Source organism: Falco rusticolus, chromosome 15 (genome assembly GCF_015220075.1).
Source record: "Falco rusticolus isolate bFalRus1 chromosome 15, bFalRus1.pri, whole genome shotgun sequence".
Classification (NCBI taxonomy): Eukaryota; Metazoa; Chordata; class Aves; order Falconiformes; family Falconidae; genus Falco; species Falco rusticolus.
Genome location: NC_051201.1, coordinates 18,706,931 through 19,854,188, shown reverse-complemented (window position 1 = coordinate 19,854,188; position 1,147,258 = coordinate 18,706,931). Strand labels below are relative to the sequence as shown.

The 1,147,258-nt window shown below is 40.9% G+C and overlaps 12 protein-coding genes and 2 long non-coding RNA genes across 55 annotated transcripts; 4 read left to right on the top strand and 10 right to left on the bottom strand.

The window, feature by feature from the left end:
- Positions 1-15,981: 15,981 nt before the first annotated feature.
- Positions 15,982-122,438, bottom strand: NFATC3 (nuclear factor of activated T cells 3). Of its 3 annotated transcripts, XM_037409047.1 has the most exons (12): positions 122,366-122,438; positions 120,248-120,317; positions 73,385-74,516; positions 61,977-62,139; positions 45,954-46,153; positions 44,607-44,779; positions 43,635-43,775; positions 41,667-41,722; positions 40,899-41,025; positions 37,980-39,032; positions 29,054-29,155; positions 15,982-19,448 (listed from the first exon to the last, which is right to left on the bottom strand). In XM_037409047.1, the coding sequence occupies exons 2-12, from the start codon at positions 120,264-120,266 to the stop codon at positions 19,324-19,326; spliced, it is 3,291 nt and encodes a 1,096-aa protein (XP_037264944.1). In that variant the 5' UTR covers positions 120,267-120,317; positions 122,366-122,438; the 3' UTR covers positions 15,982-19,323. The 3 variants fall into 3 exon arrangements, with proteins under 3 accessions (XP_037264944.1, XP_037264943.1, XP_037264945.1); XM_037409046.1 differs by lacking the exons at positions 120,248-120,317; positions 122,366-122,438 and adding an exon at positions 90,366-90,656; XM_037409048.1 differs by lacking the exons at positions 29,054-29,155; positions 120,248-120,317; positions 122,366-122,438 and adding an exon at positions 90,366-90,657.
- On the bottom strand, positions 120,670-147,169 carry DUS2 (dihydrouridine synthase 2). Of its 3 annotated transcripts, none has more exons than XM_037409053.1 (16): positions 147,062-147,169; positions 146,532-146,671; positions 143,186-143,231; positions 141,584-141,675; positions 140,580-140,623; positions 139,717-139,777; positions 136,300-136,347; positions 132,956-133,021; positions 130,244-130,314; positions 129,677-129,763; positions 128,199-128,367; positions 127,131-127,252; positions 124,279-124,422; positions 123,064-123,151; positions 122,366-122,439; positions 120,670-121,167 (listed from the first exon to the last, which is right to left on the bottom strand). In XM_037409053.1, the coding sequence occupies exons 2-16, from the start codon at positions 146,652-146,654 to the stop codon at positions 120,930-120,932; spliced, it is 1,473 nt and encodes a 490-aa protein (XP_037264950.1). In that variant the 5' UTR covers positions 146,655-146,671; positions 147,062-147,169; the 3' UTR covers positions 120,670-120,929. The 3 variants fall into 3 exon arrangements, with proteins under 3 accessions (XP_037264950.1, XP_037264951.1, XP_037264952.1); XM_037409054.1 differs by lacking the exon at positions 147,062-147,169 and adding an exon at positions 146,785-147,049; XM_037409055.1 differs by lacking the exon at positions 147,062-147,169 and adding an exon at positions 146,829-147,049.
- DDX28 (DEAD-box helicase 28) lies at positions 147,122-149,507 on the top strand. The gene has a single exon (XM_037409052.1). The coding sequence runs from the start codon at positions 147,170-147,172 to the stop codon at positions 148,787-148,789; it is 1,620 nt and encodes a 539-aa protein (XP_037264949.1). The 5' UTR covers positions 147,122-147,169; the 3' UTR covers positions 148,790-149,507.
- A 1,499-nt stretch (positions 149,508-151,006) lies between these two features.
- Positions 151,007-182,027, bottom strand: LOC119157790 (galanin receptor type 1-like). 4 transcript variants are annotated; one of them, XR_005107667.1, is made up of 4 exons: positions 181,964-182,027; positions 180,836-180,977; positions 167,039-167,104; positions 163,396-163,407 (listed from the first exon to the last, which is right to left on the bottom strand). XR_005107667.1 is itself a non-coding variant. In XM_037409081.1 (3 exons), the coding sequence occupies exons 1-3, from the start codon at positions 169,463-169,465 to the stop codon at positions 152,012-152,014; spliced, it is 1,089 nt and encodes a 362-aa protein (XP_037264978.1). In that variant the 5' UTR covers positions 169,466-170,429; the 3' UTR covers positions 151,007-152,011. The 4 variants fall into 4 exon arrangements, 2 of the variants coding, with proteins under 2 accessions (XP_037264978.1, XP_037264977.1); XM_037409081.1 differs by lacking the exons at positions 163,396-163,407; positions 180,836-180,977; positions 181,964-182,027 and adding exons at positions 151,007-152,329; positions 168,761-170,429; XM_037409080.1 differs by lacking the exons at positions 163,396-163,407; positions 180,836-180,977; positions 181,964-182,027 and adding exons at positions 164,616-164,909; positions 168,761-170,429.
- A 161-nt stretch (positions 182,028-182,188) lies between these two features.
- Positions 182,189-206,641, top strand: LOC119157787 (dipeptidase 2-like). 19 transcript variants are annotated; one of them, XM_037409067.1, is made up of 12 exons: positions 182,202-182,249; positions 186,747-186,923; positions 191,431-191,720; positions 193,023-193,149; positions 193,586-193,715; positions 194,034-194,175; positions 195,025-195,094; positions 195,591-195,767; positions 196,307-196,394; positions 197,033-197,108; positions 204,110-204,245; positions 205,838-206,641. In XM_037409067.1, exons 3-12 carry the CDS (start codon positions 191,575-191,577, stop codon positions 206,030-206,032), a joined length of 1,287 nt encoding a protein of 428 aa, XP_037264964.1. In that variant the 5' UTR covers positions 182,202-182,249; positions 186,747-186,923; positions 191,431-191,574; the 3' UTR covers positions 206,033-206,641. The 19 variants fall into 19 exon arrangements, with proteins under 19 accessions (XP_037264970.1, XP_037264964.1, XP_037264972.1 ...); XM_037409065.1 differs by having other exon boundaries at positions 182,204-182,456; XM_037409064.1 differs by lacking the exon at positions 186,747-186,923 and adding an exon at positions 184,005-184,123 and having other exon boundaries at positions 182,204-182,456.
- Positions 206,642-206,746: 105 nt separating this feature from the next.
- On the top strand, positions 206,747-268,139 carry SLC12A4 (solute carrier family 12 member 4). Of its 10 annotated transcripts, XM_037409043.1 has the most exons (28): positions 206,747-207,114; positions 208,314-209,949; positions 213,944-214,017; positions 215,461-215,552; positions 234,799-235,076; positions 238,614-238,708; positions 240,957-241,088; positions 247,573-247,719; positions 248,314-248,368; positions 248,695-248,825; positions 249,159-249,400; positions 251,296-251,510; positions 252,494-252,658; positions 252,740-252,838; positions 254,938-254,995; positions 255,520-255,694; positions 256,095-256,213; positions 256,697-256,795; positions 257,154-257,273; positions 258,017-258,121; positions 259,149-259,317; positions 260,398-260,593; positions 261,303-261,472; positions 261,647-261,778; positions 261,877-261,984; positions 262,791-262,975; positions 265,721-265,854; positions 266,976-268,139. In XM_037409043.1, exons 5-28 carry the CDS (start codon positions 234,905-234,907, stop codon positions 267,065-267,067), a joined length of 3,315 nt encoding a protein of 1,104 aa, XP_037264940.1. In that variant the 5' UTR covers positions 206,747-207,114; positions 208,314-209,949; positions 213,944-214,017; positions 215,461-215,552; positions 234,799-234,904; the 3' UTR covers positions 267,068-268,139. The 10 variants fall into 10 exon arrangements, 9 of the variants coding, with proteins under 9 accessions (XP_037264940.1, XP_037264933.1, XP_037264935.1 ...); XR_005107665.1 differs by lacking the exons at positions 206,747-207,114; positions 208,314-209,949; positions 213,944-214,017; positions 215,461-215,552; positions 234,799-235,076 and adding exons at positions 217,968-218,225; positions 263,740-263,754 and having other exon boundaries at positions 266,976-267,151; positions 267,876-268,139; XM_037409040.1 differs by lacking the exons at positions 206,747-207,114; positions 208,314-209,949; positions 213,944-214,017; positions 215,461-215,552 and adding exons at positions 218,657-218,758; positions 263,740-263,754.
- Positions 268,140-271,681: 3,542 nt separating this feature from the next.
- Positions 271,682-292,124, bottom strand: LOC119157795. The gene is made up of 2 exons (XR_005107675.1): positions 292,034-292,124; positions 271,682-281,976 (listed from the first exon to the last, which is right to left on the bottom strand). It is a non-coding gene; the product is annotated as an uncharacterized LOC119157795 (long non-coding RNA).
- Positions 292,045-1,078,987, top strand: LOC119157794. 7 transcript variants are annotated; one of them, XR_005107674.1, is made up of 16 exons: positions 292,045-292,703; positions 293,877-293,988; positions 469,054-469,244; positions 498,095-498,246; positions 639,913-640,001; positions 809,075-809,141; positions 842,322-842,362; positions 949,109-949,200; positions 951,417-951,503; positions 969,085-969,176; positions 1,042,020-1,042,201; positions 1,045,120-1,045,205; positions 1,062,564-1,062,623; positions 1,067,757-1,067,923; positions 1,068,140-1,075,301; positions 1,075,686-1,078,987. It is a non-coding gene; the product is annotated as an uncharacterized LOC119157794 (long non-coding RNA). The 7 variants fall into 7 exon arrangements; XR_005107672.1 differs by adding an exon at positions 1,065,889-1,065,960 and having other exon boundaries at positions 292,047-292,703; positions 1,068,140-1,078,987; XR_005107673.1 differs by having other exon boundaries at positions 292,054-292,703; positions 1,068,140-1,068,272; positions 1,075,249-1,078,987.
- SLC6A2 (solute carrier family 6 member 2) lies at positions 330,068-408,667 on the bottom strand. The gene is made up of 14 exons (XM_037409083.1): positions 408,325-408,667; positions 386,205-386,336; positions 382,181-382,418; positions 368,521-368,659; positions 367,567-367,701; positions 362,999-363,102; positions 360,315-360,439; positions 359,442-359,554; positions 356,166-356,294; positions 353,414-353,513; positions 344,543-344,643; positions 341,599-341,766; positions 338,976-339,047; positions 330,068-337,383 (listed from the first exon to the last, which is right to left on the bottom strand). Exons 1-14 carry the CDS (start codon positions 408,629-408,631, stop codon positions 337,360-337,362), a joined length of 1,887 nt encoding a protein of 628 aa, XP_037264980.1. The 5' UTR covers positions 408,632-408,667; the 3' UTR covers positions 330,068-337,359.
- LPCAT2 (lysophosphatidylcholine acyltransferase 2) lies at positions 432,828-465,598 on the bottom strand. 2 transcript variants are annotated; one of them, XM_037409050.1, is made up of 15 exons: positions 465,415-465,598; positions 463,817-463,837; positions 459,231-459,370; positions 457,977-458,194; positions 456,593-456,705; positions 453,606-453,666; positions 452,547-452,605; positions 451,228-451,262; positions 448,900-448,954; positions 445,547-445,629; positions 444,868-444,993; positions 443,612-443,765; positions 436,609-436,707; positions 434,702-434,843; positions 432,828-434,441 (listed from the first exon to the last, which is right to left on the bottom strand). In XM_037409050.1, exons 1-15 carry the CDS (start codon positions 465,520-465,522, stop codon positions 434,194-434,196), a joined length of 1,662 nt encoding a protein of 553 aa, XP_037264947.1. In that variant the 5' UTR covers positions 465,523-465,598; the 3' UTR covers positions 432,828-434,193. The 2 variants fall into 2 exon arrangements, with proteins under 2 accessions (XP_037264947.1, XP_037264948.1); XM_037409051.1 differs by lacking the exon at positions 463,817-463,837.
- CAPNS2 (calpain small subunit 2) lies at positions 436,723-442,269 on the bottom strand. Its single transcript, XM_037409082.1, has one exon. It carries the CDS (start codon positions 442,062-442,064, stop codon positions 441,309-441,311), a length of 756 nt encoding a protein of 251 aa, XP_037264979.1. The 5' UTR covers positions 442,065-442,269; the 3' UTR covers positions 436,723-441,308.
- MMP2 (matrix metallopeptidase 2) lies at positions 495,098-530,740 on the bottom strand. The gene is made up of 13 exons (XM_037409049.1): positions 530,410-530,740; positions 525,900-526,126; positions 524,352-524,500; positions 522,084-522,212; positions 520,287-520,460; positions 514,327-514,500; positions 512,163-512,336; positions 510,903-511,058; positions 508,990-509,131; positions 503,062-503,198; positions 501,022-501,181; positions 497,443-497,552; positions 495,098-496,120 (listed from the first exon to the last, which is right to left on the bottom strand). The coding sequence occupies exons 1-13, from the start codon at positions 530,551-530,553 to the stop codon at positions 496,017-496,019; spliced, it is 1,980 nt and encodes a 659-aa protein (XP_037264946.1). The 5' UTR covers positions 530,554-530,740; the 3' UTR covers positions 495,098-496,016.
- On the bottom strand, positions 701,652-706,138 carry IRX6 (iroquois homeobox 6). Its single transcript, XM_037409057.1, has 7 exons — positions 705,980-706,138; positions 704,594-704,839; positions 704,247-704,356; positions 703,667-703,971; positions 703,040-703,528; positions 702,699-702,800; positions 701,652-702,482 (listed from the first exon to the last, which is right to left on the bottom strand). Exons 1-6 carry the CDS (start codon positions 706,022-706,024, stop codon positions 702,700-702,702), a joined length of 1,296 nt encoding a protein of 431 aa, XP_037264954.1. The 5' UTR covers positions 706,025-706,138; the 3' UTR covers positions 701,652-702,482; position 702,699.
- IRX5 (iroquois homeobox 5) lies at positions 1,056,120-1,059,926 on the bottom strand. The gene is made up of 3 exons (XM_037409079.1): positions 1,059,460-1,059,926; positions 1,057,796-1,058,197; positions 1,056,120-1,057,542 (listed from the first exon to the last, which is right to left on the bottom strand). Exons 1-3 carry the CDS (start codon positions 1,059,706-1,059,708, stop codon positions 1,056,697-1,056,699), a joined length of 1,497 nt encoding a protein of 498 aa, XP_037264976.1. The 5' UTR covers positions 1,059,709-1,059,926; the 3' UTR covers positions 1,056,120-1,056,696.
- Positions 1,078,988-1,147,258: the final 68,271 nt, after the last annotated feature.

The window sequence follows — 1,147,258 nt, the reverse complement described above, 5'->3', positions numbered from 1 at the left end:
GGCTCTCTGCTCCCAACTCTTAGATCTGAGTGTGGTGTTCGTGCTTTGCTGATTGATTTACTTGCTCTTGGCCTTGCGGTTGCTTCTTGATTTCCTTGTGCGGTATAATGGCCTCAGTATTGGCAGGGTTTCTCTCAAAGAGGTGGTGACTTTCTCAAGCTGCTTGTTCAGCTTCTCGTTGCTGGGGGTTGTAAACTACTGTTAGCAGAGAGCAAATTTGCTGTTCTTGTTGTTTTGAATCCTGTTTCCAGCCTACTCCAGATCCACAGCTGCAGGATATTCCTGGCATGGTGGCCAGATATACAGGGGTGCTGGTACTTGTCCTCCTCCTGATGCTGCCTTTTCAGAGCAGGCTGTGCATATGGCTCAGAGCGCCAGCTAAGAATGAGAAGAACCAGGCTTGACATTTACTTTGTGCTTCTGTCTAAGGCCCATGTCTGATGTTCTGAATCACCCTGTATGTGTTAATTTCCCCTTGTAAAGAAAAAGCCAATTTGTTGGTGTAGGCTTGTTCTCATTTTCAGCCTTTGCCCCATTTCTTGGGTCATTTCCTTTAGTCGTGTTGAGCACTGTCAACTGGCAATCTTCAGAAATTCTCCTTGTAGAGGATCTCGTGCAAGTTAGTCACACAGACTGTAGTGAGCATATAGTATAAAATATCATAAAAAAAAGGGAGGGGTTCTTAGTGTTCAGTATTAGATCTTCTTGTGTTGCTTTGCCCGTTGCCACACTTTGGGACTGCCTCATTTGTTCAAGGGAGAATCCTGTGCAATTAGGAATGACTGGGGGGCCCAGGGAGTTGTATATCAATAGTTCTGCTATGTAAAAAAAATCAAAACCACACTCTCACACAACCCTTAACCTTCAAACACATGAGTTGTCTTTGTAGATTTTTGTTGCTTTGAAGCGTTCCCTGTATGGAGTGTCATCATGTTTCCCATACAGTTCAAGAATAAGTAGAGTACCTTTAACTCCTTTAAAATGTGAACGTAGCAATAATAACTATAAGGAAAAATCATTAGCTCCTGAAGTGAAGAGTTTATAAAAGAAACTTGTGTTTCAGGTTTTTTTTTTTAAAAAAAAGCTCATTTGCAAGGTATATTTTTAAGTGAAAGTGTATGAAACAGTAATTTTTTACTTTGGAAGTTCTAGTTTTAAAATGCAGAGGTTTTTCTCTTTCTTTTTTTTTCCTCCTCCTCCTTCCTGTAAGTGTTAAGAGTGTCCATTTTACTCAGGCTTCTGACCCTGGACTAAGAACGTTGAGGTAGCAGAAAATACAAAGGGATGGTTAGAAACAAGTGAGGCTGAGCCAATACCAATACAATAAAAATCCAGACTTATAAGAATGCAACCCACCTTGTGTCAAAAGTCTGGGAACATTCAACAGGGCCTTCTACTGCTTGTAGACCTTCAAGGACATTCTTCCCTTGTTGAGCAATGAGTAAAAATGTGAACAACATGTTGTGTTGCTTTTATTTTGGGAGAGCAGCTTTTACAATAGACCAGATGAATATGCAGTTGTTCAGGTTTATATCAGTTTCTTGCACTGGTCCCTACCTTTTGGCTTGACTCTTACAACATTGTAACTTCTGAAAAATTTTTTGTTGTTGCTGTTTGTTTGTTTTTAATAATCACTTGTTATAAACATTGAATTTTCTCTTTGCTGGGGGTGGGGGAAATGCTAATGTGCTATTGTCATGGGTCACTTGTGTGTGTATATTCCCTTTTAAAATAACTTAGGCTGCTTGAAATTCATGCAAATGTGGCTTTAAAAATATATATTTATGTGCAAAAAGCTTCAAAATCTTTGGCTGCTTTTAAAAGAATATTTTAAAGCATGCAAGAACAAAATGAAGGAAACATTGTTATCTTTCTTATTACCACCATCCACAAGAACACCACTAGAGGTGGAAGGAAACAAGACTGGAATAATTGAGGGGAGGAAGAGTGAAGTGTACAATGGTATTTCGGGGAAGGGGAAACTTACAGGCATTTTCTTCCAGAAGGTCTGAAAATCTGTAGCTTGGTTTGTCGGAAAAGTCCCTCTGATGTGTGCAATGGAGTAGCAGTAAAATTTTGCTTTCTTTGCTACTTGAAGGCTAGCCCTTGTGGGCTTGTCAGGAAGAGCGAGATTTCTTCCTGATGTTTTCTGTGCTGATTCACTGTTGGGGATCTGCCTTCCTAGGTGCCGGTGTGGGCTGCCTTCGTTATGGATGGCAGATACCCAAAGACCTGCTGTGGGAGAAGAGTAAAGGTGTGGTGTAACTGAGTAGCAGAAAGGTAAGCAAGGGGTAGGTGCTTCCTCATCTCTAGTCAGGGCATGAGGGGTTAAGTGAGGAAAGGACAGTTTGAGTCTCATCTTGAATGTAACATCTGTTGCTACAACTTAATCCACTGAATTCTTATTTAAACATGCTCTGAAAATGTGGGTCTCGTTCCCATTGGATTAGGTGTGTCTTTCTTTTGTTTGATGCAATGCAGTCCTTGTGCAATCGTGAATTTTACTGTGAAAATCCACACAAACTACATTGAATATTAATTGTAGTAACAGCATTCATTTAAAATGGCCTTGAAAAGGTCAGGGCTACCTTTTTTGAAAAGTAATGCAGAAACTTAAAAATACAATCACTTTTGCCTAATTTTTACTGATACTGAAGTAATCTGTGCCTGGTGATTAGAAGCTGTAAGATTACTTACAGTGCTGTTTGTTTTGAGTGTGGTATTTACCTCTTAGGTCCTTCTCAAATGACTTACCAGAAGTTAAGTACGTTGTATTCCTGGTGGGATCTGGAGTGCAGGTTAGATGATGATCTGCAGGCTGTAAGTAGATAGATCCTAAACAAGTAGTAAAAAGTTGGTATTGTATCTGGTAGCACTCATGTGAATAACAGACCATTTGTCTTGCTTGTGAGGAGGAAAGGGCTTATAAGGGTGGCGGCGTCCATGTTTTCAGTGAAAAATGATTTCTGCTTGTCTCTAAATTGTAGCTGAGTGAAAAGATTAAAGATATTGTTGACTGAGAGATGTCATGTTGACTGAGCATGTCAGTGGTTTTATTAGAGTAACCTGATCTTGCTTTGTAAGAAGTAAACCCCCAGAAAATAAAGGATTCTGAATTGTGAGGTTGTGGGGATAGTTTTGGAGCTGGTTTGGAAAAGAAAGTAAATTATAATGCCATGGGCCTAGACGCTCCTGACAGCACCACAGAGTCAGTGTGTTAAGAACAGGGGACCTTGTGAATGCAGTGAAGGCAGTGCTGAGTTGGGTTTTGTGGTGGTGGTGGGTTTGGTTTGTTTCCCACCTTGTTCTGTTCACTGGTGCCAGGAGATCATCCAGTTGTCCTTTTATAAAAAGCCACTCTGAGGGACTAGCACAGTGGTATTGTAGTGTAGTAACTCACAACACAACTGAAGGGGGCCTGAAGACCTTCCAACTACAGGGCAAGTTCTGTTTTCATATTGTGGCTTTCAGGCCGTTTGTAATGACTCTGCTATTTTGGGCAGTGGCACAGAGATTAACATCAGTCTCCTAAGGATTTGGAAGGTGGTATGATTTTCTGACCTGTTTTGAACAGGAAAAGCAGGTTGGAAATACGCTGGGGAGGCAATATTAGAGATATTAGCCAATACTGTGGGTAGGATGGGATGAGCTGGAGGCAGAGGACGTTACCACTGGCAGACTGTTCTTGGAGTAATTCTGGATAAGCCAGAAATGGGGCAGTGAAAGTGAGGAGAAACATCAGTCGAAGCACTTTGTAGATTTAACTAAACCAACTTGGAGCTGAGTAGCTCTGCAACTGCCAGCAACAACAGCCTCAGCAGCACTGAGTGTAGTTATATCAAAAAGCCGGACAAGTAGGGGTGCAGTTAACAGCACAGAGGTCATTCTGCTCCTGTTGCTGGTCTCATGAGCTGCAGTCACAACTGATCATAAAATTATGGTCTGTAGATTTTTGGAGACGACTAAGATAAACCAAAGTGGGGAAAAGGTTGATGGGTGCAACTGCAGTTTGTTCTTTGGACATCTGTCATTGAGCATAAATGAAGATTTGGCCTCCAGATAACAGAAAAGGAAATTGGATTTGAAATCAGAAGGAAGAGCCAAGGAACAGCTTTTCTTATGCCAGCACCTCAGTTTTCATCCCTGTAAAACAAGGCTTATTTAGCAAGAGGGGATGTGTAATATTTGTATTGATGTCAATGTAAAAAGTGCATAACTTTGAGGTATAATTACGGAGCTGGTAATGCAGCAGATGCCCTTGGATCTTAGAACCCTTGAATTGGTGACTCTGGCAATTGAGTCAGAAATTATTCAGGAAAGCTGTTACTGAATCAGAAGAACTTTTGAACTTAATTGTATTTAGCAAGCACAGCATGTCTCTTCAGAAATTCTTCTCATTCCTGTGTATTGTTACCAATTTCAGAAATAGTCAGTTTTGTATTAGCTATAGATACAAAAATTGTGAAGTATACAGGAAAAATATGGTTGCTTGCTGTTTAACAGACTATGCCACTGAAAATTGAAGACTACAAACTCTTTGTGTAATAGGACTTGCATTTTTTCTCAATGCGCAAAACCACTGCCCTCCCTGCCCCCACTTGAATGTTTTTCTCTATTGTTCAGCGTACCCAGGAAAAATAAGATTCTGTGGTTTATAATTAATTTTTATTTTTTACCCACATAAACCATAGGGTGTTTTTGAATTTTCTTATTAAAAACACTCCATCCTTGGTCCCCCCAAATCAACAGCGGAACACTGATACCCAAGAGATTAGTTTTTGAGTACAGTTGTTGATGTAAGTAACGCAGGGTGCTTCGCAGATCCCTGTTGTTCAGATAGCATTGTGACCGAGTAGCTGTGCTGTGCAGAATGGTGAGTAGTATGACAATCTGCTTCACTGGAAGATAAGAATGTTGGAGAAAATACCAGTTATCCTCTCTTCTCTCTTAAATGGGTTCTGCTGATGTGCTTTAGGAGTTACACAATAAAGTTGCATGCTTGCTACCCTTCAGTCACTTCAGATTTCATAGGTTAACCACAAGGTGTTTTTCTTGAATGACAAATCTGAGATCTGAAGCTCAACCTTGCTGCTTCTTCTCTGATGGCAAGGTTTGAAAATAGATAACCATGAATAATATGGAAAATAATCCAAACTTCTCCCTGTCACTGTGGTGGCTTTGCAGTGCTAAAAGGTGTAAAGCACGGTAGGGTGGTTGGTTTGTTTTGAATATGAAAATGGAAGTGGCAACTTATACCAAGGGCGATATAATAAAATCAGTGCAAAAGGAAAGCTTTTGTCCTACTCCTGTATGGTGGACACTTCATAACCTCTGCATAGCAAGCCTTTTAGATCAAGTTATCTGGTGTGTGATTTTCTTGAATCTTTCTCTGAATGGATTTCACAAGTAGTCTAGGCCAGCAATCTGCCCAAAGTAACAGTCATCTCTGCCCAGGTTTCCTCCGACATTCCCTAAATCTAGACTTGGTTTGTGAAAGGAGTTCATCTGGTTTTGGCTACATTTGAGTACATTTGAAGCATGATGTTGACATTTAGTTTAAAATTATCTTTTGTTTTCCACATAGTATCTCAACAGTGAGTAAGATGTGTAACTCATGACTATTTTTTTTAGATCACTCCCCCCAGATAACTTGTTCAGACCTTCATCTAGGAGCATGAAGAAAGAACTTTTTTAAAAAATGTTATTTTCTAGATGAATACAGTAAATGCAGTCCATTTTGGAGCAATAGTCAAACCGCACATATAGCCTTTTGATTCAAACATATTAAAGTATTGAAGATAATGTTCTCTTGATAATGCTTCATGATGGGAAAACATTCCTCCCTTGCAAAAAGTGCCTTTGCATTTATCTCACCGCAGCGTTTCCTAAAAGATTGCTAATGTGGAGCTTTATAAATAATCCTTTCTGCACTGCTGTAAGAGTAATTTAATGGACGTTTCTGGGAGGACATGCTGATGGGAAGATATTTATAGGAAGTATCAAGGGGTGCCTGACAAAATGAGGTGCAGGGTTTGGTTTTCAGTCAGAGCTCAGAGCCGAGGGGAGGGTGTTAGTGAGTAGACAGTTCGCTGCTGTGCAGTGTGAGCACACTCTGTGCCTACTGTTCCCAGCCCACCCACCATGTTCTGAGAAGAGCTCAGCTCTTCCACTGCTGTAAACATCGCTGCAGCTGCGTAAAGCCAGTGGAGTGGCTATGCTAGTTGCTGGAAGGCCAACTAAGGCCAGCCTTAATTATGCAGACTTTTAAGAGAAAATAATTTAGATGTTCCCAACATTGAGCAAACAAAGATTTCCTCTTAACCCTACTATAGCAGGAAGCCCTTTTCATAAAGGACAAGTTTTTTCCTTTTGGAATGGCTTCTCTTCCTGAAAGCCCTCACTGAATCACCAGTCCTACCTGGCCATGCCTCTGAATCCAGCCCCTCTTGCCAGGTATCTTCTTTCTTACAAAGGGAGATTTCTCCATGCGACATTCTGTACTAATTTTTAGACAAATAAGACTGTAGAGGGTTGGTTTGTTTGTTTTCCTCAATTTTTTGAGACATGCACTGTGGTAAATTTTGGGATACATGAATCTGTTCTGTAAGATGTAATGCTGCCTTTCATAAACAGACCTTCATGCATCCTTCTCTTTAGTTGCACGTTTGTTCTGTGGAAGCCGCCAGTTGTGTAGCGCTGTCGGTCAGGCAGCAGCCTGTGTGCCGGGGGGGGTGAAGGCTTCCTGAGCAATTGTTTAGCATGCCTGGTGTTGGAGGCAATCGTTCCATGTGGTTTGGATGGTTCTGTACTGTTGCAGGAACAAGAAAGGGACATTGCATTAATTGTTTCTATATAAATTATTGATTGCTTTTAAATTAATGAAACTGAGAGAAGCGCGTGTTAAAAATTTCTGGGGTTCGTCAACCACCATCTGTTACTTAAGTGAATGTTATGTTGGGGCATAAATAAGGCATTAGGTGAACCTGAGTATCTTTCAGTAACAGCAGAATTTTGGAGCTGAAAAGGGGGACTGTATATACAAAATAATAGCAACAGAACGGAGTGAGATAATGTTCTCTAACCAAAGAGCTGACAGGAGGCATTGCTGCCATTGTAGATGCGTGTCACAGAGAGTACAAGCCCTTGAATAGCACTATCCTGTCCCCTTACCCACACATCTGCTGCTTAGCAGGTTGCTTCCTCTGTGAGCACAGTGAGAGCTGGGGACCTGGGGAGAGTGCTTTGTCTGAACCTATCTAGTCCTGGGTTTTGAACTGGGGTTCCTAACTGGGAGGTTCTGTATCACTGGTCCTTCTCCTCCCAAGTGGAGTCTGACAGGATTCACTAAGTGGCATGGAGGGGGAAAGAAGGAATTATCCTTCCATTAGTACCTTAATTTTTCTCTGCTTTGGGACTGACTTTAAATGGTGAATCTATCTAGGGGGAGGGAGGGAAATCATTGGTGAAGCTGTGGATGGTTGGAAGTCTGCATTACGGGAAAGACTGGTGATGGAACAATTCATGATCAATATGTGGTGTGTTGACAAATACTGAGACTAAAAGGTGCGCGTCATAACCGGTAAGACTCTAAAATGCTTTATATATGTGACCTGAAATATCAGTGAAGACACATACTGAGTTCTGGGGATCACAGTATTTACCAGATATTTTATGTTATCTCTGTGGGACGTAGTTGGAAATAACTTGATGGAATTCAGAAAACGTTCCACGTGAGTGGCCTACACAAACTCAGATAATTATGTAATACCTACTTGAAACACATCTGTATTTCAGCTAGCTGCGGTATTTCTTCATTTCTGGACTTCCTATGATGTCTGTGAGGGATAGTTGTCTCTTTGGTGACTAACATGAATTTTTTCATTTGAAATATCTCATAATGGAAACTGGGTTAAAACCAAATTATAGCACAAATCATCTATGGTACAGTAATACTAGGAATTTAGTAGATCCTACAAAGCTTATTAAATGCTGTGACGTTCTGCCCCCTGTGAGCCTTGGGGTTCAAGTATGTGCCCAATAACTGATTGCCCAGCAGGGAGCCTCCAGTATGGCCAGCAGTTTCTAGGAGTTATTTTTGCCTCTTTGGCACGTGTGCTGACAGCTTTCCCCTGAGCTGTGCCTTTTGAATTGGGATCCCGCTGTGTCACTATTTCAATGGAGTGGAAGGAGCCCTGGGAAGCTGGGTCACTTGCTGAAGCGCCCTGAAGTCTCAGTTTATAGATTCACCCCCTGTCAGGGGAAGGAATGCCTTGCTGTGACCCAGGTTACCTTAACCAGCGTGATTTAGATTGTGAATACTGTGTTTTACCATAATGCTCAGAGCACCCAAGTCTGTCATTGTCTGGCTTTGGTTTTTTGTTTTTAGTAAAAGATATAGGAGTAGAAATGAACGAACAACCCCATGTTTAGCCTAGTTGCATTTATGCTATGTGAGAAAACTCTCTTTTTGTGCGGTAAATGGCTTTGCTCTTTCCCCTTTGGATAAGAGCTACTTAAGGGTTTGGCCTTTGTGTCTTTGCTATTTTGGTGGGGCATCCTTAGCTTTTACAGCCATTATTCTCTTTCAAGTCTTCTAGAGGATTTATACCAGTTTAATCACTCCTGCTACCTCTTTTTTTCCAGAGCCTATTATTTTCTGGACTAGGGAACAGTCGGATTACCCTCTGAGAATAAAGGCTGTTTCCCTTCGGTATGTTTGTAAATGTTTCCACCTATTAAGCATCAGTTCTTTTACTAAACTGCTTAGTTTTTGCCTCGATGAGGTGTTAAACGCTCCTCTTTCCCCTTGATGGATACTGCCCTGCATTCTGTATCAGCCTGTGCTGAAGGCATCCTGCTGCAGTCATACACAGCTTGTTATGGGCTCTTGGTAGAGCCCAGGTGTTCCCACCACTCAGGGTAGCAGCTTGTCAACCTTTTCCTCTTTGTAGGCTTCCTAGTGTTTTCTTATCCTAAAAGCAAGTCTCCAGTGAACTCTTCTGCTTTGCTCTCCTCAGCCTTGTGATTAAGTGTATGTGGCTGCCATGTTAGCAGTGGTACCAGAAATTTGGGCTTTGCTTTCAGCTGGAGACGTCGTAGCTCAGTTAGCTGTCATTCTGTTAGCGTCCTACAATTAGCTGTCATTCCGTTAGTGTCCTCTGGGAAAGGCCATTTGCCATCACTGTTTATGGTCTGAAAAAGGGGTAAAATAGTCCAGTCCTTAGTGAATTAGGAGTAGGAGCAGCAGTGGCTTTGCTGGAGCTTGGTGCAGAGGGACATTGTAGAAGCTGTGAACCTCCTGATAAGCTCTGTTGGGTTCAGTACAAGCGAGCCAAAGCTGTTTTCCTCAGTGACCTTTCTGCACGTGAGATTTCATCTCCTATTCCTGCTTGCTTATGTTTATTTTGTGGGAGTCATACTGAGAATAAAATGACAAAATACACAAATGGGGGAGAAATAATTCAAACTGCATGCCATCCTAAACCTCCTTCTCAGTTGCAAATAGAGAGCCAAAGCTGGTGTGCCATTAGCTTCTCCCTCTGTGCCGGATGCCTGTGCCTTTGAGAGGCTCACAAAGTATAAGCTGGATTCGGGCATGTGTTTTGTGAGCACTTGCACCTCATTTGCTAGACAAAAGAGACTCCAGAGAAGTGTCCTGAAAACTTGGTGAAAAAATGAGTTGTATCTAATTGTTTGTGAACTTTCTTTTTACCCCTGACTTTTCTTGGGGGGAATTGGAACAGCAGGCATAAAGATGGGATCTCTGTGTTGATTAAATGTTGTAGCAGCCACACGCCCACCCCCCAAGCTGCAGTTTGCCTTCTTTAAAAAAAAAAAAAAAAAAAAAGTAGTAATCCTAAAACAATCAGTATGCTGTTGAGAGTAGAAAACTCGATTGTATATGCCTTACTCAGTAGAGTGCCAGCAATACCAAATGAAGATTTGAAGGTGCTTGCTTGTTTTAAACAACTTTACAAGCTTGAGGACCACTTCCAGAACGGTGCACCAAGTGAGCTCCACATATCTCAATAATGTGATTTCTTTTTTTTTTTTTTTTTTTTTTAACATCACCACTGAGTATTTTTTGTGTTGCATGATATCCAGTTCTGGTTGTGCCTGCTTGGGCCCATCCACAGCAGATCTCCACTGTCTGCAAAGTGGCCTTGGGTGATGCACAAGCTACCCTAGTGTTGTATTTCTGATGAAAGAAACACAATGTAGCTTCAAATCTACCCTACCAGCTGAATGGAAAGAGAGAATTTAATTGCCTTTTTTCATTTTTGCTACTTTGTTTATGAAAGATTTAGTCACTGTTTAAATATTTAGTATCACTTAGTATTGTACTGCATTTAGGCTGTGTCCTCCCAACCCAATGGGATTTTTTTTTTGTTACAACTGATACAATTCCATGTTACTCCACTACTCCAAATATTGTTTGAACTGCTAAGAGTTTATGTACTTGGGAAAAATCTTGGGCTTAGTGTAATCTATGTGCAAGTGATACAAAGCAATGAGGGCACAGTCTCTGTAGAGAGAATCCACAAGGGAGGGCAAAAATGGCACAGAAAAATTGAACAATAAACACTGGAACCTGCCCTGCTTAGCCAGTGATCTGTTTAACTGTTGCTTATCTAAAGGGTATTTTATACAGTTTATCTAAAGGGTATTTTATACAGCTTAACTGTTATCTAAAAACTATTGCTAAAAATTCTGTGAGAGATTTTTTTTTCTGCATTCTGCTATGAAGTAGGGGTTGAGGTTAACCTTTTGTAGTGATGGAAGCCTGCAATTTGAGGAAGCCTTGCGCAGTAACCAAAAAGTTGGGTTGTGAGGTGTTGTCCCCTTGGCATGTTCTGTATCCTTTCTGGCTAAGGAAACCATATTGGTCTCCAGTGTCATTTTAGCAGCTGGATTAGTTCCAGAGGGTTTAGGTTCAGACAATCAGTATTTTAGACTCTCAGTGAAACTCTGCTGACAGCCACAAAATATATGCCTGTCTCTGCCACTCCAAACCACGATGTCATTCAGCCCAGTATTTGGCCAGTGTTGGATTGCTTGTTTCCTTCATTGTCTGTGCAACTTTTCCATTATAACTTTTGTCAGTGGTGAGGTCAGATGGCAATGATGACGTGCTTGGCATAGCTTCTTTTTTTCATATCCTTAGAAAAAATAATCCCATAGTAGCACTTAATTCAGTTTCAGTATTGCCTTATTTGTCCTATTGGCGTGATGACTTGTGCTCCTCATCCAGCTACTGTGACTACAGCCAGGCAAATGTCACAGGGGCGGTATTTGCTGTTGCTTGAATAAAGTTGTCCTTGACCTCTCATATTTGCTTTCTGTTGAAGATTTTATAAGCAAATTTTTATTCCTGGTAAGGGAAGAAGTGGTGGGAACATGGAACTGCACAAATGCGTGGATCAGCCAAACAGTAAGCGTGCCAATTAGTGCAGCTAGAGACAGAAACAGTTACAGTTACTATGAGAACTTTAGGCTATCACACAGTACAGACCTGAACACAAACTGTTGTAAGTAACAGGCAGTTGTAAGGGTTAATGTCTTGTGAGCAACCAGTACACACAGAGACACAGCATAAAAAGCACACAGTGAACATGTTGAATTAATGGCAGTTAAAATGGAAATGCACATCTCTTGTGAACTGAAACTGTTTCTGATTTCTAAATGGTTGCACCTTTATTATGATGCATTTCTTACAATGCTGGACCTTAAAACTAAAACATAATTTGTTAAATCGTAGAAAACCAGTGCTTTGGAGCAGGCTGTGCAGCAGCTTTGAAGGCACTAGTTCAAATGATGGAAGACTGGAAAAATCTGTTCTTACATCATACTCACAAATTTCCTACTTAAAAGCAATGGCATACTGACTTCTAAAAGTTTGCGTTGTCCTTTTCCAGCACATTGTAAGAAAGACTTGGCTGGTGGATACACCAGGGAGTTCATGGAATATTTACAAACAGATCCTTTTATTGCAATAAGGAAAAATCTATGATGCATGTAAGAGAACTGGGAGGACACTCAGCTACTCTGTGCTGTTGTGTTTCTTCCAGTGTTGTTGCCACCTTGGCAGAGAGAATCCCTCATGCCTTTTGTAGCAAGCTACGTTAAGTTTAGGAAGGCAACCCTGACTTTTCATGCCTTTTCCTAAATAATGCTCGATGACACATTAAATCCTGAAAGCTGATGTTAGTGTTAGAGCCAGTGCTCTGCTAGCTCTACTCTTGCTGCTTGCAGAAGACCTAGTACATTAAGTTTGGCTTAGGAACTTGTGTGTTTGGTACCAGATGCTACAGTTGTTAAGGTGTGGAGGTGCTTATTGTTTTTTTTTAAAGTACCTGTTTTCTAGAAACATTTGCTTTCCTGACTGTCAGGATCTTCAGTAGTCTGCTTCCTTGTCTTCTCTGCTTTTAATTAAAAGAAGGACTTTTTCAAGTCATTAGATATTTCTCATTCCAGTGACACAAGAACTTCTGAAAGTAGTTTCTCCTTTTTTAGCTTTTCTCCCTTTTCTCCCTCCATCTTACTTCATGTGATACAACTGATTATCCAGCACCACATTCCCGAGCAATATTTTCATGAATGTCGGAGCTTACTTTAGGTACATCACATTTCTTTGAAAATTATGACACAATCAAGAATTACAGAAAAGAAGGCTGACTCACAGTAGCTTTTCTCATGTACTAGAGCTCAGGTGGATAGGAAAGAGCATGAGTGCACCGAATGATGAAACCACACTGACACTAGAGACAGAAATGGAGACCGATTACTAAGACTGGTGGAAAAACAACCCCCAAAAGCAAACAACCAGCAAACAGCACCTGGGGTTCAAATACTCGCTGTCAATTATTTGCAGTATGACCTATCAGAGAGTTACCTGTTGGCACTGAACTTCTTGATGCAAGGGGCAGGACCTCTCTGATCAGAACTGCTCTTTATTAGTCTTGCCTGTATCATTTTCAGGCCCTTTAGCCCATGCTCCTCACTCTCTTCCCTAGAAAATCAGTCTGTCCAACCTGCAGGAATTTTCCATGCTGTACATCTTTTTGATTTCTTCCAGACCCAACTTTTTATACTTTCATTGGTTCCCTTTTATCTTTATGGATAATGCAGCTCCTGCATGCAGAAGTCTTTATTGTCAATATTTTTGGTGTTTTTTTTTAATTATTTGCTTTGTCACAGTGAATCTTTCTGTAAGAAAAGGTGAATGGCAACAAAAGCTGAATGGCTGAAAAAAACAAACCATGACTCTCAAGATATTTTTTTTTGTTCTTTGCCTGTTTGCTTACCCAGTTTTATTATTCTCCTTTTAAATGCCTGTGTTTCATTATCACCATGTATATGTGATTCTGTGAGCTGTTCCAACTTGTTTCTTTATGGAAGGTGTAACAGTGTTAAACCTTCTTTATGGAAGGTTTCTGCAGTGTATTAAGAGGCCAGGACTAAGTTACTGGATGTGCACAGCAGGTAATGCAGCTTGCTAACAGGCTAAGCTGTGCACGGGCAGCTTGACGTGCCTTCTGTCTGGCTTAGCCTTCTTCAGCTAAGAACTACCAAAGTTTTCTTGTACCCACAAATATATGCATTTCTCTGTGGTACACATCAGTTGCACCAACGCTTAACTAGGTAATTTTATTCATAAAGTTGTCAAATGAGAAATGTCATAAGTTACTTTTTCTGGAGGGAGAGCCCTTGTAATGGGAGCAAGCGGAGCCTACACACACTCTACCAGCTCTTACCAGCAGATGTCACAGCAGTGACAGTAAGGAAAAGGTGGGGTTTGGTTTGTGGTTTTTTTTTTTCTTTTCAGTGTCCAGACAATATTTAACGATAATAAATTTAAATAATAATTAATAATAAACCAACAAAAACTTGACACTAATTTTTCAGAAACTTGTATAGCTGACTTCTCTAGCAGATCAGCCTTTTCTAAAACAAAACAAGCCTTTGCAAAGCAAGTGTCTTATTTTTATCGCTTCTTAAAGTCTGGTTAGTTTTTTGGTTTTTGGGGGGTTTTTTCTGTTCTTTTACATGTAGCAGATATTACCGGTAACAGAGGTAACAGTAGGTTGTTGTAAAATAATTTGTTTCTTAGAGAATCTTGGCAAATGGCAATGCTTTTTGTGTGTTAAGAGTAGCTGATGAACGTTATCCTTTTTAGTAGGCACAATAAAGTTCAGTGTTAACTTCCATTACCAGAGAAGCCTGTATGCAAAACTATGCATGAATTTAAATATATTAGAAATTCTTTTCCATGTTGGACTGAGTACGCTTTTAACAGCCTTTCACATACCTTAATACTTCAATCACTACAGCAGTGGCTAGTTCCTGAATGATATTCTTCTAAATTAATTAAAGCCAAGGCGGCGGGGCGAGGGGGAAGGTGGGGGACCACTCGGGAAAGATCTCAGTTCTCACCTAATTTGCTACAGAGGAGCAAGTGCTGGATTCAAAGCACACGCTGGTATTTTGAGTTAGGCTGGGTGAGATGGCAGGAAGGATAGGAGCCTGGAAACAGGGAAGCAGACAGCACAAGCAGTGCTGGGGAATACTGTAAGGCAATACCAGCTACAGTAAGAGAATTAAAAGGCCATGATTTCTGCCAGCACCTCCTCTGCATTGGGGTCCTAAATGAGCAGAAACTTCTAATACTCTTGTAAAGAAACTGACATTCCTTCTCTCTGAAATGACAGAACAGTCTTTCTCGAAGTAGAATTGAAGTTTTCATAATGCCTGGAATAAAGTCCCCTCTCTGCAGTGCAGCAGCCAGGGGTGTCAGGGTGAGTGCCCAGGGCTAGTCATGCTCAGCTTTAAAAGCCCTGGCGTGACTGCACATCCTATCATCAATCCTGTCTTATCATCAATCCTGTCCTATCAATCTCAGTGAATCAGCCTTCAGCCTGTTTGCACCTAAAAGACGACTTGAATTGACAGCAAAGTATACGCAGTCAATCCATGGATTATTACTAGTGTTGGCATATGCTAATTATATACTGGGTAATCATACTAGAAAACATGTGGAAGAGCTTTTAGACAGCTTGTGCTATTTTTAGTAAAACTCAGATATAATTACTTTGCATTCAGTTACTGGCACTGTAGCTACCTCTTTCTGCTATATTTATAGATAAAAAACATTGGCGAAGGTAATCAGTCAGGACGTGCGCTCTAAATAAGAACCTAATCCTGAAGTGGCCTGTGTTCTCCCTGCACAAGGTGAGCACATCCCGGTGGGATGGTGGCTCTCTGCTCTCTCATCAGGTGTGCATTGCTAACCAAAGGCCAGAACTGCTTCAGTGTGCAGTTTGGAACAGGCGTGTACCTTAATATGCCTGGGGATCCCACAGACAAGTAAAAAACCCTGTAACAAAGCTGCGAGGGAGATAAAAATAATATCTTTTCAGTAACACTAATATCACTGAGACTAGAGAGAGATTTTTAAGACCTCAATCTACTATACCATCAGCCAAGATTTGGCAAACAATTTAGACTTTGTAGGAATTTTACATCTATTTTTGAAACAGTTTAACTGCACTTGCCTATGATAATATCCTTTCAGGAGTGGAAATTACCCTTTATGATGTGCTCCCTGAATAGTCATTTCTGGTATATTAATTTCTCTAAATAATCTTGTGATCGTCTAATTGAAACAATGATACCTGCAAATAGGAAATCACTGTTGTGCAGACCGATGCTGTGTCAGCCCTGCTGATCGTTCCTTGCGCAGGTACAGGCTTGCTGTTGCTGGCTTTGAGTCCCAAACTGAAATTGCTTCAGAATTGCTGCCCTTCAAGGGGCCATGGTAAATGTCCCTCATTTGGTATGTCACACCTGAGCATAGCTGTTCACCACTGCATCACAGATAGGGAGTTTCTTCCCACTCTGCATTCGGGTCTGCATTTTAAATAAATGACAATACATTTGCATTATTTTTTTTTTTATTTGAACACTATGATTTAAGAGCCTAAATGCAAGTTTTTCCCTTTATTTCTGCAAGTAGCACTGCAATCATAACTTACAAAAATGTTTAAAATACAAAATGTACATGAAATTACAATACAAGGCTCTGTAAACATCTAGAACTTAATCTTTATTGTCCCACATTTTTAAATATAAAATTTCAATTTGAATGATTTCTGAACCTCAAGGAATGACATCCATTATGAGTATCAAAAATAGAGTTTCAAAGCTTTGTTTGTATCAGAACAAAACTGTCATGTTATTTTCATTCTTTGGTTTAAAAAGGATGGCAGTTCCCCTGATAACATGAAAATTTTACTACAGAAATTCAGATTGCTAGTTTATGGTAATTTCATGAAATCACACCGCACCCTCCCACCCTCCCCACCCCCCCCCGGATTAATATACTACCCTTTATTTGTTTTTAACATTGATCTTTGACCCTCCTTATAGAAAAGCTACCTCATCATTAAGGCTTTCCTTCAGGATAATCTAAATTATTACAAAGTTTTGGAAAAGTACTCGGGGAGAAGAAAGGACTTAAGGGCAAGGGAGTGGATGCCAACAAAGTATCAACAGTTGCCGGGTTCTGTTGTTTAATTAAATTTGCATAGTCCAATAGAGATTGTGTGCTTTTTATATCACTAAAATTATACAAGAGTAACAGTCTTTACCTACGTTATCACACAAGCTAAAATAAGACCCTTGTACTGAAGCTTTTACAAGGCAAATACAAAACTGCTTTAGTATCCAAAGCTATATATTTTTTTTTATTTAATTTTTAAATAGGAAAGCATCTCTATGTCTACAGGCATCAAGGTATTTAAAGGCATCAGAAAATTTAGTGCATAGCAACTCCGGATTGTTTGGGCTCCTATAATTTAGGTACAGTGAATTCCAGCTACTTGGAGAACTTGCAAGGAGAGTCTGTACCAGTAGGATAAAGGAGCATAAATCCCATACAGTATGAAAAGCTGTTCAGTTAGAATTCTCCTACAAACAACGGTTAATGCAAAAGACCCAATACATGAATGAAAACTGGAACATGCCTTGCCACCAGCACGTAGCCAGAAGACAATTACGTAGCTTACAGTGTTGTGTGGTGGTTTTTGTACTTTTTTTATTTCTAAGGTGTCAAAACCATAAGTAGATGTATTTCTGTGTGAATCCTTTTCTAGGATCTTTAGTAGAGGACAGAGGAAAGCACCATTGCTGGGGGACAATTACAATATCACGCTTTTCAGATTACAGCCCTGCCAACTTTTTCCTGCAAATTTTAAATTTGCATTATTGGACAATACATTCACAAAAAGGATGCTTAAGATTCCCAACACACACATAGTGGCCTTGCATTAAGTTGTTTGAAATAACTATGAAATGTCAAGATAGTAGCCTTAGGCTGCACTCTTAAGTGGAAGTACATGATAAAAGTTGTAATTTCACCTGTTTAATGTGTGGTCTTTTTAAAAGTTCATGATTCGGTTATTACAAAGAGGCAATTATAGCTACTTTCATGGTATTGCTTGGGTGTGACTTAAATTTAGGTGTAAAATTTTGCCTGCAAAAGGCTCAACGGATAGTCTTCCCCATGACTGTCTGCCAAAATGAAACATTGGTGGAATTTGTTTGCTCTTACAGGTATTACAATTCAGTAACAGTATCTGCTTTAAGACCATTTTGCTGTAATTTTAAGTTTACAGTAATTTTCTACAGAAAGAGGCGTGTACTCCATGTATGTTAAACCACTGAAATGTCCACAATTGTCTGAACTAGTTTCAATGCAAACACACTGTCTACATTCCAAAATTTTGGAGTGCATTCACTTTTAATTTTCGTTAGAGCATCATGGCTCACCCAAATGAGGAACTACAACTAACATCTTAAATGCTTTGAGGTTCCATGTATTTCTGGTCTTATTTTGCCATTATTGTTGTACCCTGTATGTTCCGTATCAGAAAGCTTTGTAAACGACAGCGTCTTCTGGGGGAGGGAAATATTTGTGGCCTAAGCAGGCAGTTTCAGATCCTCTCCTAGGTTTCTAATCATAGAGGCCTGAGATTTTTACTAACTATGTAAACAGATAGTCTCAAATGTCTGGGATGATGTGGGCAAGGGAAACGCATCCTTTGAACTGCTATGGATCTTGTCTATTTCTTTGGTAGCTTCTGCTTCACACGTTTACAATGAAACATGAGCAAACCATACTACCTAATCACAAATTGACAGCAAATTACTTGTTAGCAAACTGATGTTTATAAACAGCTTAAATTTAAGGAACGGTAATTTTCATCTCCATAGGACTTCTGAGTGGCATGGTCATCAGGCATACAGCGTGTAAAAGAAACAGATGTGATCAAGTGATTTATTGCATGGAAAACTCAAATGCCACTGAATTGGTGATTTCAAAACCATATTCTGCAGGGAAAGCAGGAACACTTAGATCCTCAGCAAATATTAAAATTTCTCCTGTATCTAACATGGCTTTGATGTTGCTGTTCTTTAATCTAAAATCCTACTGCTCAAATTTGATTACAAATGTAACTTTCTAAGAAAAAGCTATTTCAAGAAGGAGCCTGTGCTAATAAAGAACAGGAAGATTATCCACAAAGTTATAAAAGTTATATTTTGGAATGTCATTTCTATCCCAACACTTTCATGATGGAATGGTCTTTTTGCAGCCTATCAAGTAACATTTTCAGTTTATAAACAAGTGCAGATCTACATTTGGCTTTGCTTCCTATGAATCTAAGAAAGAAAACGCTACAGTATTTGTATACACAATGGCTTCCGTGGCATTGGCTTCAGATGACAGGTATGACTGATTTGCCATTGGAAGATCATATTAAAAAAAAATTAAACAATAGAAGCTTTAAAGGTTTTCCAAAATGACCAAAAGGTGTTACAAATCATCAGTTACAAACTACACTATCTCTAAGGGAAAGCAGCACACTGAAGATGTGTATTAAATCTTTTTCCACATTCAGTACTGTGAATATTATATGAGCAAACTAACATCTCCCCACATCTGAAGCACTTACAATATAAAAGTATTCTATTTAAATGCAAAAAGCAAAGCTTGTTTGTAACTTTAAAACAGTTAAAATATCTGGTGTAGATTCTGTGTGTCCATTTTAAGAAGTCTCTTTACAGCATCTCAGGAACTATAATTAAAATGCTCTGTCTCTACATCAAAAATGTAACCCACTAAAAGGGCTTTGCAAGGATCCACTGTTCCAGTTCATAAAGGCCACAGAGTTGGAAGCACAGTAAGTCTAAAGAGGAGGAAGAGGATGAAGAAATATTCAGAGAAACTGTTAAGTTTTCATGGATGTTCCGTTGTAAGCTTATCCGTTACTGGATTCCATCAGATATTCTTGTCTCCAGAGATCCAGGACATGCACGTGCAGACTGGCCAGCCATTGTTGTTCCATGTGACACTGAGATCTGTGACATATCTCTTCCTATAATCTCATTCACTAAAAAAAAAGCAAAAAAAAAAAAAAAAGCAAAAAATTGACTTTTTATGCTTTTGAAAAGGCAGGACTCATCAGTGTATCACTTCTAAAAAGAAATATTTCAGTGCTAAGCCTTGATGCAGTTAAGAAACAGAGGATGAATGAGGAACCTAACCTCAGTAATAGTTGAGCAAGGGGGAAACCCCCCCCCAGTCCTATTTTCTCCTAGTTTTGCACTTTGTACTTACCAAATCCATGTCGATGGATCCCTAAAACACTTGAAGAAAATAAGCACATGCATATGCGTGACAACCAGGTAATCCAAAGGCACAGCACAGGTCGGTTCAGTACAATTTCCCCACAGAATTCCTTCTGTTCAAGAGTGTTACAGGCACAAGTAACTAACTCTTGGCTCTTTCAAGCTACTTACAGAACTTCCTCAGAACTTGGATTTGGGTTAACAGAATATTCTTTTTAATACTATATACCTATTTAATTGGCCAGTTTTCTTAATAATTGCATTTCTGAAACTGCAGTAATAAACTTTTTTAGTTATCAGTCAACTTTTCTATAGTGAAATGATTGACTAATGATTGACTAATGCAGGTCGCATCAGTTTGTGTGTGTGTGAAATTCACAAAGATTAGCAAACTATTACTATTTACAAGTGAGGGACACCACTGTGAATATGATGAAGTAGCACTTAAGTTATCAGCAAACAACGATTTTGGAATGTTACCCTAAAGCTTAGATAATTGATTGCAGTATAATTGAGTCTGGAAGATGACAAACCCAATTATTCTAATGGATAAGTGTAAATGGAGTGATATGAATATCTGTTTTAGAAAGTTGGCAATGGTAAGTTTAAGAAACAGTAGTATTCTAAGTGGAGATGAAAAATACCACGTTAATGACAAAGTTTAGATAACTATTGGATTATAAGAAAAATAGGGTTATTATTTAATAGTTAGAAGAGGCATGTTGTTTTCCATGATTGAGTCGCAGTAGGTAAACAGCATCTCTTATTCAGCAAGATTTTGAATGTGCTGGATTATAGCAATAAAAGAAAAGCCTCTGCCATGAGTCTGTCTGGATCCCTTTCATGGGATCCTTTTGTTGAGTAAGGACCATTCCCAGTAGAAACAAAATAAATTTTGCTTTGCTAGTAATCTGCTCCTACTGGAAATCTTAAGACGTGTGGAACCTAGGCTTTTTGCTCTTTTGTTCTCTATTTACAGAACAATATTGATATACTTCACCACCTTTCTTAATGCTTCCTTAATTTTCCATAGCAGGATTTAGCTTCCTACTAACCATTCCTCTCTGGCAGAAGCATAACAAAATTAATCTACTGGTAGTGTAAATTGCTCTTTATGTTTATAGTGTTCAACAGTCTGAGCGTTGTCTTTTGCTGCAGCGGTAGCATAAGTGGGTCTGAAAGAAAATGCAGTAGTATTGCGAATGCTCTGAAATACTTGTGAGATATACAAAATCTAACTCTGAAAACAAGTTTGGTTTATATTTTTTTAGTTTACTTAGAAAAGCTTTAAAATCACCTTAGGTCATATACCCGTATGTAACCACAGAGCAGGTATTTGTTATCTAAAAGTGAATCGGTGGCAGTGGTATTCCCTTGCATGAATGCAAGGACAGCTTGTTAAAAATACACATTATTGCAGGCCAAAGGTGAAAATAGTTCAGACCAGCTATGTAATAACAGAGTCCCTCGAGCATTGCAAGGCTTGCAATTTATTGGCCTTCAAAAAAATCTTTCCGTCAGTGAACTTAACCGCATGAGCGCAGGTAGGGTACTTTTTCCAACTATTTTTATTACGTCAACACAATGCATAAGTGAGCAGCCATTAAAAAACAAGACTTTTTTTTTGTTTTTTAAACAAAATTTAGTTGTTCACTTATAAGAAGGATGCTCCACCAGCTTCTGTCAGGGCGCTCGTTAAGTTGCTCTGACTACAGGACCTCTAACAGCTATTACCAGCTGTACGCTGCTGAATAGTCGCTTTGTGCAAATCAGATACTGCAGCTGTTCAGCACTACTAAAACTTTCATGAGCCATACAATAAAAAGCAATATAGCTAAATGTCTTTTATATTTTGAAATTATGAAGATGGTTACTTCCTTTAAGTTTTGATAGGTGATACGTGTCTGTACTGATGACACTAGAGCACGCTGGTCTATACTGTTGCAACGGTTTGTAGGTCCCACAGGCAAAGGTGTTTCACTGAACAGCACGTAGCCACGTGGCATTAAGTTTTCCTCAAATCACATTACACTGTGAATACAATAGCTGGGTCATATGGTGCTTTATTTGCCAAAGTTCTGCATAATTCATTATGTGGAGTACTAAATTCAAGTTATAGGTTAATTTGGCTTTTTTGTTTGTTTGGTTTTGAGATTATTTTTTTTTAATAACCATGGATTTGTTTACAATAAGCTGTTATATAGCGGAGTTCAATAGCTCTGTCATGCCTTTCATTTTGCTGTTGGAGAACTATTTTTAGCAACGTTTCTAGCATGTAGCCAATATAGGTTTATCTGATTATATGAATTTCCATTCGAAACATGTACCGTCTCTAAGGGAAATGCTGTACCTTCTCTTCTTCTCAACAGAAAATTCTGGTGGAGTAGTTTTACTTGCCATAGTAATTTTGTTAGGATTGCTGATTTTTAAACCCAACCAGTATTCAAGTGTGCTTTTTTTTTTAAAAAAGAAGAATCTTAATCAGTGTTTTGTCAGAGTGCCGTGCAGGCCTAAGTAAAAGGCCAGAATAACTTTTCTGCTGTGCCTGGCAAAGGTGTTTTTTCACTTTTTCACAGACCGTAGCCTCCTGACTAACACATCTTCCAATTTTATACTTTCCAAGAGTGCCCTGTCTGGAAATCTGTAAGCAACAAAGGGATGGGGGAAGCTTGCAGACTCTGGAGGACTGCGTGTCGATTTAGATTATGTACAGATGATGGTACAAACGCTTTGAAGGAAGCACAGCCTGCAGAACCCAGCGGCTGAGATCCAAGTGCTCTGACCTTGTGCGGTGCAGCAGCCTGGCTGCCGGCCGTCAGAGCCCTGGGCAGGGGGTGCGGGCAGTGATGCCCTAACAGGCACAGGGTGGCCGAGCCAGCTGCCTGGCTGGCAGTGCCCAACACTCTTGGGAGCGCTGGGAGGGATCAACAGGGACAGTGCGGGGCAATGAACCAGCATGTGGGCTAGCAGGTGCCGGAATGGGCATTTAAACCAAAGCTGGTCTTTTAAAGACTGAAAAAACCCAAAGAAGCCATATTGAGTATTTACCAAAATTAGGCAGCCTGGAAGTCCTTTGGAACAGCTCACTGAAGAGATGTACAACTCTGCTTTATGGCAGCAGATAATGAGATGCCTGCATGTATCTAAGCTGGGAAGCATTTGGCTTTATATGACGGACATTCTGTGTCTACCAGCATTACTGTTGTTAACTTGTCTGACTTAAAGAAGTTTAAAATATAAATCAAGTAGTCGGTAGGAAGAGTTAAAATTCTGCATAGAAATGTACATGACTGAAGGTAAAGTCATAAGGTGTTTTACTTTTTGTATTAATTTGTGATGGAGAAAATCATATTACATTATTTTTAAAGACTAAAACAGAAACGCAAAGGTTAGTATCTGAATGCATGACATATTACCCTCTTCCACACAGGGTCAGTCTCGGAACATTTAGTAGTCTGCGTTTGAAACTGAAAACTTAATTCATGAACATAAACACAGGTCTTCTATAATGTTGTCTAGCAAAATCCAAGTTCTTAGGTGATGAATTGGGAGAGGAAGTCAGTATCTACAGTCCTGAGACAGGACAGAGCTCAGGCTATGCTAAGGATGCCTTACAAACAAAAGATGACTTCTTTTCTACACTTCCCAGAATACTTTATCCCACCTTTCTGATTTTCAACTATGGGTTGCGTGGGCTATGTTGTCCTAGAAGTGTAATTAGAAAGATTTCATATACCTTTTGCTTAACCTTAAAAGCCATCCAGTTAGCAATTACATACTGGGAAACCAAGTTGCGTGGCTTTTTTAATACATGCAATTATTTTTTTTTATAAAATTTCCTTCCTTTCTTCAGCACAAGTTTCAAGGGGAAGGCTGCAGAGCTTGTTTGGGATTCAGTAATACAGAGCTCAGTTATGCTGTTAAGGTTCTCTGTGGTCTGTCTGCCAGGTTCATTTGTGGCATTTATACTTCTGTTGGCTCTCTGAAGAGAGCCAGGCTCATGAGACTTAAGATGCAGGTGAACTGTCCTGTGAGTAGACCCTGACTCTTTCAGTCTACCTTCTTCCCTGCTTTTCCCCCAGTTCAGTCACTGCCTGGTTGGTGCCAGGTGTTCTGACTGTTAATCCCATACCCTGAACTTCATATTTTGCATACTAATTATAGAGGCCTAACTACTATTTAGTACTCATTTACTATATACTGATCACCTAAAACTGTTTTGGATGATCAGTGTCAACTGAGTGGACAGCATCAAAAGCGTCATCAAATGTTTTAGGCGGCAACCTTTAATAATAACTGGATCAGATCAAAAGGGAGAGGGGGTGGCACACACTGCACTGTATAGAAATGTGGCAGATTCCTCCACTGCTGTGATAAATGCATTTTGAAAACTTATACAGGTTTTTTTTTGTTTGGTATTTTTGTTTTGTTTTGTTTTCAAATTGGGCTGTGAAATGGAAATGATTTTTAACAACTTTCCTAAGTCTATTTAATTGACCTCTTTGGTAGTTATCCCACATTTGAGAATTTCAGCTGTTACTTTATTTGCTATAGTTTCACCTTTTTCTTATGCAGAGTGTAAGCTGGCTGGTAAATTTATACTAATAGTTAAATTCTTAAATTTTGTTCTGCACAATCTATTTTTAACATGGTGGGGGAAAACCTTCTGCTACAAAGATTAGATTGGACTCGTCAACGCTAGTGATACTGTAGTATTGTGTTGCAAAGGTTTTTGTGGGTTTTTTTGGTTTTGTTCTTTCCCCTTTGTGTTGCATCAAAAAAGCCTGAACATGCTGCATTGAAAAAGGCACTGAAAGTCATCTGGAGGCTCAAACCCCTATAATCTTGCAAAAAAATTAAGCCGCATACTAACATCAATACCAGTGGACCAGAGTAGAGGAGAACTAGCTCTGACTTTTGGATCTGCTGTCAAGCTTGTAAAATGAAAGCAACCACGTATTCTTACTGCATTGTTCCCATTGTTTTGATTTCACATAGTGTTCTGTTTGCTTTTTTAAGTCCCTGCTAAGTGCACACGTGAAAGCCAAGCCACTGAGACTCACAGAAAACTGGGCCACAGCTCCTGGGAGGCCTCGTGCCCCCTGCTCCTGCCTGTACCTTCTGGGCAGAGGGCTTTGCCTCTTGGTCACTGAAGCCTTGCACCAGGGCAGCTGATAGTTACTGCTCCAGCTGTTTGCTGCATGAACTGCCAGACTGTTCATGAAGTTCTCTTAAAACTGTCGCAATTTGCAGTCCAAAGTTTTAAGATAACTAAAATTAGGTTGAACAGCCCAGCCTTTTGTGCTGTCAGTGACACATATAGCTAGGGGCAGTAATCTTATCAGCTGTTTCAAGAGATGCCTCCTGTGAGCAGTAGTGACCAACCTCTCCGGAGAAATTCTCACCTACAAAAAGTTACTCACATCAGCCGATTTGAACAGAACAAAGCTCTTGCATTAAGAAGCATGACAACATCATGAAAGCTGGTGCTTTTAATAATAAGTTGCTGAGTATTTTGGATAAATTAAAAAAAAAAATTACAAATTTAGACAAACAAGTTCCTCTTTTAAGAACTGGAGCTTTGAAATGTTTGTAGTATCTATGCCTTTTTTCCCCACTGTCAATCAGTTCTACAAATGTCACCTTAATTTATTCTCTCAGTCTGAGACCAACCCATAATTTATCAAGTCAACATATACCTGTGCCACCCTACTGAATATTTTATATTAGAATAAAAAGATATTTAGACATAGCATGATCTCCAGCATGGGTGTTTGAAGTTCTAACATCAGAAGTAAAGGCATTATCTTTTTAAATCAAATGCCAACCAAATATGAGCATGCTTCTAGATTGCTCTACTTAATTCCCCCCCTAGAGCTGTGAATGCTAAGGGAACAAATACTTTGTATTGGAGCACAAAGGAAAAGATGAGCAATTCCTGAAGCTAAAGGCCTTTCTGGGAATAGCGCAAGTGACCTCTCATTCCCTTGCAGGAAGCCAGTAATCTATAATCAGCATCTATACTTTCTACAAGACAACAGAATCTCTCTAATAGGCAGTTACCAAGCATTTTAGGGTTTTGTTAGGTCAAAAATACTGCCTGAAAACCTCTGTGGAGAACTATAAGCCAGCCAGTTCAACAACTAATGGGTTGTAATGGGTAATAGTAGAGACCTGAGGAAAACACATCATGATGCCTCTGCAGGATGTTCCACCAGCCTCCAACATGTGTTTGTCCTAGGGAATTCCCAGGCCAGAGACATCTTCTGTGCCGAGTGGTCCTGTTTGGATTTTTCTCCCCAGGGTCTTCAAGGTCTGTGCAAAATTCTGTCATCCACTCTACTCTGAGACAGTGAGTTCCAAAGTTTAACTATGTAGAGCTGTAGTAATGCTGTGTATATGCATTGAACTTGCCGCAGGATTGCTTGGTGGACACTTTTATTATTTTGTCTCCCAAGAAGTATTTTGCATCACCTTTCCTGTGCCACCCATTCATTTTATTATACTTAGCGTGTTCTCCTCGTTCATTTTTCTGGCTGGAGCGTCCTAGCTGATTCAATGTAACTTCTGTTCTAAATCTTTGGTCGTGCTAATTGTCCTTGACCAAAACACCACGTATGCATCCAATTCTTTTGTGACGTCAGGGCATGATGCGGGCACATCACAGATCTGTATTAGCAGTATTTTTAGCTGTTTGTTCTTGGCTGGTTCCCTAAGCATTCCCAGCATTTATTCACCTTTTTAAGACTACTTTTAACACTCCTGAGCAAGTTTTCATAGACTTGTCCATTTAAATTCAAGATGGCTTTAAATAAGAATAGTTCAGAGAGCTTGTCGTGGTATGTATGGAATTAGGGCAGGTTGGTCTTTTTGCCTTCCCTTACCCTAATTTCCACTCCTTTAACTGATTTTCTTTAATCACAAGGCCTTCCTGGAGAGGTTTCTAGACACTTTTTGGTTTTCACTAGTCTGAATAGCTAAGCAGCAGTGTCATCACACTGACCAACTTCCAGTCCCCTGGCTTTAAACCAGATTTAAGCAAGAGGCTATACATTACAGTTAATAGTTCAACGGTTGCTTACTCTTTCAGAGTTGTTGTCTGGCATATCATCTAGCTGAGGTGAACTGTGTCACTGCCTGTTTATCTGTCTGTTCTGAAACCTTTTGACTGATACTTCAACTTGAGACAGGTCCTGCAACATGTCCCTTTGCCAAAGGACTTTGGCATGAGAATCTCTAGTTCCTCAACTGCAAACATCAATACAAAAGTTTTCTAAATTATTGAATTTTAACTTAATTCCTGAATTGTCTTCTATCTGCTGGCCAGGTTTCACATTTAACCTAATAATTTTCATGTTCTTTTCTGAATTTGAAAGCAGCTTGCAGTCTCACTGCAGAATAGTTGTACGCTTAATCTGAACCTTCATAAACAGTTTGCAGACTGTTTGCAACTATTTTTCTTAACTTTGTTTTCCTGTAACTCCCCTTTTTTTAGTTTGTCAGAGCCTGTAATGCTGAAACTGCTACAAAACAAAGAAAAAAAATTAAAAAATCTTTTAAGCAGTTACTGCATGCTTCTGTGGACCAAATAAAGAGATGTTTCCCCTTGTGGGTTCCTCTCATGACTTAGTGCTCCATGAAGCAGTCACACTTAGCCATTCTATAAAGGATGACTCAAGTATTCCATTAGCGTATTTCCTGCCGTTGCAGATTGTCTGATCTCCTGCAGCACGCACGCTATGGTTATGGTTCCTCTCCTGTTCAGCAGTATAATTTAGAAGCGATACTCTTCCTAGTTTAAGCTGAACATTAAATCTGTAAGCATTCTCTACCACTAGTTGATACAGTTGGCTTGTCTGATGTGACACTAAGGTTTACACAGGAAAGGTAGTAGAATGGTTCTGTACCCTGAAGAATGCTATCTCTTGCAGTAGCACCACACTGACTATCTTTCTTACACCAAATACCTAAAATACCTGTTATTTAATTTTTTTAAAATGCCAGTCTCTCCATTGTATTTTTCAGATGCTAGCATTTGTGTGTGTGCATATTCTCCTACGGGGCTGGTTTTCGCTTTGTGCGCCCTTTTTAAAAGGGACCTGTCGGTGTATATTTCCTAATTCTAAGTTTGGGGGTTGCCAACCTGTGTGTTACTCTTTAGTTGATGATACTGGTATTTGGGGGTTATTTTATTATTGAATTGAGTTTAAATTTTTCAAGAACTCCTGTTCTTCAACAATTATTCTGTACCTACCAGAGAGGTTCTGAGCACATGTTCTTCCACAGGATATAGGCTAGAACACAGAAATAATCTAAGCCATAACTGGTATTTTACTAATTGATCTGCTGTTTCTAGATACAGAAATGTCGACTTAGTGTACAGAGTCCTTTCCCTAGTTTTGCCATTCTGAACAGCAGCTACTTACCTTACTAATAACATTTTGATGTGTAAGGAAAGAGAACTAAGTCAGTTTTTTTGAAAGACCAACATCGCAATTTACTTCAGTTTCATGGGCAAACTTAAGATCACTCTACACACTAATTGTGTGAGAGTTTTATTAAGGCTATACACAAAGCTTGGTTACTTTACTGTTAACAATCCCAGATCTACTGTACACTTACAAATATCCCCTTTAAAAACCTATGGGGAAAGTAAAGTGAAATGTGTTATATGTGTTTATATATATATATGTGTGTATATTTATATTGGAAAAAAAGAAAGAACAGTATAGTTCTTTGGCATTTTAGGCATGTTTGTAATAAAGTGAAAAACACTTAAGAGGAATGAGTATAAACACAAACACGACCAATATACTGTGTGCCAATTTTTAATATTATTACCATTTAAGAGAGTCATAGTGCGTAATCTTGTTTATATGTGAAATAAAGAAGTTGAAAGCATCTTAAAATAAATCCAGGTGATCTTTCACAATTGTAGTGCACATTCAACTAGAAATCTACTTATACTTAGGTATTCCGTTTGTTTAAATTGACATGGCTTCATCCTTTTAAAAAAGGATAACCATTCTAAATTTCTCATGGTTAACTGATCTGGCCACTCTATGCCCTTGCCCATATTTGGCTTAAGATTTTCATATCCTCTTCTGTTTTACTAGATCATACATCACTCAGGAAGTTCTGTGGCAGCTACACATACTGTAAGTGGAGGTTTTTACTGCGTGAGTGTACACCTGGTTCACAACTCCTGAATTTTCAACTATTTCAGAATACACAGGTGTCCAATTATAGCAATACTTAAGTATTACATAGCGCTTTTCACTTGTAGATGTTAAGACTGTTACAACACTTTCCCCTTTCCTTCGTGCTCCAATTTCAAACATTGAAGCGTTTCAGTAAGCAGACTCACCCTCTAGATTTTCCACATAGGAGTTGGACATGAGTGCTGAATGTTGAGTCCATTTCTCTGTTGAACCTGATGGCTGGTATTCCAGGTCAGAGATAAAACTGTCTGTGTCAGAGAAGAAGACAGACATAACTACTGACTGGACTAAATCAAGAAGTTACAGTTCACTCAACCAGGAAGTGACTTTCAGTTTTCTTTTAATAGCACTAACTTTAAATACTCAGTTTCATTCACAACTACTACATATGTTGACATAAGTAACTATTTATAAATTATCAGAGTGCCTATTAAAAACGGTATCACTTATCTTGTATATTTAGTTAGTTTTCAGTTAGCAGCCAGAGCCATAAAGGTAACTGTTAATATTTTTGGATGTCTTCCTAGTTGTATCATCATGGATTTTGTACTAGATAAAGTTCATTTTACCATTTGTGTTAGTTTAGAACCTTCTTTCTGCAATTTTCTCAATCTGCTTTACTTACTGTGGTCAAATTAAAAGTGCTTATGCCCCTTGACAGCACCTCTACTGAACCAGGTAGGTGAAAGAGTACTAGTAAATAAAACCTTTATTTTTCCTACAATTTAAACACAGGAAACTGTTGCTGTAAACAGCCGTTAGTTTCCCCTTTCCCTGTCAGACTGTCTGTACCATTTGCCCAAGGTACTGATCCGCAGTCAGGCCACACACAGGTTGAGGTGTTGGAAAACTGAGTATTATCTTGGTATAGGTGGCTCTATCAGACCAAGGCAATGTGAGAAGCCAAGTAGGAAGCAGAGAACTGCATTCCACTGAGTTGTTTCTCTTGGGAGGAAAAATGTACAGTATATTTATTACTTTAGCCAACAAGTGCATGTTTATTCGGTTACAATTAGCGATTATGCAGAGGTTACTATAGTATGCTGGGTTGGGTTTGGGGTTTTTTTCCTGCCCAAGACAGAGCTGCATGTTTAGTAAACTAGGATTTAATACAATTAACAAAATTGCTCTAGAAACTGGCTAATTTGTGCCTTCTGGATAGAGCCACACGATTGCTTTGCCAGCATGGTTTCTAAGCCCTGCTTAGGGATGACTCCTGGGAAAACGAGAGTCTATTTTTACTTCCTCCTGAAACTCAAGCGGTACCAATTACCCCTTTGGATGACTCCTCATGCTTAACTGTTTAAAGCATAAAGTTATGTGTATTGAAACAGGAAGTGGAAAGCACCATCTGGGTTTCAATGGAAACGTCCACTGCCAGCTTGAAGGAAAGGAGTAGACGGAAGACAAAAGCTCGTCAAATAATAGGACGTTAAGAACATTTTCCCCCACCAACTGTAGTAGAACTGCAAGACAGTGACATTTAAATAAAGATTTAATGAATCCAGGGAGATCTGCAGAAAAATACCTTGGGATGAAACAAATTAACTTTTACCAGCAATCCTCTTTAAAGCTCAGGCTTTCAAAGGAGCAGACAACAAACATGCTGACAAAAAGCCTCCAGAGAGAACAGTGAAGTTAATTAGCTCTTTTAGGCAACAGTCTCTGTACCGTAAGTCTGCATTGCTTATATAGCAAGGATTACCTGTCACTTTAGCAAAGAAATATGATTCTGAGCATTTTTTTCTAATTAATTTCATAGAGGGATTCTGAGGTTCTTGCATGTCTTAACAAAGCTGCTGACAGCAGTCAGTTTTTGCTTTTCTAAATCCCTGACAAAGTCACGTGTAACACATGTAACCTGTCTCCAGCCAGCACCTTCTGGAATGGAGCATGCGCTTGCCTTGGGCACGCAGTATTTGTTGTTCGTGAAACGTGGTAAATAAAGCAACAGCCTTTTAAAGTGTGTAATATAGCATAAAGATTTTGTTCAATGCATGCTAAAGTTAGATAGAACTTGAGGTACCAGATAAATACACATTAAAAAGACCTTTCTACCTCGTAATTTTATGAACATTTGGGAAAGGTTTATACTTCCTTAAGCAATATTAAATGTGTATTGTACTGAAAGAATATAACATTAAAATTAAAGCTATTAAACTGAAATAGAACTCAAGAAAAATGACATCCTGTACATATATCTATTTAACCAACCAAAATGTCATACTTTTATGAACCACGTCTTTGTCTTGGCTCTTCCCTTAAGTACAGAAAGGTTAGGGAAAATGTAAACCCTCTATTACCTGCACCAGATTTGGGTCAAAGCAGTAAGTCAACTTAAAATGACGGTTCTATTACAGATACAGACCAAAAAGCTACTGGAGTTACACCATTTGGTTTTCAGGATCTCTTCCTACAAGAGTCAAACAACTTCATTTTTTGTATCACGTGATTAAAAGTTTAGCCTGCGCATCCTTTACTACTACTGCTGCAGTATGATGCGTGGGAAATGGGACTTAATGTAGAAGATGTCACTGGTTTTAGAAAAGTAGATCCCCAAATATATTCTAGAAGGCGTGATGGATTTGCAGTGTTGCTCAAGTAAGTACTTGGTATCCTTTGCAAAAAGAAGTTTGATATAATGGTTTGGCAGATCATATCAACTGTCTAGGTTTGGTAGTATTGCTGCATCCACCAAGGAATTCATACATTTTAGGGGACAGATGAGTCAACTGCTGTATTTACAGAGGCAGTGAGGATCAGTAAACCTCAAAGAACATTATGGATAGACTGCAGCGCATGCTTCTGTGAACATAGGCCTTCTTTGTCAGCTCCAGATAAAACTCTATCAGCTGCATCTCTGTGACGATCCCTGCAGCTAGATCCCATTTGTTAGGGCAGTATATTTAGCCTGGCTTTGACTCCGCATGACCAGCAAGTAGTACAGGGTCAACTTTCCCTTTAAAAAAAAAAAAAAAAATAAAAGCTGCCAGGCTATAATTAATGCTCAGTCTTCTCTGCTGTGGAGCAGGCAGCTGATTCTGTTGGTTTGTGATCAAAACCAGTCACATGGCAGGCCATGGCTGCAATGGCAAACGTTCAGGACATGGTAGGTTGCCTTGCAAGTCACCATGCCACACCAGGCTTACTTTTAGTAATTTCAAGTTCAATGCCAACTTTGCTAAGTCCTATTTTTTTTTTTTAATTGATAAAATGAGGCTGTACGAAATGTTAGGAGGAGTATGGACTTCCTGTGCACATTACAATTATAGCTATAGAGAGAGGCTGAATGTGCCTGTGGAGCACAAATATATATAGGATATATAACAAATATCCTTGTTCACATTATGATTATGACTCTGTATTTACGTACCATAGTGAAACCAACTCATTTAAGTCATATGTTTATCCCTTTCTCTCACGCAAGAAGATAGACGAGTCTAACATGGTAAGTATTAAGTGTGTGCCATGGAGCTAGAGCATACGTGCTGCGCAGCGGAAAGCAGTGCGGAGGTGTCCAAGCGTACTTTTCCCAGCGTCACAAGGGCATGCCTAACTCCTTCCAGTTCTGCTACTATTGCAAGTGCCTGCACCATGATGTAGTCACGTCACTTGCATTCACAGAGTAAGTTTCTAACCTCTTCTAGTTCTTAAATAGGAATCTTTTTGCGGTGGTGCAACTATTTGAGCTTACTTTGAATTATTTGAGGTGTTCTGTGGCTCGCGGAGGGCAATAGGAAGTTTGATACGTTTGCTGGTCATGGGTACTTGAGGACTGAAGAGACTTGTCTGAAGTTCTTTACACATCAGCAGTCTGCAACCTGTCTTCTCAATAGATGCCTTGCTGGCACAGATTTTATGAACACAGTGAATTAATCCACTGGAAGACACGGTTACAGCATTCTTTAACTGCTGAGAACCCCAGACAGTAACATTCTTTTCATTCACCCTTCCTCACTGTTCCAACCTTTTCCTTTTAATCTACTGCTTAGTCTGGAGATGTTTAATTCCTAGCACCTATTTACTAAAAGCAGATTCCCAATTCTCTTCCAATACATTTCAGGTTCTGCCTCATCACCTTACTCAAATTCAACATCTCACTGCAGAAGCCCATAAGCTTACGAGAAGAATTAGCAGTAAAAAGCAGTTTACAATTCTATCTCCATACTGCTTGATAATATATATATAATATACAGATTACTAAGAAAGGAGGAGTTTGGACAAAACCTTACTAAACAATTTATACTAGTATAATTTTTGGAATGCCTTTTATCAACAGGAATAATCCAGGAGTTCCATGTACAATGTAGGCTCAAGTTCTTGTCACACAAATGCATGTCGGGCATGCTGCAAGATGCAACGTTTTGTTCCATACTTAGGAGAGTAAAAAAAACGCCTTGAGTTTGAGATGTACATCTTAAGAACATCTCAAATTTGAGTTACACTCAAACAAGACATTTTTGAGCCACTCTCCTCCATCCTAAACTAGACTCCAGCATTCGGTATTTTTTGTTTCTGTAGGCCTTCAATGCTGTTTGGCAGGACGCTGCCTTAATTAAGAATGACCTGTTAATGCACAATTTTTAAATACTTAGATAAATACAAAGTACAATCATTCTCCAGTACTTTCCTATTAGTTTCTACTGGGATTGTCCAGAAGTTAAGCTGAAGCTACAGTAAAAAGCTACCTGTAAAGATGTACATATTTTCTAGCAAAAAATCAGAATAATCCCTGAGCTTCCCAGCAAGAGAATTTATCAACTAGAGAATTATCACAGAACTATTAAAATGAATGAATGCAAATGGCTTAGAATTCTACATGGAATGTGTCTGACAAAACAACTTACTGCTTTATGTACACAAAACTGTTAGAGGATTTCTAGTTATGATTTATATCAAGTCCACATACTCTATTTTCTAATCTCCAGCTTTATGTAATGGAGATGCAATGAGTAACAAAATGTAAGAGGATTAGTAGAAGGTCATCCTGATTTGCTGAATACAGCCTAACATAATACCTTAAAAACAGTTACATGCAGTTGTACACGTTAGAAATCTCATCGCTGTAGAAAGCTATAAAATCCAAGGTAAACTCACTCCTAAACTGCAAGCCACAAGAGATTAAATTTTAGATCAACAGTATTCGATAGATTTAAATCTAAAACTTGACAGTGGGATGGGTAGGTAAACCACCACACTAGAAGCACTGTTTAAAAACAGTGGGGAAAAAAAAATTAACAAGGCCTCACCATAGAACTAGACTGATTCTAACCGACTAGCTTGCTTTTTTTTTTTCCTCCAAGTGGGAAGAAATGGGACCTTTATTAGATAAGCATACAACAGAGCACCGTATGGATGATGGATATGGGAAAGGACAGAAATGACCAGCTGCCTGCTTCTTGTCACTTAAGCTGCCTTGTTTACACCTATTTGCAGCCCTAAATATTCCACTGTCCACACAGGGAAACATTAGCCTGGGGAGCGGGGCAGAGGGCAGGCTCGCTGAAAGATGTTAAAAAAAAAAAAAAAAGGCAGCCAAACAGCCCAGGGGCAGGGGAGGGAAAGCAGAGGGGACAACTAAAGAGCAAGAAGCTGCTTTTATGTAGTTCCCGTCCAAACATCCACCAGCTTGTACAGATTGACTATTGCAAAGATCTAAGCGGAAAAAAGTACTGGTTTTCAGAACACCTTTTAAGTAGCAGCATACAGCGTAAGTTACTTTGAAATTGTTATTGGTAATGTCATCTGAATTTCCTATCCAGGTGCCCTCATGCATTCTGATCCCTTGTTTCTTCAAGTGAATTAGCGTTTCCTGTAGGAATGAAGGATGGGAAGAGGGGAAGCCAAACAAAAGAGCACGTTCAAAGGTGGAGATTAGAAAAGCCTAAAGACATTAACCAGATCCTGTTGAAAAACAAGAGAACAAAGACAGGCACAAACTTCAGCAGTAAGAAAAAAAGGGGGTGTGTGGAGGGATGGGTGGGTTTGGGGGGGGTGGGGGGTGGGCAAGTAGTATACTTTATGTAGACGCCCAGGTAGAGGATCTGCCTCATTCTTTTCCGCTCATATCCCAAACAGAGCCCAGCTTGCTCTAACTGGTAAAGGGCAAAGGAAGGCAACAAAGTTTGAAAAGAGACTCCATTCCGGCCATCAGCAAGTGTATTTGTCTTGGCAGAGAAGTTATAAAGGATCCAGGAGACGCTGGATCAAAACTAATGCAGATGCTCTTGGCTTGGACACCTATGGATTAAGCAGTTTGTAGTTCTGTAGTAAATAGTAGTGGTTTTTTGGTGTGTTCTGAAGAAAAAGCCTTAATGTTGGCTGAAGAGGCACTAAGATTCAGTTTTAGGAGTCTTGCTTACAGGAATTTATGCAACTACTATCCGGACTGCCACTTCTGTAGGTGGGATTGTTTGGGGTTTGTTTTTTGTTTGTTTGGTTTGGGTTTTTTTGCTTATTTGTTATTTTAAAACAATTTTAAACTACACTCTGTCAAGCTAAACAGCTTAGTAATTCTGGGACTAATTTTGTCATGAGGTAGCACTTCTATACTATGCTCAAATTTTGTTCAACGTTTTCTTAAAATATTTTCTTTGCCAAGAAAATATCTACTATGCTAATTTTTCAAAAGCGCACATTAACTAAAAGAAAGAAGATTATTTATGCTGTCAATGTTTTTTTTGAGTTTGTTTACTTTTTTTTCCAGACTGCTGCCTGAAGTATTTAAGGTCAGTAATCCAGACATGATTTATACTATATTCAATTGGCTTTGCCTTACTGTTTTGAGAGGTTTATTCACCTTAACTGGTAACCCTTAAAAACCTATTTTCCAACTAAATATAGCTTTGAGATATTAGCTGGGAGAACATACTGTATCAACATTCATTTATGTATGCAATTATGTTTGGATTTTTTTCCTTTGTTGTTGTAACATTAATGTAGAATAACTGATTTCGCTATTTGTGTCTAGCTCTATTTGTACAGAAACTAAAATTTGATTATGCACAAAAGAAAAATACTGAAATTATTTTTAAAACCGCAGTAACATGTTAGATAAGTTATAAAAAAAGCATTCTTGTCTAAACATGTTTTCTTTATTTAAAGCTGATTAAGCAGAGGAAACATTTACTCAAGTTTGAGAGAATTGAGCAGCTTGTGTCCTGTCACTGTGCCCTTCAAGATTTTTGGACGAGCAGGTTTAAGGCGAGACATCTGATTTGTATTTGCAGATTGGAAATGAAGAAGAAAACCCAACAAACCACCCCCCAAACGCAGCCCCCCAAGCACTCATCGAATGGCCGTAATATGAAACTGAAATGAAGGTAATCTCTGTGCTTGCAAATGTACTGTTGCTGCCAAGTGCTAGTTCAGCATTTAAAATCATGTTCAATTTTCCCTATAGGAAGTGTACAGTTTAATCATCAGTTACCAGATCTTCTTTAAACTTCTATAGCAAGCATTATTTTTTAAAAAATAAATTAATAAAGCTATGGCCATTTGACTCATATGTATATTGATTATACTTCTCTAAAATCAACTGATATCTTTGATGCAGGGGGAAAAAATTGGTTTTCTTTTCTGGTTTTTTCTGTGCATTAATTTCTGAACAAGTATAAACAAACTGCCAAGATGCTCATAAATGCTGAACGCTTCTGCTTCTATTGTGAAAAGTTTAACTACAGTATTTAGTTCTGTTTTATTTCTACATCTTTTTTGCGGGTGTGGAGGGTAGGAGGATGAGAAAAAGGTAGGTCCTAATGTGACACTTAGGGAAAAATTAATCTCTTTCTCACTCCTCTAGTACGGAAGCAGAAAATGCTATTTTTCTGTTGCATTCTGTTTCATAGAGCCTTGTTCTTCTCCCCTCAGGAAGTCCTTGACAGAATCAGTCCCTTCCTTTCTAAATAAAGTTACGTTGATTGATAAACAGTGTTTCTAAAAAGAAAGCTTTGTTTAATTAGGGTGGCCATTTAATTGAAAGCCCAACTGTATTACCAGTTTCTCTCATTTTCTTCCCAGTACGCTGTGTCTGTTTTCTTACTAAGTTTTCTCATTACTGACTGAAGGTAGCAACAGCAAATTTCCATTTATGAAGGAACTGGGACCGATAAGGATATTTAACAGGTTACCCACACTGAATTCTTTACACTACTGCTGATGCAATTAAGTAATTACTAGGGATGATTAAAAAAACCCAAACCCCACAACATTTAATGCTATTGTAGAAAAGAGATATTAATAAGTTTCCCACCATCAACACTGAACACCTTTAACACACACCTTTTAAGGCCAGGCCTTCTGTTCTTCCAGCCTTATTAACATGACGTGTTCTTTAATAGCCTTGTATCTATGCCTCAAATACGCTGATGTTTAGGACCTGACATAATTCATTTTTTTTCCCACTTGGTTGGACAAGTTCTGTAAATTAACACTGTCCAAGTGTTTAGAGAACTTTATTGCCTGGACTTTAGCACTAGAATATCCTTGTTCTGTTTATGTTAAACAAGTGAATTTCTCAAAAAGGCAGCTAGAGTGGTATGGAGAAAGCAAGCAGCTACTGTGAGCAGAGGTGCTGAATGCTGACAGCGTATCTACGGTACATCTGTGAAGAGACTATGACAGTGCCAAAATGCATGTGATGTATTTTCAGAAAATGAGCCTGCCCTTCAAAACTGGGACAACTCCAAGAAACAAGACTCCAAACTACATCTGTGCAACTTAGATATATTACTGTGACTTTCACTGAAACGTACCAACAAGACCGTCAGGAAAGGCTTCAAATTAATTCCTTATCTTTAAGGTATCAATGCGTAGGAGTTAATCCTCAAGCCCTGTTTTAAGTCTATGGGCAAATTAGACTAAAGTATTTGAACTGTGTAACTATGGATTGCAGCTGGTATCGTTAGGTTTAAATAAGTTGTTGCTTTCACAAATGTATGACTCCATTTTGATGATACAAATTTACTTCTGTGAAGAGGAGTGTTTTCTAAACAAAACAGAGCAACCCTCCCACACCCACTTTGTAGCTTAAGGTAGATTATATCCCAGTATTACAACATTATATCCACTTACCATCATCTAGTGTGATGTCTTGTAGTCCTATTGTTTGAAAATTCAATTCTCGATCTTCAGGTTCTGGTTTAATGTTAATAGCTGCCCCGTCTGGTGAAAATGGAGATGAATCGCATACGGTATGGTGTATTAGGGATGATGCTGTGTTAAGACCTCCCAGCGCTGGACTATGTGCTTGAGGGGAGTGCTGTCCCGAGTGACTCACAGCGGTTGGCGGGGGAGATGAGGCAGGTCCTGAGCTAGGAGACTGGTAAGGCATAGGCTGTAGCTGGGGCGAAGAAGGTCCAGACAGCGGCGAATGGACCAAAGGGTGGGAAGCTGTGGGGGATGGGGATGAAGCGGATGCTGGATTTGTCGAATGGTACGGGACTTGCTGCAGCTGGGGAGAAGACTGCCCAAGGGACCGGCTCATTGCAGAAGGGATGGAGCCCTGCCCCGCGCTTGGGCAGTGGTATCCCATCGACGGTAGGTGAGAAGATGACTGTCCCGAATGAGCTGGGTGTGCTAGCGGATGCCCTGCTGTACTTGGTGTCGCCACAGAACCTGGATTTGAAGAATGAAACTGCATTGGTGGTAGAGCTTGGCAGCTAAGATTTATCAAATGAGGTACAGCTGTGTCTTGCTGAAATGAAATAGCATCGAATCCTTGGCTGGAGGCAGAGTTCATAGGAAGACCAGACTGTCCGTTGTATACATCGTTAGACTGCATAGGCTGGTAAGAAGGCCTCACAGGAGGTGCTGATGTTACCTGAAAAGACTGAACCACAGCAGGAGGCAAAACATGACACTCTTCACTTGGACTAAGGTTTCTACCTTGCATATGTGGCAGGTGGGATACTGCGGAGGTCACCATTGCTGTGTATGGAGGTTGGACCGGACACACAAGGCTCCTGGGTGACGTGGACAGTAAGTTGTCATGTGGATGCCCTTGCTCTGGTGAGGGCAATTGAGTTCGGATAGAATGCAGGCCCTGGACGTTGCTCGCGTGAGGCAGGGCCAAAGATGGAACAGCAGACAAATCCACATCATCTCTGTGCTCTTGTTTCATTATAACTAGAAAAAGTAAAACAATTGTTACAATTCCAACCCATTGGTATCCTGTGATAAACGCACACTAATTGCTGCTTTACAGCCGCAAACAGTACTGCTCACGTCCTTGCTCCAGTTTCCCTTCTTTTGCTCTGCTTTCATTTTCTTTGACTTTACGCCGGCTCTATCAACCCTTAAAAGTCAGGAACTCTCCTAGCACTTACTCAAAGGCAGTTATCTTCCTTTCTAAAATATCCTCCCATGCAATTCATGTTTTCACGGACACGTGCAACCCAGCCACAGAAAGTCCAGTACGTCAAAAGGACACACACATGGAGGGTGGCTGCTGCTGCGGGGCTCCAGCAACACCAGGCAGGCACGAGCTCGGTCTCAGGCGCTAGGAAACGGTGAATGACATTTCTTAGCAGGCTTCAAACTTTGCTCAGCCTCTGATGAAAATGACAGATGAACTTTGGCAACACACTTAAACTAGTCTGGGTAGTGCGTGTTGTTTTAATTACAGCAGCCCTTTCAGCATATCCTCCAATTTCAATGATGGCAACAACTGTTCTTATAACACAGACAAATTGACACACTTTCAGTTACAGGATTATTATTATTTTTTCAAGCTACCGGCACGCTCTTGAAAAAGACACTGATTTTTAAGTACAAACAGTGGAAAAATGTTAACACAACTGCCTAATTACTGCTTTATAAAATACAGTTACTTAATCTGCTATATATATTTATAGAAAAAATGTATTTTAAAATGTTTGTGCAATAACAGCTGCAGTTATAATTAAAACTTACTTCTTACTTAAGCAGTGTCATTACTTCATTCCACCATTTAAGTATGGAGTTCTCGAACAAAAATATAGTTTAAATGTGTTTAATAACTACCTTGGAAGCTGACATTCTTAAGAATGGTTGAAAAATACCACAAATCTGACACCACAATTATATAAAAGTATACTTGGTGTACCAGAAACCTAGGTAGCATTGCGTAAATTACACGTGAAGGTACGAAGTAGGTAATTTTAGAGCACAACAAGTGAGCAAAACTTAGCTGACATGATTCAAAAAAAACCACGTCAGGTAATGGAAGTTGGCTTTGTCAGCATACCTATTAGCTTTAAGAAGAATACATAAATATCCATATCTGACTTTTAAGACTCATCTACCTATCTGACTTAAAGTCTTCCAAACCGTACTAAAGGGTCCAGCACCATCACTTGCACCTTGTGGATTCTGACTACTCTAAACGGGTAAAAATTTCTTAAAAGAAAAGACAGTAAGTGGCAGGCAAAGGAGCCGGCGTTGCGTATCTAGTAGTAACCACTTCCTCATACCAAACAAAAGGGATTAAGATGTTTTAACTACACGTACAGTTAACAGAGCTAGAAGCAAAAACTGTACAAGTTAAACTATTTTCTCTCAAAATGCTGCAGTGTGTCCAGAAGCAGGGAAAATATTTTTATCGTCTTCCTTGTATTTAAACCTCCTCACGGTTTTTTGATATTTGAGGTGGGGGGAAAAAAAATAAATGTGTAAAACCTGTTCTTCTATGATCTCACTATTCTCCACATCATCACTAGGGTTATTTACAGAGCAGCTTCTGAGATTCATCATCACTCTCAAAAAAAAAAAAAAAAAGTAAGATGCAAATTATTCTGTAAAAAGTGCAACAAAGAGATACGTGGCTGTAATCATAGTATTGCAGCTTATTACTCTAGATATCAGCTTTTTAATTAGACAAACTGAAGTTGTTTTACAAAAAATTCAAGGCTGGTCTTCTCTACTTGTCAAAGGTACAAGGACTGTCTGAATTACTTCCAAATATCTCCTTTAAAAGCCAAAGTAAAACTCAACCTTTTATTTTTTATTTAATACCTGGTGTATAAGTAAAACGTTGAGACTGGCTTTTTTTCCTCTTGCCGTTGCAGAGATAAAACTGCACCTGAACTGCAGCCGTAATGGTTTTGTTATGGTATGGAGGAACTTCAAGTATGATGTTTGCCTATATGAAAGTTGAAACGAAAAAGTTTTACATATAGAATATAAGTGAAACAGCTATTAATTACAGAAAACACTAAAACACTTATTGCAAAAAACTAAAGCACACTGATATTTTGAAATGGGTAAACTTCAAGTTTATGCATATTATATAGTAAAACAGTACTATAAGCAAACTTCTATTTGGAGACTTTTTGCTTCTTTTAGACACAAGTGTTCTGAAAGTAATGCTTTTAATTAGACACATCATCTAAAGGATGCTTTGCTCGTCTGCCACAGCCTAAAAAAAACTCCAGCAGTCAACGAATTGCTTTTTCAATCACTAAGCTTTTAAGAAAAAATTTAATGCACTGGAAATTATTTGTCATCTTGGCAAAATTATCTTCAGTTTTCTTTTTCCAATTTTCAATTTCTTTTTTTATTGCTTTCACAACAAACATACTGCTTCCAGTTCCTTCAAAGCATCATCTTAATGGCTATTTTATAGTATTAAGCCAATTTAGAAGTCTCCAACTGTCTGTCTGAATCAGCCAATGACCTACTTACTTTACTAAATTAATTCTAAATTTCAGAACAACAGTGAAGATGTTTGGTTTCTCATTTTAAAACAGAAAGCTTTCTAAAGTAAGAAAAATTGTTTCTCACCCCTTGACACTTTTCCCTAATTATTTTCCCTTCTACCTCCCACTGAGGTCGTCCATCTGTTGAGAGAAATTTGCAAATAATTCAAGCAAAAAGCATTCTCTGAAACACTTAAATACTTTATCTTAAAAAAACTTAAATACTTAATATAAAACTGCATTTATTTTCAGTCATAGAGGCCATTCAACTGACAGAGCTGTATCGTAACCGAAGCATGAAGTATAGAGATGCTTTAGGAGTTTCAACACTACAGCTGTTGTCCATATAAGGTGACAGTTGTGCAGGATTCTGCATTTTCACAGAACCTGCTGATGACATAGAATTAGATTTAATTCCAAAGGAGGCAATGTGTACTACAAGCGTACAGAGGGAGTTTCCCCCCTCCCCCCATTTTTCTAAAAACATTTTTGAAAGGTAGTTAAAGTACTACTAACACTTGTGATTAGTCAAACAAATGTGCTGATGACTTACAGTTTAAGTCACCATGCGAGAGAGAGAGAACGCATGCCATGCTTTCGTGCGCATACCCACAGGTTATACGCTTAAAACTAACACCCTCCACTGAGCTGAAAGACCCCGCAGTAGCTCAAACACCAGGGACGTCGTCTGTGTTGCGAGGGAAGTAGGTGGCCTTGGTGAACCTCTCTGCCCAGCTCTAGCGTAACCCGTTACCGTTAGTCTAACACTGGTCTCTGCTACTGGGTTTTGTACAGGTTTTCAGGGGACCTACTGTCAAGCAGCAGTACTTCTTAAAAAGGCATTCAAGTCGGCGTCAAAATACATTATTACATTAAACCCCCACTTCTGTGGGATTTGCTAATAAAAAAATCCACCCCAAGTCTTTTACTTAAATATTTAAGGAAATAAGAAGACGTAGAAGAATTGGACTTGGCTGCAAGCTTTTATTTTTAAGGATTTACTTTGCACTGTTTTCCCTGAAGTTCAAGTCAGGTATTCAAGCCAGATCAATGATAATTAAGTTAATCAAACGTTACGCTCTCTGTATTAAAGGGACAATCAGGGAAGAAAAGGAACTCTCATGTATTACATAAAGCTAGTCCTAAATTTTCAACTGTTTTTCATGCAGTTAAATTCTTCTACAGGTTTCGCTGCACGAAGAAAACGCTGTCTTTAGCATACCCTAACTGAAACGCATGCCTGCAATATAATTTTTAATTCTGCTAATATACAAGGGTGAGGTGCTGCAGTTCCCTCCCATGGCTAAGTGTGGAAGATTGAACCTGGGTCCTAGCGAACTGGCTATAATATCGCTGATTTCCTGGCAATTAAATACGTGACCAGCTTGTCAAGTACATACATGTTTAATAGGCGTTCAAGAGGTCGCTGTTGTTCGTACCACTGCTTTTCCACAGGATTTGAAGGAGATGCACACTTGCCTGCTTGCAGATGCAGATGAGGCAGAGACACGGCTGAAGCAGATGCTTCACGCCAGATCTGAGCCAGATCTTGAGACTTTTAGTAAAAAATGCATCCCTTAAGAGTAACTTCTATAGAAAATCTTACGCAAACGTAGGGGAAAAAAAAATCTGTAGTGTTTTCTAACTAATATTTATTTCATTAGCTCCGGAGTAAGTCAGTTCCTACACAATGATTAAATCAGATGTAACACGACATCAATATCAAACAGCGTATTTCCATTATTTCCCTTTTTCATTTTTTTAATAAGGACAAAATACATGCTATCATCTTTCAAATGACAGATGTTCAGATGAACAGCGTCTTTCAAATACACACAATTCCAAGTCAGATAGCCTCTCACTGCCTTCCTGAATCAGAAGTACTACTCCATTAACAACTGTCACCCAGCTTATAGACCAGTGCCCAAACTGGTTTCAGATTACTACTGGTGACTTAACTTTACTTCCTTTTTTAAACCTCCTTACTTCCTAAAATCAAGCTCAGGTAGTGGTTTTGGGTTTGTTTTCAAGAAAAATGTGAGACAGTACTTACCTTGTCCTTTTTCAAAAAATATAATTTTGGATTCTGGAAGAAAATTGGATCCTGTCACCACCATTTCATGGCCTCCATTTACTGAGCAGCTATTGATGCTGTACTTCTCGATCTGAGGAAGTTCTTGAGCAGATCGCTGAGCTTTAAAAAAGAAAACCAAGGGAAAATTATTATTTGTGATTTCAATCATAGTGACAGTTCTTTGATAATCCTAACTTGAAGAATCAGGAGTGAAACTAAACCAAACATTTATTTACATACATAAATCATATTTGTGTATGGTTTATTTTTTTAAATTTTTTTTTAATTACACTGATACTAGATACACTGATACATAGAAAAGAAACACCAAGAAGCCATGAATTCCAACAGTCTCTACTGTTGAAGGAAATGAAATTTTTAGTTTAGGAATATTGTTGTGGGTTTTTTGGGTTTTTTTTTGGGGGGGGGTTGTTGGTTTTTTTTGTTTTATAAAATTTAAAGTTACTTCAGTAATTTATAGACAAAATTCAAATTGTTTAAGGTCATGTTTTGATTCTTTAGGGCCAGCATTTAACAAATAAGCTCTCTAGAAGTTCAGCTGTTTGTTAGATAATATTACATAAAGACAAGTAATGGTATAGGCTCTTGGAAATGAAATGGTATTAGTTCTTCCTGAAATGAATATTTATTGTCACTGACATCTATCAGCTGCCTCTGCTCACATACAGGAACTTCTGAAGCTGCTAGCTGTGACTGCAGTATCGGGTTTAAAGCTGAAAACACTGCTTTTGTCTCCAAACCCTGAGGCTGCCACTTGACAAGTACCATCTTTAAATAAAGATATATTATTTTTCGGCAATTTAGCTCTTTACACACAATGCTTTTTACATACATGTTATATATAATTCTGACAATAAATACTGTCAGAATGACAATACTACTGATACATGCACAAAACATGAGTATAAATTATATTTAAAGCAATCTTACAGCATTCAACAGGTATGGAAGCAGTCTGCAGAGATAAGACTTTTCCACTAGGCTGTGGGATGTGAACACGAAACACAAGTCGCACTCTGGTATTCTTTCTTCCAATATCTGTCTCTCCTTTACGGAGCTCTATATCTGAATTGCGAAGTTTCAAAATACCAGCACAATCGATACTGGAGATAGGTGAGGACGGATGGATCAGAAGAGAAATGGAAGAAAATGAATCAAACTATTGCCAAAGTATACTCTGAAGCCTTTCTTTTGTTAAAGAATGAAGAGCATTCTACTTTTTCCCATGTTATGCTATTTTAAATGTCTGAGATTAAAAGATCTGTTAGTGTCAAAAACGGCAGCAAGTACTCTGGTGAAACATTTAGTCTTGTAAATATCTAGCTGCTGCTTTTTTGAGCCTTTAAAAGATCATGTGTTACTGCACATTGTTTAGCCTTCGAAGTAAGTTACTTAAAACATCATTTACAAGGAGCAACAGACTTAAGATTTAGTTCTGCCTTAGGAAGGGCTAGAGAATGACAAGAGCGTAGCCATCAGATCCCAGCTACCACTCCACGTAGTTACTCACGACACACATACTTCAATCAAGTAACACATATACATAAACATGCGAGGAGTGTTATCTTGCGCATCATCGTGGGTTCACAGCACTCAATGGAACTAGCATGAAGTCTGCAACTAGGAAAATTTAAGCTGACTTCAGAAGTCACAGCAGAAATAAATGCGCTACATAAATAATTGTGCTTTAGCCTGCTCCCTGAGCCTCCAGCTAGAGCAGGGCACTTACATTGTTGCTGTAACAAACCACTGAACTATTATTTAGCACATTCTATCTGGCAAGACCTGAAAAGTCAGAATAATGGAACTGCTAAAAATAAAAAAAATAACCAAAACAAGGAAAAGGCCTACCAAGATACCAGAAGTTAAATGACCACATTCAATCAAGAAAAAAACCAGCTAAACTCTATGACTGTGTTTTCATAGGAAGAGGTCTTACATATTCATAAAAACCCAAAACAAAACTCTGCTGGCCAGTAACCCACATGCAGTTCTACATATGTAGAGTCCTATATACGTATGGATTGAACGGGGAAGTACAATCCCAGAAGCACTCATCTATCCCCCATCAATCTTACGAGCTTCCCTGGCTCTCTACTTCTTTCCTTCTGACTGCCTAAACATTAGGCACATCTCTTTGAACATGCCATCTTCATAATGAGCCATATTTGTGGAAAATATGCTATTTCGCAAGATTTTTCTTTCACCTTTGCACAAATGAAAAAACAACCAACCAACCACATAGCAATTAACCAGCTAATTTATGCTGTGATGTACCTGGCTGACATATTGTTTTCAGGAAGAAGCGGTATTTCCAGAACTTTTGTGCTGGCAATTATTATCTCTTGACTAGCTGTTGCAACTGTTTTTCCAGTGATTCGGTGCACCTGGTAGAACGCATGAGGTCTTAAGTAGCGATCATCTGCTGTTCCGATGAACATTTGTAGGTTTACTGGCTTTTCGCTGTAGCCCAGGAGCTGATGAAAAAGCAGATGCAGTATTAAAATATTAGTTGACTTTTTCTGCATTTATGTGTGCATAATATAAATACAGAACTAGTACAAAGACTTAAGAGTCAAAGAGTAGTATTTAATTACAAACTCCAACCTCTTCAGATATCAGAAAACTGAGTACACGTCAGTTCCCCAACACCAGTATCAGCAACAACACTTACCAGAACAAATGTATCAAAATATCTTTATTACTTTTGAATCTTTCAAAGAGAAAAGAATTGTTTTATCTACAGAATTTCTACATCAAAGCTATGCTATGTTATAGGTGCATTTCTGATATTGTTTGTAATCAAAGCCAAATTATCAGTTCTACTAAGATATACCTAGTATGTTCTAGTATTTCTAGTAATACTAAAAGTATTTTCAAGTTTAGTTTTTCCACTATGGAATGCGATAGTGAGTTTTATTAAATTTAAGAAGTTTTGTGAATGCAAAAGTATTAGGGTAAGACAAAGAAAACCTAATTTAAAGTCTAATTCTAAATCAGGAAGCTGAGTATTGTTTATTTTTGCTAAAGAAAATGTTTTAAAAACCAGAATTTGATAAATATCAAGTTAATCCACGCATCTTTCCTTTTCTTACCTAAAAAACCTAACCACCCACGCACCTGACTGTCACAAAACCACCTGCTGCTTGTGCTAACAGTAGTAAGTCTAGGCACAAAACACATTGAAACAGAAAACACAGAAAAAGAAAAATCCCAAACTCTAAAAGAAAAGGTTAGTTTTATGATAGCTCATTGGTAACGTATTGTCCAGAAGAAAACAAATTTAACCAACAGCAACACGCAAGTTTCCTTTAGCCACCGCATTTTTAAATCTGAAGCCTATAAAATAGGTCTTATAAATCCATGAAGTTTACTTCACCTTCCTGCAACTGGCAGATTAATGCACACTGCAAGTTACATAATTTCTAAAAAAGCAATGCAGCAGATTTACATTTCATTGACTTTGACATCAACTTTATGATCAAACTGGAGGGAGGGCCAGGCAGTCATTCTTTAAATGTGTTTTTGTCATGTCAATATTTTTGTCTCTAGGGAGAGTTATTTGGTCACACAACAATATTATCCAAGCTCTTTACAGAACTAACACTTAAAAAACAAACAAAACCATGTCAATTTAACCTACTTAGAAGAGTCATTTAGTGCCAGTAGAGTCAGCAGCACAAAACCCAACGCACATCCACACCCAGAAAGCAGAAGCACCAGCGTAGGGTCCTTTATCTTGATGCACTACTATTGGCAGTAAGTTTTACGTAGACCATACGAATGCCTGTATCCTATATTCAAGTTACAGCTACGACAGCACCTACCAGTCTTATCCCTTTTATTAGAGCTTTGTCAATCAAGAACAGAAATTTGGTTTCTGCCAGAAGTCTGGAACTTTAAAGAGTCATTCTCAAAGCTTTCCAAGTGACATGAATGCTTTTGTCCAAGATACAATACTTGCTCGTTAATTAACCCATCTAGACACAACAGCATGCTCGTACTTCCTCTCTATTAATTTTAGGTTTTGTTCTTTCCATTTACCCAATGGAGTTAAATGTGATTGAGAAGCAGAAGAGCTAAATCTAGACCACCTAAGGCAAATAAATTTGAGTTTGCTCAAATAAACCCAAAACACCACGTGAGGCTTGTTCTTTACCTCTTCATATTCAGCACACACACACACAATCTAAAATAATTCCTAAGACTGATTCCCGCGACTGCAGGAATGCTACTACAGATAAAAATCTACAGCCAAGCTGCAGCATGGAACTGTTGGTGAGCAACAACCTACATATCTTGAGCGGCTGACACAAAAGCTCAATAGATCAAATACATGATTTGCTATAGTCACAGCATTATGAGATTGCTCTAAAAAAAAAAACCACCAACCTAGAACGGGCATTTTCTCTAAGTGAGTAGAGAGGAAAGAACAGACACAGTTCAGGATTACTGCTTCTGTTGCTTTTCTGGGCTGGGAGATCTCTAGATGATTACTGTGGTAAGGAGACTGTGCTGCTTTTCATGGTTGTAGACAAAGAATTCTCAATTCTGTTGTCCTCAAATCTCCCCATACCTTTCTTGGGAGGCGTACAACATCTCCCAGCTGCCGTGCCTTTAAGAGTCCAGTCCCGGTCAACGCTTACCGTAAAGCGTAGCCTACATTTGTACTGCATCGTAGGTAGACTATAGAGGAGGTTGTGCTAAAGCAGACTGGTTCCTGCCCTTAAACTCAATGAATTCTCATCTGTCTCCCCAGCTGATTTCAGCTACCAGCAAGAATTCATGCATCCCCAGGCAAGCAGAGCAAACTTTTTTTGGTTATAAATTTGTATAAACCAAAGTTTAATAACATTATCTGCCACAAACAGCCAAGCAATCTGTAAAAGTCACAGCAGCTTTTATCAAATACAATGTCCTGTCCTGTAATTGGCCTATTTCCAACCAAGTTCTTAAATGATCTCATTTATTTGCATTTATATATGTATGTCTATCATTTGCAGGCTTTTATTCTGTCAAATATGTAAAATCTTTTTGTTCTCCCTAAAGTTCTCAGTACAAAGAGAGCTTAATCCAGAAAAAAAAAACCCCAAAACCAACAAACAAAAAAACCCCCTCAGCCACTGAGTGGTGACAGTCTAGATTATCAGTTGCCTCCCATGTAAATAAATGGGATATTCCAGCATTTCCAGATGTTACAGTGGAGACACGGGAGGTTTCCTGTGACCATCAGCGTACAGGCAGGTTTCTATTCTTCATCTGTCAGATGTCACCTGTGATCTATGGAACCACAATGGACTTCACTCTTAGCTCTCGTCATGTTGATAGCGAAGCATAGAGACTCTTGTATCAAATACATAAACACCTAAGTTCCTTCCTGTACTTGATGCACGTCTCCAAAATCTTTCAAAAAGATTTAAAAAAACCCCAACAAGTAAGTATTTTCATGTTTTCCATGAGTCTTAATTATTATGGAAGTTTAAAGAAAATTTAAGGACACGTGTTAGTTCAGCATTTACAGCAGCCATCTTGTCGCCAGTTCTTAACACTGACTCCACCATCCATTTTCCTCAGAGTTAAAATTAAATCTTAACACAATGGAACACAGCCTAAATGTGACGCTTGTTAAGTATGTTCACTCTAATACTGGAAATTATATAATTTACAAGCCAGACCTATTCAAAAATTTGAACAGCTTCCAAATGGGGTCACTGTGACAAAACTAATTTCCAGTTAAAGCTATCTTCCCCTTCCTTAACAATGGACATATCCACAATGTTCTAGAGATACTAGTGATAGGAGAGAGAGAGAAAGAGGGAGGTGGGGGGCAGGGATACTCATAAAACTAAGCTGGTCCATCTACAGTCAGCAGAGAAGCTGTCCTCTACAGAAGCCTACGCAGAGCAGGAACCTGGATTCAGTGAAGTAAAATATACGCCACGCCAGCAGCCGCAGTAGTACTGGAATCGCTCGAAGCCAAAGCCATGTCTAACGCTAGTTTTGCTTTTATTGTTCTTGAGCAAATTTCACCCTCTCTGACGCTATTATGGACAACATACAGGGCCTGGCTTATGCAAAGCATGTTACGGCAGGGGAAAGTGGCAGGAAAGTCTGACAAAAATGCCCACCCCACCAGCAGGTTAGGTACGTATCAATAGGTTATCAACTGCATTTTCTGTACCATGCTCTTGTGATGCAAGCTTGTGCATTAGAAATTTGAAACTATGTTACTACAGCTTCAGAAGAAATAATAAACTCCCCACAACAAGACCCCCCACAGTAGTACCACCTTCAGTCACTTTCCTTCTGGTTTATATATTAAATCGAATGAAAACAAGAAACCTAACGTCCCACGCAAACTACAAGGAAGAATATTATAATGTAACAGAAAACACTTGTATAGTAATTTAGAAGAACCCTATGCATGTTATAATGCAAACCCACATAAATAAGGCATCTCATAATCACAAATGATCTGTAATAACATCAGGACAACCCCCTGAAAATTTCACACATCCTTAAAAGCCATGTTAGTGTAAACCAGTCTCAAAACAAGCCAACGAGCTCCCCCCCCCCTGCCCCCTATGTCAATCAGATGCTCACACAACAGCTTTGTCTCAAATGAATTGCTGTAATGGATCTGCAAATAAGTCCTGTTAAAGGTAGCAGAATATATATATACATAAATAAATAAATAAATAAATAAGGCAGAGTAGTAACATATTGGCAAGGTAGCAGAGATTTCATAAATTTATACTTTGCATTACAGATGATTTATCACATTTATTTAAGGTTTAAAATAAAAAGCAAGCATTAAATGTATGCTCGTACAACGTAAAGCTATAAACAGAACCAATATGTGCAAGCAGATGTGGCAAATTAAACTGGGGGGTGGGGAAGGGAAGAAGAACCCCATCTCCCACATTATACGGTGTAATTCAGGGCCTGATCACAGTACCTGATGACAGTAGTGGGGGCCACATAAGAAGGAGACATACCACAGTCTGAGACAAGCAATGAGCAGGTTGCACAGTTTCCTTGTGATTCCAACAGCTGTACTGACAGTAAAAAAGACAGTAAGTTTAATAGGCTATGGATGCTAATGAGACAGCCGGATGTGCTAGCAAGAAGTTTGAGGCAGCTGGAGAGACTGAAAAAAAAAATGTAAAAAAAATCCCAAATCTAAACTTTAGTATACCAATCTGTGCTTTAGAATTAACATTTCCCACTTAAATCTTGTCTAAGAAGTGAGCTGACAACTCTAGGCATGACATGGATTCTGCAAGGGTCAGATCAAAAATTTACGGCGTCTGTCATCAAAGACGTGTGTGCGGGGGCCAGTGAGCAGGTAGAAAATGATCCAATAGCTTGTGGAGAGGACGCCTGCACATCCCATGTCATTTCTATCACGCCATCATTCAAAGCCTTCAGCGCTCATTCCTAGCACCACAAATTAAAGGCAGCCCTTGTCATACCATTCCTGAGAACAAAGGACAGGGCTGGATTACGTGGTTAATTGTCTGGAAGTACCCCGACTATTTAACTGCAGGTACGTCCAGTAGTTTGCCAAAGAGCTGAAAATATTCTGAAGTCCCTTACATGAATAATCCTGGGGAGAGTAAGCCTCGGGTGTCTGTCCCTACACAACCTGCACACAGTAAGCAGAGCAGAACTGTCTGCCCACCACACTTGGTCCCCACTGGGGACTGAATTATCACAGAATCTGAGCTACCTTCCACGTCCAGGATGGTGTCATCTCTCCCCTGAAAGAAAAATGGTATTTGGAGCCTGAATTGCCATTTTTGATGCCATACCTCTCTTGTGAATAATGGAGACTTACTAGCCCAAATCAACTTCAAATCAGGAAAAATTACGTATTTTGGGATTTAAAATTCATTCCTTTTAAATACAGTTCTGTTTTCATAGAGAAAGAGTTGATTGTTCTTTGTTTCATTGACAGTGGGGTGACACCTTCTTATTATCTCATTTGCTTTATGCACAATTCTGCACGTTGAATAGCCCAAACATTTTAGTCAGTTTAAAAAAAAAAAAAAAAAAAAAGTCGTTCTTCAGTGAAAATACCTACATAATTAACTTGAAAACAGATGCTACATTTTGTTCAAACACCTAATGAAGCCATGGTAATCTGTACCTTTAGTTCACCTTTGTAAAGAATACATACTATATACAAGTAAGAACAGATTGTCTCTACACGCACCACAGGTATTTAAACTAACAGCACTTTACAATCTACTGGTAAGTGCTGCAGAATCACCGCGATGAAGATGCATCACAATTACCTGCTGCAATATCAGCCTGCCCGAGATTCAGTCATCGGTCGCTTACAGAAAGACAGTACCTTAAAGCTACTGGTGAACACTCGGTGTATTTTCATGTATACCTTCCAGCACTTACTCTAAACACGCAATCCTAGAGCTGCATACTACAAAAAAAGTTAATTTAAATTGTACTTTAAAAAACCCCCATATACCACTCTCCCAGGAGCAGCAAACAGTGTGCTGTAGACGAGTAGTAAGTTACTGCACGCTGTCACTACTGACCTCTAGAAACCCTCCTCTGTAATAGAACACTGATCCACCACCCACTGCTTTGCGGAGGAAACGCGGCCAAGTTGTTTTTGTGTTTCTATATCGTTTCCATAGCAAAGGTCAGTGCATGCGTAAGTTAAACTAAAGCTGGAAGGCTAAAGACTGAAGGTCACTACAGGATAAGCCAGAAGGGCTCCACGCCAAAGCAGTTCCAGGCATATTACTATACTGCATACAGTAAACGCATGCATGCATGTAAAAAAACCCCAACCTTTATCACAAACTCGTGCATTAGAATTAACATTTTCCCCTTCAGTCTTGTCTAATAAGTGAGCTGACAACTCTAGGCATGACATGGATTCTGCAAGAGTAAAAATCAAAAATTTATAGTGTCTAATCAAAGAGAAGAATCTCTGGGGGCCAGTAAGCCAAGGGGTACAAACTGCAAAGTTAATAAGAGAATTTTTTGATCATCAAGTTGTATTTTGTGTTACAAAAACTTTCATATGTTCTTAATGCACATATGGAAAAATCCCTTAAAAAAAAAAAAAAAAAGTACAACACTAGAGAATATAGATTAATTCAACCACTGAAGACTGTGGTCTTCACAGTCTTTAATTAATTAAATTAATTAATTAAAAGTAATTAATTCAACACTGAAGCATTTAAACTTGGAATTTTGTGGCAGTGGTGAGAACCTTTTCCTTGCTGAGGAAAGCAAACAGGTCACATTAAAAAGAGGCATCAATCCAGAGCAAAGAAGTTAGCATTTTTCCAGATTACAGGCAGATTACATTAGGGCCATATCTGGCTCACGTGTCATCAATTCCATGCTCTGATCTACAGCAACCCTTGCAACACTTGACAAGCTTCTGAGAAGACTTTTTTTTAGTCTCCAGTATTTGAAAGTTCTACCTCTGCTCCCCACCTTTTTTTAAATAAAGCAGGTTCTATGTTTTCCATTTATTGTTGCAGGCCAAGTATTACCAATCTCTGTGCAAATGTGTTACCTATCCACAAGATTTCTTAAGACCTATAACAAGACTTGAGAAAAATACCCAACAGAAAATACACACTTCACAGTAAACAGGGGCTCATCACACACTGCTACTGTATGTTGAAATAGTCTGTTTTTCTGAACCAACCCCCCCTTTGTTTATTTTTAAAAAAAAACTCAATACCTAATAGTGTCACTGAATCCTTTCACATGCCTACTCTTTCAGACTAAGAACTAAAGAGAAAAAAAAAAAGGAACTAAAACTTAGGGGGGAGGTTAGAAAAATCATGTCATTAGCCAAGTTTCATGCTCAGCAATCAAGCAATACTACGATACTAATGACATTCAGATGGTGCCAAAACCTATTTGATCGTATTTTTAAAGTAATTTTCAGGCAAAACTTTCCAGCATTTATTAGGAAATGGCCATGTTTAACCAAACTTTGTCTGGGGTTTAATACTCATGTTTTATCTTTCATGTGCCTTTTCTTTGCTTGCTAATGGAAGAAGAAGATTCTATCAACACTTCAGTGCTCCTTCACCTCTGCACAATTAATGCACTGCTTACGGCATTACTGGATTGGTAAAGTAGGCTGATTAGAAAGAAAGCTTTTACACACAAATAGGCCTCCCTAAAAATAGGGCATAGTCTTGAAATAAAAGACATGTCACTTTGGGATAACAGTCTTTGTTCACTCAAGTTCACAACTCTATCTTCCCCAAATGCACCAGTATCCATATAAAAACCTCCATGAAGAACGGGGAAGGAAAGACGGCTATATAAAGAACTATCAGCACTTACTGAGCATTTACTTCAGATGGAGACTTCCTAGGCTTTTCAACACCTTGACATGAAAAGCATGTTGTAACTCGTTATTTCCTCCTTGACAGTCTCATGGCAGCTGGATGCATTTCAGTGACTTTTGTATTCCTTAGAACAGCACCCAAAGTGGTGTAAATGAGGGAAGGAGGCTAACGAGGAGAACGGAGGCGAAAGGAAAGATAAAGCTGGTCTCTTAAACTAGGTATTTTTACTATTACTTTAGACGACTGTATGAGTAAAGATATGGTATAATTCACCATGAAACCTAAACAATCCTGAAGGAAAACAACTTTTACTGCTTAGATTTTAGTCCACTTCTAGGTTTTTGTTTGTTGTTTTTTTGGGGTTTTTTTAGATTTCTTTTAAATAAAATGGCACACCAGGCCTTTGAAGTGTTTTGCCCTCTGAGACAACAGAGATGTGACCCACAAGCTGGAATCTTGCTGACAGCAATACCAAAGAGGCACTGGTGCACAGCTTTGAAGAACCAAACTTTTTTTCTGACTTTTCTCCACAAGAATTTCACATTTGAGTGGTGTGCAGTGACTTTCTTAAAGAACTGTGAAGACTGCTGGTTTAAAAGCTGAAGGGTTACTCTGCCAAGCTTAACAGCCACCTATTAACAATAACTTGGGAATAAAAGCAAGGGATGACAAAGATCCAAAGGCATGAAGATCAACATAATTTGAAACAAAAGACACACAATGACTAACACCAGTGGTACAATTTATCATGGATTTATCAACAGTTGCAGTTTGAAAAGCTTGAAACAAATCATACATATAAAACCAAGAAATGAAGAGTTCAGTGAAGTTATTGAAAGTCAGACTGACCACAGAGATCAGTGAGTGCTGACCTATAATCTTCAGTGGACTGTTTAAGAGAAACTAGAGAAATTTGTGGAAGAAAACTTCATTCAGACCTATTAGGCAATACTCCAGCCACTGGCTCAGAAAGTCTTAACAGCACGTGGGAATTTTTTTATTATTTCATTCTGACTCTGAAAAGGTTAGTGTTACAAAAAGTTAAATCTCTGATTTAAAATTACATATGTTAAACCAAAATATTTTCTTTCCCTTCCTGACGTGCAGTACTATTTTCTATCACTTATTTCACGTACCTTTCCACCAACTGAGAAGGAAAAGCATGCCCATGAAAAAAGCACCCTCCTTCCCCTTTTGCTAAATAAACTTATCAAGTAGACTGACTTAAAGACTTTAAAATAGTACAGACTTTTGGAATTCTGAAAAAAATAGCAAGACAGAAAAAGAACAAACTTTAATAAACTATTAGGTAGTGGCACAGGTCCAACTTTAGAAACATTTTAAAGGTCAGCACAAAGACAATCGGGTCCTGCAAAGGACTAAAGCAAACAAGTCATTGCAAATATCAGTGCATTACTGGTCATGATACCGTATGTTTACACAACGTACTGAACATCCTTCAGGGTTTAAAAACTTGGAATTCTATTTCTGAAGTCTCACACCTTTGCGCACTCACTCACTGCTTGCAGCCAGGACTGAAAGTTTTAAATACTGTATTTTGAAGTGTTTTAGCTCAGAGTTCTGTCCCATTCTACATTACCCAAAAAAGGAGATCAATTCGTAGCTGAAATAGTGTAAGACTAATACTACAATTCCTGCAGTGCAGCATTGCCAGTCAAATCTAACTAGGCATCACAATGCACTTTCCATCTGCAGTTTGCTCGACACTCTTGATAAAAAACCCGTGCTATTCCTGAAACACCAACTCCCAAAGCTAAATCATGCTATGGAAAGTTTTTGGACAAGCACTTCCAGGATAGAAACAGGTTATTCCCATATAACCTATAGATAACCCCCCCCCCCCCCCCCAAATTGTTTTTACTTTGGGAAAAGATTACTGCTTTTCCACATTTTTGTAAACATATGATACAAAAAGCAGACGACTGTGTTGTCCAGTGTGCCACTCAATGTTTTTCATATTAATTAATGCATTTTCTCAACTGAGTATTCAAACATATAGCAGATGCATCAATATGTCTTTTACTATCTATTTTGGGGATTCTGGAGCAGAAGATGCCTAAAGAGTCATCAAACTGTTCTTGAAAGATACGTGTTTTTAGAATCTCATCCAAAGGTCAGTGTTTTTCCCAACACTGACCACTACATGGTTCACACAGGCTGAGACTTACCTTCTGCCTTCTGGACTTATTTGCAGGTTGTTGTCACCAAACAGTAGGTAATTAGAGCTGGAATATAGCCTGCCTTCTGGTGATGTACAAAATAGGGAAGAATTCAAAACAAAAATACAAACAGAAAAGTGAAGAGCAGGAAGAATGGGAAGGGCCACGAAGCACAGAAGCAGCGCACTGTGTATCTGGCTTAGAGAACAGGGAGAACTCCGATATAGCTGTTAGTGAAGTAGTTACGTGAATTGGCCACACAGAACACCTGAGAAAAGATGACAGCCACAGAATTACAGGCCAGGAAACAGACACTCATTTAGACAATCCTTCGTCAATTTATTTGTGTCGGATCATCTCTGACATTACTCAATTAGATCCTCTCTTGTAGGTTAGAGTTTCTTTCACCAGAGCTCAGGCAGACTTTGACAGGCTTATTGAGAATGCATTCCTGTTTCAGAATTTTCATAGTAGGTCAAAATTAGTTTCCTTTAGCTCAGTTAGTTTACTTTTTCTTCCACAGCAGCTTTTCAGTCATGACTTCAAGCTCTGCGATCACTTTAAACAGCGCTGACATTCACTCCCTCTTTCACAGGTCTCCATTAAACCTCACACAGAAGGTTACTGTTCGCTTGTCAGGGAGTAGAAGCATATAACCACTTAAATAAACTAGGTTTTATTTATCACTTCTTTAATTTTTGATCTTACAGCTTTCTTCAGCTGTAATACTGTGAGTTGTCCATATTACATGATGCTTCCCCTCCTCTGTTACTGAGAATCAACTACAGTAAGAATTTTCCTTATGGCAGAGGAATTGATGGACGATTCTATCCTTAAACCCTTCGCAACGTGGCAAAAAGACACTTACAGTACAGGCAAATTCTTAATAGCTATCACTGCCCCAAAGTTGTCATGCATGCACAGGGCACCAGTGGATTCTGTACAGCACCTGTTGCAGACACATCATCAATTTTAAAATAAATTACCCTTATCATGGGTTCACATCTAGAACAGGTTCCCACTGTGGTACACGGCATGGCCACAGGACCGATATTCCTTCTTGCATACGGAATGGTGCTAACAAGTCAGCGGTTACCCCAGCAGTCCCTCGGTATATCACATTGTACAGTTACCAGGAAGAGTATCACGTAGATCACCACCTCACTAGTAGCAGGACAAAAGATAAAAAGGAAATACTTCTTGCTCTGCACAACACAGTTTATGGAATTTACTATCAAAAGATATCATTAAATTTAAAATACTTAAGAAAACTCAGAAAATTGCAGAAGTTGATATAAGTACCAGGAACAGGAGTATACAAAACAAGTTTGTTCATTTTAAAAAAGTCACAAACCCAAAATACACAAGTAAAAAAAAAAAAACAAACAACACCCAAAACCCAACTATCCCTGAGAGACCCTTATTGTGTGCCCACCTTCTCTACAATTCTCCTGTGGTTTTGATCATAAGCATTATCCAAGTGAAGTCTCATGAAGAACCCTAACCAATTTAGCCAACAGTAAAAACTCATTCTAGCAAGTGGTAAGTTTTTATGTACGATTTGACCAATGGGAAGGGTGGGAATTTCAAGCAATGATGATCTTTCCTTTAAAGTCATATGAAAAGTCGCAGCTATTTGCTTTGTAGATGGGTAAAGTACTCTAACCTACTCAATTACGACGGAAAAGGCAGACAGTGCTCAGAGCCTTTCTGTGTCTCCTGACAATGCAATACAAAATTTCCACATAATCTGGATGACAAACTTTCAGCATGCCACCCTTCTCCTTGCTAACTATTCTGCCAAGTTTTTTATTCCTTCCCTGTGAAAACTGCCAGCACTATCTTGCAGATTCTCTACCAAGGTAAAAGAAATTGTTCCAGATGACATGGATTAGCTGGAACATACTCCCAAGAAAGCAGAGATTAAAGTGACAGGAATCTGCTATTTAGAACATTTTGCATTAAAAAAGCTGAAAACAAGAGCATTACAGAATTTGCTTCCTTAAAGTCAATGGACTTACAAAACAAAGCACGATACTCCACTCATTTCTCCTCACATTTGGAAATAAGCTGATTAAACATCCTCACAACAGATGATGCCAAATTTATCAGAAGCTTAGTCTCCTAGCAACAGGTATGGTACAGTATTAGTAATAGATTAATGACATGCACTAATAGATTAATGGCTTGAAGCTATGCACTGTCTTAAAATCTTTAGTTTAAATAATACATCAACTGCACATGCAGAACTACAGAGGTTTCACAATTCAGAAATTAAATACGCTAGCTTTCTATAAAGTAACGTACAAGAGTAAAAGAAATTGTGTAGGAAGAAAAAGTACACAGGCCTTCAGACAGCCAAAGATGCAGCAGTTAGACTTGATGATCATTATAGGTCCCTTCCAACTGAAATATTCTATTCTATTTTATTCGCCCACATGCTTTCTTGTCTCTGACACTAGTTAACATACAGTTATTTCACACAAGAAAATTGTGCGTACTCTGTTGCAACGCTCACACACATGGCAGTGACTGGTATAAACCAAAGAGCAGCAAAAAGAAAAGGCAGGAACAAATAGTAATGAATATCTTGAATTGGATTTGCATAATAAGCTTCCAGAAGTGCTGGAAAAGAATTTCACTTTTGTATTTAAATAAAGTAATTTTCATCTGGTCGCAGCTATTTAGTATTTACCTTTCACACCAAACTTGGCCCTTAGCATATTGTTTTTCCCAGCAGTGAGTAAAAAGTTAATACAAATCGATGTTTTGTTTCGTAACAACTTCCTCTCTCCCATCAAGCATTAATTTCTAAACCAGCTGGAAGAGACCAAATTGCAAAATAGAGTATTGATTTGTATTTGCATTCATTTTAATTTAGAGAGGCATAGTACAATCCATGTGTTTAAAGCATGAGACTGTCAGACACATAAACACTACCCCCATTTTTAAAACCAGTCTTATTATAGCAAGGTATTTCACAATGGTAATGCAAATAAATAGCTTTTAAATCGTTGGTGTAATTCACATAGATCACAGATCTGTTTTTTCTAACTTGAATCTGGTACTGCAGCTTAGAAGCATGTAGTTCTGCAAGCAAAAGAAAGCTTACATACATTTGTCAAATCTTATAAACATCAGGAAAACAATTTCCCTTAATACAAACATTAGTGCAAGATATAAGCACTCGGGGTGGGGGCGTGGGGGGGAAGTAAAAAATTAGAGTGCAGTTCACAAAAGCTCAGCAGAGACTTGTATATCCGCTAAAATCTCTCAAGTTTCTGTCCTCATTATGTGTTAAACTTCAGTGCCAGCACCTTGGCTTGTGAAAGTTCTGTCTACTTGTTCTCCACAGACTAAAGCAACACAGGAAGAAATGTGTCCGGCCGACCTTCAGATTCCAGCCCAGTCCTGGCAGCCTCAATTTTCTCTAGTTTGCAGCACAGACTTTCCTCATAAGCACCTGACCCTTGCCTCTGCTGTGCTGAGAAATCTAGTAGGTCTGACAATAGGAGAAAGTTGGAGCTGGTTAGACCATGCTATTGTAATGAGAAGGAAAACATTGAGCAGCTTTGTAGACAACATGAAATTTGGGTGAACAGCTCAGATTAAGAATGGAAATGGAAGGACAAGTAAAGACATTCAAAAAAGAAGACGGAAAGCAGATAATCAGCCCTTTTTTTGAGGGAGAGAAAGGAAATATACAAGGTCTTAAGAGAAAAAAAAGGAAGAATGAAAAGAGTTCAAGGTAGATTATCAGAGAACAAACAGTTTGATAAATAGCCCACAGAATATGATTAGGAGTCAGACTGAGAGAAGAAATTCATCAGATGAAGAGCTTGGAGGGAGGAGATTGCTTAGGCAAGGAAAAAGTAGGTAGTCCAAGACATTTAAACTCTGCCTGTACATCTTTATTTATATAGGTATAACATTCGAGCTGTTCCAAAACTGATGTAATTACAAAGCACGACAGAATTCACTGGCCAGAGAGAAGGCATAAACTATAAGGAGAAAAAGCAATAACATATTTGTACTACAGTATGAGTAGGAGAAAGAGAATGGGGACTGATTATGTCAATCCTATTAGCACTTTGCATCTGGTCTCAAATAGTAATGAGTTACTTCCAACTACTGGAATAGGATAAACACATCAAATACATTTTAATGTATAGACTGCTATAGTTAAAGATTAAGCACTGAAACCCTGACTGCCATTTTTTGAAAAGAACAGGAAATACCCTGAATTTGGGGAAAAAGACAAACCCTGCTGTAACCTTAATGTAATCAGACTAGTATTTTTTTCTACTACTTGTCTTATAAAGATCTTATAACTCTTGTCTGATTTGACTTACAAATGAAGCATTAAATTTTATCTTAACCTGGTTTAGGATGAAGACAAAGACCATTAAGCAAGATTAAAGTGACAATTCAAAAAAGAGACATTGCTTTCACCCAAGTGCGGCAAACTGATAAATCAAGGCACCTTAAGAAGCCCCACAGCCCCTCAGCACAACCTTCCCCATGCCCAGTGGATGAGGGTGGGTTCCCTTCCAAGCTGCACGAGCCAGTTGGCACTGTAGATATGAAAGGAGACAGCAGTGACTACCCCTAACTAATCCAGAGCCCTTCCCAGCACACAGCAAGATATTTCTGCACAGACCTGAACTCTGAAAGTCAGCAAGGAGCACAGCACAGCTTGCACACACAGTTACACCTACAATGCCAAACCCACGCATCTTTCCCTCCAAAGAGTATGATGGCAAAGCTAAAGCTTTCTTATGAAAGCCAAGCCTAATTTACGACCTTATATTTAATCCTGAACTCAACAATAATTGGATGGTGTTTGCAAAGTATTTAAATAACACAATTTAGATGCCATTAGCATTTGGAACATTTGGCAATAAAGAACCCAGCCACAGCAACAGTTAATGGCAGGTACCAGTTACCAAGAGTCAGACCCCCACCCTCTGGTCAGCCGGATGAGGACCGCTGCCTGCCCTACTGCATTTTCTTGAAACTGACTGAAACTGTTCTAAGAGACAACAGAACTTGCATGATTCTGTTAAGACAATGGAAATCATGTCCAAAAAAAAAAAAAAAAAGAAAGAAAGAAGTAAGTCTTACTTGCTGTTACAGATAACCAATCAAAATCTAATGAAGCTAGGTGACGCCTTACTTTCTAAGGAGGTAGATACCATTAAACAGCGAGTAATAACCTTTGGTTCATGCTAAAGGAAGAGAACAGTTCAGTTTAATTGACTCCAAACATTTAAGTGAAATGTTAACAGAATTTATGGGTTTCCATTTCACAGAAATAACCTAACGAAAAAAACAAACAAGAGGCATTTATAGTATTCAGAAGCCGTCTCAACACCAAAAGATGATCTCTGATTCAAATGAAGCTATATTGTATTTCAGTATAGCTCAAACTAATCTGTTATGACCTTTCTTACCTGCCCCCATGCACACTCCTTCCTCAAAGTTCATGTTGAATATGTTTGAGTAATGCACTATTGCGCTGTGAATCCATTCACAAACATAGAACTGCACAGAGCATAAAATTGTGATATGCACTGTAACTGTAGTAAGCTGTAAATCTTTAAACATCTAAACCCAACTTTTGTATTGAACAATTTACATTTAAAGGAGAAAAATCTTACCCAGGGAGGACTGTAAGCTTCACACAAGGCAACAATTCACAGCATTGTAAACAGCACCAATTGTGGTTAAAAAATTACCTTCCATTCAAAAAAAGGGAGACTTCCTACCTTCACGACAGGGTGTCCTCCAGTAGATGCTTTTACTGCTCCTCTGCTTCCTTCTGTTTCATAGTGAGCTCTGTGATGAGTTTTAGGCTGGACTTCTATTTTCAGTTCACACTGCCCATAATGACTTGGTAAAGGCCAGTCAAGGGGTGGCAATGAAGATGTGCTGCAATCAAGACAAGCGCGCTATGGTTAATGAACTATGCCACATGGCCACAGCACAAGCAAAGTAACTTCACTGTAAGACACAGACAACGATGTCACTTTCCTAACAAATGATAACCAAATAAGAACAGCTAGTAGCCTAAAATTGTTACTTGACAGTTCCAAATTTTTGCTGGTTCATTAAAATCTTCCATTAAGTATTTCTTTTGGGGTTGTTTGAGTGGGATTTCAAAAGAAAGGTCACCAGTGCTATTCTATAATGCCTTTATATGACTTTTTTATCCTCAAGTATATCAGCAAGCAAATGTTGTTTAGATGGAACAGTGTAAATTCAATCTGCAAGTCATTAAGTTTTAACTCTCTGCATTATTATCTTCCAGCCTGTTGTTTTTGTTTTTCAAAGATAGTTAACGAAGCGCAGTGCTTACCAATCGTTCAATGAACACTATATGATGATCCAAATTTTTAAAGCTAGCGGCCCTATCTGGGTGTAAGGACTTACTGCAACAGACACCAAAGACACCTAAAGTACATGCTTAGCTTATCCATAGATTATATTCACCCTTACACACAGCAGCAAAGTCACTTCAGGGAAGAAGGACAAAACACAGTTAATAGAAGTAATATGGAAGAACCTCAAAGGAAAATAAATCACATTACGTCACCAATGTTTTCATACCTACCCTTTTACCTGCACAGATTTATAGACTTATGATTCCAGTAAGGTGAACAAGTCACATTCAAGTCAGTCATTACATGGCAGAACAAATTAATTTATGAACATTTAAAAGTGAACATTCATAGCATCACATATCAAACAAGGATATTTACAATAAAAATAAGCTTTTAGTAAAATAGTTTTGTACTACCTTACTCTGACCAACAGGGAAAGCAAATTATGTTTTAAAGAGATGGACAAATACTGGTTTGTGTTGTCATCTGAGAAAGCTCAATTCCATTTCACAGGAAGTCAGGAAAAACCCACCACCAATCCATGCAACTTTCCACAAATACAAATAGCCACAGGTCCAAGATAAACTATATCTTCTGGAGAATTTAGCTAAGACCTATAAAAGACATCCACAATTGAGAAAGAAGATAATGTTTGGACAGAACAAAAAAAGAAAAGAAATCTCTGTCTTTAGCAAGTATCTGGATGGACTTGGGCTCAGCCTGCAGCACCATGTATCTACCTTTTACTATAAAAATCCATGTCACTAAGCATGGAAAAGAGGAAGAAGAAACAGCACCACTTGCTGGCCTCCTCCTACAGAACAACCTACAAGCCTGTTGACCTGCTGCTTCATGGAGCACCTCTACTGTGCGGTTCAGGAGAGAGCAAACATGACAATATAAGCCTTATCTCCTGAAGCACCCTTCTGAGAGCAATGGGAGGAGTAAGTATTTCCCTTTCTTCTTCCCGAAAGGAAGGAATGTAAGCAATAAATCATCCCACAAGCATTCAGCGTACAGCAAAGACTCTTCTTCCCCCAGTAAGGAGGTCTGATGTCTGGTCCTTCCACAGCAGTAGTATTTACTGGGTAGGAGAGGACTGCTGATGTCAGCAATAGAAGAGGAAACTGACAGGAATGCAGTATAAGCCCAATCCTTCCAGATACTTACCACAGGCCAAGACGCACTGCCTAAATGCTACTACTGGCTATCAACTAGACTTTGCCATTCACTTTTATAGCTACTGAAGGAGGACTCAAGTCTTCAGTCTGAAAAAGGAAAGAAAATGTCAGGATTAGAAGATACTAAAAGGAGTTTAAAAAGAAATGTAGCATGCAAGAAAATTTTCTTTAGTATTTCTGGAAACCTGTCTCCCCCCCCCCCGCCATATAACCAAATATTCTGTCAAAACAGTTACGTCAACACACTGAACAGATACGATCCCCTAAGAGAACTTGGTATAACGCACACACCACAGACTGTATACCAATTATTGGGAGGCGTTACTGAAAACTTAATAGTAAACTCAGTTAAGAAAAAAGTATTTGTTGCTTTTGATCACTCTCCATACAGCTTCTCAGAGAGGTTTAGTCCTTCTGCAATTAACTAATAGAAATGTGGCACAAGCTGTATCAGACTCCTATTATCTCCTGAAAAAATATTTGGAATACTAGAACAAACACAGAGACAGGAAAATAACCAAGTCTCAAGATTTTGTCATTCTTTGAAAACAAATACAAAATATCAGCATGAGAGAGCAAGCAAGCACACAACATATGTGCAGATGCCTAAGACATCAAAAAATTGGAAAGCTTTCAAAACACAGTTCTCCAAATAAATTACATAGCCTTTGAGGCTGTGCTGCATCAAACTAATGTCTCCTAGATGCAGCAGGCTAGAGTTACAGCTGCTTCCCTTTGGAGTTTGATGTTGGATACCCAAACTGTTATTTCTTTCTTAATGTTTTTCTTGCTGTTTCCATCACCCTCAACTTCTCAGCAGCAGTGGAATCTTAGAAAGTTTTAGGGTACATGGTCATGCACTTCTCTGCCCTGTGAGGCTATCAGTTTAATGTATTTCTGCTTCCACATCTCCCTTTCACTTTTTTTTTTTTTTTTTTTTTTTTAGATAAATGCTGATGAACTAGATCAGTGATCTAACATTATTTCATTTGGAAAGGTGAATTTTTTAATCCTATTAATTTACCAGGGCCCCAGTTGTCTATACAGCTTCTTCAAATAGAACTAGTGGGAGGGAGGCAGTGGGAACTTCCTAGCCAGCACTGTCACCTTCTGCAGGTCACATGCATCCACAAGCTTGGACACTAAATAGATTTAAAAAATATTAGAATACAAACTCTCAAGTTTTTTTTTTTTTAATACTGTGTAGAAAAGGCTATCATGTCAGTATTTGGGGGGCAAAGATGTAACAAGTTTGCATATATTTTGAACACTTTTCAATATGAAGTAACACTATTTCGGTACCAGATGCTGAATATGGGAAAGTAAGTCTGATGCCGCTAGCTGTACTGCATTTAAGGATCTGTTCTCAAGAAAATACTGTTCAGTCTCCACTGCTAGGTGAGGATCAGCAGAAAAACTGCTAGACCTTTAACTCACCGCAGTTTTTTTTATCAGTGCTGAACTGTGCATTGAACTCCAGTGATCTCTGATAGTTTGGAACTTGGCTAAGTTCAAGATTTAGTGCTGCATTACTTTTAAAATACCTGGAACGTGTTTAAGAATAAGCTCAGCTGCTTCAGAAATGAGCAAAAATTTGGTGTTACAAAAGGATTTCTGTCTCCCCCAGCTTACACACAGCACAATGGCATTTGCATTATCGATAAAGCCATCTAAGTTCGCATTCAGAACCCAGATTAACTGCTGAATGTTGGGTTCCTTGATGTCATTTTAAATCAGAAGACTGAAAGAAATAACAATTTTTGTTATTTAAATCTCCTCACTTTTCAGCCTTGATGGGGAGGAACACATTTGTAGACACTTCCACATGTTTCATTACAAAATTTTACCAGGTTCATTGCCAAATTACCATTACAATAGCTTGTGACTTAGTCTTCTACATAAGTTTCTCTACTTTTTTGTTTTCTTTAAATGAGTAAAAACCTTATAAACGTTGCAGTGAACTACTAGTAAAGCACCAAATTACGTGTCAGGAAACAGAAATAATGAGTGACAGTCATTCTAGAACTTTCATTAAATCAGATCTTAACACGCTGTTGAAACAGCACCAATCTGTAAACCTACAAACGTCAGGGTTGGACTAGATGATCTTTAAAGGTCCCTTCCAACCCAAACCATTCTGTGATTCTTCCAGTAACACCAAGGGAGTTGTATAGTTTGATTAATGCAAGCCTCCAAAAGCTCATACTCCTATCACATCAAGAATAAAGGCTTCAGGGAACAGCAGCTATTAAAAGAAACTCAGAAGGAGGGTAGTACCCTCAGCAGAAGCCACTGCATTTAAAATCATCACTTCAGTGATAATTTAACCAATATTAATTGAACAGATCCCTTCTGACTCTGCCTCTCTCACAGGAAGCGACAAACCCCAGAAATAAGGCTGCTGGTTTGCATTTGGCTGTGTCCCCACAGCAGTACACGTGGGACAGAAGGAAGAACAAAGCCTATGAGAACCATTACAAGTAATCCAGTTAAAAACTTAAAACAGTTACTTTCCATTCGTAGCGCTCATCCTGGGTAATTCATGGGATAAGTAGCTGGGGCTCTGTGCAGACAAACTGCTAAGCGCTGGTACCTCAGCTGAAGCACGTGTGCCATGAGCTCCGTTTTAGTCTAATGCTCTCCTGGACTCCTTGCTTAGAAAGTTTTTGAACACAGGTGGAACTGATAGAAGAACCCATTTTAGCCACTCTGTATGAACATGTTCCTGCCCCTTTGTAGTCACTAATTCTAGTAATAACCTTTCATATATACCCACTAGGATCTCAAGATGCTTCTGAAAGTTATTTCCCTTAGCTGGTTGAGATTCACAGATCTCCTAGAGTGATTCTTTTATTATTTCTTAGTTGCAGCAAAAATAACATTTTCCACTTGCAGCTCCTCCCAACACATCAAAAGGAAAAAGCTCACTGACCATACAATGGATATTCCACATCTTTTCCTCATCCCAAATTCTTGCAGAGATTAACCAACAGCATATCCTGTGACAAGTCAGTGTTGCAATGCAGCAAACCCCTGAGAATCTCAAATAGTAACTATGATTCAATACCGTGGTCCTTTTCAAGAGTGCTTGCAGAGCCAAAATACTGCTGCAGTTGCTCTTCACTACCCAGAACAAAACAACATTTTCCCAGTAATTCTGGAGTTAAGAATTCTGAGGCCATTCCAGTTGCCACAGTGGCTTATCAATAGACTTTTTAAATACTGTTGACACCAAAAATATCACTGTTCTACTACTAGCAGACCCACAGTTAACTAGGCTTTCAGAGTACTGATTCAGTGTACTGCCAAGTAAAATCCATATTCTATCACTGCAGAACAAAGTCGAGAGCTGGATCACATGTACAGCACAAAGGTCCCATAATAAACACTACCTGAATTTCTCCGAATTCATTGATGGTGTGTAAATAACAGCCTAGCGTATTAAAAATATAAGAGGTTCAAAGTTCTTTTGCTTGTCTCACTTAAGTGGGTCCTTATCTTCAAAGTCAGCAATTTGCAAACATTTTCACTTTCCAGCTTTGCTAATGTAGCATAGCTGGTGTTATTTCTATTTATCAAAATAAAATGGTAAGTACTTAGCAGACTAAGTCTGCCTATAGTCCACTCACATTGAAAAAAAATATTATTTTTAAAGTTAAAACCAAAGTTCTAATATTTATGTTAAAAATAGAATCTAATTCTATTCCTCTCTACTTCCCAGACTTCTGAGAGAAGAATCCAGACAAGTGAAGAAACGTTTCCAAGTATTCAGCAATCTACCACTATATGTAAACGATTTTTTTTTTCCTCCTGACAGAGTAAGCAACATTGTCAGCAATCCTAGATTCCAGCAGTAACTGCCAGGTAAAATAGTTTCAAGTTGCCATTAAGTATCCATCATTTAGGAGATTCCTGAGCTGTAAATACATCTATCAAAGCACGTTTGTTCATCACCACTGGAACAAAGAAACTACCTGATATCACGCACTTCTCAGTGCTCTAGATTAGATTTGTGACACAGCAGTCTGAAGACAAACATCAGTTTATATAGCAGTTTTTAAATCAATGTATAATTCTCTAAGAATTTCATGAGGGAAGACACAGTAGAAGAAACTAGATTTCTGACCATTAATGAATATTGCCTGGTTATCTACCAGACAGAAAATCACCATTTGTTCCCATAAAATGTTTCAGGGGTTAAAGAAAGAAAGAAAAAAAAGAATCAATGACCCATTAATTTTACTATTCTGCAAAGTGCCTGTTAGCTTAAGACAGATTAGATTCTCCAGATCTGCTTTAGAAAACCTAAAACTTAAGTGTTCCACCAACCATTCATGTTAAAAGCCATAAGCTTAAAGCAAAAGAAAACAAAACAACAAACCTAAAAGCAGAAGTTGCATCATCATTGACCATTCTAACTAAATGCCCCATGTTACCTACATCAGTGCTGGCCATGTCTGTGATGGTTGTTAACTCTGGAACACTGTAACCACGGTTGTTAACACCATAAATGTTGCTGTTCTGTTATGAGTTGTACTTTTAGTGACAAGTCCTCCCAAAGTTATGGTACGGTACCGGATTAATTGCTCAGTACCGGTTTCTGAGTCATCCCTATACTCTTTTTATTCCCCTTGATGAAGTTTAAAGAAAGTATTGTAAAACAGACTTTCTATTTATTTATTTATTTTTTTTTTTTACTTTCTGGAAATCTTATGACTGTGAACTTGTTTCAGAAAGATGGATCACACAGAAAATCTATATACATTGTAACTGAGAACATTAACATCTGTAAAACAAGCACATGTATCACTTCAAAATACTATTTTGCTACTGATCTTCCTCATACAGCAGCCTTCTACTTGAGGAGGCTGACTGGAATCTAACAAGAAAATTTTAATAAAAGGGATCAGTCTTAAAGAGCTTCCCAATATTACATGGTTTCATAAATATTTACTAAATATTGAATAGAAATTTCACAAAGTTTCAAAGACTTAAGAATACACTTAAGATAATTCACATGCACATACAGATCCTTTTCTGATGGTGCCAGATAGTATGAGCAAGCAGATCAAATTTAGATATTTGAATATGAATAGACTTTATGAAGAAACACTTTCTCTGGTATTCTTCTAGACTATTTATAACCTATACCGACACAGGCTATCTAAGAAAATGAACTTGAAGCATCTATGTTTGCCTTCCAACAGCCAATACAGAATTTGGGAAAGGAGTGAAAGAAAGAGAATCCAATAAATAAAAGAATCTGAAAGAACTTTAAAAGACCTATTTCTAGGCTTTTACATAAGGAGATTTAGTGGGAAAAAACCCACCAGCTTAGAACTCAAGCTCTAACAGTAGATGTGCAAGAAATAGTCATAAAATCAGCACCTTCATGAAATGCTGGGGTACAAGCACATGAGGAGGTCAGATCTACTATCACTACATTAAGATCCCCAAAAGAAAGGGATTTTCCAAGTGGAGGGTGGAGGGGAGGGAAACATGAGACACACAGATAAGGTCAATTCTTATCCCTTATCCTGGGAGAAGGAAGAAAGTGGTAACTGAAATAACAGTCATAAGAATAACAATGTAATTAATCAAATTATCAAATAACTTCATTGCTGAATATTCTGTAAGATGACCAATTTATTCTGCCATTGAAAGAGTGCTCATCTGCCCAGGTACTTGGTTAATGACATCACCAACAGATACCTTCACCATTCCCAGGTACAGAAGACACTACCCAGTTCCTTTCTACCTAACTGAAAGGAGTCGTTGCACTGGTTCTGCCCGTTGCCACTTGCCTAGACTTACCTTTGGCAAGGAAACAGAAACGTGACTCAGGGCACAGAATACACACACATATTTTACATGCTGGCAGATTATGAGTTTCTGTGACCAAATAACAAGCTGTCATGTAACAAGATTGTTTGGCTGGCATCTGAAATATGACTAAAATGCTCAAAAAGCATGGTACACATTTTAAATTTTTTTAAAGTATTGCACACTTACTGAACATCAAAGAAAGAAGGCAAACATGGTCAGGACTTCACAGATAAACTAAATTACAGATGTACAAAACTTTAGATGGCATTCAGAGAAGAGTGTGAGGCAAGTTATCCCCACTTCTACCAGGGGTCGGTTTATTGCAGCTGGGTGTGCACACTGGTCACAGTCACTTCATATGCATGGAATCAATACTCCGGTTTACTACATGCACTACTTCGTACTTGACAATACAATCAAGACATTTTAAAAAGCACATAAATTGTTATATATATTGTAATATTATTACAACTAACATATTACTATATAGAATATGTAATAAAGATATAAATTGCAAATAATATCTAACTCCCTATGACAACTGTGGTGATCACTTTTGGTCACTGTCAAACTACTTAAACAGTGGATCTTCTTACATTTCAATTTTATTTGTAAGAGTCAACTTAGCTCCCCTACTTTATAAGCATCAAAATCATAAAATATTATATGACAGAATTAAATGTTTTAACATACTGAAGATGCTTACTCTCATAGCACCCGTGGAACAGGCTACAACTGCTAAGTAATTCAACATTTCACTGAGGATACAGCTGCCATTGCAGCCACTTCCACTAATTCAACAGCCAGACTACGCTTTTGGCAGCAAATGTATACAGCGTAATAGTTTTATTTATTTTACTTGTGAATAAGTGTAGTCTTTATTGTCTTCTGCCCGTTTGCCTATTTTGTATTTAGACAAGTTCTTCAGTGCCAGCTTCTAAATGAATTGACATTTGTAAAAAATTTTTTACTTCTTAATGAAAACGGTAAAATTGATTTTTACTTGCTTCTGCTCAGTTCTCCCCACTACAACAGGAAACCAGTTTAACTGAATATCCATTTTTGTAACTATTTTGGTCATCCCACAAAAGAACCATAGATCCACACCCCATCTTGCCACATGCCTATACAGTTACGTGCTTTTTACCCTTCAGCAGTGCTCACTTTTTATGAACTATTTTATTTAGCCTGTGAGCTAACAAAAATGCCATGTTAGGACTCCTGAGTACCCTACATAAATACTATACAATTCCAAAATATACAATTAAGGAAAAGTACTTATTATTTTAGTTAGAATAAAAGGATTCTAGTAACAGTCTGAACACCTTTTATTAACAGGTGAGCAGACTCCAACAGAATTTAAAAAAACCAACAAACCACTTCAAGACAGTTAACGTATCTGTCAACACAGTAGTTTCAGATCTGGTAAAACAGAATTTTCCAGCTAGCAGCTTTGCATCTTTACTGCTCAACTTCACATTCATAAACAGTTATGCAGAAGAACGTTAGAGGGGGAATAAAATAATAATACTCCCACTCACTAAAATCAATACATTTCTGATGAGAGGAGAAATTAGTATCTGTGGTATGCAATTATGCAAAAATGACAACATGGCTGAATAAGCATTGTTTAAATATATTTAGATATTAACAATCTAAACTGGTTGAACTAAAGGATTTATATAAAACAAGTTTTAAAATTAACAGAAGTCTAGTATTAATAAAAATGAGCCTTGTATGTGACACTGATGTATGAACACACAGGAATACGTTCAGCAGTAAAACTGCAAAGGTCATTGTTAGAACTCAGATGAACACTGGAGTCTATTTAATAGTACCCATTAAAAGTTACCCTTCTACTATCAAGCTCTTAAAGCTATGATTCATTTATCTTCCATTTGTTTCAAGGATGTTTCGCTGTACCCTGAAAGTATGGGTTTGTATTTCACCCTTGTGTGTTTGTAACTTCCTTCATCAGTACTTAATAGCAAAAGTTACAGCTGAATTTTCTCCATTAGTTCTCTGCCTGTAACACGTGGGAAGGGTCAGCTGTAGCAATCTTTAAGAGATGACTAAGTGCTTCTGTATTTCACAAGATGTACACCCCAAAAATATTCACGTACCCAACAGAGAACGAGAACAAGTATTCTAAAACATTTTTTTCCAACAGGCTTGTTCATCTGACAAGTCATCAGGAAATAATACATCAAGACATTAAAATGATGCACGAATGATATCTGAATTTGGAACAAGGCACTAGGAAAGGGGAAATACACACAAACTAGCATGTCGCCGTGAAAGCTAGCATTGACTTTTTATCAAGTTGTGCTTTTGAGGGAAGTCCCCAAAAAAGAATACCTCTTCAGTAAGCTCATCTTACTGGACAACAGTTAATTCTAGTTTTCTGCTAAGAATTTAAAACTGAGTGGCAGGAAAAGCGCCTCCTATAGAGCATCTCTGAAACTTGGTCATAAACATTTCTTCACTTTGCGGGAGGAAAATGCTAAAACCATGAATAATTTCTAAGCCATTCTTTCTAAAATTAGAAATACAGATTGTGAAAACAAATGCTTTGCAACGATGATTTTGCAATAGAAGAACACTACTTTGTCATCAACTTTTAGGACTTAAACTTTGCGTTTTTCAAAATAAAGCATATACGTGGAGAATCCTACCCTATATTCCCCACACACACACTCCAAGCAAGAGTAATCTCTTCATCCACTACATCCTTGAAGAGCAAATCTTAAGCAGTGCCTGTGGACAGAATGATACTATTTTAATCAAAGTTATTTTAAAATCAATATAGACTAGCATGGAAGCACTGACATTTAAACCTATAATATGTTTTTTATACGGATAATTGTGCTTTACAGATATTAGTCTAATGTACCTTTCTTGCAAAGTGTCCACACAAAAAACATCTGCAGCTTCTTCTTCCCAGTACCTCCCTACCCCTTATTTTTAAAAGCTAGCAGAGCAAGAAAAAAGAGTTCAGCAATCAAATGAATAACTTGAGCTGAGTAATCACAGCATCTGTCCATCCAGCAGCAACGTTGCTTAAGGAGTTTACATTTCTACTCCACCCACTGCATTGTACTGGCAAAGTGATTCCAGAAGCTATATGGTTGGAATATAGCAAGTTTTTCCCCCGATGAACTAATTCCCTTTTCTGAGCCTCCACAACTCATTCTGCTAGCACATGACAGGACTACAAAAGGAAAAGAGCTAGTTAACTCAGCACCACAGTGGTGGCGATACTCTTGGAACTGCAGCCTAGAAGTTAATTCTTTCTGGACCATTTTCAGTATGGCATGCAAATATTTTTTGCTATTCTAATTCTAGAATTCTACCAGCCCAAAGCAGCAAGTAAAAACAAAAGCAAATAAACTCCCCATCTCTTCTGTCTCACAGTTTTATAAAATCACGTAAGTCAGGTTTCCCTAGCTATACTAAAATGTTAACTGCTCAGATTAGATGGAAGTGCAAAGCATGCACAAAATCTGCAGGCTTTCGATTCAGCTGGGCTTTGTGCATGTGCGCAAACAAACTTTATTTAAATAAAACTAATCCTATATTAAAATACATCTACTGTATTTTTAAAAGAAGAAAAAGATGGATATTTGGTCTCTCAAGTTATTTTTTCCCAATTATATCATCTACCTGCCTACAAGAAGTTTTCTTAAGGAAGTCTTAATGCACCGCTGAAATATAAACGCATTCATATGCCTATTTAAAATGCATTGGAGAAGAAAAATGGGAGGGGAGGACCTTCTAATCACTTACCGAAATATAGGTGTGTGACCAGGCTTTGGTTTGTTCCAAGTAAAGTGCGAAGGAACAGAAAGAAATTGGTCTCCGGGCAAATCTTTTTTCAAGGCGTGCTGAGTACCAGAGCAATCATCTACTGCAGTTTCAAGGGATGATGATAAGTTACCCTGTTCTTCAGGACAGATATCTATTTTTCCCGATAAAGTGGCAGTCTGATCCTCTGAGGTCTTTCTTGTTTTTAGAGGAATATCAGTCTCTGTACAACACTGAAATGGTGAAAGGCCAGAATTAAGGCCTTGTACGTTATGGATGGAAGTGTTTAGCCACGTGTCTTCAGTTATGCTTCCTCTGGGAGAATGGCCAGGTGATGGAGTTGGAGAGTGGTGAGGAGAGAGAGAACCAGCATAGCAAATCTCAGCACTGGAGTGTCGTCGTTTCCCACAGGGAGATGTAGGTCTTGATGAGGGCCTTGATGTTGGTCTAGGGCTTAGCCAATTTTCATCTGTAATGCTAGTTCTAGGCGAATGACAGGGTGACTGTCTAGGTGACAAGGCATGCCCAAATCCATAAGGCTGCTGCCAAGATTCATCATTGGGACCTCGTGGAGAACCACCGGGAGATGCCAAAGGAGAGCCAAGGGTAAATCGAGCAGCTGCTTCATTTAGCTCTGAGTCTACATCATCATAAACGTGGGAAATGGATTCGCAAGAGGAAGCATCTGAAAACCAACTTCTGGACGAAATGCTGCTGGCGGGGCTTGGACTGAGGGATGATTCCCTATATGATGGCTCAAGAGGAAGATAGAGATGGTCCCGTGAAGGCCTTTCCATATACTCATTTTCAGTGCCATTTGTGTGCAATTCATCTTCATTGGCTTCAATCCCCTGATGACAGTTAGGTGAAATAGATGTAATTTGAATACTAGGGCACTCAAAGGGCTTGGGTCCACCTAGTGGGCTGTACTTGGATTCTGGTACCTCACAAGTTCCTTCATAGTTCTTATGACTCTGAAGTCTTGTAGGTGGTGACAGAGGAGAGGAGTGAGACTGCAACCCATGGCGAGGAATACAAATTGGCTGATTTACAGAGGATGATGGTTGGTCTACATTAAAGATGTATATGGACGCACAGTCATCTGACTCAAGATCTGAAAACAAAAGGGGGGGGGGGGGGAGGGAAGAAAAAAACAAAGAGGAACAGAGTCAGAATGTAATACTTGGGGAAAAAATGCCATAAACAAAAACCTTTGTTTCCCAGGTATAGCCTGTTTTCAACATCTTGGACATTTCCCATTACAGTAGCCACACAAAAGAAAACCAATTCTTAATTTAAGATTTTCCCCAGCCATATTTACAGCTAAATAGGGCTACAGTATAGTATTCTGTCAGAAATCTTGTTTTCAACCAGATTCCACGTTTTATACACATCTTCAGTGGTTGAAAACATAATACACACAGCAAATGGGTTTATAAATCTTGAAAGGATCTAAGCTGGAATACTCAATTCAAACTTTAATTTTCATAACTACACTCCATTCATAATTGAGCATTTTTGATCATAATCCATTAACAATTAATTTGTGACATGAATAGGAAGGACTATGATACTTTCTGCAAGCCCCCTACTCAATACTTACAAGCACTGAAATATCACATACATAATATTTATCTCCTTTAACACTAGAAAGCATCTTACAGTGACTCAGATTTCAATGAAGATTATAAAGAACTAAAAACATTCAATCAAAAGAGGCCTAGGAAAGATTATTATTAAAGATACGAAGAACCTTATTCCAAAGATATTTTTTTGGTTGCTTAGAAAACTCTAAAGTGCTCACCCCATAGAACAGCATTTCTCAAGTGCAATCTCGCAAAGTTTGAGCACAAGTTGTTCAGCAAAAAACGCAAAACAAAATATTCTCAGATCTCACTAACTTATCCAAAACACAGGAAATATTCCAAAGAAAAACAAGCAATTGAGAGGGAGTGCAAGCCCTGTTAACAAAATCAGCAGCTTTGTCTCACAGAACCGAAGCAGATTTTCTTGCCCCACTTCTTAATACTGAATTAACTGCCACTATGAGACATTTGTCCAAAAGGAGAGTAGAAAACACAGGTTTCTTTCTTACTTTGTAACCACTATGCTTTCACTCTTGTTTTCTCTCTCCTTGTAAAGTAGACCCTTCTCAATATTTAAGTATAGAAAGTAAGTATGCAAGAGACCTCAGGTACTTCACTAGTCTATCATCTAGCAGATGAAATTAAATGTACTCAGACCACTCCCATTAGACACTGAAACTACTCTCAACACCTGTTAACAATATTGTCTCTGCAACCCAAGTAATTTGTTTTAATGCTGAATCACTGAGAGCTTTTGACCCATCACTAACATTTAACATAATCCTTAAAATTATACAGTTTCTAGTGCTTTGTATATGGGGTTTTATTTTTTTAAAGTATTTTTTTTCAGTAGTAAGGGAATATTACACAGACACATAAACATTTCTGCAAACTAAAATGCTCCTATGTCAAATGTGACAGTGAGGCATCAAGTTCATACTATCATTTTCCATAAATCCAGACTGCATGACATTAATCACTATCAAAACTGCATTTTCCTATCCTTTCACTAGGATAGCAAACATTTTAAAAACACTTTTATTGAGGGTCTTCCTTTTTGCCATTTCCCATAACAAAACATGAAATGCTGACAGTAGTGAGCTACAGGTTTTCCCCATCTATTGGTACATTCATGTGCAAGATCAAATGCTCTTGCTTCTTAAATCATTAGTATTAGAAGCATAGGTCAACAGAAGAAAAATGCAATCCTAATAAAAGCAATTATCCAGCTTCTCAAAATTTAGAAATAAAACAGTTACAGGTACAGAAATTTTGAAATAATAACGTTGTAGGAAAAGAACACTTGGAATACTTCAAGTCCTGTGTGTAACCATTTACTGTCATTAACGGCCTTAGGAACAGTAGCAGCACATTGTGCTAGAACTCTCACCGCTGCAAAGAGTCTTATTTCTCTTGCAGCAATAATCATGAAATCTTAAAATATTTAAGACAATTTGTCCACTTTTGATGTCACTGGGATTTACAAAAAGCAGATGTACATTCAAAATTTAAGTTTCAAGAAGCTGAGATGGAGAGATCAGCCTAGCACAGATTTATCAACACCAGCTAGGAAGAACTTGGGGGAAGAGATGCAGAAGGCAGGAGAGCACTCTTCTGACTCGGGCTTCTTTGGTCCCTCTCCACGAAAAACAACTTCTAATGAGTTTGGCACCGTGCTCTGCCATTACCCCTCCTCAGCAGCATACACACACACACTCAAAAAAACAGGAAGCTAGAAACCTAGAGTAAGAATTATGCATCTAATGAACACCAAATCCCAAAAGACTGTGGAAACAATATATTTTGAAGTCCAAATCATGCAAACCATTTTCAGATACAACCAATAAACAAGTAGATATATTTTAGTTTTCACACACAAACCCTCCCCGTTACAGTCATGTATTAAAATAACCTGTTAGTTGCTCATACAAAGGACAACACTAAGCTTTAAAAATTCTGTCGTTAATTCTACTAGGCTATTTACCAATAACTATTTTTGTACTATTAAAGACTGTAGAGAGAATTCAGTCTGGAAGAGCCCTCTAACCTTGAAGGAACTAGCAAACATACAAAGATGAATGGAACTTGGATGAAAGAAATGGGGGGGAGCAGGACAACATGACAGGACTCGCACAAAAAAACCCACCACCAAACCCAAACAGCTCACAACCCTTAAGATGGAAAGGAGAACAGCTCAATAAAAAAGTAACGCAGGGCTTCCAGAAAGCAGCAGGTAAACAAATTCAGGGGAGTCTCACAACAGGCAAGTGCAAAGCAAAAAAAAAAGCTATGGAGAAGCCCAAGGGAAAAAAATGGAGTTATGGAAATCTGGTTACTTAATAGGAGAGCTATTACATCCAAACAATCCTACTGGGGGAGGAAAGACCGTAAAGCAGCGAAGCTGGCCAAGTCATGAGGCCTTCACTGACCGTAAAATATAAGAAAGAAGCATTCAAGAAACAGAAACTAGGTCAGATTACTAAGGTAGACCATAAAAACTACCACAAGAGCATGGGGGTAAGATGCTACGATAGGACAGACAGCAAAACACAAAGCCCAAGAGAAGCAGTGCCATTCACATCAAAAGCCTACCATGACCCTGAAAAGGCAGGTGTGTTAAATGCTTTTTCTCTACTTAAGTCAACCAAGTAAATTGATAAGAAAGTTAACAGCAATGCAGAGTAAAGAAAACTGGACTAAATAAAAGGTTAAAAAGTACCAAAGAAGTACGGGCCAATAAGTTTAGATTCAGTTTTAGAAGTGGTATTAATAGCTTATTTGTTCCAGTAAGCATTTAAAAGGAGACAGGGAAACAAAACAAGAAGTCGATGTTTGCAAAGAACAAAATCGCGTCAAACAAATTTTGTTTTACGATCAAAGGAGGTCTTCTGGATAGCTAGCACAGAAAGTAACTCAGCTTTGTTTTAACTTAAGATTTTTAACACTGCCATGCATGGAAAAGCCACTCTGTCTTCAGAAATTTAGCAAAGCTGCCTTCTCCACCTGCTGAGATCAGGTTTACTACCGAGTGATCACAAAAGTTAGCAGATGTTCTGTGTTCACATAGTGCATATAAGCTATATAAAGCTGCAGACTTGCAATGCAATCTTACATCAGGCATCTGTGTCATCCTTTATCAATGAGAACCAGAAGGTCTGTCACTTTGACTGTACATTTGCTACTGTCTGGAAACAGACCAGTCTGCAGAAGCTCCTGTTCAGTATTAAAACAACACTGGCTCATCCCTTACTAAGCTGCTAACTACACTTCAACGTAAGCGGTCTAACTGGAGAATATAATTAAATAATATCCAGAACAACTGCTCCTAAAGTACATTTTGCTCACTATTTGCCATATCAGACTGCATATTCAGGACTAGTAATGCTTGCCCACCAGTTGTTCGCTCCTCAGCGATGTGCTGGCACATGCGTATGTGCAGCTGTGCAGCGAGCCGGATTTCTCCACAGAAGGAAGGTCAATTACTATCAAATGTCTGAACACAGGCCCAGGGTTTGTAAGCGCATAAACAAACAGGTTCAGACAATAGGAGTCGGTATATAGTACTAAGAAAGCGCAACACAGCCTAGGTCTTATAAAAATGCTACTGTGAAAAAAGCATCAGTAATCCAAGGCCTTTAAATAGCATGAGGAAAGACTTGAGCATTGCCACAGACATCATGTGTGTTCTCAGGCAAGTCACATAATCTGTCTCCACTCCCAAACCCTAAAAAGAACAACCACCTCTTCTTTCTCAGTTCTGTCACGACCGTTACCACTATCTCTTTCTGAACGTGATGGTATTAAAGAATGCCACAGAAATATCTGCCAATAAGAACAAAAAGCATAGGCAGCTCCATTTTTTAATTTCATTATCCTACTGATTTGCAGCAGTTAATGTATTTTTGGGGATGAAAGGCTAGTCTTAATCTTCACAAAGAACACAAAACACCCAATAGTCAGTTTTACTTTTGTGCATTTAAAAAGAAAAATCAGAGTGTATACCATGCTAAAGCTCTATAATTGGATATTTAACTCCAGTTCTCTGCTGCAAGCTGTAAATTCTCCAGATATGCCTCCTACAAATTTAAACATAAACTTAAAAAACACAACCAAGAAAAAAAACCCCTGAAAGATACAGCAATGCATTAGTTTATAAGCAGTACAACTGACTAGTAAGTCACCAAATATGGGACTAGTAAGGTATAAATTGTGAAAACAATTCAAGTAGCATGGTAGAGCAGGGGAAGGCACATCCTTATAGACCAAGTTCAGCAACACACAAAACAGTGTGAAAGTTTAAGCTTTCAGAAAAGGATGATTTACAACAACTGTCACTTTATGAAGCAGTTCTCCCTCTTCAATGATTTTGTGTTCTGTTTTATGGCCATATCAGATTACGCAAAAAGGATAAAAATAAATTTTACTTCTGTCAATCATGTACACTAGAGGCAGCTCTGTCATGTCCATCAGAAGTTCATTTGTTTACTTGTGTTAAGAACACTGGAAAGGTACAAGAAAAACAATGTTCTCAATAGCGGGAGCTCATCAATGCAGAATAATAATGAAGCTGCACTAGTTTAAGCAATTTAAACAACAAAATAATACAGCATATCAGATGTTTACAACTGACACTGAATAAAACAGGAACATGCTGGGTCTCAGGGTGTAACTACATGTTGTGTTTTTTTCAGCAGCAACTACCCTCCCACACAGGCTCACACACAAAGCAGGAGGGGAAACGAGAAGAGTGGTATTTTTAACCCAGATGATTTTGGCAATCAGATTTGCAGTGCACCGACATAAACACCTGTATATACACAACTGACAGGATGGCAAGCTTTAGGACATGGGGAGAAGTGAGCAACCAGGACAGGAACTGCAGGTGTTTTCACCATAAAATAAAAATGTAACATGCAACTAAATCCTCAGGCCATAGCCTGGTATGCATTTAAACTAGAATGGCTGTCCTAGTGTACATCCAGCTTCAGCCTGAAGCAACAGAATTAAGCTCTGAATAGGGAAATAACAGTAATGAAATTTTATTTGGCTTGTAAGAACAAACTAAATAAACATGAAAATCAAATGGATCTGCTCAAGTCATAAGCACGTTTCAGAAAATTAGGTACTTCTGTCACAGCAAATGGAGCTAATCTCATTTGAGGTTTTTTCCTTTTCTTACAACACCTACGTTCTCATAATCTTTCATAGCAGAGTGCTTTGAGATACATCGGTAAAAAGTGACGTACAAAGCAGGTAAAGAATCCAGCTTGTAACCATAAGATTCAACAAGAATTAGTCATTTAAAGTTCAGTTACAAGAACAGAAAATAGCAACAGAAGTGCTAGGCAGTGTTTACACCCGTGCCTTCTCCCGCTCTCCTGGTATTTCTGGTTGATTATGAAGCATGTATTTATATGAACATTTATAGAGCTTGTCATTCAGTATTTAAGAACTATTCCTTAATACTCATAACAGGTTAAAAAATATTTACTTTTTGCTTTAAAAATCTGTAATTCTCCAGGGTCTTCTTTGCTTCCATTTTTCTCTGTGGGTGTGTCAGTGAACAGGGCACAGTATTTTACTGCATAACACATAAAACAGGAGCTGTTGCCCTCCAGTTTGATGAAGCCTCATTTGTCATTCAGTGTTAGATAGAAAGTCAGCCTAACATGACCCAGGAGTTCAAAGATATTAAGAAATACACTACAGCCTTTTGGAAGATTCTTAAAATGACACAATACATCTGTGCAGTAGTTACTAACACATAGTATTAACATCCTATTTGCCACTGCTATTCTGAAGATGAACTACATTATTCTATACAACCAGTTGTTAGACTTTGTGAAAGGACTGCAGCCCTGCAATCCCAGAGCATCTGGCATGTGTAGACATGGGAACTGGGAAAAGACTGAGCACTCCAAAACTGGTGTGTTGTGCCTGACCCACAGGAAGAAGACTCATCGTAAAGATAAGCGAGAACATCAGGCAAATACTGACTGAAGAGAACAAGGGAATTATGTGCTGTAGTTGCCAGCCAAAGGTTTGTCTAGACTCTTGATATTGCAGGCCAATTTATCACCCACAGCCTAACTCTTCCTTTGTGGGGGCAAAATGAGCAGATTCCATAAAAGGCTCTCCAGTTATTCCAAGTTCTGGTTTATATTGCACCTATAAACTGAAATTCTCACCTAACTACTGAAATGGATGTGTTCACCGCTGATCAGCTTCTGACAGCAACGAGCTTGCTGACAGCAACCTGCTGCCCTGCACAGAGACAACTCCAGGTTTGCAGTCTGCTCCAGTCCTGAACCAAGCACTGAGCAGAATCCGAGTTTCCAAGATCAGAATGTGTAAGTAGGGCCATAGCAAGCAAAACAAGACAGGAATGTACAAGAAAATGGATATTTCAGTTTATAGGAGAGTATGGTGACATAGGCTAGGGTCTGTGTGAAAGGCAGTAGAAAAGGAATGCAATAAGCCAAGGCAAGAAGTTTGAGTGGAGAGGGTTACACAGTAAAGGGAGGGGAGACTGAAACAGGCGCATGCCTCTTTCTGTTTATCATACAGAGCATGGCACAGAGGCTGAGAACCAGTATGGACAGTATTCGAACAAACTAGTTTGGGAACTCTTCACACCTCAGCAAAATTACACTGTACTTCTGCAGCTGTCCTACAACATGACAGAGGGCAAACTATTCCACAGCAGGCAATCCTACCGTATAGTTAGCTCAGGATTTCAAATCATTAATATTACAGCTTTTCACCAGTATAGTTTATAATACAGCTTTAATGTCGGCTTCAGGTGCACAAAACTGAAAGGCTCCATACATCAAAGGACTGAAAGAAGCCAGAAACTTATCTGAAACTTTCCTGTTTTCCCAGCTGCTCACATGAATGTAGAATCAGAAACACCTTGAATTCACTTTGCTAGAACTGACACAGGCAGAAACAGGAACCAAACGAGAAAAGGGGAGGCTGAAGCTGAGCACGAACACTATTTTTCCAGCAACTTTCAGAAAGTTTCCCCCAAAATACAAGGGAGACCATATTAGTGTGCCTCACAACAATGCAAGCCCTGAAACTGCATCTCTTCACAGAGTCCTAAATAGCTTGTGTTTATTCCAGCAGGACTGGAGGTTTCACTTCATACCGTACCTAATCAGCCTCACCTCCTGCCCCCAACCAAAAAAGCTAGGCAACCTGGAAGACAGTAGCATTTGCTCTCAGAAGTCTAAATTTGACAAATTGCACTGATGAAATACAAAGACTCTGACCTAATTTAAAGAAGCTATGCAAAATACAAAATGGTGACAAGATTTGCTTAGTGGTTCTTTGGATTAAGCCACACATTCTCTTGTGGCCTTGTCACTCGAGTACAGTTATCCCAAATGACACCGTTACAAGCCTTTTGCAATCATACACAGTTACTCCATCTCCTCATCTCTTCTGAGTTTCTGATTTAGGGAACAACTCCTAGAAAGCATCTAAGATACACATGAGTAGCTATAAATCACTGTAGAGATTGTTACATCCCATTATGCAGCCATCAAAAGCAGTGAAACACTGTTGCTAATGGTCAATAAGTGCACCCTGACTGCCTTATCAGCTCATCATTCTGTTCTTAGATTATGCTTTCATTTTGGGTAGATACAAAGGGTTACTCTGTAAAACAACTTCAGTTAGCAAGTAAAAGTTTGTTCTCTGTCCCAGCTACAAAGAGTCACAATTCTGTTCCCTCTCCAGTATAGTACAAATGTTGCCTGTCACTGAACTTATGTTTTAGTGGTCTTCCCATTTTCTTCTATTTACCAAAACCATTACAAAAAATAAAATCTAGGATTAAAAAACACTTATCCCAGCATTTGTTCCTAAAAAGGAAAGTTAGCAGCCACTAAAACATGAAGAATCATTAAGCCGGGAACTTAAAATTATTTGCTTCCTGCAATCTCGAATAACCTCATACATATGAAAAACGGAAAGAACTCTGTTTGAAAGGACCTAAGAGTAAGTCTAAAGAGGAATATTTACAAGATTTTGGAAATAACCCTCTCCACCAATCTATTAAAAAACAAACAGAAAAATCCAATTCCATCCAGCAATTTTGCTACATTAAAAGTATTTCTCATTTTTAGAAGTGATGACTATCACACAAAATGCAGTCTGAGAGGCTATTTTTTTAAACAAAAGTAATTGCTATTAATCTAAATATTAATATGAATAACATGTTTCTACATTTCTGGGACTAATAAATTAGCTGTAAGTATCTGCATATGTTTCTACCTACGAATGTATTTTATGAAGTTCATGTGAAGTTTTTGTTTCTGCTTCCAACAACCAAAACCAAAACCCCAACACCACCCAAACCAAATCCAGAGTTCTATTTTCACAAATTTGTTGCTGAAAGATCATGGGTTTATATAAAGTCAGATCTCCAGGAAGTTGATTCTTCTCTCCTTCCCCCCCCACACATAAAAATGAGGACTGGGCCTCCCAAACTAAACTGACAAAAGTATCTTCTCTTCTACCACACCTATCGTCCTTTGTCTGGAAAGTAACCATAAGCATTCAGTGCCACCAAGACATTTAATCAGAAGAGCCACGTAAATGATTAAGTTCAGCTGTTCAGTTAACTCGCGAGATGTGCGAGACACAACACAGCCCAAAGCCCTGCGTATCGACCAGTCCTACACTTCAGATTTAAACTGATCTTCCCTGAATGACTTTGAACAATTCCACAATTTTTTTTTTAATGTTCTCTTTTGCCAGAATTTCACAATACTCACAGATCTGTGTACTAAAGGTAGAAAAGAACACTGGCTTGTTAATAAGCTTGCTCCTGCCGTGCAGTTTTACTTAGCCTTACTGATCATTTCACTCATCTTAAATTCCACTGTCATCCGAACCCCACATGGCATGCCTGGACAAATGCAAGGACTTGGATGTTGTTTTACAGGCTGGGCTCACTGCCAGGTCTGCTCCACGCACTTCCCTGGCCCACTAGGGCAGCTTTAGGCAATGACTCCCGTATTTATGTTGTTCCTGTGAAGGGCTAAACTGCTGCTTACTATCGAACCAGGCCCCATCTACCCTCATTTCTCACTCGTTCACAGCAACATTACTTATTTGGCTGCTCTCCGAATGGGATATGACAAACTGCTTGCAGTTGTACAACACAAACAAAAGGAAAAGATGACCATCATGTTTTAAGCAGAGGGCTACTTATTACTTTGAAGAAAGAAAGGGCTTATTTCTAATTTTCAGAAATCATGCAAGATAAAACCAGCAGCACAAATGCTTTTGTACCCTGCCCATCTCCCACATCCCAACAGTCAGGATTTGTTTCCATTTGCACTGTGCCCACAACTCAGATGGGAGGGAAGGGGACAGAGGGTGAGGTGCAATTATGATTTCACACACAAAATAAGCAAATTTGTCAAACCAGGGATCTTTTTCAAATCCCCGCACTATGCAGTGACTCACTACATAGTGCTCTCAATGCACTGTGTAGTGGTTCAAGAACCATATGCCAAACCATAAAAGTTATGAAATCAGATCAGGTGCAACTACAACTGCTTTGCAACAGCACACAAGAGAGTTTGGTATTTTCCCAAGTGGTCTTATCCTGGTCAAGCTTTATCCAAATAGGCAAGATGTGATTTAGCCAGCATGCCATGAAAAAACACAATGTATTCAAACACATCAGCTTCCCAGGATTACCATTTTAATGTTACTCTTTGTGGTGAGGCAACTGACTCCATTGACACCAGATTTGACTTTAATACACTTTTTCCTCTGGTTCTTCGTCAGTGAAATCTTTTCTTAAGTTATCTTGAAGTCACAAGGTTCTTGACACAGACCCTCTATTTTTGGCGAGATGCAGCTGTTTGGTTTACCCTCCTCCCCTCCATCAGCAGATTATATAACCGCAGCCTAAGACTGGATTTGCTTTATGTCCCTGCGCGTCAATCTTTTACGTGCACAGATACCAGCATCCGCTAGCTTGTACAATAAAATCGTAATAACTAAATTACCCTCAAGTGGTGGTTTCCATTACAATACATTTAATGCTCAACATCTAATAAATAAACAAACATTTATGTTAAAAAGTATGGTTTATGTCTAAGGGAGGAAAAAAAAGAAACTGACTCAAGCGACTTGTCCATTCATTCCTTTCTTAAAGTTGCACCAGTTGATCCCATCTTAATCCACATGAGCACTCTTTTGTAAAGCAAATGTTTAAAGACCAGCACACACAGCTCTATTTATATGTGTGGCTCAAATTATACATATTAACCACCGAGTTACTATCTTGTGCAAAGGCTTTCTCTCCTACCCATTTATATATAGGCAACCAAATCTAAACAGAATAAAAAGACTTTAAAAAGGAATAAAACTTCAGGTGAACCACACAGGTGTGCAAGATCGTCTGTTAAAAAAGTACTTCAGAAGATCATGTCTCACAAGTTTCTCTCAGCTAAGGAAAGCAAACTTTTTAGCAGTTCTGGATCAGAAATATTTGATCACAAAAATGAATTTCACCAAGAGCAACCCTCAGTCAGCTCACACCTCAGGTTCACAATTACTGCCAGCATTGAGCCTTTAATTATCCACTCAGTCTAACTGTGAGACTGCTCTCTTTCCCACCACAACTTGCTTAGTATCGCTTACCTTAATCACCATCTCAGGGAAAAGAACAAAAAGTTCAAGCACACTGCAAACTTCTGGAAACAGCTTAGGCTGTTTTCTACTGTCTACCAACAAACCCTGACAGCAATACCTGTCATGAATACACATTTAAGAAGTGAAGAATATTTTACATATTAATGATCAAGGCAAAGGTATAAAGACTAGTATTGTGGTGGTGTTTCAGTACAAGGCATTGGTTTTAAGACTTCTACTATGTATCTAAATTAAACGACACTTATATTGTGCCAGTTTTTGCCACAGAGCTTGCTTCAGAGCACTCAACACCATGGGAGGGAGGTAACTGCCGAGCAGCCCAAGCAGCCTGCACACGCTCATAGAGAAAGAAGGTCAGACACAGAAACCTTCAAAAGAAAAGATCAGGTATTACTTTGACAGTCACAATAGCAACATGTGTATTTCCATTTTGATCCTTAGTAACAGCCTCAGGCCAACTAATAGGTCTAAGCTAAAAGACAAAAAAAAAAAAAACTCAAAGGAGAGCAACAGTATAGAAGTTTTCAAACAAACTAAAGATCCAAATCCAGATACACTGTCCATATCCAGAGCGAGGCTCCAGCTTGCAAAGATGTTTTGAATTGTCACTAAATTCATCACAGAACTGGGATATTTTTCATACTTCTCATACCATGCTTTTCAGGAGAAAAGTAAGAGATTGTGAGATTTCATCTGTAACAAGATTACCAAATAGTATTACTCAACCAAATATTAAGTCACAGGAAACAAGGAGAACCTCTTTTCAGCTTGTTTCATGGTTTCCAAGAAAATAAAACAGATATTATGAATCAGAAGTCCAAGGAGGGTATTTTTATCAGCCCTCATATTTTGAGAAAACAAATATACAGAATCAACGAAGGATGACTATTTAAATTGAAAGACAATAAGAACTTCTCCTCCTCTGCTTCACAACCCAAGAACAAAAGGTGGGTGTTAGGGTGAAATTCCACATATTGCTCTATTTTACTGGGTAGCAAAACCTTAGCCTGTCTTTCACTCTTAGAGGACCTCATCACAAGTAAGAGGAATGTTTTAGATAGGATTCTAAACAGCAATACCAATACCCCCTCTGTCAGAATTTCCTGCGTAATGAAATAATTCATTTTCTGGATATGGAACAGTTTGCAGCCTCTAATTTTAAGTCAGTCCCCACTTCACATACCAAGAAGAAACAATTTTGGATGTTACAGAACCGTACAAGATCCTGAATTCCCAGCTTAGTACTACATACCCCAAGTTCTTTGAAGACCCTTACTTTGTAAAAACTCATTATTTAAAACGGGAGCTGAACCCTTAAAATAAAAATTCGGCTAAAGAAACAATCATAGCAACTTGCATTTGCTCCCCTTTTGCACAGTTTGGCATTTAAACAGTATGCCGCACCCTCAGCGGAGTTTTTAGCAGTAGTGTGAAGACCTTAATGCAGTTTATTTGTTTAATGTTTAATAAATTCTAGGCAAACTTCCAAAAATTAGATTGAATAGTAATGCAAAACTGGGGGGGTGAAAGGGATGGAGACATCATTAGAAAAGCATTCCAAATTAAATTTGATTATTCAAGTGTCACACATGACATCTTAAAAAAATCTCTTCATTAAAGAGACCAAACATGGTGGCTTCTCAAATACATTAATTGAAAAAGTTAGTTACATGACCATCTACTTTAGTAGAGGGTACAGACCTGAATGATACTGTCATTCAAATACTTACTCAGGCATTACAAATGCAACTGATACAAGGTGGCAAGATGCAATCAGATGCGACTGCAACTAACCCAAAGGGTTTGGAAGAAAAGAGTATACCAAAGAGATTTGGTTCGCTTCAGAGTGAGTGCTCTATAGCATTACCCTTGCACACTGGAGGCCCGAGTTATTTTGTCAGGAAAAGATGAAGCTTTTTAGTACCTAGAACTGTACCACCTGTTTTGAGTGCTGAACACTACCAAAAAAAAAAAAAATAAAAAAAAAAGTGCCAATTTCTTTCCTCTTTGAGACAAGGGCACTAAACTGTCTAAGAAGAAGAGTGCAAGATTTTGCGGAAGGTGCTTAGTACCTAACTTCTACTTAAAAGCAGCTGAAGAGCTTTTGACAATCTCTAATTTGGCAACCATTTGAGCAAATTTGCACTTCAGCTTACAAGCTATATGGAATGGGTTATGCCTTAGATTTCAGGCAAAGTATGCTACAAAGACTGCAGTATTTGACTACAGACTGCCAAGCATATTTAAACCATCTTTCGTGCATTCCCCTCTGCAGCAGGAACTACAACTTTCAGATCAAACACACAAGCACTACTGCAGAACATTAGTCTCAATTCCTGCCAGTTCGCACAAAACTAAACAGAATAGCTCACTTTTTCTTGCTTTTGGTTAAAAATACAGTTAAAGATAAAATCTACATATATATACATGCTTATGTACATACATACATAACAGAATAAAATCCTCAAAACACGACAGAAGTCTCAACATAAAAGAAAGCATTAACATAGATTTCCATGTTATTTACACAAGAACTTAGTACTAGACGCTTCTTTCACAAGGGTGCCAATCCCAGACACTTCTTCAGATACAGCACAAAGCATGAGAACATGTTTTCAAGTATTCGCCGCGATCATGGATGACTTGGTATTTTTAACATTATTTATTTCAGATTAAGCAATGTTCCCTGTGACCTACATGTTTTTTTATTCTCATACATTAGAAAAAAAAAAATCCTCACTTTGCTGCACAACGGACAACATCATTGAAGTGAGTGATACGGGCTTATGAGACCCAAGAACTTTAGTTTATCTAGCTAATATACTCGGAAGAGGAATAAGGGGGAAATGTAAGACTTCCAATATAAGTCCTCTCTTATGTGAAATCTATTTCTTCAGATGTAAAATTAACGGACAGAATTAACAGCTAAACTCTGGCAATCCTTTTAATAAAATACTTGAAGCCAGAGCCCTATTCTAACCCTTTCCCCTGAAGGCCACATCTGTGCACAGCAGGCGAGATCATCGCCAGTATTCCACAAAACAGTGAAATTACTGAGTTACAGATGCAGGATTTCTTACTGAAAGATCAGTTTATGGTCTGAGTATCACATTTTCAAAATCTGCCTTAGAAATAGTTTTAACTTATCAAGCACATAAAAATTCACCATATTCGGAGTAATAGCTGAACTGCTTCTTAAGGAATGCTACCAAAATACAAATATTATAAAAGGGAATTGAGTACCACTAGTATTTCCAGTTTTCTGAGCAACTTGTTTTCACATTCTCATCTATCATCAACTGAGGAACATAGCTAAGACCACTAGCTTTGTGTAGAAAAAAAAAACCACAACAGGAATAGGGGGGTGTCAAGTATTGTACTCTATTAACAGTCCCCATTGTTTCGTATGGCACTGTAATACTTTTATTTGGCTAGCAGATCTCAGGCCCCCTTCCCAGAAGCACCATCTGCTACTCCTGCCTATTCTAGGCAAAGAAAAATCTCCCTGTATCTGAAAGAATCTGTAAACTAAGTCTTAGCACCAAGAAAGTTAGAGATTTTGCAACAAATTAATTCTGAGTGTTCGCACTGGATTATATATGGACCGTATCGAACAATTTGTTTTCTAATCAACTTATGCAGGCAACCGAGTCAGAGAACAAAACAACATGGCTGCATCATTTAGCCTGGATCCAGCCGTGTTTCAGAGCTATCTTATCATCTAACTAGTTAGACTTAGTGCACTACCAATTAATACTTATTTCAAGTAGGTCAGAAAAAAAAAAGCACGCAGCCGTCGACCCGTGGTCCAGCCGCACACCGCACAGCTGGCTCTTCTGGATTCCCCGCAACATAGTTTGCAGGGAATACTTTATTTTCTGCAGTTTAAAGAAACATGAGGCTTTTTAAACGGGGTTTTCAGGCTCCGATACTACCAAACAGAATAAAATGGAAGGGCTCCGAGACGTGTGTATCGGCACACACGGACCCAGCAGCCCCCCCACCTCATCGCGCAGCGTTTGGCCCATCCACACGCACGTACACAAAGTTTGTAAGAACACACTGGAGTAACGACGATGCGTTATACACGGGGAAGGGTTCGGTTGAAACTTTTAACCGCCAGAGCGCCAGACCAGCCCGCAGCCCGGCCCCACCGCTGCCCTCCCGGTGCCAAGTGTAACGGCACGCTGTGCTCACCGGGACCCCCCCGGCCGCCCCCCCGGGCGCTGCAACGCCGCCCCAGCCGGGCGCCGGCAGCACGGTGGCTCGCAGGCGGGTCCCTCCTCAGCCCCCGGCCCGGGATGGGGGAGCAGGCCCGCCAGACCCAACCGGCCTCTGCCCCCACGACTGCAGGGGGGGTCCCCCCCCACGCCCGCCCCGAGGGGTGCTCCTCCCGCACGGCGGAGTCCTCGGGTTTCTTTACTCGAGGAAAGTTGTAAGGGCGGCCCGGGGAGCCCCGATGGCGGATCGCCCCCCTCAGCCCCCCAGGTCCCGTGAGGCGGCCGCAGCCTGAGGGAGCAGGGAGGAGGGAGAGGAGGGCCGGCGCCGCTTCCCCGCCCCGCCACCCCCCGCCCCGCTCTCCCGCGGCGGGGCAGGCGGCAGCCCCCCCTCCCCGCCCTCGCCTCGCTCGGAGGACCACAGGAAGCCGACCCCGACGGCCGGGGCGGCGGGAGCGGAGCGGCCGCGGCGGAGCGCACCTGCAGGCCCCAGCGGCGGCCCGGGGCCGGGCTGCCCGTCCTCCCCGAAGATCAGCCTGAAATCGAACTCGTCGGTGGCGCCGCAGTTTGCCGTAGTCATGGGTTTGGCCGGCGAAGCGAAACGAGACCCCCTCGCCCTGCCGGGCCGCGCCGGACTCCTGCCGGGCTGCGCTCCCCGCCGCTGCCCCTCAGGGCCGCCTCATAACACCGGATGGCGCCGCGGTCGGGAGGGGAGGGGGTGGGCGGGGGAGGGGAGGGCGCGGGGAGGCGGCAGCGCGAGCGGCGGCTCGGGCCCCAGCGCGAGCTCCCGTGCCTGGGCGCCTTCTGTCACTCAGCGGGGGTGGGAGGGCGCCTACTACGGGCCGCGGCTGGCCCCGCCCCGCCCGGCCCCGCCCCGCGCCGTGCCCCCGGGCAGCCCCCCGCCCCTCGGCGGCGGTTCCCACAGTTGGGCGCTCTCACGCGGTGACGTCGGCGGCCCCGGTGCGGCGGAGGGAGGGAGGGAGGGAGGGAGGGAGGGAGGGGTGGGGGGCACCCAGCGCACATGGCGCCCAGCGCTCGCCCCGCCCCGCGCCGCGCGGGCTGCCGGGGCTTGTAGTTGGTTGGTTGGCCCGCAGCGGGCGCCCAATCCGGTGGAGCCAGCTGAGCACAAAGGGGCGGGGCAGCGCCGCGGGGCGCGGGTGCCACGTGTCGCCCCGCCGGGGCCGGGAGCGCCAGTCCGGGACGCGGCAGCTCCGGGGGCCCGGCCGTCAGCCCCCTGCAAGGCGCACGCAGCCCCCGGGCAGAGCGAAGGGGTCTCGGGCTGCGCGCTGCTTTTCTAAAAAAAAAATAATAAAATAAATAAAAAAAAAATCGTATGTAAATAGGTGGTATTCTAGGCACCAATTCACGGCTTGGGTAATTAGATTAAGTTGGCGCAAGCTGAGGAATGTGGCTTGGGTAACACATGCCGTGAAGGGCGCTAAGCTGTCCACCACCTTCCAGGCTGCTGGGAAACAGTGGCGGTGCGGCAACTGTAAGGAGACTAATCGCAATACTTCTAGCAGCGTGTGCCATCAATGAAGGCAGCCCAGCAGCCGTTGGGAAGAGCACAGAAGTTCCAGAACGTTCTGCCTGCACAGTAACATACCATCATCTATTTTGCCTCACATTAAGCTTAAAAGACAAATACAAGAATGAAAGAAAACGTAGTTTAAGTTGTTCATATAGCAGAAGCATCATTGCCAGCAGTGGATGGCAGGGTAGAAACTGTAATTGGCCCAATCTGCCTGGAATTTGCAGTCTAAGAAATCCTAAAGCAAGTTAACGAAACTGGGTGCTGTGGCATTAATAAAAGATTAACTCTCAACACATGTGACCTAGGAGGATTTTAGGTTTGTGCAAAAACTTGGGCATTGATGGGAATTAAACTGCTACTCACAGCCCGTCACGTTTGCTTATAGATAGTGATGTGATAGTACAGTTTTATTTACATTATGGACTGAAACTTGCATTAAACAGAAATACCATTGCAATGTCCTTTAAACATTAAAGGACCGGTTTTTGTTACTTAGTTGAAAAATTAACTGAATGAAAGTTACTGTGTCATGACTTTATGGCCATGCGGAAATTATAGCTTTATCTGTTAAAACTGGGTGACCCATAAATAACTAATTGGAATTGTTTCTATGCACAGGGTCTTTTTGTGTTTGCTGCTGTTCAGGTGGATCCAAGCAGGTGTATTGTAAAACCCCTCCCGGGACAGGAGGGGTTTGCCCAAGTGAAAACGGGAGCTGCTTTTATTGCCCAGAATACAAAACAGCCATATGTTTATCTTTTTCTTAACCTACTAATGTACCATCCTTTCTATTGTCACTTCCCAGCACCGCTAGCTATTTCTTTACCTAAAATACATGAGCAGCTACAGCTACTGTTTCTACAATACTTAAACTGAAGGCTGATGCTCTTGTTAGGGCAGCCAACTGCCTCTCCTGAAGGAAGCCCAAACCTTTATAAGATGCTCGCACCCAGTTAGCCTGTAGCCTCTTTTTACCTCTAAATCCAAGGTCATGTAGCAAGACAAGCTGGTAAAGAATGTGTAATTGGATTAACCGTGGTTAAGAAAAACCCTTGTGCATTCCTGAATGAAAACAGGTCTACAATGAACAATTCAGTAAAACATCATACATATAAAATGGTTCTTAGCAGCTAGCTTCTGTCTAAAAACTTTTGGGTAATCTTTCACATTTTCAAAGCAGCTATGTTAGAATTTGTCTTATTGTTAAATAATTGTTGTGTCAGATTACAGCACATGGAGTAACCATAGTAGTTCCCTGTTCTGCTATACCAGTAGGTTATTCATTATGCATGTCCCTGGAGAAAAATACAACCAAACTTGTTCTCTCCACAGGGGGAAATGTGAACACAAGCAAGTATTTAATCTATGTTCTTTGATAAGATGCTCAGTGTGTATTTCTAAAGAGTATGTTAAATTAAAAATATGGGTATTATTGTCTTGTTCCTTTGCCTTAACTGTAAAACAAATCTTTTCTCCCCTGTTTGAGACATTATTCATTCTGAAAACTAAGACACATGCAGGTCATCAGGCAGTGCTTTTAGTCCTACCTACAGATGTCAATTAAAAAGAAAAAGGACCATACATCCTAAAATAAAAGAGTTACTGGTTATGTCATGACCACCTAGCTAACAAGGTAAGAATTTACAGAATATGTAGAAGGAAAGGTGGCATTGTAAGCAATTAATAGTTACTTACAGTAATCTTTATAAAGCTTTTTACATCAAAATAAGATACATCTGTCCGAGTTCAGAACTTCCATTTCTTGCCAGCAACATCCTTTATTTTTGTCTTCACCATATTTTTCATTTTGCTGTCCCTTTCCTACTGCACCAAAATGCGCATCCTTCCTGCATTTGAATTTTTAGAAGAAAAACACCTTCAGACCCTTTCTATACAGCTGAAGAGTAATTGGGGCATGACTGAGAGTGAGTTGGCAGAATCCCTAGAACAACTGACGTGAGCTTACATCAATTTCCAGGGACTTATGTCAACCTCGAGGTCCACAGCATGGATGCTGATTCGTGCTATCGAGAAGAAACAGTGGCAGTAACAAGGGAAACTTTATTTTTTTGTGGTTTTGCGAGGAGGGGTGCTTTTATGTATTTATTTAGTATGCATAGGTGGTTTCTGTCCTTGTTGCTTTTAGGCTATGTTATTGCATCCAGATGGGGATACACCTTGATCTGGTCAGAAGCTGGAGTTATTGCATGTGCTTTGAGAAGGAAGGAACATGCTTCCTGTGGTATTTGAATCTTTTCCAAACTGGGGCTATTTTCTAGGCGTGTTGTGACTTTCAGCTCCAAAAACCTGAGGGCTACATTGTGCTGTGTTTTATTTTCCACACATCATCCTATGCTGGATAGCTAGGAATTCTGGATCTGCAGCCACATCCCAGATCTGTATTTGTCTTGGAGTAATAGGGATTCCTCCCCCCTTCCTACGGGCAGCAAATCAAACCCAGCTGTGCAATTGTAGCCAGAATAGGCTTTGGAAGAAGCATGGTCAGGCATTCGTTCTGCATGATTCAATAAACCAAACAGCCTCAAATTAAGAATATAACGCATAAGGTTGTATTTCATGTGCTTGATATCGTTCCCGTTTGTGGTTGAATCTGGACCCGTTTAGAAGCCACACACACCAGCGTGGCATAGAAAGGGCAGATGAGAAAGCACAAAGAAAGACTCCTGGAATCAGCAGATAGTGTTCCTTGGCTGCATCTATGGCTCTGCCTTTTACAGCTGCTATTGAAAAAAGCACCAGTGCAACAAGGGAAATTTTTTGACTGGTGTGAATGTATACTTAAACATTTAAACTCATTTGCAAATGGCATACAAACAAAATAATCACAGCCTTTATGTCGTACAGTTAACGAGACACATCCATTGTTTAAGCATGCAGAATGGTGTTTGTGGGAGAAAGATACTATTTCACCACGGATGCTATGTTCAGGAAAGTGAAATCCAGCAGTCATATAGGAAAGAGGCTTCCATTCTGCACACAAGGTCATAGGGCATTTATATTTAATATGTGACATCTGGCATTTTAAATAATTTCCTTGGCTAATTACCAGTGCCTGCGTGAAATATGAATCTTCTGCCATTGGGGAATTAAAAGGAAAACAAAAACAAAACTAGATTGCATAGCATTGGAAAGTTTTGTAGGAAAATTAGAAGTTGTCCTAATTCAGGCATTAGAATACACGGTAACAGTAGATAGAGTAAAAGGGAGTAATTTGACTGAACTTGGATAAATTTTAAGTTTTTCATGAAAATCTAGTCATCCTTTTAAGACTCCCTATGCCATGGCTACTAATTACAACACTCCTATCTAGATCTTGTGCTCAGCATTTGATCAATGGGGCATTTGTAATAGCAAGATTACAAAGTTGGGTGTTTGGTTTTTTTAAATGCCTACAAGGTGTGTGTTGACAAAAACATAACTACATAAAAACTTAATGAGGTCACAGTCTCATTTAACCATTTTATAGTTTTCCCCAAGAAGTTTCATCACTCTCCTAAACTTACTGCAGTCATATAAGTACACTTTAATATATTTTTCTTCAATATATTTTTACATTAAACAATCATTGCTTTGCTTTATTGTTTGTTTAACATTGTGCCATGTAAAGCAGACATTACTTCATAAAGTTTGCTGCTGCTTTATATTTCTATCGGTTTACAGAGCAGGTTGGAATCCTCCCATCTGGAGGTTACCATTGCACATGTAAAAAAAGATCACAGGGTCTAGAAATCTGGCACTTAACTGCATGGCTCTCTTCACAGGCTTTATATTCATAGCACTGTGTTCTCGGATCATCAAGTGAAAGCAAAGTAAAATTATCAGCTGCATTATTACTGATATCCATATACAAGGACACTCCAGGCACGAGTATTTACTTCTGAAATGATTGCTTTTACAGATACCTTAGAGTCTTATCACAAAGCCTAAAGTGGTTTGTGAGTGAAATCAGATGACAACTGAGATTGCTACCAGAACAAGAACAAACTCCTCTAAAGCACAGTGATATTTGCATAATATAAATATTTGCAGAAACTCAAACGGGGTTTCATATAAGTTCTTAGGCTTGATACAAAGACCAAGGTGGCGTTTTACTTACTTTCCCATATTTTAACTTTCATTTTTAACTATTCATTAGCCAGCAGACAGTCCTCTCGTACAGCAGTGGGACACAGAAAATACAGGTTCCATTCCAAGCTTCCAATTCTCTGTAGTCCAATTTTTAGACTTTCTTAAAGCAGCACAAGTAACTTGCTATTTATGTAGACACTTAAAACACTGCCTTAGCTGCCTTTCTAAGGTGAGGGTAATACAACTTCTATTGTTCCTCTTTCTACTTAGATTGTAAATGCCTCAGAGTAAGGCCTCTCAGGTCTGGAATACTTCTTATGCACTGTTTGAACAGCCAAGCAGCCTGGCTAGATGATTTGAGGTTATTGGAAAAAGAAAAGCATCACACAACTGTTACAGCAAAATGGAACCCCAGTCTCCGAGCCTTTAGCTGTTCTGTTCCAGGATCTATATCTATTATGATACTCCTATGATACGGTTCTGCTTTGTCAGAGTGTAGTGCACGTACAGTTTAAGGTGCACCGTTTTTTCTGCATTCCATACATACATTTGATGTCCTTTGATTAGCTCAGACACAACCACAATCTCACGTGCTTACATCTTTCCTCCTTGTATAGTGTAATTTAATAAATTATATATCACCTTTGCTTATCAGTAAATTAAAGTTGCTGTATTGCTATGTTAATTGTCTTCAGGGGTAGCAAAAGAGTATTTCCCCTCATTGCAGCTTTTCACCGTAATTCAGAATAAGCAACCAGAAGAAATGCATTACTAATCTTTTCCTGACATGCCTGTTGCCAGGTTTGTGCGTGAAGCCTCATGGGCTCGCTTTCCAGTGGGGACTGTCGGCCTTGTGCAAATCACTCTTTTGTCCTTGACTAGGATCAGACTGAGCCAACATAAAACAATAGGTTCTAATACTGCCGAAAACTTCAAAGGCTCCCCGGTAGTTCGGATCTTGGACTTCTACCTTTTCTCTGTGAAACTGGATCCATTTTACAGCCGTTAGATCACATATGCTCACACCACTTGCTTAGTCTGTGCCTAATGAGCCTTCTGACCCAACATCTTAATTTGGATACAACAGGTTTTAGCTGAGAGGCGACAGGTGTTGAACACGACTGCAATATCCCAGCTGTGGCAGGTGCTTGTGTGTCTTTTTTGCTGTGATCCATTCCACAATGAAGTCAAACCGGCCAGCCAGGTGCTCTACATTTATTTTTTCCTTTGCATTGGAATAGAGGCAATAGTTTTCATTAGCAGCTATTACCTCTCAGGTTTTTAGTTGATTTGAGTTTCTGCCTGGCTTGCTGTCCAGACTGTATGTAAAAGGGTTGATTCTTTGACAGAACGAGGGCTGGGAGGTTTAACTATTCAATTTGGTCACAAAATCAATCCTCACTACAAGCATCATCTGATACTATACTGCTGGTCCCGGTCCTTATCTTACAACCCTATCCCCTTCCCAGGAATAGGCTTAGCTGCATCATCTGGCTCCTTATGTGTCAGACTGGATTGGGATAAACACACTGCTGTATATTTAAAATTTATGGAAAGCAGAAAAGACAAAGCGCAGAAATGAATAACTGATTAAATACTATCTCGGTATTCTTCCACAGAAATGAATAACTGACTAAATAGTATCTCAGTATTCTTCCAAGCTGGAACATGAGCTATTCAATTAATGAAATGATCCCAGTCAGCTTTGGAAGAATATGAATCAGTAAAGGGTCACCCAGTTTAAAATGTATTTATTTTTGCTGTGTTTGTAGATCCTATATATTTATTCATCAACTAAGTATAAAGAATCATCTAGCTGTTAATTTACATTGAACAAAACAACAGAGTTTCGATGAATGCTCACATAAAATGGATTTTTCACATGTATTCAAGCTAGAAATCTTATCCCAAGGATCTATGTCATCTAGTTGGCAAGCAGAAACAGATCATATTATCAGTCTTTTTGCTTTTATTATCAAAAAGGCCACAGATGTCTGAACATGCACAAATCATCTGTCTACAAATGCAAAATAAAATGTTTGACCTGCTGCTTACTCCTTTGGGGACAAGGGCCTTGTGCTCCCATATGCTAAGAAGCAGTAGTAATACCAATAAGCCACAAGGAGGTAACTAATGGTAAGCTGCAGAACAAATATTTTTAGATTAAGAAATCTGGTAAGAGAAAAAGCTAAACTTGTTAAATTCTACATTATGACATTATCTGATCAGTAAATAGTTTTGTGAGGTCCTTACCAAATTTAAATAGATTATCTTCTCACGAAAAAATGAAAACTGCCTGAAATAATTGTATAAACCATGACATTAACAGTGATTCATGTTAAAATAAAGATACATCCATTCTAAAGCATGATATGGACTTCAAAGCAGTCAAAAATCTTTTTTCCAATGTACTTCATTGCATAATGTCCTTTTGAGGCATTAAAATTGCTTGGGTTTGACAGATTGAAGATATGAATATGTATACAATATGTTATGTGCCTTTACCACATAAAATGTTATCTAGTTTACATTTGAAGTGTTCAAGACTGCACTGGTTTACTGGTAAAAAATCTTAACTATTCATTTTTTCTCAGTTTGATTTTTTGAGAAAGCATTCGCTGGTGCTAAGGTTCACAATCTGTCAATCGATTATAGAAAGCAGCCAACAATTGCAAAATGCATCATTAGAAAACTGCTCAGCATGCAGTCAACTCTCTAATCTTGTTAACTACATTTAGTTTCCATCATTGTTAGGCAAAAATGTCATAGTGGTTATATCCAGAATAGCAGTAACAATTGGGAGGCAAGCATATAAGGAATGGAAACTGGTCACCTCCATGATAAAGGTAGGTGATTGGTAACAAGTAGCTTAATATCCCTAAATGAAAGGCACTATATCAAACTTAAAAGCTATTTAGGGAGAAAGTAGAATGGAAGACAAAAATCTCTATATATTATATACGTAACATCCAAAAGGTAGCAGAAACGCAGCAAAATGATGTTTTGTCCTTGAAAAACTAAGTTCCTTACACAAAAGCAAGAGAGAGACGAGGTTTGTAAAAGATGCTGGGTTGACAATGCCAAAGAAAAGTAATTAGCACAAAACCCAGTTTAGGCTGCAAATTATCAACAAACCAGTGCCCTACGCTGTGAAGTCCAGCGAATACACTTCAGTGATCTTCAGTCCATAGTAGGAAGACTGACATTTTCAATAATGATACCAGAGATGGAGGTGTCTTTGATGTATTGACACCTGCAGACTAACACTGCGAAACTATTGGCTGGAAAGAGATTCTGGGGGCAGAACTGACGTGGTATGGCTTCAACCAATATCATGAATATTAAAAGATGCCGTACACTTCTGCAAACCATCTTCAAGCACTTTTCCACAGACGGAAGACTAAAACAAACCAGAGCTTTAGCAGCAATTGCTATGAAACAAATATCTGGATGAAAAAGAATGCAAAACCCCTGAAGATCTAAAGAAAATCAGAACTAATGCATGGCACGGAGTAAAGTGTTCTTTCATAGGGACATAATGAGATTTTAAAGATATGTTTTTAATAATAAAGATAATAAAATGGGGGGTAAATCACAGAAAGACAGTGTTTTATGACCATTTGTGGAAGAAAAAAAAAATATCAAGAAAACAGCAATAAAATTATTCAGACTGGGAATTTATCTAATTACAAGGAAAAAAATATTGAAGACTATTGTTTTGTCCTATTCTGTCTCCCTTTACTATTTCTATTTTTATAGACTAAAAGCCAAGCAAAACATTATCAAAAAGATGAATGTTTTTTCCAAGTAAAATATCTACTGCTGATATGGCATGTAACTTTTATACTATTATAAACAAAGAAAATAGGCAGACTGTAGGTACATCTGACAGTGCCCTCCACAGAAGCACATCAAATAAACTAATGGAAAGAGGTGCCACATATACAGACTCTTACCTGGTCAGCCACTGAGCCAGCAGGAATAGAGGGTACTGGACAGAAATCCAAGGTAGGACAACAAAGGACACATTTTCAAAAAACTACAGTAGTATGACTAAAACACTGTCACTGTAAATAGATGTTCATGGCACACTAGCTGGTGATAATACCTATCAGGATGATAACAGCTTATTTCCTATTTAAATAAAACCAAACATGCCTCTTTTCCAAGTTTTGTTCAGTCTGCAACTGAACAGTCCAGAATATTTTCTGAAATGGGTAAAGAAAAAGATTTTAATAAGGGGAGGATCCTGAGGAATAATGTGTGTTTTAGCAACAGTGTGCACAGTAGTAATACACATTTGGTTAAGTTGCTTTTAGAGTAGGAAGTTATGGGTTGAAGCAGTTAAAGTGAAAATACCTCATAGATACTGTTGAAAAAAAGGAATTAATTAACCCATAAAACCACCAAAATGACAGGTTTCTAAACAGAAGGATGGAAGCTACATTTTCTGAAAAAATATTTTAATATTTATAACGTAACACAAAATAATAAATTCCATGGAGGTGCTCATACTTTCACGAAAATGCCTTCATTAACTTAATAAGCCTTTTTTCTGAACTAAATATACTCACAGACAAGAAAAGGCGAGGTCTCTGGAATCTGCTACTTTGTTTTCCATTTGAATTAAAACATATACATCTTTTCCAGTTTTGCTCAATTAAAACAGAAGAAACAATCCATCAGCCATGAAGTGGTTTCTGCTGGGCAGGGATTCAGCAGGAAGTAGTCAGCAGGACTGTGTATACCCACGACCACTGCAACGCATGACTTTTTTAGCATGTAGTAGCATTAAGCTGCCCTGATGGCTTGACATGCTTTTGCTCAGCAAAAAAATGCTGAAGAGAACAGCTGCCCTTCTTGGTGCTCTCCTGCAGGCAGACTCTAATCCTCTGGGTTTATACAGTTGTTCAAGAAATATTAAAAGGAAAAGCCTTCTAAAGCACCAGAGGCACCAAACGGGAAACTGCTTGCTCAGAGTTTTATCTATATCAAGAAAAAGTGTATGTGATGCTTTTAAAATTTTTACAGTAGCATCTTCCAAAACCAGTCAATATATTAAAGATCCGTATCACAGAATACTGTTTCATGTTTATTATCACAAAGGGAGGGGTGCGTCTGCTACAGTATGACCATACACTGGAAATTAATCTTTTCCAGTCAAGACAGTACATGAAAGTTATTTGTCTAGCAGCTTCCAAAGTTGTAAACCCAGTTCAACTGGCTACCAGGCTCTGACTGTGCTTGGTACAAAACTATTGGTATGCACCAGTGAATCAGACAAAAGATCAAACTAAAAATAGTTTCAACATCAGTATTTATATACCTTCAGAGTATTAAAAACAGTCTTACTGTTCCTGATTTCTTGAACTTTTTTCTCATTGGGAATGCTCTTAACAAATTATACCGAGGCTGTTATAAAATTGATTGTAAAAGTTTAAAATTAAGCTTTTAGATTAGAGTAGAAAATAATTGGAAGCCACAAAATGTTAGAGTAAAGCTTGAAAGAAATCCAAACTTCTTAAGGCACACAATTTCATGTACTATATCCAAGCAATGTTAACTCTTTCCTATGGCAGTCCTTTAAGTTGGAAAATAAATTTGATCCATCTTTGAAACATGATTTTAATCTGGGATTACAATCCCTTATTACAGAAAATTATGTCAAACATTTAGTATTAATTTCAGTGTTTCTGGTGTTAACAACTTTGTGAAATATTTAAAACTCTTCTGTTAATCAAATGTAACATCCGTTCACTGCGTGAGGCTTCATGTTAGGAAATAGTAGCTATATGTGGTTTATATTGCTAGAGAAAATCACAAATAAGAAGGATCCTAAAAGGAAAAGAATTGTTGCCAGTAAACTGTACAAGACCAAAGGTTAAGTAACTCTCAGAACACAAGGTTACGGGTCAAAGTAGTTAAAGGGAAAATATCCCAGAAATACATTTCAGAAAATGAACTAATTAATCCATAAAAACACTAGAATGACAGGTATTTAAAGAAAAGGGTGGGAATAATTCCTTTTTGGGAAATGTACTTCAGTATTTGTAACACAACTGGCCCAAATACGACTCAAAATTAAAAATGAAATTCAAATTGTGTAGGATTTAAATTCCTTTGTACTTAATATATCCGCATATCTCAGTAGTGGCTCGATCACTCAAGAAAACCAGTATTCTTAAAGGGAAGGTTTTGCATTTTTTCTGCTTCAGTTTAGGGTGTATTTCTGTAACACCTTAAGCCAACCTCATTTATAGTTGCCGTAGCCTGGCCCTCCACCCTACCCTGAGCTGCTTGGTGCTTTGTGCTGATGTGAGCACTGTGCAGTCAGTCAGCTCAGGGATTTGAGCCAGTTAAAAAACAGCTCTCCAAAGAAAGCAACTTTTTGTCTCAGTTCCCTGAACTGGCTCATTATATGGTAGCATGAGTGGCACAAGGGAGGGACCTCAGCTAACTCCGTTCCACACATGTTTGATATAAGGTCCTAAAGAGCCCCTGGGCCCATCGGCTGTCCAACAGTCAGTGGCTAACCATCTTTATACGAGCCCCATAGTTCACAGTCTAAATAGTGACTTAAACTATAATTAGCTTTAGGTTCCTCTAATAGGGCAGCTAGTAAATTGAACAGATGAAACCTCACGAAATCTTAACACTTCTGACAAGGGAACTGTACCATCTTTCAGCAGCAACTCAAAAATCACCCACCGTGACTTGTTACTAATTGTTGGCTGGAACCAACAGAGTGAAGGTACACGAGACAGCTGCCTGACAGAGACGCCAGCCTCACGCTTGCTGTCTCTCCTATGACCCTCAGAGAACCGACTTAACTCACTAAACCAGACGGAAGTGCCTCGCTCACCTTTGCCAGGTTAATTTTTCGCCTGGGGCAGTGTAAGGTGGGAAGGGAAGCACTTTTGGGAGCAGCAGTTTTTTTCAGCTCAGCTCAGCCTGTCGCCTTTGCCTCTGAGGCTACGGATGCTTGCGCCGGTCTGATCACTGCTGTGTTTGGTGAAAAGGTTACCTCTCCCAGCCACCTACACAGCCAAGCGGGGAACACTCCCTTTTCAGCTAGTTAAAATAAGCCTTGTTAGCCCACACAGCTTAAACAGCAGATCTTTCTTAACTCCCTTTGAAAATCAGGATGGAACCTGTATCATAATCATTACTTTATCACCTTAGTTTTCTTCACCAGCAACCCACCTGCCTATGCCCCAGAGCCAGTTCTCTGAGCTATCTTAGGGGCGTGTACCAGAGCTCTCTCATTATGCACCTATTTTGCAATGAGGCCACAACAGTCGCGTGAAAGACACGGCTTTGCATAGAGCCCTTTCCTGTTCCTCTGTTGTTGTGCCTTCTACACACCACCTCCACTCAAAAAAGAAGAAGATAAAAAAAAAAAAAAAGTAATTTGTACCAACTGAACATACCCAGGTTTAAAAAAATAAGGTACTGATAAGGATGAACCTGCTGCTTCAACATAAATTGTTGATTGCTTGCCTTGTGCTAAAGTGCGTGTGTACATGGAAGCTTTTAAAACATTGGGTATCTGCAAGCTGGATCAAAGAACAACCTACAGAGAAGAAACACAGGGCAGCAAATGCACAATCACAGATTTTGTGACCTACAAGACTTGCAGGAAAAGCCAGTCCAAGTCAGGTACAGCACAAAAATCACGGGAATTGGTTCCATTTGACTGAATGCCAGAGCACACTCTAATCTAGGGAACAAAGCCAGACCTGACCCCATTTGCAGGACCTCTGTTGCTGTTTTAAACATGTATCTTTGCTGTGCCCGATAACAAACCAATGACGACAATAACTTAGCAATTAAAGAATAATTAGCAAAAGAAGCAATGCTTTGATCTGCACCAGTTAGTCTGCCATTAATGCCAGCCGGGTATATTAAGTATAGGTCTTTCTCTAACAGCATTTTAATCAATTTGAATAAACAAACTAATTTACACTACATGATAAATTGTAACAGCTAAGTCTCAAAGCCCCCTCCCTTATTCATTTATACTTAAAATCAGCAACTTAGCCACTACGGTAAATTGCAGTTATAACAACAGGTAGTAGGAAATTAATATTTACATCTGTTTGTACTTGGAGACTAATAAGACTATGGTGCTAGGCAATACCAGCTTAATGGTTTCTCCCTTCCCTCTGCACCATAGAAGCATGCCATCTGGTTAGTTCTTTTGGCACAATCATTTGTGAGACCACCCTGTGAGCCAGACCAAGCGAAGTGACCCAGCTTCATTCTTTATTTGGGGGGAGCGGCGGAGGATTGCTCAGGTCAGGGAAGTTCCCTGATCTGATCCACAGTGTGGCCCCACAAAAAGCTGTGTCAGCACAACTGTTCAGGGATGGTGCAGTGGCTGCAGTAAGCAACGCAGACCAAGGATATCTGAAGTTAGCACTGCTGCCAAATGCTTTGTGTCACAAGACAAATGTACAAGAGCAGTACCAGTCACTGTGCATGCCCAGAATGGGCAAGAGCTAGAGAAAAACACTCCAATACACTGCTGTTGTGTCCATGTTCTTTACAAACGCCGGTAAAAAAGTACTGTGAACAAGTATGTAAGTGAACAGGTGGTATGCCAAGGATAAACCCAGTGACTATGATGCTGTAGAGTGACTTCAGAAGAAAACCTGTGATAAGGCTGATCAATAGTGAACTTAGAGAAAGTAAGTCCGAAAAGTAAGTAACGAGGTTTTCTGCAAATGATAAAAATAGAATTATTTGCTATAGGATTTTCTCGTGTTAATATAAGTTTTAGAGATACAGTTTGCATTCAGTAAAAAGGATAATCACTTCAAAGGATCATTGTCAGAAAGAAGTATTATGCAATAGCAAATCATGAGGAAACACAGACTGAAACTTAGTTCATAAGACAGAATCTTTAAAGCACTCAGACAACAGTTCATTAATTTATCCCCCTTCCCACAATTCATACCAGTAATTCTGAAAACAATCTACTCGCTAGGGATGATTGTTGTTCTAAGCCATGGCCCTGATGAACATATTTTTTAGTCTCAGATATAAGTAAGAGCTACAAAAGGTTAAAAAAATGTGGGTATAGTTCAGATAAACATCTAAGAATTTGGAATTTCATCTGAATGCTTTCTGTCAGAAAAAAATGTGCTGTAAGTCTCATGAGAAAAAGTCTTATTTGTGATGTCGCTTGCACTTTTGTTTCTGTTCTCAGCTGGAATAGGATAAGAGTAGTCAACTCACACGGTGTTTTGTCTTCAAGCGTTGTGGGGAAAATTCAGTTCTAAGAATAGGATATTATGGTAAGATATCCCACATAAACTGACTTTGCCTCTTGTTACTAAAGGAAACAACAGAACGGTACAGTAAAATTTTGGTGAAAACTGAAAAGTTGCATGCAGTTCAAAAAGAAATCATTGCATTCATTTTACAAGTTAAAAAAGTCCCCACGTATTCCACTTGAAAGACAACTTCTGATTTTTGGTTACATAGCACTAAATAAAAAATGCCTCTCAACTAACTTGAATAATAATTCTGACAACCACCAGGTTCTTATGGCAGTGCCTTGAAATGAAGGTTGACTATACACAGCAGTAGGACGAGCGTCTTAGCTATGGATGGAGTACACTGTCTACAGTAGGTAAGTTACCTCTCCAAAAGCTAAATTTAATTTCCTAAATGCCTTAGAAATTTGTCAGTCTTTCATTATAAGTCAGTGGCATGTAGTCTCCAATATTAGTCCTGAAAATGGAACTTGAACTTTTAAATTACCTAAGTAATACAAGAAAGAAATTTTTTCACCAGCAGCTTTATGTGACTAATACACGTATTTGCAGGGACAGACTATGGTGCACATGTGCACATACATTTTCATGCTGTGGCTCCAGCAGACTGCTTTACCTTACCAAGCGCAGCTAGAGAAACAGCACATCACTTCCATAGCAGCAATTCTCCCTTTTGACAGATCAGGTATATTTTTTGCTGAAACTGATGGGTATGGTCTATACTTCTTCAGACTAGCTCTACTGGCAAATCTTTAACAGATCTCTAATGTCACAGACATCCACATCAACCAGGTAATCAATATCTATGGGACATCATCTGGTAAATACTGCTTTTGTCAGCAGTGCTGACTTAAACCACCCTTGCCTCCAGGTTCCTTGTTCCCTTCTTTTTCTTTGTTCCTCGTTGGAACAAAGAAGGGTTGCTGGAGAGGGTGTGGAGAAGAGGTTGTTTTTAACCTCTATCAATTCCCTTGTCTGTTTTACCACAATATCCCATGAACAATTGTACTGCCACAACTGAGAAAGAAGAAAAGATTTTCATCAAACTACAGCAGCCATCCTGTCTGAGCGTAAGATGTTTCTGCTACTTATATAGGCAGCCAGTTAAAGGATAATTCTTGGAAAGCAAAAAAGTGTCAGTAAAAGATGGCAACAAAAGGTGCCCTTTAAGTAATAAAACTCTTCTAAGCTGAAACCTTAGGGGTGCCATTTAAATTGTCTGAGTGGAATTCAGGGAATTCCTTGCAAATACACTCCTTTGGCTGCTGCTTTGCAAATCCATATTATAGCACATTTGTGCATGTGTGCAAAACTGGGCTTGTTTACCCAGGGCTTGTGTGGTAGAGACAGTCCTTATTAACATTTAAAAAATTGTAAAAGGTCATATCTCTCAATGCTATGTATTCAGAACTCATAGTTCAGCTGGCATTTTGTCTGTGCCCAAAATACAGGATGTTGCCCTTTGTTCCAAAAAAGAATATCCATCTATAATTCAGACTTGTGTTAGGAGGACCAAGGAGATGCCCACTTAAAAAGGGTCACACAGAGTTAAGATCACATTATAATAAACTCACTCTGCTTAGTCTTCAAGGGGGTCTCTCCTTCTCTCTCCCACCCTAAACGCTATTGCAGTTGCATGCTGCTTTTGTATGAACAAGTTTGTTGTTACTGACTCTTGCAGTTTATTGGAAAATTAAAAATTAAAATATGCAGACTATTTTATAACCACACATAAATTTACAGACTTCCAAGATCCAGTATGTTTGCCTATCCCCAAACCAGATTACACAATACAGGCATTTGTAGGGAAAAATTCATAGACAGATTTTTAAAGGCTCTATAACACTCAGAAAAGGACTGTTTAGCAGCTGCTCATTCCCCACATTTATGAATACAGGGCTGAGTTATTACTCCATATAATACAGTACTTGTTTTGGCATAAGGTAGGAGGTAATCCCTAATGCTTAGTCTGTTTACAGGTCATATCTGCCTCCTCAGCGATACTGCCAGAGGCTGGTAAATTTTCTGAAGGGCAGTGGGACTAGACTTAAGTATCTTTCACATACTGATCAGCATATATGCTCCCTATATAGAATCTCTATAAAGAGATTGCAAAGAATATGCTTTTGTTTTAGGGAACAGAGGGATATTTTTGTTTTGCTCCTCCTCTCCCAAATCTTTCCCTTCAGCAAAGACTCTTGCTAATCCTGCATGTTTGGGGTTTTTTAATCTACAAACAAAAATATGGAGCCAGGAGTCAGATGAACACTAAAATGCATACATCCTTTCAAAAGAACTTCTATCTTATCTTCGGCTTATATAGATGTGGTAGGAACACGGAGACTGGAGCCAATTGTATTATTTTTGCCAATCTGCCTTAAGTTTAAGAGTGAATAATGTCAAGAAGTTTAGATACTTTCCCAGATACATGTTATATTGTTCACAGATAATGTCTAGTTTGTCTGTCACCTATCTCAGCAGCTCTAAGTACCACCTGGATTCATCAGGAAGACATACTGTAGAAGATATCAACACCTCATTAGTTTAAAAAATAAGAGATTCTCAAAAGCAGCATTAAAGAGTATTTAAAAAACGTTAGTGTGGGTCCTGGAACAAGTTTTCTTTCAAATCTTTTCCCTGAACCTTTGCCTTCTTATATTTTTCCATCCCTAATGCTCTTTGGGACCAGTCCAATATGGAGGATCTCTCTGCAAACCTTGGCTTCACTCATAGCCAAGTAAAGCAAAGGATCAAGCTCATTTGCCTGTCAAGAGCAACCAGAACTTCAAGTTTATCATTCAGAAATCATATGGACCATAAACTGAGAGTTTCTTTGGCTTTTTTTTTTTTTTTTTTTTAAGAAGAACTGGTATCACAAGGAACCTTGAGAATGGACTTTCTATCTTCCCTACCTTGATCTGAAAAGGAGCATTACCCATCTTGAGGACAAGATCAGACTTACGCAGCTGATCTGTACTAAGTAGTGACCTCCTCCACACCGCCTGTAGTTGCTCTCAGACCTGCCAGTCTGACTGCACATGGCGCCACTCCCTAACCTGGTTCTGTCAAAATAATCTGTTTTTTGTGGCAAACGATCAGAGAACCATAGGAAAGGAATGAAAGAAAAAAGTTCCTTTCTGTTGGATCCTGTACTCTAGGGACTGGACAGGGTTCTCCCTGACAGTTGGTTACCATGGCTATTAATACCCTGACACAAAGTGAATGAATACCATGATTTAGAAGAAACAAGTAAAGCCTCACTAGGAAACCTTAGGAATATCATTGGAGTAGGCAACTGTATAGCAGTTTCTTAAAAGAGAGAAACTGATGATCATTTGGAAAAAAGTCTTTAGATTTTAATGATCTGTAAAGTTTAGCCTCTGGCAGTTCCGTTTTAAAAATAATCTTTTTCAATTAAAACCAGTTAACTCAGAAATTGCTGCAAGATGAAATATATTTGATCTCTCGTCCACATTTTGAACTGCCACAACTTTTGTTTGCTGCAGACTAACCCCCCCCTCCAAATATTAAATGCTGATGACTTACGTGCATACAGAAGACCCACAGCATCTGTTATACAGTCAAGAAACAACTCTGACCGCCTTACTGCCAGGAAAGACAACTCACTTTGTACAAGAATGCTATTTGTCTGTTAGCCATGCAAGAATCCACTTAGCTTCCATTTCAGCTCATTTGTAGTTGCCAATATCTACCCTTTAAATACTTACAGCTGCCACTTCTGTGTTGAAAAAGTATCTATTTTCATATTTCATTTAGGAGTGAGGCACTGTCCAAAGCATCTGGTAATGTGAACTGTGGGGCCCTGGATAGCCCAGGAACTATATCGTCTGGTTCAGAGTCATCCTAGATGAGAATAAAAGTGTTTCCTAAGTGGTTCTTCTGGCAGCAGGGGCCCCTGGTTATCAAAAAATTCCACCCAACAAACCCACTATTTTGCTGGCTTGTTTTTACCCTGCATCAGGTCCCCAGTCTAGTTAGCCCAATAACTGTACGCATAGTTACACTTGCGGAACTGAGATGGCGATGCCAGGGCAGGAAAAGATGTCCAGGGTTACCTCTCTAGAATTGACTTCCCAAGACACGCTTGTAAAACTGACTTGACCCCACTGTATCTGAATCACAGGCAAAGGACTTCAGCCTAAACAGACACTAATGCAAACCTTTTCCAAAGCATTAATTCTCTGAACAAACATTCAGAAGTGTGCTGTGAATTCAATAATTATTTCAAAATATTCTTGGTTTTCAGGAAACAACAGTGAGAGCAAAAGAGGTAAAACAAGGCATTTAATTTTAGATTCTACACTTGAATTCTTTATCAGCTGCCATGATCCATACTGTAGATTGGAAGAGGCAATAAACTATCTATGGTTTAAAAGATAGTCTGCCCTAAAATCAGTCTATGCTCAGAAATGGAGATTTCCACCACAAACTCGATGGGTAGTCCATCAGAATTACAATTATTTTACCATAAAATAATGCACATAGTGGCCCACGAACTTCTGCTGCTGTGACTGGAAGCGTATGTACGCTACACATTTTTAGATCCACAGCTCATGCAGGCACAGCCAGCCTGGCTGTAAAGCTGCTGTGTTAGCTGTTGCTAACAGAACCCCTGCAGCACAGATTTCATTGCAGGGGTGCATGACGTTCTACAAAACTGAATAAAATACTTGAGAAGTTTAGCCAGCTCTGAGATCCATTTCAGTCTGGCTGTTCTGCCAGTAGCCAGTCATTTTAACTGGTATTTTAACAATACAACTTCAGTTACACGGAGATAACATTTGGCTTAGTTTGCTTAGCAAGTTCTGTTATTTCTGGGAGCAGCTGTTTTCCAATGTACAGTGTTCTTATTCAGCAGGGCTCTATTGCCATGATTCTCACCATTTGCAGGGATGATGTGATGCAGAAAAATTACCGATTTGACTAATACAAACATTGCCTGTAAAAAAGATCTACAAATGCAAAGGTTAGGCTGCCAGGAGGTACTTCTCTGGGCCTGAAGCTAATGAGGCTGTGGCTGTACCAGCCTTTCCTAGGTGATGAATATTGACTTCAGTGGTCCCTATATCCCCCTCCTTCGGCACTCTCCATTCCCAGGTACCCTTTCTTGCCTAGGTGCCATCCTTGCTGTTGTGCCACCACTAATACTTATGTGGTCTCAGAGTGAATCAGAACAGGGAACTGATTCACCAGAAAAATAAAAGCAACCATAAGCAAGTATCTGTGCTGGTACAGTGGAGGAGGTAATAGGTGATGGAGGCTGCAACAAGAAGCAGGAGGGAAGGACTTGATAACTTGGTTTGCACCACAGCCTATTATGTGAGCCTTGAAAACATACGATGTCTCTATGCTGCAACTGGAACTGTAGAGGGATGAAATTACTGGTGTGTCTGAATAGCTCAATGAAAGAGCTCAGCATAGATGTCATCAGCGTGCATAGTCCCTTGCCTTAGTTATATCTCCATACTTCTCAAGAAAGAAAATGTTGAATGTGTTTGAATTGAATGCTATGGTAGTTTATTTAGCAGCTTTAAGTGCCTCTGAAAATTGTGTGTTATTTGTTTTAGGAATAATTAGTCCCAAGAATATACTGGCAACATAGTTCAAATGCAGTGCTATTCTAACACACCTATGAGACTCAAGGACAGGTAGCAACTTCCTTAACCGATGGTCATTCAATATCCCTTTTTGGCATTCTTCAGTTCACCTCCCATCTCAGTAAAATACAATACATTTCAAGAAAAATCTCGCGCAGTTCTCATGAAGTATTGGATACCAGTTCCTTCTTTTTAAGCACACAGTTTAAAATTTTCAAATAGGAAAGGGCTTAAGGCAAAAAATCCTTGCCTAAATAGCTTTTAAGCTTGTGAGAACTTAGATCCAAAATACATTACTTTAATCCATCTAACTTATGCAGCATTTTATCCTTTATAAGTAATTTGGTCTAAAGCTTTATAGTCAACTAACGAAAACTTGTAACAATACTGATCTCCATTTTAAACCATTCCCTGTCAAGAATCACGTAAGAAAGTATGTTGCTATTTCCCATATTTGTAGTGGGTAGTTCTGAATTCAGGACATTACCCCGCATCTTAGGACCATATCTAAATCACCAATAAAAGCCTTCAGGGAGATGGTAAATCATTTTACTCTAACACTGATATGGCTTCATGTAACCCCAGTTCCAGATCCCTGACCATTTCAACTTTCTTCTCTCTGGTTCATCCAACATCATGTTGTTTAAACTGCTTTACATGAAGTTTTTCTTTCTCCCATGACTTGATTATGATGAGTCCACTCCAAGTCCCTCATCTTTTTCCTCCTTTACACCACATCCACCTTTGCCTGTCATACAGAGCACAAAAAGATGTACTCCAGCTTCTCCTCTGTGAAAAACGGGTCAGTCAGCTTTGTGCTCCTCCCTGCCTTCTACCCTCTCTCTACAGTTATATCCTGTCTGCCCTACCCTTCATGTTTCTTCTCTTAGACGGTAAATTCTTCATAGCAGATGCTCCATATACTCTTAACACCTGGCCTATTTTGGATGTTGCTATAATATAGATAATAAAACTATATTCCACACGGACCTGAATTTGATCTCACAGTAACAACAACCCCCCCACCCCACCCCCAAAACCCCAAAAGCAACCCCAAACCCTGTGCATAATTGCTGAAGTTTTTTAAGTCATAAAATGCTGGAGTCTATTTTTAGACATTATCAAAAGTGAGTGAAACTGAACACAATCTGCATTTTCCTTTTATGGAGTCATGTTTTGTTTATAGTTTAGAAATTGTGTGTTAGATCTCACATGATGACCTTTAAAATAAACTGAGCTTAACATCTTGATATCCACAATGGTGTGGGAGTCTAGAGATGTGGTTGAAGATACTTGTTTCTCGTTAGGAGGAAACTAATGACAGATCATGCCACTTCCTCGCTTATCAAGGAAGATCCTCTTGGTGCTAGTTTTATGTTAAAACTACAGCAGTTCATGATGCACTGTAAGTGTATTTATAATATATACACACAGGTTGTTGACAGAGCTCAATACTGTATGTTGTTTGTTAATTGACTAATCTATATGAATCAGTAGAATAAAGTTGATAGATTTAATCTACTATGCAAAGGTTATGAACTTGTCCACAAAATACTGAATAGTCAATAAATGGGAAGTATACTGGGCAGAAATATGCCAGACATTCCCCAGTTCCATATCTTGAATCAATAGGAAGCACATCAGACAGCTGCACTTCCACTCACTTGGTCTGTGTCTTCTCACCGTGCTAATTTGCACAGAAGTATCAAAGAATGAATTACTATTACTACATTCTTTGAGGAGACCAGCTACATCATAGACTGCAACAGTCCAAACTCCACAGAAGCCCGTATCAGTGACCCTAAGTCTTGACCTGAAGATGATGTACTTGAAAGGACTAACAAAAATTTTACTGATTTTAATTGCCCTTTTCTTTTTCTGCCACTGATGTTTGTGCTGCGGTTGTCAACAGGATGTTTCATGCTAAGAACTGGGCTGCAACCAGCAGCTCATTCCAGTTGAGTTAAATACCTGCATAGGTACTATTGTGAGTGCAGGTGCTAGAGCAAAAGGTTCCCAATCCAGTTGTGGTTTTCACCTTCGTAAGCCATCTGAGGTATTCCTGCTATATTGCTGTTCTAGCCAGTCTTTACAGGTCAAGCAAGGTGTTTAAGGTGGTGACTAACATTTGGTGGCAGATTTTGTTGGGGCCAGCCAAGGTGGTGGCCACTTTCAGCTGTCTGCTCTGCCCCTATGCTAGATGCCCCTGCTGAAGGGACAGATGCATGCTTTTGAGGACCCCAGTTACAGCATAAGGAAGTAACATAACAAAACCCAACACAGACACCAGCTGAATGCTACCAGCTGTGCACTATAGAAGTCAACAAAGAAATATTTATGCTGTTTAATGATCTCTGCCTACAGAGGCAATCATTGCCAGGCAAAAATTGGAAGACAACAGATACACCTTTTTTGTCATTCCAGCTAAATGCCCTCTTGAATGGAAGTCAACACCTGCACAATACCGTTGTAGTAACTCAGGTGTAACAGCCGAATCCCAAATTCATTTTAGTTCTCCCAGGGATGCAAGAAAAGCTTGCAGTGGAAATTCAGGGATTAACAAGGTGGCTATTTATGTTCGGATAAAAAGATCAGTCAGCTCGACATGCCTACTCTAAATATTGAGGTGGAAGAAAAGAATGGTATTTACAAAAGCTAACTTTAGCATAGTGAGGCTAAGAAAACAACTGAGCAGAAACTATTCTGAATTACTATTTGAAAACCCTCTCTTCCCCACCCACACTGACCTGCATGAAAAGCAGCCTCAATAAGCTAAGATTAGCTTTTGTCAGTATCCCAAAATCTATTAAAAGTTAAGGAAAACTCTGAAGGCTGAGCTGTATTTAGTGAAAATCAGTTCGAGTCAGTTATAGAAAAGCTAACCATACTTACTAAAGCAAGAAGAGTTAGCTGCTTTCCATGAGCCTAGGATCCTAGAACTGTAAAAAAATCCAAACAAAAACCAAAACAAACCAAAAAAGCCCTGGTATCACTCCATACTAAACTGAGAAACAGAGGAATAGCCCTCCTATTTGCTGATAGACACTCTTATCTCTGCAACCAGCAGGAATAAACTACAGAATTAGGTGAGAATTCTGGCCTTCCAACATAAACATTTTGCATTGGCCCCAGGTACCCAGTTTGAAAGAATGTAATTAGAGGATTAGAATGTCCTAAAACCAGATTGCTATGTTACCTCTCTTATTTTCCCAGAGGGGAGGTTTTCACGGCTCGAGGATCAGGTTTGGCTCCCATAAACCCTGTAAAATTTGTAAAGGAGAGTGTTCGCTTTTCATACACACATTCACACAGAAACATCATTATTGTCTGGTTTTGTCAGGCCGTATAAGACGTCAGTACAATGACAACATGCACGTGGGGTTCTAAAGCACAGGGGAAGTGAAAAGAGTGAACTGTGTGGGCGACATGTTCTCTCCGACCAGGCGATCTGCTGAACTCACAGGCTGGGCTGAGGGGGAAATAGTACGCATAATGGCAGGCTAGCAGCGATAGGTGAAGATACGAGATGTTTTTAACAGGATGAGGTTAGCTCTTCCTTTCATGGAAATACATCAACCCTTTCTGGAAAATCTCCTTTTCATCTAAATTACTTTTTTTTTAAAAAAAAAAAATTAAGATGTATGAAAAAATAACAAAGTGGGGGTGGAACAAATCTGTTTGTCTTCAGTGTGTTTCTCTGCAAGAAGAAATGAAATGGAAACTCAGTCTTCCATCGTACTTTGAGCTCCGTTTCTGTCTGTAACGGAGTGGCATAGGGCATCATTTTAAATAAATTTTGTGTTAGATATTTGTCTCTAACAGAATGGAGATTCCTTCTATTGTGGACTCACAGTTTAAATACTGAATAGCAACATGAGGAAAGTGGCTAAGTGCTGAATCTATGGGTAAATGCTGAACCAGTACTATTGCACAGAAAGATGTCACTGACTAGTTTTCCTTTTTTTTTTGTCCCCTTTATCCCTTCACCCCAGCATGACTGCCATTACAGGATATGCACACATCTCGGGTCACACTGCATAGTCTGGCACCTATAGCAGTGAGCAAACTGCCACAGATTTTACAGTCTGCTCTGCAACATTTGGCATGCTGATAAAAGTTAATGGGAGAGAAGATAATTTATTAAGTCTCTATTAATTCTGCGTTCATAACACAGTATTTATATGGCCTACGGGCTATAAACATTGCAAGCACTACAACTGTTTTCCATGCTTAGGCAGAGAAAAATATGAAAGTGGGCATCAACTGTAATAAGAGAATGTCACAGGACAACAAGACAGTAAACTACAATTACAGTGTCACTGGTATGACAGGTAGGCATCACGGTCTAACTATACAGTGATTTAGTGGCTTAACCCTGCAGTCTCAATATTCCAACTTTCTGAAATAGTGTGATTCTGATGTCCCTGCAGACACCCCATCTGCCATTCCCTCTCACCTAAGGATCTCAACACTAAATTGAGAATTAACTCAATGTTCAATTAACTTCTGGAAAAAAATTACAAAAACCCCAGCATTATATGCCATACAGGGGAAATAAATGCACGCTTCTGCTGAAGTGAAACAGTCCCATATTGTTTTTAACACTCTTAAGATCTCATGGGTTTTGTGGTTCATATAGGTACCTCTACCCAGACATGTTTACTTGTGTTCTGTCTGGTGTCCATGATTTGGCTCTACTTCAGCACAGTGAGAAGAAAACGATGACAATGGTTTCAGCTTTTAAATTGTTTGCTGCCTGGGACTTAAATGAGCATGTAACTAGAGCAGATACACAGATGGCCAGGAAATTTGCTGTAAATTTTATAATGATTCAGACAGCTAGTGAAACAGTAAAGTACTAAATGGCATTCATGTCTTTGCTGCCTGAGAAACTTAAGAAATTAACTACTACAGTTTTCTCTAAGTAAATAAGTATGCGCTGAATCAAATCACATAAGTCACTGAGAAGCTTCCCAAAGAAGTTTGATTACAGCCTAATTTCTTTTTTTTCTATTTTTCTCAAAATTTTTCAAAAGAACATTTTCTAACACTTGACATTTAAAAAGGTTAAAAAGTACTAGCTTTTAGTTTACTATCTTTGTAACTCTCGCTTTTCTCAGACCACAATTAGGGAAACCATTTTATCAGTTTCTGTTTAACATAAAGACCTATGACCAAATACTAACAATCCTTGCTAACATCTGTAGAGCATAGAATGCTGTGGTAAGTATACAGGCATGCATGGCACATACAGCATCTTAACACTGCACAGATAATCTTACAAATCAACAAAAAAACTTAAATAGGAACAGTAAAATGTTTGTACAGTTTTAAAACTGGTAAGAAGTACAGATTGAAGACCTATATCAAATGTAGTTCTGTCAGCTCTGCATAATAGAATACTAATCAAAACCCCATGTTCACAACTATAGATAGATTATAACCACTTCAGTTACAATCACCAAGTAATAATTTTTAAAGGTAGTTAAACAGGAAGCTCATTTTTCATAGCAAACAATGACACGCTGAAGCATTTAAAAATTTATGGAGACTATCAAGGAAAAATAAGTTAAAAGCAGTAAAGTGAAAGATTTGTACTACCGTGCTTTGTAAACTCACACAAGAGGCTATGTCTCAGACAATAACTTTCTAAAAATGGAAAACAGAGACTCTCCCACCATGCCAGGGCAAGGGAGAAGTATTTATTTAACTAATAGATATTTAACAGGCAGATTCACATTAACTCCTGCAACACAGTTTCATTTGGGAGCTAAGTGAACACCATAAACGTATACTTTTTAAGCCTCTTCTCATAAAAACACTGAGATTAATGCTCCTTTGAGTAAGGATGACTGGACTAGACTCCCTCTGGAGCTCATCAGTTCTTTTCCTTAACTGACCTAGGCAACTGCTGTTTAACAATACATGAGGCACTCCCTCCTCACCGAAGGCTTTGGGTCTTACTTTTAGTGTTTTTCATCAGCTTTGTCATCAGAAACTCTGAATAAAAGCCTCAAACATTGGCTTCCTGCGCCATGGTACAGATGGAAACTTAAGCCTTACAGGCCACCTCATTGACATAGCTTCTTGACTCGGAGTCCAAATATAAGCAGACTCCTGTTTAGAGAATCAACAGTTCTCAAGTATGTTGAGCTTGTAGATTTGATTAAAGAAGTAGTGAAAAAATGCTTTTGTGAACGAAGACTTCTTTCTAGTTAACACCTGTTTGGGGCCTCTTGCAATCTTGCTAGTTAAGGTCTTTGAAAAGCATGCCCTTCTGCAGGTCATAAAGAGTAAGTAAAACCAAAACAAAACAAAAAACATCCTTACCTCTCCCTCCTCCCCCAGCAACCCAAGGCATGCTCACACTTTGAATCAGAGAGCAGCTGAGCTGACATGTGGCTCACTTGCCAGCTTTCTGAAATTGCAGTACTGGGGAACTCTAGGATTTTGATATTCAAACTCTGTATTGGTACCGCCAACATTTAACCTCACATTCCAGGGCGGGGTTGGGCTCAGAGCCCGGGACATTCCAAAAAGCATTCCAACCAGCAAGGCCCTGGAGGTAGCCCCACAGTGAGCACATCCATGCTAAAAGGCTAGTAAAAATGTCTTTGCATTCCCATTCACATGCATACATGTACGCTACAGGGAGGACAAGTTACAGTTCTCCCCATACCCACGGATCACGCTTTGCAAGGTATGGTTACAAATAGTTTCTGCAGCATCAGTATAAAGAAACAAAAACACAACTGTTTTGTTGCTTGCTTGCTATAGCCCTGTGACAGAAAAAAACCAGTTGCTTCACTGAGTTCCATAGGATTAATAGTGAAACATTTTCACTAAGCAAATACTTAAAATAGAGCATAGCTTTCATTAGTATTGATCAAGTATCACATTCACACCACAATAAAAAAAAAAAAAAAAAAAAAGTTCTCTGAAGTGTGAGGCTAAACATCCTCCAACCCAACTGTGGTCTCAATTGCCACCCTATGCAAGAATGCAGAAGTGCAACGGCTGGATCGTTAAATACTGTACAAGTCAGCGTATTTTTCTGGGAAAAAAAAAAATCTGCCACCTTCTGTTTATGAAAGGTACAGCAGAAAAGAGAACCACAGGAGAAACTCGTACAGATGAGTCACATCTGTAGTTTGCTGGTTTAAAACATTAGTTTAAAACTAATATGAATAGAACAATTTCTAGAAAGAAAGTACCAGTCACTAAAGCAATTACTTTAAAACCAGTGCTGAGAAGGGAACGTACGTGGCAAATACAATTATCCTATCTATAGAACTGGTTAGGATGAATTGAATGATCAAAGTACGACAGTAAGTCACACGTGAGTTGTAACAGAGTTGAGAGGAATGAAAGTATGTAGCAAAGTCATTAATTCAAAACATTCTGACATGCGCACGCACATATATTACAATTGCAACTCTTCTTTAGTTCTTTTTGAAACTCATCAAGGGTGCCAAACACGTTGTGCTTTCTAGCCATTTGCCAGAATTTACAGCCCTTCTATATTTAGCATTGAATGCTCATTCCAACAGAGTGACTCCTCACTCTCATCGCCACATGCTCTGTTTGGCCTAGCTATGGCCATCCATAATTACAGCACAGACAGCCTCATTAATGTATACAACTATTACAACGAACTAGAAGGAGTAATTGCAAGCATGAGTACCACATAAGAATTTAAGTAAGGATTTAAAAACATTTAAAAACATTTGAAAACTTATCAGAAAACAGAAACACCCCTCCCCAAAATTTTAGCACCCATTTGATTTAATATAAATACAATACATATACTTTGCAGACTAGTGTTAATATAGTACTTGTTTCAGCTCACAGAGGACTATATATCCAGTATTCTCCAGTTCTCTCCATCAACACAACCAAGGCACACATTCTGTAACATCAGATGACAAGTAAAGCATCTACATGCTAGGGTATTCACACAACCTCAGATTTTTAGGTAACTATGTTCAGCTACAGCTCCATGTGAATTTCTGACAGCACACTGCTGAAATCTGTTCAGATGTTCATCATAAAACTGAATTTTACACATTCCCAAGTGCCCCTGGAGTCACCTATCTCTCACAATAAACATGTGCTCTGAATTGCATTTTAAGTCAATTGCTGGAAAGAAACAATGTGAAAAGTCTACATAGGCTACACCCTGCTAAGGAGACAGGAAAGATGCACGTTCACATCACATGACAAAACACCAGGAGTAAAAAAGAAAAGGTACAAATACTGTCATGAAGGCCTTGGCTCCTATACTGAATGATTCTATCTCTTTTCTGAAAGAGGTCCATATCAGCAGTAGCAGAATTCCTCCTTATTGCTTAATTTTTTTATTTTTTTTTTTTTTGGGGGGGGGGCTTTTTTATAAGCCAAAACAGAAACTACACACTTCCTATGGTTGGCTTCTCTACAAATCCGTCCCAATCCACTGTAATTTCTAGCAACCCATAGTAATTGCTGTCATACAAGTCCACACAAGCACCACCACCTATAATAATTGGGCTTTATCCAAAGATTAAATTTTAATTTTAGACAAACAATGATGACAAGAGACGAAGCCAGATTCTTCTAAGCGGCAGGACAAGAGACAATGAGCACAAACCGAAATAGAGAACAGTCCATGTAGACACAAGAAGAAAAAAAATGACTTTTTTTTACCGCAAGTGCGATCAAACACTGGAACAGGCTGCCAAGAAAGGTTGTCAACAGAGCCTCAGTCCTTGGAGAGATGTGAAACGCAGCTAGACACAGTTCCTGGGAAACTTGCTCTAGTTGACCTTGCTTTGAGCACAGGGGTTGGACCAGATGCTCCCATCTCCAGTGGTCCCTTCCAAGCTCAAATATTTTATGATATTAGACCTTGTAAGCCATACTTCTAGCAGGATCTAAGAATCACTTTTTTTTTCCCTATTACTATATGATGGCTCCAAAGAGTCCTGACAAAACCAAGAGAGCACTCACAACAGCAAAATGGCTGCTTCCAAACTTTCTGATTAATACTGCTAATTCTTTTGCTCCTTCAGAGTAAAATTCTAGTGCTCAAATTATAGCAAATATAAGTATATTTAACTGCATTTACTGCAGTGTACAAAATGAAAAAACTTTCTTCTTAGACCACACAGATTTACTATAAATTACTCTGATCTAAACAGCAGACATATTAAATATGAAGACACATCTATTTAATTTCACAATCCTGAACACTATTTGGTGAGATATTGTTCTTCTATTGTAAAAGAATGGTTTAGCACTATCACTTGAGGAAGAAGATTCAGATTTTTAAATAGGAAGACTATTTATGAACTACATCCAAATGAATTATATTTTGTATGTTCTTAACACAAAATACTTTATAGAGATCATGGCATGATATCTCTGCCATTTTGTTTTCAGACCAGAACCGATAATCTGAAGATCTCTCACCCTGTTGAGGGATACTAAACCACCACTTCAATACCCCATTAATAACCGGAATCCCTAAATTCTCCTAATTCATTAGAACATTCTTTTGGAGATTCAAAACTTTAATTTAAATCGGACAAGCTCAGCTGGATTGCCATGAAATCAGACTGGATCTGCATCCTCTCTTGGCATATAGCACGTACTTACGGTTTACCTTAATAGTAAGTTATGATGATGGCAAATTTAAGAAGAGAACATGTGCTTTTGATTAAGACCACCAGTATCACCAGCTAAATACTGAGGCAAACTAGGTCACATTTCAAGAACAAACACATAAGGCTGTATTTGGATGCCTGCTTTTGCAATTAATACACATGTAGACATATACTAGAACTTCCAAGTTCCAAATACCTTCACTCAACAAAAACATGGCTACCAGGCTCAGCTCCAATTCCTTACTGGAAAGGCACAACTGTAATACCTAAGACCCAAAAAGGATGGTTAATTCTATCGTCATATTTCTGGAGGGTAAACTGTAAAAGAAATTATGAAAGAAGAATGTTATTTTCATGCTTATTGTTATAATTTCTAAGTCCTCCTCCCTGCAAAAACCTTTTTCTTGATGTCAATAAAGCTTGCAAGACATGCATAAAACTCATTTGACAAAATCATGTCTACTTGGCTACTAATATTTTCCTACATTAATTTTTCTGATTAACTACATAGTTCCATAATAAACCCATTTGCTTGTGGACGATGTATTCATGCATCTCATACCAGCACACTGCAGACTTCTTAAAAATAAAAAATAGGTAATAAAACCAACAACAAAATTGCTTTTAAAATATTTGATATTTTTTAAAAATTTATTATTTGGGATACTCTTAATGTTCTTTAAAATCAAGTTGCTAATTTATCCTGTCTGAAAGGCACCATAGGGACCGTGAGTGGTGAACAGTAAACATCTCATTGGCACTTTTACAGCTGGGGAATTTACCAGTCTCTGAGATAATCCAAATGAAATGTGAACAGCAAGATATATAAACAGGAGCTAATCTGTAGCGGCACAGGTGTGAAACCTCTAATTTCCATGCTATCGTGGCACCTTAGGCACATTCATGTCAGAAGTTTCTTCAATAAAGTTAGCTTTTTTATGGGAAGGCTCAGCAAGGTCTTCTCCATGGTCTCTGTTATTCAAGCTCTCCTGATCTTCCCTCTTGCGTTTGTTAATCAGGTGATTTTCACCCTCACACAGCTTTCCCTCTGGGACACCCAATGTTCTCAGGCAGACAATAGCTGCAGCCTGTTCTGCTAGTTTCTTTGACTTGTTCCTGAAGAGCAAGCAGATAGAGCACAGGTAAAAGTAGAAACAAGTCTCTACACTGCCAAGAGACAATCAATTTCCTGTCTCTGATGCAACATCATGAAATAAAAGGCATTTGTAGTCATCTCACAGCAGAACAAAAAAATAGGTCAGTTAATCACATGAATCTTGCTAGACATCAGTGTTGGTGCATCACTCCTGATGTAATATTCCTAGAAAATCTGCTTCTGTCATGTCTTGTGTCTCAAACACTCTTCATTTCAAAGTTATAAAGTCAAGGTGTGTTTGGCCCAAGTGACTGCAATCCTCAGAAAGTTAACTTTTACAAATACAATTACTAAACAAAACTGAGTTTTGAAGGCTCGTTTTTCTTGAAAGATAGCCTGGCTCAAGCAGCAACTGTTCCATAATAATAAAAGTTCTGTCATTTCCAACAGGGACTGCAGATTATACATTTGTGAAATTCAGCATTTGAAAACCATTTTCTTTGCAAAGTTTCATATCAGCATTTGAAAACCATTTTCTTTGCGAAGTTTCATATCAGCTGAGCTTAACTTCCTAAAGTCTCTGAACAGGATGTACAAACACCAGTAACTGTTGCGTGCATTTGTCCTCTTTAAAATGTTCAATGCTGAGCTCTAGCTTTGCAGTTAAATCAAGATCAACTTAGGTGTAAATGCCTGAAGTCAACTCCAGTATTACTACATGATTGTATGAAATGCTGTCATGAAATTTTAGAGCAGCCCTGGATGAGACTGTTGATTAACTGTGATCTCTGAGAAGCCACTAAACTGTCCTCTGCCTCACTGTACATAAGACACTTTATTGTGACTTGTTATTGAGAATGGATCTGCTGTAGTGGCTGAAGACATTTTCCCCTCCACCTCCCTTGGTTAGTTTCTGAGCAGTTCACAGACACAGCTGGATCAGGTCTCCTATTTGCTCCCCTTTGTGGGCCAATATACTATGTGAATTAAAATCTGTAACTGTTTACTTGATTATGCCAAATCTTACTTCTTCTCACAATAATTTCTCAGAAATTTTTAATCCTTTCTCCCTCCCAGAGGTAGCTTTAGAAGGTAGCTTTTAGCTGACTTTGATAAAAGTCAATTGGAATAAACTGGAGTACCCTTTCACTGCAAGTTTTAAGCAACATTTCAGAAACAATTACAATACAGCTGCTAAAACCATTAAAGATAGCTTACCACAGAGTTGATCGGTATTTTTGCTTAGCTACTGTCACTACTGAACAAAATAATTTATCCAGTGGTCTTTGAACCTGGAGAAAAAAAGAATTAAAAGGAAGGGGAATGTCAAAAAACAATCATGTCATTTACAGAACAAACAACATTGCCAAGGTTCCTTGTTTTTCTTGTCTTTATACCACAGTCAAGTAACACCTTCAAAATTACTGTAATTCATACCAGAAATTTAACCTTGTGTATTTAAGATTAAAAAATAAGAAGCTGTCCAAGCTGCAAATCTTTTTGCTTAGAAAAACCCAAACAACAAATAACGTCCCCATCTAACAAAGCAATTGCTCCTGTCCAGTATAGTTTCTACTTATAACAGTGTGCAACAACAGAGAAAACATTCTGAATCCAAATTCTTTAAATCACAGAAGTACTAAAAGAAAGTCTGTCGTGGACGCCTATGTAATCACTTGCAGTTGCAGCAACTTCTTTCATACATGAATAAAAGCGACACTGACTTTTAAATTTTTACTTTCTAATAAAATAAGGTGCTATTTCCGTATATATGTGTATCACTATTTCTGAAGCTGCCTATTCAAAAACTATGCCAGACTGGTAAGCAGAATTTTTCACTACCTTGAGTCCTAAATTAGACAATTTCGTAAACAATGCAGAGGAAGAGGTTTGAAAGGGTTTCTTCATTGACTCACAGTTTCATAAACAGGCTGAGGATGCTTTTCTTTCCTACACCATTCCAGAAGATACATTTTTGGAGTAATCTGTGGTGGATATTCTCGCCTAGACAGAAAAATTTGTGGTCAACCACTGTGCATAGCGTTCTATTTTAAAACAAATTGTGCTGCTTGTTATACTACTTCTACCAGTTATACTTTGTGGTTTAATTTTACAGCTCAAATTATGAGAAAAACGCTGCTTCCTTATTAGATAATTCAAGTAATATGTCTGACATAACATCTAAAATAAAATGTAAACTTGTCTATTAATTCTTTCCAAACATTCACATTCTGTAGTATTACAACAAAAGATACTTACCAGAAAGGAGATGCTAACTAAATATATGACACAGAAGAGAGATACAGCTTGACACTGCTTATTATAAGCAATAACATAAGATTAAACACTAGAAGAAAGAAAAGAAGCTGCTTCTGTTATGAAAGAGTTATCAAATAAAAAGGAGCAGTTGTCATTGATTCAGTTACTGACATGGAACTACAGCCCCTTGTATTTAGCAGAAAACAGAAATACTATTATGACTGGATTTGAGGAGCATTTTATATCACACCTCTTCTTGAGCTGTTTGAAAGACTTAATAGCAAAAATAGCAAGAATAACAAACATGGGTATAATATGGAAAGTAAGAGCAATTCTATAGGCTTCACAGATTATTATCAAAGGTTACTTAAAAGAATATTGTACATAACTCCATGAACTACTTTGTCAAGGAATACCTTATTAGTGGAACACGTTTAGAAGACTGCAGATGAGCACATATTTTTATCTGCTTAGAAAAGAGTATTATGAAGTTTGTGCAGGTCATAAAAAGTATTTATTTAAATCTCACTACAAATAACTGAAGTCTTTATCTTTGTATATACTCACATTCTTCTACATACAGATGTTTGAATTTTTTTTTAAATCGCTCAGCACTTTTAATATGTTAACTGAGAGAATTCAGCAGTCTCAGGAAGCCCAGAACTGAAGAACATCTTACAACATCCAAACAGCACAGGAAAAGTGGTGATGCTAGGGATTATGTCATGATGTACATAAATTCCTTCATAAAAATCCACTCAGTAAGAGCTGATACGTAAACTGTTATATTCAAAAAAACTTTAAGGCTTTGTCACATTCACAGGTTTTATTTACAGATGCAAGATAGTGAAAAACTTAATTTGCGTGCTTACTTGTCAAATCTAACAGCCATTTTTATTACATCTGGATCTTCCATTTGGTCATCTTCATCTTGTGTCTCAGTTTCTAATGATGCTTTCTTTGCTTCAAAAACAGCTGTTGTTTCTTCATAGAAGTCAGCCATTTCAAAGACTTCACTATTCAAACAGAATTCCTTTGTATTAGAGATCAGATTATAATTTTTTGTATCATATTATGATAAAAGTATAGAAATCAGTTGCATTTAAATAGAGTGTATGTGTACACGGAATTACATGAATGTATGGCAATATTCTGCACAGTGAGATTATATTGTTTCTCCTCCAATTCTTATCAGACACTGTTGAGCTACAAGTAGAAAAAGAATGTTCTCATTTCCAGCACTATATATTCAACTTATAGCCTGAAAGCCCAGCAGAATCAATCAGAAATACAGGTCCTGCAATATTCAAGTTATTAGCTCAATTACTGACTTGCAGGTGAACGAATTGGCAAAGAGCATCTCCAAGTGACTCCGGGTGCATCTGCTCCACAAGGGCAACACAAATGCAAAGTAGAAAAGAGATTCTTCTCCTAATTTTAGTATTTAAAAATACTATAAGCAATAAACCCCATAACATCAAAATACCTTAAAATCTCAGATTTTCTGACTTCAGAGTATTATTCACAAGCCCCAATACAAAGCAGGAAGCAACTAGTATTTGTGTCAAATGAAAAAGCCTCAAATCCTTTTAAATTTCAGATCCATGGCAGGCTGCATGTAGTTTGAAAAACGGAGAGCATTCTTTTTCTACAAATAACAACAAAACCTGCAGCAAAAGAAAACTTTTAATTTCTGACTGCTACGAGAACCCTCATAGCAGTTCATAGTAGGAGAGCGTAGTAGCAGAGCATAGTTCATAGTAGGAGGCTGTTCAACAGCAAAATAATTCTGGCCACAAAGCCATCTCCAATGCTCTAAGTGGAAAAGCAATGAAGCTGAATAATGCTAACTGATGCCTCTAGAAGATAACTTATTTTGTACTCTTACGTACATTTTTTTTGCCTGAAATGCAGCAGGCTGTTCTCTTGCATTGAGTACTGAGGTTAAAACCCCTAATGGCTGTAACATCCCATCACCACCAGGAGACAGCAGTACTAACATTTTTTGTCTGAAGATGTGTATGTAACTACATATTAGATAACTGAACGTTCTTCAGTTAGCTGGACATTAAACAGGCTGTTTAGAACATTGGTTAAAAAACTGAGTCTGCTGAGAGAAAGCAGTTTTAAAAACTTTCAAGTGGCTCTGTCCTGCTCTCATGCACACACGCTGCTCAAGCTGATTTTGAAATTGGTATTGCATCACATGTACAAAAGCCGATTATGTTCAATTTTGGAAGCCCCTAAAGAATTGTTACACATAGCACATAAACCCAGAAGTTTTACACTACACCTCTATCCAGTGTTTATGTGTATAAACTGTTACTCTTCTAATTACCTATTTAAAGGCTTGCCTCTTACTTCACAATTTATTTTCTTTACATACTACGCATTACTGTTCATTCATTAGAGAACATCACCACCTTTTTGGCTAAGATTTATTTGAAGTTGTAAAAGATTGTTTCAGTTTCAATCTAGACTATATCTCTTCTAATCAAATTGATAAATTATAAGCAAAATAGATGAACGATTTTTAGTACCGTAACTTACTATTAACTTCTGCAATGTAAAAAGTAACTTGCAAAGTTTAAATGTTGTTCATGGATTACAGTGCTCCTATAATTATGAATAATGAAGACTAGCTCCTTTTGCATATAAAATGCAAATTCCTTTCATTGTATTGTAATGAAACAATCATGGATGACAGTGTTTATAGAGAGCCAAAACTGATAAATCACAACAAAATGGCAAAAGGATTGCAGGCATTTCCATTCATTTTGAACATGAACAGAATGCTGATTAGGGTTTGCTGGAAAACAATAACTCCATTTGCAAAATATTTCAAGCTTTCAACATTTCTATCCATTTTCATACACATAACAGTTTCAGACTGTTTATTTTATAAAAACAAAGAGACTCTCTTGCCTTCCATTCCATCAGAAGGATAATTACAGCACACAACATGGATATGACACACGCAAGCTCAGACCTCTATTTTGTTCAGTTTGGGATGGGTCCAAACTGGATTCCCCTCCATCCTGCGTGACTTCTTTAATCACATGTCTATTTTATGATTTCTCTCAAACTTTCCTTCTTCCTTTTCTGTCTTTGCCTTTGAGAAATTTCATCCAGACTGTTTCAGGTGTCCAGGATGAAAAGACTCATTAAAGCTACTGTATTTCCTCAAAACGGTTGTCAGCATCCATTAGGGTATTGCAGGTATGAAAAGCAGCACGAAAGAAATATATTTAAGTATCATATGGGTGACCTTCATAAATTATTCTGAGTTTATCTCCAAGTGTTCATTCAAAACAAATATCTTGTCATAAATAAAACCCCACATGAAAAAGGGAAAATTAAAACAGGTAAGTATCTCTGGAAGATGACAAGCTCCTACACACTATTAGCCTCCAGTCTAACACTAGAGAATGCTGAAACTTTTCTTAATCAGTTAATGCAAATATTGGATAAATGCCTGTCACTCCGTGAAGTTTTATGAAATCAGTATGTTGAATACATAGACAGTTTTAGGGTTAAAGCTTTAACATCTGAGCATGATAGAAACACAAAAAGGTTAATTGTATTATTCCACGTCACTAACTGGATTTGGTTTTGTTGTTTGGTTTATTTTCGAGTTTTATGAAATGCCATACAGTGCTACAGACAAAGAACTGGTTTGCAAGTTTGGCAGAGTGCAATTCCTATTTCTGAAGTACACGCTTACCAGATCTCCTGTGTGGACTGCGCAGCATGGAGCTTCTTACCCTGAGTAGTTTCCAGCTGTTCCCTCAACATCTGACACAAACAATATTTTGTGTTGGTATAGTGATTATCGTATCTCACTGCCTGAAGGAGAGAGACAAAGTATATAAACCCATGCCAAATGTATCTTATATAATGCTCATGTCTCTCAATGAATTACAGAATTACTTTTGAAAGGTAAACCAGAATGCACAGTTTCCTCAATAACATATTCAAACCTACTTATGAATGTGAGTATTAATCTGTTTTGGCATGCTTTCATGAACAGAAGTTCAACTTATTCATATACTTATGAAGAAAGGGTTGACCAGTTGACCGTAACTGACTAGCAATGCAGTGATATTTCAAAACCAAAAAAAATTTAACTTGATGACAGATCAAAGCCAGATTTCTGATTAATTTCCTATTATGTTATTAAAATTGTATATTTTGAAGAGTAGATAAAACTTTACATATGGAGCTACTACAATACAGCATCACTCTGTTGGCAAATCATTTGCTTTGCTCCCCTGCTGTTAAAAATTCTTGACAGTATTTGTAAAAAGCAATTAATTTCTAAAAATGAATTAAGCAACAACTGAGTATTTAATATTCCTTCACTTTTCTGTTCAGTATTATTTGCACAACTGTAACATTAACAGAGTTGGCCTACATCTCATTATCTTTTCAAATTCCTAGACATTTTTAGATAGCCTTGTAAGCCTCATAAATGTTCCCAAGAAACTAGGGCTAAAAAGCATGGTACAAAAGATACCATGGTACATAATGTACATGGTACATAATGTACAAGGTACATAATGATCAGGAAAAACTGTTTTCTGAACACAGACTTCTGAACATTTTTTTTTCTGAAGAAAATAAAACAGAGGAAGCAGTGGTTGATTTGTTAGACTCGTGTCACACGCAATATGTTAAAATACCCCCAGAGCCCAAGTCTTCAAAATGAAGAGGAGTTAAGATACTGTAGTAAGATTTGGATTAGCAGTCCTAAACAATGTTAACTACAAGTAAGATCTTCCAAAAAACATACGTATTTGATGTAATCTTGCATGACTTCCTTCAAGGGGAAAAGACCTTCTTTTCTGAAGATAGATGGGTTCCACATGGCAGCACGAGCTATCATTACTGATGAGGCAGCTGTTGCTTTCTGAAAGGTCTCAATGTCTGTATATTCTTTGATGAAGTCATGAGATCCTCCACTAAAAATTAACATCATTTTTATAATCACGAAAGTATTATTTGCTATTGCTTGTGCTTTACACAGCCTTGTATTTTCAGTGTGATATTACACTAACAGTGGCAGAGTCTATTTAGGACATGATGTCAAACCTGCGGGGTCTGAGAGTTTTACTAGAACTTATTGAAACAAAACCAAAAAAATATATAATATTTGTCATTATCTGCATACTTCCCTTAAAAACAGAAGACTTTTCATGAAGAAAGAATATAGTTTGTGTTCTATGCAAACTGTGTGCTTTCACAGAGTTCTTAATAGATAAGGCTCACAGAGAATCACTTCTATGTTATTTCAAAAATGGTACCTTGTCATTGCCAGTTCTGTAACCTTCAACTGCATGCTTATTCTGTTGGCATAAGTGATACTGAAAACAAGTTAAGTATGGACAGCATCCCTTTCACTCTGGCACCAATATACGGCCAGTAACTACAAGTAATACTTCTCGATCAGTCACAGAACACTTTGAACTTAAAAGAAGGTTGCACTGCTTCTGTTGTACTGCCTCTGCTTTCAAGTCAGCAAGCCAGATGTGTTAGCAAGCAAAACGGACACTCAAACCACTTTTCCTTTCTCTTAAAAATTCTCTTCTCCACATCTCTTCAATGTAAAATAAAAGTTGGACTTTTGAACTAAAAACAGTAGGATCTTTATCCCTTCAAAAGTAGAAACACTGTCAAATTCAAAATAAAAACTAGAGAATCATAAATTACTTTAAAACCAGACATTTATATTGTGAAGACAGAACAAGCAAGCTTCCTGCACTAACAAAAGATTATTCCATAAACACAGCACCATTCTAGAAATCAGAGTATCAATTCAAATTTTCTTGCCCTCTTTTAGCACCATTCTACTTCCTTTTATTCACTCCTGTATATTTCCTGACTAAGCTTGAGGTACAAGTAGTTAAAATTCTCAAATAAGTTACGGCAGGGATCAAATATATTTAATCAGCAGGATTCCAAGTTGCACATTTATATTTCTTTAGAAAGGGAAAATTTCACTAAGTGGATTTAAAACAAAGACCATATCCTTTCCAGAGAACCATAAAAAACCCAGGACTGCTAAGGATTAATTAGAAGCAATTTATCAACAATAAACCTCTGATTTTTTATATCTTAATTGCACTTTGCATCATAAGAAGTACTCATACAGAGCTGACTCTTGTGACATGCATAAAATCTAAGAAAAATTGATAACCTCATCTTTTACCTAGGCAAACAAAGGATTCCTGGCAACGCACAATGTGAGTTTTGCTTTTAAGTCCAACTTACTTTGCTATTACTGGAATGGAGACTGCTTCAGATATGGCTTTGATCACATCACAGTGGACAGGGTGCTGAGGCCTCTCCTCCTTCTTCCTTTCCAACAAACAAAAAAAAGCAAGACCCAAGATTTCCTATGGAACTTGCAGATATCCAAATCACAGCAGACATGACTCAAGGATAATTGGTACATACTTATTTCCACTTATTTACTTTATATATTTGAAGTAATTTTCCCTTTTTTTATTTAAGCACAAGATAACTTTTTCATATCAAATAAATTTTAAAACATTGTTACTGTAACTCTATATCCAGATAAGCAGCATTTTTAGATACAGAGTATGCAAGATAATTCTAGTTTTATTCGGTCTTGCAGACAAAAATTTTAGAGAAATAGCAGCAAGTGGTTCAGTTCTTTAATTATTGGCCTGATTTTCTACACTGATTTAGTTAAAAGTTGAAATTAGAACCGCGTATTACATGTAGAGTACACTCCAGTCATATCTTAACTGTACCACGTTTGTCAGCAAACTAAAAAAAAAAAATCTAAGTTTCTCTTGCCTAAAATTGATTTACCTTCCATGGACCGCAATGGCAGCAATACCAGTTTTTTCTATTCTTTTTACCAGGTTCACAGTATCCTCAACCTGAGCGATAAGAGAGAACAATGTGATTTTAGTTCAAAGAAAAAGGAGTAACTATTATGCGATCACTGTACAAACAAATGTTGGAAGCCTTTCATTTTATCAAGAGGGATACGATTCCTGTTTCAACAGTAATGCACAACATGCACAACTGTTTAATATATACTTCAATTACAGAACTACATATTATACAAAAATAAGAATCTATTTTCAATACTTCCTTGAAGGTATACATAGCAAACTTTCCCTAACCAGGTAACACAACGTTCTGTAGCAGGGAGAGTATTTTCCAACAAGTCTTTAGACTGTCGTTTGAAAATGATACAAAACACTTTATTAGCAAGTCCTCTCTAATGACTACTCTGTAAACTGTAATTGAAACGCATCTTAGTAAGAGGATGCATTCTGAAATCAGTGTGACATGCAATCACACGTCTATAAATATTCTTCTCAGATGTGTCTTAAAGAAGTTAACTAGTATCTAGAAAATTCTAAAGACATTCATACATGACCTGAGCAGGGAAAAGGGGAAGCTCCCAGTACATCTTCAAAGAGGAAAGATGCTCTTAAATGGCAGAAAGAAATATCACACTGCTAGATTGGCCTCTCTTACGCAGCTTTGCAGAAAAAGAGAATGAAAAGCAAATTTTCTCTTCAGAAGCTGGAGAATGATCTGTGGCTCATCAGAAAAATAGCACATTCAGTCCTTGAAAAAATGTAACATCTACCAGGTGGCATGGACACAGAGGCAGAAGCTCACCTGCTGTTCTGATAGATGTCGTTATGCAAAAGCAGCTTGAAACAAAAAGGAAGAGGCTCTTGCATAGTTGTATAAAATAAAAAGGTGAGGTGCCAGTTCTCTGATTCATACTTCAGTACCAAAATGATCTTAGAGTTACTGATTCTTTTCACACAGGCTTCATTTAAACATTTCAAGTGCATGTGTAAATAACTTTTCAACAATAGCTAGCTCAGTCACAGTTCATCCATCTACAGTAATATCTATTCAGGTCATATGCAATCACAGCATCTAGGCAGGCAATTAAATACACAATTGCAAAATAATCAGTCATTAAAAGAGAAGGCACGTCACCTTCTGGAGGCTTAAAATTATGTAGGGAATTCAACTGGAAAAAAAAAATCCAGTAAGAAAGCTGTATCAGCTGTAAAAAAAGAAAAGAACCTATGTATTTTCACTACATTCTTAGCAGTTAAATTCTAGAAAAATACTGACAAAACAAAATGTTACAGCTTTAGCAATACCATATTCTTACCATAATTTCTTCAAAATGAATTATCATACCCAGGAATCTATCCAGAAAAAAAGTAATTCTAATTGCAAGGAAGGTGTTGCAAGGAAGATTACAAACCTCTTTGTATAAGCTAGCAATTTCAGTGCTTCAATCTGTCAGAGTTTCTACAAAGGCTACAGAAGTTGTTTTTAACTTGCGTAACATTTGTAGTATTTATTGCTGTCATTGCACATACAGTAAATCAGGAGTCAATGCAAAATTTCCTTGCATTGTAGAGTATGAATAGTTTATAGAGCATATGGAGTTTCTTTCATAAACACAATTTCACTATTGAAAACTTCATCATTAACATGAGTGTTGGAAGTTGGAGAAGTAACATTAGGGTTTGGTCTTCCCCTATTGAAGTTTAAACTTCAAGCAGACTGTCAAGAAATTCCAAGTTCATCACACTGTGTTTATGTACATGTACTCAGTCAATTCCACATTTGGCAGTTGTTTTCAAAAATAGGAATGCACTTTTCCTTTTTATTTTCATTTAGTATTATCCACCAGCAAAAGCTTTGGGATTAACTCCATGGATTACAATAAACAGGAATAAAATATTTTTAATAGAAATATCTCCATTTGGAGTTCAACAGAATAAAGCCAAGTGCAGATATCTAATGTTTAGTATTTTCTTGACATTTTAAATTAGAGAGGAGAAATGAAATTTGGCATCTGATGTGAGCAGCCAGAAAAGCAACCTGGTTGGAAGGGTAAAATTGCTTAACAGAAGAAAATATCTTCTGAAAAATACTGAGAGAGAAAATGCCTGCCAGCCTGAAAACCACTAGCCTGGGAACTAGAATCAGAATCAGAAGCATCCCCGGTAAGTGCAACTGGGTACCTAGAAACCAGAGACATCCTGACATACCATTGGGAAGTGCAAAAATCAAGGAACTGTAACAGCAACTTATCAACTGAAAAGGTAAGAAATAGTCTGGAAAAAGGGGAAAACATCCTGAGAAAGAAATAATCTGTAACTGGCTATTCTGACTGCAGGTACAGGAAAACTGTCTGGAAAAAAAAAAAAAAAATTGATCTGAATTAGAGAAAACAATCATCTGTTGGCTGCCCCAGGTGAGAAATAGGAATTAACAACACCTCCTGGCTGCTCAAGGGGTGGCATCCTACACCCTCTTGTGTCTCTATGACATAAAAATCACGAACTTTATACACCCACTAACCGTTTAGGTCATGACAGCACCCCAAACAAATTATAATTCCAAGTGCTATTTCACAAAAACAGATCTAAAAGGCCAATAGATTAGAATGTCATATTTCTAACTTATCTTAAGATCACAGAAATGAACAACAACTAAACAGTTTAACATTATGATTTATGTTCTTACTGAGGGCAAAATGCGGATTTTGCAGGTTACTGGTTTACAAATTCCTTTAACAAGGGTAGTCAGTATCTGGAAAAAGAAAAAAAGACAAAACCATGATCATAGCAGTAACATTAATAAAGCCCTCCTTCCCCTCTTGAAGACACAAAGAAATTAGAACAATGTAACACCAGTTACTCTCCCTATAAACTTACCTACTAGATGGACGCATGCAGTCTGTATCGAGTGTATCACTTTATCCGATAGATATACAAACCTATTTCTAGTCAAAGCCATTTTTATTTGACTTTTTGATTTTAACTGGATTTTTACAGAGCAGTTAACTGCTGCTAGAGTTTTAACACTGCTTTTAATGCGGTGACCAGTAAACTCTGATATTATTAAAACAAAATGCAGAAGCTTTACATCTTCATGAAACTGTTTTCAATCTTATATTAGAGTTGTGACTTTCTTATGAAAACATAATGTAAGTATTCCCTAAAAAGAAATTTTATTTTAAGAAAAAGGCCAAAATGGAAAAAAAAAGGGATATACCAAGCAACATTACTGAATCTTCTAAAAGAAAACAAAAATTGTAAACTGAATTCCGTGCTTGACACAAAGCACATTTTATTCATTAAAAACAAACTCAGAATAAGCAGACAAATGAGCAGTTGTTAGTTTAACCATTTAAGAACCAAGCTATGGAAAGAATCTCCTTTTCACAGGCTGAATTTGAGTCCAACAGACCACACTTAAAAGGGCCATGTAATGGCCTATACATGTTTAAATCACTTATGAGTACACAATATGTGGTACCAGAAATCTATACAAATATCTACATAAATCGCACTCTAAAATATGAGTGGAAACCAGCTGATCCTGACTGTTATTAGAAAAAATTGTGGTTTTCAACTGGTTTTTGATATATTATCATGCATGTTATTCTGAATACACTTCCCTTGTATAAAATGGATGGAACTGCAGGTAAATTATTTCTTTCAGAACTGCATATACTATGAAACTTGAATTTTGGTTAATGTTACTGCACTTACTAGGTTCCCAATACAGAAATGAGCTGTTATAGCTAGCATTCACAAGTTCTTATACTCAGAACAACTACCAAGTAATTCACATCACCTTGCACTGTCTACTTAAATCTTTTCTCAGTGGTATTCACTCAAATGAAACAGTAAGATCCAAGACAATGATCTAAAACCCCTCTCTCTACTATTTTTAATTTCTATTACTTTTTGCATATAAATCAAAGTAAAATGACATCATTTTCCAAACATCATCACTATATTTTTCTTACAACAGCATCATCAGCAAATCTTCTAAGTCTTCAGTGTCAGCCTCATTAAGGATTCCAATGCGAGAACCAAACCCTACACCTTTTAATTGTATGGAAAGCTTGATTTGGAGCTGCAATTTGACGTCTTTTGCAGGCTATGAGTTTAGTTATCCCTTCACAGTTGGCTAAGAGTAATTTTCATGCTTAAGATTTTGCTGCCTATTAACACCTTACATTGAAAAGGGCAATTCCAAATTTTTGAATATCAGGTTTCTTGCTCTTCTGAAGATCAAAACAAAATGTAACGGCTGTAGAGGGGAAAAGAAACTGTAAGCAGTCATATTTAAAACTGGGTCTCATTCCTATGAGAAATACTTTTGCCAGATTTACTTCTAGCCTGCTAAATATTTTCCTCTCAATTCCCACTCCTGATTTTTTTTTCTTTCAGCCTTCATCACCTCATGCTTCATAAATTACAATTTAATTCTGCATGCTATTACCCCCCTTACTTAATTCATGGAACATCATACAGGCCTCAAAAAATTGGGTTCTGGTTCCAGTTCTGTTGCCTGTATTATTAGCTGACTTTCTGCAGGATAGTAACATTTATTTGATTCTGTTTCTCTTTCAAAAAATTGAGACTGATACCAAACTTCTACAAAAATGTTTTGTGATCAAGACTGGATCACTTGTACTTTTGCTTTTCCCGTCACCTAACGAAAGAGAGAGTAATAGGTCCAGTCTATTTCATTTAAACTCTTGCTTTGACACACTTAATAATGTTTCCAGTTCCTGAATGGTCAGTTTATACATCTCAGCTACCAACGTGGCTCTTGACAGCAAAAGATTCTTACATTTAGCAAAAGACTAACACTCCATCATGGTTATAACTTTGATGACATGCTCTTCTAATGGCGTGTCCTCGGAGAATGAAATAAATGACAAAGAACAACCTGTTTTCATGTCTGAGCTTACAAAGAATAGTTACTAAGCAACAGAACAGCTTGTTGAAACTGTCTAAGTCCTAATAGCCTACAAAGCTGAATGGTGTTATTACAATAAGAGGAAGGACTTACAGAAGAAAAATTGACTCAACACCCACTTTAGACAGAAGAAAAAGGCATGAGCTGCAGGGATCAGAAAAAGACTATCATTCAGAAAATGTCATGCAGATGAGTGAAAAGAGTCTGGTGTCTTCAAAGGACTGACCTACATCAAACAACCCTTAAAACAAAACACACCAAAAAGCCACATGGAAAAAGACAAAGCAATGCTTTTGGTATTCTTGTTTTGTCCAGGTCTGCATATTTTTGACAGTACAAGAAATAAAGAATAACTACCTTGAAACATTTGCCACTGTGTACCGTGACTCAGTTATTACTGAGGTCAACTGTAACTAGAACTGCCCTCAAAAATGCTGAAGGAGGATACAGTGAGGAACTAGAAGCTAAGGGAAAATAAGACAAATTTCACAGTCAACTCATGTGAGCTATGAAGAATCAGGTCTTTAAACAGAAAGAAAATAAAAGAACTATATGCTAACAATGCTCCTGGAAAGCCAGAGCAACGTCTGGACTCCATTTAATCTCAGGAAGCTGAGAAGTCCTTAGGACAAAACCAACCAAACAAAACGTATTATCTATCTATATTATGTAGAGATAGATGTATACGTATCTTTTTTATATAGGCTCATACAGGGTTTTAAGGATATATATTAAAGAATACATAAGGACATAGATATATACATACATATAAATCTTTTTCATACTGGATCACATAGGGTTTTATACAGATTTACATACATATGTGCATAAAACTCCTCCCACTGGAAATACAGCACCACGCTGTGAAAGTTTTTAAACTGAAAAGGAAGAAGGCGACAATTTTATAGCCCAGACAATGACAAGGAGAACTAATCAGGATTATTTATCCATAACCTTAATGTCAGTATTCAGAAGTGGTTATTCCACTCTAGCTTTTCCAAATTTGTCTTCTATGCATTCATTCCTGCTTCCAGTAGAGCACAGTACATGTATTTCCCAAGGCAGTTCAAAACACACAAGGTGATACTTACAGACTCTATTTTGTCAGGATCAGATAGCAGTGCTGCTCCCATACCTCCCTGGGAAAATACACAGAAACATTACACACTAGGCAAGCACATTTTTCAACTCCATTATTTTGTCTAGGTCATGGTTTAACCTGGCAGGCAGTTAAAACACCACACAGCCCTCGATCAGTCCTGGCCCCCCCGCAGTGATATGGGGGAGGGGGAAGTAAAATACATGGGTTGAGATAAAGACAGTTTAATAGGACAGAAAAAGAAGGGAAAATAAAATAATAACAGAATTAGAATACACAAAACAAGTGATGCTTGGTCACCACCTGCCGAATGATGCCCAGCCAGTTTCCAAACAGCAGCCCCTGACCAGCTTTCCCCCCAGCTTTACATACTGAGCATGATATCCTATGGTATGGAATATCCCTTGGGTCAGCTGGGCTCAGCTGACCCAGCTGTGTCCCCTCCCAACTTCTTGTGCCCCCCAGCCTACTCACTAAGGGGGTGAGTCAGAAAAGGCCTTGACTCAGTGTAAGCACTGCTCAGTGATAACAAAAACATCTCTGAATTATGAACACTGTTTTCCACACAAATTCAAAACACAGCCCCATACTCGCTGCTATCCAGAAAATTAACTCTATCCTAGCCAAAACCAGCAGAGCCTAATAGCAGACCACAGCAAAAGGACGATGTTATGTTAATGAAAAAAGAGAAAACAGCAATATCTAAAAGCAGGAGCACTACTGAACACTTTGGTGAAACATTTCCTAGAACCATATCAGAATAATTAAGCAGTAATTCAAGGCACCAACTTGCTCCCATCACTTTATGGAGCAGACAGGATTTCAAAAAGCCATTTTTAGCAATTGTAATTATCTGGTTTCTATTCATTAAGTGATAGCTGAACAGGTTCATTGTTTTAACATTACACACCCCATTTGAGAGGTCTTGATGTCAGTAGTTTCCGTCTACACAGTATATTTAGAAAAACAGGCCAAGACAAATTAAATGGCTGTATTGAACACAAATTACAAAAAACAAAAAAAAATTGTTAATTTAGCATTTCAGCTGTTCTTTCTGCCCTATTTCATCTGCATACATAGATCTAGAGGCCAACAGGCAGACACAAGAAATAAGTTCAAAATTCTATGAACTTTTTTGATCCAAAACTACTGCTGCAGAATAACCATTCGCCAGCACTGAAATTTTTGATCTTTCATCCTTATACAGGGTGGATTTTTTGGTGTTTTGTTCTTAATTATTATTCTGTGAAAAGATAGAATAGTCTTCCATGTAATTAGTTATAATACAGAAGAAAGTAATTAAGGCTAAAGAAAACACTACTGGAAATATCACCAGACCATTATGAATTTAATGACATGTACTCAGCATTACTACAGTTCCTTGGTAATACCACTTTATCTCAAGCCACCTGGCAGAAAAACAGAGGAAGTTCAGAAACAACAGAATCTAAGTACATAAATAAAAAGACTCCGGAACAGGGGAAATTAAAATTTGAGTTTAAAAGAATGTGAAATATTATTTGCACCATACCTCACTTACCTTGTCATTTTCATAACTTATCATTGAAACAAAAAAGTTAATGGGATTAAAACAGAAAAGACCTTAGAAATGTATGTGAGTAAAATTAATGACAAGTTAGATGGGTTTTGGTCATGTAATTAAACATACCATATGTTTAGTATTAGAAGAATTTAAGCAATTATTCTTCAGAGTGCAAGCCAACCTACAAGACTAAGAAGTAGTGAAACAGAAAATCCCCCTACAAATTGATCCATCCTATGCCTTTCTTGCACCATCACCTGGTACTTTCAACAATGACCATTGTCAGATCCAGGCTGAAAAACTATGAACCGCTACAGTGAAGATACTAGATACCTGAAAGGTATCCAACGTTCTTACACACCTCACATGCTCCAAGGGAAAACCAATCTTTGTGATGGGAAAACATCAGCCTCTCTTGATATACACTATGTACAATCACTAGGACCCTTTGGTTCTTCTGTTCCAAAACTCCATGACATTATTTGTCCTTGTATTTCTTTAAGGCAACGTGATCTGAAACAAACCCTTTTCAAGTAGTTTTAACAAAAGATATGTCATTAATGGAAAATACATCCATTTAGACAGAGCATCCTTTTCTCTTGGCTGAAAAACTGCGAAAGGAGGATGATATACTTATGTGGAGTAAAGTCTGTACAGCATCACCGCACCATGCAAGGTAGAGGCATATTTGGCAGTGTCAGCTTTGGCCTTTACTATTCCATTTTAACAATATCACTTTAATGCGTTTCTATCAGCCATGTTTTTATGCTCCAGGTACAATAAACTACCACAGAATTCTATTTTTTTCTACTGTGAAAGGGGACAGGGGGGGAAAAAGTAGCTTTACTTGGTCCACAGGCAACTTGGTTTCACGAAAGAAAATACGTAAGCTCTATAAAATCTTAGGCTGACAATAGGAATTAGGGCAGATTTCCAGTTACCATTTACATTCATGCTCTTGCTTCAGTAAAAGTTCAGTAAAGAGCTTCCAGATGTAAAGATAGGTAACACAGAATTAGAAAGTAAAAGTACTGCCTATGTGGATATATTGCTTTTTTTCCAACTGAAGAATGAAGCATTACAGCTTCACATGACAGAGAACTTACTCCAAATGCTAAAAATGCCAATACTACAAAGATCAGAGGATAGAAAGTTTAAATGCAACAGCCAGACGACTTCTCCGGAATGAATTTTAAAGTCTTCTAAGTTAAAGTTCTTTTTCTTTGACAGTAAGTGCTAAATTTGTCTTTTCTATTCTGCATGAACATGACATCAAAATGGAGCTCCATGGCCTAATTCATTGATCTTTTGTCTGTACACCAACTGGCTTAACAGTGCTAACAACCAGTTTGACTACTTTGTTTTAGCCACAAATGACAGAGGACTAGTTTAGAATTGCATGTGCTTAACTACAATATCACCAAGTTTTAACTGATCCAAATAAAACTGACCAATAATTGAACTCAGCATTGCTAAGTTGCGAATGTTTACTTGCTTGGATGACAAACTGTGAGTCTTGTTTTTCTTAAGGCCAAGAAGAACATATTTCATTCATCCAACAAATTAATGAACTCAGGAAAACACTAAAAAAAACAACCCAACCACAAACAAACCATTTTATTTTATCCTGCCTTACAGGATTTACTTTTAAATGTAACATACAACACAGATTTCTAATAGACCATGTTATTTTACTGTATTAGGGCCATGACACCTTCAAGACTCTTTTGTTTATTGCAAGAAAATAAACTCACGTTTATCTGCATGAAAATTTTACTGCTTTTGTTCAACCCAGAAAACAAGAACATGCATTCCACACCTCTAAGAAACAAAAATCTTAAATAGGAGTAATCAAAATCCACTTGCCTTAGTAGAATATTCTTTTGGGCATCCCATGTTGATATCAATACCAGCTACATCGGTCTCTCTAAAAGACAATAAACAATTAAAATATTTCTCAGCATATTAGAACAAGAATCAGGAAATGGACATCTTTCCAGGGAACTTGTTTCATCATCATTAAGGCTTAAATGAGAATTTAAGATGAAGTTTTTATTGGAACTTCTGAATTTCTAACTTCTTTCTTACATAATTTACATATTTATTTTAATAGCAGACTGAAGATGAGTCTGTCCACAGGCTTCAATGACCAGTGTCTTGCAGAAGCTGCAAATACTCATCTTAAATACGTTTATATAGGATTTAGTATACATAAATATATCAATCACTAAATTCACCGTCACTAAAGAAGTTTCAATAGGACTTGCTATCTACTTAAAATGGAGGCTTAAAAACGCCTTTTAATAAGGTTTGAGAGAGACTTTCCTGGTTTGCACACTTTACTGGGGGCTTCAAACCACAAACAGTAGGAGACATTTTCAGACATACTGGTCTTACTTGCAGCTGTGCAATACCCAGGGAAATTTCATATTGGAGAGATGCAGGACACAATTACTGCACTAGCAAAAAGCTATCAATCCCAGTATAGAACTTATGTAGCTGCTGCTTCAAACAAGAATTATTTTAAATAGAAATTGCAGTTAAACCATTATACCACTGGTCTTTTGATATGCTACTTTACTGTGCAGCTCCTACAGAACTTTTCTTAGTCCTATCAAGACCTACCTTGATCCTCTCAATCATAAGAAAATGTCTTCTACAATAATTCCTCTGTATAAAAAAACCTCTAAACAAACCCATGGTGGGAAGAGGGTGAGACGAGAACTTACACAAGCTTAGCTACAGCCAGTGCTCTTTCAGCATCTGCTGAACCCTGTTGGTAAAACAAGAGGATTTATAATTATAAAATATAACCAAATTAATTAAAAAATGTGCTTATTTGCACATGTGTATAACTACATTTGCTCTAAGCATTTAGTGTAAAGTGACAGAGACCCATTCACAGCACAACAGACAGCTAAAACATTTATCCAAAGCATGTACTAAAGCCAGCCACTGAATGACAGAAGGTGATGCAAAAAGGGATCCAGAGAAGTCTGTCCACCCTCTTAACCTACAGCAGTATCCAATGTTCTTAGCCCATCACTATTAGATATTAATTTATTATGGTCTTAAGAAGCTCCACTAATAACAATTCTACAGCCTCTACAAGCGACCTATTCCGGACGATCATTACCTTTGAAAAAGGTCTTTTTCAATATCTAACACAGTCCACACTTCTCCCTCCCTCCCTCCAGCCCCCATCATCTCTTGTCCTACACAGTGGTCTTGAAGAGCAAATTGCTGTCTTTTTATCTCCAGCAGCCTTTAACCCATTTGTGCAATGTTAATGCACACATTAATCCTCTCTTATCTACACTAAACAATGCTATTTATTTCAGTCTTTCCAGTGAGACTGTTTACTGGACAATGCAAGACTTAAGCATGTGATCAAATAACAGCATAATTTATTTTTGGTACCTATATGTTCAGAAATATATCAAAGACAACTATTACAGAAACAAGCTACTGTTAGAGAGCAAGGAATTCATCTTAATTACCTCTTCTGAAAAGAGCTGTACAGAGAGCTTATAATGTATCATATCTTGACCACATGTGTACCAACAGCTTATGAATTCTGCAACATATTTGGCATGAAACTTTACCTCCACCTGAAGCATCAAGAAATTGATAGTCTGCAATGGAGAGTGGCTTCAGACTTAGATTAATGTTACTAGCGCTACCTTGTGTAACTATGTTGCTATTAGAAGAGTAGCTGAGGTGGGTTTCTTACCATTTGAAAGACAACATGGTGCCTCTCCCTTTCACAAGTTCTGAAAACAACTCTTTCATTAGGTGCGACGAAGTCTACCGTTTCAAGTACTTCTACATGAAACGAGAAACAGATAAAACAGAAAAAATTATATACAAATGTAATCACAAAGTAATATGACTATGTAACTTGTATCCAAATGAAATGCTATCACAGAAGTCTTCTGTGAACAGCAGAACTAATGGCACCCTACCTCCTACATGTCCTTGAAGTACGTTTCTTGGTGTTGCTCTTTCCCTCCCATAGTACTCCCTAACATCCCCCCAGCCTGTCTCTTGGACAAGCATCAGCACCAGAACAAGTCTAATGATGAATCAGGCAGAATGAACATAATGGTGCTATTCTGGGGAAGGGGTAGGAGGGGAAAGCAGATTTATAGTGGACTTCTGTTTCCCAACAGAAACACTATGAACAACTGCTTCTCATGCCACTCAGCTGGTGAGGTCTCAAAGACATCTTTTTAAGAACTTGTCTGTGAAAATCACATTAGGCCAAATCCAGGCCATGCATGTCAAGTTAATAAAAGAACAATAAACAGCAAGATCTTGTACGTCTTGCTTCTTTACTGCAGTAGACTAAAAGGCACGTAAGTTACAATGTTACAGACAGCTAACACCTACAAAGACTCATGATTGAAAACTCTCTACTGCAGTTCAAATTAATTTGGTTCCTGGACACTATCAAACTTTTCTTGAAAAATTAAAATGCTTTGTGACCAATATTAGTAGCTTTTCTCAGAAAATTGTGTTTTCCATTAGCACATACACGTGAAAAATCTCTGAAAAAAAACCTCAAACAACAAAAACCCCAAACCAAGTTTTCTGTTTATTTTGTAGTATACTAGCATACCAAGGCAGTAGAGAGGCTGAAGTCAGTACGTAGATACAGAATTGAGGGTTACCTCTTAACAAAATTTTATTATTTGTCTTGTTAACCCACATTAAACTGTTTCAGATTTTAAACAATGCACTGGAACTTTAATGTCCTGTTTATTCTAACTACTAGTTTCTTTCACCTGCTACCAGGAAGCACCATGTGAAACATGAGTAATGGCTTTCCACACTGATCCCATTTTTCTTCCTAAAAAGAGGAAGACATCATTCCAGGAGCTAAAATTATGCAGTCTTTCACTTTAGAGGGCCTGCACACCCAGTGACCTGATTGCTGTCAGAGTTTACCAAAAACCTCATTGAATCCTTGTAATAAATTAAGTCAATGGTGGAGAAAAACCTTATTATAGGGCCCTAAAAAGAATAGCAAACTGTCAATTACTATTAAATTAGCCCTATCCTCCAAAAACATTTATAGTTTTCCCAAGGGATATTAACTGGACTATTGAAATTCCTTTAAAAGGGAAACTGAAAGTTTGAAACTGTATAGCGGCAGACAGGTGTAAGGTAGTGGTTCAAAAGCTTATTTTAAGTCCCTAGACACAATTTAGAGAGATGAGATGTACTGATACCTCATTGTAATCACTATAAAATTACTTCAGAAAAATAATTACTTTTTCTCTTAACTAGAAAGAATGTTTACAGATATTAACAAAAGAAATGCCATACTTGCCATTTATAACCCTCTTACACTGCAGCATCTTTATGTCAATCAGCTCCTGAGAAGAAAGAATAAAATATCTCAGTGAGTTGAAGTGTTTAAACCACCCAGCTCTAAACAGTTGCCCATTTTATTAAATAACTCTCACAGGACACCAAATACAGAAAAAAAAACCCGCAAACAAAACCAAGAAAACTATGTAACACACTCAACTGAAGTTTCAAAATATGGATAGTACACATGAACATGACATGTTTGCATGGTTCTAGAAGAACCATTTTGTTCAAATACCTATCTAGCAAGCTAGAAACAAACCACTTGGAGTGGAAGGGGACGATAACAACACTATAACCACAGAATCAATGTACATCTATACTGGCTAAGCACATAGGTGAACAGAACAGCAGTATTATGCTTTAAATTTTTTTAACCTTACTCTTGAGTTTCAACAGTTCTCCACATTTGTTAAAAAACAAAATAAAGCTTTGCGTTAACCTTTACTGGAGAACCTACCATTCAGTCACCATTTGCTCTAGAACTAGTGACTTTTCTTTAGAAGGAACCAGGACTTCTACCTACATATACAAGCTTAACTACAGATGTATGCATTCACTTTATTAAGGAATTTGAGTCCTTTTTTCATATGTATCTCATCAACTTGATTATAGGTGAGCTTTAAGACAAACTGACTGCCTTTAATTAATAACTTATATGCTGAAATATGCAGCTGCTAATCCAACTGTTACATAAACCGGGAAAAAAGCCCACTACACTGTAGTGTTGTACTAGGTTTTTGTGGCAAGGTAGTAGTAGCAAGGGGGCTAAGGGGTGGCTTCTGTGAGAAGCTGCTAGAAGCTTCCCCTATGTCCAACAGAGCCAATGCTTGCTGGCTCCAAGACAGACCCGCTGCTGGCCAAGGCAGCCCATCAGCGACAGCGGTAGTGCCTCTGGGATAACGTATTTAAGGGGGAAAAGTTACTGCGCAACAGCAATTGCAGCTGGAGAGAGAATATGTGAAACAACTCTGCAGACACCAAGGTCAGTGCCAACGGGCACCTGGTGTCCAGCCAGGGTCAGCCCACCACAAATGTTAGGTACTTGAAGTTGTTTAGTCTACTAGAGAATCTTTCTTTTAGCAAATAAGACAAGGTTTAAGACCTGCTGATGTACACGTACGGGCTAAATGAGCAATAAATTAGACTAATTGCAATTTGTTTGCATTATACCATAGGTCTTAAGAGCAGTGCTTTTAATTTAAGCTTTTAACTAATGCTTCTCATCAGGTAACGTTCACTTTAAGTTCTGAAACACCTCTGAGTTCCAAAATTGAGGGGGTTGGGGGGAAAGGATTAGAAAACAAAAGGATAAATTGGAAAAACAAGTTTTAATGTACAGAAATAAAATTACAAAATGCAGTTATCCATGCTGTTCTGTTGCCAAACAACTGCAGTGTAATTGCCTAAAAGTATTTTATACTGTCTTGTCAGTTCTTAAGAAAACACACAAAGCATAGTTTTTCTGACAAAATTTATTAAGACAGATAACTAACTGCAAACACTACCCCATGTCAATGGCATCTTAACTCTCCTGTGTCTCAACAGCAATATGGAAAAAAGAAGAGACAATTTTTTTTTTTTTTTTTTGAGCTGACATTAGGAAAACTACAACAGGGTTTTGGCTACAGGAATAACTTACATCCTACAAGTTTTGTTACATACTGCAACTTGTTAAGGAAGTTTGAGGGTCTCCTCTTTTGAGGCATTGTTCTCTGGAATTGTGGCAAAAAGCATGTGAAGGAGAAACTGCTTTAGCTATACAGTTTACAGCACTGGATTAAATAGCTTCTTATACTCTATGACTTCACCAGTAAGCAAAGCAATACTTTTATGTTTGTGTCCTGTTGTGGTTTGGGTTGTTTTTTCTAAAAAAGGACAACACAACAATTTCTACATTACTATCTTCTGCTCACTTCCTATACAATGGCCCTGTCAAATCTGATTAGTGAAATCCAGTAGCTGCTCAGTAACAAGGTTTTTTGTTGCTACTAAGAAGTGTAAGACACTGGAAAAGTACAAATGGTGTCTGAAGCCTGACTCACTTTTAGTGTTTAAGATGTCTAGATTCTGAAACTATGCTTTTGGTTTCTCTATACATGATCTACAGTTAGCCTCCCAGAGAATGAAAAAATGTATAGTCTCACTTAATCCCATGTACAGCAGTGAGGTCATAATTCATCAACTGGGAAACTGTTAATTATTATTTCTCAAAGAAGAAAAACACCTTATTACTCCCAATTTTATGACATCCAGCAGTAACTATTCTACTGAATTTTGAGATTTCTTCTGAATCACCCAGCAATAACTATTTTTCACATGGAGCTGATCCAACTAATTAAGTATCATTTGTAATTCTAGAAACTAGAGACAAGTGGTAAGACAAACAGCATATTATCTGTCTGAGAACAAATCTTTCCTTCCCCTCCAAAAAGGGCAATGAATTAACTACAAGAGAGCTGCTGTGAATTCCTGGAGAACATCATGAACAACAGATTCTGACAGTTTGTTTCAGTCTGTTCTACTGGCACAGATCAAACACTTTGCCAGGAAAGCCAGTATTTAAGCCACGTTTATGTTATGTTTAACTCTACTGTTGCGGGTTTTGTTTGGTGGTTTGTGCTTTTTTTTTTTTTTTTTTAAAATCTCAGCTGAGTCATTTAACTTGTACCCATGCCTACATTTGAGAAGAGCTAATAATAGCACTGAAGGGGAAAATGGGAATACTGATGCACTGCAACAATGACAGTGAAGACAAAGTACCTAGTCCTACCAATAATATCTGTGGCAAATGTCTCAGCTTCACCCAGCTTTACAAAAAGTTGTTAAGCAAGGACAGCAGCGCTGTGAGGGGTACATATGGATGCTCTGGCTTAGCACAGCAGAACTAACCAGGCGAGACGGCTGGTCAGTCTAAGACTTCCCTCAAAATTGTGAGACTACTCAAAAACAGAAAAAAACCCAAACCACAATCACCCATCCCCCCCCAGAAAAAACACAGTAGAATGTGAGGAAATCATTATGGTGAATGGAAATCATTGAACAGTCTTAAAATGAGTTTGCCATAACTTTTTGTTGTTTTGTCCAAATTAATTGAAATTATTGAAAAGTCTTCAAATAAGGGTTTGTCATAACTCGAAGACTGCTCAAAGGGAAATGCCTTAAGCCACGGCGATTCTTCTTTCCCCATTTTTCTGATGAAAACTATGTGTAAGAAGAAAAAATCCTACAATAAACAAAGCCTATTTGTACTTTTCTTAACAATGTTATCAGGTAAGACTGCCTCATCTGCTCATCCTTCGTACCTCACAGTACACGATATCGGCACCGTAGTCCAGAGCAAGAAGACGCATGGGTAACGTTCCCACCCGCACCATTGGAGCCAGGATCTTCTTTCCCATAAAGCACAGAGGTGCGTTCACCGTCATTCCCGTCGCGGTACTACCTGAAAGAGAGAAATCAGGGGGAACAGCCACGGAATAGAACTTCCCGCCGCCGAACGCCCCGGGCTTCCCTTTGGCGGGAAGCGGGCAGGGGCAGCGCGCGGTCCTGTCCCACCTGACAGGCTCCCCGAGCGGCCCGGCGGCCCCGCGGCTGCTAACCCGGCCCCTGCGGGAGCCCGGCGGCGCTCTGAGGCGCCGGGGCGGCCCGTAGGGGAGCTCCCGCCGCCCCGGCTCCTGCCCGCGAGCGAGGGGCGCCGGGGCCGCCTCCGCCAGAGCCCCTCAGGGCCACGGCGGCTCCCGCGGGGCTCAGCCCCCAGCCGGCAGCTGAAAAGGCGAAGGGCGCGTCGCTCCCTGAGGTACCAGCCGAGCGCCCCCCCGCCCGCGGCACTCACCCTCCCAGCGTGGCGCAGCCGCGGCTCCGGGGGGCGGGGGAAACCGGAGGGAAGCGTCTCCTCACGGCGTCATCGGGCAGCGCCGCCGCCACCACGTGAGGGGCCGCCATGGCGCTGAGCCGCGGCGGGGCGGCGGTCGCGCTGCCGCGACGAGCGGCGGCTACCCGGGCGGCAGCGGCGGGCGGGCAGCCCCCCGGCAGCGTGGTGCGCGTCCCCTGGGCCCTGCGGCTGCGCCTGCAGCGGGGCGAGCGGCGGCGGCGGCGCGGGAAGGGGGAGGCGGTGCCGGCGCGGCCCGGGAAGCTGCTGCTGCGGAGCCGGCGGCCGGAGCTGAGCCAGCCCCGCTGGCAGACGGTGGGGCGCTGGGAGCGGCCGCCGCTCGTGTCGGCGGGCTGGAAGCACAGGAAGGCTTATGGGGACTACTTCCAGCTGGAGCCCTCGCAGGAGGCGGCTCCCGCCCTGCAGGCGCCGCCGGCTGACGCGGAGCGGGAGGGCCCGTCCTTCGCCGAGATGGGGCTGGTGCCGGCGCTGCTGGCCGGCCTGGAGGGCCTCTCCGTGTGCCGCCCCACGGCCGTGCAGCGCCTCGCCATCCCCGCGCTGCGCCGCGGCCGCAGCGCCCTCTGCGCCGCCGAGACCGGCAGCGGCAAGACGCTGGCCTACCTGCTGCCCCTGCTGAACAGGCTGCTCTGCCACCCCGAGGGGCCGACGGAGGCGCCGGCGGAGGGGCTGGCGTCGCCCCGCGGGCTGGTGGTGCTGCCGTCGCGGGAGCTGGCGGCGCAGGTGGGCGCGGTGACGGCGGCGCTGTGCCGGCCGGCGGGGCTGCAGGTGCGCGGGCTGACGGGCGGCGGCGCGGCGGGCGGGCTGCGGAGGCAGCTGCGGGCGCCGCCGCCGGGGGTAGCCGTGCTGCTGGGCACCCCCGGGGCGCTGTGGCGGGCGCTGCGGATGCGCTTCCTGGCCCTGGGGCGGCTGCGCTGGATGGTGCTGGATGAGGTGGACGCCCTGATGATGGACGACACCTTCGTGGAGCCGCTGGAGGAGATCCTGGCACACGCGCCTCTGGCTGCCGGCGCTCCTGGGCTGGCCGGCCCCGGGGAGGTGAGGACACAGGTGGTGGTGGTTGGAGCCACCTTCCCCACGGGGCTGAGCCAGACTCTGGGGAAGTACACCGATGTGGGCCAGTTTGTCACCCTCGCCACCCAGAGCCTGCACCGCCTGCCATCCCACGTCCTGCAGAAGTTTGTCCGCCTCAAAGGCCAGGACAAGTTGCCTGAACTGCTGCAGCTACTCAAAGACCACCCAGCATCTGGTGGGGCTATTCTTATCTTCTGCAACAGTGCCAGCACCGTCAACTGGCTGGGCTATGTCCTGGATGACCACAAAATCAAGCACCTGAGGTTGCAGGGACAGATGTTAGCAGCTGCTAGAGCTGGCATTTTCACCTCCTTCCAGAAGGGCGATGTGTCTGTCCTTGTATGCACTGACCTTGCCTCACGGGGGCTGGACACCAGCAGTGTGCAGCTAGTGGTCAACTATGACTTCCCAAACACCCTGCAGGATTACTTGCATCGCGTGGGACGAGTTGGACGGGTGGGAAGCAAGGCTCCGGGAACCGTGGTTAGTTTTGTCACCCATCGGTGGGATGTGGACCTGGTGCGGAAAATAGAGACTGCAGCCCGGAAAAGGAGAGGTCTCCCAGGCATGGACTCCTCTGTTAATAAGCCTCCAGGTTAAAGGAGCTTGATGCAGTTTCCCAAGTGGTGATATAATAGTCAAAGGGACTTCGGTCTAATGGCCTTGTGGGCCAAGCTTGAAGTCACTTAAGGCAGAGCAGAGGAGAGCTTCTCTGTGTAAGCTAGACTGGAAGAATAAAGAGTTGAGTTTCAGAACCACTTGATCAGAACAGTGCACAAAGTTAACCTGGAAGCTGCAGTTGTCATTTCCATAGGCATCACAACTCATGGCTTTCCAAAAGGAAGCTAGTAATTAACAAAATGCCTTTGGAGAAGACTGAAGAGTGATCTCATCAGTTGATTTTGTTTAATTTTGTTGAGGCTTTTAAATTCAAAGCAGAATGAAAGTGTGCCTGTGTGATGGGCAGCTCTGTTGTATTTCATTGCTTCCCACCACCAGCAGCTAAAAATTCATTATTAAAACTTAAAAATCACTGCTGTTGGCAGGGGAAAAATAAAAGAAAACATTTTTCCTAATTTTGCTATACCGTTGGCCAATTAAAGACTGAAAGACAAATTATATTTGATTTTCTTGTAATGTAGCAGTTCATTCAGAGAATTCTACACCAGTTATCGCTAAGGTTTGGGGGAACAAGAAGGCACAATAAGGCCTTAAAAAACCTTCAAGCTTTAATTTATAATTTTATGTTTACCTTTCACTGAGAAAGGGTATCTTGCTGCTTCATGTTCTATTAAATAAAAAAAAAAGGAAGCCTTAAGTGTATGCTCATTTTTTCTGCTTGCTGTAGTGACATGTCCAGTCTCTGAACTGATTGTAAAAACGAAAAACCCCAACACACAAAAAAAGTCTCCTGTTAAAGGAAAGAAGCATGTTGACTCTGGATGCTGATGACTCACTGGTAACAGTGAGTACAAGATTTCTTTTGAATATAGTGCTATTGTTCTTTTTCTCCTTTTAACTCAAAGGACTAGAGTGAGGCTGAGGTTATTTCCTACCTAGCTGCTAGTTTGTATCCATGGTAAATAATCACACAAAAATAGCGCTTTAGCTCTGATTTCTGTTGCAGTGATTTATCACAGCCTTTTCTTTTAGTGGTTGTTTTTCCCATGCTATCTGCTTTAGCCTGTGCTAAAACTGGGTCTGTAGAAAGAGTAAGCTGTTAAATGAAAAGATCACAGCATAGTATCTAAATCATTGGTTTCAGAGGAAATAAGGTACTGGAGATAATCTTATTCTTGGTATACTGTGAGTAAAAACTAAACAAACAGAAAACTTGCCCAGGTAATCACTTAAGTCTAAGGCTGTATAACCTTATCCTAGATATTGTACACATGTGGTCAGTTCATACTGCAGTTAAGGGGCTCCTAGGGGAAGTTACAAGCTGCAGTAAAATCATGTCATACAACAGAAAGCTTTCAAATTTTAAAAATACAGTGGAAAAGTGATCCGCTCAGAGGCTGAAAGCCTTTGTATTTTCCACCCATTCATTGCATGGACTATTTGATTCTCATCTGTGGTTCATTTCACTGCAAATCAGGCAGTTTATACAGGTCGGCTTCTGTTGTGGACACATAAGAATAGGGTAAATCCTTAAACAGAAACCTGGGGACAGTCTAGTAGGCTAATTTACAGGAGATCCTGTTTCCATTTCTTAATATGTATCTTGCATTATACCAGGTAGTCTGAACTGCTGAGAAATAGCTTCACTTAACTGTAGACACACACATTAATTTAAATGAGGTAAATTGTATTCCAAACATTCCAGATAAGAAATTCTAATATTAGCTTGCCTGCTTTTGCCTAAGCAATTTCAGGCTGACTCCATCTCAAGTGTCACATAATTTGAATCTGAATTTTTTCAAAGCTGTAGTGCTTCACTTGCGTTAGCATAAATACCCAGTTAATACATGCTTCAGAGTGTCTTTCTTCTCTGAGGCAGCTGGTGATGGTGACTGTGCTTCCCAGTTCAATATACAGAGTTGCCTTTTCAAGTTTCTGAGGGATTTAAGGTGCTGCTTGGGATCTCACATGTCCAGCTTCAAGTATTTGTCTTCTCATTGAATACAACGTTTTACTTGGATATTTTTGTTGTGGTTTTTAGATGTATAATTTGTGGTTTAACTTCTGTAACTCACTTTTAAAAAAACAGTAACGTAGTCTATGAATCTGGAATTGTTACAGTGAATCCTATGACAGGTTAATCTGGATTGCAGGACACTGCTATCAAATTAGACAACAGAGTGAAACAATGAAGTCCTTTCAGCCATATGCTTCTTAATTTTGAAGTAATATGCACTTTATATATTTACAAACAATAACCTTGAACTAAGTACAAATGCTCTAAACTGATTGTTGCTTGGATGCTGTTGATCAAACCAGTTTATCCCCAAAAAAACTCCACCAAAAACCACCCAGAAAAATTTTAGCATTTATATACTAAAGTGACCAATAAAAAGCTTTGGATAAATATACTCAGAGAACACCATATTTACCAATAAAGCCTTTTGTAAATATTACTTTCCAACAAAACCACAGTTCTTTTGAGCGTATATTGAGAAATACCACTTTCCTACTGTTGCTCACAGACAGTTACTGGAGGCAGTGATTAACAGCAGTAATTATGTTGAGCACACAGGCGTTCAAACTGATACAAAGCCACCAAATGCAGACATCCACATGACACGTCTCACATGAAAGGTTTTACTACCCAATACATAAATACTATAGCAAAGCCTTCAAGGAGATTTAGAGACCCTATTGCAGCTAATGAGCTAAAAATGTATGTAGCTTGCATATGGTCCAACTTGTTTAAGAAACAAAGACATATTCAAAGACTTTTTAGTTTGACTTCTCCCAAACTGCTTTTCAGTGCTCTCTAAATGTCATATCGCTCATCGTTCACATTCCTAATGACTCTCTACAGACATAATTAACTGTTCTTGTCTGTCCATATGCTACCTTCTGTGTAACTTATTTTAGACTTTATGGGCATAACTGCAACTGGATACGAGTTCTATCTTATGGGCACCACAAGGACATTCAGATATTTCTGTTGCACAGAGCCCAGTGCCTTGCAATGTACCCTAGGAGAAGCTATGTCAAGTGTCCTAACAGCCAGGTGGAAGAATGCCTCCTACCACCTTAGTAATCTGACAAAGTCCACATTGCTGCAGGCTGCAACTCCCTAAAATGGACTTGTATACCTGTTCTCCCCAGACAGCACCCTTTCCCCTTCTCTAGAAAGGCATTTGTGAGTCCAATTTACATTTTAGTGGTTGAGTGCGTGGTAGAGAAGTTCTCCATGCGTATCCTGACCAGTTTCTCGGTGGTATCCGGCCACAGGAAGAACCTGCAGGTGAAGACTTGCCGGCAGGCCTTGCGGAAGTTTTCTGAGAGGAAAGCGTAAATGATGGGGTTGATGCAAGAGTTCCCGTAGGCCAAGCAGTGAGAGATGATGCGGAAGGTGAAGGAGATGTTGTTCAGGGGAAACTGCCCGAACTCTGCCCACATCGTGATGATGTGGTGTGGCAGCCAGGAGAGCAGGAACACAGCCACCACGAGAAGCACCGTCTGCACCGTCTGAAAAAGGCAAGATGACACATCAAATGGTCGCAGCGATCGAGCAAGTCTGTGATACGAGTTTGCCTCCCCTCTTGTCAGTAGTGAAGGCAACATCACACAGGCACCGCTGACCACTGCCAGGTGGGCAAATTATGACAATATGAAAAAGGATGCCAAAAAACAACCCTCCTGCCTGGAAAACAAGGGTTGCCTGGTTTTGGCTCAAGCAAATAACACTATAGGCAATGGAGACAGCGCCTGTAAAAATCTCAAACAATACAGAGGCTGCAATAGTAATGCTAATTATGTTACATGGAAGGCTGGAAGTAATATTTCCTAGCATTTGGAGGGTGAGGAACATTAAAGCTATCGAAAATAACTGCAGGCGAAAAACTGGCTGCAAGGAAACATGCCACTGAGAGGAGTAACAAAGGCTGACCTGAGGAGAAAGATTTTTCTAGTAGCTTCCCTTTTACAGGAAAACCCAAGAAAAACAATGCATAGAGGATTTTTTTTTTTTAATATGCAGATGCTCTTTGGTTAGAAATATTCCTAGCCCGATGATTACCTGAGGGAGGCTCACTGTGTGTGCCGGCTGGGTTAGAGGTGCGCCCCTCAGTGCTTGCTCTCCAGTTAGGCTGGGTAAGCCCCACAGTTTGACCTGAGGTAAAATTTTCCTGAAAACAGTGGTTTTTGAGGTCACCATCCAAAGTGAGGGTTAACATGAGGTGAGCTGTTGACTGCAGCTGTGGTAGCCCCACAGCTGCAGCCGGGAAAGAGGAATGAGGGCTGAGGTGGGGCCTTGTCAGGGCTGAGGAACACGGCAGAGTAGTGTGTAGGGGGTGGCTGGGTGGGAAGGGTGCAGGGAGAGGCTGGTCCTTGACCAAAGGTAAGTGGTAGGAGCTGCTTGAGTTGTTTTGGTGTGAATTTTAGCAGACTGTTTCTTTGGGCTTTGTTCCTTTTGTTGAGGGGAAATGGTAGATTGGGGAGAGGGGCTGAAGGCAAAGACTGGGGCACCTGTACTTTGGAGGTGCGAGTCCAAGCTGTCCCTAAGTGGAGATCCTGGCTGAGGTAGGCCAAGTTCCTTGCCATGTAAATATTGCTGTGCAGCTAATGTTTAGGGGATCTGCAGGATGCATACCAAGGAATAACTTCATTGAACAAGTCTTTCTCCTCTTGAACAAAAACTCCTCAGCCTGGCATAGTTAAGGGTATGTGTTACAACTAAAGCACTCTTGGTTAAATTTTTTGGATTTTTAAAAGATTATTATTATTTTCCTGGAAGCCTTTGAAGAGAATGAAGAATTACTTTTATTTTCTGTAAGCTACAGTAAATATCCTTTTATTCTATTAAAGTGAAGTATTTATTTCAGCTTCCTTTCTGTAAGACACTAAGGCCTATAGGAGCAGGACCTTGCTTTTCAAGCTCAAGAAGGCTGAGGGTGTTGCTTTTATCTCGCTTTCTACTTCTAGCACACTCCTAGCAAGCCTCAGTGGTTACGACCTGGGGACCCTGAGCGCCTTTCCTAATGTTTTTATAAGGCTTGTTCCACTTGACTTCGGGCATTTTCAAGAATACTAGTGGTAATGGAAGGTGAACATTTCTTTACGTATTTAAGCCCTCCATTTTGGGGTACTGTAGCAGATGCAGAGCAGGTGACTTCCCTCTGCTCCCTTCACCTTATTCTCAGCAAAATGTATGCTTTTCAACTTCAGTATTTAGTGTTTCTCATTTGTATTTCGTCATTTTAATAAATACAAAAATTTGCAAATATGCAGGTGATATCCTTCCCCTAAGGAGAATTGTTGTATAAGTAGCAGAAAAGCAATGGAGGAAAATTGAAGCTTGGAATTCATTTCATCTTAAGGTTTACAGCCTTACTAGTCTAAGTCAACACTTTTGTCAATAATTCCCTGCATGATTTCAAATGAATAGTGTGTAATTACCTTCCTAGAAAAGGGATAATTTTCCAGTGAACGAAACCTCATTTAATCAGTGGTTATAATTACTATATCTGGTTTATCTAGTTGTTTTGTCTGCTGGAGAAGACCTGCAGGATTTCATACCTTGTTTTAAAGCACTCTATCACTATACCTGTTATGCTAAAATGTATAAATAGAAGTTATAAAGACTTAAGCTTACATATATTTCACACCTTAACTGGAATGATCTTTTAGAAGGGAAATGTTTTTCTCAGTCCCCCCAAAAAACAACAAACACAACAGCTGCTGCAAAACTTCTGTGTGTTCACTGACCTTTCTGCAGCACTGGGCAGTTGGTGTGACTTACCAAATTAAGCATGTCTCCCAGGCAGTATGTCAGTGGTGACACAGGTGGCTGAGTAGAGCTGGACTCAGGAAGGAGATTTTCTTGTATTCCCCATGAAACTAGGAGGGCCTTTCATGGGTTGTTTGGTCCTGTCTTGGTACTCTCTGTGGCTGTGTGCTTTGGGTGAGATGGAAATTGCAGCATGTTTTGCTAAGTCTGCCCCTCTATGGCATATGTTTGGCCTTGTTGGAAATGTAATATGAGGAGAATAAGGGAGTAATGAGTACCAGAACTAATGAAGCAAGGTTTCCTAAGGAATTAAGTCTTAGATGGATCCTCTGATGCCCTGAAACACAGTAGTGACATGACAGAAGTACTTCACAGCAGAGTATCTGCAGTCTTTCCCTTTGTCAGTGGATCTCCAAATACTTAATAAAGTTTCTTTCTTCTAGAGCCTACTTTATCAATGGCTTTTGTTGTCTTCCTGTACCAATGAGCTACTGTGTTCATGAATATTTACTGGCTAACAGAAGGCTTCTGTATTGCAGGCTAAATACCAGGGTCATGTTCTGCAGATGATGACAGCATGGAGAAATGACAGCATGCTCCAGGGAAGAGCGGAGTGACATTACTTCATAGCAGAAAGAACACAAGGTGATTAGATCTTGGTGCATAACATCTGGGATTGTTAACAACTGATTGCAGTCCCATACACCAAAACAGTGGGAGACACTGCTAAAATACTTATGAAGTCTTATGTTTATAACCTGGCTTATCCAGAGGGGTTGGAGATATGGGGTGAAACCGCAGGAAATATATTTGTCTTCCAGATTCTTCTGTTTCACTTTAGTAACTGTCCAATAATGCTCTTGAAGTTTCTTAAGATTATTTAGAACTTTTAAAACCTTTTTTCTTTTTTTAATGGTAAATTTTATGGTTGTTTTTTTAATTAAAATTTTAATGTTAAAATACTTCAAAAGCTGCTTGAAGCTCTAGGAAGCTGCTATACTTCCGTGTTCAGATATAGTTCTTTATTAAGTATCTGGCTAGTGCTTACTTTATCTAGACAATTGGAGCTGGATCAAGACCTTCATATTATGCTGACCTTCCTAAGTAACAGTATTAAAACCTGCAGAACATGATAGCACACTAGAATTCTAATTATTGTTTGTAGCATATATTTAATCTGAACCTATATCTGAGTGAATCACACTGAAATGTTTACAGTATATTCTGCTTGTTAGGACAGTAGTAATATGGGGGAAGGATAAAATGTGCTTTACACATCAACTGCTTTTTCTTCCACTTGTTTAACACTGCAGAAGAATCAGTGGCATGATAAAGGGAAGTTTTCTCTGTGTTGGACAGGGACCCTTTTTGCTGTGTTTACATACGGTCTGCAGCAATGATCTCCTGCAATAAAACCAGATGATTATTGAAGTGAAAAATGTGTTTGGATGTGAGCCAAAAGTAGCACCCTCATTTCTCTTAGCTACATTAACAAGCCAGTTAAATCTGTTAACCTCTTTAGGAAGATGTTATTGCATTGGATCAAGACTTCTGTGCAGATAAGAGAAAATGGTTACCTACAATACAAGTTAAAAAAAGAAGGGATTTTTGTCAAACAGGTTTCTCAAGTAAGTCTGTATTAATTTTGAAAGGCAATAACCTGTAGGTTCATCCTGTACCTGGCATACTTCAGGTGCTTCCTTGTTTTGCCTGCTAGAATTCTGTCTGACATATGAGGTGACAAAGCATGTTTCCACGTGAGTGAACAACCTCAGCTCTCAAACATCCTCAAACTGGCCACACTGGGATCCTTAAAATGCCCTTAAAAATATACTGGTATGATTAGAAGTTGGTGGAACTGAAAGACATAGATGTAGTCTTGTGGTGTCTAGCTCATCTACTGTGGTATGATGGGTACTAAAGAAATTATTAATAGGTCTCATCCTTAGCTTTCACCAGTAATAATGGTGCTGCTTTTTGACCCTCTGGCAATATTATGTAGCTTAGGCTTGTTACCAGAGCAACCTTTCACAGCATCCTTCTGCTTAAATTAGGGGGCACTATGCTGAAATACTCTTTCGAATAAAGGATATATACCTAGATTCTTTTTTCCTTTTATTATGAAACAACAAGCTGTGCATTTAACAAGGGCTGAGTACTAAAAAAATGAATTTGCAGTTGCTAGGTATTAGCACAAAGCTGTTTCTGAGGCTATTTGGGATTTTACAGGTGAAAAGAGACAATACTTGAGCAATAATACATAATTCATGACTCAAGAAACACATTTTGGAAACTGAACTTGTGTCTTTTTTCAGGTTAGGGAATGTCTAGTTAAGGTAGAGGTTAACTGAAACAAAACATTATGTTTGGCTTTTCATGTGGCAACTATGTAGCTAAAACTAATGTTAATAGAGACTGTGACCAGCTGCAGAGGACTGAACCAAATAGCTTGTGTACTGTTCGTTCAGTGGGCTGTGATAATTTGCACAGTTAATGGGTTACTGTTGGTCTAGCTGTGCCTGCTTAATGGTAGCTAGCCTTCTGGTTCTTCTCTGAGGGTTCAGTGGATCCGTAATAGACATGTACAATGGTCACTACTGGATTATCTAACTCTTTTTAAATACTCCTAGAAGTCTTTCAAGCAGCTTCACAAAATCACAGTGCATTATTTGTTGTGCAAAGTGTGCTTAAGCTATACAGTGAATGAACAGCATGGGTTCTGACTAAAAGAGTAATAAATTATTTTTTTGCATCAAATGAATGGATAAACTTCTCTCTTATTCAAGCCCTTGTTTCTGCCATGCAGATTGTCTAAAATATAAAAATCACAAAACAACAAGCAAGTATAGGTAATCTGACTCTCATCTATGCTTTCCTGCTTTTCTTTGTCTATTTTCCCTTTGATTAATTTTTTCAGCCCTGGGGAAGCTATTTCTTGCTTTTAGCCTTCCCCTGTCCTTCAAAAAGCAATGGGAAGTGTGTTTAAAAATGCTTTTTAGGAGAGATGCCTCATTCTGGAGGAAGATGAAGTCTTTAGCATTTAACTGTGTTTTGAGCTTTTGTCCTTGATAAGCTTCTAATGAAGCTGCTTCAACTTGTCAGGCAACTTGTCAAGGGCAAAATTAAGATTCCCCAGTAATGAGTCAAATGCTTCAAGTATTCCATGGGCTTGCCTATCTTTGGCAGAACTACCTGATGTGTTTGATTAATAAACGTAAACATTCCTAGAATTAGACTGCTTTGTCCGCTCTGTGTTTCAATGGTAGAGAGATTGTCACTTTCCTGATCTAGTCATAGTTTGATGCAGCTAGCTGCACATCTTTTTTCAGAGCTGATCAGACTATCCATTTGTACTGTGCACCTGAGTCACGCAGAAATGGGAAAGGACATTCAAGGAGGTTTTCATTAAACAGTACATTCTCACTACCTTGCAGAAAAACTGGACTTCATTAGTGAGGCAACTTCTGTTTTCTGAATATGGTGGAAGGCTTTTTTTCTCTTTTTTTTTTTCTTTTTTTTTTCCTTCCATGATTCTGATGGAAGAAGCATGAAGAAGCCTATGCCTGTTCTTCCACGTTGTCTCATCAGCAAATAATAACTGACCCTTCCTTTATTACTGCTCTGTGGGAGGTTGGGGGGTATAATGAACTTGTTTTGGACTTTCGATCATCCTTACCTTTATTCCCCAAATGTAGTTTCAAGCAATAATGTTCTGCTGTGACTCCAAAGGCAGACTTATTCTAGCTGATGCTGCTTCCTCACACTATACCAGACTTCCTCAGCCTTTGTGTGTGGGCCAGGAATTTTCTCTTGGCTTCTAATACAAAGCCTGTCTAATGATGTCTTTTTTGATAAGTTATTTTTTCCTGTTAGGCTCATCTCTAACTTGCATCTGCCCTTCCCTAAAGTTTGAGAGACAATCAGTGCACATTTTGATTGCCCCATACTTGATTTGGGTAAGCTACAGAGTTTCAGACTTGGCTATATATGTCATACTTTTACTGTAGTGAAGGCTTGGCAAAAATATAGTGACCCATAGTACCCCAGGCTTTTGCTTTTCGATACTGCAGGTATACTCTGTCAGTGCCCAGGAAGGATGTGTGACTTAGCGCAATCTACTAGTGTACTGATGGAAGTGCTTGCCAGCTTCTGAGGAAAACAATTTTTGTGGCGTTAGAATCTGGGATTCTCTGTTTTCTGGAGACAGAAATCAATCAAGAGCATCCCTTTGCTTAAAGTCCCTCTTTAAGCCAGTGTGCAAAGTGAGAACTGACAGTTTCTTCTCTCCTGATGCCAGGTTCTTCTCTCCTTTGATCACAAATCTGACTGCCCCAATGCACTTGCAAACATCCTTTTCCTTTCTACCCCTGAAGTTCTAACAGAAAGGCCCCAAAGCACAATTTCATCTTTAGAAATGTCCTTATACCTCAGCAATAAATGCACCACGTTTCAAACAGCTGATTCAAAACCCACCATACCTATCCTTAACTAACTTAAATGTTGGATAGCAGCTTCCTCTGCTTCAGAACAAGCACGTCTGTTAATTACTTCTGAAGCACTTCTGAGTGCCCATTGGTTTCTTTTTATACCTGAGTGTGATAGTACTTTTCAGTGGTCTGAAAATGTTCTTTTTCTATTATTCTGTATTTTCCTTCTTGCAATCAGAGATGGCAGCTGGCTGTCATGAAGAAGCAGGTTTTCAGTTATCAGTTCATTTTGGCAACTTGCACTGTGCGCTGAGAGGTGGACTCTTCATTTACCAGCAGCTTGCTTGCACTGTTTTAACTGCTCATCTGCACATCTCTCATTCTGTGATTGTCACTAAGCTCCTTTGCTGATGCCCTTAATACTTACTTTGTATTCATAAATGCCTCTGAGCATTACGATATTCTTATTATCTGCTAATTGGTAATGATGCTCTCAATTCCTGCTACCCTAGGCTTTTGTTAGCAAAACAACTTGCAGTGTTTCCCTTCAGATTAATATTCTGTTGCTGGATGGATCCCAGGATCACATGTGCTCCTTTGTTCTACTTACAGCTGTTCAAGTGCCAAGGCCTTGGACATCACATGTATTAAGCCTATATGAAAACCTTCCATTTGTGTGAACAGAAGCCAAAGAAACAGTTCAGCATCTAGGAAAGCAGTTACCGTGCAACATTTGTCTGCCTCTCTTGGCCAAGATATTCAGGAATACCATCTGTCTTGAAGGAGTTCTGTATGTTTTACCTCAAGCTGTTGTATGACCTTCAAAATGCAGTGCTCCAGGGCGGGTCCCAAATCAACTCTGTATGTATTTGTGTTTACTTAGCTCTGGGAGCGATGAACAGCTAATTTGCATATAAGTAAATGTAAGGTGGTGAATATATGAGCCGAGGAAAAGTCAGCTTCATAGAGAGAGTTGTGCTTTGAGCTGACCATTACCATTTAGGAGCAAGATCCTGGGCCTATGATAGTTTTTTGAACAGCTTTGTTCTCAAGTAGTGGCTATAAGAGGGGAAATTTAAAATAAGTAATAAAATAAGGCAAATACAGTTTTAGGAGTTATTAGGAAAGGAATAGAGAACAAGAGACACTTCTCTCCACCAGGTAAGCATGCTTCACCTTTCTATTGTAGTTAAACAATAGAAAAGCATGGTACTAATTTGTTAGCTTTAAATGGCTCAATTGCTCTGTTAATTGAACTAGATTCCAGAACTACTGTCCTTTTAAAGGGTCTTGCAAAATAGCTGTGAAATGCTCATCCCCACAAACATTCTTAAACTTGAAAAAGCATTTCAGATTGTTCAGCTTGCAAGTCTTGTTACTTGTTCTTTAAAGATGTGCAGAACAGAACTGAGTAAGCGTTCAGGAACCCTGGTGTGCTCCAGAGACCAGTAAACACCACAGGGCCATTTCATGATCAGAGTAGACCTTGGGTTGCATTAATTTCCATTGTTAAATCATCTTATTTACTGCAAATGTACGTTCAGAGTTCCTAGGGCTGGGCTGTTATGAAACACTTTTCAGCGCTGTCAGACAGGGAATTGTTAACTTTCCTTTGAGCCAAATTATAGACTCCCTGTACTCTGCATAATGTGGAAAGAAAGTAACAGAACTGAAACATTTATTTATGATAGAGGGGTGCATAGGATTTCTCAGCATGTAATCTTGCTGGCTGGCCTCAAGAAACGTTTATCCAAAACAAAACGATTATCCAAAACTGCAAAGGGGAATCCTGCAGCATCACACCATCTCAATTGTAAGGATGGCAACTTGTGCAGCTAGTATGGCATTAAATGGGGAAACAGGCAGCCATATCTCTTCTGTAAGCATATTCATAGATCATCATGCAGAATTTCAGCCTAAGCTTGCAAAAAATCCTAAACTTCTTCCTTGATCTAATACACAAGCATTACATATAAATGGAAAAAGTGTATTAAATTGAGCATTTCCAACATGGACATGTAGATGTCAAGCATATATAAAAAATAACAAAGTGGGGATCTGAATTAAAGGCCAAACTCTTTTGATAGTGGAACATGAAGTCAGGATGCAAAAGAAACTTTGTGCAAGGGAAATTTTTGCGAAATCTCACGTGTGTGTAAACTGAAAAAGCTGCTGTAGTTTGTACATAATCATACTGTAGATTACAAATTGCAACCTTTTTTTGTGTCATATATGTGCCTGGAAGATTGTATGTCATCTGTAGGATTCTGTTAAATACAAACTTGTTCTTTTCAGTGAGTGCTTGAGCACTGACTTCGAGGGAGTGGCTGTCAGAGCTTTCCAAGCTGCTTATATACTGGGCCCACTCAAACAAAATGTGTTTGTAATTAACTTTACAATCATGTATCTAAACATTGCCTACAGTAGGTTGGCCTTAGAAAACAGGGCCCTCCTAGCTGTCCTAGTCCCTACATGTCTTCAAATACCACAAACTTTCAGTACAATATTTTGTCAAATGGGACAATGATAGCATAAAGATCACAAATAACGGAAGAGAAGGGAAAGGTGACTTTGCAAACGTCATGCACAGAATGAAATCCACGCTGGGACCCCAGGTATATCTGTGGCAATGTTGTCTGGGAGACAACAGCAGGGTCTTCAAATCCTGCTGAAGTGAAACCTATCATTTAAGACTTATTTAGAGATATATACTTCATATACCATGATGCTTGACAAGGGCCCCTTGAGGGGAAACTGAGTGGCAGTGCCGCTCTTTTTTTAGGTGTATGTGTCAGAGCTCCTCTTAATTGTGCAGATAGCTAAAAAACTTAAGATTGTTTTAACTGGGTTTTGTTTCATACTCGGATAACAGACCGTAGGCACTCTTGTCTGCGTGTGCAGCTCTGCTTGGTCCCTGGGTAGATGGTGCTCCTGGGCTGGGTGCAGACAGTGCATACCAGGTAAGCCTGTGTGGAAGGCTGAGCACAGCACTGTGAGGACAGTCACAGGAAAACCATGCTGCGCCAGAAAAAGGCAGAAAGAAGTGGTAAAGAACAAGAGCATTCTTAGAATAACAGATTTCTAGTACTGTAGATAATTAATCTTTTTTTTCTGCAGGTTTGATTTATTAAAAAAAAGAAACTTTTTTTTTTAATAATAAAAAAATGTTGATACAGATTACTATTACAATATGATCTTCAAAGGGAGAGGCTGAGCTACAGTACCAAGTGTCTGGTATCTGGTCTTCAGTAATACACTTCACATGCTCAGAGTCACTTAAATCCAGTGTTATTTTGCTTTTCTTACTACAGCAATGCAACTAGGAAAGTCAGGCATATACTTACGCAACACAGACTGTTCATTTGGCCATGCTATCATCATCTCTTCAGAAATCACCCTCGGTCTGCATCTAGCAGTTTCTTTCACTTGTTCTGTAAATGTTTGCCTTCTGGAGATTAACGTGTTGTTTCCAGATTCACAGAATGTACTAATAGCAGCTGCAATACTGGCTCCTCTATGACCTTTTGGGTGGCTTGAATTTGGATTTGTCCCTGTAATCCTTATTGCACGTGTTTCTGTGTTCCGTGACTCGAGCTGTGTATTAGGGTGATGTTTCTTCTGCCTGTTATATCAGTGTTTACAGGATTTGGGGGTGGAGGGAATGATATTATACTAAGACTCCAACAAGATCAATGAAAGCTATAGGTTCAGAAACGAGTCATGACACTTTAAAAAATCTTACCCAATATTACTGGGCTTTTTTAGAAGCAGCCTATAATGGAGAATAATAGCAACATGTTTTTAGCCAGCATGTGGAATGCTGCTCAATGAGAAGTCCCTTCCCTAAGCTCTATGACACTTTGTTTTTTGTTTGCTTTGTTTCTTAACTATGTTTTGTCTTGAAGTGTTCTATCCCAGGGAGGGCATTTAGCACAAAGCAGAAGAGATTTTAGTTTTTCAAATTCTGAATGATAAAACAAACTGTTTGCAGTGGTAATGCAGGCAGCCATTCACTGGAAAATCTTGCTCAACAAGGACTCTGAATCTGCAATTTGATTTTTTTGAGACCTGTACTCATGTATGTAGCCCAGGTGAATGTTCAGTGAGATCTGAACAAATAGCTGTTTGCAAAATTTACTACTTATTCTGTAAAAAAAAAAACAACCACCAAAACGGACAAAACAAACAGAAAAAACAAACAGGAAAAAAATGAAATTGACCAGACCCAAATCCCTTTCCTGTAGGGGTGGACAGAGGAAAATTAGCTCAAGTGTCCTGCTTTCTTGAAATCACAGGCGTGAAGTAGAAACTGAGTGGTCACAGTTCCAGACTGTACTCTTCTGTACCAGTATGACACTTTGTTTTCCATATCAGTGTGGTCAAGATACACGCTGTGAATTAATAGATGTGAATTAGGTAATTTTATCACCTCATATTGGACGACTTTGCTGTTGTGTTACAATTTCTTTTGATAGATCAAGGCAATTAGGGTTTGGCCACTGAAGTCACACACATATTTTAGAACAAGCTAGACATTCTGTACATGCTATATTAACCTTTCAAAGGTAGAGCAAGATTCACTTGTCATACATCTTTGAGCAAAATAAGCAAAAGCTGTTCACTTAATCTCTGATGAAGTTTATGAATTACAACCAAACAAAACTACTTGTCACTCATAGACCAATTAACTACATATGAAGGAAGCTAATTTAACAGAACTGACACACATACAAATTTCTTGTTAGGCTTTAATGTGAAGTGTTCTTAAGGTGATCTGCTTTAAATGATTGACACTCGATGTGTTTCAAGTATACTTTGAAAGCATATACAGGAATTGAGTGAGTCTGCAACCTACCCAAGAAAGACTTCTTATGAAGTGGTAAGAGAAGTGGTTGAAATAAAAAATACTTGAAATAGGTATGCTAAAGATGCTGTTTGACCTGCAGAAAGGCTAGATGAGCAGTTTCTACACAGGAAGTGTTGGAAGGACACAAACTGTGAAAGAATGTTTGTGTATAGAGGAATGTATTTGATTTTTCTTTCATCTGAAAGGATCACCTATTTAATTGGGCCTAACTGTGCCAAATGGAACAAGAATTACTACTGGGCATTCCAGAATTATGGACAGCAAAATACTTAAGGTGAGGGAGGAAAAAGTGCTGTACCATTAACTTGTCTGAACAGGTCAAGTGAAAGTATTTTTTTTAAGATTGGTTGTCTCAGTCTTATCTAATCAGGAAACCCAAAGCTGAAGAAACTGTAGAGCGTTTTTTTCATCTAACTCTACAGGTCAAATCTGAAAATAATGCAGATTCATTCATGACATTCATTTTTTAAATGTTATTTTGTAACTTCCTGCTTTATGGGAAAATGACAGTAGTAATTTTCAACTGTTGGTAGCGTTCTCTTCAAATATAACAAAGAAATGGGTAGTGGGCCATTCATATATAGGTAAGGAAAGACAGAAGGGGAATTTAAACCAACCAGACTGTTGAGGGATTTATTTGTGATCTTGAGACCTAAAGCAACTTTTCAAAATAATGAAGTCATGAAATTATTCTGAAAAATGACAGCGCTTCTTAGCACTTTATTTGCTGTATTTTACGTGAACAGAATTGTCAACATATCTTGGTTGCCTTTTCTCATGGTAGCTGTTAAACACACAGAACTCTGCCTGAGCTTTCTGCTTGTAGTCTGCACTGTCTGCCCAGAAATTATACTCTTGGTTCTCAAATTTTAATTCATACTATATGTGTGGCAGCATCACTGTTCATCAGAAAGTCAGTAGGCAAAATAAGGTGTGGTATTCTTCAGCGCAGTCTGTTCCATGTAGGTCTAGTGGTGGTCCAGCAGCAGGCAATACATAGCAGCTAATTCTTGTATAATTTATTGCCTTAGAAAAGGTGATTAAAAGAATGTTTATCAGAATCCACTCAAAATCAGATGAGCTGGACTAATAACATTAATCTCAACAAGATTCAGGAACAAGCAGAATAACAAAGTGGGTATTTGTGAGGCTTTACGCTTATTTTGTGAACTTAGCAACTGTGAAGAAAACTTGATCAAAAAACACTTCTAAGGGGAGAGGGAAAGTAACTTACATCAAGGAAATATTGTGTGTGGTGTATTATAACTTTTATGTTCATCTTGTATTGTGAGATAATATTGCAAATATCAGTTGACTTCTATCCTTACAGGCAGTGTAAGTACAAGACCAATTGTGGATCGATAGTCCAAAGTGTACTACCAATAAAACTGAGCATATGTTAGTAAATGTAACGAACCAGTAGAAACTAAATATAATCTATAGTTAAATCTGGTTAGGATTTATAGGCATAAAGGACTCGGTAACAGATCTAAATCAACTAGAAGCAGCACAGGCCAGACCATTAAAACTCTAGCAAAATATTGTAGAGGATGTACCTGAAAGATATTATTTTTGTATTAAAACCCCTGGAGTTTTGTTTGAGGTGCTACCATAGCTGCTAAAAAGCACAGTTAACCTCCTAAAGTACCTCTGTTCTTTCCTGAATAGGTTGATCATGAAGACATGTATGTTGATGGGAACTGTGTGTTTTTCTGTGATACCTTAGCTGCATACCTAACATTAACCTACTAAGACTGGTTTCTTTCTGAGATAAGGAACATATGGCTATGTTATGTTTAGGGATATAACAGTAATTTTTTTTTTTCTCCATTATAGTGAGTCTCTGGTGAAAGAGAAATCAACAGAGGTGCCACTTCAGGTTATTATGAGGTATAGCTGCAGCATGCTGAAAATCTAGTATCTTGAATTCCTCGTCTTGTGAATGGTCTAGGTTTAGAGAGGCGTCCTGTAATGCTAGAGAATAAATCATTGGACGCAACTTGTCATGCTCAGAAGTGGTTCTGTGTTTCAAAACATCTGTAGCTTGTTGCAGCTGTGGTACCACTGTCTGTCTTTTTTTGCTGGAGTCACATCAAAGCTTTAATTTCAGTGTCTTGTACCCTTTTCAATCAAATGGCCATGTTTGCTGTAATGACCCTCATTTTTGTCACAGAATTATGATGACATCTTGTAAGGCTGCTGTAATATTGCAGGCAGCCACTGAAACCAGCCAATGCATTGGTCTGAGAGCAAGTCAAAGCATTCCCTCATCATCTCCACTGATGTCACATCTGCTTGGGGGACACATGTGCTGCTCCTTTGGGTTGTACTGTTGCTGTGCCACTGGCACAGAGTGTGACCTGACAGCAGCTAATGATAGTACTCCATTACTTGCTGTCTTTGAGTAGCCAGAAAGCCTATGGTTTCACTTATCAATGCATTCTCAGCAAGTGTAACATTTCTGACTGAAGCAGCATTTTCCCCTTTCACATCAGGTAAATCTGGTGTTACATCACTGAAATCAGTGAGTTCTGCTACCTGAAAACTTCTATGAATTACAGCTTATTCACTCTAAGAATCTTAGAAAAGATTCTATCCTTAACATTTTCCCCATTAAATACTTGCAATTTGGCTTCTTTCATGCAGCTTGAGCCAGGAATAACCCTGTTCTTTGGCTTGCAAAGGGATCAAACCAGGATCTGAATTTACCACTTAGATGCAAACATTTAGAAAGATCTTAAATGCAAACTGCAGCAAAACTGAAGTACTTCAGTTTCAGTTCTTCAGGTATTTTTGTTTCAGCTTGCTGAGGTGTACTCAAAACACCTGGATATTTTTATAGTTGGAGTATCTTACTGGCTGCCAATGTAAAAAGATGGTATTTGTGAGGTTCTATTATAGCACAATAAATCAAAAGGCAGTCCAGCAGGCATGTATATAGAGATCAGTATAGCATTTCAATAATGGCATCATTATGTACTGTGTTTATAAAGATATAACAAGCTGTCAACATGAATTCTGAACCTGAACTGAAAGACTGGTACATGAACAGCACTTCAGTACATGGGTGGAGCTTGAAAAGGCTGTTAGTTATTTTGGAAACCTGACACATCTATTATTATAGTCAGTGTACAGATTAAACCAAAGTTATTTACCTTCCTTTTTGATCTCTCTGACTTCTTGGAAACGTTCTTTACTTTCGTATGGAGATGATATAAAACCTTTGGGGGGAGAAAGGAGCAATATATTGAATGGGAAATTGATATGTGTATATTAGCATTTGAACTTTTCATACAAGCACCAAAAATTAAAATAATTGTTTTAGCATGACTTCAACCAAAGTTGAATTTGATGCTTTGAGACTTCTAATTCTAAGCCCTCCACAGTTCTTTATCTTTCAAGAAACATTGTTTGGAAAAAGCATTAAAACAGCTGTATTTACAGAAGATGTAGTTCAGCATGTTATTAAGAGCTTGGCTGGCACAGCGCTGAAATCCACAGCAGCCTTGGAGTCATGGAGGAGTCAAAATCTTCCATGGATTTTGATTTTTAGATTGTGCTTCAGATTATCTATATTTATCCTCTAGGCTGGTTCTATACACAGGCAGAGAGCAGGCTGCCAGTACTGTACCCTGGTGTGACTGTCCTGCCGCTCCTGAATGCAGCACTAACAAATGGGGCAGGCAGAGTGGCTTCTCCTTTCAGAGGGAGAGTCATAAGAAATGTTAGAGCACTGTAGGGAAATTCTCAATTAACAACTTCTAGATTGAGCTTTTGAAATCTGATTACGGCATGGCAGTAATGTGGTAATATTTCTACTTCAGCCTTTGGAGCTAACAGACTAAATTTTCTGAATCAATTATGAACAAAAGTATGCCTCTTAAATGCAGCTTATATTCCAGTTGCTGCTTACCTAGGGCAGCAAGGGAACAAACTACTGGAGCTACAGTGTCAGGAGATAAGAATTCTAGTGGCTTTTCCTTCATGACAAGCAAAGCCTGAAGTTTAGAGATTTTTTTAGCTTAAATCTAAGTGCCTTGTCCTGTCTTTAGCATTGATTATAGCAGAATAGATGAGAATTGAAAGTAATGTATTTTTTGATTAAACAGACATGAACTTAAATTCCAGGAAAACTGTTTTTTTTCCAGGAGGGTAGACCTGCAACTGACTAGTGACAAGGAAGTCCAGTCCCTAGCAGTCCCATGGCACACCACAACAGGGTATTAACTAAAAATTCACAGAAAACTTATTCTGCATGCTAGCCCAACTCATCGACTTACTATCAGTCTTAAACTTGCTAAAGATTAGTAGGGGGAAACCAAAAATTCGACTGATAGCAATCCACAAGAAGAAATGAAGAGGTTTATTGCTGACTAAAACTGATTCTAACATGTCTTTTTGCAAATCTTCACAACACACAGTGTCTGAGTTTTGTGTCCAAAGGAGGAAAAAAAAAAAAAGAGAGAGAGAAAGAAAAGAAAGAAATTGGGGAGATGTCTTTATCTAATACTGTTCCTGTACACTCTCTGCATAGTTTCTCCCTCCATGGGTTTATCCTCTTACCAGGAACAAATATTTGTTATCAAAAAAGAACAAACTGAAACATAGGAAAACCAGCAAGAATCTTTAGGAGTTTTACTTGTCAGGCTGGGTGTCAACTTAACTGTTATAATCCTTTCTGTGAGCTGATGTAATTTCATTCTGTTTTCCTTCCCTCCCCCTGCCTCAGAGAAGTATTCTATACCAGGAGAGAATATGGAAAGGACTGAATTTATTATTTGTTGGCTGGGTAGCTTGAGTGTACACATCCAAGCCACCAAGAGTCTGGGAGTGATCTTTCCCTCCGTTTAAAAATTACTCACATCCCTTTCACCCACCTTGGCATAGCAGCAGGTGATGAGCACCAGGGGCAGGAGGTATCCCACCAGCAGGATGGTAATCTTGTATATCTGCTTGGCTGTTGAACCGTTTGCCCAGTACTCCCAGCAGAAGGAGCTGTTGGGTGCTTGATGATGTCCACTCATGAGGGCCTGGTGCTGGGCCACAGGGATGGCAATGAGTAGAGACAGCAGCCAAATGACACCCACACCAAGGGCAGCATTACGCTTGCTGCGGATGCAGAGTGAACGCTTGGCGTGGACCACAGCAATGTATCTGTCCACAGACATAGCCACCAGAGTAAAGATGCTGACCAGCATTGTTGCCATAGCCAAGTAATGAACCCACTTGCAAAAGAAGGCGCCAAAGATCCATTCTGGCAGGGAGTAGATGGTGGCCTGGAAGGGGACACAGAAAAGCAGAAAGGAGAAGTCTGCAATGCTCAAGTTCAGGATGAAGATGTTGGTAGTGCTGCGTGATGGGCGTCCCCCAGATCGGAGACGCCCCAAAACAACCAACACCAATGTGTTTCCCACCATTCCCAGGAAGAAAATCAACCCAAAAAGCACCGGTACAATCACCACCTCTGGGCCACCCCTGGTTGCTCCTGACCAGCATGTTGGGGCTGTTTGGTTAGTCTCAAGGCTGCACTTGCTGGTGTTGGCTCCAAAGGAAAACACAAAGTTGTCTTCCTGCTCCTCCATGGAGACAGGCTGCTTGGAAGGCAGGGAGCAGTCGCTGTAGCCCTGACTGCTATCGGGCAGGTCTACGTTTGTTAGTGGTGGCCAGTCTGAATGCTTGGGGTTTCCAGTGCTTTGTCTTTTGTGAGCAATTTTCTCCAGATGATTCTTCCAAGCTCTGTCTGATCCTGGTGCAGATTATTCCAGGAACTGGCAAAAAAGGCAGCTGAGGAATTGCAGCTACAGGTTTGGCAGTTGGTGCTGGAGAAGCTTAATGTGGCAGAGAAAAAGTCTGTGCCAGAAGGGCTGAGGATGAGGCTGCTCTGGAAGCTTGGAGCAGAGGCAGAGCCACTGCAGCTCAGCTTCTTCATGCCCCTCCTCTTCTGCTTCCCTCCCACACCAGTCCCTGGATCTGCAGCTGTCGTACCTGCTTTCCCAGCTCTGATCGGTGCTTTGGCATAAAACCCAAATGCTGTCTGTGACCTGATCCTTTCAGAAAATAACTCCTGATCAGCTCTGTCCCCATAGGTTATTACTCACCGGGAGGGGAAGAGCAGAGCAAAAACAAGTTCTCACCCAAAGGGATAGGTCAAGCAGCAGCTGCTGAGCAATACCGTGTGCAGTTCTGTGAGGAGCAGCATTGGAACTGGCTGCGTGAGGAGGAAAAACACTAAAATAACGGTTTTTATCAATGAGCAGGATTTTTGGGTTTTTTTTGTTCCATAGTCTTTAATGTGCTCACATTAGAGCACAAAGCAATCTGAATAGTTGGGTTTTCAGCACAAAAAGCTGGGAAAGACTTAGATTCTGCAGCTGGGTGGTCCTGTCACTTCTTGGACATCTGCCCAAATTCCTTACCGCCTGAATATTCATGGATCTTGTTGATCCAGCTGTAAAGAAGTTCTTCATTCAGCCCAGTAATGCCAAGAGCATCTGCACTGGAAAAGGAAATGTTCAGTCTTTCTAGCTGTGAGGAGCTCTAATATTCCCTGCCAGGGAACAGAGATAGGGATTTTTTATATATATATATATTATTTTTTTTTTAGAAAAGTGTTATTAAGGATTAATGGCTAGTTATTGTGGGGGTTATGTTTACTTATAGAAACAGTATGTATGTTTTAGAAGGCACTGAGTAACTTGGTTTTGACAGTCTGTTTCCTTATATTTCCTGACCGATTTTGTGAACTCTACAGGCAGTAAGGAGGGAACAAAGTTTAGGCAAATACTAACAGTACCGGCACAGAGTGATTTATGCATACAGGGTAGCTTCTTGCTCAGAAGGGTACACATCTCTCTCAGTGGTTACAGGTCTTTGTCACGGTGGGCCACCACTGGCTTCTGTGGATGCGAGGTTTAGACTGGAGGGAGCCCTTTAATTTTTGAAACAAAGTTTGGTATTGCTCTGCCTTGTGACTTCTTTCCAAGCTGCTGTTGAGAGGTAATTGGGCTGCCTTCTTTAGCCTGCTCTGATACACTCTTGTTTAAAATCTGTTATGAAGCTAGACTCCTGATTTTCCCCCATGGTTTTGAGGCAGGTTATGGGGTGACGTGGGAAGTGGCCAGGGAGTGAGAGATACCTAAGTTGCAATGGAAAAATGTATCTACCCTTGTTGTGTGCCAGCGAGCAGATCACTGTAGCTGGACCATCTGTCTAGATGACACCTGCATTTCTCTTGGTCTTCTGCGGCCCGGCTGCCTTGTAAGCTGTGGCACAGCACCTCAGACACCATGAAGTCTTCCAGTCCCCCAAATCTGTCTGTTTGCTGGGTTCTCTGCCCTCCGCTGACAGCTGCTTGCAACGCTCCGCATTTCAGGGACCCTGCAAGCTCTGGGGCCGTGATGCAGATCCGAGTGCCATCTGCTGGCGTTTCCCCTTCACTGCTTTCAGGCGGCTCCCGTGGTGGCCCTTGGCCTTCCTTCCCCTCAAACGTCCAGTCAGTCCCGCTGTTCAGTAATGAACTCTGTCTGCTGCTGTTTTCCTCTCGTCCTCGTGCACGTACACACCCTTAAATCATGAAACTTAAATATACTTGCTTTTCCTTTTGTGGTAATATGTGAGCACTGTACGGTTATTTCTTATAATACTATTTATATGACTTCCTGTAACATTTTAGAGAAGGGTATTGACAGTGATTTCAATTGATGTTTCTGTATTTTAGACCTGTTTGGGTTTTTTTCACCCCTTTTCTTTATTGGGCAGCCATATCAGAATATATTATTTAAGAAGAACCTGTAGCAATCCCAGCAAATGGGAGCGTGAGTGTGAACAAAATAATAAAAACTGCATCACGAGTGGTTTCTACTGCAGGGGATCTGAGACTATGCATGCAGGCATTTGAGAATTGCATGCATGTGCCATCTGCAGAACAAACACAGCGTTGCAGATCTGAAAAGATTGCATGGCGCGCTAAGCGGAAACTGGGAAGAGAACAGCACTGTTCTGTCAGTGAGGAGGAACAGATCATAGGAATGTTTAGATTTCTAAAACATTTTTTAAAAAATCTCCTAAATTCTTACAGAAGCACATTACCAGCTTGCTTCTCCATCTTCAGAATTTTACTCATTTTTTTTTAATGGATTGCTCCAGGGTTGTTTTTTTTTCAGATTTCAGTGAGAGTGTTATAACTGGTGGAGTGGAAGGAAAGGTGAATATTCTGGATGGAAGGTGGCAGTGACCTGCTGAATTAGACAGCCACTAAACTAAGTGCAAAAAGCTTGCTTTCACTAGGGAACTGAGATGCTCCAAATGTGACTTCAAATGGAGGTTGGCTGGTGTGGGAGTATTCCTGGCTGATCTTACTTGAGAGGAAAAAATTTCCAGCAGTAATTTACATGCTTTGCTGAAAACTTATCCTGAAATTGTGCTTACTGTGGCATTCAAAAGTTCCGAAAAAGGTCAAGATTCCTTATTCTGTTTGTCTCTTTCTGCCACTTCTCAACTGCTTTAAATGGTGTGTTTTTGACAGAGAGAAATCCCCTGTCCTCAAGAATTCACAGCCCAAATGCAGTTGGAAGGGAACTGTCCATGCTTAGACAAAGTACTTGCCATAAGACATATTTATTAGTCCAACTAGGCAAAGAAGATCAGGTCACTTCACTGAGTGCAGGAGCACAAACAGCAAGTGAACCTGTAATGTCTGATTTGTTGGGGACATTCACATTATGTGGTACTTGAAAATTTGTGGTGTTTCACCTGAAAACTATGAAAAATTAATGCACTGTGGACTGGGGTCCATGAAATATCTCAGCCCTACAAATTCTGCTGTTCTTTAGAAACTCCGTTGCTTCCTGGATGAAGACAACAAACATTTAAAAATGAGTAAGATGCTGGAAGAAAAGGAAACTGAATATTCTTTGTGGGAGGAAAAATAAGGTAGAAGTTTGAGAGTCGTCATCTAGGTTGAGACTGAACTGGAAGCCAGATGCTGTTGCCTTTGTCTGAGCTGGTGTTGGGCCAAATGAAAACATTGGGCTCACATGCTGAGTCCCTGACTAAACAGGCATTGGAGGTGTCTTGTTGAGAGAGGACAGCACTGGACCTCTATGGATAAATTGACAATCCCACAGTAAGGAGAAGAGGGGGTGAATGTCAGCCCTAGGAACAAGAATGGTGGGAAAAAATCCAAAACATTAGATGGTAGTATTTAAATGGTAACATTTTTAGCCTATGTAGGTACAAACTAATTTGTCCATTTTCTGATTGCTAATGGGTGCTTCAGCTCCTGAGTATGCTGAATATCAGCGTAAATCACTCTTACTCTTTTGATAGTGATGGTTCAGCTTTTTGATAACTGTGCATTAGCTCTCTAAGCCTCTTTTGAGTGGAAGGAGGTCACTCAAGCATAACAGTGGGCAAGAACCCTACTGTCACACTTCCTTCTTTCTCTCCCTGGAGAATGTGGGTTGCATCTCAGATCCAGATCCATTTAAGGAAAACAAACAGACATCCAGCCCCAAAAGTCCAATTCGTGGCTTTGAGTTCAGCAGCTGCTTTTCTATACTCTGCTTTTCAGAAAGCTAACTTGGGCTGAAAAGCCCTTTAGGCTGAGTAATGAGCTACTTAGATGCACCCACTAGGAAACAAGCAATGGTAGGTCTGAAATCTCTGCACCTGGATTGTAGCAACCCTCTCCAATTGTGATCTCAAGCTTGATTGTGCATGGGGAGAGAAGGTGAAGTGTCCATTCCCCTTGAAGTATGACCCCAAGAGGGGCACAAGGTCCTGCTCCCTGCTCTGCATATATTGGCCCAAAAAATGAGAGCCCAGATTAAATCCCTTTCTCACCCTACATAATCCCTTTCCTAAAGAAACTAAAACCTTCATCCTCTAGACACTAAGTTACTTGTCCACCAGGCCATAAATCAAGGTGTTTGCGGTACTCTTGCCCATGTGCGAGCTGTGATGAAGTGCTGCAGCAAGTACAAATGTCACAGGGCCAGAGAAAAAAATAGACTCTTAAAGCTAGGCGCTTGGTGGAGGAAAGAGTGAGTTCTGAAATATGACTTCTCTGCTTGGTGAGTTTTAGAGTTAAAAGGTCAATATAATGATAAGTAAATCCTCTCAAATTTTGTGAGTTATGAAGTTTGAGTCTCTTGTGTGGAGGATTGGAGCTGAACCCGTGTATTTCTCTCTGACCGTGGAAATGTCAAACGTTGTGTGTCATGAAAAGATAGAAACATCTTTTATGGGAAGTCTGAAATTGTTAATGTGCTATGTCAGTGTGTGAACTAAACTGGAACCTTAGGGGTCATAAATAGCCATTCCCTCTCGCTTGTGGATCTCAGAGGGCTGGACATCAGTTTGGTAAGTAGATATCAATTTGGCACAAGCCTGTGCGTGTGTGCACAAGGGAGAGACTTCAAAACACGGAACAGGCTGGTTTCATCAAACAGCTGTCTGAGAGGGTACTCTCCTGCATATGGGTACCTAAAGTCACAAGTACCAAAGATCAATCACTTGGTATCTTTTGAAGTGTTTCAACTTGATCTGAACAATTTATTAGGCTGTAAAACTCTTTCCTGATGAAAGAGGTTTAGACTGTACATAACTGAGAAGAGAGTCCTTTCATTTTAATTGCTGACAGCTTCTAACACAGCTGCTCTGAGTCCTGTGATGTTGCCATTGAGATGGTACAGTAAGGATTTAAAGCAGATGGAGGTTTACTAATTAATTCTTAACCTATTAGATCAGTTCATACTATTTTTAAAAAAACTTAATCATGGAACTGTTTGAGTGGGCTGTTGGCTGGCTCTGTGGATGTGCGTGTTTGTATTGCTTAAGTGTTAGTTGAGGTGAAAGCTCATGGCATGTACAGCCATGTAACAACAGAAAAACAAAGCAAGTTCTTAAATGTAAATATAGGCTAAATACTGAAATTGTGACAAACCAAGCAATAGCATTCTGTGCTTTCCATCCCCAGCAAGGACAGGAAGATCACAAGGGTGTACCTACACAAATTTGCATCACACTTCTGGATTGAGACTGCTAATTGTTCCTGCTTTTTGTGGCTTGTACCATAATCACTCTCCAAATCAGCTTCTAATGGCCTGTACTACTTCCTAGCAAACACATAACCTAAAATATGATAAACTGAACTTGGGAAATATACTGATCTGGCAGAACTTCATGTTTATGTCACTCTAAAATTTGCATGGAGCTCATCTGAAGTTAGTATTTTTTCCCTCAAATCGTTAAACCATTAATCTGTTTCCACAGGTTAAATAATTTTAGATAAAATTCTAACTGATTTTTGACTGTTATTCAAAGAAAGGTCTTATTTAGTAGAAGGTACTTTGAACTAAGAAAAGTCCTTTTGGTTCCAAGTCCTTCGGTACTATATCTGCACTGCTCTCAGGAGTACGCTCCTTTCCAGGAGTTTGAGAGTGTGAGCTCTTGTGAATTCTGGCTTTCACCCATTTTAATAGGTAGGGAGGGGGAGCTGAAGTGTACCATCAGTTCAGCTTCACGTAGATTTATAGAACAGTCTTGGTTTTTCAGACAAACTATTTTGTTTTGCTCAGTATCTCAGTGAAGGTATTGCTGAATTGTTTTCTATATGTTGTACATCTTCAGATTATTCACTAGAAACGACCTGTGGGTAGTTTATCTATTTTTCAGGTGTCTTAGCACATAAATTATGGTAAGGACTCAGTCTTCATTCCCTGAGGGAATTCCATTAAAACAGGGAGTATTTCTAAAAATCTCTTAGGAGGCCTTATAGATGATTCAGGCCACAGGACTGAATATGTCATCTGCATGTTGTCTGCCTGACCTGCTTATATGTAATCACTGAGTGCAGGCAGTGTATTTCAGAAGAAAAAACAACTGTCCTGAATAATGTAGGCTGAGTGAAAATTGTTACCTGTAGCAGTGGGGAGACAAATCCAACTTTACAGAACATTCTTTGATGTATGAGAAAAAACGAAGGTAGTTATTCAGAAGCTTATGGGACAGATAGAATTTTAAAAAGCAAACCAACAACCAGACAACTTCTAAAGATTACTACTTCATTGTGCACATAATTTGGCATCAACTAAAGCACAGACATATGCTGCTCGTGTTCAAACAGTTGTCTTTAAAAGTGTGTCTGTAGAAAGCTTCAAAACAACTCAGAGATTTGCCTTTTTCATCCTTAAAGAGCTGTTTTATGGTGACTTGTAAAGTCAGTCTCCAAGGTAGAAAATTATGTTGGTAATAAACAGATCACATTCAACCTGATGCAGATCAAGGGAGCAGAAACATTTTGTTCAATCATCCTCTGAGCAGTTTACCATATTGTTACTAAAACAACTGATAATAATCTCTTTGCCAAGCTCTTTTATCTCTTGAGGTAGTGTTTCATATCGTATGCTAAGATAAAGACTTTCTTTCTCTGCCAGAACCTCCTGTCTCCTGATGAAGGAAACTTAAATATATATTCTGGTAAAAGGCTTGAGGCTCTCAGTAACTCTTACACACTTCATATGCCCTGCTAAAATAGCTTATCTGCTATTTTTTTAAAAAAATATCTTTATTTTCTGTAGAATGGGCTGGGACTATTTTTTTGAAAAACAAAACCAAACCAAAACCAGAATATCTTTTGTTCCTTGTTTTATGTGACTTGAATGATCGAAGTTCTGAATGCTTTTTTACAGTTTAACTTCATGCTGTGTTCAGCTTATTCTAATTTAACTTCTTCGCTAGAAATAGAAAGTAAGTCACATGAGACTTACACTGATTTATAGTATAGGTTTTAGAGTCAGTATGCAGCCTATGCTTAGGCCAGTGAAGGCTGTAATATGCCTAAGCTGCTTCAGTCTTCTATGATTAGATACTCTGTAAAGTCACATGGGAGAGTGTTTTTAGTTATCTCCAGTTGTTTTATACAAACAATCATGTAATTCAAAACTAATGGTGAATAACATAAATAACCTGCATCCTTCTCTCTACATTGCAGGAGCTCTAGGTAATATAAAGGGTAATTTTTCAAAATCCATTTTAACTTAACCTGTGTTTGAAATCTTCCAACTCCCACAGTGTATGACCCAGTAACACAAGATCTGATTCTTTTGTTTAACTTCCTTAGTAATTATCTAGGTTAACTATATGTACATGAGAACTCTGGAGTACGTTTTCCTGTGAACTCCAGTGCAAGTCTCTTAAAAGTGAGGCACAACTCAGCCTTACTGGCAGAAATAGATCCAAGCTGAATCACTGACTAGGAAGACTGAACTGTTGAACTATTCAGCTATTTTTGATTTGTTAGTCATATATACCTTCTAGTGAAACATTTTCCTTTTGGTAAAAATCAGTAACAATACTTTCCAATTACTTGAGAATGTGCTCAAAATACCCACAGAGATCTTTTGCCACATTGATGAATTATCAGACTGCTAAGAAATGAAATTAGTACTTCAGTGAAAGTTTTTCAGTTTTAGCTAGATACTCAGTCAACAGTCTAAGTCCCATCAGCTCCACTCTTGAAGCAAGAAGCAATAGCAGCTTGAAAACTGTAAGAACTCAAAATTCAGACAGTGACTTTTCTTTGATTAATAGGTATCATGGTTGCATACATGAATAAAAGCAGCAGTGCAGAAATACTGGGTTCTCTTTATGCAAACTGAAGTGTGTGATGCCATTGACTTTGTTTTAGGCCCTTTGGCAACTTCTTTTGAGGCAGTTAAGTGAATTAAGAACTGGTGAGTTCCCTGTCTCTCCCAAACTGGCTCTATCAGAGGCATGATGAGGCAAGTCTGGTTAAACACAGAGGAGTTTAAATGCTCCTTAGTGTGGGGATTAATCCTTCATATGACACTTTCATGTCTTCCTTACTGGACAGGTAGATGCATGGCAGATATTGCTGATTATAAATACCCTACAAAGTACTTTTCCCTTACCTAGACTTTAAAAGAAAAATAAAACAACTCCATTTGAACAGCCACAAGCATTGTATCTATGCTTTGTTTGCAGACTTTCTTCTGCAGTTTAATTTTTGATAAGGCAGGTAGAGTTGTTTAATAAAGCTTGTTATTCATTTACAACCAACCAAGTAACAAATTATGATTTTGGTTGCAATGGAAATCATATTGGAATAAAGCTACAGAAGGTGAAGATTGTTGGGTATACAGTGTTGGCAGGTATATATAACAAACTAGGACAAGAAAATGCCAAAACCATAATAAACCTCAAAACAGGATGCTTGTTGATACTTGTTGCTTATTCTGTAGAGAATAAGGGAAGTGTTCTGGCTTGTGTCATGAGATTCAAGACAACATATCTTTCCTGTGTGTTTTTGTGGTTTTGTGTCCAGCTCTTTTGTGAACTGACTGTGGTCAGAGTGATGAGAGTGATATCTCACATTTTGGCCTTATACAGAAGAATGTCTTGATTTGGGTCCTCATATGTGATACATTTGTAAACATATATGACTATGCAAAGGGCAATCGAATCCCAATGCAGAGTCTGAGGAGACATACTTGTGTTGTGAAAGCTGGCAGCAGAATGTCATTCTGGAGAGGCACTGCTCCGCTTGTTAAATACCAGACTTGCTGGTGTTTAGAGGAAAAAAGCTGAGAAGGTATTGCAGCTTCACTAGAGTTATCGGCTTGGTCCATCCTCATTTGAAAAATAGATCACTCTATGACAGCATGAAAACACTTAGCTTCTCATGGTGATAACCTAGTTTAGGGCTGGTTAACAAACCTGTTTTCCCTGCATGTGTATCAGTTTTGGTTTACCTAGCTGGTTGGGTAAGATCACTTGTCTTGTTCATCTCCTAATACTCCTCTTTCTATAACAAGATACACTGTCAACTGGCTGGTTCTGGAGAATAACAAAATTCTGCAGTAGTTCTCCTGAGTAAGTCTTGGTCTTTTGCTGTGCAAATACCCCTTTTACTCAGGCTATTATCACAAAATGCTGCTTGTTGAGAAAGAAGAGATGTAAGTGTACATGCTGCTCTTTAATAGGAAAAAGTTTCCATGGTGATTTTCTCTCATAGCTGCAAGGGAGCTCTCTTTCCAATAGAACCACATCAATTCTCTGTCTACTGCCTTATTCAGATTACTGCCAAATTCCTCAGTTAAAAAAGCCCTGTCCTTAAGCATCACAGTATGTTGTGTAGATGATAATCAGAAACAATGGATCCTAAGTTGGTAAATTTTCTGGTCTAACAAAGACATCCTAAGACAAAGGTACTTTGAAGTCTCTCAACAAGACTTCTGTAAAAAAAAAAAAAAAAAAAATTGCCCCCAGCTCAGGATGTTTAAGAGCACATGCAAAATATCCAGAAGATACCATCCTCTCTGCCACCATAATCTGTCTGTTATGTGACAGTAGATTTGAAGCATTTTGTGGAGACAGTCTTAAGCACCGGTGAACGCAGTAGCCTAAAGGTCACACCTAGTAACTTGCTTGCTGCTGACACCATAGTGTGAGTGACTTCAGTGGATGAAGCACTCCTGTCTTTCCTGAGCTGTATGATCTTCCATTTTCCCAGAATAACCTGGGAGTAAACACAAGTTAAAAAAAACCCCAAACCTAACAACAACAAACCCTCAAAAAAGCTCAGTACAAATGCCAGTATTACACAGGCCAAAGTACAGAAATGTAATTTGCAATGCTGTGTTCATGAACACTGGTCAGTTCATATCACTGAAAGATTTAGGCTAGGTCTATGCTTAAATTTACACTTCCAGAGCTGCCAGCTGTGAGTGCAGGGGTAAAACATCTCCAAACCCAGTGTAGCTGCTGTATTTCACAGTAAGGGAGGGAATAAAGAGGGCTCAGGTCTGGGTCAAGTATCACCTGGACATATCTACAGATCTGAGATAATGATCATGATTTAGGCCTCCCACTAAAAATCAAAGCAAAGTCTTTGAAACTCAAATTAAAAACCCGACCTGTTACTAAGTGGCAGAAATTAAGCTGATGAAGCAGACTTGCTCTAAACTGGGTTTTCTCATTGATACCAAAAGGATTTGCTCTTCTTGGAAACCTGTGCTGAGCAGGACACGTGGCATTCAGTGGAGCTTGCTGCCCTGCATGGCTGTAGGTGCCTAATGTTGCAAGGGCAGCTGCTACTTTAATAGAAATGGCTTTGCTGTTGCTGAAAATTGGTGTGGCAAGTCGCAGAACTAGAGTTTTGAGAATTCTGCTTTTAAACAGGAAAGAGTGCCTATATACGAAGCAATCCAGAATGGGAAAGCAATGTTTCTAAGTTTTGGGTTTTGTTTGGTTTCTTTTTTTTTTTTTTTTAACTGTTTCTGGAAACCTTTTTAGTTATAATTCCTGACCTGTGCAGGCAACAATTCCTGCTGTCTGCAAGGCTTTTGTGATCTCTTCTATTGCTATTTTAAGAGATCTTTCTTTTTATTTTCTTGTTATGGGGAAAAAAACCCAACAAAAAACCTAAACAAACCCTCCCACCTATCTGAAGCAAGTTAGCTTGCATCTTGGTTCACAGAAATGGTCTATAGTCCTGATAATTAGCAATCTGTAATCAGATCACGGATTGGGTGTGACTTTATTTGGGAAGCTCCTGCCACCTTGTGGCAAAAACTTGCATCTTTCTTGAGTCAAAATAATTCATTTGGATGCCTAATAACTTTGTAGAAAAAAATGTATAGCCAAACAAAAAGGAAGCAAGGAGACAGGATGATTTGCTTGGTTTGCTTCTCTATTTGGGCATCATCACTTGTAAATATTACACGTATTTTAAAATTAGCATGATTTACATGGATAGATAAGCTTATTGCAACTTTTTTTCCTGTAGCTGCTTTGCCCATCTTTCTTTCCAACACACTACAGAAATTAATTCTGTGAAAGTATTGAGCCAGGAGAACCCACAACAACTTCGGTGTTTGTATAAGAAGTTGTTGACAAGAGTCATTGATGAATGTCGCAGTAGTACTTACATGTGTCATCCTGCAAGGTATCTGCTTTCATTATGGCACTCTTCGCTTTCAACTGTAGAAAACGTTCAGCTAGCGATTACAAAGCTTCTTAGTGACTGCAAAGCTTTTGTGACATCTTGATATGCTCCATGAAGCCTTTTCTCTGTTCAGAAGACAGGAAAATAAAATTCGCATCTGTGAAGGGAAACGTTCATGTTTGTACTCCTTCATGTTTCTTTTGCATTTGGTAATTGGTGTCAGCTGATGTGGTTCTGTACATGCATATGCTGAGAGTGTACGGCATCATCTGAACTGTTTTCACAGATGCTGCTCAAACTAGGGTTGTGAAACTGTGGCAGCTTCAGCCACCCACAAGTGAGAGTAACGTGGGGAAAAGTAGGTTCTTGCTGACTTGGTTTGTAACCTCTTTGATTTCCCAAGCTTAGCTTAATATTTCTTGCAAGGTCTTACCTGAGAAATATGTTGCAGCTATGCTGATTTAAATAATTACAACAACCAATGAACCTCCCATCACCAACCCCTCCAAGTGTGAGCACACTCCATTTCAAGACCTGAAACTAATACTGAGATCATTAGAAGAAACAGATGGAATTTAATTTGCAATAGTTAAGGCTCCTGTATTGCTATTTTTGTGCAAATGGAAATTTTGTTACATGAGATTTCCTCTAACATGTTGTAGCAGTTTCTAGTTAAAACACTGATAGCTATGCTCGAGAAATGCCAAACTGACAGCCTGGGACATTGCCATCTTTACATGGAAGTCAGATACCAAGTTTGGATACTTGATAAACAGCATTTATAATACTATGTTTAAGTGGCTTGTTCCCAAGCCATTTCAACCACTGTATGTGGTTTTAAAGCTGATTCCCACAAAAAACTATATCCATGTCAAATGCTGGAGTGCTCTTATGCAGGATAGGTGATGTCATGAGCTGGTAGAGTATAAGGATTTATGGAGAAACCAAATTGCAGTTAAAAATGGCTGCCCAAGTAAGCATCTGCATTTGCAAAGCCCTACTTTCCCAGCTGTAGTAATCTACAATTTAATCTGTGCTGGCAGTAAAAACACTAGTGCTTTGGACATGTAAGCATTGAGATTAGCGGAGCTAGTCTGTGGCTGGAACAAACCTTCCTAGTGTGAAAAATAGTTCCAACACATTAAGTTATCCCTCTGTGTCCTGACAGCAGCTGGTATGAGTTTAAGTGCTGCAGTTATTTTATAGCTTCTTAGGGTGCTCCAAAATATGTCTGAGGTGAATATAACATGAGATAAACATAGGGATAGCTATTATCAGGGAGAGACAGCTGTGTAACAACATTCTGGGCAGTAAAGATAGCTCTCAGGATATTTATTAAGAGAACAGTCCTGCCAGATGGACTCTGCAGGAAGGATGTAAATTACGAGTGCCACATGGTAAGAATTACACACAAACAGCTGCTAAGATTCATCCAAGGCTATTGGAATAAAAAGACAGAAGAAACATGACTGTAAGACAAAGGAAGAATTTTTTTTAGCATCTTTAAAAACCAGTTACATTCTGAATCTGCAAAGAGGTGAACTGTTAGAAGACCAAGCAGGAGCTTAGTGACTCAGCAAAGGCTGTTCTTGAACGAGGAGTCAGTGAGTTTAGTTTTGCTGGAGGCATGTGGAAAACACAGAGTTTTAGGCAGAAATCACATCAGAGACTGAACTTGATTTTGTAAGGAGAGAAAATTGACAAAATAGGAAAAATAAATTGCAAGCAATGATGATTATATGACATTTACTTGCTTTGGAAGAAGGGGATGAGAATTTGAAAAGTTGAACATTAAGAAGGAAAAATGAGCTAGAACTAGACCACAGGTGGGAAAATTAATCTGAGCCTGTTTATTTGCTGCTTTAAATTAAGTTTGGGAGATAGTTTCCCATCATAGGCATAAAAATGGACTTGGCCTGGATCAAGATTCAGATTAGGTAGAGGTTTTTTCTTGAATAAAATCTTTGTTTTTTCTCTTGGTACTAAATTTGTGTTGTTTAGGGTTGTATTGATGGGAAATGTTTATAAGCCAAGTTCACCAAATTAGCAATGTGAACCAGAATTCCAGCTGATGTTTCTGTTTAAGTTTTCCAATTACTGGGAACTAGAGGACTGATGACAAACGTATGTTCTAGTTAAGACATGACTTGCGCAATGGCTCAGTGGGAGTTTTGATAGTGAGATGTGATTATTTCTCTGCAGTGGAATCATAAACAAAAACATGATGCCTGTTTAGTTTTCTGTACAAAGTATGAAATAAAAAATTATGGTAAGCAAACCTTATGTCTTATGAAATGACAGGATCATGTTTTTGCATGTATTTCTTTGTTTCCAAACTGTCAGCTCCCACAAAGATGATGAAAAGTCCCAGTAGGTTCGGAGCCATAGGTATCTTTGAAAAGGTAACCTGTACTTTGTGAGCATTTTGACCTTTACAAATATACAATGGCACAGTAAGTCCTGTTTAAAATCCAGCAGGTATAGTAACAAGGGGTAGATATTTATTGGCTTAGGTATAGTCAATGTGGCAATATCAGGTCAGCAGTAAGGTGCATACCTATACCTCTGTTTATTGTAAGTTCAAATCTAAGATACTCATCTCAGAGCAGGTCAGCAAGAGTATGAGAGGCAACCGCCACAGATTGCAGCAAGGGAGATTCCAGTTGAATATAAGGGGGTGTGGGGGGAATAAATCACAATGTGAACAAGCAAGCATCAGAACAGGCACATGGACAGGTTGTATATGTAATCTTTTTCCTCAAAGACATCGAAACTTCCACTGGATAAGGGCCTGAGCAACCTGACCTAACTTTGAAATTACCTTAGGTGGGATCGGGTGGCTGGCCCAGATGACATTCCACCAGAAATCCCTTCCAACCTAAATTATTCTGTGATGAGGGGCACCTGTTTCTAAACCATATGAACAAAGCAGTGTTCAACACATGTTAGTGAGCAGATGCACGATGGACAGCACAGACAGACTGCCACAAGAGGGAGGAAATAACTGGTTTTGAGAACTGCACAACACAAGGCTTGTGGTTTCCTGGGTGGGTGGCAGCTGAGCTGAAAGCTCTCTGGCAGACCTTGTGTCTTTGAAAGGGGAAATCTCCAACTGTTTGTTAACTGTGAAGTCTGTGATATGTGAGTTAAAGAAACAGAGGACGTTTCTTGGTTGCTGCCCTGACGCCAGGAGGATCTGGTGCCAAGCTTTAGTGGTTGCATCCAACACAGTGATATGTGGATTTCGACTTCACTGCATTTTCCTAAGAAGGTAACCTGCTCCAAGGAGCCTTTAGATAAAAAAGAGAAAGCTATAAATCTCATGTCAGCTTCCACTTTTCAACTCTGCTCAGTCAGCACGGAAAAAAGCTGTGTGGGTTTTGTATTTCGAATGTTGTTTAAACAGGGGTGCCTAAAATACCATATTCTTAATTTTGTGTAGTGCTTGCAATACTCCTTCAATTTGCAAGGATTGATTTCTGAATGATGTTATACTTATTTGCCTTTGAAACTGTTCAGGCAAAAAAAGCACAAGTCTTACTGTCAAAGCATAAAGAATATTTTGCATGAAACATAGAAGGTACTTCTGTGTAGCAAATCTGTAGGAAATTGTTTCAGCTACCAAGAACAGCAGTTTTGTACAAATACACTGAATGTAGAATTGGTAATATATAGGTAAGTATAATTTCTGTTAGCAGTCAGACTGCTTAAAGAACATGTATTGTACTTCCTGCCTAAAAATCTTCCTGAAAATAGCTATGGACTTCTTATTGATGGAGAAATAGTAAATATTTGGACCAAAATTTACAACGTGTAATGGTTTTTACATCAGAACAGTGTTATTGTGTGAACAAGGCTTGCTGCTTTTTCCTTAAGCATTTTGAACTGACAAATCATGTGGATTTCTGGAATAGCAGTTAAATGGTACTATGCCACAGAGTATACAATAAACTATAAAATCTTAGTGTTCCCTTTAGAATCCTTTTGTCACGTTTTGGCAGAGTCTTAGAGATACAGGTTGTACATCTGATCTGTATTTTGGGTTGATGACTTTGAAAACAAAAAAAACCTGTAGAAACTTATTTGCCTTTGTGATGCCAGCTTGTGAGAATTCTGATGCTTGGGTAATTTTTTGAGCTTTCCTTTTTAACATTTTGCATGCTGATCTGCCTCAAACAAATTTAACATTTTTCTAGACTAGAGATACAAGGATTTTTTTTCACTGTGATAACAAAGTCTGCATTTGTGGTCAAAAGGTAAGTTGTATTTGTTCCTTGACATTTGAGGGAAATCTCTACAGTTGACACAAGGCAGAAAAGGAACAACTTCTGACTGCTCTCTATCCTTCACAGTTCTGTAGAAGTGCTGTTTCACTAAAGTTTTTGGACCTCACAATGCATGTGTATTTCTGACACATGTTTATGGAAAAAAACTTCTCTAAGACTGCACTTCCATCTGAAGTTTGTTACCTCCTGTGAAAGCAATAGTTCCACTGGCTGCATCCATTATGGCAAAACTTCATTGTTAATGCTCAGTAATGCTCATCCTTGTGGCTTTTGTAGCATTGTTTTTTTAAAGATTTATCCAGAATATTAGAAATACTTCGGAACTGTGCAAAATGAATGAGTGTGTCAGGAGTTCTTCCACTCTTTTTGGAGAGGGTCCAGCTATGAATATGATGAGGGAAGTGGAGCATCTCCCTTATGAGGAAAGGCCGAGAAAGCTGGGCCTGTTTAGCCTAGAGAAGACTGAGAGGGGATCTTAGCAATGCACACCAATGCCTTAAGGGTGTGTCAAGAGGATGGGGGCAGGCTCTTTTCTGTAATGTTCAGTGACAGGACAAGGGGCAATGGGCACAAACTACAACACAAAAAGTTCCATCTGAATATGAGGAAAAATAACTTTATTGTGAGGGTGACGGAGCACTGGAACAAGCTGCCCACAGAGGTGGTGGAGTCTTCTTTCCATATAAATATGGACATATAAAACCCACCTGGACACAACTCTGTGCCTGATTTAGGTGAACCTAATTAGCAGGGGATTGGACTAGACCTCCAGAGGCCCCTTCCAACCCTGACCATTCTGTGAGCAGGGGCTGGAGAAAACATGGTTTGCACTGACCCTGGCATGGAGAAAAGCCTGTGTTAAAACAAGGGACAGAAGCATGGGACAGGCAGCCTAAATGGAGTGGCTGGGAGGAACAGCATTCCTTTCGTTTAATCTGTCTGTAGCTTTGAAGTCTGCGGTGGACCATACACTAGGGAGCACAGTCACAGAGGGGAACCCTGGCACAGTTGGTGGCTCAAGTCTGTACATTCTGTTCTACGAGTTCTGGTTTGCGTTCCAGGAAATCAGTATCACCAGATCTGAGAAAGAGGACATTGCGTATTAACAAAGGAGCCAGCTGGCTCCCTGCATCCGGCCACTATATTGGCCAGCCCTTCCACTGAGGTCAGCACTCAAGCTCAGTTTCACCTCATGACATGTGGTCCACTACAGTGCTATAGAAGTAGTTGTTAAGACTCTTCTCCTTTATTCTGCCTTTAGGCAATTATGTCATAAAGCATATCTGTATTGAAGTTAAAAGAATTTCAGTAACTTTGGATTTCTGAGAAAATAGTCATCATTATTAGCAATGAGATAAAAAAATGCATAGCATTAGCAGAGCTCCTATTTACTTTAAAATTACTGGATTGGGCAATTTGATTTGTGAGGAAGTCTTAAATTAAGACTGTGGACAGGAAAAAACCACAGTGAAGTAAAAGATGAGAACCTAATAGGAAAGAAATTCAGTAGCTGTCCTTTTCTTAAGGGAAGTTATGAAAAAATCTTTCTAGAGTTAAAATGTAATTATTATTTGTAATAATAAAATTTCTTATGGAATTGTTTTACAGCAATGAATCTCCTATACTTCAGTTGCAAAGAAGTTTTGCCAACTGAGGTTATATTGCATCTGAAAAACTTGCAGTCTACATGCATGGTGGATAGCATGTGAAATACCTAAGGTGCACTTTTGGATTCAAGGCTGAAAGCTAAGATCACCTCATATTTAAGTGCTGTACTTGCCCCCAGTAAGTCTGGGACATGACATCCTGCTAGTTCCTTTCTTTATCCAAGAGATCCTGAAATGCCTTCCACCCACTCCTGTATCTATTCCCTTTTATCCCTGCTTTAAGCAATAAATTATTGTTTAATTTTTTTCTCATTGCTTGGTGGCACTTCATTGCACCTTTGCATAGGCAGGGAAGGAATAGCAGGTTGGAAATTATTAATTATAATACAGCACTAAAGGTTTCTAAGCAGGGGAACAGATAAACCTGACATGACTCAGGGTTGGTGATGGTGAAAGGAATTTCAAGCAAAAATTGAGAGAGATCATGAAAGACTATCTTGATGACAAGGTGAATTTCAAAGGGATCAGTATCTTTTCTTAAAAAAGTATTTCATAGCATGATGCATGTGTTCTGCTCCTAAAAGTATGTTTAATATTTATGTATTACTAATTATGTTTAATTATTATTTAAGGAATAGGGAGAATCCGTATTTCTGCGAGCAGTCAGCAGGAAGGTTTTCACCTAGGGTCCTGCTGGTGTAACTAAGCTGCTGCCATGATCTGACGTAGTCAATTCAGACCTACACTGGGATTATCTATGTGAGATCTCAGCGTAAGTGGACTGGGGGCAGGAGGATGAACCTTCTTCATTTTTCAGGATATATTACTATCTTGAGCTGTGAGCTCTATTTTATTGCAGTTTATATATCTGATTTGGCACAATAATTCAACACATTTTCATATTAATGTAATGGCTGTCATGAAGCATTTTAATAAATAACAAAATGGAAAATAAGGACTTCAAATGGATGAAAAGAATGTGATTCCTAACTGAGATTTGCTGCACTTAAACAGCAGCTGTTTACTGACCCTTCTGCACTGAGGTCTGGCCTGCCTGCTGGAAAGGAGAAAAGGGGGCAGGCACACTTGCCCAAACTTCCGAAGATGGTAAATGACAGAAGCATGCAAGAAAACTTTCCCTTTTTACTGTGAAAGTTTCAGTTAAAATGTATCTATTTTAAAAGCGCAAACCCCCTTGCTGCATCCTTATATGGCCGATACGGCCATCCTGCTGCATTATAGCTCTGTCGTCCCTGATGTGGGAATGCTCAGTTTAAGGTACGCTTTCTCAGTATTCATATTTTTAATGATAGTAACTTCCTAGCTGTTCATGAAGAGCTTGAGGAATGTAAGCCAATGGAGAAACTAACTAGTGTGAAGTAGCAAAATGTTATTTCTGTAGTGTGAGTCTGCAAAGACTCACTCTGCCTATCGTGGCTCTCCAAGGACTGTCTTTGTTTATTTTGGGCTGTGGGCTGACACCCCAAAATTGCTGAGGCTATCCTGTGGGCAGAGGTATGGCGGGGATGAAAAGCAGTTACGCTCTGAATGAGAGATGCAAATGTAGATACAGGAAGAGACAGAAGTTTTTGCTCTGAAGTGTAATGCAAAGAAGAGATAAAATCGCATTTTGCACCCTCAATCCTTATCTCTTCCACACTGTGTGCATCTGTATGTTGCATGTCTGTGAGGTTTTGCATAGCTGGAGTGGAGCTGAAAGTAAGAGGAAAGTTTTGTGTTTGTGCTCGTTGCCCTTTGCAGTGGACGACTTTGGGACAGACTTTTGTTCTGTGGGAGACTCAGCTGCGGTGCTTAACTCAGAACTGAAGAGAAGTACTTCAGTTGCTGGAGCAGCACCATGAGGCCGCCTCTGGGTTTGTCCCATGGGGACTAGTGGTGCACTTTGCTTTACAACCCCAGGTCTGGGAGAGAGGAGCTTGACCAGGGAAGTAGGAGGGGCCTTGCTGGGCCTGCTTTACTTTATATCCCCACTGCCTAGTACCTTATGCAGAAAGCAGGAGGTTAATTGAAATAAATCAATTGTAAACAAACTGCTGCAGTTTTAAATGCATATAAGATTCTGGTAGGATTCTGTTTATCCTTTTTTCCATTGTGCCCTCTTGTTTAATCAATTTTATTGCAAGCAAGTAAGAGAAGGAAATCAAACACCATGTCATACAAGCACAACAGGGCTCATATTTTGAACATGGATGTCACTGTACCTAGATATAATGTGTAAGCCCACATACTGGCGACATGCCTCATTTTTTCCCAAATACATAATCTATAAATATTCATTTTATTTGAGTACAAGTAATAACAGAGGTCAGCTTGCTCAGCATTGATGCATCACAATCAATAATCAATGAGAAAAACCCCGATACATAGACTTCTGATGTAAACTGATTCCCATACTGTCTCAAGGGCCTAGCCAAAAACTCTTAAGTTTTGGACAAATGAGAAGAAACTTGGAGTCAATCACTTCTGTTATGTTTCTTAATGAATGAGAACATAGACTGTTAAGCATCCTTGAAGGATTAATCTGTTTCTGGAGTGCTTTCCTCTATGTAGCATTAGACCCCTGTACTTCATAGATACTCTCTGTGCCATTTCTTACATTATGTTTTGCTTGTAGGAAACACTAAGGCATGAGGGTTATTAATTTGCTTTAGTTAGTGCCACAGCTCCCCTGGTATCATATCTATATTGGGTCTCCATTTGTCTGTGCACGCTACTGTGTTTATTCAGCTGTCCTAGAGCTGCTTCCTGAGACCACTTCAGGGCTGATTTTAAACCTGCTTCTCCATCTGTGCTCCTTTTTGTAGAAGGTTGTATGTTCCCACTGTTCAAAAGTACTTCCTGCCAGATGATCCCACAATTTCATGCATTCCCAAATCCTGTGAAACAGAAAAGGCCTGAGCCAGTTTCTCAAAAGAGGAACCTTAGGAAGTTTTGTCAAAGTTAAAGGATTTTTTTAGAATAGCAGTTTGCATCTTTCTAAACACATTGTGACATATCTTAATTTTTTTTAACTTTTGCATTACTTTGATGTAGAGATAAAATACATGCAAAATGGATTAATTTTTATTTTAAAACATTCTAATTGCACAGCTTGATTAAACTTATTCTGGCTTATTAAATGTAAGCCCTTTACAAATTTATTTACATTTTACCAAGCATAGGAAGGGCAAATAAGCCAGTTAACTTTTCCTTTGATTTATACTCTGCACATTGCAGGTGACAGGAAAATGGAATAATACATAGGCTGGAAATGTAAGAATCTTAATAATATGACTTTCACTGTGCTGCTTTTCAATATCCTGGTTGCAGGCTTACTCTTATTTTGGCTTTGATTTTTATAATCAAAATGTTCTGGTAAGGGCAAGAAAGAAATGTGTGTAGAACAGGATGCCATCAATAGGTCATCTGCTTAGCATGACTTGAATTTGCTTCTAATCCACCAACACCTATGATTCTCTCTTGAGATACCTGTGACTTTATTGATAAACATGTGGCTTCATATTGGGAAACCACTTCCTGGGTTTATGTCCACCTCCTGTTGCTTTAGAAAATTTGCTGAAAGAAGAGAAGCAAAGCATGCAGGCAAGGTGAATTGCCTTGTAATGTTATCATGTCTTGGATATTTGCTATTTGTTTTTACCTCTGCAGACAAGGAATACGTAAAACCAACTTCCTTTATTAACAAACACAAACTTTTGTGATGCTAGAAGAAAGTTGATTAATATAAACTTTACTGACTTATCGTGGAAAACAAATGAAGAGTCAACTTTTTTTTTTTTCCTTTTTTTTTTTCCCCCTTGTCTTTTGGAAAAAATTTGAGCATTGACTCACTATACTAGAATTCTAGCCAAACTTTTTTGTTTTGAAAGAATTCACATGGCACATGCGTCTAGTTAGGATGTCACTCCAATGAATTAAGGGGGTGACTGCTCCTCAGCTTTATAGGTAATGCTGCCAGTAACTCTGAATGTGGCAGGGGGAAAACACCCAACCTTTTGCCTGAAAAGGCATTTTCACCTCCTAGCTTTACATAGAAAAGGAGGCATTTCTAATCTGTGAAAAAGGTTTTTGACTGACACTTGAAAGGCTGTTAATCCAAGTGTTTGAGTACTGTATTTTGAAAAAGTGCGGGGGGGGGGGGGGGCTTGAATTACTCTTGAAGTTGCTACCATACCCATTTCCTCATGGAAATAAAGTGATCCTTTCAAATTTGGCACGTATTGTCCTTCCTAAGGTATGGAAAAGTGTTGGATTTCAACAGCTTTCCTCTTAAATACTCTGACATGACATGTGTTTCAACAATACAATTCAGTCAGAAGAAGCTGATTTTTGGAATTTCTCAAAAACAGTTTCAGTGTTCATTTCAGTGTGAGGTTTCCTAAACAATGAAAACAAACTAGTTAATGTAATGCAAAATCTATGTTATTGTGCTATTTTGGGAGGTGTGAGTCCAGGGTCCGTCAGGCTCACCCTGCCAGCTCTGAGTGATGGGTTGGTTCCCTTCAGCAGTCAGCTGGTGGCAGCAGCAGAGTTTAAGGAGTGGTTATATGTGCAAAATACAATAGCCAGAGACCTTAAAATCTTTGGGAGAAGGTAGCTGGTTTACAGTTTCCACCACTACCTTCCCTTCTGTTTAACTATTTCTTTCTTTTTTCCTCCTGCAGAATTCACCCCAGCTGTATCAGAAGGAGAGGCACTTCAGCTCTGGCTATACTATTAAGCCTGCAGCTTCCACAGACAGGAAATTTTGCTGTTTCATTGTCATCAGCAAGTAATTGTGGTACCTCTTTGCTTTAGCAAACTGGAAAATGGAAATGAAGAGAAATACAACAAAGTTGCTGTGGCTGTTGACGTTCTTCTCTGATATTGTGCCATTCAGCTATGAAAGCCATTCAGCCTTCTCGATGAGAGAGCAAGCTATTGAGCTAATGCAAGAAGCTCGTTTAATTGATGGGTATATAAAATATGTTCAACTAAACCCTCTTTGTGAATCTTGACAAGTGAGGAGGAAATGCTAAATTGTGTTTGGATCAGTAGAGACATAAGCTGTTACTAGCACATAGCAGTTAGCTACTGTTGCAGCGATTTATTCAAAAGGAATTTTGATTCAGAGGGTACTTACTATGGGATCAGGTTATTCTAAATGGATTTGTGATTTTCTGGTCAGGTGTCATGGTTTAACCCCAGCCACTAAGCCCCACACAGCTGCTTGCTCGCTCCTCCCTACCCCACTGGGGCAAGGGAGAGAACTGGAAGAGTAAAAGTGAGAAAACGCATGGGTTGAGATAAAGACAGTTTAATAGATCAAGCAAAAGCTGTGGGCTCAAGCAAAGCAAAAAAAGGAATTCATTCACCACTTCCCATCGGCAGGCAGGTGTTCAGCTGCCTCTGGAAAGCAGGGCTTCATCACACATGATGGTTACCTGGGAAGACAAACACCATCACTCCAAAAATCCACCCCCTTCCTTCACCCGGCTTTGTATACTGAGCATGACGTCATACGGTATGGAATATTCCCTTGGTCAGTTGTTGTCAGCTGTCCCAGCTGTGTCCCCTCCCAGTTTCTCATGGCCCCCAGCCTGTTCGCTCGTAGGGTGGGGTGAGGGGCAGGAAAGGCCCTGACTCTGTGTAAGCACTGCTCAGCAGTAACGAAAACATCTCTGCATTATCAACACTGCTTTCAGCACAAATCCAAAACAGCCCCATGCTAGCTACTGTCAAGAAAATTAACTCTATTCCAGCCAAAACCAGCACATCACGTCTTACCACTTAATTATTGTTTCCTTTTACATACTGTTCTTGTCTCCTTCCCAGAAATTAATGGCATCTTTCACTAGCGATGACTTCTGTGCAGAGCTAGAAAGCAGGCATCATACCTTGAAAGGATACCCTTGAAACGTGAAGGAGCGGTGTCTGCGGTGTGTGTATTTTGACCTGGGAACACAGACACTGATTATTCTAGCACACGCAGCACTGATTATTCTACCACAAGTATTTGTTTCTGAAGAGCATAGTAATGACGATAGGGAGAAAAATAAATACAGAAGCACAACAGGTACGGGAGAAGCAAAAGAAAGTGTCTTGCTGTCCTAACAAAAGCTTGTTTGCAAAAGAAGGGAGATTTTCAAGCATATGTGACTGCAGGACTATTGGCAATTAATGGTCTAAGGGACTGCGAAGAGTGGAAAAAATTATGCCTGGGTTGGAAGGGGAACAACTTATTTCTATCACAAATCCTATTTGTTTTCAATTCTAGCCACAATGACTTTGTACTGCGGCTGAGAATACTTTACCAAAATAAGCTCAGTAGAGTCAACTTAAGAGAACTCAACAAGACCCACACAAACCTTGTGAAACTTCAGGCTGGTTATGTGGGAGCTCAGGTACGTACTGCTATGGTTCTGGGTCTGAGAATATATTCTTACGTTTGCCTCCTTCCCAGTCACAGAAGTACTCCTGGCTGTGGTTTCAGCTCTTTCTGTTGAAAAAGAAAAAACAATGAAATTGAACAGCCACAAACATTCTTCCATCACTTGGGTTTCAAAATTTGTGTTTTATAAGCCAGGTACCCTTAACCAAAACAGTGGCATTTGTTTTGTGGTAAATAAAATTACATCTGCTTTCCTGTGTGTTAGGAGGCTTTAGTCATGTCTGGAGTGGATGCTCTTGCCTTGCATCCTAACTCTTTCTTTGGGGGAAAAAATTATAGTGTCAAATCCCTTGTAAACTGTAGGAAAATATTTTGGTCTGTGCTCGTGAAATGAAGATTTCCAAGTTGAAACACAAGTTATCTAGTTTACTTGTCAATGTCTCTTTCAGTTTTGGTCAGTGTATGTTCTTTGCAGCGCTCAGAACAAGGATGCTGTGCGTCTGACCTTAGAGCAAATTGATGTTGTCAAGAGGATGTGTAACAACTACGAAGAGCTGGAGCTTGTGACAACTTCCCAAGGTGATGTGTTTTCCTGCAACAGAAATGTTTTAGATGGGGTTGCAGGAGGTATGTGCAAAAGACAGATTGCTGAAAGCAGGCATGTTATCCTGCTTTAAAGAGTAACTTTAACTTCAGTTTTTATGTACCTATGCAGAGTCCTGGACCACTGCAGTCATAAGAAAATTTGCCATATAAACATGCACTAGTATAAGCTCCTGTTTTATGAAAATGTCAATATTATTGCTTGCAATTTACAATATCAATTGTTGCGTAGTAGTGCCGGCTTCTTATCTGTTATGAAATTACTTTGGAATTATCTTGCTTTGGTGTTTCCAGGAATCTCTGACAGTAGAAGGATTGCGTGTCTGATTGGAATAGAAGGTGGTCACTCCATTGACAGCAGTTTGGCAACACTGAGGATGTATTATGACCTGGGTGTTCGTTACATGACTTTAACACATACCTGCAATACACCTTGGTAACTAATGTGCATGTTTTTGTGTGACCATCCAAATTATGGATTCAGACAGAATTCACCTGTGAAAGACAGAACTAAGTCAACGATGATATGTTTTTAGGGTAAATCACTTGCCATGTGTCAGGTGGGAGACTGAGGATCTGTTATGTACTGCTTGCTATGCTGGCAATTTGGGAACTTTTAAACCTTGTTAACAAAACAAAGATGGCAAAATTGCTATCCCCTTTGCTTTATTAGGAAAGTTATATTGGGCAAAACAAGCCTAAACCCCCCCCCAAAACCAATTAGAAATGCATACAATGTAAATAAAAGAAGGTAAATGCTATGTAAAAACTCAGCAGTCAGCAGCCTTCAACACTGTCCACTCTGGCCAGCTCAAAAGTACAGGTGTCCATATATGCAACTACAGAGATGCATATTTAGTCCCTGTATTAGAATATTAGCACCAACTCTTTGCTGGATTGACAAAATTCCTTCTTCTACTGACTCAGGGAAAAGGGAATTATGTGCACAGAAGGCTGAAAAGTAGGCTTTCTGGCTGACAGGTAACTGACTTTTCAGTGTATCTTTGTTCTCTGGTGAAGGTTTGTGTGATCAGAAGATTTCTTGTCTTGCATTGCTTCACAAATGTACAACAGTCCTGAACCTGAAGGCATAACATCCAGAAAACAGTTACGAACATGAAAAACGTTGTGTGTAAACAAGATACGTATTAGGTAGCTCGTTATCCCTACATTTGGCTGTGTGACATGGTAATGATTTTTATTGTGTGTAGCATAAGAAGTTTCAGTTGCTGTTACTATGGTCTCCAGAATAAAATGATTCACCTTCCTCACTCCCCTTTTTAAGGTCTGAATCGTCATCCAAAGGAATACACAACTTTTATCCTAGTGTTACTGGTCTGACTGCATTTGGCCAAGTAAGGATCTCTTTTGAATGCTAATCTAAGCAATCTTTCACGCAACTAACAACTTAGGCCTTATCTTTTCAAAAGCAACTTGTAATTAAAAATTAATTACTGGAAGTTCTTGATAGTTAGGAGGTGATCAGGGTTCAGTCAAACCAAATTCTCTGTGATGTTCCTTAGGGTAAAAGAAGCACTAGATGTAATTATAACTATTGTTTTAATACAGATCAAATGTATTAATTAATATGCTGAAGTAGTGTGATGTGGTTCAAATGATTGATTTTAGATGACTAAGTTTTTTAAGTTTTGAGCATGTGGTGGTGTGCTAGTTAACTGTGAGTGAATAAATTACTGTTAGGTTAACAGATGAATAGAAACCCATAGAGGCACTGCATGGTTATGACTAGCTGACAGCTGCAGATTTTTTTTATCTGTTTACATATATCAGCTAAATGGTTTCCTTTAAATAAACTTAATACTGACACTGTTGTCTGTAAATCTGTTTTAGGAAGTGGTAAAGGAGATGAATCGCCTGGGCATGCTGATAGATTTATCTCATACTTCATATTCCACAGCAAAAGCTGCACTGAGTATCTCAAAAGCACCAGTAATTTTCAGCCATGCTTCAGCATTTTCTGTTTGTAATCACTCAAGAAATGTTCCAGATGATATCCTCCAGCAACTGGTGAGTTCTATGGGTTTGGGTTGTTGGTTGGGGTTTTTTTTGGAGGGGTGGTGGGTGGTGGTATTTGTTTAGTTTTGTGGGTTCAGGATGGTTTTTTTTTAGTTTTAATGGGAACATTTGGCTAGTCGTAGGCAAACTTGTGCGTACAAGTCATCGTATTTAGCTTTTCACTTCCCATCTCTGCATTGGATTTATAAGCAGATCCCTGGGCAGCAAGTTACACGTTTGCTTCTGAGACATTTTCTTTGGGTTGTGCTTTATTTTTGGATACAAGAATAAAGTATTTGAAAATACTTTGTAATTCTGGTTGAGCTTCTTTGATGTAGTCACTAGATTTCTGCTTATTCAGGCTACGTGAGGATATAACGAATCCAGGGTCAAGGACAGAAAGGCAACGCCTTGTGTTGCAATCTGAGCTTTGACTTAAAGTGTTGTTATGCCCACTGATGGACGGACGTAGAAAGATCTATATGACATGTCTGTGAGGTCTGCAGGACACATGAGCGTCCACTCATCACCTGTCTCTTCATATCTTTCAGAAAAAGAACAAGGGAATTATCATGGTGACTTTCAATGCAGATATACTGGCCTGTGGCAGAAAAGTTGTTAATGTTTCTACCGTTGCAGGTTTGAAGTTAATATACTGTAGTTTCTGTGGGTAGCTTCTACAAATTTCCTGGTGTCTGTGTCATTTTTAAGACTGCATAAATTATACTGCTTGTTTATTCCTTTCTAGCTCTAGGCATTTTTGGAGCTAATATTCCTTAAACAATAACAAGAGGTACAAGGTGTGTAGCTGGAGGACATGATGTTCCCAAATGGAGCCAAGAGCCATTAACCCCAAAGTAGTTATTACTTTCTGGAAAAAACCTTAAACCTTTGTAATTTAAAGTGGAAAACATAGGTATAGGTCATGAAAAGTTTATTGTTATATGTAGGCTACTTGTTGGGAATTAATGTGCTGTGATGATCATGTCTTTTTCCTCATTTGCATCTCATCAGTGTAGCTGTTATTTTGAAGACTGCTGCCTGATATGCTTAATAACAGATAATATCTAGTTAAGCAGCAGTAACTATCCAGAATATGTCAATTACATTATTAAATTTTAACCTGTATTATCAGGATGTCTTTTGACTTTTCTATAAAGGATTTTATTAAGAATCCATGGTTAAGGAGAAGAGTTGCCTAGTGCTAATATGTCTGAACTGTATGATTTCTTCTTGCTGGGTGCTTAGATATTGTTTTCTTTGATATTATCTTTCAGATCATTTTGACCACATAAAGAAAATTGCAGGTTCAGAATCGATAGGAATTGGTGGTGACTATGATGGAGTGGAACGGTTAGTAGAATTGTACATATGCTGGCATCTGCTCCTTAAATTATGAAAGCTTGATTCTGTTTGGGGAAAAAAAGAAAGCAGACCAAAAATTGTAGGAAGTTGTCTTGTGATGAGTATTAAAACAAGTTCTGTGAAAGAGGGGTACAATGATTCATTTCTGGAACTGTGTGAAGCAGTGCTACAAATGTAGAAACAGATCCTAATGCCTCTGCAGTTGTGTGTCTAGGCAGTGTTTTGCACATAGAAAAACAGTGATAGAGGTGCTTTCCTCCAGAAGCCAAAGCTGAATGACAAAAAAGCTGCCTCAGACTTTAGGTGGTAAACAGGTTAGGCCAGGGAGATGCTGCAAAATTCTTTTTATCTTTCTGTTGAATCTTCATCTCCTTTTGGCACATCAGCTTTTCAGTCAAATATTTATAGAGAGGTTCTACACCCCAGTGGGTTACTTCATTCTCTTTCTGAATAATTAACCAAGCTGACAACTCAGGGATTATGATCTTCCTGTCAGGAGTGTAGAATCACCCCTCTTTCCTACTCCCGTCTAAGTCTTGTATCATTTTGTGATCTTCCTTAGAGTATTCTGGTGTTATTTCATGCACAGGTTTTTCTGTCTTACCTTCAGGGATCAATGGTGTTTTTGTTACCATCTGTTCTGCTGTCCGTTTTGCCATTTGGTCCACAAAGTTATTTCCCATTTCCTGAAGAGTGTTAACTTTTTGATGGCTCCTACAGTGGATGACAGCCACCTCCTCTGGTTCATTCACCACTTCGAATAACTTCAGAATTTCAGTAGCATATTTTATTCCTTTCCCTTGGGCCAATAAGAGCCCTTGATCCTTCCAGATAGCTCCATGAGCACATACCACTCCAAAGGTGTACTTCAAGTCTGTCCATATGTTAATTCTTTTGCCCTTGGCCAATGTTAAGGCCCTTGTTAATGTTAGCAGTTCTGCCTTCTGGGCCGATGTTCTGGCAGGTTTTGATTACTTTCTGGTAGGTAGTTACCACATATCTAGCTTTTCGTTGTCCCTGCTGCATGTAACTGCTTCCATCAACATACCAGTCCTCAGCATCCTTGATAGGTTGGATCTTTTAGATCCAGACGACTGGAATATACCTCCTCTATTGTTTATAGACAGTCATGCTCTATGGGTCCAGCCTCATTGTCACTAAGGAAAGAAGCTGAATTGACAAGGTTAGTAGTTGTGATGGTGACATCAGGTTTTACCTGAATGGCTTGGTATTTCAAAAAATGAGAGTGGGATAACCAATGGTTACCCTTTTGTTCTAAAACAGCAGTTACCACATGGGACACTAAGACAGTCATTCCTTGCCCCAGTGTAAACTTTTGTGTTTCCTGTACATTCAGGATTACTGCTGCTACTGCCTTCAGGCAGCCTGGCCATCCTTTAGCTACTTCATCCAACTGTTTGGAGAAGTATGCAACATTAATATGGCCCCATCTCTTGGGACAGAACTCCCAGAGCTACTCCTTGTTTTTCATAGGAGAACAAAAGAAACAACTTGGTTACATCTGGGAGACCCAAAGTGGGGGGTCTTCATTAACTCCTGCTTCAATTGCTGAAAAGCTTTTCTGGATTCTTTAGTCCATTCTAACCAAGTTGGGTTTCCTTTTAATATCTGGTATAATGACTTAATCAATAGTCCATAATTATATATCCCAAAAGAGCACCACCCAGTCATACCCAAAAAGGTTCGTAGCTCCTTTACTGTGGTGAGCTCAGACGTTTGACAAATAACTTCTTTCTGTTCTGTCCCCAGTTCTTGTCCTCCAGATACCTCATATCCCAGAAAAGTTACACAAGTTTGCATTATTTGAACCTTTTGCTGGGATAGTTGGTATCCACTTAATCCCAGGAAATTAAGTAGGTTACCGTCCATCAGCAACAATTTTCTTTAATAGGGGTAGCAATTAAGAGATCATCCACATATTTTAATGAAGTCCCATTTTCAGAGGGAGGACTTCAGTCTTCTAATTCTTTGGCTAATTGATTTCCAAAAATAGTTGGGCTGTTTTTAAAACCTTGGGGTAACAATGTCCAGGTTAACTTGGTCTTTTTCCCCAAATCTGGGTTTTCCCATTCAAAAGCAAATAGCTTTTGAGTGCTCTCGGCCAACGGGAGACAGAAGAAGGCATCTTTGAGATCCAACACCGAAAACCATTTCCACCCAGGTTTTAATTTTGTTAATACGGATTGGCCAGCACTGGGTGTAAATCTTCCATAATTTGATTTATTGTTCTCAAATCCTGCACCAGTCTATACCCTTTCCCATCGGGTTTCTTGATGGGCAGGACTGGTGTATTATATTCTGATTCACATTCTTTTAATAACCCATTCAGTATAAAATTATCAATTATTTATCTTACTCCTCATCTGTCTTCCAATTTCAAGGGATATTGTTTTACTCTTGCTGGAGTTGCACCAGGTTTGAGTCTCACCTCAATGGGTTTTGCTCATTTGGACCTTCCTGGTACCTTAGAGGCCCAGACCTCTGGAAATACCTGATCCATCACTTGAGTGGTGATTTCTATTTGTTTTACATCAGTTATTAAGGCTAAACTCATTATTTTGGCAAATCTTTTTTCTTTTACTTTAGATTTCATTTGTTCATTATAAAACTTTATTTCAACATCTAATTGCCCCAACAAATCTCAGCCCAATAGTGATTTTGGGGAGTTAGACAAACAAAAATTAATGTACTCCCACTTGCAACCATTACATATATTGTAATGGTTTTGGAAAATGAGCCTTTTTGACCTAACCAGTTGCTCCCACAATATTGGCAGCGTTATTTCCCTCAGGTTCCAACCCTTGATTCAACACAGAATATGAAGCACTGGTATTAACTAAAAATTCCGCTTCCTTATTCTGTGCCCCTAGCTTTATTTTAACCAGTGGATCTGCTAGGGTAGATTCCCCAGGTTCCCATCATTCAGTATCAGCTTTGGCTATGAGCCTTAATTTTCCTGGTTTACCCAATTTTGGACAGTCTCTTTTCCAATGGACCAGTTCCTTACAGTAGGCACATTGTCCAGAGGCCCACTTGGGAAGGACCAAATTTTACTGATTGTTTCTTTTCACAGGTGGGTCATTCCCTTGCTGCATTACTGCAGCTATTGTATGCCCCATCTTTTTACGTTCTATCTCATCCTGGTTCCAAAATACCCTCCAGGCCTCCTCAAGCAGCCTTTCTCAATTCCTGACATCCAGTTATTTTGTTTACTGAAGTTTCTTTCGGATATCAGGGGTAGACTGCCTCAAAAATAGTGATATTAATTGCTGTTTCCCCCCATCAGATGAGGGAACCATAGTGGTGTATTTTCTCATTGATGTCCTAAGTCACGCTGAAAACTCAGCGGGTGTTTCCTCCGGCTTTTGTTTTACCTCATATAGGGTTGCATAATTTACTGATTTAGGAACTGTATTAGCCAATCTAGATTGTTCCCATTCTTGGTATTTCTTTAGAAGTTTATACACTGTGCTAAGTTTGAGTCCCAGTTTGGATTGACTAAGGGCAAATGCACATCCACCCTGCCTTTTAGGGTGTCAGCATCTGAGTCATCCCGGTATCCTTTTACTGCCTCTTTCCATGAATCTAACTTGGACATAGTAAATGGGACTTGGATTGCGACAGTTCCCATGGGACCCATAGCCTCATGAAGAGGAGTTTGAAGAGCAGGTCTTGTTTTATTACGGATATGGCTTGTGATTGGGGAATAATCACCCCCTCTTCCTTGGGTATCCCTAGATCCCCCATCACTCTCCTAATCTGAACCTTCATTCTTCTCTTCTGAAAAGGGGAATACAAGATTCTCTAGCATCCCTTCATCCTCCTCTCTCTTCCTTTCTACATTCCTAATACACCTTTGTCCAATGCTGCAAGTTGAGCAACATCTCTTGAGTCATTTCATTTCCTTAATTTCTTTTGCCTTCTGTTTTTCCAAAGCTAAAACCAGGGAAGCCTGCAGGGCTAGATTAAATCTGCGATTTCTCTGCCATTCTGGTTTCATAAGGTAAAGAACATATCAGCATACATTATTTCATACCATTTGCGTTCTCTTCTTAAAAACAACATTAGTTGTAACAAAGTATTATATTCTATAGTTCCATTAAGTGGCCACTTCTCTCTGTCATCTAGTTTATACAGTGGCCAACATTAGTTACAGTACTTAGGAAGATCTGCTTTTCTTTCAGTGCCCCCTGGGGACCCCCCTATTTCCTTCCAGTGCCTCAAGATACACCCAAGGGGGCTTTTCTTAAGGATGCTGCCACTCAGTTGATTCCCCATTGTTCAAATAGGTCCCATACAGATGACCACGGTGATTTCCAGTTCCCATCTACTAGTTGTCCCTCTGCCTATCCAGTTGTCCGATAGTCCCCTTAGTTCCCCCAACTTAGACTGATGAGTTCTTTTCCACTGTCTATCCCAATGGCAGGTATGACAACACTCACACTGCCACACACCCCAGTCTTGCGAGTCATGAAAAATTATTCCTATCCCATCCCGGTCCCCTGGCCACCTTCTGCGAATCCCCTCCTTCCTAACTCAGAACACCGAGGACATGCTGCTTACAGTGACCACAGTCTTGACAAAGAGAGACCCCTGCTGTTCCTTCCAATAAGTGCACTCAACCGTTGGCCTAAACAAGACATTCACCTATTATTCACAATTTTCTCGAATTATGCCATTTGTCTCCATCGTGATGGGCAACAGCAGGACAACGGAACCATGGATCAGAACTCTGCAGTCGCTTCGCAGTTTCACCGCATCTCAGTCCTTACACTCCAGAGCTAGCTCAGCCATGCACTACATTCAAATACAATACATAAACCCCTTATTTAAACAAACCAGCATCAAAAGGGTGATTATTCTGCAAGCTATCACCACGTATGCTTCTATTTCCATTTTTTCCCAGGGCAGTTTCTCCTGTAGTAAAGACAGACGAACCCCACTGTTAATAAAAACAGACATGCAATCAGGGCTAGTACTCATGCAAAGTCATAAACACAGGTAGAATGATTACACTGGTACAACAATAGTTTTAAATTTGCCTTAAGGGGGCTTACCATGCTCCAAATATTCCCTAGAACCAATTATTAAACAGTCTGGGCATCCCCAACACTTTAGAACCAAATTGGGAGTCTCATAAAATACACAAATTCCTAATACCAGAACAAAGAATACCTTCTGCTGAATGGTCTGTCATCCACTCCTGCAGTGATCCAGTTGAAGTGGGGGGTCCCTCCGGGAAATCCTGGGGGTACCACAGCCAAGCAGAGACGGTCCCACCTGGGTTGCCAAATTGATACCAGAGATCAGAGTTTTGAGACCCCTTGCTTTCTAGCACTCCTTGTTGAGGTGGGAGGTTAGGTGTGGCTGGGCCAGGATTCCAAGATAAAACTCAGTAACAAGAGTCATTATTGAGCAGGTATTCTTTATTTGTGGCACCGGGTGCGTAGGGGGCTGCTGCTTCTAGTGTGTACTCCCCAGCTCTGGTTCTCACTATTTTTATGCTACAATCTAATACACATGCATAACATTCCCTGGAAAAGGAATACATATTCAAACTATTTCCTCAAAATGTTTTACATATTTTTCCATCTCCTCGCACATGTGTGCTGCCACCTTGAGGGTCTTCTTGGAGGGTCTTCTTATGAAGGCTCAAAGTCTTTGTCAACATAAACTTTCAGCTTGGGGTCTCTTGCACATGCGCAGTTCATTTCTACTGACTTAAAAACTTCTTATCCTATTGTTCTGAAAAAACCATCCTGTTTGCTAGTTAAAGAAAAACTGTATTTTCCTTTGCAGTGCTTGTTTACTGTTGTCAGAGGTTATTTATGACATCCCCTTATCTAAACTCCCAGACCACAAGTATGTAGCAACTAAGTATTTCCCTACATTCTACATACATAAGCACATTGTACAAAGGTTAGTGAACCTCTGCCCACTCACCAAAGTTGGCCAATTTCTTATTCTTTTAACCTTACATATTAATCAGAGTTAGTTAATCATAGCTCTGAAACTATAATCTCTGAAATAAATACAGAGTTTGCAACAAAAGGACACATTTTACTGTATGCATTTTGAAAAAGACCATAATTTGCATTGGTGGTGGGGTTGCTAAGTTCCCAAGTCCTGGAAGAAAGTAATGGCATACATTCCCTGAGATACACATATCACCACACCTCCACAGAAAAGAAAATTAACAGAAAATATTAGTTATCTCAAAACAAAGTCAGAGCCTCATGGAAATACAATTTAAAGCAGCTGTTTAATGCAGGTTTTGCAGCTTCTTCTAATTCCTTTTTATTCTGGTAAGAATTAGCACAAGACATAGGTCAGTTTTGCTTATTGTGATTTCTTCAGCAAAGAGTTCTGAATAGCTTTCTTTTCACTGCCTAAACTGCTGAATTCAAAACAGTATTAATATTCTAATTGTATTTTCTTTGGAAAAATGACTTTGTAAATGACAGCACACAAAATTGCTTGCAACTCCTTAGCGCATCCTGTGTTTGCAGGTTCCCTTTTGTTCTGTTACACAAGTGGATTGCACCAACTCCATCTGTCATGCAGCTGTTTCCTCTTACTCTAAAGGCCAGATATAAAAAGCAGATTAATGCATACATGAGTTTGTTGGTGGGGTTTTCTTTCCTTTCCTCTCCCCTCTCCCCTCTCCCCTTCTTTTCTTCCTACATGATGTTGTTCTGCCTATACATAAGTACACCTTCATTCCAGAATACACAGTTGTGTTCTGCTTATGGGATCCTCTGTACAGAAGAAGCCTTTCACTGTATCCCAGTTCTGCTTGTTTATGTCAGTTGAATTCTTAATTATTTTTTTTAAATTCTCAGAGGAAGAATTGGGTCCAAAGTGAGCTCACTCCAAAACTGAATATGTGCAAAATACTAATTAAAAATCTTTTTCTACATTTTTCCAGTGATGTGTGTTTAATATTCTTGTCTGACTCCTGTCAACAGTTTCCCTGAGGGTTTGGAAGATGTTTCTAAATACCCTTCTTTGATTGAGGAACTTCTTAGAAGAGGATGGAGTGAAACTGAACTGAAAGGGGTCTTAAGGGAGAACTTTCTCCGTGTCTTCAGGGAAGTGGAAAATGTAAGACTAAAAACCAAACTGAAATCTTGACTCTTACTAAGAGGGAGAGAGGATTTGTTGGTGGGGTTTTTTTCCCTGTTTCGTTTTTTGTTTTGGGTTTTTTTTGGTTTTTTTTTTTCTCTCAATGAGAGAGCTATGAGGGAATGTAAGCACTTAATGCAATAATTCCAAATGCTGGGAAAGAAACCAAGATGGCAAGAGAGAGTTAGCAGGATAAAGGAAAGTGAGAGAGAGCAGACAAAGCTCTTTGGAACTTTTTCTCTGTGGTAATCTGATAAGTACACATCACTGACTTCTAAATAGAATCACTTCATGGTTTGGAGAAACTGTGAACGTACCAGTGACACAGTCTGGCTGTGTTCGCCGGTGCAGTAAGGAATGCTGACTCCTGCAAATCAATTTAATTCTTGTCATGGGATTGGGCTACTGTCCAAAAGGCTCCTGTCATGCCCAGATCACTAACAAGCCATAAACGTAACTACTAGATCATAAGGAGCTTTAAGTGTTACTGGTAGAAGCTAATCCAGAAGGATGAGAGAGGAGAGGAAGGAAAGAGACTGTATGAGAGTAAAGACCACCTAAACAGTAACTTTTTCAAAGCCTCTGTTGAAACTTGGAAACTGCTTGCCGCCTCCTGTTTTTATTTACAGGAATAATTAAGTAGATATTATACACAAAGCCTTATAGACAACATAGAATTAACAGATTTTTTTTCCATTTGCCTTTTTCGGGTATGTTAGAATGAACAGAAATCTGGGAATTTTGTACGGTTCCACTTAATCTGCCAAAATATCTAGCTAATGCTGAGTTGCACGTGGCAGGCTGACATTATCATTGAATCATAGGATGGTTTGGGTTGGAAGGGACCTCAGAGATCATCTAGTTCCAACCCCCTGCCACTAGACCAGGTTGCTCCAAGACCTGTCCAGCCTGGCCTTGAACATTTCCAGGGATGGGGCATCCACAGCTGCTCTGGCAACCCGTGCCTGTATCTCATCACCCTCACAGTAAAGAATTTCTTCCTGATATCTAATCTAGATCTACCCTTTTTTGGTTTATAACCATTACCCCTTGTCCTGTCACTACAGGCCCTACTAAAATGTCTGTCCCCATCTTTCTTATAAGCCCCCTTTAAGAACTGAAAGGCCACAATAAGGTTTCCCTGGAGCCTTATGAAGAGGTTGAAATTCATCACACGTAACTGATCCGTGAGATTTAGTCATTTTTTTCCTTCTAAATTAGAGACATTTGAAGGTCTGTCTTGAGGCTGTGAGTTGACTTTGGGGTACAAAGCTCATGAGTTGGTCTGCTTAAGGTTTTCCAGCTAACGCATCCATATGTGGAGGAAGCCAAGATAAAGAACAGCCAGACCTGTGACTCTTGCTTGTAATGTATCTGCAGTGAATTCTGGGAAGTGTTTAATAGGAATGCAAACATCGGGATAGTGTTGTTCATTTCCTCAAATTCAGATGTGGTTTTGCAATACAGTTTGAGTTGGTTCACTTGAAATAGCATTGAATTTGCTAGCTGCATAAAGTTTTGTGCTGTTGTGCCAGTCTGGCTTTCAGGGGCAACCTTTTGAATTTTTCTAGGTGCGGAACCTTAGTAAACTAATGGATGTAGGTGAAAGTGAAATCCTGCAAGAAGAAGTACAAAATTCCTGTCGCCTAGATCTACATAATTATCGGTTTCAGACAGCTAAGTCTTTTGGATTGCCTTCTGTGGCACAACCTTTTAGTCTGACACTTGTAATTGTATCATATTTAATACTGAATTATGAATCATAAGATCTATGGTGTCTAGAGAGAGCTATATAGAGCAATCTGCAATGCAACTGGTTACCTTTTTTGGGTTTTGTTAATGTAAAGCTATGCTGACTTTTTTGTGTATTTCTATAAATTCACCTGCATACTTGAAAGTTAATGTAGATTTTAAATGTTGTAGCAAAAACATTTGGAATTTGAAGTGATAAATTCTGTGTCATCTTGGCTAAACCAGGACCAATATTGTTAATGGAAAGTAATCACATCTAATGAATAAATTCTGTAATGCGTGACACATGGTTTTGGTACCCATACTGTGGCACTTGATATAAATACTGAATCCAGAATCAGCAGTTCCACACAAGAACTAGAGAATATGATTAAGACATGTGTGCTAAGATGTTTTCAGATATTACTTCTTGTAAAATCATACAGCTTTCATCATCAGTCAATGGCTTAATCAGACAAGACCACCCCCCTGGTACATGTAGAAGAGTGGTTTTTTGGTTTCGTTTTGGTTTTTTTTTTTTTTCTTTTTTAAGATGACAAGATGGATGACACTGCTACTTCTATTTGGATTTCATCCCTACCACTAGCTTTAGGGATCCATCCTGCAGCACTAAACTCTTATTTTTGAACCCTGACCAGGACAGTGGGCAACTGGAGAGTTATTGAAGGGTGGAGGTAGGTGTTTTGCATTCAGGTACAGGTGAGCAGGCAATGTTGTAGATACTTTTCTGTAATTTGGGAACTTCTATTTGCTGCATGTTCATGAAGCTAGGAGCAAGAATAAGGTAGGACCAAGCAGGAATTCTGGCTAGTCAGAGTGTGAAATCTTGTTCTGATATTTTTATTGCAGTCTGAAGAGTATAAAATCAGTATTTTAAGAAAATTTTTGTTAGAATGTTCCACAGCTTTGTGGAAATATTTCCATATTTTTTAAAAAATATCCTTGTCAATATGAGGTTTTATTATTTTATTTTTGTTCTAGCTGGCTAATATCAGACCATTGCCAAAGGATTCATAGACATGAGATTAAAAAGAAATCTTTTTATAATAAATCTTCTGCTGTTTCAGCCTTCAGAACACATTATCAAATACACAAGGTATGTGAGGTTAGAAGCTACTGTTATACAGAAAAGCATATATTGTGATAGGCCCATTCTTGGTAGGCTAATATGGCTTAAATCTTAATTTTTAGTCAAATATCGTGAGACTCCTGATGAAATTGTAAGACAGCAGCACTGTATCTTCTGGGGTCATTTCCCAGTTCTTGCTGGTAAATGCCTTCTCATGATACTTGCCGTTAATTGTGATTTTTATCCCATGATATGTGCCTTTATTTACTGATATGACATCTACAGAATTTAGCCTTAGTATAAAATAAAAGTTCTGTAATTGTTTTAAGGACAGCATTTGTAAATGCAAAGTATTTAACAACTGAAAGACAAGACTAAGCATGAACAGAATGGAAACAGCAAGTCAGTTATTTTCTAGAGTCACCTGAGACTGTTCCTGGCTGTATTCCACGTATAAGTAGGGTTTCTGGAAGAAGACATGTTCTTTTATTGCTTCAAAATGAAGCTTCATTAATTCTTCTGATAAGGTGGTCTCCTTGATAAGTATATTCTGAATATACTACTGCCACTTACAGAATTCTTTACAAACCATGCCGAATAATCCAGTTGCATGCAAGCCAAGTTTTAAAGAACATTTTCTCAATAAATCCTGGTTATGCATCTACAGTGGGGAATTACTGCACTGACTCGGAAGTCTTGCCTTCCCAAAAATGCTTGACTGCATCAGAACTTGTTTTACTGGTAAAATGATTTCAATAGGGCAAACACTTATTTCCCATCAGTACTTCTGCTAATAGCTTCACAAAGCATTGGAAAGCTGCCATCCATGGTCTCTTTCCACAGAATTAGTACTGTGATAGTAACTTCATTATATATTTGAGACATGCTTTGTTATTCCTTCCAGCCTTTTTCTTTCTACCGTGTCATCAAATTCCTCCCTGCTAACTTCTAATTTTTTCCCCATACTAAAGCATGGATTAAAAATGTATTCCTTTTCTTAAAGATATGAATAATACTTTTATATGACTGATTCCACCATACTATAGATATTTGTAGTTTATTTCATTGTTTTATCTACAGTGTATTGCACTTATTTGTTTGACTGCTTTGTGCATTTAATAATTTGTAGCCTTGTGGCAAAAAATATAAATGAAATTTAAATAAAATACTGTTTAAAATTGTGTATAGATGCTGGTGTAATCTCACAAAACAATGTGAATGTTTAGAACTCCAGGAAACGCTGAAACAACCGTGCAACTCTGCTGCAGAAGGAAAGCCAGGGTAACATGAGGGCTCTGAGTCTGTTCTTCACGGTGAAGGTAGCCTACCCCATGGCAGGCAGGAGAAAGTCAGGTATGTTTAACCCTAGAGCATCCTGGCTGTAGGCAGTCAGCCTCATCTTCTCTCAGATACCACCTAACCTGTAGAGAATTCCAAGCAAGTGCCTATGGAAAGAGAACGTGGATGACTCGGTCATTGCAGTGAGTCCATGATGACAGTGGTGACTGCAGCAAATCACTTGGTCAAGCTACTCAAGCCACAGTGGACAAGGCTTATGGGGAAGCAGACAGGTTGCCTGCACCAAGGTTGGGATAACCTCTACTTCACGGCATTGCTCACAGATGTGTGAAGATCTGGAAGTCCCTTTTTACATTGCTAGTTACAATGTAAATTCAGAATGCTTCAAATAAGCTGCTTGTGGGAAACTGACACCCGAGCACAAAATCGTCAAACAAGAAATGGTAACTTGTGCGTCGTGCAATGATTATGCATGTGGTTTCTAGCTTATCTAATAGATGCGGTTAGTTATTTTTCTTAAACAATCAAAATCACACCACCTGAAACATGGTAGAAAGGCATCTCTTTAGAGTTCCATTTCAAAAATACAATTGTGTAAGATACAGCTACCACTGCTGCCAGAAAAACTATAGTGTCCCTTCAGTCTGAGTGCTAGTGTCTCAGTCCTACTGACAGCAGCTTGCAGTAGTCGTCACGACACTGCATTTCTAACAGCTCAGGCATAAAATGATTGCACTCTGATTTCTGCCTCCCAATGGAGAGGATGATTCATCCTGAAATTGAATGCTTTTGCACTGCACCAATTAATAAAAGCAATTTGCATTGGTAATTTTGAAACACATGCTAGCTCAACTGACAGATTCGATTATGGCTAGTGGTATCCATGAAGTATCAGATATAACTGAGATATCAACTTTGTAATAAGCTTTGCTGGCTGCCAAAAGGAAGAATGCAAGTCATTATTTACCTCTTCTAAATAATGAGATGTGCTAACGTGAATTCTGAAAATAGTTATTACTATTTCTGTAAATCTCAAAATCGATGTACTATCAAGTACTTCAGGCTGATTTTCTAAATAAGACCCAAACTTCAAGGCATCTGTAACAATCCAAGGCCCATGCTTTCACATGTGTGATATGAACAGCCAAAAACTACAGATGGAATATTGATGCAGACTATTGATCTGATTCTAAAAGGCTGACGCCAGCACCATTCCCCCAGTACTGTCCTTTTCCAGACTAATGGGCTATAGCAGCCACAGAAAAAAACAACTTCAATTCTCAGTTGTCTCATCTGGGTAAGTGGGTGATGCTAGAAACTAAGCCTAACAAGTCTGTTGCCAGTTTAACATATACAGCTGATCTGTTCTGCAAAATCCGAGTAGTTCGGTTCACGTATCTTAACTTCTGATCAGTAGGTGACTTGTTTGGGCCATGGAAGGACTTTTGCATGTTTTACATTGGATACGGACTACTGAACTGTGCTGGTGCTTAACATCTGCACTCCTTCTTGCATATTATTGAGCTGCCTAAGCAACATGCCAGCATATTTCTATGTTTCAAGGTCAGTAAACATCACACGTTAAGTCTAATGACTCATATAAAAATTTATTAACTTCTGTCTGATCTTAAACATAAGGTTCAGTGGCCATCTACAGCACGGAACCAACTTGGAAAAGCTGGGTATTATTGCAGCTCCATCACTTTCTGGAGCAGGGTGCAGTGACGTAGCAGTTTAAGCCAGTGTCAACTTTGGCTGGTGCATTCCTGCCCTGTTTCTTTGCTGCATGTTGTCTCCCCTGTCCCTTGTGACAACACTCGTGTTTGTGTAACTATATGGTAAGCTGGTCCAAGGAGCTGATCTAGCTGAAAACTAGTTGGTTTCCTCCCTCAAGTGATGGGTTTCCTGCGGATCATGTCAGTGATTGGGTTAACCACGTTCAGCGTTAGTGGAGGGGAGGAGCGGCAGAGCAGAGCAGACTGCAGCAACTTGGATTTCTTCCATTTGCTATTGAAAGCAGCAGCTCCTCTGTTTACTCTTCTTGGATTTATACATATGGAAATGATCAAATTGCTTCAAAATTTGAAAATGTAACATGTCTAAACTACAAAAAATATTAAATGATCAGAAGATTCTTGCCACTAACAGTGAATTTCATTTGCTATTAAAATTTGTTGGATTTAATTTGAAGACCCAGAGCAGTATGTCAGTGGATCTGCTGAACTGTTTTCAGGACAGACTGTGACGCTGAATAACCCCTTCTTGGATTCAGTGTTTCAAGAACATTTTTTTTCCTAATGTGGTCTTGATTTTTGTCTTGTTATTTTACCTACAAACCTTACATCTACATAAAACAACTTGAGATGGTGTGGTAGGTGTCTGGTGCTCCTATAATTTTCTTTTTTTATATCTTTTGGAAACCAGATAAATGGAAAAGCTTCTACTAACTTTCATATTTATTTATAAAGTTCATTATGTAATTTATGTCAGAGGAAAAACAACTGGTGGCAATGGGAAACATTTTTGGCCCATTTCTGTATTTCACAGATGTTCAGGATCTTTGGTGATTGATCTAGAACCTCTCAGTCATTTGGTCCGGTATTACCAGATGAGCCTGTTTTGAGCCTGTTTCACTTCCTGGCACTCAAACTGCAAATGTTGCAATTCTTTCCCCAATGTCTGTACTGTTTGAGAAATTATTACAACCTGTTAAGTCTTTTTTTGTTGTTGTTGTTGCAAAGCAAAAGCAACAAACAACCCCTCTTCCTAAAGCTGTGACCTCAGAGAGATACTAGACCTGGTTCAGCTGCTTCTGTCATGAGTCAACAAATAGTGGGGAAAAAACCCGCCTAAGTAAACAAAAGTTCAGCATTTAGCTAACATCGCAGAAATGTTTCTGCCTTCTTCTAGTCAAGGCTCTTAGCCCTAGTGATCAAAACTCAAATGAGAAGTCACTTAAATTTGCTCTGTTTCTGTTGCTTCTCCCCAAATTGTTTTGTCAACTTCACTAGGATGACTCTTTCCCACATATAATGGGTAAGTATTTTTCCCTGAAGCCCTTTCTCAGCACCTGGTCTCGCTGTTTTCACAAAGCATTTCTTTTGCCGGTTCTGCAATGAAAGAAAAGCACAGGAAACAAGAATTCAAGTTCCCCTGTGGGTTGTTGCTGAGAAACAAAGACTAAAATAGCTAAGATTAAAACTGAAGCTGATACAGGTTTTGTCAGACAAATCAAAACAAAGTCCCTTTAGACAGCAATACAAACATTCAAAAGAAAAACTTTAATACAGCTTTGAAGATTTCATTTGAATTAACTTTCCTGAGTGTCCTCCTGTAGCTAAACTCAACATCTAAAGAATCTTGTCTAGGCCCGTGCTCAGTTTCTTCTCTGAGCTCTTTATTAAAAATTAAACAGATGATGACAAATCTGTCCGTACTAAAAATGTAACTGCACTGAAAATTGATCCCCGGACAAAAGAAAAATACACAGCAAACCACTGAGTAGTGTTTTTCCAGCATCTTAATCCTACCCTGAAAAGTACTGCCATGTTTAACAAGTTTAGTGGAGAAAACCTGACTGAGTGGGGGAAAAAAATAATCTCAAAGATTTAATAACTTTTCAGTCTCTAAAGATGAGATTAAGGTATCGTGGCAGAAATGGCTATGCCACATATCAAATACAGTTATGAGTATAAATGGGGCAGAAGTTCCTTGAAGTGACTAAATTTTGAAGTGGCACCATAGTGTCCTCTTGTGGTCTTTTAATGTCTAAGCTGTGATGTGTTTTCTGTGAGAACAGCAGCAAAATTTTCAGCTGCAGTTAGTGTAGGAGCTCCTGTATACAGGTGTAATGTGACCTTCCCTTGCCTTATTTTTCTCCTGGAAATGGTGTGTGGAGGATTGCACATTGCATCTCCCATAAGCTCTTACTGCTCTGTCCCCAGTTCTTTACATGTGGGTATACACGTTGTGGTCCTCTCCAAAGGACCTCTTTCAGTAGCTGCTTAGCTTTGCCACGAATGAAATAGATCCTGATCTTTGTTAGTGAGAAACCTTTGCTGCAAGGTTGCTGGTTTCTGGCCTGCTTTGTCCACACAGCTGGTGTGATCCTTGGATGAGGAGCAGCAGGAATGTGCTGAAAACGGAAGTTCGCTATGGTGAAATGCTGGTCATGAACTTGCAAAATTTCTGCCAAGCCTCGTGTTGAGGGAGGCTGTACCTTGGCAGTGGCAATTTTTGTTTTGTTATTTTTTCTGATGGTCAGCACTGGGGTGTTTGTCACCCAGGTTCTACTCTGGCAGAAAAAGTCTTTCAAAACAATAGTTATGGATCTACTGCAGTGCATATCCCAGCCTTCCTCTTTACACAGTTTTAAATATCTGTATTTACATTTTGATATTGGTTCAAAACTTGCAAGTATGTAATTCTTTCAGGTGTCAGGGCTTTGTGCCTAAATGTGTGGGAGATAACTGAGCAGGGCTTCAGTTTCCCAGAGAATTTTTTACTATGTTAGATCGATGCTATAGAATCTGCAAGTCTATAAATCTGCAAACCTTTCCACTAACCAACAATCCTGTTTCTGTTCTACCTGGATTATTTTTTTTTTCTGGGCCACTACCCTGCTACTAAGTTGATAATCCAGGATATCTCAGAAATACTTTTCATATCATATGGTTTAGAAATTTCCCATGGTTTCCACGCATAATCCATAGATTCATAGATTCACAATTCATAGATTGTCCCATTGACAAAGAAGAGAGAAGCATTATACTGGCCTGTATTGAGAGAGATGCAATTTGGTTATTATCTAAAAGATCAGAATGCAGGTATTCCACTCAAGAAGTTTTACATATTTTGGATAAACACAATTATGGATATTAAGTCTCAGGCTTCTCTAGGGCACTGTACATATACCTCTAGGCAAGCCACATATTCTGCCTGGGGACATAAACATTACAGTCAGCAATGACACAGTAATTGGGCAGGTTACTCCACCAATGAGGCATTTCAAAGCTTCATGCACAGAATTAGTTTTTTTTGTAATGTAATTAAAAGCACTCCAAACAATGTTAGGGGCAAAACAAATTTACAGATGAAGGCAAAAAAAAAACAAACAAAAACCCCCCAAAATAATCTGAATTGTAATTTTATGACATACTTATTTCTAAGGATGACACTTCTTGCTTGGCCTTGATTTTCCTAGTTAGAAAAAATAAATTATTTTCTTTAAAATTAGGCATCTCCCCACAAAGAAGGGAAGATAAGAAAAGCTGTCCTCAAACACAGTTTCAGATGCTGGCTCCTTCTATCCTTAAGCAAATGACAAAGCACTTTCATTGAGAAGGAGTTGAAATAATGTTACTTTTTGTTGTTTGATTGAAGTTAACGTTATATATTGCGAGTCCATAGGCTAACAATAATCCACAGCTCATTTGCAGGGGCCTCCCAATGCGTGTACCACCTCCCTTTGCGAAGGCTGCGGCAGGCTGTTCCCTCCACTATATCTTTAAAAGCACTCCATGATACTAATATTAATTCTATGTTTACTTTCTCCTAGGATGACTGTATGCACACCACACGAGAACCTGTGAATTGCTGTCTGTCAGGGAAAGCCTGAAACACCTTGCACAAGTAAGTCAAATCTGTTTCTGTAACAGCCAATGCAGCGTGCAGTCAGGCTGTAAAAGCCAAGCTGCTTTTTTTTTAATATTTGAGTGGTGTCACCTGTAAAAAGAAGTGTTCAAGGCAAACTTGACCTTGCTTGCCTGCCCTGCAGATTTAAGTTAATTTAAACTCTTCAGCAGTTTACCAAATTACCCTTCTAGAAGACTCAGAGTTTCTCATAGAACCTTTTCCTTCTGGCATAGTTGTTTACTCTGGAAGCGTACTGACCCTTCAGCTGGAAGCTTATACCTACTTAAGGCAGTTCACAAATACACAGTGGCTTACTAGTTAAGAACTGAACTGGGTCTTTGCTTATATGATTTCTAGGTAATAAACGATTTAGAAAGCAGTTCCTGATCGTGTATCAGAGGGGAGACCATGGATTTGCTGATTGTTAGGTTGCTGATTTCACTGATGCTCTTAACATATATTAGAGTACCAAGAATTTAGGCCTTTTCTTATCTAATAAGCCTTGATTTTCTAAGCTGGTCTCAGTGTTTTTCGCAGTGAAACCACAAGACTTTCTTAGCAGTTCAGTTTTTCTCTGTTGGGGGTGGGCTGTCTGGTGTATAGACAGGAGGGGGAAAAAAAAGCAATTAGTATTATTTTCTCTGCTCTTTCACTGACCAGTCTGTACCCTAATGAAACCATAATCCTGAATTCCATTTAGATCTGTAGAAAACAGGTATTTTTTGTATAAATTTGTAGAAAAAGGTAATTTTTGTAGAAATTTGTAGAAAAAGGACATCCCCATTACTTAATGAGAGGTAGTGGTGTTGTCTCAGGTAAATGCTGTAGTATTATAGATCATCTGGTTTCGTTGCAGCCTCGTATTCGTATCAGACAGCTTTTAAACTTACCATGGCCACTCATACCTTCAGATGTAACAAATCAGTATTCGTACTCAGGGGTAAAACAAACAAACAAAAAAGTCAGTCACCCAGGCTGAAATTTCAGTTCTCTTACAAACCAGATGCTAAACAACAAAGTTCATATGGGTAGATAACGTCTTATCTGTAAATATGGGTTTTCTCCAAGTCTGTAAAGAACCAGTCTTCAGACAAAAGAAATATTTTTGCTTCAATAAACCTGAATTGTTTCCTAGGGCTAAATTCTCTCCTAAGACACTTGGATATAGTTTCCATTCCAGAGAGAGGAGTTGCTGGTATACATGCATGAGCTTGATTTTTTTTTTCCCCTCATGCCATACAATTTCAGTGCCATTGTTTTGTGGTGGCATAGATGCATTTTTTGGTGCCTAAAGACAGCTCCTTGCTTTTGAAAGCTGGTCTGGCAAGATGAGAAGGAAGTACCCGGTTTAATTCTTCATCCTGAATAAGCATGACTCCAAAAACATTAACTCTTGAGACTTATTTCAATTCCTTTTTCAATCTCCTTTTTCTTGGACAGGTTACTTAGACCAGAGTTTCACTCAAAAGCTTTATAAAGTGGAAAGCAGGAAAAGAAGACAGAAGACTAAGCACGAACTAACTTGCTCAGTGGTGAGTTATCACCTTGCCCTTTTTCTATGTAAAATTCTTTGCCACCTGTTATTCAATCTTCCTGTTTTCCTGGTAGACTCTAGCTTATTAGGTCATACTTACTGTGAACACTAATGAAACATAACTCAGCAAAAGAGGGTTAAACAGAAAATGCTACTTTTTGGCCAACTGTTCCACTTTCCTCTGGGGAAAAAAATATTGAAGATATTAGACAGTGGACTAAGCGGTGCACTGGGATGTTTCCAGCCTGTCAGAACTCATGTCAGAACATTAACAGAAATGCTTTCTAGATTATCAAAATTGGCCTAATTTGCCCACAGAAATTGCTGGTAAAACTTTACAGACCTCATTGAGATTGTATTTCCAAATATGCTCATTTTAGGGTTACTGTGGGGAAAAAAAATAATCTCACCCTAGGTCTTCAAGATACCATGAGTTCTGAATGGAGGAAAACCTGGGGTTTTTTTATCTCCTCCAAAACTGATGCAGCTGTTACTGAAATGCACGTGGCCACATGAAGATTATTGTTGTTTTCCTTAACAGAGCAAAGATATAAAGTAAAATGTAGGTATATGAAAGCACAGGAGTCTTAGAAGCCTTTCCACCTGTCTGATCAATACTAACAGGTGTCATTGCTCTGGCTTTCCCCAGGGGTGGTCTACTAGCAAGTTTGTGTTAAGTGAACTGAGAGACCCATACACCCTTATCAGCAGTCACACCACAGCATGGATCTTTCTTGTTTATTTCAAACCCCAGCTATTTAAAAGCAGACTTACTACTCAGTTCTTGTGAACGAACCATTCTCCCTCATTTGTCTCTCTTCTGCTCCTTACACAATTTCTTTCTTTCAGCGGCCTGGGGATTGCTTTGTCAAAAAGGTAGGCCAGATTGAGAAAGCTAGGGATAAGGTTCTTCTGAGCGTGGGAAATGTCTAGTCTTACCCTCCTCCTCTGCTCTAAGCCTCCCGCCGACCCCTGTGCAATCTGAAGGCAAAACTTACATCAGTGCCGGACTGACCTGTCAACGTACACTGATTTCTTGATTAAGGGGTATTGCAGTCACTAATCTGCAAAACTAGTTTGAGCTGATAATTCCATAGTAAAACGCACACACCGCTCCCTAGAGCTTTTTTCAGACAGCTGCAGAACGCGTTAAAAGGGATCCTTTATTTTCAAGGCTAGCTTTCAAACAACACAGGCTATCAATTGCGTTATCAGCTATTAATTCATAATTAAACTCCCTGTGAAGGCTGCTGTGGACGAAACGCAGCCAAGATACCCACCGCTGGCGCCAGCTTTTTGAAACGCGAAGGCGAAATTGCATTTCGCTCCCCCCGGGCCAAGAGATGAAGCGGCTGGGCTGGTGGCCCCCGCCGCCACTCAGGCGCCCACCCCGCTGCAGGGAGGGGGGGGCGCCCCCCGCTGCCCCCGTTATGAAGGGGGGGGAGCACAACGGTGCGCGCCCGGCTGCCAGCCCGCTGGCGGAGCATCAGGGCCAGCGCGCCCGGCCCTGCCAGCCCGCTGCCTTAGCAACTGGCTGCTTTGCGTGTGGCTGGAGAGGAGATCCCCCCGGCTCCAGCCGGCGCTCCAGTTTCCCCGGTGCAGCGTTTTACCCCACGCTCCCCCTTTCCCTGGGGCTCGCCCCCTCGCCAGGGGAGCCCCCCGCTGCCGCTACCCGGGCGGGGAGCGGGGACCGCTGCGCGCCGGGACCGAGCGTGCAGCGCAGCACAGCGGCTGGCGGGGGGCGGCGCTGCCCTGCCGAGCGCCGCCCTTCCACGGTCCGAGGGGAGCCCCAAGATTTATTGTTGTTTTTTAATGGTGTCTCTGCTCCCTCAAAGCGCCGCAGGGCTCCCGGTTCCTCCGCCCGCGCCGCCCGGCCCCCGCCAGCGGAGCCACCGCCCCGCCCGGCCCCGGCGCCGTGGTCGTCCGCAGGCGCCCCCCCGGGCTGGGCGCGGCACCGCCCTCCCCGCGCCGCTGCTGCCCAGCAAATGGCGGCGGGGGCGTGTGTGGTGCGTGCTGGAGGCAGCCCAGGGCACGGCGGAGCGAAATTTCCGCCCCGAGGCGGCCCGGCAGCGCCGGCAAGGGAGGGCCGCGGGCGGAGGGCGCCGAGGGGGCCCGCCCCTCCCCGCCCCGCTCCCGGCGCGCCGCGGCTCCCGCCGCCCCCAGGCCCGGCGCCCGTCACGATGACTGCGGGAGGAAGGCTCCCCCTTCCCCGCGCCGCCTCGCCGCCTCCGGCCCCTCCTCCGCGCCCCCGCTGCTGAGCGCGGCCGCCCGGCGGAGCGACCCCCTCCCCCGCGCCCGGTCCTCGCTGCGGGGCCGCCCCGGCCTTGCCCGTCCGCCCGGCGGCTCGGGGGCGGCGGCCGCCGCTCCGCCTCGCCGCCCCGGCGGCTCGGAGGGGGAATGGGTGGAGTTGAGGAGCGCGGTTTCCTGAGAGGAAGTGACCGCACGGGGCAGGAATGCGCCGCCGGCTCCGCGCCGCGTCCCGCCTGCCTCGCTGCGGTGCCGCGGGGAGCCCTCGCCGCCCCGCCAGCCATGCCGCACTTCACCGTGGTACCGGTGGAGGACAAGCACCGCGCCGAGTACGACAGCGTAGAAGGGCTCAGCTGGGTGGACTACCGGGAGCCGGCTGCGGCGCCCGCCACCGGCGACTCCTACGACACCGTCAGCTCCGACGGTGAGCGGGGCATGGCCGGGGCGGGGGGGCGGCGGTGCCGGCCGCTCCCGGGGCGGGGGGCCGGGGGCGAGCCTGCCTTCCTCCGCTCCGCATCGCTACCGCACACAAAGGCGAGGGGCGGCGAGGGGCGCCGCGCCCGGAGGAGCAGCCCTCCCCCCCGCACCCTCCGCGGGCTCCTCCGGGGCGGGCGGCGGCCCCGCTCGTTGCCAGGGCCGGGACGCCGCCGTGGCGCGGCCCGCGGGGGAGCTCGGCCCGGCGGAGCAGCGTCGCCGCCGGCCGTCAGCCAGCCCGGGCCGGGCGGCGGGTGGGCTCGGGGTGCGGTGGCTGGGGTGGCCCCGCCGGGCCGGGACCCGCCCCGGGGATGCCCCTCCACTTGTTGGTAGCCGTAGCCCGGGGCCGGCTGTTATCGCGGCTCCCGCAGGCTGCAGTCATCAGAGGCGATAAGAGCCCGCGGAGATACGCTCAAACGTCTCCAGCGCTCCTCAGCCCGCACGGACGGGTGACAGAATTCGGTTGAATGAGCCGAATCCCAGGTGACTGCTTTTCTTGCTTATGTCATTCCCAACGCGCCTGCCCAGCCGGGGCTCGCTGCCTCTCGCCGGCCCCGGCGCACCGCAGCGTGCTGGGCTGGCTGTGGCTCGCACAGCTGCCCCGGCTCGGCGGAGCTGCTTTGTGTGCGCCGCTAATACATTCCGCTTACAGAAGAGGAGCACGTAAGTAGGAGGGGATTTTGGGTGGTGAGAAGTACGTCCTTTCATTAGGCAGCTCGTATGGTGCTCAGCCTGTCTTGGTGTGCGGCTGTGACTTTTAGGTATAAATCAGTTTAAATACGGCAAGTCTTTTTACGGTAAAACTGAAGGCTGCTTACATCTGGAGAGTAGAGCAGTTCTGGTAAAAAGGCTGGTTTAGCTCTTTGTGGGATCTGTTTCTTTTTTCTGCCTTGGTTATTACGTTTAGCCCTGTAACCTCTTCAGGAAGATCTTCCCACGGGCTCAGCTGGTGGATTTGACTTACCCTCTGTGAATCATGTGTGACTTTAGGCAACAAAAGAAAAATCAGTAAACACCTGACCTGTTCTTCCTTGCCTGTGCAGTCAAACTTTTCAAGAGTGTGAATGTTATTCAGCACACAGTAATCCCTGAAGGGAGCCTGCGCTGCTCAGGCCTGTGCTTAAGGAAGCGAGCAGGCTTATTTTGCTGAGTGATGTTCGACTGTCATGAGATCAAGGTCCAATTCCTGCCTTGTCACCTTGTTCAGTTCTCTGCGAATCTGCGCCTCTGTCTCCAATATGCGCCATTCTTTTTCTTTCTCTTTTTTTCCCTTTCTTTCTTTGCATCGTTTTCAAACAAATTTTAAATTTCATACACCAAGTAGCTTACGTAGGCCTAATGTCCATTGTGTCGGTTCTTTTCTAGCGTGGGCATTTTGGAATGAGGAAAGGTGGGTGCTTTTCCCATCTTGTGTGTTGTCACAGACAAGGTGAGCTCTAGCCCTAAAGGCTGTGCAGGACTTTGACTTCATTTTGTCAAAAAAGGTCTGTTTTATTCTTGGGTTACTGAACATGCAGTTCCTGCATATGAAAGTAACAGGTGTTTTTCACCCATCTCAGCAGGTTGAGGCGGAGACCTGGTGGAGTACTTTCTCCACTAGCTAGCCTTGGCCATGGCTTGGTAAGTGTGACTTTGTGGAAGCCACTGCTGTGGCGGATAAGGGAAGGTCAGTTCAAACCGCCTGTCATTTGGATATCAGACTGTCTGTAGGATGTTTGCAAACAACACGCTGCAAGATACTTGGCTCCCTGTCTCACAGTCTTATCAGCAGCCAGCAAGCCGTGATCTCTTAAGTGCTGCTATTCCGACTGCAGCATGGAACCACGCTGCTGGAAGTTAGCTGAGTCTCTTTATTTTAAACAAACTGATAAATATCTAGTAACATCTCTATTAATATATGGTAGTTAGTTCTGTTTCAGTTTGAACTGTAGCTGCCTTCTATTTTTTAATTTACTTTCACAGTAATTAAGCGTTGTTTCATATCCTCAGGGTGTATGTATAAAGATATGTTGTCTTGCCTACTTGTACTGACAAGCATGTTCTTCTTCCCTGCAGCCTTTTCTGTCTTCCTAGGTTTCTTGGGTTCGTGGCTCTGTAGAGGGGAATCTGAACTCCCTTGTGTTATTCCTTTGGGTTTCGGTGCTTCGTTCTACATCCTGTGCAGAGTACCGCAGCCTCTTGTACTGGGGGAGCATTGATAACGTGACATGGTGGGGGGGTCGAAGCTCCTGTTGACCACAGAAGTATCTCACAGCTGTTTAGCACTGGCTGGAGCAGCGCTGTGGACCAGAGGGAGGAGAGTGACCCTCCAGAGCCTTCTGGAGCCGCTGGTTGTGGGGTTCGTGGAGGGATTTGTTGGTGTTGGTGATGCCCCTGGTTCCAGCCAAGGTAAACTGTGACTTGAGTATGCAATTCCAGAGTTTTAGGTTGTGGCCCTAGCACAGGGCATGTGGTTTGTATGGCAGTGCGTGAATGCACACAGAGCTGCCTGAGCAATGCCAATTGTCCAGTCTTTCTGTGCGATCAAGTAGCGCCACTGCAGTCGGGACGAGTTGTTAGTTGTGATTGTTCTGATGAATCTTCTCCACGCAAGGTTTTGTTTTATCAGCTTGCTATTCAGAACCTTATTTAAAGACTTCTTTGGATTGATCAGAGATGGGTTAGTCATATGGCCCTTCGTGACGGTCTGTCATGGTAATGTAACTGTTCATAGCGGGTGTGTAACAGCGTGTGAAGCAGTTACTTTATTGTTCAGTACTCCTTGCGCAATCTCTTAGGCTGTTGCTTATGATTCTGACCGATCCTGGTTTCACTCTGCCCTTTTTGCTCCAACCTTTATTTGTCATAGCCTTGGTTTTGAATGTTGTTTTTTTTTTCTGAATTTTGCTTTCTTTAGGACATCAAGTGATACGGTGTTACCTAAACGCTACAGACGTGGAGCCATTCTGCAATAGAATTTCTTGTCAACCATTTCCATAAGAAGACATTAGTCAGTGTGCAATAATTTAGCCTTCCCAGACAGCTCCAGTGCTTACTTGTGAATAAAATCAGCCTTTTTTTTCTTTTTCTAAGCATGTTCCACCAACTACCACTGCTTGTAATAGATTTTGACATCTTCCATTTAGCAAAAGGAGTACAAAGAATTATTCTGTGATCCTATGATAAACATGTGAGCCCTGCTTTATGGATCGGCAGGGATGAGAAATGTGAGTTTGGCATCCCTTCAGTCTTTGAAATAATGCCAGCACATTAAGTTGGGTACAGAGGGTAGGAAGAGGGACAGTGGGGCCTGAATAGTGTTTAAAAAAACCAAATAAGCTTTGCTTTAATAGGAATCTCAGCTCCACAGTGATTGTGCACCCTGTTAACCCAAGCGCAGCCATGTCATGTGTCCTGTGGGAAGTTATTTATTTTCCCGTGACTTTTGTTTGTGGAAATGAGACACTAATCAGCTTGGTGTCACTAACCAGCTTTGGTCAGCTGCCACCCTTGGGTTTTGCCAATGAATTGCTCTGCTTATGTTCCAGTTATACATGGCTTCCTTTCAGCCCAGAGTTTTCTAAGTAAACTTGAGACCTTTTCCTCACGCTTACAGTCTACATCAGTATGTACAGTGCCCTTGTGCAGCAACAGGTTGTGCTGGTCATTTGCAGTAAGCTGTTTTCGAGAAGATGGGTGAAGAAAGTTCTGGTGTGATAGCAGTGTGCTTATACCTTAGGTTTCTTCCCATTTCACTGCTTTTTAATATGTGGCAACTTACTAGTAAAGGTTTTAAGCCTTTTGCAAGACTTGAAATAAAGCTCACATAAAATATGTCTGAAGATACTTTCAGTGGGGATGCACAAACCATTCAAAAATTCCTTTTCAAAGGGCTTAATTTGTATATGTAGGTGTTTTGGCAAAGTCCAGAGATAGATAAAATTAGTGATGTGATGAATCAGGTACTACATCTAAATAGTAGTGACAGAAAAATATGTGCAAACACATTTTAGGTTATCTTAAATTCAAGAACTTCTGCTAGCAGCCATGTGGGTAAATGGCAGTTACAGTGGTCATAGGAGGATATTTTTGCGGAACCTCTGTAGCACGTGCATCTTCAGCAGCTTTAATACTGCCTTAAGATTGCAGAAAGAAGTCACGGAGGAGGGAGCCTGGGGAGAAGTTGAAACAGCAGCTCTGATTTGTTTGGGAGGAAAGAAGGTAACCCGAGAATAGAAATGTGCAGATGTCAGTGAACTGGCTTTTCGTTGATTTGTTTACTATTGTCTTGCTGAAAATGGTTTGGAGACTGTACCTTCTTCAGTTTGGTTGCATTTTGATGAGGAAGGAGGGAGTTTTGTGTTCTGCTAAGCTTGGCATCTGTTTTCCCTCTCTGTTAAGTTTAATGGGTGAATTTGAGATATTAAAGGTGTCCTGTCAGTGCTAAATATGTCAATATTCATCCCAGTCCTATAAGGGATACTTGTAGGATACACAGCAATTTTTTTATCATTTCAGATGCAGATCCTGAAAGGGGTCTTAGCAGTAGCATCATCAGTGTGAAGTCCTGTATCGTTTTTTCTTTTTTTTGTTAGTGCAGTCAGCAGCTAGCACAGCACTGAGAGCGGTGCTGAACTCTGCACTACTTTTCTCAGCAATACAGGTGCATAGATAAGTGGGCTCTTGCTTTCAGATAAGGAAAGATAAGAGTGGGGTATGTGAAAAATGAGAGTGGAGAAGTGTTCTGTGAGACAGTTGGCTGTTTATAACACTTGCGTGGGTGAAGCAGGTGGTATATACTTTCTTTATAGCTTGTAAGCAAAGGAATTTCTCAGAGAAGCTCATTTTAAGTGCAGCCCATGGTGAATACCTCAAATTTCTTATAGCAGCATGAGTGTCATAAGGTTTAATTCATCTATTAAAATGCTTGCCTAGGAAAAGAAAAAAGTTCATGTTACTGCATAAACTGTGACTTTTGCTAAGCATGTCTCTCACACCTCTTCTGATTTGTGTGGTGATACAGGCAGAGCTGGAGAGGCTGCAGCTGTCCAGTACCAAGGGGATCTGGGTGCCAACTGCTGGCGGCCAGGAGACTTGGCTAAATATAGAAAAACATGGGCCTTTTTGTGGGTTCTCTGGCATTTCAGTCATTTGGGAAAGCTCTGGGAAGGATCTTTGTGATAGGTCTAAGTGATCTGAAAGCAGCTTCTGTAACTGTACGTGTGTGTGTATGTTGCAAAAAAAAAAAATAAATCTGAGAGAAGATAAGAAAAAAATTTCCAAACAACCCTTTGTTGGTCTTTGGTAGCTGCTGAGGTTTTGTGCTTCTGAGAACACCTGCATATAGAAGACTAAGCAAATGCACATGAAAAGACATGGATTTTCCATCTAACTCTACCTGCAAATGCTCTCGTTTTGGTTTGCTAAGCGCCCATTTCAAACCTGATTTGAGACTAAATTTGGGGTTTTTTTTATATGCCGAAGCTATACCTTTTATTCAATCTCTGCACTTTTCTAAAGAAATTCAAATAAATTTTGGGATTTCTTACCGTGTTTGTAGTACATATCTCTCTCATGTATAAAATTGGTCTCGGTGTGTGTTATTCAATTTCCCTTACAAATTTTTTCAGTGTTTCACTTCCTTAAAGAAAACGGTGACATTTCCATTCTATTCCCCACTGCAACAAAATTAAAGAATATATTTTTGCATGCTCTTAAATGTGAAGTTTAAATCTGCCTTTTGCTCTAAAGTTCTATGTAGAGTCGAGATTAAGGTCCTTTGCAGCCTCATTGACCAGGAAATGTAGCCAACTAGTAAATGCCACTAGCTGAAGTTAAAGAACCACCACCACTGAGGAAGTTAACACTTAGTGATCACTGCTTTAAGTGTGTAACAGAATGGGTGACACCCAGTGCCACAGGGAGGGAAAAGCTGCATTTGGTGAGCTTCCCCTTCCAAGACCAAGTTAAAGGTTTACACCTCTTCTTGACTGTGTTGTAACAAATAATTTAATGTACAGGCTGATCTATATTACAGAGAAATTGCTGTTATCACCAGTATGTGGGAACAAGATTTATTTGACCCAAGGGTTCGTGTCTTCAACCTGATGGTTCAAGATTTTGCTTTAAATACTTTGATTTGTGACCTGAGCTACAGAGGAAAAAAAAATATGTACCACTTTAAGACATGGTCTAAAGCCTATTGGAATTACGTTTTAGGGATGTTTCCATTCAGTAACCTTTGAATTGCACGTTTTGAATCTCTTAATTGTACTAAGCTGAGTTTTATTTTCACAAATAAGAAAGTTTCAGGGTTTTTTTGTTTGTTTGATTGATTTAGTAATAAACCCTCTTAATTATTATTTTTCAATAGGCATCTGTTTAAATGATGCCAAGTGATCCCTTAGCAATGAGTAGTTCTGTTCTTGTTCTTTCAGTTGAGCTGCTTTGGATGATTTCTTTCAGTATACTTGGATTTTGTCATGCATGGAGAACTGTGCATCTTTCACAGTGGCTGCTGTACTGGCTGCTAAGCAAACAATATCTTCTTTTTAAGCAAGCAAAATAACGAAATACCATACACACAAAAATATTAGTCTTTTAATGAAAGCAAATAATTGACATACATTTAATGTGTTCTGTCTTTAATTATGAAAAGTCTACGTGACCAGGAAAAATACAGCTTTTAGAATGCATGTGGAGTAAACTTCTCCAGGTTTTGGATATGATAGCATTTTGTATACTGTTGTGTAGCACAGGTCCCCTTTCTTCGGCCATTCTCCGCACCCTTATCCGCAGGTTATTTTGTAGGCTGTCTACTGCCTGTTTGTCCTCAGCGACTCTTAGTTTACACGCTGTTTCACAAGTCTCATGCTGTCACTTCTGAACCATAAAAAGAAGTTAAAGGAGTAGCAATTTTTCCTGATAGGTCACGTAATAGGGCTTTAGATTTTGTGGTAGGTATTGGGTTTGGCCTGGAGAAGAAGACTGTTTGCTTTCCAGCAGTCTTAATTCATGTCTGAGCAACAGAGGTATAGGTTAGAACAGTTCTGGGTATAATTTTGTTCACAGTTGTTGGTACCGTTAAAGGTGCTTGGTGGATTTTTTTTCTTAATCATCTTTTGATCTTCCTTCTGCTCCGTAGGACAGAGAAGTGAAGTTCAATCTGCAGAAGAGAGTGCTTATTGCCCAAAAGGAGCTTTAGCTTATGGATGAATGGGGGAGGTTCAGAAGTCGGCAGTTTTGCCAAGTTAGTTATGCTTTGCTGACTGGAAGCAGCCTAAGACTTGTCCAAAATGTAAATGAAATGGCATTTTGCTGAGCAGAAGATGAGAGGCTGGTGCCAGCTTGGGCTGGGCAGCTGGGGCAGGGGGTGAGGGAGGAGACTGCTGGTACTGTTGAGGGGACAGTCATCATCCCACCCTCATATTGGTGGTCACAGTGATGTGATAGGAAACTGGGAAGCTCATATGCTTAGGGCATGGCTTAGCAGCATTTCCAAAGGTATTCAGATTCTGGGTTTGCCTAACGTCCCCTGGAAGGCTGTCTCACAGGTCCGTCCCCTTCACTCCAGAATGCTTAGTTGACCCCCTTCTCCCCGCTCACCCGAGTGACCTAGAAGCTCAACTTTTTCATTGATTGACATATGGTCTCTAATATAATTAGAATGCAATCCATTGATTACTTTGGAAATTAGAATCAAAGCTATAAGCTGATGTTGGAAGCTGGCTTGCAGGGAACCATTGCAGAGGTTGTATAACAAGATCCTGGGACAGGAGAGGTGGCACACATCTCTGTGTTCAGGGCAGAGGGATGCTTTGCTATGTATAGATTCAAGCTAATTATGCCTGAACAAACCTGTATGTATTGGGTTTTTTTTCCTGCAGTCTAATTGCCAACCTTCATTTTCATCTCCTACCAGTAGCCAGCGATTTCTTATCTGAGGGGTTTGGAACATATGCCTCTTTATTGTGAAGCAAGTTAGACCATCCAAACTTTTGTCTTTCGCTTCCACATCGAAGGGAAAAAGGGATTTTTATGGTGTGCCATTAGAAGCTGCCCTTTTGCTCAGAGTAACTCCTAAGGAGGGCAAACTTGTTGAGACTTGCTCTTGCACGCTTTAAATTGCTGATTGCTGCAGTATAACTTTTTTTTTTTTTAATGCCCTGGAGTATAATTGTTTTTCATAAAATTATCTATAGCAGTGCTACTCTCTGTTATGACACTGTCTCTGCTTGCAAGCTGAGCAGCCCCGAGCTTAGCTCCTGTGTGCAAAGTCCACTTTTGGATTTCCCATGTAGGAGGTCAGATCCGAGTCAGGACTCAGAGTAATTCAAGAAGATGGTGTAGCTGCTGCTGTCTCTGATGGAGGACAGCACATCAGTGTTTCTCCTCCGCCTTCTACCTTTGCATTCAGGAGCTTTGCCTTCTTGATACACTTCTAAATGATAGAATGCACATCCCTTTTACTACTCCTTACTATAGTATATATTTGTATCCAGAGCTGATGCAGAGGGCAAAGGTAGAAGTTCTTTAATAGTCTTGCAGGTCTGATTTAAGAACCTACTGCTCCCAAACGTTTTCTGCTTTCTTCTGCTAAAGTTTTCACTGTCCAGTCTGTGATTTCACAATACAAAGTGTTCAGCAGCAGTACCACTTGTCTGTCTCCTCCTGGCACGTCCCCTTCTTTTCCCTTGATTTGCATTTGTGTTCTGCACCCTGTACTGGGGCATGATCCCCAGGGCACAGCTGTTTTTAGAGCATCACAAGCCAACCTTTGCCAGGCTTATCCCAATTCAGTTCCCACATGGATCTAGCTTATATCTTGGCTACTTTGCCTAGGCGGACACAAACCATTCACTTTTGATGTGGCGGTATGTTCCAGAGAGTGTGGTGGTAATGGCAGGGATTAATTTCAGGGACATTGCAGCCAAACATGAAGGGAGGTATAGCTGAGCTATGTTTGGGAAGTCCCGTTACTCTATGACCAGACAGTGGGATGATTATCTGCTATGTGTTAAGATGTCTTTTAGCATACATGCAGGGAGCTTTGAAGCTGTAACTCAAGGCAACACGTGGAGAGTAGTTGCGGTATTTTGCCTCTGCCCTTTTAAGACACTGTATTCTGTACTTGGTGGTAGGAGCATATGTTTAGCAGGAGCAAATTGACTGTTATGTGTCCCTGAGGTTCTTCTGACTTTGGTTCTGTTGCATTGCTTGATGTAATTCCTCGCTGTTGGAGCAGAAGGCAGGTGGTCTCATGTTGCCTATTGCTCCTTGAAGAGTTTCTATAATCTAGCGTGCTGTACTCGTTTTGCTTTGATCCTCTTGCAAACCGATGAACTTCTTGTAAAATGATGATAAAAGCCCTTGTGGCTTCTCCATGTATCTGACTTTGTCTTGATCTGTGCTGTGTGTTGCACACTGAAATATTTTCTGCTATTTTGGAAGACCTGTGAGCTCTTCATAAACACGGCTTTGAATATATGTATTTTACAAATGCTGTGGTTTGTTGCTTATTGTGTGCAATATCAGAGCGCTCTCTGCCCTCTAAAATGCTTGGTGGGATGGAGTGACTTCCTTTGCCTGGGGAAGTCTCATGCTGACTTGTACTTTCTTTAAGTATTATGACAAGAGTTACAGTGAGTTTTGGCTGGTTTTAGTACTTCATGCTGAAAGGTCAGCTCTTCATCCTTGGAGCAGATACAACTTAGTTCTGTTTTGTCTTTCTCTCTCTTTTTTTTTTTTTTCCTTCCCCCCCCCCCCCCCTTAGCTTAAAAAAAAATCTCTCACACACTTTGTTTTCACATGCAAGAGTACTTCTCAAATGTAAGAAAAATCTGATGTTCAGCACTTTCTGTGTGAGATAACTGAATACAGTTAAAATATTCAGGGCTTCACAATAAGCTGTAAGTGATTACAGATGTCTTTTTACTGTTTTCTAGGAATGGATAGTAGATGTCTGTTAATATACTTTGTGTAGTATGTAACACATAGAATGTACATGCACTGAAATTTCCAAAGTGATTAAACCTCCTTTTTCTGTTATTTTCTGTACGTCTGGAGATATTTAGTTAGCAGTCTGGCTCATATCTCCTCTATTTCTGCTTGTTCCCTGTAGGAAATTTTTTGAGCTGGCGGCAATACTGAATTAATGGTTGCTGTTCCCATCTCCTTGTCACTCACACAATTGTGCCTGTACAATTGTTTCTTTGGCACATGTTGATCTGGAGAAGGGAGTAGTTCTGTCTGAAATTGTGGTGTGTGCTGTGGGTTGGTTGTTTTGGTGTGGTTTTTTGTTTTGTTTTTTTGTTTTTTTTTTTTTTTTTAGTTTGGATTTTGTTGTTCTCTCGCCCGTCTTACTGTGCAGCCATGGTCAGCTGAGCAGGTATAGGGCTGAAAAAGATTTCTGTGCTTGGTATGGGAGAGGTGAATTGAGTATCGCATGGAATCTGCATGCTGGTCTCATAGAGATGTATGTTGCTATCTCTCAGAGAAAATGAGAACATTCTACAGCAAGGTCAGAGGCTTTTCCTGAGGCAGGGAAAATGCTGGAATGCTTCTCCCTATACAGCACACCCCGTCTCAGAGTATCTGAGGTGCCTTCATGCATGTGAAGGGATGGAGTTTCAGGGAGGATAGTCGTGAGAAATGATTTGGAGTCGTTCCACATGAAAGAACCTCTGAAGTGGATTACAGTGAAGTACAAAGGTTGTTTTTATAGTGTTTTTTTCAGCTGGCAATGACAAGTTACATTATGAAAGCTCCTAAGTGATGTGAGTTCCTAAATCCAATTTTTCAGAAGTGACTTGGCATCTAATTTATATAGGCATTCACCTACTGGATAGGTCTCAGTGTGGTGTGTGCCATCCAGAGGACCTCACTACGAATGAGCAGAATGGGAGGGGGTTCTAGTAATTAGGAACTGCTTAGAATCATTACGTTAGTATTTACTTATGTATCTTATATAAACCTCCATTTCATCGTGCTGATGCATTTTTTTTTTTTTCCTTTGTGGTCTTGCATACAATTCATCCATTAATTGGTAATCATAGTAAAAAGTATTGAAGATGGAAAGAAATACATCACTGGTTTCACTTGAAAGCCGAAATGCCTGAAGGGCTAACGTCACAGAGCTATACTTTTCCTGGCATTAACAGGTTTTAAACGCTGTCTTATTTCACACTGGGCAAGCAGCACATTTGTGGCATTTGCTTTCCTGAATAAGTGTGCAAACAGCTGGCAATGTGCCTCTTAAATGTGGCTGGTTCGGGATTTCACAAATAGCGTTTTCAGTAAGATCCTGACATTTGTGTATTTTTCTCAAGTGTTGAAGAGATTAGAATGGCAGGATTATATCTGTGTCAGTTTAGCTTTCTGTGAGAAACCCTTTTGCTTCCTGAAAGAGATCAGTCCCATTCAACATTGCAGCCAGCAGCCAGTTTGTCAGAGGAGGTAGAAAAAAGTTATGTTGGGAATATGATGCTATGAAATTTGTCCGATCCTCAGGACTTCACAGAGGCGGCATTTACTAAAGCATGTACTAAGAGCAGAAGGAAGAATAATGGTAAACCAAATTACTGAAAATGGCAAAGAGCTATTGCTAAAGGGTAAGTACTTCATGTTGATATTAGTAACGACAAAGGATTATAGTGTTCAGAAACTATCGGTGTATCTTAACTGAAGAATAAAATCATTGTGCTTTCTGAAACACAGGATTAAATCCTTTGAGTTGTGCAGTGTTGGTCAACTTGATTGGTAAAGCTGTTCTCTAATCTAGTTTTGCAAAGTACAGTAGAAGTCTGATATAACTTCACGCGTGTTTATCTAGGGATAAATCAAAGATCTGTGCTTAATTGTACACTTAATTCTGTGCTCTGGTGCAGCCTAACTGTTGCATAGGGTGTTCTGTGGGAAGGCTTTGGCTGTTGCTTTTATGTAGAACACAAACAAGCGCAGCCTTTAAAACTCTGAACTGTTTCGGGGGAACTAATATATTATCAACAATAGACCTTTTTAATTTGCTTTTTGGCAAACCTGTGCTTTGTGTCAATTTTGTAGATGCCAAAGCTGTCGCTGATTATAAATATATACGTGATGCCTGTGGTGTAGTGTGTAATGAATTTTAAGTAGTACACCTTTCCTAGTCAGGTTAAGTTCAGTAAAACTCAAAACTTTAATGACAGTGTCAGTCTAGCAGTGAAGTACATAATGTTACGTGTTAGTCTGAAATGATGAATGAACACACTATGATCTTAAAATACTCATGAATGCCGGTAGTTTGGCCTTTAAGCTGCAGTTTCTGGTGGAAGCGTGTGTCTGGATGCGGCATGGGGGAGTTCAGTGTCAGTGGGGCTGATAGTTTGAGCCAGTTTCAAACGTAGAGGATCTCTTTGCTGTCTAAAAGCTATCCAGGTGTCTCTCCTCTCACATAGCCTTATTGTTGCGTGGGCTGTTATCTAGTGCAACTTCAGCCTTTATTTCCATAAAATACTGGGTCAGCCTGGAATTTGCAGCTCATGCGTCCTGCCACCCTCAGTGAAAAAGACCTGGTAGCCCAAGGTCTTCAAAGTGAACTAGCATTAACAAAATTTAGTTATTTCATTACCAACACCTAGTGTGCAAGTGTGGATGAGTTGTATCAGATGCAATGCTGTATTTCCTGTTTTTCCTAATTCTGATGTAAATATAATACTACTAATTAAAAAAAACAAAACCACCCTCCAACACCCCCCCCAAAAAAAACCCAAAACCAACCCAACAACCCAACCCACCACAAACAAACCACCAAACCCCACAAACAACTGAACACCTAAACCACCCCAAGCCTAAGATCTTAGTATTTGGAAATATTTTGAGAACTGTTTTTTCTCAGCTTGGAATGTCACTATCAATCTTCTGCTACTGCAAAATAGCGCAGTTCACATTTTCAGTTTTGAAAAAACTGAAGATTAAATCCAAAATCATGACTTTGTTTTTGCATGAAAAAAGTGCTTTGGAAAATAAGGACTGCTTTGTAGCTGAAGTGAAAATAAGTGTTTGTCATTGCCAGATTTGTGATGTCAGGTGCCTGTTCTGCTGCCATCAATGAGTTGGTAATCAGAATTTTCATTTCAGAAATGCTTCCTGTTTCTGGCTACCTGTGTGTTGTCCATGGAGAAACAAACATTTCTAATAGGCTGTCTTTTTTATTATTTTTAAATAAGTTCTCTACTTTGGCCTAAGGATTTTTACTAAGCAATTGAAAGTGTAATTTAAGAAAAGAATCAATATCTGATTTCTGTTTATGAAATTTATGGATAATGATATCTGCAAAAATACATTTGTAATCAAATCAGTTGTTGTAGTCTCCTGAATGAACCAAGGAAGAGGTTTCATAACAGTTCTGAGGGTGAGTAAGGGTTTTGTTTAGCCCAGCCACATGTGAAGAACCACATAAATAAAGTATGTAAGCCAATTTAGAATGTATTTGAAATCAAATTGTCATCTACATGTTTCTCAAGTTATCTTAACCTGAGAGTCTGCTGATACCCTTCAACAATACTCTTGAATGCTTTGCTGCATTGAAGTGTGGAGATACCAGCGTTCTTGGAACTACTAGCAAAAGGCCAAGGAACTTGTTAGGGTTTTCTGTTCTTCAGCAGTGCTCAGTTCTGCAAAACTTTACTGCTGGTGGCAATGAGAAAGCATGCTATCTGAACATAGCACGGCCTTTTTGGAGTTTTATCTCACAATACAAGTGCTCGGGAAAGCAGTATCGTTGTTAACATCTGGAAAGTGCTTTCTCAAGAACTGTGTTAGAACAGTTTCTTTTGTAGAAGCAAACAAACCAAAACCCCAAAGTGTAGTTAAAATGGACATGGACAGCTTTTTCTATTAAAACTTTACCCTTAAGGCTGTGAACAAGTGTCCTCAAAGATAATGTTGTGACTAATAAAGTTACCCGATTATGCAAGGAAGAAATATTCTGCCTGAAAAGAATTTCTGTTTGCAGCAATCCTGTTGTTCCTCTGACTTTTTTTTTCCTCCCTATAGAATACCTATCTTGGGTGTAGTCATTTGCTTCTCGTCTTGTGAGAACAGGAAATGTAGCAAACCTATTTTGGTTTTTTGTGGTCAAAAAAATCAAACTGAATTCTGCCCTAATTACCAGTTGCGTAGAAAGTTGCAGAAGACCTTGACACATGAAAATCTGGAAAAGCATAAATAAATTGGAACGGAACTGGCTAGCTTTCAAAGTAGGATAAATTTTGCATACCTTAAACCATCCATAAATCAGGTTTTTGTTGAAGTTAGAGTCTCTTTAGAGGTAAGTTGCAGCAGGCCGAGATGTGTGTGAAGGAGAGGCACCGCAGGGATCAGCGAACTGAGCCATCCCTTAGTAAAAGGTGCGCCTACACGGTTAGTTGAATATAGCTGCCTCCGTTTAGATTGCTGAAATTAGCTTAAAGGAAGCCCGTGCCAACTGCTTGGGTATCACCTCTTAATTTCTAATCTTAGATTCCAGTGTTATTGGTAGATGAAATATTACAAGTACAATTTTTATTTTTTTTAATAGTAAAAAAGTAAGAGTAAATAATGTTCTCTGTGCATGAAAATAGCTCAGTGTGTGTCCCTAGCTATCACAGGCTTCGTGGCCAGTGATGCTTGTAAAATAGTGTGTGAATAACAGAAAAAAGTGGTGTTAGCTCCTACACAGTCAATTTCATTACAGTTGTGTTGTTTTTTTTTTTTTTTTTTTTTTTACTGTGGTGTACACAGAGGAGTCTGTACGTGCATGGTACAATTACAAGTGAGGTAGTAACCCGTATGCTGCTCCAGAAATTCAATTACATTGAGGGGAGGAGTGTTGGGCTGTCCTTTGAGTTGGTTTTCTAGTAAATATCTGCTGTTTGTTAGTTACAGAGAGGTAAATAAACCAATGCATTTCTTTGTCAAGCCTAGCATTTCACTTCTAATTCTGATTTGTGCTCTGGTTCACCCTAAAGTTCTTTAAAGATATTTAGGCCCTCAGTTAAGATTTAGCTCTTGATATTTCAGGCAGGGAGAACGATGGCAACTCTACATGCCATGGCCACAGGCTGTAGCCATATCTGGAGCTTTGTCCAGCATACTTGCCTAGCCAAGCATGTCTGAGGGTCTCTGCGTTCCTCTTGAGAGGCTTAGCATGGAGTAGGTACCGCACCAACTTGGTGTAATTATCTCAGGCATATATGCTTGTGAAAGCCAAGCAGCGTAAGTTTGTTATCAAAGTTCAGTCCTCCTGGGAATCTTTATTTATTTTTTTTGAATATGTTTTAAGCCTTACCACAGCTCAGTTAGCATTACTCTGTTTTTCACTTGTTATCTGTGCTGTGTCCGTCTGGGCTTTCGGCATGCCCTAACTTGTCAGCTAGGTAGAGCCTCCCTAACAACTAGGTGGGCGTCTCTCTGAGTTAATCGTGTCCAAATGGAAAGATCTAAAGTTGTTGTAAGATGCGCTTATTTCCACTTACTGAACTGAACATGATGAAGTAGGGGAGTGGTGGTTTTCTTTAAAGGAATTCAAAAACTGACAATAAAGGAGAATAAAACCTGGACAGGCTGAGTCATGCAGCCATTCCTGCCACCTTCTCACAGGGATGAGTATTCTCTTAGTAGTCTGGCTGAGCAGAGTTTATCACTGTGAAGCTTCCTGGTCTTTCTTTCCAGTAGTCTCGCTGTGCCTCATTGTTCAGCTTTTATTTATCCTCACTAATCTCTGTTTCTTATAGTTACTTTCATATACATGTTTTGTTTGTAATTCTCTCTAAATTCCGGTTTTCATCCCTCAAGTTACTGAAGAAAACACAATGGCTTGCACAAAGACCTGCACTTGGCATGCTGAAGCAGCAGAACTGTGTCTCTCTGGCCTAATATTCTTCCAGAAGGAAAGCAGTGACATGAACACTGTCCTCTGTGTTACTAATCTTTTTTTCTTTTCTTTTTTTCTTGTAAAGTAAAGACAACATAAACTTTTTGGAGAACAACAAAAAACCAGTCAGTAGAATATCTGCTACAGTTTTGCCTCAGTCTTTTTTCTTGGCAATGAGATGAAAGTTAGGCAAAAGTTTGGACATCCATTTATTGCTTTTATTCTGTCTCCTGGGCTTGTGTGTTTGCGTGTGTGGGAGTATGCATGCTTAAGAGTTTTAGGTTTTGTACCGTGGACCATCTTTGATATTTTATGGAACTCAGGTGATCCACACGACGATGAACTTCGTTCTACAGACCTGTGTCCATACCTGAGTAGGGGAGCTCTAAAATGTTCAGGGAGCTGTGGTGGAGATGTTTAGATCAACTGTATAATTGTAGTGGTGGCCGCAAATAGAATTCTTTGGTTTGGAAGAGAACTGGTAGCACTCAGAAATAAAATGCCTTAATTATTGAAAGATAACAAAGAATGAAAGAATGAGAAGAATGAAACAAGTGGAAAGGAAACATTAACCTACTTGGAATATAGCTTGCCTGTCTCAAAAATTGGGATTAATTAGGGACTAAGGCAAATAAACTATTCTCTGTTGCAGAGTGTATAGCTCGCTCTTTAAGAAATGTTCCTTCCAAAACAATCTTGCATGAGGAAAACTAACACCACATAGCTACTGTCCAAGACCAAAGACTTGATAACTAAAAATGTGGAAAACTGTACGCATGTCACAAGATGGTGCTTGCCCAGGAGACTTCATGCTTCAGAATGTAAACTGTCCTCGTGTGAAGCTGGGGCAAGAATTCCCCGGAGTAGCTTTCCGAGGCCACCTCCGCTCTCTTCCAAAACTGATGGAGAAAACAAGCTCTTCCCATGCAAGTAAGTCTCTTTGAAGCTGCTGGTATTGCTCATTGGCAGATGGAATATACTAGACAAATCCTTTATTGCAGTATGTATTATATACTATGCTTTTTATTCTGTTTTATCAAAGTACATTTGTGGAGGAAATGGTCATCTGCCATAGTTTTTACTCATGAAATTGCAAACAGAATATGGAAAGAGGGAAAATGAGACGAACACTTTGACGATGTGATTTAGGATGTGTCTGAAAAGGAGATTGCACCGAATGTGCAGCTGTGATGAAGGTGGTTTTGGCTATCATTTAATTAGCGGTATATAACTTAGCAGTGTAGTACTCCTCTTGAATCAGCACACATCTCTGCAGCACTCAGTTCTACGTGTTGGTGAAGTTAAAATAGGGTATCACTGTAAAGAACTTGAATATGAACTTATGCTCCTTTGCTTCCTGTTGAAAGTGTTCAGTGCTTGAGGGGGATTTAATGCAGCGCTTCATTGGATCGGTAGAATCATACAGTTTGAAAATTCACTTTTTATTTTTGCATTGTCCGCAGTAATTAACAATCTGTACAGACTTTCAGGATAATGGAGCTAGTGCCGTGAATGTGGTAAAAAGCCAGCTCTATTTCTCTGTTACCTGAACTTCCTTTCCATCGAGAAGAAAACGTGCCCTAGCAATTGCAAAAACAATATTCTCTTTCCAATGACTAGTTGTACTGATTTTTCTATTGCAGTTTGCTTTGTGTGGGCTTCCTGTGTGCAGGAAGATGTATAGAGCAAGCTCACCAAGGAAAAGTCTTAATGGGAAGGAACTGGGTGATGCTTGAGGAAGCAAATGGAGAATGGAGAGGAGTTGGAAGTTGGAGGGGGGAGGGGAGGCGAGGGGAAGAGAGAGAGCATGCTTCTGAAGAGACCAATTGCGAAAAATTTAATGCAGTTAAAATGAAGATGCATATGAAAAATAATGCCAATTAACATGAAGATTCATCTTAAGTCACTGGTCTTTGTCAGGCTCAGAGGTGGTACAAAGTAATCTTTCTGAACTCTAAGGGTAGGTTATACCAATGCCGGTAATGAGAGGCTTTGCATTTTGAAGGAGCAGAACAATTTTCATCTTACATAAAAATCTGAGATTGAACGTATGAGTTATCTTGACAACAGTGTGATTTTATACATAAAAAGCATGAGAGTTTCTGTAAGCATTACAAGTAAAGGAATGCCCATTATACTTTTTTGAGGTAGTGGTAAGCTGCTTCTGTAAGGTAAAGTTGCTGACGGAAGAGCAAGGAAAGCTAAGACAGCAAAGAACTGATTTCAAGATCACTCAGTGATTTAAACAACAACAAAGAAAATACTTTGATTTTTTTTTTTCCCCCAAACGTTCAGTTACCAGAGCTAGTATATAGGAAATGAGAAAACAAAACAAAATTACTCATGAACTTGGCGGTGTTTGGTAAGTGCAATGATGAGAAGATAAGGTATAGACCAGAGTCTTGAAGAATCCAGTAGGCACTATTTCTGTTGATGTTGTCGTTATCATTTGCAGCTGTGCCCAATTCAATGAGTAACACCTGGATGGCCAATAATTCCATTTCCTCAGCAAAAATCACAAATTTACTTCAACCACAGAAGGACAGAATGGACTGTGGCATGGCTTATAATACATACTGCAATAAAATCGCTCCTGTCTGCGTCTCCCGCCAATGTAGACCCAACAAATACAGCAAGCAAGTAGTTTTTGCGGCTTTTTTAGTAAATATTTACCTTTGCTGAAGTTGATAACTATTTTGATGCTGTGTTGCTAAGCTTGCTGATGTTTTTCTAGTTGTGCACAAAATTCTACACCGTGCAGCGATGTGAACATCTCTTGCACGTTGGTGGGGTCAGCAGATCAGCCGAGCCCACTTGTGCAAGGCAGCTGCTCAGTAACGTGTTGGTGTTGCCAGAGCTGTGAGAAAAGCGACAGGCACGCAAGCACAGTAGACCGCTATCTGCAAATATTTTTGGTCAGCTAAGTGTTTACTTCCAGAAGCTTAAAAAGACCTCTGTTGCTTGTGAAGAATGTTTTTCCAACAGTTGTGTTCAAAACACTTGTCAGCAATTCCCAGCAAGTTGTGTTCCTTCCCCTGTGTTCCCTTCCTGTCAGTAAGAGTAGTACTGAACTTTCTCATCATTTTTTTGCTTGTAGCAGTTACTTTTGTAACAGTGTGGCATATGCTGACCACTGGGTGTGGGGAGGAGTCTTCTCTTTGCCCGTTAGGTTCATTTTGGAAGTTGATTCAGATTGCAAAATGGAGAGGTACTTTCACTTCAGTTACATTAATTTAGTGCAGCCTTGTTGTTTACCTTAGTCACTGAAAATATACACCAAAAAATTCAGCTGTTCAATATCTTGCTTTTTATGTATTCAGTGTACAATACTACTTTTAACTTCCAGTATTTTCATTTGAGATAATAATCTTTTTTTTAATTTTCAATTTCTTTAGTGCTTACTTTTTTTTGTAAATGGAAAAAAAAGTATTCCTTGGATTAATCATTTTTTAAGGAGATACTCTTGGAGATCTCTTTAGTTTGTATTGGCTGAAAGAGCAGGGAGTGAAGAGTTACAGGCGAAAGAAAGGAATTTTTGTTTTTCAAGCAGAGTGTAATGGGAGTCATAGGTCTGAGAACTTCTGAATACTGGAATCAACTTCTTGCTTTTTTTTTTTTTCCTCCTCCAGAGCTTATTTTACACTATAGTGCCCTTATGTGTTTTTGGTTTTGTGAGTTGTTTTTTTTGTTTGTTTGGTTTTTTTGTAAGCTACTACTTGTTACAAACAGCTCCACTGATCTTGGATGTAATTTTTTTTTTTAACATTGTTAATTGCATATGTGAATGCTTTGCTTTTGCTATACCTGATGTTAGGTTTTAACTTAAAAGCATAAAAGGAGTCTGAAGAATGCAGTCTAAATGTTCAAACTACAATAAAGGGTAAAAGCATCTTGAAGTGAGCACGTTTGATGTTTAGGGTTAGTGGGCATGGTAAAAACCCAAACAACAGCAAAACACCAACAGCAAAAAAAAGAAGGGGGAGAGGGAAGGGCTTTGGTCAATTTTTACCTGTATTGTAATAACAGAATCTAGTCTTTGAATGCTCAGGGTTACTAAATCTACTTAATCTGTTTGAACATGCTGCTCTAAATTTGCGCTTAGTGTTAGTAGTGATTTGTAAGTGCATGAGAATTGACCTGTTGCTTGTCACTGTTCTATGTAAGAGATGGTTTTAAAAGGGAATGTTAGAGAATAATGGTACAGATAGTGTTATAGCTGTGAGAGTACCTGTAAATTTTTCTTTGAGGTGACTTTTTTTTTTCCTATGAAAATGGAGGATTAGAAATAACTCTATTTCTGTTTCTAATACCAGAGTAACACCTCCAATATTGAGAATGTTGCATAACTTCAGACACTGAAAAGAAACAGATTCAGTTGTCCAAACAAATTTATTCCCTATGGTTTTTGTCAAGGTTACAACGTCTGTCTTTCTGCACTTACCAAAACCTGCTTTTTTTTCTTTGTAGGTCATGGCAACCATAAGGAGAACAGTCCTTTTCTGAACAGTTCAGAAGCTGGCAAGGGAGGTGATTACTATGACAGAAATCTGGCCTTGTTTGAGGTAATTTCCGTTTTTTTTTACTTCTAATGTGATTTGTGATCTTCCCAGATGGGAGGATTGAGCACATGGTATGAAGTGGAAGAGAGCATTGCAATGCTCCAGGCGGTGGGTCAGTACCTGAGGTGCCTGGTTCTCACTGCGGGACAGATCTAAAAGCCATTGGTATGGTCAAGGGTGTGTCTACAAAGTAAAAAAAAAAAAAATAAAATAATGGCAACACAGGTGATCTGAAAATTTAAACAGTGAAGCTGTGGCACTGTGGGCTAATTGGTATGGAAAACAAGCATGGGCTTGTTCCCTGTGTTGAGAAGGGCTGTGTTATTCTGTAGGAAAGTGCCTAAATTCAGGTGCCCAGGCTAGCCTGGGTATCCTGCGTTACAGCTGCAGCATGTAGGTGAGCCTGGGTATCCTGCATTACAGCTACAGTGTATCAGTAACACCTGTTTCTCTCCCATGTGCTTTTTTGTGGGTTTCTATCTGTTGTCTGAGAGACCAGTAGGCAGAGATACCCCGTGTGGTAGAAGAGCTCAGGTATTGTGCCCACTTGGACTGTGAGGCAGAGGTATGACTGTTTGCACGTGGAAGCAGAGAGGACCAGGCTGCCATGTGGGAAGCCAGCTGGAGCCACGCCAAGTCCAGCAGAATCCTCCTCCCCACCCTCCCCTCACTGGCACTGCATTAAGTGCCAATATATTGTGGTGCATTAAGACCAATTATTAATTCTAAAATATTTAATTCCAAAAAAATGTTTTCAGAAACTCAGGTGCTGCGGAGTGGTACAGAGTGTCACAGTGTGTGGCTCTGCAGCTGCTTTCCAGCTGGGCTGCCTCTGAGTTACAGCTGCACAGCAATGCTGGCAACAGGCACCCCGTGTTTCCCATTCTGGGAACTCGGCATGGGGCAGCCTGAGCTGGCTGTACACCCTGCCAGGCTGGCGCCTGCAGAGTTCAGCTGTGTGGCGTAGAGCCTGGACAAGTACAACTGACCTGCTGCTAAACGGGAACTTACTGTGGAAATGCTGCAACCATGTTTGCAGGCGGTGTGGTAGAGCTAAAAGACTTGGAAGCATGGTGCCAGCTGGGCTGTCTCCTCCCTCCGAGGCACGGTAAATCTGTGGTCAGGTTAAACTCTCTTGTAGGTCATGGATTGCTGGTCATTTGTGGCTGCTGCTAGTCACACACCTGTCTCTTTCATGAGCAGTAACACAGCACCACAGCAGTTCTGCAGGCTCTTTCTGTGGTACTAAGGAGAGGGAGGAGTGTGCTGAAGGCCATGCTGCTCAACTGAACGGGAGGCGTATGTTGCCTCGACCTCTGCCTGGCAGGAGCTGTAATTAGGTTTTCAAAGATGTGAACTGCAGATCAGATCAGAGGACACAGTAAGAAAAGGGGTGCTTGGCTCATGGCATCTGTTTAGCCATTTGGGGTCAGTTTCTGCATAGGTACAAAGTACATAACGCTACTGATACTACCAGTAACTGTAACAAAAGGTAGGATAAAACTCCAGATAGTGAAGTCTTTCTTAATTGGTTTGTATTTCCTGTGTAGAACATTGTTTCTGATTACCATGCACTACCTACTGTGCAATTAGATGTGTAACAAATTTTAACTCCAGAGAGAAAGGAGAAAGAAATTTTTTCGTTCTTTTTTTTTTTTTTTTTTTTTCTTTTTTTCTCCTTGAACTTACTTTCAGCAAGAGAGGTTGACTGGAATGAATGTAAAGGTGTGAGGCCTCTGTAGTTGTGGCTTTTGGGATTTCAATCTAGAGCCACATGAATTAGATGACATAGTTTAAAAAATGTAATAAAATTATCAGAGTGCATGCATGCCTACAGTGACCGCAGTTTAATCACTAAATCTCTGATTTGTTTGGCAACCCGACCTTTTTAAAAGTGTATCTGTTGATGTAAGCTGGCATTAGAGACACATGCAAGGTACACATTCATTTTCTTAGAGTCCCAAGGCTCAAACTTCTGGATTGTTCTAACTCATGCCTTTCAGTGCCTAAAGAGAAGGATGTACATGGTGCAGAGCTGTTGGTGTAACCTTTTCCTGTCAGGGTTGCCCTCCTCTCAGAAGATTACATCCTCTCATCAGTGGTTCAGACACAGTGAAATATTCTGTCATTCCCTGGATGATTCTTCTGTGTACTGCCCGGCAGCCTCGGGCATACCAAGGCAGACGTGACCCCGGCCACTCTTCATAAATGCTGTGAATTGCAGAAGCTGACTTGTTGTCTTCTTCCACAGGAAGAACTTGATATACGACCAAAAGTGTCATCTCTGCTTGGCAAGTTGGTCAACTACACAAATCTTACCCAAGGTGTTAAGGAACATGAAGAAGCTGAAAGTACTGATGGCTCGAAGAAGAAAGTATCAAAAGTAAGTAAAGATTCTCTCCGTGCCAGCTGTTGGGCGGGATGATCGCCGCTGTGATGGTTGGGGAGCTCGACTCCTTTCTGGTTTACCGTAACCTCTGTCAGGAGCCACACAGTGTGAAGAGGTAGCACAGAACTCTGTAGGTAACCAGATGTTGCCAAAGAATTGGGCAGATATAGTGGTTAAGCGGTACAGTGCAGTTACGTACACTTGGTATGCATTCAGATAAGGAGGACAGGCTTTTAGTGGTGCATTGAATAAACAACAGAACACCCCCACCACCCCCCACCCCACCCCCCCAGTTTTTTCTTGGTGCTGTTTTAGTTGCCCAGCAGTATCTGACACATCTCTACAAGCCTGGTAGGTATGACAGGACTTACAGGTGACAACACCCTTCTGGAGTGGTGGGTGGAGGTCAGATTGGACACCCTGGGGCAGCCGGAGTCATTCTGGTGTTAGGCACTTCAGCAACTGCCTTCTGCCCCAAAGGATCAGCATTCAGATGGGTAGCCCATTTGGGCTGGCCTTGTAATAACTAGGGAGAAGGTGGGGTTTGATTGTTGGTAGTTAGATTTCTATCAGGAGAGTTATGTTCTAACTGCTCTCCTTACTGCTCTTGGCGGTCTGGCAAGTGTTTCACTTAACAATAAACACTCAAGTGATATGGTTGCATTTTATGGCACCTGCATACCTGTCAGTTTGCTTGGAAGTTCTGTCAAAACAAACTTTTCCAAAAAGCTAAGATAGCACTTGAATTCTGCAGATTTTATAGTATTTCCCTGTCAAAGTTTGAGCCGTTTCAGAAAGAGATGGCAGTGATAATGTTGAAAAACAGCACATTGTTCTCAAGGAGAATGGCTGTTACCCCATGCTGAATGCTGGATTCCAGCTCCCTTACGCTCCAGTTCCTTACTCCGCATGGTTTTACACGGGGGGTTAACAAAGTCGTTCAGTCAACACAGAGCTTGACATTCGGTTTTATCTGAGACCACGTGCACTGAAGTGCTGTAACATTGTGGTTAATATGACATCATTACAAGAAGGAGTAAAGGTCATCTGGGTGCAGTAACTGCGTTCTGGTACTCTAAGCTTACATTAAAAAAGTGAAACTTTTTAATTGTGAGTTTCTTTTGTGTGGTCCTTGGTATTACACTAATCACTGAGTCCATCCAAAGTTTTTGCCTTTGCATTACTAATATGAAATGTCAGCTGCAGCTCTGTTTTGGCATGCTTTTGGTGGGAATAATGTCAAGCATCAGCTGTTAATACGGTGTTATTGCATATTCTAAAACAATTTTCAGCCTCTTAATATCAAAAGCAGATTGATTATTACCCTAACAAAGATAGAATGAAGGGGGATAGATACGATAGGTACAGTCCTTACTATTTTGAGAAAGCTCTGATCACTTCTGCTGTTTATTTCCTTCGTAATTGCCTGACCAGAATACCTGGGTAAGATGCAGTCTAATCAGAAAGCTAGTCACTTACTTCCCTGTTGAAGAATTGGGAGAATTTGGTGATGGTCTGTAGTGTAAAATTTTTTAAAGTAAAGGTGATAGAGCTTTGTAGGGTGAAAATGGGGCAAACGACAGGAAACAAGACATTTTAAAGCCCTGGTAGCGTAATATGTAAGGTATGGGTTTAATATTTCTACATCTTGGTATGATTTCTTCAAACACTTGCATATTTTCCAACTGTTCAGCACCATAAAAAAGGGCTGTTGTCCTTGTTAAAGCTATGCTTCTGTGGCAGAGTAGACTTCGGGCTTAATACGTGGGTAGTCCTGAATTACGCTTTCCCGTGTCCCAGAAATGTGTGTTTGCAGACTTCTCAGATGTTTTTTGTAGACTGGGCTGGGTAACCACTCCAAAAGTGACAATATCAATCTGTGTTAATATCTCTATATTTTCTGTGTAAACACTGCAGTTTCCTTAAGTGAATCTTGGCCGAGCATGTCTGTCACTGAGATAAATTACCTCAGCTGCAAAATCGTAACTGTAGTTTGCAGTATTTCTCCCTCTCTTGCCATAAGCAATATGTAATTTTAAGTATCTTTTAGAATATAAGAAGGTTGAATATGACCTTGGTCAATAATTATGAACATTAAAACCAGGAAATTCAAAAGCAGTAACTGCACAACGCTATGGATTGAAGGTATCCGGACACCATGCAAATGGGATTCTTCTACACATTTGCTTTTGATCGTCTTTGAAGCATAAATCAATGCGCTGCTGTTACTTTACCCTTCCCGTTTGACCATTAGCACGGAAGCATGAATATCCACCCCAGCACGACAGCAGGTTCTGTTTTTAAGTGCCGGCATTGTTAACTGACTCACTGCTGAGTGCGGTACTGGGTGCGCTCAGCAAATAGGTACCCAGCCAGCGTGACAGCAGGTGAGCTGCTCGTCCTGATGTGTCACCGACTGGAACTGGCATCTCATAGACAAGAACTGGAGCAAGGAGGGTGAGCAGACTCTAGACCTGGTATTCAAAAATGGAATGAAGAAAGCAGCTCTTTCAGTAAATGACTAATAAAATGCTCCATCCGAACAGGTAGGGCAGGTCTCTCAGTGAATACCTTTTCATGACCTAGCGCACCCTCGCCCACCAAATCATGTCCCTTCAAGTGACAGAAATCCCCACCCAAAACCAAACCAACAAAAAACCCAAACCAACCAAAAAACACACACAGACAAAAAAAGAGATGAGGCAGTTGTGTGTACATGAAGTGATCAAATCTCTGAGGGGCAGGTATCGAAAAAATGAGATCTTTATTTGGAAGTTTAAGCTCAAAGGCCTAGGGAATGATGTGCTTCAGCTTGTGGGGATCGTTGTTGTCAGCACCTGCTCTCTACAGTGACAAGACCAAAAGAGACCTGAACATTTCCACAAGTCTGGAAAATGCATTACGTGGCTATCCCCCTTCTAATCTCTTGGAGCAATTGTTGCAGAGTTTGTGGCAGATGCAAATGAAGATAAGGACAGTTTCAGTGCAAAACAGCTTAGTATAAATATACTTCCCTGTTTCAGCATTCCCATTAAAGATTTTTGATAGTGGCATTCTGTATTAGGTACACATCAGACAAAATTGATGCTACTCCATGTAATAGGGTAGAAACTGGGTTGCTTTTTATCTTTTCTATATACAGTTTTGTATTAAAGCACTTAATGGTTATGGTGCTGTAAAAATATCCCCTTCTCATGATGGAAAAAATTAGATTAACTATTTTAGTTTGTGTATCTTCAATAAGGCAGTTCATTTCTGTGCTGCTTTCTGTCCTCATGCTACAGAGCAACCGTAAGAGCTGTCATTACTGATCAATGTCCCTGAGCCCTGCAGCCAAGTGCTTTGATAACCTATCACGCTGGCACAATGGAAACGGTGTCCTTCAGACTCAGATCAATATTTGTATCAATTATGTGTCTGCAGCTGATTAAAGTGAATCTGCATCACTGACGTTTAGGCTGGTTTCGAGATTTTTCAGTCCCTTCTGTCTAAACCAGCATTCTTCATAATGTCTTTGTGTTTTATTTCCTTTGTGCAGCACGGGGTGTTACCTTTTTTTCATTTGGTACTGTTGAGACTGAACAGAACATCCTTATTTCAGATTGCGTTCCCTTGAGACTTCAGCGCTGGTTTAGTGTCACTTACCGTAAGATGCTATAAAAAAGGGTCGAGTCGCTGCAGCTTACTGGTGTTAAATATCTCTGTGAACAAGCCTGGTTCAAGTAGTGTTTGTGGATCATTCTTTCATACCCGTATTTTTATTTCTGCAGGGTAGGAAAATCCAGAGTAAATGCTTATGCCCGAGGTACACTTAGTAACGCTGTGGCATGGGTTTTGTCTGCGGGCAGGCGCTTACGCATTGCCAAGGCTGCGCTGCTCTGCAGTAGTCTCAGCTGTCCAGCTCATGCACAATTTCTCTTCCCCTGTGGCTGGAGTTAGCGCGTAACTGGATCTGCACGAGAGGCCACTGCAGAGGGAAGGGGAGGATATGATGAACACGGGAGCAAAGCTGCAGGGACCACACAGGGCAGAAGATAGGGAAGAGCTGAGCTCAGGTGAATTCTTGTGCGAAGGAGGCAGGTGTTGGGAGGTGAGGTTTCAGCCTGCCCTTTACACACCCGCTTTGATAGCGTTTGGAAGACTGTTGTATCAAATACATGACTGTGCTCCACTTGCTTCCACTTGCTTCTCCTGTGTAGGAGCAGTAGGTTGGGCTTTTTTCCTTTCCCAGATGCCAGTTGTGACAAACTCTTAGAAACACCCTTACCTCTGAGGCACCCACACATCTGATAAATTCACTTGATGCTGGCTGCTGGGTTCAGAGGTGTTGAGAGGGAGTGGCTGACAGGTGAGTGGTCAGATAGATGCTAAAATTATGTGGAATGTCTCTTTAAGAAGGGCAAAGAGTACATCAGTGTGACGGTGGGAAGCCTTTAGGCAGGGCAAAATCTGCCCAGTGCCAGACTACACCATTTAGTCCTTTCTCAGTGTTTATGCAGTTGGGGACACGAGGTGAATCAGATGAGGGTGTTAGCATCAAAAGTATCTGAACCTTCCCTTCTCCAGGAAGCAGGTACACTAGAAATACTACTCTGAGAAGGTCCTCCTTTGCTGTAGCACTGGAGCAACTAATTTACAAATCCTTACCTTACCCTGATCAGGATACTTATGTCCAGGTGTCATTTCTGGATCAGAAGGCGACAGTTCCTTTGGTCCTTAGGCGTAACCTCGGCAAAGCCGATCAGGTTTGCTCTGCGGGTTGGTAATTTCTGTACCACTGGCTGGTGATGTTTCAGGGATATTTGTGCTGTGGCAGTGGGACAGCCGAGTAACAGCTCTCTGGCCCCGTGCTGGTGGGTCTTGCAGGGTGAGGTTGCTGCAGACTGTCACCCCCCGGTTCTGTTGTCCAGGTCACTTCAGGCGGTTCACCCGAGTTGGAGGGTGGACGGGAAGGTCTGGGTGACCCGAGCTAGCTTGAGTCACACAAGGAATTCAGAGCTGACTTCCTGGCATTCCTAACAAAGAACTGTTCAGCTCATGTTCTCTTAGGCACAGTTTTCTTTCATCTCCGGCAGGGCAGATTCCTAATGCAGGTGGGGACGTTTTGAACTCTTAACATGTAGTTGCAAGTTGAAGCACTTAAATTCCTAGGTTGCTTATTTTGACCTGGTGATCTTATGACCATTTCATTCTTCCAGGATTTTGCTTTGTGTAATAAAATATACTCTTGATTTAATCTTAGGTAACTAAATTCTTCCATAGTGAAGAGAGGGTGAGAATAAAGTTTTTGACAGCTGTTTTACTGCTTACAGAGTAATATGCTTGTCTTAAGTACTTTTGCTTTTGTTTCATGAATAATTTATCTATAAGGGTGCATGTAATCTGTTTGTTTTTGCATTTAGTTAATGCCCTGTGGAAGCAAGTATGAGCAAGTGTGGTCACCTCCCTATAATATCCTTCTCATTTAGATGGTTGTTCATGGGTTTCTTTAAATGCTGTCTATCTGTAATATGTTTTGGAATTTTTATTTATAGGAGGTTTATATAGAGTAATTATAGAAAGGTTTATTTATAGGAAGAGGTATGAAAAGAGACGAGCCTTTGAGAAGTTACACTCTCTATTCCCACTATGTTTCAGCCCTTTGGATAATTTGAAATGCAAAAGAAAACCTCAGAAATTAAAAGCAATGAAATGCCTTGGCAGGAAACCGCAGAGATTTGGGACTGCTGATGCCAGGTGTGCCAGCGCAGGGAACGCTTCTGTATTCCCTGAACTAACCCCCTACCAGTGGCGTTCTGATAGCAGTGTTTTGGGTCTGACTGTCCTCTGACCATCACTGTTAGGGCAAAGGAGAATCCTACAGGATACTACGTTGAATGCCAGTCTTGTGCAGTTCCTGTGAAGTCACGTAATTAAGTTGTATTTTCTTGGTCACTGTCAAAAGTAATTCAGAGTCTGATGTGAACATTAAACATCAGAAAAGTTAGAATAATGTGTTTTAGGTGGTATATATAATGTGGAAGAAAATACATGATCTATGTCTCCAGATTGCTTCCAAATGTGTATTACAACCATAAAAGTAAGTTTTCCATGAAACTAATCTGTAAACTCTGGGGAATAGGGTGGCATCTACCTTACTTGCGGTCTGCAGCACTCTGCAGGCTGCATACTAGAAATTCTGTGGTTCTACAATAAAACAAATACATATATGTTCTGTTGTTACTAATTGGTGTTAAATGCTGAGTATAATTACTTCAAATGTGAAGAGGTGATAGGGTCAGCATTTTGTTCAGAAATTCGTGGGTTTGGAGCTTGCTTCATGTTTTGTGGAAGTCCAGCACAATAGTATTGTTGCGTGCCTACCTAATGTTTCCCAGTTTTCTACCATTTGAAAAATGGAGGTTGTAGGTGTTTTTTAGCTGTGCTTTGAATCATTCTAGTTAATGAATGTCCATGATTTTATTTTTTTTTTTTTCAGTCACCCAGCATGGGCACCCTGATGGGGGTGTATTTACCATGCATGCAGAATATCTTCGGGGTTATTCTCTTCCTTCGGCTGACTTGGATGGTAGGAATGGCTGGAGTTCTTCAGTCGTTCCTGATTGTATTACTTTGCTGCTGTTGTGTAAGTATATAGGTAAAATAATAACGTGATGTAACCTCTGTGAAACAGTTGAGAAACTTGGAGAGGCTGCATTGTAGATGCATGTGTAAAGAAAAGCCAGCTTTATGCTAGACGCTTCTATGTTTGCAGCCATGTGATTTTGGGTTTTTCTTCTTTTTTTTTTTTTTTCTTTGCTAGTATTTCTAAACTGCCAAACTGTATCTAGTGTAGATATAGTCTTAAAAATAGTGTTTGTTTAGCAAACAGCTGTTTTCTGTGCCTATGCCAGCGCATGGCTGCCTCTTTTGCTGGACTAGCCAGTGGTGGAATTTCAGCTCTGCAGATGGAGGGCCACCTGCCGCCTTTTATCTTGCTTTGTCTGCGGACATCCATTACTTGACCTGATAAAGCGGCGGTCATTTCAAGCAGAATTCTCAACAGCTTGATGATGAAACTCCTGCTACCCTTGTTTTCTTTTAGATAATGACTTGTCAAGGTGGAATAAATAGAAACATTGTATCCTATAGGCAGCGGCAGCTTTACTTTATCAAGAAATAAGTTACTTTTTAAAAAATGATGTTGACACAATTGTTTTCTTTTCCTTGTTTTCCCCAGACTATGCTTACAACCATATCAATGAGTGCTATTGCCACCAATGGTGTTGTTCCAGGTAAGTGTAATTAGCAAACTTCTCATTTGTGTTTAAGAAGAAAAAAAAAAAAAATGTTATAAGCTGTTAATGTGGTTTTATTCCAGATAAATTTTTTAAGCCAAGATACAAAGCCTGAACTCACATTAGTGTTTCTTCTTTGTGTCAACTAGTCTAAATATTAATTTATTTGGTTTTTAGTTCCCCCTTTGCTAACAAAAAGATACTTCAATTGAACCCCTAAAAAGCAGATATACAGTGTATAATTTTGTTGTATTCTTGTTGTGAAATTTTGCAATTTATAATAAATAAATGATAATTTTACTCTCATTTTTCTTGTTTCGTAGCTGGTGGCTCCTATTTCATGATATCCAGGTCGTTGGGCCCAGAGTTTGGTGGAGCTGTAGGGCTGTGCTTTTATTTGGGAACAACATTTGCAGGAGCAATGTATATCCTTGGTGCCATTGAGATTTTATTGGTGAGTAGTGCCAGAGTAGTCCTGCTTTTAAGGCAAATAGCATATAGAAAATACCCCACCTATATATAACAAAATAAAAAATAAATAAGGAAGTAGTATTCAGTCAAAGACACAAGCTCATCATTGCTAAACATGGCTCAGTTGCACTAGTGAAACAGAATGGGCTGTTACGTTATCCCTTGACTTTTCCTCTAAACTGAAGGTTCCTGGTGAAAAGCATGTTGCAAATTGGAAAGCAGTTTACATTTCTAGTATAGGTACAATATCGCTGCAGTAATATAGACAGAGTCCTGTTCCTGTGTCCCTTCAGCTTGCTTTTTCTTCTTCTTTCAGACATACATTGTGCCACAAGCAGCAATCTTTCATCCATCCGGGGCACATGATGCATCCAGTGCTATGCTGAACAACATGAGGGTGTATGGCACTGTGTTCCTCATCCTGATGGCAGTGGTGGTCTTTGTAGGCGTGAAATACGTTAACAAATTTGCCTCCCTCTTCTTGGCCTGCGTAGTAATATCCATCCTGTCCATTTATGCTGGAGCTATCAAGTCCATCTTTGATCCACCTGCATTTCCGTGAGTAATGTTTCTGGATGGGGACATAGCTTTGCCTACGTGTCTGGAACGTGGGGTTCAATGGAAGTTACTCAAATCTTGTGCCTAATATGTTGTCAAGCTACCTTTTTTGTGAATTACTTCAGATTTTTTTAAGCTGTTTGTAGTGACAGCGGTAGTATTCCACATAAGCTCTTGGAATAGCAGTTTCTTAGGGTAAAATGAATGTATTATTACATTGTTTAACTGTTTGGGTAAAATGAAGTCTCGTGGTGAGTATACAGATTGATGGAGGCTGATGTTTCTCTGCTTCCTGCAAAGACAATCCAGTATCTTAGCCCAAGGCTGTTGAATTAAGCCAGCAAAAGTCTTGCTAAAATTTGTTTAAGGCAGTTAGTAGGAAGCAGTTTGGCAGGTCCATTTTCCCCGGGCCAGTCAGACATGATGTGCTGCTTTTGCGGTTGGAAAGTGGTGGTGTGATGCAGCTGCTTGCTGAGAAATAGGGCATCTCTTGGGAATGTGGGAGGCGAGGGGGGGGGCGTGCTGAGGCTCCAGCAAAGCCTCCCCTTGGTCTGAGAGCAGGTTAGCCTGCCGTATGGGTAGCGGTGCTCTGAACACGACATGTGCTTCTTGGCATGTTGGCGGTTCAACATGTAATATGGTTGCTTAAATTCAGAGCTGGAGCAGCAATAACACAAATACATGCGTTTTACCAGAAATGCAAACAGTAGTTCCTGATACTGCTGACAAGAGATGAATGGAATGGAAATAGAGGAGTTGAGTCTGCATAATTGTTCACAACTTAAAATACTGTGACCATAACTAAGTATTTGCAACCCTCAAGTGCTCCCTTTAGATGTTTATTATAATGTTTTACAACAGTGGCAGGTTTACAGCAGTAAAAATAAAACGGTGCCTCTACCTCCCCCTCATTATCTCTTGGGCTGTTCTTTAAATGTGCTCCCCGTCTTTCTTAGCTGAGCTGTACTCCTTTTTCTTCTCCTGAAATAACTAGATGCTATATTTATTCTTATATTTTCTTATTCTTATTCTGGAGGGGAAGGCTTCTCTGAAGTTACAGTTCACAGGCCTGCAAACCCTACAAAAATGCCCCAGTCTCTTCCATTTCCACGACTTTAGTGATTGAGAACACCTGTGGAAAAATTACACTTACTAAAATGGAGGATTTTTTTTTTTCCTGTGAGTGTTTTCGGGCCCTGGGAAGAGAAGCTGAATGAACTGTTAGTGGCAGCAAGCTGTTAGGCTATACCACCATGTCTGGTGGAACCGTCCTTGGAGAAGTGGATTAAAATTTTCAGTGCCGCAATAAACTGTTTGTGGTTAGGTGAAACACAACAGGCACTGGAGGATTTTAGCAACTATGTATAGTTATCTTCAGTTTATCAAAGTTTATTGAAGAAGCAGCTTTGCTTGTTGTGATTGAAATGTATATTCCTAATTCTGAAGCTAAAATGTCAGGTTATTTGAATACTACTGTACAGAAACTGGGATAATGCAATTCCAAATATCTTTAGATATTCTAAATATCCAGTAATTTGAATGCTGGTATTCTTCAGATCTCTTCCAGTCCAGTAGTTCTGTTAAACTGGGGGGAGAGTGGCCTAATCTTTATTTTTCATTGTTCAAGGTAAATGTACCAAATTCAATAAATAACACTGATACAGCTTTTTATACCTCTCCTAAAATTGTTGGAAAAGTAGCTTTATACTTCGGACCCTTAAAAGAAACATACACAGTCTTTGTCCTGCTGCCACCACCTTTTCGAAGCTGAGGAATGATGTAGCAGACTAGAGGCACTTGAAGTTTCCATGTTAAGAAAGAGGAATTATGGAGAAGGGGGAATTTCAGTTTCTCGGTACCATATAATAGCGCTGGTTTTCGTGTTTCCCTTCCAGGATTTGCATGTTGGGCAACAGGACTTTGTCAAGAGATCAGTTTGATGTTTGTGCCAAAACCATAGTGAAGGATAACATTACTGTGGCCTCTAAGCTTTGGGAGCTCTTCTGCCACAGTACGAACTTAACCACTGAGCACTGTGATGAATATTTCCTAATGAACAATGTCTCCGAGATAGCAGGAATTCCAGGAGCTGCTAGTGGCATTTTAAAAGGTATGATAGATTTTTTTTGTTTTTCCCTTAAAGAGGAGGCATGCTGAGCAGTTGAAATAAGTTGAACTGTTCCCTGCTGGTTAAGAAAGAGGGACTGAAGAAATGTAATTACAGTGAAGAAAATTATCTTCAACAGCGAAAACCAAGTGTTAGGATTTTTAAAAAGAGGAGATGGCACTTCTGTCCTGATACAGTGCTTGTCTGCTGTAGAATTGATTAAATTTGCCGCGTACATCTCATAATTTCAGCAGAAAATCAGCTATAATTATGATCTATACCAATATGAGTAAGTTGTTAATATCTTTCAAAACTCTGTGTATCTGTGACTCACTGTTTTGGACAGGTTAAGATACATCCTGAAAGATAAGAGCACTTGTATAAAAATAGTGTGCCTCTTTCTTTGCCCACTCTTGAATATAATATCATTGAAAAATGTTCACAATTGAAATGAACTCCAGAGAACAGTTGCTTTGTGCCAGTGCCGAGTGCCCAAGGTTCTCATTTTCACAGAAACCACGTTTCTAAAATGGATTCAGCATTTATTAGTGAAATTTCAAATGCCAACCACATAATTCTGTAGTTCTTCCACTGTCTAAAGGACAAATCTGTTTACATCTAGAAAGCTCATCAGTATTGCTGCTTTGGGCTCTCTGAGCTACTGTGTGTGGGTGTGGTGGTTCGTTAAAAATATGTAGTGTATTTCTTGGGGTTAAAACAGGTATGAAGTTAAAGTTACATTTAGTAATATTAAAGGGTAAGAAATGCTAGGACTTTGTAGGCTGTTAATATGTATTTGTTGTTTTTGTTATGGATTCCCTTGAAAGCATGCAATGTAATTTTTCTTTCATGTAACTTGTATATGTCTTTATTTGTGTTGATCGTTGAATTGCATTTGTAATCTTCAGTTGTAGACTCGTTATAATGAGAACAGGTTTGAACTGAAACATGCCTTTCTTTTCTGTGGTGTAATAATAACATTGAAGACAACTTATGGAGCAATTATTTGGAGAAAGGAGAGATACTGGAGAAAGCACATCACCCATCTGTTGATGTAGCAGGCCAGAAGAACAACCTCCATCTATATGTGCTTTCAGATATAGCTACTTCATTCATGGTGCTGGTTGGCATCTTCTTCCCTTCGGTGACCGGTGAGAATACTGGGACAGAAGGGCATCTCGGGTCTCTGAACTTTCTTCTCCCATGATCTTATGTTCAAAATGTATTTTCAGGTATCATGGCTGGTTCAAACAGATCAGGGGACCTCAAAGATGCACAGAAATCCATTCCTGTTGGAACAATTCTTGCTATTGTCACCACATCGCTAGTCTGTATCCTTTTAAAATTAGTAGAGTCCTGACATGTTGTAAGCGGCTTGGATGAATGGCTGTGTATCTGATTGTGGAACTGCTTTCAGGTGACTGAATTATCGGTGTGAGTGTGATTGGTCAATGGAAGAAAAACAGTCCTTGAGCTGAAAGTATTGGAATTATTATCTTGTTGTTTTCCATCCCATTTTTTGTTTTGTTCTTTTGCATTGCTGTTGCTTTTCTTTGCTATGCAGCGGTCTATAGCTTTTCAGGCTGGTGGAATATAGGTACATGTTTTTTAGGATGCAGCGAGTCGACCGTGAAGATGAGGGAAGGCTTTAAAGGGGAGAGATGATAAATCTCAGTTCCTTGGAGCAAAAAAAAGTGCCTTTTAACTTGGGTGAGATGAAGGAGTATAGACGTTCTTGAACATTTTAGGGCAAGATAAACTGAATTTAGAAATGAGACTAGATGTTCCCCAAGTGGGTTTTTTTTGGAAGTGGGGGAAGGTTCATGTGTAGAGGTAGCTGCTCACCAATGAATTTGTGTATTTATTTTTTTTTTTAAGTCAGTGAAATAAGATCATTTAACCTCAGCTTACAGGACTGTATTTTTTTTCCCCTTGGTTTTTAATACATGCATCTGATTTAATGCGATTTAATGATTCTTAGACACATCCCCAGCTGGCACGCCTGGAAGTGTTACACGCACTGTGCTCAGTAGTGAGCTCCGTGTAGCTGTCAGTGACTCATGGTTTCCTGCCTGTTTCCACTGAGTCTGGAGCATTTAATGTGCAGAGTATGACCGTGTTCCTCATACCAGATTTCTGGGTGCTGAGTGTGCGCTCAGAGAAACAGTCTTGATCCCAGTTGAAGTTGCTGGGTTTTGTATGTAGTTCAGGGCTTAGGACCACAGGAGCTTTGCTCAGGAAAGACTCTTCATCTCTTCTCTGCTGCTAGAGAAGAGATGAGGCCAAGGTCTTTCAGCTACATCTCGCTGTTGGGGTCCTAACTACAATTTCTCAACCTAGGAGATTGAACGCCTTTTGCCTTTTCTTTTTTTTTCTTTCCTTTTAATATGAGCAAGGACTTCAAGACTTCTTTGTAAGAGCTTTCTGAATAAATCCCACCCAAAAAGGGCAGCTGGCCGAGATGGTGACTGTCCAGGCAATTCTGCTGTTTCAAAGCTGTTTTTTGCCAAAACTTGTTAAGCTGTAAATCGGGATCCTAGCTCTCTTGTCCCAGCTTCTTAGCACAGCCTTTTCCAGATGTGGCTTTGGGAACTGACCCTGTACCAAGAAGTCTTCATTTTCTATGAATGTAATAAATCTATATTGAAACAGGCCACAGACGTAACCCCCAGTTCTGGTGTTGAAATATTTACAGTTCAGAGCTTGTTTGGTGGTGGGTGACTTTCTGTGTAGGTATTTGTATGCCACCCAGTGGAAGGCTTACACCGTAATGTCTAGGAGTGGTCCATGTTTCTCTCTCTTCGTATTTTACAATTGCACTTCAGGGGTGGAGTTCAGGATTTAACCATTCATGGAAACTTAAATCACAAGATCAAAAAATTTACTTGAATTCCAGATCCCAAAAACCTGGAGTATTTTGTGCTCCCCAATGCAGAAGTAGTACAGTAGAATAACAAACCCCATATTCAAGGACTCGCTGGTGATGTGAATGCCATCGGAGACCACAAAACGAGATGGTGCGGTGTAATGGTTTGCTGTTTGTCCAAAAGATTTTCAGACGCAGGAGAAGGAGAGAGAAAAGGATGGTATTTAAATATCGGTTTCTGTTTTATACTAGCAGATTAAATGGATGTTTACGTAGGAAAATATTTCTGTGAAGTGACCTCCTTTATCATAAAGTTTAAACCTGTGTTTTTTCAAAAATTGAAACTTAGAATTATTATACTTATTATAATAACTTTGTCACTTTAATGTTAGAAGGTATACATGTTTATTTACTCACCAGCTTTACCAGGTACTTAGGGAGGTGCTGCAGTGTAAATACTGTAGGACAGAGGCACATCCTGAACTTCCCACAACACTTTCTATGGTTGTCTTCATCTGCCGTGTCTAAAGAAATCCAGCTTCCTTAGCACAGCCTGCACTCCAGACTTCAGCTGTGTGTTATTATTTGGAGCCTGCATAGAAGGCGTAGTCCTGAGAGATAAGTAAGTTTTACTGCTTTGATACTCTCCTTTCTTTTTCTTTTTTGCAGGGAAGGTGTGCTCTTTCCCATCTCACCCCTCCTCACTCTGTTTTTCTTTTTTCTTTTTTTCTTTTCCCTGTAACTTTTACTTCTGGGTGCCTTTTAAATCATGTTTGTATGTAAATTATAAACAATGTTTTGGGTACCTTCTTGTATTTGATTTGATAATTTCTGGCATGGCTCCCTCAGATCTTCCATCCTATATCTTAGTTCCTGCATCTTTCTAGGTGAAAGTGGAAAACGATGTTGTGATAATAAGAATTTTATGATATATAATAAAAAAAAAGTTGTTGAATTGTTGAAATCAGGCTGCAGACACTTCCTATCTGTGTATCAAAAGGAACTCTGATTGTTCACAACTTTCTGTATTTCCTAATCAAGAAAATACATAATATTTAAATGGTATCTTAAACCTGACCTAAACCCCCAAACTTTACTGTCAAAATACTCCTCCGACTAGGAATGTCTCACTGTTCCTCTCCGCAGGTACGGCGACGCAGTGAACAAGAACTTGGTGGTGGGCACCCTTTCGTGGCCCTCGCCATGGGTCATTGTCATAGGCTCCTTCTTCTCCACCTGCGGAGCAGGTCTGCAGAGCCTTACGGGAGCCCCTCGGCTGCTGCAGGCCATAGCAAAGGACAACATCATTCCTTTCCTCTGGGTTCGTACATCTTCAAAATAATACTTCTTTTTTTAAAAAAAAGATTCTGTGTATAGTAACTAGCTGTTTGACTTCATGCCCTTGCAAATCAGATTTATTTTCTCTAGTTTGCCCAGCATTGAAGTGAAGGTCAGTATTTTTTATTTTAATGCTTTGTTTTCTTTTCTTAAAAACTAGGACTATTTTTAAAGGAGTTTGAATAGACACATATGGTCATTTTATGAAGAAGTCTAACATCTAATTCTGTGAAGCATAGAAAACCATTAGAATAATTTTCCTTGCTCTAGAGAAGGAAGTATGTAGGAAAATTACTACTGTATTTTGAAATTTAATTTTTTTTTTTTTAATTATAGCCTTGTGAAATACTTGGAAGATAGGCATAATGTTTCTGTTTCTTTAGATTTTTGGTCATGGAAAAGCAAATGGTGAACCGACATGGGCTCTTCTGCTCACGGCATTAATCGCTGAGCTGGGGATCCTTATTGCTTCACTTGACATGGTGGCTCCGATTCTCTCAATGTAAGAAACAGGCTGGTTGCTGTTTAAGGGGTGAGGGGAAAGAACGATGTTCTTGAGTTCTGCTAATTTGATTGTCTTTCAGAACTGTATCTTCAACCAGTAAAGCAAGTTACTGGAGCCTGAGTTCACATCTATTATTTCTATGAATTCTCTGACTTCAGGCTCTACGTATTAATCTGTTTCTGCTCTGGAATATTCTGTGAATAAACATGTCTTTAGTATATTGTCATTTTGTTTGGGAAAATGTTATTTTTATCACAGACCAAAGATCGTGTTGATGTTGTAGCTAATCTAACTTGATCCAATCAAAAAACTCTTCTGACTGCTTTATACTGATGATTCAGGCTAATAAAAATCATAGGGATAGGCACACATGACAGGCAGATGTATTTTCACTGTAAGTCATTCATGTGATTCAAGTATGTGCCAGAATCTATAAATATGTGTGCTAAAAAGTTTTGTGCCTTTTTTTTGCTTTTGCAGGTTTTTCTTGATGTGTTACCTCTTTGTTAATCTCGCATGTGCAGTGCAAACGCTTCTTAGAACTCCAAACTGGCGGCCGCGATTTAAATACTATCACTGGTAAGCAAAAGGCCAGCATGCTCAACGCCTGGGCTGTTGCCTGTGGGTTTTAGAAGAGCAAGAGCAGCCCTCCCTGTGAGGGCTGTGGGCATCTTTTATTTCTCTGGGTATCTGTTCTAGACAAGAGTACGTTGATGTAATAGTCATAGTGGACCAGACTCAGGTATTTAATGGCTTGAGAGTTTCGTTGCAGCAACAGGGTGCTAAAACTCTTAAGGACTGGTGGGATTCATTGGAAGCTTTACTTTCACTGCCAGTGCAGAATAGACAATATATAGAAAAAAGAGCAAGAGAGTAATTGACTTATTTTTAAGTTTTTTACCCCGCTACTTACTAATATCTGTGTTTTTCTTTGTAGGGCTCTCTCATTTTTAGGCATGAGTATTTGCCTGGCACTGATGTTTATTTCATCTTGGTATTATGCTTTGGTAGCTATGCTTATTGCAGGCATGATTTACAAGTACATTGAATACCAAGGGTAAGTGTTAACTGGATAGAAAAGGGTAGGAAAAGGGTCCTTTTTTTTTTTTTAGCAATTATCTCTAGCCCTTCACATTTGGAGAAGGAACTGTCCAGAGATATTACTTAGAAGGCTTTCCTTTTTAGTTATTTTTTTTCATTGTTTTGCTGTGTCAGTGCTAAACAGCAGCCCCTGAAGTGCTTTGTTGTTAAGCCTCTAAAGGTGTCCGGTGAAATTTGAGTCACTGGAAGCAGAAACCTGGTTAGGAGCTATCCTGCTGTCTTACCACACGCAGTTATTTCGGGCCCAGAACAGCTGAAGGCAGCATTCCAGTGTATCTGGTGCAAAGGTCTGTTCTAGAACAGTCCTTGAGAAGCTGAATCTGCAGGTGAGGTTGCCCAGGGTTGTTAATATCCGACGGAGTCAGGCTGCAGCATGGCTGTATAACTTAATTTTAACAAGTTGGGTATTGAAATACCTGATGTTTGTTTATGCTGGGGAAGCCTTCTCTGTAGTGGAGTGTTGATTACAAATTAAGCACAGAATGGTGGTGGTGGGATATACGTTGGACTGAAACATTTGCATTTTTCTCATGTGATACATGGCAGGTATCACAGACACACATGCACAAATGATAAATACACATGCCATGCGTGCTGTGTATCACATTCTTAAACTTTCTGTATAGCGTGACTGTAAATGTGCAATTAAACACTCATGAAACCACAGTCACAGCTGGCTAAACTGTGTGTCCTTCACAGTGCGGAGAAGGAATGGGGTGATGGCATCCGCGGGCTTTCGCTCAGCGCAGCACGATACGCCTTGCTCAGGCTGGAGGAGGGCCCGCCGCACACAAAGAACTGGAGGTACTGCTTTGGGACTAATAAAATGCACTGTCATGGTTATCTGCTTACGCTGAAGGAGTGAAACTGGACTCCAAACAAGACGCTGTTGGTCTGTGTGAATGAATTTAAATGCCCAGAATATTAAGAAAAACCCAAACAAACAAGTGTTGAGCCTGCGGGAAGCTGCCATGTCACTGCCCCAGCCCTGCTGTGCAGAGCCTGTGTGGCCACACCTGGTGTGTCCTTTGGATCTCTAATCTGACTCTGAACTTGCAAATTCAGAAGTGGAACTTGGGGAAACTGGAGATCTCCAAATCCAGAGGTCCAGAGGCCGTGGTAATTTGCACTGGGGGCCCAAAGAAGTCACTGCTGTCATTCTACAGTTAAAAACAGGAACAGTGGCCAAAATTTTTCCCCTCTGGCTTTGTCTGTTGAGGACAGACCAAGTGGGCAAGAACTCTCCTCTCACTCCCACATCGCACAACTCGTAGGCTCTGAGCAAGAGGACTATGAATCTACCAAAGAAGAGAGTTTTATAAATCCTTTTGCACTGGCTCAACCATAGCTTAAGACAGAAAATAACTTAGTTGATGTGTAGCAATGCCTTAAGGGCATAAGGCAGGTGGGATTTGTGTTTAGATGAGAATGTTTGTGTTCCCCAGTTGTTTGGCCCCGGTATCCAGCTAGATCTGGAAGGACAGCCTTATGGCGTGAACACAGTGTGTGCTCTAATAGTACTTGAGCGAGCCTTGAAAATCAGTCACGGAAATAAAACACTAACGCGAGCCTTTTAAGCTAAGTAAGTACATGAAAGGGTATTATTACTGTCAAAACAATGCAGCAGAATTTCCTCAATGCTTCAAACCTGGTTTGAATCAAGAGAAATAAAATATTAATTAAAACCCCTCTAATTTGTGAGATACAGAAAGAATGTACTGTTTCAGAGTTAATATTCAAGCACAATTAAAGTGATGAGAGATGCTTTTTTCTAGAAGTGTTTTTGTTAAAGCCTTAGTAAAAAATACATTCCCTTTATTATTTCCTCCAGACCTCAGTTGCTGGTGCTTCTGAAACTTGACGAAGATTTGCACGTAAAATACCCTAGACTGTTAACCTTTGCGTCCCAGCTGAAAGCTGGTAAAGGTTTGACTATCATAGGATCAGTGATCCAGGGGAATTTCTTGGAAACTTATGGAGAAGCCCAGGCTGCTGAACAGGTCAGTGTCTTAAACAATTTCCTAAAGTAAAAAGGGGTGAGCGGGCAGATAAGTTTCATAATCAAACGTGGAAAAAAGCCTATCAGAGGCACCTGCGACGTGCAGGACTGATTGAGGAGTACTGCAGCTGTGCAGAAAGGGGCTTGCAAACAAGTTGCAGCTGCCAGTTGCAGCTTTGGGAATACAGTAAGATCAATGCTTGCAACTTGTGTAAACAGCTTTACTGCATAAAACTCTTCATTTATAAGAAATAATTACTACGGAAGTATATATATGCTGATTAACAGACGAAAGAGGACTGTTTAGCTTCCTGAAATACCAAGAAACATTTCAATAACTGTCAGTTATTGCGAACTTAGCAAATGTGCTGTGTCTCTTGCAGTGTGGTGATAAATGTATTACAAAAAGCACTGAAGGACGGTCCTGAAAATTTCTTAGGAAACCATTTCATGTTTCGCACTGTTGAACCATGACATTGTGGCCCTGCTTGCATCTGTACGGTATCAGTGCATGACTGTTACCTTCCCCGGAGGCTTTCTGTACAGGAAAACTGTTATAAAGGGAAAAGTAATTCATGTGTTGACCAAGTTGGTTTAGTTTTTAAACAAATAAAGGTGTTCTTGATAGGTGTGGGAGGTTTGGTGCTTATATTTGTAAGTTGAATATAATAACACAGCATATTACATAGAAATCTGAAACTGAAAATCTGAAGGAAGTTAATGAATCTTGGGTTTAAAAAGGTGAGTGTTTTAGGATTAGAAAACGGAAAGTGAGATAGTAACGCAGATATCACTACTACTATGAGTAAGAGATTATAGCACAAGCCAAGAAACCCTTATCTTAATGTCTTAGAAATAATTGTCTTTTGAAGGGAACTCTGTGTGTTCTAAACAAGTATTGTACGCAATTAGTGGGCATTTTCTCTTCTGTTTTATTAAGGAAGGTAGATGAGCAGAACTTCACTTTGAAATGTGTTTTACCTGTGGACGTGTGAACCAGAAATTTACACTGTAACCACATGGTAGAGGAAAACTAAAGAGTTCCATTTGGTTGTAAGGTTTTTCCTTGCCTGTCTTGCAGACTATTAAGAATATGATGGACATTGAGAAGGTGAAAGGATTTTGTCAAGTAGTTGTAGCCAATAAAGTTCGAGAAGGAATTGCCCACTTGATCCAGTCCTGTGGACTGGGTGGCATGAAACATAATACTGTGGTTTTGGGATGGCCGTATGGCTGGAGGCAAAGCGAAGATCCAAGGTCATGGAAGACGTTTATAGGTGAGCTTTAAAGGTTCTGTGCAATCAAACATTGTGAACTGCGACGTTTATTACACGCATGGTACACACAGGGGATTTTAACAGAATCCTTGTGAAACTGCTTTTGGTTTTTAGTCTGTTTTTACCAGTATTGATTGTGAAGTAGATGATTTCTTGCAAAACTGCTCTGTGTTTGGAATACCACTTCTTGTAGGTAAAAGACCTACGAAAGATCTTCAAAGATTAATCTAGCAGCCAGAGTTCATCTCTGTAATGAATGGTTTACAAATTACAGACTTGAGAGGCGCTGTTTTAATGGCAAACTATAATTTGTTTCCTAAACAGTCTTTCTTTTCACTGGTCCTACCCTATCCGTCTCTCTTCACTACTGGAGCTAACACGCTCCTTGCCTGTATCCCTTTCCTTCCTCTGTGGTGCACTGATTTAACACAGATTAGAGCAGAGCAGGTGCTTTCTCCTCACGCTTAGCTTTGAAGATTGCTGCTTTTATTTCAGGCACAAAATAGGGCTTGTGTAAGTCTGCTTTATCCTGGCTCTGTCATTTGGTCTGATCTGTCTATGCAAGCCTTGCTGTACATGCTTTATGTAAGCAATGACTTTTATGGTTTGCTGGCACTTACTCAGTGAGTAGCTTTTTTCTTCTTTTTTTAAACCGTAGATCACTCTTGCAGAATTGGAAGTAACTGTTTGTTCTCCCCTTTTTGGGTAGGTACCGTTCGGTGCACAACTGCAGCCCATCTGGCTCTGCTGGTTCCCAAAAATGTGTCTTTCTACCCCAGCAACCATGAGCGTTACAATGAAGGCAACATTGATGTGTGGTGGATTGTACATGATGGAGGCATGTTGATGTTGCTTCCTTTTCTTCTCAAACAGCACAAAGTAAGGAGCTAGCCAAAGAATCTCACCCAGCTACTGCTGTGTGCAGTAGTTTAAAGAAACAAGGTCCAGTAATAGAGCCTGTATCGATAAACGAGAGTGGATATATTGATAAGTTTGTTTCATAGAGCAAAATATTACTGGTTCAGATACTGAGAGTTTGCATTCCCTCACCAGGTTTGGAGAAAATGCAAAATGAGAATTTTTACTGTAGCTCAGATGGATGATAACAGCATCCAGATGAAGAAAGACTTGGCTACTTTCCTCTATCAACTCCGAATAGAGGCAGAGGTAGAAGTGGTAGAAATGGTAAGGGATATGAGCCTGTTTTTCACTTTATGATGCAAATGGTGGTATTTGGTTATGACTTGATTGCAAGCACAATGATTTTTTTCTTATTTCTGCAGCACAATAGTGATATCTCAGCATATACTTATGAGAGAACTCTTATGATGGAGCAGAGATCTCAGATGCTGAGGCAAATGAGGCTGACAAAAACAGAGAGGGAAAGGGAGGTATGTCATTTGTGGTTGATTGCTATGGGCTGCTGAGGTGGATGACACAAAGTGCCTTCCTAGTAGCGTTTTATATAGCTGCTGCTTAAATTTAACTCCTGTGTTCTGAAGATGTAAGGAAATACTTTGTGTAGCGTTTTTGTTTCCCAAAATTGCGTGTAGCCATTGAATAGCCTGACTGTACCTGTAAAACCATGCTAGAGATCATTTGTTTTGGGGGAAGACGATGGCGGTATAGGCATTGTGGAAACAATTTGTGTGTTCCCCTTGGTGACGTAAATGATACTCGATAACTTGAGGATGTGAGTCTCAACCCTTTCTTGACCTTTTGCTTTATATGGAATGTCCGGAGTTTGCCTCAATTTATAGTATATCCTGTTTTCTTGCTGAAGATTTCATTCCAGTGTGGATGGTTAGGACACGTAGCTATGAAAGGTGCAGGTGATCTAATTTTTCTGCATGCGTTCGTCCAGCTTGCTTTTGTTGTCAGTTTTGAGTCAGACTCGTCCATTGTTGCAGACCATGTCATGATGTGAGTTAGACTGTCTTTTCTTCCTGTGTAGATACAGGCTTCTGTCAGTCCAAATTCTGCATGGCTTGCACCCATCAAAACTGTTGAGTCCGTTTGGTGTGTAAGATTATCGGCCAGGGCAGATGCCTGGTATCCTGGTGTCAGAGGTGTTCTAAAGGCTATATTAACCATAAAAAATAAAGGGTGCAATGGCACAAAAAGTCTTTCGTTGCTTAAACAGAACCAGAGAACATAAAGTCTTGAGACTTCACCTTGTCATTCATGTGCCCTCTAGGCTCAGCTGGTAAAGGACAGACATTCAATAGCACGTCTGGAGAGCCTCTACTCAGATGAAGAAGATGAGGGGGACTCAGTTCCTGAGAACATCCAGATGACCTGGACAAAAGAGAAATGTGACGCTGAGAAGCGGAACCGAGGCAGTGCTGTGGGAAGCTTTAGAGATCTCATCAGCATTAAGCCGTGAGTCTTGCCTAAATCAACAGCTCGCACCTCCTGGCTCTCTAGATGCGCTGTGCTTTTGTTACCCTTTGTCTCCTGATCATTGGTTTAAACTTGCACCGTAAACATTGAGACCCAACTACTGAAAAGACAGCAGTTAGCCTCCTGAGAAATCTCTGACCAATTAAATGTGGCACACGTCCCTTGATATTTTACTTGGTATAGTCCAATTCTAAATTGGAGCTGTTAAATCCTGTTACAACTTTCCTCCTGTCTCCCAAATACCTCAACAAAACACACAATTAAAAACCAGTCTGATAACTTCACTGATCTAATCAGAACTTTAAAGAAGACCAGTAATTTCACTATCTAATGTGCAGTGTGGATGTTTAACACAGCAAGGAAGAAGCGGTGGAGATAGTGAAGAATGGTTGTGAGTAGAATATGTGTGTGGTAAAACCCTCGAAGATGGGCTTGTTGTTGAAGGAGCGCTGACATGTAACAATAGTCTTAGTATTACCACGTGTGTGCCCCTCGAATAGCTAGAAGTAAAGGTCCGTTTTAGCTTTGTATAAAAATGTGTGACTCTCCTGTGACCTACTGTAATCTACTACGTCTTACACGAAGAATTCACTCAGTTGGTTTTGCATACTTGGCAAAGTTCCGGATTTTTCTTCCTAATAAAACAGTGAGAATTCAAATCTGTTTTAGGCTGAATCATACTGTAGAAATTCTGATGAATTTGGTGTTAACTACCTCTACTTTTTCCTCTTCCATGCTTTCAGAGAGTGGGAAAACTTGTAAGTTTGTTATTTAACTTAGAAGTACATTAAGATGGTTGAGAGGGAAGACTTCATTTTCTCAACTAAAAGCAGGAAAATTATACGTAATTATGGAAGAAAAAGAGTCAAGAGTTGAGCAGTCTTAGTAATGTTTTTAAAAGCAGCAGGATTTGCCACTTAAGCTTGAAGTGTCATTATAAATAGCAAGTAACAAAATACGAGAGTTGTCCTGACAAGAACTAAGTCAGGATAGAGGCGGTTGCAGGTCTGAACCTATTTTCTTGAGCAGAGCGTGACGCAGGAAGCGGGATACATCACCCGTTTAGAGGAGCTCTCGTTCCACAACACTGCTGTGATGTTTTTTCTGGCAGTTTCTGAACACTAACCAAACCCTTTCCTTATAGCCTACACCTTCAAGTTGCTGGGGAGATGCCAATTTTAAATGTCACTTTAGAGAATACCAAACCTTCAGTTTTTCAATTCTTTTTCCAAAACTCTACGTAGATAATAACAGTATATTGTTTCTGGGGCTGGTGTCTTCCTTACTTCCTGTAAACATAATCTGGCCTCTGTGTTGTCCCTGGCTTGCTGAAGCTGACGTAGTGAAGACAGAGGGTGTTCTGGCTCTGAATTAAATAAGAACGTGAAATAACAGAGAGGCAATTCCCAGTGAGTAAATTGCGCTGTTAGTATAATAAACATTATTCTTACTGTTGCATCTTCTATTTTCTGTCTATATAAAAGACTTCTTTGCAAACCTAAATGTTTGGAAGACCAGTGAGGGTTACTAAAGACTTTCACTCAAAACATGTAAAGCTGAATTAACAAATCTATAAGTTCATATTAGATTTGTTTCCACTAATATTTGTTTTTTAATATATTAATACAAAGGAACCAAAACCCCTGTAAGTTGAAGAAGATCCTCAAAGCTGCAAATATAATCTCCCTTTGATTAGGTCTATTTCTGTGTTGGTTTTCCTTTTTATGTTACCAAAATAATGGTTGATTTCCTGTAGGAAGGAAACATTCCCTGGCTCATAATCCCCAAAGGAAACTTTCCAGTTCTGTTCCTGCATGAATTGATGTTACTTTGTGATAAGAGATTCTGAATAATTAGTCCTGTTACCTCTCTCAGCCTGGATTCTTAAGGAGTGGAAGCTTACAGGATCATACTGCATCTATTCCTTCTCTCCCATAACTTTTGAACCAAGTGGCTACTCAAATTTGAAAGCATGATTGAGATTTTAAAGATATTTGGGTTATAAGTGTTTCCTGTAATAGCCTGGCAGAGTGGTTGATTAGTGTCCAACTGAAGGAAAGATTAAAATCCTTGTTATAGACCAGAAAGGCCCCAGAAGCAGGGATACATCCAGGCGTTTGTAGGCTGCGTTCCAGCCCACAAACGTGTAGGCAACCAGGCTTTCTCTGGAGATGTCAGCTGCTGTTCAACACAAAAAGACAAGCGCACCCGTGGGAGGCGTGGACTGAGCGCAGCGGTGCCGCTGCCCCGCTTGGTTCCGATGGGTCTCGGGCAGTTCTTCGGTGCTGAGTCCGGAGCAGTGCGTGGTCTGTGCAGCCGTAGGGGTGAGGGGATCTGGAGAGGGCTGCCCAAAGGCAAGGCTCTGCAGCCACGGGTGTCCGCAGTCAAAGAGCATGTCCCCTTGTGCAGATGTGGTTTAACCTCTTATGCAAGACTTTTATAAAATGCGCTTCTTGAAGAGCAATGTAACTTGGGAAACTGGAGACTTGGCTCCAGGGATTTTAAACCGATGGACTTAGCCGTACCTGAAGAATGCTGTGAAATCTCTTCTGTATCTTCATTGTTAAGTTTGAAAAAAATTACTGCGTGCTGAGCTGACATTTAACAGGGTATTTAGGAGATGTAAGGTATGCTTTTAAGGGCATTTTTATTAAGGGCCTATTTAATAATGCAGTTTTCAGAGGCGTGTTTCTAACAGTAAGTCTGAATGTGCTTCTTCTGCAGGAACCAGTCTAATGTCCGAAGGATGCACACAGCAGTGAAGCTAAATGAAGTTATTGTAAATAGATCCCATGATGCCAGACTTGTTCTCCTCAACATGCCTGGTCCTCCAAAGAATACTGATGGAGATGAAAACTGTATCCTTTCAGGCAAGGCCTGGTCCACCTGGCAGAGCATGTTTAATCTGTGCTTTTGACTTCATTTTGCCGCAAATGCTGTGACGCAGCGTCCGCTGAGCGGAGGGTACTGTCTTGTGCCTGTTATGTAGTAATTGCTGAAAGAGAAAGTTGCCGCTGGTTGCTCTGGAAGCCTTGGAGGTTTGAATTGAGTCGTGTCTAAATCCTTACTTCTTTTATTTATTTATTAAATTAAATTTATTGCTTTAATTCTCGATAGCGGATGTAGCAGATGTTTAAGAAGGCGTTGGCAGCAGCCAGCGCTCCGGGCAGAGCAGTGTCTGAACTCAAGCGAGGAGGAAGGTCCTGAAGGAGAGGGCTTATCTCGGGTGTAGCTCACACGGCAGAATTTGGGAGCTTAGCTCCAAGTGCAGTGCTCTGGTAAGATAAAAATTCAAACCCGCGGTATTTGGGCACCGCGGAGGGGTACTTGCACTGTGCCCCTAAGCAAGCAGAGCTGTGATCTGGTGAGCCGGCTGGCGCTGCGGTTCTCTGTCACAGCCACCCTTCAGCCTTGGTTTGTACCGTTAAGTTAGCAAGCCTTTCACTGCCCTGTGCCAAAGAAAATGTATGTCACAGGTCACAAATCACAGACTAAATGATGGGTTTCTCCTAAATCTGTGTAGTAGTAGTAGTAGTAGTAGTAACAGCTGTTTCACAGTGGTGTGCTGGCCAAAGGATAAAATCGTTCCTCTTGGCGTAAGGGGGCTTCAACCACAGCTACTACAGCTCAGGAGAGTTGAGGTTGTGGATGGGGGTGCTTATTCCTCCACCCTTCCCTGCAGAGGCTGAGCCGCTGTGCCTGAAAGCTGCTCGGTATCCGTGGAGCGTAGCAGGGAGGGAGTGTGACTGTGTAACTGGTGCCACCAGCACCACTAACGGGCTCAGCTTTGGGCAGGTTCGTTTTGGAGCCAGCTGAGGCAGGCTTTGGCTGACACAGGGGCAGCCCCGGCCTCATCTCACAGAGGATGCCTCTGCAGCCTCCCCACTACCAAAACCTTGCCGCGTGAAGCCAGTACGGAAGCTAATGGCTGTGTATTTTGGGTTGCCTATTTCTTTTGTCCTTGACTTTACTGAAACAGACATGGAGTTTCTTGAAGTCTTGACTGAGGGTCTGGAGAGAGTATTACTTGTTAGAGGAGGCGGCAGAGAAGTCATCACCATTTACTCCTGATTTAGTACAAGCTTCTAGCACTGGTCTACATTTACCTTCTTGGCGATAACGGACATTCCAGTTTTAAATGGAGAAGAAAAAAAGGTTTTTTTGCCTAACTTTCTCCTCATCCAGTCCTATTCATAGTCTTTCCATTTGCAACATACATATCTTTTGGGATTGCAGTATTGTTACACCATCCAATTAGCAACATAAGTTAATTGTGAAGCTGCCACATTATTTTCTGCTTTGGTACTCCAGCATTTGTGCATGTAGTTTAAACACTAAACCTATTTTTAGTCAGCACTGCTATGTGCAGTATTTTTAGTAACTGTATGTAAAGTTAGGACATGAAAGCCAGTTACTGTAAAAAGATTTTAAAAGCTTTTTATATTAGGTTTGGGGGATAGAATTACATTATATAGCAGCTAGTTTCTGCTAAAGTTCAGCTATAAAGCATTTTCTAAGAGCACACTAAAACGTAAGAGAGGACTGAAAAAACTTTGTTTTTCTGGGTTTATTTCCAGAACTAAACTCTCAGTATTGGATAAGAATTTATACTTTTAATACATTTATTGATAGAGATTTAAATAAATTATGTTGATATAGTTGAAATTATGTATGTAGCTTGCTACAAATTGTGTTGCTTCTGAGACTTGAGGTTCTGTGAGGCCAGATCCCTATTTATTTTTGTATTTATTTGTCAGAAATATTGGATATGCAGATGCAGACTGTTTAGGATAACAGAGATCTCACAATAAATTTTGAGTTATCAGTGGATTGAAGGACCAGTCCTGTGCAGTTCTTCCATGCTTTAAATTTCTTGCAGACCATCCATCAAAGTACATTGAGCATGCTGGAGTCCCGTGTGTAGAGCCAGGTGCTATGCTGCACGCACAGCGATGGGATTGCACTTGCACAAGTACAGGGGACCTGCTGCTTCATTGTATGCTTTATGCCCTTAGAGGAAAAAGAAGAAAAGAAGACCCATATTAACCAATAAGTCTCTGGAGATTTTTTTCAAGCCCATTAAGTTGTACTTTATGTACAGAACATTCGTATTTTTTCAATAAAATGTTGCATACACTTTGAACCTATTTTCTGTTCTGTGTGCTGTGGTGAAGTAGCTAGGAAACCCCATCTGTCCTTCCCTGCACAGCACTGCTGTGGTCAGAGTTCAGCATGACCAGTAGATCCACCTCAGCATCAGCATCACCGGTAGATCCACTGCATGAGGGGAAGGTGGTGGGGACCTGTCGGTGCAAGTACCGCATGGTGGAGGTGCCAGCTTGGCCTTAAAGCGGCCTGGGGGCGTGCATGAGTGAGGCAAGGCTGCTGGCTCTGGAGTTACTACGGTGTGTAATAGCCAGGTAGAGCTCTGCACCTCTAGGCTATGAAACACACACACAAGCTGGTGCCCCCTCGAGATCTCCGGCTGTCGGGGAAAGCAGTGATCCCATGCGAGGGGCAGGTGTGAGCTGCCCTCCGTGGGATGCAATAGTATGGCAAGAAAGGTGGGGACAGGCAGACATCTGCCCCGAGTGCTCTTGCCAGCTGCTGTACTGGTTCTCTCAACCCCATTGTGACAGTGCTCCGGATTCTTTCACCGGTAACAGCGTGACCAATTCGTCCGTGAGACAGAAATCTGAGGCATATATCTTGAAGAATAATGTAATAATAAAAAAAGCTTTTAATAAGAGTTTTATACTTAAAAGCCTAAGTTTGTTCTCTCTGCAAAACAGAACATACCTGATGGGAGCAGGATGGTATTGGTGCATGTGCGTTCCTGGCCAAGTTCCCTGCAAGACAACAGCCAGGAAACAACTCTAGGGTGTGCTCTCTACTGGGTATTTTTTATTTTCATTTCTTAACAACAGTCTTTGCTTTTTTGGTTTTGAAAACCAAAATTCATTTCACTTACATTTTAAAACCAATGGAGAGAATAAAGTTTGATTATTTGTAAACAGAGTACTATTTGTAGAGAGATCATCATGTCTTCAGAGGACGGAGTAGTAGTATGCAAGTGTAAGCAATCATGATAGTTAACACCAGTCTGCAAGCGTTATTTTATAGGAGTAATTAAAGTTTATGAAAACATCTTTATTCCTCTGTCTTTTGTAGCTCTCAGCATGATATATTAACTTTCTTTTACCAAATGTAAACTTCTAATATAAACACGCTGAGAAACAGTAAGTTCCATAAGGAATATGTCTGTTTGGATGATGTAACCCTACCTCACAGAAGGATTTCCGTGCCTGACCCAGGTAACCTGGTTGTGGCTCTATTCTTTTGAGTATCAAACCAACCAAATTACTATCCTTACAGATACATGACATTAGGTTTTCAGAGGTGATTCTATGCAATGTGGATTAAAAAAAAAATTGCCTTAATTCAGAACTTTATTAAAACTAAGGTTTTAATAGGCTCCAGTTGCTTAAGACGTCTCTGTAGATAGAAGGTTCAAAACAAGTCCCTCTGACGCTTGACTCCACCTTTGGTGTAAGCTTAGGGGTGCACCTCGGTGAAAACTGGCAGTAGCGTGTAAAAAGTCATGTAAGAAAAACATCGGTGATAAAGATAATATCTAGTTGAGTCAGCTTCTGTGAGGGTAACTGAATGGTCATCTTCCATTCCTGTTCCTATGCTAACGCCTTTTTTTGCTAAGGCGATGAGAACACTGCAATTAAAAAACATGACCGTGTTGATTTAAACTCTGCATATGTGTATAGGGAATCACACTTAAACCCGCTGTGGTACAGTTCTAATAATCAGGGAGTCATAAAAAAACGCACCCTACGGTAGCACGGAGATGTCCCTTTGCTTTATCTTCCATCTCCAGGACCCCCACCATCAATAAAACCTGCGATCAAAACGCTGTTTCCCTTCCTGTAGGGAGCAGGGTGCTGCTCCCCCCCGCAGCGGCGCGGTGTGCAGAGCGCTGTGCCGCCGGGCTCCACCAGGGGGCGCCCGGCCGCCGCCCGGGGCCCTTCCCGGCGCGGAGCAAGCGGGGACCCAGGGCACGCAGGGCACCCAGGGCACGCAGGGCACCGAGGGCACCCAGGGCACCCAGGGCACGCAGGGCACCGAGGGCACCCAGGGCACCCAGGGCACCCAGGGCACTCAGGGCACGCAGGGCACCGAGGGCACCCAGGGCACCCAGGGCACGCAGGGCACGCAGGGCACCCAGGGCACCCAGGGCACCCAGGGCACGCAGGGCACCCAGGGCACCCAGGGCACCCAGGGCACGCAGGGCACCCAGGGCACGCAGGGCACCCAGGGCACCCAGGGCACGCAGGGCACCGAGGGCACCCAGGGCACCCAGGGCACCCAGGGCACTCAGGGCACGCAGGGCACCCAGGGCACCCAGGGCACCCAGGGCACGCAGGGCACCCAGGGTACGCAAGGTGCTGGTGAATTCCTCTGGACTGGTAATTTTATTTTTCATACTGCCCATCTTAACAGTGCTACTTTGAGTTCTAAATGCGCTGATAGGAAATGAAACGTGATAAATTAAAAAAATAAAAATCCATTTAAACAATACATCCTCCCCCCCGTCCCCATTTCTCATTTTCTCATCTGCGTCATCCATAACAATGTTTGCTTCTTCAGCAGTTCCCTCGGGAAGGGACAAACTGCCTCGTGCTCTGCTCTGGAGGTCAAAAGCTCTCGTTCTGTTCTGGAGTAATAATCCCCTTGTACAGTCACTGGTCCAGGACTGTGGGCGGATGCTGCCAGCACAAAGTGCCGCTTTCCCCAGGGAAGAGGTACCCCACTGCTCAGGATTCGCCACATCAGATCACAGCCGCCAGAACCGCGCTGCAGCCCCACAGGTGACGGGTTTCCAACAGAAATTTCCCACTGCAGCCGCACTCTGTACCCAGGCTCAGGCAGCTCTCTGAACTATGTGCCCTAAGTGGACGATCAACTAAACCAGTGTCTATGGTTGGCAACGTCTGTCCAAAATTATCTTTCCCCTCTTGCTGTTGGGAGAAGTGTCCTAAGGGCACATCTCTTCCTCCAGCCAGGCAGACACTGCCTGCTCCTGGCCGGCTGATGTTCACTTCTCCTGCCAGCTCCTGAAGCAAGCCTGTCCCAGTGCTTCAAGAAGTGCCAACCGGCCAGTGCACTTACTGCGCGTGGTGGGCTAAGGCTGACCTGAGAAATGGGTGAAAGGCTGAGCAAACAGGACAATTCCAAAGGTGAAGGGGTACCTGGCTAGTGCTGAGTGGCAATGGGAGGTGTCCCTAATTTATCTCCCCATGGGCTTTTGTCTGAGCTTCTCTGTCACTTCTCTGCATCATCTGGTGGGACTCCCAAGACAGCTGTCAGTGTTTGACTCCATGAGGTCTGAGCCTCTCCAGCCTGCAGTGGTTTCTGGTATTCCCTGGCAATGTCAGTAATATAATGTCACTAGTGAAACAGATGTGGCAAGATGTGTCCATGGCCCACAGAGATGGCATCGCTAACAGGTTATTAAGAAAGTTGGAGACCTCAGGTGGAGGTCTCAACCTTTTAGAGGTCTGTGTTGTGCAAATGGGCCAGTGATTCCATGATGATAAAAGAAACGTAAGAGGGAGATGGGACCACCTGCTGCATAAACCTTATCTGTTTTTAAATAAGTAAAACAAAAATTGATTCATCTCACCAAAGGAAGTGTTTTTACAGAATTGCTAGAAGAGGAAAATACCAGCTGGGCCACTAATCTTCTAGGTGAAGGCAGTCAAGATCTATGACAGGATATTCTGGGTTAGCTTCAACAGGGAGATGAAAGCAGCTACCACTTCGATGCACAAATGTCCAGTGCTTGGAGCCGATTCATGTTTCCCTTCACCCAACCCAGGAGCTGCCTGTGTTTCTGCTGTCAGATACACACACAACCATTTAATTCTAGCTCAACAGTCCTCTCAGCTCAAATCTAGGGACTTTCATGAAAGGTTTTGAATTACGATAGCTTGCTGCTGCTTCTGGAGGCAGTCCTGCCTGCCCTTTCCTGCTTCTTCTTGTGTCTTCTACCCTTGCCCATTTTGTACTGGCACAAGCAGTCAAACAACCATGTCATAATGGGATGGGATCATGCCTTTTGGCAGCGGCAGCAAGTGATGCCTGTTTCAGCTGTGGCATTGGATATGAGACCAAAGTTAAATGTCTGGCAAAGTCAGGCATAAAATGATGCTTTTTAAGAAGAACCAAAGCAGACAATTCACCACATATTTTGCCTGCCAGCTCCAAGCTAGCAGATGTCCTCTTGATGTAGCTTTTTCTCTTGCCAATAAAGTACCACTGCCAGGAGGACACAACACTGTCTGTTTGTCTGTACACTCCAGGCATAAGGCAATCTCCACGGTTCGCACACGGTAAAGTTCTGGAGGGATTTGAGCCCTAGCTGTCACAGTGTAGGGAATGTGCCGTACACCCTCTTAGTGGGAGGGTTCAAGAGAAACACCAGCTTCATATTTTTGTAGGATGGGGTTGGCCTGCTCTTGACACTTCTGCAGGAGGTCAGGGCAGTGAATCTGAGTGAAGGTCCAGCCTGACCCAGACACTGAAGTTTCAAAAAGCAACACCTTTGAAAAGCTTTTGTCTTTAGCAAACTGAAACGTAAGAGCTGAGGTGAGCCTCTCTCAAGAAATGCTGTTTTCCACGTGACCTAATACAAGAGTGTCTGCATCTGTCATACAGACTGTGACTTACATTGAGCATTTGTGTATGATGTTGCGTATGGTGGTGTCAATGCTAGAGATGTGTGGTCCCTCTCTGACAACTTCACCCTTTGCATTGTGCAATAACAAGAGGTAAACCCAGCAGCCAGCAGAGCACGTGAATGAAAAAACAGTTTGTAAAAACAGAAAAAGAAATAAAGAACCCAAAATTAAGAAGCTTATGAAACATGAATGTAGTACTTTGCCATGCTTGCCTGCTTTAGATAGCCAAATACACAGGATTTTCTTGTCATACATCTGAAACAATTTCCTAAGTGTAACAATTAATTTCATTCTGCTTTGAAATTTACAGTATAATTAAATACTTTGATTTGCTTTCTATTGGATTAAAAAAAACCCAAACAGTTAATACGGAATCAGTTGCTGAGGCTTTAAAAGAAAGAAATTCACCACAGTAACATTAAAGATCTAAATGGAATATGTAAATAGTCCCCATCAAAATAAGCTGGCTACAATCAGGACTGAATATATTTTTAGTTGGCTCCTTTCATGTCCTTCACCAGAGTCCACAGAAGCTGTTCCCACAATATAACTCTTTGTGGCTTATCTGCTCTTTTCTCTTTCAAGGACAAGTACAATTAGCTTCCTCAGAGGCCAGCTGTGCGAGGGGTGAAGCGTGGTCCTGTTTATCGTTTGTGGACTTTAAACCAGCACAACTCTTGCCTTGTCAGAGTGGCTTCAGCTCTGTTTTTCATAAAAGTGTGTTTGGGGGGGCTCCATTCATTACCATTTTCCACAAGTTGCTTGCGTTTATGGTGATATTTCTCACCTCAAACTGCTTACTGAAGTGGTCAGCCGGGCCAGCCAACTAAAATGAACATACTGAAAATAAAAAGCAGATGAGCTTTACTCCAGCCTCTCTTAGGTGGATTCAGTTTAACTCCCATGTCCTGTTTTTCACACACTAAAGCTAAAACTGTCTTAAGATTCTGCCGTGAGGAAAGCTTAGCAGTTATATTGTTCCCAGAGTTGTGCATCGTTTCTACAATGTGGTGTTTTTTACCTCAGACTTTAAAAACAACTCCTTTAAACAGGCATGATTTACTCCTTGTGTCTGGGGACAGAATGCTCCCTTCACCTACTTTTTTCTGTCAGCTGTTGTGTCAGTAATCAATGGAAACCGACATAAAATTCACATCATTACCTCAGCATATATACCATCAGGCCATACATCTTAAAAATGCAGACCGAGAGTACATAACATTGTCTTGCAAGTCAGTATGGTCACATCCTTAGTAGCTAAATCAGATTCTGATGCTTGCATCTCGTGACAGAATTCCTTCTGATTTTCTGTAGAGACTGTGTTTTGGGTGCCATGGGAGCCCAGAACGGTGGCTTCAGAGAAAGTAGATTACTCTTTTTGTAACAGTTAGAGACCTTCCACTTTGAAGGCTCCTTGATCCCGATCCCCATGGATGTAAACTTCTAGGCAAAGTCAGGGAGATTAATTCAAAGTTCAGTCTCTGATCTAAAGCCCGTGCCGTTTTTTAATGTACATAAGTAAATGCTGTTGCTGTTGAAAAGTGCGTAAGACAGACCTTGTTACTTGAAATGGGTCTCAGGGCTGTAAAGACTACTACTTGGTGGAGAGGAGGTGGAAGAAGGATAGGTATGTGAGATGAAAATGCCAAGTTGTAAGTTTTAGATCACATACCCTCTAAGGCATTTATATCCTCTTTATATATTTCTGGATTTATATCCCTGCACTTTCCCCTCCCCTTGAGCTTGTCTCTAACACCAGAGTGGTGTTCATTTTCCTGAAACCCTCATTTTGCATGAAGTTTGAACAAAAATGAGAGTAGAAGTGACAGAGATGTTCTTTACTGTTACTTCTGTCCTGTGCAGAAGTAGGAAGTCAGAGAAAACTTTCTGGGAGACTGAAGTTAGAGGTAGTCTTATTTCTGTTTTAATTCACCTCTGTCACTGAAGTCTGCAGAGAGAACAAATCCTGTTAGAATGCACAATGCTTGTTTAATTGGACATTTGTGGTTACACCCAGAGTTAATTCTAGTAGGAGTATGTGTGAGGTGGCCTTTTTCATATTGCAATTCTGTGCTGTGGGGCTACAAAATGAAGAATTTGTGTGTGTGATTTTATAGCTTAATGAGCAATGTACCTGCATTTATCAAGTTACATTTAGTGTCGCAATCCAGTTAAAGAGAGGCAGCTCTTAGTGCAGTCTGTAAAGAGGAAAAAGTCACTCCTGTAATCTCCTCAAAGTCTAACATGATTAAGAGACTGACCCTTCTCACACCAGGCTTAAGCATCAAAATCTAATTAGAATCTCATTACTAACCATATGTCCACAATCAAATCCTGGGTACTACAACTTGCCTGTCAGTATTTTTAGGGAAACTCAATAATGTCTTTAAATTGGGCACACAGAGGCAAATTATTTTCAAGAAGCAGAGAAGCAAACTTAGAAAAAAATTAGAAGTCAATAGTCCTACAGATAAAAGGTTTAGAGGAAAAAGTCTACACATTATAGCAAAGTTGACCTTTTCTTGATGCTGACATTTCTTTAACTTTAAGGTGTATCTTTACAGATACCAAAATTGGTCAAGAAATTGATCTCACCTTTGTAAATAAAGAATTAGACATACTTCAATCCCTGATGTCCAGGTCATTTTGTACACTGGCATCATCAAAGAAACCCATGTCAAATACTCATAAAGAGACTCCAAACCTGCTGCGTTAGGGCAGGTAGCCTGTAACATCTATATAGTTCTCGGAGATAGTAGAGCTCAAAGATGTTGTTCAGCTCCTCAGGAAACATGACTCAGACGTCATCAAGCTAGTATGGGTCAATTTTTTGGTTAAATTTTGATGTTTAAAATGAACATTTGATGTTCAGTTTGAAATCAGAAATTATTCCAAGTGCAATACTGTGAGTCTGAGTTACAGGTTGAAATGGAATGTGGATGAAAATTCTGCAGGCTGAGGGCATCTCCACAGGCTATTCGTACCACAAATAAAACAGAAAAGAAACCTTAAGAGGTTCAGGTACCTCTGCTAAGCCAAAGGAAGGGGCTAGAATTTTTCTTGCGTTAAACTCATCAGAATATTTGGAAACCTTATTTACTAGCACAGATACACGGTCCTTCATACTGCTTGCTTTAGCACTGAAAACCAAACCGACAGCAGCAACATAAAAATCCAGCTTCTGTTTCCGCCAGCAGGTCCCATAGTCGCGTGTTCAAATAACCGTTAGTTTCAAAAGGGCAGTTCAAATATGCTAGGTTTGCCTTTGTTGCCATACTAGGGATGTGAAATAAACCTCATCTCCATCATTGCCTGATGGATTGCGCACACCCTGAGGGAGAAGCTGAGGTTTCCCATCTCTGCTCTCAGCAAAACAAAAGTCTCTGACTCCAGCCCAGACGGTGCAGTGGCCACTCCCGGTACGTCAAATGAATGAAGTAACAAACCCTTTCTGCAGCCAGGCTCAAAAGCAAGGAGAACCCCCATGCTTTTTATTTGTTGCTTTTTTTGGTAACGAATGTTAAACATATTATGAATGGCCACAACTTCCACGAACGTAACTGGGAAAGTGACAATACCTATGTCATATCTCCAGCAGTCTCCTTAGCAACTTCCAAAAGCATTCTGAAGAAAACAAGGATGTGCTCAGTACTCCGATGTCGTATTTCTTGTGACATGCCATAGGAATGGAAGCCTTGGGAATTTATGTAATTTCTTGTTCACAAACAGAATTGTGCAATTAAATGTTGCTTATTCTTTCACATTTCAAAATGTGCTGTTCATGTGTTCACTGGTAACTTCATGAAGTTTTGTATTTGAACACCTGCTTTCAGGAAGAAGTTTGTTTTTCCCTGAACTGAAACATTTTAACAAGGGGTCTCCTAAACAGAATTTGCCAGATGCTCATCACCACATTCACTATGATGAAATGTGAATATGGGCAGTCAGTAGTGCTGCTCCATAGCTGCCTGTTTGCTTGGACGACACTGTTAGACCCATCACATCATTGAGTTCATCTCTGTTCCAACATCTGCTCTTGATAATGTTAATAGAAGGTCTCTCTTTCCTCAGTAAAAGGCTGATCCTCCTCTGCTCCAGCATTTTCTCTCCAGTACCTTGTCCATACTGTACGTTTGCACTCTTTCTGAGTGCAAGGCTTACAGTCTGGCCTCCAGGTTACCTTCTGCATGCTGCTTGGCAGTAGCCTTAGCTACTTTGGATGTTCTGGACCATGAGAGCAAAGAAACCCAACTGGTTACTACTGGTATGGGGAAGAGTCCCGAGTACCCAGAGAGGGCATCTGGAGGTACCACAGGTGACCAGAGGACAGCAATGATAATTAGCTGCTTGAGGTTTCTATAGGCCAGCAGTGACTGCCACTCAGGTCTGCAGCTGTGTTGATGAGTATTAATACCACCTGTGGTAGAAACAGTTCTGTTTTCTCAAGGCTGTGGCTGTGTTTTTGGAGCTTGTGGCTAGTGCAGCTTTTGGCTTGGTTAAAATGGAGTCTCACCTACACCAGTGTGTCCTTCCTGATGGCAAAGTCCTTGGGAACAGCATGGCGCTGTGCTCCAGCGGTGTCTCTCTGTGGTTAGTTGTTTATCTTCCTCTTCTCTTTGGAAGTACTGGTTGTCTTCTGAGGCTTGTAAAGAGCTATTTGCCTTACTGTTCCTTATGAAAGCAAGTGTTAACTTCTCTGGTGTTTAGAGAGCTTATGATTTGGGAACTTGATTATTTTTTGATACCTCTTTTTCTATGGTTAGTCTTGATGATCTTAAAGGTCTTTTCTAACCTAAATGATTCTATGATTCTACCTAGAAGCCCTAGTGCTCTGCTGCAGGTATCTGCTGTTAAAGGATTTTAAGCTTTTTATGGTGCAGTGCTACACATGCTTATAAGAATTCTGCAAGACTACAGCTCTTGCTCAAAAACTTTGTGAGAGGCATTATTTGTGATACGTGTGATGACCACGGCTAAAGCTCCTCCTTATTCCTAGCTTATGTGGAGCTACGGAGTGTTTTGGCCTTTTGGAGGACTGAATAGCAAGCTGTTGTCAAAGGTGCAGCTGGATGTTTGGAGTAGCTATACTGTTCCTATGCATGTCTGTTATTCTGCCTTTTTAGAATGAACGTTTAAAGAACTGCTTGTGCCACTTCACATGCAGAAACGGGTTTGACCTTAGGGACTCTGTTTGGAGTAAGTTAACAAGCATGTGCATTTGAAGCATGGACTAGTAACTGGGGAGGAGGCAAGTCCATTAAATACCTAAAACTCAGATGGAAAAAGTCAGCTGTTCTACTGACTAGTTTATTAGCAGCAAATATGGAAATGGGCTTCCTGGTGTCCTTTCTCTTTAGTCAAATCACTTTATACATGATTATATGGTCCTGAAAGAGCAGACCTACAAGGAGGGGTTATGTGTGGAGAAGCTTCTCAGGTATCAGAAAGGATAAGAGCAAGATACATACCAGGTATCTTGTAGGATGGTGGAGTAAGCCACTGCTTTTAAAACCTAAGATCAACGTGGCAGTTTCATAGGAGAACTAACTGGGAAAGGTATAGAGACTAAAAGCTCAAAACCTCTGAAGTAATCAATCAAAAACTCTTCCTATATATAGAGAGATATGTGAGAAGCAGTTTGGCTACTTAATCCCATAGTTTTGGCTGCATTGGCCTAGAGATTTTTGTGGTGAAAAGCTTAGACTTAGCTTTCACGCAAAGGCTAAACTGGCTACAGCGTAAGCAAGCTGCCTTGCTTTTCTTCCCTGCCCCGTTTACGTGCATACCTGTATTACTGACTGTCGATAGCTCCCGCGGAGCTAACCAAACAGCAGAACTTTTCTTTCAGTGAGAGGATAGGTGTAGCTTTTCAAAACACTGTGCCTTGGGGAAAGGTGCCTAAATGAGAAATAGAAATGCTGCTGGTGCCACTTTTTTGTTTTCCCGTTTATCAGAGGCCAGAACAGGATTATCGAGGGAACAGCACAGAGGCTTCACAAGATGCCCTGCAGCTAAAGGAAACCAACCAGGCCCTGCTAGACAGGTCAGCTAGTGACAGAATGTGACTCTGGTGTGAGGGCTCACAGCTACGGGAGAAATGAGGCACTAGAATGCCATGCCTTTGCCTTTTTACTGTCATCTAAGCAAGGTGTGAAGAGCTCTTCAAGAAAAAGCTGACTGCAGCTCAAGCAAAAGGATTCCACAGCTTGTCTTTCAAGTTTTGAGGTAATCCCAAAGAGGTTTTTTTTTTTTCCTCTGCATCTTCAAGAATTTCTGGTGCCTCAGTATCAGCACCGAGCAAAGCTGCCATTTTTTTGTATAAGTTGTGGCACAAGCATAAGATTTTTGCTTGGTTAAACTTGTGCTCCCACAGTCACTGCAGAGCTTCCTTTGAGAAGCAGGCATATGAAACTGCGAGGAGGCCAAAGTAGCACAGAACCCAATTAAGAAAATCAAAGACACACGACCTTGTAAGCAATCAGAATAAAAGGCAACCTGTTGCTACTTTGTGCTGTTTGGTGATACTGGAAATACTGACACTAAATCTTGTTTTGTGTGCAGAACTCAGATGTTCTATGGGAAAACTTCTGTGATTTATCTTAGGAAATGATCAGAAGGGTGTGGTGAAAATGTATTACTTTGCCTAAGTTGTGGGATGCAAAAGAAGAAAATGTGTTACCTTGCAGTGAGCGGTTGATTTGGCTTTTCAGTTATGAAATTCATTCTGCAATCATCACTACTGAGTATTGACTCATGCTGGGATGGTGAGGGGGAGAGAAGAAGAATTGTAGTAAGAGCTTGTTTGTAGCACTGCACTCTTATGTGGGTTGTAAACAGTGTGCTGTGTTCACAAAGCATGTGTCACAGAACAGGTGAAACTGCCAGTTCAGAAAGGTCTTGTGTGGTTCTCAATTCTGTGTACGCTGCTGTACAGTAAGCCCTTATTTTTGAGCCTTTTAACATGTAAAATTGCACTGGTCGCTTTATCTCAGTCTCAATAGCCTGTATATAGCCTATTGCAAGAGCTGTAAAGTCTTAAGAGCTCCAAAATAGGTATTAAGACTCAAAAGCTCCAGTGAGATTTGCTGGTTATTGTAAACAAAAACCTGTCCTGTTTACCTTTTTCTAGCTTAATATTTGCAAACTCCTATTACGATTGCTTTCAAGCAAGTGGAGAGTACACTGCTGACTTGCCCTCTTCAGCATCATCTCCCTAGAAGCTCCACTGACTGCTAAGTTATGAGCCTTTCAGGATAAGTGAGATTTGTATCAATATGTTTGAGAGAGCTGATTAAATGTCAGAAGGACTTCTCTGATATGGGGACATTACCTCAAATAGCCTACTTCCAACATCTTCTGTGGTTATGAGAGCAGAAGTCTGCAACAACAGTTAATAAGAAGAGTCTATGAATAGGAATAACCTCGACTGTGGACATCATCTTTCTGGAGTTCACACTGGAGACCATTGACTCTGAATAGTTAAGAGCCCACATACTACAACAGAAATAAGGAGTAGTTATTTAGCAGAAACTGTAGTCTGCAGTAGTGTTCTTGAAATGGTGCTAAAGATACCCTGTATGAACTCTAAGGTTTGTCTGCACTGTTGCAAAAAGTCCAGAAGTGTGAAGAAAGGAACTAATGTCTTCCCTGTCACTGAAAGATATTACACATGGACTTGTTTACAGCTGCTGTAAAATGTTCTGTTTCCAGAATGGTACCCCATTCAATAACTTCCAGGTTGTCACCTCCTCATGACTGCAAATCCATCCAGAGCCTGCCTGGCGTTCTACTTTTTTCTAAACTGATGCTAGTACTACTTGGGGGGGGGGAGGAGGAGTAGTATGATTTCTTTGCTGTCACCTGCTCTTCTAATGCTGCTAGAGCTTGTCTTTTTGTTTCTTTGAGAGAAGTCAGCAAGGCATGAACAGTAATTGCTGCTCTGGAAAAAGCAGTTCGGCTAGAACGGCTTCTTCTTTTAGTCTCCTGCTTTTCTGTGCCCTCCAGGTATGAACTGTTGCAGTAGTTCTTTATGTGGCTAGTATTAAACAGCAAAGGTTGCAAATGCACTGGGAAAGGCTCCTACCCAGCTCCTTTTCTGTGACGGAGTATGGAAAATCCCCTTTTTTTCCTCAGCACGCTATGATGATCTGAGGGCTGTAATCCTATCCTACAGCGCAGGAAAGGATATGTAGAGGTAAATGGCTTATATGTAGAGCTTATAGTGTTTTTGGCTGGCCTGCATAAAAGATGTGGCAATCAAATAGCTAGCTGGTTGTTATGGCTTAGAGAAGCAGTTCATCTGTTGGGAATACATATTAGTGGTAAACAAGCTAGGTCAGAATGGTATGAAGGTTGTCACCAAGCTGTGAGCTATCAGCAGTTGTGCCCCCTGCTGTCACTGCTTCTGCTCAGGGCTGTAAAAAAAAAAATTTTTAAAAAATATCTGGGGTATCCTTAGCATAGACTTCTGTTTGAAGTATTTAATTTTTCAGGATACTTTAAGTATATATTATTTTCGAGATGGACAGCTGCAGGGAAGTGGTACTTATGATTCAAGTATACCTAGATTTTTTTTTTTCCTGCAATTGAAGCAATAGAAAAAAAATATCTTGGAGCTGAACAGTAAGGACAAGGAAGGTGGAGCTGGGACAGCTCAAACCAGCAGGATTCTGGTTTCTTTATACTTGGAAGACAGTAATTTTACCCCTGCCAAAATACATGTTTATGATATATTTAGTGTGAGAACCATAATCAGAGCTGGATGAGAGACAAAATTTCTACATTATGCAAAAAAACCTTTAGTTTACAAAAACATATCCCAAATGGAGCCAAAGCAGAAAATAAGACCATTTGTACGATGAAACTTGCTGATTAACAGCCTGCAATAAAGTAAACTCGACAGCATCCTTGTCGATCTGATTTGTATTGCCCTGTTCCAGATGTGTACATGGTATACACTTGAGCTGTCAGAGCAAAGCAGATCTTTGCCAAAATTTTTTATGAGTTTTTCCTCCACAGAATCATCACTTTGACAGCCATTGTATCAGAATAAATGATTCCATCGACATCCTTTCTTCAAGAAAGATGTCAAAGCTGGAGCTGTATGGAAGAAGTGTAGCAATGTTTCTGGAATGCTGGTACCCATAAGACTGATGGCACCGATCTCTACTCCTGTTGCACTGAAACTTTGTTATAAAACTGGGACCACTTGTATTTCTTCTGTGAAAGCTGCAAAGCAAATACATAGATGTGAAGTAACCAAAGTTAAAAGGTGTCCTGTGAGCTGGTAGTGAAGTTTGATTTGGGAAGAATGTACTGATGTCAAGCTGCATGGCTGAAAAAGGTTAAGTGGGGAGACAAGCATTAATTTGACTGAAATTAAAGGTATTAAATCTAAGGGAAAAAAGAAAAAGGAATGAAGCAAACTCTGCCTTCCCCTCTACCCAAACAGCCTTAATTCTCAGTCCAACTCCTGAGACACAGAGCCTGTCATCAGTGAGCTGCAGTCACAACGCAGCTGGTAGGGGCTGTGCTGCTTCTGGGTGGGAACAACTGTCAGTTATGGCGGATGCTTTTACTGGCCAGAATTAAAGGCTATGTAAGGCAGGGAAGGGAAAGGAAGGCTGCTTTTCTAAATGTTCTAAAATTAACTATGTTTTTGGTAGAGCAGGAGGCAGCACTAAGCAAACTCAAGTTTTGCTTGAGTGCTAAGTTGCCTCCAGGAAGCCTGTGGGTTTTTGAGTGGCCATATTACAGTTCCCAGTTCTTCCTGAAGGCCCATTTTGGATAGGAACGTGGAGTTTTCAGACTCAAGAAGGGAGAGGGCCTGCTCGAGGCTTTTGTCAGCAATAGAAGCAAGGTAAACCCTGCAGCAGTGTGACTTCCTAAACAATACAGAACTCAACAGACCTGTGAGTTGATATGCCCCAGAGATCTCATCCTGGAAACGTAGCACAGCAGGTGATGATACCTCTTTGATGATGTTCACAGGGAGAACAATTAAATTGAATTCTGTTTTTTTGCAGGAGTCCAGCCTCTGCTGGTTCACTTGTAGCAAAGACTGGGTTTTGCAGTACATTATAAACTATTATACATCATTTGACAGCCTCATTATTGTGGTATTGTGGGATTTCTTCCAGCTGTAGGAGGGAAGAATGTGTGGAGAAGTTGTGAAAAGTCAAGTAACCTTTATAAGGCCAGTAGGGGTTCTGCATTAATGCTTTGTGGTGGGTGATGAAAGGAGGTAAGTGTGAGGCACAGGAGGAGGATGTTATGAGAGACAAGAGGGTGAAATCTCTCATGCAGTAAAAACCTATTCCCAAACTATGCTTGCTCTACCCTCTTCCCTAAATATCAAAATATTCCCAGGGCACTTTGTGTCAATTGTTGTGACTTTTGTTCAGGCTTAGCCCATCTGTGATGTTATACAGTACTATTCCTATCCAAGATAACATTGTTACATTAATTTTAGTGATAGGTTTACTGATGAAATAGGTAAGATAAAGTGATGCCCTTGTTCCTTGCCATTAGGAACTTTCTACCACAAATAATGGTGGAGAATTCCAGGAGAAATGCTGTCAGGGCAAAATCCAGAGCAGTTGCAGAAGCCTAATGAACCTCATGGAATAAGGCTTTATATTAAGCACATATGTATGATTGCACTGATGACTTGTTTTGTTCTATAATTTTTATTACTAGCAAAATATCCTATTTCTTCTCCTCATAGGATTCTTTAATTCCATCTGGAAGATCTCTCAGCTCATGCACTGAAATGGCTAGAGATAGTTTCTGATATTTTAGACTTGTGGTGACTGATTTTCTTTAGCCAGGGAATGTACTGTGGCTATCCTCAGTTCTCAGAACAGCAGAAATAAAATAACTGGCTCATACATTGAGTTTGGGGCAGCATATTGGCTTGCCCAAAAGTTAGTGAGTTGTAAATGATGACCAGACTGAACTAAATCTAATTATTCTGTGGACGTGAGAAAACAGGATGCATTCTTTTCCAGCCTGAGTTCTACATTTCATATATATGGGGTTTTTGGTCTAGCTACTAAGATATGAGGTCTAGTTCAAGAACTCTTCTCAAGCCTTCTAATTTCTAACCTAGATTTATTCCTAGTTGATGGCCACTTGCTCTCATAACAAATCTGCCCTTTAGCTTAAATAACTCTTCACCCTCAATAGGGTTTTTTCCGGGTAATATTTATAGATGACAACAGAGTCCTATTGTTTAGCTTTAATTCAGCTGTTTTTCCTAGACTGGCAAAGTCTATAGAAGAGAGTTTATGATCTGTATCAGCTTAAGAAGAAGAAAAGGATAACAATAAAAACAGGAATACTGCCTTTACTGAGATCCTAACAACTCCTGGATTCACCTAGTATTTAGTAATACTATCTGACGTAACACTGCAGTATGGGAAAGCAGAAAGGAATATTCATCTGATCATGTTGCTTGTGAGCCTTCTCAGCATCGTGCATTCTCATTTTTTCCTGTGATTCTGTCTTGGACTTAGTTCTTATTGCTACTGTTCTGCTGGAACTCATGAAAAGAGTCTGATGATCCATGAGGGGATTACAAAGAATTTTAAGACAAGGCTTTTGGAATTCCATGTTCCTACTACTACTCATTGTTTATAGGAACAACAAAGGTGTGTACTGCTAAGAATGATCCACATGCAGAGTACCAGAGCTGGGCGAGTGAAGACAGCAACCCCTTACCTCCTCCTGGAATAAGAGATTTCAGTCTTAGCTTTGAGCCACCAGGCTGTTCTGCTGAGCAGACAGGGGAAAAAACATTTCCTCATTATAATGAGTCAAATTATAATGAGTATCTATTCTCAGAATAGATACTGTAGTATGAATGGGAATAGAGAAACAACTACGTACAGATCAGAGGCCATGACTCAAGTCCGGTTTTCTGTGAATGCAAGCTAACAATGGAGGAAAACTATACCTATCCTGACTGGAACTGTACTCCAGTATTTGATTGCTCTTTGGAGGATAAATCAATACAAGTTATGAGACAGGGAAGTTTTTCACATCCTTCCTGGGCTCTTGCTATTAGTGTGTATTTCTTCCCTGCTGTTCTCTGTTACACTGCTCTATCTTGTTTGGGGCCCAATAGCTTTGTCTCACTATTTTTGTTTGATTATATCGCATCTGTAAGATTCCTTTGGTCTGTAGCATAAATTTAAGTTTGATTCAAGTTTATTGTTAATAACCCCAATCTGAGAAGATCTTCAGTCAATTTAGGTAATGGCATACAGGCTGTAATGCTACTGGAGTTGTGGATTCTTTGGGATGATTGGATTAATTTCAAAACAAGGTTGGTGTCATGAGACACTACTTGAATTACAAGACAAAAGAGGAGTATCAATCCTTTCAGACCCTTCATTTCTTGAAATAATCAATGTATTTACACAGCTATCCCAATAAAGGCACATCAACAATTACTGTTATTTCAAACAGTATTGTTAATTTCTGAGCACACTCTATTCCTATGCAAAATTTCTCCAAAATCTAAGTGCAGTTACTTTAAAGTTTTCTAGTCAAAAGAACTTTAAGGTGACCAGGCTGTTTGGAAGTCCACCTCCTGATCTGAAGTGGGTGCCCTTTTAACCCTTGTGTGATGAATCAAAGAGTTTATTCCCTCTGCCTTTACTGCAGTGTAAATTCTTAACAGTACTGTGTAAGGTCTTTTCTACTTCTTCATAGGTTCATTGTTCCAAGTTTGAATATACAGAATGTCCCCTGGCTGAACCGGTGTGTCCAACAGGAGGGAGGCCTTTTGATTCAGATACCTGCGTAGCGAAGACCAAGTCTGTGAAAGAGATATCAAATACTCTTTAATATCTGTCTGTCCTTTTGCATGCGTTTGGTCTCCTCTAGTAACCAAAAGGTTTGCGGGGTGTTGTAGGCTTTTCTATACATACTAGCCTTCTAATTTTCACCTTAGTAATGTTAAATTTTTAGAACTTTCTTAGGAATTCTATTATTGGATTTTGAGAACAATAATCTACTTTTATAAATGAACAGAAATATAATTTGCAGTAAAATTAATAGTCTTAACAAGATAAACATTCCTTGAGGATAGTTTGATTCTCCATGGGCATATTACGAGTCTCAGGTACAGTTTATGGACTAAATTCACAGGAGACTCAAGATTTACTCAGTTTTGAAAATTTCCATTTCAAATCCACTGCAGGCCTAACAGTCCACTGTTTTTCTGGAGGAGCTTTCTTTACTCCTGTGTAATGTATCCAAGAGTTAATTCTGTCGATCTTTATTTCTGTATAGGTAGTCAAAAGTACAAGATATGGTCCCTTCCAAGTTTCTTTTAATGGTTTATCTCTCCAAGTTCAAACGTGGATGGAATCTCCAGGTTGGAATTAATGTATGGCAGTATTTAGAGGTAATGGTGCTGCTGTACTTAGATACTGGTGCAGGCTTGACAGTACCTTAGAAAGATATATGATATAAGTTTGCTTAACTCTATTTCCCATTACATGCATCTGGTTACCTTTCCCCCAAACAGAATTAACTGGGTATGGCTTCCTGTAAAGGATCTCAAAAGGGCTTTTTCTTTACTTCTAGGAGTGGTTTGGATTCTCATTAATGCTGTTGGTGATACCTCTATCCACTCCAAATGGGTCTCTTGGCACAACTTAGCAATTTATCATTTGAGAGTTTGTTTCATTCTTTCTACTTTCCCATTTGACTAAGGTCTCCAGGGTGTATGCAGTTCCCATTTAATTTGAACGAACTTGGATATTTCTTGCACCATGTCAGCAATAAAATGGGGGTCTGTTATCTGATGATAGTACTTCTGGTATTCCAAATTGGGGAATTGTTTAAAAAATACCTTAACTACCTCCCTTGCCTGATTGGTGCAACATGAGAAAGCTTCTGGCCAGCCTGAAAAGGTATCAACCAGAACAAGAAGGTATTTATACCTATTACAATTAGGCAATTCAGAAAAGTTTATTTGCTAATGTTCTCCAGGAGTGACTACCCTTTTTGGGTTGCCAGGTGGTGGCCTTTGCTGAATTTTTGGATTAGTTTTACGAGAAACAAGACATTTTCTAGTAATGATGTCTGCCAGTGTCTGTGGTTTTGGTTCTATAGCATACCATCTAATGCTATTGTCCATTGGCTCTGCTCCTATACAAGTTTCTTTTTGCAAATCAGTGAGAATAGAATTAATTGGGGAGTGACTAGGACCTGGTGGGTGGGTGTCACCCTCCATCCTTTATTTTTACTACAATGTAATATTTCAATCAGTTTACTGTCTTTTTCTGAATACCGTGGCGGTTCTATCTCCAATTTCCTTGTAATGCTCCTTGGATCCCTTCCCATAAGGCTGCTGGTTTTGCTGCTGAATCTGCCTAGTGGTTGCCTTGAATTACATTCCCTTGACCCTTCTGGTGGGCTGTACTATGGATTATAGCCACTTCTTTTGGTTCCAATACTGCTTGCAAGAGATCTGAAGTCTCACATTCATATTCATGGGTGTTCCTTGGGAGTTCAGTTATCTCTCCTTCCAGATGGCTCCGTAAGTGTGTACAACTGAAGGTGTATTTGGAGTCTGTATATTTATTGGTTATTTGATTGTGTCCAATTCTTAGAGCTGATAGCTCTCACCTGAGCACTGCCTTTTGGGCTGAAGTATTTCAATGTATTACAGCATACCTAACCTTTCTCACTCCTCCATGCTCAAAACTGCTGCTGCCATCAGTGTGTAATTCCAGTTCTGCGTTGGGTTCTCCAAGGGTTGATCCTTCAGGATCATTCAGTCGTAGCCATGCAGTCATGATGTAAAGTTTCTTCTTCAGCTATTGGTAATAAAGTAGCAGGATTGAAACCTGGTGTTGTGTTCAGAATTGAGTCATTCTGCCCTAACACTAAGGCTTGGATTTAGCTAGCTGGTTGGGAGAAATCAATCGATATCCCTTATGTTCCAATATTGCTATCACTGTATGTGGGACCAATGCTGTGATGGGCTGACTCAAAGTGAGTCTGTGAGCTTCTTTAACTAGCATAGCTGTAGCTACTACTGCTTGCGAACATGCTGGCCAGCCTTTGTTTACCTCATCCAACTGTTCTGAAAAATAGGCCACTGACCTTTTTCTGTCCCCAGGGGACTGTACAAGCACTCCCAAGGCCACACGTTGCCACTCGTGTACATAAAAGTTAGAAAGATTTAGTTGGATCTAGTAAGCCTAGGGCTGGGGCCTGCATTAATTCTTTCTTGATCTCATCAGAACTTTTTTGGGATTTAGGTGTCCATTCAAGGAGATCACCTGGGTCCTTAATAGCAGCATTTAAGGGTTCAGCTATCAGTCCACAATCAGGAATCTACGTTTCACACCAGCTAGCCATTCCAAGAAATCCTTTCAATTCCTGTTTTGATCTTGAAAGCGCACTTCTACAGATTGCTTCTTTTTGTTCCATCCCAAATTCTCGCTAGCTTTTAGAAATTTCATCTCAAATACTGGATTCATTCTTGTGCCATCTGTGCCTTTTTCTTGGACACGCAATATCCAGCTAGATCCAAAATGTTCAGTAAATCAATAGTGGCTTTCAGACAATCATCTTTCTGGTCCACCCCAATTCAGATACCATCTACATATATAACAATATAATGTTCTGTTGGTTACCTTGCCATTGTTGCAGTTCTTTTGATAGTACATTACCAAATAGTGTAGACCTGTTCTTGAATCCTTGTGGTAGCATGGTCCAGCATAACTGATTTTCTCCATGTCATTGGGGTCTCCCATTCGAAGACAAACAGCATCTGACTCTGTTTGCTTATTGGAATGCAAAATGTGGCATCTTTTAAATCTAATACAATAAAATATACAGTAGTCTCTGGAATCATAGTCAATGAGGTATAAAGGTTAGGTACCACTGGATGAAGATCAGCTGTGATCTGATCAACTGCCTGCAGATCTTGCACTAATCAGTATTCTTGGGATTTAGGCTTTCTTACTGACAAAATCAGGGTATTCTTATTGACATTCCTGCAAAAGTCCGAGTTCTAGGAAGGTGGAAATTAAGGGTTCTAACCCCTCCCTAGACTCCCACTGTACTGGATATTACCTCTTTCTTTCCCACCAGGGTCTGGGCTTCAATCCTATATTTATGGGATTCATGTTTTTCATTCTTCATCATTTCTTTGTAACCCAAACCAATGGGATTACTGCACACATAACCGACCTCTACTGGAAAGAAGATAACCATTTCATGTTGACAACAATGAGATAACAGGGATTGAATGCATAGCTAGACATCAGTAGTAGGTCTTCCCCAAAGAACAGCAAGAGTCCCTGTGATGACAAGACTTCTTGGGCTCTTCAGAAGTCAGGGCTTGTATACAATCTTAGCATATCCTCCCCCTTCTAAAGATGCATGTTTTTTCCTGCTCCTCTTAAGTAGTATGAAAGTCTTGGCACTAGATAGGCCTTCTAAAAATACAGAGCCTGCTGGTTACCTTTCTGCCTAAGTGATGGAATTGGAGAGCAGTCTGCCCTACCTGCTTAAAAGTGTCTTTTTCAGCTGATGGCTGTTGCTCAGAGATGTGCGCTCTCATTTATCCAGCTGACTTTTTCATGACTTCTTTTGTAGCCAGGATCACAAGAAATAGCTGCTGAGTTAAAGATTTACTTCATGTAGCAACTTTGGACTGAAAAAAATGTAGGACAGGAAATTGTTCCTTTTGTTTCATACAACAACCCTATTATTTGATAATGTAGCAACCAGCAGTCCTTTGCCTGACTAATTTCCAAACATTTATTTCATAATCTATTCCCATGTTAGACCATGTGCAACACTAAGGAAGTAAAGGGTGGCAACTTCTGGCTAAATATTCTGGCTAAATAGTAGCTTGCCTTTAACACTGCAACAACAAACAAGCCTCGATTGCTTTTCCAACAGTGAGCACACTGTATAAAAGTCTTGTTTGTTCCTTGTGCATGTGATTTAAAAGAAAATGTTAACTGCTGTGACTTAATTCCTTCGGCTGAATCAGACCAGAAGAACAGCCCAGGGAGGCATCTACCTCAGAAGTAGACACTCAAGCTTTTCAAGCTGCACAGCCTGTAAGAAAAGGAGAAACTGCAGAATACATCTGCTGTGTCTTGGAATTGCTTTCCCTTACAACATCTTATTCTCTATTCATGCTGCAGTGAGCCAATAGGACTTGAATTTTTATTCTAAACACTGGTATGCAGTAAATCTCATGAACTAAATATAAATTCTAACGACTCCAGCATAACAAATACATTTACTGTACAAAGCTTTCCAGCAATCAGAAAACTTGACAATATCAAGATTAATAAAACTAGTAAGCCATGCACTCTTGAAAGGGGGTGCATGGCTACAGTCCACTCCCTGGGTACTCACCTTGTTTTTTTTCTTCTGACTGTATAGGCAAAGCATTTCTTACTGTGATAGGTGAAAGCAAAACTGTTTCATAGTTTTGAGAACAGAGCAACAAGTTGTCAGAAAGTAAGCTCAGCAAACAAGGTTTTATTCTGTCTGAGTTTGGGCATCACTTGCTTGAGCTAGTGGTACTTCAGTATATGTACCCTTACAATGCTGTAAAAAGGATTACCCATATGTAGATGTTAAATGGTGGCCTCACAACACTGAACTAGGGCTGTGTTCTTTGATCTAATAGTTTCTATGTAGCTACAGCTCTGGTGGCTGCAGACTTTCTCAAAAAGCTTGTCTAAAGAATAACCATACTAGAAAGTACCTGTGTGTAGGAATAATTTTAGTTTCTCCTGCAGTGTTCATACTTTGAGAAGGTTTGTGATATTTTAGCACAAAATATATTTTGAGAACTAGACACAAAGCAAACAAAGTGCTAAAAAGGTCACCTTAGTTCTAATTGTTAACATAAAACATAAGTAAATTTCCAACTTGCTGCCTTTACTAACTACTTATATTTAGTAAAAATGTTGGTCTGAAAAATGGTATTGATAAGTGTTTGTTTTCCACCATAAAATTAGTCCAGAAATCTGATTAGTATGGGGGAAACAGTAATTTTAGTGTTGCTGATATCTGGGGAGAAGGAGCTCACCAAGTTAGACAATTGTGCTAATGTTACTGATGAATTTGCAATCATAAGTGGCTAATTTGCGAGAGTGGTGAGACACTGGCACAGGCTGCCCAGAGCAGTAGTGGCTGCCCCATCCCTGGAAGAGTTCAAGGCCAGGCTGGACGGGGCTTTGAGCGACCTGGTCTAGGGGAAGGTGTCCCTGCCCAAGGCAGGAGGGCTGGAACTAGGTGATCTTTGAGGTCCCTTCCAACCAACCCATTCTATGATTCTATTTCTTCCCTCCACCCTAAATGCTACAGCTGATAACCAGGCAAGCCTGCAGAGATTCAAAAAGAAGGTGGAGGGGACCTCTCCTGCCCTTCAGTTTTCTTTTGCACTGATAAATGGCATTTATTATAGGCATGTTACCTGTGAATCTAATTCCAGATCTTTAAGTAGATTGTAGACATTGATCTCTAGTTACGTACAGCATATGGTTAGACAGGAACATTTAGGAAAACAATACTGACTGCTTGGACTCAGATCTCTCGCTTCTCTTGCCCTCTTTTTCTCCTTTATTCACTACCTCTTGCTTTTTGCAGTTGGTGGGAAGGGAAGACCCAGATGCTGTCTATATAAAGATCCATAAGGATACTTGGAATTCAAGAACTTCAGTTTTAGTAGGGACACATTTGGTCCCTATTAATCCTCCAAGGATTCTTCTATGGCAGTAATAGAGGACGGGGGGGTGGGGGGGTGGAAGGAATGGCAAGTTGACATGATTTGAAATATAACTAATGATAGCTGTTACTGAACTGGCAAAAAGTGTATATAAGTTGTTTTTCCTCTATAAATGAGGTGCAAAGATGTAGTCTTGAGCACTCCAGCTTTTAAGGCTGAGGCAGCTCTGTCTGCCAGGTGATACTTGTGTATCAACTCTGAGATTTCTATCAGCATTTCACTCCCTCCTGTCAGCTTCTGCAAGGTTAGATTAATTGCTCAGGCTGTTATCCCAGCAGACAATTAATTCTCCAGTGAACAAGTGCTTTGGTGTCTCAGGCTGCTGTTGGAGCTACCCAGGAGCAGGCCGCGCTGCTGGGATGCGCTGCTAGGGATAGGCCAGCGTGGTGAGAGGGAAGTTCTATGGCTGAGGTAGCACCAGCTGCTGGGATGCGCTTTCATTTCCGAATAACTCCGGTGGCACCTCATTCAGCCCCCACCCCGTAACCACCTCTGACTTACAGTTCACCGCATCTGTCGCGGCTGCAGAGTAGCCCCGGGGGCGGCGGGGCGGCGGGTGGGCAAGGCGGGCTGAGTGGAGGCGCCGCCGGGGGGCGCTGGGGAGGAGGGCGGAGGCCGTCGGGGGGGCGAGGCGGGCGCGTGGCGCCTCGCGCTTCCCGCCCGGCGCCCTGGCTGGCCCCGGGGCAGGGAGGCAGCTGAGGCGGCGGGCGGGGGTCGCCGCGGCTCCCGCGGCCGGGCGGCTTGGAGAGGCGTGAGGGGGCTTGGAGCCGGCGGAGGCGCGAAGGCGACGCTCCCCTCAGGAGGAGGCGCGAAGCGGCCGCTCCGAGCCCGGCGGTGCCGCCGGGAAACTGAGCGCTCAGCGGCTCCGTGTGACACTGGCGGTGGCTTCTGTGGGTTTATGCAGGCAGACCCTGAAACTTCCATTCCAGGCGGTGCTTGTCCCCTGTTGACCAAAAGCACTCGGTCGGCTCCGTGGCTGCCGGCGGGCTCGATAAGCGAGGGCTGTTACCTCAGTACCTCACGCAGCGCCGCTGGCTGGAAGCGCCCCAAGATGGCACGGGAGGGAACCTGCTTCACTGGTACACTGGGGAGCAGAAACCACACCGTGTGCTTCGTACAGAAGAGCTTGCTCGGAGAGAAACTGAAAAATAGACTTTGAACTTCGAGTATGGTAAATAAATTGCAGCTTCAGGTTACAGCACGTAACTAGAAGCGAAATGCTATGCTGCTAGAGAAAATACAATCAATACGTGACTGGTGAATCGTGGAGTTCCCACAGTTTCCCTCATTTAATGAGTATAACTTTAGCTGCATCATATACAGGTTTTAATTTTAAATTGGTAGTTGTCTTGCAAGAGGCAGTTAAGTTGCTGAATCTTGTCTGTGGTGGTACTGCTTGTCTACTTTGTTGAAAGTGTTTTCTTTAAAACACTGGGCAGGAACTGCCAGGTGTACTCCTGTAGTAGAAAAGCTTTGGGAATGCTTTGAGATGATATTTGGCTTTGCCTTCATTTTCACATCTACTCTGGAGCAGGCACTGTGAGAGGTTAGTGTCAAATGATGGCAAACACAAAGACTGGGTGCCATCATAGAACATTTTTAAAATTCTCTTTTTAAGCAAGAGCCGACTTGTGCATGCGGTGGTACTTTTGATAGCTGGAGCTCTGTAGAAAAACAAAAGAAGCAAATAATATATCCAGATCTAGGGCCCAAGTTATTTTGGGCTGTGTGAGAGTTGGCTTATGACTGAAAGGTAGAATCTAAAAGTTAAGCTCTAGGCAAGGATCTACTAATACACTTGGTGATAAACTAGCCCTGACTCAATCACTCATAAACTTCAGCTGGAAAATTCTGTGACTGTATAAAAAATTATTTGTATTTTTATAAGTACTTCAATTATTTTATGATGTAATGAAACATGAGCCTTTTATTTTTGAGAGAAACTGAACATATTTTGGTTCTTTTTTCTTACCCCACTCTACCCATAGAAAAAGCCCCTTATTTTTTTCTGGATAGCAAATAATATGTCGATTAGGTTACCGTTAATAGATCAAAAATTGGGATTAGGACCTGGGCAAGCAAATTCTGAAAACTTTGACTGGTAGGATATTGGTTGTGGGTTGTTATAGATTTCCCCCATGGATTTGAAATTATGTTGTGAGAACATGAATTAGCCTTCCACATAATTATGGTCAAAACTTATGATTGCAAGGTTATATGTATTATTTTTTTTATAATTCTTCTGGTTCCATAGGAGATGTTGTATTTGGAACTGTTGCCTTCTTATGTAGGCTGTTGTCCCTTAAAAATGAGATTTTAAAACTGCTTTTTGTATTTCTTTTAGTCTTACTGGTGAGACCTTGGTGAAATTACCCTGGGATAAATTTTTAGGCTCTTCAAGGAGTAGCCTGTGACCTGACAGAACTGGAACTTATTACAATGAGCATGTAATCAAGGTAAGCCTAAAACATAACTTGAATAAAACACCTACAGCCGATATTGCAGAAACAAAGTTTTAAAGGTGGCATGGATTGAATGTCTTTTTTATTTAAATGCTTTCTGTTCGCAATTATGAGCCCTGCTGGGATAATCTGGCTTGTTTTGCTAGTATAATAACACTAAGTTATCAGGTATGTTACTTTTTACAGTCTGGTGGCTTTTCTGAAACGATTCTCTCTGAGCTCTTCTGGCATATAAGCAGTTTTGCTGAAATTATAGCTGGTTGTCTACGAAGTTGCTGGCTAATAAGTCTTTTTGACTTTGTTTTGAAGCACTTGATTTATTGCCCTAAGAAAATTATATAGGGAGTTGGTTATTTTCTTGACTCTTTCAATTGCTTTTAAATCTGGATCTAAAGGCTTTTAAGTATGACATGGATATTCTGCCAATATTATGGTTTATACAAAAAACCCTTGTCATGGCTTTGCCTAACTACAAAATCTTCTAACCTTAAAAGTATAAGATGGAGCAAAGCAACATAATGTTTGTCTTGCTTTTAGTAGATGTAAATATCATCAAGAAAAGAGAATGTGTGCCACAAACAACACATAATTGTTTTCTGTCCCAGTGTAAGCATCTGTCCTTAAATAATAGTAGCAATTGTAGAAACTTTCTGATTGTGGACAGTTACACAGCTTGTTCAGAGAGTATCAACAGACCACTGCTTCCTGTTATTTCGTACAAGTACTTTTGGTTATGTGAGGTTGTGTTACGTGCTTGTAAAGTAAGAGAGTGCTGTTTTTACTGCCTTGAGAATTGGTCTCATGCTTAGTAACTGTTTGGCTGTCTGGAATCTTTTCTGGGTTGCTAATTTGGTAATTGGCTTGAAACTGACCTACTGCATTTACCTCTGTAGGCAGAAGGTACTCTCTCCTTGATCTTCTTTTCAAGAATGGCAATGGCAGTGTGTTGGCCCAGAATAGTATTTATTCCCCCTTCTGCTCACATGGGGATTAATTTTTTAAGAAGTACTGGATGTTAATAGGACTTTAGCTTCCTAACTTTGGCATTTCATTATGTCTTCTGGTTATTCCTACAAAACTAGTTTGTCTTCCACTAACAGTATTTACTTGGCTCCTGGTATTTCCTAACTGAAAATGTACTCTGAGGCTTTCATTAATGCTTGTTTGGTGTTATGTTTTGAAAGTGACATGACCTAGAAATATATTATCAGCCAGGTACTTCAACTGCCACACTATCTCAGAGAAATTATGAAGAGTAGGTGTGGGTGGAATGCACCATAGCTAGACACTGAAAGGGAGAATGCCATATCCTATTTGAACTCAAGGACAAACTCTAGCAAGGCAAGCAGCAGCTGTTCAAGCCAAATTAAAATTGGGAAAAACAGCAGCAGAAAACTGACTAATTAAAAAAATGAAAACACTTCTGATGCACTGAAAATGCTTAAGGAAGAACTTTACCCCAAATTACCCAAAACATAATTGAAAATGCATTTCTCTACCAAAAGTTTTTTCAGGGAATTATTTATGATCCCTCAAAGACACATATATAGTACATGCCAAGTAAGTAAATGGTTAAGTAAAAGTAGACTAAAAAACGATAATGCTGTTGTAGATGGGGAGTGTTTGGAATCCCTGTAAGAGCTTGTATTCATTAATTATATAGTTAGGCAGAAGTAAAATAGAAATGAATTGTGGTTCCTCTTCCAAAGAACATAAAGGGAGACAAAGGTTTTAAATTATTCCAGAACATCAGAATTAAAATTTTTACTGTGGATATGGATTCAAATTTCTGCTGCTCTAGATCTGGAGCACAGAGGGGCAAATGTAAAATGACTGCTCAACTGCTGGCTGCAATTGCTGAGTTAGTTTTGCGTCCTTTGATTCTGCTGTCTTTTAATTTTTTTTTAAGTTTTAAATTTTTGTTTGGATGCAGAACAAAACCGTAGAAACTGCATTTTCTTATTTTCTGGCCAGGACTCATTTAACAAAACTTGTTTTAAAATGGTCTTTTTCCTTTTTTACTATATAACATTTTAGTGTTCTTTTCTAGACTTCATTCACGCTTGGAAATCTGTAGCTATGAAATACTGTAACAGGAGTTGCTTTTCTTCTTTTCCTGCTTTTCTTTCACGACTCCAGCCCTGCCTTGTGTGATAGTAGAAAGCTCATCAATATGCCTGCTCTCCTGAGATTTCTAGTTGCAGCAAAAAGTTGAAGCTTATGTGTTAAGTCAGATCCAGCTGTTTTGAAGTTCACCTTTGGAAATTGAAAACTCCATCTGGCTGAGGTCCATAGCTGAAAATACTTCATGCTGGTTTATGAGCGAGTTGGCTAATATTCAGTAAAGGAAATATTAAACAACAAAAAAGTGAAAGCATTAAAGCTATGATACCAGCTATGATCATTCATGGATAAATGCTTTCAGCTTGCACATGACAGGTGCTGTGTCAAGCTGTGATCTGTTCCTTCATTTGGTGGTTTGGTGGTCATTCTACCTGTTGCTTTTTAGCTGGGAAGAGTGGGGTAAGCTGTATCCCCCTCTGCAGCTGTTCTTGTGGTGTAATTGGACTGAAGACTAAGTGAAGAGTTAAGATGGAAAGGGCAGTTAGAAGAAAGTGTAGAGGAAAGTCAGCTGTGTGGGGGACAGTAGGACTTCCTGTGGTAATTTTTTTGCTTACTTAGCAGGGGTGATGGTGAGGCTCAAGACCTCCTACTGAAAGAACCTCTTTTGAGGAAAGCACTTTCTCCAAGTGTCAGATGGAACACTTGGTTCATTTGGTGCCTCCATCTGTTCTGTTTTGACAATTTGCAGGCTTGTGGCTTGTGTGAGTAAGCCTTTCTATTTAGATATAACATTAGTGTTCATAACTTCCACCGTACTTGAATAGTTGAGCTCAGAGTCAATCTTCATGTGTTATTTGTTACGGCACAACAATTCCTGATAACCTCATTTCAAGTATTAAGTTATGTGGCTTCAAAAACAAGCTGTGTGCCATGAAAAGTTTATATAAAGTAGGTAGTTTGTATTATGCTGTGCTATCCTTGTTGCTTTAAAGTAATTCCCAGAGTGACCAGATTAATCAGAAGCATCACTGAAGCATTTTAGTGACTTGGATTAATTTTTCATGAATTCCTGTTGTGTTGATGTGGTAACTTCAATAGTTTAGAAAGCTAGCTTGTGAAATGCTGCCACAGCCCCACTCCCCCCTAGGCTGCGAGTTCCCACCACTGCTGTAGTTTTCCATTGAGGCTATTTTTCTGGAAACACCCCTGAAGCCAGATCACTAAAGTCAGCAGAGTTAAACAAAAATTAAATTTTTGGAGGGCTGCAATCTGTGGAGGATGTGTGAGACAATGACCTGCAAGCCTGCTTTGCAGAAATAACAAATCCTGGAGTGTGGCCTGGATTCCCCACTGTGTACTGACGGAGATGCTTACAGTGTAGTTTTTTTATTTGTTCTAAGGCACTGAATAAAATTATCCTTATTACGACTGCAACTATAGCAAGAAGGCATAGCTACAGGCCTCAAAAGGGTGTAACCTGTGTCCTCTATCCAAGCAAACAAATATTTTAAGTCCCAATCTGTGGAACTCAATGCAATCAGGTGTAGAAGTTTGGTTTAGAAATGTTTCTTTGAATTGCAGTATGCTCAGGGACATGTAAATTAGACAGATATAAGAAAATACAAATCGTCTTACAGCAAAGAGAAACTAGTAGATGATAGAGGATAGTGGGAGGAAACAAATCCCATAACTGCCTATGTGATGTCTCCTGTGATTCTTGCCACTGATCAGACTGCTGAGGTATCTTGAATTAGAAGTGTTGGTATGTTCTGCCACAGTGAGGTTATTCAAATAGTACTAGTGTACTAGCTTTCTTTCTGTGTATTACTATTCCAGGCTACTATGCATTGGTCTATTATATGGCTTGCTTTTTCAGCCACTCTTGCCAACATTTCAGTTGAAAGACAGTTTGTTTTCCATAGGAATGGATGCACCTCTCACTTGCCCTGCTCTCTGTCCTTAAGTGGTATCAATAGCTTTTGTTGGCAGTAATAGATTATCTAATACTGATTATGATCCAGCTAAGGAGAGGTGATGGCTCTTAAACATCTTGCACACTTCAAATTATTTTCTAAGGTTTTGTTTTAAATCTTTGTTTCAAGTTGGTAATCAGACATGTAGAAATGACAGTTACTCAGAAATGACATTACTAAAAACAATAAATTAGGCAATTATTTACTCTCAACAGGAGTATATTTTACTGCTTAAAAAAATCAAATGTTTTTTTCAAATTGCTGGTGGATTTGGCTGCAGACTGAAGAGTAGGTGCTATGGAAAATTCCAGGAAAAGGTGTAAAATGATGAGTGAAAAATGTCAAGGGTAATATTTGTTTAATGTGATTTCATTCATACGTTTATATCCAAAAATGTCTCTTTAGACCGTCTGGGAGTTGTACTGTTGAGTCATGTTAGCCCTTTCCTTTTTTCACATTTACTCCATTTTGTTTGTACTTCCCAAATCTATTTTATTTTTCTCATTTTCTTTTACCCTGCTGGTTTGTTCTTTCTTGGCTTTATTTTTAATTAGTTAAACAGAAGTGGCCTTTGACATAGCAAAGATTATGAAAACAGTGGGACATTGGTTACTGCTTTGAAAGAATAAAGCAAATATTTTTGTGTGCGTGTTCTCCTTTGTCTGTTACCTCTCTCCTGGGGTTGTATTGTCAGTGAGTGAAGTAAAGGAGCCTCTTGGAGGGAGCAAAGGGAGTTTATTCAGAATCTTACTTAGTTTTCTGTGTATTATGGCTAGAGGCCCTAATAAATTTTAGTTCCACTGTGCTGAGCAAAGCTACAAATGCATAATGATAGCCTCTGAAGCTTACAGCATGAAGTATTATGATAGACCAGACCTGGCAAGGAGAAGAATTTTTTAATTTTATGCATGCAGATCAACAACCAAGGATTTGGAGCCAGCATCTAATCGTGTTTAAGATCTCTTGAAAATCTGCCCTGCTACGATGGAAGCTTCTGTATGAAAGCTAGCCTCCTGGAAATCTTGCCTTTTATAGTCATTTCAGGGTCACAGGGGGAGACAGTGACATGAGGTCTGACAATGTTTCCCAGCTCTGGTGCCAGTCCAGCATTGTAAGCTTGAGAATATACCCTTTCACTCACTCCAAACCTCGTCATATCCAGGACCAAATGTGGTGAGCCAGTGCATGTTTGGTCTTAATTTGAGATTTGTGTTGCATTTCATTTGAAACTGCAGCATTTCATCATGACCAAAGGTGGTGGGAATTGAGATGTCTGATTTTGTTGCAAATGACCAGTAGAGCTCCCTGAATAATAAAGGCATGCATACTGTTCCCTTGCTTGACTTAAAAGTTGATACTGAGATTCTGCTTGTTAAGTAAAACTTAAATTTTGGCAAAATGAACATGCAAAATAGTCGCAGAATCCTGCATCTGTCTGTATGTTTCTCTGCAAGGGAACCAGTTAGCCTCAAAGAGGTTCAAGAGTGTTTCCTCAGGGATTTACCAAAAGAGGGAAGACCTATACTTTTGTTGCCTTCCTAGAGAAAGCTTTTGGGAATTAACCATTGCTGCTTGTCACAGGGGAGAAGTATTAAGTGCCTTGTGATTTGCATAGAGGGATCTTCACAGGTTGCCCAGAGAGGCTGTAGCTAGAAAAACATTCAAGGTCAGGTTGGATGGGGCTCTGAGTAACCTGATCTCACTGCAGGGGAGTTGGACTAGATGACTGTTAAAGGTCCCTTCCAACCCAAACCATTCTATGAGTCGATGTTCTTTTGAATTTTGTCTGCTGAAACTGAACAGGCCCGTTGCAGGTGACCGAAAAGACTAATTTTCCTTATCCTGGCTGTACAACCCTCAGCTCTGAGAGGTATTACATTTTAAGCATAACTCATGGCCTTCCACAGTTTGAATACAATGCAGCATGACTAACGAAAGACTGGAAATGAGCATGTGCCACATAAAATAACAGGATTCATATATTGTATATGTGAAAGTGTACATGAAATGTCCAGTGGATTGCTAAACTCTGAGGTTTTAAATCATGATCATTAATAAATACTAATCTGTTTTGTACTCAGTCACAGTAGTCATACATGTTAATGTGGTCTCTGCTTTCTGGGCCTCAAAAATCAAGGATGGAATTGGAGTTCTACTTTGCAGAAGGCCTTGAAGCGTCAATGAACCTCTAAGGACTCAGTTTCCTGCAGCTAGTCAGCAGCTTGAATTTGAAAAACAGCAAACAGTCTGTTACCCTGCTGCTGTAGGTAGAAGCTAGGTGGTGGTATACAGAAGTGGAACACTCCATGCTCCATGGAAATAATGTATGTTCTTATGAAGATGCACTATGAAAGAAGGCTAATAACAGAAGCACTGATTCAGCTGTAACAATGCCACTCCAAAGTGCCCCCTGCTGCCTGATTAGAGTTCTTAAGAAATGCAAACTTTGAAGCTGTATAAAGAATTTTAGAATATAAAGCTCCACACTTTGAAGATTGCACAGACGGGAGCTAAAACCAAAGGAAATACACTCAGTAGGAAATTGTATTATCTGGGTTTTTTTAGCAGTGACCAACTACAATCACTGACACACTTTCTAATGTATTCTAAGGTGTTTGCCAATGTAGGCTGTGAAGACTGTAAAGAAGGGTTCAGAGATAACGACCTTCTTATCAGCCCTGTTCATTCCAGAGCCTTTATCCAATTCACATACCTGGATTTCAGTATTTCTGCAGAATGAGTTTTTTGCTTCTGCTTTACAACTAGTGGCAGGAGTAAAGTGCCAGTTTATTTTACTGAACTGGCAGAGGAGGGCCCCATTTAGTCTCAGTTCTTGCCCTAAACCTTTGTCAGTCGTGAGAGAAAAGGTGGGTGAAGCTCAGGAGAAGAAAGGCCATACAGACTGTTCCTGAGAACATAGTCTTATCATCCAGCTCTGAATGTACTCGACAAACAGAAAGGACACAGAAAAAAGAGCTGGAGTACAGAAAGGAAGGTTGTATGCCATGTGTAACTGATCCAAGCTTCAAAATCCAGCATTCCTGCTCAATACTTCATTAGCTGCTTGAGTTAACTCTGAGAAGATTTGGGACATGATTAATTTTTAGTCTAAACATGGGCCTGGAAGCATGGGGTTTAAGCAGTGGAAAAGCATCATTTAAAGTAGTATAGTAAAACTACTGTGACTTGGTAGCTGTACTTTCTTTGCATGATAGCTGACATAGGTGGATATTGGGAATTAAGTTGGAATTATTTTTGAATAACTCAATGACATTCAGAAACTATCATATTTCTACTGTTCTGAGGGAAGTAAGTTTGTATGTTTATCTAGTTTATGATGGCCAAATATGTAGTTTCTTGGAATTAAAGCGAGCAAATGTACCCTGTGCAATTCTAACCATCCCCTCTAATGTTTTTGTCCGTTGTTATCGGGAAATCCTTCTACATTTGCATCTAAAACATTATCTGGCCCTTGTTTGTTTTGAACAGTATTATTTTCTCTGTTAATCTCCAGATTAGTTCTGTTGTAAATTGAGTTTAAAGGTGATTGAAATGTCAGCTTTGTAGGCAGAAGCAAATACTAATTACTGTCTAGAGATTTGATTCAAGCGTTATAGAAATGAGCGTAAAGATTGAGGCAGTGAAGTTGCCAGAACAATGAAAGCAAATGCAGTCTATAGCATTTACGTATTAACCTCATATGGAGGGACTGTGTCTGAGGATGATCTTAAAGCTGCTGATCTAATGATGTTAGTCACTCCTGGAAATAAAATTTATGGCTTCATTTGTTACAGTGCAGAAATGGTGGTGGGGGGGGACGACTAAGAAATGAACCTGATGCTGAGGATTAATGCAAAACAGGAAGAATATTCCAGTGCATCTGTTTAGCAGAGTTTACTCAGTGCTGGGCTTCTGTTCTCACTCCTGCAAGATTTATTTTCTTTTGTGTAGGAAGCACATCTTTCAGGGAGTGCTTGTAAGCTTATAGCTCTAATGTTTCTGTCCAAGACATGCCTTGTTCTATTTTGTAAGCAGGAATTGAGCAAGGGCTGTTTGCTAGAAGCAGAGTGGGGAGAGAGGAAGAGCCTTAATGCAGTCAGCTGTCACTGAGTTTTGTGAGACTGCAGATCTGTGGTAAAGGCATTTCTGAACTCTTAGAAAACTACGTTACTTTCACATATGAAGTGGTTTTGATACTATTTGTTATTGTTTTTAAGATAGCCCAAAGTAGTGATTTTTGCTTAATGTTATGGTAGTTTGAGCTTATGGTTCTCTATGGTTAGTAGTTAGTTCTCAGCACTCGAGGCTGTATGACCATAAGAATTAATTTGTGTAGTATTTCCAAGAGCTGCATGTTGGTATTTCCCTAATCACCTAGTTCAGAGTGGTGCACTTTTCAGCATGGTCAGTATCATCCTGTTTCTCCCATTGAACTGAAGGAAAACAGAGACAGAGTTTGGAATTAATCCTTTCATAAATACCATTGTACCATGGAGTTGATGGTGATGAGACTACTACCAGCTTGGCATTAGTCATGCGCAATTGTAATTCTACACTGTAGAAATTATGTGCTCTAGACAGAAGGGAGAAGAGTGATGACGCTGGAAGAGAAGGTACAAGAAGGGCTTTGCCTTTATTTATTCTGGCTACCATAAAAGGTGAAATGAAATAATCTTTGTTTGGGACATACATACTTGAATTAAATTGTACATAACATTGTCTTGAAGGAACTGGTGAAAATTAAAAAGAAATTCCACAATATGAACTTTTAACAAAATGGACAGTGTGTCTTAAATGATAAAGGGCTCCTGCTAAAGTGTTAGAAATATAAAATAGTTGACATTTAAAATGTCAATAGTTTCAGCATTTACCATAGAGTTCTGACATTTTGAGTGACCATTGGAGCTTTTATTTGTTTTAAATGCTTCACTTAAATTCTTTTAGCAAATTATTGGTAATCTGGTCATCTTTGAAAAGTGGCATCTTCTTTTGGGACTACAGTTTATTGGGGAAACAGAGCTCTTAATTTTGATGGTTACAGTCAGTGAAATAAAGTCAGCCATGTAAAGATGGGCACTTGTTTCCTACTGCTTGCATTTACATTTTGCTCTGGGCAGGAAGAAAAACTCAGCAGGAGGTAATTTTTTCTTAACCCCCCCCCCCCCCCCTTCTTTTCTTTTTTTCCTTTTTCTTTTTTTTTCTCCCTCACCCCCCAAAAAAAAAAAAAATTGTGATGTGTATTAAAACCTTTTCTTAATGGTCAACAATAGTAGACTGAATCTTGGAAGACCTCCTTCCTCCCTGAATTTGACTGGCTGGCTTTTGCAAATACCTTTACTCTATGTCTTAGTTTTCAAGGTTTAAGAAGGTTTAGGAAGTTTAAGTGATGATGGTATTCTTTAAAAAAGCATATTGAAGTTAGTGTTAGGAAGAAATTAAGTTTTACAACATTATTGTAGAGACTATATAGAGGCTTCTTACACTATTTTAGAAGATGACAGCTGTGTTTTCCCTATTGAGAACTTAACCTATACTCGGTTACTCAGTGTTTTATGACCACTAATCAAGGGTTTATACTGAAAGTTTTTGTTATTGTAATATTGAATGCAAATGACACTGAACTAACACTTCTATCAGGAAGATGCTGGGAAAACCAATATAGCTAAACAAATAATTCAGTGCCATTCTCACTTCCAGTGCATATACTTGTTTCACATATACTCCTAATACAGTTGCTGCAATATCTTTGTATCTTAAGGGCTCCTGAATGCTCATTTAGCCCAACAAAGTAAAATGTCTGGTGTGAGGATCCATTCCACAAAGTTTCATGTCTACATCATGTGCACAGTAAAAGGAATCCCCATCCCCAGTTCCACATGGGGAAGTGAAGCAAAGTTCAAGTAAGTGCCTTTTGGCTGAAGCAAACTGCACATCATGGCTTGTCAAAGTATACTTATTCTACATGAAACTTTGTGGGATTGCAGCTTTTCTGCAGACTGAATTCTTGTGAATGCATAGTATATTTTGGTTGTTCCTATTTTTGGCTTTCTTCATGAAAGAAACAGCATATAAGCTATTACTGCTATTTATGAAAGCACTTTGTGACCCTATACCATAGCACTGAACTGTAAACAGACTGCCTGCCAGTTTTTGAATCAAAAAATTTAACATTGCAGCTGAACAAAAGCTGATAATGGCAACTCTGACTCTTTTTAAAAAAAATCCTATTTGGTTAAAATTCATCAATGTAGAAATAGTTTTAAAAAAATTAAATTCCTGTTATAACTCATAAAATGCTGTGTTTAAGAGTTTGGGGGGTTTTTCATAAATGTGATTTTTAATGTGTCCTGGAGATTTTATCTATTTAATTATAATTTAGAGTGTTTTCGGTGCCTGTTAAGGCTTTGGGAGTCCTGACTGTGGCAATGTGGCAAATGAATTGCTTCACTTAAGTAGAAAGTGTGGTGGGAATCTTCTGGCTTCTGTACCTGAAGAGGTGAATCTAAGATTCTTTAACTGTGCTCAGCTGATGGGTTTATATTGGATCTTGAAATATTTCAATCTTCAGAAGGAAATCCCCCATTAAATTTGAGATCCTTTTCCCTTTGAGGTGAACACTGTTTAATAAAGGGCGTGTATAAGCCATCTCTAATTCCATGAACAGAAAGACTTATAATAATTCCTATTCTCTGGCATATCAGTTCATTGCAGATCTTAAATATTGCACGAGCAACTTGAATTAAAAGGTGTGTGAATGATGGAAATGAACATGATGTTTCAATATTACCACTTTAATTTGTGTTAGCAAACGGAAGGAAACAATGAAGGGGGCAGTAGCTGTCTGTGTGTTTTCCTGCTCAGACTCAACGGAAGCACTTGCAACCCAAAATGTCTGGCCAGTCCCTTGATTCAAAGAAATTTATTTAGCACAATGGCAGACTCATTCAGTCTCCTCTTCTGTGGCTCCCACATAGAGGAGCTGCTAAGGAAAATGAAGGAAACATACTTCTGTAGACTGGGATAGTCTGGGCGACACCACCCATTTGTTTTGACATCTCTGTTTCATTACTTTTCCATCATCAGGACCAAACACTCTACTGAACTCAAATGCATAGTCTATGGCAGCATGTTTGACAAAATCAATAATTTCTGAGGAGTTTGCCCCTGTAAATTGTAACTGCATTTTTGTGTGTGAGGACTGTTATGTGAGCAGGGCAAGAAAGAGTTCGGCTTGCTTTACTTAGGCCTTATCCTGACATAGAAAGCCTATTACCTACAACAGGAGACCTTACCACAGCCCAGTTTTTTTGTGATTTTTTTTTTAATTTTATTTCCATCTTTCCTGTTCTGCTAAAGTACGTGCATTAAGATATTTTTAAATGAGTTTATTAAATATGATTTGTAATTTAGATTCAAGGTGAAAGATTCAAATATCTGTTCTGTACTCTGTGCCCAAGTTTAATTCAGTTGGCATTAATAAGATATATATGTGCACATTTGTGGACATAGTGCTTCAGATAAACTTTTATGGGTTGAGAGATACCACATGAAAGGCTATTATCTCTGACTCAGCTGTGATGATATTTTTAAAGGAGCATTTACCAGACTTCGATCCATAGACCGATTGCCATATATTGATAACTTCTTGGTTTTGTCTGCTAAGTTACAAGATAAGAGTTTAAAATCCTTTGACTTGGCATAGTTTCTTTGCTGTTGTTGGGACAGGAAGCTGTGCTATTACAAATGGGCATGTAGCTGGTTCCCATTTCTAACTATGTAAAAGATTTGAGACTCCCTGCTATATAAAGTTCAGTATGAAATGTCTTCCTTTGGTGACCAAAATCCTGTGTTTGATGACACAAAGCTTGCCATCGATGTAAGTGGGATCAAAACTAGGCATGTCCTATAGGTCCTAATAAATGGTCTAACTGGGAAAGTACTGGCTTGCTAGAATTGTTGTCTAGAGACAGAGGGGGTGCATGAAAGACGGATCTGTGGAAGTTGTGTTACAAAGTCCTGAAATATTCAAGTGTGCTAGAAGTGACTGGCAAAACAGAAAGGTCTATGTGTGGTAGAATATGGTAGATGAGAAGAAAGATATAGTGGAGAGATCTGAATGGAAACCCAAAATCAGTATAGTAGTAGGCAAATAGTTGGTATTAATGCACAAATCTTGAATGGGCTGAGGAAAGTGAGATGAGAACTGAAGTGAGACAACAGCGTCCTGGCTTCTTCAGAAGAGGCTATTAGGGGTTCTATGTGAGTGATAGATGAGAATGGCAGATGACTCTGATTTGGCCATCTGGATGTGCAGGGTAAAAAACACACTGAAGGTGAGCCACCTCTCTCTGAGTGGAATTGGTGGAAGATTAGAACCAAATCTTGACATTGATCTAATTCCTTTGGAAGAGAAGAGAATTTGCATTTGTACCTTCCCTCCCCTTCTACAGCAATAAGCGCTATGGTCTCTGCCTCTGAAATCATCTTAAAAGTCTGTAGAGACACCAACATCCTGGTGCCCTGTCATAGTTATACTACTGTTTGAAATTGTACATAACTGGCCATAGGACCCCTGAAGTGAAAGCTGTGTAACTTTTTTGTGTATCTTTTCTGGCAAAGACAATTAGTTTGTCTCTTTCTTAAAGAAAACAAACAAACAAACAACAAACAAAACCAACCAACAAACAAAAACAACAAAAGCTTGCAGCATGCCTTCTGCATGGACTGCAGGGAGAAGAGGAGCTGGCAGAGACACTCATGCGTGAATGAGGGAGAGTCTGTTTGTGTGGAATGTCATGAGAGGAAGGTCATTCAGGCCCATTTCTCAAGGAAATAGATGTAACTGAATCTGCTTTACACTGTTTCTCTCTTGGTACTACTGTCGCTCACCTTTCCAAATTGTTTGGAAGCCAATGCAGCTGTGTTGCATTGTAGATGTGACTGCCCTAAGGTTATAAGGGGAACAGATACAGATGGCGTTGAATAACCTTTTTTGAACACACTTTTGCACACTCTGATTAATTCTGCTGTGTCAGTGGCCTTGAAATGCTGCTGGAGACGCTGTGGTGCCTGCAGGTTTTCCCAGCAGCTTTAGTCTCTGTGTCATGGAAAGATTAATGCTGTGAGACACATGGCATAAGGGTATAAACTGACCTCATATGACCCATGATGACTTCTGGAATTGGTAGATAAGATTGTTTTCCAGCTTACTTGTTTTTAAGGGGCTATTCTCTTCCTGCAGAATCTTGCAAATAGTGCAGTGACTTCTCAGTAATACATAAGGGCTAAAAAGATGTCCTTTTATAGTACTCTCTCAGATATCATTCAGTCTTCAGTAAGAAGTTAATGTTGGAAGATTGTTACTGCTACAGTGGATCACACAGGCAAGTTTCCCTTTTTGTCTTTGGTTGTAAAGTCTAGAAGGAGAGCAAAAAACCTTGAGGTAAAGTTCCTGATGACTTTAACACCTACACAACCTATGAATGACAGGGAAAAGGGATTGTCAGCCTATTCCTCCAGCCAGAAAGAAGCGAATACAGCAGCTGTAATGGATTCTTATTACTCGTATTTTCAGAAGCCTTGATCCAGACCAAACCCTCCAGAGCCAAAGCTCTGTAGCTTTGGATGATCACCCTTGAGCAGAAGACAAGGAAGCAGCAGCTTTTACTTTAGAAGGCCCTTTTGGTATGCTAATGAAATCCTGCAGGTGACATGATTAATAGTTTTCTCTGCTTCCTCCTGAGGGGGAATTTTTAGAGATGCTTAAGTGTTTTTTTTTTTTAAGAATAAGGACTCTGAAAATTAAGGGTCTATTTTCTGGGAGCCTTTTCTATTGAACTTCAATACAAATCCATAGCTTCCCTTTTGTTTTATAGAAAATGAGTGGGAAGGAAAGAGTTTGGATAACTAGTCAAAAATCTTACCATGTTTTAAACTGTCCTAGAATGGCTTTCACCAGCAGAACTATTTACTGTCTATGGTTTAACAGATGACAGTATAATTTTTTTGTTCTCTCAGAAGGTGAAACTGCCAGTTACAGCTCTAGTTGCTATATAGTATGCAGCAGGTTCTGCTTATAAAGACTCATAAAACTGTGGAAAGTTTCCATGTGAGGGGACTGAATGTTGAAAAATAGTTCTCGTTTCAGAGCACACTTCTGTCTTGTTTAAACGCATATCTTTTTGCATTATTCATTCTTTTGACTTCAGTTTGAACAAAACTAGCCTGAAGTAGCAAGGTTTTTGCTTAGATTTATGTGCATTTTTATAGCCATCAGATTCTTTTGTTGCAAAAGTGCTTCTTACCATATTAAAAATCAGGATAAAAACAAATAAGGTTTTCTTTATTCAGAAATATTACACAAGATTTGAAGGATATGGATTGTTGTCCATTTTTAAATGTCATGTGTCTTTGCAAATCTTATGACATCACTTGATTAGATTTTGTCTGTCTTTTATAGATAGTTTTAAAAGTTCGTTTCAGAACTAAATCATATATTGGCATGACTGGCACTCTGGCTGCTTTTCCTGATAGCAGCGTTTCAGAAATTGATATATAAAATGCATATTTAGCTGTGAAGACTTAAAAATGGGGGGGTGGGGGCGGGCATGCACGGAATACCTGTAGCAGTGTCTCTAAAATCTGAAAAGCTTTCCTTGCTTGCTGACGTCCTGTCAGAGCTAGCTTCTGCAAAGTATGTTGATAGTTGTCTGGTGTCTGTCTTAACACTATATGCCCTGGTAGTGAATAGATGTACAGAAAAGGGAGTAAATGATGACTTGGCAATCCAGCCTTTGCTTCTCCCTTGCTTTCCAGACTCAGCTGTTGTGGGTCTTTCTAACACTGGAGGGGGAAAAAAAGTTAGATGAGGTGGGTCATAGCTCTTCCATTTTATCTATTGTGTCTATTGTTTCCTCACCTGTGTGAAAGACCAGTGCCCTAACCATCATGATGTAAGTGGGTCTTGTAAGTTGACCAAGTAAGCGGCAGAATTGTGACCTGCCTGGTAGTAAATGCAACTTTGTCACATATTCTTTCTGTAATCATTTTATCTAGACCCTTAGAGGAATCTCAACGTTTTTTGCCTTGGCTGAAATGTACTTGTTTGTCTAATAATTGTAAGGTAGACTGAATTGGGAGCTTTCCTACTTGACTGAGCTCTTGCCTTGGATGTCAGTGCTTGCCTTACTGAAATAAGAGGATGTTAACTGGTCTGAGTCAACCCAAATTAAACTTTTAGGTGATAGTAAAATGGGTTCCTGGTGCTTACGGCTTTTGCTTCTCACTTGCATTATTAGATGGGTTGGGTTTTCTGTTGAAAAGAATGATCTTGGTCTAGTCTTACTTTCCTGAAGATGCCATGTTTCCAGCCTAGTAAGGATGTCAGAAATTCTGGGCAGAGGGAGGTTTCTGAATAATCCAGCAGGAGAATGGCACTGATAAGATAGGAGCATGATCTTATGTGTAATCAACAGGGTTGGCAAGGAGAAGGCATAGCGAAGAACTGTGAGTCAGGAGTTAAAGCTTGTAGCAGATTGTGTGCATAAAATTATCTGCTGAATTGCAAGGGGCACTTAAAATCAGTTTAGTATAAAATTCATTTGAGTTCGGACCATAATTTTTTTTTTCAGCAGTTCTGACAATGAAGCTTGTGAGGACATATTCTGAGGCTTCTCATTTGGGCCAGAATTGTTACTACAATTTAAGTTAGGAGATAACTTGTTATTGACCCAGTCCTCCTGTTCAGCTCAACACTGGCAGATAAGCTTTATCAGGAACTGAGAGCCTCAGTGTAACTGAGAGGCAAATTCATCCCGGAGGTAACTCCATTGAAGTTGGCGGGTTATAACAGCCCACAGGAATATTCAGCACCCAATTAATTTCTATGTAACTAAGAAATGTTATTAAAGAGGTAGATGAATGGGAATTAGTTTTTAAATCTGTGGTCTATTATGTTTTTGTCTTCTCAGCCCTGTTCACTTCAGCAGGAGCTGCCATTCCAGTCAATAGTAAGTAGTGTGTCTCTATGGCAACTTTCAATAAAAGAATGATTTATTTGTACACACACATTTTGTACCTCATTTTTAACTTGGGGGATATGTCTGAATCCCTGCAAACATAAAGATTTATAGTTAGAACTTTTAAATAAATCAAACTCTACCCTGTGCCAGGGACACCAAGGGAGAATACTAAGCGATTGAGACTTGTGCAGAGAAGAGGAAACTGATGTGCTGTAGGAATGTTAGATCTGGATGAGGGGGCATATACACTGGCGCTTTACTGAACACTTACATGTTCAGAGACTTCAAGCTGTGTAAATTGTGTTCCTCTAATCTTTGGAATTTGAGGAGCGATTCTCAAGCTGAACGAATCAAAGATGGGATTTGTAAAGATCAGCTCCACTCGCTTCCTAAAGATATTAGTTATTAGTCACAATTTGTATTTCTCACTGCTGTTTTAGTGTGTACAGTTATAAGCTTGTTCCATGTGAAGATACATGGTATAAAAGCTGAATTACTTGTAAGTTTTTCCCGGAGTGCAAAATGCATATTTCATTTTTATATATATAATCTGCCTTTTATTTAATTGTAGTTATGTAAAACCTACTTTTTAATGTATTCCATTGCTTCTGAGTGATTCTAATCTTTGTATAGGTTCATTAGGCCAAAACTGCTTTTGTTTTTACTTGTGTAATTGAGCTAGCTGCTGTTTCCTGAGGTTGAGCTGAAGGTAGAAGTAGGCTCCATAAGTTGAGTAGGCCTGCATTGCAGAAAAAATTAGGTTAACAAACTTATTGTAAGTTAATATATTTGCAAGTGTATGGTTGATTGTATGGGAGAGAAAAGCAGTATTACCCAAGTAAAAGGCTGCAACCAAAATGAATCAAGAATAACAGCTGTGTATAGAGTGTATTAACCAGAAAAGCTGTGAAATTGTGTTAAATTTACTGATTTTACTTTGGAGGGTTCATAGAACTTCAATGAATAATCAAATTTTTGTGAAGCAATCAAATACCACAGTATTTGCTTTATAGGGGAAGAATAAGGCACGACAGGGTTACCTAAACATATGCCATGAGTCTAAATGTACCTTCAGGTAACATTATGGAGCTTGATGTGCATTTAAAATTGCATAAGGCTTAGTCCACATTAAAAAAAAAAAAAAATAAAATCTTTGTACTGTTATGTATTTCAGACTCTTATCTAACACCAAATTTTGCTATAGGTGGGATATGCTAGAAAGAAGTGCTTCCTGAAGCCAGAAGTACTTGTTAGTGCTCAAGAGCTATTCTCTGCCTGTAGATACTGTTGTCTAAATAGTTTTTGTAATAAAAAGCCCCAGTAGGTCATGTCAGGCTTGTTTAGTATCATTACTCCTAAAATTTCTTTGGTGTTATTTTCATGAAAGCCAAACAGTGTCACAAAAAAGCTGTGGAGCCCTATGGCACTAAGAAACCCTGAAAATGAGTCAGCCTTAAATAATTTGTGGCAGACAACAATTGCTCTGTCTTCCAAATATGTGAAAACTATTAGCGGTTACTACGCAAGTTTAATTTGACATATAATTACATGGTATTTGTCTGTGAGCCAGCAAATATATAGAGCGAGCTTTGCTTGTTGTCTTGTTATGCACCAAAAACATGTGCTTGTCAGCTTACCCTTAGGATAAATACCAGCTTCAGCAAGGGTTTTTCCATTGGGAGCCCTACTCTGTAGTGGAACTGCAACTTTTTAAGAAGTTTGCTGCATGAAGTGATCTGTAACCTGGCTTACTTTATAGTTGGCAAGACATGAGGAGAAGGATGTATGAGTTGAAGTAAAATTGTGTATCGTGTTTTTTGCCATGTGGATCTGTTTCTTAGGCATCTGTGGCGCTGTGTCTTAGGAGGCAGAATTCACCATGTTTGTGTATCTTGCACATCAACATAAAGTAATATATATGTGTTGTGAGACTGGTTTTAACAGCAGTCCTGAAGTTACTGCTTTTCCTCCTGGTCATGTCAGTTATATCCAGTAAGAGCCTGTGATGGTGACTAATTTCAAAGACGGGATGACAGAGCTCCTTTTTGGGCCAGTAAAACCCTTCTGCAACTCGACACAGCCCTTGCTAGTTCAGTTGTCTTCATGTCTCCATATAAGTTTTATTTACTCGGAAGGCAGTGGTCATTTTGTTTTACAGGTTATAGCTTTTCTAGCGCTTCAGGTTTGCTTGCTAGGTCAGAGGCTTGAAATTGTTTGCCCATGTATAGCAGGAGTACAGTTTCTGTGTTTCTAAACCCTTTAAACATTATAATCTGGTGACTTCAGAACAATTAATAGTTTTGGTAATGAACTTTGATAGATAGTTGACAAGAAAAGTGCTGTTTGTATTGCATAGCTCATAGTAAGCCTTGTTTATAAATGGCTGAGGCTTTTTTTCTTCGAGAATGCAGTTGAATATTACTGAGATGGGGAAAGGAAAGGTTCTTTCTAGAATTCTAATAATGCTGTTCTAGATTAAAAATAAATAAATAAATAATTCCAGCAACAACTACTGAAAAACTTTCATTTGTTTGTTATATGTACCACATACAACACAATTGTATGTACATAACCTGATGCTTTTGTAATCCTGGAGATGTTTTTCTGGGATACGTGCTTTTTCTTTGGGTTGGGTGAGATTGTAAGAGGAGTCCATTTGTTTTCTTGGAGAAAAAGGTGGTCTCATATTGCTTTCAGAAAAAGTAAGATAGGGTACACGATTCCTTAAAAATGTTCAGAAAATATTTTCACGTACTCTTCTACCAAGGCCCAGGAAGCATGGAATGAACTACAGATATTGTTTACTACCTCAACTGATAAGCTAATAGTGTAAGGTTTTTTTTACTATTTTAAAATAGTACAGAATGCAAAATATAGCCATATTTAGTGTGAAATTATAGGAATAACTATGGTTTCAGATTAAATGTTCAGAGATAAATTTACTCTGTTCTTGAATTGGTGCCTTTTCCATGTATTTGTGTAAAATGTACATTTTATAACCAATAAGATTTAAACAACTAATTAAACAGAACAAAGTCTGAAGTTCTTCAGGTAATAGGAAATCATACATTGTGAACTGTTGGAAGATTTGCTCATCTGCTTTGTATATTAGGCTGCAAAACACAGCTATCAGGCTGTTAGTGGCTCACAATTGAACCCCTCCGCCCCTCCTTTTATTGGTATGAAACTTCTGTTAAATAAAATCCTTGAATGCATTTATTGTTCAAAGTTCTTATTATGTTTTTCTGCGATTAAATTTTTTTATTATTCTTTGAAATGGTTAATTCAAATGTACGCTTATTTATCTGGACCACTCAGGAGTACTTGTGTTCTCAGACTGTCCATATCAGAAAACATGTCTGCAAACAGTGCTTGTTGGCATATCCAGCTTTTTCAAAAGTGTTGATGCTGGGGAGGGTTAAAATTTGGTGGGTCAGTTACGTTGTTATTTCATACACAATGTGAACCTATCATATTATAACTGGGACTTATTAGGCTCTAGTTGATGAAGAGCAAATACAAAGAATCCAGGAAGCAATTCAGCCTATTAAAGATCTGAATCTTTGATGTTGTCTAGTGGTGCCTTTTTCTACTGACTGTAGAGGAAGTCTAAATGTGTATACATTAGTATTTACATTCAGATCAGGACTGTGCTTTTAACACACATTTCCTGTTTGTGTCTCCTCGTATGTTTTGGCTTGCATTGCGCAATATCAGAGCTGTCTTCAGTGCACCTTACCTTCTGTGGTGCTGTCCATGGAAGGTCATGATCACACTGTTTTCAGTAATATATTAGGTATTTGCCTTTGCCTATGACTTTATAAAGTCATATGATCAGGAAAAAAAAAGGAACATAGTCATCTAAGCTTGTAACTGCACTTTCTCCAAGGTGCGTGATTGCACAGGTTCGTGGTCCTAAATTATTCTGTAGGAGTTTAACATGTGCTATTGGTAGAATGGAAGTTAACCTCTCAGGAGCTTCTTTCAAGTCCTTGCGCGAAAAATCTTTCATGTTTGCAGAAACTTCTCAGTTCCAAATTTCATGTTCAATTGCAGTGTATATTTGTGCATGATGTTCCCCTTTATTTCCTCTGCCCCACATTTTATCTGTCTTTGTGAACATTCCAGAGCAGTTTGTTTGGTCAATGACCATATCTGCAAAGTTTCTGCAGATCTTCTAAATGGCTTTTGCTAGGAAGATACAGGTATGCTCACACAATTAGATGTGTGTATATTTCTGGGTTGTTATTTTATGAGAGTATTGATGCTGTGGAAATTCTTGAAAATAATGAAAGCCCCCTCTCTAGGGATTATGCTAACTGTGATCAGTGGATTTGATTTTATAGTTTATTATAGCCAGGTCTAATATTAGAATTTTATCTTGAAGCAAATAGGCATTGATCTAGTTGCCACCGGTTGGACACACAAAATAAACAAGAAATAAGGAGGAACCTCTAACTCTGCATACTTGATTTGTAATAGGGACAGAGTTGGAATGAAATGTTTTCTGAGATTTAAAGAAACTTGCAACAACAGCTGAGTTTTTTTTTATAAAGTTCTTTTTTTGTGGAAGTCCTCTTGTAAAGAAGCTTTCTATGAATTGCCACATTGCATTGCTTGATATCAGGCTATTCTGTTGTATTTTGTATGTTGTATGAATATATACAAATTATATTAATGGTAATCATATATAGAAAAAACACTCTTCAGGAACTTTAGCTTCAGGACTTACTTTGCTTTCTTAGATATTTCTTCACTACCTTAAATTTGGGGTGGTGTTTAATGTTCAGTATTTATAGATGATGGAAAGAGCTTTTCTGGAGGCTTGTACAAGAATCAAAATAATGTGCTTGCACATAATTTTTCCTGCTGGAAGATGTTTGACATATTTTTGTACAGCTTGAAAACATTCAAATAAGATCAGTTGCAAGTTTTTGAGAATGGTAGCTTTTAGATCAGGAACCAGACAGATTGATGTTTTGTGAATTGGATTAGAGTTGAAAATGTCTGAATGAGTTTGATACCAGACAGCTAACCAAAATTTTTTTCTTCTTGAATTGGATTAAACTGTTGTAGTCACAGCAATTATGCTGTGGTTTGTGGGCAGTTTACTGACTTCTATTATTTAAATAAATTTTAAGGAATTTTGTAAGTTTGACCTTTTGTAACATCAGATAGCAGCAGGAGATTGGAAGGAAACCAACTGGCTAAAGAACTGTTGAAAAGCCAGATTTTTTTTCAAGCATATAATTGTTAATGAAGATGGATTATATTAAAATTGCAGAAGATCTTTGAAAGCTCTCAAATAGTTCTAAGGGACATCTACCTAATTTTTAGTGTTTAGTTCATGTAAGTTCTTATTTATTGCTATGTTGGAAATGAAGCCTTGGAAATCAAGAAATACTAGGTGGTAATTGCTATTCCAAATACTTTACCTTTCTGATGCATTTGTTCTAGCTAGGTAGTAACTACTTATTCTGCTTGCATACAAAAATTGTTAAGATCCTCCACAAATGAAGGAAGAAAATCCCTGGGAAGGTCTGACAGTCTCTGTGAAATTCTTACTTATTTCACTCCAAACGGAAATATGGCAGGAAGAGACTTAAAGAAGGATCATGAAAACTTGAATTGTGAGTACAGAGTTGTTTCAAACCCAACACAAGCAGTAGAAAAAATCAGTGAAGTTAATAGCAATTGATTTCTACTGATTTTGTGTGTACAGGATCAAAATCTGTATGGAACAATGTTTTTGTGTGTGGAGTCTAATAAACATCCTTTTAGGTGGTCATTTCATATTTGGCCCAGAAATGGGAATGTAGCATGAGTTAAAGGAACTCAGGATCCAATCAAAGTCATTTCACTTTCTCTGTCATCTATACTGATTCTGTAGAACATATTCTGGTCTTGCTAAATACGTAAGTAAAGTTAGCTATTCAGTATACATAAAAGGACTATTTTTTAAAAATTGTAGCAAAATGTTATGTAGAAAAAAGCAGGAAATAATCTCTCCCCTGCTTTATAAAGAAAAAATTTCTGAAACAAAATTTTGGGAGGTCTAGCTTGGTTTTCGTGACAGAAGCTTTAACTTGCCTAAAAATACAGTCTTGTATTTTACAAAATATTTAGTTCATAATCAATTTTTGTTAGACTGAAGCTTTATTTTGGTCAATTCTAACTTTAATCCCATGAAGACTGAGGATGCTAACAAAATAAAAGGTCTATTCTGGTGTGCTATAGGATGTGTGAGCTGGGTTCACGTTATTCCTGAATATCGAACTGGTATTGCTGATAGATAAGTACTAATGAGATCTAATAAAAAATAATGGTGATAACTCATTTGTCATGGACTAGAACTCAAACCCCAGAGAAAATGGAAATATGCCTCTTTAAAATATGAAACTGAAGTCTTTCAGAAGTCTTTTGGACAGGCCTTATATAATGCCTGAGTAGACTTTTCAAAGGCTATTACTTAAAGCAAAATATTTAGAAGAGGTGGTAAGGTGTCTCTGAAGCTTTGTCGTACATGGGACTCCTATGTCTGGGGAAAAATACCCCAAAAGCCAACCCACAGAACCGAGCCTGAACTGAACTTTTTCTGACCTGAACTTGCCTGCTATCCTCATTTGTATTGTGAGGAATGTCAGAGCTGATATATCTCCAACAGGACTCTGCACGGAAGGGGTGAATGGGAGCAGAAATGGTTGATCATTATTCTTTTTTCTTTTTCCTTTCAGTTGCTTAATTGTATCTTGGCTTTGTGTACAGTGACTTTTCTGTGCTACCTTTTTCTTGATGACAGCGTTGTGTACTTAAAGGGTAATGTCATTTGGGCTTCAGAAAGCATTGAAAAGTCAGTGGACGACATGAACTACTGAACTGGCATATTGCAAGGACAAAAACATCGGATCAGATGAGCAGGAAACGGCTTATTCTGTTCTTGGATAATGAAAAATAACCTACAAGCCTGAAAGGGACATTAATATTTCAGGTTTAATTTTTAAATAGATTTTAAAACAAAGAACAAAATAGTTCAAGGGATTCAGGATCATTTCAGTAGGTGCATTCAATTATTTGCTCTGTAACATTTAACAAAAAGCAAAAGAGCAAAATAGCAATTTAAAGATAGTTTGAAATTCCTAGGCTCTTAAGTGTTTCAGACTAGAGCAGGGCTGATGTGGACTTCTGGCCTTTCTATGTAGATACATTGGCATTCGGTCAGCACCCAAACTTTTCTTGCCATTCTTTTGGATGAGACAACTAGAAACTGAAAAAAGTTTGTCCTTTTCCAAAAATAGGAAATCAGAGTTTTCATACAGTCAATTATCCGCCTTATTTACTATCCCAACAGGAATGGGGCCATTGAAGCCCACTGGAACAGGAAGCCAAATGGTAGTATTTACATAATAAATCAAATCAGCTCTCTATAAAATTCAAACTTCATAATTTTAAAATGTAGACCCTTATCTATGTTTTCTTAGATTGTTTTACAGAAAACATAATCCTTCATTCTGTTTCAAAGGGATGGCAGGTTACCTTTCTATCATACTCTATTATTTGCCCTAGACCAAATGAGCTACCAATGGTTTAAATAGCTTAGCTGACTTGAATCCTTTTGAGTAAAGAGGATTAGGAAACCCATACACAGGCTGCATAGCTGGCAAACCTGGGCTGACAAAAGCAGTAAGGCATCCTGTAGCACAGAGCAGCGTAGTTAGGGGACGGTATTAGTGTCAGCTAGCAGAGCTGATGCCAGTCAGTGTGTGCCGTGGCCTTACTCCATTAATACTGTATGTTTATTTAGAGGGCTCCCCTTTCACTGTGTGAAACTCTTGGTGATCTGTTTTTCACCACACAGCCCTACAATGCCTTTGTCACCTTCAGAATTTTCATTGCTGATGATGAAAGCTTAGTGACAGCAGAATTAAAAATTGTCTGTAAAGTTAAATCAATATACTCTTTACAGTCAGGTTTAATTAACTTCACGGTTTGAAAGCAGAAGCTTAAGGGAAGCTGTCAGTGACCTCTTAGCAGAACATGGAAGACTGAATGCTGTTCAGCTCTCGGGACCAAAGTTCTAATGAGGACAGTAGGTGGCAGAAAAATCAATCAGTTCTAGGAACTGAAACCAGGACAAGATCTGTTATCTTGCAGTCAGTGCCTGCTGCACCTCGGGCTCAAAAATTCTGGTCTGTGGTTCTTTTAATGTGTGTTCTGGAAAGAAGTCAGGAAATCGTTTAGATACGCATGTATTTGGTTGCAATCAGATCACTCATATTTACTTTAAGCTTTGAGGTAAGATAAGCTTCCCTTCTCAAGGAGGGAGGAATTGGTATTACATGTATATTGAACAGATTTCACTTTTTCGTCCCTTTATACATACCCCTTTTATATATGACGTGGAGAAAGAATAGAAGCTTTCTGTATAACTGGGCCACCTGCACTCAGAATATCCTCTGAGTCAGGAGTTCCTAGAGAGCCGCTTTAACTCTCTGTTTTGGTGACTCTTGCCCCATAAACAGAGTAGGTTCACTGTAGGGAATTTTTCAGTCTCCCACAATTGACTCATGCACAATGGCTAATAGTCATAATGAAATCTTTGATCTTTTCTTTTAGATTTTCTGTTTTTCCCCATATAAATAGAAGAATGAAGTACCACTCATTTGTAGTATGACTTTGAATTTTTTTAAAGTGATTTTTTGCTTGCCTTTGTCACTTGACAGAACACTGGGTACTGTGGCAGGTTTATGTTGGTCACTGTCTGCATATGCGATCGCAGTAACAGTGGTAAGGCTTGCTCTGTTATGGGCTGGATTTGTCACACACTTTCTTCAGGAAGAGGCTAATACTCTTGTCAGGCCACTGCTGTATTCCAGTTCACCGGCTCTCGTGCTTATCAACCTGTAGCAGCTTTGCCAAAACTAGTTTTATTTCCGTGTCTTTTGTCTGCTTTGGGGGTGAAATGCCAGTGTAAGTTTGTTGGTTTTTTTTTTTTGAGTTCATTAGTTAATGATTGACTTGGAAGTGATTAATGGTCATAATGACATCCCTGGACCTTTTGATCTTGCAGAGACTGTTTTGCCTTTCTGTTCTTTCTGTATATACATGTGTATGTGTAGATAGGCACTGGGCAATGCACGCAATTGTCTTGGAAGACTTTGTCAGCAGCTTCCATTTTATCTTACTGACCTGAATCGTCTTTTAAAAAAAACCAGTGTTTTGTTGTCAATTCTTTTATCTATCAAAGCAGAAAATCGTTTGTAGGAAAAACCACTGATATTTCAGAAAGAAGAAATTATCCTTAAACTCTACTACATTTATACCCAGACACTTCCTATTAGAACTTTTGTGTAAAGTAAAATACCCAGAGTTGTTATAGTCAGACTTAAAAGGATGTGTAGGATAGCTTTCTTAGTTGTAAAAGATAATGTGTTCATATTTTTAAGGTGGCCTGTTGATAATAAGCAACAGTTGCTCAGGTGCAAGCATTAATGACAAAAGATAGATAACTGGGAATGAAAAAGAATGCTGCTGGCACATACATCAATCTGCAGATTAGGTACTTCAGCTGCTGTAGCAGAGGTTTTACATGCAGATAAACTGTGACTAATAGATAGTTTATATTAAGTATGGTCAGTAGTAGTCAGCTTTGCCCGTGGAGGTAAGCTGTTTCAGGTCTTTTAAAAGGCTGTGCTACCACGTGTGGGGTTTTGTTCTTTTTGTTATTAAATTTGCTTGACATTCCCATTTTTTGAATAGGCTTACTATGTGTAATAATAATATGTGGGTTACTGCTGATTAAGGCTCTATTAATGACAAGACCACATGGCTTGTGATACTTCACAAAATTGTCTCTTCTGGCTACAATGTTGGTAGTTTAGTGGAGCATCCATATGCTTCTGTCAGAAGGGAAGGGAGAATTTTGACAGTATTAGCACAGGAGTGTGTGGCTCCTCCTCTTCTAATATGCTCACTAATACTGTAAAGCGTAATAGTACATAACTTTCTTAGCTGTAAAGTTCTTACTGTATGAAGTATTACATTGTGATAAAGTGATGTCTTCCTGTAATTTTTAAGGGTTCTTTGGACCATAAGATGCCAAAGTAAAGTTTGGCTACACATGAAACTTTTACTAAAGGCTGCGTGAGAGAAGAGAGGGAACTATGGAGACAGGGTTAAATTTAGTCCCACATTTTATATCATACATTTTTTTGGATCCTTGCAAAATTTCCTTCATGTTGAATAATGGTAATTCAGCCTCTCTGCAGAGGTTTTGAGGTGGGCAGCTCTCTCACTAAGGGATTCAGTATTATCAGAGACTCCTACTATTGCAGGAATAGAGATTATAATAGAAACACCTTTTTTGGTTTGTAAACCTTTTCCTGTCTATGATTTTTTTTTCATTTTTCCAAATTAAAAAAATAACTGAAAACATGCAATGTCAATTCTGAAGCTTTCAATTTTGCAATTAAATAGCTGTAACTGTGATTGTTTCCAGTTACGTTCCGTGTCAAATCACACAAATTTCTCAAAAGATCTGCTTTCATGTGCACCACAGAATGAAGTGTCAAGCATCTTCCAATACTCAAAAAGTGGGCCTACAAGAAAGCTGGAGAGGGAGTTTTTAGTAGGACATATAGTAACAGGACAACAGGTAATGGTCCTAAGCTGAAAGAGGATAGATTTAGATTAGATATTGGGAAGAAATTCTTTACTGTGAGGGTGATGAGGCACTGGAACAGGTTGCCCAGAGAAGCTGTGGATGCCCCATCCCTGGGGGGATGAACAGGTTCAAGGCCAGGCTGGATGGGGCTTTGAGCAACCTGGTCTAGTGGGAGGTGTCCCTGCCCATGGCAGGAGGGTTGGAACTAGATGATCTTTGAGGTCCCTTCCAATGCAAACCATCCTATGATTCTATGATCTCTTCTTTGAAAAGTAGTAGTATAATTTCTTTGCCAGAAATTGTAGCTTTTTGTGACTTTTGCTATCTAATGTGCTTTAATTCTGCTGTACTGTCTGGGAAGGTTTAGGTAGAAGGCCATGAAAAGCAAGATTTAATGGGAATATATTGATGTAGGTGAAACTTTCAAAGGGAATTGAATTTCCATTTGATGTTAGACAGGTGACAGTAACAGGAAAACTTAAACTGCACAGTCACTACCAAATTCAGAACAGGATCAGGAACAGCTCATTGTAATATTTGGGCTGAAAGCCAACCTGTGGCACTAAATCACAATGCATAATGTTCTGTAGATAGACAAACACTTAAGAGTGGGATTAAAACCAGGTCTGCTTGGGTTAGAATAGGATTTGGACCTGGACCTGGTGTATTCTGTACAAGTACCTATTTATCAATTGGATACAGGGAGTAAGAAATACAGCAATCTCTTTGTGTGTTGAGAGTATGCACATAGATGAAAAATCGAAAGCAAGACATTTTAAAAAACCCAAACAACCAAACCAGCGTTCTTTATTTTCATTGAGTCCTACTCTGTAATGTACAAAAAAATGTTGAATATGCAGGTAATGACTCACACCAATTTCACGGTTGTCTCAGTGTTCTCTTAAGTATATGTTAATTTCACGTCCCCTGATCTAAGCTTTGATTTTGAAAAGTCATTGGGAAGCACCTTAGTAACTTTGTGTAGGTGACAATTCTGTTCTTGAAATTAAACTGTCAGTCCAAAGCTTAATTGATCATTTGGCAAATAGGATTGTTACTTTTTAGATTTTGATGTTTTTTCATAAAACATCTGCTGCAGCATAATACAACTATTACCTTTAGAAGCAATCTGTTGCAGTCAGATTACAGTGTGTGGTTTATATCTAATGGGATCTGAAAATTGGTTATTACATCTTCAGAGAACAAGCTTGATTCAAAGTTACTCATTGCATCTATATGATGAACTATCATGCATGGCTGAGAAAAATGTGTGAATATCTTATTTCTTTAACAATGATATAGTTTGTCATTGTAGTGAATATGTAGATGTCACATGCATCTTTTAATAAGGGAATGATTTGTCTAGATCATGAATGTCTGAATAATCATCCTTTGGAAGTAACACAGAACAAGCTGTTATGATCCCTTCTTTAGACATGCTCTTTTTCTTTGTCAAGTTTATACAATAAACAAAGCAGTGACACAAATTGGATTTTTTCCTTAAAAGCCAAGCCAGGTTTTTTTGCAAGCTTACTTCTGTATGAAATTCAGTCTTTTTAAAGTACAAATATTACAAGAACAAATACTTGCATGAAATGGGTTGGAATTACTGAGTTGAAGCATTCAGGTTGGAAATATTTCTTCCTTCTGACTTTAAAGCTCAGCTGTTAAATCTTTTTCTCTGTACGGAAATAATTATGCTGAACTAAAAAGGCAACCTCTTTAAACATGTTATTCACTGCTCTTAATCTTTCAAGTGGAAGAATTGGCAGTTAATCGGTCAAATGGGGCCTTAATTCCATCTGCCTTATGCTTACTGAGGCTGACCAATGTAGAGAAAAGGGTGTAATCAGTCTCCAAGGGCTCTAATGAATCCTCATATGAATTAGGCTAGTGTAGCTGATCTTTCACCATCTGCAGCATAGCAGACCTGGAAAATGACTGGTCACATGTCAGTACTACTGTTCACCAGAAAAATCCTAGTCCTTGTTTGAGTTCACATAGTTAAGACTCAATTTAAAGATACTCTGACTCTTCCATGATCCTGGTGTGTTTCTCAACTGCCCAGAATCAGTGAATTGCAAAAATGGCTTCACTGCGGGAATGGTCGAGTTCTGCATATTCAGTTCGACAGGAAAAGTCCACAAAGTCATTTAATAATAAAAAGTATTTTCTGTGTTAGAATAAAGGACCATGTAATGAAACTTGATTTCAGGAGTGGTTTTTAAGTGCAGATGTGTACAACACAGAAATTCCCGAGGGACTAGAACACTCCTCTGCTGCACTGGAAAAGCAACGTCAGCCACGCAAATAGTCACGAGGACCAAAAACTAACCTGTAGTGTTGTACTCCAAGCTATTTGACTTGCAAAAGCCCAGCTGAACAAGTATTTCCCAACACTGTTAGTGAATAACCACTTTGACCAAAACGTCAGTTTTGTTCTCTGTTTATAAAAACTGTTGTGTTCACATTTGTTAATGTTGTTGCAGATAGTTTCTTGCAGAAATATCTGTAGAAGCAGTAATTTTCATGTAACTTTCATTGTGGAAAGCAAGCACTTATTTGGATAAAACTGAAAACCTAATTCTGAGCATTAATCACATGCATTTACCAGAAATAATATTGTGTGTCAATTAGTTAAGACAACTTGAATTATTGTTTTACAAACTGGTCTACAGAAAACGTGATCATGAGTTTAGATGAATGGTGTTGACCAACAATATTCCCTGCTTGTTTTTTTCTGGCTCTTGCGGAAGGAAAGGAAATTGTAAAAAAGGATTTTCATCTTAAATGTTTCAGTGTTATGTAAGGATCTTAAATTATGTTTTGTTTTCTTCTGAGTCTCAGTGACTACAAGTAATAAAACCCCAACACTGATGCTTTCTGAAAATATATGCAGTGTCATGTATTTTGTTTAAAGTTTATTTCTGTCAGTGTTGGTTTGAGAACTAGATCATTACTAAAGTGGAAATCGATGGCTTGACCATACATTTTTGCCTGAAATGACAGCAACCTTTACAATTTGATTTTAACAAGATACTGAAGAGAGATGAATTCATAGGTGGCTGAACTTTTAGTTTGCTTATGAGTATAAGGAGAAATTAAGACCAGCAGATACTGGTGTTTAGCTTTCCAGTTTGGTTCGGTGATGGTGATTTGTGTAATGTGGAGCAACTGTTCTTTAAAATGTGTAAATGTTTCCACCAACACTGTGTACATTTAAGAAGAAAATTACTGCCTTTTCATTCTTTATTGCAAACCATGAGAAGGGGAGAATTAAAGTTATGTCTCCAAAGTTATTTGAAGTGCTGCTTACTCCAAAGTGATTTATGGAGCAGGGACTCCTTTTCTTCTAGTTTTCTGTGTCTACATTTAATCAACCCCCCCAACACCTATATCTTTCCAGTGACCTAAGCTGTATTCTTAAATGTAGTTTTGAGGAAATACTTGCTTATTTAAACATTTCATGCTTTTCTGGGGAGTAGATACAGATTTGATTTTGGAGGAAGTTGCTCTAATTGTCCTTTGGAAGTGATGTTACTGTGAAAGCTTGAAGGAAAATATGACAAGTGGTATGTGGGAGTTAGAGGAGTAAACTATTCAGCAAACATTTTTCAGAGAATTTCCTTTCATGTTTTATAGTGGAGACAGCAGAAGTGTAATGAGCATCAAACTGCAGTGCTTGCGTGTGTGATAAGCAGGGTCATCACAAGAAGTCACAAAGTTCATCTGACTGTGATCTGAGCATCAGAGGAACAGGTTACTTTTCTTTAGGGTAGTTTGGTTTTACAATTATTGTATCAGAACAGGAAATGGGCTCGGGAGACAGAAAAACATTTTAGAATGAAGCAGGCAAACACTTGGAGCTGACAACATCAACAGATATAAACACAATAGCCCATGTTTCTGCAGCATGGTATGCTCGTTTGGTGCCCTGGGGTTTTGTTTTTCTAGAATGGACTCAAAGCAAGGTAGTGATGCATATGTCAATTAAAATTCTACTGTGCTGTAGTTGGAACAGGTAGGAAATTAAGTTCATACAGAAGTCAGTTTATATAAAAAGTTTATTAGCTGTTTTAGTATGTGTGGTTAGAATTTAACTATATTTTTGTACTAGGAAAAAAGTCACGAACAATAGATTCCACTTGTTCCTCTAGAAAATCTGGCAGTTAGATGATTGAAATTTGAAGCACCGAGCTTTTCTGTACTCTTATGGGAAGTGCACTTGTGTATCTGTAAAGATCATCTAACTTCAATACATTGAAAAAATTGCTTTCTTATTGCATGTTCCAACTATAACTATTTGAATATTTTTCTTCCGTAACAATAAAAACCTCAAATAAAAAGAACAGTTTGTTTGCAAAGAATTTCAAACATATTTATTATATTTTTTTTAAATTAAGAAAAAAAATGCAGGAATTCTTGAAGACTAAAGGTTTATATAATTTACTTGTCTTCTTCTGGCCAAAAATTGTTTCCTGTTACTAGCTTGCTGAGTTTTGAATGTCAAGTAGGCTTTGGATCTATTTGGCTGAATTTCTGCCCAAGCCAATGTGAATCGGCATTGTGTAAGATGTAATGATCTGAAAAAGATCAGCCAGTATTATGAAAATCTAAACACATACAGTAAGGATAATGCTTAGCTTTACAGAGCACTTTTCATCCACTGATTTTAAAGTACTTCAGAAAAGATCATCTCCCTTACCCTGATGAGCCATTCTGTTGAAACATTGATTGGTAGAGTGTATGCCTGTAAAGAATTATTTTGTTACTTATGAATCCTTGTGTTATTCTGGCGTCTTACAGACACCATATAGAATAATAAATAAAAAAAATATAATTATTTTGATGTTTGAAAACACACTTGCTATTCATGTTTGTTTAATTTGCAAGATGTATCAAGCTTCTGAATTTCTGAAATATTTGATGAGCCATCCTAGCTTAACCATTCATGTTTTCACTTTCACAAATTCTTCAGAATTTCAGGATAGATTAGGAGCTGTTAGCTGAAGAATCACTCCTGGTGTTTGAAAATTGAAGCTATTTGTAGTTATTTCAGTTCTGCAAGAACTTCTCTAGAATGTTCTCTATATTTTCTAGAATATCTCAGTTTTTACCTGTTGTTGATTTTGTACGAAGCTGTACTTCTCACGTATTTCACTTCCATAAATGAGAAGACAGAGCAGCATATGTCTTCAACTTTGTAAAAGCTGGAACAGTGGTTTTCAAAGTGGCTAGTACCCACAGACTGATCTAAATTTGTTTGATGGGTAGATTTCAAACCTGGTTTAATTTTGGTTTTCATCTATTTTGAATCTGACTAAATAAAAAGAAAAGCCTTTTAGTTGTAAATGCTGAATATTTTCATTCTTTTCTGTCTTGCTGAATATTTTCATTCTTTTCTGTCTTGTTCTTTCACCCCTCCTTGGGATATAAGGCAATCAAGCTGGAAATTCTGTTTATTTTAATGTGTATTTATTTCTTGGGTTTGAAAAATATTCTCCTATAGAAATGTTTGGGTTTAACTTTCATTTTGTATATTTTCTGCCTTGTCTTAGGTGGTATGAATACACAATTCTGTTCCACCAGGATGGAACATTTCTGTATTTTTAACCCTCAGCTTTTCTTTTCTTATGTACTTCAAGACTTTAGAATGGTAATGTCTGGATATGAGACTTTCTGTGAATTTTTAAGACATTTAAAACTTAGTGTTTAAGTCAGAAGAAAATGAATTGTCTAACAAAATTATCCTGCAAAAGTAATTCTGAAAATAATCTAGCATAATAATTTATTCAGTCATGGCATGAGCTGTGTATATTTCTGTCACATCTCATCACATTCTGTTTGTACATCTGCCCACAACTGATGTTTTCCAGTCTGTAGTAAAAGCAGCCATGCAGATTATGGTTGCATTTGGCATAACATTTTTTTGGGGTGGATATAAACTTATGCGGCCCTAGAATGTGTCAGTTTATTTTGAATGTGCAAGTGGAAGATATGATGGCTGTTCCCTTCAGAGGCTTATTTGTGTATGCTTATGTAAATGATATTGCTCCTTTAATTGGGTCCATGCTAGTTTCAGATTTCCATTGTTGGCTGAAGTGGATAGCTAAATTTAATGAGCTTCTTATAAGACCAGAAGATTGGTTCCTTGTCCTGTTACTATGAAATCTGAGAGAACTGTGCTTCAGAATGCTAATGTTAAACATAATCTGATATCCAGAATAATTCGGTGGAAAATACTAACTATTTGGATGTACCTGCTGCCTGGGCCTATAAACTTATGGTGTGCTGTTATTCCTGTATTCTGAAGGAACACAGTGGACACTGACCTATTCTGACCTATTAATAAAAGAATTATTAACCTGTTAGCAAGAGTATAAAGATGATTTTCTGGGAAATGGTTCGATGATAAATTGTGATCACATAGGGAAAGATTATATTGATGTAAGAAGAAAACTGTAGTAGTCACTCTGTATGTGACTCCTTCTCTAAGTTCAGTTTAATCTTTTATATTCACAGCACTTTAAATACATAGGTGGATACCTGATCCAATCTTGCATGTTTCTTAACTTTCATCTAGAAGCATGATAGATAGATATGTTGCATGATAGAGCAACAGCGGCATATAACTTGATAGCTGCAGTGGTTGATAGATCAGCTGAAGGGTTGTGGCTGGCCATTCTTTTTCTAGTCTGTATTACACAGTGATTTTGCAAGTGTGTCACTGGCCTTGTGAGAGGTTATCTGTTTTGCAACTTTGGCCAAGTTTGAGGGCAGGACCCATGAAGGGGCTTAGCATCCCCAAGGCATAGTTCTTCAGTTCTTGACTCTTAGACTGGAATCTGCAGTACGGAGTTAAGCAGTAAGCTTCCTGTATATGTGGGTGGGGAGAACATTCTTGGAGAGGAAGGTCTCTGAGAAGAGGTGATGGACTTCTGAGATTGTGAGCCAAGGCATCTCCAAGGTGTATCTTGTGGATCTGGACCTTTTTCTGCCTTGGGCTTCTGTAAGTGGTGCTAATAACATGCTCTTATGAGGGTGTTAGGAAGATAAAGGCATGAAGAGGCTACTTGGTTGCTTTCAGGAGGGTACTAAAATCCCCACAAAATTCATAGGTGACGCTGAAAATAGTGCTGAAGAAACTAGGAGGAAGAGGAGCAGGTGTAGGACTGGATTGGGAGAATCGGAAGCAGGCAGCAGCAGATAGTTTTGTCAGAAAAGATTGTTGAGGTAACTTTCAGAACCATGTAAAATGCAGACACTTACAAAAGCAAAGTGCTTTTGCACTTGAATGATATAAAGTCGTGAGTTTAAAAGAATACTCTTCAATACAGAAGTGAATGAAAGCTAAGACAAATTTATTTTCAAAATGTAGGAGAGTTTATAGGAGGGTAAAAAATTCTGGGGTTTATTTGTGCTTTAGTAACTTCTTAGTATCTGTAAGAGTGAAGAGTAAATATTTGGCTTGTGTATACCATTGCTCAGGTCTGTCCAAGACCTTGCAAAATTTATGGAGAGATGCAGTATTATTGCTGTTTTTACAGTTGAGGAAGCAGAGTGCCTTTCTGTTTTCTACTGTTCCTGAATTACTTTTGATTTATTACTGGAATTCCACATTGATGGATTATGCAAGTGAACATTTCTGGCTGTGTCTCAATTATAGCATTATATTTTTAGTTTAAAAAAAAAGGCTAAACTGGTTGTCTTTGAACTTTTTTTAAAAAAGTTACTTGTATTTACACATCACATCATTTTTTCTCTCTTCATTATTTCTGCATTTATGAGTGTAGTATTTTAACTTTTTGGCAGCATTGTTGATTTGTGTCACAATAAAAAAAAATCAGATGTATTCTGACTTCCCCAACCTTCAATTTTCCTTTAAAAGATAAATTTTTTGTTGTGCTTCTGCATTTTAAATTAATGTAAGTTATAAATATTAGCTTAGGTAAGAGGGGAAATTGGAATTTCATGTGTACTTGTATGAATCTGAAATGCTGAAGAATCAGAGATGCTGAAGCAACTGTTTTTACTACTAGCAGCACTGGTACCTGATTTGCCTCTTCTGTTTTGGTTGTTGACAAAGGATGTAACTGAAGTTCCTGCTTTTCCAGTAAATCAGGGGAATATCAGAAGAGATGATATAGTTATTCAAAAGCAAATAGGAAACTTGGCTTGAGGACAAAATTGCTTTATTATTTTAAGTAAGTCCTGCGTTGTTTTACTTTCATAATAGCATGCTAATGCTGAGTCTAAAAGACTTACCAATTAGCTGAAGCTTGGTGAAAATAGTAAATAGGAGATTGAAGAGTAGTGAAAAATGAAAATTTTGTGAACAGGCTTGGGGTGAACAGCAAAACAGTATAAAGAAACATCTGTGAAACACTTGAAACTTTTTGAAATTAATTACCTTTGGATTATTTTAATACTAATTCGTGGTTTAAAGTGTTTTACATTATTAAGAACTGACATACAGAAATTCATTATTCAGTTTTTCAGATGTTTTAAAAAATAATTTAAACCATATTTTTCTTACTTGCTTGAAGGTAGTAGAGGTATATAAAAAATTGAAGGATGTACCTTAATAATACTGAGATCTGTTTAAAAAAAAAAAAGTGCTGAGGGAAGTAGATTATTCTCGGTATGTGCCAAGTATGAAATTTGTATGTAGATAATTGAGATTGCCTAACAAAATATACCTTTGGAAATAGTGCCTCTCATCATTTTCTTATGTCCCATGTGGAAATATAAGAAAATGGTTTGTCATTGTTATCTAGTCTTCTTTCATGTCAGATAAGAGTAGCCTTTTCCTGGCTGACCCATAAATTAAGAATAATCTATTATAGCTGTTACTACATATGGCAAAGTTAATGAGGCAAAGGGAATTGCTTGTAAAAAGGAAAACAATGTAGCCTTGGGGAATTACAACTTTTGTACTATGCATTTTGGTTCATGTTCCTGAAAGGTCTTGATAATTTCCTTTCAATGTGTGGTTGTGAAAGCTTCATTGCATCACTGTAATTGCATTCCTGAAAGGAGTTCAAATGTAGGAATTAATCCACTGGACAGTGAAAGGATGTGAACTGTTTTGTGAAGGTTGAGAGCTATATAGGGGTACTGCTTTTGGGCTTTTGGTTTTAGTTGTCTGCTAGTCTTTTAGAGTCAGTTCAAGACTGGTTTCTAGAGGCCCTTTCCACACTGCTGTCAAGCACTCCTGCTCCAGAAATGCCTGTCCCTGGGGGGCAAGTATGCCACTGCTGGGGACATCGCTGCAGAACCAAGGACCAGCTGTCACCATGAAGTTTTAGCTGAGAATAGTATGGACGAGAGGCAAAACTTTCATTTCAGCTTTTAATTCACTGTCATAAGTAAATTCTTGGTACATAAGATCTTTCTTTATACTCTTTTTATGTGCATATTTGTCAGATTTTATTTAAATAATTTTATACACAATATTGGAATAATCTGTTACATTAATGCACAGCTTAAAACAGTTCTTATTTACACTGAGCACAGAAAGACAGAGGAATGAGGACAAATACTTTACATTCACCACCTTTATCAGCATTTTAAGTATAGTTAACCAGCACACATCACACACATCCATATTTATAAGAAATGTAGTTTCTAATTACACACATGGGCATGTAGGTGTCTCCCTTTCAAAAAAAAAAAAAACAAACCAAAACCAAAAAACAACCAACCTTTTAAAAAAAAAATGAAATGCCATTTCCCCCAGATAACCAAAGACTTAACAAAAAAAAAAAAAAAAAAGGCAAATGGACCTGCAGGTTGCACAATTAATGAAATCGGGCATGGAAGTGTGGTGGCTGTGTTTGGACACTTTTGGTCACTGGGGCACTTTGGAGAGTATTTTTACTAGTGGCAAGTTTTTAACTCCATGAAAACTTTTTCCTGAAAACTGCAATATGATCTCTTGCTTTGGAAGTAGACCTACTGGACACTAACACATTTGGTTTCATGTGAAGTTGTCTAACACAAAATTGCAGCCAAAAGATGCTTTGGATTTTTTTGCTTTTTTTTTAAGAATATAAATTAAAAACGCATGACTTCCTTTTATGAGATTAAGGCAGCAATGGAGAATATTGTGCTACAATGTGCATTAGCTGTAGATAATGTTCTATTCTCCTTTATCACATTTTTACATTTATAATCAAAGGCCAACAAATTATTGAACTAGACTGGCTGACTACAAAATCTTATAATGGAGAAATAGGTCTTGTGATAACCTTGTTACATCAAAGTTGAATTTCTCGCCTTACAATATACACTTATATTCTATGAAAATTAAAAAAACTGGTAAAAATATTAAAATATTTCCTATACAGAGGTACCCTTATGTAAGGTAAGGTCTAGTCACTGCTATAAAAAGGCATTAAAAATTAAGTAAAACACTGGTGTAAACCAAGTAAATGCTCGCTATAAAGTTTTTAGTTGTAAGGCAATTCTTCATCAGACCTATTAGAAGTTATTTTCAAAATGTACTACTTGGAGGTTCTCCCTTTGTAACTGATACTACCCACAGCAAACAAAAGCTGAGTCTTGCAGACAGGTTCACGGAGAGAGTGCAACATAAATTACAAATGCAGGTCACCTGCAAGTTTGAGGCCTCTTGGCAGTGACCAAGAAACAACATGACACCTTCAAAAGAGAGCCAGCTTAAGGCTTAGTAATTTTCTTAATTCACTGAATTTATTCTGTTCCCTTATTAAAGAAATTAAGCAAGATTAGTTTAGTATGGCAGCTAAAGAAACACCTTTAGAAAGGAGGAAAGCAAAGCACACAGGTGGCCCAGTCTTGCTGTCAGTGCTTAGGCAAAAAAGGCGCAAGCAACGTTCTCAACATGAAAACTAAAGGCAGTAATGGTTAAGTTACACATTGCACTGTGGGACTGAGACTTAAGCCTGTCAGCTTTCTCCCCTCCTCGATCCTGCCCCCTCAGCCACTTGCATTGACACCTACATGATGTTCTAGGTAGGACAGTTTCACTGAATACAGTCATGATATCTGTGTTGCTTAGTGTTCTGGCTGTCTTGTGTTTGCATGCTTTTGCTTGGTCAGTCATACAGTGATTGCAGTTTGTCTAACCATACTCTGTTTTTAAATGGTGAAGAAAAATGGATTAAATTCAGTACTTAAACCAGCTATATTACACTGTTACGTTTTTCTCCTGGTTGAAATGTCTTTATCGGCCATCCAGTTCTCTGTAGCAATCTCTGATGCACGTAGATGCATCTATAATTCAGTCTCAGGCAGTGAACAGTACCACTGTACAAATTAATCACCAGCTGAGGATCTTGGTCCTATGTTGATTTAATTTTTATTTGGAACAATCTGAAATTTTTTGGCCTAGGAAAAGTTTCCCTGTGCATGGCATGGCTTACAAGTCTTGCTAAGCCAGCTAAGCTTAAGCAGGCAAAACTGTGTAATTTTCCATCTAGTCACAGCTAAGGAACACATGCATGTCTGCTTGGTCAGTCTGAGTGGTCTTGGCTGTCTGTCAGCAAAAACTGCCCTTTGAGAATATGGATAAGAGGGGGGGGCGAGTGCTTGGTGAAATGTTCCCATTAAAGTCTGAGTTACAACAGACTGAAATGGTAGAACAAAAACCTGCTTTCCACAGCGCAGAAACACTCAAACATGGATGTCTGAGATACAGCTATTCCCTGTATATGATCCTCTCTGAAACTCAGTGATGCAAGGTCACAGATGTAACAGGGTTAACTGAAGGCTTCTGTAAATTATGTTCTGAAAACTTTTTCAGATTGTTTTGCAGTATCCTGTACTAGTGTACCTTTTTCCTAAAGAAAGCCAGAATGTGGCTGGCTTTCTCATGTACCAGCTAATATTAGTTTAGTAAATGAAGATCTGTAAAAATTCAAATGTCCAAGCAGCTCACAGATTCAGTCCTGTACGGTGATTTCTGGCCTGCTTTGCTTAAAATAGTCCATATGCTATTTTCAGCTTGTATGTAGATACGAATCTAGTAAGGGCTCTTCAAGGTCTTGTTTTTGACTTCTGTGATGTATTATAAACCATTTAGCTTCACATTCTAACAGCTTAACTTTCCACTAGCTGAAAGTCACTAACAGGAATGTGGGTGTGAGTCAGAGGAAGCAGACTGAAAAAGTGTTTTCCTTCGGAGGAGCCTTTCTGGAGGTGCTTCCAGAAGATCTGTCTCCCTGTGCTATAGCCAAAAGACTCCGATTTGTTCAAGGGTCTAATTTGAAACATACTGGCCTTTAACTTAAGGAGATTGTGTTCTTGCATGTGTGCTGATCTGTGGACCATAAATATTCTGAGCCCTGAGAAAATAAAGTGTATTAGAACAAACATACCCTATTTTACTGTTCTGAGAGGCTCAGAGTACACATATCGTTTCTGCAGGTAGATCATATACTGTTGTTTGTTTGATCTGTGATAATTGTCCTAGGTCCAAGTCCTTCAGGCCCATTTTAAAATTTTTTAACAGGGCACTGAAAATACGGTATTTGTAAGCCTCATCTGTTTTGAAATTGCTCATCTATAGTTTAAATATAGTTAAATATGGTTCTTAGGAAAGAAATTCTTAAATGTTTGCCAATGTCTTGTGAAGCTTAATGAATCAGTCCAGGATATGAATGAAAATTATCTACTCCCGTAAAAGCAAGTATCTGCTAATTAATGCTGTATGAATCGGAAGAACTGCAAAAGAGACAATAAAAGCAAAAGAATTCTTTGTGGCCTCCTACAACCTAACAGTACAAAATAAACTTAATTCATGTCAAAACAATAGCATAAGAAGTGGATGTATATACAAAATGTTTGGTCTTGACCTTTTTAAATAATAACATTTAAATGGTATTTTGCTGAGAAGAAATGACCAATTATAGGAAATTTCCTCTGGGAAAATTACATACAACATACATTGCACGTGCAGTTAGGGAATGTACAATACTAACAGCCAAGTATTTCTCCTACATTCTATATTTAAAATAATCGTGTTTGATCCTGGATTTCCTGCAAAATCCCTCACTATGGTAAGATGTCTTTCAAGTGTTGCCAGGGTGTATGCCTCGGAACATGACAGAACACAAGAAGGACTGGCAGAAAAGATATGGTTCAAACGGGCGCTGAACACTAAAGCACTAGTCCTTTTTGGACGGTTGCCCATGAAAGACCTACTGTTTCTAACACAAATCTAAATCTTTGGATTTTTAGTAATGTAGCTTTAGAGCAGTACCAAGTATATGAAGAATCATCCTGCTGAGTGACAGCAGGAGGGGTGCGAAGAAAACGATTGATCTCTTTCCTTGGTGCTAACTAACTTTCTGTGGCTTCAGGAGACGATATGGATCACAGGCAGGTCTTTTTCGCTGGCAGAAAGGAAGGTCAGAAGAGAGATGCTAACGTATGACAGCTGCTTCCTTTATCAGATTAAAAAAAGGCTTTCAAGAAAGTATTTTCTAGAATTGTCAGATGAGCTACTTAATTGATTCACTAAATTCTTCCTACCAAAGCAGCCAACATAATTAGTAAGCAGATGATACTGTATCTTGAATAAGTTTGTATAAAAAAATTTTTTTCTTCTTTTGGAAGTGGGATGCCTACTCCGTTGGCATATCCTTGCCATGCTATGGGGATAGCTGGGAGAGCACCATTTGCTGTAGTGGGTCTGTTCCCACAGTAGGTAAAGCTGAGGGAAAGTGTGAGCTGTCTGGCTGAAAATTCAAGACTGAGTGAGGGAAGACTTGCAGTTGAACTACATGGGTGACAAGGACCTGACTGTGTGAACATTTTTTTTAAAACAAGTGGTTGGACTGAAAGGAGATGAGTATCTTAGTGGCGTTTGACATTTTCCATACTGAAAATGTATTCAGGAGCTCAAAGTAGGTGCCTAAGAGGAGCTTGGTGCCAGAGCTGTGGCTTCTTATTGGACTGTCTGTACCATAACATTGAGTGGAGGAAAAGGATATAATAACCTGGTCTTCACAAAGATATTTGTCATTTGAATGGATGTCAAATGGCATTGTTTATTGTCCAAGAGGCATGAGGTAGTTGAGCATCTTATTCTGTGGAGAATTGAAGACATTGTTCTTCATCTCTGGGACAAGTATTATTTTTGGGGAGACTTCCTTTGGGTAACATCTTGAACTTAAAGCCTGGATGTGTGGTCATGCAATGTGTATTATCTTTCTTTTTCTTCAGGCTATTTCTGGTAATAAGATTCCTGCTTTCTCTGATTTGCCTGTTGTCTCCTCTATAGATTGCAAGTTCTTTGTCTATAAAATCTCAGAACAAGATGGCAATAGTGCAGTGGTGTCCTGAGCTATAAATACTACACTAAACCTAGGAAGTTATACGGTAATAGAAATAAAAACAATGTAGTAGGTAATTGCCTTGGGAGTTGGTATTAAAAATACAATCAAACCCTAATATGCTAGGTAAAGTTGATTTCACTCCCCTGTTAAGATAGCATTGCTCCTATTTCAGAGTGGTGATGAAACGTAACTTTTCCTGCATGGGTTATGCTATACGGATAGTAGCGATGGGGTGCGTCACCAGTGAACATTGATGCAGGTTGTTAGCATTTCCAATCATAAGCAAATCAAACAGTGTATAATGTGACAAGCTATTAAAGCTCCACGTTGAAGAGCCCCCAAGAGTTTCAAAACTTGGTGCGTATCTATGCTAAGAAGCTTTTTAGCCATGTTAAGCCAGTTACTGAAACAGCTGTATTATTGAAAAATAAGCTTTATAAGAACAAAAAGATTCTCATGTAGTTTAGCAAACAATAAAAACGGGATTAGATATGAAGTTGGTGGGATGGCTTTTTTGAAGCCCTCAACATATTTTCACTGTTTGGCCTCCTGTGTAATTACAGAACTAGAACTGCAACATTTGAAATTCCTTTATTATCAAAATATATTTAATAATATGGTTTAAACAGCTACCGGCCATCAGCTGGGCCAGAAAATATGACTTCCTTTAAAATTAGAAGAAAGTATCCTTTGGGTTTTAAAACCTGTTTAAATAAAACTACTGTTTATTACAGGAACTCTTTAAGAAAAGGACAATATTTGGTAAAATTCTGAAGTATTGATTATGTTGGAGGAAAAGGATGAATAAGGAGAGAAACTTCCCTTCCATTATTCTGAACAAAAATTAGTGTTAAAATGGGAAAGGCCAAAGTCACTTGGGACTTTTAAACTGGTCTATTTTAAGAAAGGAAAAAAAACTCCACAGAAATTGTTTTATAAATAAAAAGTCCCATCCTTTTAAATGGTGTTTTTAAAAAGAGGAAGAACTACATAAATTTCAAAGACAAGCTGAATTGAATGTATAAGAGGCAAAAAAATTCAGAGGTAAGGTCCAGAGGTAAACTCTAGACTGGGTTCAGCTGAGTAGCTACTGCCACTGAAAATTACTGTAGATCTAGTGATAAGTAAGTACAAGAAATAACTTAAAGCTACTGAATCTGGTGATCACTGGGAAGATACTACACAGCGGTAAGTGACCACAGGATAAGAACAGCACCCAAATGCAGAGTTTGTTCTGTATCTTCTACCTTGCATAATACTACCAGAGAGAAGAGCTGGAATAGAGCTGAGTATGCCTAAAATATCCTTCTAAATTACTCAACACAATCTTAATATATTTTGGTAGATGAATCCAGGTTAAATTATAATAATAGCATGTTCACAGCTGGAGAATAAAGCCAAAGTTTGGTATTTTGTGCCTCTGGGTAGATTATTTAATTCTAAAAATTATTGTCTCTCCTTATGTATTTTAAATTCTTTATCTGGAACAAAATATAACAAAAAAAGCTTAAAATCTTTCTATTTGCATGTCACTTTCACACTTGGCTGAAAAAGTCTGTGCAGTGTGGATCATATGATAAAGCCATTTCAATTGTTAGTATAAGGGAATATATTTTTCATTAAGTACAGTGTGGTAGCTGTAACAGGAATTCTGTTCTTGCTGCTCTTCAGCTTGTATAATTAAACTGGACAAAAAATGGCATGGACATATACAGGAAAGACAACCTTCTTCACCAAGAGAAGAAACTAATAACAAGCCACTGAAAATGAAGCAGAGTCTTCACTTCAGAAGGATGCAAACTCATATCCCAAAGGATAGTATGGCAAGAAAGCTAATGACTTTAGCACATAGTTAAAATTGCTCTTTCCTCATAATTGAGATGTATTCTTTCCTTAGATCTAAGAACGTTCAGGTGTTGTTGGTTTAAAATAGGTCGTGACATGATTATCTGAAGTAATTATTACTGTCAGAGAAGTTTAATTCACTTCTTCACAATAAAAGAGCATTTAACTTACGTTAATTGCTTTTTTGTCTGCTCCCCCCTCCTCCACTTCTGCCAATAGCAAAACTCACAAGTTTTGGTCATGTAGGGATCTCATGGCACCAAAGGATGTAAGAAAAATTAAACTGAGTCTTTAAAGATCATTTGAAGCCAAGTAATAGAAGGGAGGCATTGAGAACAGAGAACAGATGTCTTCCCTCAAAGAGTCAGTAGATAAGCTCTGAGCCAGCCTGGTCCAAGCATAATCGAGGGAGCTTTGAACTTGACTTTTCTGTATTCTCAGTTTAGCTTAACATATTGGCTTTTTCCTCAATCTGTTGGTTGTCATATTGTTAGCCAGTGTTGAAGCTGTAAGGGAACAGAAGTAGTTGTTTTTATTGATTCGCATGGTAATAGTGAGAGATGTTTTCAATACATTGACAAACCTAGAGTTACAAAGAGGTTTCAAACTAACAGACAAATTGTAACTAAATTTCTGAGGACTCCCGTCTGCGGTGAGAAATGTGCTGAATATAAAAGCTATTCAGTCAGTTCTCAGTTCAGTTTTAAAACTCAAAGTTGCTGAACATGTATGAGAAAAGTTTCTAACTTGTTTGGTTACAGTGGTGAGTTTTGTTTACAAACTCAAACATCCTGAACAAAGCACTAACTATGCTTTAGCGATAACAAAAGCTATTCCTAGCTGTTATTGAAGGCAGCAACAAATTAGTATGCCCTGGTGTCTGGCATGGTTTGATGTATCATTAGGAATTTACTTCTCAGTACAATCTCTTCTAATTTACATGAAAATAGTTTGCTTCCTTTTTGCCATTATAAATTTGGGTTCAGAAGACTAGAACTGTGTAGGAATGGCTGTTTATAGCCCATTTGCACAGGAACATCTGCCTCTTGAAAAATCGACTTATTACTTACAGTTGGAACATAAAATCCTCAGACAACTGAGGGCAGGAATGGGGGAAAGAGAAGGCAGGAAGGGGTGCTGTATTACTACTTATTCTTGGCCACATCAAATAAATTATGGTCATGAAACAGGAAGCCTTTTCTTCCTGCTTCCATTCTGCATCCCATAAATCTACACTTGGATTATTTCCTTTAAAATTCAAGATTATGCTTCAAACAGTATTTTTCAGAGCAAGCAAAAGGCAAATTTCTTATTTTCAATACCAACATACAAACCACCACTATAAAATCTGGGTCATGTTTTGAGGTGGTGTGCATAATTCTAGTTGCTTTCAACTTTGAAGACAGAAAGTGGTCCAGCATGAATGCTGATAAGGGTAACAAGCTTCACATTTGCATCCTTTTTATCTTCTACAAAAAGGACTTTATTTCAATAAGCTTATTTTATTTGCTAAAAGGAAGGCAGTATTTGGAAACCTATACCCTGTTTTTCATGGCTGCTTAAGAAGTCTCCAGCAGTGTTTTCAATCAACTGCAGGCCTATGGGGAAAGCCTATTCCACGTAACCAGCACATTATTTCATCACGGCCATTATGTCTAGGCTCTGACAGTGGATATTTGTTTTGCTGTTTACCATGTGTTGTGGTACGTAATTGGCGTTTAGAAAACATGACTTCAGATTGCTGCGTAATAATCAAGGGAGAGGCTATGACCTGTTCAAATATGTGTGATAGTTTGGAAATACCTTTGTGTCTTGGTGAGACATCTCACTGTATTTGGATACAACCTAAAATACAGGATTCAGGTAATCTGAAAATTGTGGGTTCTGCTTAGTCAAAGGAGGAGGAAGGTGCCAGAAGCTTTCCAACAGAGTTGATGTGTATGGTACTAAGCCTCCTGCATCTTGTCATGCTGGCAGAAATAAAGAACCACAGACCTGCAAAGGTATCCACTATGAGGAGATTGGTGCAAACCTGTGGTTGTTAAAGACAGGGAAAGGCTGGTACCACAATAGGAAGCATGGTGAAAGGAGTACAAACCTTAAACTGCCTGACATTTCCTTGGGCCACGAGTTGGTGCTCATTTTCAGGTGTGATGCAGTAAGCTAGTCTCTAAACCAGATAGGAAGAAGAGGAAAAAGTCAGCCATATGAAGTGGGATTATGTCTGTAATCCCCAATCTATAATGCGGAAGTAGCATGAACTTTATTTAAAATGGTAACTTAAATCTTTAATATCACTGCATCATGTGCCTTTAACTTAGCCACTGAGAGAATGAGCTTATTATAAGCCCCTTGGTGTTAGCCTTTAATATAAGAAGCAACAGTAGAAAGTTTATGCAAATACTAAGTCCAAATATTTAGCAAGTGCATATGGAAAAGAACATTAGGAACAAGTTGGTATCACAGGCCCTACATCCCCTAAATTCACACTTTTCTGTTACTGCTGTAATGGGATTGACCAGTCCCAGTGAGAGAGGAGGGAGGTACTGACTATTTCCCAGTTCATCTCCATTCTCTACCCTTGTGTTTGCCATTTGGGATCATATGTATATTTTGGTTTATCGTGAACTTTCAACCAGCTTCAGGAGTTCCCATTAGACTAAGAGCACACCTTTCTCAACACTTTTAACAGCCACAATTTAGGCCATCCTACTTATGATAATTATTTGGATGTAATATACTAGCCTTTTGCTATATTTCTCATGGGGAAACTGGTGAGTTGCTGTCTACAGGAGCTGTAAAAGATAAACCGGAACTTGCTAACACTACAAAATGAATGAGAAAATGTGTTTTGGCCAAAGGCTTCTGCATCCCAGTATATCAGTAAACTTGTGCAAGCTGGCAAAAGCCTGTTGGGCCAGTACGAATTATTCTTGCCACTCAGATGTTACTAGAAAATGGGTTTGTAAACATCCAAGAATGGAACAAAACAAAGGGTTTATAGAATTGCTGGAAATGAGAACTAGAAATCATGCACAATGTTGAGATGTTGTAGCTGATGAAAACGGGGCGGATGGATAGGAGTTCCCACTTTGGGGTGCCTTTCTGAGATGACTGTAATGTTTCAGAAACAAGGCATTTATCCCTTTGGGTCTGCCAGGCCTATAGGAGGGGGGTGTGCCCTATCTGGGTGAAGGATGAGATCCTATTTTCTGCTTAATTCCTTTATGTGGTGGTAGTTCAGTGATTTGCCTAAGAGCGTCAGTATCTTGCTACACCATTGTGTAACTCCAGCTGTAGGAAGGGAGAGCAGCAGAACTAGGTAAAGTCAGTAAAGATAGGTTATAAAACTATGGCATATGATGGGACAAAATTCAATACTGTATAATAGTGAGAGGTCTTACTTCTGAGCACCGTTAGATGTGTTTAAGACTGTAGATAACTTATTGTGATAGTGATGGTAAAATTTTACAATGGTAAAATTAATATGATCAGTGAACCTTAATCCTGTGCCATTTTGAACTGATCAATAAACAAAAGTACAGGGGGTGAAATGTATGGAAATATGGATGTGTTTTTTCCCAAAGAAACAGGTTCTTTTAAATAGAATAAATACGTTAATATGACACATAAACATATAAATGAAGTTAAAAGAACACTATTAAGGTTGCAACGTTAAACTTCTTGCTGTTAGGCAAATCATTAGAATAAGATGGCTCAAATTGTTTCTCCCTCAGTTTCTGCTTTATTCAGTGCACAGACCAGGCATATTATGCATGGAGTGAGTTTATGTTATGCAGGATGCTGCTGTCTGGTACCCTGGTTCTTTTACTGACGTTGTTAAAAAGCAACAGGCTAGATGAGACCATCAGGGATACCTGTATCAGATTTTTTTTTGATTTCTAGATCTATTTCAGTACCTTGGTCTATCTTGAATATTAATTTTCTTCAAGCATTCAGATATTAATGATGAACACAACAGAAAGATCTGCATTAATTCTAGCTTTGCAGAATGTTGAAATAATTCTGGTAAATATAATACGTACATAAAAAAATAAAGAATACACATTTGACAGAGAAAATCAAAGTGGTTGCTGTTAAAGACAGAGTACTGGGCTAAATGGATCTATTGCTGTGACCCAGTAAGGCATTTGTTCTGTCCTTGACGGATGTTTGTTAAATGAACAAATGTCATCCTCCACACAGGGCCACTTTGGTGGCACATCCCAATCTTTCAGCATATGGATATATATATATGTTTAGACTCTTCTAACGCTAAGACAAGAGAGATCTGAATTAATGTTGTGCATACAACAGTTTACAACGCTTCAGCCTGGAGTGATAAAGCATGCCTTGTACTGAACTCTGATTAGGTGGAACTGTGTGAAGACCATTACCATGCCTCAGAACTGAATATGAAGATACCATAACCTGTATATTTTTTGGTTAATGAGGAAAAAATATTTCATCAATCAGATTAGTTGCATACATTAAAAATACTTTTTCAGAATTATTATGGTGTTGTCTGAAAAACTAATTTCTACCTAGAAACTCAAGCAGCATGCAATAATCCTACCTCAAAACTCCATTGCCTCTGACAGTTGGATCCAAAAAGTAACTCATAAGTAATAGGTTTTGTAAGAGAAACAAACTGCCAACTTAGATCTAGCCATTTCATTTCATAGCAACGTTTCATGACATTTTATTAGCGTTCTACTTACTTCTTTAAAGGTCCCACGCACATTCATGAATTTATAGATAATATAGGCAGGCACAAGTATCATTGAAGATAATGCTATTCCCCAGCCAATGCGATTTGCCCAGAGAGGGAAGGTGTAGTCATCATAGGTCAGAGGTTTGAAATTTATTATGCTGACTATCACAACAAACTAGGGAAAAAAGAATAAAACAAACCACAGTTTTGAGATAAAGTAACTTCGTGGAAAACCGTTTCATATTTTTTATTAAGCAGTACCCTAAGGTATATTTCAAACCAATTTTACCATTTACCTACATCCTATTTACTTTGTGCCTCTTACTGCTTAAACTGTTCAAGTTCTTGATGCATTTGCTAGTGTTAAGAGTTCATTTTAGCTACTCTGGACACAGATTATTTGAAATTTTGTTGGGGAGATCAGGTGGTTGTCTGTTACTGCCTCATTTAAACTAGCGTTACAGGTACAAAAAAGGGATTCTGTAGTTAAGGAAAACCTCTGCAGATCTGTTGTTTTCCCCTTCTTTGTTTTCCAGAGGCATTAGGCTTCCTTTAGAAGTTTTGTACCCATTTTTTAACAAGAGGCATAATAAAAACTCCAGCATGATACATTTACTGAGGAAAGGATAAGCAACTTTATGGCCTGGAAAAGAAAGTTACATTATTTTTTTTTTTTTTTTCTGCTGGTGTTATGTTGTCCAGTACTAGATGTAAGAAGGACGGGGTGGGGTACCACCCTATTTCCCTCCTTTTATATCCATATGGGTTGTGTAATATGCAGAGTTCCTCAATTTGTTTGTCTGGGCCTTTACATTCTGCTCGATATTGCAATTTGAAATGAGAGTATTTTGAGCCTAGGGTTTCAAAGGCTACACAGGGAGAGTGAGTAATGGTGTGGGGTAAAGGAAGCTGATAGTGTGAAATCTGGTTAGAGAAATACTGATTCCATGTTGAGATTTTTCTTGGGATGATGTACATAGCTGGAGACAATATGGAGAAAAAGCTTCAAGTAGCTATTTCCTAATATCAGATACCTGAACAACTCCAACTAACCTTTTTCTTGCAGAGAATTTTATTTATTGTTTGGAACATCTATAATACAGTACCAGTTCCAAACAGGGACCACCTTGCACTAAGCACACATGGGATTGTTAAGGCAAGAATTACACTGAAGTCTGGCAATTTTATAGCCTTTCCCTAATTATCCTAAACTATATATATATATATATGAAAGAATTGATATCTGATTTTTTTCATTTTTATTTACTATGCTTATGGTCTTAGTCTCTTCTGGTGAAGCAGTTCGTAAGTGGTGGTAAAAATGCTGTTTCTTAGATCAAGGGACCAAATTTCTAGAATTTGTAGTTTTTAGTTATGTAGGCTAATGGTAAACTACTTTTTTCATGCTAGTGGCCATCTTTATAGTTTTCACTTATAAATTAGTAAGTTAAACCATTTTTGTCAATTTAAGGTAACTTGCTTTATTTTCTTAGTGATCAAATAATGAACCTAAAAGGCTGTGAGAAGGTAAATGATATTAAATTTTCCCATATAAATCAAACTTGTAATGTCCATGTTGCCTTTTAGAAAAATTGAGAAAATACACAGCTAGAACAAAACTGTCCAATGTCCCCTACCCAGTATATCATTCCCATGGGTTTTAAAATATCTTCGTACTGAGCAGTTAAGTTGATATGTTCCAAGTTTAGTACTTCCAGCTGGAAAAAAATATTTTGCATTGTGGTGGCTGAAAGATGCGTTACCCACAGATTCATTCTGACCCTTTTGTTTGTTTGTAGGCTTTGGTAGGAAGGTAGTGGGGCTGTTTCACCAAGGAATGTTAAGCCACCTGAAGGTTAGACTGACAGTCCCTTCAGTCCCTTTCTCTAGCTAGCTTGCTAGATCTCTTTCTTTCTAAAACTTAATTTTTCAACAGTCTCCTAGTGTACAGAACCTAAGAATGCTTGGTGCAGCATTATTCTGTTCAACTTGAGTCAGCCTGTTTGAAGTGCTGCAGGATATAGTTCCATTCAAGCATCTTCATAGAACAGTGTTTAAAAGCATAATTAATATGTGCTTGGTAGGTGCTTACTGCTGAATTGGGGCCAGGAGCTCTTGTATTAAAAAAAAAAAAAAAGAAAAAAAAGTGGTCCTGAAGGCTGTTATAAAAGCCCACCCAATGTATCTTTGGAATACCAATACTGTTTTAAGAATGTGCAACTTCAACACAATTAATAGTCTCCTAAAATCATAGTGAGGTCAAATTTCCATATTGTTCATCCTGACCTTTTGATTTACAAATATGCATAGGAAAAGATCCCAGTAGAAAACTGTAGTTTAGTTCTGAATCTAACCTTTACACAGAGCAACCAAATTCACGCTTCGGGATTTTTTTTCCCCCAGATGTAATGAAGCAGTTGTTTTTCACATCAGGCAGCTTAAAAGCTGTATTTAATACATCTCTCCAGTGTTTCACATAGCTAATTAGTGGGTGCAGTTGCATGTTAGTTTTTCTAAGGTGTCATTCCACAATTTGGGGATCTTTGTATCCTCCAATGAAAAGTAAATTCTTGCTAACACAATCTCTTATCCCTGGCTAGTTTATTTTCCCAACAGAATGATTTACGTTTTATATGCAGAGATGCTGGGGGACAGGGAGAACACTGTCAAAGTGTTCAGTGTTCCCTAAGAAAAACTATTTTCTTTAAATCCTGCTCAACTGAAGGAACAGAAGATGATCACAGCCATAATTAGCTTCTCTTTCACTTCTGAAATGTATTATACAAAATATAACCAATGCCATTGAGGAGAAAAAAAGAATTAACTTAGTGTCTCCTATTCATCCTGACAACATCCTGCATAACAATGCATATCTTGCTTTTGGTACTTGTATATTCAAGGAAGTGATATACTACCATTCTTTCCATGATGAAATAATTATTGACACTTACCAATAAAAAAGCAGGGCTAACAAATTTCCAGCACAGTCTCCAGTAGAGGCCTGGCTTGAAGCCCATCATTTGTTGGATATCTTCACTGAATCTATCCACACCTAGAAAGGATGTGAACATCAGACTGGTGTAAATCAATACTGATGAGATGCTGGCATACCCAAACCCGTCTGCTTTTTCAGAAAGCAGACATGAATGACTGCCAAATCAGAAGGCACATAAGAGATGATAGTACTGATCTTTCAGTGACTAGATGTGTCTTTGACATCACTGTATCCAAGACTTAAATGCTTGTGAGCACTTAAGACCTGTCAGAAATAGCATTACCTTTGAAAACTGGCATTTCACAAATACCTAGAATTGAAGTTGTGAATGGGACATGCTTCTTTTTTAATAGTTGTGGACTATTGTAACATAATTTGCTGAACCACCACCCCCCCCAAACCCTTATTCACACAAACCTGATAATGAGGTAGAATCATATGATTCTCAGTTTATCAAAGGACGCTTATTTGTTCCACTTCATGGCATACTTTATTTCTTTCAATGTTTCACTGAATACCACAGAATGTTCATTGTATCTATGACAAACGTAATTTCATCTTTCATCACCTTTCCAAGGAACTAGGGCAATGATGCTTCTGTTCAGTGTAAATATGTAAAAAACTGTATCAGCCAGAAACAGGTGGTCTTTTTTAGAGTATCCTGTGTTTTTAACGATTATAATACAACTAGGATATTCTAAAATTGTTATCTCTGTACTCATCTAAGTATCTAGTCATGTAGTTGTAGGCTCCTTAGAAGACACATGATCTGTTCATGTGAGTAAGAACCAAGAGTAGTTAGAAATTTTACCTGCTGCAGTAATTAAGACAGCAGAGGATAACATGAAAATCATTACATTAAGGCATAGATCAGAGATAAGTCCTGCTCATTGTACCAGGAATATAGAATATGGGTTTAGAAACATGAATGGTTTGATTGCTTGATTATTATCAAAACCTTGGTAGTAACATCCTCTATTTCAGTATCAGACTTTGTATTATCATGCAAGAATTAACATACAAGATTTCTATTGTCAGGAAAACTATTTAACAATGTTCTGTTCAAAGTCACTCAAATGTTAGCTACCTGCAGTAGGATTCACTGCACTGCAGAACAGACAAATGGAGGCACCAAAGCGTTTAGCAAGTGACATAATGGCCAGAGGGGAGAAGAGCTGCAAACACCTAGTTCTTAGTCTTTACTATCCCTTGAATCCATCTAGTCTGAGATTTTGTGTGTGTGTTGATACTTGCGTGTATTTAGTACTTAATCAATTGAAGTATTAATAGCTATAAAACCAGTGTAAATGGTTGCAGTAGAATTTTCTTCCCACAGCCAACGCAGAAAGGAAGATCCTCTGACTTTGTTGACTCCCCTTCAGAAACACTACCTAGACTATGACTTCCCAATCAGAATAGGTCATGCTGCACAGGCCAAGGTGAAAACAAAAAAAATTTGCTGTCCTTGGTTCCTCAGGACATACCAAATTCTTTAGCAGTAAATAAGGAAGAAATGGCATTTCAGTCAGTGCCTTTTAATTCCTTATGGGTTTTACACATTTGAGTAAGTGCTATGAATTCTGTGTCTGAATACCTTAGAAAGCACTGCACGAGTATAATGTGCTTTCTGTGAGTGGCACTAGCCTGATAGAGCTAAACATTTTAAATAGTCTACTAGGGTGTCAAGCTGTCTGTATGCGAGAAATGTGATGTGGTTTTTTTTACTCTAGTAATATTAATTCATGTCAACTCATATGCTTTGGACTTTCTGGAAATAGTCTAGGCTTCAGTGTGATGTTTTCCATCTTCATTTATTGGAACACTTTTTTTACATTAAATAGTTCACTATAATTTACTATGCAAAGCAAACATGCATTTTGTAGTGACTGTAAAATATCCATTTGAATGGTACCTTCTTCCCTTTTTTTAAAAAAATTATTATATTCTGGTTGGACTTACCAGTATGAGGTATCTTGCAAAAGTTTAATCTAAGCCCATGCTATTTTCCATAATGTATTTTAGAATGGAATGATTATTGCTGATATAAAAATTGGGGTGGGGGGTGGGGAATGGCCTTCTCAGTTTCTTTGAAAACAAAGCAATCTCTGACTTTACACCTTAGAGGCATTGGCTCCCAGAGAAGTAGTTCTCTCCAGTGCAATCTGTCATGTCAGACTACTAGTTTGTAATTTATTATACGTGATGTATTCAGAAGGTTTACTTTTAATTCTGAACCCCATTAGGTAAACAGCAGAAATGCAGCTTTTTGCCATGAATATTTGTTAGAGAGGATGGATAGTTTAATGTAATAACTGTTTCTCTTCATGTGAATCAGTTCAGTAGGATTTTTTAATGCAGTTAACGTAAATTAATTACTCCTTTACACGCAGCAAGGATGTAACATATTGACAAGGTCTGGACATTTGAGTATAAACTCTTTGATTTACACACACACAGAGCACTTCCCGCCTCCCCCCCCCCCCCCCGTTATGTACAGGTGAAGAAAAGTAGCCGAAAAGATGTGTAAATATTCTTTAAATTTAATCTAATTCTATTTGCAGTGCCTTCTGTGAACTTTAAAGTGACTGAATTTCGACTCTTATGAATACTGAGTGAAATTCATCATTGTGCAGAAGGTCAAAGACAAGGACTAGATATCTCCAAAAATTTTATTCATAGGTTTCCAGACAGACGTACTCAGAGCTCAGACAGTGCTTGGTGTTCAATTTCTGCTGAAATTAGAGGATAAGTAGGCCATGCTCTCAGGCTGCTTTTGCAACAGCATGCTTTTTCAATAATGTATATGTCTTCAAATAACCATTCTAAGAATCAACTTGTAAAGTGGAACATAACTATATCTACAGACAATGGCACCTGTAGGGCCTGGTTTTTTCCACTTCTTGAAAGCATTTACCCAGTTTTTTTGTGATTCTGTAGGATAAGCTGAAACTGTGGGTGACTTGTTACAGGAAGAAAGGGGTGTACTATAAAGAAAACTAGAATATTTGCTGGAGACTTGGTATTGAATATGGACGTAATAGCCTTGCTTTTCCAGTGAAAAACAAGAGATACTTACAATTTATGATCAGGTCTTGGTTAAACACACTGAACCCAAAGAGAATTTCAGTGTAATTTCTGAACTAACAGGCACTATAGCTGCCTGAGAAAATATCACTGCTGTAAGGGTCTATTAAATGGCACAGAAAACTTGGGACCTTTCTTTATGTACATAATATCGTGTTGTCAAAGGAATTAAATCAATATCCCAAAAAGAACAGATTAGGAAGAAAGTGAAAAGTAGGTTGGCTATAAATGCAAGTCACCCTCCTCACATTGGGCCAACCTTCTTTCACCTCAGTGATGCAGAGATCAGAGTTCAGATAGAACAAAAATGTAGCCAGTAACTCCTGCACCTACTGCCCGCTATAATTTTGTAAGTCATTTTACTGTATAGGCTCAACCAATGGCTTCAGAACCACTCACTGGCACAGAAGCCTTTGAGCAGGTCCTGGCCCTGAGGTGTAACCGCTAAAAGTGAAATAATTTGTGGTCATGTTTCCAAAAAGTAGTCTCATAACTGGAACAGTCAGTTGGATTCCTACAGGCAATCTTTGTACATGTTGTTTTCCTCTCCTATCTCGTTTAACTGTGTGATGTATAGTATTCTTTTATATGCCTGGATTTATTTTTTTTTTAATTAGGAAAGTGAAAATTAGTAATAATGCCTTTAATGCCAATACATATCATTTAAATGAATCCAAGAGATCAAATTACTACACTGAAATAACAGTAGTAAGAAGAAAGTTATACTGAACCAATCCTGAAGTTATTTTGCACTTAATTCCCTTTCCCTGTAAATGTTACTTCACTGTTTTTGCTCCCATACTGAGTTTTACTTGTATGGACATGTGTAGCAGTATATGAGCTCACACAGTTTGTATGCAGATTAAGAGTTATAGTGAAACTGCTTCATTGATCTGTCCTATATTTTGGCCCTTGGGAATTACAGTAAATCAGAGAATGATCAGAATATTCCTGTTGGAGGAGTTCTTGGGAGATCTCTAGTTCAGCCTCTCGCTTGAATCAAGGTCAGCACAATTCAGAACAGCTTCCTCATGTCTTTGTCCAGCTGGGTCTTGAAACCCGTCCCTGCCAACAGCGTCAGCAAGTGCTCTTTGGGCAAACTGTTCCAATGTGTAGCTGTCCTTAAACACAAGAATTTTTTTCCTCCTTTCAATTTGATCATGGTCTTCTGTCCTCCCATTGTGCACCTCAGTGAAAAGTCTGACTCTTGATAACTTCCTTGTAGGTATTAGAAGGCCGCTATCAGGTCCTCCCTAAGCTGCCTCCAGGCTAAATAAGCTCAGTTCTCTCAGACTTTCTTCACAGGGCATGTGCTTCAGCTCCTGAACATCTTGGTGGCCCAACACTGGACTCTGACCAGTTTAACATTACCTTCATTTACTGAGGGTCAAAACCAGGACACATTATTTCAGGTGCAGTCTAACAAGTGCCAAATAAAAGACAGTAATCGTTTCCTGTAATCTCCTCGTTATGCTTCTGTTACAGCTCAGTATGCTGTTGGCCTTCATATGCTGGCAGGTCGTTCTTCTGACTCATTTACCCTGCTGCCCATAACCCTGAGCAGCTCATCTTTGAGTGCAAGTAGCCGATCCAGAAGGGTGTCACTTCTGGTTTGCCTGCCTAGTATCTATGCTAAGAAGTTGCTCCAGATATCTTCATCTGTAAGACCCAGGTTCTGATCTGGACGCTTCTTTAAGTTGCCTAAAGAAGGCTTCTTCCACTTCCTGACCCTGATCGGGTGCTCTGTAAGATTGTCCACAATGTCACCCTTGCTGGCCTCTGCCCTGACCCGCAAGCACTCAGCCATCCTGTCATCTGTTTACTACATTTCAATTGCTCTTCTGCACATAAAGATGACACCTACCCCCTGCTTCTGTCCTAGCAAGCATGTATCTGTCAAACGCAGAACCTAATCATACAAATCCTCGTCTAGGAGAAGATGAGAAAGACATTGTTTTTTCACACACTTCAGTGATCACTGGTGTTGGGAACATGAGAAAGAAGGGATAAAAAGAATATAAAAGCCATTGTGTGGTATTAATTCATAAATCCTATAGAGCACAGAACAAGGTATTGGCATATTTTGCTTAACCATGTAGTGAAGTAACAACAGCTGTCCACCATCCCTTTTTGTTCCCGAGCCTCCTTTTTAACTCAGGCAATACTGATACTCGGTGGGGACCCTTACGTGGTGGCAGCAAGAGAGTAAGCCATACCAGTACCATTGCCAAAGAAGGGCAGCTGTGCTAGTGTAAAAGCAAGCAGAACAGTAGGAAACATTTCCCCCCCATGGCAGTGCAGTAAGCCCTCCAAGCTGGTTTGCCCCATTTGTATTTCTGTTCTGTGGGTTTGTCTCTCATGCCAGGCACACATCCATACAAAAGCATCTGTGAGCGAAGATGAGTACCAGAAGTCAGTACTTGGTTAATTTCTTTCCCTTTTGCAAAATCAGTTGACCTTAGAGTTTTTTCAAATAAATAAAATTTCAGACTAAAGGTTCTTTTTTGGAAATTATTTAAGTAAATGAAAGCAATGAGATGACAGGTGAAAATTAAGATCATTGCTAGCTTATGCTGAGCTTAGTGTGGTCAGTCAGGGAGATGTTCACAGTAAAATCTGACTTGAGTAGAGAAACTGAAGAGCAGTTTTGTGTCAGTGGGAGAGATGTCTGGCTCTTCTTAGAATATTCATCAGATGGGTATCTGGGCTGCACAAGAGGGAAAATGGTCACAAGCTAGCAGTCATAACTAAAATACATCTGTATAGTAAACCAAACTAGCTTTCCCTCCTCTTACACATACAGATGGCCTTTGCAACAAGCAACTTCACAGTAAGTGGTCATAGGTATAATTTGAGCTAAATTTCCATGGGTTTGGTCTGTGCCAAAATGTCAATGCTCGCCTTTAGGCTGGCATAATATTTGGCTGGGTCATTAAGGCAACTGGGGTCGATCAGAAAAAAAGAGGTAGACAAGACCATGCCAGATTTAATCAGTTTAAATATCACCCGGGGCTGTAATAAATTCTTTATAAAGTAACAGGTCATGCTATGTCAGTAAAAACATCTATCAGCTGCCTAAGACAAATGAATAGATATTTTCCCGATTGTGAGGAGGCAGGAGGGAGAAAGGAAAGGCTAATGAAGGACAAGGTGCAATAAATAAACAAAATTTGACTAACCATGACTCAAGTCTGTGAACCACATGCAAGGCCTAGCTATTGTAAAGGGCAGTAAATCCTATTTTAATAGAAGAAGAGAATTACTTGCGCTTACTAAGTGAAGAACAGTTTTATGCATCTGCTTCCAAGCTAAGCTATGATCACTCTTCTGCATTCAGCTCTTTTACAGGGATTAAAGACAGTTGTCCGTGAAAAGTAGCACATCCGCTGTTCTGAGAAAGGACTGCATATGAGCTGCTAGCTCTGTGCTGATGTTGGGTGACAGTACATTAAAACTAAAAAGTATTTCTTTAGTAGATTGAACAGATTTATGCATGTATACCATTCTTTCACCTCATTCACTCATTGACAAGTTTTTAACTGCAAGAGAGAGTTTGTCTAGAAGAATATGGTGGCACAGAATGGATGAATAAGTGACTGAAGGAGGTAAATGGTAGTAAGAATGATAATGTCTAAGAACCTTCTGAATCATACATTAACTATAAATGCTATTTCTGAATAGAAATTAAGATGACTTTCAGGGGAAGAACAATCATATTGGAAATCAGGGTCGCTAGTTCAATACAGACTTCCATGGGAAGAGGATTTGCAGGCTGCTATGACATTGAAACCTGGTAATAGTGAAAGGAGTTGTGACCAACCAGAAAGCGTGACAATGGAATTAAGAGGAGATCGGGAAGAAAAACAAAAGCTCAAGAAACCTGATTAATCTAGCAGCAAACAATTTCATATATGACTGATAGTTCGGACTGTTGCAGTGAGATGACTTGTATAAGACCTAAAATGCAGAATCCCATTGCTTTATTTGGAGAAAATGAGATACTCTTTTTGGGGTCCTCTATAATTTTACTAACCCTGTCTATGACAAGAGAAAGGACTGATAGCGTTCTCCCTGTAAGAAAGGAAAGATCACTTTCACTGTTTCTTTACCAAGGTATGCCTAATTCAGATTAAATTATGACTTGGGTTTTTCTGCTTGATTTAGTGACTGAACAGCACTTTGTACTTTCTGCTCTTTCAGAGGTGGTATCTTTTCCCGGGAATAAGCTTGAGGCTATGAATTACCCCGCCTGCTGTATGATAGGGGAAATTTTGAACTCTGGGTCAGTGCTAGAACATTAAAAGAACTCCTCTAGGTTGGGGGCATAGCAGGAAAAGAGAACGTTTGAAACACTAACTTCAGATATTTAAAAACACCTCATACTAAATGCTGAATTAGGGGTGGGGAGAGCACCCACAGGCCAGATACTCTCTCATAATGTTATAACCAGAGTTTCTAGCAGGCTATATATATAATCAATTATTCAAATATTTCTACTATAAGCAATATTCTGTTTAACCTTTCTGTTTCACTTGAAGACAGTAGTAGTCAACTTTGTCACTTATAGCAGAAGATTTTTTTTTTTTCCTTGGTGAAATTAGGCAGCACAGGACACTTCACAAGACTGTGAAGTTCCTGTAGGCTACGGGCTGAGCTCAGGCAGACTCAGCGTCCTGCCTGCCATGTTGCCAAAGTCTGTGTTGTGGCTGAAAGCACAACCCATTTGTTGAGTTTTCCCAGTTATCCATGTGCATTCATATGGGTTTAGAGCAGTGAATGTGGCTGTTTGCCGTCATTGTGGTTATTTATAGAAGGAGAAAGAAAAAGAATGTTTTTCTTCTTTCTCATGAAGCTTGTGTATCAAGTGTCTTGCTTTTTATTTATGTTACTTTAGGGAGGAGAAAAATATTAAAGACTAAATAAGGCCAGGGAAGCTATTTAATAATCTGGGCACATCATCTGAGACCTGACTGAGATTGTGCTCCAGATTTTTTTTTTAGGGTGCTGTAGCACATCACTGCGCTCTGGTTGGCATATAGTGATTCCAGCCTAGTGCCAGAGATCAACTGAATATTCCTAAAGACTGCCATAGTGGGGATAAAGCCAACTACTGCACCCTTCTTGTGGCATAAATTAGTATGAAATACTAGAAATAGTATTCTTTTTGGTATTTAGGATGTTAGGTATTTCATACCATGCTATGAAATAAGATCAATTTTAAACCGCTAGGTTTTTATAATTAAGTAGAATAATTAGTCTCAAACAAAAGAGACTAATGTGGAAATTCTTATAACTCTCTAAAGACAAACTACTTTATTTGTATTGCATGGACAGAGCTTGAGGTTGGCTCTGGGGGGAAGTTATGGAAAGGAGGAACAGGTGAGCTGCATTTAGGCTAATTTACTTGCTTTGCAAGTACTAGGTACAAACTTGTTACTGCAACTCATCAGCTGTGTTAAGAGCTGCAAAATACTGGCAAAAGTAGTAACATTTCCATCCCATTGCGGTCTCCTTCGCAAGGCAGTTTTCTTTGGCTTTGTGCAGGGTTTCAAAGCTTGGCCCACTGAATGTCTGCATTCCTGTCACTATTCATAAATCAGATTAAAATCACTATATGAAACCTGGCTTGTCGTGGTTTCATGTATGCAAGGATTTGCTGTTTTCCCTTAAAACAATGTGTAAGCATGTCATGAACACTTGGAATTTTAGAAAAGGTTTTGCAGGTGCAAAATTAAGTGCTTACCATAAAACCAGGAAACTCCAATTGCCTCCATTAGAACAGCAAACAATATCGAAGTCCCAGCTGCAAATGTGTCCAGTAGTGTGAGCACATAAATTCCACCCTAGTATTGGGGAGTTAAAAGATGCAATACAGTGAAGTTACTAATAGAATCATTTCAATGCAGTTGCCAAAAATCTGCTTTACTTAAAACATTATCTTAACCTAAGTATTTTAATACGGAACTGATGCTGCAGCTGAAATATGAAATTCATATTTGCATATAAAATAGTGGAATCAGACTTGCAACTCTTCCAAAGAGGCTTCCTTTCAACTCTGCCCTCACTTAACTGGGAAACAGAAGCCTCAACTCGGCGTGATTAATGTGTGCTCTTGGCACTCAGTGTTCAGTGGAAGTTGAAGGCTCTGGCTGTTTGGGGAAATGCTCAGCAGCTCGTAGGACAGGGCCCGTCTACAGCAGTTAATGAAGATCTTCCTAAATTATTGGCAGGAATGGAGCACTACAAGAGTTTCCACAAGCCATTATGACTCAGTTTGTTCCTAAGGCCAGTTATTCTGTAGTCCAGTAGATCTGCAGTCTTAGATCGATGTCTCCTTTTTCCCAAACTGCCTGCATCTCTTTCCCAATGTTCCTGCGCAGGGAATAGTGGCATGTTAAGTCTCTGTTACCAGCAGCTTTGCCCTCTTTAGTTTCTTAGCTGTGGTATTAGCAAACCTTTGCAAACCAATGATCTTCCTTCATGACAGCACATTTCTGTTCTTCAGTGGTTCGTGACTGAGAACTGTAAATGCATTTACTAAAGTCTTGTTTCACTGATATTTTTTTAGCTGCCATTTGACTATGTTTTGCCTCATTTTACAACGTGGTATGAATTTGCTTAAATTACTGCTCATTTTATTTAGTTTAGGCTAACGGGGAAAGAAAGACTGTGGTAAGTTTACTTGTTTCAAAATGAACCTGAATAAAGCATTTTGGGACAGTCTTTGCCACGTGTAAACAACTGAAATGTTTGCAGTTGCAGTAGATTTTTTGTTAAAATCTTTTTTTTACAGCCACACTTAATCTGACTATACCTGTTCAGAAAGGGAGGAACAAAGGAATTATTTTTCATGGTTTTACCAGTCGTATAAATAGCACTTGTACTATCTAGGTCTAGCTGATTTTAATCTCTGCAGTCAGTGTTCTTTTTTCTTAAAAATATGGTTTTCTGAAACAGCTGTGCATATTTACAAAAATAGAGAGACAGTATTTAGGCCTTGTCTAGGTTTTTAATTCTTTGGGGACTTGTCCGGAAACTGAATGAACTTTGGTTGTTGTGTTAGAAAGAAAATGTTGCTTATTGAATGACATTTGAGCCTGACCTCTTGTTTTTGCTCTACACCTGCTCTAAACGAATGCCTTTGCTATCAGACTTAGTAAAGTGAATGACAAATACGGTTTTGTAAGAAACATGTTTTGAAAATACAGCCCTAAAATTTCAGAGGACAAAATCAAACTAATTTAATGTGATGGTATCATAAGGGTTTTTCTTTGTATTCTGTAAGAAATGTTCTTCTTCAGTTATGTGAACCAATACATTTGGACAAATCTGGGCAGTTTTGTGCATTCCAGCTGGTGGGGTGAACTTAAGTCTGAACAGGTGCCGTTGTTTAAAAGGTAGAGCTAGGCTGTTATCTTGAACTGCTTTAACTCACTTGAAGGCAGGGAATTGTACCCAATAGCACCTGTTCCTGTTCTTAACCACTGAGTTTCTTCTCATCTTCTACTTCAGGAATTTTTTTTCCAGTTGAAACTTTGAATAAGGAATAATCATGTTCAATTCTTTAGGTAACACTAGAGATAGTATGGTATTAAAAGGATGGGTATTTTAAATTATATATCTAGTTTTCGTGTCTTAAATGTTTTCCAGTTTGAGGAAACCACAATAAAAATATTGGGGTATTCTTGCAGTGTAAAAAGAACTTTGTTATTTATAAACTTATGCTATTTCAGTAATCTTAATACAACTGGAAACCACTTCTAGGGAAGGAGAGAAGTACTTTCATGGTGGCTACCTCAAGTTTCAGTTGTTTTCTGACACTTTTGGTATCTCTCCTTACAGGGCCTTTTGCTTTTTCCTAGAACACTGCGGTTCTCACCGCTTAATTAGTTGTCAAAAACCAGGTGAGGCAAATCATTCAGGATGATGGTAGTGATAAATACAGGTTACTAGACATTCAGGATAAGTGCTTTTTATGGTGTTAAGAGTAAGAGATAAGATGTAGGTATGTGAAGGAACATTAAGAAACATGTGGGGGAAGGGAGGGTCATTATTCTAAACTCCTTTCACTAGAAGTGGATGCTTCTTAATTGCTTCAAGAAGAGAATAGCCAGATGACTAAGGGTCTGGTCATTTGAGATTCTTACTTCCTCAGACAGGAATAAGCACTCAACATAGTTACATTTAATGTGATTTAAAAAAAAACAAACAACAAAACAAAAAACACCAAAACATAGAAAACCAAACAAAAGCAATAGTTGCATAGATAGTTATTTGGAACAAAGACTTGTAGGTTCAGTTGATAGCTAATAATCTTGTGCAATAAGCAGAGAAGCTTCGTGTAGATAAGCATAAAAGTAGTGTTCTGACCATAAAGTTGTTTAAGAATTAAAATTTGTGACAAAAATAGTCACCTGAGGCAATTCATATTTCTATCTGATGAGGTTAACTGCACTTTTAAGGTAGCTTGTTGATGGAAATTCTGTTGTACTTACATTAGTGATGCAAAAAAGGGCAAGTAGAAAAGTTCCAAAAGAAACACCAAAGGTGAATAGCTTTCTGTGCTGCTTCAGAATTTGGAAATCATCTGCCAAGCCAGTGATGACAGCCTCCATTCCGCCCATCTGAGAAAGGGAAGGCAAGAGCTCTGGTTAAACGCTACCAACTGTTGGGTAAAGACAGATTGAAGAATGTAAAGCAGCTTGTATAATTAATTCCCAACCACTGTATGATTTCTGATATTTCAGCTGTAAATCACTGGTGTTCTGAAGTATAATTTAATTTCTTATGGTAGAGAATTGAGTCAGGGAACTGGACAACAAGTGCCATAGTTGGTGCGATAGCTATAACCTTTGCTGACCCTTTGCTGACTCACCAGGATAGTAAGCAGACATTACTTTGGGAAAAATAGTATACATTTTAATCTACTTTTGGGGAAAAGCTGGCAGCTTAAGTAACCAAACTCCTTTAAGAGATTTCTAATGTAAAGACAGACACAAAAAGCACCTAGGAGAAATGTGCTAAACAAAGATTCAGTTTAGCCATTGATTAACCAAATCCAGTTTGACAAAAATCTTTACAAACCTGGAAGAATCACTACATAGGAAGCTTGATGTAATTTCAGTTGACAACCTGAAAGAATCTTTCTAGAAGTTAATGCTGAACAATAGCCATTGTTTTGCAAGATAGGAAAGGTACTTTCCAAGTTTTCACTGAAATTGCTAGATTATGTAGGTGGTGATAGATTATAATTTCTTTCCACCAATGAAAGCATTCTGCTGCTGCTCCACCAAGAAGTTGTGAAAATGAATTCCGGTATCCCGTCATAATAAATAAACTTATTTAATATTTTGAGGAGGCTGGATTCCCTTCTTTTTCTGATGCTGAAAGATCATGACAAGACCCAGAGTGCTTGGTGCAGTACAGTCGTTGGTTAGCAAGTGCTGACATAGCCTGTCCCTTTCCTATAAGAATTTGATGAAACCAAAGTCTCTGGTTGAAATCAGTTACAGAGAATTATCTCACTAGAATTTGAACGATTCCTGTCTAGAGCCAAATTGCTGGGGGCAATGAACCTATTTATTTTTAAAGGTAACTAATGTTCACAAGTAAAATGTCTCAAAAGTTAGTGTAGCCTTGTGTTTCCTAATGTCTAGGACGGCATCCGTGAGTTAAGATGGGTTAATATTTGATTTTCTCAGAAACTGTTACCACGTTGGCAGTTAAATGGTCTTGGAGAAGTTGCAAATGGAAAGAGGCAACTTGGATTATTTTGGCGAAGGACCACTTCTTAATGTATCATAATTTATTCCCCTTGTTAATTCCCTATGCCAAGCTAGATATGTACTCCAAAAAATGTTTGCAAACATTACTTCCATTTTCTGTCCTTTTCATTGTTGTTTGCTTAAACTTGCATGATCAGATTTTTTTTGCTTAAACATTTTGACAGTTCTGCTTTTGTACAGATGTCTGTATTTCTGTGCCAGTGCCAGCTTATATGCATGGATAAAAGTAGCCATTATTCCTCTTTAGCTTTGAGGTTATTTGTTTTTCAGCTTTAAAAATTCTCATTTTCTCTTCAGGACTTCATCAGTCAAATATGGGGGAGAGTTAAGAAGACCACCATCAAAAATACTGAGTTGTCTTAGGGTAAATGATGAAGGATCCTGAACAAAACATGAACAAGCAAATCCCTCCCCTTTTAGAAAGAGCAAGTTATACTTGGCCACAGTTTATCAGTTTTTACTATTTTAATTAGCTCCACAAGCAAGAGTTTTCTCCATTTGCAGGAAAAGTGTGCTGTGCACTCTAAAGCCCTGTGTCTTTGTCATTCAGATGTTTCTTTGCATTGCCTTACATTTACTGCTATTGCAAAGTTAACTGTTTTGGATCTAAACACTTCTGAGCATTATTTTCTTCTTCTTAATTCTACCCTGTTCCTGCTGGTCATTCATGCCCTTCCACTGTGCTAAATCCTTCCTTTCCGTCGTTCATGTTTCTTACAGTTGAAAAATGGCCAAGCTACAAGCCCAGATATAATCTTGCTTCAAACTTGTGAATAAAGGTCCGTATCTTAGTGTATAAAGACAAACTTCATTGAACGTGAGCTGGAATCCAAAAATCCAAACATTTTGGAAACATTTAGGCCTGAATCTGACCTTTACAGCTCAGACCTCGCTCCACAAGATCTCATTCAGCTATTTGCCAATGGTTCTCAAAGCTTCCTGTTGCAACCTTATTTTTCTTAGTTTTGCTTTCTTTCATGTCAATTCATTCTTTCCCTTTCCCTTGAAAATGAATAAACTTTTCTGAAGTTGTAAGCAATGAAAACACTTTTTTATCATTTCCAGCAAGACATTCCTCGATGGGCTCTGTGCATTCAGAACCACCAAAGAGACTTCTATGCTTTAGAATAGTAAGAAGCCCCTACCCTACTAAAAATGATTAATGTTTGTTAATGGTTCACTATTCCATAAAGACACCGTTTGTTTTTCCCAGAAATTAATCAACCTGTAAGCTAGATATAACACGATGTCTTGATGCCTCTTTGGCAAGAACAAAGCAGTACAGAAGTTGTTTGTTAGGGGACTTGGGATATTTTCTGGGCTGAAGTTTCTGTGATCCTGAATATCATGGTACAGTAAAAGTCATCACATTATGGAAAGAAAAAATGCACTAGTTAGCCATTTTTCAGTAAGATCATAGTAAAATGAAACCACTATGGAACTATTCAGGTGTGATTTTAAAATTGTGACTAAATTTACAGGAAATTCTGTATCATTGCTTGTACAAAAAAATCAGAATACCTTCAGACATTGCCTGTCTTGAGCAGATTAATAAATTTCAGCACATGTAAAAATCTCTGGTAGAAACTGTTCTACTCAGTGTCTTACTGTGGCTTGTGTTTTGCAAGTAAAGTTCCAAAACCTTGTTGCAGGTTTGTAGCAGTAACAGTTCCTAGCAGTGATGTTGGGTCATACCTTTAAATAGTAGTAATTGCTGATGAACAGACCCTCTGTAAGGTTATAAAAAAGAAGCAGTGATTATTCATTTGGTGGCTTGTAAAAGATTTGATCTTTTCCCAAAACCTTAAATACTGTGTCTTTAAATATACTGCCAGGAGTAATGTTGCTATGTTGGCTGTAACTGTGAGAACAGCTTCAAGTAATGTATAGAATGTTTATTTGAAACGTAATAAGCCCCCTGTTTAAGGTTGGTACCCCTCCAGTTATAGAATATAACAGTAAAGGCTAGACGGGAAAAATACTCACAGAACTGTCAATGCCAAGAGTAAGGAGCATGATGAAGAATACCACAGCCCAAAATGTTGATCCTGAAAGAGTTGAAATTGCCTCTGGATACAGGATGAAAACTAAACCAGCTCCTGAAATAGGAAAAAAAAAAAGTAAAACAAAAAAAAGTATTGCTAAATGATGTTTCTTAGCTTCAGAAAGTGTTCATTTTAGTAAGATAAATTATGACTAAGCTGACTTTTACATCAGTCCACATCACACTGAGTAGCTGTTATAACAAAAATATATCCAAAATACTTCAATAATGTACTCATGACAGTTTTGTATTAAAAAATGTAAGTTATCTCATTCTTTTCAACTTCTAATAATCTTCTATGGCATTCACAACCTTACTAGTTATTTTTCAGCGATGTAGTAGAGAAGGAACTGTCTATATGTCTGCTCTTTGGCAGAAAAACTCTCTGATGTGAAGAGACCATAATCTTAAAGGTCTCTTCTAACCTAAATGGTTCTATGATTCTATACAGGAACTGAAATCATGGGTGGCCTGTTACCAGTGAAAGGACTCTACAGCTAAGCTTACCAGAATCATCAAACCAGTGACCTATGGCACTGAACAGAAATACTTTTGCAAGATACTGTGCAGTGATAAACACTTGTTTGGTGCATAGCCCAAACTTTTGAGCGGCAGGATGTTGGGGAACCTCAATTCAGTAGGGGTGAGATGAATCAATACAGTTTAGAGTTCACATTTCAGCAAGGCATTTATACACAGAGTAAGTTAATTCAGATCACTTCCATGAGATTTTCATGCACTTGTCTGAAACAAATATAAATGCATTTTCAAAGAAATGGTGAACAAAAAGGGGTAGTATAAAATTAACTTCCTACCTTCAGTGGCTACATCCTCAATGTTAACTTTGTGCTCGTGAGCCATGTAGCCCAATATGGAGAAAATTGCGAATCCTGAGATGAAGCTTGTGACACAGTTAATGGTACTAGTCAGCAAAGCATCCCTAATGATGGAGAGAACAACCCAGTGAAAAAAAAAAACACTTTAATAATAGGCGGGGATTGTCTTATAGTGGTAGGAAGATTATTGTGGAAATATTAATTGTGCAATTATGCTGATGGTCAAAAGATCATATCAGCATACTATGCTAGTAAATTACTTCTGTTTACAATTTTGATTTAAAAACTGAATTCTGTTCAGAAAAATCAACAAAGCTATATTAAATATTAATGTATTAAAGAGTAATGTCATCATGCTAAATGCTAGCTAGAACCTGTAACATAGCAAGAGAGTGGCCTGAAGTGAAAGAGCCTTACTGTTCGTCAGTTGGTGTGAGCAGATATTCAGGAGTACTTTCAGACAACTCCAGGAGTGCATTTTTAGCAAACTGTGCTGCCATGGCACTGGATAATCATCTTTAATCTGTAATGAGGTTCCTTCAACTACAAAGTCAACTAGGCTCTTCTGAAAAAAATACAACTCTTGTTTATCAGTTGTTACACTGTTGAATTTAGTTTAAAGGTTAAATATTATCCAGTGTACATCGTATAGTAATGATTGTACAAAGTTCTGGCTTTAATCAATCTGCCATGATGTTATGACAAATGTATGGGTTTTCCTGGGTATTAATAATCCTTAATACCAATCCTAGGTTGAAGATAAGTAGACCATATATCTTTAGATGTCTACCTAACCTGCATACAAGAGCATGTAATCTGTTGCATGTGACATTTAGAGCAGAGGACATGGCTCTATGAACATCAGTAAAGCCAAACAGTGCTTTAATAAGCAGAAAGTAAATATTATTTCCTTTCATCAGTTATGCTACCCAAAAACATAGGTGCACACACCATGCTTCATCCTCTTCCTTGTATTACTTTAATAATGTTGAAGAATTTATGTCCTGCAGTTTTTAAACTGTTTTGCTGGGGGAAGACTGCAGGATCAAGAGAGACCAGATTGGACCCATAAACCCAAAGTCTTTTCTGTTATTAAAGAGGAATATTCCTAGGTATTTGTCACTGATAAGATGCAACAGTATTTCTTGTATCTGACAATTCAAAATCATTCTTATGCAAGTGACTAATGCTTCATTTTGCTTAGTCAATAACTGGATTATGTGATGCTTATCTCATTATAAACTGAGCTGAAATAGCTCTCATTATTTTGCATCTAAAACTAGATCACAATTCAAGTACAGATTTTAATATTTTCTGGTCTTGATTTTCAGTATTATTACCCTACCTTACATCACTGACACTTCCTCTCAAGGAAGGTGTGTTGAAGGATAGGTGAGACAGTATGGTGCTGCATCCTGTCCTTCATTTGGAAACAGTAATATTTTCAGTTTCTTCTGTTTTAAAAAAGCCTTTTGAACAAAATATGTCAGGACATTATGGAGTTACTTGACTAACAGAAGGATATTTGTAAGTATTGTAAATGCTACTGAATTGAAGCTTGCTTTTATGGTTAGAACGAAGTATTTAGTTCTAAAGCACAGCATTTAATGAAAGCACAGATTACTCTTACAGGGAAGGAAAGGTTTATGAAGCAAGACTGAACAAATACATTAAGCTAAGAACTAAATAATATGATTTCACATATAGTCTGTGGTGTTTTCTTAGTTTCAAGAGGATTTTTTCCATTTCAGACCAAAATTAGAATACAGAATAAAGCCAATTATATAGGGAGCTGCTATGAGAAATTATTTGCAGAAGATGAGAAACATTATTTTGGAAAACTGCTGTGGCTAGCATTTTAACTGAAGGGTTCTCAAACCTGGTGATATTACCTACTGCAAATAATCAGCTGGTAACCTAAAGCTCTCAGAAGTCAGTGGAAGTATTCCATGATTTTGACTTTCATTCTGTTCAAGGTAGTTCAAATCTATATATTTTCTTGTACCTTTTCACTTTAACATCTTTTTTTGCCATCCTCCAGTTTACAATGTATTTCTAATACATGTACTTTCTGAATTTATATTTCATGGGAAAATTTAAAGTGATGCTTGTTTTCATTCCAAATGGAATGTCAACAAGACCTTTAAATGTTGGAAGTTCTCCGAAGGTGCAGAGCAGTTGTGGTTGAATTTCCATGGTGGTGGTTCAGCAAAACACAAACTGACTTGATTTAAAGTGCGTTCCTAAAGTGGAGCTCAAGATAAAATATCAGAAATACAATCCCAAAGCACAGAAACACTTCTGGAAACTAGAATCCTTCTGCTTTTAGTTCCTGGAGCAGTAAGATTTCATCCTATGTTCACTGTTGCACTTAATGGTACTTTTGAAAGGCAAATACAAGCACAGTTTACACAGCTGCCTAAAGTCAAACCTAATCCCATTCTGTTTTGCTGTACAGCAGATATCTTGGCAGGTTCCTGTTACTAAAATTTTAGTAAGGAAGACAGTGTTTCAAGATTTGGGTTGGTTGCTATGTCTACATGAGACTGACCATCATTAAAAAATAACTGAAGATAAAAAGAAAGCTTAGTACTTATGCCAGCTGCAGTTACAAGTAAAATAGTATCATTCAGAAATAATAATGAAAGAATAGGCAGTCTTACCTGTAACAGTTGTTGTCAAACTTATTGTAACTGGCAAATGCAATTAAAACGCCAAACCCGGCTCCTAAGGAGTAAAATATCTGAGTAGCTGCATCAATCCATACCTGCATAATGACACCAACATTGTCAGTGTCAGTTTGAACCAAAAGATACATCAGGGAAATGCAAGAAGTGTACAAGACAGCTGGTTTTGGAAAAATGATCAGCATTCAAGCTTATGGGAGTGCTGCTTAGCGCCCATGAGATGTGCTCCATGTGACGTCATGGTCTGGAATGGCTTAACGTGAAATGGTAAGGGCCAAAGCAGTGGGGCAGGTTCTCAGTGCCTGCACACTGCTACTACGGTGGGGTGTACCAGTTGGATCTGTACTTCTGAGCTTTTACTGAGTACTGAAATGATTACATTATTTTTCTTCTGGGTGACAGAAATACACTTCCAACAGTTTTTGTTCCAAGTTAGTCTGGAATGTACAACAAGAAAACTAAAAATAGTTAATGGGTCAAGAGTTACAGGACATTTTCTTTCCCACAAGAGAGCTTTCTTCATGGGACCATTAGTACACTTTATATGATGCTTTCTTGTTTCAGAAGCTGAAGCCTGACATGCTGTGAGCAGAACCATGCAGGTTATCTATCACCTTTCCCACTTAGTTGACGATGGAGTTACTCCTGTGATAGTAATCAAATTTCAGTTTAGATGCAGCTAGGTACTTTTAAGAATTGTCCACTAAAGAAAACATGTTTTTAATGCTATAACATTTTCTAAAGTGACCCTCCAGTCCAACATCCACTCAAGATGTGCAGACAGAGTTGGGAACAATGCCACAGTGCTGGTCTCCTGAATCAGAAGCTTAAAAATAGCCTACCCTGGTTAATGAGGGTTTCACTTAGTTGTTACGCAGAGATATTTAAACAAGCATCTTCAACAAGGATAGGGAAGTCAATGGAGTGAATTATACTCAACATTTCTCAAAATGAGATCTTCAATGTTTGACTAAATCTGCCAAGTGCACAAGACTACAAAAAGCTCTGAATTTCATCTCCCTCCATCTCTACAAAATCAGATCCAATGTATTCAGCAGTGGCTTTTTAACAGATCTAAGCAACTTAGCAGTTCCATCTGCATTGGGATTCTAATGCTAAGCTTTCACATTTGGCCCAGTGGAAAGAAAGAGATTGCCTTATCCCATCCTAACATGATATATGAAAGGACTTATGCTAGTGATCTATGTTTTTCTCCAACATAAATGATAGATGCTTTCAGCTACTGCCTGCTGAAGCCTGTGAGCCATTTATTGAACTCTTGATTTGTAGGGAAAATTTTATGAACTGTCGAGAGTTAATTACTGGAAGGATAATATGAAGAACAATCTATGATGTGTTTACTGCAAACTAGTGTTTAGGTAGATATGACTTTTCTCAATATGCAGTTAATACAAGGTTTTTATTTATCATGAATTTCTTTTACTAACTAGCAAAACAATTCTGTAAAATTAATTCCTTGCTCATTCCTTTTATATACCCAGTTAGATCTTAATGTTCTATCTCCACACAAACTTTGAGCTCAAACCAGGGTTGTACTCTCTGAAAAGTGTTTATGTGGATAAGAATGTAGGAGAAGGGATGCAAAGCCTTCTATAATTTTTCTTGTTTTTTAAAACTTCCCATAACTTGTGGTGTTAACAAAGTTCCTGAGATTTTTCAAAATAATTTTTACTTAAACTATAACTAGATCTGAATGCTGCCACCATAAGGCACTTGGTTTTAGTGGTTCCCTAGCTCTTTTGTGTCTTGCCAGTGGAGTTGTACTCGTTATACTTCCCCTTTCTTACTATTCAAGCACGGTTAAGCATGTGCTTAAGTGCTATTGATTCAAGTAAGAGGTTAGCACCTGCTGCCTACCAAAGGAGTTACGCATATGTTTAAGGATCTGCTGAGTAAGAGTCTTGGCTCATAGTAGCTGATCAGGAGAGAAATTGAGAAGATCAAGGTGAAGGGAAAAAAGAGCAGAAACCAGAAATTCCTTTAGAACTACGATAAATGCAAAACAGTTTCTTTGTTATAACAAAGGAGGATGTGAAACAGATAGTAGGGCTGGTTCTTCTGCAGTTCACGCTCATGTTCTCTGTTCACTTCAGCTGAATGGCTTCTGATTGATGCATAGTCTAATATATTTTATGGTAGGATGTTTTTATGTGCATTAAAAATGAAAAAAAATAGAAACATTTTACAGGAGGCAGTCATCAATCTTTTCATCTTTCTTCATAGTTGTTTATGCCATTATAACTTCTCTGCATATTCTGTCTTGTGTATGTGGATTTAAAGAATTACTCTGCTGTATGGAGAGGAAACATTGTGTGCACACCCAGATGTTGTATAATCTTCAGGAAATGTGTTAAGGTGTATGAAAAGGCAAGTGTCTTCCTCATGTCTTACTTAACTCTGTATTTAACATTGATTCCTTTAGCAGAACAGAAAGGTAGCTGCTGTTTCACACAGATGTTTAGTGTATTCATTTGTGCAGTGGAGGAGAGTATTGTGGGTTTGTAGCTGCTGGACTTTCAGCAAGGAACATAGCTAGCATTGGTCTAGTTAAGAGGTCCTCAGGTAAATATCTTTCTCCTCTTTTTGTAGAGGCAGCCTTTGTGGATTCAATGTCCCTAAAAACTGAGGTGTCTCAGGGCTTGCTGTGCAGTATGTGGCCCTATAAAATGAGGTAGACCTTGGCACTGATCAGGACGCTCTAAGGTCTTTTAGAAGAGCATTGGCAGAGCCCTCTGTAGGTCATTACTGCTGGCAACTTATGATGTTTCTTTGTTAGATACTTTGGGAGGAAAAAAATAATCATATATCAGAAAGATTCAGGGGTACATTGACAGAGAACTGCAGCAGGAGTCTATTCTTTGGAGCCTGAGGACAAAGATTAAACACACAAGCCTATAGCAGCAGCAGGTATCCCAGTCTCTGAGCAGCAGAAAGACTGGTGTGGCAAAGCAGTTTGTGAAAATTCTCCTTATAACTGATCTTTGGTCTTTTATTATTCTAGATCAACTCTTTCCTGTGGTCTGAAAAATTTAGTCTTAGAAAAAAATACCTTTAGGGTGATCATAGCAGCTGCAGCAGTATTAAGCCAAGAAAGAGCAGCACACAGAATATCTTTCCAAAAGCAGAAGGCAGCTATGATTATGGAGGCCTAGATTCTGAGCTGATGCAAGCTGGCACAGCTCCAGAGGCATCTAGTTGAACTTGTGATGTTTTTTCCCAAACAGCATTTAAAATATGTAAGAAAAATTTAAGCACCTCCTTTGTTCATCCTTCTATCTTTGTACTTATGTGCATGCATAAATGTGAGCTACTGAGGTGGCTACTGCCTTGGTGACAAAGGTGAATAAAAGTCCCATATCTGAAGGTCAGTTTGACTGTTGCAAAATAGAGTGAGATGGGGTCCGGGTTCTGGTGATAACTTCTGTTGTTGAAGAAATGCCAGTTCCCAAATTTAGTATTACAAAAGCAAGGAAGGATTGTTTTGCTAAAAGTGTGTCAAATAGGTCTGTATTCTAACACTCACTTTTAACACACAACTTTAATTATTCAGGAAAAATCAAGATAGGTTGCACAGAGAATATACAGTGCAAGTATGTACAAACTACAGACATTTCTGAAAGCAGCAAGTTTTCAGTACAGTTCATTTCCCTCTGGTAGAACTATGTGCTCACTTTTTCATTTTGTAAACATCTGGATGGCCTCTTGACACATCCACAGAGTTACCACTGCCTTATAAATGATTTACGATATTTTTAGAATAGCACAGCAGTAAGGTCTCTGTGGTCACCAGATCGTTGTTCTTTGTAGGTCTGAAATGCTGGTAATTTCATGAGTTAGTAACTGTACTCGTAGATCTTGCTTTACCAAGGATGAACTGTTTCTTGGTTCCAGGGTACTCAACAAATTGACTGGTTAGGCAATATTTAATGAGGATGCCTTGCAATGTTGTTAAATGATACAGTGAAATGGGCGTTACTTTGAATAGTAAGATAAGAATTTGCTTATTTGCAATACAGTACTATTGAAAATCTCTTTTGTATGAAGGAGCATGATTTGATTAGGTGAGTTTGTCCTGACTTAGGATGTTTAGCAAGGTTTACATAGGCCAGGATTTTTGTTTACTAGGTTAACATTTAACCTAGTGATTCAAAAAGCAGGATTTTCTTCTTGAGGAAATTCTTAGCTTCTTGAGAACTAATTTTTTTCCATGACTCAGTTTTCATGTATAAGGGATAGTGCAATTTATAGCATGTACAGTCAAAGCGTGGACTTAAGGGACTGCCACACCTGAAACTGCCCTCATACAGGTGTTTTGTGATCAGAAGAGTTTGGGTTGAGGCTGAGATAGTCCCGTTATGGAGAGTGTTGGAAAGGTAGACTATCAGGGACAGTGGACTAGTGCTTATGCAAAAGCAGAAGTGTGGCTATAAATTTCAGAAATTAGCTCTAATATTTTCAGTTTTAATAGCAGGGGCAACAGGTTTAATAATAACAAGGGAATAAGAGCAGAAGAATACACTTACTGTGGCTTCTTTTAATCTTCTGAAATCTATGTGCAGGTATGCATTTATTCCATTGTATGCACCAGGCAAGGTTATTCCATGTATTAGCAAGACAAATAATACAACATAAGGCAATGTGGCTGTTATCCAAACAACCTGCAGACAACAGAGATCCCAAAGATTAATCAACTGTTAACAGGCGATTTAAGAAAAACACAGCTACAGCTGGCGCTTTCTTAGGTTTGTCTGTTCATTCCAGTGAAGAAGCTCTTTATAGGATGTCTTGGGGGAAAATGCTGTTATGTATCATGAGTATGTATGTATGTATGTTTACAGATGCCAGTAGGAGACAGTTTGGACAAACAGAAGACTCAGAGTGCTTATACATTACCAGTGTGTGTTAGACTGCTGATTAGCTGTTCAGCTATATATTAATTTGTTAAACAAGTGCACTTAGTGCCTGATGTTAAGTGATACTTTCATGAAAATGTACAAAAAGCTCTCTGGTGTATCCAACCTTAGAATTTCTTTTGAGGTGTTTTCTGAGGGATGTCAAAGAGTAATTTCAAATTACTTTCATCAGGTATTTCTCTTGTGGCATTTTATATAATAAAAACAAAGCATCTTAAACCATTGAAACATTAGTACATTTGGCTAAGAATAGGAGGCACGTTTAAGATAACTTGAAGTCTTTCAAAATACTTTCTGGATGAGACCACTGACGTTGAATTGAAAAGAATATGCTAATAAAACTTCCAGTGGGAATATTACACAAGCAAAACTTGTAAATAAAATAAAATAAAGACTGAGTCAGGATTGTGTATCTCCACCCTACATATATGAAGGCCTCTCACATGGTTTGCTCCCTGAGGATCCTTCAGAAGCAGTGATTTAGCCTCTTGCTTTCTAAAATTAGGAGAATTCTTAAAGGAGACAAAGAATGTAGTTGAGATAGAAGGACAATATTAGCTCTACCTTTCCTGAAGTCTTCACGCCTTTCCACAGACTAAAGAAAAGAATGATTACCACCACCAAGAGGCAGAGGGAAAGTTGCCAGCGAGGCAAGCCAAGGTCATGGATTCCACGGCTTTCGTGCAGGTGCAGAACTCCTCGCCTACATACCAGATACACAGAAACAAAGCGAAGTCACTGGGGGGAAAAGGCTTTTACATATCTCATCCTGTGGACAGCAGAAATGGATACTGCACTGCAGTAGTAGTTGCCCTACTGGTATCGCTAGTAGTTAGTGAAAACTGTTCTGTGAAGCCGTGTACTGCACTTCTTCCCACAATGACTTTATCGTCTCGCGGGCCCATCAGCATCTGTGTAGCACCATAGTGCCATAATGATAGCACTCCCTCCTTCACAGGCAGTATTTGGGGATTTTGGAAGTTTCATTCACTGATTCTTGTTTCAATGCTGAATAGATGCCCAGAGAGGCAGCATAATCTCCATCCTTGCACATCTTAAAACTTGGCCAGTAAAGGCCTTGAGCAGACTGATTTACTTTTGCAGTTAGCCTTGCTTTTGGGTAAAGAGTTGTATGAGATGACCTTCAGAGACCTCTTTCAATCTGAATTATTTTGTGCTTCTAGATAAGCAAACAATTGGCTTCTTGCAACTTGAGCACTTCCAAAGTTACTTTCAATTTCTTTTTCAACGGGCTATTGTGAGGCTACAAAGAAGTGGTTGGATAGGAAAAGTAGCAGTTGGTAAATTTAAATTAGATATAGTGCTCTGTGTTGTTTACAGAGACAGTGGAGTGATAGCAGAAGAAATTCTGTTGCTTACCAGGGAAGGCTAATTCTTTTAGAGATCTATACAGTGAAATGAACTGGAAGTGTAGAAAAGAGTGTTTTTCCTCATGACTGGTAATATTTACAATTAGAGTTGTCAGAACACATTGTGTGCAACAGGCATAGGGATATGGGAGAGATGTTATAGTGGATCTCCCATCCTTTAACTCAGTTCTATGCTGTTCAAGTGTCTCTTGCTCCTTTTACAAATCTAAAAAATGCAGAAATATTTTGCTTTACTGAAAGCTGTATTTGCAAAGAGGAATGGCATTGTGGCTAGAGCCCTGCACTAGAGCTAAATTGCTGATAACTCCTGGTTCTGATATGGATCTACAGGATGCTGGCTCAGGGATTCAGTTTCTTAGTGTTTCAGTGCCCATCCAGATAAAATGGTCACGACCTTCCTTGCCTCCTCCCCTTTCTCTGTCAACTTTTATTTACTATGCACTGCTTGGGTAAAACAGAAAGTTGATCTCTGTTGGTTTCTCTTAGCACCATGATAGTACAAACAAATCCAATCAAAGAAGCTGTTTTCAGTGGAGGACCTTGACATGCTTTGTGAAGATAACTACATTTTCGAGAAACTGAAATACTGAGTGTTCTGCTCTGCATGGCTGCAGACACGTAGAGACTGAAGCCTGAGGTGTCTTAATTCCAGCTCCATTGGCTGTCCCTGTACAATCTCTTAGCAGATAGATGGTGCTTCAGAATTAACTTAAGCACTTGTCTTATCAAGTCAGAGATAAGTGAGATAGTTGAATAGGTTCCCAGATCAGGCAAACCTGTGTCAACTTAAATGGGGAAAACCGAAACAAATCTCTGCACTACTTAATTTTCCCAGCATGTTTCTACAGTTTAAGGCTCGTTAGAATGATCCTTCTATTGATAGGAGAGTTGCATACAATTTTGTTTTGGTCCCTAAAACATCAAGGTATGATCAGCTAAGAACTATAATAGTTTTGCTTCTGTAGTTTCTCATGTTTAATAAGAAATGCTGTATTTTTGAACTGTTTCTATGATTGATCCCAGGTTGGATAAAAGATACTTGTAGAAAGCATCCTCCTAAATTAAGCAACTGATTTGCTTCTGTTGCAGTAAGGCTAATAACAAGTGAGGCATTAAAAAGGTAGTGACCGTGTGTTTGTGGCATATAGTCAAGAATGTTCCTATTTAGAAAGTATAAGGTAAGTTTAACAGGTATTATACAACAATATAGCTCTATAACAATATAGCTGTTACCTGTGGAAACAGTGAAACATAGAGGCAGATTTCTTGATATCTCATGTAAAAACATGTTATCTTTAACTAAATGTAAATAAATAGATAGGTTTCATTCTACCTTTGCTTAGAGTGTGAATGAAAGCTATTTGTATTTCTGCTAATGAAGTATAATTTCCCAGAGGATCCACAACTGAAGTGGCTCCTGGGCAGGGATGCCTGATTCCATTCTAAACTTATCAGCTTGGGCAGTGATAAGTATAGCCAGGAAAAGCTTCACAGGTTTCTCATCAGAACATTTGTCCAGGACCCTGGGGGGGGGGGGGGGGGGTTGGCAGTCTGTGCTATCACAGTTACACTGCTATCGCTGTCAGAGCTGGATGTTGTAAAGCAAGTCCCTTGGATTATGATATGTAGATGTCTGCTCCGAAAAACTGGATCTGAACTTGCCGCCTTTGTGCTCATTTAACTTTTTGCTATTCTTGCCCAAATATTTTTCCGGATTTGTAAAGAAGCCGGCTTCCTTGTGTGTTTGCTTTCCAAGAAGCAGCTAGCAATGTGTCTTACTGTTCGGAACACTTGCCAGAACTGCCATTTGAAATGTGGGATTCCTAGGATTTTCAGGAGAACCTCCAGTCCAAGAGTTCTGTTCCCTTAATCAAGGTAAGGATCATAAAATAGGAAGAGAAACATACTTTTGTAACCAGTCAAAACAGCTGTGTAACTGGGCAGCTAGGCAAGGAAATCTTCATAGACAGCTGCTGTTTCTGAGCTGTAATTCTGGCAGGTTTTTCTTTCTTTTCCTTTTTTCTTTTTTGTTTTTCTTTGTGGCCTCTGAAGATAAGTCATAGAAGCTTTCTGAAAGATGCCCTTTTTGAGGGTTTCTGGGAAGTAGTTCATGAATGTATACCTAGTAGAAGCTACATTTCTGTTCCAGTGGCACCATAAAGTATGAAAGATCTAGTGCTAGACTGCAATTTAGGTTAAGATGTGTTGATGTCTGAAGAGATGAAGGAGAGAAGCAGCAGCCAAAGGATTAGATAGACTAAACCTTCTTGGTTTGAAGGATATAGCTCCATAATGTCCTTTTGTCCTTCGAAAAACAGGCGTTTTTTGGAGAAGGGCAAATTTGAAAATAAGTTTGCATTTATCATCATCATCCAAGTTGGCATACATCAGTGATGCTATAGAAAATCCACTTAGCTCAATTATACCACGATTATTCTTACTTCACACCAAGGAGTAGTTATTTCAGGAGCAGCTGAGGCTGCTTTTAGGCTGTCTGTGTTAAGGCAGTTTGAGTTCTTAAATCCCTGACTGGCTCCTTTAGATTATACTCGGTCACTTCCCTTATACTGGCCACAAAGAGATCCTGCAAGATTCCCTGTTCAGGAAGCTCTGAGGTCAAAACACCTGAATTTTCAGCCTTTTGATATTACATCAGAATAATGCAATGTGGCCAGCATCCATTCCTGAACTGAGATTGCCTTCACTAGCTGCTGGATTGTCCCATTTCCCAATGTACCAGAGACATGTACCAGTCACAGAGAAAATGGCACAAATCCCTAAGCCAAGGAACCAGAGGAGATAGAGCACCAAGTAATATCAGCCTCTGTTGTCTGTCAACTTATTTAAATTATGTCCAAAGCTACTGAGAACATCTTCGGTAAAAGCTTCTGTCCAGTTCTGCTAACAAAGTCATAAATCAGCACTCTGAGTCAAAGTGAAAGGAAAAATCAGAGGCAGTAAGACAACTAGAATTAGTATTTTGCCTGCAGATTGTTGTTATTGAGAAAAGAATGAAAGTAGATGAGAAATAACTGCAAAAAGGAGACAAAAATATTATGGAGGAAAGACTGAGAATAAACATTAACAGATGGAGCTGACAGAAGGTAGAACAAGGACCTATTATGTTATGCTGAGTCAAATACAAGAGGAGGTAACAAATTATTTAAACTCTCTGATACCCTAGTCAGTGTTCTAACAACATTTAGTTAGTACAGCACCAAGAATCAAAGAACATATACTACAGATAAGAAATTCACTTTTTTTAATCAGGGATTTGTGCAAAGGAGCCTGATTTATGCTAAGACTTCTTTCCACTTAAGGGAGCGTAAATTACATTTGCAACGACTTTGAGACTGTACATCACTGTTAATATGAGTCCCAGGAGTCTTTCTGCCTATCTGCAAGAGGAGCAGGAATGTGAAGGGATTTCAGATTGAAGCTGCATTCAGAGATTCCAGTTTCTTTCTTTGGGAGATTTCTTCTTATTCTCTCCTTCCCTGTGCTCTCTGCTGGGAAGATTCCCCTAGTCACCAGGTAACTCTGGCACCAATTCTTGCCTTACTTCCACACTGCATTCAGCTAAAGGAAATGAGTTCACCTCTGCTTAAATCAGTGAACAGTGGTTTGTTTGCTGGTACCACTGTCTTCTGTTTTGTCTTCGTGCAGCACTTTGGTCCTCTTTAATTTGGTGTCAGATCTCGAAGAGCCAACAGGAAGCCCAGCTGTTTGGTATTGACACAGAAACCCTACTAAAAGCAAATTATTGAGAAGGCAGGGGGCAGCTGCCCAGTGGGACTCAGTAAATGAAGGATCCAGTCATAGTCCTAATAATAGGTAATGTTGGAACCATAAATTCATCTCTGTTTTAGTGTTCCCATCTGTATAAAATAAGGATTATTATAAACCTTTGCTTTGTCTCTGCTTTGAGCAATGTAGAACATACTCTTTATGGAAGCAGTAATATAAACAGGGAACCAACCTACAGGAAAAAGAAACACCAAGGGTCGTGATCTGAAAATTACTTTGTATCTTGTTCACTCCAAAACATTTAATCCATATCCAGGAAACAGGAGGCAAGAATTCTTGTAGTTCTGTGTAGAATTCTCCTAGACTTTTTTTGTCAGACTGGTTCTTTCTAAGGACTTCCTAAGAAGTCTTTTGTATTATTCATCCCTAGGTGGATTTACATTATTGTATTTTAGAAGGTTTTGTACAGACAAGTCAAGTTAAAGGTGGTGGAGTAGGCCTCTTTTTTTGAATCCCAAATCAATTATAATTTTAGGTTTCAATCCAAACATGATTACACAACTCTATAGGCTCGTTCTTTCTCTTTTTATTAAAGGCAAAAGTTATTTGCCTAAATTTTGGGATCAATAGAAAGGTGTCATTCATCTAAACAATTTTTAGATGTGTTATCAGATTTGTTCAGATCCCAAAAATGTCATCACCTTGTCAGCATATTAGTATGTTAACTAACAAATGTATTTGTTAACATAGTAAGTACTTCTAAAAACTGAAGTACTTCTAAGAACTTCCAGGTACTTCTAGAAGTTAGTTACTTTCATGGGATCAAACCCAAATGGCTTGCATAAAGTAAGTATGAGTAAATTAGCTAATATACAAATAGATATAGTCCTACTCTCCTGGGCTCTGTTCCCTATTCTGGTAGTTAGACTAGGTTTTTTACGATTTAAAACTTAATGCAAATTAGATTGAAGATGCTGAAAGGACTGTCAGCATATACAGTGTGCAGTCTATAGAAACTAATTTACGTACTCAGTTTAGAAAGCAATTAGAAGCATTATAATTGTGCTCAGTTAGAAGGCTGTCCTACGTGCATCTCCTGTGTTATGTATTTGGGCAACCATAGTTCGGTTTTCGTTGCTGACAGTTTCCTTCAGAGTTTAAGATGGTTGGTTCTTTGATCTGTGGAAGGTTAGGCTATCTATATTAAGCAGGTGTGGATGGAGTTGTTTTTGCACAGTTTGCCAGGCTCCAGGTATTCTTACTTCAGGTACAGCACTGCTTAAATTCAGCTGTACTGTTTTCACGTGCCCACAAGGTCTACATCCAGCTTGTGGTACAACCCCTGCAGACAAGCTGGCTCCACGCAGATGGAACACCAATGTCTCCTCACTGTAATTCTGGGGCTAGGGGTGTGGTGTGGAGACAGCAGAGTGGCTCCACATGAAGTCAGCAACTGCAACAGGCTTAGCCTGGCTCAGACCCAGCTCTGCCATACATACAGCTGCTGCCTGAGCCGCTTGGGTGCCTCTAGGTGCTTTGTAAAGAGCTCGGAGTATGGCATCGCTGCAGTGCAGAAGGACAGCCTGGCTACAGGAGAGTGCTCTCCTACAGCCAAGAACATAGAAGAGAGGTGCTGAGCCACCTGACGCGCAGTACTACGTGTGCACTACAGAACTCTCCCCCACCCTGGAGTGCTGGGCATGCTTCAGAGACATGCCAGGGGCTCTGCAGCAGCCAGCTTGGGTTCAGCTGGAAGTGCTCACTCCAATCTGTTGGATGCTGCATTGTCTTTTGCCAACCCCTTTGTCTGGGTTTTTCTGTTACTCAAGATATTTCAGCTCCCTCTTGTGTTGGAGAATTGAGCTGTGTAATAGACTTAAAGGTAGGTTTTTTGGAATCACTTCCAGAAAGATAATTTACCAGTGACACCCTGGGTGGCATATAATTATTATTTGTACTGAATGAGATGGTGCACAATTTGAATCATGAGAATCCTGAAATTATATGTGGCCACTAGGACTAAATTCTTCATTCACTGAGAATGTTTATCTGAACTTACCGAGTTCTTTACTCAGTTTAATTCTCCTATTAACTTAATATTTCTGACCTCCCCTGCTATTTGTGCCACATCAGCACATTCAAGTCTGCACAGTGCTCTGAAAATAAGAGTATTTCAAAATCTGCTTCTAAACCCATTATATTGAGATTTGCGGGTAGAATGGAAATGCTTGAATTTCACCCCTTCGTAGATCTAATGAATACTGAACTCCTGGGAAAAGTTTATTGTTTGAGGATACCTGGCAAAGCAGGTAGAGCACAAGTGCTCCCAACTGCCCTAGCCCTGGGTCAGCAAGTTGAATGGCTCTTCAGTCAGCATTTTCAGTGGGCTGTGCATTGCCCTAGATGGGAGGATCATGAAAGAAAAGTCCCAGCCCCTCCAAAGAAGCTGTTGAGCTTTCATGAGGCTTTACTGATTTCAGGAGAGCTGCATGGAGAGACACAAGTTGCCAGAAGAAAGTCAACTCCAGGAATGCCCATGCATCAAAAACTGAGGACCGCTGGCACATTTAAACAAATGAATGCTCACTTTAGGTTTGACATTTGTTGTAATGCTGAGTCCTTTACGCAATGAGGTTAGGTTTGTAACCTTTTCATGGATTAATGCTCAGATGTGATAGCTTTGGATGAGCAAACATTTCCCCTATAAGAAGCAGCATGTAAACACTACTGGTGATACAATGTCAGTACTATGTTGTAGAGATCATTTGATGAGGAACAGGTGAATATAAATGGGTGTTTAGTTATGTGACACCTTTATTGGTTTTGCCTTGAGCAGTATGTGCAGGTGGAGATGCTCCACAGGGAAGGGCTCTGCTTCTTCTTGCCAGTATTTCACATACAAGGTAATATAGGGGAGGTGCTGCAGCACTGACCTCAGGTACTATAATTATTGCTCAGAGCCTGGTACCACTACCAAAATACATAGGAATCTGTATGTAAAGATAAGCAGTTAGAATTTCTCCTACAAGTTAGCACAAAAGAAGCCAATTACATGCATCATGATGTGCAACTCCTGACATTTACAATGTTTCATAACACCCCCCCTGCAACCTTAAGTTGGCAAAGTGGTCATTCTTCCAGTCTTCTGGACTTGCTACATAAGGGCGTGTTGTGGTTTAGGAATTGTTTCCATAAAGCTGTCCAAGCCTAAGAGCATGTGTACACACTGATATGTATTGTCTTCCACTGTACTCACATTTAATCTCTTTTCTCTTTGTGTAAGTAAATGGTCAACAAATGTGAAGACGTGAACATATGTGAAAAGTAAATTTCAAAGCTGCACATGTAAATATTTGGGGAAAAGCTGTTTTTATTTTATGCACATAAAGACTTGTAGCAGAAATTTCTGTGCACTGAGTCAAAAAGAGAAAGATTGAGTTACTTAGTTGAGTCCAAAAAAGTGAAAACAGTCAAAAAGTAAATATACAGTGTGTAGAGATGCATATAAATGTTAGTCTCAGACTATGGATGTATAAGCAATGCACCCAAACACTTCCAAATATGCCTGTGCAGTTCATATAGAACTGATATCTAAAGCAGCTTGTTTACTGCTGCTTCAGCCACGTGGCCATGAAATTTCCCACATGAAGTATTTAATAATGTACCTGATTCTAAGCCCTCTGAAATCAGAGGAGGAGTTCTGTTACATTCAGGGGATTTTCTAGGGGTGAAGGTACGGAACCTGTCTAGAATTATTGTTAGTCTGTGCTTGAGTGATATCTATGAAGGTAAACAGATGACTATTACCCAACTTCAAATCTCTCAGAGACATCTGATAACTTTTCTTTCAATTCAGGTGCAAAAGATGAATAAGTCTAGATGTCTAGAGAGATTCTTAATTTCTCATTGCTTACAAACTCTCCAATTGGTTTATAGGTTATGAATGTTACATGAAGAAACCTCTTAAAGAATCTTCAGATGTTTTCAGTGGAGGTTTTTTGTCCAGAAAAGAAGTATATTATTGAGAAATGCTGATATTGTTTAGCATGTGCTTAGAATCTTTTCTTACCAATTGTGATTAGCAGAATATAGGGCTATCCACTCTAATTAGTTCTTCTTCTCTAATTCAGTTTTTATAAACATTTATAGGCAGAATTGCTTATGCTTACTTTCGAAGTCATGTTTTCTCTCTTTTGGGAGAGGTTGCTTCGCAGTTGTTTTACAGGGATAGGTTTGTGCCTCCTCCTTTAGAGCACATAGCATTGATCACTCCGTTTGATGTGACGCTGGACTATGTGGACCCTTTGGTCTGTGCTGGTATTTCTGTGAAGATTTGTACCCCAAAGCACAAACCTATGGGTCTATAAAAGTGACCTTTGCTGTACAGGTGAGAGTTTTTCAGGATATTGTTGGTTCACAGGCTCCTCATAAATTTATGTTTGTAAATATGATAGACATAGACTGCTGTGACTGAACACTGTCTCTATTCCTTGTTCTTAGGTAGCTTTTGGCAATTGCTCACAGCTGAGCAGACTTGTGAATTCTGTGAATTTCCTTTACTGAATCTGGCACAAAAAATTCCCTGTAAAAATGTGTTTTATTTCTTATGCAGAAAGAATGGATTACAGCCCTGAGAAAAAGTACTATCAGAGGAAAATAGCCGTAGCTTGATACATTTGTTGACAATTTCATTGTTTTGTTTAAAAAATTGCCAGGACTTGTTCCTACAACAGATCATGATTTTTTACAGGCACAGTACCTCGTGAGAATAGTGCTTTTGTTCCTCCAAACTGGTATTTTTTAATTGTCAGTGTAAATGAAAGCAAGATGGTAACAAACTTTTCCCAGACATGAGAACAGAGAGAAGAAATATAAAGTATGCCTGTATTCAGATAGAATATTTAAATAAGAGTGATATGGAGTATTTAGGGGAGCTTTTTTACAGTGGTGCACTTCCATTCTTCCCAAAAAAATGTTTATAATGAATTATTTTAACATATGTTGAAAGGATAGAAGGTCCTTTGCATTTTGTATGTTTAATTCCAAACCACTGAAGAGGAAAGTAATTAATGTGTTCCTCCAAAGAAATGTGGAATTCATGTTTTATTCCTAACTGGATTTCTCTTATGACTATTACTAGCAGAAGGGCACCAGTTGCTATCAGAATTTGGAGTGCTCGCTTTGCTAAGTTTGCAGTGTACAGATACTTTATAATTGATTTTAACCACCTGTAATGAAGTATTGTAGAGGTCCTGTTCCTTGCTGTTTGTAACCAACTGCCCCATTGATGTCAGTGGCACCTTGGCCTGAATTAAGCCTGAGCAACTGAAACTAGGCTCAATAAAACAAAACACTCTAGAAAGCCTAAGTGTAGAGCCACTTCTAGCTGAATTACTGCCTAACTCTTCAGGCTTGAAAACAAAAGCCAAATATGTTTGTCAAAGTCCTTCTTTCACTGCCTTGGCACGGAAATTGCAATTTGAAGTGATTTCTTCCAAGTCTGAGGCTTAGAGGTTTGTCCCTGCTTTCGCTCCCTGCCAAATACTGGATAGCTGAAAGATTTGGCCTCAATTCTTAGTAAGTTTTCCCTTCTTTCACTCAGTGTAAGTGATGAGAATCAGCATATTTCTGTTGAACTTAGAGGTGCCTTTCTTGAAGTATTAGATGAACTATCCCAGCACAGTACTTCCACCTCTTCCTACAGTTTATTCCTGTACTGGTGGAGATAGTCAGCTCTGGCAGCTGCATGGTTTTAGGAAATAATCTACTCTAAACTCATGCTCAGGCCAGCTTTGTGTGGAGGAGCCATGTCCCAAAGAGAAGTGTCTGTTTCTCTTAAGGGTAAACACACCATCTTTCTGCTTGTGGCCTGTTTTGGAAGTACCTTTCTGTCATTCTCCAACAGCAAAATAGATGCTTGGTGTTTCTGGTCTCCTTGCTTCCAGTTCAGCCTGCCCACCAGAAGGCAAAAGTTTGTATATGTTCTTGATGTAAATATACAACCTAGAGAACCAAGTTCAGGCTTTACCACTTCCCATGTAGCCTTGGGGCTGAAGACTTCAGTGCTTGGGCACATTTAGCATCCTTACTAAGTTTTCCATAACCTGAAGTACATCCCAGTAACACAGAGCAGCAAGTTCTTGTTATGTTAGTTACTGTGGTTAAAAACATGGCCTCAAATACTCCAAACTGGATGGTGTCCTGTATGCCTTGGTAGTACCAAGTAGAATAATGGAACCTATTTTCACCTCCACTAATAAAATCACCCCCTTTCTATGCTACTTTTACAGCGGGCATCAATCCTTGTTTTAATGCTAATTATCACACCTTGTTGGGTTAGTGCTGGGTTTCCATAGGTATCCCTCTGAAGTCTGAGTGGTATAATTTGATTTCCATATAGTATAAAACTAGCTGCTCTATTTCCTTGTTTCTCTATATAACTGATAAAAACTCAAAATCTGAAATCTGCCGTATTAAACCTACTGCCCAAAAAATAATTGCTTCTGTTATTGCTAATGTCTTGCACAGCTGGATAGCAGTACAAACCTTAAGAAAGTAAGCATAATCTTAGAATTTGGAAACCAGTGTCTTCATGGTGCTGTTACTTAAAAACTCTTACTCATCCACAGCATTACTGAGGAAGGATCAATTAGCTACCTGGTTAATAATTTAGGATTTCTAGCTGTAAGGAATAGACTGACCTGACACAAACTTAATCCATCAGGAACTGTAGTCTCCTTTAGCAAAGATTTGTTGATTAAGAAGTGACTACTGGCCAACTACCAAGAAGAATCAGGTGTGATTCCTACACAAACACTGGGGTCAAGTTGAGCGGTTGTTCAAGCAGTCGTGCAATATGCTATAAGAACACGCAATATTCTTAAAGGAGAGTTCAGCTTTTACTTGAAGGGGTTTTCAGAGGGAATGTAGCCAGTCAAGACCTTTACTTGAACTATTACTTAATATACTGCATCCAAAAATGGTGCATCATTTTGTAAACCCTCTATACTGATGCAAATTTAAAATTACAACATCGCTTCTATTTCCTGACCCTGTTCCACATAATACGTATCTTTATAATCAGAAGATTCAGGTCTCCATGTTGTAAAAAAGCCATGGGAATGAGTTATTTGATGTAATAAAAGAAGAAATACCGTTTTCTGAATTGGGCTGTCTTTATTAGGTTGGATCTGAATACACTAAAACTTTGCATGAGTTTGGGTCCACACCTGAGCTGTACAGCTGGACTTGATGAGCTAATCCAAATATTGGATAAGTGAACATAATGCCCCTTGTGATTCCCTGTTTTTACAGCTGGGGAAGCAGATGTTACAGATTGTGTTACATGAGTGGCTATTCTCATTTTTGCAATATAAACTAGCTGCTAATAAGTACAGGGCCTAGGGTCTTAATGACAGCCCCAAAATTCAGGGTTCAAAGCATAATGCAATGTCAAATTCCCTATTTCTTCTTACCTTCTGAAAACTGAACTTTGAATCTATTTCACGGTGAGGAAAGAACCCTAATATTTGAAGTTTCAGTTTACAGACAAAATCACAAAGTGAGCTGTTCCCCAGATCAGTGGAACTAAATCGAAACATTGTGAATAGGTTCTACCACAGCCTCACCCACTACAGTCAAAATCATACCCCAAGCATGATGTGACAACAGAAGATGCATAGAACCATTTTAAATCATAAAGGAGCAAAGCAAGAATATAGGGATTGCATTTTGCTTTACAAAGGCTTAAACACAAGACAATTATAAAGAAAACCTTTTTTTAAATGCTGTTCAAACATGTTCCGTAACAGTGAAGTTCTTTGTTTGAAGATGCTGAATGTATAATTTCTTATAGTTCACTTCAAAGTCAGGTTCTTTAACAGACTGCATGTGTATATAGCCTTTTGCTATAAATGATCTGTCTTTACATTTGAGTTATGAACACATCATATGTTGTCTTTGTAAGGGCAGTAGATTTCCTAGGTGTCATTATTTGCCATCATAGTGAGTTCCTTTGAACTGACCCCCCCTTACTGTTTTCAGAGCACTGAGATTAGTTTACCCAAACCCCTGCCGACAGTCTGTGTATCACTACTGATCCTTCACTGGGCTGTCTTCAGAGGAGAAATAGCAGCCATAAATGTTTCAGAGCTATAAACACAGATCTGAAGACCCCTACTGTAGCAAGGCATGGTTTAACACACATTAGGTTATTTCTGGGAACAGTAGTGTCTCTTTGTTTCTACAGGGTTGGACTCACTGCTCAGCAGGTGTGTGCTCTGATATCCTTCTGTTCACAGCACAGATATATTAATTGATTATTCAGATTAATTAAACAGCTGATTCCATTAGCCTGATGCCCATCCTCCTTTCTTTATCCTAACCAAATCCCATTTTCCCCTGGAGGTCCTTAATGAAATTATTTATAGACAGATTGATATCTTTGTGTTATAGATCAGTTGTTAATTTATATAGCTTTTTGGTTTTGGTTCCAAGTGTTTAATTTGAGTGTGCCTTTGCCTGTCTTGGCCTATATTGCAGAATGTTCTTTTGGTTAGGAGTTGGAAAAAGCCCAACTCTGGGCTCTCACTGCATCTGTGGTGCTCTGCTCCTGCTCTGTGCTTCATCTCGCCTCATTGAACTATTGAGGCAGCTGAGCAAACAGAGGTCTGCTTTGAGATATTTTGCAAGTAGAGAAATAGGCCAAGCCTGTTGCACAAATTATTATTTTAAAGCCTTAAAGTCAGCTCAGGTTGGCATGCAGTTGTCCTTGTTGGAATATTGCTGTGTTTCCTTGCCCTGAAAAAGTTGGTAGGAGCAGAAGTGGTACACTGGGGAGGGTCTGCATCTTTTGTCCAATTCCGTTTTGTTCAGTGGTGAGTATGGCATTTGTACAGGAGAAACCAAAGTTCACAGAGGCAAGAGTCTTAATCACACAGGAATACAGATCAACATTACAACTGCATTTTAACCTTAGTCTTCTGATGCCTATGCTGAAGGCTGCATGCTAAGTTATTTTGCCTTCCAGAGGAAACATTCTTAGACATGGAATTTTGAATAAATAGAAGAGGCAATTCAATACTTACTCATAAAATTCAGCTGCAGGAGTGAGCTTGTACTTTGAGTATTTGGTACCATTGCCAAGCACTGATGCGTTGAAGAGTTTGGGATCTGTACAGTTTGGACTGTTCCAACTGTTGTCGCAGTTTGTCCAGGGGAGCTCAAATGTGAATGATGAAAATAGATAATACAGAGACCAAGCTATGATAACGTTGTAGTAGAAACCCACGTAAAGAGCTATGAGTATCACTGCATAGCCTACACCTAAGGACAAAGGAAAACTAGATTACACATTGAGTTTTACATGTAACAGCATATGCAAACATCATAGTTAAAGTAGTTAAACTCAGCCATACATGGTTGAAAATCATTTTAGATCTTCACACCAATAAAAGGAATTTTTCACATTACATACACACATGTAAACACCGTATCACTGACCTTAAAACAAAAAGTTACATTAATGGTTTTGGAAAATAACTGGCTTTTAGCCAACCCATTTGTTTGCCAGAAAAATAAAGTAAGCAGTGCAGTGTCAGAATTTTCTCTTGTACAACTCCGTTGCTGATTTGCTTCCAATGCAGAAGATTGCAAGCCCATGTTAGGAGTGAAACTCACTTCATCTTCATAATGTCAGAGTCCTTGGCAACTTTTCTTGGAAAAGTAAAGCTTGAGACTTAAGTGAAGTTTCCCTGTGCCTCACATTCCCACCCTGAGCTAGTTTGGAACAGATGCTGATCCCTCTCCTGTTTCTTTCTCATTGTTACTCTCCAGATTGGCTTCCGTCAGTGTGTAAGTAGGTCCAAAACATGCATGAAACAGTCTGTGCTGTTCCACTGAGGGGCTCCCAGTGGTTCTTGGGCATGCCAGTAAATCTTGGTGAATATCAAGCTTGGGGCTAAGCCATGTGTGGACATTCAAACCATTTTGTTATCTCCTCAGGATTACAGAATTCCCACTCTAAACATTTTCTTTTGACTTTCAACATTTGACTTTTGTATTTTTCTGTACTGTGAAGTGTGCCTGGAGGGTCCCTTTCATGAGAGAGCCCCAGAGAGTGCATGTCCTCCTCATGAAAACAGACATTTTCCAATGGTTTCGGGGGGAAGCTTTGGTACTAATGTCAGAGCAGAATGAAAACTTGTTGCCAGAATTTTTCAGGAAGCTAGCTTTACCTTGGTTCATATCTTTCTTCCTTTACTATGTGCACAGCATTGCTCTCTGAATCCTACCCCAATGTTGTATGTGTTACATACAACATGTAGGGACTACAGCTGATTTATGACTATCATTGCTGTACTGTCACAGCACCTGTTTTTTGAACACACTGCACTGGAAGCCTAGAAGTTGGGGATTATTAGGCTTTCATATTTCTTGGTAAAGCAAAGAAGCAGCACACACTTTGAGTATTAATCCTTGCTTTAAAATTTGCATAAGGAGCAGATGCTGACTGGGAAGGAGTTGGCAGTTCAAAGACTGTTGAATATACCAAAGTTACTCTTTGCTCTTCAGGAGGCTTTTAATACATTGACCAGTTTTCCATCCCTAACATCAGAGAAAAGATTGTGAAAGTAAAGTTGAAACTGGATCTTGAAATTCCTTGATGCTTAGGTGAATCCAGTACATTAACACTCAATCTCTAGCAATACGTTATGATCCATAGAATGGAGCAAAGGGTTAAATCACCCAAGGGAGTAGTTCTTAAATGTTAATGTGAATGTTGAAATACTAACTATGAATAATAGAAGTTGCACTGAAATTGGATGACTTCTGTTTAAAAAAAGTTCGTGAAATTCTTCCAATTCAGGAGGACAATGATAGAACTTTAATATCAAGATTAAAAAATACTGGATCAAATGTATCTTAATTGTCACTTCTGAAATCATAATAATGTTCAGGAATGAATTTGCTCTCCTGTTTTTAGGTCTAGCTTTTCTTGAAAGTAATGCTGCACTACACATTATGCACTCTTAAAACAGACCGTGGAAAATGCAGAGATGAAAACAGACTGTGTTGCAAAGGTTACAGGGTATATTTTTAATTGCATGCATTATGAGAGCATCTCATTAGGAGCGGTGTCCTTAGAGTTCATAGCAATAATATAGCTAAAAATAGTACTATAGTGCTGTTCATTTAGAGAAACTGTTATAAATGTGTAGACTGTATACTTTCCACTTGAGTGAGAGATTTGAGTTATTCCAGAAACAACTCAAAAGCATTAGCAGTAAAATGTGTTTGTATGTTACTAGAACATTTGGTCAAAGCTTTAAAAGTACTCAGTTTATACTAGTGCTGAGGTGCAAATATAACTCAATGCTTATTACTTTTTGAGAATCAAATAACTTATGCTATTCTATATCCTAGCAATAAGAACACTTAAAAATCAACAGTAATGTATGTTTAGTCCACCTTGAAAATGTCAGCTTAAAAACACAGCTGGAATGTCAACAAGACTATACATGAAATAAGTTCTATTTTCCTTTCTCATCATCTTTTCAATCCTGAAGTCAACAGATAGAGTACCTCTGAGCACAGTGGTATTTAGCTTAAACACTTTGAGATCCTTAAGGTCTAATTTTTGCAGTTAGCTTTTCAAAATCCTTGTTGTCATCCAAAGGTATTAACTGATACTGGGAGGAATTTTGATTGAGCAAGGGTCTCCAGGTTCCCTGGTGCTGGCATGAATTTTGTCTCCTGTGAAGGGTTTATAGAAGGGCTAGGTAGATCTATATGAATTAATCTTAAAATTTTGGGGCACATATTTTATTAGCTCAATTATTTATTTTTTTATTAGATCTCTAATTTTGCTGTGAGTTTTGCGTTTGATAAGAAAAAACTCTGCAGTTTTCCTATTCTGCAGCACTAGACTCCTTGAAGAGGAAAGCTTTATTTTGAGAAAGAAGACTAACATTTACTCAGCATAACCTATATCCAAGCACCGGATTTGCCAAGTTTGGATTGCTATTGTTAAGCTCCTCAGCTTTTATCAGTCACAGGATGAACATGATCTGAATTTTAAGGTTCTAAGATCAGCTGAGCTTCACTGTTTCATTTTGGATAGCTCCATGTGTGAAAGGCTTTTACATAAGATGCTAGATACAGTCTGGTATAGATGCAAGGGAACATAGAACTTTTTCTGGTAAGCAATGCTTAAGAAAATTCATGAGACTCCTTAACAAATACTTGTTTCATGTACAGAAAGCATATGGCTTCTTTCACCCATGGAGGTCCCTTTATCTCCACGCCAAACACCCTGATCAGTATCCAGACACCTAACCGTGGCTATTTCTTCCTTGCAGAATGATTGCAACTCACTGCACGAGTCAACACTCCCCAGTCTTTTATTCAGTGATGCTGGATAGTTAACCCTAGTAGAAAACACTTAATAATAGTAATAGTGGTAATAATAATAGTGATGATGATGATCAGGTTTTAGTATGTATTTTTCATTGCTAGATTTGAAAAGCACTTTACAAAGTCTATCAGAATCATTGGTCCCATTTCATAGGCAGGAAAACTGAGGTACAGTCACAGATAACTCGTGATATTACAATTTGCGTGGCTGAACTACAGTCCTCACAACTCCATTTTAGTCTTCTATCCACCGTGGTATGCTGACTTCTGCAGAGAAAGAGCCACACAATGGACTGAACGGAGTCAGCGGTTATCTTAGTCACTGGGGCGGCTGGGGCTGAATTGACCTGGATGGGTTTTGGTTATTTCCAAGTGTTTGCATTGCCAACCCCACCCTCCACCTAGACATACCCAGTTCCTCCCACTCCCCAATATTCAGGGGAAAGGGATGACACAGCTGACTGCTACTGCTCATTGCTTTCTGCTGCACTCTTCAGCAATCACCCTGAAGATGATTTCTGGGGCTTTTCCCATTTTGTGCTCCACCTGTGGTAACAAAAAGACTTCTGACTTCAAGGGCTGGGGAAAGGTCAGCAAATACCATGCTGGCAGTGGAAAGACCAGAGACCTTTACTTTGTGATCACAAGTGTGTGGCACCCTGACAGTGCTATTCAAGTGAGCAGAGGGACACTTACCTTTGAAAACTGGACAGATTTTCCACACAGTGGCAGCCCCTTCTCGGTTATACTGTCCCAGTGCTAATTCCATATAGAACAGGGGCATTCCAGCAATGATTAAGAAGAGGATATATGGAATAAGAAAAGCACCTAGAAAGAGAATAATTAGACATCATAGTTTGTGTTATGGTTACATTTTGCTTTCTCTATTGCTTACTTTTACTGGCTAAAGACAAAGTCACTGCCTTGGGAAGCAGTAAGAAAATATCAGGAAAGAAGAACCCACATTCTCTTGTCCCTTTCCTGTATTTTTTAAGGTCTCAGAGACAGAACCCCTGAAAAAAGCTGTAGACCATGCTTCCTATTTCCTTGTTTCCCTTGCGCTTCTTGCCTTCAAGTTTAAGGAAATGTGTCCGTGAAAATTAATCCCTAACTGAAGAAGAAATGATGCCAAGCACACTTGCAGACCTAAAAGGGATTATGAAAAGTTTTGTTAAATTTTTTTAGTGTAGTACATTCAAAAGGGACCATGGAGGCCAGCAGCAGAGGGAAAATAATGTCGTAAGAGTTCCTGTAAATACAGTTTAAATCATACTGTATAAGGTGTCTGCAGGAACCTCTGGCTTGAAAATTAATCACTACTGGTCAGTCATATGGAATTTAGGCTTCCATAGCATATTTTGGTTTTTACTATAATAAATTCCCTTATTTTTATGAAATGTGTTAGACAACACACCCCTTTCCAGCTTAGTGATTTGCCATTCCTGTGGAGCAGGTGCTGGGTTTTACTGCTGGGCCCAAGCACAGCATCTCTACATCGCAGCAGGACAGTGCCAGGGCTGCTGGCACCTTCCTGCAATTTGTAACATAACTTAGTTGAGGATTCACTAGGGTGTTCATACCACAGAAACTGTCACCTGTGGAAAAATCCTGATGTGTCAGTGCTACTATGATAAAAAGTATTACCAAGTCAAACACAAAAGGATCTTCTAATGTAGAAACTATCTGAAAATTTCTTAGTTATTTTATATGATCCAGGTCACAGAAAGAAGACTCCCCCAGCACATGGCTACATATACTATAAAAAATTAGACTTGATGCCATGTTTAATAATTGGGTAACCTGTCAGTCCTCTGCTTTGCGGTACCTGTAAAGTGTAGCTTTTATTTTATTGTATAGCTTGCTTGGTCCAGAACAGTTCAATTAATGCAAAATTTGTATAAAAAGAATTATTAGATTGTTTTGATAAATAAGGAGCTGGCAGAGTAACTATATATCCTGAATTACTAACTGCTGTCTTTAGGAGTTAATATGAAAAAGAAACTACATTGTAAAAAACATAGGTAAATTGTTCAGCAAAAAACCAAAGCAAAACAACAGAAGCCCAACAGCAGCAGCTATTTCTCCCGATAGCAAGTAGGAACTTTTGCAAACCATTAAAAACTTGCATTGCTTCTAAATATATAAACTTACAGAAGGTATGTGTAGTCTGTAAAAGTACTAAAGCATGACACTATCTAAAACATGTCAGTAAGCAGCATGAATTGCGTATTTTAAAAGTACTTCTGAAACTACTGTCACACCTTTAAAAGTGAATAGTTGTTGCTCCTTTACCTTTCATGTTTGCTTTTCACAGGTATTACTAGTGTAAGCTGCCTAGCATGATGGTTCAGAGAGGGAGTTTTGAGAATAAGAATGGAAAACCAAACTCTGTTCTTTTAGTTATACCACAAATCTACTTCAAAAAGTAACATACTGTTACATAATAAGGGCATTTGAAAGTTTTAACTCTTGCGATGAAACAGAGACAAGGTATATAACAGAAAGAATAGCTTAAAGCTTTGAGAATGTATCCTAAAAGCTGAAATATATTGGTTGTATCACTTTGGGGGCAAGTGTCATCTTATTCATGATGTTTATATGCAACCTCTGAATGCAACTACAGTGCCAGTGATACGTGTTTTAATAATATTTCAGTGGTGTTCATGAGCTGCTTTCTGCGATTGTCATGTTGAGCTGTCATATGTTTGAGTATTGTAGAGAAAAAAATACTTGTACTCAACAAATCCTTGATACACTGAAGTTTGGAGCTCTGTTAAATGTTGAAACATACTCAGCTAAGTCAGTCTAGGATACTACATATTGCTTTCACTATATCTAGTATCTAGAAAAATTATTTTAGGTGCTTTTACTGTCAGGGTTCTTGTAAGTGACAGCCTTTGAAGTGCCATCCTTGCCTTGCTTCGATAGTATTACAGTGTGTGGAGCTGACTCACAAACCAAGCTTATATTTGGGATGTATGGCGTCTGCACAGAGTACTGTTCGAATAAATTTAATTTCAAGAGACTGGGGAAAAAATGATGCCACAAACTGAATAGGGAAATCTGTGTTTGCGAAAGTTATCCTGGAGATGTGTAGTGGACATACATATTAAATGCTAGTTTAAAATACGTGGTTTTAAAGTATGACTAATACAATGACGAACTGTGAAGTGTACTGTACTTAGGCATACTTGCTTAAGCATCATCTACTTGGCGGCGAGTCATTTAAAGGAGGTTTCTTTCTTTTTTTTCTTCCCCCGCCCTGCCCCCGCAAGGGATTAATAAAGTGTGGTGTAATTTTCAACAAAGAGCAGTTACACAGTATGGCAGGGTTCCATAGCTGGGTTACTTTTCAGGTAACTAAATGATTGAAGTATTTTGAAATTGAGATAAATATCAAAGTAAGGCTGCTTAGTCACATTAAGTTGACTTAATGTTTTGGAGACTTCTGGAAACTTTTTGTTTAACAGCTTCTGATTTAAGTAAAAAATACCAGGAAGTCAGGTATTTTGTAAATGTCTTGATATTTACTCTTCTCTTCCTAGCTATATCCAGAATCAAACTTCATGGTGTTCACTGAACCCTTTCTAAGATCATGGGCCCTTCAAAGGAAAATAATGATGGTCAAAGTATCATTCAAATTGCTGCAGACTAGAATGGTACACAATTTGTAGACAGCATATGTGACCAGTTTCACTCTGTGATTGTACACTGGCTCCATCATAGGACTGGTTTGTGTGCAGTATCTTACGAACAAGAGGTATTGTTTGGAAGGAGACTTCATACTGTCCTGCAAGTGTGAGCTGCCTGTGGGCCAGGGAGGAGGCAAACCGGCATCCTGGTGGGCCTCGTGCTTTAGGTCCACTGGTACGAATGCAAGCATCCTGCCAGACTTCTCTGAAGGAGCAGCCTCGCTCTTAATGCCTGCCTGGTCTATGAAGTCAAAACGTTAGGAAGAGTGACACAGTGCCAGCTGTGTCACTCCAGCCTGTGCCACCGGCCACAGAAAGTGCTGTGCTTTAATTGCACAAATACAAGAGGCCAGTCAGATCTGTACAGCCCAGACAGCTGAGCATTTCGGGAGCACGCACTTTGGCTAATGCTTCAGCCAGACTTGCCAAGGTCTACCTACCTCAGAGAGCTGAGGGAATGCAGTCTGTGGGATTGCTGCATTGGCAGTAACATACTGATAGCACTCGAGAGGATTCCACTCCCCCACTGTGTGATGGGATGGGGTTGAGCACACAGCTGCATCCCATAAGGCAATCCTGGTTTCAGCAATCCCTAATGGCTCCTAATTTCCCTTTAGAGCTAAAAATCTGAAGTAATTAACATCTGTAGTACAGCCCTGGCATAAGAGCCGTACTTGACTTGCTACTGAGTCATGTGCAGCTCAAAAGCCACGGGTTGGCCTTGGACTATTGTGAATTGCTGCATCTCTCTGTTGGCAGATTTCATGACATCTATATACATTACTTAAGGTACCAGTGTATACATGGAGTTAAGACAGCTTTGTGTCTTTTGCAAAACTAGATTAGGTCAAGCCCTCAGCATCTACAAGAACCATCTGTGTGAAACTACAGTGGAAACTTACTTTAGAAAAATGAAACACTATTACATTTAATTAATGAAGAACAAAATGCAAGCGAGTATTTGCATTCCCGTGTTCAGTGCCAAAACAACTTCTTAATTTTCGTGTAACAGAATCCATGCAAAGAGTGTCTCCTCCCTGTGTTCTTCAGCATCCACAGCATCCTGGGGGGCGGGAAGCAAAGAGAGATACAGCTCTAAATACTCCTCTCAATCCTATTAGGTCGTCTCATCTTGCTTTTAAATACCAGAAAGAAAGAAGCATTAATTTACTAATGACTGAAAAAAGATCATTTAAACAGCTGCTGTTATCCTGAAAGGATTTGTTGACGCATACACAAGAAGCAGGCCAGGACAGGGGGTAACTGAAACAACTTTGAACTATTTGTGCTCGTTAGCCTTCTGCATTTGTTACCATGGTTATTCTAGTCAAAATGTTAACTGGCAGGGATGTCTGCTAAAACAAGAATCTTTGAGCAAGTATTGCAGTATATTTTCAGGTAGGACTGTTTCCAGTATTTGTGCAGGAAAAGAGTCTAAAAGCAAAGATCTCCCAATTGGTGAATTGAATTAAAGCTAATCTCTCTATCTGATAACAACACTGCTTTTTTTTTTTTTTTCATCCTGAATAAACAGTACCTCAAACTATATCAGCAAACAGTTGATAGAATGCAGTAAGTTCGTTCAGACAATGAGGAAAATGGGTGGAAACTAATCTGTGCAGAGTTTTGTGAATGAAAAAGGAAGTCCCCAATGCAGAGACCATGAAATCTAGATTGTACAGGATCACCACAGGTAGAAAAACTAGGTAACGGGCAAGGCAAGCATTTCTTAGTACGTGAATGCTAGTTCTGGCTCTTCAGCCTACTAGCCACCAGCTGGCTTGCACAGCCACTGAGGGCACCTCTGAAGGAGGTGAGTTTAGGCCTACTGCTGACCCCTGCGAAGAAGGGATGGAAGGGTCAACCTTTACTGACCTGAGGTTAAAAGCAATAAGGGTTTGCATGGTACAGCAAAGAGAAGTCTGAGATAGAAAGGAGCATGATATAACTTCAGTGTCAAAGCCAAGATGATGATTTTAACAGCAGCTGTATGATGATGTTGAGCCCAGCCAGCGATAGATTATAGTGGTCAAAAATAACATTTTTCTGCAAAACAGATTGCATGACATACTATAAAAACTTCAGCAGCACTTTGTGCATATAAAATCCTCCAAGTATGCAATAAAATCTTCTAAGTATGCAACCTTTTTCATGGAAAGTATTTTTGAATCATAAACCAAATGGAGCTATACCATGGTTTCTTTTGAAGCCCTTTTATTTAGCGATTCCCTCTGACAAACTGTTGCTAGATTTGAACCTATTTATATTTCTAATCTCAATTTGGGCTCAGAGCTTTCAGTTTTTCCAGAATTCCAATTTTAATAGTGTTCCTTTCACTCAAAAGGAAGTGAAAACAAATAGTTTCCAGAAATGGTTCAATGCTGTTCATGGGCTGATGCCAGCTGAAGCTTGCATTTTTTGTTTTGAGCTGTTAACCTGCTAGCGCCTTGAAATCACTTAAGTGCAGTGAATTTATAAACTGGTCACTGGGTTGTAACAGAAAAGGTTACTCAAGCCCTTCTGTGCAAACCCAGTCATCTCTTTGGCTTTTTGTTACAAGAGTAATGAGCTAAAGAAACCCATTAGTAGCTATTTTGAACAGATTAATGAGAGTTAAATGTACCCAGCCACTCAGAGCAGCATGATTCATTCATAAATAACACCCAAGTCATTGGCTAAGGTCCTATTTACATAAATTAATGAAATGATCACATTTACAACAGTGTGTAGTTTAAAGATAATCAGAGGAACATACAAGAACAGAATCCTGGCCTGTGTTGCCTGATAGGAAATTAAGCAGTAAAGAAAGAGACATGGTGGGTTTGAGAGATCAAATCAGGTTGGTCCAAGGTGTGGCAGTGGGAGCTCTGGAGCCTTGTGGCAGGTGCCTGCTGCTGACCTTTGCTGCAGACCTTCACAACACTCATTGCTGCCAGCTTAGGAAATGAAGCCATTACAATCTTCTGCCAGGAGTGTGACCATAGAAAGTCAAAAAATCTGCTTTACAAGGTTGCAGTGATAGCTTTTGGTTTTACATTGTGCCTCCTTATAGCAGAGGTACTATTGGAGCTGGCCCTTTTGTTTCTAAATAAATGAACTGGCATCAAGGTGAGTTTTGAGAATAGTTTGGTAGAGTAAATAACCTGGAGTTTGTAACGATGTGAAAGTCTAGCTACTAACCTTCCTGCCCAAATCCATCTTGTTGATTTTATGCCTTTTTCCAACTACCTGGCTGGTTTAAACAAGGAATGAGAGAGGAAGTTAGCTGGAATGTGGAGCCAGCTTGTAGACTGTTCTGCTATGTGGTTTATGAAATCCCTATTACTACTGTTCAATAAGACAGGGGTTTTTGAGTGGTAGTATCCTTTCCTGGAACAGCTAACACTGTTGGGGACAAAACAGAAAACTTTCTAATTCATAAGCTGCTCAGAAGGTGCTGGTCAGGGGAAGTGGGTAGTACTTGACTGCTGGGTCAGCGTGCATATGCCTAGCTGGAGAACACTGCTGCTTCACAACAGACACGACTGGAAGCTTAGAGATGATAAATTAAGAGGAAAAAATATTATCCTATCATTTTATTAATAGGAGTGTTCTATTCATGTTTTTTCCCCAACCTTGCAATTATTAGGGGTGACACAGGGATATATTCACCTGCAATTGCATATAAACAAAACCACCCATGGAAGGTGTAGGCTGTACTTGAGATGTGCAAAATGAAGTGTCTGTCAAAATGTACCCTGATTTATTGGTGGGAGAACATCTATGGCTAAAAATATTTTTGAATGAAGACATCAGAAACTATTTGCTGTGAGCTTGTGGATCAAGATAAGCAGGTTTTGCTGGAATCCAGCACTGGAAAATCCATAATAAGCTAACCTCATGTGATAAGTTTTCCTTGAAATGTGTGTACTGAAAACCTGTTTTTCTGTGAGGTGCAGAATATAGTCATGAATATGAAAGGAAATACTACTTCATCACCTTTAGCTGTCTCTTAAATGTAGGGAACTCCTTGGTTGGTGCCAGGGAGATTCGGGGAACTACAGTTTTACTTCAGTTCAGGTACAGACTGTTAGTCATAGTTTTCTCTCCCTTCTTAGAAAACTTTTGTGTTCATATGTGTTTGTTTTGTCTTAGTTGTAAAGTAAAATTAATGTTTTCCAAATTCATGGATCCATCTGATTTTGATGCCAGAATGGTTTGTTAGATACTTTGATCTAACTTCCTAACATAAACCAGTTTCAGACAGAAGAACATACAATCCTGACTTGAAGATATCAGGCAGATGCATTGCTTCTTTTTTTTGTGTGGCTTGTTTCATAGTTTAATAACTTTGGTGTTAAAAAAAAAAATTAAAAAAGTCATTATTTCTGATTTTAATATATCTGACTTTTGATTGTGGCAGTGCTTTCCCTGATAAATTAAAATGCCCTGCAATACTTTCTGTTCTCCTCCTGTGAAGATGCTTAAGTGCTGCAATCAAGTGTTGCAGCCTTCTTTTTATAATCTGAAGAGACTGAGTGAACTAAAATGATGAATTACAGTGTAATAATGATTCCTGCTTTTCTGTCTAAAATTCCCACCTTACAGGTGTTTCTTGGTGTAGCAGGTTTGTGTACTGGCAGGTTGAAGAGTTATATGAAACATTTTTTGTACCCACATGAAGTTATGGTACCTACTTTGTGAGCTGTGTGTTTGATGCTTCAGGAATGCCAAGTTTATATCCCTGAGATGTTCCTCCACCTTGCTAGAAAACAGGCTGGAATGAATCCTCTGGATTTCAGCCCCTTGCTTACGCAGTTTTTGTCCTTGCTTTGGTCTTTCTACTCTTTCTAACACTCTCAGGATTGCCCTTGTGGGAGCTGCTCACTGTCCTGTGCACGCTGTACAGGGTGTAAACATGGGGAGACTCACCTCCTAGTTGTGCCGCCTGCATTGTGTGCCTAATACGAGGTAGTAAGCCTGCCCTGGCAGAGCAAATTAGAGCCGCAGTAGTAGCTAAAGTACACAGTGAGACAAGGCACATTAAGTGTGCTTCGTTTTGTACGTGTAACAGTGCAACCTCTGGTTCACAACACAGCCTCGGGTGGAGGGCGTTTCTCATAAAAACTGCTTTTCTTTTGCAGGTTGTCAAAATAAAAAATGGCCCCAAAGTTAAGCACCCTCTGGAGAGGACACAGTACCCATTTTAGGCAGCATGAGATTCATAACTGTGCCAGGGTAAAAAAAAAAAGTGCTTAAGACATCTTAAATCAGCTCTAGACAAGTGCCAGGCAGCTTTCAAGAGGATTAATGTACAAACCAATAGGAGGTAAATGCCTTGAAATTCTGCTAGAGAAGAATCAAGTATAAACACTTTGAGGGACACTTCAAGCTTGCCTTACCATTTAGTGATTAATCCAATTTTAAGCTGTAACTCCAATTTTTGCACTCAATGACCAAAGCAAAACATTCCTTTTTCTTCATGGCTTTATTAGAGATTTATTTATAATAGTGCAATACTTTCTGTACTATCTTAGTCTTTACAAACTCTTGCACAACAGAATCCTCTAAATTCTTCCTATCAATAAAAGGTTATGTTCTATCCCAGAAGCCTGAGACAGTTACACGTTTCTGTCTGTAAGAATTCTAGTAAATCTAAGATTTTGTCTCAGTCATTATAAATGAAGCCTTGAGGATGAATGCTCTTTGGATGCCACTGAAGGAAGAAGAATAACTATCCTGTAAACTACATATAATGCATGTTTATATGAGGCTTTTGAGTAGAAGGCAAACAGTTACATATACTATAAAGCCATTCTCCATGTTTTATTAAAACCCACCTGTGTTTTCTGTCAACACTACTGGGAAGTATTCTTAATGTACAGTTTTCTGGTACATCTATATCTCTTAGACATGCTATATAAACTACAAAGTAGTGATTTCACACATATTTTAAAATGCATAGTATGCTATCTAGCCATAAAAAATATTTTCTTTTATAAGACAAATGTTGCATCATTTTAATTTATTTGTAAACGTTAATTGCTGTGTGTGATGCTGATAGCAAAAATTTTGGCAAATTTACTGTTACAGTGATGGCTACTACTGCATAATTGCCTAGAACAATGCAAAACACTGTATTCTTATCAGAGATTATAGTTGCTATTGGAATGTGCTACAGTTTTGGAGGGTCTGGGTAAGGGTAGCTTCCAAATAGCTGTGGCTTCTTTAGTTTGTATTTTTCTACTAACACTGAACACAAGAATATCACAAAAAATGTCACAGCATTCTTCACAGAAAACCTTTCCATTTGGAAAAAAAATGTGTATTTGGCCTTGGGTAGTGCTGGTAATATTCTGTATACAATGCAGAGCCATCGGGTGGGGTCTCTGAGAATTCGGGCATTGTGGGCAAGAAGCAAAACTTTTCAGTAGCGTCCCTGCAACAGGAGGGCTGTAAGAACTACTTCTCTTGATGTTTTCTTGCTCCAAAGGGTAAACTGAGTCTCACCTAGACCAGTATGAAACCACAACAGTGCTGCATCAGTCTAGCTGTACAGGCCAGCAACACCCTTCCTTCATTTTGTGTCTAGCTCCTCTCCCTCTTCTGTGGGAATTAATCACACAAAAGTTTTTATTTGAGTTTGAAACCTGAGCTTTATGTTTGTTCTCATTTAGTGGATTATTTTCTTAATAGGCTTCAAGCAATGAAGTAAATTTTCCCCTCAGTCCAAGCTGTCCAGTACATACTTCATCACTGCCATTCTGCACAGGGCCTCCTAGCTTGAAATGCCATAGAAGAATGTGAAAATGACCTCAGGGCTCATCATAGCTCACTGCCAAGATGAGGCAGAGGCCTATTAACAGTTTGACGCAAAATCCTTCTTGTTTCAGCACGGTGCAAACTTTTGCTAGCAGATTGCAGGGCAATTTTGTTCACTGATTACTCAGACCTTATGATATCTGTGTGACTGAGCTTGGTCTTTTCAACTTATTACAGAGCATTCCCCCCCCCTCCCCCATTTTTAAACAGCTTTTAAACACATAATACCTTGTGACTGTAAAGCAGTATTTAGAAGGGAAAATGTAGGTGATCTTGAAGATTTTAAAATCTCTTAATTTGGGATTAGAGACAGTGGTTTTGTCATCAGCCTCTGTGTGCATCAGTGAAGGATTAACCTGCAATTTAGGAATAGCCTGGTAACTGTTCTCTGTCACTTTCTTTTAGGGAAGAGTCAAGGGAGAGAAAGTAACTGATGCCAGCTATATTCCTACAACTACTAATTTCAAAAGTTAAAAAAATATGGGTTAGGCCCGAGAATAATTTTAAATGTCTTAAAAAGTAAGATCTTCTAGTCTAATCCTCTTTTCTGTCTGCTGCCTTTTAGTCTTGTACTTGCTTTGGATTTTCCCAGCTTTTCTCTTTAGCCTGGAGGGCTAGAAAGGGATTCTTGCCTAATCATTTGTCTCTGAAACAGAGAGTAAAATGCACTTCTTAAAATAGTACTTTTTTTTTTTAATTTATTGCTTGAGCCCTACATAGGAGAATGCCGAGGTCATAGTCTAACTCTCACAGAGTAAATTCATTTTGTGTAATAATGGCCATCATCTATGTAAGTCCTGACATTTTGCTTATTAAGAAAAGTACTGAGCAATTGCGCTGATATTAGTCAGTGGAAGTCTTCTATATCAGTTTAGTCTGAACAGTTTTTTTATTACTTTACTCTGTTTTTCTTCTCACATAATTCTTAGTCTGGAAATTCTGTCTACTTAGGAGTCTTTAAGAGAGAGGCGTCTGTTATTTGGGTTGAAATCCTGGCTCTGGTGACGTCAATGGAAAAAAACCACCCATTGACTTCAGCTGGGTCAGGATTTCTCCCTTGTGGTTTATGAATCTATTGATTTTAACTAAGGCAGTAGAGCTATACATAAATGAGAAACAAACTGCAGAAAAAGAGCAGATGATCAAACTCATCCCCAAAACAAAATCCCGGAGTGTCTCCGGTCTCTCCAACATCTGCCTTATGATCTCATTGACACATCTGCATTTCTCTTTAGAGAGGAGACAAAAGCACTGCACGGCACAACTATTCCATAGTTTTGTGATAAATTTTATAAGATGCCTATGGACAGCTATAATCACCCATCAGTTGGGGGCATGAGCTTTTGAGCTTGCTTCCAGCATCAGTCTTGTTGGACATCAGATAGTCCTGCAGGCTGATGAAGAGTCATTTAGCAAAGATACTTTTGAGTAGCTTCTAAGTTGTGAACTTGATGTTTTGATAACACTTGGCTTTGATAACACTTTCAAGTATCATAGTAAGTCACATATACTTAATTGTTCTTGCTCACTGAAACCCTTTGCTTTCTGTTACTGGTGTTGTGAAATAATGATGCTTCTGCCAAAAAGGCAAGGTGCTGAGACCTGCTGGAAGGCAGGTTACTTTAACATTGAAGAAGAAAAAAACGAAACCACATGGCTGTCTTGTAGAATGGTAGTGAAAGTTTGTGTGGTGCTTGTTTGTTTTCCAAAGGTAAATCTTTTGGAGGGACTGCAGAGAACAACATCTCAGACTTAGTATGTGAGAAATTATTTTCTCCTGTATCATTCCTTGGGGGGAAGGAACTGTGTCTCCATTTTAATGTTGCACTCATTTTAAAAATGGTATGTTCAGGGGGTAACATCTTGTTATCAGTGGACTATCTCCTTGCTGTCATTGTGGCCATGCTGACAAGTGAGCTCCTTGATGTGAATTAGGCATAACTAAAAGCTGCCACTCCTGTAATGTCCTAATAAATTAAATTAATTAGGGAATCCAATAAGGGTTTGCTTGGGAGCAATCCTTGCTTTTACTGGGTAACTCTATATTTGAAAGTCATGAGCCACCCTGTGAGGTCCTCCTGTAATTCTTTTTTTCTATAAATGCAGTAGGTTGCCGTTACATTAATTATCAGGTTAGGATTTACTAAGCTCTATAAGGTTCTATTGCTCCACCTTGTGGTCTGAAAAAAGTTTTCTGTTACTCTGAGTGGTGTGTCCAGCCTCTCCCCCTTTTTTTTATTTAAGCTGGACTTTGGCTGGAATCAGTATCATACTTTTCCTCGAGATACGGATCTTAAGGGCAAGTAATGTGTTGTCACCTTTGGCATGCTTCAGGGTAGACATTGCAAGTTGTGCGATTACAGAAGAGAAAAAGGACGAAAAATAAAAAATCAGTGAAGAGTGCTGTTCAGTACACCTAGTTCAGAAGCTGCTGAATAAATTATAAATAGCTAGCAAAAAATAAGATACACAATACTCAGCTGCTTTTTTCAGTACATACACTAGGCCCATGGTAACAGCTTGTTTGCATGATCAGGGAGGCAGTCACATAGGGTGCATTCTTCCATGCTGCTGATGGGCCAGAAAATCAGTGGCTTCCTCCAGTTCTGCAGTCTTCAGTACAGCTGAATGCTATGCAATTACCAGGCCACAATCCTTCCTGTACATCAATGCCACAAAAGCTGTTTCTCAAACTAACAAGTGCTGTAGCGAGACATGGCTTTTTACTCACTCTGTCACTAACTGTGCTGCTTGGAAATCATCCAATATTTTTCTCCAGCCCTGAAATAAAGACTGTAAAAGAGTAATATTCTTCTGCTGTTGAAATCACAGCTCTTGTGTATTTCAGTGGGGTGGGATCAAACAGGTACTGCTCTTCTGATACTGGGTTTGTTCTAAGGAAGCAGTTTTTAACAAAGCAGTCCAAGAAAGGCTTTTTGTAGTCTTAACACCACTGGTCTGGGAGTGTTGGATCCTATTTTGGACATTTACATTAGTGTATATTCTTAAACAATAGTAATAGCCAAACAATAGCAACCAGTTAATACCTATATTAAGAGCAATCACTTGTGCTTTTGGAAGTGAGTGGTTGTGTTCATAAAGCCTTAAAGAGTAGGAGCACTGGAAAAATTACCATCTTCTATAAAAAGGCTTATTGTATAATAAGGGCAGCTTGTCTTACTGCATACCAGCAATCAAAACGCTAGTCATAAAAAACGTTTATGGACTGGCAAAGGCAACTGCCTGCCCAATCCTGTCCAAGTTTTGTTTAGTAATACATTACCATAGATTTCTGTGCACTGGAAAGTTGGTAGTGTGCTTTGGATGAATATGAGTGTAAAGAAACATGTGGCTTATGTACCCAGACCTCCCTGCTGACAGTTTCTGTTTCTGAATGATAGACCCTAGTTCTCAGAGTGGCGTACTGTGCTGTCACCTTTGTCATGCTTCAGGAGAGAGATTGCAAAACTTGTATAAATAGAGAATAGGGGAAAGGAGAAGGAAGAGTGAAATAAAACAAAGGATAGCTTTGATAAGTAGTTTAGATGTTCTTTCCTATGCTCTTCATGAAGAATAATATGTCAGAAAGCAAGGAACTTAACTGTTTCCCTTCCATTCCTTCCACCTCCTTCACCCTTCTTTATGGATTAGTTTGAAAATCTGTATGGCTAAAATTAAGTATATGGAATCTACACAGAAGTTAAGATGGTGAACCATACTACAGTTAACTTTCCAGAATTTCCATGAGAACAGGGATTATTCAGCATTACTGGGGGTCTAGGCACTTTTAGTGCTGATTTCCTGAAGGATTCAGACATCCATCTTTAGGAAGTCAAGCTGTGAGTGTCAGTAAAGCCTTCCATTTGAAACTATTCTGACATGGCACCGGTGCGTGAGACCTACACAATCAGGATGAAATCTTGCCATGAAAGGCTGGAAACTTGGAGGCAGGGAGAAGGAAAGGGGAAAATTAAGGAGTTATAGTTGGAGGAAGGAATTGTATGTTGTCAAGACATGGGTAATAGGCTACCAACATGAATCCTTTGTCTCCAAATGCCCTGAGGAAGTGAAATTGAAGATTTATAATCAGTGTGATATTCCTGGAATCTTTAAATACTCTTCATTGAAACTGGATTGGGGCAGTGGAATTGTCCTGAATACAGTTTATTTCAACCTTACTAATAACGATGATGATGATAATAATTTCTCGTTGTCATGTTTCAAGTCAAGAAGAGTCAGTTGCAAGATTCCCCGAAATCCCTTATCATGATTTTGTATATTCTATATGAAGGATTCATACAGAGAGAATGGAAAGTACTAACATCAAGGTAGTACTGAAAGATCTAGAACTGTATTACAAAGACACTCCATTTAAATTAGTCTCCTGCCACCTGAATTACAATATTCTGATATATCTCAAACTATGGAATTTATTTGGTTATGTTTTATTATTTTGTAACAGTGTTGAGAGCAGTTAGGTACCACAATCTAATAATTACAAAGTATGTAAATCCTATGGAGTTTGCAGTGCAAACTGGTGTTAGAGAGCCGTATTACAGTTCTTAGCTATTTAATCAATTGGTTAACCTGGGACAAAGGCTTTAGAACTGAGAGTAGCTGATGTGCCTACCATTAGACATAGCAAAAATTAAGGCATAAGCTATTGGATGTTGCTTCTCAGAACTGCTCGAAATTCTTTAAACGATTTGTTTCCATTTCAATTCACAGCAAGAGGCTCAGTAATTTGTGAACTGATTTTAATCATCAGTTCCCTCACAGCATATCTAAACACTCACTAGAGCTGTATGTTCCCTCTGATCTTATGTGTAAGTAGTTGTATTAGCATTCTGTTTCATATCAGTGTGTGTGGAGGAAAGTACCTGTCTCAAAATAACATCTTTAGACTGCTGGAGCTCTATTCACATATTCACTGAACTAACAGACAGGGTTTTTTTTATATTTTGCCAAAACATGAAAGGGATATTGTGCCCCCAAACCGTGCAGACCATGTCTCAGTCTCCTTAGAGGTATTTTGGGTTCTTCAGTGAAGAAGGGCTGTTGGCTGCTACGCTAATATGGCCTTTCTATTTTCTATTGCTCCCAATGATTTGAATAAAGAGGTTAAAAAGTGTTAGTGAGAAAACACACTAGAAACAGATGAAGCTTAAGTGCCTGCTATTTCAGCTTGAATGAGTATCCAAAACCTGAGATCTGTAGGCAAACTGTAAGAAACTCCTGTATCTGTTTTAGTAGGTGTTAATAAGAATGTAGAGGGCTTCCTAATGCAACTTTCAGAATTTACGTGCTCAGGAGTGATATCTTTCCTATTGCAGTGGGTTTCTAGGGATATTTCAGTACTTCAGTTTCCTGACAGAATTGTGAAAGGCATGCAGGAATGAAGGGGTGGGGGTGAAGACCCTAAGCAGAGATTTTAAATTTCCAAACAACTGAACAAAGTTTACTACTTGATGTCTTTTCTGCCTCTTACTTTAGAATCACGTGCTTCTGAGTGGTAATCAAAGTGTATTCATTCAGTGTGCTTAGAAGAGCATATCTTTGCTTTTGTCAGAACAGCTCATTTGGTCCACACCAGCTTTTTTATTGTGTTGATAATGTGGAAAAGCAAAGGTGGAAAACCAGTTTTGGTGACTGACTGGAGCACCCCTTACATCAGTTCTTGATGCTTGCCCTGCCTAAATCACAGGATGGTCCTTTTTAAGTGTAACATCAAGCTAAGTACTATAAAACTTATCTGGAGCCTTTCTATGCTTGCATACCTCTAGAACCTTTGTAAAAATGTCAATCTAAGCATTGCTAGAATTGTTCGGGGACAAAAAACTTCTCCATTCAGCCAGGTATTTAGTACCACTTATGCAGTATTTCATGATCTCTTACCCCAGAGTTAGAAACTAGAATTTTAGAATTGATGAAAGATTTGGGTGAGAAAGGTTCAGTTATTCCTTATCAACTATTTGTAATACTTCATATGTAATACATATATGACATAGTGGCTTCTAACCCTGCAGACATTGCAGTTCTGAAGATTTATTTTGCAGAGCCAACAAGACATGTAGAGGAGAACAGGGAATTTCAGAGAAGTGACTGGCAACTGGCATGTGAGCTACGGTGCTGGTAAGCCTAGGTGAATCAATGCTCTATATGCACCAGGTGATTAGTGGCTGATCAAGGAAGGGAAAGAGAAGTGATGAAGAAAGTCACATAGGAAAGGGAAGACAGCACCTGTTGCTGGCCACTGAATCCAGCTCTGGGGAAGGAGGTATTGTCACACTGAACATTGTCCCCAATGCCACATGATACCCAGGAGTGCAAAGATCTTGGCCACAGTGTGGAGGTCAGCATAACAGTTTAATGTATCTGAGGTCACTGGTTTAATGTGCTAACGGGAATTGAAACCCCTTTATTAGGAAACCAAAATCACTAGATTTGCATCTAAGCTTTGATTGATTGATGAGTCAAACTCTTGGCGTAGGCTTTGCAGTTAGATTACTTCAAAGTTGATTTATTACTATCATCATCAACGCTATTTTGGAATGTAAACCATGATATTACAAGGTAAAGGTCATCCTCCTTTGAAGTGTAAAGTGCCAGATTATATTCTTTCTCAAAATAGTGATTAAATTTGGTGGCAGACACTTGGCAAAACTCAGGGGGCAGGCAAGGTGCTGCTGGTCAGCATCACAGCTTGCTTTTGGTGAAGCAGTGCACTAGCCAGGCTCACAGCTCTGTGGGAGGCGATACTCTCAAAGGTGTCGTTCTCAATGTGTGATAGCTCTTGGCTCCTGGCTTTGTGCGAGCCTTGTCTGCAGGTATTTGGTATTATTTGTGTGCTGTCTTTGGTACCTGTGCTGCAGATTGCTCAGACCTGCATTACAGCTTATGGAAGTATGAATAGGAAAGGGAGCCCTGGGATAAACTGTAAGATATTTCTGTTCTAAAGCAAACTGACTGTTGGTGAACTGTTCTTTGAAGCACACAATTTCTTCTAGAAATACTGTGGTCTAAAAGCACTTAAAGAAAATAATGCTTCAGAGGAGATTAAAAGTGTATATTCTGATAGCTAGAGAACTGTTAACATATTTATCTGCAGCTATTCGTAAATTCATGAAAAGCTTAATCTGATTCTTATGATACAGTAAGTCTCCAGCGACTAATCCAACAATTACACGCTTCCTAATGAGTAGTCTGTACATGACTGACCTTGCAAATACTTTGGCTCACAAAAAAAGTACGTTATGTTGGTAAATTCTTTCTCAAAAAATTTCAATGGGAAATATTAATTTTGCCTGTGACTATGCAGGAAACCCCCCCCCCCCCAAATTAACATTAAATGAACTATAAAACTAACCTAACTAAAAGTACCTTGTACATGAACTGCAATACCTTTGTCAACTAAGCATCATCCTCCCCCACTGTGAGCACATCAGTTAATCATACTAGGCATTACTCAACTTCATTTGGTATCAGTACAATCTTAGATGTAATCCAAATATCAGGGTAAATCTTTCCCTAAGTTGATGAGAGTCTGATTTTAATATTCTTCTTATTCTTTAATTCAGCATAGCTTCTTACAGAACTGGGGAGCACTTAAAAGGTTGGATGTGTTATAAAGACTCGTTTTGAGTACATTGATGTTGACCACTTAGAGTGAGTCATACAGCTAGGGAGTTTCTTTTTAAAAAAAGAAAAATGGGCTCTTGCCAGAAATGAGTTATAATGAGAATATAGCACTTGTGAGAACAGCCAGTAGAAATGACTGTAGCTGATGATTTCTCCAGTGACATACCCTGCTCCTTGAAACTCTCACAAATGGACTGCACAAAAATTTTTTTTGTTTGATTTGCTGTGAACAGTGCTTATCCATTGTGCTGTGAGCAGCAGTCAAACACATGTAAGTTGTGGTGTTTATTGATCAGCCAGACTAACAAGGTAATGTTGGAGAATTCCACCTTCTGGAGTGTTGCTTTATCAGCTTAACGAGAGCTTGCAGAATTTTATCATTTGTACAGAGCCTCCCTGTCATCTTACAAAGTAGTTTAGAGCAAGGAGTGGGCATATCCTGCTTCCAAGAAGTCAGTGAGGGCAAGATATCATCCACTCTGTTCATACTAAACTGTTCTGAAAGTTTTCTGTGGCCTGTTTCATACTGTAATACAACCAGTGAATCTGTCTCTGCCCTTGTAAGGCAGGCAAGTCCTATGGAAGTAGGTAACTGATACAAAAAAATAAACACACTAGCTTTTTAGATCTTATTAAAGATTGGGGATTATTTTTTTTTATAGCAAAAGAATGTTTCCAAAAGTCACAGTTGTTCAAAGAAGGGTTACATTCTGCCATCTATCTTTGTGCAGAAGTCCCATTGGGGTCTCTCAGCGGGCTACTCCCAAAACACAGATGTTTCTGGCTATTCATTCAGCATTTTAGTGCTGCTGGATGCTTCTTACCCTAGCTGTTTGTTACTGGGAGCTTGTTAAAATACAAATGGGTTTTCTTGTTAACACCACCAGTGTTGTCTCGTTACCTAACGTAAAGAAGTCTATATAACTACCACTGGGTGGTGTATGCCTCATGTAAGTAAAACTTAAGTAAACTGATTATCAGAGTTTTGTATGTGTGGAACTTCAGGATCTAACCCAAAAGCCCATGTCTTTTTTTTTTTTTTTTTTTTTTTTTTTTTTTTTTTTAATCAGGAGATTTCCCTGGAGTTTATCAAAGAAGCTCAAGGATTTGGCTAGTAAGAAACTAGGGGTGTATGTGCATCCATTTCCTTGTAAAATTCAACTTTGAATGAGGGAATACAGTGTGTATTTATACTTTCCTTCTGAGTTCCTGTAAGTTCTCACGCTTTATTGAGAGCCACCTATTTTTACAAGCATGGAGAGGCCCTTAGCGTGTCTGCTGGCATTTTAAATTAATCATAGCCAGTCTTAGGGACGTAACAGTCCACACGTCACCCCACATCACTTTTTTCAGATGTAGAGGGGAATGCCATTTTCTATGACTTCCATGTCCTTGATGCTGTTGTTCAACAGCTAAGAACATTAGTAGAACCTTTATGGGTGCAGATTTTGGAAGCATAACAGAATTTCTTTTTGTCAGATAGCATGAACTATACTGAAAACAAGTGTTAAAATACTTTAGTGACTTAGGGCTTCTGGAATTGCAATGTGTTTCGTTTTCACTGCCTATTTTCTATCAATCTGTTGAAGTTCTGATACAAGTTCATAACCCACGTTTGATTATCTTTAAAGTCAGCTTTAGCTGAATGGCTGAGGCTGAGTAATTGCTGAGGCTTTCAGAATAAAGAGAAACTGAGGGAGAAAAAGGAAACCTTTTTCCTTCCACTGATTTACTTAATACATGCCATTCCATTCAACTTTAATCTGTTTTGGTTTTTTTTTTTCCTTTATCTAGTAGCTCCTTATAAATATAAAAAGTCAAACTGGAATCCTATTATGAGCATCCTGTAAAACTTCTTTTAATGAGCAAGTCTGAACGTGCTATATACAAGCATAGAAACGCCAACTGATTTTGTCTCTTTAGCTTGCTTGGTAGTCCAGCTAAACTACTAGGATAATGAAATCAAATTTTCTCCATGTCTGTTAGTACCTTGATTTTTATTACATTTTCTTTATGGAGATACATAGGCCAGCAGTTATATGAAACCCTTTGGATTATTTTTTTGAGGCAGTAAAACTTGTGCTAGTGCTAGAAACGTTCTCTCCTGCAGTAGGAGTGTGCTGGGGGGGGGGGGGGGGGGGGGGAAGTTTCTGAATATCTTTGATTCAGGACTGGAAAGATATCAACAAAATCTAACAATATCCCATTGCTCATGTTCTTTGGTCTTGTATGAAAATTTACCCATGAAGCAAACAAGCTTCCCAAACCAGTTTGATAAAAAGAAGGGACTGAGATGGCTTGAAACTCAGTAAACTACTTTTAGAGCCTGAATCTCTTACAGGAGTTTCTGTTAAATGAAATTGATACACTTGTCCAACATGGGAAGCAATGGATAGAAAATTTTTAAGATACCATAGAGACAATTGTTGTAAAGAGAAGGAATAGACCTGTTAACCAGTCCCTGGCTATATTTCCATTCCTTGCTTCTCAGTGCAGGGTCTGTCTTGGATATTCTGTTGTGACTGAATACTGTTAGCTGATATGCTGATGGGCATACTCCATCAAACCACACAGAAAAGGAAAAACAATCTCAGTGTCTAGATATGATTAAACTTAATTAAGCCAACCACAATCAAACTCTTCATCCAGCTTATCTAGCTGATGTCCTCTGTGACAAGAGCTCCTTAGGAAAAGCCCATTATTTATGGTTTTTGACCTTCAGGATTATTCCACCTTTCATTATATGGTAAAATAAGTCTTAAGTGCCAGTACAGGATGTTGTGGTATTATGTATGTGTTCAAGACTGACATCCTAGGGGTTGACTGATGCTTAATACTGCGGTTTGCTCTCTATTGAAGAGCAGAGTAAAGAAGTGCTTAATATCAGTAAGCAGTTCTCAGTCATCCTGTAGACTTTGGTAACATAGGGCCTCTCTACCTTTGCTTGTAAAGGTCTGATTTTACTTTGATGGTATGGAAGAATTGGTGCAAACTTTTCACTGAAAGGTGCCTCTTGCAGCTGTGAAGTAGTTTACTTGCTCTCCACTGCAATTTGAAAGTATTTGAATTAAAAGATGCTAATGAAGACCCAGGTTTCTCTAGCTTAACTGACATAAGATAACACATGGAGACTAAACAACATGCAGGAGGGTTGCAGACTGTTTGTTATCTCCCGTGCTTAAGCTAGCAGCAAATTATAAAGGAAGCAGGTTAAGAAATTGACCCAAAATACGATGGAAAAGAGTTCAAGCACTTGGGTGTCACTTTGTGCAATGTGAGACAGGGGGATATATCTCTTTTTCTAAAAACTGCCCAATGACATAGAAACTACCAGTGGTGCATATGCACTGAGTGGTATGAATGCTGCCGCTGCTACACCTGCACCTGCCACTGTGGAAGCCTGCTGTGCCTATAACGCATTGTGTTGTTGTAGTGTGAATTGCTAGAATTACTTTTGGACATAGTGAAATAAGGATGGAGATTAATTTTTAGTACTAACTACTTTCTTCAGCCTGTTTGGGTGGTGGGCAAACAGATTTTCTGACTCCCGAAGTTGTGGAGGTACCAAACTAGACCAAATGTTTCAGTAGCAGCCCTTTCTAGTATCCTATCAAGTTCCAATTGGCTGTAATTCCATGTTAATGGCTAGGGATTTTCCCACCCTGCAATTCCTGTTTTCACAGGAAGCAAGTTATTTCATACTACAAGTGTGAACCACTAGCCTTTATCACCAGGCAACCACACTATCGAGACATACATAACTATCTTACAGAACATGCTTGCCTATCTAGTTGCTCTATCCGTGCCGTTCGCCACTCACTCAGCAGCTCTCCATCTGCTTGGCAGGCTCTGCGCCTCCTCTGTGTGATGTGAAAGCACCCCAGGCACCTGCCCGGCTTGCAGATGGTGTTACTCCATCACAGCGTGGAGTCATCACTGACAACACAGCGTATTTCAGGGAGATGAAAGGAGATGATGGAGTTAAGGTCTACTGAAGACGTGCCAGACAATCTGAGCTAACTGTAGTTATTGTGTGTAATTTTTGTTGTTGTTGCTGTCATTGCCAAACTGTGCGGGAGGTGAGGTTTTGTTTGTAACGAGTCTCCTGCCTACTTCGGAGGAGGGGAGAACGCCCAGACTGCAGAACGGAGGGCACAAATCCTGATCTCACGTTAAAACTGCCCCAAGACACCTTCCAGCGGTCCGCCGCTAACTTTTCTAGGTGCCGTTTTTCTGCTCAAGTGTTTTTTGCTCGGGTTGTTTGTTGGGGTTTTCCGCTCTCGATGCTATTTTTCGCGAACGAAAAAAGCGCTAAGCAGGCTGAAGAGGCAGCAGAAAGCAAACACGCCTGTGCTCAAAACTAAGTTGAACTCCGCGGGCTGTGCGGGCGGTGCTTCCCGTGCGGGACCGGGGCGGCGCGGCGGGGAGCGGCGGCCGTGCGCCCCCGGGGCCCGCAGCCGCGCCGGTGCCCCGCGGCCGGGACGCGCGGTGCCGGCGGGCGCCGCGGGGCAGCGCTGGGGCAGGGCGGCGGGGCCGCCGCTCCGCTCGCCATCCGGCACCGCTCCCGGGCACGGCGCGGCCGACCTCCCTCTTGGCTTTCCCCCGAAACTCCGGGGGGAAGGGGATGCCGCCCTTGCGGCGCGGCGCGGGTCTGGGGAAAAGGACCTCGCAAGCGGTGCTCTTACCCCCTCCATTTTTGTAGCAGAGGTATGGAAATCGCCAGACGTTGGCCAGGTCCACGGCGAAGCCGATGACGGAGAGGAGGAAGTCGATCTTCTTGCCCCAGGTCTCCCTGTCCTGGGCGCCGTAGCGCGGCGCGGGGGCGGCGGGCAGGAGGCTGCTGCTGGTGTACTGCACCCCGTTGTGCTCCTTCACCAGGATCAGCTCCACGTCCTTCCTCGGGGGAGGCGGCCCGGCGCGGTCCGGCAAGGGGGCCACCACCGACACTTTGCGGTCGGGCTGGATCTGTTTGTTCATCCTTGCCTTAAACATCCAGAGAGAGCGAGCTGAGGAGGGGGAGCGGGCGAGGCGGGGTGTGGGAGCGCAGATAACGGAAGTGCACTTCCCGCTGGAGGCGACTCCGCGCTCCAGCCCGCCGGTGTCAGCGCGGCAGGAGCGAGGCACGGCCGTAATAAGAGCCATGCAAATGAGGCGGGAGAGGGGGGACCGCGGCGGGGGTGCCCCCGGGGAGCCAGGCTTCCTCCGCGGGGGAGCGGCCGGCAGCCGGGCTCGGAGCCTCCCGCAGCACCTGGGGCTGGCACACCGCCCCGGCCCCGGCCCGCAGCACCGGGGCTGGCACACCGCCCCGGCCCGCAGCACCGGGCCACACCGCCCCGGCCCGCAGCACCTGGGGCTGGCACACCGCCCCTGCCCGGTCCCGCAGCACCGGGGCACGCCACCCCTGCCCCGGACACCGCCCCGCAGCCTCCCGCCCCGCAGCCGGCCGGGCCAGCGGTCGCGGAGCCGGCCGGAGCCCCGCGCTGCACCTCGGCGGCCGGCGGCGTCACCTTAGAGTCGGTGACTTAGGGCTCGTCCTGCCGCAGGCTGCGGGGCGCCCGGCGCTGCTCCTTCCCGCATAGCCGGGCGGCGAGCTGAAAGCACCGTTAGCAGGCAACAGGTAGAGCCGATCGGGATTGCCCCCTTCCTTCCCGGCTGAGCTGCAGCACGGAGGCGGCTTTCCCCTCTTTGCTAGCGTGGCTTTAGTTGAACAGTAGAATTTGGCTTTTGACATCAGAACCTGGTGGGGTGCAGGTTGAATGGCAGAACTGGACACTGCTAATACTCCTACGCCAGGGTTAGTGGATGCCTGGTTTTTTCTTTCCAGGCAAGCGTGGGGCTGGTAGGATTCGGTTGTCAGGTTGAGGTATTTGCAGGACATTAACTGTTTGCTGCTATTCCAAATGGGACCTGAGTCTTTTACGTGTAAAACGAGCAACGGGACCTGAGTCTTTTACGTGTAAAACGAGCAAAGAATTTAGCTGGCAGAACAACAGTGATTGGTGCCAAAAGTTGGCTAAATACAGCAGCAGAAAGGGATTTTCAGGGTCTCTTCCTGTTACAGCTGTGAGCTCTACATTCAGTGTCTGTTAAGGGAATAAAATTTGAGCACAAAAGGCAGAAACTGGCTCCCCTTTCCCGATGTTAAATAGTTTCCCTTCTGCCTGGCATCAATGAGAATAGGTCAGATCGCAGAGGATTCTCAGTAGTGTTACAGCCTACGGTTCTTCCTCTCTGCTAGGACTTACAGTATTATAATTGGTAATACACAAAGAGGTGCTAGTCGGAGTTCGCAAGGAATGCCAGGTTCCTCTGCAAACTTGGAATGGGAAAAAGAATCCCAACTCGAAGTTAAGGCTCGCACATTGGCATCTTCCCCTCCTCTCTCTAGGCCACAGACTACAAAGATGCTACTAAGACAGCTATTGACAATTTGCAGATTTTCTGCCTTCACAAAAAGCTCTTGGTTCAAGCTCCAAGATCCAAGCTGTGACTTGGATCCTAAAGGCCTCATCTGGGTGAAGTATTTGAGCAGTGGCTGTACGGTTTCAGAGCAACTATATGCTTAGAACAAGCAGCTTATATGTTCTCTTCTGCTTACTCTGTGATTTCGTGCCCCCATCTTCTCCAAATACATCGTATAAGACTATTTTCTCTATTCTTTTTGACACTTTGTGCCATATGTGCTGCAAGTACTTCCCCTGTGCTGTCATCACATAGTACCCTGTAAACGCTTACTGTTTGCCCATGCAGTACAACCCACATTTTTACGCTCGTGCGCAGCTACACTGCTGCCTACTCCTCAAACCATCCATCAGTCACTGCCACCACATGCATCAAATACATACCCATGTTATATGCAGTGCCCCCAGATATGCCCCCACTCCGCTGCATTTCAGTGAGCCTGTATACCCGTTTCCCACAGCAGATAAAGGACAAGCTCTGTTCTGGGCGTAAGGAGAGCCTCTGTCCCCGGCTGCAGAGCCCTGAAGCCATTTTGCCGACAGACTCACCAGGTAGCACTGGGGATGTTTCTGTCCCATTCCCTGGTACCTATGGGGAGGGGGAAGATGACTGAAGGGGGATTCCTCCTCCTTGGTTCCACCACTCTGGGGCTGCAGTCTCTCTGGGAGCTTAAGCTGTAGCCTAGCCAGTAAGGAGCTTTTAAAACCTGGTTCCCCTCTCTCCACGTGACTATTGCTGCCTTAATAATCTGCACAGACTTCCTACGCTAGACAGCAGCACTCCCATATTGCTTCTGGAAAAATAAGGCCTTGCTAAGGAACACCCTTTTCCCCACAAGGTCTCAATTAGCTGAGCTTGATCATGATGTCTATGGTGGGAGGAATCTAGAAAGCCCCCGCTTAATTTCCTGAGAGAATTAAGTCACTGTGCATATATATATGCCTTTAGTTCTTGCATGGAAAGTGTGCACAATCTGGTTAATGTAATATCTGCTGCACCCTCAAGGTAAGAAAGTCCTCAATTGGATTTTATAAAAAAGTTGCTTAATCTTGAATCTGTCTGGGTCTTGTTATGCCTAATGGAGCCTGACAGCGGGTAGGGTTGAAGTCAGAGAAGGGAATATTGTATTTAGAAACCTCAATGGAGCCAGGCAAAATGGCAGGGTGTTAGTGATATTCCACGGTTGACCGGGAAATAGGCTATAGTTTACTTCGGAAAATAGTCAGGTGTTGCCTGGTTAGTCATCCATTATTCAGATTCTTATCATTCTCTTTGGGACATATAGGAGAATATACTGTATGCTATAACAGTAAGCTGGGATTGTCACTCTCATGCATTAGTGTCTATGAAGAAAAAAACCCAAACAATGAACAACAGTATAGAGTGTACTTCCAGATTGCCATTTGCTGCTGGTGTGAAGGCTCACGGTGCGCGTTGGCAGCAGGGTTTGAATTCTCTGCCTTTGGCAGCACAGTCTTCTGCCACTGATACTACAGAACTACAGGAGCTGGCTGCTGTCTTTCCTGTGAACCAGCTTTTGAGAAAGGCTGTATCAAACAGTGTTCAAATATGTTGGAACTCACACTTTACAGCTGGTGCTTCTGAAAGAGTCTTGCTTCATGTTCTATCTGATACACTTGATGAAAGAGCTTGGCAGTTGAGCCAAACAAAACAGTGATTGAGAGGGGATATAATTGCTTTATACACAAATTGAGGTAAATGTCACTGAGAAAAAAACCCACCACCACTGCCATTTAAACCAAAGGACGAAAGAATCATGATAAATTTAGTTGGAAAATGAGAAGAAGAGTTCTAACGATCAAAGCAGTGAATACAGTGGGAACTAAAGACCTGGGTTTAGGGTACTGTTTTATGAGCAGGGTTGTATGGTGAAGTTGCTTCTGAGAGCTGGGATTTGGACTTGAAGACCCAGGACATCACTTGTTTATGATAAACTGAGATGAAATGAAAAGACTAGAAAGGGGCAAGGGGTATGTACACCAGCTCTATAATTTCATGGCCTGATACATCCACAGAAACTTTGAGCTCGTTCTGGCCTTGAGGCTCACTGGCACTGAAAGACTCAACATTTTTCAAATGAAGTGCATAAACTGAATAAAGTTAGGATTGGTTATTGTGTGATAGAAGAAACTCGGGGAATAGCCAGTTGCTGCAGGAACAGGGAACAAAGTAGACAACAGCCTTCTGACTGAATCAATGTTAAAACAATTTCACAGGGATAGGAACATGACAGTGGTAGGGATGCACATCTTTCTAGGTTAGCAGTCAAAGGTTACCATGCTGTAGACTTTATATGACACCTTTTGATGACAGTAAATATATCGGCTCCAACTTCTTGGACTGTTAGGAGTGGGTCTGGCAGGTTTGCTTCATAGTATCCCTAAAATAATTTTGCCATTCTAAATGTAGCACTCAGTATTTAAAAGCTTTGTGCTGTATTATTAGTAGGCTGTTGTCGTAGTATCTCTTCCCCAGAGCCAAAGAAACGCATCTCTTTCACTGAGAGGGCCCACTTGGGTTGGTCCAACACTGCATTTTGACAGTCAGTGTCTATCATGCTATAAACTGTCTTCAAACTGAAAATAAATATTACAAAAGCACTCCACAATGTTTTGGTATTCCATTTATGTAAGAATGCCAAGTTCTAGGGGAAAACAAGGTATCTGCCCGTGTCTTACAACACTAACATTTGTATCTTCCTTATCAAGCTTCTTGAGGTTCTCGCAAATATACGCCTTCCAAGCTGATTTTACTTGGGATCTGCTACCCTTGGCATCAGCTGACCTTCTTCAAGGGAGCCATCCATGTCACTCAAGCAAGCTATCCCGTGGCATCTTTATCATTTTATCACATATAGAATATGTGTTTGCGGAGACGATGGCGTTGAAGTCTAGGAGGTTTATTCCTCACAGTTTCACCACTGCCCCCTCTTGATAGGCACACCCTCTTCACCTCACTTTGGCCTCTTTCCCATTTACTAGCACTTACTATTCTTTAAAGATTTTAAGTCTACTTTGGAACATTTCACACCAGAAGTACTTAAGTTCCAGCTTTAGCAATACTCTTTCTCTCTTTTGCGATGATTTTAAATTGCTAGCTCTTGCTGCTGCTTTAGCATCATTTATTCTATTTCAGATGTAGTTGCATGAGAGAAATTTGCGAAGCTGCGTATAAGTGGGGTGAAACTGGGAGCCCTCCCAATTTCAGCCTGACTCTGCATGAAGTGCACTCCCTCCTCCTCCCTGCATCTTGGCCAGTGTAGGAGAGAATCCAGGTGCAGGGTCCAGAAGGGAGCAAGTGCCCGCAATGACTTAGTCTCTTCTTTGGATAGTAAGAGAATCGGAACACTTGGATCCACTTTAGTCCATCTTCTGAGTTCACCATGTCATATGTCCATGTAGTCTTTTGCCTTTCTAATTGTAATAAACCTTTCCTAAGTAAAAATGGCCTAGACTTCAGATGAAGTCTTACCAACATTTAGTGAAACAGTAATCATTCCCAGGATGATTAGCCAAGACTTTAATGAGAAGGGGATCTCACTTGCCTTTGTTTCACACATGTATTAAGTGTTTGTCCACAGACAGGTTCTGAACACTCAAGTCATTCTGCTCTATGATTCCTGTCATTCTTAAAGGCCAGGTTTGACATTTTATTCTGTTCACTTCCATCCCATTTCTGTTACTCTATGATTCCGTTTTTTTCCTGTGTGAGTCCCATTCTTCATTGATTTAATACTGCCTGCCAACTTCATCATCTCCAGATTTCATTAGCAAACACAAACTTGGGTGTGTGTTATTAATGCAAATATTTAATAAGCTCATTCCCAGTAACAGATCTTTCAGGATGGGTGATCTCTCTCCAAGCCTGTAATTATCCTTATAGCACAACATAGTATTATATTGTCTTTAGTCAGTTCTTCTCCTGTCTTAACAATTCTGTTTAACTCCATCTCTTCTGCTCAGACTAACAATTACAAGTGTCATTGTAGCAGCTGCTTTTGTGAAATCATGATAGATTAATATCTACCACATTTTCCTTGCTTTTATAAAAGGCAGTTATCAGAATAAGGTACCAGATTCATCTGGTTTCCTTTGGGAAGCTCCTTTTGCATGTAGTAGTCTTCTGTGCTTATATGCCTATGGGTAGAATTAGTAAAAAGTGTTTTAACTTGGGAACTCCATGTGGCCGTAGGATTATATGCATCTCCCTAAATCAAGGCTTTTGTAAGATACTTCATAAATTCTGTCATCTGCAGACCCTGAACAAGGCACCTCACTCAATGTCAAAGGCTAGACTGAGAGATGACCTAAAATATATCATGATATGAAAACTCTTTTAATTTCAGATGATCCTAAGAGTAGATTTTTTTACTGCACTGCTGATGGCATGCTGCTGGATAGTATTTTCCTCCTGTTGAAAAGGCTAAACAAAAAACCAGAAGCGATCTATCCTTGCTCGCTGTAAGGACCTACCCATCCTTTCTCTTAGTACCAGTCTCTTGCTGATACCTCTGCCTGTACAGCAAGTAAAGCACACCCAATTGTGCAGGCTGCAGAAAAAAATGAGAATGAGCACTGGTATCTTGCTTGATTAAAAAGAGGCACCTTAACATGGGCTTCTGGCTTTAAGTTTGTTGTGTACTACACTGATTATTGTGTAGCCTAATTCATTTTAAGAGGCATCATGCAATTGTATCTGAAGACACAACAGGACTGATTCTTTTTCCAAACACAAATGGCTGATTTCACTGATTACACTAATGCCCAAACAAATGGTGAGAATATTTAAATTATTCACTGTTGGTGCTTTCTACGAGGCCTAATATTAACATTTGGGACCAGATTCTTTCCTTTGGTATTGCAACTCCCTTTGTGGCCAGTGAGAATGGTATGCACAAATCTGGAGAGGAGATGTGGAAATGAAAGCTTCACTTATCTAAATTCTGTTTGTCATTTTTGTCTTTTCTAAGAGTCCTCAAACAAGTGAATTGTGCTCATTAAAGTTGCCTTTTCAATAAAAGAAGGCGTTCAAGCAGCAGCTCACACTACTGTTGCCAAAGGCTTACACTGCAGTTATACACTGCAGTTATATCCAAATCAGAGTTCTGCTGTGCTAGACGCTGAACATGCACAAGCACATAAAAAAGTCAGATTCACCTTATCTACCTAGCAGCAATTAGCTTTCCGTTGCTGGTAGCTGGAGAGAAAGGACCATTGTGTCTGTCAGTGGTCCCGAGGCAAACAATTTCCTTAAGCTTTGATACTGTGGTTCCATCTCTTTGAGATAGGAGGAGGGAGCATGCCCCCCCTCCCCCCGCCAACCGAAAACAGTAGCTAATTGAAAATAGTCTCCTCCAAAACGCTGAACAAGACCAGTTCTTTATTTCTTTTAAAAACAAAGTGAATCTGTAAAAATACAAACATTCAAAAGGATCCAAGTCTCATCAGGGGTATTAGTTGAACAGCCAAAAATAATTTCTTCTCAAAGTTTAAGAACTTTTGTGGATGTTTTGCCTTATGTAAGTTTACACGTTCCTCTTACGGGTGTTTTGACGTGGTCACCTCATGTATAGGTTTTTGTTGGGAGAGGGGTCCGCCAGAGTCAAGAAATGACTCAATATGAGTTATGCATCTTGCTCCTCTTTATTGGCTTCTAACACTTCTTATATAGCCTCAATACACAAGCATGCTCCCAAAGCAAACATATAATTGGTTATTAGCCCCTAAGCGCGCGCTGCTCTCACACCACTAATTGTCATGATTAGAACAAGCATTCTATCCATGCAGCTATTTGCGTTAGCTATGTTTTAGCCTTGCGGTTTGCTACTCCCTTTATTCCCATTCCGCTCCCTATCTCCCTTGGCCTTGCACCTGTCTTCCCTAACAGCTGCAGCTTGTTACAGCCACGGCCTGGTAGTACAACAAAGTTACTTGGTCTCAGGATTCAAGAATAGATCAAGGCCACTTTCTTGTTAACTTCAGCACAACAACTTCAGCACTATTCTAATTCCATGCCTATTCTAATTCCAGGCCTGGATTGTGCAGATCTTTAGGGATTCTATGGCCATGCTTCGGCAGCCATTCTTCTACAGGTTTGAATGGGTTTTACTTATTTTTACTGTCCAACACCTTTGCAGTTCTATAGCAACAGGTCTATCAAGTTGTGAATTGATTTAGTGCTTGGAAACCTCCAGTTGCCCTCAGTTGTAGCATTTATCCGAGTGCAGCACCAAGTAGCAAATTAGCTTCCCAGCTAACATTGACTAGTTTGGACAGTTATAAGTAAATTGTTTTTGTTGAGCTGATTGCTTTAAAATTAAGCCTCCGAGCACTGAAAGAATCAGTAATGCCAAAGGAGACTCAGAGCCTGTCTTCAAAGTTATGACAAGTCAGGCACTTGGCAGTTTTCACAGTGACCTATATTTTAATATGGGCTATTGGATTATTTCTAAAGAGGCTTCTTAGCCATAAAAGAATTATGCTCATTGGCTGGGCTGTGGCAAAAATACAATTGAATTAAGGATTGAAATAATTTAGGATCCAGCTGGACAAGTTGTCCCTGCGGCTGAGCAGTAACAGATGTATTAAGCATTGGAAATTGCACAGAAAAAAAGGTATAATTGATCTAAGGTAACCTCACTACTTTATATCAAATAAATCAATGCTGATAAGCTGAAAGGTTAGAAGCAAGAAGCTGAATTGAAGGAAGGTGGACCTGGGAAAAAGCAAGTCCAGGTAAAACATGTTAACTTTTAGATCCTAAAAGTGGTAGGGACTGTGTACACTTGAGCTTTGTAAGTACAGTGGCTACGAGTTTCCAACTCAGCAGGAACGCGGGGGAGTGTTGGGGGAGAGCAGAGGAGGGGATATCAAACTGCATTCCCTGCAGAAGGGGCACATTTCCTAAGTGAGAAAAAAAATATATATAACTAGCCATCTCCATGTTAATTTGTGCCTCTAAATCATTTGTCACTGAAAACCATAGGTGACCCACAGTCCCTGCTCACACACGCACGTACCTGTATGTGTCACTGCATTTCAGCTCCAGGGTTGGAGGGAAGGCTGCACTCTGGCAGCCACGTTACACAGGGCAGGTGTTCTAGAAGTGCAGCGTTGAGTGTGTTAAAAGAAGCAGGTAAACCCAAACTGTTGGCCAGTAGTGCAAGATGCGGTAAATTCCTTCTGGAGACACCCAGAGCCTGAACACTAGCGAATGAAGTGGAACTGGAGCGGGAGGCTATAGAATGAAGAAACAAAATTTCTTTTTCTAGCTATATCTGTTCTTTGAAAAGGCAGAGACACACTTTACACAGTTTGAGAGCAACTTCAAAGAAACTTGTGTATTTATTGAACGTAGATGGAAATACTGGAGTGTCGTAGAATACTAAAGACAGGATTTCCCTGTTGTTACTCACTCAACTTCTAATTCCTTTTTCTGCATTTCCAGACTAAGCACAAACGCTTTCATAGGCATGCAGCTCCTTTAGCCATGCATGAAAAGGTACCGAAAAGGATTCTTGTGGAATTGCTTTGAGTGTACCCGTATGGAAGTGAACCTCACTTGCCCGACTGACGGCTTTGGGCGCACACGTGCTACGGGCAACATGTGCTGGGGCTGGTGAAACCGGGGTGGGGGGGTGTTTGCGCAGGGGCAGTGCCGCCTCCATGCCCTGCTGCTTGTCCCGCCAAGCGGGTAACGCAGGTGCCAGGCTGGGGGTGCGTGTGTCCCGATGGGGGTCACTGAGTGTCTGGAGAGAGAATCGCGACGGTGCTTCGGCTCCCGAGCGGCTCTGCCTGCGCCCCTGGCAGGGAGCCTTGCGCGGCGGGCGGGGCCGGGCGGGGCCGGGCCGGGCCGGGCCGGGCGGGGCGGGCGGCCGTGCTGCCTCAGGGCGCCGCCTGCTGGTGGCGCTGCGCAGCGGCACGTCCCCGCGCTGCCGCCGGACACGGCCCGTCGGAAACGTTTAAAGGGAGCTGGGCCTTGGCTGACGGGCCTGTGCGCTCAGTCCTGTCGAATACTGCAGACCCTGCAGGGCCTAGAGCTCGGTTGTTTGCTAAGAAATGAAAGACGCCTACTTTGAAAATAAGGGAGGCACAAACTTCCTCAATGGTGCAGCAAATAGGCTGTTTTAAATGGTATATTTGAAAGCCATGAATAGCGATGTTTATTAAAGGCCAGTCCCGGCTACAAGTCAAGCAATCAAAGTTTAGGAAACATCAAGATAATATTTTCGTTAACATTTTGCAGTGGCACAAGTGAATGGAAGAGCTGCTGTTAGAACTCAGACCGTGGCTGTGCCCTGATATTGCTGTGACAGCCAGCCCTCTCGCACACCGTGTCTCCTCTCTCTGCCACTTCCAGGCATTGAAACTTTTGTGACCTAATTCCATGTAGGTTTCCTAAAGCTAATACCAAATTTTGCCTGATCAATCCTTGTCCTGGTCAGGCAAGAATCTTTGATGTAAAAGGAAGGGGAATGAAAATGCTGATTTTGAAGTTAGAGGTAGATTTGAAGAATCGGTTGTTTCTTTGTTCAATTCAAATAAAGAAGCTGAGATGTAACCAGCAGGTAATCATGCGGTCATCCCTCCTGGCTGTGAACATTTAGTTTTCAGACTGTTCTTAATCAAAGCACATTGCTTGCATCTCAGTAAAACATAAGCATAGAAATGGCTAAACATAAACTTATGTAATTAAAAAATATGATGATATTTTGCCCAGTCAGAGCTTCAGTTTTTTGTTTACATACTGAAAGAGTCCTGATACAAGAGGATTAATTGTCATGAGAGAATCTTTGTGGGACAGTATACTCTGAAGGAAAGATGGGGTGTTGCGGTGTATCCTCAACATGAAAAAAAAAATCTCTTTTGTTTTCTGAAGATTTACAGCTTGCGTTTTCTTGGTGTCCAAGTTACAATGAGAGAGTGAATAATTCCTCATGGTCAAGATCAAAACCTATCATTCACTGAGGGAGCTGAATATACTCAGCTCTATACTGTCATCTGCAATTCCTGTGCTGTTTCTGAGAGAATATCATGGCTTGTTTGATAGCAGAGTCTAGAACCCTGTTGTAATAGCAAGTCCACATACAGTGCACTTCATCCTGTGATTGTGTACAGTTAGAGACGGGGACAGAAGGTTAAGGTGGCAACAGGTTAGAGGGAAACAAGAGATACGCAAACAGTGCCTCAGATTATGCTGTAGAAGGGGTCATCTGCTAGTCTACGGACAGAATCCAGATCCTCTGTTAATTCTTACCCTTTATATAGACTGAGGATACATGCGGACTATACAGTCTCTGTTCTACCTGAAATCCGTCTTCCAGGTAACTGCTATATAATATCAGGATAATTGCTCTTCTGATACACATCAGAGTACAAGCTTTTTAACATTCCCAGGAGGGATCGTGGTGGCAAGTATGACAGCACTGGGATTCCACATTGGTGACTGGAGTCTCATTGCACTTCATTCACATATAAGGACAACTTACCCTGCTAAGAAGAGCTGACAGGTATGCTCCTTTGCTTTCTTAGTAAACACCTGCATTTACAGTCTCCCCATTCTCTATCCCACTGGTGGCCTCTTACATGCCTTCACAGATCATCGTTGTTAACTGATTAGTCCATGTAATCTCAGCAGAAGAGTATTCTCCCCACTTTCACTGTCTGCAATTTGGATTTTTCAAATTGAGGCATAGAGAGTATGTCTGTGCACTGGAAAGGCGAAGTAAGTTGTTACACAGCTTATCTCCAAGCACGGCAGAACATTGTGCTCTGTGCCCGCCTACCTTTCATCTGTGCTTTTGCCTCTGGTGGACTGTGGCCACTGTTATTTTAGGATCTGGGTACAGAGTAGGAACCCAAATTACACCTATCACTCCTGTTTTAAGTGACACCATTTGGCCAGTGCAGTGGGAATGGGATGGGACCTGAGCCCGCCTTCGCTCTGTAAGCAGAGGAACTGGGATGACACAAATATAGTTGCTCACCTGGCCATAGAGAAGAACCCAGAAAAAATGAATACAGGATGGAACAGCAGGGTGTGCTCTGAAAGGATCTCCTGCAGAAGGCAGTCTCTCTTAAAAGAGAATCTGAGCGAGTGCCAGCCCCAGGGAGTGCCTGGCAGCCAGACTGAGCTGGAACAGACCTGGGGAGGGCTGGTGGGCGGTGTGGCCTGGTGCAGATGGGCTGCTATACTGCAGCATCCCAGGGATCCTCCGTCTTTGTGGGTGGGCCAGGGCTGCCAGCTTGCCCAAACTTCACAATATTTAGGATGTTTTCATAAAGTCCCACCTTCTGAATTCATGTGTTTCTCTTAAAAACTTAGCTTCCTTTCAAGAATAAAAAGTTACATTTCTAGCTCATAAGCCTGAAAACGTAAACTATAAGGGCTCATAAATGAAGGATAATAAAAATAAATGCCTTACTATTTTTTTGGAAGAAAAGCAAAGATGAATTTAAGAGGCTTTTTCAGTGTGGTTTTGAATGTCTTCAGGAGAGGGAAACCACTTAAGCCTCTTTCTGTGCATTCGGGAAGACATTGCAGAACTTTTCCAAGATACTTCACATTCTGCAGGTTTGTGATGGCAGGGAGGTAGAGATGGGAAAGCAGATGGGATCAGGCCCGAGTTCCATAATGTTCCACTCAGTTGTGCTGTCCTGCAGCTGAACAGTGCAGGAATTTCCTGCACAAAGGAGCACACAGAAATTTTTTAAATTAAAAAAAAAAAGGAGGGGGGAGGGGGGAAGAGTGAGTTGAATTCATGTGAAAGGATGTCAAACCAAAAGCAAACCACATCACTGCAGAATATCAAGATATACTAGCATACGTGGTATGACCTTCAGAGGAGCATAGAACAATGAGGAGTTGTACATGCTCACTCCTAATTCCTCAAAGAAGTTTTTGCTGTTAGTGACAGGCCATTAATTATTAGTCTGCATATTAGTAATGTAATCAGTGCTATTTCTTAATACATTCTTGTGATCCTAGTGTTTTCTATTGTTTTGTTCGTCTGTTATTTTTGTGTGGGGTTTTTTTCTTTAATTTCCAGAGTTTAGACAAGGATCTGCCTGAGCTTCCACACATACTGCAGAAGGAAATCAAGGGGCACCTGTCTCAGCCTCGGCTTCTGCATCTCATTAGCAGTTTGCAGATTTTCTGGGGGAGTGCTGAATACCTATCCTGTACCTCTTCATGAGGGGCTCAGGCTGCTGCTGGCCTGCACAGCAGTGTCGTTTGCCTTGAGTTCAACTCCAGCCAGGAGTTCTGAGCCAGGGTAGTGTCTGATGCAGATGAGTTGAGTTAGACTCAAAACTTTCAGAGGAAGTTGGGAAATGTGGTTTCTCCTTCCTTTTATTTTTTTTTTTTTTTTCTTTATGAGAGAGAATAATGAAGTTTGAAAAAAATGATAGGTATAGGTACTGCTTGGTTGGGACTTGGATGTGCTAGCAGCTAAGAACTTGTTTGTTTAGATTGCAAGAAGGGGTAGGCTAGCATATTTGCTGGACTCTGATCTCTGGGTAGCACAGGAACCCTTTCAATAAAATAAGTATGGGGGAAGTTTCAGGGGAGTTTGAGGATGGGAGGACAAGTTGTTTGAGTGTGGGACTTCTCTGAAGCTTTCTGCCTCTATTTTTCATCAGGGTTGTGCTCTAGGAGACCCTAGGTCAAATTTGGAAGGCAAACTCAACTTTGAAGGAGTATTGTATATTTAGTTATGTCAGTATATGCTGACTGGACAAGACAGAAAATAAGAAGATAGAACCAAATTAAGTTGGTATGGTTAGTAACTTCACCAGGGAGAGGGCCACTGGAGGCAAAACTTGCCTATGTGTTACTACACCTAGGTCAGTTACTAGTTCGTCTTCTTCTTTTGGTTCTAGAATTGCTGCAGTTGACTTCAACATCTCCCTTTCCTATGGGCTTGAGCCCCCCCAACCCTTGACTCGCGTGTTCGTAAGGAGGCATAAGCAGGGTTTAATGCAGCACCAGCACTTCAGTATTCTCTTTCTCAATAAATTAATCATTAATGTTGACCACTGACTCCCATGTTATTTATCTTATGCTTTTCCCTATTTTCTCTTACCCTTATTCTCCCTTCTGAGTTTATTTCAGCAAAACTTTGTTCTAGTCTCTGCTGTTGGGTAAGTCTCTGCAGCCCCTATGGGGAGAAAGAGAAAATGGGTCAGAGCTACAGAGGTAGCAGCAGCACACGGTCTGCTTACTGGAACAAGTACGAGGCCAGGAACAGAGAAGTGCTGGAAGCTTCTTGCTGTGTTTCTGTGGTATAATAACACAGCTTTGATGGCACACTAATTCAGTTTTTTTACTTTTAGGAACCACTAAGGCAGTATTGATGCTTCCTTAACTGTGCTAGTTCATTATCATACAATGTAATTATCTGATTCTGGTATACAGTTTGTAGGACCTATTTTCTGGGGCCTGTTTCTTGGCAGATCTACCTGATAATGCAGCTTCCAAAAATGTACATTAAAGGGTGAGATTGCTGTGCTGAATAAATTATTATTTGTATTTTGGTGGGGTTTGGGGCCCTGTTGTGATAGGCTCTGTAAAATGTCTGACATAAGGCCAGTCCAAGCCCTAAAGAATCCAAGTTTAAAAATAAAAACCACAAACAGATAATAGGCTGAAGTCAAAATCCCAGTCCTTTGGAAGGAATTTGGCTGTAAATTGGAACTTGGCAGCTCTGGAGGGTTTATAATTAAAAATGCCAAATAAAACTCTGGTAAGGAGCCTTACCATGTCATTGCTGACATTAACATTAGGCTGCCTTACTGGGATTGATAGAGGCTTTCTTCCTTCTTGTTTAATAATGTATTTCCTCTTGGAGGAAAACGTGGTGGTAAAACTCAGCAAAGCCAACAATGTGTCTCATAAACAAATCCATTTCCTTCTTCAAACATTGTTTCATTCAAGTGCAATATATTCAAAATTCCTTTTACCACTGGATCTTTAATTGGTTCCCTTTGCAGGAGTGAAGCAGCCATTCTTTGAATCTCCCTTGAAGTTTGGCTGAATTTTAAAAAATCTGCTATGGTATCTCCTGTTGGGAATGCATCTTTTACTGAATTGCAGCAAGGAAGTGACCTTGGTAACATTCTTGATGTATGGCTTTATTTGGAGTTTCTCAGGAAAAATCCACACATTTGTTTTTAATGGTGGGCATTTGCCTGTAATATGTAAAGAAAAGAACCCCTTAACATTTCTTCAGAGGGATGCAATTGAATTTCAGGGTTGTTTAATGATTTTTAAAACAAACAAATGAAGGACACCTGTTTCTGGAGTGAGGAGATCTCGTTTTGTCTGTCTCTGAGAAAGCCTCAGCTGCTCTGTTTCTTCCAGAAATTTGTTTAGTAAGGCCCCAGGAAGGGGTAATAGGGCACTTTCATTTGTTTAACATTAGGCATAGCTTTTGCTGCATTTCTGGATTCATTGCTTTTTTTTGTTTTCCACACATTGCTGTGATGTACAGATGTGATTTGAATACAGGGCTTTTTATTGAGGCTACACAGCCTTTTTGCCTCCAGTTAGTAAGTGTAGTTATTTGAAATGCAAATGTATCTGTGTTACTTCCAGTCTTTAATGTTCTGTACAAAGAAGAGACAGAAATGGGGAGAGCAAAGGTAAAGGAGAAGCAATACTATCTAAATGGTTTTGTGGCTTAAGACTGAGTGCTGACTAAATACGGGAAGAATAAGCACCCATTTGGAAAGTGTTTCAGCAACTAAAAGAACCAAATTCAGTTTATTATATTCTGTAGGAACAAGTGAAATTCCGATTGCTAGTCACCAGACATTCATTGAAACAGGCTACTCAAGTTACCTTGATTTTAGCATTAATATTGCCTGGAAGAGCACTGACATTGCCTGGAAGGCTGTGGTTTAGGTTAGTGGTTTGTATGCCCTCCTTGTTTGGGATGGTTTGGAATTGTAAAAATTATTTTCACCCAGTCAAGGAGTAAGGGATACACCATGTGATTGCAACCATATAGCAGGGCTGGTAAATACCGCTAAAGCTGTGGAAGATGGTCTGCAGTGTAACCCAGGGCTGAATGTGTTCAATTAAAACTATTCATTAAATGTTTTTTCATGATGAATGGATTCAGAGAAAATCAGCTCTGGCTTTTGGACTATTTATCAATTAATGAGAAAACAAAGTTGTAATGAGTACGGTGATGAGCACTGACTAGATATAGTAGAAGCTCATAAGAGGACAGAGCAAAATATGGTACTGTATAGCAATGTTCCCTCACCCAGCCTTGAATAATGAAAGAATTGAATAGAATTTGCCATTGTTGGAAAAAAGCTTACACACACAGACCTGCCTGGTGAGCTGGCACCGACTTTCAGTAGCAATAACTCAGTGTGCTACTGTGACATAGAAATGAAATGAGCTTCCTTGTGCATAAATGAGGCTTTCGGCAGAGAAAGTACATGGGGGTTGCTATGCTGGGTGGCAAACACCTTCCATTATCCCATAGAAATGCCGACTGGAAATTTCTTGGTTTACTACTGTAAGCAAAAAGGCTGTATCATGCTGCTGCCGTGCCTCTAGTTGCAGTTGCCTAATTACCAGGGCAAGAGTTGCTCTTCTACTAGTCCTCTGAATGCTGCCTGGCTTCTCTTCCGTCTTTGCTCTAAGCAAGCAGTGGGGGAAGAGTGGCTCGTGCTTTTTTTACCAGTCCTGTGCATAGGTCCTTCAGAGAGCTTATTTTCACGATTAAAATGGAGTTAGTGGGGATTTTCTTCTCTTCCATCACACTCTTTTTGTGCCCTGTGCTTGGTTGGGCTATGTTTTCTGAAGAAACAGACTGAAAATGTATTTTAACAGTACTTGGTCCTCTAAGTTGTAGGCGGCTTTTGGAAAATGATACTTTAGGCACAGAGGCAGCTCTCTGGGTGCTTCCACACAGCGTTTATCTAGACATCAAGGTAAATTTTTACTTATCTGAGACGCTTCCTCTGAAGTAACTGCTTCTGAAGAAGTAGAAAATAACTCTTGATTTTTTTTTTTTTTAATGATTCCCTGCTGTCTGAGAGTGGATGCCACCAGTGGGTCACAGATATCTGTCTAGTGGCAGACTTCTAACTCAAAATTAATATTCTTGTTTGATGGTTTGTTTCACCACTAAAGACATGAGCTATAGAGTTCTAGTAACTGAAGACTCCTCATGGATAAGTATTTTATTCCTTAGAGTTTGGGTGACCTGATTGCAATAGCACTGTTTTTAGGAAGAGAAGATGCTAACCTTATCATCCTGGTTTTATTATACTTAAGGTTGCATCTGAAACTTTTGCTGACGTGGTTTCTTTACTAATGTGTTGCCAAAGTAAATTTGGTTCAGTTTTGCTGTATCAGTATCATCTATTATGGAGAGCATCATGGGCTGAAAAACTTAATGTCATTAAGTTATTATGTATTTTCTCAGTTAGAAGACGGTGGGCTACCCTGATGGGTAGGTCTGATGCAGGAGCAGGATAAGATTAGAATATATTTTTCATCTAAGAATAGCGTGGAAGTTTCAGTATTTTAAAGAAAGGGATGAAATACTTAATATTTATTGCACTTACAGCACAAATTGTTTGCAGAGAAACATCCAGTCATTAAGAATGATTCAGTCTTGATGAATTACCCTGCCTTACACAGTGGTATAGCTAAAGGACACTTCTAGCTGGCTTTGTTTTTTATGACCGGGGTGATATATTCCCAAAAGACTGAAGCACTTTCTAAGGAGGGAAAACATTGTCCTCGTCGCATCAACAGTCCTTTCTTGGGTACATTGTGACATCCTTTTTGTGGGATGTGTTTGTCACTGTGCTGGATGGGAGATGTGTGCGTAATGAATCCAGTGGAAATAAACAGTGTCTTCCCCCTTATGAATATTTGATCTATGATTTATTTATCCACCCAGACTTGGACTAATAGCATGTCAAATGCTGCCTGTTTGTTTTCCTGTTGACATATTTCTATCAGCAGTGTCTTCTGTATTATGGACAGGAAAAATATTAGCAGACTTATAAAACAATGGCTTAATGAGACCAGTTCTTTGATGTAAGCTAGATGGACTCCACTTGGGAAAATAATAAGAGATTAGGTGGAGGGGAAGGGTTTTCTGTCTACTGTGAAATGGTTCACATCAGGCTGGAAGAAGAGTAAATTGAGACTGAATGACTCCACCACAAGGTCAGACACTGACCGGTGCTGACGGGCCAGTGTCTGCTAGGGCAGGACTTGCCTACGTACCCCTGTGTAACTGTATGGACACCTGAGATCTTTTTATTTTGCGCCTTAGCATGCACCAAGTCATGGTGGAAAGAATCAGGCTTGATATCACTGAAAATGCCTAGTCAAAGCAAGCAAGTCAGAGATAGCTGCAGGTGAGAAGTACAAGTATTTTGGTAGGGAAAAAGATGCTAAAAGAGTCTAAATGCACCATCTTGCCATCAAAGATCAACTCTGTTTAATCTGTGCTTTTTGTGATCTGATGCGGTTTGCCTTCTTGCATCTGAAAAAAAAAATTAAAAAAATCAGTGGGAGTGTTAAAGCAAAGAATGTCATATTTGATTACAGGGTTTGGGACACCACGAGCACCCATGGGTAATTCACTTATTCCGCAGTCAGAACACTTGTTATTTCTATCTTTGCTGTGCTGGTACCCTCCTGTGTAACTCTTGGCAAGGTAGTCGCTTTCCTTTTGCCTTGTCTATTTATAAACTGTTAAATGTCCAGGGAAGATAGAACCCCTTATTATGTGCCTTATACAATACTTAGTTCAATGGCTGTTTCTTCTGCTAGAGCAGTGAACTTATTGTAATAAAATTAATAACAATGGAGAGTTTTGTCAAAGGTGTCTCCTCTTCCTTGTCATTGTCTGAAGGGCTGGTTCTCTTTGGTCCACGAAGTATCTTTTCTACTCAAAGAGAAGTTTCCACTCTATAAAGCATAAACTTTTTCCTTTAAAAATGGCAATAGCCAAGGTAGAAAGAATGGCTCCTGCTTGTATTTATTTCAAAGGCTGTTTTAGGTTTAGTGTGGCTTTGAGTTAATAATAGTTCAAACCTGCATTCAAACTGTATAGGTGAAAATGCCTCTGTTCCTCTCTCCCCAGTGTATATTGACAATATACTGTTCTGCTTACAAGAGACATGCTGTCAAAGACATGTAATTAAATAACATTATGGACGTTGGCATGCTTTCATTCAAAAGAACAGCATACAAAATGTAAACATTTTAAATTATTTCTGCTTTGAACGGCTGCTGTAGTTCATGGCTGGTTATCTCCCGTTTCAAAGACTTCCGGCATTGAGGAAAACAGCTTTCCTAAAAGCTGCTGGCAGTTCTGGTATGACTCCTTCTAGTCTCCTACACTTTTTCCTGTTCATTTCTTTTTTACGTTTTAAAAAAACATTTTGAATTTTCCTGCAATCTTTGATATCAGGAGATATGAGCAGAAACACAGACTCGCGTATCTAATTGTGCACTCGGCCTTATCTTTGTCTGCAAGGCTGATGTTTACCTTTGAAAAGGAAATTATTATTCTTTTTGAACAATTATAGCCTCTAAGCTTTCATCATGTCTCTCTAGTTGGTAGTGCTTTGCTCCTAGTGCACTGTCAGATGCTTAGTGAAGTTTTAGGAAGATAATGTCCTTAACAAAAGGGAAGGGTTTTTTTTGTTGTTTTTTTTTTTTTAAGAAGAAAGCTCTTTTTAATAATAATCTGAACTGATCAAAATGTTCTTGATAAACTTGTCTTTTAACTTCTGTAAGGATAAGGCTAAGATACTGCAGTAGGCAGGAATGAGCAGTTGTAGGAAGAGAGCAAGGGCGAGGCTGGTTAAGGAGCAGCTCTTTGGAAGAGGGTCTAGGGCTTACAGATTGGCGATAGCTGTGTATGAGTAGGCAAGGCTGTGGGTTTTTAGAAAAGCCAAGCTTTATGCTGTGTATGAGCAGGAATATCAACTGCAAACTATGGAAAGAAAGCCTTCTAGTGTACTGAGGAATGGTAGGGCTGTCCCTGGTGAACCTAAATGAAAATAATCAGTAGTCTAAAAAGTGCAGCCTGTGAGGAAAAAAAAAAAGAGGTTTTGCTTTTTGGCTTAAGAAAGGCAGGCTGGGAGATGCAAGAGTGAAACAGGCGTGATGATAAGCTCTGGATATAGGTATGTACAGATATAAATAGTTACCCCGCAGAGCAATAGAAATTGAAATCAATCAATTCTCCTTAAGCAAGGTGAACAGAAGACCTAATGTCTTCAGCTGCAGAAGTATTCAGGTTAGACCATGAGAAAAACTTTTCCAATAGAAATTGTTAAGGAATGGAATTGTTAAGGAATGGACTAGATTGTCCGGCAAGGCTGTGTAGTCTTCCTCTGCAGAGGCCTTTAACGATGTTTAGTTTAATGAATTCTCACTTTGCAAACAAATTCTGTTTTCTGGGTTTATGGGAAGGGAAGGATTTTTAGTGTGTTTATCGGGTATTTTTGCTAACACCAAGTTCACAATTAAAAGTTAACTAAGTAACATTCTTAAAATGTCTTGATTTTGCTCACAATTCCTAGAAAATACAAATTCCCCAATCTCCTTTGTAAAACCTATGACTTGTTTCAATGGTTCCTATTGTAGTACTGTTACACCACTAAATCAAGTCTCATGCAGCCATTGCATAGCATCAAGAGATTACACACTCAAGGAGACTTCTAGAAACTAGGGAGACATACTTTTACCTGTGCCCCGTTTAGAGAAAAGCAATGCACCTGCAGGTGTAGTTTTAAAAGATAAGCCTCACTTAAACCTCATTTTAACATGCAAAAGAAGAGTTTCAATAGAATGTTTTCTAGATAGTCTAATAAAAATGAACTGATGAAATAATTAATATCATTGATTTACTTTCAGCACATTAAAGCATGTAATATCATGAAAAAGTACAACTTTGATGTGAGGATAGAGGAGGGGCATATATTCACTTTCAACCTGTTGCAGCATGGGGGACTTACCAGTAGGTAGTGCCTGGCTGAGGTAATGAAGTATTTCCCATGATAACAGTGTCATGTGGCTTTGAAGTCTCACCATTCTGTGGTTGTTACAGAATATCTTAAGCTAAGAAGATGGCACAATAATTGAAAACTTTCATAAAATTTAATCAGTTGTGATTTTCCTTGGTGAGGGCTGTGTGATTCTTACCACCACTGACAATAACTAGCCATGGAAATTTTTCCTGTCTTCTAATTATTAGTATTATTATGTGCTTTTAGTAAGTACAAAGTATCTGGTTGATGCCCACAGGATTAAGCATACACCTGAGTGCTTAGCAGAAGTTGGGTCCTTAAATGACCCTTCTGTATTTCCTTTGTCACGGCACTAAACCTACTGCGCTTCTTGAACTTTATCTGTGTAAGTGCTGCATACTGTATTTATATCAGACACATTTTTTTGTTTGCATTTTGGCTTTATGAAATGTCAGAATCAATCTTAGACTAATGAAATGTCCAAATTTCATCTCAGCTATGAACATAGCTGCTAATCCTATAAGATGTTTACTTTCTGCCTCTCTGGCTATGTATAGTAACAGAGAGTCTGCCAACTTAAGCACTGCTGACAGACGTCTCCCTACTGCTAGTCAGTCTAATAAATGTTATTTCATTGAGTAAAGATTTAAAATTAATTAATTAAATGTCATTAAAATCCCTTGCAACCTTTGACAAGTTTGCTGTTACTGCAGACCAGTAGAAGTAGTTACCTGAATACTGCATATGCCCCCTGAATCCCTCCCAATTCAGTAACTTTTATGTTTTAATCTTACAACTTCTTAACTCTTGTCATTGTGGAATACATCTTTTAATGGTAGTAGCTACATTTTAGGTGGAAACATGGAGGGAGAAAGTAGAGGGAAAGGTAGACTGTTCCAAGGGATGTGAAACCAACAGGAAAAAGGTAAGTCGAAGGCCACTGATCAGAGTCCAACCTTCCTAGCAAATCAAAGAGAGTGTAACTACAAACCTTCCAAGCCTTTCTTTGAAACAGATTTGAATTTTTTTTTTTCCTGTGGCATTCTCAAAGTGAGAACTATGTAATTCTCAGCATGAAATCTCAGGCTGCTTTCCTTGTTGAAGGCTGTGTCAAACAGTTCACAGGCAGACTGTCCACAGAGGAGTTGTGGGTGTGTTTGTGCATGCGGTGACATTTTTTACATTTAGTTTCTAAGCTTCAGACCCTGATTTTCCACATCCATGCATTCTGAGTAGCCCTTGGCACCAATGCAAACACTACCAGAAACCTGCTGAGGCAGAATGGCATATTTATTTGCACTGGCATAGTGCCTGAGGAATTACCCAGGAATAGGGCCCTGGCATGCTGACCACCATAGAAAAAAAGATCTCAACAAATGTTTCTCAGACTTCTGATACCCGGGGAACACTTTGTTTTAGATGGGAATTGCTAGGTAGGTGACAGATATGACCAAGCAGCCCTTACCCTGTGCAGCAGTCCTATGAATGATCATTAGACTTGTCACACAACGTGACCATTCTTTGAACTTCCAGGGCTCTTCATCCTGCCAGGCTCTTGAGAGGGGTTGAACAGCATACAGCTGTCTTGCAAAATTTCCTTTGCAAACCATTTGGGAATTACAGAAATTTTTTCCCTGCACAATATGGAGTGAGCTGATGAGGAAGAGGAGGCAACACCCACAGGAACACGGTGGGAATATGTGTTGGCACCTAACTTGTTCTGATGTAGATGAATACAAAAGCTCTGAAGCAGCAGCCACTGCCTGGCTTGGTACCTCTGGCTGATGCTGCACAGCTACTGACTGTGAAAATAGGAGATCCATTTGCAGATGCTTCCCATCGAAGTGTTACTGCTCTTCTACTGATGGGCATGTGATTTTGGTAGTTTCGGACCAGACCTTATAGTAGTATGATCTGACATGAAACCTGGATGTGTTATCTCTATTTCTACTTTTATTTAGGCAGTGGCACTGAAAGAGCAAAGGAAGTACAAATACAGTTTTAATTTTCTTGGATCAGAAGATCTTTCCCTCAGCAATCAAACCCCGGTGTGGCCAGTGGAGACCCTGTTGATTCATCTTCCTTACACAAATTGATCGGGATCTGTAGTATTAATATCTTCCTGGTTCCAGGGTGAACAAAGAAGGTCCACTTTTCTAGGTGACCCACCATCACCTTCCATGTGTTTAGAAACAGGAGCCTAGCTTTTAAAAAATGTAAATGAGATTTATTAATAGTGTATATACATAGCTATCAGCAAACATAAGAAACAGCACCCCATGGGCCTCTGTTCTTGAGAATTAGCGTGTTTTCTTCTTGTCCGTGTCTGATTCTCACCCTTGTTTGGTTTCTTGCTTGCTCGAGTTTCTAAATACGTCACAGTGTCTTATTTTGGTATCTGTGAAGAATTTATCAAATCCATGTTACAGCATGACAGAGAAATAATGATTAAATAAATGATGTTTTCTACAGTGACATGGGACTAAATATAACTTTCCATAAGCTCTACTGTGCAGGACTCAAAATGATCCTTAAGCAGTCTGCAGACTTAAGAACTTGCACCTCAGGAAGCCTCAGGCAGAAAGGTGTCATCCCTCAATGCCTGATTGAGAACCATTTTCTCTTTAGTGTTTTTAACCTTCTCCTCCTGTTTAGTTCCTGCTCTGCCACTTAATGTAATGCCCGTTTATTGCAGACTGCTTCTAGTTTGGTCCTTTTAAAAGCTCCCTGAGGCACAATGATGCCTAGAAATTAATGTATTCCCTTCCCGCACATCAAGCAGATGTGTGCATATTGAGTTAGTGTCTCTAGCGTTTAGCTGATTTCTTTTCAGAGCACAGTTGAATCACTGCTACATACCAAACCCATTTATGGCGTTTCCTCCTTAAACCATTGGGATATGTAGATTTATATACACAGTATTTTTAGCTTTAATTGCAAAGCACTTGTATGACTTGCAGGTTTCAATAAAATCACTGATCCTAAATATGTTACACTATTGGGCAGCCCAGTCCTTCAGTTGCTGAATGCGGCTGGATTCAACAGCAGCGTGCGTAAGGCACCCTTGGCATTCCAAGACCTCGACATGGTTGTCTTTGTCATCTTTGCTCACCCCTTTCTCTTACTGTTTGGAATACAAGTTGTCTTCTTTGAAAAGATTACTGCTGGTTGAAAAGCTAAGGACTTCGGTTAACATGCTAGGTAAAAGCGTCCTTGCCAAAGAATTAACATTTATTCCAGCTAACTGGACAGCCAGGTTAGGGTAACTCCTGATTCTTCTTTAAAGTGAAAGAAAATCCTCTCCTAATCTATTACACAAAGCCATGATTACTTCTCAACTGTGGTTAAGGTCACTCGTTTTACGTGTAAATGGTGATGCCTTATTTTCCATCACAAAACAGAGGTATCTTTCCACATATATGCGAATCTTCTATCGTATCTTGTCTTGCTGAGGCAGTCAACAGAAGTAAGTCTTCGGAAGAGCATGAGTCCTGTCCTACTTTTCTAGCCTTACCATAAAGAAAAGTGCTATCACACTCAGAACTAAAAGTGACAACTTCAGGTTTCACCATGTTTATCAAGGTAAGACATCATAAGGATGATTTCCTGGAAATCCCCCCCCCAGCCCCTTAAGGTAGCCAGAGTACCCTTCCCACTGTACTGAAAAGACTTAGCTGTTCAAGTAAAGTCTTTTAAAAATATAGATTTATTTTAAGCACGTGAAACATCAGGATAGGCACAATTATAAACACAGATTAAACATGGCTATGAGCTTGCAGCCAGACAATGCAAGCAATAACTTATGAGGCAGAGGTTACCATTTCACATAGGAAAACCTTCTGAAAATTGGTTATTTTTGGTACTAGACATTCTAGGCTTTGCTCAACTCAGCTTTAATTTGAAAGTATCCTGTCACCCCACCCCTTCCAAGTTTTTATGTAGAAATATTTGCATAAATACCTATATGTTTTAAATGCTGCATAAAGTGCATTAAGATGAAGGATAGAAAAAGGTGCTGGCCCAATTTTCAGTGCACTAGAGGGGACTGAGGCAAAACATACTCAATCATTGACTAGAAGGAGCTTGGTTTTGAATCAGACCCTAAGAACACATTGAGTAATGGCACAGTAATGCAAACATGGTTTCTAGGAGACAACTTCAGAGTAGATACCAACTACTAGAACTATGGCTTGACAGCATATTTGCCTTGTTAAGTTTTGCACTGCAAGATCACATTCCTTTGTTGACAATTATTAGAATAAAAATATGCTGAAGCCTGAAATGTTCCTCCTAATGTGATGCTGAACAGTTGTTACTGTAAACAATATTCTATTTATTTTGAAATAGTCCATTAATTCTTGGGTCTTATTGTCTGCATTTTCCTGTGGACTGTGAGCTGCTATCCTGGAATTCCAATCAGTTTTTTGTTGTTAGAAGTGCAGCCATTTCCATCTTTAACTAGCCTTTAAGCCTAAAGCTGTTTCTGTTAACATCAGTGAATCAGCATGTCTTGTTCAGAAGCTTAGGCTTTATAGTTGACAAGTAGTTAAGGGAAATCTAAGGACAGCTAAAAGAAACCACCAGCTTCAACTCTCAGCTTCTTGTAACTTATTTGTGTCTCTCAGAAACTCGGCAAAGGCTAAGGGATATTGCAAATTAAACCACTATGGCATCATTTTTTTCCCCTTAAGATATGTTGGGGATGTAGAGGAATACAGCAGCACCAAAAATTCCACTTTTTTTTACACAAGTGGAGAGGTCACAGCAGTGCTGAAGCCTCTTACCCCTCTTAGCACATCTGTTACTCTTGTGGAAGCATGGACTTGGAAGACAGTGAACAACATTCCCAGTACTGTGACATCAACGGTAGAATAGTTACAGTGGTTTTTCCCTTTCATTCAAAGAGGAATAACTCCTCCTGATATCAAAGTAAAAAAAAAGAAACATTTTTTTAAATTGTAACTTCCATCTCTTTTGTATCAGTTGTGCTTATGAACAGCTGGAGAAAAAAATTCTGTAGAATTCAAGAGCTGAATTCTTTAACTCTTCTCAGTCATCCTTTTTGTCAGAGGTACTTGAGTTATCCTCTTCATTGCCTTCAGGACAGACTTTATTTCTTGCAGTTGGTGTTGTTTCTGAGACTGGGATTGCACTTTTTCTAACTGGACTGTGTTTGACTTCAGGTGACTCAATGTCATCTTCCTCCAACATATCTAACTGGTATCTCTGTAGGTCTAGGTATGTAGTAAACAACTTGGCATATTCTGGATGCTTGAGTGCAAAGTTCTTGAACTCATCTGAAAAATACAAAAAACACAGATAATGTAGTGCAGCAACAGAATCAAAGAAAGTTTCAGTGCCTGCTTTTTGTACTGAAGGTGATCTCCAGTGACTTTCCTCCGAAGCATCTCAGGCGTGTCACACAAAGTATCCAGGTCTGTGCTTCAACAGTTTTCCAAAGAAACACGGTATGAGAACCATCGGATAACTTCAGGGACAAAAAAGGTAGAAAACTCAACTGTCAGAGTGCTCTTTGTTACAAAAGGACGTAACTTACCATAGGACAGCTTCCCAGTATCATCTGCATCTATTTCTTTAAAGAGCATAGAAACATCAAGCTCAGGCACCCCCAGAGCTGACTGAATGATGGAAGCGAACTCATCTTCTGTTATCGTGCCATCCTCATCCATGTCAAAGAGCTGGAAAAGACATATCGTGTAGAAATATTTCAGCGTCAGTTTGCCTATGAGCCTTCTGTACACATTAGCTACCCATATGAGGTTTCTAGTATTCAAGACACAATCTGCCAGCAGTGCCTGGGATTTGAAGAGACTGGTTGCACCTCAGCTACTTTCTCCTGCAAAAGTTTTTATGTATTTTCTCTGGAGTAAGACTAAGCAGACACTTAGCAGAGCAATGTCCATGTTATAGTTGGGATTAGAACATTCTGCCACAACAAAGAAAACTCACAGCATTAGTTCAGTAATAAAACTCATATTAAACTGAAAAAAACAAAACTTAAACAAAAGTTTATGGGTTTTGTCACCATAAGCTATGCTAAGGGTTTACTGGATTCAACCACTCTACACTGGAACATCTCAGGTTTTAGTCTTCACTGTCATTAAGTTATGGCACATCTGCCATCATATTACACTTGCCACAGTTTATGCTCTGGCATAAAATACCTATTTTAGTACATGTGATCAATTGGCCACTAAGGAATTATTGTAATTAACAAGTAATTTTGCTGACTGGAATGCAGGCAGTAGATGTGCACTGATCATCCCATCCTTCCCAACGCAGTGACAGTAAGCATCAGCTCTGAATCAACCCCTTGAGAAATACAAGGGATAGATGGCTGTAATTCTTAAGTACTTGCTACAGGCAAACGTTCCCATTGTGAAGGGAAGTACATGTAGTGGTAAAGAAAACAAGTTGCAAAAGGAAACGCATAGTTCCATTTCAGACTGAAACAGGCTTTCACCAGCTGAACCAGTAACTTCCTGCTGAAATCAGGAATTAAAACAAATTATTGATTTTATCAGCACAACTGTTAAGATACTGAAAAGTATAGTCTAGAAAACAAAACAGTGAAACAGCAAAAATAGCTCCTAGGCTTGCTTCTTCATAGGAATCTGTAGTTATTTCATCCCTGAAAATGCACAAATCACTTTGAACAGCTGTAGTGCTTATCTGTAAAGAAGCCAGTAGATATAAGGGATCGTCATAAGAATTCTGGTACTTCAGAGTACCCATCAGTACAAAAAAGTACCCAGTTTAAGGTGAACAGGATCCATATCTCAATACATTGTTCAATATGTTTCATAAGAACAGATTAGTGGGTAAAATACTGCATCTGTGTCAAAGATCTACTGGAAAAAAAGAAGTCACTCAAGCATTTTCCCATTCAGGGACTGACAACCTGGGCATCCCTGGTCACACATTACCTGCCTGTACCTGGGATCTGAAAGGAGCTACTGCTCCTTGACTGTCTGTACTACCAAGACGCCACAATACAAACCAATACATCTTAGATGCAGCCCGAGTTCGGATGTACCAGTCCTGAGCAGCCCTTCTCAATCCCTCCACTCTGTTAACAACTGTGACTCTACTGAGTGCTTGACCCACAAAAGGATATTGCTCCATCTATTGTCTACTTGTGACATTGAAGAATCACAGCAGAAAAAACCTCAGGCGAAAAAACTGCAAGTGCTGCTGAATCATTTTTGGAGTTAGCCTGCCAAGTTACATATTCATTAGTGCCTTTACATGGCTTTTGAAACCCTCTTCTATGATGCCTGCAATCCTCCCCTTCCCCTTCACACTCCAAATGTCAATTGGTTTAAGAGTATTACTCACATTTGCATAACAGATTGAAGCTATAAACTTATGACTTGAAAGCTAACATATTTACAGTCAGTCTTGATTTGTCAGGTTTGCAGATTTACACCAAATTGAACTTACCTTAAATGCCATCCGAATAGTCTCTTCTGTGTTGGCTGGGTTACAAAGAATAGACAAACCAATTACATATTCTCTGAAGTCGATGGTGCCATCTCCATTCTGTAACCAAAATACACATGGCAGTAGTTATAGCTGATATTGCAAATCACTTTAAAAGCTGTTGTACAAATCAACTATACAACATGCATTAAGACAGTTTACAACACTAGAGCTATTTATTCTTCCTGGAAAAAATACTAACAGCTTGCTAAATATATATAATACAAGGGCTGACATAGCAATGTACGTATCTTCAACAGATAAAAACTGGGTATCAATTTCTGTCTTATAAACAGCTAAACAAAACAGAAGACTTAAAACAACCCACAAGTTTTGCTTAGGTATATGGAACTCCCAGAAGTCTCAAACAAGAACTGAGGTGTTTAAGGTAACTGTAACAGTTCATGTAGCACCGGCACTTGCTTGAAGTTCAGAGACCCATGCAACATCCTAGAATAAACAGGCCAACAGTGAAGCTGTTGCCTTGAGTTAATTCTTCCTAAGAACCTTCAGCAATAAAATATATGCCAGCAAAAGGACAGCCTGATGCAGTAAATCTACATGGTCTATCTTAAGCCTTTCTTTGAAGCAAATGCATTGCCCTACATACTATTTTGAAGCCAATACACCGTCCTACCTTTTAAGCCAGAAATGCAATGAATTCATTGTAACAGCCTCTCTGATAATTCCAGTTTTGATCTGAAGGAACATTTCCATGCGTTAACTACAAAGCTGCATCAACAAAACATTTGAAGCTTGCTTTGATGGGATTTGTGATTAATTCTACATAAGCTGCATTATATTTGCAGATAGGGAAAACGGGAGATGCCTGTTGAAATACATGCTTAAGTCAATAGTGTTTCTGTGACGACACTGAAAATTTCTTGGGGTTTTGGGGAAACATTCTGTCTGGAGAAAAGCCGTATATGAGAGTTAGGCAACGGACACAGGGTAGTTAATGAAAGCATCGTGGAGATGGCTACTAGCTCACAGTTTGGAACATCGACAATAAGGGCAGTCATCAAAAACATATTAAAAGCAAGCAAAAGTGTAAAGCAGAGTTCCCTTTGTGGTTAATGTGTTGTACATTCCAAGAAGAAAAAAAAATTAAAAAGTTGACTCCCCAAGTCTGAGAATAGCACAAAACTTTTTCAGACAAGCAAGAGAGGGGTGGTCTCCTGGGTAAATCTGTGGTGAACAGCCAGATCTAGATTCTATTTCTGTCTCTTCTACCAAACTCCAATGCCCACTTGAGCATACCAACCTTAACCTTTCTGTTTGTGGCTTTCTGGTCCTGAATAGTAGAATGTGGAGCTTGCCAGTGGAGAAACGCTAAGGCTGCTCTGTAGAGTGCTTTGAAAATCTTGGGTTCTATGAAGTAGGTATTTCTGTTGTTGAATGTAGGGTTTAAGATAGTTCTTGATTAACACAGTATGTGTAATAATGTGTTCAGTACTAATTTTTCTTTATCAAGCTATGTATTTGACAGGATAAAAAACTGCTAAGATACAACTTTATTTAGCCTTCAAAACCACTTCAGGACTGTTTTGCACATACAATTGTTATTTCTTTATATTGATGGTCTAACCGGTCTTTTTTGAAGACATGCAAACTTTGAAGATCTTGTGCTTTAAAATCCTGTGAATTTTAGGGAAACTTTTTAGGAAAGATATGAATAATCTTTAAGTTACTTTCGTGTGTGTCTAAGGGATATAATTTTTTACAGCTTTTAATCATCAGAAAAGGACAATGGTCTCTCATAAATGCTGTTTTATTTACAAATCTGTGCTCTCACCATACTGCACAGTTTGACTTTAAATGTTTTGGCCACGTCATAGTTCTCATAACAGAGATAACAGATTGAACTTTAAAATATATCATTATAAACTTAAAACAACTGAAGCAAGAGTGTAGATAATAATTGTTCAAAGTTCCATGGAATATTATTTTTGGACAGTTTTGTAGGCTGTATTCTTAGCAAAGAATTGTGTGATGCGATCAGAATATTTTTTTTAATTTATTTTTAAAGTTAAGAATATGTATCACAAGAAAAGAATTGGAAAGTAAACTTTAACTAAAATAGTCTCATTAAACAAATTCTGCAACAAGTTAACACAGCTGTGTCTGCACGTGGAAAAATGACAAAAGCTAATAAGGGTCACATTACTTTCATTTAAGTGCTAAAACCCAGTAATCAAAACTGAGTGCAACCTGACAGACAGAACTCCAGCCACTTGAGTAGGATATAAAGTTACTGTACTTGCAAGATCATGTTGTGACTAGCTCTACTAAACCCTAGGACGCTGGCTAACTTCCAAATGCTCTGGCATTTTTGGTTGAGGAAAAATGATAGGGTTGTTGCCTGGAAAAAAAGAGATGGGAGTTAAGCTGAAAATGCAGGAGAACCTTCAGTGCTCGTGTAGCACCACTGCAAACAAGCCCTGGCAGTAGTTTTTCTACACATATCTACCTGTGTTTGCAGCCTACGCACTTCAGAATATTTTAAAGAAGCAACATGTGAGCTGAGCTCCAATTCTCTAAACAGCAAAGTAAAACATCAATATTTAGATGTTTGTATTTGTGTTATAGAAAATAATCAAAACATAGTGTAAGCTCAACAGCCCTTGTTTTCTTTAAGGAAACCAGTTTTCTGCTACTGTTTTCACTATAGCAGGCTACGGCAACTAAGGTTTTGTTGTTGGGTTTTTTTTAATATAATGCAGTAAATCTTACGCTTTTGGAAACAAGAAAATTTGCATTGTCAGAAGCAGTCTCCATTTAGAGCTGCACAAGGACCACAAGACAGGTGCAGTCAATAAAGTTTAAAGTACTACTGCCTCAACTTTTTTCTCACTGTGTCAGGCAACGGGAAAAATCAACTGCGTATGTGTGCGTGTGCTAGTCACTCATGTTGAGCTAAGTAAAGCCTGAGTCGCTTACAGGGCTACCACAGAGAAGCTACAAGTGGACCATTTTGGGGAGGAACTGCAGATGCCCCACTTGTGCTCATGTCCAGGCTCATCATGTAGGAGGCTATTCCTGTAGCTCTGTAATTTCCACTGTCTGTAGCTATGTGCAGGTTCTAACTAGTCAGAAAGGGGAATTACCTGGTAGGATGGTGCTCACCTGGAGGTATCACACATTCCCCTGTGCTCGCTCTTCCATCACTCAGAGCCCAAATGCCACTGCAGATAACTGTGTCCTTTTCCACTGACTAACTGGGAGGGTGGTGAATGCCATTAGGAAGGAACTGAGCTCTTTCATCACAATTTGCACATTATGAATATTTTTACTGTTTCTGTCACCCAGCTTGGTATTAAACAAAGTGCAGGAGAAAAGAGAAAGAAAGTTGGGGCAAAAGTTGTAAGTTACTTTTTCCTAAGCTGCAAGTAAAACGCTTCTGCAAGTACACCAGGGAGGAGATTTCATCGGTTTGGAAAATACTGTTTGCCAATTGTAACTGCAAGATTTAGAAATCAAAGCTATGGAAATTTAGAAACCAAACCAAACCACAGTACCGCATTAGCATTCAGATGCCCTGCAGATATTGTGTGGTATTTCTCAATTATTCACTGATGTCTCCCTGGGGAGGGGCAGGGGCATGTGGACTCTTACATCTGCGCACTAACTACTCAACTCATCCTTTCACATTCCAGTCAGCTAGCACACACCCTAGACAATTTTCTTTTAAAGCAGCAGAGCCATGTTACATTACAGTGCAAGAGCTGTTTTCGTCAACTATGTGATCCTTAATTCCAAGAAATGTACCTTTTACAGTTCATGTTATTCCTTTTTCTTTTACTCAAAAGCTGACATCTTAGACAGAACTGCGTGGCTAGCTTGAGTGGGACGCTGCACCCTGATAACATTTAACTCAGATAGTCAGAGGTTGATTTTGGCTGGCTGGCTGCTATGTGACTGCGTTATTACAGCAACCTTCCCTAAATATACATGTAGTATTTTAAGCTGTTTTCATTATAACTATAATAAGGCTTGAAGGAAAGAGAGAAAAGACTAGTTCATAGAACTGTAGGAAGGAGAAGAGGTTGTAAAAGTAGCCTTATATAACTCTTCAATTTTGTCCTGGCCAGCAGGTACAACTGACAATAATACGCAGGTTTTGCTTCAGCAGACAAGCATGAAACAACAGAATTAGGAAGGAAATTAAATATGATTATGTAAATTCATTGATCACCATAGTTATTGCAACTTTCATGTTCTCCCCCTTGTTAGAAATAACTGCACAATTCTCTTCACTAGCAATTGCCTTCAGGCAAACAGAGCTTTATTGCAGCTTAGCAAATGCTGACAAATCAGAACAGTAACAACAATGCCAAATTTATGAGCTTTTTATATAATAGTTCTACTCATATGCATACCACTCTATGTGAGGAAATGACTAAGCTTTGATCCTCCAATGTATTCCCTCTCTTCAGAGTCTAGAGACAGACTTACGCAGCTGTCCAACTGACAACTTACACAAGCCCTTCAGAAAAGCAGCCTAATGCATGCACAGAAGGAATCACAACACTTTTAAGCTGGGCTATCTACCGCTAGCTATATCTGCCTTAGACCAAGGAAAAGACTATAGTTCTATTGTACAGGATTGTAGTCTTCCATGTGTATCTTCCAGACAAAGCTTATTCTTCTTTGCTGTGCCTTCACGAATACATGGTCAGCTGCAGCCAGTCTTCAATGGTCACTTTGATATGCCCATCTCCATTTCGGTCCAGGGACTTGAAGGCCCGGAACATGCTGTCCAGTCGTACCAAGCAGCTAATGAAGTTGTTGAAATCCATGCTGCCGTCCTCGTCGGCATACCTGCGCACGATTACCTGGCAGAACTGTTCGTTCAGGTGGAACCCTGCAGCCTTCAAGGCGCCTGGCAGCTGAGGTCTCCCAACAGTGCCTGACTGATCAGTATCATACTGCTTGTACACACACTGCCATTTCTTGATGTTGTTCCACAGATACTTAAACTCTTCAAAGCCCAGTTTGCCATTTGTATCATTATCCATGACTGCTACCATGCTACGGCATGTGTCTAAGCTAAAGCCATCTGTCTTCAAGTCTTGATGTCTGGAGACGACTTTGTTTAGGATGTCCCTTAGCTCTGTGGCACACACTTCCATATCATCTCCAGCCAGCTGGACAAAAAGGCGACGAAACTGTCTGATCTCCTCACTTTCATAAGCCTCCACATTTGTAAAATGATTGCGAGGAGGTGGAGGTGGCTCTGGATTATACTGAGCCGCTGCTTCACTTATAAGATTGACAAGACCTCCAACGAGTCCTCCAATATTGGCTCCACGTCCGCCTCCTGTTAGGAGATCTCCAAGGCCACGTGCAAGGCTCCCTCCACGACCGCTACCACTACCGCTTCCTCCACTCAGCAAAGCTTTAGCAAGGAACATCATGAATATTTTTTGAAGGGAGTTACTCAGAGATCCAGTGCTTCTGTAACTCTCGGAAGCTGCGCTGCGTCTGAGCTGGGCGTAGGCAAAACACAGCTTATCTGCGTGCTTAGACTTCCCCGTGTCTGTGCATGTCTCCAGCTGTCAGAGTCATCTCGGTAGTTTCTGTCAATTGTTGATACGCCTCTATTTCTTTTCTTCTTCTCTGCATAGTTAGCTTTGTGTGATTTGAAGAATCTTTTTAGAAAAATAAAACAAATGATGAGGCTGAAAGCCACAGAGCAAAAGTCTCAAAATACCTGTGTTCATCACTGAAGCAATCTGAAAAGAGCCCTGCCACATTACTGTACCTGTTCCTCAGTGAAGCTGATCTCCTTTAAGATGAATGTAGCAGAAGCTTACTAGAGTCTTGTCTGTTCTTGCAGTCTTTTATGCCTTCAACTTTTTAGTGAATTAAGCATTATATTGTTAATTCTAGTCACTGCTGCTGCTGCTGCGCCAGATAGGGAAGTGAAAGGAGTCTTGATTGCTCTTAATTATTGTGGTGGCCACACCGTATTTCTATTGCATGTACTGTGCTTCAGGACTCGGACTACATGTTTGTAGGAGCCAATGGTTCAAGATGGGGAGGCAACAACGAAGAAAGGACGAGTCCCTAGAGCCCTGCTAGAGCTTCAATGCATTCAGCAACTAAGGAAATATATTTGACTCTCATCTATTTTAGAGCTTGTAAAACCTTTTTATCTGGAAAAATCTTGAAACAGTTTTAATTGGCATATACGGCACAATGATCTCCCAAGGACCAGTGAGGGCACTGCTAAAGCTAACTTGATCAGGAAGAGTGATGCTGAGTTGGGAGAGCTCCTACAATGAGAAACAAACTCCAATTTGTAAGCGGTTGCAGGACAACATGCTGCTTGCACTGTAGCACATGCTGGATGCCTAGACGTAAGACGAATTCTGTGCTATGCTCTAGTCACTGCTGCTTCTGTTACAGTCAGAGGGGCACATCCAGAGCAATTTAATCTTCAGAGAGAAGTAGAAAATGGGAGAGATCACCACTGACTATGGGGGAAAGCCTAAATGATCAGATTAACACATAGCCTCCTTTATGGCTGGAGATAGGCAAGAGGAGTCCTTATAATGTCTAATAGCACCCTTTACAAACACAGCAGGAACATACACTCTAGTCAGCTTCAATCTGCCTTAAATTATCTATTTGCAACAGTTATTTAAGCTGTCGGAGTGTACATAAGCTCAAAATCTGGGTAGGCAAAAGGAAATATTCAGCCCTTACCAGCATGAAGATTATCATCTGATGGTGGTACAGAAACCTGATCTGATGGATGGCTGTTGTCTCACAAGCTACAAACTGACCAACCTTTTCCCATTGAAACATAAGGAGGAAACTGTTAAAGAGTCGCCTGTCTAGCCTACAGGAATTACTAATCAAGAAGCTTTTACTAAGCTGGACATAATGAATTAAATATCCTTTTGGGATGTGATTTTTAACACAACATTGTCAACAAGTCGGTTAACCAACTACTCACCCTGTCAAAGAGTAGAAACAGCTCTCTGAGGACATCTGAAATAGGCAGCTTCAAGTACTCTGCGAACTCCTCAATCCCAATTCGTCCCCCTTTGGAAGCACTCGCAATAGCAGCAAAGGTATCCAGCTGCTCTCTGACATGACTCCATTTTAGGCTATGCAAACACGAGGGAGAGAAGAGATTTCTACACAGCAGATCTTGGACAGATGGAATTTCAGTAAGAGTTACTACAGTGTTCAACGTGAAAAACAGCCAAAGAGAGTATGTGTGTACAGCATTAGAAATGCTGTACTTCCAACCTGATATTTTATATGAAATCAGCAATGAAAGACTGTTCTCCCTGGTTATTAATATTAAAAGCAGGCAGTTCTATGCTTGGGTATGTCAGACTTCCTTAGAGTAACTTCCCAACCCTAGAATCATCTGTCCAATTACTAGGCTAGTTTAGCAGAGAGCTTTTCATTACCAGAAACTCAGGGGCAGTGTTATTTTGCTGCATCATGCTCTAGGGTGAGTATTTCCTTAATAGAAGGGAACAGATCTCAGCTCTATTAGCTAACTCTCTGCTGAAACGCTAGCGTTACCGCAGCCTGAGAAGTATCTGATCTCTCTGCAGAAATACACCATGCACCTCAGTAAAAATAATTAGGATTGCCATGTATCTATTGAAGATCGTTCCAGACAAAGTTCTATAAATGGATATATAGCACATAACTTCAGATTTGACCACAGCCATGCCAGGTTATTTGATGGAATTGCATTACAATTAAGTGTTTCAGTACTCAAATTCTACTGTATGCAGACAGACTAAGTCGACACCGCTAGTGAAACATGGCTGGACAGTACAGCTGCAAACAGTAACTCACTGGCTGGAGTCTCAGACTGGAAAAAAGACTCTTCCTACCACATGCTGCCTGTGCATCTCCACAAAAGTAATTTAAATTGGGTACCAAGATTACCATCAAGTGCCTAAAATAGGTACCGCTCTACCTTCCTCACCTTTTGGTGAGATTGATTCCATAAAAAGTTAGAAAAATACATTTTTCCCCTTGTAACACTACCCACAAAAATTACTTGGGATAGCTGTTACTGGGGTTTTCCTCATCTCTGATTTCCATATAGTTTATGTATGTCAGTTGTACGCATAAATACACTATATTACACATGGCCAAGTCAGTTGTCAGGTGATTTATCCTTCTGTAGATGGCCGTCAAGTGCTGCAGTACTTATGCCACCAGCAGCTAAACTTCCCTTACTTGAGTTTCTTGCTAATTTTGGTGAACTCCACCAGCCCAGCTTCCATGGGTAAAGTCAGCTGTCCTGCTGAAATCATCAGTCTGCAGTCTTCAAAAGTGTGATCAGTGACTGGCACATTCAAGGCACTGAAACAAAATCAAAGAAAAATAAAAATAAATTCCTTACATTAAAATTACTTTCAGTTGACTGTTTCCCTCCTCTGTCTTAGTTTGGCTTTAATGCTAACATACAAACCAAATGAGAGTTCATCTTGAATGGCTGCAAATAGGATAAAGCACTACATATTATTCTGTGGAACTCTGAGACCATACTGTGAAACTACATTATGGCAGTGTCATGATATTCTAAGATTTACAGTCTTATAAATGCAGCCCAGTAACCCTGGAGAACAAACCACCCACTTATTCTTGCCAAGCAAATAAGGAAGCAATTTATTCCAGCTTTCCATGAACTGAACATACTATGCTCCAAGGTAAGACAACCTTCTTTAAGTTTCATGTGAGAACAATCAGGGTGGTTTAGCATAGGAATTTGACACCTCTTAGTGAAAATTTAGAGCAATTCCTATATATAGTACCTGGGACTTGCCTAAATTGAACTTTACGGCTAGGATATGTATGGAATTGCTGAATATAAAAGAAGAGTTCTCAAAGATTTTATTAATGACTGATGACATACGTTGCCATGGTTTGTCGGACTCTGTTGGCAAAAAGAATGGGATCGTTCTTTTCTTCGTCGGTAGGAACATGAACAGGCAGAAACTGAAAGGGAGGAGTTATCCGATCAATTCAACAGCCACCACTTTATTAGCAACATGAACAGCTTCTTGCCATTGTTTGGAATGGGGGAAGAGCAGAAAACCAGAGCCGTGCAGTGAAGTGACGGAGCTGGACACTAGAGGTCTCAGCCGCCTTAGAAACCCCTCTGGCTCCTCCACCCCAGCCACACCACCGAGACTCGGTCCAGAACCACCTCTTAGGCTGGCAGAAGCTGCTTTAATATGAAAAATCAACCCCCCAAAGAAGTACGGTATACTAAATGTATATTTAATTAGAAAATTAAATGCTACATTGGTAAGAATGTGAGTCTGAAATACTGTACGCACCTTTTCAAAGATCACTTTATAAGTGATGTTACATACTGGGATAGTTGATGTAAGATTTTTAATGTTTTTAAGTACACACTATAGTCCCACCTCGTACCTGGTGATTGTATCTGTCAGCATGTGACTGTTAAGTTTCCTGTAAGTTTTTGCTCCACTATGAAAATGTTAAGGAATCTTAGTTCTGAATTGTAAGTAGAACACTAACTGGACACTATACTTTGATTTTGGAGCTCCAAGCAGAGAGTAAAAAGCCCCAGCAAAATATCCTCCTCCTTCCAAACCCAGAAAACACCCCAGATGGCAACGTATTTACTGCTGAGGATTTATTCAATGTTTGTATGTAAGAACTTGAAGTAACATTACACTAAAAATGTACTATAGATTAACTATTATCTAACACAGTGTGAATTAGCATCTCTTTGTTTGCAAAGCAGTGCGTATGTGGGAGTATTTTGTTCTTCCTACTTCAGTCTACAGCGTTCGCTTGCAGCTCTGTTTACCATGCCTTTTCTCAGTTACGGTTATCATTTATCTGAGTTTGCTACTTCCCGCCCTGAAACCTTGCCCTTAAATCTTAGAATACAGCAATTCTAGAATAAGTATAAGGTCTTGGTCATGGTTCATTGGAAGATACAATTGCTGATTATGTGTCAATGTGTCTTCAGTTATATTGCAGCTGCTGGTCATGCACTGATACAGTAGTAAATGTCCCATATAAATGCAGTCCTCCTGAACAGCCTTTTAGTATTTGTTTTTAAGGAATGCTGCCTCTTTATAATCAGAAACTGTAAGTTTATGGAAATGGTTATCTGTCAAATAGCCATAACAATTTTCTGTTTATAGTTAGAAGTTTTCTCCCCTTTAAGGACAGCAGGGGTCCAGCTGTTCACATTAAGGTTTGAGTTTTCATTCCTTCTGGAAGCAGCTGCCAGCTCTGTTCAAGGTCTGACATATGTCCCTGCTTATTACAACTCCCCTTCAGAAGTCACATATCTTTTAAATTAAGGAAGCACAGGTACACTGTACAGATACAGAAAACTGTGTCATCACTGGGTGAGATGAAGTCGTAAATCTGAGAAGTTTATCTATGCAAACATAGGTCATGGTCTTGAAAGTGGTCATTACATCATTTGAGGCTGAGGTCTTGCTCAGAGAGCAACCTAAATTTCTGGTAGGTTAAACACCACCTCTGTCGCCTTCAAAAAACCCACCTACAATTATTCATAAAACCAGTTTGCCAGAAACCACAGCTGGGGGATAAAGAATTTGATTTCTTGGCCTCCTGAGGTGGCATGCGTGATCTCACACACCCCCAGCTGCTTATCTGGTATAGACTAGTAAGTATACCTTCCCTGTCAAATTGCAGTCATGTAAGAAAAATTCTTCACTGCTCTTTCAGTAGCAAAAATACCTGTCTGATCTGCTTTTGACCCAGTCTCTCTTCTTACAGAATTTGCCAAATGCTGTATCTTTTGCAGCTGTAAAACTCAGTGCCAGGTTCACTGTTTAATCTCCAGTATCTAGTTCGTTAGAACGTGACTAGACAGGCGCACATGCTCCCTTGGACTACAGGAGTACATCACTGTTCCTGCACAGTAGGTAGAGGCAGCACAAGAGGGAGTGGAGAGGCTACTTGCTCACAGCATGGGACATCAATAGAAATGTCCACTCCTAAATGGAGCAGTTGGATTCTCTCATTCCTCAGGCAAATCTGCCCCTTCTCTTGTTAGAATGGGAAGGATTTTGAAATGGGAGGAGTTTTGCATTGATGCTAAGAAATAGTTCCAGTTTGGGGACACATACTGCTGTGAAAGCTGCATTATTTTTTCATGTTTCAGTTTCATCTTTTGGAACATTAAAGTTATTTCCCCTAACTGGCAAGTTTGAGTTCTGTTCTGAAGTTGAGGAAAATAAACCTTCTAGTGGAAGGGCTACATTAACTTTTCCTTGCTCCCACATATATAATTTACATAGGTATATCCTTCTGTACAAAAATAATTAGGAGAATTAGCTCTTTAGTATACCTTCTATAAGTACACATCTACTGCATGTACTATACAATAACAAGGTGCTCCCTTAAAGTGAATTTCATTATTTCACAAAGACTATATTGCTAATTGTTAGTAGTAGCAACACTGCTTGTATTCACAGAGCTTTGCACAACTTTGCCAAGTTCTGTGTTTTGCAAATAAACAGCAAAACCTGTCTGAATCTCTCCTGTTCCTTTGGTCCCTAAACCAACTTAGTCCACCCTGACAATCCTTTGTGGTCTGGTAAGGAATGTGAAGTACAACACTTAAACTGATCACACCTCAGTTATCTGGCTCCTAACTACTGTGTTTTGAATGTTGACTCTTTGATAGGGAGCACTTAAAGAGTATATGTTCTGATACTAAGAAGCGTGTATGTTGTTTCCATTGTCATTGGTCTGTCTTTCTGCTGTGCAGCCAATTTTAATGATCAAGGGAACCTGTTTGTTATACAAGGCTCAGTACAAGTCCCAGCCTTCAGTAAGCTCTTAGTTGCAGAAACCTTTTAGAGTTCAGTCTGGGAAGATGGTGAGGAAGACAAGGATACTTTGAAGGGAGCAGGAAAATGAGAAGGTGGGAAAAAGAAGTTGTTACCTTTAACAGAACATATTCTTAGTTTTAACATGTAAAATGTATGTTGCGATAACTAAAAATTATTTTACAACGCTTTAAAAATAAAGGCATTTCTGACAGCTTCCTTTTGGGAACTCAGATTAAGTGATACCCCGATACGGACAACAAATCTCTAGCTATTACTCACTGTGATTCTCTTGTTGTTTCTGAGACATTTGTTTATTATTCATTAACAGTGACTAACAACGTGAATAATGCATTTATATTAAGGTATCAATTCCCTGGTTGCTGAACGTTAGTACAAAAATATTTCGGATTCTTACCTCAACTTCTACTCTTGTGAAGAGCTGACACAACGTCATTGCGCACAGCTCTTTTCTGCAGGCAAAAAGGAAGAAAAATACGTTTTACTTATTTAAAAACAAAGTATTTGCATGTCTGTAGGTGAAACATTTTAAAGCATAGACAAAACCACAACCAATATTGGGCAAGGTTTTGAAGTACTTTGCAGTGAAGTTCCCTGAAATGCTGCTTTCGACATTTCTGCAGGGCTTCTGAGGTACCTGCTGCTTGCTCGCTGGGCAGGCAACTTGTCTGTTGTCATGTGTATTAACAATACTACACAGTTCTTTGGCCAGCAAAGTTGGCCAAACTTTATCTTTAAAGAGGTGAATACATATTGGATTTTAAAGCCTTAAGAGCTTTGATGCTGAGAAGTAGCTTTACTTTATCTTTTATTCTCTCATCTGCAAAATGGGACTAGTAACTTCCTTCTGCAGAACTGAAGCAAGGTTTTTTATTATTTGCTAGCCATTTTGCAAATTATAGTAGTGTTTACACAAATGTGTTAATGAATTGCCACTATGTTCTGGACCTTCAGTGCTTTTAGAAAAAAGTCACGTATTTTAGTGATGGTGGGGGAGGAAGAAACTGAGAGAGGATAAGCGTAATCACTTCCACTTCTGGCCTGTTATTTTCACTTTGACTGTTAAGCAGAAATGCATTATTTTCTCTTTAAATCAGGGAAACTACAATAGAGAATCCTCAAGCCGCCTTTGTTCTGTTCTTGTTTTGGACAAAATAAAAAGGAGAAAGGGAAAAGGCAGGAGAACAACTATGGGATCCTTCCCACTTCCTGCAGGAATCCACTCTTAATGCTTGATTTTCTAACACATAACATTAGGTCTTCCTCCCAGTAAGGCACAAAAGTAAGAAAGAAACAGTAAGTGAAAGCAGAAACTGGGTCAGGAGGTTTCTGAGGGAGGTTGGTACTGTCCCATCCTGGCCACAATATCCAGGAAGTTTTACAGACAGTGTGACAGTGATCTGGTGGGGGACCATCCTTTCCTGGCTCCAGTTATTTTTGTTAAGAATCTCTAGATTCTACCTCATCCATCCTTTCTCTTCCCATGATTTTCCTAAGCTGTTCCTTTCATCTTCTCACAGATTCTGATTTGAGCCTTTATCATCCAGCCACCAAGCTTAGAGCATTTCTCAATTTTTAGTGAATGGGCAGCCTCCTCCTTTCCAAGGAATACCTCTAATTTAATTTTTCTTCACCTATTCCTACACCATCTCTCATAACTGAAGACATAGCTCCTTTTCAATCTTCTGGAATAAATCCTCCATAGGGGAAAACTGTAGCATGCTACTGAATTTGCAACATTCACTACTCTCAGTATGCTGATAACTGTAACAGCAGTAATAACAGCAAGAAATTCTTGGGAAGCTGAGATGGACATTTTCATCTAGGTCATCAATTCTACCTGTGCAGATGCTAGGATTAATTAATGATACCTTAAAAGGTGCTTATGATCTGCTCCATTAGTTCAGATGTGTTTCAAAATCAGGGGCCTTAAAAATCTTAGTCACTTAGTGAATCAGTACTACCGTACTTAGATACACTACATACTCCAGATGAAAATGCGGTATATGCATTCTGCAAATCCACATTTTAACGAATGGTTATAAGGTGAAAAGTATTTTCCAGACATATTTTCAGTGCAGCCATAGATGTTTTTTAATCCTTTAATAAAATATTTTAGCCTATCAGAAGGCCACCTGTGTTGAGTAAACACAGATCCATGGCCTAACTGGTTTATTGAAACCTTTTTCATTATTCCAATGTCAGATACCATAGCCTCTTCACTGGGATCTCAAACAGTTGCTTTTGTTGAGTCAAGCAAAAATAATCTGAAGAACCCTAGATGTCTGAACAGGGAAAGATGAGGAAAATTAATACTTTTTTGGCCCATCTTCTTCATTTACTCTCATATGACTTAAAATGAGATGGAGGAATGAATAAACAGAGGGGATAAAATAACATTTATTTATTCTTATTTGTATACCATGTAGGAAACTGTAAACATGTATGGATTTTGATGACTATGATTGTTTCCCAAAGACAAAGAATTTCACATCTTACTTTTTCTGTAATGTGCAACAAAATGCTTCCCCACTTGCAAACCCTTTCTCTAGCCATTCAGATATGAAATCCACTGCATGACAGCATTATCCCCAAGTATTTCCCCCTCATAAAAACAGATTGAGAAGAACATGTGTCTTGGCTTAGCTGAATCTGTCTGGCAGACTGTTTAGCAATGGGGGAAAAGAATTCTGTATGTAATTTTCGGTAGGATGAAGAAACTTACAATGAATAGCCCTGCCATGTCCAGGTCACAGTATCCTAAGGGAAAAAATAAAGCACAGAAATGTATGACAAAACCAGATTAAAGTTAGAGAGCAGGTAAGTTACAATATAAAACAGGCACAAGTTTAGTCAAAGCAGGTGATTGATGATTTTATAGTCCTGTAGTGAAAATAAAGGTGTCAAGGTGACTAGTATTCCTTGCCTTAGAAATCTGGAAATAAGCATGGCAGACTTCTGATAATATCAATTAGGAATAAAATTTATAGTTACTTAAGTATTTTAAATCATTCATTCTGATTCAAACAACCAAAGTAGGAAAAAAATAATCTAGTAAGACTTTTTCAGAGGACTTCACCAGTCCCTTTAGAAAGGCACCCTCATAAATATATTAGATTATTTTTTTAAGGACATTTCTGCATAGGTAATCTATCATGCTTTTTTTGCGTTGCTTTTTTTCCCTTATTCTATGTTTATTACTTCTTATAAGTAATTTTTTACAATGTATACTGCAGATCCTGAAATCCTATCAGTGAAATGAGATACCAGTCCCCTTTAGTGGTTCACTTCAGTTTTGAAATTGACCTGTAAAAGAATTTCACCAAGGAATCTTTGTAAATAACAACAATGATAACAATCACTTGTTTTTCATCTTAAAAGCCATAAGGGATAAAAGTTTTTATCTTTTCTGGACTTGTTGGATGACCAGATAATCAAATAAAAAGTTAACAAGTTGCTAGACCCATGTCCCAGCCTTACACTTGCCAGTGAAGCAGACCAATAGGGCTGTACCCCTACACCTGGCAGAAAATGTAAACATTTACTTGGCAAAACAAGGGAAAGTTGCATGAAAAAAAACCACCTGCAAAGCTGCCCTCCTGAGGTGCCTGAAGGAGCGGGTGCTGGAGGTACTGTGTGACTCAGCTTTGCTTTTGCTCAGAAACTTTGCAAAACCCTTTGCAGTAAGAGCATTTTGAGCTTAAACAAAAAATTATAACTAGTAGGGAAGTTGCGTGCATTTTAGACTTCAAAGTACAGGCTCTGCGGCTTTGCAGGAAGTTTCTAACTTCCGCTGCAATACTTTCCCATGCTCCCTCTTACTTGAACTATAGCTAAGAAGTCCAGCAGTAAGTTTTTCACAATCAGAATAGCAACTACACCATAATGACACTTGGGAAGCCTTGCTGCTTCCAGGAGCTTTCCAATGCTAAAGCCCAGGACAATAGATTCTCCAGTGACAATGCAAAATATTTACTGTAGGTAGCGTTTAAGTCAGGATTTTGACTTCCATACTACTAGTTAGTGATAGAAGAAAGTTCTCACCAGCTTGTTGGGGTATCGGAGCAACACAGGTTGTACAGGGACTTGTGGAACAAAGGCACCTGCAACCCGAAATTAGAATTGATTGTTAAGACCAAGCTTAATACAGCAGTTGGGAGTTTTAAGTGATTCAAGACATTGTATCTGGAAGAAGAAATTTTTAAAAAGGCAAGAAGAATGCAAAGTGTTCTTGTTTTGTTTGCATAGCTCTTTTTTTTTCTTTTCCTTTTTAGTTTCTTTTGTTTTTGTACATCAGCAGAACAACTAGCAAGTTATCAGAACAGAAAAGGGTTAGTCTCCACTTCAAGGAGAAAGCTGTCTGAGATCTGAGATTCCTGCACTGTCAAACTCGTTTTCTGTGTATTATCTCCCCATTGACTGGCATTCATTTCAAAGGATTAGATGCTCACGAGGCTGTTGAGCATTTCCTGAACCCTTCTCTGTTCTGATTATCTTCCTAAGTGATATAGATCTGAGCATGTCGTAATGGTTTTGTAACTTCGCTACCCGAGACACTGTTCAGCAGTAAGAAAGGAGAACACCATGGCTTTAACTGAAGCGCAGCACAACAATCTAATGATCAGTGATGCTATCAAGTATCTGTGTTAAAAATAATCTATGGGCCTGCCTTGCTAAGCACTATGCAAAGAGATTTCATAACTTGGTTGCCAAGTCCTGCATGGGAAAATGCACAGGAAGGGCATGACTGTAAGTTCATCTAAAAGAACATCTTAAGTAGTATATATTTTGGTAGTTCATCTCATAATAATCACAGTCAAGTTTCTGGGTAAATAAATTCCATGAAAACTGTACCCAGATAAAACCCAAACAACTAACTGTATACATCACGGGTATTTTGCATCCTACAAAATAGCAAAAATCAGAAAAGTAAACTGCCTAGTATAAAATAGTGGCCTTAGTGCCACTGAAACTTCAGTAATGTAGGACATAACTAAAGTGCTGTTGCGGAGGATGTACCTGCAGAAGTACAGGCCTTACTAGAACTACCAAATTAATACTCCATGCATTATTTTCCAACAACCATGCAAGAAAATCTCTCACCTTGTTTAAATGTGATCAGGCAAGATCGGTTTGTGCAGGTGCCTTCTGGGAAAATCAGTATCTTGGGATTTAAAGAGAGAGAAATACATATACACACACATTTCATAAAAAGATTATACTTCAGCATCAGTTACATACGGGCTGACTTTTTATGCAGGCCCTGTGACATGTTACACTGCATCACAAGAATATCATCACTGTTTCAAAAGGAAATGAACAAATAAGTAAAGGATGCTTACAGTAATATTAATCTGATCCATCCTGATTTGGAAACAGATGCTTTGCAAGAGAGGAGTTCTGGGGAAAGGCCTTTGTCAGTTCAGAAATATGGTACAAAACACTTCAAGTGTTTCACTTGGAATGTTTAGTGTTGGTAATGATATGAGAATTGTTCCTCTGCCGGCAGCTCCTTATTGAACTGCTGGGTGTATAAACATCAAGAGTCTGGGCTGACATGAAGTCCATAAGGTACTTGAGCGTTTACAGGCACAGATGCCATCAACATGAGTGAGCTCCCAGCTGTGATGAGAAGATCACAGCTTGAGGGGTAGCAGCAAAAGGCAGAGAGAGCATGTGCATGTGATGCAGAGCTCTGAAGGCATTACGCACCACGGCGTAGCCTCGGAACCTGAATGACTCAGAACCACCAAATACCCAGAAGGTTTCTAAATTAGTGTCTGAAAGATACTAGATTAGATGCACAGTGAGCTGCAATGTGACACACTGAATCCAGCCCCCTAAGGAATATACAAGGAAGCTTTGTGTTTCTCAGATCACTACAGGATCATAAGCAGCATTCCAAAACCTCAGCACAAGAACTGGTCTGGAGCAAAAGAGTGCTCAAGGAGTGCTCTCACTTCACTCCAAACAAACAGGTCAAGACTAGATGAAAGATGGCATCATTAGTCACACCCAAGACACACAGGCTGTTCTAAGGTATGACAGCTGCACATACCTATCTACAGTTAGTCCTCAACTATGCATTCTGTCATCAGGAATTGTTTGCTGGTGCTATGGACACAAAAATGGGTATGTTTCTGCTTAGCCTATGTCATAAGCCCCAGAAAACCTATTAGTAACTGACCAAAGAGTAAGTAAACATTCCCTCCTTCCCCTTTGTTTTGGTACAAGGTTGGGAGAAGCACTAATCAGAACCTCACGCTATTAATAAGCACAAGTGCTGCCCAGCCTGTTGTGTTTTGGTTTTAGGAGGAGGAAACAGGGAATCCAGCTACTCCTCCTTTTCTATTGTGCTAAGAGAATGCAGCCCAGGCACTCTGAAGAGGATATGACAGACATCACTTTGTGGTCAGGTTTCACAAAAAAGAAAGAAAGAAAGAAAGAAAGAAAGAAAAAAAAACAGTAGGAGGAAGGTGTGGTCCGGGTAGAGGGCTTGGAATTACCTAGTGACACCCCCAGTTGTACTGCTGACTAAGTCTTGGAGATTCCCAGATTACTTGACTCTTAATAGACTATTTATGCCATAATACATACCTAGTTGTTATCCCAAGTGCAGTATTGGTGTAGAGCCAATTCCCCTTTCCTCCCCATGCTGATTTCAGCAGAGATTAGGTCTACCAGGGCTTTGCTGGTATCACTTAATCCAGAACAGTTTAACAAATCATAAGCATCAGTGTAGTTTGTAAGCACAGTATTACAAAAAAAAAGGCCTTCCTGGCTTTGACATGTGCACATTTTAAATCCTCCATGTAACTGTCAAATTGAAAAAATAACGAAGGCTCTAAAAATATTTATGGCAGTTTAGAAAAATGCATTTGTGATTCAAATTAAGGTAGTCTAAACACTAACTAAAAAGCTTTATGTAAGGTACTTGCTAACTAAAAATGATGCATGAAATGTCTAAATAATGCCATTTCAAAAAAAGAGGCAAGTATAAGTCTTCCCTACTTGAATGTTCTCTGTTTCTAGAGACTATTCAGAATGTAGAGCAGTGCATTCAGTCTAGCAGTCATAGTGATACCTGCTACTGAAGTCTGTATTTTCACTTGCCTCTTTAATTTTCCTCAAGAGCCATTCACTGGAACAAAAGTGAAGGCAAAGTTAACTGTTCTCAGCCATTTAGGAGGTATGACTAAAGAGATCTGGTGACTTTAGCTACTGAACCAGTCGCTTCTTTAAGTAAATTAACCCCTAAGAAAACAAGTCAAGAACTAATTCAAAACACAAAGCATGAGTTTATACAGAAATCTGCACAGGGTATCTTTGGAGAAAGGTCTTGTATTGCCGCCTGTATTTGTCCAGCAGCATGGCAATGACACTGTATTCATAGTATCTGAAGGCAATGTGAGACCAGAGTCAATGCAACAGAAGAAAGCACAGACACACTGCCAAATGAGGTGTCAGTAGGTTCACAGCTGCTCCAGGTCTTTCTTCTTGCAAAGGATGCAGATTTCCATTCCAGCTGTCGTAAAAGCAGCAGAGTTGCTGCCTCAATGCTCTTGTCCATCCTAAGCAAGCCCCGCCCCATTAGCTTGTCAGGATGGAAAGCCAGCCAAGGCCTAGAAATGCAGCAGCAGCTTCTTGCTGAGGTATGCCCATGGAAAACACTGTGCAGAACCAATAACTATTTCTTCCACATTAAAATCTTTCCACTAGGCAGACCGATCTAAATGTGCAACATGGCTTCTCACACATAAGAATACTGACTCACGTAATACCAATGCAAGTCATCTACTACACTGAAAACACCGTGCTAAGACTGAATAGGGAAATAAGAAAGTCAAGAGCATCTGCATTTGGAACAGCAGTTTGTACTGGCTGGATTTTAACTGACACATTTGTCACGACAAAACTCTTTCTGGGCACCAGCCTCTTGTCTTCCTTTCCTAACCCTGTCATATACCTGAGAGCTAACTTCTTCTCCGTACATCAACAGAACCCTGTTCAGCTGGGCACTCGTGGCATTGTGATGCACAGTGAATATGGGATATGAATACGTGACAGAAGAGTAGTAATGTATTTATTACCTGTGGCCACTGGCCTCTTGATAATGCCCGCTTAGTTATCTCAGTGACTGTATTCTTCCGTGAATCAGGGTCTTGACGAGAAACTGCTACAGGCTGAAGGGAACTTAAAATTGCTGTGGAAGAGATAAAAATTTTTATTTGTCTTATACTAGTGCTTAGAAAACACAAGGGTTCAAGGCTCTCTTGTAGCAAAACCTTGTTATTACACTAGGAGACAGACTGCACAGCTTTTAGACTACATAGATAACAGTAGTGTTGTTACTGTTCTCACTTTGCAAAATGGGAAGTAAGACACAGAAGATGTACATACACTGGCAGCTGAGGAGCTTTACAGTAGATATAAACATGCCAAATTCACCCAAACACATTCTACTAATATTGCTGTTGCTTTTCACGGAGCATTTGCACATAATTCTAAGGAAAAGACCTGACTGGGACTCTGCTCATGGGTCACGCTCTGACCTAACTCAAGCAGACTGCAACCAACAAGTAGTCTGAGCCTAGGCTAAGAATTAAAATGTCCCTTTCCAGTTACAAAGCATGCACAGCTTCTGTGGAAATTACAGAAACCTCCCCACCTCATTTAATCAGAAGTCTACATCGGAATGTGTGGACCTATTAAGATGTAATGAGAAACCTGTGGAAGAATTATTTTTGGTGCTTTTAAGAGAAGATCAATATATTATCAGTTTATTTCCTACAAAGACATTTTTCTATGTTGCCTACTGAGTTTAGTTTGGGGTTATTGTACAGCCAGCAGAAAGCCTACAGCTGATTCTAGCAATAATGCAAATGGAGATTCTTTTTGTGCCAAAAGGAGAAGAAAATAAATGCATGAGTCATCTGATCTTTTCCATTTTCTGCATTTCCTTTTTGAGTAACTTCTCTTTCATTCTTTCCTGGTTTGACTCCCATTAAAAAAAAATAATCCGTAAGAGTGCCTGCAAGTTTAAGCTTATAAATATGTTTTTTTCCAGACTACTGTAGTTTGGGTATGTTCTGAAATAACCTTCACTAACCTGTGTTCTACATTTGTGGTCCACACTGCTGGAAGACAGCAGTTGAACAGATTTATCAAGCTACCTACTGGGAGAATTTTACAAGAAAGCTTCTAGCCTGAGCAGTTACAAAACATGCTTTCAGTATAAAGTAAATTTAAAGTGATATTATATTTCATATCTGAAAAGAAATAGCATACTTTTAGACATTTTGACCAGTTCAGAAAGATAACTTGTTACAGGGATTTCACTGGAAACGATCTGTCAATATCTTTGGAACCTAAGGATTTAAAAAAGTCTGCCCCCACATCACTTTCAGAGATAAGGTTTTTGTTCTCATGTCAAATTGCTGGCTTCTAATATTTTATTTTTTCATAAATACTTACTGCCAAATACTGGAGTTGACAGGTTCTCTGCTCTAGACACTACCGATGGCATTCCAGTTAGCGCAGTAATAATGGCATCAAAAAAGCTTGAATGAGGAGCTGCAACAAAGATTGGGGCTTCCAGCAGATTTGCTACTTTCCCTTTTACTTTAACTTGGAAACCCATTACGAAGAACAAGGTACGAGTCAGGCATGAGAGAGCTGTCTGGATCATCCCCCTTGTAAACAGAAACACAAAAGTATCACCCATTTTACAGTTAGTATTTCTTTTGTACTTGAGAAGAAAAGCCCATAAAATATTTCCCAGATCTCACCAGCGCTGGGGCCAGGCACAGGGTAGCAATACTACTCACTAAAGGGGAAGAAGCAGAAGTAGGGAAGGGGGGGTACACCACCTTTTCATGTTGAAACCAGATTATAATTTTAGCGATAAGGCAAAGTACAGCGCCTCGCTAAACTCTCCTCCCAGGTATGCCATTTCTCCTGCCGTATTTTATAGCATTGCAGCATAACACTATTGCAAGGGGAGGGCAAGTAATTAGCAGATTCGGTGTCCTTTTTGTAAGAACTTCCGTAACTGATATTGTTCTTTTACTATCAGTTTTAAACAAGATTAAATGACAGTGTTCCCTTACTGGAACATGTGCCCTTCATGGGACTCTCCGTAATCTCTCAGCCTCGTTAGAACTCACTTCCCGCGTCTCCTCCTCCCACATGCAGCTGCAGTGCATCGCAGCTAGAAGGGAACTTCATTACTCTGAGGTCAGAAGCTGAGCAACTGAAACCCAGAACCCACAGAGGCAGCTGTAAAGTACTCCTTCAAGGGCAACATAGCTAAAAGAGGAGCTGTCAAAGCTAATTTTGTTATGAATTACAGCATACCAGGAATGACAGGCTACACAGAAACTCAGCCTATATAACATTACCAAATACTTTTCTCAATTAGTTTCTTTTCTCAAATATCGCTATCAGTGTTATTACTGAAGTAATTCCTGACTTACAAATAGTCTGTAAAGATTTTAATACAGATTTGTTTTAGCCTCAACACAATTGAAAACATACTTACTTGAAAAGCTCCACTACTGTTGTAAAATACACTCATCAAAAAGTTGCTTCACCTAAATGGGTAAAACTAAGATTTGACTGAGGATTCCTTGTTAATCAAAAGAAGGAAAGGGAAGGGGCAGGGGCAGCTTTAGACCCTTGCTTTGTGTTATTAAAAAAAAATATCCACAAGCATTGGTCACTTTTTACCTTCTCCATCCTTTTAGCGGCACAGATCCTTTTCCAGGGTGACGGAAAGTTGCAATTGATGCAAACAACCATGCTAGCAGTACAAGAAATGCAATGCATATGGCACGGAGGGGTAGCAAAATAATCCCCTGAAGAACAATCTGGAAACACAGAGAGGGAAAATCTTAAGAAATGGTATTGGCAGGAATGACACTGATATCCATGTAGTTCCATTATATGGACTTTCAAATACTAACATTACTGCTATGTGATTTAGCAAGAAAAGCATTAATGATTCCAGTGTTCGCATGGGAAGTCAGTCATTCACAGCATTTTGTTTTCACTTTTGGGTTCCCATTTCAAGTAGAACTGGCACATCTGAGTATTGGAGTTTGTGGCTTCGATGTTGTTAGACAGAGGTGTTAAACGGAGTAGCTGCCTTTAATTTATACTTACTTGCAGCACACAGCCAGCTCAGATGAGTCTGCCCAGCTGATACCCGTCTCCACTACGGAGCCTTCTGTCACTAGCTGTCTGTCTAGAAGCCAAGTGGAATTGTTAAGATGACTAAAATACACTCTTGCCCTTTCACAATGACAAATCTTGTGTTGAGTCACACTATTGCCGCAAGTGATCCTCACTACTACTGCTTGGAGTAGTGCACTGGCAACACAACTTCCTTTCCCCTTGCTGGGACTTAAGCAAAATGGACCTGTGCTTTAAAGCAAAGGTTCAGACCTTACAGTGCTGTTGAAGCTGCTTGGCTCATTGCCTTTGGAAGTGGTTTGCTCACCGCCCGCTGTAAACGTACAGCAGAACCCTTATGATTATGGAGATTAACTTGTTGCCTCCTGTTTGAAGCATCTTGGATATTAAGCTCTGTGTGCTAGGACCTCCTTGAATTTTTCAGAATAAACTGAGAAAGCTTAGTTCCCTTTCCTTCCCGCAATCAGAAAATTGTTAGTAACTTGCTTTAACTAGTAAACAAAATAAGCTATTGAGAGAGTTCTGCTATGGTCATAGACGACCAGGCTAGATAACAAAACCAGCATAAAACAGATCCAAGCCCATTCACCACTTCTTCAGTTAGTTATTCATGTGTGTTTGTAAGGGGAGAGGAGGGAAGGAGAAACACGTAACGCACCCTGGTTGTAAATAATCCTCAAAAATCATCCCCAGCCACGCCTAAGCAATTTTCAGTTTGCATTTTTTTGGTGCACGGCTCCAGCGAAGAGGTGTACCCGCACCAGATTGTTAACAGGCAGCTGTGGGGCAGGGCAGGGAAGGAAGAAACCACCCTAGTAAATTAGGTTAGAAACTGTATCCTGAAGGGTGGCCTTTGTGGTGCAATACAGCGCTGCGCAGACTGAGCAAGCACGGGTTATGGGAGGAAGGTGAGCTGTGTCAGAATGCGGAAGTCAGAGCACAGCATTCCTGGTAAACTAGTAAACGGTTCAGTTCCTTTTGGCACCTAATCCAGCTCAGCTACCACTCACTGATGAGGATCAGCTCTGTGCACACAGAACTATATACACCCAAGCAGAATTATGAGAAGTTATTTTCTTTTAATTTTACTTGGGCTATGTTTCTAAAAATCCGTCAAAACCTACAGAAGAGTGCATCGCTGGCCACACGACTGACAGCTCCACCGGTTCAGAAGGATGGTAGAAGTTACTGAAATAGAGTTATGCTAGTTTAACTTATGCTTGTGAGCGTATGTTTCTTATGCTTTACTATCTTTTAAGAAAATCTACAACAACAGTGTTCCTCTCTCAAAATTAGCCTTTTTATTCAGCAAGGCTTTTAATAAATAATTTTTTAAAATATTTTTTTATTAAATAAAAAAATTTAAAAAATTTAAAAAATTAAAAAATAAATTAAAAATAATAAATAAATAAATAAATACTTTAAAAAATAATTTTACAGAATAGGCTGCAACTTGCATACTTGAATTATGATTATTAAACACCACAGTGGATTTTAATTTACCTCTTTCCTTTAAGAAGGAACAGGTATGTGTAGTACATTTGGAATATAAGCATCTTTGAGTATCATTTATTCAATTCTTCAATATAGTAAGTTGGTTATAATTTTCCTTTCATCAACACAATCTTTTCTCATGCCACCAAATTCCTTCCATCTTCACATAACGTCCTTTTACTGTTCTCTTGTCAATAGCGAGGAGAGGCTCTGGCCTCTGGCTCTAAACCCTGTGATACTGACAAGGATTAACAGGAATTGCGAGCCTTCAGGACTCTGTTCTGTGTTACAAAAGGCACAGTGACAACAGACCAAACATGACAGTGAACACACGGTGTAAATTAGTATAAGCACGAGGCGCAGTCGCATGGTGTTGACGCTTATGTTCTGTAAGCGCTGCCGTATGTTTCCAGGAGAGAGCTGAACATTCAGGTATGATTATTTCCTTCTTTTATATAAAATTTGTATGTAACTAGCTATGGAATTTTAACCTTAACTTCATGGACAGCAGGAAAAGCACTGCTCTGGATCACAGAAAAGCATTTAGTAGCTGGGTATGAGAGATTTGGACTTGGAGATCTATCGCTGCCACTTTCTTTGGTGCCAGTCATGGCAAAAGTTAAACCAAAGATGCCTCCTTGGTTGTCTCCCAAAATCATCTGTCTCTCTTTTTTCTCCATATGCATCCTCTTGTGCTATGATCTATAGTCCCAGTTCAACATTTCAGCTGCATTCAGTTATCCAGAATGGGCAACATAAGCATAAATCTGTGTTTTGACTTAAAATAACTTTTCTTTATGAAAAAACCTCTATATATGCACTGACCTACAATGGAAAATAAAGGATGCAATAGTAAAAGGAAAACAATCTCTTCCTCAAAACTTTAATAAATTCATTAATCTATTTTAGGCAGATGCGCAGGTGGTACTGATTTGCTGATGCAAGCTGTTGGCTTTCTAGGTCATTGTGTAATGAGGCAGAGTTGATTTCTGCTCCATCAGCTGCAGAGTAGGGTAAGAAAAGGACACTAAAGAGAAAGGTCAAGGCATGCCAGAAAAGTATAGGAGAAAAACATACAGAAGAAAATACAGGTTTAAAGTTTAGTAACTGCTAAGTAGGATCAGAGCCGCTCTAGCTTCTGTATACAGTAATCCTGAAGATAGAATTATTCTGAGTCATCCAAAGAACCTTTTCCCGTATTTGGAACCCCCTGCATACTTTCTACTTCACGTATCTGCAACAACTGCATAGCAGGTCACTGCAGAGTTGCAGACACCTGCAGTAGTCCTTGCAGTCCAGGTCACACTCCCACAGCTGACTGACGCGTCAGAAACCGGGGATGGGGAAAAGCAGGTCTACCAGAAAGCCACATAATTCAGTTTGAAATTTTGTTCAACTTCGGCTACTGACGAGTTACCTAGGAAGCAGCAGAAGAGCAGGCTGGGAATCAGGATGAAGCCCAACTCCTACTGAACTCCTCTGACATCCGAAAACGCAATCATGCCTAGCAAGGCAGGGTCTTCCGTGAGCACCCAGAGTACATCACACCTCTGCCAGGCAGTCTAGCTACTTGCTTCCAAGTACAAGGTTTAAAATTACTCTTTTAGAGTGCTGGTTGTGCTATTACGTAGTTCACCATTACATAAATCCACTGAGCATCTCTTCTGAATTAAGTGCAATCTAGCAATGACTTAACTAGTATTTGTGCTTTACAGTTGCAGGTCAGAAGTTAGGAGTGCATCTGAGCCATCAGGATGAACAGAATTAAAATTAAAAAAACTCCCAACAATGAATTTCAGCCAGCTTCAGTCAGAGGATGGAAACCAGAAGTATTTGAACAACTGTTTTAAAATCTTGTTTGGCACATGCAGATGGTTAGCACAGAACAACTGATCCTTGTTTTGCACATTCTAAAGAAGGACAAAAATCTCCTTGGCTGGTAAACTGTTAGCAATACAAGGACTGGTAAAAAACTGTAGAATCTTCTCACTCCACTGTTCATTCTGGCTACGCTCTGTTTTTGTATCTGAAGCTGAACGGAAATGCAAACAGATAGCCTGTCTCACTTTCAAGCCCCATTCATCAAGGGACAGCAACCTTTACATTCAAGGAGCTCACCACCATAGGAAAACCCAGCTTTCCCAAGCTTCTCCAAGAGCTTTGGGCTCTTAGAGAGAGTTTTGAAATTTTGTGTTTTAATTAGAGTATGTTAAAGGAATAGTATAGAATAGGGGGAATATAACAAAACGATCCCTTAACGTGCAGGAATAGAGATACACTACGCTTGATTTAAATGGAAAGGAAAGGGACACTTCTCTTTTTTGAGGTTCATAGTAACACTCTCTGGTAAGGCTTTTATTCCCAGCTGGTCCGATACGCAGTGCTGGGCAAGAGAGGAGCAGACATTTACAAGACAAAGCAGACAGTAGGAAGTATCCTAGTCTCTATGACATACAGACATAAAAAGAACAGAAAGGACCAACAAGCAATACAAAAAGGTTGTGTCTTTCTGCTTCAGAATTGTGTGACTACTGCAGTTTTGCTTCATAGCTCACTAGGATCGGGCCCTGAGCCAGCCGGGTGCATTGTGGAGTTACGTGTGGAGTGTATCTTGCTTTAAGACACACCATGTTTTTCATCCCTTCCTCCTGAAGGAAAAAAAAAAAGTAGGATATATTTATTATAGCTACAATAGTAACTGTAGCTTAAAACTGCAAGCTTTTGAAAATTGTCTGTACATCCTCTAGAAAGAACAGCCAGTACAGAAAGCTGTCCATTTCTGGAACTTCATTAAGAAACTGGTTTCTTTACCTGGGGGGTTCATGCCTACAGCTACTGATTCAGATGTATTTGAAATGCGTTTCAGGCTGCTAGTAAAACACAGGGGATAAAAGGATTTGAAATTGTTTTCCAGGTTTCTCACATTTCCTCCACCCAGCGACCTTCAGGGCAAACACTGTTTATAACTTGAGGAAGGGCTATATGAAACATAAAATATTTAGTTGCACATCAGCCTCAGATATTTTTAACAATCGGCAGAAAATGCTGCAGGTTCACCTACACACTGACATCCTCACTGTCCTTACTGAGATGTCACTTCATATTTGGTTCATCAGCTCAATTTTTAAAGAGAATGGTTTTAAAACTTAAGAGACCAGAAATACTGTTTGCTCTCTTAAAAGTACCCTGTAAGTCCTGTATGTGCTTGTACAGCTGTACTGGAGCAGCATTCAGCTCAGAAGCCTAATTCAGTTCAACCCAGTGGCACCAGTCCATAACCTGGTGAAACTGGGGATACCTTTTCTGTTGTCCACACTGAACAGGGAACCAAGAGATTAACCCCCCATGCCCACCCCAGGCTTAAAATCAGCCTAAAGTGAGTTAAGCATCTGAAACAGGACTACTGTAAAGTTTTTTTCTTTTTTAGCTTAGCATATCAGAGAGAAGTTATCGTCATTTTCACTCTAGAGCCGAGGCATCTGACATGATGGATACACGGACTTGATTCAAGCAGGATGCAAAGTGGAGTGGAACAGGACTCCTGTTCCTTTTATCGTGCAAACCTTTTCAAAAGCTTGCTGCAAATCTTGCATTAGAAGTTTAAGTTTGAAGTCAGTAAGAAGCCTAGCAAGCATGCGGTTTGTGCACTCTGAGGAGCGATGGGTTGAAGAACTTAATTTCAAAAACTGACTTTTTCACGCTGAACACCACCTGCACCTTTGCGTTCACTGTTTACATAACCTATTAATTTTCCTCTCTCTTATCTCTAGACTAGATCAGGAAGCGGGCTACGCGCACTCGGGGAGGAAGGATTCTTCCTAGGTGCCTTTTCCCTGGAAAAGCCAGGCGCTGCACACGTTTGACTGGGGTCTGCGTTGCCGCTGCCCCTGCGCGCCGGCTGTAAGCGCGGTGCTGCGGCGGGGCCGGCCTGGCAGCCCGCGGCGGGCGGCAATTTCGAACGGCGTTTGGTCACACGGCCGCCGTCTCCCACGGGAAGAGGGCCCCCGCTGACACCCCCGCCCCCCGCAGCGGTGCCAGACCCCTGGTTCGGAGCGGCGCAAGCGACGCCGGTCAGACCAGCGGGAAGCAGGCGGCTCCCGGCGCAGCAGCGCTGAGGGTGCCCCCCCGCGCCGCCTCGGCCCCGCCGCACCGCTGCGCATCGCAGCACCGGGCAGCCCCGCTGGGCCGGCCCCGGGCCCTCGCACGGCCGCGCCGCCAGCCTTACCCGCAGCTTGTCCCCGGCGCTCAGGCGCCCCGGGTGGACGAAGGGGTTGCGGACGGTGGGCGGGCAGAAGGAGTGCTGCCTGGGCAGCGGCAGCACCCGCGGCGCCATGCTCCGCTGCGCGCCGCCGCCCCGGGCGATTGCGCATGAGCTGCCGGCGGAGCCCGCGGCACCTCGGCCCGGCCCGGCGCGGCCCGGCCGGCCCTGCCCACCGCGGGGAGCCCCGCCTCGGGGCAGGCCCCTGGGGGCTGCGGGCCCGCCGGCCCGGCCCCGCCGCCGCGGGTCGCCCGGGGAGACGGCGCTGGGGCGGGCGCAGCCCGGGGGAGTGCCGCGGTCGGCCCGCTGCCGTGTCAGGCAGCCCCGGGGCCCCGGCCGCCCGCTCTGCCCCCGCGGCTGCTGCGCTGACCGCAGCCGCGTACGGCTCCCACGGGCACCGCAGCGCCGGCCGCCGGGGGGGTGCTGGGCTACCGGGGGGGTGCTGGGCTACCGGGGGGTGCTGGGCTACCGGGGGGTGCTGGCCCTGGGCTACTGGGGTGGTGCTGGGGTCCCGGGGTGGTGCTGGGCCTGGGGTACCGGGGTGGTGCTGGGGTCCCGGGGTGGTGCTGGCCGTGGGCTACCGGGATGGTGCTGGGGTGCTGAGGTGGTGCTGACCATGGGGTACCGCAGCCGCCTTGTTGGCAGGCACCGAGTTCTTAGGACCAACGTGGTCTGTTACCTGAGAGAGAAAAGCGGCAAACACCACAGCTGAAGTCGATTTTAGGAGAAGGATGTGTTTCCACCCCTGCAGAAGGCTGATACGGAGATACCGGTCTTGAGTTGGTGAGGTGTAGAGATCCACTGCAGCGTTCTGTACGCGGGGCTGGCGTGGGATCTCTTCCCACAGGATGCGGCAGGAGGTGCCCCGCAGGGCCAGCCGCAGCTCGGGCAGGTAGCCCACGGGCCGCTCGGGCCGCTCAGGCTGAGGTGTGCTGTAAAGCACCCCGTGCTCCTGTGCCTCCGCCAGGCAGGTGCCTTCTGACACAAATGCCGCCACTGCTGCAAGGTTTCTGCCTGACCATGTGTAGGAAACGTGCTTGTCGGTTCTCGTGGCAATCTGCTACAGCAGTAGGGGTGAGCCAGGGTCTGCACAGAGAGCACTTGCTGGCTGGTAGCCTCTTACATGCCATTAGTACAGACACTTTGTTTTGTTTTGGTGCTTTTCCCTTTCTGCTAGCTTTCCTTCACACACAAATACTGGTACTTCTTAACATCAATCTCTATGTTGCTGGCCTGTTCGTGTTGCTCTGACAAAAATAATTATGAATGTCTCATAGTTCAGTCCCCAGTTTGACGTGACTGCTGCCACAAAGATATCATTAGCATTAATAAAATTTAATTATTCTCAAATTATTATTTGTGTTTTGTAACTGCAGGTGCTTAAGTAGTAATCATAATGTTATATTAGGGCTAACTGAAGCCCGTCTATAATGGAAGCTTGATGAGTGTAGGATTTCCCTTGGCTGGTTTCCAGGGTCTCCCTGTGGTTGCCAGTCCTTGCAACCAGCACTGGGCTCTGAAAAACCCGAGAGCTGCGTACAAACCAGCTCAGCGCAACTGTCAAAGTAAGGCTGGGGGGAACTCCAGAGGAGAGGGACCAGTTCTACCTCTATCATTCTCGACAGATAATTGTACAAGCTCTTCTTAAAACCCCATGACTTCCCTGGCTGATCCGTTCCACCACTTCTCTGATAATATCTTGAAATTATTTTTTTTTTAATCTGAGCATAGTCTTTGTCATTGCAACTTCTATCCATTCTCTGTGGATGCAAGAACTGTTCACTTTCCTCTTCGCAGCTACTTTTTGCACACCTGTGTAGTGCTATAGTTTTCACAAGCTTTCAGTAGACTAAGCAATGTAGTATTTTTTTGTAGTAGGTTTTCTTTCCCAGGTCATCAGTTTCTAGGTATCTGAGCATTCTTAATGCCTTCCTCTGGTCTTTCTCCTGTAAGTTCACACCTTTTTGGAAAGTACCCAGACTGGAAATACTACTCCCTAGGAGGGCTGACCAGTGCTACCGAGTGGGTGGGAAGGATTAGTTGGTGTCTAACATGTAATACTTGTATATCCCTATAGAGTGTCTAGCTTTATGTCATTAGCCTGACCCCATGACTCACACTGTGATACACACTACAGAGTTCTAAGAAACACTGCATTTGTCCTTATAGTGATAGTGATCTTACCTCTAGAACTGGGAAATACTAAAACATCTGGCTTTGTAGATGTGGTTTTTTGTTATGTAGAAGAATGTTTCTGGTGACTTGTATATTTGTTAAAAACAATTATATTGATTAAAAATATTTTACTTTTCTAAGGCTGATTAGCTGTAGCAACATCAAAAAGGCTTAACATCACAGACACCAAAATACAAACACAGTGTGAAAAAAAATTGTAAACACATGAGAAGGTGCAATCATATGTAATTCTTTGGCTAAATTGGTGTCAGCGTCTCTTTTGAATAACAATGCCTTTTTAGTTTGTGAATCTATGGTAAAATGAATCTTTATCAATGGTCCACTAACATAAAACACCGTGAAGCTTTTGTGAAACTGATACTTGGAATCACCTCGATATCTTTTCTTTCACCAGAAGGTGCATATGGTGCTAGAGTTGGGCATTGAGGGAACAGTACCATTAGCTTGCTACTGATTATTTTGCTAGGTTGAAGCTACAGCTTCAGTTCTGTAGATCACTAGGAGGATGTATGCTTTCCCTGAAGAGCTTTACCCTACATTGTCTTGATTCTGCCTAGAAACTGTGAGAAAAGTGGCTCTGGAGCAGGTGTAGCTTCCGTATACCATCCAAGTGAATCATATTAGTGCTACATGAAACCCAGTAAGCATTTCCATGGTGTAAAACAGGGATTCTTCTCTCATATAAACAAAGCTTTTTAAAAGTCTTTGGAGCTTTACAGTTTTTAATATAAATTGTGTGTACAGTTTAAATTGGACTAAGATCTTCACCTCATCATAGCTGTCTTTGGGACAGTTTAGTTTCTCTTCCTGGCATTTGTAAAAATATATTCCAACAGATCTTCTTATCATAAAGATTTTAATAAAGCTATAGTGATTTCAAAGTAATTCAAGTATATATTAATTCTATAAAATGTAGTGTAGACAAAATCATATACTGCAGAATATTAAATCCTTGCAAACATTTTTTAAAAAAATCTTCTGTCAGTAATTCCTGATCTGAATCAGAAGCTACAAGAAGTTGCCCTTTTTTAGTATTTCCCTATTTAATTACTCCAATTAAGACTGTTGTCTTACCTTTATAAAACATGCTCACAAAGGCATTTTTTAATACAGAAATTGAAAACCTGCTTTGTGTTTGAATTGCTCCCCGCTTGCATGTGACAAGAAGCCGCCATCTCCTGGCCACAGTCGCGTACCACTGCTGCTCGGAAAGGGCAGCATCTAACTGTTCGTAAGAGAAACAGCCACCTTTCCTCAAGGACTACCAACAAAACTTCATGCGAAGTACCATTCTGATTTTCCTGTTTCTTTCTGCGATATTAAATGTGAACTACTTGGGCAAACCGGGTATGAGAACAGAAGTAGATTGCCAATGTGTTTCCATTGTCAATTTGACTTCTTTCTTCCCAGACCATGGTCCCCCAACGCCAGTTCAGCCTCTGCTTGCCCCCTGGCCCAATGCTGACTAATGCCTTGCAAGAGGCCATCTGGATGCAGCTGCCAGCATGCTCTCTCCAGGGACCAGTGCAGCTGAAAAATGTAAAGGGAGTCACATCAAGTTTGTCTTTCTCCACCTGGGACAGTCTGACAGCATTATCCCGGTAAGCCATATATCCTCAAAGGTTTTTGTGCTTTGGCTGTCCAACATACAGTCTCCGTGTCACGCTACGTAAATGGTACCGTGGCAGGCTGCCACAGGTATTTTGAACTAAAAAATCAGAAATATTTTCAATATTTGTATTTCAGAATCAGAAAGGCATTGTGTGAGGCTTCGAGGTGATACAGGCTTAGCACTAAGCAGTGTGAACATACTTGTCTCCTTGATGAATTCTACAGGGATAAGCGTGGCCTGTTGTGCAGGTGGTATCAGCTGCAGTAGTAGACAAAATACTTTCTGTACTGAAGAGGGATTAGAATCACCCTGTACTGTTTCAAGATTTGTGCTGATAAAGGACAAATTAAATGGCAGACCTCAGGGGAAAAAAAAAAAGATCTGATTATAGATGGTAACAGAAACAAGCATTACTTAACAGTCTTTAGAATATCTTTTCAGCTTTAAGTAAAAAATGCCATCCATGGGAATGTTCAACGGGCTGGATAACACATGGAGTAATTCATTAGGGATACATCAATCAATTTCAGTCTCCTGGGAATCTAGCTCTACGTATCCCTCAGTAGAATTTATTGTTCTAGTGTGATTTCAAGTAAGAAAAGCAGTTCTGAGCTGTTCATTTCCCAGTGCTCAGGTACTTGTGGACTGGAGGATGCGCTGACTGGCATACGTGTATCCATCCAAGCAGGCACACATGCACGCACGCATGTATACACAAACCCAGACAGGTGCACAGATACATGTATCTTGGAGTTTTTATTTAACGTTAATTAGAACTGAGACACCCCTAAAGCTAAGCTTTCTCCTGAGTATTCCTAGATGTTTCCGCTTACAGAAATTCCTTTCTCTGCCTTTCCCTTCTTCCCTAAATGCTAGACTTTCTGTGCTACTGTTATAACCTTTTTATTGGTGCGCATAGGGCTCACCCAGTGTTTGCTTGCTAAGTTTCCATTGGAGAGTTGCTTCTAGCTGTTTTCATCCCAGGGAAGCTGGTGTCCCCAGTCTGTTAAGTGTGAGAATCCAGCCCATAGGTACAGGTAAAATAGTCTCAGAATATGTCCTAGGATGCTGCACCAAAGAGAGGAACCTCATGCTAAGAGCTCCCTGAAGCTTATTCTGCTGAATTCCTTGCTCTTTGTGCTGCTTGATGGACAGAAGGTAAGTAAAATCAGAGGCAAGAACCTAGTCACTTCAGTTGGCAAGTCATACCTGGTAGTGACTCCGCAAAGGGAGGCACTTAAGTAAACGCTTAGCTTGCATGTTGTTGGTCCCAGTGGGGTACGTAGGACTTGTGTTAGATTTTTGGTCCTAGACAGGCAGATAGATTGCTGAGCTAGCTCTGTTACCAAATTAGGGGAAAGCAACATTGGGTCTTGCTGATGCTGAGTGAAAATAAAGGTAGTATTATCTCAGGGAATCCATTGGGTATGTCCCCTTGGAGAATCCTCCTTCCTCACCTGAGCTGGCTGTAGAACTGGACAACTTGACAAAAATTTTTCTTCTGTTTCTCTGGGTAAGGAAAGCTCTAGACTGATGATGGGGGATCTCCAACTCCCAGTGCTCCCAAACTGGCACCTTCCCTGATTATTGAATTCACTTGAAAACAAAAGAAAAAAGTAGATTTACAAGAAGAAGAGAGACTCCAGTGATTTGTGTGAGAACAAGATATAAAATTAACTGGTTTTTTTTCCCTTTGAACTGAACCCAGGAGCCTCAGTAAAGTTTACCCTATTTAAAGCATTAATTAGGGAGCTGACTATACATAAAGATAAAACAGAACTCTTAAAGAAGTCTCCAGGGACTCCAAAAAACCCAGTTTTGTCTACATGAGGCAAAAGAATTTTAATTAGAAGCAACTGAAGTGAACTGATATGAGCAACAAAAAGAGAATTTATCCCACAATGTATTCAGGGAACATAATTGAATGTTCATTAGCTAAGAGTTATATACTGACTGTTAATGAGCAGAAATGAATATGTATTATTTCTTATTAAGCTGGAAATGTATGGAACTAATTGCATTTAAATATAGTAGCTATAAAGCTGTGTTTATTAAGAGTCACTACTAAGAACAGGAAAGACATAGGTGAATTTGTATTCTTTACTGCAGTATCATTTTAAATATTTATTATGCTAAGTGGTATTAATACATAGCTTTTCTTGGAAATGGTTGTTACGTTGTGCTAGTAGGACTGGGTGATGCCTTCATTTGGATAGGATTTATGCTTTGTTTATTATAAATTAGAGAAAGCAGCATAACCAAGACAGAAGCTGTTGGATTACTGTTGGTACTTCTTGCTTCTCATAATGAGGGTCCTCTGGCATTCATGATCCAATGGCACTTGGCTTCTTGGTACTATGGCTTGATAATAATTATCTCAGGAGAGAGTTTTGGCAAGATTTCTTTGTTGGAGAGGTACAGGAGAAAGCCATCTTGTTACTACATGTGGCAACAGAAGAACAGAATTCGTTTGTATTACGCGGTGGGTGTGCTGCGTGTGCACCCAGGAAGGGTCCGTGCCTGCCGGGGAAAGCCTACCATTATGGGATAGACTGAGCCTGAGAGGAAGCTGGTAGGGGCAGTGGCCACTGTGTCTTATGAGGGGACACTGAGAAGCGTGTGGCAGTAAGCAATCACGGGTTTGTTTAGGTTGGAAGGGTTCTCTTAAGAACATTTAGTCCAGCCCCCCCAGATGTAGCCAAAGGTGCGTGAAGGGGGGCAAAGCAGAGGGAAGGGATGACATCGCTGCCAGCAAGGCGTGGAATGGAGACGCTGGTGCCCAGCAGCTGGGGCTGGCCCTTGCTCCCTCTCATCGTCGGAGTTTTGCGCGATGAGGGGTGGTGGCTTTGCCTGAATGTTTTAATGCATTTACTATGATTTCAGTGGTCTCTTGCGAAAAGAGAGGGACAGTAGAAGGAGAGTTAGAAGGAAAGGAGCAGCAATACCCTGAGCGGGTGCAGAGCAGCAGAGGAGAAAGAAATGCCACGAAGAGGCGTTTCTAGTTCCACTGATGGCTTCTCAGCGTTGAGTTAGCCTGGAGCGGCTGTGGAGTGCTGGACCAAGACACACCTAGTCTTGACTCTGGGAGCTGCATGAGGGCCTGCAAACAAAATTGGACTTAGACCCATGATTATTCATTGCAGCTGAAAGGCCACCTCTTCTCCTGCATGGCAAAAATAGCTGTTTTCATCCTCCTGCTCTCTTTGAAATTAGAGGATATTTTGGGACTGCAATCAGGGAGGGTTTGCACACCTTTGAGCTAGTCTCTGACATTTGACATCAGTGCTCTAGGCAGTGATTTTGTGAAATTTAAATTGCTGTCTTCCTGCTTAAATGGAAAAAACCCCCTTGTTTGCTCTGATTTGAATTTGAATTATTTTTAATTTTGCCGTTTATCCTTTTCTGACAAAATTCTCACAGATTATTACAGTAACCATCGGTTCTTCCTTTAGTAATCCAAATGTATGTTTATTAATTGTGCAGATAGATATATTTTTACTACAGGATTCTTCAGTAGCAGTAACAGCTGTGTGTTCATTTTTGGAAACAGTGCAACTTTTTTTCCTGTTCACAAGAGGGCGATAAATCCCCAGTCATCTTTATGCAGCCTCTATACTAAGTGATCAGTGCATTACTGCAAAATGTCAGAAAAAGCAGCTTGCTGTCAGATAACTATATATATATATATATACACACACACACTGATCTGTGTAAAATATTGTGACTCCTTTTGTTTTATGGGAAGTTTAGGCTAGGCTCTGTTCATTTCGTGCCGCTGTAGATCCTATTGTCAATAGAAACTAGATGTGGAAAAGTTATTTATAATATTCCCTCCCACTACAAGTGCAAGTGTTTTCTTCATGGTACACTTATAAGTATTAAATTCAGATGAATGTCAAATGCCTCAAATAATGCAATTTTCAGCATAGTCTTCGGGAGAATTTCCCATAGCCTAAAGGTTGTTTTGTATGCTTATTTCTTCCTCATAGTGAAACTGTTTCTTTGGTAATCAGAATTTTCCATTTCTTAAATTGAATCCTTTGCTTCAATTTAAGTATCTCTTCTCTTGAACCTCCTCTTTAAATGCAATGTTTTTTCATCTAAATACTAAGACTACAACTTTAAGCATTTTTGTGGTGATAATATCAGTATGGGAAGCTGCCATTACCACTGCGATTTCTCTATTTGTGTAGACAATTTTATAATTCATTAGTACAGCATTGTATTTTTAAATATTTAGATTTATTCACTTTCACTTGCATTGTCTCTCTTAAATAGTTTCTGTTTTACATTGAACAGTAAGAATAATTTCAGGACTTTTACATGGAATAAGGGAAAGAAAAAAGAATGACTGGTTCAGTATACTAAATTATTTTATGTCTCTGTTGATGTTACCTGAGCTCATTCCAGCTCCTGTGTTTAAAGGAGCTGGATTCCTTCCAGCTCAAAAGTTCCATGACCCAGCCCATGCAATTTTTAAGCTGTCAGAACAAATTCTTAACAATTTACACTATAGCATGGCCTCTGAAGAATGTTTTCACTCTGTGTCTTAATATGCAAAATAAATAAATGCCCAAAGTCTCTTGCAATGCGCTGAGGCAGTTGCTCAAGGTGTTAGTGCAGCGCCCAGCTGAGTTTAAGAGCCTCAAATGATGTGACTTCCAATATATCCCTTAAATAGTAAGACAAGGCCATAACTCTTGAGGCTCTTTCTACAATCGGAATGGAGTTCTGCAGCTGGCTCAGATAGCTGAGACAAAAACACCTTTATATTGTCTTTCAACAACCTCAGAGGTCTTTGGCGCAGAGATTCAGTCTTGCCTGGCCCCTTGCCCAGTCTCTGATTGCCTCAGGCCCGTGGTGGGAGGGAGCTGTTAGAAAGCAGAGATACCCTTAGCTTATTTGTTTTGATATTATCTTGCCTGTAACAACCTTCACAATTCACCTCCACCCCCTCCTCACCACTGATGTCTGCAGGGGCTGCACCAGCGCAAGGGCAGGGTTGTTGTGGGCATAGCACCACTTCTGCGCTACTGGGATGCAAACAGGAGCGTGACTGGGCAGCAAGCGGAGTGTGGAAGAGATGCAGTTTGGAGTTTTGGGGTGAAAAGCTTTATCTTGCTTACTCTGTTTAAGTGTAATTAGAGTCCACCCCATTCCTGCCCTCATCCCCAGGCAAGGTCGCTGGCCTCTTCACTGGGTTTTCTGAACTCCAAAGGCTTTAATGGGTTACTTGCCCCAGTCAGTGGTTCTGAGGTTGGGAGCTCCACTTTAAATAAAAACTCCTTCACAGAGATTCTCTCGGTACAGTCAGGCATTTTGGCTATTTTAGTTAAGACCAAAATTATATAACAAACCCATATGACTCTGCCTGCTGGTTTACCATCAGCTTTCCTCCGGACAGCGGCAGAGATCTGTGTGCTTTATTAATGTCTCCACACGGATTTGGGAGATGCAGCCCCAGTTCTGCTGTGCATCTGAGGGTATGAAAGTCTTAATAGGGAAAATTTGGTTGCAAATATGATACGCCTCACAGTAATGCATAACTCATGTGTTTCCAGCTAAGGAAAAGAAACCCTTCTTACCACAACTATGCACCTCCAGAACTCCATCCATATGTCAGAAAGATACTAGAGTTATATTTTTGTCATATTATTTAATGCTTTAAGTACACCACAATAGTAGGAGAGCAAGTATGCAGACAGGCCAACTCTTTGTGTATATTTGTAAGAAATAAAGCCAAATTGAGAGCAAAAAAGCAAGAACTAGCAAAGCATTTCCAACCAACTCATTAACTGTGACTCAGCTTAGGTATCTGAGGAAATTAAGACATCGGTAACTATAATGAAGGGGGGAAAAGACGGCACACAATAAACCTTTTTTATCTAGCAACTGTAGAAAGACGTCTTCCCACTTTAGATGTGTTTGTTGAAGTCTGTAGTCTTCTTACAGTGGGTAGGATGAGAAAATCATCGAGAACATGCTTTAGTAACAGAAAGCTGAAGATCCGGCGGTATCACTGACTGAACAAAAACAGCAGGAGGCCCAGGCTGCAGCATGGGTTGTGTCAAACCATGATGTTCATTCTGCCTTGTGTGTTGATGTACATCTGGACATGACCAGAGATTGTCCGTTCTGTAGCATTCACAGAAAGCTGCTTTGCACAAACAAGTTTCTGGATGCCTGCTGAAGTCCTGACACTGAAACCATCCTAATGCCGTTAATAAGAGAGGTATGACTGCAAGATTGTAAGGAAAGCAGCAAAATACAGGTGTGTGAGCTCAGTTAACACTCATGTCACCTGCCCTGAACCACACTGTCTTTTTAAATGCTGCAGGTGTGTTTCTGATGGTGAGGAAGCTAGGTAATTTAAGGCAAGACCAGGAACTTATGCTGTTTGGCAGTCAGGAGCCATGAAGATCTTAGCAGTGTCCCTTCTACGCAGGTACTAACAAATAAGGTTGGTATGACATAGGTACCAGCCTAGAATTTTGCTATGAAGCATATAGCTGAGATATATTGTGAGCGTTGGAGTGCATCTTAAAAGAAATATTTTTTTAGAGGAAAAGGGCAAGAAGAGTGGAAGTGACAACAGCCTTGCAAAAAAGGAGTGAATGCTAGGGAAAAGGTTTAATATAACTTGGTAGTTTTCAGGGACCTGCTGCCAGTTGTGCATTAATAATAAAGATTTTGCTTCTTCAGCTGGCTGTAGCCGAAGTTAGTGAGAAGCCAAAAGGCAGGGGTTGCTCTGAGGAGGAGCATGCAAGTAACCGGGAAGTTTCAGATGCCGATTACAGGTGCTTTGCCCAAGCGTTGGAACTCCTTATTTCAAAGAAGGTTTGAGTCTGGAAATGAGCTTTAGGGTTAGAAACACTGCCTAAGCTCTACCCAGCTGGCTTGGAGAAGCTTTTGGACACTGATATGTGAGGCAAGTTCAACAAACTGGGATTGGGCCTTGAACAGTAAAACAATATCCTCTTTTTCTTCTGTGGAATTAGATCACAGATGCGGATGTTAACAAAGGATTATGGAGCTGTAGCTCGATTCTCATAAAGAGAAATGGTGATTAGTTACAGAGACTTGTGAGCTTACTGCTTCCCAGCAGCAGAGGGGCAGGGACCCGCAGGGGCCCGGGTGCTGGAATATCACTCATGCTTCACTGGACAAATAACAGCAACTCTGTGCTGGTTTTCCAGTCTGTAGTATGATGCAGTTATCTTACTGAGGGATTGAAAGGCATAATCAATTGTAAAATGCATTGAAACAGAAAGTGCTATCTCAGTGCAAAGTGGTTTTATCTACTGCTGCACACCCAAAGGATTTAATTTTGAGGTGGAGACACATTTCTTAAAGCCTGTCATTTGTACTGAAACAATTGGAAATAATGAAGCCTTGGGTTAGTGTTGTTGGAACCTTGTTCCTGTTGAGGTTGGTGGCAATTCCGTCGCTGATTTCAGCAGGAAGAGGATCAGGCTGCTTTATCAGGAAGCATTAGGGAAATACAAGAGATTCTAAAGCTAAGGATCTGGGATTTTTGAAAAGCTAAATTATGTCGTGCCAGTCCTCACCCTGGTAGTCCAATGGTTTAATATAGACCTTTTGTGTCAACTAATTACTCAGGGATGTGTTAACTTGAAATATTAAGGAAACTGCTAGCTTTGTTGCTGTCTACAAAAAAACCCCACAAACATGCAGAATAAAGAACATCTGAATAGCCTAGGCAGAAAGCGAACGTAAGATAACATGTGTTCATTGAACAAAAGAAGGTAATTTGAAAGGATATGTGCCATTAAAATGGGTCATATGATCCGTGATAGAAGTTACAAATAAATGCAGTGCACCACTGTTGTGGAAATTGAAAAGTAACAGTCGATGGGGAGAAACCAGTAGAAAGAAAGATAGACAGAAAAAAAAACCTCCACAAAAACAAACCAAAGAAGGCCTTGTGGAGATTTACCCCAACTTAAATCAAGTTTAGAATGTATTGATATTTGGGAGATGTCTCTGACAGTTATGAAGTCAAAGAAGAAGTATGGCTTTTGCTCTGAAGAATTTCAGAGTGTATAGATCTGCTAACAATTTATATATCAAAGCAGTCACCAAATGGGCTGGAGAGGCAGAGCAACAAATCATTTCCAGAAGTTGCCATTATCAGGATTTAAAAGTAATGTTAATCTCAGTGTTGCTACAAAAATGAATATCAATGTCAGTATTTTAAATAAAATCTGATTTTGATTTTGGTATGGGGGCTTAGAACTCCCTGGAATTGGTCTTGGTAAACTGTTCTATAACCACATCAGCTGGAGTCTTTCGACATATAAATTACAGAAATCTGGAAAGTTTTCTAAACTATATGTATGGTCTTGTTAAATCACAGTGCAGTGTTTCATCTGACCATTGAAGACCCGTGTAGTAAGTAGAGCTAACAGAGAGGTGCACAGGTGACTTTCTTATTAAAAATCAGACTATCCCTCATTTATTTTGGATGTTTTTCTAAAGGATTGATGCTTCCAGATGATTTTATGCCTTTGCATTCATTTCTTATTTTGGAAAGGAAGATCTTTTAATAATGTTTAGCATCAACCTCTCCCACCCCTTCAATTTGCTGCTCTGGTAAAAGTGCTGCTCCTCTGCAAAAGCTCATAATGTGCTATATGAAATGTCAAGAATGATAAAGCAAAACAAAGAACCTCGAAAGGGAAATGTGCTGCCATGAATATCTGAAATGTACTGAACCACTGCTTTATTATACTTAAATTTCAATAAACACTTCTCTTAAGAGCTTGTGTTTCTGTAGGCAGGGAGATGGTTCTCTATGTAAATAACACTGTTTACCTTTTCTTTAAAAACTGTATTCTCACCACAGTGGTAAATCCTACAAGAAAGCTAAAACACAGTTAGGCTGTGAGATATGGAACAAAATCTCGGAAACCTCGCTCTGTGCTTGCTGGATTGCTATGTGTGGCCATAAAGCAAGAATGCCTTAGAGAACTGATTTTCACAATGTTTTTGCGTCCGTTCTGGTTTTGAAAATAAGAAAGGAGGGAGCCAAAACCCTCAAAAGAGTGCTAATAAGCTCATTTTGCGTCTTCCTTGTTTTATGTCTTGCTCCAGTTTTTATAGTTTCACTCTTAGCAGATATGGTATAGCACAAGATTTATTTCTAAGTGCTTATCGCTCCTTAGTAGAAAGCATTTATGTTTTTCCATAAGAACTCTTTCTAGTCACCTCTTCCTTGATAGCGTTTTTATCCACTTACTTTACCCTGAAGTGTCACTTAGAACACTTCTCAGAGGTTGGCAAAGGTTAGTGTAACCATTAATGCATTAAAGTTGGATGCTGGAGGTGTTAATGCTTTGCTGCCAGTCTTGTTTTAGTGCTAGCTGTCTCTGGTGTCAAAGAACTTCATTTCCTAAATGCCAGGCCAGCGTTGCCCTTGTCTGAAGGCTTCCTCAGTAACTCTACTAACTTTCCCAGTCACTACTTTCAGTTTCCCAAGAAATCAGGCTTAGAGCCTTGAAAGTCTGAAAATGTTTCTGTAATTGATTTTACAATTTGCAAATATAACTGGTTTTTTTCTTGGTGGTCATTTCAAGACGTGTCATTTGCATCTTTTGAGGGCCAATTTAGCAGCAAGCGGGAAGACAAATACTTGAATAATATTTTCAGAATGAAAGGCAAGGCCCCCACTGCAGTTTTATAGTCTGCTTCATAGCATCAGAGAGCTTTTGTGTAATTCCTCAGGTGAGACAACTGTTACCTGTCATGCAGAGCTTGCTTTTTCTCCTCCTTTGTTCCAAAGAGGAACATTGTAAGGGAGTAGTAGCTCCTGTAATAATATTGCTGCCTGTGTTACATTAAGTGCTGTGGCGATGGCTTAGTTTTGCATGGACTAGAAAAAGGCTAGAGCTGCAAGGTTCTTAAGTCTGCTGGTGGTTTATTTGGTGCGTTTGGATCGGTTCTCACGCTGGTTTAGATGTGGCTAAAACTGGCAATCACAATGTTTGTCCACGAAGGCAAAGTTACTTGCTTTTGCACAGGCGGACACATCTCCCTTGGAGACGATGTCATAGAAGAAAGTAGTTTAATGAAGGAAGAATGGAAACACTGGAGAATACTCCAGGATTGTGTTTTTTTTCAGATTTCATCTTCCTATTCTCTGTCTCAAAGTAAACATTCCGTCTTTGCATGAATAAGTTGAATTGTGTGTTGAGGCCTCTGAATATGCTTGAATAGCTTAAAATGAAGAGGCTACGTCATAGCATGGTTGAGCACAAAGTTGTGGCTGAGTTGACGTGCTTCTGAGGGGAGAATACACATGTTTAAGGAACTTCAAGATGAAAGGCCAGGGATTTTAGCATGCAGAGTTGTGCAACAGCAGTCCAGCTGGGACTTCATTAAAGAGAAGGAACAATGTAAAGCATTACTGTGTCCTGTGGCAATGGTCTAATCAAATGTCACTGAGCAGCTCCTTGGTACAGCATGGGTTGAAGTCTTACTGAAATAAAGAAAAAGCTAATTGCTATTTTTGGCTGCACTGTTGCGTGCTGGGTTGATTGCCTTGTCCATTTGGGAATGTCTTATGTAGTAAGCTAGAACACAGTGCTGCAGGTGCAGAAGTTCTTACCATGTTTTCTCAAGAGAAGTCCAATAAATCATTGTGCCATTTCTATCAATAACTCGAAATGCTGAGTGCTCTGGCCTTGTCTTTCTGAAAGGGAGGCTATATTCTGTTGTTCCTATGCATTTTGTAAAGGCAGTCAGGACACCTGCTAGATTTCTCAGTGCTGTTGGATTGAAAAGCTCCTGGCTTTTGGGCTAGCACTAGCAGTCTGCCACTAGCTGCCCATGATTCCACCAAAATTAAGAAGCTCCGTAATTATGAGGAGTGTAGTCATGCTTCCTTCTGCCCTGCCCTGCCTGTTGCTCGCCATGCAAGTCTTTGAGGCGGAGGGATTAGCAGATGCCTGTGGTTGCTCCGCCGTTCGTCAGAGAAGGTGCTGGTCTGGATCTGGTGCCTCTTCCTGTAGCAGCTCAGACTGCCCAGCTCCACAGCAAACTCCCCAGTTCCCAGAACTGCCCCAGGGATTAATTAGTTCATGTTTATAATGTGCTTTGATGTAGAAAGTGTTGTTATTATTACTTAAAACTCTTGAACTGCTCCTTGGTATAGAGATGCGAGGCTAATAGGTTTTAATTACAAAAAATACGTATGCTGAGAAACACAATCCCGTTGTCTGAATTCCAGTGAGTTTTTCTGTGTGGTTTCCTCTTGCCATCCAGTTGACTTTTAAGAACATGTGATTTAAATTTTTTTTTTATTATTGTTTAAAATGGGGGTTGCCTGATGTTAAAATATTTAGATTTATTCTGATTTTATTTTTAATAGCATACAGAGCTGCTTTGATTGAAAATATTTATACTGATGAAACACATGCCAGTAGGCTCTATTTGTATTGGTGCTCAGCTCTTCAGGAAACTGTTTGTCTGTCTATGTCGCTTGGCTATAATGCACTTAATGAAAACAGTGTTTTGTTGTTTTTTAGAGTAAATCTGGAGTAGAGAATTTGGAAAGAAAATGCTGCTGACTTCCCAAATAATTATAAGAAAAAGAAGTGTAAATCAATTTGTGTAACTGTATTATTTCTCATTCATTGTATTGCTTTGCGTCAGAAGCCTTGGAGAGGTTAGAAGTAGGTTTTGCTGTGGCCAATTGGTGTGACTGATAAAATGAACATGGATTCATATGGAGTAATTGACAGTCCATCTGTATTAAAGTTATTTATTCCACTACCTGTTGATCACATGCAATACTGCAAGTTGATGAAAGCAAGAGCTTCTTTTTACTTCTTCATCTAATGAGGAATTGTTTCCTTTATTCTGAGTCTCACTGGAGGCTGACAAGTCCAGACTTCATAAGCGTCTTTGATGAACACAGTAATATGGTGGAAACACTTTTTTCTAAAAATATTTAAATATTAATAGTTATATTATTTAATTTATTCTAATTTAACTACTGAAAATATGGAGCTAACCTTATCAAATGCTTTGGCTTTTGAAAGGCAAAGTAGTTCTAGTTTCTGTTTAGGGCACCAGGCTTAGCCTGAGTTAGCGATATTATAAAACAAAGGTGCCATCAATGAACTAACATGAAGCACATTTGAAAAAACACATCTGCAGTCAATAATCATGAAGAGTAAAGAGCATTATGGACAAATTCATTGAAAAAATATTCTATATTGGGTATGAAATTCTTGTGCACGTGTATAAACAGCATAATTGTTGGGCTTTGGGGGTCTGATACAGGGCTCCGGGTAGACACTCAGCTACCAGGGTTTGTACGTTTGCACATAGTTCGTAAACAGCATGATTTGGAGCCCAGTCATGTCCTGTGGTTTCCTCATAACCTTCATGTTGGATGAAAAATAAGCTGTCGCTCATGGCATTGTGGAAACAGAACTACTTAAAAAGACAGTCATTGGACATGCTAAATTTTCTGTTGTTTATAGCTTTTAAATCAAGGGTTGTTGCCTATCTAAAAGTGACTGTGATAGGCGTAGTAATCAGTGGCTGAAATCTGAGGGGACATTTAAGGAGGTCAGGCTAAATTATCATAGTGTTGCTTCAAGAGTGAAAGCTACAAAAGCAATACTGAGCATATGCTTAATCAGAATTTTATGTACCACATTTATGAAATGGGTATCTACTGTTCTAAAGCACTTTGTGGGGGGAGCCGGGAGCCTTTACTTTAACCCTTCCTTCCCCAAAGTCAGCCTGAAGACTGAGTTATTTTAGAGTGCCACAAAAACAGGACGGAGGAAAAGAACATCCCTCCTTTATCCATAATGCAGTGCTGTTGTGTTTAATTCTAGGTCAGTGTTCTCTTCCCCTAATAAATAAGAGAATCTTGCATTTTGGTGAACTCAAAGTGTGTTTGTGAATAGCCACTGGTACTGTGCTACAGATAAAACCTGTTCATGTCAATAGTATGCACCCATCCCATCAGGGAAATGGAGAGGTCTTGCCTATATGGATTAGATTGTGATGGATATTAGTTAGTAAGGGAGAATAGATTAATCTATATAAATGTGAAGTATTTAGTGGTATTCTTCAGCTCCAGATAATGAAATGCCATCGAGGCACAGTTAAATTTCTGTTTATTGACAAACATCTGCTGCAGTAAAGAGCCTGCCAGGAGCATGGTCTATGTTTAGAATTGATTTTATATCCTGATAACTCTCCGTAGTTGTGTGAAACATGCCCAAGTGCTGGAATGGAACTCAGTAGTTCTGTCTATAGTAATAATTTACCTGTTACCTTGTCTATGATTATTCCTCTTCTGGTGATTTCCCCCCACTCCTCCCCCTTGCAAATAATAGCAGAAGGAAGACCTCTGCTTTGCCTCTCTAATGGTAAGGTAGCTCATCTCAGAGTTTTGAGCTGCTTAAATGTTTATTTTATACTGTCAATACTTTGTTAATATTTCTGTGATGCCTGAAGCATTGGTCTAAGTGCCTATCTGCCTAAGCAGCTGTGAAAGCTGTTTGGTCAAGAATAATTTTTGGATTCAAAGTGTAGCTTTATGTTTCTGCCCCTCAGGATCTGACAGTGAGTGCTCAGTGATGTACACTGGAAATCCTTGAAAAGTTCTGCTCCATAAATTCTATCTGTGCAAGGGTGGGATGGCATGGGGGAGACAAGACCAGTGCTGGCTTCCTGAGGGTGAAACAGCCATAGCCTCTGTGGAGGTGAGCCATGTGGCTACTTAGCTATCCATTTACTCTGCCGCTTCCCTTGCTCTTTTTCTGTGGTCATTCTCATGGCCTTTATATATTTTGGTTAATTCTGTGAAGTTACTGGCTGGTAGCTCTGTGGTTTCACTGTTAATCCAAGACTGGATTGCATTGCCCTTCCTCCTCTGTCATTCTCCAAAGATGTGTGTTAAGGGTGTGAGCGTGCAGCAGTCATCGCTCCTAATCAGCAGGTTTTCTCACTGCATCTACTCTATTCTCAAGCACACAAAGATATTTCAGACTATATTTTTACCGTGATGCCATAGTTGTGCCATAGCTTTTATTCATAGAGGCAAGGCCTGCCCAATTGCCCATTCTCTAGGCTGAGAAGTTGTATTTTTTTTTAAATGTAATTTATTTTTATAATTTACAAATTTAAATTATGTAACATGTTAGCCACATGCCAAAATCCTTTAAAAAAATAACTTTGCAAAGGGAATTCTAGAGTTGAATAAACAGTTTCATGTGTTGAATTATACTAGAGAATTGCAGGGAAGGTGATCTGTTAAAATTACACTCAGGTGGTATCAGTTTAAAGAACAAAGAATTGAACAATGTGCGTGTTGGGGGAAAAAAATACAGATAATGGGTTGGAATATACACAGTGCATGGCTGAGATTCTGCAGAGGCGTGGGCCAGAGCAGTGCTTTACTGGCAGCACACTGTGCTGCTATAAAGACGATCTTTGCTCTTCAGACTGGCAGGAATTGCTGTGGGGGACTTACCTCCTACAACGAGGAAATGCCATCAGCCGTCTCCATCGCTCCCCACCCGCTCCTGGCTGAAGGCTGTGCGGCTTTGGATGGCTTTCCTCCTTTGGCTGGAAGGGATGGTCACTAAAATGCAGAGCCTGAGGGACGTGGGTAGGAGGGGGAGACAGACAAACTCAAGGAAAAAGCTTCCCCTAAATGAGTATAGTGTATATGTAGCGGAGTGTATATATATATAGCAGAGCATATGTGAGAGTGGAAGATAGTACAGCAGTTCTCCCTCTTTTTAAAGAAACGCCTTTGTAAATGCATTTTCACACTTAGTCCCAACAAAACATGCTTTCCTTTTGATGTTTAAATACCCTTTATCTTTTTGAATAGCTTGGTATTACCCCAAAATAACTGACACAAAAAGAGCAAAATCCTGCAAGCCTCCTGCTTGGCAGTCTCTTGCTCTGCATCGAGGACGCATAACTATATTTTCTGTGCTGCTTTTGGTACACAGGCTTGTTCTGGGGCCATGGTTGTGCTGTGGGGGAGGAGTGGGTTTGGGCTTGATGAAGGCGCTTTTCATTAGTTCTCACTGAACCAGCTCGAAGGGTGCCTGGTGCAGTGATTCCTTTTAGCCTGCAAGTGGCATTCTTTGTCCAGTTACTGGGCTCGACAGCCTAGTTTATCAAAAATCCTTACCTCAAGTGATTTCAGAATAACACTTTCTTTTCAAATGTTTGTCGATGGCAGCCTGTTTGCTGACTATGAAAATAAAATCAAACTAGAAGCAAGGCTTTGTCCACTGCAGTCACTTTCCCTCGGTTTGCTCTAAACCTGTCAGTTGAAAGCCACTTCTTGGCACTGCAGAGGCTTTTCTCTCCTTGAACTTCAGGAACACTTCTAGTTTACATCCACATTTCATAAATGTCCTTCTGGGATAAGCTGCCTGCCTTGGGGTTGTATGTAGGGGTCTAGTGAGGATGCAGCCTATTTCTAAACCTAGGAGAAAGTAGGACTGTGTAAGTCTCACGAACTTCGGTTATATTATTTCCACTGTAATTTCTGCAGAGGCTCCTTTGGCATTTTCACAGTATGCCGTGTAGCGTCTGCAGCAGCTCAGCTCTTGCCGTGGTTATTCAGGTCATACTTCGGTATTTGAATGTAATTCTTCAGAATGTTGGTATTGGCAAGCAAGGGAGCTACATCTCCTATGAAGATACAGGTATTAAAGCAGCATCTTTGTTTCTAGGAGCTACTTCTTTACCTGCTGCAGTTAATTTTACTCATGTATCTCTGCAATGAGAAAATGGCATAGAAACCCTGAATAGTTAGCTAATCATGGCATTCCAGATGTACCTGAAAACAACAGTGCACTTCCCATTGGTCCATTTTGGGTGATTTTTCACTTTTGAAAAACTAGAATGTATTCCCACAAAGAGTGTGAAACCCAAGAGGGCCTCTTTTCTCATAAAATTTTTGTTAGGGAATGTGGGAAGGTGGTTCTCCTTTGGGGCTGTGTTGTGCTCAGGAAGGAATATGGAGCTGGGAGTCTGGATTCTTTTACGGCTTTGAGAGATCTTTGCACTTATGTAGCAAAGTATTTAGTTAGGATTCATGGTACGCTTACAGACAAAATGTGAATAATTATCTTTTAATTTTTTTTTAAGTAGAGAAACTAGAGCCAGTTCAACACATGAAAAAAAGCTGAAGTTAATTTAAAAAATGAGCACCTAAACTGATGTTGTAACATGTGTGTTCTTAAGCCCTTCGGGTTCCATAGAGCATAGCCTTTGCCAGCAGTGATTAAAATACTAATGAGAAGGAATGAAATATTCCAAAGAGAGATGAGGAAGGTGAATTAGGCTTGCTGTTTACCTGTAAAGTTTAAAAAGGTGAGAAAGAATGTGTTCCCTTGAATCTAGACCGCTTCAACTTCATAAAGAAAAATTCCCCATGCATTCAGGACTTCACCGCCTGTGTGTAACAACCTTTGTATAGACACAGTTTTCTTAGAAACACTAAAAACTGCCAGTGTGCCCTAGAAACATCATATATTTTAGCAATATTTATTATGATGTTGGTTTTAATATTCAGAGACCACATCCAGTTTTGCATGGCTAGAATTTATGGAGCAGAACTTTTCAAGGACTACAATTATTTAAATAGAAATATTTTCATTTTTCATGCACAGACACCCTGTGAGGTTTCAGAATCCACACAGCTTTCAATTTTAGGAGTATTCTTCCCTGTGTTTTCAGGAACTTTTTGCATTCCTGAATCTAGTTGTGGGATTTTCCCCCTAATGGGATCCAGGCTTAAATGCTGGAGTCACACATTCTGTCAATTAGTGCAAATAAGTTCTTCGAACTCATTTAATGGGTGCAGATAGATTTATTAATTATTATTATTATTATTATTATTATTATTTTGCTCTGTAGCACTGTGCCTCCAGTGTATTTTGTCACACTTGTGTGAAGGATACTGGGATGTTCAGTTTTTAAGCTTTCCAAGAGGGTCACAGGAGAAAAGCTATCCATTGGGAAAGTTAATTGCATAGTACCAGTCAGTGGTCATGCTCAGCTGGTGTTCAAGGTGCTTTTCTGGTGGTGGTCAAACAGCAGAATTAGTTGCATCGCTTTTCTTTCTTGGGGTTGCCCGTTGTTGGCTCCCTTTAGTTGCTGTGGCACTGGTGGAAGCTGTGGCTGGACCAAGGCGGGTACTAGGTGTACCGTAACTCTGAGCCTGCTTGCAGGCATCTGTGTGGCTTGGAAGGATGGTGGCACAGAGCCACCGCTCTCTTAGGGAGGGTTGGGAGCTAGTGTATGGAATCTTTTTGTCAGAAACAATGGGTTTCCTTCTTCTCTATGAAAGCAGCAGAGGTACCAAGACAGGGTCCTTAACCACGTGCTGCCTGGGGAACCCACAGTGCTTGGGCTGTTGGCATCATCAGCTTATGGAGGCTTTGGCCAGTTATCCAGGCCACCTTTGCAGCCAATGTCCTTTCCCCCACCCCCCCCACCCCACCCTTTTTTTTATTCTGGGTTTGTTGGGTTGGTTGTTTGGGTCTTTGTGTTTGTGGTGGTGGTGGTGTTATTGTTTTGGGGTTTCTTTTGTCCAGAAAACTGAACTTATGACTTGCAGTCCCAAATGTGGGGGCCTGTCTTGGTGGAAAACTTGGTCTCAGTGAGGGGGAAAAAAAAATGTTTCTTTTACGCTATGAGAGGTTTGTACTGCACAACTGAAAAAAGGTGCCCAGAACTACTCTTACTGCTGCCTTTACTAAAGGGTGTCAGGTAAGAAGCTAGCAGTTGGAAAAATAAGAGTATAGACAAGACCGCAAAGGATCTCAGACTGGCCAGGCAAGCTTCCCACTTTGTCTGTGCAGTTTTACCTTGCCTGTCTAGTTGTGTTTCCTATCATAACGTCTTATGAAAACTGATGGAGTGCTTTTGCATGGTTTGATTATTAGCTCTAGCATGATGAAAATCTTCAACAGGTTAAAATCCACTGGAGTGTCTGTTTCATGGGAGACTAAAGATCTCATAACATTATAAGCAATCCGTATTTAATAGCTTTCTGGATGTATTGGTGAGTGTGGCTTTTGATAATTTAATGTTAAGAATTGCTATCACAGTGGAAAAATCATTTGTATTTATTGTACTAAAGGTAACCTGCTAAGAATGCCATCTGCAAGCGTCTTTCAAACTGGGTTGGTGTTATAAGTGCACAGTTATGTCTGTGATTGGAGAGATACCAAGTAAGGGGCCCATGATGAAATTTTAATATCGCTTTAATTTTGAGATTTTATTCTTAATTTCCCTGCTAAAATCTGCTTGTGCCCAGTGTTGTCATCTTTCTTTGGAAGTGTGCACACCTCGATCTACAATATCGAGAATGGTGAACCAGCGTTTTACTACATTCTTCCCATAAAGGTCAGTGGGGATTCCTGTGTGGAGAAGGAATACAGATTCAGATCCTGAGTAGGAAATGTGAAGCTCTGGATTTGTCACTTCTTTAACAAATTTTTTTTTTGCAGTTTTCATATGACTACTTTGTAACAATTTTTTTTTTTTAAATTAAATGCTTGGTTATCTTTCAGAAAAGCATGTTTGCCACAAGGCAAGATGGCCTGTGTTTATAGTAGACAAAGTGAAGAGTATTTGCTGAGAGCATAACCCTATTATGACAAGCATCAGTTTACCTTGAAAGTAAATAGTTTCTAAAAGGATGTAAAGTAACCATGTTTTGAAGTCTTCAGATTAATGCAGCCTCCATGTGTATGATTATGTATAAAACTTGCCAACAACAACATGGCCAAATGATGTGGATGGACACCTGCTGGGCCTTCTTAAAAGTGCTTAATGGGGCTAAGCAGGAGGTCATTACCTCAGTCTAGTTTAGGCACATGTGCAGTTTTTTGGCTCCTAAATATTTTAGAAAGTATGACCTAAATCCTGATGTCCTATTGATTTCCTATGCCTGTAATAGATTTTCTGTGAGATCGAGATAGAGTAAATATCTCAGCCTATTCTACCTCATTTCTCCTGTTTCTGCCACACATTTTTGTCTTGTTTGTTTTAGACATTAGGACCTTTGACATCAGGACATGTCTTGCTGTCAGTGTGCCACGAACTGTATACCAAATGTCCACTCTCAACTGTGAACTTCTGCTTGGTGCAGGTGTACAGTATTTTATGCAAATGTACATAAATATCTACACATATTTATTAGGATTAATACATAATGAAATAATTGGAGTTGAAATTCTTATATGGCCTCTCTGGCTTGAATACATATAGATGAAACTCACTTATTCTGAACTTGAAATCAAAAGGAGACATGAAGAGTCTGTGTTGCAGGTGCATTAACAGCCAAGGGGATGCTGAGATTTAAATGGAAAAGCTCTATTTTAGATCATGGTTCCACTAAAAAAATACAGTAAATCAAATACAGAATCTGCTTACAACTGCTGTCTGATATTTCCCAATTTTTCTGCCCATAGTACAGAATTTGCATGCAGAAATAAAGAGTGTATGCAGACAAAAGTATTTTTAAGGTTGTTTCCTAGAGTAGGTTTGAGCTGATGATTTACAGGTAATGGCCAACTCCTCCCTGCCAGTTTCTTTTTTTGTCCCAGTGTCTAGTTGTTTATATAAGAAACAAAGCTGGAAGAACAAAAGAGTAAAGAGGTGATAAAAGCAGAGTGAAACCAAAACAAAATCTGTAAAGGGCCTGAGTGCTTTGATATATTTTGCATTTCCTCAAAGGACTTGCTTGAAACAAAAGCCAAAACAAAACCTGAAAGCTGAAGATCCCTTAGGCAGGTGCCCTACCTTTTGGGTTGGAAACTTACTGCCTTTTAGCTTCCTGATGTTCCCAGGTTCCAAAGCACTGCATAAAAGTGAGAGGAACTGGAATTTACCTATTTGAGCATAGAATCAAGCCATAGTTGTACGCACGTAATCAGTGATGTGAGACAAGAGACTGAGGACCGAGACAGTTCCATGCAGTATGCAGTGCTGCAGAGGAAGGCGTCTAATGTAAGAATGGATGAAAGGCATTACTCAAGGAGAAGGCTCCTAGAAAGCCCTACAAATGAGGATTTTAATAGGACGTAAATAGAAGCCTCTTTGACCACATGGGAAAAAACAGAAGACTTTTCAGGGTAGGCTCTCCTACTTCCTACTTTTGAGCTGTTGAAGAAGAGAATTGTCAGTGGCCTTGAAAAGTACATGTTTCTTAATGGAAAAGGAAAGCATGAAAATACAGGAGTTAAATGAGCCTTGGCAAGTCATCAAATAGTGAGAAATCACTCTCTCTCTTTAGAGGACTATGTTCAACAGTTAGTGCGTTGACCACAGAGGGAAAGTGTTGCCTCTTGGCAGATTGCTTCACCTTGGTTTGCCTAACGCAATGGTCAGCTGCCATCCTGTAGCAGTGAGCTCTGCTGCGGTGGGGTTTTGCGTAAGTCAAATGAAGGGGCTGGAAAAGGAGAGCACTGGAGAGGGGCAGTGGCCAGAATTGTCTATTGTGAAGTGCAACCACAGAAGAAATAAAGTCTCCACGGCTTAACTATCTGTATCATGTGAGGCTGGGTGGGAGACCTGTGGCCGAGTTTCCTAATTTCTTGGCTAGCGGGGATTAGAAACTTTGTGTGCTGGAGGTGCTGGGTCTGCATCAGTGCCTGGCACCCAGCTGCAGAATGCAAAGCTGCTTTCTAGCTTCAGCCCTCCTGGCAGCAGTAGGAGGGCTGCTGTAATAGTCCTAGGGAAGACAGAATAAAGCTATGTAGCAGTCCAAGGTTAAAGCAGTGGTTAGAGACACAAAAAACAAGCCCACTTGGATAGCTTAATATTGTGAATTCCTGTCTTTTTGGAAGGGGAGGCCACCTCCAAATAACTCCAGGGACACACTGCCAAGCTCCAGGCTAATCTAAATTGAAAAAAATTATCCTCTTAGAATTTCAGTTTATTTTGGCAATGCTAGCAAATTCTTAACAGCGAAGCGAGTTAGTCACTCTGGAGTAGTTCTGAGAAGTCCCAGAGGACAGCACTGAGCAGTAACAGACAGCTGAAAGCTCAACAGTTTTCTGTTTTGTCACCCTGTAGTCTGCAGCAGAGTTAGCCAGGGAAATGCAGACCTGTAGTGACGTGAGGCCTTTTATTTTTATCTCCCTTTTTCAGAGTGCTTGTTGGTTGTCTGGTAGAGTCTGAGCATGTGCATGGTGAAGCTAGCTGAAGCGGAAATGTAGAAGTATATGAGGAGCCTGGAGATTTACAAGAAGAGGTGGAAGAATGACACAGAGGTTATATTGGCAGGCAGTGTGTTTGCAGCCCTCCGAGCGCTGGTTAGGCTGAGCAACGTGGCAGTGTTGGTGGAACCTGCTATGACCTGGTCACTCATTCAGCTATTGCAGCTATGAAGAAATTACCTATTGTTTGAGCAATAAAACCAATAAACTGATTATTTTGAAATACCTGACTTATCTCCACTAGTGCTACCAAGGAAGAACATCTGTGCAAACTGAATAATTGTACTTTTATCTCACCATATTCTCCTTTGCTCAGAATATGGTGTATTTTATGGAGAAGGGAAAAAACTGGTGCAACATGCTAAGCAGGTTAAGGTCAATTAGCATTCAGCCAATTGGACTGAATGATCGTTGCAGGTCCCTTCAAACTGAAACTTTCTATTCTAACATTCATATTAAATCCTTACTGTTAAATAAGATACTGTAATATAACCATGAGCTATTTCTTTGTGTGTGTGTATGTGTGTATACATGCAGGCATGTATTTAATACACCATTTTAAAAAGCTATTGTATGTACTTATTGAAATTATATAACTTAATTTCAAAGCCTAAGGTAGTTCAAGGCTGGAAGAGGCCATTGGTTCACTTAATCCAATCCCCACTTGGTCCAGGCCAGGATGTTTTTTCCCAATTATGCTGTATTAACACCAGATAAAATATGTTTAGAGTGAAGGATATTCTCCAGAATGGCAGGGAGTCTTGATTGGAAGACATTAAGAAAGAACAAAAAAGACTGCCTCTCACTTTTTTTTGGTAGTCTGGCACACAGGTCTGTTGTTTTTACCACTGATAAAGTGTGCATTTTTGCAGATTCCGTTGGTTTGTAGGCAATGGTTCATGCTGTATCTTTTTATTCATTAGATTAAAGAGTTCTGAGATAGAAACAGGCTTTTTTACTATTTGTCTCAATTAAGAAAAGATTAATTGGAGATCTTATTAAAAAAATTTAATGCAATGATGAGAATGAATGAATGTTGTTGAATTGTCTTGTTTATATTGAATATCATACACCTGAAAAATTTGTGCCCATTTATTTCTGCAGGTAAAGACTTGCTGTTGCAGTTGGGGTGGGGGGAAGCCCCATACCCACCTTCCTGGCTAGTTGTGAATGAAATCGTGGCTGTTTGTGTGCAAGTGCAAATCTCAGAACCAAACAATTTACCCTCAGATGCCATTTTCCTCTCACTTCTGTTTTAAAAGGCAGTGCCAGAAGGAGACGTGTTTCAAGTAATAGCATGTGATTCTGACTCTGCTTGGTATGCAGAAACCTTGCTGGCAGCTTCTGAGACTGCTCCAGTTCTGCCTGACTGTGCTGTTTCTCTGACAGAGTCTCTGAGTTGTTGGTTGTAGTGTTGTTTCAGAGTGTTCCAGTTTTATGTTTTTCTCTTTACTGCAGTTCCCTACGTTGAAATACCTTAATACTTACAAGCTTTACATAATAAACCTTACAAGCATTTTACATAACCGGTCTGAAACAAGCCTGTTTGCCCTTGCAGGTATAAATCTCCACATTTGCAGTGATCCCACAGAGCCCAATGTCTGCTCGTTTGTTGGCTTCCTCTCCTCCAAAAGCAGAAGAACGTTCATTCACCTAATCTTTGCTGCTAAAACCATGCATGTCTGTGTTTGTAAATAGACATAATTTGTCCAAAATGGGCCCCAAAGACCTACTTTCTCCTGATTTAAGGAACAGCACAGTTACAGTCAATTGCTTAAATTTATGGCTAACTGCTGCTTTATAAAATCATGCCAGAATAGCAGGAAGAAAATGTATTTTTAACAGATACAGAGTGTTAGTGAGACACAAAGTGTTAAGCATGATTCACAGCTCAGGCTGCTGTATCTATTAAGTGTTTAAACTATGGCATTTCATTATAGCCTTGGCTGCCTCCTATGTATTGTGACAGAGCGGTTGCTAAACCACTGCCCTTTACTCTATTGAGTTGGAACTGTCCCCCTGAGTGCCTACAGCCCGTCCTGCTCACAACTGACAGAAAATTTCCTCCAGCTCAAGGAGCGAGAGTGTCTGAGCTGTATCCATGTTGCAACAAGCCCCTGTGCAGCATGTGTGCGGCTCGACCCGCACACCAAAAAGTTCTCAGTGAACCTGGCTTCAGTTTAATAGAACTGTAGAAACAGAACAAGTTAGGTACAAGTTTGATAGAGTTTTGTGCTGGGGTTTGTGTGGCTTTGAGAGAAACACACTTTTGGCCTCTTTCTCCCTCTGTAAAGAAGGTAGTAAAAATCTTGATTCAGTTCTGAAAATGTCTTAGGAGAAAGATGCTGAGGGCAGGAAAGGCAAGGGCAGTGGCCTCGCTGACAAGGGCACAGTCTCGCAGTGCCCACAAGGCATGAAAAGAGTAGACCTGGGAGGATAATCCTATTTAGCCAAGAGACCAGAGATCACCAGAAGAGTCCATAGTGTTGGGGCAGGTCCAAAGCCAAACAGAGAAACGTCAGTGGGCTTGATCAGCATGGGACATGGCCAGGTACAGGCAGAGCTGCAGTGCTGCTCAGGCAAGGACGTTCCAATTCATGGTTAAGTCATTACAAACAGGAAGGAAGAGGTACAAAATCGTGGAGGAAATGTACGATTTCTTGAGTTTTGGCCATGGAAAAAAGAAAAGCGTCCCTAACTTCAGAAAATGCATTAAAGTAGTTTTAAAATTTCTTCTCAATTATCATGACTAGATGAAATCCTGGAGGTGGACCAGTTTGTTTCTGGGTTCCAACAGTGAGGTTTTAAAAGTGGTTACCAGCAAGTAGAAATAGATCCAATTTAGTCCTTTTCAGGATACATTTTGTGACTGTGGTATTTCACAGGTCAAATGTGAAAGGTTAACGAGAAGGGTCAGTATACTCCCCCAGCTAGTCTGATATATGTAGGTGATAATGTGGTCAATGTTACAGTCCATGAGCAGAAACAGATGTGTTTACAAATGACCTGAGATAAGCTTAAGGTTGCCAGTCTGAAACTGTACCCAAAGAAGTATGAGTTGGTTTAAGGATAGAAAATGTATTTCTGGGTTTCTGCCAGTGATGTAGTCATTGGAGAATGGATTCATGCAGGCAAGAACAAAACAAGAAGCTGAGCAGAACTCCTTAAACCCACCAGATGTGCAGAGTTTTGTAGGATTATGGTCTTTTATTATTACAAAAGTTAAGCTGGTAGATTTGCCAGTGTTGCAAAATATATACGTAAGTTGTAGATTAAAAGGAAACTATTTTAGTCATCAATAGAAATGTGATTTAGCAAGTTCAGAGCTGAAAGGGCCTATTGCAAAGGTTCCTCTAGTATATCTATGTGTCAGAATGCTTCCATATTAAATACAGATGCTAGAGCATGCAGTTCGGGGCAGTTTTGACACAAGAACATAAAAATCTTGAGGGGATGGTTATTGAGGATGCTTGAAACGGAGCTTAAATTCCCTAGGTAGAAACTATTGGAACACTCAAAAGGAACTCCTGGCAGTGATTAAAGCTGTTGGAGTAGTTCCAGCACTACTATAGGGAGATATTTATGGTCAGGACAAATCATACATCCCTGCAATGGCTCAATAGATCCTGCAATCCTGAAAAAGTTGCCAGGTGTCTGTAAAAACTGCCACACTAACATTTTGCAATTACAACTACTTTGTTTTGTGCCTTACTTTGTTGACTCTGGCGCAGGACTAATTGGGAAGGAAATTAATGATTTCTGAAGAGAATGAGGATGAAGAGAAGGTTGGCATAGGTGAAAATAGTACTGGTTCATTCAGGTGAGAATTGTCTGTACTAATCAACAGCTTCCCAAAGTGGGAGTTATATCTGGATAGTGTGCAATGGAAAGATGGTACGGCAAATGCAGCCACTTCAGAAGCAGTATCTTTTCAGAACACGATATAAAAAACTCTGCTTAGAACAGGAAAGCACTGGCTGTAAACATGAAATTGTAGAGGACAGGAGAAGAAACCAGTTGATCACTGGCTCAGGTATTGGTTGGTTACTAGCCAGTTCTATGAATCATGGACTCAATGTGAGAGATGTGTTGGGAAAGATCTGGGTTGACCATTCGCATCAGTCTCACACAGAGAGCGGTCCATAGAGTCTCACAAAGCAGTTCATGTGCATGGAGCTGGGTAAGATCCTTGACCAAATGGTGTCTGAGCTCATGGGCAGGAGTAAGGTTTTTACATCTCTCTTTCTCAAGCTTACATTCCCCATAGGATGTGTTTAGTGCTGTGTCTATGCTGACTCTTCCTGTCTGGGTTGTGATGAGGTGGCTTGCTGATAAGCAGAAAGAGCATGGATAATAGACAGACATGTAAACTGTTCTGAGAAGGCAGCAGGCTTCATGGAAGTGTGGGACCATATAATCTCTTTAATGTAAATTGCTGCAGTTACATCTTAGAACGGAGAAAATAACCTAGGTTTCTAAATAAGTCCTGTACGCAGTTATATACTGGGGTAATGTTGACTTTCCTTTGACAGGTATTTCACTGTAACATGCTACTGAATTTCTAATTTCAAATAATGCAAGGAAGCCTGGCCATGAGACGTGTTGACAGTGTAATTTAATTTTATTTGTGTCGTTGGCACTTCATGTGTGGGACATCCTTTCCTGTTTTATTTTTTTAATGAGAAACATTCCATCAGATTGTGAAAAGAACATTTTCTGTTGCCCAATGCATAAGCAAAAAACCTAACCGAACAAGACTCCAATATTATGAAGAACAGGAAAATAAACCAAGTTAAACAATAATACTTGACTTTTATGTATAACGCATTGACTTCAAAAATCGGAGTCATTCCGTCCATATAAACAAGTTATATAGTAGTAACAAAGTGCATGAAGCAAATTGCTAAATTTAACTAAGGTATTAAAATAAAAAGTACTTTAAAACAATACTTTAACAGTTTCTTGCCATGATTCCATCATGCATCAACACAAATCAAATCCTGAGGCAACCTGTGCCTTTGACAGTCTTTCTGTATTATTCTGTAAATAAATGGAAGTAATGATCAAACTCGCAAGAGGGTGAAAAACATCAAGGCAAACCATCTATTTATAACAGAGTTGTATTTAAAAAAAAAAAATAAAATTCAAAGTGCACTGCTGGTACATCTCATTTGAGCCTTTTTGGGATGTGTATAACACAGGGGCACGATCCAGTCTCCAATGGTTTCAATGCTTTGTTTAAGCACCGAGGGAATAAAGAATGATGGATGCTCTGTTACTAGCACTACTATGACTAGCATGAAAACAGAAAAATTGTACCAGAATATATACGTAAACATCTTTTGTATACTGAGGAGGCAAACACTCTTAAATTATCTGATGTGTACAGTACTGGTACTTAAGGTTTCGGTGCCAGTACCAGACTGGTCCAGTAATTAGCATTCGGATCTATTTCTAATTACAGATAAGGCATATAACAAAAAAGTAAATATTTGGTTATTAATATCTTATACAGTTCAGCAACCCAACCAGTCAGAATTTATCTTGCCAATTTTAACAATCTTCAAACTCTTGTCTTCCAGTTGTAGATAGTACTGATCTTTGAAAAAGTAGGTGTATCCTGTGAAGGTAAATAAAAAAGGCACACTTAGCTTATGGAGCACGTAATTCTTGATCAAAGCTTTTTTGTCTGATTTTAGAAAGCTTAATGAACTGGAAGAATTATTTCTCCAAGTATTTACACACAATAAAAAAAGATTTATTTTAAAAATACATAAAAATTCCACCCTGGACAAGAGAGGTCTTGTTAAGTGGAGCCTGAAGTCAGGTTACCATGTTGTGAGCCAGAATTTTCTGGGAAGAGATGTTTGCTGGCAAAATAGATGTTGAAAATGTAACAGAGTCGAGACTCATGTGATATCGGCAGTGCTTCCAGACATTTTGCATATCTGTGTGAAATATGAGGCCACTTCAAACCACGGGCCAGGATCTCAGCTGCAGTTGGTAGGAGATTACTGTGACCTAGGAGATTATCATACCCAAGTTCTGGCTGTGCTAGAGCAGGATGATGCTGAAATGGTGCTGTGACTGCATGCTGGTACCTGTGGAGCAGTCAAGAAGTTGGGAAATTTCCAAGCCATAGGGACTGGCCTGGTCAAGCCTCCTGGTGTTAACATTTACTGTGCATCAGGCATTGGGTGGCAGGAGTCATTTAGTCTCTGTCTCAAACTAAACTAGAAAGAGAATTCTCCAAAGAGCTATTTTCCCCCATGCCCAGGTTTTTCCATGTTGGAAAACCAACATGAACTCAGATGTGAGCCTCAGGGACATCTTGACATAAAAGTGACTGCATCATAGATTACTTTCCTCCATGTCTCATCTGACACTTGTATAGCAGGTTTCTAGATCTGTACAACATAGCAAGGGGAAGCAATAAGATGCTTTAAGGCACTTAAGACAGTATATAGCTCTTTTTTAAAAAAAAGAAAAAGAAAAAATGCAGGGAAGAAAAGGGGGAAGATGCTAATAAAAGCTGTTTCTTGCCTTGTTAAGTTTTGCAAAGTGTTCAACATCAAGGAAGTAAATGATGAAGACTAGTAGCGGATTGAAATTAAATGACCTTCATGGTAAAGGTAAATTAGCATAACTACTACTATTATTATTATTTGCTTGGACAAAAATATTCAGGAGAGGTCATATTCCATAAACGCTTCATTTTAAAAAGTTTAGACTGTGAATTAGTAGGTTATTTATCAACTGCTGCTTAATGGGAAAATAGTGACAAAGAAAGTTTATTTGAACCAGTAGTTTGCAAAGCTGAATGGGAATTTGGCTCAATTTGGCTCCTACTCATGGACCACAAGAAATTAAAGTCTCCAATTAAGATTCACAGCAGACAAATAAGATTGCTCGTGAGTGACTTAAATCAGAATTACAACTTACCACTGTCACCAAGACCCAGGACAGCATCAAGGTTATCAGGAACGCCGTTCCAAGAGTCAGCAATGAATTTAGGGGATGCAAGCTCCATTTTCTTCTTCTCTTCATTGTACCTGAAGAAAATTATATCCCTGTTTTACAAATCTGTATTTAATGTTAAAATTGAACATTATTTTTCAGGGAGTCCTCAGCAAATGTGACTGTCTAGAACAGTCAAACAAATATAATAACAGAGGTTGTAAGTGTGTCTATTTCATTATACTTATTCCCAGCTCTTTAAAACCCTATGAAATTTTACATCTTTCCTTTTGGAAATGCAGTTCTTGCTGAATTGAAAATACAATTTCTAAGCAAAACCCTTTTCAGAAACGTAGCTTTAAAATTCCACACATAATTCAAGGAAAGGTAACTTTTTTCAGGCAGCAGCCAACATCTGAAGATAGCAGATTTTAATGTGAAATGGCTATCTTTTTTACATGTTATTTGAAATATGCTTGTAGTATAATAATATCTGTGTAACTGATGGATTGCTATTAAATTACTAATTACTTTCCCTAACATTTCATTAAAATCCCCTATTATTTTCACACAGTCTCTCTCTCAGCGATGATCAACAGAAAAATACCGAGTTAAAAATATATGCTTTTCCTTGCAGGGGAAGGGAGCCCAAAACCACAATGGCTTTTAGAGTCCATGCTTTAAAGAGGCAAAATGCAGCTGATGTAAATCCGCCTGACTCCGTAGAAGCTGGATCTAGTTTGCAGTGTCCTTCAGAAGCAAGTGGATCGGCCTGTGTCACATCGGCAGGTGATCAGTTGTTTCATTTACTGTGTGCTTTCCACTGTAGAATGCAAAGATAGATTTGTGCAAAGCCAGTTTTACACTCCCACAAACAAATAATTCAGGATCTCCCTTTCCGTATATAGGGAATAAATGTCCCAGGGGTGTAAGGTCCTTGAAAGTGAAGGTGGAAGGAGCCAGACTGTGCCTGGTTTCCTCATTTTTCTGATTCATAGGTGGGAGTCGGTGCTGAGCAGGAAGAGTAGAGATGTACTGAGGAGCAGTTACATGGGATATAGTTTGAACCAGGGTTCCAATGCGTGTGAGGCCTCAGTCGCCCTCAGCACCTCTTCAGGAGCAGGAGACTTCAGAGGGGTTGCCTTTGAGTAGTATTGGAGGGAGGGATGCATTTATGCTCTCGATTTCTATTTATCTGTATCTGTATGTATCTCATGTTACCTTTCCTTTTTTGCTGTATGGAACTGCTTGGATTATATCCAAAGTTACACCAGCAGAAATGAGCAGTAGGGTGGTCAAAATCAATTTAAGTGATTAATTTGAATGAATTACTATTTTTTTTCCTTGGATATTTAAAGAAAATCTAGTACCTTGCTGGGTAGCTTTAAAACGTTAACTGTGGAATCTGAGCCAGCTTGTCTTCTCCCTCACGAAACTTCACTTTGCTTAACAATCTTGTTATAATAACGCTAAAATAGCTTGGGGCTGGAAGGAGGGAGAGGAGAAGACTTAAAAAAAATCCATTTAAAGTAAGTGTGATAATGGCAGAGGAAAAACTATGGTATGTAACTATTTTGATTCCGTGGGGCAGAGTCCTTATATAAAATAAAACAGCCACATACTTAAGGCTTATAATGTCTGTGTTAAACAGAGATGCATTTTTTTCTGAAATATTTGTCAACTGCTTGCTTTCTACTTTACACAGATAGAAATCATTTGAGCTTATTTTGGTTTCTAAACAGTAAATTATGTATTCTGCAGTGACTGCTATTGATAAGGTACTTTGGTAGAAGTACTGTCTGTGACTAGAGTGCTGGGTTACTTGGAGTGCCTGGAGTACAGTTAATCAGAGGAGACTGGCAGCTTTGCTAACTCATAGTCTGTAGGTTTTGGTAGGAATCCAAAGTATTGCAAATGGCTGTGTCAGAACCACTTGCAAATGTTTAAGATGGTCTCTACAATATGACATTAAAAACGAATAACATTCTTTAGCTTTTAAGTTGTTTTGGTTTTTTTTCCTTTAGATAATGGGGAAGAGTACTGTCCTCAAAATAATTGAAAGTTATGATCAAGTGGCAATTGCGAAAGGGTATTTTATTTACTTACAGGAATCCACAGCCATTAGGATATAATAAAGACACTCATCCAGTTTGATCATAACATGAAATTAATGTTCACATAAAATGGACTCAATTATACTGAGACCTCCTTTGATATTTTATATAGAGCATCTCTCAGAAGGAATTCTTAAAGCTTGGAGAATCTTTTAGATTTCTGGTGGGTGTTTGTGATGTTTAATGTTCCTCTAAATTGTCAGTTCCACTTTCAGCCTGTTGTGTAATATCTGCATTCCTGAAATAAAGTTCTGGTCCTGGAAGAGACCTCTGACAGTGAAAGCAGACGTTAGTGTCTCTTTTGTTGTCATGCCATTCTGATAGGCAGCACAGAGGTAAATCACAAAGTTCCTCAAAGCACTGAAGTGCCGCTGCTTTTTAAGATGATCTTTTGTGCCAGATCTTCCGGCCAGATATGACAATGAAATTCTATTAAGTACAATTAGTAGACTCTTCATCAAATGTAATGTAGGATATTTATTTCCACCACAGTAATGACCTTGAGATATTTTAAGGACATTCTTTCCTAATCTATGAGTCCAATAGCTTTCTTGGATAGAGCGTAGTAGCAGGACTCCTGAGTTTGGTTGCTTACTTTGCATCATGTTTTGCTTCTTATGTAGTCTTTTGAACAGGAACCTTAGTGCAAATAGAGTTACGTGCATTTGTGGAATACCACATTTGTGATGCTCTTTGCAACAAAAACTTCTCTGAGCATGTACTGGAAACATGAAAAGGATTGTAGAGACTGTCAAAATGAATTGAAGCTAAGATTTTTCCCAAAGTACTATACAGATACACTTCTTGTGGTTTGTTCAGTTCTCCTCAGTGCCAACTTTATTAGCAGAGCAAATGTGTTAGTGACTGGTACATCGGCTGCTGAAAGGATTTACAGTCATCCCCAGCTTGCTTTGCTAGTCACACTGCTGTTTCTTTTACATCCAGCGCCTCCAAACCTGATGGCTTAGTGAAAGAATTTCAAAAGGCAATCTGATCAGCCTTTGGCTTCAAGCGATTGGAGATCAGCCCGTTCTTAAGGAATTACTTTCAGAGTTTTCTGCCAGCAGTTGTGAGCTGACAGTAGAGACAGCATGCCCCTCTTAGGAGCCTGAGACTGACGTGGGGCAGTTGCTGGTACATAGCGGCTGAGGGATGGGTTGATAGCGGTGAGCAGCCTGACAGGGACTCCCCGATATCCTCTCCCATTGCAAGCCGTTTTCTCAAACACGTGTTAGTTTCCTGCTGCTCTACTGAAGCGCTTTCCTAGCCATACTCCCTGGTTCAGCATCCTCACTCACCACGGCTGTCAGCGCTGTCCTGGCAGCCCTCAATTTGAATTCTAACAGGATGAACCTGTGTTTGGTTCCTACCTCCTGAACCTCAGCGTGCCTTCAGCCCTAGACACACAGCTTGGCTAACAGCGTACCACCAGCACTTCAATTAATCTTACTTCCAGTATCTGTCTCCAGCAAAAATGTAGGTCCTCTTGTTTCTGCCCCAGTTGAAAGCTGCATCAACACGTTGCACATCAGGGGGTAGTCCCAGATTGGTGAGTTTCTTTGGATAGCCCCTATCCAAGTTACTGGCTGAATAAACCCAGTACTCGTTTCCTAAGTAGGGGAGAAAACAAAGCAAACAAACACTGTTTATTAATTAGATACAGAGGAATATTTATTCTTTTATACTTTGTTATGTGACATTTTATTGCACTAACTGTACCACTGGTCTTTCTAATATTTTATCATCTGTGACGCACTAGATTAGAGTGCAGGTGTGCCGTGATTACAGTTTCTGCTTTTGCCTCTTAAGTGGTGTTTGCCTCTCAGCAAAAGACTTCACCTCAGTGTGTTCTCGCTTCCTCCCTTCTTAGCTGCCTTGTCTTTGAGGCAGACACTGTCTTAGTACAGTTGGGGTTATATTAAAACCTGTAGTTAATACTGGTAATTTTTTTATGATGACGGTGGTCTGAAACCAGGCATGCGCCCCTGAAGGTCAAATTCAGAAGCTCATGTTCACGCTCCATTTGTTTTGTTGAGTGATTTTATTGAGTGATTAACAGGAATTTTTTGCCCAAAATTCCTGTTTCTGTTGTCTTTTGTCATATGACATTTTCTAATGACTCTCCACTCTGCACTAGTGGAAGATGTACTAGTATTCTGTGTTATTTATATGGAATTATAATTTACTTGGGAAATACACTCACTGGATTCACTGAAAGCCGTGGAAGGAGTCATTCATGAAAGGAGGTTTCTTTGAATCTCTGCTAGTGGGAAAGGAAGTAAATAAAGTATTAATATGGGAAAAGTGTAAAGTGTAGCATCTGAGGTCCTGAGAAGTTACTGTGTCCTGGTTCAGGAACAAAGGGTGGGTCTCAGTAAGTGTTTTAAGATAGTCGGGTTACATGTAACTTCCAAATCGATCTGTGTTTAAGTTCTTTTTGGTTTTGTGGTTTTGTGTTTTGTTTGTTTGTTTGTTTGTTTTAAAGCAGGTTAGTTACATTTTCCTGAAATTATAAAGAGAGGGAGAGAAGTTGAGATGTAATGGGATTATGTAGAGGCTTAGATGTAATAGGATTGTATATAGTATATGCAGTATTTAAAGTGTTTTAGCTCTCCTGAAATAAAACTTTTTTAAGCTCCCCACCCCCCATGTAAACTAAAGCAAATGGCCTTTGAGACATATGGAATAGATTATCATTACTTTTTTCTCTCCTGTACAGAAAATGTACAGCAGCATTGGCCATATGGTTTTTACATGATTGGAGATGTTTAGTCATGTTTTTAGCAGATACTGGAGCCCAGTTTTTGCTGGCTCAGTTTTACATGTTGAAAACAGCCTCGCAGCTCCGCTAATTTGGCTAGTACAGCCGAACCATGTGTGCGACTTATGACAGGCAGAGTAACGCATCCCGTTACCCGCCTCTCCCATGGAGGCAGCTAGCACGGCTGCCTCTGTCCTCTGCCTGATGAGCCACCAAGGAAGATGCTTGGAAGCCAGAGTGGAAGTCAGTCTTTGGCAAAAAAGGAGGAGACAGGGAAGGGCTTGAGGGTGGGGGGGAGGATCTAATTTTCTCAAGCAACATGTACAGAGACAAGAGCTTAAAATGAGAGGAAACAGAAGGAAAACAGAGCATTGACTGATGAAACAGAGCTCCCACAATTGTTGTTTGGTGGGGTGTTTTGGTTTTGGTTGTTTCTTTTTAATAATAATAACTCTTGATTAGTCCTGCTTATTGTTGAGTGCATCTTTCTAGGTGCTTACAGCTCCCCTTTGCTGTAATGGAGGCTGAATGCTGTTCGGAGTCTTTCAGATTCAGCCTTTGCCCTAAAATCCTCAGTGTGGGATGTTTGAGATCTGTCACCCATACCTGCTGGCTGTACTGGCTCTTAGGCAGGCCATTCCCTGGCCCAGTTACAACTCAGAGGAAACTGAGCTCAAATGCAGCATTTATGCAAACGGCTAATTACAATTTAAAACTTAAAACCAATACCTGAAAAAAATACAGCCTTCTCATCCTGAGGGGCCTCATAGACAGCATCAATTTTCTCTGGCAGATCAGGCCAGAATGTGGCAACAAGAAGAGGACCTGTGGGTTTTCCTCGGGGGTTTACAGTCCTCCACATGAATCTGAGCAGAACAGAAAATTGTATGAGATTTACAATGAACTAATTCACCAGCACATCTGTTTCTCATCACTTCTGGCAAAGGCCACATAAGCGTGCATGTGCACACATGCGCACACACACACACACATTAGCTGCAACACACACATTTAACTGGTTTCCTACAGTGACTGAAAAGCCAAAACTTTCATTTAGTAGCATTTGCTCACACAGTTGCACAATAAGCTGCAAGCTGGACTGCAGGTGAAATTACTTGCACTGATTGCTGGGGATTTCCTGTTGCTTTTTGCGTCAGCACAAAATTTATTCTGTGCTTTGAGTATACAAATAGACTCACTTACAAGGCATTTAAACTATTAGAACTCTCCTGCTGTTGTGTATGGAGCAGACGGATGAATGTTAGAAAAAAGCAGAGATCTGTATTCCATGAATTGCTCTTGCAATTACTATTGTAGTGACTAAAAGTTCAAATTTAATAACAGTATAGCAAACCACTTGGAAGTGAGCTTGGCTGTAAAAGAAACTGCTAGCACTAAAAATGTTCATTAGAGAAATGCAAAGGGTAATTTATTAGCTATTTTATGTATCAGCAGGATCATCATTTGATTTAAGCTTTAAAAAGCTGTAATTATATTTAAACGGCACAGCTTTGTGCTGAGGGCTTTTAGTATTAAAAACAGCACTGCTATTTCCTCCTCCATAGAATGAACAACTTTTTTTGCCAGCAGAACAAAAGTTTTGCCATGGTCATAAAATGAAAAATCAACAGCCTGGTGGAATTGCTATTGCACCAAGCTATAGCTATTAAATACTCAGGCCAGACAGCTTTTACCATTGTTATGCATCTGAAGCTCAAGATGCTACTGGCATCTTATTTTTTGCAGAGTATAAATATTCACTACCCATTCCTATCTAGAATAATTATACCTTTGAGAAACCCAGGATCTGAAACTGAGTTCTGCTTTTGCCTAAAATTTGGATGAGCAGTCCTAAAAGAATTTAATAAATTGCTGTATTTTTCTCAACAGAAGTTTGACTGTGAACAGAGCTAGCTAGGACAAATAAAAATTTTTGAAATGCATTTGCAAGTATGATTAGTTGCTACATGCTGATTTATGGTAATGTATAGTGTTCATGAGGAAGAGTGTAACTGGCGAGTGCATTTTTTTGGGTCTCAATTAAAAATATGCATGAATTTAACCTGACATGGTACTAATAATTAAGATAGTAATATTTTAACTTACTCTCATTTTGAATATGTGTCTACTTTTAACATGTACAAAAATACCTCTGAGTGTAACTCATAATTTTCATTTAAAAAAAGAGGCACAGAATAAGGATTTAGCTAACTACTCTTGCTTTTGACAGTGTTTAAACACATACGAAATGCTGTAAAAGGTAATACCATTTGTTTCATTCTCTTTTTAGACAGAAAAGCAGGATCCAATATGATACGAAACGGAAATCCATCTAACAAATCCTTCTAACGCTGCATTCATAAAAGTATCTCCTTTAAAAATCCAAGTTACAGAACTGTCAGTCAAATTAGGACCTGATTTATGGCTGAGTCAGCACTAATAATTACTATCTGTACAAATTCCAAACTTCTCAGAGCCAATGGAGACCTGAACACTAGGTTTTCATTAAAGCACATGTTTCAAGGGACTTGTTAAAATAGTGAGGTTTTTTCATGGCAAGTGAAACTTTGTCAAAGCTGAATTTCTTTTGGTTTTGAATCGGGTAGGAGGTATTTTTATTTCTACTCATTTTATTGAGGAAATGGTGAAATTAATTCTTTGGCCTTCTCATTTCACTTTGAACATGTTAAAATGTTTTAACTCATTCAGGTTGAATGTTAATATTATGTTTATAGGCAGATTTAATAATTTGTTACAGTCAGTATTTTACATTATATTTTAACATAATCAAGATTCCCATTATTATTATTATCATTATCATCATTATCATAATTATTACTATCATTATTACATGCAGTTATCTAAAGGGACCAAACCAGTGGGTGCTTCGTAATACCTGGTAAACTTCAGAAGTTTGAATTTTTGTTCATTTTCAGAACAAAAACATCTGTGTAAATGCTGTGCTCAGGCACTCTCGTTGCTTGGAGGATTCTGTGCCCAGTGGAAAAGCTCAACTGTTCTCTGGCCAACAGCACCTCCAGTAATTCCCTTTTATTTCCTTGGTTTGAGCAGGGAGAGAAAAATACTTTTTTGAAAGAATTGGTCTGATCTGACCTCCTTTTTGCTATTTACCCCTTTTGCCTCTGTAATATGACAGTTGGATGCTATGGTCATTTTCATGAATCATAGAAGTCACACGACACATTATAGACATTTGTTTTTTTGAATTCCAAAAGTGATTCATAATGCTGCTTGCCTGAGATTTGGAAAGCTGCAAGACTGGCCGACAAAGCCATTCCAGAGCAAAACAATTCAACAATTGTCTGCTTTTGCTGCATGTTAGATAAAGCATGAGTCAGTTTTAACAGATTGTTTTGGTATTTGCATAGCTCTTTGACCAACTGTATCTGAATGCAAAATACTTCTATTTTGTTGGGATTATCTAGAATACTGAATTGCTTTGACGCTTTAGGAATGGATTTAAAATTGTTCCTTGTTGGATCAAGCTTTGCGTGATTACCAGTTTACAAAAGGAGAAGCAAGCAGGAGGTCTGGCTGACAACCAAGGCCCACAAGTGAGCAAAAGAGGATCTGTATACTGTGGGTAGTGTGGAACTTGAAAGGTTTTTTACAGCGGTGAAGTATGTTTTTCCTTTTGAAGGCACTGAGTTGAGATGAATACTTTAGCTCTCTGATGACTATGCTAGCAAGACTGGGCACCCCTTTTGGCAAACTTGCTAGGGCAGGGTGGTGGGGCCAGCTGTGCTGGTGGAAGGGTCCAGTGCTGGCTTTCTGTGAGGCTGCTCTGTTGGTACATTGGGGCCATTCTGTGGCTGTTTCTTGCCATTAGGGATTGCTGGATTGTACGGAAATCTTAGCCTGCTGCTGATGGGGCCAAGAGGAATAGTACAAAACGTATCACAGGTGTCCCCACAGACAGATTGAATGAACCCTTTTTGCCCCTATCAGCCGTAACAGAAATGGGGAACATTATGTTCTTACAACCAGAAGTTTGAAATTCCATTTCTGCATTGCTAAAACACAAAGCCTGTGATAAAGATTAATTCAAACTTCAAACCCAAAGCGCTATTATTCTGGTTATCACATTGATGGGAACTAGAAAGAAATGCACTGAAGGAAATTATTGTATACCACAGCCTGTAAAGTTACCCAATTGTCTGTTGGGTTTTGTTATAAAAAGCTGTTGAGTAGAGTCAAACTTTCCAGCATAGTAATAAATCCTTCATGTCTTCTAGCTGAAAATTTAAATCTGGAGGAGATGGCTTAACTTTGCACCACCAGAAATGCAAATAACTACTAAATTGCTGTTTTGCGTGGGGGGTCTTATTTATTGATTGATGCTTCCTTTTAAATTTCAGCTGACACTGGCAAGGAGCAGTGAACAGGTGAGTTGTAATACTTCCATCAGCTTCAGGTGCTCGTATATGTTTCTGTATGATAGGAGGGAGTTTTTTGTTCAGGCACACGCAGTGAATGTGCGTGGGCCCAGATCTTCAGTGGCTTTGGGAGAATGTTCAGGGTAACTGAGGATAAATGATTTAAAACTGGGCATTGATTTATGGCAGGGAAAAAGGAGCTTTAGTGTCTCGCACCATGGTGCTGCCAAGTCCTGTACTCCTTAGGAGATGCTCTTCATTGCTGAGCAGCTGGGTAATACAGGCCCTGGCAAAAGGCAGTGGGAGCTGCAGCTGTGCAGCCACCTCATTTTATCAGGAATGTCTCTGCTCTTGCATCAAAAATCTCTTTTGTGTCTTCTGCCTTGGAGGCCTTGACCACATGGAGCCTATCCCAATCACCAGTGTCCTTGATGTGTTATTACAGCAGCCATGAGTCACATAATGCTGTTGTTTAATGATTTTGGATGATTAAACCTCTCAGAGACAAGACTTAGCTCATGGATTTCCATGATTGTGTCTTTATTCAAAGTTCCTCTTTGGACTGGTCTATCATAATGGAAGTTATGCTAAAACTGAAGATTTGCTAAAACAGTGTCTCCATGGCAGAAGAGGCATTTGAGATTATTGCCTTTTATTTATTTATTTATTCTAGTTTTGTATAAACTACTTTTTTGGAGGAGTTGAGGTTTTAGAAGTTGAGGTCAGATTTTTTCCTGCAATTGGATTTGAAGCTTTCCTCCAGAATGCAGACCATATGAAATGCAATCAGGAAGGGCAGTGCCTCCAGAGCTCTACTCCACTGAAAGTGATGGGATTTCCATTTCTGAATTACAATCCTTGTAGATTTTGCTACAAAAGGCATCCGGAAATATTTTATAGGGAATGAATCCTTCTTTGGCAAGCAACACACTGACTAATGCATCTCTTCCATTGCTAATTTTGTGATTAACATTACAGATGGGTAAATCTCTACAGGTTTTGGGGGTCATATCTGGTTTGCATATGCATTTAGAAGTTTGGATGTCTCCCAGCTACTTTCCCCTTTTAAGCAACCCTCACGTAACTGCAAAGAAGGCAGCAGGGCTCACACCAGGGTGAATTTTTGGTCTCCAATCTGTAAAATTGGGTGGAAAATATAATGAGAACAGTTGCGAGGTTTGTGGCATTTCCTTGTCCTGATTTTTAGCTAGAACTACCACCAGCTCAGTCATCGTCATAGCATCTTGGCATGTGCAATCACAGTGTGGGGCAGAAACCATAAATTCAAAACTGCCACAAAACTGCCTAAAATAACAACTGAAGTTGAAAATCCAGACTGTCAGAGAAGTTTGAGAATAGCTCTAGGAAAAGGTGAATTTATGGCATAATCATCTCACCTGTCTTTAATTACAGGCAATCTTTTGGACATGAAGGTTGTTGGGAGTAGTCAGCATGGATTCCCGAATGGGAAGTTGTGCTCAACCAACCTGGTAACCTTGTATGATGAAATTACTTGTTTGGTAGATGAGGGCAGAGCAGGTCAGAAAGCTTTTTGACTGCAATAGATTCTCGTAGAGACAGAGTTGAAGTATGGCTGAGGTCAGCAGATGGTTAGGTGGACTGAAAACAGGCTGACTGGCGGAGCCTAGGCAGTGTGGTCAGTGGTATGAATTCTAGCCGGAGGCCAGTAACTTGCAGTGTGCCCCAGGCATCAATACTGGGTAGAAGACTGTTTAACATCTTCAGTAATGATCTGGATGATGGGGCAGAGTGCACCCTCAGCAAGTTTGCTGATAACCCAGAACTGGGAGGAGTGGTTGATACACCATAGGGTTTCCCTGCCATCCAGAGGGACCTTGGCCCCTGGAGAAACGGGATGACAGGAACCTCACACAGTTCAGCAAGGACCAGTTGAAGGTCATGCACCTGGGAAGAAACAACCCCAAACATCAGGGCATACTGGGGGCCAACAGGCTGGGAAGCAGCTTTGTGAAAAAGGACCTAGGGGGTCCTGGTGGAAACCGAGTTGACCACAAGCCAGCAGTGTACCCTTGTGGCAAAGAAAGCCATATTATTTAACCATAAAACCAGAATTTGCCATCTCTTTCCCTTAGGATTTCATTAAGAAACTTTGCTGTCTCTGAACACACAAAAGAAAGGGCAGAGATTGTGCCAGATAATAAATATCTAGATTTTGATGAACAGGTCTGACAGATTCCTCCACTTGAGGCCCCATTGGTAAGCAATTTATCTCACTTACCTATCTTTGAAGAAAAACGTTTCTCCTCTAATTTGTGCGACTCCATCAAACACAATGTCATGCTTGCAGAGCTCTGGAGTGACCGGTCCAAGGGTTGGACGTGGGCCTGGCCCTGGTCCAGGTTCGACGTCAGTCGATGCTTCTGTAATGGTGGACAGAGATATTCTGTTAACTCTGAAATACAGTGCTGCACAGGTTACATGGAGAACATCAACTACCATAATTTCTAGAAGGGGAATAATTTGAGGCAGTGCTTGAAGGACAAAAAACCTGTAATAAAATCTTTTCAGAAGGGTGGTTGAGTACAGCTGAGAAGGCCTCAGGTTCCGTCCTGCCTTAATCTGCTGTGTGGCCTCCTTCAGGGCACTGAGCCTGTGTGATTGTCTATCCATGTTGAGCTGCATAATTAATTTGAAAGGTATTCAGAAGTGACTATACTGGGTTCAAATAGTAACATCACAGTTTTTATTTTACTGGCTTCTAAAGAAAAGAAACACCTTTCAAAGTCCTTCTATTCAAAATTATCTGCAACTCTGCTGAGAGAGACGTCAAAGTGGGTTTCTCTTCTTTCTAGGAGTGCCAACGTTTTGCAAGTAACAAAGATGCATTTTGAGCCATTTGTATGTCTTTCTGCCCCAATCAATAATCAAAATGTGCTCTTCATAACATGCCCTTTGCCATCTGGCTTATTTTATTTTGGTTTATTATTTGGTTGCTGCTGTGTTGCCTTATGAGACATTGACATCAGGTTGATCTACTGTATGAAACGAAGTGGAGTGTGGCTGATTTGAGATAATAATAATGGAAGAAAACAAAGTTTTTTAAAAATACGTTATATAGAAAGCAGTTTGTAAAGGATTATATCAGTCATAAAGAGGCAAGAAAGATAGTTTCAGGTTTTGAAGTGTGCCTTGAGACAACTGGGTTATACTCTGAACTCTAACAAAGATACTTTCTTTGTGTGAGCTTAGAAAACTCACTTAACCTTGCCCATGTCTCAATTCCCAGTCTTAATTAAAGCTGCTAAGAACAAGGAAAAAATGGAGATTCAAATCAGTTTTTTGATAAAAAGGTGTCTCGTGTGGTGTAATCATTTTGGTATATACTTATTATCATTTCTATAGGTGTTGAATACTGTAGAATAATAGTCACAATTAGGAAGATTAAGAAGTGAAAAGCACAGAAAGAGACGGTATAGATTTTCTTTGACTGCTTAACTGACTGTGGTATACTTGTGCCTCTAGAAGGTAGAAAATACATACATGGGAGGAACTTCAGCCACAATAATACTTATGCATTTTACTAAGAGTATCTGTGGAGAAAATAATAAATTTTAAAGATGTAGCAACATAAAAATACTTCAATCCACTTTTTCCTCCAGGAGCTTTCCAAATATGTTTATGTCAAAGTATCAGCTCTCACACTCTCTGCAAATGTTATTGTGACTGTATGGCTTGAATTGTTGTGGGAAGGCAACATGAACTCTTTCCGAGCTGGGACAGAAAACAACATCCTTCGCCTCTTACAGGGAGTTGCGATCTGGAAAGCTCAGAGTGTTGTAGACAATGACACCCAAACCCACCCGCATCAGGTATTTCAAGCTAGAGAAAAGCACGGCATTTCATTGTCCCAGTAAAGGTGTTAGAAATTTTCATCTAAAGATTTGGTTATGCAGAGTTCTGGAGCTCCTGTTAGTTCAATAAATTTAGTGATCCTTCATCGTTAAATTGTGATACGTAATTGAAGTAGGAGCCCTAGTAATAACAAGAACAAAGCACGGAGGAAGGAATAGAGCATGTTTCTGGCACTGGTGATATTGTGCAGGCTGTAATTTACTGCAAGTTCTGAGTCCCAAACCTCAATCTGTGCTGCATGCTTTTCTGATGAGTTCTGTTGGTGAGGGAGGACTTTACCGTATAGCTCCTGGATCCCTTTAATGTCATCCTGGGAAAGTCGAAAGTTCTTGGTGTAGGTGTAGATAGGGGCCATAAGAGCTCCTGGATCCTCAGAGTGCTCTAATCCCATGGCATGGCCAAATTCATGAGCAGCAACCAAGAAGAGACTGTACCCTAGATAACATAGCAGGATAGTATTAGCTGCTTGCATCTAAACAGAAGTGTATCGTGCAGGTTATTCATAGTCTTATAATTTTATTTTCCTTGCTACTCATAAAAAATCTCCCAATAATGAATATCATAATTAGTATTTACAGCCTCCAATGCTGAATGTTGTACATGTTGCCAGAAATGGTATTTCATTAGAGAGATTCTAAAACCTCTCCTGTAGTTGATATTTGCTGCTGTCTCACATGCAAGTGACTTTGACCACAGTCTTAATACTTCTGTGAAAAAAGATAAGCGTAGGAAGTAAAATCAAACTACTTTTTTTTTAAGCACAGAATTAAATTTGCAATCTAGACCTCAAATTTTACTTTTCATCATGAAATGGCATGCAAGTGGTAAGCAGGTCTCTGTATCTGTAGTGTTGTACCAAATATTGTTAGGTTAAAAAGCTTTTATCATAGGATGACATTTTATCAATTATGCCCAAACAGTGTCTGAAATTTGATGGTTACTTTCCTCCTAAAAGAAAAATCTGAATCTACCATTTGTTTGTAAATGTGTAAAAAGTCTTTTGCTATATTTAATTTTACCCATGTTACGAATAAAGACAAAGATTAACAAAACTAATTAACCATACAAACTTTATCTTGTCTCTTATTTTTTTAAATATAGATTTTTATCTTTAGCAATATCAGTCACAAATTTACTAATTTTTTTTACATTTAGCATTTGTTCCTAATTTGGCCAATATCAGAATGTAGTTATTACATACAAGTGAAATACTATAGTGCTTGTGGCTTTTAGCCTTGGAAGGAAAAACTTGTGCTGAGAAAAACACTTACTTATTTATTGAATGTTTTTGGGGTCTATGTTTTGGAAGTATACTTCATCCATATAATTTTAGAAAATCTGCATGAGGCTGATGAGCTCTGAGACTTGACACTTTAACAGTAGTCTCACATTTAAATGTAGAGGTTTTGCTCAGATTTCGGGGTGGAGAGAAGTAGTGTACCCTGACAGTAGTGATGAGAATGACGTCATCGTAGGTGTGATGTCATTGGTGGGGTCCATATGCTGTTACCATTTTATTGCTCTGACAAACTGCGTTACCTTGATCTGGACAAAAGCCCCACTTGCGGTCGTCATCATAGCTACTGGTAGAAGCACACCACAGCTTGCCGTCGTTGCGACCCGCACTCGTACAGGACTCATATTTATTCCCAAGGAAGATGAAGGGGAATACACAAGGGGCTCCCTCTGAATTTCCACCAACTGTTGACATGGCTATGGAAAATGCCAGAAAAATACAGTGACAGTGAGGAGGGAATCCCTTTTGTGAGATTAAGCTGATGCATCTTCTGCTAAACTACACTGTAAAAGAAAGTGGAAAATCTGTGGTCCTGTTAAGAACATATGGACTGACATTAAAAGTAATATCTGAAAAGAAAGTTGTCTGACACAGAAAATGAAAAAAAATAGGCATTGCCATTGCAATGAACTCGCCAATAGTTTTGGTCGGAATAAGAATGAGCCCTGGACTGGTGATTGCAGCTCTGAGGAAGCAGCAGTTACAGTTTTGCGGAAGGTGCTCGCATAGCAAGTATCTTTTGGTGGTCTTTCCTGGTGATGTTTTAAAGAGTGTCTCAAATAGGTTGAAGGTAGGTTTAGTGTTCAGAAAGGTTTAAGGGCTATTGAATATCCACCTGGTCAGTAGGTGTCCCACCGACACATAAGCTTTGAAGTAAAAAAACCCAAAAGGTCCAGAAGAGGAGTCATATCAAGGAGGACTTGTTTTGTACTGAGAGCAGGGTACAGTTTAAAAGCATTTAGTTGTAGATATTTCCAAAGAAAAGGATATCAAATGTGGAGGATTTTTTTTACCCTTTTTTTGTTTTTTTTACCAATACTTTTGCAAAAACTTGTACGTTTTTCTGCTAAGTGTGTTCTCATCTGTGTAGTACATGGCAGTAATAGATAAGAAATAACATTTGTATATACATGTACAAGTATTTTCGGGGGGAAGATGCTTTAGCTAAATTTAAAATTACAGTTTACAATGGGTATCATAAACAGAATAGGAAAAGAATATAAAACTCATTTAAATTAATTTACACTGCTACCTAGCAATTACAGTTCTTTTCAAATTACGGTCTGTCTTCTGGGAAGGTACAAGTGAGCAACACAGAGGCAAAGCTGGTTGTGTCCCTAATTATTTATTATTTTTTTTCTCATTCATTATTATTAGTTAATAAGCGAGAAATTAATTAAAAAAACCCCAAACCCATAGCTGTGTCAAGTAAAAAACTTTTAACCTGGAAAAAAACTTAAATAGGCGTATTTCTTGGTTCCAGTGATAGAGACTGTGGAAATATTGATTCTAGATATATTGGTTCTTTTGTTGAACTGTTCTTTAGATTTTTCTTTTCCTAACTGTGTAGCAAGTTAAAACGAATCTGATCCTTTCTTTTATTTTTTTTTAAAAAGTTCTGTAAGGTAAAGTTGAAGGGTTACGCCTGGTTATCAAAAGAAACAGGAAGCCAAATACCAATACATTAACTGGTGAGGCCACTTTCAAAAGACTCAAAATCCAGGATGGATGTACGTTCGAATGTAGCTTCAGGTGCTACAGGTGGAGTGTCGCTTCCCCTTGGCTCTGTTAAAAGCCTGAGATTTTAGAACTGCCATAGCTCTACTTACACAATCTAAGTACTTATGGGACTCTGGTCTCTATCCTAAAATTCTACACCTGCCAAGCTATACAAGGCTATAAATTAATCTTTGTTCCTCTATGTAATAAAACTTGTTAAAAAGTATAAAAAATTGGGAAGAAAGAAGAAATCTATTTTCCTGGCGAAACCATATCACTTCTTTTGAATTGCTGAAAAGATCTATTAGCTCAAGCTTAACATACTAACAGGATTTTGTTTTCCAAGTGTAAATGGTAAGTATTAAGCTAAAATATTATGCATGGTTTCTTCTGCCACATGAGACTTCTCTTCCAAGGCCATTAACAAATGGTAATCTACTCATAAATATCCTGCAGTGGTAGGCGTTTAGTGCTATGGTTCAATGACATTTGTGTATCCCTCATAAACTTTGTGTGCTATGGCATACCGTATCATTTACAAAGGTTGCTCCTGTCCTAGTTACTTCCTTGGGCACCTATGCTGAAATTGTGCCTAACGCATCAACTTTTGTGTGCTCTGGTGAAGGTGTAAAAAAAAAAAACCCAATGACAAATTAGACTGTGTTATGCAAGCAACATTCCTCATACCAGTCTCCGGACAGAATCCATATTTCTTATCTCGATCATAGTCTTCAGTGGTTCCACACCATCGGTATCCATCTGTCCTGCCTTCTGTTGTGCACTGGTCGTAGGACTGGCCTTGAAATTTAAAGGGAAATTTGCATGGCTGCCCGTCACCATTGCCGCCCATTGTAAAAAGTGCTGTAGGGAGAACGAAAGAGAAAAATGTCAGTATGTGACATTCAATATCAACAAGGAATCACAATGTGCCAACAGCAATGTGTGAAGGTCCTGACAGAGATCAGACAGCCATCGCGCATGGTTCAGTTCACGCTTAGAACCTCTATTTTACACCAAGAATGAAGTGCCTTGGCAAGATAGAAAAGGGAAGTTACATTCTCACGAGTGAATAGAAAAGAATGAGTGATTGATCTTTAGAAATGAACTGCGAGTGAAGAAAATTCTACCAAGCTGTTTGAATGTGGTTTGCATTGTGTGTATCCTTTATGGCCCGTCTCATCACATGGAATTAACATCCCTTCTGGACAACACCACTTAGAAAAAGGATTCTGAGAAAGTCACTCATGTTCCTTAGTGCTCTGCTGATTCATTTACCTTGGATCAAAAGTGTCAGCTAGAATGGCAAGCTTCGTACAGAGCCACAGACAAATCAGATCAGTTTTTCCTGATGGCCACCTGTGTACATTTTCAGGTTCTTTAAGGGGATGACATACACTAGCGTTCAAGTCAGATAATAACCTGTAGACTTTTCCTCTAGGCTTTGCTTCTCATTTCGAAGAATCCCCACAGCTGGGCTCAGGCACGCAATAGATAAGCAAGAGGGGACAAATATGACTCCTCCGACAAAGCTGAACACCGGAGGCTTTGTTAATGTTCCTGAAGGTAGTGTATTGGTCTTCTAGGGGGTATTTATTGGCCATCTACATACGCAAACAAGGCCTCAGAGCTCAACCCTGAGAACCAGAAATCTCCCTCATGGATGGAGTACAGATTTAACTGAGTCAAGAGTTCTGGGACGTGGTTTAAGATTTCAGTAAACCTTCTGGAATGTCTAGAGGAAGACAGATAAAATCTCTCATGCTGATATTAAAAAAACGTATGTCCAAATTTACATGAAAATGCAGGGACTTGGAGCATCTAACGTCTTGTGAATCTGCTCTGTCTTATCTTGGCTGCTCTGTATCCCTGGGAATCCTTAATGGTAGGAGAGTGTCTGAGTGCCATGTGCTAGTGAGAGGAAACCATGAGGGCAACAAACTGGGCCGGGCCTTGCACTGAACAGACAAAAATCCTTCATGCAGCCATGCACTAATTCCCCTTGAGATTTAAGAACAGCACCTCAGAATGAAACACATCTGTTTGAATTCCCCATGTCAAGTGTGCATGATGTGGCATTTTGTAAGGCAAGGGGACACCTTTCTGCCTCTCCTACCCCCAGTTTAAAGCTACAGCTAAAACCCCAGCGTGTATGTGGGAAGGTGGCAGGTTATTACTGACTTTGCTGTTGTCATTTTTGATGACCAAAAAGCCATAATAATGTCTTTGTGTAGGGTTTGAGGGGCTTTGCTTTTGCTTAATCTGATACATTGATGGAAAGAGACATATGAGTGTGCTTCACCTTTAAGAATAGTAATGAATAAAAATGCTAGACCTTTTCTGGCCGAAGAGAGACAGGGAAGGACTCTAATGATGGGATATTGTGACACAGATGATTCATTTTGCCTTTTCCACTTAAATCTGTAATTGGCCACAGTATCAGGGGCAGGAACCAGTAAGTTACTGAAATAGATTCCAGTCTCACTAAGGAGAGGACTGCTCTGCAAAGCTTTGCAGTCCGGGCTCACATGGACCAGTTTGCTGAACTTCTGTTCTGGCCAAGCTCTCATCTGTATCCTTCTGCATCACAGGCATGGAAGCAGCCACGCAGAGGTCCTGTCTCCAGGCAAAAGATAACATACGCTGCCTCCCTAAGAGAGCAAGCTGCAAATGTTTGCATTTTGTCTTGCCTACTGAAGTGTTAGGAATCGTGCATTAACTAGGACTGTGACTATCGTGATTGTAGAAAGACTTTTTAACAAAGAAATGATAGGATTGGAAGGCAAAATTAAACCGAATTGTTTAGATGACTCATTTACCACATGAGCTGCTTCCAGCTTTAGATCTGGCAAACTCTGTATTTTAATAGCCATTTTTTATTGGTTTAAATGTAGTTAAGTTGCAAAAACCTTGTGGAAAGTCAGTCTCTTACTGCTTTGTGTGGAGTCTTTCTGAGTCACAGTCAAAATGCAGTTTCTCATCATGTGATGGTAACAATGGTTTTAAGTTTTCAAATCCTGCCCCCTGCCTTAACTAGAAAATTATTTGCTTTAGTGTAAATGAAAGCTAAAGACAGAGACCAGGTCAGTATTCCCCAAAACAAAACAAAAGCTTTATTTACTTGTCAGGGGACCTTAAAGGGCCTGACTCTTTTTCTGCATCACGCTAAGCTCAGCAATTTAAAAATCGGTGAAGATATGCTGATGTGAGAGCAGATTCAGGCTGGACATTACTAATCTGTGAGTTGCACTGCACTGCACCGTTAGCTTTTCCCAGAAAAATCAGCCAGTTGTGATGTACAGAAACCTCAGGCTGGAAAACTGCTAAACACCCTGTGGCACAGCTCCAAGGTGGAAGTAGCTGCAGCTTGCTGAAGGTTCTCCCTGGGAGAGCAGTCAAGCAGCAGCCTACAAGAACTGTGACCACTGAGGGGGAGATACAGGCAGAGTACAGGTCTCAGTAACATTAGATACTGGAGGACCAAAGTTAGGAGCTTAAACTCCTTGTAGTATCCGTGGGGTTGGGTAAAGAGAGAGATTCAAGATCCCTTGATCCCATATGGCAAAGGAGAGGTTCAGCACACCTGTGTAAGATTTAAGTAATAGGCAGATAACTTTCTGCTTTCCCTTCTTCTGCTTTGACAAGTGATAGTTGAATCTACAAAATTAAGATCTGGGATGAACTTTAGAAGAGTCTGATGCAACAGCATAGCTTTAAAAATGTTTCCAAATATGCAGGGTGGCTCTATAACAAGAAGAATTGAAACTAGCTTCAGTGAATTAAATAGGAGAGAAACAAACACTGGCAACTAGGAAGGTTGCCCCCCAACACAGAGTCTATGATGTAAATCCTTGCCTATCTGAATTTATTAGCTGGGGTTTAGCATATGGGGTCTTGGAATAATAAGTGAACAATGCCACTCTGAATTTAATAAGAAACATCTGTGTATAACTGTTCGAGGATCTTGCGAAACAAATACATCAGAAACAAAAGGCTGAAACCCTTCCCTTCTGTTTCAGAACCTTGACACGAGCATTTCCAGGAGCATCAACTTCCAGAACAAACTCTCCCGGAGAGAGCTTCACTGCTTAAGTTTTCAGTCTTGTATGAATTTCAGTTTTATAAAGGTATTAGTCAGGGTATGTGAATCTTGGTTTGTTCTATAATTTGGGCTTCATTCTGACTATATCTGAGCATTTAAAGTATTTCAAAGAAATAAGCCCAATTTTGCTCTTTTTTGGCCAGAAGAATTAACCTGAGGGAGAGGAGATTTGGGGAAAGGTGGGGGATGAAAGAGATGGCAAAGTTTTAGGAAATAATAATCGGGGGTGGGGGTGTATGTGCATGTACATGCTTATAATCTACTGAAGTAAATGTTAGGCTAAAGAAGCTAGTTCTGAAAGTCATGTAACTATTGATAATTTATTTAATTTATTTTTTTTTATGAACTGAAGTGTGTTAAAAGTTCACAGTCCTGTGTGTTCATCCCCTACAGTTGTATAAATAGCTGTCATCATGGTAGATGCCAGCTCTGGATGTGATCTATCACAGGCAAATAGGGTTCTGGAAGTTAAAGAATACTTTTTTACCACATTAGGTCTAGAAGACTGGTATGTTCTAAAACAGGTTATCTTTGTAAACCACTAGCATCCTGATGCAGAAAATGTGTAACCTTATATTGGAAAATGTATGGTCTTGCAAATGAACTTGAGAAATCCCCAAAATTTATCAAGCAGGAATCCATTTAGTGTTTGGCTACAAGAGGATACCAGAGAAGTTTTGAAGACAAGGTATCTGAACTTTTTCTACATGCACATATCTATGATCTTTCAAAAAATTACATGTATTAAACTGACACATACATATTAATACATATACTGGCTTTTTTACAGTACTTGTAGAGGCTTGCCTGGGACATACCGGGCTGTTCTTGTGCATTCCTGGCCTGGCAAAACCCTGGCCATGTCTTGTTTTGTTAGCTTTGCATCTTAAGCATCACTAATTTTCTTTCAGCATTCTGCATTCTATTCTCTTGTACTGACTGCGTGCGGCCATAATATTATAAATAAATTTAGTACTGTTCCAAGCAGGATTAGCATGAGTTGACAAAAGCTCCATTGTTTTATTTCATTTTCTTTCATAACTCTCTTATTATTTGTTACGACACAGCAGTAGCAGGCAGGAGTTTTAGTGATCCCATGGATCCATTGCTCAGGATGTAAGGTAGCAAGAGTGATGAAACACTCCCTGCTGCCAAAAGCTCATAGCAGCTGGTTATCTGCAAAGGGGAAAAAAGTGAATGTGGGGAGCTGCAGTACTGGGAATACCTGTGAATATAGGTGCCAGCACTGGAGCTGGCAAACAGGAGATGGAACAAGTGGCTAAAAGCCCTTACCTTCTCTACTCTTCTCACTGCTGATAAATTAGCATAGTAGGCTACAGCCAATTATACTCAATTTCTTCTCTAAAAGTTTCCTGCTGTGTGATACACAGGACAACAAATTAACACTCATACAATAATATATTGTCTGAGATCTTATATCCAATGGACTCACCAAGATTTGCAAGCCTATAAACACATGTTCCTGATGCCTAACAGCAAACGTATTGTCATAATTCCATTTGAAAGATAATAATCATATGGTGTATATTTCTTTAAAGTTATGGCTATATTAAAGTATTATACACATTGTCTAATCTGTAAATAAGTGTTGCCAAATATATAAATTGCTTGTGAAACAGAGGATTCTGTTCATATTCCAAAAAGTTAGAAATTAAGCATGATCTTAGCTTTCCTAGACCCTCTAGCAGTTTTATACAGATACTGAGTTACGATTTCTGACATACAGTCTCATTCCTGTATCTAAAGTGAGCTGTTGGCACTGCTTTGTAAGTAAGAGCCCTAAGACCTTCATTAAAAATAAAAAACTATATTCTAAAAATGCAAGTGCTCTCCTGGCTAGCAATTTGCAATGTATCAACATACAAATAACTTTGTACCAGCTTAGATACTCACTTGCAACTCAATCGTTTTTCTTTTGAAAAATGGTGTGAGGTCATTTAAAGGGTGATTTTTGACAATAAGTGTCCTGTTGCACTAAAAGGGCTCCTAGAGTCAGAGGATCTGGGCCACCAGTTGGTGAAGTTGGTATGCAGAGTTATAGACGTTTGGCTTAATGGGTTTCATCCTTAACTGCTAGTTTTTGTCAGTTACTGCTCTGGAAGGAGGTGCAATCTCAATTGTTTGTGGAATGGCCTGCAATTTAGGGAGATATTGCTGTCATTTTGTGTGCTCCATCTCCAAATTTGTCCCTATCTGTACTCTAAAAGGAGGTTGTCTTTCCTGGCTTATGAAACTCAATTTGTAGTTCATTGATGTATATATGGGGCTGACATTGCTTTGGGCATATCTTCAGTATGTCCTCGTTTTTAGAGAAAGGCCTTGCCTGGGTTATCATCAGCGACAGACTCCTACACCAAGGGAACCTTTAGGGAGTTTTGTCTGCTTAGATACCGAGGAGATACTCGAGAGCAGTAAATCTAAATCTGCCAGAAAGGAAGTGGAAAAAGTACTAGAAATAGTGGATGAGCAAATAAGTAGGGAACAGCCTACCAGGAAAAAAAACCAGTAGAAACAATGATCTACTTACACTCATGGGGACAAAATCCATATTTGCCATCTGCATCAAAGTCTTTGGTTGTGGAACACCAGAGGAATCCATCGCTGCGTCCAGCATCTGTGCAACTGGTGTATTCCTTGCCATTGAACCAGAAGGGAAATTTGCAGTATTCACCATCTGCGTTTCCGTACTTCACTCTAACCACTGTAAAGAGAACAAATGCAGTGGTGAAATTAGTCACCAACTGATATAAAAAAAAATACAGTTTCTGGACATCTTTTCTTGAGGGATACTGGTATAGAAATGCAGGCTGAATTTCCACTTTGAAATTCAATATGCTGCTGGTCTCTCCATTGGCAAGATGTTCATAGCTGAAATAATAACTGGTAATTTTGAAAGAATTACATGGATATTACTCATGGCAAAGTGTTAGAATGAACAGTCTTAAAATCCGCCCAGAAAAATATATATGTTGTTGTTACTATGGCAAGGCAAACTTATAAACATGCTGTTAATACATTTAGTAATTTAATTTCTTTGGTAATATGGTCTAAAATGTTCAGTATAGTTTGAAAGGTTCCAGGCAGCAGCTGAGCTTGAGCTGAACATGCCTTGTGCCTCATAAACCACTTTGGCATTTCCAATGTGACTTGAATGAGATCTGCTGCAGCACTGGGGGACAGGGTGGTAACACAGGCACACCCAGGTCCTGGGCTTTATTTCAGTTTGTCACGTGTAGCCTTATGACTGCAGAAGTGGTGCTGTAATACACGTTAATGTATAGGTAATTCACTTATCCATAGCATTTCTTTTAATGGCAATAACTAACTGGATGCTTGTGCAGTATTTCCACTAACAGGGAAAACAGGTTCCTCTGGTTTGTTGTTAGTCTGAGGCAGGGCCCTAGCCCAGCTAGCACAGCTACCAGTCAGTGCTTCTGCTAAAGTTAAAAGAAAGCCAAACAGAAGGCAGTTGACCATTCTGGTATTGAAGTTTAATTATTTTTTTCAGTGGGAGGACAGCTGAGAAAAGTAGAATTTGAAATGAAAGGCAAACATGAGTTTGCATTCTTGTTCCAAGTTTTTTGAATTATTTTACAATAGAAGAATTGCAATTAGTACTATATGATTATGGCAATGATCAAGCCAAAAAAAGAGGTTCCAAACTACTTGGTCTTGTTTGTCTAGTGCATGTGATGTATCTGGACTTCAGTTGTTTTTTTTCTGAAGGGCATGGCAGCTTGCCTGTTAAAGATTCTTGGAGGTGTTCTTAATCCAGTGTTTGATGTCAATTTTGTTTCAGTCAACAGCATGAGGGATTTATATTCCATTTGTTTTTGACAGATACCACAAGTATATAAAAACTTAATCAGGTGGGTGGTTCAATTTTTAACAACTGGAGCCACAGCTTAAGGAATCTTAAAAAGGGTATGTCAGCAGAAAAACAACGATCAGTCTGCCTCTTACAAATGGACTTGAAGATGTTTTAGTTTGAGCCTGAGTCCCTGAAAACTGAAACATTCAAAATTGTAGTTGTGGCTTTTTACTTTTCCCACAATTCATGAAGGTGTGCAGCATCAGGCCTGTTACTAATTCAGTTTTTCAAGGGGCAACAGTACAGGAAGAGAAAGGGAAATCCTAGATAACATTTTTTTAGGAATCATATAAACAGGTCGTAGATACCAATTTAAATTGTGTTAATTAATTTTCATCCCCTAACATTTCTTGACATGTCAATGAAGACATTCAGTGCAGTGCCTGAAACAGCATAAAAAAACCCATAGCAGCCAGCAGGCCATATGTTCTAAACCATTAAAAAGTCTGGTACCTTGCCCTTCTCCAAGAGTCCACAGTTCATCATCATCAAAGTGGGAGTCTCCTCCAATTCCTGGCCCCGGTGCAAAGGCATGAGCCAGGAGACCGTCTTTGCCGTCAAATGGATAGCCATCACCATGTTCTGCAGGCAGCAGAAAAAAAAAGAGCAGTTTCGAATGACCTCAGCTCTGTCAGAGTCTGTACATGGATTATGATTATCATGTGTACTTTCCCACCCAAGACAGCAGCAGAATACTTGAGTGACTTTATTGGTATGGGTTTTTCTGGCAAGACTGAACCAGAAGAGAAGCAGCCAGTTCTTACAAAGAATATGAAGTGTCAGTACTGCAGTTGTCACAGCATGTTAATTTATATCTCGTAAGTATTGTGGACAGAAATCAAAGATAGTGAAGAACAGTGAAATATTGTACATTGAATGTATGACTGCATACACATTGCTGTTTCTCAATGGAGACTGGGAGGGAGCTGTAAAATGGACATTGCAGATGAGGGGTATTTTCAGATAATTCCTATCAGTCTCCAGCACAGAGATTGGAAAGTAAAGGCAGATTTCTTTTTGCAGGCTACTCTTTTTCTGCAGCACCTCAGACTACTGTGCTCTTTCCTTTGTGCAGGATGCTAACTACTTCAAGCAGGAAAGCTGAGTGTCCCAGCAGTGGGCCTCCAGAAAGCCAGCTCTTACTCAGTGCTCTTGATTCCTGTGAATGAGCCTATTCCTCCTCCACATCAACTATTCTGAGACTCGGGCAGCTCACAGGGCAGCAGCAGGTTAAGTAGCTCTCCTGTTATTACACTGTAGGCTTTTCTTGGAAGTACACCACGTGTGGGCAAGGCAGGCTGGCAAGGGCATAACCCTGGTATTCATAGCTTTCCCACCACACTGACCTGTGCATCAAAGCTGGCTGCCAGCATCTCCAGTTGCATCATTTCAGGCCTTTCGGTCTGATGTCTTGCCATTTAACAGAAGCCCTAAATACACAGGCCTGATTCTCTACTCTGTTACACTGATTCCGTGCCGGTGTCACTCTCTTAATGCTAGTTCAGTTCACTCATTTCAGTAGACTAGTGTGTCAGTTCTCAAGGAGAAGGTTTTGACATGTATTAGGTGCTTTACCCCCATTTATTTCAAAGCACATCCTTTGCTTAAGAGAAAGCTTAAAAACTAAAAAAAAATCGTGCATGTCCCAGCTCCTGTGAATGTGACATGAAGTGATAAGCATGAATGAATGTGGAAGAAGATCTCGTCCCACTGTTTCTGAGCTGACTATAACCAGCAAGGACTAAAACCAGCAGAAACACTTCTGCTTTTGTAAGACTTCTTTTTTGCAAACCAAGCCAGCCTGGATGAGGATCTGGAGTTTTGAGTTCTGTACAGAATCTCTCAAGCTTTTGAGGTCAACTCATCAGTAGCTAAAGCAAAGAAAACCAGCTTGAAATGGAGGCTTTTACAAAGAGCTCAGTTATTCTTTGAACTGCTCACTTGATTTCCAAAGTCTACCTCCCAAGTGATTGGCTGCACAGTATCTTCATTAGTATTAAAAATTCTGTGACTGTCTGTAAGAAGTTAAAATGCCCCAGGTTTACACTGAAAAGCTATAAACGTTCTTTCAGGGGAAGCCAAAATTAATTGAAAAGGCATGTACAACAAAAATTAATCAGGACACCCATCATCAGCTGGACTCAAACCAGAACTCGGCTTAACATCCGTATTTTTAAATTCCTCAAGACACCGAAGAATGCATTGGAAGCCTGCATTCTGCTATGCAAAAGAACTGAGACCAGCTATAGAGTGAAAATTGAAAGCCATAGGTCCATTTTTAAGCTCCAAGATGTTAGGACCTCCACCACTGTCACTGGAAAACTGATTACAGAGCTATAAATAAACAGTGCAATGACATTCCATTCTCTTCTGTGGCAGGAAGCCAGCTCACATCATCTAAAGGTCTATACCAATATTTCCCAGTTCTATTTCTGATTTGTAAACCTAAATATAATATGTTGCCTCTAGCAATTGTCTTTTGAGAAGATAAATATGGTATAAGAATATTTTATAAATACTTCTCTCTCTCTCTCTCGTATAAGAAAGAAAAAAAAACATCTTAGTGAAATTAGATCTTAGCCTGTATAAGCCAAGTGCAAACTAGGACAAGGTTTGCCAGAAAGGCTCACGTGTACTATTTATTGAGGGAAGATCATTCCAATACTAAGGATTAATGAAAGGAACTAAACCAAAAACATATGTAAAAATAGAAAGATATACCCCATCGGCCAAAATTAATCATAATGTCTGCTTCTCCATCGTTTATTCGGTTAAATCTCAGTGGCGTGACATCACTCCAGACTTGAAAGGCTCGAGCAAAGGCATCATCTACCGTCTCAGGATCCAAATCCGGGGTATAGCCTATAATCCTTGGAGGTAAAAGCAAGAGTTAAATAACACATAACCCCCCTCCCAGTTTTTGTTGTTACTGATCAAAACACTGAGTAGACTCAGTAGTGAAACCAGTTAAGAGGTAACATGGCTGCACATGAGGTCTAAACACTTTTCTTCCATTCAGAGATGTGTTTAGATGCGGTACTTACTATTTATTTTCCTTTGGAATTGACACAGCAGTATGAAAAAAAACTATATAGCCAGAGGCTGTAAGGCCTGCGTGGCAGTGGGCCTCGCACAAAACTGAGGTGCTAGCAAGTCATACTGACATTTAAAACGTGAACACACGAGCACATCTTGATACATAAAAATTATTTGCCAGAAAAAGAGCCCAGTATTGTTGCAGTATTGAAGGAATGTTAGTCCTTCGCCAGTGTACCGGTTACATTGGCGATAGGATATGTGGGGAAATAGGAGGTAAAAGCATGTGGGATGGAGCCATAGGCCTGGCATGGGAAAGGCACAAACTCTTTAGTGCATTGCTTTTTTCATAGATTTTAATTGGACTTCTTAGTGCCATACATTATAGCCAGACAACCTCCACATGAAGATGGGTTTCCAATTCTTTGCTGCTGGGGCTGTGCCTAGTGAGGGAAACCACTTTGTGCCTGAGGAGAATGAGGACAAATCAGAGAAAGCACATCAGCAAATGGGGGCTACGAGAGCTGCTATGGGTTTTTTCAGTGTTTATTAGGCTAGTTGCAGCATGAGGGATGCTTTGAGTCATAACTTGCGAGGAAACAGCAGACCAAGTCAAGCAGCTAAGATAAATCTGTTTGTTCTCATTGATACTAGTTTGTTCCTGGACCACCTAAGGTAATCGGATTTTTTTTATTATTGACTTCAATGAGAGCCATGTTAGTCCCTAACTCTTCAGAGTAAGAGTAAGAACTTAAAACACGCCAAACCTATTGCAATAGGCTTGCTTTAAATCATGTCTGTATATAACTGAAATGCGATTGTTTTGTTTTAAAATTTATTTGATGAACTCCATTTTTATGGCTGCTGAATGCAGAGGAGTTTGTCCTCCTACATGGCCTCTGCAGTCAGTAAGTACTGGTGGTCCTCGCTGAGCAGATGGGCAGGTGAGATACCCCTGCTCCAGTTCCCTTAGGATGCTTGCAGCAAAGCAAAAAAAAAAAGCCAAAACCTCTTTAGTCTCAATCAGAACCATAAAGTTGATCTTTAGATGATTATTTCTGAAATTCTACAATGCTAAAGCATGCGGTAGTTATCCAAATACAAGGAGATTCTAATTCAAGAAATCCCATCCAGCCCTCTGAGCAGCTACTCCGCTTCTAAGTGTCTTGTTTGATTCGTTCTTAAAAGCACTATGTTTGTACGTGAGCAAAACCCAACATCACCAGTCAGTACCTGTATGTTATATGATTCTTTTCCCATTTTGGCTTCCTTGGAAAGAAGTTGTAATTAGCTACATCTGGGTTACCACAGCGGGGTTTCTTCATTGTCTCAATAGTATTTTGATCCAAATCTCCTGTTTCAGGCAGCCCAAAAAATTTCTGCATTTTCTTCAGAGTGTCTTTCAGGACAAATAAATTGCAGTTGTCTTTTGGGCACCCATAGTATTTATTCAGGTATTGCTTGGAAAAAAAGCACAGAACAAAGACTTAAAATTCATAAAAGAACTAGTTAATCATTACAAATAAATACTGTAATACCATGATATCTTTCCATCCATAATTTGCAAGTTTTCTTTTCAGAATTACTATTATTAGTAACTGAGAGACCAGCAGAATCTCCTTAATTGACACAAACCATCCTTGATCACACAACATGGCTAATTAAGCAATCATCTCCACTATTAGCTATCACCTTTACTTAATGAATTGCTTTCTTAGTAAGTAGAGCATAGAGCTTTAATGTAGAACTACAAAGTAAAAATAGGTTTATCTTTTTAGGTTTATTTATGATGTATAAATCTGCTTACAGTTTTAGATTTTGTGTATTTTTTTTCTTGGAAGACTCTGGATTATTGAGAAACTTGTCAAGGTATCAAAGCAGCCACACAAATGAGACCACGTTAATTGAAAAGAAAAAAAGCATTGTTTATTCAAACTGCATAGAGCTATTTGAATGTGGCGTGTGATTGCTTTTGAGTCAAACATTGCAAAGACCTGAGGATGGTGGTCCTCAGTAACATCTCCGTTGCCTGGACACTGCAGCCAAACAATATCTGCATATTTAAATCTCCACTGAATGCTCCAGCAGATTATGGCCAGACTGATCTCTCTGATACAACCATGGTGGCAGATTACAAAATTCTCTCTCCTTAGAAAACACTGGTCATAAAGGATCAAAAAGGCAGTGCAGATCCCATTATTTTAATCTCTTACCTAAATTAATACCCACCCAACACTCCTCCACTTTCCATTTTAATCAGCATGACCTAATTAGCAGGTGTAGTGCAATTAAACAAACAAAGTCTGTTGTTTGCTGCTGCCTCTAATCCTGGCAGAGCAATGAGTTGGTGTGCTCCCTGCCAGCTGGTCTGGGTAAGCAGCCGTGACTTTCAGATGTGTGTTGGTAAGTTGTATATTTATGTTAAACTAAATTGTAGATAAACAGCTGTGGTCCTGATTACCCATACATGGTCCCCACCTTCTGTGCCATAAACAAGTGGGATCACACAGGCAAGTTAGTATTTTTTCCCCGTAAGTTCAGTGTCGGCTGGCAGAATAACTGTGAGCTTCTTGGGGTGGGGAGCAGCCCTGAGAGAATGCCTGGCAGTCCCTAGCAGGAGGTGAAACCTGCCAGGAAAACGTAGTCATTCAGATGAAAATGAGTGACAAGAAGTTACATCTTCAGCAACTGTCTAAAATCCTATATCAACTCTGTTCCTAACTGGAGGCTAACAAACATGGCCAGCTGCTGGCTGCCTAGAGGGGTTGCATTCAGTGTTGGATCCAGACTGAATTGGAGAAAACCTGTAGCTCAAGCTGCTGCCTTAGCTTTGACTGTCGCACAGGTAGACTTAGTCACGCTGTTCAGATGATATACAGCTTCACATTGTTGAATTTATATCCTCACTGAGGAGTAGATAAATGGATTATGAGAATATTAGTTTGGGTACTTCTGTAACAGTAATAACCTATCATTATCTAATTATTTTCATTCACAGGTTCTAAACAGCTTGACTAAACTATCTGGAGTTGTAGGCTTTACCCAGTAAAATGAATCTTACAGTTCTCTTGCATGGAGATTTCAGGAAATAAGTGCTCTTCTCTGGGTTTGCCGTATTTATGCCTGGCTCTAAAAGCTACAGCTATGTCGAACAGCAGGTGTTCCCAAACTGGCGCTTAGCATGGCACGGAGCTGAGAGGTGCCCTTGCCAGTGATGCTGTCAGACAGGAAGGTTGCAAGTTACTGATCTTTCCAGTAAAAATGTCTGTAGCAGAGGAAGAAGCATCCTTCAGGTATTGTATCCAAAATATTAACTACCAATCTAAGACAGGAAAACACCCTGCATAAGGTAAAGGTGTATTTGCCAAAAAATATGTCATAAATATCAGGGAAAATTATTTCTAACTGAGGATTACAAGAAGCCTGACAAAATTGACTGCACATTTAAGTTCTTGTGCCAGAAAGTATTCCTGAGGGAAACCTTACTTTTTATGTATCTGATTAATTGACTGAAGTTCACCCAGGAGACTGGAATAAGACCACTACATCAGCAAAATGTAGCAAAGGATATTTGATGACTGCAGTTGGTAAAGCCTGGATTTCACCACCACCCTCATTAAGTCCAGGCGTACCTCATCTAGCCTGGAAATGGTTCAGAGCTTACTCAGAGAAAGGATTTAATCAAGATGTTACACCATTTCCTTCAGAAGGTCCTCCATCCACCTACTGACTAAGCACAGAGGATGCCGAGTTTCTGTAATTTTTATGGCTTCTGATGTGGTATTTCTCCAGTGGAGACTGTGGCGCTGACAACAGACACAGAATGGGTTCACATTCACTACCACTAAGTTCTTTCTTCAGATAGTTAATGGGGCTTGCTGGAAATTATGTGAAATATATTAAGAACATAATCAAAGAAGCCAGGTTAGAGGATCTGTTCTTATCCTGATTTTCATTTTAATGTAGTTGGATAGGTTTCCTTGTCCTTCTGTTTGCATCTCCCAAGGAGGTACCATGATACAGACTGTACCTTCAGAACTGAAGGGTACTGAAGAAGCAGGATGCTGCTCTTGCCATTTTAGGTTTGGGAGTAAGAAAGACACTCAAAAATATAAAATGAGGCATGGTAAATAATTTTACTTCTAGGATTGTAAATAAAAAGCTAATCCCTCTCAGTTTTTCCTAAAATGGAGATTTTACTCAAGATGAGAAATGAACATAACCAGCTGTTCTATGAGAAGAGAATCTTGAAGAAAATGTAGTGTCTATGTAAACCACATCTTGGCCTAGGCTGTGAAATTCAGTTTCCCCAGAGTCAGCAGGGAGCTATGGTGATCTGGAATTTTGATCCAGCCCATTAATGAAACAGGGTCCAGCTGCAACATAGCAATTTGTGTTCTGATGCTGAGTGTTGGGGCTGCTGCGATGGAGGGTGTGAGGGAAAGGCAGCCAGTTAGCATTACCCAAGAATACTACGAGGAAGACAAAGGACAACTGCAGTGTTAAACCAGCTTGTAATTTTCCCCTGAATACACATAATAAATAGGTTGTTCAAAAGAAACAGAGATGAGGGGAGATGTGGATTGCTGTAATTGAATAAAAGCCTGACTGTGTCTGAGAAAACAGATTATTTAAGAGTGGTTAAATGACTATTAGACATGTGGGACCCCACACTCCTCTACCACATGCACTGCCCCCCCATCCCCTGGCTGCTGTGCTGCTAAGGCAAAACCTTGGGTGAATTTGTCTTGTTAAAGGCTGAGGAGTGCCCTTTTTGGGTCAGTTTGTCTGTTTTTCCTAAACTTTCCGCTACAGCTCCCATCTGGAAATTCTCTCTCTACCCTCCCCCAGACCTTCTGTAACCTGGCAAGCTTTCCCAAGATGCACACCAACTCCTAAAGAAAAGTGACCAACTTTCAGACCTCTGTGTCCTAAAATAAGAATAATTTATCTCAATCTTCCTTAAAATGGACTTACTGCTGAAGAAGAGAAATGTCTATAATTTACATGCTAAAATAAGGATAATCCATCTCAATCTCCCCTTAAATGGACTTCCCCATAATGTCATTTTTATGAAGGTCCACAGTGCTAAAATAAGGTTAGATTGCTGTAGAGTTATAGCTATAATTTGCTAATGTCACAGAAATCCAAACTCCTTTTTTTTTTTTTTTTTGTTCCAGATTGAATTTGGAAAAAAAATATTTCTTTAAACCTCTGAGGAGATTTTTTTTTTCTGAAGTCAAAACTAGTCACAATGGCTTCAGAAACTTGAGCCAGCTTTCAATTGTAATTGTCCCTTAAAGCTGTGTTTATGCAATGCACGGCAATCTGGAAAACAAACTTCTGAAAGCTGCAATACATGCATTGAGTGTCTCGACAGCCCCTCACTTCTACTTCATTTAAGTAAAAAAATTAGATGTCGCTTATTTACCCTTCTCCCCACTTACCATTGCAATCTTTTGATTACAGTCACGATGATTTAATGAAATTATTTTGTATGTTCAAACTTAAGAAAAAAAAAAAATACTTTCTTTGCCAGCTTTAAAAATTTTAAGAGAGGAAACATTACTTGGCTGTAGTTTTAACTTTTGAAAGCTGATACCTTTGCTAGCTAGCTAGCACTTCCAGAGATTCCAGGGAGAGAATGCTACAGTCATTCCTTACCCTCAGCTGAAACAAGAAAGAAACATCTGCTTATGAAACAACAATATAAATCTGAAGCAAAGATGAAACCAACACTTACCACTGCTAGTTCTTTGTCTGTTTTGGGAGTGCTGTCTCCGGGAAACTTAATGATTGGTGATGGTGCAGCTAAAGTTTTGCTCAAAAGATATACTTGGATTAATAGAACTTTAAAAGTGAAGCCACAGACAACGTGAGTCTTCATTCTGCCTAAACTTGTGCTCTCCTCTTTGCAAAAAGCTTTTCCCCAACTGCCTGGCCGTTACTTTAGCTGCACAATGTACCAGTTGCTTATCTGAACATCTTAACTCTCTGCACCGTTTTCTCTTTTGCTTGCTCTAGCAATTCCTTTGTATGTTTAAAACATCCAGATGCGCAGTCTCAAGCTACCACAAGAGGAAGTCTGAAAACTAGTGGAAACATGAGAAAAGGGCAGTTACCAGATGTGATTGCTGTGATTTTAAGGTAGCAACAGGAGATACTTATTACTGCTGAAAGAGGCCACATTTTCTCCTCATTTGCATATATGAAAGCATTTAGTTATGCCAGAGAGCAGAAAAAAAAAAGCAAAATCTGACTTAATCTGGAAGATTTAGTGTCCCACATATTTTACATAAAAAAATAAATACATTCCTAAACATTATTTTCCTGGCTAAGTATTTTTATTATTTTTTAGCCCATTTTTTTGCCACAGACATAATAATCTGCTTTAATCATATGTGGTTACACTCCTACGCAGTGCCTTACAGTAAACATTTTGATTATGGATTTTGAGGCAGACCCTGCACAGGCCAGCGCAGCCGAGTGAGGCTTCTTGTCCTGCTCGGGCTCCACAGACCGTAGGTTTGTGTCCATAGGGCTCACCCGCACTTTGTGTGGGCGCTGCTCCCCCCCCGGCCTGTGCAGAACGTGCAGAGCTCTGATTAACATTCTTGTGGCTTGTTTGGGTTCAGAACCAGCTGGAGTCTTTGCCACCAGCAGGCATGGCGTATGACCTTAATCTGCAAGGTGAGAGAGAATTAGGCAGATTCAGCAATAGAAATTATTACCAATAATTAACGTTGAGGGAGTTGTACAAAATTCAGGGTTTGCTTATGATGGGGATTTGGTCCCCTGGTGCAGCTGCCTTAGTCTGAAATTTTGGTGTAAATATGGCCATTGTCGTGGACACTCTTTTTATTGTGCCATTCATAATATTGCCTGCTTTGAGATGTTATTACAAGAGGAACATTTTTGTAGCTGAATATCCCTAATCTAGGGGCTTGGCTCATGACTTTTTAAGATGGGAGGCTGGCAATCCTGCATGAATGCAAACTGTGTTCTGGCCAGCCAAGTGTCTACAGTTTCTATTAAGCGTGAGTCCAGCCATCACGGTCAGCATAAAGGTTGTCACAGATTTCCACTGAATGTTAAATGAAAGTTTCCAGATACGACTCTCGCTTCCAAACAGGGCTGTTAATGAAAGGGAAATGCTTTGCTGGTGTTTGGTGTTTACTCATAATATTTTGATATTCGATTGTAAATAGTTAATATGAACAATTCTTTGATTGATGCTAATATCAAGCTATTTTGCTAACTGCGTCCCCATCATCCATGAACTGAATAGTCTTATGTGAAGGCAAGGATTTCAAAGGGTGAGCTGAGGGATTCAGAGAGAAAGCGTTAGCAGGAGCTTTTTGCTGTCCATATAGTTTCATTGACAACCCAACACAGCAGCTGTATGCACAGCCGTTGGGAGAATCAACCATGGGAAGCAGCACTTAATGCTCGAGAGGGAAAGAGGAGTTACAGGAGCTTTGTACACGAATGCAGCTTTTTTTGTAAGCAAGTAGCTTTTTTTTATGCCCTCTCATTCTCTCATCTATGATTCCAACTTGAGTTACAGTGGACAACTTTCCCCTAACAGTTCAGCTTTGAAATTATATCTTCTTTTCTTTTTTAGCTTTTCCCCATCAGCAAAAAACCACAATCATTTCTGAGAGTTGCCTTAATAAGCGGCAGTTCTGAACATATGATCCAGTTTTTCCACAGCCCTGCACATGGTTGTGGGGAATGACTCTCCTGCTTTGTTTGTGATGACAGCTCATATTTGTGTTTGGCCACGTGAAACTGTGAGAGAACAAAAGCTAAGAAAGCCTTCACTAGACGTACCAAGTTACTCTTAGTGTCTCCTTATTTAAGCAAGTAAAAATATTATGTGCTTTTTCACAAGATTTTGCAGTTATTTCTGTGCTCTGCATTAGGTCAAGGGCTGATGTAAATCTTAAAGCATAGGAACCACATCATTTTTTAAAGAATTTTAATGTAAGTTATTATGGGTTCGTAGCTTTCATTTAGAAGGGTAGTGCAGTGAAGCCACTTAAAGCCACGTGTGTCTTGGCACATTCCTGTTGCACTCAGAAGCCTCACTGACACTTCATGAATGCTCAGTTCTCAGTGTGTCCTACTGAACGTCAAGTCAGAAATGGATGAGGGAGCTTTTGAATGGACTGTGAGGTCCGTGCAGTTTGAAAATCTCACTGTATTTTGTTGCTTGCCTTTGCTGGCAGTGAGGCTAGGTTGAAGTCACCTTCTACATACGTTTCCTCAAAAACATTGGCAAAGCAACAGAAACCATACAGACCTGCAGTGAAGCGCTGATTCTCACCTTGGATTGCAGTTTTGCTGGTAAACTGCTTTCCTGGTATTCCTTCAGCGAGTGAGCAGTTCAGCAAGTTGTGTTCAATTAGGAAATGTAATACATAATGGAATATTGGATTTATGGGTGTGGGGTGAATGGGTAAGGGGCGAACCAATATACTGAGTGTCTGACCGTTCAGTTACAGGGATTCTCTTCCATGAGATCCACGTGATCAGTACCGGCTCACAAGATCCTAGCTAAAGTGCCCACTGTCAGATAAGCAAAGCAAAATACACGCTCGTGGCACTTTGTGAGAGCGGAGTTCTGTTGTATTACGAATAAATTTGGGGTAAAATGTTACTCATCTCCTTATACTTAAAGCTCTGTGGGATCATCCTGTTCTCGATCTGCCACAGAGGTGCTGCTTTCACAGACGAGGAAGGCGGTGGTGCTAAATCCTGAAAGGAGGGAAATTCTGCTGCTGGCAGGCCTCTGCTTTAGCCAGAGGTTGGGCTAGATGGCTTCCTGAGGTCTGTTGCAGCCTGAAATACTCTTGCTGAATTTGAAAAGACATGGTATGATGTGGTTTCTGTTCTCAAACTAGATAAGCTTAAAATCAGGGGGACAGACTGAACCATTTGAACTGATGTGTTTTGACACTGACAGGTTAATGGTTTAACCACTGTTAATGTTTAGTGCATAAACATTCCTCGACACTTTATGCTCTGAAGACATTACCTCTAACATTAATTAGTGACTTCTGAATAGATTCCTGGAAGTTAAAAATTAAGGGAAGAAGCAATACAAAACAAAGAGGAAAAAGTCCCCTGGGGAAGAGAACACAAGGCCATCTGCCAACTTTATGGGAGAGCTGAAACAGTAACCTGGAGCTCCTTTCTCTTACCTTAACACTCACTCCGTAACATATTCTGTCTATGTAGATAGATACTACCTCTGGATCAGCTACAGGAAATGGCCACTTATAACTACAACTACAGCCTTTACTGCCCTTTCACATATTATTTTTTTTTTCGGTGGAAAAAAATCATTTCACTGTTGCGTATAACTTCTACTTGAAATAAAATATTTATTTGATTTATATATTAATCTATCTTTCCTGAGTCAAAAAAGCTCCTCTCTAGTTCGTGTGTTTGTTTCAGGTTAGAACCACTCCATATTGAAAATTTTAAGCCATCTACTTCATGAGCAAGATGCCAGATTTGCTTTTTAAATGCCTACTTTCATGCATTAATAGGAACTGTATGGCAGAAACCACACAGTCTGAGATGGCAAATGCCTCTTTTGAGGACATACTTCAGTAATAACATTAAAAAGGGAATCATGATGTCTTTTGAGCCATAAGCTACATATCTCAGTAGATCTGACTGTGATAAGAGACAGATGCGCGTGTATTAACATGCTGCTTTTATCAAAGGATTTTTCTGTTTCAGAAAATGATTTTTGAACATATTCAGGAGCACTCGGCAGTTTCAGGATTAGACTTCAGATGGTGTCCTGGGTAATTTGCTGACAGAGTAGTCATCCCTCCAGAAATTCACTGTAGCAATTCCTACTGCCACTAATTCCAAAATTTTGTCAAAAGCTGATGATTTCCTGGTGGTTCCAGAGGAATACTTAGGCAGAGTGTCAGTGCGCACAGGCCATGGAAGAATGATGGATTTATTCTTAGTGGAGTTTCATGTTTTAAATTGAAACCTGTTGCTAGGCTGAAGAAATAAATAATCATCAAGACAATTAAGATCTCAAGAAAGCAGCTGATCATCTGATTACAGAGTCAGCTGGCTGTAACTGGGAGCAGTGGGATGTGTGTCTCCAATTAAACTATTGCGGTATGTGTTTATAACCTCTTCTATTTGTTACTTCTAGATTCTGTGCTGTCAATTTAGAGCTTCTAGTTTAGGAAGCAAAACAGAAGTTTGATTAGTGTAAACGGACTTGAATTCATTTTAGCAGGATTCGTGAAAAAAAACCACAGCTACGATGAAAGTTGTCAAAGCTAACGTGGTGTTCTCAGCGTGTTTCCTCTGGAACTACTAAAGGACTGGAAAACCTGAAGCTCAGGGGACTGAAAAGTTTGCCTGGGCTTTGGGAAAGCTGCCCAAGTGACTATCCCAGGTGCGGTTTAGCCAGGCCTTTTGGCTCCTTCTCAGTTTGCCAGGGTTGCCTTGTGACTCATTCTCCTCTGCACAAATCCTGTCCTGTAATCACCCCTGCATCATCGTTCCGGTGCCTTCTTTCTTTCTGTCTGAGGAAGAGAAGTTTGTAAGTAGCAGGAAACCAAAGAGCTTGTGGAAGAAAGCATGGGACTGGACTAAGCGGAGGGATTCTGATGGCTTTTGCCACATGTCTGACTTCAGGGCACTGCAATAGAAAGTGGCAAGGCTACCAGCACGGTGCCAGACTGAAGCCCCACTGAACCTGAGGTGTATATGAATCATTTATCTACTCACAGCTTGCTCTTGGTGGTACCTCTGCTGAAGATGGACCATTTCTACAATAGTATTAATGTACTAAGGGACTACATTCTTTTTGGTGTTTAGTACTGGCAAGACACCAAGCTCCAAGTACCTGCCATTCGGTGTCTGGAACAGAAGTAGTGGGTGTCTGCTGATGGAGACACATGCACCTGTAGGAACAGAGAAAAGCATAATATTAGCAGTTTATCTGTTTTAGTAAAGTTGTCTCCAGGAAGTAATGATTAGTCACAGCAGTCCCTATTTGAGTTTAAAAGGATTAATAACTTCAGTGAGCACTCATTTATATTGCGGGCAAGCGAGCTCATCAAAGACGTTGAAGGGTTGATCCTAAAAGAACATAAGCTTTAAACATCCACATCATTTATTATCTGGATATGCTCTCTGCTTGCTCAGCGACCTAATTCACCATATCTGACCACCACATGAGGGAGTCTCTAAACTGTTTGAAATCAGTGTGTGTGTGTGCGTGCACAGAAGAGTGAGAGTGGGACATTGTACAAAGGGTCAACAGTTGGTACCAGATGTGATTTTTAGCATTTAAGGTAGCGATTATATTTCTGCTTCTGTTTCTCTCTCTTCCCTTCTGTTTTGGGAAGTTAGGTCCTAAGGATGTGAAGTTCTGTTGACACATGGATTTCATTTGTTAGCTTGCTGCTAAATTAGAAATGAATTTTAAGTAAATCTGTTACTCTCAACAAAGCATTTTCCATTGCATTTGTTCATTATGCTTTTGCCTGAACCAAAAATTCCTGCTTGTGTCTTCAGCTGGTACTCATTGGCATTGTAAAGCTTCTGTTGGTGAATTAGTTCAGTAGAAATACACTGAACCGCTTTGGGCAAAACCCCAGGGCAAGTATACATGTGTCACCAGGAGAAACTTTGTGCCTTCTTAACACTGCCAGATAGTGTAAAGAAGGTTAAAACGCAGACTCCTGTGACAAATTTATCTCTTGCCCCTACACATTTTCCTAATGTAATTCTTACCTGTTTTAACTATTTTGATTTCAAGTATCTGGTAGGATAAAGTGGCAGCTGGTGAGTTCTTGTAACTTGAATTTGGTGCATTCTGATTACTCATTGCTGTTGAGCATTCTGCTAGCTAGTTAGTTCAGAAATCATAAAGCCATTGTGAATCTGGTTAGAAACTAATTTCAAACACTTCTGTTTAAAGTTGGTCATTGCCTGCCTGTCACCCCTGAGCTTCAGGCAGAGAGTAGATATAATAAAGAAATACGTGTTTTAGGCATGTGCATTTAGAGACTGATTATAGTAAGTAGCATATACCTGACCTATTAACTGTTAAGGTCACTAATTGAAATGTGTCTTCAGCGAAAATTATGCCAGTAAAATGGAAAGTATAGTGCTTTCACTAAAAATTATGTAGTTTAATAATACGATGGGTGTGAATGGGGAAATATTACTAAATCACCATAAATGGAGCACAATGTAAGGCAATTTCTTATGGTGAAACTGTGAAAATACTTAAAGAAAGAGTTTCTGTACAAGAACAATTAATAACAGAGATCACAAATTGGATAACTAATCTGGAATATTGTGAAAGTGTGTGTTGATAATGTTTTTCCGAATAAGGCTGAAGAACTCCCTTCTAGCTTATAGGGCTGTTGAATTTAAAGGGAATCGGGCTGACCTGTTGGTCAGGATAAGCTGCTCGGGGGAGGAAGAGCTGGAGCAAGGCCGTGGCGATGGCTTCCTCCAGGGCCTTCTTGCTTGTTGGCTGCAGCAGGGCTGGCTGCCCACACCTCCGGGTGGTTCGTGGGGGGAAAACAAGGTTCAAACTGCTCCTCATCAGTGAGGTAGGAAAGTGTCAAGCTTTCACTGTGGAGTAGTAAGAGGAAACCTTTCTTTTGGAAAACGAGTCAAGCTGATGTGGAGTAAGGGTTTGTTAGTTTGGGGTTCTCAGCCCTCTCCGAGGACAGCGCACCTGTAAAGGGCACAGAAGACCTGACATTGTTCCCATGTACACCCAAGCACCCTGCTTAAAACATAAAGAAGTGTCTCAGTTTGTATTATTTCAAAGGAAAACATGACTTCTACTATCTTAGACTTCTCCTTTTTCCTGCCTTTTCACATATTGGCTCTTCCCCTTATTGTCAAACATTCAGTTCCACAGTGATTTGCCCAGCTGGTTGCAACACGTGAAAAACACCTAGCTCTTTGGTGTTCATTTGTATTTCACTTTGTGAAGTGTCTAAAAAAATACATGGGTCTACCTGGAGGGAAAAGGAGGAACATCTGGCCAGTGACTTCTCTGAAAATGAACTGGAACTTGCAGATAAAATGTGCAGAATTTGCCTTTTAAAGAAACCCCACATCACTGATGGCTCAGCAGAAGAATGAAGTCTTGATGCTGCTGTATTTGCTTAAGCTTGGTAAACTCCACGTGATCATTAGTAGCACTGGGGACAGATCCTGCCATCCGTGTTGGTGTTGGCTTGCACTGTATTTTGTCAGTGAGCCTGCTGATCTTTATCAAGGAGCCTTGCACTGGAAGATGTAACGATGATGGGATCTAGCCTTTAGCTTGTAAGGAAGGTAGCCACTACTACACACCTAGTAAAAGCAAGAGCTAAATTGATGTGATTGTGTAATCAGCTCGAAGCCCCACAATACAGAGCTACGGAATTTCTGCTTTTCAAATTTCAGAGACAGACCATAAGGAGGACCTCGCTGAGTGACCCATTTCTCAAATTCTGGGAAGAGGCACATTCCTTACAAGCAGTGCCACACCAAAGCCTGGCTATCCCCCACTGCCGGTCTGTTTGTATTCATGCGAGATCTCTTTGCTGGAGTGATCGGCAAGTGCAATCCTGAACACGTCAGAATAATAGTTCTGCTTGCTTTGCTGCTGCTGCCTTGCAGCTGCTTGTTGATAGGCACTGTACATCTCACTTGCCATTATAGTGTTAGTATTCAGACACTGAGGGGCCTTAATTAATGACTTTGAAGATCTGGTCTTTTATAATTCATGACAGAACTTTAATTAAAATCAAATGTATAGCCACTGAACTAGCAAAGGATTTAAAGTGCGCAGTGTTTGATGGAGACAGTGATTCCCTCTGACCACTGGTGCTCTATGCTGAATGCAAATTCCATTTCATCCCAGCAGTTTCAGAGAACAGAATGGGCTTTTTTTGAAACAGAGAGGTCCCTGTTGTTATAGACTCTGGAAAAATGGTAAGGCCAAGGGACCTAAAGTCATCTGATTCCCCCTCCCACCCCCCTTTTCTCCTTCTAAAATCCTTATGTGTTTTAATGTCTGTATTGGTAGGAAGAAAAAAAAAAGACACACATTTGTATGATGTTAATATACTCATTTATTGTTTGTAGAGATGGTGTGTTAAAATGCTGTGTATCGATCAGGTACTCACTCCAGGACTCTTGTCGAGGTAGTAGGAGACTTCTTATTTCACAGAAAGGGAAACTGAGACAGTTTTCACTCTGACAACATAGGGGAAATTCAGGTATTTTTGAAGAGTTCAGCCTAGTGCAATGATCAATTACATCTTTTTCTGGCCCATGTTATGATAACTGGACTTAAGCAAATATGTAGCAGAATACATTACTATTGATTAAATCTGTTGTGCCAGGGAACAAGGTTTTCTTATGACAGTTGAATTTGTTTCAGTTTATTTGGTCTTACTGTATACCTTGATTCCCCTGAATTTCTTATCAAATATGTTTTTTTATCTAGTGGACTTATACTGCTATCCTGTCACTGCAGTGACTTCCATGAAGTTCTTTGAATGAACATGAAGTCTTGCTGGTTACCCTGCCTTCTCAGGGCAAAGATTCAGAGGACATTCATGGGTTTGATTTTACAGTTGTGGGTTGTATTTTAAGGTTTATCACCTCTTTTCATCTGCTAAGGGATAGGTCTTTCTTTCTGTGGGATAAGTTGATTGTTTGGGATTGCTACAGTTCCCTGTCCTGTGTATGGAGGCCATTCTATGATCATACCATCGGAAAAAACCCAACAAGAATAACTACCTGCTACATATACAAAAGCTAATAAATTAAACAAAATTTACAATTTAATAGAGCTAAGGGAAATTGGTCAATAAGTCACATCAAGATCTTTCAAAAAAATCGCCTTGAGAGGGAGATGAATAATGGAAAAAATTGCATTTGAATAAATTAGTTACTGCAAGCTGGCAAAATTTCAAAAATGTCTTATTTAGTAGCTATAGAAATGGTTTAATAGTAGGAAAATATGATTCACATTTTTTTCAGCAGTTGCTGAAAAATATGCTTGATAAATCTTGACTATCATTCATCCATCTGTAGTTGCCATCTTTACTTTTACAGTGGCAACAATTTCTTAGTTATAAACATAAAAATGTAAATATATCATATAAATGTAAAAGAACTTCCTTGGAAAGGAGACATTACTTGATTTCTTCAGTGGTTGCTTTTGCTAATGTTGCAAAAAGTTTGTTGGTTTTATATTACTAAATTTTCACGTAGTACTTCAACCAGCTGCTAAAACTACAATTTGTAAACTGTTAAAATTGAATTCCTGGGCATAGAATTCCTGGGCATAGTCACGGAGGACTTTTATCTGGAGGTTTTTATTTTGTTTTTATCATCGATTTGCTACAGCAAACTGTTACTCGTATTTGATTATTTAAGGCCGTTCAGCTGGCAGATGTATTTGTGTATGTGCCTTAATAGCACTGGGCTGTTACCGTACATCCAGCCATCATTAGGGCAGCTGGGGCTGGGCTTGGGTCATTTGCAGAATGTGAAACCAAAGTAAATGTCACCTAATTGCAGACTTTCCTCTGGCTGAGCCTTATGTTGTGGCATCATCCTAGAAAAGCTTTGGCTATTTTTCAAGCTCCAGTATGCAGAAGTATGTTCAGTGTCTACACCAAGATTGCTCAGACCGTTACAGGCCCTGCACACGTAGGCCGGAGCTGTTGGAGCAGGCTGCAAAGTAAATCAGACTCACAGCTTTTATTTAGTGGCTTCCTTTGTCTGTAATTAAGTATCAAGGTCAGCGTCTTGGTCCATCAGGAAGATCTCAGGAACAGAATCACACCCTAAGATGCCAAAGAGGAGCAATATCTAAGAGCACCGCGCGAATCCCAAAGGGAAGAAGTGAGGGAAGCCCCCCAGCCCTCGGTGGTTAGGTGGGAGGTATTGAGTTCAAAGGGAAAAGTGAGTTTTCAGAGTGAAAACCTGAACCAGCGGCACCAGCTGCCTGTCCTTTAGCGGTCTGTATTAGTTGTTCATGGGAATGACTGAAGAAAGGCAGCGTTTTAATGGTCAGTGAGAACGTTTCTATAAAGGGATTCAATTCCAACTTTTTGTCTTTCAACGTTTTTATTGCTCTTCCCATGCTTTTTATGAGCCGTTAATTTCTTTCATACTTGACCATTATTAATACAGGGCAAATAAATGGCTAAACTACTTCCAGAGGCAACTTGATGGGCCATACTGCACGTCTACATTTTCCTGTCAGGAAGACTGATTCTAGGGCCATCTGCACAAGTTTTATACTGGTTTTTGTGCCTGATTTTAGGATGATATTAAATAATATTACTGCTGCTGCACACAAAATCCAGATCACGTAGTTCTGTTTCAAGGAATAAAGTGCTTAAGGTTTTCCTCTCAAATCTAAATGGATATTTACTTTGATTTTATTTCTGGATTTCCTCTCCCCTCCCCCTTGCTGTCATGTAATAGGAAAGATCTGAATCAGGAACTGTGATCATAAGCAAATCAATACGTGTTTTCTGATGATAGTAAAATAGAGTGAGAACTTTTGTGTACAGTGATGGATCAGAAGGCATTACTGAAAACATGCCATCTTCTATGGTGCAGCAATGCCTGTGCAGTATTACTACATTTCCCTTATTTTATTTTTTTTTAGCATTACCATCTGTGATGGAGCCATCTGCCTATTTCAGGAAGGGATATACTTTGAAATGCAGCAAGTCCTCTTGCTTTCAGCTCTTCACTTTGAGTGTCTTTGCAGTCTCAACAGTCATAGTTAATTATCTTTTTCTGCTTGATCTCCTGGGTAGCTTTGGGAATGGCAGTCCACGTGTCACCTGAGATGAGACATGGTGTTTTGCCCAGAACAATAGTTTCATTTTGGACACTGCTTTACTGAGTTTTTGTCCACTCTTCTGATGCTTGTACCTGCAGGCTACAAACCTCTCTCAGGTAATTTGCAGATCAGGAATCAGTAACTTTAAAAACCCCCACCTTTCTGTGTTCCCAAGGGGGAGGTAGGACATTTAGACAGAAAAGCCCCAGATTCCCCTCCCAGAATTCACTATTTCAAGAAATATTTGCACGTATGTTGCTCATTAATTCAATCTTACTATGACTTACTTGTAGATTGCTCTGTGCTAAGCTGTTTCCTGGGTACATTAGCTTGTATGCACAGAAACTTAATTTTCATTTGTTTCACTTAAGTTCATCAGGTCTGTCTTTTCAATAAAGCTTTTTAGGGTTCCCCAATGCCATGTGCAGAGCTGGGGCTATGATTGCTTGAGATTTCAAAGTTTTGATGGCGGGGATGGTGGGGGAAGATCATCCTCTGCCTTCTGGATTTCATTCCAGTCAAGGAAACCTGTTGATACTGAAGTCAGACGAGATCCTAATAATCTGTAATGTTGCAGATTATTAACTGCAGCCCTTGTCGCAATGAGTCTATGGCCTAATACAACATCTCAGGAAAACCAGTTGAACTGAGCACTGCTTTTTATATTACTTTCTGGTTTATTGCAGATAGCATGAGAACTGATTCACAGCAGTCGTTTGTTATTGATGTGACTCTACAGATCTGAATCAATGAAATATGCATGGATATAGCTCATTTCACTGCACGCACTCTAGAGGAATTCATGAGTTTATACCTCATAGGTTGCACAAACCTTCTCATACCCTGGATCGATTTTGTGATTGTGTTAAGAAATATAACTACCACTGAGGTGTGAAACAGGAAGACAGCAGAAACCATCAGAGATATTGTTGGCGTATTAGATTCGCATAGTTTTAGGAAATGCACCACACCTGCTAAACCTGTGAAAGAAAACCCAGTCCCTGTAAGGATGGTGAAGGGAAGAATCTGTCTCTTTCCCTCAAACTTCTTAGAGTTGCAATTAGTGCTGCTTTCCCCTCCAAAGCTGGAGCAAGATGTAACAGGGGATATTGCAGTTCTGGATGAAGAGTCAACACTATGATGGGATAGGAAGTTCAGTGGGGTTTTTTTGTTATTTTTGTTTTTTAAACCTGTGTGTACAGATACTACACCATGTCCATTTGGGTGGGATGGCAACCAAATTATTAATATTTTCTTCAAGATTTGGAAGAGAACTTTTTTCAAACCACAGGGTTCAGCTGCCAATTGCTGATTATTCTTGAAAAAACCCTTACAGCCTCAATTTGACAACACACCTGAGCACTTGTTTTTACTCAATAGTCATGTGAAACAAAAGAGATTAGTTTTATGCTTAAATGCCGGATTGGAATGTATTTACTTGAAGAAAATTAAATGCATTTATCATTGCAAAGAATGTAAATTCTATACTGTCAAGTTCTAATAGGCTGAAGTTCAGTCACAAGAATAGCACTACTCATAAACAGTATGAAGAGGAAAGCGGGCATAATAGCAAGAAGAATATTTAATATTTCCGAAGCACCTTTTACCCGATGAGTTTACACAGCTGTGTGCATAAAAATGATCAACGTTTCAACACCTCTGTGAACTAAGCTGAATATCTGCTTTCTCAGATGGGAAAGTCAAAGCACAAAGACTTTGAGTGATTTATCTGCATGAATTGGTAGCAAAGCTAAGAATCAAATTTTGGCTTGACTCAGTCTGCCATGGTATTATTGCTTATCCCAACTATTTCAGTCATTTATACTACACAGAAGTGACAGGCTCTGTCATTCAGCTGGATAAAAATAATTTTAAAATATGATTTCAGCACAGCTCTTACTCAACATTCTCCAAGTTCCTTTTATAAGAAGTTTGCCTTTTTCTGTGCCATGACACCGAGCCTTGGATTTACATTTTACTGCGTTCCTTCTGCTTTCCACTTCCACCAAACAGTAAGTTTGGGCTGGCCTATTGAACTTGTCCAGTGTTAGTATGCTACTATAATAAACGTGTGAGTAGGCAAGGCTATGTGGAAAAATGCTTCCCCTCTTGCTGGCATATAACCCTAGTTGTGAAGTCTGTTACTTGTTTCTCATTCTGAGAGCTATGCAGCAACATATATTTAGAAGAGGTGCAACACGCTACCCTGAAGCATGGGCAGAACCTTTGATCGTGCAACCCAGCCATACTTCTCTCTCTGCCAGCCCCTGCGGGCTAAAGGTGCTGCCCCTCCTCTCTCCCCGTTGTGAGTCGTGAGAATGGGGTTTTTCACACTCCTTTTTGGTGTAGGATCTGCTGCTAAAAAGAATTCTGTTCTCATTAAAAGAATTCTGTTCTCATTATGTAAAGTGGAATTTCTAGATACTAAGGAACATCGCATAACTAAGAACCTTAATATTATGAGTTCTTTACAGCAAAAACACTTGTGTTTTGACCAGGAACTTTTCAGGTGTAATAAAACAAATAGCTGGTGTTTTACTCCTGAAAGTTTTGGTGGTGGACTCTTCTTCTTGTAGACCGTGGAAAGCTGGCCATTCACTTCACTGGGGAACAGGGCAGGGTCCCTTACTTTAAAGGCCTTTAATTGCTTTAAGGTTTAAGTTTTCTGTTGTATAAAAGCCAGATGCTTTTCTTTGTCCAGCTGTCTCTCATACAATGCCCACATGCATATCCTACTTCTAGTTTACATGCTGTAAGTAACTACTTCTTAAATGCCATTACAGTGAGGGAAATGACTATAAAGCAATGGCACTCGCCCCCTAGACCTGTTCACCATATGTCTGACATATCTGCTTACTTAACGGAAACAAGCTTTTATTATTGCTAATAATTAAGAGACAATATAGTTGTGGGAAAGTGAGCTGGTTTTCTGCTCTGTCTGGCACATTAACAGCATCACTCTCGGGTAAATTTCAGTTACCAGATTTTTATTACTGGTGATGATACTTGAGCCCTTAGGATCAGACTTCTGATTCCAGGTTGCATTTGCAGAGCTGGAAGTGCAGGGGGAGAAAAAGTAGAAAAGAAAATCACTCGCTTTGTAAATTGAGTGGAGTTAGCCTGGAAGACATTGAGAGATACTAATGGTTCATTAAAGTGGATTTTCTTCATTTTTAAGTTCAAACAAAGTTGTGGGGGGCAGGAGGGGGGAGAGTTGTTAATGGTGTTTGTGGAAAAAATATGTCAAGGTATGAGAGATACTATGATGGATTGTGGGTCTTTCTTTTTAAAAGCTGTGACATGCTCTTACTCCATTAGCTGTTTTATGATATGCTTCTCCTCCAGGATTTCAGCCTCACCCCATCATCTGGTTGCACGTACCCACTTTTTTTCTGCCCCTCCAGCACACTCTCTAGGGGCACAGCTTGCACTTGGCATTCAGTATAAAACACTGCAACAGCATTTCTGAGTCCCACCATGGTCATGCTGTTTCTTCTTCTGGTCACTTTTCTGGTTACTTTACCAAAAGACTTCTCTATGACTAGCACTTTTTTTTTTTTTTTTTTTTTCAGTTTTTTATTGTTGTTGAAGTCCTAGTACATAATAATTAAGAGATTAATTAGTTCCTGCATGATAAGTTGTTTCTGCAAATGTGGTCAGAACGTGTAGTACCAGCTGTAATGATGAAATCCAAGCTGTGGTGGTTTAACCACTGGCATGTTGGTGATTTAAGTAAAAGACACTTGCTAAGTGGTTGTTTAGGTGAGTCAGGGGCCTCCCATCCCGTGACTTAGCCACATCCCAGACTTCTAAGCAATGTGCACCCACTGTTTCACTCCGATGTGACATTTCCAAAATTACTGCTCCTCTTCCTCAAATGCATGTGTTCCTTGGAGGCTCCAGCCTGTGGGAAGCAGACAGTGTTGCCTGCTTTGCAAAATGCCTGTCCTAGGTCTGAAAACATGGAATCAAATGAACTCGGAGGGGATCTGAGTCATTCCCAGATTCTGGGCTTGCCAGGAAATATCTGCTGTGCCATTGCTGCAGTACGACTTTAATGTACAGAGCTGGATTTGGAAGGCTTGGATTTTGTGGGTGTTTTTTTTTTTTTTTTCTGTCTGGTAATGCAAAACAATTGTCAGTGCCATTTAGCCAGTAAGTTCTGCTGAGATGATGGTGGAAGAGAAGCCAAGCTTGGTGAAGTCTGTCCCAGAGTGTAATACTGGCACCCTAATCTGTGCCTATAATCTGGAGTACAGGAAAGGTTCCATGTTTTACTGGAGATTGCTGCCTGTTCTTCCCTGCACTTTTAGTAGTTAAGTGACCGAGACACAGGGACGACAGTAAGGTGGCAGGCAACAAAGGTGCATTGGGAAATGCCCCCAGCTAGGTATGTGTAGATACCAACAAGAGAGTAGAATGTGAAAACTCACATTTTTTTAAACTGCTCGTAACAATAACAAAGGAAAACCCCACAATGGTGCTGGATGTTTCAAAAACAACCCAGCACAGTTGAGATGTGGTTAGGATAACACCAGGTGCCTTTTGGTTTGGTCTTACTGGCAATATTTGGGAAAGAACTACATGCTTAGTCAACAGGATGATAAAATATCCGTACTCACATGGCTTGTTTGACTTGTAAGAAGCAATTTCTCTCTGGGTGAACTGGAGAGCTACCAGCCCCAGCGTTGCTTTGTGGAGTGGTGAATGTTGGTAATCTCTCAGGAGGTTGGTAATCCTTCCCAAACCGAACATTACAGTGGTGCAGTTGTCCACCTAAGATCCATGTTGTTGTATCCTCACTGTGGTAGGCAAAAAGCAGGGAAACAGCCAGCTTTTTATCCCTTTTATGAAGCTGTGACTTGCAATCTCAGACCAATCTGCCTGTCTTCTGGGTCACTCACGATCAATAGCACAAAGCTGCACGTTCTTCTGACTCTTACCAGGAGCCCCAGCACATCTCCCATGGCTGATGTCTCCTTGCCTTTTGAGACCACTGCCGAGGGGTCCCACTGCCACCCCTCCAGTTCTTTGACATCGTCCTTCTAAGGCTTGCTTCTCAGAAGCACCCAAAATATTTGTAACTAAAAATCTGTTTTGTCTATGTTTGTCTGAAGATACCTGTGGGAACATAGCAGAGCATAGGATTATCTAATCGTTTAGGTTGGAAAAGACCTTTAAGATTATCAAGTCCAACTGTTATTAATCCCGTTATGTCATTAATCCTGATGAAATACAGCTTTGACTACCAATAAAGACATATTGGATTGGGTTGCATTAGGTTGTATTTCAGTGGAATAGAGAGCACAGCATAAACCCACTTCCTAAAGATGTGCAAAAGGAAAGTTGTCGCTCTTGGTACTTTCGTTTTTTCACAAGGAGGTACCTATGACACTGAAAGGGCTGTCCCAGGTAGGTTTGCTCATTAAATAGTGCATTAGTTCCCTTGCAATCGACAGTGTTACAAGCAAAACATCCACTTTTAGTGTCTTCACTCTAATGCGTGATAGACAGGAAAAAATACAGTACCCTACTAGTTAGCCTGGTGTCTGTAGCAGCTTCAGGTATAAAATGGCTCACAAAATGTCAGTTGATACAATAACAGATAGTTTCCCGTGGCCTACCACCTATTTGTTAAGTATCAAAATTCTTACTTGAATGACATATGAGATTACTGACTGTAGGACTTGGGTTTTTATCAGTATTAGAATACTTCCATGCTTCATTTATGAGTATTTGCATAAATAAACATATCTTATTCTTTAATAGGGTGTACAATGATGAGATCTTAACTTAGGCTAGAGTTGCTTCTTTCCTCATATTTTATGGAGCACATGGACTTGATTTTTAAATTTTTAATTCTAACACATCTTATTAAACGTGTAGGCATAGAGAAGCACCACTAGTCAGAGACGACATTATTATATGCATGGAGGGTTATCTTTTGCCTTTCTACCCTCATCATTCATTAATGATGCACAGAGGCTTGTCATTTGTCTTTTCAATTCTTTGACTTTATTTTATTGCTCATACTTTATGACACAAGGAGAGCTCTGTGGCAAGCATTTATCATCAGCCTTACATATCTATGGAAATATCATCTCTGTTGGGCCAGAAAAAGTACCTTTTGTTCTCTTTGTATGCTTATGAACTTAGTCTAACATCACTTTCTTATTGATGCTGTTTCTTTCAGTCTTTAATTTTCTGAGAAAACTACTAACACAGCTCTTCTGCATGCTGCAAAAGAAGCGAACCCATACAGTCTCACCTTTATCTCGCTTCATAGCTGCTTATATACCCCACTCCACACCAGGCGTGTTCATTTGAACCTCAGCAATAGCTCCAGTTTGCCATTCATACAGTGACCTTAGGTGTGATTAAGATGCTGCTTAGCCTTTGTAAAACTGCCAGATAGAAATCTCTTCTGCCAGCTGTGTTGGGTGTGTGTCTTTGCAAGGCAAGCTGTGGTCCGCCGGGAACAGTGAGGAGACTATTAAAGCAGTTCTGACTTCTACATGTCACTTTGGCAAGCCCCCCAAGATACTCTGATCATAGAGTGTTTGGAGCGATTTAAGTTTTTCAAGTTCAGTTTAAAGAGCTTAATCAAACTTTCTGACACAACTGGCACACATTAACATTTTTCAGCTGTAAACACACAAACCCAGGAATTTCTAATTGCTAGTAATTAAAGCGTGGGGTTGGGTTTGAAATGCTTTCCTATTTTGAAGAAGTCTGAAGTGGTACAGCTCCCCAGTGACGTTATCAAGGAGACAGGGGGCTGCCTGAGGCTGCCTTGCTGCCTCTCCAAAGGTAATAGGGAAAAAAAAAAACTGGGCTGTGTACTCATCTTGCATAAACATTTGAACTGGGGCTACTGTTGTGTGCGTTCACAGCACAAATTTAGTTGGCTGACTTCCTTTTATTAAAAAATTAATTAGTTCGCCATGCAAAATATCACTTACTGCCTGGTATGACATTTAAAAGGGTCCTGGTGTGCATCAGTTTTATGCTGAAATGGTTCAAGAGCTCAGACACACAAACCTGGACTGTCCCAGCAGAATGTGGGTGGCTTCCATTGCTTTATTAAAAACATTTACGAATGAAATGTTCTTTGGACTGCAGCTAACCCTGAATTACTCTGAAAGGACCCAGAGACCTACCAGTTAGGGGCCAAGTGATATGCATTTCCTCTGAGCTTTTTGGAGCAGGGAGGGAGGTGGTCCTGTGATGCTTCAGTGCTTTATCCAAATGCTGACTATGGGAAAGAGTGGGGGAAGGGCTCCTGGGGAATATGATACACTAGAACTGTCTCGGCTTCCTCTGGAGCATCTGGGGCTAATGACTGTTAAGAGGAACTTGATAGGGGACATAGTCTAATTTAATATGGTAATTCCTAGATTTTCATGATAGCTTGATGCTTGACAAAAGCCACTGCTGTTTTTCTCCTTCCATGCGCTCACAGAAGATTCTTGCATAATCTAGCTCAAAAAAAGAGCAGAGCTGCTAAACCAGGGTTTGGCAGTCCATTCTCTAGGGATGCACTTGCAAGTATTTTTGCTTCTGAGACTGGTATTTCTGGTGGCCACATCACAATTCAGTTTTCAAGCGCTTGTCTTTTATTATCTCTCACAGGGTTTCTTGATCTTCCCGTCTCTTGTAGTCTGTTCAAAACTACAGTAAGAGCAGCCTTTATTGTGGTATTCTGGCACTTCTGTTTTCAGTTTCAGCTATAGCGAGGAAGCCCAGAAGGGAAAATGCCTCCACCACCACCCCACACCCCCCACACCCCTCTTTTTTTTTTAAACCAGTTAACCATTTGAAGCCTGATTTGGTTCAGCAAACGTAGAATGGGGTGGTGTTACTTACTCTGGAGGTTAAAATTGAAAAAAATTAGACGTAATCTAAAGTTTCTGCACTTACACCAACATGAAATGAATTTAAAGGAGTTAATATTTACGTCACTAAAATGTGTTCCATTGCAGTGCTAGCAATCCAGTAACACAAACGGGACCTTCTGTTGCAGGTTGACCAGTCGGTAAGGGCACACTGCTCTGGATTGCTGTCATACATGGGCAGGGAGTGGGGGAGACCATGAGAAAATGCTAATCAAGGGGCGTTATGGAAACATCTGAGTCTGATTCCTTATCTGCCATCTTTTATCTCAGCTTCTGCTCCAGGCCAAAGGATTATACTTATAACACAGCAGAAGCTCCATAGTTAACACATGTATTAGGACTATGATGGCCTCCACTGTAAATGTCATGTTTCCTCTGGATATGTATCTGTGCCAATGAAATGAGTAAATATATTAAAAAGGTATCTGACATCCTGAAAAATGGACGAAAGAGTAGTTTACCAAGAGATTAGGTTTATAACTAAGTACTTAGAGGGAAAGTGTGTGGGAGGATTAAAACTGTTACGTTCCAGTCACTTCATTATTGTAGGACGTTCAGTCAGTATGTGTTCTCCAGACCGTCCGTTTCCTGCTAGCTATGCACAGAGTCACCTACCACAAGGAACGACAAACCGAGTGCATTTCCACGCAACACAGATTGGGAGAGAGCAAGAAACAGAAGCTTAACAAAGCATTTATTGCCTAGTAAGAAGAATCGATGCACAACTTGATTGATTTGTATTTTATTGTATATTCTTCAAACGAAGGAGCGTGGGGTGAGAGGGTTTTGACAAGACAGGATCAGCTCTGCTAGTGGAGGGGACACATTCTGCAGTACTTTGGGTCACTGTGATAAAATGACTCAGGTGTTAGCAATTCTGCTATTTCCTTTGAAGACTTTCACAGCTGAATAAACATTACTACAGGAGTTCTGCCTGCTGTGCTTTCATTCAGAGGAGAAATGAAAAGGAGCGTGGTCCCCTTCATTCTGTAGGATAGAATCATGCTGGGATCTTTGGGAAACCACGTGAAGGTGTTTGGAGGTGAAAGGAGAAAGTCTAAATGTGTGGGAGAGAAAACGCGTACTGAGGATTTATGCTTTTTAAACTAAATTAGACAGTAGTAGAATGAAAGTAAAATGACCGTTCTAATGAAGGCAGCTGCAGAATTTCAGACAGACGGCAATTATGGGATGGTAATGTTTTCAGTTATACTTCTGCTCCCAGAAGGTCCCACTTGTAGGCAGAATCCATTGAGTGGCAACACTAAATACTCAGATTGCAGTCAAGCAAATTGCTTTTTAAACAATAAAATCTTGGAAGACCAGGTGTCTAAACGTTCTGCTTAGAGCTTTTCCATGGCATTTTTCGTGTTCTAACTCTGACACTTGGAAGTGCAGACCAGAGTTTCCCCATTAGCCTTCCAGAAACCCACGGAGTAATTTTACAGGGATTAACTCAGGAGGTGGCCGTGCACTTGCCCCAGCTCTGCACAGACAGGTTCTAGCTTCAGGGCCAGAAGCAAGTCCTTGAGAGCCTGAGCAAATTGCTGGAAGTACGGGATTTACATGGTCTTGGTAGAAGCTGCTTGCAACCAGGATCCAGGGGGTGTCCGCCCTGCTTCTCTCGTATCCCAGGGTAATGAAAGTTTTTCCACTTAAGAGTATTTTAATAAGCATAATTACACACACTCGCTGTATGTAGTTTGCAGTGATCTGACTTCTCATCTCGTGTTTGCAAAGCCACAAATCAGAATGCTATTTTTAGTTGGAGACTGCCTTGGATTCATACTGAGTATAAATATTTATGAGAATATTGAGCTCAAATAATTCAAGAATGTTAAATTCATCTAAATGCTTCCAACACACGGGTGAAGTTTGTTGGCAAGTAAAAAAGGTGAAAGTTAATTTCTCCATTCTCTTACAACAGAATTTGCTGAAGTTACAGTTCATATATATTTTCCAGACTTGTATTTACTCAAAGATCATCTATATTAATGGCAGAAAAAGAGATGTTCTAAAGGTTTGGCATTATAATCTATTTTGTGTCCTCTGTGTCAAACAATGCAAGATGGTTTTCTCTCTGCGGGCAGCAAGTACTAATAAAGGCATCACAAATGTCTGAGGTGATACTAAGATCTTTCAAAGTTTGTTACAGCCAGCTGTGACTTTGAGACACTTGTGCAGTACACATCACCTGGAACCGCGTGTAACTGAAAAGTTTTAAATGCTTCCACTCTGCAGGTATCTGAGTCAGGTTTTCTTCTGCAAAGGTTGCTTGCTGAAGTGCCAGGGGAAAGGAACCATGCCAAGTGTTATCAGACTTGGTAAGCGTGCATGGGATTGTGACACGATGAAATAGGGTGAAAGAAGGAAATGGCAATTTATTCTCCTTGTTCCAAACTTAAAATTAATCCAAGACAAACAAGACCTTTACTCCACTTACACTGACAGCAGAAGTACTTCTGGGAGTCCCGTACATGTGCTGTACACAGACAGAGGAACACATTTGGAGGGCAGCTAGCGCTACCCCTCAGTTTTGCAAGCTCTCTCGAGACCCGTGTGCTACACTGGTATCCCTGAGCTTCCTTTGGCTGCATACAGTGAGTGTGCCAAATACTGCATCGCTGAACCAGAAGAAGATCCAAGAGTGATGGCTGTTTATGACTGCCAAGTAGGCTGTGTTTTCTCAGGTGCTCGAGCTGCTCATTAAGAGAACATGCGGTGATGAAAACTCTTATGCTACAGGTCTGTGAGCTCTTATGAGCAAGAAAGATTATGAATTACCTCAAAATAAGGGTGTCAAGGTGAGCTGGCTAACTATATATCATTCACTTGCATTAAGCCGTGCAATACAGCCTCTGCAGTTGGTGTTCACAGCCCAGGTAGGGGCACAGACGAGGCAGGAAAACTTAATGTCATTAAATGTACATACAGTCATGGTAAATAATCCCAGATCCAATACTAACTCTAGTACTAAACTTACCAATTTCATACTAAGCTTACGAAGTTCACAGATCGATCAGTTGCTGTCAAAGTGGTCTAAAGGCATCCTCCAGCTCTGGCAGCCCCCGAACCACTGACTCTTAGAAGCTTGTAAAGTTTGTAGAAGGGGAAGTCATGCTATGTGCTTATTGTCTCTTATGTTCTTCTCTAGACATGTACCATCAGGGACAGCCACCACAGAGCTTGATGGGACTTTTTCTTTGAACTATCATGACCTTTCTTATGTTCTTAATCTGAAGACACTCACTAAACTTAACTTTCGGTCCAAGAAGGGATGTGAGTACAAGGGTTGAGAAACAGGAAATGCTTCTTGGCATGAATTTGGGAATGTTTTTGTGTGTGTCCCAGAGAATTTCATTGGGAGTGACACCACTTTGGAGAGTTTCAGTTTCTCAGACTTAGCAGAAACCCTCCACGCTAATCTTTCTAGATCAAGATCATTTTCTGTTGTACCAATCAGTAAATTGGAAGCAGACTTGAAAGGATAAGTATTTTATACTACATTGGTTTGAGAGAAGCATTCTGCACTAACTGGGCCCCTTCAGGCTCTCTCGTAGGGTCAGCCTCACGGAGGGCACTCTGAGATTTCCAGTCTGTACAGCTTCCTCAGCCACGCTGTGTAGGGTGTTGTTTCACAACATCTATGTCCAGTGCTCCTGTGTTCACTAGCACAAGTCAGAGGGGCAATGGAAGGGGCCAGCTCTTAGTTTTTGGAGATGCCAACAGTTGTGAAGAAGGACCTTTTTGTTCCTAAGGAAACCTGAAGGACAGTTGAACAGTTGGCCAAAATATAATGTTTGGATTTTGAACTCCTCAAAGCATGACCTTTATGTCTGCGTTTATCTGCAAAATGCCTTGCAGGAGTCTAGTAAAAAATGCAAATATTTATATCCTCTAGCCATTCCATTTGTGCTTGTCTAACCATGAAGAAAACATTCCTTTCTCATTTCTCATTCTCATCCTTATCCTCTCTCAACTTCTTATTCAGACATGGAGGAGCAATGGTCTTTTCAGGTTTTCTGTGGTAAAAGAATATTCTTTCTGACTCTTGTATTCTGCTATATAAGCTCAGTGAAATTAATGGACAGGGCCATGTAGCATGGGCAAGAAGTGCATGAAACAAAGGCCTGGCTTACTGCCAGCGGGGGAAAAGCAAGCAGATGAGCTCTAGGTGTGCGGCAGAATGACTATCCCACTAGGTGACCTGCTGCTGGGTACTATCTGGGATGCAACATCAAAGAGGAAAGGGAGCAGACACCACAAACAGATGATTATGAAGTTGTTCTGTAACTGCCTAGCATGGCTTTTAGTAAATTAGTGAGAGATCCTTTTCTTTAATATTTGGTGACACATGCACAAAACCCCCAGCACATCTGATTTCTAAGGCATGATGGCATGTATTTCTCTGCCATCCAGAACATAAATAAATGTGAAAATGCCTCTTTATCTAATACTGATTATGATATCAGTTCTGAGCAATATGAACGAGATTAAAGCCTGATGCTTTTGTGTACAGCCTAAGGCACTCTCACAGTGGGAGGATGGTGGTCCCCTTGTTCCATGTACTGTTCCAAATTCCATAAACGTCTCAGTCGCTGCTGTCACCTGCTACCATGTAAAGATCAGTCTAGTTCCCTGCATCAACTTTGCTAAGTGCTTGTTCTTATTAGCCTGAACAGTGACAATTTGTTATTGCAGGCTGCTCTGGGACATTTCCCTCTCCAGTAGTACATTGTCTGCCAAATCTACATGTTATTGCATTTGTCTGTGCAGTGCAGGCTGCTTGTTGAGGATAAAACTAGATTTTTAAACTTGAACACCTTGCAGCTGTAGGCCAAATTCTGTTCTCTGATCAGATCAAGGCTAGCTTTTACTCATGTCATACCAACACCCCCCCTCCTTCATTTACATCAGGATAATTATAGGCAGAACTGATCACTCAGCTTCCATGTCTTTTGTTTATTGAAATGTAACAAAAGAGCTTTTATGTTAGTTTCATTTGTAGAGTTTCATATAAACAATAAAAACGACTAGGTGTTTTAAGCATCATTAAAGTCACTTAAGAAAACAATCAAGTTATTTTCTGGGTAGAGGGTGTCAGGGCCAGTTGATGGAGTGAACTAAACCCCTTTTGGAGTCACTTTTATCATAGGAAGCCTAGGCCAGCTGCATTCCTAGCAGTGGGGTTGGGCTAGATGCTGAAACTGGACCAGCAAACCTCACAGAGGCATATGGAGGCTTTCCATCTCTGAGAGCACTCTGTTGTGGGGCCTGCTGTGCGTCCTTAGCAATCTGTGGGAGGGGGATGCACTTAAAATTTCTGCACCTTCTTATACTACCTAGTTCTCTGGAGAAATAGAATACTTCTCTGACAAGGCAACAAAACATTGATTTTTAAGTAAGCAAGACATTTGTAAACCAAACGTGAGCCAGAACCGAACTGCACAAACAACTCCAGTTCCTGGCCATCCCTATGGTCATTGATGGGCTTCTGACCTACAGCTATGGGGTCCTCAGGCAGGACCGTTGTTCCCTAAATGATCTGCTGCATTAGGTCTCCCTAAGTAAATACTTCAGGGATGTCCTTAGCTGGTGTAACTCCAACTGAGCTCCGTTAAAGTCAAAGGGAATTGAAATCACTTGAGCTACCTAGATTTGCAGCAGCTGAAATTTGTATTTCAGGTGGAGCTAAGGTTTCTTTTCCCTCACACCTGAAAGGTTGATTTCGCTTAGGAGTTAGTCTTTGTGAATGCTGAAGTGCATCTGAGGCTTTGTTGAAGGCATCATCTGCTACAAAGTAAGTTTTACTCAGTAATGGATGATTATTTTTTTTTAATAATGGTTTTCCTGTGTGTGTCAAAGGCATCATGAGTAATGTAGAATTTTTCGGAGTAGTTTTACTCTACTTATTCTTTATTCCCGTTAGAGAACAGGAGACTTTGACAAATCACTCTTATAAAATTTAATTTCAAACAGAAACATTCTCCGTTTTCTACTTCAAATAACTAGTTCTGTTCAGTTGCTAATTGAAAAAACGCTTGTTTATATTTGGGAATAATTCTCATCAATGTTGGGTAGTGGAAAATGTGATGAAAATGAAGCTGCCTAACATACCTTCACTGCAGTCAGTAGCCCTGTACTAGTTTATGCTAGTTCAAATTTCAAATGTGTCTAGCAAGCACAGAAATGAAGTAACTAGGCGTCTTTCTTTAAATGGGGTGTAATAAGCTGTATGGAATGACATTATAATACTAGTGAACAGTTAATTACTAGTTGCAGGCTACTGAATAATAAACCACGTTTGGGACTCAAAGGAACTTGGGAGCAATTTTCTCTCTCAAAAAGAAGTGGATTTTTGGTGGGTCAGGTTTGTAGGTATCTTGTACCTTTCTCTTGTATTTCAGCTTTGCCTACAGCCTGCCAGGCAAGAGAAGAGGCGAGTGGCTGCGCGTTTCTAGGTGTTTGTGCTTTTGGGATGTCTAGGTGATAAACTGATCTGACCATTTGGCAACCTTAAACAAGCCTCGGAAAGTAAACCCAAACTTCTGATGTGGCAACTTGAAAATGTGCAGGGTTTTTTCATTACGTTAAGTGAATCTTTTGAGGTGTGCAAGTCTGGTTAAGGATAAATCATGATAATGCACTTAAGATTGAGTCTAGGCTGATTATTATATTTATTATTATATATTGTAGTTCTGCCAGGAGACCCTGGAGGTACTGCAGACACTATATCTGGACTTCTCAACATTTGAGAAGAAAACAAATGTGTGGGGTGGAATGTTTCCTAATGAAAGATAATGTCTCGAGTATATTGTTCCTCCTTAAATATTGTATCTTGTAGTGGGGATGGATGTCATCTCAATGAAGAAGTTCAGACTTTAGTCAAAGCAGCTGATTCTGAACCTGTGTGTTTTGTATAGCTATTGCTCGTTTCTTCTAAGTGGTTTATTTGGGTTACTTCTAATTATGAAGCCTGTCAGCACTAGGCTGCTTATGTGGGCAGCATAAAAGATACTATTACGAAGGATTTTTTTGAATTTGTGGGTTTTTTCACTGCTTCAAGCCTTAATGTAGACTCTTCTGCCTTCAGCCTGTTGGGCCTTTAGGAGTCAATTTGACTTTCCAGACTTAGGTTTTTGTTGAGAGAACGTTGTAATAAATTACTTTAGGATTTTGGAAAGCATAAATTTAATGTGTATTAGTAATTGTAAAGAATTAGCTTCTCAAAACGAAATGGGCACCACTAAGTTAGCAAAACAGAGAATTCCTGACTGTATTTTCAGCTTTGTTGTATACATGTAAGGGAAGATGTGCTTATTTGTGAAGCCAACTTTACCCAAACCACTGTCAGTAAGTGTATATCTACAGCTGTGGATCTGAAATCAGTATTTTGTGTCAGCTCAGTTTGAAAACCAGAAAGTCTTGAGAGTACTTCTGGTATTGTGTTGAAAGTAGTCTTGAAAATTATTGTGTTATTATTACATTTCCAATTAACAGTGTATAAGTATTAATCTCTGCTAAACCTGGGGCGTAGATTTCTATGCAGGTGTAAAACATTGCTGAGCTGTGAATGAAATCAGGAATATTTTCTGTGAGGTTTGATAGTGGATGCAATGTGCATTAAGAGGACTACAATGTGGTGCACTGCTCGGTCATTTACACTGCCGTTTAGAATGGTTTCACCTGAATCCAGAAGTTATGAAACTTGGTTGATGGAGAGGGAGAGAATTCGACAATTGGAGTTCTCCAATTTCTGAAAGTTGATAGTTGCAAATGGTTTTCTGAGCCTGACAAAATTGTTTCGTTTTGGTCTTTTGAGGCAATCAAAGATCCAGTCTTGTAGCTGTAGAGTCAATCAGTAGATTTTGGTTTGGTTTGGTTTTTTTGGTGTGGTTTTTTTTTGTTGTTTTGGTTTGTTCTCCCCCCCCCCACCCCTGCTACAAGACCATTCAGGGCTGAGGTGTACCTGGAACTCTACAGAGCATATGTAGGTCACCTGTATCTTATACCTGAACAAATCTGGTACACCCCATTACAGATATCTTAATCTGGAACCCAGTAACTGCTGGGGATTCTTTTCTGGCTGTGTTTAATAGACAACTTAATTGTGTGGACATTTGATTTCAGTTATCAAATAATACAGGTTCCCTAGCATATATTGGTCCTTTTGCCTGCCAAAAATAGGTTACAGTGCAATTCCTCAAACACAGTGGTCGAGCTCAGAAACATAGATCTACTGCAACCCTACATTATATTTCTGAAAGTATGAATCAAAAGTGCACTGAAATCACATGAGAAATAATGCTGCAGATCATTCTTCAGACGAAAAGCAAGAAAAGAAATCCCAACTCTTCTAGAATACTTTTCTATATTTAGATTATTTTTTTAAAACTTATTTTAGAAAGTTAATTGTGGCCTTTGGGGGATATAGATGAATGCCAGCACAGTTTGGGAAAGTTACCCCACTCAGTCCATCAAAGCACTTGATGTGACCTTTGTGATTTTTTTACATCTTCTTTTATTGCTGTTGCTGGGCCAGTAACAGATTGTTTTTCAAATTTTACGTACTAGTCTGTGCAATATCTATTGTCTGTATTGTACCTTACCTTTTTTTGCTCTTTCCATGAGAATCCATTTAGATTTGCACATAAATTGCTGTTGTGCATTATAAGTGCAGTTTTATTACTGATCTACATGTTAGAGGAATTCAAATGGACATGACAAGCCTTGTAGATTTTTTTTTTTAAGGAAGATTGTATACTCCAAAAGGAAAAAAAGGAGAGGAGGAAAAAAAGGTAAATTTGTTCAAATGGCCTTATCCATTAAGAAACTCTGGGTATTTTTTGTAAGTGAAACTAAGCTCTAGGTTATAGCTGCGTACATACATAATCAGAGGAAGGGAAGCCAGTAAATTAATTTAACCCTAATAGTTCAACAGAAATTTAAACCCTACTGAGTTCATAACATGAAGATGTCCTCCAGGCTCTGGTTAATGCAGGTGATCGCTGTGCCGCAGCCTGCAAAGAGGTTTCTGGCCTTATACCAGCTGCAGTTATGAAGTGGCAGCGTTTCTCCCCTGCAGTTGTGCTTCGCTTTTTGGGGTGGGAGGTATAAGACGGTATTTCATTTGGAAGGAATGTCCTGGTGGGAAGCAGCGTTCAGGCAATGTGCGACGACCGTCTAGCTGAATAAATTGCTGTATGCTTGCCAAAATCACAATGCGATTTAACATACCTCTGCAGGGCTGGGCAAGTGTTAAAAGTTTGTATTATCAACAGCAACAAAAAAAAGTGTGAAGGAAATTAAATGGCACTTTTCCATGGCTGCTCAGACATGAGGGGGATAGAAGAATTGAGTTGTCTTATTATACCTGTGTATTTTCAGTAACTGGCCAGTACAACTACAGCGCTCTCTTCTCTCAGATGCAGGTCTGTGGCCTGACAGTGCAGGGTCCTGTAATTGACACCCTAAATAAACCCTGACTCTGTTTAACATCAAATCTAAACTCAGTCAAACAGTCAAATCCAACCTGTGATTTCGGCCTGTCCTTGGGCTTCTGGAGTTTGTTATTTCGGCCCACCAGACAAGCCAAGTCAGATGGGACTTTTTCCTGGTGTAAAACTAGGATGGAATAGAAGGATTTAGTTTATCTGCAGGATTATTTCATATGTATCTTTGACTTTAAAGACAGGTCATCTTTAAATATCTAACTACAACACAGAGGGAAATATTTGGCATAGTGATTGTGACAGGAGTCAAAACTTAGAGGGCTCTGTACCGGGTGTCGTCTTGTTACTTACAGCAATTGATGCAACTTCTGTGCCTCTGGTTCAAAAAACTATTAAAGCAGATATGAGGGCAATTTAAACTTAATGTACTTTATATTATGAACTGGGCAGCTCAAAAAGAGATGGTGTTGAGCATGAAGAAATGCTGCAGAGTACAGCACTCAGCACAGGAGCCAGTACTTTGAAATCCCAGGCTGAAAGACTTTATATAGCCACAGAGTTGTTTTAGTAAATATTTATGATCCAAAGTTGTTTTTCTGTTTGGGTATTTTCCTGAGACCTTCAAAGAGCCTTTGTGTGTATTTATTTCCTCTTTAAAAGCAAAAAGCCTTTGTGGGTATTTGGTTTTTGTTTAAAAGGAAAAAATAAAAGCCAAGTAAACCGTGTTTGAAATGCTATAATGCAGCAGTTTCTACTTTGCTCGTGTTGTGGTGGTTGATTTCTGTTCCACCAGCCTCTCTATACCAAATGCAGGCAGGCGGGTAAGTGCTGATTGAGAGGAAGAGTTAGTGCTAGGGCTTTGCCATTTGACTTGCAGTTCCCTACTAGCGTGGCACAGAAAATCTACAGCTTGGCAGGTCTGTACAGTGTTATTTAACACATCGTAAATGCTCTAAAGTACCCTTCCTAAGGTCAGATATCTGCAGTGAACTCCAGGGTGATATTTCACAAATATTCTGAAAGAATGAGCGTGAAAAACAAAGGCTGGTTTTGAAAGTGCTTTAGTAGCTCCAGTTAGCTGTAACTCCCAATGACTGTGATGCAGAATTGCTTTGGGGGCTGGATTAACTCTGGGTAAGAGCAGCTCTCCTAGTTTTCAGACTGCCAGCTGGCTACAGCCAGCAGAAGTGTTCATGGATCTTGGACGAAGTCCTGGCTTGGATGTTGCATTTTAAGCGGTGTTTGATCATTTCTGCGCTTAGCATGTGGCCATAAGATTTGGACTTGCTGAGACAGAGGTACTGCTTTGTGTAGGGCCGGCAGGATGGAGCGGTCCCTGCCGTATGGGCACAGTCCCAGCCCCAAACGTGACAGGGGAACCCTGCTTTGAGTAGCCTGCTCTTGCGGTCCCACTCTTATTGTCAGGCTTCACCAGTAACTATAAACTCTGACGAGAAAACCAGCAGAGTTTCAGGAAGACTTTTGATCTCCCATATGAAGGCAGTTGAGCGTTGTGGTGTGGTGTAAAAGAGTACCTAAACTTTTTCTTGTCCCAAAGATGTTAGTGAGATAAAATTTCTTGCCTGAATCAGGATTTGTAGTGTGAATGTCTCATTCTGCAGATTGTCTCCACGTGAGATACCTGACCATCCAGAAAAAAAAAAACAAACCCAAAAAAACCCACCTGTCAATGGCACTGTGAACTTGCCGTAAAGGTGTACACTGACACATGGCTCTGGAATCCCTGTCTGCAAGCAGGGGGCGGAGAGGGAGTGACACTTAAAGCTCAGTGACACACAGTCAAGGAGCATTGCAGTGCTCGTGCATTTGGGCAAAAGTGTCTTGAGAGATGCTCCTTTCTGCTGAACTGGCTCCGTGTGGCTGGCACTCGTAACCTCGAACAGGTCCAGTGGAGCGCTCGCCTTTCCTCTTGCTGTGGCAAACATCTCTGCTAGCTGCTCCCACGCATACGGAGAATGTCAACATTGAGCTTCCCTTCCTCTTTATCAGGGTCATGCTTTATCCTTAATTACATCAACTATGCTGAAGGCTTCATTACAGTTTGACAAGTCTGCTTTATCCTGAATGGCAATAAAGGAGGTGGCTTCTCACCATTTCTCCAAATGTGTGTGTCCACACAGGAAAGACAGTGGGGGGGGAAAAAAGGGAGAAAACTCTGCTTTAAAATATTTCCCAATTTGGTCTTCCTGTGGAATATTGCCTAATTGAATCCTATCGTAAAGAAGTGGTTGGTCAGGGAATTCTTGGATTCATAAATGAGATTGATTTATTTATTTTTTTTTTTTTGTATTCTGAGGATTCTCAACTGATATAACATGTGTAAACCTGTGATTTCCCAGGGCTAAAAGGCAAGGGTGGGGTGGAACTTTGCCCTTTTCTTAGATTAAAGAAATCAAGGTCATCTAAATGAATTCACGGAATTTATTATAACAAAGAGAGACATCAAAGCGTGGCATAACTTTGCCTTCACAACATTTGTAAAATTCTAATACTGAAGTCATTCAACTTGGGGAATAAAATCTGATGTGTGCACGTCAAGTGCTGTAATTCCTCAATCAACATCATGAAACCACATTTGATCAAAGGTTAACTGCACAGGTTTCACTTTTTTCTATATTAACACATTTTCTTCTTAGTATGTCCTCTAGGGCTTTCACTAACGTGTGTCAAAGTATTTAATGAGCCCTCAAATAAATAAATATTTTCAAACTGACAGATGTGGTCACCCTCTAGAGAGAAATTTTAAGAGGTCAAAGACCCTACTGCCCATAGTTTTATTTTATGACCTTCAGATATTTTTAGGATTGTTTCTGCTGCTTCTATTGGGGATACGTTGCATTTTCTGTTGAGAGTCCCTGTTGAAATCCACTAGAGCCATAGGATCCATGTGCTGAAATAGAATTGGAAAGAATCTGGAAACAAGGAGGGAGTTTGGCCTCAGTGCTGCTTGTGCTGGCTTCTGGGAGGTTTTCTGGTCAGCAATTCATCGGGACTGGAGGTTGCCATACGTACGTGTATAGCAGTTGTGTTCCACAGCAGGGTTACGGAAAGGATTGGTAGGCATGGCAGAGCTAGTTTGGAGCCCAGCTTGTTTAAGAGTTCACAGGTGGTGCTCCACTGAATTATAGGACTGAAGTTTGTTCCTGAACTATTGTCTCTTGGAAGTGCTATTTTTACACTTGAAAGAAGTAGTTCAGGACTCCTGGGGAATACAAACTACTGATCCCATAAATCTGAAGGAGAAAAGTAACCCTAAAGTAGTGGTCCTATGCCCTATTTCTTCTGGCCATGTACTATTGAATTCCCAAATTCTCCTGTCCTGTTGCTTCCTGACTTGCACATGATAGTGCTTTTTTTATTTCTTTTTTTTTTTTTTTACTATTTTGAGTCCTCCTTCCCCTCACCCTGTTGTCAAGAAAATTCTATTTTCTTTCTGATGTGGTCAAGAAGCATGGTACAGAGCCTGTAGTAGACAGAGGATGAAACCGATCTTGCAAGACTGTAAAGCATCTTTCTTATTCCACTGCTATGTATGAGATAGGAGTGCTGTAAAAAAGCCAGTAATTGTAGGGATTTTATGAAGTTACACTTCCAAGGAGTAAAATCAACCGGATTTATCAGTTTGCATAGCTGGATCACATTGGAGGAATCACTACATCCTTTGGAGGGATGTAGACTCAGAAAAACATGTATGGGACTGATCCCTTTCGGTCTACTAACTCCTCTCCCCAAAATCTGACTTTAGCTTACAGTGAATAAAATATTTTGCACACGGGTACGTTATAGAAGCAATCTTTTACCTTACCAAACCATGTTATCGCTGCTCTGAAACTAGGAGTCATTTAGCAGCACAGTTTATCAGGAGGTCAAACATCACATGAAGCCTTTATTACTTCCAGTATTTATATCACTAAATCGATTTTTATTCTTCATTTCCTTCCGAAAGTTAAAGACTTGGTAATTTACATGTTCAGCTTAAATAACCATGATGAGATCATAAATGTATCTGCAAAGCCAGTCGTGGCATGACGTAGATTTTTTTTGTTTGTCTGTTTTGCTTGAAGGATTAGTCTTTTGTAAATTGTTCATTTATGGGGATATTTTGTTTTCTCTAATGACAGGTGAATATCAGATTTAGAGGTGTGGTAACAAGCATCTGGGATTCTTCTTTGAAATGCACCGATATTTTTGATCTTCCAGAGTAATCTGATACTTTTCTGAAGACAGTCCTGATAGTCTGTTTCTAGAGTTTAGCCACAACCAGGAACAGAAATGGAAGACAGTAGTTGGTCAGACAATTTTGCACTGCAAATGGGGTCTGGTTCAAATTTGAATTAAAATTTTAGACTTTTTATCTCTGTTTTCTTTTTGTTGAGATTATAAGAAATGGTTAGCTTCAAATAACCGCTTCCTTTGAATTTAACTGAATAGATTAGGATGTGATCTAAAGCTTTTACAGGAAGATCATGGCCACTGGTGTGTATGATAGAAACATGGCAAGAGTTCCTCAAGTAGCTGCCCTATTTATTTATTTAAAATACTAACATAAATGCAAAAATTGAGAGTTGAATGTATTATACTGTCCAGACAAAGCTGCGGTGAGTCTCCTGCTGTGGGTGAGGCAGGAAAATTACCCATTTGGATAACCAGAAGAACTGAAATATTAGAAATGGGTAAGATTTAACAGTAGAAAGTGCAAGGTGTTATACTTCCGGAGGAATTGCAGGAATGCTTGTTACACACTTAGGTAGCTCGGTGACCAGCAGGTTAGTCACATCTGGACATCTTTGATGTACATCTAGCAATGTCTGCCTGATTGTTTATATGGCATCTGATGCAATATTCTCCTGAATTTAGAAAAAACAGGGAGAAATGGATTGGGTACAACCAATTCTTGGCAGGAAGAGAATATGTGTGAGATGGAAATAATCTTAGAAATTTATTCAGGTTGATTTTGGAATTTCTTTATAAGGTTTCACCAAAATTAACTGCTGTTCTATGGAAACATAAATCCAGTGCTGCAGACCTCCTGGGAATGAGGCTTACCTGAGCGTTTATTTAGACAACCCTGTGCCTTTAGGTACAGCCCAAAGCAAAAAGCAGTTAAGTGAGCTGCATCAGACTGTCTAAATGTATTGCTTTCTTCTCGCTCTCAGGAGCAAAGTTGCAGCTCAGAGGGTGGCTAATACATATTTTAAATAAGTGTCTAGATACAATTTACTGCCTCTTCAGAAGCACAAATTTTCTTCTGTATTGTAGAAAAACAAATTTATATCATTTTGCAATCACCCTACCTAGGGTTTGAAAATATGCACTGGTTAACTATCATTGCACTGTTTTGCGTCATAGGATAGAACTGGGGATACCATGGGTAAATAAAATAAATAAAAATGATAAAGGGGGGAACTGGCAATCCCCAGAAACATAGAAGCCTTCATTAAATGTTGTATTCATGAAGACAAGAGAAGTGTTTAGGCCCAAGTCTTGTTATTTGCTATGTTGCTTTCAGAGCTGGACAGACCTGAGCACGACTTGGCTCAGGTCTCTTCTTAAACTACAGTTTCCCCTGTGCTTAACAATCGGCTCGTGGCCTTTGGCCAAGAAACCAATGTGTTCTGAAGTTTTAAATGTGTGCAACGATGTTTTTGTTGGCCCTAAGCATCTTTTACTGTTGTAAAGATTTCTTCAAGGGTAGCCCAATCTCTGAAGGCCTGCGCAGTGCTGCTGTTTTAGTATCTTCCGTAAAAGTTGCATGTGATGAAGCTGAAGCAACACCCTTTGCGTACGTATTAGTACTGGCAGGCAGCCACTCCGGCCGCTCTTAGTTCACTTCCAGTCCTGAAGCTCATCACTGATGCGAGAGCACTTGCCTCCACTCACAACCCCAGCACCTATAAGTGGGAATATAAAACCTGGGTTATGTTATGATGACCTTTCTAATGAACAACACTCAAATCTCAGAATCCCATCTGCATGGAAAAGAAATGTGAATGCCCTGGCTGTCTCTGTGAGACACCTTTTTAAACAGCAATGGTGGACTAGGCTGCCATCAAACGTCACAGGATCTCAGTCTTGGGAGATGGGACACACAAAAATGCAAGGAAACAACAATTTATGGATGATTCTATCTTGCAGGCTTATTGAGATATTTTTTCCAAAATTACTCTGGGGAAAAAATAAATATGAAACTTTATTTCTTGATGTTTTCTCAGTTGAAGGGAGCTTCACTGCTCTGTACACGCAACCCCACGTCCTGTGCTTCAGGGCTGGTGACTCAGCTGGAGCTGCCTCTGCTCTTTGACTTCTGAAAAACCTTCCAATATACCCTTGGGGTTATGGCCTCACAGATTTTTCTTCCGGAGATGCTTTCGCAGGATCTTCACGTGCTCTTTCCTGAAGAGCTGCTTCCTTCCAGCCTTCCCCGTCTGCTCCCTCCAGGGGAAGAGGTGGCCATGCCGCTTTCCCCAGGGAGGCCTGGGGTGGTGGGACCGGGCTGACAAGTCCCCAGATCCCTGGCGCCTTTCTTGGCTCTCTGCTCTGGATAAGAGGGAAACAAAAAGAGAAGTTGGTAGAAAGTTTATATAGATCCTGAAGCCAAGTTGCGGTTGTATTTTAGGGAAGATGATTAATATTTTTTCCATGAGGACCTTTTAAAAAAAGTTGAAATTTAAACTGGGTAGATTATTTTTTGTTGTCGCTTTTCAACAGCTTTCAATTTGCAACCTGGCAAACTTTCGCACAAAATTAATTTTTACTTCTTTATTATAATGGAAATATTTCACATCTTCCCCTGAGCCCTATGTTTTGAGTTTTTGCTTTTGGTTCAAATGACTTCATTTGGAACTGGAATTAGATTTTCTGCTGCAAAATGCAGCTACCTATTCTAATGAAGCCTTATCAGATAAGCAGACTGCTGTCTCCATGCCTGGGATTGCTCAGTGTTTCCTACTTGTGATCAGTCAGTGCTTAAAAGGGCTCTGTCAGAAAGCGTAGAATCAAACTATTTTTGAGATTGATGGAAGATATGTAGGTGGCTGCAGGGTTGGTAGAAGCTAATCTGAATATGAATCTACTCCTGAATGTAACCAGGTGGTATTAGGAAGGATAGATCCTGTAAATTTGATACTGAACAGTCACTCTGTTGCAAAGTGTGAGCATAACCCACATATCCACAGCGGGTGGATCTGGAACTAATTGCCGAGAACGCTGTGGTGGAGTCTATATTGCCAGCCTAGGGCATTCTTAAATTGAGACCCAGCCCTCAAAAAATCATGGGATTTTGAAAGCAGTAGGGGTTCATATCTTGTAACTTGTGAATGATTAAAACGTGGAAACAACGCGTGTTTTCAAGTTTTCATGAATACTGACATTTTTAATTGCCTCGAAAACACCAACTACTAAACCAGAGCCTCATGTAGTCACATAGCTGCATGAGCTAGGTCTTCTTAGAAAACAAATATTGCCATAGTGACAATCAAATTACATGTTGGCAACTGAATGAGCAGGTTTCCTTCAAATGACAAGCCAGATAAACTTAGCCATGAAAAGTTTGAATTGATTTTCATTTTCCATTAACCAGTCTTCTGCAGGGTTGATTATTCAGGTGTTCGGTCCAGTTTTGCTGGTGTTGGAAGCCAATGAGTAAAAATTACGATCTGATTTTGGAATTTGGTGGGGCTGAACAGTGTCTACAAAGCATATGGCCAAACACAAATTGTATTTTAAGGAGCTATTTATGTTTTTAAAATCTGGAATGATAGGGATTTTAAGTGTTTTATGTTGATTGAGCCTTCAAAATGAAATGGACTTGATTTGGTAAACATTAACACCTATTTAAAGCAGATTTACAGAATGTATAAAATATTTCTATAGATAAAACTACCGTAAGTGTTTTGCATATTATAAAAATCTAACAGCTTGGGTTTTTCCCTTCTAGGGGACAGAACTCTCTGGATTAAGCATGGAAACACAGAACATATACTCAAGTCTTGTATGAGTTTTTCATATACTGACATTTCGATCAGCACTGGCACTTCAGTGATACCCTGTTGAGAAACAAGTAAGGTACCTCATTCTGAAAAAAACCCAACACTTTAGATGGGTCCAAGGGCTTCGTAATTCATTTTAGAAACATTGTGACTGCAGTTTCAGTGGGTGCCTTTTCTGCCCCCCTTTTGTTATAAAAGGGTCATGTTAAAATTTGCAATACTGAAAAGCAGCAATGTCCTGAACGTTTCCCAGTTCTATGTATAGACATTAGTTAATGTGGTGGGTCCCGTAAAAAATAAAGAGATGAGGCCAGCCAGGTGACAGTGACACTGTCAGCTTTACAGCTGTGTTCAGGCTAGCATTTCACTTCAGTGTATTTAACAGTTCTTTCTACAAAAGTGTGTGCTTGAGCTTCTGAAGGTGCTTTCTGCTTCTTGGAAAAACAGTTTCAGCAGAAAAACAGGTTTTTGGTTGGGGGTTTTTTTTTCCTTTTTCTCCTACCCCTCAAGAAGTAGGAGCCAGCCTACTCAACTTTCAGCCTACTGGGTAACTGCAGTTCATGTTGCTAAATCACGGGGAGCTGGTCACTCCTGTTAGCAGGTTACCTGCCAGCCCTGCTGTCTTACTAATGGACTGCTCATCTGCGTAGTGACAGGAAACCAAATGTCATCCAGACTTTGAAAATAATCTTTGCTTTCCTCAAGTCTTGGCATTTGATTGTGACACGCCTTGGGCAGGACTTTTATGCACTTGTACTCCAAACTTTTAAAGAATTTGGCAAATTAGACAGCAAATACATGGGACAAAACTGGTTCACCTGTAGTTGTTAAGGAAGGCAGCTCTCGGTGAGTAGCTTGTGGCTAATTAGGGCATCAGTTATCTAAATGTGAACAGATTAGTCTTGCTCCATATAGTATTTGGCTGGTTCTAGGCTTTCCTTTTGGTAAGACTGATTTCCAAGATGTTTTCAGTCCTGGTTCATGCTTTTTAATCCCTCTGACTCGGAAGCTGAAGCAAACAGACGAAGCACTACTTCTGGTAGTAAGACTGAATCTGTTAAGCAACAGTGAGTAAAAAGTTTTGGTTCTTTGCTTTGTGCAAATTATGTTGTATAATAAAACAAGCTGGTTTATATTACCTACAGCCTTGGTTTAGACTTGTAAGACATGGTCTGGACCCAGCTTGGCTCTCCAAATGTAGGAAACTTTTCTTTAAAACTCGTGTGTAACATTAGAAGAGCTATATTAGATATGCTGTGCACATTTGCTAGGAGCCAGAGGAACTTTTTCTAGGCCGTTTATAACCCTCCACGTTTATAAATAGTGCTAATATGAAATGACAGCTTGGTGTGAAGTGCCCTCTGGTGGAAAATGGGGCTTTGGATGAAATATCTGAAATAAAACCAGCCAGAAGGAAAGCAAGCTTCCAAGCTAGGCCACCTTTTGAGAATGGCTAAGAGCATTATTGGCCTGGTATATTAATTACTGCTCTGGCAGCACAGAGAGGGGGAGTAAGGTTGGTATGTCAGGATGGGCTAACATCCCATATAATAATAATAACAAGGTATTCTTGTGAAGTTTGCGAATATAAGGAAATAACCTGAAAAGAAGCGCATAAAGAAGTTTGTGCAACTAGATGCAATCAGAAGGGAAACCATGCAGCTGGCAGTGCAAATGTTTCCCGTGGCCGTGCCCTGACTGTTTTGGGGGAAGGTGTTTGCAAGTGAAAGCTATGGCTTTCAACATCCTCAGCTACTACAGTTCAGAAAGTTACTGCTTTGGTTTGCAGGCGACATTTGCCCTCAGAGTGGGGAAGGCGAAGTGGTGTGGCACTACGCTGTGCATGGAGCGGCTCCCAAGTTCCTGCATGGTGCCGCCGGGCATGGCGCTGCTGGTAAGCCTAAAGCCAGGGCACCTTCTGCCCTGGTGGCACTGCTGGAAAGCCAGCAGCGAGGTGTCACAGGGCAGGCTTCGTTACCTGTGTAGCTTTAAGAGAAGTATGGTTTCGGAACTGTTTAATGAGTGTGCTTTGCCTGAGAAATGACAGCGGTGAATTGAATAGACAGGGGAGGAGAGACATGTTCTTCGCTGTGGACCATGGTGCCAGAACTGAGTGCCAGGTTTTCCCCTTCTGACTCCTGCTGCCTTTCAAGTAACTTGTTCTCAGGGGTGCAGCTTTAAGTTGGTTACTCATGTGAGTCCTGTGCTTCCAGCTGATGCACACATACATAGGGAAAGCATATTTAGCAGCATCAGAGAGCAGTAAAATTAAATGCATTCTCACTTCATTAAAGGGATGCCAAAGGGCCCATTTTCCTCTTGTAAAGCATTTTGTTGTACTGACAGCTACTACATTTTATTTATTACAATGGGGAGCTTTACAAAGCAAATACACCTCCACGTATATTATTGTGAATGATGGACGCTTTCCAGTGTGCTTGTGCCAACGGAGGCAGATGCAGCAGCTCTGGCTGACCCGTGTGAATGATGTGCCGTTAACGGTGACGGAGATGTCTTACACCTGAGTTACACCTGAACCCTGTCACGCGTAACAGGCAGTATACCTGCCAGGCTCCGGCTCGGGAAGCCCTTCCTAGATGTGCTGCTCATCATGGCAATGCAGTGCTTACTTTAAGAACTACTTGTATGTTTTGTTTAGAGATTTGCCTTTCGATACTGAAAGCTTAGGCCTGAAGTATTTACTACATGAGGTCCTTGAAACAAGCAAAGGCCTTCATAATGCTCGTATTGAAGGAATGTTAGAATTTAATTTATTTGAATGATGGAATGTTTAAAATAACTCAGTATTAAAAGTATGGAAATGCACGATTATACAATATTTATGATGTTTATCAGCTAAAATGAGAACTAAGAATACTTGGAACAGATTTTTCCAGGATACCAAACACCAAGCAGTGGCGTTTCAAGGCTTTATTTTTATTTCATTGCACCATCTAGTGGGCAAGGACATCCGAATCCTCGGCAAGGGTAGCAGCAGCGCAGGCACACGCAGCCACGCTGCTTACCCCAGGGCATCCATCCAGCTCGCCTCCTCTCTGCCAAGTGCCTGGAAAAGGCGGATAGACAAGTAGACATTCAAATGTTGTGTTTTCCACAAAATATCGCGTGTGGGAGGGCTGCGTTCTGAGGCACCAAGCGGCACCGTTCTGCACTGTGCTCAAGAGTCTCTCTTTGAACGGGATTCTGCGTGAGATAGAACAGTAAAAAACCCCGTTTTAATTGCATCTGCCTATCTATGATGATAACGGGCTTCCTGGTGCAACAGGATAAATCACAGACATCTATGGGTAGAACTATTGTTGAAGTATAAACAGATAAGGATGAAGTTCATGTAATCACCTATGGGTTTTGGAAGAAAAAGATGTTACTTGTGTTGGCTCACCTGCCAAAACATACACAGTAAAATCCTAATGAAAATAGGGCAGTTAATAACCTTCACCTAAGTTAGCTGTGCGAATAGGGGTTATGGGGGAACAACAGGCTAGGAAAACGTTCTTTGTTTTTACAAAAGTCAGGCTTCATGAACATTTCGTGAGGGTCTGTAACCATTGCTTCTTGCATCAAGTAAGTGCTTTTCATTTAGGGATCTTCAAATGCTTTACAAACGAAGCAGTTACTATACTTTTTGTAATTCTGTTGCATTCTCTTATCTGTAATGTCTATATCTCTTCTTTTTCAAAAAATTTAGCATTGCAAATTCAGTTTACCTTTTAATTTAAAAATAAACAACAGAAGTCAATGGTTTAGGATTGTCTGAGTAAGTTACTGCCTTGAACTCAGTTTGTAAGAAGCCTGAGCACTCTGCATGTTGCTAGGATAGCAAGTAATGCAAGGTAGTTTTATTACCACAATGTAGAATGTCTCAGGGCCAGTCTGGGTAACAATTCTATGGCTATGGTGGAAACTGGATCATATAAAGGGATTTATTCCTCTTTGAAAAAAACAGAGGCCACATTTAAGTCGGTGTGCTATTTCTTCTGTCCTTCTTTCACACACACTGCACTATTCTTTTCAGCACTTTCCTTTGAAGGATGATTTTTAAGGAAATGTGTATATTTCAAAGGTTTCTTCAGATAAAATGAACCATTTCCTCAAATTAACATTAATTTTATCTTTGTCAAGTACAGTCACAAACCAGTGGTGTAACGCCTAGGGAATCGGTCAGGATCGTTTAATGTTCTTACCTCAGCTAAAAAGCTCTTTTAATCAGAAATAGGTACATCTAGCATACCTGGCCTCTTGCAGAAAGAGAAAAAAGTAGATTCTAAGAAAATGATCTCTATTTTGAGAAGGCGTATCAGTCATGGTACAGAGAAGTCTGGCTTAGCAAGCTTTGTTCTGTTTTAGGAAAGCATCCTGGGAATGGGAGGAGTCTTGGAGACCTTAAGCCAGTGTTCTTTCCCCTGTTAGCTTCTTGTGGGGGTGAGGGAGAAGAAAAATTATTCATGGCTTAGAAGTTGCCTTTGTTGCATTTGCAAAGCACACTAAGAGATGTATGTTGAAGCATTAATACAGGTAGGAGTATTTTTTTCTTTTAAATTGCTGATCCATCTAATTTGCTGGTCAGCTACGTGTGGGGGATACTTTCCAGTACAAGAGATGAAAATTCTCTTTATCATCTGTTCTTTCCCACATAACAGCAGGTTTCTAGGGTTGATAAGGGAGCAGTTGTGCTGTGGTGGAGAAAAATATAAATTAGCATTGTTTGGAAATAATTTAATGGAATATTTTCCCCAAAACGATAACGTGACCCAAACCAAAATTCTTTAGGGCATTTTTTAATGAAATTCCTCTCTTTAAAGGAGATAGAATAAAGTTTTGTATGAGTTTAACTTTTCTGACATCAGCTGTTTTGAAGCAAACTCTTCTCTGGGTTTGCAATAACTTTTGGGTCAGGAATTCCAATTAATAATGAAGCACTGAAATGAAACATTTCAAGAAATAATGTTCAGTTCATCTAACCTATATTTTGTTTTGTTTTGTTGTTAACTCTCATTTTATGAAGACCTTCACGTCTTTACTTTTATATCACCAGTAAGGATGTGGAAGGATATCGGTCTTGTTGTTGCTTTACTTTTATATGGGCCTGTGGGAAAGAGAGGAGGAGTGAGGTGGATGTGGCCAAGCTTCAGAACCTATTGCTGGTGCTGCTGCCCAAGGAGCAGGGTCACCAGGCCGTGGAGGTACTGTAAGGCACTGAAGGTGCCCAGGCGCAGCTGCAAGAGGTGGCAGGTAGAAAATGCCCCTGGGTTGGCCTGGCTGTGTTCTGTTGAGGAAAGTTGACTGCTTTTCTTTTGTTTCAAATTTATAAAGGGTAGGCAACCATTTGTAATGCTGTAATGTTCCTGAAGGGCCACGTCGTCTTTTTACCTTCATTAGCAGTTCAGTGGTAGCATCGGTGCGGGTGTTTGGTCAAAAAGGTGTGTTTGGCTCTTCGTTTTTCCTCTGGTTCCAAGTCTTCTGAGGTTGGCCACGTGGTTTTCTAAGTTGTCTGAGCACCATGTACAGAGTGCTGTCTGGTGAGCGATAAAGTAATAGTACCTGATCTGTATACTTTGCTGAATAAAAGAAAACATAGCGTTTCACATCTGCTAGTTACGTGACTGTCCCAGCTTTGCATGACTGGGCTGAGCCCTTCTGTCGAAGGCTCCGTTCTGGATGTCTAGATTCATTTCAGCATGAAATGTCAAGATGTCAAGCCCACATTGAATGCATTGGAACCAAAGAAAAACATTTCTGCAAACCTCTGTGATGCACAAGCAGTTTCACACACGGTTCTACTCCAGAGTTTAACAACTTCACATGTGGTGCCCCACAAGCAGATCCTGGTGTGTGGGTGGATGCGGCTGGGATGGGGATGGGAGCCACAGAGCTCATAGCTCTGCACCCTGAGATGAGGAGCTCCTTGTGCTCTACCAGGTAGTGCTGGTGGGAGACAATATTACTTTTGTCTTCTGCCTTGTGAAAACCATGTCTCTGAACAAAATGCTCTCCTCACTGTTACGTCGTGTCTGAAATCAGTTGAAACAAGCTATTGACTTACCCATACTGGAGAGCAGACTATAAGGATTTCTGAGCAGGTTATGTACTTTTTTCAGTCTGCTGCCTGAACCGTGGTGCTGGAGAAGCAATCACAGTAGCTTGTAACTGCCCTGTCTCTGCTGAGTAACCTCTTGTGTGGGAGCTCTTTGATCCCAGTCAGACACTGGTGCTGTGCTCTGACTTGTGCTAGAAGGGCTGTTCGCCACTGGGTTTCCATGTGGGCTACTGGTACGAATGTCCTGTTGTGCTTAGGACTTTCATAATGTGTTTAAAGCCTCTCTTGTTCAGAAGATATTCATAGGCACAAAAGCCGCAAGTGCACAGCTGAAATTAGAGTGATACTAAAATACAACAGGAGTAAGATTTGCCAGAGCCGCTTGATACCGCTTTGGTCAAGTCAAGCTTTAAAATATTTTGAATCTCCTCTACTATTTTGAATTATATCAGTGTTTTAGCAGCGACTCCCAGTTTTGTGCTCAATTTGCCCCATCCTTTTCTAAATTACACTTTTTCCTTGTCTTATTTTTGGGTGAATTTCACCACAGATCCTCCCCAGAGCTTTCTTTTCTTGGCATCGCTGCATTAATCATGCTTCTGCCTAATACTGCCCTGTGGGGCTCTGGCTTAGGTTTTGCCTACACCCTTGTGAGCCACAAGGAGCCTTAAGTTTTGCCTTTGCCCAGGCACATGCATGGCAAGCAGCCTATCTGGAAGACGTGAAATGGGATTAGTTCAAGCAAGTGGGTCTTGCTTGGAAGAAAGCACTGCAAGTTAGGCTGCAGATGGGGAACTGGATGTATGTGTACCACCTTGAGAAGGTATCAGCTGCTGTTTTAGCTTTAGTCCATAGATACATAGGCAGAGAGAGAGATTAAAAAAAAAAAAAAATCAGGCATTTTGGCATTGTAGAAGCCATGACAGTCAGTCCGCTGAAAGTAAATATACAAGAGAAAGTAGCTGTGAGGATGGAAGATGGCTGGCTCTAGCAGATAAGTAGTGGCTGGAGAAGTCTTATCAGAAATCCTCTAGGAAAAGCAGCCAAAAACCCATAGGGCCAGGAGAAGTCTGTTCTATCAATCAAATTAACCCAAGAAAATTGTGTGATGAAGCCAATATTCAGTTTTGCCAGATCTCAGCTTCCTCCCCAGCTGCGTATTGTATAGAAATGCAACCGCATACAACAGCCTGAGCAAAGCAGTTTGTTCAGGGAAGGGGGAGAGGGATGTTGGGTTCTGCGAAGAGCTGCTCGTCCACAAAAAGCCCCCAGGCCCTTGTAAATCTGCCTGGCTCCATATGCAGACTTCTGCCCAGCTGGCATTTGTTGCCACCGCAGCTAGAAGCCAGCACTGCTGGAAAGTTAGTTCTAGAAACAGTAGACTAACACGTCAAGAGGAAAGACCTGGCTGGCCTTCCTGCTCCCATAAGTTTCGCCCCAGCAAAAGTTGTGAGCGTAGCTGTGCTCACATTGGAGCAATCTCCAAATGAAAGTAGTTTTGAGTCCATCCTCAACTGGGAGAGTTGGTTTGGTTTGCTGACACTTGGAGAAATCAAGTTGCACTCTGGGATTCAAATACCGTGAAGACACCTTGGGTGTTAAACGGGGAAATTCTCAGTGATGTATTTTAGTTATGCGATGTTTCAAGTTCGGCTTACCCAGTTTGTCTGGCAAAGCTTCTTTGCTGCGAATTGGAGCTGGTAGTTATCATTACTAGGGTATTTTGTTTTGCTTTGGCACTTTGGTGATATCAGTAACGAGAGCCTTGTAGAATGTTCGTTTGGGCTTTGCTCTGATCTTACAGACTTCTTGTCAATGCCAGATCAAAACGAACAACTACTGGTGAGCAACTTCTACTGATATCTTCATTTAAAACTTGGGCCTGAGTGCTTTGGGAAGGTTGTTTGTGAACGTAGTGCTTAATCAAAAGATGTGCGGTAAGAGCAGAGAGCTGGCTTGAGGCATGAAAACAGGCAAGTTCTGATGGGGTCCGTCAAATGCTCCCGTCAGCTGACCTCGTACTGGAACTGGACCCAAAATTTTCAGGAGGAACTTGGTGCGTGACAGTTTATCACTTCTATAGTAAGAGATAATAAGAGAAATAATAATACAGGATTAACATTTCTCTTATTAGCTCTTATTATATAACACAGGATTAACAGAATGGCAATATCACTTATGCGTCAATGTTTCTTGATATGTAGCTTTAATATGTGTTGATACAATGTTAAGATAGGAAACAATGTCAGAAATAAGCATTTTCACTGTGAGGTAATTTGGTTGCAAAAAAGATGAATTTGGAACCCCAAACCAGTATTAATGAGAGCTTCCAAGCCAGGTTTCGGTTCAGGAAGCACCCACTTAACAGCCAGGTCTGGATCAAGCAGTGCTGGGAAGCGAAATGCCCAGAAAACTACTAGGCATAAATCTACCAAAGGATTCATATATATATTTATAGATAGATAGATGATGAACTCTATTTTGAAAATGAACGTGCCTTTTAAACTTTTAAAGAGTTTAGGCATGTGAGAGACTGTCAGTGGAAGCACTGCCTTTCTCATTGTTTCTGTTTTTTATAGTTACACAGCAGGGTTGAGGGCTCACAGCACCCACCAGCCCTCTTCCTTCTGAACTACCACATCTGGAGAAAGGTCCAGAGAAGCACTGTTGTAGAATGGAGTTTGAGGGACCTCTGTCCAGTACCTTTCAGAAAATTAGCTTAGAGTGGTTGAGCTTATTCCTGTCCCTTGTTCTACTGCTTACTCCCATGTCACCACTAGATCATTTTAAATGAGTATTGGGACCCCCACATGGACTGCCTTCTAAATTAGGGCCACAGAAAGAGCATGTATTGACTAATTCTGCTCTGTGTTTGAACTTGCACTTGAATAATCTTATAACTTTTTGACATCTACTGAGAATCCTATATCTACTGATAAGTATATCCAAAAGGCAAAGGAGACTGACAGAATGTAAGGGAGCTTAATATATAACATATTGCACCTCTTTGTTGACTCTGCTCCATTATTCCTTGCTCATTTGTTTTCTTGATAGGAGACACTGTATTATCACTCCAGACAGACATTTGCAGATGTTACTGAATCAAAATTAGGAGCTAAATCTTTCTGGTTTGTATCTAGTGGGAATTCTTTCCTGCAATCAAAGGCACTCAGTGTTTCAGCCCCTTGAAACAAAGCCTGAAAAACTATATAACCTGTATTAATCTGTCCATTTCCTTTGCCGCAGTGTTCTTGCCCGTTACTCTTATTTTTGAGGTGCATCTGCCGTTACAACACTCCATACTTCTGTTCAGGGGAACAGTGGTTTGGATTATGGGGTGATGGCCAAGTGACAGTACAGGAACAGTCCTATCAACATGGGTCATAGGACACCAGATGTATCATCGGCGTAGCAAACCCCAGTTGGCTTCATTAAAGCTCTTTTTTGAGAAAGTAAACTGGTTTGATAGACAGCAAGTTTCTCTCTCTGTTCCTACTGTCACTGCACCTTTTTAAATGTAAAATGTGGCTTCACTGTAGAAACCCATTAAAGAGAGATAATATTTCATTCAGGTAAGTATTGCCTTTCTGCTTAAAGAGAAAACACCATTGTGAGCTTAGTAAAGAATTTAATTTGATGTATATCTGCAGGAAGTAAGCCTTACATCAAAAAGTAAGTACCAGCAGCTGGGTTCAATATGGGATTTGACACTGTTTTCTATAAGCTCTTTACCAAATGTGTGCAGTTTCTGAAATAGCCACATGCCCACCTTATTATGATCCTTTCCTGGAAAGAGAAATACCTTTAATCTTAAATATGACATTCACATGCTTATTTTTTAAAGAATTGATTTAATATGAAGGATTTTATTTCCTGTTTTTTATTAAGATCCAGGTTCCTTGTCAAAGTACTGCCGTAAGTAACAAGCTATTGCACATCCTGTTCTTCATTAAAACAGGCAGGATATCAAAGTAAAAAACATAAGAAACATAAATGTAGAGGAATTTTAGGATTGAACTGTAATCTATACCATGCAAGTGACTTAATAAGGATCTCAAATGATAAAGGAATTCAAGTCTGGGCAACATAACCACAGCAACTTTTTTTCTCCCCTAACTTATGATCTAAACTACTATTTTTTTTCCCTGTACTATTAGAAACATCATGTTCTTGAATTAATATTTATGTTAGATTATGAAGAAGCTTGAAAGAGATACACAATCATTAATTCCTGCTAGTCCTGTTACTCTCCTTAAATTCTTATTTTTCAGTATGCTAGTCTTTTCCAGTCACTGTAGATGAATGCATATCTATTTATGAATACCTGCTTGCTTTAAGGAATTAATATTGCCAATTTTAATATTATTTATGGTCATTTTCAGCGCGTGTCTTGTTTGTTCAATTTGCTGTTGTGAGTTGAGCTCAAATTTGAGCTGTCCAGGAATTGATATACGCTTATCTAGTCAGGGCAGGCAATAATACACAAATGTGATTTTATTTGACCAATTGCACCTAATTAATAAACTCCTGCTGAGTATGATTACATTGGATGTGAAATATAAAATATCCTCAGGGAAATGGAGAATGTGGGTATTTCTGCAGATAAGGATACATTAGGTTTAATCTAGACATCATGGGTAACCAGAGCAATGTAGGAATAGCAGGACAGGCTTCCATGTAAACTAGTGACTAGAGGATATCTTCTGATTCAAGCCCACCAGAGTTGCAGATCTTTTGACTGCCTTGTCGCTAATACTGTTAGTTATTTTGGCTGGCCAAAGCTGGCATGAATGTATCTAGCAGAGTTGCATGCTTGTCTAGAAGTGTGGCACAAAATACAAGTGGATCTGAATTTGTCCATGTAAATATTCTTTGCTGTTTATTTCTGTATTGCTTAAAAGCAGAATCAAGTTTAATTTCTGCAAATTTAATAGAGGAAATACACAGACGTAAAACGAAGTGGTGTTGGATTGGCATCGCTCTTTGAAAATGTACATGTGAGGGGGGCGGGGGATGGCCCAAATCAAGCAAAGAGACTTTTTGGATCCTCAAACTTAGAAAAGATAGGTAATTTCCTTCTGGCATAGGTATATGATGGACCCAGGAGACCTCATTGTATCATGTAGCTGGAGCTTAGTGTTGCTTGTAAATCACCCTTGCATCTGAGGCAGCTGGCACAGTACGAAGGCAATTACTTCATGAAGTGTGGGTTTTTTTTATGTAAAAAACACACACAAGGTAAAGGACACGAAGGACAGACCAGAGAGGAGCTAAATATACAATTGGGCAGGTCCTGACTTTATTCTGTAGCGTATAAAATAAGCTGCTATTCATCTCTATTGAGGCGAGCATGAGCACTTGCACTGGCAGTGTGTGTAAAGCAGGCATGTAAAGCCAACACTCCCTGGGAGACACAGGCTAGCAAGGACTTAATCCCCTCTAATCCCTGATTGAAAAATTACACAGATACCACAAACTTTGAAGAAAGAATATATTAAAAGAAGCCTTGGAGGGGAGGAAAAAAATAAATAAATAATCCCAAGCTTTAAAATCTACAAGAGCGATGGGATGTCTTTAGTAAATGTTTCCAGCAACACCCAAGTCTATTTTGTGCTGCTTGCCCTTTCCAAGAGCTGCTTTTCCCAAAATATGTGGGGTAATGTGGCCTTGTGAGCAAAACCACCGTTTCTGCATTTTCTTTCTGTTTGGGGGATGGTGGTGGTGTGTCTTTACAGCTGGCAAGCCTAGGGCAAACTGCATTTAAATCAGGGGGGGATTGGAAAGTGAGGAGAGCTGGGGGGAGAGAGCTGCAGATCAGGGCAGTGGTGAACAATAGGAGCCCCCCCCCCCCCATTCCAAAGGCAAGGCGGAGGGGCTTGGCTGGAGGGCTGGGATCTATGAAAAACAAGGTGTGTCATGTACTGGGGGCTCTGCAGCCAGGCGAGGGGGAGGGTCCGTGCCAAACGACTCGCCCTGTCTCATCAGAGCCTAATAATTGCAAAGGCATGCGATGGCAGCACCGTAGGTGGGAATGCCAACATGCTGCTGCCTTCTCAGGCTGTGGCTGCCTTCCTCCCCTCTCTGCATGTAGATTGCATTTAAGTGAAGGGGACCAAAGCACCACAGTTCGTGATGATGTGGGCAGAGCAGCAAGGTGCTAGATGCTTGACATTCCTCCCATTCAGGGGTCCTGTCGGCGTTCGGGCTCAGGCGTTAGTTCCTTGGTTCGCACAAAGCATTTCTCAAGACTGGGCCTAGGCTCTGCTGCAGGTAACGTCGTGAGTTGCCTCCAACTTCTGGCTCTGTTTTCTTCACCACTTGCTTCCTGCGGGTCTTCATATACAGTGGAAATGCACCAAATCAGAGAGGTGGTAAAGGAAAAGTTGTCTTTGTTCACTGCCCTAATCATCTGATACGCATCAGAAAGTTATATTGCTGTCTATAGGAAGGGCTTCTTATCTGCAGATGCAATTGGCTTTTGATGAGAGGGTGGTTGGGATATGAACTGAGCTGAAAAATGCAGTAGAGCTCCCTACATGGGTCAAATACAAATTCTAGCCTTGGATATATGCATGCTGCTCCAATCACGAGGACTAGGGAATGTGTCTATTAAAGTGGAATGAGCAGATGCCAAGGGAAACATCAACTGTTGGGTCACCAGTTTTTATGGATATTACACTATTTCTTCAAAAAGTGCAAAATGCAGCCCTGAGAATACAGAGTTCTGATCTATTTCTACTGCCCACATGGGAAAATATACAAAACACCTTTGAATTGTTTTTCTTAGATCATTTTGCCCATCTGCAGTTTTTTATACGCTAATAACATTGTACAGCTTTCATAAAGCCCTAAAATAGGTCAGATTTTGCAACCAGAAGATGCTCACCAGTGTTCTGCTTACAGTCTTGTAGCAGCAAATGTAGACAATGTATAAAAACATGGCACATGTGTCAATTTGCCATCTCATTGCTTTTGCTGCTCTGGCTCTATTGTCAGTAATAATACCACAGCAAGGACGGTTGGAGGGAAGCCAAACATTTATTTGGTCTTTAGGCTTTGATAGTATGTTGGCAGCTGTGTGATCTTTGTTAAATTCAGAAATGCAAAGTGTAGCTTGTTTGTAAGAATCAGATGAGACTGTTGAGACAGATGCTTTTTGGAGCAATACCCGGCGAGCTGTGACACATATGTAAATGGGGCTGTTCGACCACTTGCCCACGTATATTGAGTTTTGCCTGGTCTCTGGAGCTATTTAATTAAGTTGGGATTCAGTGTTACACAAATGAAACATTGTGAGCTTGGACAATGGAAATATGCCTTCCACATGCCTGCTAGCTGGGAAGCCCCTCTGCTGGAGGCAGAGAGCACACTGGATAAACACCTCCCCTAACTGGGATCTCAGAATGGTAATCCTTTAAGAGAGCATGGAGATTCGTTATTTTCCAACTAAGTTAGCTTTCTATGTGTTTTACGTAGTATGTCCATAACTAATCTCTCACTAGCAAGCCTGAGTTTGGTATTGGCAGTGGTTTGTAATAACTCTAAAAAAAAGCAGTGAAGATGCTGCTCCTTTCCTTTTTCAGCTTCTGGTGCGGCCAGGCTAAGCAAGGAGTTTTGTAAACATGAGCATAGCATAGCGTGAATATTATAGGAGTGACTAATATCTCTGCTTACGTGGCTGAGGATGTGGTTCTTTTGCCATCAGCAGGACTGGAAAGCATTTTTTAATGTTTTCTTCAAGGGTTTTTTAATGATATAGAAAAAGGGGGTGGGAATGAGTAAATGACTGAGTGTGGGAGTGTGGGTGCCCCAGGTCCTGTTCCTGTTTGAAATCTGTTCTTTTCCAGAGCTGCTGCTGATGGGGAGGCAGGTAGAGCAGAGAAGGTTTTCAGTCACTCACCTCTGCAGTGGACCAGCCAGCAGCGAATAGCTCCAGCTCCTGCTGCACTCACATTTTTAGTAGAAAGTTAGAATAGTTCTCTTTAACTTTCTTGCTACTCAAATGCAAAGGAGAAGGAATTGTCCCAAAGTATATATATTCCTTTCCATTACACATTTTCAGCCAGCTGGGTATGCTAATAGCCAGAATCATACAATTACGCAGATAAGTAGATGGATAGAATCAGACTGTCATGCAACTGCTTAGTACTGATTTGTTGTTCTTAGTCTACCAGTGTTCTTATATTGCTGTAGTCACTTCGAGGACTGAAATCAAACTGAAACATTATTAATTGCACTGATGGTTACTTGCTGTGGGCAGAGTTCAGCATGGAGGAGAGTTCAAATGCAACCAGCTGCAACATAAACTGCATAAACTATAAGTCCATGGAGTAAATGAAACCATGCAAGCAAGATTAGCTCCACCAGTCACAGCCAGAATGCTGAATGTTAAGAGGACCAGAATACTTTCGAAATGAGACTGACCAAGATAAAACAAACAAAAAGAACTTAGCCAGGAAACCACTTATCTTTGGGGTCTTGTTAGTCCCCGTGAGACTCCCAGAGCCACATTTCCTTCTTTGAAATAATGAAGTGGCCCAGAGCCACTATCTTGCAGAGCTGCAAGGTCAGCTATAAAAAGCTGCAGGTTGCTGAACTCAGCAGCTATTTTTGTTATTGAGGTTGGTGTCTACATGCCAACATGTTCAAGCCGAAATGTAACTTGCCCGGGAAATTACTTAGTGTGCACACAAATACAAGATTATAATTACAGCTACAGAATGCTGCTCACTGGAGAATTGGGCTTGGATGGGAAAGCTAGTACTTTTCTTTGCCCGTTTTGTTTGGAAAGAAAAGCAACAATGAGAGCCGCCAGTGTTTTGGTGTCAGGATCCTTTGTTTTTTCTGGCTATCTGAGACCTCTTTGATCCTCGTGCTGCCAGAAATGTTTGCTCTGGCTGGGCTCCTTCTTTCTAGCAGATCAACTATTTCACCACAGGTTGTGAGAATCAAGATCTTTAATTTGATGAACTTTAGAGTGTATGTCTCTCAGGCATCTGTTTCTGTCCAGACCTCTCTGCATTTTTAAACAGGTAAATTAATTTGTAAACTGTGACAATGGGTGGCACATGTAGAACCTGTATTCAGGTCCTCTGCCTTTGCTCAATGATGAGACTTCATTTGGCGCTGCAAATGTTATTGGATGCACAATGTTAATTAAATTCAGTGACCAGAGTATATTGACACAGAGTATCTTTTCAGATAGCAGGTTACAGTGCTGAAATACGTAATTCGTGGAACTGTCCTGCTGTTGTCTTTGGAACTTGTTGGATGAATGTGAATAAGACTCCAGCTATAAATAACTCCGATTAGTTACTAAGCTATATCCAGGCAAAAGCAAACCTATGCTTCGTGTTTTGTATTGTATTTGTGTGCTTTGTAGATCTCCCATGTCTTACAACAACTTCTGAGCTGGGACAGAATGAAAAAGTTGCCACAGAGCCGAGGGCCCGTATTGCTTAGTCTAGTTATTCTTGGTACTAGAAGCTCCAGCTATAATCTTTTAGGAGACAAATCATATTTTATATTATACAAGAAGAATGTATTAATTTTTCATATTTGTCTAATTTTTCTTGTCTGACCATCTGTATATATAAAGTATTAGTGAGATTAATCTTGTGATAGTTGAAATCCAGTTGGATGTTTTTAGTTGAAACACATATAAATAACTGAACTAGTATCACACCATAATCCAAAGCACTGATTTACATTATAGTCACATATCAGAATCTTTTTTTTCTTTTATCAGAAATGTTTCATAACGTTTAATGATTACAGCAATGTAGGTGGTGGGATAAAATTGCACGTTGTGTTAAGGGTACTGCTGATGTAGGAAATTGCTTTTTGTATCCACAGATCAGAATACTAAATCATTTAAGAATTGGTGCATATCCAAAACGCATCTGTTGACCCAGATTCTGTTCTCTGATAACAAGACTGAAGTGATTGTTTTTCTGAGAACCCAATAGATTTTATTTACATTAGTGGAAGTGCCAATAAGTGCTTGTTGTGGGATTTGTAGGATGCTGCTTTTCTTAAAGAAAACATTTGTGAAACTTGCCTTTGTGTTATCTCTGCTTAGCTTTCTGGTTTGGGGAAATATTACATCAAGAATTTAACAACAATACAAGCATTCTAGCAGAGACAAAGGGGAAAAACATGTTCCAGACAACTGCCCACAATAATGTAATGGTTCCTGGGCAGCAAGTGATGTAAACACCATGAACCGGATGCTTATAATACCAACTTTTTCAGAAATACAAGGTAATTTATACTTGCACAGAAAATGAAACGGGGGAGGAGACCTTAAGCCCACCACATAAATCCTCTCTGTGTATTTTATTCTGTGTAATAGTAAGCGTTTCCAAGGATGGGGTTCCACCCACATTCTTTATTTCCCCTAAGTCAAGAGTCTCTTCTGTTGATCCCTCTGCTCTCTCCTTTGCTGAGTGAACACATGTTCTGGTAGAATTAGTCCTGGCATGGAGCATCCATACTGTGACCTGCAAAGAGTGAGCTGGCGCTCAGTCATAGTTCCTTTCCCATGTGGAGACATTTTTCTGCCTCCCTGTTCTTTGTAGAAAAGTGTAAGCTCTGTATAATGAGGATACCAGATGTTTGCCTTTAGACAGAACTTGCATTATCATGGCTTCCAAGCTGCCAGGAAGGTCTGGACTCCAGCAGTGGGTTATTTCCGTACTGAGAGAGAACGGAGTAGACACATGCATGGGATAGTTTATCCTGGTCTGTATGTATTCATAATAATCTACACTTCTGTCGATATAAAACACTCCAGAGCAAAACAAGTAGAGGTTACAACTCTCAGAGCTGAAGAAAACACGTGTGCTTCAGTCTCCAGCTGCTTAGTTTCTCATTGTAAACCACACCAGGCACTGAGATTCAGCTCGACTGCTCCAAAAACTCGGTCAAAGTAGTATTTATAGGCAAACCTGCAACATGGACCCAAGAGGAAGGAAATTTGAATTGCATCGTGTTTCCTTGTTCCGCTGCTGGGAGAATGGGGCGATCTGGGGCTGGTGGAGGACCTGAGCAGCCAGCATTGCTCCCGAGGTGGCCTTGTGCTCCCCTGCCAGCTCGGTCTGACCCCCCGGACTGGCTGGAGGTGCATATCCCCAAAGGGCTCTCCTGTGCAGTGGCAAGCTCTGGAAGGTCGCTCTGTCTTCTGATACAGACAGAGCCCAGCTGTCCCTCTAAAGCCTTTCCACAGGAAGGTGTAGAAAAGGACTATTGAAGAAACTGGGGCTCTGACTTATGCGTACATGCTTATACCCAATATGTACATATGAAACTGTATAACATTCTCCTGTATATGTAACCACCCTTCCTGACTCCACTTACAGCATATCTTAACGTGTGGATAGCACTGAGTTAATTTTTTGCTAACTTCTTGGTTATTTAATTATTTGATGGTTATTTTCTGGGTTCTGTCACTGCACCATTGAAACAAGGAAAATTTAGGGCACGTTTGTTGAGTAACTTAGAACAAATGAGACTTCTTTGAAAAACTGGAACACTCTCATTTTTCAGATTAGATTATTCCAACAGGCTTTTGGGCCCAATATTGTACCAATGCAACTAATACGGCTTCTGAACTGGTGCTGGCATGGGCCCAGTTCAGCTCTGAGCATGGGCAGAGCTGCCTGGCAGCTGTCAGTACCCATCTGTGGAAGCATAACCAATAACATTCATTATCTTTATAAAGACCCCTTGCTAGCAAATGCATTCAGCTTTCTGAAACAATAGTTCTCCTAACTAATTAAAAACAACATTACCAAAAAAATATTACATACTCAAGAAGTAAACAAACCATAAAACAATCAGCAAACACAGCAGTATTCCTTAGAAGTGTATCTGCTGGAGCACGGGGTAGAAAATGAGCTTGATTTTGGGCTGGAGAGGATTCTGTACTCCTGGGATCACCACCCAAGAGCTGGGACCACTTGCTGATCCTGTCATGGTGGCAGAGTTGCGAAGCAGCAGGTAGCAAATGAATGAAAAATCCCATCTGGCAGGACCTGAGGAGGTGGTACGTGAGAGCCTTAGACTCCAGCAGGTTCATCAGAGTACCCATGTAATAGGCAGCAATTACAAGAACATAAATCCTAGTGAATGTGATCACTGTTACTCAAGGCTCTGATCTCGCTTGTCTCAGAGCCGCCGATGGCCAGCATTAGCTGTTCTGCAGCTAATGTGGGAGAATGAACATTTCTCATTGACTTTCTCATATCAAGGAAGAACTAAAAATGTGTTTTCCCCATTTTGTCATAAAATGACCTGTGAAAAACTGCAAAGCTGAAAATTATTTCTGTACCTTGTTTGGCACGGGACCTTGTTTGGAGGGGGCATGATCTCTATCAAGAAGTAAAAATTTGTTCTCACTGTCTAAAGGAGTCCACTTGGACTGATCAGATCTGCAGGAGTGAATCACCTTGTCAGAATGATCTCAGTCCAGTAACGTTCCTGTCTCCTCTGGGGCAAGAACAAGGCAGCCCTGACCTACCCAACCAGCAATTACATGCCAATAATTGAATAAGCAGAGAATGCGAAGCACATTCCCTGCTGTGGGCTTGTTTTGCAGATTTGGACATATCGCTTCACCTTTTTTCTTCCTGCTATCATTGATTATTATTTTGAGTTGTGTGGTTGTTAATATCCTGGTCTTCTAAAAAGGAGAAAAGAAGTCAAGTTTTAAATCCATAAATGCATGGCACTTTTTGTTGGTTGGTTTGTTTTTTAAAAAAGCCATGGTTGTGTTGTTGAGTGAAATGTTTTGCTCAAATCATAACAGTCCTGCAAAAATCTCTGTAGTATAAAAATGTGACTCATACACCATTCAAGCAGGAAAAAAAATGCAGGCTCTGTCTGTTAGTCTTGTCTCTTGCTCTCTGTCTGCAGCATATGTCCACTGTGGTTGCCTATAAGCAACTGTATACGTGCCATATTGCAGAGGCACCTACCATTGTGTTCACTGGGATGGAAATAGGTCTGGTTTTATCAGTCCAGGTCTCTCTGTGTTGCCTACAGCAGCATATCTGAGGACTAATCAATAGCAGAAAAAGAGATAAAGTCTATAATCTTTTTCTGAATAGCCATTCTTCTAATGTCAGGTGTTGCTGGAGTTGCTTTTGCTGTTGCCGGATCCTAATGGCTTTTCTCCTTAAGACTGATTTGGATGCTGATTTAAAAGTATTTCCAAGAGGAAAATACATTTTTCTGTACTGATAAGCCATCGATGCCCAGGTAGTATTAAATGTGTTGGCCCAAACGACACAGTAAGGCAGGTGATTGGAACTGAGTCCTCGTTTCCTGATTACTTGTGTGGTAACATCCTAAATAAGGCAGTGCTTATAGGAAAAAGGGTAGTGTCTTTTATTAAATCAACCGATATTGTTGCTGGATACAGGCAAATCTTTGGCCATGTGAAAACCTGAAGACCTGACCTTGAGAAAACCATGGATTCCCAAAACCTGGCCTAATAAAATACATTACTGCTCTTCACCATCCTTGAATTGGGTCCCTTCACCATCTGGGTTACCGCAGTCTGCAACAGGCAGAATTCAGGAGTAGGTGGTGTTCTGCTCTTAAATGTGATGTCCACAGCTTGCATTACTGTTGAATTAATACAGGTATTTACCAACAGGGAGTATTAAATGTATACTTAGTAACATCATATTTTGTTATTAACAATTTATTTTGCTCATCTAAAAATTGTCTTCCCAAGCTGAGCTCCCCGTTGGCTGAATTTGCTGTGGCAGTGTCTGGCTCTTAATAGCGGGGCTTTAGTGGTAACTGCAATTTGCACAGGAACAATGAACTCTCTGTCACAATGAAGCATTTTGATTAGATGAGCTCAGTTGAAAATGAAAATAAATTCTTCCAACTTAGGAAAGGTATCATCTGAGTTATAGCTGGGTCAGGTCAGAGCTGCGTGTGTGTTCTAAGTAATTCCTCTGTGGAATTATTACCATCACCATAATAATATCTCAATGGAATAAAAATGGAGATATTTGTCCTGATAGCCTTTCACTTTTTATTTGGAAAATCATTACAGTTACATTATCTCAAGGTTTATGGAGGAAAGATAACACCTGCTTCAGGAATCTACCGAGAAGTTATTTCAAGGGGAAAACTATGAAACTAGAAATTAGACAGATATAAAAACCAGAACACTGTTTTGCTTTGTGAAAAAACTCAGTCTTGAGTTGTATAAAAGTGTAAGTTAATCACAACTGGTCTTTCTGTATGTGGCAAGAACCGTCATTTCCAGCACGCTTTACCCTGCTTCACTCTCTTGCCCAGGAAGGCACGTGTTGGGTAAAGTGAGTTTTTAATGGGATGAGATATTAGTTCTAACGATACATTCAGCCTGGCATAGTTCATTCTTGAATAGTTTGTTTTCCCCAGTATGTCAGCTGGAAAGGTAGAGATCCATTAGCTGTTGTTGCTTTTCCAGCCACTGTCTAGAGTGATATGTATGTGAGTCTTTGGATGTTATGAACTTTGTCTTTGCATCTCCATCTAAAATTCAATTTTAAGAAAGTCTCCTGTCACTTTATATCTCCTCTTTTCCTCTAGCCCCTGGAAAAATGTGCTCACCAGCACTTCCCTCCACTGTGGGCTTAAAATGTCTGTAAGGCTTCAGCTCGGTGTCGGATGCATTCCTTGATTGACAGTGTCTGTTTGTGTGTAGGCTGTGGAAAGTTATCTAGGGTCCTTCAAAATAGTATTTTACTCATTCATAACTATTTTTTAATGTAATGTAGCTATAGGTTTCAAGCCACCCTTCCACTGTAAAGAAATTTCTTCCCATGTCTTTAATGTGTGCAAGTTTCTTTTGGAGATGTTCCACTTCTCATCCCACAGATTTGAGGCTACAGCTTGAATACTGAGGTCACCCCTGGAGCCCTGGGCTCAGTTCTGGGCCCCTCAGGGCAGGGGGGACGCAGAGGGGCTGGGGGTGCCCAGGGACGGGCAGCGGGGGTGGGGAAGGGGCCGGAGCACCAGGCTTCTGAGGGGTGGCCGGGGGCACTGGGGGGGCTCAGCCTGCAGAGGAGGGGGCTCAGGGGGGCCCTGGTCGCTCCCTACAAGTACCTGACAGGAGGGGGTGGGCAGGGGTCGGTCTCTGCTCCCAGGGAACAAGCGATGGGACAAGAGGGAACAGCCTCGAGCTGTGCCAGGGGAGGGGTCGGTTGGGTGTGGGGGGAAATTTCTTCACCGAAAGGGTGGTCAGGCATCGGCACAGGCTGCCGGGGAGGCGGTGGAGTCACCATCCCTGGGGTGTTTAAAAAACGTGTAAACGTGGTGCTCAGGGACACGGTGTGGTGGTGTGGGCTTGGCAGTGCTGGGTTAACAGCGGCACTTGATGATCTCAGATGTCTTTTCCAACTGAAATAATTCTATGATTTCATACAGAATTACTGTTGTGTGGACTAACAGAATATTTTTAGATTTCCATGCTTGCATTTCTGCTTGCCCTAGTTTTCTTTGAACACGAAGAAGGTAATCCTCCCCTGAAAGAAGTCATATGCATTACCTTGTGGAGAGAAAGCTGGTTTTAATATTACTTTACTTCCCTGCACTCCAGAATAATAGTTCCAGTTTTGTTAGTACTACTATTTTAGGAGAGAGAGAGAGAGAAATCTGGGCAGTTAATGCTTTCTTTTCATGGAAAGCCAGAGGAAACAGGAAACTTTGATGCCTGGTGATTTGATGGTGACTGATCTATGTTAATAGACTTTTCTTCTGAAATTCTTGCATCTCTCCCTTTCAATAAGCAAACAATCAAACAAGAAAATGTTGCCCCAAACAAGTTCTTTAATGCGTGCAACATCATGGTACCATAGTGAATCCCACCACAGACTTACGCAGCGCTGATGACACAGTTTTCCGTACCAAAGGTTTAAATGTGGGAAGTAGGAAAAATGCATTTTCTTGCAGGGAGCAAAGGTCTCTATTAGCTGTGCTGACAAAGCGTGGGAAGGCAAACCAGCCATAAGACTCCATTAATTTGATTTTAATCTTTACTTTATAAACCTGAGATTCTGGATGATAGGACACGACCATTTTAATTAAACAGCTTGTACTTTTTTTTTCCTTTTTTTTTTTTTTTGGCAAGAGCTTTGCATAGTTAATAAGAACAGAATTAACCTACCTGTACATAACTATTTTTACTTCCCAGGTTATCATACTGGATGCTGTTGTTCGCCACGAGCCATCTACAAATGCACAGGTTTTAGGCAGCATTGAAGCCAATGGGCACTTGTGCTGACAGGCAGACTGATTAAAAATTAAATATATAATTATCTGCATCTATTTTCAACCTCCTAAAAACTTCTTTGTATCAATGGGTTTTTTTATTTCTTTGCACTTCGTGTTAGCCACCAACATTGGGAAGAAAATCCATTTCAGAGAAATGGAGGTGTCATGCTGCTTTCACACCAATGCTCTTAACATACCTTATGATGTCCTGGTTTTACTTGAAGTAAAACTAGTGTTCGCTTTTTCCCCCCCCCCCTTCTCTTTCTGAAAGAAAAACAGTTTGCAGCTCTGTCTGGCTAGGTAGTTTCCTGCAAGTAACTTTAAATGTCAGAAGCCAACTTGGGCTTTTCCTATGCTGATAAGGAATGCTTCTCGGTTTCTCAGTAGTCTGCCATTAATTAGCCCCACTTATTGGTAGCACATGTTGACCGAAGAGATGGTTTATTTTCTTTAGCGCAAAGGGTGGCAAAGAAATCAACAAGTCTTACATCGTATGATAACTTTCCTGGTTTGTTTTCTTTAATTCTTTTTTGCAGTGTAACTTCTCACATAAGCCTGCATGTGTGCATTGGCGTCAGCCTTCTGCAAACAGAAATAATATGTATGAAATCGTAATCGTTGCCAGCATCTAGTAAAGTGGCTCCTACCCAGGGCAGTGCGATCAATTATTTTTCTAGGAGGCCATGTATGTGGTGCTGTTAATTTTACAAATGAATTACAGGAAGAAAGAAAGAAGGACGCGTATCTGACAGATCACTGTTGATGAAGGAATTTATTTTGCCCAGTACTTGTTCACCGTTTGCGAGGAGGAGAGGATGCATTTGTATAGTTACTGGTGCTCACCCTGGAGGCTGAGATAGAGGGGTTTGTATTGTTCTCCTCTGTGAAATTGCTTTATGTGTCATCTCCTAAAGAAATTCCTGAAGTGTATGTGGACTGAAGCATGGAGAGGGAGTGATTTGTTTGGTTATTTTAGTGCTTACTGATACTTTTTCAGAGCAGTTGTGCTGCTGTCTCACTGAGTCCAGTGTGTAGCTGGGAGGACCCAAACCTGGAGGCTTTATGCAGATATGTTAATAAAGTAGGCATTAAATAATTTCTTAAATTAAGAGCTACAATCTTGTATTCTGCTGGGGCTTGGTTATTTGTTATGGATCTGAATTTTAAAACGTAGACCAGCAGTCTCCTCCAAAGAGTTCCTTTTACTTTCCTGGCAGATAAATGTTGCAACAGTTTGGAAAAAAAGCCCTTAAATGATAAAGTATAAATTCCTCTAAATGGTTGGTCACTGTCCTGCACTGCTGTTGGGTTTTTTTTATTTCTCCACCCCCCACCCCCCACCCCCCCCCATCTGAACACAGCAGTAGCACAGCTGGAGTGACATTTCCAGATGATCCTTTTGAAAAATTGCCATAAAATAGCATGGGTGAGCCACCCAGCCCCTGCTCCTGCCCCGCTCAGGCAGCGCTTAGGCTGTTAGAAAGGCATGGAGCATCTGAAAAGCCCCATGTCTGTTTAGGGAAAGATCCTCTTGCTGCCGTGTGTGGAAAACAACCCAAGGAGACAGGCAGCCAGTCCACATCCTCACAATGCAGAGCAGCCCGGGATCACAGAAGCACAAAAATAGTTTAAAGTCATTGAGGCGTAGTACTTTCCCTAAGAAATCTTAAGCTTTTCTTTGGAGTGATTCAAATTGACTGCCAGCACTAAACGGCTTCAAGAGGCATCCCAGCTACCTTTGTACTTCATTTATTCTGGCACGACTAAACACAGCCTTTCTTCTCCTCTGTTGACATGAGAGCTTGTGAGCTTTGCACTCATCCATGAGATCACACACTGGGTCTCAGTTTCAGACCTCAGTAGTAGCAGCTGGTGGAATAAAAGGATTCCTTGAAATAGCACCAGGTCCATGTGGTTGTGCCTGCACAGAGGGAAGTGCAGGCTTTGGGTAAGCCCTGTGATCTTGGGCTCCTGCCCATCCAGACTGCAGCACCTCTGGGAGCATGTTGTGGTTTCCTGCCTCTCTGCACCTTGGTTTCTTTCCAAAAGAAATCAAAGCACACAAGGAGATGGTGCACTTTTGTTTGTGTCCTGGGCTGGGGCTGAGCTGCACACCGTACAGCAGGCTGCACACCCAGGAGCTCTGCTCTGCTCTCTATCTAGATGCTCTTGGACTACATTGTCACTACGCTGCCCTGCTGCTCTTCGACTTCTGGGGTCTTTGGCTGCAACGCCTAACGCTGGGTATCCTTAGAGACAGTATAATATGCTTGAGAAATAAAGCCTATAATCTATTTTCTATTGCTTAACGCGCTCACTGTGCCGGTCAAATTATGCTTCCAAGCCCAAAGCTTTCTCAACAGGACCAGAGGAGTGCTCCAGGCAGGGCAGGGCATCCATCCTTGGCTGCTGAGGTGTTCCTGGGAAGTGCGGTGCCTTCACTGTGCGTGACATTATAACATATAAGCTCCAGGCATATTCAAGATAGGATTAACCTAATTGCACTCCAGAATCACTGCCATGTAATTGTTAGAATAGGAATATACACAAGCAGTGGCACTATGCTGAACTCTTTACGGGCATGGCTACATGTTTAACTGGACCCAAGCAGCATTAAAGCTAGCTGGTCCGTGTCTTGGCAGCCGTGAACATGCGTGTCCTTTTCCACCCATTTGTTTTGTTCTGGCTGCAAATAGTCTTGACGTGATTTGGTGCAAGACGTGCACTGAAGGTGTGCTGCAGTTGGAAATACTGACAGGCTGTGGAGGTACAAGGTGGTGCTGAGCTGTTTCCATGCAGTCACTCGCACGCGGTCTGTACCAGCAGTTTTGGGCGGTGATGGTCACGGCACATGTACTTTCTCCAAGTGGTGATGTAGAAGCCTGTGTAAGAACTTCTTGTCTGTTAACGTTGGGGTTCTGCGTGTTCTGCATGTTCTGGGCGTTTGGGGAGGGAGCAAAAGCAGTTGCAAAAGCAGAACAGCTGATAGAGCTTGGTTTTTTACTTTATGCTTTCTATCCTGCTTTAAAACAAGAGTTTAATATTTCAGTAGTGGAGAATAGTAGTCTGCTTGTTTGGGTTTTCAAATTTTTTTTGAAGTCTATTTATGTATCTATTTTAAAGTGAGAGGAATGGCAGGGAAATACTTACAATAAGTGAAACACACCACTTAGGTTTGCAATGGCCACGAACAGAGGTTGTAGGTGTATAAAACCAAAAAAAAGATGTATATAACCAAAAAATTAATTCAGTCTGTGGATTGAGGTGGGTGGACTGGTGCTGTACTTCCCTTCCAAGATCTGGCTCTCTGAACAAATGAAGGAATTTCATAACGGGTCAGTCAAATTAACACATAACAGTTTATAGTTTCAGAATTTGTTCTAACGTCTGTTATCTTCTAATGATCTTTCTGTTGAAGTAGGATAAATTTCAGAGGTACGTTTTCACATTAGGTGCTTTAAGTATGAACCTCCCCCCCCCCCGACCCCCAAATTGTTACATCAGCTCTTTTTCTATAAAACTAGGTTCTTAGACTGTATATTTAAGCACATTGCCAAAGTTACACAGAATTCAGCAGCGCTTTGAATCTCCATCCATTTCTGCTATAAGCATTTAGATTAGGATAAAGCCCTGGTGATAAGTTTTTGGTGTTTCCAAGCTCAGCACCTCTTAACAGAACAGGTGCTGAGAAATCATGCTTCCTTCACAATATTTGTTACCAAATTTGCGGCAGGCATGCTTCATTAACACTGGTGGCGTGCATGTTTTGAATCTTCACTTTAGATAGAAGCTTGCAGACCTGACTTAAAAGATCAAAATAGTCCAGCTGCCCAGGGTGGGGCCAGAATATTATTAGATACGTGCTTCTGCAGCATGTCTGCCCCGGTCCGGAGGGGTCAGCTATCTGAGGATTGTAGGATCATGGAATAATTCAGGTTAAAGGGACCTCAGGAGGTCATCTAGACCCACCCTCTGCTCCAAGCAGGATCAGCTACAAATTTTGGTCAGTTGAGTGAAGACTGCGACATTTTTGCCCAGAGTGGAAGTTTAAAACATGCGTATCATCCGCCACAGCCTTCAGAACCAGCAAACAGAGACCCTTTACTGCGGGCTGCGCTTGCGAAGCCACAAGGGCTCAGTGCTTCAGAGGGAAGCAAAAGGCAATCATCTAACAGGGTGTTTATTGCATCAGTGAAGATGGTGTCTTAAGAACCACTGATTCGGACCATGATGGAACCTTTAAAGGAGAATTGCTTTCAGCTGGGGAATCCGCTGGGACCCAGATTTGCAAAACAGGGCATTTACATAATCTTTGTCAGCATGCAAATTCCTGATTTTTGAAGCATAAAGGGTACATAAATGCTTAGTAAAGAGGGCCCTATGTGATTTTTTTTTTTTTTGAGTCTTCCTCAGTTGCAAGAGAAATATTAGAATACGGTTGCTATGCTACCTCAATTTAAAGGCATTTGTAATAGGAAGAAATCTATTTTCTGCGTATTTGTATTTTTATGCATGTGTAGTTTTGTGTGTGTAGGTACAATATGTATACATGGCTGATCTATACCTTGTAAGGTTGCTCAGCTGCTAAGTTATACACATTGAGAAAAATATTGTCGACCTATACGTTGTACATTTTATGCCTTCTAGAGACATTTTAATAAAAACAGGTGCTTTTCCATAAGAAAAGTTCAGCAGCCATGAAGAAATATGCGCAGCGTGTTTCCATTTCATCTTTACATATCTTGTAATTAAAGATGTGCCAAACCCCTTGAAAATAATTCACTTGGTCAGTGAACCACATTATTCAGCGATTTGCAGATACCACAAAAGAGAAAGCTTAGGCATTTTGATTCACTCTGCAAATCGACAGTATTCCTCCACATTATGTCTCAATGATGCCCAGCAAATTGACTCTCATTGCTTCACACCACATTACTATACATCAGGGCAAAGTAGCATGTTGGGGTTTTTTTGACCAGATGTGAAATGTTAGGTGGCAAATATTAAAATCACACGAAATTTAGCAAGAGAGCTATTTCCGAGGTAAATCTTGGGGAATTTCTTCTCAGTAGAATTATACTTTGTTAATATGCTTTAAGAAAATAAATAATCGATGGGTTCTGAGGCAAGTAGTAAAATCAATCTTGTCGCTCTTTAGGGCGTGCCTGGCGTGCTTTTTAGGAGGTTCAAGGCTTTGTTTACATTAAGGAAAGTGGGGTCACAACACTGATGTGTTATGGCCTGATCTACTGCAGTGATACATAAATAGGGGTTCATCCCACTGCAGCTGAATCCACTCAGATTTCTGCACAAAGTGTTCATCCCTGCTGCTAGGGCTGCAGCACTCCGACTGAAGGAGGGAGAGTGACCCCCCAAGGTCGGGGGCAGCCTGCCACAGGATTGCCACGTTGCCTGTTTTCTGGAGTTACTGCAGATCATCCCTGAAACTTCCATTTTTCCCCTAAAAAGAAAAATTTCATTCTCTTCACTGATGTCCTCAGCATACGGGTGAGCCCTGGGTAAGCGCGTGTCCTCCGTGTGCCCAGCTCAACCACAAATGGCTTTGGCAGGGGCTCTACGCACCTGTGGAAGCAAGAGGGCAGGATTAACTTCTGATCATGCAGTGATTTTCCATCATCTCGCTTTGAACATTTGGAACGTAATTTTTATGTCTCTGCCTGACTAAAGAAGTGAAGTGGACGGTCTTCTCCTTTCGCTTCCCAGCACCATTGTGTTCATGGAGTCAGCAACCAAGCTTGCGTTGTTGTTTTGTATGCCAGCGGTTGCCTGGTATTTAAAAAAATATATGCTCTGTTTACATAATACAAGTAGAAGTATCCTTCTGCCGTAAGGATCGTTTGGGTATTTGGCTGTGGGAGGGATTGATCTCTGTAGGGGTGGGCTGCTGCACCGTGCAGCCAGCTCTGCAGTCTGGCAGAGGCTCAGAAGAGCGTGTCTTCGCTGGCCTCAGCCCAGCCACCTTTGAAGTTTTCTTGCTGGATTTATAGTCATTAGAGGCTTATGAGTTGTGAGCTCCTTGCGCTGCTGTGTGCTGTTCAGACCAGTTACAATGCTGTAAACAGAATACAGAACAAACAAGCAAATTAATATTAGATGTGATGGAGAGAAGAGACGTCCGATATTAATTCACGTGCCTCTTGGTGTGTGAACCAAGACCTCCTGCCTCTAGTGTCAGGTGTCAGGCAAATGGGAGCTGTAGTGTTCCTTAGTGTTCTAGCAGCCGCCTGATCTGATTCATCATGAATGTGATAGAAAATTGGTTTTGACATGATAAATGTCTACTGGTCAGTGTTGTCCCACAATGCTTGTGCAGTGTTAGCTGTACCTTGCCTGTTTTAGGTGCTATAAAACATTTTTTGTCTCCATGTTCGCTGTATAATGAGGGAAACAAAAGGTTTGGGGCTTCTCTGTTGATTTCATGAGCTCAAACATTTTTCATTTTCTGGATGGACCATGTTGCTGATGAGAATCATAGAAACTTGTATTTCTGTGTTAAATATTCTAGTTTTATGATGGAAAAAAAAAAAAAAAAAGATGCTAGCTGTGCTTTGTGAAGTTTTAAAATTCTTCCTAGAATTTTACTTGATCTTGTTGGGGGAAAAAGAGAGGGCCTTGTCTTCTCCCTACAGGTGTTGGATCTTTTTGAGAGTCTGTGCTGCTAACACCACGTTTACTCCAAGGTCATGGGTTTATGGTATTCAGTGGTTTTTAAAAGATGGAAAGAATATCCTAACTGCTAGGTGGGACTTGGACTGTTTCTTAGTTGTGGAAAGGAAAGGTTGGCCATAAAGAAGAAGGCAGAATATTTCAGCTGCTCAGAAGGTTTAACACTAGTCACTTCAAATCTTCTTTTGCTGATCTGCTGAAGATATTGTAATCTCTCTAGCATGCAGATGTTGAACAAAAGAATATTACTGTAACATCCTTAATCTATCTTTCCCTCTTCCCTTCCTTCCTTATGATCCACTACACATTCTCCTGGGAACTGAAAGTATAAAACGGAATTTGAGGAAAGGTGCATTTCTACTTTCCAAGAACTAATTCTCTGCAAAGAGATTATCTGTATTACTGTGAAAAGCTACTGCTCATTAGATGTCTAGCTGTAGATGCAGTTTAAGGCAATAAATATTCTGGATCACAGCACGCAAGAATATAATTAATCGGGTATTTGTTCTAATATGACTGCATAGGGATTTAAGAGGAGATCAGCTGTGTTTAGTGATTTCACTGATAGCGTTTTTCTTTCCCCAGCTGAAGGGTTCTACCTTTTTCTGGAATATCAAACTGCCCTAATTTACATAATGTAGTCTTTCTTTTGTATACCATAGAAAAGAACAAATAGGAAATAAAGAATTTTTAAATTATGCAAATATATGGGCAGTTCAAATCTTTTCACTTTTTTTTTTAACCAAGTCAGAGCTGTAATGTGTTTGAAGATAAATATCTGAGCTCTTGAAGCTGTCATAGTATAATACTATGCCTTTACTCAAACAAAACTCCCGCTGAAGTCCAGAAGCAGTGTGTTCATGCCCTAGATATGGGGAGAAGTGCTTCAAAAAACTAGTGGATAATAATCTGTGTGTAAAGGAGCTATAAATGCAGCTACTGAGGTAGGAAGTGGATGAAAAGGTGGTACAGGTGCAATGAGTTGCAAAGACAGTCCTTCAGAGCTGCAATTTGCCATTCCAGAGGAGTTCGACATGTCTGTGTAGCCCATGTTAATGTGCTTTGCAGGTGCTGGAGGTATTCCAGATGTAAGATGCCTGTGAGATGGTAGGTGTCTCCCAAGCCCCAGCCGAACGGCTGCTCCTAGCCCTGTGATCGATCTAGGAAGGGCACACTTCCTCAAGACTCATCTGTGAACACTTAGGTCCATCTAGCTCTCACCCATGTGCGAGCACGCATGTGGTGCTAATGTGCGTGGGGGAGAATAATCCCTTTTAATGAGTGGCAAACTGTCTATCTAGACAATTTGCATGGATAAGCGCAATCCATCATAATACATCACCAAAGATTAGCCTGCTTATGAGACTGACGTGTTTTGAAAGGAAAACAGCGAAGTGAAATTTATTTTCAAACTCCTAAGTCTGTGGCTTTGATCAAGAAAACAAAGCATGATGTTGTTTTAAGAAGACACTAATGACTGAAAAAGAAGTGATATGTTTAAAAATCTTGATCTGCTGTGGGTAATGGTTGCAGGGCTTGCCACCAGCTTCCCTTTAGTGTTGGAAAAACTCCCATGCTGTACCCTGCTTCACAAAGCTAGCAGAAATTTTAATACCTATATCTCTGATTTAACTAGAGTACATGTCTATGTAAGACTTATTTTTTTTAAGATCAACAAATATATTTCATATTGCTTGCTGCAGAATAGAAAACCTTAAGATCTGCAAGCATCAATGAACAGTAAAATACATGGCCAAATGATTGACAGGGCAAGAAACAGACAGGTATTGTGTGTAATAGGCTAAAACCAGCCTCTGGAAAAAACATGAAAAAAGGAAATTAAAACAACAGAAAAACAAAGAGCATTTAAAATTTATCTTAATTCAATTTTTGTAGCTTTGCACTTGATGCTACCCAGCCAAATGCGAGCATAATATTTTATGAATTTAATAGTACAGTTCTGTATCTATATGCTCGTGTCTTTTATTCTCTATCAAAGTTAAATGAAAATGGAAACATAAAAGAGTTGACTGTGATAACATTCAGATGATTTGACTGTGATAAGATTCAAGTCATGTCTCAAACATATATTTGAAATGTTAGCTGCACCACTTTGCTTACAACCGATAGTAATATGAAGCCTTTAGGTTTTTTATTGAACAAGTAATACGTAAGGATGGGCACCTGATCCCTGAAAGAGAAACTCTTTTGGTTTTCATGGGATCATTGTGAAAAGAAATTTTGCTTCCCCGTTACAACTTCAGAATGAATGTTTGCACATAGCTTTCATTTTTATTTGAGCTACCACTAAACCCTGCTTACTTGGGTCTATCTCTCGCCTGAAGTTGGGTTTCTGTACAGGCAGTCTAGTTGAAAAGAACCAGTAAAGTGAAACTGCGCTTTCCACAAATGCTACAAATCTGAATGTTTCATTCAGGCTAATTGTACCCTGCTGCATTTCCACACATGATCATGGCTTTTTTCTTCCCTGTCTGACTGCCCATCTCTGTTATTGCATGCTCAGACAGTCAGTTAGAAAAAGTAAAATTGGATAGTGAGTTGCATGTCTTAACCAAAGCAATTGGTCATTTCCTTTTCTGTGTTAGGAGGATTTTCACTGATTTCATAAAAGTACTAGTTGATGTGGCCTTTCTGAGCAATGCAAATGCTATATTGAGTGATCTTCATCAAGTAAGCCAAAAACATTTCTAGCTAGTAACAAAGTGGACATAATTATGATTTATAAGGCCTCTTTGAATTATTACAGCATCCTTCATAATTAGCATTGTCACAAAGCTAGAAGGTCTAAAGGCTGCACAGGTACTGCTTTATTATTAGCAAAAATGCACAGAGTGAGATGTAGTTTGAACAAGTAGCCAAAACCAGGTGTAGCCTTTCAGCCTTTTAGGAGCGGGAAGGCAACTGCAGAACAGGTTCTCTCTCTTCCTTCAGCTTTTCCTCCTCTTGGTCATCTGAGTGTGAAAAATTGCTCAGCCATCAAATGTTTGGTTGGAATTCAGTCGTAGCGTATGTACAGTCATCCCTTTGGATCGCCCCTGCCAGCATTGCTTGTCAGAGAAGTTAGTATACATGTGATGTCATTGATCTTTCTGCAAGTCACATATGTATTTCAGTGCTGAGTAGATCCTTCTTGTGCTCTGTATCCAAACACTGATCTGGGTGTAGATATTGAAGACGACTGGGAAGAGCAGTTACAGGTTGTCACTGTTCTGATCAGCACTGAGTTCCTACCGTAAATGTTTCACTTTACATTCAATACGCTCTTTACCTGTGTACCAGTAATGTAACTAAATTCAAAGGTATAAAACATCAGGAGGTAAATGGGCATCCAAAAGACTGCCCGGTTTCTTCATCTCTATCAGCTAGCCCAGTATCGGCTTTCTACAGCTATTACTTATCGATGTATGGCTTCACATGGTGTAGATAACCACATCCATTAAAATGCAAAGATTCAAGGATGGGGAAATTGCTATGAAAGTGGTGAAAAGAAACATTCCTCTCCGGGGGTTTGTTTGCTTTCTGGTTTATTGGCCTGGGTGTCTCATTTGGTGGGTTCCTCCAACCATCTGTATGTAACTCGTGCGTTCTGGTGGGATTGAAAATGTGAAATATGCGAATTTTTATGACTCGGATGGATAGCTGCCGAGGTGCTGACTGTTCTGGATGGCAGATGTAGCAGTAGGCCGAGGAAGGGCTTTGAGCGATATTCAGAAAGGCTGGCTTGCCTGGCGCTTGGTATAAAAGCAAACATGATCACAGGAGAAAAGACTGCCAAAAAAGCCAACATCTTAACATCTGTCCCATATAAAATACCTTATTTTTCCTTCCATTGTACAATGTTTGCTTTCTGGTTTCAGCCTGTGCGACTGCAAAGCTGGTGGGGCATTCAGAGGCTCCTGGATATCTGTGTCAAAAAGCTCAAACCTATTTTAAGAGTTTTATGTTTCCAGCTAATTAGTACTTTAACTTTTGAATTTGGTCTTCTGTTTACTGAAAACAGTATGAGATATTAATTTAATTTCCAATGTGAAACAGATGTTTTTATTGTTAGGTATTAAAATCTGAAGTGCTGATATTTAGGCCACACTAATTACCCCTACCTCTCTACCTCACCTAACCCACGGGTCACCTCTCTAAAAGATGTTAACATCAAACCCTGCCACCAGGGCCAGGTGACTCCTTGGACAGTGCCTGCACCGTCACGTTTTGGCTGGCAAAACAAAGTAGTAGTTAAACCATAGCGTTAGGTGTGGTGCTTACTTTAAAGAAACAGAGTTTTTAAATTATAGTAAAATGAAGAAAGTAGGTAAACCGCAGTATTTTGACAAAAAGAATTTGCCATGCATGGCCATGAGGTGTGAAAAGATTTAGTTTGCAAGGAAGTAACCAAAACTACCAGCACAGAGCTATTAGATGCAGCAAGGATGCCAGGCTGGAATTTTCTAGTAAGGGGGTTGGGGGAGGGGTAATATACTTGGAAATGAGAAAGGATGATGCTTTTTCTTTCTACCTTTACCTTTGCTAAGGTGAGGACAGTGGGAATCATGCCAAATTGTATGTGGTGTGCCTGGAACATTAGAAAAATTGCCTTCAGTGATAAAGTGGGAATGACGATCTGCTGAAGATAAGATTATACTGCTTAGATCAGAAGCTACCCAAAAGTTTGTAATGTTTGTAATTGTGAAAAAGTCATTGTTATTAAAACTTAAAAAATAATAAAAAAATCAGATTTTCTTTATAGACTTACACCATTGTTTTTATGGTTTGTTTGGACTCAGTGTTCTGCAGAAGGTATCTCTGAAATATATAGAACTATTTTCTTGCCAGTTTTTTTTATAATTAGTTCAACATGGCACAAGACCTCTAAATGACCTGTGGTGCTGTGTCACAGATTGCACTTTGTATGTTTATGTGAAATACCAGGATAAGAGTCGGCCTGGGAGCACTCTGGTGTTTTTCAAAGCAGAAAAGTCTCCATTGGGCAAATGTTTGTGATAACTACAACTTTATTAAAACTTTGAAGGGAGTGAGTAAAATGAGACTGCAGAACTTCATCAGTGGCTGAACTTTTCCCAGTGGCTGTCTTTTTGGCTGAAATTAAAATTTTAAAAAGAGCCAGTTCCTGCATTTTCATAGTGTTAAACCTTGTTTTGTTGATGACGCTCAGGTAAAGTGAGTGTAAATCATTACCATTTTGGTTTAATGCTTTGTACTATTTATTATAAGGGACTGAGTGTGATATAAAGCCAAGGTGGGTGCAGCCCATGGTCTTCTGAATGTACTAAGGCAGCTTGAACCAGTTGTATGACTTAAGTAGCTACATGTCCAGCCACGATTGCGAAAAAACTTTAGATTTTTGCACATGGGCACAGTGTTTGTGCACCAGATCTAAGCTTCAAATAAAGTGAACTCTGTGTAGAAGGCTTCTGAAAGTTAAAGGAACTGTGTTCACCCCATGCAAGGAGTTTGCCCAGTGGAAGAAGCAGGACCATTGATTATTGTAGTTTGAAGGATGGTTAGTCTGTGATTGGCCAGTGCTATGAAGGTTCTTCAAAATATTCAGCCCTTAAATGTGCCAATGGACTGCAGCCGCCTTGCAGCACAGAAGTGGAAACAGGGTTCTTGCCTTTTCCAGTGGCAAGTGCAGCGCTGCACCATGCCAGGCTCTGTAACGCAACCCAGAGAGTCAACACTGTCATCTCAGTCCTTGCCTTTGTGTGTTTTTCAGTACCATTTTCTCCTTTACAGTGGAAAAAAAGGCTAAGAACAAAATCCAGCAAAAAGATGAGCTAAGTATCAGTCATTTTTGATAGATTTATTTTGCAAATAAAACAAACCTGGTTTACACTGTGAAAAAGTCATAAATTCTATAGCCCAACTGTACACAAAAGGCAGGGTCTCCTAGGCACTTTGCATCCTGCCAGCTGTACCAAAAACATTTGCAGAAACACATCATTTAAACAAGTCATGTAAACAGACTAATTTGTTAAAATCCAGAATATTACATTTAAATAATAATAATAAGGAATAATCTGTTTTCTCCTGGCTATTTGCATATTTTTTGGTCGGTAACTGTAAGAAGGAAGAACAAAAAGACCAATTGCAATAAACATGAAATCATGGTTGGAGGCTACAGAGCGAAGTCAGAGGATAAATGTGTCATGCAAAAGTATAAAGAATGTCCGAAAGACTGATACTGAAATGGTGCCTTCTGGTCAGAGTGCTTAGAGGGGACAAAACAGGTTTCAGGTAAAACAAACCTCAAAAGAATGGATGTTTGGAGGGGGTTCCTTTTAGCGTTATCATTAAATTGAATTAATTTGACTCAATAGAACTTTAAAGACTAAGTTCCTTAGGTCTCAAAATCCCAGCCTTAATCTTGGTTCCGCTTTCTAAATGTTAAAATCTTGCCTTTGACACTGGGCATGTAAAACTTCATATATCAGAAACAGTTGGGTGGACTCACTCATACCTCTCCAAGTTCTGGGATCACTGAGAAGGAGACTGCTCTGAAAACATATCCTCATGGTTTGGGAGCAAAATTCTTCATTTTCTGGGGAAGGAGAGACTTCGGGATTGAGAAAAAAGGTGCTAACAATCCAGTCCTGGATTTCATCTTTAAGCTTTATCTACAGTTGTACTAGTTCAACCTTGGCTGATCTTTCAGATATGTTGATTTATCCCTATTGTAAAACTTCACTCCTCTCTTTCCACTTAATGGCACCGTTTTTCCTGCATCATTAGGCCATGATGCACCACTTTCATGATAGCAGCAGCATAATTTTAACCAGAATTTATAAGCTGTTCATATATTCCTTCAAATAACTCAATGCCTCTTGTGTACCTTTGGTATGGTCCTTTTAGTTATTGCTTACAGCCGCATAAACCATTTTATTTGGAGGCATTTTGTAGTTCATAATCTTAGCAGAATTGTCTTTGCAAATTGCTTTCTAGTTACTATCGCCGAGTGGCTCCTTTAAAGACCTGAACCCCTTCTTGACATTTAAACAACTGGTCTTAATAGGATAATTAATGGGTTGAAAGTAGGAGAGACATCTCTAGATAATATTTCAAATTTTACTTAAGTTCAAAAGGAAAATTTGTTTGGAGAGACACCAAATCGCTCCTGTTTGTCTTGTAACGTACTTTTCTTCCTGAACTGCATTTCAGGAAAAACCTACAAGAAAATCCCTCTGCCTACCAAGTCAGAAAACTCGAGTAAGCTGATGGGTGCAGTCATTAGCTTCCAGCCTGAGGACCTGGGAGGAGGTGGCTGAATGTCTAACTGGTGCTGGAAACTTTTCCTCTTTGAACAGCTGAAGATGTGTCCTTTACTAAATTAACAGCCACCCTTGAAAGGAAAGTATATGAAGCATGGACCAGCAAATTAATTCAAATTAAAAAGAGAAATGGGATTGAATCTGTACTTTAAACTCAAATCCAGTATTTGTTCTTTCCTTCAGTGTAGACTTTACATGCCCTCCTACTGTGGACTACATCAGAATGTAGTTTTTCATCGTCCATTCCCGTCTCGCTGCCCAATTCATAAAAAGCCCTGTGGTGGCTGTAGCTATGGATTCATAGAAAAGTAGAAGCTGGAAAGTATTTAATATTTTTAGCTGCTTTTTTAATAGAATTTAGGAGCTGGGAATGGGAGTTCTCCAGAGAAAACAGTTTCAGAAGTTTGTTGTAAAGACTGACTGTGTAGGTAAACCTTCTTAACTGCACAGTGGTTTATTAAGGACTATCAATCAGTTTGACTGGCATGCGCAAAATGTAGGGTTTTCATGAGATGAGAGATGATGTTTTCTTTCTGCTGTACCTTACAATGAAGACTGAAATTAATTTTCTGTTTGTTTGTGTACTACTATTCATCCTTGAATTCTGAGTTTGGTGTATAAATGAGAACTAACCCACGTATGACAAATTACTGGAAAGAAACCTTATATTGTTCCTTACCCTTCAGAACTGCATGATTTCGACATCTGAAGTTTGCTGTTAATTCTCACTACAATGGCAGAAAAGTTACAGTGGGTCAATTTTGTCTACTTGCTTAATATAACTTGAACTTTTACTAGCTTTTTAATAAGTCTTAAATGTGAACAAAATTGTTATCAATCCTAACAAGAGGACTCATTTTTGTTTGCTTTTAGTTATTGAAAGTTTTAAAATACTAAATCTGAGAATGTTTTTGTATATGTATATAAAATCAAGCCTCCCCATCAAACCCTGAATTTAAATGATTCCAATGGTGAAAACATCTGCCAAAGATTGCATTTTAAACTTCTTGAAGTCCCAGAGATTACTGGGGGCTATACAAATAACAGGGAGTTTGGTTTCAGTTTGCTAGTTATTCCTGAGGATAAAGTTGAGGAAATTAACAAGTCTTATTTAGGTCAAATTATACATTTTATGGGACCAGCATAAAGAAAGACTGGGTTTAGTTCGAAATGTAGCTTTCTGTTCAAAAGAAAACTTCAAAATGAGGTAATTTCAAATTTTCTGTATGAGATACTGTATTTGGAATTCTGGTTTTGCATTTTCAGAAAACAGCAACATGGGCCACACCAAAACATCAGATACAGGACATAAGAAATGTTTTAGTCGTGGGTGAAATCGAGCATTTTTATGATGGGGGGGGTGGGGGGGGGAAATACCACAAACTGCACCTTACCAAATGGGTGTCATTCTTCCAAGCATTAGTACGACACGGTAATAAAGAACACTATGAACAGGTGCTGTAACACCAGTGGGACAGTGGATTGGCATAGTTCTATAGGATATTTCTGAGGCCTGTTTCTATAGGATATCTGTGCCAAATCAGTTAGCTTGGAGTTCTGCAGTGCCCATATTGCACATGCTTCTCTGAGGCCAGGCTGGATTTCAAGGACACCAGAGGGAGCACCGAGACGGCTGCTTGCTAAGCAGAAAAAATAGTGGCCCTGAGAGGGGCCAGTGTACAGCTGGAAGTAGTCACCTCCCTTTATTCCTGCCCTCCAAGCTCGTCGACTTTACCTCTTATTTCTGTAACCTGGGGCCGCCTGTTTTAAAGGCCTCTGTACAATTTGAGGGAATTCACAAGTCTCCCTGAGGGAGGTTTAGGAGTCCGTGTGTACCTTCGGTTTTGTAAACTGGGGGTTGTCACGTGAAAGCCAGTCACGAATTACTTAAACTGTGTAGGGCTCTAATTTAGAACTGAACAATTCGAAAGTGCTTATTGCAGTTACAAAGTAGCTGCCAAAATCTCACAAATGACCATGTTAGTCATATTTTTTTCCTTCTTCGGGAGGAATCTTTCTTTCTTTTATTAATATAAAACCACAATGTCATTATGTCACCCATGCATCCACTGTGTAATTACTCCATTTTAAAGATAAATCCATTGTCTTGGGATGCATCCATCATGGATGTCACCTTTAGCACAGAAGGTGAGACACTAAATGGACACCTTTTACTAATATTAATTTCTATATAGTCATCAACTGCGAATAGACTATCCATTGTTCTCTTTGACAGAGACAGGCCAATGACAAAGATTAAATTATCCATCTTTGTGGAAACGAGGGATCTGCTGCAAAGAGTGCTCTTCAAGATCTTGCTTTTCTGGCCCAAGTATATTGCATTAATCTACAATTTGTTCATCTTAAACACTGATCAGGTATAGCGGAAGATTGCAGATGGCTTGTTCTTCATTGAAATGAAAGGTCAGGAATTAGAGAAGCTTGGAGTTTCTCTCTGAAAGATTTTTAGTCAAAAAGAAAAGCAAGTGCTTGGTGTTGTCTGTTGCCTGCTGTGTTAATCTGACACTCCAGGGCACTTTCTGGATCTTCTGCCAACCTTATTGCGGATTCTCATGCAATTTAAATGACAATTTGTAGTGCTCATTTAAATTATGCAAGAGTGTTATTCTCAGAATATACTGAAGGGTACATCTTTGGAAACTTGCTGGAGCCAGTGCAGGAGCCATCAAGGCCCCGGTGCCTTTAGCAAGTGATAGCCACTTTTACGTTATTCCCAGAGCCACCTAAAGAATTTTTTGGGGGCAGGCGTGCTGCATATGGCATACATCGTTTTTTATCTTGGTGTGACAAGTACGAGATGTCTCTGCAGACACACTGATACGGGAGAAACTGTGACATAGGATGAATCAGATCAATGGCCTGTGAAGATATTATCCCATTCTGGATAAAATTCTCCAATGTAACATGGCAGCTGGGGACATGGTTTAGTGGTGGACTTGGCAGTGCTAGGTTAACCATTGGACTCGATTATTTTAAGGGTCTTTTCCAACCTAAATGATTCTGTGATTCTATGTTTTGTATCTGAGAAGACTTCTTGTTGTCTCTGGGAACGTTTCAGTGTGGCATGGAATGATACAGCAGCTAGCTACCTACTAGATTAATGTCATAAATCCTTCACATATTCATGAAGTTCCATGGAATAATTGAGAAGAAATAGAAAGGATAAAATCCTGATCTGGGAAGGTACCTCAGTGGGAAACAGTTCAGTACCAGCATAGGCTCAAGGAAGCGCAGAAATAAGATCCAAATCTCATGGAAAGCATTACTTAAATTTGTGAGCTTTTAGTAAAACCTAACCACCTTATTTCCTGTGCGTTTATACTAGCATGTGTGTTTAGAGTAGGCATTTTTAAAATGCCTAACCAAGTTCATAGGTAGCTTTGCTAGAAAATGAGAATAAACAATAGTGTAATTACCTGTTTCTCTTCCCACCAGATGAATGTTTTCCATAGCAAACTCGGTAGCTGTTCTTGGATTTACACGTACTTGGTGTGTATCTTCTAGCACTAGGAAAGGAAAACATCTTTGTAGTTCTACCTGTAGGTGTTTTATGCTTGAAAAAATTACAATATGTCCAACACATCAAGTTAGTCATAGTTGCTTCAAGATAAAGGTTAATATTCAGGAGAAAAGCTGGAGAACTATATTATCGTCACAGTAAATGGCAGGGAACAAGAGCCTCCAAAATCAAATGAAGACCGCTTTTGCAATTAGCAGTTGCATAGCAATTCCTGCAGTGATGCCAGAGGGGTTGCTGCATGCTCTGTGTTGGGTTGGCTGGGTGTGTTTGCACGGGCATAGCACTTCTGGACAAGGCCGTGAGAAATCGAACCTATTACAGGTCATAATACTTCCACAGTGAGTTCTGCCCAAAGAAATTTGATCTCTGCCATCAAGCCTTCTTCAAATTCATATGCTTTTTTGCACTGAAATGTCTTTTGGCATCTAATTTATTTAAACTTTACAGACAACACTAAGTTAAATTTCAGAATAATCCAAAATGTTTTATTTTGGGAGAGTTAGGAAATGGTTCTTTTCCCTATCCAAAAATAGTTGCACTTTAAATAATATGTATTAAGAGACTCTTTGTAAAATGTTTCCATAGTTTCTAATCGAAGTCTTATGTTCTGCTATGTAAAGGTAGTACGGACAATAAACTGGACAGAATGCTTATCTTTCAAAATACAAGAAATTTTGTAGCAGATTGTTGGTACTTAGTACTTATAGTCCATCTTGTAGTAGGCGAACCTACACCCTTCTTGGTGGTTTTAAATAATCATCAGGCTATTTTAATGATTTGGAGTATTCTTCATGTATGTGCAAATTCCTGAATGCTTTTGTAACTGTAGTCTACTTTCTTCTGACTTTTGAATGCAAATTAGAATGGGTGAGTTTTCAGTGCATGAAGATCTCTTTATTGGTTAAGGTCCTCTGCTTATAATTTTTCATTTACTTGCCACTAGCTAAGATGTATGCTTAACTTTACAAGTTTTTCAAACCAAATAGTCAGTGCTCCTCACTGCACTCTATTGATTCCTTCGTACTGTCATAGTTCAGTATTCTTCTACAGCAGAGACACACAAATGAACAGAAAATATGCTAAGATTGCTATGAAAAGGAATTATTTTATATCATATTAAAGAAACAATTATTGAAAGTACTAATATGTAAAAAATGTGAGAAAGACTTCAGAGGGCATTTTCAAAAAAATCTATTATATCAGAGCGTATGTGTATTTCCGATATATGAGCTGATAATGAGAGGCAGCACAACAAAACATACACTAGGCTTAGTGTAGTTTGAAATAATGGTACGTTGTTCAATGCTATTACTTTAAAATGCTGACATCAAATTTAACTCAGTTAACAAAAATTAGATTTCTTTATCTTATCAAGTTTTAATAGTAGCCAGGCAAATTATAACCCTTTCCTCATTCTGGGTATTTCACTTTATCTGCATTTTGTTAAAGGAAATTCTGGAACAAACAAGGGACAAATGTTGTGCAAAGTTTGGTATTCTAAACATCTGTCGCACATCAACAAACTGTGTGTGCGTGGTCTTCAGTGTGTCTGGACTTTTCTGCAATAATTTGTGTAGTTGTTAGGGGAGGAAAAATCCATTCTGGAAGGACTACTGTTTCTTTTTGACTGGGTGACCTACGGTGGACAAGCACCACAAAAGGACATTAGTCACAAAGTTGGCTAGGAATAGTATTTTATTAGGAGAAGAAAAAGAAAAAGGGCTCTACTTGAGTGTGGATCTTTTCTTTAGTCCTAATTAGAACCACAATCCATCATGCTGGAAAGTTTCTATTCATTTTGGTGATTGGGGACATGACAAATGAATCTCAGAATAAATGGGATGTCAAGGCAGAGCAGGAGATGGATGTGTTCTGCATGGGATGAATGTAATAAGTACAGTTAATGTTGGCAACCAGCCAGTCCCATTGCCTCACGCTGGGTGAGTTGCCCCAAGGCTCTGACCAGGGGTAAAACACCAATAAATGAGTCCCCTCATCTCCCATTTATTAGAAAAATGAACACCTTGTCAAGGTTCGTTTTCTGTTTTCCTAACTGTCACTTTGCTTCAGGGACAGCAACTGATTGAATATTAGTTAATTGTTTCTAATAAAATGCTGATAATTAGATATCTTTTTTCATGTTGCTGGCCTAGCTCCTCTCTTTAATTTCACTTCCCTTTCAGTAGCCTCCATTTCTCACACAGCCGCGTCGAGATTGATTATCTGCAGCGAGCAAGAGGCCAAGCAAGAAACTTCATTTAAGATTAATTTCAGGGAAACTGTTTTACAATTTTTCTAAATTGAATTTAGTCTTAATTTTAAAGTGTTAGGGGTTGTATGTCTTCAAAGGTTGCTTTTGGATAATTTATTATGTATCAAGTAATCAAACCCACTCTTGAACTAGGATGCTCAATGTGTCTAAAGACATTCCTTGGATTTAGCCGTACTGACAAGCCTGGTTTTGCTCAAAAGTGTTGAGGAGGGAAGGGAGGCATTCTCTGGCATGTGTGCTAGGTTGCCAGTAGTATAGAATCTTTATTTATTATTAAGCAATTCCTAGAAAGGACTGTCTTTTCCTCTTTATATCAGTTGCTCCAGCCTTCGGTGATCCCCAGATATCCAGATGCCGTTGGTAGTTGCGGTAAGCCTAGGGGACACAGATGGTTTCCCTTAAACGCTTGAAAATAAGTCTGTGATAACTATGTAAGTTCATGCTAGCTCCCAGATCAGGATGTGTCTTCCTCATACCAGCTTGGGTAAGACTCAGCTATATCTTCAGGTGTATTTGAATTGTAGTCTGTTCTTTGGAGCCATTTAAAAAACCCTCCAAAATCTAAGACCTGTGTGAAACCTGCATGCTGTATTTCAGGAAATGTTTACCAGCTAACTTGCCAGGTGCCTGGCCCCCACCCAGTATAAAATGTGATAGTGGCACTAATTTCAATTGAACCGTGGTGACTTGCACAAGTTTAAAAGCTGTCCCACAGGGCCGTTCTCTGTCTTACCTGAAGTAAATCATAGTATAGCGAATATATTCCAGTCTAGTTTGTTCACAAGCTGAGGATAGTAGGGCTGTAACCATGCTGCTAACAAATATTTCTGCAGCCTGGTGGTAGGGAATTGTGCGTGTCTGGCAAGGGCAGGGAAAAGAAAGGCAACAATGCATCCAGAATTCATACCAGATCGGTGCTTATTTGGCAAAATGAGAAGGCTGGAAAAGGCACCCCTAGATCCCTTCCCCCTTAGACTCTCTCTCTCCCTACGCAAAAACAGCTTTAGTTGTTTGAACTCACTTGGGGAGGGGATGAAGCTGTAGCAGCACTGCTTCTTTCAGTCATTGACTTGTGATAAGATATCAAGGAACGGATGTTTGTCCCACAGCAAAGTGCTGAGCAGCTCAGTGTAAAAACTGCCGAGTTGGATAAAGTACTGGAGGAGGATGAAATGAATACTGAAAACGCAGAAATAAACAAATGGAATATAATGCAAGCAGAATTAGAGTACTTGGAGTCTCTCCTAAGATATTCCTGGCCAAGTTGGTCCCTTCAAAAAACTAAAACAACTCCAGGGAGCAATTTGGCCTTCCATTGTGTACATTTGGACTCTCTGAAGAGAAGTGGAGTAACCCAATTGCACAGACTGAGGAAAACTGTAACAGCTTTTCCATCCTATTTTTTACTCTAAAAGATGCTGAATATAATATATGGATCATATATAGTCCTTGTTAAAATCAGTTTACTACATTTTTACTAGTTTCACAATGTACCAATTACTTAAAAACAACTCTGCATGAGAAAAGGTCAGATTCTGCATAAAAGTAGGTGAGCACTTGCCTTAAACTTGCCAGAAAAGTAAGTCTATAAGAGTTTCTAAACTTCCATTTCCATGCTAGCAAACCTCTTGACTTAGCAGGAATTGGACTGGCAACTTCCAAAGAATCCAGTATGTTTCTTTGGATGTGGCCACACTGTCTGTAGTTCCATAGGGCTGTAGTTCATATAGATGCATCTGATCCGGCTCTAAATTGGGAGTGTAAGCATAGCCTCATGGAGCTCAGCATGGGACAACATACTTACCCAGTTTCTCAGGTAGGTTTTGCTGTGTTATGCTGGCTGAGGGGTGTGTGCATATTCTTTGTCTGTGCTAAAGGATGTCAAAAGACCTCTGTCATAAGGAAAAAATGCCAACTCTGGCTCTGGGATTTATTCTGTATTAGAGAAACTGGAAAGGTTCTCCTCAGAGTGTGAAGAGAGGTATACGCTTGTCTCTAAAAGAAGGATGCAGACTTTTCTATTTTGCTCTCTGGCTGAAAATATAGATAGAAAAATAACAAGGAAATTAGTGAAAGACAAGCATGTGTTACTTTCATTTTTATTGTGTATCTTAATCTTTCAGTGAAGGGTACAGTTAAATTTTTTTTCAAGGAAATCTAGCTCATTGAGCATGAGATGATGTGGATCAGAGTCTGCTAACCTCCCTCATGAGCACCTCTCCCCCTGAGAAGTCCTGCTGGGCTCCCTGAAACTGTCGCAGCGTAAATCTCTTCAAGCTGCTTCTCTTCACATTCAGTCCTTATGGGTGACAACAGGTCTGTTGAAAACGCATAACCCCCCTCAGGGATGGAGCAGGGCTGACTACAGCACAAATGAAATGCCTTGTATGCACGGTTGAGTATACGTTAGGGAATTCAAATTGCCAAGCTCTATCCTTTGTAGATGCAAATATATATATTAAGAAGGGGATTTTCTTCATTTATGCTAGCTACAATGATGTATAAAGCTGGTAGAATTGTTTTTTGTCAGGAGGGCTTGTACTTAATGGTAAGGTCTGAAAGTTTTCTTACACCTCAAGTAACAGTAGTACTGTAAGAAATGGGTCCCCCACTGGAGATAAGCAGTACAAGCTGGGAAGATGCAGTAGAAAAGAATTCCAGGAATATTCACGTTTTGGTCTTGAGCTTGTGATTTGGTCAGTTGCTTCTGATTTTTCACTGGAAACAGCTGACTGATGAAATATTGTAATACTGTATAAAAACCCATGCTGGATTGCTTGTAGCTTGCTATCATCTTACTCCACTGGCAGTTCAGCTTGCAGCACCTGTGATAAATGAAAAAAATCAACGATTGCCAAATGCTTCCAGATTATACTTGATGTAAAGTGAGGCGAGTTTTTTTGAAGTTCAGACTGTCATCGTATTTTTTTGTTTTATTTATTCATCTATTTTTAGAAACTATGTAACAGCAAATGAATGTGTGCCATGTACTGCAGGTTGATAGACAACTGAATGGCAAGGCTGTAATGGGATCTTTCAGTTCTTACTGAATAAAATCTGATTCCTTTTTATTACTCTATCTATATACCTACAAGGGATATTTAAAGCTTCTAGGAGCCTGGTATCATCATAGGGGAAATGTTTTCCCTTTCCAGAAAGTAGCAGAATTTGGAATATTTGTAGGCTTATGCAGCACTTATGTTGCCTTTGGTTTTGAGTGGGGGTTTGGACATGCCTGAGAAGAGAAAAAAGATGTGAATCCATCCTGCGTGGTCCCACCATCTGCTTCTCACCTCCCCAGGCCACGGGGACATTTGTGTATAGGTGATGGGAGTGTCTGGAAGCCGAGGAGGTCTGTGCCATTCAGTTACCAGTTTCTGCCCTGCAGAACATGAGCCTTTGCCCGGTGCAGCCAGTCCAAGGGACTTCGGCTGGATCATGAGGGGTAGAGCTCCCCACAGATGGGTGAGGTTGTACCCAAAGTGACATGGCATCACTGGCCAGGAAATAACCACCAGAGCAGTTCTTTGTTTAAAGGAATCTCAACAAATTTCTCTGGAGATAAATTCGAATTCCTAACAAAAATCCAGATAACGGGCATCTGGAGAAACAGCTGAATTCCCTCTGCTCAGCTATATGATGAAAAGAAATAGGTTTTTACAATGGTGCATATAAAAATTAAGTACAGTAGGAAGACTTTTTAAATATGTATCAAATAGTTTAGTAGCAAGTCATTCTAGATTGGTAAATGTCCTCATTTAGAGCTTTACTACTTGATAGATGCAGAAATGTCAATTTTCATTATGCAATGTAGCACACCTTTCCCTTGAGGGAACCTCGTTAGAAACTGTAACACTAGTCAATTCAAGGGAAACCCGTTCTGTAGCATACCCCGTTATGTTTGGGTAGTTAAACACAGGGCTTTCTTTTCAGTCAATGCCAGCACGTCGAGTTTGCTTGTCACTTTTGGATTTGCCGGGATGTTGTAGTGCTTGTATGTGGGGCAGAAGAGAGACGCCCAACATCGTGGTTGCCTTCCATAGCTTTATCCACACGACCAGCTACATCCTTAGCGGAGGTGATTCAGGCTTCAGGTGTACAGGGTGTCCCACCATAGCCAAGAAACTGCAAATGATGTGAAGCACCATTTCTAATGCCAAGTGATAATCGTGGTGCTTATAGATGAATGTAAATTTCATAATCAGCTGTAGTCTGCAGCTGGAAAATACAAGTGTGTAAAGTGTTTTTAAATTATTACTGTTCAGGGATCATAAGACAAAGATTAGTTGTCTAAATCTGTCTCATAAACAAATTAACACAGTGCTGCTTTCTGTTCAAAATATGATTCTTGTTGGAAGGATTAAACATGTTAAATCCAGCTAGAATATGCTGTGATCATGTTTTTTAGCAAAGCTGCAATAATCAGACATTTACAACTAATAAATCGGTACTCTAATTCCTCTGCAATAAGGCTTTGAAATATAATCTGTCATTTCAGATTTATAGAACATGACTTCTCATAATTATAATTCTCAAATGCACATTACTAGTTATAATTAAATTCACTTTCAAAAAATCTGAAGGATTTTTGTGGATTATCTGCTCATATTATGTTCTAATGGTAAAGTTAATGTATAATCTGTTGAATAAATTTGGTTAGTTCTTGGATAGAAGAAAAAAATGCTCCACTATTGATCAAGTCCTGGAAACTTAGATAAGAAGAACAAAAGTGTGTACTGTATATCTTAAGAGGGCTCTAACAAAGCCAGATCAAACTCAATCATAGGCAAAAAGGAGAAGTTTCCTTCATAAAAGAAAAAATGAAAGGATTTCAACTAATTCAAAAGAAATTAAAAATATTAAATTATAGCTCGATTAGAAAAGATGTTAAATATTGGCTCCGGTTAGGGTGTAACAATGGATTAAATTATAGACTCATTCAACTGAAGAATGAATCCCTATTCATGGGAACAAGTGTATTTATTTGTGGGTGTTGGTTCAATAAAAGCTGGAGTGTATCACTTAATCGGCTTAATGTTTCTCATTAATAAGATACCTAAGAACCTGCTGTATTTCTTGCCATTGTTCTCACAACTGCACTACTATTTCACTAAAGCAGAAGCTCAGGCTTTAAAATTACAGTTTTAAAGTCAGTGGGTCAGATCTCCGCTGCTCCATTGTAGGAGCTGGAAGGATGCTCGTCGCATAGCTGTCTCTCAGCGTGTCCTCCTCCTTCTGCTAGTACCCCGCTAGTGCAGCTGTAGGTGACCAGTATCTATAATCCTTTCATTTTGTGTGCGTTGAATACCGAAAATAATTTCTTCTGCCAAGCTGTTACGTGAGAAATACAGAGAAGGTAACATCTGTCTCCTTTGCTTAGTTGGGGCAATCGAGACCATCAGAGGATCGTATCACTGGTGGGTTTGGAAATAGTCTCTCGGAGCCCTGCCTCCTATCCGCAGTTAAGTTTGTTGTTGCTGCAGAGACCCCTGAATTCCATTCTGCTGAGGACTTACAACACCTGTGCCCACCCTTCTGGCCTGAGCAGGCTGCGATACTACCTGTGGGGCACTGTACATGTGACGAGGCCGTGTGCAAGTGGTATGTGTTTGCTCACAAGCAGGCAGCAGCCAAGAGGAGCCCATATCCTTGTGATTTGCACAGGATCTGAGCATTGCTACTGCTCCCTGAGACCTACAAGTCCTTCCCTTCTCATTTGCCTCAGAATGCCACCATCATGAGACTTTAAATGGGCATTGTATGCCAACCTCTTCCCTGAGGATGCCAAGGTGGGACAAGCTGCCAGGACACACGCAGTACTGCGCTCCCGTGCTCTGGGAGAGAATCAGACTGTACATTAGCCAGCTCATTTTAATGAGCATGATCTGGCCAGCATTTTCCTTCAGCATATATAGATCTCAAATTACATCAGAATGTATGAAGCTGTGCAGCTAAACTTTAATGTGCAGATCATCTGACCCTTGGGGAAGTTTATGGGATGGTCCAAAGTCAATAGGGAACTGAAGACTTAGAGATGCAATGTACGGTGAAGACCAGGTCACTCACATGGGAAAAACTGCTCTCGGGCTGGAGGAAGGCAATGTTTTTATCTAACTACCTCCCCTTCAGTAGTTTTTTAAGCCATTTAGCAACTCCTTTAACTTTCCTTTTCCCCATACAAATAGTAACATTTCACTCTCGTGTAAAATTTAATTGTTTAGCCCGATTCAGCCTCCCTAACTGAAGGTAGTAAAGGAGTAACTGGGCAAGCGGGGATTAAATAGCACCAAATCAACCTGGAAACTGAAAATCTAAGAGAAAAAGTAATAATAAAAAATATTTAAACAGTCCAAGAGGAGATAAAGAGCCTTTGTCTTGCAAATAAACATGAAACTGTAGGTATGCTTTGGTACAAAGGCAGCTGTATTTGAACAGGGATAGGAGCTGCTGCCTTGATGGAGATGAATGCTTTATGGGGTTGTTGTACTTTAAAGAGTGAGAGGGCTGAAACAGGATTGATAGTGGTGGGTATTAGAAGAGTTAGGAGAACCTGGTGCTCCTGTGACCTGTTATATGAAGACAGCATTCTTAAAGATGGCCTGTAATGCTGAACAGTTTCCATACCTACAGCAAATACCAATAGTTTTCTTATTTTGACACAGGAATGGAAACGCCCAATAGCTGAAGGACAGTCTTTGCCTTAAGGAATTTATAATCTTCACAGCTAAATCAGGCAAAAGCAGGAAGGTGAGACCAAGGCCCAGAGAAGTGAGTTGACATGGCAAATTAGCCGTTACACGGAATTTATAACCACGGTCTCCTATCACCCAACCTTGGGTATTGAACCATCCAGCCCTTCTCACATGTTACTCTTTCCTTGAAGTCTGAGAAAGAATAGACAAGAGTCAAGTGCAGCAAATAAATAATTCAGGGGCAATATGCATTGATCGATGGAGCATCCCAAATTAAAGCATGCTGGCCTGCAAGCAAAATTACATGGCTGACAATCAAGGTCATTTAGGGGCAGCTTGCTCGTGTGTTCACTATGCAGTCTTTAGTTTGTATCCTAATGATATGCATTAATAAACCTTCATTGTGCAGCATAAGTAAAAGCAAAATCAGTTACTTGAATATGCTAGAGTATTTAATCATATTTAATCAAGTGCTGAAAGAGTATTTTTCACAAGCCTGAGCAGTCCATTACAGGAGATATCCTTGAGTTGTGTGGAAGAGAAATACCTCCTGTCAGTCTTAAGACTTTTTTCCAGCTGTCTAGTCAGAAACAGAAATTTGGAAGGATTCTTTCAGAGTGGAGAGGGATGTGATGGGAAATGATGCCATTTCTGCTGAATATCTGTAAAGGAAATGGCAGCAAACGTACCCAGTTGTGGGTCTGGGTGCTCCCTGGCTGAGCTGGTCCACCAGCAGCTGCACTTCTTGGGAGAACTTCTAACTGGAGGTATATGCACATCCCAGATGATGGAGTCTCTTAATTAGGTCTCTAAAATAACAGATATTTATTTATCACTAATCTGTCCGCTTAATTAGGAGGCTGAAATAGCACCATTAAAAGTAGTTTCCATTACTAAAAATAGTTTTTAACATACCATTTTTAGAATTAGCTGAAAAGCAATTATTAAGATGCACAGTCTGATGCCATCCATGCCACCCTACCCAGACTTCGGATGTGGGGGAAGCAAGTAGAAACTGGTGCCTTCCACCTTACAGGTGGTGCAGGTGTAGTGAGTGGGGGAGGTTGGCAGCTTGGCGTTCAAGGAGACAATTGCAATTTCTTGTATTTTATTGACTCCCTATTTTCAAGAGTCAGGAAAATGTAGGGTGATGATTGAGTAATGATCCATGTCCTCTGCTTAATATTGGAATGTGAAATGCTATGCAGGTGATCAGATTGTTCTCAAATTTTATAGCTAAAGATATGTGGCAAAGAGATATGGTCCTTGGGTAAGAGGTTTAATAAGATTATGCTTTATTCCTAGAGTGTACTGCATCAGGTAAATTTGACAGTCATATCACAAAGATCCCACAGTGTGTTCGGTGTAGGCACTAAATGTCCCGTATGCAGCCAGGGACAGTGACCTGCTCTTCTGCTATCTTCTGAGTAGTCATAAACTCCCTGAGTAATTGTTCCTATCAGAAAGGAAGAGATTGAGGAGTAAGTGATGTGTCAGTGATGACTGCAGAATCAGGTGTTTAAAAAATTTAAAAAAAAAAACCAAACATGAGGGTATGAACAACTGGGAATTAGTGTGTATCAGCAAGGGTTATGAAGTATACAACTGTTTATTTGTTTCAATATTTGTGCTTGCTTATTCCAGTCTATGCAAATGGCAGGGACTGATAGGTGAACCTACACTTGGCTCTTGCCTTACAAGTCTACAGTGAGCTTTAACCTGTGAAGTACCTTATGAAAATTATAAAGATGGGACCAAATCTATCCTTGTTTATGTCTTGTCTGTGATAGTGCCATATCCCTTTACTCCGCTTTTGATCACGTTCTTCTTGATTTCTTTTCCTCTGGACATACAGTAGATCACAGAAATGTACTAAATTTGTTCTACAACCTGTGTGTTGTGATGCTTTTTTTTCCTTCCAAATTCTGAAAGCCTACTTTGGCTTCTTGAAAAGATACTGAGAGGATCTTTGTCATATGAGAAATGTGCTCAGAAATATTTTCTTAATAGCCTGCGTTGTGCTGTTTGATCTGTTTTATTAAAAAAAAAAAATCACTGAAAAACTGCATTTTTCAGAAAGTGCAGAACAAATAACTCATGCACATCCCAGGAGCTGGGCAATTGATATACATTAGCAATGCCTGAGGATGGAGGAGATGCCTATATCTGTTGAAGCAGGCTTTATTTTCTCCCCAACAACAACAAAAATGTAAGCATTCATACTTCAGAAAATGAATTGCAGATGTGCCTTCACCACCCGCCACCCCAAAGACATTTGGTGATGTCTCAGATATATGTAAATATTTTTAAAATTGCCAATCTGCTTAAAGATATATGGTAACACAATGGAATTTAAATACAAGTGTTTATTTCAAATGATGCTTACAAAACTGGACAGCATCCCTGCTAAAGTGTACAGGATACTATGACAGAGATTATTTAAAGGCATGTCAACAGTTTTACATATATATTGGAAAATGTTCCCTGTGCATGTTTACATGGCTGGAAAACTTGCCTGAGTAAAGACTTTGGATCTTTGGAAGTTGAATGTACACAAGTGGCCCCACCAAGCAGAAGCTGTGGCAGCTCTGTGTAAAGCACAAGGTTTTCTGTAGGCTGGGGAGAAGCAAAGACTTTTACATTATCCCTTTCTTTTGCACTAATAACGTAAACAGTACTACCTTGGACTTGCTCCTGTTGCTCAGGGATTTTCTTACCTACCTGCGGGTTTTTTGTTTTCTTTCTTTTCTGTTACCTTTGTGACTTGCTGTAAAAACCCAGAATATTGTAATTTTAACACTGAAGGGCTGCAAGCAAAACACATGAAATGAAATGCGGTTCCCACCTTCACCACTCTGAGCAATTCATTCTGAAAATAGCTGAGCACTCTCTGGCGTCACAGGATGGCCACAAATCTCAGTAATATTCCCAGTATCTTACAGGATTCTGTTCCTGAGATCAGGTACTTTTCTGTGTTTTCCTACTGGCACACCATTTCCCGCTTCCCTTCTGCCCACATCACAGCTTTCTCTTTTATTACTCTTTTGGGCTTATTAAGATACTTAGCCATTAAGTTATGCAATGTAAACTCTTGTCTTTGAAAGCCTGAGGCTGTGAGACTGTCAAAACATTCAAAACCCCCCTTGAAAACTCTTTTGCTAAATGTTCTGATGGAAACCAAGACTTCTGCTCTATAGTAAATCACAGTGCATAACACATGAAGACAGAACACATGACGCAGAAGAATGTGTCACCGTTTCTGTCATGACTACTTATGTTGATACAGTTCATACCAGAGCTGAGTCCCAGTGACTTCAGTAGGAACTCTGAGGCTCCAACCCTTGTGCATCGGATACAAATCATCCTTGAGGGTGTCATAAAGGTTCTGCCAAAGAAAGAATATACTTATCTTCCTGAAACAGGTCTTGACAGATAAAGAAATATTTGTGGTTTTAATCTGGAGTTCACATATATTTTTCCTGAGCGTCACATACTCTGCTGGGAAAGTTGTCAATTATTTATTTGAGTACTGGAGAAAAATCAAGGGCACATCAAGGCAATTCATACCTTTTGATGCAGTCTAAAATGTTAGGCTTCCACACTGGCAAAACGCTCTCAATGATTTTTCTGCTTCTGAACTTGACAATCTTTTCCTTATTTTTGCTGGGAAACGAATGCATCTGTTTTCTTAACAAATGGAAGTGTTTGGCTTACAGATGCTGCCTTTCAAATCAAAGCCTACTAAAAATCTGATATGGCCAGAGAACATGTCACATATTTTCCAGTTAGTGGGTGAGAACTTTTTCCGCAGCTGTACTGTGTGTCTTGGCAAGTGTTTATCTGTGCAAATATCCCTTCCCCAGATTTATCAGCACAACATTTCTAAATTGCTGTTGAGATACAATGAAAGAAATTGGTGCTACACTCGGGAAGGAACGATGTAGGAGAACAGACTAGTTTTCTAGCATCCCAGATGTTTTTTCTGTTTTCCAGGAGTCAAGAAATACCCCGATGTAAGAAGGATAGGTCAGGGAGCTCCTCTTACCACAGCACTGGTGTTAAGTGGGGAAGGTCTCTCCTTGAGGGTAGGACCTGTCCTGAAATATGTGTGTCCTGCTGGAAAGAAACAGTGGTTATGCTGCATGGAGAGGACGGAACATTAGTGATGGGCAAAGAAAAGATGTGCCTCTCCCTCTTTTTTATTAAAGGGTGCAAGAAGGGGGAGGAGTCGATGATGTTAAAATTCAAGAGTTGGCACTTTGAGTCAGTGCATGGGGGACAGGGGAAATGAGGGCTAAATTACATTATTTTCCTTCAATATTTCCTGCAGTCTCCCCAGCAGTATGGTAACTTTGGAGAGATCTGAAGGTTGACAGTGTTTCATACAGCAAAGAAATACTGTAGGGTATTTGTTAAGGAGTTCTTGCAAGGCGGGATTAGCATCAAACAGTGTGATGTTAATGGCAGGTTCTTATATATCTGAACTATCCCCATTTATTTTGTCATTGACAAGAAGGCATTTGTGATTAAGAGACTTCAACACGGGTCTCAAATTCACTTGTCTACAGGTGAACGTAAATTCTGATGTGAATAAGATATAAGCTCACTGCACACAAACCATTCCTGAATAATGTTTTGTACATACCAGCTGCAATGTTTTTGACTGTGGTGTATTTAAAGATGTAAGAACAGATTTGCACACTGGTTTTAGTTTAATGGTTTATTAATAAACATTAAATAACAGCAATTTTGTCTTTGCTAACCTACTTTGTAATAAGCCAAAAAAGACTTATTTAAATATAGATGTGTATGTGTTAGCTGCAGGCAAGTTATTTTTATAATTAACTACAACATTAGAAACTAATCATATAAATATGTTACTATAGACCAGTCTCCTTAAGTCTAATTCAATTGGAAATTTGTAATTGTTGTGGTATGTCCTCTAGTAATAATAAAATTCTTGGCATTAGCAAGGAACAAGGAGCTGGGCTGGTTTAGAGCAAAACAAGGAGATTCCTCCTTTTTGCATTTCTCAGGTTTTAATTCCCCCCTCATCTTCTAAAAAGAGGTCCCAGGGAAATTCTTTCTGTGGAATATATAGCTATGGTGTTATTCAAATCACACAAGACTGTGGCCAGCTCTACAAGCTGCCAACTCCCCTCTCCAAAGTGGCCACCAAGGAGGCCTTCAAATTCCCATCTCCAGAAGCTGGTACCCATGAGGGATTTCCCGACATCAGTCACTTCATTCAGATATCTAGATTCTTCTTGCATTTTCTCATGCCCAATCCAACTACACCACCCAGCATTCAGTGTTCATTGCCCAGGTGACCGTCGCTTCCACACTACGAAGGAACACCCGCGATCTGCACGGTGCCTTCAGGTGAGATGCGTTTCCTTTGCCTTCCTGCCAAGTTTCCCCCCTGCTCAGCTGGACAGTATGTGGATGATGCTACATGGGAACGGATAAGCAGAAAATAATTAAAACCCCATGTGTAAAGACATAATAAAGACACAGTTTCCGTTTACCTGAGCACATAATTCATCGGGGAACAGAAGCTAAAGGAGGATTTCCTCTGTCCTTATATTTAGAGTAGCCACTAGGAGAGCTGAGTAGGTTAGTGAGCTCTGCTGAGCCTAATCCCATCTTTTAATTAAATATTTTAAGGTTAAATTAGCTGTTAGATAGTTAATGTATTTTTCAAGGTTTCCATTACTTATACACGTGACAGGAGTAACTTAGTCAAGTTGTGATGTAATATCTACGTGCTTTGTGGGAGCTTCTGTGTCTGTTTGGCCATCATCATTTGATTTATCATTTCTTTAAGCTCAAATTAAGGTCAGAGTTTGACTGATGCCACTGGGCCATCCTCGAACTGCAGTTCTTCCTTTCCCTCCCAAACTGTTACAGTGACATCACGTGGAGGTGACGCCTATAGTAATGTTAAATGAGATATTTAGGATTACAGAAAACAGTCTGTTTGTAAGAAGTCCACCCAGTGTATATGAGGGTGACAGGGGAGTTGAGTATCTCTGCTGTTAGAAGTCCAAATCCTTTATTATTGCAGTTTAAATAATAAAAAAACCCCAAACTTTAAAAAAAATCAAAGAGTTGGAGGAACTGGGAAACATAACGTAGGCTCTCCCCACCAAATGGAATACAATATACTGAGCTTAATTACCTTCACCTTCCATATAACCCACTAGGAGGTAAAAATATCCAGCACTCAGCAGGAAGCGCTTCCTTAGCACCATACAAGATAGGGCCCCAGAACTGTTTAAATTTCCCAATTCTGTTCACAAGATACATCCTTTCCAATCACTTCTTTTTTTAAAAAAAAAAGTGTCGTTAAATGGAGTCAGTTTTATGTAAGTCCTAAAAATATTCTAGGAACAGCAGACTAGTGCATAAAATGTGTTGCCTGCCTCCTCCCCCTAGTTTCTTTCAAATAACTAGAGGTCATAACCCCCAAAATCTGGCTGTTGGCTGTCAGCTAGTAGAAACCAGCTGAAACCCTGGTAAGACAAATCTTCACAGCTGTATCATATGTCTGCTATAGTCAATATAGCTGCAAAACCTGCCAACTGCTTGTCACTTAACATAAAGTGGATGTAGTGGGGGATGAAGTAGAAAGAGAAACAGATCACGATGCAATCTGAAGGCATGTTGATCTGGTAAACTTTTCTTGTCTTTCTTACTTCGGGGTTTTTCCTTTTTCTGCTTCTCCAGCCTATTAAAAAGATAAGCACATTAGATATCTAGCCGCTAAGCACTGATTTCAAAACCAGGGCTATGTTTTATTTTCCATGTTATCCTGGTACAAGGAATGCAATTGCCAATCCCATCTAACGAGCTGGCAGCTGTGGCCAGGTTGATGTACATCCTATAAGTAATACTAGATCGCAGAACAGAAGCTCTGATCCTTCAGGTTTCTTTTTAGACTGGGTTATACACTGCCTCTGACTGGAGCGTTGTCCACACTGGGCCCGCACCAGTGCCTTGGGCACTGCTGCCGGCACACCGCGGTTACTCCCAGTATCACAATGTTCAGCAAGATTTCGATCTTGCTAGCAATTGGAAAATTCCACTCCAAAGATACCTTTCATTTCTCAAAGGAATGCAGATTTTAGAGAAATATTGTAGCATTTTAGGGAAGTGGGGAAAATGAATTTATCTTTGAAAATATTTCTTCTGGTACAAGAGATTGGGAGAATGGAAAGGGAGAAAAAGAGAAAAGCTGATTCACTTGTTCCATTGTCATCCTTCCAATATTACAAAAAGCAAGGGCAGGATCTTCTTTTCTTCTTACAACTGAATTTTGTTTCGCGTTTTGGAAAGACATTGTGAGGTATCTCGGTTTTTAAAAAGGAATTTTTCTAAGGCAATTTTAAATTCATTGAAAGAGAAGAAAAAGCAAATAGATAATAATTTCTTGGCCAGGTATAGTTTTTATTTTCATTTATGGTGGGTTCCCATGAAAAGGCAGGGGAAGAACTCAAGAAAGCCAACATTCCTGCCAAGTCAGTGTCTCCCATGCCTAGTAAAACTGTCCACTTAAGTGTCACTGAAAACCAGACAGCTTCTTACCTGCCTAAGGTCTCCGATCACAGAAAAAGAGTCACAAAAGATCTTGCTCCTTTTTTCAAAATTACTGAAAGAAAATCGAATAATTGGAATGAGAATACCCAAAGCATTTTTTTCTGGCCCCAGATAAGGACCTACTTTTCCAGTCTTGACTTAACCTGCCAGCGACTCCTGCAGGGAATTGTGCTAGAGAAAAAGTATACAGATCATGCTCAGATTGCAGCTAATTATTAAAAATGGCTTACTTATGTTTATTTTTAATTGCTCCAAACCTCAGTAGTGTAACGAAGCTATTAAGAAATAACTCTCTGAAAGAGTTAACAAAAAAAAAAAAAGGAAAAATCAGATAAGGTCCCCAATGCACTTTTGCATTTTATTGACATTTTAATTAAGACTGTAGTATACTTCAGGGATCTCTGCACTTAAATAGAAACCATTTTAATATGCTACACTGGCAAAGAGTAATGGATGAATACAGACCCATATTCCCATATGTTTTATGGTACTTAGTGATTCTTTTGTACAATGTATTATGATGTTAAGAAATTTTATGAGTTTCTATTGGCTAAGCTGAGCCATATCAAATTATAATTTTGCTCAGTGGATTTTACTGTAAGCAGATTAAATAGGGCACGTTCTGTATTTATTGTACAGTTAGAGCTGCCTGTTTTTGTTTTTCCTATTATAGTCTTCATTTAGTTTTCCCCTTAAAGTGAATGTAACAAGCATTATATGAAGAAATCACTTGGCTCCATTTACAGTGGGCTGGGTGGTTGTTTGCTGGATTTTCTATTTTTTAATAAAAGTTGTTGGAGCTGAAAGGATGTTGTTCCCCTGATAATATTGATCTGAATGAATTCTTATCCATTTAACTGCACCACTGATATAGCTATGAATATTTTTCTTTTTAAATAGACAAGTTGGCATCTAGTATTAAGAACTGGGGACTCCAGCTAGCCAAGAGAGAGGAGATTTTTCGTCCCATTTTGGCCCCAGGAACAGGACCGTGTGTCAAAGGGCTGACAAATGTAGTTTAATGATGCTTACTAACTCCGGAGTTTTGAAGACTTTGAGTAACACCAAGTTGTAAACCCGCTCATGAGCAACATGAGAAAGTGTGAATACCGCTCCAGGACTAAATTAAGGCAGCTCAAATGTGTAACTTAGTACAGCATCCAATGGAGCCCCTGTGGTTGGAAGGGGGAAAGTGCTAGGGCGAGATGCACTGGTGTCAGGCCAATTGCCCTGGCCACCGCTGTCACGTGAAGCAGCTGGGGTGAGAACCACAGGCATGGTACAAAGTCAGGCTGAACATTGATAGCCACTTTTATTATTACTATTTTTGGATTCTTCCCTCGTGAGTGTTTCTGCATAGTAGGCCAAGCCAAAACCAGAAGGTTCCAGACTTGAAAGGTTATTCTCATGAGAATGTCAGTATAAGCAGTCATTCTCAATATCTTAATAGCCATCTCCAAACACGTGAGAGCAGATGAGTGTAATGGAAGGGGAATGTTCCAGTTGGTTAAAAATGCTGATTCAGCAAACCCCAAACTTTTTGGGGAAGGTATTAGTACTAATGAGGGTTTGGAGAAAAAAAGGTCTTCAGTATTCCATTTCTTTTGCACTAACAAGATTTTAATTCTGAAATTTTAGTTTAGGAGAAAAGATTAGGAGAAGAAAATACATCAACTTTTAGACATAATACTTACGGCATAAAAGAAGCGTTGCAGTTGTATGTGGAGTCTGAGATTATCTGTCCGTTCAAAATTTTCAAAATTTTAACTTTTATTGGCCTAGCATCAAATGGAGTGAGAAAACTGGTGATGTCTAAGTTTTCCTGGTGTAAGAATAAGAGTCCCCAGGTCACTCCCACATTAGCATGGAGAAAGTATTGCAGGAAGTAGACAGCAAAGGGGTTTACAGTTTATTTTTACAATCCCCACATTAAATGCTTTTTCCACTTCCAGAAAACTTTGACTTGCTCCTGAATTACACTAATTCGCAAGTATTCTGCTACTCTACTTTTCCTTGAAAGCCAGCTTCACTAAAGCACTGTGTTTTTTGTTGTATTGTGATAAATGATGTTTTAATTTGGAGGTCAGTAAATGAGAGAAATTATGAGGAATCTGTTTGGTGCCAGCACCACCAGACAAAGCTGCCTTGAAATTTGTAGATGAAGGAAAGGAGAATGCAGTACAGGAACAGCACTCAGTCATTGGGGCTGTCGATAGGTGTGCTCAGAGATGGGGAAATGTCTAAAAAATATCTTAAAATTAGGCCATTTGAATGCAAAGTGCATTAAAGTGTGTGGGTTTGGGGTTTTTTTTTATGCTTTCTTTTAATACATTAGAGTGGGATAAAAAAAATGGGAAAGTGTTGCATTCAGGGTTTCTCACCCCTTTTCAGGTTTCCCATCCTTTTTCATGATGGCATTGAAATGTTTTGTACTTTCACCTTTTACAGCCACACAGAAAAACTTGAAGTAAAAATCATCCAAATCTCTTTGGGGCCAAACTGATCCCAGCAACAGTTTGAAGCCCTTCAATCCTTCCTCATCACTGATATGACCTCACTCCTATGTAAAACATAGTGAATGATAATTTTTATGTTACTTTCCCTTTCCAACCTAATGCTCTATGAATCTTCAAAAAACAGAAAACGTAAAATGAGACCTGGACTTTCAGGTCCGTTTGTCTGCAGTTCAGTGGTGGGTGATTCCTCTCCAGATGAGGTTTTTGGTGTGCTTCAGCTAACTTCTGCCAGAACAGGCCCAGTATGTCACGGGTGAGAATGCTTTACTGGCACAGGGCTGAAGACAGCCTTTGCCATCTCAGCTATCTGTGATTCATTAATTGATTCAATTCATATTGCTCATTTGGCTTTAAATCTATCTTCTCTGAGCAGAAAGGTTTCTGCCATGGTGCATGACAGCATCTGTCAGCACCTGCCCTTGTTAACCAAACCATCCACGGAGACTTCATGCAGAAGACTAAAGAGAAGTAAAAGTCTTACATTAAATTCAAGCCTTTCCGATCCAGTCGTGCTGACACCGTTCCCTGCTGCCCGATTAGGGGGATCCCAGCACTTTTGTAGATGGCTTTCTATAGCTGTGGCGCACAGGCACTGGGGGTGGTGCCAGCTGCGGAATGTGTTGGTAAAAATTGATGTGTAACTCCAGCATTTTTTACATTTCATCACAGAGGAGGTTTTTAGATGTTTAGTGTAAAATACCGATTTCCCTCCTTTAAAAAGAAGCATCGATCTTCATTTCCTCTCTCTCTGGTGCACTGACGTGTATGTTTAGGCGTTATCTTGCATGTTTGTACCTATGGAGAAACCAGTGGCGTGTGACTAAGTGTGCTGCTTGATCAGGCCTTTGTCTGCCTGTGTGTTTGGGTAGAGCACAGTTCCCCCCTTCCCCTTCATCCTTGTTAATGTCTCCTTTTTCTTGGTCCTCTTCCTTTTTTTTTTTCCTTCCCCCCTCTCTCCCTCCCTCCCTCTATCCCCCCAATTCCTTGCAACCTTCTGCCACCCACTGCTTCTTCCTCCCTCCAGAGGAACTGATAAGCAGCTGGTTTTGGAGGCAGAGCTAATGCCATCCCTCGGGGGGGTGTGGGCGAGGAGGGGGGTTCTGGTGCACGGGAAACCGGGTGTCCCTCATGGAGAGCGGAACAAGTCACCTCTGCAGTCAGCACAGCAGCCACCCGCCTTAGGCCTAGTGATGCCGACTTTATCTCCAAATTCAGATCTCCTGGTTCACAGCCCCATGCCAGACATGTGCTTTTTTTTAGATGCCTAAGGAATTCCTTGGTATTAAACTTAGAGAGAGACAGGGAGAGAATGTGGCGGGGATACATTGCTTTGTCTGTTTTAGCATGTGCTAACAATAATTCCTGATGCCGTCTCGCAGGGGAGGAATACTGCCATGGTAACTTTTAATATAAGCATGAAATCAGCAAGCTCCACTCTGATATCTCGTGTAATTAAATAGCTAATAATGTACAATTGTAATTTATACTAATGCTTTTGATATTTTGTCTTTATCTCAGAGCCCTTACCTCTTGGCGAAGCATCGTATCAATGTGGACATGGTGCTGAGGGTGGGGCAAGACAAGAAAGGGATCGGGGGATACCTCATTATAAATGTGAGGCTGGCGCATGAACCGTGTCTGCGGCAGTAAAACAGCTAATTGTTATGATTTTGCTGATAGTGTCTTAGCTGTAATATCCTGCACTGTGTCATTTTTTCAACCCTTAATGTAACACATTTGCATATCGAACCATCGCAGTGACTATCCTATCAGCTGTACTTGAGTGTGTGAATCAAAAATGCATTGTTCCCTGTGCCCTTCAGCATATTGGATCAAAAAGCAAAGCCAAGAGATAATTTTTATTTCAATTATTTTTTTTGGACTTGGAGAAGTAATCACATAGACAGTTTCCTTAAAGATAAACCCCTTGCTCATGCATGCATTAAAATTCAGCTTGCAAGGCACCTAGTGTGGCTGAAGCCTAGATAAAAGAATTGAATTTTTGAAAAAAGGGGGGGGGGGGGGGGGGAAGGAAAAAGAAGAGAAGCTGGTGTTTAAAGTGTCCTGTGAAAGAAAGAAGGCATTTGGCCTTAGGCATGTGCATCCACAAGAGACAGCTTCAACTCTTATAAAGTGGGGAGTTTTGTGTGAGCACAGATGCATTTTGTTTTCCTATGAGAAAAAGATGATTAAATTATCAGAAACAAAGATAAAAAAACCTAGGGCTTCCTGGATATTCTTCTTTTACCTCCCTTGTGTCTCACTTATTCCTACTGCTTAGCAAAGGTGCTGACTCTATCTCTCTAAGCTTTAGTTTAAATGTCCAACACCGCTTATTAATGAAAGTAATAGGCTTTTGTTTATTACATGTAATAATGGTGAATATGACTATTTAATATAAATCTGACATTTAAATTCCACTTAGTTCCGAGATTCGGTTGATATAAACGAATAACTCTTTACCCTAGAGTAAAAACTCCCTCAGTCTGCATTTTAAAGCATTGAAGTTTTCAAAGTAATCAGTTTTTTTCAGAGGAACCAAATTGTGAAGACATCTGTTATGTTATTAATTTCACATAAATCTTAAGCTCCTCAAGGCCTGAAATGAGGCTTCATTCAAGCCGAATTAATGAAACATGATTGTAAGTCCCTTGCATGGAAATGCTGTCATACAGTATTGAGTTGCTTATAATCACTGAGTAATCTTGCAGGCTGCCAAGGGAGAGCTACTTTAAATCCCTCCATAAAACAATATCTGAAAATATCAGAACACTAACTATATCCTGGAAGATTAATAGCAGATGAAAATTTCTATGAAATGAATCATTCTTTCTCAGTAAAGGATACAAACATTTCCAGTAACTGCAGATTGTATAATATAAAGCACAATCTACGATCCAGATGCGAGTTGCATTTAAGCTCTGAGATTCATTCTAAATACAAAATTGCTTAAGTATGCAAGAATTCTATATAATAGAGAAAATGTTTGGAATTATATAGGTTTCTAATTCAATATGGCCCAAATCCTGAAGGACTTAGTCAAAACTCCCACTGACCTTTTTTGCCTAAGGAAGGGACTGAGGGATTTGGCAATAGGTGTAAATATTGCACCGAGCAAATGATAACTAATCATAATGAGTGAGAAGCAGCATACTAATTTTGAATTCTTTCTTTGAATGGTATTTGATTTTTTGTCTTTTAATTGAGCAAATGAAACTTGGTATTCCTTTTTAAAATAATAATTAATAGAACAGTGCCATACAACTAATTTTTCATGTTGAAACAGGAACTTTTGAGAGACTGAACTGCCTTAATCAAACTTCAAAATACTACATTGGTCTCCAGCTGAATTGGGAAATAAAAATCTGTATATGATATTTATTACACGAATCTTCTGTGTCCTGTTAGTTTTAATATTTTTTTTCTTTTCTCCTTAAAAAATAATTTAAAAAATATTTAAAAATCAGATGATTAAATACAAAGGCAATCCTTTTAACGTAGTGGCATATTATGCAAACTTAATTATAAGGACAGTATATACCGGGGGTATGGGATACTTGGTAATTACTCCTCAGGTAGAAACCTTAGTACCAGTGGTTTCTTATATAATGTAACTTTAGGTGCAGCTACTTGAACCTGCATGGTGCAATGCTTCAAAATGCCAGTAATTTCCTCCTGGATTTTCATCTTGAAGATGTTTACACTTTTGCCCCTCAAAACCGCTATTCTGTCAGATTTTTAATATACTATTTTTTTTCTCCCGAATGTTTTTGCTGAACATGATCAGTGCTTAATTAATTATAAATAAATAATTACAACAGTTGTATGTATGCTCCTGGTCAGCAGCTGTTGGTATTGAAAAATACTTTGATGTTTTATACAGGGGAAGTGAGAACAGTTCTAGGAGCTATAGTTGCAGAAGACTTCTATGTATTTTGATGGAATGAATAAGATTTGTATCGCAGTTCTGGTCATATCCCAGCATTTAGAGTTTTCTTTAGGTCTGTAACGTGATAGACATTGCACACATATACAACATGAATTTTTAAGTGTCGTTATATAGTCATTAGGGCAAAAGCTTTTATATCATTATACTGTAGAATCCTGGCATTGCTAGGTTGGCAAAAAGTGGACCATCAGAATTCATCTTGGTGGTAATTTTTAGATAAAATTCTGTGTCATTCACAGAATAAAGATGCACTAATGTCTAGCTGCCGTACTTGAAATTTTGACAACCTCAGTATGAAAGAAAAAAAAAAAACAAAAGACCACAACAAAAAAAAAAAAGGCAGCTAGGTCTACATTTTACCCATTAGTCAGATTCAATATTACTTCAAAGATGTTCTAAATCTGCATTTGAGTACCATATGTTGACACTGTGTTTTGGACACTTGAGATTACTTGATGTACCGCAACCATGACTTGTACTCTTCTTCTGTAATCCTTGTTCTCCAGGGCATTACTGAATTCAGAGAGAAGCAAACAGAGCAGGTTTTCAGGGGGGGGGGGGGGGGGTGTGTTTCTGATTTTAGGGGGGGGTTGCTGTCTGGTTTGGGTGCTGCTTCCTTGTTCACCTCTGCGAATCCATGTCAAAATAAACAGAGACCTTATCTAAAGAGTGGCACACTTTGAAGTGCAGAGATGCAAATCCAAACATTGCATCACACTGTCAGATACAGAAATTAGCAGCATCCTGCATGTCCTTTGAAGTTTAAGGCTGTGCTTCCATGGAGTGTATTTTCATAGAGAAATCAGATGGAAGCTATTCAGACTCAGATAGCAATAATGATTTACTTGCAGTAAATCTTACAGGTTTTGGCCACACTTAGGGTATGATTTACTAAATACTTTTTGGTCAGATGTTACTTATTAAGATATTACTCCCTCCCCCCAACTATTTTTTAATTAAAGGCTAGAGATCTAATGTGCTTATTTTCTCTACACATATGTAAAAAATCAAATTATTATATACCAGATTATTTGCTTCTTGCATCTTTTTAAAATACTGTGATTTACAAACTTTGATAGAACTACTTGACTGTAGCAGCTGTTTAATCACAGTGGAAAATATTTTAAAATGACAACCTCAGTGGTGGTCTGTTCTGAACAATGAACAGAATAAAGTAGACTGGAGGTAGAAGCAGCACATTGGTAACAGCAAAATGATCAGAGGCACTAAATTCTAATGTTTAACTGCTTTTTAAATAAATACTGTCCCCTGTCCATGGCCCTGCAACCAATATGCCATGACTGCAATTCCCTCTCCCCTCTCCATCCTTCCTCACCCTGCTGGCTTCTTGCAGTGCTGGCTGTCTCTCAGGGTACGTTTGCGCGGTGCATAGCACAAGGGGAAGGTCCAATTTCTTACGTCTTATAGCAAAAAATCTTAAAGCCGGGTCCAAAACTTTATTCAATTGGCTTTGGGTCAGATCCAGCAGACCAGATTTTATTTGGCTACATTTGTAGGTCTTCAACACCCACAGCTGAGGCCAGATTTTTATAGGTGCTTAGCGCTTAACAGTCCACAGTGATGGTTGGAAGGTGTTTGCAAAGTCCAGTCTCCTTAATCAGCAAAGAGAGAAGGTCTTCCAGAGACCACTCAGAGCACCTGAGCTTAAGCTCTAATATTTGTTCTGCTTCTTGAGCACTTTCCTCTCTTCACTGTCAATACGGCTGGGAAAATAGCACCCCTTGGGTGAAACTCTTCTCTGTGGAGATTCCCGTTGTTCCCAGTTTGGGATCTTTGAGTGTAGGAAGCTGGTGAACCACATTCATTATATAATGGGAGAAAATACCAGTTTTTAAGAGGAATGTGTGGTCTAGGTTAAGATAGTATTCGTATCTGTATATCCAAAAATCCTGACAGAGAGCCTTATCTCTGTATTCAGGGTCTCTTATGGGCTTCTACCACCATAGATCAAAAGAGAATTATTTTTTTTTTTTTGCAGTTAAAAGACCCATAATTCTTTTATTATTATTATTATTATTCCTTCTTTTATGATTCTGTCCTCAAAACTTCTAGAAGTGAATTGCTGCTGCTACTGAGTTCTTTGGGCTTACACTGGCCTCACAGGGGGGACTAATGGGACTCTATTTATGTAGTATAATTACAATTTGCACAACAGGTTATTTGGTTGACCATGGTGGACACTCATCTTTCACTTCTGATGGTATCATTTGGAGAGAAAGGAACTTTGCAATATAGCTGCAAAACACTAATGCATACATGTAGGTGGATGGGAAGCATTTATATAGCCATATATTATATCCAAACCCTGAAAGGTGGAGGAAGGAATTCAAGAAAATGAAACTGCTTTGAAAAGAACAAACCATGAACTAGATCTATATTTTCTTTTTTTTCCACTGGAAAAAAATAGAAGCAAGATGGGAAAAATGAGATTATTTCACATGGTTCTTGTTGTTATGCAGATTGCCTCTTTATATCCATACGTTCAGCACATCTGGCTCCCTTGTGGGTTTGCTCTTTGAGCTGGGAGGAAGAATGCACAGTGAGATTAAGGGCAAAATAAGGTGGAAGGACAGAAATGGAGAAATAGTTGTGGAGTGAAGACTAGCTGGACTAAGGAGGATTTCCATCAAAAGCCTACAAATCTGCCTTCCCTTCTCTTAAACCTTCCCATCTTACTCCATTGAAAACTGCTTGCTCTCTCCAGCCACCGTGTGAGCGGTCAGGCTGCGGGTGCTCTGTGAGCAGTGCCTGGCAGGCTGGCCAGCTTCACCTGCACTTGCTTCTGTGCCCTGGTTTTCCTGGGCCATGCTGCTGTCCCTTGGTGTTTTCCCTTGGACTGTAAACTCCCATTGGCAAGGGCTGTGCTCTGCGCGCTGGTACTGCTGCTTGCACTGCAGATGACTTGGCTACTGTGGTAAAGTGAGTAACGCCACCACCCTTGTGTTTTTGTTACAAAATAAGGGCAGAAGCGGAGACCTCCCCTCATGGTTTCCCAGGTGAGAACTTATTTGTAGGTGCTTTGCTGTGGTCTGAGCGGATGGCTCTGGAAAAGCTCCCTGGGGAGTACAGGGCTATCGCTGCAGGGCAGCCTGGTACCTGCTGCAGGGAGGTGCTACAGCGTTGTCTCGACTGATCCGAGACCATGGGATGTGCAGCGCTGGAGCACATGGGAAGATGACATTAGAAGCAGACTCTTTTGATGAAAATTTTACTGCACCACTCATTCTTTTAATCATGGACCATGACAAGACTTTCAAAGTCTCTGTGAGAGACTTATTGTCAACGCGATGAACCTTGGGGAAGGAAGATGCTCATTAAAGCGCCGATGTGTTTTACACAAGCACACACACAGAGGAAGCCGAGAAGTACCCATCCGGCATATTTGTTTGCATCACAGAGTAGATGGCCAGGCTCCCTTTGAGTCAGGCTGCTTCCATACTGAAATGCTGCTTCTAATTTATTCTTTATTCTAAAATACAGAAAATGCTCAGAAATCTTGGGTGTTCCCTGCTGTGAGGTGTGAAGCTGCAGAGGGCCTGCCTGGCTTCAGTCTCAGAAATCAGTGCTGAGGCTCGCTAGATTAATCTCAGTCCCTAGAAAAGAGCTGAATGTTTTGGTCTGCAAAATGTTTATTGAGGAGCGATTTTCATAAGTGATACTCTGCATTATAATTTGGAAAAAATTCCTCCTTGGAGGAACTTTCTGGATCAGATTCCTTCTGCTGGAAAAATCTTCCCTCTGCAATTCAAATGAGCTATTCATAGCTATACAAGAGAGGCTGAGAGGGCTAACGTATTTTAGCAGGGTAAGCCGTATCTTTTATCTGTTGTTATGCTTCCAGCTCCCCGTGCACTACATGACCAAGACAATGCACCAAATAGGTCACATGTGTAAACTAAATCCTTCTGAGATGTTAGCACCACTGTCACCCTCTCCACAAACTGTTCTCGACTCTTCTGAAAAAAAAAACCCCTATTTTATGCTATTTTCAAGTCAGGTTTTTGAGTTTGTTTCCCACTCCTTCCCCCTTAGAAGGTGAATATATGAGCTTTACCGAATACTTTTAGACACGGGAACACAGGGCTGTCCTTTAAATGCTTACAGTGGATAAAGACAAAGAAATCCTATGAGCTGTGACAGCCATATAACTAGTCTCTGATAGCTGATCCTTGCAGCATGTCTGTGGTTAGATATACAGCTCCCCCAGTGCTTCCCTGCGGGCTCTCCTGCCTGGTGCTCATAATGCAGGCTGCACATTTGGATGCTCTGCTGCAAGCTGAAGGGGACCTGGGAAGAGATCTGTGTTTCGGACCTGAGCATTTAAAGGTTGTCACGACACTTCTTCTTCTTACTGAACAGGGGAGAATTGCAAGCTGGTCCCCTCTGGAGTGCCGTTTGGCACACAGATTTTGTTCCACTGGTGCTTTCAAGGTGAACCCGTTAATTCAATATGACCCTTTTAAGAACTCCAAACATTACATGCTACAAGAGGGAAACAAAGCACTTAGTGGTATGAATCACGTTTTAAGATGGAGCAGAGGTGGTGTTTGTGTTGCCCTGAACAATTCCATTTTCAGTGGAATGACTCTGTCATAGGGAAGGTTTTGAACTCATTATGACTAATTACTTTTTAAATTTCAATGATTTTGGTTTTGGGGTTTGGGGCATTGTTTTGGCTGGCCTAGGAGCCTTGTGACTCAGTTTACATGGCCAGTTTGTTTGAATTATCTTGTCAGTTTAGAATAATCTTAAAACAGTACTCTTGAACAGTTTTCCTTTCTATCAAGTCTCTGCTCCTGAAGATTTGCCATCAGAGCTCCTGCTCATCTGCTCCCTTGGTCTAAAGCATCTGCTGATAGAGTCCTGAAGAGGACATGAGAACGTGCTGTCCTGTGCTGTAGTGTCTGTCTCCGAAGGACTGTTTTATTTAATCTCTACAGACTGAAATTGTACTCCTGTGACTTACAGCAGGAGACTGGTGCCAGGTAGCTTGAGTTTGGAATCTGATTTTGGCCTGGGATTATAGTAGTTGCACAGAGAGGTGTTTTATTTCCCCTGGCTGATGAAGGAAAAAATCTACCATTTTCTTTTTCATTAGCCTAGCACCCAATGGACAGTCTTGCTTTCCTTAAAGCTTTGTTCATATAGGCTGGGTGTAACCAGTGTGAAGCGTATCTTGTTGCAATGAGTTTTCTGCTGGGTAAATAGATGCTTCTGCATCCAGCCCAAAGCAGCCAAATGTGTGATGAGGGGCAGTGATCATGGATGTGCTCTGCTTATGAATTTCAGCTGAGTCCTGTATAATACTATCATATATTTCATTGATATCTGTATTAGACACAGATCTCGGCAAATGGTTAAAAATCTTGGAGGATGGAAATATGACAGGGAACTGTTAGTTTTTTAAATGTGCGATGTTTAAGCACTGCACATTTCAACACCTTTTCTGCAGTTGTTATCCTACCTTGAATTCTTGCTAGGGGAAATTAGTAGGAAACTTCTGAAATGTTGTTACTAGGAAACTACTGAAACATTATTTCAGTAGCATTTAGCATCCTGAACATTTTAATACGATTTATGCTTAGGAATATTTTTTGGAGAGTCTGGTTGATATTGTGACAGTCATTGAATGCCTTCCATTCACTGCTGGCTCTTATGCATGAAGAGTCATTTAACAGCGGTGCTGGTGGTAAGGGGGGAACCGTAGGATGGGGAAAGGGGACAGAGTAGCTAGAGGTGACAAGAAGGAAAAAAATTGCTGGATTTATTTGTGGAGGGCTGGAGCACACGTGAGAGAAGTAATTTCAGAAAAGCAAAGGTAGATCTGAGAATGCCATCCCCTGTTATGCAGAGCTGGCTGGTTTGTGTGCATTGGTGACGCACTTTGAAGGGATATATAAGTGCTGTTCAGGTGAAGCTGGTCACGCTGCTGTTGGTTGTGGGCTTTTTTTCTGCACTGTCTGCAATGCTCAAACCTACATATTGACTGGTAGTCATAGCATGGCTTAGGCCGCTGGAATATCTTTGTGCTTTTTATAAAACAATTTGGTATTGAGTTTTCTGCTCACACTTGCCTTCTCTCCTCACAACTGTGGCTGCTATAAAAAACATTTTAGTACTTACAAATAAGGAAAACTGTAGACAATCTATGAAGAGTCTTGCAAAGGGTCCATGCATTGTTGCAGTGAGGCAGGAAGAGAAACTTTTATAATTCATGAGTAGTGAAAGCTTTCTTTACTTCTGGGATAAATATTCCAACCCGTTAGGTATACTTTATATGTAACATTTACATCTTGCTGAGTGATTAGTTTAAACAGCTATTTTTATCCTGCATTTCAGCCCACAACTCTCTAATGTTAATTAGTATTAGGAAGGAAGTATGTTTTCTTCACATGCCATAGCAAATGTGCTTTATATAATGATTACAGAACTTGTTTGATCTTTTGTTTTTACTGAACACAGTCTACAGCACTGACGGCAAACTGTTTGGTTTTAGTTTTCTTGTGCCCTGGGCTGTTTTCCACTGTGTGAAATTGCTGAACTTTTTTTTTTTAGGTGTTTTTTCACAATCACTGAAACTGTTGGAGTAAGATAGAATTTCACCATGAAGTTTCTTTGAATTGCTGTCTTTCAGTGAACAGTTCAAATAACCCCCTGCCTCTCCCAATACCAGTTTGAGGACACAGTTAAAACTGATAATGTAAGAAGTTTGGACAGAGGGGTTCAAAGGTTGGTCACAAGCTGTTCAGGTGTTGCACAGAGGATGCGAAAAGTGTATTGAGGGTGAGGACACAAAAATAGGCAAGGCTTTAGTGAGTGATCATTGCCAAATATTTAGAAATAAATTTTATAAAACATCCACAAATTGGGCAACAAGGAGAGCTTCTGCTGTTGTTCCCACTCTACATTCATGATTGTAAATAATAGAGAGACAGTTTTAGCTGATATACTCACAGATATAAAGGCATAATTACAGAATTCTTAAAAGTTATTTTCTTGCACTGTTACAAGCAGAGGAGAGCCACTGATTCCAACCCTTTAGCTCTAGGAAGGAAAAAGTATGAACCTGAACACAAATTTTTATCTTCCTTTCTTAGGTGCTTTGAAACTTCAGATTTAACACTTTGTCTGAATACTCCATGTCTACAGTTTTCTAAAAGGTTTTCCTCCCAAAATTTCTTAGGACTTCATTAAAAAAACCCCAAAAAACATAAAAGAAACTGTTCATCGTGCTAGACCTGTATCATAGAAATCAACTTGACGTTTCTCTCAATTAATTTAGGATAGACCAAGATTAGAAAGCAATTAGAGTTGCTTTCTAGTTGTGAACGTGTTCTCCAAAGTTGTTGACATCTATTAGTTTTGTTTTTCTTAGAACCAAGGAGAGTGGCGTACTTCTTTGTAAACAGTTACATCCCTGGACCTAAGCACTGATCCAGCAAGTAGGCACATGCAAGTCGGTCTGGAGAAGTTAGTGGGTCAAGGGCCATCTGTGAAATTTTAGGGAATGGACTTGAACTGCATTGCAACTGAACTCTAAATTGATTGACAGAACTGATTTCTGCAAAAACCGTGCATGTATTTTGCATCATCAGGGGCTACGGATGCAAATTCTAGTTGGTAATTACCAGATCTGTGGTGCTTGTTCATTAATTAAATGTACCTCTGGCATCCAGTGCTCCTACTTGAAACACGCTGGGGCTTAATTATGACTGTACAGCCTCTGTATCTGTAGGTGTGTGTGCATCTACACTTGTTCAGCGCCAAGATTTACAAAAGAAAATGAAGTAATTTTTTAGGGTGGAGAAGAGAGTAAGAAGGAAAGAAAGAAAGAAGGGGAAAAAAGAGTGAGGCAAAGAAGAGAAAGAGGAAGAGACGAACCTGGCCCTGTGAGGAGCATGTCTCCTCCTGCCCCTACCCTGACAGGTATTCAGTCAGAGTTTGCTGTTCCTGGGATCAAATACATTCTTTTGGAATAATTTAGAAAACTCAGTCTGTCTCAAACTGTTTGTGTCATGATCTGGGGCTCAGTGTTATGTTTAACTTGCCAGCAGGTGGGATCGGTGGAAATACAGATTGGCTGCCCTGTGGTAGCCAAACCCCAGCCTTCCCAAGGCTCCCTCCCTCACAGCCACTCCTGTTCCTCTGCTGCCTTTAGCGCACAAGTTCACATGGCCGATGCCTTAACGGGGGCGAGGTTCATCGTTTTGTAGGTTTTGTTTCAGTTGCTTTCTTCTGATAGTTTGTGAAAGGGAGATGTTTGGGGAGGGAGGAAAGCGAGCCTCCTGCCCCGGCATAATGGGAGCTCCCGGAGCAGGTGAGTGACAGTCAGTGGGAAGCACTGAACCAGAGGCCTCAGAGCGGCTGGGCGCCGAGTCATCAATAATGCAGAATGAATTCTTGCTTCCCTCAGAGCTGAGAAAATAATACCCGGCTGGAATTGAGCGAGCAGTAGGGGACACAGCACCCTTGAGACTGCGGGTCTGGAAATCCTGAAGGGGAGAGCTTTGGAGAATTGAGTTTCTCCCTGCTGTATGCCTGATTTCTTCTCCTGCCCACTAGAAAATTGAGAAGTCAATTGGCCTTTTATTGTTAGGGTTGAAATGACTTTTTTTTTGGTGTTGTGCTTTCCAATTAATTTTTTATTGAATTTTGAGAAAGGTAGATTTACAACTGCTACTGCAAAGGAGGAAAGAAAGAAATAAATATAAAATACCGAGGCAGGGAGCTGGGCTGAGCCTGCGCCGCCTCAGGCCTGAGGGCAGCTCCACTCCCGAGGCAGGTGGTGGGCCTGGTGGAGCCCATGCCCGCTGAGCGGTGTTCCCCTCCTCAGTAGGGCTGAAGTTAATGAGTTCTTAATGATCCTCACAGGGGCTGTGTGAGGAGCTAACTAGTACCTAATGCTCCTCACAAGGGCTGTGTGAGGAGCTAACTAGTACTTCATGCACCTCACGAGGGCTGTGTGAGGAGCTAACTAGTACCTAATGCTCCTCACGAGGGCTGTGTGAGCTAACTAGTACTTAATTCACCCCACAAGGTGAATATTAAGGTGAGTACTCGTTTCAGTGTTTGCAGAGAAAACCACCCAGCACTGTGTGACTGTAGTGTTGTTAAGGCCCTGGCCTCGTGGGCTGTTTGCCACAGCTCGCTGTGCCCTCACTGCTTCCATGCCTTCGCCGCTGGCCTGCTGCACAAGTGCAGCTGTAGCAGGGCATGCCCCAGAAACAACTGCTCTAGTCTGGTTAATTGGTTGTTCTGAAAACTTAGGCATTACACATGTGTGAGATTTTACATTGAGTGTAGGCAGCCAGAGGAATACGTTCCCATACACGTGTATATACACAGTGGCAGGGTGGTAGCGCCTGGGTTCAGACTGGCCATCCAATGCAGTTCTTTTCACCAGATGAGAAGCCAAGGGGGTTGTTTTCATCAATGCCTCTATTTTATGTATAACAATTCAGTTATTGCATAAACTCACTTTGCGTTATGATTTGCTAGTGAAAAATTTAGGGTTTTCCATTTGAGGGTGAAGGTCCAGGCTAAGGGAAGAAGTATTTGTTCCTAGGGTTGGGGTTTTTTTTTTGTTTCCAAGCCTTGTCCAGAACCATTTTAACTGGAGATAGTGTAAAGCCTTGTCCAGAACCATTTTAACTGGAGATAGTGTAAAAGCAAAGGGCACCCCGACACTCATATAACACAGTTCCTACATGAATAATGAATGATTTGTGAAGCTCGCAGCCACTGCGCCAGCCCTCACGTAAACAAAAATGCAATTGCATGAATAATTCTGTTGAAAGTGAATAAAATAGAGACACCAAGAATCCATTTTGTTTGTAAATCCAAATATTTATGCATGTCATTCTAAAGCAGGTATCTGTAATAATTAGTGCACTGTAATTTGTTACCCTCCACCTGTAGCTGTTTTTTACAACAGGAAAATCTTATCACGGTACTGCTCAGGAAAAAGAAGCTCAGGTCACCTTGCATGGAAAAATCATTGAATCTAGTAATAATCGTTTCAGCTGATTTTAATAAATGTAATCCTGACTGTTATGAGTTGTGCCATCTGTAACATTATGCAATGTATCTCTGATGTACAGGAGACGTGACATTCTACGTGGAGTGGTAGTGACGTGACAGCGTCTGATTGCTCTGTTCTGCACTGCGGTGGCAATGTTCTTCTGCAATAGTAAGGCTTTTATTTATTTTTAAGATATAAATTAATTTGCTTTGACCTAAACCCCCTTATGTCATAGGTTCTGATACCATTATTTAATTTTCATTTTATTTTGTTTTTGAAATGGCCACGAGTGAAATGGTAACATTGTCTAGCTGCAGCCCTTAGATTATAAGAAGTTCCAGATATTTCTGAGATGATCTTCTGATACAACAATTTGGCACGGATGAAAGTCTGGCTTCCACTTTAACAAACTGGAATTGGAAAATATTTCTTACTTATCACATATCTCTATATCAAAGCAAAGATGACAGTGATTATTTACCAAAAATTGGAGGCATATGTCAGGGCAGGTTACAGTCTCCTAAAAATCTCTAATATTCAATAAAAAAAAAAGAAATTGGATTCACCTTAGATTAGATGGTGGATTCTGTTTGTTTGAGCTGTCATTCTGCCCTGTTTTGGCAGGCTGTGATTAGAAAATTATTATTCCGTCCTTAATGTTTAACTACAACCCTGAAACCATGTGGGCAGATTAGCAAGAATTGCAAGTTCATGTTGGTGTAGTTGATGTATTTTCACACACCTCCTTTGCACTGAAGGACATTTTGCCAGCTTACATCCCTGCTGTTTCATGCATTACATCTGGCTTGCTGAGAGCTGGGGAGAAAGGGAAGGCTGAAGATTACATGGCCTCCAGCATTTTGTTTATGAGAGCATCCTTCTAGCGATCAATGTCCATGTGGGGTAAAAGCAGATTTCCCCCTTGAGATGAGAATCAAGCAAAGTTGCCAAATGCACAATCTTCCCTTTCAAACATTCTGCCGCTTCTGAAGTGGGAGCAGGCAGGCTTAGCTTGTCCAAGGAGAGAGGAGGCAATGGCAATGATCCCTGAACCTCAGCCTGGGACCAGGCTTGTACCTCCGCTGCAGCACTGGCACAGCACAGCAGTGCTTTCCTCTCCATGGCCACCAGTGTCCGTATGTCTCTCTTCATTGCAGGTGGCCAATGTTCTCATGTGTGAACTGATACAAAATGTAGGTTATGCCACCAAAAACTCAGAACAATCTTGTTTTCACTGTGCTGAACATGAGTTGGAAGAAGTCCAAATGTAGAGTAAAAACCTGAGGTTCCTTTTTAGGCAAACCTTTTCTTCTTTGCTTTCTTTCTGTTTTTAAATAGAACTTGAGTCAGGATTTCATACTCCCTGCTAAAAACTTAGCCGTATAAAACCGTGATCTCCTAATAGTTTTGAATGGCCTTGCTGAAACCCAGAAGGTTGCTAGAAAACACTTCCTACCTGCTTTTTTGCTCTCCTACATGTAAGGGGAGGTCACAGTTCCTGTAGCCTTCAATAGGCAGTGCTGGCTGAGACTTCTATTTAGGAGCTGCTTGCAGATAGTTCAGAAGCAAGGCTTTCACAAACCCTCCTTAGAAATGTCAGGATTTTCTGACAGGGGTTGCTGTTGATCTGTACTCCATCGTAGACACTACCACAGGCGATCTTTCACTTGTTGAAATAACTAATCACTTACCAGTCTTTAGGTGATTTCCCCACAGAAGGCAGGTTTTACTTGCTGTGGTGAATCTGAAGCACCTTAAATATTATGTGATATTCTCCATGAGAAATGACTGCTACATCGGAATAGTTGTGTATGTTTTGATGAAGTGTGGTTGAAGGTTGGGTAAGGAGCCGGGTTGACTGTCAGAGTTTCTTAGGGCACGGTGTTTCTGGGCTACCAGCAAATAGTTGCCTCACTGGGTGTTTGGTAGGCAGATAGTCTTATATTTTCTGGACAACACCTCATAAGGCATTCAAATATTTTTGAAATGTGTTAACTGCGATATTCAGAAAATTGAGTGAAAATAATGTGTCTTCTCAAGAAATATTAAGACTACTTTGGGGGTGGTTTATGAAGCTCCAGTCTTGCTGCTTTTGCTGTTGCTTGGGTCAGAATCACTCAGAAGGTAAATGGCAAGACCTATAAATGATATGAGAGTGGGTCCTGCTGCAAAGGATTTCAAAGAATGGTGCTTGTCTAGTGACGACAATATCAGGGCTCAGCCATGCACCATTGGGGTCAATGGGCTTCTAGAGAAATCACATCACTTCATTGAAAAGCACATTTTTTTCCTTATTTATTTCCAAATGAGTTTTGTCATGCCATACCAGGAGCTGTCTATTCAATGGCTTGGGGAGAGCGTGCTGGCTTTTCTGCACCGATCTGTTTTCTTTCTCTCTATGTGGCATGCCACTGCCTTCTATATTATAACTGGGGGGGGTGGGGGGTGTAGGGGGGCAATAGCAATGGTCTGCCTTCTCTCCTTTTGTTACCCAGTTATGGGTAATAGTTCTTGGGCACTGTCGAGATGGTATGAACATGGATAGCAGAAAGCAGGCTGATAACACCTCCTTTCATTGCACCATGTTCCTGAAGGCATGACAGTACCCTTGCTACCATCCTGTGTTCAGACACAACGGAACATAACAGAGGGTCACTGCACCCCTGTACTCTCCATGGAGAATCTGTACGTTCTTCTTCCATGGCCCCATCCTCTAACCTCAAATACAAAGTTCTTCAGACAGAGAAATGCATGTTTTCATCTTTTGTAATTGGAAAAAGACACATCAAGCTAAACCACTAAATGTCCATGCACTGAAAGAGGTTTCACTATAAAAAGAATGAAGCCCCTGTGGAATTCGTTGCACGATATTGGGTCCTTTTGTTCACTTTGTTTAAAAGGGAGCTTTGCGTTATAGCTCCTTTCCTTCTCAGCAGATTTTAACTGTATGTGAAATACCGTATCTGAGATGTAGAATTTATCTTAGTCTATCAGCTGTACTGCTGTGTACTGGCTGCTGCTTTGTAATCCACTTGTGAAAATTGTATGATGTGTTATCATACGTAAGGAGGATACACATATCTGTGTAGATTTCCCCCATTCAGCCGTGGAAGTCGTACTGTTATAGGTCCTCTGTTTAATCCAAAAAATATAGCTGTAATAAAAGGAAAATAAACTTAATTGAAGTCCTCTGTCTATTTGTGCCTGTTCACCCTTTGACCAGCTCCAAAACAGAGACTACGTATCACTGATATGCTCCATTATTCAAACGTTATTGAGGGGTTATTTATTTTTATTTCAAAAGAAAATATTAAAAGTAAGGAAATAAAAGAAAAATAACCCCTCTTCTGGACTGATGGAGAATTTATGGGTATATAAATGAAAAGATCAGCTAAACTTTACAATGACAGAGATTTTATTTAACAAGCAGAGTGGCTTTTAAATTTTCATACCACTATGCAGTATTTGCAGATATGCATACATGAAAGCAGAGATCAGAGTTATAGTGGCTTGTATAGAAAGGCAGTTGGATATCAGAAGCTAATATTTAAAATTGAGGCCTGAGTTAAGACTGTATTTTTGGTGTTTTACTTTCTGGAATGCTATAGTTGTACGTCGGGGTAAAGCCTGAGAAACGGCATGCAGGAGTAGGCTTCCCAGTAAAACAGTCTCTCTAAAACTCATACATGTGATTTATTTGTGTAATGTGTTTCTCTTGCCAAAGGACCTAGTTTAGGCACCTATGGAATTAATCTCATTATTAAATTACTGAAATGCTCTGTATAATGGCGGAAAGAACTTGTCTTCAGGTTGAAATGACCAGTACTTGGGTCTGGAGCATATGTGCAAATCTGCTTTGGGAGTAACTCCTGGTTGTTAGTGTGCTGGTGTGCAGGGTCTGTGTGAGTCACGGCAAGCTAAGGGACAATTTTTCCAGTGAAAATCCTTTAAACTGGGACAAAGTGTAGAGAGAAGATGCTGCCTTGCCAGAAGAGGCAGTGTTGTAGTGACAGGAATTATTGACAGTGCTAGGAGGGATCCAGGTTGCAATCCTTGCTTGGGGTAAGTCAGAGCAAGGGCTGGACTACGGTTTCCCAAATCAAGATAAGTGATGTAACCAGCAGTAATGGAGCTTCTGTGTCTCTGCAGAAAATTTGCTCTGAACCTAACTGATCTTTGCCAAAGATTAATCAAAACCAATAATTACTCTGAGCAGAACCCATTAGTAAGATATTTTTGAATAATGTTGGTCTAGTATTTTACAAGCAACAGTAATTGACCTATAAAGAGCACTTTGGGATGATCTTCTAGATAATCTAAACAAAACTACCATCTGAGGACTGCAGGTGAAGACAACCTGACCTCTGCCTCAGCCTCAATGCTCTCCTGTGTGTTTGGGCCAGCATAGTGGGTTCAAGGAGTTGTTGTGAGGAATGGATGGCGTGAAAAGCAAGGAATGAGGTCAGGACATGGCTTGTTATCACCTGCACAATATATAATGAGAAGTCAGGCCAAAGCCTGTTGTCCTCACACAGCAGGAACCAGGGCAGGGGTTCTTGCTGTGGTGTCGCTTTTGTCCACCTGTGTAACAGGGCTCACAGCCCTGTCATAGTACAAATTATGCATTTCCCACTAAAGCAAAGAGGACATTTACCTTTGGAAACATTGTGTTTTTAGTGACCGATGGAGCTGCGGCCTCTCTGCTGGTGAGCAGTTTGTGTCACATCCCTGACATGGTTTCAGCATCCCTTTCTGTGGGTGACTGTGGTGCATGCTAAGTTCACATCTCCTTGTAGTGTATGCTTCAAATGTACAGTTAATATCCAGCAGATACGTGGGAAGGCAAGCAAGCTACCTTTCATCTAATGTTTGTAACACAGAAAACCTTCAATATTGAGAACAGATAGACTGGAAGGTAGGTTCACATCTCTCAGCAAGAGAGCTGTAACTTAAATCTAATACACCTGATCAAGGCTTTCTCTCTGCCTTGTAGGTATTTTAATACAAATGTGTCTTTCATTTGACTGATTGAAGGTCTCCAACCTGCAATAAATGAAACATCTGATCCCCTTGAATCCAAATCACTTTTTCTTTGATTTTCTTTTACTTCTATTTCTTCTTTCTTTGTTCTACGGCTAGAGTCGAATTTCCCTTTAGAAATTGAAAGAATGTGTGTGGGTTTTTCTGCTCCTCTTACAGTGAGCCTGTGCAAAGGTCGAGTGGCTAGTTGACTAGCATATTAAGACAGAATTCATTTCACAGACAGTCTGTAGTGATGTGCTTTACATATCATTATCACGCTGAATTGAGGGAAACTGATTATACAAATTAGTTACTGTACATTATTCTCCAAAGCCTTTTATTTGCATAACCAATAGATTTTATGCAAAGAATATCCTGAAAAATGATACATGATCATGTATAGTTGAAAGAAAGTTGTTATTATCTAGGTAGGAAAATAAGTAGGCATTATTCACAATTTAAGTTTAAATTATTTTGTATTATAATACTGAGTGTATCAATTAGCTTATGCCAGACGTAGCCTTTAAAACACATTTCCTGTAAACACGATTGTGCCTGCAATCCTGAGTGCTGGGAGCTGCTGATTCCAATGTTCTCTATAATTATGTCTTTGTATGAATCAATCAGTTTAAATATAGAGCGACAGTCTGTTAAAGCCATGACCTCCGTTGGGTTTATTTTTTACTTGGGTAGTCATGTCTCTTTCCAGATGTCAGTGACATAATTTGTATGCTCAGCATTTCTTGCGCGGAGATTTTTGGGGGGGGGGGGAGAGGAGGGGAGGAGGACCTTCAGAAGGAGATGGGAGTTGGAAATATTAAGCTGTAGAATCATTGAAAGTGTTGCTTTTAATCTATAACTATAACCATGTTTGTAGTGAAGTGTTAACTCTCCTACACATGAACACACTTAGTCTTTGCATAGATATTGCGCTGGGTATTAAAATGTATGTCAGGCTGGAGAACAAAGAACACGTGACATTATGGACTGAATTCATAGTTACAATAAAAGGAGCAATGAAAATTCAATAAGGGGACTGGAACCAACAGTGTCTTTGTACTTTTTATCTCTGCTAGAGTTTCCAGAGGAACTGTTAGTGATTAAGGGCCTCATCCTGTGCATGTTAGTGAGCTGTGCTTACTGCCCTGCGAGCGGTGCCAGGCACTGAACGCCAGCGCGATGCTGGGGCAGGAGCATGCAGCACCCGCTTTCCCCCACAGCTGGTGGCTGCTGATGGACTCAGGGGATTTGGCAGGATGGGACCCGACAAGGAAAGGAAAGCAGAGGAGACCAGTCATGTAAAGTTCATTTTACCTTTATAAAACTTTCTAGGGATTAGAAACATGCAGCAACATCCAGTTGGCAGAGGAGATGAAACACTGCTGTGTGCTCTGTATGAAAACTAGACTTTATGGTTAGTAGGTCTAGGTCTCCAATGTAAAAGTTCTAAAAATAAATCCTTAAAACTGTTGCAACCCTTTTCACCATTTCATTTCCCTTACATTTCTGTGTTTTCAGTAAACACATCTTTGATGCTAAAACTGAAAGCGGTTTATGTGCTATGATTTTATTTTAACAGAGACACTCACTTTAACTTCAGTGGAATGGGACTGTGTTAAAAACACCGATACTTTGCTCTGGCAGCATGTTTGGATGCAAGTCTGATGCGTTTCAGAAATGTTTATTTTTCAGTGAAAGTTTACATCTATTTTATTAATCACAAAATTGTAGTTTTGAAGAATAATTATATGGAACATTCCATGTGGTATAAGGTATTTGTCTACATTTTAATTAGAAGGAATTATTTGATTTCAGTATAACCTGTTTTAATTGCATTCTTTGTGCACCTATAAACTTTAATAGCTGTAGACACTGATGTTATTTGGGGAGTTTGTGTGATTATTCATCTAACATAGTTTCAAGGGAGCTACATTTTTATGTCTTTTAAACTTTCTAAATAACGATCGAACTTTCAGCCTTTCCTTTGTATTTTTTCCTTGGATTAGTTTCAAGTTGGAGTGAAAGCCAGCAATTGTGAGGTAGCGTGGATTTGACATTTTCTCATGTACCCTGCATATTATTTGCAGTAAGATTAGCATCAGAAGGACTGACTTAGATCAGTTGTCTTTGCTTATGCATGCCCTATGTTTCTCAGATTTTTTTTTTTTTTTTTGGGGGGGGGGGGGGAACGGTGGTGTAATATTTAGTTTCCTTGTCCGAGCATATGAAATCAGCTTTAGCTGAGTGTTTGTGTCACAGAACTTGCCAGGTAGAGTGAGGTGGAGGATAAAACGAAAGCAAAGAAGGTAACGTAAAAAATTAGAGACATTGGAATGGGTACAAAGGAGAACTCATGTTCTTTGAAATTACAATCCTGAAATGAGCAGCAACGAGCTGATAAAGCAGCATGGATCTGTGCGGATAGAAGAGGCTGCTTAAACTCAAGATCTAAATGATTTAAGCATCTTAGCGTATGGATTATAGTTGTCCTCAGCTAGGGGCAAATCCTGTCTCCAGTGACACGTGCACCCATTTAAAATCAATGAAAGCTGGAGATGTGAGAGACCAGGTTTTGTGCGTTAGCTTTTGTCTTGTGTGACTGTTAGCAGAGAGTTCCCCTGAAACGCATCTGGGTAAGTTAAACTTGTCACCCTTGTGACAAGAATACTCACATAAGTAACCATAATAGTATTAGCTCTCACAAAACAAAACATTTAAAGAATCTGGCCTTTGGCTAGTAATATTTTTCAGATGTCGCTTTGCTTTTAGCAGTATAAGAAAAATTACATTACTACCCTGGATAGTGGATTTATTTTGAAATGAAGTAAATGGCAGAAATGCAGCTCTCTTCTCCACCTGGATAAAACCTCTTGTAAGTTCGAAGTGTTCAGGTACATAACTCTAAGCTCTCCCTTCCTCACACACAGTGGGCTACCTAGTTTTTTTATAAATTCACGTTAGGATCTCAGAGCAGGGCTGCAACCTCAACTAAAGTAACTGCTACTTTTATTTCCCCATGACTTTGGTTTTGTTTTAAGATCTGAAAAGACCACACAAACCAGCTGAACAGAGCAGGAGGAGAGATAAAAGATGGAGGTGGTAATTTTCAAAAAGAAGTTGTGCTGCAACCGATGAGTTCTTTATGACTTCTACTTGAAAGCATAAATCAGCCCAGGTTCAATTAAAATTGCATCTAAATTGAACTAAATGAGCTTTGGAGTTTTCATATGAAAGTGTTGCACATCTCTGAATAGCAATGGCGAGTTCTCAGGATGCTGAAACCGTGAAAGCTTTGAAGAGGACTGTGATTTTAAAGCCCACTCCTGCCTCCCACCCAATATAAAACTATATTTTATAATGTTGAAGGCTACATTCTCCATAAAATAAACACACAAACAATATTTAAATACTATGTCTTAGTTGTTAATGTTGTCTTAGTGTGTTAAAGTTAATGGTGGTTTTGGTTGGCTTTCCAAAAACTTGCTAAAAAAACCTAGGTCTTGAGCATGACTGCAGGTAGCTTCAAAAGGTTAATTCAAAAGGAATTAACAAACCCCTTTCTCTGGAAGTGAAGTAGCAGAGGCTGGGCAGGACCAGCCTTTGCGTTCAGTAAGCTGTCGGGCTGTCTGACAGGTTCCTGTTAGCCTGTCTTGGCTGAGGTTTACCTGAATTAGAAGGTAGCAAATTGGCAACATCTTTTTGGTGGAGATGTCATACTAAGATTGACTTTTTACAGATGGGTAAGCAAAAAAGGCCTTGAAGAATCGTCACTAACACTAAATCTTTGGCATGAAATGCATATGGAGTCTGAGAAAATCCTTGCAGTTTCTACTGAAATGAGTAATTGCAGACAAGTCCTTTAGCACTTAGTTCCTTTAAACAATCAATAAATTATTTCTTTATAGAGGACTAGTAAGGACCTGTAAAGAAATACACCCACTTGCAAGGCTTCTGAAGCCCTTGCCTGCCAATGGGAGCACATTGACTCCTTTCATAGTTCTTGCAGATCCCGTTTACATAAAAACCCAGCCAGCGAGCACTCTGCTAAAAGCTGCTGGTTTAACGTGGAGGCATTTTTTGAGCCAGAGCCACTTTATAAAGAAAAAATGCTTGTTTGACATAGACCAAAAATGACAGTGTAAGTGGATCACCTGCCTGAAAGGCTCTGAAGCAGTACGGCTGTCCGACCCTTATGTCATCCTCTCCTGACCCCTCAAGAATTCCTTTGATCTCCCATGAAGACATCAGCCTCCAGGACTGTCATCGCCCCGCATGTCTGCCCCGCAGGAGGCAGTGGCCTGCCCAGGTACAGGTGTTGTGGCTGTGGCCATCCCTGGTGTGCTCCAGAAGCTGCTGCTCTGTAAGGCTGAAACGTTCAGCGGAACAGCTGCAAGTGCATGAATGATGGGTTTAATATTTAAAAAACTTTAAAAAGGAGGAGAAGGGGCAGCATTTTCATATGCAATACCTTTCCTCTTGTTGTAATGCTGCCCATCAAATTAACAAATTTATATTGCTTTTGCTTAATTTTGAACATCACAATTTCACCAGGCAATGGATCGCTTCTGTAAAGATTTCTCATCTGGAGAGCAAGCTTCTCTTGTGGTCTTCAGTCTTGATGTAAGAGAGCGTGCTGACTCACAAAGCAAAAGCTGAAACACTTGCAAAGGTTTTTGTATAAAGTCCCTGGTTACGAGTTACTCACCTTCTCATTTTCCAGACTGGCTGGCCTTATAACGCTTGATACTGCTAGGTTATTACAATTCTGAGGAGTTTCACCGATTTTGCAAGGACTGTAGTAGTTTGCACTGTGGATGAGATTTCAAAGCATAATGAAAGCACTTGTGAATCTGTTTTACTTCATGTAGCCATGGACTAGGAGAGCCTGAAAAGCAGTCTCCCTGCTGAGCAGGTAGCAGCTTCCAAACAAAGGGTAGAAAATTTAGGACATCCTAATGTGATCACATGACATGACCCAGCTTACAGACACCACTGAGCATCAACAGGAATTGTGTGCCTGGGTCCTCTAGGACCCTTTGGAAATCTCATCCCGTACAGGAGGGCTGAGATCCACATGGTACAATCAAAGTCCAGCCAGATGTAGCAGGAATTTGTATGCTACTGCCTGACTTCTTGTATCAATAAAGAGATGTTTTTGTAAAATATGAACAAACTACAGTTTCAATGGAATGTAATCATTTTCAGCTCGATTGTGCTGATGGCACACAGCCCAGAGCCTCGCAGCAGCCTCAGAGGTAACATGCCTTCGGGAGCACAGCCTGCAGCCAGCCCTTCACCACAACCACGTGTGGAAGGAAATGAGCCTGTACCCTGGGCTGTCCTCACCCCTGCTTCGGACTGAATTGTGCCTCTTGATACAAGGAGGGGAGTGCGTCTCTACCCAGTCAAGTTAAGTTTCGTAAAATCCACTTTTTAAATTTCAACCCCCTAGTCTGAAAGGTTTTTTTTAAAAAAGTAAAAATACTGTAAAGTCACATTAAAAAAAGCTTTGGAATTTTGCTTTTGATCTTTTTAATTTCGTATTTGTTGTCTTCACTGCAAATGTATAATTTATTTTGGGCAGTTTAGAAAAGAAGCAAATTCAAATCACTTCATTCTATGAGTACATTAAGGGCAGTTTAGAAAAGAAGCAAATTCAAATCACTTCATTCTATGAGTATATTAAAATGTGATGTCCCAACATCATCACAAATCTGTTGATTCACTAAAGGAAATTTAATTGATGCTTTTCTAAAGTGCCATTTCTGTGAAAACAACCCTTCTCATCAAGCCAACCAACCCACAATATTTTGGCATTTTTCAAATAGCTCTTCTGACTAGTTCTGTCACAAGCAAAAGGAAAGATACTTGAGAATCACCCCTGTCTGGTCCTTTCTTAAAGTTTTGCTTACCACTCAGCAAAGCCTTAGAAATTAGCCAGCAGCATGAAATGTATCACACCAGAGCAATGCATTTCTTTAGCAAATGGACTGAAAATAAAGTAGGAGTGCATATTTCTCTCGGTTGTAATAAGTTGATGAACCTGTCAGAGCAAAAGACAAACCGCTCTGACTTCTCTGCCTGTTAAAGCACAGCAGCCAGGATTGTAACTGAGACATCACAGGACAGGTGCTTTGAAAATTACAGAATTGAAGTAAAGGATCATGTGGCTTTCCTATATGAACAAGAGGCTGATCCTTGCAGATTTCAACACCCTACATCCCTATTTGCTCCTTGATCGTATGTCTTTTATGTTAATAAATAATCCCATAGATTTGAAATGGCTTTTCACTAATTCATTTCTGTGCAGTCTCAGCCTGTGACCCAGCAGAAGTCTAATTTAAACCTTTAAAGGTTATTTTATTCAGAAGTGAATTTCACCCTATTACACATAATCACTGCTAATCATTGAGGTGATTCACAGGTATGAGATGCAGAATCAGTTCCCAGGTATGCTCTCAAAAAGCTGTAATTTTGTTAATAAAAAGCACCACAGCTCTAAGCAAGAATGGTGGTTCTGCAGAATCTAGGAGCTGCATTGCTTCTGCCTTTTTTCTTTGATTTTTCTTTCTTGTGCTACAGATTTTAAATAAATCAAGGAAAATGTATAAATTCCACACTACCCAGAATGTTTAAAATCTTATTAGAACTGGGCCTTAACTGTTAGCTGGAGGTCTGTAAATATCTGCAGTAGTTTACTGCTGCTAATGCTGTAATTACATTTCAGCGCTGACTCACACTTAGGCTTTTTTGTGTTTGTGTTCAGCAGTACAGTTTATTTGAAAAGTGCATAAAATATAAATATCTAAACTTCAAAGATGCTGTAGTAGAGGTAAATTGCCAAATGCTCTGTGATTTTCTCAATAGTTTTATGATAACATAAAGCCAGTGTTTCATCAAAGAAATTTTTTTTCTTCAAGGAGGATTGCACCAACTAGGTATAAATTATAAATCATACTCTGTTTTACATGTGAAATGGGAGCTCTGAAGTGTATCACACTTGAGCAGATGGAGGCTAGGTGTTTTCATGTTTTTCTGAGCCTGTTTTGTTTGTCATGTCATTTTCTATATATTCTATCCTAAAATTCCTTTGCACAGGGGCAAGAAACTATCACCAAGTAAATACAATTATTGACAAGTGTTACTAGCAGCAGGGGGCAATGACAAAATCATCAGTAACACACACACTCACACAAAAGCTGGAGTGACATTTGTAACGCAGAGTAATGAGCTAATTGAGCGGCTCTTCAGGTTTCATGACATCAGAGATTTTATATAACAAAATGAGTGATCAAAACCAGTGAATTACAAAATGCTAAATATATATTTGTTCAGGCAGACAAAGCTGTTTCTGCCTTTATTCATTCTAGAAGCGTGACTGAGTTTTGGTGCAATTTAGAGAATTGGAAGGAAACAGTTTAGGAGGATGCTGTTTAAATTACAGCCTGTTTGTTCATTATTGTTAATAAGCACTATTTTATTGCGTTTACAAATTGCAAATTGAGCTGAGATTTCTTGTTCCTTTGATAACACCTTTGCTACAAGGTAATAACATATTAAAATCATATGGCATTTGAATGAAATTGTTTCCTGGCTCCGTTCGCTTGCAAACTACTTTTAAGAAGGGAAGGGGGGGGTGGGGGGGGGAGGCAGCAGAGGGAATAGCTAGTTTTGCAGGGCAGAGATGAGGAAGCGCAGCCTCTGTGCGTGTTACACAGGCAGAGATGAAAGCAAAAGAACCGAGAAGCATTTTTTAGCCAAGAAAATAACTGGCCTGAGCTCCATAGACTTAGATTAAACCAGCTGTAAAACAGAAATTTCCGTCATTGTTATTGACCAGACTTTGAACGCTTTTATCAGCTGCATGTGTTAATAGCTTGTTAATGATTGATGGTAAGGTCTTTTATGACACCAAATGAAAGTGAGAAATAAGTGCAGGATATCGAGGTGACTATTGCAGTCACACTCTTTGAGTAGCAGTCTGCAGAATTTCAGCTGTGTTTTAAAACATTTATGCCTGCCAAGATTAGATAGGTTACGCTGCATCTCAAGATAATACAGAATTACCCTGACTGTGCTGTTCATTCAGCCCTACGTTGAACAGTAAAAATACAGCGACCCTCAAAATGAAAATCTAGATTTTAGAAGGTGATGCAATTCTGCCAGAGTGTATAAAGGAAGGTAAAATGCATAGATGACTTGGTATGCGAGGCAAATAAATAACAGATTTGCAGAATACTGTCTAAAGAGAGCCTTGTTAAAATTGCTCGAGTATTTCAATTAGGGATTTCTTACATCCTTCATTTCACCTGGTTCAGCAAAGCAGTTCAGCATATGCTTAAGCTCCAGAAAAGTTGGTACAGCACATTTGCACAATGTACTTCTTGTCTCCATCAGCTATGTATTCTAGAGATTAACACAGCAATCTCCATATTAGCTTAGATAAGCCTTTGTGCTGATTGTAGGTTATTCTGTGTGGTTATTTACTTCACATGTAACCACACTCCTCCTCTCTTTTGGCGAGTAAACTAAGAACTGACAGAAATCTAGAAACACTGGGTACGTGGTATCTCTTCAGGAAAGCAGAGGAAATGTGTAGGTGTCTGTAAGATTTAATATGCATTTATTTTTCTCTGTTCACGTTATTCCTTTTTACCATCACTGCTTGCCTGTCATAAATCCAATTAGTGAGCCTTCTACATTGCAATAAACTGCTCTTCAGGAACAAAATTTGCTTTGTGAGCAAAGCCTTTTTCCTACAACACTATTGTAATTTTCTGTTTTTTCACTGCCTTGCAAAGCATTTAAATAAAAGCAAAATAGGCTTTAGCACTGCATTTACTGCACTGCTCCCTCTTCCTGCAAAACGCTTTTTCCATCTTCAAATAATTTTGCTCCAGCAAAAATTTCTTACAGGGATGAAACAAAGATATATGATAAAAATATAATAAAAATCAAAAGAGATGCATAGTTCCAACCCAGAATAAGCAAAAACCTAATTGCTGGTGCAGTTGTGTGAGATGGGAAAGATCCAGGTTGAAGTCCCTGGTCTGAATCAAGGACTTAAACCCAGATTTGTCACGCTTTGAACAATTGTTTGAACTGCACAACAGTGCTGTGCTTTCTAGGTTTGAAAAAAGAAATTCAGTTGAATACCTAACAAAACCCTCCTGCAAAAGGGATTGTCAGAACTGGTATGTTCTCGTAAAAGTTTTATTTCCTGCTAATAGATATTTTCTGAGAAATATTACAAGTCATTTTGTTCAGCAATTTCTTTTCCTTCCCTTTAACCAAGTGAATTTTGACTCATAACACACTGCAGACTTAATTACTTTGTTTGTTTCTCCAGTCTGTGTTAACTCTCCATGTTCCAAATGTTACAGAGTTTAAATAGCATCAGAAAATATCGTGAACCTTTCAAGATAACTTTGGAAGAGTAGCCCTTGATTTTAACTGTCATTGTGGGTTTGGGTTAATTTTTTCTGTAGTATTGTGGTAATGAGTAATTCTACGAATTGGGAACACTGCCGTATATGTAAATGACACTGGTGAATTGTCTCTGGTCACTGTGTCCCTTATTCTCATTATTTATTCATGCTTCTTTTTTCTCCTCAGAAATAACAAATTAAACCCTAGGAGACTTGGAGGTTCAAAGTCACTGGTCATTAGTCCAGTTCTGTGGAGATTAGAACAGGAAACACCATTAAATTTAACCATTTCAGTATTTCACTGAGCCTGAATTCAGACAGCACTATCACTTTCCTCTAAGGATATACAAAAGCCTATTGTATTATATAGAAACTGATATTTTTTTTTTTTCATATCTAGTCATTGTAAGCAGTTCGTTCTGGTTTCAGAGACATTAGTGTGTTTTAGATATTCCTTTATGTAGAATAAAAACCAGCAGAAAACCTTGTTGAGTTTTCTGCCTGCATCCACCGCCCGAATGCGCTTTCCTGACTGGTTCATTGCAGGCTGGAGTTCTTACAAATGAGACCAAGGCTGCAAGGGAGTGATATCTATTAGCAAATTAAGAAATGGTGGCTTTGAATATACAGTAGTTATCATGAAAATGCCAGCTTTCACTATAATGTAGCATCACAGGATGATGGCTCCTTTTTTAAAGGAGATTTCTGTAAAGAGCTGTTAAGACATGCTGACTCTGTAATAGGAACCACTATAGAACATGTACATATAGAAGAGAGGGAGAAGTGGCTGAGAACTTGCTGTTTGTTTTCAAAACTGTGTCCTTTTGCATAGCCTTTAAAAAAAACAATTAGCAACAGTGATGCTACAGAGGGCGACTGCAGCCCAGCAAAGCCTGTGTGCAGGGCTGCCTGGGCAGGTGTCTGGAAGGGCCTTGTGCAGGAGGGTGCCTGCCCTGGTGTTGCTTCCCAACATCCCATCGCATAAAGCAGCACGGGCACATCGATGTCTGCAGGTATCAGTAAATCACTGCAGGAATGACTGCATCATCTCCTGCCTGTCACTTACTCTGCAGTTAAAGCCCCAGGAAATGAGAAAGGTGGGTCACCATTTGGGGTGAGTACAGGCACATAAGCAATCACTCTGGGTCGTGCTGTGCAAGTTTTGTTGAAAACCGGAGGCTTCTGGATTGCCACAGTTTTGACATTTTCATGTCTCATTGTAATTTACCAAAATTAATAAAATTCGTGTTTCACATAGTCATTTCAGCATGCCTACAAATTCTCTCTGCTTACCATCAGTAGAAAAACACTTAAAGGACATTGTTATGCTTATTTTACAGAACAAAAAAATGTATAGGACCCAAATCCTTACTGAACTTGGGTGTCAGGAAAAGCTGTGTCAGCTACATGCAAGGGAATTGGAAATTTGTTTAGTGTTGCAGGAACTGAAAACAGACTGAAATCTGTGCCACATGGTGGCGAGGCCACATGGACAAACCAGCCAAGCCCAACGATGACTCCTTGCAGAAGATTGTGGCTTTTTTCTGGTTTGGTGTTACCTGGAAAAGCAAACTCCTGGAAAGTGTCGGTCTGCATTTGTGAATATATAGCAATGGTCCACCTACCTGGCCAAAAAGCAGAAATGGCAGCACGCTGGGAATTCCCAGAGGGTAGAGAAAGGGCGGTTTTGCCTTTATAATGCTGAGGAGTGAGGTGTGCTCCTGCCCGGTGAGCAGGATCTGCTCTGGCCCCGGGGTAATGCAGAGATTATTTGACTGTCACCAACACAGTTTGTCAAGGAGATGCACGCTGGGAGCGACAAGCACTCTGAAGGAGTATTTGCAGTGAGTCAGCAGGTGCTGGTATGATACAACAGTCCAAAATATCTGTCAGGCAGTGGTGTAGTGAAGGTGGATTAATTTTTCTTATAAATTTACAATGAGCAGAGAAAAAGTCCACAGCCATCAGAGAAACCATTTGTTACAAATTGTTTTTAACTAATAATAAAAAGTTGTGGGCTAATTAGGCCATGAAACTGGTTTCATTTTCAGAATGTTTAAATGCACTGGGACTGTCTCTGTTTTCGCTGGGTTTAATGAGAAGAAGCCGATAGCGGAGTTTTGAAACAAAGATAGAAGGTGTTGCTGATGAGCCAACCAAAGGTCCTTGAAAGTGGAGACAGCTTTTTTCCAGTAATCCATCTTAACCCTTCAAATATAATTTGATTAATTTAAACTTAAAAAAAAAATCTGGTTATTGCTTTATTTATTTCAAGTGAGAAATTCTCAGAATGTTAAACAGTTTAAAATGTGTTGAAATGATACCACTGAAAGATGTTTCTGACTTCAACAAAAGAGCTTATTTTAAAAATAAACTCTACAGATATTGCTGTGTCTAAAGCAGAAAAATCTCTCTCTTTTGTTGCAGAGCAGGACCATTATTAAGTATCTTGCATTTTACTCATATGTAAAAAAAAAAAAAAGTAAAGGGAGAAAAAATGTATTTGTATTCCAAAAAAGAGACAAAGTAAAAGGAAGAGAATGTGGCCACACACTCAGCGGTAAAAAAATATTGCCTCACTGATAAGGTTGCTTGTGAAAGTGGTCCCTGAATGTTTTCATGGTTGTGAGACCTTTTTTTTTTTTTTTCCTTACCATAGTCACACAAGCTGTGTGTTGCTGAGCTCCTGCTGAGCAACAGTGGAGGAATTACTGGAGCTCCATTCACAGTTTCAAAACTGTTTTGCATTAATGGACAGCCTGAACTGGATTTGGGTTAGGTTTCACTCTGAGCTGTAACTCTCTCTCTCTCCACCCCCTAAAATAATAATAATAATTACAAAAGTATGAGATAGGACTAGCATCTCCGCCTCCTGTTCATAACCGAGCAAACCAAATATTATTACATACATTATTGAAGGGGTGAGGAAAGTTAGAGGTCATGAACTGAGCTGTATGAATAGCTGGAGGTCAGATCAATCACAGCCATGTATTTAATGGCTGAGGCTTCAGCCTGTAGAGACTGGTTTGGTTATACCACCTTCTACCAGCTGATTGCATATTCTAATTTAAACCACAAATTAAATTAAATAGCTAAGAAATACATAAACTAAAGAATTCTTCAGTGTTTAGTAGTCAAGTAACGAAACCATTATTTTTTTTCCTTTTATCAATGTATGGGGAGGGAAGGGAAGCTACAGGCACAAGGATACTTGGCAACGAGATACTTGGCAACGAGGCAGAATTCAGAGCAAAATAATACCTGTTCTGTGTCTTAGTAGTAATTGTATGAGGACAAGCTAGTCAGGAAAGAAGGGAATTGTCTGACATGAGAAATAAGACTTTTTTTTGGAACATTCTCTGAATCTCAGTGGGTAGCAAAGGATCTCACGCTAGACACCCAAAAAATAATGCGCATGATACCACTGTGTCCTTTGAATTTATCTCTAGGATCGGAGAGACACTTTTAATTGCAGCTTTGGAGTTAGCATTGCAGCTTTGTCCGCAAATACAGAATTTTGCTAATGGACTGGGAAGGGAAAGGGGGGGAAGGTGGGGTTTAGGGCAAACTAAGCTGGTTTTGTTTGCATCAGACCCCTTTGAAGTGCCAGCAGTTTGTAGTTGCTTTGTGTTTTGCATTGCTACCTTTTCACATCTGAAGATTCAAACAATAGCTCCTGGTTATTATCCCACATATTATTGATTAAAAGCTTTGACCAAAGACCTTCCATCTCACTTTCCAGTTTAGTGTGATTTACTTTTCTTTTTACTCCCTGTAACATATGATTAATGCTGAGCTAGAGAGTCCCAGTGAGATGAAGCAGAGTGTCAGGTAAGATTTGTCAGCTCGGAAGTATAGATTATTTTATGTTTCTCGAACTTTGTGGGCCCAGGGAACACAGATCTTGATTGTTAAATCCATCCACACTTTCCCTAGGGCTATAATATGCCAAAAACATTAAATAGCCCACTTAATACATAACCTCATTCTGTATGCTTGACTATTTTGTTTTTAATTTTTCTTCCCTTTCCAGGCTGCTCAAATGAAATGGGATCAAAGAAAAAAAATTATCCTCACTGGATTTTGTTAAAATATTAATAGGTTAGGGTTGACTGGCTAAATTGAATATCTATGCTGATCTTGCTTGCATGTTTAACTTGTGCTTAGGAAAATATGTTTCCTAGGTGATAACCTTTTATGTACCAGCCTGACTTCATTGAAATGCATAGAGATAAAAATATGTCACACTCCATGGCCATGATATTCTTGTGTGGCAGTGTGATTATTCAGATGATAATTGACCCCCACCTGTAGACAGCTCAAATTCTGTAGTCAATCATTCCATTTGATGTTAAAATATGTGAAAGTACAATTATATAATTTACATTACAAATCATCCTGAATGCCAGGCATCTCAGAACTACTGACAAACGAACGGGGGAAAAAGTCAATAAATGAAGTGAATTACACTAGGCAAAGCATTCAACTTTTCTTATTTGCTCCTGCACAACAGCTTTTATGTGGGTGTTGTTGATGGATCTCAAACAGATATTGCTTAGTACTGAATTTGACTGCCTTTCAGCCCCTTCCTAACTTTGGTGATATTTTCTGGATAAGAATACCTTCTTTCACTGTGGAGATGAGAGTCCTCACCAGCAGATAAAAGTAGAAACACATCCATGTCAGCACAGATTTATGCAGCAAAGACTGTAGGCCCCAGTGGGTTGTGCTCCAGATACTCCAAATTTAAGCTCCTGTTTCTGTAGGCTCTGCTGTGTATTTTAAAGCTATACAGAGCAGTTAAAGAGCACATTTGTACATTCACGGATTGCTGTTTGTCATGCACCTGATTGAGGCCTGTTGCAAATTCTGTTGTCAGTGCTCAAATAATGTGGGCCAACGAACCCAAAACAGCTTGTACCGCTCCTGCATAGTAAATGTATACAGTGGTGGGCTTCGGTGGTGGCTCTGGATTATGTGACTCTGTCTGTCTGAGTGTTGGACACCAAGAATCTAAATTTCATGTGAATTTTATGGTAGGTGAGGATTCTTTTAAATATTACTGTTTTTCTCCTCAAATTGCTTTGGTTCCTTCAACCCCTTTACAGTAAGCCCCATGACACAGCTGCAGATAGTATCTCAGACACGGACTATTCCTGAAATTTCAAGCCTAGGCTTTGTAGTCCTCTATTTATTTATGATTACTTAAAAAAAAAGAACCACCTTCTTGAGCAGATTATTCCACTGGAGCATTCCAGTCTGCTGAACAAGACAGACCCAGCTCGGGAATGTGTAATCAACCTTTACAGCAAGAGAAAACTCAATCTTAAATCAGTTGAGGTACCAAAAGGTGAGCCAAAGCACCAACACAAAACACTGCTGCTAGTAAAACAGGACTTACTGCTTCTCTCCTGGCTCTCCTCATGCCATTTTAGATGCTTACTTCTTAGTTTCATACTGAAGAGCCATAAAAAATTGCAAGTGATAAGTTCTTCTGTTTAGGTTTAAACATGGCATTAGTTTGCCTTAATATACTAAAGACTTTGTCAACCACAGCTTCTCCCTGTTGATGCTGCCAGTAACCATATGGTCACAACTTCTTCACTGAGAACACTTAGGTTCAGATGATTTTTGGGAACAGCAGTGTCTACACAGAGAATTTATCAACTGAGCAACCACTGATTAATAATTAGTGATTCCTGCTGGTACCTGATTTCATTAAATAATTATAAATCATAAACAAGTGAAGAGATAATGTTGGCCTGTTTACACTCTATCTGCAACAACAAAAATAAGTGGACTTCATATGTAGCTCTACAATGAACAGTTGTACATATTGAAATGAATGCATGTGGCTTAAGCCTCTATTTCTTACTAAGGAAGCAACCCAAATATAATTTTTAATCCTGACCTTCATATTCTAAAATTGCTAAGTAGTATATTGTCCTTAGTCCTAACACGCCTTGGAAAACAATGTAAAATATCTTCATGTCCTGATGTATATACTCTTCTACAAAAATGGGCAGAAATTATCATTCCTTCAGCTATTCTTTCTTTCATAAAGGTGAGACCTTTCATAGAAAAAAATCCAAATGATGTAAGATTGATAAAAGTATCTGATTCCCAAGCATGACTATTCTAAGAAATGTTCATCACAAAGCAATTGTGAAACTTTATGTGCTCAAACACTTCATTTTACAAGACAAAACAGAAGTTACGAAACGTCTCAAACAGCCTGAACATCCCTGATCTGTGAATGGAAGGACCTTATTCAAAAGGTTCTGGTTTACCATGCAATCTTACTTCTCTGCTCCCAACGCAAAAGACAGGTATCTTTCCTGGCAATTCTCCTGTGAAATTTTAGCTTTTCTCACCACACTTAATTTGGGCGTCCAAGCAGAAATGTCCTCATCTAATATTTTGTCCCCCTGAGCTGCTGCAAGCAGGAAGAAATTCCCAGTGTTATTCAATGTAAAGCAAGGTTGACACAGTCCAGGTAACTTCCAGACAGGAAAATACATACTACATACCTCTCATTTTTTTTTAATTTTTTTTTTAAGGCTGTTTTCCCTAGCTTCTTTTTAAAACAGACTACTACCAGGAGCTGCATTCAGGCCAGCCGTGAGTGGCTGCATTTATTCTGACCTCAGCAAATTCCTCAGTCATTATCCCAGGTGTGAATTTGGCCCGTTGTCTTTAATTAAAGTTCCAGTCTGCTCTCAGTAAATTTCACACCCTGTACAAGCATCAAATTATGTTCTTCAATTAGTTGTATCTTTTCTTCTATCCTTTTAATTTCAGGCCCATCAAAGAGCTGGTTTACTAAATCAATTTCAATGGGAATTTACACATTGTGAATCGTAATGGGATGCAAAATTGACTTGGCTAATGAATAGTTAGTGGCTTTGGGGTTAATAGTTTTGGGTTTTTGTCTCAGGTACTTTGTATTAAATTTAATTTTGGTATTGCTTTAATGAACACAATGTATTACTTCTTTTTTCGCCCAGGCCCATCTAAGGTGTATTCTCTTTTCCTGCCTCAATTGATTTGCTTTATGAATAACTGTGTGAGGTTTCTGTTTAAGATAAGTACTTCCGCTTGCCCCATTTCTATGCGCTAAATATTTTAGTCTGATGTATAAAGTTTAAATAGAAAAGAGTCTGTACATTATAACAGGGATGAAGCAGAAGTTACTTTAGAGGTTACTGCCTCCTGCTGCTTTGTGTGATCTGTCATAGAACTGCTAATAGCAGGAATATTTTAAAAACATTAATGGGACTCCTCTACAAATAAAAATAAACAGAACAGCTATCCTCATACCAAATTTCAACAGTGGTATAAACAAAACATGTCACCTCCTCACACATTTTTGCGGTTCCAGTTTAGGAATATCAGTTTAGGGATATCAGTTTTGCCTGGGCAATACTCGAAAGTTCACATCAGTGCGGCCTCCGTGGGCTGTCCCATGCAGGCTGTATGAGTCGCTGTCTGGCTGTAGGGACTGGATTTAGGCAAGCCTAGAAGAAGTGTGTGTAAAAGCTTCTGTCCATGCTGTACTAGTTTTATGATGGGAATGTTACTTTCAAGTTCTAAGTTTTCATTACCTCCCAAAATTGATTCCTTTTTTGCACAGATTTTTAAAAAAGACAGTACCGGGAGGTGTAATGACTGAATCAGTTCTCTTGTAATAGTCTTGCAAATAGCTGCACTGTGGATAAAAGTACCATTCCCCAGACAGTCTCTATCCCAGGCCTACTGACACCCAGGATCTATTGAATCATCAAGATGCTAGGGTCAAGAGTCCCATGAAAGAGCTCTTCTGATCCATCTGCTGCCTGGCCTCTTTAGAGAAGGCTGCTCACAAGGGACTTTGGGTGCGATTTTGACAAGACGCTTCTCACCTGGCATGTTAGCGTGTGTCAGCACAGCCACGTACCAACTTCTCATTCCTGGGAAATGATGTCTAGAGAGCTGGGGCACTGTCCCTGTCACCGCTGGCTATGACACCCCTTGACATGAAGTAAGTTTATCCATTGCAACATTGCCAGTTTTTCAATGACCCATTGCTTGGTGTGTGGGCTATGGCACATCATTTCCATATGTCTCAAGGTAGAGAATCTAACACTGAGTGCTTTTTAGCTGAGATTTTTCAGAACAAAGAAGAGAACAGAAAAGAAGCCTGAGGAGATTTTTGCCCCAAGGTTGAGAGTAAGAGAGCATTTTTATTAATACAGATAGCCAGAATTTTAACAGGAAGGATTTTTTCTTTAATGCAGTGGGTAACATGAATGTGTGCTTCAGAGCATGGGTCTGCATTGAACAAATGTGGTTTAAGTTTTCTGTATTCAAACATATTGGGAATATAAACACCAGAGAAAAGAGGGAAGACTGTTTAAGGGACAACTTCAGCAGGATAATGAATGGGTATAAGATGGCCAGGTGTAGATTTAGTCTTAAAGTGGATGATTTCTGCCTGAGGAATGAAGTTCAGCAACTTCCAGAGGAACAGTTGAAATAAAAAGACCAACTACAGCCCAAATTTAGTTATCCATGAATTAACTGTCTGAGTTTCAGGTTAACTGTACTAAAGACACAGAAGCATCTAAGCTAGCTCTCTAAAGAGCCAGGTCATTTCCAACTGAGCTGGACATTCATGACATGAACATGACAGTCCTGCTGCCAGTGGCGAGCTGGAGCTAATTAAGCCCTGCTGGACCTGAGCTCACTTCTACTGAGGTGCTGGCATGTCGCTGCACCATGAGCTGCACTGTGTCCCTTAATACCTGTTTTTTCTAGTTTTTCCCATTGCACAAGGTATCCTAGTATCCCTTGTTTGCATGGATAATGGAGCCTGATCAGATTTTGAAAGCAGGTCCTTAAGCTATTTTGTAAAGGCAACAGTGACTCTAGAGACCTTGTGGTCTCACATTTTCTAAGTAGAAAGTATCTGGACAGGTAATTCCATATCTACCTTTGTCAGTATATGTTGTACATGCCTATGCAGGCTGACAGTTACTGCAGGGAGGGCTTGGGCTGCGGCAGACTTCTGTGCGGGTCTGGGTCAGCATTTGCAGTGTTTCTGTACCAAGCATTGCCGCAAGAACTACTGCAAACTGCATAAAACTGTTATCTGTAATTTGTGGTTCTGGAGATCGCATGTCTAAATCTTTTCCGTATTTCATATTCCTCCATGTCTTTACCTTACATTTATTTTTGGAAAAGATTTGTGTCAGATTGTTACGGAAGGGGGCCTAAAATATATCAGAGGCTCTAAGGTTTTTATGTACATCAATAGTTTTTTCTGCTATTCTTGTCTTTTCTTGCAAGGGAAAAGAAAGATGACTATGTGCAAAGGAGGAAAAAAAACCGTTCTCAAGTAGAATTGAAATGTGATAGTACAAAGTTCCCTACCCAAATATTTGAGAGACAGGAAACACGCTTAGATGATCAGTAGTGGCTGTGATCCTGTCAGGAAAACGCAACTTAGAAAAACTTGGGTTTGATAACCTCGGCTGAAGCACAGTTACTTTTGGAGATACTGTATTATCTTCCTATTGCCTTCTGATAGCTATATGAGAGAACAGTCGGCTGACAGTCTGTCGGGTCCTCTGTCTGTTCTCCTCGATACTCCCTTTTATCAGCAGTCACCACATTTCTCTTTCTAGGGTCAGATCCAATACCCACTGAAGTACATGGAAAAAATCCCAAGATCCTCTACCCTGCTGTGCTATATGAGCCAAAGCATGGGTTTGAGAGTCCACTACATCTGGTTCATTAGATGCTGAAATGAGTTTTGCCAGAAAATAATGACTCCCTCCTATAGGCAGTGTGTTACATTTGTAAGAAAGGCACAGTCAGTGAACTAACCCAAATCTCCTAATTCTGTGTGTTCAGGCACAAAGGGCTCCTTGCTGATGGACACCAGCACTGTTCCCAGCTTTACACTACCATAAAATGTCCTGAGATGTGTATGGCTTGGTTTGTTTTAAAAGAGGGTATTTTATTAATGAGCAAATATAAGAAAAAATCTTTGAATGTGAGCCTCAGTTTAAGTAAGTGTACAGTACAGGAGGGAAAAGTATAAGCTGCAGCTATGTTTCTGCAATGGACATGATTCTAGTGTTTTAAAGTTCCATACAGCTTACTGAAAATAGTAGATATGCTAGTGCAGCAATGTATGCAGCTCGTACTCAGCTGCATGTGTCTTACTGACTGCGCTGCTTGTTTTTGAGCTGCAGTATTGCTGGCATTACACATCAGGCATTAAAGACAATTAATGGGCTTTAACTTCCCAAATTACTTAAAAGCCTTCAGAAGAAGTCTGGAGAATAATTTTCAGTCATTGGAATGAAAATGTCACAGTTTTGTGCTTTGGTAAATAACTGGTTCACAGAGATGTCTTACTTATCACTGTGGTATGCTTATTCATTAAGGGCTAATTGCAGAGGTCTCTAAATGAAACACTGCAAACCACATTCCACTCCAGTGCCAGTTTGTTTAAAGTCTGCAAAGCTTTATTATTAGCATGATTTAATTATGAAAATGGCAACCATGGAGAATTCTGAACACATTCTTTCCCTTGATCATTAGTTACAGGGCAAAAATGAAACACTTTCAACAATGAAGGGTTCATATTTCAAGCTTATACAGTAGCTGCTAAAAGGCTATACTCAGAAAATCAATTTTATTAAAGTCCTTCAAGCACTAAAGGGACTTCCATGCAACTAAGCAATTTTAAAAACATGTCCACAAGCAGTGACTTTTTGATTCATGTTTTTAGCAGGGTTATATTTTCACTGTTTTCAATATTGTCCCCCAAAGCAGGGTCAGAAATGGTTTGAGGAGGGGAGAAGAGGTGAGCAAAGCATGTTCTGACATAGCTGTGACTTGCATCCTTTACCTTAAGGTACTTAAAAGAGGACTATGAACTGGATCTGGGAAGCCTGGCATGATCTTAACTAAACAGATCAAAAGTCAATGGTGTTTTCACCTTTTCCAGCTTTCTTTTGCAGCCCAGGAAATTAAGTTTGGGGAGCTACTAAGAAACAGTGTAGACTGGATTTTTTTGAAAAATGAAGCTGTGATTTGAGCTAAAAATAACAGGAAACTATTTTCCTAGCTATAAAAGGGAATGACATGTATGGTAAAGGGATGAAAAGAGTTCATGCATTGCTCTGCTCCTAAGGAGATGGCAGGGAGCTGAGAGCTGTGTCCGTGTTTCGGGGCCTAACATCACTGGACCAATGGAAAATTGACTGCAAGTCCACCGAAATCACAGAGTTGTAAATTATTGCCCTGATCCAAAGTCCCTTGACTTCCATGAATCAAAACTCCTCAAATTAGTGGATAACTTTAGCTAGGGGAAAGAGTGTAGAAAGTCTAGTGCATCCTGAAATTTCAGAGGATAAAAAAGTCTTAGTCTTTATATGCCTATCTATGTGTATAACTGACATGCCATTGGTTGTCCACAGGACAAAATAAGCTGTCATCTAAAAGCAAGTATCAATAAAACATTGCTAATGAAGTAAAAGATAAAGAGAAAAAAGAAACAAAAGGAGATGAAATAGATGCCTTAGAAGGGTTGTCACTACCATTAAGAAAAATGTGTGAAGCAGAACTATCCCCTCTTACCTATAATCCAGTTTTACTTTGTTCCTTGTCATTTATATACCTGCTTTCCACTTTTCTGGTTATTTCATTTTTTTCAGATCTGTATTCCCAAATGCACTGTCTTTTTTTCATTCAATAGCCCAAACCATTCCAGATACCCAAGTATGCTCTTTAGATAGATGAATAACGAGCATCATTTTTTTCAAGTGTGGTATCTAAAACATAAGAATGATTGCTGAAAGGTGCTGTTGTATAAGAGTTGTTTCTGTGTCTACCATTTAAAAAAGAACATCACCCATGTGAATACTTCTGTGCAGTTTGGTAGGAAGAATCCGGTGTCTGCTGTTCAGGCAGGGGTATCGCAGCAGTTCGGATGTGCCTGGGAAGGGCTTGCTGTGCTCAGAGCAGGCGACTGCTTCTGCCCTGCTAAATACACAGGGCCGGTAAATAGTTACCATTGTATATTTACAAAAAACAAACCACCACAAACTCTCAGCCCAAAATAACTCAGGTCCCCAAAACTTTGGCTGTATTTGTAGTGTGTGGGCAGGATTTTCAAATGCATAATGTTTGGCCTAACGGTCTTCCTATTTAACACACTTATGAACCTTGCATCAGCTTAGTGGAAACAAAGTGAAGCAAACTGGCAGTGACTTAGAAAAGTGCATGCTTGTGTGTGCATCCAGTATTCCAAATATTCCATGCTGCAGCCACTGAGGTCAGGCCAACATATTTTATCAATTTTAACGTGTGAATTAATCCAAATTCTCCACGTACTTTGGATTTAGCAGCAACGGATCAGTGAAGCCATTACATTCTTTTTTTTTATTATTTTTATATGATGGGGTTGTTAGACCTTAAGTCTCTGGTGACAGCAATAAATATCCATCATTAGGTATGAGTGATTATGACAGTTCTAGTTCTGCCTTTGAAAGATTATTTCCTTCTGCAGCCATAAGGAATGCAACTGATGAGGGAAAAACCTCTTCTTGGTAATCTTAAAATACATAAATCAAACTTTTTGATCCTAATGTTGGTTGTGGTAACTTTAAATCGCATAAAATTAGGCATTGATAGTGTCTGTTTCTGCAAAATCTGGAAATCCTACAGGAGCAGCCCCATTTGGGCTCTGGTATTCCTTGTAGCTCAGCCACCCCAGCTCCCTGCTTCTCATTACTCTTAACTGTGCTAGTGGCAGGCACTCAAATACTACAGTGAGGAACGAAGCTTCAAGGGATCAGACCTCAACCAGTCCAGGAGTGCTGGGTCTCTTGCCAGCCTGCACTTCAGGCCACACTGGTGGAAGCGGGACAAGGAAAGGCAGTGTTGAGCAGACAGGCTTTTCCTTGCAACATGAGTTGCTTGGCACAACCTCAGTGCAAGAGCCACCTCAAGTGGATATGGGGGAAGATGGTACAAATATGAAATAAAAGCAGTCATAGGTGTCACGGTCCTTGTTGAAAATGGGCAACAGAATGAATTGTGGCTCATTGCTGCTGCTGGCTGAGAGCTGGGTTTTGTCTTGCTCAGCAGCAGTCTAGAGAATCCTGCACAATTCTGGTTCAGAGTGAAAAACCCTTGGGTTTAAAAAAGGACAAGTGGATTATTGGGGCGGAAATATTTTTTGGCCTATAAATATATGTGATTAAAACCAATATTTCATTTCAGTGTCAAGATCTGGATTCTTATTTTATAGAAAACACTTGAAAAGTAAAAGAAAAATGAAGTTTCCCTAAAATAATGATTTTAAACTTTCTAGACTACAGAAGGATCTTTACCAAAATAACATATATTCATGAAAGGCCTCTGATGTTCCAAAGGAGCCACAGCCACATCTGCAAAATCAAATGGGAAAATGTTTTCCAGCTACACCAAGTTCTTAATGTTACTCACGCGAAGACGAGCCCAGCCTACCCAGGGTATTGCCTGGTTCTCCTTCGGCTGGGCTGTACGTGCTGGCTTCTTGTGCTGGTGGCTAAGGAGAAAAGCCAGTGTCTGTTCCCTCCTGCTGCTGCTGAGCGGGACCCTGTGGAGTGCCATTTGAGATATTAGCTGGATGTGGTGATTCAGGACGCAGAAATCCTCTGACCACCTCTTTGCTTCCCCCACATTTGCTCCATGGCTGCCACTATCTTAATCTGCACTTTTTCCTCAGTTAATTTATGTGAGCTTAGCTTGGCTTTTGCCATGTTCTTTTTTCTGTTGTTGACATTATTGACCATTTTGGGTGGTGACAAACAACTTAACAATATCAATAACAATTTATTGGGTACTCTAATTAATGAATTTACCCTGTGACCCAGTTGCAATCACGACTGGGCAGTCAGTATAAGCCTGCAGAGGGAGGAGCAGTACTCACAAACTCAGGTGCTGTGTTGAGACTAAGTAGCCTATGAAATTTTCTTAGATTTCAAAAGACCAAAGCACAAAACCCCTTCAGAAATTAACACAGTTCTATTGATTTCATAAGAGTTGTAATTATTTAAATTCAGAGCAAACCTTACAAATAATCAAATTTTCTAACAATTACCAAAACCTGTAAAAGCCTCTTTATTACATTTGACTACAACACACTTGTTTATTTCAGTTTATAAACAAGTAGCTGAATGGATAGGAATATACAAATGTTGGGTTTAAAATAAAATATTGTAGCTGGAACAACAAATTTCATATGAAGTGGTAAAAAAAAAAAAAAAAAAGTCTAATAAGCTGCAGTAAACTTCCTACAGGTGGAGCAGGAGCAGCTCTTAGAGCTGCAAGGGGTGGTCCCCATCAGCTGTCCCCAGGTGCCCCTGTGTGCTGCCCCTGCCTCCACCCTCCCCAGGTGAGGCTTTGCAGCCTTGTTATTTCTGCACAAGTCCAGTCTCAGAGATGTTTGCTCTACCCTGTGCTTCCATCACCATCATGGGGACAAAACCCCGCGCTGGGACCACTGGATGGGTGGGAGGAAATGGAGGCAGTCCCTTTGGGGGGGCGCAGATGGGGAGAGATTTTTGTTAAGCTGCTGTTTGGAGGGACCTCTATGGGTGATGCCAGAGGTGGTCTGCTGCCTGTTCCCATAGGGGTCCAGTGCATAAATGAAGGTGTTCCCAGTTCCTCCTGAGGTGCTCTGGTCCTCCTTGGAGAGCTTTTGGGTATGGGCTCTGGCCAGGGCCTCTAATCAGTGCTGCATGATGCTGTTTGTTGAAACAAAGGTAGAAAAATAGGTACAACTACTTAGTTTCTTCCTTTGCTCTCGCCTTGCTTGCACCCTGATGCTTTTAAGAAAAACATAAAAGTAGGGCAGAGCAGCTCTGTCCTTCACCACTGAATTGCTGCTTTTCTGGAACGAATGCAGTAACAGCAGGAGAAGAATTATTGGTATCATAGTAGGGAAGACGGCAGGGAAGGAGCCTACTGACAGTCAGTTCCTGTGTAGGTCAATGGAATTTCACATATGTTTGTGTGACTGGACACTTCCAAGTTCCATTTAAGGGAAAACGTCTAAGGGGGTCAATTTGTACTTGCTTCGCTGTCATGAACACCACCCCCATTTCTGGGTCCTGTGATGTATTTCATCACATACTCGTTGAACACGTTTTTTGCCTTCTCTATTGCTATTTCATTGTCTAAGTGGAAAGGGAATGCAATAAAGTTTGATTATTTTTTAAAAGATTTTATTTTTATCTGCACTTCCAAAGCCACGATACTCAAGTGGATGAGAAATTCTGCAAAAGGAGTTCACCTGGTGGCTGGCTGCATGCGTTCTGCACAGATGAAAGCCCTGACCCCGCAAACACACTCCTGTCAGAAGTCCTTGATCTCATGGTAGTCCTTAGGACTGCTCGGATTAGAAAAGAATTGCAGGATTAAGTCTTAGTAGTTCATTTGAAATATAAGACATTTGTTGCTTAATCTTGCAAAACAAGGCTCTCAAGGTTTCTTTTGCTTTAAAACAATATAAATATGTTCATTGAGTCATGAAACTCAGTGGAGTCTTTCAGGAGATTCCTTTAGCCATGTGAAACTGAGGCAGCTGCAGTAGAAATGTAAATTATTTTTATCTCTTCCCATCAATATAGTAAAGGAGTTTATTTGTCAAGTAATGAATATTTGATCCCAATGTTTGTGAAATGCCCAGAAGCTACCTCCAGAAAACCAAATAACAAATTCAACTGTAGGAATCTGTGGCTGTGTTTTCAGAAAGTTTGAAGATGTGGGTTTGGGTGGAATCACCACCGGAACACAGTGAGCTGGAAACAGTAATGCCAGTGAGGTTCTCCACCTCTGATGGTACAGCTGCAGAGAGCCTGGGTGGTGCTGGGGGATGCTGGGCATCCCAGGTGCTCTGTTGCTGTACATCCAGAGCTGCTGCACTTGTGCAGGCAGTTAATAAGGGATCTGATTCTAAACTCAGTGATCTCAGCCAGGCTTTCCCCCAGATCCTAGTGCAGTTGTTCTATCCTAAACTTCTGATCTTCTGCCCCTTTCTCAGAGCAATAGCAAGGGAAGGGGAAGTCTTTTGTGCTGGCAGGCTTGTCGGGCTTGGTGGCAGGGATCAGGGGAAGCGGTATGTGTCCGCTGAGGCCATTTGTCACTGACGCTAATTTCAGTATTTGAAGAGCTAGCACTTCTCTGCTATGGTTGTTGTGCAGTGCGGGTTTTTGGTCTTTTTGACTAGCTGTTATTTACTGTTTTGTTTATACTGCTGCAATGCAATGCAATGTGCATGCAGGCAAATTGTGCAGAACAGGAAGGGAAGCACTGGGCTGTCGCTGCGAGCAGCATTGTATGAGTATTGTCACAGACTCGGAAAAATGTCTCTCATGTACAGAATGCACTGCTCTATTTTTTTTTAAATGGCTAAATTATCAAAGTATTCGTTTGAAAGCAATGGCACTCTCGTGTAAACATTTATGAAATCATTAGTTCTTCCCTTTTGTTTGTTTTTTCTACATAATATGAGAAATTTGGGTTTAATCATTGTAAGGGCTTGACTTAGATTGACAAAAAACAAGTGCTTTACAGCCTGACACTTCATCCTTCATTCACGTCACCACTCTACTTTTGTTTAGTTTCCTAAATCGGTCAGAGTTAAATCCAGACTGTCAACTATAACTTTGAACTTCCTGGCTTTCCTTGCAAGAGTACATGTCTCTCTTTTTGTTTTTTGGTGGGGGTTTTTTGTTGTTTTTTTGTTTTTCTTGTTTATATTGATCTTACGATCTGACCTACGAAAGAGTGATGGGGGGGTTGCAGAGGCCAGGCGCCGCGCTGCCATGATGGGATGCAGCAAGTAGAGGGAGCTGCAGAATAATGCAGCTGCTTTGCTTCAGCCGGCGCCTTCTGCATGGCTCTGTTACTCCTCTGAGGTCTGCAGTTCTGTGCTGCTGGCCCCAAGCTTAGCTCTGCTCTGCTTAATAAAACAAAACTGGAGAAATCTACATCATAAACAGCAGGCAAAGATACTCCTGAGATTTTAGAGGCCTAACAGGCTTCAGATAATGTTTGCAAGGCACAGAGATGGCCAGAGTATACAAGTCGGAAGACAGATGCCAGTAGGAATTGATCATAAAAGTGCCTTAAAGTGGTGTTACACAGTACTAATTGATTTGGGAAAAATTATCAGTGTATCCCAGGTACCTAGCTAAGGTGTGCAGGGAGCGATTATATACCAGCATTTATATATATAAAGCGGTTATTTACCTTTTCAGTACTGTCATAAAAGCAGTATATGTACACAAGGTTGTTCTTGGCCTTCCCTACCTGAAAATAAACCTGGGGGGTTTCAGGCACTGCGTGGGGGGCTCTCTTAAACCCATGGCTGCTGCTAGAGTTTGAACGACTCGCTAGGGCTGAGCTGTTGCAGAAACCTGTCTTTTGGGTAAACTCCAAAAAGCCTAACAAATTTACTGTGTTAGTAATTTATGTTAGTAAATAACATAGTATTCAAGAAAAAGTTAATTTGTTTTAAACTTACACCAGTAAATTGTTTTCAAACAGCAAATTGTAATTATTTCTCCTGCTAATTGGAGGTGGCTTTTTAATAGACACATTAGGTTTGTACTAGAATGTTCTGCTTGATCCTAACTGGTCTCACTTTCCAAACAGAGATTTGTTTTGAAAATGCTCATACCTAGTTCAGAGTTCACAGACACCAATAAAGTTTATCCAGTGTCAGAGAAATCAAAATAATGCCCCATAGGTCTAGCAGTAAAACAAACAAGAGGCTTCTGCTCCCTGCTTTAAAAACCCTCATATTTTTAGTTATAAAAACAACTTCTGTAAAATGTGCCCAGGGAGCAGAGCTGGAGCAGGGCAGTGTATTACCCCGCACAGCCAGAGGCTGATCTACTGTAAACATGACGACAGCAGAGGCTGTTTTGTCTACGTGGTTGTAAGTCTGTGTGGGTTTCAGTACCCTTTATAATAATTTTAACTAACAAGAGAAGTTAATTTCAAATAACCACACTAAATTTAGTTCATGAATCTGATCACCCATTGCCAACACACAACTGAAGTGATTAATAAATATAGTGTATTTGTATATCAAGACAGTTGTTACTATAGACAAAAATTACTTTAGGCTGTTCTAAGCAAACTGGCTGTGAATATTTTGCTGTGAATAGTTTGTGGCTGCACTTAAAACTAGTATCTTCAGTATCTGTAGTTCTAACATCATATTGTTCTCATCATCTAGATTAGTAGATTTTTTCATATAATCTTCACATTTTCATTTCACCAAGTTCAGAGTTCATTCTGAATGAGTGTTGTTTAATGCCCACCTTTTCTGTGAAATGGTCTTCCCAGCACACTGATTTATTGCTGCAGTTGTAGAAAGCACATAAACACAGCCGAAGTGAATTAGATATTTTGGGAAGCAAATATTAATGAAAGAAGTCATAGCAGCTGTGCATGTATTGGAGAAAGCTTCCTGAGATTGAGCTGATTTTAGGTATACATTGGATATTAACTGACTATTTGATTACATGTAATGAAGTTACAAGCAGTTGTAGCTGTTTTTTCTGTAATACCAGCTAGCACGTACGTACTTGGTAGTTCTGCCATCTAGAAGTCGTCTGGTGTTTGGGCATCTCTGCAGTGGTATTCGACTGACAAGAAACTTTGTGTTTGGGAAGGATCCGAGAAATGTTACTCACAGAAGCACCACTGGTTATGGATGTACTATACTGGCATCCTTTCCAGTTGGGTCCCCCACCTTCAGCCCAGGAACTGTAATTCTCGTTAGTGTCAATAATCTGTCGTAGATGCCTGTAGCTCTCAGGCTGCTGAGTTTCCCATCGGAGCACATCCTAGCTGGTACATGAATTCCCCACCGCCAGCTCACTCAGTGGGCTTTGCTGGCCTCCACCGAACCCCACACCCACATCTTTACCTGAGCCAACAAAATGCTTTTCCTAGAGAAATGATATTCTTTTTTTTTTTAAAGCTCTATTGACTATATTCAAAAGAAGGTGTTTCAGAGTGAATCAGTGGAATAATTTTCAAAGAGAGCAAGAGGGCTTTTCTGACCCAGTCTTGTTTCCTGATCTGCGAGCCTGGGGAGAATACACTGTATTACTGTCATTGCGCTGAAGTCTTGGACATGAGGTTTTAGTGTTAGCAAACAGGAGTAGCTCCACTTTTATTTCTCCTGATTTACATAAGTGTAACTGAGCTCCACATCTCTTTTTCAAAGATTTGTTGTGCCTTGAATGTGCTCTCTCTACCAAAGTGTAGTGTGTAACATGCACTTGCTGCCTTTTCCCTCCACGTTTTTGCTAGAAGATGCCAACTTTGTGCTCTGTTGTAACAGCTCCATGGCTTCTGTTTGATTTTCCTTGGAATTACTTTGCATGAATCGAGACCATCTCCCTTTTCACACTCCCTATGTGTAACAAGGCTTAAGAGCACAAAGGCCCTGTGGTACACCAGCTAAGAAGGGCTGAACCCACAAGCCTTGAACTATGTCACCCAAAGCAAAACCAGGTGACGGAGCTGCTCGTCTGCTTGTGCCCCCTCTTTATACCCCAGTTCTCACCAGGGTCTGTGCAAGGCTCCGCTAGCATCAGCCTGCATGATTGCACCTCCTGTTAGGAAACTGGTGATAAAAAGACTAGATTACATTCTTGATCCCTTTGTGAGGGGGATCGGTTGGTTTATTTTTAGACCATGGCACCTCTATTAACGTTATGGGGCTGTGAGTGAGGACTGAACTCAGGAGGCAGAGTGAGCGGGGGGGTCTGCAGTAACCCCTGCTCCCAGCATATTCTCTCCTCTCGCTCCCTGATGGCAACGTGGCAGAGATTTGTGCCATTCTGCACTAGTGACTTGCCCAGAAGCAAAAATTCTTTTTTTTTTTACTAATGCTTTATTTGAATTTAAGGGATTGATTATGTTTTGCAATGGCCTAAATGCCACATCAATGGTGTTCATTGAGAGAGATTATTATTGAGTGGATCAGATAAATATGGCCTACAAATGTGCTGATTTACTCCAGCTTGTAAAACAAAACAGTTTACGTATACAATTTAAACATTCTTTCTCCTTTTTTTCCCCTAACCACATCCCTTGTGTGCATAATTGAGATTTCCTTACCACCCAGAAGATAGCAAGGGAATTCTTGAGGGTTTGGGCTGCATTTTAAGCGGGTGCAGCTGGAAGCGCAGCCGGGGTGCACAGCGGCTGCTGGATGCCGCACACCTCCAGCAACACTAGAGAGCAGGCTGACACTGCTGGACTGCTGCGCTGCGCTGGCTGAGGCCCTGCAATCTGCTGGAAATGTAATAATTGCTCTTTTATTCTTTAATAAACACACGCCACATCATACAGAGAAACAAGGTGAGAGAACGAGAGAGAGGATATTGCATTCTTCCACAAAGGGCTGCTCAGTTTTATTTTATACGGTGTGGTTTTTTATACCAGCAGAACAGTCTTGTTATTTTAAATTACTCTTCCATCTTTCCTCCTCTCCCCCCCCTCTTTTAGTTAAATTAATGTATTGATTAGAGCCCATTAGTGTGTAATCGATTGTTAATTTGACTCATCTTACAAATCATGTTTATCTTTATCAATAAATATATATATTTCACATCTCATTCCTGCAATAAACTAGCAAAAAACTGGGCATCCAGAACTGAGGCTGGAACTCCAGCTGCAGATGTAAATATACAGACTGAGATAACTTGCATGTTATTAAAAATATAGATATAATTTGTAAGCAAATTGCTAGAGAAGAGATGAAGTAAGGAGGATTAGTAGGCAAGTATGGAGGGAAATGTGTGATTTTTTTGTCTGGTTTATTTGTCACTTTTTTTTCCTGAACAGACAGGACTGGGCATTACGATATCACGGAAATATGGCAAACACACTGCTTTGTGTGCCGGTGGTCTGGCACTGATCACTTCAGAAACGAAACAACTTGTGTATCTGGACTCATAATCTGTGATTGAATCCTTGGGATGCTGTGTGCTCCTGCACTGGCAGCTCTGCAAACTTCCCGGTTGACTGTAGATTTGATTTTGATGTAGCAAAAATGAAATATGCTAAATACTGAAAGTATTTTTAATTTTGAGACCAGAAAGAATATGATACTTTTTCAAGGCTAGTGGAGGAGATATCGCCATTCAGGCAATAATCATTGTGCTTTATATGGGCAGGATCCATGTAGATACCAACTAATCCCCTCCACTGAGGCAAGTATAGCCGGTATTATTATCCCTGTGTTATGGATAAGAAAATTGAGATGAATAGTTAGCAGAAGGGCATATATTTATGTCAAAGTTAGGATAAAAAGTTTAAACCAGTGAAGCTTTACATATAATGGGTAGTTACTGATTAAATTTAAGATAGAGTCTTGCTATTTGCATATTTTTTAAATCTGTCTTTTGGAGATGAGAACTAGGCTTGCTTGTGGGTTGTTTGGGGTTTTTTTTCCCTAGTATTTACAGTAAAGAACATGTAAAATAACTAAAAATGCAGTGGTGACTGAAGGGAAAGAGAGAAATGCTTTGGGTGAAAGGTACTGAACTGTTTCAAGCAAAAAGTTCCTTTTCCCAAAAGCCTGAAGTATTTTCCAAACAAGGAATTTTGAAATAACATTTTCACTTCTGAATCTCGCAAGTTCGATGAAAACATCTTTAAAAGGATATAAAACCACAAACAGTGAATATGTAGGGTCAGCTTATTCCAGCACACACACCCCCCCCCTTTTTTTTTCTCTCTTTAATATTTTAAACTCCAGACAGGAGACACCCCCCCCCCCAAAAAAAAAATATTTTTTTAAAATGGATTCTTCTCACAGTTCTCCTATAGATGGCTTTATTTTTCTCCAAATATGTTTCAACAGCAGCCTCTGTGATCATCTAGTGCTGGATAGATACATTCCATATGTTTCTCCTTTTAGGAAATATGACTCTCATATAACAGCTAAAATGTAAAGGCCAGGAAGATTTGCAGAACCATATAGCTTATTAGCCCATAATCCATATTGGAAAAGACATTTGTACAGTACAAGATACGCTGTGCATGTGTGGATGCAGTCAGATTAGTCTCTAGCAAGTCTGCATCGTTGAAATTTCTCACCAAGAATGATCACTGGGGAAGTTAGAACATGAAGGGCCAAACACAACTGAAAAAAATGGTTTTTTCAGTTCAGCCCTGTACAATTTCTGTAATGCAATCTGAAAAGCAGCACACTTCAGATCTGGTCCTAAATGGAAACGTTGGATCATATATACTAGTATCCGGGGAAATTCTGTGGGAATGGCTGAAGTTTCGAATGAGAATCATGCACGAATTAATGGATTCGTGTAGTGCCCAGTGTGTTTTAGTGGAAGAAACTGTCTTTGTGACGTGGGGTTTGTGGATTAGATGGAAACAACTGCTCCAGCTCTTGTCTGTAACCGTTTGACCTGCTCTGGCCACTGGAGGAAACACCTCCAGTTGCAGCTCCAGCTCCCCAGCAGCAGCGCTGCACAGCCAGCACGCCCATGGCCGGCCAGCAGGCACCACCAGGCCAGGCCAGTCAAGATCTGGTGTTCTCCATTAGAAGCTGTATATTTTTATCTAGTGCAAAATTCTGCAAGTGTGAAAATGCAAGAGTCCCCTCCATTGTTCGTAGGAAGTGCTGGAATAGCTGTGCTGTTGCATTTAATCCCATAAACCCAAGCTGCAGAGCTGGATCCAGCTCTGAAATGTTCTTTCAAGTTCTTTATGCTGAGGTCTTTAATTAGCACTTCCAGAGCATCAAAATACCATGGCACTGTGCTACTACTAATGAAAATAAACCCGGAGTTGTGTTCCTTGGTCTGTTGACATTTACAGTTGTGAAGCCTTGAGCTAGGCTGGGAGCTGCTGCTTATGTGTAGGTGAAGCTTCAGTGCAGCAAATACGGACCATGCTGAGGCACCAGAGCACAACCTGAACTCCAGACCTGGGGCAGAAATCGGTGGGGCCGTGGCTGCAGTGCTGCCTACCCCCCAGCTGGCCCTGCCAAAGGGCCTTGCCTGCCCCGGTGGCTTTGTCCCGGCTGGAATGCTGCTTTTACTGCCTTAGAGGCTACCTCAGGGCTTGCCCTGCTGTGGTTACAAACTTTAGGATAATTTGGCTCAATTATTATTTGAGCTCAAATATTCTTTAGGAAGCCATGATGATGCAAAGAAATAGCTGCTGCGAAGTACGTTGTGTATGTAAATGGCAGCAATACAGCTGAGTTCAATCCTTGCCTTTAAACTGATTTTGGAGCATCAGGATTTTTGCCAGTTGCTTGAAACATTCAGTGTTTCAGTGATAGTTCGGGGAGGGAGTCGTCCTCCACGTGCTTCTGGCTGAAGGTATTTCTAGCTGCCTCCTTATGTATGGGACTTGCAGAAGAGGAAAAACTGAATTGTTCCCTCTCATTTTCTTGTGTCGTAGCTGGTTTTTTTCTAAATATAAACAGATAAATATGTAATGCCAGAAAGCTTAACTTGGGTAAAATGTGGGAGAGAGGAGGGGGAAAAGGAAAGGCTTCACAAGCTAAAAGAAGTGCAAAAATATTTGTGCTGTATTTTAGTCTTTTTTATTTCCTTTTGGCTTTGTTTGTCTTGTGGCATTAGCGGGATGGGCCCTACCAATTTTGCTGGCATGTATTTGTAACCCAGGAATGCTTTTTGGCAGATGTAAAATTAGAAACAAATTTCATGTGTTCTGCAGTGCCCTCCAGTGCTATAAAGGACAGGAACAGAATATGTGGCTTTGTCAGGACGACTCCAGGAAACCACAAAGAAACAGAGATTGGAAACAAAATTGGGGAAATAAATAAATAAAAAAGGAAATAAACCCCCCGTAGCAGATGCTGCGCAGCTTGGGAGGGGAGCGTGGCGCAAAGCTCCCCCGCCGCACTAATGGGAGCAAACAATGGGGCCCTCAGTGTGACATGGAACAAGGGCGCGTGATTCAGGATTCTTTTCAAATAAGTGGTTCCAGGATTTCGAGGCGAAATGATGCTCTGAAATTTACCTGTCTATTTTCAGGCGTGTGAATAAATAAAGTACTGCTCCCCTCCCCCCAACGGGATGGGAACGCTGTATGCTCAGCCCATCAAATTAAACACAGGCAGGTTTTCATTTCCAAGCCTGCATGTTTGGAGATGATGGATGGTGAGATATATGTCTCTATAATGAAGGTTTCATTACGAATTTTTTAAAATGTGCAACATAGCTTCTTCATTTCCAAACAAGAAATGCCATTCTCTTGCTTGTAGCTCCTACATCCAATACATGTGATATTGCCAAAGGAAATGATCAAATAATCACTGAATATATTGATTTAATATAAAGTTATATTTTCTCTTGTTTTACTGCAAAGCTTCAGAAAACCCAAATGGCATAATAAACTGCATAAATAATAACAGGGAGGAGTAACGATAGAGTGATTAGAGATAAATGATCAGTGGGATCATTTGGTTGCAAGTATTCAAGGAGATTTAACTAGCTTGTCTCTGTCTTGTCGATGCCCTGTTGCCCACTGCCTACAAAGAACCAAGCGATCAAATTGTCACAACTCACTTACAGAAAGCAAGATTGAATAAAGAATGTATAGAAGCCACTTATAATTTAAAAACAAAACAAAACGTGAACTCTTTATGCACTCCATAACAATTTTTCCAATTGCAATAAAAACACCTTCTAGTGTATACAGGTGATAATGGTTGATGAGTAGCAACGTTCAGTGTGCCTTGTATATGGACTGGGAATTGGTCCTGTGTAGAAAAGGTTAATCTTTATTTCAGGGAGATAAGGCACTACTGAAATACCTACAGTCTGAAAGATGGGCTATTGCCCGTGAGTGATAACTGGCTGAGGGAGTGGTACTGATGGAGTAGTTCTGTATGAGGTGTCATCTAGGGGAGTTGTACTGACCTAGCTATAAATGTGGGGAAAGGGAACCTCTGTAAAATTGCCCAGTGGTTTTCCTGCAATTACCAACTCGATTTCATGGTAACCATTTTTCACCTTTCCTTCTCTCTACACTCTCCCAAGGAATTTTTTTTTTTTACTTTGGTTTGCCTGTATGTGTGCAGTATAAAAGTGTCCACATCTCCTTAAACGTCTCTCTCTGCCACTGTAAATGTTGCCCTCCAAATGCAAGGACTTCGGTCACCTAGTTTTGTCTGGCATTGAAATGTGAAAGTTCAAATAGCATTTTGTGATTTTTCTGGTAATACTGTGTGCAGCCTTTAGTGTCATTACCCCAGGGCTGGCAGAGTTCTAGGAAAGAGGGAGACTTCTAGGAAAAACCCAGCAGCACCACTTTCCTCTGCCCCTGCAGTGCTGCCCCCCATTAAAAACACATTACGCACTAGCACTGAGAGGATAAATTAAAACCACCCAGACAGCTTTAGGTTATGTATCTGAGTGCTGAATCCATCTGGTGGAGGGCTGGGCTTTTGCCGAGGCTGGCCATGCTGGTGAGTACACATGTTGAGAGCCACGTAATACTGTCCTGGTGCCCACAGTCACGGTCACTAACAATGTTTTCCTCTTGCTTTTTTGGTGGAGTCTTGGTCTCACCCATCCAAACCGGATCCTGTGGGAGGGTTTCTTATGTTGCTTTCTTGTGGACTTCCCTCTTTATCCATCAGTGGGTGCAGTGATGAATTTCTGTCATGGGAAGACTTCTCTGCACTGCTTCCTGCAAAGGTTGGGGAAGGAACGAGCCCCTCCAGGGGAGTCTGAGGACACCCCCAGCGGGACCCGCACAGGAGTCCTCTGCAGAGTCAGCCCACTCCTTGCCTAAGCACTGAATTGACAGAGCACATCCCGGTATCATCATCTGAATTTGCCTCCAGAGTTTCTGGTTTTCTCTTGGAAGTTTTCTCCACTGGACACTGTCTTACCCTATGAGGAAAGGATCCAAGTATTTGACACTAATCTTACAGACATTTTATATTTGGCTTTCTTTGAAAGTTGATTAAATGCTGCTTGTTATCCCACTTCTTTTTCAAGAACTTCTTTTTCAATAAATGGCACTGCTATCACAAGAACAATGTACCTTGAAGCTTCTGCCACTGCTGTGGCAGCATCGTGCCCAAGCACGCATTCTACCTAAGGGGTGCAAGAGCTAGTGCAAAAAAAGTGTAGTAATAATTACAAGCTTATAAACTACTACTAATAATTAGTCTATAATAATTAGAAGCTTACAAGAGAGACCTGCAGGATGAGGCGGCATATAGGGGGCTGGGGGACGTAAGTAGCAGGCAAGACCTTTGGGTGACAGTTTGCCCATCCTTTGTACCAGTGTACCTGCCCAGGCCATGTGCTCACATGGGCTACATGAAGAAGTCTTACCATCTTTGTCATAAAGAGCTGCAAATCCATTACGCAGATTAAATTGGATCATAGCAATATTCTTTAAGGGAAGGAGGACAAGCGAAAACATCGTAAAGCTCTCTTATACCTTTATTTCTGTGGCTGGATGGGAGGTTTAGAATAGGTTTTAAAAAAAAATAAATCTCACTGGAAGGTTGGAATCCTGACAAAATAGGTAACACAAGCCACAATGGACTATCATAAAGGTGTCATTATGGTCATTTTAGGGAATGTATATTACAGAGCTCTGTGAAATGTATATTCTGTATTCAAGGTCTGATAAAGTGGATTATTGACAGGTAAAGCCATAGGCTGCTTCCAAGTTAGTAACTTGTTTTTCTTGCACTAATAGGGATCCAGTAAGTTTTTAAAAAGGGAAATTAATCCTCTCATGTAAGCTACCAGTGGGTGGAGAACTGTACCTGAGATCGCAGTACTCAGAAGTTAGTAGAAATTAAAGCTTTTTGCAAACTGAAACCCTATTTTCCCTACCAAATGATTGGGAGATGATTACTTCTGTATCTACATGCTTGAAATAGATTGGGTTTATTTTATTTTTTTAAAACGTTTGAGTGTTGAATGCTGCATACTGAAAAAGCAAAATTAAATGCTTGGAACTTCTTGAATTAATTCTCATGGTGCTCTGTTCCCTCCTGGTTACTGTGATGCGGGCAACATTGCCACTACCAGCCACAGCCGCCCATCAAGCCCCAAGCGTACCTTTGCCTCGCTTTATTCTTCTGAAGAAAGCAAAGAAGAAAGCAGCTGGGTCAGAAATGCCGTAGTGCTCCAGCGGGGAGGTATTGCATGTTTGTAACATAAAACTTGGATTAAGTCATTTTGAGGTGGGTAGCATTCCGATTAAGGATGGTTGGTAGAACTTGGCTGCGTGTCCAGTGCATGCCTGGAATTGGGCTGTTGCCTGAAACTCCCTGTGCGCCTCTTGGGCTGCGCTGCCAGAGTGAGCAACCGACACCTGCAGAAGCAGGCAGCTCGTACCTGCCATCGGGCAGAATGGAGGGAAGCAGCAAATGCGCTTTTTTGGTGTTCAGTCAGGCTTGGCTTCAGCCCATCTCACAACAACTGACGGCAGAGCCGTGGCACTTGCCACCATTATGGAATGTCTGCTGGGAGTGTCTTTACATACCAACTTATTATTATTATTATTGTTGTTGTTGTTGTTAATATTACTGCTGCTGCTACTACTACTTTCAGCAGAACTTTCCCTAGATGATCTTTCCTCCGTCAGCCCCCTTTTACACCCCAGGAGAATGTAAGAAATCGTTTTGGCTACAGCTGGAGTCATCTGCCTCAAATAGAAACGGCAGCGCTTGGTGCTGTTAGTGAAAGCTTTGTATTTGCATGTGTTTTCTGAGTACAGAGACTGTGGGTACTGCTTTCTATTAAGGCTACCCACTTGCCATTTCATACCCAATTTTCAATTGTTTCTAATATAGCTGAATGTCAGCTGTTTGCTTGTAATTAGAAGACTGTGGGCAGCTCTCTCTTGCCTTGGTGGTGATAGCAATCTCATCCTGTTCAGCATATGTCTGTGCAACAAATCCAGGTGTACTCGTAACATGGGTTGGCTGCCAGGGATGAAAGGTACCTCCTGCTGCAATGCAAATGTGGCAACACAGGTAAAGGAGAGATAATTTATTAGCAGTGAAGTCATGGAGCCGTGGGCCACCGATTGGGCAGGTTAAAGCCAGCATGAACGTGCTCAGCCAAGCTACAGCCTGACATCAGTGTCCCAAGGGACACCTTCTAGCATGGTAAGCTTTTTGGAACAAAGTTTACTTCATCTTAACTAACACAGATAGGTGCTGGGCTGGAAGCACAGAGGATATTCTCATGGAAAAACTGATCTTTTAACCAACCAGCAGAGTCACAGATGAAGTCATGTCATAAACAGCCTCTGCCTGAAATTTTAACAGACAAATCACTGCGAGCCATAGACTGGTGTGTATGTTTTGAACCCACATAAGCTTAAAAAATGTGCACATCCTTCTTGTACATGTTCTTCCAACTCTACCCCTTAGCATGAAGTAACATATTCCTGTGGTGGAGACCACTGAAAAACACGCTGCCTGCCGTGAGGGCGTTTGTGCGTGCAGCAGGGTGCTCGGAGAGGTGCTGGTACAAGCCGCTCCTCCCCAAGGGAAAGAGCTGGCAGGAGCTGCCAAGTCTTGCTGAAAACGTGGTGTTTTCCAGCAGCCTCTCCCCAGTACCCCAGAGGTGAGAGCTCTTTGGGCACAGGGAAGAGCTGCAGCTGGTTGCATCCAGACCCAGGCTTGGTGCTGCGGTCACGCTCAGCTCGTCTCAATAGCAGAGTTGTCTTCAGCCTTGCACAGCTCCAGCTGCTGCCTGCACCCTGCTCACCTGCTGCTTTCTGTTCAGAGTTTGTACCTGATTGTTACTGAAGCTGTCAAACAGTATTTTCCCTTGGAACTCTTTAAAAACTTCCAGAAACCTCTATTGGTGACTGAAGTAAACTACTACTTTCATTCGGTAAATGCTACAGTTTAGCAGAACTACTATTTTTTCAGTGTTTACTCTCATAAAGAATGGTTTTGATGGTCACATGTTTTCTTTCGGAGATTTGTTTCAAAAGATAAACCTACATATTTAGCTGACTGATGAGAAAGTACAAATTTTACTAGCTTGTTCCCAAGAGTGTCATAGGATATTGTCCTGCCACAGGAATTCCTTCTGAATTTTTAGAAAGACAGGGAGGGCAGGGGAGGAAGGAGATGCCTGACTACCTTTGGTAAGTAGAAAAAGCAGCTCTAGGATGACAAGCCCTGTGTTAGCTTTCTGAAGAGAGCTTTAACTCCATATGACATCCTTTCCACTTTAAGTACTCTAAGTAGCCCAACGATAGCAAATTTACGATTATTTTGGTTTTGTTACAGCTCCTTAAGTTTTCAGATTTCCTTCCAGCGTTGCTTTGCTTTCCTTTTTCATCTTGCTCCTCCTAGAATATGTCTACGCTGGAGGTGGCAGAGCAGGGTAGAGACACCCCAAGAGTGTTTTTGGATCTGGTCACGTTGGCATGACGTGCTCAGCGGCGTGTGGACATGCCTGAGATACTACACACACAGAGTTCTGGCCCAGGCCACCGGCTGTATGAGTGTCTAGTGCAGACTGGATAGAAGGGGATTCAAGCTCTGCTAATCATTACACTGATCCCTGGTGAGCTGGCAAATGACCTTGCTCACAGTGTGTAAAATAGTGACCCCGCACTGCTCTGGATTAATGTCCAAGGAGCCATGAGCTGCCATGCGGCAGGCGGGATCCGTGAGCACAGTGAGCAGCAGTGTCACGGCACTGGCTTCCACCAGTATCTCCCAGTTAGCAGAGAATCCTTGGGCTTTACTCACTGCCTCGCTCCCTAATATTGTGCTTTTGTTTCCTGCTCTTGCACAACTTATGAGAGCCATTAAAATTGTGAAAATTCTGGAGCCCTTAAAAGAAAAAAAGTTAGTGGTATTCCTGTTCTAGAGATGGATCCTGAACTCCTTACTCGGGAAAACCTTGCGGTGTTTTCAAAGGCATGTTCTTGAAGTCCTGCTGGATTGGTCCCTGTAGTACATGAGTAGTATGAGAAATAGAGAAAAGCCCTTGACTATTAGTGGGTTCCGCTGTAATTCAGAATAATACCAGATGTTTCATTATGTATCAGCTGGCTATAAAACTGCTTCTTTGAGCCATTGAACAAAGACAGTTGACAAAAGAAAAATTAATGTTGTGTCTTTGATCTCATGTTTTAAATTTGTCTTTTATAAATAGTGATGGGTTCTGGTTAAAAACACTCTAACAATTTGTTAAATATGCAAATGTCTGAAGTTTCTTAGCAACAGAACAAATAAGTGTTTTTCTTCTAATATAATATGTATGCTAGTTTAGTAAGCACACAATAAGTTAATTAGGCTGCGGTTAGGTATTATTTGTAAATGTCATATTAGCATGCTGTTTTGTTTCTTTGTTGCAACCAAAAGCCTCAAATTCACTGATGTCACTTAGTGCTTGTTGGTTTTTCCTCTAGTTTTGAAATGAGTTTATTTTTTAACATACTTGTGGGCAGAATAATGATTTATTAAGTTGTGTGTTTATTATTGTTTTGCTTGGTTGTAATGTCTCATTGTCTTTACATTGTTAGCAATGTCAGAGATTTTACAGGGAAATTCTAGGAAAGTACACATTACATGTGTAATAAAGCTGCTGCAGTTTACTATGATTAATGTTGTTACAATGAATACCAAATGAATTAATAATGATGGGGCCACTTAATTTTAAAATGTTGGCATTTGTCTAAATGCTGCTCTGAGAGAGGGTGGAGGAGCTTGGCATGGTGGAAATTGGATAAAGCAGCATTTTTGCTGCCAGCATCCAAGCAGCTTGTTTCTCTCCAAACATTTACAGTCAACCGTTAACATATTCACTGCCAAGTAGATTTATGTAAATCTAGAAGACCTTTTCCTATGACTGTAAAATTTCTCTTTATAGTCTTGTGTTTTTCCCCTCCTCTAACAAATCTTTCTGCCAATAGCTCTGCTGCTTCCATGGTCTTGCTGTAGCAGGTGGGGAGAAGTTCCAGCCCCATACGCCTCTGGGTTGCTGGCAAAGGCAAGGAATGAGCAAGCATATTCATGCAAAAAATCAAGCAAGAAATAACTTTCTTGTGAAAATTTTGAAAGTTTGAAACATCTGGATCAAATCACATTGCTAATCCAGGAATGCTTCCCTGACAGTCTTGAAGCACATTTCAAAGTGTCTTAAGCCTCACTGCAGCGGTCCTATAGTCCTTTATCAGTAGGGAGTAGTTTTAGATGAGGCTTTTTCACCTCGATAAAGTATCCAGAAGAGTGGAATCATGAACTGCTCAGAGCACTCGGAAGAGAATGGCTGTTTGTGGAGGGAAGCATGTGCAAGTTGCTGCATCCACCCAGCTGAAGCCCGGCTCTGGAACTGGACAAGAGATGCCTGGGGAGAGACAGCCTTGACCCTGTGGTTGTGGTAACATTTTCATCCAATTGAGAGAGATACTTTTGCCATGTCTGAGAATTTGGAGACCGATTTTTATGCATTTTTGTAACTTCAGTTTTCGAGTGGCCAGCAGAAACTATCCATTAGGTCCTTGCTACATGCCAGAAGACGAAAATGATTTGTTCCTCTGAATTTTTATGAAACAAATAAGCTTTTCTACAAAAATCAATAAAGATACCATGGGTTACTCCTGCCCAAATATATTACCCCTAATCTAGCAGGTCAAAGGTCACCAAAGTTGTTGACATTACTGAAAGTGATGTTCTGCTGTTGGTCAGTTGTGCTGAACTAGACAGACATTCTCCATCTCCGACCTCAGTTTTGAATTGCCTTCTTTCTCACTGGATCATCTCATTTTGCGCTAGTTTATATTGCCTTTCAGTCATCTAAGCACTAGAAAATCATCAGCAAGACAGTCATCTCCTTTTATGTGCATAGACCAAGTGCTATAAAACTGAGCAGGCAATTTTATGAAGGAAGGTGAAAGGAGAAATCCAGCAGAGGTGAGATACGATTGTCACGTTGATGAGACTGGAGAAAGTGGTTTGAAATCAGCTGCCTCCCTAAGGCGTTCAGGTTGCAGGAGTATTTGATGGTGCTTTCCCTGTTAGTCTTTATTGTGAATGTGAGAAATGCTGCCAGAAAATGCCTGTAATGGTACAATTCTTTTTTAAAATTGTTTTAAACATAGACAGAAATCTAGTAACAACTCCTAGGTGATAAGGACTCCTCTACTTTGGAGTTGCAGACTTATCCTTCAGTGTCTGTATTTTGTAGCATTTCTGGAAATCAGCCATGATCTCTAATGGACCTTTTGACGTTTTCAGCTCATTCATGATACCTGTATATTTGTTGACCCATTCTGTGGCACCCACTAACAGAGCCCCGTGGTGTGGAACTACTCGGTATGGCACTACTCCTCACTGGAGTATCAGTGCTCGACTGCATTTCCACGTAACTTTTGTCCATCTGCCGTGTTTGGTCAATGGCAGTGTTGTAATTCCTGCCCTGAGGCTTTCCTTAGGGATCAGTGCTGGGGCCCGTCATATGCTCTATCTCTCTAGACACCATTCCCAGCAGCTATCGCTCTCCCATCACTGCAGGATTTGCTGGAGAGGCTGGTACCCGAGGTACACTGAGCTGCTTTGTTATAACAAGCAATTGGGCCCCTTCTCTCTTTTTACTTTCAAGCACACACATAAAAAATCTTTCTCAAAGCTGTTGCTGATGTACATAGCTCAAACGGTTTACACGAGTGTACCTTAACCCAAGAGAAATTTTGGGTGGCTCGTCCCAAATATAGCTTCATGGAGGTGGTGTTGCTCTCTGGCTACTGTGTTTACCCATGCTGACTGGGTGCGATGATGCTGTTGGGTACAGCTGTAGCAACAGTATTACAGTGCTTGGATCCCTACCAGCTTGTGGCAAACTTCATTACTGCAACATCTCTGGGAGCTGAAGGTGATTGGACTTCTCTTCTTTGCAAAAATTTCATCGCATCAGCAAAGTAATTTTATTATCCTGGAAGAAAATGTTAGGAGCATCTAGATTGGCCTCCTGTGTAATGCAGGGCATAGATTTTTGGTTTATGTTTTCACTGTGGCACCCATGAGCTCTCAGTTGAATTAAAGAAAGCTGGGTGGTTTATTTTCTAGGAATCCTAGAGCACCTTGAATGATGGACCTCCTTCCCAGTAGTCTGTTCAATTTATTAATTATTTTAACCAGTAATTTCATCAAAAGCTTTTAATTTTAGATGAATCTGAAGCCTGTGTTGCAGGTTGGTTGATTTTCCCATCTCCAGGGATCACGGAAGGGCCAGACGCAGCAGTCTGCACGTGTTTTTGCAAGGATAACTGGTGCGGATCAGGTACCTGCCCTCTGAGGCTTGGGGGCGCCGACAGCTGTGGTACCCGCCAGCTTTGAAATGGTGTTTATGAGCAGGATTGCAGAGGGGAGCTCTAGAAAGAGGGGTTGTCTTGGGGTCTGGCGAAAGTAAATGGTCTGAAGAACTGAGCAGCGACCCTCTGTGTCGAGTGGCTGTTTCCAGCTGCCCCCAGCCCTTGTGAGAAACAGTAGGAGGGTGGGGACACAAGAGCAGGATGTGCCCCTGGCTTGTGAACAGCTCTCTGGCCCTGCATACGAATGAGCAGCACAGGACTGTACATGTGCATTTGGTTAATAACCTAAAATCCAGCTTAATGAAAAATCAAAGTTCCATAATAAACCAACCTCTTGCTAATTTAATCAGAGGTAACCTGGATGTCCCCTTCGGCTTGAATCCCTTTGTGGTGGTTTGGGTGGTTCTGTCATTTTGGCCAGTGTGGTTTTCTTTCTTTCCTCATTATGGCTGATGTCTGTCTGTCTCTCTGCCGTTCTGTTTTCCTTTTTTTCACTTGGACTGTAGTGGCCTTGGCTGTAAGATCATCTCTGTCCTGTGCTGAGGTGACACCGAATGTGATACGGCTGTGATTGCTGCCAAAGGCTTCTGATGCTGACAGAGGGGGGGTCACAAATAGATGGAGGGTTTCCCAAAGGTCGTGGGCTATAACAGGTTGCACAGGAAGTCTTTAGTAAAAAATACTTTGCTTTTCCTAAGTCTGTGCAGAGCAAATCTTAACTTCTCACTGAAGTATGCAGGATTTTTCTTTAATTTGTGGGTCATAGAGGAAAGGAAGTTTTACAGCATGTGTTCATTGAATTCCAATAAACACCCAGCAAGTGCTATACATGCTAATTAAGAGATAATGTTAATGGGCTGGAATGTTGTCACAGGATTACGCTTTCCTGCTGCCACCAAAAACATTGGGGCAGGTATCAAAATAGCGGTTACAGGCATGGAGCCATAGTTAGCTCCTAAAGCAGGTACCCCCGGCTGCAGCATGGGGCACGACAGTGCCTTTGGTTGTGCAAAACAGCGGATGGAGAGGGAACCGGTCGCCCAGCGGACAGACAGGCAGACGGGTGGACAGTGTGACAGACGCCGTGCTATTGTTATCCTGCCCCTTTCCCACCGGCTGCAGCAGGAGCCTTTGTCTGCCGCAACCAGGCGGGAGGGGGCTTGCCACAAAAGAACAGTTTGGTTAAAGCGTTCCGGTGTTTTATGAATAAATTGGATTCTACTTACAGCATTATTAACCTGCTGTATTCTGACGGGCTTAGGGGGAGATTATCATGCGCTTGAACAAATCAGTATCCACAGATCCACACAAATACCGGGTTTTAACAAAAATATACTGTGATTAAGGCACACAGCGGATCAAATTCAGCCCCGACTTACACCAGGTGCAATCTCATTGATATCCGTGGGTTAAAAAGCAATTTTTACAACTTAAAGCAATCAGAAATCAGCTTAGTGTACAGACTTACTAGACCAAAATAAGGCCCAAGAGACTGTATGCTAAGCTGATTTCTGATTGCTTTAATTTTTTTAAACTTTTATCAAAGATTAATGGTCAATTATCTGGCAATCTGATTTTCTGGTACAGATTCCATTTGCATAATTTCATAGACGCTTAAAATATGACCAGACTCTAATCAGTATGAAATGGGTTGAGGCATGGCTTGGTATGGCTGATCAAAATCAGCCACAATCCCTGTAAATATGTACTATTGCTGTAGTAACGAGGGCGGTTTTAATAGACTGTCGTCTGAGCAGTAAACAATCGGTTTAGATCTTTGGGGGTTTTGTTCTCTGCATGGCTAAATATGACTCCAGGGCTAATAGGCAAAAGTATGCAGTCAAAACTTGCTCTCCTTCAGGTTTTTCATTATGTGCTTGAGCACCACTGTTTCCGCAGGTATTCCTGCCATTTATCTACTTTTGCTACAAGACTTGCAAAAACGTCCATCAAACTGCGCACACAGAGGTTAAAGTGGGAAATACTCTGCAATATTTGCCCACTAGAGTAATCTTTCCTTAACTCATATGAGTGTGGAGTACCACTCTTTTGTAATATGTCCCTGAATGAGAGGTTAAACCCCCCTCCCTGCCTCACCCCCCCAAAAAAAGTCCTAAAAAGCGTATACCCTGGGATTAACGAAAGTTGATTTCCCAAAGAAAGCTGATAATGTGGATATTTCAAGGCAAGGAAAGACAGCCAGTTTCTCTGCTTCTGCTCCCTGTATACATCATGGGCCAAGAGAATGCTCTGGCAGCTGGATGGAACTGCTGGAATACATCCTCTAGAAAGAAACCCGATCTTTATTTGGAGGTGTCAAGAAATGGAGAATTCACCATCTCCTTTGATCATCTGATCTAGTGCTTAATTATTCTTCTGTTCAAACGTATTCCTTATCATTCATATTTTCCTGCTTTACCTCCAGTCTGTCAAGATTTTCTCTGGTACCTGGCTCTCATGCACTGTGCTACCTCTGTCTCCTTTTCAGTTTAGCTAAACTGATCCAGCCCTTCAAGGAGCCATCAGTGTGGCACTCGACGGTGTGCAATGCATCTGTGTTGGCTTTAATCCAGTCCACTTAGCAACAAAAGCGATGGAGACAGCCAAAGGATGACTACAGGATGAAGCTGACCACGTGGTGGACAGGCTTATATAGTTAATGCTGCACCCTTCTGCAGCTGTGACATCTCTCTTGATGTTACCAAGCCAAACTAGACAAAATCCCACCTCCTTGCTGCAGTGCAGACTGAAGTGAGCCATATTTTCCAGCTCTTTTTTTGTTCAGGCTGTTTGGAGAGGGTGGGTGTTTGTGCTCTTTAATCTTTCAAGATTTCTTCCAAAATAGGAGCCTGGAATTCTGCTGGTGTTCTAGTTGTGGTACTTTGCTGTTAAGTGATGGCTGTTTCTCACTTGGAGATTTATTCGGAAGGTTTTTAGTCTGGAGAGATTGAGAGCCAGTGGGTCACCAGTTGTTTAGTTGCCAGGACAATCTGCTGCCGTGGAGGAGACCAGCTCCTGGGTCTTGGGACAGTGGGAAAGACTGTCTCACTGGCAGGCATTCCTGGAGATACCTCTGAGCCCAGGTCCACCAGGAATATGCAGTTTGGGAGTGCTCAAGTGTGTGTCAGACAGCCCGTGATGAGGGGGAAATACATTCTGCATCTGCCAGTGGTTTGTGGGGTTTTGGTGGCGTTGTTTTTAAAGGAGAAAAAAAAAAAAAGTGGGGGTGATCAAGGGTCCAGTGGTTTCATTTCCTTTAGTATATCAGTGTCTGACATGGTTAGGTGTCATCGAAAAGGACTGAGCAAATTGGTGGAGAGTGTTAAAAGAAAAAATCTGGTCATCCTGCCACCCACAGCCAACTGTGAGACAGCTTCTGCTTGTGTACGGTGAGCTGGCGGGGCGGGGGGAATGCTCATGTCTTCTAAATCTTTTTCACTTCATCACAAACTTTCCAAGGATGGGAGTTATAAACAGCCAGAACTTCTGTACTAACCCAGTTCCTTCCATTCTGGTTTATCCATAAATACTAATTTTTTATAAATCTGAAAGTAAATGCAGGGGGGGTTCCTCCCATCTTCTGCTGGTTTTATAGGTCACAATGCTGATTAATGTCCTGTAAGTACATGATGCACATACATAGAGAAATGGGTCAAGAGAAAGCTAAAGTCACAGAAAGACATGCACAAACTTTGGGATTTGTTTTCCTTGGTGGTTTGTGGTTTTTTTTTCAAGTCCTGGTTTGATTTTTAAACCAGGTGAGCTTCTGAAGACAAGGAGTGCAGGACTGGCAGAGCCTACCTTCCTCGGGTCCCTGAGTCCCACTCCAGTGGTCGGCAAAGAAAATAAGCTTTTTCCAAATGTTGGTATGAAACAAAAAGAAGACTCCTAGATGAGAGAACTCAAATTGAAAGAAACAGTAGATTTCTGGTTATCAAAAAGTATAAGAGTCTGTGTGTGTAAAACTCCATTCACTTCTTTCCACCGGGGACCCCCTTGCAGAGCTTTCTCCTCCTGGTTGTGTTCATTTCTTTTGTTGTTTTGCAGCATCTTTTTGAGGTGGGGGGTTTTTTGTGTAGCACCATTTCTTTGTACTACTGGTGTTTCCTCCCAAAACATAAACAAAAGGAAGAGAAATGCCTTATGGGGAAAAATCCTATGAATTATATAAAGACACTTATAATTTATTTTAAGACTTTAGAACCGCCTGATAAAATTAAACAGGTATATATATATATAAATATAAAACACTACTGTGGAGTGCACAGAACAGGAAAATATGGATCTTGAAGATTAACAGAAATTAACCTGTTATCTTCCTCCTCCATTTAGTTCCACAAGATTTTTCTGCAAAGATGTGAGTGAGTACTATGGATCTGAACCTGAAATGTCTTAAGTTTTCAAGTATTCAGGGTCAACTACCAGAATTTTATGGTGATGATCGAGTTTCTGAGAAAAAGTCTCTGAAGGTTTTGTTTTGACCCCGAAAAAGTCCCATCCCAGTGGAAGTCTCACTCATGTGAAGGTCATGTTAATATATTCACTGGGGCTTCTACTTGTGAAATTAAACAATAAGAGATGGTTCTCAGGTTCGTTTTGGTTTAAACTGTTATTTTAGTTTAAGATATGGTAAAGTGAAATGCAGCTGTGGAAGACTGTTGTAATCTTTGCAACAATGAGACAAAACTCCAAGATGCAACCCTATGATAAGTGAGGGCTTGCAGTCGATCTGTTTTTTTTCTTTTAGAAACAATTATTCTTGCCCTTTCCATCATAAGAAAGCTTCACAGTTCTCTGAATTTATAAAAAATGCCTATTTATAAGCACAGGTATATATTTAGGTTTATAGCTCTATATTTATAGGTCGCATTTTTTTGAAAAGTTAATTACAAAATGTAAAATTTAACGTTCACTCATTTGTTCCTCCCCACAAAATTCCCACGTTGAAGTGTCCAACCTGTGCCTGAGCAAACACTGCCGGCCGGTCAGCTCTGTGGTAGCTGAGCGGGGGCAAGGGGTCAGGGAGCGGGTCTGCACGAGCACAGGGACAAAAGTTGTTACGAGTTCGGTACCTGGGGAGATGTGTGTCTGCAACATCCGTCAACCTTCCTCAGGGAATCTCATGTGATTCTGCTAAAGAATAGGGGTTTCTTTCTGTTTCTTATTTATGCAAATAAAAGGTGAACCGGAAAAGACATCAATGAGAGTGAAGTGGCAATATCAAGTCAGTTTTACGGCCTAGTCTCAGTCCTCAACAAATCAAGTAAGAAAAATGTGTCATTTATCAATATAATAAACAGGTATATTGCCTCTAAACCCAAACAGCTCTCTTGAAACCATGTCTTGGAGCAAACAACCCATATCCTTTGCAAAGCATTGAGTAGGACCTCTCTGTATCACTGCTTTCTTTAGTCGGTGCCACTGGCCATCAAGCTGCCAGCATGCCATTTATCCAGCTGTGAGCCACCGCTGGGAATTTGGCAGGTTGGGCTAGCTTCTGTTGGCACCTCATGGAGGAAAATATCTAGATTTTCAATGCACTTTATATAGGGTAAAATTGTGTTCCAGGCTTTGGACTAATAACCACCATTAGCAGAGCTTTATAGACATGTCAGTGTACCTGGCTGGAAGGCTGGAAGAAAATGAGTGAGCTCTAGCAGAGATTTCATTATACCTTCTGATTTTGGGGTACTTCATTTCTTGCTTCACTCTGTCTTTCCCCTACTTTCTATCTCAAATAATTCTTGTCAAAAACATCATTTTAGTCCTTTAAATTATACTTTCCCCCTTGGTATTGCCCATCACAGATTTGTATAAAAATATGGTTTAGGTTGTATTTTCAATTGTGCACATCACTGCTGTGATTTGCATGATCAGTCACAGCAATTGCATGTAGGGGAAAGAAACAAGCATGCCATTCCCAACCAGCTCAGTGAGCACAGGGCACGAGTACAGCCCTGCGGCCAGGATTAATCCCTCTGAACTTTGGGAATTTCAGGATATTGCCTGACTCGGGAGCACGGCTGCTCCAGGTTTCTCTAGAGAGGAAGACATCTCTGAAACTGTTCTGGGTGTCAATGGGAGAAACTTTTTTCCCCATTTATTTGAGATAGCGGCCAGAGCGCACATAGCCTCATGCTAGGGATTGGCTGCAATACGCCAGTCAATTTAAGAAATTATGCAATGCCAGGCAGATGTTTGTGTTCTCCCACAGTGATTATAGGAGCTTTGTTTCTGTCAGAAATCAGGCCAAAAGTTTTATTCTGGAGAACAAAAACCAGCGTGTTCTGAAGACAAACAGTGTGCACAGAGTTTTCTCTGGGGAGAGGCTGAGGGAACTAACCATGCGACGGATGATGTTCAAGGTCCCTTCACAGACTGCTGCACTCATGACTGGGCTGTTTGGGCTGCCGTGAGCAAAAACACAGACCTGAAATTTAGGTCTATCAATGAAACTCTGGTGACTTCCATACAGTAGTCAAGAAAAAACCCACTAGACTTCAGCGCGGTTTTCCCAGGAGGGAAAAACTGCTTATTGGTGAAGCCTATAAAACTATAGTGCATGAAACTGTAGTGCACTGAATTTCATAATTAATAATCCAAGTGGTGCTAATTTTGTCATCGTTCTTACAGGTCTGATGTATGGGCTGTACCAGTCTGACCTGACAGTTAGCAGTGAAGGGGGCAGTGAGAGGCGAGCACTGCGCTGTGCCCCAGAGAAGCCTTCGCACTGAGACTTGGGCATCTCTGCACAAAGAGAGCACATAGTTCCGCGAGGAAGTGGGGATCACTGGGTCACTGCTGTGTCCTGGTTCTCCTCGGCCCTCAAAATGTCATTTGTGAGCCTTTGCAAGTTAAACCAATCTTAATGCCATGCTGAGTGGAGCTGGAGGTGGTGCAGCCCTCGGCCAGCCTCAGGATTTGGGGTGCAAAGTGACTAGAGACCATCTTTGCTCTTACCTTTTGGAGTTGTGCTCTAAGTCCAATTGTCCCTGAGCCTACACTCCCACACCGTAATTACATCTGCTTCATTTACAGAACACTGTGTATTATATTCGTAGCCTGATTTTTAAATGTGTATGAAGGGAAAATGAGGTTATCTTATTGCTGTAATTGAGAGGAACTAGGACAAGTTTTATTAATTTCCTGCCACAGAATACTGAGTAAGCCAATATTTTACGGGCAAGTTCAGGGAGAAGAGTAATGTATGTTACATTTCTGAATTCTGGAGGATATTTGGAGAGTTTTACTGGCAATTGATTTTTCTACAGGTAAATTGTAATGGTTGATAGGCAGATGTGTCCCTAAATATAGTGTCTCCACTGAGATGCACTCACTAAGGGTACGATGAAATGGAAGCAGAAGGCGTATCAGCTCTGCTCTGACAGGCAGTGAGAAATTGGAAATTGGAAATCCTGCCTGTAGAAGCTGCCTTTCCCTCAGCTAAGGCAGCTGTTACTGCACTATCTACATTACTCTGCATGCTGAAGGTTCACAGAAACATAGTATACACGTATCTTTAAAAAATCAGTACTTTGGCATGCGTGTTAAGAAATTATTTCTCCTTAGAGACATGACTTTGTCCTGGTCTGCGTTAACTTTTACCTACCATTATTTTCTATCATTCCCAAACAGTGCTATGTTTTTGTAAGTCTTCAGTTTTCTGTAACTCTGTGCTGTATCAGCTAAAGATTTAAAGCTCACACTTGATGTTCAGCACTGGTAAATGCTGCTGAGCCCTTGAGCTGCCAGGCCTTTGCGGAGGGGTCTGCGGGACACCCTGGTTGTGCAGCCCTTGGAAGAATGAGCTCAGGTGGTTCCAGGAGGAGGCACTTCTGTCCCCAATGACAACAGCCCTTCGCTGAGGCTCCTGTCCCATGCTGCCGAGGGGACTCTGGGTGAGCAAGGGGGTGGTCGCTGTGGCCTCGGAGGAAGCGGCAGTAGTGAAAAGAGCAGGAGGGACTGACCCTGTGCATGAGAGACCATCTGCTTTCGGTTGTGCTGCTGCTTGTTGTTATAGGTGGGTAAGCGGAGAGATTTTCACCCTGTTGGTTTTACCTGATCCTGATGATGTGTGGGCTGCAGTGTGCCAATGAGAATGAGTAAGTAGTACCACCATCTGCCAGCGGGGTTACCCTGCAGTGCTTTTGACCTTTCTTTGGGAGAGAACAGGCAAACAAATGCTGAGGTGGTGGCTGGACAGCAGAACTGCTGCTGCTCTGGGAGGATTTCAGCTTCATTTCTTAGCAGTATGGGGCTGTTCACGTTTTGGGTCTTTTCTTCATGCTGCAGTGATTCACGGGGACTCATTCATTCATCTCCTCACTCCCTGAGTGGCTTTGGGATATTTCAGAATTATCTTCCTTTATGGGCAAAGGTGAGATCTTGTAAATATAGAGCAGTGCCCTGCAACAGCAGTGTCCTGGGTGTCAGTTAGGTAACGGTCAGGCTGTGGTACCTGGCCAGGGCTGGTATCACACATCTTGCTTCTGTTCCTCTTGAGTACTTAGCATTCAAGGGAAAAGCGGCTGTCCTTCCTTAGTCACTGATGGTTTTGGATCGTGGGCTAGCAGGCTGGTTTGCTGCTGATACAATGCTGCAGCAGAATTGCCCATTCTTAATATGATCACAGCTCTGCTGCCAGTGACACTTCTCAAAAGCGCTTTGTTTGTCCTGTTGTCCTGCGGGTGTAACAAATGACCCACTTTTCACTCTGGGGAGCTCTCCGCAACTGCACTGTCAGGGAGACTCATGCTCCACAGGCAGTGCTGTGCTCCAGGAAAGGTCTGCTACTGTGAACACTGCAAGAGAGCATCGGCAGAAAGGTCTGAGTGCTGCTAGAAGCAAGTTACCCTCCTGCAATATGTGGAGCATTTGTTCTCCTACCAGCTGAGCATGGTGACCAGGTTGTCAGACCTCCCCAGAATAAATTGCAGTGGAGGCAGCGGAGTCGCAAAGCAAATGGTCAGATAAACAAAATTTAACTGGGAAGCACGAATCCCCAGTAGGCTGCTGACTCCGAGTTCCTCGCTGTCCAATTCCTTGTGCACTAATCCCTTACTACTGCTGTGCCTCACATGCTCTGCGTAGGGAAAACCTGAGCATGGTGATGTGGATGACTGATTTTTCTGTTACATGTAGCGAGCAACAGTGGGATCAGTTGTGGCAACAGGGAGCTCAAGTTGCTGTTTGTTTCTTACCTGTTCAATAAATTTAAGATGTTCTAGTAAGCAGATGGCTGTAGAGGGCATCTTTTAGATGTTGTACATTGACGATGTGTGTATTTAAAATTCAGCAGTGAATCCACTTGAATGAGTCATCCTAGTCAGGTGGAGGAGACTGTACTGTTACATTTTTGATTAAAAACTGGAGTTAGCTTGCACGTTTCACATTTAGTCTGCAGGCCAGCTCATGTGGGCCTGTTTTTTGGAATGGTCTGCATGGCCAAGGGCACCTGCCCTTCACCAGGCAGGCTGACAGGTAATCATGCCAAGTCCCTTCTCTGTCACCCCAGGCAGTATTTGGGGCAGGCTGGCAGGTTCACCAGCCTGGCTGTCTTGTCTGGTAATGCAGAAATTCTTCCACACACACCTCTTCATCAATGAGCTGGTGCTATGGCATGAACTCAGGACTTCCCTAGTAGCAAACTCGCACTTAGAGCTGTGCTGGGTTAAACAAAAGCAAAACAAAAGGAAAAAAAAAAAAAAAACCCAAACGCAAAAGTATGGTTTTGCTGGTGCACATACCGAGTATGATAGATTTAAATCAAGTTTAAGACCTGTCTACTGTAATTTAATCCATTAAGCTAAAGTGGACGTGCACATGAGTTGGAAACATCCTGGCAGGGGTAACTACAGCCCCTCCCCATACACTGTAACCTTCCTCTGTATCTAAAAGCATTTTGCCGGCTCCTGTCGTGCTCTGCATGTCTGTGCTCCAGTGGGAACAGAGCACCAGACACAGCCATCCGGGAAGCTGTCCCACCAATTTCAGCATAATACAGGTCCTGAGAGTATCTTTCCCATAAAATATCTTATTCTGGCTGAAACCAAATATTGGCAATTCACTTTTGAGTAAATGGGAATTCACTTTTGAGTAAATGGGCAATGATTTTGCTAATCCCTCTATAGCAAAACTGTGTCTACTCAAGAAGGAAAGTCTAATGTTAGGGTCTGTTTGCTGAGGAACAGGGTGCCAGCCTTGGGAGAACATGTCTCAAGGAACCACTCCTTGCCTCATTTCATGCCAGTGGATCCATAGGTGTCTGCAGAAGTCTCCTGTGTGTCTGTTCAGGCTCCAAGGCCTCCCTTGCTCCAGCGGTACACAAAGCTGCCCTAATGACAGGGAAAGCTAGTAGTTCTTAAACCTGCACATATTAAGATTTAAGAGGTAGTGATTGAACACTACAATCAGTTATCTTATTGCCCGGACACCATCCCAGGAAAGATAGATAACATCTAAAGCACTAGAAAGATGGTAAGGAAGAAAAGAAAATGAAAATCTGCTCAGTTTTCTTGAGGTTTTCCCCTCAGGCCCTTCAGCAGGGCAAACATTACTGCTGGGTTACTGACGGCAGTAGGGAGTACACCTTGACAGCAGCAGAGCAGTGTATTAGGGTATTTTCTCTTCTTTAGATGAAAAGCCCAGCTTTTGGATTCAGGCTAAAAAAAAAAAAAAAGAAGTATTCAACCTGCTAAGTAGATTGAAAGAGAATCCAGATTAAATAAATCATTAAATCATTCCAGAATGTTATCCACCTGTTCTGGCCTGTAATTTATTTTCAGATGAACAGTAGGTAAAAAAAAAAAAAATACAATGGCAAAAATTATTTCCCCTTGACAGATGCTTTGATCCTGAATTGACACCTGGCCTGGAGAGCCACTTGTGCAGCTTTTGAGATCATTTTGAACTAATTGCTCCAATCCATTGCTCCATAACCTCAACAGCCACATAATACTAACACTTCTGCTGTAGCCACCTTTGAAGAGGGATCTCCAAGGGTTTTGCTGCTGCAAGGCCAGTAAAAATCATCCCTTCAATGTGGGATGGGAAATCTGTTTGAGGGGACCATCAAGTACCAGCCAGCTGGGTGTGAGGGGTCCCAGACCATTTCAGTGTCAGGGTCACTCTCCTTATGTGCTGGTACGGGAATAAAGAAAGGTTTCCTCTCTCCTGTGCTCCTTAAAGGAGGGTTGTGCTTCCAAAGGCTGGGAAGTGCTCATCTGGGTAGTTACTTGGGTTGTCCAGACCTTCTCAGGTCTCCCAGATGGTTCCCAGTGCTCTCTAGGAGAGCACCAAGTGTGTTATGTGCCACCCGTGTTGGCCCGGGCTGGGAGGGAGGTGAAGGGCTGGGAGCAGGTGACCAAGGATGGAGGACAGCACCGGTGCCGGGAGCATGGGGCAGGTGAAGATGGTTGTTGCCCAGCTCTTCAGCATCGCCTCTGCCCAGCTGCAGCTGAAGGCAGCCCCAGCCCCAGCCCCCCATTTCACGTCTCTCCGGTGTACGTTTAAACAGATTTAGCCAGCTCGGTGGACAGCTTTCACAGGAATTCTCCCATTTCCCGAATGCAACAACGTTAAAGCAGGAATCCGGTGCAGCGGCCCGTCGGGGGGGGACAAGTGGGGGGAGAGACCCCTCAGCCCGAGGTGCGCGGTGCCGAGGGGCGGGCGGGGGGTGCCCATCTCTGCCCTCCGCTGTCGGGGGCGGCTTCTCTCCTCCGTAAATCAGGCTGACACACTCCAGCGCCGGGAGGTTTACTGCCGGCCCCAGCCCGGCTCTGCGCTACCTGGGGCCGGGCACCGGGGCCGCTGCCCCCGCGGGGAACGGGGCCGGCCGCGGGGGTCACCGCGGGGGCGCAGGAAGGGCCGGGGGTGGCCGGGGAGCCGCGCCGTCTCGGCCGCACAAAGCCGCCTTGTCATCGCGGCCTCCTGCCCCCGCCGAGCCCGTAATTGTCTTTGACAAAACTTCATTAGCGAGCGCGGCGGCGGCGGCGGCGGCCCCGCGGTCGCGCTGCCTTTGAGCGGGCGCAGCCGAGTGGCGCGGCCCCGCCGCCGCCCGGGGCCATTAGCCCGGCAACTTTGTTTGAGAAACGTCCCACCCCAGCGGGGGCCGCGTCAATCAGCCCTGCCGCCTGCCCCGCCGCTCCCCGCGGCCGCTAATTGGGGGGCGATGCGGGGCTGGCGGAGCCGGTGCCAGGCGCGTCCCAGCGGGCTGCGGAAAAAGGGGAGACCCGGCCCTTAATAACGAAATCGGGAGGGGGGGGCTTTCCGGCGGTTTCTCGGCTCCCCGGCCCGGGGGCAGCGGGTGCTGCACCTTGCGCGTCTGGCGCAGGGGGGCGAGGGGCGCTGGTGGCTGCGACGGGCCGGGCTGCGGGACGCCGCGGAGGGGGGGGGGGGGGGGCTCGGCGCTGCCCCGGCCCCACCGGCCCCATCTCCCCGCCCCGCAGGAGCGGGCCCGGAGCTCCCCACCAGAGTGGTCCTGCGGGGCCCGGCTGCCCCGCTCGGGCGGCCAGCCCCGGCTCGCTCGGAGGGCTCAGCGGCATTGCAAAGCCCAGCTCTAGCAAAGCCCGGCCTTGGGACATTTAAATGTGTTTACTGCGGCACCGGAGGTGCCGAGTCTGTTCCTGGGACACTCGGGTGAGCCCCTTATTTCAGTTTTGTGCCCGGGCGCGCGCAGGCTCCGCTGCCGGTATTAGTTCTCCATCAATCTCCGCTCTGGTTTTTAATCAAAACAGTATTCGGAATATGATTCCCGGAGATTATATTTTGAGAGATTTGCGATACATATCTTGCCGGCATGACAGATTGCAGGGGAGTCCTGGGCGGGCGGGATAATCTGCATCTCGCTCGCTTGACCTTCAGAACTAGGGGAGTAAAAGTAATAAAGGGGAAATAAAGTCTTAATGCTCCCGGAGAGGTTACCTTCTTACTGCCTTAAAAAGACCCCGACGCCCGCACCCGACTAATGAACTGCGGCAGGGGGCTGCGCGGCCCCTCGGGCGCTCGGAGGCCGGGGCAGGGCCGGGAGCGGGGCCGGGAGCGGGGCAGCCCCTTGCCCGGCTCCTGTCACCTCCCGCGGGCAGCGCAGGCGCCCGCTGCGGAGCTGCCTCCCCGGGGAGCCCCTGCCACGGCCGCCGGGTCGGGGCGGCCGGGCCCCTCGGCCGGGACACGGCGGGGAGCGGAGCCCGTCCGCGCCGCGGGCACCGTGGGGAGCCTGCGCCAGGTCCCAGGGCAGATACTACCTGTCCCCTCCGATGGGAGAGGAGGGGCGGAAAAGTCGCCTTGCAAGAACCCTTGGAAAGGGCCTAATACTTTTTATTACAAGCCCTAATCCTTCAAATCCGACTTGAAATAATGTTTATCTTTTCGCAGCTTAATTTCCCCTACTCTAAGCTGTGGGTCACTGCAACAGACTGCGGCTTCTGCACCGCCGCTTGCCCAGGGCTGCTTCCGGCGGGCCCTGCCCCGCTCCCGGCCGCTCCGTTGCCTCCTGCCCTCCTGCACACGTACCCCCCACACACACTCCCCCACCCGGGTCCCTGGGAAGCCCGGCGAAGTTCCCCTCCTTTGCCAGGTGCCCCCGCAGCCCGGGGGCCTCTCCGCGCTCCTCCGCGCAGCCGGGCCGGGGCCGGGGGCAGCCCCCGCCACCTCCCCGCCTTGACCTGCAGCTTCTCCTTTCCCCTACGAGCTGCTTCTCCGCTCGCAAAGCCAGAGGGCTCCCAGCTCTGTAGCCCCACTTGTCGTGGTGGCCTTTGATAAACATATAGAAGCCTACTAGATATTCAAGATTGATTTCCCTGATTTATTAAGGCAGAATTCATTGGACTCTATTGACCACAAATGACTTAATGTAAATGTTGACCCCGGTGAACTTGGAAATAGCAGGTATCGGGTTGATCTATAGATGACCTCTTAATTACCACAGTTATTAATTTAAATTATTGCCACTGGTTCTAGAGACAGGAACAAAGAAACATTCTTTCCTCATCCCTGCTTGGTTTATTAGTCTCAACACAAAGTGTTTGATGACACTTTTAATTAAACAGAAATAATGCAGAGATACGGTTTCCCTTTCTTGTCTGTCCTGTAAAGTGCAGCGCTGCTCTTTTCACTGACTGACGGCGGTGACCCACTAACAACGTCCTACTTCGCCGCCCGGTTGCCACCCGCTGCCCGGGGGTGCCCCGGCCGTGCCCCGGGGCGGGCGGCGGGTGCCCGGGGCCGGGGGCCGCTCCGGCTCGGGGCTGCAGAGCTCCATGGGTCACGGGACGGCCTCGCGGCGGTCAGCTCATCCGTGTTAATTACAGACTCGGAAAAATACTGTCAGCGGTATCTGTGTACAGCGACGGGAAGTACAACGGCCCGGCGTAACCTGCGCCGCCTCCCGGGCACGGCGCGGAGCGGCCGCACCTCGGCGGAGCGGGGGACAGGGACGGCAGGGAAGGGGAAAACAAACCACGTCGGGGGGGGGGGGGGGGGGGCGGTCAGAGAAAGATTAGTCTTTCTTGTTTGCTTTTTTTTGTTGGTGGGTTGTTGGTTTTTTTTGGCAAAGACGTCGATCACGGGTGTTGAACGAGCGGCGAATGGGCGGCCGGGGGGCGCCGGTCTGCGCCTCGGCCCCATGTGAGCAGCACGCTGCGCCGCGGCGGGCCGCTCCCCGGCGAGGGCAAGGCCGGCAGGGCCGCGGGCCGGGCCGGCGGGGCGGGCAGCTCCTCGCCGGGCCGGGGAGAGCTTCCTTTCGTTGTTTCAAGCCGAGAGCCTCGCTGCAGCCAGAGCCCCGTCGCCAGCGCTCGGGAAGGGGTGGGCGGCCCTGCGGGAGGGAGAAGCCGTGACAAGCGTTTCCCGGACGGGCTCCGGCGCCTGCCGGGCCCCGCCGGTCCTGCCCGGGGCGGGGGGGTGTCGGCCCGCCCGGACGGAGGCCCGGCGCGGCGTTGCCCAGGCCGGGGCCTCCCCGGTGTCCCGGGGCCAGGCGGGCGGGCCCTGCGCTTCGTTCGAGGCCGGCGCCGGCGGCCGGCCCGTCACCTACCTCACCTCCGCAGCACCGGCCGGAACGCCGTCCGCAGCCGGTCCAGGCAGGTCCCGCCCAGCTCGGCGCCTCCCGGGTCGCCCTTGCCGCCCCGCCCGAAGCCTGCACAGACACAAGCGGCTCGCGGTGGGCCCGGCCCGGCCCCGCCGCCCGCCCCTGCCCGCTCGCTTCGAGCGGGGAAGCCTCGGCCTCCGCCCCGCCGCGGGCGGGGCGGCCCGCCTGGCACCCGGGCACGGCTCCGCGCCGCGGCCGCGCTTGGCCCGACGCTCAGCGCCCGGGCGGGCTCACGCCGCGCCCCGTGTCCCGGCCCGGCCCGCCGTCCCGCCCGCCGCCGCGGGTACCTTCGCCCGCCGCCGCGTACTGGCACGGCTCCCCCAGGCCGCGGTGTGACGCGCAGCTTCGCGGGAGCGGCTGCAGGTTGAACGCGGAGCTCCGGAAAGCCTTGGCGGGCAGGGGCTGCTCCCCCGCCGCGCCGCCGCCTCCCTCCGCGCCGCGGCCCTCGGGGCTGCCCCTGCGCGCCGCGCTGGCCCCGGCGGTGCGCGCTAGCGACCAGATGCGCGGCTTCTCCGCGGGCGCGTAGGGCGGCGGCGGGCCGGCCGGGGCGAAGTCCGCGGCGGGGGCCTTGGCGCAGGGAAAGGCGCGGAAGGGGCCGGGCAGGCTGCAGTCGCTCCGCCGAGCCTCGGGCAGCGCCGCGCCGAGGCCGGGGGCTTCCTGCAGGGAGCTGGCCCGGCCCTTCTCCGGCTTCCCCGCCTCCTCCTCCTCCTCCTCCTCCTCCAGGTCGTCCAGGTCGCTGAACCGCAGCTCCTTGTCCTCCTTGCAGCTCTTCTGCTCTGCTCGGACACACAGCGGGGAGGAGGGGGCGGCGGGGCGTTATCGCGGGTGCGGGGAAGCGGGTGGGGGTTGGGGGGCTCGAAATCGGCCGCCACTTCGAGCTACTTCGAGGCGCCCGTCCCGCCTCGCCCGCCTACCTCTGCCCTCGCTCTCCGCGCTGTATTCCTCTTCCCGCGGGGCTTCTTCTTTCCTCTCTTCTCCCGCTTTGTTCTTGGGAGACCAGGTCATTTTGTTTTCCTTCTTGAGCCTCCGTCTGGCGTTAGCAAACCAGGTGGACACTTGCGTCAGGGTCATTTTGGTGATGATGGCCAACATGATCTTCTCTCCTTTGGTAGGGTAGGGGTTTTTGCGATGCTCGTACAACCAGGTCTTGAGGGTGCTCGTCGTCTCCCGCGTTGCGTTTTTGCGTCTGGCCGAACCGCTGAAATCCACCGTCCCGTACCTGCTAGGAGATGGTTAGGAAGGGAGGGGCGGCGGAAGACCCCGGCCCCGCGGCAGGCCGGCTCGGCCCGGCCCTGCCCGTCTGCCTGCGTGCCCCTGCCCGCCTGCCATCGCTGCCGAAGTTTTGATTTTAGCTGACTGGTGCTCCCGAGGCGCCTCGTTTCTTTTGTACAACGTTTGTCAGGTCGGAGCCCCCCCGCTCCCCGCCGTTTGATGTCGGCCGCTGCCTCGCAGGGGGATGCTAATGCTGCTGGGCGCTGATCAAAGGGGTTTTACCTGTCGTACTGGTACTGCCCCAAGGAATGATCGTAGGAGTAGTAGGCAGCGGGCTGCGCGATTCCCGAGTGCAACGTGCCGGTGCCGTCCTTGATTTCATACTGGGGGTTCTGCAAGGCAAGCGGCAGCGCTGGGCGTCGAGCCGGAGGGGACCCCCCCGTGCCCCCGCCGCCCCGGGTCCCGGCGGCAGCCAAGTCCTTCGCCGCCCCCAGCCCCCCGCCCCGACGGGACGGCGCCGGTTCCGTGTTCCCGCGCCCCGCCACCGACAGCTACCCGGGCAGTGAGCCGCCTGTTGAACCCCCCTCCCCAGCCCAGCCCCGCGGCGCGCTGCCCGGGCGGGCACTCACCAGCGCGGTGTAGAGCGCGGCGGGCTCGGCGCTGTAGGGCAGGTAGTTGCCGTAGCCCTGGCCGGCGGCGTACGGGGCACCGTACATGCCCAGCGCCGCATTGAGCTCGGCGCGGCCGGGCGCCAGCAGCCGGCTCTCGTACGGGGCGCAGCAGAGGGAGGCAGCGGCCGGCGCCGAGGAGGCATCCGGCACGGAGCGGGGGGCGGCCTCGCAGCAGGTCGTGCTGGGGCTGGCGGGCACGAAAAACTGCGGAGAGGAGAGAGCGGGACGGCGCCGAGTGACTGTCGAGGCAGCCCCATCGGGGGGAATCTGTGTGCGCGTCTGTGTGTGTGCGGGGGGGGGGGGGGGGGGGGGGGGGGAGGCGGTCAGGAGGGGGGTAGGAAACCCGGGCTGAAGCAACTAATTATAGAAGCCGGGAAATAAACGGAATGGGAAGCGAGAGCCCTCGGGAAGGGGGCACGATTAATCAAGCAGGCAAAACTTTAAGGAAATAATTGTTCTCGAAAATGGCAAAAGATCCGTGCCGCTCCTTCCTTCCCGCCCCAGCTCGGTCCATTTGCATTGATTTAAAGGCAAGAAGTTGCGATTACAGTTAATTTGACAATAGACAAAGCAGTTAATATGTCAGCTAACGCAATCGAAGGCATTTGATTTCAGTAAGTTCAAGGGGACAGCTAACTTCCCAAGCGAGGGAGGCACATCTTGCAGTGATTACCGTGTATAAATAATTCCATCCAAAAAAATCCTGACTCGAGGTACGCTATAGCGACGACTTAGTTAATACAGGGTGCCTGGGTGTGGGTGTGGGTGGGGGGTGTCCTTCGGAAATTGTATGGGGGAAAAAAAAAACCCAAACAACAACCCACCCCAAAACCCTCCCGACAGATACTAATAAAACACAGGAAAAGGACCGACCCGGGGAGGAAGGGTGGGGAGAACGGCCCAGCCCGGTTCCGCGGGAGCGCCAGTGCAATGGCGAGCGGCGGGTCCCGCTACCCGCACACCCTCCGCGGGTGCGGGGGCAGCGCCCGGCGCAGCGCGGCCGCTCCGCGGGCTCGCAAAGCGGTCGCAGCCAGGATTTATGTATTTATTTGTTTGTTGCACTTAAAACTGAACGGTGGAGGGGGGGGGGGGGGAGGGGGGGGGGAATTACCGGTTTCCTAAACGCCTTTGCTGTGCACACTGCGAGTTATTTGTTTAAGCCTAACACAACACAAACGAGACATAAACACACACGCACATTTTTTAAAAAAAGGCTCCAGATGTGCCCTTTTAAAAAAAGACTCTAAGTAAGGGAAAGGGAAGAAAAAAAAGGGAGGGGGAACAAGACATCTGGACAGCAGCAGCAGAATCTAAACAAAAGTGAGTGCTGCTCACTCGCCTTACCTGTGAAGTGGTGCTGTAGGGGTATCCGAACTGAGAGAAGGACATAGTTGCTCCTTATTTTTGGACCATAGGCAATATTTTCCCCCCAAGATCGATTGTAACTAAACCCTGCTTCAAGATGCACCTTCTCACACACACATTTCCACGTATGGCTTTTTTTTTTTTTTTTTTTTCTCAATTATAGATGATTGCACTTAAGAAAAGCAGCCAGACATCTGAGGCGGGGGGGGGGGGCGGTGTGGGGGTTGGTGCCTGGATTAAAAAAATAGGCTACCCCCCACTTCCCATCGCTCTTAATAAATATGTTTGTATAGAGAGAGTTTAAAAAGCCACCCCACATGTATAGAGAGTTTAAGTGCAAAGGGGCTTTTTCAAAGAGGGGGTGAAAATCACGTAGGGCTTGCAAGATACGGAGCTTGCTTGTTGTATTATTTTCTGCTCTATAGGTCTTTAGCGTTCATCGGTGGGCGAGGAGTGGGGTGACGTCACGGCCCTGCCGGCAGCGGCAGGCAGCGGCAGGCAGGAGCCGGCAGCGGCGGGCAGGAGCCGGCAGCGCCCCGCGCCCCGCGCCCGCTCCCACCACTTGTTTCATGTTGGTTTAATGTTGTGTGCGACACGTCAAGGGCAGGGACCGGAGGTGCGTCGCGGTTGGCCTCTCCCCCCCCCTCCCCCTCTTTTAAACACAGTCCAAATTTGTAATGGGGAGGAAAAAATACACAAGGGGGTTGAGGGGGGTGGGGGGCACCCAGCAGCGTGCCCCCCGGGCCACGCAGCCCCGCAGCTGCGGGGAGAAGGGGCTGTCGGGGTCGGGTCGGCCGGCGCAGCCCCCCGGCCCTTCTCGCGGCCCCCGGCTCCCCCCCGCCTCGGGGCCGGGCTCTGCTGTGCAACACGGCGCGGCTCTCGCACCGGAGCCGGTTAGTGGTGCCCCCCGCTCCCACTCCGCGGGGTCAGGGCTCGCCCCTCACGGCCGTGCGCTGGGGCACGCTGGGCCAGGGCAGGGTTCCCCGAGGGGCGCTGAGCGCGGCATCCCCTCCTCCTCCCTCGGACCCCAAACGGTCCCAGCCCGAGCGGCGGGGGGGTGTGTGTGTGGGGGGCGGGGCCGCGGCAGGTCACTGGGGAGGTGATGGATGGCCCTGCAGCCCGGCCTGCCCATTACCGCTACGGCGTAATTGCATCAATTAACAAATGGAGATGCCCGTGTTTAACCAGCGACTTACATAGTGCGAACTTGCCTTCGAGGCAAGATCCCCGGGAGGTGAGGGGGGATTCCCCCCCCCGCCCGGCGGCGCTGCCGGGCCCGGCCGGGCGCGATGTCCTGCCGGTGGATATTAAAAAAGCACAAAAAAGCCGCTGTTTCGGGCCGGGGCGGCCCGGCGGCACCTGTCCCGGGCAGGCCGGGGCCGTGCCCCGCGGAGGCGGCCGGGAGCGGCGGGCAGCCCCCGCGCCGTGCCCGTCCCCAGCCGAGCGGCCCCGCTCCGCCGCTGCCCGCCGCCCCGCTCCCCGACGGGTGGCGCTGACGAGCCGCGAGCGATGCGCGGCGGCCCGGCCCGGCCCGGCTCCCGGTGCCGCCCCCGGTGCCGCCGAGCCCGGGCGGCCCCGGCCTTCCCCGCCCGCGGGCAGAGCCGCCGGCGGCCGCGGCTGGGGCAGCCGGGTTCCCGCTCGGGGCTGCTCCCCGGCGGCGGCTCCTGCCCGGGGGCCGGGAGCGGGGCGGGCTGCCCGCGCCGTCGGGGCGGCACAGCACCCGGCCGCTCCCCGCGGGGCCGGGGCGAGGAGGGGGCGCAGCGGGGGCGCCGTGCCCGCCCCGCCGGGGCGAGCGGAGGGGCCCGGGGCGGAGGGACGCTGCGCCAGCCCGCTGCCATCGCCCGCTGCCCGGCGGGCAGGGCAGGGCGCTCGGGCGGTGCGAACCCCGCCGTTTTGGTCGTCGTTAACGGGGGCAATAACTTCAGAAAATTCATTAAAGGACACCTTTGGGTAACATTACAGCTAATTATTTAATTGCAAGAATCCCTATGGGGGAAATTATGCTAATTATAAAGTAATAAACCCACTTGTTCTAAAGCACTTAATTCAGCAAAATTTAGTCATTTTTTCACCAGAACATTTCTTACATTATTTGATGAAAGAAACAGCAAGAGTGGCTGTGTGCTCGTCCTGCCGGTGCTTAGAACCCGTGGGAGCTGGCGCTGTGTGCTGGAGGGTCACTCGCGGGGCCCCGGCCCTCCTCACCCATGTGACGAGCCCAGTGGCCGCTGAAACCAGGGTGGAATCCACTGGGCAAAAGCACTTTTGTAAGAGATGTAACGCAGATCAGTGCAGACATCGTGTCTGCCAACCTTTATTGTGCGCAATCAACGTGAGAGCAAATGTGTTACCTGTCAGGTGCGTTGTAGGTGGCCTTTTGCAACCCAGCTCTCTCGCCACTTGCAGTGCTCTGCCCTGTGGAGATGTTTCTGTAGCACACTTTCATCTATACATGCCCAAGAGCTGCCCAGGCAACCTTTTTAATTGCCCTTACAACCTGGAATGTGAAATGGCATTAACAAACCCAAGTTCTACCTCGCTCCCCAGCTCTTCAGGAGGACACAGACTCCGGCTCTTTGTGTTCTGCCGAGCCCTGCCAGCATTCACCCTGTCAGTGCGTCACTGAGCGACCGGACTCACCATGTCAAAGCTGCCCAAACACCTTTCTGCAATTTGTAAATATTGGCATAAACCTTCTGTTAACAGGTTCTTGAGCTCAGTCTGGTGGAGGGCAGCTTTGAGGAAGGTGCATGCAATTTGCCGTTCTTTTCATCACAGGGAAACAGCTTCAACAGCCAGATTTCCATTCTGCTCATATGCCGCGTCTCGGAGAAGCGTAACTGCTGCTGTACGTGGTCACTGCAGATTTTTCTTGATCTAAATCTGTACCATCTCTCTCCCTGCACACAAGCATATCGTCCCATCCCCACGGTGTACGTCGCCTTCACCCAGTTGTCCTAGCGAGGGCTGTGCGACTATAAACGCCAGCAAAACCAGAAAACGATCTCACTTGATTCACAAACTTTTGTTCTTGAAAGAGGGGACTGTGAGGCTTAACTGTAAACATTTCTGTGAGCAGTTCCTCTTGAAGCAAGGCAGGAGTTCAAGTGAAGCCTACGATGCAATTTTTAATGCTTTTAAAATCAACATCATTTGGTTTAGCTCTGATACAGCTTTGCTCGGGAGGTAATTGCAAGGGGTGAAAGTAACAGTATGTTCTTCCCACCAATGCAAATTCAGCTGCCGACAACTGCAAATAAAATAATAGGTTAATTGAAACAAGCGGGGTAAGAATAAAGCAGCTTCAAAAACATGTAGCAGAAATGTGGCTGAGAAGAAAGTGTCTTTATATTTTAGAGTACAGGGGGATTTTTTGGCTGTTGCTTTTTTGTACTGAGAAAATGAAAATTCTTCAAGTCCATGCATGAATAAACAAGTACAGCTGGGCAGCCTAATACATAATTTATATTGATCAGTCACTGCAGATTTAACTGAATAAAGCCAAAATGAACACTAATTGTTTTGACAAACTAAAATAGTGTATATGATGGTTTATTGTGAAGCTCGCTGGTTACTGCTCTTATCTCGGTGGCTATTGTCAAGACTGATTTCTGCATGAGAGGCAGAAAAAGATGAAACAAATAAGGACAATATTAAGATTAATATCTTGTGGAAGATAAAGCATTTTAATTGCTTAACTTACAAGCAGAAAATAGAACTGTTTTCAGGACAGTGGGGAGAAAGCACGGGACATACTCTGATTTAGGGGATGAGGTATAATTGCTGAGATAACATGTGGTGCCTTGTCAGCTGAGGGCTAAACCTGAAAGTAGATTTTTGGGTTTTTTTAGATCACTTTTGAAATATATCAGGAATAACTTTGATTGCCTTGGACACATGTCTTCTGAAAGGGAACATCTAAAAAGATGTTAGTGGATTTCCAGAGAGTTAAGTAAGTCGGCTAGTTAATCCAAGAAGCTGCACAATTTTGCTTTGGTTTTGGTATGTGCAAAGTGGAAGAAATACATGGGTGGGCCTTTACTTTGCTTCTCCAGACCCTCTCATTTAAGTGGATGGCTAAATGAGCGCCATGTAAAATTTCATCTGGAAATTAAGTAAGAGGCAGACAAGGGTAATAATCCTATTCAGAGAGATCCCTAAGTAGCACTTCTGTATGGGCGCCTTTCATCTCATCGTATAGTCCTTTAGATTGGAAAAGACCTTTAAGATTCTCTAGTCCAGCGGTTCACCTAACACTGCGAAGTCCACCACTGAACCATGTCCCTGCGCACCGCATCAACGCATCTCTGTGTGATGGTGAGCTGCTTTTTCCGAGCAGCGGTCCTCTGTGGTGGCCTGACCCTGCCACCTCACCCTCCTGCCTCCTCTCCAAGGACCGGCAGCTCCATTTGGCTCCCATCATCACTGATTATTTAGAATGACGTATGGATTTGCTGACTCTTAGATCATCACCCTGTTTGCTGTGATGAAGTTTTAGGATATGGCTGTAAAATCGACTTTTGGGCTTGGGTGTTCCTGGGGTTGAGGGATGGTTGGATGCAGGGCTGTAATCTGGACTATTCTGTGCTTGGAGGCAGCCAGGCAGGGGGAAGCTGGACGTGAATCTTCCCCATGCCGTGCCAAGGGTGGGATTTTCCCTTGGATCTGGAGCCATCGTGAAGCCTGGCTTCTGAAACTGTACTCCGCTAATGAGGAAATACTCCTTTTGTAAGAGTGCTTTGCATCAGGGTGATGCAGTGCTTCCGTACCAGCTGTTTCAGGGTTCTTTATAGATTATCCTGTAAAGTGTGAGTTCTTCTGGTGAAGACGGGTCTACACAAAAGTTGTGGGAACTTCAGCTCTGAGGACTTGTTTGTGCTTTGCTGAGCTATGGGCTAACTCATGGCAGGAGGGTCAGGGCAGTGTCACAGCTCTCATTCAGGCTAACCCCTCTGTGGATTCAGTTTCCAATAAAATCAATAGAAATAATTTTGAATATTTTTTTGTTGTTGACAAAGCGATTGCTGTTCTGACACAGCTTGAGCAGGATATTGGGCTCACCAGGTATCAGTGCTTTCATGGCCTTTGTATCAGCTGATGTGCAGTTGCTGTGAAAGGCACTTGGCTGCAAAGCTGAGGGGTTTAAAATTAGTATCACCTTAGGTATAGTTTGTCATTTTTGTTCTGTGGCAGTGAAGGACAGTTTTGTTCCATTACCTAGTCTGCTTGCTGTAATTTCCAGGATCTATTTTTTAAATAGCATGCTGGTTGCATGCAAAAGCGCCTTATTTTCCAAGAGTTATCACCAATTGCACTATTAGACGTGGATGGCAGAACTGCTTCCTTATTTACTTTAATTTGTAATTTACAAAAGCCCAGTTGTGTTTTTTGTATCTTAAAAACTCAAAGACTTTATAACTTACTCCAAAACTAGAAGACACTTAACCCAAGTCAGTCAGTTGGCCTTGAGCCTCTTCATTAGTTCATGTCGGAGTAAAGAAGGGGCTCAGCTTGACTCCACCTCCAAATCCTGCCTGAATTAACTCCATTTTGCATTTGTAGAAACAGAACAGGACCCGCTGGGTAGTTTGCTGAGGCCTCTTCTGCTGGTCTCCTTCAGGTCATTCAGATTTTTCTCTGGTCTTTCCTTCCACTGGTATTTCAGGCAGTACGGAGTGCTGGGGGGGCACTGGGGAGGGGCTGCGGTGGCGATGGGCCATCTGCAGCCCACTACTCTGGGGAAGCTGGGACCACTTGTGATTTCACACACAAGCAGCACTAATCTACAATAAATCTTATAAAATCAATAAAAATATGGAAAGTATATCATTTTTAAAGAAAAAACACATGAGACATGGCCATTAAGGGCACAGCCATTCTAATACCTGTGTCTGGTTGAAACTGCAATTAAAAACATTCCAATAATAAATCTACTTTCAGTCTCGTTTAATGCTTTTAACTTTCTTGAAAGTTCAAGCTGGTATCCCAAAAATGTGCCAGGACTTTCACAATGTATTTTATAGACTCATAAATAAATATGGCAATTAATCTAAGCTATATTTCTCTCATATTTGATGACAATTTATTATGACACTCACTCATTCAGTGCACAAAAACTCTAATGCACTTAAAATCGGATTTCAAACCAAACGTTTTATGGGAAAATATAGTATTGATCATCCATTTAAAGATATCATGTGATGATTCATAACCTCCTATAAAAAGGATCTTATGAGGACATTCAGAATGAGTTTTGTGGACCATTCTTGCCACAAAATCCAACATACGAGATCTGTAGTTCTCGGTGATGTTTTATATTTCTGTTTGATGTTTTCACCTATAATGTTATTGTGGTTTATGATGAATAGCAGCTTTAAAATAAAACATTTTGCCTATCTAACCCGAAGTTGAATAAATAGAGGCTAATCTGTTAAACATACTAACACTTTTTGTCCTTTTACACAAAATAATGCACAAAATTTGTTCCTTTCAAGGCTAATTTCCACAATTTTGGATATGTTAATTGGGCTGTTAGTGCAATACACATCTGCTACTGTGTCCTTTAATAAAACGTGACCCAGGAGTCATCCTGCTCACTGCTGGTTCTGTGATACACCCTCTGCCACCCACTGCTTGGGAAGCTGCAGCGGCTCGTGCTTTGACATGCCAGCAGCAGTAATCTGAAGTCTGCTGTCCTGATTGCATGGTGCATCACTGGAAATGTTTTCAAAGCTGAAAAACTCTGGAAGGTACATCCCCAAAAATGCAGGTTCCTGGGGTAATTTATTTGAACTTGAGATTGGGTGCAGGAGGAAGGAAGGGGATCATGGCACGTACGCTGCGTATGGGTTAGCGTCCAGGCTTTATCATCAGCCTGCAGACACTTTTCTGTGGAAATGCTGCTTTTGTTTCTCCTGCGCGTGGATCAGCTCTTGGAGCCTGGCTGGGGCTGGTGCGCAGCCATGCTGGCGGTGGGCATGGTTTCTGTGAAGAGGGAAGGTGAGGTGGAGGATAAAAATGGGAAATACCTTTTTCTGCCTCCGTAAATAGTTAGTGTCTGCATTTGTGGACATGACTGTTCCCTCCTTCCTCCCAACTCTGCCTGCCCGCTGCCTCCCTCAGCTCCCACGAGGGCCCTGGCACGGCTCTGGGCCACAGGGGCGTCAGCAGACCCTGGCTGCACCCCAGCCCCCAGCCCCTGCACCTCCAGCCTCGCCGGGGACAGATGGCCCGCAAGTGCCTGGGGTTTTGCAGCAGCTGAAAATAGTCGACTTCTCATGTCATTCTCTGAGATTCTTAATATAATGATGTTTTCCTGTTTGAACAGCCCGTAGTCATTGCCAGCCTAATTATTTTCTGGATAGCTTTCCTTAATGCCATAGGCTTTAGGTGGTGACACCGATGCTTGGAGAGACAGCAGAAGGAAATAAGTAGTGAAGGCTAGAGCACTTGGTTAAAGAAGAGTCTCATTTATAAATCAATTTTAATAACATATTTAAAAGCTCTCACATTTGCCTTTAATGTGTTTCCATTTCCCCCTTGGTCATTAATATTTAAAATATTTTTCTTTACTGATCTTTTTTCTATTGTGTCCTTCCTAACTTTCCTTTCTCTCTGTAATCTGCAAACAGCAAGTTTTTGAGAAATGCGTAATCCATGAAAAACCCAGATAATTTCGTACAGGAAAAGCCTTCAATCCAATGAAAGAAATTTCAGAGGAGTTGACTAATTGTTTAAAAGTTATTCCAAACAGTTTAAGTCATAAAAGAGCATATGTTTTCACTGATGGACTTTCAAAATGAGAAGGCGCCATTATTTCTACTAGGAAGTAACATTCAGCAGTGAACTTTTTTTAAAAAAAACAAGCCTGTGGATAACATTTTTCAGTAAGCTTGTTGTGGAGGTGGCTTTATTCCACAGATGATTTAAGGGCATGAGATTGCTGGAAGTCCGTTGAATTTGCACGCCAGGGGCCTGCTTTACTTTTGAAAATGGGATTTCGGTTCCTGGGTTGTACATACCTCTCAGGTGGAGCTCATCTCTTCAAACATGCTGTTAAAGAGAAGACAAAAGGAGACGGCTTTTGGAGGATGGTCAGTGACTAGTCTCCCAGGTGGGGCTGGGTAAAAACCTCAGACATATGCTTTGGAGGGTTCATCACGTTTTGTAAACAATGTTCAACTCCAGCTGTGCTGTGGGTGATCGCAGCCCCAGGTGGATCTAGCAGCTGGTTTAGTTGGAGATTGCCCAGCAACAAGAGCAATTGCAGCTCCATTTGAGGATGGGTGAAGAGCTGTTTCTGTAACACCTCGGTTAAGTGGATCTGTTACACCTGGAGCAGGAGGAAGGAGCTGGGCTGTTGTTTAGGATGAAATGCGGCTGGAAACAGGAGCATGAGCCATGTGGCTGCAGGACTGGGGCTGCCCAAGGTGGGTGAGAAATGTGGTGGTGTCCCTGCTGTGCTTGTGTCCCCTGGCTGTGTCTGGGGAGTGGTCTGGGAGAGGCAGCGCTGGGTAAGGGTCTTCCTGGGCACCGGCGGAGGTGAATGGGCAGAGGGGCTGCCAAGAGGGGAGGTGGTTTCCCGGGGCTGCAGAATAGCTCAGTAGCAGAGGTAGGAGTTACCTCCCTCCTTGGTCAAGGCACGCAGTGGTGTGTGGCTGGAGTAGCGTGCCATCTTGGAGGAGCTGCGGGAGCTAAATGTAACATGTGAATTCTCTGGAGACAATGGGGAAACCTCCAGAAAACTGTTTGTATATCGTGGGGAGGCTCTGTGGGCAATGAAATGCTGCGCTTTATTGTGGAACAGAGCAATGACTGCTCATCAGAGCCCCTGGGAAGGGTTTTAGACACTTCACAATATCTGTTTAACATTTTATTTTAACTTTATTACTTTAGTCATTAGTTTACTGTGTCTAGGAAGTAGATTTCCTAGCTTGTGCTAAGTTTTTGTTTTATGTTTTTATGTATATATGCACACACTGATAGTATTCTCAGTCTATAATTCATCTATGAATTCTTCATGATCTGTAAATGGGCGATGAAGCAAAGAATTCTAAAATGTAACAAAGATGGAATGGGGTTCTGTAACTTTTATTATTTTCAAGGAAGAGTTTAATATAAAGATCATGTTGTCTGATGTTTTAATATCTACCAGGGAAGTGCTATAGCTACTGTGGTTATTTTGTGGGGTTTTTTTTGTTTTTTCTTCTTGTCATCTTAGTAAAATATGTACTGTTTTTTGGGTGGATGGGTTTAGCACCGGAGATCTGTAGTGGCAGAGGAGACATTTGCATATATATTTCACTGGCTGATGTTGAACGTGTAAGATGAGTTAGTTGTACCAACTCCTGATGCAGCAGGTGGTAGTTCTGCCCGAGTGCCTCCCTGGGGATGGTGAGGTGACCCTGCAAGATGCTGCTTCTCTGAAGCTTCAGTTGCACATAAAAGCACAGGCTCCCACAAGACTGAACCCTAAATGATGGACAAAAGCTTGTTCCTCTGCTGGTTTGTTCCTCATTCATTAACTCCCAGTGCTTCTTTGATTATGCAGAGCTAGAAAAGCCTGAGCAAATGTGCAGTGGGCGGTGCTGGAACAGCCTTGCTTCGAGGTCCTCTCCTGGCTTGCTTGTGCTCCTCATCACTTTGTAGTTTTATGGTGTAAAATTACTCAATGGAAGTATTGTCCCATGGATTGTTTTCTCCTTACTCTTCTGTTGAGTCTAAATATTTATTCAACCTCCTTCCGCTGCTTGGAGCCTGACTGTTACAGGGTTTCATTGTGGAAATAACGGATTGCCTCCCTCGCGTGCTGTGCTGGGGAGGGACTGAGCAGGCAGGGCTGTGCGCCGGCCTCTGTTGGCCCTCAGCATCGCAGAACTGGGAAACAGCCCCACTAAATTTGCCCCACAGCTCTGCCCAGGCTGCTGCTCCTCACAGACAGCTTGTGTGTGCGTCCGTGTCTCCCTGTAAGAGGGTCACCAGTCCGGGGGCTCTCTGTTTCAGGGCTGGGTGGCACCATGACCGCAATGGCCACCTTTTGTCACCTCTGTGTCTTTGGTTTGGTCACGTGTGCCAAATAAGCCCTGGGCAGTAGCAAGCTAAATTGAACATGTACCATAATATGAATAGGATTTTACTTAATAATCTTAATTCCCTTATGAATGACTAAATGCCACATACAGACGGTATGCAATCAGTCTCTTTAGTATTAATAGATACATCTGCAGGTGCAGTATCCAAAGCTGGTAAATAACATATTGCTTGTAGATCTAGTGAGTGAACCCTCCAGGGAATCAATCAAACTGGCGTGGGAAGAATGTCCTTAACTGTGCCAAAGGATGGTGTTGTGTGTGTGTCTTTTTTGTTTGGTGTTTTCTTTTTTTTTTTTTTTTAAGACTGCATCAGTTTAGTTTTCTCTTGTATTCCTTTTGTACTGTTAATTTGCTCCTTAGTAGTTCTTCCAGCCTAATCTGTGCAGTGTAGTGATGAAGCAAAGCTGTCCTATTAGAGTTTAGAGAATGATGGGTAACAATGAAGGTTATTTGGCAGATCTTTGACATCAGAAAAATGCAGAAAATATAAACCCCAAGATCCATCATAAGCCAGACTTGGCCATTTATGCACAGTATTGCACTAGTGTGCTCCTGCAGCCCCGGTAGTGGAAACCTGTTTGCTGTGTCGAAGCTGAAGGCCACGCGGTGAGCAGCCGCAGCCCAGGGCAGTGTGCCGCCTCATAACGGCAGAGCCAACTCCGCTTTCTATCAATGAGACATTGTTAGGTCAATTTAAAAGTAGAGCCTTAAAATCACTGTAATTATGCAAATGTTGCCCTTACTATTACCACTTTTGTCCTGATAGCTTTAGCTTATATTTTACGAATGAAGTCGTCACATTTCATTATGCTGTTTGCTGCCCCGTTGCTTTGGAGATGCTGTTCTCGCTCTCGGGTTCGGCCGTTCCTGCCCCTGTGGTGTGTGCTGTCCCGCAAACTGGGCCACCCGTCTCGGCTGGTGCCTGATGTGATGACTTTGAAGAGTTCTGTTAGTGTTCAACACAAGCTGTGACTGCCCCCAAACATCTTTCTTTCTCTTCTCCTGAGCGTTTCCCTGCAAACGTTACCTGTTCTCACCAAACTCCAGTCAGCCTAGTTTTTTGTCAGAGGCTTCAGAAAAGCCCTTGGTACATTTAATGATTAAACTAGAAAACCAGGAGTGTTTTGGGAAAGGCAGTGCAGGTGACTGAGATTCATTGGTTTGGCATTAGCCTAAAACTGTTTCTGTTAATTGAAAGCTTTACCATTAACTCAGTGGTGGAGTGTGAGGCTATTAAACAGAGCTGGTAAAATCCCCAGGTTTTCCCACAGCCCTGTGGAATGGGGCTTTTGGAGAAAGACCAGCAAAAGGCAGCCCTAAACATCAGTCCTTGCATGATAAGAATTATATCTAACAAAAAAAAATACTTGATTGCAAAAATCACTTGCAAAATCTTGTGTATGTTGAGGTTATGCAAAACAGATTAAAATTATGATTTATTATTTTTTTTTTTTAAACCAAGGAAATTAAATTTGGGAGCTCTTTTTATTTGATGCCCCTCTTGGTCCTGCAGGCTTCCCCCTGCCCTTCATGATACCCAAATCCAGTGCCCGTGGCTGTGTCTCGGGGAGCAGGGTTTTCAGCTCCCTGCAATGAAATATTCAACTTCCTTGGAGAACACTCGGGCTCAAGTTTTGCTGGTTTAGGGATTTTTTTCTAGAGATATTTTTGCAGAATGGGCAATGGTAAATCTTTAAGAAGCAAGTGTGCGGAGAGGCTGGCTACTGCCTTCCCAGGGCCAGCTGCTCGTGGCTGCCTACGTGGGCCTGAGCAACGTGCTGCTGACGGAGAGCTGCTTTCCTTTGGCTTGGGCTTTTGCTCTTCTTTTCAGCTTGCTTAGTGGAATCAAACTTCTCGGAGGCTTTTTGCTGACATTGGTAGTGTTGCAAGGAGGGCTGAGCTTTAAGTCTCATTCTTAAGTGAGTTTGGCCCAGCAGACTCCATCCAGGACTGCAGTGCCTTCACTGGGGCTGTCTGGACATCTCTTTTCCCCTTAAAGGGAACCCCTGGTTTAACAAATGCATTCTTTTGTCTTAAACTCCTGTAAGCCCTCTGTGTGTACTCATCATCAGCCCGACTCGGGTTTGCTTGCAATTGGACTTGAACAAGTACTAATCGGTTTAAATGCATCTGCAGTTGGGTTTTGCATCGGTTCAATGAGGTCAATTTAAGATTGATTTCCTAAAGCTATTGCAGGGCTTCCTGTATTGGCAGGTCGAAGAATTATTGAACACCAACTTAGTAACAATCCTGTTTGTATTGCAGTGTCTTCATCTCCACGTCAGTGCCTGAGCACTTCAGGAGCCCCTGTTTGAGTTTGTAAATCAGAAGGCAGAAAGAAATAAAAACAAAGAGCCATGTGAGTAGTAGTCCCTTTCGTGAATCCAGGCCATTGTTGAAAGCACATCAAGCTGTGGGTAGATAAATATTTTTCTGGAGTCAAGAGCAGAAAAGCATGTGACACTTCAATTACCACTGTTCATATTTAAATGTAAATAAGTGGCTTCTTTACTCTATAATTCAACAAACCTTATAATTATGATCTTATGATATTTTCCTAACGCTTGCAGCAACATATGGCACTTCAATGAGCAAACAAGGCAAGAAATGGAATTAGGAATTTCTGTGATGTTTGTATGGGTATTTGTGGCTCTTTTATAACCCCTTTGTTTTAAATACCTCATTTCTTAATTTAGCAGTCTATATAATTGGAATAAATTTACATGGAAGAAAAGTGAGCCTTGTGGTTACTGCTGATGTACTTAAATCTGATGTAGAGGTTTTGCTGGAAAAAAAAATAAATCCACAACTCCAAGCAGCTCAATAGCAGTAAAAAATATTGCCAAAGCTAAATGATCATTAAGGACTGCATGGGTCAGTGCCTTCTTAGAGTAAATTATTTTAGCTCCTACAAATCCTTCTGTTCAGAACACTGTGCTGATCGTTTCAGACTATGATCTGTGCGAAGGCTATAAAATATTGATTTGACTTGTAATGTTTCTTGATATCTATGACTCAATTCACCAGACCTATGCAGTATCAAGGCTTGAACAGGAGAGAACACTCAGGCCCTGACCTGATTCAGTAAAATGCCTCTTAACTGAATTTTGATAATAACATACAGTAAGGCGCATAGCAGTTCCTGGGCTTACTGATCAATATGGGAAGTATAGTAATATTTTTATACCAAAAGATTTTGTTTATAATCCCCTTCTCCAGCCTTTGACCCCCATTCTGCTTTACGTACAAGTTATTTGCAGTATACTAAACTAAAGAGAAGGGAAATGAAGCTGGGTACTCCTTAGGCAACAGCTGTGTTGCGGTGCCTGTCTGTACAGCACTGTGCTGTTCTCCCCTGGCATCCCAGGGAAACACCACCAGATCCACCGTACATAACCATCGCTGGGAATTGTCTTGGAGTTCGAGACGAGTTTATTGCTTGTATGTGACCCTCACTTTAGTGGGGGAATGCCAGAGCCAGCTGGAATGCAGTGGAAGATGAGGTGGCACTGAAAAAACATCCTCCAGTTTGTAGGGGTGGATGATGCTGTTTGGCAAGGGAAAAGCAGCAGTGAAGGCTTGCTTGGCACTAGGTTGCCCATCATGGATCTTGGAAAACCAGGGTGTTGGCTTTTGCAGTAGCAGAGCTGTAGGAAAGCCATCCTCCTGCAGCACTGCCCTCTCACACTTGAAGAAATGGTGTATTTTCTTTAAATGCTGCTGCGTGATATTGCAGAACAGTGAGCTTAGAGGGCTGTGTGCTCCCTTGGTGAGTGATGGGCACTAAAATATGATTTCAGGCTTCTAAGATACCTGAGGAGGTTTGTTTTCCTGGCCACAGAAGTACTTCCAGAGTTTTCGGGGCTTCTTGACTCTTCTAACCAATTTGGTTGCTGATGAACAAAGAAATGGTAATTGAACTGAGTTGTGATTAAATAAATAAAAAGATGGGGAGGAAATCAAACTGTGCCTTAAAAGGGAGTGCAACTACAATGACACTTATATCACACAGTCTAAATGATTGGGATGGTATAATAAAATATTCAGAGCTTCTTGAAGTAACATGTTCTATAATATACATTTTAAAATAGCGTTGGGTGTTATTGGTTGAAAGCAATTTATCGCTCGCAGTGAATGTTGGATGTAGCTAGGCTGTTGCACTGAATTAATGCTCAGCTTATTTCTTTTATACTTTGTATTTTGCAATATCCTCCAGAATTAACATTACTATTTGACATGTTGAAGCCAATTCATGTCTGCACGGTTCTTCATTTTATTGGGGGGAGAGATGAGAGCTGGTGCTTGGAATGGGTCACTCCCTGCAAAGCACGGCACTGTTATTCTGAAGCTCTGGCTCAAGGAAACTGGCTTCACAGTTGCTGCTGTTCATGTCAAGGCAAGTGTTGTACACAATATATGAAGTGTAGCGTAAATAATTTAACTAGCCTTTGAACATGGAAATAGCGACATGATAAAGTAGCAAAACATAACAGGTTTCCAGCCAAACACATCACCGACTAGTTAGCCTAGCTAAAACAAACGGGTTTTTTTTCCTCAAGTAAACTGATTTAAATGCAAGGAAAAGGCTGCAGAGAGCAGTGCTTGCGGATCAGCAGCACCCTGGTTATTTGCAGCCGCATTAACTTCTCCACTGACAGCTGAGCTGGGAGTGTGCACATGGGGAAGAGGGAAGACAAAAGTGGGTGCAGTTGTGTGTATGATGAGGGAGACTTACGGGCACCTGTGGCAACGTTCCTGATGTTTCACCGTGGCAGTAGCACAAGCTGGGAGCCTTGGAAAGATCCCAGGTCAGACTTTGAGCTGGAATCGTCCCATTGACCTCAAAGCACTTCAGATCTGCTCATTCACCTGCAAAATTTAAGGGTAGTATTTTTTCCCCAAAATACTCAGAAGTAATATTTTTATTGTTCCAGGTGAATGAGTTGCGTTTGTGCTGCAGGCTCTCTGGAGTCTGTTCCTCCATTTCCAATAGCATGTAGGCACTCGAGTTTTAAAAGCCACAGTGCCTTTGCACCATGGATTTTCTTCAATGCAAATCTAATTTCTGAATAAACCTGCAGGACTGACACTCGTGTGAGTTTGCACCTGCCCGAGCAGGGAGGCTGACAGCAGCACACATGCAGGAATGCTAAGCTCCTTTCCTGATCCGGAAAGGCAAGGAACAGCCCTTGCAGAGGGGTGCTCTATTGGATATCTCTTGGTTGAGTTGTTGCAAGATTGTGTTGTGTATTACCCTAAAAAAAGCCTTAGGCACAAGATTATCTCTTCTTGCACATCTCATTTTAGGCAGAAGCAGCAGCGTGTACAGAAGGCAAATTTACTATTGCAACTATCAATAAAACATAGTTTGTCTGTTAAATTAGTAATTGTGAAAAAAGCTCCCAAGGTTTTTATCATCACCCCCCACTTTTTTTTTTTTCTTAATTATTACAAAGCCAGTTTTAAATCTTGCCGTAGGTGGAAATGTGTCCTCCCAAGAGTGTCGATGCTTAAGAATCTGCAGGGTACCCAAGGACCTTATTGTTGGCCAATGGTCTCAAGGGAGGCCTAAAGGAAAAACTAATAATGATTAAGTTAAATGGCTTCAAGTACTATTTGGGGCTTGTTCAATTGCAGATGCCTTTCCTGGGGGTGTGGGTTTCAGCTAGCTGAGCAGTGGTGAGTGGGGGGGTCAGGAGGCACCAAGGTGGGAAGTGATGATGTTTTCAGCTGTCTTTGTTCGCTGTTGTGGTGGCAGAACTGGGAGCAGCCTCCTGCTATGATGGTTTATGCAGTTCTGTAATTAAGGCTGAAATTCCTTTATTATAAAGGTTGTTTTCAATGTGATTCCTTTCTTTTTTTGGGGAAAAAAAAAAAGTAATATCCTTCCTCTTGAAGCAGTATCTTCTGGGATATTGGGTAAAAATTGGGGGGAGTCTTAAAAATTATGATACTTTAAATCTGTCGGCTGTGATTTTTCTTTTTAAAATTTATTTCAGTACTTTTGGGCTTATTTTTAACTCCTGGAAAGCTTGGCTTAGAAACTTGATTTGTTTTGTTTGGCTGGACTTACTAAAAACAAGGGTATCTGGGTGTATTGGAGGGAAATGTGAGGATTAAAGACTTGTTTTGGTGCATAAAAATTACTCTTTATAATTTAAATGGTTAGAATTGTAAATGGAGTTGTTTCTGGCTCAGTCTGCTGGAGCCAGATGAGCTGAGGGAGAAGGAAGTGGGCAGGAGAAGCACCTGGGAGGGTGGGGGGGGGGAGGGAAATGAGGCATGGAAGGGCTGTAGAGGAGGTAGTTCAGGGATGGCATCAATAAATTTGTGGACCTTGGGAAGCTATAGGGCCAGTATGTCACTCCTTCATGTATACATTGATTAAGTTTTCTTAGTTAAAACTGCTGGGTATGAAGCACAGCAGGAATGAGCAGTACAGCAGTGAGGGGGGCTGCTCGTCTCGCCCTTTCATGGCTCGGGCCAGGTTCAGCGATGAGGGTCTTGGCATCCCCTTGCAGTTGTTGACCTCCCGGGGCTGCAGGAGGGCTCTGGCAGGTTGGCATAGTGCTCTCCGAACCAGTGCCGACAAGGATGGCGTTTGTGGTGGGACGAGTGGTCGGTGCCTTGCATTACTGACGTCCAGCATGAGCCCCAGCTGTGGGCACGGGGATTGTAGAATAGCCTTTTTCTTAGCTTGCTGCAGTTAGGCTATTACAAGCCTTCAAGGAGACAATTGCTTCATATCCGCTGGTGTGTTTGGATGATTGGAGGGGCACAAGTATTTTATTCCATGGTAATTCCAGGTTTAATCAAATGCACATCTTTGATAGTGGGCACATGATTTGTTGCGGGTGCATCTTTTTCACATTGTCTCCTCTGTAGTACGATGCATTGGAAACACAAAGAAGAGGATGACTACTGGACTAAGGATTAGTGGTCTTTAACTCTTCACGCTGCCACAAGCACTGGGAGAAGATTGTGGCTTCAGTGGAGTTCAAAAGTAGGAAGGGAGACAGGTGAACACTGCAACTACAGAAGGGATGTGGAGTAACCCCAGAAATGGAGTTACCCTTCAGTTGGGCGGCAGCCTGGTGCAGGTGGTACATGGTGGTAGGTTCAGACTCACTCTGCCTTGTTGGCTGTGCTGTCTGCAGCAGCTTCCAGTGGGAATGGGGGCGATGGCATGGGCAGCTAAACCTCACCAGCTACTCAGGAGAAGCTCTTCTGCCTTTTGCTTGAGTAGCATGGCCTTGTTATAACTAGTCCCACAGGACTTAGCAATACTTGGTTGACTTTCTGCTACAGAGGAAACTTCAGGCATCATATTGATTTGGCCAAAGATGTTATATGTGTATTAATTTGCCAGAAAAGATGTACAGAAATGCTAGTTCTCTGTTTTAATACAAACTCAGCTGTTTGCTGATCAGCACTGACTATTTAAATTGACCAATCTACCTCACCCTGGCTGGAGATCAAGGGATCAGCACTTAATTTCATTCCTTGAATAAAGATTTTTTTATATATATATATATATCTCCACATGGAAATACCAGAACATGAAAGGTTAAATCAATATGGAGTTTTACATTGCTTAAAGGGCATTTGCATCAAAGCAGCCATGAATGCAATTCACTTGTTTAATGAATTTTTTATGCTTATTTAATGAATTTCACAAAGGTTTGGTGTTTTTCATAAAATGGATAAGGACTTCAGTTTTATGAAATAATAAAAATGGAACTGAAGTTATGAAATGAGCAATCTCATTAGTTAGGCATGATATATTCATATGAAAGTGTACATGTTTCTGAATTATTGCAAGCAGCTCTATTGCTCGAACTGTTACTTGTTATAATAGTATTGCAAATACGCCTTTAGTTAAGATATCAGAAAGTAACAGAAGGAAATTAGATTTTGATTGCTAATAATGATTTAATTAATACTTACTATATTTAACATACTATGGATGCGTTCTTTCAAAAGTGTATGCTTGTGTTCTTCATTGGTAGATAGTGAAATGCAGCACTATTCCTAGCCCCTTTTTGCTAGGTTTCTAGCTTAATTTTGTGTTTGCTGAGCTTTACCCTCTGTTTTATTATCCTGATGAACAGAGGAAAATATGATGGTCTGCCAGTAGTAAGAATGTGCTTTATTTTGCACCTTGGTGCTTCTGTGGTGTACTCTTGGAATTGTGTCGTCTCGTTAAAAAGTTCTTCCAACTTGATGACACTTCACGAGCAAAATGAGATTGTGTGAGCATCTTTAAATAACTTGTCTGGGTGACTATATACTGCAACTACATGTTGCTCGCTGGTGGCGTGCTGTGGTCCTTTCCAGTAGCAACAGCAGCAAAGCTGCTCCTTGCCCTGCTGTTTGGAAAGGACAGATGGATGTAGTCATCCTGTGTCCTTGTGTGTTTGAAAGCTGCTGTCCTGAGCTTGTGCACATGGTGTTACCTTTGAGTTCAGTGGGGTTGCTCATGGGCACCAAACTACAAGCCTGGGCCAGGGTTTATATATGTATATATATTATATAACATACCCATAGTTGCTATGTGTTGGCTGATTCCTGTTGAGTTCTGTGTGTCTCCAGGCTCGCTGGCCACCTGGGTTCCACCGCACCAGTTAGGAAATGTACCCCAGTTCCATTTACCAGTCTGGGTATTGCATTGTGCTAGGGTTATGGATGATACCAGCGTGTTACCTTCATCCCTTTCCTCTCCTTCTTCAGCTATTGCAGCCAACCTTCTTTCACTTTCCTTTCTGACGTTTTGGAATGACTTACGAGCGCCCTATCCAAAACAGCCTTTACAGTCTGCCAGAACCAGAGCCAGAGTACTGTAACTACACGCAGCTAAAGCAGCTCCAAGTGGAGTAAAGGAGTCCCACTGCCCAGCCCTGCTGGTTTACAGCCCTCACGCCCTGCCAAGGCAGCAGGCAAAAATATTGCAGTAATAGGAGATAAAGCGGGGCTTTTAGAATTAATGATCTTGCCTTATTAGATATCTACTGTGCTATACTCATAAGTATTCTTATGAAATATATGCATTAAGACACAACAAGGCAGGGCAACACGGTAGGGTAATGGTCTATCATCAGTAGTTATTAGGGGAAAAAGAAATGAAAGGCTTTTTCACCCGTGAAGTGTTGCTTTCCCACTCTTTGAGATGCTTTGAAGCCTTCCTGTGATTGTATAATTAGCCAAATAAGACACTTAAAGAAAAAAACCGCAGCTTTTACATCTGCTTCTGCTGCGTCACCTCCTGCAAGGTGTCAGCGTGCGGGTGGAGCTGGTGCTGTGCCTGTGCCGCAGCGGAGCTGGCTGTGGGGCAGCAGCTGCCTGACCCCCCAGCGGTGCTGGGTTGGGGGGTGCCTCTGCTGGAGCCCCTGCTGAGCAGACCGCTTGCTCTTGGAAGCTTCTGCTGCTGTATCTGCACGACTGGCAGAACTTGTCCGGGCCAGGCGCGGGATGATTTTGCACAATGCAGTTGTCTGTTATGCCTCAGGCATGTAAATATTGGTGTATTTATTAGTAGAAATCAAACGTAAGGCGATATGTCTTTTACACCTTCAAGACTTTACAGAGCAGGTTGGGGTTCTGCGTGCTCACACACAGATAGTGCCACTCCATGGAGGGGGTACATGTAATCCAGCATCTTTTAGCTGAGGAGGCTGCTGGACCACCCAGAGCACCCAGGGCCCTGTCCCCTCCCTTTCCCAGGATGGACCCTCTTGTCCTTTCACAGAATCTGTGTCCTTGCAGGCTAGAGAGGAAACAGTGTGGTGTTCCTGAGGCCAGAAGTGTTTTACAAAAGCAGCAGAAGCATGGCGTGGTTAGGGGATTTTTATTTTATTTTTTTTTTTTTTCCCCCTCCCTGTATCACTCAGTGAATCTGTCCTTGAGTCAGGCTTGGTACCTGGGACTCCTGAGGCCATGGCAGCAGCTTGGCTGATGCTCTGGGTTTGGAGGTGAGGCTCAGGAACCCTCCTGGAGCTCAGCCAGCTTAATTACAGTGCACCCATTGTGGGCAACAGTACCTGAGAGTTTCGTAGCATTGCACCAGATTTAATAACTAGCTAGTATTTAATTTGTGGTGTGAAATAACATCTCTTATTATATCTAACGTAAATATTTACTTGAGAGATTCGACTAAAAAAATATTTGCTTGCCTTCAAAGCCTATCAATTTCTCATCTGTGCCTGACAAAGAAAGCTTTGAGTGCTTAAATTCATTTCTAGAAATTAAATTACAATTTTCAACACTAAAGCTTCTGTGATTTCAGACACCTTTCCTTTCCTTTTATTGTGTTTGACAGCAAGTGGACTCTCAAGGTAAGTGGAGGAGTGTAGCCCTATGTAAATGTAAAGCATAAAATGAAAACTGGGGGGAAGAAAAACATTTAAGGTAGGAAATTAGAACAGTTATTGAGTTCCACACTATGGTTAATGAGTGTGCAGAAAGAAAACATCTTCTTGGCCTAGTGAGCTGGAGCATTACAACTGTTGCAACACTCCTTCTGTTTTCAGAAGGAAATAAGTAATAACCCCGACACATGGGAAGTCTTCAGTTTGCATTTTTTAATGCCTCAGGGGAGTGCAGTGTTTCTGGTTTAGAATCTGTTAAAGTTTTCTTTAAAAGGCAGGTTTTGTTCTGAAACCAAAACAAAAATTAACATATTAAGCATATCTGTAGGTCATGAGTGTATGGGAGAGAGCTTGGCTGCTTCACCAGGGCATGGCTTTTTCAGAATTGCTTGGTTGAGGTTATAGGCTGTGGAGGAAGACTGAAAATTACTGTCCCTTACTGAAATAGATTCAGTGTATTTGGGACATATGCTGTGTTGCCCTGGGTATAATTAAAAGCAGGCTGTAATCACACTGGGCGGTGGGGGGCTGTGCACAGGTTCTCAGTTTTGGGGTTGCTTTGCTGTCCTGCTGGGGAGGGGAGGCTGGGATGGGATGGTACTGCCCAGGTGAACCCTCTGATCGTTCACTGACTGCAGCCAGAGGTCATAAATGTTACTCCTCTGTCTGCAGGCAGAGGAGACGTGCCTAAAGCTTGTCGGGGATGTGCTGCAGCATCCCATTGAAGGTCCGGTCCTTCCGCATTGCTGATAAGCTTATACTGTCCTCACCAGTTATACTTCAACTGGACTTTTCTCACCTGTGGCTGGTAGTAAAATATCTGGGCTACATTGTCCTATGCTGAGCTGAGTCCTGAGATAAATTAAGTGATTAAGTTTTTAAGGTACGTGGCGTGATGTTGTACGGTTGAAAGATACCTGAAACCATTGTGAACACATCCCTGTGGTTACAGCCAAGGTATAAGGCCATTTGGCCTGAATTAATAAATGTTGCTTCTCCCCGGGCTAATTAGCTGGATGGAGTATCCTGCTAACACAGCTATGCAGATTCTACTGTCTCACTGAATGTCTTATGAGGTACAGTGCGTAGTTTTGCATGCTGCTGCATTGTGCAGTTTAGAAATGTTCTTGCACAATTCATGTGCTATTTAAAAATCCCTTGTATGCAAAGTTTGAAGTATTTTCATCTCCTGATGACATTACTGAGCAAGTTGATTGATATTTTATCTTTTTCCAGATTAATAAATTCATTATTATTGACACAGCGTGAGTGGCTTCCTTCAGTCTGACAAATAACATCCCAAACAGAAGTAACTGGGGCGGCTTTTTAAATGATACTTTCATTGGGAAATACCTTGGGGCCAGGCTGGAGCTTGCAACTGGAGCTGGAGAGGGGATGTTTAACCTCTACTTGGTATAAATAATGTGGGACAGGCCAGGGACCCTCAGTCTGGTCCCTCTCCTGGGCTGGGAGGAGCGAGGTCACGATCATGGGAGGCTCATGTGCCCAGGGACCGATTCCTGAGCCTGCCTGGGCTCACTTGCCTCTCTTCTGGCCACAAATTTCACTTTGGGTCCTGAAGCTAAAAGGTTGACTGACATTAGTATTTTGGAAAAACAGCCGCTTGTGCCCAGCTAGCATCAAGCCCCCATCCCTTCCTTCCACAACCAGCTTCGGGCAAAGTCTTCTGCTTCGAGCAGAAGCAGCAAGGCTTTGTTTCTTGCTGCCCTGAATGGCTGGGAACAATCGTGTTTGTGCCCTGCCCCTTGCTACCTCTCAAATTTAAAGGCTGCTCTGAAGTTTGTAGTACCTTTTTTGTTTCCCAGAGATGTGGAGCTTAAAATTAAATGGTTCATATCTGGATCAAGATTAAATACTTCGGGTCAGGGCATAGTCTCAGATGCCCTGCAGGAAACACAGACAGTGGTTAACCTAATCAGCTCCTGTAATTCCACCAAATTCAGCTGAAGCAGCGTTTCTCCAGTGGAAGGAAACCTGAAGCTTAATAGTAAGCATCCTGATTTTTTAACTGTGCTTGAGAATAGTTTTGGCTCTGGTATTTGGACCAAAATCCAGCAGCAGTGTCAGGGCATTGGTTAGTGCTGGTGCTCAGCAGCTGGGTCCCGGGGCTTCATATGTGTTGTGATGCCTTTTGCTTAGTATCATTAAGGGTGTTTCTTTGGGTGACAGTAGTTCAGAAATTATATTGCCGATTTAAAAAAAAAAAAAAAAAAGTACACAGGCAAGTCTGAAACTAAAAGGGATGAAACCAAACCAAAAACTTTACTGGTTGTCAATGAAATCTGATTTTTATTTTTGTGTATGTATATTATGTATACGTAGATTTCTTAATGGTTCCAGAACTTGCAGCCTTTGTTGGAAAGGACCCTGATCTGTGAAGGCATGTCCTCTGTAAAACAGAGCGGTCGTGTTGAGCTCCAGCCTGCAGAGAAGCTAGGGAAACCTGGGCAGGTACTGTGGGAAATGGCAGCTTTCTGCAGGATGATGCTATTTTATTTGATCCATTCCAAAAGCCTTAAGATACTCTTGGGGGAGATCACCAGGGGGATCGGACATCTGCTTCCACTTGTGCCTTTGAAACTCTTCCTTGCTTTGTGTCTTTTTTTTTCTTTTTTTTTTTTTTTTTTTTATCACTCCACATGCACCTTATGAGAGAAGTTACTAGGAAAAGGCATAAACCAGCTTGTTTTGGGAGGCTGGGGTGACCCAGGCTTGGTATGAAACTGTGCTGCTGACCGTTGGGGGCTCCCTGCCTTCTCCAGCACCACGGTCCCACTGCGGCCCCTTGCTGAGAGGCATCTGTAGAGATTTTTTTTTTTTTTTTTTTCCCCCACTCGCAGAGCAGACTCCCGGTGGCATCCAGTGCCTGCTAAAGTAAAAGGAGAATCTGATGGGGCCCCAAATGTCAAGCTCTTGGGGCTGCTACATATTTCTCTACTTGGGGGAGAGGCCAAGTGTTTGCAACTTTAGAATGTAAGACGTAAAAGCACTTGGTTGTCACATGCCATTAGCTGTTTAAAGCGTGACATCTCAGGAAATGCTTCATCGTAATCCTCCAAATGAAGAAATCTGAAGTGAACTTCAAACTGTTTGCTCAGTTTGGGTATCGCGTTACAGGGTCAGATCGTGAACTCGGAGTTGTACCTACTCTCAAATTGGTTTAAACTGCAGTCAGACAGTTCAAGTCCCAAAAAATCAACTTTCACATTTTCTTTACTTTTACGAGTAAAACCTAGGAGTAATACCTAGATGACAAAGCTTGCCCACATACTCTTCTCCAGCTGTTTTCCCTGAGACACCTTTTGCTCTGCAGCACTGTTAGTTTAGCTTTATCATCGGCTTGAGTTTGCTTTCCTCTTCCTGCAGCCAGATGAGTAATGGGAAAAGCTGCACTGAAAGTATATATGTTGGCTGCTTTTGCTGCTGTGTCTGGTTGTATTTCACCCCAAAAAGGAAAAGCTTGGGTCTATGATGCTATGTAAGACAGAGACTTGTTCTAATTTGGTGTTTGGTTTTGTTCCTCAGTAGTATTTTAGTCATTTTTGCTCTTGTTAAGCGGTCCAGCAGAAGAAGTGTATGGTATGTGAGGACTGGCAATCGTGGCTTGCCAAGGCAGCCGGTGAAAACAGCTTTGTAGTCATCCTGATACGAAACTGTTCCACTAACAAGAGTATGAAAACAGAAATTACATAGTGTTGTGTGGAACAAAGTTTATTCAACTGTGATGCTCGAAGGTCTTATTAAGCTGTCAGTTTGCTTTGCCCTTGATTTTTCTCCACCAAAATTTAACATGGTTTCAGTTCTCAAAGCCAAACCCTTCCAAACTGACCTCTGTCTCCACCCAGGTTAATGCCCTTCAGAAAGATGTTTGTTACTTCAAGATGTCATGATTATGTCTCTGGTCAGAAGTCCTTCATTCCTTGTTTATTGTCTTTTTTTTAACGTCATGGCCCATATTTATCCCTGTGTAACTCTAGGGGACTAATTTGCCTCTGAATTCTGTTAATAAAGAGTGTGTGTGTGTGGCTGGTGCGCTGATACCTGTGGAGCATGTTAGCTGTCCCTGAAGTTATCCAAACTAAATCCAGGGCTGGGTGAGAGTCTTTGTGCAGATGAGTTTGAATCCTTGTGAAGAAAGCACAGACACTAGTAGACCTGACAGTGAATTTAATGGTGGTGGTAGTAACAAGATAACAAGAAATGCATGATTACTGGTGATCAGGGATAGACTTATTTCTTTAAAAGGTATGTACAGTTGAGTATTGCTTTTACTTTTCTATAAAACAACCTTCTCCTATTATTTAATACAGGGAAAACATATTTTCATTAAAGAATGTTATTGGGATAATTTTTGCTTCATTTCCATGTTATTCCTCTCTGATTTACTTGAAAATACAATTACTGATGTTTGTGTGTCAGACTGCCTCCCACGCTGCACTGAGCAGTTGTGGCCTTCTCTTTCCTGGAAGAGTCCTCTGGTCTTGACATGGGTGTAAAGCAGGTGTCCATTTGGTTAGTCTTCCTACCGGTTAGCACAGACCCTGCTTGTCATGCTGTAGGTATTCATCATCCCGCTGCTTCTTCGCTTATGTGCAGCATTCTGCTCAGGCTGGGCCTCTTGTAACCCGTCTTCAGGTGAAGGTCCCCTTAGGAAAGGGGAAGAGGGAGGCCATCGCGTCTTACAAGACCAGTAATAGCACTAAGCAGTGACCGTGTGACTCATCTGCTTTTACTTGTTTTAAGATTGGAGACCAAGGGATAAAGAACTATGAACTGTTAAGAGGTTTGTCTTAAATTTGTCAATCCCTTGTACAACATCTGCACGTTGTTTCACTTCCTTCCCCGGCACTTTCGAGCGCGCCGGCTCAGCGAGGAGCAGATAGCTCAGTTCATACAGCAGCGCTTCTGTAAACTATACACAGTTGGGGAATGTGCTTCTGGTGGATTTGTTCCATGAAATGCAAGGCAGGATTCATGAGTACATAAAATAACAGCCTAATCAAAGAAATAAACAAGAACAAGTCTGTAATCTTCACAAAATTGGGGGAAAAAAGTGCTTCTGATGGACTTGCTCCTACTGTTTTCTTTGTAGCTGTTTCCAGAGCTCAGACCATCTGTTCCTTGTTGTAGGTTGTTAAGTGAAATGTGCTGCCAATACAAATAGCTCTGCTTGATGTTTGTTTGCATAAATTGTTTTGAAAGCTTCATGACGAATTTTAAGGATTACTTACAGGGGTAGGACTCTGTGGAGGAGGAAATATAAATTTGATGATGCATGTTGGAATCCATTAATTTGTTGGAATTTATTATAAACGTGAACATCCTATGCATTTGTTGAAGGGGAGGGAAACAATTTCAGCTTGAGCTCAGAAGGTTACGGTGACGATATGCTAACTTGGCCACATCACAGTAAACGTGATCAATCTGCCTTCACAGCTTTCTAAAAGCACTTGCCTTTACTTACCCAACCAAGCTCTATTCAGCATATCCAACTCGCAAAAATTCAAAGAAGTGAAATTTGTTTGGGGTTTTCTTCTGCCTTAGGAGACTTAGAAACATTTTTTTTCAGCCTCTTGGCTATTGGAGAGTTGAGTGGGATCAGTGGCCTTGAAATGAGTGAGGTGACAAAGTGAGGTGAGTGGAGGGGAGCCATACGTGGCTGCTGTTGGCTATATGGTGTACCGTGACCTGATCCGCAGCAATGTTGCGCCACGTATGCTATAGCACATGGTGGGGATAATTCCTGCTCCCCCAAACTGGTGATCTGAAGGCTGGTAGAGGCTGAGGGAGGAAATGTGCATAAGAGGAGAGAAACGATTTGATTAAAGCCATCTAAGCTGGTGGCGGAGCTTGTGTAGCCAGCCTTCTTCACCCTGACCTGTGTACGTGATGGTGCTGCCTGACAGGGAAATGTTTGCCAGCAATGGGCTTGGAGCAGGTTATACAGAGGCAACTCTTCCCTTGCAGTTTGCACCTCCTCTTAGCAGAGGATTAATTCTGGTGGCTTATCTTTAGCCTTACTGTTTGGGAAGTTGGGCTGAAAATCAGATGGTTACCTTCTTTCCCATCAGACCTTTGAATCTGGATTTTGAATGACTGGGCAGTCAGATGTTCCTCTTGTCTCTATGAAACTGTACATTAAAACCACAACCGCACATACGCGCGCACACATGCTCCTCTGCTGCTCATCACAGCTTCGCAGTGGTAATTCTCTGGTTTTAAGTGAATTGACCTGGCTGCTTTCATCTTCAGGTAATGCAGCCCCAGTTTATAATTCAGACCAGGAGCTTATGGAGATTTAGAAAGAGGCCCAGAGCTTTGCTTTACTGTGCCAGTTAAAGCATTTATACTGATGACAGTTAAATTGTTGAGGGCTCTGTTATTCATTTACATCACAGACACTAAGGTCCTCTGACGACCTACTGCAAATGTAAGCCAGATGTACCTAAACATATCTATTGTACATTTTACTTCATTTCAAACACTTCTCCTGACTTTCAACTCAAACCTTCTGTCTGTCTTGTCATGCTGCAGTATTTAATGATATTTTATTGCATTAGTTCACAAAACCCTTGAGTTTTTCAGTTGTCCTAAGCTAATGGACTGGATCTGTACCCATTTGCTAATACAAGATCTTTTTTAGTAGGTAGCAGAGCTATTAAACATAAATCAAGGTTTCCGATAAAATATTAGGTTTCTGCTGCATCTAACAAAAGGATAGTCTGCAGTTTTACCTGATTATTATATCTTACAAGCTATAGTTAAAGCTTGTTTGGGGATTTACTGCATTCCATACCTAGTAATTTCATACAAATCCGTAATGATTATTTTGTATGTTTTAGCTCATAAAAGAAACCACATAGTTTGCTAGCTGTAGAGATGAGAGCCATCCTCTATTATTTTCTTTGGAAGGACACGCTAAGTCCCTGGTTTTGTTTTCTTTTTTTTTAAAAAAAGGTATTTCTTCATTATTTAACCTGTGTATCAAAAATCGGGCAGTAAGGCGGTATCCTGCCTTTAAGACGGAGCTAGCCTGCCTTGCTGCAGGGAGAAAACCAACACTTCGCTGTAGCACTAAAATCTTCATGTATTTTTTTGAAAAAATAGATTAAAATAGTAGAAGCTTTGGGGAGATTTATAATGTCGTTGTCATACCTTCAGGAGTGAACAGGTGTCTCCTATTCACCTTTGGAGCAGGGACCCTTCCTTTTGGAAGGAAAAGGTTGAGCATTAGGCATGTTCTGTAGTGCCGGCTGTGGAAAGCGCTTGAGCACAGGCTTGGCTTAACACTGTTTTCTGGTACATCCTTCCAAAGCATCTCCACTCCCTGCTGCTATTTTTAAGAACACGCTCAAGTCCTTCTGAAGCAAATGTGATGGTGGTTAGGCTGTCCTTGAAGCATCGCTCTTGAAAGCGCTGAAGGATACAGTTCAGAGCACATGCTTTCTGAGTGGGATGCAAACGATATAACTGCACTGTGATTTTTGTACTATAGCAAGCTAAGAAACACGCATCACAACTTGATCTAATTTTTACCTGTTTAAATCTGGAGGAACTTTACAACAACCTTTTGGAGTTGGCTTAGAACTACACATTTTCAAATGGAGCACAGCGTAGTGTGTTTCTTGGCCAGAAGTTAAGTACGGTTGAATGGAGCTGGTTGAGAACTTCGGATAAAAAGATTTCTTTGGAAATGCAGGTGTGATGAAACCAAGTTTTAATGAAAAAATATCTGAGTGCTGCGGGCTGAAGATAGAGGAGGGAGCAAGATGGGGCTGTGCACCCAAAAGAGCTGCAAGCACGTCCCCTGGGATATGGGAGTCACTGGCTCAAGTTCCCTCGTTGGGATTCAGAAAAATCTAGTCTCTCACGACTTGGGCTTGTGGTTAGCCTTGTTGTTATAATGGGGTGAATATGTCACATTTGGGGATGGAAGGATGAAATGTTTTGAAGCTTTGCTCTGGAATGCAATGCAGAGAGAAAAACCAGCTTAGAAACCTCAAACATTTCCTTGTGAAACAGGGTTCTTGTTTGTAGTTTGCAGTACAACTATGTTTTCTTTCTTCAAACTTCAGTTTACCCTGGTTTTGAGGCAATGTTACCAGCACTGTAATTCTTGTAGTTATCTGCTGTTGCAGTATCCTAACAAAGCTGTGTATTAAAATGAAAATTCCAAAGAGTTGACCTATGGTGCTGTTGCAAAGGAGCAAGACAACAACCACACTTCTAAGTAGGTTTTGTGAATCTGTTTTGCAGACCAGGTTTGGGCTGATATTTTTATTTGGGTATTTATTTATTTTTTAGCAAGCAATCTTGCAAATGCATCTACGTGGTGGCTGAAGTCAGGCTAGTGATATCGGTTGCCTTTATGCTAGCTGGTAACACCAGACTGACCTGACGGAGGCTCTGTTTCTTGAAAGAAAAAGTGTTAATTGTTGAGTGTATGCTATCATTTAAAATACAGTGCTGTCTAAACACGTGGGACATGGCGTCCTGTACCACTGAAAGAACAGAAGCAAGCACCGTGTATTTGCTGATCGGTGGATACAAGCAATTTTTCTTTCAATGTGTCCTCAACCCCCGCCCCCCCCGCCCCCCCCCCCCAAAATCCCCACATCTAAGCTTCACAAGTAAACCACTGGAAATAACAAGGTTCGGAATGTGATCAACTTAACGAGCATTTAGAAGACAAGATAACTACCGCTGCTGAAGGTCACTGGCGTGTGCCGCTGCCTGTGCACTGAGGCTGGGGGTGAGTTTGTGATTCCAGGCATCTCCTCCAGCCGTTTGACTTCTGGGGTGCTCCTCTCGACAGGGATGCTGACTTGGGGGCCACGGCGTTGGCTCTGGGGATGACCCCAGCTCTCCACTGGATGTCAGTGTTCCCCAGGAATGCAGCTGCCCGAGCACTTATCTGGCAGTAAAAAAAAAAAAGAAAAGAAAAGGGGGGTGGGGGAGAGAAACTAAAGAAAAATTAAAGAGCAAGCCAGCCTTGAATCTTTAGGAAAACCGTTTAGAAACAAGTTTTGTGACTGTTCAGCCTTAATTGTAAGGCAAACCTCGGCAGAAAGATCATGTTTACACTAAAAGACATCTTACGTGACTTCCGAGCTCGCATGCCAAAGAGAGTTGGGTTTAGTTTCAGAAAAAACAATGAACGTTCTTCACTCATCTCCCTACAGTCCTGATATTTTGATATGCTGCAAAGTGAGTGATTCTGGTTTTGTCTTTGACAGTTTTTCTTTTTTCAATAGCCACAAAAAAATAATTTTTTCTAATCGGTGAAAGCATGAGTGTGTCACTAAATGATTGATTGCTTGCTGGGTTTCAGCCTTTGATAATTAAGCTTAACACAATGTCTCCTCTTCACTAGGGAATGGTATTGTGCCAGTTTCAAAAGACACATGAAAAATTGAAATTAGAAAATAAAAACCTTTTAAAACCCAACTGCTTCCATCTGTTGCGTGGTTCAGAAGGGAACATAACAGTGGAAGAGGCACAGAGTGCAGAACACAGGAGGAGGAGTGGTGAGCTCCTTCTCAAGCTCCACCTTCCACACTCACAAAGTACCTCCATGTGAAGTTCTTGTTTCTTGAAGATCTGTCTCTAGGTTTTTTTGCGTGAAAATGGATTCACAGAGAGGGAATTTCAACAAGGATTTTTCTGAACAGCTGACTTGGATTTGTAGCACATGTCCAGCTGAATCTTTACAGACTTTAGTTGAGAATGTGTTGAGTGTGAATATGTAGCCCTGTATCTTCAAACATGTGGCTTCTTCTCAAAAGGGAAGATTTCTAAATGGAAGTCCAGAAGATGGTTCTGCCATGATGTGGGATATATTCAAGGGCCTCTCACCAATTGAGAAAAACCACCTCTGAACTTGAAGTGGATTTTCATCTTGAGTTTGCTCAGCAACATTAATGAGCCTTGTGTTTTAGCAAAACTGCCTTTCTCCAGGCTGTAACAAGGTTAGCTCCTTTGCCCAGACTTCAAGGTTTAGGCTGGAGTTCTTAACCTAAAAAAATGACACAAATGTGTGGGAGCATAGCCGACTCGAGAATTATGGAGGAGTACCAGAAGCGAATGTCCTGGTGTTCTGAGTTCTAAGTATCTTCCCTGCTAAGTCTCAAAAGAATAGCAGTAGATACCTTGTAACATTTAGATAGGATGCAAAGTTATTTGATTTGCTGTCTTTAGTCTTCTAGATTAAATTATCATATACAAGGAAAAGAAAATGGCAAACAACATAAATATAAGAAGTGAGATGCTTGCCTGTAGCTTTAGCAATGAATTGTCTGACTGACACTTAAGGTGACTTCTGCAGATTGCTAAGATATTTTCTGAATTGGATACAGCTGGGGAACTGTCTGATAGGAAGCTGAAAACTGGCCTGGCCTGTTGTAGTGTCTGCGTGTCTGCAGTCAAACATGATGAGAATTTCCCCCCCTCCTTCCCCCAACTTTTTTGAGGTGCAAATACCTGTAAAGCCCTGACTGTGCCAGACCTGAAGGGACATAAACCTGGTGAACTACGCTGTATTCCCTACATTGCAATAGTAAGTTAAGGGTCAAACCCTGAAAGGAGCAGACTGATGTAGCCTGACAGTGTTGCATCCGCCCCAGCCATCAGCTGCTGAGAAGCCAGGCACGGCAATCCCGTCCCACCTACGTTAGTGGGAAATTGGCATCTGGGCTGTGAATTCTGTATGTGATTCTTTGTAAAATGTAATCTTTACCATTCATTCCTACAACGTGTTTTCTTTCCTTCTGACCACCACACAGTGTTTATTTGATCATGCTGAGAACCCACATCTTATCTGGTCTTCTAACTTTTTTCCTTTTGAAAGAGATAACGGAGGAAGGGGGAATCGGAGCGGGGAAGGAGAGTGGCATTGTGGATAAATAATCCTATTCGCATCTGCGCGGTTAGGCACGGTTGAATATTGAAGCTGCTGTTACTTTCAGTAGCCTTTGCAATGAGACTGAAATTCTGTTTAATTTTTACTGGAACTGTACTTTTGGCTTTTCCTTTGAGAAAGATGCTGAATTTTCTCCATGCTGGGAGGTTTACTGAGTTCAGGCAGTGCATACATGAATTAGAAACAAATAGGCTTAATTTCCTAAGGTCTTGCAGGACTGTTAATGGTTAAGCCTTGCTAAGGGATTGTGCTTTCTTCCTTTACCAGTTCTCTCCCCTTCATCTAGAAGAACAACATTTTTGCTTCATACAGTCACTAGGAAAAAAAGTTACTTTGTAAGTGACCCTTGACTATATTGGCTCTTGTGCCTGACCCTAGGTTAAAGGATACAGAGATAGCTCAAGCCTGCTTTTTGTCAGTGTTTCCACTCTACAGGAACTCCTGGAGATGCCTTGGTGGGAATCCAGTGATAAAACTGGAGCTCATTTCTCACTTACAGAAAGGAAAACAAAACTGAGGAAAGAATGTTTCCTGCTACTCTTTGGTTAGTCGATAAGCTTAATTGGCCAGGCCTGCCTGCTGTACATTGATTGTACCTACTAATAAAAGAGCTATTGATTGGCACTTTATTTAGCACTGGCTTGCATGGACTATAGTTCCTGCTAATGTTATTACTACATCAACCTTTTCCTGTTCCCCAGCTCTTTAGCACTATAAATTATGTCAAATGCCACCAGTGTTTTCAGTGTTCTTGGATGGTTTTCTTTAAGTTTTTGACCTCCTTAGTATGCAGTGTGTCATCTCTAATACGTGTGAAAATGTCTAATGGGATGCAGGAGGAGTGTAGATGCTAACTTCCCGTGAAAAGGTACTGGAATTGTTATGCCTACATCTTACATTTTAATTGGACCTCAGAAATCAAAGAAATTGATATTCCTTGACATCTATTTAATGTGACTGTGATTAGTGAGTGATGGTGGCAGATTAATGGAGACAAATACCTATACCTGGAAACTTGCACTATCTTCATAACCTTGCTATTACCAGTAGAGGTCGGTGTCCAGGCTCCTGTCTATAAGTGAAAGCCCCAGATAATGTAAAGATGGGAATTGGTTAAATAAACTTAAGAGACTAAAAGCAAACATCTCCAGCAGTCTCGGGGTGTGCAGGCTTCTTTGCTACCAGTGCTTGGGCTGTCCTGAAAGCAGGAATGCCATTGGGATGGAAGAGTCTTGCTTGTTAAAGCCCAGAGCAATGGTCCTGTGCCCGTTGCAGGAGCAGATCTGGGACCCTGCTGGTAAGCGCTGCTCTTGATCTCAGGATGGGAGGTTTTGGGGCTCGAGCAGGCAACTGGCGTTTTCAGACCTGGTTTCAGTCCCCAGTCTGCCATAAAAAGTCTTGTTACTGCAGGTGAATGATGTCACCTTCTGCATCCCATTATAAAATGAATATTGATGGAGCCTAGCACGAGAGTCCTGCCTCAGCTGAGGGTCTGCCAGTGCTACCGTCATGTAAACTCTTTAGTGTGTTTTACAAAGAAAACGTCTTGGACATCAAAAGTTCAGTAGCAATGAGCAAGAACAGCTGGTCAATACTAGTACGTAGTCTTTTTTTTTTCTTTTCTTTTTCTAGATGATAACAGTAACAAAAACTAAACCCCGGATATTTTGATTGCTTAAGTTGTACACTAGTTTGAAAGGAGTTTGGTGTTTCTCTAAATCTCCTGATCAAGTTTCAGACTTTGTGGCTGGGTGGAGGTTGTTCATGTGGGCATTACTTAAAAGCATTAACGCTGTTGAATTGTGAAGTTAATACTTACTACTTTACCTCAAGTAAAGCTAGCACTGTACTTGGTGATGGGGGGTAGGGGTAACAGAGGGGAGGTTGTTGTTTGTTGTTGTAAGGAGTCACTATTAAAAGAGCATTTGCAACGTGGGAGTGCTGAATTAGTAAGTAGTATTTTGTCCCAGCAATTCAGAAGTGGGTAAAGTATCTCTGACCTTGTTTCTGCAGATCCTAGAAACTTGTGCCAGCCTTGTGGGTAATAATAGGGGAACTCTGACCACTCAGGACAGATGTGTGGACCAGGTGTCAGAGGTTTACCTGGCATTTAAGTGTAGGGATCGTAGCCTAGGCTTGGGAGAGAGCTCTCTGGAAAGTTGTAGTAGGAGCTGGAAGACCCTGAGGTCTCTAGACCTTGGTCTTCTGCGCTTTGGAAAAACGGAGCAGGAACTCACTTCTCTGTGGACTGAAACAGTAATATAAAATATACTTCAACTTCTTGTTTGCTTTCCTGCACGTTACCCTGACACACAGTTACTTGCGTGTACCATGGCAGGTCAGAGTCGCAAGCAGATCTTTGGAAACATTTTTGAAGTATGTGCTAGTAAATAATTATGGTGCCAACAGCCATACAGAAACTGAATGGTGAATTCAACTATAAAGAAATTAAATGGTCCCTATTTTTAAAGCTTTTTTTCACAAAGAAAAACAGTAAGAAACTTTATTAGCAGCTTTTTCCAAACATCCCTTTCAAATGTAGGACTGGTGTTATCTGTTTTGCAGGAGAGTGGAACACGTTGCAAGAAAAATACAGTGTTCAAACTCTGGTTCCTTCTCTGGAATATTTGCTTTCTCCACTGTTTTAGTTTATAACATGACATATAAATATTACTTGGGAGAATCATTGAGATATATATGTAAATACACTGATACCTACATTGCGTTATGATTAATTTCTATTTTGATACAGAAACAAAATGTGTGTTCTTATATGCGGATCTTTTTTCTTTGCATCTCTGTTCATGTATTTCTTCTGACATAAAAGCATTTGCACTAGTATGTGCTGTAGGACATTCTTAAATCCAGCCCAGAAATCAGAGCTGGAAAAGGTGTGACAGATCCGCATTGCAGACTTCAAATAGAAGATCTCTACTAAAATGGTAAATTAGTGAAGAACTTGGTAAACTTAAGATCCAGGAGACTTGGCTACAATTCATACTCTAATGTTTTTGCATTCTCCCCCATGCCTGTCAAATTGTCTTTCAGATGAAAAAATTCTTTGTGGTTAATGAAATGTTGGAGACAAAGTGTAGCTTGTTTCCTCATATCAAAGGCTATTTCTCCTAACATTTATTTCTGATGCTTTTAAAAGAACCTTGTATTTAAAAAGTGCCTTTTTTTTTTTTTTAAGAAAAAGGTTTAGATCTCAAACCATAAGACTAACAAATGAATCTACATGACATCCCAGAGAAAACAGTGGTTTTTCTCACAGCTTTAGAGGTTTAATCTGCAAAACACCAGCATGTGAGGATGATGACTGGAGGCAGAAAGCCCAGGGCCTTGGTTTTGATACAATTACTGACTTCAGAGAGCATTGCTGATTTACAGCAGGTGAGGCTCTGGTTCTGAACTGCCTGTGGAGACCTGACATCCCTTGTGACTCTTGGGAGTTTTATAACTTGGTTCTCCCTTCTCACTCCCATTATAACACATGCGATGAGGAACAAATCACTTGCGCTTTGCCTAGTAGTGCTCTGTTACAACTTCAGTGGGTTTTGCATTGCAATTTTTACTTTTTGTTTCAGTGGCTAAGCTTTTAACTGGTGGGTATTGCCCTGCATTGATGTATAGGAACATTTCTCATCTCCTCTTGCATTTCGTGAAGTCCCTGTTCCAGTTTCCCACAGTGCCTCTAACCTTGGGGTTGGTTTGCGTGACAGGAGCTTTATGTGGAATTCCTTAGAGCTTGTCGGTTCTGTCAAAATGGTACTTGGAGGAAACGCGTGTAAGATCCGGCTACTTGTGTGTACACAGGGAGACAACCTGCTCACATGCCACAATGCCACCTGGCCAGCTTTGGGGCTTGGCTTCTCCTCCCAGCCATGTCCTTGTCCTGGTTGGAAGGCTCAGCGTGCTCACCTTTCTCCTGGGGCAGAGATTTGGTACAACACAGATTCGTGTGGGCAGAGCTATCGGTGCCACTCACTGGGAGCCTCTCGTGCTTCCCTGCCACAGTGAGCGCCTCCCGCTCCGTTAGCCTGCCTGTTACAGACGCATGGTTCAAGGGAGCCCAGGGGTTTTGCATGCTAATTAAAGATAAAACTTGCTGTAAGCAAAGCAAAAACCAGAACGGAACAGAGAAAGCATAATATATGTGTGTTCTATTTATCAGTTGTGTGTGCGATTTAGAAGTTCAATAAATCTGTCCCTGTAATTCCAGCTGCCGCTTGCCTCGGAGCCTGGCAGGGCAGGGCTGGAGTGGGGCAGCTGTGCTGGCGGTGGCTGCTCCAGGTCTCTTTAGCCTTGCTGGGCTCTCCTGAAATACCACAGGAGTGGCAAGAGCCGGCACTGTACAGCACCGTGGGAGTCAGACTGTTGCTGGAAATTTGAAGCAGTTGTGGAAACTCTGCTGTGCCTGTGCACACTAGGACTTGCAGTGGTTTATAAATCTGACAGCCTGGCTACCTTTCACGGGGAGAGGGGAAAGTTCTCTAGGATTACCCCCTGCCAAACTGCAACTGCCTACTCCAGACCCTGAAGCAAGTAAAGCCAATGTTCAAATAAGGACTAGAAAATATGAATGTGCACCATGGCCAGCTATTTTAACAGGGCTGTAACTACTGCGGGTCATGTGACATCCCTGTGCCCTGCACTGGCATGAATCCCAGCACTGGGATGCGCGTAGGAAATGCTCTGAGAAATACCTGTAAGAACCAGCTGAGGAATAAGATCCTTAAGAGGAGAGGTTAGAGAAATGAGGGTGTCGGCCTAAAAATCAAGACCACAGAATGTGAATGTGAGTTAGAAATTGGTGTCTTCTGCTGTTAGTGCTCCTTCCTGCTGTTCTTCCACTCTGAGCTCGGCCCCTGCTGGGAAGGATCTGTTCTTCAACTAGTGCAAGTTAAAAATCAGCAAGCTAATTCCATAATTATTTTTCAAGAAGCAAAAAGCAGCTTTACAAGTTGCATTCGGATATACCAGGGTGTGTTTGACAGTGCTTCATACCTCGCAGTGCTCCCAAGGCAAGTATTAATTGCCCCATAAAACACACTCTGTCGTGTCTTGCAGCTCGACGTGTTACACGTCTGTGCGAACTTGTTTTATAGCCTTAACAGCCCACTACTGCTTCGGAGAAATGTTTTCCTTTTAGTGGGGGGAAAGAAAAACAACATTTAGAAGTATTATAACGGTGACAAGGAAGAAAGAACGCTACAGAATTTCCACTGGCCAGAAAAGCTGTCAGAGATTAAACACCTGTTATAAATGGGTGCACATATATTATTTTGTATTAAGGAGTCTTCTGTCTAGAGAACAAATCCATCTCCTCTAATTTGAGGCATTACCTGATAGCTGAGGCAAATGCTGCTTTAATTTGACTTGGGGCAGAAACAGGAGGGTATGTGCAGCTGTAGCCACATCCTGTGGCTCAGTGGTGCTCCAGCAAAGCTGTGCTCGGTGCTCCAGAACATGCCGCGGGCTTCGTAACCTCATTGCCGGTGAAAGCCAGTTGCTGTGGATCTGACTGTTATTTATCCAAGACGTTTCCACAGTAATTATGGCAACTGAAAACAACAGAGTGGACCTCTTGACTATTGAGAATTTTAATTGTCCTTTCCAAGTCGTCTTGTTCCCACTCCCACATCTCCAGGAATGAGAATGAGCCCGCCAGCAAGCAGATTACAGCCTGACCCCAAAGATTTGCACATGGCGTAGCTTCACTGAGGTCAGAAAGGATTACTTCCAATGTCTAATTGCAAGCATGTGGCTGAGCGTGTGGGGCCAGGTTCCAAATAAAGGAGAGAGTATCCCTGCGTATACGTACTAGTAGGTGTATAGTAGTAGCACCTGAAATGGTTTGTGAGAATATACCCTTCCAACTAGTTTAGGTGCCCGCAATGCAGGGCAAGTCTCCTTTTATACTGAATGGGAAGAGGTGCTTTTCCTAATCACCTGGAAGATTACCTTAGGTTTGCTTCTTCAAAATTATTTCTGAGGTTAATCTGTGTGATCAGAGTAAGCTTTGTTCCATGTCCCGTTCCTTCCTGGTTGTCTTCTGAATTGTAGTTGTGAGCAGGCTTGTAGGCAAGCCCAAATAAAGGGATTGAAACTTGCTGTTCCTCTTTAAAAAAACGTATTTTTAGCCTATTTCCCCCCTGTGCAAGAAGTAGTTAATACTGGATTTAGTACCCGCTGTGCTGTGAGCTATTACCTTTGTGATATGGGAGCATTTTATAGCCACTTTTCACTCCGTACCGCTGGCAGAATGATTTCATGATGTGTATAGATGTTGAAGATTCAGATCTCAGATTTGTCCATGTGTTGCCAAGTATCTAGCATAGGCACCCAATTAAACTATAATTTAGTTTTTCTTGGTTTGTGCTTTGCTAAATTTGGATGATTTTTCTGCTTTTAGCTCAGAAGTGAGGGAAGAGTCAGAGATATTCAAGTGACAAGTCTCTGGCAAGGAGATCATTAAAACCTGCAAAACCACAGTTTTCTCTACCAAAACTAAAGCTGAAGGCCTTGCCGAGATTTGGGCCAAATTATTTGTGTTGCTGCATATGCTATATAATATACACGACTTCCATGTGGAATAAATACATGATATTTTCAGGCACTGCTGCTACACAGTAGTTGAGCAGGAGATTGTTTTTATTTGCAAGTAATGTGCTGTGAAGTGAAAGGATACTCTAATTTATGAATAAGTAAATCTTGCTTTTACAAGAGTTAATTCCATTATATAGAAATAGTTTTCATTTTACAGTTGTAAAATCAGTTGAAGTTAGAACCTAATTCATAAACAAACGTTTTGAAGATTTATGAAGCATTCCCTTTTTGTTCTCAGGACACACAAGGAATGTGCTTCCCCCACCCATGTAAATTATCCCTCGTGAAATCCAATTTTTTTTGATTTATCCATCCTCTCTACCCTGGCTTGCAGGCTAATGTATCTGAGAGCTACAGCATGTAACAGTCCCTTAAATCAAGGGGGAAGAAGTAGGCTGGTTAAAGTAGATCAAGAAGTTGAAGGGGGTGGTTCCACAAACCACTCCTCATGTTGGTGTCCTTGCTGCTTCCAAGAGCTCAAGTTGTTGGAAGAGCTTTGTGCTCTTAGCGCTGCATGGGCTGGCGCTGGGCGGTGTGCTCAGCCCCCTCCTGCTGACGGGGAGGTGGTCCTGTGCCCCAGGGCAGAGATGGGAGCCTGGGGAAAGCATCCAATTTTGAGATGAAAGAAAATGCATCTTTTGGAAGAAAAAGGAGCAAAACTTAAAGGAGGAAGGCTATGCAGTTTAAGACTGATAGTGTACGAAACAAAAGCTCTTTCTCACCTGTTGGAGACAGCAACAAATAAAACTCCCCACAAACCACGTGTGTATTCAAATCCTGTGATTCACATGGCTTCAAAGGGAGCTCGTGCGAAGGGAGCAGGGTGGCATGCTTTGTAAGAAATGTGATATTTTGTCATTTTGATGCACACAGTATCTAACCCTTAAAAAAAAAAAAAAAAAGTTTTACAATCCCAAATAGTTTTATTTAAGCTTCAGTTTCCTGGCTGGATCTTGTCACAGAAATCCCAGGTCATGTCTGTAGAGTAAATGGTTTGGGAGGCAGTGGCTCCCTGTCTGCCTAGAGCTCCAGGAGGGACCATAAGCTCAAGATGGCATCTTGAGCGTAACATTGGAGCATTAGGTATTTCTTTGTTTGTTTGTTTGTTTGTTTTTTAATACTTGTAATTTCCCTGACAGCAACTGGCAAGATGTTCTTGGTCAGGTTGAGAGCCTAAATTCTGATAAAAATAAGCTTATCAAGAATTATCCCCACCAAGGCCAAGCTGAGGAGAAAATACAGAGGAGACTCAATTTTTTTTTTGAGGTCCTTCTAAAATAGGGCCGTTGCCAAGGCCATGGAACTCCAGGGAGAACCTTAGGCCAGAGGCATGGAGAGCCCTTGTGGCACAAGGTCCAGGAGCAGCGTGTCTGCCTGCAGGAGCACGCTGCCGATGCCTGCTGAGAGCCTGAAACTACTGAGGGGCTCCGTGGAGCACATGGGCTGCCAAGTATTTGGGAATAGTTTATTGCTAGACGGACCAAATTAATTTTTTCATGGGAACATCAGTGGGAGTAACAGGATTCAATATGCTTAAAAATTAGGCATAAGGTAGATGCGTTGTCATTCTCTCTGCTTGTTATCAGTGGAAGAGACCGCACAGTTGTGTTGAGGGAAGCAGCCTGTTCAATTCATGCCTGACTTGCATGAGCTTGTGCAAAAGCAAAATTAGTTTTCCATACATGTCTAAGCAAAGCATAGGCATTTTTTAGTGATGGGGTTTAGCAAGATGACTTTAAATTCCCATGGTGAGGCAGCTGTGTTGCTACACACTGGCCATAAAAACTACATCTGTTAGCCAGGGGATGGTGTGTGTACACAGCGCATCAGGACACATCAAGTTAAAGCTTTGCCCAAGTCTGCAACAACACAAAATTCTATTAAAACAGTGAAGTGACATTGTTCAGTTTGGTATTGTTTACCTCTAGGCTGTGGCTACATTTGAGTATATGAAGATGCATAAAGTAAGCAGATACTTCTCTCTAGAAATACCATAACTTATCTACTAGCCACTTGTAAATAATAGCAATGTAATTTGCCTGGTAAATTACTGGGAGTTAAGTAGGCTGCTTGTAACTTTCATAGCCCAGTGCAGCAGCTGAGGCTGCGATGTGCTACACGCTGTTTGCATCTAGAATTAACTTATTTTTGCTGACTAGATGCTACAACTTATGTAAACAGAAATCTATTCCTTACAAAGCGTTTCAAATAATGTGGTGGCAGATGGCTAGGTAACACGATCAAGGGAAAACAACATTACAAAAAATAGGAATGGTATCAAGTAGTGAACTGCAGAGAGTTTGTCACGAAGGAAAGGGAAAATTATACTTGAAAATAGTTACTGCAGCTTTGGAGTTGCAGTGGTGTTGGAGATGGGATGAATTAGTGTGTAATGAAATCTCCACTCACTGCGGGTCAGGAAGGGAACTTGCTTTGGCTACAACATGTTGCAACCTCTATTTTTTTCTTCATTAAGGAATTTCTTCATTAGCACCAAGTATCTGGGTCTATCTATCCCATAGTGATAATTCCCAAAAACATTTCTGTATGTAAAACCTGCACAGGTGACTGTACGCATAGATTATAAAATACTGATTGTAATAACTTGAGAAATGGGCTCTTGAATCTAAATGGAGGTGGGAAGATGCATGGTTCCTATCGAATGCCTTTACTGGGGCAGAGGAAATAAGTGGCCAACAGATAAGCATATCCTTATGAATAGAAACATTTATTGACTAGTTTGAGACAACTCAACATTTAAATCAGTAGTAGCATCTTTTAATATTGATTAAGGTAAATACTCCACTGATAGCATTAATCAATATATATTAATGTATAAATCAACTTGTGATGTATTTACTGTATGCTTAATGTTTCTGAGTTACGCGCTTCTGGTTTGGAAACAATGAACTGGAGGCTGGAAATCATTTTGGTCCTGACAAAAAGTGCTGCCTTTCTTAAAACATTTCTGTTTTAGGTAATTGGCTGCAGCACCTGACAGCACCGCTGTCGCCTAATTGAAGCCGTGTCCCAGCAGTGCCACCATAAACCACACTTCCCAGAGTTCATAACCAGGGCAGGTTTGGAGGGGTGGAAGGGAGGGCACCAAGTTTTTAAAGCTGCAATATGATCCATAAAGTCTCCGTAATGGGATCATTTTGAAAACATCTCCTTAAATAAATCATGTCACATCTAGGAAAACGTTTAGCCGTAAGAATTGTTTGGCTAGAATTCTGAAGCCAGTCAGTCAGGGTAGCTTGAGCTGAGCCCAATTCATGAATATCAGCCCATGTTCATGAATATTTAACAGGCGGGAACTAATATAATTCATATGGCCTTGCTGTTTCAACTCTCTATACCGGCTTCCACATTCTTGCCCAAAGCATCAGTGCCTCCACAGGGGAAATACCATGTATCTCACGTCCCGTGATGCTATCGCATACATCACTTACCTAAATAACACACTTACTGCTCGGTATTACACAAACTGATGATTACCCTGAAAAATGGTTTTCGGTATCTGTTCGCTGATGCAGGATATGGGTTAGGCTCAGCTCAGATGGTGGTTTGGCCCCTGCTAGTACGTGGCTGGAGATTTCTGTTATTCAGTTGCACTTCAGTAGTATCGCTGTGGAAGAATGAGCTTGTACCAAAAAAGTGAGACTTTTTTTTTTTTTTTTTTTTTTTCCCTCCTGCTATTGATTCCTTAAAGGAGTTTCAACCTTCCTGTGAAAAACGACACGATATTACCAAAAGTCTCAAAATAGGCAAATATACCAAAAGAGATAAGAAACTCAAACCCCAGCAAGTCTAAGGCAGCTTGCCATTAATCTTTCACAATTATATGTTCATGTTCAGTGGGATATTCATATGATCTTGCCCTCCATGGAATTGTAATTTGATGACACTAATGATTATTGAGGAATAATTTTTTTCACTGGGGAGAAAAATGTAGCATAGCCAATTTGGGTGATGGCATAAGTGATTCGATGGTTTAAATACTAATAAAATTTGAAATATCTTAGGAAGGGTGAATTGGCAGGCTTTTTTTTTCAAGCCCACTTAAGTAAAAGTAATTAAAAAGAAGAGAAAACCCAACATAATTGAGGCTATTGATACTGGTGAGGGTTAAAAAATAAGAAAATGCTGTGTCAGTATCTGTCCTCGGAGCCTGCAGAACCCTCAGGCACCATATTCACAGTCATTTCGGGCAAGTAAATAACGAAAAGAGAAACATATCTTAGGCCATTGCCTGGAGAGGGGCTTAAAAATATTAAGAAAGAAGACAAGAACAATAAACAGTCCTTGCAGCTTTCCCTGAAGCAGGAAGACTGTCAGGAATAGCTCTTGAAAAAAAAAAAAAAAAAAAAAAAATTAAATCCAGGAACTTCTGGGCATGAACGAGCTTAGCTCTGGTGATGTTTCAGTGACACACATCAAAGCATACTTCTATGTGTAAATTTGCCTGACACATTTTTAAAGTCTCCGTGGGGTATTTGCTGCTGTTATCAGTTAAACCTGAGAACCCTAATTATATTACATTTGAAATTTGATGGCCTGTTTTATGCAGGAGGTCAGCCCAGACTGTAATGGTCCCTGCTGGCCTTCATAATTATGAATGTAGTAAGTAAAGGGTCTCATCCTGCAAACACTCAGGCAGCTGAGTGTATTAGTGTACAGTAGGTGACTTCAATAACATTACCCATCGGGCTGAGTAAGGCTGTATTTCTAAGTATTTGGAAATTCCAACCTGAAGTATATCTATCACTATTTCCTTAAACTGAAATATTTACTGCTAAAATGCAAAGCTACAAAATCTTTTACAGACGTTATACATAAGGGATGTTTTTAAGTTGCACCTTAATTCTTATCATATCTGTTCAGATGTGTGCTGTTAATGCAGTGTGAATCTATGGAATGGTGATGTCTTTGGGTTAGAGAGAAACTTTCCTTCTGCTACAGCGTGAACCACCAGCTCTCATCTTCGTTTTATAGCCTGTTAGTGGGTGCGTCCATACTCTGTCATCTCACGCTGTTGTAGGTACAACTTCTAAGACTTACTAAAGGGAGAGCTGGTTTTGATAGTAACTCATATTTTCACATCTCCTTGTTTCCAACCTGATAAAACCATGATACTTGGACTAGTATAGGAAATTTCACTTGCATATCTTGGATCTGCACGGTAAGGGAGCTGACACTATTTTAGCTTTCTCTGTCACCTCAGGATGCTGCTAATGACTAGGAGATTGTAAAATGCACCTTCCCCTTGATGCTTCTTCTGGATTGTTAACGTCTTTGATGCATCAGTGTCAGGAAATAATGTCAAAAACCAATCTTCTTAAAAGCCATTGTAGGGAGTTGAAAGAAAACTCAAAACAACAGTAATACAGAAAAGCTGAGTAAAATATCTTTTCTCATTCCATTTAATATGCAGTCAGAACTGAGCCCATGTAATGACTTTTTTGTTTATAAGCATATAAAATTAAGTTACTGGATGTCTGTCTTACTAAGATTAGTTTAATATCAGATAGATACCGTAATGTATTCTCTATCTTAGCTTTTCTTGATAGTTGTATGCATTTCAGTCTATTCAGAAGAAGCCTCTTAATTGTGAGTAGATCAAGTCCCTTTGTGTTATAATTCCCATCCAATCTTACAAGCTGGCTGGTTGGATATTGGTTATCCAAGGAAAACCTAAATGGTACAGTATGAAAGGTGCCTTACCTGGCACTGCCCTTCCTCTCGCACTAACCATAGATCCGAGGTTGTTCTTAGCAAACAATTTACTGGCAGAGCTCTTGCAGAGTAGAGCAATCCCTGCTGTGGCAAGGATTTAAGAAAGGTTAGGTCTTTTGTAAGACAAGTATATGGTCCTGGTTGTTATATCTCGCTCTGAACTAGGTGATCAGTACTTAATCCTCCCACGTGATGAACCCCCGTGTGATTTGAACACAGAAAACAGCTTGACGGGGGCCGGAGTTTGAAACTTGACAGTAGTCTGAGCACCTTAGTTCACAAGCTCAAACTGAGACATCCCCAAAAGGTCTGATGGCAGAGGCATGTGTTTAAAGATTACTGGAAGTCAGACCCATGAGTACCCATTAGCCTGGAGACTCCAAAATGGGGACAATGAAGACTGCCCTGCGTCTTCATATGGTGCCTAAAGGAGCTTAAGGATAAAATAAGGGAAACATGCATAAAGGGGGCTTAACAGAAAGATGGGGACAGGCTTTTTAGCAGGGCCTGTTGCAATAGAATAAGGGTTGATGGTTTTAAACTAAAGAGGGTAGGTTTAGACTAGACATAAGGAAGAAATGTTGTATGATGAGGGTGACAAAACACTGGAATGGGTTGCCCAGAGAGGCTGTAGATGCCCCATCCCTGGAAACATCCAGGCTGGATAGGGCTGTGAGCAACCTGGTCTAGTGGAAGATGTCTCTGCTCATTGCAGGGGGTTTGGACTAGATGACCTTGGAAGGTCCCATCCAACCTAAACCATTCTATGATCTGAAAAGGAATGGGGGGGACCCTGGGCAGAAGTTCAAACTGCATGTGTGCTGGTGCTGTTGCTGTGTGGCTCTTAACTTGGGCTGCTCTGCCAGTGCTGCTTGCGAACAGCCGTACGAGTCCTCATAGCTTGTGTGTAATCCTGCCCACGTCAACGGGTAGGAAAGAAGAGAGAAGATGAGGTGGGGCTAGAAGAGTGGGAGCTGCAGGCGCTCACAGACTTCTTGGTACCATGTTTCTATTTATATGTGCAACACCCGTGGAAGAGGGTTTGTGTTAGGCACAGGGATGCATTCACAGATCCTGAGCTGAGCTCCAGTGAGGAGCAGTTACAGGAGGAGCCTCAAAGGCACTGCCCAAACTTTTCTGGGAGCACCCAGGATTTCTTGGAGATAACTCAAGTTACTAGTAATCCCTAAGCACTGACTGGACCCAGTCTGCGGGACCAGATCTCTTCAGTGCGAATGTGAACTTGCTCCAGGGAAGGGAGTGGGGGCTCGGGTGATGTGAGACTGATTCTCTGAAGTGCTGAAGAGGGCTAAAAAACCCTGAAGTCAGAAGACAACTTTCACCAGGGAAAGTGGCTCACAACTGTTCCATCTCAGAGCTTTGGCTTGATGCCACAGTCTAAGCCTAAATAATTTGTGATGGAATGACAAAAGCTCCTTTGGCTTTCATGTTACACTGCACCTTCTGAATTTTTTAAGGATTGAGTCCTAGCTGCTTTATATGTGGGTGGTTTTACATTTAATGAGGTGCTGCTAATTTTCAGTTTAGTCTATTTGTTCTTTGTTACGAGGAGCAGAAGCAGCTGCTAATTCCCCTTGAGACTGTTCATGTAGAGTACCTGCACCCACCCACGTATCCTCATAAATTGTTTTCTGAACTAAAGGGAGCCCTCAGTATTCATTTACTTGCTTTTGGCAGATTTAAGTGGGAATATAAATCTGCATCTGCTTTTTTGATTCACAAATGCATTTTATTCCATAAAGAATTCATGTGGCCACATATGAAAACTGCACCTCTGTTTCTGCTAAGTTATAGTCTTTCCCTTCTGTCAGATTGTTTCTCTCCCGTGCCCCCATTTGCCTGCTCCCATATTGCTAAATAACGGTAGTTTTAGTATTGCCAGAACAGAATATTCACTAGCAATTCTCAATTCTGACATCCTAAAGCCCTAGAGTCACATTTCAGGCCTGGATGGCACTTAAAGGCCCATAATCTTTTGCTGAATGGGTTTTGCAATACGCAAGCTGAGGCAAATTATTCAGTTTAAGGACCTGGGCTGCTCCGGGAATTCAGGGCTGGAATGTGGCGCATGCCATTGTTTTTAATTATTTATTTATTTAGAAAATGTTTGAGCAGGAAAACCTGCAGGGATGAAACATTTCACATATCATTAGTTCCTGGCACTGCAGCTTTGGAAAAGAAAATGCAGCCATTATACCATCCCTGGCACTCAAGTTCAAGTGCGGGGTAGAAAACTTGCCCGGAAAAAAAACCAACAGTGTGGAGGGCTGGGGGGAGAGGAGGATCCTTGGGGTTCAGTCTCTTTCCAGTCAAGGAGGATGGGGTTTAGTGACAATAAATACAGTCCACAGGCTGTTCTGATAACCACACTTTGATCTGTTTAATGTGGAAGATGCTTATTGAGAAAAAAATGACTGTTTGGGCTGGTGAATTCCGGGTAGTTTTCTCTGTATGACTTAGGAAAGGCTCTTTCAGGGCCTCTGATGCAGTTAGAAAGTGATAGCAGGGTGAATTTAAATGCTACAGAAACCCCCCATGATGAAGGACGGGACTTTCATATTCTCCGGAAAAAATTTCCAGGATGTTGTAAGGATATTTCATGTAGAGGAATGAAGGCAGTGGGTTCATTAGCATTGATAACGTGCAGCTGTGGCCTTGCCGCAGAGGCAGTGGGTTGATTGACAGGGATGATGTGCAGGTGTAGCTCGTTCCCACTAAGTGGTTAAATAGCCCTGAGGATGGTGGGAGGGGGGGGGGGTGTCAGATGGAGGAGGAGCAGTGTGGTCTGACCTCTGGAGGAAGGAGATACAGCACAGACAGCAGAATCTGACCAACGGTAAAGCCTTGTTGCAGCCAACTAGTCTGATTGTGCTGCAACAATTTCAGCATAAAATTAATAATCTTATGTTATGGCTAATAAAAGATTCCAGATGATGTTCCATAAGTAAGTTGAGGGATTCCCCTTGTGAGCTGAGTCTGTGATACGACATGGTACATGAATACATATGGTAGCCTTACTGCCTTCCAGATGAGGTGTAAAATAACTCTTTGGCTAACGGCAGGACAGAAGACTTCTTTAAAGGTCAAAAAAAAAAAAAAAAGAGAATAAATTGTATAGTTAATACTATAAATATGTTAAAAAAGACATAATCTTTATTTCTCGTGGTTTTAGAACTTTGTTTCTGCATATATGTTTATTCTGATGAACGCAGTAATTATTTTATGCCTTCCTGTTCCCTTCCCCTGTGGAGTTCATGGAGCATTACTTCAGGGTTGACGTGTTTGGTTACTCCAGGATCCTGTCCTTACTACAACATGGGTAAATGTTTTGGGTTGTGCTTGCAGGTGGTGCAGGTCTGTTAGGAAATCAGCCCTGAGCATCCAGATCTTCAGCTATGTTGATACTTTTTTCTTCCTCTGCTGGAGGAATTCTGCCCTGTGATGGAGTTCGGCATGGAAAGCAAAATAAGGGAGTATTTCAGAGGCAGGCTTGTAAGTGCAGGGTGCTTTGAATTAAAATGCACGATCAAAATTAGATAATCTCAGATTTATCGAAGTTAATGTTATACGTAACATTTGGTACATGTAACCAAAGACCAGGTGTAATAGACCAAAACAAATACAGCGTGTATTGTAATGTTAGGGCAGCGATCCATTTGGTATGTTCCTTGCTCAGCTTGCATTGTTTGATTCTGTGACTTAGGAGACACCTCAAGATATTTGCAGACTAAATTCTGACCTTTTAAATAAATTTTTTTTGCTTTTTAAAGTATATTTTTAAGAAAATATTTTTGTGTAACATTAATGTGAACAAGAGAAAGCAGATGATAATGCAGTGATCATTCATTTACATTCATATACAGATTTACATGTAAGGGGCCAGGTACATGGTAGGGGGTTGTGGTTGTGGGGAGATGCTGTTTTGCACCAGCCTAGAATCTGGTGCAAATTTCCAATCTCTGTGGCGTGCAAGCTCTGTAGCTCAGTAGTGCTATTCAATCGCGTTACAGACATCTATTTCATACACTCAATTGTTTCTTCTGTTCCAGGATTTACCTAAAATTACAGAAGAAATCATCCTTTCTAGCCTTATTCCTCTTCTTGTGGTGTCACATCCATTCAGTAGTCTCGCCTGTGCCGGTGTTGCTGTCTGTGCGCGCTGGATTTCATCAGCCTACGCGGGGACCGACGCGTTGGCACGCGCTGCTGCTGCTTTCTGGCAATGCCAATGTAGTTTAACTTCAGCAGCCTGAAGGGCTGGTGGTGCCAACAGTTTAAAGGCATAGCTTTCATTGAACATGAAGTATTTAAACTCGTATGGCTTTCTACCCTCTGGTAAGAAAGTGTTGGCAGCTTTCACCTTGGAGCTCTGATAATCTACTCTTTTTTTTAATTCCCCAAAGTTTATGCAGGCTAAGCTAGCAATGCCTGAGGTACCTTCTTCGTGGAGCTGCACAGAGCTGCTTCTTGCCAGATGATAGGGCTTCTGAAAAGGGAAACTTTATCACTTCTCAGGTTTTTTGTGTAGTCCATCTCTCTAAACAGCTTTTTGGCAGTCTGGAGCAGTTTAGGTAGGATAACTGTAATTAAGACACTGCTGTCAGAAAACTACCTTAAGTAGACTCTGCTTATTTGTTTTTAAAAGTCTGTAGGTTTTGCAGTCCTTTTGGCTGCAATTCTGTTGGAGTTCAGTGTTTAATGAAGGAAATAATGGTACTGGTCAGCATCACCTGAGCTTGTGTTCTGAATGCAGGTGCTACATGGGTGGGTGTGCTGGAGCACACAGCTTTGCTGAGGTCTCAGCCAAGACCTGCAGCTCTCAGAACTGCCAGGCTCACATGCTTCAGCCCATCTCAGGCCATCAGAGTTCCCATCAAGGTTGCTGTCCTGTCACAGGCACCTGCTTACCACCCAGCACAGTCTAGGCGTATGGTACGAGCCAGCAGGCAAGCAAGGAACAAGGCAGGTACAGGCCAAAATATTAAAATAATTGGGCCATCTATTTACTTAAGCCTGTCGAGTTGCTGGGAACTTGAAGGAGTGCTCAAGGTCTTGGCCCTCCATTTAATGGGTCTCTGTACGAAGGCAGCAGTCTGGTTGTGACTGGTATGTTCATCAAGTTGTAAGACTGAAGAAATTAGCCGGCACCCTAGCTATCCGAGCCCATGATTTTTATCGAGTTGGCTGTCTTAAAGCATATGTTTTTGCCAAGCCCTTCACTGTACTCAGATGTAATTCACTGTTGATGTATACATGTGTTATAGCATCTAACTAATCTTCTTTGTACTCTGGAATAGGCAGTGTTGGTGATACCAATTTAGATATACAAATGCGACCCTTGTGGGTTGTGCTGTCTACATTAAAAAATTGTATGTGTATTATTGGACATATTATTCTTGGCGTTTTCGCATGGATCACTGCCTCCAGAAACATTTTGTAGGTTTTATATGCTTTTGCACTGCTAAGCTGTATTCTATTTCCTGTATTTGCATTGGCCTAAATGGATTGAATTTAGCTAAAACCTTGGATTTTGTTCAGCTTGCTGGTGGAAATTTGTTTTTATTGTATAGCCAGATACATACAAAGTCTTGAAAAACAGAGGGTGTGGAGAATCAGTTGCTTGTTTGCTTAGAGTACCCCAGGAAGAACACAGCGTTATAGGGCTTTCTAATAGCTTAGCCCCAAAGCCATAAAATACTGAAGATGAGAATTACAAGTGTTGTAAGGAAGACTTTCCACTTGGGCTTGACGTTTTTGAGAACCTCTAAAATGTTTGCCACTTGCATGATGAGTCCCAGACCAGGGTGAGTTCAATGGCTCATGGCTGTGAAGACACATCACTGTGTTCTGGTGACATCCTGGCATCTGTGACTGCAAATACCACCAGAGCGCAGAGAAATGTGAGGACTTGTGGGCTGCTATGACTGTTCCAGAAGTCTGATGGATGGACTTGCTGTGTGTTTCAGAGAAACGTTCAAATTTCACCGAAATCAATTGGGAGACTCCTAGATTTGGGGTGGATCTTGGGTCAAGACCCTCAAAATGTCTGAGAGTCTGGGTCTTAGCGCCAGGCTTGATAAAATAAATGCTATGTAAGAAATAAAAAGAGAGAAAGATAAAGCATATTAGAAAAATTCTATTAAAAAAAAAGAAGATAATTTAAAGAAGTGGTAAAAGGTGTGGATACCTGGAAAATTATTGATGCCAGAGATGATCTTCAGTGACTTCTAAGAAAAGTATGGTTTTTAAAAAAATATATTTTTAAAATCTATATATACATTTTAAGTTTGATTTGGGGAATTTTTAAAGGTTTTTTCTTGAAGAGGTAAAGTGCCTTCCTTCTTACTTTGAGAACCGTTGCCTTCCACATTAGGATCTATTTGAGGAGAGTTATATTATCCAATCATGCAGAACTCATTAGATGCACTAAACACAACTTTTTCCAACTTCTTGTTTTCCAGGTGGTTGTCTCCAGGAGGGAATTCTCCTGCATGTGGCTGAGGTGTGTGTTTATTGTAGCTTTGTTTTCACTGGCAGTGAAGTTCTGAGGAGTCATTTCCTTCAGGTTTGATGCATCCCAGTTGCTTATATGAAGTGTCCCAAGGTACCAGGTAGATTGATTAGTTGGAGAAAGATCTGACCGCAGTACAAAAAGTAATTTTCTTATCTTAGAAAGATGTCATTATTGTTCATTCCTAAAATATGTCAGCAGTACCCAGAGTACCTCTAGTAACATTTGGGGATGGTCATGGCTGTTCCTGGAGGTCTAATGTGTCCAAATTGAAACTGAAACTGCAAAGCTCTGTGAAACACAAATGCAGTGATTTGGGGATTATGAATGTAACAGGCTGTAGTCAAACCCTGTGCAGCCAATTCTGAAGGGCTTCTTGGTTCAGATTAAGGCTGACTGTATGAAAGATGGCTTACTTTCTTCACTTTTAGCAAACTAAAGATATTATTAAAAATAGTTTTATGCTGAACTGTTGATGCAGAGTCTCTCTTTCGGCTGGAAAAAGCTGGGATTCTGCTGAACCTGTTGAAATTCATTGTTTAGTCCTTTGCATGTTCCTGTTCAGATCAACTTTCTGTGGTGTCTCTGTTGTGTAATTCCAAGTGTAATAATTAAATGACTGGCTAATGTTGACTTGCAGTATTTTAATGATCAGTTTAATACCTCACGAGTATTTTACATCAGTGGTCAACAGAGTTGGTCCCCATGTTGAAGTTGTCTCCTCTGTTGTTAGAGACAAGTAGTTAATATTTTGGGGAAAGAAAGGGAAAACTGAGTATGCAGATTAGCATGAGCATGAGAACAAAGCTCAGGTGGATTCTGATGTCTTTGCAAGCCAAAGATGTAAAGAGCTATTAAATCTGAACCTCTATCTTTTTGCACATGAATCTTTTTCCCACTGTGATATCGAGATCATGCACTTGGCGTTCAGTATTCTCTTTGCTAGTAGAATAATGAATTATATAAAAGGTAGTTTCCCTTTGTCAGGTGTAAAAAGAAGAAAAATTTGGATCCAGGCTGCCTTCTGTGGTATGGGCTTCATCTACTAAGGAAAAGGAAGGACTTTGGTATTGTTTTGGATTTTTTTTGTTTGGTGGTGGGTTTTTTTCCCCCCAAAATAGGTGGCTCACGGGTTTTCTGTTCAGAGAGGAAGTTTTATCCTGAAGATGCTAAATCTTATCAGAGATACTGTGGTGTGGGTGGAAATTTTATTCATGAAGTTTGTATATCTGAAAGACTAGGTGATGAGTTATCACCAAAATACACCTGTTGGGTATTGGAAATGCAATTGTCCTATAACCCAGATGCTTCTGACAAGGAAAAAAACTGTTTTATTGAAGTAGGCAAGACAACCTGGCACTTCCCTCATCTAAGACAAGGGAAAAATGAAGAGCTTTTTTAAAGGGAAGGCATTACATACATGACTTGTTCTCATGTGTTTTCTTGCGCCATAATCATCTTTTAATATTAAGATTGATGTGAAAGATGAAGTTGTGTTATTAGATGCATGGGTCTTTGTTGTCCCTCAGCTACTGATGGATTTATTAACCGGCACATCTTGTGTGCACACTCACATAGTGGGTTACCAAGACTAGCAAGAGTGACGCAGAGGGTGCTTGCCATCACAGTTTCAAAGGCACCCACATAAAGCACTTGTCCATCAAAATTAGCTTCAGGCATTTAATGAGAACCACCCCAAGATACAAATGTAACCTTTTAGACGCACTTCCAGCAAGGCATTGGGGTGTTTTCCCAAATGCATGGCTGGGAGTTGTGGTGAGATAACAACAGGAAAGAATATTCAGCAGAAAAGAATATAGAACAACTAGGAGAGTTTTGTGGGCCTTTTTTGCACATATGTATTATTCCAGCTTCTGGGTTTGGTCTTCCCATTACGTATCATTATAAGAAGCAAGTCATTGAAAGCATTTTGGCCTAAATTTCTCACTTAGTAACATAAGTACATTGACCATAAATTAACAGGGCTGCCTGGAATGTGAAGAAATCTTTATTTACAGAAGATGGTAATCTGCAATTACTCAGTTCAACATAAATAAGTTTTATTTTTATAGTTGGCCTCATTAATCTAATTCCATATGTCACAGTCAAGTATCATCTGGAATAGTCTGCATTATTAGTGACATTTTACTAAACTCTGTTGTAAAGTTACACTAAAATAGTGATTTAAAATACCTTATTTATAGGAATTTGACTTAAAATGCATGTCTGACTGTGCATGTGTGTGAGGAGGAGAGAATGAGCTATCAAAAAAGGACAGCAAATTACTTTAGGAGCTATGTCTCCCTTCAATGATTAGTAATTTAAATACAGGACCTCTTTAGGGGCTTTAGAAATGAGGCCACTGAATCTGTTTTGATCTGGATTCCTTGCAGCCAACAAAAGGGTTAACTGCCTGGAAGAAGGTGGGCATTTTGAAGTACATTTTGCCTATGAGATAAAGATCATATGAAAATTTACATGTTAATGGAACATTTAAGGGAAAAAAATTGCTCTTTGTCAATTGATTGTATAAATATTTTATCTAGTGTAATATTAGAGGAAGGCAAGCGTGAAGGCATTCAGTTTGAATAGTTTTTGAGAGGAAAATTAGGACATTATTGTTGAAGAAATAATATAAAATAGGGAGTTACAAGCACTTGATCTAAACTGTAAAAACCTTTCATGCACTCTGGCAGAAAGAGCAGATTAAATCCATAATGAAATGGGTAACTTTAGGCCTGCATAAATTTCCAAGCAGTCTCAGTTTCCCAGGAATCTCTCTCTGCTAGATTAATGGCTAGCAGCCTGCCACATAATGAAGTAGTTTGCCTTGGCAATGTGCTCATGAATTTATTATGGTGTCCACAAGTGTGCTATATGGCCTAGACATCTTTATAAATCCTGGATTTAGAGCTGCAGCGATGAGCCATTTCGGTCCTAATGGTGAGGCTGATTTATCACTGTGGTCCTCCACTCCACCCTCCAGCCCCCTCCCTGACAGTTATAAAAGGAAAATACAGGTCATATCATTGATGGAAATGAAATGTGAAGGTAATTAGATAATGCCAAATGGATATGGGAAAAGGTGCACTGCTGAAATTTTAAATATGTTGGTAATTTTTTCCTTGGAGCAATTATATCAGGTTGATTTATTTTTACAGTTTATAATCACTTAACTACCTGTGGCTGATTTTAACCAGAGCTTGTGCCTTTGGAGACAAGAAGTAGAGCTTTTCAGTCCACAATTGTTTATTGTAAATTCATTTATCTCAAAATACCTAATTTATTATGCAATTTACACAAGTCACAGCTCATTGCTGATGGGGAATAATGATTACCCATTTGGCTCCTTGTAAACTGTTCTCTGTGGCTTTATAAAATAATCAACAGTCAAAGCTGCAAGGATTTAAAGAATTCTATATTGAAACTAAAACTTGTTTGTGTTTTTTTTTAAAAAACACTGGAGAACACTAGAATACAAAGCAAACAGTCTAGAGATGTTTCAAACCAATGCACGAGTAGTCCAGAAATTACTATGTTGGATATTTATAACTCATATTTATATTACAGAAGGATCTGGGCTTTTAATGGGAATTTGGACATTTCCAAAAGAAACAGTAACATTTATTTTTTTTTTTTTTTGCAACCAAGGTAGCAGAGCTTTGGGAAAAAAAAAAGGCACTACCATGTAATAGCATGTATAGCATGTTATGGACCAAAAAAAATAGATCCACGCTGGGGCTGTCAAAGGGACCTGAAGGAGTAAGAGGACAGCGCTGTGGCTCCACAGCAGCCCTCCTGGGGAAAGCACTGAGCCTTTTCCAGCAAGTCCTGAGCTACTGCAAACAGAAACTTGCAACAGGTTGTTCAGTTCTTGGTCCCGAAGAGACGGCTGTTGTTAAACGTTAGTGATTTTTCTAATCTGTAATCTGGGGGAGAGTGGGTGGCCAAGCTGGGTATCGCAGGGTTTTGAATTGGTTTTGACTGAGTGATAAAACATGAGGGGTGTTGTTTTGTTTTGGGTTTTTTTTAACGAAGAAAAAGTGCAGTGCTAACAAGCTGGGGACAAGGCAGTTCTAGAAGTGCTATTCTGCTTTTAAAGAAGCACCAAATTATGTTCATTTTGGACTTGATACAAAGCTGTCTCCAAGTCAGCAGCACAACTTCCACTGCTGGCGGGTCATAGAACAGGCACAGAAAAACTCCACCTGGATAGTCCAGGCTTCCTCAGCTTCTTCTAACTCACTTAATTTGATGGTAACACTTGGAATGCCTGGCGACAGCTATCAGCTGAAGGAATATTTTGGTAATTCAGGGGCTGGTAAACACTTGAATCACAACAGCAGGAAAAAGGAGCTAGGATGTTTGGGTGGGATCAAGTCCAAAGTTATCTTCTGATGTCTGAAAAGAATTTTGAGGCTCTGCCTTTGCAGAGGGAGGGACTTTCTAGGAGCTTACAGAGCTCCCTGTGTCTGGTCCATCTGTCTTTGCAACTTCAAGGGACATAAATTTTGCTGGGCTTTAAACGGCACTACGCCTGCAGCATAGTTCTCATTTTCTCCCTGAAGCAATTGGATGGAATCAAAGTCCTTTCTCAGCTGGAACAGAGTATTCACTTGCAGTTGATCCTACTTTTGTGAGTAACAAACTCTACTCAAACTAGGCAAGGATTAGACTTTGCCAACAGCTTGGAGTTCTACTGAGTAACCATTTCTTTGAAGAGATGCAACTTGTCTGTAGTGCCTTGAACTTGGGGAAGTGAGCATTGCCAGATCTCCATTCACTATAACTCTGCGTTAGGTAAATCCCTCTCTTGGCATGCCTGATTTTTGTCTGGTCACCCTGGAACATCATCTAGATGAAAACTGAGCTGCTTTCAGTGAGCCTGGGCATGCACAGCTGCTGAAATGTAGCATTGTGTTCAAAGTGAGGTCCTTCCTTCTAGGACTAGTGATGAGTAGGAGAGCCTGCCTTGCTGCTTTTAAAAACAATCTTGCATTCCAAAAGCAGTATAGAAAGTGGCAGGTTTAAAGAAACTTAAATGGATCTACTGGGGTTTAAGCTGCTTCAACAGACCCCTTTTTTACCCAGTATTCCCTTTCAGTGCTGAATTTGTCCCAGAGAGGAGAAAAGAAGGTGAGGACCACCTCTGCCTCCCTGTTCCTACTCCTGTATGTGCAGGTGTGGCTATATGGGTGCCTACGTGTGCACACCAGCACCAGAAGTAGTGGTATTTCATGGCTTTGGAGAAGCTCTCTTGAAGGGAGTATTTGGTTCATTTGGGATAGAAAGTGTCACGTCAGCATGAGCTATTGCAGTATTACTGATACCGCTGAAAGCAAGTACAAGTGGTCTCTCTCTACCTCTCAAAAAGCTGGTTTGCCTTGAAAATTTAGACCTGGAACCTGAAAATCCCTGAATGCATAATTATTCTCCACACAAGGGAAGACTATGTAATGGTTACACTTGGAAGGCTTGAGCCAGTCTCTTCCTGGTCTTTCTCTGACTACATGAGTGACTGCCAGATGTAAACTTGGAGCAACACATCCAGATGAGTCCAGCAACTTTTGCATGCCTTCCTCCCTTCCCCAGAACTAAACCCTACATTTTCTTGTCACTATTAATTCACATGGCAGTGGAGCAAGAAATCATCGAACCAAAGACACCATTAAGCTTGTCTAGACACAGAGCAGAAAACAATTTTTGCCCCTTGGAGATTACAGAGCCATTTCACGTGTTTTCATTGCTGTGGACTTGGGGCTAAGGAGGGAGGATGTGGTGGTCACTGTTTTTGCTCTTACGTGCAACCTCTTTGTCCATAGCAGGGAGGGCTAACATTAAAACACCATTCTCAATCTATAGTTTTGCTGTAGGTCATATACAGTGCAGTTCTGGAGCAGAGCACCTGTGAGAAGTGTGTTGGATAGTAGCCAGCAGTTGGATGCATGTCTTTAAGTTTGCTGCCCAAAACAGCAGGTATAGTCAGGGCTTAGCTGTGTCACTGCTTTAGTGCACTTTTATCCAGCGAGTGTTGTTTAAAGTACTCTGGTTCAGTAACGTGGATGTCCGAGCTGCCACTCGCCTACAGTGGTGCATGCAAGGAAGACATGTGGCTGTGAGGCTTTAATCTGTAAACATCTGAATTTAAAGGCGATCCTGTGCAGAGGCAGGTGTGGATCCAGCATTTTCAGGTTGCACACACCTGTGGTCCTTTTGCAACAGAGATGCTCTACTTGAGTTTTTGTTATAAAACTGCTTTGTTTTAATGAGGTAACTTGTATGAAAAATAAGGACCTCTGGTTGCAGGGTCTCATGACCAAAGGAGGACTGCTAGAGCTGTAGAAAGGGGGGTAGTGGTGCCCAGTTTTAACTGAAAGATCTGTGGGAGCTGGGGGACAATATGGCCTGTAAGCCATTTCTCTAAAAAATTTCTGTCTATTGATGGTAAATTTTTATGATAATATTGTAACATCTACTTACAGTGACTTGCACTTTAGTTTCCTGAAAATGCACGAAAACTTTTGTGGTTGGTTTTTGGATTATTTTTTTTTGTTGCCTGGTAAATTCTCAGAAGAGAAAACTGTAAATGCTTCTACAACTGAAGTTGTTATTTTTATCCCTGGAGGAGAGTGGAAATGTACGTTCAAATGTGCTTTTAGTAAAGGTGTCTTGGTATAAAAGATGAGAGTACAATTGTTGCAGTGGTATTCTGCAGCCATGAGGACTTGATCCCTAGTTTAAACTCTTGAAGTTTAGAAGGAGTTTAAATAAGAGTGTTCAGCTTAGGATGAAAAACTTATATATACAGGAACTCTTATCAAAAAACCTCTTCCTCCCTCTTCAAAAAAAAGAGGGAAAGAAAAAAAGAATAGTTTTGCATGTTTTGTTGTGGAAATGAGTTGCAGATTCTCAGCATCAAACATTCAAGGCTGGAAGTAAATATTCTGCATGTTCCTGGAGAAAATATGATAGGGATGCATATTTGATCAAAGATTTGTTTTATAAGTTTCCAGACATTTACACATCCCTCTGGGGCTGGCAGTGCTCCGTACACCGGCATAGGTAAGCCACCACAATTATTTGCTCTTTGCCCATAAGTCAATTCCCATCTTTCTGGAACAGGCAGTCCTGGCTGTTTGTAAATGCTGTTGATTTTTGCATAAAACGTGTTGGTATCTGTTGTGAACTAGCAAGTTCACTGTGTGCCATGACTGCTGGGTCCGGTTCTGTAGCCTCCACAGCCCGTAGAAACGTTCTGAGCCAAAAGCAGTTTACTACTCCTTTGTGTAGGGGCTAGGTGGGAGCGGTAGCAATAACACCACGTGCCACTGGCCTGTGTTACCTACAACTTGATGTTTTTGTATGGTTTCCAAGTTTCCAGGCATTAAAAGGTGCATGAAGTCCAGCGGGGAACAGCCAAGAAGATCACTTATGTCTTCAGTAGCACGTTCTTTTGGTTTGTTGTTGGCCTGATTGTTTGAGGGTTTTCTTTGGTTTTGTTTTTTTTTTTTTAATGCCCCCTGTAATTCCCTATATTCTGATGGCACATAGCCCTGTTAAGTCAATTTTAGTTGATGCTTTTAAGTAACATATTACATATTGGTTCTAAGGTAGCTAGATAACTCTTGAAAATATCTGCTGCCTGTATCTTAGTTTTTCAGGGGCTACTGTAATAAGTCTAAATTTCATTTAACTGAAGTTTGAGATTTAAAAGATAAGTACTGTTCATTTGACTAATCAAATAGTCATAAAAGCTCTTTTCTGAACTATAATTACATTTATTCAGTTCTGGATTTGATTTATTTTTTATTTTAATTGTCAGCCCTGCTACACCATGATGCTAATAGAAATGTTATTGCAGCCAATATGGGCTAAAATGATGTCTGATGATTATTAATGAGAGCAATAAGAAGGTATCTTCATATAAAGTCAGCATTAAAGGAGTAATTCATTTTACCTGATATAATTGGATTGTAGCATTTAAATAGCCTGGGACTTCCTCTTAATTGTGATTAGTTGTAGCTTCTTCCTTTTAGTACAGTATTTAACTCTTCCTCCACTACTACTTCTGTTTCTTTTATGAAGTAATTAAACATGAATTGCTCAGTGCCTTTTAATAAATATATCGGAGGATTTAGTAGCTGTTAAATGGAATAGCTGCATGTTAGAAATACACACAGTATCCATAGCTGGAGGTGTGAAGCTATCACTTCACTCTAATGTTTTATATGGCACGTTGTTAAACAAATACATCAGTTGCTGCTTTGGTTGCAAGAATTGCAGCGGGTGTCTTTGTCAGGAGCAACTGTAAAGCTGAATTTTAAGAGAATCGAATGAAAGGAGGGTAATTATCATCTTTATTTTACCAAGGGATAGGCAGGATCCACAAAGACTTGTCTGGAACTGTGGTCATCAAATAAGCTGGTCTGAAACATCAGTGTGCTGAGCCCTGAGCCCCTGTGTTCTCCTCTGTGATGAAGGGGCTTGGGTGACTGCACAGTATGTTGTGGGGGATGAATCTTGTTCTCCAATACTGCCCTGTTTTGCTATATTAGAAAAAATAACTGATTCAAGTGAACTCAGCCCAGCTGTTTGCTGCCCAGTTTCTGGTGGATAAATTTTATTTGAAGATCCAGTCCCTTAAAACAAAAAACCAGTTTGGTTTTTTTTAGTTTTTTTTTTTTTTTTTGCCACCACAGAGACGGGGTGGGGGGAGCACGTTTGTAATACTCCAGATCCACAGGTTTTAAGGATTTGAAACAAAACCTTGTTTCATCCTTCTATTCATTTAACTAGGTTTTGAAGAGCTCTAATGATTCAGAATTTAAAAGAATGGTCACACGGGAGCTGTGATATAAATGTTAGCCCATATTTATGACACTCTACTGTTAGAAATGAGCATCTATCAGGAGAATGGTAACGCTGATACATAGGAGGGCTCTCTGAGGACAAGTTAGACCTGTTTATCCCTTACTGAGAAGTACCCATATTTCTTTCTTATGCCTACGAGTGCACCTGGAGAGACTCAGAGTCTGGCTGCTGCTGGTAGCTCCCAGCTAATATACATTGATTTACTTTTACTCTAGAGTACATGAGGATAGATAAGAATCTGCTGATCAGTCTTCCGTGTCCTCTGCTATGTGTGTACCTTCCTTAACTGTTAGGACAGCCAAGCATTTAGACTGTGTGTAATACCTTGCTGCTCCTTTGCAACGTCTATGCTGGTTTTCCATGTTAATGAGGTGTAATTTGAAAACATGTGAGTATATTTCCATATGTATTATTTTGTATTCTGTGCAGTATTTTGATGTGTGAGGGAAACAAAATACTGATTGCTTGATGTCAGCAGTGGCTGGAGGTGTCACACAGTTGAGGACTGTTTCCTTTGATGTTTTGATGTAGTCGCCTTCTAAGGCATCTTCTAGACCATGTTATTTTGCAGCCATGAAGTCTGGTGGCAGCTGGGTTTTGCCCATGGCACAAAGCATTTGGTTTCTCTAACATAAGTAATATCAGTTCTGTTAGGAGTGAGGCTTCTCCAGACGCCACTTTTGATGGCTTTGACATCATGTCAGTGACAGATGCGTGAAATCTGTCCTGTGGTCCGTGCTTATTGCATCAGTTGAGCTGGTGAGAGTTTTGAGTGTGGGGCATGAATCCAGCATGTACACGAATTCCTGCCCCTCTCTTCAACTATGCCTGGCTTGTGTTTTGATGAAAAATAATTACAGGACTTCAAAAATGCCCAATATAAATAATGAATGAAATTAGGCTACCACTAATCTATTACAAAGGCTATAACATGTTAAAGGGAACTGCAGAGTTAACAAAAACTTCTTTTAAGGCTGGCTCAAGGGCTGTTAATACTAATGACACTTTGGCATCCCATCCAGAAATTTGGAGGGAGTACAAGCAGAGGGGAGGGTTTGAGCTGATGTATATTTTGGTTTTCAGAAATGGGTGAGCAGTACTAGAACGCCGAAGAAAGGCTGGACAAGCTGCTCTGCAAAGCTTGTCAACACAGCCTAATCCTGGTGTGCAAATATCCCTGCCAGTGAGCCTTTCAAGAGTAAAAACGGATGGGCAGGTTGAAATGTACCTAATTACCTAGTGGTTGGTTAGGGTTTTCTGTGGGTGACTGTCCAGCAGAGATCATTGAAACTGCTGAATAAGTTTACACTTCAGACCTAAGGGCAGGTTTCAACTTTGGTTTCCCGAGGCCACTCAGATTGCTCCATCCAAACCTTTATGAAAATACATCTGCACCAAACCAAGATACATTGTGATTCCCAGACTGTGTGGGTCGCTTTTGTCTAGGATTAGGCTCTGTTCGTTTTCTCTGGAAAGGCAGATCACATTGGGAATTCACACTGCATTTTCTTTTGATCAGTTTCTCTGATAGAATTGATAGATTTTGTGAAAAGTTCTGAAACGTGAAGCTAATATTATGTATTACCTCTACTGCAAAATTTCAAGTGTTTGTGACTAAGGTATGCCGGAAAAGGATGGATAGTCTTGAAAACCAGCCTGTGTTGCTTTTAAAATAAAGGTACCGTTCCTCAAAGTTGAAACTGGCAATTGATGAAAACTCACATTTATGTAGTACACGATCAGTCTATTAAAAAATGTGGGTACTTGTGATTACAGCATTTTTGGAGTGAATGTGTCTTCTGTGCTTACAGTGCTATTTGGAAGCAGGTAGAAGAGAACTCTTAAGAAGAGAATCGTAGAATATCCTGAGATGGAAGGGACCCATGAGGATAAAAATACATTGTTTTAAGATGGAAGAATTGGTTTCTAAGTCCTCAGCTGCTGCTGATCTGGCTTCTGGTGAACTGTAAAGAGGCTTGCCTTGGAAAGGCGGCACCGTGTCCCCTGCACAGAGGGGAGCTCTCTGGAAAATAATGGGAGAAATCCAGGTATGGAGCAGTTGGAGTTTTAGAAGGCAAAAGCTGGGAGGAAGCTTAAATAGAACAATGATTAAGAACAAATTCCTAATTAGTATAGAGGTGAAAGTCCTTGGAAGAGATTATTATTTTTAAGCCTACATAGTTTTTGTGTTCCATTTTGGGGATGTTTTGACACTTAAGCCTTTATATCTTGATCCTCGGAGCACACTTCTGAAATTAGAAAGTCGGTACCTGCCTGTCTTGGTATGTGTTATTTTTCACTATGATAAAGGTTGTGTTTTCAAAAGTGTTTCCTGAATTGGGATGTGGTTTTAAGCAGCTCTGGTGGATTTCTGTCCCTGGGAAGCCAAGCAAACTTTTGCCACTGATTTAAGGGTAGGGTTTAATGAACAGCTGCAGCTCTACTCTAAGTCAGTTAAGACTGCAAGCTTTCACTGCCTCTGAAATCAAAACCTGTGTTGTCTTAAACTAGGTACCTAATAGAAAAAAAAATGTTTTATGAAAACATTAGGTGTAAGTGTTTCCTTCGAGAATACTTCTGGTATCTGTACCATGAGTAGAGACAGGTAAAAATGAATTTTTTTGCTATCGAAAGAAGCCCATCTCTTTCAAAGAAGTGCTCCCGCTATTTTCAAAAGCGTTATTATTTAAAAATAGAATTATTCCAGTTGCGTTTCTTAAACCAACTAAATAACAAGTACATTGTTATTTAATATTTAATTGTTAAATAACAAGTACTTCTCAAGCTGTTTTAAACACACACCACAGAATTCTCTAACTCGTAATTTGAACACCAGGATCCCTCGTTTTTCTTGTGCCCCATCCGCACGCCCTGCATAATAAACGTTAACATAGGTAGGACTTTGCATCATCAAAGAAAAACATGCTCCTTGAAATATCACATGTATAAAATATATATAATCTTCATCATAAAATGACTGCATGTTTTCTCCCTTTCTGCCTTGTGTTTTGTCAAACATACATTGTATATTAATGTAATGCTTCAAAAAAATAATAGATTGTTTCTGGTTCATTTAGCTGTGCATGTGTTATCTCCTTTTACAAAGCATATGCATGTCTTTTAATCTGCTATTAACATTTTCTTCAACTTTGCCCCCTCTCTGTTTTATCCTGGCAGTAGGTGAGGCAGGTTTGTTTATCCTGCTCCAGTTCTGGGGTATTTTCATCTTTAATCGTAGGTCAGGGAGCAGGGACCTCTCCGGCACTGTTGTTTTCCCCGGCTATGTAAATGCGAGCGCGCTGGCTGCACTGGTGGGACCTCCTTTCCCTTCAGGGTTACTTATGCAGCAGATGCATTGCCAATCCTCTTATTGTCCCGATATTGATCCCACCTCCCCATAATGAACTGTAACAACAACTCTATTATTCGCAGGTACCCGATTGGCTGAGGATAATATGAAATTAGCTGGCGTGCATCGGGCCTGTCAGTATCGATTTCCCTACCCAGATTACTTGTTACAAAAGAATAGAGCTGTCTGCACCGTAATTGAACAAGTTAACTCCTTGTCTCATAAAATGTAAGCCCATATTGATTGCCTACTGTAGTATGCAGAAGGAGGAAAGTTATAATGGTATTTAATCGCCATGGTGCTGAGAGGCCTTTTTTTTTTTTTTGTGAACCAAGTGACAGCTGCTGAGAAAAGGCTTGAGGCTTCCTTGCAAACAGAAAACAGCAGGATTTTGGAGCGATCCATAATGAGGGGTCGCGGTGAATAAAGAGAGCTCCTCGCTGCTGTTGCCTTGGCTCATAGCGCTTCTGCCACTGCTAAATGCAGTCATTTTTATTTTAATTGCTCTGTGAATGGATGGCAAGGCACACTCCGGGTGCATGTTGGTTTCCTTAAGCCATGGTGTGTCTTCGAAACTTGTGGTTTAGGTACTCCCTCCTTCTAGGTATCAAGAAATGCAGCTCAAAATTCAGAGTTGAAAACGTTTCATGAGCACGGAGGGTCCCAGTTGCACCCTCAGGCCAGTTGTGAAAGGGAAGGGAATGGCACATGATGTTTTGGGGAGCTGCTTGACATCTCCTGTCCTCAAAATAAGGTTGGATATTTGTGGCTGGAGAGCAGTCAGCCGGTGGGATGGCGACAGCTGCCCCGGCTGGCTCCGCTGAGTGCTGCTTGTTGTCTGAATTTGTAATAGCGGCTGCCTGTGTGCAGTGACATTTGAAAAAGAACAAATTACAGCGAGTCCACCAAGTGTACGTTTCATTAACAGCCAATGTCAGTTAAAGTGCGGGCTGTGAGCAAATGATGGGAGCCCTGCGCGCGGGAGTAAGGGACGGCATCTCCCCGTGGGCGCTCTCCTGTGGGGTGACACCCAGGACCTGCAGCGCTATGCCAGGGCTCGCCCCCCAGGTTTGGGAGATGAGCAAAGGCCTTGGAGAAAACACCTTGTTTTCAGGGACTGACTAGCTCTCACGCTGCAGCATTTTGCTGTGCCGTTGTTTGGTGTTGTCGGTCTTCAGCACTTGATTTGTAGTTTCCTCTTGAAACTCACCTCTCCACATGCTGATACCTTTGTGCTCCTCTAGTTTTTGTTGCCCTTTCCATTCCCTCAAGTTCTCCTTTTCAGTTGGGTTTTTTCCAGAGACATGACAAGAACTAAATGCAATACCTAAACGTGTTATGCTGCTTTTTTTTTTTTTTAATACTATGGAATTATATTTATTCCTCTCTGATTTAACCAGGTAAATTTGACAACTTGTCCTTGCCACTCCTCCCACAGACCTTAACGTTGCTGGAATTGACTTAGCTGTTACTTTTCCAATACATCCAAGGGAAGTAGTGGTTTGTCTTCACCTGCTTTCTATTCCATCATGCTTTCCCATCAGCTGGATTGATTAGATTTTTCAGAACTGCCATGTAAGTTCCTCTTCCCTCCCTTTCCAACCTTAATTTTTCATACCACAGAATTTATTAGGCAGCGTTTAATAGGGATACAAATGTGTGAGTAATGGCACCAGATTTTCTGGCATTTATTGCATTTCACTTTTTCTCAAGCAGTGAGGGGATAAGACCAGATGATTCTGTTTTCCAGAAAAACTGTGCAAATCTAGAGAGGGTTCCTAAACAAAAGTAGAAGAGATCACGGAAAGTAGAGAAATGAAAGAATGTGATGCAAAACTGAGGGTAAGAGAGGAGATGCTGCAAATCATAGAATATAGGTGTGAAGCATGGGGTGGGATACATTGATATAAACTTGCAAGGATTCCCTGTGGATCCTTGAGGAAAAGAATCCAGATAAAGCAACAGAGGTTAGAAGCACAGTACCAACTGAAAAAAACCAAAGCATAGCGCACAATGCATGCCGTTCCTTCAGAAAGCATGGAATGTCACCAGAATTACCAAAATGAAGGAAATATGAAAGAAAAGTTTCAGCATGACATATGAATCCACAGTTTTGCTTGCAGATGATGTTCTTTTTATCCAAAATTTGTGTCAAAATATTTTAAGAAAATGTACAGACGTATTTATGTTCTCAAGTATGTTAAAGAAAAAGTGTATGCTAATCCGGAATGCTTTTGCATTCACCTTTGAATGCCATATTAGTTTAGTTGCCTTAAAACTAGACTTTGAAGACTGAGTTTATAACTTAATCCAACCACACAGACAGTCTATACAGGTAGGTAGCAATTGCCACTGGAGGTGGTGCCTTCCTCTGTCCATTTCCATGAACCTCTGGGAGAAAAAAAGCAAATGAATCCCCATTTTCTGTGTCTACATAACCATCCACACCAGGGGAGATGCCAATTTACCATGACTACCTATAGTATGGCTATAACAGGCTGTATGGCATATGAGCTAATGGAGAATAAATTGGGAGAGTGATGGAGAAGGAAGAAAGGGAAGTTGTTTGTGTTGCTCTTTTCCACTCTTCACAACTGAAGGCAGGCTGCTTCACTGAGACAGAAGCTGTGTATTCACTCGGGATTTTCTGAAAACTTGAAGCTGGAGTGTGGGAGGAGGTAAATGCAGGGAGCTGCTGGTCTCAGCTGTGTGCCCACCTTGCATGCTGTAGAGCAGAAGGCAGATTTCTACTGCAGTTTTTAACTTGGGGTCTGGTTGGAAAACAAGATCGACAGGTAGTTTCAAATAGGCTGCTGCTCCCCAGCGATGCAGCTTTCATTCCTTCCCATTCTTAAAAGAGGATCAGTTGAGTGGTACCAAAGATTCCCCAAAGCTGTCACAGATTCGTGCTGCTTCCATCCGTGTCCAGTCTGCTGTTGTGGACAACGAGATGGTAGTGATCACTTCCATAATTATCTTGATGCTTTTCTTTACAATTAACATCTTTCCCGATAGAGAGTACTTTTGTATTTCTATTTGTCTGTTTTAATTTCTTTAGAGAAAATTGCTGAGTTCTGGGGAATATCAGTCTGTTCTGCTTAAAGCCAAGGTCCCACATTCATGACTGTTACGATGTGGCTGTGAAATGTGTCATTCTGTGGAAACAGATGCATCTTTTCAGGATCCTGGATGTTTGCATGACAAGGTCTGCTGGGGCAATGCGTATTGCAAATACAGTTGTATAGAAATTGTGCAGCTATGAAAGTGTGCATTTTCTTTTCTGTTTATTGAAAATTGTGATTTCTTGGACCCATTTCATCACCTCTCCGTCTACCCATTCTCTTCTATGTGTCCCCCTTGTAGGAAAAAGGGATTTATTAGAAACATGGAAGAAGCAAAGTTAGTCCATGCCTGCAAAGCATTAGACAATTTTTTTGCCTTCTACCCTGGTAATATGCATCCCTATCTTTTGGTCTAGGTGTTACGGTACTTAAAAGAATGGGATCCGGGTGATGGCTGGAACTACTTGGTGCTACTACAGTACAAATAATAGATATCAATAAATGGGGTGGGGGTGGGGGAGGTGGAACTGAGACTAGGATATGGCCTTAGTGCAACTTAATAAATAATGCATATAAAATCTGCCAATCCAAAAGAGAAAAAAACCCCAACATAGTATTGCAAGTATTTATTTGGGCTGCAGACTAAACTCACGGCACGTTGTCTTTGCTTGTAGTCCTTTTACGCACGTCCAGCTCTGTCTGAATTCCAATTGCAGCCTTTGCACCAGGGTAAGGAAGAGTTGGAGGAAGCTTTGCAAATTGGGATTTTTTCATTGTTCTTTATTACCGTGAAATGCGAATGTATGCAAATGACTATTGCTGTGCATATAAAAAAGACCTGAAGTAGGATGGTAGCATGTAAAAAAAATAAAAAATAAAATCCTAAGGTAATATATTCTTTTTATTTTCCCTGTTCCTGAAGCTAGATTGTTTATTTTATTGTACTCCGTGACAATTTTCATATGCTGTCATTTCTGTCCATCGGAACTGGTAAATGTAAAGCTTTCTCTATATGCTCTGTCTACAAGATTTTGGAATTCCCCTGACCCTATGATAAGCTTGTGTTCTTGGGTCGGTGCTGCCAGATGTTGTTTGTGGGACACTCCTATGGATGGGTCCCTCGCCACAGGAGCTCTGTACTGCTCAGGTGGAGGCAACAGAACTGCAGTGAAAAGTTCAGGCTTGTTCTGCTGCGTTAATGTTTCTGATGCCATAGGCATGCTAGACCTGGTGGGCATGGGACAGGTTGATGCAAGAGGCAACAGAGCCGGTGCAAGGTTTTTTGGAACCCGAAGCAGATATGTTTTGCCTGTCTGCCTGCCTCTTGCAGAAACTGCCCGTGCAAGGTAGCACACCATGTTACTGTACACTTGCTTTGGCCCAGAAGATAAACTAGACTGTTTTCAGACTGCTCTGAGGGCAAATTGTTACTGTAAAATGAATTATTTCCTTTGTTACGATTCAGAGTACTTTTCTTCCCTGAGAAGCTGGATTCTGTATTGGTGTTCCAGGCTGCTGCTGTCTCCAGTCGTGCCACCTGACTTGCTGCATTTGGTAGACTTCATTTCTACTGAAGTATTTTGAACACACCTCTAAAAAGATTAGTTTTCTTCAGCCTATTTTGTGATTTTATTTCTTTCTCTCCCACGGCACTCAATAACTATACTACCCACCTATTTTTTCCTAGATATCTTTATTCTCTGTAAAACACAACCTCAATATTATTAATTTCTCTTAATTCACTGTTGAGAGCATGCTTGGACTTCTTGCTTATGTATGTGTCTGGTTTGACTTTTAGGATTGATAGGAGAGAATAAAGGTGCAGAAAAGGCTAGTGGAGCTTAGAAGGACATAGAAATATTTAATATACAGGCTGAGAGTAATAACAAAGAAAGGGTCTGTCAGGCAAACAGCTTGTGTTAAGAAGAATTATAGGGCTGAAACCCCCTTGAGGTAGCAGTTCACTCTCATTCTCTCCTCTATCAGTTGCCTCCAACCGCAACTATATCTGGAGTAGATATTTTCTGTTATCTGTGTGTGATGAGTGTCTGCAACAAGACGGAGCCCACCTGGAATCTTTGGGTGCTACAACTGGAAATAATAGTAGGGAACCATCCCTCTCTGCTGATAATCTTGATCTGCTGCTTATTGGGGTTTACCCTGCACTGCTGAAATCAATGAAAGTTTAACAGCTGACATGAGATAAAAATCCGCTTTAATTAGGTTTGTGATAAAAATGATCTTTGAAATTAAGGTTGCTTTCCAAAACTGAACTGAGTTGGGAAATATTCTATTAACCATTTAAAAACCTGTCCCTTTTGCAATCACTCTGCATTTCTGCATTGTAATACAAAATCATTATTGATTTACAGCAAAACCTTACTGTCTTGGGTTTTGATGTAAGGCAGAAAGTGTGAAGTATTATGCAGGGCATATCTTCATACCCATACCTTCACATTAGACCACCTAAGCATCTTTTTTTTTTTTTGGGCGCTGGGTTGTTTTTTGGTGGTGGTTGGTTTTTTGTTGTATGTGGTGTTTTTTTTTTAAATCAAGGTCTGGTTTCTTCACTTGCTACTAATGAAATAAATGGCTTTGAGTTCAGCAGAATGAGAAGCGTTTGCCTTCCTGCAAAAAAACTCTTTACTGGATACAAGAAAAGAGAATGGAGATACCCAAAGTTTGCCATAATGGCTTCTGCGCAGAATACCATGATACTTTCTTTTTCTGCTGTAGATGTGTGAAAGGGTGGTGTTTGGATTTCCCATTATCAGTTAGGTAAGAAATATTGATTATAAAAAAAAAGGGGGGTGGGGAACAGAGAATGTGATGGTTCTGTAATAATCTCCATTTAAGGTCAGGCTACCTTAATAAACACCCAGAGAGGTCAGGGCTGATTCCAAGTAGGAACTGAAGTCAGCAATAAAACATCCATTGACAACCTGCCATTGGAATTGGAAAGTGAATGTGGAACAGGGCATGGGCAAACTGTCTGTAACGTTGGTATTTACTGTTTTCAATTTCCTTTTTCTGCTTAAAAAGCCTAGAAACATGATTTAAAAATTAGATTGAAAGAAGGTTGTATGTCTGTCCCTGGTAAGTCTCTCCCATTCAGCTGGTTGTACATACCTGCACCTCGGCATCCCCACACCAGCAGTACAGGATGTTTCTGGATTTTTAATTCTGCTCCGAACATGGCCTGCCCTCGCAGACCCTGGTGATCTTAGCTTTCTGGTAATTTGTATGTGCATGTCTTACTCCCACCAGCAGGATTTCTTATGCTTTTCCAGTTCTGATTGTATGCAAGGGGGTTTCCAGTCTCTGTAACGAGCCAAGGCGAGCTCTGTATTTACTCTGCCTATTGTGAATGCTCAGATCTATGTGCAATTGTATATCAAATAACCTTGCTCCTAAGCAGATGAGTATTTATTTCAGTCAGTTACCCCTTATAATTACTATATTGAACCTAGTTGTCTATAAAATGGATGGTTTGCTTATACAGTTTACCAAAATAGTTCATTAGGGGTTAAACAAAATGAAATCCCATTTGCAAAGAGTATAATAAATTGTTTCATCTGTGAATTTAGCTGTTCTCCCTAATGCAGACATGGATGTTACAGTGGTTGTCCCTTGATAGGGTTATGGGTTAATGAAATGCTTTTTCTGTTGCTTATTTTCCTCTCTTCTGTGCTGAGTGATAAGTAGCTAACCAACGAAGCTTGTAATTACAATCTTACAGAAACCGGGCCGATCTGTATATAAATCTCACCATCCAATTACAAGATGTAATAATTTTGCACTCAGGCTGGTAATGAGGTCTAATACTTGTGCATGTGATAATCCCCTCTGGATGCTGGCTTGATCAGATGTTGGCTTTGTAATTAGACGGGCAGAAAATCATTATTTCATGTTCAGGAAAAAATTAGGTTGGTGGGAAGTTAATTTTCTCTCCGCTCTCTGAAGCGTAGACAAGAATTTAATGATTTAATCATGATTGTTAGCTCTTTTGCAATCAATTTGTAATGATTGTGTAGCAACTCTCTTCAAGGGAAGCTGCATCAGGGAGGAGTATGCAAACAACTGTCTAGGAGGGCTGATTATAAATAGTATCACATGTCTCCAAAGCCCATTAAAATCTTCTTAATGGTGACGTACCAATTCTCACATTGCATCCGGGCAGTCTCGAGAAAGGGGACCTGGGCTAGGTTGGTTTTGCCATGTTATGGGAGCTTCTGGGTGATTTGGCAGTCCCTGAAGTGCTGGTGGAAAGCAGAATGTGTGGGCTGTGTTAGCCACTCATGCATAGTCTCCTCTACACACACCTTTTTTTGTTTGTTTGTTTTTTTCCCACAAATATTACCCGAGTTTCTATAAAGTGTGACTAAGGAGAATGTTATGAGTTGCTTAATCTGAAATATACAGCAAATGGGAAAAGGGGCTTTTAGCTCTAGTTGTGAAGGAAGAACTTGCGTTCGGTCCTTCAGAGTTCCCAGAAGAAATGATATTGACTGCAACAACCAAATATGCCCCGTGTGTTTGAGCATATCTGATTTATCAGCCTAATAGAAATAATTTGCTTTTTCCTTTAGGAGGCAATTCAAACAGTACATACTGCTCCATAAGTGGAGTGCTGAAAGTTTAGTGAATGGGAAATCCATTACCTTATCAAGCAAACCCAATAAGCAAAATATTTCAATAATTCCAAAACTGCTCAGGAAACTGGGTTGAATGCAGCTCAGAACTTCATCGGAAAGAGAAGGGGGGATAAAAACAGTGGGATACCACACCAAATTCTGAGAGAGTTGCTTGGATGAGAGAGTCATGCAATAGATCAGCTTACTTTGATAGATCTGGCTCAGCGGACTGAGAAGGATAACACATTGAACCTCCTATTTTCGTAGGACTTTATATTCTGACAGCTGCCTTCTGTTACATGGGGAGCAGCAGCAAACAGCCCTGAGGAAGGCATCTTCTTCACGTTGCTACTGATGTGCGGCTGAGGAATCTCTTTGAACAGCATTCTGTTCTAGCAGCTCCTAGGTGGAGGGAAAGGAATTACTGTTACACTTGGAGTCCCATGGCTTTCTCTATTCCCATTATTTTAGATGTGATTATGTTGTATTGATATGTTAGCTATAAATATTAGCTCTGTTTCCATGCTGTGCTCTTGAAATTAAATCTGTATGTATTCTACGACATCGTAGGTGGTTTCCTTCCCCCGTGCTTCTTCCACGTCATGCTGATATGCCAGCAGTATAGCTGTTCTTTTTCAACAGGATCCAGAGTTGGGTTTTTATAAGGATTGCAGTCCAGTTAGAACTAACACCAGTTTTACTAGCCATTGTAACAGGACTGGTTCAGGTCGAGCTGGGTTCAACCACGTTTGCAAGTAGGCTTTGCAGTGCCCGTATGCAGCCTCAGAAAGAGGTACAGCAGCAACAGTACTGTTCCCATCAGATTTGTGAGTTTGCTTTTCCTTTCTTTTTTTTCTTTCAAGTGTTCAGTCAAGATGTGTTGGTTTTCGAGCTGCATTAGAACTTTAAGTTGTAATTTCTGAAAAGGGGGGGTGGGGCAAGTGGGGTATTTACTTACATTTGAACCGTGTTTCTCAGTTGTGGATTTTGTATCATGCTAATTTTGCCAGCTGACAGACTCTGCTTCAGATGCATGGCTATATGATGATTAAGAAGAGGAAGCATGTTCAGGAAAAATCCCCCTTTTCAATTGCACAGTGTATTCTTTTTTCCCCGACCAAATTTTTCTGTGGTTGGCACCAGATCTGATTTTTCTATCATTCAGCCTTGTCAAGAGAGAGGACTCCACATAATAGTCAAGTAATGCTTAATTCCCTGATGTTGCTACCCGATGATGTGCTTTTTGTCATATTTCTTCTGGGACTGAAGCCTTTTCAGTTGAAATCATTATTATTTCGGGTAAGGGTCAGGGAGGCTAAACAGCTGTTAGTGATCTAATTACAGGGTTTCGCAGAGAATCACTTCAAGTTTGTCTCACCAGTTCACATCCATTCTAATTGCTATTGCTACTCAACTAAGCCAGTGTTCAAGTAAACCTCAGCAGAGGTCTGTGGGTGAAGATTTCCACATGCATGTCTCTTGGCTAATCCTTATCCAGCAAGTCCTACCAAATCTGTGTATATTCTTGGGAGCTTCGCCTTTTGAAACATGGGGGAAGGAGAGAAATAGTTGCCATAACATACAAAATGCAGTTACGTATAAACATTGCCTTGTGTTATTTGATAGCATAGGAGCTAATTTATATGAAATTATAGCAAGGAAACCAAAGCGCTGTCTTCAAGGGCTTTGCATCTTTTATTTAGTTTTGTTAGCTGAACCTTCCTCATAGAAGTAGAACAAGTGATGGTATTTTCGGTGGTTTTGAAAATAAATAATTGCATGGAGGCTTAGATTTATTAAAAGATTTGAGTAATACCACAAAGATAAAGTCTGTCTATCTTTTTTTCTCTTAAGAACTTGCATAGTTTTGTTTGTGAGCTTGATGTGTAGGGAAGAGAGGGACTGGGAAGGAGAGGGAAGGCAGATAGCACTTCCCTCATAAAATATACAAGGAGCTGTGTGTATGGAAGTGTCTCTATGAATCTTTTTATGGCTCTTTTTTGACTGACTGGCTAAATTACAGTTTCATTGCTATAAATCCCCGAGGACTTTTCCAGAGATGTTGTAACTAAAGCTGTGCATGTTGTGAAGTTCTTCCTACCTGTCACTATCAGCTGCAGATACAACTAATTTACCTATTTCAGTTAACCTCTCCAGGAGCAATGTAATTACCTTTTAAAAAGCTTGGTGGTTGTTGGGGAAATAATATGACATTTTCAGATGTTTGTCAAGCAAGCCTACAGTGGTTCAAAGCAGTTACGGTGTCCAGCAGCGCTGCCACAGCTTTTGAGCTGTGTTGTGGTTAAAAAGCAGATGCCAGAAAAAGAAGTATTGAAAGGAAAAGTTTCCTTTATGCTGTGCGGTGGAGTGCTCAGAGAGAGTGATCCCACCAAGCAGCTCTGTGATAATGTTCCTCTTCCAGAAACCCCGCTGCACCCTCATGACAGCACGAGGAGGTAATGGATTCCTAGGGCATTCCCAAAAAAATGTAGTGGCCCAGTACAATGCCTGGCAACCTGCATTGGCACTGTTTTGGCTCTAAATGGTTTTGTCAAAGCTCCGGGAGTCCCGCTAGTGCTATAAAGGACTGTATTCTGAGATGGCTTGCTTAGTGACACACTAGAAATACTTTTAATTATAGCAAGGACAAAAAAAAAAGCAGCCCTGTCTGAGGTATAGTGAAATTATATAAAGGGGTTTTGAGGTTCAGCTGCTTTTCGAGGAGAGTTGGGTCTGCCCTTGCTTTTCCTGTGACTTTGCTGTGCTCGGTCTGTGCACGAGCAATTGTACGGACACATCTCACCCGAGGAAACAAAACTTGCCTACGCTACAAAACCGCTAGCTTCTATTTCTAAAGTTGGACACCGATGGGAAATAAATTCTTAGAACAGATTTCTCTCAAAGCAGAGAAACCAAGTTCTGTTGCGCCTCTTGCCTCGTGACTGTACCGCTGTCCCGTATCTTTTGCCTCTTTCAGTGCCTAATGGGACCTGGCAGCGCATCTGCAGCTTCAGGACATTTCACGCTTTACGTTGCTGAGTGGTTTGCATTCAGAAGGCAAGTTCCTGGGTAGGAGAACCTCATGGAGAGTCTCCTGCCCTGTCTTGGTCCCTTTTCTCCTGTTACAATAACAGGAAAGTGGTCATTTTGGTTTACCTTTGTTTTACCAGCCATGGAGAGATGGCCTGATGGTTGTCTTGATTTTGTGCTGTTTAGGACCACTTACAGATAAAATGGTGATAAATCTTCAGTGCCATTGTTTTGGTGTTATAACTGATGCCTCTCTGAGCGTTTCCTGGGAATATAAGGAAGTGCTATGGGCCTTGCACATCGCAATATCAGCATTTGTTTGATGTATTTTTCAAGCATTGTTTGGTTTCAGGCACAACGGCAGGGTTTAGTTCTTTAAAAGACCCAGAATAGCAACAATGGTCTTTGGACAGACAGTAGAACTTCACTAATTCATAGTAATGACTCTTAGGGATTTGTTTTATGATAATACTTCATAATGTGCAAGTAAATGACAGTAGTATATTTTGTGAAAATAATGAAGTCTCAGTGAGATCACTTTACAACTTGCTGCTATTAAATCTTTGCTGAGAAGTAGGGAGATGTCTATTTTTTGCAGAAAATCATAAAGTTGGATGGTGAAATGTACTTTATTAGGCAGTCTAAAAAGAAAAACCATACTCGCCCATCCACTTCACAATTCTCCATTAACACCTTCCCCCACCCACAGCAGTCTCCAGGTAACCATTCTGCTGAAGATGAGATGGGGAACTGGGAACTCTGCCATGCACCAGCTCATGCTATGGTTTCCCTTTCAAAATCTTCACACTAGTAACTTGCTTGATGACTTATTTTCTTACGAAGACAATAATATCGAAGTGCAATGTTAAATTGGTGAGAATGCCACCTCCTTGTGAAGTCAAGGGCTGAAACACTGGGTGGGCGCCACAAGGCTTTAGCAGAGAGGATGGTCCAAGTGGCTTGCAGAGTGCTGCCTCATGCTAGGCAGAGAAGTCCTTGCCATGTCCCTGGGCGGGCTGGAGTGTTCCCTTCCTGGGAAACACTTGTGCAGGTTGAGAGCAGATGAGCACGCCTCTCCTGTGAGATTAACCGGAGCAGAGCGAAATGCTCTTTGCTGGTACCGTGGTCAGTGGGCTACTGAGTCCTTCAGCCCATGTTTCCACATGGTGCAGGCAGTGGGTTCTACCTTGTGGAGTGGGATGGGCTTTTAAAGATTTCTGAACATCAAAACGCTTTCTTCTCGCCAGCAGAGTAAGCAGACACTAGGCAGGTGAGATCTGGAAGCATGAGCCTTGCCCCGACATCAGCCGAGTGGAGGATGGCATTGCTGCTCCAGGCACTCCTCTGCCAGGAAGGCATTGCTGTAATTGCAGATTAGCAGTGAGAGCTGTGGGTGCAGCCAACTGTCTTTGTAAAACCACGGTGGTGTTGCAACTGAAAATATTTGAAGTATTTTCTTTTGTTTATGTGATTATTTCCACACAAAGCCAATTCTTGGTGGTCTGGTGCATGGCTGTGGTAGTAATCGTGGACTGTTTTTTTTTTTCCTTTCTCTATTGTTACGCTATCAGCTTTTCATAATGGAGGCCCAATACCTCCGTGGTCATCTCTTCTTTTCAAAATTGACTGCAGTCTGCACTCTTTTCCACAAGTCTTTGAAGATTTTTGGCATCCCTTGTTCATAGGCTGCATGTTAGGGTCAAGCTTTTGAGTCTCCTAATCACTCAGTTCTGGCACAGTCCCGTTGCCACTAAAGCCTCTTTTCATGCCTATTTAATGCCTCAGAAGTGCTTTCAAGTGGTCTTTGATAAATCATAGTAAGTGTTATTCCAGTCACTCAATAGCAGTACCTGCTAGAGTCTTTTTTAGCTCCCAAGGCAGCCGTTCCCTCTTGCCTTATTTTACCAGTGACAGTAATTCATTCCACTTGAGCTGACTAGCTTATTTCACATTTATTTGCACATTATGAGCAGTGTCATTCTACTTACCCTTCAGACAGTAAATGGTTTGAAAAATGCAACTGTAACAAATATTAGGCATGGGGAGGGGAATGGGGAAATGGAACCTTTGCATTTGGAGCCTAAATAAAAACATAATGAATAAATAATATTTTGAAATTATCTCAATCATTGAGTGTATGCAAAATCAAAGGTGCTGCATAAACTTGCATTATCCCTTTGAGAATACATTTCTCTTTCCCGCCAGCTAGTTTAGCTTCCCTAGTGTGGAGTTAAATAAAATATTACCCATCAGGTCAGGAAAATAATTAGTCCAGCATTATTGCCTCCTTCCTAAGCAATCAAACTTGACCCATATGTATTATGCATGTTTGCGCCCTGCACATCTGAGAAGGGGGATGTATATAAACAGACGAATTTGGGCTCCATGTTTGCATACAGAGACAGTACTCCTACTCCCCTCGACAGAGAAAGCAAGTTGAAAAATTATCAGAGCAAAAGTAAACCATTTTTTTGATGTCCTGGAGTAATTTCTTTCAAGTAATCTTTTGCTGGCTCTGGCAAGTAGTTGTGAAAGCACCATAACTTAACATGATGGCAAGTTTTCCCCTTGTACATGACAAATTGCAAAAGTACAAGTAATGATGGTGCTCTTAGCAATTTAGAAATGTGTTGTTTTGCTCTTGTAATGGAGACAGACAAAAGAGTCTCAGACAGGAGCGAAATAAGCTCAGAAGCTCCCAGAGACTATGAAAAGTCCTTGGGGTGAAATCGGGATGGTCTCGTGCAATTCTTATGAGGAGGCAATTTTCTTAAAGTCCCAATTCTAGGCATCAATGAAAATACAAGATTTTTCATCTTCATTCATGAAAAATAAGATTTCTAGCACTCACAGCTTCTAAAATCCTTTAAGGAGACCCAAATTAATATTAATTGGACTTGATGACAGCAGTGTTTTGTTTTGGTTAACAGAGCCCAGCCTAACTCATGGCCTCCAAGTGTTGCAGTGATATAGTGGCAGATAAGAGACCTTCAAAAGTGGGACTAAAATGGGCAATGATGGAGGTCAGGGAAATTGCAGGTCAGCACGGAGCTCAGGAGGTTGAATCATTTCAAGGAAAGGAGTTTTTCTTTCCTTGTGAGGTGTGAAGCCCCTTTCATTTTCTCCAGCTGTCTCAAGTTGTCTTTGTGCTTGCAGATCAGGCATGCTGTAAGAATCCGTTCCTCTGGGCATACAGAAGAATGCTGGATACAAGCTAGACCTATTATTTAAAGTCCTGAAAACCTTCCCAGTAGATTTAAGTAGGTTTGGGGTCCAGAGATTTTTTTTTTTTTCAGATTTGATCAGCATAGTTTTCTGCATCTATCTGAATCCAGTTATCTCTGTGTCTCCTCTGAACCCGTGTAGCTGGAGGGCAGCCAGGATGCAACTTTGAACTTTCCAGGCTAGGCTGAGTTACACTGAAGTGCTTCGGAAGAGCCACCTTTGTTTGCCGAGGGGTCATCTAGGCAGTACAGACATCAGCCCATCTCCATATTGTTTAATGTAAAAGCTTTAAGTGAGCCATAGGCAATCTTACTTAACACAGTGTTCTTGTGTTTTCTGGTATTCCCATGATCGAATGTATTGTTTGTCAGTAACTGGATGGATTAACAAGAATATGGGATTTCATACAGGGTGTCCTCACTTTGTGAGGTTCTGTCTGACAGGGTGTGGCATGCAGGCATTGGATTGATGGTGTTATTTGGGGAATCAGATCGACCACTTAGTATATACTTTGCATTTTTAATGTCAACTCTTTGTGGATGGATTTTAAAAAATCTGATAACGCAAGGCAGTATTAACAACACCATCCTGGTGGGATTTTTTCTGACTTGCCGAACTCTGGATAGCAGTGCCACCTCTCCCTGCAGTTCCCAGCCACTCCCACAGAACAACACAGGGCTGAGGCTGTGCAGATGACTGCCACGCTGGCTGGGATGCCCAGCCCTGGTCCTTAGTGAGCCCCGAGCTCGGCTGAGTGTGGCAGGGTGATGCTGCAGTCACTGCAAGCATCCACTGCTCTAAGCAAGGTTTCTCTTCTACATCCCTGTGCAGAAGTGCCATGGCTGCAATGCACATAAACACAGTTATTGGTGGCCTAGAAAGAGGGGCACTGTTGCTTGCTGTTATAGCATGGGATTGCAGCTGAGGTAATGCTGATCTCCACTAGCAGACCATGCCATAACTGAAGGAACGTAGGTGATCCATGGCGTGGTTAAGCAGTGGTCTCAGCCTCGGAAAACCAGGGGTTTGTTTCTGCTGAATCTTGGAAAATCAGGTACAGTGGCTTGGGTTTCCTTCTATGTTAAAAAAATAACCCAAAATTCAAACAACAAAAAGACCAAAAAACCCCCCAAACCCAAGGAATGCTGTTTTCTTGAGCAGTGTGTCTCTGAGGCTGAGCGCAACCTTCACACATCGCCCAAACCTGGGCGGCTGAGTGAAGGCAACTGGTCTTTTTCAAAACGGCTGTGTTCTGCATAGTCTCACAGGACTTAAATCACATCTGGTGTTTCTAGGTGCTGCTGAAATACAGGAAAATTATAGCACAGCATTTCCATCAGCAGTGACTGAGTGACAGAAACTGCGGCCGAGTTCCTGCATTCAAGCTGTGTGATACGCAGCTGTCTGGATGAGCGGCAGAACTTGTTACAGCCTTTGCTCAGTGCAGTCATCATCTTCCCATCTTCATGTTAAATGTTTTGTCTATAAAGTGTAAGTGGAGTGAGAATCCTGAAGGTTTCTGTCCTCTCTTGTCAGAACTGACCACTAATTTATAGCACTGCTGTTGTAAAGTCATCTTTCTTGGGAGAAAGAGCTCTGACTAGGAGGAAGTGTTGAAAGTTTGAAGACAGAAATTGAAAACATCCCTTACCTAAGTCTGTCCATAACAGAACCCCCTCGCTTTGTCTCCAATGAGTACAGCCAAAGCAGAAATCCCTATTCACAACTTTTCTGTTAGTTTCCAACTTTCTGTTCATAACAACAATGATGTTCATAATAATACAAAGGTAGTTACTGCAGAGAAAATTGGGAAGACCCAAAAGCTTATCTTTGAAATTTTCATTGCTAGCAGACGGGGCGATAGTGGTAAGCCTGGTTATGCCTGCTTCAAGCACTTTGCTGCTCGCTAATTACATTGGAAATCCTACTGTTTCAGACCCCAAAATCACAGCTGAACTCTGCTTAATGCTGTCTTCTCTCTAGACCCCCCAAGGTCTCCTCTCAATCCTGTTGGATCTTGCTACTCTTCTCTCTGGACGAGAGAAGTTACATCCCGGTTCTTTCTGGCAGTAGTGTGAGAACCCACTTCTGATGCTTCTAAATCATCCCTGTTATTTTGCCTCTCATTGCAGCAGAGGTGAGAGTCTGACAGGTTGGTCCTGCAGGGCCTGCACTCTTGGGCTTGTTGTTGACCTTGTCCAACCTTCCTCCCATGTCTTTGTGTCTCTTTCTCTGCCACTGTGAAGGTAAGGTGATGGTGTGTTATGGTGTGGCAGGAGATGGGAGATGGGCTTTGTTCTGTTCACCTTGGATATTCTTGTAAATGCTCTTGTAAATCATCCCTTCTCTGTGTGGTTATACCCTTTGTTTGCCTTGTTATTAATTGTTATAAGTGTTTTGTTATTCCCGTTTCAATACAGTTGGCGTTCTCAATTGAGAGTTCGTGTCCTGTAGTTGCCCTTGTGGCTATAGCGTGTTCCTTTCAGTTAAAGGATTTCAGGAATTGTTCCTTTGTGGCTGTATAATAATTAAACAGGGCTGTATCTTTGAATTGGGTAGGATTTATGGCTTGTGCATCTTCTGTCCTACATTTTTAAAAAGAAAACAGAATTATGTATTAATTGGAGACAGATGTTGAAAAAAAAAAGGTCTTTAATGAAACTCTGCAGTGCCTTGTCTTGCCGAGCCTGGTGCAGTACATCTGTTGTGGCTCAGTACAGAACCGGAGAAGCAGCGAACAGGCTGTTTGTTCCAGGCTCGCCTGCGTGGCCAACGAGCCTGGCTCCCTTCCTGGCTCTGCTGCAGGCTGCTTGCATGACTTTGTGCGAGTTCTGCAGCTTCTCCTCAGATTTGTGCGTGGTGAGGGAAGGCGTGCTTGTACGTCCCTAGAAAGCAATGTTGTGGAGGCAAATGCTCTGAAGAATGGCAATGTGGCCGTTTGTAGCAGGAACGAAGCAGGAGGAGAGGACATCTGCCAGTAAATACCTAAAATCTATATGGGATGTAATTATATTTCCAGGAGTTTAATTCTTAAATGCTAGACAAATGGGTGGGGATTTAGCAAAGCGGCAGGATTTGGTTTATTCAAATCCCATAGGCACCGTTGAAATGCCTAGATTCAGGGAGCAGCAGGAACTGTGAACATGGAGCGTCTCTGCTCATCCTTTGGGGGTGGTAACAGTGAGGCATGGAGGGTAGCGATGGCAGGCTGCAGGCTGTTTCCTTGTGTGGCTTCGAGTCTGCGTATGTCAATGCTTCATTTACCCCCCTCGCTCAGACAAATATTGTCCTTGCTGTGAATCTGCGATGTGGTGATTATTCTTGGACCTGCCTGCTTTGGTGTCGATGTGTATCTTGGGGTATATATATTAATGTTGGTGTGGAATCCAAAAGCTGATGAAACAGAAAGGATGCGTGTTGGAGCAGAACGCAGTCTTTTCCAGCCTCAGGAGAGGCCTAACTTCACTTTCATAAATCCTTCGTTGTGGCACGCCAGCTTCTCCACTGCCATTGACTGTCGTTTCGGAATGCACGCACAAACATACACATAAATATATGAAACATTTCTTTTGGCTATTTCCCATATAGTTTAATTTTTCACAGCTCTGTAAAATCTCATGTGCAAATTCAGTTTTCATAACTTTTGTTGTACGTTAAAAGCAGAGTTTTGAATAATTGTGAAGAAGACTCCTTGTCCTTTTTAAGACAAAACGTTGGGTTGTTTATGACAGCACAGGGAGCTGTTATGACTCTCGGTTTTGAAAGTAACTTTAGAAACTTTATTCTGCTAATGGTTTATATTTTAAAAGCAGAGGGAATGATTGCTGCCTCCCTTCCTTTCCACTGATAGTTCTTTTCTCTGCTTTCCTCTTCCCACCTCTGAAGTGTTTATTCTCATGCAGGAATTATAGTAGCTGTTACAAACCCTGTGAGCCTACTGAAGCAGTGAGTTAGCTACTAATCCCAGTACTCTTTTCTTCTTCTCTCACTTACATACCCCTGTGCAGTTTGTATTCCATTTGTTAATTCCGATTTGATTGACTCTGGGCGTCTTTTGAACTCTGTAATCGCCAAAATGTCAATGTTTCACTATGTAACTTAGTATTACATCCCTGTCCTGAGCCACTACATCAGATGTTGTAGACATCTAGATTTACTGTTTCTCTTTGTCTGAACTTTTTTACTCCCCTAACACAGTTCAACCCCGTTGGTCTCTTGTTTCTCTGAAGCTCAAAGTCAGCAGGCTGAGACAGTGGCTCAATCCATAGGAAAAAGTGTGACAGATAGATACAAAGACAAAAAATAATTAGCTTCTTGTTTGCTGTTTCCAAATGTAATACCACACTTCAAACAAGACATTGCTATTCCATAGATCACAGTGATTGAGTGCAGATTAAATTGTTGTCTTATTTATCTATGGTAGGTCCCTGTATGAGCCAAGCTCCAAGCGTTGAAAAGAAAAAGTCCTTGCTGTGAGTGTCATATGTACTAAGTATAGACAAGTAGAGAGAGAGAGAGAGGAGAAAAGGAAAGCGAGGAGGATAGGCAAATTTTATGTAAGTGAATGTAATGAGCCTAGTAGCATTGCTTTTGCTAAGGATTTGAAGTATGGATGGAGTGAGAACCTGTCCAGTGCATTCAGATGGGTCACATCTGTGACTGTAGCTCTGATTTGGTGGTTGTAGCTTGCAATTTCAGGCACAGAAATGATGGGGGGAGAAGGTGACAAATGAGCAGACAACTGGATCTTGAATAGAGATGTAGATTAAATCCTCCTCTGTGGAAAATACATTTGTGCAGGAGAGCAAGAGATTCACAAGGATGAATACAGTGAGGGTACAGTCTCTCATCAGTGCCTCTTTTCTTTTTCTTTCATGCTGTTTTTTTAATACATCCTTACCCTTCATCTGCCACGTCTGTATATATACTTATTCTCTCATACAAACTCTGATCCCAGCACATATTCATTTTTCAAGGTATTGTTACTATGAAACACTTCTTTGTTTTATTATAAAATAAATAAAGGCAAAAGGGGAAGAATTACTTGTGCAACATACATCACTCCCAAATGCAAATTTCCATTTTCTGTAGAACTAGATGAGCAAAGAAAATGTAAAATCTTGATTTTTCCAAATGTGATTCATTACTGTTTTTGAAATTCCAAAGCCTAATAATAACGTTTTGAAGAATAAAGTAATGTCTTTTGTACATATGTATGAAGGTATTTTCCAGATGTGACACAGATCCCAAAATACGTTGCTGTGATTCTAGTACAATGTATTTTCCTATGACATCCCTTTTGTGTACCTCAATAGAAATCTCCTTGGAATTCAACCAAGAATTCTTTTTTCAAATTAATATTAGATTTTTTTTGGTTTCTATCGACTGTTATTAAGTAATGAAAAATGCAGGGGAGTGTCACGCCTGATTTATTTTTAAATTTCTTTTTTCTTTCTCCTTTTTTGTTTTCCAATCTAACTGCTTATATGGCCCTTTATAATTGTATTGTCAGTGTGGTTCAAAGACAATAGTGAAAGATGACAAAGAGAGAAAGGAATTTTCAAAATCCAAGTGCATAAATAGGTTTTCTGGGGAACATCACAAAGGCTCTATTGTGCTACACAGCAGAGACAGAAAGGATACGTGCCCACCCTCTACCAAAAAGTGCTGCAGACTTTTCTGCAGGTCACTTTGCTGGTGTAATAAACCCTCTAAAAACATTTACAGGTACAAAAATGTTACTTGTGATATGCCACTATGTTTGTTCCACTTATAATTCAAATAATTGCCTTAGGTAATGTTTGCATATTGGTTTGGTCAGACGGTATTATCTGTCTCCTGCAAACTACTTCTGGCCTGAGAGCGCTCCTGCTGTGGCCGTCGTGGGCTGTGACGATCGGGTGTTGATAGCTGTGCTTGAACTGCGTGGTGGTTTTTCAAGGTCAATAAAAATATTGGGCTGTAAGAGGGGAAGCGGAAGACCACCGACCTCATTTCGCTTGTGGCTTTGTCTCAGTTCAAAACCCTCCTGATGCATTATCTGAGTGAGTCTTTGGGAAAAATATATTAATGCTCTCTTATTCGGTGCTGTTCTATTACCTATTCATCAAAAATATTGCTTTTGTGCATTTTTCATTATAAGATTCAACATTACCGATGTTAATAAAGAGAGAACTCCTTTTCTTTTCTTAGAAATAGAATATGTAAAGACATTGCCTCTTTGATGTTTCTAAGCCAATACAATATGTATTTGAATGAGGATAAAAGTCATTCTTTTAACAGAAGATCATCCAAGTCATTTCTGATGAAACTCAAGAGAAGCTTTTTTTTTTTAAGAGATCCTTTAGAAATTAGGATTAAAAAAAGGGGGAGCACCTCTTTAGTAGAAATAAAAGCTAATGGAAATAAGTCATGTATTTGACAGTATTTGTCAGGCTGCTGTTTCATGCAGGCCTGCGGTGACATCAGCCTCCATCACTGGGCTGAAATGTTCAGCAGCAGGTGACTTTCCCTCAAGGGGGGCGGGGGGTGGTGGTGAGACCTTGCTGTCAGAGGCACGTATTTCACGTGATGCCTTCCTGAACTGTGAAGTTAACAGCAGGCCACATTGTGGGACTCCATCCCAAAATTCCCATGCTGCCAGGGAAGCTCACATCACTGGCTAATTTTTTCATGTGGGAATTTTTACTGTGGATTTTCCACAGAGGATTGGGCAATACGTGACTTTCTGTTTAAAAGCTGCTATAAATTTGGAGCTAACAAATTTGGTGGGGTCTGTGAGGCCTTGGGATTTGGATGCTTCTTGACTACTGTCCCAGCTCACTACAGCCTGGCTGCTTGCCTGTGCACAGGCACAGGGCATGTGGTAGCTCTTCTGCATCAGTTATTGGCGTCTGTTTCCTGCAGAGGGTCTGCAATGAAGGAGCATAAAGGGGGTTGGACACTTCCTCCGCTGACTGAGCTGCCTCTGAAAATCTGTCTGAAGTTTGATCTTTTGGCCAAAATGTAAGAATGCTCCGTAGAATAAATCGTGGAAAAGTTTTCGTAGAGCCCAATAGGCGTATCTGGCAGGAGAGCGACAACTCACGCAGCTTTATTGCTGTTGCACCAGTGTTTGCTCCCATTCAAGTGTAAACCTATCCATGGACAAGCACAGTGTCTTGAGTCATTCCCTTGCTCTGGAAGAAGGTGGATCTGTGCTGTGCAAAACTGGCTTCCTAGGAGCACCACAACACTGCCCGGGTTTGAATTTTAGAGGGTGTTTCTGGGTGTAGCTGGAGGGGTAGGTCTGAAAATGTGCAAAAGCATCCATTACCCGGGCTGCTCTGGGGTATCTCTTAGGTGATCTGCTGGTATCTCTTTAAAAACAAACAAACAAAACAAAAAACAAACCCCAAAACCAAAAACCACAACACCCTCAAAATGTTGTGTTTAAATAAAATTATTGAAGTTTTAAATAATTTAAAATTATGTAAATGAATTGCATGTTTATTGAAATAATTAAATAAAACTCAGGGGCATGTGTTACAAGTGTTTTGAAGCGCCATTGGAGAGCGTTAGTTGCGGTGGTGCTGTGAAGCCATAGGCTGCTGTAAGGGGCTGCGTTGCTCCAGGGGTATTTTCAGGTAGGATGTTTTGCTCAGCACATCCCTCATCTTCCAGAAGAGCAGAAATTGGCCTCTGGCCGGAGGGAGCAGCAGTGCAGACAGCATCAGTGCCTCGCTGAGCGCTGGCAGGACTGAGGGGCACAATCAGGAGGCTGTCCAGAGCCGACACCTTGTGTGCTGTGTCTCAGAGGTGGAGACACAGATGAGCACCCAGACCAGAAACCCCTGTAAGGAGGTAGGTTATACACGGGTGTAATGGGGGATGTTGTTCTCCTGTTACCTCCTGCAGATGCACGCCAGTAGGCAGGCTGTCAAGACAACCACCGAATGATGCTACTGCAATTTCTAAACCTTTTTAGATGATCGAGCAATGCTAAATATTGTGCCTGTTATGAGTACTTAATGGTCCTCTTATAGATGGAAAAATACCTCCTGTTTCATTCCATATAGATAAACACACACAAACACTGGGTTCAGAAATCTCCAGAAGGAAGATGAGAACTAGGTCTGTTTCACTTCTTATAAAAAAACCCTTGAATTTGGACAATGCCAGGCAAGCAACCACCATTTGGAGAGGTTGAGAAGCAAAAACTGATTGTTCGAAATATTTATCTAGAAAATATATTGCTGCAGCTCTGATGAGAAACAACCTGCTATTCTGCATCTTGCATAAATCAAACATGCCTGCCATTTGCTAAATTATTACATTATAAACCATGTTGTAATTACAAAACTTTAGTTGTTCCATTTATGATCTCTGTGGTTTATTGTATTATTGGTTGGACTTGAAAGCTGAGGCTTTGAATTTATGAAGTCCACTAAAATATTATATTCCCCATCCCTTTCTCTAGCTGATCAAATGACTAAATCAATTGCTGGGGCAATGCCAATGGTATTAGGATCAATAAGCCTGTGAAATTTATTGTACATTTTTGTTGCTGTATAAAATTAGATTGCAGAGTTTATGAATGTTTATTCTTCTGAGCACTGGATTTCTGGTTTGCCTGAAACATACATTACAGTAGTTTGGTCTTTGCTTGTTATATGAACCTTTAACCAGCAATACTTTAAATGTATCCTTTCTAAAAAAGTATTAAAAGGTCTGTGGGTTTTTTGTAAGTTTCATCCAAATTAATTTTCGTAAATATTGGGTCTTTTTCAGGCCCTGAGCTTACTCTGTGGAGTGCATACTTAAATGTCTTGCTGAATGTTGGCCATGCAAAGAAAGTGGAAGCTAATGGAAACTTCCTTGATAATTTTACTGGGCTTGTGTGTGGTCTTACACACTTGGTATCGGAGATTCTCCTGCCCTTGACAGCTTGTTTTCTTCAGGTGGTTTAGCCAATCTATAGTGAGATGTAATTTGATGGCTGGTTCAGCCAGCTCTCTTGAACTTTGGAAAAGAGGTGTTTAAATTACATCCTTGACTTTCTGCCAAGGAGCCCAAATTCCAGGAATGTTTGTCTTTGGGTATAATCCCACTGCGCAGTGGGTGCCCATCGGGGTTAGGCTGCAAAGGAAGCATACGAAAGCAGTAACAGTCTTGAGGGAGAACGAATCTAAATGCTATATTAGGGACAATGCAAACTTCAACAGTCACTAAATACGTATGAGGGGAGTGATCTTTCTAAAAATGTGTGCAATCCTTTCATTCAGTGAAGAACTGCTAATTCACCAGGGAGGGAGCTGATAATGCTGGAAACAGGTGTAGTAGAAAAGGCCTGGAAAGCCCATATGTCTGTATAAGGAGCTGTGCATGTCTAGAACTGTGAATCCAGGTTATTCATATCTGCTGGACAGATCAGGAGGTTGATATTCAAGAGCATATGTTTTAATCCTGGACTGGCAGATAACTGCAGGCAAGGCATTTCAAATCACTCTGGAAAACAAAGAGAAACGGGCAGCCTCCATTGTAGAGCTCCTTGGCAAAGATGACCAAAACCCCGTACCTAAGGAACAGTATGTTACACACCACAAATTCTTTTCGGAGCTACTGGTTGAGTACCTCACATGGGTTTGAGTTTTCTGGTGACTCCCTTTTATTCCCTCTGCCAGCCTGTGGAAGAAGGCTGTAGTGGTAGAAGAGTGCTCCACACTAAATTTTCATTTCATCAGTCACAAAATACAGGTTCTCAATTAAGCCAAACGTGTAACCATGTCCTGCAGGCCGACCCTAATGAGAGGAGGCAGAGGAAGGGGGTGCTCAGTTAAGACCTAGATAATGTTGTCTATTTAAATTTTGTAGTGTTCATAAATCTCTCTTTCAGAAGGCAGAAGAGATTCTCCAGGAGAGCAGAACAGATCTGACTATACACAAAATACCGTGAAAGGAATATACTAAGAAAATATTTTTCTTCTTGTCTTTGCTATTAATTTGAGGTGTTCTGCTTTGGCTAGAGGAGGTGTAGCTAGCTTACTTGGAATGTGGTTTTCTGGCTGGCAATGTCCCTTTCATGGAGATTTTTTTTTAATAAGCATATAAACCTAGCAATATCTGTCCTCACCCACTGTAGAACAAAGAAAGCATTTTTTCCACTAGACTACCAAACTTTTGTTAGAGGCTACAGGGACTTAAAGATATTATTTCAGGCAGAAGAGGACTTGAGAATTTGTACTCTTGCATAACAAAAAATTAGGTCAACTGTAGCTCTTAAGTACCTTGTGCTGAAGTTTGTTTCAGTTATATAAAATGGTACTAATATTTTCTATTGCCTCATCATTGACAATGGTTTTGGATTAAAACTTCATGATTTGCCATTATGCATCATGAACAGTGATCCATAAATCTGGAGAAAGGTGCAAGGGAAAAATAATCCTATGAATGAAATTTCGGATGCTGAAGGATCAGAGTGATAACAGCAATACCAGTTACTTCTTCCTACCCTGTGTCAGTAGATTTCTAAGTCCTATGCTATTTCCTTTCTCTGTTCAGTTCTGGAATGAATTCTGCTTTGTGCCAAAACTATCCTGAGGTTTGACTGAGAACAATCCCCCAATTTTGAAATTCTGTCTGGAGGGTTCACCTGTACGCCGGTGCACAGGTGTGGGCTCTGGGATCTGCAGGTTTCTCAGCCTTCTGTGAGGGAGCTCACGAGCCTGTCCTGGTGCTGCAGCACAGCCGGGCCGGTGGCAGCGTCTGGTGGGATCCAGAGTCAGCCAGGTGGACTTATGGAAACCTGAGTGACCCTGTTGGAGGTGCTTTAGGAAGAAAGATGTCTCAGGAGAACGTTTCAGTTTTGACAAACTGCTAAATGGTACCCTGCTTTTTAGTTTTCTTTTGGGTTCATGCACATCCATCTCTGTACAGGGAGATGAAGGAACAGATGCTTTCTCACGTTTCAGATGTGAACCAGCAAAAAGACCATTCTGTCCCCATTGCTTTGCCTTCAGTCTTCCACTTTCACAGTGAACTGATAGAAGGAGGTGTAAATATCTCCTTTAGCTCGGGCTAGTGGACAGCAAGGCATAGGCTGCTGCGTCTTTCATACACATACCTTGCTGTTGTGTGGAATTGGATTAGGGGCTGGAAAGCATTGGTGATTGATGATATTTTTTTCTGTTCTTTCAGTGAGAGTCCTTTGTCTAAAATCTGGTTGTTGAGGCAATTCATCAGCTTTCTTATTGTGTTCAGTAGAGGTATATTAGACAGTAACATTCACTTTCTAATCTGGTTTATAGGCTTAAACATGAGTCTTAACAGAGAGAGGAGACACCATTCAAGAAACTGCAGGCAGTGAGTACTCCTATGTGTGATCAGTTTTAAAGAACACAGCAATGAGGTTTGTAGTTGCTTGGGTTCCTAGCTGGGTTTCAGCCTGTGTAGGGTGAGCTTTGGCAGGGAAAAGTTTATCAGTTGTCAACAAGAAAATGGGTTTTAACTTCTTACTGAGCTCTGGGGAAGAAGGATGCGCCAGTGACTACGGCACTGGTTTCATGTAGGAAACCCAGCATGGTTTCTCAGCAGAGAAACCTGTCTGCTCTTAGGCAAGCCTGTCTGCCGTGATCCCAGTTACCAAGAAGACATTGGAAGTAATATTTCTTCTCCATTAAAACTGAGCTGATACTCCTTACAAATGCGTTTCATGACTGCTTAAGAATTCCAAGTCTCTCTAATACCTCAATAATTTAGAACAGATAAGCTTCATAGACTCTTGTTTCTTTCATGGGATTTAAAACTTCTTCCTTTCGTGGCGTTAACCTGATGACAAGTGTGTGTGTTTTCATTTTGGTTAAAAAATTATTGTCTGGGAGGAGGGGAAAGGAAGGGTGGATAGGAGTTATATTAAAATTTTCTGCTTTGAGTTAAAATCTTTCCATGTAGTTTTAAAACTCTTTATAAAAACTTTTGTGAGCTATTTGGAGTGTCTTTACAATTAAAATGCTTAGTTAGCATTATGTAAATATAAGTTGGATGGGGAAAAATATGCTACTGCTGCTAGCTGTGACAGTAACATAAAGGGACAGTGTTAAGATTTTTTTTTTTGTTGTTTGGTCTTTCTTGACTGCAATATCTTTATTTTAAAAATTGCATTGAAAAATCTTTCTGAAATATTTATAAAGCACAGATATTGCATAAGGGAAGAACCAGAAAAAGAGTTCTTGGTACTCAGTTCTTAACGTAGAGGATGTAGTTTGTACGAAGGGCAGTAAGCTACCCAGTAGCAGCTGTTAACATGAATGACGAGGGCGTTTAGAATGGGAGAGACAGAGGACTTGAACTTGAGTTTCCTACATCCCAGAAGAGCCCTTGGTCAACTTCACAGCAAGTTATTATGGAATGTTCCTGTGTTGCTTTTCCCTTTTTTACCTAAAAAAAACCCCAAACAAATAAAAACTCCCAAACAAACTCAAATAGAAGAAATAACAAATTTTAAAACCTCTCTGTATTTCGTGCTGTAGAAACAAGTTAAGCATGACCTACTGTTGTTCCTTCCTGAGTCAGAAAAATGTTTATTATTCTTGTGCGTTTGACTGTTGTGGTTTAACCTTCGCCATCAGCTAAGCCCCACACAGCTGCTTGCTCACTCCCCACACAGTGGGATAGGGAAGAGGATCGGAAGAGTAAAAGTGAGGAAACTCGTGGGTTGAGATAGAGACAGTTCAATAGGTAAAGCAAAAACCAAGTACATGGGCAAAGCAAAACAGGGAATTAATTTGCTACTCCCTGTGGGCAGGCTATCTCCAGGACAGCAGGGCTCTATCACACGTAACCGTGACTTGGGAAGACAAATGCCATAATGCCAAATGTCCCTGTCCCATCCCCCATCTTTCTTCTTCTTCCCCCAGTTTATATAATCAGCATAACGTCATATGGTATGGAAAATCCCTTGCGGCCAGTTCGGGTCAGCTGTCCTGGCTGTGCTCCTTCCCAGTTTCCCATGCCCCTCCAGTCCTCCCGCTGGCAGGGCCCAAGAAACTGGAAAGTCCTTGACTTAGTACAAATGTTACCGAGCAACAACCAAAATCATCAGTGTGCCGTCAACATTGGTCTCACACCAAATCCAAAACACAGCACTGCACCCACTACTCAGAAGAAAATTAACTCTATCCCAGCTGAAACCAGGATAATAGGTAACTTTCTAAAAAAAAACCAAACCACCTACATTGTTCAGGAGCCTAAAAATCCAATTTTCAAAATATTTGCTATTCAGGACAGTCAGCTGAACTGGGACTGCACAGAAAAAATAAATGTTGTGGTGAAATAATTAGGCCAGCACTGAAAGCCAACTTGCACAACAGTGGCTGCAACTTGCAGCCTCCAGGGTCCTCTGTGAGCTAATTCACATGCATCTTGGATGCTATTTCAGTCAAATTGCTCCTGAAAATGGGTTTTTCTGTATGTTACTTCAAGTGCCTGCAGTCTGGACACCTTGGTACTTGCAGGTCACCTCGTTGCAGTTGTTGAGTACAACTCGATCTCAAAAGTCAGTCAGTGGTGCTTCCTCAGTGGATATGGACTGAGGATGTTGGACCGTGAACATCTATTGCATATTGAATCAGACACCTGAGCTAATTGGTGTTCAGCTGTGACAATCCTTTATCCATAGTTACAGGATGCCAGAGTATATAATGCAAACATCATTGAAACAGAAAACCAATGTATTACATGATAAAGATTAGTTTATTGGTGGAGCACAGGTTTGTGTAGAGCTGTGGGGATAGCTCTTCCATGATGTACCAGTAAGTAGTCTACAATGTAATAATTTAAAACCATTAGTGGCATGTTGTTGTCATCTTTCATTTTAATTGTCTTATGTCTTCTGCTGTATGTTTTTTTAGCACTGGCACATATGCCAGACTTTAAAGAGTCTATTGTGGAATGTTTGTCACAAACAACCAGGACTAAAAGGCTTGAGGGCATGAAATAAACATGCATTTACATTAAAAAATAATTGCTGAAGGGTTTTGCTTTGTGTTTTGCTTTTTGTCTTGGAGGAAAAGATGAAGTCTTTCCTGAATTTGGCAGGGCAGAAACATCCAGACATTAGTCTTCAGAAATGCAAGCAGGAATGCTGAGATGTTGGGGCACGAGCAAAAACACCCTGTCCCACCCTGTGCTGGCCCACCCACCTCTCCTGCTCCTTTGGTTTTAATGCTCCCTCCAGACGGGAAAGGCAAACATGTTAGACCAGGAATCCTTTGCTTCAGCTGCCTGACATATGGTACCACATAATCTCTGTTTCATTTTGACAGTGCCAAAACCCAACAGCCTTGAACAGCAGCCTTGAAATGTAATAGGATGAACACACAACGCCACAACAAAGCTGCTGTGTGGGGTGTGTAAATCTGTCCATCGGTTAACAAATTCCTTGTAATATTTGTTTTCAAGAAGAAGTTCTTCTGATCATCAGTTGGTTTGTTGGATGGGGTTGGCGTGATTTGGTTTTCTTTCTTCTGTTAGAGACAGAGCCTTGCTTTTGGCTGTCGGGATGCTGTATGTGCAGGATTTCTATTTCCAGCTTCCCATTGCTGTTTTGCTGACCTCTTTCTCACTCTGTAGGGAAGCATAAGTTAACACAAAGATTACAGTAAATTTGTTCTATGGTAAACTTACATCAAGAGAAGAAGCAGGAAGGCACTTCCACAAACCAGTAATGACTGCATGTCACTACAGTGTGGCTCATATATCACTGCAAATGACAAAGTGGTTTGAAGTGCATGAGAACATCAAAGGCCCCTTGTTTATTCAAGGTCACAGACAGATGGGATCTGGTGTATGGCAAGCCTATATGAAAGTTATGGTCGTTTGGAAAGGGGAATGGATGAAACCAAAATTGGAACAAGATGTAGCCATAAAGGCAGAACATGGCATGAAAAAAGATTATTGGCTCAGCACAGTTAAACTAAACTGTTTTTATGCTGATCAAGAAGGGGCAATATTGGAAAATGTTTGGGTTTTTTCCTCCTCTGAAGTGACTAATTTCACTTTTGGTGACTAGAAAACGTTTATTTTTTTGGTTAGGAGGTTATTTGTTGTATTTTGCATCTTTTAGAGAATGAGTCAGCTTTTTTAAGATAATGCAACTGCAATATTGCCTTTTTCCCTTCTAAGTTGGCATGCTGATGATGTAGATAACAGTATTTTATTGAAAATCACTGTTTCTGAGAATCCTACCCTTGAACATTTTCTCAACATTTTTATAATAAGGATAATGAAGAAATGCCTCAGATGTTTTAATTGCAAATTAATACATTCAATTTAGGTTTTCATCACCACAGAAATACTCCAGTGGCCTTTTTTACGTTCCCTTTCCTCCTCCTAAACCCAACAATTAAAAATAAAAGTTAGCTTGTTTTTTGTGGAACATCCAGGCGTAAACTCCATTTCCCCCCCTCACCTTTATTTCCAAAAGAAAAACACAGCCAGATTCTCAAAGCAATTTTAATCATCTCTTTGTGGTTGAGCAACTTAATGGTTTGGCTTAGCTTTGCTCCAGCACAAGTGTCAATAATTATGAAGATTTGTTTTCCCAACATTTACCAGTCTCCTGCTATGGGGAAAACTTTGCCGCAGTCAGTTCATTGTTCATCATAATTCATGTTTTTCCCTGCTTTTTTATTTCCTTATTTGAAGATGGCTTGAAGTTTTAGTTTCAAATTCTCGAGTGCACTCTAACTTCACCCCACCCACAAAGGAGAAGAGAAGATAATAGGGAGGGAGAGGAGGCATCTACCAAAAATGACCTGCACATTTTCACCTCCAAAACCAAAGACATGATTAGTATCTGCAAAAACTGTTGCATGCAAGAAATAATTTCCTGCCCAACTTACTGAGTTAGTCTAGAAAATCTACCCCCAACCCTTGTATTTTCTATGGGTACAAATCATGTTTCTTGACTTAAATATTCCCAGATAGTTTTATAGCTACTGAGTCATGCTCTAACCCATTCATCCAACAATCCCTGGTCCTGTTTCAGGCTGCAAGTACCATATTGTCTGTATAAATGTTTCCTGATTTAAGCTTTCCTATTTTTAGAGAATACTTCCCACAAACTTGTCAGGCCCCTAATTAGTGCACTGGACCACGAGGCATGTCAAACAAATTACATCATTTTTTGTATGTTGTAGAATGCACATTTATTAACTGGGTATAATAATTGCTAAACTTGAAGTTATTTTGATTAATACAGAGTTTGAACCCGGTTTACTGGCACTCTTTCTGTTTTGGGGAAGAAACAAAGTCTCAAAACAAATGTTACTGGATTATAAATTTGATGAGAATTGAGTTTTTTAATGAGGCTTGAAAAATCTCAGGAAAATAATCTTTATCGTAATTAATTTGCAGTTTCTGTCTCTTCCTCTTTATCCTGCTAGCAGGAAAGAAAAAAATAGAGAGGACAATGAACAACTTAAAACAAAGTGCACATTTTCCTCTTATTCTCCTATTAAGAATTAGTGGAAGGTACAGAAACAATAAAATTTGTCTAGAGATTTATTTGGTTTGAGATTTCTAGTCGGGTTTTGAGAACAGAATTTTCTGAGTTAAACCCTTCCAGCTTGCTTCTACATGGAATATACTTACTCCAGCTGAACTGCACTTTAGCTATAGAGTTGAGAAAGTGAGAATTTTCATCCTTGTGGTGTTTCCATGTCTCATCTCCTCATTGCCACAAGAGTTTAGGGAAATGAGCAGAGCCCAAGAAATACTCTGGTTCATGTAGGTTGTTGGTCTTGGAATGACACCATTATGCTTGCACCTCTACAGGCAGAACTGCCTCATCACTGGAAGACTCGGGACTTTCAGTGATTTCTGAGTTACTTGCAAACCATTTTACCCACAAAACTCCATCATGATCTCCTCCATTACAATTCAAGTTACTCTCCATACTTTCTTATACCAGCTTATAATTCAAGTAACTTTCTAAACCTTCTCCCAGAAGTGTTCACACAAATCCTGGACCCTCTGGCACTGGTACTTTTAGCTGGAGTTTTTAAAGTGGGAAAGGAAAGGTTTAGAACAGCGTAATAGACTACGTCAGTTTTAACGGACCGACAATGATCATCTAGTCCAAATGCCCGAGCAATTCGGGGCTGACCAAAAGTTAAAACATGTTAAGGACATTGTCCAAATGCCTCTTAAACGCTGACAGGCTTGGGGCGTCAGCTACCTCTGGGGAGCCTGTTCCAGTGTTGTTGGTTATGTTTTGTTGGTGTGACTTACTAGCTAAAACACGGGAGACTTGTGGACAGAAGGGAGCTTAACTCAGAGTCGTTACTTTTGGAGAGTTTTAATCCATTTTCTCTGGACACTAAGTTCCCACAATTGATGAAAAAACAGTTACAGAGAATTTAGCTCATTAAAAACAAATGAAATACAGTTTAGGAAGTTTGAATAGCATTAATGAGAAAGAAAAAATACAAAGTAGGTCTAAAATGGGTTTTGCGGTGTATTCTCACTTTGACTTTGGCCAATTCAGAAAGTATAACTCGGGTGTTGATATCCTGAGTTTACTCTATATGGTAACATTAACGCTAGTAGAAGAGGGCCAGCATAATATCCATTATTCAGTTATGTCCTATCTAAATCTGTAAAATACCACTTAATCATGGTTAATCACTAGGTAAATTTTGTGCTGATTCTTTACACATCCTTATGCAATAGATTTCCATGGATCTAACATATCTTTTAAGCTGCACTTTCATATTACAGAAAGCCATCTTGCCTCTTTCAAGAAATACAGCTATTTTTTTCCAAGTTATGAGTGCTTCTTGCTGCTTATAGTCTGTGGATGCCGAGTGATTCATTTCCCAAATGTTTACAGAGAACATCTAGTAGAAGAGGGGATCATGACTTTTTAAAATACCTATTTAAAGAAGATGTCCCAATAGTGCTGTGTAATCCAGTGCAGCTTCTCTCTTGTGGCCAGAGCCCACGGCAGAGCTGAATTGGTTTTAGTCAGTCAGAGCTAAGGGTTTTTTTGGCAGATGTATTTGACTATATTAATTCAAAATAATATTTTTAATGGGATGTAGAAGATTGTAATTGAAATGGCCAGATGGAGCATCTTATTTTTACTCATCTTTAGTATTATTTCAGGGCAATCTAAATTATTAGACTCTAGTTATTTTAATTTATGAATACTCTTTAACCATAACAGTGATACAGTTTTATGACTGAGATAGTAGAAAATTCATCTTGTCTGCAATCTTACGTTCTTTAAATTAAACATACCAAATATAAAAAAATATTTAAAAATAGACATTTTTTTTTTTCAGAAGTAGATTCTAATGTATGAAATATCTTTGGATCATATTTATCTCATTTTTGCATTCAAAAACTTAGAAGGGAGAAAAAACTAGAGAGTTTGGGTCTTTTAAACATTGTGAATCGCTGTACTAACAAACTTTTTGAAAGTTTGGGTTTTTAGTTTTATCCAGTGTGTTTTGCTCTGGAAGGATTCTTCACATAATACAGAGCTGGGTTTTGGTGGGTTTGGATTTTTTTCTTCTCCCTGCAACATCCCCCTCCCCCGTTGTTTTGGTTTTTTTGGGTTTTTTTTTTTTTGTTTGGTTTTTTTTTGTTGTTTTTTTCTTCTGTGTTAAAAGAAAATTCTCCTTCTGGTGGAAGAAGATTTATATATCCATAGCCACATCTCTGCCTCCCTTGAGCCAATTTTGACAATATGGCTCTTGTGCAATTTTGCAGTTGTATTCAAATGGTAACAGGCTGTGATCTGAAAAATATAAGTATGCATATGGTACACACGTGTGTTTCTATGGATGTCTATGCAGAATATAACATGCTAGCCAGTTCAGCAGGTAACCTGTGCATCCACATTTTGTTGCATTCATACACGAGCAGAATTACTTTCTGATACTATGGTGTCTTTCTGATGTGATGAAATGCTTGAGATATAAAATCTCAACACAGATCAGCTGTGTAACTTACAAATATCTGTGGTGTCTCTGTTTCTTCCAATTACTTTCATACTGTATGTATCCAGTAATAAATAATAGGTGTGTTTGCTGCCAGCCCTGTTCCATCAATCTGAGAGCCAAAATTAAAGCTGGGTTCTTCACAAGAAATCCGCTGTTATTCAATCAGTTACAAAAAAATTTGTTTAGAACTCTGAGCCAGACTAGAATCCAAACCACTCTTTCATAGCTACACAGACTTCACAGAATTAAGGTGAATGGAAAATAATAAAAATCTGTTCCTGTTGCTAGCAGCAAAGAACTATAGCTCTGAAATGGATTTTTCGCATAAGATAATTATATCCTAATCACAGCTGTGCTTTTCAAAGTTGTGCCAATTTTACAACATTCATCATTAAACACCTGGATTTGCGTGTTGTGATAGTGTTTCTGCATTGTATTTTACATATTTGATGAATACTGTAAGAGTGCCTCTCTATATTATTTATATATTGTTTAAGCCAGCTGAATTTAATGCTCAAAAGCTGATTAGTAGCCTAAAGGTATAAGGTTGCCCATACTGATCCAAATTACTTTCTATTGAAGCGTTCCATTGATGTCAATGGCATTATATGAGCCTCCATATGCAATATATATGTATGCATCCACAGATTAGAAGGAAACAGTAATGAAGATTTCTGAGGTCTGTGAAACTTGGGCAATTCTGTATTATGAAGTATATATTTCAGTTTGCTGCTATATTGGGGTTTACATTATTAATTTGGAAAAACAGCTGTGATTATTAATAAATGAAAGGTGTTTACAAAATAGGCTTGATGCTATACTCTCGTCCATGTGTATATTTTCTTCTGTGTGGCTCCAGGAAGATATATTGCTCTAAGTGTTGCTAAAAAAACAAACAAACAAACAAAGTCCTGTTTAAATCCTTCTTAAATACCTACTCAGGTTAAGTGAAGAGACTAGAATATGGAATGAGGCCCAATGAAATAGCACTTGGAAAAAAAACCCCAGCCCTAGCAGTATTTATTACTTTCCTTGTAGTTCAAGTTTGATTTTAAACATATTTAGGAAGAAATAAAAAATTTTTAATGCCGAAACATTAAAATGCTTTTAAAAGTCAAAACTTAGGTCACATTTCTTTCCAGTCTCTCAGTGAAGAAGTTTCCACTTCATCTGGGTATTTTCTCGTTGGCTTTTCTTTGTTGATCATCTTGGTTGTTTCTGTTTGTTTGGTGTGTTAGTTAACACAACCTCTCCTCCCGTGTAAAGGACATGTTAACCTTCCATATTTGAAGAAAAGCAATTGGAGTGGAGGTGGTAAAAGGGTTTAAAGAAAGTATAGTGCAGAGATGGAATAAAATCATCGTATTTCAGTCTGACCTTGCTACTGCAGCTGCAAAAGCTCCATCTATATGTAATACATATAGTGGAAATTATTTAAAGGGTGTAAGTCACCATCTTAATAGGTGAAGGCAGTTCTGTGAGAGGCTCAGGTGAAGCAGGGCCAGTCTGTAACAATATGTAGTTCCTTGTCTGAGTCAGAGCAGGGAGTAGCGACAGTGTGCAGCTGTGCATGTATGGTGCCAGAGCTCCTTTGTCTCCCAGTACTTCCCAGATAAAATATATAATAAGGAAACTCATACAGTTGTTGACCTTTAAATGTATATTATAGCCTTTCATTTCATGGTTTTAAATAGCTATTTTCTTATTATAATTTAATAAATGTTATGCCTACAAACCTGGAAAAATTGGCTTGTTCCATCAATTTCGAAGGAACATAAAGTACACTCTGTACTCTGTTGTAAAAGTTTTATTAAACTTGATAGCATTTAAAATAGTCTTTGAGAATTGCTGACACAATGATTCTAGGTTCTTCTTGGCTTGTATATAGCCCTAGCAGTGCTTGCAACAAGAAACTTATTTGCTGAACTTGTAATTATTACTGTAGTCACACCAGTCTCTGGCCGTAATGCCTTTCTAGGTCTCAGTGCATTAGATTCAAGGGAAGGGTAAAGATCATCTCAGGGAAGAGTTTGCCCTGGGGGATTTCAAGTAAGCAGATAAGAGCATTTAAACTGTTCTGCAGCTGTTGAATGACGGGCATATTTTGTAGGGAAGCCTGGAGTGGTGCTGGGACGGATGCATTGATATAAAAGACAAGTCAGACTCAAGCTGTCAGCTAAGCCCATCTGTAAAATAAGATGAATAGACCTTTGGATATCTTCTTGTATTAATGCGTATTGTAGAAAAGAAATAACTAGTAACACTGCGGAGGAGTGGATCCTCATCTAATAACTTAAATTCAGTGTGAGAGTTGCAAATGGCAATCCATATATAACTAAGGAAAGCTAGTTTTTGGGAATGAGCATTGCACTTGGATAAATATTCATGTCAAAGCAGAAGAAATTTGGAATTTGCATAAGTTGTGACAGTGACTCTAGCCTAAAAATATCCTTTCTTTTTAGTGGTTTCTAGTACTTGCCTTGCTATGTACTGTCTTGGTGCTGCAGGAACCCTGCTAAAGCCTGTAAGGGTTAACGTGACTGACCAAAAAATGTAAATGCAGCTGGTTTTGGGGGTCTGTAAGGCCTCAGTCAATGAATTTTGCTACAAGAAAGGAGTAAAATGCTGGTAAGCCCTTTCCTCAGAAATTACCCAGTGGTAAATCAGGGCTGGGGAATGTCCCTTTTCTGACTGAAAGGACATCTAATCTAGAGAAGTTTTTTTTATGAAGCTTCTATACTGATCTTTATGGGTAAAAATAGTACCTGCACTGGGAGGGGCAGGGAGACCCTCAAGGCAATTTTTTGTAATTTGAACTGCTATTAATTTTTGTGGCATCTTCTCTAAGCCTCTCCTAAACTAGGAATCAAGCCCTTTAATACTTGCTATGATACAAATATTTTATCTTAAGAAGGCAGTGATGAAAGAGGAGACACAGCGATATTCATTGCTGAGGAATTTCTAAAGAATGGAATTTCCACCATGGCTGCCTTTGAGCCATTCTCTGTTAAGAAAATTGTTTTAAAAGCCCGGCTATAATCAGTAGTTAGGCAATATGAGATAAAAATATGCATTAGAAAACCACGCTTATGATTGGCATCATTTTGAAACCATCTTTTTACCTTGGACATGTGGGACATGGGGCTCATAATGGAAATGCGTGAGATTTTGAGAGTCCTGCTGCAGTCCATCCAAGCCAAGTAGCATAACTCGATGATTGATGGAATTTTTGGGGTGGAAAGAAGAGTGGAAGATGGCTTTTAACTATAGCCCTGTGGTAACATATCTCTGCGTGGTGATACAGCACTCGAGGGGATGCTAAAAAAACCCTGAATTAATAAAACTGTGTGAGGTGAGAAAAGCCTTGTTGTAACAAACCAACAAAAGCATTGTCAGGGGCAAGGAAGAGAAGAAAACCCCGAGACCTCATCTCTACTTTGCTGACAGAGCGTAGTAGTCAGCCAAATGGTCATGTATTCTGTGCATTCTTTTTATTTTTCATTTGTTTTCTTGGTTAGCGTACAACAAAGAACAGCAGTGATGGACAGAGCCACAAACCCACAATGACTGTATATATTACAAAAATACGGACAGTGCTTACAGGAAAGTGACACAGCAGATTTAAAACGTGTGGTAACGTTAAAAATGTCTCTGTTTATTCTGGTTCCCACACTTTCGGGAGTTACAGGCATATGCTTTTCCCTTGGCATGAATCTGACAGAGCACTTAGTGCCTACTGAAGGCTAAGTCAAGTATAGCAGCAGGGCCAGGCCCTGAGGCCTAAGTAGCAGACTTCATCATCCATCATCCCCTGACAGATGATTTTCTGCCTCTCTATTACATAGGGAGAAAATGTTCACACAATGCACAGTAAATACAGATCCAAGGAGGGGGAATCTCCTGTTCTTACCTGTGACCAAATTGTCATTGTTATTAAAAGCATTTAGTTCACTTACGTAAGGAAAAAGGTCAGGGAACCAACATTAAGAGGTAACAAGGCATCAGAGCTGCGCAATTTCCTGTAATCATGTTTCCTTGGAGCACAAAATGCTGGGTGTTTTTGTAAAAAAGCAAACACAGAGAAAGAAAGAAGTGGAAGCTGTGTGTTAGTTTAGCTAAATAAAAGTTTCTGTATTTTTATGGACAGAAAGAAATTTTGTGTGTGTGTGAAACCGTTGGTAGTTTGAAGTACCCTGTGTGAGATGAGTATATTTTGGATATTGGTGCTTTTACCTGTATCTCTGCCATGCTGTGTTTGGGAAGGGTTGGGGCTGTGGTGGTAACTGGGCCGGGTGGGTTTTATGGAAGAGCGTGAAGGGGTGAGATACCAAATACTCACTGTCTTTTGAGTTTACTTAGGTGGGAACAAATATTAGTATAGGGGCACCCTTTGTAATCTGCTGCACTTGAAACACAGAGAGGACCCGAGGTGAGAAACAGGAAGGTGGCATACGCAGATTAGAGAGGAGCTGCCTCAGTTGCTGGAGTTGTTGGAGTGGTCCAGCCAGAGGTGTGGACTTGCTGAAAACATTCTCAGCTGAAACAGCCTAAAGATTTCTTTTTCTATGGATTTGCTTATTCATACAGTGTATGCAGGAAGTGATGGCCTGGGGTTTGAGGCTGATGCAAGATTTGGTGAGTTATACAAATCTGGTAGAAATATATCTAATTTGTTATCATCTCAGGCCTGTGAGCCCCCTGAAATGGGATGTCACTTGAGAATATTTACAGGTCTCTGTTTCCAACTGAAGAATATATTTCTATATAGTTTTTACTACTTTGCCTTCTTTTGGGCTTCAGAGGCCCTTAGCACAAGCTGTGTCTATGCTGTCAGAGCTTTGCCGTTGCTTTGCCCTGGCAAAAAGCACAGAACTAGCTACTGCTGTGCAGGCTTATTAACAGTAGACATCACAAAAGTGTTTGGATCCAACCCTCACCACCTCTGCATTATATATTCACCTCACAGGGCAAAAATACTTTCAAAACTATTAAGTCTTATTGAATTTTGACAAAGGAATCATCTAAGGACCCACTGTGATGATGACAGTGGTTTTTGGACATTGAAGAAAAGTGTTTGTCTGAGAAATTCTTACATCATCTCTAGGTACTTCTATATGCAGCCACTAGGTAGCCTGAATAAATGCATACTTGCTGAGGTGTAGTATTGACGCTATGGTAAATGGAAGGGATTGTCTGGCATTTACTGTGTATGTTATAGAAAATTCAGATCAGCTCCATACTTGTTTTTCCTATCAAGGTCATCCAAACCACTAAAAAGTCGTGAACTGCAGAAGGAAGTTCTAAGAGTTCTCATGTGGTCATTGCTAGAGAAATCATTTCCTTTAGTATCCATATGTTCAGCATCTTTGCCTTGTTCTATCTCTGGTAAAGTTGTGGCATTGCTTTTAAGGGAGAAGAAGAGACAAAAACTTTCAGATAAAACTTTTTGAGTAACCTATTTGAAAATTGCCTTATTGAATCATTACACTGAGCAGAATGCTTGTTTTGCTATGGTTATGGAAACAAGTAAGAAATTCTGCTTCTCTCTTCCTTCATAACTGCTTTTTCCAGCTTCCAGCTGAGGCTGAAGAAGTTATTTCTTTGTTGTCTTACCTTTCCAACCAATGTACAAAGTTCATGAAAGGAGATCCTCCATTTGAAGTGATGTTTCCTAAGTCTCAGCTACAGCCAAGTAAATTAAAATACTAATTGTAAACCCAAACTCTGCCAAATATGGTGCTTTGGTCCCATCCTAGAGTGTGACATAGAAAATACTCCGCTGTTTTTGAGCACTGTTAATAGACTCCAGCTGGCTGTTTTTAAATGTGTGGCATTCACAGATGCTGCCTTTTTTTACTTTCATATCTGCTAAACTCTGGTGGACTAAACACATGCCAGCAATGCCAAAGTATATAACGCAAACAGATCTCACTGACTTCCATAGGTGTGTTTGTTTTTTAATAGCATTGGATGCATTGAACCCACGTTATGTATTTCTGCTTAGATTTCTGCTGTGATTAGAAGGAAACATGGGTCTCAATTTGACTGTGAACCCAATAGTCCTCCTTGTAGTTTCTTCTTTTTTCACCTCAATTTATCAGCTTGTTATAGGTGTTGCAGTTGATGTGATCCAAAATATCATTAGGGATATGTATGCATGTGGTGCCTGGTGTCCAAGTCTCTAACACAACTGATTACTAGGTGGCCCTAACCTGATCTGAGTCAGCCCAACTTTGAGCGTGGATGACCCCGGAGGTTTCTTTTGGCCTGTTATTTTAAGATTCTGTGATTCTGTGTTTGGTTTCCGTGTGTACAGTATTCAGCTAACAAGATCTCATACAGGCAGGCTGGTTTTGTCCATAAAAATGCAATGGCCTTGGGGTACGTTGATCCACCCAAGTTTCTTCTTGGCAAGAGGAGCCCAACCTCTGGTTCCCGTTTTGCTTGCTTTTATAGCTGTTTCTGGGTCTGGTATGGGGTTCTGCCATGATGCAGAGGATTACTTTTCTGGGTAGGTACTCATTGCTTCTGTGGTTGAGTAGTTGGCTCAGTAAAACAGATGACTAGATGCTTTGAAGAAGCTTGCTGCGTGTGCTGGCGTGTTAGGCAGGCATAATAATAATGTAGGTCTTGCTACACTGCCTTGTGGCATGCTTGTTTGTGAGCTCAGGCCATTCCTGGCAGGAGTGATTCTGAGCATTGGGTCATCCAGAGAGAACTGAGAGAATAAGCTGGGCTACAGACAGGACCCATGTTAGTGTGTTTTGTATATAGCTGTTCACATGCTGAGCAGAGTGAAAGAGTGATTTAGAGACAGCTGTATAGCACTCATCGGTGCTCTGATGTCTGAAGCCGGAGATTAAATTTCTGTGTAAAGGAGAACCCCCAAGACAGAGGTAGAAAGATTATGGTTTAAAGCAGGCTGATGGTCAGTAATTAATCCTTGCTGAAGAGTTTTCTATGCTGCCATGCACTGACCTTCTGTAGCCTTAGCTGTGATTGCAACTGGTTTGAAATGTTTTATCTTTGCAGCTTTAGAAAAAAGCCTTTCTATAAAACAGAATTTTTGTAATAGTTTCCAAATAAAAGGCCTCATGTGCAGGCACAGCCACGTACCCTTTCTCAAATGCAGAAAACCCCAACAGCTAAGGCCCAAAAGATGCAAGGAGCCCTTTCCGGAGAGCAGATGGTCAGAAGGAAAGGAATGTTCTTGGCAGTGGTAGAAAGAGAAGTCTAAAACACCTTCGCTTTGTATTTTCTTTTGCCTGTTTTATGCTTGTAATGAAACAGGAAAGTCTTGGTAATCCAGTACCTAACTGTGGTCACTGTGATGTAATTCAACTAATCTAGTAAAAAATCTAAAGCTTGAAGCTTGGGGATGTGAAACCTTCTAGATTAAAGGAGATAGGGATAGAGGTTTTGGTCAAGAAGGACCATTTCATAACCAAAAAGTCATTGTACTTGCGAATGACTACTGATGTGACTAATTATTATCATACTTTGGGGGGAAAGACAGTTGTTCAGTGAATGTATTTTTTTATTCTTTTCTCCTCTGTTCCTCCAGTGAAGTTACGCTTTTTCATTCACTGGCAAAGATGAAAGTATCACTCATTGAACACTCAACAAATTTGGTTTAATTTTCCTAGGTTTCTGAGAGGAGAGCCAGAAATCAAACTTGGAGTCTGTTGCTGCTAATCAAATCATGACAGAAAGGTAAGAAACTGTCTCTTCTTTTTTCCTAGAGTTTGGGCTTTGTCCCTTCTGCTCCTGCTGCTCACAGTTATATTTCCAAAACTTTGTATGTCATCTCATAGGCAGACTTTCCTGGAATTTAAATTTGATCCATGATTTTTTTTCTGAAAGGAAAAAGGTTCAACCAGCTTTTGTGACTAGCAGAAACTGGAGAAAGATCTCTGTGAAAGGCACATTCAGTTACTACTGCACGAAAGATTTGGGGTGAGGCCAGCAAGACCATTTGTGCAAGAAGATAGGAGGTTCACACACGGGTTTTATACAACTTTGTTGGGAGCATTCAAACTGTGGTTTCATTCTGGGATTAGTGTCTGGTGTCAGGTTTTATATTACATGTTCTACCATAATGAGTTGCAACAGGATGAGCAAAAATGGACAGGCAATCCCACCTCCAGATTTCCCAGCCCTGTCACTTTTAGCATTGTAATTTTACTTTTTTACTTTTCTTTATCTTTGGCTTATTAGCACAAATATTCCTGAGGACAGTCCACATCAGCTGTTTATGTTCATAGACCTATTCCTATTTGTTCCAGCAATCTCAGCCAAGAACATCTCAGAATTGACATTTTTAAAAAGCTTTTGTTTATGGGAAATTTTACACGTTGGATTTTCCAAACACTCAACTGGGGAGTGATCACTGCAAACATCTGAGAATACTTTAGCTCTTCTAATTCTCTTATGATGTCTTACTAATACCCAAAGAGGGAACAACTGCTTGTTTTATAAACTAGTCTGCCAGGTTTCTTCAAAAGTTGTTAACAGTCCCAAATTTTCTAAGCAGATATTTGTATCTTAAATACATTTTGGTTTGCTCCTCCCTAGCTAAAGCTAATATTTTCCCTTCGTGGCATGTGTCAGGACTAGCTTTTTCAAGCCTGTAAGGTCTGTTGTTGGGAAGTTTTAAATGGAACACAAGCTAAATGCAAGTCTTCTGCATAGGAGTGAATTTTGCCCTGCTTCAGTCTCTCCTCCTTAAGTATATGTAGATGTAGACTGATCAACAAAATTGCAATTCAACTTTGTCTTTTAGTTCTGGTTAAAATAAATGCTACTGAATTTTAAAAGTTCAAATGTTCATTGAAATGCATACAGCACTGCCCCTGGGATAATACCTAAAGTATTTGTCGGTAAGCAATATTAATATACAATTTGCAAAGCAATAACTCGTATCCCAAGTGAAAAGGAAACACCGTGAAGCTAAAAGGTAAATAATAAATACTCATGAACAGGCATTCTGGAAAATCACAATTGGAAGAAGTGGTAAATCCCAAGGTTTTAGTTGTTTTGCTCTTACTTACTAACTTAGGTCCAGAGTTTTGCTGTTTTCTGCTGGTGCCCTGGGGGAAAGCTCTGTCACTTTAGATGAAAAAAGAGTTTTTACAATGTTACCAACATGTTCTGTCCTGTGTGTCCAGACTTAAAAAAAAAAAAAAAAAAAAAAACACAAAGAGGGGAGGGGGAGCATTTTTGGCAAACAATAGAGGCAATAAAGGAGGCTTCTTCCAAATATTATTGGCAATAATATTATTGATGATAAGAATCTGCTAGATGCTGCAGGAACATAGCAAGACAGAGTATTCATTCCTGTATTACTTCATGGTATGCTGATACTGGTCCCTTGAAATGCGTAGGAAAATGGGGAGGCTTTCTGGGACTAGCAGTTTAGAGCAAGTCTTCCAAACTTCACGATGTCTGCCAAGGACTCCTGGAAAACACAGACGTTTAGAACATATGAAACTGCCCACAGACTGAAAATTAAGCACAGGTAAAAGTGCTTCCTGGAGCTTTGGTTAGGGGACTCATTTTGATCAATGAATAAATCTATGACTCTTAGCAGAGACACTCCAATGCAGGAATGATGCCAGTGTTTTCAATCACAGTGCCTCTGCTGAAATAGTGATTGCTATCTGACCTACCAAGGGAAAGGTGATGTGAGCCAATGTGCTCAGGGAAACCATTGTTCTGATGTTACAATATAGTGAAGTTGCTAGGATATAGAAATGCTAACTGATTGCGACCTACCCTCAGAACAATACCACGATGGTTGGCTGGGAACCACCCTGAAAGTAGGGAACAACATTTTACAAGGGATTGAGTTCCAAAAATGGCGAAACAATTCAAATCTAAGACAGCTATCTAACTGGATAAGTAATGTGAAACATCCAGGCTGAACAGAAATAATTGGTGACACATCACTGCAAAGAAAAACTAGTTGAAGAAAGTTTGTAAAAATACCAACAGCAATTAGGGCAAGAGGCCTATAGGCTGAGTAATTGTCTTTAAAACACTGAGTACCATGTGTATTTCTTACTAAGTAAGTCTAAATATTAATGGTAATTTAATGGACAGATTTAAATTTATAGGTAGTAGGAATTTTTCAGAACTGTTTTTTAGTAGTGGAAGTGGCTTAGATAATGCAATATCCATGTATGATTAAAACAGTAAAATTTTGATAAATTCAGCCCAACCATTATACTTCATTAACAAATAGAAATACTTATAGACTTAGCTACTAAAGGTGTGGTAGCCTTACAGGCTGAATTTGTACTAAGGAAGGGGAGAATCTTAAGGAGAGGCGTGTCATCCCAAAATTTTACAAAACACCAAGAACCTCCTAAGTACTTCAGCACGTCAAAACATTGAGGTGAGGGCTAGATGGGACAGTGATGAGTTGGGAAAAAGAACTCAACTTTATCGATAAAGTCCATCCAGGGGGATGGATGGATGGACTAAGGCAGCTGTGGCTTTAATGGAAAGCAACAGAATTTGGTGGGGTTTGCATCTTTCAGTCTAAAAGTTGGAATTTTGAGGAGAGGGCTTGCATTGCTTGTATCTACAAAAAACACTGCCCACTTTGTGTTTTTCTGGGTTGGTGCATGGATTAGCACGTCTTTTTTGTATGTTGAGCTCAGGTGTTTATGTGGATATGCTAAGTCTTACCAACTGGTACTTTAAATACAAATTGTGCTGTTTGTTCTGCAAACATCCATACATGGGTACACAGGAGTAGTCCCACTGAAGAGTAGAGAGTATTTATGTACCTTGAGGGACAAGGTCTGTTATCGGCTCACTCTGCGAGCTGAGCCCTCAGCACTTGTGTTTTAGGAAAATATACCATGGCTCAGAAGGTAGTTCCTATCATTCCTGAGCCAAATTCAGTGGCTTGCTGAACCACAGCATTGCCGCTGTGTTGAGAAAGATTACCTTGGTAGGGCCACAGTGTTAATATTTGGCTTTCTAAGCACAATTACTTCATTATCGTGTGGACTGAGTATAATACAGCATGAAAAAAACCCAGTACTTGTACACTAGAAATAAAACTATACTAGTGTTTTGAATAAGAGACTTCTCAAAAATATTTCCACCTTACTGGCATCTCCAAGTCAAGAAAGAAAAATAGTTTTAAGACAGTGAAACAAAATTCTCTTCCCAGCCACAGTATTTCCTGGAAGAGAAAAACTATCAATATGCATAAAGTAGGGAACATGCTACAAGGCTGGCCAAGCCTGCCTCCTGTGGATAGTTAATCTACGGCTATAAAATTATATTGTTCTTTGTATTAGTCTTAAATGAGTTGTACATATGTCCATTGTTGTCAGCTTAGAAAGTACAGTTGTGAAACCTTGGTTCCAAATGCTTAAACATTTTGTCATATGAAAAGAACTGAAAGCAGCCCAGTTTCTTCAACAATTGCATTAAGCCCTAGATGGCTAGGTTAGAAAGAAGTCTTTGCTAAGCATTCTTCACAGGGAAGCTGTAGGAAAATATATTTTTAAAACTGTTTAACTCTTGCTGTTCTGTCTGCATATTGTTTGGGAAGAAGACTTCTGTCTACATTGGTATTATTGCGGGTGCTAAAATTAGGTGAGTAATCACTGACTGACTTTATATAAGCACCTACAGCCTCCTTTCAGCAAATGATTGAAGTATTTGAGCTGGTTTAAGGATGGGCTAAAGTATACAATCAATGTGAGTTCTTTGAAACTGGGTGTTATATCTAATAAGGAGTTCTCTGTTAATCCAGAATCTGGCAGTACAATGAGCCATGTTAATAGTAAGGTCTGTGGGAGAGATGAGAGGGCAGAGTCAATATGGTTTGAGGTGCAGGTGACTTGTATTTGTATTAGTTCCCCTCCAGGTGACTTTGTTTTTCCTTCTGTGAATTCTGTCCTTTGCACTGGCTTTTCTTAGGAGCAGGGAGTTTGAAGAGAAGTCCTTTCAGGAGAAAACACTGCTTGAGTTAAAATATTGCAGAAAATGGGGACACACACCTTGAGTTTTAGATTTGGGGGAATTAATTTTCCCCCCAGGTCTGAGTCAGGCTGAAACCACAAGCACTGGGGGCCCTCAGGGGCCGTGAAGGACAGGTTGTGTGAGAAGTGATTAGGGCTCTGTGAATTGCCAGGCTTCAGCTCCAGAAAAAGTTGGAAGCATCAGAGGCATAAATTTAGTTTGTAGCATCTGATCTTCCCCCATGGAAGTCTCCACAGCACTAGAGCTTGCAGAAGCAGTGGTGAAGCCCAGCTAGCCTGGGTCCAAGGAATGAAACAAGCTCTACTTTGCCACTGACCAGTGCTTGCCTTTGGCTACATCCAGTTTCATCTACTTCCATCTTGCAGGCCACGCAAAGTGGCCTCACCTTGCATTTCCATTAACTGTGCCACAAGGCAGAGAAGGGCACACCTGAAGACACGAGGCACTGTTCTTCGCATGCAGAATGAGCTTTGTGCTTAGACTCTCTTTACCTACTCTGTAATTTTGCTGCTCATCTGCATGTGTGTAGGCAGTCAAATACTAAAATTGTGTTGTAGCTACATAGTTAAATCACCTGAGTGGAAGGCAGAGTCCCGCAGGAGTGGCATCAGAGCTAGTATGCATGCCTTGCTTGCTGTTAAGGCTCATTTTCAAAAAAGTTCCTACACCTGTTAGGCTTATGGCTTCAGGTTATGCCTGGCAGGTGTGATCTCTTTTTCCACAGCTGCAGCCCCTTTCTAATCTTGTAACGGTTTTAAGGCACAATTAGTGGTTTGACTCCTTTAAACCAGCTAAAAGGTCTTGTCCTAGGAGAAGTAAGCAGTTGCATTCAAATTCAGGCTTCTTTCCCATTTTTGAGTGGTTTGCATGACTCCAGGTATGGAAGGAACCCTTCTGGACTGAAATTGAGTGATCAATGAACTGGTGAGTGATGAAGAGGCATTGCTTGCTCTTCACAAATTTTATTGTGTTTCTTTACACAGTATTAGTATAGTAGTTCACTAAATATTTTCCATTAAGAGGGGGGATTCTTTTGGAAAGGCAAGGACACCGCATTTTTCCTTTCCACTTTGGTTCCTGCCTTGTTCTGAAACAGCAGGTATTAAAAAAAAAAAAAAAAAGGCTGTTAAGACTGTGCTGATGCAGTTCAAAAGAATGTAATGTTGATGTATATATTGTGTTTCATCCCATGTTTTAAAGATCTAGTACTAGAACCAAAAGGTCTTGGAGAGAAGTCCCTTGGGAAGCAGCCTTGTTCTCAAGTTTGTGAATTTACAGTTAAGAGGCAAAACCAGGGAAAAATAAAACTGATCACATAATAACAATTAGTGGGAGAGAAAAACATGTGGTGGCTAAGGGTTTTGATTTCAAATCTGGAATACTAGGTTGTCTTCCTAAACTGTTTAGGGGGAAAAAGGCTTTTTTCTTTTTTTTTTTTTTTCCATTTAAATATGCCTCTTATTCTCTAAATTTTGAATAGTGGTGTATAGTAATATAATGGTCATATTAGAAAATATGTGCATATAGAAAGGGTTGGTGGCTGCAGTGGCATAGGCAGCTCAGTTGTTGTGAGAGGTTAGGACTAGTTGCACACAGTCTAAAGCAGCGGGAGAAAATACCTCCAAAAATGTGAATTTCAAACTTTATAAATGGCTCAGGCATCAGTGGATTAGTATTGCTTCCAGGCTTGTCATGATGAGCCCGGCTTCAATTCCAAATAGCAAATAGCTTTGCATCATAATCAGTCTTTGGCCGGCGTTGTCTTTTCATCTGTGTGCCTCCAGCTCTCGGTGCTGTGAGCCTTCAGGCCTGACAGAGAGTTGTTTCATGTACCACATGGTGGGTAATAATACAGGAGGCCTCCACCTCTCTAAGCTAAAACGGATTCTTTATTAAGAGCGCAAGGGTTCTGCATTTGTAGATTGCACTCGGGCCATGTGCACGCAGAATAGCTTAACTGGTGTCCAAGCTCCAAAAAACGAAAAACAGTGTTCTTTCTTCCGAAGTCTGTGGGGAGATGCTGCAGAAACTGCCTTCACAGGAGTATTTCAGGAGAATGCATGTGCTAGAACAAACAGCTAATAGAGGAATAATTTTGAAACTTAGGTGTGTGTGTGTATACATGTGCATGCATACACGCAACAAAGTAACGTTGAAATGGTTGTAGGGAACTCTTTCTGGAGGAAGATATGATTTCCGATATTAAGATTTCTTGTGCTTTATTCCAGAGAGTCTTGTTCTGTCACTGTTAAAGACATATTGCTGAGCAAGATCAGTAACTGATCTGGCACGTCCCATTCATCTATTTACCTGCGTTGCACAGGAACAGAGGATTTAGGGGAATGAAAAATACTTGCTGCTCAGTGCATGTGTGTTCTCCATTGAAACTAGAAACAGTTTAGCACCTTTGCTCTGCTTGGCTATGTAATTTATTGGCATGGATTCCTAACATCATGCTGTTTTTTTACAAAAAAAAAGACTTTTTCATGTAACAAAATGTAGATAATTGCTTTGACATTTTGGATTAAGAGAGCTGTTTATCTTTTTTAAAAGTGATGATGTTTTTTGTAATTGTATTGTCTTTATTAATACACACACGATGGTTTGTAAAATTGATTCTATCTTCCAAAAAACCTAGCTGGTTAAAAAAGTAGAATAGCTGGGAGTGTAAGGCCAAAACAATGAGTTTGGGGATAGAGAGTCAGCTGATATGACTTTGTTCACATTATTCACTTAGGGAATAAAAATTAATATTTGAAAAATATATTAAAAACCTAAAGCCGCCTCATTTTGCTGCTGCTTTTGGCGTATTTGCCAAGGGACACAACTGTGTGTTCAGAAAGAAAATTGTTTCTGGTTTGAGATTCTACTAAATAATCCCTAGGTTGATTTAAAGTTTACTCCCAAACCTACACTTTCAAATTTGCCATGTATTTATGTTGAAATACTGTGACAAATCTACCAATGCTTGCTTTCTGGCATTGGTAGATTTCGGATTTTGGTGTATTAGTGTGTATATCAGCAGCAGTAATAACTGAAGCTCATGGTACAACTTATGATTGAATGCTGAGTTGGTAAATTTATATTTTTTTTAAAGTTTGCTGTTTTCATGACTAAATGAGGATCTTTTCACATGGAAACAATTGTGTGCAGAAAATTGCTGCAGCAATTTTGGAGGCCATTTCTAATTTACAAATTTTCCCATGCACAGTGTGTCCTTGTTTCTGCCTAAAAACATACTTTAACAGTCAAGTAATATAAATTCTTTAAAAATGGAGTTTTATAAGGGAAATACTGATACCATCTTAGCTACATGCATAGCAATTTCAAAAACGGACCCTCCCATGCATTTACGCTGACTTTTCAGTTTTTACTTTTTCCCCAGCTGCAACTGGCTTTTTTTTTTTTTTGATGGTTACTCTTTTTGCCATTGAGTGTTCATGCATTGACAAGAAAATTCTCTGCTGTTTCCTCTTAACAGCAGGTTTTCATGAGTATTAAACCCCAAACTAGTTATGTTGATGAGGGAATATTTGAATCGTTTCATCAAAATTGATACAGTTACTTTCCAATTTCAGGACTTTCTTAATTTAAAATTTCTTCTTTCACATTTAATACCTTTTCTCATCTAAATGGTTTTTCTGCCACATTCATCAATTTTTATGGTGCATTGTAAATTGTTCCCAAGTCTTTTGTGGTGATTTAGACAATTTATCTATTAACAAAATTGTAATACAAGAATACAATCATTTTCTGCTGCATGCCTTAAATTTTTCAAGTAATAATACTTCTCTGTCAAAGATGCTGTGACATTCTAGAAAACAGTTTAAGTAGATACTTTACTGCCAATGATTATGGTGTTTCAGGAGGTTTTCAGTGAAGTCAGGCCCCTAATTAAGCATGGAAAGCAACTTAGTATCTTTCAGAATTATTTAATCTTTGAGCAGAAATCAACTAATTTATTTCTCAGACAAAGTAATTAAAATCCTGCCCATGATTTTAAATATATATTTCCTTCTTGGTTGCACAACTGATTCTCAGTGCTTCATTCCTTACTAACTGCATGGTTAAGCTTAATGTATGCACAGGCAAATTCAATTTTGCTGTAGTAATTAGTATGCATTTTGAGGGGGGAAAAAAAAGCAGCAGCATGCATAGCAAGGTTTGGTATCATCACATATATTATGCATGTATTGCAAGAAGAAATCACAGATGTAAATAGACCCATTAGCAATATAGATTATTTGCATTATTTTGTAAAGTTCTTTAATTGCACTATAAGAATTTTGAAATGGAGAAAGAATCAAAGGGCAAAACAACATTAGAAAGTTCAGGTAATGCAATGTGAATTCAGAAGTGAAGGAAAAGTGAATTAATTCATGTTTTTAGGAATTGTTCAGAAATCACCTAGCCTATAAAACTCATTTTCACAAGATTTTGCAGAAAGGAAGAGACTTAGAAGAGAAACAGAATTGGACTTTAAGTTAGCAAAGACAGCTAAGAAATACTAACCCTACAGAGGTTCTGTGGAAATAACATTGTGTGTACATTCTTGTCAAAAACCAACCAATGATATATTACAGTTGTGAGTTTTTATTTGGTGCAAAAGGTATCTCTTTATTCATCAGTGGTTTTGGTTTAGGGATTCTTAAGGAGGATAGAGGTCATGGAAAATTATGGATTATACACTCAGAGAAATAAGTACATATAGAGGAAGATATAAAATAATACCTAGAGTTTTGGAAGTCATGTAAGGTCCTATCTGTCTAGCAAAGGCAGTTTTTGACTAGTGAGGTGTGTAAAAGGGTTTTCCTTGTATGCAAGTTTTTTTCCTATCTGCATAACACATGGAGTTTTTTCACCTCTGAAACAGCCAGCAGTAACACCACTTAGAGGCTAGACAGACAACCACTCACCTGACCCACAGGAACAATTTCTAATCTACTGACTTCAGATTTATTTGAGTATGATCTACTGGCACCAGGAGAATTGCACTCCCATTGTTCGAGTGAAATACAGTAGGAGTTTCATGGGCAGCAGGAAGGCTGCTGTGGGGTTCCTCCGTCCTGCTGTGGTTCGGACGCGGCAAGCGCATTCCTGGGTCACGTGCAATTGTTCCTACATGTTTGATGATTAATTGACAGTGGCTCTTGAAGATAACTAACTCTGGTAATAATTACTGCCCTGGCTAAATATGTGCTATCACCCCACCATTGTTCTTCAGGGTTTGGAAATAAGTCATATGTTGGATTCAGAATCAATGCAGTCATTTTATGGTTATTTGTGCTTTAATAAAGCTATGGGTAAATAATTCATTAAGAATCACTTACATTTACATGGCCTTGTCTCTTCTTGACCTGAAAGCTCTTATATAGAGCAAAATGATTAAAGTTCTTGGTTAGGGTAGCAAGATGTGTTGTTCCCTTCATCCAGTGGTGACTCTTTCCAGAGTGTGTGTAAGAAAGAGAAATACTGTATAAAAAGATGCATGATTAATCATACATATTTGTTCATGTTTCAGCATTATCTTCCTTTCTGTGAATATAGTAGCAATGAATAATTTTTAACATCAGAGGATGCAATCAATGAGGATTTTGGCTGACTAAGGATTTCTGGGTTTGCCCTATGAAAAAGCCAGTTGACATTCATTAGAGCTTAAAAAAAAATAAAATTCAATACAACTTTTTTTACTTGAAAGCCCAAAAGTTAAGCTGAAAGATGTGTCATAGAATCATGCCGATGCTGCTGAAATCTTTACATAAAAAACTCAAAATGAATAGTCAGCTTTCTAATTTCACTTCAGGAATGTTGAATGCATCATTTTATATTTCCTGGTCTATGTAATACATATATGATATAAAGTATATGTTATATTTTAGTACTGTGAAAATTAATACATTGATTTCACATTGAGGAAAGTATATAATGGTATTATAATGATATTAAGTCTTTTGTTTTGTTTTGTTTTTGTCATAGGAAATTCTTTGTGTTTATTTAGAGAGACCAAAAAATAGGAAAGAAAATCCTGAATTTCCCAAAAGAATTCAGATGATAGATTTTTATTAGCTCTGTGACTGTGGTATCTGTATGAAAAGCTGCTTTTTCCTTTTAGTAAATACATTGGAGGGTATTATCTTAATTTTTATGATATATTAAAGTAAAAAAAGGTGCAATTTTTCTATTTATTTCCCAACAATAACATCGTTGTGATGGTAGCGTGAAGGTCTGCTCTTACAGGCTGTACAGTTCTTTCTGAATACTGAGCCAAAAGGATGATGAAGCAGACCCTTCTTCCTGCATAATGATTATTCAAACAGGTAGACCTGAAGTATTTGCTTTATCAGCGTCTACCATTTTCTCAGAGAAAGCTGTCTAAAAAAAGTGCTCTTGTAACTGGCCCCTTTTGTTGAGAAATTAGGAGAACCAGGCAAGACTCTATCTGTGTAAAGCTGTTCAGAGAACTTCCAAGCAGGGAAAGGAGTGTATCTCCTCCTGCTGTTGCACATAAGAAATCATTACTCCTATGCTATCATCTTCCTGCTCCATTTGTATGTAACACCCACCAATTCTCCCTTTCCATCTCTTCTTTTCTCTCACATCTCCATATGCTTCTCAGTTGAAAAAAGCTTCTCGGTTAATCTATGAAATGTGTCCACTACTCTCTGCTTCAAAGAAATTCCTTAAAAACCAACCATATTTCAATTATAACGATTCCATGCTTGTATTTCTCTGTATCGTGGGTTATAAAGAGAATTATTTTAAGAAATGATGCAGCAGTAAAAAAGGCAATGCAAACTTAAGATGCATTAGGAGTGGTATTTTGAGAGGAAATGCTAGTGCTATTACAGAGGCTGTGGTACAACCTCAGAAGTATTGTGTAGTGTTGGTCACCCATGGACAGGAATGTTCAGTAAAACTGGAACAGATGTAGAGAAGGGCCATAAGGATTATTAAGGCAATGGAAAAGCCTGTTTTATGAGATGAAGCAAAAGGATTTAAAATGTTCTAGCACGGCAAAATAAAAGCTGAGGGCTTATGTTTTCTGTCTAGGATATAACGGTTGGAGGGACATAGGAAAGTACCCAAACTAACAGATAACGTAGAAGAAAACAATAGTTCATTAATAGATTTAAAGTGTTTTTTTTTCACTCTGAGGCCAGCCAGGACCTTAATGAAAATATAGGGGGAGAAGAGTTCTGTATCCTTTCATGGAAGCTATGTGAAATGTTGGGAAACCAGAACATGCACCCTAGGAATTCCTTTCCTATGAATGCTGCAGCGTTGTAAGTTTTCTCCATTAATAATTTAAGTCTTTTACTTTATATCTCACACATCTGCTGTAAAAGATTTAGCCTCATGCTCAGACATTCCTTGTCTTCCACATACTTCCTGTGTGATATTAGGTAGGTCACTATGTCCTTCTGTTTTCCATGTGTACAATGTGTGTATTAGTATTCCTTACCTCAAAGGGATGCTGGAAGGATAAATATAGTAATGGCTGTGTTGGCAGAGGCAAGTAAATACTTTATCATAGGCAAGGAATCTCTTTGCATTCACACGATTTCTCTGTTACATGGTATCATTTCCATCAAAAAGCCTACGTAAAGCATGCAATAATAATTAAATGTTTGGATAGTTCACTTACAGATACATGCATATCTGCATTTCCCAGTTTTTACAGTATAGAATGTAAAATTATTCAGAGCTTGTTCTGGGCTTCCCAGTATAAGAGTGATGGGCATGCTGGGGTGAGTTCAGCAAGGGGCCACAGGGATGATTAAGGAGTGTCTGTCTTAGGAAGGGTGGCTGAAGCTGTTCAGCCTGGAGAAGAGAGGGCTTAGGGGGACCTTATTAATGTGTACAAATATCTAATGAGGTAGTTAAGAAGGTGGAAGCAGGCTCTTCTCAGTGCTGCCCAATGACAGGACAAGAGGCAATGGGCACAAATTCAAATAGAAATTCTATTTAAACAAAAGAAAAAACACCAAACTTTTTCCACCTTAAGGCTGGTTGAACATTGGAACAGGTTGCCTAGAGAGGTTTGTGGGGTCTCCATACCTGGAGGTATTGAAAGCTGAACTGGAGCTGGTCATGGGCACCCTGCTCCAGCTAACCCTGCTTGAATGAGGGTGGGGGTTGGACTTGGATGATCTCCAGAGGTCCCTTCCCACCACGTCTGTTCTCTGTGATCTTTTCTGTGAAAATGAATGAAAGAAAAGGAAAACTTCCTCTTGTAAAATTTCTGGAGCGAGTCAATCTTTATATATTTCATACATACTGTTAAACTAAATACAGCAGGACAGAAACCTGAGATTCTTAATAGCTCTTTGCTACCTAAGTGCATGGCAGCTTGGCTATGGTATGAATGGTGAATTTCATACCCGAGTGTCACTTGGACTCTTGCCATTGACTTCTGTGCAGTCAGGATTTTAGTGTAAATGTCTCAAAGTGGAGAGCCACTGTTGTTCTTAGAGCTGCTGTTTTATTTTCATCCTGGACCAGTATTGATTTACTTCTCCAAAGGGAAGGCTTAAATCTGTATACTATAGAAGTATATAATGACATTTTTGTTTTACGCTTTGTAAAACAAATAGAAATGTACATCCTGTTACAGGGATCTGGCAAGAAGAAGAAAACTTGTGGCTTCTACAACAATTTTGTAAAATAAATGTAATTCCACCCTGTGAACAGTGGAGGGTTAAGTTTACATCTGAGTCTAAATTTTCTGCAGTGACAGCCCAGCACTCCAAAGGAGGAGACTCTCCCAGTGCAGATACCCTCCTCATTAAGTTACTTCACAAAATGAAAGCCTTACTGTTCTAAATCCTAAAGGAATATTGTAAATATATATTTTGTCATTCTTCCCCAAATAGTATAAATGTAGACAAAGAAAGCAAAGTGGGGCAATGGTTCCTTGAGGAGGAAACCTTTTGTCTTGGCATTAGCTTGTGAGGGAAACATTGACCTGCATCTGAGAGATGAACCATGCTGAAACGTCCTGGAATAGCTCTAGTCCCGGTTTATAATTCCACAGACACTTCCTTTTAAAAACTTTCTAAACATCTTGTTAGGGCAAGATTCGCTGCCTTTTTTTTTCTTTTTTCTTTTTATTTTCTTTTAAAAAAAAAATATCAGCTGAACTATCTAAAAAACATCAAGATCTGTCCCAGAGGGACTTCTTCCTGGACAGAGCTTTTTGTTCCATGATGAGAGACAGAATCAGAGCTGTCTAAATAATAAGAACCAGATTCCTGAAGTGTTTCTTTTGTATTTTTTTTTTTGGGGGGGGGAGACTAAAATTTGATTTATTGCTCATTGTAGGGTCTGATTATCTGTTGTTGTGAATTTTCACGTGGCCACTGGTATATGTCAAAATGTTGTGAAAATTTAATAAAAGATTAAATGTTGAAGTGCATTTACATTATTTGTTGTTCTATTCCACTTCTGTTTAAAAAGTAATAATAATGTGCTATCCAGTCCAACAGCTGAAAGTATTCAGTAACTACTCAAATGCCATCAATGGCAAAATGTGAAAATGGAATACAAAATTCTTTCCAGCAGTACTTTTAGACTAATTTTAATTGGTCAGATAACATCTGTAAATTACAAACACATTTACAGAAACTAAAAGCTGCTTATGAAATGTTTGTAAGAGATTGAAATCAATTTGATTTTGACCCCTCAAAAAGTATTATATAGCTAACTCATTAAACTACATTAGCTAGTCTCGTCTCATGAAATAAAGAAAAAACCCCAGGTCATGTGTATTGTCCTTGTCACTTTTTAATGCCAACCAGAACAGGGTTTATTCAGGACCAGTTGTTGGTACTTCTAAAATGGCATTGTCTTGTAAGGCACTAGGATGAAAAGACAAATGCTTGTAATATAAAATTTAGATGTATGTGGTGTCAAACTGGATAGTAACTCCAAAATGCTGTGTCAGTTGGTCTACCAATACACACTGCTATGTGTGATAACATTTCTCCCTTTAGAAGGTAACTTCATGATTTTTGTGACAACAGTCAAAGAGCATTTCTGTGACCTCATTTGCATTCACTCCTTTAGAAGTGATTTAACTGCCACAGTTATTCAGGCTGAGGCATGCTCCTGGTGGCACCTCCAGTGCATTCTAAACTTGCAGTAGTAAAAATGATAATGCTTTAAAATGTAGTGTATTTTTGTTACCATCAAAATACAGTAGCAGTAGCATGATTCCCCTTTACATGCTTGCTTAGGCTGCTGCCACACAGCAGAAAGTTGGCAGCTAGGATATCAAGGTTACTTCTCAGACTGTGTAAGTATACTGAATTATGGAAGAGGTGGGAAGAGAGATCAGCAGAGTTGCAGGTGGAAGTGTTATATAATTTGCGGAGGATTTTGTGGAGTGGATGTTTCTCATGGAGTAAAATATATTTTCCATCATCTCTGGGCATCTGAGAGGCTCTGGCAATGTCCATGCTTTCTTCTGTCTGCATGTTCTTATTTTTTATGTTAGGAAGAAAAGACTTATAATAACAAAAGACCTAACTAGAGAAGTGCACAGATAATCTGATGGCAGGTGAATGAAAAGTAACGTATACTGGAGGGAAAAAATGTCTATCACTGTACTTTGTTTGCACTCTGCTAAATTAACTGTGTCAACTCAGGCAAGGGAATCCACTATCACTTTAGACGCCTCAGTGTGAAGCTGCAGGTAAAAAAAATAATATTAAAGAGAATGGTGAAGTTACCAGAAGAATAGGTGACAATAGAGTAATGCCATGGGCAGTCCTGTCTGAATTACTGTGTGCAGGTACTGATCATTGGCTTTCAAAATTAAAAAACTGAAAGTGATGTTGGAAAAGTTGGGGAAACAAACTATTGAGGAAGGATTGCAGCCAGATGGAAAAGGCTGGCTGGTTTGCCTTGGAAAGAAGGGGTGACCACTTAACCAGAGTTGGGAGGGCTTGGCAGCTCCACCTTTCATGTGCAGGATCAGAGCCAAGGTCTGTTACTGGGCTCTACAGAACTCACAGCAACTGTTAGGAGGAAAATGCTATGGTTTCAAAGGCCATTCTCTCAAGTTTTATGTACCTTGGATTCACCACTCTTGGATTTAAATCAGCTTTATTATTTTAACTAGTTTACAAGGAGACAATATATGCAACTGTATATATTTGTCCAGCAGAGTTGCTTTTTTCCCCACTAAGCTTGTTCTCCTAGAATGTTGAATGCATGGAAAAAAAAAGTTTATTGGAAATTATTGTATTTGAAAAGGGCCTTAGCTATTCCCCAGAAAGAAGAGAAGCGAACACAGGGTCAATTTACAACCTGACCTGAAAACACAAAGTTGATAATCGGCCATCACTGCTTATTGTATCTATGATCTGATTTGTTGAAATGCTCAATAAATCCACTATTAGGAGAAAAAGTGCTTACATGCATTTTTTTCTTAAAAAAAAATAAATTTAAACAACAAAATAAAAGATTGATTGACAAGACATCAATAAAGCTTTGAGCACACACTGCTGACCTTTTTTTCTTTGCACTGCAATCTGTGTTTATTAGAATTCAGCTCCTATAAATAGGTTTCTGTGGATAAAAAAGCAAGCAGCTTCTTAGGAGTTTTGTTCAATAAACTTCTGTGAAAATTCTAAAGACTTAATACATGGCTTTCAATTTAATTCATTCTGTCTTCCCTTCTTAAAAATAAGATATAAGTGGGGATGAAATAGGTTTAGCTGGTGGAGTGTTTTTTTTAAAAGCTGTATTCTTAAAACTCACCTTTCCTTTTTAATGCTTGCTACAGCAGTTCATTCGGAACAGACAGGATATATATCATCTCACGCCTGGTACTGTAGGCTATTTCTCCCCTTTAAATAAAAACATATTATAAATCTGTGCTTCACTTGAGTGTTGTAAGCACTCACGTTAGTGACTTCAAAAGTAGAGCTGGAATGAGGCTTTGGCAGGCACTAAAGAATACTGACCAAGTCCTTAGACCCTATTTTCTATTTGATCTTCCCAAGAAGAAAATCTCTTCAGAGCCTTTCAAAACAGTAAAGGTGGCACAGCAGTGATGTCAAGTCTTTTAATTTTATTGCAAGCCTAGTGATATTCCTGTATTAGGGTTTTTGTTCTTAAAGCCCTGCCTCATGGAATCCTGTGAGAATGTCTTTCATTTTGTGTTGTGGAAGTAAATGTGTAGTTGATGTTGCTCGAAGTAAAAAGTGAAATAAACCCCTAAAGTTGAAAGGGTCAAAATTTGAAGATGCAGGCTCGGAATTTGCTTGTCTCCTCAACATGCGTTTTACTGAGTGGAGCATTCCAGGGCTGGCAGGTAAAGGATACTTTTGTCCTGGTGTCAGATTCGGTGTGTGTTTTTCCTGAACTGCTTCATGATGGAAGAACAGCTAGTACTACCGGTTTTGTCCCGGAGTTTTCTTCATCACTAGTACTCCCTAAAAATCATTTGGTTTTCTCCACCATTTTCCATTACCCTCTTCTAACACAGTGATTCTGGCTCAAGTACATTTTTTTATTGCCTTCTAACAGTGTTTCTGGCTTAAGCATCTTTCCTTTGATTAATGATACTAATCACTGATTATGTTAGAGAAGGGAAGGGAACTGTCTTCTTGTGGTGTTGGGTTTGTTGGGGGGTTGTTGTTACTAGTTTTGATTTTGTGTTTTATTTTTGTGTTGTCTTCCCCTGAACGCCTCTCTCTCCATTGTGTTTGACGGAAAGGTCCTTTCACCAGGTGCGAACTGTTTTAAGCGTTCGCAAAGTGTGAAACAGGAAAAAAAAATGCAAGTATTTCTTGTAAAACAACCCACAAAGAGTATCTGCAGTACACCTCGGGTGGTCCCATGTAGCATGAAAACATTCCTGGAGTGCTGAAGCTCATGGGTACCTGGACAACTAGGCTCTTGCCCTGTGCTAGCATTGAAAACCAGAGGGCATTTATTTTCTTCTTTCAGATACTGGATGGGAGCTGGACTGGCTATTTCTATTCATCTAAGTATTTAAAAATATTAATGGTAATGGTAATCCCGTCTTCTGTTTCCCTCTCATCCAAGTAGTAGTAAAAATACTAAATTGTTCTTGGATGGGATGAACTATATATGCAGGATGTATTACCCTATTTAATCTCTTATTGTATTAAAACTGGCAGCTACTGTGACAAAAACATAACATGATTATTCCTCTGAATTTTGGGTATGCTATGATTTGGGTAAGGTTGCACACAAAGCAGGTAATACTACTCCTGTAGACCAAGAAGTGAGAGGGTATGTAACACTCTGCAAAGATGATGATACAAACCAGAGCACCTATTTTGTCCTCTCCCACATCGGGGCTGGGGTGGGGTGGGTGGTACAAAATATGAGGTCTTTTTAGAAATTCTGTACATGTATTAATGCATACCGTATACTACAAATCATTCCCATTTCTGCACGATATATCTGAAAGACATCCACACTCAAGTCAAATTTTATCTATTAAATATAACACTTTAAAGAGACATGCAAGCATTACTTTCAGATACAAGAGAACTTTAATTCTGCTTATTCAGTAATAATTTATTTTGCAAGCTCTGATCATTAGGATTATTATTAATTACCATGCCATTCAGCTGTGCTGACAAAAGAAAAATCTTTCTGATATCACAGAGCACATTAAAAATATTGGATTAAAGAATTAGCTCTGCCAGATTTTAAATAGAGCAAAATAAAATGGCTAATCAAAATCTGAGCACATACAAGGTGATCATTTACCTACTTTCATTGCACATTGTTTGAATAGTTTGTATTGTGGATGTGAAATTGCCCTCAAGGATGTTAGTTAAAGTAATAAAGGCTTCCCTTTGCCTCAGGAGCCACTCCCTTTGTGATATGACCTTTCTGTGACTTCTGAGCTCGACTCATTATGAAGAGAGACAAATGCTTATTTTAAGTCTTTCTGAAAGCTTTTCAGGCACTGGGTTTTACAGCAAGGTCCTTTTTTATCTCTTTCTAGACTAGTTGCAATTGGGAGTGGTGGGTGGGAAGAAATAATCGTAGGATTGTTTAAGTTGGAAAAGACCTCTAAGATCCAGGTCCAGCTGTTAACACAGCACTGTCAAGTCCACCATTAAACCATGTCCCCAAGTGCCACATCTGTGTGTCTTTTAAATACCTGCAGGGATGGTGCCTCAGCTGCTTCCTTGTGCTGTTTCAGTGCTTGGCAACCCTTTCTGTGAAGGAATTTTTCCTTAACACACAATCTACATCTCCCCTGGCACAACTTGAGGCCATTTCCTCTCATCCCATGATGGCTCGTTACTTGGAGGAGGAAACAGACACCCTCCTCGCTACACCCTCCTTGCTACGCCTTCCTTTGAGGTAGCTGTAACGAGTGAAGAGGTCTCCCTGAGCCTCCTCTTCTCCAGCCTAATAACCACAATCGGAGACTTCAAATGGTGTTTTCTGTGTCTGGTTTTGTGTTAGTTTTAAGGAGGGAGGGTGGGTTTTGAGTCTAAAATGAGGCAATCTGTGCTGGGATTTCAGTGTTTTGGAGCAGCATGGGTAGAGCACGCTCACCCCAAAGCTGCCTTACCTGAAAATCAGACCTAGTTTTCCCACACCAGGATCAGTGGCACAATGTGCCCAATTCCACAGCGCATCCATGCCCACATCTCCCATTTTTTGGCATGCTCGACGCTGCCCTCATGGCAGCGAACAAAAGGCAGCCATTTACACGTGCTGTTGCATTAGGGCTGTCAGCGCAGGGGTCAGTGCGTTGGGCCAAATATTACCTCCTTTTTGTGATATGACCTTGTCAGTGTTGTGGTTGATATTTTGGGTTGAGGTCACCTCAGCTGGGGCATGTGGGTATTTCTGAACAGTCGGGTGTTGGCGCACAGGCTCTGGGAAATGAATACACAGCTTTCGGTCGCTGGTGTGGGACGGGCGGCCCCACAGCTGGCTCTGCTCAGCCCCTGGCCTGGGCAGCCACGGCGAGATCCCTGCTCTTGTCTTGAAGCAGATACTTTGAGTCCCTTTTAAATGTGTCCTAGTAGTAGGCTGGAAGTCAAGCATGTGTTTCACATCTTCAAAGTATGGCTGTAAAACAAAACGTGGCTGTTGCAGCAGAAAGCCAAGGCCTTCCCAGCCGGCTGAGGCGGCAGCCGGTGCCCCGCCAGCGCCTGAGGTGGGAGACACGCTTGGGCTGGCATGCAGGGCTGTTGGGCCAGTGCCAGAAACTTCCTGTCAGGGCGGCCTGCTGGCCCTGGGATCACCGTTGCCACCCCAGAGGGCTCAGGAGCAGGGAGGTGATGGACCCTTTTCTGGGAACCATGAGGTGATCTTTCCTGAAGCGCCAGTGTTTTGGTGAGGGGGTTTTCCCCTGTAGCATGCATCTTCTGCACCATCAGCAAATGTGGTGGGTAGATAACTTTTTTTATGAGGTATAGATTTCTTGTGTTTAATTGAAGGTTTAAGAAGAAAAGCCACAGAACTCTGAAAGTTGCCATAAACTTACAGGGCTGCTTAGCAACATTGCAGAAGACTTATTTGTAGTGATCTGTAGGCGGGTAGGTCACTGTGCCCAATAACCTTCGGAGGGACTACCTGTGGAAACCCAGAGGTTGCTGAGGTAGAATTGGAAAGATAAGGAGAAATGCTGTAAAACAATAACTTCATAAACATGGTCATTTCTAGCCTCCTTCCTGTTTTGCGGTAGCTGGTAATTTTTCTGAGTATGCGTGTTCAGAATTACTCACCAGACAATTTCTGTGAGATTTCTTGGTAGCAGATGGTGTAGAAGAAACCTCTTACGAGTGAAAGCATTGGGGCGATGCTGGAGAGATGTGACAGGTCACCTGCATGGTGCTTGTCACTTGTGTATCTGGGAAGCAGAGCACTTGTACTCAGGTTTTCAGGAGATGCACAGATGCTGAGAATGATTATTTAAAAGTTATTCTCTCTAAGACTCAGTAAAAATGTGGTGTTCGTAGAAAAAAGCGTGTTGAGAAAGCATCTTTCCTAGGATGTTTGTTAAAAGTAAAGACAAAGTGTGGACAAACAATTTTATCATCTGAGCAAATATTTAAAAGAAATCTTATGTGTAGATGCATACTTTGTTTGCCCTGCAGAATTTGCCAGGGTGCATTTGGGAGTATTTTACCCACTCAGCTGTAATCTTGACGTGAAGTGTAGAACTAAGTTTACCATTTCCATTTCAAAAGATCACTTAATATCTTTTCTGCAAATTTTTTAATTTGTTTAATTAAACTTAGCACTCCATTGCACTTCATTAGATCTATTTAATTTTCACATATCTAAGCAGTTTTTCAAGTACATAATTAAAAGAATAATTTTATAAAATCAGTACTTTTTATACATTAACATGCTCAAGAACAGGAACTATATTTTCCCGTTGATTAGCATGCGATGATAAAAGCATTAGTATAAAGTACTAAGAAGGAAATAATCTAGTCCTGTCTAAAAAGTCCACCCTGAAGCTGGCCACCAGGTATTTTGAAGAATGAAAGAGCTGTGTGCTTTACTGAAACTTTGCGGGAGAAGTGAATGGAGCAATAACCTCTATATTAACTACCCGCAGGCAGTAGGGAGTTTTCTTTGTGAAGAGAAATGGTCTGTAGCGTGCAACTAGGAGTTCAGGTTTGGGTTTCAGCTTGGGTACCGTACAGAGGTGGATTTCATTAAGCCAGTTCTTGTGACTGAAGTAACTGGGATGTAGTAAAAGGGGCTTGTGTATGGTCAGCTGATAAACTGAAAGCAGAATTAGCGGAGTTCCCAGCCATTTTCTTTGTCATGCTTGCACTGAGAGGAAACAAGACTGCAGTGGTTATGCTGCCTAGTGGCTACAGCCTATGGATGTCCGTAGAAGGAATTAATGTTTTAGAAATGGATCTTTGTGTCGGATAAGGATTAATCCCACTTGCATTTTCTTCTAATGTGCCAATGCTATGGCCGAAGAAAAGAAATTACTGTGTATCTGGATTGTTGTCTTAGCAAAATAAAATGTTGTGTTTATAAACTATACATTTTCAGTCTGTAGCTACATGAAAAATGGGCATCAAATATAGGTGGAAAAGATGAGGAAACAATGGCTCATCCCCCAGGAGCTGCCTGTAACTGCCTTACACTCAAAAGCCTGCAGGATTCATATAATGAAAACTAATCTACAATACCGCAACAAGATGATTCTGTGTGATTTAGTTAACTGAACTCACATTAACTTCTATGGTCTTTGAAGATGATTTTTAGTATATCCTTTTGCTAAACTGTTTTATGCAGCTTGAATTTCGTATTCTAGAAGAGATACAGTATTGAGTAGTGAGTAAATCTTTCGCCAGTGCATTTGGAAGGTTTGTGTGCTCATGTGCTTATGTATTTTTGTGTGTAAATATTTGAGGGTGTGATTTAAAAGGAAAGACGATAACTGGGAAGCATGCGTTCCTGATCTAGTCCCCTGCAATGGCAGACAGCTGTCTCCCAGATCTACTCCTTCCAAAGTCTCTACAGATCGTGCGCCATGTGCCATGCTGCACTGTGGCCGCAGTATGCGTCACTGTATACTTTACCATATATGTTACAGTATACACAGTATATGTTGCCGTAACAAACTTGAGACATTTATTAGGATGCTAAAAGCCCATAAATCCTCTTCCACAAGAAGAAGATGAGTGAGGTTTGTGGCATAGCTGGGATCCACTCAAGTGTTTAGATGTCATTTTAATCCTATGCAGCTTCAGAATAAACCAAACTAAATGAAACTTTCAAGTTCTTATGTCCTGTAGATAAATATTAGCAAAGCTTTTCCAATGCATAAGCATTAGACTTCCAACATAGTGTTTTAAACCCCTTTATATGTCTTTTTTCCTGTAAAGGTTGTGGAAACTCAAGCTGTATCTGACAGTTCAGCTCCAGTGGATGTAATTAAGCAAAGATTTAATTAAATTAGATTACTTCTAATGTATTTTCATGCATCTTATGTAGAATGTAAAGAGCTCTATGGCTCAGTCTAAAGGCAGTTGAGGTAAATGGGAATCTTTGGGCCTCGCGTCAAGCTCTGTAAGAGTTTTTCCTGTAGAAATGAGGATCAGTGCATTTCATTGACACTTGAAAGCCAATAGGATTGGTAGCTCTGCTAATAAAATTCTTAACTAAAACTTTTGTTTTCTCAGATGTCAGCTTTAAGGATATTGGTAAACACTGCCAAGGTTAAAGGATTAGTTATTCACCTGTTTTCTTCCTGGTCTTTCTTGATGCATCCCGTAATTTATTTGTATAAGGCCTTTACCTGTTGTTGGGGAATGTCTCCACGTTAGGCCAGGCCTAGGTGTGGTGATAGCACTTAGCTGTTCGGTTCACCTGAATCTTGGCGCTTGTGTCTTTTTCCTTGCAGGAAGTTGTGGCAGCTGGTGTGCAATGATCAGACATACAACCTAAGCATGTTTATTTGGCAAGGGGAACAAAGCGTAAAAGGAAGAAAGACTTGGCAATAAGCAGTTTACATGTGCATCTGTTTGACATAAAAACTGATCAGCACATGCTGGGAAACGAAACAGATCTAACTTATAGATGTATGGGTACATCCAGCCCGCTGCATGCAGTGAGACCTGGGCCTCAGTTTGTTCTGGTATCAGCCACTGGTGAGCCCTGTTGTTCTGTAGAAAAGGGGACTGTTGTTTATCCCTTATTTTGGCTTGGTTTTCTTTAAAACTTATTGTTGAACTAAACTGATGGAGCAAATATCCTGGTAACCAGGCTAACACACCATCTTCATAAGCTGCTGCGGAGCTGCTCTGGTGCTCTTGCAATCCTATTATAGAAACTTAGTCCCTTGTTGCCTCTGCAAAGGAGGAGTATGTTCTTTGAACTACACTGTGAAATCAGTGTGTTAAATATTTCAAACTTAAATAGGAATTAGCAACATTGTTCTGTCTGAAAGTGATTAATTTTGAGAGCTCCTCTGGCAATCCCTGTTAAAAGTCTTTGTATTAAATTTGCCATATTGCATTCCCTGTTTCCATTGCATGTTTGAATGGCAGTTTGTTCCACAGGCCCAGTGCAGGGGAATTGTGATGGTATTCAATTAGCCAGGTAACCTCTGAAGAGTTGCTAATGTACGTATAAGATAGAAATCTGCTCTTAAAACTTTTCTGACATGCAAATTTCATTTGAAGTGCTAAATAATAGTTATGTAATGTACAAAAGGCAGCCCCTGTGGTGGTATTCCAGGGACAAGTTTTGTCCGTTGTATGCCAGAAGCATGCTCTTTATTGATGGGTCAAAGATCTGAGACCTGACAAAACATTAAGCATTGTCTTTCGTGAGAAGATCTCACATGTAAAATGGGGTACATAAAACTGGAAGACCAAAGGCTTTTTAGGACCATTTTGCAGTAGTGAGTGAAGGATCAAATTCAAATTTCAAATTCCAAAGATTATTAGATTATTCCCTGATTTTTTTTTTCTTGTAATGGAATTTTAAAAAAGTATGTTTTCTACATATGTGTATGTATGTATAGTTACATTAGAGTTAGGTATTCCATATGCACAAGGAACTATGCTTTCAGGATGTGTGACTTTCATTGTAGATAAAAGGAACTGACACAGAAATAAAAGAACAAAATTAAAACTCCAGGAGAGAACAGAGTACGCAAGACTCCTTTGTTAACAACAGACATCTGCCAACATGCAGACAAGCTATGAAGGGAGCTTGTTTTATCCTTAGGAGCATTACATGGAAAACAGTCCTACCAATATTAAGTCATGTACACTCCAAACTGGAGATCCCCTTGTAGCAAAGTCTCCATCAGATTTCACATAAAACAATCTCACCAGTTTATTCATACTACTACAGTTTCTTGCTTTTGATCATGTATGTGTTTTGTGGTTGGTTTTTAGTGAAAGCTATGTTACAGTTCATCTTTTCTCTGTTTAATATGAAGCGCTGATAAGAAGATGGTATGTGGAATCTTAATAGATTGTAAATTCTGCCAGTTTTGGGGACTGGACTTTTTTATTTTAAGCTTCATAAAGCTGAAACATTGGAGGGCCAGAAAAAAGAAAAGTGTAATCTATAACTAATAGGTATTATATATTTCAAGCAAATTAGAACAAATTACTCACTAGAAGAAATCCTAATAAATTACAGTATGTGTAAAGCATTCTGAAAAAGAAGCTACAATATGCAGCAGTAGAAATGCCAAATGTGGTGTATCACTTAAATATTTGATTGCTGAGCAAGAGTTTGCTAGTGTTTTAATAGTATTTCTATTGCTATTAAAGCTTTCAGGAAGATGACATATTTTACTCTGAGTGACAGAAACTGAGAAGCTGTTACAGTGAACAGATGAACGAGGGTATGTAAAACATATGCTGCAAAATTCCGTTTGACCTGACTGTTTAAACAGACCTTGAGGTTTAAAAACGCACACAAAACCAACAAGAAAACCCTCTCAAAGGACTTTTAATGTGTTATAAAGGACTATATCAGTAACGCCAAGAAATTTGCTCGGTTTTTAAATGTTTGCAGCAAACTTTTATAGTCACTCTCTGACTTGGCTATCGTTTGAAGAATGACACTGACGGAAAGCTCGTGGAGAACATTTTGATGAAGAAAGGAGTAGCTTGGGAGTCTGTAAGTAAATAGAGGCCAGCACTATGCAGACTTTTCTTTGTTCAATTCTGAGTAGTTCTTCAACTGAAGGTTGTCAGGCTCTTTTTTGCAGTCTTTAATTTTAGTTGGAAGTTAAATAACCCCATGCACATCCCGGTTTCAGCTCCACTGTTTCCTGGCTCAGTCTCTGATGTTGCTGTTGAGGCTCTGACCTTGTGTCCACATAAAGTGAACTGGACAGATAAAAGCTTCAGAAGAAGTCAATGCAACTTTTTCCAGGCTTCATTTAGCAAAAGGTGCCATTTGCCAAGCTGTTAGGTGATGACATCTCTCATTTGATACTGAGAAGTTGGGTGAAGACTGTGATAGACTGTGAAATCTGTGAACAGGTAGTTCATTCTCAGTGAAGGTACACCATCGTGTAGTAGTGTTCTGGCCTGATTTAGCTTTGCACCAGCCAAAACTAACAATAAAAAACCCCTGAGGATGGTATCTCAGTAATCAGAGTATGAAATAAGAACAGAGATGGACAAGCCATTTCAGATGGTGACTTGCAATTTTAAAATTACACAGTAACTCATTGCTTATAGAACAGGAGTTTGCAATAAATGAAACTTCAGCTAGTTTTTCCAGTGCTTCAGAGTAAATGAGAGTTTGTTTTCAGTTACAAAAGACTGTAAGTCCAGAAACTAGGGCTGAGCATGTATGGTCTGCTTTTTTGCTAGGTGATATAATTTGAATGGAGGATGCATTTGTCAGTGTACATCATTTAATGCTGTCCGTGTGTTAATGGGAACTACTTGGGTATTGAAGTTAACATCAAGAGACTGAAAAGTGTCAATATTGTCTGTCTCCAAGGTCTTGCATATTTTTTCAAGGAACCATACAGAGAATTAGTTTTCTCTGGGAGGTAACCATACAGATTAAATTGTGTGTTAAAGTGCATTAGCCATGCTTGGGGGTGGTGAGCAAAGGCACAGCGGAGTGGAGCTGGCTTGAGGCATTTTGACTTTGGAGTGCTGCTGGAGGCAGCCTCCCTCCAGCTGGTTGGGGCAACATAATGTCCTGTACGCTCTACACCTCCAGAAAGTTGCACGTGCTTCTTCTACACCTGCAGCCAAGGTCTAGCACTGTGTGCCTCCCTCTCTTAGCTGGGCAGCACTTTGGGTGCTGTTGGCTTCTTGCTCGTTTTATCTTGCACGTTGTAAGCAAGCATGGGGAGTGTCACACTCCTTCTGCGCTGCTTAGTGGGTCAGGACAGGCAAATTTCTGGGTCTCTTTAAAACTTTATCCTCTGCATTATTCTACCAGTGCAAAAGAGTCAATGGATTGATCCCAAGCATGTAAGACAATCTTTGTTTAAAGAAGAGAGTTATATTTCAGCATATTTCTGACAATTATAGTAATCAAGCTAAATTATCCATAAACCAGAAAAAAGTATCAATTTTACATTTGAAGGAAAGTTTTTTTATTAAAAGACAGTTTTGTTTGGTATTTTATGCCTGGGATATAACCATTTTAGCCACCCAGAAACCAGACTGTGGTTTGTTTTTTCTCTATTATTGCTTGGCAAAGTTATTGAGGAAAAATATTAGGATCTGAGTCAATTCCAAAGGACGTTTTCTTGCCCTGACTCAGTAATTCTGTCTTCATGAAATTTGTGGTGTCTTGTGGATTGTCATCATGGTTCTATATCTCCTTTAACCACGAAAAGGCTTTTAAAATGGGGAATAAGCTCAAGTTGTAGACGTGGAAATCAGTTTGGGTTAGCAGTGAGGTGGCAGGATGCTTTGAAGGACCAGATGCTTTGCTGTCCCCAGAGCTGGGGGAGCAGAAGGGCAGGCAGCCTGCCCTTGGGTTGTTGCTGTAGAATTGCTCCCTGCAAGGACAAGCTTGTGTCTTTTAGCAGGACCTGACTCCTTCCTCAGGTTTGCTCCTGTTGTTGCAGTGGGATCGTCTCTGTGATTGCACACTTGTTCCCATGCATTTGTACCCAATAACCCATGCAATGTGCAGAAATTACACATTTAAACACATTTAAAGGTATCCATAATATTGTGAAATGTATCTCTGCGCTTTTTTTTTTTTTTTTTTTTTTTTTTTTTAGTGGCTAATAAAACTTGCTCTTTATTCCCTGGAGTTAGCTCGTGTTTTCCTCACAATGTAACCAATATCTCTGAACAACATAGTGCATTTTTTTTTTTGGGGGGGGGGGGCAGCTTCTTTAATAATTTTACTGGCTAACCTTTTGTTAAAAGAAATTAATTTAAGTATTTGTACACCCATAATGGATAATAATATTCTTGAAAACACGTTCCTTCTGCATACTTTGAGGAAAGTCAGAGGTTCAAAACTGATCTTTTAAACAGAAAAATTGACTGGTTGAACTCTTCCAACTTATTTTGCTGAAATTTGCTATTTTGAAATTTGAATTCATTGCCTGTGCAAATAACAGGTTAGGGTTCCGTTTTGCCAAGCATAATTCAATGGCAGGATTTATTTCAAGGATTACATTGTATTCATTTCACTTACCAAATTAAAAAGACCATTCCACTGAAATCTAAAAAATAAACCTAAAGCAGCGTAAATTATTTTTGTAACATCTATCTTCAGCACTGAATGAAAGAATGAAGTCTGGAATAATTCCTGCACTGAAAATTAAGACATCTGCATTTGTCCCTGGCTCCGGTGTTGTGTTTTGCTTGAGGAAATTGTATCATCTGTCTCAGCTTCAGTCTGCAAAATTAAGAAATGTGCAGAAGTGTTGTGAGACACTGTTGTTTCTCATAAGAGAAAAGTACAAAACAAGAGCAGTAGTTTTAACTGCCAAATATACTCAATGATAGTAAATTTATGTATTGTATGTGATTTACATGATGCATTCAACATTTTTGCTTCTTTGTGCATCGTTCTGACTTCTACAGTTGTATTCATGATTGTGTAAGTATCTGCAGTATAATTAGAGAACACAGTTCAGCTTGTGGATTATTAAGGAATGACTATAAATATCATTTAGTGGGTAGTTCTTGCCCGTAAATGGTTGGTCATCTAAATCACCTGGTGTTTTTCCTGCTTATTGGTTAGATTAAAACCCAGGAGACTAATAATTACTACGGAAACTGCAATTTTCAGGTAGTGAATGCTTTCAGAGATACATGGCAACAAACTGAATACTTGTGAGCAATACATTACATGATTCTTCAATGACAACTCTTGCAAGTCTTGTGTTTAAAAGTGATTAATTGGTTCTTGTCTTACTTGGCTACCTGGCATGTAGCACTTGATATCTGAAAAAATACAAGCTTAACTTATTTTATAACCGTAAAGAACTCATAATTTTGTAATGTACAAAGGGAACCAAGAAAGCATAAAGCCAAATACTTCAGAGTAGGAAGCATGCTAGCCTGCTCTGCTGTACCTGCTGGGTCTGGGCTTCATGTGTCACTACTGGTGCCTTGTTTCCAGCACATCATCGGAAACAGTATTCTCTTACATGCTCCCAGACTACACATGACAAAGGTAGATTTTAATTATTTTTTTTTTAATTGTCTTGCTCTTGAACTATAAAGTAGCTTGTTCCAGAGAATGCTGCGCAAATGGCTGTACCTGGGTTGTGGTTTGGAGACTCAGTAGAACCGTTAATATGGAGGATTTTGCATCTTTAACTTGCTTGAGTGTCTTTAGCCTTGTTTTGGGTTTGATTAACACATTATTTTCATTTGCCTGTCTGCTACTTTCCCCCCCAAAGTAAGTCTTGTTGATTATGTTTTGCAGTCTCCCTCTCTGAGAACTTACTGATGCTTTTTCTAGTTTCTGAATAACATTTTCCATCTGTTCCTGCTTGCCTGGTTCTAGTTGTTCTATTGATTGTTCTTGCATATTTTTTGCATACTGTATTTCCTTACCACTTTATTATCATTTCTGAATCTTAGCTATTTCCCAGACATCCCATTCTCATAATATTTCCCCAAGCAGTCATTCTTGTGTAGTATGATCTCACCTTGCAAGGTAGACAAAAGCATGAGGGATTTTCTAGGGGTCCTAGAGAAGTTTCTGAACCCATGGCTTGATATGTTAGCCCAGATTCTGGACCATTGCTCCTACCTTTTCCTCCAGCATCTGAAAGTTGAGCTGGTGTTGTGATGATTTATGTAAGACTGGTTCATCTCTTGGGATACAGTTTTGCAATCCTGGGGGATGTGCTAGTGCTTCCCCTATGTGTATGAGGAACCCGTGTGGCACGGTGGGATGATTGAGTTGAACCTCTAACCAATGGTGCTATGTAGTGAATGACAAGGCTGTCATACTGTACGTACAGATGTGCATATTAAATATCTGTTTAGGGTTGACATTTTTTAATATATGCAGTGAAAATATGCAGATTCTCATGGCCATCAGCATCACCACTGTACTGCATTTTATTCCTGGAAATTCTGTCTATGGAGTGAGAAATTAAGGTGAACTACTGCAGTCCTTTCTCTAGTCTCTATGTAAGACTTTAGGCATACAAAGTCTTAACTGAGTCTTAACTGAAGCTAGGATTTAGTCCAGTGACTTCAGGAATTTAACTTCAATAAGAACCTTAGGTATTTGGCTTGGATTGAGGGATATTTCTATTGTGTTCTGTAAAAAAAATCCCAGCATAAGTTTGGGGAGACTTTGACATACCTCCCATGTCCACATATATTGTGTTGTCTCGTATCTTTTATTAGTAATCTAGAAGAGGATCTTTGGCATTAGGAAGTGCTCATGATTTTTCAAGCCTAGAAAAAAATTACTAGTTTTCATAGACTATGCTAGTACGTATTTAAAAAAAAATAAATCTTTATGCAGTCAAATATCCAAGCAGCTTTGGGCAGATGCAGGCAAATTGCTAAAATTTTCATTGGTAGAAATTTCTGAGAAGTTAAAAAATGCTAAGACATATAAATATTATATAGTGTACAGGATGTAGCAACTTATTAAAGTATGTAGCTGCTCATTGAGGCATAGCTAAGCTTCTCTTCCTCGCAGCTCTACTGAACTTGTAAGAATGTACTATGGCTTTAAAGTACAAAAAACCCAAAGGAGATCCATAGTCTCCAGGGCTGTAAGTGTCGAGTCCAGCAGGTTTCACTCGCTGCCTGTTTTCTTTCTCTAGGGTAAGTGAAAGCATAAGAATCTGTACTCTTCTGCCTTCCTGGATTGCTGTAAAAGGAACGTGGCCTGCCCACAGGTTCTATGTCCCGGTCACTTCAGATTCTCAGCTCTTCTGTTTTGTTTTCCTGAATACTTACCTGAATGTACCATGCATTTGCTTTAAAACCGGGAAAGAGAAAAAGCAGCATGGAGCAGTATTCGGATATGCTAAGCCATTTTTCAAAGGGAAAGGACTCTTTCTAGTAATGCTTTTAACCAAAAATTTGTTGGTGTGCTTTTCACAGTGTCTTGAAATTCTAGCAGAGTAAGTTGGCTGTACAAACCTAATTATCTCAGCTTGCTTTTTTTTTTTTTTTTTTTTTGCAGTGTTATTTTGATTTACTCTTGAAGCTCTAATGAACTGTATTAGGAAAGAGATTACATGATTTATGTAACATTAATTTTCTTTTATTCTTTGTGATCTGCCTTGTTATAAACTATGAATTGTTTAAGTGCTTTTTTTGCTTTGAACTAGCAAAAGAGTGGCAGTTTCTCCTGTTGTTTTTTTTTTTCTTCATTTTCTACATGAGTGTAAAACATGACTTATGCACCAGGCTGATAACCTGGTGCATAACACAAAGGACATCTCTGTGGTGATCCTCTCCTGTTGAGAGGGAAAGAGTAAGTCAGCTTCTCTTCCCACCTTTGGCCTCACTAATGAGAACTGCAAAAGATTGAGCTATCAACACTTGTATTATTTGATTGGGGAAAGAGTTCCACAAGAGTGAAACAAAAGGTCTAGCCCAGCCACAGGCATGCATACTCAGCTTGAGGAATGCTTCCAGACCTGTGTATTTTTCTTTTGAGTAGAGGTTCAGGATAATCTTGATGCCTAAATAATGTTTCTTCTCTCTGGAGGGGGACAGTATTCCTTTACCTATTGAAAGCCAGCAAGCTTATGGCCAGTTGCTAGAGAAAGTTTTTGTGCAAGTTTGCGAAATTCTGACCAAGTGGAGAATTGAAAACACTGAAAAATTAGGTAATTATTTTTTTTAAAGCATCTCTAGGAGCTGTGGCTAACTTAACTAAAACTTCAGACACACAGTTCAAAACTTCTTTTAGTGATCTTGTTATGTTCCCAATCTGAAAAGTCTGGTGTTTTGGAGCCCTTTCTTAGGGATATATTGCTGAATGCCAGTGAATATATTGCTTGGCGTGCCAAATTATAAGGTTATAGAGGAAAACTTCAAGGCAAATTAATCTTGCGGTCACTTTCCATTCTTTCTAGTAGTTGAACTTAGTGTTTACAGTGGTTTCAGCCATTAAACAAGTCTCTTTAGATTATGTTTTAATTGCAAAAATACTATATGTTTTCTGGACCATAAACAGAGTTCAAATCTCAGACTATTCAGAAGTCCCGTCGCTGGAATTGCCACAGGAATATTTTTCTCGTATTTGTAACAATAACTTTTTCAAGGAAGAACAAAATCGTGATCTCAACCAGTTGACTACCTAAAGTGCAATATATATATAAAACATGTAAAGCTATACACACTGTTTGTATACATATGTGTACAACATGCATTGTTACAGTATGCAGGAGTTAGTATTAAAAGTCATAATTCTTTTGCTGGTTTTGAACTTCAATTAAATTTTCAGCCTGAGAGATGTTTTCTACACCCGTTTTCACAACAGACACATTCTGTCTTCTGCCCATAACTCATGTTTGAGCAAATGTTGATCTTAACTATGAAGGAAAGAGGGATGGTGTTTGGATTTTCTTTTCCTCCCACTGAAATAAAGGGAAAGCAAGTAATTTGAATCTTCATTGAGGAATTAGTTCATGTAAAGGGTCAGTAGCTGGGTTTGGTACTTGAAAGTATTCCTTCTCTTAACAAAAATAAATACGATGTGCAGTTAGCATTAAGTAGTGCAATTTGGTGCCTCGAACAATTTAGAAACTTAAAGCATTTCCCCTATGATTTTGTGACACTGTAACATAATATCAGCAGTTTTATGCTGTTCAGCGGAGTTTGAAAAATGACATTGTAAACTTTTCTTTGTTACTTGCATTTTTGAGGGCGAGATTATGCAAAGTGTCAAGCCCTTGTCTCATACTGAGTCAATATGAGTTGAGAGTACCTCAAAGATGTTCTTAGCATGCAGAACCAAGCCTTGTGTATCCAAAAAGAGAAAAAAGACAGTAATACAGAAGGATTAAGGAGAGACGTCGACTACCTATTAGATAAGTTATATAAATAAATGCTTTTCACGCTTGACAATGCTGGCTGAACTGTGGTGACATTTCTGTGTATCTGGATTGCAGGGTATCAATGTGTTGCTACATATACCTGTTTTCTAGAGGGCCAAAATGTATTCCTGGTTGTCATGACTTTCAGTTCAAGCCCACATTAAGAAAGTGTTGGGTAGCTGTTTCTGAGACAGCCAAAAGAACATTTGTTGAGTGATGAAGGGTGCTTCACGGCGGCCTCACTGAGTGCTGCTGGGAGGCACTGAGCAGAATGGGAAGGCGTGGAGCCATAGGTAGCTCACACAAACCCCTTGAGCTCTGGACCAGTTAGTGCTGCTCAAGTAACAGAGCTCCCAGCCCTCCATGCTGTGTCTGAGGTAGCTCCCATATTCCTACCCTCCATGCTGTATTCTGTAAAATGATGACAAAAGCCTGTATCTTACTCATATCGCAGCAGAGCTGCAAATACAAACACACACACACAAAATCCCCAAACAAACAAAAAAGCAAGTGTCACACATCTCAGTAGTCAAACTATTTCTTACCAGTAAATTATGGTCCCTTGTACAATGTGCAAGTCTAAGTTTAGCTTTATCTAAGTTTTGGTTTATAGGAGTGTGCTCTTGACTGAAAATCCAGCTGCCCTTTAAAAGATGTATGAGAACACAAATTTGTTTAATAAACTCAATTTTCAATACAAAATCTATTTTGGGTTAAGTGAGATTGTGCTTTTCTATATACATTCAGAATATTATTTTTAATGTCTGTTATTCCATGTAGCACTAGCCATCTCTGAAAATATTCTTTAGGAAACTCTTAATAAAGAAACTAACTCATGTAATGTAGCACATTGTGCTTCACTGCAAATTTAACATTATCCTGGATTTATTTCTTTTTTTGTTTGTTTACAGAGAAACCTACTGCAGGTACCAGACCTCCATGATTTCAAAAGGTAAGAGCTACTTTGTTCAAAGATACCTGAATGATATTTGTCAGTTCAATATAAATCTGGCTGTAAAAAAAGAGTAACAATGATACGTAAAAACAAAATTTAATGAAAAGAACTCACATTATGGGTGAATTTCATGAATCATGTAAAGGTGTGCATAAAAAATTGAATATGTACACTTTAGATCTCAGATCTGATAAATATTTCATTGGATTAAGAAATGCACTCTTGAAGCTTACCTGTATATAAAACATAAGAATGCATTATGGAGGTAGGTAAGGTACTCTGTCAATTAACACACTTGTGTGTGTCTGTCACTATAAAAAAAAAAAAATCTTGGAAATTATTAAACTTAAGGTGGCTGTATCTATGAAATTTAAAAATGGAAGCCTTTGAATGAATGGAACTAACTGCTGAGATCATAACTACTTGCTTCAAATATATATGATTAACGAGATATAACTATGGGATCTACTAATACGCACACTTAAAATATAACTTCATCCTCTAAAGTGTCATTATAAGTGTACCCTTTGGGGACGGCTTGATTGTTCCATTGCTGAAATCAGAGCTAAGATTGCAATTGACTTCAGTGACATTAGAGTTAGTCCGACACCTAATGCTTTTGACAGGTTTGCCATGAAACTCTGAATAAGCCCATTGCTGCAAATTTTAGAAAAATCCCACTGTTGTGAAAATGCCGTTGTGGATTAGCCCCACACTTAGATGGGACGCTGACACTTTTGGGAAGGGCCTTGCACTGGATTTGGTCCTCTTGAACTTCCAAATGTCTGCATCACCTTACCTGTTCAGCCTTCTCGGTGCAGTTTCTGCATGTGGCTGCCTTTGGCATTAGGGTGTTTTTGCTTTGGGTTTCTTTAAAGATGCTCCTGCCGGTAAAGTTAGAGACATTTATTTTTCTTCAGTCTCCCATTTATAGTGGACAGAGGAGTGTTTTGATGGGAAGTATCAATAACGTATTGAATGCTTCTATGGACTGGATTTGAAAAGCCTAAGCACCAATAATCAGTGTTGCTTCTTCAGATTTTATTGATAGTGCATTAGCAGGTGGATATTTCTTTTGTGATATCTGATAAGCAAGTGTGTGAAAGTGCTAGCAATTCAATGTAATAGGAAGGAACTGACTCTTCAATAAAGCAAAAAAAAATCACATCTGAACAAATGGAGTGATAAACTGCCACTAAGTTATCAGCAGGTGGGCTGAACTCCTCTATAATAATTCTTTAGAAGTAATGAGAAATAGTAAAGAATGGAAGTATGTTTCTGTCACTTCAGAGAGAAAATGACTTTGTTTATTTTGAAATAGATGTTTCTGTTCACATTTATTTCATCTACTTGCTTATCTGTTTGTGTGGTTCTATTCTTTTTGGTTCAAGTTGCCTTTGGGTGCTGAGGAGAGGAGGGACAAGAATTTTCAGTGGTAGAATCATCTGTATAATACAGGCAAGGTATGATGCTTTCTAAGGGATAGGTACTAACTTTGCTGCTGTAGGTACATTTTTAAAAAGTGGAGCTGCATATGCATATGATACTACTACAAACTTCTGCTAGTGTAATTAATATCAGAATTTGGCTCACTGGTTCTGTGACAACTTTGTGGCCATGTTTTGCATGAAAAATGTGTATGAGGTTATTGTGGTTTTATAATGATGTGATTGAGATCAGCACCTACTTCAAAAATCAAAAAAGCTATAATTGCATTGTGAATGGTAAGGTGTAAGGCATACAGCTTCTTACACATCCTCCATACCAGGGCAGGCTTATCTTGTGTATCTATTACCAGTTCATAATGTAGCAGATGTGTTGCATGTTTTCTGTGCTTTTCCTTGTTGCCGAACAAGGCTGTTTCCTCCCCCCAGTTCCAAATAAAAATGTTAAAAAAAAAAAAAAAGTGAACCCAGTTCTCTTACCCACACTGTAACATCCAATATTGTTGAGTGTTCTGAGGTCTGAAGATGAAAGAAACAGGCCATAAGTTATGGAGCTAGAGGACAATATAAACAAAATGACCTTTGGTATCATGCTTGCCATATTCTGATGAATAAATTGAGTTCATGTTTAACATTCAGATAATATTCCTGGCAGAGCAAAACATTGCCACATTAAATGTTCAGATCAGAAATGTTCAATGCAGACTAAATTAAGTTGGATCTGAGGACAGCAAACTTAAATGAGTAACATGTGGCAATATTTGATTTAACAAAGAAATGTTTCTTTTTCTTTTTTTTTTTTTTTTTGTTTTGTTTTTTACTGTAAGTTTAAAAGTATAAAGATACACATGCCACAGTGCAGTGCCAGGAACGTTAACTGCTTTTGATCTCTCTCCTCAGATATTAACGTCTCCCCCCGAACACCCCCCTTGTTTGGCGTCTTAAGAGCTTTCATACCAATAAAGATGCAGGGAACAGCAGTCTTTGCTTCTGTTTCTTCAGCTTGTTTTCTTAGTGTTGCATGATCTATGCCCTGGAGAGGTCAATTTTAATCAGCCCCCAGGCACTGCTTAATATTTAGGGCCAAATTTTCAAAGAAGGCCTCAGTTGGATTTTGATTATGAGTGTATGATCGTTTCTTGCACTGTTGAGCCTCCCAAACACATGTATGTTTTTGCCTGCCAAAGTACAGTACTAAACTCTTTGAAGCGAAGACGTGGTCGTCCATGCTACTGACATGTGGGTTCTTTGTTTGCAAATTGGATAGTTGCACATCTGTGTGTATCCGCCATTTATTACGGTTGTACAGCTGCACCTGTATTTGATTGTAGGAATGAAAGGGTAGGTTTGGAGTTGAAATTTATTTTTGGAAATTCAGAACCAGTTTTCTGTGAGGGTAGTATGATTCTCAGTCATTTCTTGTTTGCCGTTTTTGCAGTTTGGTCTTTGGGAAGTATTCTACTCCGTAGAAATCTTAGGTTTGTTGGTCTTGAGAGTAAAACGTAACTATATTGCTAGTATTTTAATAAAAGATTTCTTGGCTTCATGGGAGCATCGAGTTCACAGGGAAGATGCATAAATCTAGTCATCCTTGAAAAAGACCATTAGTCATTCAGGCTTAAGCAGTGTTTAAGGGAGCAGGCACTTTATGCACAAGCCCCTTTAGATGGCTGTGATGATTTCTCACTATTACAATTCCAGTAGGAATGCCAAGCATAAGCATAGAAAAATGCCTTTTGTAAGCCACTAACGTTGGTGCCAACATAGAAATGTGCCCAAAATAGTAATGATTTATGTAAGTATTGCAGAGCAGCAATATTCAGTACTTTGATGTCACTTATGGATAGTTCACCGAGATGGGGGGACTGCTAAAACATATCCACATTTATTACTTATGCATGTGGTTATATTCTGAAAGATTCAAGATCAGGACTCTGTCTCTCTTATGGAAGAGGAGTTGGTGCCTGCCTCAAGGATTATTTCAGTCAAATATATTGGTGTTAGAGAAATGCAGTCAATGCTGTCCAAACATGCCTCAAAATTGAAGGATGTTTTTCCTGTTACCCTGACTCTGTCAAACTTGCACCATTGCAGCCAGCTCAGATGTAGGTTGATTATTTTTTTTGTGGTTTGGGAAATCCCTTTGTAGTTCTCTATGCACAATTTCCAGAAAACCAACTTTAGGAAATTCATTAGCATCCAGGACAACCTTGATGGAAACAAAGACCATTTTAGATACAGACTTTTCAGTGGGAGCAGCAAGTCCCCTTGCTTCACAGACCTTTCCCCTGCTTGCAGCACGTGCTGTGGGTTGCAGTCCTGCCCCACAGACCGGGAGCAGCAGTTGGAATGTAGCCTTAGGCTTCAGTGCAAGCAGTGACAAGCCTGTGATGATTTAAAAAATGGACAGATTGGAAGGGAGCAAACAACTAGTAAAAGTTCACAACCATGCAATTATGGCATAGTGGCTCTGCAAGCTGAAATTCATTGGCCATTTGAGGCTCTCCAAGAGACTTACCAGCCTCTGAGAATTTCTGTGTTTTTTTTTTTTAAAATTTATTTCAGTCTTACTGTGGGTTCAACTTTTGGCATGTCTAATGCTACAGCATAGGGCTTCATAGAGCACACAGCCAGAAACTTTAGAGTTGCCCAAAACTTCCTCTGTATGTGTTCCTGTATGTGCACAAATTCACTCATATCCTGTAGGACATGCACTTTTAATTTTCTCAGTTCATTCATTTGAAAAATAGTGGGTTTGCATGTATGAACCTGGAACATAACTATGATGAGGAATAGAAATGCAGAGTCATGAACACAGCTGCAAACTGATCTTGCTGCCCCAGCTTATTTTGGACACTTTTAGGAGCTGAAAATAATATGTAAAGAATTGTTAGTTTTGGGAAAGGCAGAATTAGCATTCCCAGTGCTAGCATAGTTAAACAGTATCTTCATAAAGTGAAATTAACTTTGGAAATTGTGTCTTATGGTTGGTAATAGAAAGGAATTTAGATACAGAGAGAAAAAGAGTAAGAGCAGGAAACAGCATTCATCATGATTACTTTGCTTCTTCACCTTTGAGCCTTTATGAGAAGCTCCAGAATGCTACACTGCATGCTGCATTTTTTTAAACTTTCTCAAACTATACAGAGATCTTGAATCTTCACGTGAGATCTTCACAGAACAGTTTGTTTTAACACCCAGAAAATGAATTAGAAAAAGCCTTCAGAGTACATTATTGGCCTTTGTTTGGGATAATATTTTTTTGTGTGTCTGGTTTTAATGCTGCTTATCCTTTGCGACAGCCTGCACTGTGTCTGAGCAGTAGCAGGAGAATCAAAGGAAGCAGCTAATAGGTGCTGGCTTACGTGGCTTCATCTGGGCACCATGCTGTTCAAACTGCGCCTGACGGATTGAATACCAGTATGTGTGGGAGTACCTGTCACCCGGGTTTACTGTTACATCCACGTTTGTAGAAAGAGAAGAGAAAGGCTGAAACATTTCTGTCATGTTGTTGATGTTCAGTACCAAAACGCAGCTCAGTCACAACAAAACCATACTGGTAATGAATAATGCCTACTGTACAACACAAGGAAATTGTGTTTATTTTATAGGCCTTACAGTTATTCTGTCTGCTTGGTATGAGACACCCCAAATTCTCAGTAGATTCTTTTTATTGTCATTTGCGCTGACTCTCAAGTTCTAGCTTTGGTACTAAAGCAAGCAGGCGACATGCTTTCACTCAGGCATTTGGGATATGTACTGTAGGAAACAGTTCTTCTGATACAGAAGGTAATGAAAAGTCTACCAACACTGAAACAAAAATGTGTTACTAGAAACAGTGACAGCTTGTCAGAGTGAAAAGTAGGATAACTTCCAGGGATGCGAAAGAGCAAACGCCATGTGAATTGAAATATGTACGACTCGACTTAGTGCTGGAAATATGCTTGGTGACTTGTTTTTGGTTTGTTGTGTTTGTTTTTTTGTTTTTGTTTTGTTTTGTTTTGCTACTTTGTTCAGCATTGTAAAGCTGCATTGGGATGGCCATGGGGATTTTGTGAGAAATTTAAGCAAATGAATGTGTCAGCTGAAAGATGGCCATAGATTGGATTCTGTCCTAAAAAGCCCTTCCCGGTATTGGAAGTTCTGACCTGGAAAAGAGTTTGAAACTTGAACAGGGCGGGATGGATCCCATCATCGCTGAATCTTTAGCAGAGGAATCTCTTAAAAGGATACTTTTTAGTCAGGACAAAGGCAGCTTTAAAGCTACCATTTGCCAATGTGTAGCCCTGAAGCTCACAACACAAGAATCCACCTTCATCCAGTGATCTAGCTGACTGTGAGCAAGGCATGAAGCTCGAAAACCTTTCCAAGCCTTCTTCCAAAAGTCCCGCTGATAACAGGAAAAGATAACTCCTCATCAGATATTACCTTGAACGTTGCAGTTGGCATCTGGCAGGTTCTCTGATACGAAAACCCTTACATTTGGACGCTGTAGGGGTAAGGATTAACTCTTGGAATTTACCAGCCTGGGCTCAGTACCTTGCAAGCTCGGTGTAGTCTCAGGACAGGAAGATCTTCCCACGTGTATTTTCAAAACCAGGAGAGCTCTTCTCCCCTCCTTCCTCTGTTCATCTCCAGGAGGGTCTGTAAGGGCCCCCGGGGCCGAGTCCCTGTTTATTCTTAATGAACAACACAGTGCCTGGTGTCCTTCAGAACGTCTGGCTAGGCTGTTGTCCTTCACCCCTTCTTCCACTGCAAGGCTGTACACCATTGAGCAGAAAGAGACTGAGGCTATTGCCAGGAACAGACAACCGCGCTAACATGTTAATTAGCTGCTCAGATTTGTAACATCAGTCTTAGGATTTCACATGTCAAATAGGAAATCTTAATGTTAAGATGGGAAGGTACGTTGCTTAATGATTGTTTTGGAAAGGTATGCTCAAACAAACCAATGAACTTCACTGTACGTATCGAGCAGTTTCAGCTGTTATATTAATAACATTCTCAGTGTCCTCTTTTGAGAAAATGTGATCTTTAAATTATTAGAAAAAAATTATAGGTTATTGTGAACTGAAATATCTCTTGTAATACTACTCTGACTAGTCTGCTCTTGAAATGCAGATCAAATATAATGCAAAACTTCGATAGTGTTTGGCACTACGGGAACAATTTGATTTCTGTCTCTGTCAGCTTGAATAGTGACAGAACACTGTCACAATGCTTTACTCAGCAAATTTAATCTGTAAGTTCTGTATAATTTCTGTATTCTGATTATACCACGCTATCTGTCTCAGCTGTTTTCACCATTGTGTTAACAGACCCATTGTGTCCCTTCTTGTAACAGACCTTCATCGCTTTAAGATTATTTCCAAAAATGATTCTGTTCAGAAGGTCCCAGAACTATCTTTCCTGTGTGCCCAAAGAAATTTGTCAGACTTTTAAGGGTGCTTTTTCAGCAGTAGTAACATTAAATTCAAAACTGTGGGTGGGCCAGATTCTTTCTCTGAAACTTCCTATCAGTCTTCTCCTGACTAGCTGTTGACCATCCTTTCTCAGAACTGGGTGAAACCAGACAGAAATGGGTGCATCTCTCATCCCTTATCACGTAGTCCAGAATATACACGGCTGTGCAGGCCTTGTCATCTTAAACCTTCCTCTGCCTTAGAGCCCTTCTTCAGTGGATGACGGTTTTGATTCTACCATTCTTTTCCATTTTCTGTTGAGAGGAACCATCCCTGTGCTGAACCCGTAAAAATGCATGGAGGCTGAGGCTGGAGAAGGTTTCCTTGACGCTGGTTTTGGTAAGGGTGTTTTTCTGTTATCCACCAAGCCCTGCGGTAGCTCATATTCTCAGAGCAGCCCTGAAGCTCTGTAACAGGTGACCTGCTAAGCCTGAAGCCATTGTAGTAAAGCTGTCAAGATGTACAGCAAATTTGGACTCTCTACAAGCAGAATTTGAGAGCTGTCATCACACTGAAACCTTTGGTTCTTTAAGTCACATTCTATAATGTACAGTTCAATGAACAACATGTTAATGTTCTGTTTTCTAAATGTTGTTTTGACATTTAAATGTTCAAAACCATCTTGAGTTAATTAAATGTAGAAGCTTCTAAGTGAATTGATTGTGCTGACAACTCATCATCTAATTACCCATAATTAGGAGTAAAACAACATTAGCTAATAGAAATAATAAATAATTGTGATAGGGAGGAAAATTCAAATGTGCTGTCCAGCAGCACGGCAATTTTTCTCCCAAGCAGAATTCACACATGAAAGCCCTGAATATAGTTCTATTTAATCACACACTGTACATGCACAGGCATTATTCACTGAAAGTTTTAGGTTAATAAGAGCTGGTCTGAGAATAGAAAGTACTAAATGATCTTTTAGGCTGATGAACTCCAGAAGCTGGGGCATGCTTGTTGGAACAAAATAATAAGTCAAAATAGATCAACAAGGGGTTTGAAGAGACAAAAAGATATTTTTGCATCTTCTACTAATCTTGTCAACACCACTAAAAGCTGAGGGGGAAAAAAAAATATCAAAGGAACCAAGAAGTCAATTTTGTTTGATTTTTATCTGTGCTCTTTGCCAGTTGTTAGCTGGCAGATTTTAAACTTGGAGAAGTCAAGTGTGGGCAAGTTCTAATTGTTCACTGATCTTCAGGACAGTGGTGGAGACAATGTTTTCAGTCATTTTGCCTGAATGTTTATCACCAGAAGCAGTTTTATTTACTTATGGAAATGTTAAATAAAAGACATCTGTTTCTTGATGACCCAGAAAACAATGTAGTTGAAACCTAGTTTTCTTTTTGTGTTTAAAGCTAGGAAAGACTTTGAATTTCTGTGTTTTCTTAGATCTGTAGTTAGCAAAGTGTCTTCAGTCTAATGAGGTATAGAGACTGCAGGAATGAGTTCCTTACCACAGGCATCACTAGTTGCTGCCAATCTTTTTATTTGAAGTAGTTAATCTATTTTTAAGAAATTAATTACCTATTCATATCTTAGGTGAGGTGGAACCAAACCTTCTATGTTTATTATTACTATATATGTAATTTTTTCATGTATATATTACTTAGTGTGCTTTGGAATAATAAAAATGAAAACAAGTAATAGGTTTTCAAGCAGGTAACATATTCAGTTATGTATGTTCATTTTACTGTGTGCTTAATGTGCATGCATTTACCGTAATTACTTACACAAAAAGAATTAGGAACATAAATACAAATGAAAAGCAACTATAGCGTTACGGCTAATGCCCAGCTTGGGACAACACGTAGGAAAAAAAACTCTTTAAGATTTCTTCAGGAAAACGAACAGATAGAAGTCACAGCAATATCGGTATGAGCACAAGATAATGGGGATGTAAAAGTACATGCGATAGGTGCATATCTAACAGGCCTGCCGGACTGAGGAACGGACCACACGGAGCCCACAGAAAAACTATTGGTAGAGAAAAAGAAGAAAGTGAATAGAAATTCTATCTTTTTTTTATTATTATTTTTAAAATTGATTTTATTAAGGAATCTATATTTGTGGTCGCATTTCTTGTATTTCCATAATTATCCCAATATTTTTGTTTCTATTAACAGAAGGGAGAATGGTTATTATAAAATATTCCAGTCGTAAGATTTGAAGACAGCCTTTCATAATTATGTTTCTATTTCCTTTACAACTTCTCATTTTCCAAGATCAATTTTTACTTCAAGAAGTGATCCATAGATACTGCCATGAATATTTATATTTAGAGAATGAAGCAGGAGCATTTGTAAATCCTTACCCTCTTAATTAATGCCAGTCTTCAAGGTTGTGTTTCCCAGTGATTGATAATAAAAAGGTTTCAGTGTGGCATGGTATCCTTTGCAGCATGAATCATACAAGACCATAAAATTGTTAGCTACATCATTATGGCTGAGTGTATTGTACTAAACGAGCACATATCAGAAAATGAAATGAATGTTTTATGTGTTCTCTCAGCTAGATTCAGGTAGTGCGCAAAATGTACCTTTCTGAACAAATCATATCTCTAAATGTGTTTTTTAAAGTTTGCATAATTAATTTGGGTTCACTTTTTCCTGATTGAACACAATGAATTTAATTCCATGTGTCTTTATTTTCCGTGCTGAGTGGCTGAGAGCTTGATTTGGCAGTCGCATTAATAGGGATAGAAACGTGTGCGTATTCCTGATTTCACTAGCATTATTTACACGTATAAGGATTTGTGTAAGCACTGCTTAGGCAAGACAATTTCCAGGCCAGCTATAATTAGTTTTAAAAAGTCGACTTTCAACTATATTGGTTTTGTCTTTAAAAGAAGTCAGGTTGTTGGGGGGAGGTGGAGGGACAGACACAGATGGGGGACATAGAAGGGAAACACCCAGAAACGTTCGGTTAGAAAAGCTGCAGTAATATCTCACGGGATTTGTTATTTTGTGATTTCATGCTCACATACTCCTTCAGTGACTAGCCCTCCTGGCGGACCTCTTGCATGATGCTTTATTGTTTTTTGTCTCTCAATGGTGAGACTGTTGCAATATGGGAGATGTAGTCCAGGTAGAAAGTTACATTTACAACATAAGAGCATATAGAGTAATCTGACACATTTGCCATGAAATGCATCAGTGCCACAGCACCAAGGGCAGTCTTAATATCTTCTGAAGCACTTTCCTTGGAGTCTGATGTTGCCTTTGGGATCTATATAGCAATACAAGCAGGAATAATCTTACTAAGATAAGTGAAAAATTGGATCACCACCGAGAATCCTTTTGGCTACTATTAGTGGCTGATCAGGTGAAAATCACAGTACACACATTTTTTTACAAATGTATTCTTACAAAAGGTGTAGTTTTGCTGATCTTGTGTCTCTTGCATTACTCGCCCATTTCTCCTGCTGTGTCTTTTCTTCACTTCAGTGTTCATGTAGGATCTTTGACTATCACCTTTTTTGACAATTAGGTACATTTTTTTCTTTATATGCTAGAACTGATGAAAACTTTTGTAAGGGTTTTTCTAGCCTTTACAGTGTCATAGAGGTAGATCTAGGACAGCACATCTGAGGCTTCTTGGCTTAGTCTGCTGTGTTATCAGTTCTGTAGAGCCAGTCCTTCAAAACTTCCAGCACAAGAAGCGTGAAATCTTTGTAGCCCCGAGGGATTTTCACTTCTTTTTCTAATGAGGTGGAGGTTCTAAAGGTACTAGAGTTGAATCCTAGAGATAGGATGAGATGAATCCACCCCTAATCATGAGTTATACACTACAAAACCAGTAATCTTCCCTTGGAATTAAATCTACGCCATGTATACTAAGCTAAAAATATTTATGGTGTGACACTTCAATATCATCTGCTGTCAGCCACCAATCCCCTTTTTATTCTGAGCAATAACACACCCTGAGGGATAATATTCCATTGTAACAAAGTTGAAAAAAATAAAAAGTCTTTCATCCTTCATGCATCTTGCAGGGGAAAAAATAAAAAATAATAATAAAAAAAAATCACAGAAGTCTGAACATACGGAGAAGGAGCAACTGTGTTTAGATTAAAATCAGAAAATCAGTTTACCTGCATTTGGCCCATAGTTAATATGGGTGCTGTGCCAAATATTACTATAAATATTCTCTCTGAGCATATGGAAACAAGTGTTACAAAAATCCCTCAGATCACTTACTTGACCTGTTAATTTTAAATTTCACTGTTTACCTACCAAAAATTCTCAAGTTTCCTTGGTACTGAGGGTACCCATAGGTTTGGATCCCTCCCCTTCCGAATTACCGTGACTTAAAACCTCCTTAATCTTGAAAGGATTGATGAAGAAAGAATTGGAGAATTATATTTGAGATTTTATTTTTGCAGTGTAATCCCATCTGCTATAGCAGAATCCTCTGGATAGAAATTGTTAACTTCCTGTTCCTGTAAATGGTTTTTAATAACATCTTGTGTATCATTGTTCTTACTTTTCATTTGGTAGCCAGCAATTTTTAATTAGTACATTAGCCAGAACTGTACAATAATAATTCCCTTGTATTTGTCTTGAATTTGCGAGGAGCAGATTAGTACAGAAAGACTGCTTGTCCCTTTAAAACAGAGAGAGAATTTAATTACCGTATCATTTCTTTTCTTCCCAGAGTTGTGTTTTGCCAAACAGAGAAGCAGAGGAGGCTGAGAGCTGTTGGGGTATTGTGAGGAAAGGCAACCTGCAGATTAATACAGGTTTTATGAATTGCAGCAGAAATATAGGTGTGCTAGACTGGTACAGGCGTGTTGTAAACAGAGGTAGGAGAATGTTGTTTCTTGTTTGGTGCTTTTTTGCTTGGATTTTTTTCTTTTCTTGAGCCACTTAATTAATTCTTGACAAGCTTGCTGAATTATTTGTCAAATTAAAATAAAGAAACTCCCAATGGAGAGGTCTACTAGGACAACTGTTAGGAAGAAGCACAAACTTTGGACACACAAGGTCGCCTAAAGAGAAATTTATGCAATGAAGAACTTGTCTATTTTTCCAACTGTATTAGTCCCATATAATATTTCACATTTGTCCTCATGCTTTGCTTTGGCCTCGGACAACTACAGACAAGATAGCAGTAGTGCTGAAAAAAATCCAATTATTTATTATTCATATTTTCAGGAAAGCATTTCAGAGTGAAGGAATTCCCCTTGTGGGATCCTGGGGAGAGGGGGGTGCCGCAGCCAGCGTGGGTGCTGTGCTGACAGAACAGGAATCGCAATGGGCTGGAGAGCAACTGCTGGGTATTGCACCACTTCTGGTTGTCCCGGCAGGGAAAGGGAAACCACTGCAGGGAGAAAGAGGCGTAGAATAAAAGGGATATTACACCAGGCTGGGATGGGGATTACCATCATAAACTTTTTCACCAGATGCACTTAAAGGAATTATCGGTGAGGTTTTAGGAGTGCTATGTAGGCAGCCTGGTATTGTTTGATTTTGCTTCTGGGCTGGGGGGGAGGCAAATGTAAAGACTTTTCCAGGGCAGTTGGCAGAGAGATGCAGGACTGGTTCCTCTGCTCCTGGCCCTGGCAACGGCAGAGCTGTTCAGCCTCTCCCCGTTTTCCACCTGGGGTGGACAGTGGATTTTTACCTTCACCAGGCTGGAAATAAGAATGGGGGAAATGGATGAAGTTAGTATCGCAGACCCTCGTGTGTCTAACGTCCAAGTGAAGCAATCAGGTTGTGCAGCCCTGTGTAAGAACTGCCACACCTGGTCAGACAAGAGATTTGTCTCCCCAGTATCTGTCTCTGAGAGTAGTCTGTCATGAATATCACGGGCAGAGGATAAAAACAGAGTGAGCCTACGGTAATGCTTCCTCAGGATGCTCACCCCCATACAAGAGCTTGTTTTATGAGTTTCCTGAGCAACTTTCAATTTAACAGCCTGGGATGCACTTTTTTCCTCTAAGAATTCATCCTTTTGCTTTTTGAAGCAATGGGAACCATTAGCATCCATACTGTTCTGTCACAGGCAGTTGTGTGACTTAATCAGGAGTTGCGTGAAGGGTATCTCCATCAGTCATGGTGAGCATGCTGCACGCCTGCTAATTGCATTTGGTGTCCCTGGTTCATGGGCTGGGAGAAACCACAGATGCTCAGTCCCTTTCTGGCTGCTGCCTCTTCATTTTATCATGCTGACAAACACCCTCCTCAGAGCAAAGCTGATATTTCCCTTTTACTGAAGTAAAACTAAAAGCTCAGTGGCAAGAAAGTAGATGTTTTACCATAGAAAATGTAGAGTTCTGAGAAGGGGGCGATTTTCCTTGTAAAAGATGCTCCTGTTTCAGATTGACTCCTTCCTAGCTTCCTATGAGGTCATTTGTCCTAAGTCCTTTGGAAGTCAGAGGGGAAAAAACAGGTCCCTCAAAAGGCCTGTGTAGGTTCTTCTCAAGAGTATGTGAAGTTCAACTCAGTGCCTGATGCAGCTGTCATCTCTACACTGTTGCACGAGACAGGGGTTCAGTGGAAATGTGAGCAGTTGCTATTTATTTTTCAATGAAATACGCACACTTCTAATCTTGGTCTTTGGATAATAGCACCCTAAGTAAACTAACAGAAACTGGCAAATTTCCAGGCATTTTCTTTTTCCTTACTGTGTTTCTTGAATATATTTTCTTTTTCCCTTGTTTAATGCTTAAAATGAAGGGAGACTTTCCTGTAGCAGTCATACAGAGGTGCCTTTCATGAAGTGATTGATTCACCTTCTACTGGGGACAGTCTCAGGGAGGCAAATTGAATTAGGAGGAGGAGAGATTCTAGTTTACAGAAGATAGGACTGTGATTTGAAAATTAAGGAATTTATTCCCTTGCCAATACATGAACAGAATTCCAGTCAACAGCAATGGAGACTGCACATGAAGAAAGAAGATTAGAGCAGTAAACCAGACTATAGCAATATTGTCTTCAATGTATTTACATAGGATTCATATATTCTACAGGCAGCTGTGCAAACCTCAAAGTCTGCTTAGTAGGGTGCATTTTTATGCAGATGAAATTACTGCAATTTACTTCTCCTGTTTAACTTGTATTTTTTTTTATTTTTTTTAAATTTTAAAGAGGATGGGCCACACTACTATCAGTCTTACAATCCAGAGTGTGACCTCACTGAACAGGGGTGTTAATCTTGCAGGGAGCCCCAAGGCTGGTGATGCACTGGGATCAGCTTGTCGCTCTCATGGATCTGTGGCCGCACAGGGGCTCTCCCCTCTGCTGCAGGCTGGGGATCAAGAGAACTGCCTGTTTGCTGCTCCCGAGTGAGATGAAGTGGTGCACTCCTAGCACTAAATAACACGGTGTAAGGCTCGGCTTTGCTAATTCTTGTTTAATTCAGAGTCTCATTATATTTGGTGATGTTCCTTTAGACTGGATCTTGGAGTGAAGTGAATGTGACAATTGAAATTTATTTTTCTCTTTTTAAAGGGAAGGCAGGAGGAAAGGAGTGAAATTAAATGACAGTTTCTAACTATCCTGACTCCAGTGAAGATTCAACAAGAGAGGGCAAAAAGATATTCCCCTTAAGATAACTCCTCTAATTTAAGTGTTCAGATTTTTTCTCAGTAGTAATATAAAAGCAGACAGAAAGTTTCCTACTTTTTTTTTTCTTTTTCCTTCCCTCTGGGCAATGAGGGGTTCTAATTACACTAAAACCCCCTAGTATTGACTTTAATAGCTTCCCCCTGCCTACATGGCTGCTGTATATGGAAGGCTGAAATATCTCAAATCATTACAGTGGGAATAAGCTGTTCTTTGAAAGAACATCCAAGATTTTCCAACTTTGACCAGTGTGGAAGTTTTATGAGAATGACTGTGTTTTGTTCAAGTTAATTTCTCTGCTGCTCTTTTTCTGTGTTGCCAGCAGAGTGAATACTATTACAGTACTTTCTTAACAGGAACGCTCTGTGCCAAACGTTTTAAAGTGTTTTATTTTAATGTCACAGATGATTAAATGCTTTAGTGTGACTGACAAGCTTTAGTAAATTTGTACAAATTAGATATACTAGCTCTTAGTAAAATAGATTTTCTAAACCTGTTTTGTGTGAGAGGAGAAGTAGCAGCTAATGATAGTAAAATACATTAAGATGCTGGCAAATTAAAAAAGCCACTTGCAGCTTAGCAGTAGCGGTATGACAGCTCTCTGTGAGGGTGAGGCTGGAGACTATCAATACAACATAAACACCCATAGGGTTTGCTGCGATATCATTTTTACTGTAGAGCAAGCTGAGCTGATGTTTCCTCGGGATTAGAATACCCTCTGACTTGCTATTAGGAGCAAAGCCACTGCTCTGCTTTTCTCTGATCATTTTTTGAGGGTGCTGGTACCACTGGAGACACAAGCTGTCAGCAACCTTAGCGTCCAGACTGATAGGAAGACTGTTAAGTAGGCCATAGTAAAACATCTCTGTTAATGCTCTGTTAAGTAGGCCATAGTAAAACATCTCTGTTAATGCTTTTTGCTGTATTAGCTCAGGTGAATATGTAAGAGCTCACAGAAGATCCAAGAAGGAAAGGTCTTTTAGAGGTCCAAATAAAGCATTTCTGGTATGATTCTTGAGGAGGGAGGAGAATGGGGGGAAAAAAAAACCTCCCAAAGAATCCCTGCACTAAATGGCAGAGCTGTGCACATGTTTAAATGCTTTAGTAGTAGGTGTTTTACAGCTAACAAAGCTGAATGTATGTTGTTCTGGCTGGTAACACATGAAGCATGGATGACTTCAGGTGTTCTAAGCTCCTAACTGAGATTTTTTAGAAAGAATGTCAGAAATTCACCAGCTTTCAGGAGAACTGAAGTTAACTTCTGGCCTATACATGCAACTATGTGATTTTCTACAGGAAAAGAGATGGTACAGGGGGCTTCCCTCTGGGATCCTGAGTTGGCTCCATGTGGTTGTAGTTGCACATGTCTCTTTGAAGGACTAGTCGGGATGCTCTTGGCGCTGAGGCACACGGATCCATGGCTTGCATCCTTCTGGGCTGCAAAGACAGCTGTACCTGGTGTCTTGTTCTGGTGGTGGGTTGTGCTGTTCAAAAGAGGGAAAAGGGATGCGCATCTCAACAGCCTCCATGTTTTTAACAAAAAGCTGTGGCTGCTGTATTTGGCAGGGAGCTGAATCTTGCAGTTGGGTACCACATAACCTGGTGGAGGGTTAGGGGAGACAGACTGAGAAGATACCTCAGTTGAACAGATTTCTTTCTTCCTTTCTTTTTTTCAAGAAAGGTGTCTAATCATGTGTGTTTTGTACCTCTGTTTCACATCCATTTGTGTGAAAGGTGAAGCAGAAGCTCCCTGCAGAGGAAGCCTTTTATTAGGTGTTCGTGTTGCGTTCAGTCCTACGAGTGTTCGCATCTGCAGCCACAATCACTATACCGAATAATAACATATGGTAGATACATTTCAGGTTGAGCATTAACAATAGCAGTGTTATCATTGTGCGTTTATACCTCATCGTGATGTCAGTGATTTGTATTTGCTTTTAAAGATAAGCATTTTTCTTCAAAATAACACATTTTAAAGAAGCATTTTAAAGTTAAGAGTCTCTGAATCTCCCTTCAAGATGAAAGGTAATGGAGTGCATTTTATCATTACATTATGATCTAATAAGAAGAATAAAGGATTCTTAAGAAAAAAGTGTTATTAACAACATTGTCTTTTTGATCTATGGAAAGATAAGTGTCCTCTAGTGGAGGCAGAACCCTCCTCTTCTTCTCTTATAAAGCTTTGTTCTCTTCTGATGCATATTAAGCACCAGATGAAAAATTCTGTTTGTCTGTGGTCTAACAATGAAATACCTTGTAGGAAATGAAAAGGTCAAGCTTTCCCTGTCAGTGATTTATTATAAACAGTGCCTCCTTCTTTTATTTCCTGATACTTTGCATTTGGATTAGTGATGATACATCACCAGCTGCTAGATAAAATATGAAGTTGGGAAACTATGGTCAAACATTTCTGCTGAGGAATGACCCTGTAATCAGCTCCCAGCACACACAGGTCTCACTTGATTTATCAACCCAAACCTGAGATTCTAGAGAGGGATGAATTAGTTTAAAGATATCTAAGGGATAATAGCTAAAGCCAAAAGCGCTGCAGGAAAACCGTTTGTCACTGGCCTGCCCTGCCCTCCTTAATTGCAGAAAAATTGAGAGTGGATACGTAAGGCACCTGATATAAATCATTGGTCAAGTAACCAGCGATGTATCAAGTGGGGGAGTTGCAGACCTTTTTCTTTTGCGCTTTGCAGGCAGGATGCTTGCAGTTTTGACACCAAGAGGCTGTTGGGCCAATATGGTTTGATGCACATCTGTCTCCATGCTGACTTCACCTTGGCCTTCTGTATGACTTCATGCATTTTGTTGTTCATTCCAGTTTCCGATGTGCTATTTTAAGTGTCGCTTTCTGTAGTTTCGCATTTGGGGACCATTTGTCCTATTTTTTTTTTAGCTGAGGGTGTAACAAAAAAGGAATGTGCAATTGCCAAACACATGTTGTAAATATTCCCTTATTGCAGAACATATTTGAAAGTTTAGTGCTTGTGGAAGCAGTATTACCAAATGAATGAAATATCTGCACCCCATGTTCATATTCTTTTCATTCTCCAGTTGTTGTTTAACTACATTTACCTCCCCAATAAATGCACGTGCCTAACTTCATCAACTTTGCACGCAGTTTTGGTAGAGCTAAATGATATTTGATTTCTGACATCATGCCTGTGCTCCATGAAGTTAAGCACGTGCATGTACACAAATTCACATGATTGCGGGGCCTTCTGCTATGAGCATCTTGCCTTCCAGTGCACATCAGGGAAAAATTAGAAATTAATTCAGTCCATGTAATCTGTACATTTGAAAAAAAGCCTTGAGAGAATAACAACACGTTTTTCTCAGTCTAGCTTTAGTTGAGATTTTTGAGAGATATGGTCCAAAGCATAAGGTAATGGTACGTCCTCTATGCCAATATTTATTCTTATTCCACATGGCTGTGCTTGTGCCTCTGTTTTTCCTATATAACGCAACTTTGCTAAAAATTAATTTTGCAGCCTAAGTAAAAATCCAATTGATTGCTTCTCTGTTTGCTTATTTGTCGCTTGGATAACATCATAGCGAGCATGGTGCAAAATCCATTGTAATCCTGTAAATGAATCGGTGTACTGCAAATTCCCTCAAATGAGTAGGTAGGAGAGTGCAGAGAATCAGAGAAGAGTGTAAGATGGAGAGGACCTCTGTAGGTCACAGCCCCTTCTTCTGGACCTGGTTAACAGAATATATTTTATACACCCTTGGGTAGAAATGAAAAATATTAAGGGAGTCAGGCACTTGATTTCTACTCGCTTCTAATGAGTCTTAGACACTCATCTACCTTTACATTGCTGTTGTTTTTTCTGGTTCTAAATTTCATCATTGCACTGAAAAATTGGATGTGCTTAAGGACATTGCTGATTATGGATCAAAATGTCTTTAGAATTGTGTTTTAGTGAATAAAACATTAAAAATATTACTTGCTCAATGTAAGTGCAATTTTTCAAGGCTAAGTTATGTTAACAGAATTTATTATTAAATTGTGTCGTAATTCTTTTAAGCTAATGCATGAAAATGACCTCAAAATCAGATCAAATCTAGTTAAGAAGGTGATTATCTAAGTCCCTAAATGTCTTTCATCCAGAAGCTGTAAAAGAAAGAATAAGACTTATCCAATCTAGAGAACATGGGCATCATAATTTTAACCACAAAGAAAATCAATTAAAGAAAAAAGAGAAAAACCCAACAACAAACATTTGCCCATGTTAAGTGGCTTTTGCCCACCACGATTAGCACGTGTTTTGCGGTGTGTGGAGCACTTACTTCCCTGCGTGAAGGTGAAGCACTACTGCAAATTGCTACACCAGGAAGAGACTCTTTTAAGATTGAATCGCAGGGGCACTGTGAAATTTTTGGTTGAAAATGCTTGTCAGCTTGCTGTAAAGGATAATGGAATTTGATTTCACAAAGCATATTTCATACTCAAGGTGTCCCAAACCACTCTACAGATGAATGAGTTAAATGCTGGAGAAGCGGTGACTGTGTAGGTAAATGTGGCGCCTATTATGTACTCGGCGGTAGCTTACACACAGCTGTGGACAATGGAAACAGGTTTTCTCTTTTATTGTTAAGGGTCACCCAGGTTAGCCCCTGTTCTTTTTGAAAAGCACTCTGGGATTTCTAATTTCCACCTGGATGATCAGCAGAGACAGACAGAAAGGGCCACAGTTTAATGCTTCACCGAAAGGATGGATGAATGATTGTTGGATGATTAATGGCTGGTCTGCGCTGAAAGATGACAGCCTGTTATAATGGAGATAGCTAACATGTAATTTTCTGCATACTGCAGTTTCATAGCCTCAGCGTTCCCACATAGCGGGCATTTCATGTGGGTAAAAGACACAACAATGAAGACGTAGTTTTTGGTTAGAGTTTGTCCCCTTCTCACCAGAGAGCAATGCATGTGGTGAGACACGCTCTGCTCTGCTTGCGCTGGCTTTGTGCTACAGACTGCCGCTGCAGAGGTGCTTCAGGGGCTGGCAGCTGCCGTGGCTTAAAACTAAGCACAGCCTTGACAAGAAATATTTCAAAGGGGACAGATGTGTCTTTCATCACATATCCGAATTTTTGCTCACTGGCCACATGACATTTAGGACATTATTTATCAAAACCAGGCCTGAGGTTTGCTGATGGACTGATGCAGCTGGCTCTGCAGCCAGAAAGTTGTGGAGCCAGGCAGGGAGCACGGATGCCCAGGCACCAACCTCAGTGGGGCTGACGCTCTGTTACCCTATTGCATCCTTGAACAAGGCCTGGAGGTTTTGTTAATTACATCAATTCTTACTATTGCTGGTTGATCGATTGCTACAGAATGACGATTATAAAACAAACAAACAAACTTCACAAATGGTTTGCCTGATTTGAATGTGGGGTTTTTTTCGACTTGAAAACATTCTTTCCGCGTAGTTGATTCAAACCATATTCGTAGTCAAGTTCTACTATGCACTTGTCTACAGAAAGGCAATCTCAGTTGTACCCAAAATGTTTTTTTAGAACCAGAGTCTTAATTTCACATATGTGCACGTTACTGCAAGAAGTGTTCTGTGAGCGAGGGCAGAGGAACACAATTTCTGGTGGTTTTGTGACTGATGACTGTGCCGTTTTCACAATCATTAACACTAGACCTGGGCACTGTTGCATCGCCTGGCAGGTCTAATTTGAACTGGGTTTGGCATGATCACGTTTCTGTTGAATTAGTCAAAGCACATTACACAGGCTTTGTCCTAGCTTTGTGCTTTTACCGTGACTATAGAAGGACATGCTGTACTTTATCTGGCATAAACTCTGAGTGGTACAGACAGATGACACCTGATCCAGTGTGCATTTTGCTGGTACAAAATTATCCTATCAAGAAATTTCATATCAAATCTGAACTAGTAGAGTAAGGTTGTATCAGACCAGCACTTTATATTGTGTGGCTACAGAAATCTTTAGCTGGTACTAGAAGTCTTAAAGGCTCCTTTACTTTGTTGATTGATCATAGTTTTAGAAACTATTTCTCAATTTTGAAACATTCTGATTAGAAATCTTTGTTGGGAGCCTAATATTTAATAGAGAAGTGAGTTGCTTTTATCGATATATATATTATTTTATGGAAGCTGTGTTTTCCTTAAATTACCTTTTATTTTTCATACAATTTCAAAGTCGCTAAAAAACATAGGGGGTGTATGTATGTTTCTCCATAAGAAGCCAAGATATTAAAAACAAAAATTCAAATAACCTTGGTCAGTATTGTGTGGAAAAAATACTTAGTTTTTCCAGTAAACATTTTAATATTAAGCAGCTAAATTCCAGAAAGCTTTAATTATCTTTGAATAAATCTTATTATCTCTTTAATGAAAGGAACTTGCAGCTGCTTACAGATATTCTACAAGCAAAACAAATATGCTGATCTGATGATCTGATAATCTGTTATTTGTTACCTTGAGTAAAAGGTTCATTATGTGCAAGTATAAAATATAGAAAGTCAAAGGCCAGATTATCAGGAGATGTACTGAAGATGTAACAGTAAAACTGCATTGATGTATGCTGTTTACAGTTGGTTGACTGTTGGAAAGTTCACGTTGAAAATAGCATCAAAACAGTTTTATATGTACCTACATCTATTTATAATCTGCCAAGCTTAGAAAATCCACTTGTGTATCTTTGTCTTATTTAAGGTGTTTCTTGATGATAGAAGAGTTATGTGAACTTTATTTGATTTTTAATTAAAAATAATGGATTGCTCAGTTGTATTGATTATTGCTATTTTCAGGTGTTAAAATCAGAGCACAGCAGAATTGATTCTGCTGTCTTAGTTCATTCAAAGTTTAGTGACTTTTAGGTAGAGGAAATAAAGAAATCATCTTATAAGGCTTGATCCTATTGTCACATGTATACACAGAGCCATCGGTAAAAAAATACTGAAGCACTTATGAAGCAGAGAGTGAGATAAATTTAAGTTGCTTCATGTGGGTGTTTTTAACTTAGTGTGAAGAAGTGAAGCATTCATCATTTGTAAAAAGGCTAGATCTCAGTATTGATGGATTGTGTGTTTTATTAGTGTTTCTTCATATTCTGCACTGGTTTAGTTAATAGATAAGGACCAAAATAGGTATTTGTTTTGCAAATAGTGTGATTAAAAAAGCACGTTTATGATTTAAGAGAATTTTCTGACTTTTTCTTCTTTTGTATCTTCTAAGTGTCTTTATTGACTAATAGCATCTGACGCATTTTCATTTAATTGAAAGGATTGTGAAGCGCTTTACATACTTAATGATATACTTTCAAATTTCTGCCCAGTAGTGAAGTCTCTCAGGTTGTCTGTTCAGAAAAACGGAAGCTTGGGACAAGAAACAAAGACTTCTGCAGGCATTAAGGCTGCAGCAATAATGTAGGTCAGTAGAATAGAAATTTGATGACTGAAGCTCCAGGGTTAATATCGCAAAAGTTCCGAGAGCACTGGAAGGCATATCAGGTCTTTAACATAGCGGCATACTGCCACCTAACATCACATAAAGCATAAATTCAGCTCATCTTCACCACAGATCCAGTCACGAATTTTTCCCATGTTTTAGACCGTCTACCCAAACTATTTAAACATGCTTGGTGGGGATCATAGGTCAGAGTTGCTTTTAAAAGGGCTAGAACCAAGCAAATTGTTTGGGTAAGGCTAATCCTGGGAGTGAGCGAGCTCTGAAGTTGGTGAAATTGTCTCAAATTGAATCGTAGATCATCTCACTGCAAAGACCTGCAAGACTTGCTTTTCTCCCTTACCGAAACACCCACGTGCCTGGCAAGGACAGGCATTCCACCCGGGATGTGGGCAAAGAGGTCCCTGCCTCCCTGTGGTTACTCCAGTAGCAGACTTACTGGTGCGTTCATTTCCTATAACGTGTCAGTCCCAAGGACGTTTGCTGGTTTGACTAATTCAGAAAATAGGCCTTTGGTGAGAAACTTCATCCTGATGGAGAAGGTAAAGGGTCTGTTTGTGAGAGCAGCCTACCCAGCTGGGTATGAGGAAGGAGGATAGCAGTCTTCAGAAGTATAACCTGAAGAAGACTTAAGAGTCATCGAAAGAGATGAGTAAAGTCATCATGTGCTTTATCCTTCCGTGAGTAGAAATATTTCTTGGGACCCCCTGCACTGTAGCTCAGGTAAGGGGAATGTTTGGACCCAAGTGGCTATCTCACAGGTAAAGCCCCTAATGAGATATGCTCAGACAGCGACTGTTATGCAGCAGGTACCAGCACCTCTTCCTTCACACATTTAGAGGTTGTGTGACAATCTCCCATCTACGTATTCATGTTTCTTGACCCTGTTTACTTGTAGGATCTGACAGGATCACAGAACTAATGCGACAGGCTGCAATACATTTAAGATAGAAATAGATTCATATTTCTACTTCAGTGCTCAGGTCAATGGAGTCACTTCAGAATTGCATTTATGTTGCTGAGAGAAGACTTTGGCCAATCGCCCACTCTGTCCAACACATTAAATTTAAAAATAATTTAGCTAGCGGTTGTGAATACCCATTTCCTGCCAATAACCTTAGAATACCCTATTGCCAGGAGATATTTCTGAGCTCACTTTGTGAGTCTCGCCTCGTAGTGGTACTAGCCAGGAAGCCTTTCCAGTGCCTCATTGCTAGTGCTTGACATCCCAGCTTTACTGATGGCAGATTCAGTCATACGTGTGATGGAGAGAAGAAAACGAAGCCCTCTCAAATGTATGCTGTTTATAAAAAGTGAGTCTGCATTAATGGAAGATTCTCAACATCTTTGATTTTGGATTGTGGTTGTTTGTTTGTTTTTTTTTTAAGTAGGTTTTAAATATGTTGTTAAAAACTTAAAAGGAAGTTGAAAAATAGCATCTAATTGAATGAAGAAATTGCCATCCTATGTACAGTACTCAAGAACATAGTAATCTAAAACCATGATGATTAAAGAGCAAACAAGCAAGCAAGCTCAAAGTCCTTATACCAGTTTTAATCATTGATCATAGGTTTGCTCTTCATTTTGGTGGTGGGAACTTTGGGTAAGACCTTAACCCAAACAGCATTGGTAACAAAGACATTGCCTTCTGGGTCAGTGGCAGAACTCCATGCTAAAGTACTTCAGAATTAGGACTGGTCCATAATGAAGCTCAGTGTGAGGTTGATTGGAATTCTTTGATAAAGAATATTTTTTAAATAAACTGTTGTTCTCATGTTTGTTTTAATGAAAAAGATTAGGAAAACATTTTTCTGTTAGAAGTTTAACTCTCATGTTTATGCAATAGTAGGACTTTGCGTTTAAAACCAGGCAATATGATTAAATTATTTATGTAGCAGCTTTCATGTTGGTTTTTTGTATGGATTTATTAGCGTGTCAGTTTGTGTGCTGGAAGCCAGATTCTTCTGTGTGTAGTGCAGTGCTCAACAGAAACCCTGCCTGGACTCTCAAATCGGAACTTAAACTGCAACCCTCACTAGGATGCGTACTATTTCCTCCCAAACTGACCAGATTTATAGTCAGAGTTCCCTTTTTCTACCCAATGTGCATTCCATAGAGGTAATTTCTTCTTTAGGGACCCAATATGGTGTTCTTCCTATAGCACAGACAAGAGCTGAGTTCATATACCCAAAATGTCCTCTGGCATCTTCAAGCAATCTGTTAGACTTCTCTGTATTCTTCTGCACTTGCAGCTTTCAGGTTTGGGATCTGACAGTGCTTTTACATGCAGAGCAAACTGTTAACATGTCACTTGTTCAAGGCAAGCAGTCTGTGAGAGTATAGTCTGGCCAAACAAAAGATCATGCTATCGGTCTGTGTAAGTATGTCCGAAGTCCCTTGGCTGTGCAAAACATAAGGGTCTTCCCCCAGCAGAAAAATGTGCTTTTTACTGCAGAAAGAAAATACGCATGTTGTGATGAGAGCTAAAATGCGAGCCAATGGTATTTTTATGGCGCTACATCCTAGGAAGGCTTTGACCAAAAATTAAATCAGCCCTCAGTCTGTCTGATGTTTCTTCAATGGGTAAATTGCCCTAATCTGCTTTTATGTTTTTCCTCTAAATCTTTCTTTGCCACTTCTTGAGTTATCTGGTAATATATAGCCTTTATCAACACTTTTTCCCTCATGTTATATCTGTTTAACCATTGACAATCACAACTCATGTGGCACGGATGTCCCAGAATGCTGGCTGCAATTTTCTTTTGTCATTTATTAAAGGTACAAGCAAGCATGCTAATGCATCATTTTATCAATCAAACCTGCTGCTTCATAAAAATACAGTGAGGCCAATCTCTGTTCTTAGGCTTTGGTTTTTAGGTGCGACCAGTAGGTCTGACAGCACTGAGAATATATGAACGTCAGGCTCTGACCTCCAAAGTAAAATCCAATCCAGTTAATGTCACTAGGATGAGTTCAGTGTCTAAAGTCAGGAAGAGAACTGTTTGGTTTTTTTATTCCCACAATTGTTCACTAAGCTGCTCAAGTGATATGAAAAAATCTTTTTTGGATGTTAAACTAGTTGTCAAGCAGCTGAAACACCAAAACATAAGCAAGGTATCAAAGTATTGGGAAACAATGGCACTGTTAGATGTTACAGGTTTGGAAATTTGTCAGCCCATGCCGGTATGTCTTCCTTAGTCACTCACCACATACAGTTATGGTGCTGGAAATATTCTTTGACCATCTTTGAATTATTTTTGACCATTTTACTTTCCTTATTAGAGAGACTGGAATCCACGGGTTAGTTACTCTTGTCCTTTCTGAGATTGAGAAAGTGGATAGAGTAAAAATTTTGTTTAGGAAAGGAGGCAGTGTCTGTGGTACACAAGTCTTCAGTTAATGAAAGAAAAATACCTGGACTGTGGTGAACAGGAGGTCTGCCTGGGAGTGGATTTCAGAGATTTGTCGGTTTGCTAACAGGACATATAATCGTTCACATTATCAACTTGATTTCACCCACTGTTTGCTGATAAATTCTGGATGAACAACTTGCTTTTATCAGTCAGGGTAAATTTTTAAAAATTTACAGTTTTGATTTAAATATCCCTGTGTACTATTGCTGCACTACACAACATTTTGCCACACTACTGATCTGACATTTGTATTCTTAATTATACGTTTTCTAGGACTACATTTTTTTCTGTAAATTGTTCACATTAAAATGGGGGTGAATAACATATACTTTGTTCTGTACAGAGAATATACTACATTCCTCTTTCAGATGCAGCACAAATTCTTTTAATTTGCAATTTCCCATCTGGTTTGGTGGGAATTAAAACTTTAAAACCAAAATCAAATATACTTTGTTAAATTTGGGTTCATAACTCCAGTAGCAAGATGTTTATGCTCTCCTAATAAACAGTTCCCGCCACCTCAGGTGATAATGTATTTTAAATTTTGTTATAAATATTTCATACAAATGTTTTAAATGTCTTCATCTTATTATTAATGATTTACAAGCTCATTATTGAAGAGAAAATGCAAAACAAAGAGGCATTATAAATTGACTTAGAATTACCATGGCTTTTATGTTTAATGGTGGGATTCTGTGCATTACAAAATTTCAGTCACTTGTCTAAGGAAACTCTGTTCCTTTGAAGTCTGCTTTCCTGAAGTCAAAGATTATATGTTGCTTGTTGCTTGAGAATTTCAAACCTAAGCATCAAGTGATTCAACTATTACAAAGATTAGATAAAGAACTGACCATCACCCACATTGCTTCTGACATCGGGTTTACTTCCCAGAGGGCATCTTACTAGGTGTTAGCCAGACCGGTTTCTTTCCTCCCTAAAATAACTGAAGATTGGACCTCTCCTTTGATGAGCACAGGCAGATTATGTATTATACATTCAAGCTCATGGCTGACCTTTGGAGATGCATAAATGAAAAAAGCAGCTGTTTGAATTGCACTTTCCAGTCCCTTGGGATTCGCAATTGGGATGCCATTCAATACATGCTTATTTAGTGGCTGTGACTTGTTAGGCCCTTTCTAAACATCGAAGCACAGAGAATCCTTCCTAAAGGATCTTACAAACTGTGAGAAGAAAAAGGAGGTAGGCAGAGGTTAAGGACCAGGGAAAACCAACGGAGACAATCATATATGATACTCTTTCCCTCTTCAAAACAGCAGTGGTCTCATGAACAGATTACTGAATGTGTACACGTTAATATGTGCATATGAGATCTTCAAGTGCTTCCTGCTGTGTCTTGTGCTTCCTAGTTCTGAAAGATCCTGGATCTTTGCAGAGTTTTGTAGGGCTTTGCTCTACACATACATGTAACCATGTTGTACATCTTGCAATGGGGAGCGTCACTAGTGCGTTACATGCCCTGTTGCTCGAATCATGAAGATGCTTGTGGGAGCTAACCTAGTGGGCTGGGTACAGCAGTGCCATATGGCAGGTCTGCATTGATGTTCTCCTCATGTTCTTGGGGCTGCGGGGCACCTGATCCTTCCTGGCATGGGGAGAGCTGCCTGGGGTTTGGTACTTCAGTAAGAATAAATAGTGTGGGTGGAATGCAGGTGTATTATCAAGAGAGGCTTAGAACAGCACAAGCAAGCGGTTAGAAAAGGGTAACTAAAAATTCAGGTGGAGGAAATACTACTGAATTTGTTCCCATATACAAAGCACTCATTTAGCCTGCTGTGTTATGTAATGTTGCTAAATAATCCTCCTCACTGTCCTCAGCAAGTGTTCTTGGGGACTTGTGGTCTAATCACTGGATTTGCTCATCCTGGAAACACAGTGGGATGCTGTCTGACCTTTATTTCCTTATGACATAGCACAAATATTTATTTAAATGTTCTTTCTATGCTGTAAATAGGATAGCTTATTATGGTGGAACATGTAAAGTTAGCATTGCTCATGTTGCTTTCATAATGTGGATACGTTAAGCAAACAGGGTTGCAGACACTGGTGATGATGAACAGTCACGTAAGTGGCTGCTGCTTGCACCTCTGTGAGTAAAGTGGGCTCTAATTTTTTATATTTTTTTTTTAGTTTCATACAGTAACATTCTCAGTGGATCATCTTACTGAAGTGCAAAGGTTAGAAACCCAGTGAAGCCATTTGACTTTTTCCAAAGGTACATTACAGAGCCTCCTAAGCTATAATAATAGGAATCTGAAAACATGGGAGGGTAACCAGTTATACTTAAATCTGGTCAGTGTTTTATTTTATGTGGTTGTACTCTGGCTATTTTTTGACTTGTTTGGATCATACTGGCTAAGTGTTCCTGTCCAGTAATACTCATTTCACCCCAACCAGCTATTTGAACCAAGTATATGCTGTTTTTGCTATTGAATAGAAGGACAAGCACTTCCATTATGGTTAGTTGTTTTGTGGATTTTGGTACCCACCCATTTATTTTGGTTTGTCCTAATCTATATTTATCTATGGATGACAAGATGAACTTGAAAAAAGAACATGTTTAAAGTTGCATACCAGCTCCCAGGATATAAATCATATTGGGCTTTCAGCTCTTTCAAGCTTTCATAAACAGTGCTTGCTGAAAGACTGAATCATATTTTTCTGTGACTTTAGTTCATGTCAAACATCTAATTTTTAACAACAGTGGTCGGTTTCCTGATGCAAACACATGACGCTGGCCCCAGAGACTTCAGCTTTCTTTAGCTGTCATCATAACAATTTTTCTTTTTAAAGATATGCTCGCAGCAAAATTAGAACTGGGTTAAAGGCTTTGAAAGTAGTTCAGACCACAGCGTTCCTAAGGCCATGGTCTACTTGCAATGAGAGGGGAAACTGGACTGAGCCCCACTCAGCTTGCTCAAAAAAACCCCAACACTAACACATTAGTCAACGGCATGCCACTCTGGGCGATGGTAAAGGCAAAGGCTGGCCTCTTGCACTGTTTGAAGGACTAGATTGTCACCTGTTTGTATTAAAACTCACTGTAGAGACATAACGAGAGCTGGTGAAGAGCATGCTGTGGGATCTAGTGCCTCACGGGGAAGCTGAAGTGGTGCAAGGATTTCATTGTGCAGTCCTCCTGCTTCTCCCCTTAGGAAAAAAACCCTCTAACTCAAACAGGAATTACTTTGGGCAGGACTTTGCGGTCTCTGTTGCACAGGGAGTTCAGGCTAGTTTATTACAGTGGTTCCTTCTAGCCCTGTATTTAAATACACAAAAGGGAACACAGGAATACATTAAGCATGTTTGAATCTCTCCATTACTTCTACGGCGCCTGTGTGAATTCCCATTTACTCTTTGGTTTTAGGATTTTCTGGGAATCTCTTCTAAAACTCTCCACATTTTCTAATTAATTTATGCAGAGGTAGAGGGAAACGGTGCTTTTCCCCTTCACACACCCAAGGCCTATGTGCGAATTGCCTCCCCTCCAGGTAGAAGGGGGACAGTGCCATATTGGTAAGGCCCCTTATTCTCCACCTCGTCTTACTTCAATGCAGCTTCAAAAATGAAAGTAAACAAAATAGAAATGGGTGGTAGACATTGATTTGGGTGGATTTAGTAGTTAAACTCATTGCCTTTTTTTTTTGTTGTTGTTATCTGCATCACAAAGATGGCCAATAATAGACTTTACTAAGAGCTTAATACAAAATCTGTTGAAATTGATCCAAAGATGCTCAATGGCTCCCATGAGTGCAGAATAGGAGCAACTCAGCTTTAAAAAGGAAAAAAAAAAAAAAAGCACAACTAAACCAACCAACCAAAACTTCATGATATCTGGATATCAGTATAAACTACTTAAATTTTTGTACTTCCTATATCATTGGATTCACTGTAATTGTTTAGGATTTGGGTTTTCTGGAGAAGAAATAAATCTTATAAATGTATATAAACAGCAGTAGTTTTTTGTGGTGTTCTGATGAGACTTTAGAAAATGTTTCTCCTCACAAATGAAGAAACTCAAGCATAATCTTGCATTATTATATTTTCATTATTTCCTTTGCAAGCTGGAAGAACGAAGCCCCAGATCATATGTGTATTTACATAATGTAGATTTCTCTGATCTTACACTTCTCACTCAAAATTTAGGCTTCTAGGTCTGATTTCATGCTAATTTGGACTTCCAACTTTCTGTATTTTGTCAGCATTCAAAACATTACTGTAAGTGACATGGAGCTAGATTTACCCTCTTGCAAATCTAAAGTGACTACAGTAAATCACTGGATTTGTTTTGGTGTCTATGCGGGAGCAGAGATTAGCTTGTAATATATGGGTTTCAGTTTTAGAGTTATCATAATAGTAACTAATATACCTCCTCGTGAGGAGGCAGATTTATTTTGAGCGGCTAAAAGGACACCAGTACAGAGAAGAGCTTTTGCCCAGTATATAAATAGATCTAGCTTGACAGCATAACAATAGATCCGACTTGGCTTTTGCAAAGGAAAACCAATAAGGGATGGAGAAGACTGCTTTTCTCCAATGCACTCATTTAGTAATCATTTATATAAAGACATCTCACTTTATTTTGAAGTCATGTCCTCATACCATTTTTTGGGTCTGTTTAGAGCATTTTATTCAACAGTTTTGTGCTTGCTGCCTTTTCTTTTCATCTAAGGATTCCTCCAAATGCTGTGTGGTGCACTGAAGAGTTCAGCAGTTCCCTTTGCTATCATTGCATTAGCAGATTTCATTCTCAGAACAATTACTTGGCAGCATGTGGCAACAGAGTCATATCTGAAACCTTTTGTCACTGAGTGGGCTTGTCAGAAACAGTCACTTCTGATCTTGACTTCTACACTGTATTTGGCATTTGAAAGTGTTACTGTTGGGTTGAGTTTGGTCCTTTTTTGTCTTTTGGGTTGGTTTTTTTTTTGTCTTTTTTTCCTTTCTAACTGTACAGCCAAAGATTTGATTATGGCATTCAGTATGGTGAATTCACAGTAACACTTCCCCACCCAGGCATTTAAACTGTTAGTCTAGTATTCTTTATTTCTATTTGTAAAAAAAAAAAACCAAAAAAACAAAAAACAAACCAAACCAACCAAACAAAAAAAAACCCACAACAATGAAAAAGCCACTCAGAAGATTGTCCTAGCCACTTTTCTGGTGAATACTGGAAAAACTGATCTCTGTGCTACTGTCCAACATGAGACTTTTTTTTATTATTATTATTTATTGTGACTGTTTGATGAAGCTAATCTTCCTAAAAGCAATACCTTGGTAATTTGGCACACCTCTTGCTCATCAATATATGCTATCTCCCCACCACCCAGAAGATCTGTGAGATCAGGGACCCATCATTTCTGACCAACTTTATTTTCTTCCACTGTTTGAGATACTGTTTTGCCTTTGTTCTCTGAGTCTTTGCGAGGCTCTGAGTGCTATATGGGACCCTACTAATGCAGGTAAGGGGGAACTGGGTCGTTTTATGAACTATGCGGTGGCACATGCACCTGATGGGTGCAGGTAGTCCTTAAATCCAAGCCCTGATGGCTCAGGAACAGAACTGCCATAGAGCAAGCAATCACATGTAAAGGTTGGTTGCAAGCAGGAAAGCTAGTGGGCAACTGAGATTTCTCTTGGAAATGTGTCGGTCAGGTGGGGGTCCTGGTTTTTTTGAAATTAATGTACATACCCTCAGAATGTTTTAGTAGTGATAAATTGGCATTTTCTCACAGAAACATGTTTCACAGGAAAATTTCTGAGCAACTATCATTATGATTTATAAAGCCCTCAAACTACACTACCCAGGAGACCCCCTGTGAGTTTATGCCACAACTGAGATGAATGGAAACACCTGACCTACTCAGCCCTTGTTACTCAATCTCTCCCGCTGCTCCCCTGTCCCAGGCTGCTGACATCCATCAGCCTTCTGGGCACGTTATGCATTTGAATGAATGCTGGTGGAAGCTAGTGTGCAGTCTGAGAAGTGTGGGGTTTGAACTGGAGTGGTTTTCTGAGGGGAGATCAAGCAAAATCTGGGAGAATAGGCCAAGGAACTGGAGTTTTGGACTACTGTGCAAGTCAGGTGATGTTTGTTTCGGTGTGAATCAAGGTGGCTACTTGATGAGAAGGGTTTGTGTGTAGATACATACACAATTCATGAAGGTACGTAAAATCCTTTTAGTGTGGTATAGTACCTTATTGTACTATACTACATATTTTTTCTATAGCAAAGGTGATTATATGCAATCCCTGAATCAAAACATGAAGAGCAACTTCCTTCAGCTTCAGTAGGGACTGAACATGCAGGATGAGCCCTAGGAAGCAGATCTGTTGAGCAAACATGCATCACTTTTCCATAGCCTGCTTTCATGTCACAAGACAAAATAAACAGAGATACCACAAATTGGTCAGTCTGTCTCTCTGTTTAATTTTGTTGAGGTAATGCTTGTTCCAGCCTTCCTCGCCAACCAATTTCCTATTGTTTTTTTCTTGCACTTCCTCCTACGTTTGATCTTCTTTCAGTTAACATTCAGCTCTGATATGGAAAAATGATCCTTCTCCATAGGTGGCCACCCACATCTTGCTGTACATAGACCAGCAGAGCTGGTCATTTCACAGAGGTCATCCATCCCTCAAGTACAGCCTCTGGGGGATGGAGCAGTTATTCTCCGATAACTGTGCAGAATGATTTGAACCTAGTACATGAACAGTCATTGGAAATTATGGCTATGATCCTGTACATGATTACAATGTTGAGATAAGTATTTTTCTTTGTGGAAAAATATCACAAGACCATTTATGGCTGGAAGTGGCTGGTGTTTGGGTTTAGATCTGCACCAAAAGTTACCTCTAATTACAGAGTGCCCCCTGCTGAGATCCTGCTCGGTGCTAAGGCAGAGCGGAGAGTGCCATCTACTGCTCCTTACCTATAAAATAAATTATTCTTTTGTGTTTGAAACGCAGTTGCTGTTGCCAGTGTTGGAGTTTGGGGTCAGTTGCTTCCAGCTGCGTGTTCGCCAGCCTTTCGTCTCTGCACTGGGGTGTGAGGGTTACATCACCGCCGAAAGCAAAGATGGGTGTCCCATGGTGAGGAAGGCTCCAACAAGTAACTCCTCAGCAGTGCTCTGTAGGTGTGGGAAAGCTGATGCTCTACATAAAATGGCATTGTCATCATCCAGGCAGCTGTCAGTGATGTGTCAGTGGTAATTCTTTGACCTGTTTTCCTGCAGAAGTTGACCTGCTGCGGGTATTCAGAGAGGCTGGGTAACTTGTAAGTGTGTGTGTTGGGGCTAAACGCTGGTGGAAGGACCAGGGAACTTGGGAGGAAGATTTTTGTAAATTCAGGACTAAACAGAAAAGAAAATACTGTCTACTATTACCAGTCCCAGAGGTTAGAGCCTCAAAGGTTACTTTAATGGTCACTATTCGTGTATCTGCAATGCAGAACAAGCTACTCCAGTATAAGTTGTACAAGGATGCATATTCCTCAGCTGTAAATAGAAGTGTCATAGATCTTGCATTTTTTATCACACAGGAAAGTTTGGTTCTTTGCTAATCCTTTCCTCACCAATCTATACCCCACCTTTTGCAATACAGTCCTTAGTCCCTCTAGAATGGAACTGTAATGCCAACAGCTTGCAGCACCTTGTAAAATCTTTCCCAGCATTTCCAAACAGGGAGCTTTTATCTACTTGCCTGCTACTTGAGCAAGGACTTTAGCTGCTTAAACTGGCTGCTTTTCAAATGCAGCTTAAAAAAAAGGAGGGGAGGGGGGGTGTTCAGCTTGTGTAAGTGGTTTTATTGGTCCTTTCGCTAAAGGGAAAAAGAATATTTCATACAGGAATATAGAAGTACTGCTTTGGTGGAGTTCACATTGCACATGGCATTAAATATCTGTTTTCATGCATGTGGAATTGCAACACGTTAGAGAGAAATTGCATTGTCTCAGTTTATGTAAGCATAGAAATTAAACGTAGAAAAACTTTGGCTGGACACTCACAGGTGTGCATTGGAAGGAATTTTTCTTGATATACAGTTTTGAATTCTTTGTCCTATCATTTTACTCTTCTTGTTAGCCTTAGTCTTTGCTTTTAAATGAGTAACAGCAATATACTAATTTCCATGGCAAAAAACCACTGTCACCATTACTTAATGGTTTTCCTAGACTAAGGAAGAGCGAGAGCAGTGACTGTATAAATTGCAATAAGTGGTTTTGCACCATAAATCAAGCAATCAATGAGATTGAGTTCTTGGCTGGAAAAGCCAAGAGGTGGGCTTACTTTCCTGAAAAGCATTGCTATAGACTCCAGAGGTATAAATCTTCATCATATTAAATTGCAGTGGAGCCAGTGAGACATGGGATAAGAGAAGAGAGATACCTATCAGGAAAATGGGACCTCTGCCTTTCTCGCCTTTCATGCGCTAATAGGAGAATATTCTCCTTGCCAAGTCCAGGAAACTTATTTATACCTGCATCCAAATCTGTTGTTAAGTGCTGTGTTAGTAAGGCCCGTCAATTTTTCTGTGTTATTTTAATCTCACAAATACTGAAACCCAGATTTTTTTCTTTTTGCTTAAATTTTGAGGTAATTAGTTACTTGCTCTGTATTTTAGATGGAGGAGGTTGATTTTTTTTTATGTGATGGGCAAGAAATCCAAAGGGCATATCTGATGGTATAAAGCACTAGAGATCCATGTGAATGACCATAAGGTAGACAAAAGACAACATTTAAAGAACACCAGAAATTGGGCTTTTAATTATGTCTTTATATATTCAGCAAAACCAGCGCTTATGCTGTGTTGCTGTATCACTGCAGAGCTCTTGATATTTAGACATCTCTTTTGCCTTAGAATGAATGAATCCAAAAGGCTTTCTAAATCATCACAGGCTACAGAAGAATTGCCATGCATAGCTCTATCTTTTTGCTGTCTATTATCGTGTATAATTGTGCTTCAAAACTGCACTAATGCAGTAGAGTCCCCCTTCTATTTGTGGAGTTTTTGAAGTATATTTCATTGAAATTATTTGTATTTTATTGTTTATGCTATACTTAATGCTATGCCTAATATATAAAAAGTAGAATACTAGTCTTGGGCTGATAATTCTTGAAATGAAAATGAGACCTACCTAGTGCTTAGCCATGGGAAACAAGGACTTTTTTTACATGCATTAGAATGATCAGAGGTGCTTAATTTTGATTTTTCATCTTTCCTAAGTTTTACCGTATTTTACATGTATTTGTAAGCACATACAATTAAAAGCAACTATGAAAAAGCTGAAATGCACTATTACAAACGTGACCGTTTTCTTTTGTCACATAATGTATATGACTGCCCAGAAAACAATCCTTTGTCCTAGAAGAGTCAAGCTTTTGAAATTTTTATTATGATGCAAAATTTGAATGAAAGAGCAGGTGCATGCAGTGCATCTCAATCTCTCTTGTTGGAGTTGTTCCACTTGGTATAAATAATTGAATGTTCAACTGGCCATGGCAGGGGAATAGAGCGAGTGAGCAAGAGTGACAGTATAGCCCAGTGACCAGAACAGTCATCTGGGCTACAGGGAAACCCAGCTTCAGTTCCTTCTCTGAATCATGCAAAGGTGTCTGTATTTCTTGCAGGAGTGGCCTAAACATTAGGCTAAGGACTATTTTGGAACTGCTTTCACTCGCTTGTACGTGTCTGATAATTAGGCATCATTTCCAGTCAGAAGGCTATGAGGGCAAACGTTTCCTCAAGACTTAGTATTTTTCAATGGGGAAAAAGAGTTTTGTCATGTTTTTGGCCACATCTAATAACATATAAGATTTATAATATTAGCTTGTCATGGCTTCCAATGTACATCAGTGTTAGTCAAGCTTAAGATAAATACAATGAAATAACTTATAGGGGAACTAAAACTTGAGAATTTAATTTGCAAGAGTAGGGTATAATATCATCTATTACCTACAGCTGCTTAGTTTCTAAATTTGATATCTTAAAACTGTTGGAGTTGCTATAATTTCAGATAAAATGTCTTCCCACAGGCAAAAGATAATTTTTCATAAGCTTTATAAAAACTAATAAAGTAGTAATCTACAGTATTTTATTATTTAGAACCCCAGCCTTGGGGATATGATTTGCAAGGATTCTTTTATATCTCAATTCAGGGTGTACTTGTGAGCAGCCTGTGTGAATATATCTGTCAGTCTTTTCTATAGGTTTTTTCTTTCTACCAAATGCTGTCTACATTCAGTCCATAGAAACACTACCACCTCTTTAAGTGGTAATGCTCCCTGCAGAGTTTTTAGCCTGTAGGAGATATGATTAGGGGGTGATAGTGTTAAGCACTCCTCCTGTATCTACTGGCCCACTATGATAACCTTAGGGTTACAATGCATGTCTGACAAATACAATTCCATTGTGACTAGCGCCTTATGGCAATTTAGGAGGCTTATTCATCATTTTACAACAGACTTCTGTCAGGGATTTTGCTTATTTGCCCTTCACTGGTGTACAGTAGTTGTAGGTTTATCTCTGGGAGTCCAGCCCTAATAACCAATAACAAAGTGCTTAAGCTTTAAGCTTGTGAGAAATGGACTTGCATTATACTCCAACTGCACCTTAGCTCTCAACTGATAAGACAATGTGTCTTTGAGAGAAGGAAGGATTTGTATGAACTGATCCTTTACGGCATGGTATATGCATTGGTAGAAGATATGGGGAAGTACGTTCTGTTCTAACCACCCAGATCCTAGCTTCTTACATATAAAATATCCTTGCCATCATTAGAAATGTTTCCTTTAAAATATGAAAGTGAAGAGATATCTTGCCTTGGAAATTGCACTACAAAGTTGTTTGTAATGATGATGTGGGATTTGGAAGAACTGAGTTACTTTTGATGAAATCCCCATGATTATGGTTTAAATTACACAGATTTATTCAAGGAACAACAAAAGTTTTTTTTTTATTATTATTATTCAGATTCCTGCTGGGTTCTGGATATTAATTAGGTAGTGGTTCCAGATGAAATCCAGGAGAGAGGAAAAAAAAATGCTACTTACATTTTAATAACTTAGAGAATTTTAAGTGGCTAACCATATTGTTTACTATATATCAGTCTGAAGAATAAAGAATAAAAGCGCATGAATAGACAGGCACACAGCATGGAAGAATAGCACCATACACCCTAGCTAAAGTGCATTGTATATTCAAGGTTTAGATCTTCCACCCAGCAGATTTAGAGCGTGAGGGGGCAACATTTGAGAAGTGTGTACTGAACAAACACAAACATGAGGATTGCCTTTTTTCAGTTTTAAGTGTGAAAACATTAGCTCTCCCTCTATGCCTTTGAAGTCTTCTCTTTCTAGCAAAGCTCTGGCAGGAGGGAGGTCTTTCAATTAGTTTCTCACCCATAATGATTTCTTTGAGACATTTTAATCAGGTTTTCCATCACAGAGTGCATTTGTTGCTGGTACTTGATCTCTTGGCCAGCTGAAGCTTCTGTGGTCCTTTGTCTCTTGAGCAGTTGGGTCTTTTATAAACTTTCTGGAGTAGTTATTAATCATGGAACTTTTCTATGTTTTTTGAGGTGCAGAGCTGTGCACAGAGTAAAATACCAGTGTAGTGACATGAGCTAATTATCTGCAATGTTATCAAGATAAGAGATAGCATGTTAGTAGTAATGCCTACAACAGCGTAATTACTTTCTGTTTCCATTATTTTGTAGTAACCATATAATTAGCTCACTGTACCAGAAGCTGTCTGCTTTTTATGGCAACCTGTGCTGCTAATCACTAGAAAAGTTTGTATAAGTGATCTGTAACCTTCACACTCATAAAGTAGCACCAAGTAATTGGAAGGGGCAGCTGTATGCTGGCCCCTTTTGTAGAGGTAAGGAGTGAGAAAGAAGAGACTGACAAAGCTTTAGGAGCAGGAGTGCTGAAACCTTTGCTAAACTTCACAAAAATGTTCAGTAAAGCGTTAACCACTTCATATGGTTTCCTCTAGATTAATGTATATGTGTCTGTCCTTATTCTCTTGAATGTCGTCTACATTAAAGAATTTTCCATGATTCAGTAACAATATGATTTATTCTGACTCTGATCTTCAAAGGAGATGCTTTCTTATAAAAGCAGAACTTCAGGAAGGAAGGGGCTCAGCAGGGCCAGTTTATTTGTATGAAAGAGGCACTCTTCTGTAGGGCATTATCAGGGATGATGCCCTCTTCACGAGGAATCCGATGCTAGGGAGGTGCGTTACTCGCCTTTTACTGCCTATTGCAGTTCCCTGTGTCAGTGGAGAGGTTGCACCAGTGGTCTCTCTGAGCTGGGACTGCCGTACCCACTGGGGCTTGCTGAGCAAGGTCAGGCTGCACTGGGGAGAAGCTGCTGTAGAGAGAAGGAAGGGCAGAGCCGGGCTGGGTCCCTGCAGAGCTGTGCGCTGGCTACCCAAGGTCGCAGCAATGGAATCAGTTTAGAACAATGCCACTGCAGACAACGGGGCAAAGAAAAACCGTTTGACACTCTTATACAAAATTATTTGTTATTTCTGCTCCATAAAAGCTGGCTTTTGTGGGTACGAGTGAAATCTCCTGTGCGCACAGCACTTTAGAGTAGCAGGAAAGAAAAAATACAAGTGGTGTATACATTTAGACATTAGATTGGGAATTTTTTGCTGCTGTATTCCCACCCAGGCCTCAATTTAAGTACAAATTCACTAAATTTGGGGGATAAAAAACATGCTTTTTATCACCATTCCCTCTTACTTAATTCCAATCCTGTTGTCAGTTAATTATAGATGCTACTTTTTCAGATAATATTGCATAATTCAATGGAAAACAAAAAAGCTCTGTAAAAAGAGGTTATTAAATTCAGCTTTAGATATTTGATATGGTTTCCAAGTACCTCTTTATTTATTTGAAAAAAAGGAATCCTCTTGAAATGTGCTCTTTCTTCTTCCCCTCTGTGGCCTTGGAGCTGGTCCCTCTGAGCACTGCTTGTACATTAATTATTATGGTAAGTAGGGAAGATCAGGTGATAACATGAATACTTTTAAAGCCCACCACCAAGACTTTAAGGTAGGCAGCAGTGCTACATGGCTGTAAGCTGTATGCTGCTCAATTTCTTTATTTTTTTTAATGCACCAGTAAAAACAAGGCATTCTTTAGCTCCCGTTTGATCCCTCATCCTGGTCCTGTCCTTGTGGAGAGCTCCAGCTCGCTGCAGCTGCTATTCCTTGCACTCTGTGAATTGTCTCGTTGTGTCCAGGAGGCAGCAAAATCAGGACCTGAGAATAAAAGCCTCCTCTGCGCTGCTGGACTGCTTGTGCCAAAAGCCACCTAGGTTTAATTCCACTGAAATCAGTGAAGTTGTATTAGGCATTATTTGGTGTCCATTCTAAACCGTTACATTGCTTACTGCTTTATAAAGTGTTTAGCATGTGGTTTTTGTCCCCCAGGAGCTGCATGTGTTTGAGCAGGAGTTCTGTGAGCGCAAGGAAGGGGAAGGCTCCCAGCATGAGCTACTCGATCTTTTTCTTTCCTCTCAAGTGCTAGTAGTAAGGCACTCTGCCTTCACAAACAGAGGGGACCCTGTGGCTAGGACAAAGGGGAAATGCATGAAGACTAAGTAATTCACTACTTAAGTGTAAGATTATTAATTTTCTAGACATTTTAGGGTGTTCTAAAATTTCAGCAGATCATGATATATACAAGACACGTCCTTTTCACTGGCAACATTAAGAAAGTTTAAATGGATGTCACAAGTTCAAGTAGTGCAGCAACAGAAAATTTACTCCCAACGCTTCCTTATCAGCCATTGATTAGAGCAGATTCCTCACAGCTAGAAGGGTCAGATGATTGTTGTTGGGTGAAACATCCAAGCTGTTCTAACTCACAAAGATCACTTTTTCTTCCTTTTGAATTCAGCTTCAGTATAGCTCTAGCATAGCAAAGATTTGTTGCCAAGTAATATAATTTAAAAGCCAACTGCTGTTTTTCACCAGAGTTTCTCTCAACGCAGTGCTGGGACTCCAGACCACGCTCTGTTCTCGCTTCCATCTGTTGTCTGTGATCTGGTGGTGTTGCATAGATAAAACCCGTTGAGTTGCCCCCATGTTTGGCTTGAGGAGTGTCACGTACCTATGTGGCTGCTTTTCTTTACCTTCTTGCCTATATTCTAGATAAAATATTCTGCAAAAGCAAAGACAAGAAGGTAAACATACTGAAACCTACATGAAGTGTCTGTCTCCTGAAGACCAGGACGCTAGGCTGCAGTAGTGCTGGTGGTTTTGATATTCATTAGCTGCAGACCTTTCATTGCTATTCAGACTGGCATGCAACTGTGTTGGGATCTTATTCTGCATTTCCCCGTTGATTTAAAAAAAAAAAATCAATATTTTGGCAGAGCAATAGAAAAGTGTCAACAAAATCCATGGGTTTTAAAAAGTAAAATATTTACAAACCATTTGTAGATGGTGACTTGAATACTGCAAATATTTGCTCTACTTGCAAATTGACTACTTGAATACTCTGCATAAAATCACATAGACCTACATAAAGCTTGGGAGAAAGTGTAGTAGTTTGATGTATTTTGTTGCATTTATAAACCTGACCACTTCATTCTGGCTAGCAAAAAGGATGAAGCAATAAATGGCTGTCCCTTTTCTCGTTACAACCAGTTTTGGCACCAAATTCCAGAGGACTGAGTCTGGTGGACAATACATAGACTGTATTGGCCTCCGCATACTCCAGTGCTGGGTGCACGATGGATGTGTGTTCTATGGCATTTCTGCTTGTCCTAGTTACTGGTTACTCTATAAAGATTTCATTATAGAAAGTTCAACTGTTAGAGGTGGGAAAGTGATTAAAGGGTTTTTGAGCCATCTCTAGAACAGTATTGATCATCTACTGTACATTTAATCAGCAAAACAAGAAAAGAGGTGTAATTCAAACAATCAAACCTGCCACAAAAATGTTTGTTATCTCCAGTTTATCTTTCTGTTAACTTTATAAAGCTGGAGTAATGTTAGTCTGGTTTACAGTCATGGAAGAAATCATTTGCTTTTCTAGTACGGTATTTTAAACCAACATAGCCTGTGGATGTTGATAGCTTAACACTGCTGAAGTACTTCATACAAGACTTATACCGTTATGTGGGCAGAATGACTTACCCATTTAGGGGACTATGGCTATTTTATAAGCTGATATGGCTCTTCACTTGCCTTACCATTGCATAAATAAGAAAAGGAAAGTAGGAAGGAAAAGTATTGTTTCTCACACTTGCAGGAAAATGATCCATAAATTTATAGCTGCAAAAGATCCTTTAGTTTTTTTCTGAAGAGATGCAAAAAAATTATAGCAATGGCTGCCTTTAAAGTATTTATGTGCAGGTGTTGAAAGACCTTGCTTGCAGGCTAGTAACTGTTCCTGCCGTAGGGCATAAAGCCAGTGCTCAGACCTACCAACAAAGTGAGATTCATTTCAGTGTATGTTTTTAGGGAGTAGCTTAATTGCAAAGTTGACTCTTATTAAAAGAGAACGATGAGAAAACAGGTAAGTTATCTGTGGTCTTGCTGGCCCTTCTCCTAAAAAAGCAATTATGCCACTGCTGATATGCTACGCTAATCTGCATTTTTAATTTCTGTTTTTGAAAAGTACATGTTTGGTTCCGGGACATTTGTCACTGTGTTGCCTAACTGTGGCTTGGCAGAAAGTGCCTGGCACTGCTATTGTGCTAGTGACTCGGCTCTGTAGGAGGCAAAGGTGATGGTGGCTCCATGGCCTTGGCGACCATTCCCCCTCTCACAGGCCATTCAGGCACTGCCTGCCCCAAGGGGGAAAGTTTGTGGCCTCTGGTAGCTGCAGAACAGCAGAGGGAAATAAGGGCCAACAACCTCCAAATCCCAAGTTTGTCTGTAATTCCGCCCACGTGCCTGGGGACAGCCCTGCAGCGTGCCTGGAGATCAGGTCAGAGAGGGCACAAACCCTCTTCACCTCAGGTGACTCTTCTTAGCAAGTATTATATGAAAATCTTTCTTGCTGCCCCTGATGACTTAAGATCCCTTGACACCCTGGTCAACCAAGTAAATGATAGTAAATGAGGCTCTATCACAGACCTTGAGGAACTTTTCGGTGATATCTGAGGTCAGTCAAGGAGGGCAATGCAAACGTTGGGGTTCAGTCCTACTCCTAGTGAAATCGATAGTGTTGGCCTTGAGAAGAGTGGGATTTGATTTAGCTCCATGACAGAAACCACCTGTGGAGTGCCCAGTGTGTTCTTTGCTGACACATAAAGCACACCTTAATAAAGAGGTGGAGTGGAGAAACTGCAACGTGAGAGTTTCGATAGTTCTTAATTAGTCCTGGTTTGGGAGCTGAAGTAGATAAACTTCTTTGCTAAAGGCAAGGGGGCTTAAAAATCTGTTGTTTTAACAGTAGTGGGAATACAAGAAAAGAGCGAAGAATATAGTTACATAGCTATGTGTATATTGCTGTTGCGTGACACATCTGAAGGTGTATGTGTATATTAGAACAAAGGCTATAGTGTAGAGTGGGAATGATGCAGAAATCTTCTGAGAGATCATGAAATTTCACGAGGAACTCCCTTCTAAAAGTGAAAACAAAGGAGAAAAAAGGGTTAACCCCAAACTTTTCCTAAAAGATGTCTTAAAGAAGATTACACAAAGCACTTTCATCATTGGGAATCCTTCTAATATGCAAATTTTTTTGGAATAAGTATCAGGTAAAAGAAAAGTAGTTTGATTAATGGAACCTGTCCTTTATAGTTCTCTTGCAATGTGTAAGGCTCTGTGTTGTGCCTGTGTGTGTGTGCGTTTCAGCAGTAGCGTAAGCATGCTGGCAAAAGCCACTGCCAAGTCTCATTAATTGCAACTCCCGCAGACTTATTCAGCCATAGAACTCTTATTTGTGGTGTAGTTTTACATTAATTTGGGACTTGGGTTTCCTTTAAATTTCAAACTGCATAGAGCAAAGTGTATCTTATTTAAAGGAAAGAAAAAAGCAGAAGAAGGAGAGATCTTAGGAGAGAAGCAAGATGATTTGCTCCTTAAATTCATTAGGATTACTATATGGTCTCATTTTTGTTGACAAGTGCAGTCCAAACCCCCCAATAAGTGAGAAATTTCCTATCCAGCATGCTGTTTCAGGCAAAGCTGTGTAATTGCCCAATATCATAGGCATAAACGGCAGGAGGGCAAAGGAGTTCAGTCAAGACCCCCCAGTGTTTGTGTTTGGTATGAAACACTCCATACAAAAATAATGATTTTGGCTCCTTGAGCCTCCCTCCAGTAGTATTTTCAAAAACTTTGCCAGTTGCTGTTGTACTTTGTTCTCCAAAAGTACACTGTAGAAAATGCAGCTTCACTAAAGAGTGGCCAAAGGTTAGACATTTGTGGGGAAATAAAGGATTTTTTTATATATATATATCAAAGATTTGTGCAAATACATGAATTTATTTTGGATGATATTTGGTGTGTTTCCAACAAGGCTGAGCTGTCCACCACTTCTAAAATTGTCATAATTTCTGCCTGACTTTAATTTTTGCAAGCATTCTCTGAATAACAATGACTGCTTAAGACATATGTTGAAAGTCACTAACATTTTACACATGAAAAAAAACCACTCTAATCAAGCACTTTTGTAGGTTCTCACCATTAAGTTAATATTATGGACTTCTAACAGATGTTTTAATTAAGCTTTCCTATTAATTGGAAGATATCTGAAATTAGAACTAGATCCTTTGTGACCAGTATTTTCTTTTGCACTTTTAATTTAAAATTTGGAAATATTAACCGATAATGGATGAGTGATAAATGCAGGCAAGAAAAAGCTTCACTTTTTATGTCATTGTCACTTGGAGATGAGCTATTCTGATGGAGGGAACTTCTCCAAGTGCACTGGGGGAGAGGAAACAAAAGGTTTATATGATAGGAAAAAAAACATGTATTTATTGATCCTTCCATCTGTCATATATGTATGCTGTATATCAAATCAGTAGTCTCCTAGGGATTTCAGTATCCTGAACGTGGACACCAAAGTGCCTTTAATTAAAATATTTCTCTGAATATATTTTGTTTCTATAGTTCACTGTTTATTTTTGAGCTATTAGAATATGGCAAAAATAGAACCAATGGGCGTGGAAGTACTTCAACAGATCCATTGATTCTCAACCCAGTGATTTAAATTCTTATTTTATTTTATATATGAGGAAAGCAAGACAAAGTTCTTTTGTAATATCTTACCTACAGATTTGGGAACAGAACTTGACTCAGTCCCCTGAGCTAACTGCTAAAAACACGCACTTCCTAAGAAAACCAAAAGCAGAAACAATTCAAACAAGTGGGAGAAGGGAGGGGACTGAAGCTACATGACTTTGAACTTTCGAGGCCCTCAAATTGCAACTCAGACTGTTGTCAAATGCAACTACACAAAGGCAGGTTGAAAAGGTCTCGGGAAGGTTTGGGATGGCAGTCTGTATCAGTTCTAAGTCTGTATTTGAATGTTATATGCATATATCATGTATATTTTATATCATATATAGAGAAATGGCATAAATATCTTATACATGTATATATAAAAATTATATATAGCTGAGATTAGGAAAATAAGAAATGTTACCTGGGGTCAGCCCAATGGCCTGTGTAGGCAGATGTCCTGTTTCAAACAGTGGCTGCTATCTGATGATCCAGCAAGTGTTTATCCCACTTAGTGGAAAATAAAGTAATTACAAGATAATGCAGATTTTTTTTCTAACCCCATGGAGACAGTTGCTGGCCTACATTCTGATGCACGTGAATTGATACCCTATGTGTTTTGTTTGTCTTGCTAAGAGTTACTTAAAGCTTTGAGAACAGAAAATAACTCCAAGAACCTTGAGCTGAATTCATCCCACCTGTAACATGAATATGAAAAATCCCTTCCAGAGATTAATTCTGCCTTTATATGTATTCAAGTGGTGACTTGTACAGGCATATGCCCTCTAACAGACCTCTGCGCAATTTCAGCTGGAATTTTTTTCAGCTTTGGTATGGAAACCTTCACATCTTATGCAGCACCTCCGGGAGCACTTTCTTGGATGGACTCCTCTGCAAATGCAGGTTTTGGGTAACAGCCAGAGAGTGAGGAACCCACAAAGTTAAATCCCCATTCTTGCGTGCAGAATGGGTCACCAGTGAGCTGGGTCATCCTGTCTGCTCTTTGGGTGCAGTGTTGGGGCTTCCCCTCCAGAAGGCTTCACCGTTAGCGTGTTTCCAGAAGGAAAACGTGTTACAGCCCCTTTGTTTAAGCTGCAGTAGACTAGGTTTAGTTTTGCTGAAGTCAGCAGACTTTGGTCTGAACCTGGACATTTTTGGCTTGCTAGGTATGAGTGGTTAAAAAAGCTGAATATTATTTATCTTCTTTTAATGGGCTCAGTAGCTTGGTAAAATAGGGTCATTACCACACAAGAGATCAAGCTCTTTCACCCTCTTGATCTTTTTTGATCTTGAAAAAGGTCAGAAGAATAAAGGTCTTACTGGGGATAAAAGTCTTAAGAGAAGTTCTTTAGCGGCAATTTTTAATGTTAGTATCTTCCCCCCCCCCCCCCCCCCCCCCCATTGTTGTACAACTCAAGCATGGAGAAGAATAGCTTTAGTTAGGTTTGGGCTTTTTTATGTGGTCATATACTTGGGAGCAAAAGCTGAATCTTTGTTTTCTGCTGGCTACATATTTCTTCCAAGGTCCCAGCTCAAGTGAGTGGTATCTTTGTGGCTGCAAAACCCTAAGGGGGACCCCTGCATACACTCAGAAACACAATTGCAAAAAGCTCATTCCTTTATACAGCGGATTACTTTTAGATTTACTTCGATGTGATCTGTACAGATTCCCTTCATCTAAGGGGAGGTCTGAATCTCTTAGCTGTCTTACGTAGCCACACACCAAGAGACCCTTATTTTGTGGAAGCCAAATCTCATTAATGGCAATCTGCTGCCCATCTTTTAATTAGCCAAAGAATTGGTGACATTTCACAACCACAGCAGTGGCAATAAAGTAGCATTGTAATATAAAATAAGGTGAAGTGTCCACCAGAATTGAGAGCCTCCGTTTATCTACGTTATTCTGCTGGCTAGATTCTCATTTTGTGTGGGGAATTGATGTATCTATTTTTATTATGTCACAAATATGCAAAAAGCTAATCTTTTTAACTTCTGAAACACAGAATTGGCTAACTTGGAAATCTGGAAACGGTACAGATTTCAAACTAAATGTGAAACCTTATTTTACAGTCTGCATTCCTTGGGTATGATATAAATACTAACTGATCTTTTAATGAAGCCATGAACTGTAAGAAGATTTATCAAAATATTCCCAATATTTAAAGTTTAAAGCCGCTACCCTATTTTGGCAGAATTTTTAGGCCCATACACTGTGGGTACATGGCTTACCTATTAACTTAATTATAATTTTTGTGGTATATTCTTCCTATTCATGTGTTGATTTTATCAGGGCCAGGAAAAATTGCATTATTTAGATTGTATACTGCTTGGTATAAGGACTTCTCTCCCTTGTGGTTTATACAACACTGTATTCTATAGGGATTCATAAACAATTTGTGTCGCAATCATTTTCCACTTATTTTTCTTTGTTTTATAGAACACATTTTATGCTGCAGTTTCAGCATATGTCTCTGTGATTCAGTCAACTTACCTAGTCCAGAATCAATACTTACATTTTCCTTCCCCATAATAGTAAAAGGCATATAAAATGCATGAGGCAAAGTAAGCTCTTTCTAAAGATGTGGATTAAAATTGAAACTGCACTTAAAAATGTGAAAAGTTGAATGAAGAGTTTGGAGTTTGAGACAGTTGTCTGTGATACAGAGGAAATATTGAAGACTGTCAAAAACTATCAGAGCACAGTGGTAGCAGCACTAACCAATACCACTGCCCTACTTGTTTGCAATCAATTGCTACTGAAGTAATTGTTTATTTTCTCTACGGTTAACTCCAGAAGTCTTTTATTGTGAGCAGCACAGAATAACATGTACTTCGAAACAGGAGGAATTTAAGTCAGTGACAATTGCTCTTACTCTGAGATGGGAAACAAGAACTGTAGGAGGAACGTTACCCTGTTTCACAGGTATTTCCCTTGAACCATAAACAATGAACAAACATACCATTAATGGTGTTGAGAGCTCTGAGACTAGCAATAAATCCAGTGCTAACAGCATCCGAACTGGGATGTTGGGAGTATTATGGTAATTCATATTTCTGCTATTGTGCTTCACCTGTGCTTACAGTACGGGTTCAAAAGTTACTCTTCCTGAATTTTTAGCTCACCCTAAAATACAAGAATGAAGAGAAACCTTGGTTTTGGAAAACTGTAAAGGTAATTTGTGGACTGAAGGCATGCATTTCCTGATAAGAGTTTGAAGGTGCTTTATATGACGAAATCTCAGAATCTTTCCTGCTTACCATTCATGTAAGTATTCACAAAAAGATAGGTGTGGCCCTGACAATCAGATAATCTGGGATACAACTCGATAACGGAAGTTTTACATCATCCTTTTGAACTTTGCTTTACTTTGTACCTAATAAAAAAATAAGAGATGGTAAAGAGATATGTTACAAACTAAATGAAGTATCACAAGACAAAACCATTAGCTAAAAGCATTGCATTTTCAAAGTGTTTATGATATTAGTCTTTCAGCTGTGGTTCTTCTTGGCTGTGTAACTGCACTGGGCTTCTAAGGAAATCTGAATTTGTTCCCCTTACAGGAATTAAAAGGAAACTGGGCCTACAAGAACACCTAGGTGAAGGGTTAGGTCTGAAGGTCAGCTGGTCCCCAAGAGTGGCTAGGACTGGTCATAGAAAGGCGAGTGATAGAAACCACTGGGGAGACGGCACTCAGTCCCCTACTAAAATATCAATTGGAAACAGGTGGTGTTTTCAGCATGGGTGGGCAGTAAAGGTTGGCTTGTATAGAGGAGAAATGTCTTGGAAAGGGAACCAGAGCTCAGTTCAGCTGTCTCTGGACATGACAAAGATGATTGCTGAGCTGAAGACATTCATGTTGCTGTAATCGAGGCCTTTCTCCAGTCACTGGAGTTGATGGTGTTCCATTAAAAATATCCCAGAGTGGCAGTCCTCGTCTTTAATTGAATGCCGTAGTTTATGACAACAAAGTCATTGAAGCAATTGTTTTTCTGGCTTATGACCATGATCAAGATGTCTCTTCTTTTCTCAAGTCAAATATGCACATGGACAACTATTAATTTTGCCTGCATCAAGCTCTTGCCAATATGATTGCAGAAGCCAGGCAATAGCTTCAAGCAGAGATTAGTTACTAGGGGTAATTCCTTTAAACTATTATCATAATGTCTGTTCTGGTTTTGTAAAGTTCAGGCCTAAACAGGCATGTTCTCATTAGATTTGTCAGGTGTGTGTCGAGCCACAGAGAATGGTAGTTTGCAGTCAAAACGGGATATTTACACACACACACACACACACTTCTGTTCCATGTCCTACACACTATGGTGTGGTATCGTCTTCCAGAGGGTTACCTCTGATGGACAGGATTAGGGGAAATCCTTGTTTCTTTGGTGATTTTCAAACACTATCAGACAATGATGCCAACTAAGGGTGAATTAATGAGATATTGGAGCCTGGCAAGTAGAAAGTGGCTTTAAATAACCCTGATTAGCCTTTTCTCAGTTCCTTAGAGCGCAGGCAAGGCTTGAGCAACAACAAAGACCCCACACTCACACTTTTTATTAGTTTGGTGGAAAAAGAGTATGCTTTTCAGGGGGTGTTAATTAAAAGATTTAGGCTCCATTCACACTGCCCATATCCCTTGTTTCATCTTTCCCTTCTTTTTGTGTAGTTTGTTTGCAATGTGAGAGGTAGAACTGCTGTTATGACAGATAATGTTGACTTTTAAAGAGTTCGCTCAGATCTTATCTGTGAGAAAAATATAAGCCCTAATTGAGCATACCAGTTTCACTTTTTATGTGATGGCTTCATTAGACGTGAACTTTTATTTTAAGTAATTTAAAATGTCTCTCACTCTTTTCAAAACAAGTTTTCACCTCTTTTCTGTCTTTCTCAGGGGATAGCTCCCCTACGTCTTTGTAGTTGCTACATTTTGCCTTTTCAATGAATAAATAAAATAAAAATCTTCAAACCCTTTAATCATAAAGTTGTACTTTTATAAACCTTAAGCATATTAAGCATATTAAAATCATTGCATCAGCCTCCTCTAGTTACATGAAATTCATAGTGTACAGACCATGACATCTGCCAAGAAGTATTTCAGAATTGGAGAGTTATATTTAAATGTATTTTAAGTAGCTAAAACCTGAGTAAATGATTTAATCACAAAATTATCTTCTGTATTTTAGAACTATTTCAAAGTAATATTTACATGTACAATACCCTACCTTTTTCCTGAAGGAGACAGACTGATTTATTTATCTGATTCAGGCAAAAAGTCTGCAGCTTACCAAAGCTACCCCAAACAAAAGTGTGGAAACAGGAGACAATAGAAAACTCAGATTATTTGTTGTGATGGTCAGATTCTGAATCTGAATTGTAGTCACTAAAACCACAGGGACATGAGTGAATTAAAAATAGATTAGATTTCACCATATTTTCAGAGTAACAAATTTGTTTCTTTTAAGGTTGTATTTTAGATCTGTGTGAAGCATCTCTAATTCTACCCTGAAACTCATCATACAGGTACAGAACATGATTTGGTGCTGAGAAAAATCCTTTGTGCTCACCTTTAAAATGATGTTATACAAGATAAGATGTAAAAAGCTAAATAAGGGCTCATTCCTTCTTCGGAATTGTGTATGCTGGGTGCGAGACTGCTCTGCTACAGTGAAATGTGTAGTCCCTCTCTAACAGCTTTGAAATATTTGTCGTAAAATTGTTTAATCTGACTTCTCAGTATGGGAAGGTGAAGATACTGGTGGGGCGTTTGGGAGGGAGAGAGGCAATCCTGTTTTTTTATATAAAGCTAATAGTTAAGTATATTGCTGCATGCTTTCACTGGCAAACATCTACAGCACACTTTAAAAAAGAAAAAAAAAAAGAAAAGGGGGATTGCTGCTTGATAATGGACTCTGCTATTTTACAGCACTGTAGTCGAGCAGCCACCTACAGTTCATCCTTATGTTAATACTAACGTTACCAATTTTAACATTATATGCCTCTTTCCACCGGCCCCTGTTGGAACCAACAGCCTACGGCAAGTGCTGTACTGCCTTTTACTTAATTGCTTCTTAAAGCTAACAGTGAATTACATTAAGTGTAATTTCATTGTCGTTGGATCTTGGTGAGTTTGAGGTGGCACGTTTGCCATGGGAGTTCTTTTTCTCTGGTTCAGTGGCTATATCCGGGTGGGATGCATTTCTCCTGGAGTAATCCAGGAGAATCTTTCCTTTGAAGAGGAACAGATGTAGATTTACATATCTGGAGGTCTCTGGCCTCTGATGAGATTAGTTGGTGTTTTTAAACCCTACTGGAAGGTGCATATTTAATAAATGCCTAAAGCAAGCCTGTGTGAAATGGCTGGGCCCTGGGAGACTTTGAATGAGAAGAGAGGAGGAGATGTCAAGTTGCACATTGTGGTACCATCATAATCACTGCTGAAAATAGGCCAACACTTGAAATAACAGATAAATTCGGATTCTGCTGTAAAATTAGTAAAGAAAAAATGGGCAAGGGAACCACCTCAAAAGCATTTAGGTTTATATTTCAGTTGATTGGTTTGTTTCTAATTTTGTAATAGTCGGAGAGACATGAAAATGCACAGGTTTAAAAAGCTGGCAACCTTCCCTGCCCCCTGCCAAATAATCTGTGCTTTTCTAACATGCTTATTTGAGGTAGCTGCATGTCCTGCAATAGAGTTTAGTATTTTTGCTTTACTGAAAGCGTATTTTGAGACGGATGGGAAAGGCTTGTGCTAAAACTGGAGATTAAATAAACTTCCATGAGAAAGACTAAGCTTATTTGACAGCAGCCTTTCTTTTCTTTTAAATAGAAAATAAGTGTGAAACAGAAGTTTAAAATTCTACATCAAACCCTTCATTTGGTGTGCTGCTCCCCTCAATATAGCTATGATATGGGAAAACTCCTGTTTTGGATCCACGTCCTGCAACAATTTTTGCATTGTAGTCACAGCATTTGAAATTGTGCAGGGGTTTGTAAATGCTTTATAATTGCATCCTTCTTCCTTTTCTTTCACCTCCTTTCAGTTTGTCACAAGATTTTTATTTTTTCTTAGAAGCTCACCATTTGTGTCACTCTGCTGCCTGCCTGTTCCAGCCCGTGTTGCGCAGCAGGTTGTGTAATACTGTTGCCTGAAACCTGTAATGTTCTGAGGGAGCTGATACCCAGCCACCTTCATCTCCTACAGCATTCTGCCTCTGCTACCCTAGCACTGACAGCATCCCTCTGTCCTGCTGTATGTGACTACAGCCCATCAGGCAGCTCTCTTCTCCCGCACGGAGTCCTACCCTGGCACCTGCAATGTCATCTGCTCCCTCCTCTCATGTATAGCATGACTCCTCTCCTGCTGGCGCCTACAGCATTAGCCTGCTGCTGTCACCTACACCGCTCCTTTGCCACACCTTTTCACTTGCCTAACGTGCCTGGGTGCCCACTCCTGTCCCCATGAACCTGCAGAGATTTGTGCACTGTCCTGTGTCATCTGCATCTATCGTTCACCTCTGTAATGCCACTGAAATGTCAGTGCAGATTAAAATTTCTTGGGCTTGGGGTGTTTTATTATTTAAGGAGGCCTTGCAAAAGCTGGATGCCGTAGTGACAGGGGCAGCAGCCTTATCCGAGGTACACACAGGTCTCAACCAAAGCCTGCAAGCGACAGTGTTAATCCCCTCACGTGAAAGGGCAAAAAGCTAAAAGAAAACAAGGCTCTGCTGAGATTAATGGAGAAACAAACAGAGCCCAGTGTAACAAAAGAAGGTGCTCAGATCTCTGGATAAGGCGCTTTTCGAGGCCTCCGAGCAAGGACCCTATTTAACTCCCTGTGGAGCACCAAAGGCTCTGCAGGGCTCGGGGACAGAGTGGCAGGAGAGATGAAACAGCAAGAGTTAAGACAAGAAAACTATTCCCTGACTGAACTGCATTTTTCAACTCGTAGCCAAATGTTATTGTGCGGTTAGAACTAGTTCCTGTTCTGGCCCTAGTTTAATTTCATGCTGGAAAAGCTACCATCTACTCTGCAGACATACTCTTACTACTTTCCAGCATCTCGTGATAATTGCCCAGATGGGTACAAACAATGTTTTATTGTTACTTTTGTTTGGTTAAAGTTAGGAGAGGGACTGCTTGCCATCAGGCTCAGAGCAGGAAAGCAGTTTATAGCGCTTGTAAGCAGTATCTTTGCCAGTGATGATGAAAGCGACATAAAATTGCTTTCGGGGGAAATTTACTCTTGGGTTGAGGCTCAGCCCAAGGCCTATATATCACTCATGTCCTTTTAAGCTTTATTTTTGAGGCCTAAGTGAGACTGATGGTGCGCTGGTGTAGACTTTGCTCAGTGGAAAATATTGCTCTGGGGGTTCAGGCTTTGGCTATTTTTCAGGCTAAACTCCCAATTGTTTTCAATGTGCAAATACCACAACGGGCCTATTTTGAATTCTCTCTCATTAGATTGCAAAACTGGTTCAATTATATCCTATGGATTTCACAGGCATGTAGCTTCCTGAACACCCACATTGAGGAAAGAAAGGTTTCATGTTTGGATCTCTGTCTTGCTAACATACCAGCAAACAAAACCCCACAGGACCACATAGGACAGCTACAATATGAGTATTATGGTAAGAAATAGTCAACATTCGTCAGCCCTGACCACATGGTGACATCTGAATTTAGCACACTTTTCCCTGTCCTCAGAATGAAAAGATACCCAGGGAAAGCTCAGTTAGTAAATGATTGTTGACTTTGCTGTTTTTCTAAACTTTCTTATTATGGATAGCTTACCAGGCAGAAAAGAACCCCCCCGAGATAAAAGTAAATATAAAATTAAACTAAGTAACTAGAAGAAATTAAAAAAAGCCTCTTTTATTGGCGTGGTGATACTAGATTGTCTGCTAGGTAGAACAGCACAAATAAATACTGGACTGGAAAACGGTGGCGTTGACAGTACCTGTCAAATGGACTATGCAGCAGTGCATACACAGGGTGGTAAAACACCCCCATAGTATCTGGCCTCACCTATAGCTGTTCTAATGATTTGCTGAAGTACTGCTTAAGTACATCAAGAAATCTGAACCAGTATCGTATTCAAAACATTGTTCATTTTAAGGGGGATTAGACAAATTCCTGTTCTGAAGGTGCCACTGTTGGACTTCAGATAGAATTCCCAGTGGGCTTAGTGCAGCTTCCTTTGCGCGTAATCAGATGCTCTTTTTCTTTTCCTCTGCAAATTGTTAAATACTCTTATAGACATCGTATCTACAGGCTTTCTGAACTTCTGGCAAGCTTGCGTGAAGTCAAAACGTGTTCCCTCGTCTGCATGCCTGCGTGCTGACCCTGCGCGCTGGGCTGCCTGTTCAGGCTCCTGGTCACAGGTACCTCTGCTCGTATGTCTTTGTCAGTTCGATCCCGACCCAGATGACAGGAACCCCTTTTTTATCTATGGCACTTTACACAACTGCTCTCATCATTATTAATTATTTTAATGTTTTGCTGTCTTTTCCCATTTTAACTCTGCTTTGAAAGCCGCCTCCTCCTTGCTGATTGCTATGGGATGAGGGCCAGCAGCCATCCGGGAGGTACTGTCCACAAGCTTCTTATTTTTCACAACTTCTCTGCCTTTTAGTTAGCACAGAGGCTTGTTCTCTTATCAAAGTAGCTCTTCCGTAACCTATCTCTCTAGATGGGCTAAGGCTGATTCCTTACTCTCTTTTCATATGTAGTTTTCGTAGTTTTGAGGAGTTATTTTGCCAGTTCATACTCTTCCATCTGTTTTCATGAGTCTAACCTTCACAGAGTCCTCGTCAGGTTCTTTAGTACTGTTTTTGGCACTAATCACAACCAAAGAAGTAAAAGAGTCTGTGTTATAGATAGTCCCAGATCATTCCTTCTCCAGTATTGCTAAAAGCAATTTGGTGGACAAGCTGTTCTTCCTTTGCTCTGTCAGAAGAGCCATGTTATTTCTCCCTCTCTGTTTCAGGGAAGTATAATTTTTCCAGATTTTTATCCTGGTCCTTTTTATTCCTGCAGCTAGATTACTCTCTTTTGATAACACTGAAAAGAAAAATAGATGCCTGTCACTATTTTCTTCGGTAGCTTTATTTCTTAAGATAACAAAGAATTAAATGTTTACACAATATTTAACTTGCAAGATTGGCTCTTTTGTAACTTCCGAATTGCAACATTTAAAAGTTTCTAGTTAAGTTATCCTGGACTTAACTCATCTGTAGTATTTCAAGGTCTTCTTTTGTTATGTGTAAGCAATTCTGTCTCGTTTCTCATTAATAGCACACACCATCTACCTGCAGAGTGATGTGGCTGAGTTAGTTGTGCCAGAGTAGCTTCTGTTTTGATATTTCGTATCTGTCTTTAGCTTTTTATTAGGCCATGAGTATTGCATTTAATATTCTCATGTCCTATTACCGGAGAATGCTCTGTTCTCTGTATGCTGTCCTGTGGATATTTCCTTGGGATGTCCCTTAATCAAATCACTATGGCTTATGGCAGCATAAGACTTTGGGTTTTTCCCTGAAGTCATTTCATAAGTTCTACAGTTTTTACCTAAAGTTATAAAAAGTTTTACTTTTTAAAGTTTATGTTGATCTTCATGTCTTGCCCTTTTCTCACTTTTAAATACTTGGTTGGTTGTAATTAGGCTTTCTGCAGCTTTGCAGAATTTTTAAATGACAAAGCCATGTTTGTTTGCACCGAACAGGACACAGTGCTCAGTTGCTGTGAATTTATCATGGGCTTTACTTGTGAAATCACCATGCGTCTGTTTAAATTAACCCTTCTTACCAGCAGCTATTCTCTGAAAATATGTAAATAAGTCCAAAACACATGCAATACGGTTTTATAGCCTTTTACTGTGAAATCTGTGTTATTCTCTTTGAAAATTGTCTGCAAACATAGCCCTTTGGATTCCTTGCATCTGATCACCTCCCCCTTGCCCAGGACCAGCCGTTGAGCTGGGCTGAGCCCAAGCAGCGAGGCAATGGGAGGGCCCTTCTCTGCAACCACCCCCAGAGCATCACAGCCCCAGGCAGGACCATGCTACGTATTTCAGTGAGAAGCTGGCTCTGCCAGCTGAAAATCTCACGCACCAGAGCTTGAGGATGCTTTCTCCATACTGGACTCTGAAGCAATCTGGATTTCCATGGAAAAGCAGCAGTCTCATAGATTTCTCCTTCCCCTGTGTAGCATCCCTGCCTTCAGACTGGCCTGCTCTGTTGCTAGGGTCCTGGTTAGGTCTGTTCTTAAGAGTTTGGGAGGAATGGTGTGATTTTATAGTTATTCCACCAAAACTTTAAAATTTTAACTCGGGTGATACAGTCTGGTCTATTATTTTCTTGCTTACAAGGTGGCAGTGAACTTGATCTGTATCATATATTGGCTTTCGTCTTTCTCAAAATGGAACATACAACAAGGCACTTCCTTGTGCTGAAACTGTGAATGAGTGCCAGGTCTTCCACTTAGTTCTTGGAGCAATTCCTCTTGCCTATTTTTTTTTTTTTTTTTTTTTTGCCATTTTGGTTCTAAGTAAACAAAAGAAAATACGTGAATTTCCACCTTAAAAAAAGGGGGATTTGTTTCCCTTTTGATTAAAAAAAAAAAAGGAGGAAGAAGTAAAATTAAATAAACAAATGCAATTTTTATAGAGCTTCAAAAATATTTTTTACTACCTGTGAAACAAAAATGCAGGAAATAGTATTTTGGCTAAGCTGTTTATCCCGTTTTTACTAGTAAGCAACCACTTTTCCTAATGCTAGCTTACACTGTCATCATTTAGTAAGTGTCCATGTGTGGGCCACTGAGTCATCTTGTTACAATGTTTCTTTCTTGGTTTTTACATCCTACAGAAATTACTATAAATTGAAAAATTGAACATTAATTTATGGAAACTCTTTTCAGCTGTCTGATTTTGTTCTGCTTGCATTCCTTTTTTTCCTGTCATTCTCTTTCCTAAATCACCTATTATTTTATGTCGTTGCGGTTCTTTTTTAACATTTTGCTCTAAAAGATATTATGGGAATTATCTGAGGTCTCTAATTAAAAAGTTCCTTGGTTTGTATTTACTGAAATCATGTACAAATAGTAACTAGTTCCATAGCAGTCAATGGCAAAAATCTTGTCAGCCAGAGCTGCACAGAGAATCTATAAAATAGCTGTCAAAAATAAATACATAGAGTAACTTCTGTTGGGGAATAGAAGAGAGGTGTTTGTGCTTTCTCTAAAATCAGTTGAAGTTTATTTTGTAATTATAGTGGGGTCAGGACTGGACCTGAAGATCATAAAATGAGATCATTACTATTCTCAGTGAAATCTGCGATGAATCATATTGTCAAAGACACACGAGTCCTTTTCTGTTCTTCCTGCTGAAGACCCGTGCTGTGCCAGTGACCACCACCAAGAGCTAGCCACCCTTCCCACCCCACAGCTCTTATCTGCAGCCTCACTAACCTCTTCTGCTGTTCTACTCAGACCACCTGCCTCATGTAAATCGGGAAAAACACCAGGAAATTATGTTTCAGCAGCCATGACTCAGAGTACCCTCTGAAAGCAGAATAAACAGGAGCAAACTGGCAGCACAGCAAGAGAAGTGACATCAATCCTGAGCGAAGGCAGCAGTGCCATGATGATGCTTCCCTGGCCTGCAGGTCTCCAGGCACCCAAGTTTTGGAAGACACTTGAAACTTTTCAGGGCCGGTAACCAAAGCAATGCTGAAGGCTTGCATGGTCTTTATGCACTCGCCTGCCTTACCTGTCTGGGTGGCAGGGTGCCCCTGTGCAGGTGCTTGTTCTGGGGTATAGATGTGCTGTTGCAAATGCTCTCTGCCAGTGCCATTTCTTCTTGTGGGAATTGTTTCATGGTGGTAGTTCAAAGGATGATCTCTCTCTGCTGGTTTACTTCTAAAGCATATCTGTTCACAAGGCATGTTTAGGAAAAACGGTAAAGCAGAAGTGTTTGGGTCTATTGATAAGGTCACTGATACTTGAATGAAATTCACTCAAATGCAAAACCATCACAAGAGCAATGAATCTTTTAAGTCTGCTAAATAGGTCTTGAGCTCCATTTGCATACATCTTTATGGAAAATATGAAGTTCCATGCAATTACAAGCCACGCTGTGGAAGTTGTACCTGAATAAATGATATGTGAAAAGTGGCACTGGTTGCCATCTTCCAGAGTGTCTGCAATTTTAATCCAATCCAGACATCTTGGATTTATGAAAGGTAATTTTGTATTCAGTTATTAGTAAATGCAACTTAGTCATACTTGCATTTAATTTGTTCAAACATCAACAATCTTTGCTCCTTAAAAGAAGAGCAGTGCTGAGAGTTAGAGTTTGCAGGTTTAGATTTAGGAAACCCTTTCTTAAATCAAAGGTAGAGAGATTAGAGTTGGAGGTACCCTGAACGGCACATGGATAGCCTAACCTCTTCTATATTTCCCATCTTGTTTTTCATACTTACAAACAATTTTGACTGGAGTGATGTCCAAGAGTGAACTACAAGAATGGCATTCAAAGTTGAAATGCAGATTTTAAGCGGGCCTTTTCTTTTTTCTCCTTTGTGGAAACTCCCTTTATAACTTTTAACCTACACCTCATTGCTGTATTGGCTTTGGATGTAGCTTGGAAACCTGTCTGTATTGCTTCATTTGAAAGATCATAGTGGGAGGATGTGCTGGGTAAAAAGTAGGTTCTTTCCAAGTGCTGTGTGGACAGTGGTTCATGAATTTATTCTGCAACAAAATAACTATTAGTACCTATGAATCCATATCACGCGTAAATGAAAGCATATCAAATCTACAAAAATACAAAAGCAAGATATATCTTGTCCTCATAGTTTATATATTGCTTTCATGATTTACTCCATAAGCAATTATAAATGTAATGGTAACTTATAAAGGAATATAAACCTGAAGTAACCAAAACATATCAGTCTCTCTACCTGTTAGTGCATGGATCATATTTTTTTACTTTTTTGCTAAATAGCATGTATGTATTTGAGGCCCCAAGTATCTTTAATCCACATTGATAAGAAGTTCTATTTAGTCATTTTTCTGCCACTGTTTTGTATTTCAGTGTGTGTTTGGTGTGTTTTGTCAGAGATTCTGCCTGGACTGGCATTCAGATAAACAACAGCCAGGCTTTCATTCTGTCTCAAAACGCAGTTGATTTCCTACTACTGCAATCTCCACTCCAGCGCGAAGAGATGCCGAAGCTCTTGCACCTATTTGAGTTGTACTGCTTTTCCAGAAAACAAGTTGTTAGATTCCAGCAACGAATGAGTTAAAGGCAGCATTTGGATCAGTGTTGTGAAACTATATATTATCTATTGTATTTCCTTGGCCTTAAGTGGATTCTAGCATGGGATGAATTAGGTTGGCTAGATATTTTCTGCTGACTGTGATATCCCTGTTGAGCAGCTTTCCCAGTACGAATATATTTGGCCCTTCTTTTTTTTCCCCACAAGCTATATCCCTGTATAAAAACAGCTTTATCTCTAAAGAGCAAATAACACCCAGTGCTCATAACAGATGCCAAGAAATGTTTCTGTTTTGATTTTTGAAAATAAAAATTCAACTGTGTTCAATAAAATTCAGAAGCCGTTTTCCTCTGTGGAAATTAAAGGAATCCAAGGAAGTCTAGGAAGATAGCGACCTTCCTAATTAAAGCGGTAGCAACTGCAGGAATCCGGTTTTTACAACCACCTCTATCTCACTGTGCTGAGAACAAAGCAGTCCTCCATTAATATTTTATTTTCTCTTTTCTTCCACTATAACAATGCTCTATGTTCTGAGAGCGCCCTGGAAAGACATGCAGAGCTATGTTAATTATGGTTTAAATAATTGACACTCTGATTGTGTTGTACTTTCCGAATTGTATGTGGCATGTCACTGGTTCTACATATAATTACATCTATTCACTGCCATCATTTTTCCCACTTACATCACAGTATACAGTAGTCTACATTGCAAAATCGTATGCGGTAACTAATAACATCTTCACCAAATGACCTTTGTTTTTAAACACACGGAGTACGTGTAGCAGTGGAGGTCTGATTGCCATCAGAGCTAATGCATGCATCCAGGAAGATCTATTATGAAACAGTTAATGTCGGGGGAGTTGGGAGTCTGCTTCAGAAGCACACGCGGAGCTTAAAGAGTGGGTATTAGGAAATTTCCAGTGTGGTCTGATGGTAATTCCTTATTTAACATTGCATCTAGCTTTTCAGCTTCTGGGAACCCGGATATTTATTATTTGCTGTTTTATAGATTTGTGCACTAACTACTGGGATTATTAAGTACATCCAGCTCTAGTATGTACAGTACCATGCAACAACGTAAACAAGCTTTCAAGACTCATCTTCAGGTGTTGACTGAGTCATTCTGAAAGCTTGAGTGTATGTAGGTGTTTGGAGAGTGAGTAACCAGCTACTTCTTAGAGTACCTCATTAGTTGACTGCTGCACGGCCGTTTCCAGTTCACTATTTGTCCAGTAAGCAGCTAACTTGAAAATGAAATCTTCTCTCTTACAAAGCAGCCTTAATGAACTAAAAAATATTTATGGCTTCTTTGAAAACCTACATCCTTAGGCGTGATTGCAGAGTGTATGTGTTTGCTCAGAAATAGTGTGAGTACTCCCTGCTAAAACGTACACACTGTGGAGTTTGTTTCTGTCTGCTTTGCATGTTCGTTCTGCTGCTTGCAAATAACCTTCTGCCCAACTGGAACTGATAAGGGAGAGGGATTAGTGTTTGGAAAGGCTACAAGCACGTTATCCTCAGGCAACCTGGGAGCTTTGCACCGATAACCATGCTGTAGCAATTGCCTCTATCTGGGTCCTTATGGCCCAGTAAAGTGAGGTGGCTTTACCCCTCAGTGAAGGTGAGGAGATGCACAACTTCATGTTTACTGTGGAAGAAGGATATATGCAAAAGAAGGTTCTGCAGGGTAGCCGGTATGCTTATAAATCCACACCTTAGCTTACATCGTAGTAACTTGTCCATAGGACCAATTCTGTAATGTTTTATGATTCATATCCTAGTAATGATTAACTGACAATAGTCACGTAGAGAGGATCAGTAAGAACCGATTTTGGACTAGCAATGACTTTCAGGGGTCTGTTCAAAATAATTGTAAAGGACTCAGTAAAGTCAGTATGGGGAATTTAGCATCTTTGGCAGTAAGTGGTTGTGGTTCAATTACTGTGAATGAGTAGAAGGATGATATTGTGTCAGTATCAGGTACACCTTCAGAAAAATAGGGAACTATTTGGTAGTCCTAACAAAATATTTCAAAAATTTTCAACGGAAAAAAATGAAAACCGCTAAGGTTTGTGTCACACATAACAAACGTGATGGTAAAGTCCTGAAAGTACAGCAGGATGGAAGTATGTGTAGTAGAAATAACTGTTGTTGTATTTAAAAAAAAAAAAAAAAAAAAAAAGAAAAAGGACCAAATATTGCTTCTTTTCATTTGGCCTGGAAGTTTATTAAAAATGTAAGAAAATCAGAAATTGTAGCCATTTATGTGAAGCAATAACATGTTGAATGCTATTGGGATAAAAAAAAGCTTTCTGTGACAGAGAACACTGGAAGCAGCTATCTGAAAGTACTGTGGCAGGTGGATCTCGTATGATATTAGGTTAGATACATGACACACCCCAGAAACCTGAAAATTCTACTAATGAGAGAAGATAAATGGAAAAGGATAGTATTCTTTCGGCATGTCAGATGGGGTTTTCAGAAGTATTTAGCAATTGTCTGTGTCTGACCTAGCTTGGAAAGCTATCCCGACTCAGGACATCACTTGAACCTGTGGTTCTGTGCTGGTGATGCTGATGGAGCAGAAGTGTTACATGAAGCTGAACATCTTGTGTATGGATAGGCTTAGGAATGGGTGGAAATGCTTTGTCCAAATTAAGGACCCTGTTTAGAGGCAGAGGTTGAAAAGGTTCATCTTGAAAATAAGGAATGTAACTTCTTACACTGATATTTTTTTTGTGTATGCTTGTTGCAAAAGTAATGCCAGCCATGTTAACAATTACTGAATATAAAAAAGCACATATACAAAATACCGTCCTTATTTTCCTGTGCTGTGTTAGAGTTTAGGAGCTTTTCTCAGAAAATGCTTTGTGCAGGTATGGGCAGGTTCACACTTAGGAAAGCAATGAATGCTTTGCATCAACATGAACAATTGTGTGGAGGCATAAGAGAAATTATGCCAGACTGAAAATATAAAGCAGGTTTTTTGTATTTTAGAAGTTTAGTATACATGGTAGAAAATTTTAGAATGAGAACTTGACAGATCTTTCTCATACCAAAAATCAATGTAAAACTGCACTGTAAATTTTTAAAAAAAATAATCTTGCTTTTGCATATCGGGGATAAGTATAAGTCTTGTTTTAATCTTGTTTTCCCTTATTCCTTGGTGTCATTACCAAAATATGTATTTCAGTGCATTAAAGAATATAATTTGAGTCAACTGATATCTGAATCAGTTCTGGGATATATGTAATTTCCTGTGATGTTGAACAGAAAGAATTGATTTCAAATGTATATTTTTGGATTAAGGTGAAGGCATCAAATAGGAACCTAACTTGTATGTCTGATAATTGAATTTCACCTCCCATACTATCAGAGCAGAATCCTGTAGGATGGTATCTGTGGTGTATAAATGCTGTGGCTGTATATTAATTTTGCCCCATTAAAGAGAGCTGGGTAGGAAAGCAGTGAATTGGTAACAATCAGTATTTATGACACACATAAAGGCGTATCAGAAAATTGTGTGAAACACTTGCCCTATATGCTTTCCCATATTTTGTACTATGGATAATAACTCTTAGTTACCTGATCCAAGTACAGCACAGAACATGGAAGGAACTTCTCGCTGACTGACTGTTCCTGTGCTGAAAAATCCTGATGTGCTCCGTGTCCTGGCCAGCTTTCCTGGGGAAGTGGCCTGAGCTGTCATGTCATTGTGAATCAGCACGGTTCTTACCGCTGTAATTTTCTGCAATTGATACTTGCCACTGTTTGTTTGAAAAGATGACCACAGAATCTATGAAAAATTCAATATGGCTTAATTTATGTTTTCCTAAGATATTTTCTGGAGCAGAGCCTTTGTTGGAGACCTAAATCTAAGCCAATCTAACTCCTGCTCAAGGCTGGGCTTTGCTGTGCAATGGGGGTTGAAGGCCGCTGCAAAACCTTCTTTCAGGTGAATTTAGATCACAAATCCATATGGTTAGAACTTATAAATTTCAAAGCTGGTGATTTTTCTGTTAAATCTGGTTTCCCAAGGAAATTATATACATTTTTGTCCACATGTTTTCCACTAATAGTTTTTGAACCATTTTGCTCATTATGTTTGACAGAAAAGTAAAGTCTGTAATATTAAGTTTCATGAAAGTAGGTGACCCGGCAGGGGGAAAAGATCCTACTCATGCCTTTGCTCCAGAGAGGTGGCAGTGTGAGTATACCTCTTCCAGACAACAGAGATTTTGCAGCCAAAAATAACAGAAATAAGAGCTAGTAGGCAGAAACTCACATGTTCTGGAAGTTGGGTTACAAAATAATACCGTAAACAGCAAAACTCATTTCAGGAAAAATCTGAACTTGTTGGGCAGAAACATAGTTCTACATGCTACCTTTCTGTAGGACCTCTGAGACTTCTATGGGGTAGGATCGAATTCTCATAGATATTTCCATATTCAAGTTATACTTGAAAGTAGTTCAGAGCTAGTAGTCTAGACATGTGAACATGTAGTTCTCTACCACTAGTGTGCACATGTGTATTGTAGTGTTTGTATATTTTACGTGTTTCACATATAAATATTTTATGAGCATGTTTTCTTATTTGCTGCGTGTCTCAAGTCCGTAAATGTATTATAAATATTGTCCATCTGGATTCAATATTGTCATCTTTTAAGGGAACAAACTTCCCTTTCTCCTTTCCACTCTTTCCCCAGCCTAGATAACACCAGTCATGATTCAGAAGGTATATGAGCAGCAAAGAACTCTCAAGAATTAGCAGTTGATCATAAATGTTCATTGATGTGTCTTCAGTACTCAGTATTTTCAGAAGAGAGTAATAATATGTTGATACTGAAGGCTGTGGATACTTGAAAGAAGTGTGGTCTCTATTTAGTACATAACCTCCATGCTATGAAAATCAGACTTACATCAAGGATAGGTCTTGGGCTGCAGAATAAATATGGCTGAGCAGTTGCTTTTAAAAATTTTAGAATGTGTCTGTAATCTGATTATGAAATAGTAATTTTGTTCGTATTCCAGCATCCACTGCAGACGTTTCAACCCTGTATGTCGATATCAGTTAATACTGTAAACCAAATTTTCCACACAATTCTTTCCATACAGTTAGAATCGGAGGAACACTGAATTTTGTGAGTTTAGCTGTCCCCTTCTTTAAAAGGATTTATTAAAGTTCAAATGAGTAATGATGAGCTCTCATTTGCTAGAGTCTTAAAGGGAAAGCGTTCTAGACCAGCTTGGTATCTTTGCAAGTCCTGAAAATGTTTCTGTTCACTCAAATGCACTTTTCAGCATTTATTGTGAACATGCAAACATTTTCTAGTTATATTGTTTTAATGGAGAAGCAGCCATGAGTGATGTAATTCTACATGGTCATTTTCATTTTCTATGCAGCTGCTGCAAAATTAAAAAGCTGTAAAGTTACAAATGGCTTCATATGAAGCAATACACAGCATGGAATTTCCTGCTGGTGGTTAAAATAATACAATTACTTTTAACAGATGAAAACACTTAAGCAGGTCCCTATTTAAAAAAAGAAATCCCCTTTCTTCTGAAAGTATCCTTTTAAAACATTTGCTTGGAAACAAGGGAAAAACAGTCTTGGCACAGAATATTTTTATTCTTTTGGGGTTTTGGCATACAACACAGATCAAGAAGAATAATCACAGTGGCAGGTAAGAAACCAGTAACAGAAAAGCTTTATTTGAGCACAATTCACCAGGCATACATCTTAGTTTATTCTTGTATCCATCTGCAGGATAAACCAGCCATATGCTTAGAGACATCATTGTCTTCTGTCTTTTTTTCTCCCCTCCACCAAAAAGAATAGTCATTAGGCTTGACAAGAATGGTACATTTTATAGTAATTACAAGGGAGCACAAAACAAAACCAGGCCAGTTTCACAATGTCCATGGATGTCCTAATGCTCCAAAGAATGGTTTTACATTCTGTTAGGGGGAAACTGATTAATTGGTTCTTTGTAACTCCAAATTGAAATCACAGTGTAACCTGGTTGTGCTCAGCACAGGAAGCCTTTGGGGATGCCAAAGTTTGGACACAAGTCTGGGACATAGAAGAGTCCCAGAACTATTGTGTTCAGTGAGCTGTGAAAAGTCATTCAGAAGAGAAACACTCAGCATCCTTTATTTATTTGCATTGAAATATTTATCTGTGATGTGAGGCATTCATAATAGATTGTCAATCTCTTGTGTTTTGTGATGAATCTGGGGGTCTTGCATTGAATTCCAAGTATTTCCTTCTGTGAATAATTTCATAATCATCACATTTCCAACCTATGAATGTTCTTTGACCTTTGGATCCAAATTATTTCCCCCCCCCCCCCCCTTTCTCTAGGAAGGGAAAAATCAAACCTTTAATTTTCTGTTTAAAAAAACAACTCACCTACCTGAATTATTAATTTTTTAACTTAGAGATTAAAACTCAATCAACCTGAAAATTCATGTCTTACTGCTCTTTCCTGATAATTGAAGGAAATTATTTATGTAGCATAGATTAATATTGTTTCGTGTTCTACCTGACATTCCAGATCAAAGTATGACTTTGAAATAGAGAGGTTGGGACTGAAATACCCTGTACAACCACTCTAGTACTTGGAAAGCAATGTGTTAGGTACTTAGCACAAAAGCTCACAAAGGAAGTAAATTTTCACTTCCATCTTGTTACGTGTTGGGTAGAACAGAGAGAAACGAGCTTGGGAGACCAAAAAAAAAAAAATTGGAGCAAGAGATCAAGGGCATGAAAACAACGAGCACTGTGCATCCTTGATCCTTAGGTCTGACTTGCAGGGGGAGGGACGCCACAAGAAGCCCTGCTTTCAGTAGAAAGACAGAAAAGTCTCTTTTCAAGCTGCATCTAACACCATCATAGCCCCCTTTGAGCTATACACTGATACAGAGAAGGCTCTGTGTTTTTTCACTCTTTGGGGACGAGCAAACTCCCAAGTAACATCTAGAGTAACTCTTAGAATTTCTGCCATAACTATGGGCTGTTTTCTGTAGAGCAGAAAGCGATGCTGGCCCACCAGCACACGAAGGTTTCTTCTGAGTTTTTTGAGTGAGCTCTCAGCCTTTTCTCCCCTTTCTTTTCCTTTCATCTCTGATTAAAAAAAAAGGAACTTGGAGACAAGAGAAAAGAAGGCAGTTTAAAGGAGGTTGAACAGTGCTAACCCAGAACACAAAGGGTGGAGGTGTATCTGTTCACTGCTGGCATGCAGCCATCATGGTTATCAGCTTAATAGCATAACTTAACAGGAAGAATTACACTCGTGACCTTCTGCTCCAACAGCACAAGCTTCTATCACTTGAGCTAAAGGAGAATCTCCATTAGTAGTTGCTCATTGTCACAGGGCACGTATCCCTCTCTTGGGCCAACCACTTATAACGACAAGATATCATAAACACTTGAACAGCTCTGATTTTGTCCAGTAGAGGGAAGCGGATAGACACAAACACTAACTCAATATGTTAGAGAGAGATATCATCAACATATTAACCACATCATGCATGATTGGCAAAAGGCGTAACGACTGCAGGAGAACCTTGCGTTTCTCACTGCTGCCAAAATCTCCGTATTGACTAAGGATCACTTCCACTAGAATTGCTGCTTCTTGCACTGTCGCTGTTCTTTGAATTACAGAGCTGCCAGGAAAGAGTAATCTGGATTGCAAACCAGTTTACCTTGTTGCTGAAAATAGGATGTTGCTGTGTTATGAGCAATGCTCATTAAGTTCAGTTTTTTAAATTAGGTTCTTAAGGGAAAAGGACTATTGAAAAATATCTTTAGCTGAGAGCTGGTAATAAGTTGCATTTCAAAAATAGTGCCTTTTTTCCTTGGGAATAGGAATGGAATAGGAAATTGGTACTGCCCCAGAACTCCTCCAAAGTGAGAACTCCAAAGCATTTGGATGCTGATTTCCACTTTAGTGTCAATCAGTATTTCTTGGGTAAAATGATAAAAGCAAAATATTTCAGAACTAGCTCTTTTCTAGACTGCTGTTTACTTGCTTGCACTAGCCCAGTGGCTGTTCCCTTGGGAGAAAGACAGTTACTGAATTTAGAATTGCCCCTTGTCAGCTTTAGCTGTGCAGGTAGGCACTACCTACCCAGTAGGGGAAAGAAGAAAAGTGTTTGGTTTGGAGTCATGTGTTCGGATTGTGAGTCCTTTATTAAGAGGGCCTTAAAGGCAAAGATGTATCGTTTAACAGTGACAATCACACTGCTGTACCATGGAAACATGACCAACCATATCAAATATTCCCAAGCATGCTGACAGGCAATTTTCAGCCCAAGCTTGCTTTGGAAAGCTTTCTGTGTCCCTTGAAGCAGCCTTCACTTTCTCTTTTAATGCCGAGTGATACAAGGTCCACCAGCTCCTTTTCTCTGCATTGGGTTAGTTGAAGTGTCCAAATTTTAAAGGATGCCAACTGGCTTGCAACCAGCCATTTATAGAGCGGCTCCTGTTCCAGAGCTGTTTTTTCCCCACCAACTTTGGCTGTTTCTCATCTTCATCCCTTTCTGTACAGAACTCTGAAGTCCCTGTAGAGGTTTCATAACATGCTGAAGCCTTCATCAAATGGTAAATTGGTATTCTGTTAGGCTGTCAAAAAGGATTAGAAGGAGGGATCTATTCTTCTTCTTATTCTCATTCTTTAATGACAAGTTACATTGCCAGCCTGTCCACTAAATCACATTAGGCAAGGACTAATTTACTTCTTCATACCAAAGTAGAGAGAAACCAGAAGAAAAAAAAAAAATCTCCCGCTTAGGACATGCATTGAGGATTCAGATAATTCCTGTGCTACTGTAATTTTATTTTGAGAGTTAGCATTTTATTAGCATGAAAATATATATTACCCTGACTGCTGTTTTCTTTTGTTTTGAAGTATATGTACACCCATTTTAAGTAATTGTGAAGCTTTAAAACAATCCACATTTGAGAATTTCATCAAAATCATAAAGGCTTGATGGTTTGACATGTATTTTCTCAGAGAAATTTTCAGCTAGTTCTGTGAGAATTTTGTTCACATTCTTTGTCAGGGATCATCTCTTTCATTCTCTCAAAATGAGTTTGAGTTCAGCTGGAAACTGGAGGTGCTGTGTTTACCAGCACTCTTTTCACCTTTACACGTATGTGTAGGTCTCACATTGCAGCCAGTATGACCGCTCATGGGTGTAAACATGAAGGCTGATCCATATGTTCTTGAAGACGGAGTTCTTAGAGAAGCAAGAAATGCGTACTGCAACATTGGAAACCTGACCGTAAACTCGGTGCTGTTTGAGTGTGGACTACTGCCCCGTGTCTAGGGACATCGCTGGCCTTCAAAGGAGAAAGGGGAGATGCCTTGAAAAGAGGGAGGGGCGGAAAAGTAGAATATCCACAACTGGCTTGCTTCACCCCAAAAATTCACCTTCTGTGCTTCTCACTTCCATGTTTGGAACGCTGACAAAATGACATTGTTAATGCAGCTCTTTGTATTTTGCCATTATGATGATATATGTAGCGATGGGACAGATTAGGTTAATTGCAAGAATATGATTGGCAAATGCGACTGAATAGTAGGCAGTCGTCATTGCATTATCCAAATACTGAGCTCCTCAATGAGCGTTAATGCTGTGCTGCATCCTGCAAGACCAGAATGAATGCCACACATTTCCAAGTGTAAGAAATTCTGCATAAATAGGACATTCAATTATTTATGAATAGACTCTAAGTCAGTGATTAATTAGCATTTTAAATATGGTTGATTAACACATTAACCCTATTTTATGAAAACTCGTTTAAAAGATACATATTACATGTGCTTCCATTTGATTTTCACATTTCTGATGTCTTTCATCTGTTAGATTACTGTGTCCTATAAGACTTTCTAGAACGTTTAATTATTTACTTTACAAATGCAGGATGTTATAATGATATTTGTAAAGAAAAAGCTAGGATAATGAATATACAATACAGTATTAGCAGCTTCCCCAACTGTTGACAGGAGGTTAGGGGGGTATGGGTGGAGGAAGAAAGAAAATCAAAACAAGATAATAATGTTGCGCTAGATGTATACAAGTGAATATGCAATAAGCATTGGGAATAGTGTACAAAAGCAATAACATAATTTACCATTCTGTATGAAAGAACTATCTGAGGTGCTTTTGTCTGTATTAAAGGTAATGTTCGGAAGCCTTCACTGGAAAGCAGAATATAACCTAGAAACTGTTTGCATTATCAGTTACAGAAGAAAACATTTACTTGTTTAATAATCAGTTATTTATTTCTATTATTAATTATTCATCCATCTCTCAGCGATTACTAGCATACTAGCTGCTGTTGTACCAAGGGCTGGGATTTACCTGCCAGACCTAATGATGAAGAGAAGTTTCTGATACATGAACATATTTAGACCTTCTAAATAGAAGAGAAAGGAGTGAAAGCTCCCCCCCATCAGTAGCTCAGTTAATTTTAAACTGTTTGCTTCTGTGTAGATTGGTCACGTTCCAGAGCTGCCTAATAACCTGAGAAATCTCTTTCCTGTATATTCATCTAACAATATATATCCTGTTCTCACGTAATAACATGAAATTATGCTGGGGCTGAAACTGGCAGAATTGGCCTTTTTTCAGAGGTCTTGTCTCGTGACATACTGAACGCTGAAGACATTCAGCCTTCAGAGCACTCAACATCCCATGAGGGCCCATATTTAAAGCATGCACCTACTCCTCTGCAGTAAATACAACAATCACTTTTCTTACAGGAAGGCATATGCTTGAATATTTTGTGTAATTGGCTCTGCCCCTATTTCTGCAAAAGGGTATCGCAGTCGGTAGTGTTAGAGTTGACTATTTCTCCCCTACATTGTGAAGGGAAAAAAGCCCTGCAAAGGTCACATCAAACTGTGCTTGGAATTTTCCAAAGTTAAGCCCTGTGTAAGGCAAAAGAGGGGGGAAGTGTGTCATACTGAAAATCGGTCGACTAGCTCTTCAGCTGAAAAATGGCTTATTAGCAGGGAAATCATTAAGATACAGTATAGATTTATGGACCAAGGTAATTGAAAAAGGACATAATTGACGATTCCTACCTTTGTAAGAGCTTATTTTAATCAGTGAGATTATTTGTGCAGTGTGAGAAGCACTTTGTCTACAGTATACTTGCAGACAGTATACTTACGTACTTCTTGTATACAGAAGCAAGCTAACCTTTCATGTCATTGTTCTGCTGCTAAAGGCTAAGGATCTGCTGCTTCTCCAGAAATTTGTCCTTCCCAGTAATGTTATTTTTCCATCAAAACTCTTTCTAACCATCATAGTATTGCCTTTCCTATCTGAAAACACAGGTGCTTAGATTTTTAATTTGCTTACTTCTGCTTAAGGCTTGGAAATACAGGCTAAACTATTTCCTTTTTTGACTATAAGATAACGTCCATGGAGGTAGCCACATCAAAGTGAAGGTCCACGTCTGTAAAAGATGGGAATTGGAGATCTGGGCAAGGTGCTTTCGTTCCATGCCTTAAGGGACTATATGCAAGGGTATGTGATTACCATATATCAAGAGACTTGTGGAACAAGTTCAGTGAAGTCATTATGATGATATCATGGCTGGTAGCCGTTACTTTACATTACTAGTGGCCATTACTGTAATCTAAATGGACATTGGGGAGGAGATTATGGTGAAAGGTGCTAATGGCTTGCACATTAGAGGTCATTAACATATAAGCACCCAGGATGAAAGTCTATGTACAAAGAGTTAAATAAATTGTGCAGCCGCTTCCCCCAGGGAGTCATTAAAGGTATTATGCAAGTTTAAGTACTCTTCTTTATCTGGGCTATTAGACCTTTCAAACTAGGAGGTCTGAAGGAAGAGCTTCTGAGTAGTGGTTTTCCCAGGTGTAAAATCAAGCCTGTGGGCTGGGGCTGAGGGGTGGTGGGTGAGAGTGGAAGACAATCTACAATTTAAGCAGGTAAATCTGTCAGATTTCTCAAATGCTGGAGAAAAAACTGCTAAGTCTGTGCAGCTCTTGTGTTCAAGGTACGAAGGTGCACCTTGTAGGGCTTTACTTTGGAATACAGTGGAATTACGCACCTTGTCCTGAACTGAAAGGTTTGCTGTATTACTGCAATATTTTGTTTCACTGTCTTTTTTTTAAAAAATCTAGTAGAGTAGCAATAAGCAGAGTGCAAGTATTCTAGCAGTGTGAGTATCTGCTATCATAAAGATTTTCCAATACTATTAATGTAAAACATTAGGCATTGCCAAAACCCTACTGTTTTCACTCCCTGGCTTGAATAAATAATGGAAGACAGGAATAAGTAGAAAAGGGAAATAAATTCTTCCTCCCAGCTGAGGCTCTCTTTGCAGAGATGTGTATTTTCTTCCTCCAGTATGCCTCCAGAGCTGATAGTCAAAGTGATTCAGAAACTTCAGCTAGCACACAAGGCAGCAACCCTGCTCTACTGTGGGCAGGATCCCTGCCTGTTACAACTCTTTGTAGGCTGGAGTTTATTTTCAGGCCTTTCCATTCATGCCGACCAAGATACACAAGCAACAATTGTGCCACATCTTGCAGTAACTAATCAAACTAAACTGAGACTAAAGGATTTTGTATTAATGAGTTCTCTTGGATTATCTCATTTAAGGTGTATGGTGGAGTTAAATCTATTTGCAGAAAGTTTTGCAAGACCTAAGTTTGTACAAAAGTCTTTCTACCAGAAGAAGATAAGTCGTTACTAAAGATAAGCCATTATAACCGAAACAGAAACTAATGAGTGCGAGGCAGTAGAGTGATAAAACAGCACTGTAATGAGGGATAAGAAATAGGCACCTTTTGGGGGTAATTCTTTATGAATCTTGAGTTACAGTTGAACTTACTTTCAAATATCTACTATAAATATCCAGGAATCCTGGTCCTGAGTCCTCCATACGAGTCTCGGGCTGTGTAACCAGAGAGTGACCAACTCCAGTCTTGCCCAAGGGACTAGGTTTCCCTCCCTATGTAGGATGAGCCCACGAGCTTGTTTACACCAAGTCTCACACTGAAATGAAGTCAGGATGTTACTGAAGTGCATACGCTGACCCAGAAAGGTTTATCTCCCAGTTTAGGTGTAAGCTTAAACCTGTTTGATTAAGGCATGGACTAGAGAGGAAGAGGACAGTGTGAGAATATTTCCACAGATTTATTGAACGTTGATATTAGCAGAAAAGGAATAATTTGGGTTTTGTCCCAAAATGTCTTTGGTCTTCAAAGGCTGCAAATCCTATAATTAATTGATAGGTAGAAAATAGGCTGTGCAGAAGTTAATTCACTAGGGGCTACAACTGCTGCGCCGGTGCCCTCAGTGCCTGTTACAGTCCTGATCCAAAGTCAGTTGAAGCCAATCGATCAGGCCCTAATTGCACACTGATTAGTATCGCTGTGCTTGGCAGCATAGTAAATCTTTAAGAATTAGGAGCCACTGTGTTTTTTGGAGTGGTTCTTTTCACCATTGCGTGTGACTGATAACTTGCAGTGGGATTTAAACACAAATATCATATTATTGAGAGACAACACTACGTGTAATTGTTGCCAAGATAATAGATGAAATAGCTCAACTTCCATTGGAAAAGTTTCAGAGGTTGAAAAGTTTCAGACAGGCATTTTTTTTTTTTTGCAGGTGTAATGAAAGGATCAGCATGTATTTCCCCCAAAGGCTTTCATTTTTCATTTTTATCCTTAAGAGAAGCCCATGGCACTTCCTCGGTATTGTCATTGACTAAGGCACAAAAGGAGGAGAAAAAAGAAACAATTGATAAAAAAAAAAAAGAAAAAAAAAGAAAAAAAAGAAAGAAAGAAAGAAAAAGTGAATCAAAACATGACTTCTTGTTTTCAAGAAGAAGGGCCAACTTTTACTTTATAGTAACAGCTTTGAGATCAGCAGCTGTGGGATTACATGGCAGAGGTTTGTAAAAAAAATCAATAACTGCTGCTGTTTGGAGAGAGGGAAAGAAAGGACAGCTAACTAGACCAGATTGTAACAGTTCTGCAAGCAGTCACAATGCTCACCTTACAACAGCGCAGCCCTGCAAATTATTAAATAATAAATCACAAAGTCGAACAGTCTTGGGTGGACAGAATGCGTTTGACTGTAAAGCAGACAGAGGCCTATGAATTATTCACATCTCAAGCAAAGATAAAACAAGCAGAGAAGAAATGAGAAGAATTCTTCCAAACAGGTTCTCCTGTACTGAAATATACCTTTTGATTACTGATACATATTTGGGGATTCAACCGGTCAAAGTCATGCCAGAACTAAGAAGAAGGAGACAACTGCAACCTAGGTTTAGTGCTATGGGAAAATCCTGGCATTAATAAGTAACTTCAGAAGTAATGTGCCTGTGAAATATCATTTTGCAACATTAGTGTGTTAGCAATTAAGGGGGGAAAAAAGGATCTCAGAGTATAATTGTCATAGAAGTGTCAAGAACTCAAGTATTTAATTTAGCGAGTTAAAACTTTGTAAGAGCTTATTGTAATCAGAATGGCAAGCAGAAAGCTGGAAATCTCGTTATGGAACTCCTTATGAAAATGGTGGGAATATTATGTTTTGATAATTTTAAGCACCTGAATTATCTGAAATGGGAGGAAAAGAGTTAAATCTGATCTTCAATATAAAGAGAAGAAAGAAATTCAGAATTCTCCATTCTGGACTGTGAGTTTTTATCACTGGTTTATAACATTTAGGTTATTTGAACATAGCTAATGTCAATGACTTGCAGAGGAAACAAAATCAATCAAAATACTCATTTTCCTTTGAAGTTCTGGGGTTTTTTTTCTCCTAGCAGAATTTCAGGTTTGCTACACTGAGGCACCGATACAGCAGAAGAAAATATGTATGGCCAAATCCTGCTGACACCAACTGAGGTCAGAGCATAACACTGTTGGGGCTGTATTAATGACATGACCCCAAAATCTGATCCGTTCCATGTTCCTAGAGAGATGAATGATTTAAAAAGAGCTGTATCCCACCAGATCTACATGATTTAAATTATGATCTTTGTTTAAAACTCAGTCTCTTAAAATTGGATTTGTATGTATAGACATAGCCTTCTTTATGATGGGTCATATGGTTTCATGAAGGATGGAAACACACTGCTGATGAGCCTAATGCTGCCTGAAGCTACAGAAAACCACCTCTCCATTCTTTGCTTCTTGAAGACCAAGTCTGTGGGAAAAACGACTTGTGGGAACATTTCCCATGACTGCCTTTGTGTTACTACATATAGTAGTGCTGTGGTGAAGTTGGTGTGCTTCATCTTTCCATCTGTTCACATATTACTGAAACCTTTATTTTAGTAATAAGAGTGAGATGAAGAGAAAAAGGGAGGAGGACCTAATTCAAGGACCTATGTCAAGAAGACATAACTAATCTTGCTGAAGGCCCCAGTATGAGTGCACCAGACTCCCACTGACTGGTTGGAAACTTGCGTATTCCAGTGACTGGAAGCAAATGCTCTTTGTTTTCCAAGCACCAGCTCTTCCAGTGTCTGGGGCTGTGAGGGTTTCCCATGAACGTGTGGCTTGATAAGGAACAGAGTTGCTTTACTAGCGTAGCTGCCGCAAACTGCCAGCGCAGATGAGAAGCAGCACACGCCAGCTCCTGCGGCAGGGAAGTCTGGTTGGGTGTACGCAGGTGGGGCCTCCCTCCCCACGCTTCCTCCAGAGGCAGTCCCCTCATGCCTGCTTATTCCCAGCCCAGGGTCAGGCCTTTTATCTGAAATATGTAAAATTGTTCAGGTCAGTCTTCCCAGTCTCCTGATTTCCTATGCTGCAGGCAAATCAATACCGACCTGCCTGCGCCCCAGCAAAGGCTGCATCCACACCTTGCTCCCTGCCTTGCAGACCCGCAGCTCCCCCCGCTTTTCTCTGCAGCCAGCTCTGAGCCTCCTCACTTCGCTCCCAGCTGCCTTCCCTTGTGAACCAATTGTCCTCTTGTGCCAGTGTGTGATTTTCCCTGATCTGGAGGGTGGCTACCAAGCTACGAGTCCATTTTCGCAGAGGTGAACAGCACGGTTCACAGGGGTGCAATAAGGCTAGGGAACAAGGTGTGAAATGTTGTAATTCAGAAGGGTTTGGGGAGGGATGCAAATGATCAGTGATCATACGGGGATAAAAGTGATATGGCAGAGCTTCAAAGGTACAGACAAGAGGCTTCAACTTGATAAACAAATCTAGAACAGCAAATAAAAGCAACTTGAAAGGTAAATGGCCAACATAGCCAGCTGTGAGAAGGTGTTACTCCAGAGCTTTGTATAACCTGTAGGAGAGGGTTGAGTTGAAAGGAGAAACTTTAGTGACCAAGATGAAGGGAGAGTATTAGTAGTTACAGAGCTGGCAACGTCTCATTTTAAACAGTGCAGGGCACACAACGTCCTACTGAAGGGTGCTGCTGACGTGTCTGTGGACAAACAGAAAATTCTCTCAGGTCTACCGGAGCTAAGCAGATATTTTGCTGGTACCTGCTTGCCGGCAGCCAGGCAGTTATGCATCACATTGCTGCTTCATTATGCACTTAATGTATGCATTCAAGTAGTAGCACTTAACTTATAGGTTTCATATTGAAACTTCAGTTCCAGTGAGTGATGGATTCCTGGACAACAGAAAGGATAAGATTCACCGGAGGGTATACTGCACTGGTATTGTCTAAATATTTCAGGTGGACAGCTAACAACTTTAGTAGCAATTAAAATTAATCAAGTTTCTGTACATGGGGCAGCCCAAATACAACCTGTGCTTACCAGCTTTTTATTCAATGCCTGCCATGGCAGGAGAAAGTTTCAACCTTGCTTTAAATTACTTAATTAAGTTTGCCAAGAATCAGAATCCAGACTTGGAAAATTTACATAGAATTTGGCAATAACAGTGGGATATTTTCCCTCTACAGTACTTAGGAGAGAAGGATGCTCCTTCCCTTTTGCAGAAGTCAAAGAAAAAATTAGTTCCTAATAGGGCCTTCCATTTAGATGTGCCAGTGGTATTGACGTATAGGTCAGGCTCGCGCAGATCAGACAAAAATAAATTAGGTGTGTTTTGTGCTATATGTTCAGTCTTCTAGAATATACACTGTATGCAGCGTTAAGGTTTTGGCAGCAGAAGGTTGTTCTAAATGTTACTTTTTTTCCATTAAACAGTAAACCAAAAGAACTTAACCAAAGGTGTTTTAAACTTAAACATTTAAAAAAAGGTTTTTGTTGAAGCATCAGGTTGCTTTGCTACACATATGCACCAGGAGTATGTATTGCCGTTGCTTCCTTTGTCTCGCGGTTTAATTGAGTGTTGCCAGTAGATATTTCTGTCTTTGGGGCATTATGCAGAGAATGTACCAGCAATGTAAGGACTTGGTTATGCTGAAGCAAGAGCTGCCTGGAAAAAAAAAAAAAAAAAAAAAAAAAAGATGAAACTTGTTTTAAAATATTTTATTTTATTAAAAAAAAAAAAAAAGAAAAAAGTGAGCACCTGCATAATGTGCTCTGGTAAGTACTATCAATTAAAGAGTTGTGAAATGGATATTAGAAGATTATTTATAATACTGTTATATAATGGCTTAGATGGACTGCACTGGAGAAATTAACATGACAGAGGGATGGAAATCATATTAAAATTTGGACTTACTTGAAAGTCAATGAAATTATATAAAAAAATACCATTCAGAATAAACACTAATGACATGCCTTTTTATTGATGTTTAATTCAGAAAAGAAGTTAATGCATGCCTTGAAAAGCAAAGAAGGAGGACTACTTTATGCTTAATAATTTGCTTAAACTGAATTTCATACAGAAAATTAATTTGCTTTTAAGAACTGGATGACTTTCTACAAGGGAGAAAGTTATAGTATTAGCTTCTTTTTCTGAATACTAGTGCCCTTCAGTATGTTTGAAATACTAAGAGCTGGTTGCATGAACACAGTTAGGAACTTATGGGGTGAACACAGTGTTTTCCCCCCTTGGCTTTTGGAAATGTGGTTGGTTTCTGACCGTCCTAAGGGTGAAGGCCATTTAGGCTGTGTGCATGGCCATGGTATTGGATAGGCTGGCAGAGATCTCACAACCCTCGTAAAGAACAAAAGGCAGGATCTCTTCTAGTTCCCAAAGTCCAGCGTTTGCCATAGTCCACTCTCCAAATCTATGCAACTTAGTAATTGAAAGGGTTTTAGAGCGCTAACTTAGCCAAATTCTGCGATTAGATTCAGTTGCTAAATCAGATCAAGTATTCTTTGATGATTTTATACATACATATATATATACACACGTAAGTATATTTTGCTCATACATCCATGTAAAGCTCTCCTGCAACATGGCTACCTGCCTCGCTGCAAAGAGCAAGGAATTGGATAATTATGATACATTCTCCAGTTTAATCTGGTAGCTGTAAAGTAAAGCTGAAAGACCTCAACTAAGGTATAGGAGAAGTGAAGACTAAATAAAATAAAAGAGGCAAATAAAATAATTCTCTGCTAGCTAAGGATGTCGAGTGTTTACTACTTCGGAAATGACGTTATTTTCTTTTGGTAAATAAAGGTATCTGTATTCTTCTTGAGAAGTGCTGGTTGTTTGCTTTGCAGATTTCTTCAAAACAGAGACACCCTGGCCTCTGTATAAAGCAGCCTGCGCACACAGCGCACTGAGCCTGGGCACATACCCACTTGCTCCCGTGACTTGCAATGGTCATAAGGGATTCTTTTTAAAATTAGAAATATTAAAGCCAAGTCAGGCATTTTGGTTGATTAAAGCAAAGTATTTTACTTTTGGGGTGTTACTTAGCTCTTGTTTAATCTTTCCTTTTAATTTAGATCTATGCTTAAATGAGAGCAAGTTACCTCAGAAACTGTTGAATTTTTATTTCAATGTGTCAGCTATTTTAAACATTTGTTAAATATGTTTTCTTCCCTTATTTACCTGTGGGATTGTACCGTTCACTGCATTTTACTCAACTTCATTAGTAATTTTGGCTTAAACTTTATTTGTATATTGGGAAGTGGGGCATTTATTAATTTTTAAAGTTGTTGGTTTTGTATCTAAGCTGTTAAAACTGAATTTCTGATACGAAAAGCAAAATGTCTAGCAATACCAAAGTATATAATACTGAGCTTTTTTAAAATAGGAAATATTTTATAACAGACCTGAAAGGGTCCCATCATCAGAGGGGTTGCCAGATAATCTCTTGCAGTTGAGACTAATGAAACAGTTTATCTTGTGGTCTGTAGTTAATAAGCGCGGTTTGTTTTCTGAGCACTGAGTCATTCTACAGCTCTGAAGCATTTTCCATTCCAATAATTTTCTTACACAGCTTTATCCAAAACTGTCTTGTTGAAAGACACTTCCCATTGACTTCGGCGCTTTGGACTAGTCTCATAACGTGGTGCTAAGTGCTAGTTCCTTTTTTAAACAGTGTGCGGAGGGATAGTCTTTTTTAATCCATTGTCTTTAATTCTCAATTTGTCTTTAATTATCCAAATGAACCAAAATATACATGCTTTCCATTCATTACTCCTATTTGTGAAAACTGCTAAGTAATTTGACATGAAAGCGGTTATAGAAACTGGCTTACATATTTATTTGAATCATCTGCCTTCAAGGAGCTATCAAACAAGTTCGTAGCTGTGTTACAATGAGCCCCAAGTTCTAATTAGCAAAACTAACCTGACACACGCTTCCTCTTACGGGCTTTTAAGCTATTTTCTTTTGAATCTTTTGGAAGCAGTGGGGAGCGGGCCTGCAAGAATTAATAATGTTGTTGCAGTGTGTCATCCTGGAGTCATTGAAATGATGTGTGCGTTCCAACCCTAACCTTTGAGGTTATTATTAAGTCCTGCCACAGCAGGAGCAAAAGTCAAGAAGCAATTATATGCGTGATTAGTTTGTCAGTTTTCCTGAAGTTCTTTGGGCCACTGTTCGTCCAGCTTGGGTCACTGTGATGAGGATTTAACACCAAGTTTAGGGCTGATCAGGTGTGTTGCTGTTGGGCTGGGCTCCCCCAGTCATCAGTGCTGGGAGAACAAAGGTAACAGTTGTGGAAAGCAAAATGTACTCTAAGCCTCCCTTTAGAAAGCTGAAAGGAGGTAAATGCAGTAGTTCATGGAAGGTTACATTGAACACCTGTAACTCTCACTCAGGAGAAGATCTCAAAACACGAGTTTTGGAAAGCCATTTCTCTTCAGCCTGATGCAGGGGCTGCACAAACTTTAAGCAGGTTTAATTGAGCTACACTACTGGGTATTTCTGGCTTTTTACTTCTGCTGTCATCCTCAAAATAGCGCTTTGTGCTGTTCTGAAAATATAAACATGATCTACAATGGCCTTGATAGCAATGTTAAATTGGGCCACCCATCTCTGGTACTGTGTGAGCTTTGCATTGCAGACAGTGAGGGAAGTCAACTAAACCATAAAGCACAATAATGCTGACTTTCCCCCACCCCTGCACACACAGCATATAGAGACTATATGAAAGAAATACAGAGGCTTCCCTTTATGGCACTGTGAATTTTCTGCATGCACATTCTTTTGCCATTTCATGGATTTATTTCCTAGTGTTGGTAGAAAGCCCCATTAAAAACCATGTCACGAAATCAAATTTCTCTGGGCTCTCCCAGCCACAAGTTTTGCATAGATGACAATGAAATGAATTGTCTGCTTGGCTCAAAAACGAGCTTCTCACTCTCCTGTCTGGAAGCAAAGCAGGCCAAAACCATAAACAATTTTCCTGAATTTTGTAAGAAAAACTGGACCTTCCAACATCTAAAAAAAGATAAAATATTTTGGTTTAATCCTGAAGTTCAAAACGTGTCTTTAGACACCACTGCCATAATGTAGAATTAGAATATTTGAATGCAAACAAGCCACCAGCAGAGATGCACGTATCTTTGTGGAGACCCAAGTGGACAGGCTGAGCAGGCCATCGGGGTGTTTAATAAAGTATGGGGATCACGTGACAGTATAAGCTACCTCGCGGGTTGCTCAGAGTTTACAAGGGTTATTGACAATATTTATGGAACTGGAACTGTTCACTGCTGAAAAGGGAGAAGGTAGGTTAACAACGTGCAAGTAGATATGTCTTTATGATGACGATAAATTATTGCTTGTAGGTTACAATGAAGGTATTGTAATGTCCGTCCTAATGGTTAGTGTAATGTTACTTATAAAGAAAATCAATAGATGTGTTTTAAAAAAATCAAGGCGTGATTATTTTTTTTTTAAAGCCACTAAAACTGGCCAAACTTGCTGAGTTGAACCATACGTCAACAAACAAATGCTCTCAATTCCAACTATTGTTTTTTATTCTCTGAAAAATGGATGGCTTCATTACAGAATTTGTTGGGTCACCTTAAAAAAAATTCCCAGTTGATCCATAACGCTGCAACTGATGGATTTACAACAAAATCCATATCCGTTATTTTACGTACATTTTGTTGCTTAAAAAGAATATCTTAATATAACAGCTGATACTTTTTAAATCCACATTGAAACAACTGTTGGATTTTTATACTGTTGTAAAACTCTTTGTAGGGTATTCATAGAAAATGTTTTATTAATTGCCATATGTTTATTGATTTCTCTTTCATGTTGGTTCTTTTGTTCTTTCTTTGTAGTGGCAAAAGATCTTTCTGCATCATCATTTGCAAGTTATCTAAAATGTCAAAGGTGTTCTTTTGAAGTTTATTATAGATCACATGCTGTACAGGCCTTGACTTTGGCATATTTACAAAAAAAGTACATACTTTGAAAGCTCAGAAAGATTGGGACTGCATTAGTTAAAAAAGGAAGAATATTTTCTTACTTTTTTTTTTTTTAAATTTAAGAGGAATGTAAACAATTCTCTGTTAGAAAAACTGATGTGTCAGGTAATTGTTGTTTTCTTTTGCCTATCTCACTGTATCTCACGTTAGTATCCTAAAACAGATTGTGTGCAATCTAGGCTTAATCCTCCTGGCAAGCATGTTACGTTAACACTCCATCAGTAGACCAGAGAAACTAAGAGGGGGGAGAGAGGCAGCATTTACCATGGCAGAAGCATTCCCTTTTTCCATTTGAGAATCTAAAAAATTTGGCACCGTGATCTAACCGAATGAGAAGGGCACGTGAAGTCAGTTTGTACAGCAGCAGTGTCTTAATGAGATGGCGTTTCTGAGATGTGTAGGGTTTTGCTGCATTTCCTCTGTTCTGGCTGCTTACAAAGAGCTCCAAGTATTTGGATGTGGGAGTGGAACAAGTGGCCCAATAAAAAATAAAAAATAAAAAAGTTAATAGTGCTATTCACTGAGTTTTAAGCTAGCTATTGATGTCTAAGTCAGCAGATCTTTTCCTTTTGAAACCAGAAAGTAAGTGGGTTTTTTTTTAAGCATAACCAGGAAAAACCTGTGCTTTGATCTAAAGGTGGTTCAAATGAGATCCACACAGAGTTAATGCCCAAGCATGTCAAACTTCTTTTTTTCCTTAGGAGAGAACCAAGCTCTGCTACTTCAGTTGTCTGAAAATCTCCCTATGAAAGGCTTCTTGAGTAAACGGGCTGTGTTAAAACATGTATAGGTGCTGTCTGCCATCCCTAGCACGTGTGAAGAACAAGGTTCCAGAGTAGAGTGTGGGGGTTTTGTTTTGTTATTTTTTTTTCTTTTCTGATAATTAATATTTAGAAGCCTAATAAGCTGCAGGTGAAGGCTGGGCAGTGTGGGGTATATGCGAAGCTGTCAAAGCAGGGGCCCAAGGAGGAGGTTGGTTAATATGGGATGCTGACGTACCAGAACATGGGTACAGCAGCAGCAGGGATGCCCTCATCGTTTACATTAATTGAGATCAAAGGAGTTGCTCCCAATTTGCACTAACTTGAGATCAGTTAAGCCATGCGTGCTTAAGAAGAGGAATATTTTATATGGTAAAGGAGGAAGTGATGGAGTCATGAGCACTTTTCTGGCTGGTCTAAAACCTCGTTTTGTTTTGTCACTCCTCCTGTGGAAAAGCTCTGTTGAGACACTGTCCTAGGTTTCAGCAGCAAGGAATGCTATATTCTGAGTTACTGCCTTCTCAGGTGAAGGAATTACTGAAAAATAAGAAACTGCAGAGTCCATCTTGATGGTTTTCAATCCTTAAAAAAAACCCCTAGTGTTTTTAAGAGCGTGCCGAATCTACAGAGCCTGTTTCTGAGGAAGATTTCTATGGAGCTATTTACTTTGTATTACTTAACCTTTTAACCCTGATTTTCATTTGGGTTTCCTTTTCTTTCTGGAAATATTGATAATTGTGAAGCTAAATTCCCAGATTCCTGAGTGGCAGTATTTCAGTGATGGGTCAGCTTTCTATAAATAACGTTTGTAAGATGATTGCATTGAAAGACCATATGTATAATTCTGAAAAGAAATCACTGAAAATGGTGCTAAAAATCAAAGACAATTAATAGGATCATTAAGACTGATAGATTTTATGGCTACCTATAAAGATGAAATATAAAACAAAAAAATTACTAGCCTTTAGAATTTAAAAAGAGCTCTGGTATGTGAAGATGAAGCAAAATTGAAACATCTGCTACTTGCAGGTAAGGTTAAAATGATCAACATTTCGCCCTCCCACTGAAACAAAAAAATTACCTTTGCCAGTTGTCATTCTGGCACTCTAAATCTGCCACTTTATGTTCCCTCTTAAATCGTTTTCTTTCCAGGCACTTTGAGGGTGAAAGATAGACCCTTAACAGATAGGTAAAAAAGCAGATGATGCAACTGCACTTAGGGTGAATAAATGTGCTTTTGCATTGAGATGCTGTCTGCAGGCTTTGGAGGCAGAATTTCCTTCTGAAATAGGATAAAATGTTTCTGAAATCCCTGGGAGTAAAATTTACCCCTGGAGGCAGGACAAGGCCCATGCGTGATGTGCATCCCTTGTGACCCCATCTAGGGATGCTCGGATGCCTGGATTTGTGCTTGTTTCAAGAAGGGTTGAATATTGGCTATCGCCAGATAAAATGCAGCTCAAATGTGTCCAGATACAGTTCTAAGTCGAGCTGCTGGTACCTGAATCTCATGGGAAGCAAAGTAATTTCTAGCTTTTAAAAATAGAAGTCGAATACATGTTTGACCTATTTAAAAGAGATTCAATCAAAATAAAAACAATTGTCATGTTGTGTTAAATGCCACTAGAGTATGGGATGAGGGAATTAAGGAGCTGGGGAGTTTTGATTCTTCCCAACACTGATTTTTTCCGGTCATTTTACTAGGGTTTCAGGAGGCAAATGCATACTGGAAGCATGTGAGGTTTGGGGGACATTGCAGGGGAGCGTGGCTGGGGGGAGCACCGTCCTTCATGCCTACAAAAGCCAGTTGTGCACAGAGGGGACAACAATGGCGAAGGGTCCTGCGCTGTCCACCTTCAACAGGGCTGCTGGTTTGATCTGCCCTTCCGCCTTGTGTAACGCTCATCATCTCCAGGCACTTTATGCCTCCGCCACACAGAAAACCCCATCTGCTCCATTTAATGATTTCTGTTTGATGAATTTTTCTGTATTCATAAAGGGAGATGCTGTCACAAGGGACAGCCTCAAGCACACCCACCCTTACAATCTTTATCAAGCTCCCAGCCATAATCATTCAGGCTCTGCTCCCAATATAGCACAAGCCCTGCAGAATCGGGGGTTCGCTGGCAGCCGGCTTCTGATTCCTTCATAAACTGTAATTCTGATGCCGCAGGTTTAATTAAGTATGTGGCAGATAATCAGCCACTGAAAACAGGGGCCTCCACTAGGGAATTACCTGAGTGAAAACAGACCAAACATGAAGGGGCTCCCTTGAAACTCTAGCACTCGTGCTTCGACGGTGAAATGGAAAGAAAGTTATCAAATAAAATCTGTTTGCTTGTGGCTGTACTGTGACAGCTTTGTTAGTCCTAACAGATGACAAGGATTATTCAATCAATACAGATTTACCCTGAGAGTTTTGCTGTTTTCAGGCACCTCCAGGAAAATGATATCCATTAAATATGTACAAAGGCCAGTCCAGAGCCTATGGCCTCTAGCTTTAAGCTGCTGCTTTTTCTGAGTTATGTCAGGATCAATTTTTTCTAATAGATATCACTTATCCTACATGATAATCAGGCTATCATAGTCCATTGATTACATGACAGCCTGATTTAGGTCTGGTTTAGAAGATAAGAAACACAAGGAAATCTCTTGCCCGGATTGTCAGGGAATTAAAATCCTCTTTCGGAACTTTCTCCTGAAGTTATCTGGTATGCATAGAAGCCAAGGGAGCTGTTTTTCCCAGTTCCCCTCTCTCATGCATCACCCTCGCTCATGTGTAGCACCACGGGGTTGCAGGGAGCCATAGCTGAAGACTTAGTTCCACTGTTTATGTCATCCGAATTACGGAAGGGGGATCTGAGGCGGGTCCTGTTGATTAGCACTGGTTGTCGTTCCAGCAAGAGCTGTTGTTTCATTTTGAAGGCTCCGCTAGACTTGATCACATCGTGTTGAGGAAGATCCACAGTTTGGGATCTGAGTCAGGTGAGCACTGGATGTGATCAAACAGAAACTTGCAGAACTACACAGACAGCTGCTGTTACAAGCTGAGTGTGAGATGATATCTTATTTTTATGTGACTCCAAATATCATACTTCTGTTTCTATTAACAATGTTTTCTTAAGATACCTTGCTGTTAGTGCTGCTGTGCTTATTGTGGTGCTGAGGTTCAGGTTCCCTGTTTCTCATGGTATTCAAGAAGGCTCGAGGAAGGCATTTGTGTCTGAAATGTCTAGAAAGCCGTTCCAGTGCTCTTTGCTGAAGGAGAGCAAGATTGCTGGAGTCACACTGGTGGAACCCAAGGAAATGCCCACCTCAGCTGGTATGACAGTCTGTTGTAAGGGGTCCTTTAAACTGTCATCTGGGTATTTATACAAAAACTTTCACCTCCCATCAGGGTTGGAATTAATCTTGTATATCTTCTTCTGTATAACAATCTGCTCTCTTTAGGTCTGCGAATCCTACTGGAAGTCTTGCAAAGACTTGGCAGGATTTTTCTTATAGATACGACATAGATTTGTCTAAACATACGATAGTGTGTTTCCTTGTTTTGTTCTGCAAATTGCAGCTAGGCATCTGAAATTACACCAAGCAGCCTAACATTGCTTTTTCGAGTAATAGCTACGGTTGCCACGTGGCAAGGGTACAAGTCCCATATGAGAGGCAAAGTGTCTATACATAATTCCTTTAAAACCATGGTTTATTCTGTGAAATTTACTGACAGAGATATAAAGAAGTTTCAGCTCAGGAACATACATGGATTTGGAGGTTTTGTTGGTCAAATATACAATTCCATCATCTAGTAATATTTTGTTTCTAACTTGCCTAAAGAGGAATATTTAAAAGTGCACTTAAAATAAACAGTACTAGACACAAACTACAAATACAGTGGTTTATGTCCTGCATTTTCTGTTTCATTTAGAATGCGATATGCTACAGTTGTCCTTCCATGTATTGTAAAATCTTGATTTCTCTGTTAGGGCTTTGTATTGTTGAATTTTCAAAGCAACCACAAAAGCAGCACCATGTGCATTTCAGATATTTCTGGCTACCAAGTCTCAAGACACAGTAACTTAGCATAGCAATCTTCTACTTCCTGACCATGTCAAAAAAAGAAAAAAAAAAAAAAAAGAAAAAACAGAGAAAAAAAAATAGACCTGTCTATTTTGCTTATATTTCAGTATGCTTCTGGTAAGGTTTTTAACTCGTGGCTCATTCAGATTCCAAACTGACAGTACGGTAATTTTCAGACCAAAATCAAAAGTTTTATATCCAGATGTGTAGTTGGAACAGCTACCAGATCCATTTGTCATTATTGCTTTTTGCATAAAGTCTGGTCTTACAATTCCTTCAACTTTCAATCTGCGCATCGAACCCAGAGTGTAATAATTCTCCATCTTTACTGACAATTTTATTATGACTGTAGATCAAATATATATGGGAGTTTGGGGTTTTTTAAGTAGTTTGTTTTCACCACAAAACAATTTGTAAACATAGCAGAGCTCTGATTTTTTTTAAAAAAAAGGGTGAGAAATTGATTTTACTATGTTAAAGGGCATACTGGTGTTCACTGGGCAATCTCCAGTTTTGCTTTTAAGGCCCAGTTAACTTTATTTTCTGTAGCTTTTACCATCTTTTGTTATGTGTTTAATTTGAAATTTTTAAAAAAAATCAAGGTGTTGTATGGGAGTAGATAAAACTGTACTACATTAAACTCTATTAATATATAAGTAGAAATACTAAAGAAAATGATGCTACTGTATGTTCTAACTATCAAACAAATCAAATCTATGTCTCATGTGAGAAAATACAATGAAGTCCAAATATTATGGGGAAAAAAGGCATTTTTGTTTCACTAAGGTGTACATGTTAAATAATCAAAGGATTCAACATGACAATATGGTTATAGATAGTTATCTTAAGTGCCTTCTGTGGTGAGGAACCGAAATTAAGAACTTGAACAAAACATGATACATGAAAGTGCAGGTTCTACAAACACTGGGTTGCTTATTAAAACTACTTTGATCCCTCGTTTCTTTGATATCCTAGGTCTTATAAAGAATTCACTTTCAGGGGTAAATATAGGTAGTTCAGAGAGACTTTATGACATACTGTACATACTGCTCTTCCAGAGACACCTTTTAATTACTTAAGAAAAAGAAAATCCAGCAAGAGAAAAATGCTGATAGAATCACTATCAACTGATGTTCATTTCTAACTGCTGATTATTTTGGTGTAACCTATTTGAATAACGCTCTTCTCAGAAGCAGGTCAGGCTTGGGAATCTGAACAGATCTGCTAATGTTCCAGATTAGTGGGATGAGACATGGGTTCACGAGGCAGATGGGGTATGTGCTTGTCCCTAAAGGGATCATGTATTTGCTTGCCAGGCACCTGCTGGAAAAGCTGGATTTTTGTTGGATTTTTGTTGCTGTTCACTACCTTGGTTCCCTGAGCAGGACTGCAGGGAATTCTCAGAGAAGAATCAATATTAATAACGTTTATTCTCTTTTTCAAATCACTTTGAGACCCTCCTTTCTAGTCACCGAGGCCTGCATGAGACTGGAAGTAGTGCCGACGAAAATAGTTAATGCTGTCTTCAAATATGCCACTCCAGATTTTACCTTTATTCTTTAAAAATACCGTCAGCAAATCCAGGGCAATATTTAGATCCTGCACAGATTCTTGTGTTTCAGAAATGTGGGTTCAGATTGTGACTTTACTGTTGAGGCTTTTCTGTATGATGGGATCATCGTGATCTGCACGATGATCAATCCGGTGCTGTCATGTGAGGCTGGGTGATGGGAAAGATCCAGTTCAGGTAGTAGGCTGCAGGCTCTTTGTAGCAGCTAACTGCATTGTAGGCCAAAGACGACTTTTATAAACTTCAGTGGGACTGTCTTCTAGGAGCCCAGAAGGCTCAACATACATTTTTAGCCCCAGGAATGTAAAAAGATTGCTTCAAAAAAACATTATTTCCTTAATTTTTGGATGCTGTGTGGAGAAACAGGTATGGCCTATCTGTCCGGTGATTATCGGGTAACATAAAAATCAGTTTGAAATAAACCAGTGAAATATAATCTTGATATGAACCAGGTATTTAGGGAAAAGGGTTCTTGCGTCGTTTTGGTCAAAGATGCTCTAAATGCAAATAAAATGTATGTGAATGTGACCTGAAGCTGGGTGCTGAAAATGCATTGATATAAAGTGCACTCATATTTTGACCTGCTTGTTTTCTATTTCTTAATTTCATTTGAAATTAGAGTTCTTAATTTCAGTTCCTCACCACAGAAGGCACTTAAGATAACTATCTATAACTATACTGTCATGTTGAATCCTTTGATTATTTAACATGTACACCTTAGTGAAACAAAAATGCCTTTTTTCCCCATAATATTTGGACTTCATTGTATTTTCTCACATGAGACATGATTTGTTTGATAGTTAGAACATACAGTAGCATCATTTTCTTTAGTATTTCTACTTATATATTAATAGAGTTTAATGTGACATGCAGCTGGATGCTCACTTGTTTTTTGAGTCAGAAGAAGAGTACCAACGAAATCAAAATTAGAAATCTCTAGAATGTATGCAAGTGAAAATCCTTGAGCAGTTTTATTAGGTTGGTTCTGTTTCTTTTATGACTTCTCTTTTGTTTCAACAAGCAACTTAAAACTAAAAAACTTACAGCAGCTTCAGATTCCAGGCAAAAGCAGTTTTTTAATGATAAAAATGGACTCTTGCTGTCATGCAGACTGTTACTGCCAGAAAAGTGCCACATTACCAGAGCTGGTTCATTATGAAAATGGGACTGTTGCACATCTGAATGCTTTTTTCCCCCACTCTCAATATAGGGACCTTATTAAACTAGTATTTTTCTACCAGAATTTACAACTATGAGAAATTAATAATTTTTAAGTTAAAAAAGTTTAATGAACCTATATTAAACACAGTCTGGAGGCATTTTCATGTTTCAAAACCCAAGTAGGTCCCTTAGTACAAGTTCACCTGTAATTTGTTTACAAGGCAGAGCTCTGGTTCCTTTGCTGTAAATGCCATTTTACATCTTTAAGCTGAACAGAAGTCTCTGGCAGCAGCAGAACACCTATGACACCCAATTAAGCAGCTCTAATTCATTCCATCCATGTGGACACACAGAGGTGTTTGGTGAGAGAGCAAATCTCCACGCCAACGCTTGGCAAGCCAGGTGTCTGTCAAATATCAGCTCTCACAGACTGCAGTATCTTTGGGAAATGCCCACACATGCCAGCGCATCTCTGTAGAGGACATGATTATCCTCAGCCTTAATCCGTACTTTTAAAATAATGTAGAAATGTCCCCTCCTACCTGGGTCTCTTCATGTACCTATTCATTAGATCATGCTGCCTTTCATCAATTTATTACTTGTCCAATAAATTGCTGCGCTTTAAATGATCTATTCATCTAAAGGATAACTATGACTTAGCTTAGTAATATTGTTTAAACTATGGCAAGATATTTGTCAGTGTTTGTGATTCTGCAAATAACTTCTGTGATAACCCCATATTATCTAACACAATTTCTGTAATAATTTAAGTTTATAATTTCCATATTCAAGGTCTTTAAAAATAGTTAATGAAACTCCTTTTGGAGATGATTTATATAGTTATCTTTAGATCTATGTAATTTTTTGTTATAGTTCTTGGAATAATACTAATAAACAGGTGTCTGTTTTCCTACCTTAAATCCTCCAATGTTTTGGTGGATAGCAGATGACGGATAGCTAGAAAAAAAAAAAAAGAGGTTTGAATGTAGGAAAAGATTTATTTATTTTTTTTAAATTATGAACTCTACTCTCTGTCTTCAATATCTCATTGTGATCAAGAATTTAAGATCTCCCTTGGAAAGACTTTTATATTAATAAACCATTTGAGACACGTTTAACCACCTCACATATAATAGAATTTCTTCAGACACAAAGACATAAAAGTAATGTAATTTTTCTTGAGTTGTTATATCATCGTTTGAGTATGCAAGCTCCACATTAATTGATACTTGAAAGCACACGTAATTTGTCACTTCCACATAGAGGGGAACCGAAAACAGCTCGCCTGTAAATGCAGTCCTGTTTGGCGTAGGTCTTTGGAGTGTGCTTCACTCTTTTTCCCTCTTGTATTTAAGTGACTTAGATCAAACATTCAAGCACTGTCTGTAACTAATATTGTTTCCTGGCCTAAACAGATAATTGCCCTTCTGGATGTATAAAAGATGTCTCACGGAGCAAAGTGAAATATCATTAATAAAGGAGAATGATTTACTCACGAATTCTTCAAGAAGTAAGATTAATAAGCCATCCCCTGGTGTTAGATATAATCTTCAGATCTCTCTTCACTGCATGACTTATTTTTGCAACAACTGCACTATTCAATCATTAATCATTACACTCAGTAAGCAGTTTATCTGTGCTAATGTGCATGCTATACACAAACAACAACTCTCTTTTACATTTGATGAAGGAGAGGGGAAAAGGTAGGCTTTACAGTGTGGTGTGAATTAAATAAAATGAGGCTGCCATATGATACACACGTTTTAGTTCCAGATATAGCAACTGCAGCTAGAAGCTATCTCTTTCCTAATGAAAGCAAGATTACATTTCAATGTGGAGTAATGGTTGTGAGGGAGAGAGTGTGTGTGTGGGCCTTAAAAATACATCTGCTGTCTTACCTATCCTTGTGAGAGTTAGGGAAGAGGAGACACGCTTTGGCTCTCACCTGTGTGCTGATAAGGTCGCCTGCGTTACCCAAAGCAGTTTAGCTATGCTAGCACAGAACTCCACGTTGGCTAATTTAGTTCAAATCTAATGCTATTTTTACACGGTGCAAGCCTGAGCATAGACCACTCCAGAGGTGAACTGGGAAGGGGATGAGAGAACTGCTCTGCTTAGCTGTTGGTGGCTGATTGCGGAGCCTGCGCGAACCCCCTGGGTGCTGGCGGTCTGTGGGAGGTGGGGTGCATAGCAGGTCCCCCCTCGGTTTTATTACTAAAAATGGTATGGCAGTAAACGGAGCATGTTACATACCAGAGGGTTTTGTCATAACTAATAGCAGTGACAGAATAGCACATACCACCCAGCCCAGTTTGGAGTTTGTCTTCCAGCAAATTTCTCTCACTTTCACTTAATCTTTAGAAAACTGACTTGCCAGACAACTAATGTACTCAAGTAGTAAAACTGTCATCAAAGAGGAGACTCATGAGTTCAGGATATAATACTTCTGAGAGACCTGGACCCATAATTACAATAAAATAATAAAGATTATTAGCTTCATACAATCTGACATAAATGTAAAATTCATCTCTTATTTTAAACCCCAGTTGGTTTTCCTATGCAGATATCCACCATTACCCCCAGATACACAAATCAGGTCTATTTAATTTGTTTCTTCTAAGGACTAGCAACAAAGTTTTCTACTATTTTGTTATTTTTCTTATTGTGGATGCTGACAGCCGTCTGACCGTTCAGTCACAGCTGTATGCTTGTGTAGGTTAATAAAGTGCTCGTGGTTAGGAGTTCATTGCTTATTCCCCCAGCGTTCTCCAACAAAAACGCAACTGAGGGAGAATGGAGCAGGGAAGCCCAAATCCAGTCTCTAGGTTAAGTCGGCTATTCTGCAGGTAATCCTGCGTCTGCTCTGAGTAGAGAGGAGCGTGGTGTGCGATGAGCTGAATCCTACGCTGGCAAGGCCAGCAGAAGGACGACAAACAGTGGTGGAAATGTCAAGTTTTGTTTGGCTCTCCTCTGCCCCGCATAAACTTCTCGGTGAGCAAAAGCGCTCAAGACTTCTGTAATGGAGAAAGATGGTCTGGTGGTGACCTTAAGAGGTGGAGGGAAAGTGAAAACACATGGTTTTAAGTGATTGTTAGCATTTTAGAGAGATAGCATGAAAAAGGGAGGGGGGAAATGAAACATAGGAAATAGCTGTTGCATTTCCACATTACATTATTTTGAGGTAATTGAAAATGTTCTGTTAATCTTGATTTTATCCAGTGGAGAATTTGGTTTTCAAAAACATTTTTATTCAAGCCAATATCTATATATAGGGAAACTTTCCTAATGACTGCATATTGTTTAGTAACTGGAAGGGAAATTTCGTAGCATTTCTTGCCTTAAATGCCAGGCTCACCTTTTGTGAAGAACCTCCAAGTGCTTTATAAATATTAATTCATATGGTAGTAGAGTAACGTTCTCATTGTGCAATTAAAGCAAGGCACGGTGTGTAAGTAAATCTGAACTGCCTCTGGGGAAAACCTCCCGTTATATGCTAAGGTCCCACAGATGAGGGATTTTAAGCTGGTTTTTATCCATTGGCTTTTTGGTGAGGGCATGCCCAGTCCTCCCATGGTTTGGAGGCTCCTCGGTCACCTGCGAGTCCTTCAGAGCCAGCTTGTTTTCTGCACACTGCTGGTGCTTTGTGGTGTGGCAGAAGGGTTCTGTAGCCAAAAAACCCTGTTGTTCTCTGCCGGGCAGTTTTGGTCCCGCTGTCGCTAGAGGCACAGAGCAGGAATCCAAGCTTAGGCATCTAGCATAGCTTGCTGGGTGGCTGCAGTTTTGAGCTGGATAATACCTACCTATTTCAGCCATTTTCATTTCTTCTGCTGTCTAATTAAGACTATCCTTCCTCTCTTTCCTGAGTTCTTAATGTGAGAGGATTTCTGATGTTTTTTCTGACTGGCTAAATGCCTGCGGGGATTTTAACTGAGTATGCTTAATTGTTCTGGAAAGAACTGACTCCTTCCTGGTGAGGTGCCTGACCCCAATAGCAAGGTAGTTAGCAAAGTGAAAACTGGTCACAGCATCTCCATAGGATTTTCTGTATGTTTTCAGTAGGAGCGATGGTACTGGCTTCTTCTCCTTTCTGGTGGACGTGATTGTCATATAATGTGTTTGTCCAGCTTCTACACCCTCCCCAAAAGTCGAATAATTAAACGTGCACTGCAGCAATTGAATAACATCCCGGTTACAGAGAAACATGCCCTAGTTTGATCAAGGGCTGCATTCAGACCCATAAGGTTTATGGTGGGTTCCCACAGTAATACCAAATCCCTGTTTGTGAACGAGAGAATCCTAGTTTGGTTCATATTTACAAACCACACTGTCATTACCACTGATGCAGTATCAGCTATGATAATTATCACTGTGCCTTCAGCTTCAACAGAGCAGACATTTGTCTGATCCATGTGGAGGGTTGCCAAGTTGGCTTGTGGTATACTTGCTGAAATTAGATGGCTTTTTTCAGCTTGGATTGCACCAACACCCACTCATGTTAACTGTGAAGGAATTAGTGTGGTTAAAATGACATTTCTGATGTTGTCTTATGAAATTTGAGTTCTGAATTATGAATTACAGTAATATGACTTCTGTTCCATTTAGTGACTTGGTGGAATGTAACGTTAAGATATTTTGACCTTTTTTGGCAATTGCAACTTGGAGAAGGTGGTAGCTGTAGATAAAATTAGAGGATACTCTCATGTTAACAAACTGAAAGTTGCAAAGTTTGGTTTTACAAAGTAAACTTTCACCCTTCCAAGCTGCCTGGTGGTCTACTCTGGTGTGTGTGTGTGTTTTCCAGTATGCTACCTAAAAATCCTTGCCCTTAACTTGCCTCAAGAAAGCCCTCTTCACAAAGAATTTTTGCTGTGGATTAGTTTTAATTCAGTTGGAGAAAACAGAATCTAACTTGTATTCAGAAGAGCACTTTTCTGTAATAAGTTTAGTTCATGCACTTGTGTGTCAATAGTAAGGTTTTTGACAGTCTTTAGCACTGTCCTTTTTTTTCCCCCAGATGCAGATTCATGGGTGTTTTTACCAGTGGTTTTAGTGGGATGAGGATTAAGCCAATGCTTCTGAAAATCCCAGCTGGGACATTTTTCCATGTAATAGCCTGGGACTGAGCCACATGGAGAAATCAAAGAGTCTGTTTTCTCTGTATAATTGAAAATACCTCTCAAGAGCCAGTGATACAGATGGGAGGGGGGAAAAAAATCCTGGTTGTGTGCAATCTAGTGAAATAGGTTTGTTGGTCAATAATTCTGGAAAGATAGCTTTATTTTTCTATGTCAAGTCAGAATACAGATGTTAGGTGCTGCCTCTCCCAAGCCAGTCACTGGAGTAGGGCTTACAGCTCCCTGCCACAGCACTGAATCCTGCGTAGGGTAAATATACGCGCTGACTTGACCTCATGAGTTCCTTTTATGGTTCATTTTCATCACTGTCCTTTATGCTGGTCTCTGTGGGATCGTGGAGCAGATCCAGCCCAAGCAGCAGAGGAAGGGCAGGATCTCCCTTGTGGGGCTGTTACGGCTGCATCCGAGCAAAGCCCCTTAATGATTCAGATAGATCCGCCTGGGCTTACAGTGGGAGGAAAATTCACGCCGCAAATAAAGAGCGATGACTGGTGTAGCTCACAGGAATACGCTGAGCAACTTAATTATGTTGAGCACAAGTTCAAGCAGTATCTGTAGGTAACATATGTGACTTCAGAGCCAGAGGTTCAGAAAAGTGGGTTCTATATTTTGGTAGACTGTAAACTTGCAGATGATAGCAGGCATTAATCTAGTTAACCCGAAAAGCGAATACATCAGTTATCCCATGGAAAATAGAGTTGTGTCCTGTAGTTGACATCAATCACTGGAACAGATCAATGTTTTTCAATAAGAAAATGAACAAAGATATCATTTCTTGCCAAAAGGATGTTTCTGCTGGAAATGGTGGTTACTGGCAACTTTTTTGTTTTTGTTGAAAACTCCAAGACTGAAAATTCTTGATTTCCAGCCTGTCAGTTTAAACACGAAAACTTTTATAGCACAACTTTTGTGAAAGCATTGTTCTCATTAATATCTTTTGTGAAAACAAACAAGCATTTCCTGCTTGACTGGGTGCGTTGTAAATTAAGAATTTTTACCTGTATTTCATTTCTGGGTAGTTTGTGCCTTGCTGTTACTGAGCGCGCTGTGATACGGGTGGCTGTTCTAGGACATGCTGTGCTGGTGCTACTGTCTCCAGTTGCCAACACGAATGTTTTGAAAGTGCAGGAGGACAAATTCAGATTCCGTTGTGTGAAACTTCAGTGAGTTAACGTCACTGTTGTTGCTCTGGATTCATGAAGTGTAACGGGCCATGAATCAGTAATTTTCATTCACAAAAGAACTTGTTGTATATATTCAAGTCCTCCTAACAGTGCTGTAAGAAGCAATGCCTATTAAGCTTTCTAAACTAGTTAAACTAGGTCAGAGTGAGGGAAAACTGTACCAACATTATGATTAAAAGGCACCAGTATAACGATCCTAGATAGCATTGTCGTCTTTGTTCCCATGAGTCACTGCCTAACAATATGGTTATTTTAGCCCTGTGACTTCTTAAAAAAAAAGCTTTGTCCACATCCTTACAATAAAAATTATCAGCCCTCTCTTCCCCCTTTCTTACTAGATTTTATGCCATTGCTGGTTTGCTAGAAAATAATTGTGCATGTTTTAATTTCATTCTGTCTCTTTTGCCCCTTATTTGAATTACTAATGTCCCTTCCATTTCCTTCTAAGGGTCTGTGTGTTGACTGGTAAGGACTGCATCCTTACCAAATGCAAAATAGTAGCTCCCCTGAAATGTTGCCAGGAAAATGTTTGCCAGGATTTTATTTTTTTTTTTCTCCATTGGGTTGATTTCCCCCCACCCCTTTTCTAGTGGGGGAAGGGAGTAAATGAAGCACCCAGGATTTTATGATTGACCCTAATCAGTTTTCATAACAATGAAACAGTCCCTATTGCATGAATATTAAATTTTTATGAAGCTTTTTTTTTTTTTTAGGCTGTAGTTTTAAGACAGCTTGGTTACCAGAACTCCTCCACTCTGTGTCATCTCACTGTGAGAACTGAATATTACAATTTGTGTATTTTCTGCTCAGATGTCATTTAATATTAATATGCAAAATACTCATTCCCTTTAAAAATAATGTTTTTATTGTATGATTTATTTGATGTGGAGCTCGGAGTTTTGTCTTTTCGCACAGAAAATAAAGCACTTTTCAGAGGGAGATGATCTGTTTCTTCCCGTACGTGTGGCACAAAATGTCAGCATTCTCCCTGTCATTCTCAGACTCAGTGAACGGTGAAGCAAACATCAGGCGCTGCTTGCGCTAAAAGCAGTGGGGAACTATTGAGTTTTTGTTTTCAGAAATGTGCACCATGAACCTGAAACATTCAAGGATTTGCAGCCACTGCAAAAAAATTCTTATTTGTCCTCCTGCGACTCCTGAATTCTTAAACTTTGGTCTGTAATTTTTGCCCCTCAGATCTGGGTCTTGCTGCTGGAGTCCTTGCGCCTACAAAAAACACAGGTTCAGGCTGCTGGTATTATTCCTGCATTCAGCTCTTCAGTTTTCACATAGTAGCTCTAAACAGAACTTGCTTTTTATATGCTTCAAATCTATGGATCTAATCCTATAAACACTTACATACTACATTGCTTATTATAACCATCTACGTAACTCCATGATGGGTTTGATGAAACTGCTTACATAAGCAAACATTGGAAGATATATATTTTTTTTTTCTATAAAAAAAGGTTAACATTACATCTTATCCTGGACTACTAAAATTAGTGCAAAAATCTCATCCCCTTCACCAAGAAACAAATTGTTGTCCAAAAAGACATATGCAATTTAAGCTTCTCTAGGAATGGATTTAATTTAGAACACTGCTTTTCCTGCAGGGGCTAACCGAAACACACTGAAATGTGCTGAGGGCCTGGAAGGAATGAATAACTCTGGACTAATCCTGAGTATTTGGAAAAAAGCAGGTTTATGGAGGAATTTGAGTGACGAGATTGTAACAAAACACAAAGGCACTGTCAGTTCTAAGAATTTGAATCTAGTGAAATGACCTGAATTGCAGCACTGCGGAGCACGGGGGCTCGGTGAGAGGTGGACAGCTGACTGTTTCCTTGGCCAGCAGCTCCCCAAAGCTGGGGATTGTTTGGACAGTTCTCCATGTCTTTGAAATCCAGAACTTGTTATCTGTTAATAATAGTATTAACCATATATCATATTTGTGTACGTTTTGGGTGGTTTCGATGTTCTTCTTGAAGTTTGGAAACCAGAACTGGACAGCTTTTCCTAATAATTCCTATCAGTGTTACGCATAGGTGCATCATTTCCAACATGCTTTTTTTCATCCTTGATTCCTGTTGTTGGATTTGAACCAACTCCCGTTGACTGTGCAAGGAAAACTTGCAGTATTTGACTTTGTAACTATTAATATTCTTATTTATAAACTCCACTTTTAAGTTTTACAGGTTAGCTACCTGAAATTGCTGCCATTTTCCCTAATGTTGATGAATCAGGTTCTCCTTTTTAAAAAAAAAATAATGAAAAAAGGTAAAGGCCTCAAGACAGAATTTGAAGGTTTTAAATATTCTTGTAGACTGTTATGAACATGAGATTTACATCCAGAGTCTTCACTGACATCTACGAGTACTATGTGTGTTTGTTTCAAGCCAAAGCAGGGTTTGTTGTAGTACAGCAGCCAACGGCTTTTTTCCCTTACTTGGATATGTTTTACAGTTGTTTCTTTTTAATATATCATTATGCCAAGAAATCTGAAACATTTAGTTCTTAACACAGAATACAAACCCTAAATGTGTTTGGGGTGGAGGGAGAGGGATTTTTTTTAAAGAAAAAAAACCATACAAGAATTATGGCCAGCACTATTGTTATCCAAGGGAACATTGGATTTAACAATGAAAATTACATATCTGGGGAAGGATTCTTGACTATTCCCTACAAGAAGAATTTGGAATATTGTTGTGCACCTCTCCGTGGGCTAGGGGAATAAACAAAGTGAATTAAAGTTAAAGTAATGTCGGTTTTGTTGTTTGATTTGCCAGTAGCTGCCTCCAAATGAGTTCACGGCTTAATCGGTAGTGTGAGTGGACAGCTATCCGGATAATTGTCTAAGGTCCAGTATGTCACATCAAGTTTTTGTCAAAGTCTCAGCCAGCTAAAATAGTTTTGGTTTGTTGTTTTTTTTTTACTGTGATGTACCCTATTTGTGGGGCTTTATGAGAAGGCTGTGAACCAGTAAAGTTACATTCTGAAGGAGAAGACAGAAGCAAGTTAATGAAGAGGAAATTGGCAAGCAAAGAGGGCAGTGTGATAGAGCTGTCATAGGAAGCTCCTGTGTCTCAGGGAGTAGAAACTTTGGCTTATGAGGTAAGGAGAGATAAATGGAAAAAAATAGAGAGGAACCAAGCTGGAAGGGAAGAAAGAGGAAAAGAGAAGGAAAGCAGGCCTGGTGTGAAGTCCAGATGAAGAGTCCTTGCACACTTGACACTGTTGTCTGTAAGTTGTGGTTGACTGAACCCAGCCTAGAAGCAGTTCATTTAAAGCAGCAAGGTGTTGTGGCTGGGTAGGTCCTCCTGAAGGACCAGACTTTTTCTAGCACAGAGTTACTGGAAGACAAGCAAGGTTTTAGCTCTTCTTCCTCTCCCATCTCTGGTTCAGACCGCTCATTGTGGCACATGTTCCCACTGCGTGTGGTCAGGTTGCATAGCTGTGTAACCATCCTACATTTAGAACAACTTTGTGTCCAGTCCTGTTCACTCATAATAACTGTGAGCCTCTTTCTAGGCTCAAAATACTATCTCCACCCGTTATTGTACCAGCTCCTTTGGCACTAACCCCTGGAACAGCTCTCCTCCGTCCCACGTCGGGAAATGTAGGGACGGGAGTAGATTGGTAGGAGCAGCACAAGGTGAAGGAAGCCCTCCAGTTGCCTGAAGGTCCTTGCTAAAGCTGACAGGCCTTTTCAAATCATAACGTGAAAAAGTCATCTGTTAATTGCTTTTGATTACAAATGCAAGGAGGTGAAAGGGCACATGTTTCTCTGTATTTGTGGTGGGGGAGCAGAGCTATAGGAAGACTAACAGCCAGGCTCTCAGAGGAAATTTGTGGCAAGTCCAAGAATTGAACACAAGTTCTAAGTCCCCAGCTGCTGCTTTAACCACAAGAATCCTGTCATGCTACAGATAGACTCTAAATATACAGTGATAGGATATTTATTTTAAATTCCAAAGTATCCCTCATTTAGAGACCTCATTGTTGTTTGCAAATATTTAGGGATCCTAAATACTTCTTAGGAATTTCTGGCATAAGGAAGACTCAGTCAGTTCTGTAAATTCAGTGCCCTAATCACGTATTCTTAGGTTTCTTTGCACATCAGAAGACTTACAAATACATGACTGTGTGAAGCCTTTTAGATTTGTGTGTCTGATCCTGGTAGCTGACTACACTAGTTAGGCGTGCATGACTGCACTCCAAAAGTGCATACAAAATCATCTCCATTCCTTTCTCCAACCCTACAAGGAAAGCTACTAATTTTGTAACGTACATCAGTTTCCTCCAAGTGACATCAGTGAGATAAGGATCTGTAAAAGCAAATGGTTCCTCCTGTGCTGCACAGTGTCATAAGTTAAAAGTCACTAAAAATCACATTTGCTTGCATTTATTGAGCCTTACTATCAAACTATAGTGCGAGACCAAAAAACTCGGGCTTTTGGATCTGAGTTTGCCCGCATAAATGGAGTAAATCTGTTCTTCCTAAGTGCCGGTTCCCGTGGTGGAAGGGTTCTTCCAAACCATGCTCTGTTGGGTAAAGAGTTGGGTAAAGGGCAGTTAATTATTTTATTCCCAAAGGGTACAGCCATGCTCTGTCTGTGTTCTCGTTGAAGCTCTGAGTTGTTACCCTCTACTTTGTGCTGATAAGGCTGCACCTGGAACAGTGATTCCAGTTATGACCTGGTTCTGTGCCCTCATCCCGTCCCTGTTCAGCAGTGATGTGCAGGAGCTGTGGAGGACTAGTATGAATGGTGGTTCAGGGTACCAACCTGCAAGAAGCAGCCGAGGGAGCTCTTTTCGAGGTAAGAGGCTAAAAGGTACCTAATAGCAGCTTGCAGCTACTTTAAAGGGTAGTTACAGAGATGACACAGTGTCTTCTCAGTACCGGCAGAAAACATGGCAAGGGGCAGTGGCTGAAAACAGCACAAATTGTGAGGTTCTGGTTGGATATTCGAAAAAATATTTCTTGAGGAGGGTAGCACAGCAGGGGGACAAAGCCATGGCCTGATCTGGCGTTGGCAATGGTCATGCTTTGAATGGGAGGTTGGACTTGAGAACTCCAGAGGTCTCTGCCACCCACCATTTCTTTGATTTTGCTACAGAGCATGAATATTCTGTCCATTGACTGCTGTTCCTAATTTATATTTTGATGTTTTAGTGTAATTTTGCTCAAGGCCAGATTCTACTGCTTCTATGTTAGGAAGCAATTCTAATCCCCTAAATCGATAGGATTATTTTTGGCACAAAGTTCTGGATTGCGAAATCTGAAGATATCTGTATTGCAGATCCTGAAGGGGGTTGATTTCTTTCTTTTTTTCCTTTCTTTTTTCTTTTTGTAAAATACCTGACATGCTTAATGAATAAGCAGATAAGAAAATTATTAAGGGTGAAGGAGCTTGACAAAACTTGATTACATCTAATCTTTAAAATTCACACGCTACTTTCTTTTCTTTGAACACATAGTATGTTTCTCTAAGAAAGTGATAGTTGTGTGTTATGCGATTTAGCTTCTCTTAACCACTTCTTGTGACCTTTTACTTCAGTAACCTGATTGAAATCTCACTTTGTTAACTTTAATTGACATTGAAGGAAAAATTATTTTTCCAGAAGTCAGGCAGATCGATATGAATTTGCACTCTGCTAACTTTACTTCCTGGAGTTGCCTTGAAGACTGTAAGAAAGCTCAGCACGTGATGGAAAGCATTGAGTCTCTTGTTACTCTACATTTGCTGTGTTATGTGGGTTACCAAAAACACTTCAAAATAAACTGAGAAATGATAGTACAGCCATTAGAGATGAAAGCAGCCCTTTAAAGTACTTCGGTTTGCACTGAAAAGATGTATGCACTCCTCCTTTTGTGCTTGTGACAGAATTAAAAGGGATAATCAGGTTTGTACTGTGATTATTACTCCAAACATTTTAGGCTGTCCAAGAAAATCATTGCTCTAATTAAACCAGAAAGTAAATTATGGCTTTCAAGCACCTAGGTCCCTCAGTATAAAAGGTGACAATAAGGTCACCTTCACAAGCAGAAGTATATAAGTTAATAGAAAATCTACAGGGTTTGGTTCGGAGTTGTTTAATTAGACAGTAGACGACAGGGCCAGGAAGAGCACCATGTCTTTAAAAGTAGCAAGGTGGCTTTTTTCTTTTTCGAATGGGTAACATTTGGCTAAATAGTGTGGCCTTGACGCTAGGTTTCATTAGGTGTAAATGACATTGCAGAGCCTCAGGCTTTAAAGTGGCTCGAGGAGGTACAGGAAGGGTATTTTTCTTTCACCTGTCACCACTTATTTTCCTGAGCTACTGGCCAGTAGCCTGGCATTTGCAGCTAATGGGAATTAAATAATACAGCTGTAATACAAATGTTTCTTGTTGCTTGATCTTATGTGGCAGTCATTAAAGTTTAAATAAAAATCTGGAAAGAGAGCCATATTTAAAATGGTTAAGGACCTTCAGCTAACTTTGGATTTTTATGGCCTTCTCATTATACCTATTATACACTAACACAACCACTAATGAAAGGCTTGGAAACTTTGCGTGGGATGAGGCTCATTTCAGGCAGGAGGAGGAAGTGACCGTCTGCTCGGAAATAGCCGCCTGTGCCAGCCCGGCACTGGCCCCGCCTGCGCGTCTGCTTACCTTTCTAAATTAATTCACAGCTAGATTCCCCTCAGCTTTGTACTGGGCTGCTAAGAGGCCACCGGTGAGAATCCCATCCAGCCTGCCCTCTGGGAGCCGTCACAGCCTTTGCTCTGGTGTCCCAGCCCTGCGGGGCACCGCACCTCCGCCAGGGCAGGGTTGGCCCCATGGAAGGGCAGTTCCAAAGTCGAAGGCCTGTAGAGGCATTAGTTAAATGCTTCCTGGCAAGAGGGTCTGGTGTTACGGTAATGCGCCCTCAATTACACCATTGATATTATTTCTCTGTGTGTTTTTAGTATCTCTTCCCTGCAAAGAGCATTTGCTCAGTGTAATACCTTTTGGCTCTCATACTTCAATATATTTGCTCACTTTATGAAGATTGCACATCCCAGAGATAACAACTGTTGCTATTCCTGGTGAGAAATTTTCTATTCCTCCAAAAAGAAAGCAATTTCAGTTCTAGCGAGGTATTGCACAACTTGTTTCTTACTGCAGCAGTAGTAAAATAAACCTGCTCAGAAGCGAGGGGGGGTGGGTTTAGCATCTCTTCCTGGGCACCTTTTTGCCTGTGCCCCAGGGTGCTTACACTGAGGCTTACGCCGCTGCCTTCCACTGGCCTGCAAGAAGCCATGCTGCTTCTTTGTGCCTCCATCTTCCCATCTGTCAAAGAGGCATTGCAATGCCGACCTCCCCAGTTAAGTACTTTGAAGATTATTGATGTTGCAGCAAAGCTTTTATATGAGCATTTGATTCTAATATTTCTTCCTTCCACAGTATGTTTTATTCAGGCCAAACTCCCCCTCACTTTCCTTGCAGCTAACGGAGCAGAGAATCTGTTATTGCGGCTGTTCCCTATTGCGGCCTGAGAGGTCTGTTTTGATATGTCAGCACAAGAAACTTTTCTTTTTATAATTACAGGTTTTGTCAACCATTTTGACTGCTAATCGAGCTGCAATATGGATTATTGCCTTATTAGTAACACAGGCAGTTCTCCAAAACACACAGCCTGAGGCAGAGCCTCATTACGAAAGACTTCAGGCCAGTTTATTTAGCAAAGCTGTAAGGTACTGGAAATAAGATCTTATACTGGGACGTGTTGAGTAACCTTAACATTAGGCGTAGAGCCCTGCTTCCCTTAGGGACACACCCTGTCCATAGGTATTTTGCTGTTACTGGTTATGTGTGAGGAGAGAATCCGCTAGCTGGTATTAAACCAATGAACCAGGCAGCCCTAGGGTCAGCCAGCGTGTTTAGGGAAAGGACCAGGAGGCATCCATCCTGGAACCTGCCTTCTGAGGAAGACGCTTGCCTCAAGAGGAAAGAGAAAAGTGGTCAGTGACATAATTTGAATGCAAAATTAAAGACTACTGCTGAACATTAAAATATTTCTTCTAGTTCCCATGGGATTTTGCATGGAATTCACTGCGCTCAGTGTGAATGGCAGAGGGACTATATTTATACTTGGTAAATTGGCTGGATGGTCTCCTGAGATTTGAATTGTTTAACACAGAAAGCTCTTGATTTGGGGATATTTTGTAGCATCCAGTGGCAAGATCCACCCACAACCCCTCAAGGGATGTATTCAAAAGAATATGTCTAATTTTGCATCATGAGTAGCTGCAGAAGAATACAAGCCAGGCATTCAAGCTGCATGATTTCAAGAGCAATAAAAAATATGAGATATGAATAAAAAAATTATCAGAAAGAAAGTCTTATCTTAAAAGCATACAGAATTGGACTAAATATTTTGATTGGTACTTCCTCCCCTCTACTTCCTGAAATAATTCTGTTCGGGTCAAATGAAATGGTTCTTCAATTATGTTGATTTTAGTAAACGTTTTCAGGGGGAAGAAAAACTGAACACCATTCCCTCCCTTCCAAATGAAATATTTTTACTTCTTCAAAATGGCATAATTCAATGGCATTTTCCCTTGTGATTTGATAATCACACCTAAAATATTTTAAATGCTACCCGTGTTTTACAAATGTAAATATAAATTTATATATGAACAAGACAGCAGGTTAAATACTTTGTTGTATCCAAAATGTTTGTATATTTACTGGGATTGCTTCATTTTTAATCAAATGAAAGTAGAATGGTTTTTGATTCTTCTCTGACCAATGGGCGGGCATAACTTGATACAGTTTCAACCCTGATCACCTGCGTGTCAGTTTGATTCCCCAAATTTAGGAGCCTCAAATTGCTTTAATAGCACTGCAGCATAGTTATATTTCAGACTTCCTAGGCACTGGGAGGAAGCGCACGTCTTACTTTAAATGTCTTACTCTGAATTTAGCCAGCACTGAGTCTTATTTTTGTGTATTTATGTAACTACCTGAGCAGGATTATTTTTTTTATTATTGTTAAATTTGTTGCCTGTAACTAAGGCACAAACAAACACTAAGCCACTTTGTTGTTTGTCTAGTTTAAATGAAAATGTTGCGTTGGTATAGAATCAGTCTTGAAGTATTCTTTATCTTCTGAAAATGTTTCCAAGCAGAAATACTTCAAAAGCACATTTTCCATCCACTAAAAAAAAATGTTCAAAAAATGAAGTGCTTTTAAATGCCTATGGTAGCAGGTAAAGGAAACAACCATATTAAAAGAAATAATGAGAAAATAACCCAGGAACAGGCTCGTTCTTTTAGACTAATCATTTGCTTTGAGAGTAGGCTGAGTTTTGAACACCTAAAAATTGAAGTAGCAATAGGCTGTGGGCCAGGGTGGTAATTCATTTTGAGAGATCAACTTCAGGTTCTTTGAGGGAGACAAGGTTTCAGGGGTGGCTTTCCTGAAAGTCAAACCCATTGAGGCTGTCCTGTAACTGACTTCTGAGCAGAGAGGCAAGTATCACTAGCTGTGGTATAAAAGCTAGGTCCAGCCCGTGTCTCTTTGCATAAATAAACAATATAAATAATAGGGAATAAAGGAAGGGGACTGATGGAATGGTTTTATAGTCAATTTTTTGTACCTAGCAATAAAGGTTTACTTTAAAAAGAATTTTTTTTTTTGCTTCTTTGCCTTCATTGCTGCCATATTGACTTTCTGGTTCACAGTTTTACAGTCATGTTCTTGTTTCTGCTTACTATAAGAGCTGCTTGTCTGTTTCCAGAGCAGTGTTTTGTTTTGGACCATGTAAGGTAGTCAGTGCCCAGGAAGAGGCTAAGACACAGGCGTTGTGCACAGCGGTGCTTCTCCTAACATGTTCTGTGTGTTTCAGATAATAGTGGTTAGTGATCATCCACTGATGGACCTTTATCCTGCATGGATTTGTCTAATCCTACTTTGAACGTGTTAATACTCTTTGGCCTCTACAATATCCTCAGGCAGCAAGTCTCGCATGCTAATTGTATGTGGTATAGTGTTTGAACTGTGAAGAGGTATGTGTTTAAAGCTTAAAGTAGGTCCAGCCTGTCTTTGGAAGAATGGTGGGTTGATTCATCTTTGTAACCGGAGGACCTGAGCCTAATAAAAGAAACGAAGCGTATTTTGAATTGCAACCTGAGCAAATAATAAGGTGCGACAGTAAGAACTCCTGACTTGCTTACTTGAAAAGGTATGGAAGCTTAGAAGACATGCACAGTTATAATGCTGACTTTTTATTAATCAAGTTCAATCCTCATACTTGGTCTGAAAACTTTTGCAATTAGTGTTGATCTTCACAGAGGGAAGCTGTGAAATGCAGATGGTGAAACTTCTCCGCATGTTTTGTGCTTCTCTGTTTTGCCAACATGTGCTAGCATCAGACAGTAAATGTTGTGGAGTGCTTGGCCGCTCTGGTAGGAAAATGACGAGGAAAATACAGCCATTTTTAACTGATCCAACTTTCTTTTCAAATTCACTGTTGCATGGGTTATTTGTCAGTTCCTCAGATTATCCTAGGAAACCAGGAAAAAGATGCCTTGCTTCATTTGTATCAGATAGGGTTATGAATATTTCTGTTTATGCTCTGTTTGTGTGGAGGGAAAGGGACATTTCTGTTCTAGTTTCAGTTTCTGCTCTTAAGAAAGTGAAAACAAAGGTTGGTGGCACGCAGCTGTGTTATCTATGGGATCTTGTTCCTTGTTTGATAACAGGAGAGGTTCAGGCTTCTGTATATGGGTTTTTCATTTAGTGTCTCCTGTTCTTCACTATGTACCTGTACAGGGGTTATAACTCCTGCATCTGAGCACTTGTTCATCCCAGAGTGGTGAGGGACATATCAATGCTGTCCCGAGGAAAAACTCTCCACTAAGATTTCAGCACAAGTACTGAGCAGAGGCTCTCCTCTGTGCCAATATGGATGCAGCACAGATCTCGTAGAAAGAGAAAATCTGGGTTTCCCAAGCAAAGGGAAACCCAGCTGAGACAGAGGGATCTAAATCCTGCCCAAGAGGGATTTATCCCCTCTCTTTCCCTGCCCCTGTCTACAGCCAGGGATGAGGCAGCTGGGTGGGCTGCACACTGGTCGCAAGCCTTGCGCAGCACGTACAGTCTGTTGCAGAGATACCAGTACTAGCTCTGAGTCGGGTATTGCCACAACCAGAAGTAATGGGTTCGCAGTGAAAGCTGAGCAATGCTCTAAGACAGTAGCACCCCTACATCTGTCATGTTGACATGAAGCTGCTTTTAGTAACACTCAGCAGGAAGGGGATGGCTTGTTGGCCCCTAGAAGAGGCTAAAATGAGAGCTGCTTTTGTCCCTTGGTCCTTTTAGCTGCGGAGAACCTAATTTTAGCACAGTAGGGTTTATATATATATATGTCTATATACACACACGTATGCATATATACACGTTCAGGCTAAAATTTTAAATCATTGAAAAACCACAAAGCCTTGAATTAGAAGAGAGGTCAGGGGAAAGTTTATGAACTCCAGCTAGTGCTGCAAACAGAAGCAGCAGCTGATTCACCTCTCCCGAGGTCTATCCCTGTGGTGCGCCTCAGCAGGACCTTCAGCTCAATCATAATGACAGGCTTCTGCTAATGGAGCTTCATCTCACACGTAACCTCGGCGTGTAGCATCCAGGGCCAGGCAGCCTAACTCTGGCAGAGATGTCATGTTTTACTCAAAAGAGTACTTTGTAATTTAAAGAATTTTAAATTACAGCTTATTAGCAACAGTTCCTTCCTGAGTAGTGTCTAATGCAGCTGCACTTGATGCCATTACTGTAGCTTCACTGGAAGTGCGTGACTTGGCCCAGGCTGTAGATGTTAAGGCAGTATTTTCATGGGACAAGTAAGGGAGATGTGATTTTCTACAGCTGTAAGTACCTAAATACTTGTTGAAGTTTGGCTCTAATCACTGCCCACCAACTACAAGATCCTTGCTTCACCTAGTGTCAGCATCTCATAGGATCAACCATAAATATTTGTGCTTTTTTTTTATTGTAACTATTTCTGAGGAAAACAGGGCAACTGTTTGAAATACACTTTAGTGACTGATGGCAAGGCAATTACTTCAATTTAGGTTTCAGAGGAATGACTTGAGAGCAGTTAGATTATGTTTATCTTGTTAATTTAGACTGGCCTTTTAACTTTATTTTTCTTTATTCTCCTGAAATACAGTACCATCGCATGTTAAAAAAAAAAGTATTATGGAAACTACCTCTTATACAGGGGTTACAGAGCATCTCTTTATGAAGGCCTTTTTGCAGGCCAGCATTTCAAGCATTATAGTAGGTGTGTAGAAACTGAGGCCTGTGGAGGTGAAATGACTTTCCTAACTTTGCACAGTGAGCCACTGAAAAAGTTGGGCTCGAACAAAATTCTGGATAGACCTAGCTTTGTGTCAGGGGTTGCCATTATTCTTTCTCCAGCCAACTGTTGCTATCATTTCTGCCTTTGGCTACCACTGGTTCAAGCATCTTAAAAGATCTTCTAGTGGAGGCATGGTCACAAAACCAGGGCAGAGTCAGAGAACAGGCTGAGATTGGAGTGTGTTTGAGAGAAATGTTGGTAATCTTGATCAATCTTGAGAATAGAAGATATTTGAGATAAATTCTCAATTTCAAATCCCACATTAAACGGCTGCGTTTGTTGCCAACATGTACTTTGTAAATGCTGTATGTTTTTTCGTCTGGAGACTTGCAGAACTGCTTTAACCTGGCCCTGGTGAGATTAACATGGTATCCTTTCAATTACCTTGAGCAAAACATGCCAATTTTCTATTGCCTATTTTTAGGCTTCCAGCTGGGCCTAAGAATTGAAAAGTTATTAAAGAAAGCCAAGATCTGAGCAAATGTGCCTGTTATAAATTGTAATATAAACCACTTATAAGTATAGGTTTTATCATCCTAGAGTTATTTCTTAATTTAAATGTTTCATGTGCATATCTTGGAGATGGGGACGTATTTGGGTGAGGAACGTGATTATAAAAGCTATTTCTTTGTATGCCAGACTGTGATTATTCCAGATTGTAAAAATAAAAGTATTACACATCTGTGAAATACCTGACAAACTTCTTTGACAAACCAGATGTTAGACTATCTAATACTTATTTTAAAGATATGCACACAAATGAAAAAATACATGCAAACTTATTCTGTTGCGATGATAATGTTATTGCTGTAGCATTGTTTTGTTTTGCTTTTCATGTCTCCTGCAGTGAGGGCAGTGTGAGCATCTGAGTCTGGTTCCCATTTGTTTTGCTTGGAATGTGTTGGGCTGTCTTGAATGTCTTCCATTGTTATATGGACGGTAGGTACATGTGCAATAGCTCTCTTAATGTAGGGCATGGAGACATACTGTAGGTATATAGTATAATTAACTGTGCGGCTATTCAGGAGCAGCTGTTCCCTATTGTTGTTGCAGCACAACAAAGCCTTAAGGCAGCACTTGTTAGTATTTATGGAAACCCATTAGCCAGTTTGTGAATGAGCCTGCAAAAGAAGAGGAAATTCTGATAATAATAAACACGAGTTCTTGTTAAAGCTGGAGAACTCCAGCTATCCCTATCACTCACTGCTGGTAAAGGCTCTCGTCCCTTTGATTTTTACCACAGAGTAGATCCAAACTTTCTCTGAAACACCAATTGAAAATCCAAATGAGTGAACTCCTTTCCAAGGCAATGCTTTGCTCCTCCCAGCCCACTGCATTTTTTAAAGGAAATCAGAAACTCTTCCCACTGCAATCCAGTTTTGGTGCCAGGATGTACATAGGAAATACTATTTCCTGCCTGTGCTGGCAAGTTTAGTTATTAAACCACTTCCTCCAAGAGCCAAACTGCTTTGAAGAAGAAATAAAGTTCAAAGCCTTTCTAAGAGACCATTTGTTGTTCTTATGTGCCTAACCTGAATGTTACGCTGCACGCCGTATAAGTAAAAAGAGTTTAATCTCTTGAAGACGGGCTGGCCGTTGTTCTAGGTCACTGGGTTGGGAGAAGCAGGAACAGGTTACAACGGCGTTTTTAGGAAGCTGCTTTCTGAGGTCGAAGGGGCTTGTTGCATTGGTGCTAGAGAGGTGAGCGCCAGCGAGCCGCCGCAGGGCCATTGAACAGCTTCTTGCAGGACAGGCAGCGGCTCCAGACTGCTTGCGGAGACAAGGAAGCTTGTGCTGCCATCCATATGTGTTCATCTGGACATTGGGTAGCTCGGAGTCCAAATGGATGGAGCAGATAGAAGGCAGATACCTCAGAGCACTTTCTTCTTTCTGTCAGAGACACCTCACTCTTACAGGCATTCCACATTTAGTTTTTAACTGGCAATACAGGCTGTGTAATTGTGATAGTTACCCATCCTATTCTGCGGCAAAAATGATGCTGTGTGACCGGTATCCAGTCAAAACCAACAAGGGGAACTCAGACAATAACCACCAAACAATCTACAGGACAAAAATTATCCATAAGTGAAAATGTTTCCAGAAATCATTTGATGTTACTGCTTGTGCTCCAGCTTCACCTTAAACAGGATAGACAATTAGTTGGGGAAAAAGGTTCTAGTAACAAGTTCCCTGCTCTGAATCTGATAAAAGTAATAAGGGAGGTTTGAAAAGTGGCGTAGGCATTTTCTAACCTTGGAGCATGTTAGCAGTAAGGTACATTTGTGAAGAACAGCAGCAGTGAAATGTTTATTATTGTGCACCTCCATCCTTTTTGTATTATTCTGTGAGGATGGGGCCGCTTTTCATCTGATCTGTGCTGCCAAGGCAGATAAGAGAGGTTTGTATGATGTCAGATCTGAAACCAAGAGACCTGTAGACAGGTTCTGAGCAGTGATGCCTCTGGCAACTGGTTTCAAGGCAGAGCTTATGTAGAGTGCCTGAGGTTTTAATAAGCGTATAGATGTCTGAGTAGCACTTAAAGAGCATGGGAGGTGACAGGCTGACCCAGTCACTTTCATTAATTGGAATCAAGTTACCTTTTCACATCTGGGCAGAACACTGTGCTGGATATTTAGGGAGTGAACAATATGTTGCCATTGTCTCTGTGCACTGGGTCCTCGGTAACTAGTGAACTGGGACATGAAAAGTAAGTTGATAGTAATAGGTGATGTTCACGGCTGAGAGAACACCAGACTGCGTAAATCATGCTTGCAAAAGTGCAAGCATAAATCATGGAGATCTTCCCAACATGTGCTTGTCAAAGGCTACTACTGTTCATGTGTGAGTTCTACGCAGGCCAAATCAAATGCACAGTTTTTGATGGTTTTTGTTTTGTGCTGGTCAGAGTTGAGGGCTAAATCTTCAGGTGGCTCTATCAAATACTTCAGTAATTATTGAGAAGTACACAGGTGTATACAGAATTATCAATTGTAAGGATGTTGAGTTCAATTTAGGTTTATTTTTAAAAAAGATGAAAGAGCAGAAAATCTATATCCTAGCTGCTTGATCTGTGAAAAGCTGAATTAAAACCAAAAAGACTGATTTGTCCATTTGTGTAAGTTAAAAATGTGAACATTTACTTTATTTCATTCCAGATCAGGCCTCTTAGAAGTCTATTTCTGTCAGTGCAGTGAGCATCCTGCAGGAAGGGTGACATATCCTGAAGCAATTTAACAAAGCAGGTTTGTAAGATATTTGTTCTAATATAAAAAGACCATAAAACCTCAGCAGCACAGTGAAGAACACAAAACTGTAAGCCAGGGAAGAAAAGGCCTTGGAGGAAACTCATGGACAGTGACTTGAAATCCAAGATTTGTTTGGAGAAAAAAAATTGTTGCTGTTTGAATCTATTTTTTGTCAGTGATGTCCCCAAGTGAACCTTAAGATAACCCAAACATTTAAAAATCATAACTTGGGACCCACACCACAGGAAGGACTGACTAAATGTGCTTATAAAACATGTATCTTTCTTCAACATGGAAACTTCTTGCAGTGTTTTGACAAAACATTTCTAGACTTGAAGGTGAACTGACTGATACAAGAATAGAAAACCAAAGTTGGTTTTGTAAACTCTGGAAAGTTTACATTTTGAAAAACATTAGTTATTTCACTGTACTACAAAATCAAATTGCAGATCCCTACAAAAATATTTCAGAAAGTGTTGTTTTCTGGGCAGCTTTCCATAGCGTTCTCGATTATGTTTTATTAAGGTTGAATTGATTTTAATCTACTTCTTGTCTTTTTGAGTCTTTGGGATATATTTTGGTCATTTTTGAGCCTTTTGCATAAATGTAAGGCTAGAAGCCTACATGAAAGCCGAGTTTCTTCTCTGATCTCAAACATTTAAGGAGTTAGGGTTTAAATAAAAGCATTCAATGTTGTAAGATCTGAAACAAAATTTTGGCATTGACAACACTGTGGGTCTAATACAAGGCTTCCATCTTAGTTACTTTTTATGGCGTCTAGTTCAATCACTGCAGAGCAGGACTGTGCCTGGTTAACATGAACTTAGCGATGCAAAACTTAATTCATGTAGTTTAACAGACTGGAGTCCAGGTGTACTTGGAGTCTGCTTCTGGAGGTGTTACAGTTCATGACAGAGGGGTCTGCAGAGTTTGGTCCATTCAGTCTGAAACAGACTAGCATTGTTTCTGTAAAACATATACTGAGGTATCGTTAATGAACATACATATGTATTAGATACGTGTGTATATTCTCCCATGCACAAACTGTGGGTCAGACAATGAACAGCCAGCCATGTGTCAGCGTAGCAGATGGAACAGCCAGCCATGTGTCAGCGTAGCAGATGGAAAGAAGTAGAAACCTACTTTCTAGTCTTTCTTTGTCCTCTCTGCCAGCAGTCACTGTCCTGGTACCTGTGCTGACCTCCCGGACTTGTTCAGAGTCTGTGAATACCTGACCCTTGGGCAGTGAGAAGCATCAGCCACTAACTCTCTGCATAACATCTAACTGTACTGCAGCTTTCCCCAAGAATATTTGCTTCAGCTGCTCTTAGCTGATAGGAAAAGGCTGTTCATTCCCTTTGCACTAGAAATCTGAATATTCCCAGGTTGGTGAGTCTGGCTGACTGTCAAGTCCAGCCTCATTCCAGGTTTCTGGGCTGAAGTATACCGCTGCTGCAATTACCTTACTGCTAAACATCATCTCAAACCTCTGCATCAGGTAAAACTGGCATCTTCACATGAAGTTCTTTGGAAATTATAAATTAACTTAAAAACGTGAGTTTTATATGATATGAGAGATTTGGGGGAATTTTTTTCAGCTAGCGTTCCTGTTTTCAAGCGTTTCATTCTAAAATGGTCATATCTACTCTAATCAAGTGAATCTAATCTGGGTTAAAACTAATGACATGCAGACTGCATTAAATTCCATGTATATATTTTAAACGTTCAATATAAGTACACTTGGGTTTTTTTACTATTTAGTATCTTTTATTGGTGCAGAACCCAGAGGCTCTGCTTGGGAATGGGAGCCCATTTTGCAAGTTGTGATGAACAGACACAGAAAAAAAAACGTCCCTTCCCTGGCGAGTTTCTGAAATTTTGCACGCCACAGCATCTGAAGCCAGATCTAAGTCTCTGTCCCACCTTTCAGTACCATACTCCACTTAAAGAAACTACCAACCCCTACTCTTTAGAGAATTTCTGGCCTGATTCAAAATGAGAACGGCTCTGTCATCTCTGCCATTCTGGATTGTTTTTTAGTGAGGAGAAGTTTTGTGCTTGGGTAGCAGAAAGAAGTTCCTGTGAAAGATGATTTCTTTTATCACTTTTTTTTCTTTTTTAGCGGTTAAACAAAAATATTTAATGTTTAACTAACTCTACTACTTGTAGAAACCCACTGACAGTTGGTCCAGTCATCATCTCACTGAAGTCAGTGGAAGGAATCTAAGCGGGTAAACAAGCCCACTGTTTTTAATTTAAGATATAGGGAAAGGTTGCTGGGTGTATAGATTTGACTGGTTATTCTAGTGCCACTTAATGGAACTAAAATGGCTGTGTTTTCAAGTGTCATTAACTGCTCTAATTTCATTAGTCTATGATCCTCTTTCCTGGACTACAGTTTCACTGCGCTACTCACAGTAAAAATGACTTAGAGACCCTGTGTAAAATCTTTATTTACACAGGTATAGCTGCCACGGGAAAACGCCAGTTGGTTATTTTGGGAGCTCTTAGGCTAAAACATGTCTTGAAGTCATGGTTTGGGAGGTTTATGGGTTTTTTGTTTCTTTTTATCTAGATTCTGCAATCACTTTTTTATCTGAAAGCATATGACACTAATCTGTCTGACCCATGTATTATGCAGTCCCAGGAAGGCAAAATTTAAGAGAAGATTATATCTATTATAGAGTATCTTATCTATTAAGTGTTGTCAACTGCTAGTTGCCTTGCCCAGTGTACTAAATTTGTTCTGACTGCTTTTGTTCATCTATACATAACAAAAGGTGTCTCACAATACTGAATCTTGCTGTAATGAGAAAAAATGTTAAGAAGAAAACTCCATGTTGAACATTAAAGTGACAATGCTATTCAGCATACCGGGGTGGGTGATTCACACCGTCGGTGGCACGTTCTGTAACACAAGGAAACGAAGAGAACCAGACAAGGGCTAGTACTTAAAATTACATGAGCAAAAAAATGTAAATGGACATCACCAGACTACTGATTCTTTATTTCATTTGCAGAGCTTAAAAAATACTAGTTACCATCAGAAAAAAAAAAAAAAAAAAAAAAAGCAGAGAGTTTTAAGCAGAGCTGTTTGCTGGAATAGTACATATCTTCCTTTGACAGTCATTGATCTATTTTTCACATATAAGCTATAGAGTGTATTAGCTGTATATATTAGCTAAGAGAGTATGAGTTCTCGAAGGAACAGATGGTTATTCCCAGCCTGGACAGCACTTTTTAAGCATTAAGAAATCTATACAACTGTTCAAGTGAATTACCTGGGTTTTGCTACTGCAATTTTAAAGCACAGTGTAGACTTAAACAGTCCCTACCGCTAGCACCCTCAAAAAATTAGAAGTTTCCTTTCTTATGCCCTCTTCATTTGCCATGCACTTTAAAAATGACAGTTGTCGTCCCTATGAAGATTAGAAGATTTATGTTGGGTATGTCACATGCTTTGATGGTAGTATTGCCCCAGGCTTTTGTCATCCAACCTACAGGGATAACAATGTATAATGGTAGTGCTTTTTTCAGAACACTGTAAGTATACAGATATTATTAAATTTTACTATTACCACAGGGAATGAATCAAAGCCTCCAATAAGCAAATGAACTATATATTATTGTCCTGCCTTTATAATTTTTGTTCAGTATTATCTGATTGCATTCTTATTATCACTTAGTTGTTTCTCTGCATGTAGTTTTATCTAATTTCTCTTTATTTCAGTCACTTCAGAGGAGATAAATGGATTCCTTCAGACTAATTGCTACTTATTTAAAAAAATGTGAACCTTCTGTAAGAGTTTCAAATCAGTAGCTTAAGCTAGCTTTTACTGTCTATGGAATTTATCTTGAAGAATTTCATCACTGTAGAGTCTGTTAATAAGTCATTTTTTTGAAGGCGCTTTCAGTTTGCCCTTACCTGGTCTGCCAAAATTTTTAATGCAAACAGATTATCATAGTTAAGTAGATAATGAGATATTTACTTCTTTTAGTATCTATATGGATTGGAAATACCACTGATAGACCTTGCAGCTGCATGAGTTTCAATGTGAAGTGTCTGACAGAGAACTAGAATAAAAATAAATACCGTGTTATCTTGATTTCTCCATTCTTATATGACAGAGGAAGCAGCTGCATTGTTTATCTGATGGAAGGAATGTTACGAGTATGTTTAATTAGATGTAAAAGTACTTTGTAATACTGGAAAAGTAAACAAAGGATAAATGACAAGATGAGCTCAAGTCATCTAAGATGGTTTAATTCACAAGTGTTGTACCCTTTCATATAATTATTGCAGTATGTGTCTGTACATCAGAATCAATGTATGCAATCTATATTCAACAGCATATCAATTTCTCATCCCCGTTAGCAAGCTTTCTTCTTTTCCCAGTGCGGTTGGACAGTGAGTTCATGGAGCCTAATTCTCACGTATCCATTTGCACTAATTTTCAGAGGGTTTCATCTATTCTTTCCTTGGTGCGAAAGCAAAATCCAGCTTCCTATTGCTGTTCTATAAAATGTTTGAAGTCGGTATGGTTTTAAAAGACACTTTAATCCCGAAGCATTGAGTGATGCTTGAGTAGGAAATGGGATTGTCATAGGCCACCTGAAATTAAGCTTCAGCAATACAGCCTGCATAGTTTAGTTTTCTCACTCAATTCTAATAGCTGCTCGCAGCAATAGTTGCAGCGCAGTAGCCTCAGATGAATACAGTCCTGATTATTGTTGGTATCAGAGGAAAAAGCACAGCGCGGGAGTTAAAATATTTACAAGTCTTAGGCTTTCTGAGGGAACAGATGACGTTTCACAGTTAAAATATAGTTTTCCAGGGATGTAAGCCTTGAATTGTTGAGTGAAGGTTTCCATGTAAGTGGACAGAACATAAAGATCCTCCAGGATCTGGGATGTGGATTCTGATGAAAAACACGTTCCATGTGAAAAAGTCCTGATATTTACAACCAGCTACCTCAAAAGACTCAGTGAGAGCCATAAGACATAATTAGATCGTGAAGTTTGATCCCTGCCAAATTCATAATTTAAGTCAATGCTTAAGTCACATCTCTACCAACAACAACAGCATAAAGGAACTGCCATTAGTGCATGGAACTGATGCTTTCATGTGCTAATACACAGATCACTCCAATTTTCTGTTAAAATCAGGACTCAAGAAGTCCTAACTTAATCCTCAGCCTCTGCGAATTCTCTAAGAGGTGGCTTTTTCTTAATTATTTCAGTTTCTGAAAGAATCTTTTTAAAAATCCATTAATATATATTTTAAAGTCTGAGTGTCTTATGTGAAAGTAAAGTTTAGAAAAAGTATGCTTTGCCTGAGGTTAGGCAACTCTTTGTTCAGGACTTATTTCAATAGATCAAGCTTTCCAGCATATGCATTCTTCCTAGGCATTCTCCATCTTTCACAAATATAGCAAAATAAACATGAAGGAATATCATCAAGAAGAAGATATGCTGCTTGTGTAAGTAATTATGTCCCTTGTTAGTTCACTATAAAGTAATTTTCTTCTCCCCCCCCCAGCTCTTTACATTTCTTAGTGTGCTCTGGAAGGTATTTTTACTTAATTTTGTTTAGAAATTTGAACAGCAAGAGAAAGTGAGAGATGATTACAGACTTTATTTAAGGGTTTGATTTTGGTTTCTCTCTGTTCTTATATCAAAGATAAAATGGAAGTGGTGGTGTCATGTTCAGGTAATGAGATTTTATATTAAAAAGAATAAATTAAGCTCATAAAGCCAATGGCAGGAGGGACATGAGGAACCATTTCTAGCTCACAAAAAGGACTTTATACATTAATGCAGTGAGCATCAAGAGTTATTAGGAGCTGAAATTCAAAGCTCAAAGGATGTCAAGTGCTTCAAAAGCAAAGGCTTATTTTGTATTGTTTATATTTAGAAGTGATATGGAGCTCCCTTGAAATATCTTACCCATGATGTCAAAAATCAAAAGCATTATGGGGAGAAAAAGAACTTGGGACATTTCCCTTGCAAACAAGAGTTCTGTCCATGACACACCAGAGGATTCCTCTGAGGTACAGATTTGTACACAGCACTACTTACCAAAAAAATACAAACATCCTTTCTGCTTAGCTGCACGTTGTTGCTTGCCTTGAAAATTCATAGTACACAGAAAGGTTTTACTGTTAACATTCAGTACTTTTTTTTTTTTTTTTTTTAAGTAAAACCTCAAATCCTGGAGTATCACTATGTGGTCATTTTTTAAGTAGATTTTTTTTTTTTTTAAAGCTCTGTGACATTTTTCTTTAATGGCTGATTTTTTTTTAATGTCAGCTACATTTTTAAAGCATGAGGCCTGGTTGTAACTGGCCTCGGCACTGCTACTGTACATCAGACTGTACTATTTGATCATTAATTTATCACAGTTCTAGCAGTTTGTTTGACAGGTGATAGTGCTTTCATCTAATGGCTACACAGCAAGTGTGTGGTGCACTAAAGAGTGGATGCCACTGACTAGAGTTAGAAATCAGCAGACAACAGCCGCTTTGCAGAGCTTTATCGATTTACTAGAATCATTTAAAGATATGAAACAACTGGAATAATGAATGCCAATTCAGCTCACTGTAGGGGTTTTTTCTTCTAGTTATTTAGTTTGGAGTATATTAATAGAGTTTTGTTGCTAGTGTTGTTATTACAACTATTTGCAGTGGTAAAAGAGGTGCAGAAATCAAGGTGCAAGTTTGAATATTTGTACTGGAAATACAGTGTGTGTGTGTGATCAGTGCAGCTTAGGAAATCGATACTTGGCAGAAGTATGAGGCATATTGGAAATATTATGGATATTTAACCTGTAAATTCAGCTTTTCTTAAAATTGTCTAGTGAAAATGTTCTCTGAATTAGGTATATAATTAGGACTGTTGCACTAATGGGAGATGCAAAATAAGGCATCTTTTGCCAGCATGTAACATCGAGGGGGGGAAAATATATTTAACCTATTACCTTTCGTTTCATGCTTTGTTCATGACATGTGTAAAGCGTGGTGCCTGCATCACAAGTTACTACAGTGCTGGTACAGACTGGTGCGCTCCAGCTGTGCCACTGGCCAGGACTGGCTGGCCGTGAGCTCGCTGTGCAGCCCATCCACAGCACAGCACCTCTGCCCATTGCCCATCAGCAAGTGGAGCCACTACGTGCCTACAAAGTCGCTCTGCCTGAGATCCCAGCTGGATCTAGGGTTGCAGCTGGGCTGTTGTGCATATGGAAAGTTGTAATCTTCAAATCCTACCTCAGAGCATACTTCAGTCCAGAGGACTTGAGGATATAAGCTTAGATCACTGCATTCAGCAGTGCATTCTTCGCCAAAGGCAGGGATGGTATATTTCCATGAATCCAGTGCCCTGGTTTACAACAGCAGAACCTGGGGCCCATTCCAGTAAGGTGCTAAAGACACAGTAACCTGTAAACCAGTTAGCAGTCCCGCAGACTTCAGAGACTCTCCAATCCTGAAGCACTTTGCTACAGCAGGTCTTAGCTGAAATTATATCTAGAGGTGGAAGGGATGCTTTGAATTTTAAAGTCAGTGTCAGTAGATGTCTGCCCCTGATGTTGGACAAGTCAGCTTAGGCCTTAGGCCAAAGCTCAGATGACTCATGGAAGTTAATTAGTTTTCTGAGGTGCTGATTGCTCCTATTTCCCACTGAAGTCAATAGGGAAACTCCCACGTGTTGTAGTGGGAGCTGGAAACTGGCCATGAAGTGTTGTGGGACATCCAGAAGAAGCAGTGTTGCCTTTTGTAGTGGAGACAGTGGGAGTTGCTTACAAGCATGAAGGAAACCAAAATGATGCCAAAAGAAATTTTATTTTCCTCCTCCTTAGTGGTTGTTACAAAAATCACAAGTAAATAGTAAACACAAAAGTTTGTCAAGCATTTTCAGTATTCATTTTAAATGTACCTGGATGCATGCATACGTGCTGCCTTTTCTCTTTTAATTACAAGTCACAGGAACGCTGATGGCTGCAGCGTTGCCCTGTACCTAGTCCTGAGTGAGATGATGGTAATTAATCTAAAGTTATTACTAGACTACTGCCTCTGGGTTTGTAGTAGCTCATCAACGTCAATGAGTTTTTTTCTTCAAGAAGGACGCTGTTCCTTGGCTTCCCACGTCAGCAAGTCACCACCACTGCAGCTGAGGGTGGATGATGGTATTTTGCTCAGGAAGAGCTAGCGGGATTGCCAGGCCTGGGTTACATGGACTGCAGGCAGAACGATGCTAGAGGCTGACATGCCATAAAGCCTGAGATCTAGAGCCTCCCTTTGCTGAAGCTATGAAAATTTACGTGGGTCAAAAATCAACATGGGGTTCTTAATGTATAGATAAATGTGTGTGCATTAGTAAAGCTTCTACAGGATTGATCGTGAACTCTTTTTACTGTAGGCTTTTAAGTTTCTGTGCTGTCAGTCTGTCACATTTCCATCATATTAGTTCTTGCTTGGTTTGTTTGGAAGAAGGTTCTCCAGTTACTTCTGAGTAAAACCAGGTTAAATTTAATTGGTATTAAAGTGAATGCAAAATCATCTGCTCTGGTGAGGACTTAAACTGGGACTGTTTTAGTGATAGTTAAAAAAAAAAAAGAAAAAAAAAAGAAAAAATTGCTGCGCTTTTGTCTTGCTTTCTCTCCCTTTGCTGTGGAGTGCCAGTTTGGAGTTGCTCAGAGTCCTGTGTGAGCTGCAAATCATGATCTGCCTTTCCATTTGTCTTCCTGCCTACAGAACCACAAGCTAAAAATACCCTGGACGAGCAATTCCCTTCATCTTCTTGCTTCAACTTGCCAATTCCCAGTCCAGCTCCTCCTCCTTCCACTGTTTGAGTGCCAATCTGAGGAGCTTTCTTTACATTTTTGGCTATCACATTTCCGGGGGGTGGGATGGGTTTCCCCACAGCCAACCTGGTTATAAATAGTTACTTGCCTGAATGAAGAGCTTGCGTCCTTGGCAGGTGGTCTGAAAGAGCAATTGCCATGTGATGGAGCCATATCTTGTCTTATCTTCTCCTAGAAGTACTGCCTCTGGTTCTGCGTGGTCTTTCCTAGAAGATCCTGCTCAGATGATTTCAGCGTTAAGTCCCGATGCATTTCCACTGCGATGGCAGTGGAAGTGCTATGTGAATTTTTCCATTTGCAGCAGGATAAGGAGGTTGGGCTCAGGAGGACAGATTCTCCTCTCTATTGCTGCTGAAAACCAAGAATAATTCAGCTGGAATGACTGAGGTCCTCCCAGCGATAGTTTTATACCACAGAGATCAAAGTCTGCCCTTCTTCCCTCATATTTTGAGCTACGCTTCAACCAATATGCAAACTATGTTTTTATCTTCTCTTTCCCTGCTTCTAATTCCCACAGTTGAAATCCTGGCTTAAGCCACAAGTAATACCCCGCCTCCTTCCAACACGAAGATCCATGCCCTTCCCACCTGAAAATCCCAGCCACAATTTGTATTTTCAGTGTGAATAATATGTACATCTACAACCCAAATCCTGTATCTCTGTCCCCGGGGCTGCCCTTTCCCACTCTTGCCACGGCTCTTGTGGTCTGGCAGTAGGGGGCAGGCGGACGGGGTAGCCTACGTGAATGCAAATGCGCGGTGGTGGGCAAGCTTGGCTTGGGTCGGCTTGTTTGTTTGTTGCTGCTGTTTTTGCTGCCCTTGCTCATCAGAGCCTAAATCTCTGGAAAACATCTAGCGTGATTCACATAAACACTGAAGACAAGTAGGATTGGACTTGCTGAGGGGAGGAATAAAAAGTGGAGGGGAACACTTGGTGGGAATCGGCTGTCCGACATGGTGCAGCGAAGACTGGGATCAAGAGGTATGCCAAAAAGCTCTTTGTCTCACATGCACATTAGGATAAGTAACATTGCTCCTCGCCATCTGTCTCTCCCTATGAACCTCTGCCTCGTTCCCATGTAATAAGAAGATTCATAGAAGTACCAGCTGTGACCTTACAGGGAAGCCTGAGAAACTTTGCCTTTTTAACCAGCACTGGGAGAGTCAGATTTGGCACCGTTGAACACAGTTGTGTGTGTGTAATTTTTTGTTGTTGTTGTTGCTCCGTCGCCATCTCTTCCCCCAGCAGTCATGCAGTGTTCATAGAAAAACGAAAGTGGCCATGGCAGTTCAGGAGAGGCTGGCAGCTGCCAAACGTGAGTTTCAGTGAGCTGCTTTCTCCTTTGTTTTCTCATACTCTAATAGGGCTGAATAACAGGAGAGGAGACCGTCAGATGCAGCGATTTCCTAGTCCCTGGCTGCTGGTATGGGTCAAGGACCATAGTAGTGACCAAGATGAAACCCAACGTGTCAATATTTATTGTATTAAGCTGGCACAAAGCATATAGAAAGGCTGCCAGCTTTGGAGCTCCCTTACTCATGTGGGGATGTGCTCCCCTATGGGTTAAATATAAGCTGTGTCCTTCATAACCCATTTGCAGGACATTTGGCAACTGAGCTTGCTGGCAGCGAACCCCGTGTGCGTGATCAGGCCTACGATTATGTTGTAGATGTCATACAGCTATGATGCAGGCGAATTTATAGCGAGCTGTTCCGTAAAGCAGGATTCAAGCCCTTGTTTCACACGTTCATGGCAGAGCAGACTGAAAATTCCCTGACCCATAAATTTGTGACACCTGTGTGAATGACTCACTCTGAATTCAGAGTCATCCTGAAAAATTAGGGGGAAATGATTTCAAAATAAGAAAAATGTGGTTCTTTGGCTAATCAAAGTGTAAAGGAAGAAATCTAATATGGATTCAGCTAAACCATTTAATTCAAACCCAAATTAAGCACTTGATCAAACCTGGTTTTAGTACAGTGAAGCAAATGTCAAATCGAAACATTTCATTTGCTAATACCCAAAGAAGCAATTTTACTTTTTCTTTTAATACACCTACCTGAAAATGTTATCCACATGGCTTTCATAGGATATTGCAATGGATCTAAATCTATATTTTTGCTGTTGAAAAAAAGTAAGATCAAGAAGTTTCCATATTATAATTGTAGGGAAAATATAATTCCATGGGTATTCTTCTGGATAAAATAAATGCTAAGTTTTCTAAAGTGCTCCTGAAATTTCCCTCTTGAGCATCTGTGTTTCTTAGGAAACTCATTGTAACTGTATAAAATCAGTTCCTCCAAACTTCATGCTCATGGGTGCTGAGATATTTCAAAAGCAATTTACCCTTAAAATTTGAAAAATTAGAACAAAAGTGTATTGTCTTCGCCTCCTTTGCAATTGTCATGGAGGGGGAACTTGGCTTTTCACTGGGACTGCAGGAGCGTGTGTTACTGAGACACTTGAAAATTGCACCCAATATCACCAAGAGCAGCAGATGGATCTGTCAGCTGTTTTGCTGAAAATGGTGAATATCTTCCCTGGAACATTCATAAGTTGCCTGAGGCAAAATTTCACAGTGGAAACAGTGAGATTTCTCTTTACATAACATTCCTAGTACTCACAAAAGTCTAGGTCCCCCCCGCCCGTCGGATTAAAATACCCATGAAGCAGATGATGATGAATAGGCACAGCTGGGCTGTGAGAAGGGCATTTTCAGAAGTCCTCGGCCATAGCCTGACCGTAGTCCATCAAAGCTGCAGTGAGCAGCAAATGAACACTGTCTTTAGGAGTTGCTGTTGTTGCTTATTTTCACGTTTAGGTGGAGACCGAAATAGGCTCCAGTGATGACTTGTGCCTTCCTCTTTCCATGGCTCTTCGCAGTGGAGCGAGAAGAGTCTTCCTCATGCGGTTACCTGGAGGCTGTATAAGAGCACTCACATCAGGAATTGGAGGTGTCCCAAGTCATGTATCATAACATACTCGCTGCCTTTGACCGATGATATACGCATCCAAGGGGAGAGCTAACCACAGCTGTGGAGATAAGGGAAATCCACTGTGCATGTGAACGTGTGTAGGTCCCCAGGTAGAGCAAGGTCTGAGCCTCAGGGAAAGGGGCCGCTCTTTGCATCGTGGACGGTATATTTCAACAGTACAGCTTGGCACTGCTCCTATCCACCAGTACTTCAGAGAGTTTAAATTGGCTTTCTGCAAATATTTGTGAGCCTGATCCAGGGCTCCTTTTTGTTGACTTTGTTTCAGACGGTCACGCGTAAGAGCTAATCACGTTGGTGTTCACCATAAAAAAAACCACAGGTCCCCTGAATTTGTTCATAGGTTGTACTGTTTGGCTTATAGATACAGGGCAAACCTTGTTCTATAATTTTCTATTGAAATAAAGATTGCAGCCTGAATTTAACAAAGGGTTATCTGTGTTTTCAGGTTAATTTGTCATTAAGGCAGGGTGTGAAATAAAACCCAATAGCTGTCTCTGAATAATTATGCTCTGGATAAGAATATCTTTTGTTCAAAAGGATGTTAAATGGACAGGTGTCAATTAAGATTTGCCCAGTTAGTCTGTTGCAATAAGAGGACCTCAGACACTGTCTTAATTATAATACCTTTTTAAAGTTTATTCTTGTTACTACTTATTTTTTAATACATTACAACGTCTGTAGCCCAAAATAATGTTTAAATCTCTCTTAACTTTCATTAATGACATTACTTATTGCAGGAAGCAATCAGAAGTGTTTCTGAGAGTGAGGTTTGTTATGGGCTTCATAAGTGTTTGAAGTTGGCTGGCAACTTTGCATAAATGCCACACAGGACTCTAGTTGCTTCTATGGGTTTTACACAGTTTTGATCATCCATTGTCTGATGCTCTGAGAAATTATTGTTTGCGTTTGCATATTGCTACTGTAGGCAAAATAGGAGAAAGTACTATGCGTGCACTTATACCAAGGGGGATTTCCACACAGTTTCCAAGGTTCAGCTCCAGCTTTTGTCAAATCTTACCCTTGGAAGCCTGAAATATTCAGTGGCTTTGTAATAGGAAGCATTCATACATTGGAGCTTAGCCTTTTCTATCAATCCAGAAAAAGTTATTTTCAAGAAAATCCTAGACCCGAAGTGGAAGATACAAGATATTTGACATCAGCTATGTGCAGATGCAGACTTCAGGTCAAGTTTTGAACTCAACTTCATACAGTAACTTTGTGTGATTAGTCTTAACTGGGACCAGACTCCTTAATGGGAGAGCTATTGAACAAGTGCTTGCATGTATAGGGGTTGCTGGTATAATCAGCCCTGTCTTTTGAACAGGAGGAATGAAAGCTCTCGACTCAGGCTGCCATGAATTTTGTTTTATTTGAAATCTGATTGGAAAGTTTGTGATGTGACTCAGTCTGCGCAACAAAAACAACAGTCATTTCTTGGTGACATTCCTCCAGAGGCCTGGCTATTTGCACCTCTGTCCTCTGCTGTGGGATGTGGGCTTTCTTAGGTCATTAACTGGCGCGAGGGCCCAGGGGGTGAGAACACCTACCAAGCAAGGCCTGTGAGCAACAGCTCAGGCTGAGTAAAATAACGCGGGTTTGGGCATCCAGTGAAAGTGTGAAAAGCTTTAGGCTTTCCTCTAGTGTCTTGTTTTCTCAAGGGAACCATATGCAAGCTCTGCAAACAAAATGGAAATATTTTATGTTCAAAGCAGACATCTAAATGCATCTCCCAACCACTGGGCTCCAGCTATTACTAATTCTGTCTTCTGTGACCCAGTGTAACACTCTCATTTACACGTTTGTGAAGCACAGTGGTGCAGCCACCACATCCCTCTGGTCTAGTGCGTTTGTAGTAGGGACTACAGATGCTCATGCCAAACTTGCTTGTAGCTTGGATGTAATAAAGCAGAGGGAAAAACTAAACAAACCATTCGAAGCCTGATTTTAGCTCACTCGACACTAACACAACTATGACTCAAGGACAATATTTGTTCTTTTGGGAGCTTGACCTTGTTGCCTGCAAACAAATGCAGGCAGAAACAAAGAGGCTGGAGAATGAAGAGAAATAAGACGAAAGATCCTTGGTTTTCTATTTATTATTAGGCTTTCTTTTCAGGAAAAAAAACTCCAAACAAGTAAATCTGAAGACGTTTATCCTAATTCAGAGAATAAATACAAAGCATAATAGTGCTAAATAGTGAAATGAGTGAGTGCCTCTCCCACTGGATGCTTAGGGTATCATCTGCTGGGCCCTACATACAATCTTCCAGGCTCTGAACCAGGCTTGGAACTGAGATGGTCACGGATGGTATAGCTGCAAGTTTGATCCAATTTGATGTTTCTTTGTTGCTTTGCTGTATAGCTCTGGATAGTCCTAATCTTCATAGGTAGCTGGGGATCACCAGAGGAATTTTTACAATTTCTGCTTTCTGCGTATTTCAAAGGGGCTGCATTTCAGGCACCCTTTATCCCTTCTCTTTTGTAGTGAGAAGGATGTGTGGCATGGTGAAAAGCTGTGAACAGTCCTACCGACATGAAAAGCAGCAACAGTAACATCCCGAGTGACTATGGCAGAACAGGCTTCTTGCTTAAATTTTCCTACCTTCCTATAGCTTATTCAGAAGCAGGTACTCAGAGGTGCATTATTTCCAACGGAAAATATCAGCAGGTTTAGTTTGTTTAGGTTGGAGAGCAAGGTCACAAGCTGGGAGTGTGGTACCGCTGTATACACAGGGTTCACTCTCTGCAAATACTGTTGTGTAGCCTGTTTCTTGCCACAGTCTTGCTCACTGGGCTATTCACAAGAAGAATGCACAAACTCATGCAAATGGATGGCAATAGAAAAGTAAAGCTATGTTTTTGAGATTGATATTCATTTTGGCAGAGTTATGGTAATAATCATGCCATGAAAAATAGGCAAACAGTTGTAGCATTGAGCATTTTATGCAAGGGGATGTTAGATTAGGAATCCAGACTTCCCAATGGGATTCACGCGAAGAGGTTTATTGTTGTGCTCATCTAGCAGAGTAGCCAGACCTTAAGTATGATCTGAGAAGGAAAGAAGTTCAGTAGCAGCTGGGAGCAAGAAAAAAGTATTTCATGAGTTGGACAAGGGAAAAAATATGATACAAATTAAGTTCAGAACAAAATCAATGCATGGAAATCGAGCGCATCCAAGACAGTTAAAGGAGACATCAAGGAAGTTACTAACCAGAATGATACGGGGAGAAATGCAAAAAACCACAGAAGATACGGCTGCTTTTTTTTTTTTCTTTTTTTCACTTTTGTGAGGTTGCAACTTCAAAAGAAACCCACGAAAACAAAACAAAATGTTCCTCCCTCCCGCTGAAGTGATTTTGCCATAGGTACCCATGTTCTTTTTATAATTTTGTCCTCTGGAGGGTTCGATTCCTCCTAAAGCTCACTCCAGGCAGCCACTCAGGCTCGTTCGCCTCAATGATTAGCAAGAGGCCTGCGGTGCACTGAAATATTGCAAGGAGCCTGTAGAGAAACTCATTGTGAGCCAAACAGGTTACTGCCTTGGCAGGATTCCTCTGACTGGTTTGTGAAGATAAAAGGAGGATAGGTAAAGGTTAGTATTTCAAAGCAAATGTCTTGGATCTTAAAATATTTGGTGAAATTATTCAAGAATAGTTCATTCATGTGAAAGTAGTTTCTGTGTATTGCTGTCAAGGTCAATGAAAGCTAAAGTCTGATGCTGGCCAAGCAAGCAAAAACTGCCTGTGGGCTCCCCTAGCTTACATACCTGGCGACTCTGAGCTTGACATAGTAAAGTCTACAGGGAGCAGGATCAGGAACTCTCAGGCTTTCTTGGGTCAGCTCTATTGTTGGTTTAAGTTGGGCTAAAAACCCCACTGTCATCAGGAGGGTCACAGCTCATGCTTCAGGAGTGCTGATGGGACTCTCTGGACCCTCACTCCGTTCAGGCTCAGCAGCTCCTTCGTCCCCAGCTGCCCACCCTGTGCCAGAGGCTGGCAACCCACCAGGCTCAGACCTCTTGACCACTGCAGCAGACATCAGTCGATGGTGTGCGGGTCCATCAGTCAGCTGGTGGATGGTATATGAAATATTTGGCTCCTCTTTCAACACAAAATTAATGTTTAAACAACCAAGTTTTCAAAAAGGCTGATGTGTAAGGTAGTGAGATGTGGGGATCCTGCCAGCTCTCAGCTGTGCCGCAGTTGCACCGAGCCAGGGATTTTGACAGAATTCTGCTGCTGTGTCTGAACACAACCAGTGCACGTTGCGTGACGCAGCAGCTGGTTCTGGCTGGTTATCCAGGACCACTAACACAACCCTGTTTACGGGGGCTGAACGCTTTTGGGAACCAGCTTCTACTTAGTCGTAGCTAATGCCCTCTCAGCCTGAGCAGACTGACTGCCAGCACCTACCAACCATGTCTTCTGAAGCCCGTAGCTCAAAGCATGAAAACCTCTGCTAAGTATCTGTGTAAGGAATAAATGCAAACATTTGTGGAGGCTTAGCAGGTCCTGTTCCTGATCATCCAATTCTTTGTTTAAGATCTGCATGCCAAGTTGTCGTGTGGAAGTGCTCAGGCTTCTGCAGCTTATTGAAGAGAAGACGGTAAGGAAAGGTCATTAGCAAAATTACATTCCTTGAGTAAAGGAGGAAAGGCAGAAGAGCTAGGCATTCAGTGGGTTTATTCACTATGACTTTGGCAAGTGCGGGCAAGCTGAGATTGTCTTATCATTTCATACAGTGTGGTAAGTGTTTTAGACTTAAATTTTAGAGATTATTACCTGCGAGCTGAAAATACCCGTTGATATTCCCTTACTGAAGGGATATGTCTGCATCTGAGTACAAAACAATCCTCCTGTGATGTATTTATCTCTGACTTTGAAGGTGAAAGAAAAGGTGAATAATCTATTGGACTTGACAGTAATTTGGAAACCTTAGTACATGTAATTCACTGGAAATTAGAAGCGGGTTTCTTTGTTGATAGGCAGTGATCTTGGGCAATTTGGCAATTCAGTATGCATCCATACTGTTTTGGCATTTCCTAGCTTTCTGAGGGGATCAGATGTGGACATCTGCCATCCAGTAAAGGAACAGGAAAGGGTATCTAGTCATAACTGGCATTGCTTTTCAGCCACTGGTGTTTAGTAAAGCCTGTTTGACATGTAATTCTCACAGAAGCCCCATGCATGGTGTTTTCTGAGGCATCTGTGAAGCTGGGTATGCACCGAGTCGGTGTTGGACCAGCACGAACAAGCCTGCACTCAGTGCAAGAAAATAGGTGCAGGAGTATGACTGCAGGTGCCGTTCCCCTCCCCATGAAGCAAAGGAGCTGCTCCTTTGGTGGATGGGGTAGGGGGAGAAAATTGGGCTACATCTTCAGTGTCAGTTTGAATCTTGTCTTTGTTTCCTGCTATTTTGATGCCTGGATTTTGTAGCACGCTGTGTGATTTTACCGGGCTTGTGAAACGTACATACTCCAACTTAAAAATCTGCATGTTCCCATCTGTACCCTGCGGATATCTCAAAAGGGGGGATTCAGAAACTGGGGGAAGAAAGGTTTCATGAATTTTGCAAACTTTTTCCTTTAAGTGCTTTTTTTTATACTTGAGTGATGCTTACGAATTACTTACACCATCCGCTATAATTTAATGTGTTACACAATAAAGAGTATCTGCTGTTCTTTGTGTATTTCAATACCAATGCTTTCCTTATCTATTTTCCCCAGCTTGCCATTTCGTGCAGTAGAGGTTCTGTCATGTGATATTACTCCACGCAGAGGGAAGTCAGAGCAGCCCTGCATGCTGCTTTACACCACTGGTAAGCAATCAGAGGATTTGCTTTGGTCATAAATGCAGTTTCACAACATGCAACTCTCCTCTCTCTTGCATGTTCAACATGGCATTTCAACACCTGAAAATTCAGTGGTTGTCAGCTGAATCAGGACTCAAGTTAATAGCTTGTGTATTTCTTTGAAATAATATTTTCAGCCCTAATATTGATTTGTAGGCACTCCGAACTACACTCGCTTGTAAATGTGTGTGTGCAATTTCTATTAACATCAATGATGATACCATTTGCACACCGAGTGAAGGGTAGACTGTATTAGTTGTCTTCTAGATTTTACTGTTATCGTGCAAACTCAGCATAGTGTTTTTCACACACTCGGAGACCTTTGCAAAATTAGGAACTGTTGCTTTATAAATATTCATGTTTCAGGCTGTTGTATATGTATTGTCAAACCGTTGTATCACAGACAATACCTGCATACATCAGTTACCTAATTTTTACCCCTGCGACTCTGTACCTGTTTTACTATTCTTCTGAAATATTTTGTGAGAGGAAAGGAAAATAAGGAATATCTCAGGACAGACTCATGCTACAGAGTAGAATCATCTTGCCTAATTTTAAGAGATTTATTTTAATTTGTCTTTTAGCTTTGTCCTCACTGGGTAGCTCATTATGTCTTCAGATAGTTGTCTAAAATAGGTTTCTATCTGTATGTGGAAAAGGAGTCTAGACGCTCAGTTTTTAAGTGGTTTGAGTTCTATAAGAGGAACCCCTTTCTTATGTCCCTGCAATGCTCCTCATCAATTAACAGGTTTCCTTCCACCCCTTCACCCTATATTTTTCCAATGCCTTTAACTTCAGATGCAGGTTTGGGCCCCCTTCCAGGAGCTGTACTTCTCAGTAATGGGTGTGATTTGTCTCGTGTGGCAATTCTGAATAAAATTACCAATAACATACTTGCATTCAATTAAATCTGCTCCAACATACACATCATTTAGCCACTCAATAGGGAAATCCTCTCTGCCACATCCAAGGAACAGTGATCGATACATGCTCACTAGTAACATGTCTGCAAATTTCAAAACACTGTAAGGAGTAAGGTGATGTAGATGACTTTGTCTTAGTAAATCGTAGTCTGACAGCTTCGTTTAGCCATAATCAATTCCCATCCCTGTTGTTCAAAGACAAACTGTCGAGCGATTTAGTTGCTTCCGACTCAGTGTCAGAAATCATGAAGCGTCCTGTTCTTGGGAGAGAAACAATCTGGACATGATCAGAAAATGAGTGGGACACGTTGTCTCAGGTTACATTGAGAAAAAAAGTCACAATCCAGTCTGGGGATGAACTAAATGGGTACTCTTACCTCTTAAAACAGCATGCACTGGCACAGGCAGGATAACATTGTGAAAACGAACAAACAGCTTATCTGCAGAAGGGAAGTTTCAGCTTTGTACGTGCATGTCAGGAAGCTGTGAGAGGTGACCTACGATTCTGCCAAAGAGTTCCGTGCAGGAAGGCGTGGAGTTTGGCTGTGAAAAGGTCAAGTAAGGAGCTGTGTGAGTGCAAGGCAAGTCCCGTCATCTGGGCGTACAGAGCTTCACCTGTGTCCCTGCCTCTGCAGAAGGTAGGCAGGTGGGAAAACAGGGGAAGCCTTTCCTCTGCATGCGCTCACCGGCCGATGCACTGAAGGCAGCGTGGGGCGAGTACGCGACTAAGAGAGATGATAGCAGAGTCTGCCTGGGGGTCCTTAGCAAGGCTGGGCCATTAATACTGTGTGTAGGCACCCGTTTTGGCCAGTGCTGAGAGGGAAAGAAAGGTGAAGCTTTCTTGTGCTTTCACTTTAGATGTGGAGGTCAGGCTGCACTTGCATTTGGACGCCGCATATTATTGAGTTGAAACATGGGCTGAGGCCAACGTATGAAATACTAGATAAAGCCCTGTGTTGTACGCGTAACTTGATTAATGCCTACCTCTTTTCCTAATAAACCAGCCTCCTGCCTCCTAGTGAGCAGGTAAGGAGTGGAAATAAAGTCGCCTTTATGGTTGGAATAAAATGACTAGGATGACAAATGTGGGTCAGGATCTGTCAGAGTTCACAAAAGATGCAGAACCAATCAACCTGATTTCCTCAGCTGTGAATACCCAAGTCAGGCAAATGTATAATGCATCCAGCTCGCTCTAACGTGTATGTGCAGCCTCCATGCTGGGACTACACTCCGGGCTTTTGAAGTTTAGCCAGTAGCCACTGTATTTCTGGTTGTTTAGCACTTGCTAAAGAGGAGCTCAGTAGTACCGGGATGAATTATAATTTTTGCCTTGGGAAAAAAACAGAGAAAACAAAAACCTAACCAGACCAGTAGAAAGCCATTTGGAATAAGTATTATTTTATAAAGGAAAGACCTAAAAAGATCAAACGTGGGTTTTTTCTTCACAAATTGAAGTGTGACCTGAGAAACAGTACAGGTTTGTAAAGGTTTGTTAAAGTAGGAGGTATGTGTAAGAATGGATCGAAAGGAATTAATGGATGGAAAATGAAGCACATGGAGAAATCAAAAACAGCACAAAGGTTTAAGCACTCTGTGTGATGGATGCTACTAGTGTGGAATGAAGCAGATTTTACAGATGTCTTTGGTGCTTCATAATATGTCTAACTATAAAATCCCTTAAGAATATTTATAAGTTTTCCTTCTTTCCTGCCTTCACTCTCCTCTTCTCTTTTCCTGCAACTGGTTGATACTTTTTTGGGGGGAGGGGCTGGTTTTAGACACATTAATTGTGGGTTACACAGTTTGCTTCACTTGCCATTTCAGGAGGCTGCATCAACATCCCACCTGGTAGTGTGGTTTGCAAGCAGTTTTGCAACCTTTCCATTCTGCTCCCTTATTTTTGTTACACACGGTGTAATGATGTCATGTGACATTTTAAGTCTGAATCGGTATTCCTTGTGGTATCTCCTCAGGCCTGTTATGCTTTGGATGTTTGCGTTACCTGTTCAGACACCCACGCATGGTGTGGTTATTTTCATTTGTCACTGAATGCAAGCTGTAAGCCGGATGTCACAGGAGTATGTTTAGAACTTCCATTGATCTCTTCACTACAAATAATCATTATAGCTGCAAAACAAATAGTGGATCAAAAATGTGGGAACATAGGCCAGAAGATGCTGCTCACTTTTCCTTCTGAAATGCACGACGTCCAGATTTGAGGTATAATATATAAATGGCTGAGAGGTTTTTAACAAGAAAACAAGGTGGGGTGTCCTTAGGTAAGGACTGTTTGGGAAAAAAACTAGCTCCGTGTCTTTGGTTCTTTAAAAAAAGATACAGGCAGCCTTGGAAAGTTGGTTGGCTTGTGTGATTCCTCAGCACTAACACAGTATTCTGTAAATCCCCTGCTGCAGTTTTCACTAAACACAGGTTTTTCCTGAATACTGTTGCTATGCGACAGTCGCACCATTTGCTGGTTCCACCCCAGAAATGGCTGCATCCTACACAGACAGTTTGAGGTATTTGTAGACACGTCCCATGTTCTGTGAGATATCGTGTAAAACTTGTTCTTATGCTGTTGTTTAATTGTATGTGTTAGCGATTTGTTGGGAGAAACCTGAGTTTGGGAGAAGACTTATTTGAAAGTTTAAATCAAAACTACGTTAGATTGCAATATCTGGATTGAAACATCCTAAATCCTGGGTCCTTGCGCCCCTTTAATCCTTGGCCTTACTTAAGAGAAAGGAAAATTTCCAAGATCTGGTCCAATCTGAATGTTGTTTTTATGGGAAGGAAGGTGGTTCAGTGCTTCCCTGCAGATTCTGGTTCCGATCTCTTCCTTCCACAGATTCCTTGGGTGTAATCCTGGGTGAGTCACAGGGGGCATGTCTGTGTCCATGGTGGGGATGGAGCTGGCTCCAGCGCTGCTCCTTGGCATCTAGTCCTCTTCGAACAAGCCTTGCTGAGAGTCTGAGTTCAAAAATAGCCCAGCCTGAGCACAGGCAGCCTCATGGCTGGGAGCATGAGCTGTCACAGCTGCATGTCGCTGCACTGTACAGAGGATGAGGTTAGGGCAGTGCTAGCTTGGGGAGGTCTGCACTTTGTGCTGCTCCAGACAATCTACTCCGCCCTTAATATCTCTCTACTTTGGTCCTTCCTCTGTAAAAAGATTTATTTCCTTTCTTCGGGAGGTCTTCTAAAGATAAATGCATTGACGAGGATGATGCAGGTAGCCACTGCAGTACTAGAGAATTATTTATGTATCTGCGGGTTTTAGATGTAGATGATTGCTAGTTGAATCTTGTCCTTACAGAGCCAGGAATGCTTTCAGGTCCTTCCTAGCAAAAGTTCTGATGCTCTTTAGAAACTGGTGGTTTACCTGTTTAAAATAATTGTTCACAATAATTCCTGTCCAGAAGAAATATGTAGGACATAAGCAGCATTATCTAATAGCGGCGTGCAGTGTACCATGTTGTCTCTGGCTCTGCCAGCTCCGTACCATTGGCCAGGCGCTTTCTGCCCTAGTGGTGTGCCTGCTAATGATGACGGTGCTGTATCAGTAGCATCGCACGGCCTTTGAAAAGGGGGGAAAAAAATGTTTGTTGAGTTCATGCCATCACATCACGATTGTTTTGGGATAATTATTGAATACACACAAGAGCAGCAATTTTTTTTCCCCTGCAAATGAACTGTAGTTGATGTTGCGCTATTTTGGTTTTGTTTTCTGCATTCCTCAGTAAGTGCAGCTCCTCTGAGGCTTGAAGTGAGACAAAACTGAACCAAAGTGACTTTGTTTTCTCTGTGTAAGAGGATGGATGCTGAGTGATAATGACATATTTTGCGTGTGAGCAGCAGGTGCGAGACCAAGTGTCTACTGCGGATTAAAGTAAATATGTTTTTTTCTATATTTAACTGATATGTGACAAAGAAACGATGTTTAAATGTCACTTTCCATGGGTTTTTTGTGTGTCTGTAATTATACATTCTAATGTGCCAAGTAGCTAGTCACTGAAGTTCAAATTTACATAGTAAAGTTGTGCATAACAAGACAAACAAGATACAGTCTAGCATTCATCTCAATGCATCTGGGCTGCCTCCACCCAGCAGTTACACTACCAACAAATGAATGTTTTCTGCTTTCTTGAGTTCACATAAATAGCTGTAAATTCCTATAATTAACTATGATAAGTCACTCCCCACTATTAAAACAAAGACGTGTTTGTTTATCGGTCGTACTTGTATCCACCACTCTTAACATTACAGTGTCGACTGATGTTTTTTCACTGTGTTAAACAAAGCAGAAATATTCCTGTTGGGCAATGCCAGAGTCCCAAGAGCAGCCTCAAAAGCAGGAGCACCAGGCTGTTGCCTGCTGAATGCTCCACTTCTCTGCTGATGGCTGTTTCTTTTCCTTGCCCCTTACCGCATCCCCCTGCCCCCAAAAGGCAGTAGTGTTTAGGTGGGCAGTTAAGGCACTGGGGGGCAAGACACAGCTTGGGAGCGGAGAAGTGAATGCAACTGAGATATCGAGATGAGTTAGTTCTTACAGGGCCTAAAAATAAAGCAATTCCTATGAACATCTGATTTTCCATGTGTCAAACCTACGTTTAGTCGTAGGCTATTGGTGGCAAAGCTGGTCCAAACTTTACTGCCTACATTATGGTTTTGTGAGGTTCAACTAGATTGATAGTGATATAAAAAATATTTGTGACACTTTTCTGCTGAAATCAATTTGGTTTGGGGGGAGGGTGATTTTTTTGTTCAGTGGTTTTGGGATGATTTTTTTTTGAGGCTAAGGGCACCAAATTTTGCCCCAGAGCCTCACTTTTCTTCTTAATCATGCATTTATTTTATAAGCCTAGTCTCAGTGCTTAGTGGAAACTCTGCTTCACTGATTTCTTCTATCCAATGTCTTCTGTTTACTGGGGGCTGTGCTCAGGTTGTCTCTGCTATGGCCAGGCATGTTTTTCACAGCTTTTAAGTTCTCAGAAGCAATACATTGTAAGAGATGCTGACCACAGAACTAAATTAGGCACCCAAATTACAGCTCCCATGAAATACTGAATAGGCGGAGGTAAGGGGGTAGGAAATATGACAGTGACAGTTTTGTTTTGCCTAAATTTTCCATGGAGAGGTATTTCGTAAGTTATGTCGAATTGGAAATCGGGTCATGTATCTCCCTCTGCATGGGAATGAGATCTTCTGTGGTCTACAGTTTACTTGGGAGTGGATGTGCACTAGGGGCAGGATGCTGGTAGCCAGAAATGGAGGTCATTCTCTTCTCTGGCATCTTTATACCATCCTCTTCCCAGCACGTGGGCCTGTTAGTTGTGCTATGAGTGTAGTCAAAGATTTGCTTTTTAGAGAAACTAGCTGTAACACAGAACCTTGTATCTGCTGGCTGAAAGAGATTAATAGCTGACCATCTGAAACAGCAAGGATGCTCAGCAAGTGCATTGTGAAATTTGGGGGCACTGATGGTTTAGTGGTTGTTGGTCATCAAAAATGAAATTATTTTCTTTTAAGTTGGTTTCTTTGGATAGTAGCAGTAAGTCTTTCCCTTCAGGTTTTAAAAGCAGACTATATGTAGCTGTTTCCTTCCTTATGGATTTTGTTATACATAATTACCATGCATGAACAGCAGAGCACATGGATTATACAGCAAATTCTGTTTTAGCCATGCAAACTCCCAGTGACACTGTGGGCTCTAACAGCTGTGAAAATGTGATTACAGACTTTCATGTTAATATTGGGTGCCTTAAAGACTGCTGAAGCCTGTTCCCAGGTCAGCAGAACAAGAACAGACGAGGTAAGACTTCCTTAAAACACAGAGATGGTGTAGAGGATTTTCTGTGAAAAACAGAGGAAATGGAAACCATAAAGTTTATTATAGTGCTTGAAGAGTTAATTCTTACATCTCCACCCCAGACCAATGCACAAGTCACTCCTGTGTTCCCAGACTGTCCTTATCGCTTGACGTCTTGTGATAAGTTATTAGTATCGCACTTACGTTGACATTTACGGGCTCCAAACTAGTTCTAGCCTCATGATAGTAGGTGCTGTGTATAATATGTGGCAAGAGACATAATATGTTGTAGCATTTTGAATGAAGACAAAAGGTAAAAGACGAAGCCATCATTCCTCATTTTACATGGAGAAACTGAGGCACAAGGGGATGCAGTGATTTGCCCCAGGCTACCCCAAAAGTCTCCATCTACCAGAGATGGCTGCTCACACCGTGAAGGGTGGCTGGCGAGCAACCGCCTGTTGCTGAGCTTTTACATCCTCTAACGGCTAGAGTCAGCATGTGGAGCTCAGCCTGGAGCTGAACAGTTTGTTTTTAAATAGAGCTTATCTTCCTGAAATAAATGCAGTCTCCTTTCCTGCTCCTCTCTAAGAAATGTATCGATGGATCAATGGAATTTTTCAGCTGTAAACTCTCTGACTTTGAATAAAAACAGTTGAAGGGGTTGTTTAGAATTTCTGCCTTTTATTTTAAGTCCTGGTTTCATATTCTTTCCAGGAGGGAGAATAGAAACATGACAGTTTGTGAACATGAGCTTTTTTCTCCTCCCAACTCTAGGCTAGCCCTGGGACCAACTTATTTCACATGAGCTTAGTACAACTGTAAAGGAAGAACTAAGAAAAAGGCCAACAAACAATAGAGCGTAGCAAAAACCCACTTAAAATATTACAGCTCAAAATACCGCAGAGCCTCATTTGTCTGTAATCCAGCTCTATTTAATGGAATCCCTTGCGTCCAATTCACCTTATATTTTTATTAATCTTTGTGATTTTCCCTAATGATCCTGTTATAAAGACATCACAGCACATGGCACAAGGACAATGCACATAAAAAGTTAAGAACGCATTTAACTACCGGCCATTGATTAGGGTTCTTGATGAGCTTAAATACTACCTGGGAAAGGCTTTCTATCAAATTCAATTGGCTGCAGATGCATTAAGCTTAATGAAAGTCAAGATTTGGGTATATATGGATCTTTTTTTTCCTAGAGGAGATGCCCTTGCCGAAAGAATATGAACGCTTGCTGTCCAACCTCCTACCCCAGTGGGAAGGGGTGGCAAATGGCAAAGTGTGTGACACCCCCCAAGCTCGGACCCGATTCCCATTCCACTTAATTTGCTTTAAATCAGGAAAAATACCATTGACATCGATGAAATTGCACTGGTCTTGGTAGTTCTTGTGATCCACAGGTGTAAAGGAGATGAAAGATACTATCTTTTGTTAAGATCTGGGAAAACGTCAGTCTGGGGGATCCAGCAGCAGGCTTCGGGGAGGGAGAACAGCATGCTTTTCTCCAGGTTCTGGAAGAATTCAGGAACTGAGGCCAAGTCATAGTAAAAGGCTCCACCAGACCTCAGGTGGGATGTGTGTAGTGTGCCAGATGCTCCATGGTAATCACATAGAGCACTGTGTGGTGAGCAGAAGGATTTTGGTCTTCCCATGACCATCCTGCTGTGACAGTGAGCTAAGCTACATCCCGCTGACCAGGAATAGATATGAAAAGTTACTGCAGAGTAAGAACATGCTGCAAACCTCTATGTTAGTCTGCTGTGAGAAGGGACTAAGTTCGCATCGCCAGCCCCCTACTTGCAGTTTAACCACAAGAGCATCATTTGTCAACGTTGGTTTGTTCTTTTGTGAAATTTCTCAGATAGTCACAGGGTCATTCTTTCAAACAGAAATACAATATTTTGTCTTTCTTAAAATGCAGTTCATCCTAATATGACAAATACCCTTCTAAAGAAAGCCTGTATTCCCCCTATGTCTAAGAGGCACAATTTCATAAGGACTTCAGAGGCTGCAACGTGTGAATCCTCTGTCCACCTCTTCCTGGACTGTAGTGTAGTCTTCAGCTTCCAAACTTGTTCTTTTCTGCTCTCCAGACTTACGTAATTTACAGTAGTTTGCATACTGCTTACCACACATATTTTGCTTGGCACAAATTTTTCCAAAACCTTTCCATAAAACTAAAAATATAACACACTGAACAAACTGCTCCATTACCCAAAGAGACGAACTTATTACTGAAACTCAGGAAAGTATATTGCGAGGTATTCATTTTAGCTTCAGCTTCTGTCATAAAATTCTGAAAAACAAAAAAATCTCAAACATGCAATTAAAATAATTGTAGGTGTGTGAATGCCTGCCTCCAAGCAAGGAATTTAATAATACATTAAAACCTTTATTTTTGATTCTAGCAAAATATACAATTATATCCATACAAGCTGCCATTGCATCACTTCTTGAGTTCATGGAGGAAACTTCACCTACTGCTATTTCTGCTACATGGCATGGTATTATTACAATTCTTACTAATTTAACAGAGCAGTGTGCTCTCCAGTACACTGAACTGAAAATGACACACGCTTTCCAGTAAGATTGTATTTACTATTGATTTATCTTGCCCTAGAGAGTTCTGGTTAACATTCCAGTGATAATTGACCCTGCTTTATTTAACTCTTTCAGAAGTGCATCCTCAATCTCAACAGTGCTAGAAAACATACTGATACTAGATACTAGAAAACACTGAAAGACTAGTTCCAACAATAAGTTTGCAGGAGGCTGATTCATACAACATTCATAATGTCCACAATTTATAAGAAAAACAGAAGTGTCAGGGTACGGTATGATTAATTAGCTCATTAAAGTAACAGAGAATTTCTAGGTCTAGATGAGGGAGAAAGTGTCATCTAAACTTTCTAAGTACTGCCTTTGTTCTGTTACAAGCTTACAATTAGCGATGCTTTAGTGGGCATCTCTTAAATAGTTACTGTTGCCTACACTGGAAGAGGTACAATTTCATCATATTCCAACAGATGCAGTGCGAATTAATATTCTTGTACTATTCTAGTCCATGGTAGTTTCTGCTGCTGCTTCACCAAGATCCCTGTAGTGCCCTAAAGCTTTTTACCTTGTGTCAGTCCATGTAATGAAGGATAGTGCCTCAGCCTACAGACTGTGCTTTGTGGGGGTGACTCGGATATCTTAAAATATAATTTGAAATGCTCCCATTTAAAAAAAATTATGAGTTGAAATGATCAACAATCTTGAAATGGTAACTCGGTATGCCTGGTCTTCATTGTGGAGCTGTCGCTGGTGTTGGGCATTTACTGCAGAGATGGGAGCGTGTGCATCCCTGCTGTTACTTAGCGTGTTAAGAAGATTAAATAGAAAACACAACATTTACTTGTGGCATTAAAAAAAAGTTTATTCTTGAATTGTTTGGAGGGGATGATAGTTCTTGGCACTGTTCTTTCTCTAATCCTCCTTTTTTCAAGAACTGTACGCAGCATAGCCATTCCTGAACACTTGAGTGACCTAGAGACATGTCACAAGTGAAGCTGCACCCTTGGGGCCTTCATCTGTGAGCTCCGACACCGCAGGTGGATGTGTGTGGCGTTCAGAGCAGCCCTAAGAGTTTGGGTTTGCTGACTTAGTCCGGAGAGAATGAGCACATACAGGCCTTGAACTGTAAACATGTACGCGAATACAATTAGTCATGCACAATTTCATCTCTCGTCATGTTCGTGTGGGTTAGTAAGTCAGAAAGCTCCTTCCCATGGTCTTGGTGCTAGATCAGCTCGGGTCCCTAAGCGGAGTGAGCAGGTGGGGCACCAGCAGATGGCATCCAAGAGTGCCCGTCCCTGGGGGACAGCTCCTGACCACAGCCAAAACTGCCCTCCCCACCTTTCCTGAAAACTCTTTGGGGTCTCCTGCTTCCGCCGTGCAACAAGTCACCTTCCACATCCTTCTTTAACTTGCTGCATTACTACTTGCAAGATTTTGGAAATGCTGCCTTCCAAATTAGCTATTGATTCCTTTAGAAACGGGCCTGGTAAAGGGTGATGGTTCTGTCGGCGTTGCCTCTGTTTTGTATCCAGGCAGCTCCAGGCATGAGTGTGATTTTGTTCCTGCTGTGCCCTCCCACATAGGTGGAACTGCATCTGGATGTGTTTGAAACAGCTGCACTAATAACAAAGAGGACTTTACCCTCTGTTAGCCCCAGGCCCTTAAACACTGCAGAAGTCTAGATCTTGATTCCCAACAGAAGGATTAGACATGTGACTTCTGTTGTACGTAGTATATTTATACATAGGTCAGCTTTTTCCGCAGATGTAGGATCATCCCTTTCTTTGGAGGCTGTGGAGCATTGGCTCAGCTTGAGTAAAACCTAAAGACAGCAGATGCCTTAGCCAAGATATTTGCTGCTCAATGCTATTGACGTTCAAAACTGCAGTGTGTCGGTTTGCCAGAGAGACAGAGGAGGTGGATGACACCTGAAAGACACTTGGGATTATCCCATGGCTCCGCCGTTGCCCTGAGGAGCATGATTCCACTTCCAGCAGTGATGCCCTACTTCATCGCACTGGGCTTACTTGGCTAATCCCAGAGGTGGCAGCCATAAATACTGATAATTAACGCTGACAGTTAATACATGCAATGTGAAAAATAATTCCTCTTGCCTCCCTCTTGAAGCTATCCAGTAATTACCATGATCCCTGTTTTGCGTAATCGCAGTATGTGCCACTCGTTTGCTCTCCTAACCAGCAGTAATCTTCAGCGGTGGTAATGCACGCTGGGTTGCGTACGTGCCTGGATCAGCCAGCTGTCGAGATGCCAAGCAGGCGCTTATGCATGGCAGCGCTACGGTACTGTTACTTAAAACACAAAACCATGATCTGAGAGATGGGGCAAAGTAAGGGCAGAGCCTCCCTCCAGGCTTGCTGCTGTCCTCCTGCAGGTGCATCAGTGTGGCACACGTTACTGGGCCAGGAAACCGTCATAAAGTGTCTCTGTCCCATCGAGCTGCTCCTTCCCGTTCACTCCCACCCCACTTTCATGGCTCGTTGCCGTCAACATGGCCACACGGCAGCCTGCATCACCAAAATGATGCCTCTTGGAAATCGCCCTTGTTTGTAGGGGAGGGAGCAGAAGCAACTGACACTGGCTCTGACACTGGAACTGATGCATCATGCAGCTACACCCAGGTTTCTGTCTCTCTCTCTCTTGTGTCTTATCCTCACCTTCAGTTCAGCAAGAGTCGGGTCGGGCGGCGAGGGAGGGTTAATGTGAAAAAGCAGAGAGCGGCGTTGCTCCCAGGATCGTCCCAGAGGCGACAGGATGGCTTGCTTCAACACCTTCAAATATCGTTGAGATGGACTTTTTAAATTCAAATTATGTAATGTGTTTGGGGCCTATTTAAAGTATACATTATCGACAGCCCTTACATTTGATAGTATTAGTAAGTATTTAGGGGATTTTTTTAAAGGCAAAGTATTGACAGAAAAGACTGTAACAGCTACTTCTGGGCCATTACAATTTATCTTCTAAATCAGTCTGGCTTTATGGTTCACTGACATGTTTCACCCTATTACCTACTAAAGGGTGGTTAATGACAATGTGTGGCTACACACGATACTAGAGCGTGTGTGACACAGCACATCTATGATGCAAAGGCCTGGCAGGGAAGTGCTCCTCTGAGGAAAGCTGTTCGCAGCAGGTCTTTGCAGGGCTGGGTCTTAATTGCTACATAATAGAATAATACGTTGAATTTGACCCCTCGCAGTGATGTCTAAGCTTGCAGATGGGTCAAATTGTGGTAAACCTTGGGTGAAGTACAAACCCTGGCATTACAAGCTTCCATATAGTAACTGGGGGGCAAGAGCTACAGTGGGTAGTAAGTGGCCTGGCTCTGCTGACAGCAGTGGGGAAGCACAGGTCGGTACTTGCTGTTTCTGGGCGATGCAGAGCTTTCTCCTCAAAGGCACCACTTTCAATTCAGCCCTAGATTAGTCATGAATGGAGGTCATTTTAGGGTTATTTGAGTGTGTGGGTAAAACTAGTCGGTTACAAACAGCAGAGTCACAAATAGCATTCACCTCTACAGGGGTCCTAATTGGAAATGTTTTCGGAAGCAAGAGAAAATAAGGACACAGCACTGCCCAAAATAACCCCGGTCTGTAAATAATATAAACTTGATGTCTTGATCCTTACTGGTCATATTCTGGTCACCAAGAACATTCCTGGGGTTTTGTTGCTTTTGCATTTTTTCTTATTGAAATTAAAAGCAATTGATATGCACCTGAAGTCAGCTGTCTCCTGCCAAAAGGCATTTTCTTCTTCTTTATCCAGAGAATTGTTTAGAGTTGGGCTTTCCTTCTCCCCTCCCGATTCCAAAGCACTCCAGGAGCAAAATGGATGTGGATTCGCTCACCCGTAGCAGAGCCCCACCTTTCCGAGGTGAACTCGGTAGACTTTCACACACATATAATGGCCCAGGTGTGAACAACAGAGTGAGGTTTTCCCTTGAAAACATTTCATTCCCAAGGGACAGGTGTGCATCGCCACCTCTTTTAACTTCTGGCCACCAGTACTAGAGACCTTTTCTGGAAGCAGCCGGCAGAGAGGCTGAGTTGTGCCGAGGCCTGTCTCTTGTTCTTTCAGCACTGAGCTACCTTTTCACAGCCATCTTTTCAATTGCCGGCTATCTCCCATTAATCCTCATCTTGCCCTGTGGCATGACTGAGTTGTTTGGACCGTAAGGGCTGTTCTGTTTCCACCGCAAGCCATCCTGCCAGGATGCAGGGCTGCTTCGGACAAGCGAGACCGTTTTCTCCTCTTTTTGTTTGCACTAGATTTCCTGCACCCCCAGCGAGTGCCGTTCAGTCCCTCGGTTAACATTTACACTGCAATCAGCATCCTGCGCCCTGTTCTATTTTCTGCAGACATGTAAATAGAAGCCTTTTGTAAACTGCGTTTAATGATAGCGCCGTATTATGGGTTGTCTAAAACAGTGTCAAGGGATCCTGTTTCCTTTTAACTTCACCATTTGGCTAAGGTGTAATCTACAGTACGTCAACACAACACATCTCTCTATTGAGTGTTGAGGTGAGATACAAAGCTTTCAAAGCAGGCAGATTCTTTTACTGTTTCTTGGTTTCCTCAAGCACTTTGTACATGAAAGATTGTTTCCTTATCTCTTGGAAAAGCTTTTGGATGAAATTAACCCCAGTCTAGAGGGTCAGCCTAACGGCCTCTGTACTACTTAAGTCCTACTTAGAGCCTATTCTCAGCGCTTAAATTGGATTTGTATGGTGCACAAGGTGCATTTCCCTCTGTGGATAGGTAAAAATTAAAGATATCGTAATTTGTACTTAGTAATGAATTCAGTTCCTGCCCGGATCTATTTTACATGGCTTTGAGGGGGGGGGGGGGGGGGGGCGGGGCAGGTAATTCTGAAGAAGGAAGTCACTAACTGCATACAGCTTTCAGAGGCTCTCCAGCAAACACGAGAAACTGGGCTTGCCTGAAGAGGAGCCGCTCGCCCCTGCTGCCGCCGCCAGCCGTGCTTTGTGTCGGGGAAGTGCTCACGTTATCGCAGGTGCTGATAGCACACGGGGAGCAGCAGGAACAGGGTTTGCCACCAAAGGCCCCGGTCCCATGCGGCTGGCCTAGGGGAGTGCAGCCTTAGGCTCTTGGGGGTGATGTACCCTGGGGCAGCTGGCAGTGAGAAACCTCAATTTGCAGCAAAATTCAGGGAAGCAACTGCAGCTGCTCTCCAGACACTTCTGAAAGAGAGATGTTGATGGCTTCTCATGTCACGTTTCCCCTTTCAACCCCTGCAGCTGAATTACACAGCTCTGTGTTCAACTAGAAGAAATTTAGAAGAAATCTGTTGGGAACCGCAGATTAAACTGTCTCAATCTACAAGTACATTTGATATTGGAGGAATAGTCTCAAATGTCTCTTCCTTTCTTGAGAACTCTAGGTAGGGCTATTCATTGTTTGATATCAGAGCAGAATAAATCCAAAATGCTACCCTAACGTGACGCTGTGGACATGACTGGTTAGGTACAGGTATATATGGGAGAATCAGGCCTCAGATGAACACTGAAGGGACCTAATAGGACATTTCTCCACCCTGGTTTTCTCCAGCTGACTTTGTGGTCAGCTGGGGCAGGTTGCTGCCTACTGCCTGTGGCGTACCTATGTTTCAGCTAGAATATGGTCCTTCTGTTACCAATTAAGTCAGCCTGGCACTTGTCAAGTTCTAAATTCAGGTTGTCATTTTGGACATTTATAAATGGAAACAAAGCTGTGTTTCTCCATCGTGCTTCTAAATAAGTTCAAAAACAATGCTAACTCCATTTTAAGCATCGACTCCACCCAGCAATCTTATTTCCCTTTTTGGAAAATTGATCTTTCTGTTATAATGTGCGGCCTCAGAAGTTTCAATGATAGAAAATCACTTTCCTCTTCCACCTTAGGATCTGTGAAGCTAACCTTGCTTGACCACCTAGTTCAGGAAGTTCATCTGAATGTAGTAGAGGTTGAATAAGGGACAGTTGCGTTGTAAGTGGTTTGAGTTATTTCTCGATGTCTGTGGTTTGGTTCCAACGTCAGCTATGGAATTAGGAGCCTCATCTCAGAAAGGATGAGTGCTGCTATGGGCCAGCTTAAATCATTTCTGTCTCAGTGTGGTGAAGAATTAGTAAGACCAAATTCTAGTACTAGTTTATTGGTGCCGGTGAATCCTTTTCTAAGAATTCAGTCTGTGTACTTTATTAGATCCAAATAAAATTATAGACGGGTAGTTAGCACATCTGGGGAGGTACTCAACTCTTTCAAGGATCTGGTCTTTACAGCGTGCTTATGATTGTATCCAGAATCTTTAGAGTCTTCTGCGTACAAAGTGAAATACAAAAGCTCGGCTCGTAGGAGCAAGCAGGAAAGGTTTGCAGAAGCAGCATCTGGCACTGGTAAATTACAGAACGTATTTAGTAAATGTCAGTTTTCTTTCTGTAATTCAGGTACTTGGGTGTCATTTCTGTCTCATCTGCTCAGCTTATGAATGACACATGAGGGGTCTCTTTCCAGCAGAGTTGCGGTATGTACAAGCCTGCTCAGATACTGGTGGGAACCAAGCCATGGGGGAGTGGAGATCCACACTGACTAATTTGCTGGGAGTGAGCCCCACCCTCAGCTGGAATCCCTGTTAATGTAATAATCATCCAGAACTGGGAGTGTTAATGGCAAAAAAAAGCCCTGGGAGAACAAGCGCTACAGGAGGAGGTGAAAGATGTGGGCAGATTAAAAAATAGAGCGCCAAATTCTTGGCTAGAGTAAATAAATAAAACTCTTTTGAAGCTACTGGCGAGACACCAGGTAACCTGACCCAAAATTTGTACAGGTGGGTGAGTCCTTGCAGGACAAACCTCCATATGTTTGTCATTATATTTAAGATATCTCACAGCTGCTCAAGCCCTGCTCTTCCACAGCCTTCCCCTTCTGTTGGGCAGAAAAGGGAACAATGTGCAGAAGGCTTCTCCTCGGAGATGGTAGTGCCACAATATGGAGCTCTGGATGGGATGAAAACCCACCTCCTTTTCCTTGCAGATTTTTCTAACCTAGCTCCTAACCTTTTGCTGCCTAGCCGCAGCAAAGCCCCCGGGAGGGTGGTGCTGGCACGGCCGAGGGCGAGAGGAGCAGCTGTGGGAATGTGTTGCGACGGAGGGAAGACACAGTCACTCAATATGAGTGATCAGCAGACTTCCTTTATTGTCCCTTACAGTCACCTTTTATGCCTTGTTATAATTAGCTCATACATATTACAAAAGTTAAGCTCATTATTGGTTAGTTGCCTAAATACCAAGCCCGCCCCTAGTTTCTCTTCTGTAGTTATCTGTTCCCACCTGCAACATTCTTTTCCCACCAAAATCTTCCTGTTATTGTGTAACAAGGACAGCCAAAGACAGTGTATTTTGCTTTACTTCAGATAAGCTGAGAGCGATGTGCATTTTTGTCCAGCCAGCTGGACTATGTCTATGAGACCTTTTTCAGCTAGCCAGTTATCCACAGGAATGGGCAGCGGGAGGCGGAGGACCCTGCACCCTGCCCCTGCAGCTGCGCAGGCAGGAGGAGCCCGTGCACAAGGTGCTGTGTGAAGCGGTGTCTGAAAGTTGGCCTGACATGCAAAGAAATGCCTTTCAGTCCATCCATCCACCTTGCAGCATTCCTTAAAGCCTCTAAAAAGACAGTCCTCCAGTAAGAAAAAGGAAAACAAGTAAACCACAAATCAATGTAATATTTGGCTTGGCTTTGGGAGTTATTTCTCTGAAAATATTTAAGGCTATTATGAGTAACGTGGTGTTTAGTTTTCTGCTAATGTAACAACTGAAGAAAAATGCATTTTGCTCTCGTCTTGCTTATTAGTCAATGGAAACTATAACCACAAAGAGTACAACTCCATTTAACCACTGTATTAAATATTAAACCCAAAACTGTCATTACCAATTATTTTCAATAAGACATAATGGTTTGAGGGTTAAGTAATATGGACCAGGAGCCAATGGATCAGTCTAATCAAATGAAAGTATTCCTAATGGGATAGTGCTGCATGGGAAGGTGCAGTGATGCTGAACCTTGGTTTCTAACACTGGGACGATTTGATGTCAAGCATTTTCCTGCCTTTTGTTCCTTCCTGGCTAACTTACTCTAATGCTGCTGCTGCTGAAGGTGATTCAGGGAGGCAGAGACCAAAAGCTTGGAAACTTTTAGATTTAGCATGTATATCTTCTGACAGGACAGATGGGCCAGCATATTACCCCATTCACTCTGTAAAATGCTTGTTGAGCAAGATGAGAATTTCTCTGCCTGAAGAGACGTAATCAGATCGAAGCAAACCCTGCGGTGCCTGTACTTGGGAGCAAAAGGCTGAACACCCCATTTGAAGGTTGCAGGTAACAAGATGCTATTAGTAGTCAGAGGTGATCCTGTACAATGACTTATATTTATAGATAGAAACTTATAAATATGTATTTAATAAAATCCTGCTCACATTAGAAAAATCCAGTGGTGATGGTCAGACACAGCAGGCTGGATCTTTATGGCTGTGTTAGCAATCTGCCAGGAGAGAGTTTTCAAGTGTTCTGTATCTACAAGTGTGAGTAAAACCAGGTAGTGCCCAGCTCTGTCCGTGGCAGCGGGAGGCCATGCAGAGACCCACATTCTGCTACAAACCCTATGACTCTGGACCTGCTCCTGTACTCTCCAAAGCACTTTGGTATGTGCTGAAGTTCTCTTCCAATTCAGATAGAAATTAGCTTCCATATTGGGCCTGGCCTGGCTTCTTCCGTAGGCTGATGGATCCTGGACACATGGGTTTCTCCGTCATCCACTGAGAGCTGCCAGGCAGCAGGCAGGGAGGGTCCTGCCGAGTCGGCGCAGCCAGAGCCTGCTGGTGATTTGTCTGGAGCTCCGTGCATGCAGCAAAAGTCTGTGAAATATGTTAGATTCTCATCTGCTTTCTTCTAGTGAAACCAGGTTTTGTCAGAAAGATTCCTGACCAGGGCTAGCCTTATTGTTCTCATGGTTCAGCTGAGGTCAGTAATGCATGTAATCAGTACCAGGGTGTGGATGCATCTGGCAAGTAATGGCAATACCCCAGCCTGTGAAGATTTTCCTCTGAATGACAGTGCTATAATTAAGTCTCCAAATTCAGGACTCTGAGCCAGAATTGAACTTCGGGAACTTCATAGAGGTAGGGGCCAGCTGTGAAGCTCATCTAGGGATGTGGATTGCAATTTCCCAAAGCCCTGGGGCAGTTTGGTTCTGAGGGAAGATGCTCAGGAGCTGTATAAAGAGATTGAGCAAAGATAGCAAGTTCTCTCTCACAGCCCTAGACTGAGTAAACAGGTTTGCAATAATCAGCTGTTGACAGATGGCAGCAAAACACCTGTGAGTGACTAAACTTTTCAGCCACTTAGTCAGAGCTCCAGGAAAACTTGGTGCTGATTCTCAGAAATGAGAAGTAGATCTTCTAACATGCTGTGTCTCTTGCAGCTTTCTTCTTTAGCCACAATAAAATGCCTATGGATGAAGCTCATGGAGGTTCATCAAATTCATGTGGCACTGGTTTAAGCCTACTTTTAAAATATGTCAGATGTAACACTAATCTTGATGCAACCGCACTGTAATTAGTGTTTGGCTCACCACACTTTAGTAAATGCACCTGACTCAGCTGTTTCCCAGTTAGATATCATTATGCTTTGAAGCTGTATTTACCATCTGCAGCTGAAATATTTGCTTAAAAGTACCCCGTAGACAATAAGGCATTGGCCCTATTGTGTTACTTTTGCTTTGTTTGTACAATGACCCAGACGCATACCCAAAAGATGACCGTTTGTTTACAAGTGTTAGAGCCTCCATACCTTTTGGGGTGGCTTGCTTGACTTTCTGAAGGGATCGTTCCCCAGGACAACAAAGAGGAGTTCCTAATTGTACCTTTTGATAAATTACAGGCTCCCATTACAGGGCCATTTTAAAATGGCTATAGTGGGAGGCTTTTGCTCAATTGCATGAGAACAAGACGAGGGTAGGGTGGACGAAATAACCGCGATATGCTTGACAGAGGGCTCTGTGTCAAAGCTGGGCTGACCTCCAGACTAGACCCTCAGGGCTGGTGCTGGCTGTCATGTGGAGATGGAAAGTTCAGGCTGTCGTACTTTTGGCGGTGCACACAAACCATGGCATGAAGGGACCGTCGGGGCTGCTTCCCCAAAGGACATCACGGGGCTTCACACCTGCTCTGTCCCACAGACCACCAGAAACCAGTGCGCGATCGGCACCGGGTCCGCCTCCAGGAGTTCATGTCCAGTCTTACATTACTTTCTTAAAGTTCTAGCTTGTGGCTTCCAATGGTGAGGGAAGTATCTCAATTTTCATGTAGAAAGAGAGGGTTTCGTTCTTGTGATTATGAAGAAGAGCCTGAAAACGTGAACTTTAAAAGCTCAAAACCCAGAAGGCATTTAGGTGTGATTTATGTGTGTGACTCCTGCTTTATGGTTTTTCAATGCTGAGGGTTAGCAAGCAACACAGCCAGCTTTGTTTTATGAGGTAAAGTGGAGCTGGAACACTTCAGATAATGGAAAGTCCCTGGTAACACCAATACAGCTGGTTCCTGCACTGCTCCCGGCTGCAGCTGTTTGCAAAGGCCTCTTATCTCGGCTCCCGCACACCCGGCTCCAGCGTGAAGCCGGGGCTGTGCAGCGTGCGGCCGGGGCGGCGGCCGGGCATCCAAGACCCTTGCAAATGGGGACAGAGGCATCCCAGTGATGCGCTGAAAGCATGGGGCTGGGGGAGGCGAGTGGGAGCCGTGGGCAGCCCACCGCCTGCGTGCACGGCTGCCCCGGTGGTTTGCACGCAGGCAGCTCGGGGTGCCTGTACTTGTAGTAGTCTGCAAACCAGATCACCTGGCCCCGGATAATGTGCCGATCACATGTTGATGACTGTACAGCGAGGAAAAAAATGGTGCTTTTTTCTACAGAGGTCAGATACCCTGACTGGGCATCATTTAACTCCTAATCTGTGGATCTGGGTTGCAGGCTTGGAAAACGCTTTACTCACTGGCAAAGCCCTCTGCAGATGTGTCTACTCATCTGCTGGAGTTTACAAGAAAATATGACCCTTGTGCCTACATCCCTGGACTGAGTGGGGTTGGATTTCATTCACTGTGTGCGCGGAGAGATGATGGATACGTGATTTTCAGGGCCAAGTTAACCCTTCAGCATGCAGTTTTGCCTTATTGCGTGTACTTGACACACATGTTGGGGGTAAACTGTAGATAAGCTTTTCCTTTATTACATTTTCAAGAGCTTGAAGATCCATACTGGCACCCATAGGGTCTTTTTTCTTATTTCCACTTCAGTAATATAATTTCAGACATTCAGAAGCCATGAGAATAGTGATGGTCTGTCTGGATAGATTAGGAATTTTGGGTGTTTAACTTCCCAGCCATTGGGTTGGATGTGTTTCCCGTGTTAAATCTTTGTTCTACAACGACGGGGCCAACAAAGATATTTCTTGCTGCTGTCAGTACTTGTATTTGCTTTAGACTTTAAAGGCCTTTATCCTCCTTTCCCTCCCCAAAACTCACATGCGTGTGAACTAGAAATGCATACTCTTACCCAGTGGTTACCTTGTGTAGGTATGGGCTAGTTTACTCCTCTCTTGCTGCACAGTGTAACCCACCACTGAACAGCCAGAGCCTGAGTGGCTCGTAGCTACCTGTTCATGTGTTCCTACTGCGTGCTAATTTTTCGGCTGTGATTTCTTCCTGCCGCTGTATGAGCATTTCTGTGCATTCATTAGCAGCAGGGTACAGGTACGGTGCGGTGCATGTGAACCCAGTTTTGAGCAGTCCATCTTTTCTACCCTGGGTGCTCAACATCATTCCTAATCTGCACTCAGGCTGCTCCAGGGAAAAGGTACAGCTTTCACTGAGCAGGAAACCTATAGCTTGAAAATGTAAGTTAAAAGATGCAGTCAGAGGCTTTCTTCTTGCAAATAAGAGTGAGATTACAATGTTTAAGATAAGCTTAATTAAGAGGACACTCAAATATACGTAGGATTTCACTTTCATGTAGAAGAATTATGCCAAATTATAATATTTCTTTGCAGTCATATCAATGACAGCGTAGGTATAAAACCTAAGAGAATTACCTCTTTAATATCTACTTTCCTGTGGCAAAAAAGATCAATTTATTTGAATTGGTACATTTGCTTTATTTGAAACTTTAAATTCATCACATTTCCAGGAAACTCTAAAGTGGCATTTTACTGGGCTTTCTCTTTTTCACCAGCAGGGAGACCATCTCTTACTATTTCAATAAAATGAGAGTTCTTTATTATTATTATTTATTTTAATACGAACCATAACTATGACATCTGTGAACAGAGCTGCTGTGTTATTAAACTTCTTAATAAAAATGTAGCTCCCTCTTCTGCTGACCTAGATAATTAGCTGTTGATGTCTTAAGGAAAAGAATTTACAAATATGTGTTCAAAACTGCAGCCGATTTCATTTTCTCATTGCACAGATTTGTGAATATGTGACCAAAACTCCTTCTATGTTTCTGTGCTAGCAGTGTTAACTGGGCGAGCATTTCATAGACATGAACGGTTTGCGTTTTCTAAGCATACTAATAGTATATTCCAACATAAAAACGTGTTTTAATTATGGTGCTGCAATAGCTGCATAGCATTATTAAGTTAACATTTATATTTAAATTATGTTCCATTTTGCTATACAGGGAGAGAGAGTGTAGTTAGTTCTTTCCTCAGGCTTTAGTGCAAAAGTCCAAGCACCATTCTTAATGCATCTTGCAGTGTGGCTGTGGAGATGGCCCTTCTCTTTAAATTGCTCAATCTTATCAGAGTCATTAGTGAGTTCAGAGTAAGCAATCAAAAGCCACTCTGCTACAAACTCCCCAAGCTTCCCTTATTACATTATATTTTAAATTACTCAAGACACCGGGAAAAAAAAAAGGGGGGGGGGGGGGGGCAGGGGAAGGAAAAAAGCCCACTAATTACCAGCAATAAACAGTCTTGGCTGTAAACTTCAGCTTTCAGGTAAATTTGCATGCTTTCACCAGTTCAGAATCTGTCCATATTATAATCCTCATTATGAAACGAGCATACTACAGCCTCTGAAGAAATCACTGTAATAAATGAGCTTTGCGTTCACAAGATGAGTTCCCACATGTGTGAAAATGTTAATAGTCCCGTGACTGAATTCAATGACATAATGAATCTGCAGTGGAAAATCATTCTGCATCAAGCAAAGACAGGCATAACTGTGCCGGGCTGTTCTTGGCAGACAGGACATTTTGTATCTCAAGTTAGGAAAAGAAAATAATTGCAGTTAAGTGTCAGTGTGCACTAACTGGGCATTAAGGGCTAGATCTTGAGGCTATTTTATTCTGCTTGTTGCTACACCTGATTGAAAAACGTTGCTTGAGAGTAAACAGAATGAGAAACCTACTTGAAGAAGACTCTAAGATCAAAGATAGATACCCTTTTAACCCTGAGTCTCATCAGGCATGTTTATAAGATCTTTTTTAACCAGATGTGAACAAACTCCTTCCAGTCTTGCTGCCTTTGGGACTGAAACCAGCTGTAAGATAACAACAACGCACCGGCAGTGCGATCCCATGTCTATGCACGTGTCGGAAGTGTTAGTCCATACAGCAGCCTTACAGTTGTTTCTTTGGCATGTTTCAGGTAAACATGAAACTCTGGTACTGTGCAGATGATTAGAAAATTGAGTGCAACTCAGAGTCTGTCCAGACTTTCTGGTACTAAGACAGTTGCAGGTGTAAGAATTGTTTTGGACACCATGTTAGTAAAATTGGTTTGTGCATTTAGAAGCGAAGGAAAAGTGGTGGAACTGTTAGTACTAAATCATGAGTGCTGTTCTATTTGAAAGTACAATCGGTTAGCTATAAATTCACAACAGACTTAATGCCTCTTAAATATAGGACTTGCCAAACCGATTCAGAAGCTGAATGACACCAACCTTGAAATATGTAAGTGCAATTGTAATTCCTTTGCAAAAGGACTAGAGGAGGAGAAGTGGGACTGAAATGAGAGGAGTTTGTCTTCCACGGGCACCTTTCCTTCTGTCCAAAATAGTAAGGGTCAGAATTACAATATGCTGAATTTAGGAATCCCAAAAACATACAACCCAGAACCACTTTTTATGAGATGAAGTCTCCAGCATCGGTTTGGCAGATCTAGCTGAGTTCAGTTTGGGGGTCCAGCCCACATCTCCCTCTATTCAGGGAATTAGACTGACCAAAACTTACAGGAAAAGAAATCTGAGAGTTTGATACAACTCCTGCAAGCATATCCACTTTGTTGTATATACTGCCTGAGAAAAATAACCCTACAAAATATAATCTATGCTGAAAGAATGCTTTAATTGTTTGTGAGTCAAGTAGTTCAGTGTTCTGGCATATAATTTTGTTGTTGGTCCTTTAAGTCCAACAAGTATATGTGTTTTGAAGTTCTGAATGTGCGTTGCAGGAGCATGTTCCTTAGCTTTCAAGTTTTGTGCTGCTGCTTCTTGGGCATTTTGTGCAATCAATTTATGAACTATCTTACAGAATTAATCACATACCTTCTTTTCTCATGGGTCACCAATCAACTTCGAAGGCTGGGCTTTAAGATGTGCATCCGTCATACTGCTACTTGATTTAAAGAAGCAGGCAGTCTGTTCTTTTCTGACAGAGGAGAAGAAAATGGGTATACTGTTGGTAGCTCTATCATTTGGTACTTCGCCTGTCAGGAGAAATGTTTTGGACCTGTGGCTGTCAGTGGGAGATGTGTCAGGTTGTGACATGCAGCCGTCATGGATGAAGAGATCTAGAGTTCCTGGTTCTTGGCTCCTCTCTGTTGCCTCTTCCCATAAATTGTCAATTATTCTGAGAAAGAATCCTTTACCCTCCATCTCTCTCTGAAGAAGCACTAGGTAGGCTGGGGGTGCCCAGTGGATGTGATGGCTGGGTAGCATGCAGAGAAGTGGTATCAAATGCCAAGCGCCTGAACTAAGATACGCCAAGCCTTCTTGATGTGTTGATGCAATGCATTCATGTTTCACATGACCTACTTTAAAAAAAAAAAAAAAAAAAAGCAGCCACTTTGAGCCATAAAAATGTCAGAGTCTAATTCTAAATATGAACAAGCTATCATAAGATAAAAGCAAATGAAATGATGTCTCACAAATTCTTGAAACCTACTGTGAAAACAAGCGAGAACTGGAGCCTGAGCCAAGATGTCTTGGAAACAGTGCTGCGTGTCAAGAGGACACTGAAATCCATAGGCTTCCAGCTGCTTTCCCTTGGTCTTAGGGGCATGGACATTTGTTAAGGTAAATCAGGACCTAGAGAATCCAGCAGAGGTAAACCTGGAGCTGAGGTATTGTGCCAGCATATGAGGAAAGAGCCTGGCATTTCTATTGCTCATACTATAAAAGATGGCACAGGGATTATATTTAACTGCAAAAGCACAATGCTTTGAAGTGCAAATATGGACTGCATATTGCAGTCAATGATCCAAATGTTCCTATCATGATGGTCAGAGTGATCCTCCTTGTGACATTTCACAAGGGGATAAAATAGGAGGAGGGAAAACTTTTGAGGGTAATATCGAAGCACGTTCAGCAAACAACATGGGCTCAAAACAAAGCAGCAGTGCTGAAAGGAGATCTAGTTATGTTCAGGTAACTATTTGGTTAAAATAAACACACCATCTACTGGCACACATCTTAGGTGCAGCCCTGTTCATAATTGAATAGAACTGGTCAAGTTGTTGGTCTGCCCAAGACTTTCAGTTTGCACCTTGTAACAGCTGGTGTGTGTTAGTTGTTGCAGCTGAGATCACTTAAAAGTGTATTTGGTTTTTTTGCTGAATGTTCTGTTTTTATTATTCTACCTCTCCTCTTTGGTTTACTGTCACTGATTCTCAGCCATAAATCCAGAATTATTCATTTTAACCAGGTTTGCTGAAATTCTTAAATGACCTGCTTCACTACAACTTCTGCTGTGTTAGATGTCAGTCCAGCATGGAGTTGGGGGAGGGCAAAGCGCCCTTTGTGCCCGCAGGAGAAGCAGCAGTTTCTTCTTGCAGGATCTCCCCGAGGCAGCCTGTGAAATCAGTGTCCTGTTTCCTGCATCTTTTAATGGGCCCAGTTCACCTGAGTGCCTGTTGACCACTCACAGACGGTCAGAGCACCCTGCCCGCTATTTGGCGTTTTATGTTTCTGCTTTGCTTGGATTGCTGAGACTGAACTGGGCCGGTGGAGAGCTTTTGATGAGACAGCTTCCTTGAGGAAGGAGGCTGGAAGTAGGTCACCGCTGCTATCTGCTTCATCCTCAGTGGGAAAGATGCTCTCAGGGCGCTGGGGTATAAATGCCATACGCAGCTGGACCAGCCATTCCCTGCCCACAGTTCAGAGAACATCCTGTAGGAGAAGGCGCCATCTTCCCCTTTTCAGAGCCAGCTGAAAGCTTTTCAGATAACACAGGCAAAATGAGTCGGGAAGTTTTGAGAGGGCAGGCTGCCCCCTCCCTGCAGACACCCACCCCACAGCCCATAGCGAGAAGCGGGGCAGCAGCTGCCCAGCTGTGCTGTGCTGGACCACCATTTCATCTGTGCGGAAAGCCGACGCTGCCCGGCAGCGCTGCCCAGATCCTGCCAAATTATAATGGCTTCTCTCCTGCAGCCAAACATCTGATGGGGTGTTTCAGCTCGTGTTTTTCAGGCAGTGCTGTCTTTCCTCTTTGCATGCTCCCAACAGTAGTGCTTTGCTGTCCTCTACAGAGCAGAGCTTCTTTCTCTTTGCTTTCCCCCTCTTTTACTGAATTTAGTAATCTCCTCTTTGCAGCCTGTTTGAGTCCCCGGAGGCTGCTGATAGTCATTGACTTCTGCATTCGTGTCTTTTTGAGTTATGCCCTCTCACTAGTAATTTTGTGGCTTTATTGGATTCCATCAACCTCGTTCAGGACATTTCATCGGCTACCCAGACAGATAGGCACGCTCTGGATCCAGGCTTTTATTGGCTAACTAGGGAACAGGTGATCCCGTTATTTCAGGCTGCTTACTTCCTTGTGAGTTTCAAGCAGGTCTTCTCGCATCCTGGCCAGCAATCTCACCAGTTCTTTCTGCTTTAGCACAACCCCTCACCTAAGTCAAAGGAACGTGAATTCCCTTTGGACCCAGCCCTCTGCGGCAAAGGCTGCCTGCACCCTGACTGGTGCAAAGTTTGCCATCCAGATCATCTCCACTTGCATTTTGTAAGCAAATCAGACAGTACAAACCTCCATCTATCAATTTTCCATGCTGTGTCAGACGACGTCTTCCACAGCCCCCTTACATTGAACCGGAGTGAATGCATCCTGAAACAATCCATATTACAGAGATAATTGCTTTGTTATATAAATATTATACCCATCAGGCATCTCCCTATCACTGTAAAGGTAAGGTTAGCAAGACTTGAGATTGCTGGAGCCATTAATCAGTCCATTCCAGTTCTTTCCCCTTTTGAAATTGAGTGGGGCGGTTAGGGGTCATTTATCAGTCTGTCCCAGACTGTACTTATGAATAATAAATGGTCACTAGACCTGGAGTTACGGCTCACTAAGAGCAAGACCTTTTGGTTTCATTGAATGAAACCACAATTGATTTCAAGGGTGGCAGGATCAGACTAACGCAGTTTTATTCACACGTGAACTGTAATCTGATAATAAATTAAAAAAAAAAATCTTGTTAACATTATTCCAGCATCATTTAAACAGGAAAATAACTTCAGAGGGATGGTGATTGGGTGCTGAGAATGGGTATGGGATGGAATAAATTGAGATTTAGTTGGGAGGGAGAGAGGAAATCGTGGAAAATGAAAAACGTATATGATTATATTTCACAGACATGCATTTTTAACCCCTTAGTAGGGAAAGTTTTTTTCAGCGAACAGTTGTAAACAGTTCAGAGCAGTTCTTTACTAAGCTATTGGTGTTACAAATGGATTTGAGTTTAAAATGCCATCTAGCACTGTCTGTGTCCTGCACCGGGGTGTGTGGAGAGCACACAGCCCATCTCCTGATATGCGTGACTTGTATTAGTCTGATTTTCCTGAAACATAAGCTCACAAGGTCAGCCAGAGGCAAGCCTGGAGTCAAGGCCTAGGTTAGATTGCAACTCCGTAATTTTTCAGCATTTCCAGCTGCGGTGATCTTATCGGAAATCTGTGAATATTTGGTGGGTTTCTTAGTACTGTTTATTTCTGGAAATATGTGAAAATGTGATAGTCTCTCATTTCATTTATAAAAGAAAGTTCTTAGACCTGGTGGTTGCAGAGGGAGGTTTCAGATTGTGGTTAGGGTGAACACTAAGGGCTTTTACAAAAGCAGTCAGTGAAAATGCAGAAATAAATGTAAAATGCCTTTCTTTTTGTTTATTATTATCTCAGGCTTTTGAAAATTTGTGTTTGGCGATACTGCTTGCCTAAGTTTTGATTTGTGTTTAGCCTTTGTGCTTAGAACGGGCATTGTATAGCAGTCAAGGACTAGCAGACACAGTAACTCAGCCTTTTGTAAACCAAAATTGTACGTGCGAAGAGACAGCGTGCGCGTCTGCTGAGTGCTGCCTGGGCCGTGTGTTGCAGGGTCATCTGCTGAACGGCTGCTAATTCTGTGGGCTATAAACACCTGGAAAGGACAGGAAAGCCTTTGGTAGGTACAGCTCTTCTTCGGAGGGAGGCAAGCCCTCGTGCTGCCTGTGGCTGTGGGCTCCCCACTGAATCTGAGGAAACTCAAAGTGACTGTCATTGGATCCAGGCAGAGCGGGGCCCCGCGGGACGCGCCTGCGTGGCACTAAGTTGGTGATAACAGGGGCTCGGATGACAGAAAATCCCAGGGGCCCATCTGCTTTTTTCTTAATATATTTTCTGGCAGGCCTAGTCATCATTCACTCTCTAATACAGACCTCACATATTGACAGGATTCCTGTTTATAAACATATTGAAAGTCCATTTGTTACTGGGTCCAGTCTGGCCACTTTCAGAGCTATTGCCATCTGATGCACACACTGTGTTTTAGCTCAAAACAGGAATAGCCTGATGAAATTTCTTGCTAAAAGGGAAGTTACTGCACATGTACATTAGTTATTTTTCATTGCCTCGAGGGGAACCACAAATGTGTGTTGTTTCTAATTAATTGCTAGGTTATGTAAAGAGTGCTCCATATAGCAAAATGGAGCAGGATGCTTGACACGGCATTCAGGTTATTTTCCCTTACGCTGCTGAGCTTTCCCTGTTTTTCTCCCAGTCTCAAGTAGCTGTTCTTGTCCCAGTGAGTCCTGGTTCCAGTGGATGGTTGTATTTTTTTAGAGTGCAGATGTTTATAAGTAGACATTTATTTCCACAACATTAGCCCTTCAGCACCTCGCTAGAGCATGAGGTTGGAGACTTCTCCTGAAGGAATGAGAAAGAGGAGCTTACTGGTGTTTGCATACTACTGTTTATCCTCCCAGAATCTCTATTTTGCTTTTAAGGTTTATTTCTTTTATAAGACCCATACTCAAGTTGTGTGTTCCTGGTCCTGCATCCATTTAGCATCCAGTGCCAGTCACTTAAGCCTGGGAAAAGTGAAAATTAAGTGTAAGTCTGTGCACTAGAAGCAATGGTCACTCTTTTAACGCACCTTCTGCAGGGTGGAGGTGACGGTCTGAGGTGGAAGGACACAGCTCCCTGCTGTACACCAGCCATCCAGCTGGACTTGTCATAGGTGATGCAAAGACTTATGGCCTCCCATAGCGATCTCCGTGCCGTGACTATAGCTCAGGTGCAGTTAATGGTATTTGTCCTGGCTGTCAGAGGTAAGAGTGAGTGCAGGATAAAACCCGACATCTGCCAGGTTATGGAAATGTGTGCGTAGTGCGTTTTGCCAGAGGTCAGACAGTGAAACTAGTCAAGGCAGGTACAGCACATTGACCACAGGGGTGGGGGTAGGGGATCAAGAAATGGTTTTCAAGGCTATCCCAGGTGAGCTCACACACTCAGCTGCTGAGTTAACCCATTGAAAGGGCTCGTCTTCTCAGTGCTGCATGGAGGCCAGCATGCATCCCTCTGCTGGAGGGGATTACAGCAGTGGGGGTTGCTCAGAGCTGGATCAGATCCTTAGGACTAAGGGTGCTTGGGGTTTTTTATGGCCAAAACCCTCCTTGCACTCCTGGAGAAGAATATCAGGGGATGTTTGGGTTGTCTTTTGTTTCTGTTTTCTGCCATGTACAAAAGGGTTCTGGCGTAGACTGGACTTCTAGGTACTACCACGTTGCCAGTAATATTAACTTTAGTTGGTGTTAAACCTCAGGTCGGTTATTGGATCTGGTATCTTTATGTTTAAATCTCTAACCCCCTTTCAAATGTTTATGGACTCACTATTGCCTTTGCTGAGCAGTACGTTCCATCTGTAATAGCCACTTTGTATACGCTGGGCAAGCACTAAAAACTGTTTTACATAGTATGTAGAAGTCCATATGTTGTCTGGAATCCTGCTCTGCTTTTCATGCAGAAAGAGAACAGAAGAAACAGCATGTATTTATTAAAGCCATATTTCTTCAGATAGCTTAACCTCTGCTTTATAAATTGTATTTAACATCAGTATCATATTCTGTCTTAATCTACTATTGCATTTTAAACTCTGTTCCCACGTCAGTTTGGAACGGTCCATGCAAATCAGTCCAATGGACAGAAAACAGGATGGTATTATATCGTGGCCCTTTAGTCTTATATCCAATTTTATGCTTTGTTGGGAGCAGAAGTCACACTATAACAATTCCTCAAAGGCTCAAAGCTAAAGGAACATTAATCAACAGCAAGTGACTAAATATAACGTCCATGTTGGAGGAAGGGAGCTTGTATCTGGTTCCATGCACTCTGTCTGATGCCTGGGACTTTTATCAACTAAAGCTGAGGGGGAATCTTTAAAAAGAAATATTTGAGTGAGAATGATTTATCATGTGACTGGGAAGAGTCCACGGGGAAAGGTGACTGGCCAAGTCCATGTTGACTAAGTAGATCAAGAATGAGTGCCACAGATATGCCTCAGTTTTAAATGCCTGTTTGCTGCTCTCATTAATCTGCTAAATTACCCAGCTCAAATTGCTTATGTGTAAGTGTTACATCAAGGTACACTATTTTGTATTAGCTGCCATATAAAAAGGAAACAGCCACTGAAGGTAGGAGAGAGTGAGGGTGAGTTATTGGCTGTTAAATAATCCAGCAACAAAGTACTTACTCATGGGGAACAAAAATTGCCAGGAAATATTCACATGGGTATCTGATAATGTCTAATTTGTTCCCAGAATCACACATCATTGTTTTTGCATACTCAGGAGAGAGGCAAAAACATCCAAGGAGAGAAACAAATATACACACAGACACACAAATAATTAACAGGCACGCAATCATAGAGTTCAGTATTAGATCTAGAATACAGTGAAGACACAGCATAAGAAATGTTTATTATGAGGAAAGACGAAAAAACTTGACATTAGGGCTGCCTGATCGCAGTTATGAATAACAATTCCGAAATCATCCATGGCAAACACTTCTTACAAAGGAAATGAATTGTTGCAACACAATACATCCTTGTTGTATCGATATGATTAGCTAGTTATCCATAACATGTTGTAATTTGTTTTGATTTTTAAGTGTTCTTTAGCTGCAGAGCCTTAATGAGGCTTCTCTAAATTGATTAGGAACTGCAAGATACAGCATGGTTCACAGATTATTTCAGAGAGCTGTCAAGATCCTGTGACTTTCATTTCATTGGATTTAATGATCGTTGGAAAAGGTGTGCATTACAGCCAGATACAATCACATTTGTCAGCATGATCCTTTTAAGTGCAATTCAATTAAAGTGTTATTCTCTAATTTTATTATTGCTCAAGCTGAGTGCTAATGCTGGCTACCAATAAAGCTACAGGTAGATAATGGTATACAATTTAATTTAACTAATTGGAGTTTAGTGATCTAACATGCTTTTCATATCTTAATTCCTTGAATAATCTTTGATTTTTGCATCTGCTACAATTCTTTTAATGGAAAAGGGCAACTGAAAACATCAGTTACATTTGAGATTAAATTATCTAGTAACATCTGCCTTTAACAGTGTATCAGTATGCATGCAATTTTTCTTCTATTACCTGCCGCTTGCATCCATTTTCCATTGTCAGTGTGCTTGACCTTGAAATTAATTTATCTAACTGTGCTTACATTCCTTATTAAGTTAACTGCAGCCTTGGAGTGCCAGAAACATTCTCACAGAGGGGATGCTGGCTAGATGACAAATTAAAGGGTCAGGAGCAGAGATAAACCAGTCCCTCCAAGTAGACAAAGCCCATATTTTTTCCTACAATTGTGAAGAGTTACAGATAAATAAAGTACAGATGCAACAGCACATAGATACACGGTGATAAGATTATTTTATTTACTTGTAAACTCCTTACTGCTGCTTTCCTGTACCGATGTCTTTGTTGGTTTCTTGTGTCTGCTTTATTTTGGGACGTGGATATTAACACTTGAAAACTGAGGAGCAGCTAAGTTACCTTCGGTGCAGATTTAAATCAGGACGTTCTGTGACTGCAGTGCCTCAAGCTCTCTGAGTCAGTCCAGGTGTTCTGCTGCAAATGGAGTGAACCTTAAAATATTTCATCAAAGCACAACCATAAGTGAACTCTAAGAAGGTGGTGCTGCCCTGTCTTTTCTAGGGATCTGTTTTGCCTGTGTTGACCAGCACCCTACATATGGTTATGGTCTCTTGATGTAAACTGTGACATTTTGAATTAGGCACACTTTTCTATATTTTTCTATATAGAAAATGGAAGAAATTTAGGCCACGTTGCCTTGTGCAGCAGGATAGCTTTATTTTGGGGTCTCTCTGCTCGCTTTCTTTTTTCCAGAGCCCTGGTATTAGTGCAAAAAAAGGTTTCTGTATCCTTCAAGCGTGTTCCCATTTTCTGCCAGTGACAAAGCCATTAAGTCACTCTTTGCCCGAAAGTTCCTGTAAGCGACTGCAGCAGCAGTAGTACGTCTACAGAGCACTTGGAGTCTCTTTGGTTTCCTCGCTCTGCTACTTGCAGCAAACCCATTGCTCCAGTAAACAAATGCATCTCTGTCTTTAATGGGTTTGTGACATCTCTGTGACAAAGCAAAGTGCTATCATTCTCAAGATATAGATGGCAGTAAAGGCACAGGGGAGCACAAGGAGTTGCCTAAGGCTGTGCACAAAACTGGTGTGCGGGTTGTGCTGTACACAACAGGACCACGATGAAACAGGAAAGTGACCCAGGTGTCCTCCTAATGGCCCCACCACCAGGCTTCTCCGGCAGAGGTGGCGGCTAGAACCAAAAAGTGAATTCTCCTTTTTCTGCTCTGTTACATACAGATGCATGTTCTTCCCTTGAAACAGCTTTTAAAAAGAAATCAAAAGCACTTACAAGCCCCCTTTCTGGATGTCATGAAGATTTTTTTACCAAATACAAATAGGTTCCACCAAAAAAGCATTGTCTCTTTTTCTTCCGTGCTCTCCAGCTACGATTTTTCCAGAAAGAATGAGCACAAAGACCTTTCCCATATGTCCTCACTCAGCCGTGTACTCAATTGCTAGCTACACTTGATTATGGCACACTTTCAAAAATACATAATCCAGTATCTAACATCAGTCACTTGCCTAAAACCATAGTTGATCAGATAGTTGGGAAATCACAAAGTGTCCTGCTTCCCGGTGTGAGTCATTGCCTGCACTTGACATGATCTTTCACACTTTAGATGAATTGAGTCCAGATTTCAACAGCTGGCTTCTAGTTAAAAAAAAAAAATTAAAAAAAAAAAATCCAAGTATGTAAGAAAAGTAGCATTGATGTCAAAGGCAGGGTGGAGGGCTCACTGTGTGCATGCGCATATCGGCCTTGCTTCGATTTATATGTGCTGCTGGCTGCAGTCTGTGGCTTGGCATTGGGATAAGCACGAGAAAGCCTTCGACACTACTGAGGCTACTGGTTGTTGATGCTGGGAATTCACTGATTATTGGAAAAGAAGGTTGTGTTTAAAAAAGTCTTGACAGGTGATTCATTTTGTCCCTGCTGTCTTTCAAACTCATGACACTGCTGATGCAACGTCGCTGCTCACATGTATAGAATTAGTTGGCTTAATTATGGTAATGCACTGTGTAAGTTTTCCTGCTTTTCCTGCTGTGGCTGTAGAATATCTTTTGACTTCCTGGGACAACAAAATTTACTTATTCTGTCATTTGTACATTGTGGCTACTGTATCTGACGTTAGTATTTGATTGAACTACTTTTAAACTATGGATACTTCCTGGCAAAACTTTCCTAACTAGCTTAGCAGCATACCACTTGATGATGCTGAGCTTAGCATGTCCTATCCCTCAACTAAATTCTTACATATAAAATTCATCAAGACATACGTCTCCCTAAAAAGGCCAAGCTGGGTTCTGTATTTATAGTATTTTAATGACATCAGATCCAATTCACAGGGTAAAAAAAGGGTTGATGGGCCTTTACTAGCTGTGAACTTAGCCTAGGAACTAAAAACTGAGCTGGGCTGTCTCTGGGGTGTGCTAACCTGGAAATAAAGATCCTACTGATCAGATTCACTTCTCGCTCACCCAGCGCCAATCTCTTCCCTGGAGAGACTCATTTTTAAAATGAAATGAGCCACTAAACTACCCCAGTGCTGGATGCCGTGGTGTTTTCTACGGAACTCAAAGTGAAAGAGATGCCATTGAAATGATGCATCTTCCTTCCATTTTCTTTGGCTATGAGGACTGCAGAAGGATCCTGCAGAAAGACTTGAACTTGAGTGTCAGTTAAAAAACAGCAAAATTTGCTTTTCACCATACTCAGGAGTTTTGTTGAGGTCACTTGAAATGTCTGTAATGCTGAAATATTTCAACAGATAATTTTACCCATATATAATCACAGCTATAACTGTTCCTTGAATTGCAATGTATCTGACTGAAATATTTTTATTTCTTTCATGTAACATTCCAGGTTGGTGTTCAGAGAAACTCTTGAGAAGCAGGAAGATACAGGTTTTGTAAACTAAACAGTGATATATTCACTCTCACTCAAACAGCTCTATTTATATTTTCCAACTGGGATAAATAGAGGAAACGTATTTAGATCTAAGTACTTTGTCATGATCCAGTGAAGTGTAGTCTGTACACCAGACCTAGCAAACTGTTAAATGATGCCGTGGGTGCAGTGCTAGTGGAATTTAAGATGAGAAGGTTTTATTTCATGTATGTTACTTTTTTTTGTTTCTTCTATCTTTTTCAGAAATGTTTTATTGCTTCTATCAATTGCAAGAGTACATAAAACTTTAATGATAAAGCAGTAAAAGAAATGATCTCCAAATATTGCTGCAGATCCCTTGATAGATTTCTGTGCACTCTGCAACCTTTGTCTGAGCTAATTAAATAACAAGCAGAATAATTCTGGGGATGCTTACGGATAGCACTGCTGTGATGCTCTTTGACACAAGAATGGATTTTTTTTTTTTCCTTAAATCTTCTTGTCTAGGAAGCAAATCCAGAGCCATTTAACCAAAGAGGTACCAATCCTAAATCTGCCTACAATGGTTAACACATTAATGGGAAGATAAATTAATGTGGAGGCAAAAAAATAATCAAGAATATAGTGAGGCATCATTAAGGCAGTGTGCAAATGAGTAGAAGTGGCAATAAAATGTTTTGTGGGTTCTGGAACATCTGCTTTTCTAAATCGTCATTAACATGATAAAGAGTCTATTTTTCTGTTCGGTGGGTTATGTGTATTGTCTTCTACAACTTGTGGTTGTGGAAGTTTCTGTTTTCCATCTGAGCTTCAAATACACTATTCAACAGCTTTACTATTTGTGCCCAACTAAACTCTGAAGTCTGAAAAACATGTGTTTTCAGAATCCAGAACTTTTTGTTTCTAATCTGGCTAGTTTGTGTTACAGTAGTACAGCAAGGTCCCAAATGGATTTGGTGCTCTGATGAACTCAGCTCCAGTGTAGAGTGAAAGAGCCCTTGCACTGGAAAATGTGACATAAAAGGGAGAAAAAACTTAATTTAAAAGTGCCAAAAAAAGGGGAAACAGAAGCACTGGCTGGTAAAAGGGCTGCCCGCAGCTTTGCTATCAGCAGAACATCTGGTGAGCAGAAAATAAGATCGAGATTCCTTGCTGCCCAGCGTATCCTGGCTGCCCATCCTTTTGCAGTGCTTCTCTGACAGAATAGAGCGTTGTTGTCTTTGCTGCCCTCGCAAGAGAAAAAGACGAGTATTTACTATCTCATGGACATATTTGAGTCTTGCCACCATTTTAAATGCTCCAAGGGTGGGTAGGACTCCTAAATATTGCTAAGGCAAAGGTTTAACTGATGGGAAACCTAAATGTGTTTCCAACTACCATCTGATAGAACACACATAACTTGGACAGTGCGTTTTCAAGCCTCTGGCAGCATTTTAGGTATTCAAAGAAGTAAATATAAAATGCTTGCAGCAATTAACAAGAATATACAAACTATATATAAGGGCGCTTCAGCAGCCACATCAGAGGCGGTTGAATTGCCCACACGATCCTAGGAAAGGCAGTTGGTCATTCATACCAGTGCCTGCTGCAAGCAAAGGCTGGGCAATCTGCGGTGAGAAAACTTATCTTCAGACTTTGCATGCTGTCCTCCAGCCGCCTGTCCCCCAGGTTGCTACCGTGTGTTTTCACAGAATGCCATGGCTTACTGCAGCCATGTAGGCGCTGATCTCGGCTGTCGAGCAGATCAGATTCTGAGCGAGCCAAGAGGACCTGGAGGGCTTTGTAGATGAAAGCCACTGGGCTGAATGGTGTTCAGAGGCAGACGGCACCACGCTGAGCTCAGATGTAACCTGCTTAGTGTAGTTTACAGCTCCGGCTCTGTACTGACTGAAGCTTCCTCTGCGAGGGAGGAATTGGTGTTTTCTGTGAGGGAGCGGGGGATTTGTGTCACTTGCTCTGGTGGGAACAGAAAATGGCAAGCTAAGTGGGATGTCTCAGCTTTCTGTAGGTCCTGACAGTCCCCATGGCTCGAGCTGTCTCAGCATCATCTAAGTTATCCCGGTGGGCTGCGTTTGCACAGATCTGCAGAGTATGGGGAATGTGAAGGACCCAACTTTGTATGTGTGTTCTCTAGATTGAAGGCTTGGCCAGGAGTCAGATTTGTCTTCCTCTGTGCACAGAGTCTGAAGTAAGACAGCAGTTGACTTGTAACAGTGAGTATTAATTCTTTGTAGTAACTGGTAGTAGAATTAAGTGAGCAATTTATTTCATTCTTGGAACAAGTTAGGATGCTCTTGAAGTAGAGCCCCTATCTACTAGCGTAGGACTCAGTGTAGACTCTGTCATTTCAAGGGAGTGTTTCAGCTACGATTGGTGTTTATTTTAAGGCTGAGCTTTTGCCAAGGCAGGGCAAGAAAAGATGCAAACAGTTTCTGCATGGAGGTATTTGCTGCAATTGAGACACTAATATTTTCCTGCAGCTGATACAACTTCTCTCCTGCTCTGGTGATGACATGGTCTTGCAAAGCTTCCCAGAATCACAGACCTCTCCTTCCCAAATGCAGTAATTCCTGGAATGGCAATACTTTCAAGTGGTCGTTGGAGGTATCCAAAGTGATGCAGGTGTATTTTAGGATACTTGTGGCCTGGCTCATTTCTGGATTGTGGTGTTGTATATTTTTGCTTCTATTTTTAACCACTATGCTAGTTTGCAGAGAAGTTTTTTGTAATGTCAATGTCTACTGCAACACATGCTGCATGAATGATTCAACAAAGCTGTGTATTGTTTTTGAAAGCTGCATCAGCTCTGAGCGTAATGGCAAATTATGAGCAGTAGTGACCAGAAAAGAGCTGCACCCATGGTACTGTTTCCATTTGATTTGCTCTCAGCTTTTTAAATTTACCGCTTTGATTCGGAAATTCCCAGTGACCTCTGAAGAGTGGCAGGTTTTATCCTCTCCCCTGATGCTGGGGGCAGCTGGGTGTCAGCCCTCAGCACAGTTTGGAGTAGTCTCAGGGCTGTTGTAGCTGGTGCTTTCAGGGCAGGCTCCCAAGGGGTTGCTTTTTTAGTCCTAAGGTTGCCAGAACATCAGAAGCTTGTGTGTATGCCCTGACATTCCCTGCTGCCAGGGGCCAGGGAACTTTGCTGCCTGCATGGGCTTTTATGCATGAAGCAATGCTGCCGGCAGAGCAGGATTTCCAGGTCCCTCACTGGCAACAACCTGGAGCATCTTTGTGTGCTGAGTCGACTGTGCCTCCTCCCAAGTAGGCTCTCTCTGAAGTCCCTCTGCTGTACCGCCGAACATGAAGTAGTTTGAAGTGAGGTTTCTTCTTTTTTTGTGTTTTTTTTCTTTTGGGTTTTTTTTTTGTTCCCCAGGTCGTTAGCATAAAATTCAAATAGGTTAAATATGATTCATCTCTCTAACACTGGGAGAGGACGGAGGTCTGGCTAGCCCAGGTAATCGTAGCAGAATTCAAAGCCCACCGATGTGCTTTCAAGCAGCAATAGGTTACTCATTACCGGAGCTTTGAACAGCTTCCCTGTGGGTTGTGTGCGTCTCAGCCACCATCACTACTGGCACCGATCAATTAGTGTCACAAGCAGTTTCCGAAAAGGGCCAAGCAGGGAATGTGTGTGGAGCTATTCTCCCACCTGCTGTTCTTACTGGTGAAGCTGGAGGGATCTGGCCTGCTGGCATGGTATCTGTTTGGGAGCTAATTAGCTTGGGAGATTACAGAAAGCAGGATATATAAGCTGCCCGATCGATCTCCTCCACTGTAAAGGGAATAGGTATATGTCATTTTCATAACACCGGCAGAAAAATTGAGTAGAGGCCAGATGTGCTCCCCGGCCACAGTCCGCAGCTGCCAGATCCAGGACCATGGAGTCTGGAGCAGATACCGCCCTGTGAATAGCTGGGGTGGGGGAAACTGCCCCTTTTGGAGGGAATCCCAGGCGAGCACGAGCAGCAGGCGACCGTGGTGAATGCAGGAGGAGCCCCAGGGTGCATGATGCGCTTTGAACCCACTGCAGCCAGTCTTCTCCAGAGGGGCCACATCATGAGCCACCCTGTGCCATTTGTCCCCACCCTGGTGCAGTCCCTTAGATTATGCCCCTCGCTTTTCCAGATGCTTCTCTCATTCTGCTTTCCATAGCCTGTGCCGTTTGGCTGCTGGAGGGGAGACTTGCGAAGTGTGCTCTATGCGGTACATCTCGCCAGTCAGGAGGCAGGGGGTTCTGGCTCCTACCTAATTACTCAGGTCAGTGGAAATAATGACAAGGTTTTTCTTAGATGTGCATTCAGAGAAGTCTGCAGTTAAGATTCTATCAAAAATGAAAAACAGTGTGCAGCAAAATAATTATTTTTGTAAGGCTTTTCAGTTTTTACTGATGATGAGGGAAACAGCGGGAGTTCGCAAAGGGAATATATTTTATTGATGCCGAGGAATTACTGCATCGGTATTAGAACTTCAGGGGCATGTAAATGTTCAGGACAGTGAAGCATTGCTTTGTTATGGAAAAATTATGCCTTTGAACAAGAGAGAAAAGATACATAAATGTTGTAGGAAAGTTATTTCTACGACTGTCTGGGTGATTTGGAAACATGCTATTGCTCAAGTGGGTCGTGGACAATTCTTGTCCTTCCTCTTATGCCATTCACCTCTATCTGTGGGATGCCTCTAAAAAAAAAAATAGTTTTTCACCTGCATTTAAAAAAAAAACCAAGAGTCAGTGCCTGTTGAAGAATGAGTGATTAAGAATGGGATTCGCTTTAAGTCATTCTGTGGAGTTTGTATTCTTCTAAACTATTCCAAAGTTTTTTGTTTCAGTGAAGAAAGAGGAGTGCTTTCTTTTCCTTTGCCATAGTGTCCCATTTCAGTGATCCAATCTAATAAGCAAAACCAAACTTTGTTTGCTGATGGGTCGAGGAGAGAAGCCCCAGTGCAAGCTGCGCGGTGGTCACAAGCCCAGCGCCTTGCTTTGCAAGCAGCAGCACAAATGCTTCCCTTGAGGGCGGCACTCAGCGGGGTCTGCTCAGGAACCAGAGGCAGCTCAGGTATCTGCCTGATGCTCCAGTGTGCCCTGGAGATACCAGGATGGCTTTTCAAGGGTAGTGAGCTCCCTCCCTGAGGTACCTTTCACATCTCCAGCTGCCCTCTGCAGGTGCGGTGCTCATTTTTCTGTTTCCCTCTGAGCCTTTGAAATGCACACCTTGTTTGCTTGAATTTGCTGCTCATCCTCAGGAACACAGCTGGGTTCTCTCTGAGGGACAGTTAGGAGTCCAGATCCACTTTTTCCCCTTTCTTAAAGCCGCCTTTCTCCGTATTGGTAAGATGATGCCAGTTATAAATGTGTTTTCTGTTTTGGTTTTATTGCCATTTCTATGCTGGCCAAACCCTTGTTAGGCAAAAGTCTAATTGTAGCTGCGATTATGCTCGCATAGCTTGCTTAATTAGAGGACCATTGTATGCTCTACCACCAAACATACTTTTGGGAGATGAGAATTGCTAGAACAAATTTTGCTGGAATAGTTACAGTAGCAGGGCCTTTTCAGCCCCAGCCTTGCCAGGACCGTGCAGCCGAGCAGCTGCTGAGGAAATCCCATACGCACAGGAACAGGCCCTGAAGAGCACATTCATCCGTTGCCTCTCAGCCGAGCATCGCTCTCAAGTCTGGGGGTTTGGACCTGCTAAGAAGTTCAGAGAAAAAGCACATGGAAGCAATTTGGAAGTGGAGCTGAAGAGGATCCGTGTTTCATAGCCTCTCCTGCTCAAGCTCGGTCCTGTCCTTGCATTCGTGAGATCCCATGCTCCCACATTTACATGTCTGCCTTCCCCCTTCAACAGTGCAAGACTCCTTGACCTACTATTCTTAACCTTAACTGACAAAAAGATTGTAATATAAATAGGACATTTATAACCAGCATTGGAAATCTCTTCTGTTGTGTGATTACCTACAAAGTGTTATTACCCCCTTTTTGCACAGGAAAATACGCCTAGATTTTCATTGATCCATCTTGAATCAATGCTTTTAAAAATCTTAGACACATTTTACTTAAGAGCAAAAGCATGCATTTTATGTTTTGACATGGTATTATTGATTGGAAAGGAGAGAGCAGTGCTCCTCCACCTGACTGTCTCCTCAGTTGCCTAGTCTGGCAGTGTCTGGTAGCACAACATCCTTAATGGCTTTGCTCCCGTTTTCTCTGCTTGTTGCCTCTCCTCTTTATCCTCCCAGTCCTCAGCACGGTGCCTTTCTCAGTTTTTTAAAGTAATCAATACTGTGCTCAAGCCTCCTGCTGTTTGCTGTCACTCATATTTGGCACAGCTATAAATTATGTATGGGTCTTTCTCGGCCCATATAAAATTTCTATTGCATTTGTCAATTGCTAATCAATAGTTCACCTTTCCTATCCTCAAAGACACACACATGTTCTGAAGTTTTAATGCAAGCAGATTTCCCCCTCACATGCAGATAAGAAGAGGAGTGAGACTTCAGCTGGGAAGCTAGAAGCTGCAGAGGTATAAATCTAGACCTGGCGGTGTGTTTGAGAAGACATTAACATCAATCCTCTACCTACAGCGCTTGGGTTTCTGCATTTCACTGTGGAGCCGCTTCCTTACGTAGGCACGGTAGGCAGTGTTTTAGCACGGCTTTGCTTACCTGTGACCCTTTCAACCTCCACTGCACCAGATGCTCACAGGGGTAGACTGTTTGAACTTCCAGAACTAATGGCATCTGACATTTAAGTCAACCTTAAAGAAATCTCGGCAAACCCAGTCACTTAAACTAATATGGCAGTGTCTCTTTAAGGAGGCATATTGACAGTCTTTGTAAAATGTCATGTTATGTTGATGTCTCAATCAAGCACATGACTCTCCCCTCCCCCCTCCCCAAGTGTTCACCACCTTTGAAATTGGGTTGTAAAACAAAAAAAGGAACAAATTCTTTTGTATAAAAAGTGCATTTTTTAAAAGTTGGATTGCTGACTACCTGAAATAAGTGAGCAAGCCCTGTAGCATCAACTTCTGCTGCAGCATCTTTAATACATACACAAGTGATGTTAGCTGAGGCAAGGAGAAAGTACCGGTGGAGTGAGACTGCTTGAAACCATATTTTGCTTTAGGCAAAACGGTGTGCTAAAAGAGCTGAAAACAAGAAAAGCTGCCTACTGATATCCCTGCAACATTAAACATCAAAACTCAAGCCATTTGCTGCTGAAGGTTGGTCGCTCGAATAAATGCTCAAGATTTGAGAAACTGCTGGTCACAATGGGGAGAAGAAAGAGCTTATTCCTTCGGAAACCTGACACCTCTCATCACTCCAGAAGACTGGTTGCTGTCTAAGTAAATCCTCAATTAGGGCTGTTGGCTGCAGGTCCTGGAGCTGTGCTCAGCGGCGGGATTTGTTAGAGCACCGCCTGTTTGCAGCGGGGTGGGATACAGCGCGCTCCGATTCCGAGTCCAACAGGGTTTGACCTTCAGGCCATGCTGCAAAGGTCTCTTCACTTTGGCCCAGGTGGTGCCGCTTTTAGTCACACCGAGTAGTATTTTCCTCCCTAAGAGGGCTGACAACTCGGCTAAACTGCATTAAACTGAGTCCAGCTGTCTGGCTTTTCCCAAGCTTTACTGATGGGAGAGTGGGTTTTCAAAAGGGAGTAATCGTCCAGATTCAGGTGTGTTCGAGCCACCTCTTGGTGTCTAGGCTTTTGCCTGCAAACTGGGGAGATGTGAACCAGGTGTTGTGCAGCAAGGAGAGAGCAAAACTGTAAAAGCTTGTGCAAGGGGGCGTGCAGCTCACCTGTGCTACAGCGACTGGTAGTTTTATCGTAAGGGAGTAAAGTGGTTGATGACGGATCAGCAATTTAAATGGTAAAGAGATAGTATTATTCATGGGATAAGTAGTAGTTCCCTAGAAAGCTGATTCCCTAGCATAGGTTAAACCTCTTTCTCTGAGGCAGTTTGAGGTTTTGGGGTGGTTGAGCAGAGGAGTTTGGCTGACTGGATGGTGAATCCAGATCGTGAGATCTAGAGACGGAGATCTGGGTCATGGATGTCTAGAGGTGGAGATCATGGAGATCTCAGTCTAGATCATGGAGTCCTAGAGAAATTCCACTGGTTTTGGCTATTCCAGGTTTGCACAGGTGTGACCAGGTGTATTATGCCATGCATCACCTTTCAGCCTGCCCAGAGGTCCCACCCACCTGCATACAGCAAGAGTCCTGCCCCAGGAACACGTGGCTTGAGCAAACAGGACAAGTGTGGGAGGACTGATGGCCACAAGGAGTAAAGGAAGGACTTGTCCAGTATTATAAGGAATAGAAGAGGCAGATCCGGGTGGCAGGATCACCTCTGCTGCCTTCCTTCTGAAGCTTCTGCTCCTTAGGGGAGCTCCATTAAGTACTTAATAAATTAATCCGGGAAGGGCTTGCTGCCCCATGCCTTGCGCTGAGTATCAGAGTCACTTCCAGATGAGCTGCGTGTTTCTGTGTGCAGAAGCCCTGTGCCTGCATGCTTCTCATTGTACTTCTGGCAGGGTTTTATCCAGACACTTCTATCACAATGTATTAGATTTCTGGACCGAAGTTAAAGGGCAAAAAGAGAAAACATGGGGAAAGATGAATTCAGAGTGTAAGTGAAACTTCTTCCGAATGAGAGAGATGGGTTGTGTATGTACCGCATAACAAACACTCAGGTATGATCTGTGCTGTCTGCCTTCAGTAGCATCTCCTCTGCAAAAGGCTGAGCTATGTGACAAGTCAGGCAATTCGGGAAGAGAGCAGGCTTTCTGTTGAGAGTCGTAGCAAAACCTTCAGTAAAGGAACCCTATGGGCTTGTGGGACTCGGCTAAGAATCCAGAAATGCTTTGAAATTTGTGACTTTTAACTCATCTTCTGATTCTGGAGGATTAGTTACCTTTTTTGTGTGTGATGCTGAATCGTAAGGGACATCAGACAGTAGCCCTTTCTTTTTTGTCTTCTTTCTTCCTCGTCTCTGGCAAATGGGGACAGATTAGCCGAGGTTGAGTGACGAGGTCACTGCCCTCAGCTATCTGCTGTGTCCCCACTGCACGGTCAACTGAGCCATTTGTGAATTAGCTGCTGAGCCACTGATTCCTACAGCCCAGAGGTTTAAAGTGGACTGAAATTGTTTATGGTTAACCTGCACATTAGTTCAGAAGCTGAACCACGATGCAGAAGTGGTTTGGATGCTGCTATATAGCAAGAGTGGGACAGATAGTATGGGACAATAACACTTCCTTGTCTATCAGGCAGAGCTGATGCTAGATGTCTTTTTATTTATGCAGTCTGAGGTGATGATTAAGGCTCTTACAACTTGTTATAATTTGTATTTGTGCCTGTGCAACCTGTGCTCTCTCCTGAGAGCTCTGGTAGCCATTTCATTCACCACCTCTCCCCACTACAGGAAGGGTTTCTGTGCATGCACAGAACCAACTAAATTCAGCAAAGAAAGCTGAATAGGGTGGGAGATTTGGCCATGTAGAGAGAATTGCAAGATTAAATATTTTTTTTTCCCACTTTGAATTTCTAATCAGATTTTTTTCCTGGTTCTGTTGGAGCTTAGAGCATCCCAGGGACACTCCTTTGTAAATACCACTGCTGTATAATTATTTCTGAAGACACTTAGCAGAACGAAGGCGTACTTTTCCCTGACCCACCGGTCAGCTGGGTGTCTGCCCACAGGCAGTGTTGAGATGTGGTTTTCTGATAGACATGCCAGCCAACTTGTATGCATCTGTCAGCTTTTATTGTTTCTGTTGGTAGAACACCTTTTCATACTTGGAAGTGGGAAAAGAAGGATGAGCTTACCCACTGCATCCTCTCAGTGCATCCTTACATATTTTGCTTTTCTAGAGTCTGTGTTTTGCCCTGATATTGAACACTTGCATTTTAGAGCAGGTAATTAGGGAAGCTAGCAGAAAACAAGCACCTTTTCTTGCTGAGACCCTGAGAATTTCTGGTTTGAACTCTTGGTTCCCTGACGCCTGGGCTAGCAGGGCCATGCTGTCACGGTGCAGCAGAGGGCTCGGTGCCCAGCAGCACGATTCCCAGGCAAACCAGATTTCTGGCCACTGAGCGGGGTGAAACTTTTCCGTCAGTGAAAATCCTCCACGGTCCTTCCAGTGCTGCTGAGCCACTGAGCAAGACCAGAAGTGCTGTTCATTTCCTATCGGCTCTAATTCTCATGGCACCGATGGGAGCTGCTCATCCCCTTTGGGGAAAGAATGGGAAACCGGAGGCCAGGAGCCCTGCTGGCGCCCGCTGCCAAAAGTCTGCAGAAGGGCTGGGTTTGTAGGATTGTAAATCATCTGGAGCAAGAGAGCTACGTTAGTTAATCCCAGATGAGGATCAGATCACCTGCCTTGCAGCCCAGACCATTTCCCCGGGACCACTGCACTGGCTCAGATCCTGTTGGCTTTAATTCCGCTCTTTGTTCTATTTTTGTACGGTAGGTTTTTTAATTAGTAATTCTGTTGAATTTATAACACATTGCGACTGCACGTCCCCTGAGCATAAATAGAGCACAGAGAAGAAAGGAGGCAGTGATTTAATACCAGATCATCGTGGGCCCAATTCATAAAAATGTTATACTTTTTTATGTAATAAAAGGAGCGTCCATGTAGTGTATTTGGAATTCATTGAATCTTCTTTCTTATGCATAAAAGTTGCCAGCTGCTCATTACTCACTGAAGGGATTCATAACTCAAAAGAGGGCAGAGGCAGAAGAAAAATGAGCATGCCCTACTTAATGTGTAAAATTCAAATATTAAAAAAAAAAAGAAAGAAAATCTGGCAGGGATACAGGGGTAGTAATCATCCCTTTAAAAAAGAAACCTCTAATAATTACCTAGTACAAGATTCATGGCTGATAACTAGTAAGAGCAAAGATATGCGCATAACCTTACTTCAGCTTTTAAACTGCACTTGTGATTATTATTGTTTTAAACAACAGCAAGTCTGTTTTCCTAGCAAACGGTATACTTCAAACAAAACTTTAATATATTTATTGGGGGAGCCATATGCAGGAAATAGATTATTAGGGAAGAAGATGTTCTTCTGTTTACGGTGATCCTAGAGCAGAGAATACAGAGAAAACACATTAAGAAGCACTTCACATTTTTCCTTTGCTGTAACCCAACCCAGACTTGTGCCCAGAAGAGACAGCCTCCTTTGATCATTGCAGATCCATATTGACATGTCCCATGCCATCCTTCACTCTCTAATCTCTCAGCACTGTGCACATTGAACACATTGCTGTACACACGCTCATTACCGTACCGAACAAGAAACCACATATACTGCACCAGAAACCACAACTAGACAAAAGTCATTGGTCAAAGATCATTTACATTCCTTTTTAGTTGCTTCTACTCCCTCCAGAGAAACTCTGAATTATCAGGAGATTTGAGCTGTAGTTCCTTCCTGGCGCAGTGCTTCCTCACACGTGGGTGGGGATGGGAAAGCCAAGGGAAGATGCAGCAGTTTTTCTTTGCAGCTGGTTTTTCTTTTCAGTTTCTTGACTTCCTAGCTCTCTCTTTCTCAATGAGCATGAGAAACTTCTTGCTGCTCTACTCTTCTTACCATCTTGGCACTCTTCTTGGAGGAGGGAGAAGGTAGTAGGGAGAGAGCATGGCACACGTGTGTAGCTCAAAGTGCAAAAACCCTCGAAGCAGACAGAGGTGCAGCTGTGCGATGTAAAATTCCACCAAGTGGCAAAGCAGTATGGCTCAGTGCAGTGCAGTTCCGCAGCGAGGTGCGGTTGAGGGGTTTGAACCCTTAAATGGAGAACAGCATTGATATCAGATGGTGGGTGAAAATGAAGGATGCTGAGAGTTTGTTTTGAAAGCAGTGAGAGTGTTGGGCAATGGCCTGACACCTCAGCAGTGGTACTTTTGCAGCTGCAGCAGCTGTTCTGGTGAGAGCTGGGCAGCACCTGGGTCTGTGTTCATGGTGGTTCACCATGCACCAGGTCCCTTTTCAGTTGTCCCTAGGAGACGGATGCACATCTCCTTGGCATCACCTATTTACTGATCCTACCCCAGGCCACTCCCTGAAGTTAGATCTACACCTGCAGAGACTCAGCCATTCCAAAAGACATCCAGAGGTCTGGTGGAAGTGGCAGGTGGAGCGATAGCCAAGCATTTTTTGACTCTCAAAGCTGACTAGTACAGAGACATCCCATAGCAAGCTGTAGAAATCATCGCCATCGGGTTTCGGTGGGAGGAAGATAGAGCCTTTAATGAGGTTAGCTGTAAGGACATGGATTTGACATCAGAAGCAATTCCTGATGTGTTTGTTATCTGCTCTCGAAGAACCCTGGCTTGCTTTCACAGCCAGCAACACACCAAATCCAACAGCTCATTCTGGAGTTCTCTTTGTTTTTTCACTAATAGGCAAGTTTCACAGACTAGGCTGAAAGACAGAGTTATTGGACACAGGCTCTAAGGTAAGTCTCTGCACTCATTTCATACTGGAGAGAGAACTGCACACAACTCTACCCACACCTCCAAATTTTTAGGGAATGACAGTTTCATTTGGCAAAAGGCACTGAGCTCTAGCATGTTGTTAGGTGATGCATTTGAGACGCACGTAGCTATCAGATCTGGTACCCCCATCCTAAATCAAGCAAGGGTAATTTCTTCCTCCCAGCCAGTATTTCCCCTGCACTTCCAAATGGAAGTAACATTTCCTGCCCTGCCATTCCCAGCTAGCATACACAGTTTCTGCAAATATTCAAGAACTGCTGAGTAGCATCAGAGAAATGACCACATTTGATGGTGCCCCAAGCAATTCCTGTCTACGTAAAGTTCATTAAAAAAATTGCCTGGGATAAGAGCAGCTGTGGTGAACATAAGGTACTTATTGGGCATCTGATTTGTATCTCACTTGCACAATTTTTTCACTGGATTGACCTTATTGCCCTCATTGAAGTTTACTAACAATTTATACAGATCAGAATCCATCCATATAATTATATATCATAATTATCAGCTGCTATAAATTGGTGTTGGTCCACTGAAGTCCAATTACACCACCTAAGGAGCTGACTCATTTGTTATGACTCTTATACAATAGACTGAAGCTAATTATACTGTATGTCTATGTATGCATCTTGGTGTGTATTTTCCGCCTCTCTTTATCCTCTTTCATTCCCCATTACTTCTCCAGTGTTTCCAATTACATTAGTAATTTTGCTCCCCATGGAAATAGTTTTCAAGAGATGCTTTTGGGACTCTGGAATTAACCAACAGTATGGAGGCTCGATTTTGTGGCCTCGTGTTTGCTGTGATCTTGAGGTGTCAAATTGCCTACATTTTTACAAATCTAACCTTTCAACACATTTTGGAGTCAAATTTATAGCTGGATACATCTTGCAGTTGATTCACTCTAAATCCCAAGCAGAAAAATGTTTCCCCTCCCATTAGAAAATGAGCCCTTGCTGAAAACCACAAGGAAACGGCATTTTTATTAGAGCTGGTGCAATGGTGAGGAGCAGAAGCCCTGGAAAACACTTTTTACAGGGGAGGGGAGAAGCGACCATGGACCGCTGCTGTTCATCCCAGTTCCCTCTGAATCTGAAGCGATGTTGCATGTAGGGCCACGCGGGTGCCGTGCAGGGGGCGAGCGGTGATGCTTGGCCCTGTGGAGGGATCGGGGGAAGGGACCTGCCGGCTCAACGTGTCCCTGAACATGTTTCAGACAGCCCTGCGACCCACTTTGCCATATGATCCAAACTAACTTGTCCGATGACTGGTAGCAAGTTTCACACTGTTACTAAATCAACCTGGGGAAAGCTTCCAGAGATGGCGTGGGGCATGGGAGATGGAAGTGTCCTGATAAGGAGAGCGTGCAATGGTATGGCTATGCTGTTGGGAGTTTCCAGGACACAGCTGACATGGGGCTCATTCGGATTTCCAGAGGCTGGGAAATAGAAATATTGTGTATTTAAATGTAGCAAGAGTTTTCTTTTGCTGAAGCCTGCTGCAGTCAGATTGCCATTTTCTTTACCTTGTTCTGCCTTTAAGTGCCTGCAGTCGTTTTATTCACTGATTTGTTCCATATTAATTGTAGTGGTGTGGTTTGCTGAGTAATAGGTACCTCACCGTCCCAGCACTCCTGTTGCTGTCGGGATAACGCTGACCCGACAGGTTAGTAGGAATCACAGTTCAGCTTCTGCGTCCTCGTCAGGTGAGACAGCAGCATTTCTGCAGTGCAGGTCCCTGCACGGTGAGGGCCGGGAGAAGGAAGGTGCAGGGTGACCGTAGACGGCACAGCCTCAGTGAGCTTGGAGCAGGATGAAATACATGAATGCAGTAGATGCACAAACAGCATCAAAAAGTAATCTGGTGTGTAACAGGGCTCTGCATAGCGTGATGTGTTTTGAGCCATCAAATCCAGGTCCATTGTGGTTGCCTTCTCCGTCCTTCTAATTAAGGCAAATGTCACACAACATCTCGTATGGCCTGGGAAAGTAAGAGTCAGGAACATAAACTTAAATCAAAATTACTGTGTCATAACAGCTGTAGGGCAGAAGAGTGCTTTAACCACTGCTCACACCTAGTCCTGCCGACAGGACAAAAGAAAAAAAAGAGAGAAAATAATACCTTGACTCATGCCATAGCTGTTCCTCATCAGTTTCCGTAAGTGCTGTGAGCTCCATGGGAAGGTAAAAACCTCAGACTCCCCAAAAGAAACATTAATTTTTTTTCTTCTTGGGCTGTGCAATGTCCTTCTAGTAGCTGGCCTCTCTGTTCAAGATCAGGCCATCTCTGTTTCCTCCAGAAAAGCTGCTTCTCTGACTTACTCTGTTCGAGCTCTGGCTTCACGTGGTGCAACTACCGTGTTCTACAGAGGGATCTTCTGTCAGACACTTCTGTTTAGGGGAACAACTGATAAACAGATTCAAGGCAAAACTGGGGGGACTAGCAATTAAACCGTTAAACCAAAGGAGACCTGCAGCAGATTTTGTTCCGTCCCCTGGGTTTTAACCAGGTGAAAGCCCATCGCTTTAACGGAGCCGGCGAGGTGCCACCCTCTGCGCAGGCTGTTTACAAGCTTTATCTCTGGTTCTTCTCTAGTTTCAGCTGCTTATACTCATTGTGTGAATTTATTAGTCACTTGTAATTTCTTCATTGATTTTTGTTAAACTGTTTCCTGGCTCATGCTCTTGGCAACCTCTGTCTCTTGGTTAAACAAGCTTGCTTGTCAAGCAGGTTTTCCCAATGTCACACTCTTTATTGAGTAATGCTGCTTCTTATCCAGGATGAGATCAGACTTCATAACAAGTGGATCAAAGCCATGAAGTTTAGATCCAAAATTGGAGCTGAATCCAAACATTCGCAAAATTTGAGGTTGTTTGAATTGAGTTCTGGTTTGACCCTGCTGTGGAGAAAGGTTCAAGCGGTAAAGTTAAGAATTGGATTTGTATTATCTCATTAATTAAAAGAGGTTTTAGTCCCACGTTCTGATGTTTGATCTATCTTTGATAACCAATGGTCAAGCGTGATGAGCTCCTAAACTGCCCAATGAAGAGGTTTAACACCTGCTGAGCTACATGGCACCAGATTCCCCCCAAAATGGGCTGCTGTGTTTAAACAACGTAACCCGTGCTGGCAGCTGGAGAAACCTGGTCAGTTAATAGACGGAAACCTAAGAAGCAGCAAAGGGCCAAATTTTTTTATCAGAGTACTTTGATTCATATTAAATGCTACACATTTCTGAACACCCTACTCAGATTTCTACCCAAATACCAAAGGGCTGTTACAGCTGTATCCATTACAAAGGCAGAATTACTGAAACCTCATGTGAGAAATGCTGTTCTTAACATTTCCTTCAGTTTAGTTTTGCAAATGAAGTAATGTTGATTTGTTCAGATATGGCCCAAATGTTCATATTGATTTTGTGGGGTGTACACCCAAACATCTGAACTGTGGTAAAGGTTTGACCCATCACCCCCCCCCCAACACCTAGACTGATAGCGTTATGGTGTGCAGTGATGCAGATGATATTGCATTTCCCAGAAGCTTTTAACGCTACAGTGTGATAAAGACACATCTTGATGCATGATTTTCAAATCCAAAAATGTATATATTATACCAGGATTTTGAAAGAAACTCCTCAGAGTGCATTTTGATAATGTAGATTCAGAATCTTACATTTTAGTTATAGGCAAAGAATTGCACCATTATGAGTGATTATTTTCTTTTATTTTTCTTTTTAATAATAACTGTTTTCCTATATACACATAATTTTGCACTGACAAATATTTAATGTTTCAGCCAAAAAGAAACACAAGTGCAATAACTGTGTAGCCAGGATCATTCTGGAAAGAGCCATGAGTTGTGTAATTGTGGCTTGGTAGTTTATATAATCTGGGAAAAGTGATATAAACCTTTGAAACTCTTTGAAGTTTGTGTTGTGCCAGAGTTTAAATGAACTCTGTCCCTGTTCTTCATGCTCAGTCACCAGTGAAAAAGGAAGTATCAGTAGGCTCTTCACAAAGTATTTTTAAATATTTATCCAATATGAAAATGTTTTAATTACAGTCTTTTTGCAAATTAGATTAAAAGCAACTTATATACATCATTTCTCCTCTAATATAGAATTGTAGGGACTGATCCTGTATAGGCCCATACTACGTTAAACTCATGAACACATCCCTACTTCTTTATAATTTCTCTTTATTATGAAAGATTTTATACTGAAAAACTTGACAATGTTGACCTAAATGAAAGGGGGTTTAGGAGGTTTTTTTCTAATAGTGCAGGCAGTATTTTTAGAGGCTTCCAGCTTTCACAATGACACCACGTGTGGTCATTGTAGTTTGACTTTTTCTTGAGGGTACATGAACAGCAGAAGGAAAGAGTCGATGCTTATGTATTACCAATTTATTGTCTTTTAACCTTAAAATAAAAGGGAATTGTTTCTAGCAAGTGCATTGGGTTACCTCTAGAGTGTACCTTGTCCACATCACTTAAACTTTTTTCTCATCTGTAACTGGATCTAGTGACACTATCTACTGCAGAGAGATATCATGAAGATCCGTTTCATCAAAAGGTAATTTCCAGGGCTCAATACCATCAATACATCCTATTGATTTCAGTGGGGTTTGCAGTGAAAGTAACACTGCATCCAATAATGATGTGAGGTGCAAATGTCAAATTTAGCAGAAATATTCCTGGCTTTCCATCTCCAATGGGTTAGTCTCTCCTTTATCAACCTGTAAAGATTACAAAGTTGACTTCATTCACAACGAGCTATGCCAACACATCTAAGATGAACATCAGGCATAGAAATTTCCCACTCTTTCCTGCTTTCCCTGGATACTTTTAAAATTATATTTGTTTGTTCAGTATTGCTATTGCTACTTAAATCAAAAGGAGGAAAAAAATGTCTTAACGTGTGATATTTTTCTAATTACCAGTCCCCAAGCAGGACTGTAAATTCCAGCAACTACAATAGCGGTAATTTGGGGTCTATCCGTATTTTTGGTGCTGAGGTCAGTGCCAAAGTACTAGAAGTAACGTACAAACACCTGACCACTTTTCTATGCCAATGGGGAAACCTGTCGCTGTTTCCCAGCGTGTTGTACAACTTGCACTTCTGCTAGTCCCATTTAGCACATCGCCTTGCTAGCTGCGGCAGGAAGTTTTAAACGAAATCTTAAAATGCATGTTTATGCACAGTGCCAGATTTCAAGAACAGGAGAGAGTCCCAGTGCCAATTTATTACTAATTGTCCCTCCTGGCTGTGTCTGTTCGACTTCTTGGAACAGCCAACCCTACAGATCACTGTAAATACTAATCTTCTTATACTTAAGGTATCAGGTTTTCTTTGATGTTACCAAACATGTTGACTCTTATCTTGGTTGAATGCACAATCCAGACACAGTTATCGTTAATAATGTTGTGTCTCCTCCTTCATTATGGAGAAAATAGCAAGATGCTTCCTTTCAAAACGATAACTTTTCTGCATTTCAGTAATGATCAAGCCTATTTGATTTACACCCTATTTAATGTTCAAAATGACACATCTACTTGCCTGAATCTAAAAAGAAAGCTAAGGGCCCTGATCCTGATAATGTGTATGTATGTGCTTAGCTTGACACTCCCAAGCCCCTTCCAGCAAGTTCTATACATGAATAAATATATGCAGGACTGAGGTCCTGTGCTCCATTTGCTTGCATTGCTGTCCTGAAGGCAAGGATCTTTCTGACACGTATAGTCAGCTTTCAGCTCACAAAGGGTCTGAGTCTGTTAGCTTTAACTGGCACAGGCAGATCCATTTAATTCTCTATTCATGTGATATTTTGCCAAGTCATTAGCTTAAGTAGAACAACTCATGCAAGTAAAGGTTTTTAGGCAGAATCTGAAGAGTTAAAAAAAAAAATTACATGTACTAAATTTCATTATATGGGAGATTGAAAGTCATGCACTAAATTCCACACACTTGTAAACATAACGCCTGATCCTCACCTGAAGTAAATTGGCACAGAGCTATTGACTTCACTGATGCCACTGCAATTAATATCAGCTGAGCAGAAGTCAGTTTTCTATACAGTGACATTTTAGTCTCTTCATGAGTCATTAAACTTGACCACATACTTCCTGTGAACCTGATCTAAAACCTGTATCTCAATTACTTGATCATCCTAAAGAATGGCTAATTAACAACTGCATGCTTTAAAAAAAAAAGAAAGAAAGGAGATATATTTTGCGTTTGCCATTTGGCAGAGTATTCTGTTATGAATAATATAATATGCATTTCAAGATCTTGTTAATTTTGATGTGATAATGAATGGGAATTCCTAGTGGAATTTTTTGTCCAGAAATATGAATGGTATTAGCTCAACAGTTATATGATTAAGCAATAAGACCTGCTGAGGCAGGCACTACTCAGAGATGATTGACTGCTTTAATTGATTGACATCCAGAGGTAAAGCCAAGGGCACCAATTTACAGATCAGGTCAATTATCTCCTGGTAATGCCCACTTGGTATGTCTTATTGCTATGCTAATATTAACTGTTATTGAAACATTTTAATGAGTTTTTAATTTAAAAGTGGTAAATTTAAGAAGGGTGAACATTAATTATTCAACTTGAAATAATGGGAACAGAAATATTCTGCTTTGCTAATGGTGATGTAAAAGTTTTGTTGTGCATACCAATACTTCTAGAGATCATTTTAGTTCATCTCCTGGGAAGGCAAGTTCTGTTTGGCATTTAATAAAACCCACAATGTAGCAGCACAAAATACGCAGGAGTCACCTGAGCAGCTCCCAGAGCCTGGGAAATAACCCTGGACAGCCACATCCAAACGTTCGGTGGAAGCCACCCCAGGGAGAGGATGCTTCCTGTAACGATGGGAAAGGTCTGCATGTGGAGGCAATGGAAGGTGCTCAGCGTGACCCCAAATAGCAGTTCCTCGTAGGAAGGGAGCCAAGGGCAGGATCGGTGTGCGTTTCTCGTAGGGGGAGATGCGTGTCCCCCACAAAGGCAGCACGGCCGGGCTCTGCCGCCCCCCCCGCCCCCCTTCCCTCCTTTCACCACACGCTATTGAAAGCACAGGCGCCGAGCGCTGCGTGGGAACCTGGCTCTGGGTGCTGTTCCTAAAAAGATCTCGCTCCTGTAATTTAACCCAGCCTTTCTCAAGGAAGACTTGATTTCAGAGATGCCCATGTTTTTCACAGAGAACGGGATGCAAGTTCTCTGGCTCCCTTTCCCACCCCAGGCAGCTGCCCAGCAGCTCGTGGCTGCTCTTCTGCCCCAGGTCACCCAGCAGAGCTGGCAAGGTAGAGCCTGTGTCGGCACTTCTGCTCCTGCTGCGTGTTGGGTGTCAAGGGTGCACATGGCTGCTCTGAGGGCCCAGTGAGAGAGAGGGGCTTCTGCTGAAGTTGCCACAGGGAAGAAGAATGTGGATGTTGTTACCGTGTGAGCATGCAATGGCAACCAGGAAGATCCAGGATGTAAGGTCCTCTGTGAGTGATCAGTTGACTCCTCTGGGGCACAGGATCTGATATAAACAGAGAGACACCCACTTAGACATTCATTGGAAAATAAAGGGTGCAGAAGGTTTAGGCAGTTATTGAAACATACTGAAACTTATTTTTTATGAAGGACATGGAAAAGAACAGCTACACGGGTTGTATCCAATACACAGGAACTGTCTTTCATTCATGTAGCCTCAAAGTAAAGTTTTAGAAAGACTTTTAGGAAAGTAAACAGCATGGTATGAAAACTTGTCTGAGAAAAAAAACAGCCTTAAACAGATCTAGGAGATCCTTCAAGAAACAGTATTAAGAGCACAAGTGCAAATTGTTCCTGTGCAAACAAGAGAGAGGAAGCATAGCAGGAAACCAGTTTAGCTAAATCACATTTATTTTTTTTTGCTTCAAACACTAGGAAGAGGAGGGGACAGTAGCCTTCAGGTCAAAGATTTGCAAGCATGGTGGGATACGGGTAGACAGACCAACACACAAAATGCGATGCAGCTGGGACATCAGTGGCCTGATTAATTTCCTTGTAGCTCCTATAAGAAACTAGAGCAATCACAGGGCTTCTGGAAATGAAGATTGTGTCACAGGGCATAGCAAACATAGTGTCTTTCTCCAGGGAAGAAAGACTAGACGTACAGTGTTTTAGTAAGGCTTTTGACGTCGTGCCACATGCTATTTCCACCTGAAATCTAGGAAATTGGTTGAAAAGCCATGGTTGCTAGCAAAAGGAAAGGGAGGTTAAAACTAGTGGGTTTTCATGGGACTCTGCGGCAGGCCCTACACCTTTCAGTATTTCCATTAGCCGTGTGGATCATGTAGTATCTCCAACACTGGGGGTGTTTAAGAAGATGTCAGACAAGTGTCTGTCAGGTGTGACATAGAACAGTTGATCCAGCCTTCAGGCGGGAGCATGAACTAGGTGACCTCCACAGTCCTTCCAGTCCCATCCTTCTGCACCTTGCATCAAAATAATTTTAAGCTAATATGCCAGAATTTAAACTGGAATGGCTGAGACAGGAGGATAATATTCCTTTCTGCCAATCCTATTATGTGGGCTGTAACCTCTAGCAGAAGGGTGGGGGGAGCGAGGGATGCAGTAACATCTTAAATCACCACTGTAAGACTCAACAGAGCTCATCTGTCAGCAAGTCTTGACAGGAGAGTCAAAAAAAAAAATCCAAACAGGACTAGCAGGTCTGCAGACTAGGGTGGGTTTTTTTTTCTTGTTCTTTTTTTTTTTCGTCTTCTCCCTCCATTTACTCTCTCTATCAGCCCTTATTTAAGGGAAGACAAACTCAGTTATGCTCGAGTTCAAATGAAACTTTCCAACTTACAAAGTTTCATTGAGTACCAAATGATGCCAAGCGAGCTTGCCTGTCCCTGGCTGACATAACACTGCGCGGCTGCTGTCCCTGGGACCGGCACAAATGCCAGTTATCAATCTCACAGGCAAGGGAAAGTTAAATGAAAGATTGAGGGAAACGTGCGTGATGACAGACCAGCTTTGCACACCCCTGTTGGGTGGTGCGGGGTTGCTCAGTCGTGCTACAAGTGTGGCTTGTAACCCAGATGTAAATAGCTTTACATTATAGGGGTTTGGGGTCAGTACCTCAGACTGTCTGTAAAAAAGGACTTTGCAGACATTGCGTGGGAGCCGGGGGACTTGGTTTTCCTAATCACCTTTCTGCTCTTTGGTTCCCCCTAACTGGGGAGGTCAAAGTTCCCCAGCCCTTGCAAGTGCTCTAAGCTTAATAGATATAAACAATGGAGTGCTAAGGATTTAATTGTGCTACAAGGGTTAAAAAAAATGCTACTGGTAGTCTTATCTGAGGCTTGAAATACATGTTTATACAATGTACAATAAGGACCCAGAGTTGCAAAAGAGCTAAATTATGCATCAAGCGCTATGCTGAGTGTGGACTGTATAAATAAAAGCTCTAAATAGTTTCAATTCCTTATGTATGTTTTCAAAATACCCTTTGTTAATGCTCTTGAGTTTGGAATAACTTTTATGGGCAAGGGATCAACAGTGATGTGAAGATGAATTTCACGCCCCTCTTAATCCATGCCATGAAGTTATTCAAAAGTCAGTGAAAGATCAGTTCCAGTTCAACCCCACACTGATGCCCTAATCTGCGTGCTGTCATCAGGCAATAGTGAGTTTGGAACATGCCATATGGGAGCCTGGCAGATGTTGCACAAACTGCCTTTTCCTTCCTGCTTCCCGGGCTTTCGTCAGTCATACGCCCTGTCACGGCAGCGTGCAGGAACGGAATCGTATCAGCCCCTCAGTAATTGCTCTAAGATTGCTTCATTTTGCCTATTGCACACTCACGGGTCTCTGCAGTGTTTGTTATTTTCCGTAATCCAGCCACATACCAGAAATTATATTGCAGTATTATCCCTGTTGCTTCTGTTTGTAGCAGTAAGAGTTCAGTGGCAACAGCTACTGCCAGTGGCTTTGGGGACAGGTAATTTTCCAGACTACAAAATCTCAGCTAATGCTCCTTCAGGGGCTGGTTAAAACAGGATCCATCAAACCGGACAATATTTTGCCTTTTCTGACTGCTCATTGATGGGGGAACACCTGGATGGTCTTTGCAGGAAGGCAGAGGTGACACTAAGCCCATGTGCCAAGCCAGCCAGATGCCACCCACCCTTGCACAGAAAGCCACGGTCAGCGTAAATCAGCCTGAGCTAATAAACCCCGCTTAGATTATTTTGCATTAACATGACTACACAGCATCTGTATTAGATGTGATGGTATGAGGATAAGAACAGATATGATGCATCCACCTGGAGAGGAACACACAGACTTTAGTAAAGTCCCTCACTTCGGCTCCTTGTTTCTATCGTTGTCAATGGTGCACCGTTCTCTAAAGGTGCAACACTTCTTTCCAAAGCCACTTTCTTTTGCTCACTAAACGTACAGGTTTACTTCTGTGTTTCATCTTCTGAAGGGAAATAGATTTCCCATTTCGCCACACCTTTTTAGTCAGGATGTCACCTTCATTGTTGCTTTTTGTTTATATCCAAATGGACTCCAAACAGGCATGTTCATAAATGCAACTACTAAGCAAGAATGCTTCCATACGCTCGCTGCTAGCTGGTCTGTAACTGAGGCCCCCAAAACACACACATCGTGAGGACAAGCAAAGAGGTAGTGGGGTATTGAAAGGGACATAGCACTTCCCCTACTCACCACTTTCAGTTTTGCAAATACATGAAACGTTAGTAGATGCAAATCTGTAGTGAAATGCATAAATATCCTGGGCTGGGCATCTTCTTTTTATAGGTAAAAAATAGAGACATAAAATAAATGTACAGTTAAACAGCTTTCAATAAACCCGTCTGAAACTCGAGCGTTTTGAACTGTTGTGGGCCTTGGTCCTGTGGTAGTTGCTTCTCTGATGTCAGCTGAAATCTTGTCTGGATGGAGTTTGTTACAGCATCAGGTGCTTCTGCAGAGCAAATAACGGTCTATTACAGCAACAGCCATTCCTGGGTGATCTTACATCCCATTGCAAAGCATTTGATTTCTAGGTATGAAGAAATGCAGAAAAGCATCAATCTGTCTTTGATGTGGATGTGAGAAATGGCATAGTGTAGTACAGTGACTTCGTGTAATATCTCTCTCAAAACACATGTCAATCAAATGAACAGGAGGTAATGTCACTTCCTTTTAAAGGGTGGAAGGACAGTGTGTCCTCCAAGTAAACGGGCATTGCTGATTTGTGCCAAATCTCACACTGTTGTAATGGACTGATCTATTTCATTTAGCTTGATCGCTGAGGAGTTTGCCTTTCAAATTGCTAGAGCTGTAAGAAGACGGAGAAAATATACATCATGCATGTATAGGCAATTTGTGCCAAACTATTCAAAAGCAGTATAGGTTGTCAGCAAACAGGGCTATTTGCTGTGTGCTGGTATCTGCTATATGTCGTGTATTATCTGTAACAACTCTGCAATTCATTCTTTCACTCGCCTTCTCTCTCTTTCATCACATTAGATTATGTAGAGGCACTTCAAGGTAAATTTTTAAAACTGTGTGGGAGATGCACAGTGAAGAAAAACTAAGAAGCAAATATCTTGATTTTTTAGCACAACTCCATCTGTCACCTATTTTGACAACTTACGTGCTCATGTCACCTCCGTCTCACGCTGCTGTGTTGAGTCATATTGTGTTATCTCAGAATAACATATTTTGGAGCCAGGGCTGCCTTAAAAATGCTGCATGCTTAGTAATCATAAGATAGGCTTCTGTGCATAAAGAATATAGGGGACGGATTATTTCTGTTCAGCCACCTCCACAGCCCTGCTGCATGTGTATTGTTATGCTGCAGTGAACCCCCTCAGTGACACCGCACACTTAGGGGAAGCTCAAGGTCAAGAGACTCATTTGCATCGTGAGTGCAATGCCTCTTGCTGAAGTGCCATTCCACATTGCCCCCACTGATACGTCTCATTGCCAAACTGCACCTTCCAGATTGTGCAAGGGAACAAGTCAGCTAAGAACGCTCAGAGATGACAGTGATATAAAATATTAATATGGCCTTATAGAAAACAACCTATAGGCTCTTACAGCAGCTGTGATTTTGTTTTGCAGTTTGCTGTGTTAAAAGAGCACGTTCCACTTGCAATCTAGCTAGTTTCAAAAGTGTGTTACCTCTAGGCTTCCTGATAATTTACAGCCACAAATGGTTGTTTCTTTAAGCCTTTTCTGTCACTGTGTATAGGGGAGGAGCAGGAGAGAGGGAAGTGCTAGAACCAAAGTGAAAGCAGACTGAAAATACAGAGCGAAGCTGCCAGCTACACAAAATAATCCAACAGGGGGAAATAAAATAAAACCCTCCCTCTCGGCCCTCTTTTTCTTAACGGCTGCTACTTAGTGTTTTCCCTGTACACATGGAGGTGCATGTGTCCCATGAGAAATGGGAAGCAGAGTTTAGCCCTTTGGAAATTCAGGGTCTGGCTGGTGCCTCCCTGTCCCAGCACCACGTAACGCCAGCTGGTTTGGGTTTTTTGGGATGGGAGAGCATGGGGCAGGGGGGCTTCAGTAATTCAGTAGGATGAGATACACACTTAATGGCGTTTTTCAGAACTGATAATTAGTCACTGAGGGTACGTGGAGATGAATACTAACACAAGTGAGGGCAATTACTGCAAAAATGATATTAAATCTTTTTGTGGAGCGCAGGCTCCAATTCTGTAACCAGTTGTAGTGAACAGAAGGAGCCTCTTTGACTCCATTCAGCTGTCAATCAGGCCATACCCATGTCCAAATGCCAGAGCTGTCTGGCCAACTTGCCTGCTCACATTCTTGAGGGAAGTGTGATACGTGAGACTCGTCATGGAATTCGGAGCCCGAATGCCTGTGAAGTCCCCGAGCGCTGGTCCCGCTGCACGCCTTCCTGGTGTTCAGGGCGCTAAGGGCTCCCATGTTACAATGTTTCGAAGCTGTGCCGGGAGAAAGTGCAGATCCTGGGAAATAGTAGAAAGGGAAAAGCTTTGGGATTTTGATTAGCAGTCATCCCTATCATAAAATGTATCGATCTCCTAGGGATTACCCCCGGAGATTATAAAACTGCTCTGACTAGATCTGCAGTATAGATGGGGAAGGAGGAAGGAGTGCTCAAAGGCTGAGGTTTCTTTTGGGGCCTGTAACGCCAGAGGTCAGGCATTCTTGGCTTTTAGGGATTTCCCCTCCTCTGGAGGCCTGGTGGACCTGGGAACAGGCTGTCTGATGCGAGGGCATTGTGTCACAATTTGCAGCTAGCAGCCTCGGTGGGCGGTGTAGGCTGAGCAGGATAGGGCTCAGCACCCTGGCACGTATCGTGAGATTAGCTGGTGTCAGCACAGTCCTCTGGCAAAACAGAATACAAGCATCAGATCACTTTTGTGCATGCGGCTTGTACCTGCCCTGCCAAGCCTGCGCGAGCCGTGCTCACTGCTAATAGGTTTGGGGACACCAAGTGGCAATGGAAATGCATCGACTTACTATCCATCGATGAGCTTTGCAGAGACAAAACACGTTTGTTGTAAGCCAGCTCCGTACTTCAGTGAGATCATTTTGGAAGTTAAATGTAAACTTATTTCAGGGGTGGTTTCTACTATGTTACTTTAGGTGGATTTCCCTGGACTACATCTTGCCTCAAGCTATGGGAGACAGCACACGGTGTAAAAGGTGGCTCCTGAGCTGAAGAGCATCAGGCCTGTGATACAGCATACAGGCACTGGAGTAACGAGCTAAGGAGACAATTATCTAGCATGAACAGAAGATTCCTCCCCTTCACAGTGAGAACTGAAGGCCCAACAGAGAAGTTGCTAAAGCAAGTGAACATATGGCTTCCACCCAATTCCCCCAGCCATTTCCCCCTCTTTGTGTAGGACAGTAGTGATGAGGTATAGCACGGTGGAACTGTAGCTGGTAATAAGAAAGTTCACCAGACTGAGGAGTTGCAACAGCACTTGTGTAGCTTAGTGGCAGATCATTGACCTAGGAGGATGGAGAGCCAGCCTGAACTCTGCCAGGGGCTTGTTCATCTAAGATTTACTTCTTATTGCAGATCTCTTGTTTGTACTTGGGCTGTGGGTGGTGGGGAGGCATAAGGGAAGCTGCAGGGCTACTGGCAGTCTTTTTCTCTCCAAATAATGGTCTAACACCAGTACGGCTGGGGGCAGGCACAGGGTGGTCTCCCAAGTTTTGGGTTCTCCTAGAGGCTTTCTAGCCATTCCTACACATCTGAAGTTCTTGTTTCCATGCCTAAGCCTTGTGAACCATGTAAAATGGGGTCTTTAAGTTAGAATCCATGAAACGTGACAGCTTCAGGCAAGAATGAAACACTGTCATTTCTTTCCTGGGGTTTAGACTGTACCAGGTCAGACATGGCAGAACTTGAGTCCAAGCAGCAGAAGAGGCAGCTGGGTTGCAGCAGCCCTAGCTAGTGCAGCCTGGCACCAGCCTGCTTAGCTGTTGACGGCTTAGCACTGGGAGTGTGGTGGGCGCAAGCCAACCTTCCTCCTCCCCAAGCGCACCTGGACCACCTGGCACCCCCCCCTGAGAAAACCCTCCCATCTCTGCCTGTCTTCTGCTTGGCAGTGCTGGGAGACTTGAGGGGCGGATGCTGCCGAAAGTTTATCTTGGGATCAAGCACCAGGTGTTATAAAGGTCATTAATGTTTTCCAAGTAACGTTCTGTTTGCTTCTCAAAGCCTCTGCCAAGTTTCTCTGAGGTGTGTTCATAAAATGCTCCGGATGTCTCATACAGTAAAAAAGGTAGCAGGTTTCTAAACCAATTTGTGACACTTCAGTAGCATCTCAAAAGAGTATGTTCTTATTATTTGGAGTTGTTCGGGTTGGCTTCCTCACCAACTGAACTTTTAAGACTTGGAATAAAAGGAAAATCCATATTGTTTATATTTTAGCCGTTTTTGCAGATCTAGGAGTGTTACATTAACCGAAACATACCCCAGCTGTTAATTTAGGTTTCACAATCTATCCCCGCTGAATGTTATTTTTATGATATAGTGATCTTGTGACGTGTCTCGCTCTTGGCTGGTATTCCTCTGGCAATCAATTCAATCAATTTAGACATTCAGAGGAGGGTGCAGGATTACTTGCAGGATGGATGCAGTGACAGACATTGTTCTAGTAACAGTCAGTCACTAAAACAGGTCAATTAGGGATGGCAAGGATACTGTTTTGTTTCATTTTAAGATATGTACCCAGGCTTGATACACTTTCCAAATTACCCTGTGTAAACACTACAGTGTTTGTTGACCCATATATTCACTCTTTCTCATTTCTGGTAGGCTAAGGCCAATGAGAGTAAATTGTTTACATACCCAAAGCCATATATCTTTTTGCTTCTAATTAGTGTGTGTGCACAGATCATCTTCAGCTGCTATCCTGCTCTTGCTCCCACATGCCCTCCCTTAAGTTCTTGTCACCTCTAACTTTTTGCCTTGTGCCTCAACCTCTTTCAGTTGGAACAAGGCAGGTTACTCTAACAGTGCCAGTACTAAGTCCTTATTAATGTGGTTCTTTGTGGCTGAAATGAGTTAAGGAGCAATTATATGAGCAGCCAAGCAAGCAGATGAGAGAGGATAACAACTTGCAGCAGAGGGAAGTGGCGAGCAGATGGAGGATGGGGAGAGCAGCTCTTCAGGTACAATAGCTGTAACCAGATGGGCTTTATAAACACAGTCTTAATTGTTACCTACCTCGTATCAACCAAGAAAAGAGGCAGGTGAATTAGGTATTCATAGCATGGCATTTTTTTATCCACACACAAGATCTTGGGAGTTCACTTTTCAACGTAGTTAATTTTGTTATTACTGCAATTGCATCTGCTAATGCTAGATTTTTTTTATGTACATTTAGCATAGTTGCCTGCAGTATTATTTTCTGAGCTGCTTTAAAATTATTCCTGCCTTTCTTATGTTGAGATTTCAGAAGTGAATACTGTGTCCTTTAGGAACTCTCCTGCCAGTGGAGAATACAGGGAGGGCTTTGACGTGCTTGACCACTAACAGGGTATTCTTCAAATAAAGCTCCAGGTTGCGTTAGGCTTCCATCATCCTTCATTTTGTTGCAAACCATTCTAATTAATGAGTCACTGTCATATTATTAGAAATACATTCTATCTACTGATTTTCAAATGCAAATTATCTCTTTCTGTGTATTTTGTAAAATAGGAGACAAGGACTATGTTCTATAGCAGCAGTCTTAGGGACCTTATTTGTCCATGTCAATCAACTCTGCAAAATGTATTTTTCAATCAGAGATTCTGTCTTCAGAGAAAAAAAGCAAAACCAGTAGGATCCAAGCCTAAATAATTAAGGCCAGAGCCTTAGCTAGTGTGAACAGGAATATTGAAATCATGGGATACATAACAGATGTTACCAGCTCAACATCAGCTTTTTTTATATTACAGCTGTGACAGAAACACTGACCTTACGTTCCAAGTAACATTTAGACTTTTCATATTGTAGTTGGCTTACTCTTCCTCTTTTCTTTTTCTTTCTCATTTTTTAATCCCTTTTCTCCCCCTTTTCCCCCTTTTCTGGCTCTGTTGAATTATTTTATTAGAGTTCAAGATCTGGACGAGTCAGACATTCCTGATAAACTTGTGTTACCAGCACAGCATTTAGTCATAAAACTTCAGAACAAAAGGAATTAAAAGCATATTTCACAGTATTTATTTCCTGCAGGTCTTAGAATAGACCAATATCCTTCCTAGACTTCTTTGTGAGTGTTCAGATATAATTTGGATAAGTTAAGTATAGGGACAAGAGGACATGTTTCAGCTACATGAAAGAGGTTTATATTGTCGTTTCAGAGTGGAAAATAGAGTATGCACAAAAATATGTCTTGCAATTTAAAAAGCAATGTTGAAGATTGTGTGTTGGCTAAATGGTTGCTGGACTGCTCAAAATATTGGCTGGCAGAGAGAATGAAGGAGGTGGCTTCTTCAAACACAGCGTCTGTCTTACATGATATTTTAAAAGGAATATAATAGGTACCTTTCAGTACATAATAAGTCTCTCAGATTAAAATCCTGCTCAGTTTCTACTTAACCTTTCAACCCAATCAAGGAAAAGTTAGGTTGAAATAGTAAAGATGCATTGCTTTGAGTGAGAAGTTTTGTCCAGGAGACTGAGTTTAGAGCAATGCTGGAGAGATAAATGGAGAGCCAGTAGCACATTTATGGGGGTTTGGCTCCCAGAATGTTGGCAAAGGCTACACTTAGTGTGTCCACCTGCCCATAGCTGCAAAGGGATGCTCACAGGAGGCTGGAGGATAACGTACCCTGCCTGAGACAGCCCTGCTCTACAGTCAGACCTGCCTGAAGAACAGAGCCTCTCTGTCCGGATATTTTCTGTGTGCAGAGAGAAATTGCAATGACAGACAAACCACAGGTCAGAGAGGGAACCAGGCAGAGTAAATGAGAGATGAGATTGAACTGGAGCAGTCAAAGAGCATCCTTTTCAGGCACAGGAATGAATGGTTAAACTTTAAGATTGGACTCCCTGCAATTGGCTTGAGCTCAGTAAGGAAAATAGATTTGGGAAGTCAAAGAGGAGTAGAGCCACCGTACGCTCAGAAGAAATACATCAAGCTTTTGACACAAGGCCTATTTACCATTTAATTCCCACCTCACAGAGGTGAGCCCCACCCCAGTGCATGGTGGAGCTGCTTGATCAGTTTAGCTGCTCTGCAGGGGCGAAGCTATGACAGACGACTGAGAATGGCCATCTAGTGCAAGGCACCGATTTCAACTTCTTCTGGCTCTGAAAGTTTCTTTTCTAAAAGTAAAGATGAGTAGGTAAAGGTAAGGTAAAGAGACCTGCTCAGGATGGCAGGATGCTGTGCATGCATTTTGAGCACAAAATCGGAGTCCTTTGGTCTTTTTACGACATGACTTGTGGGAATGCTATACCAGGTATGGAGCAGACTCAGTAACTGTTTTAATGGCGTTGCATGATCATATTGGCCAGGTCTGTGACCGAGCTGCCTTAGTCAGCTGAAAGCAACACAGCTGCAAGCAAGAGTGCCATGTGAGAGCTGCTGTGTTCTCCTATGGACCTGCCAGGACACAGCTACAGTTGCTGCTGAAAGCCTTGCCCCGTAACCCCTGGCTTCTTTTGTTTGCTCTGGTGCAGACCGACCATTCTTGCATGCACATGTGCATATGTGTGTGTGTATGAGAGATTAAATTTTACTGTTAATTGTATCACACAAATTGCCTCTGTTTCCTAGCTGATGCAGTTTGAGACTAGGATAAACCAGCTAATATAATCAGTTGTGTAGATTCTCTGAAATCCTGTACTTCGTTTGCTACATGTGGGCTTTGGAAGTTAGAATATTACATTATGGGTCATTTCCTTGACGCATAGTTCAAATCAAACACTCTAATAGTCTACCTTCATCTGTGTGAATCTGACTTAGCACAATTAGTTGTAAGAGCCACAAAATAATTGCCGATGAGCGACAGATTTCTTTTTTTCTTTTCTCTAACTCATCAGTTAAGAGATCCTTAATTGTGGAGACTATAGGAGCCCTTATGTTCCCTCCTGCTCCTCAGGACTTGGTCTGCAGTTGCCAGTAGGCAGGAGTCAAAGCAGACTGCAACCAATTCATCAGCTTCATGAATGCTTAGCAAATAAGTAAAAGCTGAGAAAATAATAAATCCTCACTTAGCAAACAACAAAGGAAAAGATTAATGACATTCATTGGATGGAATTGGAGTTTTCCCGACTCTTGCTGACCTAAAGATGGCATGCATCGGGTGGAGAGAATATGAAGCTTTTGGGAAATGGAAAGTAGTTGGAGGAGAACCACTCTCTTCCAGGGCAGTGAAGTATTTATATTTCAAAAAGGACTGAAGCTGGCTAAGCAGCTTTCCCACCCCAGGCCATACAGTCTGCTCTCGGCTGTGTCGTAGCATCTTCTTCAAAGGGTAGACCTTTACAGAAGCTTAAAGGTATCAGGGAAATGTCTCTGGTCCTTCAGCTGCCTGACTAGCCGCTTTTCCTTCTGTGTGCACCGAGAGGTGTAAGCGTCGTTTGCCTCCTGCTGATGCCCCCCTGGAGAGATCTCTCTCTGTCCTGAGCTGGGGACAGCCACGCTGCACTGCACAATGTGCTGGGGTAACCAGGCCTCCAGGGCCTCTGCTCTCCCTCCAGGCACACAGGAGGCTCCCATTCATTCATTCGTTCGTTCATTCATTCATTCATTCCACCTCATAATAATATGTTGGTGTGGGAGGCTGGGATCACACCCAGCTTGGCAGAATTATCAGGTTCTGAAGGAGAAAAGAAGTCCCCCAAGTGCTGCTGCGTCATACCCCCACAACCCAGTCATAATGATCCTGATGCGTATTATTTTGCAGTGGCATCCTAGCAACTGTGTCAAACAGAAGAAAAAACATGAGAACAAAGAGTGCATGTTAGAACTACCCTGAAGCATGTCTGAATTAATTATGCCTCTTAATTTTTTGGATAAAAATCTGGTGCTTATTTCATTATTAATAGCACAAAATCAAAACATTACTGTCTTATTTATGATGATGCTGATTCTGCCCAGACTGTGTTAGTTTTCCTGCTATCAGCAGAAGCTCTGAAAAACTTGACATCTTTCCATGCTTTTAGAGAATCAGGAATGAAGTAGCTTTTCCTAAACTGAAAGAGTAGTTTAGAATATTTTTTTTTTAAAAAACGGAAATCAAAGCTTGTATTATTGGGGGAAAGTATTTTAAACTTTTACCAAACACATGAAATAAATCATAATAACTATGTGGACTGTACAGATCAAAGCAGTGCAAACTATTAACCAATTAATCTTGAAAACACTTCTGCGAGGCAAATAAGTTGGCTAATACACTAGCCAAGTTATGGGAAACTTAGATTTATCAAGATGAGTACTTAGCCTGAAACAAAAAAAAAAAAAAAAAAAAAGGAGGTATGTGCCATCATTTAAACTTTCTGAGATGATAAATACACATTTAAGGATTTGCCAAGCAAGCATCAGCTGCAGAATTAATTTTAGTAGGGAAAGGCAGTGTATTCTCCAAGCATTTCAACAGGAGACTATGCACATTGTTAACTTCAAAACAACTCATTTTTTTCATAGTTCAGTTCCCTTTAGCAAATAAAAATGCAGTTTGGCAAACTGTGTAGCAGAGAACATGTACATTATCTGCATGTAACATACAACCAACAAATTTTCAGAAATGGGATGTCTGACCTCCAGTTATGTCCAGTCTTTTCTATCAGCACAACTGTCCTGCAATCAAAGCTGTGCTGCTTTAAAATGCAAATATTGTAGTGATGGATTATTCACCTCCCTAATTTATTGACATGAGCCAATGAAAACTGCAAGGAGTTGCTCCTTTCCAAAGCTGGTTTAGTGTTTCATAGCCTCCTCCTGTTTAATCAGAATGTTTGCATTTATTATTATTTTCACCCATCTCTCAGTCCTCATTAATATCAGTCCTTGCCTCCACACTAACACAAGCTGCAGGAACGGTAGCAGTGATGCTGCAGAGTAATTGTGTTTATAACTGTAAATACAATTGATTGCCATTTCGCCATATAAGCATGAACTTACACACATAGGATCTATTACATTGTGAAGAAATGTTTTAAGTGAATTCCCGTGTCAGCTAAATTGATTGTTAAAGGTATGAAATTCAGCATTGATAAATGGAAATGCTTTTTTACACAACTCGTGATTTAACCATGGGCCTGTCTGCCACAGCAAATTGTTCAGGCTGAGGTTTAGAGGGATTCAGATTTAGATCCTTATGTGGAAATCAGAAATACCTAATGTTATAATTAATACAACAAATAGTGCAAAGGATATTGAACCTCGTGTTCTAGGATGTAAATCAGTCTCTAACTACAGAGAGTAGAATATGAAAGCAGGCTGTTTACATCTGCCCAGTAATGTACTTTTGTGTTTCTCCTGATGTATTACATACTGGTCAGCATCAGACAACAGCTATTTTGGTTCTGACACAGAACTGATCATTTCCAAAGGTGCTTTCTTACACTTTTCTTAGCAGGAAGATGTTGCTCACGCTGTGATAGCACCCAGATTCTTCAGTCTGGGCTCAGAACAGCAAAGCAGTCAGGTCTGCAAACATATGGCATCATACCGTTCTTCCCCCAAAGACCCCACATAACTCTCCTCACTGACAGGCTGTACTCAAGTTCAGTCTGGTTACTTCTTTCGTAAATTTAAGATTAGAAACTGGTTTGCAAAGCATGTTTCCATCCCCCTGTGTTACACAGGCACAGAGTTTGCAGGGCAGCATTTTTGAGGGGCATGGTAGGCTGCATGAAAAGCTTTTGTCCCAAACCAGTGTCATGCCTATTGAGCACAGATACTTAATAAATATATCCTATGATAGCTTTTATAGAAAGAGTGTGTGCTTAGTGCATAACTTTGGGCCAGGAGAGCACCACTGAAGAAAAAATCATTATTATTGCCAGTTGCTACTCTATGGTTCATGTCACCGAGTGGTCTGAGGGCACACAAACTGTATTTATTCCTTTTGTTTAAACCACCTGAGAAAATGCTCCCCAGGACTACACCCAACATGCTAATTCGGCAGACTAGAGCTCATCTGCAGGAAGCCTGCTGAGACAAACACGCTGTGCACAGCAAGTGCCCATAGATCTGCTGCTGCTGGGCTGCACTATTTGCTGATAGAGACCTGGCCTTCACAGGCTTGCTGTTGTACCAGGTGGGCATTGCCATCCCGAGGTGGGCATTGCCATCCCAGCGTCAGTTGCCTGAGGCAGCTTTTCTCTTCCTCCCACATCTTTTAGCATCTTTCTTTTTCAGTGGTTTGCCTCCCCCCTGCAAAGCCATGAAGACATTTTATGAATCTCTGGTACAATAACTAGCCTGATAAATAGGCTTGAGGTGGATTTGATAACTTCTGTGAACTATGAAGTCATAGCTGACAAGTGATGTCAGGTGCTAGAGCCAGGAAGGAACTGGAATTCCTCTTCCTCAGAAAAAAAAAAAAAAAAAAAAAAAGATGCCCTATTTTGAAATAATAATAAATGTAATCAGCTTGATGGTCTTCTATTTACCATTATCCCACTACTCTGTATCATTAACTGGTGGCCTTGGTGGCCCCCAGTATGCTGGGGGAGGGGCGTTATCTCTTGCTCTGTGTTGTGTAAGCCACGGAGCAAATAATTACAGCTGCTTTTCTGCTGCTGCTAAGGAATAGCTGTAAGAGTGCCATGGGAGGAGGACCCGGGCCAGGTCTAAGTCAACCCAAGTGCTTCCAGCAGTCTTTACCCGTATCCCCGCCAGAAGCCAAAGATCTCTAAAGGGTGGCTGAGCCCCCCTGTCCTACCGCAGCCTCTATCAAGGGGGAGGGGGCTGTTTTTACCCAGCAGGTGGTCGGTAGCAGTGCAGTTTAAAGCTTTGCAGCCCCAGCACTGTCAAAGCCGTCATCATTCCCACATCGTAGTGTCTTCACCAGCACAGAGGCTGAAGGTCCCAGGAGACAGGTGTCCTGGCCTGCTGGTGAAGTTGGAAGAAGCTATGCAAAGCACAGATAGGACATTCCAAAACTGGAACGGGATGATGCAGTGATTTGCAAAGCATTAGCAGCACAGCACTATCCTGCAGTAGAGGGATAGAAGCTGAACACTCAGAAAACCCGGATATATCCTATAATAACAAATACAGAGCTAAAGTAAAAAGAGCAGGAGCAATATGGTTAGTATCTGATAATATATCTACCCTCTAGCCACTGCTGAAAGACATTCTAGCCCACACTAGATTTAAGATGGATGAGAAGTTTGCTGTCAAACAGGCAAGGCTTAAAAGAGTAGAGGAACTGAAGGTTTGATCTTTAACACCAGATGGAAAAGAGAAAGATGAAAGAAAAGTTAATCAGAGACTTTTCTTAAGCTCTACTGATTACTGGAAAGCTTTTGACATGGTCTGTAGTATGCAGAAGTGAGTGGTGAGCCTTGATATTAACCAGCTCACCTAACAGGTTTTTTTTTTCCCCCCAGAGTTTAACAACTCAGTCAATAGCCTGCTGGTGAGTTACTACATTTTCCATTGCAAAACTGACAAGGCATTTTTTCTTCATGACCCTCCCAAATGGCACTAGTGAATGTTTCCTTTAAAAGTCAGTCTCATCCCCAGTGACACCACAAATGGAGGAAAGTCAAGAAAAGAAGTGATGCTCTTCTCCCAAGATGCAGGCGCTGCCCTGTGAGCAGGTGCTTTGGGTCACCTATTTGAAGAATGAGACTCAAGTGGCTTTGGAGCAGACGATCTCTGTGAAGATTTAGTGGTGTTGGCTCATTCTGAGGGACTCCTACTTCCACTCCTGTTCCTTTGAGCTGCACAGGACACTGTCCTGGTTTGCTGGACTGGAGAGGAGATGACAGCTGTAGGGCTTTTCTGGATCCTGAAGTACTGAGCAGCCCTCAGGTATGAGCCAGTCCTTTTCTAGATGTTCACCCCTCACCTTGAGAAGCCATGCGTATGTTAAGCAAGGACCAGAAGCAGCCAGCACAGAGACTTGGTTCCCTGTGCGATGGGGTCTCTGAGGTACCTTTTGAACTAGAATTACCCAGAAGATGGTTGGCATTGAGTGATTGCACCCACCAGATCGGTAGCATTCATTGCAGTCTCTTTGAGATTTAAACTGATAACCCAACAGATCATCTCTCTAGCCAGCCATATGACTTACAGCATCATATAGCTGCTATTCATCTTCACAGCTTCCTGCAAAGCAGAAGATGAGAATGATATTATCAGTAGTTTGCATATGGGCAACGGATGCACAGAAGACTATGGGATTTGTTTCAAGGTCACGCTGTCTGTGGCTCAGAGTTGAACCCCTTAAACACAAGACCTTTCTACCTCATTCTTCTATCTAATGTCTATGAATATATTTTTCCCTTATGGTTTAAGCTGTTCTGTTGGTTCCCAACTTTGAAGCAGTTTCCTGCTCTTCCATGGCATGAATTTTTAACTCATCTATTGAAAGCATATGGGCTTTTCCTAGCAAGCAAGTGAATCTACAAGCTTGGAAAGGCATGTGAACCAGAGGTTGAATCTCAGCCAAACAATTTGTTCTGGCTTTAATCAAGATGTCTTCTTTTAACTTCAAATATCATTTTTTAAAATCCCATATCAAAACTTCTAGTGTCACACTATGAAATCAATAAATGCTACCAGTCATTCAACTCAGAAATACTTCAAAGCAGCCTGAGTGATAGCCATTATTTTATTTTTAAAAATATTCATCAAAGAGATGCAGTTAATATGAAGGCAAAACATAATTAACAGCAACAAAGAAATGTGTCAGTTACATTTTGAACTTGCAAAATCCCATGAATCCTGCTACTAGTTTTGCATTCAGTTTCTCTTTTCCCATTCCTATATTTACACCTTGCAATATTTTCCTTTTTTGGTTTTTTTTTTTTTTGTTCTTATCATAATTAGTAACATAGTTAGCAAATGCTAGTTTTAATGTAGTCATTTGATTCATCAAATAGTTGATGTTATTTCAAACCTTAAGGAAACAGTTGCATTTTTGGCCCAGATTCTCCTATGTACCGTCTTGCAGGAGGAACCTGTCCTGACTCAACAATGCACGTTAATTGTGTGTTGAAGTCTCATCAACTTCAGTGGCCCTCCATTTAAAGCTAAGTATGTGATTATGGGCATTCCTGAGTAAGGGTCATGGAGTTTTATCTTATTCCGTAAGTATTTCAATGGAAAACCAATGGAAGTGTTCATGAGTAAAGTTCTAATGTAAGTAAGAGTTTTGAGATCTTGTCCATTTATAATAGCAACCACTATCCAATTTTGTGTACTACAATGATACTTAAATTTATGTAGTAGAGATACTTGGACTGTAAAGATTTTCACAAGCGATTATTTTTAAATGCTCATTAACCCAATTTCTAGAATCAGTAAAAAGAACTTATGCTGTATCTATTTTACAGTATATAAATGTGTTTTTTGTTAGACTCAGATCACTGAAGTTCATTTTATAATTATGCATGCAGGTAACTAGCAAGGAGAGGCCCACCTGTATGTAGCTTTGGGTGAAGTCATCTCACCTAGCTTTAGAAGTCTACAACACAGTCACCTGATGTAGTCCCCCTGGGCTTTCCTCACAGCCAGTAGAGCAAGATCAGCACTTTCAGTGTGTCAATCCTCTGATTAGTTTTAGACATTGATTTTAGGAGGAAGTAAATCATGTTGTAAAGTGCCTTTTCTTGCTATTGACTATAAAAGTGTTTGATACACTCGCTCACACCTTTTTATTTTATTTGAGGTGCCCTACAGTACCTCCCTGGCTACCAGGTGCTGCCCCAGTGCATGTCTCTCAAAGATCCTGTGTCCCATGGGCATAGCTTGGACAGCCCGTGGTGGGTCTAAGATGCCACAGAGGCCTCTTTTAAGGAGTCTGAACGCCTACCAGATGCCAACTTAGAGGTGCTACCTCCAGGTCAGGTAAAGCCCATGTAGTGGCCCCATATGAAAATGGAACATATTCAGAACCTGGAAGGTTTTGGCTGAACAAAACCTGGGAACGTGTTCTCTAGGAAGAAGATTCAAAGAAAACTATGGCAGCAGCTCTTATCTTTTAAATTGAAAAGCTTGACATCAGACCTCACCAGCTGGAGAGTTTAAGGAAAGACTATCCAATGGCTTGATTCCCAGTTCAAGGTCAGGACTTCCACAGCACAGTGCATTTAAAAATAAATAAATAAATAAATAAATAAATTTGGAGAAAACTATCTTACTAAGCTGGGTGAGGCCCTGCTATTCACTTTTACCCATACAGAAGCAACAAGAAAAGGCAGAATGAGACTAATTAGTCTGTTTTCTCCTTCTGTCTCCCCATGCAGGATGATACCGCAACATGAACATATCTTGCTGTTCCATTATTCTTGCTGCTCTCCCGAGTTTTCCCAGCTTCTCCACTGGCAGGAATTCAGTGGCAGAGAGCGAGGCCTCCCTCGGTGAACCATCAGAGACCAGGCTCTTTCTTTTCCTGGTGCCCGCGGACGTGCCAGCAGCCAGCCGGCAGGTTGGTAGGGTTTGTGCAGTTATCCACAAATGGATGGGTTACACAGTGGTGGTGTAAGCTGCTTTGTGGGTTGTGGTTCCCCCTGCAGCCCAGGGCCTGGCCAGCGCTGGGGGCCACCAGCCTTGTGCTGGCCCCGTGCCAGTGGCAGGAGTCGTCCCCCCCCCAAAAAAAAAGTCACCTTGGTCACTGCGTTTCATGCCCAGGGTGCCAGGTTCTGCCCCAGCTTCAGCACCACCCTGGGGCCTCCTTCAGTTTCAGTTTGTGCTGGTCTAAGGCGCATGTCTATCCCTCTCCACCTTCTCCTCCTCCTCTGATAGATGTATCTTGGTAGGCTGGAGACACGTAGGGGTGCTTGCTGACACAGTTCCTACATCTTGGGCTCCAGGTAGCAGCTTTCACCTTCTCGTACTGGTTCCTCAATGTCTCTCGTGAGATGCTGGAACTCTCAGTCTCTGCACATTCTTAGAATAAGAATGGTAACACGCGCTTCAAAGGCAGAGTAAATCCACTCATCTGATGTGAGAGAAGGTCAGCCAAAGAAGAATTAATGAAAACACATCTATCTGAATACACTGTGCTGGAGAAATGTTCACAATGGAGCATGAACAGCTTCCCAGCACCAAGGTACCCTGCCTGGGACTAAACCTTTCTGCTCGTGGTTAACAAGTGATTATTTCTGCCACTGCCAGTTTCCCCTCCACTTGGCCTGACGCGATATCCAGTGATAACCAGCCACTCTAGCCCAGCTCAGGGCATCCAGAAAAACATCCAGGACCCAAATGCTTGTGTGCTACTTGCATGAGAACCTGCTGGGAATGGATTACTGCCAAGGGAATGACACCATCAACAAGAAAATGGGAACTTTGCTGTAGAATTGTTTATTTACTATTTATCCATGGCTGTGGGATCTTTTTTTTTCCTTTTTCCCCCCTTTCCCCCCTTTTCCCCCCTTTTTCCCCCTTTTCCCCCCCTTTCCCCCCTTTTTGCCCCTTTTCCCCCTTTTCCCCCTTTTCCCCCCTTTTCCCCCCTTTTTCCCCCCTTTCCCCCCCCTTTTCCCCCCCTTTTCCCTTTTTTCTTTTCTTTCCTTTTTATTTTTCCTTTTTGTTCCTTCCTTTTTTTTTCCACTCAGAGTGACTATAATATGCTGTGTAGTGTCTGTTCTGTAAGGTTTCCCAAGAATGAGACATCTGGGGAACCTTAAGTCCCTGTGATGATCATTAAGCCCCTGGATGAAAACTAGAAATACTGTTTGAAATCCAGATACAAGCTGATTATGGTGAGTCAGCCACCTCACCCCTGGTGCTCAGGCACAGGACTGGGGTAGGGTTAGGGATGGGGAAGTGAGGACTTTCAGAGCTGAGTTTCCAGAGTAGTCCTGTTCATCTCAGAAAGTCTGTAACTGGTATCCCAGCATCATCTTTGCCTAGAAAAAAGAAGTTCTCCCAAAGGATGCTTCAGGGGTGGCTGGTGAGCCCCAGGAGAGTCTGTCTTCTCAGGTCTGGCAAGCAGATTTACCTTCAGTTTCTCAACAAGTGTCTGCCCTTTGTTTGACTGAACTTTTTTCTAACCATGAATTCTAACTGCTTTGTAGTTTTAATTCGTTGTTCAATACTGCTGGTGTGGGGAATTTATGAATTCTTTGATGCTTTCTTCTCCTTACAAAAAGGATTTAAGAGTGGGACATTGTGGAATGGTATGTGCACTTGGCACAGCAACCAGTAAATACGATGTTTCTCGCTAGCTACGTGATCGGTGGTACGTTTCATCTTTTGTCTTCCATATTGTCGTTATTTCACCATCTCTGCCCTTCTGGTCCATGGTACTGCCTTGGTACAGCGTGGAGGTGGGCGCGCCATACACGAGCATCACATGCGTTCCAAGCGCTTCGCTCACCTGGGGCCAGGCTGCGGGGCACTACGAGCAGAAGCTGGGGGGACGAAAGCACAGGCCGAGCACCATGGGGAGGCTGGGGATGCCTGCGTTGCGTAAGGTGAGAGAGAAGAGCCTGATCCGCGCAGGCAATCTCAACTCTGCACCAGTCGCTGGAGTGTTTTGCCGTGGTGAGGTCCTTGCCAGTGGGTAGAGCAGAGCGGACCCTCGGGGAGAGCACGGGAGCCGACGTGCAGGCGTTTGTTGATGTACTAGTGCAGCAAGAGGGGCTTACTTTGTGAAGGCTTGTCTGCGAGATGTCGTACGGAGGGTAAGACAGCAGCTCAGTGTGAGTGGGTGAAGTCTGGGCAGTTTGTAGCAGGGTTTGGACAGTTTGTAGGTAGCCATCAGCTGCAGTGTGAGGATAAAGCTGGCTTTGCCTGTGCAGTTGGGTTGCTGTGAGAAGCTAGTCAGAAGTTTGCTTCCACAAAAGACCTCAAGACTCCAGGTCCAGCTGGCTGCTTTCAGCTGGGGGAGCCAGGACAGAGCACCCCGGGCAGGAGCGGTGCCTCCGCAGCCCCTGGTGTGTCCAGATGCCATGGGCCAGGCCACGGCAGGGCTGGGACGAGGCAGGAAACATGAGCGTGGCTTTGAGGGACGGGAGCCCTGGGCTGACCCTTGGGCTGGGCTCGGATGATGGTGGTGGGGCCGAGGGTGACGCCAGGGCAGGGGAGTGAAGCGGAGGCTGGGGGGATGGTGCTGGCTCTGGATGGGAAGCACTGAGGTACCGCATGGGGCAGGGGGGTGGGGCAGGGAGCGGTTCAAAAGGAGACACTGAGGTACCTCAGGGAGGGGACAGCGGGGTAGGAACCTTGAGGCGCATTGGATGAGCCAACGGTGTGTTTGGGGGCAGAAAGCGCTGAGGTAACGCGTCCCAACAAAGTGGGGGAGAGTGGCCTTGCAGCGTGTCTGCAGGCTTGGGTTACCTATGGGACAGGGACACTGAGGTTGCTAATCCTGTCCTAAATAACCCTCTCTCTTTCCCACAGCACCTGGTCAAGCAGGGAAGGAAATGGACAGGGAAGGAAATGGACAGGGAAGGATATGGACAGGAAAATCCTGCACCACAGCACAGGTACTGCTTATTACTCTGGGTCTCAGAGACCTGAGAAACGGTTCCTATCTCATCCTTAAACAGCTTCTGCTTGCATAGTTCTCCCAGGGAAAGCGCACATTCCTCAATAAAATGCCATATTAAAACATAGGGTGTGCACTTTGCAACTCCCAAACCCATCTTTGCTTTAGTTCACACCTACAATATCGCACCGCACATGGGATTTTAACTTTGCACCAGTTGTTGCTGTGTTTGGCTTTGGGAGGACAGTGTATATTCATCGGCTTTACTGCAGGGCGGACTCTTTCAGATAACATGAGATTTTTGTTGCAGAGCCTGGCTGATGTTGGAGTATTATTGTGGAAGCCTTCATGCAGGCATTTGTTGATGTTGGAGTGTTACTGTGGGAACAGTGGCTTGCTTTGTGAAGGCTTGTCTCTGAGATGCAGTCAGAGAGCAGTTCGGTGTGAAAGGATGAAATGTGGAATGTTCGTACATACATTGTGGTTCCGTTTGAAAAGATGAAAGCTGAATAGTTTGCAGGCTTGAAGGCAGATTTGGGGCAATTGTCAGCTGGGCAGTTGAACGGTTGATTTTGCCTGGGTGGTGTAATTGGCCTGGTGTACAAAACTAATCAAAAGTGGGCTTTTGCAAGTGACCCTGGGACTCCAGCTGGCTACTTTAGACCTTTTCACTCGGTCTAGCTGGGCTGAGGAGGGGCGTGCCTGGTGGCACTGCTACTGGAGTGAGGTGCTACAAGCTTAAAGCCCAGAAAATTCAAAAAGAAAAGGTAAGAACTATGGAAATTTCTGGTATTGACCTATGCCGTCTATAACACTAAATTCGGGCAAACACACGTATACTCAGTGGAGGGCATGCCAGGAAGCACTGCTGCTGTGTGAAGACATGCTGGAGAAGTGCGTTCCCTAAAGGGGGAAGGGGATCTGTATAGGTCTTCCCAACCTTTTCTGGGATACCAGAATCCCTTAGGTAACACCAGTTTTCAGCATGGTAGCTCTGCCCTATCCGTGTGGTTTGCTGGTGCCAGGGAGAATCACCGCTCCCCAGGGCAGCACAGAACAGCCCCCGGAGCAAGGCACATTTCAGTGCATTGGTCTCTATTAATTTTGATCTAATTTGCTCCGGCATACATTCAGACTGTCAGCTGTAGCATGGAGGAGGTGCCTCAGCCATAACTAAGTTACTGTTCAGCGGCTAACGTGTTTTCACGAGCACTTTGTTGGTTTTCTTTTCATACCTGCTAATGTGATACAGCGAGGGCTATTCGGTGCTGTGCGTGCACAGCAAAATTAAGGCTGGCAGGCAGCCCGGGGAGCCCTGCCACGTGTCCCAGCTGCTCGCAGTGCTCACAGCGTCCTCCGCTTCCCCAACTTTGCTGCCGCACGTTTTTCTCCAGCCACTCTCAAACAACAGAGATCTTGTGGTTTAGAGCTTCCTGATGATTTGTCACAGAGGTATAAACGGATAAAGTTCATGAAGAAGGTTTCTTGTAGAGATGGACTTGTTTGCCACGCTGTTTCTTCTCACTGTTAATTTCAAAGATGAGTGTGCCAGACTCCTCCCCTCACAGGTGAAGTCAGCACATTGGCAGGGACATACAGAGACTTACTTTCAGGAAAAGGAGGAAAAATTATTTTATTTTTTTCTAATTCTGAGCACCATTACCCCTCACCTCTGAACCAAGAAAGACTTTACGTGGTGTCATAATTTAGCAAATTACTTCCTCAGAGGAAGGTCAAACATTTTACCATTCGATCAATAGGAAGCGACTTACAAATCATGTGTATTGATCATTGTAATCATTCAGAGGAATGTAGGGCAGACACTAAAATCACATGCACTTAGTCTTAATTGCCCACATTAAAGCAATTATGCCCCAAAACTGTCATTGTCTAATGCTATGCACACTACCCAGCATGGTAACTTTTAGCCATACATATTTAATCATAAATCAGCCTCTTAGGTCTGTTGCACTAAAGACCTACAGTATTGCTGTAATTATGCAAATATAACGACGTCTTTTTTCATCAACGTGTAAGATCATGTTGCTTTTGGGAGCCAAGTGGAGGAAAATAAGCCCCTATATTAATGCAGCTGGTATTTAATACATATATTTCACAGCTGTGCTATGTGTTCATGACACAAGCACTTAAAGTGACCTGAAATTGCTAATGAACAGAGAGCCTTTGTAAAAGCAGTCACAGGTCAAGGACTTGCAGATAAAACTTGTTGAGCGGTACATTGATGGTAGGCTTGTGTCGGGAGAGTGCTATTTGTTCAAGGATGTTTATAAACATTATTTTCCAGAGAGGACAATTTCAGCTAAAAGTGTCTTAGACAAATACCAATTTGGGAGTATTAAAATAAATGTTTTCTGATCTTGTAAACATCAGGTGGGTACCTTTTTCCTTTTGTCAAGGGAGCCAGTGTGTAGTCTCAGGCAAGTTTTGGTTTGATTTGTTCCCACAGCCACCACTGTGGGAAGTGAAAGACTGGTCAAGAGTTTATTCCTTCTGCCATTCCAGAAACCGTTTCTAAACAGATCTGGAAAATGAACCATTCTTAGTATGTTATGTATCTTGTATTTTGCAAACAAGAATGTTCAAAATTACAGTTATTACCTAGCGTGGGACAGTCACACTTGCCCTTCACAGAGAATATGAGTCAGAGTCCCTTAAAATTGATGAGAGCTCTTCTCCTGCCTTCCAGGGCTGAGATCTAGACCATGAAATAGGTGCAGTGGCCCGTTGGTCTGATGGGGTCAATGTTAGGTTCTGGCCAGTCTCAGACAGTTCCCATGCAGCTCTCCAGACACAGGTATCTTCTAATGCAGCCCAGAGCAGAACGGGTCATGGAAAGAAAAGAATACACAAGACAGAAATGTAATGAAAAGAGGCAGGGGAAAAAAAATACAGAAGAGAATGCTTCGCCTGGAGCCTGCATTTAATTCTTGACTCCCCTCTGAAGGAGTGCAGAGTGGGCTTAGCAGGCAGAGGCACAAAGGGAAGGTGCAGGGAGGGAAGACAGGCTGCTGCGATTGCCAGGCACCTCCGCGCTACCATTGCCTGCTCCTCTGAGCTTTATTGGAGCCTGAAATATCACATCGTTTCAGCGAGTGTTGATCGCTACATTGGTAGTTCTGCAAAACGTTCTTGTTGCACCTTCTCAGTCTTCAGCACAGTGGGCTGCTGACACGCAGGCCTGAGGGTACTTCTGTGAAGCCCCAAAAGGTAACGGGAGAAGCTGCCTTTTTGGCAGTGGGCTCCAGCTGAGGCATGTGCACCTTCGCCGGGAGATGTGAGAGCTGCGGATCCCTCAGCACACTTTAGAGCTGCAGACACAGGGAACAGTGCGTGGAAGCTAAGACCTAAATTGATTCAATCCTGGGAAGATCTTGGGCTCCAAATCTCAGGCAAATTTATTTTAACAAGTTTTTGAGAATGTCAACAATGTTTCTGATCTTCTGGGGGTCTTAACCTGTTCAAAGCAGCAATGTGTAGAGCGTAAGATACCTTGTCGGTCACATGTGTGTGCAGGTGGGCACTGAATCGCGAGTTATTTAGTATGGGCTTTTAAAAGGGGGAAAGTATGTCATTTCTCTTAGAAGCCCTGGGCCTCAAAATAGCGATTCAAGCATTGAACACTGATCGGAGGAGAAAGCCCCAAGCTGTTTCAGTGGAGAAAAAAGAACATAAAATTTATGGGCTCAAAATGGTTGCATGAAATCCGATCAGAGCACCGACTGGGTTACAGGCTGGCCCCGGGCATGGATACGGCCAGCTGGGGGGCATGTTGCCCATCTCTCCCTGCACGGCTGGGTGGCAAGGGGCTGCGGCGTGCCCCATCGCTCCGGCAATCCCGGCACTCCCCGCACTCGCTCATTCTTTCAAGTAGCAATGAAGTTGTTTGGCTGGATCCTTTATGAAAGTTAAAATTGGTTTGTCATTTTCTTTTAGCTTCTCACACCTTATCTAGTTTCTACATTCTTCCCACTTCAGTAGTCAAAGTGATTGAAAGCCGAAAACTGAGCAGATCTGTCCCTGCAGCAACTTTCCTCGCGTTTCTCATTTACCGTTTTATCAAACAGGCTCTTTGTCTCTGCAGTCCCCTGATGTTGCCTCTGTTACACGGCGATATTCTTCAGGTCATGGGGGTTAAAAGGGGGCTAAAAAGGAGATCATATTGGACTTGCTTTACACAGCCATGTAGCATTAGACCCAACGCCCAATAGAGGAAAGATATACTACTCCTATTTGATGAGCAGCAGGCCAATAAATTCATTAATCATCATTTTATGCCTCATCAAACACTTCCCAAGTTCCTCCATGGGAGTTATACAAATTAGCCACTGAAAAGGCAGTAATTTTAGTTTAGCTAGGTAAGTGCTTTTTGATTGCCTTCCTGAACAATGCTTCCCTTGACAAGCTAATAAATCAGCCCTTTCTGAATCAGAAGTGCAGCAAGTGCGAACAATAACTCCACATAGTTTCTCCACTGATTTCAGCTGGAAGGCCTAAGAGGATGATCTGGGATCAAAGTCTCTTACTTTATTGCAGCGCAAAAGCTTTCTTTATGAAGAAGAGCTACAGCGAAATAAGGGAAGGGGGATTTTTTTAATCAATTAATGAGAGAAAAAGTCTTGAAACAAAAAGGAGGCCTAAGTCTCCGATTGCAGGGCTGCCGGGAGGCCGGCGGGGTGGCTGGGGTAGGAGCGGGCCCTGCCACAGGTGAGGCTGGAGGTGTAAACCAGGGGGCTGCTCCTGCGGAGGGCTGCAGATTACCGGGGCGAGTCAGAATAGAGCCTGTATTTAATCTGCGACCAATTGATTCCTTGAGTGTTTCAGGTATTAGTACTGTAGGTTTAGATTTGTTGGGTGGCTTTACAGTGGGAAGCCTTGAGGCTGTGCTGTCTTATCTTTTTTTTTCAAATTGCTGCCTTTGACAGTATCATTTTTTTTAACTTGGCCGTAAATCATTTCACTAATCAGCTGTCACCAGCCAACATGCATACATTGGCATTCAGCCGGAGAATTTGTTTTGGAAGGCCTTTAGCAACAAAAACTATGTTTGTATCAATAACCGTCTGTTAATGTCTCGTGCAGACGGATGTAGAACACGGGGAGGAACAAGGAGAGACGGCGGCGACAGAGAACAGATCGGTGGGGCGAAGGGGGAAGAGCATCAACCGCCTGGTACGGGGCAGCATCCCCCTGCCCCGCCGCGGCCCGGGTTAGCGGCTACCTACGGCCGGGCCGAGCCGTGCCGAGCCGGGAGCCCGCCCGGAGCCCAGCGCCACCCGCCGCTCCGGAGTCCGAGGTTTCCCCCTCCCCGAGTCTAGACCCGAGGTATTTTAAGTACACTGTGTCTCTTCTCCTCTTCATTAACTTTCCTTCCACACATCGCTGCATGCCTCTGAAAATAACTTGGCAAACTGGGAGCCGTTTATCTCTTTTATCTTGGGACCTGATCCAATTAAATAAGTGCACATTTATATTTGCATCCATCAGGCATGAGCGTGGAGAGGTCTGTGGTTTGCTTTAAGCAAATAAAAGCCAATTTCGCTGGAAAAGAGGTGTCTGGACCAAGCCCCCCGTCCCGTCCAGTCCCGTTCCTTCCCGGCCGCGGGCGCAGGGCCCGCTGCCCCGGCCGCGGGCAGGATGCGGCCCCGGGCCGGGCTGGACGCGCAGCACCGCCGCGGCAGGAGGGGCGGTTATTGCACAAGTGCCTGCATCAACCCGAGCCGGGCTCCCGGCGCGCTGCTAGTTCGCACATGCTCTAATTATAACAGATGAGTAACGCCGTGCGGAGGACATTTATTTTCTGCTAGTTGGAGGTGAAGAGATTTCTGGCGGAGGAGGCTGGCGGAGCCTCGGCGGGGCAGGACCTCGGCGAGTTGCTGGGCGCCCCCGCTCCCGTTTGGCCCCGCCGGGCTGAGCCCCTAGAGATGTCCCTGGCAGCCAAGGGGCAGGGGGAGGCCGGAGGGGCTCGGGCAGCCGGCGCCCCTGCGCCTGCACATCAGCCGTCAGCAGAGCGCGGGGTGCGCCTCTTGAGCAACGGGGGTGGAACGAACGCAGCCGCCCCCCCAGCGAGGGGCCGCGTGGCGGGATGCAAGGGGACCTTGCGACACCCCTGCGGGAGGCAGCGCTGCCGGGTGACCCCACGCCTCCGCGGCCCCGCAAGGAAACGCTTCTGCCTTCGGGGGGGAGAAGTGGCAGCGCCCGTGTCGGGGGGACCCGCGTCCCCTCGGGTCAGCGTTAGGGACAGCGAGAGGACGTGAGGCGCGGGGGCTGCAGCCGCAGGCTGGCGGCGGGGCAGGGGCCGGAGCGCTATCGGGCACGAAGAGCGCAGCGCCCGAGCAGGAGCTCTCTCCCGAGGCCGCCCCGTCGGGCAGGGCCGGCACCTCGGCCAGGCCGGCCCCGGGCGAGCCCTTTCCCCGGCAGAGAAAGGTCCCTAGGCCGAGCGGCCGGTTCCGCGCCCGCGGAGGCGCGGTGGAGGAATGTGGGGACAATGCGCCATCTGTCACCGCCGGGCCGCGCCGCGGCCGGGAGCGCCGCCGAGGGCGCTGATTTATGCTGAATGCGCCTTAGAAGATCTCGATGTAGACTTTGTCTTTCTCTGTCAGAGCCAAGTAAAAAGAAACAGCTGGCCTGAATTTTTAGCACCCATAATTAATTAAGAGCTTCATTCCTGGGATTTGATGATTCAATAAAGCAAGACCCTTATTCCCCTATGTGATTCCAGTGAATATCTACTTCACTCCAATCCTTTCGGGTCCCAAGATAGGGCAGATTAACACTCTTTTTCTGTGGGAGAGCGGGGAAAAAATGCCTCAAGATTGCATCTGAGGGGCACACAAAAGGTAAATTCAAAACTGCCACTTGTTCTCTGCAAAGGCTCCTTATTCTCTGCTATTGATGTATTTGTGCCAGGTTTTAAAGAAACCAGAGGGGGGGATGAGGAATTAACATATTGCTCATTTGGAAAAACAGCCGGTTCTGGTTTTGGTAACACTTGTTCCCTTGCCAGCCACAGATGTCCTTACTAATAATCTAGGCAGGTCACAGAAAGAGGGGAGCGGGGGGGCGGGCTCCCCGGCAGTCCCGTGCCGCTCCGAGCCCCGGACACGGCGGCTGCGTCGGGCGGAGGCCGCGGAGCTGGGCGCACCGCACCGCCGGCTGCGGAATACCCGCGGCTGAGCACCGGCGCTGTGCGCCGGCCGGGCCGGGCCGTGGGGTCGAGTTTTCCTTTTTCTTTTTAGTTGTTGTTGTTGTTGTTGTTTTAATTCATCTACGCTTTGGGTGGAAGTTCCTGTACTTTTCCCTACTGCAAACCCCTGTGATATTTTTCAGTCGCCTCCTTTAAACTTGCTGACCGTGTGATTCCCCGTGTTCTCTTGGCGGAGGCTCTTTCAAGTAGTTTCTAGGCACGACAAGGAAGATGCTGTTCAGATCCTCTTACCGGGGTGCGGGGGGGGCGAAGCCCAATAAGCCAATTAGAGGCGACCGCGCCGTCCGGGCCGCCGCGGAGGGCTCCGCGCAGCGCGGGAGCCCTGTAGGTTAATCGGGACAATTGGAAAAGCAACACTCGCGGGGAGAGCAGCGGGAGGGATGTAAACACGGTCCGGGGTGTTGAGGGTCTAAATTAGGATTTGTTTTGTTTTTAAGCGTGAAAGAGGAAGCAGCAGGGCTGCGGGCTGCGCCAGGCTCCCCGCCTCTCCCGCCCTCCGTCTCCGCCATTGGGAAGCGGGTTGGAGGTACAGGGGGGTCCCGTCGCCCCCGCCGCAGCTCGGGGGCTGTGCCGGCTGCCAGCCGCACCCCCGGCTCTGCCTGCTTCCCTCCGGGATGGAGGGGAATTTACCGTGGATGGGAGCGCTGGGAGCAGCCACGGGCTCTCGTCCTCCTGGGCGCACCGGCCAGGCGATGGGTCCGCCGGGACGGGCACGTCGGGCCCCGGCGCCCTTGGCGGGGTTTCCCTGGGGAAGCCTCTTGCCTCCTCGGGGAAAGGGCACTTGGCCGCGCCCGGGGGTTCCTCCCGCCCCGTCTCCCCGGCCCGACGGGCTGCAGCTCTCCACCGGGAGCCTCCGTACGCCCCCTCCAGCGTCCCGGCTTGCCACCGGCTCGATCCGCAGACCGGGGCTGCGGCACACGCGTGGGCGCACCGGGCCAGCCCGCTGCCGGGCCGCCGTGGGGGGGTCTGGGGTGGGGGGTTGTGGGACTGTCACCTGCGGGAGGGGGCGGCCCGTGTGCTGCACCCCGCTGCCACCTGCGCCGCTCAACCCGCGCCGTCGGGGGGCCGGCAGCCCCGGACTCCTGGCCCCGGGGGGGGCTGGGGAAGGGGCGAGCTGTTTCCCGCGGGTGCGGAGCGGCTCCCCGCGGAGGCAGGGCCGTTCCCACCTGCGCCCGTGGGCAAGCACCTGCTCCCAGGCGAGCTGGTGGGACCCCAGCCCCCAGGGACCCCTCGCCTGCCCCCAAACCGCTTCGAAGCGGCAGCGAAGTTCCCCGGCCCCCGGAGCTCGGCGGGGCGGCCCGCGGCCCTAGCCGGTGCCCCGGCGGGGCTCCGCTCCCAGCGTGAAGCGTTGCTCCCGGGCGCTCCGGAGCCTGCTCCCGAGTAACCTACGGCAGCTTTAATTGGCAGCAGACGTTATTTTTATTTTAAGATTTCCTCAAAAAATATTTTTTTTAAACAACAAATTAACGTGCCAGAGGCAAAAAAGGTGGACGCTGCCCCCTCCCCCCTGCTCTGTTACAAAAAAGAAACTGGGAAAATCATGCTTGTGCTAAAGGCAGGCTGTACAGTATATCTCCTGGGTCAGGGGAAAAGGGTGAAGAATAAAATTGTTGTATGAAATCGATGGGGCTACAGTAATAGTTATGGTTTAAAATAGGCGACAGGCTGCAACCTAAAGGAAACGGTGAATTCCCTTAGGAATTTATACATCAAACGAAAACCGTATTGAGATTGCTGATAGACCTATTCAAAATAGCCGCGATTATAAGGAATACGGCTTTTGAACGAGCGAAGCTCCTAAGCTGCTTTGCAAAATAGCTTTTTCAGAGATCGGAAGATCAGCTGGGGAAAGGTAGAGCGACAATTTAAAAAAATAAATTAAAAAAAAAAAGAATTATAGCTAGATGAATAATTAAAACCTATTTATTTTGAGCGAGTCGTTCCACTGCGGGACCTGTTGTCTGCGGAGGGCGGCCCGGGGGGAGGGGGTGCCAAAGGGCGCTGGGGGGTCCCGCCCGAGCTACGGCAGAGGCGGTGTCCGCCGGGGGTAAAGGTGCGGCGGGAGCCCGGGCCGGGGGCGACCCGCGGGGCTTTGCCTTCAGCCCCGCCCGACGGAGCGGGCCAGCCCTGCCCCTGCCCCTCGCCGTGCGAACTTTCTCCCGTTTTGGACAAGGCAGGTGAGTCCCACACACCGCGCTGCTGCGCGAAAAATACGCCTTCCTGCAGGTCCCCCCGACTGGAAAGAAAAGATCCAACCGAGGAATTCGAGCATTTTTAAAAACTTCATTTATAATTTATAAAGTGACAAAATAACAGACTATTATCCCAGGAATATTTGATTCTTTACCATTCAGCTTGAAACGATTTTGATTTTAAACCAGATTATCTACAAAGATCGTATAACCAAGTGAACATGGACTGCATCTTTAAAACATAAAATACAAACTACTATTTAAAATCCGTAAAATGTAAATATGCATGAATAAACCTGTTACAGCTAATAAATGGCTTGACAAAGTTGAGGAGATTACAAAAATAATTATCTGGCTCGTAAAGGAAAAAAAAAACAACACCAAACAAAACGGAGGGGTGTCTCGGCAGCAGCTCCGGCGGTCCCGGCGAAATTCCCATCACGTTACCAGCGGCAATGCGCCGGCGTACGACTGACACCCACAAAATCCGATCGGAACGGGGGAAAAATCCCGTCCCCGGTGCCGGGACAGCTGGGAGGGGACCCGGGCTGCGCGGATCACCGCACCCGCGCTTTGCTCCCAGGTTCCGCTGGGGAGCCCCTCGCTTGAGCAGGGCCCCGCTCTCCCCCGGCTGGGGCTGCGGAGCAGCGGGAACGCGCAGAGTGGGCACGGGGCGCGCCCCGTCCGCAGGGGACGGCTGGTGGCCGGGGGCGCCCCGTCCTCCGCCCCGGCGGCCGCGGCCCCACCGCCCCCCCCCTTCCCCCGCGGGCGCGGAGCGGAGCGCGGCGGCCCCGCGGGGCTCCCGCACCGCCGAGCGGGCGGCGGGAGCCAAACTCGGGCCGAGTGTGACACCTACCTGCCAGCGCCGGGAAGCACCGCGCCCGCGGCCGGCCCAGCGCGGGGCTGCGCGGCCGCGGATGCCGCCCACACCGCGCCGTCCCGCGGGCCGGGGGCAGCGGTTGCAAAACGCCCGGGGGCGGGGAGGGGGCGAAGGGGCCGGGGCGTCCCCGCCGCCGCGGGTGCCTGTGCCGGCGCAGTCCCCGTCCCCGGGCCCGGCCGCTGCACCGCGGCACCGGCGGCGCGGGCTAAATCTGGCAGAAAATCGAACTCATTAGCCAAGTTCACCAGCTGATTGCTTTGCATAAAACACGACACTGATTGGAAGTAATTAGGTTAAAAGATGGGACCGCGCTTCGATTTGGTGTTTCTAACAAGTGCCTTTGTGCACGGCCTGGTTTAAGCCCCTACCTCCGCCGGCGGCGGCCCCCCCGCTCCCGGTCCCGGCCCTGTCCCGCCGCCGCTCGCCTCTCCCCGGCCCCGCGGGCGGCTCCCGCCGCTGCCCGACCCGTGAGAAATCCTCAATCCTTTTGGAAAAAGGCTTCAGGTGCTACTGTAAGGTCCTAAATGGAGCCCCCGCGTCTCTTTTTAAAACGTGTAAATTTTTTTTCCGCAGCTATGCACATCTCTGCCCGTTGCAAAAAAAGAGTGGTTTTGATTCTGTTAAAAATCTCTTTTAATTAAATATTTGCATTTTACAAAGGCGGCTGCAGGTTTTTGTATCTAATAAGTATAACCTATTTTCCTTTTTTTTTTTTTTCCCCATTATAGTTTAGCTCACACCCAGGAAAAAAACCCAATAGGCATAAAAAATTAAATTAAACTTGTCTATATATATTTTAAACTATGAAACAATTCGGAAAAAGACACAGAAATGTATATATTTATATACGAAAACAACATTAATGCCTGTACAGGTGTCCTTGATTTCATAATTTACTTTCAAAGATACTGTATATCAATTTAAATACAAAAAGCTACATTAAATATACAGAATAAGATTTAATACAAATCTTTCTTCTTTGGTGTGTGAGAGGGAGAGCGTGTCCTCGTTTTGCTTTTCACTTGGTTTAAGACATTTCTGCGTGGCTTCCACCACGCCATTTCCAATAGACTCTATAAACTTTTGCAGGGGGTGCTGGGCGGGAGGGGGCAGCTGGTCTTTTTCTGTTTGTTTGTTTTGCTTTTCTTTTGGTAGTGGAAAAATTAACTGCCAGAGCAATTTATTATTTCTCTCAATAAATTAAAAAAAATATATAAAAGAACAAAAACCACGGTCCCAGGAGGGGGTAAGGAGGAGAAGCCGATATTAAATGTTGGACATACCTTTCTTCAGCTTCGTCAGGTGAGTCTTTGCAAAGGTCTACTTGGGACTGGCTCCTGATCATTTTAGTGTCTTTAGCCAGGCTCTCGGCTCTGCTGAGGACAGTCTGGTTAATCCATTGAAGTGGGCGCCGGGGGCGGCGGCGGCGGGGCCGCCGGCGGGTGCCCGTGCAGGGCCCCGAAGGAGCCGTAGTTCGTGTAACCGGGGTAGAAGGGCGCCGTGTAGTAGAGCGGCCGCGGCAGGACCGCCCCGTTGGGGAAGGGGCACTGTGCCGCCGGCGAGCGCGGCCGCGGCGGCGAGCGCGACGGGCCGCCGCCGCCCAGCACGGCGGGGCCCGGGGGGCGCCAGCCTCAGCCGCCAAGCCTCCTTCGCCTTGTCCGCCGAGGTGGCGATCTCGGCCAGCGACCAGAGCTTGGGCTTGGCGAGGGGCCGCCTGCTGCGGCGAGGTGGATGACCGGAGGCGCCGGTGGCGGCGGGCAGCAGCGGGTGCAGGTGCGGCGTGGCGCGCGGCCCGGCGGCGGCGGAGGGCGGGCGGTACGGCGGGGGCTCCTCCGCGCCTCCGCGGCAGCCCGCGGCCCGCCGTGGCACGGCCCCAGCGGGGAAGCGCCGGGCGCCTTGTGGGGGGCGAAGCGGCCCGTCGAGCCGCTCCTCCGCCGGCTCTTGCAATCCGAGTCGCTGAGGCCGGCCTCGGCCTCCCGGGGCCGGGGGAGCTCCTGGAGGCGCTCGCAGCCCGGCGCAGCTTTGGGATCCGCCGCTCTGGGGGGGGGTGGGAAGAAGAGGGGTGGGGGCAGCTCTCGGCTCGCCCTCGCCCCCAAACCCGCCCACCCGCTCTGCCGCCCCCCCCCCTTCCAGCGCACAACCCCCCCCCTCGGCTAGCCAGCCGCGCCGCCAGGCCGCAGCGCGGCCCTCCGGCTCCCCCCGCCCCGCCGCCCGCCGCGGGGGCCCGGCCGCCCCGGGCCGGGGGCGACCCGAGGGCGCGGCCGCGGGGGCCCGGCCGAGCTTCTGTCCTACTGGTCCGGCGTCCCGGGGTCCCCCTTGTCCTCCAGTTTCTGGGGCTCGTCCTCGTCGTCTTCTCCAGGTCGATGTTCTCCTTCCTCCTCGTCCTCACTGCGGTTCCGCGGGGTCCAGGTCATTTTGTTCTCCTTTTTGAGCCGCCGCCGCGCGTTGGCGAACCAGGTGGAGACCTGGGTGAGGGTCATTTTGGTGATGATGGCCAGCATGATCTTCTCGCCCTTGGTGGGGTAGGGGTTTTTCCGGTGCTCGTTGAGCCAGGCCTTGAGGGTGGCCGTGGCGTCCCGCGTCGCGTTCTTGCGGTACGCGGGGTCCCCGTAGGGGTAGGAGCCGAGCGGCGCCGCGTACGGGTGGTACCCCAGGGAGCCGGCCATGCCCGGCGTGTGGTCGTAGGGCGAGCCCTGGGGAGAGAGGGGAGAGCGGCCCGGCGGGGCCAGGTCAGGCGGCCGCGGGGCGGCAATGACACGGCAAGGGCAGCGACAGGGCCTGCCCGCGGCCCCCGCCCTTGCCCCGCCGCCTCTGCCCCGGCGCGGGGCCCTGCCCGGCTTCTCCCCCGGCTCCTTCGCGGGAGAACGGGCGGGGAAGGGCCCGGGGGCTCGCGGCAGCCGCCCCGGGAGGCCACCGGCCGCCCGCAGCCATCCAGCGCCTCTCCCCCAAATACAGGCGGGGAAAAGCAAGTGGGCAGCGCGGCGTGGGGGCGGACAGCGGCGGGGGAACTCTTCCCTTCCTCCCCTTCCCTTCCTCCCCTTCCCTTCCTACCGCGCTGCGATCGCGGCGGGCAACCTGCCGGGCTCAGGAGGCCGGGCCGGGCCGGGCCGCTCCTCTGCCAGGCCAGGGCGGGAGGAGGAAAAAAAAAATGTAAGGGGAAGAACAGAAAAGAGGAGAGAAGCTGAGAAAAGAAAAAAAGAGGAAAAAAGGGGGAAAGGAAAGAGGAAAGAAAAAGGAAAAGAGAAAAGCAAAGAAGGAAAGACAAAAAAAAAAGGAAAGAAGAAACCGTGAAACTCTGCGTCCAGCTGAGTAGAGGGGAGAAGCTGAGCAAACTCGCCGGGTTTTGGGGGGAGCGGCGGCCCCCGCGCTGCGGCGGGGATGCCCCGGGCCGGCCCGCGGTGCCCCGCAGGCGCGCACGGCGGCGCAGTGCCGTGCCTTTCCCTGCCCTTCTCCGCGCAGCGGCCGCGGAGCAGCTCGCAGCCACGGGATTAGAGCTCTGCAATATTTAAGCAGCCTAATTATCGCCGCGCAGGGGAAAGTTGCCTGGGTTATCGCCCGATGATTCTCCCATCGCCTTGCCGCTGCTGGGTTCATTCCCTTTTCAATCACACAAGCTAATTGTTGCGGAATTACTATTGCTGTTTATTATTAAAAAAAAAAAAGCTTTTTTTTTTCTCCTTTTGGAGGGAATACGATCGGTCCCCGCCAGAGACGGGCCGTGCCGGCGGCTCCCCCGCGCCCGGCCTGCCCTCCGCGGCCGCCAGCAACAGTGTGCGGCAGCGCGGGGCGGTGCGGGAAAGTTGGGCGGCGAGGCGGGGAGCCGCGCTCCCTTTGTCCCCGGTATCTCAAAAATAAAATGGGAATAACAAGCAGGCCCGGGGGGGTGCAGGGGGGCGGGCGCCCGCGGGATGCCGCCGTGCCCGGCGCGGTGCCGGCTGGCCGGGGCTGCTCTTACCACGTAGGAAGTGAAGGCGGCGGCGGCGGCGGCGGCCGGGTCGGTGCCGTACTGGAGGTGGGAGTTGTAACCCGGGGAAGGGGCGGTAAAGGCGGTAGATCCGGCATAAGGGGAAAAAGCGGAGCCCGAAGAAGATCTCCCAAGTTCATCGGTCCGGGGTCCGGAGATCACGCTGGTGCTGTACGCCGGGCAGGAGTAGAGAGCCAAGGACGCTGACGGCTGGTACAAGTAACCCTGAGGATACGACATGGCCAGGCGCACACATACACCCGGGAGCCCAAGGCGCCGGGAGGGATCCGCCGCGCTGCCGGGCTGGGGCCGCTGCGGCCGGGGCTTCGCGGGCGCCTCTCCGCCCTCGCCAGCTGGGCAGCGGCGGCACCTTGCTCTGCGCCGGGGCTGCTGCTCCGCGCTCGCCTGCAGCCTGGCACCGCTGCCTCCTTTTTCTCCCCCCCTCGCTTCCCCCTCTTTTTTTTTTTTTTTCTTCCCCCTCTCCCCTCTCTCTCTCTCTCTCTCCCCCCCTTGCACCAGGGGGCTTTTTTTTTCCCCCCCCTTCCTCCTCGCTCTCGCTTTCCGAAGGGTCCTGCCAAGATGCTAAGTTAGAAATTGCAGCTCCTGACGCCTTCTGCGCGGCCCGGCGAGGCTCCTCCTTCGCGGGGTGTTGTCAGTGGAAGGACTGGCAGGACCCCGCTGGGCTGCCGCGGCCGGGCCCAACCAGCGGGAGGGCTCCGCGCTTCCCTCGGCCCTCCCCAGCGCTCAGAGGCTCAAGTGCGCCGGCTCCTGGATTGCAGTCACCTCCAAGCCATTTAAGATCGGCTCCAACTTTCTGCATGTGCTAAATACCGTGCGGAGCCGCGCTGCGCCGGAATGCAAGCCAATCAGTATATGAAAAAAAAATAGATATTTAATAAGATTTATTAGCCGCCCGGCTCCCCCCTCTGCGCAGCCACCCCTCCTCTCGCTCTCTGCCCCTGCCCCTCCTCCACTAAATCACTGGAGGTGGAATATACGGGGTGTGTGTGGCGGTGTTAGTTTTTCTTTTCTAAACAAAAAAAAGGCGATTCTCGGCGGGGAAGCGCCGCAGCCCGGCCCGATCCGGCAGCGTTGGGATGCACGGCCGGGCCGCGCCGTCGGGGCGGAGGCCGCGGCGGGGCCGGACCTGTTGCGGCGGCTGTGCAAGCGGAGCTGCGACGGGGGGGGCCCGGAGCTGCGGCGGGGGGGTCCGGCGAGGAGTGGGGTTTGGCATCGCGGAGGGGCTCGGGGGCCGTGAGCGGGGCGGGGGCGGGGGGGGATTTAGTCTTTCCCAGCACCAGTCCCGGGAGAAGGGGAATCCGGAGGGGGGGTGGGGGGGTGGGTGCGGGGGGAGCGGAGATGGGTCTGCAGAAATCGTTCAGCGTGAGGGTTTTGCCTGCGGATCTCAAGAATACACCGGGCATCCTCCCCCTCCCCGGCTCATAAAAGGGTCGAGGCGAAAGCAGATTAAAACCATATGAACCGGGATAAATCCCCGCCGATCAAGGAGATGTAATCTCCTTTGATTCAACCAGATATATTTCCCAACAGGAACATATCCCGATTTATTCCCTTCTCGCTTGTTTTCCCTCGCGGCTGAGGCAAGGCGCTGCTCCCACCGCCCCTGCCCGCCGCCGCGGCTCCGCGCCCCCGGCCACCCGCGGGCCGGCCCCGCCTCGCCCCCGCCGTGCCGTTCCCGGGGGTGTATGTGTGGGGGGGGAGCGGGCGTGACTTAATTAGATTTATCTTATTTATTATTTTTTATCTTGTACTTTTGCATCTCCCGGCCCTAATTCCTCTCGCCGCTGGCCCTAGCGGGACGGACGCGGAAACGCGAGGAGCCGGGGTGTGATTTAAAACGGGCAGGCCGGGGCGGGAGCTCCCCGGGTCGCCGAGGAGGCGACGGCGACACCGACACCGACACCGCCCCTCTCCCTCCCTCCCTCCCTCCCTCCCGGGCCCCGTCCCGGCGGCCGCGGCACCCCGGCCACACGGCGGGGCACGGGCTGAGCCTTGCTCGTGTACCCCGCTCCGGGTCCGGCGGGCCGGGCCGGGCCCGCTCCGCCCGCGCCGTCGGGGGGTGCCGGCAGGACGGGGGGGCCGGCGGCGGCGGGGCAGGCACGGCCCATACTACACTACCCAGCAGGCCGCGGCCGCGCAGCTCCCGCCCCCGCCCCTCCCGGCTCATGATTGGCTGTCCTGCTGCCGGCGGTGGGTCCTCCCCTTCTTCTATTGGTGTGGGGAGCTGTCCATCAGCGTGGGGAGGCGGGGGTGTGGAGGGGCGGTGGCGGCGCGCTGCGCGGTTGCTGGGGAGTCCGGAGGCGGCGCTGACAGGACGGCGCGCGGAGGCGCTGCGGGCCGAGGCGGCCCCGGCCCGGCTCGGCCCCGGCCCGGCTTGGCCCGGCTCAGCCCAGCCCGTGGCGGCCGCGGGCCGGGCCGGCGAGGTGAGGACGCGGGGCGGCAGCGTGCCCCGCCGCGCGGCGGGACGTCGGGGCGCTGTGGCGGCGCTGCCCCCGCCGCGCTGGGGCGCCCCCTGCCGGCGCTGCTCTGCGCGCGGGCCGCCTGCTACCGGCTGCGCGGGCCCGGCGGGTGCGGGCGCTCCGGGGCGGCGGGGCCGGGGCCGCTGCGGGCCCCGCAGGCAGGCGGCGCCGGCGGGAGCGGTGCCGGGAAGCGCGGCGAGCGGGTGTGGGCACCCTCGGTGCTGCCCCGCCGGGCGCTGACCGCCGCCCCCGGCTCTCCACCGGCGGGCCCGTTGTTTGCGCTGCGCGGCGCTGAGCGGTGGCTCGGCCGGGGCGCTGCCCGGGGAGCGGCCGGCCCGCAGCCTTACACGCTCACTCCACACAGGTGTGCACTTTCATCAGTTTTCAGCGGCGGGTGTCACCGATACGGGTCCCTGGGTTAATTTTCGCTATCGCTCCAAAGCGCCGCGTTTTTGTTTTTTTTTCCCCCCACTCAAAAGCGCTTCTGTCATAATCCTCTGACAACAGCCCTTGTTCGAGGAGTGAGATATCATCTGGTAAAGTTTTATACATTTAACATTCATTCTATATGTGAGCCGAATGAGTAACCGCTTTTCCTTGCGTGTTTCTTTGTAGGGAGAAGCAGAAATTTTAACCATCTATCTTCCCATGGCATCTGACTTTTTTGAGGAGGAGGTAAGGTTAATGTCATGTAAAATTACCCTCTTGATTTCTGATGTTCTGCTAATCTTGCTTCTGTAGGCGTACATTTTGGAAAGCGGGGTGAGTTCATGCATACTTTCATGCCTTGCAACATAATACCAGAGCTGATTAATAAATGGTAGCGATAGGTCCTCTGCCATCGGGGTTCTAAGTGTCTATCAAACCGACATTCTCACTACATTATGCCACTCTTATATCCTTTGCAGTTTTTAAAAGAACTGTAGATAATTCTTCAAGATATTGAAACATTTAGTTTATAGTTCTATTGGTGTGGTTGTCACCTTCGCTTTGTATCAAATTTGAGGCTCCTTTCTTAAGGATGTCTCTATTTTCTGCTTTATTTGCACGTTGATAGCTCTGCTGAATGACAAGTCACAGCAACTTTTTCCTCCGATAGAAGCATGTTGAAATGTGAAAGCCTAAGACTAATCTGCTTTGCAGGACTTTTCAGCCCTTTCATCAAAGAGAAATAAGGAGTTTGTTTCAAGACTCTTGTTTATGTGGTTCTGTCAGTTCTGCTAACAAATGTGGGGCTTGAGGATGCATTGCTGCTTCTCTTCATTTTCACCGAAGATACGTACTTTCAAAAGTATGGATGAGTATCTGGTGTTTGCCTGCTTTGCGGCTGCCAGTGAAATGATAGAAGTGTGAGTTGATATTAAAATTCTGTGCTTTATATGTTTTTGTCATAATTTCTTGGAAGCTAAATTGTTAATGCAACAGAAGAAACGTTTACCATTCACTTCTTGCTTAACGATGGGCAGGATTCACAGGCTGGCTCTTCGTTCTTTGTTTTATTTAAATTAAGGCTCGTGAATTTAAATTCAGCTTGTATAAATACATAATTAAAGTCGCTATTTTTATAGCCTTCAGCCTGATGGGCCAGTCCTGCAAAGCTGTTTAAAATGGTCTTTGTTTACTCTAGTAGCCGGACTCCAGTAGGGTTTTTGACGGGAGAGGAACTTGGATTTAAGATGACTGCACAAAATGTGGTGACCCAAAATGTAGCAATATTTGAACTTGCATGTTTGTTTTTCTACACGGGTTTCATTTGCATAATTTCATTTAGGGTGTGCAAATATATGTGGTACAGTGTCAAATAGCTTAATAAATCTGTGCATGAATGTGTAATAGGGATCAGCTGTGAGTATTTTCTTTCTGGGCGGGGGAAAAAGAGGCAGGGTAATCTTGAAAATAACAGCAAACTATTTTCTGTACAGCCGTTGGTAGGCTCTTAACTGTAAGTGGTTTGGTTGCAGGTGGCTTGTAGTGGATGGAGTTAAACTTGGGTGTCTTGGATATGATACACCTTAATTTAATTACTTTAATAGCTACTTTCTGTTGAAACTTTAAAATCTAACGATCCTGCTTTTATTGCCGTCTTTAAAGATCTAATCGTTCTTGTATGTGTCTGAGATGTAAAACTTAGTGCAAGGGGAGAGGCAACAGATTGGTTCCGTCATATGATTTTGTTGGGTTTTTTTGAGAGTACTTAAAAGATTATGATGGATAATGCTGTCTTGCCAAAGAATGCCGACACAGGTGTTCATCATTATCTTAATTAAGATCCTGAGAAAATGTCATCTTTCAGCATGAATTATGAAGGGAGATGCATTAGAAGATCATTTCAACTTTTTTTTTTTTTCTTTTACAGGGGTAGATGAGAAGGAGGCTGTTTTCTCAAAACCTTTGTGATATTTCTTTATCAGAATACCTGACCTTAGACGCTTACTGAATAATTTGTTTCTCCACTTCAATTTGTGGATATATTACCAAGAGATCTGTATGTGATGTTAAAGGGAATCCTCTTTTTTTAAACAAACAAACAAAAAAATTAAAAATACCCCACCCAGATACTGTGCTCTGTTCAAAGCATAAACAAAATACTAAGACTCAGCCGGTGGTGGAAGTTGCTGCTGGAAACATCTGCTAAGAGATGTTTTATACAGTGTGTTTAAAAGTATTAACAACTCACGCTAATAACAGAACAAAATAAATATATGTGAATATTTATCTTTTTAGTCAAGTGTGAAGAGAAAAAAATTGCCTTCTCTCACCTTTGCACTACTATGGAAGTAAGACTAGTGCGCAAAGAAGAAGGAGGGGCTTGTGTTTTTCTATGTTAAATGAATATATTATTAGCTGAGCAACAGCTAAAACAACGCATGTAAAATCTTGGCTGAAGCACCGGCAGAAAAACTTCAGGGTGTTTTCCTGCAGATGCTTGTGTGCGTGCTGCTGCTGGCTGCCCTAAGGTGAAGTGCGGGGGACTTACAGGGTCAGTACTCGCAGTGGAAGTGCCGTGTTTTGTGGCTTTTAGCTTAGGTGAATGATGTCGGGAGGAGCTCTGCAAGACACCCTTAACTTCTTTCTTGTTTCTTCTACCTGCACTTACTTTGCCCAAGACTCTACTTGTTAGCACTCTTTGTGTTCGTGGTCTGACACCCAAGTGTCAACTTGCAAACACCTAGAATAACTCTTCTTCTCTGGCAACTGGATATTAGGTAGCTTAGGCAGTCTTTTGTTTTTCTCAGCAAGCCTTTCTATGAAAAAAACCACTTTTTGTCTGCTGGAAGAAACCTGATTTTCAGTCTTGGTCCTTTTTTAAATTGCATCAGCAAACCTGTTTAGTGTGTGGAATAAAACCATGCACAGAAGTGCAGCTGGCAAGCCTTTTAAGCATGTAGTTATTGTATTGAACATGTAACTCCAAAGATCTTGACAGTATCATGGGAGAACCTGAAACTGTATTTCAGTTTCCTTGAAGTTTCCTGTAATTAACTTAAATGGCATGATTTGCTTGAATTTGTTGGCATGATATGGGCTAAGTTAAGAATGTCTTTAGGGTTTCTTTTGCTTACAGTTCCACAGGCATACACAAAAAAATAGACTCTCCTAATAGTTGACTTCAAGAGAAAAAAAGAAAACCTGCTCCTTTTCACGACTAAACAACTTTTCCACTTAAAGCAAGTTACATCTACCGTTAGTCGGCTCCTTGCTGTGAGAGGGGAGCACCCTGGTGGGACGGGTGGCCGTGGCTCCCCGTGTCATGTTGTGGGATGTGCATGTGCCCCTGCCTGTGGCTTTCCATACGGTGGCAAACTCCCTTTCGACTGCAGGTGCTGCAGTTTGGTGGGGGCTCCCGTAGCTGGAATCTGGCCTCCAGTGTGGGTGTCAGGGGTGCGTGCCGTTAAATAGCAGTGTTGTGTTCAAAAGGGTTTGTGCTTTATCTACTTAGATATATTTGCAGTCCTGCTGGCCGGTATTCGCTGGGGCTTGGCATTACCTCTGAGGAGAAACGTAAAGCCAGGTAGCCTTTCTAGTCTTACACCCAAAGATTATTTTTTTTTAACATTCATAATTTATGATTTTTGTTAACATTAGAGCCTTTTAGTTTCTGTTCCTTAATATGGATAATGCAGATGTGAATGATTCTTGAAGCTGTTTTCTGCAGGTTAAAGTGAATGTGTTTGTAGAGCCAGAATCATTATCTCCCCCCCACCCCCATAAATCATTGTTTAAGGGAAAAACAAGCCAGTCAGACCTTTCAAGGTGAATGTGGATCATCGTAACTAAGAGTTTACTATACTAATAAACTCATGACTGATCACTCTCCTACTCTTCCCAAAGGAGATGCATCTTCCTGAGCTCCTCCCCCCCCGCCCCCCAAACAGAGCAAAAACTAGCTTCTCCTTTAATAAGCACGTCTTTTTCACAGTATTTCTCAGCTTTGCTATCACAGATCAAGAACCCAGCATTTACATCTGAAATATTCTCTGCTGACATCTATAGAACTTTTCATGCCCTTCAGATTTAATTCTGTGTAGGATAATGCATGGTATAATACATAGGTCCTCTGTTTTCAATTAAGCTGTATTAAGTAACTATGCTCTTCTTTCATATCCTGTAGCAAAGTATCAATATCCAGATGGCAGTGTGCTGGGAGAAAATCGCTGCAGGCTTGGCTGCTACCGTAAAGCCAAGAAGTAACATTTTAGCCTGTGTGATAAATAAAACTGAGGTTGCGACTCTTGGCGTATTGGAGTTGCACTAAATAATGCTACAGTGCTGTTTATTACTGGTTTCATTGGATAATATGCAGCTATAAAACCTGCTTGAAGCTTTTATTAAGAATACTCTGTCATTATAAAAAGGTGCCTACAACTTCTTTATAATATTGACGGTGCAAGAATTACTTTGTGCTGGCTTCCTGGCTGTTGTCTAGGGAGGACCTTATCCTCTCCCAGCTTCTGTAGGCATCAGGTTCCATGGATGTCTCTTGGGAAGAGGACAGCTCTGTAGAGCCTAGGTTTGAAAAGTTATTTTTAAGGATTTTTTTTCTCTCTTTGCTTTTTCTTAAGTTTATTTCAGTATTTAATTTCTGGCTTCAGTTCAAATTCAGCTAATATTCTCTGTGGTATAGACCGTGTTACTGTGTCCCTAAGTAAAACTTAAACCAAGATCATCCAGATAGTTGTCTGAGAGGAGGCTGCAGAATGGCCAAGAGGCTTTTATACTGGCTAAGAAGGTGATGGGAATACTTGGTAGTAGGGAAGGGACTAAAGAGTCTCGAACCTTGGGCTTGTTTCCTCATTCAGTTTCTGGCACATCCTGTGACCTAGATTTGTTCATGTAACCTCTGTGCTGCTGTTTACCGAACTGGAGCCCTCTGCTTTTCTCTGAAACGTTCAGATTCCAGTTGGTGTCCATACTCCTATAATTTGTTAGACTGTTGTGCTTCTGAGCAGAAGCAAGTTATTAATGCTATTACTCATTATTCTATTCTAGATTATTCTGTAATATACTATTATTCATTAGGTAAATGCCGTTACATTTCCATATTTCACAGATCTTTAGTTTCCATAGGTGCCTGTTTGTGGTGCACCTCTTAGAAAATGCGGAGTTGACCACCGTCCAGTGGGATGTGGTGCTAACGGAGTGTCTGTGGGATTTATCAGATGCGCTAGGTCAGTGGGTGAAGAAACCCTCGCATCGCTCAGTCCGTGATCCTTGTATGTAAGAGAAACATGTTGTCTAAATTAGGACAAAAACTACCTTTTCATTCCATTTCCCTGTTCTCAGTCTGTGCTTTTTTTTGCCTTTTAGAATGCACCCAAGAGAAGAAGCAGAGAGGTCCACGATGGGGAAAATGAGTCCAGCAGCCTGTCCTGTCCTGTACATGCTTGAGTATAGGAGGGGACCTCATACAAAGCCAGAATGCGTCTGGGCTTGCAGCTCTTGTTAGCCATATGGAGTCCTATTCAGAGCTAATGGTAAGTAATTTGTTTTGGGTATGTTTTGATTCATAAAGTGAGGCATTACAGTAGTGGCACTTCCCTTTGTGTGACTGGGTTCTGTCTCTTAACAAAATGCAGAATTTGTGTTTCCAGAAACGGCAGCTTTACCCCTGTTTCTGTTGAGAAAATAGTGTGGTGCGGGTGACAAATATTCCAGTAAGTATGCTCTTTTTTTCTTTTTGCCCTCTCCAGATGAGCTCAGTGAGGCTGGCCTAAGCAATGCTGAAGAAGGGAAGCACAGAGCTGGAAGGCAGGAGCTATTTCAAAGCAGGATTCTTCTTCTTTCTGTAACGCCCAAACATGGAGACTTTAAAAACTTCATTAGGTAGAGTATTGATAGTGGTGTAATATCAGTAATATCGCATGATGTAATATTGCACTTCTTTATTGTTCAGTGATCAGATGGAGATGCATTAAATAAATGAACATATACTAGTGGCTTAAGTTAAGGTTATGAGTGAGAGCAGTAAACTGAGAAGGTGAGTACTAGAGAAAATGTTACTAGCTTTTTTAAGCGTCTTTTCTTTCGTCGGCTCTTTCCATAACCCGTAGTTCTTTTGTCTTGAGAAAGAGGGAATGAAGACAAATACCTTTTCATCCAAGAAACTGAAGCTAGTTCAACTTCTTAACAGAAAGACTTCACAGTCCTCTTAGCTGTTAGAGCATCTCACTGCTTTGTCCAGCAGAAAATAGCACTCCTCGTGCTGACCCATGAACCCTCCGGACACATCTGTGGTGCCGCAGCATGTGCTGCTCTTTCTTCTCAGGGCTTCCCTTGTCAGGGAGCGGTTGCAAAATGTCTGCTGTGGCGCAGCCCTCCGTGACCTCTTGCATCCGAGGACGGAATTTGCGAGTCTTTTTTTCTGTGCGGAACTTGTGGGAGCTCCCTCCTGAGCCTAATGGTTCTCAAATATTGCAAGAAAAGATCTGACAGTGTTGTCTGGGAGATGTGACTGACTTAATTATTATTAACGTTTATTAAGTGCCTTACAATGGAGGGGAAGAGTCCTTGCCTGCGTTTTTACAAATAGGAGAACTGGCATGTAGGAAAAATGGATCTCTTCCATCTTCTGTGATTCTTGACCCACCTAATTAGGTGATTGTCACGAGAAATAACAACCTGGCTCAGGGGAATGGCACTGGGGGAAGATGCCGACGCGTTCAGTACGGCACACCGCTTCCCCCTCCCGCGATGGCTTAATGTGGTAAGCAGGGTCTTCCCTCTGTGAGTGTCGGTTGGCCAGGGAGGAGATTTAAAAGGGCTGATGAGCCCGAGGCTGTCTCTCTGTCGGATAGCTTCATTATAGATCTCATCCAGGGAAAAAGTGAGGTACTGCAACTCATTTCTAGGAGCTGCTCTACCCTCTGCCTCCTCCCGCTTCCTTTCACAATAGTGGCCTTTCCCCAGGATAAGCTGATTCACCTCACGGCTGGTATTTGCAGTTTTCCTGCATGCACTTAGCCTCTGAGGCAGTAACTGTTTCTTCAGGGCTAAGACTTCAGTTTCTGTTTTTTAATAGTTTATTTTGCTAAGGAAGAGAATTTGTCCAGCTGCTACAAACAATAGTGGTTTTGATGTGTATCAATAAAGAGTTAGAGGTGTGTGTTCTCCATGCAGAAGATAAAGAGACTTAAAGGCTGCTTTAAAAAGGAAGGCAAACCTTGGAGTGGTTTACTTGGATGTACAATACGCCCTATTCTTTCACTTTTAAAAACAGTATTAAGGGATTTTTAATTTTTTTTTTTTTTGCAAGAGAGGAGAAAATAATTTCATCTTTTTGATTGCATTTTTTTTCTTAGTTTCACAGTTGTGAGAGAAATATTCAGAAATATGAGTTGGTAAGGTTAATGTGATTAAAATGAATATGTGATAACGGGCTTTGCACATTAAAGATTAAGAGCTCAAATTACAGACTCCAGAGTGAAACACTCCACGAGCATTTTGCAGATTTTGTTTGTGCAAGGAATGCAGGCTTAGGCCCACGGTTGCAGTTGCACAACAATTTCAGCCTGGCTGCTGCTTTTTTGTCTTGGCTGATCTGCACAGAAGTCTCTCGAACACTGTAGCGTCAGGCTGGAAATGCAGTCTGGGGTGAGGTGGGGGGACAAATGAGGAAATAATTTCGGTGCAAGCATTAGCGTTGCTCTATAAAAATAGATTAGTTCTACACAAATTATTCCCATTGACAAAGATCAGTTTATAGCATTTTGACTGCACAGTAGTTAATTCTTTATGTATAAATTGATCCTTTATACAAATGTAATTCCATATACAACAGTTAATTTCTTTGAGTACAAGATGAAAATATATTATCGGTTAATTTATGTAGGTTATGACTTTCTTTCCCCTGTACTCTGCCGTGGTTACCTACACTAAAGTTGACTCGGGGTGTGCTTAATGAAAATTAGATGTGAAATGTAATATGTAGAGGACAAAGAAGCATTGAAATCCTTATTGCTCTTAAAAAGACAAAGGTACCTCAGACAATTCTCCTTTCTTAATCTCTTGAGAATTTGATGCGTAATTCTGTTATGAGCAATTTGGAGTGAATGAAATTGAAGTATTTTTAGAAATAGTATTAGTACCAGGTATTATTGCTCACCTTTTGCGAAGCCTGGTGCATTTGTTCGGTTTTTTTAAACGCTTTGCGTTTTGAGAGACTGATTTATAGACAATCTTCTATTGAGAAAGAAAGGTGTCTTGGACTTCCGTGGAGAGACAAGCCTGGCTATTAATATCTGTGAAATTTGCTAATGTTGCAACCATTTAAATAAAGTGTTTGTTTATATAACAGCAGTGGCATTTCTCCTCCTCTTCCTTGCGGTTTTGTCCAACTAGATGTTATGAGTGGCAGTTGCAGTGACTGCTAAGTGTTTAAATGATGACACCATTATGTGAAGTGATTTTGAAATGAGAGATTCCAGCCAAGAATTACATCTGCTCTCATCTCCTTCAAATCATACTCTCTGGCTGTGCAGATTATGATTGATTTGTTTGTGACAGATTGCAGGAAACAGTCATTGATTTTTCAATATTTTACCTTAAAATTATTTACAGTTGTAACCAAGGGGAGGTATTTCCATGGGCTGTCAGCCCCTGAAAGACTGGGATAATATTCCCTGCTCCCTGACAAGACAAATTACCCGTAATGAGTGCAGTAGCTGAAGGGTATACTTTTATTTTAAAATATGTCAATAACCCCAGTGACTAAACGAATATTGATTCAGCATAATGAAGCCTGAGTAATGTGAAAATGAGCTCTTCAAGGAGCATGGTAAAGACTTTCTTTTTAGCTTGTAGCAAGAAGCTTTTCATTCTTTACTGTTAGGTAGTTGAAACGTGCAGTCTTAAACAAGCCATCCTTAAACAGTAGTAATATGCAGAATAATGTAACAAAAGAACTCAGGGGGGTGTTTTTCTCTTTGTTTTGTGGGGGTTTTTTGTGTGTTTTTCTTTCCCAAGTTATCTATCTTCGATGCATTTCAGCAGATCAGACGTTTAAAGGGAAAAATGCAAGTTATCCGGGGCAGAGATAGAATTACTGTTGGAGTTTGTGTCTCTTGCAATATTCTTCAGCCAGCCTAATGGCATTTTGAAAGTGGATTCTGCATATATGGGCATGGAAATGCATCTAAATAAACTGTAGATTTAATTTCATGTTACTGACTTCTTGGACATACCGGTGTGTGTTCTATGTGATCAGTCTAATATTCTTGTCCTCTAAGAATTTAGAATAGCTGGTGTATGAGGAGCTAGATATACTATGTTATAAAAGTTGTTACCATACTGCACATTTTTCTTTCCAGCGCCTTGTAACACTACATGTTTCTTACCAAATGAGAATTTTCAAGCAGTAATTCATTTAAATTACAGTAATTTATGCAGTGCCATAGGTGTGGTGTGGAAAAACATCTAATAGATTAATATGGATGTACTTCAATTGTTCAGGCTAAGGATTAGATTAAAGACCACGTTGAGGTACAATTTTTTTAACATTAAAAATATTGAATGCTAAAAAACCCCCTATCATCTGAAAGGATCAATTTATCATTTGTATTCCAGAGTGTTGTGCAACATTGGGAAGGCTCTGCAGAAGCACTGGGTATAAATAGCCGTGTAATCCAGACATACACAAAAAGATCTTTTCTTGAGGTGTTTGTGTATAATGTGTCAATTATGAAATAATGTCATAGCCAGAAGCATTTAGTGAGCATGTTTGGGCACGAAGGCGACTTTCCTCAATTTCTGAAGGACTGACTTCAATTGCATCCAACTAGCTTGTGAAAAATCTTCAGAAGGATGTTTTGCTATCAGCACACAGGTGATTTTTTTCCAAATGTCATTCCTTTAGCACAGCTAGAAAGTATTTCACGAGGCACTTGAGAACCTGTGGCACTGAGAATTAAATGGCAACCCTGGAATGTGAGATATGTTCCTGTTTTTATTTTGTTAATTTTCAGAAAAATGTGATGTGAGGAACATTTGAGCAAGTTACAACTGTAAATGTGGTTTTGAGAGGGTTTCTGCACAACACCTGGGATTTGCAAAATATTGGAGGATTGTTAGCGGGGAGAGAGTGATAACCTCAAATGTATAGCGGTGACAACAGGAGGATTTGGGGTTCTTGTTAAATGTTACCAGTTAACCTTACTTTCCTGCTCAGTGGTCTTTTACACATCCCAAGTTCTCTGCCTGTGCTTTCTGTACCTTTTTGTGTCTTTGACCAACAGCAGGAGGTGGGAAGGGAAGGTCTTCTTTCGTCAGCTTTCCCACAGCAGCGAGGAAGGAGACTTTCCAGAGCTGTGTGCCAGTTCTGATGCAGACTGAAGGGCAAATAAATGTTTGGTTTAACTACATCTCCTTTTCCTGAATCATACTGCATGGGCTCAGTGGTACTAAACTGAACAAAAGCAGATACTGCTGGAGATGCTGCTGACAGCTACACCAAAGCGGGCTCTGCTTGCGAGCTGTTGGCTCGTTTCACTTGCGAGACGGGTAACATCTCTCACTTTGCTGCCTTTTGCAAAGACGAGCATGCTTATTAAATACGTGCCTGCCTCACATTCTAGTTCAGGCCTGAGCTGTGTGCTTGGCACTAATGGCAAATGGTACGTTCTCAGCTGCAGGAAGCTGGCAAACGGCTTGCAAGCTTTCTGGGCGATACCAGAGATTTCTGGTGGTGGTACCTTGGAAGCTCTTAAGTCTATTCACACATCTCTTTTTAGTTCTAGAACTGCTGCAGTTGCTAGTCCACTTTCAAGTGACTATGGAGGAGAAAAAAAACCCCAACAGCCAAGTCCAAACAAACATCAATCCCAAATCATTAATCAGTTAAAAGTTCTTGTGGCATTTGGGATCTTGTAGGAGAAGAACCTAAACCCAACTGCTGTTCAGTTAGGTACAAGTAAAAGCAGAAAACACAGAAATGAGGGTCACAGGTAAAAGCAGAGTAATTTCCTTTGTGGCAGAGAGGAGGCTGTTGGTAAATCATGAAGGGCCGCTGTTTAGGGGTTGTATGTCCCTTCATGGTTTGGGACGTGCAGGTTTTGACCCATTTCAGTTCATTTCAGGCCTGACATGAAGACAGTGTCTCAGGATGTTCCTGTAGTGGGAAGGTGGTGCAGCGTTAATGGTGTGGGCATTTTTGTGTAACAGTTCGTATCTCTATACCTATTTATTTGTCAGATTCCACTACAAATAAGGTGGCAACCAAAACTAATTGTTAATTCCTCACCCCACTCCCAACCTAATCTGCCTCTGTGTTCTCTGCTGTACAGATAAATTATGAACTTGTTAGAGCTGATTGAAGGGGTGTGGGAGGGGGAAGGGCATTTAAATGTGTTGTTGGAAATGATGCTTAGTGGCTAAGCCTTCCCCCCTCAATTTGTTTGTTTGAAATTTAAGAACTAATGTGTGATGGAGCCTGAATCAAAGCAGTCTGGAAGTGGGCAGACAGCACTACGAGGAATTTGCTAATCTAAATGTCATGGTTAGCTGAAACCAGTTTTTTGTGCCCTAAACTACACATGTTGAAGTTGTTGTTTCTTTTTAATTTTTATATTACTGTCAAAAGCAATTCCACATATGCAGAGTACTTACGTTTTCATGGAATGACCATATGATGTACTAAAAGCTTTCACTAACTTGAGTGCTGATAGTGTTGCAGAGTATTTGGTATGATGGCATTTGGTTTTTGATGAACTGTTGGAGCGATATAACCCTAAAAAAATACGAGGAGGATCCAAGATGCTTTGAGAACCTTGCTGAACTGTGATGGTTAAAAAGGCATGGCTGACTTAATGCAGGAGAGTTGAAATCTGTGTCTGGAATTGTGGAGACAAGTTGAGAAATATGAACTGAATTGATTGTTGATTATTTTCCTTTGTAAATGCTGGGAAGACACATATTTCGCTTTACTGTGGCCTTTAAGGAGGTCCACAGTGTCCTTTTTTTGTTTTGTTTTGTTAACTTATCTTTTAATATGAAGTGTCATTCCCAAAATGAAGTAATGTCCTTGGGCTTGTGGCAACAGCTGGAGTTGCAGGATTCATAAATAATTCAGAGGGGGATAAAGGGTAGGGGATTTTTTTTTTTTTTTTTTGTTCATTTGAATCTTTATTATGTGCACACATTTCACTTTAGATATGGCATCATTTGAATTCATTCGGTATGATGATTGCACTGACCTGTCATATTTATTTTGATGTCTCTTTGAAGGACCATATGCTCTGTCCTCGGCATGAAAAAGGATGCGAGTTGCTACCCAAAAAGGCAGCTACATTCCTGTAGGGCCGAAGACCCTTGCTGCCCATTGTCATGTCAGTAGATGTACAGCTGCAGCGCAGTAGAAGAAAGTGTGGCCATTACGTCAGTGCAGTGACTAAATGGCAGCGAAGGCTAGCGAAAGGTGGAAGAAAGGGCAAAACCCGTCTGCATCGAGGTGTTGTGTGGCATTAAAAACTCAGCTGTCACCGAGGGCCAGTTGGTGTGGGGAACCTGGCACGTGGAAGATGGAAAAGATGAAAGCCAGCTAGAAATCTGCCAGGGTGGAGGTGTGCCACGGTAGCTTTAGTGTGGGAATATGATTACTTACTTTGTGTGTTGGAAGTGGGGTTGCCATGCACACAGCCTTCCAGGGATGCACGGGAGTTTGTCTGGCTATGCAAGGCTCGGGTCTGTTACCAGTCCATGCCTTCTTTTCCTCTTAAAGAAGCTGCTTGCTTAGCCAAACAAAATCTTGGAGAACGGGCTTTGGGAAAACATGGAGTTGTCATTTTCCTCTTTGCTAATTCTGTTGCAGCTATTGCATCTGCTCCTTCACTTACGTTGGTGGCATGTTTCTGTGGACAAGCGGTATGTTTTCCAGAAGTTACTGGTAAGATTTTACCAGTTTCCAGTTCAACCGTGTCCCATAAGTAATGAACTGCATAGTAATGAGTAACATCTGATTCCTACTGGCTGATGCCCTGACTGGGATTAGCAGTTTGTGGTTGGTGGAGTACAGGACCTTGTTAATGTTACCTTTGTATGCACTACCAACGTGACAGGATGCAACCACTACAGTAATTTCATGTAAGGTGTAATTGCAGCGGTGGGTGGTGATTTGTATGAAGTGGATGGTCCATTGTGCTCATGCCAGTGGCAGAAGGAGGCCAATTAAGTGCAGGTTAGTGAAATACAGTAACTAGAAGCTGTGAATGCGAATGATAACTGTATGCAAAATTGTTTCTTTTCTAGATCCTGCCGTCAACGACTGAGCCTCCCTGAAATCTTACCAGTTACTGCTGAGATGAGGAGGATAACAGGAAGGAGGAGTGCTTAAGTGGTTTTAATGACAGTTAATTTCATCTGTTTATCAAATGACAAGTTGTTTTTTCCTCAAAACTCGATTGTCATGACAAGATGCTTTTGAAAGTCATCTCTGTAAAATAAAACTGACAATTTTTAGGCTACAAAGAGCTCTTGTATCTTTCTATACAATGTTGTCATTATGGTAAACCGCCGGAAAGTCTTTATTTTTGAAGTAATTTAACTTGCATACTTCATTCATTTATTTGAATGTCTGTTAAACGCCATGTGAAAAGTTTCTTGCCAGAGTTCTTTTATTCAATGGAGTAGTTATTCTTACCATGCTCAATTTATTATTGTCTAAATTACTGTTGTCTTAGCCTCCTGCAAAAACGTTTCTTTTTAGTAATTCTTAAACAAATATGGAATGAATGTGGTTTTGTCCCCTTCATGTTTTGATCGGCGTATTTTTCCTTTCAGTGAAAGCGTCTTTAGTTTTCAGAATGACACCATTACAAAGAAAAGTGCTTTGCTTTTTTCTTGCCTTTTTTTTTTTTTTTTCCCAACAGAAAATTTCTTTTGTGCAATGATTTTTTTAATATGTACACTGCCAAGACACAATTACTGGAAGGAGAGACAGAAGCTGTTGGGAATGTCATGTTATGCCAAATTGAGAATCATTAGCTCTTACTTTCTCTGCGATCTCTTCGACTAGAACTCGACCTATTGCGTCTGGCTTATACTTTGACTCTAGTGGAACTAATGTGTCCTTGGAGTAGCATTTTAGAGTAACTTCAGATTCATGGGGTTTTTTTTCACAAGTCTGCTTTAAACTGCTGGGATTAACTTCAGAGAAGGCAAGAGATGCAGCCTCCTTTGTCAGCAGCTGTGCTGGTTAAAGGAGGCTTCCTGCACGCTTGCTTGCTCGCTCTCCCAGAGGTTATTGCCCCTGCTAGGGAAGCAAACTGAACTGTTTCCATGAGCACACCCAGACTTTCTTCAGCTGAAGTTAATCGTGTTATCAAATATTAGTTAACTAGCACCCTGGGTCATTTGGATGAAAGGGTGGGGAATGCCCAGCCCAGCCACACAGCCGGTGTATCTGGGAGGGGGGTGTTGACCAGAGGGTCGCTGAGGAGCTGGTTGTGGTGCAGTCTTCTCAGCAGGTGCAGTCACAGCTCTAGGATGTGGTAAACATTGGGTGTGTAGTTCAGTCATGTATAATTTTCACATTTCAGGGACATACTGGATACTATAAATTAAGCCCGTGCTCTTTGACTTACTCCTTGTGTGTGCCGGTGTGTGTGGAGAGAGATGATCTGAGTGTGTGTACGTGAGACAGGACACCTACTTTGGGAAAATGCATCTGGTCAAGGCGCAGGAATGGTACAAGTGTTTCCAGTACCTAGAGGACACACTGTTAATGCTTTACCTGTCGAGGAGGCTGCCTCAACCAACGCGTGCTCCAGCAGAACTGTTTTTGACACGTGGTGAGCTGCCTTTAGTGAAGCGGGGAGAACACCTCCAGCAGGAGAGACCACCCCATCCCCCACTGCTTCTCTGTCCAATACTGCATCTGTAGATGCTGGAGTCTGCTGAGGCATCCAAGCTCTGCTGTTTCCCGTGCCACAATTAAAACCGAATGGGTGATCTCTAGTACTGGAAGGCATACTGAGTAAAACCAGTGCACTAAATGGCTCCCTCAGCACTGACCCTTCTTGCAAGAAGGCCGTGGAGTGTGGGTGCCGTCCCGCAGATGGCTTGGGCGTACAAAGAACAAGAGACTCTCTGATCCCTCAGAAACCTGAGAGCAGCAGCGCTACTTGTGTCTTCTCTCGTGGCACTGCTGGATGAAAAGGACTCGGGTCAGTCGCAGAAAGGGCTGAACCTCCAGGTCGGCTGGATCCAATGTCTTTTAACTGGCCCTGTGCTGAAGGATGAACAAGTATGCGCTCGCTTCTCGTATGGGCCATCTGTAAGGGTGGAAAATAAGGTACTGTGTCTGGAAAGGAGCTGGTGTGTAAGGGGAAGGTGCTGCTTTGCAGGCAAGGAACCCCCTGCCCGGCTGGTTCATCCTCAGCAGCGCTGCCGTACGGCAGTGCCGTCAGACCGGAGCCTGCGCCTGCTCTTCCCCCAGCTGTCCATCTGAAAAACAGCGGTATGAAGAGACGAGGCTTGGTGTGTCTTGGGACTAAGGCTTACAAAGAGTTTGGGGAATGTGTGCCAACTTAGAAGTCACTAATATTTTAAAATGACACATAAAAAAGCAGGTATGATGTGACAGGCTGAAACCTATTGCTTTTCTGCCAGGGCCTGTTACCTTGGCTGTGTACTGCTGTATGTGGAGAAAACGCTGGACGTTGCGGTCAAACTCCTTGTTGGCCGCTGCTTGCAGCGTGGTGTGTGCACAGCACAAGGAGGCAAAGCGCCAGCCGTGTGGTTTCCATACCCTCAGCTCGCCCCTGCTCCCGTTCCTGCGGGAAGGTGGCGTGGCTCCGGGTGCTGGAGCTGTGCCCTGTGCCGGCAGCCCAGGGTGAAGCTGCGGCGGAGCACTCGGTGCCTGCGCTGGGTTCAGAAGTGATGGGCCTTCTCCAAAGCACTTTCAGATGTCTCTCCTGACTGTGAACCGAGGGGAAATAAGCCTCCGCAGCTCTTTGAGAGAGCCCATAATTTATAGAAACCTTTTATCTTAATATGGGCTATTGTAGTACCAATGTTAAAATAGTTAATGAAATGCTTGTGATTGCCTAATCATCTTCTTGCCCGCTTAAGTGGTAAGACATGGTTACACTGGTATTGCAAAATAACTTATGTAGAGCGCTGTCATGGATATGTTAGGCCAATGAGTAATTGTAGGCCAATGAGTAATGTTAGGCCATTTTATGTCGAAGCACTTAAAATGATCAAATACTATAGTTACGGCTGTCCTACTGTTTATGTAGCACTAAAAGGAAAGCAAAATACAGTTTCAGAGCAGACAGACTTTTTTCTTACAAATACTCCAAATAATAGGTTTGTTTCAACTAGACTTCCTGGCTCTTCGGTGATTGCTGCGTTCAGTAGGAATCTGTCGGGATCCCATGCGTAATCATGTGTTTATTATTATAAACACATGATTTCTATGTCTGTTCTCCACAAATATGTTGGACAAAACATAGTTTACCTTCTGAACTGGTACTATACGTTTACTTCCTAACTCCTTTAACTTCATTTCAAACTTGCTTGAATAAAATGTGCATTCCTGAAAATAATCTTTACATCTGTAATGTGGCAGTTGATTTTATGTGATGGTTTTCATACTCCAGACATAGCAAAACATTTTCAAGGCAATATGTGTTGACAATATAGAGAGATAAAAATCAGGTAATGACAAACTTTAAGGTGCAAACGTTTAATAAGAGCAATGAATCATTAGAAATTATTAGAAAGGGAATAGTAGATTTTCTATCTTTTGAATGCAGATGAGATGTTTTTGTAGAGGTATATGCTTGAACAAATGGCTGGGTGGGGTAGAGAAATTCCTGGCGGGTTTCTGTGGCTTTTGCTACACCTGGGGTCAGGCCGGGTCATCTTAGACATCCTTTTGGCCTGGCAGGAAGGCATCTCGCTGCAACAAGTATCTTCACAGCACAGCAGCTTCCACTGGAAAGCTACTCAGAGGTGCTCGCATTCTCTTTTAAGACAAGATCTGGGAGGGTGGGCATCGCTCAACAACGAATTCCATGAGGTTCCTGTCTCCTAACGCCAGGTCTTTTCCAAAGATCCTCTTTCACCTGGCTGCTTGGCTCTGCAGCGGTACATTTCGGTGGCTTTAGGTGGTTTCTTTTGGTCATCCGTCCTTCCCCCTCGCCAAATTAATCAAGTGGCACACAAACTTTATTTTTCAGAGCAAATGCCTTCTACAAGGTGTACACTTCTACAAAGTGTAATGTTGCCTTGCTGCTAGAAACAATTAGTAGGTTTATAATAATCTGACACGTCCTGCAGCGGATAAATTAGGTTTGTTCTCTACCAAGATTAGTTAGCTGGCACCCACTCCCTAGCACGTCACAAAGTAACGATCGGAAGTTGATGGCATCTGGTTATCTGCTTTTTGGCTTTTTAATGGGCTTTTTGTTGCTGTGCTGTCACCCAGGTTGAAATAACTGTGCTCAAGTTGTACGTTTCCAAGTTCTCTGCGGCCTGGGGAGATGATGTTGGCTCTCCTGTCCCGCGAAGAGACCTGGGGGCATAAGCGTTGGGAGAAGAGGGGAGGCTGTCCGCACTGAGATTTCTGAATCTTGTACACATTTGGTTTTGGCTAACGTAGATGTTTTCTGCTCCATGGAAAGCAATATGTTACCACTGAAGCCCAAAATGCCAAGTATAATTACCTCATGTGTTTAAATAGGTGTTGTTATTTTTTAACTTGTATGTACTAGCCTGTTTTCATGCAAAAGTACATGTTTTATGTGGGAAGAATGCTGTATGAATCAGAAAAAGCAGAGAAAGTATTTAAAGTTATGTGCTAGTGTTTAAGATTTTAAAAATAACCATGAGGTCTTTATTTCTTTGTTTACGATTGATTAGGGTTAGAGTTTTAAAAGCTTAATGCTGACTATAAGTGCTTTACAGTCAGTCACTGAGAATTATGGGCTTGGCATGACTCACATTTCTGTTCTTCAGTATATCCATTCTTGTTAGATGCTGAGTAGTCATTGCACGTAGATGACTGATTTTTTGGGGGTATTTTACATTTTTACATGTTCAGAAAAATACTTCATTAAAGCAGCTGCTGGGTGAAGGGGGTAATTAAAGAACTGTACTGCTTTTATTGAAGTTGACACATGCTGCACATTCCTTAAAACTCAGTATGTGAGCAGAATGTTTCCAGGATTTATTGAAGTCAGACACCTAGAGATACTGGGAGCTTTTAATAGTAGTAAAGATAACTTCCAAGTTTTACACTGTTACATAAATCTGTCTTTAAGAAGAGAGCTATTACTGCAATACATTGCTCGTGTTCGTAGTTTGTGCATGTTTTATGTATGCACACACACCCCTATACACAGATGCTTAAGACAGTGATTGTATGTTCTATTTAGTAAGTATTTATTTTGAAAAAAAGCAGCATTGTAATGCTGACTGAGAAACTTTATTTGCTTGGTGCCAAAAGAAATCTGCATTTTATTGGTTTTTTTAATTTTTTATTTTTTAAACTGAAATGCAATCCAGCTTAGTGTGAATCACAGCACTTAGTGTGTGAGCATCTTGGTGTTGCAAGTAAAGAATCTTAATGTAAACTGAGGCTTGGTTTCACTTTAACTAGTATGATGAGTGCAATGTTCCGCATGTGTAATACTTCACAAGTTGTGAAAAAATAGACTCGTGATTACAACACGCGGTGACCAAACACATTACAAATTGCCTCAAAAAGTTTCCTGAACACTTATAATTACCAATATTGTCATTTTGTGTCCATCAGTTACGTATAAAAATGTGGAAAAAATATTTTCAAAATGTTAGGGTTTTTTGCTATTTTTTCCCTTTTGATTTTGCATTGTTTTTAATGCATGGCGTGGAAAAGAATAGGTTTCCCTTACCGGGGTTACAGAAGGTGCTGTTGTGTGTTGCTGTTCTAAACTTCTAGGACTGTATAAACGGAAAGTAAACTTTTTAATTTCCTATGCAGTAGAAGTTAGTTTTATGCCTGGGTGTCTGTGTGAGCGGGCCAGGTGTTTTTAACTGTCCATGTTTTCAGACAAATGGTTTAAAGGGTGGTCAGGCATCAGCACAGGCTGCCCTGGGGGGTGGTGGAGTCACCATCCCTGGTGGCGTTTAAAAAACACGGTGCTCAGGGACATGGGGTAGCGGTGGACTTGGCAGTGCTGGGTTAACGGTGGCACCTGGTGACCTCAAAGGTCTTTTCCAACCTGAATGATTCTCTGATTCTATGATGATTCTAAACTGATCTTACGGGGAAATTTTCATTTTGTGTTCTGCAAGATGAAGATGAAAAATTGCTTTTTAGATTACTTGCATGCTTTAATATTGCGAGTCAGTTCCCACGTGTTAAAGTGTAAACTACTAACTAATCCATAGGAGTTTATGCAGGAGAAAGTCATTTAATTAACACTTTTAATTTCAGCTGTGAAAGAAGGTGAAAATGAGGTCTGGAGAATGGAGGGGCTTTCTTTTTCATCGCTGAAGACTCACTGCGCTGTAAGTCTGCTGATGCTGGTGTACGTGGCCCATCTCCTGCCTGCTAATTAGGCCTCTCCAATGTGCTCCCTAGAAATGCGTCGGAGAAGTTTTTTCGAACCCCCCCCCGCGCCATCATAAATAAGGAAATGGTATGGTATGTAACTATTATACACCGCTCGTTTGGCAGACTATAATTTAATAGAACAACAATGATCAGGCTAGTATATCAGTTAATTTTCAAAACATTTTATTCCACACAAATTAGCTCAGGTCCTGGAGGGCAAAATGACAAGAGGTTACTCGTACACTATGTATTTAATTAATTGAAAAATGCTCAAATTGCTTTTACAGTTGTTATTAAAAAGTAGAATCAGTGTTGCCAGTGCTCAACCATAATTAGAACCCCAGGGAATTAAATATTTAGCATTAGTAATGTAACAGCACTTAGGACACAAATTTCTATTTTTGTAATGAAAGCAATACAGTGTAAGTTCAAATGGCTGAAACGACAGCTGTGACAAGCCAGCCAGCCTGGGATATTTCAATAAGACACCTCGTCGGACAGCAAGTCTTACGGCATTACTCGTTTGTAAGAGATCTGCGAGTTTAAATCCCAATAGCCAGGCATTACACCCAGTATTTAGATTTCTAATTGCTCACAGGATGAACGGGCGGGCAAATGTCACGCCGTCGGCGGGGGAAGCGCGCGGTGCTTGGCCAAATAACGCCGCGGAGGTGCGTGCCGGTGTCGGCGCGGGCAGGGGCTGGGGGGCAGGTCCCAGGGCTGCAGGGGGAGGAAGAGAGATCTTGTTTGTTTTAAGTTTAATTACATTTTTAAGCATAAGTGCTTTCAGCGGCACAACATGAAAAGTCAGATATTGGGCTCTAATGAGCTGTAGTGGTAGATGGCTGGAGACCCTGAGGGATTCATTCATTAAATTAGCTGGATAAAAGTACTTGGTTTGGGCATGGTAGGATGGCTGAGCTGTGCTCAAAACCTCCCTTTCAGAGCTGTCTCTCATTCCTGTTTGCGTTCTAAACAGGCCATGTAGTGACTTCCAGTGCCGCCTGCTACAACTGTTCAGCTTGTCAGAAGGTATTACATTACCAGCTAATAAGTAATAAAGCACATTTGACTTAATTTCTCTTCTGGTTGTTTTTTTTTTTATTTTGTTTTGGTTTTTTTTTTCTTTCCCCCCTGGGATGGCAGGGGAAGGAGGAGAGCTTGAAGCCAGTTGAGTATCTTCTAAATAAAAAAAGCCGTATTTGGGCAAGGCATGCTTTTGCCTTTTTAAAGCGCTGATCTGTTTTATAGAAATAGGACAATCAGGTAGGAGAGATGAAATACTTATTTTTGAAGATGCTTTCATTCCAGTTGGAACCTGCTTGTAGGACAGATTTGGTATCCGAGCTGGACACGTAACAAGGACACGCTGTCTAGACGGTACTAGACCAGGACAGCCTGTTTCGTGACAGAAGCAGGTAAAGAAGCATCGTGCCTGTGCGGTGCCGCACCCAGCGCAGGCAGTGATGCCCCAGCTGCTGCTCTCCTGCTTTGCAACCGCTTGTTTCTGCTGCAGGTCACTGCAGAGCAAGTTTATTTTAACTCTGCCAAAAAAAAAAAAAAGACTGACTTGACTTCACATCAAAACTTGGCAAACAGTGCCGAAGCCTGTAAGAGCTGGCTCTGAAGTTTAAAAGGGTCTTTCTCTTGAGATGTTTCAAATAATAATTACAGAACCAATGGCACCTGAGCTGAGCCGGGGCAGGGGTGAAGCTGCCCCAGCCCAGGTGTTGGAGCTTCTGCCATCAGCCCTGCCCAGCCCCTGAGCCCCCCAGCTGCACACACAGCACCAACTGCACCTGCCCCACATCTTGGGGGTATAAATGGCCCCTGCCAGCACACTTCGGGCTTCTGCTCCTCTGCCTGCTGTGGGGGGAGCTGGCAAGGATAAGGTGCTGCCCTTGGCGCTTTCAAAAACACGATGTGCTCGTTTCAGCCTGGCTTTCAGAAATAGTTTTGGCTTATTAGGTGAGGGTTCCCCTTGGTGTCTGTTTTTAGCTGAGGCTGCTGAACTTCAGTGAAAGGATGAGCAGCCACCAATGGGGCTGTGCAAGGGGGAGCAGTGACCTGGCGGGTGCCCAGCTGCGGTCACCAAAACCTGTGACAGTCCTTCAGGTAAGTGCAAAATGGTTGTGCACGAGATTGGGGTTATGAATAAATGTCTCTTTCTCGTGGATGGCCTGCTGGGGTGCAGTGATGATCCCAAGGGATCAGGAGCTTCAGCTTTGTGTGTTTCTTGAGCAGGTAGTGCTTCTGAGAAAACTTCTGGAAAAGTTTTGTTCTGAAAAAAATAAGCTTTTCTCTAACAGGTTTATGAATTTGGGCTCCAGTGTAGGGAGGAGCACCCCTGGTGCACACTGAAGCCTTGTGGGGTGTCTCTGAGGTTCCCTTGCATCCCGGTGCCCAGCTCGCCTCAGCTCTCCGAGTTTTTTCCTGCTTATCGGAGACTTGCAATTAGAAACCCCTCGTGCTCCATAATTTGTAATGTGTGGAACTGGGGTACCCGAGGGTTTGATGTAACTGTGAATTACTGCTAGGTGTAAATAATCCTTATCAGCTCTGACTTTCATAAATAAAATTATGGAGTTCCCCCCACCTCTGTTCTTTTGATGCAACTAGAAGCATAGGAGTGCTGCTGGGGTCTTTCTGGGGGCCCTGACTCGCAGCAGGATGAGCTGCACCTGGGCTGGGCTTTTTGTCCTGGCATCTCAAAGCTGTGACGAGCCTCTCGTGTGGATGAGCAAGCAGCTGCACTGACATGATAGTAGCGCCATTGCTGACTATCATGTCAGTGATCTGGGAGCTAAGAAGTCTCTATCCTGGCCTGGGACAAGTTATTTATTTTTTTAAAAAAGTCTGTTACTACAAAGCTGTTCTCTCCTAAGGTTTTTGAGGCTTGGATCTTGTCTGTCATTGCCAGGATCAATTCCTGTAAGTCCTGCAGCAGTCGGCCTCTCTCGAAGGAGGGGGGCTGCGGGCTTTAGTTGCCTGGAGATTGGCAGCTGTAAAGGCGTTTTTCCCTTCTGCTTTATTTTTGTTCTTTGGCATCTCTTCTTCCAATCTCTGTACCCGCTGTGCCCAGTGCTGTAAAACACACAAAGGCAGTCTCTGACCCTTGCTGCTTTCTCATCTTTTAAGTGGAGGATAAAATGCCCTTTTCTGCTCCAACATCCACCAGCACCATCTTTTCAGAACCTCATTACAAGCTACTCCATCACCAGCTTCTACCTTAAAACACAGACTGAAAAAACGCAAACTTTAGGGAAGGTTAGTCCTACTCAAAGGATGTTCAAAGTTACTTCTAAGGCTCTCCATACATAACCTTGGCTGCTGCCTGGCGAGTACAGCAGCGTGCTGTACGCTCCCTGGCTGGTGGGAAGAAGGTAGGCAGGCAGAGCTGGAACAAAAGTTTTCCCCTGGACCTGCTGCCAGTCCAGCCTTGCCAGGTCTAACAGCCTCTGATGCCTAAGGCAGGGTTTAGTTTTAGCACACTTCGTTATATTTCACCAATGGAGATAATTTTCTTTCGTAAAATAAAAATAGATAAACTTCTAAGTACGTTTTTCAATATGAACTCAGACTAATGCTGCTTGCCCTTTTTAAAGGCGATGTGCATCCCAGAGGTGAATGGGTGCTGTCAATCGTAGCTAAGATTTTCAGAGGTTCCTAACTGGCCAAACCAAGCATCACAGCATTGTACCGATGGATGCTTCTGTTGCTTAAACAAGTGTAAGACTAGTGTGAAAAATGAGATGTAAACTGCAAAAATACCTGGATGCTGCTGGAAGTTTTCCTGCAGTCCTAACTGAATGACTCTCCAATAGCTTGTTGGTTTTACCAAGGGCATTCCAGTGATGCAGGTCCCTCCTGCTCCACAGGTAATGGAGCAGTTCTGATTCTGTGCTAGAAGGAAGCAAATGAGCTGAAAGCAAAGTATGGTTGTGTACAGGTGTCTCTTCCTTCTTGTTTTCCCTTAAATTGTGGCTTCTGCAGGTGCTGACTCTGTTATTGTCTGGCACAAAAGGGAAGCAACTTGACAAGAGGTTATTTTTCTGTTTTCAGCTGCTCACTGAGGTAGGGTTAATTTCTTTCCTCTGTCCCTTTTAGGCATTGCTTGTGATTTTTCTTAATGACTTAAACTCCTAAACCTGTGCCATGAAAAAATCAACTTTGCTCTTTGTGACTTGCTGTCTGTATCCCCTGCTGGGTTTATGTTACCGAAATTATTTTATACAGAGGCAAATACCCCTGCAGTATGTTAGATCTCCTCTAAATATCTCCTAGGGCTTCTGGTGTGTGTAGTTTGTTGTGTGGGTTTTTTTTGTTTTGTTTTTTCTTCTCCCCTCTAATAACCCTATCCTCAGGTAGTTGCTGGCATTATTAGAGCCACTGTGCCATTGCAGGGTGATGTGAAATTGCAAGTCATCCTTAAGCTATCTGCAGTCTTTAGGGCCTGATCCTGTGGCTGCTGCTGGCTACCCTGCTTCCAGCACCGTGCCTGCCGGTGCCATCGGGATGGCAGCTTGCAAGCTGTGCCTGCTGTCCCACGGAGAGAGGGCTTTCTCACTGCTACTGCTTTGCTATAAATAGGGAGGTTGGACCACAAAAATGCATTGCAAAACTTGGATCCAACTGCTCAGAAAACTCTGAAATTGGGTTCCTGCTGTGTTGTGTTGCTGATCTACATGTTTCCAGACAGTTGGAAAAGTTAAACTCTCATTACCAGCCTGGGCTGTATGGAACAAGTGACGGGCAGGTTTTTGGTCTGGGCTGTGGGGGTGGAAGCAGGGTTGTGAGGCTCTTAATGTTACACTCCCATCATGTGCGTGACGATGAAATGAATTGGTTAATGAGTGCCTAAGCATCTGTTCAGCCTCTGGTAGATGCTTTGCCAAGGTTCAAGTTCCCTGAGGAGGATTAGCCACCTGGTCCAGTTTTCATGATATACTGACAAAGGGGACACCCACCTTTCGTTTTACTGCGGAGGATGGACGAGCGCTCGGTTATGGCTTAGCCAGTGCACGGCACCCCTGGGTCATCTCTGGGTTTGATGTGTTTTTGTAATTGTCACAACTTAGATTATGGCAGAGCATGCAACTGCTGTACGTTTTTGTAGGAAGAGTGACATCTACTCATTCAGCTCATCTCATGGCTTTGCCAAATAGACTTATTTTCCTTTTTCTTAAATGGCACACAGCTCCTTGCACACTATTATGTCCCTTGCTGTGTAATAGATAAAATCAATATATACCATAGGGCAACAGGAAATGGTAATAAAAAGAGGTTTTAAGAGAAAAATGAGCATTTCATAGCCTGAACTTACAATTAGGCTTTCCAACGCGTCTAGGTTTTGCTGCATGGACAGCATTATGAGTTGATGAAAGGCCTGCACTTAAAAGGCTTAAATTTATGTGACGGTCATATCTCTTTACGACGAGCATGATTTAGTAGGGGTTTGACCCATCAGCCACATTATGGTGAAGGAACTAGGTATGCTTGAAAGACAGAAACATTACACGTTTCTCGCTGAACTTTGTAAAGGCTGAAATCGCGCAAACAACCTGCAGAAAGACAAGATGGACCATGTCTCGGTGTGCTGAAGGCAGGCCTTGGAGGGGCTTGTGCCTCTGGGTTACCTGCTAAAGCAGTCAGAATCTCCTTCTGGTGTTGGCTTGGTTTTGGGGTTGGGGGGAAAGGAAGGCAGTGTTTTGGTTGTGGTTTTGTGGTGTTTTGTGTTTTTTTTTTAACCCGCAGTGTGTCGCATAGGTGTTTGTGGCTTAAACCCTGCGGTGAGCTGGGTGGCAGAGCGAGCCTGGCCGCTCCTGCGGCTGGGTGCGGGTGTGCTGTGTGCTCTGAAGGAGGAGAGGCTGCGGCAGGAGGTGAGGGCAAGAGACCCCCGGCTGGGCTGCGTTTGCAGGTGGCTCTGCCCTGTGCTGGGGATGCTGCGGGTGCCCCCGCGGAGAAGGGCGATGGCTGAGGCAGGGCAGCGCTACGGGGCTGTGCCCGCCTGCCCCGGCCTTTGTGCAACTGCCGCGGATGCGGCCCATCAGCAGGGAGATGTGCGAGTATGTGGAGGAATTTCCGAGCCCTGTCCGCTCTGTTTGGCAGTGGGTTAGGTGCCTGTGGAGGACAACAGGCAGCAGGAGCGTTTTTCGGGCTGAACACCCAGCTCTGTGCTCAGCTCAAAGCAGCGCACAATTCTGGGCTGCGTGCTCTGACGCTGGTATGGCTGCAGCCCATGGCTCCTCTGAGGCTGAGAGATGGGGGGATGCGGGTGGGCTCTGCCTAGCTGGGGTACCTAAAACCACCTGCCTGCCAATGTGTTCAGTCTGTGCTTCAGCACAGTTCTGGGAACGCATGGAAAGAAGCCACCCTTTCTGCTTCATAGCTCAATAGTTGTGAATGAAGGATGTAGAAAGTTTGTTTTGGTTTTGTCTCCCATTTTAGCTTTTGCCAAATGCAGTTTGCAGCCTCCATTTTACTGAAATCGGCCAGCCTCCCTCAGCAGCACTGCCTGCTCTGTTTTCATTTATTTGTTGCACTTGTGTCTCTGATGCCCCTGGACGCGCCAGTGCAACCTGCCATTTTAGGCAGCCCACGTGCAAAGGACCAATTTACAACCTACACTGCCAAATCAGGCAGTTGCCTTCCCCTGGCTGGCTAGTGTTATTTGCAGTTGTGGGTTCTGGTCCCATGTTTTATTTGCCCTTATGTAGTGGTGTTCTGGCAGCGCACTGGGGGACCTTCCAGCTGGGTGAGATGCCAGCAGTGCAGGAGGCTCTGCAGTTCTTAGACTTTGTTTCTGGACATTTTTGCTGTCTAACAATGAACATTTTTTAAAAAAAGTAAGATGATAATGGAATAGATAATCTGTGGAATGTGACCAGCAGAATGTGCAAGAACAACTGTTGTCTCCTTGCAGTTCCCAAACAAGAATTACCTTTGCAGGAGCACACACCTGGGAGTGCAGGCAATGTGTGTTTCCCCAGCAAAGATTTGCTGCAAGCGTCCTTGTGGCTTGAGAACAATTGGTGTGACAAAACCTTATGATGAAAAGGTCACGGTAAATAATGCACAGTCACCATTTTAAAGTTTAAAAAAAAAACCCAAACAAATGCCAATCAACCAAACAAGTAGCATCACGAAAATAGTTTTCCCTTTTCCTTCCCAGCTAAAATACTTGTTGGAAAGAGCATCTGAGAAATTCCTTCAGGTTTCTAAAATGTTGTGCAAGACCAAACATCTGAAGCCACAAACTTTTAGCCGGGTGTAACAGGACCCAATCCGCTCGGTGGGGTTTAGTGCTGCAGCTGGGTCCCTGAGATTCTCGGGATCAGTTTACTGGGGCTGGTTTTGTCTGGCAGATCGTAGCAGTCTCCCAGTATGTCTTTTACATACTGCAAAACCATTCATAGTTCATTTGATATTCACCAGCATCAGCTCAAGTCCACTTTGTAAGTAGTTCTGAATTTCTGCATGTGTTTTAAATATATTGGGCTTGCCAGGAGTGAGAACAAGCAGAGTTGTGGGGCTTTCCCCCTACCCCCCCTTCTGATTTGTTGTCACTTTCTTGTGATATGCTAGAGTAGGCAAACCAGAAGTAGATTTCTGTGCTTTCAAACTAAAACATAAGCCTAAAGTAGCATTTCCTAGGTAATGGATGGTTTAATGAAATGGAATGAATGGAAATGTTTTCAATTAAATATGGCAAGATAGTGAATATTTTTTTTAGAAAAGAATCTCACCTGACTATGTCCACACAATCATGGAGGTGCTTAACAGATGAGCTTTTTCACTTGTGGATTTCTTTTGTTTCTCTGATCAATGTGATTACCGACAACTGTGTCCCACATCCTGTGTGTGACCCCACCTGCTGTGGTGAGGGCAGGAGCGGGTGCAAGGGGGAGGGAGCAGGATCCGTGTTGGCAGCCCAAACTCCCTTCCACCGGCTGTGCTTGCCCCGTCATGTTTGTGAGTGCACAAAAGGGAGAAAAAAACCACCCTATCTTGTTAAAGGCTGAGCTTGTCTGCTGGAAAAATGCCCGTTTGCAGGTGAGAAATTGTCTGTCTCGGTCAGGACAAGGGAACTAATTGTTTGGTCCTGTCTGGCTTTAAGTGCTCAGAGCAATCTGGGCTCTACCGCTTCCTCTGGGAGATTACATTGCCTAATGTGCCGGAGTACCAGGAAGCTGGGTTCTTGCCCTGGGTATTCAATTTAAAATTTTCTATAATTTAATCTCATTACTGGAGCTGATGAGAAAAACAAAATATTTTTCAGAATTGGGGTTCCTGCCTTCTCAGGATGTGCTAAGCGGTCTGCAAACATGCGCCTCTCCAAGGGAAACTGCAGACAGCGACCAGGTTATAATGGTTCTGCTGGAGCTTTTTCCAGTGTCCTACAGAGTCCTTGTCAGTTTGGCCTTCGAGAGTCCTGACTGGTTTCTTAGGGTGTTATAGCATGTATGACACATTTATGCATAATTACATTGACCTTTCTGCGAATTCTAAGGCTAGTAAAACTGTGTCATGGAAGAAAGTATGTAAAAATGTGAGTATTTCTAAAATCTGAGTAATTAGGAGGAGATGGGGCTGGTGTGTGTGAGAGGTGCTGTGTCTGGAACACCTGGTGACTAGCACCAGCCCTTGCCTGACGGAGGTGGAGATGAGGAATGGTCTCGCACCAAAGCTCGTGACTTGGAGACAGAATACATGAGTTTTGCTCTGCCTTACACAGATTTATTTTGTGACCCTGTACAAATCACTTAACCTCTTTCTGCCCACAGTCCGTAAAAGAAGGATGGTGTTTCCCTATCTCACGGAAGTGCTGGACACTTAATTCATTAGTGCTTATAAAGTATTTTCAGGTCTTTTAGAGGAAAATGCTGCATGTCCATGAAGTCTTAAAGTTGATTCATGAACAACTTCTGAGGCCTGGGCCCTGACTCCCCCGAGCTGAGATAAAGACCGTGGCTGACAAGTTCATTTTTATTGTGGACCTAAATCTACTCTGTGCTGTTCCAGGACTTGCAGAAAAGAAATTCCTGAAGAATATTGAAAATACATATTGAAATGTCTCTAAGATGAATTCTGTGTGTGTTTCCTTCAAAAAGGCATATAAAAACCTCCTAATGCTTCTTGAAAGTGTCTTGACCCCACGTGCTGAGCCCTGTACTGATTTTTGAAGGGAGTTGAGGAAGATACTGAGAAAAGTATTTTTTTCAATCTGTTTTATCTTCCAATGTTTTCCAGCTGTTAGGAGATATTAGTTATTCAGATAAATGTTATCATATTCAGCATGGTGGGGCATGTCATTTTCCATTGGCATCATGTCATAGGCCAGTGTAATATGTCAGAAGTATTTTATTGCGATGGCCTCATCATGTAAATGAGACCAGACGGGTTGCAAATCAAATTTACCATACCTACCTTTAACATATACTAAACAAGCTAACAGCATAGATTGGGTACTGGCTAACACCGAGTGTTACTGCAGTGGCAGAGACCTGGGCTCAAGTATTGAGACAGGTTATGAGGGACAAGCAGTTTGGTAGTTACCTCTTCCCATGTACTTTTTAATGTTCATTATTAACTTTGGGTTGAATTCAGTTTCGGCTCAAAGATAAATACTGAAACAGGCAGCCTGCTGTGGATTTAGACGAGATGGAGCGGAGGCAGAAGTGCATTTTCTTGTTGCCTTTTGCTTTGTTAGGGCTATAACTTCTCAGTGTTGGCAACACAAAGGGTGGCAGACCTCCCCTCTTCCAATATCTCTGCTTGAATCCACGCTTCTAGGAGGATCTCCTCATGACTACCAGTAATGTGTTGAAAGAGAATAGCTTTTGACCATTATCAGGTTAATTTTAAACTTCAAAAGTAAAAATGAAGAACCTTTAGATGCCCTTGGAAATCAATAGTTACTCTCTAGAAGGTACGTGGGGAAATTGCGCTCTCTGCTTGAAACACTAAATTACTTTTGCTTGTTGTGTGATGAGCTTGGGTAACTCTACGTAAAGACGTTGTTCAGTCATGCTTATTTGGAAGACTTGCTGTTGAGGAATAGCAATGAAGCCAAGATAATTCATCCCACAATTAAATATATTAGCATTTATTTCAGCAACCCAGTTTAATCTTAATTTATAGTAAAGCTTCATATATAATTATGATAATTAAGTTATTTGGTAATTGTAGGTTGAAATAAGTTTGTAATAGAAATGTTACAAACTACTTTGAGTGGCTGAGATTGCTATTGAATTTTTTGGGCGGTGGAAAAGGAGAGGCACATCACTTGCACAAGAATGAAAAATGCATGGATTAGCAGATTATTCTCTATAGAAATGCTGAGTTAAGCCAAGAACTGAAATACTATCTATAAATTGAAAATGCTAGCTTTTAGACATTGAGGCATGTTTCCTTAAAATAATAAGAAAAGTCTATGTCCTGAAAATATGATCGTCTGACATCGCATTTGCAACATTTTGAGGAGGAAAAATTTATACAGACCAATACTGAGAAAGCTTAACATTAGGGGAGAAAGGGAGAAGGTGGAGGGAGGGGGCCAAAAGGAGGGTGATTACATGGCCATTAGGAAAATACGTTCTCAGGGTACATAATTGTCTGTACTGACAGAACTGCTGAAGCCGGGAAGGATGTTTTTACAGGAGGTGGCTGCGCAACCTTCCTTAAACTTGGCTTTGGGCTTCCTTTGTAATGCGAGCCCATGGATGTGGGAATCTCACGGTAGGGCTGCCGTCTTGACATACGGTCTAAGACAATGATGCCATGAAGAACCACATAAAAGGGCCACACTTTATTTGCTTCTTGCTTCAAAAGATGATTGCAGCGACCAGGTACTAGCACAAGGGCTGCAGGTTGTTGGCTGCAGTGTGCTTCCTCTCTGTCTCCTACAGAGTCAATACTGGTGGCTGGTGACCTTAGCAGTTTTTCACTGCAGGAAGGCTTTCAAACATCCATTTTTTTTCTTAATGCTACAGATATTAACAGACTTCAGTTGTACATGCTGTGTTATGTTTGTTAGATCTTTGCAAGCATGCGTGTGTGGTATCGTCCAGCAAACTAAGTTGGTAGAGTTATTTCAGCATTTCAATGGGTTGCGCTGTCTTCATAAAGCAGTCAAATGCAGCAGAATTGTTCAGCTTCCCCTCTTTAGTGCTCATTGGGAAAAAGAAATTCCCAGCTAGATATTTCTAAAGGTTTTCTGTTTAAAAAACTACTTTTTATGATAAGACCTGCCTTTCTTTTAGTCTCTTGTACTACAAATTGAGTCATTATACAATATCTTCCAAATAACTTGTTAACAATTTTACATTGAACCTAATCCAAATAGAAGGGATATTTTTAAACTGGGTTATATCTCAGAAGAAATTAGCTACAAATGGGAAAGGGCCCTTTTCTGGGACCTCCGCTCAAAGATTATTCTCACCATTCCCAACCATAACCTGCAGCTCAGCAGTTAGTTGCCGCATTTGTTTGCAATGTGTTAGACAGAAAAATACCCGCTTCTTTTGTCAAGAAACGTTAGCAGTGAGCAGAGCATTTCCAAGAAAGCCCTAGGCACTATGGGGACAGAGGAGAATTTACCTGAACCTGATTGACCTGACTTGGGTCCTGACCAGGTTGCTGGACATCTGGGGACTCTGGAGGAAGCTACAAAGCCCAGAAACTCTACCTGGGTAAAAATTTCTCGTGGAGGAAATGAAAGACCAGTTGGGGAGCCTCAAATGTAAGTTGCTCATTGGGCTGCAAATGGTATCTTCAGACACAACATGAAAGGTATTTGGTGGCTCCAGAGGGATTCGGAGAGTTGTCAGTGGTCTACTCTCCAAAGTGCTTTGGATATTGGATTATGCTGTCATTAGTTGTGCATTATTTGTCATTCTCCTGGGTAATTCTGATATGACGCAGTGGCAGGATCTCGAGCGTGGGCAAGAGCAATGGGTGGGTCAGTCTGCTACCCCTGCCTTAACAGGGCTTAAATGACGGGTATGGTTGGCAAATGCACAACAGGAAGATTCTTAGACCTGCTGAAGTTAGGGGAAGGAGGGTGAGGGTGTGCGCAGCCGGGATGTGATGTCAGCCATGGGAGGGGGCAGGCAGAGGACTGCAGATCTCCCAGGACAGTGGAGGTGGAAGGAGGAGGGGTGTGTGGGAAGGAGGAAGGAGAGGTCCCTGTGAAGTCTAGCGTAGGGCTGTGGTGAAAGGGGAAACAGGGTGTGTTCAATTCCCTTGAGAAAATGCTTTTATTTTATTAATGTTTCTTTTGTTTGACAAGTCAGGTCATGTATGCTGATACTAAGGTGTAAGAAGCTTGCGTGTTTGTGTTGATCTTGGAAGTCTCGACTGTGAGCGTGGAGGCAAACTGCAGCCTGGCTCAAAAAATAGACCCCTGTTTTCATATTTGTGCTGTCTGTTTCTTCATATTTTATTTTTTCTTCCTCAAATAGGTATAGTCGTCTTATTCTTGTCTTGCTCCACTCTGCACAGTCAGACATTGGGTATTGGGATATCTATGTAAAAGCAAAAGTAGTTTCACATTTTTATTTATTTATTTTCGGTAAGCTTGATGTGTTGGGAAATGGAAAGCTGCAGCAGCAACATATATAAAAATGCCCAGGCCTGCCCCACTTCTTTATGCCCGTGTTACCAACAGTAGGGAATAACCATTTTGGGAGGCAAAAGAGTATGAAAAACCCCTTCAGCTGCTCCCCAGGCCACGGTCTCAGCACTGTCCTATTCAAACAGATTATATTTTTATTGGAAGCTCTTCAAAACCTCGATGGGAAGGGGAGACAAGCTTTGTCTTTTGTAACTAGCTGGCGGCCTCCCCTCTACTAATAGTTTGTGCCCAACCACTTTTGACTCAACATTGATGTTCCATTTAATCCAGTGTAGCTTGTCTTATGTGAACTAACCGTGTGACACCAGTGGGAGCTGGACACCCCCCTCCTGTCCAGGGGCAAGAGTCAGGACCTGCCCCTGCAGGTGTCCCCCTGGAGAAGAAGCTGTAGGCAAGGATCTGGCTGCAGGGCAGTGGCCAGTGGGCAAGACCAAGTGTTTAAAGTCTAGTCCTGTAGCGCTGCTAGCTTTCATCAGGCTACAGGATGATTTGTGAAAATAGAGAACAAGCTCCTAACCCACAACCTCTTGGAGACAGTGACGTGGAAAGTGTCTCTGGCTGTGGTCTGTTACGAATGAGGCCCCAGGAATTTTCTGACTTGCAGTTTAAGAAAATGCTCAGTGCAAACTCTAATCGGCCTGGATGGATTTGTTACTGGAGATAACGGGAAAAGTCAGGGCCTTGCAAGGTTGTATTTGTTCTTGGGGGTAGGTGGGTGTTAAACTTTCAAGATCCTCCTTTTTGTTTGACTTCAGCTTGAATGTTTAGTTCAATTTGGTTTTGAGTAACTAGAGTGTTTGGAAGCTTAGGGTGGATAGAGAGAGATAGACTACAGCTGGTAATAATAGTAGAGCCTTTTATGCTGTCAATTTAACAGTTGTAAAACAATTAGGGAGAATTATGTTAATAGCAGTCTTTGTTCACACTTTCCTTGCCCAATTTTCGTTTTTTTTTGTGACATGCCTTTCCTACCATGCTCCAAGAGCACGTAAACAGTAGAGCTCTGTGTGTTTATATTGTGTATGGTCAGTGTTATCCATTAAACCATGGCTGGATGTAGATCATCTACAATTTTCACAAATCAATTTTCCAGTGCTTTGGCTATTGCATTTTAATGTGGCTGCTCCTAAACAAACAAAATAATGTTTTTGGGAAGCTAAGACAGGATAAGAAGTGATTTGTATGGGAAATGGTGGCTGATTTGCTCGGGCTGCTGCAGCTGTTTCCTTCTGTGATATGAACAAAACCCCTTCAAATCAATCAGATCCATGTTGGCTGAGCCCTGCTACCCACACAGAGGGGCAGCCGAGCTTTTTTTTCCCCCTCCGGTGGGAAAGCGGCCGTGCCAAGGCCTGCTGACCCACGCTGAGATGTTGCTTTGTCTGTTGCTCAGCTCCTCCCAGATCTAGGCTGTGGTAAAGGATCCATTAGTACTGAGACTAATCTGGATGGATGTCTCTCTTACAGATCATGCAGCCCACATTAAGGGCATCTCTTGCTGCTCTCCCATACCATGTGGTAGTGTGGTTTGCTTCCACTTCTCCCTTCCCATGCCCAGGGCTCCTCCAGCCAGAGCCCTCGGCACCTGATTGCCTACTTGGCCTCACCTACACTCCAGACTCTTCCTCGTGTTGATGCCATGTGAAGGTCTTGTCACCAGGCAAGAACAGTGCTCTGGGGTGAAGGAAAAAAATACTTTTCCATCTTTTCCAAATACAGAATGCTTACATTGAAATGAAGAGCTTCATAAATTAGGGTTTGGTGTCCGTCCCCCTCCTCCTCCCAGGCTTAGTCCCAAGAGAGGGAATAGAACTGAAAATCCACGCGTCAAATTCTTCACTCCCCAGAAAATAAGGCGTATGTGTAGATGATCCTTTAAGAAAGAAGGTTTCCCAAACTCCATTTACCTTGACAGCTGTCACTTGGCACTTGTAGTTGTCATGGCAGTGTGTAGTTTCTCATGAATTACCGGCACCGGTGGTTTTTCCTCTTTATCAGTCATCAGCCGGGCCGCTCATAATGACTCCTGGCAGCTCATCGGGGAGATCGGTGCCATCAAATCGTGCCCTACAGACTCCCCCGGCTCATGCTGCGACACTGTTTACTGCCGCGCCTTTTCCTGTAAATATTACAAGCAGCGTATTAACAAAAGGGATGCATGGGAATGAGATGGCTTAACCTTGTAACAGTTAGCTGGGGTGGCAGGTCTGCCTTGACTGATAATTCACGAGTCCTCGTGTTCCAGTTACTTTGCTAAATAACATGTAGACATCCCACTTTGAAGTCTTGTATATGATAGTTAATTAGACAACATTTAATTTGGCTTAACATTTGTGTCAGTTTTGTGGAAGTGAGCCTCCATAATTAGGGAATACAGATCAGGTTTCTGTCAGACTTATAACCTCTCACTCTAATTTAATGCTCACTCCTCCGGTGCTGTGTCACACTGGGTGTGCAGGATTTCCCACCCCCCTCCCAGTCTTTTCTGCTTGGCTAGTAAGAAAGTTGCCCGTATTACCCCACTGACAGCAAACGGGATCGTTCACAGATATAAGGGCAGAGACTGAACCGGCCCGGTTCCTGAGAAGTTGGGCTGGTTCTGCAATTTGCGTGTTGCTTTTCCGAACGTCTCGGAAGTGTTTGGGCATCTGCAGCATCCAGGGGAAATCCTGGATGGATCTAATCTGAGTTTATGCTAACTTTGTGGGTCAAGGTATGATGGAATTCTGACTCATACCATGGAAATATGTAGTAGATCAGCAGAACCCGGTGTTCAGATTTTAACCGGCACAGCTACTTTCTGAGCAGTAACCTTGGTGCTGGGCAGCATATAAAGGGGTGAACATCCATACCTTGCTAATTTACTGTTATCTTGCGGTGACGCTCCCTTAGGGTGTTTTGTGTGTATTCGAGGTTATTCTGCTGTTCCCAAAGATCTGAACTTTTCCCAAATGCAGATGTCAGTTTTGGTCTCCAAGTCAACAGTGATCATGGTGGCTTTACTGAGGGACATAACTGACCAGTGTAAATCTGCTCCAGGGATTTATGAAGTGAAACTCTAGACTTATATGTGGTCATTCTTGTCTTCTGTAAATCCTTGAGTCCATGCTTTGCATGCAAATCAACATTATGTCATTTTAGTCACAGAACATTTCCCTTTTGTAGTAAATTATGTCCTGTGTCATTTGGAAAGTCATACTCTGCCAGTTTGGGGTTTGGTTTTTTTGGGGAGGGGAAAGTAATGTCAAGTTGAAGTCAAAACAATTAGAGTGGTAATTGTAATGAAATAATTTCTCTTTATAATCAAGTGTCGGGTAACAGGGTTGTATAGCATACATCTGTGGCTTGCATTAAATAGAAGGGTTGTGTTTTCTCACTAGTCCAGCATTAAATGTTTGCAGGCTGAAGAGATGTATGCTCTGTGCTCTAGATGAGAATCCTCCCAGTGCTGAAACTTGGAATTTAGTGGGAGATGGAACATCAAATTTGTGGGAAAGGAAGGAGTTTTATAACCCTGCCCTGAGCTTGAATTACTTGGATGTGTAACGTGTTGTATTTTGTATACAAACACAATGCTAATAAGATGAGTGTAACTGTAGTGCCAATACCCCTCTGACATCCCTCCTCGACAGCCGAGCTTGTTTCCCTGATGGATTACAGAGCTGTACAGCTCAGCCTGCTGCTGTGAGCAGCAGCCTGCACCAGGTGTTTTGGAGAGGGGGAGAAAACCCTGCAATGCTGCGACTTGGGAGCAAGTCTGAGTCTTGTGGTAGTAGCGAGCACATTCAAAAAATTCTTCCTCTTGCTGAGGCTTGCTCGTTTATTTGATACAGAATGTGTGCAGGTTTCTCTTTGTGCGTGTGGAGGATTTCTCTGTGGAAATAGATGAATGTTGCTGTAATAATTTTGTTTTGCAGAATCCTTTCCCTGAGAAAAGATACTGTACAAGCTTTGAAACGTTAGTCTCTGGCATCCTACATGCTTAGGATCCCTTATGTATCAAATATAGTTCGTAGCAACGCTAAAGAAGTCGGTGTCCTATTGAAAGGCCCTTTATGTCTTGTCTTTTTTCTTTTTTCAACCGGGAACAAAGTTTGTCATCCTGAGACACCAGACCTTTGACGAGGCTCAGGTAACCTCTGACAGTGCGCACGGTGCTAACAAAGAGTCCCTGTCAGCCTTTGTAGAAGGTGTTGAGACTTCAGTCAGCATTGACTTTCCAGAAGATGAGGAGCGTGTTGGTGAAGTGCTAGACTGTGGTTCTTGGGATCTATCGGTTCATGGAGGCACAGAAGAAGCTCAGCATGAAGATGAAAAGATGACAGCAGCAGCAGCCCAGAAGTTGTGATCACACAGGCAGATGAGGTGGATGATAGACAATACTTGATATAGAATTCCTTTTTATCTTACCTGATTTGTATTCTTGGTTGTGATCAGAAATACAGCTTGTTGTTTCTAATTAATTGTTTAATTTTCTTTGATTTATATTTTGAATTTAGCAAAATTCTATTTAATGTTGGAAATGTTCTCAATCTAACCCAAAATGCATTAAAAAAGACTATTTGCTTTAATCAGCAGGATTTTTAATCTTATTATATGCTCTTCAAAAATGAATATTTCTTTGTATTGTACAGTACATATTTACATAAATTAGTGTTATCCTTGGTTATTTTGCCAACCGTAATTTATACGCTTTTTAGTTTTATCATAAAATAAAATCTTGCCTCCGATATTTGGGGACCATTTTTAGCATCGTGGCAAATTACCTATTACGTAGCATATTACACAGTCAGTGAACTATCCTACTTGAGTTTAAAAGAAACTAAAACCTGTATCAAGTGCTCAGCTTCCACTAATGAATTAATCTTTCTCTTTTACAGTATCCTGTAAGTCAATGTCAGCAGGCTTCTGAAAACCACAAATTTGTAAAAATTCCTAGTAAAATTCACCTGAAAAGTAGAATATTTTTTTAAATGTTTATCTCTTTGAACAAATCCAGAATTCCTTTCCTCATTTAATAACTTTAAGTGTTAAGATTCATTTCTCATCCTGCCAGGTTTGTTTATAATTTCTGCACCTTGCTGAACATTTTGTAGGTTCATTTCAAATGTTCCGTTCAGAAATGTTGACAAAACATTTGTCAAGAATTTCTTTGAAGTAATATTGCCAGCATCTAATCTTACAAGGTGCTGCTGAATGGAGCTCTTGTCTCTGGGACAGATGGAGGCCCTACATCCAAATGAATTGCATAAGCTCTCCATTTCACAGCCAAAACCTTGAAATACAAAAATACAATGAGAAAATTTGCTATACCAGCTTTTGGATAACATTCCATTCTTTTCTCTAATTTTACAGGTGTTTAGGGCCAGAAGCAACTTAGCTGTTATTGACCAGTTCTCTGTACTTGGTATTGGCTTGTGCGTAGACAGGAGGAGAGAGTGACTTGTGATTGACTTGCATTCCCAGGATGCTTTTCTCAGCATCATGTGGAAGTCTGCCGATCCTTATCTGAAGAGTCATTTAAATTTATGGAGCAACAATATCTCCAGTGATGAAGTTGTCGGGTTCTGGGTGATTATCTTGTTTGACCAAGTCACTGAAAGTTTGTTGCTTTCCCCAGTGTCTGATGGCAGCTGAGCCATGAATGGAAGATTGGTTTGAATGGGGTCCAGTCAGTGATGATTAAGGAAAGCAACTGGAATACCCGACATTACCCCTAACATGCCATGTTTGGGGTTTTGCTGGAGTGTGGGCACAGCTAGAGCACTTGTCCTGGTGCTCAGCGTAAGGCTTAGTGTTTGCTGGTGCACTGATCACAACAGGAACTGAATTCCAGGGTTATCCCTAAAGACATAGGATAGCAGCTTGGATTGCCTCACACTGCTCACCTGAAGTCCTTCAGGGCTCCTGGTTGACTGGTGGGTGCATGGATAGTAAGAACAAGAATAAAAGTTTGTAGACTAAGGCAACAAAAGCCCAGGGAAAACGATAGTGGACAGTTGCCAAAGACATCTACTGTCTCCCACTTGCATTGCTTTCCCTCACTTTTAATAAAAGCCTGCAGCTCTTATTCCCCAGAGAGTTTCCATGGGGAGACCAAGGGCTGTTTATCCTATGGTGTCTGTGGCTGAAGAGCTTCATGTAGGGGTGTATCATGTAGTCAGGGGTTGATGAATTCCTCTTCATGCAGACTGGTGGGCAGGATGCTGTGGTCCAAATAATCAGTAGCTTTTATTCAAGACCTAGCGACGAATGATGATGGCATTTTCTGACTTTAAAAGAAAATATGAGCTTGCACATAAGTTATCCAAATTCTTATGTAGATGTAGATGATGGCATTCTTGGTTAATAGGAATGGATATGTACTGTAACATGTTTTATCTCTCAGAGGAACTTACCTTCTTTCAAAATGTCAGTCTCCTTCATTTTGGGCACAAAGCAGTATTTTTCAGTTAAGCATTTGTACACTTAATACATGTTCCCTGTTACTGATGCAGCGTATATGTCATATCATCTAGGTGGTTAAAGTCTGCGTGGGGTATGTGTGGTGAAGGCATGTTTCTGGTGGTGTAGATGTGCTGTAAGAAAAGAGGGTACAACCTGCAAATGTTTTCTCTTTATTAATAGTATTTTTTTATTTATACAGATAAATATTGACATGTATCAATATTGCAGTAACTCATCTAGGAGCATTAGTTATGGGTTAGGGACATGGTATACGGAGCAGCCTGCATTTAAGACAAAGCATTCTAATCCTGCAAAACATGCAGTCTAAATAGGAGTCAAAAATATTATTTTTTTTATGGGGCCTCTAGCGGTATTTAAAGACTGCAAAGATCCTTGATATCTTATCATTTTGACTCCTATTATTGTGGAACTCTCTGGTTATACATATTTCAGCATCTTCTTTTCATGTCTCCCTACATGTTTATAAGTGTTGGACAAGTTCGTACGTGAGATGTCTCCTTTTATGTGTGCTAGATGTTGTAGATTTTTCAGGGGAGGGAGGAATTAAATTACTGTTTCAAAGGAGTTCTCCACCACACTAATAACTTATCTGTAAGCTTATTAAAGTAGTTGTTTGTACTCTAAAATTACTAAATAACTGTTGTATAATCTCAAAATTACAATAAATCATAATTCCTCCTGGATGGGGGCAGCTATCTCTTCTGGGTGTGTCTAACTACTGATGTCTGACAGTTTTAAACACCCTGCTTGCATGTACCTGGAGGAGGGCACAGGAAAATAATTACAGCTCCTGCTGCTGTGCATTCCGCCTGTTCACACTGGCTGTGGTGCTGTTGTTGGACTGTCAGCCGGTGCTCAAGCAGGGAGTTCAGTTACCGGCTGTTGGATGGAGGTGGGTGGTGGTAATAGCTACCTAGAAGATTTTTATCAGCTTTTGGAAGTCAAAGGTAAAATCTCCTGTTCCACCTGTGCTGCAGGGGGAACTCTGCAAGGAGGATGAGTTTTCCCCCCACCCCGTTTGCACATGAAGGACGATGACCAGCCTTTGGTTGAGTTCTGCTGGTGACAGAGCTGGCACTAAACACTGCAGCCTTGCTGCCGTCTGCTGTTCGTTAGGTCCCTCCACATAAGCCCTTGGAGGCATAACTGCTATGACAGAGGCAGGTGAATGTGTGACACTGTGGCATGGCGTAGGCATTTGGACAGGAGACTCCCAGCTTTTCTGAGACCCTTCCAGGGATGAGATCCATGTAGTGAGGGTGGAGAGAAGAGGGGAACATAACAGGTTTCAGTCCTGCAGATCAAATATGCGTGCACCTGCTAAATTTTTTTTCCTTCTGATGGGGTTTAGCCTGCCTTTTTCATACTATTGAATCAATGCAATGCTCCTAAAACAAGCTCTGATACCTGGGTTTTATTACAGCCTTAAGGAACAAATTAATTTTGCCTTGGAAATGCATCTGACTTGACCATTTGCTGCTGGGATCACCAAGATGATGTTTACCTTCCCTTCTACAAATGACTGCTCCTGATCTTTGTGACTAGCAACCCTGTGTATACTGTGTGCGTGTCCTAGAGGAGTCAGAAGCAAGGTAGCTGGCCCAGGCAGAACCCAGTGTTTCTAGTAAAATTACAGGCTTTACAGTAGATTTAATTACACCATGAGTCTACATTCTGGGAGATGGTTGGGGGGAAAAAGTCCCCAGGTTAAAAATATTTTGCACAAAAACTGCTTAGTGACATGCTCCTTGGCCTTGGAGAAACTGTGTTTCAGGATGAAATGGGGGGAAAATTTTGAATGACAGCAATGAATATCCTATCCAGACTGAATCAAGGGCACAGGAAATGGGGCAAAATGTACCTCCGTTGCTCTCCCTGGCCACTGGGTATGTGAGCACTGAGGGATGCTGGCACCTGAAGGACTGTGGCTGAATACATGGGGGCATTTTGTGTCCCTTTAGCAGAGCATATGGTGTGCCTTTTCCTTGGTGTTCACTGTTATCGCTGCTTTGGGGCTGTGTCTGAACTCAAAGTGCCTCGTGGGCCAGATGTGCTAACTCTTCAATCTCTAATGGCAGCTGCTTAAATCCAGTTTGTGCTCTCCTTGTGCTGGCTGTTCCCTGTCCCAAGACATTTGCTGGGGGAACCCGACAGTGTTAGTTTTGAAAAACGACTGAGACTTAATAATGAGCTATAACTGAGAATCAGGGCAGATTCTCAGATCTGCTTCCAGATCCTTCCTCATTTGTTGTGTTGCTTATCCCTATAGAAAACAGACCCACCATGTTTCTTTGGGGGTTGCCTTTTTCTAAAGTAACAAAGATGTCTCAGTGCATCGCACCTGTGGGGGTTCACCAGCAGGTGTGCCCCGAACCAACTCGCAGATGGTAACAAGACATGTGGTCTTTGCTCCTCAAAGTGAGAAGGACCAAGGGCTATGAAATGATCCAGGACACTCCACATGCAGGCAAATTGCATGATTTTAATGTTGAGGAATATGTTTTCAGAATTCAAGGTATCGCTCCCGGGCTGCATTCCTAGATGACTAACTTTCTATGTGTGTAAGATTTTACCATCAGCACTGACGCTTGGCTTTGTTACAACTAGCAATTTTTCATTGAATTAAAGTGGTATAATGAATGAAAAATAATAGATTTGTTTGAAGAACCTTGCAATATTTCAATGACTTCACATTGAGACCCATAAAACTTATTTCTGATATTGCTTCAGTTAAATATACTTATCTTGCTGATGTATGTGGTATGGATTACCATACCATATTTTAACATGCCCTAACAACATATCAGCAGATATGTACAAAAGTGAGTTAATAACATAAATGTCTGCTATCATGCAGCTTTGTAAAACCATTCTTAATTTAATCCATACACTAAGTGTGCTTACCAGTTACAAAAATTCATTATGTATCAGGCAGAAGTGAAACCGTGATACAGAATTGTGACTGATGTAAAACAGACACAGAAAATGAGTAGCATTAGGACACTTACTTTGAAGTTTGTTAAAACCAGTAAAGTGATATCCACTTTAAGTGAAACCTGCTGTTACAGATACCTACTGGATTTTGGGAACATTTCACTTTTGAACTTACTCCTTGCACTCTGCTTTAGCATTTAATATGTTGTGGGTTTGCTGGTGGGGTTTTGGTTTTTTTTGTTTTGTTTTTAATGTGGCAGGGAAAAGTAGAATAGCTGATACTTGGATACATGATTATCTTTGCTCACAGTTGTGTATATTCAGTGTCTGAGAAAGGAACATTTCTGAAATACTTTTGAGAAATTAGTTTGCTGTAACAGTGTAAAGCTGAAAAAACCAGCAGTTTACTCCCATTCCATACCCATAGTACCGTCGCTAAAAGTGAATAATGGAAGAAACTGAGTCATTTAAGAAGGGATTTGAGAATGACAAAGCAAATAAAAGCGGTTAGGTTGGTCACTCCAAGTAAACTTTTTTAGCATCTTGATGATGAAGTTGGCAATAATTTGACCCGTAGGGATCAACTGCAGGCTTTGTGAACCTTTCCAGTTAAAGAGACAGGTGTCTCCTCTAATTCATGCCAGTTATTTATGGAGAATGGGCAAAGTCCTGGCTTCCTAAGCATAGCCGAGATCCCACCAAGAAACTGTTCAGTGCTCCAATACCTGATATTTACCCAGGTAATAAATATATGTGTATTTATACTGTATGAAGACTTACTCCTATTTGATTGTAAGAGTGATGCATGAAATAAGGCTGGGAATTACAAGGCTGTCATTAAATAGAATGCACTTTGGACACTGGTACTGTGTTTGTACATATATCTATACATCTGAAATGGACTGAAAAAGCTCAGTTTGGAGAGGTCAAGTGGGCCATGTTCTCCATGATCTGTTAATCACCCAGACAATATACACATACTGGTCCTCTAACTGCAGGAGTGACTATTTGACTCATATGTTGAGTTAGTTACTTACTTTTGCGTGTAAAATGATAGATAAAAAAAACTCAGGCTGATAAGAAAGACCATTTTAATGATGTACGTTGTTTGAGACACATGCGTTATTGTGTTAATTGTACATGTTCTGAATCAAGGCAAATGAATAACGTATTTTCCTGGCCATAAACTTCAAGAGTTGTTCAGGGTTTCTCCTAGAAGGCATTTTATTTTTTTTTAACGTTAATTTCATAAACTAAAGTGGGTATCTTTGGGCAAACCACATGGCTTCTGGGAGGAAATATCTAATGGCTGCCAGTGGGTGCAGTGCCTTCTGTTTGCCAGTAAAGCGGTGCCTGAGCTTTGCAGTTCTGTGAGTGTTTGGGTGTTAGAGAACTGGAACCTCCTGCTTCAGCTAATACACAGAAGAAGTTTGGTGGTCTACAAACTGAGTTATTATTTTGAAAATTGACCATCCTAGTCACGATGCCTAGATATTTCTGTGGCATTTGTCAGAGCTATGATGTCCTGGGTAGAAAAATGAGAACAAAACAAAAGCAGTATGGGATGCTGGGATGACTGCTACAAAATTTAAATGAACCTCCTCTTGGATAGTCTCCTACAGTTCAGAATGCATCTGCTTCAGCTGTGCTTGTAAACATGTGAAAGCTCTGCTCCCAGGACCACAAGCCAGAATTGCACGTGCTCCTCTGCGCCTGGGAATTTGTACTAGCATTAGTTGTACTCTGAAGGATGCTGCATGACACAGAAGGGTCGGAGTCTATAGGGCTCCTCGCTTTGCTCCCTGCATGTAAGCAATTAAATAAACAGGTGAAAATGTCATACCTTACAACTAGAACTGTGTCTGTGCATGCTTACTGTGTTGTTGTAAAGGTAACAAGGAATTAAAATATAAATTCCCCTTAATTGTCCAAGGAACGACTTGTGAATCAGGCACGTTCACTCTTGTCCTAAGAGCAGAAGGTTTAGTAGCCCTACGTGTATCTGTGTCTTTGTCAGCTCTGGTTCCCTCTGGCCAAGAGTTTTTGGTTGCTTTCGTGGCTTTTCCCCTTGTTTCTTTCAATAGAGAGGGAAGTTTGCACAAAACTAACGCCATATAATCTACAGGACCATTCCATGCATATGTTTTTCTGAAACGCATCTAGTTAACCACATATAGACAATTTAAGAAATATAATTTGCAAAATGAATCAGTGCAGAAGACGATTTGGAGAAACAGTGTCCAACTTGTGTCAATGGATAAAGAGATGAATTTCTGGAGTTATAAATTTGCCATATATAATGTTCTTCAATCCAGTAGGCGGTGGGAATACAATTATCCTGTGTGGTAGCTGGTGAGTGTTCTCTTCTGCCATGTTATCCAGCATCTGGAGATCTAGTCCAGTGAATCTGGGACAGGTGACTCGGAAATTAGCTGAGTCCAACTTGGTGCTGCAGCTCAGATTGCTTTTTGCATAGTGATGTTTATCTTTTGAGGACATTTGGCTGGAAGGAAACGGGCAAATCGTAGCTGACAGTGGAAGATAGTCTGTTGTGCTCTGACTGACGTGGGATTTGATCCCTTTCTGACAAGAACAGTACCCCATTTGGTTTGCTTCAGATCACACATTTCTTTTCAGAACCCGTTGTCGGAAAGCTGCTGAATAACTTTTTCAAGAAGAGTGTATGACAAGGAGCATGGGAGCAGGGACAAAGGCAGCTATCCATTTTACTGCCGCTTTGTTGAGATGCCTGACTTAAAATTGCACGTCATTTCACGTGTAAGAATGGAGGTTTGGGGCTAAACCTGCTTTAGCTGCTTTGCCTAGAGCAAGTCAGAAGTCAGGATGAATTTGGCCTTATCTCTTGCTCCAAAAGCCTTTATTTGCAGAGTGGAGTCGTTGACAGATGTGGGGTCGGGCTGGCACCAGAACTGCTTTGGCTGTTCTGGACGGGATCCCCTTGTTCTCTTGGTCAGTTATGGAGGCCTCATGTGAATGTGAGGGTGCAGCACACCTCCTTTCTGTTGCATAAACTAGCTTAATTAATATTTCCCTTGTGTTGATTGATTTTTAGATATTCCCTGTACTTGACTGACACCACTCATTGCAGCTTCCAGAAGGCATCTCAGTAAAACTTCTTGTTCCGTATCATGAAAAATATTAATGCACAATATTCTTCCTAGATACCTTTTCACCTGGAGCATTGTTTACTGAACTGACATAGCACAATTGATGGTCAGCCTGGAAAAGGATGTTTATATCTCATAAAGCCTCCCTTTGCCTATATGCTGTTAGTTTTCTCTCTGGAGACCTCCTTGGATTCTTCCAGCTTATGTTCGTATGTTAAAGATTTCCTCAGGTAGCTGGGAGATCAGGCTAGAATGCGACTGCCGTTGTTTTTAAGATTCTTCTGTGTTTTTCATTGTTGTTTGTAGCTCAATAAAAATTGAAAAATAAATTAGCTGTAGCTTTAGAGGTATGTTAGCTAGCATTTGATGGTTTGATGGACAACTTTATTTTTCAAGAGGTGGTTCGGTGATGAAGTCAAAATGGACCCTGCATCCTGATATGAGTTGTTTTCTTAGAGAATAGCAACAGCGGTGTCCTCAGGAGTTGTGCTTCAGGGTGGTATTTCAGTGGCCAAAGCAGAGGTGCTGCAGAGGTGACCGTGTGGACAAACACTGGAAAACTGAAGTCTGCCCAATGGGTGGTGTGAGGACAACTCAGCGCAATCCCTGGGGAGGTCCTTTGCTCCAAGAGAGCCGGTTGAGGTGAAATGCACATTTCTCTTTTTCAACTTTGGCATTTGTTACTGGTCTGGCATTTTCTCTCTCTTTCTAATTCCCCAAAGAGAAATCAAAAGCTTGTAACTCTTTAAAAAATAAACCCCATCCTCTTTTTGCTGTTGTTTTTTTTTTTTGTCCTAAAAATGTAGTTTGTGATTTTCCTTTTCTCCACTGTCCAGACAATGTTCTTGGTTTGGGGAAGTAGATCGATCTGGCAGTGCGATATATTCTGACTAATTTTTCTGACATCTCCACGATCGTGATTTCCTAATGTTATCCTTGACTTGTCGTCAGTGACAGATATTTGAAGGCAACTGGTTCTTCAAAGTGTTCTACATGCAAAAAATATTTTTTTCCTTTTTTTAATCTCTAAAGCTCTCACTGAGGTTATACTCTTAAAATGGATTTGACTATGCAAGCCTGTGTATAAAAGACCTTCCCTCTTGCTTATCTGTTTCTCAGCATTTCTCACATGTGTTGTTTGGGATTTTGATCCTAAAAAGATTAGATTGGATTAATATTTTGTTTTCCTTTCAACCATGTAAATATTGAGTGGCAAAAATGAAACAAAATCCTCATTCCTATTAAAATACAGCAGGACTTAATGGAATCTTAGAAAATAACCTTAAGATTTTTTTTTTTCTGTAAAAGGTTAACTAAATATGGCCCCAGTTCTGCAAAGGATTACTCATGTTTAATTTTACATACCGTGCATTGATTTTCAATGGCATACTGCATAAAATAGCCTCGCTGAGTCTTTCGAGATCATGGTCTAAATGACTGTACAACATGATGCTCCATGTACCATTAAACTCAAAGCACTTTTGCCAGAGTTTCCTCTTGTGCCTCTGGTTACGTGGATCTCTGTCACTTATAAATCTTTCTCTTTTTCCAAGATCAGCTGATGACGCTGCCTTTGCTTCTCCCGCAGGAGAGTTGGCACCTCTCTCTCCATCACTGAATTTGTCACAGATTGCTATCATTTTGGACTAAAACCAGCAGCCCCCTCAAGAGATTATAGAAGGCACCCCAATATTAGGATTTAGGAGGAAGAAGATATATAGAAAGAAATATTAAAGCTGAAGGGTTTTTCCTCCCTTAAGTAGAAAGAAAAAATGTAATATCAAGAAAGCATTGATGACTGACTTTTTTTTAATGTTACTTTGCTGCCTGATAGATAACAGTAACTTTAAGAAAACTTTAATTCTGGATCATAAAGGTAGATTGATCCCTAGGTACATCAAGCATAAATAGATCTGAAAAAAACTAGACAAACCTAAACCAACTAAACAGTGTTTGCAGAGGTGACAGAATTAGCTGGGAAGAAATAAACTGATTTCATATTTGCAGTCACCTCAAGTGTTGTTTTAAAACAGCAATGAAGTTTTCTTTCAGAAAGAGCTTATCTGCCAAATGTTAACGCTGAAGTAGTGAACAGTTAACTAGTCAGATTGCTTAAATGTAATTTGGGAGGCAAGTGGAGAGAATAGCAGTGCCATAAACTCCATCCTGTGGTTCCCTCGGGATGACTGTCCTTGTCTGAACAGTGAGGGAACAGGTACAAATATGCACATGGATGCCCTGGCATTGCTAAAGGAGCAGAGCTGTTTTCAGCAATGTGAACGGACATTATCATTGCCAGGGATCCAGTTTTTGTCCCTGTCCATTCTGTCTCTCTTTTTCAGTCTTCTGGGATGAACTAACAGCATCGGAATTGGCTGTGGCTGTGCAAGTATGGCAGGCTTGCAGTGCCTTGGGTGAAAAATTGTAGTGAGATGCACAAAACTGCAAATGAAGCTTCTGTGGAGCCAGAAGCTGCAATGATACAACCACTGCATCTGGTTTCGCAACAGTTTAAGCCAAAGTACTCCAGTGTTCCATGGTCTTCTACCCTCAATTACCTGTTCCTGTCCTCTTGCTCAGAGTGGCATGGGTGCTTGGACCGGCGGTGAGCTTTAAGCTGCTGGTAAACCAAAGCCAAACCATAAAGTGAATAGTTCTTTGGTTGCTCATAACATTACAATATTTGTTGTTACTCTGTGCTAGAAACCTATTGCAATACTGTTGTTTTGTGCTAATGTGTACGCAAGCATAGGGTTATTGTGTGTAAGGAATATATGAAAATATGTGAGCTAATGCCACTAGGGCTTTGATTTGTGTGTGTCTGGGATGCTTCTAACACATGTGGAGTGGACTAAGCTCTGGGTCATGTGGCCGGGAGGTACCTGGCAGCAGTTTTATTGGAAGTAACAATCTTCATGGTGTCCTTTTAGCACAAGAAGTGATGCCACTGCAGTGGTGCCATCTGCTCAGGGCCACCCCTGCATGCACGGGAAGTGTTAGGCACGTCACAAAGTTACAGAATAGGTGGCAAAACAAGTGCCTGCACCTCACCGGTCAGAAATGCAGAGGGGAAGAGGAGGCACCTTACTCTGTTTCACAGGGAAGTTCCTTATCTTTCCCAGTCTAGAGCCCTGATCTTAACCTTGAGGTCAGGGTTAAGGCTAGTTGTTTGTTTGTGGGTGTAGGTTTCTGGGTTTTTTATTATTATTTATTCCCAGCACACAAGCTGATGATCGCTGCTTTTAACTGGCCACAGGTCTTCAAAAAGTGCTGGGCACTGGTTCCCATTGAAAAGGACTGCCTTTAGCCTGGTGCTGGCTGCTCTTGGAAGTGCTAAATCACTGTTCAGCCTGTGAGGGTAAAAGAACAGTCACATAAATGTCTTGGCAGCTCGTGCCATGCTTGGCCATTAGGATATGCAATGTTCTGTGATTTGTACAGTCTACATTGAACGGAAAAACGCTCTTTGATGAGAGACTGCACAGAAATGTACCCTTGTTTCTGACTGTGTTCTTCCCTTGTGTCATATTTTTCCAGCATGTTTTTTTGCAACTGGCTCTTTAATTTTGGCAAAACCTGTGCCCTGCAGCCCTAAAATCTCCCTCCTTTTTGTTTTGTGGGTTTTTTTTGGTCGGTTGTTTATTGTTTTTGCTTGAGAGATTGCAGTGTTTTGCTTTCCCAGCTGGTTAGTGGCTGTTAGATTTCCTTTTGATTTTTGTTGTTGCTTTTTAAGAACTAAGCTTACTTTAAGGTTGCTGTTAGTCATGACCTAGGTTTATTCTGATGTAAGGATGGTGGGGAGTGTTGAGGGACTTGCAACTTGGTTAATGTTACACTGAGTAACATGGACTCTTTTTCTTTTTAATTTGTCTTTTATTTTTTTTTAATGTGGAACTTGGGTTTCAGTGGTGGTCTGTGTTTAGCAGAAAATATGTAAAAATTATCTGCTTCCTTGCTTTACATGCTCTATATGTAATCCAAGGTACTTTTCATTAAGGAATATCCATTTATGAAAAAGCACCTGAGGGCTTATTGTGAAAAGAGCGACTTTATAAGAAACATTTTGTACTCTAAATTCACATTTTTTTCTTGATCCAAATTAATTTTCAAGTGTAGACAAGCCTTTGGAGCTACTTGCTAAACTCTGTTTATAAAGTAGCTATGACATCTGGAAGAAAATAATACACTTGGAGACAAGTGACGTTTTCCAAAGAAGCCTAACTACATATTTTTTTTTATACTTGACTTTAAAAAAAAAAAAAAAACAAACCTCCAAAAACAACCCTCTTTATGTGCCTGGCTGGACAATACTTTAAAACCAGTGAAATGGCAGCGACATATCCAAAATGAAAAGCCTTTCCATTTGCGCTGCAGTGTTGAAGACTCTCTGCTGCTCACACAATAGTCTATAAATTTACAGAGCTGTGTCTTGCAGACTCAAAATAAGGATGCTGAATTCCAGTTCCAGCAGTGCATGTTCGCACTTGGTGTCTGAAATGCATCAGATGACGCAGGGATACCTGATGGTAGCGACAGATATTTATAAAAAAGGTACAAGAAAAACAGGGATTCAGAGACTCGGAATGATTTGCAATGTAAGCCTCTGAGTTTGCTTTCCCCACAGTGCAACCCAGACTAAATTTGATTAGAGGCAGAATGGCTGGAGAGGGCTCTTACACAAGTTTGTAATGCCAGGCACAGTCAGACTTCTAATAGCCGAAGGTATGGCTGTGTTTGAAAGCTAATTTGGATCAATGCAGGCTCTGAATTTCAAGTAGGGCTGGGTATGTCTAAATAACTGTATTCTTATTCTAGAATAAAAGTGTCCACACATGAAGTTATTCAGAAACAGCTATTTTGGCATAATCTGTTTGTACCTGAGCCTTAAATCTCTGCCTTTAGGCTGCTGATGGAGAAACAAAGAATAGTATCAGCTAATAGGATCTCTCACGAAGACTCTTCCTTCCAAAACCTGCAAAAAACCTTCCCAATATGTAACATTTTAATTTAACTGTGTATATCTTGATTTTATTTTTTTCCTCAATTGGAAAGGAGTCTTTTTAATTAAGAACAGGATTAGCCCATACGGCTTAAATGATAACTTCAATCTGCTCATCGTTTTGTTAGCCTTGATTAAAACCAAGTTTTTCATTTTCAAATCTTGTTTGTAATATTGACTTCTAAGCATTTTTGGTTTCAGAGTAAAAGCACAGAAGTCTAGTTGAGAGAGAAAGGGCTAACGATACTCCACTGATAGAAATAGGCAAAGGTTTTTGCAGTGAAGCCCTAGAAGGAACCTGGGCACGTCCCTGCCTTTGTATTTTATGCCAGCGTACGAATCCTCATACATGGGAAATGCACTTCAGGTTTGCAGATCAGGGGATTGCGCTCTTTGCAAAGTGCCAGAGTGCAGTGTGCGTGGGCGAGGGGTTTCCTGACCTGGCTTTGCAGTTGTGATTTTTGGAAGCGCTGAGTTGTGCCTCCACTTGCTATAAGTTGCAAGAGACTCGTGTGTGCAACTTGAGGCCAGTTGTCATCACTGCTGAACACAATGCCTCTTACTCTGGTGCAGTCTACACTACTCATAGCCACAGGGCTGGCAGGATCAAGCTTTGCATTTAACTGTCATAATTTTTGTTTTCTTTGTGCTTCCGTGTAACGTTTAAAATCCTTAATAAGGCTGATGTCTTGTATTCAAGTTGAACAGGGTAGGTCTGCGTAACCTAAGATCAAACCACAGATTTGCAGCTTCTGAGCGGAAATGTTTGATAGTGTTTGTAGATATCAAGGTAGCAAGGTACTTGAAATTTTTTTTGATAGGGAATAGAGTTGTATGCATTGAAAAATATAGTTACTACCCACTAGCAGGTTTCAGAATTGAATATCAGGATAACTTGTGTGTTTCCACTCAGAACAAACACCAGTAGGATTTAGAAGACATCTTGTAATATAGCCAGTATAACGAGTGATTATACTACTGATGTTGCACTTTGGTTTGATGGAAGTCTATTGCCAAGTACCTGAATATGTTCTTAGATGTTTTTGGCAGCATGTTGCACAGACATGCAGTGATGCATCCATGTGGAGCCCTCTGGAAATCCAAGCAGCTCTGGAAGGCGTTAGTGATCTGCTGCATCCTCTGGGTTACAGGACCCAGGCTCATTCTGGAATGCGTTTGGGCTGGGGCTGGAGCTCACACCCAGCCCTTGGCTGTGTCTTGTAGCTGTAACACCTGCTTTTCAGCTGGTGCATGTGCCAGATTTATTACCTATGTATTTTCCTTTTCCTTTTTTTAGCAAATGTGCTTTATAAGTTGACAATAAATGAAACATTTTGTATAAATCTTGGCTACTCTCCCTGGTCCTGCCAAAGCTTACTTTATATATCCTGAAAGCATTAGTATGGTGGTGGTGTTACCTTGAAGGCCACCTACTTCTTTTGCCGAAATAGTGGCAAAAAATGCATTATAATGCACAGAATAATTCCAAAAGCACATTTAGTCAGCATGGTTACACTTGTGATACCTGAGAGTTAGCATGCCCTGAAACGCGAGAGCGCAAAGTAGCGCTATATGGCACACAATTCCCTGAACGTATCTGTGAACTGATTCTGTAAGTGGCAGTAAGTTTCTTTGTCAGCTTAAAGTTTTAATTCTTGCCCTTTTTAAGATTCTATTGGTATCATAAGATTAGGTTGTTTATCAAGAGTAGAGTATGATAGTTATTTTTGCTTTACCAAAAGCCAATTACATAGGTTGGTTCCACTCCCTTGCTAAATAGCTTTTTCTTTCTGCATTAGTTTTAATGTTTAAATAGCATGTGCATTTAGATACGGCTGCATAAAGATACGTATAAATAGAAGGCTACTTTGGTTGGGAAGATCCAATGCTCAGTGAAGCCTTTCGCATATATAGAATACTGAATATCTAAACCATTATTTAGCATCAGAATCAGTTATGGTTGTCTGACTGATGGACAATCTTTTCCTGACCCAGTCTCTTTGCAAGTGACCTATACTGTCTAGACAGTTGCATATTATTTATACATTCATTTCAGATTTATAGTTCTTTTAACTAAAGTTGAGGGTGTTAGTTTGCCAGTGGCTTCGTCTCCATCTCAGTACTTGAAACAAGAAGGAACAAAACCAGACACTTAAAACTAGCAATGCAGCCCCTTCCCATTGCTGCTGGTTCACCCTTCACCACTCCTCCTCCTCACCTCCTTCCCGTCTCTTTGTCCCTCCCTACTCAGAAAAACAAGAAGGGGGTGGGGGGTGGGGGGGGGGAATGTCTGACACACAAGGAAGGTTGTGTAAAACCTGCTAATTTCAAAGAGCGGAGATCAATTCTGGTTGATCCCATTGGGTGACTGGGGAATCGCTAAACCAATATTTGCATCCAGTGTGGAAGCCTAAAATGCTAGGGGTGAAATGAAAGAGCTGCTCTGCAGAGCTGTTCCCGGAAGGGTGGGTAGAAGGAAGTCACATTAAACCAGCTCTGGATGCAGCATATGTGAAAGGCCATTCCTCAAAGGCAGCCTGCACAAAGCCCTGCTTAATGGATGAGTTTCTTTCCAGAATGGTGCTCTGGTCTCCTTCGGTGGCAAGGCTAAGCAGGACCTGAGCTAATGCGGCGCTGCTGCGGTTAAATGTGGTTCTCGAGACTCGCAGCTGCTAGCTGTGTCCTTGCAGCTGCTGATGGGGTGTGTGTCCGTTATTGTGAAGATTATGATGAGACAGCATGGGTAATTCGTATCTGCTTCTAGACTGTTCACTCATTTGAGAAGCTTGTCAACTGCACTCTTCTAGGCAACATGATCTCTTTATGTATTCTTTTTAGGTGTATAAAAATAGACACGCACACATAAACATCTATGTGTGGCAACAGATTATCACATTATGTCAGGGAATATATACTGGCTTGTTTTGAGGTGAAGGTTGTGCTGGCATAATTTAAAGCCGGGGAGCAATAAATCCTCGCCATCTCCCCCCTTTTGCAAATGGCTGAGTGTTCTGTTCTGGTTTTTTTTTGTTGTTTGTTTTTTTGTTTTGTTTTTTTTTTTAAATGGCATTACAAATCTGAGAATATTTGTCTCCATGTTTCCAACATCTTTTTATGCATGAATAACCACAGTAACAGTTATAAAGGAGTTGTTATCAAATGGCATTGGCAAGCAAAGTGGGTGAGGCACAGAAGAGAGGCTCCAAAAGTCAAACGAAAGAGAGGGCATGCCAGGAGGTTGATGGAAATATGGCAAGGTGGGTAGAACCCAGGGGTGCTTGGGCAGAACAGCTTGGGATCTGGGAAAAAGGCAGGAGTGTGAGAAAGTAAACTAAGAGAAAGCTGGGGCAGTAGATGGACTTAACCTACAAGGACAAAGGCAGAAATGTGATGGTCACCAGCCTTTGGGGAACATGTCAGCAGGAGATGAAAATTCAATTTGTTGACCATTTTAGAAAGGGTTTTCAAAATCGGTCTCTTCCCCCATGCTTGATTTTGTTGCTTCATATGAAAAGAACTTATAAAATCAAAGGGATTGTCAGAAAGGCATTATCAGTTGTTGCACACAATCCATTTCAAGTCTTACAACTCGGGTAGTGTCCTACTCAAGCATATCTGAAGACCTTCTCATACAAATGCTTTGATTTTCATGTCTTTTTGTAAAAGACTTCCCTTTAATTCCTGATAATTTCTGAGGGAAGAATATCCTTAACTCTGGCCTTTTCATATTTGTAGGGAGTGTAAGCTGATGGCAGACTTTTATTTAAAAATATGGTCCCTGTGATGTTGCTCAGAATTCAGGTACTAGACTAGAGGAAGGCAGTCAAAGTTAGAGATCGGTAAAATTAATGAGTGCTATTTATGGACTTACCTTTGTTACAAATTTTAAAACTAATAAAGTAAGGAAATATCAAATTAACTACTCAGTGAAAAAAAAAAAAAAGCTTGGATTTTTAAAGTCCTAATCCTAAAAAATACACATTTTTTTTAGGTAATGGGAAGAAAACGTCTGGACATTTTCCGTGCTTGTTACTTTGAGTCCCAGAATCTTTCTGTTTAGCTAACACAGTATAAGATTAATTCTCTCACAGCACATTGCCTGGAGTTCAGTGCACATGTTTACTGATGTGTACAGCTCTCAAATAACTTTAGTGCTTCTTTCACCCACTGTTAGGAAGTATATTTAAAAGAAATTGCCTTTTATAGATTTAAATTACAAAAGTACTGATATCATGCAAAAAGCAGTTCAACCCATGCAAGCATACAAATGTGTAAATCTTTGGGAAAAAGATACCCAGGGCTAATATGAATGTAAATAGGATTAGCTGCTTGCATTAGTGTCTGAAATACAATTTTAAATGCTTACTGCCTGGTTATTCTTACGTGTGTGTATATATATATATGCATATGTATCTATATAAATATTTTTATATACATATATATGTGTATATTTTCCCAAAAAACATACCTTACTAGTACTTGAATTTATTTTTTTTTCTAAGAAGACCTCTTAAGAGTTTACTTAATGACAGCAGTGTTAGCGATGGAATCCAATATATTACTGATATAGAAGGTTTACATTTGTTGTTCTATGAACTATTACACAAAATGAGGACAGATTTCCATCCTTCCCATATTTACCCAAATGCAATAATAATTTTGGGCTCAGTCTTCTCACTGAATCACGAACGGTGACAACTACCAGATTCTCTATAAGCCCATGAAAAGAACAATTTTCAGTTAATGGTACCACTAAAGCTGCATAAATCAATGTACGAGGCATTTCATTAGAGATTTCAGTCCCCTATGTCATGGCTTCTGCAGCAAAGCAGGTCCTTTAAGCAGCCTTAGTGGTAGTATAGGGAATTTAGTTTTGTTATTACTTATGTTAAACTGATAGAAATATGTGGGTTATAAGAACTCGGGTTTTTTTTGTTTTTTTTTTTTTCCTTAGGCTTATCTGACATACTCTTGAGCTTGAAATAGGGTAGATGTCTAAGGAATAGGACAGATTTTGTGGTTCTCTTGCTGTTTCTGCTTGCTAATAGAAATGGTAATCCTTTTTCTAGAAATAACCATATATACCTGTGAATTGTTTAGTTTAAGTGACAGCTAAAAAGAGATAATGTCATTTTCTCTCCTGTGTGTGGTAAATATGTTAGAATGATGCCATAATAATCGTAAATGAGCTTGTAGAGAAGAGAGAGTCTTAATTAAGGTACCTGTGTGCTCTGTCAAACCAGGCAAACAGTTGTCAAAAGACACAATATTGCATACCTGGAGTGTGATGTCAGAACGATAATTGTTCAAGCAGAAAAGTTTGTATTTTCTAAAATATCAGCTTTATAAAACTGTGCTGTTGTGTAAAGGGGCCTGCAAAGAGTGATGCTGCGGCTTCTGTTTTGATAATCTCCACATTGCTATAGGCTGCGTGTAGAACAGGGGAAATCAAAACTAATTATACAGAGTAAACAATTGGGCAAAAAAAATTAACCCTCCAGTTTTCAGTTAGACTTGATTTATTTCAACAGTTTTAAGTAAAATACTTCCAATTATTTTTTTGTTGTTGGTTTTTTGTTTGGTGAAAACATTTTTCACTTACAAAGCTTTCATTCATGTATAAAATAACCTCTGGGCCCTCCACAATGTTCGCTTTTCCAAATCACAGCAAAGCTTTGCTTTACACTGAAAGATTTTCTTTATTCCTCGTTCTAAAAATCAAATGCACACGTAACCCCCAAAAATCTGTTTAGGCTGCCCATCACTAATTGATACTTTTTTTTTCTTAATAGTATTCAGCAAAACAAAGTTGTGTTGCAGTGCTAAGCAGAAGGTTGAATTTGAGTTGATGCAACAGAGCAATCAGGTATATTAACTGCTTATCCCACGCAGTCCAAGTCAGTGGTCCATAGTCTTGTGTGGCCACCAGTTCTTGTCCTGTGCAAGTAAGGCATGGTGGGCATCAGCGTATTGGTGATGTTTCTCTGTGGCAAAATACAATGCCACATGGGCTATGGTTTGGGAATTGGTGACCCTGCACTTGGTCATCGTACTGAATAGGATTGTGTTTGGCTTTTGTATGGAAAGTAGCGCTTCCTTCCCTTGATGGACTTATTTTAAGTCTGAAATCTGCAACTACTCTTGAGTCAGCCGGGAACAGCAATGGTTGTATTCTGCCCTGCCTTCTCGTCTTCATTCCTGCTCTTAGCAAAGACGTGACCATCATTTGGAAAAGCTCCCAAGGAGTGAGCACGCTGAAGGAGTCCCCATTCCTATGTCATTAAAACCCTTTAAAAACCCAACCTTCATCTCCTAGCCCTGATGGGGAATGGCTCAGTGAAGTTGCTTGGCCTGGTTTAGTCTTGCAGTGCCATGAATCGGGAGCTGCAGCATGGAAGGCAGTGGAATTACACCAGTGGGAGCAGAATCAGGCTCCCGCACGTATGCACTAGTGAGTTAAGCGAGCACGTCTTGCACTCTGTCGTGGGCTACCACCTTCCTTCACTCCTGGGTTGATGATCTTCGATAATGCGCCCCATTGCAAATAGATCAATTGCCAGCATTATGTAACATAAAGAAAGAAAGCTCAATACATCATTTTTGTTGTAATTACACAAAAATAAAATGAGTGCATAAATGAGACCAGAAAAAAGCTCTGAGTGTTTACAGAAATAAAAATAAATAAGTGTGTTTTTTAAATTAATATTTTCAAATGTTCAGGTTGAATTAATTTGAGAAATATGAATATGTATTGCTAGTGTTAATTCTTTGGGGTTTTGAAAATTCTTACAACCACATAATTAAATGAGTGCCTTTAGAAATACTGATAAAACCCATTGCCATTCAAATATCCATACAAGACAACAGGGGCTGTAAGCTGTAGGCTTTAGAGATTAGTTTGGCCATGGGCCAGTATTTATCACAACATTTCCATCTTAGAAGATAAAATTTAATCATTTTTATTTAAATATAGATCAAAATTAATGCAGGTTTTTTAAAAAAGGAATGTATAACCTAATCACAATATCTTTATTTTAGAGATGCTTGCCTCTATTGTCTCTATTCAAAGCAGCAATGCTCTCTTTGTTGTGCTGCTCTTCCTTCAGATTTATTTATTTTTTTCTTCTACAAGGGTGCAAAAGGAAGGGGCGGTTGACCCAAATACAGTCCTATCTCCTAATTTTGCCAAGATCAAAGGCATTTCTAGTGTTTTATGTGCTGCCTATTGGTGAAGTCTAAAAACACTGTATTTAGGCATTTCTCCACTTCCCAGACAAAAACAGCCAGCCCAGAATGAGGCTTTTTCAGTGCTTCGTGCTGTCAGTGCCCGCTCCACGAGGTGATGCCCACTGCCCATGCACCCTTGTGCGTGCCATGTGCCATAATCAAAATATTTGCCTGGGGTGCCCCAGGTCTGCTGTACGAACCGTGCATGTAGTTTTGTTGAGCTTGTGCCCATGCACGATGAGTCATTATAACGTAATTTATTTTTGTTATGTGAAAAAGAAATATAAAGTAGGCAGGTAGTTTTGAGACAAATTTTGAAAAAATGTAACTGCCTGTTTCCCATGAGATTATGGCCAGCATGCTCAGGAGGCAGCAGGAATATCTGGTTGATGTGGTTGTATTTACGGATGCCAGTTAGCTGGCTGAAGGAAAGTGCTCCTTTTAAATAATGGAAAAGTAAAAGTTTGGATGTTATTTGCAGTACCCGCCAATATATACAAAGCTTTCTCAGCTATACATGTATGTTGTACCCATCTAGGGAAGACAGTGCAGTTTGTTTGCTGCCTCTCCATCACCATATTGCAGTTCTTCTAGCATTACACTGACTTTTGCAGTCCTGGTGTTAGAAATGAACAGTCCTACCTGCTTTTTGTCTGCTTTGGGTGATGATAAAAATTTGTAAAGCAAATATAACTTTTGTTTCAGTTGAACTAATGAAATGGTGGTCGTTAAAGTGTAGTTAAATCAAATCTAAGCGAAGCCTGGGAGTCCTTGCCTCTCCAAATTACAAAGTGCAGAATGTTTCAAAACATTGGAGGGTGGAGGAAACCTTTAGCCAACTTGGTGGGATTGTTCTGGTTCTAACAAGCAACGTGCAACTTTGATCAGTAGCAGCGCTGCCTTAGGACCCCTGGTTATACTGTACCTTCAGACTGAGCATGTGATTGCAAATGTTTTTCTGCACAGCAAGCTCTAAAAGCAGCTTTTTATATTAGGCTTTGATGTGAATGTGTATGCACATTAAAATGTTAAATGGATACTTAATAATAAGTTAATTGTGTCTATAATGTGGGGAGCCCTCATGTTAGGTTACAAAAAACCAAAGCTGGTCCTGCAATGCCCTTCATCAGCTAGAGATCACTGCTATGAAAAGGTTCTGGGAGAAAGATGGAACTGTTCTTTCTCAACGCTTGCATATTGCTCTCCTTAACATGTTTCTCATATCAGGAAGGCCAACTGCATCTGACCTTCAATACAAAAGCAAGTTTAGTCCTATTTCTCAGCTTCGTATTGGATTAACGTATTAATATCTTTAAAATGTGTACTAGTTGTTTTTTTTATTCAGAATTTTCTTCCATAGTTGTCCATTCAGTTGTTTTGCTTCTCCAGGATAGTATCCAGGTCATCTCATGGAAAAAGACTATTTAGAAAATTGTTAATTACTTACTTCTGGTAAAATATATATATATATTAGATGTATAATATACATATGTATGCGTACACATTTGTAGTTACAATCTCAAGCATTGTTTCCGTATCTCAGCATCAGCTGCATAAATGACTGGAGCATTTGCTGTGATAAAGTGCAGCTCCCACTGTCTCCTGTTTCTTCAGTAAACACGGCCGAATTCAAAGCGGAGCTGAAGGTGGATATATTTCTTCAACTTCAACAGATTTCCGTGCTTGTTTTGCAGCAGCTCTTGAATACTAAAAGGTAGTTGCTGAGCTCATGCTTCTTGACCTAAGGCTATGTTGGTATTAGTTGTTATAACCCTTTAGCGATTCAGACTAAGCGGGGCACTTCATTAGCTCCAGTTAAAGACAAAACAAAAATGTTTGTTTAAACTAGGAGATCTTTAAGCTGTTTCTTTCACACCATTTAGATTTCCCACAAGCTTTCCCCTTGGGGTTGTCATCAAAACCCAACATTTTTTCAGGTGCTTTGCAAACTTCCCTACTCAACGCACACTGTGCGTGCGCACTTTGGATGCGGAACGTGTTAGCTCTATGGCATTTATTTTTCAGACTTCCTGGGGGCAGTATCATACTGCACAAAGTGTATTTCACTCGCTGACGAGCGAGACTGATTTCCAGTTAAATATTGATATAAGCTAAGGCACTTGGAATGATGCTTTGATGTGCATCTTTTCACTGAATTTCAGATGTTGTGTTTTCCCCGTTGCTGAACAGAAAATGACCCTTGTGAAAGCGGAGAGCTAGCAGGGGCAGGCTGGGGAAGTGCCTTTTTGGTGATGTTTGGCCATGGCATCCCCACTGGAATTGTGCTTGTAGGTACCTCACCTTGGCATTGACATGCAATGCCCTTTATACGTAGCAAGCCTGGCTTTGCAGGAAAGTTACTCTTTTTAAACAATTTTAATGGCCAAGTGGTGACTGTCGTGGAGAACAGAAGACTGAGGAGCTTATCAAGTAAAACCAAAGGGAAATGTTCGATAGGAAACTTGTAGCTGGCCTAGGACGGTGGCAGGGCAATGAGCTGGTTGGTGGGAAACTGAGAAATTAATGAAACCTGGGGACTGTTCCTTTCGTTTGAAGGGCTGAATGTTGCCAGCAGAAACCCACTGAAGAGAGGGGCCATATGCTTAGGGGCTGCCTGTGGGTGTGAGGACACACAACGTTGTGTAACAAGCCAGAAACAAGGCTGATGTAATTGGGTGGATACACCTAATGCAGGGCATGTGGGATAAAATTGATGGTTTGGTTTCCTGAGGATTATTCCCTGACAGACTGGCTTCAGCAGTGTGAAAAAGAACTGAAGGCTCATACACTTTTCTTGCAGGTCCAGGAAAAAAAATGACAATGTTATTGAAAGCTATCCATTTGTCTTCAGGGTGAATGTTTCTACCATCTGGCACAAACGCCTTCCCATAGGGTAGAAATTGTGCTAGGTTCTTCGGTGCCCACTAAGATTAATCAAGCTGCTTGTGTTTCAACATGTTGTAAAATGAGGTGCTCCATCAAGACACGAAATAGCTATTGTTTAAACAACTCCTCCAGCATCCTGCTGTTTGATTCTTAGATAACAGTGTTGTGGGATTTTGGAAAAGCCTTGCCTATCTGGTTAACTGAAGAGAGTTGTTTAAAGGAGCAAATTAGAATCTTAAAAAGCTATGGATCTGGAAAAATATAGTTGTACTTCAATACAACGAAGCTGAGGGGTAATATAGAAGACCACTGATTCTTCTGTATGTGATTTGCATTGAATGTAATGAAGTCACTGCAAACTGTGCTGCTGATTACATGCCTCATGCTGAACTGGGGCTGCAGTTCAATGCCTGGTCCTGTTGGATATGTTGGGAATTGTTGCATTGTGTACATCATTGATTTTTTTTCTGGATCTTGAGGCACTCCTCAAGGGTGTCACTTTATGCAACTGCCTGTCATCAGAAGGTAATGTGTAGACAAGGGTCCCACAGATTTTCTGGGATCAGTTGCTGAAGTTGGTAATGTGTCCATAGGAATGTTCACAGTAGCATCTTAGGTTTTCTTTACTCTTAAAGAAAAAAAAAAAAAACTTGTTTGAAGGAGCTGCTGGGGTGACAGAGAAGGTGCGAGGAAGATTTATATTACAAACATTCTTTTGATGAAAATTACTAAATTACTGTTTTTATAGCCCGTCAAAATGTGTGTGAACTCTGTGCGTCTGCATGCCTAAGCATGCACGTGTATTTTGTGGAAATGTTCCATGTCTAAGGATGCACTGAAATGATCAGTCAAGTCTGAAATGAAGTAGTAAAACACTGAGGTCTTTTTATTTGCCTGGTACTTCTGATCCTTTGGGGATACACTGGGGTCACACTTAGAATCTTTTTCGCACAAGACTAACCTTCCCACCCCCCCTTTTTTTTTTTTTTTGAACATACACCTCCCCCCAGAAAACCAAACCAAACAAATCTTATCTAATCACATGCCTCCAGGAACTGGGGCTTTAAATGAAACCCCAGGTATCTCCAGGTTTGTCCTAAGAACACAGCTGCCAGGAACACCAGGTGGTGTTGTAACAATCAACATTATTATTATTATTAAAAAAAAATATTGGCCAGAACATACACAGAAATGTACTGAATAGTAATAAAAAAGTGAATAATAGTTTAAATGCTTTTCAGCTGTTCAATAAGGCAAACAGATGTAGTAACACGTACTTGAAAGCATGTTATGCTCTTTAAATAAAGAAGTTTAGAGTATCATTGCATCATGGACAAAAAGGAAGAGACAGAATAATAGGCTGATTTCAAAAGGCAAAATTTTAAGGAAGAGTGTAAGAGCTGCCCTGAATTTTTTATCAGACCAGGTCCTGGGAGCTACAGTAAGCTACACGGGATTTGGAGAAGACCTACTGCACCAAGGTAAGCAGCTTCATAAAACAAAGACTTCCAAGATGCAGTTAAAGAAAAAATGTTTGAGAAATTGCCAAACTGTTAAAGGCACATAACACTGGAGTATTTGTGCAGGCAAGAAAGCAAATGATAATGAAAGGTGAAACCTTTAATGGAGAATGCCTTGTAAATTTTCATACAGCATCAAAACCTGTGAGGAAACCTTGAAATGCAGCAAGCACAGCTTGGAAGCGGTGAAAAGGCTGAAATTTTGGTGTAAGGAGTTGTGACTTAGCATCAGTCAAATGGGAATGCATCAAAAAGCACCAAAAACCTTGTGTTAAGGTGTAGGTGCTACCACTGTTTTGGTGGAAAAGTAAAGTTCAGTTCAGTGAATGGGTTTGCTGGAATCAAAAATAACTGTATGCACACATATAAGTAAAAATCTTCTTGTATGTGTTAATATTGCATAGTTATTGTTATCAGTAGCAGCCCTTACAGTGTTGTCTGGGAAGCCTGGGCTCTGAAGCGGGGTCCCTCTCTGTGGCACTGCATGGAGAAGGCTTTTGCCCAGGAGGATGGTTGGATCAGACTTCTCTCAGGTCCCTTCTGCATTTCCCTTGTTTGCTGTATTTCTCACCCTCCTCTAACTTTTTGTTTCCATCCAGCTTTCTTCCTTGACCAGTCCCACAATCTCTGAGCACGCCTTGTCTTCCTCCCTCCTTCCTCTGTGTGCTCCTCTGAGGTGGTGTCCATCACCTGGCTTGGTTATTTCTGATATGGTGATTTTTGTGCCTGTGAAGGCTCCTGTTTCTGGCCGTGCAGGATCTCCCAGTACTCTAGTGTTGGGCTGCAATGCGGCTGGTAAGCTCACCAACCTGTTTTGTTGCTTCCCTCGATTCTCCCAACAGTGGGAAGGGCTAAGAGCAGCTAGCAGTAGGCACCCAAGAGCCTGAAGCCTCTAGTGATACTGCGGGACTACAAAGTGAACTAGAATCCATGGTGTACCAAGTCTGGATAAGGCTTTGAGCCACCCAGTGGAGCCTCAGAGTTGTGTCTGCTTGATTTCCCTTTCCTTCTCAAAACCATGTGGTGTTCTGTGTTCTGGGACCAGAAGCGAGCAGTTGTGACATACGGACAAACAGTTTGAAAGCAGTGGGATAACTCAGAACAGGGCAATAACTTGCTTGAAATGAGAGTAGCAGAATCTGTCCCTCACTGACATTAGCAGAAACGCAATTGCTGACAGAGGTGTCTTCAGCCGGAGGGTCATGATTTCTTTCCAGGTGTGCAGTATCTGTAGCAGTTAAGTCCTTTACACCCTACCCCCATACAGAGTTTTCAGAAAATACAGGAGACATTAACATAGAGTTTTAATAACAAGTTTTTATATATGTGGTTACATAGAAAAGCTACGTATTTTCTATGCCACTTACATCCATACATACAGGAAACGCTCCTATAAGTCTGAAAATGTCTTCTACCTATAAGAGCAAACATCTTCAAAGTTAATGCCAATAAATCACAGATGCTGCCTTTTAACCGTCATTATCCTTATTCCCTGGAAAAGGGTGAGTGCAGGCTGAAGCATCAGCCCTGATTTTCTGCCCTGACTTTAAATTTCCGTACATTTTGAATTTGTCATACATTTAGTATTACTTCAATGTGTTTCTTGTGTGTGGCTGAATACGAAAAGCAGGAGGTCACGAGAGGCATCACCTTGTTATATCCAGAGGTCAAAGCTAAGAGAGTGTCAGTTTCCATTTTAGGCTTTTGTGGCATAGTTGACATTATATATACTCTTAGGTATGCAATGCAAATCACATTCCTGCAAGCTAATTATAGGATAAATGTAGCCACTTAACTAGGCAGCAGGCATGTCATCTCAGCATGGAGCTATCATATTATATACATTTGCTGTCTACTGTATAATTAACAGGATAAAAATATTACTGCCAGATACCATAAAAAAAAATTAACACTATCTTAATTGTCTTTTCAGCTCAGGTATAGCCTATTACCATTTCAAAAAAGACCTTCTCTAATACACTAGAATTTTAAACTTCATTTACTGAAGATGCCATTAATCCCTTTTCACACTTTGATCTGCCATTGTGATACCTTTGGACTTCGACTTTTCTGTTTTGCTTTTGAACTGTCCTTAAAAACTATTACTGAGATTTAGTGGCTTAAAATTTGAGGTTGCTCAGGAATCTGTTTGATTTTTAAAAACTTCATGACAGTGCATTTGGGTTTTACCGTAACAGAGATGTATGCAGCCTGTAATAAGGTTTTGTGTAGGGCGCTTTGTTTCCAAGCTTTGGACATCGTTCTTGTTTAATCCAAATTTTGTGGTTTTCTAATCTCTCATTTTTAATATGTATCCTATAACGTTCACTGCTGTCTTGTACATGGCTATAAATGAGTGGAGTTTTGGAAAGTTTAATCCTCATTCTAGCTAAAGTATGCTTTCATCAATATTTGTGTAATGTTTTGATGAAAAGTGGTCGATCCCTCCCCCTCCTTGTAAAATTGCTGTAATCCCTCTGCGATCTGGATGCAGCATCGCTGCTGATGCTATCTGCAGTTTGTAACTCTCACTTTGTGAAACTGCTGGGAATCTCTAGAATCTGAATGCTGCTTTTGCCACTTGGAATGAATTATGTAATGGCTCACATTCAGAAAATATTAAGAATAGATGTTTATTTTCAGGTCTTTGTGGCAGTAATTAAAGCTGAAAACTTTCATTAATATAATGAATTGCTCCCGAATTATTTGCAGTTTGCAAATTGCTCCTGGTCCTAGAAAAATATACCTGTGTTAGACCTGTAAAACCTGGTGACTGGAGAAAAGATTGAGATAAATGTAGCGCCATTTAATCGGGCAAAGCTTTCTCTGTTATTTCTGTTGCAGTAGGTCTGTAGGAATCTTAGGTAGTCCTTGCATATTTACTTAAATGTTGACATCAGTAATGACACACATGGCTAACAGATTTTCCACATGTTTTCCTCCCTGGATGACATCTTCCTACTCCATCAGGACTCAAAGTCTGATTGTGGGGGCTGTTGATTGATTGCTTAGAGCACATGAGGTTTGGGGAAAACACAAGAATGACAGTTTATATAAATATCCTAATACAACGCTTTTTTCTAGCTTTACCCTAACTTTTCTTTTTCTCTGACCTAGAAATGATTTTTATAGGTGCACAAAACCCACAGATACTTTAGAGACACAGTTGACTCACTCAGACATCTTGTTAGCATTTTGTACTTAATTGCTTCTTTCTCTGCTTACCCAGGGGGGAATTGCACATGCCAAGATGGAGCTCTACTAGATCTAATAAGAGAAGAAAACCCAAAAGGAAATAATGACGAGTCTTCCAAATCATTCTTAGTGGTCCAGGAGATGAGGGGGAGTGCTTTTCCCTGGCAGTGAGACCCCAAAATGTGTAACTGGCTCATCCAATGTCTCCTAAATTTTCAGATTAGGGATGGTATTTTTATTACACTCCATCTTTTTGCTTAAAGAGCCCATTTTAAGCAGTGTATAAGCTACTTGTGGAAAAAGTAGCTACCATCTGTAGAAGTCACTTTTAAAAGAATATTGTTACCCCTGAAAGCATTGATGCTTTGTGTGAGCCTCTGGAAAAAGGAAGATAGCTTTATGACAGCGTCTTTTCTCTATGAAGACCAAAGGGCAGCCTAATATTATATGTATGGGTACAGCTTTAATAGCAAATCGCCAAAAGGATTCTTTAGAAAATAGGAGACCTCCGAGAAGATGTTTGCATATTTACATATAAATCCACAGAGGGATATATGAATATGCCATGCTGGTACCTGTCTTGCTAAAGCTATGGAAGGGAGCAATAGTATTTTTTTCATGCTGAGCTACTCACACACAGAAGTGATTAGTGAATTTCCAGATATATGGAAGCTCAAAATATTGTATTTTAAAGGATTCTTTTCCAGGACCAAAGGGAAGTGCTAGTCTTGCTCTCCATCTCCTGCAAATGTAGCTATTTTCTGCAAAGGCGTATGTGCTGGAATTTCTTTCCTGTACTCAAGAGAGAAAGCAAGTGATTTCCTTTTATCAATAGATTTGAAATGTAACACAAATTTGGAATTTTAATACTTTATACTTGAGTGTCCAAAAGAAAAAAAAAATATCAGACAGCTATATTTCCTTATGTAGCCCTTTCAATCATCTTGTCCACAAAATTTTCTACTGATTTTGGTGATGATGCCAAAAATAATCTCTGGAGAAAAAATGAAATAATTCTGTACCTGAACAACTGGCTGCTCAGACTAAAGTCATTTTAGCAAGCAGGGCAGCGTGCAGAGTGTTTCTCCAGACTATCTACAGCCACCCTGTCTCTTGACTTTTGTACTGCCAAATTGAAGGATTTGGTTCCCAGCACTTCCAGGGCTGTCAGACTGGAGGTGTCACAACATTCCCTCACTTCAGGCGCATTCTTCCTCTTTCATTTTACTGAATACATTAGAGGTTTTTTAAAGGACAGAGCAACGTTAATCCTAATAGCCTCAGGTTCGAGACTCCATGCTGTTGGCTGATAAACCAGCCTGTCTCCTTCCACACCCAGAACATTTATTCACTTTACTGGCTTTATCTTCCCCAACATCCTCGGTGATTTATCCTTTTAATCTCTCTGAATCAGTTATAGCTACTATTCTTTTAACTATGGCTAAGTGTTGGAAAATTCTTTTTGAATTGATGCAGTTCTAGAAAGGTTTTGCCAATCAGTTGTGTGATATCTTGTTCTCAGGATTAAAAAATGACCTTGCCTGGAGCACGTTAGAAGATTAAACAGCAGCTCTTGGTGCTCCAGGGAGCTAACAGTGGTGTCCAGCTCCTCATTCAACAGTTCTGAGGAGAGTTCCTCAGTTTAACCCCAGGGTCTGCAAAACAATCCTTTCGTTGGCTGGGCTTGCAGGAGAGGGGAGGAAGGAGGTGAGGGTACTCTTCCAGCTCCGTCCCTTTCCAGCAGCAGATGCCGCTCACTGGGGTTTGTGCAGATGTTTTTGATGACATGGTCTCTGCTTGACACTCTGCCCTGGCAAGATTCAGCTGAAGTCCCTGGGGAGTCGGGATTAATTTCCTTGGGGTCCTGTCTCCCAGAGGCTTGCGGTGACATCTGGATGTATTTTCTTAATTCATAATAAACGGTCCTGTTTTACAGGTACATGTTCCCTTAATGTAATTTCTAGCTGTTCTCAAACCACTTGTTAGAGGAGCCTATAAACTGAAGAGAATTAAATGTAGCTGTGTGACACTTCTTCCCAGAGCCATGCTTCTGTTTGTCACCCCAGAACTTTTACAGACACAGTTGTTTGTTGTTCTGAACATCAGGGATGCCCAGACGTTAGTTCAGAGATTTCTTTGTTATTCATCCCTGGCTGAACTTTCTACCTCTCGTGCAGAATTATATGTAATATAATATATGTATTATATATATATATATAAATGAGGCAAAAGTTAAATGTACCTTTGTTCAGGAGATCTGTAGTCCATTTAGCGTTTTTTTTACTGCTTGGTCCTGTAATCCAAGCTTGCCCCTATGGTGTCATAAGAGGTGGGTCTTGCTTTAATTGCAACAATACTTGAAGAGAAGTATTATTGTGATAATAAATGCGTCCTAGGTGCCTCTTCAGTTAATTTTACTCAGTCTGCAGTGGTCATTTACGTTTTAAGATGTATCCTACATATCTTTGTAAAGCAAGCTAGGTAGGCTTAATCCAGCTGTGGTCACCCCAAGAGAAGTGACAAGCTCTGCTTTATTAGTAGTGACTATGAGCGTGGTTCTCTCTTATCATGACTTGTGATGGTCTGGTACAATGTAGATGTACCAAAATATGCCATCTGCTAATGTTTAAAGGAAGAGCATAGGGATTATATGGTCATTCTCTCGCCATCATGTCCAGGTATCGTGGTGGGTGATATGTGAGTTGATTTTTGGAACATCTTTGGAAACACTAGAAGCTGTTTTAACAGCACCTTAGCTGTGAATTAAGCTGTCATCACTCATTGATCACTGGTCTCTTATGGCTGTTTTCCAGGCAGTCTGGTCTGCCTATAGATAAGAATGCTTAGCTTTTCTTGATTTTTGATGAGGCCTGCGTGCTTGCAACTGCGATCAGAATTAGTGAGGAAACAGTAATAGGGAGGTGGGGGTTGGAGAACAGACAATTTTGAAACCCTCTTGGTAGGCCAAAAGAAGGGAAACTAGCTCCCATGTTGTAATTTTCCCTAAAATATACTGTTGCTGCAATATTATTGTAGCTAATTGTAGGTTATATTGATTCAATAACTCCCTTCCTCCTCAGATGCTTTCTTTAGATATCTGTATAACGTGGGGAAAAGACAGCTTTGGTATCTGTTGTTCTAAATGCTCACCACTAAATAAACATGTAGGATTCTTCATAGTTTAAGAATGGAGGTAATGGCTGCCAATTTACAGCTTCTGGAATCCAGATGAAGCTTTTTGTTTCGGTCTTCCTGGGGCAACCTTAGTGCTTTGATGTCAGCTAGACAAGAACTGATAGCTGCACTTGAAACTGTGTTTCGTCACAACCATTTCCTTCTGCCTCAAGTTCACTGCAGATACCTTCTCACTTCATATGATTTCTTCTAGCAATAGAACTGCAAAACACTCTGCAAATAGGTATTGACTCTGAATTGTTGGACTTTGTATCTCTTGGCAGGCCTTTGAAGCGTAATTTGGTGTAGAAATAAGACATACTGGTACCAAATGTTATTCATATCTTTTTATATTATGATGGTGATTGCACAGGGAGACAGAGGACTTGGAAACATGCAGATGGAGGTCAAAGGAAAAGAAAAGGAGCCCTAATAGAAAAATAACTAAGTAATCTTATAAGATTTTATTTTATGTCTCAATTTATGTAGAGGTAGGGATGAGGCTGTGATGTCTTTATTAGAATTGATGATGAGGTAACACAGCTCAATCTTTATTGCAGAATGAGGAGAGCTGACCTGTGACCTGCTGAGGTCTATGGATCTGCTCCCATTATTGGTGTTGCTGATTAAAGGTGTTACGTGTTGGGACCTACTTTGTTTCTCGCTTATGATAATGGTATGACAGAGCATGTGTTGCTTGGTTCAGCCCAGCCTGAAAGGGATCCATGACAGGGGTACCTGCTTTTTGCTGTATGCAACAGCTATATAGAATAGTTGCCAGCATAGAAAGCTACATCGCATGACATTACTGAACACTGTTTTTTGGATGAAGAAGCAGACACTATTGGCTTGGTCTAAACTCGATCCTCACTTCACAAAACATACAACTGAAATGAAGGCTCGGCCCCCGTTTAGCTTAAGTCTTACATGAGAATCAGTAAAAAGTGGAAGAATGTTGTTTAGTTAAAGCTGTTTGGTTTTGTGTGTGTGTTTTTGTTTTTTTTTTTAATAATAATATTCATGTCAAAAAAAAAGTCACAGATGGGTTACAGTAGTATTTTTGCAAAATACCAAGGCCAGTTTGCGTATGTGGAAGGGGAATTGATTTCCTCTGGTAGAAAGACATTTTGGTTTTTTCGTTCAGATACATGAAATAATTGCCATTTATGTTTTGATATGTTGTTGATTTCTAGATAATCACTCTGGAGTAGTTCTGATTTACTCCCTTATAAATGTTAGAAGAGTGGGTAATTAAATGTTATTTTGTGACCTTTATGTGCCTTAAGGAAAGAGACACGATTATCTTATCTCATGTCACTTTTGGGCCTTCGTAGTCATCTAACTAGAACAATATTCTGCAGCTTGGTGCACTGGTTTAATGCCTGCTCCAGTATGTGAAAGACAGAGCTAAAGATGCACTGTGAAGCCAGTTTCTCAAACTAGTGCCGTTTCATGTATATATTGTGTCCATTCCCATACAGATCCCCTTTTCACATTTTGTTTGTTGTTGTGAATAATCATGAAAGTGCTTATGTATCCAATGAACTCTGTCTTTTTCAGTACCAATTTTGAACTAAATGTTTATAAATTCATGTGTTATTACTGTAATTTTTAAGAAGCCACTTGCTTGTTCAAAGTTGAATTCTAAAAATGCAAATGTTTGCCTACACGGTTTAGCAAGGAATGGTGGTAGATTTTGCTCTTGACAGATGAGCATGAGAAACACCCTTTGTTTCTGTCGTATCAAGGAAGCTTATTCTCAAATTCTTCTTGTTGCATTTTGGGAAATATCTGTCAAAGATTAACTTCTGCTAATTGTAGCAACTCTAAATCACAGAAACTGAATGCATGTTTCCCCTATATTGCCAAAACATTCCTCATTGCATAAGAAAGATAAATCAGTGCAAAAAATACATAATGCATGCCTTTCCCATATAGAAGGTGACAAGCTTTCACTGAGACAATCTTGTCTTGGCTGAATTAGACATTTTTAATTATACACCATACACTTCAAATACTAATGTCAATTTATTTGTAGGAAAGGTGCAATTCTTATATGTACAAAAGCCAATTTGCACAGTGTTCTTTTTGTGTATTTGTTTTGCAAAATGCATTGAACTATAACTTAGCATCTACTTAGATGTATCTTTTTGGGGGGTTATCTATATGTTTGCAAGTAATGTGAATCAGAGTGTGGATTTACAGAGCAAAACAGTTGGAGCTGTGGATACCACATCCACACTGTACGTGTGTCAGGGGCTCTTGCCTGTCCTGTGGAATGCCTGATGAGCTGGTTGTGGTCCTGTGAGGCATCTTCTAGTTTAGTTTCATCCAAAGAGGATCTAGCTTGTGGACTCCAGTACAGCTCCGTGATGTGATCCAGCACACAGGTCATGGGGTGGCTTCTAAAGCATGCTAATTTGAGCTAAAGCACTAATGTGTTTGTGTCCATAGACTACATACATACAAGTTCCTGAGAGTACTAAAACTACTGCATGTTGCTGGTGATGTTTTTGAAAAAGAAATGTGGCATTTCTTTTTGCTTGTGAAAAAGCCTGTGACATCATCTCCTGGTGAGACAGAGCTTAACCGGTAGGATATTGGTGGAGCCTGCTGAGGGAACTGCTTTGAGAATGATTTCTTGCGATTAGCTTCTGTGCTGCACCCTTCTTTCAGTGACATCCCTTCCACTGCTCACCTTCTACATCATCTCAGCTTCAGGATCAAGTATTTTCCAGCATATGGTCAGAACAGGTGATTTTGGAGCTAATACCTTCAGAAGACAAACATCAGAATAGTCATGGAGCTAAGGTTGTTAAATATAATAAGTCAGATACATTATGACAGGTCTTCAGCTAATTTATGCCAATGTCTGTCCTTTACTTTTTTTAGCAAAGCTATGAGGATTTGCTTGAGCGGGAGACTTGGCCTACACATCCAAGCTCTTCTTGAATATGTTGGTACTAATAACAAGGGTTTATATATTTATTTTTGTATGCATGAGATTGATATTTCACTCAAATGCTTGTGCAAAGCGAGCTGCCTGTGCCCTGTGGTGCACAATGACCAATGCTTATTGCTGTGTGCAGCGAAGGCGATCCAGGGGGGCTCTCTCCAGTGCCCCGACTACACTTGCCCTGGGGCTGAGGTGTGAAACTGGGGTTCAGATCCCCTTACAGCCTACGTGGCTGGGAGATGGATGTATGGGAGCCATAGTTCAGGCTCTGCTGTTTTATTAGCATGAGATCAGACACTTGCCTAAAATGATTTTCAGAAACTTTTTCTTAAGCTTAGTGACTAAGGCATGGTAGTTCCTCTGCTTATAGAGTTCTTTAATATAGTCTACAGGTATTTTTGTCTTTTTCTCTTTCTTTTTTTTTTTTAATCCAGAATGAAGATGGGGACATGGTCAAGTTTATCTGTTAGACTTCTGCTTGCTCTTTTCCTAGAAAAATTATAACCCATTAATAAACACAGAATTTAGGTGAGCCTGTCCTAAACCAAGCTTTCTCTGTGTCAAGGGCTGAAATAATTGAAAGTTTTTTCCTAACCAGCTCTGCTGAGTAGTTTCTGGTTTATCAGTGTAGTGATTTCATGTTGGTGAGGGATGTGGGCTAAAATTAATCTCTAAGAGTGATAAAAAAAGCTGGGCCAAACTTCACATTTATCAATGAAGGAGATGTTTCTTATAGTTCAGCACAGGAGAACCTGGTCTTTAAAGTTCGCACCTTAAATTATTCCAAGGTGGAGTACTGATGTGGGGGTTAACGCAACATTTAGGCTTCAAGTATTTGCAACATGAGCATTTGCAGTCAGTAATGCAGATTTAACCCTTGGTAAAACTCTCATCTCACCTCTGTGATGTAATCAAGACTTCAGTTTTCAGACTGTTGACGTCGTAGTTAAATATACAGGTTCATTATTTTTTTTTCCCTTTTCATTAAATCCTGAAGATTGTGAGACTGTGAGTCTGCAGATTTTTTTCCCCAGATTTCACACTTCTCCTCTTTATTCTTATTAATGACCAGAAACATTATCACATTTTTTTAAACATATTATATTAATTGAAATAATGCTTAAGTAATGGACTGGATAAAAAGATCTTGACTTGGTCCAAGAGTGTGCAAATAATCCCCATTACCAGCCACCCAAAATGACTTCTTTACACTTGTGCCAATTTAAAGCATTTTTTTCCATGTCATTAAATGAAACCCTATAAAGTGACTCTCCATCTCAGAGTACTGTAGTGTGGCACATCAAAAGGACTGTAACCAAAATATATATTCCATTTAAGTAGCCTTTACCATGGGTCATTTGCACACACTTAAATGTATTCCCATTTTTTTGTCCTTCAGAATTAGGAGTGTTCAATGAAATTAAGAAATACTTACCTTGGTTTTTTTCAAGTTCAGCCTCAAAATCTGGCTGGCAGAAATGCACAGTATGTCCCCTCCGCCTGATCTCTAGTGGCTTCCTTTTGCTGCTGTGGAAATGTGTTAGTGTAATGGAGAAGTCTGTTACCTGTAGCTGTTAATTCTTCAATTTTCTGCAGTTATTTTCAGGGATTTTTTGTTAGATGGATGCCTAAGGATTAAAATTTCCTCGCAGCTGCCAGTATTTCTTAAATTGTTTCTCTTTCTGTTTGACATGGTTTCCCAGGGACTTGCTTGGGTCTCAAGGTAGAATAGATTCAGATTAGGGCTGGATTTGTTCTGATAAAATGTGCAGAAACATAATTTGTGACAGTTTCTGTCTTAAAAATTTATCAGCCCCATTAACTGCTTATGCTCACTGACACAACCATCTCAAGCAGTTAGAGACAAGGGGGTTGCTGATGTGGTTTGAAGGGCTTTGGGTTACTACATTTGCCTTACCTTATCATCATCTAACCTTTCTGCTGTTTAAAGGTTGTTTTGAGCATGGAATAAGTTGAAACACCTGAGACTCCGGGCTCAGCAATGGCTTTAAGCTAATCCACTGCCATGGATCTGGGGTCTGTCTTACCTTACAGCAGTGTATAACATTCCTGCCCATCTTTCAACAGCTTGGTATAGAAGGATATAAATTTTGATACTGCTGCTACTGAAACGTAACAAATCCTTAAAGATCTTGTGGCCACATTCCTCTTTCTAGCTACTGCTTTTCTAGGGAGATGCTTGTGCCCTTGATGTATGCCCTTTGGACATATCCTGCTCTGGTCCTTGCCCCCCTTTTCCCCCCTCTTCTTGTGTGTGTGTGATACACAGGGAAGATGCTTCAAGGGCAATTGTTACTCTGCTTGTGGCATGCAGAAAAGGACTGCATGACATCTTGCCTGCAACAAAAAAGAAAGAGGAATTAAAGAGAATTTGAGATGGAAGATTGAGAAAGAGAGAAATGTGTATTTGTACTAATAATAAGGTCGTTCAGAACTTTTGTTTTGAAGAAAAGTTTTACAAGTGCCAGTAATCCTAAAGAAGTGGGTTCCTCTGGTCCCAGTCCCAATCTGTAGACTACAGAAGTTCGCCTCAGATAAGAACTTCCTTTTTAAGGCTGCCGATGCTGCAACTGTGAGGATCCCCTCAGAAGTTTTGCATCGTAAGGTCTTATTTCATTCTGAAATCTGCTGACGTGCGTAGGAAAAACTGAACCAGCATCAATGAGTTTTGAATGAGACCCTTACAGCATCAGTCTCTAAAAGTGTGACAAGATGTACCAAGGGAATGTCTAGTATGCTTTATTCTCTTACCCATGACATTATATCATAAAAATGAATGTGTTTTCACTGGACTGTGAGATGGGTTTGTTTCTGAGAGCTTAGATCTATAATTGCTTATGACTCTTATCTAAAAATATTTGCAAATGGGAATCACCTAAATCCTGAAGATACTTCCTGTGTACCCTACAGAAAATCAATGATGAGAAATTAAAGTAACCTGTGAGATTACCTATCATCTTCTGTACCAAACTATGTTGATGCTTGTCTGACATGAGGGGAAAAGCCCACTGAAACATTATTTTGAGATAAGCCACCTGCATTACAAAGGCTTGATGTTTAACACAGTCCGTAACTTCAAATTTTCTCATGATTAGATGGCACAATTCCTCATTCATCAGCATTATTTTAATGCTGTTGACAATAGCCAAACATGTAATTAATTCGCACTTAAATTTTAATTGTCGCTTGTGTTTTATTTGGTCCTCCTAATATCCAAGTCATGTCATTTTGCCATGCAAAAAATAAGCTTTGATGAGAATAAAAGGCTGCGATTATGGGAATGCATAACAATAGAAATGTATTGCTGGTGGTCTCACTGTACAGTCTGTTGAAGTCAATGTCAAAAGTCCAATTAGATCAAGCTCGTATTAGTTACGTGTCTACTCACTGATGAACAAGCCACACCACCTCAATTAGACTGCAAGTCAATGCGACCGTGAGTTTTCATTGGTTCTGGTTTTAACTCAAAATTAAAAAAACCCAAACATTATATAAATAGTTGTAAGCTGAAATGAAGCAATTGACAGCATTTACAGTCTCCACCATTTTAATTTCACCTACTTTCCTTATTGAGTTTTTGAACTGTGCCTGTCAATAGGTCCTGTTTGTGATCAGATTTTATTTAGTGAGTGATGGATGCACACAACCAGATGTAGAAGTGCATTCTGGGAGGCTGACTGGCAGAAAGTCTGTTTTGAACACTTTGCTTTAACATTAAAAATAATTATCATGTGAATATTAGTTGGTAAAAACTTCTCTGAGCAGCACAGGAAGCATATCTGAGTGTCTCTGAAGATGGCTGATATGAAATGTTTAGCAGAAAGAATCTCAGGAACTTGAATTTTGTCTAGGTACATCTATTTTACAAGAAGGAAAGTAAAAAAAGAGAAAGAAAAGTTGCTGTAGAGCTTTTCTATGCAGGGTCTCTGCCAAGATGGCAGTCCTATATAAGGGTGTTTCATATGGACAAAAAATTGGCATTAAAGTGTGTCTCTCCTGTGCATTTAAACTTCTTTGTCACAGTAGATATTAGAAAATCATGAGCCTCTTAAGAGGAGTTGTCTATTCTGTCTGAAGCTCTTAAACACACTACATACTTCCTTTTCAGTGAAGGAAATGGAATTTGTGTTTTTCTCAAATAAGCATACTGAATTCCTTAAAGAAATCTTCTCTTCCCTGCCCTCCAAGTCTATGGTTAAGTGATAAAGGAATGGGAAATGTATTTCAGTATTGCCTTCGGTTTGTGCCAGGTACAGGGCTCACATTTTTTTCAGTGGTATATCAGTTTTATATTCTTTTATATGTGGGGTGGGGTAGGGGTTTTCCATCTTCTACTTAAATTGTCTTTTTTTGTTTTTCCATTCTCTGTTGTGGATCGTGGGAACACGAGTAATTTCAAAATTGCTCTTGTATCACTTTCTGTTCATTTATGCTGCTGTGTTTGTTCAATCCTTTGGTGGCCTTTGCATACTCTTAAAATACTTCCTTTTCCATACAATTTTCTACATTTATTTCCCTCTTAGTCTTTATCTAGCCCAAAGCATCCATCCCACTGCACCCCTTCTCTCTGCTTGACTGTGCCTTACTATTGTAACAGTAGTGGTCTGTATCTGACATTTTCAGATTAGAGTTTATCCTTCCTTTTAAAGATAGCTGCTTGGCAGAGACTACAAAGAGCTCACCAGGTGTTCTAGGTTCACTGTGGAAAATGGTTTCACACGGTTGTTGTAGATTCCCATGATCTTGAAACAGTTGAGTGAATGAATAGGAAACTGAATCTTTCATGGCTGACATAGCTCTCATAGCTCCTATTGCTTCCCCGTCTTGTGATACCTAGTAATGTGAGATTGCTTACCACATTGAGTTTGGGGCAATTTATTGTAGACACACCAGCATGCCTCCTTCTTGGGGGTTTTGAGTAGAAACTTGGGGTTAGTCCATGTTTCTGACCCACGATGGGAAGGGGTTTAGTGCACCACCGCCGTATTAGGACTGCGCAGGCGTTCCCAGCCAAACATTGGGATAATACAGCCTTCTGTAAACTATCCCACCAGGTCTGGTTTATGTGCAAATCACAAGCTTTACTTTTGCAAATGGTTCCAATTTTTCTGCGAGTGATCAAAGGGTTGCGGCACAACAGGATCACTTACTCCAGAGATGTGTCTGGATCAAAGGTTAACATTTTTTGCATGGAATATTCATTTCTAGCATTGGTTGAACACTGTACAGTTTAGCTGGAAGCGACGGTCAGGGAGACGTTATCCTTTATGAAACACAAGAAAGTAATGCCAGGCAGAGGATTACAGCACGTGACAGCGAGGCCAAGAGGAACTGGTGGTGAAACTAAATCAAACAGAAGGGAAGCTGGTTCAAAGAGATAATGCAGCAAAGGTGATGAGACATACAGAAATGTAATTTTGATAATTGAAAGGAACAGTGTCTCTCTCCAAGACGCATGAGCCGTAAAGCCAGAACTTTGCACAGCCCCATCAGACAGGGCATGGCTCACGTGGAATTAACGCTCGTGTTTCATCTGGGCTGGGGTCTGCCCCTCCATAAATCCCCAGTGCTTGAACTCCCTTGAGGTGAGCGAGCCCTGGTGGACTGGGGAGGGCAGCTGAAGCAGCCGGCTGGGTGGCAGCATCCCTGGAAACCCAAACGTGATGCCTTTGCTTAGCGCTCTCCCTGTGCATCCTTTGGGTGCTCTGCACCTTGTAAGAGGAAGGGCGCTCTGTGGCCTTGTTTAGTGGGCACACAGATCTTTGCCCAAGCACTTACTTGGTGGGTTTTCTTTGAAGGATTTATGGTTCCTCCCTTATATCTCAAGTAGCTTGGTTGCATAAATGGTTTAATGCGGAGATTAAAATATAAATTAAGACAGTTTAGTGAACTGAAACACACCACTTTTTTTTTTTAACTTTTTTTTTGTCTGGTTTGAGTGTTTAGCTCTGGAAAGCATATTGCTACACCATACAGTTGTTAGCTTGCAGTGTACTAATTTCTAGTTTGACTCCACGGGGTCTTTTTGACATTAGATGATATCCTTATGTGCTACAGAAAAAGCAATCTTAGCTGCTTTTCTTAAGCACGTACTGATGTTGTTGCTGGGCAATCATTAGCTGAAATTTCATTTGCAAATAAATAAATAAATAAAGCCAGCTTCTCATTAATAAGAAATTGGTATGTGTGCAAGTCTGTTCTTTTAAACCCCCATAACTCAGCCAAATAAAAGCAGATTTTCATTGGACTACCAAAAGGCACATGTCCAACCTAGAAAGTGCATTTAATAACTTCCCCCCTTCTGCTGCTATTTTTTTTTTTTTTTTTTTTACATTGACATTAATCTCCTGTGCACATTTGGAATTTGGAATGGAGTCATTTTCTAACTGCAGTGCTTCCAATTTTAAATATTCTGTTTCCTTTCAGTTTTTCCAAGCAATTCAAAGATTAGTAACACTGTAAAACATCTAAAAGCATGCTGGAAGTTTCCTGCTGCTTCAAGTGTTGTGTTATGTTATCTTTGGAATAATTTTAAGGTCCCACTGGTGTAGTATAACAAGTTATTATGTCATGGAGCTTATTAGTATGCCTATGGGAAACATTAATTCACACTGACATCATACTACATTTTTCAATAAATCAGGGGATTTTTTTGTTTTGTCTTTAAGAAATGGTGATTTTAGTTTTTTTTTAACAAAAAGTGATCAGATTATTTTTCTTCTGTGTTGGGATGTGAACTGAATGGCTTGCAGGATGTGTGTCATTATCTCAGCAATGGCCTCTGCATTGTTACAGGGAATGGAAAGAGCAGGGGTTTGGGTGGTTTGTAAGACCTTTATTTTTCTAGCATATAGATGTTATTATAAAAGACTTTTTACTCTGTGATTAGCACAGCAGGCTTAAATTGCCTGGGCTCTGGTCATTATTATTTCTGTAATCCCAAAAGTTTATGATATTATTCAGGGTCTAAAAAATGACAAAGTAGACTTAAATTTGGTAAGGATTTAATGTGTGATGCATTCCTTTTGGAGCTGAAAAGTCTGTTTTTGTTGACACAGAGAACTGAAAAATGACCACAGACCACAAAGGTCCCGAAGCATTGCCAGGGAAAATGTATAAAAAGGGAGCTGCCCTTACTGCGCTTTCTGTATGCAATTGATTTTATTCCCATTTCCTAGCTATACTGTTACTTAAAAAACAAAACCAAACTACTTAAGCTGTTGATTTGTCTATGGATGATGAATTAAACTAAGAATTGAATTTAACTTCCATAGGATAGCTAAATGACTATTATTCCATTAAGACATCTGGCATTTTATGAGCATTAATTGACTACCCCGATACATAACTGCAAATGCAGTTGTGTAGCTGGAGATCAAGCAGCAGCGCCTTTGTGTGTGCCACATGAACTTTTGAGACTGTGGAATGACCAGGGTTAATTCCCCCTTGGGTTCGGTTTGCCTCTGCGATACATGCAGCTTCACTGCTGTGAATGCATCACAGGGGGCTTGCTGAAAATTTGAGCCTCCCCACCAGTGGCATTTCAGATTTGGGGGGAAAAAAAAAAAAAATCACTATAGGGCAATGTTTTGCATGTGGGATATATTTCTTGGTAAGCGCTGCTCACCACAATCGGATCATGAAAGCTCTCAGTGTTTCTAAATAAAAGGCCAGTTATGACAAGTGTGAGCATATTCCATGAATAATGTTGATCCATGCTCGGAAAAATACAGGAGAAGTTTTTGGCATATCAGCCTTTTGCTGTGGAAGGGCTGGGGTTATTCCCTTGGACTCAGCAGCACACCAGTGGGGTTACAAGGCTCCAGTTTCAGAGGGGGCTTGTGGACCAGGTGGTTGGGTGTGTGGCTGGTGGGAGATGATGTCTGTTTGCAGTCAACAGGACAGACACACTTAGAAGTTTAGCTAATACTGTGGGAAATTAAATCAACAAAGTTAGATAGGCATGATATACCCATGATATTAACCTCAACTTTTCCTGAGTCAAGTCAGCTTATTAATAGTAAGATTATACTCGAACTCGTACAACAAAATGAAAATTGAGTGGATATGTAAAGACACTCAGGTTTTCCAGCTCTCTATGGAACTGAAGGGTGGAAACTCAGTAGAAGGCTGTAATCCCTAGATTTTTGGCAGCAGAACACAAAATACTGAAAGCTTTATGAAGAGTCTTAAGAGATAGGAGCATTGCATACACTGAGGTGTTTTCTTTCTCTTGGTGGGGAACCCTAGGGTGGGTGTCATGTACCGCTGTGTTCCTTGCCTAAGGTGACCAACTGTGTTTACTTCCAGTTATTTTCCGTCTGATAACAGTGATAAAATTCAGGCATTTCAAGGCAGAAAGCGGGACACCTGGTCCCTTCATCTGCTTTGCGAACTCTTCTGGCTCATGGATATTTTATAGTAATTCTCCTACTTGGACGAGGGAGTTTGGGCACGGGCGGTTTCTGTAGTCGTTACTGGCTGAACCTACAGGGGAAAAAAGTATTGCTGTACGCCTTTTGCATCCCAAAGTGATACACTGCTGGAGGACCGTTGTCCTTCTGCACAAGAAAAAGGGCAAAAATAACATGAGGTGGTGGAAGGACGTGTTTTACAGTGTGTCACCATGTGTGTGCGTTTATGGCCAGGACATCAGTTAAAGTTTTGCTGGCTTACTTTACCCGATAAACTCTCTTATTTCTCTTCATGTTTCTTGCTGTTATCCACAACAGTTAGCAACCTCTTCCACTAGATTTCAGGTACCTTTTACAGCCCAGGGAGCTGCAGAGGATGTCTCTTCACACACTGGGATGCTTTCAGTAAGAGGGAAAGCCTGGACCTGTAGTTTCTGGAAAGGTTATGGAGGTGGTCCTGCAGATGTTAAGACTAAATGTACAGTCTTCTGTGATAACTCTCAACCAGGCTGTTATAATTAAGTTATAACCCTTCCTATCCTTAGCCTTTGCTGCTCTCTTCCCTGATTACTTTTTATATTTGAAGTATGTTTTAATGAGTTAGTGCTGATTAGCCCATATGCACAGTAAGCAGAGCACCCTGCTGTCTGTTTGGTATAGTGGCAAATGATTGATGGTATGGACTGAATACATAGGTGGAAGAGAAGATTTTGGAATAAATAACTGATCTTTTGGTTTTCATGCTAGTAGAGCCACATGACAATTATTAGAACTATTTTTTTAAAAAAGTATTTAACTCTGGTTAATTTTTCTGTAACTCCTTCCTCTCCCCTCCAAAAAGTGGTTAATTTTTCCTAATGTGGTGCCTTTTGATCATTTTAACAAAGACGTGACAATGTTTGATATCAAAGTTTAGAAATACATAACAAATTAAATAAATCATTGAGAAATGCAGACATTAGCTATCGAAGTGATAAGCACATTATCTCACTACAGTTTCTGAGCTATCAGGAGCAGGAAGGCAGCGATTTATATTCTGGGCTTAATTGCCAGTGTTGCCTGTAAATTCAAGAGATGCCAAATGTCCCACTGCCATTCCCAGAGCCAGCCTCATGCCTGGTCATGGAGTATCAGACCAGCTGAAGGAGGAGGGTGGTGCTCGTGAGAAACAGCGTGGTAATCGTCCTTATGGCCCTGCCGGGGGCAAAGGATGCTCGGAGGGGAGGAGGCATCTGCGCAGAGGGTTTCCTTCCCACAGCCTGGAGAATGGCATTGACTGAAGTGAGCAGGATCTTCTGTGAGGAGCAGGGGATCAGGCAAGTGGAGTAGGGCTGCAAAGGGAGCCCAGGACAGACCCCTTCTATTTTCCCATTTTTGTAATTTTACTTGGTGCCGCTTCCCATACGCCTCTTCTCCACCCATATTTTGCCATGTATGGAGGGATCACAGTCTTCTGCTGGAAATCACTTTGCTTTCTTTGGGTGAAACAGACCCCAAATCCTCATTTCTCTAATCTTGAGAATGTCCTCAATGTTGTGGGATACCGAACGGCCAAACACTGTATCAAGGGCTGGAAAGAACAGCTATGAATGTTATGAATACAGTGTTTGTGGCAGGTATCTACTTTAGCACCAGTGGTAGAAGGTAAACAGCCAGCACTGAAAGACTAAAGAAGGATGAGGAATATACATACATGTGACAGGAAGATCCATGAAAGTACAAAGCAGCTTAATTTTGTGAAAACATAAAGATGCATTTCTTCTTTTACTAACCTAGATCAGAAGAATTTTCATGCAGTGTTAAGCAATTTAAACCAAAATTTGCCAGTTGCTTTGGAAGCAAGTTTTAACATAAGTCAGTATCAATACATGATGTCTTTTAATGTATGTCAGCCTTACTTTATACTTAAAAAATTAACTGGCTATATAATGATTTATGCATAGTTTAAAAACAATTGCAACATTTCACATGAAGGCATGAAATACAGTAGTACTGTGTTTATCTCTTGTAAACAACACCATAAAGAGAAAAACAATGTGAATGCTACAGAGGAATACTATTTCTGTCTAAAAAAAGGTACGAATGGAATAGCACATTTCTGATTTGTATCCATCATTTCTGATAAATACTAGAAGCCCAGGGAAACAATGTATAATAAATGGTCAATGTCAGGCCCTAAATATGGCCCACTAAATCTGCACACACAGGTCACAATCTTCTTTTTTCCTAGGGATGTGTCTGTATGTGGCAAAGAAGTAAAGATCAAACCCCATAACATACATCATTTATATGCCACTCTCTGTTATAGAACAGCATGGACATTGTTAATGAGAAGATCTGCTAAAAGAATATTTCCGTGAGTTTGTTTCCAGGCACACTGTGGCAAAAAGGAGGTATCCCTTGGGAATTAAATAGCAATAAAATTGGGAGGGGGTGGGGGGCGGAGCAGGGGAGTTTAAGAACAAAAAAAACCAAAACCAAACATGGTACTTGAATTTTTCCCCTTCTACCAGTTCATCAGCCATTGCAACAGCTTGAGGTAAAGAATTTGCAAAACATACATGGAGAGCTTTTTGCTGCTTATTTTTTTTAATCTCTGAAGTCCAACGGTGATGATGAAGGTAGCTGTGACATTTGCAATTTTCCATGCACCAGCCCATTCCATTTTCTTCCCTGGTGCCACTTACATGGTACAGTAAGCCTCCAGCATTGACAATAATTATAGCCTGAATAAAATGAAGAAGGTAATATGAACAAAGCTCTGCTGTAATTGCCTTTTCATTATTTGCTAACAGTTAGTTATTCAGTCACAGGGAAAAAATTACACAGTAATTGGTTGACAATAGGAAGCTAAAGCTAAATTCCAGAACTATGATATTTTTGTGTGTTGGTCTTTTAGACCTTTTATTCATATTTTGATTAAACAGCTAGAGCATTAAAGTGAAATATAAATGTAGCCTTGGTTCAGATTCCATAACATTAGTTTCCACCCCACACAATTTTTGTTCAGTTTTGAATTTTAAGCTATCACATATGGCAGCCCTGTAAACATTGTAGGCTATTGACTTTGAAATACAGATTTGCAGCTCTCATTCACTTAGTTTAACAATAGCAAAGAATCCCTTTTGCCTTAATGCTTTAAAAAAGTGTCCAGCGTGACTGTGTGCAAACAATTTAGTAGTGCAGTTCTGCCTTGTTTTAGACACTGAAGTGGAGAAACTCCAGTCTGCATGTGTATTACATTTTATTTGAGTTTTAAACAACAAAAAATCTTTAGCCACTGATGCTGTTTTGTAGGTGTGGGTGTAAAAAGTGGTGTGATAAGCCCCTACGTGGTGCACTAGGCAGGAGTACCCTCTCAACGCCGTGCGTAGGATTTTTGACTCAGCGATGTGGAACTGTTGCAGTTGGGTCTCAAGGATTCATGGGAAAACTTGCTTCTGATGTTTCTTTTCCTAGGCTTTCTCTCTTGTATTTTCTTTAGTCCGGGGTTTTATGTGAACCCCACGTTGCAGAGGAAATTCTTTCACTGTTTTGTTGTTTAATCAGTTTTAAATATATGGTTTTAATTGCTGCTGTTGCCCTAGCTTGGCCAAGGACTGTTAAGTACATACTACTGAAGCCAGTTTACCTGCTTAAAGTTCAGTATTTGTTTAAATTTCATGCTTATTTAATGCCACCATGCATTCATCCAAAATCCAGGTGTTACAGTTGATAACACTGGAAAAGATAGGTTAAATTCCACAGTGTTTTTATTTATTGTACTGCGTAGAGTGGCTCTGTAGATACTACCCTGGATGGTGTGAATTGTGCAAGGCTGTAACCTAGTGAAAAGTTTTAATTCCTAATTCTTTGCTTCTTTTGCTTCTGTACTTGTGTTGTCACTTGTAACGCATTAGTAGCTCCCTGTAAACATGTGGTGGTTGGGCTTCCAATGACTCTTTTTTTTTTTTACACACACACACGCACACACGCACGCACACACACACACCCCCACCCCCACACACCCCACCCCCCCCCACCCCCACCCCCACCCCCACACCCCCACCCCCCACCCACCCCCCCACACACCCACCCTGTTTGTTATAAAGCCTTTAAAGGGGAGTAGGCTCTAGGTGCTGGACTGGTAACTGAAATTGGTATATTTGTTTCGTCAGACGTTTAATTAGAGTAATGTTTTCCCATAAAGTGTAATCATCAGTGTTTCAGGAAGCAAATTTTTGCAAGTCTTAGGTCTTAAACTACCGTGCACTAATTTAGAGCTTCACCTGTGTCAGAAACAAGAGGAATTGCTGTACTCTGAGTTCTCAGCTACTGCTGGGTACCTTTAGAAAAGCTCAAACTCCAGCAACGCAATCGCTGGAGGAATTAAAAATCCTGCAGAAGCTGAAACCAAACAAGATGTAAGTTGAAGCGCAGTTACAATGGAGCCTTTGAAGAGTTTCATTCTTATCGAAGTTGGCTGCCTCTGGGAGGCCCTGGCGGATGGGCTGGGGGAGCCCTCGCGAGGTGGCTGTGCTCTGCCCCATGGGCTGTGCGTTCTGCTCCACGCGCTGCGCTCTGCCCTGGGCGTCCCGAACCGACTGGGAGCAGGGCGAGCACTCTAGCCAGCCACAAACAACAAAATTCCTGGGCGTTTCATGGATATGATCTGTAAAGCAAAGCCATGCCTTGTTGTTCTGGGCCTGATCTGAACATCAGCGGAATCAGCAGAAATCTTCCTGCTGGAATCTCTGGATGGGGTCCTCCAAAGCAAAGTGCCAAAGGAAGCACCGGCAATAAACAAATACATCCCATCAGCCCAATTCTGATGTATATTTCATACTTTGCCCTTACTTTTATTTTGAGTCCTAGATCTTTATTATAATCAGTCAAAGTCCTGGCTTTCAAGTTGTGAATGGGCATCATAATTATCTAATGCAGCTACTCCAGAAATCAGATTAGTAATTAGCTGAACCAAACTGATTGGTGTGACTTCCTGAATGCATCTCTTTAATGTTGAACATTTGCTTTGTGCTTGAAGGATTTGTTTGTGTGTTTCTTGTGTGTGATGAGAGCTTTTCCGTAATTAGCTCCTGGGGGACAGCATATTCTAACAGTTAAAGAATAATTGCGGCCCTATGAAATGTGAAATGGCTTGGGCTGGCTTTTGTTGCAGCTTAATTGTATGCAACAAGTACAGGAGGCTTTTCATTTCACATCATGATAGTAAAGATGTAGCTTTCATAAATAAAGAAAGGAATTTTGTACCATGGTAAATAGTCTCTAATGTGTTAATTTTGCAGAAAAAACAAAACAAACAAAGCACATTTGAGAATTCTGTGTTATTGAAGTAGATGTTCATCATTGTTTCATTAGCTTGTAGTCTCTGTATGATTTTAATGAAAGGGAAAAGGAAGAGAAAAATAAGTGTGGCAGTAAAAGACAAATGATTTGGTGGTCAGTCTGAAGCAGCTTGTTTTCCTTTGAAATAAAAGATTTAAATGCTTTTTCTTCTGAAATTTCATAGAGGAGGGCAAAGGGTTTTTTGGACAGTGGTTACAACTGTGTTCTGGTAAAATCGGTTGTAACAAAACCAGAAACTTATTATTCAATACTTTTCTTGAAAAAAAGTGTGGGGAGGAAAGCATTATTTGCTTTCTCCTGTTCATACATGGGCGTGTTCTTTCTGTACCTGTGGGTTATTGCTGTTCACTGTTCCAAGTAATTGCAGCTGCCC

Excerpts from the sequence above, each read along its gene's own strand:
- NFATC3 (XM_037409046.1), bottom strand. The coding sequence starts at position 90,465 with ATGACTACGGCAAACTGCGGCGCCACCGACGAGTTCGATTTCAGGCTG. Across the intron at positions 62,140-73,384 it reads GGTCACACACCTATATTTCG|CACATCTTCATTGCCACCCC; the intron begins GTAAGTGATTAG and ends TCTTGATTGCAG. Across the intron at positions 39,033-40,898 it reads ACGTTTTACTTATACACCAG|TTATAATGAAACAAGAGCAC; the intron begins GTATTAAATAAA and ends TACTTTTTCTAG.
- DUS2 (XM_037409053.1), bottom strand. The coding sequence starts at position 146,654 with ATGACGGTGAACGCACCTCTGTGCTTTATGGGAAAGAAGATCCTGGCT. Across the intron at positions 141,676-143,185 it reads GTGTAAGAGGGTTATAAATG|AAGTACTTGAAACGGTAGAC; the intron begins GCAAGTATGGCA and ends CGTTTCATGTAG. Across the intron at positions 129,764-130,243 it reads GCCATTGCGGTCCATGGAAG|GAAGAAGGAGGAGAGGCCTC; the intron begins GTAAATCAATTT and ends TTTGTTGGAAAG.
- DDX28 (XM_037409052.1), top strand. The coding sequence starts at position 147,170 with ATGGCGCTGAGCCGCGGCGGGGCGGCGGTCGCGCTGCCGCGACGAGCG.
- LOC119157790 (XM_037409081.1), bottom strand. The coding sequence starts at position 169,465 with ATGGAGGAGCAGGAAGACAACTTTGTGTTTTCCTTTGGAGCCAACACC. Across the intron at positions 167,105-168,760 it reads TCACCTGCTGCTATGCCAAG|GTTTTATATCATCTCCATAC; the intron begins GTGGGTGAAAGG and ends CTCCCCCCAAAG. Across the intron at positions 152,330-167,038 it reads CAGAGAGATCAAAAAGGAAG|ACGGTGCAGACGGTGCTTCT; the intron begins GTAAATAACTTT and ends TGCCTTTTTCAG.
- LOC119157787 (XM_037409073.1), top strand. The coding sequence starts at position 191,575 with ATGGAAATGAAGAGAAATACAACAAAGTTGCTGTGGCTGTTGACGTTC. Across the intron at positions 195,768-196,306 it reads ATGATATCCTCCAGCAACTG|AAAAAGAACAAGGGAATTAT; the intron begins GTGAGTTCTATG and ends CATATCTTTCAG. Across the intron at positions 197,109-204,109 it reads GACTATGATGGAGTGGAACG|TTTCCCTGAGGGTTTGGAAG; the intron begins GTTAGTAGAATT and ends TCCTGTCAACAG.
- SLC12A4 (XM_037409037.1), top strand. The coding sequence starts at position 218,778 with ATGTCATTCCCAACGCGCCTGCCCAGCCGGGGCTCGCTGCCTCTCGCC. Across the intron at positions 218,939-229,762 it reads CGCTTACAGAAGAGGAGCAC|GACTTCACAGAGGCGGCATT; the intron begins GTAAGTAGGAGG and ends TCCGATCCTCAG. Across the intron at positions 238,709-240,956 it reads GAAATCTGGCCTTGTTTGAG|GAAGAACTTGATATACGACC; the intron begins GTAATTTCCGTT and ends CTTCTTCCACAG.
- SLC6A2 (XM_037409083.1), bottom strand. The coding sequence starts at position 408,631 with ATGTTTAAGGCAAGGATGAACAAACAGATCCAGCCCGACCGCAAAGTG. Across the intron at positions 386,337-408,324 it reads CTGCTACAAAAATGGAGGGG|GTGCTTTTCTTATTCCATAT; the intron begins GTAAGAGCACCG and ends TTCTCTTTCTAG. Across the intron at positions 368,660-382,180 it reads CCTGCAGCTGAATTTTATGA|GCGAGGAGTTCTGCACCTGC; the intron begins GTAAGTATTGAA and ends TCTGGTATGTAG.
- CAPNS2 (XM_037409082.1), bottom strand. The coding sequence starts at position 442,064 with ATGATGTTCCTTGCTAAAGCTTTGCTGAGTGGAGGAAGCGGTAGTGGT.
- LPCAT2 (XM_037409050.1), bottom strand. The coding sequence starts at position 465,522 with ATGGCGCCGCGGGTGCTGCCGCTGCCCAGGCAGCACTCCTTCTGCCCG. Across the intron at positions 452,606-453,605 it reads CCTGATCACATTTAAACAAG|GTGCCTTTGTTCCACAAGTC; the intron begins GTGAGAGATTTT and ends TTCGGGTTGCAG. Across the intron at positions 444,994-445,546 it reads GTCCGACAAACCATGGCAAC|TGCCTTGAATGTGCCAGTCA; the intron begins GTATGTCATCAG and ends ATTTTGTTTCAG.
- MMP2 (XM_037409049.1), bottom strand. The coding sequence starts at position 530,553 with ATGAAGACTCACGTTGTCTGTGGCTTCACTTTTAAAGTTCTATTAATC. Across the intron at positions 512,337-514,326 it reads TGGATTCTGTCCGGAGACTG|CCATGTCAACAGTTGGTGGA; the intron begins GTATGAGGAATG and ends CATTTTCCATAG. Across the intron at positions 509,132-510,902 it reads AGGGATCCAGGAGCTATACG|AAGCATCGACTGACGTCGAA; the intron begins GTAAAGTCCTCC and ends CCACCATTACAG.
- IRX6 (XM_037409057.1), bottom strand. The coding sequence starts at position 706,024 with ATGTCCTTCTCTCAGTTCGGATACCCCTACAGCACCACTTCACAG. Across the intron at positions 704,840-705,979 it reads CCTACAGCACCACTTCACAG|TTTTTCGTGCCCGCCAGCCC; the intron begins GTAAGGCGAGTG and ends TCCTCTCCGCAG. Across the intron at positions 703,529-703,666 it reads CGCGGAGAGCGAGGGCAGAG|AGCAGAAGAGCTGCAAGGAG; the intron begins GTAGGCGGGCGA and ends GTGTCCGAGCAG.
- IRX5 (XM_037409079.1), bottom strand. The coding sequence starts at position 1,059,708 with ATGTCGTATCCTCAGGGTTACTTGTACCAGCCGTCAGCGTCCTTGGCT. Across the intron at positions 1,058,198-1,059,459 it reads CCGCCTTCACTTCCTACGTG|GGCTCGCCCTACGACCACAC; the intron begins GTAAGAGCAGCC and ends CTCTCTCCCCAG. Across the intron at positions 1,057,543-1,057,795 it reads ACCCCGGGACGCCGGACCAG|GAGCGGCGGATCCCAAAGCT; the intron begins TAGGACAGAAGC and ends CACCCCCCCCCA.